The following is a 1153433-nucleotide window of genomic DNA, read 5'->3' as shown; positions in this document are numbered from 1 at the left end:
GATTGTACAGTCGAGTTCATAAATATGTGTACATTTTTTTCACCTTATTGCAATGGATTAAGGTGAAGAACTGTGTACATATTTATGAACTCGACTGAACCTGTGTCGTTGTCAATACAATACAGTGCGTGAGCGGTAAAGATAACTTAGTAAAGTTGTTAGTTAGATATCTATCTTATCATAATGTCATAAACTGTGTGTCTCTAAAACATATCTAAAACCAATGATAAATCGAGGTCAGATAAAGTACAAAGACAAAGCATTTATTGCGAACATTACGTACATAATTACATAATATGGACCCTGCAAGGGCGCAGCAATCTTCAGAAGTTGCCGATAGAATTTGAACTCCAATATTCAGCGATTGTTATCATTTTACCTAGGGGGCTTAGCCAAGATGACAATCGTACATCGACAAAGGATCAACGAAAAGTAGTAATGTATTGGGATGACAGTATTTAGTCTTCCCATACATTATTTAAGTTTCGATGGGTTTTCTATCGACGATTGGCATCTTGGCTAGACCCCCGGACTTGGGGTTGGGCTACCTGACTGGATTGTTTAGAAGAATATAATAGTAGATTGGGGTACACTATATAATTCCGAAAAATGTTATGCCGAATTTTAGAATGTCGAATTTTATCATTCCGATTTTTAAATGCTCGACCCATCAAAATTCCGACTGTCGTAATTACGAATGATGAAAATCACGAAGATTTATATTTTCGAAAAATCGAAAAGCCGAATTTTGTAAATTCCGAACCACATAAGTAATTCCGATTATAAGAATTCCGATGGTGACACACACCGAATTTAACAATTACGATTTTTGAAATCACGAATTCCGAATTGCCATTATTCCGAAATTTTAAATTCCGAACCACATAATTCCGATTATAACAATTCCGACAGTGACAAACGCCAAATTTAACATATACGATTTTTGAAATCACGAAATCCGAATTTATTCCGAAATTTTTAATCCCGATTTGACGTAGATAATTAATTCCTATTTTAAATACCTATCCCAATTTTGTAATTTCCGAACTATAAATACATACACTTCTGGCAACAGTTCGTTTTCTTGGGGGTCGCAGTTCTAACCTAACCTAACCCACTTCTGCCAACAGTTCGTTTACTTGGGGGTCGCGCAGTTCTAACCTAGCCTAACCCACTTCTGGCAACAGTTCGTTTACTTGGGGATCGCAGTTCTAACCTAACCTAACCCACTTCTGGCAAGAGTTCGTTTACTTCTTTCATTTTTCCGACCTTACAAAACCGACCGAATTTCTGAATACCTTATTACTAAAACGTGAGTCTCTATTTAAATATCACGAATTTCATTTTTACGACCTTACAAAAGACAGAATTTCTGAAGCGCCATCGACAATAAGGTCCCTTTTTATAGAAAATACCACATTTTATTTCCGATCGGACAATGATTTTTCGGAATTTAAGAATTCGGAAAAAATATTTCGGAAAAGTGTATAATCGGAACTTTAAGGTTTCGGGCAAATGACAATCGGATTTTAAGTTTTCGGAAATAGCACATTCGTGATTTTCTTTCATCGTGTTTTTAAAAATCGTAATTTTCATATTTAGGATGTATAAAAAATCGGGATTATGAAAATCGTGGTTATAAAAATCGGAAAAACATATATCGGAATATTTCGGCGTTCCCAGTAGATTGTTAACCAAGGAACGAAAGGCACTAATTTCTGTCGAGGTAGTTTGGCGTTCGAACGCAGTGACAGCGCCAATAGTTTGAGACTGAAATGGTGCCTTTCAAGTTTCACCCCACTTAAACACTACTTTTAATTTCCAATACGAGTGTATTTAAAAAACATGACAAAGTATAAACTTTGTTAGTATTTCTTGACGGTACTTTCAAATAACAATTTAAGTAAAAGTATCGTAATTTATAGAATGCGGAGTTAAATATCAGAATGGAAATTGGAAAACTAATCCATTTAACATCAAATTTTAATTGATTATCGTAATATAAAAGAAAAAATGTACTGGGAAAGTAAAATGCTCTAGTGCTGAAAAGTATCATTTTGTGCACACTTTTTAGAACAACAATGACCCACTTTCAGAGCATGAGAAATGGAAGTAGTTATATGACGTATATATGTCTCAAGCGTGCGTGAATGTCCTGTGTTCTAAAGGAAACAAGTAGTTACTGAACTGGACTACTACTTTCATTGCAACACACTAGTGTTTTAGACAAGTTACATTTAGGTAGCTATGTGGACATAAACAATATCATACTCGTATGTAGATACGATATAATATTGCCGCGGGTTTCGCAAGATATTTGCATATTCGTGCGACCTGCAGTCGAATGCGACCAGAATAGTTTATTAAAGACGTAAATTAAAATAAAATCCGCACTTAAAGGTGTATATGTGCCACCTACTGCTTAATTTACGATCTCCCACTCAGGGCAATTTAAATGCTCGATTTTCGCTTTATAAACTTGAAATATCTAGTGCCTGTGCTATTTTTAAGTACCTATACAAGTTCACTTTATATTTTAAGACTAGTTAAAAACATATTTTGGTAAATAAAAATAACTATTATCTGAGCAAATACATAAAAAGCAAAACATGCTTAACTGTGTGTATTTTAATGAGCCATTATTGCTTTAAAATATGATAATATCTTAACATTGCACCGAACAAAGTTAATTTTGTCTCCGTGTGACGTTGCGCGGTTCTGCTTCTTACAAAAATTTTATAAGCACCTTATCAGTTGACTGTACCTACTTATTGTATGGGATTGACACGAATACCTTTAGGTATTTAACTTAATTTTATTGCATTCTCGTATTGGATCAAATTACGTTTCGTAAATACTTACCAGTATTTATAACGAAATTGCGCGATAATCTTGTTTGTTGTTTGTTGTTGTGTCGTCATTCGAAGGTATTTTTATCTCAAACCAATCGTCTGATTAAAAAGGGTTTAAAAAGGGTTTAGACTGACTGAGTATTTATAATTCGATAGGTACATATGTAGGTATAGATGGGGTCCCTTTGTTTGACATAATTATTGAAAGTCATAATGATTGTCATATTATCATTAGTCATAATTCTGAAACCGTAAATTTTTCACGATTTTCCTCGGGTTATCCTATAGATAGGTTAGGTTCATTGAGCTATTGAGCTATTATTACTACGTAGTACATTATACTTCAATGGTTAGGTTAGGTTAGGTTTGTTTTATGGCCCCTGCGTGGGCGGGCGCAATCAAGGCGCCCACTGAGGTGAAGGGGTAATTTCCCCAAGAGTCGGGTCCGAGTCCGGACGGCCGCTGGCGAGGTTGCGGGAGAGTACTTCGGCGTTCCTGGGACCTCGCCGTATAGCAGTGAGACGGCAACAGAGGGGGTTTAGTGGGTAAACCATGGGTCCCATTAGCCTGTATGGGAGTCCCACATAACCATCCCAGGCCCGTCCCTGCGCCTGGGTGGTATGCGTTACGCATTCCCCCTCTATATATAAAAAAAAAGGTTTGTTTTATGGCAATCTTGAAAACTTACGCGTTTCTGAGAAAAACCAAATTATGACTAATGATAATATGACATTCATTACATTATTAGGGCACTCAAGGTCTATTAACACATTGCTTATTATTACATCATTTTTGTATATGACTGTTTGTTGCCTAAATAAATAAAAATAAAAATAAAAAATAAATTATGACTTTCAATAATTATGTCAAACAATAGAGACCCAGGTATAGGTATACGTATATCTGCTCATAACGTATTGTAATTCAAGTGGTTGTCGAACATAAAATGTTATAAAGATGTAGTAAATATACAATATAATGATATTAATAAAACGATAAAGATCCACCGGATTAGTACATTTTTTTTTAAATAATAGTTTTTTCTAGAGTCGTTGCGTGTCTAATGGTAGTCCCACACTGGCTGATGGCTCCACTCTACCCTCTGTACACGCTTGCCCATCGTAGTGGGCCACTTTGATTGCCCAGCGAGATGGTCATGCGATGGTTATGGTTCCTCTACACGATAGCACAGCGCTGGACCGGCTAGATGGCCACGCAATGGTTGAGAGCACGCACTATGGGCCACGTGTAGATGCGTGGGCACCATCGCTGGCCCACTACCTTTGATGTGCGGACGAAAAACTGACACCGTGGTCATCCCGTCGCCATAAGCCATCCGACACCACTACCCTCTCTACACGCTGGCCCATCTTAGTGGGCCAGTACGATGGCCCATCGTGTAGAGGAGTCATTATAAAGTTGTCCCTGTCACACAAATCACACAATGTTATATAACAGCCAGTGCGGGATCACCATTACATTTGTCCTTTTTAGGGTTCCGTACCCAAAGGGTAAAAACGGGACCCCATTACTAAGACTCCGCTGTCCGCCTGTCTGTCTGTCACCAGGCTGTATCTCATGAACTGTGATAGCTCGACAGTTGTAATTTTCACATATGATGTATTTCTGTTGCCGCTATAACAATAAATACTAAAAAGTACGGAACCCTCGGTGCGCGAGTCCGACTCGCACTTGGCCGGTTTCTTATATAATAAACTATTTGTTATTGTTACTGTCAAATACTTTAGTTACCTATTAATATACCTATAAAGCACTTACAATAATCTGGTAATGTTGTTTACCAGACTGTATCACCTATCGACCGAATTCAGCACCGTGATAAGCAGTGACAATAACCCGGTATCTGGCATGCAGACTGCAGTGCAGACTGCATTGATCTACCGAGATACTATCTGCGATTACAATTGATAAAGTCGAATGTCCATTTTAATATTCAGTTTTTAGAGATCCTTATTTAAATTACGAAGTATAAAATGACGTCATGCTCTCTGGCAACCCCACTTTGAGTTTTGGCATTTTTTATTGCACAATTGGTACTTAATTTTTATAAAAAAAAAACTGGCCAAAAAAAAAGTGCGAGTCGGGCTCGCGTTCCAAGGGTTCCGTACATTACACAATTTAAACAACGTATTTTTTATGTGAAATGTACCTATTTAAAAACCCGTAGGGGTCGGATCAAAAATAAGTAATTAAGTCCGACTCACGCTTGACTGCACATTTTTAATAGGTTTTCCTGTAATCTATAGGTAAAGATCTATTTTGTGTATTTTTTTCAAAATTTTTCACCCAGTAGTTTCGGAGATAAAGGGTCATTTTTTGCCTATTTTCTTAAATAACTTCTAAACTATTTATCTTAAAATTATAAAAAAAATATATTTAAGATTCTCACAATGAGCTCTTTCATTTGATATGTAACACGATATAGTTTGAAAAATTTTTTTTTTAATTCTCTCATTTACCCCCCAAAAGTGGCCCCCGTGTTTAAAATTCATTTGTTTACGTTACACGTCCGTCTTTGAGTCACAGACTTACATATGTCTGCCAAATTTCAACTTAATGAGGGCTAACGCGTATGAATTCGCCGCTAGGGGCGCTAGTGTAGATGGTGGTCTTTTCCATAGTTCGAAATGTCAAATGTCACTTGTCACTTCAATGACTGACAGCTTTTCTATAGTCTTTTGGACCACCATCAACAGAGGCGCCAACTGGTGAGCAAAAAAACGATAGCCCTCATTGGTCCAGTAGTTTCGGAGAAAATAGGCTGCGACAGACGGACAGACAGACAGACGCACGAGTGATCCTATAAGGGTTCCGTTTTTTCCTTTTGAGGTACGGAACCCTAAAAATGTACTTCTTTAGTTTGGAAGTACAAGCCAAATGAAGTTTGCTAAAATAACAATTGAAAACACAAAAGTAAACAAGGCCTCGTTGTATGGGTACCTACATCGTGTATCTACCTTTGACGTCATATTTGCTTGCGAATCATGACTCCGCATTTTCGTTACAAATTTATCACAACATGGCATGAATAGTGAAACAAATAGGTAAAGGTAACATAATAGTGGTTATCATCCCATTCGGTGTCGTTTTGGGCTATCGAGTAGTCATCATTATATTAAATGACAATATATTTATAGTAAATGTTGAACGAATATGTCGTTTTCTGGAAAAAAATTCAGAAGAACTGGTGCTTCAAATTTAGACGATTTTTTTAAAGAATCAAGTGAGTGTAGATTTAAATGCAAGATACTATTTGTAAATAATATGCGAGCGAAGTGTTTTCTATATATGTAGGTAACTGTTTTTTGTCACTTGTGAATTTTAATAATATAAGTTTCGTAATTTTCTGGAAGTTTGTATTTTTGTGTAACAGTATCAAAATTCAAAATATTTATCAATTATTATTCATTTATTATTAAGTCTAGGTATTTCTATAAATTTCAAACTTGGAGTTCGAAGTCACGAAAGTGTATCTGAGTTTTCCGCATTTTTTTTATTGCATCTTGTATTTTTTGACACCTCAGAATCATCAGTTAAAAAACCCGGTCAAGTGCGAGTTCGTTTAACTCGACTGCACCGAGGGTTCCGTACAAGCTTTAAATTTTGTCATGTACTTTTAACTATAAGCACGAGACGACCGGTATACAGCGTAATTGTGTACAGCGCCATCTATCGGCAAATTGGCTAACTAATTTGCGCGACCTGTATGTTTGGTGGATTTCCAGGGATAATTTATTATAATGTGTAATTTTTACAGATTCCTTCATAAGTATTTTTTTTACTATAAAAAAATAATTGTTCATAACTATTCCATTTTTCAAATCTATAGCATTTAGCAATGTGACAGACAGACAGACGGACAGAGTTTCACCATAACCCTTCCTTTCCTTTTGTACTTTTTTGGTACGGAACCCTAAAAATAATACGGTTTAAAAATAGGGAATAAAATTCAATTTGACCAACTCTAAGGGCGAGCAGTACGTGCTTCCACCTCCTATACGAATCCTTTACTGGATTACGGTATAGCGAGAGAGATGGTGCTGCCATCTATCCAACTTTGATTTGTTCCTTAGTTGGATAAATAACTTCAGATGTCTGATGACATTGTGTTGCTGAGTCCATCGATTAGTGCACTTAGAAAGCAGCTTGGGATATGTGAGAGCTACACAGTTGCACATGGGCTCAAGTACAACTTATGATGTTGTTGTGTGTTGTGTTTGCTGTTGTTGGTTATCCAAGAGCAAGCTGCTTGTTTTTAAGCCGCGTGGTGGTGCTGTTGGGACAGTACCCCTCGTTTACTTGTACGGCAGTGAACTCAAATAAGTGTGAGCGTTCAAATACTTGGGCCATTGGGTGACTGCGGACCTCTCGGATGGCATGGACGTGGAAAGGGAGAGACGCTCCATGGCTGTGCGTTGTAATATGCTTACCCACAGGTTTGCACGGTGTACAAAAGAAGTCAAGATAACATTGTGCAGCTTGTGGGTAAGATCAGTGGCGTAGCTAGGCGTGGGCGAATGGGGCCTTCGCCCACGGCCCGGCCTCGCACTTAGGGGGGCCTCGCAGAAGGGCTTCTTTATGTTAAATATTAAGTTTTATATATTTTTTTCTTTTTTTATTTATCCTTACTAATGCATTATATTTGCATATTAATGTTATTGTATTACTAACAAATAATATGGGCTCATTGTCTGAAATAAATGATTGAAATTGAAATTTATCTGCCTTTTTATCGCTCTAATATGCAAGAGTATTCCGCGGTAGGCTCTCTGATAAGCATATATGTATATATGTTCTCACTCGCAACAGTCGTGATTCTATTTATAGCTCTTGCTCATGATTAGCACTCGAAGCAACAACAAACAGAGATGGGCAAAATTTATTCGAATGACGAATAAGAATAACAAAATTATTTGCGAATGACGAATAAAATTGTCGGATGATTATTCTTATTTGAATAATTTATTCGTCGAATAATTTATTCCTCGAATAATTTATTCGCGAATAATTTTTTCGCCGAATGAATTGCCACGAATAATTGATTATTGGAATACCATATGACGAATAAGAATAACAAAATTATTTGCGAATGACGAAAAAAATTGTCGGATGATTATTCTTATTTGAATAATTTATTCGTCGAATAATTTATTCCTCGAATAATTTATTCGCGAATAATTTTTTCGCCGAATGAATTGCCACGAATAATTGATTATTGGAATACCATATTTTAACTTTTCTCGGTTTAGGAAGATTTGGCAACTGTGATACATGTGCAATGCACTGCAACTAAATAGTTACTGATAAATATAAATTATGCGTTGTGAGATTCGCTCTGAAGCAAACAACTATTAAAAAAATTGGTTTTCTTACTCTATATAGCTATCTCTTTCTAGGCCAGGCTAGAAAGTTACTAACTTAGTGCGTGAGTAATTGATTGTTCACGCTAATCCTTTGTTTATTATACTACCTGAGCTTATCCTTTAACCCCGAAACAATCTTTAATGTAAAAACACACACACAGTTACAGTTGAAACGAGTTAAACGTGATATTATTCGTGCCAATCTGACAACAAACTTTGCTCTCTTGTTGCACAAAATAACTATTACCATTTTTTAGATGCTCCTGAACAGTATAAGAAGATTCTCTGCTCGAGCGCGCCGACGTGGTGCTACACGATGTTGGACGCGCAGACCTTACAGTGTGAGGTCATGGCGGATAATTTTGACATGAAACATCTATTCACGCTGGGCGTGGAACAGGAGCTCATGGGAGTTGACGGTAGTAAAGGGGTAAGAAATAGAACGTATACAAAACTTATGAAATATTGCTTAGAAAATATCATGAAGATATAATTTTAATTTGAATAATTTTGTATGATATAAGGTTCCGTATGTACCTATAACGTGCGAAATGCACGATAACAAAATGTACAATTTTACATTGTATATATATAATGAACTTTAGATATAAAATAAGCAAAGCAAAGTAGGTTTAAATTTCATTTCTTGTCACTCTTGTCAGTATAAACTGTTTTGCATATCCTAGATACTAAGGTAACAGTTTGATTGACCTACCACTGACGATGATGATAATGCATTCCTATTATATCCCTCATTAGGAATGTAGGACTCGCAGAAGCATTTTCCATTTCTTGCGATCTAGAGCGGCTACTTTCAGCTCTTTCCAGCCGAGCCCTAGGGGTCCTACGGCTACAAGAGCCAATCTGTGTAATCCAAATGTGATTGTAAAACAAAATCATTCAATATAAGTACACTGGCCAACGAGCTCATCGATCTGTCATTGATTTTAGTTTCTGGTACCTAAGAGTATAGGTATTATAATAAAAACCGGCCAAGTGCGAGTCGGACTCGCGCACCGAGGGTTGCGTACTTTTTAGTATGTGTTGTTATAGCGGCAACAGAAATACATCATCTGTGAAAATTTCAACTGTCTAGCTATCACGGTTCATGAGATACAGCCTGGTGACAGGCAGACAGACGGACAGACGGACAGCGGAGTCTTAGTAATAGGGTCCCGTTTTTACCCTTTGGGTACGGAACCCTAAAAACAAAGGCTACTTTGGCACCATCGCGGAATTGCTAGAGTTATACTTCCAAATACCATGTTAATTCTCCGAAACTACAACAAAACCATGATTTTGTTTTAAATCTTTAATTTATAATTTGCAGGCATATATCACATTCACTTTAGAAGGAGATAACGTGCTGAAACAAAGAATCAGAAAGCCGAACGGAGCAATTGCAAACTTCAGGAGGGAATTCTACGAACGTTCAGCTATAATGGTACCTATAGTTATTTTATTTATGTTATTTTGTTATTATCTCAATATTATTTACCTACTCACATGAGCTTTTGACACCAGTTTTTGTCTGGAAAATCGTCAGTAATTTCAGTTAGATCCTTGCATCTAATTTTTTATGAAGAAAAAAAACTTTTTTATTCATTTAATATTATTCATACAAAGATATCCTCCAAAATAAAGAAATAAAATATAAAAATGCAAAATTATTACACATTGCTCCACAATAATAGATTCATTAACAATAGTATTTTCTACTTGGTATGCCGAATTAATTTAACACAAAACATGGAAGGTCGTGAGTTCAAATATATTTGGCGCATAACAGGTGGTTGTAATGATTCAATCCTAAGTAGTTAGGAAAAGATGCAAAAAAAAGTCATAGGTTATGTCCAGTGTTTTGGATCCATAGAGTTCCAGGAATCAAAACTTGTCAGCCAAAAAATGACTTGGTTTTAAATTTAGAATTCGGTTTTGATTATCTTTCTTACGCAATATCACGTCTGTGGAACTCAAGGGACCATAATTTTATCTTTTTATTTTACAGACAATTACCATGGAGGGGGCGGACGTTAGGAAGGCACATGTTTTCTTCGAGATGGTCGACTGAATACCTACTTAATATAGCTTTAATTGTTTATTAATATGACAAGTATTACTTGCTAATATTTTTTTAAATACCTACCTATTTAAACCTAATAAGTTAATCTGTAAATAAAAAATAAGATCTCAACTTTGTTTTGTTTTTAAAAATGACAAACAAATTTAGGAAAACTAAAAACTAAAAATTGTGTTCTGCATACTGCGAACATAGAAAATTGTAATTTCGTTAAAGCTGCCTCTCTACCGCCCGAATAGGTACGCAACAGCGATAAATAGGCAGATAACGCTATTTTGTATTTCGAGATAGGCTGGATAGAAGATAGGATAAGAGATAGGCACATTTGGCTGTATCTATTTCTTCATGAGCTGTAGGAAGGGTGCTAAACTGCCAGAAGATAAAAAAATCTGAAAAACCGGTGAGAATAAACTTCTATGAGCGGCATCCCTGATAAATAAGTGACCTACTCGTAGGTAAAATTTTATAAAATACTTTATTCGTCACACTTGCGCAGTAAGCTTGCTATTTCGCACAAGTGCAGCGGGAGCTAAACTCCATTTTACTCCCACGGGAGTTATAGTTTTTTTAGATAAGTAGGTCAAGCAAATCTTGTCAGTAGAAAAAGGCGCGAAATTCAAATTTTCTATGGGACGATAACCATTCGCGCCTACATTTTTTAAATTAGCCGCGTTTTTCTACTGACAAGATTTGCTTGACCAACTTTATGTTACTAACTCATACGAACCAAGTAGGTTATATTATAAGTAAAATATAAATGAGTTTAAAATACTGACGTTTATAATTTATATTTTTTATTTATGTTAATAGCCGTTTAAAATATTTTTACACAATTTTCAATCGTGGCTGAATGCCGATTTAAAGCGAGGTTTAGACTAGCAAGAACTTGCATACAATTTTCATTACATTGCGGTATCTGATAAACATTTATTTGAATGGTTCACCTTAGTAGTCAGCAATGTAACGTAAATTGCATGCAAGTTCTTGCTAGTCTAAACCTCGCTTGAATTATTTCGCTTAAAATTGTGTGTAACTCGGGGGTATGAATATTGCAAACTCGAGTCGTTAATTCACTCCAGCCAGTAGCTGTCGTGACTCTATAGACTCTCGTTTGCAATATTTCACTTTACCCCCCTCGTTGCACAATGTACTATTATTGCTGTTAGTGTTACCAAAGATATAAGTAACTCCGTATAAGATAAGTAAAGTCTTAGGAAAAACCGTACCTCGGAAATATTTATATTATTTATTAATTTTTATACATTTTTTGATATTTTTATTAATTTACATTTTTAGTTTTAATCTTGTGTTGAAAGAAGTAAGTTTACTGAGACTACAAAATTTACTATGATAAGAACCCTCTATACACACTGTTCTCTTTGGTGTTACTTAAATAAAAAACGTGACCATAAAAGTGCCTTAAGCCATGTCCCAACAGTTAATGGTACGAAGACTATCTCCAAAACACGCACCCATAAATATCATCGGCGCCTGCGCCTGCGTCATTAATCCACAGATTAGCATATTGCGTACACGCGCGCATTAGTTTAGCATCGGCCCCTCCCCGAGCTATTGTCTCTGGTTTTGTCTATGGCCGAGACACAGCTGATCAAGTAGGTCGGGCAACCGTATTACACCAAATAAGTACTGATGGGAGTGTAGGTAGGTTGGTAAAATGGCTGTAATGGCTCCTCTACACTATCGGCGATGATAAACGATGACTGGCGGTCACGATAGTGTAGAGGGCATACTCGGCAGTCCCCGCCAGTCATCGTCTATCGCTTGCGACTTGCGACCCGTGAGTCGTCAGTTTTTGGGCACGCATCATGGCTCCTCCTCTACACTATCGGCGATGATTGACGATGACTGGCGGGCACGATAGTGTAGAGGGCATACTCGGCAGTCCCCGCCAGTCATCGTCTATCGCTTGCGACCCGTGAGTTGTCGGTTTTTGGGCACGCATCAAAGATAATCCGGCGGTGGTTGCGTTGTACAGGCGATCATGTGGATGCTTGAACGATGATCTTGTCAATGATACTATCAACGATCATCACCGATAGTGTAAAGGAGGCATTAAAGTCAATAAAAATAAAAATATGGGGCATTTTCTATGAAAAGGGACCTTATTGTCGATGGCGCTTACGCCGCACAGTGTCGCACGGCATTGTATTTATATCGATAATGGCGTAAGCGCCATCGACAATAAGGTCCCTTTTTATGGGAAATACCACATATATACTTAATAATAAATGTCTGTAATATACGTACAAACAAAGAGTGACAGACAGGTGCCTAGTGCCAAGTAGAAGTCCCTTTCTAACAAAACCTGACAAAAAGTGACATCCGCTTGTATTATAAGTTATAAGCTTTTGAGAAACGGGCCCCAGGTAGGACATGAGCAACATCAACATAATAAAACTGTAAGTTTCGATTTCGACTTTAGCTACGGAACCCTATTTAAGACAGTTCCATGACCTAAATTGACGAATCCGAAATCTAAATGGGAAGTAATTCCGTCTATCTGTCTGCCTGTTACCTCTTCACGCTTAAACTTCTGAAACGATTTAGATGAAATTTGGTACGGAGATAGTTTGAGGCCCGCCTGAGGAAGGACATGGGATAGTTTTTATTAATAATCGTCATCATCCACGCAGACGAAGTCGCGGGCAGAAGCTAATGTCTTTATATTATTAAAACTTCTACTGCTGGGTCGACCGGACCTCATCTCTTCACTACCTCAGTACCTCTAAAAAGGCCCCATAAAATTGTAGGTATGTCGAAGGAGCCGCATACTGAAGCTCGCAAACCGCGCTTTGTCGAACCTTGAAAACTTACGAAGGTCACAAAAAACAATACTTATTTGTTTTACAAGGGCGCAAAGTTGTTGTTTAACGCCTCATGCTAATATTGGTACCCGAGGCGAAAGATTCCAAAATTGAACCGCGAGCGAAGAGTTACGAGGCTTTCAAGGCAGGGTTAAACAAACTTTGCCATCGAGTGAAGCACAATTTTTTTTTTCACCTCAGCAGCTCGAACAAGCCTACTTTCGTCACTCCCTGGAGTGAGGAAAGTGCGACTTTCCTCACTCCAGGGAGTGAAACAATGTAGCTTTTTAATTTAGTAAAGGCCATGAACTTCATACTTTTATTAAAAAAAAAATTATGGTATGGTACGGTACGGTACGGTACACCGGTCCGGTCCGATCCGGTCTCGTATCGTATCGTATCTTATCGTATCGTACATATTATAATACTTTTTTTTTCTGTTTATTCTGTGTAATTCGAAATACATTTTAACCTTTAATATGTTCTTACTTCTGAGGTGAAAAATAATGAGAGCAAAGTTATTTTACATCTCGTGTTTTTAAGTCCCTCGCTACGCTCAAGTTTCTACCTTCGAATCACTCGCTTCGCTCGTGATTCAATTATAGAATCTTTCGCTTTCTCGGGACTCAAAATAAACACTCGCAAGAAAAACCAACTTTCCTCTCTTGTTGCACAAATAACTATTACCTCACCAACGCAAGGAAAATAAAAACTGTAAAATATCAAACAAGATCAAATCCAAATGAACGTTATTGCATATTTATCATTCCAAATCATTTAAAAGTCGATTCCACCAGCCAATAAAAGGAAACAAGTCAAAATTTGCATCAGATTACTTTGTCACACACGTGGATAAAATGCAACTTTCTCATCAGTTCTTGAAAAAATTCGAAATGCTTTAAGCTTGACAATCATATGGTCGCGGCTGTATTCGAGCAAAACCTAGCAAATCCCAATTTTCCGCTAGGTAACGCAGCATAAAAGTAAAACTTTATACGCGTAAAAGTCGTAACGTTTATAACGCTGTATCGCCCTCCCTACCAGAACCGGGAGAAGTAACATGGTCTGGTCAGTAAAGTTAGTAAGTAACTTTATCCCCCATTACACCACCTTAGTTTATGATTCAAGGATAAAACGTATTATAGAGACATTCCACGACAATCGCCACACATGACATGATGTCGTATGTCGCTTACGACAGCCATTCTTCTAGTACCTACTTCTAAAAAATGCTGACAAAGCGATTTTTGGTCTGGTAATGTTTAGGACTTGGCTAGCAGATTGACAGTATATTTTCGAGCTTTACGCGTTTGATTGAGGTTGCTGTCATACAAAGCAAAGCATTTTGTAAGTGACGTTCTTGTGGAATGAATGAATGAACCTAGTCCAGGAGCGGTATTTGACATGCGTTAAGTGACGTTTCGTGTAGAACTTCAGTTGAATGGAAGAAATCGTGTGTTGTCGAATAGGTAAATTTGACATTAGCAATACACAGTTAGGTGACAACGAAACCAAACCGAACCACGCCGAGTTCAGAGCCATTTTAAACCGTATAGTAGTAAGAAAACAAAGTTGATTTTTGTTGCATAATTTTTTCAATGAATGAGTTTTGGTTGTACCAAATGATACTTTCCACAGTTGATGAACAAATGATTCATTCCACTGTTGAACTGATGTTGAAGCCGAAACTGACAGTTGTGCATCTCGATTAGGGCCCCAGGTTATAAGTTATCTTTATGACAAATTCCAGCCAAATTAATTCAATCGTTTTTGCCTGCCTGACTGAATAATAAATTACAAAAATCCAACCTATAAAAAAATGGCAAACAAAATTAGCATCTACTACTATAATACTAAAATATGGTCCAGTTACATAATATAAAGCGGACCTAGCGGCTGTCATGTCATAAGCACTCATAGTAATTACAGAGTGAGTAATGTCAGGGTCGGATGACTCGTACTGCGGAACTGATACTTACAATGCTCTTTAATGCTTTTCAAATTCACGAGACTATTACGCCGAGTCAAAGGCGAGCGTGCCAAAATATTGAACCAAATAAAAAATAAAGATGATTAGATTATTTATTAAAACTTTATTGCACGATACAAAAAAAACAAATAGCGGTCTTAATGCCTAAAGGAATTCTCTACCAGTCAACCATAGGGCCAAACAGAAATGTAATAAAAATGGTGCAAGAAGAAAAGTAAGAGAATTTTATTTGTAACTATTGCAAAACAACTGAAAAACATAATATTTTATTATCATAATGCATGAGCGAATAATGGTTATTTTCTTTCGAAGTCTATTTCAATGTCAGTGACAAGCTCTTGGTAAGGCTACTTAAGGCTCTCCGAAACATGTCGTGCGAGTGACTACGTATGAGTTAACCCGTAAAATTATTTAGTTTAATATCCATTTATACCTCGGGACCACTTATCTCAGTCATTTTCTTACAAACCTCCGTAACTCCGAAACCTATCTAAATCGATACCCTCTATACTATAAGATACAATATTTTTTTCATTTCTCATGCTCTAAAAGCGGGTCATTGTTGTTGTAAAATGTGTGCAGAAAATGATACGTGTCTGCACTAGAGCAATTTACGTTCGAAGTACAATTTTTTTTTACGATAAGCAATTAAATTTTTAGTTTAAATGGATTTATAATACAATTTCCATTCTGATATTTGACTCCTCATTCCATAAATAACGATACTTTTGCCTAAATTTTTAATTGAAAGTACCCTCAAGAAATCATGTAAAATTTATACTTAGTCATGTTTTCGAAATCCTATCTTAGTCATGTGTTCTTAGGAATGTTTTGTTTTTGTATTCGAAATGAAAAGTAGAGTGTTTAACTCGGGTGAAAGGCATCATTTGAGCCTCGGACTATTGGCGCTCTCACTGAGTTCGAGCGCCAAAATACCTCGGCAGGAACGAGTGCCTTTCATCCCTTGGTTAACAATCTACTATTATTGCACACCTCACACAATTTACAATACATAAGATAACACGAACTCTTGGCGTTTCCCTTGATAGACCTGTACCGCTGGCTATATTTTGACCCCTAGGTTATAAAAATATTAAAGTCAATTCTGTTTTCGCTTATGAATACTTTGTTAAGATGTAAATCTTACATTTTGTTTTGTGTCATATATATAATTTGCTTTTCTAGTAATTTGTTATTTTGTGGTAATTATTTTTTATTTTGAATTATCTTGGAGAAAAAAATATTCGAGAGAAAACATGTAACTGTGTTGCATTTAGGATAGTGTTTTTAGTGTGAAAACATAGTTTGTGTCAATTACGTCCACTGCAATCTGATACTATGTCATAATATTCTAAATGACACAAAAAAAAATTAGAGTTAAAAAAAATTACTTAGGTCGAATTTAATCGTTTAAATAGGTCCATTAAATGATTTTGTGTCTTATTAAGGCATAGCTTCATAAGATATTTGATGATTTTGTTGTAACAGGCTGTCACCGTTACAAAAGAATATTAAAGATATTAGAGTTTACATATTATTAATTTGAAATGCGGGATAAATAAGATGTATGAATTTGTGTCACTTGCATCCACTGCATAAACAAATATTACAAAAATATTATTTGCGTTCAAACGAAGCTAGCGGGCGGTCTGAATGGGCAACGGAGGCCGTGCAGGGTGGGGCCGCGGCGTGACCTTGCCGTACGCAACGCATGTTTACTTCGCCTGTGCGCCAAATTAACGCAACTTATTCAAAGAAGTTACGCAAACAACACAACAACAAGCAACAAGCAAGCAAAGAATGCGTCGAATTATCTTTTACCTATTTAAATCTCATAGATATTGTACAATGTCACCATTATGCAAAAGAACTGTAAGTACATGTTTGATTTGCGAGCGAGCTGGCAACATTGCGCAGGGAAATCTTAAAAATATCGCGTTTACGTGAACGCCACATACATTTGTGACAGTGATAGGGAAAAGGTACCACTAAAGTAAAATTTGGTTATAAATACCGTGACTTTCTTTCATTCTTTGATAAAAAAAATTGCTATTTATGCAACAAGTGCGGAAATCATCTTTACGCACGTGTATCATACAATGTTTTACTATGCATTGTGCGAGTAAATAAAAAAACATGTCATGGCAAATAAGTTTAATTATTAAAAGGAGTGTTTTAAATCGACACGAGTTGCGAATTACCTATTCGCACGTGTATCGTACGTTTTACAGTACATATGGCCCTTTAAACTTTCGACATATGCACGGTAAGTGCTCTTTTCCGCACTAGTGCGAGAAAGTAGCACCATATGTACTGTAAAAAAAAATTGAAAACAAAAAGCACTAGTGCGGAAAAGCAGTACTTTCCGCACGACATGGCTCCGTAGGAAACGCACTTTTCGAGCACATGCATTGTAAAAAAATATATAAGACTGTATCTCCTAAACCATGCGTCGTAGCGCAAAAATAATAAAATTTTCGTTCCCCTTTATGTAACCCAAAAGTAATACATGAAAAATACAATGAAAAAAAAAAGAAACAAAATCTTTATAGGGCTGTATTAGCTGTATTTCCTATATCGTGCATCGTAGCGCAAAAATAATAAAATTTTCGTTCCCCTTTACGGAACCCCAAAGTAATATACAAAAAAACACAATGAAAAAAAAAAACAAAAAAAAATCTTTATAGGGCTGCATATCCTAAATCGTGCATCGTAGCGCAAAAATAATCAATTTTTCGTTCCCCTTTAAGGATCCCTTAATTAATACTTAAAAAAAAAACAAAAAAAACAGGAAAAAATCTTTATAGAGCTATATCTCCTAAACCGTGCGTGGTAGCGCAAAAAGAACAAAATTTTCGTTCCCCTTTACGGAACCCCAAAATAATATACAAAAAACACAATGAAAAAAAAAACAACAAAAAAAATCTTTATAGGGCTGCATCTCCTAAACCGTGCATCGTAGCACAAAAATAATCAAATTTTCGTTCCCCTTTAAGAAACCCTTAATTAAAACTTTAAAAAAAACCAGGAAAAAACTTTATAGAGCTATTATAGCTATATATAGTATATATATAGATATAATATCTCCTAAACCGTGCGTGGTGGCGCAAAAATAATAAAATTTTCGTTCCCCTTTATGCAACCCATAATTTATATTTAAAAAAAAAAACGCAAAATTAAAAAAAAAAACTTTATAGGGCTGTATCTCTTAAACCATGCGTCGTAGCGCAAAAATAATTTAAAAAAACCCCTTTAAGAAACCCGTAATTAATACTTAAAAAAAAAAACAAAAAAAACCAGGAAAAAAAACTTTATAGAGCTGTATCTCCTAAACCGTGCGTGGTACCGCAAAAACAATAAAATTTTCGTTCCCCTTTATGCAACCCATAATTTATATTTAAAAAAAAACGCAAAATTTAAAAAAAAAATCTTTATAGGGCTGTATCTCCTAAACCATGCGTCGTAGCGCAAAAATAATAAAATTTTCTTTCCCCTTTATGCAACCCATAATTTATATTTAAAAAAAAACGCAAAATAAAAAAAAAACATTATAGGGCTGTATCTCTTAAACCATGCGTCGTAGCGCAAAAATAATTTAAAAAAACCCCTTTAAGAAACCCGTAATTAATACTTAAAAAAAAAACAAAAAAAAACCAGGAAAAAAAACTTTATAGAGCTGTATCTCCTAAACCGTGCGTGGTACCGCAAAAATAATAAAATTTTCGTTCCCCTTTATGAAACCCCAAAGTAATATACAAAAAACACAATGTAAAAAAGAAAAAAAAAAACAATAAAAAAATCTTTATAGGGCTGTATCCCTTAAACCATGCGTCGTAGCGCAAAAATAATTTAAAAAACCCCTTTAAGAAACCCGTAATTAATACTTTAAAAAAAACAAAAAAAAACCAGGAAAAAAAACTTTATAGAGCTGTATCTCCTAAACCGTGCGTGGTACCGCAAAAACAATAAAATTTTCGTTCCCCTTTATGCAACCCATAATTTATATTTAAAAATACGCAAAATTTAAAAAAAAAATCTTTATAGGGCTGTATCTCCTAAACCATGCGTCGTAGCGCAAAAATAATAAAATTTTCGTTCCCCTTTATGAAGCCCCTAAATAATATACAAAAACACAAGAAAAAGAAAGAAAAAAATAATAACAAAAAAACTTTATAGGGCTGTATCTCCTAAACCGTGCATCGTAGCGCAAAAATAATCAATATCCGTTCCCCTTTAAGAAACCCCTAATTAAGATTTAAAAACCCAAAAAAGAAAACGAGAAAAAAATCATTTTAGGGCTGTATCTCCTAAACCGTGCGTGGTACCGCAAAAATAATAAAATTTTCGTTCCCTTTTATGAAACCCCAAAGTAATAACAAAAAACGCAATGACAAAAAAAAGAAAAAAAAACAACAAAAAAAACTTTAGGGATGTATCTCCTAAACCGTGCATGGTAGCGAAAAATAATCAAATTTTCGTTCCCCTTAAGAAGCCCTTAATTAAGATTTAGAAACGTAAAAAAGAAAAAGAAAAAAATCTATATAGGGCTGTATCTCCTAAACCGTGCGTGGTAGCGCAAAAATAATCAACTTTTCGGTCCCCTTTATGTAACCATTAATTTATACAAAAAAAAACGCAAAAAAAAAAGAGTTTTTTTATAGGGCTTGATCTCCTAAACCATGCGTCGTAGCGCAAAAATAATTAAATTTTCGTTCCCCTTTATGAAACCCCAAAGTAATATACAAAAAACACAATGTAAAAAAGAAAAAAACAATAAAAAAACTTTATAGGGCTGTATCTCCTAAACCATGCGTCGTAGCGCAAAAATAATCAAATTTTCTTTCCTCTTTATTCAACCCTTAATTTATATTTAAAAAAAAACGCTTTCACTAAACTGCTGTAACTCGGAAACTTAGAATCCACAAAGGGGACTTTACTAAATTATGACACATATTAAAGCCTGACCAGTAATATATGATCATTGTCAAGAGGGCGCTGTTCATTCTCATGTATAGGGTGACAGTTCAGTATAGTATAAAAAAATATTGTATTTAATGAACATCATCATCAATGTAATTAATGTTGCTTGCCACGCTTAAACATAACAAAAATCACAATAAATTGCGTCTTAAAATAAACTTAAAAAGTCTACTAAAAATCGAAACAAAAGTAATTTTTAAGTCGCTGTTGTGACATTCTCAATCAAAAGGTAGGTACCACTTTGTCGTTTACCATAAAGACGAAATTTGATTATATCTTTATACAAATAACCTGTCAGAGAAAGTGGTACCTTTTCATTAGGAACGTCACAAATGTTGGTCAGTATGAGGAGTGCAGCCTACAGTTTATTTTTAATTATATTTATATACCTACTACGGTAAGATTGATAAGACAATGTAATTATGCCTCCGAATGAAATAAATACACTGTATCGCAAAACTAAGTGGCGAGACAGCTCATAATGCCATCTCTTGGTTGGTCTTAACAAGGGTAAAGGAGATAGTATTAAGATCTCAGTCGCCAGCTGATATTGCGGCAAGTATAATAAGCACCCCACCCGCGTAGGTACCCTTCCCCGCGCACGCCCTTCTTGTTAAATTGAGTTTTATTTTGCCAGATAGTAAAAAAACCGTGGATCAAAATGACCCAAATTATGAATGATGTCTCAATGTGGTATTATAATATTGTAGACGTAAACTTAATAACATGAATTTTTTTTTGTGGCAGATACAGGGTGTTAATTAGAAAAAAATTTTTTTTAAATAAAAGCGGTGGATGAATTTGACACAGATTTGTTTGAATAACATATAACAATGTTCTGTAAAGTACAACACTTCACTTACCGACTCTAATATTTTTTTAGGCGTTTTAGGATCAATATTAGGTATTTATTAAATGCCATTATACCCGTGGATGAAAATGACACAAAATGCGTGTGTACGTCGGAAGCCACTTTGCCTTTACAGGGAAACAAAGAATTTCGTCTCGAATATTTTTTTTACAGAATGCTGATTGAAAAAAGAAATACCTAAATTTCTACCTAAGCAAATACCTAGGATGACACAAAATATTATTTTTAGGTTTAGTATATGGTCTGGAAACTATATATAAAAAATAAGCAACATTAATATTCTTATAACCTCAGAAGTTATTGGTACAGGTCTATGAGATGAGATACGTGCAATTATATTTAATGAAAGTGTTGGATTGCTATCAAATTTATCCATCGATATTGCCGTAATATAAATAGTAATGAATAATAGATAAAACGTTGTATGTGCACACATTTTACTCACTAGATCCAGTGAGAATGACACCTTAATTAACTATTTGCTAGTATTTTATTAAACTAAGTAAGTACGTATGCAGTTGTAGGTTTGTAGGTCTATTGCAATTTTATCCTTGTCCAAAACCTTAAAAACTGGAAGGTAAACAAAATTTAACGTGTTTAGAAACTATATATACTCGTACAGGGTTAAATTGTAACTTATTTACTCCAAGTTATTTGCCCAACCCTGGAACGCGCAAGTGGCCCTAAGCTAATTCGCAATTTCCGCCACCGAACTTGCAAAAATGACCTAGCCATGTACTTGAAACTCGAATCCACTCAAAATATTCCGCCCGACCTGCGCCGCCCGCGTAACATGTGGCATTTTTTGACATACGATTTGTGCAAGCTCCACTTACAGCGACCTTGCGCGCGCAGGGCGGGGGCGCCTATGACTGCGTTCGCGCAGCCTCCTGCTTCACTCTTACCGCGCACACCACACGAGCGGCGCGTACCGAAAAAAAACACTATCGAATCGAATCGAAATTTGAAAACGTTATGTATAATTAAGTTTAAGCGAAAATGTTGTGGATGTTAAGTTTGACCGCGTTCGCGGTGTTTTCGGCGGCGAGCGGCGCGGGCGCCGGCGCCGCCCGCCTCGTCTGTTACGTTGACAGCGCGCGCACAGAGGGCTTTTCCGAGTGCACACACCTCGTGTACCACGGCGACGCGAGGGGGGACAAACTCGACGGTGTGCTGAAGGAGTACAGGAAAGATAATCCGAGGCTGAAGATTGTTTTGAGAGTTGCTGAAGTCGACAAAGTAAGTACCTACCTACTTTACGCACGAGCTTTTACCTGCCTACACAAAAAAGGAAGACTGTAAAGGAATGATCGAAGGAAGGTTACGAAGTATGAAATTATTTCATTAATTTAGTTTGAATTTACCAAACATGACATTTTTACCGCCAATGAAGTCAGAGGAAAAGAAAAACTTGAAAGCCCTATAGAACGAATGTCAAAGCTACTGAAGGAAGAATTTTTTTACAGGATACAATAAAGACGAACTATCTCAATTTTAATCCCATAGGGCTGAGGTCTGTAAATTAATGAAAATTGACATGCTTGGTTCATCATTCTTAGCGTCGTCAATTTTGAACTGAGATTTTCAACCAACAGTCAATCACACTCACTTAACCTGCTTCATCCAAATATTATGAGTGAGAGTATTTTTTCGCTCTGGTAATAGGTATACTATTACTAAGGAATGTTTGTCTTGTGTGTCATTTGTTACATAAATTGATTGGTAACATTACACAATTGATCTGAATATTAGCCGGACTTGTCGGGATAAGCTCGGACGTCGATCATTGTCACAAAATTACATCACTTTCATTATGCAACATTTTAACTAAACCTAAAAACTTGTCACCCATTATAATGAGCTTCTTTTGTCTTTCGAACGAGAAATGTTATACGAAAGTAAGTCGGTTGCTATGTCCAAGCTAAAAGCAATGTTAGAGGACAGTCGATGAAGACTTTAATGCTAATGGAATAAGTGCTATAGTTGTGTGCCCAGGTTGTCATGTTAAAGTTGCCGCAGCAGTTCTTTGTGGTGGTTGTTGACATGCTAATCACTGACTAAGTTAGTACCAACGGAAGCGAAGTTGTCTGGTTTTCGAAATGCACCATTTTTAACGCTAAAGTTGTAAGACCATATGTTCACAATTTGGTATCATTTGACCGTTAGAGCCGATTTTTATTTTGTTGTCGTTTTTCATCTTCTTCAGACTTCGATAAAATTTGGCGAATAGATAGATTACAATATTATTATTATTCATTACAATATAAGCGAAATTTAACCGTTGATTTCACCACTACACGATATTTCTGACTCAAGTCATACCAGTGGGGAAACACTCCTTTCAGGCAAACTCGGCTCCGTATGGCTCAGCATTGCTCCGAGCAATTATTAGGGTTGGCACAACTTGACGTCCCTTTGCGTGTACGACCACAGATAAGATAATGACCTGAATTTTGACAACCCTAAATAGCCGAAAGGGATAGTACCATACAGAAGAAAGGGACAGCATGATTCGTCCCTGAATCGCTGTCAAACTTCGGGTTTGTAGGAAGTGTCCTTTCTGTATATCTGTGTCTGTCTATTCTGTGGTCATACACAATGATCCAAAGATCTGAAGTAACCTAGTGACCGATCCGTCACGTAACCTGAGCTTCCGTGACGATCGGGTTTCTAGCTTCCTTACAATTAATTACTTAACACATATCTATTGTTGCCGTTTTGTCGAGTCGAGAAAAAAAGTACTTATACTTATAAACTGATCAATCAATTGTGCCCTAGTATGCCTAGCTTCATTGAGCTTACCTACTTGATTGTCCCTAATATTGATCTATTTTTAGGTTCAAAAATGTAAGTAGATATAATTCAATTCTTATAATTATTTTCTTATGCAAAATTACGTTAAAAACTTGTAAAGGCTTTCTTTGCTTTTAAATGTCTCGATTCGAGGTATACCTAAGTTATGACACAAAAAACTATGAAATTATAATTCCAACGAGTTTTGATTTTTTTTATCGTCCCTAGATAAGGACATGATCACCATAAACCATATCCTTTTATATTAGTGATTAAGGCGTATTGTAAGCTATTAACTGTAGGTAATAAAAAATAATTCGTTTCTCTAAAATGGATGTAGATATATCTTTTTTAGGGATCCGTACCCAAAGGGTAAAAACGGGACCCTATTACTAAGACTCCGCTGTCCGTCTGTCTGTCTGTCACCAGGCTGTATCACACGAACCGTGATAGCTAGACAGTTGAAATTTTCACAGATGATGTATTTCTGTTGCCGCTATAACAACAAATACTAAAAAGTACGGAACCCTCGGTGGGCGAGTCCGACTCGCACTTGGCCGGTTTTTTTCTATCATCGAGACATGTAATAAAATAATCTTAGTAAGTGAAGGAGTTTGTATTTCTGTTGCCGCTATAACAACAAATACTAAAAAGTACGGAACCCTCGGTGGGCGAGTCCGACTCGCACTTGGCCGGTTTTTTTCTATCATCGGGACATGTAATAAAATAATCTTAGTAAGTGAAGGAGTTTGTATTTCTGTTGCCGCTATAACAACAAATACTAAAAAGTACGGAACCCTCGGTGGGCGAGTCCGACTCGCACTTGGCCGGTTTTTTTCTATCATCGAGACATGTAATAAAATAATCTTAGTAAGTGTAGGAGTTTGTAACGATCATTTATAGTAGTTGCTACTTTGATAGATTATTTGTTTTTGTGCTCTAGTTAAAGACCTTGCCAAAGACGATTAGGCTTTATATGGAAGTGACCGATTTCATATGGTCTATTTATTTATAATTTTTGTTATCTATATAGATGTATGATGTAAATATAACGAATGATAAATGGATGGATACAGTCGTTAATGTCATTTTACTTGAAAGAAAAAAAGTAGGCATTGAGATAATTTCCATCAGCAAAGTATTTAGAATGTTTATCAAAAAAATTACTAAATTATCCCTGATGGATTAATTGTATATTCTGAACATTTTTTTATATTGACTGTAGGTAAAATTTAAGAGTTAGGGGTTTAGGGGTTTAAGGGGTTTTTGTAATATTATCATAAAATTTAAAGTTAATATGTATCCAACTAAAAGACACGACATATTGAACAACCATTTTTCCGTTTAAAGTTTCACAAAAACCTATTTACAACAAGTTCTAAATTAACTCGTTTATGTCGAATTGTCAGCAAGTCCCTTGCGAAAGTGGGTTGTCAATAACACATACAACGGGACACCCTTGGGCCCAAAGAAAGCCATTAAGGCACACGTAAGCACGTAACACCCGCTCTGACGTAACCGTAATGAGTGAAAAGGTATGTGTAATTGTGGAGCATGGCGTCTCTTACAGCTTATTGGAGGTAATGGGACTATTGACTGACAAAATTTCGGATATTTAAGTGGGCCCTTTGTGCATCTGTACTTCTTTACTCCTTTTGACAAGTATTTCAAATCGAAGCATTATCATAAAAGCAATTTGGCAATTAGAAATATTTTATGAAATAAAACTATGAAAACGGATTATATCGCGTATATTGAATTTATAATACATCCCGACGTTTCGAACCCTTTACAGCGTTCGTGGTCAACGGGTGACTGAGGAAAAAATTACAAAGTGCAAAAATACCCACATACTAAAATAATGAACAATCATAGACTACAAACTTTAAGGCTGGTTGTACATGCAAAATCGGTTCATAAGGCTAGTTATACACTACAATTATTTTCAAGTAAAGATATATATATATATATACGCGATAAAAACTACGCCGGCTCCAACCCTACACCACGGACCCGAGAAGATTTAATTCCCTCCTAAATTGTAGGAGGGCATCCCAATATGGGACCGGCAACAAACTCGGCGGGACACATCTTTTCAAAACATCATAGTTTTCATAGTTTTATTTCATGAGTAACTATCGCGGTAACCGAAGACAATATTAGAAATATTTTAGTTAATTTAAAGGATATTTAATTTATTTTAACATATATAAAAGCTACACAATTATAGATTAGAGCGTCTTAATATACTGTTAGGGAACACCCAAATATTCCGAAATATGTTTTTCCGATTCCATATATTTGATGTTATCTGTAGTCTCTACAGCATGTTTTGTAGTAAAGATAAAATTCAATCAGTATAGTAGATAATGAATTATAATAACTTTAATACTTATCTATAGCATATTCTTCCGGCATGTATCGGCGTAGAAATATGTACATGAGGTGTATACAATTCTGTATAACAATAACAAAATCAATACAGCATGATAATTATCATTTAAAAAATTCTTGTACAGAGTAACCACTGAAACAATTTTTTTTCAAATTGACGGTTTACCACAATATTAAAAGTTTAAAGATAATTTTAATAAGAGGTATACGGTTCTGGGGCGGATTGTATGTAGTGTTATATATTACATATTTTCAATGTCGCCATTACATCCCACCGCCCTATATTTACAACAATGATTCACGAGACAGGTCACCATTATGACGTCATAAATCTGTTTTCTCACGATCATGTCCTCGACGTGGATGTAGGCGCTACCTTCGATGGAAATGGTGCAAACAGGTTGCCAGGGGGCAGATTTGACTTGCCCATTTCAGGTCGTCACATCGCAAACATTTGGAACTTTTTACGAGAAATACCGATATAGGTATTTTTTTTATAAATTCTCGAGAAAACCTCAGTTGGGAGTATATTAAAACCACCAGGCCACCATTTAAAGTACCAGTTCGCTCATCAGCGAAATCGACTCCACACTCGCGTTCGTGGCTTAAAAGTAGACCAAAAAGTAGAACTGCAACGTTTCTATGAAACACTCGATAATTATTACACAGTCGGGCCAATTAAACACTTCTTGCGAACTTAGGTACAATTTCTTCCAATTTGTTACAAATTGGGAAATCGATCGGTTTTCTGGATTCGACTGCTACATACAGAAACATAATGTTACTTAGAGGAACAAGAAGTTATCTAGAAAATATATTTTAATAGGTACCTATATGCTCTAAAAATTATGTTTCAGTGAAGAGATAAAATATAGGTAGCAATGTCATATGAGTAATTGTGTAATATATGTGGATGTGGTTTCGGCACAAAATGTGAACCATCTACATCTACCTGTCAACGATAAATGTCAATGTAATGTTGTCACAACTGCCTGCCTGCTTCCTGAATAATAATAAACATAAACAAGTTTGGGAACAAATCAAATTATTTTATTAAATATTTTGATTTGTGGTTTTAAGTAGTCACACTACTATATATAAATTAAAAACTGTAATAGATGTCATATATTAAAGAAAAAGTGACGAAGCCCTCCAGTGGATCCGTCTTTCACCACTGGAGGGCTTCGTCACTTTTTCTTTAATATATGACATCTATTACAGTTTTTAATAATAAACATAGCCCATTTTCTGCATTTTTTAGAGCAACCTGTACATAATTGCATGATTTGCAAACAATTGGCCTTCATGTTTTCCCCAAAGCAAGCGTGATCTCGTTTAAAAGGTCAATTTTTTCACAGCCCCATCGGGACATGCCGGAATTAAAATTTGACTGACTTGAGAATGTGATAAATACGATAATAAATAAATTAATAGATGCATTAGCTGTTAATTGAATGCACATTAATTTTTAATTAATAGGTTTTGACGATTGATAGTGTTTGATAGATTATACGATTATTGGTGTTAATTAACATTTGATTAATTTAATTTTACAAAACAATAGTGTCTTAAATAATAATGTACATGATAATAATAATTAATTTTTAACTTGGATTATATACGTACGACTGCCTTTAATGGTAGCAAACGGCAGTAAAGAATAGTCTATCAAACAACATAGCCCTTATAGGTAAAGTCAACAGCATAGGTACCCAAGCTAGAAAGCAGGTACTCAAAGTGGTTTATTGCTCCAAAAGTCCGAATGTACAGCAAGTAGTTATAGAAGAAACGACATTTAATTTAAAATATAATATAGTTGTTACCTCACAAAATTGTACGACAGCGAGTGGATTAGTGGACGAACAATTAACAAAGACTCATCCTTTTCTTTTGGGTGCTAGTACTAGTGTAAGACAAAGATAGTATGATTCTCTCTGTCTATGTTTGAAATGAGACAGTCCTTTGACAAACTATAAGTATTAATATTTGTATCCTTTGCATATTGCATAGACATAGTATATACAAGACGCGCCACCGAGCGACCGAGAAAGAATATTCATATAAAATTTGGACAGCATAGGATTTTTTCTCTTTCACTCTTATAAATTTCGCTATTTCACCATCGCCTTCTACCTATGATGCCACCCGGTCGGTGATAAGGACAAAGCATGGTACTATTTTCTCTTTCCTCTTATAGGAATCGCAATAAGACTATCTTTCTCTATCAAAGACTGTCAGGCCCTTATTTTTTGAATACTTACTGTTTTTTTTTATTGTTTTATGAAAAAAAAATCGCAGGCTTTATCCTCCTAAGTCCCAAGTGCCTGCTAAAAGAACAAAATGGCGTTCATAATTGAGTCCTGGGTATTGCTACGCAGAAGATGTCACTATAACCGAATGTCCTTTAAAAAGATCAAAAGTATTATAGTCATTGAGTCCTGAACTTATAGCAGCAATTTAATATGTTTCAAACCCGACTAAGTATACGATTTTTGCTAGAACAAACATTATTCAGTAACAAAGAAACTTTTTTTTGCACTAAGTCAACTAATCCATACTTTTGTTCTTTTTGAAGAACTCTCGTGCTTAGTATGTAGTAGTTAATGTAATAATTATAGGTAAACAGCATGGGTAATTGGTTATTTGGTTTTATTTTCTTGACTAAATCAGAAATTCACCACGCGTACGCACAAAGCTTCGCTTCTCAACTCCTCAACCTTGAGTCCTGGCCCGACGGTTGCTGGTAGAAGGGTAATCAGCCTCATTTTCCGAGTCAGAAGAATATTTATTTTCTGACCTAGATGAGTCCGCATCAATAATGGTCATCGCTACGTTGACCAGAAACTACGTCTATTTCAGGGTCTTGATAAGTCGACCCTTCGCCATCCTCAGTGTCTTTTATTTCAGATTCATTGAGAAGCTGCACTATGTCCACGACGCGTAGCACTAGAATGAAATACCATTTATTAACCAAACTCACTTTTAAAAGAACAAATTAAATTACCTTGCAAACACATCGTTTACGTCGCATGTTTGTCAAAAATAATACATTATAGTTAAATATTACAAATTCATTAGAAAAAAAACACAATTTTAATTGCAAGAAATACCAATATTGCTATGAAGTATTAATGGATTTACTTACGTTGTTTTCCACATGCTGCCATTGTCCCCTTTTGCTGGCCACTAAGAACAAATATGGCGACTTGGTTTCGTTTCATTCAACGCGTGTGACAGGGACAAATATATAAACACTAAGATAATGGCGTTTAGGTCTAAAATATCGCAATAAAGTTTAAAAATTGATTTTGTTCTTTTAATAGGTAGTTCGGTCATCACGAGACCTGTAATTTTCAAATCGTCAGGACTTAACAATGGTTGCCATTTTGTTCTATTAAAAGTTAGTTCGGTCTTTCTAACGAGTAATATTTTAAAAGCCCGGGTCTTAGGAGGTTACGGTATAGTCTATGGTGTACAGATAATCTGCGTGATCTTATCGAAAGGGAAAGCAATATTGTATGAAAAATCCAACTACTGGGCACCAGAACAAAGGAAACTCCAAACGATTGGATTAGGAATATTTATTTTATACACTTATTATATGTAATTTATTTTATCCACTTAAACCTCTCAACATTATTTTATAACTATATAATTATCGATTTAGCTAGATAACAAAAGGCTAGGCAACCTAGGCTAACCACAGCCGTGAGCAAGTTATTCCAACGAGTAAGCAAGTTAACTCCACGAACGATCCAGACCGAATGACCGAGTTCGATCTCTTCCCCGCCAAGAACTGTTTCCAATATGGCGGGAGAATCGAGCCTCGTGATTGGTGGACGAAATCGGGTGATATCGATGGCGTCAATCAATCGTTGAGCGACTTTATTTGCTCGTGTGAACCATAGATAATTAATTAAATATGACTATTAAAAATAAATCCTTAGTAAAACTGATAGATATTAACGTTAAAAATACCAAAACCTAACAATCGGCTGTCCTGACATCGTGTGCGTCCCCGCACACGACACCAGGTGGTAACCTAAGTAACCTAACAATCGGGCGTCTTGACAATTTATATCAGTTATCAACAAATTAGTCTTGAATATGCATAACATTATAATTATTAATTTATAACTTTTACATTACAATGCAAATGCAGACGTTGTGCCCTCTCAAAGAATATTTAACATACAATATGTGAAATAATAATAGCTATTCTAGTAGTGAATATTGACAGTAGTCTAGCAATTATTATTAAACTAAATTTAATTGAATCATAAACTGCAAAATTACGAAGCTATCATGTACCTTTACCACAATAGATTTGTGTATTTTATTAAACACAACAAACATAAAGACTGTAGGCTAATCCAAGTAATAAGTCGTCATCATCATCATCATCACCACCATCATCATCAATATTGGTGGAGCAATCTCCACTCTCCTCATGAAATTTAAAATAACAAATTTGATAACAATTCGCCTCGATGGCATATTCAATCTAGTTAACCCAAACGATCGATTAATTGGGCCACAAACAATAAAGTGAAGTCACGACCGATCGATTATGTCGTGGCATTCATTATTCATATCGAACGAGTATTCTGAACGATCGATTAATCAGAATACATATTCCCTGAACGATCGATTAATCAGGGTTCCCTAACCTCCTGAACGATCGATTCGTTCAGGATGCCTATCGACGCCCGTCCGAGCCGATCGATTAATGCTCGTAATGGCAGCCGAAGGACTTTCTTGACACTTGCAACAAGCCGCGAACCGATCGATTCTCGCGTACTTGATCTCCTGAAGGATCGAATCTTTCAGGATGCCTATCGATGCCCGTCCGAGCCGATCGATTAATGCTCGTAATGGCAGACGAAGGACTTTCTTGACACTTGCACCAAGCCGCGAACCGATCGATTCTCGCGTACTTGATCTGTAACAACGAATAACAAACATTCTGTAGCAAATAAATCTGAATAAAATATCCTTACAGCTATAATAGTCATATTCTAGATCGAATCGTTTCCATCATCACAAGATTTTCATTAGGTTCGTTAGCTTCTAGAGCAGTCACGTGTATCCAATGGATACTATCCATGCACCGTTTCATGCGGTCGTTGACCGCCCATTTTTTTTCTGTATCGATAAATCCAGGTATTGGGGCTACAACATAGCGATCAACGGTCATTGCCTAAGACTTTGCTCACGCGGTATGGTCCTATGAAAGAAGGCATCAATTTCTTGCTCTGTCCGTTATTGTTATTTTAACGAGATCTCCCTCACTATATACACGGGAAAGTTTCCTTCCTCATCACAACTATCAATCATGACTAACCTAAATCATAACTATCTTTTATGTATAACTGTCCTAGCCTTAACAATGTCGCGTATTTCGCACAAATCATCGTTTTAGTAGTAGAACACTTTATTGTACAAAAATCAAAACAACACAGGAAAAATAACATTCGTCATTAGTACAAAGGCGAACGTATCCCTTCAGGGGATCTCTTCCAGTTAACCTTTTGAGCAATTGAAGGAGAATTGGAGACGGTAGGTATCCGGCATATATTTTTTTTACGGCTATTAGACAATACATTGATCATGAGGTAAATTTCGCTATTCATACGAGTTTCGAACATAACAGTCTAAGACTGTGCGGCCGTTATAACGCTCAACCTGACCACCACTAGCCACCGCATTTAAGACATGTTTTATTCTTTTATCCAAACAAAAATGTTAGAACGTGTGCGAGGTAAAACAACTACTCCGGTCACTAACGAGCCGATCAGGGTTTATAAATACATATGTTAAAAATGTCTTCAAGATCCCTAACCACGAGCTGACAACAACCACCAACAATAAGTAAAACCCCTTAACGACTTTACAAAGGGTCCAAGGTGGTCCACATGAAAGGTGTGGAAGAGGATACGGTGCACTAACTCTTCGCGAGCACCTGAATTGTTTATTGCATAGACACATTCAATACATGCGCCCATTAATTTCTTGACAAACCTGGTCATTTTTGGGAACCAGCAGTTACATCTAATTCGTTTCAAGGTCGATCCTAAAATATCCAATGTCATCGTGATTGAGTCTACACATCTGCCACCTTGCGCCCTTTGGTACCGCCCACCTGATATTGTCCAAATAGCGAAACAAGTGATAATATTTAATGAAAAAATTCTGTTTGATATAATCCCTTTTCGTCTAGATCACTTTTAAGAACGCAAATTATTCTGCTCAGCTCGGAATCGCCTAAAAGCAGCGTGTGGAGCCAATCTTCGCTACTAATAGTGAAGTTATTCCTCTCGGGGGATGTTTGCCGACTATAAAATGCTACTGGGTGAAAGCTCGTTACCATGCGCCCGTTGCAGAAGGTTACATACCGCTGGCCGACCCCTAACCTACTGACAGCTCCAATTCAGCAGGAGGATCGTAAATAGCAAGAACCGGCCTATAAACCAGAATAGACTAACACTCAAACACTCGTTCCGTTCACACCGGCGCCTAACATACCTTCAACGATCGACCGCATTTTCTCCCGTTCGTGGTATGACAACCTGTATGGACAATAAACGACTGGACGCTGACTATTAAGCTCTTGTATTCATTTCAGTGACGCTCGTACAGCCTAGGTATCTCAAGAAAGATGACAAAACAATGCTGATATTTCCCTAACAACTCCATTAGACTTCGTCTTACGTCAGCTGGCACACCTAAATAGCATATACCTATTATGCGTCTCACCCTGCGGAACATCTACTACCCGATTCACAACGTTGACGACTTCTACACGACAGAAGACAAGATTCTGAACATGGTACGACTAGTACATTAATGTGTCCATTCACCGATCGACAAGGCCCGCCGCTGATAGAATACTGCGCGTTCGGCTTTCCTGCTACATAATTTTCGAAAGAACATGAACATCGGTCTAGCTGGGTAAAACACCAACAAGGCGTTGTTATTATCAACAAATTCGGAAGTAGGCAACTCCTTCCCTACATCAGAGAATTGCAATGGGGTATTTGACTGTATTTAAAATAAGTTATTTTACACCATGTGTGCAATAAGCACCAAATATTTATTAGAAAAACATAGATAGTGGTTATTTTTAAAAACAAGTTATATTTAATAAATCGGATAGAAATATAAATGTAAGCGAGTTGACCCTGACGTCATTTTGTAATGTTTCATATAAATTCCGTATTAGCAAATCGTTTTAACAGTTCTAAAGTGAAACTGCTTTGAATAATAGGAGAATACCTTATTTATTACTATTCTTACATACCAATAAATGTGCCTGTTCCGTGAAAGATTGTCCCACGAGAACAGGTACCTCTAGCCAATGATCATTCACAACCTTGAAAGGTACCTTAGCTTCTTTCCCATCAATGTTCGTATCAAGACCCTGATTCCCTACCGATTGAACTAGAACAATTATCAAATCATTTCAAGATCTGAGGGATATTATCATGTGACAGATCCAACCCACTAGCAGTTGTTTCCCTAATGAGCATCGCTTCCATAATCTATGAACGCCCTCATCTCAGCACTATCGACTGTAACGTCTTGATAATATTTAAAGCTTGGAGATTCCATCATGTCTCTACTGTCCTTAATTCGCATAGTTTTCTGCACTGCACCACTAGTGTTTGCTAGTACTTTGTCATCTGGCTTAACGAAACACATCTCCATGGTGTGGCCAGCTTTATTACATCGCGCACATTTAAGCAGCGGCTTAGAGCAGTGCAAGAAACTAAGACCCATTACCTTGCAGTTGTAAGTGTTGTAACAACCAGTACCGTATTAAAATTCCTAGTCCTAATCCGAACATTAGATCGATCCGATTTATTCTAATTATAATCCCTTCTACTGATCAAGTACTATAAAAGCTGGTCGGGATGGGGACAATGTGGTGCCAAAGCCCCGTACTTTGTGTGTCTTATCTATAATAGCATAACATAATATAATACCATGTATTATACACTCTGCTGCGCAGTAGATGACCACTATCTCGCATCGATGCACTTGACTCGACTGCTCATAGTAGTAAATACACCTCTATGGACTCCCCCAAGGTCTGGCCATAATTCTGTTCACATGGGAAATAACTCAACAACTAATCTTGCCACTCACTTCATGTAGGCAAAATAGTATTCAGGCTCTCATACTATATTTTGGTCAGACCTTGAAGTTTTCTGCATAGCAAAATGCGAAGTTGTTCTCCCATCCCACCCGTAGGTATACCGAAACGCACTCATTCAACTTCTTAAATCGTACATCCATCCTCCAATTTTATTGACAAAATCAAGTCAAAATTTGGCAATATATTTTTATGATCAATTTTCTGTAATGTGCGTTTTGGTTAACGGGCAACAATGACAGACCATCTCGCAGGTTTTTACATATATCGAGTGAATAATTATTTAAAAATAAAAAGACTACATGACCTGTTAATCCGTTCTTCGACGTCAGGCTGCCGTGATCCGCGCTCAGCTCAATGCTCCTCATCCTGGCTCCTTGCTGAGACGGGGTTGCTTCGATGACGGCTGGCCGCTTGACGTGAGCTGGTGCGCCGCGGTGATTCACGTAGGTCTTTGGCAGCGCGTACGCGATTGCGATCGCGCCGTACTTCTTCCAGCATCAGTAGTCGCTCGCGTCCCAGTTCAATGTCCCGATCCGACAGGTGGTGACTTTTGCTTCGGCTTCGCAGGCGACTACGGCTCCGGCTTGTGTCCGAGTATGCATGTCTTCGCCTCGGAGTTAGGAGCCTTCGTCGGTCTGGCGGCTCTGACATAATGTCTGAAATCTCACGTCCGAGGGTTTGAGAATCTTATAGTATAATTTCAGTTAAATGAGGGCTAACCTACGACGCATTTACAACGAAATGACACATGCATGTAAATAATTGAGAATTGAGAGATATACGATATGTGTATTAAACTGGTAATGCATTACAAGATCAAAATTTAGTAACCATATAGAACTGAATGTTTTAAAATGTGTTTTAATGTTAATTCATAAAAACTTTACTGCAAAATCCTAGAATATTTAAAGTAGGTAGGTATATTCTACTATTACCTTTGTGGCCAAAAAACGTAGGAAACAAACCACAAAGCTTAAGATAAAAGGATCTTATTTATTAAGAAAAAGACGATGAACCTAATACCAGTTCATATAATCATAATACGAATTTAAATTGAATTGTCGTTACGGTGCATAAGTCCTTTGCTTCAACAATGCTATTAAGTATAAGAAGGCGTTAACGTTCAAGCTAGTTCACTGGACTTCAATTTAACTTGTTCCATTGTTGACCGGGATTCGAACCTGATTAATATATAACTTAACTACTGTTAATTCAGTCATATAAATAAGATGTAGTATCATTAGGGTTGATTTCTATCAGTAAAATAAGTAATCGAACAAAAATACTACCCACTTTCTAATCGTAAAATTATATAAACACTAAACAGCATTAACAAAGGAATCTCTTGTTAAATTTAAACTGTTAACGGTTTATTATAGCAATAACGACGATTGAGATTCTAAAATAAAATCACTAAGCATACTAAAACTAACGTTAACTTTCAAATAAATAACGATCACTTGAATCACTTCGCACAAAAATAGCGTACTATTGGGGCGTGTACTTACGTTTTAACTGTTCTTGTCACTTCTGAAGTATGAAAAATCCAACTACTGGGCACCAGAACAAAGGAAACTCCAAACGATTGGATTAGGAATATTTATTTTATACACTTATTATATGTAATTTATTTTATCCACTTAAACCTCTCAACATTATTTTATAACTATATAATTATCGATTTAGCTAGATAACAAAAGGCTAGGCAACCTAGGCTAACCACAGCCGTGAGCAAGTTATTCCAACGAGTAAGCAAGTTAACTCCACGAACGATCCAGACCGAATGACCGAGTTCGATCTCTTCCCCGCCAAGAACTGTTTCCAATATGGCGGGAGAATCGAGCCTCGTGATTGGTGGACGAAATCGGGTGATATCGATGGCGTCAATCAATCGTTGAGCGACTTTATTTGCTCGTGTGAACCATAGATAATTAATTAAATATGACTATTAAAAATAAATCCTTAGTAAAACTGATAGATATTAACGTTAAAAATACCAAAACCTAACAATTGCTTCTACTAATAATTATAATGCATACCTTCCGTTAATCTCGTGAGACACATATTACAATTTAATTCATTCATTAACATAGCAGGTTACACCTGTGATTACCGGCAATTAATCATTACATGGCTCGATATAATCAGTGGCAATTAAGTGTGGAAGTGTATAAATTATATATGCATAAATGATATTCATTTGCTATTTGCGCTGTTCTATCAGAAAGGGGGTGGGCTAATTGGCCCATTTGAGCAATAAGGGCAAGCGTTATGTCACCGGACAGGTTATTCTAAGTTGTATAACTTTTACTATGGCAGTAGTCCCAAATGTTTGTGTAAAAAAAGTTAAAGCAAATCTTGTCAGTAGAAAAAGGCGCGAAATTCAAATTTTCTATGGGACGATATTCATTCGCGCGTACATTTTTTAAATTTCCCGCCTTTTTCTACGGACAAGATTTGCTTGACCAACTATAGTTTTTTTTCGATACTAAATTCCTGTTTATCATTAAGGTTTTTTTATTGTCGATAATTTTGAGTCACGATATTTTAGTTTATTATTCGTTTTCTTCTGTTTTTTTTGTCATATTTTTTTTAAAACAGAGATTTGACAAGTCTCGCCATACAAAAAATGGAGTATATAAAAAACCTTTCCGATGGTATGTCGCTTATTCTTATTGGTTCATGGGCCAGGGTCCATACAAATCTGCCCCCTGCTTGGCAGAAGCAATTTTAGTGTTGGTGGTACAATTTAACCAACTCGTTGACTAAGTCGTACTGGTATCTACCAATGACAGTCCCTTCGAAAAAATGAATTTTGACTGAGTTAATTTTTAATCCTAGACAGTTCATCTCCATATTTAATGTAGCCACGATACTAAACTTTTATATCCACATTCAAACACAATTGTAGCTTTCATAAACAAAATACCGGCGTATAAGTCAGCGTATAATGTAAATTAAATGTAATGTAATGTAAATTAAATAGTCATTTAACTTAATTGTGTATTTTAATTTAATTATTTTTTTTAAATGTAATGTAATGCAATTTTAATTTATTATTTATTTATTATTATATATGTTGAGATTTTATTGTTATTTTAATTTTTTGGACATGTAGTAAAAATTTTATGGTAATTTACTTGTAATCCATTTGTATTTCATTATTAAAATGTTGACTATGTATTTTTAATTTTAATCTGACTTTTTATTTTATGTTTTATCTGTGGGTAATTTAGCCTGAAATAAACATGTTGAATTGAATTGAATAAGTAAAAACTGGTACGATATCACCGACTCATCTCGTTATTCCGATCCATTACGTTTAAATTTCAATTAATTACGCTGGAATCGGGTAGGTACTTTCATTAACTTCAAAAGCCTCTTACTTAATTATGGTGTGAGCCATGTGTGACATGCACAATGAGGTCTATGCATGGTCTATGAGTAGGTAATGTCAAATAAATAAGATTAAAATCATATTTTTAGAGTTTGAATGCCGCCTCCGAAACTGCGGTAGAGTCTATTTGGAAAGAGTAGAGTCGTGGGATGTATTGGGCCCCATACATTCCACGACTCTACTCTTTCCGCACAGACTCTAAAGCCAAATATCGAATGAAGTTATATTAATTTTGTAGTAAAAAAATATATATCCAATTTATGAAATAAAACTATGAAAACGGATTATATCGCGTATATTGAATTTATAATACATCCCGACGTTTCGAACTCTTTACAGCGTTCACCACCCGTCACCCGTTGACCACGAACGCTGTAAAGAGTTCGAAACGTCGGGATGTATTATAAATTCAATATACGCGATATAATCCGTTTTCATAGTTTTATTTCATGAGTAACTATCGCGGTAACCGAAGACAATATTATATATATCCAATTTACTTAACAGATAATCGAGTAAATAATAATATGTATGTACAAATACTTAATTTTGTTCTGGTAGGTGCTATTATTTTAATGAAAACAAATAAACAGTAACTGACATATCAATATCATCCTTGAATTGAATGAGCACTCGAATCTTGATCATACACTCATTCATGCACATGACTCATTCAATCATAGACAGATTATACAGTCAATCAACAATGGCTTACTTATTGACCTTGGATTTGGCAGATCGGGTCAAGGCTGGTTTACCTATTGTCACTTTGACAGATGTTTGACGTTTGATTCGGGAATGTCGATTGTTGGCCGTTATCTTAATTAGAATTTAATAAGTCTGTTTGGATTTGAATCAAGAACGAGTTCGGCATTGACAGGTAGGTACGACGGTTTTATCTTATGAAATTACACGGCGAGAATACGGACTATCAATAAAGACAAAAACCAAAATCATGATAGTTGACAGATTCAATACCCGTCAACAAACAGACACCCTTAACAGCTATGAAATAAAAAAACTGTAATAGATGTCATATATTAAAGAAAAAGTGACGAAGCCCTCCAGTGGTGAAGGCTGGATTCGAACCGGCGTCTTTAGCTATCGCGGCTAACGCCATGAACCCCTAGGCCACCCCGCCGCCGCCAGTGGCCCGGTTCGAATCCGGCCTTCACCACTGGAGGGCTTCGTCACTTTTTCTTTAATATATGACATCTATTACAGTTTTTAATTTATATATAGTGTGACTACTTAAAAAACACAAATCAAAATATTTAATAAAATAATTTGATTTGTTCCCAAACTTGTTCAGCTATGAAATAGTTGAGTTCACATACCTATAGGCTCTGTTCTGAACAACAGGGGCGGATCTGAGGCGGAAGTGGGCGGAAATCAGGCGAAGAACCGATATGGCAAAATCGGCAATGTCTCTGCTGCAAAGGATATGGATACTTCAGTCACATAGCTCGCAGAGACCCTGACAACTCGGAGACTTGTGGTGATGGGAAAGGTGGACGGCAGACGGCCTAGAGGACCAAGTCCAACTAGACGATGGCCATCACACTAAGCAACGCTTTCCTCAAAGCAACTCAGGGAGAAGTGGAGAGCTACCATACGGAAAATTAGTATGCGGAGTCACGATCCTCAGCAGTGATGGACCGACTTAGAAGAGAATAATTATGTGAATGACCTGCCTCTTGTTGACTACTGGGGTTATGATCTACTTACTTATTAAGTAAATAAACGCATCAACAACTTGCTTTTAAATGTATCCTAAGTTTAATTTGTCACCTTTGAACTAACTTGATTATTACATTTTTTTGATACTCTCACGCAGTTTCGCTGTAAGCAGTGCGGGTAAAGTCAAATGAAGTTGAGCTTTTCAAAGTCTGAATGCACCTTCCTGTAGATTGTCGGAGGTCTAGTAGTCGATAAGTTTTTGTAGTGCGCAATCGATGCCTAAACGGGAAAGTCGAACAAGCCCAGATAATGATTGCGTAGGTTTAGACCAGTATTTATTATTTAGATCTGCTGAATTCGGTATGGACTACTGCTGTTTGAAGGTTGAGTACATGAAACAAGAACGCTATCTTTGAAAAAAGGCTTACCGTCAATGGAAAGCCATTTTGGATGCGTAGGTAGGTTGTAAATCAGTGGCAGCTCCAAGTAAAATTTGCAGCGACAAAGTGTGACGTGTAAACGTAAAAAATGCGTCATGGATCCCGGTCCGAATACGAGTCCACGACACGATAATAAGATTTAATGGTTACCTACACAAATTCATATATTTTTAATTAATCAATTTGCGGGAGAAATTCATGGGATTGGTGGCACTATATGAAAAAGTTGAGGTTTTTGGTGGCGCTGCCACACTACATACCTTAGACCGACTCTGTGAAATAATCATTTGTAGCATAGCAAATCTTTTCTGTAACTTTATTATTCTTTCTTTTAGGACGTGTAGTCAGGGCAACTTGTACTGCCAAATACCTACATATTACCTCTATACGTTTCTTTAAGACAGGAAAACTCGAGCCATAAAACTGTTGTGAAAACCAGGACAGTTCTCGAGCTCAATCGAAATATATCGCAATCCAAGATTTTGAAATCAATAAAGTCTTGTCTGTGGTTCTAAGGACCGTGAGGCATGACGATTATGGACCCATGTTTTTATTGGTATCTGGGACATAAATGCCGATACTATTAAAACAGCTGATTTATAGTATTTTTCTTCAAAATGCGTTAATTCACATTAAATGATTAATTAAATCATTGTAATTGGCGATGTCACGAGCTCACATTAAATCATGTTAAGCACTAGGTACCGAATAAATTAGTCAACAGGAAGTTACTTACATAGGTTTGGGGGAGTATTTGTAATGTTACAAATATTGATTGATAGCTTGAATACCTTGAGATTAAATTGGTGTTATAATACCTATAGTCACTTCAATGTTTGTAGGTACAGTCGTCATCAGGTATATCAGAGCAGCCAAAATTCTCACAAATATCTGAATACGCCTCTTGCGTGTTCAGATATTTTTGGGCACCTCGGCCGCTCCGGTATATCTGATGGCGACTCTACCAACACCAAAAACATGTATCATATAGGATGACTCACGTTAGACCGGGCCGTGTCCGGGCCGGAGCTTCCGGCGCTTACTTTTCTATGACATGACAGGTGATCACGTGATGGTTTCCATAGAAAACAAAGCGCCGGAAGCTCCGGCCCGGACACGGCCCGGTCTAACGTGAGTTATCCTTGTCATGTGTCCATGCTGTTTACGACAACCACGGAATATTATCTGTGCTGACAACTCGTAAATTTTATTGAAAAGACAATCCCCACCGATGGTCACTTGAGATTATTGCTGTATGGACTTGTACACATAAAACATTTATTGATCCATTTCTTGAAAGATTCCTCGACTGTATTTGGTGTTTGCAATACAAACATTTTCATATTTGATCAAGTTATTCTTTCGAGGAATGCCAGGAACTCTTAAGTCTACTCACGTGAAACGCTGTTGGACTAACCCTTCCTATTTTATATTGGTTTCTTAAAATGCTACCTAACCCGTCCTGCGACACGTTGAGTAAGTGTTGCAAGACTCGCAAAAACATTAGATCGCTTGAGCCGTCAATGTTTATGGTAATGAAAATCAGTAGACCGACCTTGCGCGTGTTAATCAATCGACTATCTCTAGTTCGAGTGGATGTGCTCCTTTATGTAGCTACGAACGAAAAGAAAGCGATTTTTCATAATATGTACAGAGAAAGTAAGTTGCTCCGAGAAGAAGATCCTCGAAAATTGTATCGAAACATGTCAATAGTTTATTCGACTTAAGAATACGCGACGCGAGTGACCCGTTTAAAATAATTTTAATATGTTTGAGTCGCACGGGAGTTCTATACTTAGTTAAAAGTGTTAGATTCGAGGTCCTATTATTATTATTATTCATAATTTTAATTTATAAGGTAGACGTCCGGGTGCTTGTCATCTTTAAACTTAAGTCATTCAGTTAGACAAAGCAGGGTACTAGTTAGAGTAGTTAGTTACTTTAGCATAAACTTTTGGTCGCTTGCCGTCGCCTGCGCAATAACCAATCAACACTGACGTTTGCCGGCCTCCGAAACACTCACCAGTGTAGACGTTTTGCTAAACTGCCGATTACACATACTAGGTCAAATCATTGATTAAAGTACACATATGTGCTTGAATAAAACCTTAAAAAAATTATGTGACCCTGAAACTGCGATAAAGCCAAAGATCTAATGAAGTTTACTGATTTTAGTAGTAAAAAATTATAACCGATTTATTTAGCCGATAACCGAGCTAAAATAAATAAATAAATATTATAGGGACATTCTTACACAAATTGACTAAGTCCCACGGGAAGCACAAAAGGGCTTGTGTTTCGAGTACCTATATACAATATATAAAATACTTAAATACATAGAAAACATCTATGACTTAGGAACAAATATGGGATTCGAACCCAGGACCATCGGCTTAATAGGCAGGGTCACTATCCACTAGGGCAGACCGGTCGTCAAAATATTCGTAAAAATCACTCAAATTTAAATACAAATTCTCGGGTTTATAGAGCCCATAGTATTCCAGGTACTACGAAGGCGCCTATACTATACTATCATAGCCTGCCAGTGGCATAGTCACTCACACCCTACAATAAATTATGTACTATTGAATTAAATTTAATTTTCAACCCTGTTTCCTACACACTAAGGTGCATCGTCTACTGTCAGTCGTAATTTATGCGCGTGACATTAGGTGTGAATGATCTCGTTCATATTATCATAACTGCTGGTTGCTCGCAATAATGACATTTTAATTAGCGGTTGTAGCCTTTCAAGTGTGGTAGAAGCATGCGTGGAATGAGATATTGCTATTTTAGCTTAGCTATAATATATAACTTTAATATATAGCTTTTGCCCGCGACTTCGTCTGCGTGGAGTTAGTAATTTGCGTAGCAGTTTTTTATCGATTTCCCATACAAACTTCCACCCCCCTTTTCACCCCCTTAAAGGATGATTTCTGGGATAAAAAACTACCCTATGTCCATCCCCGGGAATCAAACTACCTCTATACCAAATTTCAACTAAATCGGTTTAGCGGTTTAAGCGTGAAGAGGTAACAGACAGACAGACACACTTTCGCATTTATAATATTAGTAAGGATTTTTAAATGTCCATCTATATGATAACATTTCACGACTTAATTACTGAACTGTATTTAGAGAACAGATACCCATTTATTTTAAAAAACGCCCCATGGGGTAGGGCGCGGAAACAAACTAAAGTCAAGACAAACCGAATCCGGGGCATTGCTTAAAGTAGGATTTATATAGCGGTAAAAAAAAGTAATAAAGATATCTTAAAAATAAATACTTGGGTACAAATGAATAATAAATGACAACCAACAATAGGTAATATTTTGCTTGAAAACAGCTCAACATGTATATAGTTACGTGTAAAAAAACAATAATTAGGTATTACACAACACTCTCTTAAAAAGGTGACATTTGCATGCTCTACATAAAATTCTGCCTACATGTCAATTGACACCACAATAACAAAAAAATGTGTGTCAATGTTAAGACAGCTCATACAAATGTCAAATCGTAACTTAACGTATAAAATATGTAATTAATGTACAAACCGATGTATTTGGAGCAAAGCAAAGGTCAGGTGGCCGATTCTGATTAAACAATTTGTTATAATTTTAAATGATTTTGATCTTATTATGATACGGCTAGCAGTGCACCTCAAGCGTACCATCATGTGCGAGCGAAATGCCCTATGACACGACTCTTTGACGCACGCGCGTGGAACAATCAGCGTGAGCAATTGGCAAGGTCGTATCAAAACAAAAATATTCACACATTGTTAAATCAGAATTGGCCTTCTGGTTTAAAGTTAAAAATAAGTGCAATAATTTAAAAATATTCCAGTTCAGTCAGTGAAATGTTGGAAAAGTGCCTACGCCTACTTTATTTACATTAAAATGTTGTGTTTAGGTTTGCAATTTGCATTATGTGTTTTGACAAATATAAACCTTGTAACCTTGTAAACTTTGATAGTTCAATGAGTGATATTGGCGACACGATATATTTAGAAACCTATAAGATATATATAACCTATTAGAATTTTAATATGTCGGCAATATTTTATGTAGGTAGAGTTCATTTTACAAGCTTAATATTAAATTCACTTTTAACAAGTTCAAAGTTCAAAAATATGAAAAATACCCCAAACAATGGGTATCTTGTGCTCCCAGGTTCGTTTTTTATAAAACAACATTTCATAAATATTTAGAATATCACTACATAGTATAAAACAAAGTCGCTTCCTGCTGTCTGTCTGTCCCTATGTATGCTTAGATCTTTAAAACTACGCGATTTTGATGCGGGTTTTTTTAATAGATAGAGTGATTCAAGAGAAAGGAGAACGGTTCACCCGTGCGAAGCCGGGGCGGGTCGCTAGTTATAAATAAATGACTATGACTATGTCTCAAGTTGATTTACCGATAAAATATGTGACATAAGATGTTCTTCTTAATATTCAATTCGTCTGAATATTTAATAATGAACAGTTTAAGAATTTATTTAAAATTGCCTTACAGTGGAGCAAAGTAGGACCATTTTACGGTACAGATTTATTCTTTCATTAAAACAAGATAGTTTTAGTAGGTAGGTATGTTCTAGTAATTCATCAGTGAAAGACCTTTACTTAGAACATTTAAAGATTGTTCTCCTTACCTTGTACCAAAACCCAACAAGAAGTTGACTAATCATCCCATAAGCACAACTTGAAACACATTTTGACCATCGACAACCATACTACGTTGACATAAGGTTTCTTCTCGCTTGTTTGATGCACTCTTGCTTCTGCACTGAGTGAATGAAATGAATGAATGAATAACTTACTTACATTAGTCTTCCTCTGTCTTACTACTGTACTGTCTTCGAAAAGCTATTAATTTCATTGTGTTGTCATACCCTTGGACTGGTTGCACTAAGATAAAGCGTAGGAAACTAACTCGTATTATTTCATTGTACCAATTTAAGGTAAGTAGTTAATGAAGTAGAGTTGTTGTCACATTATTTCCACTGTAATTGGTTAGTATTAATTAATTCTTCTTTTCCACTCGTGGAAATTACTACCTATAGTTTGTCAAAGGACTGTCTCATTTCAAATATAGACAAAGAGAATCATACTATCTTTGTCTTACACTAGTACTAGCACCCAAAATAAAAGGATGAGTATAGTTTTGTTTGTTTTTATTTACTGACAATTTGGTTTGACCAACTATAAATCTTAGGTATCTACCTTTATTCAAAAGGATTTAGGTACGTTAAAGCGGTCATATAAAAGTTTTTTATAAATAAACATGTTGAAAATTAGAAGCTGATGAGTGACCGAGGAAACTCGGGCAAAAGAATTTTCCCAGAAATTACATCATTTATAACGTTATCGAACGTCACTATCGTTTTTGTGACCCTACCTAGGTATAGTATTGTATTTTTTTTATTTAGCTCAAGCAACATGGCTAATATAATGTTTATAGCATTGAATGTATACAACATTGCAAGTATTGCAACTTCAATACCATTAAAAAGCCACCAGCCAGCTGTTGCCGCGGTCAAAAAGCGGGATAAGTACGCGAACCTGGCAGTTAACTATTATTTTGTACCCCTGGCGTTTGAGACTACTGGGTGCTGGGGGTCAGAGGCTATTGCCTTTATTAGGGAAGTGGGACGTCGCATTAGGGAGAAGGGGTCTGACACCCGCGCGGGTTCGTACCTGGTGCAAAGGTTGTCCATCGCAATTCAACGTGGTAACGCGGCTAGTGTGATGGGCACCTTTGCGCCAGGGATAACTCGGGGGGGGGGGGGGGGTCTTTTTGACTAGGCTTAAGTTTAGTCTTAAGTTGTTATTGTATTGTTATTAAAAAGTGTAAGTACAATTTGAAAGTAATACTCTGGTTTTGCCATTTGAAAACCTATGGGCATCTGATCTGATAACCTTAAAAAAATTCAACTGCAATACATCACCTATAATCTCGTCTTCTCCATTCCAACTTGAATTCCTTGTTCTGTTCCGTCACACTTAAAAATAAAAAGGGCGTATTCCAAACCATTAACTAGTACACTAGTCATACATTTGCATAAACCACTATTGTTCCAATTAATTTGTACGAAACTGGCATTGTTTCTCATTATATAGATGAACTGTGTAATTATATTTGTAGAATAACCTTTGTAAGATTAAGGAGATAAATAATTGTAGGAAGTATCTTTGTTTGAAACAATGATACATTTACTATGCTTTAAATCTTTAAAGTGTACAATGTGAGTGTTTAATTAGACAAGGTCACACAAGGTTAGAGTTATGTGGTAAGAAATTACACTTTGTTTTAACGAACGTCAAAGTCATACAACTAGTTAATTGAGGGTTTTCCGGTACTCAAACTGTCATTGATACGTAATAGATGGATACAGTCTAAGGAAAAAACGTGCCTCGAAAATCAAGAAAATTTGATTCTCGTTCAGAGGGCGCTACTAGTTTTGGCCTACAGTCGTATAGATGGCGTTGACGGTTTCGTTTGTTATTTAATAATTTTAACGCATATCAGTGAAAGAACATGGGTCAAAATCATAAAAATAATTAATGCAAATAAAAAAATCATTTATTTATATTTAAATACATTCTATCGTATTTTTATAAATCTTCATTTTTAGTTTTAAAGTGTGTCGACAGATGGCAGTGAATTTACTGGGGTTACAAAATTTACTATGACAGTACCGCTCTAGTATAAGTTACTCTATGTTGATACCTACTGCAACAGCACTACTATTAAAACGGCAAATTCATAAAAAAATTGTAGGTACAATTTTTCAGTCCAGTGCAGTAAGTACAGTAAAGAATATAAAGTTTTGCGTCGTGTCGTTTTTTAAAATAAATAATGAAACCTGATTCTTTCAAATCTAGACATTTTTGGGCTCACTCTACTCAGAATCGACGGCATTCTCCATCCTGCCAAAAAAGGTCCCAAAATGTCCATTCCATTACGCCACGTTTTTGTGTGAAAATGTTTTTACTTGTATGCGCGTGACGTATTATATGTACAATTTTTATACAAATTTTAGGGACATTTTTTTATCATCAGGGATGAGAATGCTAGTGATTCTGAGTTGAAAGAACCCAAAAACACCAAGATCTGTGAGAATCAGGTTTTGTATATTTATTTTAGAAAACGCCCAGCTGCTAAACAACTTGAATGATAGACATACTTTCGACAGGCAAAGCCATCAATAGCCACTATTTCCCCTCTAAACTATTTATTACCATCAAGGGCGGAAACACTAGTGATCCTAGAATCGAGAGAAAGTGGAAATAAAACGCGTTTGGTGAAAAACGCCCCTATAATAAAGCCCTTGGGAGTAAATAGTGTGATTGTACCCGCCGATTAAAGTGTAACGTAACGAATCAGTAATTTCTTAGATTTTATCCGCATACGTTTCCTTACTGGTGGCTTTCGTATCATATCCTGGTGGCTTTTGTATCATATCCTGTTGCCTTATGGGTCTCTAGAGTAGGTATCCTACGTCTGCCAAAGATTTATTGAGTTACTCAATTCCTTTTGGTTAGCTTTGCACCTGACTTTTAAATAATGATTTTGAATGATGAATATATAATAACATTAATTTTGAATCAATTTGCTTTGATTTTGTTTGAAATTTTACAGTTAGTATTTTTCTTGTGTTGGTGTGGTAAAAAATTTTGTGTTTCATTCGGTGGCAAAATTTTCTCAACCCAGTGCCACGCGTGCAACGCTCAAGATTCAATTTTTCGAACAACTCGCTACGCTCTTGGTTACATTTTGGAATCTTTCGCTTGCTCGGGTATCAAGATTAGCACAAGAGTTCAAACAACAACTTTGCCCTCTACGTAAAATAAATAACTATTTCAGTATCGAATCATTTTACGGTTTAGACTCACTTGTTTTAGTCACTCGCGCGACATGTTTCGGAGAGCCTAGGTCTCCTTTCTCAAGCACTAATAGTGCGAGCAGCGTTCACGACGACCGTGTGTTGCGTACTGCCGCTGCCGCGAGTGACTAAAACAAGTGAGTCTAAACCGTAAAATGATTCAATGTTAGTATGTCTCACAACAGTTTAAATTCGATTATTTCAGTATCTGTGACTACAACATGCGCGTTACATTTTACACTTGCAATATTTACGACTACGATTATACTTAGCCGCAAATCACACACTTATGCTTGCTTACCAGTAATTTATGGAATCAGTGACTGCCTGTCTCTAGCATAAATAAGTTAAGTGCAATAAACACCTTATCGTAAATACATAAGGTCAGTTTTCGCACTGAATCGCACGATGCAATTAAGTTCTTTATCCGAAGAACAGCACATGAGCGAACGTATGCGTTTAAATGGATCACTCAGCACTTAAGATTCAGATTAGCTCTGGGTGCGGCTACCTGTTTCATATGTAACTTAATAGTATGATTTAGTTTCCAAAGCTATTTCGTTAGACAGTATGTTAACACTTGTTAGGTATTAAATGAGACCAGGGGCCCTATTCGAGATGCACAACTGTCAGTTTCGGCTTCAACATCAGTTCAACAGTGGAATGAATCATTTGTTCATCAACTGTGGAAAGTATCATTTGGTACAACCAAAACTCATTCATTGAAAAAATTATGCAACAAAAATCAACTTTGTTTTCTTACTACTATACGGTTTAAAATGGCTCTGAACTCTGCGTGGTTCGGTTTGGTTTCGTTGTCACCTAACTGTGGATTGCTAATGTCAAATTTACCTATTCGACAACACACGATTTCTTCCATTCAACTGAAGTTCAACACGAAACGTCACTTAACGCATGTCGAATACCGCTCCAGATTACTTACAAAGACAAGAAAGAGGACTAGTTTTGACCTTAGGTAGAAAAATTAAGTAAATTGTTTAGGTTAAAATCGATGAAATCGATAAAAAGCAGATTGAATAAAAAATAAGCTACCCAAATTACTAACTCCACGCAGACGAAGTCGCGGGCAAAAGCTAGTACGAGTATAAGTATTAAAAAATTAGGGGACTGACCAACACATTACTCGCGTACTCGCCTTAGCTTACATCTTATTCATTTATCTGCTCTCTAAGATAAAATCTCAATTGCATCATAATCTACTTCCAACTAACTTGATTGTATATAGGTAATGAACAATTTCATACACAAGAAATATTCATATTGCAGACTCGTTCACTTGAAACTTGCGAAGGACAAGAAAGCCTTCTCGGTCAAGGACGGCGGCATAATCAACGAAATGATCCAGATCTGGTCTGAAAACGACGTGACGTAATCTTTAATCTCGGTGTAAGGTTGACATAACCGGTTCAGAGGCGAGAACACTGACACAGTTCAAGTATTACAAATACTTGGACAGTATTTTAACTTTTAATTCTAACCGGAGACTACCAGAAGTATTCTGTTACCCTACGTTTTTGAAGACACTTTAAGTTGGTATATGTATGAAACCATTTCCTCATTTTAATAAAAAATTACAACCATCTTAGCATCAGTCTTAAAAACACATCCGACATGTCATTTTCTATGACGGCTGATCGGTGATCACCTGGTGCTTTTGAGATGGTTGACATGGATTTATCTGTCCATTTATTATACTCGAAATGGTTTCCAATAACGTATTGTCATAAATTTTAGAAAGCGTGACAAGGGTTAGGGTGTTGGTAAATTTTAGTCAGAATTGTTCGAAAATTAGACAAAAACCCAATCTATAGCCATTAAGTTAAACAAAAACAATTCACGATTTATTGACACTAAAATAACTACGCCCAAAGAATTAAGAGGAAAGAAACAATGGGTGCAACACGACGCTAAGGCAATTAGGCAAAGACGGGAAGACATAAATTTAGTTGTACAATTGATTCTTTGGAATAGCCAGTCAATGCGAATTGATAACAGATGTTGACGGAAGCGAAATTGTGAAAAAAAACTGTGGCGGAAAAAAAAGGTACATTTACTGAGAATTGGGGAGGGCGGGATCTAAGATGATCGAATGGTCATTCTCCAATCACGAGCATGTGAACGCATGGGCCGAAAAATGAAGCCCGGACAGATTTATTTGGGGGTACCATCTCTCTTTCCAGGGGGAGGAGTCTCTTGAAACGGGAGGCAAAGCAGGGAACGGGATTTGGAAGTCAGTCTGAATTTGGGCGCGAGTCGAGCAAGTCCGGCGAAAGGTTCGAGTCACGTTCAGAGAGAGAGCCTGAGTGATTGGTGGGCTAAGTTTACATCGCGGGAGAGTGGAGTGCCATTACCAGTGTAAATAAATAGAAGTGTTTGTGATCCACTGAGGTGGGAGTTTATGCGACTCGAGAGGCTTCGAGGAGCTAATTCTAAGAGAATAAGTGGGGCTACGGGAGTCCGGGTAAAGTATTTCTAACTTTATGCATAGTAAGTCACAGGTTGTTTCACAGCTTTGGTAATAGAATCGAGAGCTAAAGCTTCACAATTTGCTGCGGATTGGGTAAAATGGATACCTATCTGATAGCTTACAACATTTATCCCACGGGGCAGAAACAAGGGATCCGGCAGTGGAACCAAATAGAAATTGGAGTCGCTGTCGTGGGGGTGATCATACTTACCATTTTACTAGCGGCATTATGTCGGGAGATCTGGAATAAGGGAGTCTGCTGTCGTCGCGGGGGAGTCGTTAGAGGTCCCAGGGCCGGGGGGGATTCTTCGCGGGTAGATACTGAGATGGGCGAGATTTAAATGTAATGGGACCACTTTGAGGTCTGACTGTGAAACTACCTAGACGCGCTGTAGATAAGATGCTTTTCTAGAATAATGTATGATAAGTCAGTGTGTCTCAACCTCGGTGATACCAATGATTAAATAAATATTCTTTTGAGTAGAAAATTGCAAGCATGCACTAGTATAACGATGATGTACATATATACACGTATATACATATATTATATTGATTGATGCCGAAGGGGTTTTTCATTTGGACATTTCGTTTTCCCCTTGATTAGAATGGCGCTAGGAATGGAATGTCCGGCCTACGGATGAATGCCACTGCATTCATTCACGGTCTAAATAATCAACCAGTTTCGTTTGTGTTAGTCTAGATTACCCAAGTGTCTGGGTAGATAAAAGTTTAAAAATTTTGGAAATAAAATAATTAAACTGATACTACCTTCTTTTATTACTAAGATTAAGACCCGTCCCCGGGTATTTAATAATGGAGATTCGCTAGACTCAGACTTCGTTTAAGTATAATTATAGCCAGTCCACGGATACTATCCTGAACTCATGAGATGAGCCTGATCGAATCTCCAGTACTAAAAATCCCGCTCTCATACAACTCTGTCACGATACTTACTTCACTTGGTCACTACTAGATACACTACTCCTTACTACCTAAATTTAGATGAGTAAAGGGGACTAAACTAAAGCCAAACAACTGAATTGTCATGGAAGGGAATTAGAGCCCTCTCCGACTTAGGTCTGAGGATGCAGTGAGCCAGAGGCGACACAGCCAATGGTAGTTGACCTACTTAATGCTACATAACAATTGAGTTAGGCCCAAGATACTCTATTAAGTTTCAAGCCATATGAGTACTGGCACTAGGCTACAGCAGTACTATTCGTCATGCTGATTAAATCAACGAGTGCAGAGGCGAGATCCAGAGTGGGAGTTGAGCAGCCGGGAGCTTGAGTAGGTATTCACTGGGCAGATAGGTAACAGATACTAAGTACTTAAGAGAAACTTGGGTGGTGACGCAGAGTACGGGATATTGAGGCAATTATTTAAATTTGAATTAAATTTGACCGCTAAAAGGCGAAACTGAAGTACTTAGTCCGAGCGGCGTGGCGGCGGCGATAACTTGGTACCCAAAACACGTCATGTCTTACAATTGACCTCCGACCTTGGTTTGGCCAAACCAAAACTCTTTATCTGAATACATATACATATATAAATATAGAACCATGGTTACTGGGGGAGGGTCTAGAACCCAATTTATTAAGTACCGGTCCTTTGGACAATGGGAATACGTAACGCTTCGCAGCGATAAGGAGGTCAATTGCCCCCAATAACAATGTTTAAGGGCCGTGGAGCGGCGTAGGGCGTCCCTGTACCAGAACGATATCGGTCGTACACGATGGGCTAAGAGCCTCATACATGTATCAACTCAATCACATATTCTAACCTGATCGGTCGCGCTAGAAAATAAATCGGTCCTTATTTATACCAGGATAGTTAACTATTTAGAACTATATCGCATTGAACTAAATTCGTTACGTCAAAATCTCGGAGAAATCAGGTAGAGTGAGTGATGAGTCTGCATTGTCCGCCGAACAAAGTACTCACTCCAGTTAATATATTGACCTTAGTAACGACTGACCCGGAGACCGAAATGTCCCCTAACTGCAGTGTTGGTTTTGTTTCCTATTAAGACAAGAAAGGAAGGTAATTTTCTCTAAGGCACTCGATCACAAATCAATTAAGCTAGACGATCCTCATTGTACCACCACACTTTCCATAGAAAACGAAGCTCCGGAAGCTCCGTCCCGGCCACGGCCCGGTCTAGCGTGAGTCATCCTTTAGTTATCGCTGCAGGTCATACTGTGTCCCTACACCGTATTTTTTAAGATCTCATACTGGTATCGTCGTAATACTCGTAATGGTTTAATCGTGTTAGCGATATGTAGACGCACGTACACGCGCCGTGTGTTACATTTTAAACTTCGCCACGTACGAATGAAACGTAGGGCGTGAGAAGTTGGCGCAAGAGTAGTTTAAGGATAAACTGGTCTGGGCATCCGATTATTCCGATTACTAAATTAAAACGGTGTGGAAACTATTGTAAAATCGAAATTCATATATGCAAGCAATGTCAATATGACCACGCTAATTTTACAGTAAGAATGCATACACATCCCTACAAGCTCCATATTTAACGTAGCACTTGGCATGAAAACCTCGCCTGCTCAGACTCTATTAAATATAATCACACACACTTTTACATATTTATCTCTTCAGTTTTATATTTCCAAATATTCTCAACATTGGATACTTTCGAGTTTTTCTTTATGTATAAAGTAACATTTTTTTCTCAATAGTTAGAGAATTCAAGTCTTGGCGGCAAACTAATATAAATCCCACCTGATAATTCTAACTCGGGCAACTCTCAAACTTTGACTACAGTTCTTTCATCTTTATTCCAGGACCTCCGCTCAGCGCTGAAGTCCAAACATGTCCAAGGTTTGGAGATCCACGAAGCCCACCGCTCTCTCAATAAGACCACCGTCCTGGAGACCGTGGAAGCCGCCAGGAAAGCCCTCAACGGCGCCGGCGGCGGCCCCTTGTTTCTGGCTCTTCCTACGCACCCTGAACTACTCGCGAAATACTATGATTTGAGGACGCTGGTGAAGAAGGTGGATCTGATGATGGTGCAGACCCATGATCTGGGGGCCGTGAAGAAGATGACGTATCATCCTAGCAGGCTGAGTGGGTTGTGGGACATGATGAACACGGTGAGTGTCTTGATAATCCTCGTCTTCCTCGCAATAAGTGTAGTGTGTAATACTCTCACTGTTAGGTCTGCAAATCCCAGCGGCTGAGATGGGCGGGTCACCTCGAAAGATTGCCCGATTCGAGAGCTCCAAAAATTATGACAAGATGGACGCCACAACAGAAAAGGCCTAGTGGTAAGCCTAAGAAAAGATGGCTGGACTGCGTGGAAGAAGATCTTAGGAGGATGAGGAAGTATACCAACTGGAGGAAGATAGTGGAGAAGGCCAAGACCCACAAAGTGTAATACCCTCAAATGGGGGAATTGGGGACAGAGGGGTAACATTGAGACTCCAATTTTTTAGTATTGCTAGTTGCAAGATTAGTTCTAAGATTGTAAATTGTACAGTCTTGTTAGTATAATTTGAATAACAATAAATCTACAGTAATTCATAAATACAGGTTGGGACAGATGGGTAACATTCGACAAATTAAATACCTACATTTGTCGAATGTTACCCATCTGTCCCAACCTGTATTTATGAATTACTGTAGATTTATTGTTATGCTGCGTCAGCATTCTTCAGTGATGTCCTCTGGCACCCGGAAACAAACTGGACACAGAAATAATCTGTGCTCAAAACTGTCAGTAGTGTCCGTCATCAGTTTTTATACTTGTTAATCGTTAATTACCACTTTTTGTGCCTAACGACTTTATTTGCAAATGTCAGTTGATCATTGTTATTGCAGACGTGGTAATTGGAGACTGAATATGAATCACAAATAATTTATTATTCCTCAATATTAATGGCCTGTGTATTAAAAAGGTTTTTAATATTTAGGTTTGAGGAGATTAATGACGGGCTTTGTGAGTTTTGTGACACATAATAAAGAGCTTCTTCAACGAAAACTTAAAATAAAATGAGAGGAATAATATTGACCAATTATTATTCAATCAAGGCATATTTGTCCATACAGGTTCCAAACATAAAAATAAAAGAAAGAAATACGAATTCATATGCAAGATACGAAGTTTCGTATTTATACTAACTGGATAGAATTATTATTGTATGATAAAAATATGTAGATATCAGAATCGGTACATTTTCTAAAATTTCTACATCAAGAATTTAGGATTATAAAAAAATCGAAAAAGCTAGTATTGTATTCTTATTTGGTTAAATAAATAAAATGTATTAAGGTGGTTCGACTAGGTTACCCAAAGCTTAAACCCCGCTAGATGGCGTCACTTTCGCAAATTTTCAGGTTTTATTTTTTTGTGGAATAGTGTTGGTATCTGTATACTTAAAAGTATGTTTAGCGCACTCTTTACATAAATATTGAACTATTATAATAAATATTGAATACTTCATTAGTGTAAAAAACACTTTTAAAGTCGACAGAGTGTTTCTGTCATGCTATTTCCTACTATTACTCACACATGCAAACAGTGTTTCCGTGATTGCTTGTAGTAGACAATTTCATGCAGTGTAAGTATGCTGCAATGGCGTTGCGGTATGTTCGTGGAAATACGTGCAAGAGGATTCGGGTTCGAGACTGGTACGTCAGGGGTACTTTTTTTTGTCCTTTTTGTGTTATCTTATGTTTCTTATACCTTTTATTCTTCGAATTCTTGTCCGATTCCGATATAACCGAAATATATTTCAGTGATATCGGAAACGGCTCTAACGATTTCGATGAAATTTGCTGTAAGGGGTTCGATCTAGCTAGGTCTTATCTCTGGGAAAACGAGCATTTTTGAGTTTTTACTTATGTTTTCTTTTTCTCCCAGATATTAATTATTATTAATAAATTAGTTTATAACATTTTATAAAAATATGTGACGTTTTGAACTAAAAGGTACCACATTGTCGGTTGTCGATTAGGTTGATTTCATTTTGAAGCTTTATGGAAATATGACAACAATAAGTAGGTAGTAGGTACCCGTTTGGTTGAAAACGCCACATATATTGAAAACCTGACTTTCACAAATCTCACCTCTTTGGGTTCTTCCAACTCAGAAAGGATGGAGAATACTGACGATTCTTAGTAGCACTAGCCCAAGGAAGTCCAGGTTTGTAAGTGTCAGGTATCAGTTTTTTTTTAAAGGGCTAAATATAGTTCTACAAGTAAAGCAATCCCTTACTGCCCAGCCTCTATAGTATTTTTCAAACTGGAAGGGTACGATGATAGATTTCATCTCCATACAATTTATAACCTAATAATGCCAAATGTTGCAAAATTATATTGAATTGAGATCTATCATCGTACCCTTGCAGTTTGAAATAGTTATTTACGATACAAGTGCGGAAAAGAGAAAATTCGAAACGAGTGGCGACAGATTAAAACACGACCGCAGAGAGTGTTTTAAATCGACACGAGTTGCGAATTACCTATTCGCACGTGTATCGTACAACGTTTTACAGTACATATGGCCCTTTAAACTTTCGACATATGCATGAAAAGTGCTCTTTACGCACTAGGGCGAGAAAGTTGCACTGTAAAATACTTTTTAGTACATATGGTGCTACATATACGTTACCGCCCTAGTGCGGTAATTAGTACAATACGTGCATATGTCGAAAATGTAAAGGGCCATAATTATGTACTGTAAAACGTTGTACAATACACGTGCGAAAAGGTAATTCGCAACTCGTGTCGATTAAAACACTTCCTTCGGTCGTGTTTCAATTTATCGCCACTCGTTGCCAATTTCCTACTTTTCGCACTTGTATCGTAATGTACTAATAATAAAGTAGTAATTGTAAAATAAAATTAAAACTTTTTTTATATTTATTTTTTTGGATTCAAGTAGGTACAGTGAGTAACAACATTGCATGGCCTTCTAATTATAACTATTATAGAAAACGGGATATTTATCATGTTTATTTATATTATTTATTTCTCGATATTTTGGCCGGTCTTGCAAGACCAGTCGTGGAGATCCCTGGGGAGGCCTATGTCCAGCAGTGGATGTCTTGTTGGTGTAGATGGATTCACACAACAAATGAAATAACATTTTTTCATATTTGTTATCCGTAGTTGTCCCTGTACCTGAAAGAAAAATAATATCATGATAGCACAAAATCTCTAAGAAAGATGAAGCAACAATATGGATTCTAATAAAGTTATCATTTACTTACCTAGTAACAATTGTGTTTTTCATTCATAGACAAAATTTAGCTAGCTTTTTCGAGATTCGTTTAACGCCATTGATTGCCATATCTGTGACCTATAATCAATCTGCCAATTAAAACGAAATGCGTCCGACCTTATGGTTAAAGTAAAAGTAAGTTGGCTGTGACTCCACGTAACATATATAGTTTGTCAAGGGACTGTCTCATTTCAAACATAAACAGAGAGAATCATACTATCTTTGTCTTACACTAGTACTAGAGCCCTAAAGAAAAGGATGAATATAGTTTTTTTTGTTCTTATTTACTGCCAATTTGGTTTGACCAACTATAGTTCAAGTTTAAACGGACGCAAGTCATAGTGAACAAGAGTAGTTATAGGTATTATGTATGTTGCTTATGTGATAATTATATTATGTTAGCTGTCCACTATCGTAGAAATGATTATCTTTAATTAATAATGAAGGATATATAGAACATAGTTAATTCGTAGATGAATTTTTAGAGTTCCGTAGTCACCAAAGTCACTGTCAGCATGTTAATGTGTGGTGGTCAAAAACCTCGGTTGTGCTGTATAGAGCAGAAAAAATCGTTCTCGACAAAATGTTAAACATGACTAAAATTTCAGTCAGGATCCTTTATGTGTCCTGTACAATTGACTGAGATAAAATTTTGAAATTGATACTTTTAGGGTACCTATCTCCTTCAAAATGACCTATGTCTTATATCCATATGAAATAACATCGGTAATTCGGTAGTTTCGGTAATCGTCTCAAAGCTTCAGGCCCCGTAGACAACATGCCAATCGCTAACGCTCCGTAGCGAACGAAACGCAACTGTCACTGTCACACTAATATGGAAGAGTGATAGAGACACAAAGCGATTCGATGGCGAAGCGATAGCGATTGTCACCTTGGCTAGGCCGCCTGGCAAGATTAGCCATATCGCCAGCTGCCGTTAAAAAGTCGAATAACGCCGATCTTATCTTAGGGTCCGGTATATCCGAATTAAGTACAGACCAGTTTTTTGTTGTAAGTATGTACATACATAATACAAGGCTAGTAAATAACGACGACAGGTAAGGCAGGCGATTAACTTTACACAGTCATAAAAAACGTATCCACATAACGGCGTGTGGTTTTCCGTTCGTTTCTTAAAGATTATAATTACACATTTCGTAGAATTCACAATTACCTTATGACCACACATGCTTTTTACGAAATATATTTATTAACGTTTTGTTTGATTTAATTAATATAAACTCAATTACGAAGTGGTCGTTACAATGTTTTGAATTATTTTAGGTACTTAACTAATTTCCTAGACCCTTTCTAAAATCATTTTAGAGAGGGTCTAGCGAATAAAAGGTTATTAAAAAAGGCATTATTCAAATGAACATAGGTTCAGTTCAACCATGCTATCCAAATAGATATCCTACTGTGCTACAGTCTAGGTTTCTATAATTTCATCCAAGTACAGACTAGGCTATAAAGGTGTGCCTAAATGTGTGTGTGCTTATTGGCGAAATGTACTAGATTCGCAAAGTTGCATGTTAACACCTTATTTCTGTACCCACCACATTTGTAGCAAATAAATTTCTATTCTATTCTATTATTTAAAACACTTGCAAGTGTAAGCTACCGTAGAGTTATCCAAAGAAAATAATCAACCGTTTATAATATGCCCGTATGTTTAATTAAACGGCAGTAATAATAATCAATCTAAACACATACACAGTGAATATCGCCAAGTCTCACGATATATCTATCTGATAGACTAGCTGACTAGCGAAGGTAAACTAGTCCCTGCAGAAAAAAACGACCGGCTGTTCACATACCCTTAAGTATATTATGTTAGAGTATATTTTACATTAAAAGAAACGTGAGGCGTTTAATAATTTGACTCAAGTAGGTCACATATTGGCAGGTGCATCAAGAAAAGTTTAACATTAATTCGCAAGACTGCTAATCTACTGATGATAGGTCGTGACCTCATGATTCAACCTTAATGGGTAGCTAACTGCATAGAATTTGCCGTAGATGGTCGGGATTTGATGTATTTTTTACCCTTGACTGTCGGAGCGTCTGCGGCATAGTTTGTCCTTTTAGAATGAAAGCTATGTTGAAAGGTATCTGTGTACCTAACTATGTTGAGTGAGTTATTGTTATTGCTATCAAGTTAGACCAGTGATTTCCAGCAAACAACGTTGTTATTTGTTGTTGTTGTTTGGTTTAGTTTCCTCTAAAACATCAACAGCTAATAAATATAATATATAATAATAATAAAAAGCCTTTTTATTATCTTATCAACTACTTACAAACTTGGTAACACTTAATATTGTTAATTTATTTTAATTAATATATATATGTTTACTTTTTTAAACTTATTTTACTCGGTTAGTATAATTATTTTACTTATTTTTATGTTTATGTATTTAAAACTAAAAGTTGATAGAAACCCCACTTTATTAAATATAATATACATATAAAGTATTATTTTATGCGCTTGTGCTGTATATATTCAAATATAATCATGATAAATACGCTAATTTGTATGCGTTATTTCAAGCAATGATTGTTGGCATAAGCCAACAAATGCTCACAAATTCATCGTTGCTAAAATAGTTTCAGCAGGCGTTTACCTAATAACTGCTTAAACGTAGATTCACTGTTTACAGTTTGATTTAACAATACAATTAAACTCGTCTTGGTATTATCTATTCGCGCTATGCGCTATTTGAGTCACATGAATACACGATAATAGATAGGTGCATATGCATATATCTACAAAAAGCGTGACATCTGGCGCCTGTTTCTCAAAAGCTTGTAACTTGTAATACAAGTGGAAGTCCCTTTCTAACAAAAACTGTCAAAAACGTGACATCCGCTTGTATTACAATTTACAAGCTTTTGAGAAACGGGCCCCTGAACTTGAACGTACATATTCTTTCAAGGTGCTATTAATCTATTAATACGGTTCATTAGTCACAACACTTTAACCTCTATCAACAGACTGGAAGTTAAAATAAACAGTTTTCCAGATATCCTCTATCTGTTAAAGAAGTAAGTTAAAGATACTTACTGGAACCTAATTTCTGGTTGTGACTTATGGTGTCCAAAACCAGTTCCGATAATTTTGGTCTGTACAATTTTTTCAATTATCGGGAACAAATACGACAAGTTAGAAGCTAAATAAGTATAATTAAGTCCCACCAAGCATTATTTTTTATAAAAACAGTCACTGAATGAACAACTTCATCCAATCTTCCAGGACTCCGTAGTTGATCTAGTTGTCGGTCTCGGCGTACCAGCTTCAAAAATCGTGATCAGCCTCCCCGCGACCGCCCGTCAGTTCACCCTGGCGAACGAGACCCTCAGTACTCCAGGCAGCCCCGCTGCGGACGACCAGCCTAAGGAGATCGACCAAGCTGAGCTCTGCAGGCTGCTGCAGAAGGGACGGTGGACTCTTGAGAGAGACCAGGATCTGTCGGCGCCTTATGCTTTCAAGTGAGTAGTGTTTTAATTGTTTGCTCTAATGTTTCTCATAGGATAGGTAGTTGTTTCTAGTGACTTTTAAGATTGGTTCGGACATGTATATACATTATAATATTTGATTTTGAAAATAAACCACTCCCAGGGTGATTGATTGTACGGAATACTGTTTAAATGTAGGCTACGCTGTATAGTTTGTATCTTTTGTTTAACAGATTAGGGTCTTAGACGTAAAAATCATTTGAGAATATTTATACTATAAGCTTGTACGTACAATCACCTGCAATAATATGTTACTCTTCGATGGCCGCAAAAATATGTGACATGCTTAGGTATGACTTTACAAATATGATTGGGTCAGGTTGGGTCAGTTATTTTTGCGGCCTTCATTGTGTTATATATTATTGCAGGTGTACACAATGGAGGTAGTCCTCTCCCTTTTGGGAACCTAGTTCAAAGCCAGTAACCGCTAGCAACTTTTAGTATGTTATTTGGGGTTCCAATACCACGCCCAACAACATACTGAAAATTGGTAGCTGTTACCGACTCTCAGCTATCTCTTCTACCGTTTCCCGTAAGGCATATGACCAATTATGACTAAGGTCACTAAGGGACTATTTAGTTAAGTTTGTGTTACCTACTTATTTATTTTCCTGTATCAATGCTTCTTATTACGACTGTTGTTCCAATCCTTTATTATCCTTTTGTATTTATAATAATTTTATTCCTATTTTTCTGATCTTCTTACTTTCAAAGGACTAATTCATAGTAAGCTATTTTAAACACACTCAACTCAACTTTCCAGGAACACAACCTGGATGTCCTTCGAAGACTCCTCATCCGTAGACGTCAAGGGCAAGTACGCCCGCGTCCGTGGCCTGGCAGGCCTGGCATTACACAAAGCAGACCAAGACGTCGAGACTCCATGTGGTCCCACGTTGAAGGCTTCCCTTGCTAAGGTTCTCAACCAGCAGAGCAGAGCTCCCAGGGCCGCTGTCCTAAGGTAAGACACAACCAGGAAACCTTTTAGTGTACGTCAATCAATCAATCAATCGTCAATCAATCGTCATGGGCAAGTATGCCCGCGTCCTTGGGCTGGCCAGTCTGGCCCTTCACGAAGCAGACAACGACTCGAGACTCCATGTAGACGTTGAAAGCTGTCCTAAATCAGCAGAGCGGAGCACCCAGTGCCGCTGTTCTAAGGTAAGACAACTTCACCTGAAAGTATCTCGAAAACGTCAGTGGACGTTAAAGGCAAGCACGGCCGCGTCCGTGGCCGGCTGGCCTGGCCCTTCACAAAGCAGACAAAGACGTCTAGAGTCCATGTGGTCCCACGTTGAAGGCTTTCCTTGCTAAGGTCCTGAACAAGCAGAGCAGAGTTTTCAGGGCCGATTTTCTAAAGTAAACTAAAGTTTCGAGGTATATTTCAGAGCAAAAGTATTCCTAGATCAAACTACCTTGTACTGATGTTTACGGTTTGCAGCTTAATTATTGTAGCAGCAGTATTGTTCGATTACAAATTAATCAAATTACCTATATATTAGCCAGGATTTTTAACGCATCCACTGCCAACGTTTTTGTTGCGCTACGCTTGTAGCCAATCCCAGCGTTTTTCTGCTCATAGAGGAAAGCGACTACTAACAAAGAATCCGCGGAGCGGGTTCCCAACACTCAATGTGTTGTTTGTGCCCAAGAGTACCTACAGAACTGATGATTATGTCTCTGTTGTCTGTAGGTATGTATGTAAAATTTACTTGTTGTTTGATTATGTTGTACTCGCAGTTAAAACCGTTGTTTGCGGTTCCAGGTCTCTGGAGCACGAGATCCTCTCCGCCCCTGCGCACGCGCGGGCTCTCGACGCGCTGCAAGTCTCCCCCTACAGAATCACACAAATCGTCGACTCTGATGGCGTCATCCACTCGATCCGTGAGGTAACTGTTTTTGTCACAAGAACATATTATGACACATGATGACATATTCGAACGTCGTAACTTTGATATACATTTTGTGAGTGATGAGCTTACCATGACAGCTTATTGTGGAAATAGTCGGTAGGCGTACCGTACAGTTACATCACAGTACGTAGATACACCTGTAGCGACAGCCGCCACTCAGTCTCCTGACGACACGTGGTTTACTCAGGGTTTGATCCTGTCTTTATCTAACTGCAATGTATGTATTGTGTTGTGTTGTGTGTTGTGTGTATTTTATTCATTTAAAAATTCTAATCTGTTTTCAGGACACCCGTACGGAGTTCTCCTGCTCCCGTCAGGGCTACTTCGTGCACCCGCGATCCTGCGCGCGCTTTTACCGATGCGTCAAGTTCGACCAACTCTCGCCTGACTACACGGTATAACTCTTCGTTCCTCCCATCACCTTTTACCTGTCGTTATCATGACTTTTTGAGCGGTTTTTGTCTCTAAGGCAAGGCTAAGGTTTTGACGTGCGAATGAACGACCTTCGCGCGATTTACCGCTATGTTTATTTTTAAATTTTACTGTAAACTGTTTTATTTAGTGACTCCGGTTCAATGTCGAATCACTTCATGGAAGAATGGTACGCTCAACATTTTCGTGGCAATGATTTGTTAACAAGCGCTCGAGTCTTATGCGTATGACGTAAGAAATTTTGCAGCTTTGACTGCCAATGTTATGCTAATAATATATTAATTAGTCTTTTTACCGTTTTTCCAGGTATTCGAGTTCGATTGCCCCGCCGGCCTAGCCTTCGACGCGCGTTACGAGGTGTGCGTGTGGCCCGGCAGCCTGCCGCACTCTCAGGCCTGCCCCGGATCTTCCGAGATCGCGCCCGTACCCCACACGAGATTTATTTGCCCCGAACATGAAGGTATCATTATTGCCAGACTTCCAGACAATATGCAGACACTGCAATAACTATCACTTCTGGTACCTACCAGATCCACTCTAAATTCCTCCAAACCAAGCTTCTGGACCCTCCAGACCTCCAGAGTCTAGTCGAAGCTATTTTGAAAAGACAAGAATATTAATATTATCATTTACACGGATTTATAATATTTACATAGAGTTTCACAACAACCTTCAAGAACAAACTCCGAATCACTGAAAATTTTCGTTTAGATGATGGATACTACAAACCATCAATTTTGTTACATTGTGCTCAACTGCTCACTGTAACCAATTTCGGTTCTAGGTTACTACGCCGACCCCGAGAATTGCCGCTGGTTCTTCGCCTGCCTGGACCACGGCAAGGCGCCGCTGTCCGCCTACGAGTTCCGCTGCCCCTTCGGCCTCGGCTTCGACGCTGAGAAGCTCAAGTGCGACTGGCCCTGGCTGGTGCCGGCTTGTGGAAATATCGCCAGATACGAGGCTGAGGCCTTCGGGTACTCTGGAGCAGTTCTTACTGGTGAGCTTGAAATATATTTTTAACTTCGATGTTTGCACAAGCAGGTCACAGAACAAATAAACGGATACTGATGTATCCGTCCCCGTTCCGAAGAAAAGAGTGGTCCCTTTTCTTGTATAAGATGACAAAAACTCGACCACAACTGACGAAACCACAACCGCAATTAATGTCATGAACACTTTATGGTTTCATTACGAAATTAAATCGTTTAGATAATTAATTTGTGTCAAGCGAAACTTTCTTCTACTATCATTTTAAAAGCAAAATAACATTTTAATTTCCAGGAGCCGCTGGCTTCCATGGTCAAACCGCCGACGCCGTGAACGTGGCCGCCCACAACAGCCTGGTCTCCGGCGCCGCCCTCGACAACCTCGTCGGCATTCAGGGTGGCTTCCTCTCCCAACAAGATGCGCTCGACGCCAACTTCATCGCGTCTCAGGAATTCAACGGGGCCTCTGGATCCAACGAGCTCGCTTACCAAGTCAATGGAGCCGCGCATGGCAATGGACTCGTCCAGGCGACTAAATATAGTGATGAGGGCAAGTACACTAGTGGCTCGCTGATCTTAGATGATTATAGACTGCCGACTAAAGCTGAGGCTCAGAAGATTCATGGTCATCAGGTTAATATTCTTGCTGGTGCGGCCGATTATTCTTCGGGGCAATCTTCGTTCTCCTCGGGACAAAACTCTCAATATCAATCAAGCGATTACTCCGACAATTCTGGGGCGTACGTGCATGACCCTTCGGGTGACTACGCTGAGCCCTATAAGCATGTAGGTTCTCCAGTTGTTCCATACGCCCATGATGATTCTGCTTACAAACAGTCCAGCGACTACTACGACTATGGAAGGTATTCGGCATCTTCTGGAGCTGATAGCAGCGGACAATATGTACATGATAACTCTGGGTCTTATGCTGACGATTTATCAAACTACAAAGGATCTTATAACTCAGGTTCCTACAGCGACTCGGGAAAATACCAAGCTGGTATTTACAAGGAATCTTTACTTAGCGCTAACGGATATAAAAGTGACGGTGGATCGTACGGCGCGGATTATTCCGGTGCGTACACACATGACGACTCCGGTAAATACGTGGCTGGTGTATATAGGGCTGACGGCCATATTGAAGGTTATAATGGAGCAGCATCAACTGGCAATGCTCTTAATAGCCAAGTGTACCATGGAAGCTACAGTACCGCTAACAGTGGAAACTATATCAGCGACTCTAAGGCCTATACTGGGGGATCGCACACTTTGGCAGCTGGATCCGTTAATGTCGGTCTGGTTGGCAAGACTACTTTGGTTGATACTGGATATACTGACCAGTTCAACTATGACGCCTCTAAAGCATCCACCAGTGGCTCCCAATCGTTTGGTCATAACATTATCCACGACAACCAACATACGGGACACGTCTCATATGTTTCCCAACCGGCAATTTCTATTAATCACGTCGGAACAGACTCGCACAACTTGGATGGTTACAGCTACGTCACTACTCCTACTTCATCTGGAATCCCCACCACTGCTACTCCGTTCGCTATTACCACAGCGATACCGACAGTAGCGTACAAAACTACCTTCGTACCTGAAGCACCTAAGACCAGCGTTAAGCAAATCTTCGGCATCACTCATCCTGCCGTTACATATGTTCAACCGACAGTGGTACCTGTAAAACAATACGTTAGCAGCACACCAAAAGTGGTTATCACTGACTACAATCAGGCAGCTGATTATCATCAATATGAGAACAAGGACTATTCTGGCTACCAAGTCGGTAACGCCGCATCAGTGAAAGGAGAATCTTCTGGATACGACTACTCCAAACCAGCCATCAAGTTTGAAGACGGGATAACATACTCTACTCCCGCACCGATATCAGTGTCCACATATAAACCTCAAGGATTTAGCCACAGTCAGCAAACTCTTCACAAGGTTGAATCTGTGGGTTATGATTACTCCAATGCCTCACCAGTGACAGAAGAGCCTTTTAAAAAGGTTGTAGCTTACACTACTGGTCCCAGCGTCAGTGCATACGCTGAGCCCACTCCAGCGACGTACACTCCTCGGTCGTTCAGTCATCAAACCATACATAAAGTAGAAAGTGACAAAGTGTACAGCCCGGCTGTGGAGGTCGGATCTGGTTACAACTACGTCCAATCAGGAGTAACCTACGAGCAACCAAAGACTGTAGTCACATACAGTACACCCCAACCGGCTCTAGAAGTCCAACCTGCTTTCTCTACCTATGAGCCGCAAGGTTTCAGCCATCAAACTCTACATAAAATAGATGCTAGTCAAGTTAACACTTACTCTCAAGAAAGTTCTGGATACCATTACGAAAAACCCGCTGTTAGCTTTGAAGAAACCGCCAAAAACGTTGTCCAGCACGTCACAGGTGCTCCAGCAATTGTTTCGACATACACTCCACAATCGTATAGCCAGCAAACAATTCATAAGGTCGACAACAGCCAGTCTTATGCTCAATCAGAAGAAAGTGGATACGACTACACCAACCATGGTGTTAGTTACGAACAACCACAAACTGTAGTTGAGTATACAACAGCTCAACCAGCTCTAGCTGTCTCTACGTACGAACCGCAAGGCTTTAGTCATCAAACTCTACATAAAGTAGATGCTGGCCGAGTGAACACTTACTCTCAAGAAAACTCTGGATATAGTTACGAAAAACCCACCGTTACTTTTGAAGAAACCGCCAAGACTACTGTTCAACATGTTACACCTGCTGCAGCAATTCCTTCGACTTACAGCCCACAGTCGTATAGCCATCAAACAATTCATAAGGTCGAGAACAACAAGTCTTATGCTCAATTACAAGAAAGCGGTTATGATTACACCAACCACGGTGTTAGTTATGAACAACCACAAACCGTGGTTGAGTATACGACAGCCCAACCTGCCATCGCCGTCCAGCCAGCGATATCAACCTATCAACCCCAAGTGTACAGCCATGAAACTGTTCACAAAGTCGACGGTGCTCAAGTCCATACTTATTCCCAAGACTCGTCATTCTCTGGATATGATTACCAGAAGCCTGCAGCCAAGTTTGAAAAAGCCCCGGAAATTGTAACTTATTCGACTCCAGCCCCAGCAGTTGTTTCCACCTACAAACCGCAGTCGTATAGTCATCAAACCATCCATAAATTAGAGAAGGTGGTTCCAGTGTCAGCTACACCTGCACCTAAGGTTGAACTCGCTTACCAGCCTGCTGTTTCTTATTATGAAAACCCTATAATTAAATATACTCAAAATGTAACACCAGCGCCGTACGTAGAACCTACTGCCGCTGTTTATACTCAAACATACAAGCCTATAAGCCATCAGCATGAGGTGAGCCATATTGTTAGCCAACCTGCTCAGTACGAAACATCTCATCAATCGTACAATTACGGGTACTCATATAGCCAGCCAGAGATTCAGCGAGATTTAGAAACAGTGAGTGCTAAATCTTACTCTGATGCTAGTGAAGTGTCACACCAAACGTATCACCTTTACAATGACAACACTCAACACAAATCAAAGGACAACGTTGTGATCGTATCAAGCACGCCCGCGACACTCGCCTATGAAGAGCATTACGCCGAACACGAGGCTGCAAAGAAGGCATACAAAGCACCGGAATATATTCCACCAAAGACTGATTACCAAGAATCGTATGTAGTGTCATCTACTGCTAAGCCCATAGTTCAGGAGCAAGCCGTTTATCATCAAGCTCAAGATAACTACGAGTATGATTACAAATCGAAAGACTACTCCCAGCAGTACGAAAATGTCCAAAGTTACGTTCCTGCTCAGCAAGTTTCATTTACTACTTCTCACATTGAACAGCCAAAGAAGATAGAAACTAACCAATATTCGTCCTTCCAAGTATCATACCAAACTCCAGAGATCCAGGTAGCCAACAAGGCTGAGGAATATCTCCCCCCTGTAGTTTCTACGGTAGCACCAGTAGTGACATCTACGTTTAGGCCAGTTACCTATTCTACGACGCCTCGGGAGTATTTGCCGCCCACACCAGAACCTATCCCTACCTACAACGCTCCTGAATATCTACCTCCTAAAACAGAAAATACCTATCTGCCTCCGGTAACAAGAAAGACATACGTAAAGTCAACTTCAGCGGCCCCTACTTACAAGTACACTGAGTCCACAACATATAAGGCACCTGAATATCTGCCACCCTTAGAAGAAACTGCACAGGGCCTAGTTAATTTCGAAAGTGAAGGGCAATCATTTACCTCTAAAATTGTGTACAACCCTTACAAATCCGTGTCATCGGAAGCACCCATTGTTGTATCCACTGCGGCACCAGCGAGAAAGCAGAATATTGTTGTTGCTACGGCCAAGTCTCATGCTTACACCACGTCGTCACCTGCGTATGTGTCAAGTACTTACAGTCCAACCGTAACGTCAACCTACGCTCCTTACAAACAGGAGCTTGTAGAAGTCACCCCAGTGCCTATTCGCAGGACAAAGCCAAAGGTTGCTGTAGTCACTAAGATAAACGATTTCAACCCCCTTCTCGTCAGGAAACTGGGCGCTGTTTGCAGTTGCCAATCCCCAACTGTCGTACTCAAAGGAACACGCCCTAAGGTTCAATACCAAGAGTTCTTAGATTATAACAACGATTATGACGACTCCAGCCGTGATGACATAAACGATAACCAATGGTCTCAAAAATCTAGGAAAATTGTGTCAAACGTTAAGACAGCTACTGTGGCTCCTTACGCTTCTACCACTTTCAATCCTATCATTGTCCCTGATGACTCTTTCTACCAAGACCTCCCTGAACATAATGAATATGTATCAGTTACACCTAAGAGGAAAGTAGTGTACGTATCGAGCACACCCGCCATCGTTACTTCCACAGAAAAGGTTTACACGATAAGACCACGTATCAAGGCTGTGACTGTTGCCCCTACTTACAAGACCGTCCTGTTGAAACAGGAAATAGCTCCTACTGCTATTCTCAAGGAAGCCATAGTGGCAGGGTCAGAATCTGGATCCATTGAATCTCAGTCGTTTGACCGATATGGGCCTGGTGGATGGAGGAGCAGAGACGAAACCTTGCAAGGGTCCGTCGACTGTCAGAGAGCTGGTCTTTTCAGACATCCCAAGCAATGTAACAAGTTCTACGCTTGCAGATGGGATTGTACAAAGCAGAGATTCACCCTCCACGTGTTCAATTGTCCTGTTCAGCTAAGCTTCGACCCCAGCCTGGGAGCCTGTAACTGGCCGAGCCAGGGTCCCGCCTGCCAGGGCGATACACTTCTCACTAACGCTCTGTAAATTCTAGTATCTTATACAATCGTGCCATCGAAATTGTGATAAAATGTGATCACGAAATGTACCAGGGATAGTTGATGTTGATGTCTCTCTCAAATTAATCTTAGAAACTTATTTATTTGTTTGATTTTGTTAATGTTACGTTGTAGTTATTTATTACTTCTTGGCTTCAGAATGCTTTTTGCTTGCTTAGCAATTTACCATTACAGTTACCATTTTTATGTTTCCCAACTTGTGTTCTTTGTTAACTTTTATTTTGCGACTCATCGCGCACACTTACTTTATTATTTTATTTATGATTAAGTACCAAGTTACTTAAAATGTAAGGTTACCATTATCTAGTTTATATAACACGTTATATAACGTAAAATAGCGAAGTCATTTTTGTATAATTCTCATTTATTGTGTATTATAGAACGGATACGCTCTATGATTGTAAATACATTTTTATTCAATAATATAAAGCATTTTATTTAAACAATACATACAAAGCTTATAAAGAAAACCGGGAATATGTTTCCAGTAAATATAAAACAAAACTGTCCCTTCTCATATAAAGGGGATAATAGCCTAAAGATCAGGTTACAATAAAAACATTTAAATGTTAAGAGTAACAGGTTTCTCAGCCTCTTTCAATACGCAAGCATACTTCGATACAATAGGATCCACTTCCTCTTCGATAAACTCAGTCACTTGTTCCGGAGCTCTTCCGATAAATGTGGATGCGTCCAGAATCCTGTCCAACTGAGAAATGATCGGCGCGAAGTACGCATCCTTCTTCACACGGTCAATAAGATCATTATCTTTCCCATGCTGTTTCACCTGGGCTCCGGCTTCGTGAGAAAGAACCCTGATCTTCTCGTGGCATACTTGGCGGTCTCCTCCGGCTTGAACCATAGCCATTATAATGTTCTCTGTGGCCATAAATGGCAGTTCTTGGGCAATGTGCCGAGCGATCACTTTGGGGTACACGACTAAGCCTTGGCAGATGTTAAGAAGGGTGAGTAAAGTCGCATCAGCGGTTAGGAAAGCCTCAGCGAGCGTGATGCGGCGATTGGCGGAGTCATCTAAAGTACGCTCAAGCCATTGAACTGCATGGGTATTAGCTGCATTAGCGTGCAGAGTGATCAGATGGCGAGCAAGCGCACAGCAGCGCTCCGAGCGCATAGGATTCCTCTTATAAGGCATAGCGCTAGATCCGATCTGAGAGGCTTCAAACGGCTCCTCAACTTCCTTACGGGAAGCAAGCAGACGAATATCAGAGCACATCTTATGCACAGTCGCTCCCAAACCAGATAGAGCCGCAACTACCTCCAAGTCAACCTTTCTAGAATACGTTTGTCCAGTAACTAGGTAACGTTTTTCGAAGCCAGCGAGTTCGGCTACTCTCTTGTCGAGAGCGCGGACTTTAGCGCTGTCCCCTTTGAAGAGTTGCATGAACGATGCTTGGGTGCCAGTGGTACCTTTGACGCCGCGGAAGCGGAGGTCGTCTCTTGCCCGAGAGAGGGCGCGTTCGTCCATGATGAGATCGCTGAGCCAGAGAGAGGCACGCTTACCCACGGTCGTCAGCTGCGCGGGCTGCAAGTGCGTGAAGCCCAGGATTGGTAGTGATCTGAAACGTAATACATTACTATCAGCAATGAGACTTTGGAATTCGATTATTAATGAGGTTATGTACAAAGCCACACGGCCTCTTTAATACTGCGAACATCGAAAATCTGAATTTAGTTATCTGCTTCTCTATCGCTCTTGCGTATTCGAGTGAAATGAAATTTTAATATTAGACGTTGATTCGAACATCAACGTAAACTGTTCATCAAGATTGTTCCGCAACTCATCTAAAATGCAGCAGTTTCACATAGTTAGCATAGCTACTTAAGAATTTGCATAAATGCTTGGGTGTATAGTGTACATATTTGTGTTTCATTCATCTATCTACAATATTTACTGACTCACGCAGGAGGTCATTAAATCAGCATCCCACGGATCACACGCACATAAAACAAAGTACCTACTTTCGATACATAGAGCCTGGCTGCTTCTATATAATTATCAGTTAGTTATAACTTATAATATTCGTTGTCGGACCCTAAAGCGACAATAACATCACGCAATGCAGGGAAAATTGCCCATTTATTTGATTGAAAAAATAATATAAGTAGTAATAGCTTTTTACAGAGTTTCAGCTAAAAAGCATTACTTAAGTAGCAAAGTTGTAGTCTGGTCGCAATAGCACTGAGTTCAATAAGTATATTTATAATTTTAAAACTACTTAATCGCGTACAAACTTACGTTTATTTATGGCAATTATGGCCTGACGTTTCGAACGTGAAAATCGTGTTAGTTTAAATAAGTATATTTATAATTAGAATTTTTTACTTTACTGAATTTGCGCCCATGTCGGTGTTATTTCCAACGTAGCACGAACCGGCTCCAAGTTAGATGTTAGACGCTGCATCGGAGAAGCGTTCAGATAATGAATCTAAGACATTAGGCAACTTTTATGACGGGTATACATCAGCAAATTTCGCCAGCCGACTAATGGCAGCCGCAAGCCTCGTCAGCAGCAGATCCAGCCCATGCTTCAAAGTAATCAAGTCCGTATTGTCCCGGATATAGAACGGAGTAGCCCCAAGGTGCATAATAGGCGCGGCATGAGAATAGCGATCAAAGGAGTAAGACAAGACTTACTTGTATTCATCAGCAAACTTCGCCAGTCGACTAATGACAGCTGCAAGCCTCGGCAACAGCAGATCTAGCCCATGCTTCAAAGTAATCAAGTCCGTATTGTCCCCGACATAGCACGGAGTAGCCCCAAGGTGCATAATAGGCGCGACATGAGAATAGCGATCAAAGGAGTAAGACAAGACTTACTTGTATTCATCAGCAAACTTCGCCAGTCGACTAATGACAGCTGCAAGCCTCGGCAACAGCAGATCTAGCCCATGCTTCAAAGTAATCAAGTCCGTATTGTCCCCGACATAGCACGGAGTAGCCCCAAGGTGCATAATAGGCGCGACATGAGAATAGCGATCAAAGGAGTAAGACAAGACTTACTTATATTCATCAGCAAACTTCGCCAGCCGACTAATGACAGCTGCAAGCCTCGGCAACAGCAGATCCAGACCATGCTTCAAAGTAATCAAATCGGTATTATCCCCGACGTAGCACGAAGTAGCCCCGAGGTGTATAATAGGCGCGGCATGGGGGCAGCGTTCGGCCAGGGTGTGGACGTGGGCCATGACATCATGTCGGACTTTCTTCTCGTGTTCTGCCGCTGCTGCGAAGTCGATGTCGTGGATGGCGGACTCTAGCTCTGAGATCTGCTCGTCGGTTATGTCGAGGCCCAGTTCCTGGAATGAGAAATGGCTGGAGTTAAAATTCAGTGAAATCTGACTTAGCAGTAAAATAATGGAAAGTCGTCTTCGTTTCGTATTTTCTTTAACTAAAGTGGTGGTCAAACTTCCGCTTTTTATGTATCTATTAAAATAATTAAGTCTATTTATTTAGCTGCTATTTTATGACCTCACAAGATGCAAGATACAACAATAGTGATAGCAATAGCAATAGTAGGCGTATTCAAAATTTAAAAGTATGATACTGATTTGATGCACTTAGATTATTAAATCATTTTACGGTTTAGACTCACTTGTTTTAGTCACTCGCGCGACATGTTTCGGAGAGCCTAGGTCTCCTTTCTCAAGCACTAATAGTGCGAGCAGCGTTCACGACGACCGTTCAACCCGTTCGTTGCTGACGCAATACACGGTCGTCGTGAACGCTGCTCGCACTATTAGTGCTTGAGAAAGGAGACCTAGGTGTTTTGGACTTTGGCTCTTTTATTATAAGTTTTATTGGAAAGAATGCGTGGAAGCTATTAGGTGCTAAAATAATAAAGTCACTGGCGTGGTAGCGGTTAATTAAAAACAATACATTAAACTTCAATTATTAATTTGAGTAGTGTCAACGCCACATAGATACAGCTTGACACGAAAGTCACGATACAAACAATAAACACGCTCAATAAATTATAATTATAATTAGTCAGGTCATGAAAAGAGATGAAGTAGCTTTGATAAACGTGCACGCTTGACACTACCTAATTTGTACGGTAAATCTTCTATTCATAATAAGGTCCCATAGTTGCTAAAGCCCAAGGGCATATTCAACCTCTCATAAACACATATCACATTTATGTAGGTACTCATAATTTCAACCTTTCCGTATACACCATAAAGTTGAATTTGTAAAAGTAAAAGATAGTCAAGATACGAGTTCGTAAAGGTTACCTCGATATACTGTTACAAATTACCTTCGCTTTCCCTTCAACGAAAAAATAAATGCAACTTCCTCGTGTCAAAAGTGCCCTGTGCACAAAAAAGGTCACATCTACTCTAAATTCTCATGTCACTTACGTCGTTTTACGCACGCGTTTAAAAAAATGCGCAAGGGCCGTTGCGAAATTGAAATTTTGACGTTACATCATCGCAAGAAATTGACATCGTGATCCCTCTAGAAAACAATAAGTGCTCTATGATATTTTGAAAGTATCTATGAGATTTTACTGATCAGTAGTATTAAAATATTAATACATAGAGTGTAAGCTGTGTAAGGCGTAGGGATTGTTCTTGCTTTTCTAACTTCTGCAGGCCATCATGTGGAAAACGCATACAAGAAAATCCAAAGCGGCATTGAGCATCAAAACAAAAGCAAATTCATAAATCATAATTTTGATAAGTATATACACCGTTTCAAAATTCACATGTTCCGCTATTTTACGTAAATTAGTTAGGTAGTTATGTAGTGTCTTAACTATGTATATATCCACTATCTATTATATAACCTACACACCATCTGAGAACATCATTTGGTGTGTGGCTTAGCCTTATTGACCATTAGGTATTTTTAAAAATTGGTGATCGAGCACAGGTGATTCGACATTAGGAAAATCAATTTTCGGTATTCTGATATGTAACCGAGATAACTGTTTGAAATAGGTACATCTCAGAGGTTATCACTTCTTCTTCTTCTTCTTCTTCAGGCCTTATTCCCATCTCTATTTGGGGTCGGCTCTCCTAATCCTTAGTCTCCAGAGTGGTCTTTTCTGGGTCGTCTCTGCGTCCGTGTTGGAGTTTTTGAGGTCTTTCTTTATGACGGATTTCCATGTAGTTCGAGATCTCCCGCGATGCCCTGGTCTCGGTTCAAGTTCCAGCACTTTTCTTGTCATGTGGTCGGCAGGCCTCCTCATGACATGACCATACCAGCGAAGGTTATCACTGTTGTATAAATCCATCTGTTTAATTAAGGGTTACCAATTAAAACTGGTTCACAACCCAGATTAGGCAAACTGCAAATAAAGATGCACATTGTCTAATCACTATCGTATGTTTTTCTTACAGGCTGAACCTAGGTATTTAGGTCACAAGTGCGTTCAACTGCCATGTGTTTTGTTGCATTAAAATGACGTGGCAAATTGTTATATTGCATAAGTGTACTGCATAATTCCTGTTTTACTGATTAAAAACTTTGTACATGCAACATTATTTGGTAGATTAAACCTGACTCGGTAGTTAACAATATTTTTCACTCTATCTACAGATTTTTCGACATGGGTATAAATAGCATTAGTAAGGAAAGTGTCAAGCAATTTGAATACTTTAGACATACAGAATTCTTTTGAAAAAATCGGCACATTAACGGTCTAGTATTTAAAAGATTATTACTATTTATTACCTACGTTTGTATTCAACCTTATCAGACGTTAAGTAATGTGCCTTCCTGGACCTAGAATTATGTTATATTTAGTTTTATGAGACCTCATCACTTAAAGTATCTACCTATAGCAAACAGTAACTGCACGTGGTTACCAGTTGCGGTTACACCATTAATCTGTTATTCAGGAAGAGCTGGTTTATTATACCATCTAAAACCAATGTTTATGTATATGTTATTTGCGGTATCTGTTTTTGAATTTATAGAACGTATTATGTTATTAGGATTCCGTAGTCAACTACCCCTTAACCCTTATAGTTTCACCATGTCCGTCTGTCTGCCTGTCCGTCCGAGGCTTTGCTCCGTAATCGTTAGTGCTAGAAAGCTGCAATTTGGCATGGATCAATTAAAAACAAGAAAAAAGTGTCCCCACCCCCCTAACTTTTGGAAAATGAGTTTAAAAAAAATAGGAAAAAAAATCGTGAAAGTAGAGCTTATATAATAAAGAAATTCAACAAAAACTATAGCGAATATGATCAGTTAAGCTGCTTTTGAGTTACCTATAGCACAGTCTTCCCTTCTTAGTAAAAAGACGTAGAGTCGCCATCAGATATATCGGAGCGGTCGAGGTGCTCACAAATATCTGAAGATCTGAACACACACTCTAACGCCTTGACAAAGAGGCGTGTTCAGATATTTGTGCGCACCTTGGCCGCTCCGATATATCTGACGGCGACTGTACAAAGCGCTACAAAGGGAGTACCCGTTTGCTTGTTATGTACATCATGATACTAATATTAATAATCCTCGTTGAACGCATCTTATTGTGACGAATGGGTAACTACGGAACCCTACTCTGAGCATGGCTCGACATGCTCTTGGCCGGTTTTTAATATACATATATACAAAAGCTTTTTTCTGGCACAACTCACGGTTTATTTCAGGTGAAAACACTGAAACTACAATTTTACAATGGCAACATTAAATAGATAACGTTTCTAGTTTAATAAGTAAAACTAAAGCTATGGCATAATTACCTCTACTGTCTATATCTTTAAGAACATATTTGTCAAAAGCTAGCCTACAGGTTGCCCCAGTAATTCGCTGAAAGAGATAAGATTACTTAGCGAACTAAATGATAAAACTGTGGGTAGTGATAAGCAAAAACAAACCAGTGAAGAGCCGAACGTAAACGACACACGAAGTGAAACTTGTTTTTTTTTCCATCAAAGTGACAAAAAAGTGCAAAAATGGTTTCGGTGCAGACGATAGCGACGATCACAGTGAAAGTGTTCAAAATTGTGAGTACCTTTTTGTTTTTCTTGTTTCAAATATTCTTAAAAATGAAAGCGAATCGTCATTGAAAGCGACATAGAGGCATTTTTTTAATTCACGTCTTTTTTAGATGATTTGCGATTGGTAATGGCAAGTTTTAAATGGTTACAGTAGGATACGCAGTATTGCTTGTAATTATTCTTAATGAATTCTCTTGAGACAAAACAGATAATGGAATGAATGACCACAGGGTTTCCGTGAGTAATACACCTGTGAGTCATACCTGATGTCGGTAAATAGGGTAGCCATGTAGAATACCAAGATAATGTTACTCATTCTAATGCAATTTTAGATATTATACTCATACTAATTGTTAACCGAAATCTGACCTTTCAAAAAAAAAAAACAATTTGGTTCAGTGTCTAATATTGGTTTAGGTCTTGAAGTCATCTTAAATACTGTCGGCGGTGGACGTGATTTGATTACGTTTGGGCATCTATTTTTTTTAAATAACCGAAATAGGATGCAACCATTTAGTAAGTAGGCACAAGACTGCTAATATAGTTGAAGAAACATAATTTGCACCGATTGCTTGGACAACTTGTCTGACGGATCGGTACAAATTATAATAATTATATTTCGCCAGCTATATGATTTATTTCTTGCCATTGGACACAGCAAAATATGATGAGGCGATCATTATTATCTGAAATACGATTGCGAAACAATACAGAAAAGTTCAATAAATGACTTAATGGATTGGCAGAAGATATAAGGGCTGACAGTGATAGTCCCGAGAAAGTTAAACTGAGATCAGGCAGGTATAGACTATATTATACATATATATAGAATTATTATTAGTCTTAAGAGGATCATAGGTATGACTAGCGACCCGCCCCGGCTTCGCACGAGTTAACAAATTACACACCTAAACCGTCCTCTACAAGCACTCTGATAGGTGAAAACCGCATGAAATTCTGGAGATCAAATTGAGATGACATATATACAGAATTACAGACAGATAAACGCGGCGTGGACTTTGTTTTATAAGGTGTAATGATAAAAGTACATAAATAATTAATAATTATACATTTCTAAAGTTTTTTTGGCTAGGTATGCTATAAATGGATGCCAACAAGTGCACTGTGGCTTTATATAGGACCAGATAAATAACTTTAAGATTATTCACAATTAAATGTGTATTTTTAATTATTATTTCTACCTATTGAAGTGTTAACTAGACAAGAATTAGAGCATGTCCATTGACTAACATCGAGTAGAGATGGCGTCATCAACACACGTTAGCAAACAAAAGATAACAATATCTGTGTCACAAAATCTTTAACCTTAACTTTAAAACACGGCAATTTAGTTACCTTCTTGAGTACGGCGTGAATAAATGTTTAACAGGTCTGTAAATATGGCCCTTAGAATCTTTGCTTTTATTAAAAGATGAAAATAGTTATCCTTGCCTTACTTTTATAAATACTACACACACTTGTGGTCCCGTAAGCTGTAGGTAGACTTCGCAGTCCACCAAAGTTCATTAAAATATCCAATTAAAATTAAATCGACAAAGCAATTTCATATATAGGTACATAATTATAGAACTTGCTCACTGTTCACACCACACAAACAACCAGACACAGCACAACCACCACACAACACACAACAGCCAGACAAACATACGAAAGCATTTTTTTTACTCAAGCTGAAACGGAGACGCTTCGCGCTCAATCGCGCTCGGTCAATAATTAAGTACCTACATACATGGGATCGTATAAACAAGATAATCCACTGAGCCTGGACATTAAGCAATTAAAAGTACTATGGTTATATTCCAATGGACTGGCTTATAAATATGGTTGTCTTTATTGAGTCGATGCCAAAATTGATTGGTTTTAGTGAATTTTCTCGGTAATTGGCCTTATTCAAACCTGTATTAGTGTGTAGGTGTGCACCGCTTTGCGTGTTTTGGACAAGCCCTCCTATTGCGTGTCAGATCAAAATAAATGAATGAAGTTTCTAAGCAGGAAAAGTAGCACCAAAGATAGATATAACTCCGTAATAGATGGATACAGTCTAAGGAAAAAACGTGCCTCGAAAATCACGAAAATTTGATTTTCGATCAGATGGCGCCACTAGTTTTGGCCTACACTCGTATAGAGGGCGTTGACTGTTTCGTTTGTTATTTATAATTTTAACGCATACCAGTGAAAGAACATGGGTCAAAATCATAAAAATAATTAATGCAAATAAAAAAAATCATTTATGCATATTTAAATACATTCTATCGTATTTTTATAAATCTTCATTTTTAGTTTTAAAGTGTGTCGACAGATGGCAGTGAATTTACTGGGGTTACAAAATTTACCATGACAGTACCGCTCTAGTATAAGTTACTCTATGGTAGCACTAATATAGTTAAATAGTTTTTCGTTATTCCTATTGTGGTTACTAAAAATGTTGAATGATAGAGTTTTAGCTTATTAAAGCAATTGGTTTATTTATTTGTTGTTACATATAAGGACGGACACATCGAACTTTGCTCAGCTCTCCGGAGATATAATAAATCGCTTAATTCCTTTGTTATTGTTTAAACGTATTTTTGATATCAATACTTTGCTTAGTGACTTAACGTTTTTGAAAACTTATACAACTGCATTGTTATAACAATACGAACTGAAGACAAACATCTGAACAGATAAATACGGCTTTATCATTACGAGGCATCACTCAAAAGCTTTATTGATGAATGACATTAGCATATTCTTCTCAATATCCGAAGTCCTGTTTCAAGAAGTCTAATTGCCGGCAAGAAAAGTTTAGTTAATGATGAAATCAGATTGAAAATTTTTGTCTTCAATATTCCTACTCATATTCCAATAAATGGTGCTATTTAAACAATTATCGAAAAAAACATCATTTTTAGGGTTCTGTACCTAAAGGGTAAAAACGGGACCCTATTACTAAGACTTCGCTGTCTGTCTGTCTGTCCGTCTGTCACCAGGCTGTATCTCATGAACCGTGATAGCTAGACAGTTGAAATTTTCACAGATGATGTATTTCTGTTGCCGCTATAATAAATACTAAAAACAGAATAAAATAAATATTTAAGTGGGGCTCCCATACAACAAACGTGATTTTTTTGCGTAATGGTACGGAACCCTTCGTGCGCGAGTCCGACTTGCACTTGGCCGGTTTTTTAAAGTGAGAAAGAACGTATATTCCAGCAATACATATAGTATAGTATAGTAAAGCACATGGCAAACCAGCCTTTTAGCTTAATGTCATTGTTTCAACGCCTCGGCAGCAGCGGTGCCAGCATGGTTGCATTTTTATCACCTGTCACTATGCATGTCACTTTCGCACTTACATACTTGTTAGAACGTGACAGGCATGGTGACAGGCGATAAAAATGCTACCGTGCTAAGCCCGCAGGTATGCGGCCCCGTTCCATATCACCGCGATAAGCCTCACCCAGTTGATACACAACACAATCACTATGACTTATTTACACCTCGCTCTATGCATACACCACGAGCTAGAAAATCGCGTTACAATTATATTATTTAGGTCAGGTCAGTTCATCGGATAGGACGATTATGTTGGCAAATTTACGCTGTTTTTATTAGTACTTTTACAAATTAAATGGGCGGTTGTCAAAGAAGCTGCGCGCCATGCGCGGTGATTTTTTAGTTGAAACGAAGCAAACGTTTTGAGAAAAAATAAATCGGGTTTACATATTTTTGACCTACTCATCATAACACAAATCAGTTGCAACTAGTCAAACCTTCAGAAGTTAGTAATTAATTAAGCATGATATTTTGTTATCAACCGCCTTGTAAAAGTAATCGAACTACCTTTGTGACAAACTTCTGCTATAAGAAGTCATCTGACAACAGTGGCCGTTATAAATATTTAAAATGAATCTTGACCTCTGATTACGTTAAGTTGACGTTCAGATTCAGACTGCACCAACATTAATGCTGCAGTATTGCAGCGCGACATTACTGCCGACTGCATTGCTTTCAGCTTGCCGGCGGCAACTGTCATCCTGTAGAAAACCATGAAACTTTTCATACAGACAAGTTATGACCAACTGATGTTGAGAGTTGAGAGACCATTTGGTGCAACCGGGTCTTAAAAGAGCATAACTACCTGCTCTTACGTAGCTGTGCGTACCTCTACTGAATTTCCTAATAGCTGACTGTACCTAATGAAACTTGGGATCCGTAAACTACGAGCTTCTTTTAAGGGCAGTGTTGCAAGTTGCAAGCAAGAACAAACACTAATTTAAACTTTCACGATTTTTACTCATAACTCGCGCGCCTAGAAGATGTTTATGTCAACTTGAGCCAGTCTTCTCCGAGACCACGAGGACAACGCCGTCCTCGAAACGTCGGAGGTGAATTTAAAACTTATTTTACGCGATTAAGTCCCGTCGTTGTGAATAATAAAGAACAAACACCCTTATCAGCGGGGTTACTCACTGGTTACTACTGAATAACTAACTGGTGACTAAGTCTTATACTACTAGTAGTAGTGGCTAGTACTCGGTTATCAATAAGGATGTCCGTGTGTAGAATGAAAGTAATTAAAATTCTAATATTACGAGAAATGAAAAGAAATTCCTTACTCGCTATGCTCGTGGTTCAATTTTGGAATCTTTCGCTTGCTCGGGTATCAATATTAGCACGAGAGGTTAAACAACAACTTTGCCCCCTTGTAAAACAATAGTACATTTCGATGCTAGTGCGGAAAGTATGTCATTACTTTACGAGTACCGAGATATCTTGCCACGAGCCGTAGGCGAGTGAAGAATGACATATCCGCACGTGTATCGAACGACGTTTTTTAATACAGTTGCGAAAAAATAAGAAAAGCAACAAGTAAGGAATGGAATTCGAAACTTTTATATTATTAATTCTGTGACACTGACATCATTGACATTATGAAGAGGTGTTTTTCTAGCTTTTATTCGACTAGAATAGATTTTGTTATTATTATTGAACCCACTTCAATGAATGTTTTTTTTTTTCAAATGCATGTTCTATAAGACACAAACAATTGTAAATATTAAAACATTGTACTATTATTACCTAAATATCGTAATTTACGATTATTTGTGTATCGTATATTTATAAAAACAATATCGAATGTTGCCTTTGGAAACTTAAAACATTCTTGCAGTAAGAAAATACGCCTCTTCTTAGACAGGCGTTCCGTTCCATTCAGACAACTTATTAAAAACGGTTTTTCAACATTAAAACATAAACGTGTTATAATACTTATAATGATGAAGAGGTAAGTAATAAAATATGAAATATGCATATTTTTCGTATTCTTACATTAACAGTAGGTTTTTATGTTGATTACGACGTTTAAAGGAAACTAATATTAACACTCATCAATAAGTAGTCATGAATTGGAACAAGTAAAAATTTAAAAAAATTGGAAATGTAAAAAGCACTAGTTCGCGAAAACCAACTTTCCGCACGCTAAACAGCCACGAAAAGTAGCACTTTTTGAGCAACTGTATTAAAAATAACTATTTCATACTATAGGGTGGGCCAGTGATAAATTCTCTTTTCGTGTTGACGTCTTTCGTTAAAATGCATTTATCATTGGCCCACCCTATATAACCGTAGTCACTATAGTATATTAGTTATATAGTATACTGAAGTATTTTCATCGCGGTGATCAGGTAAATAATTAATGTGACCCAGGACGATACATTGGATTTGTTCTCGACTCCTGAACCGAGATTTTTAGCCACAGCCAGGCGCTACCTCGAGGCTATAGTTGCCCCGAGCACCATTAGTACCGATTAGATAATAATAACTTAATTTAAGTTCTGACTTAACTGTTGTTGTTGTTAATTTATTATAGTTATGTATAATTCAATTCGTATATTCCTAAGTGTCATGTTTGGTGCATACTGTAAGTGACATTATAATAATAATAAAATAAAATGTTGTGTTTTGCGATAACAACATGAACCTCAGGTATGTGTCAATTCATATACCCATTAACTATTCAAATAAAATAACAGCGTAATTAAGCATGTAAATAAAGCATCAGTTACATGTCATAGTAAAGTCGGTCACGTCTCGCCAAGGTAAATCTACCCAAGGCAAACTGTGCGCGCGCCGAGGGACGCCATTGTGCGCAGGAGATTTGCATTCCGGCATGGAAGGCCGTAAAACGTCTTAAAATGGAATATGATCAAGAGTTCCGCTAGAGGGTACCGTCGGTATTGGGTAAATATGTAGTAATACGCATAAAACTATAATCCAAAATCTCCCAACTATGGTTCAAAACGAATTCGAATGTATCTTCCACCCACTAGACAGTATCTAGCTAGCAGGTGCTTGTAGAGCATTCGTTTTAAAGTCGGCTTGTTTGGGGCTTGTCTAATCGTAAGCACAGAATAAGTAATAGTATTTCGTAAGTAAGAGGGAGCGCATAGTTGCCACTTAGTTTCCTAATGTACGGAGTAAAAAAAACACGGTGTAGATGCAAGTAACGTTACGTTAGTTTCTTAATTTTGAAAACACTATTGTTACGTCCTCCTAAGTAGGTATTAGGTACATTCGATTCCCTAGCCTAACAATAATTCAAAAATAGTGATTTGTTTAAATATCAATGATAGCAAATTTTTAATATTAATGATACTGGACAAAATTACCTTTATTATACAGTCGCTAAAAATCTTGATTTTAAGTCAGTCAATCTATAATCGTACAACAATTATACAATAATTGACATAATCCAACAAATTACATAAGTTATCAAATCGGCGCGTGAGTCGACTGCTTTGTTGGCCGACCAATTTATGCCTGTCCTCTGATTACTTATATTTGTCACGCGTCTAGAGGTCTAATAATAATTGACCAATTAATTCTTAGATCTGTATAAACAGTGTATGATCGAGCAGGACGCTACAATTAACTGACTCGATTACTCACGCTCGGGGCAGGTCATATGTTAACTTACCAGCCGGAGGACCCTTATGTTAATTAATTGTCATATTTCCCTATTAGGCCGGATACCAGACATTTAAGATTGAGGTTAATGTATAATGTGCCTTGTTTCTATGTCTCATAATATCAGTGAACGGAAATAAAACACATAATATGCGTTTCATGACTAAACGTGGAACTTGGCGAACCCATATTTTTAGGAAAACACGGAACCCTTATAGGAACACTTTGTTGTCCGTCTGTCTGTCAAGACCCTTTATTTCGGGAATGCGTGGAGGTATCGAGTTGAAATTAAAACCATATACTTACTTAGGTCTACAGCCCCTTGCAGCGTTGAAAAATGAAACGGCCGTTTATGCCGCAAAAAACTTATATTTCGGCACTCTCAAGGGAATCAAAATTTATGGGGTGCTACCCGTTTACCTTGAACTATGAAATTTGGCAACTAATATTATCTTATCACTATGGACAAGTACAGGAAAAACCATGAAAACTATAAATTTGTAAAAAATAAAAATAATAAATTAAATAATAAGTAATTTGTACGGAACCCTCGGTGGACGAGTCCGACTCGCACTTGTCCGGTTTTATATTCAGGTAATATTTTTTTGGAAAGCCAATATCGGGTATCACGGAAAATCCAAAGCTAATATATACGTGCCTACGAATGAGATTTTGTAAAATTACATAATAATAATAAAAACTCCGGAATAAGTAGAGCCACAAAATCATGTGTATACTATACTCGTACGAGTATTTAAGTGCCAACACTAGGTAGGTACATTAGTATATAATTCTCTCTAAGTTTCCTCTGCATAATCGACACAGAAACAAAAACGTATTCAGAACATTTGTATGGAAAGTGTAAGCTGATTTTCCTCCTAAAATCACCGATTCGTCATTCAAAACAAACTGAATCTGTGACGAATTTGCGCGTGTCCGGACTGAAAAACCAGCCTTGGGATGTCAAACAGCTTTATATTTATAAAGCTTACCGAGGCCTATTCACAAAAGAATCAAAATAATGTGATCTTCGATTACGAATACTGGTTATAGATCTCGGGGTCACACTTATACTGGCTGTATATGTTTTGCGCTTCTTAAAAGATGGGAAAAAATACTACTCGTAAGTAGTCGAAATCCTAAAACAAAACGCAATGTCACGGCCAATTGGCTGTTCAAGAATCGATCAAAAAGCCTAATAAAGCGAGACGTGACTAAATAAAAAGTTTTTTGAAATGGGAATTACTTATTTGGAATGCACCATTCTTCAGACTTTCCACAAAAGTTTATCCCTGGCAAGATATTTAAAAAGCTAATTTATATTGACCAAAATAAAAAGGAATAAAGGAAGTAAACAGGAAATGCAATGTGATTGTTTGCTTTATTCATAGTGCCTTAGTTCCATAAGTGATGGCCAATCTTTATGCTGCCTGTGTTTCTTGTCTATATATATATCCCGGTTTTTTTTAGATTAGAAATTTTAAGTATTTTGGAAGAAAAAGTTAATGACCACTTTTGAGGATAGATAAATTCTAATTTTAAAAACAATACGTGGTTTAGTATCATAACATAATGCAACCACCTAGATCGACAGGTACGGAAATATAGTTTCTTGGTTAGTTTTTAATTGCGTGCGTCAAATAAGAAATGAGTATCCAAAATTCATAAATAAATTTTATAGATTCATCCTGGACATCACCAGTATAAACACAGTATGAATCCATACTCTAGATACACGATCATAAAATCTCTGTGTGTACTCTGCCGCCGACAGCTGACAATTAACCGTAATAACCAGAGTATGTACATAATTGCCGCCCGGATGCCCGATTCAAACAATATGGACGTGGACTTCCACATGCTGCAGCGATTGGATATGGATAGTTGGGATTTTTTTTAGAGATAATTTTAGCAAAGGTTAATTAAATGGATGCAATAGATCGAAACAAATGAAGGTCATACTGTGACTTACACAAGCACAGGTTCTGAAAATAAAAGAGTGTGTGCGTGTAACTGTAATCTTTACGCGCGATTGAAGTAAAACTTCTTTGACGTTTATCGCTATGTTGGCACTTTGACGTGTGTCCTATTGTGCGTGTGTCACTACTGAGCGATACTTACGTGAGAAAGAAAATCTGAGTTACCCTCTAAGTAGCGCCTAAAGAAGTTTTACTTCAATAATACGAGCTGTCTGTCTGTCTCTTACCAGTCTTACCTTTGCACGCGTAAACCGCTGAACCGATTTAATAGTACATTATTGTCGAGGCTCGGAAGTAGCTACTTGCTGGCTGAGGATTCGTTTTAAACGGACGACCTTGGGAGTCCGTTTAATTGAATCCGAAGCCAGCAAGTAGCCTTCCAGCCGAGTCATATATAGTGCTTTTCTCAAAAATGGCGCAATAAATACTAATATAATAGAATTATTTTACAGAAGCAACGCTCTTATGTATATATTTTCACAGAAAAAAGTAATAAGATTTGCTTTGCCGCCGTTTTATTTTTTTTATTAAAAATAGAAGTGTATTTTTCTGCTGAAAATATGCCAACCTATTTGAGACACCTAAATAGTCGCGGTACCAACATTATAATAATAAGTACTGATCATCTGTTTGGCTGTTTAATGGACCTATGCCTTCATTTGATATGGCCACTTCAACTTTTAAAAAGTTTGGAACTCGACAAATAATGGAATTTGTATGCAACATTGCAGTCCCGAAATCGAGACTGCAATATTTTTAACTTTTTAATTTTTTGACTGACCATAAACAACGCACTTCGCGACCTACTTGTTAACCGGCAACGTCGACTTTGCCGTCCATTTTTGAGAAAATGAATTTTTCTACTCGTCGAGTATAATCTGTGTATTACGACTTCACATGCAACACTACAACCTTACTCTTTTCAACGTTGGATAGTCTATGGCACTTCCGACTCAAGCATAAGAATTTTATCGATACGGTTTAGTCAATTATAAAAATTTTGAAAATAGAACTTCATACATTTCAGTAAAATATTTCTTGTTTAAGGAGACTCGATTCAATGCAAATTAGTCTACTTAAACACGCTGCTGCGTCGTATCTGCTTTGTGATTGGTTGGCCAACAATTGCTTCATAAGTCATAAACGCGCATGTGACACCCTTCATATAGCAACATCCATATCCTACGAAAACCGCTTAGCGTTGCTTGTAAGTCTCCATAGGCTACGGTGGCCAAAATCGAGAAAAAAACTGTCTTAAAATTGAATTTAGCGCGGAGCAGGTACCAGGGTCTCATGAGTTACGAGGACGTGTCGTTGACCAACCCGCCGGGGGCGCCGGGCCCGGCAGCCGGTGCGCGTACGAGTATAAAGGTATCGCGGGCCGCGGCAGCTCGCGTATCTTAGCTGTATACTTTTGGTTTGTTTACTTACGTATATGATTCTACTCGTTGAAAGTATTATTTTTTTGTCTCGTAGAAAAAGTATTGTATACAATAGTGATATAATCAAGCTTTTCAATCTCGTACCTTAACTTAAGCAACTCAGCAAGCTTCGTTGCTTAAACACGGTACTCGACTGAAAAGCTCTCTATTATATCACGATTGTATAAAATACTATTTGGTATGGAGAGAGTTTGAGGCCCGGAAAAGGACAGGATAGTTTATGCCATTCACGATTATCATTTTATGCATACGAAGTCGGGGGCAGAAGATAATTTCTAATAAATGAACAACAATAAAATGCTCCGTTTAGTAAGTGATTAAATTATTAGGTTTTGTTGACGAATGTCTCATCTTCAAGCAAAGTATTCGTGGAATCCGTCCGCCGAACAAAGCGACGTTGTGCGTACGTTTGATTCCGGCTGGCTTATCTTATCTTATCGTTATCGACTAATACGTATATAACGCATACGATACAGGTGGAACTGTCAATGGGTGATCTCATGTGCTAAAATGTTTGTGATACTGGTTATTGTTATGCGCATAACCAAGCTATCCTTTTTTGAAATGAGTCAAGCTTGTTTTTTTCATAATCTGACCTGTTTATTCCTAATCGAAGGTCAAAATGGTTTGATTTGTTGTCAATAAATGTCGTTTTCACTTGTCATGCTCGTAAAGTTCTCCTTTGTGCTAGATATAGGCTGCACAAAATGCTACTTTTATGCTCTAGTGCACAAAGTAATATTTTTTAAAGACTAAGACAATCAAATCACTGCCATAGTACACAATAAAACATAATCGGATAATAATTGTTATTCCACTTAATTTGGCCCGTTTTTTTAATAATCCGTGTTTTATATATTACTATATCATTAAAATCTTACAATACAGCATAGTTATTATAGAAATAAACTACAAAATGTAGTTATAATTTGGCAGTATGAATAAAGACTTAAAGCCCCTCCACACGAATTGCGGCGCGAAGCCACGAACGCGAGTGTGGACAGTTCGCTAATCAGCGAAATCGACACCACACTCGCGTTTGCGGCTTTACGCCGCGATTCGCGCACGAGTGTGCAGTGGGATTAAGGTAAGTATCACGTGTTAAAAATTAAAAAAAAGAAAAAATAATAATATTGGCGGGAAGCTCTTGTTGCGGATTTGCAATTTGTTGCTGTTTTACGATTGTTATTTTATTTGTTTGCCATTGTTTTATTTTATTCACAATCGAAGTGAAAAGCAGTGTGTATAACTCAGGCACAAACGCCTATTTTTATCCTCGGCTATATTGGTCCTCGTCCTCGCTACCGCTCGGACCAATAAATTGCCTCGTGTAATAGTAAATCGCTTTGTGCCCTTGTTGTACAGTGAATCAGTAGTTAGGTTAGGTAAATCTGGGTAAAAAAAGTCAACCCAGGGAACGAATAGAATGCTAACATAAAACATACACATCCCTTATTATCTGGGTTAAGACTTAAGACTATTCAGATACCTAAACATTATAACAATCACAGTATATTACACTCACATCACAATACTAATCAATTAATCAGCATCGCCAATTGTCACATTTATGTCAGTAATGGTGATATCTGTGATCAAAGAATTCTAGATAAGTAAAGGTTTGTTCTCTGGTCTAACTAAATGGTTCTCTAATTAGCTCGGTGTAGTCTGATTGTTTACAATAGAGACACTAATGACAGTAAACCTATCTCGCATCGGAACCGCAGATTAGGGATGACACACCGGAAATGAGTAACGAGATAAAGAACTGATAAAGGTACCTGTTACACGACTGTAATTAAATCATTAATGTGTATTGTTCCAGCTTGTTACACTAATACACATTACTGTCTAAATACTAATGACTTATGGGCAAAGTTTAACGAAACAAAAAGAAATACATATTAGACTTTGTCAGGATGACAGGAGTTTCTTGTAATAACATAGTTATCGTGGTATTTATACACTAAAAAGGGAGTAGACCATCAACAAATCAAAAATGTAAAAGCTTACACAAAATTAATTTGGCTTTTAGCATAATTACTTCAATAAATGGTAAAATTTGTAATTATTTTGTAAATATCATTGTGCACAGAACTTCTTTGCTAACGCTATTTTAATAAAAAAACCTTTTAGATAATTGAAAATTCAAATTTGTTAAAAAAACAAAAGAATAAGTTATAAATTACCTAGATTTATTACGTAATCGACACCTTATCTGACCAACTCGTGTCTCCAGGTCTTAAATGTCATCATCCTGGTCCTGTACCGCACGGGCTACAACGGCGAGTTCCTCGGCGTCGGCGGAACATGGAACCTCAATGAGGAGAAGAACCCTGATGCCGAAATCGTCGCGTCCGGCGTCATCGTCGGCTACCTCATCTACACGCTGGTGCAGTGCATCACGTTTCTGTTCGGCACCACTGAGCACAAGAGGTACGTCGGCTAGAGACACTGTCGTCTCATCAGTCATGTTAAGTTTCTTGTTGTGGGCGTCACATGGAACCTCAACGAGGAGAACCCGGACGCCGAGATCGTCGCGTCCGGCGTCATCGTCGGCTACCCCATCTACACCCTGGTGTAGTGCATCTGGGTCCTGTTCGGGACCACTGAGCACATTTAGATGTATGTTGGCAAGATGACTTCTTTCTACTAAGCTTTATTGGTTATTACTGGATTCCTCATCTACAATGACAGGAAGTGCTTGTGCATTCAGTTTCTCTGGCGATTTGATTATATGCCCCTTAGAAGAATGATTTTAGCGCCGCTGTAAAAGTGTTTATATTTGATTAATTCCTATCCATAAGTTAATAATAGATCATTAATCGGAAAGTGTGAAAGCTTATTCATTTCCTCTTATCACAATCTTGTTCTGCAATAATGCTTATGAGCCAGTATAAATTAGTTGCAGTCCACAAAACAAGCGGTTTTTGGAAGATTCTTTATTTACACGCTCCTGATGTACAACCTGATCTTTATTGCTACTATTAATAAGAGTAACATGTACTTGAGCAAGAGAATCGCTTGGTGGTGTAGGTATACGCTCTTGAAGTGCTCTCTCCATTTGATCGTGCTGTTTGGTTCCATTAGACACTTGAATTCCGATAACAAGAGATTCTGAAGTTCCGTAAGTCATCATGGATTTGTAATGTGATTTGAACTGTTATGTATATTAACGATACTGCACAATCTTGGCTTTTTTCCACAAATGGATATTTTCCAGAAGACTAAGCGGATTTAATGAAGTAAATTAACAACTTGGCGTGCGAGTATTGCGGATGATAAAGGAATTTGTCGCTATGAAGTTGACAAACATTTAAGTATCTCAACCAATCCCATTGTGTACAAGTAGCATCCTGTTATTACCCGTGATTTCTCGGCGTGTAAGACAAATTACACACAATACTGAATATCTGCCAAAGTCGTCAAAGAGTAGCGTGAAGACTGGATACAACCAGCTCGATTGTCACATGATACATAAGATGTTGCCGAACGGCAAGTAAGCAATGAATAAGGTTAGCACAGGACCAAGCCTATATTCAGCAGTAGATGGAACTGTCTTGAATTTCGACATGTAGGACAGAACTATTGGACAAAATTATGAGTTTCTTGAGGGTTTCACGTGGGCTCAGCCTAATCACTAATGCTTGAGAAGGAGACTTAATTCACTGTTTGCATGTTCCAGGGCCCTCTCCGAGATTGTGATGAACTTCGTGGGAGTGTTCCTGTGGATCGCCGTTGGAGCCGTGGCACTGCACTACTGGGGCGGGTACCAGGGCGAGCACCAGTACCAGTTCGTCTTCGCTGAGAAACAGGTAAAGCCCTCAGTCAGCTTAAGGGCCAGTTGCACCAACAATATATGATGGACAGACCAACGGGTAATTAGCAGTAAGCAACGAAAATTCCCGTGCAGTTTAAAGGTGACAGACGGTTTGTTAAAACACGTGCAACTGACCTAATCACGCGATATTGGAGAACAACATCGCGTCGCGTCGGATCAACATCGCATATTTAATCCAACTGCAAGAAAAACTGCGAATGTCGGCTTATTTATTTTTGAGAGCCAACTTTTTGGATATACATTCTTGAAGAAATGTCTCGTTAGAGTGTCCACAATGACTAATTGCGTAACAGTCAGAAACATTGTTTTGTATATTTTAGTTGTAATCAATAACTTTATGTAGTAGTAGCAAGCGTGAATCGTTGTGAGGAACTACAGGTTCAAATAAAATGGGTCGTCTAACTAGGCGTCTAAAGCAATTAAGGCAATAAACCCGTGCCCCAGATTAACACCTCCCTTGTCCTCTAAAAGAGGTCACGTTTTATACCTTAGGTAATTCTAACCTAATTTTGTTGCTATTCCAGGTGGGCCTAGCAGTTGGTGCTCTCTGCGTAATCCAAGGAGCCGTGTACCTTCTAGATACGGCGCTTTCCGTCATACACTACACGAAGGAGATGTAAACAATAGCTTTAACTATATCTTATCTAAATATAAAAATATAGTTTAAGTGCTCAGCTGTCGAAAACATTTGTAACCCCCGTCGCAAAAAAGAGGGGGTGTTATTATCGGTATTTTCTTGATTTTAATTTAATGAAAGCTGCGTCTCTTTTTTAATTTCATTGCCAATATGTTATAAGCTCTCCAAACTTTTTATATTTTCCCACCTATTAGTGTGCATTTTTTGTTAAGTAAATTATATCGACGGTGTCATTTCTTGGTGAAAATCGAGCGGATTTTAATATTACCATCAAATTTAAGATATTTATAATTATACTGTATTAGATACCACCAATATTTTGTGTGTATTTCTAGGTAAGTTATATTTAGCAGCTATTTTGAAATAAATGTAATTTAAAACAAGGATGCATATCATTTATAAAATTAGATGTGAAATCCCAATGGGTAAATTGAATTTCACATTTCCACTCCCTAATCGCAACTTATTTAGTAGGGTTGTGTCGGACACAGGACAGTTTTAAAAGATATTCTGATAACTTAAAGCAATTTTCATCCACTTTTTTCCTGTTAAAAAGCCATCAAAACACATTATTTTTAAATCATTTTACACTTAACCTTTCTCTTAAAATTTACGTGACTGAAAGGAAATAGTTATTTGTGCAACAAGAGAGGAAAGTTGGTTTTTCTTGCGAGTGTTTATTTTGAGTCCCGAGAAAGCGAAAGACTCAAAAACACGAGATGTAAAATAACTTTGCTCTCGTGTTGCACACATAATTTTTCACCTCAGTAGTGAGAACATATTAAAGGTTAAAATGTATTTCGAATTACACAGAATAAACAGTAAAAAAAAGTATTATAATATGTACGATACGATACGAGACCGGTCCGGTCCGGACCGGACCGGACCGGACCGGACCGTACCGTACCGTACCGTACCGTAGTATGAAGTTCATGGCCTTCACTAAATTAAAAAGCTACATTGTTTCACTCCCTGGAGTGAGGAAAGTCGCACTTTCCTCACTCCAGGGAGTGACGAAAGTAGGCTTGTTCGAGCTGCTGAGGTGAAAAAAGTGTTTGGTGTACTTAACAAGATTAGTTGTATACAAGTAGCCATGGATCGAGATAGATGGAGGGCTTTCGAGGAGGCTTTCGGATAGACCTGTGAACACGGGGTTCTTGAATAATATATCTAAAAAATTAAATCAAACAAAAATAAAAGGCTTTTTATTTTATTTTATTAAACAAGATTAGTTTTAGGCAAGATTGGTTAGGTTTACAGTCGAGTCAAAAAAATCTTTACAAGCCAACGCTTATCACAGCAATCGAATACTAATATAGCGTCTAGTTTGGTGCTCTAAATTAGGTATAATACTTACAAGTTACATACAGTTAAAAAAATTGAAATACGAGCTACCGTAGAACTTTAATAACAAACGTTACGCCTTACATCAAATTGTTTCGATTTTCCACGACATGTTTATATACACTTGCCCGGAAATCTTTTGCCCGTGCCCTGCCAGTTTTGCCGGTGCTATCCGGTCTCACCCAGTCTCACAGCAATTAATGAATGAAATTACAACAATAACGCAATTATGGGTCAACCTAGGTGCCAATTTAAAGGTCAAAAAGTCACATCCCGCGGTTAATCTAGTAGCAAGACTGAGTCAGTCGTTTTGGCCTCTCCTGACGGGACACTCGATTTAAAACGATCAAAAAACGATTTTTTGGCAATTGCAAATTTTGGTACTTATCTATGGTCCAGAAGGTAAACTAAACTTTTGATAACCAAAGGCAAACCAACTTTTTTTTACATGAGCTCTATCAAAATATAATACCTATTTAATTCGACTGACTTTTGCTTAAAGCATATTTCGAGTGATGAGCGATTAAACTCGATAAGTCATATTTAAAGTTCTAATTTCAAAAACCCATTTGATCGACCGGGGTTTGACCGTTCATGGCGGTGCTCACCTCTCGATTTTTTTTAAATTACTTTGGACCATAGATACCTAGTAGAGATAAAGTTGTGATTTGTGCCAGTGATTATAATCGATAGACGCTGTAATCGATCGAAAGTGGAGTGGTATTCGCGCGGCTTGGTGAGGATATCGCCAGGTTCGAGGGAGTTTATTATCTGGGAACACGAGAAAGGCGCCAAAATGGCCCCCTTGACGGATGCCGTAAGTAAATTTCAAAATTAGATTAAAAAGGATATGAAGCGATCATTAGTGTCAGCTATTACCTTTTTAGGGAGCCATTATTATCAGTCGAATCCTTTAATTAAATAAATATCACAAATACTTATAATATGAATGTTCTTATACTACTAGAAATATAATAAATATCTGTTATGAAACGGCATCTAATTGTAATAAAAAAATACAAAACATTCTTAAAAAGTAATAAGGGTCTTCTTATCTCTACGACTGAGACGAAATTCCATACAATTTCAATGCTATGCGTCGGTTAATAGAAGCATTTCTATTTCAACTTCATATTTACAAAGAACTTAATTGCACGCATCGCCGTACATTTCCTGACTCATCAAACCGAATTTACATACAATACCGTACATTCTTCTGTAAGTACATGTTACGAGCGAGGTTATAAAAAAATTATAAACTTCGACATTTAAACTGAAGCGAACCTTAAATTGTTCAGCTTAAAGTACAACAGTTCTGGTTGTTACGTACTTTATTTGATGCAGATAGAGGGGAGCCCAATAATGTGTTAATTAGTGAAGTGTAAGGATAGGAGGGATATTTTAGAACTCTCGTGTCCCTTTAGTTCTTGAATATCTTACCTACAACCTACAGTATAATCAATACAACGTCGTCATATGTTAACGAAGACACATATTTATTTAAGTATCTTACGGAGTGTCAATTTCATCAACCTTGACTACAGTTTGATTCCAAGATTAGCGCATACATTTTTGACGTTTAATTACCTAATCTCGTTTAGTTACTTATGTCGGGCCTAAGAAATGTATACCTACACTACCGAAAAAGCTATTATTATACGAACGAGTCATTCAAATTAAATGCTTTGACCGAAATGTCAAAATCAAAAGATGATATGTTTGATATAAATAACGTTACTATATCTGTGTTGCGTTGATAAGATGCGTTTTATCTTAAACTATTAAAAAGCATTTTTTATTTTATTTTTTACTTATTACTAAGCCGTTCATCGCCACCATTTTGTAGGCGTGTAACGCATTACTCGCGCTGCCGCACGCCGACCATGGCGCATTGTGAGCCGACCAGCCGACCTACTGGTAACAAACGATATAATGTTGTATGTGGCACAACGTATCCACAGATAATGAGGACTTTAGATGATAATGGAAGATTTTGTAACTGGAAAATCAAAAGCAAGTGTAATATAGTGCTGCTACGCGTGCACCACGTGAGGGACTGAACATATACCATGAAATTAAAAACACGTATTGACATTGCTGACCAAAAACAACCTACGTAATTTATTCAGGTTCATTTTTGCTTGGTTGGGCTTTGGTGGGAAACAACGAAATGTGTAGTAACCGTTTTTAGGAGGTCTTTGATACTCATATAACTCATAATTATTGAGTTTCATAAGGCACATCCCTTTCGGACTATTTAGAAAGGACGACAATCTCTTATGGCAGAACTGTTGCAAAAGTGACCGCTTTCATCTGTAAATAATAATTCCTAATCTCTCCGGTGGCGCTAGGTAGGCTCTGGGACATGACATGAACCATAGAGGTATAATAATGTAGAGATGAAATGGGCGAGGGGGAACAAATAACCCGACCAAATTACGTAGGTCGTTTTTGGTATGTTGTCAGGAATGTTAAAACGTGTTTTTAATTTTGTCGCATTGCGTATGTTCTGTCCCTCATGGTCGCACGGGCGCACATCTATATAAGATACTAGGTGTATGGTCTAGGTATTTCGGTGTATGGACAGGGGTGCGAATCTTCTCGCTTCGGGCAAACTCGGCTTCGTTCGGCTTAGCAATTATTAGGGTTGGCACAACTTGACGTCCCTTTGCGTGCACGACCACAGATAAATGACTTGAATTTTACAACCCTAAATAGCAGAAAGGGATAGTACCACATATTAAAAAGGGATAGCATGATTGGACCCTGAACCACTGTCAAACTTCGGTTTTGTAGGAGTTTCCTTTCTGTACAGTAGTACTATTATTTATTATGTGGTATGGTGGCGCCGCCTATTTACTGTTTTTTGATGAACACTTTTCAGATATAGAGTTTTTCTCCTTTTACTTCTACACTCCATACGAAGTAGGTATCTTAATAGGAAATTGATGACAGTTTACCATAGTTGCATCCCTGTCGCTCAAGGGAGTAGGCCAACCATTAGCTAATGACTCGGGTGCACGCAGCCCGATTAGCGTTAATCTACGCTCAAGTTGTACTGATAAGTGACGAGAACAGGGGAAAATGTGAGAAAGGTGGCCGGTTGAAGCGTGTAATCTCACTTTTTAATATGTGGTTAGCGGCAATATTAAGGTGGGTATGAAGGGCGAGTCGCCCTGGGCGACTGACGGATACAAATACTTAAGTGACGAAGCAAAGACGATTTATTTATTCGGGAAGGCTTGGAAGCAATACGATTTTGGCATTTTGCCAAGATGTAGTAGATGTCCTGAGACCAGCCTGAGACATTATTATTATAAAATAACTTACACATATTTACTTAAATTTTGGTTAGGAAAATAAGAATAATAACAGGGTGTAGTTTTTCTTGTAAGTCTTGTAACGTCGTTGCTATGTACATACTTATATAGATAAATACATACTTAGATACATAAATAACATTCATAACTCAGGAACAAATATTCCTGATGAAACACACAATTACTTACAGGGATTCGAATCCGGGATCTCCTGCTTCGTAAGCAGGGCCAGTCAGTACCAACCAGGCTGTTAGAGGCCGTTTATATAAAATAACAAATACAATGAACAAACTACTATTTTTATAGCTTTAAAAAACTAAAAAGAATAACGTTATCGCTATTTACTATCACTACCGTTACCGTTTAATGTAATATAAAGAATACGTAAACATAAGAGTTTTCTCTAAGCTTTCTTTAACCTTTTGGTTAAATAGACAACTACAAGGTATAGTCTGGCAAACCAATTTTGTCAGTAGCGATAGAATATAAAAACTACACATCCCTCATTTTGAGGTGATAAACCTAGTATAGGTACAGCACGATTCTCTCTGCCTATGCTCTAGTGACAAACTCTTGCCAAACTATACTTTTGGTCGCAGGACCAGGGGCACCAGGCGGCCCCGGGAGTCCCCGACCCAGGCAAATCGACTGAGCCCATAGACACGGCCCGGTTCCTGCAGGACGTAGTCAATGGCATGGCTATTGAGAGCGACTACGAGTCCGAGTCCACCACCGAGCAGATGGCCAGTGACGCGCCTCAGGCCGTGTCTTACATTGTACATAAGCAGGCGACTCCTCGCCCTCTGGTAAGCGCTAGTTTTATAATAAAAATCAACGGGTGACATTTATTGAAATTCTGTCAGAATCTATACTACTACTTCACTGGCTCAGTGGCTCAGCTCTGACGCAAGAGAGCGCCACATAGCCCTATTATGCGCCCACTCTGCGCCCCTTCACGCCAGTTGGGTATTCCGAGGGCGGAAAGGTCTTTTACTTATTTTAGGGCTTCGTCATTCCAGCGGTATCTGGGACGCTGTATCAGCGGTATCAGAATCTACAGATTCAGTAATTAACTCTTTCAAGACGAAATTCCGGAAAGATGGAGCTAATGGAAAAAGACGGAGTCCATTAAAAATAGATAGTCAACGCTGTAAACAAAGGTACAGACACATGACGGCCTACAGAAGAAGTGGGTAAACAACGTAAACTTTATATCATGAAGTACAAACGTAACGTAATTCTTCAGAGAGTCCTTAATACAGCAGAACTTTATATACAATCTATAACCTAACCTTACAAGAATGAGTAACGAAAGATAGCGGGAAAAAACAAAGTAACCATATCAACAAAACAGCATTTACATTTGAATAAATAACTTTTTTTTTTTATTCAAAATATTTATCAGTACGGTTTTTACTCACTATTATTTTTAGTCGCTTTTGGCGATATGTTTCGGATTCTTTGGGAATCCATCCTCAGGCACAAGTGTCCGCGGCGGTTTGTTTTTTATTATTATTTAAAACTAGCCGAAACAAATAAATACTACCTGCGTGTGTTATTGTCATTAAATTAGCAGCTTCATAAACAAACATGACTAGAAAAACAGGCAACTCCATGACCTAAATCAACCTTAAACGTGTTTGTATCTTGGGATAATTATATATTATATTGGTTGCTCAAACCACCACTAAAGCATTTATGAAGCCGTTCCTGTAATTCATGACTACACAAAAATAAAGCAGAAGTGTTCCAGTATTTGGCAGCGTCACGCAAACTGCGGAATGCGCTGCGAGCATTGTCTAACTCTCTCCTCGCCGTTTCTTGTAAGAATTACTGGCATTACTGCAGTTATCTAACGATAACTGGACGTGATAGAAAGGGTACATTTCTCGGCAGTTCAAGTTTTAAAGGATTAGTTCCAGTCTTTCAGTATAAGACCTACCTGTAAATGTAAGGCCTGGAAAAGGAAAAGTCGCAACAATTTTCTATACTAGGGCGGCGGGTCGCTTCAGTAATTACCTATGAGGGCTATGGTGGGGCTATGTATGAATAGGCACAATCGCGTATACACGCCCTTTCGAGAATTCTACGACTATCTCCTTAAATAAATCGAATATCAATGCTTTAATTTAGTATGTGTACTAACTTTTCTTACTAACTTTTGAATAAGTACTGCAGTTACCTATTACCTATATTCGGGATCCCTTTGTTTTCCATAAACTTATTGTTTCGAATTTCGATAGTCAGAAATTGATATCCATATAATTTACGGACATAAACATCAATAGTCATAATTTTTGTTAAGTATAACGCTTAATAGTTCTCATATTAAAGATCTATAATATTAGACACTATATTCACAAAAGTGATGTATATAATTGATGACTATAACATTCAAAGGCCTATCAATAATTATTCAGATATATTTTAAGGTATATATTGTAACGTACTAATAGTTGTTATTCATATCGATATCGTTTTAATGACTAAAGTGACTTACGTCTAAAAAACCAAATGTATCTATACTGGAAAAGTGGGTTAGATTAAGTTAGCACTGCGATCCTTACAAAGCCGAACTGCTACTAAAAAAGTCGGTTAGGTTAGGTTAGAACTGGGATCCTTACAGAACCGAACTGCTACCAGGAAAGTCGGTTAGGTTAGAAGTTGGTTCTGTAAGGATCGCAGTTCTAACTTAGAACTGCGATCCTTACAGAACCAAACTGCTACCAGAAAAGTGGGTTTGGTTAGGTCTGCGACCCTTACAAAACCGAACTGCTATCAGAAAAGTGGGTTAGGTTATGTAAAAACTGCAACTGTGACCCTCGCAGAACCTAAGTGCTACTAGAAAAGTGGGTTAGGTTAGGTAACTAATCACGTGACTACCTTATCATTATAACCTGCGAAAAAAGACCTTACAACAATTTTTATAAGCAAGTTTATTGCCTTCAACATTATGTAATGTTATATGATCTGGATTTTAAATATTATGAATTCGGAAATGCAACTTCGGATTCGGAATTGCAATTTATCTTGTTTCATTTTATGACTATTGACAATATGACTACTAAAAATTATGATGGAAAACGTTATGGACTGAAAAAATCGGATATTAAAATTTATGGGAACCAATTGAGACCCGTCATATTCATATTTAGAGCTATAACAAATAGAAAATAAAAATACAACCAACCAAAAACTAGATAGATCAAAACAATAACTTTCCATTGTACAACTTTCCCCAAAATCGCATAGCGTAACAAAAGTGGGATAGTGTGCCATCGACAAATAGGTCGCGGGCAGCAACCTTTGTAAACGCACCCCGGGTCGCAGGCACTTTGGCGCCAAAACGGCGCCATCGTGGCGGCGCCGGGGGAGCAGACTGATCAATTCTGTGACGTATATGTGTATTATAGCAGGGAAATGTATAAGGGAGTCGGGAAAATACGACCTACCTACTTGTTGTTTTATTTTTTCTGAAACTGTTTTTTGAGATGTTCAGTACAGGTATACATACTATCTATAGTTGGTCAAGCAAATCTTGTCAGTAGAAAAAGTCGGCAAATTTTAAAAAATGTAGGCGCGAAGGGATATCGTCCCATAGTAAATTTGAATTTCGCGCCTTTTTCTACTGACAAGATTTGCTTGACCAACTTATATCTAAGTACTTTTAATTTTCCAAGCGTCGCTTGTCATTGGAGTATAGGGTTTATAACTTATAACCTTCAAAAGAGAGATAAGGTTGAATATAATTAATGTTTAATCTACTGTTACTGAGAAAATTGGTTTTCCAGACTATATTTAAAAAAAAAACAACAGTAGGTAAGTTTTCTCACGTTCAATAAAATTTAATAGGAATTTGAATGCAATTTCCTTGCCAAAGGCAAAGATAGATATAAGTCCTTAATAGATGGATAGTCTTAGGAAAAAACGTGCCTCGAAAATCACGAAAATTTGATTCTCGATCAGATGGCGCCACTAGTTTTGGCCTACTCTCGTATAGAGGGCGTTGACTGTTTCGTTTGTTATTTATAATTTTAACGGATACCAGTGAAAGAACATGGGTCAAAATGATATAAAAATAATTAATGCAAATAAAAAAATAATTTACCCATATTTAAATACATTTTAACGTATTTTTATAAATCTTCATTTTTAGTTTTAAAGTATGTCGATAGATGGCAGTGAATTTACAGTGGTTACAAAATTTACTATGACAGTACCGCTCTATCTTATTATATCCTCATTGCCAAAGGTCATGAAATCGACAGTTTAAAAGAGGAACGAAAAGAAAAACAAAGTTCAGCCTTCAGCCATGAAATGTCAACGCGCGTGAGTAAATAAATTACAACCTCTACCAACTTATTTATAACCATACGTGATCGCAAAGATAGTAAGTTACTCTATGGTGATCGTGATGCATCAGACATATTACGTTAACATAATGGTTTTAGTTTGTCTTCATTTTTAATAAATGCATAATACTTATGGATATTTCTAAGCCTTAGCCTCCCGAGTCCCAGAGGTCCTTATTTTTAGCAATATTCCAAAACTTGATTTTAACTGAATAAAGTCAAGGTTCCAAATTCAAAAACGAAACTAACTATTCTGAGACTTAGGAGGATAGAGCAGTTTTAAAGTAGCTTAACGTTTAGCTCTAAAATAACTATGGTGAAAAACCGTTACATTGAAATAGCGATATTTCCAGCCTAGCGATTGGTACATATTGAATTTATTTGTACGTTGAATCGACATCAACGCAGTACCAGGTAAGTTAATGTTAGTAGTATAACAATGGGCAATGCTACACCACCACTGACGACACACCATCGTTGACAAATGAATTGACCTCTTATGACCTTTATTGCAATGACTCAAAGCCCACCAATGGTCAATGAAATTGTTGTTGTTCGTAACTACGTTACATTTACAAAGAGGCATTGTTCACACAATACCTACGTGCATAAAGCGGTCCAGATACGGCCTAATATATCAATTTTTATGCAACGCTGAGACTAAACTTCATAAGGAACAAAAATAAACATGGGACTCGTACGTGCTAATTTTTAGTACTCACAATTTTATTTACTCTTGGGTTCATTGCCATTTGCAGTACTCAATAATATTGTTAGCACTTGTAAATAAATAATTGATCGAGTGTTAGCGAAGGTCCCCGTTTCAGCATGGACAAAAATGTTTTCGTATATCCGGATGTTCTCGTCTACATCGCATCGCATTTCGCGGTTGCATTTCTCAACCAATTATCGTGAAATTTTGTGGGCAGGTTTAAGAATTAAATAGATTTTATTGTCGATTCAGTTCTCAGAAATATTTAAAAATGGCGGAGCCCATGGGGGTTCGGGAGGTCTACAGCTCACAGCACAGAGCCTAGTCATTAATAATTAATTATGCATATAAATGTGTCATTTAATAATTCACATGGTAAATAAAAACATAATTTATTAGTCATTGCTGAATCATTTTCAGGAACTGGGAAGAGGACTTTAATAAGAAACACAAATCTCATTAAAATGATTCATCTGAAAATATGTACCAATTGATATTACATTGACATTAATTATTAGACTGTGTATCTCTTTAATAATGCCCGTCAATAATAGCGTGTAGTTTATGTAAATAAATGCAAAATTTATGTTCCATTGAATATTTATGTAAATCCATACTAATATTATAAATGCGAAATTATGTCTGTCTGCCTGTGTGTTACTTCTTCACGCTTAAACCGCTGAACCGATTTAGTTGAAATTTGGCATAGAGATAGTTTGAGTCCCGGAGAAGGACATAGGATAGTTTTTATCCCGAAAATCATCCCTTAAGAGGGTCAAAAGTGGGGTGGAATTGAGATAATTAATGAATTGCCTGATAATTTGTGTAAGCAATTTGTGTGTTCAAATTGAATGATTGCTATTACACTTTTTCCAGGCGCTTCACTTACTCTAGCTGCTGTTACCGATTCCACGCAGACGAAGTCGCGGGCAAAAGCTAGTTTTAAATAAGTTCTGAAACACTTTTTGTGTTAATGCTAATGTGGTTTTATTTATCTTGTTTGTTTCGACAAGTTTCTAACTAAGATAATTTATGAAACTATAAACAAGTATGTAACAAAAACATCTTACAATCTGACGTGTATCTGCGAGTTCTATCACAACTACAACCGTATGGTTTATGTACCAAGTCAAGTATCTAATTCGTTCGATTTTGTTCCTTATTATCCTTCAATAGAGTCCTAATTACAGGTATTATTCCCGCTGATGGAATACTCTTTGATTTTAAAAGTCTATATAATGCTTGCGTCGGCAGCGCGCATATATGCAGTTATGCCGCTTGTAGACCGGAAAAGTCTAGAAAGTGGCTTTTCTATTTCCAAATAGCTCCATAATAAACGATCTGGCTGGTTAGAGGCGGGATGAATGCAGCGATCTATGTGGAAAAATTCTGGCCAAGTGCGTGACAAGCAAACAGTTTATAGGGTTCCATGGTTATGTCACCATGCGACCTGCTTCCATGATTTGCTCTTAGTGAAAACAGGAAAAAACCATCGAAGTTTATCCAGTAGGTACCCAAATTTTGAGTTATTCGTGGAAATAACAGACGTGACATCAGCAACCTTTCATCAGTTACCTTATGGATGGTATAGAAAGGATGCCAATCTATTATGGCAGAACTGTTGCCGAAGTGACCGCTTTCAGCTTTAGATAATAGTTCCTAACCTCTACGGTGGCGCTAGTTAGGCTCTGGGACATGAGTATAACATGAACCATATAAGGCAACAAATAACCCGAGCAAATTAGGTAGGTTGTTTTTGGTAGTATTTCGGTGTATGGTGGCGCCGCCTAATTACTATTTTTTGATGGACACTTTTCATACATAGAGATTTGGCTCCTTTTTAAAGTCTCCATGAGTTACCTACTTTTATACCGTTCGATGGGATTTTTAAATCGTCAAATAGCCTACCGATTGGCTATTTCAATTTTTTATGAAAAAATTGAATCCGTATGACGGAGATGAAAAATACATGTTTACCTATATATACGGATATAACAGTAGGTATAGATATCGGAATTATCGGAAAAATTAATCCTGTTCTAGAAAATTGTAATTGATAACGATTTAGTTAGTCAGCGGCGCAGATCAATCCAGCACGAAATAATAACTGTGCTTAAATAATAAACAACGATAAACGCGGGCCGTACTCACGCACCGGGGATTCCGTATCTATTCATGTTTTTTTAATTTTAATTTTCTTAAGTTGTTTAAGTAAAGAAGAGCGGAAACTTAATGTAGGAGAATACATTCTCTTCAAAAAATTAGGATGCTTGCAAAATAGCCAAAGTCGAGCAATGTTACTAGTTATATTCAATTAGCTAGCTGCTAGACTATGCTGGTTATAAAAAAAATATATATAACGTGTAATTAAAATTCAATACTTTATTGTAATTATAATAGAATACAAATTTCGCGCGTCTTCAGTGTGGCACTGACCACCAGTTTGGCACTGATATAAACGCTATCGATAACGTAACTTACATTCTATGCATCTCGCTCGTACTCGCATATTAGTGCGAGCGATATGTATAAAAAGTAAATTATGTAGACGTTAGCGTATGTTATTATGTCCGTTTTGACATTGTCAGTGGCTTACGGGTACTGGCCGCCTTTTACGACAAATTTCAGCACGTTATAGGTGTACGAGATAAACAAACTTGTTGTAACGCAACTACGTTACAATCTTACAATGTGATCTAAAGGCTGGCTGTGATATCCTCTCAGAGATATGACAGTGAGAGAATAAATACAGGGTGTAAATTTAGTCGCCTGCAATAATTTAATCCTTTGATGATATAAAAAAAATAAAAATAAATGAACGGTTACTGCATAGAATGTTTTACACAGTTAATGACTTTTTAAATAATAAAGGGTGCTTGTCAATTAGTCTTAGTTATAATTTATTATGCTTAGCCAAATGTAATTATGTTATTATAGTTACTAATTATTTTATCTATTGACATTGAAATGTAACACCTTTTTTGTATACCTATAGTCACAATAAATATATTATGATTATGATTACGATTACGATGTGAATATATAGGCCATACTGAACAACTTTTACTATGGGACCAACGACCAACCCCGAAATCGCCAATAAAATATTGACTCTCCCATAGAAAATGTCAACGTCAGACCAGCCAAAATGAATGAACCAGCCAAATTTTTTATTCGTGATTTCGGGTTTGGTCCCATAGTAAAAGTTGCTCAGTATTATGACCTATATATTCACATCGCAGGTAAATTATTTCAGGTGACTAAAATACCCTGTACGTAATTCGTAGGGGAGTATAAAACCCTAAACATTAACACGCACTAGGTATATTTTTCTAAATTTTCACAAAGTCAGTATCTTAGTAATCCAAAATTATCGCAATAGGGAACACGAATTAAATAAGTAACTACTTAATAACAACCACAATCTACAAGGTGCTATGATGAACCTTCGACCAAACTTTGCCGAAGGTTCTTAGTGTTATGTTTAGCAGAAAAAACCTATTCATGCTTTGCCGCACGAACGAACATGGAGTTATGGATAACTGCACTGTATTACAACAAGAAACAGTTATGACAAAATAACAGTTTATAAAACCTGAAAATGTTCACTTTCAAGTCTGGTCTAGGAATGTTACTTTAAAATTATTTAGTGATGGCAAAACGACCAAAAATATGATTGATTTCTTAAAAATAATTATGACTACAGTACATCGTATAATATGACACGAAAATTTTATTCCAACAATAGATTTACTGCATGTTTGTATTAATATGAATAATATTTTCGTAATAATAGCTGCCGAAAGTGATTCGTCACAACACGATGTGTTTTAAAGATTCCCTGAACTTCTACAGAAAAAAAGGATCATGTCGAACGTATATCTAGCTCTAGGTCTAGCAAATCTTGTCAGTAGAAAAAGGTTTAAAAAATGTAGGCGCGAAGGGATATCGTCCCATAGAAAATTTGAATTTCGCGCCTTTTCTACTGACAAGATTTGCTTGACAACATAAATATTCTGTTTTTTTCGGTTTAGGTTTTTGGATTAGGAACTCCATGTCTGGCTTGTAGTAGGTTAGGTACTTACTTATACCTAATATTTTATGTACTATTTAAATAGTGATTCAGTTCGTGATAGAAGAAAGAAGTAACTGGTCTATCTGCAAGGAATACAAGTGACCTTATAAGGGCTTGATAGAGCACTTTTAAACTGAGAAAGTAACGGTTAATTAAGATTTTGAGGCGATTGTCATTTCCCGCGCTTTCACACACTTCCACAGACTGATAACATCTAGATCTGGGGTAATAACAGCTCGTTACTGCCCGTGTTTTTTTTTAATTAAAAAAAGAGTTAACAATTTGTAGAACATGGTATTTGATAGCAAAACACTGCGCTACGTGTCACGGATATTGCTACTTGCTATATATGTTTTCTTTTGCGAAAGTTGCATAAAACGTAATCGATTACAGGTGGACATTTATTTCACTTAAGAAGGTTTTCTATTTTAAATGTTTGTCCGATTTCATAGATTTTCTAAACGTTGTACTTTTTGTAATAAAAGGATAGCAAAGGATGTATCAGAACCTTACGTTTTGCTGTAACAGTGGTCGTGCAAAACCTAAAAATTTTAAGAGAACCTTAGCGATTCTCCTAGAAAACTAGGCTTTCTATGAATATGTAATATGTAAGTAAAATTTCATTATTTTATTTGATATCTGGATTTTGTTATAAATTTGTGTTATTTGTGTATGTAGGTACCTGTATCTAGTTTGTATGTTTTGTTGAATATTGCGTAACGGCACATGCTCGAGTCCTACAACTACTACTATTGAATTGACGCACAGAACACACTAGAGCCATCGCTCTAAATAAATGAAACAAAACAGTCCTCTTAAACATCCAAAGCAACCATCATCCTCCATTAGGTTGCAATTAAATATTTCACAACCGTGTCTGGGACACCTCTGATACGAAGAACGATCGGGATCATCGCAAGCTCGATATAAATCAATCAGTGAAACTTATTCAAAATGAATGAAAGTTTACTCATCTGCCGTACTACGCCACCGGTTTACCAACCAGTAACTAAAGAGCTCCCCTACCCCTTAAGAACCATAGAGCTTAGCTCAAGCTAGGGGGAATTGTTTTAAAGTCCAGGGGTCTTGAGTGGAGTTCTAATGAAGCATAGAGGCGGAGTACCGGGCGGTGGTAGCGATAGTCGCTCCGTGCCGCACAACGAACGCGCTTGTGTCTACCGTTGAACGCATTCGAAATTTACGCGCGTTCGAAATTTGAACGAGTGGAAGTGAATTTGAGTGACGTGATTTTCGATTAGTGAAGAAGTAGCTTTTGGTGAGTTTTTTGTTTGCTATTATTTTTGGAGTTTTTTAAAACTAATATTAAATTAGAAGTCAATTATTATGCGAATTCATTATCACGATCCATGTAGGTGTAGGTAATTAGTAAATGGATGCAATATACATAATAGCACGTAAGTACACTTAATAATAACATTAATAGAACGAAACTTATAAGTACAATGTATTTTACATAGTTAAATTCTCCATAAATGGACTGAAAACTTAAATAAGTATATAGTACATTTTTGTATTTTTAAATGGATTAGATAATCCCAAAGAAAATAAAAAGTAGATAAGTAAACATAACACAACAATAGGCAATGACAGTGGTCTTGAACGAGTTCACAGGTAGTACTTTGCTGTGAACATAACAGTAAACGTACACCAGCATGCATGTCACGCAGTCATTAAGGGCCCTGACATGTCAGATTTAGTTTAAGCGAAAAACGTTCAGAACGATTTTTTATTTATTTGAAGTGGCTTTAATTCAAAGTCAAAGACAAAATATTCTTTATTCAAATAGGCCTAGCAAAAAGCACTTTTAAATTGCCACTTTTACAAATATTACCTTAATCTTAGAGCAATTTATTGATGCAGTTATTATTATTCTTAAAAACATTGAATTATTATAGATATGTCAAACTTAATAATAAGATTTTCACAAAAGGATCGTCAAACACCAAATTGTAAGATTAGTAAGCATAATGACTCAAAAAAAATGTAAAATAGATCGATACATAAGGTGTTTTGATTTCTTATTATAACGGCGATATTATACAAGTTTATGTATTACATTTAAAACTCTGGAAGAATTCTGATATGATTAGATTAGCTTTAATTTTTTTTTCAATAAACATTGTCATTAATTAATTAATTAATTAAAATCGAGTTATTGAACTAATTAAACTTTACTAATTTTACTAGAAAGCGAAAATATTCTATATTGTAATCATTTCGTAAACAATAACTATTCATATTAAGCATCGATATATCACTTTATCCGGAAATCAAGAAATGCAATGAATTTTGTTGATTAAACTGACCGACCTCCAGACATGTTTCAAATTAATATTTCTCGGATTGCTTACAGTACCAACAAGATGGTTAAAACAATGCATTTACATTAAGAATAAAAAACTAAAAACGCATAGGTATAAACTTGAACTTAAGAAACAACCAACATGCAACATTTCCCGACACGTAGGTACACTTCATATAAATACCCGATAAATATCCACTAATGTAAAGCAATTACTCGTACATAAATTAATTCATATACTTTCGCATAGGTATATATCTCCGATGCGATTGGAAAGTGCGTGCGTGCGTTTCGCTCCGGTAGCTGCGGCATGTCCACGACTGGACATTGTCTTGTAATTAGTATGTAACATGAAAATCAATGTTCGACGCTGAAAGATAGTATGGACACGACACGACTGGTTGTCGTTTTTTGTTTAAAAAAATGCGGCGATTTTGACAAAAAAAGTTGAATGAACAAGTGAACGTCTCTTCCTCATGCCATCTTAAGAGCTTTTCCGGCTACATACTTGTCTTAGAAAGTCCAGAAAAGGCCAGAACGAATTTTCTATTATGTTCACGTCAGAGTGCATTTTATTGCAGAGTAATGTACTCAAAAAATCCCCATATTAATTTGAAAATTTTATTTGTTCTATAATACATACTACCACACATTTCCACATGCATTGCGAGATATTTCATAAATTCTGGATTTAATTGAATATTTATGAAGAAATAGTACCTACAGCAAACATAAGTGACATTAAACAGGTCAAACAGGTGCGTCGCTTACAAGTTTGATGACCAGCCCTCGAGTCTCTACACCATGGGCGTGAATCACGCAATTCCATGACTCCAATATTTCCCTTTCCTACATGAGCATCGTGTCTCGTGTAATCAGGACAATGTGTTATTACTAATTAATACGTCATCGTGTCGTTGGAACCTTTTAGTATTCTCCTAGTTGAAACATATAGCAGAATCGGAAACCGCTACCTACTAATATTTGTATGTTGTTGGGCATGGCATTGGGGCTCTAAAACCAACCAAAAATTTTTGGTAGCGGTTTCCGGCTCAGAACTATCCCTTCGACAGTTTCCATAAGGCATAAGACTATTTTAGGGTAAATACGTTTTAGTTACTCAATGGACAGGGACATCCTCAATGCCGTAATGATATATAATTTCATTTCATTTAATTTCATATATTTATTTTTTTATTTTTCAATTATTTAATATTTTATTTAATGTAGTTTTAAGGATAACTGCCATACCCTACCAGGGTGCCATGTGATCTTTTTCCTTTGTAACATCTCTTGTATTGTACCATGGTTTGCAATAAACGATATTACGATTACAGGTTCGCGTGAATTCTAGAAGTCCTTATACTCTATAAGTAGGCATGGTTAGAATCTTTTAATTTAATTTAATTTATTTAATTTATAATTTCTTTATTTAGATAACTAGGATCCATTGGGGTTAGGAACATGGTGACTTAAAATCTATTGTTAATATTTAAAATACTAATAAAATAAAATTAATTTAAAAATTTACAATAAATTAAATGAATGGAATTTTTTTTTTTTACAATAAATTAAATTAATACAATCAAAATTCGCAATAAATTATTAAAATCAATTAAAAAAGAATTCACAAATAAATAAATAAAATCAATTAAATTAAAATTTACACAATTGACTACCCATGATCATTAAGTTATTAATGTGTTTGTGCATGGGCGAATCAGGCTTTTCTATAAAAACTTTTAGGATGCTGTTAGAGCTGCCCCGCATCCTACTGACTAGCGAGGCAGTTCTTTTGCGCACGATGGCGTGAAACCCGTCTGTACGTGCCTCCGCAAACATTTTAGATGCACTACAGAAGCGGGGCAGCTTCAACAACGCCCGAAAGCCGTTATTATATTGAACCCTCAGGGCACTGAGCGCCTTCTGAGTGCAGTTGTACCACAGGCTGCTCGTGTAGAAGCTCTGACAAAACGCTTTAAATAGAGTGATCTTGACTTGATCCGAGCAACGAGCAAACCTGCGGGCCAACATGTTACTCCTCACCGCCAGTGCCCTGCGTTCTCGTTCAATATCTAAATGATCTTTGAGGTCGTCGGTTAGATAATGCCTCAGATATTTGAAACTATAGACTCTCTGCAATGGTGCACCGTGGAGACAAATGTCCGGCACATTAAGAGGTGGCATTTCCGGTCTTTTACCGGCGGCCTTAAAGATCATGTATTCACTTTTTTTTACATTATATTGTAATCCGTGTCTGCTCGCATAGGACTCGCAAATATTCAGGAGCCTTCTCAGTGCCTTCACCGATGGGCTCAACAACACCATGTCGTCTGCGTAGCTGATGTTGTTTACACAGACACCATCCACGTGACATCCCACATGCGTGTTGCTGAGCTCAGATATAAGCCCATCCATATACAAGTTAAAGAGCTTAGGCGAAGACAATCCTCCTTGTCTTACGCCACACTCTAAACCATACGAGTCTGAACGTGCACTAGCCCATCGTACACAATTGCGCTGATTAGCGTACCAATACTGAAATATGCTGGTCAATTCCGTTGGTATGTTCCTATCCCTCATCTTCTGCCATAAGACGTCGTAGGAAACTAAGTCAAAGGCTTTAGAGAGGTCCAGGAAACATGCGTAGACGGTAGTGCTACGTTCAGTGTAATACCGGACGGCATGCTTAAGGCTCAAAATGGCAGTTTCAGTCGAGAGGCCAGGTCTAAATCCAAATTGTCCGTCCTGAAATTGTAAGTAGTGGTCAAGATGGGCGTTAAGCATGCCATCCAATACTTTGGCGAGTACATTTGCGAGAGAGATTGGTCTATAGTTGGTTTTGTCAGCGATGTCTCCAGTCTTGTTTTTCACTATGGGTACAACAATGGTATTCATTAACTCATCTGGTAAGTACGCATGGCTTAGAGAAAATGAAAAGAACATAGACAAAACTCTCGGCAAATGAATCCCGGCATATTTTAAGTGTTCGATACTGAGGCAGTCACTACCAGGGGATTTGCCTCTAGTCATGTCTCTAATAACGTTTGCTACTTGTTTAGCCGTGATATTAATTGTTGTCCTGTCATAACTAGTCTCAGCATCGATCACCTGTTGCGAAGGACCTAAAGGTGATTTCACCGTGAAATGCTTCCTAAATACCTCCGCAATTTCCTTGGGTTCACTTTGACCTGCAACGCTCACGGGTAGGCCAGGCTTTATATTTAGCTTGTTTGTAGCTTTCCAAAATTTAGTAAAGTTTTTAGTTTCCCTATGCATCGCAATGATATCCATATTAATTTGTTCTTGGTGTTTTATGCACCAGTTCAGTTTACTTTTAAATACTTTACGAGATTCACACATTTCGTCATATATTTTTCCTTGACTTGGTTTATTACAATTAAGCCACATTTTGTATTTATGTCTAGCCTCCCCGTGCGCACTACGAACATGTTTATTCCAGCCACAGACACGTTTATCTCTTTTGGAACTGGTCACATTGGCAACATGAGTTTGAATAGCAGCATCAGACAAAATATGCACAATATTGTTATACAGTTTATTTATTATAATCTTGTGTTCCTTACAATGGCAATGAACACCACAGCAGTTAATAAGTTCTCGAGGAAAATCTATATTCTTTAACTTACTGCTACATATATTATGGTACATATCTATTTGCTCCTCGTTCCTGAGCCCCCAAATAACCTTACTACTTTCTTGCAAACAATGGTTAGTTTTAGTTCTTATTACGTTAAAATTACACTCAACACTAAGAGGCAAATGGTCAGAACAATAAACGTTATAATCTATATAAATATGAGTCACAGTACTCCAGGCGCTCTGTGTGACCACACAATGGTCCAGCCACCTTTTGCTCCCATGCGCATCGCTTACAAAGGTATGGCTATCAGAGTTTGATTTTAAATATTCTAAGTCTGCACATAACCAAGATTGGTCCATACAAAAGTTAAGCAACTCATTACAAAAAAGTTCACCTGGGTGAGCGTTGAGGTCTCCCAAAATGTACACTGCCTCTATGTTACTACTTTCCACTATAGCACTGATTTCACTTAGGCACTCCGTGAAAATTGGTAGGTTATCTAACGACGCGGTCGGCATATACACGCTGAAAACTAAAACTGAACGCTCACCTACGGACGCTTTAATGGCCGCTAAACGAGAACTGCTACACTCCACTACTGACACAGATTTGAAAAGCCCCTTCCGCCACAGAATCGCCACTCCACCATAGGGTCTGCCTCTCAGTGTTCCAGTTGAAATGTCGACGGCTGATTTCCCAAAATATTCAAAGTCAGGATCGATGGTTCCCAGAAATGGAATATCAAAAAGATAAGATGTCCAAAGTGTTGGAAGAGTTTTTAAGTAAAGTCTGGACTCCACAAAAATTCCAACTCTGAGGATTGTGTATGTGTATTGCCCATTCTTTGTAGACTATGCTGTAGATCCTGGCAGAATGTCTTATGATGATGAATTGATGTATAAGTAAATGTGCCATTTCAACCAAAAGGATACTTATTGTCGGTTGTCAATAAGGCGCTATTTCCATATAGCTTCAATTCGAAATCAACCTTATCGACAAGCGACAATGTGGTACCTTTTGGTTGAAAACGTCACAAATACTTATTTTCTTAAGATTAAGATTGTATTTAGATCATTTTGCACAGCTCGCTTAGCTATTCTGATACTTGTTTTATGTGTAGAAGAGAAGAGTGGAAAAACTCTCTTATGTTTTATTTTTCGAAACAACCAACAAACTGTAAAATAATCAATTCTAATGGTGTTCCACTTTATTATGTAAATTCCGTGGATGCTAAACACTAGATTCCATAATTACAGACCTTGCCCATGCCCAGGCGAGACTCGTTCGAGTCCAAGATCAAACAGATATCAGTTCATCGATTAACTTATATATGTGGTATTTTCTATAAAAAGGGACCTTATTGTCGATGGCGCTTACTCCATTATAAACGATGCTCCGATATATAGTTGGTCAAGCAAATCTTGTCAGTAAATAGGAACAAAAAAACTATACTCATCCTTTTCTTTTGGGTGCTAGTACTAGTGTAAGACAAAGATAGTATGACTCTCTCTGTCTATGTTTGAAATGAGACAGTCCCTTGACAAACTATAATTACAATGCCGCGCGACGCTGTGCGGCGTAAGCGCCATCGACAATAAGGTCCCTTTTCATAGAAAATGCCCCATATGCACTTAAAACTAGTCCTAATATTTTTTTACCTACCTATATATATACAGTGTGTGTGAATAACCCGACAACTAACTTTAACCATCTGATTCTGATTGGAGTAAAAATTTAATAACGTGTGAGCTAAAACGAGTTAGTTTGCGCAAAGATAGATATAACTCCGTAATAGATGGATACAGTCTAAGGAAAAAACGTGCCTCGAAAATCAAGAAAATTTGATTCTCGTTCAGAGGGCGCTACTAGCTTTGGCCTACTGTCGTATAGATGGCGTTGACGGTTTTGTTTGTTATTTAACAATTTTAACGCATATCAGTGAAAGAACATGGGTCAAAATCATAAAAATAATTAATGCAAATAAAAAAAAAACATTTATCCATATTTAAATACATTTTATCGTATTTTTATAAATCTTCATTTTTAGTTTTAAAGTGTGTCGACAGATGGCAGTGAATTTACTGGGGTTACAAAATTTACTATGACAGTATAAGTTACTCTATGGTTTGCGAGATATTTATTATTAAAAATGAAAGTCAAAATTATGTTCCATAAAATTACTAGGTACATTAGGTACACTAGTTATTAGGTACTTAGCTTAAGAAAAACTAACAAAATCTATGGATTGTTATGATCTGCAATAAATGATTATTTAATTTAATTTTTAATTAAAACGACAAACCTGAGACCTAAAATTATACAATTTTTATTTTTTCCCATAATACCAATGGGAATAAGTTAGTCTTTCAAATTATTGTTGCCCACTGTATTTATAAGAATACTTAAAATAATTATAGTGACTCTAGAATAAAGAGTCACGTAAGATTTTTATAGTGTCATGTCATGAGCTCATGAGTCATAGATGTGTCCAGTCAGGTGTAACCGCGTATTACATTTACGGAAGAGTAATTTAGAATGAAGCGTGATTGCTACATAAATATAACACATTAAAACTCCTAAGTACAGTAGCAGATTACGAATACAATAAATTATGTGTTTAATTGTAAATATAAGTCTGTACAGATATCGTGCAGATTTTGTAGTAGCTATCTTGAGACATTATTCAATCTGGGTACCTGGGTAAAAACCGAACTACGGATTTTCTGCCGTTCGTATACTTAAAGTTTAAGCGCTCAAAAGCACGATAGCATACCTTTTGAGCGCTTAAACTTTTCTTTTGTTTTACCTGTAGACTAAACATTGCGCAGAAAATTTTCTTAACTACATTATAACCGCTATGAGCCTATATAGGTACGTTCCATTGCCGGGCATAAGCCCCTTCAACTCCATGGATAAGAAGCATTATGTTTAAAAAAATGTTTGATAATAACTTTGTTTTGTAGGTAATTTACCAAAATATTACATCTTCTAGTTTTCGTGTAAGAACCACAGATGCGAATGAGTAGTCCTACTGAAGACTTTCATAAGGATCTGTATCTCATTAGATGCCATATTTGAAAACACTCAAATGTGGCAATGACAATAGTAAAAGTATTAACCAGCCCTTAATTGAGTTCAGCTATAGAATAAAATTAACTTGAATTTATTCTTAGAACCTATTTATTTTTAGTTGTGAGTTACTATTAACGAATGTTTTACGAAAAGAAATGGGAGAATTTTAATACGCCTCTATCTCTCATTTGAGGTCATTATTTTAGTAGTTCAAAGAACTTTTAGAATTCAATTAAAGAACACCAGCTTTAACTTGTGTTTGTCCTCAGGTGTACAACTGGGCCATGTCGGCAGGAGATCGGGAGTCCGAGGCCCAGGCCAAGAAGGGCGAGGAGGGCGCGGGCGGCGACCGCGACTCCCGCGCCGCGGCGGCGCTCAAGAAGAACTGGTGTGTGGGGCTCAGGATAACTGAACTGGTAAGTCTGAGCTCTCTGAGCCGCCAGGTCGGGAGTTTTGAGATATTGGGCAAGGATGAGGTGCGACTCCCGGTGTGTGAAGCACCGCCGATACCGCACGTGGCAGGGTCGCCATGTGGAGCGGTAAGTAAACAACACAAGTATTGCGTAGATACTGACTTTTAGTCAGAAAACGTTACCTATTTATACTTATATTATTAGCAATAAAATAACTTGATTTGTTTCCAAACTTACCCAACTCTTGGTTACAGATTGAGAGAGATTTAAGTTTTGAACGTGTGTAGTCAATGAAAAGCGACAAAATTGAGTCATCTAGGTCATAAGGACATGTCAGAAAAGCACCAAGATTATTGACACATTTTCTACAAGGTCACTGCAACTAAGAAAAGCATCAGATCAATAAATATCGCACTGCAATTATTACTTGCACTGGGAAACTACACCTGTGCCAGTGACCTAGGTCACTGTCAGAGCTGTACGTCAAAAAATATTAAGTAAACAGATATGTAATTAAGTGTAGTTAACCTGCTTTAATACAAAGTAGAATAAAAAAGGGTATAATGAAAATAAGATTCTATGAAGGTGTTTTTTTATAAAATGAGACTGAGCCCGATAGATTTTTATTGAAAATGCCTTTATATTGCAAAAATAATTTCAATAGAGCCAAACTTCATAACTGCTTTACCGTAATTTAAGGACCGAACTTATCCATAACCTTTGCAAATGAGGTAATCAATACAATATGAGTGATATACGTATTCGATGAACCTTCTTTAGCAACGGCATATGACTCTTCACCTTGAGAATGGGTATTGTATCTCAATTAGCGGTACTATGGGAACTTATTGTTCGTTATGGCATCGGTAACATCGCGTAATTCTGTGTTTACACTTCTTATACACGGAGAATTGCACACAATAGCGGCTGTTCTGCTCTAATGCCATGTTCTAGAATGGGATAAGGAATGAATCACTGATCTCAGGTATTTTGACTTGACCAATTGTCATAAAATAATTTTCAGAAATCGATTTTCTGATCATTTCTGAATTGCTTGGACAGTGTCATCATTTCGCCGTAATTATACTTTACGCGTCGCATGATGATCCCTATGACAGCGTCTCCAAGTTGCTTCTGGATAGGCTTAATTTAAATAATAAATGAAGAAATATGTTTTTACTTCTAATAAAAATAATATGTTAAGTAGGTACCTATATTTCCAAACGATGTCTACTAACATTTTACGTGACAGTTACAATACTCCATATAAAAATTAACTGTCATAGGGATCATCTTTGGACGCGCGAGGTATAGTTACGTTACCCGTCGGACATTTTAATTTTATCTGTTCTGAACGGGTTTAGTATTAGGTAGGTACATAAGTTAGAATACATAAAATTGCGAAACTTTTCCGTTTATGGTTGCCGAAGCTAATTAAATAATTTACTTGCGCTGCTACGCCACTATATAATAATAAAATTTCTCCAAAGCTCAACTAAATTTAATTTAATAATGCCCACTTAACTCATAAATTATTTATTATAAAGAGTCCCGACCACCACCATACAAGATGAGTGAAAGTGAAAACCATAATACTATTATCGTTAAAGAAAACGCCGCCATTGAAAATGCTTTTGCGGTATTTACGAATATTCCAGAGACAACCAGTATTTTACGTGCACTTTCACTAATCTGTGCAAATTTGCTTTGTGCGGTTGGCAGACGTGTACCGAGTATTTCTTTAGAAATGGCGGGAAAAGTGACTGTGGGAAACTGGAAATTGGCTGGCAGAGGCTTTGAACACCAAACTTTTTAATAAATAAAATCTAATATGCGAACCGATTTGACTGTAGACATTGTTTATATTTGATGCATTTTTCTTCTGATAAATTGGTTTGCCACTGCCAGGTCCAGATATCAAAACAGGTCACGAAAAAGACTGACAAATTATGTGGGTTTCAGGTTATCACGGTGATCGCCATCGGTCTTGTGACTGGAGCACTAACTTCACCCTACATAGTGCAGTCGAGATTGTCGCACATTGCTGTCATCTTCTCTGCTTACTCAAGTAAGTACTTGTAACATATATATAGCGATTGATATAGAATGTTCTAAGACTCTACATTCTCTACAATATACATAACTGCTTATATTAGACAATAATAGACCAATATATTTTTTATAAGACCGGACATTTTACTTTACATGGGCAATGACAAACAAACGCCTAGTCCATATGTATCGATACAAATCATATCTTAGCTTCTCTACCTACGCCTATCGCCACCTATCGATATATCGAAGAAAACCATGTCAGAAAACTATATTACCTCAATCCTCAATTTTATAATTAAGTATGCTGTATGCAATGCGTATCCGTATGGTATGACTAATACCAATAGATCCGACAACGTTAAGTACTTACTTAATAAAGTCAAGCAAACCTCAGGCAATTAGGACTGTTTGTGCATCTGCGTGGACGGTGAATAAGTGTAATTAAGCGCGTTAAGCTCTAATTTAATTTAAATGTCCATTAGATCGTCCTGAATGTGTCTATATATACCTATATATGCGCGTTATTGTTTTTGTAAATGCCCACAATGATGCGTAAAAAATTACCAAAATAGATAAAAAAAATAACGTTAATAGGTTCATCACATGCGCTTTTTGGTGCGTGACAGCAGCTGTCCTCCATATTCACTAACAGAATAAAACACCAAGTGACCAAGGCCAAATGCCGCTCTGCTCACTGATGCGTGTGTATACCCTACACCCTACTGCAAGTCGATACTGTTCTAACGTATGCATAGTGACGGTTGGGTCATAGACAAATATTTGAATTTTTCGAGAGGTCAATTTGTTTTCAGTTTGAAATGGGTTAATTCGCTTTTTGCGCGTTTTTTTTCATCACTTAAAGATTTTATGATATTATATCATAACCGGGGATAGTTAGCAATACAGTGTGTAGAATAACTATCTAAAAGTACTAAAACCATTCAATAAATAAAACCCATAACATAATATTTTTATGGGTAATATAATTTACAACCCTCCTTTATTGTATAATTTAATGCCAAAAAACATGCTCAGAAACTAGTAAAGAGCATGTCATTTACATGGAGTAACTACTACATTTTCACTTCAGCCAGTTAAATGTGATGGTTTTTCACTGTTTTTCTAAAGCAAAATGACCAGAAAATTGGCAAACCTTGTTAACACGGTCCGTGTGAAACCGTGACCTAATTAACACAATGGTATTTGTTGTAATCATTCAATTTGTGGTTAATTGTTAAACTGTCGAACGTCAAAGCATTTCCATGCTTTATCGGAGGCGAATGAAATCGCAACAATTAATCATTTAGGCCTTAGAATCCCTTTTTTACCGATAAACAAATATTTATTACTTAATAAAAAGTTCAGGTTTTATCTTTTGATGATACTATGTACCAGAACCGGATATTGGATAGAAGATAAATCACGTCACTTTAAAACTAATTTCTCGGTTAATCAAGCATTTGATTAAGCCAAGAGGCAACAAAAGGATGTCAATCTGTTCAAGTCTTCCTGGATTGAATTTTATTTACAAGGTCCGATAAAATATATACATACTTTGGCAAGCCAATTTTGTCAGTAGAAAAAGGCGCGATATTCAAAATTTGTATGAGAGATCAATCCTTCGCGCTTACATTTTTCTAATTTAGGGGCCTTTTTCTACTAGACCAGGATCGCTAGAACTGTTTCGTATGCATAATTATTAGACCGCAGTTTGACTTCTGACCCTTATAGTGGGATTCCTAGGTTCCTAGAAACGAAAAGTGGTGCCGTTACCACCACCAGCCAAAAAAACCCCGTAAACGTAAACGTAACACCGATGTCATTGCCTCTTTACGCAATTTCAAATTACAATCAGTTTCACTGTAAACTGGAAAATCGGTTCCATTGAACTTTGCGTGAAAGTTGTAATGAGCAACTTCAGTGACGAGTAATGAATGATGACATTTAATTACCGGACTTAGGTCTCAATACAGTGATCTATTTCCTTCGTGCATTATTAATAATAATAATTAATATTTTATTAAATTATTCTAACAAAATTATTAATACACAATTACAATAATATGGTTTCGCCAAACTGCTTGACAGTTTGTTGGCGAAATAATTATAGAATTATGTAAAATTTCGTTCTTATTATAATCATTTTAGTTTTTGAAAATATTTTTTTATCAGGTCCATTGGCTATATCACTAACTAACTACTAACTAATATGGCTCAGCGACCCAAAGAGGGTCTTGGCCTCCGAAACGAGAGCCCTCCACTTTTCCCGATCCTGCGCCGTCTCCTGCCAATTATCGGCTTGAAGCTGTCGCAGATCCGCTTCTACACTGTCTCCCCAGCGGTATCTGGGCCGACCCACCGGGTGGCCACCAGTCGGTCTTCCTAAGTACGCCCTCTTGGCAGCCCGATCCTCTCCCATTCTTAATAGGTGACCGAACCAGCGAGCCAGCGAATATCACTAGAGTAGCTATTTTATACTGTACTGCTATGGTATGCAGGGTAACGATATACAATTGAAAGTGTTTTTTTTTTTTTAATTGAGCCGACTTTAATATTTTAAGGTTTTGGTCGGAATCTACTGCCCTTGCAAATATAGTCTAGTTTAAGTGTGATTTCTACCATGTCATTTGCCTTTGATGTAACCGTGTAAAAAAATACAAAAACCTTTTTAGGGTTCCGTACCCAAAGGGTAAAAATGGGTCTTAGTAATAGGGATTACTAAGACTCCGCTGTCCGTCTGTCACCAGGCTGTATCTCATGAACCGTGATTGCTAGACAGTTGAAATTTTCACAGATGATATATTTCTGTTGCCGCTACAACAACAAATACTAAGAAGTATGGAACCCTCGGTGGGCGAGTCCGAATCGCACTTGACCGGTTTTTATTTGTATTAGCCTCCTCTTAAGAATTGATAACTAACAATGATCTACAGGTTACATCATTATCACCGGCATCCTGATCCTCGCGCGGTTGTTCGGCGAGTCGGCAGGATGGAAGACGTCCATCGGCTTTTCTGTGCTCGGGGTGGTCATGTTCACCGCCGCTGCAGCCGTCATTTTCTATGGTAAGTCTCTTTGTCATGTTCAGACTTAAAGCTCGCTCCAGACTACGCTGATTAGCGAACTAGACTCCACACTCGCGTTCGCGGCTTCGCGCCGCGATTCGCGCAGGAGTGTGGAGGGACCTTCAGACAAGCGTTCTTTTCTGCGCGTATGCGTATACGGTCGTTTCGGCATTTAGCGCTTTGGCCTGTACGGGCCTTGACTACACACGCTTCCAAAAACGCGTTTATACGCGCGTATAAAACGCTAGTCTTAAACCGCCCTTAGGGCTAAGGCTCCTACAGACGTTGCAACAAATGACATGCGATTTTAGATAGTTGCTAGCTGAGTAGGAGCAACGAATTCAATCGATCCACCACATGCCGCATTGGTATTGCAAATTATGTGTGATTATCGGTGACGTTTGGAGAGGCCATTAGACGGACTCGAGGTACCTACATGAGACTGTTAGTACGCCGGTTTTGGCTACTAAAGGAGGATACAGTCATAGAATTTTTTGTTTCATCGGGACAAATTAGGACTTGCACTTGCAGCAAAACAACTTTGCTCTCTGTGGTTAGTACATGGTTATTATGAAGTAGAAGTTATATTGATAAACTTACGTTGTTTTACTTCACAGACTGCAAAGGTAATGGTGCATGAACGTTGTAATACGATACGTCTATGGCTCTATCTATGTTCTACTACGTTGTCTATGACTAAATAGAAATATTATCGTACCTATGTAAACCGGTTTGTACAAACGAAAATCGCAAATATTACGTGTCCCGTGTCCTTATAACTAGCGTATTAAATCATCATTATCATCAATAGCCTACGAGTCCATAGGTATAATATGTATAGACCATCAAACACTGTCAAGTGGGAAACAACGTTTTTCGCATACTAAATAAGAATAGAGCAAGGTGCTAATGGCGCCTTATCAAGCTTAGGTACAGAGCAAAAAAAATTGCACACTGGCAGATAGCTGCTACTTGCTCTTAGGGGACTGCAAACAAGACTGCTTAACTATCAGGTTTAACGACCGATTAAAGACAGTTAAAACAACTGTATAATATAATTATTATGCATGCATTGCCTTCGGTTCCTCTGACCCCATAAAGTGCAACGCAATTAACACAGACTCCTGGGAATGCCATAACTTCCGTTCCTTTCTATTTTAACCTCCATGCCGTTAATGCATGCGTGAAACTGTCCCGTATGATATCCGGGAGTTTATGGTCACTCATACAATTAATGAGAGTATTAACAACATTATAAAATACAGTTAGAGACACTAATCGATCGAGGACATATCAACTGATTTCTGTGCGCTCTATCGAAAGTATGAAAACAAATTTGAATCCTTTCACATCTCTTAAAAAGTACATAACTATTACATGAAAAATCTTAAAGAATTACGTGGATAAATCTAATTGGGAGTAGAACCACGCAATATCATTTAATTTACATGTTGATCAACGGCATTTACTCTGATCCTTAGTCCAGGCATCCAGACCAAATGTATATATTAGGTATTACGCTCATATTCTCCCTGAATTGATCCTTAATCCATTCTGCCGTTTACAAAATTACAGATCTATTTTTTTAATTTCAGACTGGCACACTTCGTACTACGTAGTAGTCCGACCGAACAAGCAAGCTTACGACCTCCTTCTATCGTCCGGCGTGTTCGCGGTTCTTGGCGCGGCGGTTTTCATGTTCCACGCCTTCTTCACTTTCCGGAAGGAAGCAGACATTTAAAAAAATAACATCGATAACTCTACTTTTACTATGTATCAGAAATGCCAGTACTGTGTCAATCTATTTAAATTTAAAGTCGATACAGAGATATGGAACGCATTCTGTATGATCTTTAATCTTAATTTTATCTCTTTTATTAACTGCCCTGTTTAATTTATAATTTTTATTTAAGTTTAGTATTAGATATTTTTATTAGCTCTGCTGGGGGCATAATGCAATTAATTTGTAAATAATTTATTAAGAAACCGTGAGTTGTCCTCATTGAGTAGCTATAAAAATTTTCAAATACAGTTTTATTAAGGTTGTTAATAAAGTCAACGTATTTTAAATCTTGTCCTCTGTAGCAGCTCAAGTAAAATGCAGTTTTCTTCATGGCAGCACTTTTTTAAATAAATCATTCACTTTGGCCGAGGGAGTGCAAGTTACGTAAAATTAAGTTTTAGAATATTTTTCGTAGTATGAATTTAGTTTTAACTTCTTGGAGAATGATGTATGAGGTTTTACAAAGACGGTATTATGTGCAAGAGACGAAATATAAATAAATAAATACTAAAAATATCCGGTGAAGGCCTTATTCAAGTCAAAAGGGTTGTGTAAATGTGGTTTTGAAGATTGATACTTCTTTCTAATAGGGGCGTTGTACGGCTTAGTATTTAAGACTTTTTAAACCAACGAGTATTACTTAAATATACTTATAGTTGGTCAAGCAAATCTTGTCAGTAGAAAAAGGCGGCAAATTTAAAAATGTAGGCGCGTAGTATTATCTTCCCATGGAACATTAAAATTTCGCGCCTTTTTCAACTAACAAGATTTGCTTGACCAACTAAATATACCTTCCTAACTTTATTTATTTTTAAAAGAAAACCTTACATTAAATTAAAAATGTTGAACTTTTTTTAAATTTCGCGCGTATGATTATTTTGACATCTGCCACAGATAGAGTAAATTACCTCTAAATTACGATACAAAAGTGTAGCATGCGTGCGACCATAAACAATTTATAGTAAATACAATTGTAGCAACTTAGAAAACACTTTGATTGTATTATGGGCATTTTGACGTGTTTAACGTTGCATGTTTTTTAATTTGTTTCTAATGCTTTACTAATAATTTATTATATTGTAATCGTAATGTTAATACTGAAACATTCCGCTAAACCCAAATTTATGTTATTGTGTAAGTGCGTGTCGTATACAGACATGAATAAATTTAATATGTTGTAATTGGACCATGTAGCCCGCTAGCATACTTCATAGAAAAGTTTTTAGAACTAGTAATATACTCGATGAGAATTAGTAATGGGCAGACATAGGAATCATATATAAATAGCAATTGATTAATCATGACTTATATATTTATGCATAACTAATCAGATTCATAAATAAATGAAAATAATTCATTTCTTTTTTTTTTCATATAAGTAATTTGTAAGCATTTAAAGACAGATTAAGGTAAGGAAAAAGCTAGGTGTTGCTTTCGAAAGAAATCACTTTATATTAATTTAAGTTATTTCATAGGTTTATGTTAAATAATTATTACTTTTATTGAAAGGGAGAACCAAAGCAGTAATCAGTATCCGTCCAGTAGTAGTTTTAGTTCATTAAGTTTCCTTTCATTTTAACCTACCTTCACCTACTTACATGATTCTGTATTTCTGTATCTTTTGTAATAAATGACATCAAAATAGATTATTTTTCATCATCAAAATAGGTTATTTAATAGTTTATTTGGTATTTAATCTAAGAAAAATAAATAGTAATGTAGATGCATGTAAACAGTACACTGGCGCTAATGTTACCTTATTTATCCACGACCGCAATAAAAGGTACCCGCGACACGCACAGATATTTTAAATAGAATATTATTGTATATAATACATTGTATCCGTTGTAATTGTTTATTTAATAAATATAATGCAAAATGTTGTTTTCCTTTTTTTTGTATACCTAACAGCTCAGAGAGGAATAAAACTGTTTTGTATGTTTACATTATTTTACGGAATTTATATAACACACTTTTTACAGGTTGTAAAAATATAGTCTTCTTATTATAACATATTTACAAGCGTTAAAAACTACTTGCTACATATTTTTCATTGCACTCTATTGCCTAGGTAATAAGGGAGATGGCTAGCGCTACGAAACTGATAAATCTGCTTGTGAGCGGATAGTATTGCGTGGTATTGCCAACTATTGGAATCATTAAAAAGTCACCAAATTTAATTATTAATTTTTTTTTTTTTTTAGTTCAAGGTCTAAAACCTATGCCAGACTAAGGGCCAGTTGCACCATCCGCACTTGACAGACTGATCAACGTCACCCGGTTTACTATGAAACTTTACATACAATAAAATTTAGCGAACTCTTTAATGTTTGGAAACTGTTTGTCATCGTTAAAGAGTTCGCAAAATTTTATTGTATGGAAAGTTTCATAGTAAGCCGCGGCGCGCCGGGTGACGTTAATCAGTCTGTCAAGTGCGGATGGCGCAACTGTAAAAAGTAGATTATCTTTACTGTTTAACCCTTAAAATTACTTATAATTCACATATATTATGTATAAAGCAATATAATCCATTTACAAACAATAATTAAAACTAATAATCTAAAACTAATAAACTAAAGGTCTAATATGCGCCTCCACCCTGCATCGTACCCGGCTCAAAAGTTCCCATGATGCCTGCAGCATTCCCTCGCTGCACTGCAATTGAGATCTGTTGAACCAGGTACGATCCAGAGCGGGGGTCGCAGCCCCTCTCCCGTAGACGCCTCCCCAGTTCACCAATCAGACGCCGAGCCTCAGAGCCCCAGGGCCCCGCGGTTTCTATTGCCACCGGCACGAAGTCATAGCTTGATTCCAGGGCGGAGTATTTGGTGTGCTTTAGCTTGGCGGCGGATTCCGCCGCCGAGCCAGCACACCGTGAGGTTTGCCTCAGGTGGGACGCGGCAAAGGTGCTTACACAAGTCGCGTCCCACAAGAGACAACGCCCCCTCCGCCATAGAATCAAGGTCAGTCCGTCCGGCCTTTTCCCGTCCGTACGGCTCAAGCCAGGGGGCTCCAATATGCATGGCACGCTAGCCGACACCATTAAAATTAAAATTAAATAGTTATTTGTTAAACAAGGGGACAAATTGGTTGTTTAACCCTCATGCTAATTTTGAGACCCGAGCAAGCAAGATACCACATTCAATAATTAGTTCAATAAGTGGAATCTTGAGCGTTGCGCGGGTTTCAAGGCACAAGGGATTAAACAAACTTGACTGTCTAGGTAGAACCATATCAATGCGAGGAAAATAATAGCTGTAAAACATTACAAATCTCGTTCAAAATAATGTTTTGAAATATTTATCATTTAATTTTTCCATTTTTTTTAATTTTAATTTTTTTTATTACAAAAAGGCAAGCATTTGACCGCAGTCTCACCTGGTGGTAAGTGCCGATGCAGTCTAGGGTGGACTTAAAAGTTCATACCATTAACTAGCGTGAGGAAACACCTCAAAATTTGGATCAAATTACTTAAGTTTATAGTCATTTTATAGTGGGGTAAAGTTGCACTCTAGAGTATAAAATGCAATTTTGCCCACTGATTTGAAAGAAGAGAGAACCTTTACGAGCTTGTGTGGTGCCATATCTATTGGGCGCTTTTATTCATTATCGTGGTCTGGTCATTCCCGGTAACAACACGATTTATTCTTACGACCAAAGATAGATATAACTATGTTACGACACAGCAGGGGGCTAAAATATATGATGTATGCTAAAATTGCCCAAGAAAACCATTTAAACAACGATGAGATAATAAATAAGCCAAATCAGGCTGACCAACATTAGGACCAAAATGTTCGTTAGTTACGTGTCTTACTTCCTCCCTGAGAAGTTATAGTTTAATCTGTGCAGTGTGGCATTTTCGTCGTATTTTTTATTTTCTAACCTCAAAGCATTAAGGATATGTAAACAAAAGGTTAAAACTAACCACACAACCTTAAAAGCTACTTAATATTCTAACTCCTACCTTTTCAGCTTTCGCCAGGTAAATCCAAAGTTTGCGCCAAGTTGAAAACTTCTTTTGGTCACTGAAATTGTACTGCATTTCTTTCGATGCATATCTGGTGCTGAGTGGTGACCGGTAGTTGCAATATTCAGTACCCTGGAGCTCCACGGGGGCGTCGATAGTGACCATTTTGAATGGATATTTAGAGAATTATTGAAACTGTTGTAACGTTAGACACCGCAGCTGTCAGTTGACTGAAACTGAATAACAATATAACCTCCAAGGTCGATCAGATGGCGGGAGAATTCAATTGTGATAACAAGGTTATCGCTGATCTCGTGGAGACTGACGTAAGAATATTGACGAAATAAGTCTGGTAGTTGGTGTTTTATTGCCAATACATTAAGTTAGTAACAGATCTATTATGTATAAATTTGATACTTATTATTATTAAAGTTTATAATGAGAAGACAAACTAATTAATGACAGTAAGAAATAACTATCTGATTCCGAGCTGGGCAGTTTATTTATTTAAACTTTATTGCACAAAATGTATGCACCAATGTAAATGGCATTCTCTAGCACTTAGCAGTCAACCATAGCCACCATAGGGTCCATAGGGCCAAACAGAGACACTTACAATCAACCAGTTTGCAAAGTCAAGGCCTTGAAATAAATAGCATGTGTATGTTCTCTTGGAGTTAACGGGGTCAACAAAATTGTGCAAGCAGCAGCCTAGATTTTGCTTGATAAGTAATTAAGTAGTCTTACCAAGTTAACTCTGCATGGCAATAAGAAAATGTGGCAATGATTAATGACAAATTTCTTTGTTGAAGTTGGTGCAGTTAGCTTAAACGGACTCTAGGTAGTCTTTTTTATTTATTTAGTAGTAAAAGTTGTAAGTTGTAATAATGACGCAATGTGATTGAGAAATAGTCTCTAGCCCCACCCATGGAAAATAACAGATAACAAGCCTCATTAAACATTGTCATAATATAAGATAAGAATTGATCCAATCTATTCATAAAGAGGTCTCAGATAAATTTAATAAGAATAACTACAGTTATTCATGAATACTTTTAACCTTTTGGACACCAATGACGGATATATCGGCACCGCAGGTCCAACGCCAAAGACGGATTAATCGGTCAAAGACCACAGAGCAACATAGACCTACGTGCGTCTGCATAAAGTTCAATTTCAGTTTTGACATTTCGATTGCGTGGCGTCCGAGTGACATCTTTTGTGTTTGACACGGCGTCAAAAAGGTTAACATTTTCTTTCACATTCTTCACTGCCATAGTTTTTTTTAATCTGTTATATTATGTAGCTATCGAAATGGTATAATATGAATATACCTAAAAGTAGAATGTGGATAAATAAAATTAAGAAATTAAAGACACACTAAACAGCACCATTTTTAATCATAATATTTCATCTTATATTCATAAAAAAATCCAATACATCTCGCGCCACGTTTGGCAGTGACTTACATATGTACAATGACAAGGCACAACACTATAGAAGTTATTCAATGACTTATATGTACATAATTTTCAAACATATACATGTGACAAAATATCTTCTAAAAATATACAATGATTTGTAATACACAATACAGTCTATTATTTGAGTTTGCAACATTTACTGCAAATTATACTGGACTCTGAGTCATTCATATAATAAATATATAGTTTCAATTTAATTATCAGTGAGAGCATGGGTATTTCCACGTAGTCTGTGTTTCCACTGAAGAGATATATCAATTAATCAGTATAGTTTTTTTGCTTAAGTCCGAAATGGCAACTAATTTAAATTATTTCTGAAAAAGAAGAAACATTAGTCATTCTAAGCTAACTATGCACCAACTTGAATATATCAAAGTGAGGGAGTGGCATAATAAACGTCATATTTTCATAGAATTTGTCATTAATTGCCACACTCTGTCATTACGAATAGCATGCAGTGTTAGCTTAGTCTGACTTATCAAATTAGTCATAAGGACTTAGACAATTTTGATTTGCTCGACAATGATTGTCGGTCTGACTGTCAGAAGCCTAACATTGAACGGGACACTGGCAAAATTACTTCTTTTGGAGGGATTTCATCATTTTTTCAAGCTTCATGGCCTTCTGCAGGTCTCCCTTGATTTTGAGCTTGCCCATCATGAAGGCGGTGGCCGGCTTCAGCTTGCCTGTTAACAATGTTTGAAAATGAAAATGTTTATTTGGGTAACAAATAAATTACAATTACAATATAATGGCTGGAATTTACTAGTAGATGAATGTATACATCTGTGTCAGGAAACCCCGCTCTTCCGTTTGAGGTTTACAATAGCTGTTTCCGAAATAAACCACATATTTGCAAATTTTATTGCATAATATTTATGCGTAAATTCAAGAACTCAGAGCGCGTGTGTGTGTGTCTGTGTGTGTGTGTGTGTGTGTGTGTGTGTGTGTGTGTGTGTGAGTGTGTGGGGGGGGGGGTGTGGGTGTGTGGGTGGGTGTCTGTGTGAGAGATGTTTCAAGTATGTGTATGTCCTAAGTATTGCATAGACTTGCTAATTAACCAAACAAACAAAAAATTTACAATTGAAAACGTGTGTCTTCGTTATAGTTAACGGGTTTTTGTTTAGAAAATTAGACCTTGTTACTAAGATCCGGCCAAGATCTCGGCAGTTTCGGCAATAACACGACTCGAGATTTTCGGCAGCGGTCGAACTATGCAACGAGTTATGATTTATGGTTGCCCTTGATACAATGTCATAAATGCATTGTTAACGTGTGGAACGCTTTTCCTACTTCGCTAATATACAGCCAATGTACAGTCAAAATATTTCTATACATATAAACTTATTACAAGCAAACAGTTATTGATTGTAAAAGAGAGCTAAAGTCCGATACATAAACGTGCCCGGTAGTTTGATAGCCGAACCAGATGTCGCTGGACTACTCAATATGTTTTGTAGTCACTAAATTGTCACTCAACTCATGACAACCAGGCCAGGACAATTACCGTATAATGTACGGAGCCGTACGAGTTTTTGGACCTAACATTATTGGAGAGACCAAAGCGGCTAGGCTTCAGTGGCTCGGGCACATGGGAGAGGATCGTGCCGTGAAGAAAGCGTACTTGGGACAACCAAATGGAAGACGCCCGGTTGGACGCCCTAGGTACCGCTGGAACGAGGGAGTTGCTCAAGACCTGCTTAACCTCGGCCATGGCGACTGGCGAGAGCTATCGCAAGACCGAGAGGCATGCGTGATCTGGTGTCGGAGACCAGGACTCGCTTTGGGTCTTTGCGTCACCGTAGTAAGTTTTTGAGATATTTGTTATAAATAAGTATTGTTGTGTTAAGTACCAGCGAACATGTCGGAGAAGTTGCCGCTGTCCATGGTGAGCGTCGCGTCGGGCGGGTTCTTGGGCTCGCCCTGGCCGCAGGCGCCATCTCCGTTCTTGAGGTCGATGTGCCAGACGCCCTCTTCTTTACCTAGAACATAACAATAATTATCATCGTTTTGTATTGTGGCGTTTTTCTGCCAGCCGTCAATAGGCTTGATGACAAATTTTTATTAATCGATTGATATGATCAGGTTTGTTTTTGGGACCCATTGCATTAAAAAACATACAAAAGTCAGAAATTATAGTCAAAATCCGACAGTCGTACTTCACTCGCGAAACGCTACTAACAAAACGATAAGAGAACGTGACGTCAAGGTCACAGAGGCAGTGAGAGCCCATCTTGAATGTATGGGAAATAAGTAAAATTGCGATTTTGTCAGTGAAATATTACGTTTATGCATATAGTTGCTGTACAATTTTTTTTGAATAAAATGCATGGAATCGAATGGTAATTTTACTTTATTCCTTTTTGGAAGTTTAGATTTTATTATAACGATAAACGATTTTGCTACTATGGAATTTATATGAAACACTAGCATGTGACGTCACAATCAAATTACCTACTCTTTATAGTTTTATACGGATTTTAAAATATAAATTGTGTCTAAAAATAACTGCTGTCTACGTTTCTCTATTAATCTTCTGGTGCTTTATTTCATGCATGGTGTAAAATAATTTATTTTAAATACAGTCAAATACCCTATACTCTCTAATCTCTCTATGTATTTAAGTATGTATATATATATATATCTATTTGTGTCGTTTTCAAGCAAAATGTACCACATTGTCGCTTACCATAAGGGCGAAAATTGCTTGTATCTTTATACGAAAAACCTGTCAGAGCGTCCTTATGGTAAGCGACTATGTGGTTTTGCTTGAAAACGACACATTTAAGTATGTTATAGGTATATCGTCGGCTAATACCCATAGTACAAGCTTTGCTTGGTTTGGCTCTAAGTTGATCTGTATAATGCCTGGTTCACATGCGTAGCAAGCTTTAAGGGACGCAGCTATGCGGTGGAATGAGATAGCAATACCTATCGCTCGCTCCCTCTAACGCTTAACTGCGTCCCTCCCTGCCCTGAGGCTTGTCGAGACTTGTCACGCAATCACGCATGTCAAGCAGGCATTGTCCCTAAATAAAACAAGGCCATCTTACGCGCACATTTAGCTTACCTTTGACATTGAACTGGTAAATCGCTTGCGTCTTCTTTACCAAATCAGATGACAGGCTCTTGCCGATAGCCGCGAACAACGTGGGGATCTGACCTTCGGGCTTGCCCTCCTACAACACAAACAGAAAATCAATTAAACTGAACACATTGAAATTTTTAGAGTTGCAGCATTCTTACGCCTCAGCCACGCCCATTTTTATCACCTGTCACTTTCTTACTTACTTGTTAGAACGTGACAGGCATGGTGACAGGCGATAAAAATGCGACCGTGCTCAGCCCGCTGTGCAAGCTCGAACCGTGCGTATCGTGGTCTACGGGTTGTTGGTGGCCCCTCGACCGCCAGTGTCAAAAATTTGCTACTGAATTAATAACCTTGAAATTGTAAATTAAAGTTCAAATTGTCTGTGACGTATACGGGACAAGGCATTCGAAGGGTTAAGTCAATCAATGCCTAAACCAAAGATGATCGATCAAGGACAGATTATTGTTGTTTCATCAGTTGCTCGACGTCGATCATGGACAATTATAAATAAAATAAATAAAAAAATATTATTTTCAGACAATAGGGTATTTGACTGTATTTAAAATAAATTATTTTACACCATGCATGAAATAAAGCACCAGAAGATTAATAGAGAAACGTGGACAGCAGTTATTTTTAGACACAATTTCTATTTTAAAACTCGTAGGTATAAAACTATAAAGAGTAGGTAATTTGATTGTGACGTCACATGCTAGTGTTTCATATAAATACCATAGTAGCAAAATCGTCTTGACACTTCAAAAAAAAAAAGACTGATTTGACTAGTAGTCAAATACCCCATTACAGTCCATAGTTGTTAGTATATGTATATTGTAAATATAAGAATATTTCATTTTTAGGGTTCCGTACCCAAAGGGTAAAAACGGGACCCTATTACTAAGACCGCTGTCCGTCTGTCCGTATGTGTGTCACCAGGCTGTATCTCATGAACCGTGATAGCTAGACAGTTGAAATTTACAAAGATGATGTATTTCTGTTGCCGCTATAACAACAAATACTAAAAACAGAATAATATAAATATTTAAACGGGGCTCCCATACAACAAACGTGATTTTTTTGCCGTTTTTTTCCGTAATGGTACGGAACCCTTCGTGCGCGAGTCCGACTCGCACTTGGCCGGTTTTTATGGTAGCATAGTTTAGTTAAAGCACTTAATCGTCAAAGTATCAGCTGAAATTATAGATTAATGGACCTTAATTGACCATCTCCCTTGAAACTATTCCTTTAACTCGACATTAATTAATAAGTAAAACAAAAAACATAAAAAATGTCAATAAAAATAAACTAGAATAACGATTACTACCAGCAAAATAAAACACGCTTACATACCTAGTACCTACCTACATAGTAGTAAATATATATATAGCTCTACCGCGCCTTATGATGTGTCCACACCGAGCGAATAAACGCCTACAGTACTGATCCAATAATGTAGCAGAATAGACGCCTCACAAAATGTCTTAAATAGGTACTGGAGTAGCAATTTGTGTTAATCTTTATCGCTTTATTAGCGGATTGACTATAATCAACTCTTTAGTAAATCGTTAGATAAGGTTTTATAGCCAAGATAAAATACCTGGCAAACGCATTGGCATACCAAAATGCCTGGACATAATGAGTTGTTTATCAAATATTTAAGCGCTTATCGGGATGTCGTCATGTCAGAGAAGTCAAGCTTTATCGATATTAGGGGGCCAACTGACTATCAGTCCGCCGGCCGATATCGGCCTGTCAGTTAGAACAAAATCTTTACAGTTCCGAACAACTGACAAGCCGATATCGTCCGGCGTATGGATGGTATAGAAAGGATGCCAATCTCTTATGGCAGAATTGTTACAAAAGTGATTGCTTTCAGCTTTAAATAATAGTTCTTAATCTCTCCGGTGGCGCTAGTTAGACTCTGGGACACGAGTATAACATGAACCATATAAGGCAACAAATAACCCGACCAAATTACGTAGGTTGTTTTTGGTAGTATTTCGGCGAGTAGTGGCGCCGCCTTATTCCTGTTTTTTGATGGACACTTTTCATACATAGAGATTTGGCTCCTTTATATAGTCTCCATGGTCCGGCGAATTGGGAGTCAGTGGGCCCCTATATGTAAGCGATAATCCAGGAAATAAAATGTTTGATACTGGATTGCTAACAGGCATATATTTTAAGTTTTAGCTCATTTATCTTTAAAATGTCACCTGGTCTGATAGTTTTAATTTTAATAAATATTTTGTATGTTTAAGACGAAAGTGGATGACCCGCGCGAAATCGCCTTTTCATACAAACGTAGTCCTCATTTTCCTCTATGGATATTAACATTATTGAAAATAGTTTGACACAAATTGTTGTACACCCACCACAGCTATTTGAGGTTTTTCGAATTTCGAATTAGGTATTACAAAAAAGATCATTTAAAAATTTGTATGAAATCTGTTTTTCGCTCCTATTTTTTACAATAATAACATTTAAAAAAAAAACTATCGTGGGGGCATAGCTATGGTTAATATCCATTAAATTATTAAAAAAAAATTATCCATTATGCCAATATCCAGAGGAAAATGGGGACTACGTTTGTATGGAGAAGCGGCCGTCCCATTTCCTCTTAACTTTCTTTAGCCCTACTCTAGCTACCTACGTCCTTAGGGTACAATTGGGTAGGTAAAATTTTTTGAAGATGGGCAAATTATATTTTTATCCGATAGTATTCGTCATAACGATCACGGAAATGCAGCTTTTTTATTTTTATTTCGTATTATTTATTAAATATATTTTTTTAAGTGACCGAGATGACGTGTGAGAAATTTAATAGCAGATCAGGCACTAATGCCTGTGCACGTGATTTAATTGATGAGATAGAAAAAAAACGATGTCAACTGTCAGTGTCACTTAGCTGTCATTGCCGAAAAATAACAGACATAACGGCCCAACCCTTTCTGTTACCTTGCGATTTAGTGTTATCATATGGTTATCATTGAGACTTTTGACGACCTCAGCACGACGATCTGCGAGTATTTGGACAAAGATTGAATCTACTTTCGACAACTTGGCACTGCTTATTGGACAACGTTTTCTTCCCTTACGACGACCCGACCCCTGCGCTGACCCTTGGACTGAATTTTGCAAAAAGGATGAGCGAGTTTATGCGAGTAGATTCTACAAACTTGCCCCACATGGACCTAGTTATGATTTTAAATTATTATCATAACAGTGATAAGCACAATGCCGCCGAAATAACATTTTTCGGCAATGACAGCTAAGTGACACTGACAGTTGACATCGTTTTTTTTTTCTATCTCATCAATTAAATCACGTGCAAAGGCATTAGTGCCTGATCTGCTATTAAATTTCACAAACGTTATCTCGGTCACTTAAAAAAATATATTTAATAAATAATACGAAATAAAAATAAAAGAGCTGCATTTCCGTGATCGTTATGATGAATACTATCGGATAAAAATATAATTTGCCTATCTTCAAAAAACTTTACCTACCCAATTGGGTGAATCAATTTTTTTTGTATTCTCTCCAGCCAGCAACAATGATAACATAACACAATGATGTTATACTAGGTACTTTCTACCATAGAGTAACTTATACTAGAGCGGTACTGTTATAATAAATTTTGTAACCCCAGTAAATTCACTGCCATCTGTCGACACACTTTAAAACTAAAAATGAAGATTTATAAAAATACGATAGAATGTATTTAAATATAGACAAATGATTTTTTTTATTTGCATTAATTATTTTTATGATTTTGACCCATGTTCTTTCACTGATATGCGTTAAAATTGTTAAATAACAAACGAAACCGTCAACGCCATCTATACGACTGTAGGCCAAAACTAGTAGCGCCCTCTGAACGAGAATCAAATTTTCTTGATTTTCGAGGCACGTTTTTTCCTTAGACTGTATCCATCTATTACGGAGTTATATCTATCTTTGTCTCTACTAATATTCTAAGTATGACACCCGTTATGAAAAGGGCTCATAACTGCCATAATAATGAATGTTGGTAATTTTAAATACTATAAAACCATATTTAAAAAAAAAAGGTAGTGACAAGAAAAAGTTGACCAATTACACTGGGTTCTTCATCTAATATGCTGCTGGTGCTGGTGCTATAAATTGGGCTTGCTATAAGGCAAATGTCATTGTCTAATGCGGCGTACGACCCAGAATCGACGCAAAGCATTAGCGCCATCATAATGAGGGCTATCGTTTTTTTGCTCACCAGTTGGCGCCTCTGTTGATGGTGGTCCAAAAGACTAAAGAACAGCTGTCAGTCCTTGAAGTGACAAGTGACATTTGACATTTCGAACTATGGAAAAGACCACCATCTACACTAGCGCCCCTAGCGGCGAATTCATACGCGTTAGCCCTCATTAGTTTTCATATTTAATATCTATTCTAAAACAAACATAGTAATATTATATACCCGCCAACAGCAGCGTTGAGGCCATATGCAGGTTTCAGTTAAAAAGGTAACAGGTCAGGGTAGGAGTTGAAGAAAAACATTTTAGCCATGCATTTTATTATAACACATAATAATCCGTGATAATAATTAATATTTCGTAAGATAATCACACCTTTTTCGCGGCCTGCGCAGAAGGTGAGCCGGGCACGTCCAAAAAGAAATCGGGTAACAGATTATCTATGTTACCTGTAAACAAATAGACGGTCCAATTTCAAAATTGTGTTTTTTTTTTTAATTTTGACAAATAAGGAACGAACACAAACATTTATTCTGCTTATTTGTAGCAGATTTCCATAACTTAGACACAGTGACATTTGTCTAGATACTAGCTTTTTCCCGCGATTTCGTCTGCGTGAAATTAGTTCCAGCAGTTAGAGTAAGTATAGCACCTGGATAAATTTTGAACATAATATGCTTAATTGCTTACACCAATTAACAGGCAATTCATAAATTTTTTCATTTCCTATTTTTAAAAATCCTATGTCCTTCCCCGGGACTCAAACTATCTCTATGCCAAATTTAAACCAAATCCATTCAGAGGCAACAGACAGACAGACACACTTTCGCATTTATAATATTACATATTAGTTATATTATAATATACAGGGTGGCTAAAAATAAGTGCATTCCCATTGCCAGGGAGGTTTTGGGATAATACTGAGCAACTTTTACTATGGGACCAACCATGGCTGGTCCATTTTCTATGGGCGGGTAATTTTTTTTTTCGAGATTTCGTGGTTGATCCCATAGTAAACGTTGCTCGTTTAACCCCAAATCTCCCTGGCAACGGCCATGCACTTATTTTTTAGCCACCGTGTATAAGTATGGAATGGTATGGATAAAAATTATATGCAATATTTTTTTTCATTTTCAAGGTGTTACATATTACTTTCACAGTGGTCTTTTTGTTGGCCTGTCGTGTATTTTATTATCAAACATTTCATGCCCTGTGCTATACTGTAAGATTTGGAAGCCATACATTAGTGCCTAGTCCATGAGTGGGTTTATTTCCATCTGTCCCCGCTCCACGTGATGAAACGATTTATACGAGTGCACCTATTCCCATCTGTGCCCGGCGGGGACAAACGGGAATATACCCATGAGTGTTAATATATAATGAAGGTAAAATTAATACTGTGCGCAGATGATTCTTAAATAATAATAAATAAATAACTAATGGTATTAGATCTCCTACATACGGCCTCACGCTTTTTACTTTTGCAATATTTACATAAGGCGGTTATCAGACTGGATACGATTCGCAAGTCGAGCGGGATGTCGCAATACCTATAATACACGTATAGCGTTTTCTAGCTCAAACAACGGCGCGACGTGCGTATCGCATCCAGTGTGATAACTGCCTAATCCGTAAATTTTTATGACTGGTTTGTAAATAGTTAGTGCTGCATACCTACTTATAAGCGGTTTTTTTTAAATATCCAACACGATATACAAGTTTCGAACGGAATGTTTACACCGGGTTGATTATCGCTATTTAAATAGAACTCTATACATTACCAGTTGTTATTGGCGTTTTCTCAAGTATATATAGGCGTTATTGCACGTTAAACATTCGACTGGGTGTAAACACGCCCTATAAAGACAGGGGCACCAACCTTCTTAAACCGCACGGCGGAGGTATGAACCCGTCCAGTAGTTATTGGCGTTCTCTTAAGTGTATAAAGGCTTTATCACACGCATTTAACGGGGTTTTAACACGCACTGTAAAGACAGGGGCACCAACCTTCTCATATCGCACAGCGGAGGTATGGTACCGCCTGACGGAGGCAGTCACGACCGAGTGCTGTTTCATCGCCAGAGGGGAGTCTATGAACCCGTCCAGCAGGAGGTTATTGGCGTTCTCTGGGGTCAAAATTAATTACTTTTAATATGAGTAAAATTACTAAAATTGTAAGCTAAGATGGAAAGTTGGGAACGCATTTAAAGAGATCGTTTACTAAGGGTCACATACCGCGTTATGAAGTGAACGAAGGACTCGCGGTCACCACATACAGGTGTACTTTCACTAATACCTACTTAACAGCACTATACTCAGTTTCATGTTGCATTGCATCTTCACCATTTTGAACCCCCGACGCAAAAAGAGTCAATGCCTGTCTGTGGGATCGTAGCTCTCACACGAACCAATTTTGTATGGGGAACGATCTTGGGAATTCCCGGGAACGGCACAATTCTGGATGTAAGGCATTTTGGCATAAAATTGATGTTTTTGGCGTAATGAGTAGAGGTTTTTAATTTTTTTTAATTTAATAGTAATTAGAGCTCAACTTTTACAGGAGTACAGAAAGGTAAATGATGACGCAACTGAAATAAGTGGTCGTGCTTTCGTATTATTAGTACGAAATCACCCGTGTATGGTGATTTGTATATTATGCTTTATCTGTGTACATAAAAGTGAACTAATAACCTATTTTGCGCTCGCTACTGAACTCAAATATAACTACCGGTTTACCTAACTACTGATTTTCTAGGTCCATAATGAAACTAAGAAATAAAGCAATCTACATTCAAATCGCGAGAACCGATTTTTACGTCAGTTAAATTTTAAAAACAATATATATAATTATAAGGCCATACAAAATAAATGAATACCCAAATGTATATGATAACAAATTTTCGAAAGCATGATAGAAGTTTAAATGACAAAGGTATAATGATAAAACCTTATATATGATGAGCACCATGACATCCACTTTTACTTATTGAAAACCACGTAAATGTACTCTTAGCTAGAAGAAGACACTTAGTATCAATTTATCTGCGCGTTTAGATTTTAAAATGCGATAATTTGATACTAAAAGGTTCCTGCCAGTAATTTTAACGCGTCTTCATACGAATTTGAGTCGTATTTATTATGTATTTATGATTTAAAACTGCAGTTACGCAGAAATAGCGTTGAAACTTAAATAAATTGGTGGCATAGTGGCATTTTATATCTTGTTATGACTCAAATTCGTACAAAAAGCGTTAAAACTATACTTCGTTTTTTAGCAGTAGAAAAAAGGTAAACAATCATGACGTTTTAAGAATCAATAACTATTACTTATGAAAGCAAAATAATGTAAACTATCCTATATGATTTATAATTGTTACATATTTGCCGTGACTTATTTTTCATAAGTGTTTTTCAATAAAAAGACACGTGAATTCCGCTTACCTTTTTTTCTAATGCTAAAAAAAATATGTAGGTTCCCGACACCCGAGTTTCGTGAGGCCGGGTTACTTTAGCCCTGGACCTGGAGGATACTTTTGGCCATTGGGATGAACTGGATGCGAGTTTTATTACTGCATTGAAATTTTGCCACATTGACATCCGCTACAACCAACCGATTTTAGCATACAGTCCAAGTTTTTATGTTTTTATTAGACCCTTCACCCTTCCATATGTGGTTTTCATATGGGCCAAAGTTACACTATTTATTGGAAGTAACCTGACCTTAGAGCGTTTTCACATTGTCCGATCCGATATATCCTATAGGATGTCGGAAGGAAGTAAAATGTAAGATATGTGTGTTTCATTTTTATTTTTATTTTATTTATTTAAGGATCACCAACGGATAATACATCTACACTAGTACATTAAAACAAGGACAATTAACATTACAGATGTTTAGCCACTTATAGGTGACCACAGCTCACACATGTATATTTCAAAGAGAGTATATAAACAACTAATATAACTTATTAAATAAATTAACTTAAATATTAGATTTAGAAGAGAAGATAAACATGCAGACATGCAGACATAGACGTTTTTCTTTGTATTTATTTACGCATTTAATAAATAAATAAATATTATAGGGACATTCTTACACAGATGGATACTAAGTCCTACGGTACGCTTAAGAAGGCTTGTGTTGTGGGTACTTAGACAAGGATATATATAATATACAAATACTTTAATACATACATAGAAAACATCCATGACTAAGGAACAAGTATCTGTGCTCATCATACAAATAAATGCCCTTACCGGGATTCGAACCTAGGACCATCGGCGTCATAGGCAGGGTCACTACCCACTAGACCAGACCGGTCGTCATTATTACTAAAAAATGATAAATAACGCAAAAAAGGCGGACTTATTGCCATTCGAGTCCCAATGGCAATAAGTCCGCCTTTTTGCGTTATTTATCCTGCAACTGTTTTTGTTATAGGCGCCTTTCGACATCCGATATAAGAAATGCGCTTCCGATAAATTCAGCCATGTCGGAGCCCCCTGTCAGCTGTCGGACCGATAATATTTGTTTGTGTGCGTATGTGTAGGCATAATGCTTGTTGAAGTGTGCGTGACCGCTAGAGACGGCGCCCCCGCAGCCCGACAACGCGGATGTAGAATCCTACATACGATATCGGATCGCACAATGTGAAAACGCTCTTACGGTAGAAGAAAAGGTAACATGAAATACGATCAATATGATAACTTACTAGGATCGCACGCGTAGGGTGTGAGATCAGTGACTCCAGCTTTCTTCAAGACGTCTTCGTCGATGGCGAAGTTGCCCGTGTAGGTCTTCGGGTCTCTGTTCAAAAAAATAAGTAAGTACCGGTCAAAGATAGATATAACTCCGTAATAGATGGATACAGTCTAAGGAAAAAACGTGCCTCGAAAATCACGAAAATTTGATTCTCGATCAGATGGCGCCACTAGTTTTGGCCTACACTCGTATAGAGGGCGTTGACTGTTTCGTTTGTTATTTATAATTTTAACGCATACCAGTGAAAGAACATGGGTCAAAATCATATAAAAATAATTAATGCAAATAAAAAAAATATTTATCCATATTTAAATACATTTTATCGTATTTTTATAAATATTTATTTTTAGTTTTAAAGTGTGTCGACAGATGGCAGTGAATTTACTGGGGTTACAAAATTTACTATGCCAGTACCGCTCTAGTATAAGTTACTCTATGGTACCGGTAAACTGGGGTCACATTGGGGGAAAAATTGATTATCAGTTTTCTGCTAAGGTTGCCAATCACATCATACAATTCTTAAGATTGCGTTGAAAATATTAACTGTTTATTTTTCAAAGATCGATGATCATTGATCAATGTTTTCCCACGATTCATAGTAACAGTATAACCCCGTTTACAGTATGTTATACAGAAAGGTTAAAGAATAGTTTATATAGCAGCTGAAGTTGTTAAGCGGGCCAGATGTTCAAAATTATTTTGATGCGACTTTATTGTTAAGAGAATAAGCGTGTCAAGGTAATTTTGAACACCTCGCCCGGTTAGCAACTTTTGCTGCCGACTGTTGCTCTTGGCCGACTAATTTTTGGGAGACTCTTGATTCACATACCGTTCAGTTCGCTTCTGTGTAAATTAGCAGAACATTTATCGTAAGAATTTTATTTGGCAGAGTAATCTTTTCGTTAAAGCAACCTTTAGTCGAGTAACGTTTTACGTTTTTTTAAAGATTTTGTTCACTGACAGTTTGTTTGTAGGTACAGTCAACAAAACTATTAGCTTAGCACCCCTGTATATGCAGTAAATGTGATTGTGAAATTAAATAAATATTGTGCGACTGCTACCCGGCGGGAAGAACTACTGGTGAATATATTAAGATACAAACCGGCCAAGTGCGACTCGGACTCGCGCACGAAGGGTTCCGTACCGTTACGCAAAAAACGGCAACAAAATCACGTTTGTTGTATGGGAGCCTCACTTTAATATTTATTTTATTCTGTTAATAGTATTTGTTGTTAAAGCGGCAATCACAGTTCATGAGATACAGCCTGGTGACAGACGGAGAGAAAGACAGACAGACAGCGGAGTCGTAATAGGGTCCCGTTTTAACATTTTGGGTTCGGAACCCTAAAAATGAAGTGACGAAATATAATAGTAGGACTTACTGGCACAGCATGAAGTAAGCAGCGTCGGAAACGACTTCGGGTTTCCGGCTCGTCGACACGTCGCCGCCCGTCAGCATCGCGATGGCCGCCGTGCCCACGGCTGCGACAGACAATATTCATTTCATCTGAAATCCCCTGAGTTTGGAGGAGGTTAGGAGGTCGAACCATACTGTTCTCCCTCAGGGATGGCCAGGGGGCGCCACAAGCCCTCGGAAATTGTCATATACTTGGAAATTTGGACCCATGCCACCGAGCCCGGGTGGCCGAGCGGTTGAACACAAATTAAAATATTTTCATAAGAAAGTAATTTCATTTCTTCTTAGAATATTTATTTTATTTCTAGCCCGACTTGGGTCAATTAAACGGGTGTTTTTAACGCATGCTTTCTTTGAACACATTCATGTCGGCAGTAGCATCAGGTACAGTACCGGCCAATAATATATCACCTACATGTTTTTACGGTATAACTTTTTTTTTATATTTTTTATATTTATGAGTGACTTCCACCTGACTACTTTAGGTAGTCTAGTTGTATTCCTTTGTACGGGCGATGACAAAAATTGGTCTCATGTAATGGTTTTTTCAAGAGGTTTTTTTTTTAATGTATTGTCAACTTCATTTTTTTTTCTAGAGGTTTTTTTAGTAATATGCTGAGTATCCCATTGTAATTCACAGTATTTCATTGCAGTATTCATCATATATTTGTATAAAATGACTAGTAAAATATGCAATCTACAAACTAACCTATATTGTTTACTCTATACATGCTCATACAAACATTCAAAGGTGATATATTATTGGCCGGTACTGTAGATTGTGCCTCTGTGCGAGTTACAAGCAAGGTCTTGGAACCATGCGTTGTCGTGAATTTCGCGACCTTTCGCGATGGTACCCCTCCATCCATCGCGATCTGACGCGACAACAACAATCCATACAAGATCCATACAAGAGCGTCTTGAGCACGCTCTTGTACTTGTATGGAGCCATAACCTGGACGTCGTACGCTAATCAGGAACGTCGACTAAATACCTTAGCGCTGTCTTCGGAGTATCCTCAACATCACATGGAAGGACAGGGTCACTAACGAGAGAGTCCTGGAAGTACTTGCATAAATCATACTGGTCTCAAAGCCTGCCAGTCGCCCGGTTGACATGGATTTTGACCTTGTTTATTGCGCTGGTTCTGCTCAGCACCTCGGACGAAGCAGCTCTGACATTTTCTTTCTTTTTTGATCAAATTCAAAATTTCTGTTACTTTTGTTTTGGCTTCTGCTTGCGTTATGTTATGCGCATGCCGAAAACGAGATATATAGATAGGATGAAAGGTGAGAATGAAAGAGGTGACAAAAGTGGCATAACGAAACAATTTAAGGATGCGTTCCGAATAGTATGGTATTAAAAACTAAACACATACATTATTAAACCTATTTCAATCAGGTTTACTCACCAGTCATAGGCCAGAGCGCATTGACGCCGATGTTGAACGGCTTGAACTCTTGGCTCATGCCCAGCACGCACATCGACATACCGTACTTGGCCATCGTGTATGCTACGTGCGTAGCGAACCTGCGAAAAGATACCAATATTTAAGTGTGTGTGTGTGTGTGTGTGTGTGTGTGTGTGTGTGTGTGTGTGTGTGTGTGTGTGTGTGTGTGTGTGTGTGTAGGCCGTCGATATTCACATTGGATGAGAATTCGGTCGCCTGACGATTCGCATCCGTGTAATAATCGCGTAAGTCCCACGCGCACGCGATTTCATACTGTAAGGGTGGCATTTCACTTGTCCAATGTGCATTGCGTCTCACTCTCTCATTAAGCAAAATGTCATTTGACTAAGATATTGAACAGATGGATTAGCATCCTAATTTTGCGTGAAATTATAAGAATATTTTTTACTTATACGGTCATTACCAAAAGAAAAAAGTCTGTACGTCAGTTTAAATTACTCAATGACTCAAGAGTCAACGGCTAGCTAGGCCGAATTTCACCTTCCCATACAAACGGAGTTTCGTTCTCATTTTAAAACTACGTGTTGGATTGTAATGAAATTTTGCACATACAATGACACGAGGTATATCTATGTCTGTAATTAGTTTAGTTCTGGTAAATAAAACAAACGAAATAGAGCAAAAACAAGTTTTGTATGAAAAACTTAAATTCGCTGTAATTTTTTGTTACTATTGTATCTGAAGCTACATATACTATTTACAGACCTAGATATACCTTATGCTATTTTAAGTACAAAGTTTCAGAGCAATCTAGCTAGTCATTTTAAAATGAGAGCGTAACTACGTTTGTATGGAGAACCGACCTTGGCGGGGACTCTCTTAAAGATTACCGACGGTTATCAATGAGCATGGTTATAAAAAACAAGAAGTTTTTAAGTAATAAAGAATACAGTAATAACCTTGAAATAAAAAAATACCTAAGTAACGTGGCATTCATATTTTTACGAATGACAGAACTAAGCATTTTGCATAACCACGGATAAATGCAAGGGTTATTATTTTAGCAGTCTCTGTTCGCATCTACCTATGTATTTTATCTTGATTATGATATACGTACAGTCGAAGGCAAAAATATCGATCCAGACAAATGGCTCAAAAATATGTGAACACGATTTTATTGTCTAAGGTGTAAGAGCGTACATATATTTTTGAAACTTTGGGAATTTATATATATTTATGGCCTTGACTGTACGTATATCATAATCAAGATAAAATACATAGGTAGATGCGAACATAGACTGCTAAAATAATAACCCTTGCACTTACCCGTGGTTATGCAAAATGCTTAGTTCTGTTTCTGTCATTCGTAAAAATATGAATGCCACATTACTTAGGTATTTATTTATTTCAAGGTTATTACTGTATTCTTTATTACTTACAAACCTCTTGGTTTTTAATGTAAACAATGATAACAAATGATAATCTGTTATCTGTTCGTCACGTGTTAACCTTAGCGCACTAATTACGTAAGTCGAATAACAAAACTTACAATAGCGGAAAAAAATCTATCATATCGCTATTTTTGTGCAGTCATTCATTCGAAAACTCGTAAAATTAGACTTTATACCATACTGCGAATTGTCTTCGGTTACCGCGATAGTTACTCATGAAATAAAACTATGAAAACGGATTATATCGGATTTTAGTATGTGGGTATTTTTGCACTTTGTAATTTTTCCTCAGACACCCGTTGACCACGAACGCTGTAAAGGGTTCGAAACGGCGGGATGTATTATAAATTCAATATACGCGATATAATCCGTTTTCATAGTTTTATTTTATATCATATAAACAATGATTGTATCATCATCATGACTATTTATAATATACTTACGTCCCACAGCACGTGGCAACAGGCAGACACGTCAGCACAATCCGGATTCGGGACTTCACACACACCAAATAACGTATATTACTTATAAATATTGAATTTGTTATTTGAAAAACACTTAAAAGCGAATCTTACCAACAATAAAACTTATAGATCGATTTTTCGCCCTCGTCAGCCTCTGGTTTGATAATTAAATCGAATCATTACTTTGCAATTTATTACCCACCGCGTTACCGCGATAACTCAGACAAACTAATTATTTTAAAAATGTATCCTAGTTAAAAATTGAGAAAGGTATGTTGAGATGGTTTGGACACGTGGAAAGAATGAGTAAAAGAAGGCTAACAAAGAGAGTGTATAAGGGAGAGGTAGAAACGGGAGTTGGAAGGGGCAGACCTCGGCGGACTTTCTCTGATCAGATCGGGGAAATCATGAAGAAAGGCCAGGTCAAGAGCACCCTAAACCGGCGAGCGTGTATGGGGAATGTTATGAAAGTAAAGGAAGCGAAAGAGGTATGTCGGGATCGTAGCAAGTGGAAATCCGTGGTCTCTGCCTACCCCTCCGGGAAATAGGCGTGATTATATGTATGTATGTATCCTAGTTTGTTCGAAGTGTCGTTTTCATACACCCCTATATTGTAAATTTAATGTTTCTGTTTTTGAGAAATTACTTACCAAGAAAATTATGAAAATGTATCTAAATATGATAGATTATTTGCCGCTACTGTATATTATAATTATGCAATTATGTATTTTATATTACAGGTACTACAGGTTGCTTCAGAGGAGCCAAAAAGATTTTAACGGTTTCTACTTTATACTTATCTAGAGACTAAATGTTGTTTAAAATAGTTTTGTGAATTTAGCGTAGTGCCATTATTTAAAAAAAAAAGACGTTACATCACGACTTCACGACGAGTGGAGGAAATACTAGATAGCGATTTTACTAGAACGTCGATATCTACCTTGATATCAATACATATATATGTTAACTGACTAAAAAGTAACCCTGTATAAAATACCGAGGTTTACCAGAGTTCAATCAATTCGTTTTTATGACACGGATGACATAGGCTACATTTTGACTCATTTAGAAAAGGCTCGTTTTTAGAAAAAAAAAAACCCGCCAAGTGCGAGTCGGACTCGCGCACGAAGGGTTCCGTACCATTACGCAGAAAACGGCAAAATAATCACGTTAGTTGTATGGGAGCCCCACTTAAATATTTATTTTATGTTGTTTTTAGTATTTGTTGTTATAGCGGCAACAGAAATACATCATCTGTGAAAATTTCAACTGTCTAGCTATCACGGTTCATGAGATACAGCCTGGTGACAGACGGACAGACAGACAGCGGAGTCTTAGTAATAGGGTCCCGTTTTTACCCCTTGGGTACGGAACCCTAAAAGCGGTAGCATGCATGTAAAGCCGACAATATTTTATTTTATTTGAACCTTGTCGTATAATAAATTAGGATGAATTGTTGTTTGAGAATGCAACGAAACTAAATAAATGTTACTTTCTTTACGGTTTATGAAAGGATTCAATTAGATTGAAACGGAAGTGTACATGCACACTGGTCCGTATGAGGATACATAGATAAGCTTTTTTACTTGTTTATGTATGTAAATCGTTATTATTTCGATTGTAGTGTGAGTATGAGTCTCACCAGAAGGGGTTCATGTTGAGCGGCGGCGACAGGTTGAGGATGTGCGCGTGGCTGCTGTTCTTCAGGTGCGGCAAGCAGAGCTTCGACCTGTCAACAAACATTTTACTTATTTACATAACATGTCACGCACATGGCAACATGTCCAAAGCTAGTGTTACTAGCAGCCCTTTGATCGCCATTTGTCATATCCTAACGTATCACGCCTACGAGACGCACAAGCAAATATAAAACTAACTTAAGCCCGATTTACACGGCGCGAGAACTAGCATTTAGTATTCTAATATATATATCCTTACCTATGAAATTGGCGTTTTGTATGGAAAATTTTATGAAAACTGTGATTTTCATACATTGAATTTTGCGGATTATTCAGCAATGTCAAATTCATACTAAACAAAATTTTGTTAGGAATATTGAAAACTTTTAAGCTACGTTACACATATCTTAATGACTTTGAATAAATAATGAATGAATGATTATGTCTATGTCTATGTCTAAATTACGTACAAAATGATATCTGTGAAAAAAACGCCAATCACATAGGTAATGACCTATTAATATGATAGTAACAAGGTTTTTTATGTGTACCAAATTGTTGGACAAATGCCAATAATGGAACAGTTACTACATTTACGTTTATTCTTAATAAACGTAAATATTTACAAAATAATACAACTTGTAAAAACTTACGCCAAAAAGGTGCCCCTGGTGTTGATGGAGTGCATGAGGTCGTATCTCTTCATGTCGGTGCTGGCTGTGTCCGTGAGCGAGATAGCAGATGCATTGTTAATCAGAATGTCGATCCCGTTGAACTGAAACAGAATGTTTCATACATATTTATTTATGGGTTAAACCCACTAGTTACCACCAAGTTGTTACCAGAGGTAACTACCGGGAATTTTTTTCCCACCTTTTCTCACTGGTTCGGTGATAACTTTATTTATTTATTTAAGCCTTTATTTTTCCTTAAATAGTTTTACATGATAAAAAAGTTTTCTAATATTATTGTTTTCCATTTTTACTATTTTAAAGACCCCTGTTGGGTATAGGCCTCCTCCATATCTTATTGGGAATAAATTCCCAGTAGTTACCACTAGCAAAAGGTGGTTTTTTTTTTCGACGACGTCGTGGCAAATTCCCACCCTTTTGCTCAGATCACATTGAAACTCTTAGGGCCAATCCGTCCCTACTGGTCTAAGCTAAAGGCCTAAGGTCCTAATGTACAATTTATTTATTTTTATTTAAAAATTTAAATCAGGCAATAAGGCCCATATATTACAAATACCTTACAGACTAACATATATATGCATTTTATAAACTAAATACTTTTTAGGCAACAAAACGGTGTGGCTTTGTTTAATCTAAACGGCTGGTCATGTGTCGGATTAAATAATGGAATAGAGTTAGTGGTTATTGATCAACAATTTCTTTGAAACCAATTTATCTCTGAACATGTGAACATACCATCTAGTCCATCTACCATATATCTTGTTTGTGACATGAAACAAATAAGTGACCATTATTTTAAGGCCTTTTTCTTTTGCTATAAGGTAGAAAACTGGTTATGAACCAGTTTCCATGACTGTATACTTTATGTTTCAAAATTAGAAGAGAAAGTTGCATTTTATCCACAAGAGTGGAGAAGTAACTTGATGAAAATATAGTTAAATTACCTTTTTAACAGCCTCATCTATCGCCTTTTGCACTGCTTTCTCGTCCCTGACATCCACAATGCATGGCAGGGCCTTACCGCCTAAGGCCTCAACTATAAGAATATAAAAAATCATTAATACCTAGTCGGCTCATAAGTTCTGTCATATACATAGTATCAAATAAAATCAAAAGTTTAAGTTTATTCCGTATAATTTGTACAGCGTTTGAAAGCTTATAAACTAGAGAATCTAAATGTATAACATTTATTCAAAATGACCGCCATAATTATCTACACAGGCTTGAAGTCTTCGTGGCCAGTCGTCAATGGATTCACGCACCACTTTCATGTCGATATTGGCCACTGCCGTAGCAAGAGATTTTTTCAGCGAGTCTAGATTTGCATGAGGTTTTGAGCACACCTTTTCCTCTAAATACTGCCATATTTTATAGTCTAAAGGATTAAGATCTGGGCTAGAGGAGGGCCAATCTTCATGCCGTATAAAGTCGATTTTATTGGAGGCGAGCCAGGCTTGTGTAGACTTTGCCTTATGGGCTGGAGCAGAGTCCTGCTGGAAAACCCAATGCTGGTTTAGAAACATCGTATGGGATAGTGGTTTCACAATATTAGTCAACACCGTGTCTTGGTACACTTTGGCACTAGTTTTTACTCCTTTCTCACAAAAATGCATACTAGTGACGCCCGCATAAGAAACTCCCAGCCAAACCATCACAGATGAAGGCTGATGACCTCTTTGAATACGGGGAATGCTATTAGACGCTTCTTTACTATTGCCAGCGTACACTCTATCATTTTGTTTATTACAGTTTTCTTCTATGTCAAAAATTTTCTCGTCCGAAAACAGTATACAACGGTGCTTATTTTTAGCGTACTTCTTCAATAAAGCTTTAGATCTTTTAAGCCTTAAAGCTTTAAGCCGACCATTGAGAAGATGGCCAGTTTTTCGTTTATAAGCACGAAGTCTCAGGTCTTGATTAAGCACTCTTTTCACCATGTTTTTGCTCAAACCCATCTGGAGGGCCATAACTTTTTGTTTCCTAGCGGGATTTCTGGCAATGCGTGCCCTAATTGCTTGTACAACTGCTGGAGTCCTAGCTGTACGCGGACGACCGCTTCTTTTCTTGTCATTTAAACTAGAGACCTCACTGTATCTTTCTATGGTACGATACACAAATCTTAGAGAGAATTTTAAATTTTCAAGTAGCTTAAAAATTTTAGTCGGCGAGTGGCCACAACGATATAGTGCAATTATTGCGGTACGGCTATCTTTAAGCGTCCACTCCATGTTAAAGAAAACAGAAAATTGCAAAATTATACTACTCAAATATTTAATAAAGATTCGAAATTCAAATGCAGAACGGTTTTTGTTTTAGGAGTTCCAAATTTAAATTTTAAAGGCCAGTGACAGAACTTATGAGCCAACTAGGTAGATTTGATGTTGTAATCACAAAACCATTTTCTAATACATTATAATAACATATACTGTATAGAATTTAGCTTACATAAGATAAATGAGAGTTATAAAAGTAGAGCTAATGTCAGGTGAACTTTTTTTCATTCTACCTGTCTAAGCCAAAGATTTGCCTGATACTAGTAGATACTATGTATTATAATATGATAGCTCTAAAGTCTAAACATTATACATTAAATCATTTTACGGTTTAGACTCACTTGTTTTAATGTTAGTATGTCTCACTTACACGCAAAATAGGCGCAATATATGACCTCGAGTTACGGAAACCAAGCCCGCGAAAACCTATAGTATGTCTCACAACAGTTTAAATTCGATTATAAACTTATTATCAATGCTAATATTTTATAAGCACCAAAAAATGAATCCACATATTCACAAAAACATAAATAAACTTCTATAAAACATTATTTGGCGAAGTATCAACGCGCCCTCCACAGTTACAGTGCAAAGTCCAAAGTAACAGAAAAATTAACTTTCAACAAAATCTGCTTTATGAACCTTTTTTTGTTATCTAATTGAAGTAGGCCAATTTTATAAGTACTTTAAAACTAAGGAGTGGTTTTATGGTCTTACTTTCTTCAGCAGCGGTGTAAATAGTGCCTGGTAGCTTGGGATGCGGCTCGGCCGTTTTCGCCGCGATCACCACATTAGCGCCATCCTTAGCTGCCTTGAGGGCGATGGCCTTGCCAATACCACGGGAAGCACCCGTTATAAACAGCGTACGTCCCGCTAGTTTCCTAAAATTTAAACGATTAGAAGAAAGTAGAACGCCAACGTCAATACGGATTGTTTTCCAGTATATCACTCACCCGGTGTTAGCTACCAAACTCATTTTGTCTTGTCTTGATTCTTTTACAACTAGTGTTTTGTCGGAAGATTAACGTATTATATAGCGGGCTGATAAAGTAATTTGACTGGACTCGACAAATTTAGTCAGTCCCGTTTATTGAAAAATGATTGGACTGAAGTGAAGATAGCGACAAAAGCTACGTCAAAAACAAATATGACGCTGTCAGCTGTCAAACGATTTTGATGACGTATACATGGTATAACTCGTTCCAAAACGAATATTCCATTTTTGTGGCTTTGGTATCATAGAAGGTAGAATCCTATAGAAGAGGCCTACCGCGTGCGCCCGTAAGGGACAGAACATACGCAATGCGACAATATGATTGGTCGAGTAGATTTGTAGCTCTTTGTTTGTAGCCCACCATAAACCATACAAATTTACGGTGGGGAATAAAAAAAAAAAGTGAGAATGTAAAAAGGACAAACAATAATAACGCTTTCTCTGCTACTCCTACTGAAAGATTCATGTTTGTTATTAAAATTGCACTTAGTGCAAGTATAATAGCCATAATACACTACCGCGACCTTGGTGCGATGCGGTAGTGTGTTAGGTTTTTTGCCGAGAGCAAACGACCAGCAATATGAAGTTGGAGCGTCGCGATTAATCGCTTGAGGCTTGAGTAGTGCAGTGCGTGCTGTACGTGGCCACTGGCCGAAGCGGGCAACATTGCGGCAGCGCGAGAAGCATAGTCTAGCCGAGATATTAGTATGAATAATGGCGACTGTGCCTGCCCTAAGGTGCATTTGAAAATAAAAACGCAAGAAAAGATTTGAATTACATTTATTTTTGTGCATCACGTTAAACTCCAACTTGTCTAAGTTCTAACGTACACTCAGGACCTTAAAAAGTTCTTTATCAGTAGGTATTTCACGTAGTTTAACCACAAATACTCTCTCATCTGAGGTGGATTATATCCATCGGAAGCAAAAAAAAATTCAACAACCAGACAAATATCAGACAAAATAAAACTAGTATGACATATTATTTATAACCAAAGATTACATCGCTCGTTCTTTTCGTGTGAACGCACATTTTATGGACATGCGGGCTGTTTCACATGACATTTAGCAGCGCATTTCTCTAGAATTCAAACATTTGAACTTTACTGGAAACTTTGGAAACTTCAACGTCCAAGCGTGAACATGTGCAGCTGGGCACGCCGCAAAACAAGCCAACATGTCAATAAAAGGCTTAAAAAAAATACGTTTAATATAAACCAGGACTGCATGCGGCACTTTCAGGGTAGGTTCAACTGCGACTCTACTAGTAAAAAAAATGGTGACTATTGTAACTTCTACGGAGGTTGAATTCTTTCTAACATATTTTTAGGGTTCCGTACCCAAAGGGTAAAAACGGGACCCTATTACTAAGACTCCCCTGTCCGTCTGTCGCCAGGCTGTATCTCGTGATCTGTGATAAGCTAGACAGCTGAACTTTTCACAGATGATGTATTTCGGTTGCCGTTATAACAACAAATACTAAAAACAGAATAAAATGGAGATTTAAGTGGGGCTCCCATACAACAAACGTGATTTTTGAGCGAAGTTAAGCAACGTCGGGCGGGGTCAGTACTTGTATGGGTGACCGTTTTTATAGTTAATGGTACGGAACCCTTCGTGTGTGAGTCCGACTCGCACTTGGCCGGTTTTTTTTTATTGTTTCGTTTAGGTTCTTAAACAATACGTTAGATCAACTTAAGAATAAGTCATGACGTCAGCGACGTCACGGTTTTAATCTGGTAAAGGACTTTCGATCTCAAGTGTACACATACCGCGGCAGACGGGTGAATATAATAATCTAAAATAAATCTATTATACATTTCATAAGACATTTAAGTTAGGCTTCGTAATTACAACATTGCAATCCCTCTCTAAGTATGGCTCGAATCATTGATAATATTTAATTCATTTATATTATATCTATTTCACAATCTTTCATTACACATTTAGTATTGTACACAATGGCTAACTACAAAAATATACATTTCCCATAGAAACAAAACGTACCTACTTAGGTACTAATTTATTTTGAGTATTTATTCCATTAAAGTTATACAAATTGCTATGAAAATAAAACATATTTATGGCTATACCTATAAAAATAATAATTAAAGAATACTTCGTTAGAGATCTATGGGTGAATTTGCCTAAATATTTCAAAACATATTTAGTATGATATCTTGCCTGATTCTTCGACAAAAGAAGCAGAAATATAAAGCCTGACCAGGAATATATGATCACGCGCCATGTTGCGGAATTTCACTGGAGTTAATTTTATCATACTATACTGAACTGTCACCCTATACATGAAAATGAACAACGCCCTCTGACAATGATCATAATTATATTACTGGTCAGGCTTTAAAACATTTTTAATGAGATACTTTTGCTAGTAACAGATATGGGTTACAGGTATTCGAATCATAAATTGATAGGTGCCTACGTTTGAATTTGTATTTTTTTATAACCACAAAAATTAAAATTTTAAAATCAATTATAAAATTTGCAGAAATTAGTTAGTGGTTTAAAAATAACTTACAAGTTGTCTCTACGTACATCAGACAAGATTTTAATTTTTAATTGTTTACAATTAAAAAATTTAATTAATATTTTTACAAATATTTATGTACTGGCATCCACCTATCATACAAGTAATATCCCTTAAATATCGCACTATCATTCATTCTCATAAATAAATAAAGTTTTATTTTTAAAAGTTAGTGGAGGTAAATATAATGCACATAAGAACCTCCAAATTAATAAAAAATAAATTATAATAATCTATGTAGCGTCAAAAAATCTTAAGTAGATAATATTACAAGACCTTGAAGTAGTTTTAAATTTCGATTTTGTAAATTGGATCGATATTTTTCTTACTGTGATTTAGGAGGTTGTGTCACAAAATATATATTCTTCACCCTGTTTTCCTACCTGATATGACTTCTATGTTGTTCAAATTAAACAGGCACTTTGATGTATAGATAGTCTGGCAAAAAAGAGTGCAACTGTAGTATCGTCCCGTTTTTCTTAGATTGATTTGAAAGGGACGACACTACAGTGTTGCCCCTTTTTAATTTCTACTCTTTTTTGCCAGCCAGTCTGCTGCCATTTTACTCTTACTAATTCTGGATATCATTTAGCTAACTTCTGACTATTTAAACTCTTTCTTTGGACTAGTCTGAAGTTAGCTGATAGTTTCCTTTGGGGCTTAGATGTAGGGTTATGGGTTATGGATTGTAATTTTAGACTTACTTACAATCCACACTATTTTGACATTTATCAATAGGATAAGTACAGTGTGATTTCCAAAATAATGAGTACACACCACTACCCTAACTAGACTCAAGTCACAGAATCACACACTATTGTACCTTAAGTCCTAAATAATTAGATTTGTTAAATAGAGAACGACAAGAGATTGAATTCGATCTAAATCTGTAAGCTATAATTTGGCCAGCCATTCGTATCAGCAGAAATAAATATAAATAAACTCTTTCCTTTATTTTTTTAGTGTTTTTGGAAAGTATTATCCTTCTCTCAGCCACTTTCTAATGATACGGCTGGCCCAACTATATTTTGTAAAGCGATAAAACTACGCCAGTCTAAAACTAGGTACGGAAAGTTTGATAAAATGAGCGGTTATATCCCGTTATAGTGAGAAGCACCATAAATCCTGTAAACACTAAAGTACTCACAACTTTTACTTACCTATCGTATTAAAGCATCAACAAAAATAATTGGCACCAGAAATCAACAATCAACAAATATAAAAAGTCCATAGACACGTTTTTAAAATCAAACTATTTTTTTTAAATAAACGCCGGCTGCTTGGCAGAATGTTGTAACGCCGCTAGCACATCATGCTTGAGTCGGACGTATAGTCTGCCTTTTCTCCACGGATTTTGGAGTTGCAAAGGCCTGAAGTCGTCCCGGAGGCATCTTTCCCGGGCTCCTATGACGGCGACGAGGCAGAAGTCCTGCAGTTTCTCGGGGCCGTAGACGGGGCCGGGCTTGCCCTTGAGGACGGCGGCCATGTTGAGCTGCTTTACGACGAGGTCGATGACCTCCCGCGCCGACGTGCGCGGGGTGACGTGCAGTTTAAGCGATGTGCCGGCCGCTAAACCGGTCTCGTACGCGGCAAATACCTAAAATAATAGGAAACGAGAACCAGATTTGAACACAGAGCTGACAGAGACGATGATGAGAAAATACAGGTGAAATTCCATGGAGCGTATTGGAATTGAAAACATTTGCAAGGCGATATTCACTATATAAGTCTTGAAAATGACAGGTGTAATTTTTGAGCATGTAATTTAAAAGTGAATTAACTGACCTGCAGTATCCCCGGCTGGTCCGGCGGCCGCTCCTCCTCGCCACCCCTGTTCTCGTCAGTCTTAGGAACCTTATTGTGATACTCCGCCTCCTCCTGAGCCTCCAACAACGTCTGTCGCTTCACACACGACCCCGACTTATTCGGGAACATATCCTGCCCTGTATCCGTGAACTCAACATCGGTGGACTTCACGTTAGTCATGCTTTTAGACGCGATCACGTGTTGAGCTCTATGTTTTAGTTGAGGACGGACTTTTAAAGGAATTGCTGTTGTTATAGGGCAGCTCGTACTTTCGGAGTCACTTGATAAGCTCTGAGCGGATTCAGAAGCGATACCTTTAGCTCTTACGCTGATCATGCTTCCAGGGTAATAGCCTTTTACTGTGAGTAGGGGGCTGGAAGTTGTAGACATGCTCGCGTTTATACTGTTCGGTCTGGGTTTAGGCTCATTGTCTTGTAAGACGAGAGTATCTTCGCTTCGAGATGGAGGTAGTCGGATGCTGCTGGTACTATGTGTGCTTGGGGATTTAACGTCGAATTGAGAGTTGCTGCTCATGAAATTATTACTAACGCTGGATTGAGTGTACTGTGAATCGGCGCTACCTTTTCTGGAGAAATTAGGTTCAGCATTAAGATATTGTGAAGTGCTGAGGTTGAGAGTGGAGACGGAAGTTTGTCGAGGGGCGAGACTTAGTTGTTGTTCCGACTTGCTGAACTCTGGATGTAGGTTTGCGTGGTTTCCGTTGCCAGCCGGGCCGGGCCAGGAGCCTCTTCCGGGGGAAGTTTTGTTAATCTTGCCATCTCTTGATGGTATTTGAAGAAAGTCTACCTTCATGATATTTTCGTTATTTTCCGCGTCAGAGCCATCGACGCTGGATTGCGACGGCATTCTTTCTATGACGTATTTGAGCAATATGCCGGAGCTGGGGGCAGCTTTGTCTTTGTCTCTGGCGAAACCGATCAGATCCATAAGCCATCTTTCAGCCTTCCATATAGTATTTAAATTATTTTGGAGTTCTTCTAACTTGGTCAGCCGCTCTTTGGCCGTTTGTAGCTCTGTGCAAGAGAACGCTTCTCGATGCGAATGAGCGGCTAAAGCGACGTCCAGCTCCAGAACGCAGCTAAGTTTGGAGTATTTGTTTAATATGTTAGTGTGATACGTCTGAAGATGTATCATCTCGAATGCCTGTATCGGTAAACTGAGTAAGTCCCCTTTCTGTAGCAGTATTTCTTTTTGGCCGGGTACCGAGCATGCTTGTTCTGCCGGAGGACATACCATGATGAAACTGACATCGCTATTAAGTTCAATGACCTCAAGGTCGTAGATTCGGTGGGTGATAGCAGTTTCTATAGAAATGTCCATTTCTTTAAAGAGCCGGCGGGAGGCGGACGCGATCTGGTCCAGGAACATCTCTTGAGATTCGGAAGGCTTCTCCTGGCTGCCCATGGCTACGAGAGTGGGAATCACTTGCGGGTCCTCGGATGACGGGTTGCCTGCTTGTGTTTTTAGGAAGTCCCATTCCTCACTGTAAGCAAAAACACAAATAAAATTGAATAAAGAGCGGTTGAGTAATAAAAAAATACTTACACTAACAGAAACATTACTGGTTAGAGTGTTAGTCGGTTCGATTCCCGGGCGAGACAAGCGAATTAAAAAAAATCTTTGAATGCAGTTTTGTTTCTTTGAAAAAATAAAAGAATGTTTTCCTTAAATAAAATGAGCTAACTTAAGGTTTCAAGGTACTTTCCCTCCAGGGCCCATGGTTATTTTCCACATAGTATAGGAACTCACGCGGACACGTGCGGGTTGTCGCGCACGCGCGTGTGCGGCGGCACGTTGGGCGTGCGCGCGGGCGCCACGATGCGGACCACCTCCACCGACGACTGCAGCTTCAGGTAGCCCAGGTACAGGCCGCGGGGCAGCTGCACACGCGACACCTGAAGAGGAAAACGTCACATGTTCAAAATAGTACATTTTACAACTAGTGTGAAAAGAATGGCTTTTTACCACTAGTACCGAGGTATCTTGCCACGAGCTGAAAGCGACACCTGAAGAGGAAAACGTCACATGTTCAAAATAGTACATTTTACAACTAGTGTGAAAAGACATTTCACACGTGTTGTAAACGACGTTTTTTAATACAATTGCGAAAAAATAATAAATTAATATATCATTAGTAGAATCATACCACCAAACCAAACCAAAACCAAAAGTACCTATACAGCCCTTGATACTTGAGCTGCCGCAGCCCGCGATACCTTCATACTCGTGCGCGCCCCGGCCGCGGCCGCCGCGGGCCCGGCGCGGGTTGGTCAACGACACCTCCTCATAACTCATGAGGCCCTGGTACCTGCTCAAGCTAAATTACATTTTAACTGCGTTTCGAAAGTAGTTTGGAACTAAAAAGTAAAAAGCACTAGTTCGAGAAATTGAGCTTCTCGCACGCTACGCAGCCACAAAAAGTACCACTTTTTGAGCAACTGTATTAAAAAGTAAGTATCCGTGGATTTTAGGGTACATCCGAATTTAATGAAACACGTAACGAAAGTATAGGTGTTGGCAAAACAATTGAGGTCACGCTACTGGTGTCCAGCGAGTGTTGAGTGCGAAAACGGACTTGCTTGATTAGGCTTGGTATTCACGCCGAAAACTGCTTGTATTGATTGTAATAGACTCAAAGGTCATTTGAAGATACCTGATAGTACGCGATCTATTCACGCACAAATACCATCAGAAGCTGTTTAAAAATGCTATCGCTTAACACACGTCATCGAAGTCTGGATACTGATGCCCAGAAGTTGAAGGCGAATACGGACTTAGTTCAATTTTTGACCAGTTCCGCATATTTACCTGATGGTACGCGATCTGTTCATGCACAGACGCCATTAGGAGCTCTCCAATAGTGTTGTCCTCGCTTAGCACTCGTCGTCGAAGCCTGGATACCGGGGCCCAACGAGAGTTGAGGGCGGAGACGGACTTGGCGGACTTGACGCTGTTCACACAAGACAGGACGATGGTGCCGTGCGAGTCTCGCAGCGGTTTGTGGTATAATTGACCTGTTATTATTATAAACAAACGTAGTCAGAATTTTACATGTAGTTAATCAGTACATTATTGTCGAGATGGGGAATGAAGGCATTTGCTAGCTTTAGTATTAATTTTAAAGGTACCTTGGGAGGTAGGTAAGGAACTAAGGAAAAAATATTTAGATTTTTTGGTCCTTAAAGTCCCTATTCGTCATTATTATGTATTTGTTAGAAAAAGACAAAGTTTTACAGAGTTATGAATAAGGGAGTCATCGTTTACCTAAATCCTGAATACAGAGCGCGGACTGCATCTGCGCACATGCGGTAAGCAGTTTCAGCCGAAAATGGATAGACGACGAAGTGTGCTTTTCCATGTCTGAGCGGAGTGCTTTGACGTCGTCCCATGCGCATGAGACCTAAAACAAAAACATGAATGTTATACAAATGTACGTAAACGTGAAGGTTACAATCTGATTGCGACTTTTGCTAATGCTTCGCTGCTGCTGTTTACAGCAGTGGAAAACGGGAGATGTCTCTGTGAATTTACTTAATCAACATTGATAAAGGGACGGCTTAGAGCATTTAATATCCGGAGTCGCCTTTAAGAGCTTACACTTCTGTCGAAAACCTTGAACAATTGTGCATACTTTTGTATGGACTGACGTTTGTACGTTACGTACAAATAGCCATACATTTGACGTGCCCCTCCCTCGCAAAAATCGGCAGACTGTTTTGTAGAGAAAATGACAGACAGGGCGTCTCCACTCCAGTTACTAAATGCTCTAGGAGTGACGGTTTTAACGTTATAATCGCGACAATAATGCGGCAGCAACAGCAATACAAATTGTCAAGAAACTTGACAGAGACATCTGACTTGACTGCACCAGCAACGCTGATGAAGTCACAATTTAAATGTTATCTTAACATGACATAATTTGAGAAGATGACTCGGGATAGGAAAGAATGAGGTATGAAACACAGCTGATGGCAATTCCTCTTGTGAATATCTCAACAGATTCTCGTCAGTTGTGCTACTATGCAGTACGACACTCCTATCAGATATCTATAAATTGTCACTGCCAACTTGGTGCAAACTTAGCGTGGTGGGAGTAAATTCCGATACCAATGCATTTATAATAAAAAATACCTTCATGAGCCAGTGGAAGTCTGTATAGATACACGTAGGGTAGGTCTCGTCGACTTCAATCACCGGGAGGAACTCTTCGCTCGTCACCAACACCTTGTCTTCGTGGTACAGAATGCATGCTAGATAGACGCCCCTGGAACAACAAAAACACTTTATGTAGACATTTGTTTGGATTTGTCTAAAGTCTGGTGAGAGGACAATTTAGTTAATCGACGCTTCTTATTTTAAGTTCGTCTTCACTTTAAACAACACTTAATCCGAACCCAAATAATTGTGTAAGAAAAGCAACTACCAACCAGGGATGTTGCGGATGCCGATTTTTTGACATTTTTAAAGGCTCACATCCGCGGATGCGGATGCGGATGTCGAGACACACACATAGTTACACTTTAATAATTATTATTTAAAAAAAAAACTAAACTTTTACTAATTTGAACAAGAATATAGGTGCCCCACAATCGCATTACTATACTAAAGTACAAATAAAACAAATTGTTCACATCTTGTCGCTGTCCGTCATAGGCTAAAGTGCTCGATCGACGAATCACAAAAACGAAACGAGATTCCTATTGGCTAATGACGAAATTACCTAGCACTTACGCCGCCGTTAAGACATTCCTGTACCTACTTGTTCCACATCCGCATCCGCATTAAGCTCCGCATCGATTTTATGCGGATGCGAATGCGGATGATGAAAATAATGCGGAAGTTCCGCGGTTGTGGGCATCTCTAAACAATGTTAGTACTTCTGTTGTTTGTATATTTTTTGATTAGCTTTTTTTGTGTAATTTGACATTTATATTTATGTAATTGGTTTTTTTTGTAATTTTGGGTTAATTTTATTGTTTGTAAAAATTGACATGTAAAAGTGCCCCTGTGGCCTATTTGATGAATAAATGTTTGATGTTTGATGTTGCGGATGCGGATGCGAATATTCGCAACATCCCTGCTACCAACTACTAGGTTAGAAAATAGAAATCGTTCCGAGTCATCGTAACCAATCTATCGCCCTGTTCCTATCCCTTTTTCTTCAGACTATAGTACCAGTCGAAACATCTTGCCAACCTACTCGTACAAGATCTGTAGTACCTTCTAAGATTCTTCTGAAACTTGCTAGCAGCCGTGAACAGCTGCCGGATGGTGGCGGTCTTCTTGCGCGGCAGCCGCGGCGGCGCGGCGACGGGCCGCAGCCGCGCGCCCGCCGCCGCCGCCGCGAGCGCCTCCAGCGCCGCCGCCGCGCCGCACGGGTCGCCGCGCAGCGCCCGAGTCGACACGTCGCGCCAACCTGAGATACAACATACAACATACAAGATACAAGATACAATACAAGCTCATTCTAATCTAGGTTTTACAATCAGTAACAACCTACGAAAAATTATTCGAATTTGCTGGAAGCTGACGTACGCTGATTCCATCATAAATTCATTTTTACCAATACATATGTGACTTTTTCGATCAAAAGGTACCACAAGCTCTGACAGGTTTTTCGTATAAAAATACAAGCAATTTTCGTCCTTATGGTAAGTGACAATGTGGTACCTTTTGCTTGAAAACGTCACCGACAAACTTCAGCCCAACTTCGACCCAACATGAATTTATAAATTAACTCAACCCTGTTTAGGGTTCCGTACCCAAAGGGTAAAAACGGGACCCTATTACTATGACACCGCTGTCCGTCTGTCTGTCTGTCACCAGGCTGTATCTCATGAACCGTAATAGCTAGACAATTGAAATTTTCACAGATGATGTATTTCTGTTGCCGCTATAACAACAAATACTAAAAGTACGGAACCCTCGGTGCGCGAGTCCGACTCGCACTTGGCCGGTTTTTTTGTGGTTAAGGCACAATTCAAAACGTCTTCGTCTTCGAAATTAAGGGCTAGTTGCACCAAAGGCAGAGAACTATGAAACTGCTCATACAAATTAGGGAACGTTGTAGTGGTGAGTGGTGACTGGTGACACTGGTGACAGACGGTTTGGTGCAACCGACCCATGTTTCCATAAGTAACCGTAGAGTAGACTGACTGTGTGCAAAGTAGAGCTGAAAAGCTGTCTATCTCTCTTCTTATCTGTCTGGCTGTATCAAACTTACTTCTGGGCAAGCAAGCGGCGCGGTGAAGAATATGTGTCTCTCGTCTCTCTTCTTATATTCGTGTCTCTATCTAACTTACAGCTAGGCACAACGCTTCGCGGAGTGGTGCAGGCGGGCGCGCCCCAGCCGCGTAGGTTTCCGGCGGCGGCGCGGAAGAAATAACGCCGACCGCGAGTCAGCCCCGCCGCCAGGACCCGTGTAGGTCCGTGCACGGCGCATGGGACCTCGCGGGTACCGCAAACGTTAGAGAAGTCGGCGCGCGATGACCATTCCACTGTAACATTTAAAATATCGGTTATCTCTTGATGCAAGAAAATTAGGTGTGACACACCGCTTACGTCACTGTCGAGTAACCTTTTTATGAAATATTTTCTGCTATCCGTCACTCACGCAAATAATTAAATTAGTATTGACGATAGGTAGACCTCTACGCCAGGAGCTCAGGAGGCTCAAGGCAGAGCCTGCCATTCGTGAACTAGGCGTGTGAATATTATTGCACAATCATCTTTATATTTGGTGATGGGAGGCTGCTCTCACGGCTCATAAGGGCATGTCATCCGTAGACTAGGCGTCAAATACCTGCGCTGCTGCGTGTATTACCTTTGCATTTAGTGATGGGAAACTGCTCACGCGTGCTGGTGCTGCCGGCAGCCGAAGGCCTGCCATCCGTGGACTAGGTTTAATTAATATGTACTTGCCTTTGTATTTGGTGATGGAAGGCTGCTCACGCGTCAGTTTGGGGTCTCTCAGTCGTACAGATACAGAGTGGGCGCCGCACACTTCCAAGTCAGGAGGAGCTAGCGCCGCCGGCACCCGTAGAGCCTGCCATCCATGGAGAAGACGTCTGAAATATACAAAAAGGTAAATCAAAGACAATCTTAGATGGCTTTTCATGTAACAGACCAAAGATCAAGATTGCGGCGCTTGTTGTAATTCTGAATTTCATATGAGACGCGCAGCAGCTTCGTATCGTTTGAATATAATACATTGATGTGTAAGTAAGAAAAATATTTCTAAAAAGAGTTTATTATTATTTCTGGTCGATCCTGAAATAGGTTTTATGCTTACTTGAGCGTCCTCACTCTCCGCTCCCAGTGTTGCGCCTGCTTGTCCTTCTCAGAGCCCGCGCCGCCCGCGCACCCTGTCGTGTCCGCCTGCTTGCCCGCAGATGACCTGGAAATAAGATCTACTTTAACCACAAAATAAGTAATAGTACTTATTATCATACAGAACGGCCACGCACCGCCCCGCCCTGATTTGAATTACCTCGCCCCGCGACAGCAGATTGACGGCCGTTTGCCGGCCGCTCAGTACTATTTTTAGCAACTTACTCAAACTATGATGCATGACGCGTGTACAGACGAGCCGGTGTGTGTGTGTGTGTGTGTGTGTGTGTGTGTGTGTGTGTGTGTGTGTGTGTGTGTGTGTGTGTGTGTGTGTGTGTGTGTGTGTGTGTGTGTGTGTGTGTGTGTGTGTGTGTGTGTGTGTGTGTGTGTGTGTGTGTGTGTGTGTGTGTGTGTGTGTGTGTGTGTGTGTGTGTGTGTGTGTGTGTGTGTGTGTGTGTGTGCTTTAGGTCGACAGTGACCAAAAAGTCTAAGGTTTTTTTTTTTTTTATTACGACGAGACAAACGAGAAGAGGAATCGCTTGATGGTTAGCAATTACCGTCGCTCGGCCAGCTGCAGCACCAGAGGGGTTACAAGTGCATCGCCGGCCCTTAAGATGGGAGCGAGCTCTTCTATTTTTATTTTTTAATGTTCGAATTATGTTAAATTAACTGTCATGACATTGACGAATATCAATACGAATACGAATATATGGATTGGCGAATGCATAGGTACCGTGTCTTTGTAATCGGTAGGTTTCGAAAAAATGGGTAGTTAGGGCCACCATTGCTGGCGTTGTATCAAGGACGCATCAGCATAGGATAATAACGTTTTAGATATTTATCTAAGAATAACCTATGTGCAGCTAGCTATGGTTGCCTATGCGGCTAATTCGAAACGGCTAAATGAAACATTCAGGCGTAATTTTTCAACTGAAAACCTAAATGTGCCTAAACTTATCAAACACTGTTAACGACTGACCGAACCGAACCTAATAAACTATCTATTGACCTCTCTACCGAGTCAATCCAAAAAGACGTATCTCCATCCGAATCAATATGGCTAATACGACATTACGGTGTTAGGAAAGCGGCTTTGCTACGCAATCAAACTGCCCAAGTGTTTTGTGTTTTGTCCGACTAAACCTACATTATGTGTAGGTATAGTCTGTTTTTAGGGTTCCGTACCCAAAGGGTAAAAACGGGACCCTATTACTAAGACTCCGCTGTCCGTCTGTCTGTCTGTCACCAGGCTGTATCTCATCAGCCGTGATAGCTAGACAGTTGAAATTTTCACAGATGATTGTTCTGTTGCCGCTATAAGAACAAATACTAAAAAGTACGGAACCCTCGGTGCGCGAGTCCGACTCGCACTTGGCCGGTTTTTATTTTATTTCGTAGACTAAAATGACATTTCATGTGTTGCTAGTTTTTTACGTCTTATAAATAGTGATGTGCTACAACCGGTACCTACTAACCGAAAATAAACTTTTGGGAAGTATTTATATTTGTTGATGAAGACGAGAGAAAACGCACTGAATACATCCGATCACTATACGAGTAAAGTAACGAATGTCGAATACGTAAGTCGTAAACCAAAAATACCAAAATGGCGTTGCGCGGACGGCGATACGTCAATGTCATTTTTTTAATGTTTTAGTAGCATAGTATAGTGACTGGATTTTATTTATTGTTTATTTCCTATCATGTAGCGAGTAGAATTCATTTATTGTTTATTTTGAATCTAAAATAATTTAATATTTATCGGTTATTCACGAACCGAAATCACTGTTTGTTTTAAGCTGGTCACATTATTTCTACGTTTCATATTTTCTACGTTTGACATTTGTGGTTGTCATTTTAGTCTACGGAAAAAAAACAGACTAAACAATTTAGTTAGATCGATTCGATTAGCACGGGACAGATGAAAACTATGTGAACAGGAATCTGCGGAAGTTTTGACTGGAGTTTACAGTTTGAACACGAAAACCGTGGTTTGAGCAAGCAATGGGTGCGATAAAGCCCCACTTAGACGGTTTAAGAACTTCGACTGAATTCATTGTACTCTGTAGTTGGCAATGTATCGAATATTGCATGCAAATTGAGCCGTCTAACCCGTGGCGCGCCCTACCATCACACGTGTGATAGTAGTTAGTATAAGAGTTCCATACTACGGTGATTCGGCGCTCCAGGGGATAAATGGGGATTTTGGGATTATACTAAGCAACTTTCTCTATGGGACCAACCCCGAAATCGCGAATAAAAATTTGGCGTTTCGTTTTCAATTTCATACATGGCTGGTCCATTTTCTATGGAGGGTAGTTTTTTTTTTACCGATTTCGTGGTTGATCCCATAGTAAAGGTTGTTCAGTACTATAATCACAAAACCTTCCTGGCAACGGGAATGCACTTATTTTTTAGCCAGCCTGTATAGCGCGGGGCAAGCGGGGTCACGCTGCCTCGGACTTCCGTGTTCAAACAGTTCGAGTCTAACTGTAATCTATCTTAAGTGCTCGCAGGTGGATGCTTGTGAAATAGTTTGTAAGTAAGGTATCCTATGCATAAAATGTATGGAATGGATGTTTTGTTTGTAAACTTTATACTTTCGCAATCATATCTATACCTAGGTATATTTGAATGAACACATCAAATACTTTTCTAACCTAAATCGATATTATCAGTGTAAACGAGTTGTTTAGGATTAACGAGTTTTATACAGACGAAGTAGTGGGCAAAATATAGTGTTATAAAGTAGTGTGAGCGTAGTTAATATGGTTTCCGGCTCCTAACTTAACCTCAAAGGAATTCCGGTTTAAAGTAATTGAGTTGTATTTGCCTTCCTGTCTCCTTATTTACTTATAATGTTCTAAGAGAGAGTTTTCCGTACGTCGACAGGATGTAAACTAATTTGTGTAAATAAATAGTTTAGTGCCTATTTCATTCAGAATTTACGGCCATTTAGTAGAGTAAATGATAGAGCAGAGGTTTAGAAATCTTTTCGCGTTGCGTCTCTCTTAGCCCCATAATTGAATATATTATGACCAAAACGCAAGAGCGTGTATCCTTAGAAAAAATCGATATTAAAAAGGACACTAATCATAAAGCGTATAAGTTCTTTGTCAGTCCGAGTAAACTATCATTATTTCTAGAAAAAAGTATATGGCCTAAAGGTGTAATTTTCCGCAAGTTTGTACACTTTAAATACAAACTAATAAATAAACATACGATTGGAGAAAACTCTGAGCACGGCAATAAAACCATAAAGCCCCCCGGGGTCTAGTCCCCGAGAGGTACTAATGATTTATTTACCTAAATACGTATACTGCTATCATGGCATATCGTTTTTGTAGCTTCAATTGCAAGAGCGTAAAGCGATCAGTCGACTGTATTAGGGATTTGTGCCGAAGATCGGACATTGTAGCTCTTCAAGAAACGTGGCTACTTACTGATGAAATAATGTTCCTTAATACCATTGACGTCAACTTCTGTGCGACGGGCACCTCTGCGGTGGACACATCGGCGGGGATGTTGCGCGGACGCCCTTACGGCGGCGTTGGCTTGTTATGGAAGCGGTCAGCGTTTCAAAGTGTGAGTGTGGTGCGATGCGATAACGCGCGGTTGTGTGCCATAAAGATAAATACTAAGGATAATCGACCATTCATAGTGGTAAGTGTTTACATGCCTACGGACTGCAGTGACAACTTAGCGGAGTTCACGGATTGTTTAGCTCAGGTCAGTGCATTGGTTGACGATTGTGGCGTGGAATCCGTATATATAATGGGGGATTTTAATGTTCATCCGAATGAACGTTTTTATAAAGAGTTAGATAATTATTGTAACGAACAAAAGTGGTGTTGTGCAGACGTACTAAAGCTAGGGATTGCATCGAATACGTTTACTTTCTTAAGTGATGCTCATCAATGTGAGCGTTGGCTAGATCACTGTGTAGTAACTGAATCGGCGATGTCGTCCGTATCCAATGTGTATGTAGATAACTGTGTAACCTGGTCGGACCATTTCCCTATGTTTCTGGAGTGTGACTTAAACATTATAATTCCGAGGGCTACTGGCAGCGCTCCTGTAAATAACGTAAACAATGTAATATGGGGAGAAAGAACGTCAGAGCAGATTGAATTGTTTCATAAGAAATGTCACGAAATGTTAAAATGTATCGATTTTCCATCGGAACTCAGAACCTGTGCTGATAAATATTGTCAGAATCCTGAGCACAAAAAAGTTCTCGATGTGCTGTATTATGACGTAATTAATGCCCTTAGGACATCAGCGATGGTAGGAAGGCGTGAAAAGGGAAAAAAACCTAAAAAACAAGTGACAGGGTGGAATAAGTTTGTCAGTGACGTCCATGGGGTGGCTAGGCTAAAGTTTCGTGAATGGACACTGGGGGGAAGACCTACTAGCGGATGCCTTTTTAAAGAGATGTGTGAGAGTCGGAAGATATTTAAATCACGTTTAAAATGGTGTCAAGATCATCAAAACCAAATTAAACTGGACATTATTACCTCTCACCACTCTAAAAAAGACTTCCGTGGCTTCTGGAGGTCTACTGGCAAAATGAAGCATAAGGCGGGGAACCCGGCTAGTGTTGATGGTATAAGCGATCCTAAAGGCATTGCCAATCTATTTAAGGACCATTTCTTTATAAAATCTCCCTTAGATCCGTCGCTGGGGGAGCTCGATGTTGAGACCTATGATGAATACCTAGGCCCAGGTTTTTCGGCCAAAGATATTGATAAAGTCATCAAATCAATGTCTAGGGGCAGATCCCCGGGATATGATGGGCTCAGCATTGAGCACCTCCAGAACGCAGGTCTTCACATTTCCAGGGTTTTGGCTATGTTCTTTACCTTGTGTATTAGACATTCCTATTTGCCCCTTGATATGATGCGGACAATTGTAGTACCCGTGGTTAAGAATAAAACTGGGGACTTGACCGACCGTAATAACTACAGGCCGATATCATTAGCAACAATTATGGCCAAAATATTTGATAGTGTGCTTAATTCACAGCTAAATGAATGTGTTAAACTGCATGACAACCAATTTGGTTTCCGACCCCGTCTGTCTACAGAATCCGCAATACTGTGTCTGAAGCACACTATCAAATATTACACTAGGAGTAAGACCCCAGTTATTGCCTGTTTCCTGGATCTATCTAGGGCTTTTGACCTGGTTTCCTACAATATACTATGGAAAAAACTGATGAAAACCGGTATACCACCGGAAACGGTACGTATGTTCAGGTACTGGTATGGAAATCAGGTCAACAGCGTTAGATGGGCAAATGTGCTGTCTGATGAATACAGGTTGGAGTGTGGGGTGAGACAGGGAGGTTTGAGTTCACCAACGCTCTTCAATTTGTATATTAACGAACTGATTGAGACGCTCAGCAGCATCCATGTCGGGTGTCATATAGACGGAGTGTGTGTTAACAACATAAGTTACGCGGACGACATGGTGCTTCTGAGCGCCTCAGTCTGTGGTATACGAAGGCTGCTCAATGTGTGCGAGGCTTATGCTGCCAGTCACGGTCTGAAATATAATGTAAAAAAAAGCCAGTATGTCGTCTTTGAGTGCGACCGCAACAAATATTCAGAGTTCCCCGCAATTGCGCTAAACGACAGTACTATGGACCGGGTAACCCAATTTAAATATTTAGGCCATGTGGTTGCGGCCGACCTCAAAGACGACATGGACATCGAACGGAAGCGGAGGGCCTTATCGGTGCGTGCAAATATGATAGCTCGAAGGTTTGCGGGGTGTTCCAGGGGGGTTCGGGTGACTCTGTTTAGAGCGTTCTGTGCTTCCCTGTATACCTGCAACCTTTGGGTTCAGTATTCGCAGCGGGCCTATGGGGCTCTCCGTGTCCAATATAATAACGCGTTCCGGGTGATTGTGGGACTGCCTCGCTTCTGTAGCGCATCAGGAATGTTTGCGGAGGCGCGCGTTGATTGTTTTCAGACGACCTTGCGCAGGCGCGCCGCATCCCTGGTGCGCCGGGTGCGGGACAGTCCCAACATCATCTTAAGGATGATAGCGGATAAGCCGGATTGTCCGCTAATGTTACACTGTGCGGGGCTACATTCCCCAATGGGCTCCATACAGTGGTAACTTGTAGGTTAAGTGTGTAGGTTTAGGTATAGGTATAATTGTTATTAAGCTTAGGTATACTAACCCTCTTGAAACAGCTTTTTTACTAACAGAATGTATGTGTCACGGTTACACGAAATAAATGATTTCATTTCATTTCATTTCATTTAGCCTACCCGTCCTACCAACCACCACCAAGGCATCTACTCGTAACAACCTATGGAACTGCCCGATACGGCGCACGGATACATCGCGCATATTGAAATAATAGCTGTCTGACTTATGTGTGCACTGCCCTATGATCTTGCAACTTAGAGCATTTTTTGTCCGTAGGTCTATCAGTATCACATGGTCTGGCAGTTTTAAGACATTGGAAATACATGAATACATAGTGCTATCAAACATGGTATAGAAATATCCTTAAAAACACCCCTAAAAATATTTTGCCACTATAAAAACCTCACGCTGCTTTTTTCCACTAAATTTAGTGGAAAACCCCCTATGTTGGCACCCCTGAGTGCTATTCTCTACTATAGTTGGTTTTTTAGCATTAGAAAAAATGTAAACAATCTTGACGTGTCTTTTTATTCAAACATATTGTAAAACGCTTTAAAAAAATAGTTTTTATTACTTAAATATGAAAGCAAAAGAATGTAAAAGATCGTATATGATTTATAATTGTAACATATTTGCTGTGACCTATTTTTCAAAAGTGATTTTAATAAAAAAACACGTCAAGATCGCTTACCTTCTTTCTAATGCCAAAAAACGAACTTTATAACTGCATTAGGTACCTATACAATCTTTTTCAAAGTTATCCTGAGTTATAGGGGCACAAGCACAACGATATCCGAGACCGTTGTGGTGCTTTTGGAACCCTAATATTAGGTACCTATCTGTCTTTTGAAACATCATTTTGCAGAATATTTTATTAAGTTCTACAGTCTCAATATCAACTTGGTAACCTAACCTCTGTACTAAACTGTAATTAGAGGGACCATAGTTATAGTGACAATGACAGTACCTAACCAATTTCCGATAAGAATAAAAGTACGGCATTCAATTATGATACAACGGCTGCTGCATAACAACCATATAGTGATATTAGTAGTGTTTGATAGGACGAGTCTTGAGTCTAAATTTGAAGGACTCTACCGACTAGTTTATACGAGACTCTTCGCTAAAAAACTTCTAAATCTTTTAAGTTCCGAGTCGTCTTTTAATGAGTCTTTTTAAAGCGCAACTCAAAAGGACTTGAGCCTCCGAATAAAAATTCCGTCAACAATTTTGTAGTTTTTATTTTTATACTAGTTGCAGTAAATATACAGGGTAATTCAGGAGACGTGAGCAGGATTAACACTGCGCATTTAGTAAATTATAAGCAACTGTTTCGTAACAGTATTAGTGAGATTAACGTTATATTGCGTTTTATAGTTGCCATACAAGCTTTTTTTGGATAAAATAGAAGGAATATATAGAAGGAACAGGAGGAAGAAATGGTACCCTTACTTTATTCCTTTCTGGAAGTAAAAAAAAACTTTAAAATTTGAAACTTTTAGATCCTGTATTTCATCATTTACATATATTATTTTAATATCCACATTATTGCGATAAATTGCTCATTTGCTATCTAGACTCATATTGACCGGGATATGGACCGTGATTACCTTTTGTATTGTTTTTGAGCTCCCGATATAACAACAACACAAAATACAAAAGGTAATCACGGTCCATTTCCCGGTCAATATAGGTCTAGTGAAACTAACCGTGAATCATTCAAAACTCCTATTTGCTATCTGTTTTACTAGATTTTGTTATAAAATTCAACATGTGTCATCATCCCTATTAGACATGGTTTTGAAGGTACCTTTGCTTGAAGATGAACTACTCCTTGTGTATAAACATATACTCTGCTGGAAATTTAAACTGTTACATCGTTAATGTGTCGGTATAATTTTACAAAGCTTTTACACGAAACAAAAGCAAAGACAAACGAGGTACATATTAAGTAACAAAGAGATGAAGTACGAAGAGATAAAGAAAAGATGACATACTAAATGTAACGTAACAATCGATACCGACACATGACGTCTTATGACCAAAGAATACAATACCTTATGACGCTTCAAGTTTCCAAGAGAATTGGCAGATAAAAAAGGTTGATTACTTATATGACATAAATAAAATAGAGATAATTAAATGAAATAAAACTATAAAAACGGATTATATATTATTAAACGGATTTGACCACGAACGCTGTAAAAGGGTTCGAAACGTCGGGATGTATTATAAATTCAATATACGCGATATAATCCGTTTTCATAGTTTCATTTCATGAGTAACTATCGCGGTAACCGAAGACAATATTAGAGATAATTAAAGTTGATCAGATAGATCAGTATACTTGCCACGTGTGAGCAACGTGCTGGTGCGGTATAGGGTTATTAGGGCTTTCTTTTTTTCAGAAAAGTGTGTCCAGAAAAGAATAGATTGAATAACCCCTTTGAGAGTTGAGGTGAATGATTACACACACAGCTAATCGCAAAAACAGTATAAATGAACGAGTGAATGTGGCTTAGGCGCACGATATTAAGCTAAAAAAAAGATCTTTGAACAAACTTTTTGTTCCATCTTTGGCGGTTCCTATCGGTACGAAACAGAACCATAATTTCAAAATCTCGCTGTAATTACATGATATTGTTGTTGTGTGTGTGTGACTTATTCCACCTCTCGTGCTTATTGAATTTATAGTAAATGATAGTCACCCTGTCTCTCTTACTTGTCCACTTAGGTATAGTCCTAACTTAAAACAGGCATGGCCCAATCCGCATTTTAACAATATTTGGGCATCTAACTTCGTACCGATGCCAAGGCAAACAATGCCAACTTTTTTTTGTTGGGTGTGTGTTGTACCGCGTTATTAAGCGTATGTGTCACCTAACTAATAAGACTACTTAGAGTTCAACATTACAGTTAGCAAAAGACTTTACACGTTTAAAGTTATGTTAAGCCCAGCCAGCCGGCCTGGTATATACTACGCAGACGGTGAGCAATCCAGCAGACACGCGTTGCAATTTGAATGGGTATGTGCGTAGAGACTTAGGGCCAGTTGCACCAACCACAATTAACAGACTGATTAACGACAAGCAGCAGAGATCTATGAAACTTACCATACAATAAAATTTAGCGAACGGTAAAACGCTGACAGACGATTTTGTGCAACCGACCCTAACTCACGTATCTTTCAAAGACCATACCTTGTGCAAGCATCGTCCCGACAGGCGCGCTCCGGGAAGCATCCAGCAGCATCATGTAGCCGCGCTTCGGCTTCCCTCGTCAGCCGCCGCAGGTGTGCGCCCAGAGCTTCTGCGCTCTTGACTGAAACAATAATCATAATTCAATTACTAAAGAGCTAAGTAATACAATATTCAATGGGATAGAGGATCGTAAGTTGTTTTGAGAACCGAATATCAAATTTTTGATTTAAAGGGAAAAATATATAATTGAATGAGACTGAAACTCGCAGCTGTCTGACACCGACCAACCAATTTCCCGACTAAATGCCAGTTGCACCATCCGCACTTGACAAACTGATCAACGTTCGCAACCGGCGCGCCGCGGCGGTTTACTATGAAACTTTCTATACAATAAAATTTAACGATGACAAACAGTTTGGTGCAACCGACCCTAAGATATCCCGAGCTCAAGGCCAAGGGCCCAGTGAGTGAATTTTTACTTATTCCTTTATATAAAAATTTGTGATTTTAGCAGACGAATATTCCCGCTGCATTTTGATAGTTTGTCTAAAGTAGGTATACTTACAAACTGTGTTAAATTCAGTTACGTTAGGAGCTTTTTCTAACCGCTACCGTAAAATGGTCCTACTTTGCTCCAATATTTGCTCCACTTTAAGGAAATCTAGAATATTTTTTTAATTGTTCATTATTAAATATTCAGGCGAATTGAATATTAAGAAGAACATCTTATTTAACATATTTTATCGGTAAATCAACTATATGAAATGTTGTTTTATATAAAACGAAGTTATAAATAAGGAGCACAAGATACCCATTGTTTGGGGTATTTTTGCTCCTACCTATAGTTTACTTAGGGGTGCAAAGTTACCCCATTGTGCGCTAAATGAATAGGCCCTGCCAAAAAAGAGAGATGAATTTTATGACTAACGTAGCAATTCAAAATATATATACAATTTTGTTTATCTGAGTATATAAACAATAATATAGTAATATTATGTTTGAATATATTAGAGGTTGTCCTTTTTTTTAATTGGAGCATAGTTACCCACCAGGGAGCAAAGTAGGACCATTTTACGGTACTATAGAACTTTCAGCTTGGATTTTTATTGTCTTTGTCCATTTTATACGTCAAATTATTGCAAAACTTTTTAAATAGTCTTGAATCACGGAAATTGGTCTCAAAACAAAAACAAAATTGTTAATAATATCAGCACAGGAAATTTCTACAGGCTTCGTTATTGCAAAAGGCTTTCCTCTAATCTATTCACTAAGCTCGGCCAATCTAGGTAAAACACCGGTGTTTGGTTAAATAGGGGTTTACTTTCAATTAATTTAGGAAACGCCCTTATTAGTTTTGCGGAAACAAAAGGAAATCTAATTGGTAGACTTAAGGGGTTTAGAACTTGGGCGTATTTGATAGAAATATATTTGAAGATTGATTATAACAATTTTATGAGAAGCAGCGCTTAAAAACTTCTGACTATTTTAAGTCCGGAGTCGAGTCCTTTAATGAGTCTTTTTTAAGCGCAATTCAAAAGGACTCGAGCCTCCGAAAAAAGACTCCTTATTTTATAGGTTTTATCTAAACAACAGTACCTACAGAAAATAGGCGTTATTATATGATTTGTGTTCCTATCCCATGTTTTTATACCTAAAGACATAGCGTTTTTTTTTGTAAATAAAATAAAGTTCCCTGAAAAGGACTTAAATCTCTAAAAAAGACTCAGGGCTGCAACAAATTGAAAAGAAGTCTGTGAAAAGAAGTGTCTGAAAAACTGAGCCGAGGACAATTTTGCACTGATAAGCTAAAATTGTCACGTTGAACACAAAATAATCAGCAATTTTTTAGCCAGATGCGTGCTAGTGTTTCACAAGTCAAAAATAAAGTAAACAATAACCAAATCAGTTTCACCACTGGGTTTAGTGTATTGATTGCCGATACGGTACACAACTACACTATAACTATTCTCACCGGCCCCTGAGATGAAAGTTCCAACTTCCCCACCCTTGAGACCGCGTCGAAAAGCCAACGCATACTGCTCAATGTTCATTTACAGGGACTGAAGTTGTGTTTGACATAAGCTGATTCCATGTCGATCTGGGTTCCAATTTGATTCAAGAACGTGACAAGGTAACGTGTAGATACACGTTACCTGCTGCTAGTAGATCCTAGGTACTTTTGCGATGTTACGCTTGAACTGCCATTTTGCAATCGACATTAATAGGCACCGAAAAATAGATATTATAAAATAATAAACGTTCGCTTTAGGACGTACAATGAAAGGTTACCCACCCTTAATTAGCTCTCTTTTTTTTATTAGCATATTATGGTGTCTCACTGCTCCAGGGCGTTCAAATTTTAGAGTAGATAGGGCTTTAGCTACTTCATCGGTTGTAATTGGGGTGACAGTGTCGGCGCAGAAGTGTTGCTCAGTGAATGTGTGTTTTGTACGGGTCTGAATATAGGGACGTGTAAAATTGTGTACATATATCCAGAAAAAATCTTTCTTTTTTCAGATCTTCAGCAACAAAGACTTACTCGTATTGTCTGAACTGTCAGAAATCGTGTGTGCATAAAACTATAGGCTAACTAGCTCCGAACCCGCAAGTAAATTCAAAAGTTCCTCGGGCCTCGAGGGCCGCACACGGATGTTGTCTATCATGCAAACGAAAATGGAATATAAGTTTTAGGATCTTGGACACTTGGATGTTCTTAATGTATCTAACAGAATTTCAGCTAAAAATAGTGTAACGAAAATAGTTCTAAATCTAATAGAAATTCGCGTCAGAGTTTCTGAAATGATCAGAGTAATCTATACTAGTAGGTACCTTGTGTTCTATTTAGTGTTATCATACTTAAATCTGAAAAGTTGTAACTTTCTGTGGTTGTAACACTTGTACTTAGTTAAGTACTTATAGATAGGTACCTAAATTGAGGATAACCCGGAATAAGGCACTAGATATATTTTATTGTAGAATTCATCTCTTAGATTCAGAAATCAAGCTAAACAAACGACGTTATGTGATTCGAAAATGGACATTGGTTATTGGATAAAAACACATTTTATAATATTATATTTTACATTCATTCTTACCATATTTCACAATAAGTAGTAGATATCTGGTCAACATCAATTCTTTAGATTTAAATAAATTAGGTTTTATAAATACGAAACCCTGAAAAGTCCAAAGTAGAAAAAAGTATTCCTAAAAGAAATAAATCTAAAGTGCGTACATAGCATGTTTCGTGAATGTTAATATATTCCGAGGAAATTATGAACCCTACGTAAACCGTGCCCCTGTGCCACGATAATAAATCTCTCCGAACATTGCTACTTAATACAAACATGACCGTTTACTCTCATAACATGTTTTTTGGTATTTATTTGGCCAATACTGAAAACAAAGGAGTACCTATGCCGTTTTACCTTACCTTAATTACGTACTCTTGACGGACGTTTAGACGTCTCATAAAAAGGGACTTATTCCGTGGGGCAATCCTCGAATACTCTATTGTGTGTTTTATGAAGATGTGTTTTATATTCGTATTATACCTACACATGTACATTATCCTCGAATGCGTCCAGAAACGGTAACTTTATACTTACTCTTCGGTATTTATGTTAGGAATTCCATTTAGGTAAGTACTTTATATTAAGCCCTGGGACCATGTAACATAACTTACGACGATAAAGGTGACTGTCCATTTGTGACTGCCGCTGCACTGCAGTTGCGACGTTACGCGGTCCAGCACTACTGTAGCAGCACGACTGCTGCTGTTGCGGCGTGCAGTCGCGACAGCGTTAGTTGATGGCTTGTCAATGTCAAGTCATATAATGTCAGACGTACAAATAAAATACTTATTTTAGTTTTGTATTTTTTACGAGAAGAAGCGAGTGACGATAATGCTACATGTTACATGAAAAAGAAGACCAGTTTGCCTTTCTACAATAGTACAATAGTCAGAGTCCGACGAAGGCAGCTACGCAATATTAATATAAAATCTGATATTTAATGGTGATCGTTTATTCAGGGAATATTGCCGATTAAATGAAAAGCAATTCAACATTGAATGAGACTTAATAATTGACGAAATACAAACAAATTCCTCAAATGAAATTAATGCAGAAGAAAAATATTATTCTTAACATTAAGGTAAGATCACATAGTGAAATTTTCTTCCCCATCCTCTTGCCTGAATGCGTGACCACCGCACACAGCAAGCCGACGCAAACGAGACTCATGTAGTTCGTGATATATACTACTTAATCCACCTGCATCAAGTATAGGTACCTACTCGGCCGTCAGAAACGTGCGGCTGGATTTAGAAGTCTGTGATAAATGTCCCCTCAAAACCATGCCAGGTAGGCTCTTTATCAGGTCTTTCATTGATTTCTGCAGTGATTCGTGGGTTCCGGAGATGGCGATGCGACACGTAACAATAAATTATCCAATGGTGGGCAGACAGTCGTTCCGTATTAGCAAAGTATTACAGATTTATCTTTCTAAGTATTCATATTAAGCCAATTTTACTTTCTTTAGGTACCTAACAATGAAGTATGATGAATAAAATAATTTGTAAGAGCTATAAGTAATTGCGCAATTTACACTTCATATTGTCCAGTTTCGTATTTCAAACTGAAACACAAATTTAAATCTTATAATTCCTCTCGTGTTGCAGGTGTCCCACTCTTCATGATATGACCGCACCATCCATATAAAACTTGACGGGCGAGACAAGAAATCCTTAAGCTATTTCCCTCACCTTGGCCGATAGAAAGAACTTTTAATAAATTAATTTGAATAATAAATGGTTTCCTCGTGTTGGTGTAATGAAAAATTACGTGTTGCACTGTAACAAAGTTTGTTTAACCCTCATGCCTTGAGATCCCCGCAACTGTCAATATTCTAAATTTTAAAGCATTCGCTTCTCTCGTAGTTCAATTTTGTATCCTTTCGTACGTTTGGGTATCAATACCATGAGATATTAAACAACATCTTTGCCCCTTGTAATAAAAATTAATGATTGCTTCTTTTATTTAGCTCAGGAATGGCTTTGCAATGACAAAATGAGAAAGTGTCACCATAAACGACATTATATAATTATAGTTTGTCAAAGGACTGTCTCATTTCAAACATTAGATGACCAACTATACTATGATATTACGACTAGAGTTGCCAGGAATATTCGCAACTATTCGGTATTCGGCCTATTCGGCCACTTTGCCGAATATTCGGTATTCTATTTGCCTCTCTATCGCTCGTGCCCTGTCGAGCTTATAGGCCTTATGGCTATCTTCGCAAAACTACGAAAAAATATAAGAACAGTTTATATAATGAATTTATCATGAAATGTTAAAAAAATCACATAGGAAAATATAGGGACTGTCTCAATTGAAACAGACAGAGAGAATCATATACTATCTTTGTCTTGGGCTAGTATACTATAGCACCCAAAGGAAATGGATGAGTAGATTTTTGGTTGTTCTTATTTACTGACAGATTTGGTTTGCCCTTCGAGCAACACGGAAGGGAGTCGGCATTCGCACTATTTCCCCTCTGTCGAGGTACAAGATCAATTGTGCATGCATACAACTAGCGCGGTACGTACAACACACACCTCGTGTTGCACACAATAATTGTGTAATGCGCTCTTTATTATAAAGAGATCGAGGTGTGCAAGACTTGTCTTTGACGTGTGTCATTTTCTATGTATTTGTGTCATCATTAGAGATTGGATTTTGTAAGTAGTGAGTGAGACTGTGTGCACGTTTTCCTCCGTAAAAAATGGCAGAACGATTTGTACGGTAAGATATCGCTTGGGCTCCTCCCTTCCGACGTGTCGGAAGCCGGTGTTGCTCGAAGTGTTTGCCAGACTATAGTTAACTTCCGAATTTGACGCTCTCTTTTCGGACCTATCATTATAGTTTCCTGACTGGCTCTGTGACATGGCTCAATCTAGGAGGATATTACCAAACGGAGCCGCCACGTCTGTAATTTGCGGTACATAAACGTCTGCCAATTTTTGCGGGGGAGGGGAACGTCAAATGTATACGTAACGTCAAAATAGCCATGTCAGATAAACGTCAGTCCATACATTGTGTATGACCATTGGCCGACTATTTTCGACAGAGGGGAATGCCAATGGCTACTCCGTTTTGTTATATCCTCCTAGGGCTCAATATAGATTAGCAAAAAAGTTTACAGTAGGTACAGTCGCCATCGGATATATCGGAGCGACCGAGGTGCTAAAAATATCTGAACATGCACTCTAGCGCCTTGACAATAAAGGCGTGTTTAGATATGTGTGACCTCCTTGGCCGCCCCGATATATCTGCGATATATGGCGACTGTACCATCGGGATTCTTTGTCCGTGGGTGTAATAAGCTCCTTAGAACGTAGTGGTTATATCCTCTTTGCTTAGAACTACTAATATCTGTGACCAAAGACATTTCAGTGCAGGTGACAGATTTGACGTGCGGTCTGCAGCCGCAGTTGCAATAATACACCAAATACGCAAAAATGGCCATGCTACGTGCGGTCGGTCTTGTCATTCATTTTACTATGGAAATTGACAATAACACCGACGTGTCGGAGCAGTAGTGCAGCTGCGGTCGGGAAAACGTTAAAATCACCATATTACGTGCAGTCGATATCGTCATTCATTTTACTATGGAAATTGACAATAACACCGACGCGTTCAGGCCGCTGCAGTAGTGTCGGTGCAGTCGCGCAGCTGCGGTCAGAAATGGACTGTCACCTTAAATCTTCGAGTACGGCTCAGTCATTGCTACTACCTAATCCAATCGTAAGCGTCTTGGAAAATATTTTATCTCGAATGTTGCACATTATTGGTACAAGCGTAAAACCGTTAACTCATTATCCCTACTGATGCCATACGGCATCACTTTTAATATGATTAAGTAATAAAGTTAGATAATTGTCTGATTTATATGACCACAAGATTACACACAGAAAGTTATCCAAATATGAGACCTAAAATAATGCGTAAAGCAGTGGGTAAGGTGAACTTGATCTACAATAAAAGGACAAAAATCGGACAAGTGCGAGTCGGACTCGCCCACCGATGGTTCCGTACTTTTTAGTATTTGTTGTTATAGCGGCAAAAGAAATACCTACATCATTTGAACTGTCTAGTCTCTATCACGGTTCATGAGTCTGGTGCCAGACAGACAGACGGACAGCGGAGTCTTAGTAATAGGGTGCCGCTTTTACCCTTTGGGTACGGAACCCTAAAAAGGGGCACAGAAGTTACAACATATTTTTATCCTTGGCGCAAGGATGAATATCAAAATTGGCATCAAGAATAAAAACATTTTGTGTAGGAGTGAGTTACCAATACCCGTGACGTATGACGTACGAGGTATGGCGTCACGACATTAAAGTCAGAACATCAAAACATGACGATGACTGGCTGGAGAACCTTAAGCAGATAAGTCGTCGTGCCCTACATCACCTCCTGCGGACTCGCGTTTTGTGTGCGATAGATGTGGTAAGAAATGCCGCGCTGCTATAGGACTCTATAGCCATCAACGGTGATAAACCCATAAGCGCCGCAACAAACCCGGGTATGTCCTTAAACTACGTCCAAAAGAGGGGTATGGGCACTGTGAATGACATCTCGCTTTGTGTGGTAGGGCACAGGACAGCGGATGTAATTCCAGATCTAGAGCAGAGCCCAACTGGGGAGGTACCTCCACCTTACAGAAAACCGCAGCCAAATAACACTAGACCCTACTAATAGTGTTGTGTTCCTGCCGGTGAGTAAGGTTGCCAGAAATCGAGGGAGAGGAGTGTTAGGGTCGGCAACGCGCATGTAACTCCTCTGGAGTTGCAGGCGTACATAGGCTACGGAGACTGCTTAACATCAGGCGGGCCGTATGCTTGTTTGCCACCGACGTAGTATAAAAAAAAACATCTACAACAAACGATGTGGACAATGATGATGGATGTATTTTACGTAAACTCTAAATATTTACAATAGACAGCTTGGAGAATTGATCAATGTGGTTTAAAATTTAAAAAGGGAAATGAAAGTTTGTAATGGAATAATTGATGCAAAATTCCCATCGGGCATACTGATAATAATATCCGTAACAAGGGCAGAATTGGCACAATAACAAACAAACAATTTGGTAAAGCATAATCTGTAGATTACGGACGCCATCGATACCGATAACTGCCATGGAAATCGGTAGGGCAATAACAGCCACTAGCAAACTAGATTCATTTTGATACCGCGATGAATTGTATGCTTATGGCCCAGATCTGGTACAAATAGGAACAAATTGTAAACTGGCAATTCAGTTTATTGGTTGGTTAAGCCAAACCCGAAAGTGCCATACTTTCAGACAGTACAAAATACATTTTATCGTTTTTCAAACGCTTTTCGCTGATGAACTCCCGTTAAGAATGCGACCATTTCATTTTAATAAAAAATCAAAAGTTTCATTTTAATATTAAAATCATGGAGACTATATAAAGGAGCCAAATCTCTATGTAAAAGATAAAAAGATAAATGATAAAAGACATTTATTCGTGACGATCACAACACAAGTACGAACATGTACAGACAACAACAGCAAGAAAAGAAGAGATCATCAAGTGTGCATCACGAAATGGACCCAACTCAGCATAATGCTAGCTATAAAGCCAGCGCTGGTCTTCCGTAGGGCCCATTCGGTGATGCCACGACAGATAACACACAAAGATACATATTAAAACATTACAAAGCTACACACAAAGAATACCTAATTATATACAAACATATTAACCAAACCAAAAAGATATACATGAAGAGCACAAACAAAAATAAAAAAACAAGTATACAAGAAAAAAAAAGAAAAACATTCAAGAAACAAACAAACAAATCCATAGACAATTAATAATTATGAATGCGACCATACCATCTGTCAAAAACCAGCTTGCAGCTGCTAGCGCCAGCGGCTACTGGCAAAACTAAAACTGCCTGCAACTGCAAGCACGGTATAACCTCAACTAAATGGTATTTTCGCAACATAAGACGTAATCCTAACATACACTTAAAATTATAAATTAAAAGAAGTAATATGGCAAAGCAAAAGGGACAAAAACGAACGGTAAATAAATACGAGAGACAATTTATATGCAACTAGTGTCATGACTCAAAGTTTCCTGTGATTGTTGGTGTAAATACATAAACTTCTTGAGTTTGCATCTAAAAGTGTTAACATTTTGCAGGTTCCTTATTGGCGGAGTTATATGTATGAAAAGTGTCCATCAAAAAACAGTAATTAGGCGGCGCCACCATACACCGAAATACTACCAAAAACAACCTACGTAATTTGGTCGGATTATTTGTTGGTTTATGTTATACTCATGTCCCAGAGCCTAACTAGCGCCACCGGAGAGATTAGGAACTATTATTTAAAGCTGAAAGCGGTCACTTTTGCAACAATTCTGCCATAAGAGATTGGCATCCTTTCTATATCATCCATAATTAAAATATTCTACTTACTTAGGACTAGCCTTTTTTAGTAAACCATAGAGTAACTTATACATACTGTACCTTTAACAGGTTTTTGACAAGTTTTCAGAGATAATAAAATATGACATTGATGCATCAAGGCCGTTTGATTACAGAGGACCTACCGGGAAACGCGAATCCGAAATTTAGCTATCTGCCTCTTTATCGCTCGAATATGCAAGAGTGACAGAGATAACGAAATTTCAATTTTCTTGTTTCGCGATAGACCCTCATATTGTGGTAGTGGCGCCCTGGCGCCCCCTACGCAGTTTCGCGTAATATTCCCTGTTGTATTAAAACAGAAACGTCTTCAAACGATACCACAAAGCTTAGAAATAAATGAAAAGTGGAAATTAATCTCTTAGCGTTGTAGAAAAATCTCATCGCAACATTTAGGACAGAAACAATAGAGCGACTGATTTGATAACTCTCGAATCTCTCGATAACCACACTCATTTAACTTATCTATAGATGCCAATAAACTATAAGTCGTGAATTCCACGAATACTCCAATTCATTTTGAACTTTATACCTACTAGTATAAGACGCACATTATGCTGGAAAACGATTGTTTTTAGTGCCACTGGTAGTTTCTCTGATTGATTTCAGATAAAAAGATAATAAAATTCAATATTGTTTAATGTCCCACTTCTAAGCGTGGGGATACACTGTCAAATTACTTCCGTTCCGATATTGTCTTTATAGGTCAAATAATACACAACTTTGGTAACAAAACAAATTATTTTAGTAAATATTTTGATTTGTTTTTGTTTTATTTAAGTAGGTAGTCACATTACTATAATAAACTATAATTATAAACTGATATTAAAGAAAAAGTGACGTGGCGGGGTGGCCTAGGGGTTTAAGGCGTTAGCCCGGATTGCTAAAGACGCCGGTTCGAATCTCGCCTTCACCACTGGAGGGCTTCGTCACCTTTTCTTTAATATATGACATCTATTTCGTTTAATATGTCAAATCATAATTATTATAGTAAATGACTAAAAATAAACAGGTACATACATACAACATCAAGCCCGGGGTATAAATTTGTAGAAAAAAAAGTTTATTGTAATGGTAATATTTAAATGTGGAAAATTTACTAAATTTTCTATATTGGTAAAGAACGATGCCAAAACGCGAGGTTTAAACGTTCTGACATGTGCCTAGTATGGAACTGGTAAAAGTTGCAGGAGTGTGTTAGAAGAGGGTGACAAACCTTTTCATGATGTAGGTATTAAATAAGACGTTTATGTGTTTTATATGCGTCTAAATTTATTATTATGTGTAACGATATTATTTTTGTAATGTGATCAAATCACGAACGAAAGATTTTTTTTTTGGCGCCAATCAAGCAAATCGATACCTTTCGACTGCGTGTTAGGATTTACATGATGGCTTTATCCGCAATCCGTTCGTGTATCGAATTTGCGTGTGCAAATTCATTCAATCTTACATTGAATCCGGCTTCAATCTAATATTTCCTGTTGAATATTTGACACATCCTTATTGTGATTGCGTGTATCATTAATGGATCTTATCTATAGGCACAACAACAGTAAAATAGTTATTAGGCACATGCACACACAACATACCATCATACATACTGCTAACTGACTAATTGTTTTTAAATATTGTAGCAAAGATAGAAGAATGTTGTGATAGTATATAAGTTGCAACTAAAAGCATGAATATGTTTAGCGTATCGTTTAAGTAAAAACATCCGTTTGTTTTTACTAAACAGGAAAAACCTAGACACCTACTGTATTTTATTTGGATTTTTATGTCAAGTACCTAAATATACTGCGATATTTCTACCATTTTATTTCCATAATAATACTAACTACTACTACTAAGCTAATTAATGCCCGGTATTATCAAAACTCACACACGTTTTCCTCAATAACTACTATGACCTGAATTATTTTATGTTCTCAGAAGTAAATAATTATAGAGCTATATTTGAATTTAAAAAACGAATTATTGACCGTATAATAGTTTAGTCAAGTTTTTACTTCAGAAAATACGTGATGCCGTCCGGCATCGCTAGAAACTTATATTCATAAATATAGGTACTACCTATTTATTATGTCAAAATGAAATCAAATTCACATCAATGTGTAAGTTTAAATCGGGGTCCTGATGGGGACATTTGTAATGTCCCCAATCATCAGAGGTCAACCCTCTGCCCTGACGAATCGAGCCGTGTAAATGAATTATTCAATTATTCTCCAGTACCACGCCAGCTAGAGATTAGTGTCGGTTATGAATTTATTTGATGTAGCTACTAGAGAGTAAATAAAAACAGCATGACATCTATTTCAGTTAATACCAAGTTAATACTTACGAGTTTGGCGCGAATGCAGTGCGCGAGTGGAGCCAAGTGAATGCAGTCGAAATGAGAGCGTTGAGAAGTGTGTGGTGTGAGATTGCAAGATAGAATTAGGAACAGTGTGATACGGGAAAAGTGTGGACTGAACGAACATGTAGTGACAAAAATTTGAGAAAGGTATGTTGAGATGATTTGGACACGTGGAAAGAATGAGTGAAAGAAGGCTAACAAAGAGAGTGTATAAGGGAGAAGTAGAAGCGGGAGTTGGAAGGGGTAGACCTCGGCGGACTTTCTCTGATCAAATCGGGGAAATCCTGAAGAAAATTCAGGTCAAGAGCACCCTGAACCGGCGAGCGTGTATGAAGAATGTAATAAAAGTGTAGGAAGCGAAAGAGGTAGGTATGTTAGGATCGTAGCAAGTGGAAATCCGTGGTCTCTGCCTATCCCTCCGGGAAATAGGCGTATAGATGTAGTTTGGCGCGATGACCCAAAATGAGCCTTGGCCTTTAACACAAGAGCACGCCATTTTATCCGGTCCTACGTGGATTCACGCCAGATTTCACTGACGCCGAACTCCCGGAGATTCGCCTCCACTCTCTACCCGCGCACCGATATTTAGGATGACCAACAGGACGGCGTCCAGTCGGTCGACCCAAATATGTCCTCTTTACAACACGATCTTCACCCATTCTTTTGAGGTAGCCCAGCCGACGGATGCTTTGGTCTCACCCATCGGTTCGGCGATGAGTTCTTCGATTTCGTAATTTTTCCGAATCCTCCAAATGCCATCGTCTCTTTTATTTCAGTTTAATAAAATAATATTTTTTTAATTTAGATTATTTTCTTCTTAGTTAATAACAGCCCGGCCAATACAGAAAATGGTTAAATTATAAGTATTAAGTACTTACAACAAAATTCATATAAATATACTTATAATACAAAACCTATTATCAAGCCGTTATATATTCTTATATTTTGAGTATTCGGTGACTCTTAGGGTAATACTCTAGGGATATTCTTCCATATTTTACACAGTTAAGTAATGGATCGGTGGGTTTCTGTCTCCGGGATAGTATTAATCCCGAAGGAAAGTACTTTAACGTCCCGAAGCGGGCCTTCTGTGGACGATCGTTTTGTGTATGTCACGGCCCAGAGTGTGTTACTTCGCTTAGATAATTTTGAGTCGTGCATTCATATAAACCATTGTAAGTGTAAACTTATTTTGTTATTGTTACCTAGTTTACCTACAACTGGTTACAGTTTTATCAACAAACAAGGAACATAAGTTGAATAGTACCTACTGAAACAATCATCAATTTTTTAACATGCAGATACGTCTGCGAGCGATACTCCCTGCCAGAAGTGTAACTTTTTCCATTTTTTCCTTTAATATAAAATTTGAAACAATCATTTTCGAAAATTACTATCTGAAATCGAACTAGAAGAAAGAAACAATAAAACACAACTCATTCACTCACACACATGTCGAGTTACCGACCCAATCAATGAGAACAAATCAGTTGATCTCCCTATCCCCGATATCTGCATTAAGAGTGAATAATACCAATCCAATTTAACATCCCTAGTCTAATAGCTCCCTTTTGTACCGTAATTCGTAAAGAATTATCGAACACACCCTAAAGAAAACATTTTTTTCTCTTATCCGTGGAATGAACGGATAATAGGCATCATTGTATATTCATATCAAGTAAATCGAAACAGAGTATTCTAAAACACAATTGCTGAAAAAACAGTTTTTTTATGTGTTGCGCTATTAGGACGTTGTTTTATTCATAGAGTTTCAATAGGTAGATGCGTATCGATCGATGGACTATAATCGACATTATCCTGTTTGTGGTGTTTAATGGGTACAACTTACTAACATAAATACGATAAAGTTATACAATAGTAAATATAGTTCATCATATGGAATGGATTTATTCGTCATATGGTTAAATAGAGAAGAATAAATAAGTTATAGGAATTTCAAAAGAGCCGTAAAATCAAATGACCCGTAGTTATTTTAAAACAGAACGCGACACGTCGCCGGGTTCCAACTAGTACCTTGAGACATGACCATTACTACCTCTAGCAGGATTGTGATACTGAAGAAGGTTGGGGCCTTCTGGCCGTTAGAGCACGAACTTGAGCTGGAAATCACAAAAACAGGTGTAGGCCAGTAAAGTCTAATGACATAAAACATATGATCATCATCATCATATCAGCCTTTCATCGCCTTCTGCTGAGCATAGGCCTCTCTTCGAGTACGCCACTTATCCGGATTCTGAGCCAATCTCATCCAGAAGTGACCCAACAAAACATATGATGCGAGTAGCAAACGACAATTAAATCACGCTAAGCCGGCCTTTCCAAAAAATAACCACAGCTTTAATGTTCAAACATTGCAGTCACGAGATTCGTATACATAATCCCTCGTTACTCCTCAAACGAATAGTTTGCATTTAACCCAATTAGCCGAAATTCAACTTTATTCTCAAATACGCAGGGATTATAATTGTTTACCAATACGCTGACCATTCGTATTCCGAAGATACTTTTTTGACGGTGTAGCTGTCGTTTGCGCTCATGAAGTTTTTACCTTACACCGTAAACAATAAGTGATGTTTTAGTATTTTTGTAAATATAAATACGATGTTTTGGAAGTAAAGGGTAGTATCAGGCGGTGCAATTTGTATTTTTCTTTTGAGCAGCACGGAAGGATCCCTAGAGCCCTTTACGGCGAGGAAAGCTGTAGTGGCTTTGCGTTTAACCTTTCTCCGAACCAATTATTTCTTCATAAAAAATAAGCTTTTTCACGTAACAGGAATGAATAATAAACGAAATCGCAGTTGCCCGCAAATCCGACTCGGCCTGAACCCGATTTGTGGCATTACTCAGCTGCTTATATGGTTGTCATTTAATGTTGAACTTCTGCCAGGTGTATACGGTTACCAATAAATATAAATAGCAATATTGAGTCCTTTCTCTAGTAACTTTATTGATTCGAAACCCGATTATTTGAGCTCACCAATGAGGGCTACCGCGTCTAATTTCACCGCGAGGGGCCCTAGTGTAGATGGAGGTCTTTCAAAAATGTCAAATGCATAGAAGTTTTGGGGATTTCAAGCAATTTTTTCCAGAATTTTCACTCCTTATTCATAACTGTGGTAAATCTTTGTCCATCTTTGATTATTCATGGTAAACAATAGATATAGCTCAATAACTGTTACTGGTTTAAAAAAAGTGCCAACTAATATGCAAAATTAAACAGGTTGAAAAAAATTACACATTTAGACGTTAAAATACCTTTGTGTATATTATAACGTATTGATTTTATAAAAATAAGCCTAGAAGAATTTCGAGATCTGTTTTTCTCATTAGTTTTTTTACGAGTTACGAGCCGGGGTTTGAACCCGCGACCTCCGGATTGAAAGTCGCGAGCTCTTACCGCTCAGCCACCAGTGCTACTAGTCTAAGTAATGTATAAGTATGTTTATTAAGCATAATGGAGTTCGTCTAAGCTAATGTTTCATCGACTTGAATAGAAGTCAGGGAGTAGAACAAAGTTTCAAAATTTTTATAGTTTGACATCAATGATGACAGTGCCACAACTATGTCATTGCAAATGCCATGCAGAGTTAGCTTGGTCCGACTCTAATTTGATCCTCTTCTTATGTGCAGGGAAATAACTTAGGTACTCACATTGCGTGCCCTCTTTGGCGCCGAATTCCATGAGCATCTTGGCGAGCGGCCTGTTGCTGGCCAGCACGGCCACGTCGAGCGGCGACAGGCCATCGGGGTTGACACTGGAATATGTACAATTCGTCAATGACAGGTAATGTACGATTCTGCGCGTACAGGTCAAAGGAATTTGAGCCTTCTATACAGTAGTTACGTTCCATATTTAAATGGTAAAGCTAACGGTTCGGAGCGGTCATCGCCATCAATTATATCAGAGCGGCCAAGGTGTTCACATGTATCTGAACAAAGCTTTTATTATCATTACGTTAAAGAGCATGTTCAGATTTTGATCACCTTGGCGGCTCTGATTTATCTGATCGCAATTGTCATATCGAAAAATTTGATTCCTGACCCACTGTGAAACCTTTTCACATTTACTAAGTCATTGGCAGTACATTGGTTTGATAAGTAAAATTATTATGACACTTTCAAATACTGTGACAAAATCACAAATCAGTTTTTTAGATTGCATTTATTTTCTTATATACATATTTTTATATTCTCTTTATTTAGCGACCAAAATATAAGACAAAGGGTAGAATCCTTTTATAAAAATCAGACTAAATAAAAACCTCCTTACACATCTACATATTTTTTCTTTACTTCAGATACCTCGGTGGTGGATAAAAAGTTGTAATGCCTTGGTTGAAAAGAATACCTTTTACCACAAGATTTTTCCCTGAAAATATTCAAAGCTCTTTCTATAAGTACTTACTTGTAGTAAATTCACTGTTCATGGCAAGGCCCCAGAGGTGCAGTCCTTAGTGAATTTACTAGTAAAATAAATAAAAAATAAGGTGTTCCATTATCCTTTTTCACTTAACCCCTTTTCCTTTAGCCCTGAAGGCTTGGGTGATAATGATAATTCAGTATTATTAGGTAGATTCAGTGTATTTATACCTAGCGCAAATCTTCTTACTTTTATTCTTACTTTATAATTCTCGTCAATGAATCTGTATGATTGGCAAAATATAAACACTCTTACGAGTACGTTAGACTAGAATAACTAGATAGTCAAAAGATATATTTTGTTAACAAAGTTATTTTGATGGGATTAACAAAATATAATTTTCCCCTCACTAGCTCGGAAAGTTGTCGTTTATCCTTCAATACAAGCGGGGAAAAACGCGTTTTATCCACTAGTGGGGAAAGTAATTTGACCTTGGATGGAGCGTGTTTAAGTAGCTTGACAGATAACAAAACGTAGAACGCTCATGATAATGGTTCGTTCGATATTAATTATCATTAAATAAATGGTTTGAGAATCTAATAAAAAATACCAAATTTAGCTTTATTTAATGATTTTAAGTCATAAACCTTAAAATTCCATAAGAAACGTTAGATTTTTATAATGATGTTAAATATAATTCTGAACGCACAAGTTGAGTCGATGCAATTTCAAAACGCATCGTTGACATTTCATACATCAGAACAGAAATGTCAACATTGTCAACAAAATTTTTACTGTTCTTCTCACCGACTCACGTAAAAATCAGAATTTCTAGTGTTTTCTGTTATAATATCGTAAAAAAATTAGTGATTCCAGTGATGAAGATGATCTAACGCCTGTGGATGTTGCACTTTCCTCGCTATTGTGAGGGGAAAAGTTTTGTGTTACACACGGGTGCAAATGTATTTTACTTCTCGTGTGTTAAAACACTCGCTACGCTCAGGATTCTATTTTAGAACCACTCGCTTCGCTCGTGGTTCAACTATAGAATCCTTTCGCTTGCTCATGTTTCAATTCCACACTCGCGGGTAAAATACAACTTTGCACCCTTGTATTACAAATAACTATTAACTTTTATTTAATGTAAAAGGCTGCAATGGTCCATTATGTCATCAATCGTGTTATTAAAGCTTTCATGGAATTCTGCAGTGAAAAAGGATACGTGATTCAGTTATCTGAATATTCATTTAGTCGTGACATTTTCAACGGGTGAGGACGTAGAGTACATTATTATTATGTAAGGTGCATTAAGACAACTCCGAATGCGGGGTATTTTTGAAAATTTTATATATCTACCTAATTTATTAATTTTCGCTACCTAAAGGTTGTCTGGAAGAGATCGCATTTTAGCGATAAGATCGCCTGTTGATGACCTCTACTTGTGTTGCTGTTTCTAATATGATTTTCTTCTATTGAGGTGTGCAATGTGCAATAAAGACTATTACTTTTTTTTTTATAAAGGGTATTATTTTATTTAGTAACCAAAAAAAAGGCATACCATCAGATCCACAGCGCAGGCTTGGTCACATTACATTTGTATTGTAATATATTGTATCGTAGATACTATAGCACACCTCTAGATACATCTAAGTTTAGTGGCATGTACCTATATCTATGTTGTAATAATTGTAGGTACCTGAGAGTCCTTGAAACTTTCTCGCAACTTCTATTTACGATGTCATTTAAGCATGGCGTTATCTTGATGATTTTATTGTGTTGTGATGTGTGTTTTAATAACCTGATTAATTATTTATAATTTAATAATAGTTTTAAGCTAGAGCCCGTCTAAATTTACTCTGCACCGACTTTAATAGAACAAAATGAGGGAGTGTCATTTACAAAAATGGCTCAATGATAAGACCTTTTATACTGTTATGGAATTCTTAGACTTTGATGAAATAATAACTAATTAATTTATTACCAAATTAACAATGTATTTAATGACATAATATTTTATCCCTGACTTACATATTGGCTTAAATTGTATTGTATGGACATAACGATTTTATTGTAATTTTAATTCTAAACATATTTTGTTTTTAATTTCCAAAGATTTAATGATATAAATGTATTTTCTGATGTTGACATGTAATATTTTAAGAATATTATCAATAAATGAGTATGAATGAGTATGAGTAAACGACATATTTTTATTTTCATTAGACATTATTAATGATTATAACGCCACACTTTATCATTACAAATTGCATGCAGACTCTATGAGATAAAATGTTTATTTGCACAATTAAATATTGCGAGTTTTATGACAAATTTCTACTGATTACAGTATGCAGTAACTAGTTTCCAGCCAGCGAGTAATCTTCTGGAGACCTCGGCTGGGAAGCCGAAGGTACGGAAAACCACGAGCCAGATGGTCGGACGACATTAGAAAGACGGCAGGGCCGACCTGGCATAGAACCGCTGCATTCAGAACAACATGGAAATCCATGAAAGAGGCATCTTTTTAGGGTTCCGTACCCGTAAAGAGTAAAAACGGGACCCTATTACTAAGACTCCACTGTATGTCTGTCTGTCTGTCACCAGGCTGTATCTCATGACACGTGATAGCTAGACAGTTGAAATTTTCACAGATGATGCCGCTATAACAACAAATACTAAAAACAGAATAAAATAAATATATATTTTTTGCCGTTTTTTGCGTAATGCTTCGTAGGAACCCTTCGTGCGCTAGTCCGACTCGCACTTGGCCGGTTTTTTGTGTAAATATTATTAAATCTAAGTCGTAGTTTGGTGCCTCAATTAGAAAACAGTATGCCTTCGACCTTGGATAGATAACGCAAAGGGAAAGGACTCCACGCCCAAGATAATTAGTCCGTCAAATTAACTTATACCTAAATAAAGTAGAAATAATTCAACCTTTATACGAGTATTTGTAAAGTCCGCTTTGAGTGTACTTGGTTTATGCTAGCCCAATTTTAATATTCAAGTAGAGGGAAAAAAGTCAAGAGTTTCTATTTAACACGAAAAAATATCTTTAAGAGCGGTTGAAAGGCTTAAATTAACTTTGGTTTGGCTATGTATTTTTAGCTGGAAATTATACATATTCTTGTAAAATAAGTCTGAGTTAAGATTAGAGAGATAAGGAGTAGAAAGAGGCAAGGGCGATTTTGTGTACTTCCGTTTAGGCCAAATACCTTTCGCCAAATTTCACTTCCCAACAAACTTATCGCAGTAGTTTCATATCCCAAATGAATTCCCATTTTCTTCACTTCTATCTCGGGGGTCGGGGCCCAAGAAACCTTGGAGTGTTTGTGGATGGTACCCAAGTTGGTCAGGTTCAGACTACCACATTCCTGGGTTTTGAACTGGACAGAGGGCTGCAGTGGGAATTGCACATAGGCAGAGTGTGTAACAAGCTAGCGAGCGCCTGCTTTGCCCTGCGCCGTCTAGCGAGAGTGGTGCCCAGAAATGTGGTACGGTCGTGTTACTTTGCCACTGTACACTCGCTCCTACAATATGGCGCAGAGCTGTGGGGTCGCGCTGCCGAATGGGAGCGCGTCTTTCGCATGCAAAAGAGAGCCGTCCGAGTGATTGTGCAGGTGAGTCAAAGCACCTCCGCAAGACCTTACTTTAAGGATCTTCGGATACTTACTCTGCCCTCCCTTGTGATATTCCAAGTGGCTACATACGTGCGATGTCACCTTGACGAATACTCAAGTGGAGCGGATATCCACGGGCGAAACCTACGAAACGCCCAAAAACTCGTGGGCGTCAGGCATAAATTGGCGAAATCCGCAAAACTGTCACATATAATGGGACCGGCGGTTTACAACCGTCTGCCACCACACGTGACGGAAGCGCCGTCACTAAACAGTTTTAAATCCAGGCTAAAACGGTGGCTTATCGAGCACACTTTCTATAGTTTTGCAGATTTTATTAAATAGTTATTACCTAATGTTATTGTAGGTATACTTTTATTTGACATGTATATTGATAACGCTAATTGTAAGTTAATTGTAAATTTTTATTTTTTTATTTTGAATGTAATTATTGTATTTATAACGCTAATTTTATTTAATTTTTTATTTATTTAATTTTAATGTAATTATGAAAACGACATGTAATATGAATTATTATGAATATACAAATATGAAATATGAATCTTTAGCAAATTAACACTTTTAATTTAACTTAACTAACATAGCGGTTTCACTCACGTGTTTTTAGTCGTGAGTGAAACCGCTATGTTGGTTAAGTTAATATGTCTCACGATAGTTTAAATTCGACGTTTAATTTATTTGGTCAAATTATCATTTGGCATGATTTCCTTTGTCAAATTTTATTAAGACAAAAACTTATTCAGAACGTTTTTTATTGGCCAATATTATATTCCAAAAAGATATTTGATCAAATTGTCACTTCGCAAATTTGGCAAATTGGCGTCGTCTATATTTAAATTTAATTTTGTACCTTAATTTGTTGCGACACTTGAATTTATATATTATTTCTACTCAGAATGAGGAGTTTTTCCCATTTTTACTGACAAATAATGTCCCTAATTTGTTTGGTCCATTTAGATACGTTTTCAGCAGGTACAAGCTTCTATTACTTCATAACGCTTAGCTTCATAACGGACAAACAAAAAAATTATGAAATTTTGGAGACACTCTTTTTCCCTTATTAGGGTCGACAGAGCTCGTGAATCTGACTGGAAATAATATAAAATTCAAATTCTTAAATGCAAGTTGGTAATTTTCATAAATGAAGTCATAGCTTAGTAATTGCAGTACTAAAAAAGTTTTCTTCGTCCCTGTTTTTATTTTATGTTCTTTACCCGTACCATGAGTCACTGACAGTATCAAAACTGACATATACTCTAACGTCTACGTAATTTACTTTCTATACATCTCTCTCACACTAATATGTCAGTACGAGCGAGATGCATATAAAGTATGTCAGTGCCAAACTGATCAATAGAGTAATTCTTGAGGAAGGTTTTTGTGTATAATTTGTAAAGGTTTTGTGCCCGTGCGAAGCCGGGGCGGGTCGCTGGTATAAGTTAAAAAACCTATTGCAGGCTCTCTATTGGGATGTAAATCGTATGCCATGCAATATTTTGGCAAATATTACTTATGCCTAACATTTGACTAAATAATACTTGATAAAATGAAACTTGACCAAATAATTATTTGTTAATGAATAACTTGCCAAAAAAGAGTTTTACTAACTGTATAATTGCGATAAGTTGTTTTACCTAACCCTGCAGCAAAGAGGATATAATAAGATAGAGCGGTACTGTCGTAGTAAATTTTGTAACCACTGTAAATTCACTGCCATCTATCGACATACTTTAAAACTAAAAATGAAGATTTATAAAAATACGTTAAAATGTATTTAAATATGGATAAATGATTTTTTTATTTGCATTATTTATTTTTATATGATTTTGACCCATGTTCTTTCACTGATATGCGTTAAAATTATAAATAACAAACGAAACCATCAACGCCCTCTATACGAGAGTAGGCCAAAACTAGTGGCGCCATCTGATCGAGAATCAAATTTTCGTGATTTTCGAGGCACGTTTTTTCCTTAGACTGTATCCATCTATTACGGAGTTATATCTATCTTTGCCCTGCAGTATGAAGCTAAAGAGTAGAAAAGGGCAGTTAATACCCAATATTTGACATTCTGCTAATGCTAATGATGTAAGTTTATGGGACAGTGACGAACACTCGGACGTCTACCTTCATAAGGTTAAAGAGTAGAGAGCAAAGTTTACCTATTGACGTCGACATCAGTGGACTCGAGGATATTTCTGGCTTTGTCAAGGTAGCCGTGTTCGACGGCAGCGAAAAGTGCTGTAACAAACAAATGTCAATTGTTAAAAAAACATACACACAATATATATTCATATTCATTTTATTGATAGTGTTTAATTACATGTCAACATTAAGATAAAATATATAATAAATAGCATTCTTAATATTACTCTTATAATATATCTCTCTTATTATATATCTTAGTATTTCTTATTATTCTTATAAGAGTTCATATTGTTAACACTGCAGATACAGATGTTATCTTATCGTACAGTCAGGCGCGGATCCAGCCCCCAAAAAAGGTTGTGGTCACAGCCACACGAAAATCGGCAAGTAAGAGTCAGAGTACGAACTCGCTCATGAACAATCATGACTCTTGAACGATGATCCCGATCTCAATAGACCATATAAGTGTGACGTCACATGTGTTGTGTATTAGGGGTTACCAATGTTTCGCAGATTATCGATTCACAGACAACATTTCGCCAACTATCTAACTTTTAGACGACATTTGCTAGTTTTACCGTTCAATTCGCTTCTGTGTTAATTAGAAGAACAATTATTGTAAGATTTTATGCATTTTTTTTATTAAAGATTTCGTTAAGTAGTCGACAAGTTCAAATCAAATGGTGAAAAATAAATACACTGCTCCTAAAAATACTGTCTAGATATGTAGGCCTATTCGCGAAGCACATAAAAATTGGAAGAGTTATATAATATACTAGCTTTTGCCCGCGACTTCGTCTGCGTGGAGTTAGTGATTTTTTTTATCAAATCTGCATTTTATCGATTCCCATAAAAACTACCCTATATATGTCCTTCCCCATATTATTATCTCTATACCAAATTTCACCTAATTCGGTTCAGCGGTTTAAGCGTGAAGAGCACAGACAGACAGACTTTCGAATTTATAATATTACTAGTTTTTGCCCGCGACTTCGTCTGCGTGGAATCAGTAACAGCAGCTAGAGTAAGTTTAGCGCCTGGAGAAAGTCTTGTAGCAATCATTCAATTTGAGCATAATATGCACACAAATTATCAGACAACTAATTAATTATCTCAATTCCACCATGATTCCACCCCGCTTTTCACCCTCTTAAGGGATAATTTTCGGGATAAAAACTATCCTATGTCCTTCCCCGGAACTCAAACTATCTCTATGCTAAATTTCAACTAAATCGGTTCAGCTGTTTATGTGTGAAGAGGTAACACACAGACAGACAGACTTTCGCATTTATCATATTAAATGTATGCAATGTTGCATGTATGGATGGTAAGTATTTTGTTTTTTGCCAATATATCATAAACTATTAATATTTAATAAATGAAAAAACATTCATAAAGGTACTTATTAAATTCGTATAGATTAGCTTAAAATAGTTTATAATGTAATTTAATATTATGAAATAAATCAATCTGAATCTAAATCTATTTAAAAATTTAAAAAAAAAACTATGGTGTATTTTAAACATGTTAAAGAATGTTACTGTTGTTGGACAATTATTAATTAACACATTTTTCTCGAAATTTCGGCTTTGTTGTAAATTAATAAAATGTTAAAATAATTGGCGTAAAAATATTTCTTATACATAGTTTTAGTTTACGAAAAAGACGTGTTCAAGATTTTTTTTTAATTAATAAATAATTGCCTAACTTATAAAAAAATATCTTTAAGATAAATTTCTAACAGTAGTACATGCTTTGACGTGTTTAATATACACCAAATTTTTTCAGTTTTAAATGAATTTTGAATACCTTATAATTAATAGAGTTAGAGTAGCTAAAAATGGAATCTTGAGCGTTGCGAGGGTTACAAAAAATTTCACCACACCAGCCCGTAGAAAATATTTACTGTAAGTTATCAAACAAAATCAAATCTAAAATCCAAATATTTATCATTTTAACTAAATCATCATTTAAAAGTCAATTCTACCAGCTAACATAAAGAAACAACTCAAAATTTGCATCTTATTAATTAATTAATTTAAAAATTGTAATAGATGTCATATATTAAAGAAAAAGTGACCAAGCCCTCCAGTGGTGAAGGCCGGATGCGGCATTCACCACTGACACCACCACCACCATATGACATCTATTACAATTTTTAATTTATATATAGTAGTAGTGTGACTACTTAAAAAAACACAAATCAAAATATTTAATAAAATAAATTGATTTGTTCCCAAACTTGTTAATTTAATTTAATTTAACTTTCTCATCACTTTTTAAAAATCAGCCTTTACCAGCTGGTGTGGTGAAAATTTTACAGTTAAATTAGTAATTTAGCAATTGCATTACTTACAACATTGATTCATTGAGTCATAGATAGCACTTTTTATACATAGATAAATATAAAACTGAACGCTACCCTAACTACGCTAAAAATCTCCTACAGCTGTAAATTAAAAGCTGGCATTATTTTAGGAAATTGTACTAATATTTGTGAATGTTTAAGATTTATAAGACCCATAACTCCCACAAGCTAAAAATAATTGCCCCTGTTAGTAAATAATCTTTATTCTTGCAAATAATTAGGACTCTGTGGCCAGCTGATATTAACATGCAAGAATTTCTAATGAATACCACATGATCACTTACTGGTGTTTCGACCAATGGTTATCTACTCGGGTAATCGTGACGGAAAACGATCATTCTATGAAAAGTAAATCCGCGTATCAATATTATGCCAACTTCTCTGCGTACTGAAATTTCTGCGAAAGCGTGTGCGAAAAACTGGCGTAATTTTACTCGGGGACTCAATTAAGGTTGTGGGCATGCCCATCGTGCCCACAACGGTGGATCCGCGCCTGCGTACAGTCCCCTGCAATAATATCTAACACGATAAAGCCTTCGGAAAAACTGGCTTTTTTGTATACATAAAGTCGTTGAATTGCAACAGTTGGCTGTATAGTATAGAGCAGTGGTTCCTAACCTTTTCAGTACTGTCACCCCTTTGACTAACTAGGGAACTCGATTTTACCCCTCCTGCATAATCATTAATATTCTTTCTTATAGATAGGTCTTTGTTATCTTTGATTTTGAACCCCGTAAAATACCAGTTTTACCCCCAGGTTAGGAACCGCTGGTATAGAGTATAGGGAGACACGGGCGAGGAGAGACAAATAAAAATCAGGACAGATTACACTGTTATAAAAGGCGACCTAGTTGAACCTGTGTAGCATTTTTGCAGTGTTAAATTAGGCGCCAATGCAGTATTTTTTTTAAATAATAATGTAAAATATAATCCAATAATTGTTTTTAGTCCGCAGCCACCTTTCCTTCGAATTGAGGCATCACAAATTACGCGATCAAAAGTAATACAAACATAATCCATGTTTTATGTGCTGCTGCGCGAGAGTAGGGTTTGCAATCCGAATATTCGGATTTGAATAATATTCGAATATCCGCCAATAATAATATCCGAAAATATTCGAATAATACAACTCAAAATATTCGAATAAACGGATATTTTAGATAACACAGAAATAACGTTTTTAACTATGTTTTCATACAAAGACTACCCTAACCAATTTTAAATGATTACTATAACAGCTAAAATATTACTGTTATCTTTAAAACCGTACTGAATAAGGAAGGTTTATAATTATCTGGATTCACTGGTGCCTAGTTGGAAATATATCTAGTGCCTCAACTCGTGGTCATTCGTCTACCTACATTCAGTCTTTATCAATCCAGTAGCAATGAAATACTAACTATGAAAGCAATACTTACTTACTTCACTAGATCAGTGACCCAAAAAGGATATTGGCCTCTGAAACAAGAGAACGCCATTTTGTCCTATTCTGCGCCACTGCCACTACTATGATCCTAGCCATGGCCTCCAGATCGCTTCTGGTGGTTGATTCTGAGAACAATCTTCTCTCCTTCCTACTCTATGATCCTAGCGATGGCCTCCAGGTCGCTTTTGTTTTGAGCCTATAGCCCCAAGTCATCAGCATATCCAATGATCTTATGTTTGCCGTTCAACTCTACACTCCCATCACACGTAATTTTTTTTAGTACGATGTATTCGAGTGCCAAGTTGATCAGCATTAGCGAAAGAGCGGCGCCTTGTTTCAGACCAGTGACTAGTTCAAATTCGGCTGTTGTTCTCCATGAGCTTTTTACACTCATCCTGCTTACTTTGGTGGCAACAATTATCATTTTTAACAAGTTGTCTGGCACTTTAAAGTACTGCAAAATTAGACAGCGTCTCTTTGACATAATTATGCTTTGGCAAAATCAACAAATATAATATGGATGTTTTGTGCCTACTTCTATTTCCTTTTCATCACCTATTTCCTTCTCATCACCTATTTCAACAGGTATAATCCACAGTGCTGCGGTTCTAGTAATGAACGCAATAATAACTATGAAAAAAAAAACAGGAACTTTGTCTAAAACTAATAATCACCAACAACAAAATGAAAAATTGCATTCGGGATATTTTTATTCTGCATGAGTCTCCGCCTGATAATGCGATCTTAAAGCATCCCATAAGGTGTCTCTGAACTCTGAAACTAGCAGCTCACCGTTTTATGAGAGTTCTAGTAGCACCCTTAATAGTGCTATAGCCCTAGGTGGTATTTTTTTCATAGTTCTGCTGATTTATGCAAAAAAAAAAAAACTTCGCATTATGGCACTCTAGCATCTCCGCCGTTATCAACTCCACGCTTATTTTAGCGCTGGATTTACGATTTATATTACTTGGAATAAATATTTTGGTTTCATTTATAATTATCCGAAATTATCCGAAATATTCGGATAATACAAATTGTATTATTCGAATTATCCGAATAAGAAAATCGGACGGATATTGCAAACCCTATGCGCGAGACTGTTGCTTACTTTATGCGCTTATTTTTCGGCTATATGCATTGGCAGTTAAATCGTGTAAAAATTAAAAAGTAAAAAAAACCCACAACCAAAGAAAAAAATAACAAAAATACCGTGTAAGTGTATGTTAACTTGAGCGACTTTGTCAAGCTTGTCATTCGCCTTCTGCCTCCTCGCCTTGTCGAGGGGCGGGGGGAGCGGCGCGCACGCCGAGAGGGACGGCAGCTCCCCCCCGCACCCCTCGAGGAGCGCGCCGTACTGGAGCTCTAGGGGAGAAAGGGGTAAATTAAAATAAAGGAAAATAAAAAATAATGAAACACTTTGAACACGTTTGCGTATGGTTTTGACAGTAAAGTGTTAAAATAATGATGCGCGTGTAAACCCGTATGAAACAACAAGCTGAATGTTAGCTTTAATAAAAAAAAGGTAAGTAACTTTCTTATCTTTTTAAAGCAAAACGTGTTCGAAACGAAACGTTATAAAATAAATTGAGGCCAGTTAAAAAAAAAACAAAATCCAATAATAAACTAAAATAAGAAATTCGTCCTAAAGTGTAAGTAACTAAATTATAAATATAAGAGTAAGTTACAGTTTTGATTGAAAAAAAAAAAAATTAAAGCATTCGTCGTGTATGTCCTTTTATGTGCATTTAAAAAGGAAGACTCCTTTTATGCTTTTGTATTAAATATAATAGATTTATCGTAGTTTTTACATTACTATGGTCTATAAATAAGTCATATATTATAATCTAAGATAAATTAAATAACAATCTCTCACCTGCTTTTAACCTTAGGTATACACCTAATAACAATACAAGTACAAATAACTGACAGTCTCATATATCATGCACATGGAGCATGACGACCCTTTAGGCATGGGACGCCACATATCAACCCGTAGGTTATAAATATATAATCAAACGCCTACAAATTCACGACGCTAAAAGCCTGCCCACATGACACAGAGTCAATGCCGCACGGATTGTATGTTAATGCAATAATGTACACTCGCGGCGGTACACGTGAGGAATATTTAACATTTTTATGGCATTTTCATTGGAATATCGAGTCGTTAATGCAGATTTGTATTCTTCGATTTGTGCTTCGGTAAATTCGCTAAACAACATAAACAACTGTTGTTTACCTCTCGAATTACATTGATAGGTATTTTTGTTATGTCTTTACCTGATATTGTGGATCTATTTCCTAATGTCCCTACGTCCTGTTATAATGATAACTAATGTATTTATGACCTTATTTATTCGGATTTGGTATACATATTATCCGTAAAAAGCTGAAGATTTAACGAAATCATGAAAAAACATGACTAGATATAAGACACAATAAACGTAACGTCAAAAAAAGGTTTAATAATATCTAATAGGTTTAGAGGAACTCATTACTTTTGGGAAAAACTTACACTTGTAACACTTTTAATACTTACACTTTTGTAACTTTCCCTGTAATTAATTGACTGTATAACGCAGGTCGCCACGAATGGCCTTATTAGACACACTTAGCTATCACGATTAGCTACCGTTCAGGTGCCAACACCAGTGGATCCTAAGTTATTAGCTAAACCACGAAGAGTCGGGTGAGGCAGTTTATTTATCCATTGTATCACTTTTGAATCTTACACAGTTATAAATTAAACAATATGTATCTAACGCCGACTGTACAATGGAGGCCGCCACGAATGGCCTTATTAGACACACTTGATAAATCACGATTAGCTACCGTTCAGGCGCCAACACCAGTGGATCCTAAATTATTTGCTAAACCACGAAGAGTCGGGTGAGGCAGTTTATTTATCCATTGTATCACTTTTGAATCTTACACAGTTATAAATTAAACAATATGTATCTAACGCCGACTGTACAATGGAGGCCGCCACGAATGGCCTTATTAGACACACTTGATAAATCACGATTAGCTACCGTTCAGGCGCCAACACCAGTGGATCCTAAATTATTTGCTAAACCACGAAGAGTCGGGTGAGGCAGTTTATTTATCCATTGTATCACTTTTGTATCTTTCACAGTTATAAATTAAACAATATGTAGTTAACGCCGACTATACAAGGGAGGCCGCCACGAATGGCCTTATTAGGCACACTTGATATATCACGATTAGCTCCCGTTCAGGCGCTAACACTGGTGGATCCAAAATTATTAGATAAACCGTGAAGAGAAGCAAGTTGCAGTTTATTTTGAGACGCTACACGCTTAAATATAATTATTGTGTATAAATTGTATGTCTATCACAATGAAAAAAATTATCTATAATCAACTCTGGTCAAAGTGGCGCTGTCTTGTGTCGGAGGTCGTCTCATTTTGGGTCGCTGAGCCAACGGAGTAAGTAAGTCAGTAACTCTGGTCAACGCGGGATTCGAACCTAAAAATTATTAACAGTAGCTCAAATTATTCTTAGCGTTGCGACTTTAATTGTGCGTTGTACAAGACAATACTTCAGTGCGCCTTGGCCTTATTTAGCATACCTCGACGCGATTAGCTGTACGATCATTAAAAATTGCTAGCTGAATGAAGTCTTCTAAAAGTGCAAAGAGTGGGTGTAAGATAAAATTTATCTTCAAACGCTAAACAACTGTCAAAGAAACTAGTAACTATAACGTATAAAGCAAAGAATATCAATCTTTTAAAGTCAATTCCGGTATATAAAATTACCTGCAATGCAACACTGGACCGCGGCACCATGTGATTGGTTAAATTCATTATAGTTAACAAAACCGTTTCGAAATTAATATTATAGTTGAGTTGGGAGCCCATACATGAAAAGTACCCAATTAAAGTTTGGTATACGAAATCTCAGTCAACCATTAAAGACGACGAGTAGAAAAATACTTATTTACAGTTTTTAAATGGATTTGAGTGTACTCGATAAAACCCCTGTCCTCAGCAGACGAGGTTACCTCGAATAGCCTTATTTGGCACACTTGATCCATAGCGATTAGTATAGTGGATCGGTCGTTAAAACTGTCACGCGGCGGCATTGAGGTTTAGCCAATTTTAAGCCGGAAGGATGGAAGGCCGGTTTTAGCAATGAGGAAAATTTGGGGGCTGGGATGTCCTGTGTCTTAATTTCTTAATTCTGACTCATCGGACACTACCTATGTTTATTTCGTAACGAATACATTCAATCTATACAATTACTTTTCATTAATAATTTTTGTCTGGATAAGATCGCTTTTTAGCTATAATAATACGTCTGTTGTTTACCTGTACTTGAGTTGCCGTATAAACTTCTTGTACTGAGGTGTGCAAAAAAGAGTAATTTTATGATGATAAGAACTTCAGTTGTCAGGGAAAATTCCAACTACAATCCGTACTAATAAGTATTATAAATGCGAAAAAGCTCTGTCCTTTACCTATTCACACTTGAGCCACAGAACCGATTTAGATAATATGTTACGGAGTTAGTTTTAGTCCCGGGAAAACACATAATGATGTCTTTATCACTAAAAATCATTCCTCAAGGGATGTACATTTTATTCGACGCAGACAAAGACACGGGCAGGAGCGAGTAATAAATAATTAACAACATCATTGCAAAATAAAACGACCCGACCCACCCGACTTTCCCCAAATGGCAGAAGATCACGATATTATTCTGGCATCGTAATCCTTCACTTATAGGTCAGAGTTGTGGACTATTAGGTTTTAAATCTACAATTACTAAAAACATCGCCATCGGCAGGGTATTCATCCTCACACCCTAGCACCTAAACGGTCGCGTACTGTGCGGTTTAAGAGCAATTTCCTCCCGCAGACGCTTCGGCTGTGGAATGAGGTCCCTGCCGAGGTTTTCCCGAGGGGCTACAGTATGGGGTCCTTCAAAAAAGGAGTGTACAGGTTTTTAAAGCATCGGCAACGCGCGTGTAATATCTCTGGTGTTGCAGGCGCCCATAGGCTACGGTATATAAAAAAAACATTTAATTATATTTTTCAACACATACTTGCTCGTAACGTGGAACTTATTTAATCGCGGCTCATAGTCTTAGAGATTAAACACGCGTGCTTTGTTAGTTATAATTATCGACCTTGTGTTGTATGATATCCGATTGACATTTTTTTTTGTCGCTTTCTGTTTTAACAATTCAAATTTTATTAATAAGTTCCGATTTTTTTCAACACAAATTTCTAAAGGGCCCACTGACTTTCAGTCCGTCGGACGATATCGGCCTGTCAGTTAGAACAAAATTTTGACATTTCAGAACAACTGACAGGCCTATTGTATATATCGCCTCGAGTGTAACACATTTGTTTATGGGGCCCACTGACTATCAGTCCGCCGGACGACATCGGCCTGTCAGTTGTTCTGAAATGTCAAAATTTTGTTCTAACTGACAGGCCGATATCGTCCGGCGGACTGATAGTCAGTGGGCCCCTTCGGTATCATAATGCTATTACTGCGTCTTTGAAAACTTCGTCTATTGTCAGTCTTCAAGTAAATCAACTCCTAAATTAACAAGATTGATGATATAAACGGAAATGCTTTGTCGAAAATACGCAGGAAACACGTGACATAACGCAATTACGCAAATGAAAGAAAGCAGCGTACGCGGTACGGTGAAATGTTCCCATAATTGTCCATTCGTGCGCGAGTTCGTGCGCAATGTTACGGCGAAACAGTAATATTATCGTGTAAGACATTTCGTTTTCTGAGTTAATAATGTGTGAGTTACCTACTACCTATACTTGTTACTCGTCTAAGGTGGACGGTCACCGTGGTGGAAAGAGGCCACATACAATAACACTCGAGATCTAATTTTTGAAGTTTATTAAAATTAGAATCAGGCCGTATATTACTCACTTGCCGGCAAAAAACTTTGAAAGCAATAGTGATGAATCGTTTCTATTGAAAAAATCTGGAAGCGCATAAAAGTCATATCTTAATAGAAATTTGACGTATATGCTCACATTGTCATTGCTAAGCCTGTGCCACAAAATAAGTAATAGTATTATCATACAGAACAGCCATGCACCGCCCCGCCCCGATTCGAATTACCTCGCCCCGCGACAACAGATTGACGACCTTTTGCCGACCGCACAGTACTGTTTTTAAGCAACTTACTCAGACAATGACGCTTGCCGCGTGTACAGACGTGCCGTTCACACATAGTAACGCAAGTGATTTTTGATGCATAGCGTGTCCGCCATGTGCCTGTGCATAGCTTGGTCCATCTTTTTCTATGTCACAAGGTCTATCCGTGCGGCGTGCACCAACACATCGCGTGGCATATGTTACTCAATTGCCCGCTTGGCGGCAAAAAACTTTGAAAGCAATAGTGATGAATCGTTTCTACAGTCTGCGTTGCGGAAACTGCTTGAGGCCGTTCCAGGGTTGCCAGACTTCAAGTTTTATCTGATTATAAGGGGATAATGGATGGCTGCTTCTCCATACAAAAGTAGTTCCTATTTTCTTCTCTGGATATTGACATTATGGAAAATGGATTTAACACAATTTGTATATTAACTACAGCCATACTCTTCGTTAGACTTTTTTTGATTATTATTAGAGTTGGGAGTAAATAAAAAAAATCCATACAAATTTTTAAAAGCTCCTTATTCTTACAATAAGTAAAAATCTGAAAAAATACACATATATATAATGTTACTATCCAGAGAGTACTCTTTTTACTCAAAAATCTAAAAGGCAATTACAGAGCTTAAATTTCTCTACCAATTCTAATGCCATACTGAAGCAAAATAAGTTTATTTCGGAAAATTCTCAAGCTCTACTACAACGGAGACAAGAATTACAACACAAAAAACCGCGGACTCGGGAAGAAAAGCAAGAGCTAAGCTTTTTATACAAAACACTCCATAAACTTATAAAAAAGGTCTACCAAGAGTACCAAGAGTATAAGGCTTAATATATTAGAAATATATTTAGAAACGACTGGAAGCATAAAAAAGAGGTTTAAAGAAATTAACAAGTCTAAGAAATGGATTGCCACCTTAACAGCGTCACATACTGGAAACAAGCTTTACTCAAGAACCAAAATTGTTAGCACAGTAACGGAATTTTACAGAATCCTTTACTCCCAAAGAAGTGCTAATATCTCTCCAGTGATAGATAAACCTGTTCAAGTAACTAACATGACAAGTATAGAAAGATTCACCGATAGTGAGATATTGAAAAAGATAGATTTAAAACGGATAAGAGTACATCCTGATGAGATCACCAACGAAGCAATCAAAGCCGTTAGATTCTTTCTAAATATAAAACATACCGATAAAAAGAAAAACATAAGAGATAAGACAACAAACAAAATCAATTGATACTCTGACATACTGCAAAATATTGAAATGGGGATGAGCTGGTCATGTAACAAGAATGAATGACAACAAGTGGACAAAGACAGTGACAACATGTCCGGGTCCAGCGGGAAAAAGAAGGAAAGAAAAACCACTAGAAAGGTGGTCAGATCAAATCATTAAAATAGCAGGTTTTGAGCTGGTTTGTGAATTGTGAGTGATAAATAGGCTGCAAACTACAATTCTGCAGTTAGTTTTCTAAAGCTACAATTTAATTACAGTATTAAGATTAAGAATTTGAAATACCCAGTACATAAATTACAAGTATAAAGCTTGTTAAAAATGTTATAGTAGTTGTCCAAAGGCGAACTTAGCAAAGACTGTTCAATTGCAAACAATGTTCAAGAATTAAGATTTTATCAGGAGTTTAAAATATTAATCTGATAAGTGGCAACCCTGGTTGTGCGGAAGATCGCGTTAATCGGCTAATGGAATGACATGATTGAAATGATACTTTGAACGGTTCGCTGAGGTCGTTTGGATTGGTCCGTTGGGATCATCTAGGTCCTTAGACCTACCCGTTGTCATAACCCCGCGGTTCTCAAACTTTTTTGGCGACGGAACCCTTTTGGAAAGCGAAATATTTGACGGAGCCCCAAATTAAGAATTTTCGTTTGACAAATTAACTGTGGACCAGAGATATAGGAGAGCTGGTTATTGATTTGTTTTCGCTTTTTCTCGCGGAGCGCCCACAGACGCTTTGAGGAGCCCTAGGGGTCCGCGGAGCACGATGAGAATGGCTGTCCTAGCCTATCTAAGCGATGACAGCATCTATACCTGGGGGCCTAATATCCGTGACGATTAAACTTAAATGTATAATTATAAATTACCTGTCAATTCGATAATTTTACTTTTTGATTGGACCTCGGTTACTGCGATAGTTACTCATGAAATAAAACAATGAAAACGGATTATATCGCGTATGTTGAATTTATAATACATCCCGACGTAAATTCAACATACCCGATATAATCCGTTTTCATAGTTTTATTTTCGATTGGAGTTTGTCACTCAAATTCCGCGAATATATCTACTTAATGAATAATGATATATATTCGTATAAGAACTTCAAGACATAAGACAGACATGTGACATCATAATAAGTGACATAAGTGACATTGATATAAATTGGCTATAACATAATCGCTGCCAATTTGTTTCTTCGGTTTATTTTATATATTTCTTTGAAAACATTAAGAATTGTTCATGCATATAACATAAATAACAGAAAACCAAATAAAAAATAAAAACATGACTAAAAATGTAAACAAATTTGTACTCTTTGATACAAAGTTGTTCAAAACAAAAATTACGTTTTAACGAATAATGACGTTCTTAATTATTGATCGCAATGATTAAACTGGTGCTACGTCAAAAATTTTAAGTTTGTTTATATTTTCTAAGATTAACTTCTTATTTTAGATTAACAACCACATTAACATCCAAAGAGTCCAATCACAAACAACAAACTTTTTAAACACAAACAGGCAACATCACTACACCACGTGCATCAGAAATTAAAAACCAAACTGTCCTCATTGAAATTTGAATTTGGAACTGACCGCATGATAGGACGTCTAGCATGTCACTCCATTGCAGTATCATAGTTGAAACTGTCGCTCTCTGCGGGGCATTGTGTGCACAATCTCGATCGTATAGCGTACATCTATAATATGTGAGAAAGTGCCATCTCTAGGCTAACTAGGTTGAGTGCAAGTTCAATTTACTTCTCAAATTAGGTTAGTGGCGGCGACAAGATTTAGCGTCAGCTTTTTAAAAGGGAAGTCTATTTTTACCGATTGCACTACACAGCCTTCTTTTAGATGAAGAGGCAGTGTAAATAGGGGATCTAAGGCTTTTTAAGCTATTTAACAGCATTAAGGTCATTGCGCTAGTTTTTGTCCACTTGACGAAATTTGAATATAAACCTGCATTGCCACACAAATTTCGACTTATTGCAATCCTTAATGTCTAAACAATATATCTATCTACATAAAAATGATATTTTACAAGTAGCAAATTAAAAATTAAATATATTATTTGCTAAAGAGCATGGACGGAAACTAATATATCATAGGAATACAATTTCGAACATCAGGACTATTTCAAAATATTTTTAAAATTTTATTTTTATAATCTTTTAACTTATCTGCAACAATTTGAGTGTATATATATGTCTTCGCTGAAAATCACAACCTTCGCTTCAACTACTCGTTAGCGTTCGATTGAGCTAAAATTATGTACCTACGTAAGATCGCCGACAATTAAAAGTTTTTATAATGGATGGAGTAGAAATTATGTAATAAACCTACGAAAACCCGTATGGCCGACATGGCCGTATCGTTTGAGTTCGTTAAAATTGATGACTGTACGAAACAGTTTTTACTTATAAAAAATGGCAAAAGAAAGCTCGTCGAAACAAATATGTTTACAGAAACTAGTAAACCATGTTATGGAAGAATTTATCTGGTTGAGCAAAATTGGATTAAATTGAGACAAAACGCAACTTTCTTTCAGTCAAAAGAATCTAAAATTGGTTTCAGGAATTTCTTGTCATTTGCTCCAAAAATGAAAGGAATTTCATAACAACGACGATTACGATCTATCCAAGCATTAATCGTACATTAATTGAAAAAGTATTTAGGCCTCGTAATAGCCAAATTCCGTAGCCGCGTGCCTACATCAAATTTCCGTACTTTAAGCCACATTTACTTTGTGGTTTGCGATACATTAATCTTTTGACAGTTACGCGGAAACGCTCAAGGAAAGTGAAAATAAAAGAAATTGCATGTCATCAGCGCATGTTAGGTAAACTAAAATGATCTATACTTATCAACGGAAGGACTCTTGCAATTATAGAGGAATTAGTGGAGCTGGTTTGTTATTCCTAATGCTAAGCTTGATTCAGATGAACCAGTGTAAGGAGGAACATCGATTGCTCACAGTATAGTTACGTATTATGAGGCATAGTGTTTTTGTTTTTCAGAAAATGCCCTCAGAAAGTGTTAAAATTACCAACGGTTACTAGATTATCCGTTGCGGTGAAAGGTCAATGTCTCAACTTTCGTTACGTTAAGGTTTCGTAACAAATGTATTACATTGTACGGAATCTTCCCATACTCCCATTGTGGCTTTGGATATTACATAACAGTCGTATAATAATTATGGCCGCTTAAAATTATGTTTAAAACGTAACATTTGTGGTAATCTCATTACTTACATGAAGAAAAAATTTTTTTGTAGTAAATATTATGTTAGTGCTAATGAGATACAAAACGACTCACATCATAATATATCAATATCAAAACAAAATAAGATCTTTACAATCTGAATGTCGCTTTAAAACGTATAGGTATCTGCAATCTTACGCAACGAAATCCCTCAACAAAATTATGCAAATAAAATTGAGTCAGATTCCTACGCGCTTTGTATTGAAAGATACTTCAGGGTACCTACCGCGAACCACTTCGTTCGTTCGTCTATTTTCCTATCTGCCGTTCGAATAAGTAAGAGAGATAGGCAGATAACGAAATTTCGATGTTCGCGGGATGCCGTCAGGTGACTGTACAGTCGCCATCTGATATATCGGAGCGGCTAAGGCGCTCACAAATATCTGAACACGCCTCTATTGTCAAGACGTTAGAGTGCGTGTTCGGATATTGTGAACACCTTGGCCGCTCCGATATATCTGATGGCGACTGTACAGATTTTTCGACTGACAAACTAAATTGTATTATCTCAACCCTGTTTTCGCCTAAGACGGGTGTTTCCGCACGGGGGATAAACTCGATGAGAGCCTACATTTTACTCATCGAGAGCAAGCGAAGCGAAGTGAAGTTCTTACATTCAACTTGGAACACACGGCCGACTAGGGGCACGTCCCGGCATTTCGATGTTTTCAATCTGAACTAACGGAGGATAGTTAAATGGACAGTAACTTAAGTAAATCTGTTCTAATTTTAAAAAAAATTGGGTAAACGTATTTAATTAAGTTAAGTAATTAACAATAGACAAAGTATTAGCCGTTCTGGACCAGCTACAGATCGAACGACCATACTAGTTAATAGTAAATCAAAATAAAATTTATGAATATCAGGCCAGACCTCCTTAAATTTAAATAATTGTCGTAGACTTTCTGGGATGCAAATAGATAAAATAATATTTTATTATATTAGTCAACATTTGTAAATAGTGAAGTCACTGAATACCGTCATGTCATGTAGAGAATGTATTGCACAAATAACACTGAAATTATGATTACTGGTTAGGAATTTGAGATAACACATCACTTGAGAGTAGTTCTAATAAATGGTTCATTTGTTTCAAAACTTCCCCCTAATACTTGCTTCTATAACACTTAATTCTACACGAGCTATGAATGCTGCTCATTCCTCATTCAAATATTAAAATTTGTTATGGTTTTCATATTTTTGTGATACGATCGTGAAACGCACACCGAATCGTGTCAGAAGGCATCGCTCGCACTTATATGAGTCGCTCCGCCGTCAAAAAGGGTTCAAAATTGTATGGACGCTCCCATTCGCTTTTTGACAGCGCGTTCGGCTGTACACACTCGTCGAGAGCCTCTCACCAAGTCTCGGCACCGCTCCGATCCAATCAGAGAAGCACGAGACGAGACAAGGAGCGAGACGAGTAGGGAGCAGCATGTACACACTCGTTCTCGGCCTATCTCGGGGTCTCTGGACGAGTGTTTACAGTCCGCATTACTCTTAAGCATTACGTACAGATATTTCTGATGATGCACAAAGAATTAGGTTAAATTAAGCGATCGATCGATGTTCACGTTTGAGCCACACAAGAACTAATTCCATTTCCGTGAAATCAGGCTCAAGTGAAAATCTGTATAATGGATGCACGTTCGGGGGATGAAAATGGAAATTACTCCGCACGTTTTGCGAAATTGCCGTGGTATTAGATAGCAATTTAGTACCCAAGCTTTCAGCACAACACTATCTACTGAATATTATATTTTGGTAGGTATGAAAATTCAGTATTCAGTGTAAGTCCGCTACGTTTTCACGAGCAAGTGGTACGAAAGTGCGCTGTCGGTGCAACAAACTTGTGATTAACTGCTATACGAGTATGTGGCCAAGCCACCGATTTTCAAATGTTTCACATTCTGGCCGATTTCATGAATTTAGATTCAGACTTTTCACGAGACGCTTTTCAGAGAGATTTTCGTACATAGACCCGTCTTTGGCGTAAAAATCATTTGAGAAGATTCAAACTATAAACCGCTAAACCAACAATAATATGTCATATCCAATTCAACCTTTTGTTTTATTTCACATTCACATCGCAAGTATTTCGTATTTGCATATGAAATAGCTGAACACAGCGGCCTGCATTTCCCTTTATAAATATAATTTCAATGTAATACGATTCACGTGTCTCGCTTTCACACATAAGCTGCACGTTGAGAGGAAACAAGACGGATGAACAAATTTAATGACCACACGTAAGTTAACGCGTGGTAGAATGTGGAGTCGTGCTATGAGTTGGCTACATGTCAGAATGATTGATATTTTGATTTGTATGGCGACTTTTCTTGGAAAATGGTGTAGTGAGGATTTATCGTGACGTCAGTATATTTGTTTTAGAGGTACTGGGGTAGTAGTGTTTATCATGATTACGTACATGGAGTAGGCTATAAGGGGGTCTATTCGAGTAGTTGAAATAATAAGGGAAAGGTGTAATATTTACTCCAGAGGCCAAATTTTAACTAACGGTCATTTTGACAAATCGAATAGTAGTTGTTTGTTTTGAATGTTTTTGAAAAGTTGCAAGGTGTGTTATTTTAATTGTAATGTAGCAAGGTCATTGTTAAACACACACATGATTTGAGGTAAATATATATTGTTTTATCTTTTCACTAACAGAAACTGGCACTGAATGTTTTGTATACAGAAATGACAAATATAATATACTACAATTAATATTGGAAGGAAAAATCGATGGCAAGAGCGGAAGGGAAAGAGCCTGGCTTGACAACATAAAAAAATGGACGAATGTGGATAACGCAGCCATACTGGCGAGAATGGTTAAGAGCAGGAGAGAGATGGTAAAGGTGGTCGCCGACGTCCGTTAGGGCATGGAAAATGAAGATCTTTTCACTCCTTAAATGGAGCAAAACTTTTGAAATAAACATGGTTTCTATTAATTATTAACTTGGTATTTCCAAGATTGGGATTGAAAACCCCAATCAAACTATTAGAAGTGGTTTGTCCTAACTCTTACGCTGAAAAATACACTTTATTATTTGTGGTTACAAGATAACAACAGGAAAATATGTGGTACAGGGAGCTAAGTTTCCCGTAAATCTTCGCACGAACAATAAATAATGAAGTCATTCATTGAAGAGAATTGTACTTACATTTACAAACACATGTCTACGAGAGAAGTATACACTTGTAATTTACGGGGGTTTCCCCAAGACAACCCGTCGTTTTATATGCTCGTAACTTCACTAGTATATTTTTATAGTCTGTCTATATGTCAATAACTACATAAAGCATCTTGTCACTTACATTTGAACCACTTCTTTCGGTAAAATTGATGACAATGCAATAATATCAAATGATGCATTCGAAAGGTGGTCAAAGGAACACTTCGACATAAAAACGCGACCTTACGGAGGAGAAAATATCAAGACAAAACCGAAAACAACGTTGATATTAATAGTTTATTACGTATTGAACTGGACCATCAGAATCAGAAATATTAATTATTTTATTCTTGCATGCAGTATTGGACTGTACAGTATACCTGGGTGGTTATACGGAGTTCAATTTTGTACTTATATTCTATGAATGGCGTGGATATTTGTTTCATCCTGGTTATCGCCTTGTAATACTCTATTTAAATAAATAAAAATTGCTGTTTATATTAACATCCGTTTGTAATTTAAAATGTACTTGTATATTCTCCATTATTTTCATGTTTCCCGCACCAATTTCGCGTAAATCTTCCCCGGGACGGGAAGTCATCGGAAACGAGTTGTGATGGAAAACAAATCATTTCGCGGCCGCCTTCACCGATTGTTATTTAACAGATCATTTCCCGCCGCTTTATTTTGATTAACACGATTACCTTTTTGAAACTTGATTACCTGAACAAATGGATATAGCTATAAGTATTTATAATACCTACCTAGGAATATATTTTTTACTGTTAATTTAACTGAATTCTGGCAGGTGTAAAATTCCCCTTAAATTTAAATTTTATCGCTTTAGTTTGTAACTACTAAGTATAATGTTAGTCCCTGTGGGAAAAACTTCCAAGCAGAGGCAGTAATCTCATTATTTTCATTATACTTAGTTTATCGTACCGCTAAAGAATATTTAATTCATTGGAGGCAATTAAAATAAAAGCTATATATCTGGTAACACATGCTGTACGGCGAGAAACTTAAGTTCGCATAATGAAACACTTAATGTATCTACAAACTCTCCCATTTGCACTCATTATCGTCGTGTACAATAGTACTACAATGAGGGGTTTTGTGTAGTTCCCACGGCGTGGAGAAATGGCTGATTTTCTACGCTGTAACGCCAATGTAATGTCTGATCGGAAATCAAAAAAATCCATTCACACTTAACGCTTTTCCTAACTCGCCGATTCGTCTCATTGAGCGCATAACATTTGACAATCTTAATTGTAGCTAAATAATGTAGTGTGCGTTGTACTACACATACTTAAATTGAAACCGCATATGGGGCATTTTCTATGAAAAGGGACCTTATTGTCGATGGCGCTTACGCCGCACAGCGTCGCGCGGCATTGTATTGATATCGGAGCATCGTTTATAATGGCGTAAGCTCCATCGACAATAAGGTCCCTTTTTATAGAAAACACCACATATATTAAAAAAAAAATATATAGGTTGCACGCCTTGCCTAGCCTATAGGTACAAGGATTAGCCACACTATTATCAAAAACCTAAGTAAGCAAAATTGCTCACACACGAATATACCTAAATACGTATAATTTATGAAATTGGTTAATTATTTAAAATTTTAGTTGAAGAATTGCGGTCAAGTAGCATTAGCGTGTACCTAAAATTAAAATTATTACATTCGCTTAAAATTACTTGATAACTACTATAATTATTGACTAATTAATGTACGTTACCGCTAAACAATTGAAATAAAATACGTATTTAGAAACACAAATAACGCAAAGTTAATAGCCGACCGATATCCTTAGTTATCACAGTCTAGTTTTAGTTTAGAATAATGTTTTTTACAAACAATGCCCATAAAAATAAGTCTTTTATCATAAAAAGACAATATTGTTACTACGAAAATTTATTATAATACATATATATCTCTAAACCAACGGATCAAAAGTCAACTAAAGGCATGACCCAGCGGCGCCTCGAATTTCTCATTTATTTCTGTTACCCATTTCACTTGGGCTTTTCAAGAAAATAAAAAGCTCATTTTAAGGATTAGGTGCCTGTATGGACACTGTCCTATGTAAACTAGAAGAATTTATCTTCATATGAAAGGGACCAGAGTGTACACTTTGGGAGATATTGTTAACATTCACGTATGTTTTGATGCTTAAAAGATATTTTCAATTTATCTGCTTTTAATCTCGAGTACCTGTACATGAGCTTACGCAATTTTGTTTAAGATATAAGAAGTATGTACCTATAGGTATAATGAATTTGGCCAAAATTGTAAACAAAAGATCTTGTCGAAATATTATTCTCGATCATTCACTTTTAAAATTCGAGCAAGGGTTTTATAAATAAAAGATTCTCAAGAATAATATTTTAATCAATAGTTTTTAAGGGTTCCGTACCCAAAGGGTAAAAACGGGACCCTATTACTAAAACTCCTCTGTCCGTCTTTCTGTCTGTCACCAGGCTGTATCTCATGAACCGTGATAGCTAGACAGTTGAAATTTTCACAGATGATGTATTTCTGTTGCCGCTATAATAACAAATACTAAAAAGTACGGCAACCTCAGTGGGCGAGTGCAACTCGCACTTGTCCGGTGACATAGGAGGCAAACGAGCAGACGACTCACCTGATGGTAAGCAATCATGTTGGCCAGCAGTTCAGATAAGACTAGTAAGAGAATATTTCGGTTCAATGGCGTAAAATTTTCGTACCTAATCCTAAACTTTGATGTGAAAACTGAAATGAAGTTAGAGCTTAATCCCAAGCCATGCTCCTAGACATAAAAACTAATGTCACTTTCAGTCATAAAACTAAAGCTATTTTAAACTTTAATTTCGGTCTAGGTAAATTTACGGTAACGATAATTGTATACCTTGGGGCTAAAATAGCAATTTCTAGTGCTTTTGCTTATTTTTAGGTGTCCTATAAATCAGTCCTATAAGGCACGACGAGTTTTATTTTTTATGGTTGGTATTAGAAAGAATGTTGTTGAAATTCATGTTTCATTGAGAAAATTGGATAGTCTTAACCCTTAAATGCATATTGCTGCCAAATGTATACAAAGCATTGGACAGCTCACAAATTCAACAGAAAAAAAATGGGTTCCAAAAATAAAAAATCATGCGTTTAATAAATTTACGTCTACTTTATAAAATTAGATTTGTTTTCTAGCAATTCTCTTAGCTTACAAACGTTACGTTCTATCTCTTTGTAAAGTAATTAAATTCTTTATCTATTACGAAGTTTTATTGTAAAGAATGACAGAACAGACGCGTGTAATGCGGTACTTTAATCATCAGTTACGTTACTAATAAGTCTTGTAACCTATAATCAGTGTCGGTGAAATTCCAAAAAAAAGGTAATTTCAGATCTTGCAACGTTTACGGTCAATAGACTTACTTAATTTCAGCGAAATGCATTGCGCAATGTGATGCATAATTGCATTTTAGTCCGGTCATATTGACCATAATCATCGTTGGAAACAAGTAATAACTTTTAAAGTACTATGGTGCTACTTTACCGCACTAGTGCGATAATAAGCACATTACGTAACTATGTCGAAAATGTAAAGGACCATATGTACTGTAAAACGTTGTACGATACATGAGCGAATAGGTAATTCGCAACTCGTGTCGATTGATAACACTCCCTTCGGTTGTGTTTTAATTAATCGCCACTCGTTGCGAATTTTCTACTTTTCGCACTTGTATCGTAATATACAGTACATCTGGTGCCTCATTACGACACTCTGTGCTTACATTACGTAGTTACGTAATGTGCTTATTGTGCACATTACGTAACTACGTCGAAAATTTAAAGGGCCATATGTACAGTCGCCATCAGATATATCGGAGCGGCCAAGGTGCTCACAAATATTTGAACACGCCTCTATTGTCAAGGCGTTACAGTGCGTGTTCCAATATTTCTGAGCACCTTAGCCGCTACGATATATCTGATAGCGACTGTACTGTAAAACGTTGTACGATACAAGTGCGAATAGGTAATTCGCAACTCGTGTCGATTGTAGGAAATTCGCAATTTTTCGCACTTGTATCGTGAATAACTATACTTAATCCTAACTACTACGGCATTTTATCATAACTACCGAAGATGATTACTGAATTTCTTCAATAGTTATTAATGAAAAGTAACATTTTAAACGCAAGTCCTGTTTTGTTTTTAGCCACCCAATACCAAATTTCATGATATTCCTGCCTATTTTTATTGAGGTAAAACCTATCTACTTGATACCAACTTTATGTATTGTAGATTTGTATTCAAAATATGCTTTTTTGATTGGAGTATTACGAGCTGATTAAAGCGTGCTATTAATATTTATAAATGCGTACCGGCAATGTTGACAAAATAACACTTTGTTTACCTTTTTGTTTGACTTAGAAAATGAACGTTAAGAGAACCAAATAGGTACAATATACCTTAAGAAAATAAATGGTTTGTTTTAGCACAAGTTATTTACACATGTTAGTCAATATTAAGTAAAAAAACTCATATTACCTTAGTATTCCTGACAAACATACAGATAAAGCCAATGCCTGACTTAGCATATCTTGTTATGTGACTGCCATAACATAGCGATCGTAAAATCGATAAAAACTTTCAACCCCGTGTTCCATCCAACGCTTCGGGGTTGAGTTTCAAAAACTCCTTCCTTAGTGGAGCTCTAACTTATATCAAGTTTCTACTTTTAATTGTTTAGTTAGACTGTGGGTTGTCTGCCAGTATCTACATAGGTATACCGGTGTTTCATGAGTTCATGACCCACTGAAAACCTAAAAAAAGTTTGTTCAGAATCGATAGAAGAATCGATCGCGCTATGTTTTAATGGGGGTAATTTTTTTTATTTTTATTTTTTTCACATGCCCATTCTACAGGTTTGTAATGCAACAATATCAATAACTAGCATTTGACACGATATTTGTCAATGAGCAACACCCTTAACTGGCCATTGGTAAACCTTATCTCGTTGCAGTAAGGTATGCAAATGGTCTGTTAAAAAAAGTGTTTACGATGGTAACTAGCAATTGTTTGATGTCACTAAAACGACGAAGCATCTTGTGTAGACTTACCAGTCGAATAGAATTGTTAAGAAAACTAAACAACTAATATTTTTTTAAATATTTATCGGATTAAAGAATCAATACTCAAGATGAGTTCAAAATAATAAAAAAACTGTTGGGGTGTCTTAGGTTTTGTGGCTCAAGTGTGTGTATAACGCGACTGTTTTAGATTTTTAGAGATTCCATAAAATCCATTTCCACGATTTATATCTCGGATGAATGCGACTGATACAGTCGGACCATGCTAAGTTTTCATGCCAAGTGCTACGTCAAGTATGGAGCTTATAGGGATCATTGGCAAGAATTGGCGTAGGTACTGGTTTTTACGAAAGCGACTGCCATTTGACCTTCCAACCCAGAGGGTAAACTAGGCCTTATCGGGATAAGTCCGGTTTCCTCAAGATGTTTTCCTTCACCGAAAACGACTGGTAAATAGCAAATGATATTTCGTACATAAGTTCCGAAAAACTCATTGGTACGAGCCGGGGTTTAACCCGTGACCTCCGGATTGAAAGTCGCACGCTCTCACCGCTAGGCCACCAGCGCTTTAGGGAGCTTATAAGGTATTATGCTTTCTTACTGCTAAGTTTGTGCAAAGTTAGCGTGGCCTATGTCTATGGCCACATTTTGTAAACGTTGTACTTAATAAAATGAATTATTAAATAAATTGCCATTGCCATACCTAACAAGTTAAATTTGCTCCCAGTACGCAACCCAGTTTTAGATACTAATCAGTATTAATAATGAAGGAATATTAGACCGTTACTAAGCTGATTGTTATCTATCAGTTGAGCAGTTTTATAGCAATTTACTGTTAACTTTACTAGGATATAAAATAAGTAGTTTCATAACTTGGAAATAAGCTATAAAGTCCTATTTAAGTAGTTTATATGCTATCTGTACATTTTATTATATGCACATAATCTAGGCGTTGAGATGAGTAAACACTACGATTGTAAAATGGTAATACTCAACATGACTGAAGCCAGTCAACAAAGCCTAAGTAGAGTAAGTTGTTCTTTTTAGGGTTCCGTACCCAAAGTATAAAAACAGGACCCTATTACTAAGACTCCTCCTCTGTCCGTCTGTCTGTCTGTCACTAGGCTGTATCTCATGAACCGTGATAGCTAGACAGTTGAAATTATCACAGATGAGATGATGTATTTCTGTTGCCGCTATAACAACAAATACTAAAAAGTACGGAACCCTCGGTGGACGAGTCCACACATGTCCGGTTTTTTTCTTTACTGGAGAAGCAAACTCGATGTAAAAATGCGTGTCACAAAAAATATACTGCGAAAATGTCACTCCTATCAAAAAGCTTCAATAAGGAGTCTATACGTACTTAGATAGGCGGACGGTGACTTGGGCAGTTTCCTGTCCTTGGGCGGCGTGCTGTACACAAAAGCTCGGTTGACGCGCCCCCGCGGCTCGTCGCACGACATGTCGCTCTCCGACCCGCGGCGCACGCGCCGCAGCGGCACGGAATCCACGATCGACTTCGCAGACTCCGACTTCCCCATCCCCTTTAACTTCTTCTTCCCCTTTTCTTCCGGGGAATGAATATGAAGTATAGCTGCTGCTTTTGGAGGGATTTTTTCAGGCACCAACAACTCCTTAGCGGAAGCACTCTTTAACTTTTTATGCGTAAAGAAATCACTGAACTTAGTTTTCTCCACTTTGCCATGTTTATGCGGTTTCAAATTTAAATCGATATCACCACTCTTCCTCCTCTGTTTCGCATCAGGTTTCCTTTTCGCCATCGTAGGGGTTTTCGATTTGTATGTCCCTTCGAGGCCTTTGTACGCGACGTCGAAGTTTTCCGTTGGCCAGATTTGGGCAGTCGTGAAGACGACGGTGTTGCGTTTGAGTTCGACGTCGTCGGGAGGTTCTTCGTCCTTGCTGCGCAAGCGATTGCCGATCAATCGCAGGGAAGCTCGGACAGATCGGGAGCGGCGGAGACCTCCTTGCTCCCGCTTGAACCTGTCGAGGAGGGTGTCCATAGCCCTAGGACGGGTCGCGCGGTCTTGTGCATGGCCCGGTACGAACTACGCGCGCTACTCTAACGATAGTTACGCGAGTTCTTTCCGACGTTCACTCGAAACGACGGCGGACGGTCGAATGCCTGCAACAATTCGTATTCTGAACCGTATTGGTAGGGCTCAGAAGAGTTCGCAGCAGCCCAGTCTGTCTGTAGTCGCTTGATAAACTGTTCTCATTTGCACAATCACTAGATTTGATAAGATAGCGGCTTGGAGTACGCATGTCACCGAGATTTGTTTATTGTGACGTAGAGATGTGATAAAAAGTGGGAACGTATTTGTTTTGCGAGATTGCCGATTTTAATCAAGTGCTTTAATTAAAAGCGAAGTGAGCTAGTTATGAAACGGCTAGTATTATCGCCACTCTAATGTTTTACGTTAGAATCGATTGCGTCGTTACGTCTGATTGATCGCTACTCTAATTTACAAATGCTTAGGCGGCGAAGGAATTGTCAGCGTATCAAATTACTTCATAATATAAGAGAATAATGGTGATAAAAAATAAATATAATAAAATTTAATCTGTTTATTTCAGAATTAATTTTTAACAAGCAGAAACGTCTGCGATCGATGCTATTAAGCTTAGAATAAATTTAAAAGTGGAAAAAATACTGCCTTGGGTGAGACTTGAACTCACGGCCTCTGGATCCAGAGGCTGTTTATTTCAGTTTAATGTTAGAAGTACAGTCAGAACTCAGTTACAATCTCTTGGGGATTATATTAACTAAGTTAAACCTTAATAATATAAGTAATAGGTATTGTATTATATTAGGTAGTTAGTGCTTACATTTATTTTAACATTAGTTATAAAATACATAATTGAGGCGTGTGTTAATAATATAGCAATAAGAGCAGTGGCTCGTGTAATGATGAAATTTAAGTGCGGTTCGGCGGCGGTTGTAGACATAATCGTAAAGATTCAATCTTCCACCAGACGCTACTGTATGAGATTGCCGGCCTACTGGGAATAAGGCGTGAAATCAATTGGAAATTACTGCCAGTTAAATAACCTTTACACATGTTATAAATTTTATAATTACTTCAGAAAAGTTCAGATAGCAAGACGAATGATATCCATTCAGGGTCAGAAAATTTGGCAGGTCGTTTGTCAATGTTTTCAGTGATATATGAAGTCATTTAATTCAAGATACTTATGACATGGAAGCTTTTTCTTGTTCGCAGTTGCTGCTGTAACGTCTGTAAGCTACCAGTCTTATCCACCTATTTACTTACCTAATATAATCTAACAAGTTTACTCATTTCCAGCGCCTAATGTTATACTAAAATATTTAAGGAAGAAGTAAGAAAGTGAACGTTCAAAACACTCAAGCCCGATACGTTTATCTAAGTACTGGCGCAGACATCTCCACCGAACTGGAAAGCGGCACGCAAAGGTTCGACGACCCATAATTATTGGTTTATCACTAACGGAGCAATTCTTTGGTTCACTAATTACACTGCCCTCTTGTTGACGCCACTTGTAATCAATAGGCTTGAGCCATATTGTTAAGTGGTCTTCAATTAACGATAGCGTCGATAGGATACTTTTGAGGAGGTTGGAGGGGTGGGGTTGGGGTTACGTTACAGATTTAATGATATAATTTGGTCAACCACTATAAAGTTAAATTATTTCTATTGTCATGACAGTGAGGCAATGGCATCATTAAGGTACAATTTTCTATGAAAATATGATGTTTAAAGTGACACTCCCACACTTTGTCACGTTCAAGTTAATGCAATTAGAGGAGTGTTAGGGTCGGCAACGCGCGTGTAATATCTCCGGTGTTGCAGGCGTCCATAGGCTACGGTAACTGCTTACCATCAGGCGGGCCGTATGCTTGATTGCCACCGACGTGGTATAAATTAGGCGGGCTCTAACATTTACTTTAATCGGCCAATGTTTGAGCTGCAGAGTATGCAACATATCCTCAATTATTTCTTGGGTAAACAAACTTTAATTTCAGAGTAAATTGAATATATCCATTATCCAATGTCCATTATAAAACAGATAGAAATGTGCCAATTAAATATAAAATAAGTTATAAATTAAAATAAACCTAGGAGTAAGTAAAACTGAATCACTTAACAAATACAATATCCCCCCCCCCCTCTATATAGGAGAATCTCAAGTGTAGTATTTCTAAAAGCTATGAATCAGGATCTGTTACGTCTTTACTGCTGAAATCGAAAGACACCTAAAACGCGGGAGGACAATAATAATGGATTTTGTTCGGCAAATAAAACGTTTGGCCTTTAGGTGACATTTCAGTACAAAATCGTGCAAACTACACCTCGTTTGTAACGAGATCCTGTACAAATTGGAATGCAATCTGTATCGAAGCTACCGAACACATGAAAATAAAAGCGTAAACGGTGTCACATTGCGTCGGATAAAGTTAAAAGCCTCTTAAATATGTATCTCTCCCGAAAGGAGTTAAGAGATTTGCAACTTTACGTATTGTTAGCTAAAATAGAAAATCTTTAAGTGTCTTTGTAATGGAATTACGAGGTGTGCGATTTTAGCCGAATTTATTTGGTTTATTGAACGGCGTTCAGAAAACAGTATTGAAGACAGAAAAGCTAAAGAGACCAGTGACAAGCTCTTATGAAGAATAAGTTATGGGATACATCTTAGACATCGATTTCTAGAGGACCGTTGATTTAAGAGTCGATAAGTTATGGCCACGCATATATATGGAATAAAGAGTATTTGTATTGTATAGAACTAGTTAAACAACAAACACAACAAAGAAACAAAACATTTCAACAAATATAAAGTGTTAAGCAAAGTTACGCAAAAAATATTAAAATAAGTCTACTCATGTCTGTACAAACAATGTGCTCCTCCGAAATAAAGTTTATAGATCTAGACTGTTGAATACTTAATTGTTCCTATTAAGAATACCTACATCCAAAACAGCTACTACGATTACTGTATAAACTTAGCTTCAAATGTTGTCTACAAAACTTCTTATTGTGACTACCGATGTAGCGACATGTGTGAACTGTGAACGATGCCGTCCATCTGAAAGCTTCATCAACTTTTTATGTTCCCTCCACAACTTTGTCGATTTCTGAAACTGTGTAGATTTTCGTAGTGTAATAATCGGAAGGTTTGTGACTCGGGAGACTCATAATCTGTTATCTATTGAAGGGAAAAACCAAATCTGGATTAGTCATTTTGTGAAAAGCCCGATATCATGTCAAATCACGATATCGAAGTTTAACTGTCAATGAACTGAAATAGATAACATACACTAAAGAAAAAGTGACCAAGTCCACCGGTGGCCGAGGCGGGAATCAAACCCGCGTAATCCCGCGTATTCAGCCGCGTAAGCTTATATATATAGTAATTTATATATAGTAGTGTGACTACTTTAAAAAAAAACATAAAATAATTTGATTTGTTCCCTAGTTCTGAAAAACCGTATTGCATGACATTACATATGCGTAAATTGTTTATCGTATCTTCACGCCCGCATAATTTCTCTGGTAGGGTGATCAGGGCCAGATATAGACACTGTTAACGGTTTTTTTTTAAAGAATTGATAACAATTTGTAGCATTCAGATATTTTAGTGTACAGAGAAGCAGTTCATTACCGTGATCAGCCCATGAAGTTAATAATTAATAAACCTCAGTTGTTGCTTTAATCTAACAGCAAAACCGTAACCGAATCCGGAAATACTATATTTACTAACTGTAGGTATGTAAAACTAACATAGGGTTCAAGACGTAAAACATTTTTATTTAAAAAAAAACTGCATATTCCCACCAGCAAATTGATTTAGTTACGTAACTCCCATAACACTGCCCAGTGATATCGCCCTTCCCCTGAGTGCAAATTTCTATATCAGGTAGCAGGTGTCTTTGTACTGACCCTCTTACGCATTCCGGAAGGATATTATTATTTTTTGTCGTCGGCAGAACATTGTCAATGCTTACAGAGCCTTTACATCAAATTAACCATTATATGCATCCTTATTGTTACGGATAGGAATCTTGAGCTATAACTTATGCTGGTTCGTCTAAAGAAAGTGTTCTTTGCCTGCGCTTGGAGCATTGGAAACAGATCTAGGGCCAGGGGGGTGCGAACACTGCGAACGGACATGGGAATAAAAGCGTTATGGAATAGATTTGAATTGCTAACAGCAATTGTCAACGTGTCTTGTAGCAGAAGAGCAGAACTGATTTGTCTCAATTGACTTTGATTTGATGCGTAAGGTTGCAATGCAATTGTAAATGATCATGTGTTCAATGTGCGTCATGATCTCATGATATTGGGATGGGTCATGTGGTTAACTCTGCTTCAATACATACATATATGTATTTATTTATAGCTAAGCAATGACTCGAAAAACGGTAATTCGTGCCTTGGTATTCTTTAAGAGGATAGGGGACGATCGATTCTCCATACAAACGTAGGTAGTCCTCATTTTCCTTCCTGGATGTTGACATTATGGAAAATATTTTTACTTAATCCGATGTATTTTAATCATAGCTATTCCCGACCTTTTGATTTTTTTCGATTTTTACTTTATTATAAGATTTTAAAGTCTGAACCCTGAAACCTATTTTTCGCTCCTCCCTTTTATATAATTAAAAAATCTAAAAAAATCTAGGGGTTGGGCATAGGCAAAATGGGGAATACGTTTGCATGGAAAACCGGTTTCGAGGCGGTTGTCCCCTTTCGTCTTAATGACATTATCTTTCTTTCTACCGGGCTAACTAACTAAAGGGAGGTTTAATGTTCTTTGATTGTGTGTAGCCCTAGCAAGGCCTAGCCAAAATGACAATCGTACATCGAAAAACACCAAACGAAAAGAAAAAAAATACAAAATTGTATTGAGATAACAGACGCTAACGTGACTAAGTATTTCGATACATTATTATTCTCTTTATTTGTCCTTTATCTTAAGAAAAAGGTTTTTTTTTGGATGACATGGGTTCAGTAAAGCTTTGATTGGAAATAATAGGCAAGATACTTAATTACAATTATAGTGCACAATTGTATTTTTTTCGTAGGTTGTTAACTTGTTACGCTTTTATAAGAATTTCCGCGAGGCAGTAAAAAAGCCGATTTTCATGTTATTTTTTTTTACTTCCAATAGTAAAGGTCAGAGTTTGAATTTTGAAACAATGTGAAGTAATGCAGAAGAATTATAAAAAAAGATCCAATAATATAGGTAAGTAATTGATCTGAATTTATAGTTCTCCCATAATTTTCATTTTTCTATTGACTGCTATTATATTGCAGACAACTGTACAAGCGGTAGCACAGGTCTTTTGATAAAACTCGTTAGTTGTCCTAGGTACCAGTTCCGGAGCCAATCCAGTTGCGCAACAAGAAAACTAGTTTTTCTTTTATCGACAAACTATTGGCAATATCGTTTGTTTGTTGTAATACTTGTAGTGGTTATTCGAACTTTTGTACTGGCCAATTTGCTTCCGATAAATAATATATATGAGAAGTAATGAAAATAAATAAGTACTATTTTTTCTGCATTTTATTATTATCGATCAGAGCTAATATGATTGCACGCAGATTTGCTCGGTGCTCAAAGGAAAGTAAAGTGACATTGTTCAGAGCTTTTTGCACGACATTTTACACCTGCAGTCTGTGGCGAAAGTTCACCTTGAAGTCGTATAAGGCCCTACAAGTACAATATAATAACGCGTTTAGGGCGCTGATGGGGCTGCCGCGATATTGCAGCGCGTCAGGGATGTTTGCGGAGGCGCATGTGGCGTGTTTTAAACAGGGACCGGACAACCCTTTCCGCGATAAAACCCTTTCAATGGGCAACACTTAAACACGGCTAACACATTGAAAGACTTTCCCTTTTGAACTGCAAGCCCATTCACACCCTTACCTTTGACTAACCCTTACCGAAAAGCTAACCAAAAATAAGGCTAGCCCTTAATAAGGGTTACCCTTATCTTTAAGCGCTTTTTATAAAGGTTTCCCTTTGCGTGAAAGAGACAGGATTAGTATATATCTACGGTAGTGTATGAAAAGGAAAGAAAATACGTGCCTAGTCAAAGAACGCCGCCGTCGCCGCCGACGATCGCTCGGATTCGAAGTAATGTGTGCTTTATGAACAAGGTAGACGACTTAAATTAGCACGCTTATATGCTAAAAGGGAAGCCCTTTATAAGGCTAACCCTTATAAGCAATATGCAAGGTGTTGGTGAGCGGATGATAAGGGTTTTGTAAGGGTATTTGGGCTACCGATTACTCAAATGTGGTAGCTTTATATAAGGGTTTTTAAAAGCAAAACAAAGGGTTTCGTCCGGCAAAGGGTATGGTGAGTTAAGCCTTATGCAATACCCTTATAAAACCCCGATAAGGGATAGCGGGCCGGTCCCTGGTTTTAAAGCTACTATGCGCCTGCGAGCCGCGTCCCTGGTGCGACGCGTCCGCGCCAGCTCCAACAGCGTCCTAGAAATGATTGCGGACAAGTTTTGTCCGTATATCACATTTTGCTGCGGACTTCATACGCCCGGCGGCACTGTGGTAAACACATTGAGAAATAGATGAAGGGTGTCAATGTGTTTACCACAGTTACCTACCTTTATGTAATTTTTGTAGTTTGTTTGTTTAATGTTTGTGTTTTGGTTAATGTTTGTGTTTTGTTTAATGCTTGTGTTTTTGTTTAATGTTTGTATAATGTACTTATGAGTCACATCAGTTACTCGAAATAAATGAATTTTAATTTTTTAATTTTTAATTTAATTAATCTTTAGCTAGAACAAGGCTCGAAACCGGTTTTGTCTTCATACAAAAAATACCGGTATTATTACGTTCCGTTTCGTTCTCTGGTTTATTATTCAATTTTTAATGGGACAAACTAATCATACGAAGTTGTTACTTAAATACATGATTCTGTTCTACATTAAGAGCATATATATTAAAAATATTGGGCTATTTCGGGATTTTGAAAAAAAAAAAACCGGTTCCGAACCTTGAGCTAGAAGGCTATAAACAGCAAACAAGACAATAAAAACGTTTTAAAATATTGATTTGAACTGTAGAAACTAGTTTAATTGTAAAGGCTACAATTATAGTAGTAGCCAAATTTTTATAATTTAGGCATTATTAGTAGGTTTATACTTATCATTAATTGATTTTAATGTTATTTATTAAATTATTACGTTTGCCTCAAAGGCAAACAAAATTCACTTTGGACTATTCGTCCTCGTTTTATATCAGCAATTTATCATAAAGCAGCTTTATGGCTAAATGAATGCTTTCAAACTTGCATAAAAACTCGTAATTACTCCGTCTATATGGTTCATAGTCACGCGATGTCTATGGCTTCCACATAATATGCCACATAAAAAGAAACAATACAACCTATCAATCTATCAATTATATCTGGCAGTTATAATTTATTAAAAGACTCGAAAAGTGACTCCATATCTTCTCTTCTTCCTCGCGTTTTCCCGGCATTTGCGGCAAAGTAAATTAATGACAAAACGCATATTGGGTACAATTTAATTCCTGAATTCGTACCCATGTTTGCATATTTATGCGCTCTGTGTATAATTGTTTTGTCCCTAATTGGATTATCTGACAATTGGGTAGGTCAAATTCATGTATGGAATTATGGATTATATTATTAGGATATACCTACTAATTTATCTAGTTAGTACTGAAAACTTCTCCTACTATTGTGATATTTGGGACGTAAGATCACAGCCCGAAGGTATCATAGGAAATGGAAATGAGTCGAAACCAATAAACACGGAAGTTAAGTCTCCGATGGCCTGGATTCGTTTGAAACGAGGTTCCGATTGATAATGTCGTAGTTAAGATCGCTCGAGGCAAGTTGTGGAACTTGTAGAAGTTGTAGATTGAATTTGTGGCCTTTTTGAAAGCAGTTTAATTCTGATCGATGGGACCTTCTCCTAATCAGTTAACACTGCGTAACTTGCCTCGCTTGTAGAGGATGGCCCAAAAATACGTTGACGATTTTTTAGTGTGCATATTGTATATACGTAATGAAACTTAATGGGCAGGAGAGTTGAAGTGATACCAAGAGGTCGTGAAGTAAGGGGTTGCCGGCCGAACGTAGTGAGGCCGATAGTTGTGAGGCCGGCAACCCCTTTTCACGCCGAGGTATGTATAGTGCTTTTCTCAAATTACATGCAATTAAATAACAATACAAACATGATGATGATGATGATGATTGTTTCATGTCGTAATTAGGAGATACAGCCCTATAAAGATGAAAAAAAAAAAAACCGCTGTTTAGCCTGTTCACGAACACAAGAGTGAATAGGCTGTTACTGAACCGGTGAGCTCCATCTTAGGCCCTGTCTTCACTTTCCATCAGGTGTGACTAGGGCCAATCGCCGATCAGTTTATAATAAAATAAAATAAAAAAAAAAACAAACACCATGTTTATATAAAAAAAAAAAATACTTCCTGGCCTAGGCCTTCAATTTCCTATGAAATACCTTTACAGTTCTCTCGAGTTACTCCGCCCCCGAAATGTGATACATTGAAACCTGTCATAACGCACGAGGACGACATTTCATTGCATACTGTTAGAAGTATTAGAACAAATTAAATTATTTACAGAAAATACTTTAATTTGTTTTTATTTTAAGTAGAAACACTACTATATAAATTATAAACTGAAATTAATGTCATATACTAAGAAAAAAGCCTGGGGCACTTTAGGCCTTGGTAATTTTTTCTTAGTATATGACATTTATTTCAGTTTATTTCATTGCATGTTTGAGAAGAGGTATGTTTTTAAACGATTGAAGCGCGCTGGGCTAGGTTTTGTGTGTTCATCCTAACTGAAAAATAAGTTTTAAGTTGGTAATAATATTCTTTCAGACATTAGGTAGGGAAGTAGGTAGCTAATGTAACAATGCATGCGGTTTACGGAATTTCATCTATTATTCCAGCAATTATCCTGTTTTATATATACCCAATTTAGACGAGTGTTAAATTGAAAATAACGGAAATTGAAATAACGGCAAAAATTAAGCTACTTTATACCTCGTCACGCCAAATTGTCAGTACTTAAATAAATAAGAACAAAAAAAAAACTATACCTACTCATCCTTTTCCTTTGGGTGCTAGTACTGGTGTAAGACAAATTTAGTATGTAGTCTATGTTTGAAATGAGAAAGTCCTTTGACAAACTATAGTAATTGCGCAAATGAAAAAAAAAAAAACCGGAAATAGATCCATCAATCGCCTATCTATTTCTTTTTCGTGCATAGACAATTATTTCGGGTGAAGGTTTTAACCATACACAGTCAGCGAAGGTCTTAAATCACATACTGGGCTCTGCAATCTCTGCTACCAGTTTACAGGGTCAAACTAGTCATGTAAGTAATCTACAGTAACATACATTATTGCATACTACTGTTAATCAAAATTATAACATTAATTATAATTATATCACAAGAAACGTGTATTACCAATTTCACACTATTTTATTTACTCCAACCGTCAACATAACCGCACTTTCACTTAAAACATCACTATTTTAATTTCCGCAACACTAAACAACATCCGAAACGCACACATTTTCTAAAATAGTCAAACCAAATTATTTAACATCAAGTTTCATTGATAAAAATCGTAAAACCATATTCTCAAATATGGTATACTAACAAACGAGACGTTCAAACCATAACTATAACGTTCGTTCGTAAACACTGCGTGCCGCGAGAAGTTGACAGCGGTTGCATCATGGCCGGCAACATGCCAATATGGCGGACGTAGTACCAACATGGCGGCGCTGGCGCGTCAGTCAACGGCCTTTGTCGTAAAACAACACAAACATAACTTTGCGGGTGGCGAAATATGGAACTAACTGTTGTAATACAAACTTAATAGGTAAGTTGCGTCACTAGTGCCACTTTTATAAGCAAATTCTATATTGTAGTAGTAAGTTGAAAAAATGAATGGATCAAAGTGAACCTGTTTCGTACAGATATATTGCGTGTACGCAGGTAAGGATTGATGATCCCTCGCGGGTCATTATAACTTGTCGTTATTAAATAACTTGATGCTCGCAACTTCCGTGAGTTTTTAAGAGATATAGGTAAATAGAATTCGTATGAACAGCCTATAAACAGATGCCCAAAATATCTACAAAATAAACTTAAAATAATGATTCATATAGTAATTATGTACGTACCTATCTATACCTACATTATGTACGTAAGTAACCTAATATAAATACCTATAGTTAAGCTGGCACAATATAAATATTTTAGTCAGCATTTTGGATATTTACAAGAATAAAATACTTTTTCAAAGCGTCAAGACTACAAACCACTGGTCGAATAACGGAACTAAAGAGCTCGTGATTCTTAGCCGAAATAACATAAAAATCTTCAAAATAAAAAAGCCCGGTAAGTTTATAAATATTCTACACATTTATGAATTTGCCACACTTGATGCGTTCTGCGGGCAGCGGTCAGGTCAAACTTCAACTTAAAAGGTTGCTGTCAATGTTGTTCATACATAATGCGGGTTTGACCTGACCGCTGACCGCAGACCGCATCCAGTGTGGCAAATCCTTTATGATCAAATTACCTCAGTGGTTTCGACATCGATTTCAAAAATTCTCTGTATCATGAAGTAGCAAAGTATGCGGTCGATAGCCAATGTATTGCAATAACACTTGACCGATCGCTGGTATATGTACCGTGAATGATAGATGGACGGTCTAATTGTCTAACTAATTGAGCATGTCAACAGTATAGTTACAAGTACAGTATATTAACTATACTAATAACAATGATCCTAATTATATCAATTGGATGATACACAGAAATGACGTCTCTCCTGTATACGAATAAAATCGAACGTCCTTTTTTAACTTTTTCGGTAAGAAAAAGATCCTCTTATAAGTAGGTACCTTATAAGAAAATTCCAAATTCAGACGCGCAAAAATTCGTCTGGGTCTTAACGAATATACACAGAAAGTGTTCTGTTATATCCATCATTACTTAATCATTAATCTGCTTACTTATTTATTTTAGAAACTAGCATTTTATATAGTTAGCTAGTCAGTAAATAATTATGTATATACTAACATTAGCCTTAAAACTGACACTAACACAAATTGATCCAAGTTGGTCCTTAATAAATGAATTTATTTATTATTATTACCATTTTTTATGGAACATTTATAAGTACAACAAGCTTGGTATTGGTATCAAATCAGATGGTACAGATAGTCATTAAAGTATTTTGGATAATTGGCTATGTAAATTACGATGAAAGTATGTCAATATTTTGAATCAACCCGTTTCGCTCGTAAAATCGAACAAAAAAGAAAACAAATAATGACAATATAATTGCGGCAATTCGGGATATTAAATTGAGCAGGTATTTTATAAACAATTTGTTTGTTTACGGCTTTTCTCCTTTACGAGATATCGTGTTATTCGATTTTGAACTTTACTATTGTACAATTATGACTGAATCACTTGCGTTTTCGCGTGTATTAGGTGCTGTTGAAAAAGTTAAAACAGTTGAGTCTTATTGTTTCACTAATTAGATTCCAATTTCATTTCTACCAATGCTAACATTGAACGTGTGTTGAAAATCTGAATCTTATTACAATAGAAATTAGGTTGATAATCAATAGGATCCATTATATTTATGGTAGAGTAGTGCTGATGCTGATAGTGAAAGTGTGGGTATGAGGAAACAATATGTAATGCTGATCGGTGCAAAAACATTACCCTCCTTAGCGCAGGTGGTAAAAAGTGCTTCCGAGATAACGAGATTCCGATGCTGTTATTATATGAGACACAATTGACATTACTTTTTTGTACCGTTTATGGGTAAGTATGTGTATGCGTTTTTTTGTTTTTTCTGCAAAGTAACAATCTGTTTGAAACCTTGCCATCATATACTTATATTACCTACACGATGGCTAAAAAAAAGAAGTGCATTCCCGTTGCCAGGGAGGCCCGAAATTGCGAAATAAAATTTGGCTATTTCATACATTTTGGCTGGTCCATTTTCTATGGGAAGGTAATTTTTTTTCGCGATTTCGTGGTTGGTCCCATAGTAAAAGTTGCTCAGTATAATCCCAAAGCCTCCCTGGCAACAGGAATACACTTATTTTTTAGCCATCCTGTATATGCGTAAGTAAGTAAAATAAGTAAATATTCTTTATTACACCTAAATTACACTACACTACATTTTACACTAGGAACTTAGGAAGCTAATAAAGCTATGAACTGGGACAGGAACAATTCTTTACCAAGTAAGATTTTTTTACAGAAATTGCCAATAGAAGTATAAATAATGTATGGATATTAGTGATATTACCAAGTAATTTTTATTCGTATCTGCAGTTCTGATACATTTTCACTTTTTGATAGACGTTTATCGATAAGCGATTGTGATTGTGTTGAAACCAGATCGTTATGTGGAGGTTATGGTGGAGTGGAAAAGCTCGACTCAGGAGGCCCTTGTCTATTGGAGTATCATATCTAAAAGTTACACCAACGCTATTCGCAACCACAATGACTCAAAACTCAGCATATGCCCACACAAAAACTACTTTACTGATAACATTATGTAAAGCTAGAATAATGGGAGGATAGTAACATAAATGTCATTCAAAATATTCATATATATCAAACGAAAAAAGTGCAACTTTTCAGTCATCCAATATTCACTTAACATTTTATTTACACTACGCACCTTTAAAAATACCGTACTCCACTTAGCGCCCGGTTAACCTCGGGTTAGTGGCATAGTAGAAGTGGCGCTTAACCTTTACTTAACCGAACTCATAAATAAACGACATCAATGTAGAAGCCTCTATCACCACCAACTTATCTGTGCTGGAGATAAAATAAACAAATGAACATCGTTCAAACAACCTCAAAGAAAAACTCAACGAGCCCACGTTTTCTAGTGTATTTGAAAACTTTGCAAGGAAGAAAACTGTCTAAGATGAATAAAGACGTATGTACAAAGAGTTTTAGGAGTTTTTATGCTTTTTCAAATGTGGTAATGAAGGATATATTGGCTATAAAGGCGGGTCCACACGGTATGCGTTTTATGGCAGAGGACTAAATGAGCTATGAGGCAGCTCTTTAAACTTCCCAAGGGACAATATTGCTATTTTCTTATTTAATTAAATTAAAGTTTTGATTTATAATTTCGCATTTGCGGTCACAGTGATCAGTAGACAACCGTTCTTCTGAATCCTCTGTAAATACTGTAAGAATAGTTCACAATCACAACTATCAATTTGTTGTCAATGGTTATGTTAATAGTGTATGTATTGTAAATGGAGTTGGCCGGTCGAAATAATAAGCGGATGCGCCGGATACGGAGTTACATATACATATATCTTGGATACAGCGTAATTCACAAACGGAGGAGCGAGGTTTCCTGATACAGATGATGTATCCTCATATTACTCACCTACTAGGAAATTCCAACCATATAATGTGTACCTAAATGTTATTTATTTATCACCCAAAATAATTTTTTTCTTTTTCATTAATTATATGAGGCTCCACAAGCCTCGTGTGGCTTGCGAGCAACGATATTGAAACATTTGAAATAATTAAATAGGCCTCTTACTTATCTAATCAGAAAACCATAGCGAGTTAAGTATTCCCATGCGATAATATGGTAGGTGGAAAAGTAAATACTTACTGGAATGTGAACAACTTTTACTCAATTTTCCTGAGACAATGGCGCATACTGACTAATGGAGCCCTGCGTAATGACACAGTAAACCAAGGGAAGGCAGTAAGAAAATATACCTATACATTTTTTTCTTAACTTGACTTCACTCGCAACTTCGTTCGCGAAGAAAGAAGTCCTTTGCCCCCTCCCCCTCCCACTCATGAGTGAATACTATGTATGGGAATCCATTCTATCAACATTATCACATCAACCCCTCTTTTACCATTTTAACTAAGTGTAGTACGTGTACGTACACGTACTACGTATACGTAATATGGCCTATTCCAGATTATAAAATATTGGTATTATGCCTATCAAATATCATCCAAATCCGTCCAACTCCAGGCACTTTTGTGTTATAAACATTCAAACATCTTAGGATTCGACGTACGAGACATTGGTATGCTTTTATTCCACGTCAGTATCATACTTTATCTGTGTCGTTGTCGTTTGTCGTTCGGAGAAGTATCATGTGCGCAAATGTTGCGCACTGCACGGCTCCAAAGATTTTGATAGAACTATACAATACTGGTACATTACGATACAAGTGCGAAAAGTCGGAAATTCGCAACGAGTGACGATAAATTAAAACACGACCGTTTAATAACACGACGATAATTTAAATAGACACGAGTTGCGAATTATCTATTCGCACGTGTATCGTACAACGTTTTACACCAAACGTTTATTACCCTTTAAATTTTCGACATAGGCACGTAAAGTGCTAAGCACCATATTATGTACTGTTAAAATAAAACGCATTACTTACTCGTTATATAATCGAATCAAGTTAGATTTTCTTTGGAAAATTCATATGACCGAGATCACTGTCAGCCAGACATTTTTGTCGTTAGCAAACAAGCTTGCAGCTAGCGAGCGGCAAATCGAGGCCCTCAGGTTTTTATTTCACCCGTCATGCTGTTTAAAATTATACACTGTGTACAGTTACGCAATTAAGTTGCGATCGCAATCCTTTTGTTTAACGTCTCCCGACAATTAGGCAGAAGCTGACTGTGCTAATCTCTTTATCTCGATGTTGTTGCAAACAGGCAGGCGGCCCAACGTTTTATAGAGATAACAATCATGTATTTAGAGAGACCCCACACTAACGTCTCCCGAGCGTCGGTTTCTAGACAACTCTATGGCGGTTGCTCGACGCAATAGCGCTGACTAGACCTATAGACCCCCATGCCCCCACTAGGCATATAGAGCTATCCCATCCTTTTGCTATTTTGCCTTATGTCTCAAAGGGTCTGGGGTCTGCTAGGTAATCTACACCCAAGAATTGGCGCCGGCACTATTATATAACGATAGTAACATCAGACCTTATAACCCAGAGGGGAAAGTAGGGCTTGTTAGAATAAGTAGTAGTAGTAAAACTCTTTATTGTACAAAAAGAAACATAAAACAAGAGAAAAACGCATCACTTGTACAATGGCGAACTTATCCCTTTCAGGGATCTCTTCCAGTTAACCTTAGTATTAGTTTGGTTTCCTTGCGATATTTTCCTTCATCGAAAAGCGATTGGTAATATCATAATATGGATTATGAAATATGGATTGGTAATATTCTAGAGAGATAACTTACAACAGAAAACTTTACTATGTATTATTAAGTTTAACCTGCGGTCTATCTAATTTCTATAAATTCGATTTATAGTATTTCGATAAGATCGGTTTTACACGCAATTGGACCATCAGCTAACATGTTCAAGCGCTCACCTCATCTTTTAAAGCAGTACCCACAATAACAATAACAATAAAGATCGTAACGTGGGTAAATAAGTGCAGACCTAACTTCTATTTGTATTTAAATCTTTGATGAATAGACATCGCGTATACATATATGTTGAGTTGTGCCGTTCCCGGTTACATTCCCTATTTTGTATGAGGAAATTTCTCGCTCGGTAACATTGCCCATACAAAATAGGGAATATTAACCGGGAACGGCACAACTTTACATATAAGTAATGCTTTTGTCACAGAATAAGTAATAGTACGAGTATTATCATACTTTTGTACTAAAGTTGCAAATCGCCACAGACAGGCGCTTAATATTTTCTTGCCGTAGATACACGTGTTGTTTGTTGATACTTTATTCCGATTTCCGTTGTTGTCATTTAACTATCTATATCTATAGGTAACAATGTCTCATTATAGTCATTATACAGAAATGATAACGTTTATCTTTAACATAACAGAAAACAGAAGTTTTAGATATATCAACATAAGCGTGCGAGAATTGCGTTTAAAATAAAAGCCACTTGGCTACAATGCGTAAGAAAAATTAAAGTGGCAAGCAGGTTTTCAATCAGATTATATTGTTCTGAGTATTTACGTTGAAAATTAGAAAATAAATGATTCCCACTTGCATTAGGTGTAAAGGTTACATTTAATAACCAACTTTGTAGTTGCACTAAACATACGTATGAAATGTGGTATGAGGTATTTGAACTCCATTCTATGCAAAGCACAGGATTATTTTGTTGTCTTTGAGAGGTTTAATGTTGGTCATATCGTGCAAATTTCAATTCCGACCCCGCAATCGTGTTTTTTTCAATAGGATTATGATTAGACAAAATGTATTAAACAGCAGGCCTAAACCTACACTTCACATTCATTATGCTGGCTAGATACAATACATTACCTGTATATCAAAATCAACACAAATTGTAAAATTCGATTGCCTTTCCTGGTCAGGAAATATAAGTATTTAACTAATTTCGACGCAAAAGTGTTCATTTAGCGTATCAGCTGCTTCCTTTTTCACGACGTTAGTGTTAGTTAATGGGTTTTTTACACAAATTATATGTGACCTACTTTTTGTGCCGAGGTCATTAACGACTTTCCAAATCTCTTTGGTTGGATTTCTACTCTCTACCAAACGTTTTTCTATATGTATGTTTTTCGAGCTTTAAATGTTGAAATTTTTATAAGATTTGCGTAATGAGAAATGCAATCTGTTATCACTGTATTAGGGTATTAATTGTAACCTCATTTCCTGAAATGAGTTCTCAAACTCATTTCATGTAACTTACATTCAGATATGATTAAAAACAATCCTTAATATCAACAGTAATGATCGGAAACCGTTGCTCTGATTTATAGCTTCCATATTATCCTTTTGGCCTTATTACCATAACTTTAACGCCCAATTTCGCTTGTATTTGACACAGCTGGAATTGATCACCCGTTCGCTTTCTGTGAACAGAACATCGTAACTCACCAGAATTTGCTGATAATTAGGAACTATAAATGTAACGGTTTAAGGGTTATATTAGTCAAGCATCTACATATTGTGTCTTTATCTCGACAGATACGTTCTTTTAGAAATAGCAGTTTAATGACAGCAACATCTGCATAATTATACGGTCGCATTGATCGTAATTTACATCGATTTGCATTGCGACTCATCAGCGGAAACGAAGAACTGTTGACATTTCTTCCAAACCGCAAAGGCTTTTACGTCGCTTCATTAGTAAGGTTGTGTTAAGGGATGAAGGCTATGGACAATCTGAAGAGCTTAACACTTGAATTTTGTGGTAAAACGCAAGATTTAAGGAGCGGTAAAGTAATGCCTTGCGCCTATTAGTACATTAAACAGACAATCAGTAGTCTATAATTATTGCTCGCGTTTCGCTATTTTAGCTACTCTATACTTATTAATCCGTTTATTAGCAGCGAACTTTCTGTTCTGTCTTTCTTGGCATCATCGAATTGGGCCTATGAAACAACAACGTTGGCTTATAACCTAACAATAAAAATATGGGTTCATATCATGATGTACAAACATCAGCAATACTCGTCCATCGGTGCACCTTTTTTGTAGTAAGGTTTACCGATAGACAGTTAACAGTGTGGGCGATGGTGGGGTAGGAAGGGGACAATTGAAACACGTTATGATTGAAACAAGTCAAATTTCTTGTTACTATACATATCTATGCATGTGACGCAATACTCAGGCTATGCGGTCAGTCATTCTTAAATCCTGGACCAACAGCGCTCGAGCGCGCGAGTAGCGCAGTAGTCTTGAGAAGCCGTTAAAAATTTAGCGGTATAAAGTGAAGGACCGCATACTTTTTCGTTTAATTTTGATTGCATCCCTTTCTTTGATCAAGATTTTCAGACGCAGATACATTGTGAAGATTAATTATTGTCTATCGGGAAAAGTCCGTTCACACTGAACGGTGGTACCTAGGTACCTACACATACATACATACATACATACATATAATCACGCCTATTTGCCGGAGGGGTAGGCAGAGACCACGGATTTCCACTTGCTACGATCCTGACATACCTCTTTCGCTTCCTTCACTTTCATAACATTCCTCATACACGCTCGCCGGTTTAGGGTGCTCTTGACCTGGCCTTTCTTCAGGATTTCCCCGATCTGATCAGAGAAAGTCCGCCGAGGTCTGCCCCTTCCAACTCCCGTTTCTACCTCTCCCTTATACACTCTCTTTGTTAGCCTTCTTTCACTCATTCTTTCCACGTGTCCAAACCATCTCAACATACCTTTCTCAATTTTTGTCACTACATCTTCGCTCAGTCCACACTTTTCCCTTATCACACTGTTCCTAATTCTATCTTGTAATCTCACACCACACACACTTCTCAACGCTCTCATTTCCACTGCATTCACTTGGCTCTGATGCCTCTTCTGCCATACCCAACTTTCGCTACCATACATAAGTGTAGGCACCAGCACCCCTCTACGCACAGCCAACCGTGCCTTTTGCGACACCTTCTGACTGCTCATAAAAGCGTTAAGTGCCCCATTCACGCGATTTCCAGCACTCACTCTCCTTTCAATATCTTTATCATGCTTACCGTCCCCAGTGAATAATGTTCCCAGATACACAAACTCTTTCACTTGTTCTACTCTTTCTTGACCAATCAAAATTTCACAGTTTGTCATATATTCCTCCTTTTCAAATACCATAACTTTCGTCTTACTTACATTTATTTTTATTCCTTTCCTTTCAAAAGATCCATGCATTCTAGTTACCATCTCCTGCAACTCTTCACCCGATGACGCTAGCAATACCAGGTCATCAGCGTAAAGAAGACATTTGACGGGTAACCCACTCATTCTCAGCCCACATTCATCATTTCTCAAATCATGCAAACTACTGTCCATGAACAGATTAAACAACCACGGTGACGCTACACATCCCTGCCTAACACCCTTTTCGATGCTAAACCACTCAGTGTACGACCCGTTTACTCTCACACAAGCACTGGAATCCTCATAGAGCGATTTCAGTGCCTGAATGAGACGGCCGCTCAATCCATACACCGACAGTACCGACCAAAGTTCATTCCTCACCACTCTGTCATAAGCCTTTTCCAAATCCACGAAAGCGCAATAGACCTTCTGACCTTTGGCCAAATACTTTTCGGCTATGCATCGCAAGGAAAAGACTTGAACCGTACATCCCATACCCTTTCGGAATCCCGCTTGTGCATCCCATACTTTCTCATCGGTTTCTTTCACTACTCTTTATCAATATCTTTGACCATACACATAGTTAAAATAATTAATATAGACTGACAATTGTACAAGTACACATGTGTACTGTGTGTACTGTACTGTGTCAAATGTCAGGTAAGAAAGTGTCAAGTAAAATGGGCGACCAGTCTCAGCCTTGCGGAACCATAGCTCCCGCTTGCATTCGCCGTTACAGCTCGGGACAGTAATGGCCTCTATAACGAGCAGCCATAACTGGGTGCTCGAGAACATGAACATTGAACACGTCAAGAGTACGTTGCGAATTTATTTTTATGACCGATAGAAATAGTATCATTTTTGTCAAGTAAGTATGGGATTGGTACGTACTATGTATAAAAAAACCATTATTGCGAAATCCTGACACCCGAAGAAACGTAAAGATATTTTAGCAACACAGAAACATTTCAAACTTTCTCGCGGAACCCTCCGCGTGAGTTGGCCGTTATCAAACACCCGGGGTCAGTAATGATCCCCTAACGAGAAGTATAATTGGTGCTCATAACGAGCCGCGGCCATTATTCGACGAAATGGCGACTTACCATTGCAATTCTGCAGTCACTATGTACAGCCGAAGGCAACAATATCGATCCAGACAAATGGTTCAAAAATATGTGAACACGACTTTATTGTCTAAGCCCTAAGGTGTAAGAGCGTACACATATTTTTAAAACTGGGAATGTATATATATTTATGCCCTTGACTGTACATACATACTCTACCTATAGTCTATTCAAACTCTAAAATCTAAATCAATATTTGTGGCATTTTGAATTTACATAACTGACGTGACGACTACCTTTTCCCATTAACTATTTAACCAATATTCACATTTGTGGCTGCTTTAATTTGAGACACTGGCGATTTTAAGTTTTTTTTACAGCGATTATTAGACTAATCATTAAAAAATTTCCCGTTTAAAACAATTTGAATGCTGATGATGATAAATAAAATAAATTTCAATGTATCACGAAAAGATAGGCAAATTAAACTTAATTACATAAATATTTGTACTTGCTATGCTATGTCGCAGAAAGAAGAAATTCTGAAACTAAATAAGACATAGAAATTTGCTATTAGCAATCACGAGAATTCAGAATTTATTTATAAAGTTTAATTTCTAATAATATGCAGTCATCCGAGTGGCATTAGGCTCTAGACAACGCCTACATAACTTTCATCAGTCATCGGAAATTATCAGATTATTATCAAAGCTCGAGTTCCATAAACTGTTAAAATAATGAAGAATCAAAGTTCGCAACTGACCTCCAAAGTTTAAACTTCTTAAGAGGAAATGGGATGGCCGCTTCTCCATACAAACGTAGTTCCCATTTTCCTCTCTGGATATTGACATTATGGTTAGTATTTTTACATAATTTGATGGATATCGACCATACCTATGCCCCTACGTTTGACTTTTTTAAAGATTTTTTGATTATTGTAAAAATTAGGAGCAAGAAACAGATTTCATACAAATACTTAAATGCTCCTATTAATATTAAATCATTTTATGGTTTAGACTCACTTGTTTTAGTCACCCGCGTGACATGTTTCGGAGAGCCTAGGTCTCCTTTCTCAAGCACTAATAGTGCGAGCAGCGTTCACGACGACCGTGTATTGCGTACTCAACAACGCGTCGTTGCGTCGTCGTGAACGCTGCTCGCACTATTAGTGCTTGAGAAAGGAGACCTAGGCTCTCCGAAACATGTCGCGCGAGTGACTAAAACAAGTGAGTCTAAACCGTAAAATGATTTAATGTTAGTATGTCTCACAACAGTTTAAATTCGATTGCTAATATTAACTCTTATAATAATTAAATATTCGAAAAAAATTAAACGTAGGGGCATAGTTGTGGTTGATGTACAACAAATTGTGTCAATATATTTTCAATATCCAGAGAGGAAAATGAGGACTACCTTTGTAAGAAAAGGCGATTTAGCGCGGGTTCTCCACTTTCGTCTTAATACGAGAGGTCGCGGGGTCGAACCCTAGCAAGGGCAAAATGAAAATGTCAAGATTGAAAGATCGCACCTGGCTGGCCCTGATTGGTGGCCTTAAGATATTGTCATATATTACAGGCTTTAGTTGTCAGTGTGGCGAAAAGCGATAACTTGAAATTAAATATCATTTCAAGGCACTGTCCAGATTCCAAGGAATTAAAATATGGCGTACATAAGCCATAAAACGTTATATCAACCGTTATTACAGGATGGCCCAAAAAAACGTTAACATTTTTTTTTTAACAAATGTTTGCGTTTGTGTATTCAAAGCCAAAGGAGAATATTTTTAAGGTTTTGTTTCAGTTAAACTATTGTAGTTTATATAATGAAATTATTTATGCAATTAAAAAAAAAAACTATTTTTTTCTGTGTATGTTTTGGCCATCGTGTACAAATATAAAACAGCCCCGTTACATAGATATTGAAATACAACACACTGCCTAAACAGTAGAAGATATGACTTTGAAATTATTACAATACCTATTCGTATTCTTCAAGCTGTATTAGCACCACTAAGTAAGGAAGTTTCCGGGGCGATTTTTACTTTGTCGTCGTTTTTTTCCGTCAGATTTGGAATAAAAATTGACTGGTTTGAAGAGCCCATTTTGAAGAAGAAGAATAAATATGTAGGTACGAAATCAAAACTTGTCCCGCAAAGAATGTAGGTAAGTACCTATTTATGTAATTTTCCGTTGAGCTACGAAATACCATACGTTTTCATAACTCACAGGAAGATTTTCTTGGGACGTGGTAAAATTGCGCTTACATTGTACAGAATAGGGAACTATATCTATTTATTACCAAATTTTATCGAAATCTGACGAAAAAAGAAGTACATCTACAAAATAAAAATCTGCCCATTTAACGTTTAATACTCCGATGAAGTCGCAAGTGAAGACTGCTATACCGGGAGGGCCCTATAACACAAGCATATAATTAAAACATCAAACGATAGGTAAAACTTTTGTAAAATCCTAAACTATTTTCAGAATCTCAGCTGTTTAAGTCGCATGTTGTATGAACGACTTTCAGAATCAGTTGACAACTTGTCGAATAAATTAAACTAACTTCGCCGAGTCGCTTTATGGCCCTGTTTGACTTAACTAACAGGCCAATTCAAACGTCAACTGACATGAATGATATTTGAATCATGTTAGTTATCGTGCGTGTCACCCACGCCAATACAAGTACGAGCGAAATGCACAATAACATCAGTTAGATGTCATTCTGATGTCAGTACGTTCGAATTGACCTGGAAGTTTGCATGAGGGTTCTATTTGATTTAATCCGGCGGTTCGTTAGGGAGCTAACCTGATTAGCTTCAACAAGTAACGCTATTGTTAACACTAATTTTAGGTAGACCTTCCGATTCACAGGTGTTAATTCTGTCGTGAAATTTGATTGCAGTCTACGTAAATAAATAAAAAAACCGGCCAAGTGCGAGTCGGACTCGCGCACGAAGGGTTCCGTGCGATTACGCAAAAAACGGCAAATAAATCACGTTTGTTGTATGGGAACCCCACTTAAATATTTATTTTATTCTGTTTTTAGTATTTGTTGCTATAGCGGCAACAAAAATACATCATCTGTGAAATTTTCAACTGTCTAGCTATCACGGTCCACGAGATACAGCCTGGTGACAGACAGACGGACAGACAGACAGGCAGACCGACAGCCAGACAGACGGACAGTTCGAGTCTTAGTAATAGAATCCCGTTTTTACCCTTTTGGTACGGAAGCCTAAAAATTAGGTAGGAGGTAATTTTCTTTATGGTAGAAACCGGCATATCTGATAATTACTGAAGTTTATAATCTAATTCTGCCAGCTTATATCACTTAAGAGTCACACGAACCCGCCGCCAAAAAGCCGCTCCCATAAAATCAAAGTTACGCTCTCATTTAAAAAAAAACTTCCATTTTTCCTTTAATATAAAAATCTGTGGCAGTAACATTTTATTAGGTAGTTTCTGTAACCTTACGCTAAATTGTACATGGTTTTTTTCAAAAAAATATGGCATATTTTAGACTTATGCTAGGTTTGCCAAACTTACTTATTACTCTCATATTTGACTGAATTCGCAATGGTATTGGTCCTATTGGAGTTGTGAACTGTGCGTGGGCCGACATTACCATAATCACATCACATCCCCTCGTTAGACTTTTGACGAGAGTTTGCATAATTCCTGTGAAAACGCAAATGGCGGAGAAGGCTAAGATGAGAGTAATGGTTTACTAAATTGCAAAACTAGAACCAAGAAGCTTAAAATCTATTACAACAAAAGTAATTAAATACTTACACGAGATAATAATTTAAATACAAGGAGCTATTGAAACAAGACAATACTACGTCACATAATTAACATAATAATGCCAAAAACGTAAGTATGTATGTAGAAGTATAATAAAAGCCTGAAGGAATAACATGGATTTCGCGGTTATCACACTGATGCAATTTCAACGTTCGAGACAATTCGTTTGCATTCAATGTGAAGACCGCCTTAGCGAAGCATATCATTTGTTGAAGGCGTTCAAAATTAATCCTGCTATTTCCTACTGGCTGTTGCACAAAACCTTTTCAATATATATTTTCACCTGTAAAGAAACTCAGCGAGCTGTATTAAAATGGTCCTCTCTTATTAATAAGAGAACTGTGAGCAGCGACAAGTTTTATGAATAGGATATACCAATACAAAGCGGAAACATCGTTCAATTTTAATGAAATACTTGTCATCAAAAGACGTTGCTCGAGGCGAAATACTTTGTCAGCAAAACGGGACTCCGATTTCAAATTGTAGGCATCATAAAACCTTTGTCTAGAAACGTTTGTCTCACTAAATGTAGAAATGCCCGACTGAATCAATGGCGAATACTTCTACCCGCGGTCCACCGATAAATCCCAGATGAAATGAAATTCCACAGACTATTTACTTGCGAATATCCACAAAGAATTTGATTGAAAAAACCGTAACATTATCCGTATAACGCAATCTTTCGTTTGCTCGTTCGTTTTTCGAAATCCTTTTTCGTTATGCTGGACAGCTTGAATTACCTATATGGCACAGTCTAGACGCGGGATTTGTGTTTTTCTTATGGACAATAATATGAGACTTTCCGCGCCATATTTATGGGTTTTTCTTTAATTTATTTGTCTGCGATGCAATCGGGTTGTGTGGCGAAATATTGGATTGCATTTTGGAATTGATGTTGGTTTATATTAACATTTCCAATTCTGCAAATATTTATTTGTTCAATTACAGAAAAACATTTAAAGTATTGAAGTCATAAACATTAATAGTTATATGTACATATAGGGTAAGGATTCTGTTAAGATAAGGTACCAATCAATACGTAAGTACCTCATTGGGAGCTTCGACCTTTGCGCTTATGGATATAAATCTTTTCTAAATTATCTAATCATGTTTATCAATAAATATTTCCTCCATGTCGAGTTAAATAATCTTGCTCGCGTCGAGTCGCATACATTACGTAGGTAGGTACCTACATCATGTAGATGCTTGCATTTCCGCAGAAGCGCAGCTACGGCAGGATTATGCCAGGACTAGGAGATAATCCCACAGAATTGATTTGCTTTCCACTTAGGAACTTCAACTCAAAGTTAGCCTTTAATTATAATCAGTATTTAAGGGCGGTTTCAGACTAGCGTTTTATACGAGCGTATTACGTGCGTGTAAGCTCGTATAGATCAAATGTAGGGAAATGTAACGTGCGTAACAGAAAAATACGCTAATCTGTAATTAGATTAGTTTTTTATTTAATTTGATCCTCTGTCTAAGGCGCCAATGTATTATTTGTTTTATATAAGACGATCAGAATTCTGACCAGAATAAAAATATAATTATCAGAGGATGCAATTAAAGGTCCGGAAACTCCGGAACGACTCGCAGTGACAATTTAATTTAATTATTTTGATATGATCTGTTAAATGCTAATTAAAAGTACAGTAAGCCGAATAAATCTAAATAAAAATTACATTTATGGATGAAACATTAACTTTGAAATCCCTGACTTCGCTTTACATTTACGTATTTTCCGCCGCCTTCACACTTTTCCAAGTTCAGGCACAATTCCACAGGGTTGCGCAAAGTTTCTAACTAAACCTAGAGTTACCATTGACAATGGAAGGAACAAAGAGGCTTTCTGCAAGTTTCGTCCCTGCCTAAGTCCCACTCTTTTGCTTGGTGATTTCCGCAAAATTAAGTCCGAAATTAAAACCTCCGTCTTAAGCTTGGGATTATAAGGATGAGGAAAAGTGGCTATGGTTTAAACAATAAAAATAATTTGGAAATTTATTAAATCGTAGGTAAGATATTTGAGTGTTTCAATCACACATGATCAAAATAATAGTAAATCGAAATGATAATTAAGTTCGGTTTTGTACTTTCTGGTTTGGAACACATGCTATGAGAACAAAAAAAGATTGTATTAAGTAATTGTTGATAAAGGCCTTAATTTTAAGTCATTTATTTACTTCATACAAGATATATATACAGTGGTACTACTAAACGAAAATAACGAAATTGATAACTAGCTTAAATAATCTAAAATAGATCCTTGACAGCCGGACACGGACCCGGACTCGGATCTGGACATGGTCCTGGACCTGAACCTGAACCTGGACCCGGACTAAGACCCGGACCCGGATCCGAACCCAGACCTGGACCCAGAAATGCTACTAGAAAAGTGGGTTAGGTGGCGCTTGAACTGCGATCCTCACAGAACCGAACTGCTATCAGAAAATTGGTATAGGTTAGAACTGCAATCCTTACAGAAACGAAATGCTAGGTACTAGAAAGGTGGGTAGTGGTTTTACCCCCTTTTCTACATAATTAGGCAAAAGATGCTGTTTTTTCATTTCATTGAATGGAATCTAAGAATGCACCATCAACAATAATCTTTCACCGGCATCCCCCAATAGTCGTTTTTTTTTCTTAAAAATTATTAACCAAAGGGTTAAAGTTTAACTAGCAAGAAGATTTTTTACCTTTTCAAGGCTGGTGTAAGAAGAAGCGGTAAATTTTTCTTCATTAGTCTGACAGACGGTACTGCAAAAGGCACTTACCATTCGTAGTACACTATATACTGAAGCGCTCCATGTTTTATAGAAACTGTAGGGAAAGTCCGGGAGACTTGAATCATTGTACATTTATAAGAAAAGCCGGCAAAGACTGGATCACAAAAACACAGGATAGACAGACGTGGAGAAAAATGGAGGAGGCCTTTACCCGTTGAGGGGTCCATATATTGTAAAAATTATCACAATAATTTTAATAATTAATTGTATAATTTTAATAATTAATTGTATAATTTTAATAATTAACTGTATAGCTTTAGCATAATTATTATAGTGGTAAAATAATTTAATTTAACTTAATTTCTGCACGGAACAAAATTTTATTTATTAATTAATCATGGCAAGACAACAATTTAATACTTAATGTGTAAATGTAATAATTATGTTATGCATGTTAAATATTATTATGTACCTGGATTGATTACTCATTATGGAAATAAAGAGGCTAATTATTATAATTATATTATTACATATATAAAAACCGGCCAACTGCGAGTCGGACTCGCGCACGAAAGGTTCCGTACCATTACGCAAAAAAAAACGGCAAATAAATCACGTTTGTTGTATGAGAGCCCCGCTTAAATATTTATTTTATTCTGTTTTAAGTATTTGTTGTTATAGCGGCACCAGAAATACATCATCCTGTGAAAATTTCAATTGTCTAGCTATCTTTGGTTGGGTACGGAACCCTAAAAAGTATCTTACCCAACTTATAATTTGTATGCAATATTCTGCTTTTCGAAGTAATCTCGATATATATAGCGCATTAAATTTTCTGCCCTTTTGTAGCCTACAATATGACGTATGCCAGTCATAACTGCATCAAAGCCTGTCGCAGAACCGCGAAGGAAACAGCAACGGGTGCATTGCAGGCTGTGCATTGTGTTTCCGACAATCATTTGGAACAGTTCCAAAGCATCGACAAGAATTAACGTCATTTCCTTAAAACAGACAAGCATAACTATTCTAACTATAGTAGGGGCAACCACGGCGTCATGTTTTTCATGTAAATTTATTTTATTAATGTTTCTATTGGTTTTTAAAGGTTCATTCGGTACAAATTGTATGTTTTCCTTTTTTTAATGTTGACCCCAAACAAAAAAGGGGTCTTATGAGGGTTACCTGTTAAGGTAGTGTTTCTCGAACCACCTGCTCCTTCTAAGCATACATACGTTGCCAATAGACCAATTTTATTGTTACATTATCAAAAAAGTGGGATCAACGTGGGATCGAATTAATATTTCTTGATATAAAGTTGGTCAAGCAAATCTTGTCAGTAGAAAAGATGCGGCAAATTAAAAAAATGTAGGCGCGAAAGGTTGTCGTCCCATAGAATATTTTAATTTCGCGCCTTTTTCTACTGACAAGATTTGCTTGACCAGCTATATAACATAAACTTCAGCCAGTGTAAGTATAAACAATAAATTAGTCTCTAGGTCTCTAGGGCTAGAGCCAGACACGGTTAGAGGTATAGAAATACCAAATGCTCGTAGAGCACTACGCTGTTCAGTAGTTGGGTTATGAGCTCTTCTAAGGCGATAGCTGGACTTTACAAGGGCCACGGGCTACCTGGCTTTGACGCCAGAATGGTGGTTACTCGTATCAAGATTAATTCTTCATTATCCACACACTTCCAGATTAGTTTACTGCATAATAAGCTATCAGTTCACTTTAAACAACATTAATGAGCAAAAATAAAGGAATTAATCACGACATTCACGACCCGATGTGACCAAGATGGCGGTCGACAAGTATCCTTTTATTTTGCTCGGCAACTTCACAAATGCATCGCAGCATTATTTGAATTTGGAACAGATTCAAAGCGTCCACAAGGGTGCTCCGACACGCCTCGATAGCGAGATATTCGGGCACACAGCGGCCACAGTGCAACATGGTTTAGGTGAAAGTGAGCTTGGCTTCTGGTGTTGATATGACGTTTTGGGATGGATGCAGATGTGACGGAGTTGATTCGAGTAGTTTGTTTCGCGTGGAGTATCTGCAAAAGTTCGCGCTGTAAATAGATTTTGTTAAAATTGAATATTTAGTAAGAATGACAGCAAGTTATCTTAATTCTCATTTGACAATTTATTAAGCCTGCAATTAGGCTTTTACAATCATGACATAATATTGAGATTCATTCGCTAGGCGGTATTTAATAAGTTCATCGTGAAATTTAATGCATCATTCACAGTACATCTGGTGCTCCATTACGACACCCTGTGCTATAATGAGCACATTACGTAACTGCGTCGAAAATTTAAAGGGCCATATGTACTGTAAAACGTTGAACGATACACGTGCGAATACGTAATTCGTAATTTAAGTACCGTAGAAAGTAAAGGTGTGTATGTTGTCAACTTTAAGCACCATTTTCCTGGAAACGATGCTGAAAGTTAATTACCTAAACTTTACTCTTTACTTTTTGTAGTTGACTTGACAGTTACATTCTCATGGATACAGCTGGGACATCGCAACTAAAGTTAATAAAATTCTACACTTAGGGGATGATTTAATTGCCCCGCTGCCCATTCCCATGAAGCCTAACACCATATGGCTTAGTTAACCAAGCGAAACAGGGGGCAAGGGGCAACTGGTGCAGCGACCAAGGTAAACCAAAAAAATGTTGGATATATTGTTAACATGTGAGTTTTGACGCTTATCATCATATTACATTTTATTTAACCACATGCGTCATGCAGCTGTGTATACTTAAATACGTTTACTGAGGGCCTCTCTATTGCTCAAATTGGCAAGAGATAGAGAGGCAGATAACGAAACTTCTGGTCAGCAATAGGTGTAAATATACCCTAATCCCCCCCTAACCTACCCCCTACCCCCCTCCCTCCCTACCTAATATCTCCTTAATCTGACAGCGTGTCACCAGCAAGGTACTATTTAGCTGAAATCTTCCCTAAAGTGTAGAACTAAGTCGTACTGCTTTTAAAATTAAATGAGATAAGTCCGCTATGCTAATATTATTTTAATAACTTTACATCAGTTTTGTACTGCTAATAAGTACCTAAAGTATAGTAAGTAGAAACAGAAAAACGTAGTCGTACTAAAATGTCGCAGTGACGCGTCACGCACGGCAAAAGGATGTCATAATATTTCAAGTTCATACAAATATAATTGTGAGAATATTCGGTTTGTGTCGAATTTCCCACGCTGTTAATTACGTTCTTATGAATATGTTGAGGCACGCTGGCCACAAAAAGGTTTTTAGGCATGTTATATGGCCATTGTATTGATGGCTGTACTAAAAACTTGGGTTTTCTTTTGTTTTGATTTGGCATAGATATCTTTTTTTTTAGACATGACGAAGGTTAGACAGGGTAATAATTATGAAATCAAATTATACTCTCGTCAAATAATTCCATCACTAATAAACGGCAGTGACATCGAAATATTTCTTTGCATATAAGTCTATTTTTTTAATTTCGCCTGAAGGAGAGGGTAAGCCATATTTTGGTAGGCATAATACTTAGTTGCGGTCTGGTCAGCCATTGTTGTCATAAAAAAGGAAATATTGAAAACATAAGCGTGGCAGATTGACCAGTATATTGAAGTTTTCAATTTTGCGCCATTTTTATGCAACAGCCAGAAACGATTGGTTTGTCTAGGCCACTGTTCTCGATATTTTAGTCAGTTATGCATCTAAAGAAGAACCTACTTATGGGTAAATGAAATCAATTTGATGAAGGTGCATTAATTACTAAAATATTTATACCTATTTATATTTAATAAAACATAAAATACGTAGATAATTATTATCAATTTCTATTAAAAAATAGCACCCATTAATGCCATACCTAATAAATTATTGGATATGTTAATACGTTATTAAAATTAATATGAAGATGAATTTAACGATTCCTTACTTTAATGTATAAAGTTATCAATAAGCTAAAATTAGTAGAAAGTTAGATTTTTCACTTCTGATTATAAATAAATTGAAATCGCATGCTGATTTTATGGACGGCGTGGGAACTCCCGGCTTATGTTAAGCTCAAGGGATTTTTATATATGTTCACAAATTCGTCGAATGGGATGGAAAGGGAGCTGTTATAACTAGACCTCGCTACGAGATTCGTAACGTGAGTACTAGGTAACAGCAACACTTATAACTAGGGCATGGATATGTACCAGTATTCCGGAATACCGGAATAACGGACCGATTTTTACGATATTACATTCAAATGTTAATTATTCAAATCCCTATTAAGAAAATCAGGGGCCTAGCAAAGATGGCAATCATTGATAGAAAACGCCAATCGAAACATAAATGGAAAGAGTACAACGACAAAGAAGTCACGTGACTCTTCGTAGCATCAGTTATTCCGATACATTTTTTTACTTTTTTTGCATTTATCGATGTACGGTTCTTATCTTGGCTAGACCCCCAGGTTCCAGATCCCCGGAGTTCACAAGAATCTCGGCCCCCATGTCAGAGTTTTGAAGTATCTGCTGCGCCTACACTGCCGTGTCAGACGTATCTCTGCTATCTTTAGATAGCAGAGATACGCCTAACCAGTGCTTAATGAAACTAGACACTATGCTTTATATAATACTTAAACAAAATTTCAAAAAATGTCTTTAGTTACTGAGATATTTCATGTTTTAAGATAGACGTTTTCGAATTTTTGGACATTGAGTTATGCGTATCTCTTCTAACTCAAGTTAGAATAAATATGCGGAACTCTTCGCAGTTTTTTTACGGCAAACTGGATATCTACTATCTCGAGTTATCATAGTTTCGCGTAACCACACGCAGGTAGTACGGCGATAGGCGGCTGGCGGTGAGGCGGGGGGCGGGGCGCGGAGGGAGCGGCTCGTCGCTCCTTGCCACGTGTATTTGTTTATTTGTGTCGTTTTCAAGCAAAAGGTACCACATTGTCGCTTATCATAAGGACATTCTGACAGGTTTTTCGTATAAAGATACAAGCAATTTTCGTCCTTATGGTAAGCGACAATGTGGTACCTTTTGATTGAAAACGTCACATTTACATTTCATTACGTACATAATATTGACCCGGTTAAGTTAGCGTTCCGGTGTTTATTTATGTTGTTTGTTTAAAATATGATAAATTAGTCTTTGAAATGAGTTTTTTACGAAGTAGAGCCTTGTTACGAATGTGTAGTGATAGAAATGTGGTAGAAAACAAAGGTTGTTCGACTAATTATCTTAGCTAATCTCACTTTGTAATCATTGCTGAAAACCCTGTGAAAAACTAAACTATTTCGTTTTTTTAACCGACTTCAAGATTTCAAAGCAGGAGGTTCTCAATTCGGTTGTATGTTTTTTTTGTTTTTGTTTTTTTTTTTTAATGTTTGTTACTCCATAACTCCGTCATTTCTGGACCGATTTAAAAAATTCTTTTTTTGATTGTAAGTATATACATACAGATTGGTCCCGTTTTTGTCCAAAAGCAGTTCTGATGATGGGATCCATGAGAAATCGAGGGAACTCCTCAAATATGAAAGGCATACATATAGTGATTTTAGTATTTTCATCAACAAATCAAGCACTTACATTTAAAAAAGTGACATTTGATGAAGTGGAACTGCTGATGATGATCAGAACGGAACTCTTCAATGACGCATAGTTCACGTTTGGCGATTTGTCCTCTTCGTTATGTTTGTTAAGCAAGTTAGGTTTCAAGAAACATTTTTGTCAAGCTCAAGTTCTGATGATGGGGTCCATGAGGAATCGAGGGAACTCCTCAAATGTGAAAGGCATACATATAGCGATTTTTGTATTTTTATCAACAAATCCAGCATTTCCATTTTAAAAAGTGACATTTGATGAAGTGGAACTGCTGATGATGATCAGAATGAAACTCTTTAATGACGCATAGTTTACGTTTGGCGATTTGTCCACTTCTTTATGTTTGTTAAGCAACTTAAGTTTTTAAGACATATTTTTGTCAAGCTCGAGTTCTGATGAGGAGACCCACGAGGAACCGAGGGAACTCCTCAAATGTGAAAGGCATACATATAGTGATTTTTGTATTTTCATCAACAAATCCAGCATTTACATTTAAAAAAGTGACATTTGATGAAGTGGAACTGCTGATGATGATCAAAATGGAACTATTCAATGACACATAGTTCACGTTTGGCGATTTGTTCTCTTCTTTATGGACCCAAACCCAAACTTGGACCCGGACTCGGACCCGGACCCGGTTCTGAACATGGACCCCAACTCGGACCCGGACCCGGACCGAACTCTGACCCAAACCTGGACCCGGACAGCCGGACACGGACCCGGACTCGGATCCGGACCCAGACCCGGACCCGGAAATGCTACTAGAAAAGTGGGTTAGGTGGGTGGGTGGGTTTTGAACTGCGATTCTCACAGAACAGAACTGCTGCTATCAGAAAAGTAGGTTAGGTTAGGTTAGAGCTGTGACCCTTACAGAAACGAAATGCTACCAGAAAAGTAGGTTAGGTTAGGTTAGAACTGCGACCCTTACAAAAACGAAATGCTACTAGAAAAGTGGGTCGGTTTACCTCCTTTTCTACATAATTAGGCAAAAGATGCTGTCTTTTTCATTTCATTGACTGGAATCTAAGAATGCTTTCAGCGGCATCCCCCATTGAAGTCGGTTTTTTTTTCTTAAAAATTATTTAAATCTTAAGATAACCTACATAGGTACTGAACTGTTTATCGTCGTCCGCTGTCTGTCATGAACTAGTCGTCAACTGGTCTTGTGATTGTCATGTCTAATTTTGAATTTAAATGTCGGACGTTCCAAATGTTCCAATATTCCAAATATGTATGTCAGCCAGCCAGTCAGTCAGTCGGTCTATGTCAGGTCGCCACGGAGGTTAGAAGCCCCGACAGGTACCTACTTACAAAAATCTTAACGTAAATAAAAAATAAAAAAATGACAAACACAAAATTAATTGAAATTACTGACAATATAATATAAGTAATGCACGAGTACTATCTTGTTACATACTTCTGTAGTAGTTTCTTTCTTCTGTAGAAGATAACTAATAAATGCATAAAAAGTAAGTAAAGTTATGAACATAATTTATAAAATATATTTTTTTACTCTTCTTTTCATTTTTATTACTAAAAGCAAGAAAAAGTTTCAAACAGTGTCAGTAGAGGCAAAATATTAGTTTAAACATATATTTGGATCGCTGGAGTGTCTTATTTTGAAATACATAGAAACGTATAGTTAATGATTCTGATTCTGAATATTTTTTTTGGAGTAACTGACCTTAATATTTTTACTATATATCTTCTAATACCCACAATAAATTTACACCAAACCTGAACCAAAACCTGAGTTCCACTAGGTACAGCCGGGGTTCATCATCAGCTCTATCTTGGATACTGCTCTCCCAAGTGCTCATCAAGGCGTGTCGGATGACCAAAACAGCGTTTGCCTACGTTGCACCAAACCTGAGTTCCACTAGGTACTACCAGGGTTCAGCATCAGCTTTATCTTGGGTACTGCTCTCCCAAGTGCTCATTAAGACGTGTTGGATGACCAAAACAGCGTGTGCCTATGTTACACCAAACCTGAGTTCCACTAGGTACAGCCGGGGTTCAGCATCAGCTCTATCTTGGGTACTGCTCTCCCAAGTGCTCATCAAGGCGAGTCGGATGACCAAAACAGCGTTTGCCTACGTTGCACCAAACCTAAGTTCCACTATTAGGTACAGCTCTCCCAAGTGCTCATCAAGGCGTGTCGGATGACCAAAAACAGCGTTTGCCTATGTTACAGCAAACCTGAGTTCCAATAGGTACAGCCGGGGTTCAGCATCAGCTCTATCTTGGGTACTGCTCTCCCAAGTGCTCATCAAGGCGTGTGGGATGACCAAAACAGCGTTTGCCTACGTTGCACCAAACCTGAGTTCCACTAGGTAAAGCCAGGGTTCAGCATCAGCTCTATCTTAGGTACTGCTCTCCCAGTTGCTCATTAAGACGTGTTAGATGACCAAAACAGCGTGTGCCTATGTTACACCAAACCTGAGTTCCACTAGGTACAGCCAGGGTTCAGCATCAGCTTTATCTTGGGTACTGCTCCCCCAACTACTCATTAAGACGTGTTGGATGACCAAAACAGCGTGTGCCTATGTTGCACCAAACCTGAGTTCCACTAGGTACAGCCAGGGTTCAGCATCAGCTCAGATCTATGTATACTAAAACCTTCTCCAAAATGTAACAAACATTTTTCTGAATACCGCATCAAACTCGGTTCAGCCAAACGCGAGATAATCTCGGACAAACATACAGGTCAAACTGAGAACCTTTTTTTTAAGGCGGTTAAAATTTTTGGAGTAACTGAATTTCTGCCGTTAATTCCGCCTTTTACACTTGATGGGATTAAATATTAAATAAAGTACATACAAACAAACACACACACACACACAAACATACATACATACATACATACAGACATACATACGTACATACATACATACATACATACATGCAATACATGCAAACGCTATTAAACATAAGGCTCTTTCCACCATACGATTGATCTACTTTATAACCAATGATGTAAGGACTGATGGAAATCGGGCTCCTTGTATGTAATGTGAGTTAGCACAATATAAAATGGATTATCTTGTGTAGTCTGGTTACGCGTTTTACTAGGAGCACTAATACAACAAACTCTTACAACTTAAGATAAAAGAACTACGCGTGACCACCTCAATATTCCCCATGCCCTGGTTACACGTTTTACTAGAAGTTGATACAATGTAGTCTTCTAACTTTAGATAAACGAAAACCGCAATAAGCCCGCGAGCCGTGGCCACGCGAAATAGTATGAGCGCTCATACAACGAACTCGTCTAACTTTAAGTTAGCATAGTTACGCGCAACCACCAAATGTATGAAACAGTGGTTACGCCAAACTATGTTTATGCGTTTATTTCAAAAACTATGTACTTTTACAAAAAAAAAGTAAAGAAATATTATTCTTCACGTCTATTGAAACACAAAACACATATTAAAAATGACTTAACTCAATAAACTCACGAAATATATGAGTTTATTAGTTTTCACGCTCACCAAAAACTTTAAAGTCGATTTACTCAAAACTATGTTTTTTGAGATAGCAGAGATACGTCTGACACGGCAGTACAGTCCTTAGTATGCTTGTGGCTTGTGGTGCCACAGTGGTGGTGAATACGCATTAATTAGGCACTCTTACTTGGTGGTTGACATCTGTCATCTCGTGAAAATGTAATCACATTTTTTCCACGGCTAACATCGACATAGATATTCGTTCTCCGTTCTCCCGTCATGCCCATAGCACAATCGCACATATAGCCAATAGTTACTAGTCCACCCATAATTCGGCAAGAGATTAAATATAAGCACTCCGACTCAGTTGAATCCTTGGCCAATAGTCCGCATAAGATGATAAATTGTTATAAGACTTATAAGTCGGGGAATGTTACGGATTTTCTTTCGGATGCGGTGTCATAAAAGTAACTTTGTAATAGAGTAGAGGTCGTTTGTGCGGCCCGTGTCTGTAGCCGAGAGGATAATAAAAGATAAGGAAAACCATCGAATTTATTCATTGATACTTGTAAGCTCGTATTTAGCTAAGTAGCACTAAACTTGTAATTTGGAGAGAATCAATAAAATTACTAACTCTTGGTAAAAAATGTCGATTTTAACGAGATATTTTCGGTTTAATTAAGTTAGTTTTGTAGGTTGACGTGTCAGACACTTCATAATGGGGCTCACTGAATACCAATGACGACGATATCGGCCTGTCAGTTGTTCAGTACTGTCAAATTTTTGTTCTAAGTGACAGGCTGATATCGTCCGGCGGACTGATAATCAATTATATATTGGTAGCTATAAAGTTTAATTAAAGCTTTTTTATAAGCATTTCAATAACACGAATACTGTCTGACACCGCGAATTACATGTATCAGATAAGTGGACATAGTTATAGTCTAGCCATATAGACTAGGTACGATACTCAAATGAATAAAGTAATTCCTGGTAGGTATATTCAGGGATCTCGCGCTTGAAGACGTAACAAAACAAAGACTAAAAACATTCCAACCTATTTGTTTTGTTTAATATTGCCAGGATGGTCCGGTGTCAAATAACCAGTATTATCATAACACCCGTTTAGCTGTATGTCGGTATCACCACATTGGAATTTATTGTTTACATTTAAGGCAACGTTTGCATTCGTTGATGATGCACCAAGAAAATAATGACTACTGTCATAGGATACTACTAGTAACTAGAACTGTAACTAAACCACCACCATTGAGTTGTAAGAATATTGTTGATAAGGATATAAAATATTCAGGATACAGGTTCCTACATGTACAGGTATGCAAAATATTAGTTGTATTCTATTGTTTTTTTCTTCTTTTCAGCACGGTTCCTTTATGCCTCATAGTCAAGGTTAAAATTCTACTTACCTGCATATGTAGTTAATATCTGGCATACAGTTAACATTTTGTTTTATCTGTTATCTTAAAGGCTGTGTTACCCGTTGAAATTACAATATTTTCCACAGTTTATTAATTGAGTAGTTGCAACTACGATATAATACAAGTACATAATGTTAACGTTTTGCCCCTTCTACCCTGCTTCATCTCTGCGCAATCGAATTTTGCATTTAATATGTAAAAACCAAAAGATGTCAACCGAAAGTAGCTGTTTCCAGTTGCTTATCGCCAGTCTGAAGGCCAAAACAAATAATGAATTTTGGTAGTCGCACGCTTCCTTATTAATTCTCAAAACGCCATCGCCCGTTACGTGACCCCAAAATTGTCACCGAGAGAAAGCAAACGTCGCCGCGTATATGGCTCAAGGGTTGTTCACAACGCTATCTAAATGCTATACTGTCACCACTGACTAGTGTAAATCTGAACCACGACTGCGGATCAAAAACTTCCCTGTGTACTTCAAACATCAAGGATTTTAATTGAAAGCGTTATCTTTTTGCTGCACTCTTAGTCACGTTCAAATCTTCTACTTATTAAAAGCTGCAGGATAATGAAAGCTGAATAAGATCGCAGAAATATATTTTAAGGCGAAATTTACCACAAAGAAGGACTTTATAATTAAATAAAATATATTAAAATTAATACATAATTTGAGGATCATTATATTATATATCATTATATTATATTTTATCAATTTCAATTTTCGATTCAGTAGGAATGGTTTTTTGAAATACCTATAATTAGCGCAGATGACATGGACCAAGCCGCCGCATTTCTTGGACTTGTCGCTATGTTGTCGAGATACTCAAAATTAGCGACATAGGTTTTTAATTTACATAGGTAACGAAAGGTCTACTTTTACTAGATATTAAGTTTATAGTAGAACAAGTTTGCTGAATATATAGGAAGTTTTCACCGACTATCCGGGACGAAGGACCATTAAGGGCCATTCAAGAGATTGGAGCTATAACCTAGTTAAGGTATGTTCTAGGTTAATAGCGCGGTAATAGCAAAGACACCGGGTTACGGTAAAACACGATTTAAGGGTCACTTGCACCATTCCACTAACCAGGGGTTCACCGGTTAAACCTGAAGTTAAAATGGTTACCAGTTCAATTTGACACTGGGTTGATCATTCAACCGCTTAACCCCGGGTTAGTGGGATGGTGCAAGTGGTGCTAATGAGTTATGAAAATACTCGTAATTTACTGGATATTAGCGGGTTAAATTAGAGTCAAACCAAGCTAACCATAAACCAGAGGAAGTGTGACCATAAACGTCAAATTAATGTGAAAATATGACGCCCATAATGGAACTTTACAATTTGTCACGTCAAAATCGGTGCAGAGTTAGCTTAGACGGACTCTTATGGTAACTTTACGGTAACGTACCTATTTACATTTTATTCTGATTCCGTTAGATGAAATTTGGGGTTTAAGTTAGTTCGGGAGTATTGAGATTTGAGTGCGGGCATTTTGAATAATTTTCTTTTACGTAGTCGCGGAAAAAAATGGTAGTGTTTCATAATAGTAATACCGGTAGGGGTTAACTCAAAAGATTATGTCACCCGCCTTGTCCGTCCAAGTCCGAGTTTCGAGCCAAAACATACAAATTAGTACCCAGCGACTCGCAGTCTGCCTAATGAGACGCGGTTAGCCATTTAGGGAGTGTATAGAATTTGCGACCGTTTCTAGACTTGCAAATCACGTACGTCGTCGGCGTTGTGGATTTAAATGAGGTTGTGATTGGGACATTATGATGCTACTTTCAGAAGGATTTAGAAACGTGGAATATTTGACCGGTATCGATGTCGATACGCGGCGCTCACACTATTAGCTGTGTGAGGTAGCCAGTAGGCGAGGCGCCTGACTGACAATTGAAATCAAATTGGTATTTGGTTTTAATAAATAAATAAACAATGTGTTTTGTAATACAGTCAATATCAAAAGTATATAGCCTATCAAATCAATAGTTTTATTAAAAGCTATATATAATTAGATTTAGATTTAGATTCCTTTATTTCAAAAGACAGATTACATTATAAATTACAGGCATGTCAATCTACAAGAATTCAGGCACAATGGCCACGCGCTCACACAAAAGAAACAATGGCTTTTGTTTAACAAATTAGGGTCTTTGGCGTAAAAATGATTTGAGAAGATTCAAACTATAAATGGTAGGCATACCGGAAAATGCTGAAATACGTTGATGTCTTAACTTATTGACGTTTTGTTCTATTATCATCGTTTAATTGTTCATTTATAACGTAATAGCAGCATTATTATGACGTCAATATACTTATTAAAACATAAATTAGTGTAAGGTTTTAAAATGCATAAGTTAGTCGGTTAATCTAATCAATTTACTGCAATGTTTATTTAATACAAGATACAAGACATTTATTGATAAAAGTTAACGTTTTACAGGTCAGTAAATAGGTAAATAAATAAAAAATTAACCCAAACATTCCGAAATCCGGCCATTTTTAAAACCGGTTGGTTCCATATCAAATCAGTTTAATTGGATTCTTCGGCCAAATTTACAACAACATTAACAAGGAACAAGATGAGCCAATCATTACGATTTTAACTGTACTTAAAAGTATTTATCGTTTGTGTTGTGACGTGAATTTGATAATCATGCTTATGAGAAAATTTGGTACATTTTTATAAGTAATAATTCAATATAAAAAAACCGGCCAAGAGCATGTCGGGCCATGCTCAGTGTAGGGTTCCGTAGATACCCTTTCATCACAATAGGCTAAACTGGGTGGAGCAAATTTTTTTTCGGAGCGATTATTTGAGAATATATAAACTTTATTAAAAAATGCTTGTTAAACACCCAGATTTAGTGATTTACTCGTATATATTCATGCCAAATTGCAGCTTTCTAGCACTAAGGATCACTCGGACAGACAGACAGACAGACATGGCGAAATTATAAGGGTTCCTTGTTCCTAGTTGACTACGGAACCATTAAAATAAAAGCAAATATTTGAGTAGGACAATACGTGCGACGGAATGCTCAGGTAGCTAAATGATGCTTTATACCAAATAAAAGGATGCAGTAATATTACTATAAGCAAAGATATAAGAGATATAACAATTAAAATACCTACATTTAAATACATACCTAAACATAGAGCCAAATAGAGCCTTTATTTGCAAACTTATCGCTCTGTTTAAAAGAGCAGAATTAACCGTTAAAAATAATTTCGACGCAAACGTATCCGATGGTAGCTATCTCCTTTCCAAATTGTATTTATCTATAAGAAATTGCTAAATATTTCGTTGAAATTAAGTAGAAACCAATTCGATTATTAGCAGATTCTCTTACAACCTATTTGCAACTCATAATGAAGACAATAGATAGCATTTAACAATACTTTTTTTCATTTTTAGATGTCGCTTGTAAAAGATAATAAGTTGTGTTTACTTACGTTTGAGCTTTATTTTGATATTGTTCTTTGGGCTCCAAGAAAACAATCCGGGAATGTCAACAATACCTCTCACACTCATTTAACCCAGTTTACACACATTGCACACACACTAGCAAACTTTGTACACATTTTGCACAACACGTTCGTATACACCATGCAGTTAAATTTAAATCAACATGCGTAAAATTGTCTATATTGTGCGCATACGCAGGGTTGAATAAAACACAACGCGCATGCTTGCGGCAACTGTCATTTAGTTCGTGGAGCCGCCGCATGTCGCGCCGGGCGCTAGAAAGAAACGACCAATAAAACTTTTAACAGGTGCGAAAGAGAGACGAGAAGGTGTAATAGCCTTTGTAAGCTCGCATAAGTTGTATAAGTGTAACCTACACACTGACATAGATTCGTGTTGTGTTATGCATTTAGCGGAGTGATGAATTCGGTAGAGAACGGGTTTTGATATAATCTGCATAGGTGCATGGCCTTATAAGGTCGATAATGTAGTGCAAATCGTTCTATATAGCGTAATTATATGCAGGTGATTTAGAATATAGGTAGCTCAGAAATATATTTGAGTTACTTAGCATTTGCGAAACAAAAGACAAAATGTAAATCCTTTATTAAATATTATAGGACAATTTTATACCGATAGATGTAGCCCTAATACGATTTGTGTTATGGGTACCAGACGACGATATACATAATAAATAAATAGTTATATATAAATGCTTAATATACAAAGAAATAACAATTTTATTCCGTTAAAATATTCAAATTTTCTTTTAAAAGAACCTTAATAATTCATTGTCTAAATTAATTGTGTTAGCAAGTTAATGCAAATTCAGATTTAATTACCTGCTTGGACAAAATTGGCTAATTGAAAGATTAATACAATGTTGGTTTAGTAGAGACAATATAGATTCAATCAAAAACAGGTTTCAGTTAAGCAACCGATCGAATTCCCTAGGGATATCATGATAATATATTTGAGAAGTGATCGTAGGTACAATGATGTGCATTGCAGTGCAAGAAAATCGAAATTTCTTTATCTGCCTCTCATTCACTCTTGCATATTCGTTCGATAGAGAGGCAGGCAACGAAATTTCAATTTTCTGTTTTCGCGATAGACTGTCCGATCTCTTTGTCTAGATACCTATAGGTACTTATTTAAAGTTTTCATGCCAACTACTGCCAGTGGCCATTAAAATATTTCGACTCAAAATGTGTACTTAATTTTAATGGTTCTATCTAGCCCCCAAAATCTCTAATTATGCCCAATAAATTCGAATGCTAAATTTAGTATACTCCTAGTAATCTAGACATTAAAATATGATAATAATATGCATTAGGTATCTGACGTAAATTAAATTTGAATAATAACTTTATTCACCGCAGGTTTAGCATGATAGTAATCGTCCTAGATATCTAGACATTAGTTATTTAAACTAGAAAATGAGGGGAGCTACCTAATCTAGGACTAGGACACGGCTTTAGACCTGTAGAATAGGTAGATAGGTAAAACTAGTCTTAATAGTGGGCGCCGTGCTTATCGGTGGGTACTTGTAGAGTTGTAGATACTGATATTATATTAGATGTAGAGAATTAGGCTAAATAACTTCTACTAATTATTACGAGGACAATGAAAAAGTCAGCTTTAGTACTTAAATTCTTCTTTTTAGGATTCCGTACCCAAAGGGTAAAAACGGGACCCTATTACTAAGACTCCGCTGTCCATCTGTCCGTCTTTCTGTCACCAGGCTGTATCTAATGAGCCGTGATAGCTAGACAGTTGAAATTTTCACAGATGATGTATTTCTGTTGCCGCTATAACAACAAATACTAAAACGTACGGAACCCTCGGTGAGCGAGTCCGACTCGCACTTGGCCGGTTTTTTTTGTATTTTCCTATTCAAAAGGAAATGACGGATGAAATTAAGGTTTTACTTTATCTGTACTTTTTTGTACATATGAACATTTCCGTACACAAGTGACTAGTGACAGAGTTTGTATTTGTACAGTCGATTAGTTGTAGTTAAAGATAAGATAAATTTTTAACACTATTCATTTACACTAATCTCTGTGGCTGTTATGTTTTTGTACCATTTTTACGATTTCCCGGTAACATTTGTTTTTGGGGTGGTGCCTTCAGAATCGATATGTACCTGTATCAAACATCAAACATTTATTCAGCAAATAGGCCACAGGGGGCACTTTTACACGTCAATTTTTACAAGCAATATAATTAACCAAAAATTACAAAAAACAATTATACATATGGAATCAATAAAATATTAGATACTTTGTCAGAGATGTATCCAGTCTAAATGTCAAATTACACAAAAAAAACAAACAACAGACAAGTACTACGTATAATAAAGATACAAACATGCATAAACACCAGTAACACACATAATAAGTATAATAATAATAACCCTTCTGCCATCGCTTTGCCGTACTCAAGTAAAAACAATTCTTCATAAAGTCTTAACTCCGTCACAAAGCATTTGTAACCCAAGCTTATCATTTCTACGACATTTTCCAACATCTTTCATAGTATCTCTAACAGTAAAGTTGCAGTAAATCCCCTAATCCTTAAGCTCTGCATCTGAGCTATGCGTCCAATTCTGTTCCAACTCATCAAACTTGAATGGAAAAACTTAGACCGGAGCGGATCTAATTTGCAATTTCAACTAAAAACATCAGTTCTGCTTTGGAGGTTGTAATTCATATTGCTGCAGCGCGGTCGAGGTATTCACTCGGGCGATTACCGATTTTATACTGAATTGGACTTTGCTAACTCTGAATCACATATGCAATGACAAAGTGTGACATTGTCTTCATGAAAGTATGATGTTTATAGTGACCTTCCTTCGCTTTGTTCTGTTCAAGTCCGTGCAAAGTTAGATTAGACCTTTTCAACTATAGTTTTGGTACAGACCGGTTACGTTAGAATCATGATTGAACAACATCGATGTACAATGTTGAACAAGATATCTAGTTCTATTAAATAGCGGTTATAAATATTATATAATTGGCGTTATTCATAAACGCTTGTCAAATATAACATTCGTTGATAATAGTTTGTCCGTATACATCATTTTGACATTTCTGTTTGTTGGAAAGAGACAATATTTCACAGAGGTTTGTAAGAGGTTGTTAAGTTTTATTGATAAGGGGATTAAGTCTAAAAGCTGAATCAAGTCCTAAAGTTGAGAACTCTCAAACTGTATCACATTACTCCGGTTCACCCAACACTCGCGTATTGACAGCAATGAGAACACTCAGCCAGGAACCCGCTTTGACATGCAAATGAGGTGCCAGTTGCATTTACGAGTCGGTTCGCGGCATTGCTTCTGAGTAGACATTTTGGATTACCTCTACTGGCTTATGAATGCATAGGCGTTTATACATTTTTTGCACGTAGTGTACACATTTATTATAAAGCCCTCGGCAACGATATCGTTGCTGGTAACCCCGGCAGTTTATTCTAACTTTTTTCTTATGTGGACCCTTATGTGGCAGGTCAGGTCAAAGGTATTGAAGATCCTGAGACACTCGTGACAGTAGTTGCCCTGTAGCTGTCGCGTTATACGTGTTTACGAGGATACAAAAAAACCATAATATAATAAATTCCTTAGTTATAATAAATTCGTGTCTACAAAACTGTCATTAGACCAATTTTAATATATGAATGTGAAACTGGGACATTAACCTTGAAAAAAAAGAATAAGCTGTTAGTGGCGGAAAGGAAGATTCTGCGAAAGATTCTGGGGCCGACAAGAGCGGAAGATGGGAGGTGGAGAGTCAGGAAGAACAGGGAGATAGAAGACCTGGTGTCTGAACAGGAGAGACCAAAGTGGCTAGGCTTCAGTGGCTCGGACACTTAGAGAGAATGGGAGAGAATCGTGACGTGAAGAAAGCGTACGAGTACTTGGGACAACCAAATGGGAGACGCCCGGTTGGACGCTCTAGGTACCGCTGGTACGACGGAGTTGCTCAAGACCTGCTCAACCTCGGCCATGGCGACTGGCGAGAGCTATCGCAAAACCGAGAGGCATGTCGTGATCAGGTGTCGGAGACCAGGACTAACTTTGGGTCGTTGCGTCACCGTAGTAAGTAGTAAATTCCTTGACATTGACAACATATTTGTTATTAATCTTATTATACTAATGAATTATAATTGGATAGGATAAATCGATTTTACATTCTCAGCTAAGGAAGTACCTAAATATTGAGTCTAGTCGGACTCGCCCACCGAGGGTTCCGTACTTTTTAGTATTTGTTGTTATAGCGGCAACAGAAATACATCATCTGTGAAAATTTCAACTGTCTAGCTATCACGGTTCATGAGATACAGCCTGGTGACAGACAGACGGAATAGGGTCCCGTTTTTACCCTTTAGGTACGGCCGGTACGGGTATATAATTTTTCTGTTTCTCTGTTGCCTCTTACTATTTATATTCGATTGGTCTACAGTAGAAAGATGGGAAATCCCAAAGATTAATCCTATCTTTCTCGGTTCGCGAAGCGACCATTCCGTTTATTCCTATAAAATGCTGGGAAAATATCTGAACCATACCGACAGTTTCAGATATATATTTTCAACAGAAAACTTGGTCAGACATAGTACAATATAACATTTTCAATAATATGATAAAGGATTTAAAAATCGGTTCGGTGGCTTCGAGAATTGTGTGGATTCGACAAGCGAAATATAGTTTTCGATAAATGTTTTTGACTTCTACTTTTATGGAACGGACTTCAAGTCCCCGGCAAGCTCGGCCGAATTGCACCTTCCCATACAAACGTAGTTCCGCTCTCATTTTAAAACTACGTGTTGGATTGTAATGAAACTTTGCACATACAATGACATAACGTATATCTAGGTCTGAAATTAGTTTATGTAGCTCCAGTTTATAAAACAAACGAAATAGAGCAAAAACAAGTTTTGTATGAATAACAAATCAACATAAACTAATTACAGACATAGATATACCTAATCCTATTGTAAGTACAAAGTTTCAGAGCATTCTAGCTAGTCGTTTTAAAATGAGAGGAGATGTAGAACCGAGCTTGCCGGAGACCCTTGGGTTAGAAGCTGGAGGTCTATTCCAATAATCACATCGTATCTTGAAACGCGAGTGAGATTATTTTTAAACCGCGAAAGGGGGGGCTAAAGTAGGCACCATAAATCCTCAACAAGGTGTGAACTCAAAAAACGCGATCATATACAAATACGTACTTTTTTATAAAAAAAAATGTTAAATATATTATACATAACTTAATATGACTTTCCTGTGGCCTCCATACCAAATTTTATCTAAATCTAAATCGGTTCAGCGGTTTAAGCGACAAGAGATAGCAGACAGACAGTGTCAGAGTTGAATGTACCTATAATGCACTACCTAATATGTTCTAATTACTACGCTTCTTAGACAGTAAACTAAAAAGGTTAAAGGTTAAGCACGGGTTATAAAAATAATTATTTCAAAGTTCAGATCAACATTTATTGCACGCTTCACTGAAAATTAATATTCATTTAGGGTGCGTTACTTTTTCAACTCGAGAGCTTCTCGAGGTCGATTCTGTTCTAACAATTTGATATGGTTTTCTTATTTTGATACGACCTTGACCACGAGCACCAATCAACGTTAGCAGCTCTCGCGGATTGATGCTGACGAAAGGCTATCAGGAGTCGTCTCTGAGGCATTTCGCCCGCATTGTGCGCGTGAGATGTTTGATTATACCTACGACTCTACACTGAAAGAAATGTGTAACTTATTCGTTAATTGCCATGTCCTAACGGACGTCGGCGACCACCATTGCCATCCCTCTCTTGCTCTTAGCCATTCTTGCCAGTATGGGTGCGTTATCCACGTTCGTCCTTTTTTTAATGTTGTCAAGCCAGGTGACCCTCCTTTCCTTCCCCTCTTACTATCAATTTTTCCTTCCAATATTAGTTGTAGTATTATATTATATTTGTCATTTCTGTGTCCAAAATATGATATTTTCCTTCTCTTTACCGTGATTAAAACCTCTAACTTTTTCTTTATCCTTCAAGTACTTTCACATTCGTAACTCTATCGGTCCAGGAGATTTTTAGCATAAATGTGTAACAGTAACACAATATTTTTGTTACTATGTACGAGTATTTCTACAAAAATTAAGACTTGCGATCTATGTGTTACACTGGCCAACAGGTCGGTTTTTAACAACAATATCGGTTTTAGGATATTGATCAAAATTTATTCATTTATTACTTAAATTCAGTTATTTTTTGGATTACTCAATGAGTTCAGATTTTCGAATCGGCTTCTCGTATATAGTAGTTATCTTGGATGCCCCAGGAGGCCTTTTGAGATAATAATTTACTATTTTAATAGGTCTCCTTAGGATAATAATGGAATTTGAGACTGAATAGATAAAACTATAAGTAAGAAAACATATAGGTGAAAACACATAAAAGCACATTTAAAACTTTCGCATTTTGAACACATTATTAAATCAAATTTAACCAGTGAAACTTGTTGAAATGTCGGTTAATAAAGGTAATAAAATAAATTCGTGATAGACCTGATTATAAATGAGATTTAACACATAAAGTGTGCTCTATTTTTTTTTTCTAAAAATCCAATTTGAATAGTTATCTAGGAGAAAGGAAACCCTAGGAAAGCATGTTTAACTAGCATAAGTATAAGGTTATAGATATGAATGGCCGGTCGGCTAACAGTACAACTGGTAACTGGTTATGTTAAGGAGCTAGACAGGAAGCCCAATACTTGTACCCGCTTATCTTACACTCGGCGTAGTGCTTTCGTTTTGTGGAGATTTAGTTTACAATCGCTGTATGAAAGAAAAACTTGCCTGGCTTGGAAAAAACAGTGTTTCTACAGTGATCCTAATTAAATAGGCAGGAAAAAGGAAACCCTCAGTGTGTTAAACTCGATTAAAAGGTTATAGTTACATTGATTGAAATGGCGTCCAGCCGGCTTACGGTACGGTCAGCATCGAAAGTAACGGATTAGATTACGCGTCAAAAGTATCAATCTAAAACAGATATGTCTCTATATGAATGTAGAATGACGAATACTTTTGAACGCGACGTATTCCAGAGTTTTTAACACTATTCATTTACACTAATCTCTGTGGCTGTTATGTTTTTGTACCATTTTTACGATTTCCCGGTAACATTTGTTTTTGGGGTGGTGCCTTCAGAATCGATATGTACCTGTATCAAACATCAAACATTTATTCAGCAAATAGGCCACAGGGGGCACTTTTACACGTCAATTTTTACAAGCAATATAATTAACCAAAAATTACAAAAAACAATTATACATATGGAATCAATAAAATATTAGATACTTTGTCAGAGATGTATCCAGTCTAAATGTCAAATTACACAAAAAAAACAAACAACAGACAAGTACTACGTATAATAAAGATACAAACATGCATAAACACCAGTAACACACATAATAAGTATAATAATAATAACCCTTCTGCCATCGCTTTGCCGTACTCAAGTAAAAACAATTCTTCATAAAGTCTTAACTCCGTCACAAAGCATTTGTAACCCAAGCTTATCATTTCTACGACATTTTCCAACATCTTTCATAGTATCTCTAACAGTAAAGTTGCAGTAAATCCCCTAATCCTTAAGCTCTGCATCTGAGCTATGCGTCCAATTCTGTTCCAACTCATCAAACTTGAATGGAAAAACTTAGACCGGAGCGGATCTAATTTGCAATTTCAACTAAAAACATCAGTTCTGCTTTGGAGGTTGTAATTCATATTGCTGCAGCGCGGTCGAGGTATTCACTCGGGCGATTACCGATTTTATACTGAATTGGACTTTGCTAACTCTGAATCACATATGCAATGACAAAGTGTGACATTGTCTTCATGAAAGTATGATGTTTATAGTGACCTTCCTTCGCTTTGTTCTGTTCAAGTCCGTGCAAAGTTAGATTAGACCTTTTCAACTATAGTTTTGGTACAGACCGGTTACGTTAGAATCATGATTGAACAACATCGATGTACAATGTTGAACAAGATATCTAGTTCTATTAAATAGCGGTTATAAATATTATATAATTGGCGTTATTCATAAACGCTTGTCAAATATAACATTCGTTGATAATAGTTTGTCCGTATACATCATTTTGACATTTCTGTTTGTTGGAAAGAGACAATATTTCACAGAGGTTTGTAAGAGGTTGTTAAGTTTTATTGATAAGGGGATTAAGTCTAAAAGCTGAATCAAGTCCTAAAGTTGAGAACTCTCAAACTGTATCACATTACTCCGGTTCACCCAACACTCGCGTATTGACAGCAATGAGAACACTCAGCCAGGAACCCGCTTTGACATGCAAATGAGGTGCCAGTTGCATTTACGAGTCGGTTCGCGGCATTGCTTCTGAGTAGACATTTTGGATTACCTCTACTGGCTTATGAATGCATAGGCGTTTATACATTTTTTGCACGTAGTGTACACATTTATTATAAAGCCCTCGGCAACGATATCGTTGCTGGTAACCCCGGCAGTTTATTCTAACTTTTTTCTTATGTGGACCCTTATGTGGCAGGTCAGGTCAAAGGTATTGAAGATCCTGAGACACTCGTGACAGTAGTTGCCCTGTAGCTGTCGCGTTATACGTGTTTACGAGGATACAAAAAAACCATAATATAATAAATTCCTTAGTTATAATAAATTCGTGTCTACAAAACTGTCATTAGACCAATTTTAATATATGAATGTGAAACTGGGACATTAACCTTGAAAAAAAAGAATAAGCTGTTAGTGGCGGAAAGGAAGATTCTGCGAAAGATTCTGGGGCCGACAAGAGCGGAAGATGGGAGGTGGAGAGTCAGGAAGAACAGGGAGATAGAAGACCTGGTGTCTGAACAGGAGAGACCAAAGTGGCTAGGCTTCAGTGGCTCGGACACTTAGAGAGAATGGGAGAGAATCGTGACGTGAAGAAAGCGTACGAGTACTTGGGACAACCAAATGGGAGACGCCCGGTTGGACGCTCTAGGTACCGCTGGTACGACGGAGTTGCTCAAGACCTGCTCAACCTCGGCCATGGCGACTGGCGAGAGCTATCGCAAAACCGAGAGGCATGTCGTGATCAGGTGTCGGAGACCAGGACTAACTTTGGGTCGTTGCGTCACCGTAGTAAGTAGTAAATTCCTTGACATTGACAACATATTTGTTATTAATCTTATTATACTAATGAATTATAATTGGATAGGATAAATCGATTTTACATTCTCAGCTAAGGAAGTACCTAAATATTGAGTCTAGTCGGACTCGCCCACCGAGGGTTCCGTACTTTTTAGTATTTGTTGTTATAGCGGCAACAGAAATACATCATCTGTGAAAATTTCAACTGTCTAGCTATCACGGTTCATGAGATACAGCCTGGTGACAGACAGACGGAATAGGGTCCCGTTTTTACCCTTTAGGTACGGCCGGTACGGGTATATAATTTTTCTGTTTCTCTGTTGCCTCTTACTATTTATATTCGATTGGTCTACAGTAGAAAGATGGGAAATCCCAAAGATTAATCCTATCTTTCTCGGTTCGCGAAGCGACCATTCCGTTTATTCCTATAAAATGCTGGGAAAATATCTGAACCATACCGACAGTTTCAGATATATATTTTCAACAGAAAACTTGGTCAGACATAGTACAATATAACATTTTCAATAATATGATAAAGGATTTAAAAATCGGTTCGGTGGCTTCGAGAATTGTGTGGATTCGACAAGCGAAATATAGTTTTCGATAAATGTTTTTGACTTCTACTTTTATGGAACGGACTTCAAGTCCCCGGCAAGCTCGGCCGAATTGCACCTTCCCATACAAACGTAGTTCCGCTCTCATTTTAAAACTACGTGTTGGATTGTAATGAAACTTTGCACATACAATGACATAACGTATATCTAGGTCTGAAATTAGTTTATGTAGCTCCAGTTTATAAAACAAACGAAATAGAGCAAAAACAAGTTTTGTATGAATAACAAATCAACATAAACTAATTACAGACATAGATATACCTAATCCTATTGTAAGTACAAAGTTTCAGAGCATTCTAGCTAGTCGTTTTAAAATGAGAGGAGATGTAGAACCGAGCTTGCCGGAGACCCTTGGGTTAGAAGCTGGAGGTCTATTCCAATAATCACATCGTATCTTGAAACGCGAGTGAGATTATTTTTAAACCGCGAAAGGGGGGGCTAAAGTAGGCACCATAAATCCTCAACAAGGTGTGAACTCAAAAAACGCGATCATATACAAATACGTACTTTTTTATAAAAAAAAATGTTAAATATATTATACATAACTTAATATGACTTTCCTGTGGCCTCCATACCAAATTTTATCTAAATCTAAATCGGTTCAGCGGTTTAAGCGACAAGAGATAGCAGACAGACAGTGTCAGAGTTGAATGTACCTATAATGCACTACCTAATATGTTCTAATTACTACGCTTCTTAGACAGTAAACTAAAAAGGTTAAAGGTTAAGCACGGGTTATAAAAATAATTATTTCAAAGTTCAGATCAACATTTATTGCACGCTTCACTGAAAATTAATATTCATTTAGGGTGCGTTACTTTTTCAACTCGAGAGCTTCTCGAGGTCGATTCTGTTCTAACAATTTGATATGGTTTTCTTATTTTGATACGACCTTGACCACGAGCACCAATCAACGTTAGCAGCTCTCGCGGATTGATGCTGACGAAAGGCTATCAGGAGTCGTCTCTGAGGCATTTCGCCCGCATTGTGCGCGTGAGATGTTTGATTATACCTACGACTCTACACTGAAAGAAATGTGTAACTTATTCGTTAATTGCCATGTCCTAACGGACGTCGGCGACCACCATTGCCATCCCTCTCTTGCTCTTAGCCATTCTTGCCAGTATGGGTGCGTTATCCACGTTCGTCCTTTTTTTAATGTTGTCAAGCCAGGTGACCCTCCTTTCCTTCCCCTCTTACTATCAATTTTTCCTTCCAATATTAGTTGTAGTATTATATTATATTTGTCATTTCTGTGTCCAAAATATGATATTTTCCTTCTCTTTACCGTGATTAAAACCTCTAACTTTTTCTTTATCCTTCAAGTACTTTCACATTCGTAACTCTATCGGTCCAGGAGATTTTTAGCATAAATGTGTAACAGTAACACAATATTTTTGTTACTATGTACGAGTATTTCTACAAAAATTAAGACTTGCGATCTATGTGTTACACTGGCCAACAGGTCGGTTTTTAACAACAATATCGGTTTTAGGATATTGATCAAAATTTATTCATTTATTACTTAAATTCAGTTATTTTTTGGATTACTCAATGAGTTCAGATTTTCGAATCGGCTTCTCGTATCATCCGAGTTGGCAACTTGCAAATGAGTTTTGTAGAGTATGTTACAACTTCACACTTCGAAACTCCCCAATTGTATCCTATATCCTATTCCTATTTGAAGATGGTTTGATTTTCAGGCGGTCCAGCGTAACGTGACACCATAACATAACAATCTGTTTTTTTTTTACTGAAATAGATGTCATACTTATACTAAGAAAAAATTTACCGAGGCTGGAACCACTGGAGGGCTTGGACACATTTTCTTTACTACATATTACTTACATCTATTTCAGTTTATAGTTTATCAATGTACACTCTGTTTCAATCTAATTTGAACCTTACACTAACTGAATTAAGTAGCATTTCTTTTGTTTCATTGTTTTCTAAAACAAACGAAAGTCACCCTAATCTTATATACAACAAGGTTCAAATTAAAAATAGGGAAACTTTGTATGGTGGGCTTTGGAGGTTATAGGTACCTATAGTATTTAATGACAATAATTTGATTTTGTTCCCTAGCAATTTGGTAGAAAGCTAATTGTAGATAGCGCTCTCCCAGATTTCATACGATGCATACGATTAAAGAGAAAGAGAGAGAGATAAGAGGGATTATGCAAACGTTTTACGGAAGCCATATAGAGTCGGACTAAGCTAACTCTGCATAGCATTTGCAATGATAGTGTGGCAATGTCAAATTTCTATGAAAATATGATCTACAACCTTCTAAATTTAGATGTTTTTGGCAACTGATTCCGATTTCGGAGTATGTAGTCATTTTCGTAAAAATAAACAAAAACTTGCCTTGCCTTACCTATTTACAAAATTGCCTTTACTATGCACCATTGAACTGTGGAATGAACTGTCGCCCGCGGTATTTCCGGACCGATACGACCTTCAAACCTTCAAGAAAAGAGCTTAAAGGCCGGCAACGCACTACAACCCCTCTGGTGTTGCGGGTGTCCATGGGCGGCGGTAATCGCTTATCATCCGTCTGCTCGTTTGCCTCCTATATCATAAAAAAAAAACATTTCTGGAAATGTCTCCAGTTCAAAACATTTACGTTTACCACGTGTTAATAATAAAATTCGCTCGGGCGTGCTCGGGCAATGTTCGTTGAGCTTGAACCTTTGTTTCGCTGGTTTAGCGGTAAGCGTTTAGAATTAAGTACACCCCAGATTACCCCCAAGACCCCCAACAAGTTATCTTTCGGTGTTGCAATATGTTCCCTATTGCTCTCCTAGTACGGTATGTTTTCTTTGGCCCAGTGAGGAAAAGTAAGAAGTATATAAAAGCTTAGATCGGATTTATACCTACGTTTAAGTGGCTTTAGTTTAGGGGCAATTTACTGACTCTAAAAGTTTATATTAGTTAGTTGAGATTTTGTTTCCTTCTAACTAACACAAGTGTAACTGAACCCTAAAAGGAAGTGTCCTGTATAGTGCAACATAAATTAGTAGAAATTAAATTAAAAAAATCCATACTAAAATGTTGCCATGTTTAAGCATTTTACGTCAAAAATGTGACAGTTACGTAGGAAGTGGCGCCCCGAATAATTTTCTACAATTTCTTGTCGGACTATAATTTCCATACATTTTTCATTCCTTCAATTTCCTTACCGTCATACAAAGTCTATGAAAAATGGCAACGGAATGGGAAAAAAATCTTAGGACATGTTTTTTCCTAAGTAACATTGAAAGAGCTCGTGATTCTGAGTAGAAATAACATAAAAAATATAAATAAAAGTGTAGTACCTATACAACTTTAAATAAAATGGCCCGTCTTCTAGAAATGTTCGTGCTTATTCTAGCACTAACTCAATCCCCGAGCAAGTGTGGAACACCAAATCGAATTACTACAGAGGCGTCGCGCGATCCGTCTTCCTTCGGAGTCTGCCAATATACTGTACCCTTGACAATAGCTATTGTTAGGGTTACTACACTATTTTTAGCTTAAAATAGGTATTCTAAAAACGCTATGCAGTCAGCAGTAGGAGTTGCTAAGTAAACGTGGACGACACACGCGCTTTTAATTTTGAGTAAATTTATTCAAGTTATCGCGGAACAAACTATCAAAAATCAAAAAACTTCGAAATGCCGGGACGTACCCCTAAGCAGCCGTGTTCTAAGTTGAATGTAAGAACTTCGTTTCGCTTCGCTCGCTCGTTCGATTAGCGCGTCGTAGGTACGTTTAATTAATTTTCGCTTGAAGAGCTCTACTTTTTCTTCACACCTTAAATTATATACTTATTTCTTAATTGTTGTGTTATGATAATTCATTTATTTACAGTTGTAACGATAAATGATACCTACCGGTCTTGTGCGTAGGTAAGTAAGTAAGTAAGTAAATATTCTTTATTGCACCAAAATTATACATTTTACATATATGTAAAACTACAAAGAAATATTTAAAGAAAAAATAGAACCAGGTAACAACAGGCGGTCTTATCGCTAAAAAGCGATCTCTTCCAGACAACCTTTGGGTAGCAGGAAATGTAGAACTCATACAAAAGTCAACAGGTATTTATCAGTACGGTTTTTACTCACTATTATTTTTAGTCGCTTTTGGCGACATGTGACACAATAATAGTGAGTAAAAACCGTACTGATAAATATTTTGAAATATGTCTCACGATAGTTTAAGTCAACAGGTAGTGCAAAGAGCTAAATATGGAGACTATTAAACACAAACACTACAATTACTACTTATACATATAACTATACTTATACTTATACATTATGTAGGTACACTACATTATGAGGCAAGTGTTAAATTATTGAATTGCATGAATGACTAATCAAATTTCTCTAGTTCGCAGTTCGCACTGAATACCAATTACCATTATCATAATACAAATTAATTGAAAATTTAATTTAATCACTACGTGACTCCAATACCGTGATGTATGTTTATTTAAATCACAGACACCGCAGAGAACAGACTCAAGAGGAACAATTATCATTTCAAGTCAATATATAAACCCATTATTAATTTCATTCTTGACTTATTTGCGGCAGAATATAGCGCTGTAAAAGAATTGTAAAAACATGGTTAATTTTACAGAGCTGTTTTCATCATGTCATAAAGTTAACTTCTTATGTAAAGTTAGACATCAGTCTTCTTTGATCAGTTGTTGCGACAATAATCGTGGAAGAAATGAGCGGTTAAAGAACTTAAAAAAATCGTAAGAGTACTTAAGTTTCTTTAAATATCTTTTACTTTTCGTCAAATTCATATAGAAACACAATTGCACACTTGCATAGAAATGCCGGTTAAAGGTAAATTTCAAAATAACTCAGAGAATTTCCGAAGCGACATGATAGATCGAACAGAGGCGCAGTTGGCAATGTAAACATAAACAAGACAAGATAAACAAGACAATGGGCTCACAACAACACCCCCGCCTGATTGGGGCGTCTGTGTCGGCTGTAAGTCAAATATCAATTAACGAAAATAATTCTTGGTGTCGGTAATAGACTAATTGACTTGTTTTATGACAGTGCGACTGCCGATCACATGGTATTCTATTCTAAGGAACCATTATTGTTACGTTCGACCTTAATATATGAAGCAAATTTTGGTGACTAGAATATAAAAACTGGGTAGGTATAGTTTGTCAAACCATTTCCGTTAGTAGAAAAAGGCGGCAAATTTAAAAAAAAAATTAGGTGCGGAGGGTGATCTTCCCATAGAAAATTTTAATTTCGCCCCTTTTTCTACTGACAAACTTGGTTTGCCAGAGTATAGCTATCATTCGATAGGCATTATTCTTGTGAAAAAATTCACCGATGAATTATGAAATAAATACCTATGTGAAAATATCAATTATGTACATTACTGTTTTACAGAATACATATAATTTGTAGTTGTAAAGTATAAGATTGAAGTGGACACGATATTCGTTGTGTTTGTCTTTAACTTCTAATACTTAGGTATTTAAAAATTTACATGGTTATCTTATCTTACATTTTATGCTCGAGCCTGAACGCCTGATCTGATTTAGCAATTAGTTTAACGTCTTATCTTTATTGCTATTAGAAGATAGTCAGGCGCTATCGGGACAATCAACTTTTAACGAGGGCGTAACATGCTAAACGCTAAACAATAGACTTGGAACAAAGGTTATTGTGAACACAATAGCGATAGATGATAAGCTAATATTTAGGACCAATAATAGATAGAATCAAGTACTGCTTATTGTTTACACCGATATACAAATACCTACTAACATACAAAACAATGCAAAATAATACAATATACTCTTTGTACTCCTCAATATAATAAAACAATACACAGTATATGTATGTATATGTATATCAATAATGCTTTTCTATAGTTATGAATAAGTTTAATCTAACACTCATTCTCATTTCAGCTTTCCGGTTGCATCCTAAAGGAGCTCGGCAACCTAATCCTAACCTAAAAATAGTGTTTAGTTTTTAAGTTTATGAAATTTATATGTATGTTAGTCTATAAGGTATATGTAATATGGGCGTTGTTTCCTGAATTAAATTTTAGAATAAATGTATAAAAAATACATAATCGTAAAAGTTGGCGCAGTCACATTTATAAATAAGTATATGAAAATGACACTAAATCTGTCCAATTTAGAGGGAAACTAGGTAAGATAAATACGGGTAAGTGTATTTATGCATAAAAAAGCCAAATGTAACTAAGTGTGACCAAGTGTGACCAAGTGTGACAAGCGGGGGAGGGGTCAAACAACCTAGAAATTCGTGTGATGTAATTAATGGATGTCCCCTAAACATCATAATTTCATATAAATGTGATTAATGATGTCATTACCTACTTTGTCATTACAAATGCCATGCAGTTAGCTTGGCCCGACCCTATTAGCTGTCAAATTACGTCTTTCCGAGCCATATCGCAGTTACAGGGACCTTTAGAAACCATACAAATTGTATCGATTTCGATGAAACATTGTATTTGATGACCGGTCTGGCCTAGTGGGTAGTGACCCTGCCTGTAAAGGGGCCCACTGACTATCAGTCCGCCGAACGATATCGGCCTGTCAGTTGTTCGGAACTGTCAAATTTTTGTTCTAACTGACAGGCCGATATCGTCCGGCGGACTGATAGTCAGTGGGCCCCTTAAAGCCAATGGTCCTGGGTTCGAATCCCGGGAAGGGCATTTATTTGTTTGATGAATATAATAAGGAAGGGATGGTCTTGTCTGAAGAGGTGAATTCTGCGATTTTTCCTTTAACCATTCTACTTAAGTACGCTTTTAACTATTAGTAACATAATCGTGTGTAAAGCAAAGTACTTGGGTCTCTGATTTTAATGAAACACTCGTATTTATCAGAAATGGTCTAAATTTCAGCCGCGTTTTGACAAGCGAAAGATAACATCCATTTATCAAGTTACAAATTGGGTTGTAAACAAAACAAGTAAAAATTTATCACAGGATTATTGAGATTTATTATTTACAGCATCTTATAACGGACACGAAATTTGTAAGAACAAGTTTTGTAGGTCCTAAAAGAAATAATCTAAATACTTAAGAAGTATGCGACTGTGACAACGGGCTGCCATTTGCGAACTAAATAGTAAATAGCGCCGTGGCACAAAATTTACGCTTTACGCCCCACCCACCGTGGCACAAAATGTGTGTTATTTTGCAGAGCTAGTTCGTCATCTATGTTTATTATCAATCGCTGTACCTAACGGAATGAGCTGAGCAAATAAAAGCGCGGAAAAAGATAATTCAACCATAATCAAGCTGCAACCGTATACTCGGAATCTTTCCGGAAGATAATTCCACAATTTTCCTCGCAGAAAAAACAGCATTACCGGAAGTTTGTTCAAGTTACCGTCAAGCAAATAAAGCAAAGATTTCTAAACTAAGAACCTTGGGGCTGTCTCATTTACACTTCAAACACTCAAAGTTTGTAAGTGTTTTCTCATTTATTTTTAAAGTAGCGTATTTTTAATGTAGGCTATTCTTGGAAGTTTGGGACGATATTGTTGTTTCCTGTTTTAAGGAATAGAGTAGTTGACACATGTTGAATGTTATAACTAAATATAGTTAAGTAGATAGAAAATGTGCAATTTATCACAATAAATTGGTAACTTAAAAAATATAGGTATGGAAATAATAAATAAATACAAGACCTCAAAGTTTCGAAAAAGAAACATTTTTTTTTACTCAAATAGGAAAAAAAAAAAATGGCATGTACAGCAACAATATATAAAAACACAACATTTCACTGACAAACTCGCAATTTCCTTGTTTTCCATACATCGAAACGGCTTCTTTAAGCAAAGCGGCTTCTAAGCAAAGTGCCACAGTGACGTCACAATGTGTTGCCATTTTGTTAAGAGCGTCTCGTCAGTAAAGTGCGGATGCCAGACTTTGACCATCATTTGTGACTTTTGTATTGCTTTAAGACAATGGGTCCCATACAGACATTTGATCCTCGAAAGAAACCTGATCGATTGATACCATTAAAAAAATGTCAAATACCCAATTCGTGCTTCCTACATTTTATAATTATCGTCGAGTAGCTGAAGCATTTTTTGTAATTCGGATATCGAAAAACCAATTTCGATTTTCGTATTTTAGCATAATTTCTGAAGAAAATTCGAAAAAATCGAAACTCCTACAAAAGTTGTAAGTTTACAGCTACGTATTTCAGCTTTGAAAATACATGTAGCCGATCTTAGCAGGAAAGCGTTCTATCGCCACAGAAATTCGTAGCCGCTTTTAAATCGAAATAATAATTTCGCTCACTTCCCTGGATTTTCATTAGGTATTCATTGCTTTGTGACTTGTGACCTTTCTGTTTACGATCCATACCTAAACCATGTTTAATTTCGGACATACGCCGAATAATGCTTTTATTATTTTCCTTGTTTAGATTCATATTCTTATACCTAGCTTTGTGTATCAACTTGTTGTTTGTTTTTGTGTGATTAGATTTTTTTATTACAGAATGATGATTGGGAGACCCATATACGCTTACTCGTATGGGAGGTATTTGTACTGATTAAAATTATAACTTGTTTTTTTTTTCTTACTGGCATTTGAAATATGAGAAGCAACCGATTTGTCCTACAAGAAATCGATATCGATAACGCTATAAGACCCGATAACTAGTATTTAGTTATTGTAGTAGGTATTAAATACAATTTTAAATACAATTCTCTTTTTCAGATAAAAGAAAGAGTCCAGTCCTACTTACAAATTTAAATGCATTATTATCGGTGAAATATTAGCACCTGAATTATTTGCCACCTTTCGGGCTATCTTGGTTGTATGTTGTGACTATTTATCTAGACTACGCTACATAGCTGTTAAGTGTTAAAAGACGCCTAGAAATTTTAAAATTAGCGGTTTTTTATAAAAAGCAAGTTTTGGAATATTTTTATTTATCTTCAAGGCTTACTAGCCTGTAGTCCCTGCAGCCCGGCAGCGACTTGCAGTGGCGCGCGCATATCGCCGCCTCCACCATCGAGTCAATCCTAGCCAAGCGAGGCAACTCTGATGGACTCTCTTCAACAACTTACCAACCTGTCCCTTCTGTTCCTTGGCGCGCCTGCTCACAGAAGGTGACACAAGGCTCAGCCCGCGGTCAGCGCGGCCCGGCGGCACGAGCGTAAGCGCAGTGGCGTGCGCATATCGCCGCCTCCACCAATCAAATCCTAACCAAGCGAGGCAACTGGCCAATGGAATCTCTTCAGCAAGACTTACCAGCCTGTCCCCTCTGCGTCTTGGCGCGCCTGCCGACAGCGGGCGACACAAGGCTCAGAGCGCGGTCGGCGCGGCCCGGCGGCGCGAGCGTCGGCGCGGTCGGCTCGCAGTGGCGTGCGCAGATCGCTGCCTCTACCATAGAATCGATGCTGGCCGAGCGAGGCAATTGGCCGATGGATTCTCGCCTGAAATAAAAAAACAGATTAGATAATAATGTCACAAGCTTAATTTTAACAATTAGCACCTTTGCAATTAGTCGTAATTTTTTTTTGTGAATAATAAGATATAACCGACTTTAAAATATTATTTTATGTATTTGAAATATCGTCAGGTGACAACTGAAACTAACTAATTAAAAAAAAATACTTAACATAATTCGAGCTTGTTTTGGTAGTGTTCATTGGCGAGAGAATGGACTGTAAAGGGGGGCGATAAGGGATGAGATTTAGGGGCCGGTCGAGCAAGAAAGTTGTGCTATACTAAAATTAACCTATGAAGTAAAATTAAATTGCGAAATAGTGTAGGGCGAAGTTACCTTGCAATCCGGGGTTGTGGGCTTGAACCGTTGGCCTCCGTTGTAGACCCTGGTGTTGGTCCCGGGCTGCCCTTGTCGCAAGCTAGAGGTAAGCTTAGAACCGTTACCTTGATCGTCCAACTTAGACCTCGGATTCTCCACTTCACGGATGGGCACGGCGTACTTCGGCTACACAGCACTGATTTTAAAAGTAGTCTAAATATTAGCAGTAGTGCTTTTAACAAATTGCGAGAAACTTAGCGAGAATGGCGCGACACAGTGTTAACTTGTAGTAGGCTTATGACATACTGGCTCTGACAGCTTGTGACAGAGCAATATTCAAATTCAAACTGTGACTTGTGTTGCCACAGTAATTACAACAAGAAATCTAAAAAATACAAAGCCAAAGCTGAACATTCCGCCTACCAAAATGCAATTGTATTTTAACTAAGCGAAAAAGATAAGAAAATAACAAAAAAGGTAGTGCGATAATATTAAAACTAAACGAAAGACGGACAGCACAAAGGTAGCGCTCTAAAGCGGCTACGCAGGCAGTGGGCACAGCTTGACCACAGGCCGTTTGTACAACCCTGTGGCCGTGCGCACAGTAACCACACGACATATCCCGTCAGATCCGGGGTGTGTATCGGTGATGCGACCCAGGGGCCACTTCATTGGGCTCGTCTGCTCGTTCACAACGAGCACGAGTGCGCCAACTTGGATGTTGGGCTGTCTGTCGTGCCACTTCATCCGCTGCTGGAGAGTATGCATGTACTCCTTCGACCATTTGTTCCAGAAGTCCTGGTGCATCTTCTGAAGCAGCTTCCAGCGTTGGAGAGGGCTAACCCGAACGTCTGACAGGTTTTCCTCAGGTACGACCGACAGGGGTTCCGTGGTGAGGAAATGACCCGGAGTCAAAGCCGACAGGTCGTTGGGGTCAGTGCTGAGAGGAGTGAGTGGCCTCGAGTTGAGTAAAGCCTCAACTTGGGTTAAAACCGTCGAAAATTCCTCATACGTCAGCCTTTGGTTCCCGACGACACGCGCCAAATGTGTTTTCACGGCCTTAATTCCAGCTTCAGCGAGTCCTGAGAAATGTGGGCTACCTGGCGGGTTGAATTCGAAGGCAATTGTATGGTGTGCGGCAGCATCCTTCACTAGACGTTGCAAGATGTTGTTCGCACCGACAAAATTTTTTCCTTGGTCAGACACTAACCGGCTGCACCGACCACGACGAGCGACGAAACGCCGAAGTGCGGCGAGAAAAGCATCCGAGGACAACTCGGTGACAAGCTCGGTGTGAATGGCCTTTGTTGCGGTACAGACAAAGACACAAATACTAATACACTAATACAAGGGCTATTGTACGTCTTGTTACCGCGTCCGCGCCCGAGAGCGATGTCGAAAGGCCCGCCAAAATCGACCGCTGCGCTCGAGAAAGCCTTAAGTTGGGATATTCGATAGGACGGCAGGTCGCCCATGAACGGCGCAGGGGCACCCAGTGGCCGCACCCGAAAGCACTTCATACATTTTGATACCACTGCGTAGATTGCCCGTTTTGGGCACATGATCCAGAAGTGTTGTGACAACAAGTTATGAAGCGTTTGGATGCCTGGATGCATGAACCGCCTATGATAGTCGTCGACAAGAAGGAAGGTCAGACGATTGTCGCGAGGTAGAAGCAACGGATGCTTCACGTCGAAGTCGAGAGAAGCTCGCGACAGGCGACCGCCCACCCTTAAGAGACCCGCGTCATCCGTGAATGGGGACAGTTTCCGGAACGCTTTTGGAAGAGAGTTCGAATGGTTGTTCGCAATCTTTTCGATTTCCTGAGCGAAGCTGCGCTGTTGCACGGAGCGCACGAGAAGCATCAGCGACTGCTTTATTTCGAGAGGTGTCAAAGGTCCGCGTAACAACTTCGCGGTTGTCTTTTGGTTCTTCGCGTTGTTCGCGAAGCGGCGACAATACGCTAAGACACGTTGAATCGTTCTTAACGACGAGAACTTCTCGAATAAATTGTCAATGAAGGCGTTGTCATTGGACACTACAAGGACCGTAATCTTTTGTTCTTCTTGAAGAACATCCCTATCAGGCGCCAGTGCTGACTTGGGCCAGCTTTCGGAAGGGTCCCGGAGCCAACCAGGTCCGTTCCACCAGTACGTTTGGTTGACCAAGTCTTGGGGAAGCAAGCCTCGAGATCCGCAATCGGCTGGATTGTCAGTGGTTCTGACATGATGCCAGGAGTCGGGAGGAATGACGTCTTGGATGTGACTCACACGGTTGGCCACAAACGTTTTCCACCTGGACGGACACGACTTGATCCAGGTTAACGTCACACTTGAGTCCGACCATGCGATGATTCTATCTACCAAGTGGAAAGGCTTCAAAGCCTCCACGACCGAAGCCATCAAGTCCGACAGTAGAACCGCTGCGAGCAATTCAAGACGCGGCACGGACAATTTACGTAACGGCGCGACCTTGGACTTAGCACACACCAGCTGGACGTCGACGTCACCCTGCTCAGCTACTGTACGGCAATAGATTACGGCACAGAAACCGCGTTCTGACGCGTCGCAAAATCCGTGGAGATGTAGCACGTCGAATTTCCAGAACAAACGGCGAGGCACAGCTACAGCACTCAGCAAAGGGAGTTGAGTTTTAAATTCCTGCCATTCCAACCTGATGCTTTCCGGGACATCTCCATCCCAGGAAACGCCCGAAACCCAAAGTAACTGCATCAGATACTTGGCGAGAAATGTTACAGGCGAGAGGAAACCCAATGGATCGAAGATTCTAGCTATCTCCGACAGAATGGTGCGTTTTGTGCATCGACCGTTAGGAGTAGATGCTACACGAAAGCGAAAGGAATCAGATTGTGGTTGCCATAGCAAGCCCAATATCTTTAGAGAAATGTCAGTCATTTCTTCGAAATTTTTAAAATCTTCCGAGTACAGGTCAGAAGACGGAAGACTCTCCAGGAACTCACTACTATTAGAGGTCCACTTCCTCAGATGGAAACCCCCCGACGACAATATGTTTGTAAGTTCCAGCTGGAGTAAACGCGCCTGCTCGACAGAGTCCGCTCCGGTGACGACGTCGTCGACGTAGATGTCACGAGCGAGAACAGTTGAACCACCTGGGTATTCGGCTGCAGAATCACAGGCCAGTTGAGCCATTGTACGAAGCGCTTGGAATGGCGCAGCAGAAACCCCGTAGGTTACCGTTTTGAGACGGTAGTCGCGCACAGGACCGACAGCAGAGGGCCGCCACAAAATGCGCTGAAATTCTGCGTCCTTTTCAGAGACCAGGATCTGCCTGTACATCTGTTTCACGTCACCTGTGAAGACAACAGCATGCCAGCGGAAGCGTGTGAGCAGGTCGAAGATGTTGGTCTGAAGCTTGGGCCCAGCGAGAAGAGTAGCGTTCAAGGACACCTCGTTAGCGTCCTTAGCGCTTGCGTCGAAAACCACGCGAAGAGGAGTGGTGACGGAGTCACGCAGAATTCCATGGTGAGGTATGTAATAGAAGTGGCCTTCACTTGTGGAAGGAGGTTCCACTTCCTCCAAGTGACCGCGAGACTCATAGTCAGCCATAAATTCCACATACGCCCTTTTGAACTCGGGGTTGGAATTCAATTTGCGTTCCAACGACGTGAACCGCTTGAGAGCGATTTCGCGTGAATTGAGGAAGGTAGGTTTGTTCGCGGGATCGATAAATGGTAACGGAACTACGAACCGGCCTTCCTTATTGCGATAATAGTTTGTACGAAAGTAGTCCTCGCAGCGTTGGTCCTCCTCCGAGACGAAAGGTTTGGTCGGAGAACTAACGTTTTCTAACTCCCAAAATTTCTTGATGGAGTCATCGAGCGACAAGATCTGCGAAGGACTCGACACGAAAAAACAATGTTTATTATTGTTGCGATAAGATACGAGAGCGCTTGTTGTGAGCTGACTCCCGTCACACTCACCCATAACGACCCATCCATAGATGGTTTTCAACAGAGTAGGCTGTCCAGGCTCCCCGCGCCGTATACCGGGCAACAACGACGAAACGAAGACCTGTGCATTAAGCAACAAGTCCACCGGCGCCGGACGGGCAAACTCAGGATCAGCCAGCGATAAATTCTTGGTGTGCGACCACCCCGACGAATCGACAGGTTGTGGAGGTTGGTCGGCACACACCGGCGACAAAACGAAAGCTTCGAGTTTAGTATTCAGCGAAGAGGGCTTATTAGTCTTATTACCCATTGGCTTGATCTCACATGAAAGTGAGCCAAATGTTTGACAGGGCGAATTGCCAATGCCAAACACGGTGTGTTGGCCAGACGTTTCAAACCCTAGCATGTCTGCACAGGATTTTGACATAAGATTGCATGCACTAGCACCATCCAAAAGCACACGCACTGGGCGGAAGACACCAGAACTGTCCCGAATTAACACCTTGGCAGTAGCGAAGAAGACTATATTCTCTCCCGCCATAGCAGTTAAAACCGTGCTACTACTACTACTGCTCGTGCTACCGCTAGGTGGTGTAGTTGTAGTCTCTGTGCCCGTGGGTGCTTCAACATTCTTGGTGAAGTGTAACAAATTGTGGTGTGAGCGATGACACACACTACAACGAGAAGCCCGACAAGTCTTCACTTTATGTGCACTTGAGAAGCATAGAATGCACAGACCCTTCTCCTTTACAAAATTAAAGCGGCCATCGTTGCCAAGACTTATAAACTTGCTACATTTGTCAAGACTGTGCTGACCGGAACAACAAACACAGGTCGGTGTTGCCGGAGTCGACACAACAAGAGCCATTTTATTTTTTGTTACCGGTTTAACACTCTGAGATGGAGGCCTGACACTCACACTTGAGTTCTCCAACGCCCTGCTCCGCTTCTCGATAAAACTTTTTAATTCTTCAAACTTCGGAACCTCGGTGCTGGAAGTGAGTTGTAACTCAAATGCTTCCCGAGTCGCAACATCTAGCTTTCCCCACAGCAAATAGTACAACATAAAGTTCTTATCGGGGAGGTTAAATTTGGACAAAATATTTAAATTTTCATTAAAAGTTCTAAAAACCCTTTCCAAATCTGTTTTGTTTTTGACCGACTCACAGTTAAGCAATTTTTCATAATACATGACAGCAATTTGCCTCTTCCTGTCATAATAGTTGGACAGCGTCTCATAAGCACTACTATAATTGTCACCCGACAAAGGAAAAGATTTTATTAAATCATGTGCGGAACCCTGAACGCTAGACAATAGGTAATGCAATTTTTCCACGTCACTAATTGTGCTCCGACTATGTATGAGGGAGTCATAAAGCTCCTTGAAGGACACCCAACTTTCCAATTTTCCATCAAAAGGTTTAATCGCTATTTTAGGAAGCTTTATATTTTCAAGCGTTAAAGGTTTCACATCCGACTTGTCACTCATCTCACTTTTGGCCATTTGTCTCAACCTACATTTTACCGATTTCAACTTACTTTCGAATTCCCTCGTAACTTCGTACTCTTCCACACGTCTTTCAGGTTTCAGCGGACGTAAGATCCTCAACTGAGCATTGTGAAAGTCTTTTTCTAAATCTTTTATGTCCGATTCATCATAACCTTTTAAGTCGGAACTCTCGATGTTTTCCAAACGAAAAATAGCATACCCTCGCGCGACACGGAACATGTCCACGGTCGCAGGCTCCGGATCACTATCACCATGTACACTCATATCGTTTTAAATGCAAATAAACACACTAAAACGGCGAAAAAAAAACAAAACTAATTGCAATGCAAAATAATAACAAAGTACCGAACCTATATGTATATAGTGACACTGACAGCTAACGTCAACACTTGACAGCTGTGACAATGTTGCCGACAGTATTAACCACGAGTGAACGAATGGTTTAGTAAAAGCACTACTACACTACCAACAACTTTCTTGCTTTACCCTCGACTTTTTTAGAAGTCTACCTTCAACTTTTTGAATTAAACAAATGATATGACGATATGTATGACCAAGCGAATTTGAATAAGCAACACACAACGACAAACGAAAAACCAAAGGTCACTTTTCAAATTATACGGTTCGAAGACCAAAATGTTCATTGGCGAGAGAATGGACTGTAAAGGGGGGCGATAAGGGATGAGATTTAGGGGCCGGTCGAGCAAGAAAGTTGTGCTATACTAAAATTAACCTATGAAGTAAAATTAAATTGCGAAATAGTGTAGGGCGAAGTTACCTTGCAATCCGGGGTTGTGGGCTTGAACCGTTGGCCTCCGTTGTAGACCCTGGTGTTGGTCCCGGGCTGCCCTTGTCGCAAGCTAGAGGTAAGCTTAGAACCGTTACCTTGATCGTCCAACTTAGACCTCGGATTCTCCACTTCACGGATGGGCACGGCGTACTTCGGCTACACAGCACTGATTTTAAAAGTAGTCTAAATATTAGCAGTAGTGCTTTTAACAAATTGCGAGAAACTTAGCGAGAATGGCGCGACACAGTGTTAACTGGTAGTAGGCTTATGACATACTGGCTCTGACAGCTTGTGACAGAGCAATATTCAAATTCAAACTGTGACTTGTGTTGCCACAGTAATTACAACAAGAAATCTAAAAAATACAAAGCCAAAGCTGAACAGGTAGTAATTAGTGAGTTATTTTTGTCATCTGACGATATATCACTTTAGTATAAAGCGGATAAACCCATAAAAAGTCATTATATCTAATGGATTCGGAATAAAAATGGTTGCTATGTGTAGGTACATAGGTACATTAGTTTTCGCTTATCTTACTTTCTCATCGCACGCATACATTAGTAAAATATTCATAGTGTGAACGAAAACAAATACCTACTTGAAAGTAATTGATCCATCAACGAATCATACACATTTATCTATATAATTTACTCCTAAAAGCAAATATTAATACTCCCACTAGCCACTCATTGCTTTTAAATAAGTAATTTCTGATGGATATATCAATTAAAATAATGAAAGCGTTCATCAAATTACAGAGCTCGCATCTACTGGCGACGCTGCGCCGCGTCGCGCTCGTCTGCTTAATTTGCATTTCAATGTTCTGTATCTTTTCTAATTTCTAACAACAGGGCGGACAGACGATCTGGTTGAAATCGCAAGGAATCAAAATCAAATCAAATGTAATTTTGATGACACAGTTTTCTATTGCGTCACCTGTTCCTGCTGTACGCTTCAGAAACGTGGACCACCTACTCCAAGCAAGAGCGTCGCCTAAACGCATTTCACATGCGTTGTCTCCGAATCATATTAGGAGTAACTTGGAGGGATCGAGTAACAAACGAAGCTGTTCTTTCTAAAACCAATTGCTACAGCATAACGGCCATGCTGAAACAGAGACGACTGCGTTGGCTGGGACACGTTCATAGAATGGACCCTGACAGATTGCCACGTGAAGTCATGCTCGGACAGATTGCCGAAGCTAAGAGACCGGTTGGTCGCCCCGTTCTCCGCTTCAAGGATTCATGTAAGCGCGACATGAATGGCTTCAGCATTCCAACTAACCGTTGGGAGGAACGCGCGGAGATGAGACCCGAGTGGCGTCGTAACCTGCGGGAAGGCATGGCAAAGCACGACGAGCTCTGGTTGGATCACCTTAACCAGAAACGAATTCGCAGAGCTGCTGGACCACCCCAGGAGTCAAGACACATCTGTGATCGGTGCGGCAAGAAATGCCGATCAGTCATTGGTCTTTACAGTCACCGCAGTCGATGTAGACTGTAGACATCTCCTCAAATACCTCTAGTCGCTGCAACTATCATCTGTAAAGATGCTGTGGCCAATGATGATGACCTGTTCCGGTGTAGGATTTGGCAGATTCCTGCGGAATATGTGTTTAATACCACTGCAGAAGTCCGCGCTCGCAATGTTTTCTAGCAGCAGCCTGGGCACGTACACCACAACGAGCTAAAATGCATGTAATGGTGTGATCGCAGCCGGAACACTTTCAGCTTGTAAATAAGAGCTCTTTCCCGTTGAAAACAGTTTTTTCAGGTATGGTTTTCTGCAGGATCCCGTTTTAGTAGTATACATATGTGCTAATATATGTAACATGTAGGTATTTGTCAAATATTTGAGAAACCGGTTAATATTTTTACCGGTTTTGTATTTTGACCTTACCTCGTATCAAAGATAGATATAACTCCGTAATAGATGGATACAGTCTAAGGAAATAACGTGCCTCGAAAATCAAGAAAATTTGATTCTCGTTCTGAGGGCGCTACTAGTTTTAGCCAACTGTCGTATAGATGGCGTTGACGGTTTCGTTTGTTATTTAACAATTTTAACGCATATCAGTGACAGAACATGGGTCAAAATCATAAAAATAATTAATGCAAATAAAAAAATCATTTATCTATATTTAAATACATTTTATCGTATTTTTATAAATCTTCATTTTTAGTTTTAAAGTGTGTCGACAGATGGCAGTGAATTTACTGGGGTTACAAAATTTACTATGACAGTACCGCTCTAGTATAAGTTACTCTATGCTCGTATGATTAAAATAATACGGTTCGTAATACATATTGTGTATTTATAGTTGGTGAAAACAAATAGTCAGTAAAAAGGAACAAAAAAATCTAAGTATATACTCATCCTTTTCTTTTGGGTGCTAGTACTAGTGTAAGGGAAAGATGTACGATTCTCTCTGTCTATGTGTGAAATGAGACAGTCCTTTGACAAACTATATCACAATATTCACACAAATAAACACAATAGCAGACGCAATATCAATCCGAAAATGGAACAAAAACAATTTCAAATTAAGAAGTTTGTTTACAAAACTATGGCCTGTTGGCGTTCAAAATTGGAACAATCGATTTCAGGGGTCAGCGGCAGCGGGTGAACCATAACTCAGCGGCTGGTTTCCGACAATGTTGCCAGAACCGATTGATTTGTGACTGCTGACTGTACAGGAATTAGTGGGGAGGGGAGTGGGGTAAAACATTCGTGCTTAGTTCAGTGTCGATTTCCGGGGCAATGGGCAATTGTTAAAAGATACGGAAATAAAATATCAAGGCAATTGAGCAGGCAAATGAATAACGGTGATATGGATATATGATTACTGACTAAATGTCTCTTAGCCCGAGGCTTAGAGCGTTTTCACATTGCCCGATCCGATATCGGATGTCCGATGGAAGTAAAATGTAAGACATATTGTTTTTCTGTATTTATTTTATTTTATCTGGAATAAGAAAGTATGCCAGAATCCGTTCAGATTTCAAATTATAGACTACATCAGGAAGCTGAGCGAACCTGAAAGTCTATGGATGTAATAAAACCTCATCTGTATTCTGTGTACATTTCTATAACCAAAAGGATCTTGGAATTTGAATTGGCTTCTAGGTTTATTTTTAATGATGTATTTGTTTATCGGGCCTTCTTCTACTTAAGGGGCCCACTGATGATTATCAGTCCGCCGGACGATATCGGCCTGTCAGTTAGAACAAAAATTTTACAGTTCCGAACAACTGACAGGCCGATATCGTCCGGCGGACTGATAGTCAGTGGGCCCCTTTTAGTTAGCCTAGCTTGAGCGTTAGTAAATACCTATACAAGTTTGTAGAGTCATAGTATATGAGTCCTCTCATGGCATATTGACCATATTGACCATATTGTATTGTTAGGCATACTAACAGTTCTTGCGGCTTCTTTCTGTTAGTTTATAGGCAAGGAAGCCGTGGTAATCTTAGATTAGTTGTTAGGCAGGTAACTTCATAGGGACTAAAATTCAATAAACTCAAAAAACTAAGTAATAACCATTCAATAGTACCTAACTAAAATAAATGTAAAATGGAGGTACTTCCCCAGTCGGGCTCTGCTCTAGATCTGGAATGACATCCGCTATGCTGTGCCCTACCACACAAAGCGTGATTACATTCACAGTGCCCATACCTCTCTTTTGGAAGTAGTTTAAGGACATACCCGGGTCCAACCGATGCTCGTGAAATTTTGTGAGCAGGTTCGATGATTAAATATATTTTATGTCGACTCAGTTAGGTTGTACATGAAGTTTAAACAAAACATTTAATATAAAAAAATACTATATATACTTACCTCTGCTCTTCAGAAGATGCCACTGGGCTCAGAAATAATTTCTTTTGAATCATTCAGTCACCCTTCGACTTTCAAAGCGGAGATAACAAAGTATATAGGTACGTAACGAATGTAACGATCTGCTGTTATTTGTTAGACACAATATATCTCAATTTGCTACAGTTAACTTTCCGGGCAAAATTCTTCGAGCTACAGGACGTCTGAGAATAATTCCCCGCCGCATGGCACTTTCAAGAAAGAATCCACGAGTCATCGGCCCAACTTACTACGAACAATTACCTGCTGATCTAAAAAAACGAGCCGAACCCTTTACCTTTCCTTCCTTGAACCTTTCGTTGGATAACCCTCTGAGTTGAATTTGTAATGATATATTTAACTTTATATATAATTCAAATCATTTATTGTATTTTAAAAATGAGATTTACTTCTTTTGCGATATTTTATTTTTGTTTGACATTTTAACAATGGTTCTAAATTGCTTAGATTGACATAAATTTCTGACTCATTTTCGTTTATACATGCTTATATGACGATGCTTATTGGAAGAGAAAATTATTTTAATTAATTTATATTTTTAGCATGTAATGTTTGACGATCATGATAAGAAGATAAGCATAATTTAAACATTGATGCCAATTTATAGTGTAATTTTTATCCTGAAATATATAAATCTAAATCTAATCTATTTGAGTTTATTTTTAGTTTACTAGATCGTTCGATTCGTAGACAATTACATATGTACCTACATATTTCCAATCCTGAAATTTCCAATCTGTACTGTAAAATTAAAGGAACTAAAACGACTTCTTTAAGCATAATAAAAGTACCTACGTAAGTCGTATAAATTAAATTGAGAAGTCATTTTAAGCTCGATACGCAGACAATTACTTATTCAACTTCTGAAACTTCGAATTTGTACAAGAAATTGTAAAATTAAACAAGCAAAAACGATTTTTATATTCATACAATAAGAACGTAAGTCGTACAAGTTAAATTGCGAAGGTATACGTTATAGGTACCCGTAGCATCAGTAATGGAGACACGAAGTACCAACACGCTCGTTCTTTATCATAAACTATGCTTCATTTAAACTCCTTTGTAGTTTCACTACAGAAATTTACACGTTTCAGAGTAAAAGATGGAGTTAACTAAATAAACTCTCTTCTAGAGGTAGCTCGTCTCAAGCACTGTAATCATTTACTCTCATTTGAATTGTAAAAGTTTAGAGAAAAGGGTAATTGTGCTTCTTTGAAAAATGTAAAGAATAAGAAAAGGAAATGCAAGAATAATTATGTAAATAAACAACTGTTTAAGTCCATCTACAATTTTACAAAAAATACCTTAATGAAAAATTCACGATAATGGATTGAATCGTTAAAGGGAAAAGCAGAATGAAAACTTTATGAAAATCGATCTCCCTTATTTACATTTAATATTGCAATGCTTATAAGTAAACTCGTATACAGAAATTAAAACAGTACGAGTAAATAACTGACAGTTGCGGTCATGTATGTTCGTGTTCGCGTATAGAACATGTAGTCACTATAAACAGTTTTGTTTATAAACAGTATTGGTAAACAAAGTTTCTCGGAAAATGAAATGAAACTATGAAATCGGATTATATCGCGTATATGAATTTATAATAGATCTCAAACGTCGACACGTATAGTGCGATAACAAATATTACGATTTTCAATGTTCGCGGCAGCGGTCTGCATTTCGATGTTCAAGGGGCCCACTGTGTTTACCAGTCCGCCGGACGATATCGGCCTGTCAGTTGTTCGAAACTGTCAAATTTTTGTTCTAACTGACAGGCTGATATCGTCCGGCGGACTGATAATGAGTGGGCCCCTTTACGACGTCGGGATGTATTATAAATTCACGTGGCTTTATGCTTGAATCTCTATTATCCTGAATCTGGTTACTCTTTCTAATTCTGGATCTCAGTATAGTACCACTAACTTTACGGCCTAGCCACAGCACTACAGGGAGCACAAAGTAAACGTTTATTTATAGTACTGCAACCTACAACTATCAAGTTAAGTGGTTGTAACTAATATGGGCAGGTGATTTCGGCCTAGTGCACACTGTTTGCTAGGGCATGACTAATATGCTAAGAGGAAATACGCTTGACTGAGTGATATGCGAATCACATCATGTAATTACGCATGTTTGAGTGATCATACTCGTAGATCTAGGTTAAGAGCCTATTTAGGACGTTTTAATGACATAAACCGATCGTTAAATAAATGAGATTTAGGTATCATCAAAGTAAGAATTAATAGGAAATTATAGTACCAGTGAACTTTATCTTAAACGCTGATTACTTACACTTCTATCGGCTAAAACAAGTCGATAGCTGATGAATTGATTAAGTACCAGTTCATCTAAGCATGGAATCATCCTTTGCCCAAAGGCTAAGGACACGTTTCACAAGATTTGCGATATATATGTCCCAAGAAATTTATATTCTCATGGAATTCACGCTCGATGGCTGATGTATATTTTATATTCTGACCTTTCTTCAGTGACATACTTGTAGTTACTTTCAAGGAAAAAACTAGATGTCTAATTTCAAGGGAAGCATTTTTTTTTTATATCTCATTTTCATCGAATTTAAACTGTAGCGAGTCATACTAACACTAAGCATATTTTATAAGGTAAAACTTCTAAACATGCAAAGCTTTTTATTTACTTTTTGCGATATCCTGTAACAGTAAAAAAAAGCAATATTGCACCCTGTTTCCACTTGATATATCTTAGCGCTTACTACAGTGAGCCAAGCCTAATCTAGTCAATAAAACCAGTGTTTTGAGAACGCCCACTTCTTTTGAAGGTAAAATACGAATACATTTTCAGGAATAATACCTATATGAAGTTTTACGAGTTGTTTGCTGAACGTGGCTGGATAAATGTAAGTTATGCGTTCACAGGCACAAGTGTAAAAAAACGTCAGTTGACCTCAAAAGTATGTATACAGTTTTTGCCTTATTACAACAGAATAGAGTGCAAAATTGTACACATAAATGTCGTAGAACGTACGGTTTGATAAAAAGACATAATAATTCTCATGAACATTTTGATGAAGTTATGCCATTTTGGCTTTGCAGCGATACTAGTGTTTGCTTGATACTGATATTCTTACGTTATGCTGAGAGTTACGGTAATGCCAGGATTTTATAATGTTTGAGCACATTTTAGAGGGAATTATTAATTATTCTGTATACATGTTTTATGTTTTAGACCTCAGGGCCCTCCTCCCACTAGATGGTGTGCTCAAATTACGGCACCTATGCAATTAAAACTGCTCGAGGCCATTCGCTTGGCGAAGAACAGAACCCTGTGGAGGAACCTGGTCTTCAACAGAAGGACATGATGTCACGATCCTCAGTATTGAGGGACCGACTGAAGAAGAAGAAGAAGATGTTTTAAGTGCGTGAAACTTAACGGTTTTCAGGAGAGATTATAGATCAATTATCTTATTAATTATTCCTTTGCTTCGTCCGCAAAACTTCTCTGTCTCTAAATGACTGTTGAGTTTCAAATTTGATATTTTTGTTTAAAGGTAGTTTTTTCTTAATATTTTTAAATGTAGGTACTTGTGAAAACGCTCTAAACCCTTCCAAGTTACCTATCCCTTGCCAACGCGCACAAAGCCGTATCGCCGTCTCGTTTAACAGCATGTATGAGATGCCATCTTGGCGGATTCAGTTCCCGAATAGATGCTTGACTAACAGCATCGTCTTTAATTTGAATAAATCAAAATGTGTGAAAACTAGCGAAAACTGTTGAACTGGAGTGAAAGTGATACACGTGATTGACGCTGAAGTTTTGGTGAAAGTTTTATGAAGTGCTGGCCAGCCGAAGAGACACACAACGAGCTCTGAAGGGATGTGCGCAGGCATTTCTTCTAACACCCTTAATTCTAAGCGTCAAACAAGTAACTAAAAAATAAATAAATAAAAAAGCCGTTTATTCACACTAAGTTTAGGTTACATTTGTAGGTTGAATCTATCTTAATTTGCTTAGTGGTGAACCCCTCTTTGGGTGAAGGCCTCCTCCAACTCAATCCATTTGCTTCTGTTTGAAGCTATTGCCATCCATTGCTTTCCCACAGCCTGGGATAGGTCATCAGCCCAACGCTGCTGCGGCCGGCCAGCGCGCCGCCCTCCTGGTGGTCCTCTCCATTTTGTTGTTTCTATGGTCCACCTCTTGTCAGTATAGCGTGATATGTGGCCAGCCCAGCGCCATTTTAGGGATAAAGCTTGTGTGAGAGCATCGACTACTCTGGTCTTTTGCCTAATTTTTTTGCTGTTAATTTTATGTATCTTCCTTATTTTAAGGATACTTCTCTCCATTGCTCTTTGGGTTCTTATGATCCTAAGTTGGATTGTTTTTGTGTATGTCCATGTTTGGCAGCCGTAAAGCAGGCATGGCAAGAGGCAGGTGTCCATGACAATTTTCTTCATATGTAGACTGTAGTTGCCCTTCAGAACCTCCTTTAGTGACCAGAAACGTCTCCATGCTATGTTTGTTCTTCTTATCACTTCTTCTTCATTGTTATCCTTGCTGAATGATACTTGTTTCCCTAAATATATGTAGTCGGTGACATAATCTATATTCTTGTCTCCCACACTGATTGGCCTTTTGTGGTTATTTGTCATTATTTTAGTTTTACTGGTGTTCATTTCCAGTCCAACCTTCGAGCTTTCTTGGTCCAAAGATTTCAACATTGACTCTAGGTCCTTAGCAGTCTCAGCTAGTATGGCAATGTCATCTGCGAATCTCAATCATCTCAATTTGAGATTCGCAAACAAGTAACTACTTCACGTTAATTTTAGATACAGTCCACTTATTATTCAATTCCCTTCTGGTGTCTTGAGGGCTCCCATACATATCTCCCCGCGTAATTTTTATCCCGCATAAATAGTGGTATAAAGGCACTACCAATGACCATATTGAAAAACGTCTCGTTTACTAAACGATTCATTAGCAATACGTCTCCTCTTCCAATTTCTTTTCTGCAAAATGTCCCCATTGCAAAATGATCTGTTTGCAAAAAGTTCACTTTTACACTGATATTAGATATACCTACCTAAACAGTGATTTTTGTTTTTATTTTTTTCTTTATTTATCTTTCATCTTAAGGAGCCCACTGACTATCAGTCCGCCGGACGATATCGGTCTGTTGTTCGGCCTGTTGTTAAGTTGTTCGGAACTGTCAAATTTTTGTTCGAACTGACAGGCCGATATCGTCCGGCGGACTGATAGTCAGTGGGCCCCTTTATTAGGCTAGGTTTTTATAATATGGATATAAAAGTAGTTTTATTATTTTTACGTATTTTTTTATTATTTTAACTCACAATAATGTTGTGACTGACTAGATGTTATAGAAGTTCTTGTTTAATATACCAACCATTACGCAGAACGGGGTATTTAAGGAACATTTTTGAAATAAATATCGGATCTAATTGAAAAACCTCTTCATTTGAATTTAAATCCGTTAAAAATCCATCATCGTCGTCCACAACATCCCATGTCCGTCTTTTCAGAATTAGCTGAAACGTCCGGATATTAGCATCGTATCTTATAATTTTAATAAAACTGGATGCCCGTAGGTAATTTAAGAGGCCGGTGTCGATTTTAGTCGCAAAAATGTAAAATTGATAGATTTAGTCCGTGAAATTTTACACCTTTTGTTACCTAATTCAAATAACAAGTACTGGTTTCTATTAGCACGTCTTCTTATCTTACCTTTTATCAGATCAATTTTTTGAAAACAGACTTACTAAATTAGTAATGTTTGCTTTTCTGATGGACGTTTAGGTAAACGCGCGTAAAGCACTGATTTTGTCGCTCTTATTTGTAAATTTCGTAATGTTTGGACTGCTAAACATGGTAATTTTGTATTACACATATCCTGTACTTGACGTTTATCAGACTACATGTTTATTATTATGACTTTGAAGTAGTGTAAATGAAAGTTAGACGAAATCAATTTTCTCCAGAAATTACTTCAAAACAAGTGACAATTTCTCTAAAAATCGACTTAATTTCAACGTAATTTCGATACTTAAAACAATCTACAACATTTGCTGAAACTATTCTTATACATCAATTTGTATAATTTACCACCATGATTTTTTGATGAATTTTTAAAAACTGTCCCTTCTCTTCATGCATTACCGGTGACGCACGCTCGCGACCTCATTATTAAAAGGCAAGATGAGAAGACGTGCTAATAGAAATCAATACTTGTTATTTAGATATTACGTAACAAAACGTGTATAATTTCAACGACTAAATCTATCAATTTTACATTTTTGCTCCAAAATCGACTACGGCCTCTTAAAGTCTTTGCGGTAGGAAATTGATGTCTCGTGTTTAATTTAGAGAGACGAGACGATGGCGACGAAATGAAAAAGTATTTTGGGAGATCGGTTTTTGCAAATTTTGTTTGGTTTAGGTAATCTTATAGATTTTTATCTGCACTTTTTTATCTTGTGTAGTATAGTTGAGCGAGTATTGATATTCCATTTAAAACTTTACTTTGCTTAGGTACAATGTTAAGGTAGGGGCGACATATTCGTTCACTCGAAAAAGCCCTTTAATAAAGAATTTAAAAAAATATGTTAAGGTATTTGTGCTCACGCACGTGTTACGGGCCCGTTCGAGTTTTAGTTATGAAATCTGATTCCGATACAATACTGATCTGTGTCAAAAGTGACATTTATTCAACCAAAAAGTCTCTTTTGACTGACAGATCAGTATCGTATCGGAATCAGATCTAATAACTAAAACTCGAATTGGCCCGTTAGCGTAAAAAGCCAAGCTAACAACAATTCTTAGAAATAAAGGAAAAGTGGAAAAATCACTGCCCCGGGCAAGGCTCGAAATCGCGGCTTCGGGATCTAACGATCTATCGAACTTGGCTTGAGTTAGTTAGGTAATAAGAATTTTTTGTAACGGATCCGGCTTTGTAGTTTACTATTTTTGATTGTGCTTTTCCTGTATAGTGGAAATCAATCTAGGAAAATAATCTAATCTGTATAGGGTCATTGCGCTAGTTTCCGTCCATGCTCTAGTTTATGTCCACTTGACGGATTAGCAAATAATAGATTTCATTTTTAATTTGCTATTTGCGAAATTTTATTTTGATGTAGATAGATATATTATTTAGACATTACATCAACATCAAACATCAAACATTTATTCAGCAAATAGGCCACAGGGGCACATAGGATTAAGGATTGCAACAAGTACACATTTGTGCAGCAATGTCGTTTTATAGGTATTCAAATTACGCTAAGTGGGCTCTCTAACCGTACAGCGCGCGACACATCTCGATCAAACTGAAAACTAATTATAACTGTACCCCTAATGTAAATGACATTCGATATGTATGGGATTTTGAGTTTCGTCCCGCTTGGCGCGCTGTTCAAAATCTCATACAAAAATAGACATAACGCAAACGGGAACGCTCGTCACGCTATCACGTAAATTTACTAGTGGTTCTGAACAGTGCGTTCAGTTATTGGCATAGGGAGCTAGCGAGGGAAGAAAATTAAACTGAAAAAAAAAGAAAAAAAGTTTATTGTATCAATTTGTGTGTGTGTTACGGGACCCAGTTTCCTTATACTAGTTTCTAGGTATATATTGGTACAAATTGTTTGAATTTCTGTGTAACCAAAATCCCGTGAAATCAGGATGTAGGTACTCGTAATAATGACAGCATGACAAAACGTAGCTATTATTTGCACACTATGTCCAAGAGGCGAAAATAGCAAGTTTTAGACATTATTTGATCTGTCGCTTCTGAATAATGTATTACATGATGATATCCGTCACCTTGGCTTTCATCATTGTATATCGCTGGTTGTATCTCATTCTCGAGGCACTCTGTCTCGACAGATGAGCGTATCTCTAGCGTAACTTGAGCTCTAGAACCGTGCTAAATCTTTATAATTGAAGATCTCATTTTATACTGGTGTTCCTGAGGAACTGTGACCGGTTATTGTAGTGAATAAGAATTCTTATTGCTGTTGCTCATATCATTGTGCCCCTTTATCTTATAAGGAATCATAAGGGCCGGGTTTTTGATGAATGTTTCCTCTTAAGTAAAGGCGAATATTGGGAATATCATATCGGAACATTTTACTCAGTATATTTTTAAGGTGATATACATTTGTAATTAATAAATTTTCATTACGCCCTTGAAAAACTGTTTCTTATAATACTTCAAATACTACGTTGTTTTTATTTTCGTACTTTATTTTGTTATTCATTAAGCCATTCATTAGCGAGTTATGTCAAACAAATAGACGGCTCACATGCCATATAATACGTATTAAGTTCGATGAAATTTGAATAATATTCAATTGGAACATTTGGAACAGTTGCACTTGTTTTTTTTTTTTTAAAACAAAACAGAATTAACGCTAAATATTTCCAATACTTTAGGTGTACACTGGCAAATTTCTGACTTTTTTATTTTATTCCACTAACCCGGGGTTAACCGGTTAAACCGGTTACCATGGTTACAGTACAATTTGACACTGGGTTAACGGTTTAACCACTTAACCCCCGGTTAGTGAGATGGTGCAAGTGGCCCTTAGAAAGGCCGCACCATCAACCACCACCACCTACTAAATAAGTTATTCGTGTAGCTTCCTTCTCGCTTCTCTGTAACCCATGTCAATAAGACAAACTAACCTAACAAACTAAATATTCATGCAGTAACTTGAAGAGTATCTAACCTTAACTAAAATAACTATCTTAGCCACCGTCGGACACGTATCGAACTAAATAAACTAGGCCAACTCTAACGTTGCTTTATCCTCAAATGTGACAGTAAAAAAAATGTCGTAACAACCAGAAGATTTCAGGCTATTTACGATATTTTATTTCTGACGACAATTAAATTAGAAATAAATCGAATTGAAGAGATTTCCTCTCGCGTGATCACGGATATTACGAGTCATTATTATTTTCGCGTTCCGACTGCCAAATCCAAAGCTAGATTTAATGATTTCGGAGGCCGTTATCATGATGAGTAATTAAATTAAGGCCGTTCCATCGGTTTGCCGCTATCACTGTCACATTTCGCAAGAAAGAACGAAGACCATGCGCGCCAAGTGTCAATTTTGATCGAATTTTGTCGATTTTTATTTATTTTAAAAACGTTGCCTTACAATATCGAAATTCGAAAGCTGTCAATTGACTATTTAAGTTAAGATTGCTTTTTCTTCTTTTTTTGTTTGAAGTATCACATAATAAATAACCGAGTAAAGTTTGATTAACAGTCCGAATTAGAGGTTACTTTGAGAATTAATTGTATCGAGTGAAGTGTCATTATTTCGTGTATTGGAAGCTGTTATTAAAGATAATATAATCATGAATTACATATCTTCTACGAATATCAACGTCTCTTAGAAAAATATGATCATATATGAAGATTTTTCGCCTTCTGGCTCAGGGAACGGCCTTAATGAAATATATTCTATCGGTTCGTTATGTTTTGAACGATCTTAATGCCAATTAACAAGATCCGTCTTCATTCGAGATCCTTCAATAAATGGTAGTCAATTCAAAATGACAAATAATCATTCCACCATAAATGTAAAGTTTGGAAAATAATGCAGCACGCTTATATTTTTGATCGTAGACAGAAACATAATTATACACATATATGCTATCGTGTGTTTAGTCAAAGTTAAAACAAAAATGACGTCACAACAGGAGTAAAATGACAAAAAACATCAATAGTAGCGAGAGAGGACCGAAAGCGATTTCAGAAATAACTATAAATAATAATCAGTTATTTCTGAAGTCTGTCGGTCCTCTTCCGGAAGAGCGCGGACGTTGCTAAAGGTCATAAGTTATTTAAGAGGATTCATTACAGTCCTGCTAATTACGAGAATTCAACTTACGACTTGTGTCATTTATATAATTATATAATTTTTGTTATTCAGAATACCAGCTTGTGCCTAAATCACTGGACTTGGAAGAGTATTGTAACCTCAAAATAGGTACCTACTTATTGGATTAGGAAGTAGTTTATTAGGTACTTTTTTTATTTCGTTTATTCATTTAGATGTTTAGCTTAGGTTTTTTACAATATAAATATAAAAGTAAATAAAATATAAAGACACAAAACAATAACAAGGCCCAAGCCTGCATCTTTTTTACAATTATTATTTGATTTCTAGCAAAATCATCTTATAACAAAAGCATCTATTATATTTCAGATTCGAACTATTGACGAAAATATCTCGTCAGAAATGGGTGTTTTTTGTAGTGTTCTTGGGATATTAGCAGGAATATATAGACGGAATATTCAGGACAATATCTATTTATTGATTAACATTTGATTAACGACATTGACATATATTCAAATTGACACAAGGGTTATCAATCTATAATTGGTCAAATTGTTAGTAAATAAGAACAAAAAAAAACTATTCCTTTTCTTTTGGGTGTTAGTAACTTTGGGTGCTACTAGTGTAAGACAAAGATAGTATGATTTCCTCTGTTTATGCTTGAACTTTGACAAACTTTATTGTAATTTTGGTGTAATCACCGGGCCTTAAACTATACTTGTAGCAAAACACAACGAATTACTTGTAAGTCAGAATCAAATAGTGACGGTCAAAGTGGCCAAATATATCGGAACACATCCTTATTTCTTTCTATACCTATCTATTTAATGCTGACTGTACCTACATCCCTCGTGAAACTTAAATATCAGAGCTCAACACTAAACCCAATTGGCTCCATGACTACCCTCTGAATGGGCTATTTTATCAACGCGTTTTTGGCAATTTTGGACCCATTCCGTCCCACGCGCGGCAATTTACAATACCAACTTCGCCAGCAATAGTGAGCCGAGCTCTAGAGATATGTAGGCCGATTACGATTTGTCAATTTAATACGGTTTTCATATTATTTTGATACGACTGTGACCATGAGTAGCAATTAGCGTTAGTGGCTCGCGCTGATTGGTGCTGACGAACTGTAGTCGTGTCATAAAACATTTCGCTCGCAGTTATTGGTGCACGCGTTTCTGGTCGAAAAAATATCACTTTTCAGACTGCCATGTGACATATCATATCCATAACAAATCCGGTTCAAATTCGTAACCTGTTACCATTAGAATATGCCTTATAGAATAGCTAGCCGCTAACACTGATCAGTCCTCACGTAATGCAATCAATCTGAAGTCATCTCGTAAGGCATCTCGCTCGCGCTTAATGGTGCGCGTGAGATTCCTGCTCACACGAGTCAAGGTCGTATCGTACCAAAATAACTTCAAAACTTTATCAAATTGTTGAAACGGAATCGGCCTCATGGATGAGTTTTGTTACATTTGTTCGGTTGAATAATTTTTACCGTTAAAAAAGGGACTTCTAAGGCAGAAAATCTTAAACCATGATTTTTGTGTAAGTTTTTGTGTAAATAATAAATATGATGTATGTACATGGACACAAAACCGTTTTAGTTTCGTTCTTTTCATATCTATGGAGGGTGATAAGAGAATCTTGTCACGCGAAAGTAATATCAATCTTTTTAAGTGGTGTATACAATAAAAGTTGTTCAAGCTTAATATTTAAAGATATCTAACTACCTAATAGTACCTATAGGAATACAACACAGTAACATATCGAGCTGTACTTAAAATAAACTTGGGCATATTAAAGGCGAAAATTCCAAACGTTAAAATTAAAGAAAAACGTGTCAGATCATTTAATATTTAATTGTATATATTATTCATCAGCATTCTATGTCTGAAAATACGGAAAACAGTCAAATATGACTGTATTTAAAATAAATTATTTCACACCATGCATGAAATAAAGCACCAGATAATTATTAGAGAAACATAGATAGCAGTTATTTTTAAACACAAGTTCTATTTAATAAATCGGATAGATTATGGGCGACATATTCGTTCACTCGAAAAAGCCCTTTAATAAAGATTAAAAAAAAATCGGATAGAAATATAAAAACCTGCCAAGTGCGAGTCGGACTCGCCCACCGAGGGTTCCGTACTTTTTAGTATTTGTTGTTATAGCGGCAACAGAAATACATCATCTGTGAAAATTTCAACTGTCTAGCTATCACGGTTGATGAGATACAGCCTGGTGACAGACAGACAGACGGACAGACGGACAGCGGAGTCTTAGTAATAGGGTCCCGTTTTTCCCCTTTGGGTACGGAACCCTAAAAAGTAGGTGAGTTGACCGTGACGTCATTGTGTAATGTTCCATATTAGCAAATCGTATTGACAGTTCTAAAAAAGAAACTGATTTGACTAGTAGGAGAATACCCTATTCAACCAACTCCATTTACACAACTAACTACCAACTCAATATGAATCTTGAAAGCGCATGGCGATAGACGACCAATTTACAAAGAGCTATACTGACCTCTCAATTAGTGGTTTGTAAGAGAGGACGAGGGGTCTCCTGAAACTGGTGGGATATAATATTCAAGACGTGTCGTCAAAGGGAGGACAGGTACCGTTATTATCTTGGACGTACTTGTTGTTTAGGCGAGTTATATTAATATAGTATACATACAACAGGGCATCGATTTTATACCTACGTTTTAAGAGGGAAAATACTCGGTAATGTGTTTTCTTTGAAGAAGTGGATCGGGTCATAATTCCACTAAACACGACGGTGATCGATCAACCAACAGTTACTTAGTGTGCGCAAGATTAGTTCTGCTCACGTCTCATGAATCACCCTGTATAGGAGCCATCGAAGCTCTTCAAGACTTCGTTCGTTCAATAGATACATATTATAAGTAAGGTATACGTCCGGGTACTCGTCACTGTCCCAATTAAAGGGCGGCCGATGGATGCAATTTATGGGTACGTAAGCAGAAGATGGATAAGACTTTTTATAAATTTCTAGTAATATTTATGTATTTTTTTCATTAAAAATATATACCTAATGCATGTAAAATTCCAAATACATAATGTTGAAATATCACTTTAGGAACCTGTAGATGTCATTTTCTCTGTGTAAACAATAAACAATAAATAAATAAATAAGTGGAATAAACGGAACGATCCGAACCTCTGTAAAAATCTTTCTCAACGTATTTTTTCGGCCATCCTGTAGTGGAATAAATAGTACATTGGCTACGAGGGGGTAAGTAAAATATTGGAAACGAGGGTGTTAATTCACGACAGCCGAGTTTGCAATATTCTGACCCCCGGAGTTACACACAATGTTTTTCATCACGTTTGCGAAGAAAAAACTAAATTTTAAGCTAAATAATTCTTAAACATCTATATATTCGTCCGCCATATTGTCGTTTTTTGACAGGTTATAGTGTTAGACATCAAAGGCAGTGAAGCCACATACCCGTCCGGCATTAACCACAATTGAAAATTGCGTAAAAAATATTTTAAACGGCGATTAAATTAAATATTTTTAAACATAAACGAAATTATGAAATTATAAACGTCAGTATTTTAAAACATAAACTCATTTATACCTACTTGGTTCGTATGAATTAGTGACATAATTAAAGAAAAGCTATAACTCCTTAGTTATAGCTTTTTTTTCACAAACCATAACTCCCCCGGGAACAATAAGTATAGGCCTTTTTCCAGCATGAAATAAGATTTCGAGCAAGTGTCATGAAAAGGTATTTCTCTATTTATTGTTAGTTAGACCAAGAAAAGTCTGCAGAGATTTTGACATCACACGCAGTGCCAGTGTTAAATACGTCATAATTTCATAAAAGTTTAACGTTAAAAATATCACCTGCGCTGCGCGTGCTGTCCAAATCACTGCAGACTTTTCTTGGTTTAACTCTGCGGTCTTGTTGAAGTCGCTTAGAAGTGATCAATTGCTCCAAGAAGTAGCCCGAGTCAGCTGCTGCCCGCCAGTTAATGCAATTTAAGTGCACTTTCATCCTCTAGTTAACATTATTTCCTCCTCTTGGCGTAGTTTTAATGCTACAATACATATACCTACCATAAAACCATCCAACTAAGTATAGTCCAGTATTATAACTATGTTCAACAAATTCATTACGTAATTAAGAGGCCGTAGTCGATTTTGGAGCAAAAACGTAAAATTGATAGATTTAGTCGTTGAAATTATACACGTTTTGTTACGTAATATATAAATAACAAGTATTGGTTTCTATTAGCATATCTTCTCATCTTGCCTTTTAATAATGAGGTCGCGAGCGTGCGTCACCGGTAATATATGAAGAGAAGGGGCAGTTTTTGAAAATTCATCAAAAAATTACGGTGGTAAATTATACAAACTGATGTATAAGAATAGTTTTAGCAAATGTTGTAGATTGTTTAAGTATCAAAATTACGTTGAAATTAAGTCGATTTTCAGAGAAATTGTCACTTGTTTTGAAGTAATTTCTGGAGAAAATTGAATTCGTTAAACTTTCATTTCCTCGAACTAAGTCATATAACAAAAATGTAATCTGATAAAGGTCAAGTACAGAATATGTGTAATACAAATTTACCATTTTTAGCAGTCCAAACTTTACGAAATTTACAAATAAGAGCGACAAAATCAGTGCTTTACGCACGTTTACCTAAACATCCATCAGAAAAAAAATCATTACTAATTTAGTGAGTCTGTTTTTAAAAAAAAAATCTGATAAAAGGCAAGATAAGAAGACGTGCCAATAGAAACTAGTACTTGTTATTTCAATTAGGTAACAAAAGGTGTACAATTTCACCGACGAAATCTATCAATTTTACATTTTTGCGATTAAAATCGACACCGGCCTCTTAAGTATCAATAGCAATCTTCCTTTTGGTGTTATCTGAGTTATTTTATCCATTTATGAAAATACCTTGTCTTCAAAATGGGACATTCAAATAATAATCACACCTAAGAAAGAATGTTTTTTTATACCACGTCGTACGGCATGCTGATGGTCACTAGTCACCATAGCCTATGGACGCCTGCAACACCAGAGAAATTACATGCGCATTGCCGACCCCTTTAAAAACCTGTACACTCCTATTTTGAAGAACCCCATACTGTAGCCGCTCGGGAAAACCTCGGCAAAACCATTCCATTCATGATTTTAATTTCTCGGACAAATTATAATATTGAAATCATTGATAAGGTCCTCTTTTGCCTTCATTTGATCCGTAGGTACTGAAAGCGACGCCGTGTACATATATAAAGACACTAAGCTACTAACAAACCTTCCAAAACTAAGTCCCCAGTTAACTGTGTCAAAGGTCAAGGGTAAGAGAGGGTTACGATAAAATAATTCTAGATGTCGCAGTAAGAAAGAGATTATGTTTGTATGCATGACAATGGCGCTTAAGTCTATTCTAAAATCGGCCCAAGATTTATGTCACTCAAACTGACCCGTTTGTTCCTTCTGATAGTGAAAGGGGAGATCGAGTACGCAGCGTACTACGTAGGCGAACAACACGCGAACGCGAAGCGAAGCGATGCGGCGCGGGGTGAATCAATCCTTTGATACCTATAGAAGTTTCCTACGTGGGCAATCTCGTTGCGAATGCGAACGCCGTGGACCCGCCGGCCGTGCCGCTTCGCGTTCGCGAGTTGTTGTTGTAAGTGTAAGGCCTGAGTGGACGCTCGAGTTGGGCGTGCAGCGGGGCGGGGCGTGCGGCGTGCATGTTAAACAAATGCAAACGTATAGGAGCGGCCTTAGTGCACGCTGCTCAAATCACTTGTGAGCCCGACGCCACGCTGCACGCCCCGCCGAAAGCTCCGCTTCGAGCGTCCACTCAGGCCTTACACTAAGACACAGCGACGACGGCGACAGAATATATGACGAGACGTAAAATAATATTATTTCGTAGATATACTCGTAGGTGTCCGGAGGTGTCCGTGTATTTTTGAGAAAGTTTGTGCGTTATATATTTTTATATGTTTTGGGTTATTTCTACTCAGAATAAGTGAAATACAGAAAGAATAATATTTAGAAAAAAAAATTGTGACGGAGTTGTTTATTTTGAGTTTAATAACCAATCAAGAAAAAATCATTTGTATTTATGAAATTTAAAACATGGAATAGACATTAAATTCCAAAAGTTGAAATGCCGCAAAGTTCCGATAAACTGGCTTCAACTGTTTGAAACCAAACGTTTTGAACAAAGCTCAAGAACAAAGTATCCTACTTTAAATCTCATAGGAGCCAGAGAGTTATCTGGTGGAAACGTAAGATTTAAAACTTCGCTCGTATCTAAAACTTTCTGGTATCAGTCAAGGTATTAAATATCGACACGGACGAAGTGCTAAAAATATGTATACACTACCTTCATGTATGAGCAATAAGGCAGAGTACACATATTTTTGGCACTGTGTCTGTGTCGCTATTTAATACCTTGTCTGTAGGATTGCTGCTAACTAGTAAATAAATGTGGCTTTCCACTAGAGAAGGGTCCTTATGCTCCATGTGCATAATAGGACCCTTCTCTGATGGAAAGCCCCAAATATTCTTTATTCCTGATGGGACGGTCGCCTTTTTGCCAAATGAGTAGATTGTTAAATTATTATATATAATAAGGTATTTTTAAGGGCACGCATTCAAAGTTTCGTGAGAGATGGGTACAGTCAAGTGTAAAAATATCGGTGCACACATCATACACACACACACACACGAAAATGATTGTGAGTAACAAAAACTCAAAAAAGTACCTAAGTTATAGGCGGCCGAAAAATATGTACATAAAAATAGTTATTTGTGCAACAAGAGAGGAAAGTTGGTTTTTCTTGCGAATGTTTATTTTGAGACCCGAGAAAGCCCGAGATGTAAAATAACTTTGCTCTCGTGTTGCACACATAATTTTTCACCTCAGTAGTGAGAACATATTAAAGGTTAAAATGTATTTCGAATTACACAGAATAAACAGAAAAAAAAAGTATTATAATATGTACGATACGATAAGATACGATACGATACGATGAGATACGATACGATACGATACGATACGATACGAGACGAGACGAGACCGGACCGGACCGTACCGTACCGTACGATACCGTACCGTAGTATGAAGTTCATGGCCTTCACTAAATTAAAAAGCTACATTGTTTCACTCCCTGGAGTGAGGAAAGTCGCACTTTCCTCACTCCAGGGAGTGACGAAAGTAGGCTTGTTCGAGCTGCTGAGGTGAAATAGTTATTTGTGCAACAAGAGAGGAAAGTTGGTTTTTCTTGCGAGTGTTTATTTTGAGACTGAGAAAGCGAAAGATCCTATAATTGAATCACGAGCGAAGCGAGTGATTCTAAGGTAGAATATTGAGCGTAGCGAGGGACTCAAAAACACGAGATGTAAAATAACTTTGCTCTCGTGTTGCACACATAATTTTTCACCTCAGTAGTGAGAACATTTATTTTTGTTATACAAGGGTGCAAAGTTGTATTTTACCCGCGAGTGTTTTAACACACGAGAAGTAAAATACATTTGCACCCGTGTGTAACACAAAACTTTTCCCCTCACTATAGCGAGGAAAGTGCAACATCCACAGGCGTTAGATCATCTTCATCAACTGGAATCACTAATTTTTTTACGATATTATAACAAAAAACTCTGGAAATTCTGTACTTTTACGTGAGAAGTTTTTAAGTAAAATTTTTGTTGACAATGTTGACATTTCTGACGTATCGAACCATTATTATGAGCGTTTTACGTTTTGTTATCTGTCAAGCTACTTAAACACGCTCCATCCAAGGTCAAATTACTTTCCCCACTAGTGGATAAAATGCGTTTTTCCCCGCTTGTTTTAAAGGATAAAAGACGGCTTTCCGAGCTAGTGAGGGGAAAAATGTATTTCGAATTACACAGAATAAACAGAAAAAAAAAGTATTATAATATGTACGATACGATACGAGACGAGACCGGACCGGACCGGACCGGACCGTACCGTACCGTACCGTACCGTACCATAAAAAAAAGTAATAAAAGTATGAACGGTCGGTCACGGTCGTCGTGAACGCTGCTCGCACTATTAGTGCTTGAGAAAGGAGACCTAGGCTCTCCGAAATATGTCGCGCGAGTGACTAAAACAAGTGAGTCTAAACCGTAAAATGATTTAATATTAGTATGTCTCACAACAGTTTAAATTCGATTAAAAGTATGAAGTTCATGGCCTTCACTAAATTAAAAAGCTACATCGTTTCACTCCCTGGAGTGAGGAAAGTCGCACTTTCCTCACTCCAGGGAGTGACGAAAGTAGGCTTGTTCGAGCTGCTGAGGTGAAAAAAATTTAGGGGTCTCGGCACCGAATACAGTTTTTTGTACCGCACCGTAAATAATTAGTATTTATTAGCATTACCGGTACCATGCCGCAGCGGAATAGTTATTAGATAGTAATTTATGTTAACTTTAGTTTTATTTATTTTTTGATTTTAAGTTTTATAGTTTAATTACTTGTATATTTTTTTAAAGTAAATGTAAAAAAAAGGTAGGTATGATAAAAAAATCCTTTCCTCAACAATCCTTCCTTTCAATCAATCAACGCGTCACCGCCACGCCACACGCGTCGCGCGATTGGTTTCGCACTCCGCTGGGCCCGATATATGTCTGAAAGGTATTCCATTAGCTTACAGAGACAGTGAGCTTGGATGAGGGCTCTCTATCGCTCGAATATTCAAGAGAGATAGTGCCTGATAACAAATATTACGATTTTCAATGTTCGCGGCAGCGGGCTGCATTTCGATGTTAAAGTTATCGATTCGGACGATATCGGCCTGTCAGTTGTTCGGAACTGTCAAATTTCTATCGCTCGAATATGCAAGAATGATAAAGAGGCAGAACATGAAATTTGGAATTTCCGTTTTCGCGGTAGGTCCCCAGATAGGCATAATTTCGTAAGGTTTAACTTGACCTTCTCGCTCCGGCACCCCGCTCACAACTGCATCGGCGCAGAACTAGGTACTTATAAGCTTTTTAACTTGAGCGTTCACTGTCAGGGCATTAATCTATATTTTTTCACCGTCCTTTATTTCAATCCACGTGTCACCGTCACGCCGAACGCATCGCCCGCTACGTTTCGCGCTCCACCGGGCCTGATGTGGGCCCGATATACTTATGTCTGAGAGATTCCATTAGATTACAGAGGCAACATGAGGGCTCAAAGGGTATACCGGGAACATCTAAAATTTTCTGCCACTAGAAAAGCAGCTGCTACAAAATGCCCAGTTGCATCAAGTCTTTCTTTTTAACAACAAACAATAATTAAATGTATAAAAAAAATATAAAAAGGCAGTTTTTTACTTTTTGCTTGTTACACGCCTGAATTGAATTGCTGAATTGCCTGATACACGTTCTGAAAGGTATAGGTGTAAGCTTACCCGGATACGAGTGGATCGGAGCTCCTGTGGGCCCAAAACTAGTCTCGGTTACCAGTTTCGGTTTTTATCACCAATTTTACTGAAAAGACAATTGTTCTGACTTTTAGATCCCCTTCTTCATCGTGATAGTAAATTATAAAAGCGAGTTATTCGCTCTCTGATTACCGTAAAACCAACCAACTATAGTCCTTCTTAATCCTCCCCAACTATAGTCTTCTTATCCCATTATTTGGGGTCGGGTCTCCTCACTTTTCTGTGCCAAGTCATACGATCTTGGGTTGTCTGGTCAGGCAATTGGGCTTTTTCGAGGTCTCTTTCTATGTTTTCTACCATGTGGAAGGGGGGCGGCCTCTGCCTCTCCTCTGTCCTGGTAGGTTCACCGCAATTTGTACCACGTGGGCTTCTCTTCCTTTGACGTAGCCATACCAACGAAGACGGTTTTCAAGGACTTTATCCGCGATTGGTGCAACTTTGAAACTACCTCGCATGTATTCATTGCGGATTCTGTCTATTCGGGTTACACCTCCCGCCCACCTGAGCATGTTCATCTCATTGGTATGTGCCTTTTGTTCGTGCGAATTCTTTGTTGTCCAACGTTCAGACCCGTATAGTAACGCCGGACTGCGGACGGTTGATAATTTAAACACATATAAATTAAGCTTCTGATGGTAAATAGTTATAATTATAACAGAGTGATGCGTCAATAGATTAGTACTTACATTTTTCTTTATTATTCCTTTTGATTGTGAAAAGTACACGAATATTACAATATTTTGATACAATAATATATTGTTTCGCCAACTGAAGGAAACAAGGAAATTAGTAAATCCAATAATGTACAATGGGGTTGTCTTCAAAGACAATGTATTATTTATCAAGCGACGATGCATGTGGCTTATAGACCGCGAGCCAGGCGCAAATTTCGTCAGTCATCGCTTCCCGGGCGAAAACTCGTATAGCGGTTAACGGCTATCTATGATAAACCCTCGTGAACGTCAGCTGCCGCTCCGTTGGTAGGTTGAGGAATGGCAGCCACCGAAACGCGTAACACGGTCTTTCCACGGCGATACAACCGGCTGATGATTTGTTTTATTTATCTAAACTATCATCTGACAAACTATCAAACGGGAGGCGATGACGCCGGTGACTGAAAAGAATTTCACTAGACTTATATTGACCGGTCAATATAAGTCTAGTGAAACTAACCGTGAATCATTCAAAACTCTAATTGAAAAGAATTTTCTTTTTTACATGTTCATGTGACCAGCTGGCGGTCTTTTCACAGCGATACAATCGGCTGACGATTTTGTTTATTCACAATAGCATCTAAACTATCATCTGACAAAGTATCAAGCGGGAGGCGATGACTAAATATTTTGTATGGACTTTTTTGCTGCCATTCCTCAACCCACCAACGGAGCGGCAGCTGACGTTGACGAGGGTTCATCATACATAGCCGGTAACCACTATAGGAGTTTTCGCCCGGGAGGCGATTGGTCATGGAAATCGTTCCTGGCCCGCGGTCCCGGTTCATCGATATGCCACTATCACTGTCACATTTCGCAAGAAAGAACGTGAAAGACCATGACATGACATGACATGACAGCTTTCACATTGTGTGCCAAATTTGATCGAATTTTGACGATTTTTATTTATTTTAAAAACGTTGCCTTACAATATCTGTCAAATTATTGTTTAAGTTAAAATTGTTTTTTTCTTCTGTTTTTGTTTATAGTGTCATATAATAAATAACCGAGTAAAGTTTGATTAAAAGTCAGTTAGTCAGCCGAGTTAGAGGTGACTGGGAATTAATTGTATCGAGCGAAGTGTCATAATAAAATTCGTCTATTGGAAGCTGTGTTATTAAAGATGATATAATCAAGAACTACTTACATATATTTTTTCCACGTCTACGAATATCAACGTCTCTTAGAAAAATATGATCATATAAGTAGATTTTTCGCCTTCTGGCTCAGGGAACGGCCTTAATACGGACTGACACTTAAGGACGAAATAAGGACACGTCTAATAATGTTCACGTACTATTGAAACCAAATGCTAATTTAACAACTTGGTCTGTATTCGATCTCATTTTGTCATCAATTCATTATTTGCAGAGTAGGTACCTAGCACCTACTAATATATTTCTTTTTTATGTATTGGAGCGAGTTCATATCTGAAAGAGAAAACTCCCAATCTTGCTTTTAAAATAAGTAGATATAAAGCTGAACCATACGATTCAACTTTTAAAGTCGTAAAACAACAATCAATCGTCTTATTCGACATGCTTTTGTCGTAGTTTCAATTGGTGTTCGACGTTATCGTTTGTTAATCATTGAGACTTTAACCTTTTGAATCTTTCATCTTTTAGACCTGTTATAAATCTACCTTTTCATCTTCCTGCAACTCAATTTACTTGTGTTAAACAGTATTTTTCTTTTATATTCATGGCACCTTTTCCTTATTGCAAAACCAAGAGAGGATATTAGAATTATGTCGTTGTGTTGAGAATTCCCTCCAGTGGCTTTGTTGTATATTTTGGTGGTGCGGTGAGGCAGCTAATGTGGATCGGCAGATCGACACAGCGTGCAGCGACGCTTCCTGGCCCCGAATGACGGCTTTTGGATGGAATGATTAGGGTTCCGTACCCAAAGCGTAAAAACTGAACCCTATTACTAAGACTCCTCTGTCCATCTGTCCGTCTGTCTGTCACCAGACTGTATCTCATCAACCGTGATAGCTAGACAGTTGAAATTTTCACAGATGATATATTTCTGTTGCCGCTATAGGTAACAACAAATACTAAAAAGTACGGAACCCTCGGTGGGCGAGTCCGACTCGTACTTGTTCTTTCTACTCCTCGCTGTTTCGCGAAGGTTGGCATTATTTGACATTTCTTAGGGCCGGTTACATCAAACCGTGTTTAAAGTCTATATTTTATGAACATTTTGTCAGTTTTTAGTGTCCAATACAAAACTTCGTTCACGGAACACTTATGGGATCACTTTGGTTTGGTCTGGTATTATGGAATAACGGGTAGCCTGACAAGTAACAATTTGTTGATAAACGCCAATTGAAAACAAAATTTTGTATAAAAAAACTTAAATTCGCTGTATTTTTTTAACTATGGCATCTGAAGCTACATAAACTTATTACAGACCTAGATATACCTTATCCTATTGTAAGTACAAAGTTTCAGAGCTATCGTTTTAACAGGAGAGGGTAACTACGTTTGGTTGGAGAACTGACCTTGCCGGGGACTTAAATAATGTTTTAATGTGTAAAAAATGTTGAAGCACAATTATTTTTTAATTATTGGTTTAAGTATTGGTAAGCGCAAAAACTTTTGAATTAATAAGTGTGCACGGCTGACTGAATTATTCAAGTTGACTTTTTAAATTTCATTCATAAAAAAACCACAAGGGAGTCCGGGTCCAGAAGGGAGGTCGAAATTACCATAAAATTGTTAAATTAGGTTGTTTAAGCAATTAACAGTGTTGGCACTGCTTGTGTTTGTGCGCGTGAATAATGTGTCCGACAAGAAAATAAATAGCCATGGACAAAAAGCAAAATTAACCACTTATTCACTTGACTAAAAAATAATGGAGGAATGGCATGCCTGTATATTTATAATAATACGTCACGCCCTGCAGCCTGATAATGAAATAAACACGGACACTTTTCTACAAGCAAACAGAAAAAATACTAAATCTATGTAGTATTGTAGTATCAAATAACCTTAACCCTCAATTGGACACAAAACACAGAAGGTCGCGATTTCAATAGCCGGAAGATTCTGGTTAGAAAGAAAAATACAAAAACAAGATCAAAGGTTTTGTCCATTAGTTTAGATGTTGTCGAATTAAGACACAAAAAGTTTTTAATAAGTACAACCTTTGCAAACCTACACCACACACTACCTCAACTACTAGATGGACGACATAATACAATTGAGGTCACCACACATAAGCGCACCCCAAATTTGGTATGGGAGCGCTTCCGCTTATTTCAGTTACGTCCACAATTACGACCAGTACTCGAGTAAATTAAAAATATGTACAAAAATTAACCTTTAGCGGTGTACCTGAGCTGCTGAACTATAAAATGATGTAGCATAGCCTCCTAAGCCATACAAATGAAAAATCCAAAATTTACCACTGAAGTTTGAACCTAATAGTGTGGGTGGGTGTGGGTAGAGTTGATTTTGCGTTGTTAGAAAATTGAACGAAACAAAGCAAATTAAGTGACTATTCCAATTTAATAGTATTAAAATTTTATCGAACTGAAGAGGTACTATAGGTAGGACTTTGGGCCTTAAGAGGATACAATCCAGGGGCCCTATTCGAGATGCACAACTGTCAGTTTCGGCTTCAACATCAGTTCAACAGTGGAATGAATCATTTGTTCATCAACTGTGGAAAGTATCATTTGGTTGTACACCAAAACTCATTCATTGAAAAAATTATGCAACAAAAATCAACTTTGTTTTCTTACTACTATACGGTTTAAAATGGCTCTGAACTCTGCGTGGTTCGGTTTGGTTTCGTTGTCACCTAACTGTGGATTGCTAATGTCAAATTTACCTATTTGACAACACACGATTTCTTCCATTCAACTGAAGTTCAACACGAAACGTCACTTAACGCATGTCGAATACCGCTCCTGTTGTCTGCTCGAATCGTAGCATGTTACAAGTACCTATATAAAATTGCACTGTGAATTGTAGTTTGTGACCTACATAAACGAACTGCTGCGCCGTCAAGTTAGCCAACTTAATAAAACTAGCAAATTCAGGAACATAAAAGCATACGCAGTTCGTGGTAGTAACGTGACTTGCATGTTGATTGGCTGCGACATATCTTGACCGCAATCAACCTGTCGTTATACAACCGACGTCAAAATATTATGTTTAAAACACTTTTGCACCTTACTCCTTCGTAATAAGGCGAAATGTACCTATATGTACACGTGTTTCACGTCGGCTATATAACGTAAGCATGCTCGTTTTTATAGCCGAGTCAAAATAATCTGGCCTATGGGGCAGCAAAAATGAAATGGCTAGCAAAATGGAAGTAAAACAAGTGTAAACGTGAAATACCGATGAAAACACTGCCGCCTAACTTAATCATGGTATGCATTGGTATGCTCCTGACCCCCGAGGGCATACCAGCGTCCAAGCGGGAGCCTCTAGTCTATGGTTATGTAAAACTGCGCCATTCAATCCAAAAAATACAAAGGTAATCTGTGAACATGGTACCTGTAACAGTGCCGAAATATCGGGAATGCAACAATTTACATGGAAAATATCTGTAGTTGCGTAAAACGGGGGACTTTGAAACTCAAGAGCGACTTTTGTTATTAAAATTGTCAAAGTAGCCTCATATTTTCTGAAGTCCGGTTTAAGACATCGCAATAAAACCGTTGGATTAAAACAGTTGTTCCTACTTTTGTCTATAGTCTATTGTGTTAAAAGCCTGGCTAAACACCAACTTCTGAACACTAGATTGAATGATAAGCTACACAAGCAACCCCGGAGGATTAACTAAATAGTTCTGATTGTTCCACCGCGGAAATTGTCGTCATTAAGTATTCCGGAATAATTTGCGGCTAAACTCCGCTACGGAGTTAAACAACTGTCAAATACTTGCTAATCAGCGCTAAGATCTGAAATGTAGATCAAATGTTTGTTGAGATGTAATTATGTACGTCTGAAGTTTAGATCTGAATTAATACTAGATACCACTGTTCTGATCAATGAAACAACATCCGTGACATTGGAACATGAAAAATATTTTTTTACAGATACATCTGTGAGTTTTTCATTTTATATATTAAAGGAAAAATGCAAAATTTCACCGCGACTTCATAAAAATTGAGATTAGGTGAGGAATGACAGGTTTAAAAGGCAATATAAAATTTCGCACTCGAATTTACAGCTGGAAGCCTAGCCAATATGTCTATCGATGATTAAAAAAAATACGCCAATCGTAACTTAAGTATTGTTTGGAAATAGTTACGTGACTTTTCGTAACATCTGTATTCCCGATACATTTTTCTTTTCGTTTGGCATATTTCGATGTACGATTGTGGTCTTGGCAAGGCCCCCTGTTTTTTCAAAAAAAAAATTATTTTTTTATCAAACAAGTTAAACATAATCGTTTAACGTTGCATGTTTTTACATATATATTTACTTATAACAACACAGAGTATGTTCGATCTCCTCCGACCTCGTTTTGGATCATACACATGCTCGAACTTCTGAATTTAATAGAATTTGCTTACAACTCCACTTAAATTACATTTGCATATGGCGTGATATCTTCAGACGGTGTCAACTATAAGTCCTGTGATAAATTATCATACCCTATTATCAATGGAACAAAGCTATGTCCCAGTTATTATCTATTAGCTGCATATTGCACACATTTTGATATCTTAAAGCGGTGTCAGCTGGGTGTCTTTGACAAATTAGTTTGCTTGCATGCTCGTCATCATCATTCGCTTGCCCTTGTCCCATTCACTTGGGGTCGGCGCAGCATGTCTTTTTCTTCCATACCTCTCTGTCACCCGTCATCTCATCATTCACTTGCGTTAGTTTCATATCATCTTTCACACAGTCCATCCACCTTTTCCTCGGTTTTCCTCTCCTCGTACCTCCCTCCACATTCATTCTTAATACCTTTCTCGTCACATGACTTTCATCCCTCCGCATCACATGCCCGTACCATGCTAGGCGATTTGCCCTTACTTTTTCTGTTATGGGTGCAACTTTCAGGCTTCCTCTTATATACTCATTCCTTATCCTATCCATTCTCGTCACGCCACACATCCACCTTAACATTCTCATCTCCGCTACATGCAATCTCTTTTCATCCGTCACTTTTAGGGCCCAACATTTGCTTGCATGCTCGTATACGAGTATATGCCTTCATTTAGCATGTCCTTTGTGACATATATTATTATGTAAACTATGCAATAATATGTTATATCACCTGTACTGGCTATTTCGAAGCGCCTGCAAATTGTTTTTTTTAATGGGATATTTTAACACATATTTTTATAAATATGTGTTGCATTCCTTATCTTACCGCTTGCCCTGATCCTAAAGAAGCTATGACCGCACTAGTTTTACGAGTGACTATCATCTAACCTTTGAATCCAAAGTTTCGTCACAGAATAAATCCACTATTATTTATTCTGTGGCGAAACTGTACAATTGATTGTAATATGAGCGAATTTCGAATTCATTTCGTGAATAGAAATAAGAAATTCAGTTAGTTATCAGAATTTTGAAAGATGTTATTGATAATTACATAATTATAATTATTTTAAAATGAGCACCGAGTAATAAAATCTATTCTGTAGGTAAGAAGTAATTTTAATGAATATTTAATTAAAGCATCAATCGTATTGTTGGCTCCACTAAGTATAATCTTACCTTCGGTTTGAGAACCGTATTCGAGTATCTAATCATGATCTCATTTATTTTATAATAATTATATTTTATTCTATTTTAATCGTAATAAGGTTAATGAATGATTTCAAAAGTCTTTTAGCGCTTGATTGATGTATGTATTGAAAGGATACAAAAGTATTTATGTAACAAATTCTTATTTCAAGGTAAGTAATTCTACTTTAATGACTGGCAAAATTCGCAGCAGCCAAACACTGTAAAAATATAAAGCCCCTCCTCATAATATAATTTGCAAGCAAGAATAGTTTCTGAAGGCTCATTTGTATGAACTCGTCTTGCGTAGCGAACTGGGATTTCATTGCAATCTCTTGCAGAAGAAAGATTATGAGATCTAGACTTGCACGCGTTCGTGCTAATGTAACTTGGCCGTAGCGTAGTGATGTACGTGTAGTAATTGTCGGGTGCGATCGAGATTACTGGAGGCATATCCAGATCTAAAACTACGGTAGGTACAATAATATTCTAATCTGACCTCAGTACGGTCGAAACAATAAATAAGTGCCAGCGGGACGCGCTGAGATTAAATATTTTAGCTATGCGTCGCCTAACTGTAGAGCCATCTTAATTCAACTAAATTAAGCTAGCTTAGAATGAAGAAAATTATGACATTTTGAAAACATATACCTAAACCTCTTAAGGCGCGCAGAGAAAATACTCATATACGTATACTTTTATGTGGTAATTGTATGCTTATACAAAAGACATACATATTTAGGTTCCACATAGACTGAAAAAACATATTATGAATATAACATAACCTAGGTATACTTTTACAATGGCGTTAAAAATAAAACGCAGTACGGTAACGAAAGGCAAGAAAAAAATCATCTTAAAAGCTAAAACTGTTAGCTGTTAGATATTTTTCGAAAGCAATTCAGATACAAAAAATAATGCTATAATAAGAAGTAAGACATACTCCGTGAGTTTACAAAGACGAAAGTTTATAACAGTTATTTTAATTTGTTTGCTACCTAGACTAGAGTAAAATAAACAGTTTTTGATTTAACGACCACAAAGGGGTAACTTTATAGCTAGTTTCAGTTTTTATGTTGAGGTAAAGGGTAAGTAAGCTTAGAAGGTTTTATTTTGAACAATAGGTATCTTATTTAAATTCTAATGGTCTTGCAACTATTATTCTTGCCTATTTGGGCTTCAAAACTTTTGGATACGAACGCCAAAATAAAGCCATCAGCGCGTGGAATAGTTATTTGTTATACAAGGGTGCAAAGTTGTATTTTACCCGCGAGTGTAGAATTGAAACACGAGCAAGCGAAAGGATTCTATAGTTGAACCACGAGCGAAGCGAGCGAGTGGTTCTAAAATAGAATCCTGAGCGTAGCGAGTGCTTCAACACTTCTTCTTTTCCTTTGCCTTATCCCACATTAGGTGGGGTCGGCTCTCCTTATCCTTCGGCGCCAAGACGATCTGTCTTGAGTTGTCGGGTTGGGTAGTTGGGCTTTTTCCAATAGTTTGGCCATACTCGTCCACCACGTCAGAGGGGGCCTTCCTCTACCTGTTTTGCCTTCTGGCAGAGCAAGAGCTTTTTGCACGACATGGCCGTCGTCTCTCCGCATAACATGGCCGTACCACCTTAGTCGCGTTTCCGTAAGTTTTTCGGAGATGGGAGTGACTTTGAAGCTGCCTCTGATAAGTTCGTTTCGTATCTTATCTATTCTTGTAACTCCACCTGACCATCTAAGCATTTTCATTTCGGCCACATGTAGCTTTTTGACGTGAGTTTCCTTAACCGGCCAGCACTCAGCACCATACAGCATTGCTGGTCTCACCGCTGTTTTGTACACCTTACCCTTTGTACGTATGGGCATTCGTGGATCACAAAGAACTCCGGTGAGTGTCCGCCATTTTTGCCATGCGACATTGATTCTATGGGAAACGTCTACTTCTACCTTCGCGTCATTTGTTATAACCGAACCCAGATATTTAAATTGGCTAACTTTTGGTACTTGTGTTCCATCCGGGTAGTAGAGATTGCATCTGTTTGCCACATTGCTATAGTTGCATTCAAGGTGTTCGGTTTTCGATCTACTTACTCGGAGTCCCGCGTTTTCTAAAGTAGTGATCCATTTGGTTAGGGTTATTTGCAGGTCTTCGGCACATTTAGAAACAAGCGCAATGTCGTCGGCATATAGGGGGTTCCAAGGCAGTTCCTGCTGAATGGGTTTTGTGATATAATCCATAACTATATTAAATAATTGGGGGCTTAGCGCTGATCCCTGGTGGACTCCCACTTCGACCGCGAAATATTTGCTTAATCCGGTAGGGCTTTTGACTTTCGTGCGAATGTTGGAATATGTGTCCTGAACCAAGCGTATGTAATCCTCGGGTATTAGATGTTCCCTCATTGATTGCCACACAAGTCTTCTTGGTACCCGATCAAACGCCTTTTCTAGGTCTATGAATATAAAGTGCAAGTCTTCCTTATTTACGCGATGTTTTTCGGTCAGTATTCTCATGGTCTGTATTGCGTCTGTGGTCGATTTTGATGGGGTGAAGCCAAATTGATTCGGTGTAATTACGCAGATGTCCATAAGGCGTTTGTTTAGTATGCGCTCCCACAGTTTAAGAGTATGTGAGGTTAGTTTTATCCCCCTGTAGTTGCAGCAGTGAGTTATGTCCCCTTTGTTCTTGTAAAATGGAATAAGGTAGCTTTGCCGCCAGGCCTCAGGAATAGATTTGTTTTCCAGTATTATGTTAAAAAGTTTAGTGAGCCACTCTATTGCTGATGGTCCCACAGCCTTCCAAAGGTCGGCCGGAATTTCATCAGGGCCTAGCGCTTTTCGATTTTTCATTTTATTGACGGCTTGCTTAACTTCGTGTACAGTAATCTCGTGAATTGGGCCTTGAACTGGTGGTAAGGGATTAAACTCCTGACTCGGGAACTCCTCATTGAGTAGTTCGTTATAATACTCGAACCATCTGCCATTTATATCTTCATGGGAAGTAAGTAGTGTATTGTTCTTACTTTTAATAAACTTATTGGATTTGACGTCTAATGTAGCTCTGTTTCTATTTTTAGCTACCCTAAAGATATCTGCGTCCGTTTTGGCGTTCTCAAGATCTCTGTAAAATCCCTCTCGTGATTCGGCCCTGGTTTGTGCCACACATCTTTTGGCATCTTTCTTTGCCTCCTTGTATTTATCTCGGTCGTGTTCCAGTCGAGAGCTTTGCCAGATTTTGAAAAGATCCTTCTTGTTTCTAAGGGCTTCTTTTACTCTATCATCCCACCATGAGGGGTCTTTGTTCGTGCTTACGCCTCCTTTTGAAACTCCCAGTGCGGTTTTTGCTTCATTTGTGCAATGCGCTTGGAATTTGGACCACATCAAGTCAGCATTTTGGTACCGTGTTTCCAAGTCTTGCGCCAGGTAGTCGCGCATTTTACTGACGAAGAGCTCACCTTTAGGGCCAGGTAGTTCTTTCCATTTTATTTTTGGAGTTCTATCCACTAGCCTCTTAATGGGCTTTGGCAACTTGAGCACCGCTACTAGAAGCCTATGTTGTGACGTTAATGACTCTCCTGGGATCACCTTACAATCTCTGAAGCCACACTTCAATTTTTTGTCTGCAAGTATGTAATCTATCTGAGATGACTTTCCTCCACTGTTATAGGTAATGAGATGAGTATCTTTCTTTTGAAACGCGGTATTTATTATAACAAAATTGTGCCTTGAAGCAAATTCTAAAATCTTTTCCCCTTCTTTATTTAAAGTGCCATATCCATACCCACCGTGAAAACTACTGTATGTACTATTGAAAGCGCCTACGTGACCATTGAGATCACCCAGAAAAAGTTTGGTTTCTTTGTCGGGGATATTTATAATCACCTCGTCTAAGTCTTCCCAAAAGGCTTCTTTATCCAAATCTTTGCAACCCACTTGGGGTGCATAGGCACATATGACGTTTAATATTGATTGATTATCCATAGCTAACTTAATTGCAATAATACGGTCTGACTTTCTTTCAATGTGAACAATTCTATCTTTGAAGTGAGGGTCCAGGACTATGCCAACTCCATTTTTCCCATTATCCTGGCCATGGTAGACGAGTTGATAACCTAGGCCTAAATCTCTGGATTTGGATCCCTTCCATCGTATTTCTTGTATACAGCAGATATTTATCTTCCTCCTCTTAAGGGTGTTTGCCAGTTCTTGACTACGTCCGGTGAGGGATCCCAAGTTCCATGTCCCAAGTCTAATGCTATTTAGATGCGAATGTTGGTTCTTGTCAATGTCGTCGCTTGGGGGGGACGCCCTAGCATTATTCGCCTTTTTCGCATTCGCGTCGCTTCCGGGGTACGCCCTAGTATTATTATTGCCCAACTTTTTATTTGCTTTCATGATTTGGAGAGAGTTGTATCGGCTGTATGAGTTTTACGGCCGGTTGCCACCTGACGCCAAGGTTGTGACTACTGCTAGCCTGGGAGCCGCCGTTGGCTATGCTCTTCCGCCGCCATCCCTTCTGAGCGCTCCAACCTAAACGCCCAGCACGTCGCCAGCCTCTGCTTCGAGTATTCCAAAGAAGCCTGCCGACGGGGTTTGTTACGAAGTGTCCTTCTCCGGCCTTGTGGTCCGCGGGAGGTATTTAATTTCCCTCCTACCCTCCGGTGGGGGTACCTGCTACAGATACGCCCAACCGGTGAGCATTCCCCTATCCGCCACCCGGGGACGCGGTCTCTAGGGAATTAGGCTACCCCGAGACCGAGAAGCGAGTGCTTCAACACACGAGATGTAAAATACATTTGCACCCGTGTGTAACACAAAACTTTTCCCCTCACTATAGCGAGGAAAGTGCAACCTTCACAGGCGTTAGATCATCTTCATCACTGGAATCACTCATTTTTTTACGATATTATAACAGAAAACTCTGGAGGTTGTGTATTTTTACGGAGTCGGTGAGAAAAGTTTTTAAGTAAAAAATTTGTTGACAATGTTGACATTTCTGACGTATATGAAATGTCAACGATGCGTTTTGAAATTGCATCGACTCAACTTGTGCGTTCAGATTCATATTTAACATCATTATAAAAAAAAAAATATCTTTATTTATCAATTAAAACAATTTCACAGGCACATTGCAGTGAACCCCGCACTAGGCATGGCCTGTATCGCAGGGTTCAAGGTCATTACAGTTATATTACATATATTAAACATAAAGATAAAAGAAAAAGAGGAGTGTGAAGTGTGAACTTGTATGTGTGTAAGCTTGTTGTGAGGAGGGAGTGAGATGTGTGTGTTTGTGTGAAATCTAAAAGTGTAATGTATTAATTGTGTTCGCGCGTTATGAAAAAGAAATAATAAATAATCTTATGAATATGTAGGAAATAACTTATAACAAACGTTTCTTATGGAATTTTAAGGTTTATGACTTAAAATCATTAAATAAAGCTAAATTTGATATTTTTTATTAGATTCTCAAACCATTTATTTAATGATAATTAATATCGAACGAACCATTATCATGAGCGTTTTACGTTTTGTTATCTGTCAAGCTACTTAAACACGCTCCATCCAAGGTCAAATTACTTTCCCCACTAGTGGATAAAACGCGTTTTTCCCCGCTTGTTTTGAAGGTTAAAAGACAACTTTCCGAGCTAGTGAGGGGAAAAAATATTATATGGATATTATGCCGATACTCATAATATATGTCATGATGATTAAACAGGTGCAGATAATGACCAAACGAGTTTTTTTCTTTCAATCTCAACTCAACAGTTGATCAAACGATTAGTTCAGTCATGCTTCATTATGTGTGCCGTTTTCATTTAGAGACAAGTAGATATGTGATCATGAGAAATATTTGCACATAATGCACTTTCTTCTCCCGACTGAGCTTTCGGGGGCGTCGGATCTGTAATTTTTTTAACTCCCGCACTCCCTGCGTCAGCAACCGCGCTAGGCACGAGCTGCCTGTGACACTGAGCCTTGTGAGCCACGAGGGGGACTATTACCTCTGCCAGCTAAGCCTCCGAGGGGCATCTGTAGTCAGTTCGCCAGCCGCGAGCTGCCAGTGACACTGAGCCCTGTGAGCCACGAGGGGACTCTGTAGTCAGTTTCTTCCCCCGCACCTCCTAATACGTTAGCAACCGCGTCAGCCGCGAGGTGCCTGTGAGCCATTAGGGGGATTCTTACCTCTCCCAGCTGAGTCTTCGGGGGGTTTCTATAGTCAGTTCGTCTCCCCGCACCCCCTGTGTCAGGAGCCGCGCCAGCCGCGAGCTGCCAGTGCTGGACACCGATCCGCGAGGGGTTGTCCCTGGGACCCTGAAGCAAAATACGGTACTTGAAATTACCATTTATACATTGGTGTCAACATGTTTGGGCAAAAATAATAGCCGTAACAGACTACCGTACCGCACTGCGACCTTGGTGCGGTGCGGCGCACGTATCGATAGTGTGTAAGATGGTCGCCGTACGTGCGTTAAAGACGCAGCTATAAGTTAGAGCGAGAAAGAGATATTTTGACCGCACCAAGGTAGTCTGTTACGACTTTATCTTTGCACCGATTTGCACAGAACAAAGTGACAAGAGTGTTATTTAGACGTCATATTTTCAAAGAAATTTCTATACATATTTATATCAATAGTTATACTCGTAATATATATCATTGTGTATCTATATAAATAACTGAAAGATACAAATGAAAAAGGAGTAACGCCTAGAGGTAAGTTATCACATCTAATATAATATAATATTTTTGCTGTATAATTTTAACGCTTCTGGTTTGACATGACTTTAATATTAATAATAACTAGGTATTTATATAGATATGTAAATTTATTTCGCATGTTAGTATGTAAGGAAATTATTCAAGTTTTTGTACGCCATCAGGCAGGGTATAGTGCTACAAATATTTATTTACCACCACTGTAATCAGTTTGACATATACTTACCTACAAATAAAAACACTTTGAACTTCTAATAATATGCTACTTTGAATTAACACAAATCATACTAGAAATCAATGGTTTAAATATTCTATATTGCGAAAAAATATCGCTGATTAACTATGAACCGATCTTGACATCTTGAAGGCATATAATCATTCTATTTTTAAAATGCACTATTTTAAAACGTTTATACTGTAAAAACTAACCGATAAAGTAATAGTACATTATTGTCGCGGCTCGGAAGTAGCTACTTGCTGGCTGAGGATTCGTTTTAAACGGACGACCTTGGGAGTCCGTTTAATTGAATCCGAAGCCAGCAAGTAGCCTTCCAGCCGAGTCATATATAGTGCTTTTCTCAAAAATGGGCAATAAATACTAATATAATAGAAATATTTTACAGAAGCAACGTTCTTATGTATATATTTTCACAGAAAAAAGTAATAAGATTTGCTTTGCCGCCGTTTTATTTTTTTAATTAAAAATAGAAGTGTATTTTTCTGCTGAAAATATGCCTACCTATTTGAGACACCTAAATAGTCGCGGTACCAACATTATAATAATAAGTACTGATCATCTGTTTGGCTGTTTAATGGACCTATGCCTTCATTTGATATGGCCACTTCAACTTTTAAAAAGTTTGGAACTCGACAAATAATGGAATTTGTATGCAACATTGCAGTCCCGAAATCGAGACTGCAATATTTTTAACTTTTTAATTTTTTGACTGACCATAAACAACGCACTTCGCGACCAACTTGTTAACCGGCAACGTCGACTTTGCCGTCCATTTTTGAGAAAAATAATATACCTATTTCCATACCACAGTTAATTAACACTGTAAACAAAGGCCTCTCGTTGGAACTTTTCCGGATCGTGCTTTATCAGTCCATCGCCGTCTTCATTAAGCCGCATGATTAATACAACCCAGCCTTTTTTGTCACAGTAGGTTAGACAAAGACAATGTACAAACAAACAGAAAATTTATGTGATGATATTTTGTCAAAAAAAATATATTTAAGATTTTATCGTCGACTATATACCTCTTTAGAGAATCATGTACCTCATTAAGAGTCCCCGGCAAGCTCGGTTCTCCATACAAAAGTAGTAACGCTCTTATTTTAGAACAACTATCTAGATTGCTCTGAAACTTTGTACTTACATTAAGATAAGGTATATCTAGGTCTGTAATTAGTTTATGTAGCTTCAAATACAATAGTAAAAAAAATACAGCGAATTAAATTTTTCATATACTAAAAACTTGTTTTTGCTCTATTTCGTTTGTTTTATATACCAGAGCTATATAAAATAATTACAGACCTAGATATACCTCATGTCATTATATGTGCAAAGTTTCATTACAATCCAACACGTAGTTTTAAAATAAGAACGAAACTCCGTTTGTATGGGAAGGTAAAATTCGGATGAGCTTGCCGGGGACTCTTAAAACCTGATTCTCATGAGGTTGGTATATTATTTTAATTATAGTTCCTATGGCCAAAAGCACCTTCGATGATATTCTCAGACCCTTTTTAGGGTTCCGTACCCAAAGGGTAAAAACGGGACCCTATTACTAAGACTCCGTTGTCCGTCTGTCCGTGAAATTTTCACATATGATGTATTTCAGTTGCCGCTATAACAACAAAGCAGTTTTTTTAAAGTGAAATCTAGCAAGCAAGAATGGAGCCAGCTTTCGAGATCTCATTAAGTCGAGTTTAGCTTGAGGTGTAAATTTGGTAACAATGCAATAAATAAATTGAGTCAAGACATAATCACAATATTGGTTGATTTTAAAGGACACATCAAAAGTGCATCAAAATAAAGGAATACTATTTAAATAAATTTTCTATTTCTCTTTTTTATTATTTCCCCTTCTTTTCTAAAAAAATGAATCCAAGAAAACGATAAGTCAAGCAAATACCTATTTGTATAAGAAAATATTTTATTACGAGCAAACAACATCAAATATTATTGCTACCATTAATCAATAGTATTTTATAGGTACTTAATCCAATTTTACTTCCGCATAGAAAAATAAAAATAACTTCCCACGCTTCAGTTAATCGTAAATACTCGTACTTAGCGTAATTCGCCATTCTGCGTTCCCCGCACGCTTCGTGAAGTTGGTGGCCTCAGGGAGTGCAGGCGTGCCTAATCTTTTACTCTCCCAGAAGGCAAATTATTGAGATGCGAGCGCTCGACTAAAAAAAAAAATCAGGACTATTTTCGCACAAATCTTACAAATAGGTACCTGTTTGCCTTCACTCGAACATGGGATTTCGAGTGAAGGCTACTTAATAGTTCCTGACTCCCTTCAATAGGTACTAATCCCAATATTAGGCGTTTACTTTATAGTAATAGAATCGAAGACAAATGGTAAAAATAAGTGGTCAAATACCACTCGTTTCTCAATTTCTATCGCTCGTATTTCAGAAATAGCATTTCATCGTTTTACGCAGATTTACGAGGGACAAAGGCGAGCTCTCGAAATTCAAAAATTTGAATGTACATTTTCCAGCAGCACTTCCCTTATAAATTTGTGGTTAAAAAAAATCATTTATTTCGACGATAATACAATCCATATTGTGTTAGTTACAAATATACTACATAATAAAATTAGAAACATAATATAAAGTCAGGTTGTCCGTGACTTTGAACGTTATATCTCTTCGAACAAAGGGTGCCAGTATATTCAAAAATATTTCTAATAAAAAGTATTTGACAGACAGGCTAATTATAGCTTCATGATGACTGCTAAAAGATAACTGGACATTTGGCATTCACAGAAATAGAACAAAATTTAATAAAAGTATTTTATTTTTCTTTACCAAGACAAGACTATAATGGAATTCATCAGTTTTCGTTATTAATGTTAAGGCCGAAATTTCAGATCCCTATTAAATAATTCATGTAATAGCTTAGACGACCACGTTAAATTTCATTTCAAAGGATATTAAATATGCATTGGTTCGTATTAAAGCCTCCTACAATTGACCACAACATTATAGGGGCATGCTGCATGTTATTTTATTAGTAGTGCTGTTAAGGTAAAATAACAGATAGTTGAATAAAAACGCGAAAATAACACTGTTAGCATTTCACGGCCACTTGCTATTGATCTGAATTTTGATGACCTAATAAATAACCCAGAGTGAATCCCACGCAGGCTGAGCCGCACAGCTAGAACTAAGTAAATACATACATGCATTTCAGTGGACAATCATTCACAAACAGACTACCAGGCGTATTAGAATTTTAGTTATTGCTATCGAAAAGTGAAATTTCTTGAACCAAAAAAGTCACTTTAGACACTGACAGATCAGTATTATATCAAACACAGATCGAATAACTGAAATTTGAATACGCCTGGTAGTCTCCAACCATGTTAGACTTAGTATCTAAGGCAATGGAAGTGCCTATCTATTTAGAACAATCTTAGACTGATTGACTCAGAACCAAACTCACATAACAATTCAACATTCACACTGTCAACTTACATCTACATAAACTAACGGCACTTCCTGTTGTGCTATAAATACTCACCAAAGGACAACAAAGCGAACCACATTTATTATCATTAATACGTATGATCGGCTAGTGTGTTTGTGTGCCCGTAACGATTTTCCAATATTTCCCACTCAATGAGTCCCTCAGTCGGTCACTCTCACTCGTTAAATAATTCAAGACAAGATCCCTACGCGTGGGACAAGGCAAGAATTTGAGCATGATAATTTTTTAGAGAAATTGATAGGCATCTTTTGCCATTACTTATTTGTACATTTGACGTTAATATGTTTATCTACGCACATATCGTTAGTGCTCTAAAATGCGTTCAGAAACCGTAGGAAATGATCAGCATTATTACAACCAATTTTACTATGAGAACTTTCTTATCTGTGGTAGTAGGTAAAATCTGTACTTTAATGTTATTACGTTATAGATTTTTGTAAGGTTATGAGTTTAAATTTGGAACGGCCGTCGCAACTCAAGTGGGTCCCTATTCTAGTATCCATAGATATTAAAACAGTTATCGAAACGAAACGTCAATTCAGTATGTTTTTTTAATATAAACCGCACGACATTTGATTTCGAGTGACATGAGAATAGGGACTTCATTCGTTTGTCTATAATTTTAAAAAAAACATTCGTCTTGACGGAGGATCGAATTGCCGCCATTACTGTTGTCATTGTTTGTTGTTTTTTTTTACTTTTTTGCTGTTACGAAAGTAGAATTGTGAAAAATTATTTGTAATTTACATTTTAGTTGAAAATATTAGTAGTTAGTTTCTGTATTTGTTCAAATTTATTTTTTATTGCATTATTTTAATATCTGTATTACTATCTTTAGATATTTTACAGGTAGCACTAGTAGCAATGCAGGCCATTTCTCTACGGCTTCTGAACCCATCTTAGAGTACTTATGATATGTGTGTAGATAAAGTAGTGTATGCAACTGTACATAATTAGGCCTTAAAACACTCGTGTGATTCTATTATGAAACTCGCTGACGCTCGTTTCATAAAACCAGACTTGTGTTTTTAGGCCTCATATTATGTATTAGTTGCATAAACTACTATTACGTTATTGCATCTCAAAATGTAAAAATATCTCGACTCGCCGTCGACTGTACATCAATCACGACAACAGTCTCGAATAGGGTCCATAATAAATAAATAAAATAAATATTATATCAGAAAATTGTATGCGAGCCAATATGGCCCCTTTTAAAAGTAGGTACTCGTAGTAGGTACCTACTAATAGTAAGTAGGTTTGGTAGTTAGTAGTGACTTCCCTGACGCCACTGCTCTTGAATTGGACCCTATCGCCTCAGAGGACTTATATTGATTCCTGTTGGAAGTCACGTTCAAATTAGCTGGAATCGCTCAATGGAGGACTCATTTAGACACGCACAGTGTCAGTTTATATACTTATACGAAATGTAACTTGACATTTACCATGGATCTTCGATCAAGGAAAATTAACGTAAGAAAGTCGGCCTAGTTTCATTAGGGCCGATAGTTTTTCCTCTTGGTTGGGATCAGAGGTTTAAAATTATCCTGCTGATTATTGAAGTTCTAGCTTAAATATTTGTATCTTCCTGACGACCGAGTTTAAAAACTTACCATTGAGAAAGAGTCAAAACTTAAAAAGGGGCCTGTACTTGTAGATAGCTTCTGCCGCATCGATATACTAATCGATCAGTTAATCTATCCAACAGTTGTGAATATTACGAGATACGAGCCAAAATCACAATCGGCAGCTGCGTAAAGCTAGTGTCTGCAACAGATGTTCTCTCAGTAAGGTAGGGATGCCGATAAGGATTGCGCATGTAAAGATGAACCCGAAAAGGAATCCCATTACAAATCGATCTTCCACATCCCTTAACGCGTGAATTACGTTAGTTGTCATAACCAATGCAATCACTAGATTCCTTTAACGCCGAATCTAGCTCAGACGGTGTCATAGCCAGGGGCCCTCGCAATCCTCTGGCAATGGAAATGATTTCCTTATTCAATCATATTTGCCCGAAGCCCAGGCAAATGATAGGGAATTATTTGGGAGCGTTTCAATCTTTTTGCCGATTGGAATATTTAGAAGTGGAAATGTTGTGCCGTGTTGGGGACATGCTAGAAAAGTATCGGGTACGTGAAGCTATTTTTAGGGTTCCGTATACAAAGGGTAAAGACGGGACCCTCTTACTAAGACTTCGCTGTCTGCCTGTCCGTCTGTCACCAGGCTTCTCATGAACCCTGATAGCTGGACAGTTGAAATTTTTACAGATGATGTATTCTGACTTTCCCGTTGCCAGGGAGGTTTTGGAATTTTACTGAGCAATTTTTACTATAGGACTAACCAGTAACCACGACATCGTGAAAAAGAAAATTACCCTCCCATAGAAAAAGGACCAGCCAAAATGTATAAAGCAGCCAAATTTTTTTTCGCGATTTCGGGATTGTCCCACTGCACTTACGACTTATTTTTTAACCACCGTGTGTTTTCGTAACCACTCAGACATCTTTATCGCACATTAACGTTAATCCAGTTATACGTCGCTCAAAAGTTAATTGAGAAAATGAAAAGTAAACGTGGAACAAAGAACAAGGCTATGAATAATTTTCAGACAATAAGCGAGCGAATGGCGAGCGACGATCAACAGAGCAAAAAATCTATAATGCTATGAATTAAAGAACAATTTACTATTCTACTCCAGCACGCTGGTAATACAATATCGTAAAAAGGTATTTTATTAAAATGCAATACTTACTTCAGCGTTTTTGAAAATTCATCTCCTAAGGGGGTGAAAAAGGGGTTGAAAGTTTGTATGAAGATCAAAAATCTTTTAGATTACGGGTTTTGAAATTTTGTAGAAAGGCACTATATTACAAGATTACAACGCAAGAAAAATTATTTCAGCGTTTCGAAAAATTCGTCCCCTAAGGGGGTTAAAAGGGGGTTGAAAATTTGTAACGGGAATGATTTGAGTAGGGACTAGAAATTGGTAGGAACACAAAATACCTATTAGAAACTTGCTGTTAAAAATTCATCCCCTAATAGGATTAAATAGGGGGTTAAGGGGTGTATCGGGAAATACTAAATCCACGCGAACGAAGTCGTGGGCAACAGCTAGTACCTACATATGCACAAAGTCGCGTTCTGGATGGATCAAATGAAGGAAAATGACAGAGAATCTTAAGTGTGTGTAGTGTAACACTCTTACAGTAGATGTCGCTAGAGCCTCCCTAATGGCTAATATATGGTGGAAATTTTCGCTGCATTGGGTACGGTCTTGGTGGCTCAGATGGTAGAGCACTGTACTAGTGATCCAGTGGTCGTGGGTTCAAGTCCCACCCAAAACAGCCGTTTAAGAAGTGTAGCACTCTTACGGTAGACGTCGCTAGAGCCTCCCTAATGGCGAATATATGGTGGAAATATTCGCTGCATTGGGTACGGTCTTGGTGGCTCAGATGGTAGAGCACTGTACTAGTGATCCAGTGGTCGTGGGTTCAAGTCCCACCCAAGACACCCGTTTAAGAAGTGTAACACTCTTACGGTAGATGTCGCTAGAGCCTCCCTAATGGCTAATATATGGTGGAAATTTTCGCTGCATTGGGTACGGTCTTGGTGGCTCAGATGGTAGAGCACTGTACTAGTGATCCAGTGGTCGTGGGCTCAAGTCCCACCCAAGACAGCCGTTTAAGAAGTGTAGCACTCTTACGGTAGATGTCGCTAGAGCCCTCCCTAATGGCTAATATATGGTGGAAATATTCGCTGCATTGGGTACGGTCTTGGTGGCTCAGATGGTAGAGCACTGTACTAGTGATCCAGTGGTCGTGGGTTCAAGTCCCACCCAAGACAGCCGTTTAAGAAGTGTAGCACTCTTACGGTAGATGTCGCTAGAGCCTCCCTAATGGCTAATATATGGTGGAAATATTCACTGCTTTAGGTACGGTCTTGGTGGTTCAGATGGTAGAGCACTGTACTAGTGATCCAGTGGTCGTGGGTTCAAGTCCCACCCAAGACAGTGATTTTTTCCACTTTTAATTTATTTCTAAGCTTAATAGCATCGTTCGCACGTTTTTTGCTTGATACAAAATTAATATAGTAAAAGGTATTACTAAGTTCTAAAATAATACAATGAAACTTGTGCTCTTCTGTCTTGAGCTCTAGAATTGAGAACAGCTGTTGCTAAGTTATTGTTATTGCACAATCGTGTGCAAAGTTACTGTTTTATCTCTTTATACTTAACATGGCATAAATAACGTAGATCACACTTTGCGTCTCTGCTAATATTTATTCATGCCTAAATACAATTCATAAATAAAAATTTGAGACACTACGTTACTGATCTATTGTACAAACTTACCTAGTTTTACCAAGAAATTAATAAGTAAGGTACTGGCAAAGTACCTATTTTTATTACAGTAAAACATTAATTTACAATATTGTTTTGTCAACAAGTTTAAGTCTCAAGTCTAAGACACAACAGATCAAAATGTGTTTGAGTAATAAGCAATTTGTTTGAAGTAGTAGCGTGTTACCTTGTGTAACCCTGGCTTTAATGGCCCCAAGTTCTTTACCTCGCACTCAATTTATCGTGCAAATAGCTTTAAACTTAACGGTTGTTTTAATGCGGCTCTAAACCGGTGTTACGTTGGAACACGATTCGACGTTGTACATAAAATGTGATAAAATTATACTTCGTTTTTTTTTTTATCATTAGAAAAAGGGTGAACAATCTTGACATGTTTTTATTATTGAAAAACACGTTTGAAAGACAGCAAATATGTAACAATTATATACCATATAATTATGATTATTTACATATGTGATTTTAATTGCATAAGTAATCGTTACAATTTTTTTTTGTGTTTTTCACTATAGAGACACGTCAAGATTGTTTACCTACCCTTTTTCTACTGCTAAAAAAAAGGTTTGTACGTACCTACTATAACCTACCTATTATAAATAATTATAATAGGTAGGTTATAGTAGGTACGTACAAACCTTTTTTTCGTACCTACTATAACCTACCTATTATAAATAATAATTATAATAGGTAGGTTATAGTAGGTACGTACAAACCTTTTTTTAGCAGTAGAAAAAGGGTAGGGTAGGGCATGTATAGACATGACTGTTAATATATTTGTTTTATTTTACATAAATCCCATGCCCATGCTATATACTGTAGGTTATAGGTTTACCTGTCTTTTAGGAAACTAAATATTTTCTTTTATGCCGTTTAGTACAGCTTTGATGTCTACCGTTCTCCAACTCTCCCTCAATTGCTCAAAGGTTAACTGGAAGAGATCCCTGAAAGGGATAAGTTCGCCTTTGTACAAATGATGCGTTTTTCTCTTGTTTTATGTTTATTTTTGTACAATAAAGAGTTTTACTACTACTACTACTATCATCCAAAATTGAATAAGTTTTCATTTTTTGAAACATTGTCTAACATATATGTATAACACAAAATGCCATAAGAGATGTTATTGTGTACTTGATTGAATAGCTCTTAAGAGCTCTTCACTTTGTGTTAATTAGTGATATTATCTATTTCAGAAGAAATATGGCTTAGATAAAATAATCAACTCGGATTACGCAATTTAATAACACTAACAGCATCATAGTGGAATACCTGATCCACAGAAAACCGCCTACAGACCTGATCTTTATTGCCTCATTGCTATAAGATTAACTACGATAATAAGAACACAATTGGCAACTTATGCAGTAAGACTCTCCTAATGAATTGAAACGACTAGCTTACAACAGGGTGCCTAGCCAAGGTGACAAACAATTGCGCTACGACAACGAAACGCTTTGTGTGTCTCTATCACTCTTCCATATTAGTGTGACCGTGACAGTTGTATCGTTCGCTACGGAACGTAAACGATAGGCATGTTGCCTACTCTCCCAGTAGAGGTAGTTCCTGCCTCGCACGGATAAACTGTGGGGAATGGACTGTCGCCTGCGAACCCGCGATATATCTTCACCGTTACGACCTTAGAATAGAAGAGGAGTACTAATTTGACATCTGCTGCGACACGATATGTTCCTTAAAAACATCATAGAAGGAAAAATAGAGGGAAATAGAGGAAGAGGAAGAACGAGAACAAAAAAATCAACCAAATAAAAGAAAAGGTACCAGAAGGTTAAGGAGTTGGCAGAGGACCGGACGAGTTGGAGATTGCCCCACCGACAAGAGCACAGCTCTTACATAAGAAGAAGAAGACGACCTTCAAGAAAAGAGCGTATTCCCATCTTAAAAGGCCGGCAACGCACTTGCAAGTCCTCTGGTATTGCAGATGTCCATGGGCAACGGTAATTGCTTACCATTAGGCGATTTGTCTGCTCGTTTGCCTCATATATCATTTTTTTTTAAACTTGCGTTAGGCCCCAAAAAATAATATAAAGAAGCCGGGTCGATCTACCCCATCTACCCGGTCGACCCTGTTTATTTTTATAGAGTTGTTTGTTATATTTATAATTTAACTTTTGTATAAATTACAAATGCCATAAGCCTCGATTTTCAACAATAACACGAACTCCACCAACAGCGGTGTTTTGCGCCATGCTCATTTATTTTTCTTTTAACGGCGACTTGTCGCGGCGGTATGAACTGCGTATAAATAAACCACTTTGACGACGGCGTTATCGGTACCTACATATCGATTACTACGACGGAACCTTGGTCATAAAATAAAGTTCGTACATCATTATTAAGATATTCAAGATAATTGGTATCAGTTTCAACTAAATTTCCTGAAATTGTTTTGTCGGTTTTGAATTTTATTATGCTTTTGTTTAGCTCCTGAGTTTTAATACTTTTAATGATAGCTAAAGAGAATAAAGAGATAACTAAATAGCATGATTCAAATATCATTCTGATGTCAGTGTACGTTCGAATTGGCCTGTATGTGACTTTATTTATTTTCTCTTTGCTTTGGCCGTTAACGTTCTCTTCTGTTACACGTTAAAGTTTTAGAGCGAGTATTTACGAAGTAGTACGAACTTAAAATTAGTTATCTATCCAATTTAAAACGTTACTGGAGCGTTCTGAAATTTGGTACATGGAGACTATATAAAGGAGCCAAATCTCTATGTATAAAGTGTCCATCAAAAAACAGTAATTAGGCGGCGCCACCATACACCGAAATACTACCAAGAACAACCTACGTAATTTGGTCGGGTTATTTGTTGCCTTGTCCCAGAGCCTAACTAGCGCCACCGAAGAGATTAGGAACTATTATTTAAAGCTGAAAGCGATCACTTTTGCAACAATTCTGCCATAAGAGATTGGCATCCTTTCTATACCATCCATAATTTGGTAGTTTACATTTGACGTCGAGTAGAACGGGTTAAAAATTATAATTGAATCCGGGTGTGAAGTGAAGCCCCGTGCAAATTATTTTAAAAAGGCCGTTCCAATTTATACATGTATTCGCGCCTCAGCGCGTTGCTGATTTATTTCGCCAGGATTGCCAGGTGACGCCTTCTGATGGTAAATAAAATTTAAAAAAGTACGCGTGTGTATGACAGTTGCTTGATTATTTTATGCTGAACGCCCTATAGGCAGTCAAGTTTATAGATACTTATTTAAAATCCAGCGTTCAAATTTTAAATATTTATAAATGAAATGAAATGAAATGAAATCTATTATTCATAACACACAGTTATAGGTCAATACATAATTAGATTATTTCGCATTTCACATTTGGTATATTTAAGTACTTATTTTTAAGTATTAATTAATTTATTAATTAAAATACATTATATATATTTAATTACAAAATTTATAATATTTATAATAATAAATATTTAAAACTGGAACGTTGTTTTTACTTACAGCACGGTTTGTGAACCTCGCATTTCCGAATTATAGTATATTAGCTTCTGCCTGCGAGTTTACTATGTGGAACGTAATGTCGATGATGTTTGATAAAATCTACCTTAAGTGCTTCCTCGGGCCTCAAACTATTACCATACCAAATGCCTTCTTCGCCTCCCTATTGTTATAATGAAAATCATACTAAAACTTTGCCCAGGTCCTAAATATTGCATAAGCCCATGAATCCTATGATACAAATTTATAGTGGAATTGATAATGCTAGTTAAGGAAAAGTTATATACTAAAGGCGAAGTCAACCCTTATTCGAAACGAAATGTAACATTGATAACGGGGTTTGCTAATTATTAATTTTGTTCTTTGTTTCACTGGGTAGTATACCTAGTGCATACCGCAAGCAGCTCTTTTTAGCGCCCTCGAGATCTATTGTCTGTTGTCGTGCAGCGGCGGTTCGCTAATTGTGTCGTTTTCAATTAAAAGGTACATTGTCGCTTGTCATAAGGACGCTCTGGCAAGTTATTCGTATAAAGATACAATCCAATTTCGTTCTTATTTTAAGCGACAATGTGGTACCTTTTGATTGAAAACGTCACAATTATTGACGAGGGCAACACAGGTATGTCAAGTCAAGTATACGAGTACTACTGCATTTTATTATATGGTATGTTCACCATTTTGTGTTGTGTCATGTCCCTGCTTAATCAAGTGAGAAAGGAGGATGTCCGCTTACCAGCTGACGTATTAATCTAGCATTTTATAGTAAGCGGACTAGACAAATTCTCAATCGGCAGACTATGTGTTATAACATAACCTTACCGAGTATACGCGAGTCGAAAACTCAAGGTATTATATGTACGGATGTGCCGTTACAGTTCACAGTTTATTGGAACCCAATTCAGATTCAACAACTTTTTACGGTTGTGATCTTATTTTGACACAGACTTCGATCGCTTACGATGATTGGCGCATGCAAAATGAATTGAAAGTCATGCGTAAGATGCGCGACAATCACCAAGACTATGGACGATATAGAAAGGACGACAATCTCTTATGGCAGAGCTGTTGCAAAAGTGACCAGCGTTCAGATGTAAATAATAGTTCCTAATCTCTCCGGTGGCACTAGATAGGCTCTGGGGCATGACATGAACCATAGAGGTATAATAATATAGAGATGGCAGGGCAACGAATAACCCGACCAAATTACGTAGGTTGTTTTTGGTATGTTGTCAGGAATGTTAAGCCGTGTTTTTAATTTTGTCGCATTGTATGTATAGTCCCTCACGGTCGCACGGGCACACATCTATATAAAGTACTAGGTCTATGACATTTCATTTCGGTGCATGGTGGCGCCGCCTAATTACTGTTTTTTGATGGACACTTCATATATTGAGATTTTGCTCCTTTATATAGTTTCCATGACCAAGACGATCAAACCGATGTCAAAACGGTAACAAGTTGCTAAATCTTAATTAAGCTCCTTACTTGACTCGCGAGCTAATAGGAATGCGCCGCCAGTACGTTATCTCATGAAATAGCTCATCCCAGGCTACTTAGGGGCTCCGCCGCATCTAATAGAATGTTAATCTACCGTCGCGCATCTAGCCGTGTTTACTTTAAAGCTGGCTCTACACTGACGGTAAACACATACGTTTATTCAAACAAGGCACTTGACGCTGACGTATCCGATCCATATCGTATCTAGACCTAATATTTGACGTATCTTAAAGCTCGAGTCGGGTCGTGAGTCAATTAGCCTTGGAATTGGCTTTACTTAAACGTATTGCCTTGGCAAGGAAAGGATAATATGTGTACAAATTAATTATGTGTTTAATGAATTACAGAGTAGATTCGTAGACGCATTTTGAATAAAATCGGCTCAGTAGTAAAATTTTCCATAAGGTCTAACAGTTGATACTGTTGGTCCCTATGAAATACGTTACGTATTATATTACGATGGGTTAATACCGCTAGCGGTTGAAATTTAAGGTCCAGTAGGTTCGTGTTCTTCTCTCACTCTCACTGAGCGTAGGTAAGTGTGTTCCCATGGTATTTTTACTGAAATGTACGAAAGTTTTATGTTATTTCAGTCAGTCTCAGTACAAAAAGCACTGAGTCTGGTTGAAGTAGCATGACATGTACCAACGTTTCAGAATCGTTTATGACTCACTGTCAGTGCAGAATGACAGTAAAACCATAAACTGTAGTTTATGACCTATGGATGGTATAGAAAGGATGCCAATCTCTTATGGCAGAATTGTTGCAAAAGTGACCGCTTTCAGCTTTGAATAATAGTTCCTAATCTCTCCGGTGGCGCTAGTTAGGCTCTGGGACATGAGTATAACATGAACCATATAAGGCAACAAATAACCCGACCAAATTACGTAGGTTGTTTTTGGTAGTATTCCGGTGTATGGTGGCGCCGCCTAATTACTGTTTTTTGATGGACACTTTTCATACATAGAGATTTGGCTCCTTTATATATTCTCCATGTTATGACCCTTTGATATTCAAAATGGCGATGTTGCTTAAAGTGGAATATTGATAGCTTATAATGCAGTGAACTAATGATGTAATGTGCAGCTAATGAAGAGTTATTTTTGTCTTGTTTTAAGCATTCTTTAGTTAAAGCCTAGCAAGCAGCCAGCAAGCCATATATAGGGTACTTCCCGTTGACCTAGAACTATGAAATTTGGCAAGTTATATCGCCTTACACAACAAATACTGGGATAAATCTGAAAATTGTAAATTTGTAAAAAAAAAGAAATAGTTAAATTTATACGGAACCCTCAGTGGTCGATGCTATGCATAATAAAAGCGTTGGTAGCGTAGCGGTACTAAGGCCATGCGACTTTCAATCTCGAGATCGCGGGACCCTTGCTCGTACCAACGAGTTTTTCGAGAGGGATCATGAGGAAACCACACTAGTTCCAATAAAGCCTAGTTTCCCCGCTGAGTTGGAAGGTCAGAACTAGTGCCTAATACAATTCATGGGATTAGTTGCCAAACGGACCCAGGCTCCAGGAACATGATAACTGTATCTATCATGCTGAACGTTTTTTCAATATTTCTATCCCTAACGAAGCGGAGAAAGTATATGTATGGGCCAGAGCCTGTGTATATTTTTTTTTACACAAACAACCTTAACGACATTGGCAAGTAACATCCGGTCCATGTTTTTTAACACTACTTTCAAAGTTATAAAGTTTTATAAAATACGAATAAAACCGTCGACTAGGCTTATTCAGGTGAGCCTTGACAAAAGATGCATATCTTTTCGGTTTCGCGCCGCGCTCACAATGGCCGCTAAAAATAGTTGCTCCAATTCGTAGCACCGTATCCGTAGCGGTGCTACGCCGTAGACACTACGGGTGCAATGGGCTCACCAACAAACTGCTCCGCAGTTTGGCGAAAAACGTATTATGGTGCACATATTGTATTTTTCAATGTTATTATCAATAAAAAAATCGTAGGGAAATGCATGTTTAATGGTAAGTATTAGGAGATCAGTTAAGATATCATTCTAATGTCAGTGTACGTTCGAATTGGCCTCATTATGTCTTACATAATTGACACAATACGAAAGTGAAAAACGCTATAAACATGTCTTCCATAAACCATGTCACAAATACTATATAAGTTAATATTAAATGAGTATTTAACCTTAGTTTGATTCATATTAAATTCATTCTCAATATATTTAATTATTCATCTTCTTTAACAGATATACTTTTCGATTTATATATCAATAGGTTATTGAGTGTAATAAAGACTTTACAAACTACCTGTAGTGCAAAGTCCATATAATAAGTTTTACGAAGTAAACATACAGTTCTAACTAACTATATCACTTTTCCAAGTCACAATAACCCATAATTGTTTTTTTATCGGAATAGTGTGACCGTGATGACCCTGCATTGAATTTTGAACCCTACTCCCCAGAAAATAAAATTTACTGAATCATCCTTCAGGCATCAATACTTATCAATTAAGTCAGCGTCAACACGACCCCCGCTTCGTAATTTGGCCGTTCCTTCATTATCAATTCCATGGAAAAAGCCTGATAAAAAACGACTTTGATCCTAATTGCTAGGTGCATATAATCTAGAATAGCTTAAAAATTTAAGAGGATTAGTCATTTTGGATTTGAACGAAATCAAGGCTAATGTTTACTCTGTTGTGAAAGAAAAAGTTAAACCTTAGAAATGTAAGACGTAGGGTTAAGCGTAATTTATGTTTACATACCTACCTACGTATTATAAATTTTACCGTTGCGATGTTTATGAATGTAGGTAAGGAAAAAACCCTAACCTATACATGCAAAAGTCGTAGTAGCTTGGTGTGACTCTTAAGAGTCACACCAACCCGCCGCCAAAAATCAGCTCCCATACAAACTAAGCAACGTTCTCATTTTAAGACAAGCTTAAATTATATGAAACATGGCATTAATATTTTACGTACATTTATCTATGTCTGGTACTAAGGTTTCGATCCTAAAACCGGGGGAGGAAATTCCTATTAAACCGCACTGTACGTTGCTGTTGCAAACCGCGAAGTCGCTGAAGATATACCTTAGCACTATCCCATGTTGCTCGTCGCTGGCTATGCTCGCGCGCGGCGAGTTCCCGAGCCGGCTGCTCGCACTCTTCCGACGCATCTCGTGCGCATCCTCGTCCTTGCTCGTGAACGAGATGCGCGGCGTCTGCGCGCGCAGCCCGCACACTTTGTGCGACGACACGCCGCGGCATAGCAGCTGGCTTTGAGTTAGGTCTGGAACAAACATGAATCTAGTATAACTGGATCGGTCATGAGGGGTGGGGGAAAATGACCGAACGGGATAGTCTTATGTATCTTTCAGTAGGAGTAGCAGAGAAAGCGCTGTTATTGTTTGTCCTTGTCATAGTTTCACTTTTCCACCGCTGCCACAACCGAGGTTGTGGCAAACAAATAAGTACGTGACATGTCATGTTTGTTCGTTGCTTGTTTAATTATCGTTGTTTTGTATGAAATTGTGCTTTCTCTTATGAAATATAGTGATGGTTAGCGTTTTGAATGCTTGAACTTTGATAAAATACTGGTGAATTGTTCTGTAATCGGCTGTAATAGCCGCTCTGAGCAAAAATATGAGATCATAACATTTTACACGTAAGTACGGTATTTTACACCTTCCTCTTAACGCAATATGTGAGAATAACATCGTAAAATTACGTTACACTCAAAGCAATGTAGAATCAAACGATTTCAATAAAAATATCACAATTATTTACGCAAATTAACAAAACATTATTTGTAAAATTATCCGCTCAAATTACGTAGGTAGGTAGGAGTCTGAGGTCAGCCATTTTTAAACTTCTTCTTAATTTAGCTGCATAACAATCATGTTAGGGATACCAGATGAAAATATCATAATTTTATGGGTAATTTTGACCTCGAAGTTTTTTCGTACTTCTAATTCCAAAAAATAAATAAACAAATGTTGTGAAGATTAAATGTGGTGTACATTAATTGGTGTGATTGCGATTTGTGATTTCTTTAAATTAAAACCCATAATACATTTTATTTTACGTTTTATTTACTAAACATGTTTAGTTTTGTACCAGCTGCGCGACTTATAGGAGGTATTTCATTGTTTATACGCCTAAAAAGAACGGCCCATTGACATTTTATATAACAATTTTTTAATACCGTCAAACAAGCTAACTTTGCCTCCAGGGTAATCACCCCAACGTAATACGGGGTAATTTTTACCAATATGGTATCCCCACGTTTATGACGTCATCTATGTCTATCCCTTACGGGCGCACGCGTATAGCTGGTCTATGTAATGCTAGGTCTATGGGAACAAAAGACAACATATTTAAGTCTGACCGCCCGCAAACAATGATCTACCAAGCTACCTACCGACTTCCGTTTTTTAGGGTTCCATACCCAAAGGGTAAAAACGGGAGCCTATTACTAAGACTCCGCTGTCCGTCTGTCTGTCTGTCACCAGGCTGTATCTCATGAATCGTGATAGCTAGACAGTTGAAATTTTCACAGATGATGTATTTCTGTTGCTGCTATAACAACAAAATACTAAAAATAAAATTGCAACTTTCAATTATTACTTAAAATTGGTTCCTGGTTATCAAAGTAGGTTTCCCTGTGTCTCAAGAGCCAGTTACTTCCCGATTAGTATGCAACAGCAACATTTTCCGCCGTGAACGCATCTCTTGCTGATCCAGTTGCTGTCCAAGGAAATTTACTTGCTTCTGCAAAGCATCCAGATAACCCAGAATGAACCTTCTGAAAGCGCTGTTGTGTTACTCATTTATGTTACTCACATAGTAACATATCCCTTACTCGCATATGTTTATACTTTATTTATACATGGACTACTCAAGTGTACACCCTATTGGTCATACATAACAGGCCTACGTAAATTAATTGACATTGACATCATAGGTAGGTTAATTTTGTAAATACATATATCTAAAAAGGGGCCCACAGACTATCAGTCCGCCGGACGATATCGGCCTGTCAGTTATTCGGAACTGTCAAATTTTTGTTCTAACTGACAGGCCGATATCGTCCGGCGAACTGATAGTCAGTAGGCCCCTTAAAAGACGTGAACCAATAATATATAATAAAAGTGTTATACACGTAAAAAACTTCAGACATCCTTCCCATAATATAATGATTGAATTATGCCTCGGCAAAACCAAACCGAACCCATGTACGCCTCAATGTAAACAGCGGAAACAAGGTCAATCTTTAATATTCTGAAAGACAAAACTTACTAGAAATCCTTTCTAAAACATGCCTTTTATAGTTGAATACCTGAGCGCACAAGCAAAATAAAACATTCACCAATAATTCTATCATATCTTTATTGCAAAACAGTTGAGGCAATAAAATCTTTACTACTTATTGATGGGACTAGAATGTTACTACAGTTTCAAACCGAATACGTCATAATATGGTATCACTATTGTTGTTTTTGCGACGTTTTAGCAACTAGGTTCAAAAAGGGAATCGGCGTTAGGATGAAAGCAATATAAAATTCCCAGGCTCTTTTTGCTCTGACGGCGCTGGGCAAATATTTGGCAGTTGGCTAATAACGGCCTAAGGAATGGTAGTTCGCTAAAAAAGTGCCTCGGGATGTAACGAGGGCAAGAGTATGGCTATGTTTGTATACCTAGTCTGAGAGCTGGAGCCCGATTCACGTTTATCATTCTGTTATGTTTTCGAACTGGTTTTGATCAGTCTTGGGCAAAAAGTAATTGAATTACTAATAAGTAATTGCAATTACAAATTACATAGCAAATTGAATTGCTTGTAATAAATTTTCGTGCAATTCAATTAATGAACTATAAATTAGTAATTAAATTACACAAGTAATTAATTGTGCCCAACACTGGTTTTGATACAACCTTGATGATTGTCTTGGTGTATGGCGCGCATCTTACGTACGCCTTTCTCTTCATTTTGCATACACTAATCAACGTACGCTATCTTCAAGGTCTTATCAAAATAAAATCAAAACCGTAACAAGTTGTTAAATCTAAACGGGGCTCCTGGAGGTGGTCTTGGCAATATTTTTTGTTATATACCTCTGACTACGGCAACGCTAAAAGGAATGGTACCTATGGGTCATTTGTTTTATCGAAGCACGTTGAAACTATGGCGAATGTCAAATGATCCGTCTTTTTGGTCAGGAAGTTGTAGGAGTGTAGGAACGATACGAATAGATTATTTGATTGTTGATGTTGTCAATGCCCTGCACTTTTAATAAACAAGAACGCGCGCACATAAAAATGCTTTCTCTGTTGTAGTTGTATAAATAATAAGCTGTCTTAATAATCGTTTTATTTATAATGGCTTTTATTATTGTAACACCGCATTGGTAAGCAGGTCAATCAATGAATATTTTTTTTCGTTACTTGAATTTGAATATTAAACGCAGCTGCCTCCTAGACCATTTGTTCGCATTTTGTCGGTAGAACGGCATCTCACAAAAAGTTGCTTTAGCGACTTTAGCCAGATGTTGTTTTTGCCTATAGCTGTCTAAGGCCGCTTACCTAACTCAGCCCGAATTGACAGGGCTCGTTTAAAAAAGGAATACAGGATTATCGGTAAATAAATGGGTCGTACTTTTAAATAATTAATTATTTATATGTAAGAAATACATTTATCAAGATGTATTTATTATCAGCAGGTTGAAAGTTTCAAATATTTAGGTAGCTTAATTACCAGGGACTCCAGGTGCACACCAGACATCGTTGCAAGGATTGCTATGGCAAAAAAGCTTTCAACCAGAAGAAACAATTATTGAAATCCCGTTTATCATGCAGAAGCAAGAAGCTACTGATTAAGGTGTACATCTGGAGTATAGCCCTTTATGGAAGTGAAACGTGGACAATGACCCTAAGAGATAGAAAGAGAATGGAAACATTTGAAATGTGGTACTGGAGGCGAATGGAAGGCATTAGTTGGAGAGACAGGATAACGAATGAGGAGGTGCTAAGAAGAGTAAGTGAAAGAAGAGCTATTCTGAACACTATTGCAAATAGACGCGGGAAAATGATTGGACACTTAATACGACACGACTACTTCTTTAAAACTATCCTGGAGGGGCGGATAGGAAGGAAGCGGGGTAGAGAAAAACCCAGACGCAGCTTTTTAGATCAAGTGAAAGAAAAAGTAGGGGTCGTGTCGTATCGAAAAGTCAAAGAGCTGGCGCGGGATAGGGAAAGCTGGAAGATACTCCACCGACAAGAGAATAACTCTTAAGTTAATGATGATGATGATTAACATTTAAGCGAGGGCCGATATAGGTCGAGGATAAAAATGGGCATCTATGCCCGATTTATATACTCTGCTTTTCAATTCAATTGCTAAAATATATAAAAATATCATACAGGTATTTAAGGTTATTTTACCATATTTATTCAAGACTAAAGAAATAAGTAGGTACTCCAACCCGCGCATGACCGCGTGGGGAGGAGAGCGCGCCAGCCGCCAGCTGCTGCAATAGCAGTTTTTATGGCAAGTTTTAGACTTTATTGCTTTGCAATAAGAGGAATTTATGCCGCTGAGATGCCACAAACATAAACACCAACTTTACGAGCATGAGAAGTGAAAAAGTTGTAAGTTGTTGGTTTAAAAAATGCACCCCACTTATTTCAGTACTAACGAAATACTCAATTTCACGATTTAACTCAATTTACGCAACAATAATAATCTTCACACCAACTTGCGTGTCAAAACTGTAACATGAAATATGAAGCACGTAAGTGGAAATGAAAAAGGTTTAATTAGGCAAAAAACATTACATCACAGAAAACTTGACAGTGGTCCCCAAACTAGGCCGAGCCTGTATCTTGGGAACCACAGAGAGTTCGTAAGCATTTAAATTTATGTTACACTTATATATGTCACCTAGTACTTAAAGAAAAAGTTATTGTAATACTAAACGCTAACATGTTTAAAATTGTTGAAATTTTTTTTTATTTTTTTTTATCGCGTATATATATATATCTTTACTTGAAAAATAATTATAGTGTATAACTAGCCTTATGAACCGATTTTGCATGTACAACCAGCCTTAAAGTTTGTAGTCTATGATTGTTCATTATTTTAGTATGTGGGTATTTTTGCACTTTGTAATTTTTCCTCAGTCACCCGTTGACCACGAACGCTGTAAAGAGTTCGAAACGTCGGGATGTATTATAAATTCAATATACGCGATATAATCCGTTTTCATAGTTTTATTTCATGAGTAACTATCGCGGTAACCGAAGACAATATTTTGTTGAAAATTACTAAAAAGGCATGCAGTAAGTATAACTATATTTACCGAGTAAAGATTGTGATATTGTAGGGTATATTGTAGTATGATTGAATGAGTGTGTGGATGAGTGTGTGTGTGTTTGTGTATGTATATTTGTATGTATGATCCTACTTACTTAAGGAGAATAGGGTCTCTGTCTTACAGTATGACAATGTCAACAACCATTTCCCCAGGACCACTTTCAACTTAGGAAGCGCACACTGTTGTATGTTTATGTGTTTGCATATGACATTGTAGATAAAGGGGTGCATGCAGTGAGGAGCTCGCTTAACAAAAGCTGAGCTGCTCTTTGGAAGGGGAACTCGGTATATTCTTCTCTTTAATAATTCTTCATGCAGCATTGACTTAAATATTAGTCCATGGGTGCGAGTAACCGCTTTCATTATGTACAGTTGCCTAACCGTGAGAAGTTTGCTTTCTCTGTCAAGATTTTCAGTCGGGTAACGGAAAGGTTTCCTGAGCATGACTTTTATGACAGCCCTTTGGGCCCGCTCCAGGTCTAGCAGTGTTGTCTTACAGGCGCTACCCCAAACTGCAATACAGTATTGTAAAACGGATTGACATAAGGCATAATACACCATTTGCATAATATTTAATGGAGTGCAGTCGCGAAGACGTTTAACAATGAAAATTATCTTCCTTACTCTCTTCGACAGGACTTGGATGTGATTTTTGAAGGACAGGTGTTGGTCGATGAGGAGACCTAAATACCTGACCGTTGAGCATCTAGTGATGTGGTTGCAGGAGCAAGGCGAGTACGTATTATCACAGTTATGAAGGGTTAAATGTATGGATGCCGGTGGAGTGGTTAAGATTGTTTTGCTGAAAGAGATGTAGTACGTTTTTTCTACATTTAGGGTAAGGAGGTTGCCGTCAAGCCAAGAAACTACTTTTGCTAGTCCCTCATTGGCCGCTGAGAACGTTTCTTCCCAGGTCTTCCCACAAAACGTTACCACAGTATCATCTGCATAACAGATCATGTTTGAGTCGGGAATATCTAGCTGCAGAAGGTCATTAATATATATTGTGAAAAGGGTTGGGCCAAGAATGCTCCCCTGTGGTACACCAAAGTTAACAGGAAGTTGGCTGCTAAGGAATTCACCAATTTTTACCGATTGCCGCTTATTTGTTAAGTAGCTTCTAAACCACTTATAGCCAAGTATCCATTATTATTTACCTATATTTATTTTATTTTATTATTTAAGGAGTACCAACAGCTACAAAAACCAATAACAGGTGGTACTCACAGATATAAATTAAATAAACAATACATCAATTTATTATTAAATTTCGAACAAATTACAATAATCAGAGTCTATTCTTAGGGCAGGAATAAAGTTTCTTGCTATTAAGGCAATTTGTAGAGAGACTTCAAAGGCACTGAGAGCCCCTGATTCGATTTGAAGCAATTTAATTACAGAAATGGATTTCAAATCATGTATATTTGATTGTTTGCTCATAAATAGGGAGTAATTTTTTTATCTTCGCTAAGTATGCGAAAACCCGTCAACTTAGGTAATTATATTTTCTCACTAATAACTAAGTAAACTTAAAATTTACTCAAGTGTCCGTGACGCGCTCTCAACGCATTTATTTTCAAGCTCTGAATATAAACCTTGGCTCACCGAAATATCACCTATTGTTCACCTTTATTTAGAAATTCTTGGGGCTGATTCTCTTTTAAAAATTTGATATTGTTTTTCTAATTTTTAAACGACGTAGTTTCAAAATAACCTACATTAAGGCATTACACGCGCACCAATAAGTACGAGCGAAATGCTTTAGGTATGAGAGGACTCTGATTGCATTTCGTCAGGGAGGCCAATTCGTAGCTACACTTGACATCAAAATGACATCTAAATGATTTCAGATTTAGATTTAGATTTTAGGTTTATTTATTTCAGGATAAAAATTACACTATAAATTTGCATCAATGTCAAAATTATGCTTATCTTCTTATCATGATCGTCAAACATTACATACTAAAATATACAAAATAAATTAAAATAATTTTCTCTCCCAATAAGGATCGTCATATAAGTATGTATAAACAAAAACATGTCAAAAATTGATGTCAATCTTAGCAATTTAGAATCATCATTAAATGTCAAACAAAATAAAATATCACAAAAGAAGTAAATGTAATTTTTAAAATAGGACAATAAATCATTTGTATCAGTTAGTTATCATTCGCGCACGTGCATTTCATTCCTACTTGTCCGTACATGTGCGCCTAAAAATAAAATAAAATAATAAGATGCATTTATTTCAGACTAGGTACTGCTGGGGTCCATAATTTGTTAGTATGTACCTATAAATTTACAACTAAGGTTAACTGAAATAACTATCTTAGGACCTAAACTTAGATGCAGGTGAGTCTAGTGCTTTATCAGGCCACTATCCCACCTATCAGCCACGACGGCCAGGACTGTGGCGGCTGTCACGCACCCTGCGGAGCGTCGCGGCGCAGAGCGCTTGCGCAGCGCGAACCTAAGCGCGAGCGAGACTCACGGACGAATCAGAACACAATGACTTAATTTAAATATCATTTTCATGTCATAGTTTCAATTGGCCTCAGCCCAGCATGAGCGGCTTCCGCTGATTGAATGAATGAATGAATTTTTATTTGAATTTTGATTTGTGCTCACGGTCAAGGTCGTATCAAAATAAGATAAAAGAATCGGCCCCTTATCTTATCCAAACATCCCGTGTATAACAAAATAAGTGAACGCGTTCACTTAGGCTTTTACAACTAACTAGGCCCTTATTTTACAAAGTTGGTTGACAAGGGTACGGATAATATATTCGTTGATAATTAACGCAGGAAGGTATCTTCGTCTCAAGAGGAACATAGGTTCTAGTACCTATTTAAAATTTTGTATCCGTATTAGGAGGATATTTTAAAGCTTGCATTTGAAATGAGCTGCGAAGTAGCAGCCTTAGAATTGAATTCGCCAAACATTGTCTAGTGTGTACCGCCCCGATCTTGAAGACACTATAAAAACTATATTTAATAAGATCACGCGCGAAGGAAAGAAGATGATTATGGCTGGCGATTTCAATCTCAATGTCTTAAAGTCTGACGGTAGAATCAAGCAATATAAGGACATTTTAATAAACTACAACTGTAAATATCTTATTAGAGAACCAACTAGAAGTGCAACATGTATGGCAATTTTATGATTAATTTAGACGAGAGTCTTTGCAAACCTCAAGTTTTAGAAACGAAGAAATATCAATGGAATAACAAAGAAGAATTAGTAAGTGTGAAAAATCTCCCATATTCGTCAGAAATATATTCAAATCGAATTATGAATATTTTCATAATCTATAGGTAATTACTAGTGATTGTGATCTCTTACGGCAAATTGTAATAAATCCTTACCCAAACTGTAAAATGAATTAAGACAATCAATCAAGCCGCTCATTTCACATTGACAATATTTGTAATAAAATTGCTTCTAGTAATAACGCACTGTTAAAACTGAGACCTTTAATTAATCGTAAAACACTTATATCGACTTACTATGCACTGGTTCACGCTCATCTAATTTATGTCGTAACTACTTGGGGCAATGCTGTTGGAATACAAAGAATTTTTATATCACAAAAACATTACATACACCACATTTTTAAAATAATTAGTTTGCCTGAGTTTTCGCGGTAGCCCGGTGGGTATTAAATTGCAAAGTAATGATTCGATTTAATTTTCAAACCGGAGGTTAACGAGGGTAAAAAAGCGATCCAGCTAGGTTTTATTGTTGGTAAGAGCTTTTAAATGTTTACATTAATTTGTGTGTGTGAAGTCCCCAATCCGCATTGTGCTAACGTGGCTGCCAATGTTGTCACATGGAGTGGGACGTAAGTATAGATTATATGATCATGATGATGATACAACCATTGTTTACATGCATGATATAAAGTCTAATTTCACGGTTTTTCGAATGAATGCCCGCAAGAAAATAGGAATATGATAGATTTTTTGCCGCTACTGTAGGTACCTATTCTAGTGTGAAACAATTTCTCCAACACACGGTTGTATAATTAACAATGCATAATCAAATTATGTACAAACCGCGAGACAAATTAGCTTCGGTTTGTAATCACGAGGGCCTCTGTGTTGCCAAGTTTGGGGCTCAATGCGAGGAACTAATTGTTTCTGGCAGTTCATTGACCCTTATTAATTTTACTTATGTATTGGTAAACACAGAACACGTAAGGTCAACAACAATTCGTACATTGACAAAAGTAGATAGAAAAATATATTCGGATGAGTAATGAAGGGTATTTTTTTATGAGATTTTAATCTCGAAATGTAGAGCTCTTAATGAACAGCTTCTGCTTCCTCTGTAATCATAAGTATAACCCCTCTTTTTTTCACTTTAAAAACGGGGTCCCTTTATTTGACTTATTGAAAGTCATAATGTAATGATTGTCTGATTATCATTAGTCATAATTCTGAAACCGTTAACTTTTCAGGATTTTCGTAAGGTTATCCTATAGATAAGTTAGGTTAGTTTTGTTTTATGGCAATCCCGAAAAGTTACGCGTTTCTGAGAAAAACCAATTTATGATTGACGAAAATGCGGACATACAATACATTATGACATTTATGACTTAAAATTTTATGGGAAACAATAGATACCCTTTAAAAACACCTATACTCAAAAATAATATGGTTAATTATGTACATCGTTCCTTTCAAATCGCGATTTATCAAAATGTTATCAGTGACTAGGCATGTTCTTTTCATGAATGAAATTTTACCTTCAGATGCAACAAAAAGTCACGTGATAATTTACATACATTATTTCACTTCAGACTGCATGGTGTTTTCATAAAACAATTGTCACTTGGTCCCCTGATGTCACTCCTGCTTTCAAAATTACTGGCCCCTCCAATCACTCTTAAAGGCGTAAGGGTGGTTTCCTCCTGTCCAAATTTTTGTCCAATGTCATTGCGTCTCACTCTCTCATTAAGCAAAATGTGAGACCACATCAAAACGTCATCATCCGGCTTGAAGGACCACATATATGTAGCCGCCGTGCAGATCTCGACGACTCAAATAAAAAGGCTTCGATTTGAAGTTAACTGCTATAATTCTTCCAAGGTACTGGTTACACAGGGTTCAAAGGGTCCTTTGAACAAACGGTTAAATGCAGAAGTTATGGATGTTGTACGAGAAGGCTGATGAGAGAGTGATCTAGGAAAATTGAACATTAAAAAAGGTGGTTTAAATTTAGATGCCTCTAATTGGCCGCGATACAAATTAGCGCTCCTACTGGTGTTTTAGAAAATGCTTCCGTATACTAGCCGAGCCCGACGGCTGCGTTTAGCTTCTTCATTGGGAATATTTTAAGATTTTATACGAATAAAAGGTTGCCTTCGCAACAATACACATTGGACAAATAAATTGGATAAGTTAAATACTATCCTGAGATTGGCTTTCGTACAAAAATAGAGGCCAGTGATTATACCTACAAGATTGTACGTATTGCAAATTAATAGTTAAGTACCCTTTTTGACAAGGTTTCTGACTTCTAAATAGGAACTTATCATAAAATATAGACTGTACTTTTTATACTTCTTGACGACCGGGCTGGCCTAGTCGGTAGAGCCCTGCCTATATGAAGCTGGTTGTTCCAGGGTTCGAATGCTGGTACGGAAATTTATTTGTGTGATGAGCACAGATATTTGTTCCTGACTCACGGTACATACGGTAGCCAAGTCGTGACTTGTCACTGACAAATAACCCCCCTGTGTAACCCCACAGGTACACAAGTTCTGGCAGTGGGGATTGTTTGACAAACACACTAGCAGATGTCTGGCGGCTCTCTGTTTGCTCAACAAACCGCTGTTGTTGTTACTTGATTGCTTCGTGCCGTGTTTAATTTATTTTGGGATGGTTATAAATTGCTGATATTTTATGAGAAATATAGATAACATACAATATTGTCTGTATGCGTCTCACTCGCGCAAATACTTCGCGCTATGTAAGAAAAAGTACAAATTAAATGCACGCGTAAAATGATAACAAAGGGACATGATTTAGAATTTTAGACATCAAAATATACGTTCGAATTGGTAATTTACTGTTCTATAGAAATCATATTTTAAGTAAGGGAATCAACTTTAGTTTCGACAAATCTCTTATTCAATCTGTTTCAATTTGCTAAAGATAAATTGATATATTATTCAAACTTCACGTTTGCATCTGCGGTGAACGGTGAGTTGTGCTGCTGAGGACTGATGACTGAAACGTGACTCTTACTTTTTTAACTAAAACTGTATACATAGGTAGCATGAATATTTTTCGTTGAATTGAACTTACCAGCTACCAAGCCAAAACTGCAAAAGTTTTCTACCTCGCCACACTTGAGTTGACGGTAAGTTATCGTACAAGTAATAGCCAAGTTAGTTCACAAATGGTAGGACATTTAGTATGCAAACAAAAAAATGCGGATAAAATCTTAGTAAAGAGCAAACAATTTAGTATTTTATGAATGTCGGTATTTTTATACTAATTTTTTGACTATTATTGATGTTTACTACCCAAGCAAGTACTACAAAAACGTCAACATTTAGCAGTATATGTACTCTTAGTAGTAGTTTTGATAAATTACATAATAGGCCAATCAAATTAAACCCAAGATTAGCGTTTTAAGGAATTAATTCCCCGCAAGCTGGAAATATTTTTAATTTTGGTCCTAAATGCGTGTAATCCGAGTTTGCTCCCAAAGAAGGTGTGCATACATTTTTGCTATTTTGTTCGAGAATATGGCATAGGAGAGGGAGAAATGGAAAATATTCCACCGGAAAGAGGATCTCTTAAATTGAAGAAGTAGATCAAAAACAGTACGCCCGACGGAAAATTTGTTCTAATCATGATGCAAATTGATATCTGAGGATCCGAAAAGTACCTTAATATGAATTCCCGCCAAAAAACATAGAAAAAAATCAAAGCATGTCTTCATAGCATTATAACAGAAGTATATTTTCAAATTACCTATAAGTAGCCATAAAAAGTAAAAACCCGTGCGATAGCCACATCTTCTGTCGCAAGTTTCGCGCGGGGCGCCTTCTTTTTTGTTCTCTTCTAATTTCTTGGCTTTACGCCCTCTCTTAATGCACATTGCACATCGAGAATTTGAAAAAAAAAATCCGTTTGGTTACTGGAAAAAATAAACATGAGCCCAAAATAATTTCAATATTCCTTAGGCTTTTCATTAAAAATAGCAAAAAACATTGAAAATACTTCGAATATAGGTCGCCTAAATGTCACATTAATTACATTAAACCGGCTGACCCTAGTGCCTAGTATGCTGGGGTTGCGGGGTCCTATTTCCGCTGACGTGTCCGGGCCGGTCCGACCGGACAGTGTCAGGCCTAATCGAATGGATTTTTCAGATAGCTTAAATAGCAATTGAATTGTGCAGGTTTGTACCTGTTAGCTGAGCTCCAATGGACGTACGATTCTTTTCAACCAACTTTAGGTACTTCATTGCCTTTGCATTCCACGAATTACAGGCTCATTAACGATTCGACATTTGATTTTCTTTGGCTGGTATTTAAACGATCAGCAATAATATATAACCTTACCTAAACACGAGTAACAGCCAGAACCAGAACAGTGTTCTGCTGTGCAAATCATTTTTTTTTGTATGAAGTTCTTTTGAGGTACTACGATTAAAATTATTTTATTTTGTTTTACTTTTTATGTGCATCAGTCATAATAGGATGCCATGTTTATTGAAGTTTCGTGAAACAATGTTTAAAAAAAAGGAAAACTTAGTTTTTTATTTGCTATGCGATTTCATGTCTTGGTTTCAATTTAGCAGAAAATTCGTAAAGTAGGAACCTATATTTTTTAACGAAGATTCGTGGACATACATATAAATATTTTCTTGATCAATTAGACACAGCCTTAAATTACTGATTTCTTACACCTAACTGTTCAGTAACAACTACTCCGAATTAAGTGTATGTTAGCTTTAAAACATTTCCAAGAAAAAAGTGTGTTATAATTTTTTCATATTTTTTAATGAAAAAACGGTACATTACTTCAGTATGATTAAAAATAAGTTGGACTTCGGTATTTATTTGTAATCCTTTATGAAAAACTGACGCAAAAAGATAACTGCATGTTAAATCACATATTCATAGTGTCATGATTTATTTATGTTAACATTTAAGATAGCAGTTAAATAATAACTCTACTGTGGCAACATTAGTACGTTACCCCGATTAATACAGGGGTAGCTGGGAAAGTAACATTATACTGTTGGCAACACGGGAGTTTTAGCAAATAGTGGGGCACGGAGTAACGGGGACAGACTCGTTCACTTGGGTTGAGGCGATCAAAGAGGACGCATCGCAAAGGACTTAAGTCAGAGTACCTGTAAGTACCTCCATTGTTGTGTTGGGAATAATTTAGAGTAACCATGCAAGAAGCTTCACAATAGATACTCAGCACAGCTGACCCTTAACTTTTTCTTATCGAGAAAAGGCCCCAAGATTCGCATTAGGTATGTGATATCTTATTTCTGCCTCTGGAGAAATGGCATAAAGAATGATATATGAAGCTAGTCTCATCTGGTTTCAGTGGCGTTTCCTTATATTTTATTAGCCTTATCGACAATAATAAAATCGAGTCGATGAACTTGTCTAAGCGGGGTTGGTTTTTATGAGGCTTCCACTGATAGATGTCTGTTATTCTGACTTTATTAGGCCACGTTTTTTATGCGATCGTCGAACGTTTAGCATTGATTACCGTTGTTTTGTTAAAAATATAATTTAAAAGAAATATAATATTTTTTATGTGTAATTGTACCCATGACGTTACTTATATATATTATGGTGTAGCAATATAGGTAAACATATAGAGTTCGTGTACACTATTTACTTGCAAAATCGCCGTCAAACATTACAAAAATATTGGCACGTTAAAATTCATATTTATAACATGTACTGCACTGCCATCACAAGAAGTTCCCCAACTATGCATTAGTTACCTAACTATTAACTACCTATAATATACCTAATTCATAAGATTTATAGTTTTGAACACGAGGTACAAGGATGAGAAATGTTTCCACGCTCTCGAGCCATAATTCCAACCGCAGCGAACACCCTACTTCATCAAGGGATGTATTCAGATTATACAATCATTTGTGACATTTTCAACCAAAAGGTACCACATTGTCGTTTGTCAATAAGGTTGATTTCAAATTAAAGATTGACAACCGGCAATAAGTACCCTTTTGATTGAGAATGACACATTTATACTCGTAGGTATTAGTTACACGCAGCGCATCTTATGCGCACCTAATGCAAGCGAGATGCCTTATGACACAAGCCACAGTGAATTTTTCGCGCACCAGTAGGGGGCAGCCGGCCGAAGTATTTAACAGAAATGGCGCCAGCATGGGCTGACAATCCTACAAATTTTTTGGCCTGCCTTTTAAGCCAAATCCCATAGAACAAAACTAGAAACAGTGAAAACCTATGCTGGCCATATAAAAACAGACACTTGTCAAACCCATTACTTATAACCCGTTGCTAACCCGATCGTATCATAACCGATTGCAAAATATGAATACCGATCCCATTGGTTTTCGTGTTCGAATTTTATTGTAGCTTATGCTAAAGTTATTTCACGTCAAAGGCCACGGCTTTGAAGCGAAACCCGTCTGGTGACATTAAATGAGATTGATTCAATTATTATAAAAAATATGCGGCCACTCGCCCCCGCCACACGAGTTTACGGATCGCTTGCCACTTTGAAGTAGTAAAATTCCAATATTGGGGCAAAAAATGTCAAAGCGGTTTAAATCAAGGTATATTAAGGGAAGGCAATTATTAATGTGAAATAACACACCTTTAATAACACAATATTTTAGATATCTAATTAAGTTCATTTGTGATTTTTTGCAATCAGTATGTTGTTCACGAATTAGATGTGTACCTAAGTATTGTATTGTATATTTGATTATGTAAGTACTGCGGAATGGAGTATCGAGACAAACCATTCTGGTTTAATGATGCTTTTTATCAAATATCATGTAATTGTGATTTATCTCTAATAAATATTAAAATAATAATAATAGTCGATTTTGAAATGACTTCAAAATATCATTAGGGTATGATTTTTGTATCCATGCCAAATTGCAGCTTTCTATAGCACTAACGATCACGGAGCAAAGCCGCGGACGGACAGACGGACATGGCGAAACTATAAGGGTTTCTAGATGACTAGGAAACCTTAAAACCATTATTCAACATAACTACTTCGAGAAAAAAGTTCATAGGCTCGCAAACACGTAGGTAGGTAATTTTACCACGTATTTATAAATAAAATAATACATTTTAATTTCACTTGACTGTCGCGATAAAACACTGTGTTCAGAACGAAATAAGCCACATTAATCTGATGCACGTGTTGATTTCTGTCACGACCCTCGTCACTGACGCGTACAGTTAAATTCTACCTTTTCTTGCAAGCATGTTTCAATTTCACTGTAACGGGCAAGGTGGTAACATAACTACATAAGTAGGAATATTGATGCCCTTATCAGCCAGTACATTAATATATCGTAAATAATCTTTAACAGAAAATAGCCGACGTCACAAAACGGATGCTATAAAAATACCCATATTGACAACATATACTTAGGCCTATAATATTTGAAGAATTCCCTCGATTTCTACAGGTTCCCGTCATTACATCTTGTAAAGTAGTACCTTACAAACAAAGTTCTTTTTATATCGGTCAAGCCATCTTTGAGAAAACAGGGAACTAAAAAAACTCCCGACCAATTGAGAATATGCTCCTTCCAAATTTTGAAGTCGGTAAATTTTTTCAAGTCTGTTATTCCATTATGTTGGCTGCTACTTCTTTGTAACGCAAATGAAACTATTTTACGATACTGTTTACCATAAGACCTGAGTCTAATAACTGCACATAAAGCTCGTATCGTATGAAACAATTTCAGAAGAGTGAAACTTCTTTGTTCACGACGACGATACTTTACTATTAAAGAGACGTAAGTTTCTAAACCTGCGTTCTAAATTCAAGCTTAACACAATGGAAAATAGATAGAAATGAAATTAGCATTGAGTTTTAGTAAACCTATTGTTTTATGTGTAGAGAATTTAAACAAATTCCAGATGTCACGAATTTAGTGAAAAATGGAACCGTTTCGCATGTAAACGTTTGTAGGTATTCATAATCATAATCAAAGATAGATATAACTCCGTAATAGATAGATACAGTCTAAGGAAAAAACGTGCCTCGAAAATCAAGAAAATTTGATTCTCGTTCAGAGGGCGCTACTAGTTTTGGCCTACAGTCGAATAGATGGCGTTGACGGTTTCGTTTGTTATTTAACAATTTTAACGTATATCAGTGAAAGAACATGGGTCAAAATAATAAAAATAATTAATGCAAATAAAAAAAATCATTTATCTATATTTAAATACATTCTATCGTAATTTTATAAATCTTCATTTTTAGTTTTAAAGTGTGTCGACAGATGGCAGTGAATTTACTGGGGTTACAAAATTTACTATGACAGTACCGCTCTAGTTACTCTATGTCATAATCATTCATTTGCACATAAAAAGGGTTTTACATAGATATTAAGTATTATAGTAGTGGTATAGTTATTGGTAATCTTGTAGCATTTTCTTTTTTACTGAAGGGGATTTTCCTTTATTAATGTCCATCAAATCAGTGGCAACATTTTGTTAAGTAATAACTTTCCCAAGAAAGAAAATTGAATTGAATTAGGTATAGCCTTTTAGGTAGCACATTGAAAAGAGTTACAGAGATTCATGATCTTGGTATTCGACTGGATAGTAGACATTTGTCCTACATCTTGACAACATCTTAAATAAATAAATAAACTGGCAGCAAATTCAAGCCACCAAAATTATAACTAGGGAAAAATTATACTTTGGCGACTAAATAATAAATTGGCATCTGATATCGTTTAGAGTATGTTTTTTAATATTTGTTTAAGTCATTTGCATGTTCTGTCTGGAAACCATCTCACGCTATTCATATTAATAAAATTTAAAGGTTACAAAAGAAATTTATTAAATTACTCGCGCTTAGGACTGGGCAAATTTATACTAACTATACGGATACCTGTACACGTTTTAAGATGCAAAAACTAAGTGACCGCCGTGATGCAGTAGACTCTCTTGCTTTTCAAAATTATTGACTCAACACTAGACGCCCCTAGGCCCCTACATTGCTGCATAAAATATGTTTCAGAGTTCCGCGTAGACGAGAGCGCCAGCAGTGTCGCAAGAAAAGACCTTTTCTCTATTTCCTCGCAGTAAGACTTATTATGCTGGTAATGTATTTGTTAAAAGCACTCACTCACATACACGTAGTTTACTAGCTTTAGAAATTACAGAAAAATTGAATACCTAATTTACGAACACGAAAAAATGGACAGATTTTCTCAGAAAACAATTTATCGTATTTCAAGAGTAAATGCCAAGTAAATTTCATGATTTTTCTCGTGTTTCATAGCTGGCTTCAAAAGCTCCACCTCAAAGGGCAAAGTTTGAAAACAGTTCGCGTGCAGGCGTTGGAATCTTTGAAAATATTGAATTTGAAAAACTAAACTTCTACGCAATACCAAGGAATTGGCGGAAGTATTTATCTTTGACTTTTCAATCCTACTTTCAAGTGGCAAGAATAATGACATTTAGAAATACTAATCTTACCTCTGAAAAAGTTTATATACGTACGTCAATAGTTTAAAATTGTTTATTTATTGTAGTAAAGTTTATAAATAGCACCTTACATTATTAGTAATTAAGTTATTAAGGGGATCTGTGACTTCGTCAGAGTGGGATAATGATGATGATTGATGAAAACTATTCTGACTCTTTCATCGGTCCTTAAAAAACTATCACCATACCAAATTTCATCTAAATCGGTTCAGCGGTTTAAGCGTGAAGAGGTCACACACAGACAGACAGACAGTGTTCCTTTGACATTTATAATATGCGTAGGAATACTAATTCATTTCTTCGTATTTCCGACCTTGGTCAATTACTTTCACATTTCCCTTTTCTTCTATTTGAATTATTTTTATTCTTAGAGCTCCTCTCGTTTCTTTAGCTACAATTTGCATTTCGTTCCTTTTGAAATTATTTACTTAGCTTACCATTACTTTTTTTAACACGGTAAATATACAAGTATATTTATTTATTTTAAACTTTATTGCATATCAAAAAAGTACAAATGGCGGTCTTAATCCCAGGTAACAAAATGACGTAAAATGACGTCAGCGACGTCATAATGACGGCATTATTACGTCATTATGACGTCGCTGACGTTATTTGACGTCATTTTGCTACCTGGGATGCCAAGTGGCATTCTCTACCAGTCAACCATAGGACTAAACAGAAAAATGTCAAGGTGGGTGCAGTGAGAAACCGTTTAGAAGCAAACAACTATTACCTACAGAATACAGAACTATACCTTAACTATATCGTAATAATCATAATGTATAAATATAATAAATAACTAAATATATTTATACATATACACACATGTACATATGCATATGTGTGTACCTTATTCCTTTTACACTTAAAGCTTAAGCAGATAATAAGGCCAATCCAAAGTCATCGGTCGTATCAATTCATACTTAGAAAATGGCTTCCGTGATGTACTGATGCTGGACGACTTTGGTATTGCGTTTTTTAGGGTTCCGTACCAAAAACTTAAAAAGGAACCGTTATGTTACGACTGTCCATCTATCTGTCTGTCAAATCGCAAAATATCTCGAGACCTACCTAGTTATTTAAATTTAAATAAACACCTATGACGCAAGAGCATTACGCAATTACGCATGCCTGTGAAACAGTTACGAGCGCAAAAATAAACAACGCAATATGCAGGTAATAAAAATAATGTCGCTTGCACTGCACAGTTTCATTTGTTGGCGTTGTTGCAATTGCGTTTACTGAAACACAACTCATAATTATTGAGCGCGACTAAAACAGACTTGATATTTGTTCTTTCTACAAAAAAGGACCTTAAGGCAATTGGTCTTTACGTCTTTAATGTAGATACTCTAGTACAAATAGGATGGGTTTCGATGTAAGCGCCAATCACCTTAATTCCCCCTTTTAATATAGAACAGTACATACATTTAATCTTGCATACATTTAGGATGATGAAGACCCAGTACTTAAAATTATATTTCAAGCAATCGTTCTCTTGGACGTTCACACAATATATATAATCATCAGTTAATATAATTATGAATAATTGATGGTCAGTTGAATGGAAAATATAGAATAAATGGTAAAGCAACAATCAGATTAGTTAGAGGAAAACATTTTCCTTGTTTCAATAAAAGCTGACATATTGTTTTCGTGATTTTATTGTCAGGTATAAATGGTTTTATGGCGGACGGGCTCGCGTTTGATAGAAAGTTCATAGAGTGGATCATATTTTGCCAAAAATACCTGTTCATTTTAACCTTGAGACTATAGGGTTACTTTTATTTCATTCCATTTCAATATAAATTGCTTTTTAATTTCCTACAGATAAATTAACTTCCATCCAAATAAATTGCATGTATTATACATTTTCTGCAATTCCCTTCACGTTTAAGAGCATATCCTTTTCGTAAAAAGGTTCTTAATCGAAAACGGACACGCTCGATTTACGCATCCACTTTTCACTTGATAACTTTTCAATAAATAATCCGAATCTTATCTTTAGGCATTAAGGTTTATATTTCAACGTGAAGTGTTACGAGATACGGTCGTGTGTAGTTTTATCCTGTGATGTATTCTCACATTGCTCTTTCGGGTTAAATCAGATGAGCCCTTAAGCTCTATGGAAACTTATGAGGGTCAAGAGAATAGTATCTTTGTCCCCAGATACTAATAGTTACAGTTTGACCTATGGTGGGCCTTATGTCTTTGCTATTAGGTTTACGGGTATTCAGTTAACAGTGTGGCCGTATTTATAACTACACGTAAGTCACATAAATTACACTTACATACGTTTGTGTTTTCAACGAAATAAACTTTTTTGTAGTAGAAATTAATCATTAAGGAGCGAATTATACACTGTGTATGAAAATGATGCTCGTGTGTAAAATAAAACAAAACGTAAGGATTGTATCGTTTACTATAAATACAACTTTACTTAGCCGTTTTTTTTTGTATTCATTTTTTAGGGTTCCGTACCCAAAGGGTAAAAACGGGACCCTATTACTAAGACTGCGCTGTCCGTTCACAGATGATGTATTTCTGTTGCCGCTATAACAACAAATACTGAAAACAGAATAAAATAAATATTTAAGTGAGGCTCCCATACAACAAACGAGATTTTTTGCAGTTTTTTTGCGTATTGGTACGGAACCCTTCGTGCGCGAGTCCGACTCGCACTTGGCCGGTTTTTATTTAAAAATTACACGTGTCTAAATAATTAGTGTTTTAAAAAGGTACATATTTCTTCCTGGAAACTCGACGTAAAGCATATGGTTTAGACCGAATTTACTAAATTCTCCCGAGTAAAAATAACGATTTCGGACAAATACTACCTACAAGAAAATTTACGTTGTGCGAACAATACGATATTACACGATACGAACTATGGCTATGGCTATATAGCTAAAAAATACCCTTAGATCAAACCCTTAAAACATAGTAATTTATAAAATAATACACATATCAAAAGTTAGACCAGCCCGCGCAGCATGGTTCCCCTATCACTAAGTCCGTCACTTTCGCACTCACATACTTGTTAGAACGTGACAGGCATGGTGATAAGCGTACCGTGCTATGGCCCCAGGTGTTATCTGTATTTATAATAAACGATACAGTCCTTACACTACGGAATTTTTTAAACAAGTAAGGAATTCTAATAAAAGGTAAAACTTGTCAAGAAATGCTGTGGCAGTCTTATTATAGAAACGTTGTTACTTATACATAATTTCATTTATGATGTTACACTTCATAAACATGGACCCAAAACATTCATAATCATATAATATTAATTAGTAGATTGGAAATTTCTATAATTTCTCGAGTGAAAGTTTACTACAAACAATTCATTTAGGTATTAATTAAACAAGGATAGGCAAGTTACTCTGAGTAAATAACAGACTTAATTTTACTTTTGAGCCCATTTACAAAACGAGCTCAACTCAGTATTTCATCTAATTATTTAATTACTTCAGTAAATAAACAAAATGAGACTTTTCAAATCAAATTAAGCTGAATTCAGAATTGACACGAGCCGGCCAATGGCGGCGAATTTTATACAACGAGGTGCGGAGATTGAAGGAACGGAAAGTTTTAAGAAAAGCTATCTAAGAGCCCTTACACATTATTGGATGCCGTATCGATGCCTGAGCTGGCATTGTTTTTTTTTTAGCTTTACCATATCATTATTTATTTATGTAGGTACCTAATAAATATATCGGATAATATAATTAGTATAATTACATATGCGTCCGTTATCGCACAACGACTCCTTGTTTAATGAACTACCATTATAGACATCGAATATTCGACACTAATTACTTAATTACAAGCAACAATCCCATTTAAGACAACCCCTCGGCTTCTAAATGAAAAATGACCTAAGTATATTTCGTGACCTAATTGTATGTATAATTTTTATAATTTTGTAATGTATAATTTTTGACATTCGATTTTGATTTTCAACTTTTTTTTTTTTATGTGATATTCAGCAAACGAGCAGACGAGCCGCCTGATGGGAAGCAGTCATCGTCGCCCATGGACGTAAGCAACATCACAGGAGCCACTTAAGCATTGCCGACCCTTGAGAACCCTAAATACCCGCTTCTTGAAGAATCCCATGTCGTAGCACAAAGGAAATACCTCAGGAGGCAACTCATTCCACATTCTGCACGATTATTATTATTTACTGATTTTAGTCGAAGGATCCAACTTTTAGGGGCAAGTTTCGAGCATTATTCCACACTTGTTAATCGTATTTCGATAGCATCAATAAAATAGTATTAACGATTTCAGAAGGTTGTAAAACGACATGCAGTGTGGTATGTCCCAATAATGATACCGTTCAATGTGAAAGTACCCTAAGGTTACTTTACCTCTGTCTCAGCTGACTGGATTACAAATTTAAATACTTAATAACGCCGTTCTGCGAAGATTGAGAAGGGATGGCAAACTAAGGTTGAACTTGAAGTTTAAGTTTAGGGTAATGAGAATTTTTATTTTCGAAAACCCAAGTACTAACAATCCCTACCTACTAACATATTAATATTATATGCAAAAGTAAGGTCTGTTTTTTTATTCCGTAGACTAAAATGACAGACATGACATTTCTTAGTACCACATGAAATGTCAATTTAGTTTACGGAACAAAAAAAACTGAATATGATCGATAGCTAGATAGAGTACTCTTTATTGGCATACCTCAGTAAAAGATACAGCTTAAAGAAAAACAATAAACAATAAAGTAACTGTCTGTCTACCTGTTACTTCTTCACGCTTAAATCACTGAACCAATTTATACGAAATTTGGTATGGTATCTCCATACCCCGTTTGAGTCCCGGGAAAGTACATAGGGTAGTTATTATCCCGGAAATTGTGCCTTAAAGAGGTTAAAAGGGGGGTGGAATTTACTATGGAAGTAATATATGGAACATATATTATAGAATAATTTAGTTAACTGTCTTACCTGCAGACAAACTGTGATAACAGTTTTGCAGGAAACTGTATAACTTGTATGTATAACTTTTGAATAATAAATCTCTCTATCTATCTATATATATTTTTTTAGGGTTCCGTGCCTCAAAAGGAAAAACCGGAACCCTTATAGGATCACTCGTGCGTCTGTCTGTCTGTCTGTATGTCTGTCTGTTTGTCTGTCCCTATTTTCTCCGAAACTACTGGACCAATCAAGTTGAAATTTGGTATACATATGTAAGTTTGTGGCCCAAAGACGGAAATGTAACGTAAACAAATGAATTTTAAACATGGGGGCCACTTTTTGGGGGTAAATGAGAAAATTAAAAAATAAAGTTTTTCAAACTATATCGTGTTATATATCAAATGAAAGAGCTCATTGTAAGAATCTCAAATATATTTTTTTTATAATTTTAGGATACATAACTTAGAAGTTATTCAATAAAATAGGCAAAAAATGACCATTTCCCCCTTTATCTCCGAAACTACTGGGTCTAAAATTTTGAAAAAAACACAAAGTAGATCTTTACCTATAGATTACAGGAAAAGCTATTAGAAATTGCAGTCAAGCATGAGTCGGACTTAATTACTTAGTTTTTGATCCGACCCCTATGGGTTTTTTAAAGACATTTCACTTACGTTTCACATAAAAAATACATTGTTTAAATTGTGTAATGTACGGAACCCTTGGAACGCGAGTCTGACTCGCACTTGGCCGGTTTTTTATACATGGATGCTGCTAGTCTTATTATAGCATGTAAGATCCACCGATATTCAATTAATAGTGTTCAGCGTGTTAATAGTAGGCACTACTTTCATTAGTACGACGATTTGGCATGCGATGCAGCTTGGCGGAATCGAGTATAGAGTGTGTCGATTAAATCGTCTTTATATGGAGAGAGACCACTGCAACGTTAAATCAAACTCTTCCATGAAACAGAAAAAAATATCTTAGTGAAAAATATCACTTTCTAAACAAGTAATTTATTAAGCTCCCTGCCGAGGTTTTCTCGAAGGGGCTACAATAATTATGGTTTCCTTCAAAAAAGGATTGTACAGGTTTATAAAGTGTCGGCAACGCGCATCTAACACCCCTGGAGTTACAGGCGTCCATAGGCTACGGTGACTGCTTACCAGCAGGCAGGCCGTATGCCTGTTAGACACCGACGTGGTATAAAAAATAAATAAAATACAAAAGCATTTTAAAATGAAGTTAGGTGTTAAGTTAGGTGTTAGGTAGGCGCTATTTATTTGAATTATTGGTAATGATATGGATGTTTCCGCTCCATTTACCTTTGCTTCACATGTGGTTACCTTTTTATACTAACTCAAAAATTTCGATATCATATTGTATATTAAATAATAATAAAAATATTTTGATAATACTGTTCCAATTGTTTAAAAAAACGTGAAGGGTGAAATGCATTACCAGTGTATAGCCGGGTCTCACCTACAATAAAACTTAACTGAGAAATACCAACGTCAACAGCTGGTGTTAAAAGTGTTTTCTAAACTATCTTGACAGCAACTGCACTCTAGTTTACTTTAGCAAATTGTTTGTTGGTCGAAAGACTGTCAGTTCTTTATTGATGTTGAAATGTGTTTTTTATTGTGTGGTATGTTATACCAATATATTCGAATCGTATACAGGCTGGCTAAAAATTAAGTGCATTTCCGTTGCCAGGGAGGTTTTAGGATTAATTACACTGAGTAACTTTAACTATGGTTAACATATTTACAGCTGCCAACAAAATCTAGAACATGTGACCTTGCCTTAAAGTTCGTTTAATTTTATCATTATTTGCGCGATAGCGATGGAAATACAGTACAAAGTAACCTGTAAGTAAACTGTTGTTGTTACACTTGTACTGTATTTCCATCACAGTCGCGCAAATAATGATAGGGTTAAACTCCCGCCAAAGGAGCAAAGCTCATCCTCACTTCTTAGATACATGGCACACCGAGAATAAGCGGGCATCTCGCTTGTTTCTTCCCAGAACGTGCAGAATGTGGAATTAGTTGCCTCGTGAGGTATTTCCTTTGCGCTACAACATGGGTTTCTTCAAGAAGTGGGTATTTAGGGTTCTCAAGGGTCGGCAACGCTTATGTGGCTCCTGTGATGTTTCTTATGTCCATGGGCGACGATGACCGCAGGCGGCTCGTCTGCTCGTTTACTGACTATCACAATACATAAAAAAAAGAAATCTTAAAGGCAAGGTCACATTTTCAAGAAGTTTTCCGGCACCTAATATACTTGCTTAATAATAAAATTCAAACTGAGCAATCATAACGTATCCATTTCGTTTTAATATTTTCCTATTCTCATGTTCCTAACCACGACGGACACAAAACTTACGTCAAAACTAAAGTATGTCTCTGGCAGTGAAAACCGCATAACCATTCCCCGTAATGCGTTTGCAGCAGCACAGTTGCACCCGTGTCGACCTGGAGTCCGGTTCAGATTAAAAAAACTTGTTACGTTTGTGATCTTATTCTGATGCGACCTTGAAGATCGCTGATTCTGATTGGTGCACGCGAAATGAAGTGAAAGTCGTGCGTGTGAGATGCGCGAAAATCACCAAGTCGATTGTCAAGGTCGTATCAGAACCCGGGATGTCCTTAAACTATGTCCAAACAATGGTAGGAGTATGGTCACTGTGAATGTCATCTCGCTTTGTGTGGTAGGGCACAACACAGCGGATGTCATTCCAGATCCAGAGCAGGGCCCAACTGGGGAAGTACCTCCACCTTACAGATAACCGCAGCCAAATATCACTAGACCTTACTTATAGCGTTGTGTTCCTGCCGGTGAGTAAGGTTGCCAGAGCTCAACGAGGGTGCGGAGTATTAGGGTCCGCAACGCGCATGTAACACCTCTGGATTTGCAGGCGTACATAGGCTACGGTGACTGCTCAACACCAGACCGGCCGTACGCTTGTTTGCCACCGACGTAGTATAAAAAAAAGTTAAAAACCGTAACAAGGTGTAAAATCTGAATGGGGCTCCTGAACATAATGGCAGAAAGAGCGCAGTAGGAGCTATCATTTATAAAGGTTATGGACGGCTTAGACGCTCAGTACCCTTACCAAGAGTTAACGGTAGCCGCAGTCGCTATACCTCTCACGTCGAACGATAGTCCCTATAGCAGTTTATTTTTTAATGGAGTAACTGTCATGTAAAATGTTTATATAGGTAGACATTTTTGGAAGTTAGCACATAAGTAATTTATTATTATTTTTAATTTCTGATTTATTTTTATTTTTTAAGACTATTTATATAAAATCGACATGAACATAATAAACATGAGGTCAGCTCATTTTATTTTAAAACATTACATTTAATTTGACTATAACAGAGCAACGATCTGTGCCACTCCAGACTAAAATTGTAGACCACAAAACTACAAAATTGTGAATGAAATTCGCTTTATTGTTAAAACTTGCTGACGTATTGTTACAATTAGTGTTTTGTGTTTTGTGCTAATGAATCAAGATAAGTTTAATATTTGTCAATTGGGTAGTTGACTTTTTTTTAATGGTATCAGTCAATCAGGTTTGTTTTGAGGATCAAATGTATGTATGGGACCCAGTGTCTTAAAGCAATACAAAAGCCACAAATGATGGTCAAAGTCTGGCACCCGCACTTTACTGACGAAACGCTGTAACAAAATGGCAACACATCGTGACTTCACTGTGTCACTTTGATTAGAATCCGCTTTGCTTAGAAGCCATTTCGATGTATGGAAAACAAAGAAATTGCAGTTTTGTCGGTGAAATGTTGCGTTTATGTATATTGTTGTTATACAATTTTTTTTTTTTAATAAAATGTAAGGAATCGAATGGTACGGTTACTTTTTTCCTATTTGAAAGTTTAAAAAAAAGTTTTTTTTTCGAAACTGAGGTACTGTATTTTTTATTATTCCCATCATTTTTTTAAGTTCTTTATCTTCCCTTCAGTTTAATTCGCATAGCATCGCGTGTTGAAATCCTCCGACGATGCATTTCCGCCTGTCACGCGACCGAGGTTCGCGGTCAGTTTAATGGAATTTGTTACTTGATAGTCTTTGTAATGTACGTATTTTATTACTAAGTAAACTCATGTAGGTATAATCCTTAACAAGGAAAGTCTACTTCAGAAACAAACTATGTCAATGTGTTTAAAATCGTTTATATTGCTTACGGTATTATACAGAGATTTTGGGGTTGTGGAGCAAAAGAACAAGACATCATACAGAATTTTAAGATGAGCCTAATGATGTTGTTAATTATTGTTTATCACCAACATTAATGATTATTTTTCAGAAAGAAAAAAAACATTTTTGCATACAATGTGGTCACCCTACTCAATGTGACGTCTTGACGTAAAAAATCATAGGGTGACCATGATTACTACTTAGTATGAGATTAATTTTACTTGAAATATAAGAAAAAATATACTTATTATTGTAATCAAATAGTACCGTAAGACCTATAGACCTGTACCAATAACTTCTGAGGTTATAAGAATATTAATGTTGCTTATTTTTTATATATAGTTTCCAGACCATATACTAAACCTAAAAATAATATTTTGTGTCATCCTAGGTATTTGCTTAGGTAGAAATTTAGGTATTTTTTTTTTCAATCAGCATTCTGTAAAAAAAATATTCGAGACGAAATTCTTTGTTTCCCTGTAAAGGCAAAGTGGCTTCCGACGTACACACGCATTTTGTGTCATTTTCATCCACGGGTATAATGGCATTTAATAAATACCTAATATTGATCCTAAAACGCCTAAAAAAATATTAGAGTCGGTAAGTGAAGTGTTGTACTTTACAGAACATTGTTATATGTTATTCAAACAAATCTGTGTCAAATTCATCCACCGCTTTTATTTAAAAAAAAATTTTTTCTAATTAACACCCTGTATCTGCCACAAAAAAAAAATTCATATTATTAAGTTTACGTCTACAATATTATAATACCACATTGAGACATCATTCATAATTTGGGTCATTTTGATCCACGGTTTTTTTACTATCTGGCAAAATAAAACTCAATTGAGCAAGAAGGGCGTGCGCGGGGAAGGGTACCTACGCGGGTGGGGTGCTTATTATACTTGCCGCAATATCAGCTGGCGACTGAGATCTTAATACTATCTCCTTTACCCTTGTTAAGACCAACCAAGAGATGGCATTATGAGCTGTCTCGCCACTTAGTTTTGCGATACAGTGTATTTATTTCATTCGGAGGCATAATTACATTGTCTTATCAATCTTACCGTAGTAGGTATATAAATATAATTAAAAATAACCTGTAGGCTGCACTCCTCATACTGACCAACATTTGTGACGTTCCTAATCAAAAGGTACCACTTTCTCTGACAGGTTATTTGTATAAAGATATAATCAAATTTCGTCTTTATGGTAAACGACAAAGTGGTACCTACCTTTTGATTGAGAATGTCACATCAGCGACTTAAAAATTACTTTTGTTTCGATTTTTAGTAGACTTTTTAAGTTTATTTTAAGACGCAATTTATTGTGATTTTTGTTATGTTTAAGCGTGGCAAGCAACATTAATTACATTGATGATGATGTTCATTAAATACAATATTTTTTCATACTATACTGAACTGTCACCCTATACGTGAGAATGAACAGCGCCCTCTTGACAATGATCATATATTACTGGTCAGGCTTTAATATGTGTCATAATTTAGTAAAGTCCCCTTTGTGGATTCTAAGTTTCCGAGTTACAGCAGTTTAGTGAAAGCGTTTTTTTTTTAAATATAAATTAAGGGTTGAATAAAGAGGAAAGAAAATTTGATTATTTTTGCGCTACGACGCACGGTTTAGGAGATACAGCCCTATAAAGTTTTTTTTATTGTTTTTTTCTTTTTTTCTTTTTTACATTGTGTTTTTTGTATATTACTTTGGGGTTTCATAAAGGGGAACGAAAATTTAATTATTTTTGCGCTACGACGCATGGTTTAGGAGATCAAGCCCTATAAAAAAAAACTTTTTTTTTGCGTTTTTTTTGTATAAATTAATGGTTACATAAAGGGGACCGAAAAGTTGATTATTTTTGCGCTACGACGCACGGTTTAGGAGATACAGCCCTATATAGATTTTTTTCTTTTTCTTTTTTACATTTTTAAATCTTAATTAAGGGCTTCTTAAGGGGAACGAAAATTTGATTATTTTTCGCTACCATGCACGGTTTAGGAGATACATCCCTAAAGTTTTTTTTGTTGTTTTTTTTTTTGTTTTTTTTGTCATTGCGTTTTTTGTTATTACTTTGGGGTTTCATAAAAGGGAACGAAAATTTTATTATTTTTGCGCTACGACGCACGGTTTAGGAGATACAGCCCTAAAATGATTTTTTTCTCTTTTTCTTTTTTGCGTTTTTAAATCTTAATTAGGGGCTTCTTAAAGGGGAACGGATATTGATTATTTTTGCGATACGATACACGGTTTAGGAGATACAGCCCTATAAAGTTTTTTTGTTATTATTTTTTTCTTTCTTTTTCTTGTACGAAAATTTTATTATTTTTGCGCTACGACGCATGGTTTAGGAGATACAGCCCTATAAAGATTTTTTTTTAAATTTTGCGTTTTTTTAAATATCAATTATGGGTTGCATAAAGGGGAACGAAAATTTTATTGTTTTTGCGGTACCACGCACGGTTTAGGAGATACAGCTCTATAAAGTTTTTTTTCCTGGTTTTTTTTTGTTTTTTTTTTAAGTATTAATTACGGGTTACTTAAAGGGGTTTTTTTTAATTATTTTTGCGCTACGACGCATGGTTTAAGAGATACAGCCCTATAATGATTTTTTTTTTAAATTTTGCGTTTTTTTAAATATAAATTATGGGTTGCATAAAGGGGAACGAAAATTTTATTATTTTTGCGCTACGACGCACGGTTTAGGAGATACAGCCCTATAAAGATTTTTTTATTGTTTTTTTACATTTTTAAATCTTAATTAAGGGCTTCTTAAGGGGAACGAAAATTTGATTATTTTTCGCTACCATGCACGGTTTAGGAGATACATCCCTAAAGTTTTTTTTGTTGTTTTTTTTTTGTTTTTTTTTGTCATTGCGTTTTTTGTTATTACTTTGGGGTTTCATAAAAGGGAACGAAAATTTTATTATTTTTGCGCTACGACGCACGGTTTAGGAGATACAGCCCTAAAATGATTTTTTTCTCTTTTTCTTTTTTGCGTTTTTAAATCTTAATTAGGGGCTTCTTAAAGGGGAACGGATATTGATTATTTTTGCGATACGATACACGGTTTAGGAGATACAGCCCTATAAAGTTTTTTTGTTATTATTTTTTTCTTTCTTTTTCTTGTACGAAAATTTTATTATTTTTGCGCTACGACGCATGGTTTAGGAGATACAGCCCTATAAAGATTTTTTTTTAAATTTTGCGTTTTTTTAAATATCAATTATGGGTTGCATAAAGGGGAACGAAAATTTTATTGTTTTTGCGGTACCACGCACGGTTTAGGAGATACAGCTCTATAAAGTTTTTTTTCCTGGTTTTTTTTTGTTTTTTTTTTTAAGTATTAATTACGGGTTACTTAAAGGGGTTTTTTTAAATTATTTTTGCGCTACGACGCATGGTTTAAGAGATACAGCCCTATAAAGATTTTTTTTTTAAATTTTGCGTTTTTTTAAATATAAATTATGGGTTGCATAAAGGGGAACGAAAATTTTATTGTTTTTGCGGTACCACGCACGGTTTAGGAGATACAGCTCTATAAAGTTTTGTTTCCTGGTTTTTTTTTTTTTTTAAGTATTAATTACGGGTTTCTTAAAGGGGTTTTTTAAATTATTTTTGCGCTACGACGCATGGTTTAAGAGATACAGCCCTATAATGTTTTTTTTTTTTTAAATTTTGCGTTTTTTTTTAAATATAAATTATGGGTTGCATAAAGGGGAACGAAAATTTTATTATTTTTGCGCTACGACGCATGGTTTAGGAGATACAGCCCTATAAAGATTTATTTTCTAAATTTTGCGTTTTTTTTTAAATATAAATTATGGGTTGCATAAAGGGGAACGTAAATTTTATTATTTTTGCGCCACCACGCACGGTTTAGGAGATATTATATCTATATACATATATAGCTATAATAGCTCTATAAAGTTTTTTTTCCTGGTTTTTTTTTTTAAGTTTTAATTAAGGGTTTCTTAAAGGGGAACGAAAATTTGATTATTTTTGTGCTACGATGCACGGTTTAGGAGATGCAGCCCTATAAAGATTTTTTTTGTTGTTTTTTTTTTCATTGTGTTTTTTGTATATTATATTGGGGTTCCGTAAAGGGGAACGAAAATTTTGTTCTTTTTGCGCTACCACGCACGGTTTAGGAGATATAGCTCTATAAAGATTTTTTCCTGTTTTTTTTTTTGTTTTTTTTTAAGTATTAATTAAGGGATCCTTAAAGGGGAACGAAAAATTGATTATTTTTGCGCTACGATGCACGATTTAGGAGATGCAGCCCTATAAAGTTTTTTTTTTTTGTTTTTTTTTTTTATTGTGTTTTTTGTATATTAGTTTGGGGTTCCACAAAGGGGAACGAAAATTTGATTATTTTTGCGCTACGACGGTTTAGGAGATACAGCCCTATAAAGTTTTTTTTGTTTTTTTTTTCATTGTGTTTTTTGTATATTACTTTGGGGTTCCACAAAGGGGAACGAAAATTTTATTATTTTTGCGCTACGACGCACGGTTTAGGAGATACAGCCCTAAAATGATTTTTTTTCCTCTTTTTCTTTTTTGCGTTTTTCAATCTTAATTAGGGGCTTCTTAAAGGGGAGCGAAAATTTGATTATTTTTGCGCTACGATGCACGATATAGGAGATACAGCTAATACAGCCCTAGAAAGATTTTGTTTCTTTTTTTTTCATTGTATTTTTCATGTATTACTTTTGGGTTATATAAAGGGGAACGAAAATTTTATTATTTTTGCGCTACGACGCATGGTTTAGGAGATACAGTCCTATATATTTTTTTACAATGCATGTGCTCGAAAAGTGCGTTTCCTACGGAGCCATATCGTGCGGAAAGTACTGCTTTTCCGCACTAGTGCTTTTTGTTTTTAATTTTTTTTTACAGTACATATGGTGCTACTTTCTCGCACTAGTGCGGAAAAGAGCACTTACCGTGCATATGTCGAAAGTTTAAAGGGCCATATGTACTGTAAAACGTACGATACACGTGCGAATAGGTAATTCGCAACTCGTGTCGATTTAAAACACTCCTTTTAATAATTAAACTTATTTGCCATGACGTTTTTTTATTTACTCGCACAATGCATAGTAAAACATTGTATGATACACGTGCGTAAAGATGATTTCCGCACTTGTTGCATAAATAGCATTTTTTTTTATCAAAGAATGAAAGAAAGTCACGGTATTAATAACCAAATTTTACTTTAGTGGTACCTTTTCCCTATCACTGTCACAAATGTATGTGGCGTTCACGTAAACGCGATATTTTTAAGATTTCCCTGCGCAATGTTGCCAGCTCGCTCGCAAATCAAACATGTACTTACAGTTCTTTTGCATAATGGTGACATTGTACAATATCTATGAGTTTTAAATAGGTAAAAGATAATTGGCCGCATTCTTTGCTTGCTTGTTGCTTGTTGTTGTGTTGTTTGCGTAACTTCTTTGAATAAGTTGCGTTAATTTGGCGCACAGGCGAAGTAAACATGCGTTGCGTACGGCAAGGTCACGCCGTGGCCCCACCCTGCACGGCCTCCGTTGCCCATTCAGACCGCCCGCTAGCTTCGTTTGAACGCAAATAATATTTTTGTAATATTTGTTTATGCAGTGGATGCAAGTGACACAAATTCATACATCTTATTTATCCCGCATTTCAAATTAATAAGATGTAAACTCTAACATCTTTAATATTCTTTTGTAACGGTGACAGCCTGTTACAACGAAATCATCAAATATCTTATGAAGCTATGCCTTAATAAGACACAAAATCATTTAATGGACCTATTTAAACGATTAAATTCGACCTAAGTAATTTTTTTTAACTCTAATTTTTCTTTGTGTCATTTAGAATATTATGACATAGTATCAGATTGCAGTGGACGTAATTGACACAAACTATGTTTTCACACTAAAAACACTATCCTAAATGCAACACAGTTACATGTTTTCTCTCGAATATTTTTTTCTCCAAGATAATTCAAAATAAAAAATAATTACCACAAAATAACAAATTACTAGAAAAGCAAATTATATATATGACACAAAACAAAATGTAAGATTTACATCTTAACAAAGTATTCATAAGCGAAAACAGAATTGACTTTAATATTTTTATAACCTAGGGGTCAAAATATAGCCAGCGGTACAGGTCTACTATTATCCTGTCGCATACTTCTGTTATTTCTCCAATAAATAAAATAAAATAAGATAATGTGGATCAGGTACAGAGTCAGAAAAAGTGGTTTTGTATCACGATCCAGAAATCACCCTGTATACCAAGGGGCCTACACGTACGCCAAACGAATAGATAAAATATACCGGGATGACAGATGGTACGAAGAGTCACGTGACTATTTCCATACTTTATATAAATGGCGTTTTCTATCTACGATCTCAGGGGCCTCAGATACGATACCTACGGTTGCTCAAGCGCCATGCGTGCGCGATACGCACTGGCATCTCGCTCGTACTAGTGAATCGTATCATCCAAGTATCATCATAACATCTGAACTGTAACTAAATGAAATAGCAATTTCATTTACTGCACTCTCAAGTAGATATAAATTGTGTTAAGAGTAACTGTAGCACAGGTTGAAATATAGGTACTTAAACTGTATCGCAAGCACGTTGATAGCATCTCAAAACATTTTATTCCCTATATTTCAGAGAATAGCAAGGCAGGTGCATTACCAGCAGTCTCCGTGTGTTAGCGCCGAGAAATAATACATCACGGGGGAAAAGTGCACTAAAACGAATCCAATTTTGGCTAACATCCAACCTCGGCTTGGGCGGTGTAAGTGATAACTACATAGGCGATGGCGTATAAAAATTCGTCGAGTTTGCAATTTTGTCATGAGTAAACCACTATTTTTGTTAACAAAAATATTGCGTAAATTATTTAGATCTCATTCCATGAGATAATTTGAATTTTAACCTATTATTTCCATTCTTTATGTCACAATTTCTTGGCAGGCGCGTTATAAAAAGTTTGCATCGCAAGGCGGAGACACTTGAGATTCTCTTCAACAGAGCCACCTAAATAATAATGCTAATGCCATACACGAGCATATTAGTCTTTTCTATTTTTAGAGCATGGTGATGTCAAAATGCAACCTGTGCATCAAATTCCGAATGTGTTATTAAGGCGTTATCAGTTGATAAAATATAATGAGTGTGAACGTAGGTAAGTAGTTACTTACGCTCACACTCATTATATTTTTTGTTGATTTGATTGCTAATTCCAACTACGTATTTCTGAACCCTCTTCATCTGATACTTTGGGCCCGACAAACTGCAGCTGCGGGAGTAATAGGGCGGAAAACGCTCCACAACATGTCTCGGCGGGCGTTTCTACGAGAACACGACGTATGAGGTGCAACACAAATGTTGACGCCGTAAAACATCGTACATTTAAGTATTGGTCGATTCACGAAAGGCGCGGAATTTTTATGACAATAATGTTGACAGTTCAGTACAAATCTCTGCTTCAAAGCCAGCTCTGTAACCAAGTTTGTTTATATAATATTGTCTTCGGTTACCGCGATAGTTACTCATGAAATAAAACTATGAAAACGGATTATAACTGATTATCGGATAGTATTATAAATTCAATATACGCGATATAATCCGTTTTCATATTAGTTTTATTTCACAAGTTTGTTTATATTTAACTTTGTCGTTTAATTATCAACACATAACGCCTAATAAATAATCTGCCTTCTTAAACGACGTTGAAATCAGATATAATATCGATAAGGCCATAAGACACCAAGATTGATTCACTTCATACTTATGTACTAGTAGTAAGTAATAAGTAGTCCTTTATACTTTTAATCTCGCCGTGGTAACTAAGGGAATTCAATGTTACATTATGCTACACCGTGAGTTTACCACCGGACGTGACTTTCGGTGCTGTTTAGCCCAGCCTGTAGGGCCTAATTGTACCTATGTATGCTATAGAAGACTAGCTTCTGTCCGCGACTTCGTCTGCGTGTAATGGCTTCAAACTATTTGACATGCGCGAAACAGTGCTTCATAAAGTAATGCTATATCACATTACTTTTTCGAAACATAATATCAATTTTCAATGAGCAGAAACTTATGCGAACGATGTTATTAAGCTTAGAATAAATTTAAAAGTGGAAAAATTACTGCCTTGGGTGAGACTTGAACTCACGGCCTATCTACTTACACATATCTATTATGGAAATAGTTTCAAACTATCTCCATAACAAATTTTACCTTAATCGGTTCAGTGGTTTAAGCGTGAAGAGGTAAGTAACTGACAGACATTCGCGGTTATAATAACTTTATTAGTAAGGACATCGGATATGGTAATGAGATGTGATACGGCTTTGGTAAAAGACCACGGAGGTCTACCCCGCTAGCTGGTTGTATTTTTAACAGGATAGCACTTACATACTCGTAACTAATATGTATTACATAAAATCTTTTTACAGTTTAGACTCTCTTGTTTTAGTCACTCGCGCGACATAAAACCGTAAAATGATTTAATGTTAGTATGTCTCACAACAATTTAAATTCGATGTATTACATATATTATATATTGTGACCTTAAATAATTTTAGTTGTAGCTCACCTTGATTAAAACATCTGGGTGACTGTTGATATGATCATAATGACACTGTTCTTTTTTTGTTTCGTTTTATGAATTAGTGATATTACATAAATTAGTTTGTGATACAGATGTTTTTAGATACAGTTTAACATTTCATTTATTCAGCTATATGTATTTTATTTTGTAAAGATTTGCCTTCTTTTTTAGGCTTATATTCGAAAGGCTTTATTTCCCATTTATCCCGCATTCGCTTGTGAGTTAACCCTTACAATCGCAAGAGTAATATAGCGTAAAACACTTTTGAATGCGTCTGAGAGCTCGGTGCACTCCCACGCCACACCTGTCTCAGACCAACTCGACATTTATCTACAGCCTCTACATTTATTTGAAAATAGGGTGAGACAATACCCATCCCAAATTTCAAACATGCTTATTTGTTATCCAAATAAATATTTAGGGACAACCTTACACAGATCGACCTAGCCCCAAACTAAGCTACTAGTACTAGTACTACTAGTACTGCTAGTACTAGTACTAGACAACGATATACTTATATAGATAAATATATACTTAGATACATAGATAACATACATAGTCCAGGATCAAATATACGTGATAAAGACGCAAATAAATGTCCTTACCAGGATTAGAACCCTGGACCTCCTGTTTCGTAGGTAGGACTAAGCTAGGAGGCCGTAAAATAATAAGTTATCTATGAAGCCTCAACATAAATATTATGAATATATCTAAAAATAAACTGAACGAAACACGCAATTTCTTGTACTGGTGTTTAACTTTCGGTACGTTTCAGCAATTCAATTTTCCACAGAGGGTGATTTGATGACTTTTAAAACTTCCGGTGCGGAAATTTCGCTATAAGATCATTGTAACAATGTTTCTTACCTTTGTATTTCACTCGTTTCTTGTTTTACATGGATAACTCTTTCTGTTCTACATGCATACCTCTTTCTTTGCATACTAAAGGTGACATTTGGATGGCAACGGTAACGTTGCATCACCCGCTGGTGATGACATTGACAATCTTCTTCATAAAATAAGTAATACGGATTGAATGCTGATGGCGACAGCAATGCAGCAACGACAGCAACTTAATTTATCAAAGAATTAGTAGTGACATCGCTTACGTCAACGCTGCTTCAGCAGCAGAAACGCTGATTAAGTTGCATTCCGAATGTAACCTTTAAGTAAAGATTACATTATTTTAAGACAAGTGTCTTATAGGAGCAGGGGCCCATTTAGAACGGTATTAGTCTAATACTATTAGTGTGTTGCCATGGTAGGTACCTAACCCATACGACTTGACAGTTCGTGGACTAATCATATTAGCCTGATACCGTTCGAGAAATAGACCCCAGCAGCACATTTGTATCAATCATAATATTATAGCAGTACTATAGTCGCACCAATACGTTACCTACTACTAAGAACAAACTGCTATCTATAATAGTTTCAGAACAATAAATCTAATAAATTAGAATCAGCTCCTAGCATATTTTATGCCGAAGATACATAGAAGTAAATATTTAAGACATCCTTGAGTTCGAGCAACCCTTAGACCATGGCCAGGGTGGCAGCAACTACGATACAAGTGAGCACGTCATGTTAACTGCAAACAGTTTCCTAAAGCGGTAGCGAAAACTATGACCGTCTAAAACGCGATCTCAGTTAAAAATAGAACCGACTTACTTTTATTACCTTTTACTCATAAAATGTAGACATGTGTAATGCTCGTAATATCACAAATGAGATATCTCTCGAACGCATCATATGGCATTACTTATCACTACGAGAAATCAACCATTACTTGAAACATCACTCATTACGCGGGCGCGAACGACCGGCCGAAGTGCGCGTAGTGGATTAGATTCAGTATAGATTGACGCGCCCTTAGACTAATTACACATAGACAGATAGTCCCCATACGGCTAATCGGCCAAAAGTGAAGCCGAAACACGATTGATGTGTGCGTGGAACGCTCGTGTTTTACCCTCAGCAACACACACATATATACAAAAATATGTTGCCAGTATATATTTATTTCCATCGAAGTAGGGAAATTGTAACATCATCCTTACACTTGGTTATTAATAATTTGGAAGTGTGTAGATTTGATTTTGTAGAAAAGCATTTTATGTTTCTTTTAGGGATTTATTGCATTTCAGCAATGTGAAATATGGTTTCAATAAATAAGCTGATACGTTTTTACTATTTTTTTATTTAACAAATGTGCATAAAATAATTAAATCATTGTGTTGCTTTAGGAAAACACGATGCAAGTGAAACTTTTTTTCGTGTTGTAGGCATTTAACTGAAATTTTCCGAAATTTAAATCTAAAACGAACATTACACAAAATAAAAATAAGAAAAAACGAAATAAATAATTAATGTTATTTGATTAAAAAACATTACTTTTAAAAATAAAATAATAAAAAATGTTAAAACATAATTTTCTATAATTATACAAGGAACTTCAATTAAGCGTATTCATTTTAGAATTTAAGTTTATGTCCCATTTGGAGGAAAAAATATTCACTACACTGGCAACATTTATAAGAAATGGCGGCTGACGAAAATTTGGATTTATGTATTTACGATTACGTAAAAATATCACATTAAACTCGATACCAACGCGTGAAATGTAATATCAGGCGGTATGTGTTTATGATTTGATGCGTTGTGACACCCATTCACTGCACAAACAATAATCTTTCCTGTGTTTTTGATTTTTAAACGGGAGGTGTACACAAACCGATTTGACCTTTAGTACTGCGAGGGCCGTTCGAATACGATGACACGAGTGTGACGTGACGTCGCACTTGAAATGGCTTCACTAGCGATGTACGTACTAGGAATCTATGCCTTATAAATCTATGGACGCGCCGATATGAATGGTTAGTTCAAGTATATACACAGTGCGCGTAATGTATAATGCCGATATAAGACGCCCTAGGCTAGAGCCTAGAGTGCTGTAGATGCGCTGCGTAAAGTAGGTGACAGCTGTGATGGTGCCATTTCGCGCGCGCCCGAACAGCGCACGTTCCGGTGATGTACCGAGTAATGTGATATGCGTTATCTCAATGTAATATTACGTTTTCGAAAAAGTAATGTGATATAGCATTACTTTTGAAGCACTGTTTCGCGCATGTCTAAAAAAATTTAATATCCATCTGAGGTAACTCTGCACAGATGGTAAGCGAGAGAGCGTGGAAGCGTTACCAATGCGTTTTCGTTTGCAATGCGTTGATATAATATCGCATTCCGCCCTTTGAATGCCACGCCTATTATACCAAAACAACTCGCCATTGTAAACCTTATCGGAATGCACGAGGGTTGATATTACACTGTAACCGAGCGCGACAATTGACGTCTTTGGCGGTCCAAGGGCTTATCATTGACCCTAGGTTCAACTTTAAGGGCCACCCTACACTAGCGTCTTTTGAGCGTCGACGTCTAGTCAGCGCTATGGAAAACGGCGTCCATAGCCATAGAGCCATAGAGTGACTATAGACGCCGAGACTCGGGAGACGCTAGTGTGGGGTGGCTCTAAATAGTCAGTCTGGCTACGACACTTACCGTTCTTGGCGGGGTCGATCTGCGCGTGCAGGATTGAGAGGCCGGGCACCACGATAGCGGGGAGAGTGCGCGAGCGCAGCAGGGGGGGAGGGGCGCGCCGGCACGCGCCTAGCGCCTCCGCCGCCGCCGCGGCCGCCGCAGCACTGTAACAAAATAGCTATTTATGCAACAAGTGCGGAAATCATCTTTACGCACGTGTATCATACAATGTTTTATACATGGAAGATTAACTCTAAACAAAATATCAGCCTAAAAGTGGATCCATAGTCTGTCAAGCCATTTCCGCCAGTAGAAAAAAAGCGGCAAATTTAAAAAATATAGGCGCGAAGGATTATCGTCCCATATATCTTTGTTTTTTATTTAGGCCTAGTTTTTTTTACATAACCTTAATACTTCTACTAACAGTACTAACGCGCCGCCATTTGCGAACTAAAAAGCTCCGTGGCACAATATTTACGCCCCGCCTACTGTGGCACAATCCGCACAATATTTGTGGGGTATTATGCAGAGCTTGTTCGTCATCTGTTTATTATCAATCGCTGATTGTAAACTACTTACTTAATTTAAATTTAAATTAATATAAGTAACTAAGAAGTTAATCAACAAGTATATTTTAAAAAATACACGGAGGAAACGAAAATTATGCTTAATCCATTTTACTGGAAATTGGAGAATTTATGGTAAGTTGTAGATAACTACTACTTACAACTTTTGGGATTAAATACTTTGTTTTAGAATTACTTCAGTTACAAGTAAACTCATTCTATTCAGGTTCTTTGAATTTAAAATAATAATAAAGTCACGAAAATTAGACATTTGCGTAACTAGTTACTACATTACCATGATATCTAGTTTAAAAAAAAGATTCGTCCCTTACATTTAAGACAACAGACCGCTTAGCATAACTTGCATTATGGCGCGAGAGTCTATACTTGAAGTCGCGCTTGACACAGGAGTCGCGCGCGACAACGCAAGTCATGCTAAAGGTCTGGTTTCCTAAGGTTAGCAGTGCCGTCATATAGCGACCGTGTCCATACAAAATACTTCATCCATATTTATTTAGCCGTATTATTTATATGACGGGACCGCTATCCTAGGAAAACAGAGCTTAAGCGGTCAGACATTGCAAGCATTCAGTACTCAAGTTCCTTTTGCGAATTTCATTTGTTTCTATTTCAGGGAAATGCATTTGGGTTTATGCAAGAGCGGCCGTAAAGTTGATTGTATTTATTTACAGCCCACGTGGCCGTTAAATCCCTATTGACTCCAACATGCGGCCACATTTGGATCTCACTGTTCTGGTAATTTTATTGGATTTATGAGTTTTCGCATTCCTGATGCGGTTTATGGGGTTGTTGGGTTCATCTTGAAGTGGCTTTGCAGTGTCATAATTTTGGTAACGTTCAATTTATCGTTATCTAGTTTTAACTTTTAATGGAACGGTACCCACAATTTAGTTTAAACCTAAATTGCAGTAAATTCCACATCATGATACAAAGCATATTGTAAGAAAGCAAGGTAAATTTGTTTTAAAAACTACGGCCTAATTAGGGCATCGAAAATAAATCACTTCGTTCTTGGTATATTAGAATATATTTTGAAATTTTTGTACCTATATTATACTATTGATCATCATTTTTTACCAAACAATAATGATGTCTAAATGTGGCATTTTCCATCTATGCAGGCATTCTTCTAAAGTTACTTAACAATCAGCGTATATAATTTGGAATTAATTATTATTTTCAGTTGGCATTGAACGCGGTTATAATATCATCGGGTGATAAGATTGATATACCGATACAAACAATTCCACTGGCACCAAACGAAGCATCATTTCTTGAAAGTAAAGATGTTTTATTGCAAATGGTGGGTAAGAAATACTGTAATGTCATCCATGACAGATAAGGGTCCACAAGGAAACCGAAGGAGGAAGGAAAGAACAAAAATTTAATTATTATAAAAAATAGTGAAGCGTTGAATTTCGTTAAGACCTAGGGTCGGTTGCACCAACTGTTTGTGATCGTTAAAGAGTTCGCTTAATTTCATTGTACGGAAAGTTTCATAGTAAACCGCCGCGGCGCGCCGGTTGATGTTGATCAGTCTGTCAAGTGCGGATGGTGCAACTGGCCCTTAATGTTGTAAGCTAGTCAACGCATACCAAGTTTTTTTAAGCTATAGTGCGTGCGGCTGATTGTAATTAACTATACCCGGGGAATATATATATATATATATATATACATATAGTATGAGTCGGCCCCTTGTCTGGGATGCTCCTTGTGTAGACACCCTGGCGCCGTCCCACATCCCGGGCACCATAGTTGATGCTGGTGCGGCTGCATCTTCAGCCGAAAACCTCAAACGTCGCAAGTATGCTGCCCTTGGCAGTAGCTACTTGTTTGCGGCGTTTGGGGTTGAAACCCTGGGGCCGTGGGGGCCGAGTGCGCGCCGACTCCATAAGGAGATATCGGCGCGTCTCATTGAGGCTTCTGGTGACCAGAGGGCTGGTATATATATATGCATATATATACAATATATATATTTTTACCGGAGGAGGAAGGACATATTTCACTAGCAACCGACTAACATGCCATTACTCGTAGTGACTGTACAACATTACCATTAGAAAAAGTCACTTACTATAATTTGACAATACTTCCATATGTTTATAGTACATAATTTTCATACATACAAGTATCAACGGTGATTTATTATCGGCTAATAATGTATTTATTTTACAAGTAAATAAAAATAACTATGTACAGATACATATAATTTACAACAACTACACCTTTTGTCCTTTTTTTAATTAATTGTATGCTATCTTTGAATTACAGCTAGAAAAGAAATTAAAAGAAATTAAAGAACACAAGAAATTAAAAAATGGTAACGGTGAAGTTTTGCCAAAGAACGTAGATTTCAATCTGAAATCTAATGGAATTAGTGCCGTTGGCGAAGCTGAGCTGCTTCTGCGATACGGTAGTAATGGTAATATTTTTTTAAAGATATATACATAACCCCTCGAACACCCTTGTCAAAATTTTGCTTCTGAAATCTGAATTAATAACCTTTCAACTGTTAATTGTAGTCCAAATTGTCTGGGACGTATATGGGACAAGGCGTTTGAGGGGTTAAGGATGCATTGGAGATCAAGCAAGAGTAAATGTAAAGTGGATAACTTGATGATTAGTTCAGTGAGAAATAAATGATTTAACAAAGATAAAATACTTTTCAGGCCACGGATTAGTGAATATGACTGCCGAAGGCATATCTAATGTGGGAAGAGTGCAGCTACTTTTAGGGACTGGTGACAATGGCTTACGTATACCCGGTCTCAGTAATCTGTTCTCTGGTAAGTCTAGTCAACACTAAAATTTTACAGATAATAGACAGTCAGTATGATCAAATCAAGCTAAACATAAATGTGAGTCTAACTCAATAGGTATTAATATCCAAATAACAATTTTTTTCCAGTAAATTTGACTGCTTGTTATTATTTTAGCCGAATATGTTCTCACAATGCTTAAGTTCTTTATTACAATTCACTAGGTTCATCAGTCCGATCCGGAAATAAAATTTACGACAACCAGCTACAACTACTCAGTCCGAATGATGTTAATTTTGGATTCAGAAGGCAAACTAACGTCTCAAGTGATAATAATACTAATGACAAAGAAGATGAAGCTGCAAAAACAGTTAATGCTGTAAAAGATGATAAAGCTATAAAAATAGATGAAAAAGATAAAACAGAAGCACTAAACAGTACTGCAACTGATAAAACATCGGTATTAGTTAAAGCGGACTATGTACCGATAATACCAAAAGCAAGCAATACCTCAGCCATTGTTGCAAATAGCAGCCCTGTTGTTAACTCTGATGCTTCTATTAAAAGTGACACTGTTTCTGTTAACGGTGTTGCAAACAATGGAGAAAGTGTAAACAAAGTTAAGTAAATCATCAAAATATACATTTTTGTGATTTTTTCTTTGTTTCAATTTCCTACCACTTATTTTAATATGGGTGTATTAAATAAGCAATATATACAACCACCAATTACTTTGATAACTTCTAAAAAGTAATATTATCATAACGAAATCTAATACAAAATACTTAGAAGTATGCTTTACTTGCATAAAATCAATCATAGTACTTAATATTCTTTTTCGGTAATTTAAATACCGATAAATGAACCTATGCAATATCCGTTTAAATTATACTAAAAAGTTGAGTACCCTTGGTATTTAGATTACAAATTTTTATATTAAAGGAAAAAACGGAAAAAGTTACTCTTCCGGCAGGATTTGAACCCGCAACCTCCGCAACAATTAATTTAGATTACAATTTTTGCTGAAAAACGTTGCTATAAGCTTTCCATGACATATATCAAATGTACAACAAAGAATATTGTACTATGCTAACTCATTTTACGAAAATGACCTTAAAGTTCACCTCTAGTATAAAAATAAAAACCACTAAAAGTTTGGAAACGTAACAAATCGAATTCCATTCCCTGGGTACAATCTGAAATTGAACTAAACATAATGGAGTCAAAGTGCAAACATATTGTTTTTGCCTTTTTACATTCTGAGCAAAAAATACTTCACGTGATTGAATTTCGCAAGACCACTCATAAAATAGAAATCAAATAAGAGCAGCTACCTACTTGCGTAACAATATTTGATTTGCTCCGAATTTCTATCACACTTTATTCTGAACTACGCACCAACAAAGGTAAGTCATTCCAACTTTATAAAAAGCGGAAAACTGATTTGTATCAAATTGGATTTAGTTTTCGGATTTCGAGCTTGACTGGACACTGTAAAAGAGAAAGTCGAGGTCTTAACCTCAAGTTTCTCTTTTACAAGCTACTAAAATACCGAGTAATTATTTTTATATGGGAGAATTCTTGTTGATTTTTTTTATACGTCCACATACAATTCGATAAATACAAAGACACGTGAATTGTTAAAATGTATTGTCATCTACTTATTGTACCTAAGACATGCTTGGTATTTATTTATAACAGTTCATTTTCAACCAAAAGACTATTTAATTGTGCTTAACGACTTTTTCCATATTACTTAGATATCATTTGCGCATTTGCGCCACACTGAACGTTAGCCTCTTCAATCATTTTTGTAGCGTGCAATATATCTTACCCCTGTTTATGTTAACAAGCGAAATGTGTTTCCCACGCTACACATCTGGGAAGTGCCTATATAACATAATTTCTTCCATTAAATAGTAAACACTTACTTGTCTTCCTCAAAATTTTATCTACATAAATATTACATTTTGTATAGCTTAAAAAAAATAAAAAAATAAAAAAAGCCGTTTATTCACACTAAGTTTAGGTTACATTTGTAGGTTGAATCTATCTTAATTTGCTTAGTGGTGAACCCCTCTTTGGGTGAAGGCCTCCTCCAACTCAATCCATTTGCTTCTGTTTGAAGCTATTGCCATCCATTGCTTTCCCACAGCCTGGGATAGGTCATCAGCCCAACGCTGCTGCGGCCGGCCAACGCGCCGCCCTCCTGGTGGTCCTCTCCATTTTGTTGTTTCTATGGTCCACCTCTTGTCAGTATAGCGTGATATGTGGCCAGCCCAGCGCCATTTTAGGGATAAAGCTTGTGTGAGAGCATCGACTACTCTGGTCTTTTGCCAAATTTTTTTGCTGTTAATTTTATGTATCTTCCTTATTTTAAGGATACTTCTCTCCATTGCTCTTTGGGTTCTTATGATCCTAAGTTGGATTGTTTTTGTGTATGTCCATGTTTGGCAGCCGTAAAGCAGGCATGGCAAGAGGCAGGTGTCCATGACAATTTTCTTCATATGTAGACTGTAGTTGCCCTTCAGAACCTCCTTTAGTGACCAGAAACGTCTCCATGCTATGTTTGTTCTTCTTATCACTTCTTCTTCATTGTAATCCTTGCTGAATGATACTTTTTTTTTGTATAGCTTACCTTCCAAATATTATTTAGGCTTCATAAAAAACTAGTAGTTTATCCCGAACAGCTACCTCATACATAAATTTCGAGCTGTAATTTTTTCACCTCCAAGCGGATCTTTCTCATATTCGAACTTTACATACAATTTAATTTTATTTATCTGAACTACGTTCCCGCCTTTCATAAAAATTCGTTAAAAAATACTTTAGATTATTGTCTTACAACGGCGGAGCTTACAAACATGAAAATTTTACCTCTAGTTGACCATGAGGCTTACAGAGCCTTACAGAGTCTACAGGACTGTACGTGGACTGTACTTTTGTCTAAGCCCCAACATTTAACTCCCAGTCAGTATTTCAGATAATGTTCGCACTAACGGTTTTACTGGCAGCGTGCTCGCTCGTCAACGGGCGAGACTACCGGCTTAGAGCTACGCCGAGCGTGTCTCACTCCATCGTGAATCTCGGCAAGATGGAGTTCAATGTGTACATGAATCCTAAAACTGCAGGTAATTCATATATTTTGAATACTTAAATTGACAAGCTTAGCAGACCACCGAGTCTGGTGGAGAGAATAGAATGAAAATGATGAGTAGGATTTTGAACTACCGTGATATAGAGGATGTTTTTTAACACTTATTGTTTAAGTAGGATTAGATAACTCCGAAAGGTCGAAAGAAAATTTGGTTATCACAAATTGGCTGAATTTATTAAAGTAATCGGTGACACCAGCACATAATACCAAGTACATAATGCATAGTTTGTATTTACATTACGTTTAATAAACTATTAATAAATAGTTAATTTGTCAAGTCTTTATTTAAAATACTTATTACGATTTCAGCGTAGTACATGACAAATTACGTATTCATCCAGGGACGAAATCGCTGTTTTTGTTTGCGTTAACAACTCTAACACTCCTCTGACTAAATTAAGGTTCGAGCGGCTAACCAAATAAATAGCTTTTTGGTGAACGTAAATTATAAATTTCACAGCAAAGTTTTGCCAAATGGCGGTCATTCGAAATGCATCGACATTGAATGGCAATAGCACTCTGTTTAATTACCCGAAGTTGGTCAGTTTGCCAAGTTTCAGTTTGAAATTAAAATACCCCAATTCAAACTAAAATAACTGACGCCATTTAACTGCAAATATTTTAAACTCTTTGTTTTTGTACCGAAATTTGAACAACTAATTACGTTTAAATTTACATAGGTAAAGAAAAAAATAGCAAATTAAAATCATCAGTTAATTTAAAATCAAACGAATGTAGAGTTTTGAATGATTCACGGTTAGTTTCACTGTAACGAATGTAATTTCTATGTAGCAAAATGGAGGCCATGGTGATATATCTCTCACTATAAAAATGTATTTAATTAAAAACTGAAATTTTAGTGTGCGCGTTCTAAGAAGTTGATCTTACGTCAACATGTTAAATGGTCTAAACCCGAGTTAAGACTAAGTATTTAATCTGGCGGCTTCCTCGCACAACGTATCAGCATTGCGATACCGCGAGGAAATGCCGCCAGCATCCTTGGTACAATGCCTCAAGGGCCTATTTTAGATTTAAGCTAGTTATTAATTTCATTTACGTAGTACCACTGTATATATCTTGTATGTAAATAAAGAGATTGTAATAACCTAAGTATTTAATACTCATAGGTACATAATATCAGAGTGGAATTATATGGGAATTTAATGGGTGTAATTATTTTAAGCGTAGGCAATCTAGACTTTAATCTTCAGACTTTTGTATGATATTTAAAATGTGTTGCTATTTTATTAGGTCAATCATCAAAATAAAAATACTTTCTTTCTTAGTTCCAGAGTTACCAAATAACGAATACGAGATGATACATGACACGAAACCCATGCACACTATTCGATCAGAATCCGCAGAATGTCCTTGCCAGCAGAATCGTCTTAGGAACAGGAACCGAGACCTACATAGCCCACACGACATGCTCAGCAAAATTTTAATGAACGACGACTTATTTTCATTTAAAGACACAATGAGCTCGCCCCTTTGTTGTTCATCACATGAGCAAATCCAAGAGGAATTCTATGTGGAATACAATCCCAAAACAGGTCCACAATCTCCGCCATTGCGCCAGAATATGCCAGTCATTCCACATGGAGCACAAATAATACAGAGTATCCCTCCAATGCCAATAATGCCAATGAATAAGGCTTACCCGAAACCAATGCAATATCTGCCACTTATATTCGATACATTTTTCCCAAATAAAAGTCCACAGAGGCCGAAACCCAAGACGCTTGAAATATTTATGTTCCCGACGAGAAAACTATTGACAACAACACCAACAACAAAGCAAACCGAGATTACAACAGAATCAGACATCCAAGTAGTTGGAGATAAGAAGACAACTATGGTGTATGACTTACTAGCCGCAAATTCTTCTGTAAAGAAGGATTTAAAGCAAGAAGTCCAGGAGCACTTGAAAAACATGGATGCTGTGATTGATACTGATAAAACTACCAGTGCAATCCAAAGCAATACACTTTGAATTTAAAAATGTTACTTGAATGTTAACTGTGTTTGATTTATATTAAATAATTATTCTAAAAATAAAGAACTAAGGTCACGTGGGGCAAGAGAAACAGTGTGAGGATTCCCTGCAAGTGTTTCTCTTGCACTATCTAACTATTAATAATTTTGTACTGGCTTACATTTTCTATATTTACATCTACATAAGATAAAATGCCACACAAATGCAAACATTACAAAAAATGCGGTGATCATACCTGGTGGCTCGTTCTCTCCATTGGATAATTCGCATAAATAAAAATAGAAAAATTTGCTTAACACCACTTACAATTAGACTTACATTACAACTTGTATATTTACATGCTTGTCATTTGTCTTGACGAGTATAATCTTCAGAGAACGCTCTATTAAAGTTTTGAGAAGCAAAAAGCGCTTTCATTGCTACTTACCGACACTAATATTAAATAAGACATCCAACGCACACAGTAAAGGGGTAACGAACACGCTCCCGCCAGTTCCGCGATATCTGAATACAAACAGATTCAGCGGATCGTGACAATTCCGTACGTGATTACAATATTTGCCGAGACGTAGTAGACTGTACGGAAACAGTAAGGATGGTAAGACATAAAGATAAGCGTTTAAATAAGTGAAGCTTGGGTGTGTCCGTATCATAGGGTAAACTAAGGGCCACCCCACACTAGCGTCTTTTGAGCGTCGCTGTCTAGTCACCGCTATGGAAAATGACGTCGCTGCGCAGTTGCGCCAACGTTGCGTCGAGCAGCAGTCATAGAGTCGACTAGACGCCGATGCTTAGGAGACGCTAGTGGGGGTCTTTCTAAGGGCCAAAACACAACACGATACGAAGCCATGTCGCGGCACCGTTGCGACGTCGTGTCAAGCAGCTATCCCTTTTATTCTTTGGTTCCAACTCGGTGTTGGAAATCTATAAAATTTACAATTACTATTTCATCCAGTATTATTGCAGTTTACCACATAACAGCTATCGTGACCCATTCGTGTCCCAGATGTGATTTTAAAGCAAAAACCGCCCAAGTGCGAGTCGGACTTGCCCACTGAGATTTCCGTACAAATTTAATTATTTTTATTTTTTTTAAAATTTTTGTTTTCAGATTTTCCCTGTACTTGTAGTGTAAGACGATATTACTTGCCAAATTCCATAGTTCTGGGTCAACGGGAAGTATCCTATACATTTTGATTCCCTTGAGTGTCCAACTATACGTTTTTTGCGTCATAACAGACAAACGGACGGACGGACAACAAAGTTATCCTATAAGGGTTCCGTTTTTCCTTTTGAGGTACGGAGCCCTAAAACATGAACAAAATAACAGGCGTATGACGTTTGATAGAAACACAGCTGTCTCCTACACGGCCTACACCACTTTTGGCCAAATCAAGCGCTGCGATTGTTTTCGTTTTTCCTACAAGAACTGCATCCGGCCGATACAATGGTACCGTTGTGAGTACTCGTACATGCGCCACCTGACTAAATCTTCAAGGGTTTCATGTCGCAAGCCGCCTTACAGTCGAAATTGTCATATATATCATAGTTATAGGTAACTGTCCGTATTAAACAATATTTTTTTAATATATTGAGAGATAATGTGCTCTCTCAAAGCTATTCATCAATGTGTAAGACAAATAATTAATGGATAATGTAAGCAGTCCTGTAATTGCCACTCAAACAATACAACATTGGCTCCTTGCTTTAACAGGGTTTTCCCCACAATCGTATTGAAATAGGATTACTTACGCCCACAATTGAGGGTTGCCCACAATAGGATTGTTAGCACTATACAAAAATAAGTTTAAACTTATTTTTGGGGAACCCGGTGCGCCCGGGCGTGTTTAAATCCTGGCTCATACTCATATTATTATCATACCAATGTGTTTTTCGGAACTTAAGTACGGGATTTCATTTCATATTTACCACTAACTTTTCGGTGAAGGAAAACATCCATTAGGATGGTGTATATATAAAAACCTGATACTAGAAAAAATAACAAAGAAAATTCTGACTTTCTGAGAACACAGAATTAAATCAATTTAAGAAAAATCATACTTTACACGAAAGAAAAACTCCCATTTGTAGTACTTTTCGTGATAATTCACTTAAGCTGCCGAAAAAGACGCATTTTCCATTCAGTACTCGTATTTATTATGAGGCCATGTAAGTACACTGATTCGTATATCGAAAAAGGCAACTGTCTGACCATTGGGAGAAAGCGACTAGCGGTCGATTATTTTCTCGCTTATTGTCTGTGTATGATTCTGATCGAATTTTAGTCATCTATTTGCATATCTTCGGAACACGATTTTTTGTGTTCTATACAGTACAACCAGGGTTGAACCCTCGATTTTTGACCACCACACACAAACATACATATCGAATGTTAAACATAAGGGTTAATGTAGATCCCGTGTGAACAAAATTTAAGATGCGTTTATCAATTGTTTACCGCTGGCTGTTTACAGAGACGGCGAGTACTTTTTAAAGCATTTACTCGTATATTAACTTCACTTGTAACAAACAATGTAATACAATCTTGTAAGTGGAGTTTAACCTGCTTTTATTAGGCATTTAGTTTTGAAGTTTTGCAAAAAATTATATAGAATATATATGACAATACAATAATAGATTATCAATAACAGTCGGCAACAATGAAATGTGTCTTTAAAATACGAATTTTTGGCAGAAACATATTCTAAAAGAAAACATTCTTCCGGACACTCCACCGCGACGAAACAACTCACTCATCGCTACACGTTTCTCGCTGATCGCCACCGTTTAAACAACTGCCTTACTCAGTGGCGGACTGGCAGCGCGCCAAACCGAAGTAGCTGATAGCTTTGTGAAAACAAAAAGCCTACTTGCTTTTCATTTACATGGCCGAACACTGAAAAATGCTGACAACGTGCTAAAGTTGGGTCACGTCACGGTATATGGATCAGGAATAAAGTTATCCACAATTTTGACAATTATTAAAGGGCTTTATCTTGGTGGAATGTGTCCGAAACGAGGCAGAGAGAATAAACTTTAGGCAAAAGTACAACTGTAATTTATATTGGCCAACCCGCAATCAAAAAAGGCGATGAAAATATATGAAATTGTTAACTTAGGTATTAAGCGTAGATAATAAGAGTTGATTTGTCTTGCTATGTCACAATAAGGGTGACATTTTCATTTGTGAAAAAACCCTTTATCTAATAAAGATAAAAAAAGGGCTTTAATAATTGCAAGATACATAACTAATCTAACCTACAAAAATGTAACTCAGCAGACGAAATAGTAGTTTAGTGACTATATAAAACCTTTGTTAGCGTGTGTGTATCTGTATTATTCTGTATTCATTTTAAGCAAAGTTTTAAGATAAAATTTATGTTATTTTGGTACAAAATAATAAGCAAATGTGCTCTAGTAACTAACAAATGTTTTTAAAAAAAAAAACTTTATATTTCGGATGACGATTTTTCCCTAAATAGCAAATTTTGCTAAACAAAATTTTAAAAACTCCATTCTAAGTTTGCTAATTATGTCAAAAAAAAATAGAAGAGTGCAGGCGCGGCATAGAGATTAAACAAATATAATATAATCTGAAATTTAGGTGAATGATTTTACTTTCGAATTCGAATCGAACGAGTGAGACTAAGGAAGACCATGACAAAAACTAATAAGACATATTGAGAGAGAGAGACAAGTTACAGAATATCACAGAAGAAGACAGTGACAAAGAGCGAACAAGACGAGCAAAAGAACGCGTCACGAATACGAATGTTACGAAATAAGAAATAAACGAATAACGAATTAGACGAGCGAAGATGATACCGCGAGAAGCGCTGATAGTTATATCCATAATATCATATCAACATTAAATTAATAACTTATATTTAAAACCTCAATGCCACTCCTGGTCGGTAATGTCACAGAAGGTCGTAACGCCAACGCAATGCCAGCGAATTCATTTCGCAAGACAAATTTTAAGTTATTCCACATTTTATAGTTACTTCGTAGCTAAATTTAGTTAAATGAAATTCGCGTCAAGTCGAGTTGCCATTACTTATTTATGGTCGCCAGTGGGCCGATTTTGTCTTAAAAAAGTGATATATTTCTCATCTTATTTTGATTCGACCTTGAGTTAGCGTGCACCGCTACACCACGTGCGCCGCTGCACCAATCAGCTTGCTTGGTGTTAACGAAATGCAATCAGGAGGTCGCTATTTATTTATTTAAACTTTATTGCACAAATTTACACAAAAAGAGTACAAATGGCGGACTTAACGCCTTGAGGCATTCTCTACCAGTCAACCATTGGGCCAAACAGAAACAGTTTGGTGCAGGATTGTAAAGAGTGAATATGAAAAAGATCCAAGTCAGACTACTATGATACTCTATTTACGCAAATATCCATAAAGAAAATAATAATATAACATATATACAAATTTAATATATATATATATATATATATATAAATATATATAATTATATATATATAAACCTGGTTGACGTTATGGTTTTGAACTGGTTTTGATAAGACCATGACGGACGTCTAGGTGATTAGCGCGCATCTAACGCACGACTTTCACTTCAATTAGCATGCACCAATCAGCGGGAGCGATCTTCAAGGTCGTATCAAAACGAGCACAAAACCATAATATTTTTGTAAATCTGAATAGAGCTCCAGGAGTCGTCTCATAAGGCATCTCGCTCGCACTTATTAGTGCACGTGAGGTGCCTGATGACACAACTTAAGGTCACATCAAAACAAGATGAAAACCTTATCAAATTGTTGAAACAGAAGCGGTCCCATAGTTGCTAGTATTTCCAAGTGACTTCGGAATGAAGCTGAATGAGAACAAGATCTCAGGGAAGATTTTCAAGAGCCTCAACTTTCCACACTGGTTTCCACTAGCATTTAAATACGAAACTATTTGAAGTTAAAATGTTGCTTTTTATGTTTAAACTCGTGGCGTGAGTTCCACGTTGTGCTATAATTTATAGTAGTTTGTGTATTCAAAATTCATTTATCAATAAAATTAAGTAATATTAGAACTACAAAAACATTGACGAGATCGGGAGCTGCCACGAGTTGACACTTGACGTTTACGTTAGCGACTGTGTAAACTAGATCGCAAACGCCAACTCATGGTAGCCTTGCAATTATTGATATTGATATACACTCGTAGATACCTATATTTATAAAGGGTATTTAGTGATTTTTGCACTGTTCAGTGCCTAATCTCATTATTCGCACTTGCATTATTCGAGCAACAGGAAGGCAGATAACAAATATCGATGTTCGCCGTAGACCCCCCTGTTTTTGAAAAGTAGATAGTCAGAGTTTTAGTATTTTAGTCACATGCAAACTTTCGTACAAAAATTTTACACATGCCAACTCTTTTTCCTTTAAAAAAATGTAAATGCAAATGAAATGAAGCATTTGCATTTATAGCCACCTGACGAAGCCTGCATTGCGGATATCTTACGTATAAACTAGATTATTTTTAAAGGTTTTGTTTTGATTATTTAATAAAATAGTATTGGTGATATCAAGATTGTATAAATTCCAAAGTTTTACTTCCAGATTACATTAAAAATCTAAAAATACTTGTATGGACTAAATCTTTTATGTACCTAATTTCAAAACAAATCATAACGACAGTTTTGTTTTCGGTAAAGGTGACTGTCCATTTGTAACTGCCGCGACACTGCAGTTGCGACGTTACGCGGTGCCGCACTACTGTAGCAGCACGACTGCGGCTGTTGCGGCGTGCAGTCGCGACAGCGTTCGTTGATGGCTTGTCAATGTCAAGTCATATAATGTCAGACGTACAAATAAAATACTAATTTACTTTTGTATTTTTTACGTGAAGAAGCGAGTGACGATAATGCTACATGCTACATGAAAAAGAAGACCAGTTTGCCTTTCTACAATAGTCAGAGTCCGACGAAGGCAGCTACGCAATATTAATAAAAAATCTGATATTTAATGGTGATCCTTTATTCAGATAATATTGCCGATTAAATGAAAAGCAATTCAACATTGAATGAGACTTAATAATTGACGAAATACAATCAAATTACTCAAATAAAATTAATGCAGAGGAAAAATTATTCTTAACATTAAGGTAAGTTCACAATGTGAAATTTTCTTTCCCATCCTCTTGCCTAAATGCGTGACCACCGCACACAGCATTCCGACGGAAACGGAACTCATGGAGTTCGTGATATATACGGGGGGAGTGCGCACTTGATCCACCTGCATCACGTATAGGTACTCGGCCGTCAGAAACGTGCGGCTGGATTTAGAAGTCTGTAATAAACGTCCCCTCAAAACCATGCCAGGTAGGCTCTTTTAGCAGGCCTTTTATTGATTTCTGCAAAGTGATTCGTGGGTTCTGGAGATGACGATGCGACACGTAAGAATAAAATTATCCAATGGTGGGCAGGCAGTCGTTCGGTGTTAGCAAAATATTACAGATTTATCTTTCTAAGTATCTATATTAAGCCAATTTTACTTTCCTTAGGTACCAAACAGTGAAGTATGATGAATAAAATAATTTGTAATTTACACTTCATATTGTCCAGTTGCAGGTGTGAATGGGCGACGGCACTCTATGATATGACCGCACCATCCATATAAAACTTGACGGACGAGACAAGAAATCCTTTATGAAGAAAGATATTTCCCTCGCCTTGGCCGATAGAAAGAACTTTTAATAAATTAATTTGAATAATAAATGGTTTCCTCGTGTTGGTGTGAAGAATTACGTGTTGCACTGTAACACAGTTTGTTTAACCCTCATGCCTTGAGACCTCCGCAACTGTCAATATTCTAAATTTTAAACCATTCGCTTCTCTCGTGGTTCAATTTTGTATCGTTTCGTATGTTTGGATATCAATATGTTACCATGAGGTATTAAATAACATCTTTGCCCCTTGTAATAAAAATAAATGATTGCTTCTTTTATTTAGCTCAGGAATGGCTTTGCAATGACAAAATGAGAAATTGTCACCATAAACGACATTATATAATATGATATATTACAATACAATTACAGTTGCCAGGAATATTCGGCAACTATTCGGTATTTGGCCACTTTGCCGGATATTCGGTATTCTATTTGCCTCTCTATCGCTCGTGCCCTGTCGAGCTTATAGCTATCCTCGCAAAACTACGAAAAAATAAAAGAACAGTTTATTTAATGAATCTATAAATAATATCGTCGTATTATTTGAATCCCTAAATCAATAATCTCAAAATACGCTAAATTTGTGAAAGCTGATTCCACAAATCTGCCTTAAGTTATATACCTTAGTTTTATTGGATGTATATAATGTACAAATTTCTAGAGAAGGCGGAGAATGTAAAGTTATAGCAAGAATAGTGCCTGGGCGTGGGCATAGATTTAATAATAAACTATACAATTATTTTCTGGATCAACAAGAGTAGAACCTAAATCAACTTCAACTGAATTCTACTAAACAAAGCCCTCAATGTCAACCTTACGTGCAGAACATGTTGAACATAAATATAATGTATACACTTTTTTGGGAAACAGGTTTTTCGTAAATTAATAAAAAAGTAAAAAATAAGATGTTTTATTTTTCACAACTCTTTATTAACTTTAGTTTTGTCCGCCATGATCGTGATATCAGCAGCTTGAGCCTTGAACTGCAACTTGTAGGTACCTGGAAATTAGAAATTATCTTTTCAGTTTCATGTTGTATTTTGAATATAACTATGTATTTTTGTATGTATATGATTTATTGCTTGCAAGTTACATATATGTATGTCTGTTTGTTGAATTTAACTTCAAATCAGTAAAACGGAGCTAGTAGCGGACAAGCTGTGTTAAACGGTTTGTCTTTAGATATTCTGGCCACATCATCACAGAAAATAAATAGGTAATAGTGACCCGACCACCAAAATGGACTTTTAAATATTCGTAGTAAAATAATATTAATTTTATACTTACATCGACGTGATCCTCACAGCAATATTGTGTGTAACACTTGAAGTATTCCATTCCACATTTACTTCACGACAACACCGTCTTTCACGTAGGTCTTCGCGGACTATAATTTTTGTAAATCATTCCCACAAGTGGAAACAAGGTTTTTGATATATTAAGCAATCAAAATCTACTGTTTAGGTATTAAAAATTATAAATCAAATCGTAAGAAACTAGCGGTTTAACTGAATTTTTTTATTATGACAATTGATGACAATGACATCTTTGACAATTACGTGAGTGACGGATTTATTTACTATGGTTCGATAACTTTTACTATACGATGACATTATTATATTCAGCCTCGCCAGAAGGTCAAACTAAGGTCATCAGTATATTTGTTGAAATATCTTCAATCCTCGATTATTATATCGCAGCAAATGTCGGAAACTGTTTAAAAACCTAATATCTCGAAATGGTTTTCGAAATAGAACATTAAAAAAAAATGAACAATCCTAATTAGAGATTGGATTTTGCAAGTAGTGAGTGAGAAGTGCGACTGTGTGCACGTTTTCCCCCGCAAAAAATGGCAGAACGATTTGTACGGTAAGATATCGCTTGGGCTCCTCCCTTCCGACGTGTCGGAAGCCGGTGTTGCTCGAAGGGTTTGCCAGACTATAGTTAACTTCCGAATTTGACACTCTCTTTTTCGGACCTATCATTCTAGTTTCCTAACTGGCTCTGTGATACTCGTATGGCTCAATATAGATTAGCAAAAAAGTTTACAGTAGTACTACAGTCGCCATCAGATATGTCGGAGCGACCGAGGTGCTAAATATATCTGAACATGCACTCTAGCGCCTTGACAATAAAGGCGTGTTCAGATATTTGTGAGCTCCTTGGCCGCCCCGATATATCTGCGATATATGGCGACGGTACCATCGGGGTTGTTTATCCGTGGGTGTTATAACTCCTTAGAACGTAGTGGTTATATCCTCTTTGCTTAAAACTACTAATATCTGTGATCAAAGACAATTCAGTGCAGGTGACAGATTTGACGTGCGGTCTGCAGCCGCAGTTGCAATAATACACCAAATACGCAAAAATGGCCATGCTACGTGCAGTCGGTCTTGTCATTCATTTTACTATGGAAATTGACAATAACACCGACGTGTCGGAGCAGTAGTGCAGCTGCGGTCGGGAAAACGTTAAAATCACCATATTACGTGCAGTCGATATCGTCATTCATTTTACTATGGAAATTGACAATAACACCGACGCGTTTGGGCCGCCGCAGTAGTGTCGGAGCAGCAGTGCAGCTGCGGTTGGAAACGGACAGTCACCTTATTTCTAACGCAGCGTACTACGTAGGCGAACAACACGCAAAAGCGAAGCGATGCGGCGCGGGGTGAATCCATCCTTTGATACCTCGTTGCGAACGCGAACGCCGTGGGCACGTCGCTTCGCTTCGCGTTCGCGTGTTTTTCGCTTACATAAGACGCAGCGTAAGTAGTCACGAGATGCAATTGTTTGTTCTCCGTTTTAACTTTCCTACCTCCACCTGCTTAGTATGCAACCGCCTTTCGGGCTCCGGATTACCCAACTGAGTCCATAATACAGTGAACAGTACCGAACTACTTACTTACTTACTTTTTTGTCTGTGTTTTTTGTTTGTGTCGTTGGCGTATGTGTCGCCACCAAGTCATAGTTTTAAGTCAGGTCCCCACTGAAAACCAGCGCCGCGGATTACCGCGGCATTATGCTGAGTGGGGTCCTATTTTAGAGTCCAATGTTTTTTGGCTGTATGTTTCCATTTTTCATATATGTAATCTGTTGTGGCGTTAAATAAATGCATTTTAATTCTTTTCTTTCTAATGTTTATTGAGAACTCTCTATTTAAAAGGGTTCGGTATTCTTAAGAGTTTATAAAAAAACTGCATTCCAACTTTATAAAATCTGTGTTTGGTATTGATTAGATGTTACTTGCAGTTATTTTTGTTTTGACTTATGACTTATGATGTTATTATACTCGGAACATCCTAGAGTAGCTTATGTGGCTTTATTCCCGAATTTGTAATCTAATTGATATCAAAACGTTCAACCAAATGTAACTCTAAACCACCATGCAATGTCAAAGGACTAGTACCTAACGGTAAAAACTAAGGTAATCCCATTATAAGCCAGTGATTTTACAGGGTAAGCGGTGGATGTGCATGTAGCTATTCCATGTAGGTATGGCTATAAAAAAAAGAAAAACAAACAATTGATTCGGTCAATAAGTTAATTGGCCGAAGGACCGACTCGTTTTTTTAATATATTTACACTGTAAAAATGAGATGTGATGATAGTTGTTTAATAGATTTAACCAACAAAAACCATGAAATAAAATTTTTGATCCAAGCAATGTTTGTTTTTTGTGAATATATCACACATAAATATTTCGCGTTTTAGACAGTCGAGAGCATCAGAATACGTCAAAGGGAATCGCCTGTCGGCTCCAAACAGATGAAGAAAAAATGTTTTTCTGCAACTCTGAGATCCAAGTGTAAAATTGACACTATACCTTCTGATAGAAATTTGGAATCTGGTATGTAAATATCACGTAACTATAAAGACTAAAATAGAAGTGATCAAAATCTATATTCCTTTCCTTTTAATATTTTTACTTAAACTAGTCAAATAAATAATATTATTATATCTAGAAATAACTGAATTTTCAAACATGCGTCATCACGTCATCATCAATACACGATACAACCCTTGTTCAGCGCGTAAGATGTGCACATTCTCCACAAGGGTTTTTAAACACACGAATTTTTGTTCTTAAAAAAAACTAGAATACAGACACTGTGTAAAACCAGATCATGCATTCTTTTTGTCCACGCTCACAAACTTTAAAACAAAAACGTTCAAAATTTACCTCGAGAACAAATGATATTATAAACAATATAGTATTTTTTAGGGTTCCGTACCCAAAGGGTAAAAACGGGACCCTATTACTAAGACTCCGCTGTCCGTCTGTCTGTCTGTCACCAGGCTGTATCTCATGAACCCTGATAGCTAGACAGTTGACATTTTCACAGATGATGTATTTCTGTTGCCGCTATAACAACAAATACAAAAAAGTACGGAACCCTCGGTGCGCGAGTCCGACTCGCACTTGGTCGGTTTTTATTTTAATTACATTAACTCATATACTCAATGACATAAATAATTTCACCTTCATCTCCTAGCCTACATGGGATGCTAAAGAATACGGCTAATGGTTTGCCGTGACAAGAGGACGGCGTCAGATAGTCCGTCGATTCGATTAAATGATTACCGCCTAATGGAATTGTTGAGGCTTCACTAAACTTAATACCCACGGGATGACGTAAGTGTCTCCTGCTGGTTATAATGATTATGTTTGTTTACTCCGATATATCAAAGTATAAGTTAGAATTTTACAGGTGAGGCGTGTGCGACTCTATTAGTTAGTTTTGCTGTGAACAAAACACTATTTGCAGAATTTTAAACATCTAGCAACTGTCCCCTAAACTTACCTTAGGCGAGATAAATATTTGCTTATATGCCGTTTATTTCCTTATATCTGTAATATACCAGTGAGTGATGATAACATTAAGATCCCTCTGGAATTTCATCTTGATTGTCGCTATTGAAATTTAATTGAAATTGTAAATCTTTATTTCGGATTTTGATAAATATTTTAATTTGAAATAAATGTCATATACTAAGAAAAAGTGACCCAGGCCTCCACTGCCCCAGGCTGGAATCGAACCAGCGTCCTTTGCTATCGTGACAGGTGTCTGTGCCATTCGGCCACCAAATTTGACCTACGCTGCCGTGGCCCGGTGTCTAGGTCACGTAATACGTGAGTTAAACCGTAACATTAGCTTAATGTTAGATGGCTCACGACAGTCTCAATTCTATGCAACAGTGACCACTCGCTTTGCACGAATGTAGTCCAACAAGTGTAAATATAAACACTTACTGTTTATACTGCCTTAGCTGACGCTTCTATTTGAAGGCGCGCTTGATGCGCAGCAGCAGGAACTCGGCACGGTAGATGGTCAGCACGAACGGCCGCTTGGCGGCTCTGGGCTTGTCTATCTCGTCCACATCGCATAATCTCAGGCCGAGCCATCGTAGGGAGACTGAGGTTCGAAACCTGACGAATATAGAACACTTACTGTTTATCTTTCCTCAGCTGACGCTTCTTCTTGAAGGCGCGCTTAACGCGCAGAAGCAGGAACGCGGCGCGATCGATGGTCAGCACGGACGGCCGCTTGGCGGAGCTGGGCTCGTCCATCTCGCCCTCATCGCATAACCTCAGGCCGAGCCATCGTAGCGAACCCGAGCGAGTGCTGCCCGACGCGCAGAAGTGCGAAATGGTGGCGGCATCAACTCGCAATAGACACTACGTATGCGTGCTTTGTGAGATCTGGTTTGTTCTAATCTCTTTTTTCTACGAGCATTTTTGACTTTTAAGCACAACTTAGAAAGATCTGTTTTCTTTTAGTCGTTTAGCAAATAGTACACACTTTTTATTATTTTGAGCACGATTTAAACTTAATTGACTTGTTCAAAATGGAGGGCACTATTAGTTAAAATTCTACCGGCACAGCGTCAACGCTTATTTTTATTGAAACAATTATGAGGAGCACGAATTATCACTTGATTTAGTTAAACTTATCTGAGTCACTAAAATAAACTAGCTAAATATGTTGACTTAGAAATTTCACTTTTTGGAATTTTTTCACATATTACAATTTAACACTGCGTTTCACTTGTTTACACTTTCAGCTGAATACCTGTAACAAAATAAAATATATTTAGTACATAACTCGTTTTTAGGGTTCCGTACCCAAAGGGTAAAAACGGGACCCTATTACTAAGACTCCGCTGTCCGTCTGTCCGTCCGTCTGTCCGTCTGTCCGTCTGTCCGTCTGTCCGTCTGTCTGTCTGTCACCAGGCTGTATCTCATGAACCGTGATTACCGCTATAACAACAAATACTAAAAACAGAATAATATAAATATTTAAATGGGGCTCCCATACAACAAACGTAATTTTTTTTGCTGTTTTTTCCGTAATGGTACGGAACCCTTCGTGCGCGAGTCCGACTCGCACTTGGCCGGTTTTTATTTATACCTAAGAACAAGTAGTATAAAGAACAAACTAAAATAACAATTAGGTACAAACTAAAATTAATAACTTATTTTTTTATTACATAATTATTTAGGTGTTAAATATTTATTAAACACAGTACGAGTATACAAATCAAGCTCCATTATCATTAATATTTGGACACAAAAAGGATTACTTTTGTTTTTCTGTGTCTGTAGATATGGTAAATAAGAAACAATAACCTATTTTGTCACCGGAACTCAACCATAGAACTGTCGGTTTCAAAATAATCTAGGTACTTAGGTGTGTGTGTGTGTGTGTGTGTGTGTGTACTTGCAAATAGTCAGACTATTTAAATTTAGTCTGCTTATATGCTGTCTTCACGTAGACGTAATAATACTAATAATTATTTTTCACAAAAAAATTTTTTGTTACCACTAAATGAAAACTGCTCTAGATCTAAGCACCTTGTTCCTCAACGAATTATTCATAGTGATCTGTAAGAAAAAATAAATGAACACATTTTTTCTTCTCATTTCAGTGAAGAAGTTCTTACGTTGTTCGCCTAATCGCCTGCTCAAGGAATCATTCCCAACGCTTGCCAAGCAACGATTTGGCTAAGACTTGGCCAAATTAGTATGCCTTAGTGCGCTAGCATATCAGGTAAGGTCAATGTGGAGAAGAAGGTCTATCAGGTAAGACCGTCGACAAGCTCTTTTGCCGGGTCTCTATTGTTTGATTGCTCAGGATTGCCATAAAACAAACCTAACCTATCTATAGGATAACCCGAGGAAAATCCTGAAAAGTTCGTTAACTGAAACCGTTGTTTCAGAATTATAACTAATGATAATTATCATTCATTACATTATGACTTTCAATAATTATGTCAAACAAAGGGACCCCTTTTTAGGTGCTTCTAACTCTTGCATTTCTACACATACGAAGAGCTGGCAGTTTCCTCGCTAGGTACCTAGGTATCTAGTACTTAGATATTAATTAATTTAATGCATGCGACGCACATGACATGAATCTTATAGTACCTTTGAGCAATTCTTGTAGAATATAAAACAAATGATCGTTTACGCAGCGTACTACGTAGGCGAACAATAGGCAAGCGCGAAGCGGCGCGGCTCGGCGCGGGATGAATCAATCCTTTGATATCTATAGAAGTGTCCTACGTGGGCGATCTCGTTGCGAACGCGAACGCCGTGGGCCCGCCGCGCCGCGCCGCTTCGCTTCGCGTTCGCGAATCGTTCGCTTACGTAAGACGCAGCGTAAGTGCGGGAGCCCGATTCAAAAACAACTTGTTATGCTAATTTTACGGTTTAACTCACGTATTATAACTTGTTGCGGTTTTGATCTTAAATATTTTGATACGACCATGAATATCGCTCACCCTGTTTTGTCCATGCGAAAACAAGTGAAAGTACGTTTACTATTCAACGAGAGATAAGCTAAGCTAATATCAAATGATAATTTATACATAGCTAAGTTTCCAACAAACTCATTGGTTAGAACCGAGATTCAAGTCCATAACTTAAGTTTGAAAGGTTACAAATCTCGAAGAATTAGGAACATTGTTGTATGGCTGATACTCGCCTACGTTTGATAAGCGACGAAAACAGTAGTAGCACAGCCACAGGTCGAAAAAGATGTGTATCTTAGTCATAAACTGGCATCTGTTACGTCGTTTTTAGAATAAGGGGTTGAACGGTGCTTATCGCTTCTATTTTAAGTATGCGGCAGCTTAAGAGCAATCTTTCGCAAACTCATATCTTTATAATGAAATTACAAAATTCGACTCTACTTCATACAATCTACAGTTTAGATTCCTTTAACCTCTGTATCTCATAACAGTTGAGCCTACATTGTCGTAGCGTAAGTGTAAAGCCTTCCGCCTTTTCTGGATTTACTTTTCATTGATAATACACGGAGGCTTTACACCACTAAACAGAATATGCAAAGAAAACGGATCACTTAAGGTTTTTAATTCGAAAAATGTTCGACATGTTTGTAACACTCCTTTTGTGACGGGTCTTGCGGTTCTCCTCAAAGCTTTATTCTGAGCTATTCCCCATTTTACCAGATGGTTATCAGATGATTAATTATGTCACCGAGGAAGGTTGTATTAAAAATATAAACTTTTGTAAGAATTTGATATGTCTTCTAAAATATATGTTTTCTACGTATTTGTATGATTTGATGTACCTAGTATATATTTAAATTAAAAAAAAGAAAGCTTACCAAAATTTTATTTAAATCATTGTACGTAAACAAGTTTGGGAACAAATCAAATTATTTTATTAAATATTTTGATTTGTGTTTTTAAGTAGTCACACTACTATATATAAATTAAAAACTGTAATAGATGTCATATATTAAAGAAAAAGTGACGAAGCCCTCCAGTGGTGAAGGCCGGATTCGAACCGGCGTCTTTAGCTATCGCGGCTAACGCCATGAACCCCTAGGCCACCCCGCCACGGCTGGCCACTGGAGGGCTTCGTCACTTTTTCTTTAATATATGGCATCTATTACAGTTTTTAATTCATTGTACGTAGTTATTGAAATGGCATGGATGATATTAGTATTTCACGTAATCGTTAAAATAACCTATGACCCCTTAGGTAACGACGTGATCTTTCCTAGGGGGTTACTGCACAAAATATCCCTATGGGTCGAAGTGTATCCACAAGGGCCCCCGAAAATCATAGGATAAGATGTAACGGCGTTGTTGTTAGACATCAGTTTTTTAACTGCCTAAAGTGCGGCGGCAATGCTCCCAAAACACATTGCTGAAGTTTATTGCAGGTGCAATCTACGTCACAGTAGTCAGTCATTTAATTAAACATTACAACAATTATTACCCACTCAGATTGCAATCAGGCGAGACTCGATTGTATACGGACGACGTCTAGACTGTGTAAATTAGATCTTACCTACGGTTTAGACAAATGGTACTTTTCGGATTCAGACTGCTGCAGCACTAACACTGTGATATTGCTGCCGCAAATCTGGCCATAAATATTTAGTTTTACATTTGCAGCAATGCATTTGGCGGTAATGTCGCGCTGCAATACTGCGGCGGATTTGCTGCCGACTGCATTTTTGCACGAAACGCTATTAAGGTAATTGTATCAAGAAATTTACATTAAATTGCTACTAAGTGCATTCCTGCGCGACATATGATTAATTATTTAGCTAGTTCTTATTATGAAGAAGTAGCTAAATACTTAATAATATTGCTAGGTAATTAGGTTTAGGAATCCTGATTCCTTCTGAGCAACTTGTTAAATACCAAGACAAAGACATACTTCAATTCAACATAATCTTACTCGCTAAACAAAATTTTTTACCGTTCAAAAACTCACAATAAATATTGCTTAAACTGTTCCAAATAGTACAACAATTCCTTAAACCTAAAGAAAATTAGCGATTCATTTACATTCGTCGCTCATTTTAAAGCGGCGGCAAAAACACTGATTTTGCATACTAAGTGGGTTCGCTGAGAACTGGCTTTTTATGATAATGTCCCGGGGGGTACCGATTACAGACACACGTCACTTGAAAAACTTCTGAAGCAGGTTCTTACTTATAGTAAATTGATGTATTATGTCAGAATTTGAAGTGTTAGAAGCGTTGTGTTAGGTTTGAGATTCGTGAACGGACTTCATGAGCTCCCCAAGTGAGCCGTAGAAAAGAACTGGGACAACGCAAATCATTCATCAGAATTTGGAGTGTTCTTTTGCAAACCAGCATTACCTCGAAAAAAACATCAACTACAGGATGGCCTAAAACTACGTTGACACAAACATGAGCATTTATATATCAAACTTAAAAGAGGATATTTTGACTTTTGACGATAATTAATAATCAACTATCACGCTTTTAAGAGTCCGATGAAGAATTATAATAATTAAATTATACCGGGGCCGTGTTGCATAATAAGCGGCAATTAATATTACAAGCGGAACTCATTTTCTAATAAGTGAAATTAGAAAAGGAGTTCCGCTTGTAGTAATATTAGTTGTAGTTTATTATGCAACATGGCCCAGATGTATAAAAAATGGTTGGAAAATAATGACGCAGTCTAAGTCTTAAAAGAGGATATTTTGACTTTTGACGATAATTAACAATCAACTATCACGCTTTTAAGAGACCGATGAAGAATAATAATAATTGAATTATACCAGGGCTGTGTTGCATAATAAGCTGCAATTAATATTACAAGCGGAACCCCTTTTCTAATAAGTGAAATTAGAAAAGGAGTTCCGCTTGTAATATTTTGTAGTTTATTATGCAATATGGGCCAGATGTATAAAAAATGGTTGGAAAATTATGACGCAGTCTAAATTCAGCTGTAACAAATACAAAATTACAGTAAGAGATTTACAAGGAAAATATTAAAAATTGTATTGTATTGACCGTTACATTATTTACATACAGAGCAGCACAATAACAATTTCATTCCACGTAAACATAAAATATTGATGACATAGAATAATTAATTATGTACGTACATCTTTACTCAGTGAAAGCTTTTAGCATTAGCATCTCCATTTATTATCTTACAGTTTCTTTTGTAACGAGAAAGTATGTATTAGTTTCTGCAGGCTATATTTATACATTAAATACACCAGGGCACTCGAGATTGCACACTTTAATATTGTACATGTTTCATAAATCGTGAGCTGTTTATTACAAGCCCTAAGCCCTATTTTATTGTAAGGCCTGAGTGGACGCTCGAAGCGGAGCGTTCGGCGGGGCGTGCAGCGTGGCGTCGGGCTCACAAGTGATGTGAGCAGCGTGCACTAAGGCCACTCCTGTACGTTTGCATTTGTTTAAAATGCACGCCGCACGCCCCGCCCTGCTGCACGCCCAACTCGAGCGTCCACTCAGGGCTTACACTAAGTTTGTCTTTTTTATCCGTTACTAACCTAGCAGTAGAGGGGCGTCAGCAATGCTTGCAAACTTGGGCATTTTTTTTAAACAATTGTAGAATAAGATAGTTACTCAAGTCTCTCAAATTAGGTAAGTAGTAGTAATCACTTTATTGTACACAACACAGGTTTACAAAAATAAATTATAGTAATGGAAGTACAAAGGCGAAGGCAAATTAGGTAAGTTTGTGTGTGCGAACCGATTAATTCGACATTTGACTGTAACCTTTCAAAATCTATCAACTACTGTTTTATATCCTATCGGCTGCGCCAATATCGTATAGAAATTAATAACAAATTTTATTTTGAATATGTCTGAGGCAGTTCTATTAAGTAGTACTGATGTCTGGTTTTACAATAACAATACATTTTCAAGCTCTCATTTATTTATTAAAGTCATTAATTATAATATGATCAGTGTCATACAGTTTAGTCAGAAATATAGGGACTGACTTCCTAGCTGCCTAGAATTTCAGTAATTTTTTTATTGTAGTGATCGTATTGAGTTAATATCTCGTAAGCAATATTATAAATCTTTTCAAAATGTGCAACTTTGTCTGAAGCTGCGACCAGTCATCCTTATGTCAGTCACATTATTGTTACGTATCCAACAAGGGTTGAAGGTACTGGGTTTACCTAGCTGGTGATTAGAAAATGTTTTATGAAGGCAGTTGGTATAAGGCCGGCCGATCAAATATCACTGGGGTCCCAGATTAGACGGGTTAGTTTATGTGACATCTGGGGTAAGACACGTTTATGAGCTAAGTTATGATCAAGGTACTTAAATCTGTTAAGTCCCCGGCAAGCTCGGCCGAATATCAACTTCCCATACAAACGGAGTAAAACTACGTGTCAGATTGCAATTAAACTTTGCACATATAATTAAGGTATATAATTAGTCTGTAATTCTATTACAGACTAATTATATTATTATTGTATTGTATTGTATCTGTGTATGTGTGTGTCTGTATTTGGTCTGTAATTAGTTTATACAGCTCTAGTATGTAAAACAAACGAAATAGAGCAAAAACAAGTTTTGTATGAAAAACTTAAATTCGCTGTATTTTTTTAACTATTGTATCTGAACCTACATAAACTAATTACAGACCTAGATATACCTACCTTATCCTATTGTAAGCAGGAAGTTTCAGAGCAATCTAGTTAGTCGTTTTAAAATGAGAGCGTAACTACGTTTGTATGGAGAACCGAGCTTGCCGGGGACTTAAGATAATTTATTGCTCACTTAAACTCGATTAAATATATCTTCGGCCGCGCGTTGTCTGCTAGTATTTACAGGTACACATATAAAACACCATTGTTCATCGAGTTCAATGTCAGGAAAGACGAGTTTCTGTATTCGTATGTGTCTATTTCCTTAGTTTACATTGGCTCAATCACTACAACACCTTGTAAAACATAGTCCGCGACAGCTGTCTGTATGTGTATGTATGTTCGCGATAAACTCAAAAACCACTAAACACTGATTTTCAGACTGTTTTCACCTATCGATAGAGTGATTCTTAAAGAAGGTGTGGGTGTATAATTCGTTAAGATTTTGTGTAACTCGTGCGATGCCGGAGCGGTTCGCTAGTGTTGAATAAACGTTGCCACCCTAATTGATTTCAATTAATTGCTTTCAAAGTCTAATATTCGTCGGAGAAACCTTTTACTTTTAAACCGGATCCAAATTGGCCCAATCAAGGGAGTAAATTTGAGAAGCGACCATTAAAAGTTTTAAGCAGTGGGTAATTTTATATTATTGATAGGTCCTACAGATTTTCGTTAATAGGTTGTACATTTATTCAAAACGGTAAGCAAATTTTGCTAACTTAAAAACATAACCAAAAATATTTTCAAAATTGGGACTAATGAACAGATTACATAATTATAATTATTAACCACTTTATATATACAGTTTATTTTATGCGATAAACGAAGCGTTTACATCAGCCGGGCTAGCACATGATTGACGCGAAATTATTTCGCCCGCGAGATAGACCCCGTCCCTTTAATTAATATAATCAGAAAAAGACGGGTAGACTATCTCGCGGGCGAGATACTGTCCCGCTAATGAACGCCTACTATTCGGTAAATGAGTTTCTGGACGAATGAAGTATATACAAATCCCCATAATAAATGTAATTGTGACCATTATTTTCATCCATCTAATTCTAATGTAATTGTGATTATTTCTATTGTAATTGTAAGTATTTAATTTGAATAATATTTTACTGATTTCCTAATGTAAGTATTAGAATCTCAAAATTGTCGACATTAATTTTTATGTGAATTTAAATAATTTTAATTTATTATGATTTTTGTAATCAATTTTTAGTATGTAATTGACAATGAGTAATACCGAATAAAAATCTATCTATCTATCTATCTATTGTTTTTTAGCTCCCGATATTTCGACGCAGTTACGTGCATCTTGTTCACGAGTAAACTGTTGTCAAAGTTGTGTAGACCGCGCTCTGTCTAGCCTCATTCGTGCGCGTCGGCTGCGTTCGCTTTCAACGTTACCACCGGTCGCATTCACACTCGTTGGTCTGATTTGTTGGTTGGTTGGTGGTTGGTTGGTCTATATCCCGGTCAATATGTCTTTTTTTTTTACGTTGGGGAAATGCGGTCCGGGGGAACCTGGAGGGATGACGGACTAACCAGAGGACTACCGTCTAAAACCACCAACGAGTGCCGAATCCGCCTTAGATGGGGTGCCGCAGGGTCGCTATCGGTCAATATAAGTCTAGTGAAACTAACCGTGAATCATTTAAAACTGTGACTGTAAAGCGCATGGTTGTTTTATGGGATAAACGTAGCGGTGATCGCATGCGGTCAATGGAATGTAGGACAATGACAATGCGTTTACCGCTTTAAACAATGTAGTGTCATTACGAGTAGATCATCTGTAGGTACAGTCGGTGTCAACGGTTCTGATTGGCTCGGGTATTTTATTATAAATTTTTGCTCCCATTATACCAAGAGATTTACCGGTTTTTTTAAGCCTATGCGCGGGGACAGCCAGTCCTGGCTTCCTCCTTGCGGAATTTCCTTTTGCCACAGGGAACTCATGCGGGTTTCTCCTCACATACTTGCCGACCTCGAAAACATAGAGAGATAATACAAAAGGTAATCACGGTCTATATCCCGGTTAATATAAGTCGTGCGCTTTACATTCGTAATTGTCCTACATATAGCGATATATCTTTTTTTGTTAAGCTGTTAGAGAACTGTACCTACGATTCTTCATTAGGAAATGAACAACTAACTTAACTAAGACCTTAAGAAACGTTCACAATTACATAGTCGAGTGACGTCACGTGTGCGGAACTAACAATGAATCGTAATCCGAGCTGGAACGTGTTCCTGCGGTAATTCCACCAATTACTTATACTTAACAAGTTCCAGGATTAAGCTTTTTCCGTCTTGATTAGACAGGGTGAAAAATGTGGGACCCGCGGTGGCAGCATGGTTCCATTTTTATCGCCTGTCACTTTCGCACTTACATACTTGTTAGAACGTGACAGGTATGGTGACAGGTGATAAAAATGCGACCGTGCTACGGTCGCTGAAGGGAAATCTGGGATTTAATTTAAAGATAGATTTTTTTTATTTATTTTTTTATTTGCGAGAATACTTAATTCTAAAATACATAGGTGTTGTTTTGTTAGCTGTGTACAGTCTTCATTCAGTCGCTCAAAACGACATGGAAATTTTACAAAAATATTTACGATTTATTATAATAAATTAAAATAAAATTAAAGTTGTTTTATTTAAAATTAAAATTACTTTTTTGCCTCAAGAAAAACATATTAGAGGCATCACAACTATTACAAGTTAATATACTTCACTATGAATTTTAATTTTATATTACCTGTAATGTAATTTAAGCTACACAGGTGTTTTAACACACGTGAGCGGCCTTCGGATTTGAAAATTTGTTAAAGTTTTGATATTGTTATGATACGACCTTGCCACGACTTGCACATATTGCTACACGCGAGATGCCTAATGATACGACTCGATGTGCTTTTCGCGATCACCAATCAGCGCGAGCGATTGATATCAAATCAATATAAAATCCTCAACATATTATGAAATCAGCCGGCCTAGCCAATATGACAATCGCTTGCGCTACGACAACGAAACGCTTTGTGTCTATATCACTCTTCCATATTAGTGCGACAGTGACAGTAAAGTTGCGTTTCGTTCGCTACGGAGCGTAAGCGATTGGCATGTTGGCTACGCGGCTACGTGTCGCTTTTACCCCAACTCCCTACTCTCATTTATAAAATTTGACGCACTACAATTACAGACACTTTGAAACAGTCCTAATTGAATTCAACAGCGAGCTCCAGCGGAGCATCGAAAATTGTTCAATATTTTTTCTAACCTCGTATCTTGCTTTAACTTAGATTTGGAAACTGGACTTTACACGATAGATCTTAGAGTTGCTTCTAGATTCTTGTGATTACTTTAGTAACAAGATTTAAATTTTATCAGACGACCGCGTAATCTCAACTAGTATGTTCACGTTTGGACGATTTCGCTCGCTTTGCACTTTGAGCATTCTCTTTGTTGTTGTAGAGGATCTACGCCGTAGGCCTTCTACGTTGTAGACCCTGTGCGTCGTAGAGGTCGGTCTTACTACTTATTGTGCCTGCGTCGTAGAGTTTACCTCATCTTACTCTTACTACTTATTGTGAAACAATATAATGGAAAATAATAATATTTGAGTAAGTATACTATTTTTTAAATGCTACTATATTTTTATACACGACTGTTTTGTAATTATGCCTAACAATTATCATGCTCTCCGAGCATACTTTTCACGTTGGCGAAATGGAAGCCATTTTTTAAAACAAGAAGAAAAAAATCACCCGAGTAGGCCCCAAGATCACGCGCAAAAAGCGTCAAACTTAATAAGATAAAAAAAACAGAATACAAGGAAATTTATTCTGAAAGTGGACAGGACCAGGAGTGGAACGAAGTTCCTTTGTGCCAATATCGTTCAATTACTGTAATCTCAGTGACATAAGGGCTTTAGAGGTCGAATTTGTTTTATAAGATAGGCTTGTGAGTAAGGATGTTTTGGAGGACTACGCGGATAAAGTTTGAGAAAAACATATTTTGTATTATGAGACCATTTACATCTCTAAGGATAATTTGATGATCGTTTTTTTATTATATATATTTTATCTCTGAAATTTAGAGACTTTTATATCTCTAAAGAATATAACAAATTGAATTGTTCTTTTTAGGGTTCCGTACCAAAAAGGTACAAAAGGAACCCTTATGGTGCGATTCTGTCCTCCTGTCTGTCTGTCTGTCTGTCTGTCTGTCTGTCACATTGCAAAATATTTCGAGAACTACTAAAGCTATCGATTTGAAATTTAGAACAGTTATGAACAGCGCTAACCTTAACACATTGGAAGGGTATTTTTTTTATTTATTTTTAATTAATTATGAAAAATGCCCAATATAAAGAGGGGGCAAAAAGTCAAAGTCTAGTTACTAGGTCGAGTGGGATATCATTTGAAAGAGGTCGAATTGAACATTACAAAACAATTTTTTATTTATTTTATAGTGGAAAAAAATTTACTTATGAAGGAAAATGTGAAAAAAAATTCCATTCTCCCAAGATTCTACATTTGGCCAATTTGCCGATAGATGGCGCTGTACACAATTACGCTTAGTATAGTTCAGGTCAAGTCTTTTGTGATTCTATTTACATGAGAAAATTAAAAGTTTGTACGGAACCCTCGGTGCGCGAGTTAAAAGAACTCGCACTTGCGTTTTTTTAAATACTATTCATACTGCACTTTTATTTTATTGAAAATATTAATAATCCTAAGAACAATAAACTATAAATAAACTTAAAAATAATAATACAAACTAGGCAAAAATAAACTTAAAATAAAGGCCCTATATATAAAAAACCGGCTAAGTGCGAGTCGGACTCGCGCACCGAGGGTTCCGTACTTTTTAGTATTTATTGTTATAGCGGCAACAGAAACACATCACCTGTGAACATTTTTACTGTCTAGCTATCACGGTTTATGAGATACAGCCTGGTGACAGACAGACAGACGGACAGACGGACAGCGGAGTCTTAGTAAGGGTCTCGTTTTTTCCCTTTGGGTACGGAACCCTAAAAACGTCCTCCAAGTCACTGTCATAATTAGATATAAGTTGAACAACAAACATTACTACTTCGATATAGACATTAATTTCTAAAATTACACTTTATTAATAGTTTCCCTTGCCTAGTAATATAGGTAAGAAACATAATAACAGGGTAATAAACTAGTTTACATTTAATAACGAGTTGAGAGTAGTTATGCTATTTGAAGCTTCAAAACCGGAAAAGGAAGTACATAACTACTTAACTGTTTCAAACTGGAGGCTAATTTGTTGCAATCTGTTTGCTATGCAGTGATATATATCAAACTATTATACTCATGCGTAAAATTATGCCATAGATAAAACGAATCACGGGAGCCGCACTTGCCCGTATTGGGGCGTTTTCTAAGTAAAATAATTATTGAAAACCTGATTCTCACAGATCCTGGTGTTTTAGGATTCTTTCAACTCAGAATCACTAGCATATTCATTCCTGATGATAAAAAAAAATGTTCCAAAAATTTGTATTATAATTGTACTACGTCACGCACATACAAGTAAAAAAAAATTCACATTAAAACGTGACGTAATGGAATGGACATTTTGGGACATCTTTTTTTAATGGCAGGATGGAGAATGCTGTCGATTCTGAGTAGAATGAGCCCGAGAATGTTCAGATTTGAAAGAATCAGGTTTTCAATATTTATTTTAGAAAATGCCCATTGACCTTACAGGCCAATTCGAGTTTTAGTTATTCAATTTGATTCCGATACGATACTGCTTTGTCAGTGTCAAAAGTGACGGTTTTGGTTGAAGAAATGTCACTTTTGACACTGACAGAATAGATCAGTATCGGAAACAGATCGAAAAACTAAAACTCGAATTGACCTGTTAGTATATTTTTTGTGGGATCCTAGTTATATTACTCTTAAAATTACAATGTTTAGAAAACCGTACGTTCCGATCAGATTTATACCAACGTCTTTGCCGGAACCAGTTCAATTACCAACTTGGAAACTACCCGATCAATCTTTTCGCATTAAAAGTTGTTGGTGATGTGAGTTCAGCGAGTTCACAAACATCTAAATTCCAGATCCGTCAACAATATCGAACCATGGACAAACAAACAGATCCACAAACAAAGCAGTTAATCCCGGATCCCGAGTTAACGGCAGGGTCAGGATAATAATGTCAGTCTCGTGACCTCTCAATATGGGATCACAATGTGTCCAAGGGTGGCGTTACGAGAACAGCCGAGTCGAAAGCTTAGACCAATTGTATTAGGTAGGTCAGAGGTCGGAAAACCGCTGTTTGAGTGTTATATGCGGCTATTTCACCATACAATTTTGGCCCTTCTGATTGCTCGAGTTTTTATTTATTTATTATAAACTGATCGGCGATTGGTCCTAGTCACGTGAACGTATATGCAAATCAATTCATTAATTAGAATGTTAATAGTTCTTAGAAGTTCAAAAACTGATGATTTTTACTTCGGCTTGACTCTATTCTATTACGATTCATAGATTAATTATATATGTAGATGAACAAGTAAAAGACCGTTGTTACAAATGTTAAAGCCACTGTTTTGCGTGAATTTAATATCTAAATTTCTCCCAGCAATCTCTACTAATATGTGGTATTTTCTATAAAAAGGGACCTTATTGTCGATGGCGCTTACGCCATTATAAACGATGCTCCGATATAAATACAATGCCGCGCGCCGCTGTGCGGCGTAAGCGCCATCGACAATAAGGTCCCTTTTCATAGAAAATGCCCCATATTATAAATGCGAAAGTAACTCCGTCTGTCTGTATGTCGCTCTGTTACCTTTTCACGCTTAACCGCTGAGTCGATTAGATGAAATTTGGTAGGGAGATACTTTGAGACCCAGAAAAAGACATAGCCCATCATATTAAATTATATCTAAGAAAGTTTGAAACTAGTTGTATTTTTTATTGAGTTGAAATTCATTTGTTTGGTTTTTTCGAGACAAAAGAAATGCTACTTTGTTTTAATGAAGGTGGAAATTTCATTGAAACAGTGTACATTGTATTGTACAGCCTCCCTGCATAGAAATATGTGTAGAAAATAACTTTGCTGACTGTACAATTGTACATTGGGCGGCACGAGGTATTACAGCGAGTTAAATGCACGGAAAGTAATATAAAATCAAGAACAGCTTTTTCAAGTTCAACTTCTTGTTTGAGGCTATCATACATATCAGGCAGCACTCGTTCAAGTCATAATGTACGGCCAGTAGCCACCAACAAAAGGCCTTCTTTATAGCTGACGAGACATAATACCATCCACTACTAAGGGTCACCAATATGTGCTTGACTAAATTCGAATCCCGATACGAACCCGTAGTTCCTGTTTCATTATTGTGGTTTTTTCAGCTGTAAGGGTACGTTCACATTTTGAGCACAGTCTAAGAACTATATTTTTTGCCTAATATGTCAAGCGGTGGTGGCCGAGAGGATGTGACGTCCGACTTTCAATCCGGAGGTCGCGGTTTCAAATCCTGGCTCGTACCACAATGAGTTTATCGGAACTTATGTAAGAAATATCATTTGATATTTACCACTAGCTTTTCGGTGAAGGCAAACATCGCGAGGAAACCCGCATACATCTATTCTGCGAAGAAATTGAAAGGTGTATATGAAGTCCCCAATCCGCATTGGGCTAGCGTAGGGACTATAGCCAAAGCCCTCTCGCGCATGACAGGAGGCCTATGCCCAGCAGTGGGACGTATATAGGCTGAATTATTAATATGGCACACAGTGCGGCGTGCCACAACCGGAGTTTTCGTTCTACTATGGGCACCAATCGGAATTTCATTGCAGAACTGACGAATGCAACGAAAGAAATACAATAAATACAAAGGGAATCATAAAAAAGGGAAGGAATAAGAAATCGAACAAAAGGGAAGCTGAAGGTGCAGCAAAAGCCACGGATGCTGAAAAGAAAAGTAGAAAGTAGAAAAATAAAATTAAGTGTTTTTGTTGATCTCATAAATTGTATTGATTTGTAAGGTTTAATTGTTTGTTTTTTTTCCAATTACAGAACAATAAAGAGGTTTAATATTTTTAGTCTGTATTAAGACAGGTTTCAATTTTTGTTTCATAATTAAAACTGTTTCATACTTAAAAACCAGTTTTATTTCATGACTTACCACCATGCCGAAAAGTATCAAAAACCGATGAAATTATTCTATTTTAGACCTTATCACTAGAGAATAAGTTTGAAAGTGTTATAATTAGCAAAGATAGATATAACTCCGTAATAGATGGATACAGTCTAAGGAAAAAACGTGCCTCGAAAATCAAGAAAATTTGATTCTCGTTCAGAGAGCGCTACTAGTTTTGGCCTACAATCGTATAGATGGCGTTGACGGTTTCGTTTGTTATGTAACATGGGTCAAAATCATAAAAATAATAAATGCAAATAAAAAATAAACATTTATCTATATTTAAATACATTCTATAGTATTATTATAAATCTTCATTTTTAGTTTTAAAGCGTGTCGACAGATGGCAGTGAATTTACTGGGGTTACAAAATTTACTATGACAGTACCGCTCTAGTATAAGTTACTCTATGTAATTAGTTTCTTGTAACGTAAGTCCAAAGTTAGAAAACTAAAAAAACCCACAACTTACGTTAATTTTTCGTAACTTTTTGTGACATAGTACCTTATACTGTTCTTATTTTTTTTAACTGAACCTAAATGTAACTCCAAATATTAAAAAAAAATAACGTAAGTGCCATGCTATTTTCTAAACTATAATAGCAGCCTTTTTAATTAATACCTCATTTAGTTTAAAGATCTCACAATATCAAAATAATTGCTATAAATACGATTTCAATAAGATTTGTATATAAAAAGTTACAACACTTTTTCTAATTTGCAAATTTGTTTTTGGCGTCTGCTGAAAAATCATCATTTGGCGGTTACGTTAATTCATATTACAATTGACGATAAGAAGACTAAAGTATTAAATATCTCTCAGTTCTGTTGGTTTTTGGACCATTTTGACAATCATATTAGGTAAGTCAAAAGATTAAACTAATTTTGACCTTACTTCACCTTTTTTCATTTTATGTTTTCGGACTATGAATGGATTTCAGTAAAATACACAATTTTAAGAACTGCGTTATCATCTAGATTTCTATATATCGTGGCACAAACTGCTATTATGTGAATTTCATTTTTTTTAACAATAAAAAATAATTCAGTTTAGTACCTACATCATTAAGTAAGATTATTTCTTACGTGTTAGTTTTCAATACCCACCTTTGGTTTTAAAGGGGCCCACTGACTATCAGTCCGCCGGACGATATCGGCCTGTCAGTTGTTCGGAACTGTCAAATTTTTGTTCTAACTGACAGGCCGATATCGTCCGGCGGACTGATAGTCAGTGGGCCCCTTAAGGATGACCTATATAACTTACAGGATCCTTTATTTATACTCATAAAAGACACGTCATTACGTAGCCCCGGGGCCTGTCGAAGCAACCAATATAATTACGTCAGCAATTGCCACCGGCATGTCGCAAACGACCGACTACAAATTGCCGAGACATTAGTTCACCCTGTACTTAGCCGTGGTCACAGCTCCGACGTTACGGTTAAGTGGGATACCGGATGGTTCTGAAAGGGGGGCAAATATTTAAATAGGTGAGGAAACTATCACTAATTAAGTACGCCTAATAACTATATAATTAGTATAATAAGTACGTCCACAATTCGCATGGCTCTCCACACCGCCAAAGACAGAATCAGATGGAGAAAGATCGTAAGAGAGAATGTGATACAAAAGGAAGGTCACGACCCTCAAAATTGAGGAATGCGACGCAAGGAGGAGGGATTGGTCAAAATGTTAGAAAATCAGTCTCAACTGTTATAAATCTCATATCTACGAGCAAGTACTAATCAATCGATAGGTAGTACTAATCAACGCGAACTTTGTTCCAGGTTGTTTACTCATATCACAGTTATTTTGGTTGGCAACCGACAAAATAAGAGCTACAATTTCTTCATCTCAGTGGCTGAAATGACAAGTATTCTAATAAATCGTGTATTCTTAGAACATATTCGATCCTAACTCAGTGTATTTATAAATCGTAGCACATCTTCACACAGGTTACACCACCAGATCTTAATAAACAATAATAAACAAGTTTGGGAACAAATCAAATTATTTTATTAAATATTTTGATTTGTGTTTTTTAAGTAGTCACACTACTATATATAAATTAAAAACTGTAATAGATGTCATATATTAAAGAAAAAGTGACGAAGCCCTCCAGTGGTGAAGGCCGGATTCGAACCGGCGTCTTTAGCTATCGCGGCTAACGCCATGAACCCCTAGGCCACCCCGCCACGGCGGTGCCCGTCCGAATTTCTCGACTATATGCCATCTTAGTAAGACTAGGCGTCTTTGACCACCTCTAAGGGCAAGCAGTGCGCGCTTGCACCTCCTAAACGAACTCCTTACGGATTTACGTTGTAGCTAGAGAGACTGGTGCTGCCATCTATGAACAAGTTTGGGAACAAATCAAATTATTTTATTAAATATTTTGATTTGTGTTTTTTAAGTAGTCACACTACTATATATAAATTAAAAACTGTAATAGATGTCATATATTAAAGAAAAAGTGACGAAGCCCCCCAGTGGTGAAGGCCACCACCACCACCACTGGAGGGCTTCGTCACTTTTTCTTTAATATATGACATCTATTACAGTTTTTAAACAATAATAAAGTTAAGTATCTTTTGAAACCCGAACTGCGTTCCAAAACCGGCATTGTGGATGTGGGCATGAAGGCCGCCAAGCTAAAATGGGACTGGGCAGGGCAAGTCTGCCGAATGCACCCGGAGCGCTGGAAAAAAGTTTTTTCCAGCGCGGCGCGCTAAAAAAAAAACTAGCTCCAGACTGGGTCCCACAAGACGGATCTCGGGGCAGAGGAAGATCAAAACGGAGATGGCGGGACGACCGTGACACACTTTGTAAATAGTAGCGGGAGTGTGCATCGGATAGGACCAAATAGCGGGAAAGAGGGGAGGCCTTTTCCCAGCAGTGGGAATTTATAGGCTATTTTAAAAAACTTTTGAAAACTGGTGCCCAAGTGACCGTATAGCAGGTAGGATACGGAAGTAGTCGTTGAGACGGATATTTTAATACTTACCATCTTGAAAATAGTTTACTGTAATTTTTCCTTTACTATAGTCCTGATTACTTGCTTGTATGTCTATTCAATAACCCAATCTCAATTTCCCGAAAGTAATACTCGTAAATAACTCTCCAAGCGGTTCATTCGAAGCAATCATTTCCGCTCGTCAAGCCTGGAGAAAATTTGCGGCGACAATTTTCCAATCAACAATTTATCGACTTATTCCTTTTAAAAGTAACCAACGGGATTTTACACACTGCCCACTTACAAACATGAAAGTTAAATATTGTAAAATACCAGGACACACGAAAGAACACAAGAAGGGTCAAAGAACACATTCAAGAGCTTGTAGCCTTATGGGCTAAACACAAAAAAGACTTGTTTCGACTGAGCTCTGGCGAGTGAGTTATTAACTTATTAAGTATCCGGCAAGCTCGGCCGAATTTCACTTTCCCATATAAACGACGTTTCGTTCTCATTTTAAAACTACGTGTTGGACTCAAAACTTTGCACATACAATGACATGAGGTATATCGAGGTCTGTAATTAGTTTATATAGCTCTAGTATGTAAAACAAACGAAATAGAGCAAGAACAAGTTTTGTATAAAAACTTAAATTCGCCGTTTTTTTACTATTGCATCTGAAGCTACTACATGAACTAATTACAGACCTAAATATACCTTATCCTATTGTCAGTACAAAGTTTCAGAGCAATCTAGCTAGGTCGTTTTAAAATGAGAGCGTAACTACGTTTGTATGGAGAACCGAGCTTGCCGGAGACCCTTAACTAAGTTAACTTACCAAAGTTATGCTTGCTGCTTTATCTCAACTAGTGTTGCAACATTTTTAACCGGCTTCTTTTCCCAGAAGGAGGAGGTTCTGTATTAAGTTGTGGGTTTTTTTAATGTATGTTCGCCGATTACTCCGAGACGCGTGGTCCGATTTGAGTAATTATTTTTACAAGCTTTTTATTAACTTGCAATGTACTTATGTAATATGTATGTATGTATGTATGTATATACGTTAGAGTAAAATTGTGCAAGTTAAATTCGACTTACTTCCCAACTTCCAATGAAACTGAAAATTTGCATACGTGTAAGTCGGGTGACAATGCAATATTATGGTAGGTACCATCGAGCTGATCTGATGATGGAGACAGGAGGTGGCCATTAGGAACTCTGTGATAAAAAAACGCAACCTAATTGTGTTTGGGTTTTTTAGAATTGCCTCGATCAGTATTAGTTGCCTGTGGAAAGAAAAGTACAGTCAGCGATAAAAGCTTGTACCTAAAATATAACGTTTTTGTCAAAAACTTATTTTATGAAATATTTTCTTCTATTGATGTGTGCAATAAATAGTTGAGACTGTCTCAGCTAGCTTTGCACCGACTTGAACAGAACTAAGTGAGGGAGTGTCATTATAAACATATTTTTTTTTAGTAATATAACATTAATGGTGACTTGGTGACACACTGTCATTGTAAATTCCATGGAGTTAGCTTGGTCTGACTCTGTTTGTATTATATTATATTGTTGCGCAATGCGCATAGCATAAATATGAAACACGACAACAATATTCCCTACATTATTTTAATAAGCATTATATTTGCCAGAAGGAATTAACACAATTATCCCTCGCCCATTACCCCTGTATTAACACCAGGCTTGCCTACCCCTACCCTATTCATGAGACATTTCGTCTCGACTCGTCTTTACATTACTTGAGAATTGAGACGTGACAACATGATAAAAATAGAATAGAATAGAAGAATAGAAGATCCTTTTTTCAAAAACGTTTAATTTAAACTTAGCTAATAACACGGACTTAGTTAGATTGGTTATAAAGCGTTCCTGAAATGCTTACCACTCAGCTTCATGTCAAGGAACCGGTCCCCGACGCTGGTCTTCCGCGGAAACCCTTCCGAGAGAAAGCAACTATTTATATGTGGATTGGTTCCCGTTTGCAGAACTACATTCAGTTGTAATGTTCCAAATAAGCCAAGCCTTTAGTTTATCAAGCCGTAAACTAAACACCGTGTGCACAGTTTGGGTACTAGAGCGATACAGGTTGGTGAGGGAGTTAATGTTGCCCGGCCTACAAATATTTTATTAGCCGTTGTTGTAGTGCTAGTTTAGTGCTCTCTTGCGAATACTGAAATTAGTAGATTGCGTGGTTTACTAATGTATTGCCGAAAATCGTTTCCCAAAGTATTACTTCCCAAACTATTTTACGCAAATTATCATTTGGCAAAATTTCATTTCGCAAATTTTCATAATCCAACCTAACCTAACCCAACCTAGTACGTCATTTTCATTTCGCAAGTATGGGGTTGGGAAATGAAATGGTTGCGAAGTAAAAAACTTGCTAAAATTTCATTTGGGAAATGAAACTGATGCCATAAGTTTGTTGGGAAGTGAAATTTGGCGAAAAATATTTTGGCTAAACGGCGGTATCCCAGATTGCGTAATAAGTCGAGCGAATTAATGGTAGGTACATACAGCGTATATTTTTGATAAGTCCAAATAGTCTAAGTGTACAGTAGTTGTTGTAGGCTAAAACATATTCACTTTTATATGTTTTATAAAAAAATCGACTTTTATATTTGCTTTTAAAATAATTCAGCAATGTTTTTGTTCAAACCATCACACTGTCTTACTGACAGAACGTCACAACTATCAGGAAGTGATGAATACGCAATACTTACATTGCCGCTCAAAAATGTTCAAAAATTCTGATTTTAACTTTCACGATTGTTACTCATTATAAATTCACAACGACGGGACTTAATTTTACGCAATAAGTCCCGTCGTTGTGAAAAAAAATTTGCACTGTTAGTTAAATTCAAGCTAAATAAAAATTGTCTTTTAAAAATTTTTCATAACACTGAAACCTACGCCTCGTTTCAGTTTGCGGTTGTATTAAAAATACACGCAGTTAGGGCTCTGTTAATTAATTTGTCTGCATATAATGAATAGTTTCGTGATGAAAACTAGCCTACGTATTACCTATACATATGTCTTAAACTATCTCCATACTAAATTTCATCATAATCAATTCTGCGGTTTAAGCGTAAAGATATAACAGACAGACAATGTAATTATTAGACATTACATCACCAAGATACTTAACGAGCTGATATTGTAATATACGAGTATAATAGGTACCTTGAAGATGGTAATAGAACTTTATGTGGGGAACAATTTCTCCCTATTTACTGGAGAATTTCAGAACATTGGGACCATGAGTGTAACTGGAGATAGTCTATGGATTATTATCTTAACTTGAACAAAACAATGCTTTAAAGGCTCGATTGTAGATACAATTATAATATACAGGGTGGAAAAAATTTATGGGCCCTGGCGGGAAAGTGCCTTAAAACCTAAAGTTACCTCATTTTTCTTAAGCATTTTTATTTTTAAACAGATTAAAATTGCATTTAAGAATTTTTTTTTTAAATTTTGCTTGTCAAAATATTCTTGTATACGCGTATATGACCTTATGTTTTTTGGAGAAATGTTATTATTAACATTAACTGTATCGACTAGTAGAATATAATAGATGGTGTTTATTTTGTGGAATGTTTAGTCGTTTCGATTCTCGGGCAAGTCAAGCGAATTTAAAAAAAAACTGAATACAATTTTCTTTCTTTTTAAAAAGAAAAGAATGTTTCCTTTAAGTAAAATGAGCTAACTGGTTTTAAGGTACTTTCCCTCCGGGGCCCATAATTTTTTTTCCAGACTGTATTTCATCATCACCATATTGTATAGTCAATGCAATATGCTGGAATAGTAAATAGGTATGTTTTTAAATTTGTAAATGTGTTTTTTGTATCTAACTAGCGATGAGCTAACGGGTTGGGTGTGGTCTCGCGCTGTCGTCAGACAATGTTAGTAAAGCAGTAAAAAACAGCAATCTTCTAGCGAAGTTCGGACAGACATACGAGCGGCGCCGTGTAGCGTAGGCCTAGTAGGTACTAGAAGAAGCGTCTTCAAGATAAGGCCTAGATAGAGGTTATTGTTCTCGGGCGATTAAAGCGGTGTGTATTTTTGCTGCGGTTTGACTTTGTATGACATTGATATTGGTGTAATTTTATTCTGGAGTGAAGATACCATGAGCCCGACACATTTAATAACTTGTTACGGTTTTGATCTTATTTGGGGCATTTTCTATAAAAAGGGACCTTATTGTCGATGGCGCTTACGCCATTATTAACGATGCTTCGATACAAATACAATGCCGCGCGGCGCTGTGCGTAGTAAGCGCCATCGACAAGAAGGTCCCTTTTCATAGAAAATGCCCCATTTAGCTTAGAGGATATAACCAAACGGAGACGCCTTGTCTGTAATTTTCTGTGCAAAACAGTCTGTCGATTTTTGCGGGGGAGGGGCACGTCAAATGTATACGTAACGTAAAAATAGCCATGCCAGATAAACATCAGTCCATACATTGTGTACGAGTATGACAATTGGCCGCCTATTTTCGACAGAGGGGAACGCCTGTTAATGGCTACTCCGTTTGGTTATATCCTCTAAGTTATTTAGATACAAAATTATTATTTTGGTATCAAGCAGAAACGTCTGCGAACGACGCTATAGCTTAGAAACAACCTTACGCCCTTACGGCCTTGACGGCCTTATTTAGATACGACTCATACGACCTTATAGGTATTAAACAACAAAGAATATATGAAATTATTTAATGTTAGTATGTCTCACAACAGTTTAAATTCGAAAGAATATCTAATCTAATATTGATACGGTTTTAACACCCGCCGGCACTGACTAAAATAACCGCCTTGGTTTCTTTCGCATTACATCTCAAAACTTTTTGTAGTGAAGAATTGCGTTGAGAGACTTGCATCTTTTTACATGTAATGTTTTTGATGGGATACCTATTACCACCTTCAGGTGTCTCATTACTTATTATCTTTTCATTTTTAAATATTGGTTATTTATTATTATATTATTAATTAAATTGCGTGCTTAACCCTACGGAAACAGTAACAATTGTGGTTAAACAATTAAATCAATAAAAACCATACAAAATTCTAATTACATTTTTTCAATATCATCCAGATTGTCACGTCACAATATGTGACGTTCCACGGGAAAAGGTACCTTATGGCGGCTGGCGCTTACGCGGTTGTTCACGACGCTCCAATACGAATACGCTGCTACGCGTCGTAAGCGCCAACCGGCATAAGGTACCTTTACTCGTCGGACGTCACATGTTATGCCCACGCATCCCATAATAATTATCCCTCAGTCATCTTTCTTTTGTCACAGTAGAGTGGAGGTACTCGTGAGAGACGTCGAGATGGCCAGATAGAGGCTATTGTTACCGGACTAAAGATAAGTATACATGAGCGAGCCTTTTTAGACAATAGGGTATTATCCTACTAGTCAAATCTGTTTATTTTTAAGGGGATCCCATTCCCCAATGACCTTCGATTTGAATCCCTTAGTTTTCTAATGTTTTTTGTAGCTTATCATATTAACAGCAATGGATTTTAGCAATATAGTATCCCATATTTACTCCAAAGTTCATTGTTTTCGAAATATTTGGCATCAAAGTTGAACAATTTTAGGCCAAAAACTGGTTTTCTGGCCATAACTTTTGTGTTAATTAGTTTAAAATTAAAACCTTAGACACATTTTTAGAGACGTCTAAGACGAACCCAAATATGTAGATTTCGTATAAGTAAGATCTTTTACAGCAATCGAGATACGAAAAAAGTGTTTTTTTAGACAATGTTTAAAACAATCATAAATAAATAAGTATTCACTTTTTTCACAATTCGGTAGACGAAAATGGAGATAAAAGATTGAAGAACCGATAGCCGCTTGTCTTATAATTCTATATGTAGTGCAAAAGTAGGAGATACGATTCAAAACTTGTCAAAAATCGATGAAAACCTCAGGTAGCCCCTTAAGAACTGTCAAAACGATTTGCTAATATGGAATTTATACGAGTATGAAACATTACACAATGACGTCACGGTCAACTCACCTACTTTTTATACTTCAGTCCGATTGACTAAATAGAAATTGTATTTAAAAATAACTGCTATCTATGATTTTCTAACAATTATCTGGTGCTTTATTTTGTGCATGGTGTGAAATAATTTATTTTAAATACAGTGTAATACCCTATGATTGAATTTAAACTGACAGTCATACTAACATTAAGCTAATTTAACGGCTTAACGTACCGGTCACGTCCCTATTTTTGTCAGTCACAGGTTTCTGAGAGTCTAGGTCTTCATTTTCAAGCGCTAAATATGTATGAGCTGCGGTTACGGTAGCCGCGCGCCGCGTACTGTCGCTCGCCGCGCAGCGCGCTGAGCGCGCGATGAGCTAACGGGTTGGGTGTGGTCTCGCGCTGTCGTCAGACAATGTTAGTAAAGCAGTAAAAAACAGCAATCTTCTAGCGAAGTTCGGACAGACATACGAGCGGCGCCGTGTAGCGTAGGCCAAGTAGGTACTAGAAGAAGCGTAAGATAAGACCTACATAGAGGTTATTGTTCTCGGGCGATTAAAGCGGTGTGTATTTTTGCTGCGGTTTGACTTTGACCAGTCGACGGTAACCTGTACCTAAAACACTATCGTCAACCAAACAACATGGTCAAAACACAAAAACAATTGGTGCTTTTCAAAAAACGAATGTACTGGTTTGTAAACGTAGACAACGCGCATGTGACATATACCTGGAGTTCCAGCCTATAGTAATAAGCTTAATCGGCTACCATCAGACAAGTCATATGCTTGTTTGCCACTGACAAGGTAATTAAAACAAAAACAGTTACATTTGAACATTATCAAAAGATAGTTTACGAACCTATAGAAGAGAATGCCTTATCCAATACCCTAGTATAACATTCAAAGCAAAAATATTGAGTTGCTTACTACTTACATAAAATATTTCGCCAAAACCGCAAGCAACGCAGTTATCATCATCTTCCTTCGTTATCTCAGATATCATCATCGTCCTTCAAATAAAAATAGGGTTTATTTCGCCAGAATAAATGGTTTATTATTACATTCATTATATCAGCTTGTTTAATAAAGATTTTATGGGCCGGATTCTCGCTACTAAATAACGAAAGGGCTTAGTCGAATTATAGGAGATGATGAGGGCTTATGGCGCCATCAGCTGTTTGGATACGAACTGGCTTCGACTGCTCAAAGTCAAACCGCAGCAAGACACACCGCCTTTTATATCGCCCTTAACAGGAATAAGGGAATGTTTTTAAACGGTGGTCATTCGGCTCGTCATTGGATTGATATGATTGATTTTATATTTGTTACCTCAGAACTTCACAACCGAATATGAAAATTATTATTTTTTGTTTGAAAGTTTACGTTCGTTTAAAATCTTACAAGTTGGTTAATTTCATTTTTATTTCTCCGCTACCTAACCCGTAGCTATGATAGCCGGTTTTTTTATCATCTGTCATCATGCCTGTCGTTCTAACAAGTAGTTATGTAAGTGACGCATGACATGACAAGCGATAAAAATGCGACCATTAGGGTGTTGCTTATAATCCACTTTTGTTTTTTAGTGGAAGAGAATAAGCGGGTGAGACATAGAAAATTTTAACTTCGACAAAATAAGCAACAGCCTAGCGACCATGATACCGCCGCTGGAAGAGGACAATAGTTTTACGTATGCACCTATGCCTACCAGCCGAATAAAACAAATTGCCTCTTGCTCTATAAAGGCACATATTCATCGGGCTTGTTCATGATTTGACTTATACTCTGTTTTTACAGTCGCATCGAGAAAATGGACCCAACGAATTAACAACGTGTTATACCTAATATGTATAAAATATTTTTGTAACAGCAACATTTCCGCAGTATTTTCATAAATCACTACAGTCCATAAATTGTCGGCTTATCTATAAACGAAAGTACTCAATTTGCATACTCTGTGGCGCAGCTAACACGTCAGTAATGTTGGCAGGACCGATCAGCCGTACTAATTTGCGACATAAAATGGAAATTCATGCAAAATGTAACGCGTCTGCGGTAGTAACTAGCGTGACAAGGGCTAAATAACGGACATATTGTGCTTAATTCCGAATTTTACACATAGATGGAGATTTTGATTGATGACGATGGTTCATGACGATAAGTCATTACCTACGACGTGGGTTAAGATTATATGGTGGGATTGTATGGTGGGTTGACGACCGGTCTGGCCTAGTGGGTAGTGACCCTGCCTGTGAAGCCGATGGTCCTGGGTTCGAATCCCGGTAAGGGCATTTATTTGTGTGATGAGCACAGATATTTGTTCCTGAGTCATGGGTGTTTTCTATGTATTTAAGTATTTATATATTATGTATATCGTTGTCTGAGTACCCATAACACAAGCCTCCTTGGGCTTACCGTGGGACTTAGTCAATCTGTGTAAGAATGTCCTATAATATTTATTTATTTATTTTATTTATATCGAAATGCGTATCCCATACGGGCGCGAAAGTTTTATCACACATGCATTAATAGTATTTCCCAACTTTTCTATTAATTGGACATTACAATTAGCTGTTGGCCATTCAAATGATTAGTCTACAAATAGCAGATACACCTTCGGTCCATCTAGATTCTAGTGAATACGAGATGCGACAGCGGAATATGTCAACTTGCGTAAAAATAACGACTTGGCCGATACTTAGTTTGAATTTTTTATGATATAGGAGGCAAACAAGCAGACGAATCGCCTGGTAAGCGATTACCGTCGTCTGCAACACCAGAGAGGTTGTTAGTGCGTTGCCGGCCTTTAAAGATGGGAGTACGCTCTTTTCTTTGAGGCCTGAAGGTCGTAACGGTCCGGAAATACCGCAGGCGACACGACAGTTCATAAATAAATATGTTCGAATAAATATGTAATTCAGGCCGGCGGGTTTGTGTTTATATCATGTGAAATTGTTTTATATTAAAGTATATTTATTCCAATTATTTGTAAAACTTCAGTGTGGCATGTGCCATACATTCTATGTGGTAAATATTTGTAATATTTCAGCGTGGCACGTGGCATAATTTTCTTTTGCACAAATCCAACAGTTAACAATCGCGGCCGTACTTAGGTATAAGCTTCAGATTTTTCCAAACATAAAAAATAGCAGCACATCAGATCTATCAACCACTAACGTGTGGCAACCATGAGATAAAAGCTATAAATCTAACCTAAGCTCCATTTCATTAATAACCTGACTTAGGGGTGCCACTTTGGACAAATGTTATAATTACATTTCTAAATATTAATTACATTTTTCAAGGAAAAATCTTAGGTCTTCAAGGGAAAAAGTAACGCTTAAATAATATCCCGGTCTGGTAACTCCTATTATTCCGAGTATTATCATCAATTAAGCGTTTCAACTTTTCTAACAGTATTTGAATTTAATTGTACCAACATTTAAGGTCACCTATGTACTCTATTATCGGGAAATTTAGACGCGTCCATAGAGACATTAATTAGTTTGGTGCAAAATATAAAATAGATTAAGAAAAATCAAGTGTTGTGGGAGCTTATGGTCAATGAAGACTAATTTACTTGTTGTGAATTATTGGCCACTAAATATGGTTTAAAATAAAAAAGGTATTATGGTTTGGGTGTTTATTAATCAAAGAATAAAAAGTGCCTGATATAATAATAATAATTGATTTCATCCATTTATATTTCCGAAATGTACATATGTAAATCTTGACATGTAATTTATATTACCAATAAAGTATGAGTATGAGTATGAGTATATGTATTTAGGTAATATAAATTTTATAATAATAAGACAAACAAACAAAGGTAAAGGGTAAAGTTAATATAAGACAAAGTCCACCGCCGCGTCTATTTGTCGGTATGTAGGTATGTAATTATGTATGTTGGCGATAAACTCAAAAACCACTGAACGGATTTTTATGCGGGTTTCACCTATCAAGAAGCCGGAGCGGGTCGCTAGTTTATAAAAGATTTTCAGTTAATTTTGAAAAAAATAAACAGATTAACACAAATATAGATACCTAGCCAGCAACACCAGTTGAGTGTGTATCCTGTCAATATTAAAATAAACGAATGTAACCTTAAAATGCTAGAATTACATTAAATGCTATACATATAATTAAAAGTCACTATTTATAATGAAACCCAAAACAGCTGAACATTAATCTTAAGTCTTTTCTATAGGCCAGACCAAAAGTAAAGCCGTAACTCGATTTATAAATAGCTCCATTAGTTATGTGTAACGCGAGCTCTAAGATCCTCAGCTTTATGTGACTTTTGTCAATCCCTTCATCTGATCCTTTACTGGTGTTAATGGAATATTTGTCTAGCTCAAATCAAGACGACTTTTATCGGTATAGAATAACGCTTTAAGGGCTGTAAGCTATTATTTTTTGTATGTATCGTGTCTGGATTTCCAGAAGAAAAAAGGTAATATATTGTTGGCAGTATTTTCGAATCATACGACAAAAACATATCTGCCTACAAATATAGGCTGTTAACATTTAAAAAAAAATACCAAAATAAAATAACCTACTTACGAATTATGCATTAAATCTGCTTGGTACAGTCACCTACAATAATATATTACACAACAAAGGCCGCAAAAATATCTGACACAATCTTATTTGTAGAGCCATAAGAGCGTGTCACATTTTTTTGCAGTCTTCGTTGTGTAACATATAATGTGGGTGATTGTATCAACATTGAGTTAGAGGGCTAAACACTTTTTAGCACTTTAAAAAGTGCTAAAACGGCCAAATACATGCGCCGTAAACAGACGCCTAGCATACAAAATCGGCAACAATAAACGTCCGTTCCCATAATTTCGTTACGATTAGTTAAGTTTTGGAGAAGGAAAATGTCGAGAACGAAACCTCGATTTCTGAAATTTTTACACATCATGCCTAAGCTACAGTTGCCCTTATCGCACTCATTTTAAGAGCTGCCCCCGTCAGCGCGACGGAGATACATATTTACCTAAAGGAGCTCGGCCGGTATTTCATCCTATAATATTCAATACAAGACGAAATAAAAAAAAACACCATTTAGGGGAGCCCTATATTCCTATTCCTAAAAGAGAAGTTACCTCAAGCGAACTCTCCCGTCCCTCGGGCGTATTATTAAATCAAATATCATTAATTTATAATTTAACACTGACATTTTATTATTTAAAATGATTTTTCTTTATTGTTATTTATTAAAAATGTATTTTTCCTTCCTTCAAACTGTTTCTGACGTGTAATGTTTTGTGTGCTATTACGAAATAAATGATTATGATTATTTTCAGGCACCTAAGGTCCATAGATACATACTTTACATACATTTAGTGAAGACCTTAAAAACTAAAAATTATTTTGGCAGATTCCCACGGAACCGCCGACATACCAAAACCAAAAGTCCGCGTGGTCGCATTTAACGCCCACTAATTATATGACATAATCAGAAAGTGACGTTGTCTTTTCATGCGTGACATGTGTGACTATTGTGTGCGCTGCAAACGGGGAGTACATGTGTGTGTTTCACTCGATGGCACGATCGAGCAAAATCGGATTTTGCTCACTGTTTTTAAGCATCAAAACACCCTTGTTCGAACTTCTGAGGATGCAAATATTTTGTGATTAAGGGTTTTTTCGTAAAAATATTAATAAGAAGGAGGGGAGCCATGAAGCAAAAACAAACATAATTGAAAATAAATAAACCAAGCTTAAAATAACCAACATGACATAACTTACACTTAATTTAAAATGTTAAATTAAAGAAGCCATTTCGAGGATAACTAATGCTTCTCTTTTGCAGTTAAATTTGTCATCTCATAGTTAATAGTGCGCCGGGAGTTTTAATTGGCTATTTCCTTGCTTCATATTCGAAAAAGGCGGCCTGAATTATAAAATCATTTCGTATTTCTATTTTACGTAAAACGACGAACGACGACTTTGTGCTCATTTTTATTTTGTTTACTATTTAGTTACTTCGTGTAGTTTTTACAAACATTTGCCCCGGAACTTTATAATTGCAGAATTTGCAGACTTTGCCTATACTGATCCAAACCTAAACTAACAAGCCAATTCGAACGGGCACCTGACATCAAACTGATATTGGAATAATACAGTTAACTGTCATTCGCGCGGGCGTCTCGCTCGCACTAATACATATCATGATTCTCATGAATGCGCGAATGGCAGCTAACTGATACTTATGATTCCAATATGATTCAAATATCGGTTAAATGCCCTCCAGTGGTGAAGGCCGGATTCGAACCGGCGTCTTTAGCAATCCGGGCTAACGCCTTGAACCCTTAAGCTACCCCGCCACGCCGCCGCGCCGCCGTGTGGCGGGTCACTTTTTCTTTAATATATGACACTATTTCAATAAATGCTATTTCAAATAGTTGTCCCATACTTGTACCTATCTATTAATACTAACAGCAACACTCTTAACTGTCCATCGATGGACCTTGTGCCTTTTGTAATAAGGTTTACGAACAGTCAGAGTCAGGCCGTTCCCTGAGCCAGAAGGCGAAAAATCTCCTTATATGATCATATTTTTCTAAGAGACGTTGATATTCGTAGACGTGGAAAAAATATATGTAGTTCTCTGACAATGGCACGCGCCATAGCACGCGCTCAGACTCAATGGTACACAATGGGCGACCGCTCGAACGAAAGGAACAATGGCTTTTGTTTAACAGATTACCGTCTCAGGGGGAAAAAGTCATTTGAGAAGATGCAGACTATACCCCATACTAACTATGCAGCAGTAGAAACAGTTTGCCAGCGATTTTTTTATAGCATTCAACAAACTGGATAAAACTTACCTAAGGAAAGTTAACATATACCTGACTGAAGATCTATTTGAATATATCAGTATCATAAATAGCCTCAAAAGCAATAACTTTACCTACCTACATACAAACTTGTTAATGACGTTCGTTTTAATGTCTCGTTTCATTTAATTTATTATTATGACTTCGCAAACTATACATATATGTCGGTTTTATGTGATATTGCCACCTTGATGGCTACTTTTATGAGCCTCTATTACTTCCGTATTAATACAATAAAATAGGTGTCCCATACCTATCTATTAATACTAACAGCAACACTCTTAACTGTCCATCGGTGGACCTTGTGCCTTTTGTAATAAGGTTTACGAACAGTCAGAGTCAGGCCGTTCCCTGAGCCAGAAGGTGAAAAATCTTATATGATCATATTTTTCTAAGAGACTTTGATATTCGTAGACGTGGAAAAAATATATGTAGTTCTTGCTTCCGATACACGAATTATGACACTTCGCTCGATACATTTAATTCCCAAAATAACCTACTTACTAGGACTTTTAATCCAACATTACTCAGTTATTTATTTATTATTCTACATATATTACATATTATTATATTATATATAAACTAATATTATATATAAAAAAAGAAGAAAAAACAATCTTAGCTTAAATAGTAATTTTACCGCTTTCTAATTTCGATATTGTAAGGCAACGTTTTTAAAATAAGTAAATAAAAATCGACAAAATTCTTTCCCGCTCTTTCTTGCGAAATGTGACAGTGATAGCGGCAAACCGATGGAAAGTTCTTAACAGTGTGGGCGATGGTACAAGGTAGCTCCTGAATATACCTATACACGATTATGTACGCAAGTTGGAATGAATTAACGCTCATTTCGATATCTTGCGATACCTACTTAGTTACAATACTCTCTTAGTAAGTTGTGGGTTTTTAGAAACGTACTACGTAACGTAAATTATCTTTAACTCAAGTACTTATTATATCGGTAATTCCTTAAGTCAAACCCCTTAGGTCGCGGGTCGGCTCCCCGGCTCGTACCAATGAGTTTTTCGGAACTTATGTACGAAATATCATTTGATATTTACCAGTCGCTTTTCGGTGAAGGAAAACATCGTGAGGAAACCGGACTAATCTCAACAAGGCCTAGTTTCCCCTCTGGGTTGGAAGGTCAGATGGCAGTCGCTTTCGTAAAAACTAGTGCCTACGTCAATTCTTTGGATTAGTTGCCAAGCGGACCCCAGGCTCCCATAAGCCGTGGCAAAAATGCCGGGACAACGCGAGGAAGATGAGATGAATTCCTTAAGTCAAATTTTGCGAAAGTAACTCTGTCTGTAGGTCTGTTACGTTTTCACGCTTAAACTGCTAAACCATTTGAAATGAAATTTGGTACGGAGATAGTTTGAAGTCTGAGGAAGGCCATAGAATAGTTTTTATCAATCATCTTCATCATCCCACGCAAAGCTAGTATGTACTCTATAAATTAAAATGCATGTTTTACTAATTTTAATATTATTTTGGCCAACTGATAAATGTATTTAATACTAGCTTTTGCCCGCGACTTCGTCTGCATGGACTTACTAACCCCAGCAAGAGTAAGAATAGCGCCTGGAGAATGTCTTATAGCAATTATTCAATTTGAGCATATTATACACACAAATTAGCAGACACTTCATTAATTAACTCAATTCCACCCCGCTTTTTACTTTCTTAAGGGATGTTTTCGGGATAAAAACTATCCTATGTCTTTCTCAGGGACTCAACCTATCTCTATGCCAAATTTCATCTAAATCGATTTAGCGGTTTAAGCGTGAAGAGGGAACATACAGACAGACAGACAGACAGACTTTCCCATTTATAATATTAGTATGGATAATAATAAAAAAATCTCTTTAATTAAGGTACAACCGACTTATTAGAAAATATAGCTGACTAGCTATATTTTTAGTTTCTTCTTTTATCCTAACGAGACTAATGAAAGCTTTTCAGGTTATATTTAGACAGCATAACGATCCAAACTTGAATAAATTACTTGGAAAACGAATGCATAATGCAAATATGATTACCTTAACCCGAATGCGCTTGACGAGGGTGGACGTTTTGTAAGGACACCATTAAAATATTATAAGGGGTTTTCCTGACCAATAAAATTTGAGCCCTTTTACCCATTCGCGTCTGCTGAAGAAAGTGGTCCAGGTTTTGTATGTTCCGTGATTAAATTAATTTTTCTAATCTACGGACGGACTCGAACAGGTTTCACAGAAAATACGGCCGACGCGGCGACGAGATCAAGATACAATGAAATCGTTTAGGAAATTTCTGAGCAGTTAATTTTTATGGTATTACCAAATGATACTGTAACTGAAATCATTTAGCGTGTAGGTATGTTCATGAAAAAAAAAAATTTGGGTAAAAGGATTGTTAAATTTGAAGGAATTTGAATTTAGATAAGGACCTTGTGGAGTTCAATAGAAATAATGTAAACAAACCACCTTTCCTTTACCTTTACTTCATAATCTCGTACTTCGCAAGGACAACCATGATCTTACCAATAGTTTATACATATATACATAAAATGTATGAAACAGCTAAAAATTTTTTCTAGATTTCGGGGTCGGTCCCATAGTAAAAGTTGCTCAGTATAATCCCAAAACCTCCCTGGCAACGGGAATGCACTAATTTTTTAGCCACCCTGTATTGTGTCTAATAAACATAGACAACTTTGTCAACCAAAAAGGGAAAAAAAAGTTTGAAGATTGCTTCAAGTCAAGAAGTCGCTTTTCACCAAACAAAATTAATAATCTTCTTTTGTTCTCAAGTACTTTTTCATATAAATTTATTAAAAAAAGTTTCCTTCAAAATCAGTTCCATTAAATAAAACATAAAATAAAACTGCCAGTACCTATTCTAACTTCATTACGTTAAAAGGAGCCAATATTGGTCCCTCGGTTTATTTGCTTTTAACATAAATTGCATGAGTCTTAGAAGGACGGCTATATAGGCATTCCGTCAAGCAAATTTGGATCTTCTTCCTTTCATTTCAAGTTTATTTTTCAGTGTAATTTATCTTGTGTGTAGAAGGAAGTGTTAAATGCGTTTAAATGTGTTCCCGCTGAGTTTAATGGTGCGTATGTGAAGCCTCGCGATAGTCGGACATAAAATGAAGTGATAGTATGTGTCGTAAAATATGTAGCTGCACTGGCTTTATATCACGCAGATTTTAATGCAACAGTCTGAACAGTCTATACAATGCCACACACACACAATATACGGGACCCTATTACTAAGACTCCGCTGTCCGTCTGTCCGTCCGTCTGTCCTCTGTCCGTCTGTCTGTCTGTCACCAGGCTGTATCTCATGAACCATGATAGCTAGACAGTTGAAATTTTCACAGATGATGTATTTCTGTTGCCGCTATAACAACACATACTAAAAACAGAATAATATAAATATTTAAATGGGGCTCCCATACAACAAACGTGATTTTTTTGCTGTTTTTTTCCGTAATGGTACGGAACCCTTCGTGCGCGAGTCCGACTCGTACTTGGCCGGTTTATTATATTACTCGCAGTGTAGGTACGCGTAATTCGATCGTACTGAAATTAATGCAAGTTCACCACGGGTAATGTCAAAACAGTATCAAATCAATTACATATTTTATGTATGTATATGCCGCTTCTTGCTATATTATTAGGACAGCCCGTCAGCAACTTTCCACAATACTTAAATATTTATAAGTCATGCGCCTGAAGCTCATGGAAAAACTCGTAGAACTCATTCAAACTTATAAATGGAGACATAAACAAATGTATCGTAGCTATTACATGTAATTACTTTTCAATCTTATTAGGTATAGGTACTCGGTATGCCAACACAGGTCAATCGATGATAAATTTGTTTACCTGTAATTTCGAAGTTTCGACACAGGTTTCAGTGGCCATGTTCCGGATAACACCACTCATTCAGCCATTTATATATCGCAAACACCTAGGTCGCGCCAGATTGTTTGGATATTCGGTAATTTATTCCCCATGACGTCATAATATAGGGTCTCCCTACAAAAAATTGGAGTTGAATGCAATAAATTAAATAATTTGAGCGTTTTGGTTTAGTTTAAACGGTCAAAGTGGCAAAATAAGTCTTCGGGAAATTCCGTACACGAGCGCGTTTTTTTCTAATAGTACCTACCTATGCTATTGCTAAATAAATAGCAATATATACATTCTCGGCCAATTAATTAGACGTGATGAGATCCAATTCACAAAATCAGTGCCTTTTCACAAAATCTGAGCCACATATCATATTAGCCTTTATCTGGATTTGGAAAATTATTCGCATTGGAATTCACCTCATAGATGAGCTCAATTTATTGTAGTATTAAATTTTATGTTGTCGTGTTGGAATTTCTTTCGTGATTCCGCCGTTTAACACGAAAGGAAGGTCTTTTTTACCAGGCTTCTATAAAAAGGTTTTCAATAAAGAGGTTTTGAATTCCACTGAATATACCAGCAGGTGTTTTATGGAGGGCTTAATCCAGGTTATCCACGTGTAAGATAAATATCACTTTTTAACAACATGCGATTAAAAGAGACAAACACTGTCATTATTACGCTGTCACGTAAACAAATACGTTAATCATATTCGTACCGGCTGCCAAAAAAGCAAGGAGACTGTATAAAAGAGCCAAATCTCTATGTATGAAGTGTCCATCAAAAAACAGTAATTAGGCGGCGCCACCATGCACCGAAATACTACCAAAAACAACCTACGTAATTTGGTCGGGTTATTTGTTGCCTTATATGGTTCATGTTATACTCATGTCCCAGAGCCTAACTAGCGCCACCGGAGAAATTAGGAACTATTATTTAAAGCTTAACGCGGTCACTTTTACAACAATTCTGCCATAAGAGATTGCGATCCTTTCTATACCATCCATACAAAAAAGGATAGAATGACATGTGTCCGAATATAGGGTAAAATGGTTGACACTAGATCAAATGTCAGCCAAATGGGGGCTAAAATATCAATATAAAATATGGTAGCTTATTGACTGAATTACCGGGTCTCGTGTTTTTTTTATTGGCATTATTTAATTATACGTATTTCGATTCCGGATAGTTTGAAAATCAATAAATACAAAGCCCGAGCAAACCATCACTCATTGTAAAAGTACAAACCTAATGATGGTTAATGGACTTCAAAACAATAAATAAACAACAGGCTAGTTTGAAGAAAATATAATATTAATGGTCATGTACAACACGGCTCTCTACTTCACAATAAATTATTGTTAAAATCAAAATCCTATCGCAATTTAAACCGTAACCACAGCCAGCTAAGTCCTAAATTCAAATAAAACTGCAGCAAGTCTTAAATAAAATATAAGGCACTATTCCGAAGTGTCTATAAAAGGTTAGATATGTCTGGAATTCGATAAAAGGTAATTTATTCATCGTTACTAGAATGGTTTAGCTTAATTTAAGCCGTATAAGCGGAGTTTACTACAGATTGCTTTCATAAAACTGGTGTAAACCAGATGCTCTCACGTATTCTAGTTCAGTTTCTTTGTTGTTGTAGTGCAGTAAGCATCAACAGTAGCGGATGTAACAATGCGCCAAAAGTATCTGACACCCTGGAACTATTTTCCAAATACACATAATATATATATCTCTACAATTCACGATCAAAAGTATCTTTACCAGCCTAATTATGCCACATATAGAAATATATCTTTTTTTAGTTATTAGATAATATGATCAGCCACTTTTGATAATGACTGTAGGTACCTAGTTGTTTTATATAGATAAAAGTATGCCAAAATAATAAGAGCATTCACACTGTAAACAGTTTGAAACTCGCTTTTTTATTTAAACTTAAATTTTAAACATAATCTTAAACGCAAGACCTTAAGTACCTAAACAGCAAATAGTTGGGCTAATACAGCGAAGTATGAAGGCACCTGAAGACATTATTGAGATAAATGTGCGAGGTGATCCCGTAGAGAGTTGTGATATAAAGCCAAATTTATGCCGGTATCAGACGATAATGTCGATTCAGAAGGTCAAATGGTGAATAATTGATAGTTGATCACTTTTTACCTATGTGACATCTATAGGTATACCACGCTGATTTAGTATTTTTTCAAACACAGGCAAATGGACTAACAAGAAGTAATTCAGGTTCCAAAGGGTTACAACCTAAATTTTGATCTTTATTATTATATTCACACACACAGTATCAGATTTAGAAGGGGCATCTTCAACTTCAGTCAACTCCATTTCCTACCTTTATTACGATGAATATGCCCGAGAAAGCTCTAACATACCAAACAGGACTTTCACAAAATGGAACATGGAAAAAGCTACGTTTTAAGTAAACATTGACAAATAAGCCAGGTTTTTCATTACCTGGCCCGACCGGGTGGAAAATTTATGGCGAGTAAAGTAGCCATACATAAGAGCAATAATCCTTTCCGAGACCCTTGTCACAGTTGGCGGGGCAGACTGCTCAATATTGAGCAAACGGCTGCTAAAGAAGCTATATTGTTTTAATTAAAGGACAAAATGGATTTTGGACACTAGCGTATAGATAAAAAAAAATTGCAAACATGATAGGTAAAAAATATTACGAATTATTTAATAATTTTTCTCGATTTGGAACAAAGATTGCTAGAAATAATGATTTTTTTTGGGCAGAAGCATGGTATAATATACTGCGCCTAGTACTCTCTTCCGAGACTCGCGAACCACGTGACTGTCACAAGGCTACGTCATCATGCTGTTCACAGGTTCATGATGACAGGTTCTTGTGTCAGTCACGTGGTTCGAGAGTCTCGGAAGAGAGTACCAGGCACAGTATATTATTATACCATGGGCAGAAGGGATGCTCCTACCTATTATCTGTATGATAGCGATATGAGACCCTTACAAAAATAGATAAAATAATATAACTTAAAACCTTCGCGCTTTGAAAACATATTATATCACGTTTACAATCGGGTCTATCGCGAATTTATTTTGTTACCTTTATTTACCAACGTTTCGACACAGGTTTCACTGACGTCCCAGCAAAAACAAAACTTAAAATAAAACTTTGATTGTATTTGTATTGTAACAACTATTAGTATAAATCATAAAATCAAATATTGCTTTCGAATACAAGTACAGATACGGCTATATTATGTTTTAAAATAAATACAAAAGAAACTAAATAGTACTATTACGTAAACCGATACAAATAATCTGAGTTTATATTATTTATCGAATGGGGTACCTACCTAACTATATGTGTTATACCTAGTTTATAATGTGATATTAACTATCACATATAGATTCGGCGCAGCTCGCAGTATTTTGACTAAGTACCTAATCTGACCGTCGCAACTGTGACCCGGACTGAATAAATATGGCCACTCGGTGCTCGGAGGCGGTGGGGTCACAGTGCCCATAACTCCTACAGCCTGCCACCAAACTTCCCTTTGGGAAGGGATAGGCTCTCGCGGTTCATGTTCAATGATTTGCGTTTATTGATGTAAGTTGAGATGTTTCCAAGGTCCACCCCTTCCCAGAAAAAAGCCTTAAAATGGCTTAGTCGTTTATCGAATAGCCCCAACAATTGGCTTTCCCTTTGAATTGCTTACCCGTTCATTTGACTTTCAGAGATACCGCTAAAATAAAAGGGTATACCCTCCCTAATTCAAAAACAAACCGGCCAAGTGCGAGTCGTACTCGCGCACCGAAGGTTCCGTACTCTTTAGTATTTGTTGTTATAGCGGCAACAGAAATACATCATCTGTGAAAATGTCAACTATCACGGTTCATGAGATACAGCCTGGTGACAGACAGACGGACAGGGGAGTCTTAGTAATAGGGTCCCGTTTTTACCCTACGGTACGGAACCCTAAAAATTATTACGTCTGTGCTGTCAACGCGCTAGACACCCAGTCCGTCACTTGAAATATAAATAAGCAATATTTGATTCTATTTTTACGAAGAGAGAGTTGAAAATGGAATAAGATTTATAATTTATAATCGATGCCCCTTAGAGAGAGGTTAGCGCTTAAGGAACGGGTATCGTACGGGTATTATATCAGCTTAGGTATAATATACCTAACGCTTACGCTCTATACCCGTATTATGAAGCGCTTAAAAACAAAGCCTTACGAAATACCCCTTCCAAGACCGTTGATGTTTTTTTCATATTTAACAAACTAAAAATATTGATTTAGCACCCAAATACATAAATAAATAAAGTGTTTAAAAACATATTTATACATATAAATTCAATATTATTATACTATTCATGTCAACAGTATTGTACAGGTTTGGGTATAGTGTTCCTGACCAGACACTAGCCCTACCTTAAGGCAATTTCCCTTAGATTAAAAACATACTTAATTTAGAACAGAAACCAGTACCAATTTTAGGTCTACACCTGTACTTAGATCACTTAGATGGTCAGTGAGAAGTTATTATGAGTGGTTATGGTGTGAATACGGTAAATTATTGCCAGCGTGCAACTGTAATCACTAAAATATTGAGTTAGTAAAATATCTGTAGTACTTATAAAACGAACCCATACCTACTACCTACATGAAAGCCACCGCGCAAATACTTCACCAGCTGTAATAACTATCAATGTCTAAGCTTTCAAATCAGATTTGCCCCTCGTAATAATTGACCGAAGTATACATAACTGCGTAGAAGGTATACAAAAAAAAGAGTTGGTTTTAATTTTAGAAAATTGTGAGTTGATTGACTTGCCGACAAAAATATTACTGTAACTTGAACTGCCCTTCAATAACAACCTTCAAATTCCAATAAGGCTTAATATGTAATGCCTGTTTATGACTGGTCTCGGTTCGCCGTGTCATCTGATTAACTTTAACTGATATCAGCTGTCATATAACGAACCAACGGCGCTTGTACCTGACAGTGTGAACACACTTTACAAAACTAACTTAACCGATAGATGGCGCTGTTAAGTCCGGTGGGATTTCTACATCGCGCTATTGTTTATTTTAAGAGATAGTTCATAAGGTCAATGTGGCAAAATCAGTTTGCGGGAAACACCGTACACGAGTGCATTTTTCAAACATCAGTGCACTAACTAAATAAGCTAACTTCAGCGATAAGCAGCGAAAGCTTCCAGCAGTTGAAAACATCTGTAGCAGACTTTTTTTAAGCTAATCTAAAAATGTTTTAAAAAATCCTGCAGACGGATTTGACCGCATTGACCTTAGGGATTTTTGCAGGTTGTTTATCGGTACTGATATATCATGTGAGATTCAATCCAATATGAGTTTATGGCTCGTCTCGGTTGGCCGTACGGATTGATTAGCCGATAGCAGCTGACGCATAACAATTTATCACCGTTGGGTGTTCGGTATCTATCTTGAACTAAGGTATACATTTACATAATAATCAATGGCTTTGAATTTAAGGGTAGATTCTCCACATCAAATTGAATAACTTTGCTTCAAAAGTTCTTCTATGTTTCGTTCTTACTTTTATTAAAAATATATACTTACACTCTCACATTTTCTTTATATAATATATACATTCTGACATGAAATCGTATTTATTCGTTTATTCCAAAAACCTAGACTTAGAATTTTCTAACTTGTTATTTAGTGTAGTTTGACCTTTAGTAAAGTTTTGTAAATATTTTCGTTCGCAAAATAGTTTTTTGTATTAAACCATTTTAGTATATTCAATTGTAGATTTTAGTTACAAGTGTTACAACCCCTCTAGAATAACAAATGAGTAGGTATTGTTACACAAATTTTGAACATTATTTCGCTCGGTAGATCCATTTTCACACTCCGTTACACTTGAGCCCTTAGCCTAATTTTACGAGGGCATAAGTAGCTACTGATAAATGAAGGTTTTTGTAAAACTTTGACAAAGAAAAAAGGTTACAGGGTTTTTATTTGTTGAGGTTTATACAAGAACAGCTACAACAGTGCGGCAGGTTGAAAGGATTATGGTTAGTGTCAACTTTCGCTGAGATTTTTGTTCTCATTAGCCGACTATGGAAAGGGTTTTGATTTTATCAGTCTATGTATGTAGTTGTATATTGAATTGCATCGTCTTTCACCCTAGCGTCAAGATTACTAAGCCGATTTTGGTGAATGGGTCAATAGATTCGTTTTATGACACAGACCTTGGTCAATTTGTAACTTTTGTATTGTACTTATTTTATGAGTTATATTCGGAAGTCGAGATTATCGTTATCTTAATAATAGGACACACTGGATTATACATTAAATTTCATCGTATATGAAGCAAGCGCTCGCTTTAAAAGTAAAGCTATAAGAATACAGAGGGTAATACAAGGACAAATAGTTGTTCAAATAATTAGCTGAGCAAAGAGCAGCGTCAAGTCCTTAACTAAGTTGCTTAAATGTTTGTGTTTGAAATAATTTTAATCGCGCGACTGTCTGTGGACTTTGCATAAACACGCTCACGAGAAATGAAAACGGTCACTATAATGTATGGATTTTTTTAAGCAAAGTGTCTTGATTGTACCTATGATACAAGCTGCTGCTTTTTTGATGATATAAGCCAACCATATCACTACTGAAAACTTTTTAAAACCATAGCTCATATTCCTACGCTCCATAGTTCGCTGGCAAACCCCTAGTTTGGACAGGGTGAGAACTTCCCAAACGGAGACAATTCTTTTTAAAATCATTATTGATAGAAAACTCCCTTTTTAATTGCATTTTCTTTGGAAGTTTTGAAATTTCAGCCCAATAATAGATTGGATGCATGTTAGACATAGGTTTTTGGGCTGGGTAACTTAAAATTGCTTAGATATCATATGAGACAAATTTAAAGATATGGAATTTTTATATGCGATTTTCAAGCTTTTCTACACGGTGGCCAAAAAATAAGTGCATTCCCGTTGCCAAGGAGGTTTTGGGATTATACTGTAAGCACATGATTGATGCGCCAGTATCTCGCCACGAGATAGAATACCCGTCTTTTTAGTAAATGCATAAATAAATACAAAGAAACACATTTTACTTCTTTCCGACATCCGATAGCGGATCGGACAATGTGAAAACGTTCTTACGCTCTTGGAACACTAAAGAAGGCATCTTGCTAATATACTGTTTCTACAGTACAAAGTGCTTCTGTTCAGTAGACATTTGCCATTTTCTAAATTATCCCGCTGTCAAAGTTATCCCACTGCACCTTACCATTGTTTAAAAAAAGATGATTCCATGCTAAATATGCATTTTCCACGCGGCAGACTGATACGTGTATTCGGTCCGGTGATCGTGATCGCTTATTGAATGGATTCCCGGCTGCTGGTGTGAAACCGCTACATTTTTTAAATTAAATGTCCGTCGGCATCATACTAGAAAATTTATATGAATATTACTTATACTTCGCCACGCTAGTAAACTAATTAAGCTGGTAAATGTATCAGAAAAGTAATAAGAGCGTTAACTTTTTGAATATTTTTAATTAAAATTTTCTCTCACAGAAATCAAAAGCTATCCTCATGAACGCTTGACTTCTATCCCGACTTAAAAAGTTTCTGTCTGTGCGATGTCCATTTTAAGTTCACAAATTTACATGAAAAGAAACATCCGTTGTGATTTTTTGAAAATATAACATCGAAGTAGCATCTTTATTCGTAATAATACTTGTAAAAATAAACTTGTGTCGATATTTTGTTTTAGTACTATTTTTAACGGTCTCTGATTTTTGCCGCAAACTGATAGTATTTGGAGGATTCATGTTGTTACGTCACTCGATTAACACTTTCTATGCAGTCCTTTATTGAGTATTTTTTAAAAGCAACTCACTCGAGCTTCCGAATAAAGACTCTTGTCAACAATTTTGTAGGTTACATATAGATACTAGTATCAGCAGTACAGAAAATAACCGTTGTTTTATGGTGTGCGTAACCCAAACCCATTTTTGTAAAAATATGATATCTGAAACGAACCACTACAACAGACTCGGATCTCTAACAAGTTGAAAAGAATTATAGTTATATACGACTTTATTACCCGGAAGACGAACTGCCGGTAGGCCTCCAACGAGATGGAGCGACGACCTGGTGAAAGTCGCGGGAATTCGGTGGTTGCGAGCGGCACAGGATCGGTCGGAGTGGCGAGCCTTGGGGGAGGCCTATGTCCAGCAGTGGACGTCTATCGGCTGACATGATGATGATGATGATGATGACGACTTTATTATAAGAGTCTGAAGAACTGAGTAGAAAGTAGAGGATCACCAATAGCCGAGACATTATGTTGTCTACATAAGGAACCACAACAAAACAGTGTGTTTTTCCCATAAACGACATTCACTCGCGACGCAGACGGGTCACGCGAGTTCATCGCTCGCTCATTTGCTACAGTTAATAGATCTAGGAGGCGATTTTTGAATCTCGATCGCTCGGTTCGGTTCGGTTGAAAACCCCGAAATGCTAATTTTTGAAATACGAGCGTAAAAAATTGGGAATCTAGTGGTATTGACTATTGACCACTCGTTTTCAATTCTATCAGTAGAACTTAAATGGCTAGTAGTGGAGATATTCTTGAACGAAATACACGAAATCGAGCGGTTGAAATAAAAAAATCGGCCCCCTAGTCTAGTACTTACAGAAAGCCTAACTTTAGTCCCTAAAATAAAAGTATGAAAACGGATTATATTGAATTTATAATACATCCCGACCTCAGTCACCCGTTGACCACGCTGTAAAAGGTTCAAAACGTCGGGATGTATTATAAAGTCAATATACGCGATATAATCCGTTTTCATAGTTTTATCACAGAATAAGTAATAATATTATCATACAGAACGGCCACGCACCGCCCCGCCCCGACTCGAATTACCACGCCCCGCGGCAGAAATCTGGCGGACTTCTGGCGTGCTCTCAGTACTATTTTTAAGCAACTTACTCACACTATGACGCATGACGCGTGTACAGACGTGCCGTTAACACAAAAACGCAAGTGATTTTTGATGTATGGCGTGTCCGCCCTGTGGTTTTATTTCATGAGTAACTATCGCGGTAACCGAAGACTATTTTAGTCCCTAAGCTTAGCTTGTCTAATAGCTACAAAACCGCGTTTTTCATATGATGTTCTGAGGGCAGACGGATCACGCGAGTTCAGTACCCCTAGTGTAAATGTCATTCGATAGCGTGACGTGACGTATGTGTTTGCGTTAAGTGTCAATCAAAGATAGATATAACTCCGTAATAGATGGATACAGTCTAAGGAAAAAACGTGCCTCGAAAATCACGAAAATTTGATTCTCGATCAGAGGGCGCCACTAGTTTTGGCCTACTCTCGTATAGAGGGCGTTGACGGTTTCGTTTGTTATTTATAATTTTAACGCATATCAGTGAAAGAACATGGGTCAAAATCATATAAAAATAATTAATGTAAATAAAAAAATCATTTATCCATATTTAAATACATTTTAACGTATTTTTATAAATCTTCATTCTTAGTTTTAAAGTGTGTCGACAGATGGCAGTGAATTTACTGGGGTTACAAAATTTACTATGACAGTACCGCTCTAGTATAAGTTACTCTATGGTGTCAATGTATGGGATTTTAAGTTTCCAAAACGTCCCGCTTGGCGCGCTGTTCAAAATCCCTTACAAAAAAAGACATAACGCAAACGCGAACGCCTGTCACGCTATCGAATGAAATCTACACTAGGGATTTACTGCTGGACAATTTTCTAGGATTAGGCAATTTAGTGTCTACGCCCATTAGGACGGCTGTGCCAGACCGTTAAAGCCTTATTGAGAGACGTTTTAACTGAAAAAAAAAACACCGTACTCGAGAGGAACCTGAATGCTACTCTAATTTATGGACTAAAATGTCAATATCGTTTTCTGGGTTGGTTTTTTAGTAAATATTATTATAGGAAATAATGTTTTCTTTAAAAAGTATTATTTCATCGCGACTCAGTGCTAAGCGCTTTTTTGGTTGCGAATGTATTAGCCGTTACACACTACCGCACGGTGAGTTACGGCTATTATAGACAACTTAATTTCCAGTTCAAGTAACGTTTTACACACACATTAATGTCCCCGTAAGAAAGTATTAAAAAAAGTCCTTCTTGTTTTAGGCAAAGTACATTATTTTACCGGAATGCGTGATTAAAATCATTCGGGTTCTTCTCGAGAACAGCGTGGTTTGTGGAGACTTAAAAATAATGGTGACTTATTATGTCAATAATAAGTTATTACAATTAACCAAGCATAGTTACATTATTAATACTACGGCAAAAAACATTCAGAGTAGAATTATATAATATTTTACTATAATTAACAATGGATATAGGCAGTTTGTCAATAGGTGTGGCAACGTGTGAATCATCCCTCAGCTGCATTATTCATGAAAGGTTACTTCCGACAAACCCGATTTAACAATTAAGAACGCCATGTAATTCCCGCCTTATTATTAATATCATGTTATTATTCACAAAAAGACGTATAGGGATACGTAAAATAAGATATCAATTTGATTTCTTTATCACTGCAATGAGATATATAAATAGATCGACTGGAATTGAAAATGTGCTGCGCTCAAAAACCCGCATTTTTCTAATGTTGGGTTTGGGACTATCATTTGATTGCCGGGCGGATCTGGGACTGATAAGTGAGCCATGTCTATCAGATCAATCTACTGAATTAAACTAAGTTGGATGTTTATTCGGGATACGCAGTGAATGCTGCAAGATGGACACCAACGATGTATGTAGTAACCGAAGATAGCAGGACAAAACGTTGCCCGTTTCTCACAGTCTAATTCGAACGTAAGTACCTACACTGACATCAGAATGATGTCATTTAGTTATCGTGCGTCTTGCTCGCGCCAATATATGTACGGACAAATACAAGCGAACTGCACTATACTTGAATGACATAATTTAGATGTCAACTACATGCTCAAAAAATCGGAATGATGAAACCAATATAGCCAATTGGGTTGGGGTTGTTTAGGGTGAAGAACGGAACACGGTGTTGTTCATACGGCGTTTATTTCAGAACTGGTTTTTTGCCCAATTACCCACATAATATTTTCATACCTAGTTGCATCTACCCCAAGTACATATATCACACCCTTACACTTAAATTATGCTATACCTAAATACTTAATTTATTTTACACTGTTATTTAATACAATCGGTAGGTAAGTACTTATACAAAAATAAATAGTTCCAGACCCACTAATATAAAAGAGGATCACCGTAGTGATCGACAGTGGAACAGTGGAACTCATATTGGTATCAAAATTCAGCTTTCTGAATATGTCTCGGCGAATTTGGGCTGAATCCGGAAGGGGATATAAGAAGCGGCTTAGTTCGCGCACATATTAAATTATATTCCTAATATGGAAGGTTACAGCAGCCTTTCATTCGCAATCCTTTTCATTACGCGACAATTATATTTTTATATTTTATAAAATGTAATTCATCATCATCATATATTGAAGAGTTAAGACTCTTGACTGTGGAGCGATTTCCATGTATGTCGGTCTTCTGCTTTCTCCTTGACAGCCTGATACGACACGACTCTAAGTTTTTCCTTTATTTGATCTATGTTAGTTCTCCGTGGTCTCCCCCTCCAAATGTTATTATTAGCAATCAAAATCATTTACTAAATTAATACGTAAGCACTAAGCAGCTATACCTGTAACCTGTAACCCCTTAAGCTGAGCCTTAAGCAGTACCGGCTTTTAATTATCATATTTTGTTATATGTTAATTTGATAAAGCCGTGAACCGCTTAATTTATTTTGTAAGTAAGTACAAGCATCAAAAGTAATAGTGGATAAGTCTGTAATAACTAGTTTTACAAAAAGATATACAAGTATGTCTCCTTATGTAGGATCAGCAATAATATAGGATCAGCAGTAATTATTATCAAAGAGCCAACTTCAAATAAATTTCCGAACATTAAGGGCCGGTTGCACCAAACCGTCTGTCACCGTTTTACCGTTCGCTAAATTTTATTGTATGGAAAGTTTCATAGTTCTCTGTTGCTTGACGTTAATCAGTCTGTTAATTGTGGTTTGTGCAACTGGCCCTAATTCGGGATTTTATTAGAAGTTGGCAGATACTTTGGCGCGTTGTTCCACTACTTTCGTTGCTGACTGGCCATATATGGCTTCCGGACTAAGATATATTCGGGTTAATGATGTGCCGTCGAAATGTCAAAATTTTCACTTGGAATAACTTCGGAAACTTTTTTGCATAGGAAACGAAATTTTCCATTTTCAAAATAAAAGTTTCCTTTTGTGACTTGTGAAAGTTTCCTGAAATTTCCGAGGTTTTCTAACTTTTAGGAAACTTTGCGCAACTTGCACATCTGTAATTCGGGTAAAGCCGAAGATTTCAAAATGTCGGTTAAGTATATCTCAAAATAACCCATATTTTCGTCATATGGATTCTACCATTTTCCGAATCACCGGACAATGTCATGTATTCAGATTCACCCGAAAATTTACACCTTACATTGCTAAAATCTTAGTCCAATCTCACGTCACGATAGTATTTTATAGTACAGGAAAACTTTTCTAATGTTTTATTTCCCAGACTGCATGGAAGTTATTCGTGTGGTTTACAGCGCAATGAACATGAGTGGATTGTCATGTCTGCTTTATGATCATGACGCGAACGAGGCGGTTACGATTTGCTTTATAAATCGCAGATGTGTGTAGTATTGTTATCATTATCATCATCATATCAGCCAGAGGACGTCCACTGCTGGAAATAGGCCTCCCCCAAAGAGTGCCACAATGACCGGTAGTATTGTTATACAAGGTCTCATCAATAAGGGCCTGTTCAACACTTTATTTACCTATTTTGTTGGGAATTCTTCTTCTTCTTTGCAACAATTTAGTATGTAATATATTTAGTCCCATTTTATTCAATTTCTACTATTCTATGTCGCACTATCAATCCTTATTAAATCTAGATAAATATATTGCTATTAAAGGATTTTAAATATGTAGACAACAACGCAAAACTCAACATCCTAACTACATAGACTGCCGATTTAAAATTAAAATGATCTTAAATCAAAACAAGCTTTCTTTGATTCACAACTATTTTGATGCAAATTTCTGTTTAATAAAATTAAAGTCAGCTCCTATCTTCGTCCCGCTGCCCGTAACGAAACCCGCATTGCATCTCATGTATACAGAGTGGATTTATGTAAATGTCGTGGAAAAGTGGCGATCAGGGTCTGCTTTACAATTACTGAAACGTGAGAGTGGGAGGAATCAGTATAAGATGACCTCAAGATTTAATGTTATCAGAAAAAAAAAGTGGGTGCGTGTAATCTGGGTTTCTATTGTTTCCCATATAGTGTTAAGTCATAATGTATTGTTTGTCCACATTTTCGTTAGTCATAATTTGGTTTTTCTCAGAAACGCGTAACTTTTCAGGATTGTCATAAAACAAACCTAACCTAACCTAACCTATCTATAGGAAAACCTGAGGAAAATCCTGAAAAGTTAACGGTTTCAGAATTATGACTAATGATAATATGACAATCATTACATTATGACTCAATAATTATGTTAAACAAAGGGACCCCTGTAATCTTTACGCGCGATTGAAGTAAAACTTCTTTGACGATCACGTTTATCGCTATGTTGGCACTTTGACGTGTGTCCTATTGTACGTGTGTCACTACTGAGCGTAAAAAAACGCCCAAACTCAAATCAGATTTGGTTCAAACTGACATCCATGAAACCGGACCAATAACCGTGCAATAAGATCAGTCCGGACCGATCAATATGACCGTGCAGTGAGATCGCGGTCCGGATGTAATAACCCTATCTGGCGTGACTGAGTGCCCTTCAGCCGTCTTTCAAACAGCGGTCGAGAGGCATTCCAAATTTAAACCAGATATTGATTTAATCATTGCGGTGCATCTTTCGTGTCCTATAATATTGATGCGCGCGAGTAATGTCAAATCGATATCAAATCAAGAAGTTCTGAAGGAATGCAGGAAAGGACGTCAACTTCCTAAGTGATCTTATTGGAAGACTTCCGTTGCGATCTCGTATATTTTAGTGTTGCAGACGGATTAATCGGATTTTCATAATTTTATTTATACGTTGTATTAAACACTCTGTATAATACAGATTTATCAAAAATAATGCAGTATATAAATAAAGCACGTATTCAAACACAAATAATAATCAAACTCTCAAAACGAACACTCACAAAGTAATTATAAAATAAATTGCCCAGTTATTCACGAAATTAATTTTAATTTTGCCTCATCTCCGTTTATAACGAGGGGCGACATGAACGAGTGAAAAAGGTTTCATTCAACTTAACCCCAAAATAAATGACCTTGGCCGGGTAATTAAAACATTTTACAGTACATATGGGGCTAATTTACCGCCCTAGTGCGGTAACTAGCACTATGCGTGCGTAAGTCAAAAATTTCAAGGGCCTTATAATATGTATGTAAAACGCTGTACAATACACGTGCGAAAAGGTAATTCGCAGCTCGTGTCGATTTAAAACACTCCCTTCAGATGGACAGGCAGACAGCGGAGTCTTAGGCTTAAGAGTCTTAGCAATAGGGTCCCGTTTTTACTCTTTGGGTACGGGACCCTAAAAACGCATCTTAAGCGCAGTGACGCAAAGAAAACTTGGAAAGAAGTACCTAGGGTAGGGAGCCTAGGCAAGACGACAATCGTACCTAGACAAACGCCAAACGAAAACAAAGTATCAGGATGACATATGCTATGAAATGTCACGTGAAAACTTCCATACATTATTTAAGTTTGGATTGGTGTTTTCTATTTTTCTCTTGGCAAGGCCTACTTACAAATATTTGCGAAATTATTATATAGGTTACTGTCAAAGAGGATATAATATTATAGAGCGGTACGTCATAGTAAATTTTGTAACCACAGTAAATTCACTGCCATCTATCGACACACTTTAAAACTAAAAATGAAGATTTATAAAAATACGATAAAATGTATTTAAATATGGATAAATGACTGCTTAACATCAGGCCGTATGCTTGTTTGCCACCGACGTAGTATAAAAATGTTTTTTATTTTTATTTGCATTAATTATTTTTATTATTTTGACCCATGTTCTTTCACTGATATGCGTTAAAAAAAATTAATAACAAACGAAACCGTCAACGCCCTCTATACGAGAGTAGGCCAAAGGTAGTAGTAGGGTTGCCACCCATACTATAATATATAGTATCGTACTATATTTTAGTCACTTGTACTATATATTATACAAAAACAATATAGTACAAAAAATACTATATTTTCATCACTCAAGAATGGGGTATACAAATGTCACCGATATCGCATCGTATGCGACTTGGATTTTTAATTCGTCTCAAATCGGCGTCTTATTTTTTTTCAAATTTCCCAGTAAATACTATATTTTTTCAATATTTTGACAACAATACTATATGTGTATAGAAAAAAGGTGGCAATAACCCTAGGTAGTAGCGACATCTCATCGAGAATCAAATTTTCTTGATTTTCGAGGCACTTTTTTTCCTTAGACTGTATCCATCTATTACGGAGTTATATCTATCTTTGGTACTGTCTACTTGTTTAGTACCTAAGTCGCAAAAGTTAGTTTAGCTATGCGTATAAACCTTATTTAGGGTCTCCCTACATATATCGACCCGGAAAAAAAAACCTTTTCACATCACCATTTCGAAAAAGGGCTTTTTCTTCCCTGCTAGGAGGGATGAAAATCGCACTTTTCTTCCCTGCTAGGAGGGATCAAAGTAACACTTTTCTGTTCTAGGACACTATTTTCACATTTTTTTGCGCATTATTTTTTTAACTTAAATAATATTTTTAAACATTATAATTACCTCATAGGTGATGTGAAAAGCAATATGTGTCACATGGTAGCAAAATTATTTTCCCCTCACTAGCTCGGAAAGCCGTCTTTTATCCTTTAAAACAAGCGGGGAAAAACGCATTTTATCCACTAGTGGGGAAAGTAATTTGACCTTGGATGGAGCGTGTTTAAGTAGCTTTTGACAGATAACAAAACGTAAAACGCTCATAATAATAGTTCGTTCGATATTAATTATCATTAAATAAATGGTTGAGAATTTAATAAAAAATACCAAATTTAGCTCTATTTAATGATTTTAAGTCATAAACCTTAAATTCCATAAGAAATACTTGTTTTTTTAAATGATGTTGAATTGAATGTAATTCTGAACGCACAAGTTGAGTCGATGCAATTTCAAAACGCATTGTCAGAAATGTCAACATTTTGAACAAAATTTTTCTAGCCGACTCCGACAGTTCCGACACGTAAAAATACACAACTTCCAGTGTTTTCTGTTTCGTATTATCGTAAAAAAATTAGTGATTCCAGTGATGAAGATGATCTAACGCCTGTGGATGTTGCACTTTCCTCGCTATAGTGAGGGGAAAAGTTTTGTGTTACTCACGGGTGCAAATGTATTTTACTTCTCGTGTGTTGAAACCGGTTTCGATTCCACACTCGCGGGTAAAATACAACTTTGCACCCTTGTATAACAAATAACTATTCCATCTTAGGCGTAATATACTTGAATCCCTCACTACGCTCAGGAATCCTTCGCTTCGTTTAGGATTCAATTGTACGCCCTCGCCGTAAATATGTAATTTTGCTCCCTTGTGACACAATCTACTATTATGTCTGCGTAATAAAAGCGAAAAAGTCGTCATTCGGCTCGGCTCGCATCGGCCGACGCCTGCGAACGCCCCGTCGCCTCTTTCGCTCTTATTGCGCAGACATAAAGGTTTTTTCTATCGGCTTTTGCCGATTACGCGTCGCCATATGTAGGGAGACCCTTAACCTTTCTAAAAATACTTTATTAATTTTAGACGGTCGTCTGCCTTTTAAATTCTGAACAAGGTAAACAAGAATAACAAAGAATAAGTCTATCAAGTTTCTTTTGTTTAGATTACGAGTATGTTTAGCGGGTTAGCTAGTCTGTATCTTAAGATATTTTGTTTTTTTTTTAACCGAAGTCTTGTATTTATTTATTATTCCCATATATTTTTTTTAAGTTTCCAATTTATTGTGATAAATTGCTCATTTTCTATCTATTTAACTAGAGCTAGTTATAAAATTCAACATGTGTCAACAACCCTATTTATTTAAGGTTAGATATACGACGCGGGCGTATGATTGACGCGTTTATCGACATGTTAATGACAGAATAAAAGCGTTAGTGTTCTTCCATCGTGCAGTGTCAAAAAGCCGTTTGTTCTATCATGTTCTGAACGCGTTCATGACCTCCATAATGTGCCCGCGGGGTACTATAAATGGGTTTAATTTAATATAAAAGCCAAACAAATTAGCAAGACACTATGCAAAATGTAAAATAAGTCTAATATTCGAGTAACTTTCTCGATTTTCAGAGAAACTTTATTTTTGTAACTCGTTGCCATGGTTAAATACGTTCCTCTGGGTCACTTAAAACCCAGATTTAATTGTATTTTAATTAAAGATACATGATTTTTTGTGGTAGTTATATTTATAAACCCTGCTCATAATAGGTCATCGACAAGTACTAAGCATATTACTAGAACGTGGTACAACAGTTATTCTAACTATATAACAACAAGGAATAGTAGATCCACCCAACTAATTGTTTTCAAATTTCACCTCATATAGACTCGCTTTCACCTATGTATATGTTAGAAAATTCAAGCTATGTACAGGACCTGTAACTTTGCCTTAATCTGTTTAAAGTGCTTGTATTTCAAAGCTAAACATAAGATACTTGAATTTATGTAGAATGCTTCTGAGATTTTCGGGCAGACACAGAAAACTATTTTTGCCTGTACAAAGTATAATTTACAAGAATATCAAAAAATTAACTAAAGGGTTTATGAAATAAAACTATGAAAACGGATTATATCGCGTATATTGAATTTATAATACATTCCGACGTTTCGAACCCTTTACAGCGTTCGTGGTCAACATACGCGATATAATCCGTTTTCATCATAGTTTTATTTCATGAGTAACTATCGCGGTAACCGAAGACAATATTAAAGAGGTTATTTTCGATAAAATAAAGCTTATAAAGATAAGCTTTATTTTATCGACCTAAATAAATAACATTTTTTATTTATTTATTTATAATGGCATAAATAATTACATTTTAGACAAAATACCTAACAAAACTGACAAATTACGTGTTTTTTTCTCTCTTCAAAAATTTGTCAAAACCGAGATTACTTGTTTTCTGCTTAGGACAGCCAAGGTGTTCAGGAGGTGTTTTAGGTTCCCAGCCTATCATTCCACAACAATCAAAATATAACCGAATATTATGTTCTCACAACACTCACAAGTAAGAAGACTACACCTCGACATTGGCAGAATCCACCTTGCTAAAATTAGCGAGGAGTAAAAGCCATTATGATAAGAAAAAGTGTTCCGTACCCAAAGGGTAAAAACGGGACCCTATTACTAAGACTCCGCTGTCCGTCTGTCCGTCCGTCCGTCTGTCCGTCTGTCCGTCTGTCCGTCTGTCCGTCTGTCCGTCTGTCCGTCTGTCCGTCTGTCCGTCTGTCTGTCTGTCTGTCTGTCTGTCTGTCTGTCTGTCTGTCTGTCTGTCACCAGGCTGTATCTCATGAACCGTGATAGCTAATAGACAGTTGAAATTTTCACAGATGGTGTATTTCTGTTGCCGCTATAACAACAAATACTAAAAAGTACGGAACCCTCGGTGCGCGAGTCCGACTCGCACTTAGCCGGTTTTTAATAATGAAATACACAGTGAAATTGTTAATTCAATATTAATTTTATGTTGCCACAAACCACGTACCAAATTAAATTTAAACGCAAAGCCTATTAAACAACAACAATTATGTGGCCCTAGTGAAAAAGGGTACAAGTCTAGCGAAGCTTAGGTGTAAAAGGGGTAAGTGTTACGTGGAACTTACGCTCTTTTACAACTGCGCTGCCCGAAACTTGTACCTTGTTTCACTAGGGCCACAGAATTAATAATCAGTTTGCGTAGTTGCTACACTTGCGTTAATTGAATTACTGTCTTTATTATCTCGATATAGCGTGCCCGCCCGCATGCGCTGTCTATGGGTAACTTTTTGTGCTAATTTGTGGTATTTTGTATAAAAAGGGACCTTATTGTCGATGGCGCTTACGCCATTATTAACGATGCTCCGATATAAGACAATGCCGCGCCACGCTGTGCGGCGTAAGCGCCATCGACAATAAGGTCCCTTTTCATAGAAAATGCCCCATTAAGTCTAATAGTCTGTGCCAGGGGTCGGAAAACTATTGAAGAGAACCAACCATAATACACAGGGTAGCTAAAAAATAAGTGCATTCCCGTTGGCAGGGAGGTTTTGGGATTAAGGTTGTAATACTGAGCAACTTTTACTATGGGACCAACCACGAAATCGCGAAAAAAAATTTACCCGCCCATATAAAATGAAGCTGTCAATTTTTTTTCGCGATTTCGTGTTTGGTCCCATACCAGTACTCAGTATAATCCCAAAACCTCCCTGGCAACGGGAATGCACTTATTTTTAGCCACCAAAATCATTAGTTAAATCATTGGTTTTAAAAATATCAAAGAGCTACAAAAGTTGATTTGATTGGTCTGAGCCTGCTAGGTGTTAATTATTTGGGTTTTATAAAATGCCGCAATAGTAGGTAGGTCTACAAAGCCCCGTGGCTAGCGAGCCGACCCCTGGGTGCGAATAAATATGGACAAAGATAGATATAACTCCGTAATAGATGGATACAGTCTAAGGAAAAAACGTGCCTCGAAAATCACGAAAATTTGATTCTCGATCAGATGGCGCCACTAGTTTTGGCCTACACTCGTATAGAGGGCGTTGACTGTTTCGTTTGTTATTTATAATTTTAACGCATACCAGTGAAAGAACATGGGTCAAAATCATATAAAAATAATTAATGCAAATAAAAAAATCATTTATCCATATTTAAATACATTTTATCGTATTTTTATAAATATTTATTTTTAGTTTTAAAGTGTGTCGACAGATAGCAGTGAATTTACTGGGGTTACAAAATTTACTATGACAGTACCGCTCTAGTATAAGTTACTCTATGATATGGAGGAGTGGCTTGCGTGCGTTTTTAAAACTTTTAGTGTCTTAACTAAAAGTATATATGTCGTTTCCAAGCAAAAAGTCTCACTTTGTCGCTTGTCATAAGGACGCTTTGACAGGTTAACCGTAAAATACAAGCAAATCTCGTCCTTATGGTAAGCGGCAAAGTGGGACCTTTGACTAGACTTCGACACATATTAGAATTCGGTTAACTAACAAATGTGTGTGTATTGCTACTTTAATATATTTAATATGTTTGTGTCTCACTGAAGTTTTTTTATTGAAATGTGTGTATGTGTGTGTGTCGAATAGAGGATAAGAAAATACTAAGCACTAAGTTCCTCTAAGTACGATTTGTCCGAACTCTGCCAAAATACTATGATTTAATTGCGCCTCGAACTTTTATCCAACTTCTGAAGTACTTAGTAAGTATTAGTAGTTTCCTAATACCAAAATATGTTTTTAGAAAGTAATTTTTGTTCCACGAAGATGTTACAAAGTTAGCGTCCTCGTAAAAAATTTAGGATCGACTTTGCTGTGTCCTTAGAAAACCTAAAGGCCGATAAGATATTTAGGTCCATATCTATCTAAACTAAGATGAAAGACAATAAAGTTACTGACGGATGAGGGTCCAGAGTGTCATCTGTGGAGCTAAAGGACAATAAAGTTTATCGGCTATATGAAATATGAAGAGAAATGATAAGACAAAGACAGCGATTCAGATTGAACATTTTGTTACGGTTACCCTGATTGGTGCATTCGAAATGAAGCGCCAATCACCAAGACAATCGTCAAGGTGATACGAATCAAAACCATGAAAAATTGTTAAATTTGAATTTTCCTCAAAGAAAACATTTACCCCCTTATTCATAAAACTTTACGGGCCTCATTTAGTTAATATTTTATCCCTTTCCTACAAATACGTAAGTCGAAATGACAGATAAAGACGAACTCATAGCTAATTCAGGCCAGTAACGCGTTTATGAATAATGCCATTCAATCCATTTATGGCCCGGGGCCGGCTGAAGCAAGCATGGCTCCGCCGCATTAGCTAAATGCTCCAAAGATTAGAATATGCAAGTCATCGTGATAAATCTTCTTAAGGCATATTTATTGCCCAATGACCATGAACAACTGCGAGATAGTGACTGACAAGCGGAATAAACTTATGTAAATTAATTTTGTAAACCGAAGGCTTGGAAATCCGGTAGCCGTTTAAGCCCTGGAGCGTCCCAGTTTCACAGTAGTGTGAATTATTAGTTACAGACACACGTGTGTCCGTAGGGCGCTCCACGGGTTAAGAAATGTAAAACTCTTACGGTAGATGTCGCTAGGGTGCCTCCCATAGATATATGATTCCTTTATCTATGGTGCTTCCCTAAAGGCCCATATGGTGGAAATATTTCCTGTCCTTGGGTGAGGCTCCGATGGCAGAGCATGGGCTAGTGATCCAATGTCATGAGTACAAGTCTCACCCAAGATAGTGAATTTTTCCACTTATAATTTTATAAACTTACGTATCGATGTAGATTCCGATATTCAGAAAGAGTACAAAGTTTCCAAAAAATCTATAGAATCTAAATCTAATTTGTGTTCCTTTTGTCTTAATGCCATTTCGTGATGCACACTTGATGATCTCTTCTTTTCTTGCTGTTGTTGTCTGTACATGTTCGTACTTGTGTTGTGATCGTCACGAATAAATGGCTTTTATCTTTATCTTTATCTAATTTGCTGCTTTTTACTTTTGACAGTACCAGCCTGTCTGTGCGAGCATTAAACTTTTTCTCCAGTAAATCCCCTGAGCGAAGAAAGTTTTTGAACTCTTACCACCTGCCACAAGCCGATTCAGGTCAGAGCCCAGATAAAAACAGGATATAACCCTATTTACTTAGAACCCCATTACCTCCACAGGCACGAACCTTACTGCTATGGAATTAAGGCTAAGTTTGCTGGATTTTAAATCGTTAGAGTACGGTTTTTATAGCAGATGCAGAACAGCTTATCGTCTTAAAAAATCAAGTAATATTGTGCCTTTTATACTGTTTTTAACTGGACTGGAACGTCGTGGGCAAGTCGAGCGAAAGTCTGTCCGCGACATTAATCTCAAGAGAAATAATTGAAAAACCGCAAGAAATCTAGTTAACGGCAAAGCAATTGCAGTAAGGTGTTGGCGGGTAATGAAAAAAAAACCGGTGGAAATATTGTTTTTCGATTAAAATCCAATATCAGACGACCAATAAAATCTATTGCATAGGCACCAAAGCCATATTTGTCACTTCAATAGGACCGATACATGTCGTAATATAATTTGGTATATTAACCAATGTGTATTGTGTACGATTCTGTGTAACCTTAACTTTTGTGTTGTTTTTTGAGGTGTGCAATAAAGAGTTATTGTATCGTATATTAATTAATACAATCGTGATATAATAGAGCTTTTCAGTCGAGTACCGTGTTTAGGCCACAAAGCTTTCTAAGTGGCCTAATGAAGGTACGAGATTGAAAGGCTTGATTATATCATTATTGTATACAATACTTTTTCTACGAGTCATCTAAAATAATACTTTTTCTACTATACAACCTAAATAATTAAAGAAAATTAGTTAAGTATCTCAGTATTACAAAAGACATCAACGCGTGCATAATATATGAATAGGTATTACTCATGAAATAGTCGCGCGTTAGTGTCTTTTCCACTGTAAAATATGTGTGACAATTATTGTTATTTGTGGCTTTCCATTAGAGAATGCCGCCCTTGTCCTTATGCTTCATTTTCATAAGGACCTTTCTATCAGAAACGGGTCCTTATGCACATAGAGCATTAACACCCTTCTGTGATAGAAAGCCACATTTACTCACATTATTAACCGTTAGTCATATTTACGAGAGCCCTAAATCTAATTTGAAAAAGTTGTTTCCACCATGGGGTATCTGAGGAACAGAAACCCGTAAAAACTATATCGATTTGCAATGCTGTTAACCCCAGCACAGACAGACAGACAGTATCTGATAAGCTCATTCTTTAGGGCTCCATAAATTTATGCCTATCTTTCGACCTAGGTGACATTTGCGATAGCATCGTTGAATTTGAATTTTAGATGCTTTTTAGTGCCCGTGGCGTCGGTTACCTACATTTAGTCTAGACACGTAAGGGCCAATTCTAGGATGTAACCATTTTCGATATCTCACAGGGGGCTGAAAGCGTAGGTACCATTTACTATTTTTCGATAAAAGAACAACTTTTGGGATATTTTGACTGAATCACGAATATTACTGAATTAAAAAAATATAAAGTGTCCCCGTCAGTTTTTCATTCAATATTTTGGTCTTAGTTTCGTGATGGTCCATACAAAATGTTTGTGAAAATACGTCACAACTCAAAAATGTGTCTCATTCCTAGTGCTACTTAATTGCCATAAGTCACCGATGTATTAATACATAATAATAATATAATTTATATAGTCAATAATTTGTTGAATTTCCAAACAGTATCTTCAGGGAAATTAATTTAACTCGAGCGAAGCTGGGCACCAAATCAATTAAACCAACCGACTCTTCAATTAAATGCATGAATACTGGATGGCGATATTGCAAATGGAGCCCGAACACTTACTTTGAATGAAATGCAATTTGTAGGCTCTTGCCAAAAGCTTATTTTATTACTCTCTACTGCCTACCTAGACATTTGTATAACTTACCATAACGATTATATTTAGCGTCGTGTTGAAAAGCCAAATTGTCATAATTTGTATCAATGGGTCAAAAGTGTTATTACCTATGTATTCAATTAGAAAAACGAGAGGTCTTTTATCAAATAAATAATGAAAGTCGAGTGTATAGATTATACTTAACATGAGAAAATACTGAGATGAGATGAAATTTCATACAAAAAGCTCCAATCCGTCACAATTTTTGGGTGCCAAAAAACTAGACAACGAAAAGAAAGTTTGACCCAACTACCGGACAAGTACGGACCAAAGCCACATTGCCTTATTGGAGACCAATATTCCAAATAAAGGCATTAAAAAAAGTTATCATTGTAAAAAAATATTGAACTGCAAACCATAATTGTGAGTACATACCTATAATACGAAAATTTTAATGATTTGATAATTATAGGTATATAAAAATATTTTTCAGCTATTACTGTGGAACTTATGTATAATATATGATTCGGGTACAGTAATTGCACTTAATGCAAGTTCTTTTCAATACTACCAATGTCACTAAACTTATTATATTGAATTCATAAAAGATATCGTTTTGATCAAACATGTTTTATCAGCTTCGGTAATCGATGTACTTACCTGTAAAAAATAAAATTACAGTATTAGTTTATGTTATGACTAAAATCACAAAGTAAATATATCATTATTTTTTAGTTAGATTTCAGCCCGCGCAGCATGGTTCCCCTATCACTAAGACCGTCACTTTCGCACTCACATACTTGTTAGAACGTGACAGGCATGGTGATAAGCGTACCGTGCTACGACGCCAGTTCCATATATTGAAATTTATAGATTTTTCTATGAGGTTGTAGATAAGGCGCCGCTAACGAGCGGTTACATCGTTAGTCCCGATGACATGAAAAATGTATGCCTTGAATGAGCTTTTCATCTCAAGGATTTATTAATATACCTATCACAAATGATACTAGTTAAAACGAATAATTACAAAATGAAATCAAAAGCTTAATGTACACGTCAACCCGTAAATGATTAAAACAATATTTGGCAATATTTACTGCCATTTGGCAACAACGTGTACAATAATGTTCTAAAAATTTTTGTATAGAACATTATTGTACACCTATATTCATTCATAGAGAAATAAGTGCTTAAAGCTTATTTATTTCTCCATGTTATATTGTAGGAAAACAAAATTCTGTGAGGTGGAACATAAAAATAATGACAATGAATTTGATGTTACACCTAATTAATTTAACCTTAATTCATTTCCATTTTAGATTTCTTAGTGTAAAGAAAATATGCATAATATGAGTAACTTCCGTTATACAAAGTCCAGAAATAGATAGTTTATAAGAATTTTAAGTAGTCTACAATTTAATTAATTAATTAATGTAGATGTTTTATTTAAATAATATTAATTTATTTATTTATTATAATCCTTACATGTATACATACTATTACAATGTACAAACTATCGATGAAGAATCACTACCTACACGCGCACACCAATAGTTATTTGTTATACAAGGGTGCAAAGTTGTATTTTACCCGCGAGTGTAGAATTGAAACACGAGCAAGCGAAAGGATTCTATAGGTGAACCACGAGCGAAGCGAGTGGTTCTAAAACAGAATCCTGAGCGTAGCGAGTGTTTCAACACACGAGAAGAAAATTACATTTGCGCCCGTGTATAACACAAAACTTTTCCCCTCACTATAGCGAGGAAAGTGCAACATCCACAGGCGTTAGATCATCTTCATCACTGGAATCACTCATTTTTTTACGATATTATAACAGAAAACTCTGGAATTTGTGTATTTTTACGCGAGTCGGTGAGAAAAGTTTTTTAGTAAATAATTGTTGACAATGTTGACATTTCTGACGTATGAAATGTCAACGATGCGTTTTGAAATTGCATCGACTCAACTTGTGCGTTCAGAATTATATTTAACATCATTATAAAAAACAAACGTTTCTTATGGAATTTTAAGGTTTATGACTTAAAATCATTAAATAAAGTTGGTATTTAGTTGGTATACTATTGTTTTGATTATGTACAACTACTAGGTACTACAAGTTTGCACTATTTATCATTACTTTTTAATTGTACCTCGATATGTGAATTAGGAAACTATAGGTCTATAAAAAATCAATTTGTAGCTATTAGCTAAGTTGCTTATGTTTATTTTAAGACTGTTTGTTTCTCAATAAATAATTTAAAAAAAAAGCTAAATTTGGTATTTTTTATTAGATTCTCAAACCATTTATTTAATGATAATTAATATCGAACGAATCATTGTCATAAACGATTTACGTTTTGTTATCTGTCAAGCTACTTAAACACGCTCCATCCAAGGTCAAATTACTTTCCCCACTAGTGGATAAAACGCGTTTTTCCCCGCTTGTATTGAAGGATAAAATACAACTTTCCGAGCTAGTGAGGGAAAATTAAATAATCAATTATTAAGAAAACAACACATTTATCGTAACGTAACAGTAGGTAATTGTACAACTTTGAAAACAAATCAAATTATTTTATTAAATATTTTGATTTGTGTTTCTTAAGCAGTCACACTACTATATATAAATAATAAACTGAAATAGATGTCATATATAAGGGAGGGCTTCGTCACTTTTAGGGTTCCGTACCCAAAGGGTAAAAACGGGACCCTATTACTAAGACTCCGCTGTCCGTCTGTCTGTCTGTCACCAGGCTTGTATCTCGTGATCTGTGATAGCTAGACAGCTGAAATTTTCACAGATGATGTATTTCGGTTGCCGCTATAACAACAAATACTAAAAACAAAATAAAATAGAGATTTAAGTGGGGCTCCCATACAACAAACGTGATTTTTGACCGAAGTTAAGCAACGTCGGGCGGGGTCAGTACTTGGATGGGTGACCGTTTTTATAGTTAATGGTACGGAACCCTTCGTGTGTGAGTCCGACTCGCACTTGGCTGGTTTTTTCTTTAATATATGACATCTATTTCAGTTTATAGTAGGTAATTGATTTAACCACTAATTCTGGCTTATGAGATTTATTACCACATTTACCACTATTGCTACCTTACCCTACCAACTGACTAACTAACATCACAGTAGTTCTCACTAAGGTCTATTATGCTATGCGCACGTGGTACAGTCGCCATCAGATATATCGGCGCGGCCAAAGTGCTCACAAATATCTGAACACACCTCTATTGTTAAGAAGTGCATGTTCAGATATTTTTGAGCACCTCGGCCGCTCCGATATATCTGATGGCGACTGTACTCAAATGATTTAGTACATTAAGCAAAAATCGTTCTTATGTGTAAGAAATAATGTCTAATATTTTTTGTAGACTGACTTTGTGGACGCTTTCGAGAGAAAATTAAGCGGGAATCGTCACGCCGAGGGATTACGATAGGAGGAAGTTGGTGTATAGTTGATGGGACATATTAATTCATTGGAGTATTTGTTTTACTGCGGAGTTTGGCTTTGTTGTGTCACATGGAGTCTCTTTTCGCACTGGCTTTTATTTGAAGGAAGATTTGTCCGGCCTTTTATACAGCCAAACGTGCCTGTGCACCAGATAGTATGCCGCCTAGCAGAGACCACCCGCCTATATCACCACGCTGACCATTGACTCCTGCTCGTGACAGAAATAGTTTTCTGTATATTTCTGGGTGGCTATGTAAGGACAGTACGCGTTATAATTTACTTTAATTTACTTGTTGAACAAGCACCTGACTAGGTGACAATTGTCACTGTGGTGAAACAGGGACCTGGTCCTCTTTATTGACGGCATGTGTTCAAAGAAATGAGAGCTAGTTTTACCCAAAAATACAACAAGTTATAGGCGTTATAGCTATATAAAAATTTTTTTGACGCCAACTAAGACCTGCCACAATCACCACCATATAAAGCCCGACCAGTAATATATGATCATTGTCAAGAGGGCGCTGATTCCCATGTATAGGGTGACAGTTCAGTATAGTATGAAAAAATTAGTTCCAGTAAAATTCCGCAACATGGCGCGTGATCATAATATATTCCTGCTCAGGCTTTAGGTCAATTATTCTGCCTATACTTAGCTGTAGTTGTAGCAGCCGTTGGAAAAGTCATATACAATTGCAAAGCAATCCTGATTCAAACTGCAGGTTTCCTTATGTCATGTCCTGTCATGCTCCATCAAAATCACGCAGCAATACCACATTTCAATTCCAACCATGCCCCATTCTAATAAGATAAACAATCGAACCAATTATCATGTCACGTCCCTTGACAGGCACACGGTGTGTCAGGAATGACAGAACGTTGAATTACCTCAGGGAACCCGCACCTGGTACGGTGTGATTTAATTTTAATTACTTTACGGCAGTGATATATAACTATAGATAGGTTATACTCATTCATAAGGAGGACAAAAAATACTTCCATATTTAGTCATTTTTTAACCGACTTCAATTTCATTTAGTCATTTATTCAATATTGCATTGTCATAATAAGGTTTAACATTTCATATAGCCATTTCATGACACCCTGTAAGGGCACACACTAGTACTTTATTTCTATATCTACGAAGAAATCAGTTGTTTTTGATTAATTTTCGCATTACATTCATCTTATTAATCTTCGCATTACATTCATCTTTGTCATAAGAGCTTGTCTCTTTCTCTTCCAAAGAACGGGAGCTCGTTAGCACGTGCACATTTCTCTCTTGCCCAGGTGCGACTAAAGGCAACTTGTACCATTTGTCACAAGAAAAGCGCTTCAATTTTGGAACGCCTATAACATATAATACATATCTTTAGTTATACTACTTAAATCATTGCTTTACGGTGTGATTTCTTTTGAAAGGTGATTTGATTTAATAATATTGTCTTCGGTATCCGCGACCGTTACTCATGTCTGGACCCTTTACAGCGTTCGTGATCAACGGGAGAACGTTGGAAAGGGTTCGAAACGTCGGGACGTATTTTAAATTCTTATACGCGATATAATCCGTTTAAATTTTATTTCACAATTTGTTAGTTTTTGTATTTTTTGTACTTTCTACTTAAAAAGTTATGTTGGAACTGTGCAGTTGTCGGGTTTTCCTTTAGGTAACTTGTTAGAGCGACTGGGTTCCTTAAAAAAATATAGAGGTACATATAGAGGTACATACTTAGATCGTAAGTGTACAAAATGCCGCTTCATAACTCAAGTTTGTTTACTTTTACTAATAATTTACTAGTTAATTTTTTCGTGAGAAAATAATCGCTTCCAGGCTGTAAGAAAGTTTATGCTTTACTAATTTTGACTACTTTATTTGTTTTACTATGGCCCAAATACAGTTGATGAAATGTTTCACATTGATAATGAATGTATAAAAGCAAAATTAAATTCAAATTAAAACGAACCACAACTAGCCACCCTCAAAGCCGCAACTTTCGCACTATTGCACATTGTGCACCAGATGCATTTCAATGGCGTCGAAATCAACCGACCGACGGCAGCCGAAATGACGAAGGCTTACTGGCGAAGTTAGATGAAAATACTTTCACAATTAATAACCCCTTTCAAGTCGCGGACTTTGTGAAGAAACAAAACTACTAACTTTGTTGGCATCTTAGTCGTGATTATGTTTTACTAAGTACACACCAAAATAAAGCCGTTTTCTTTCACTCCAAAACAGGTTCATTTTGTTTATCAAATAAATAATGAATTTATAAAACGACCAAAACAAACTTAGAAATAATCCAGTTTATTTATATGCAAGATATCTTGGTTATTATTTTACTGTATGACCGCTATCAGTGGATTTAATTTAAAATAAAACACGATTATTGAACGATATTATTAATGTATCCACAAGGAAATTAAAGAAAAAAATTCAATGTTTCATTTTTTACGCCGTCATCACTTCCTTTTATTTGAGATAGTCAGATTGTAATAACAGTATATATATAGCACTACAAACAGGTAGTATTATAGGGAACACAATGTTCCCAGTAGAGTTGTGTTCCTGATAAAGTGAATATGTAAGTATGTGTGTGCAGTGCTACATTCAGAATTTGATCTCGGACGTCCTATACGAATATCCCGGTATTCGTTCTCGCACGGAACTCAAGGAAGCCTTCATAATTAGATCTAATCTAATGCATCTCGCGCATATTTCCTCCCGGGTTTCTTTAGTTGGAATTTCCTAGCGCGGACGCTCTGGCTGTGGAATGAACTCCCTGCCGAGGTTTTCTCGAGGGGCTGCAGCATTTTTGGGTTTCTTAATAAAAGGAGTGTACAGGTTTTTAAAGGGTCGGCAACACGCATGTAACACCTCTGGAGTTGCAGGCGTCTATAGGTTACGGTGACTGTTTACCATCAAGCGGGCCGTAAGCCTGTTTGCCGCCGACATGGTATAAAAAACACATCATGTATTCTTTCTATCTACTATGTATATTAGATCTGTCAGACCACTCACTCCATAATACTGATAAAACATGTAAGCCGTAAAACTCGTAAACCCCCACTCGCAGCCTTAATGTAACCACGAGGGGGTGCAAACTGCAGGTCGTAAATGCAATTGATTAATGCGCTTCCATAAAATATTAACGACTTGACCTGTATGTCGCAGAGATTCATGAGGTAAGGATAACAATGTTTTATTTACACTTCACGACATAATCATTAACTCATTACGCTTATTGACATTTTGATCAAATTGAAGATCAAATCAAATGCAAATGCAACAACCATAACAACACACTTATTCTGGAACCATTTTGTACCATTTGGAGTTGAAATTCTAGGTCCATGGGGTCCCAGCGCGCAAAAGTTGTTTGCAGAAATCGAGAAGCGTCAGGTTGACGTAACTGACGGCTTCCTCACACAATGTATCAGCATTGCGCAGCGATGAAATGCCGCCAGCATCCTTGGTACAATGCCTCAAGGGCCTATTAAAGATTTAAGCTAGTTATTAATTTCGTTTAGTAGTACCACTGTATACACATATTTCATCCCGATAAATCTTTTCTTCTCGAGGCCACAGCTATATAAGTACGAGCGAAATGTACAGGTGAGCATTGTCAAAACGACATAAAACAAATAAAAGTTCGAATGGGCCCTTGATCATACAAAATCTTCAACGACATGTTATTGCCGCCATGTTGATTGATAGCGTTATTTCCCTCCTAAGTCCCATTCCAGAGCCCGTTACTCATCCAGGTAATGTAACGTTGTTGTAATCACCCGGACATTGTGCGTCACATGACAATGAGCTAGGCTTACGTAATTTAAATGCTGTAAGGGTCTTCAAATTCATACTTTACGCGTTTTTACCTTATCACTCATCACGCTTAAATCGCTAAATCTATATAGACAAAATATGATACACGTAGCTAGTTTGAGTCTTCTATCCTTCCCGGATATAATGTATGCAAGGCAAAAGTTTAAATGGTTTAATACTTTAATTTTGTCCATGAAAAGTTCTAATTACATTGCAACGAATATGTACATTGTAATGTAGTGGTAATGTACGTTGAGCATTACGAGGTTAATATATTATGATATTATTATATAATCTTCCGTAGAGCTGGCAGCTTCCTCGGACAAAAAGTAAGCATTATACAGCGAAGAAATGCTGCCAGCATCTAGGGCACCACGCCGCAGTTTTTAGTTATTTATTTTAAGATTAGTTTTTGAATTTAAACTGTTGTGAGACATACTAACATGTGCGTGTAACATGTGTGTGTGCATGCATGTGTGTGTGTAACATGTGTGTATGATGTGTGTGCATGTCGCGAGTGACTAAAACAAGTTAGTCTAAACCGTGAAATTATTTAATGTTAAGATTAGTTTTATTTATTTTTAGTAGTATAAGCTTAAGATTTAAGATAACTTTGGTAAACCTTGTACTTAATGGAAGAGCGGAGCCTTCTGGCACAAGTATCTTTTTACTTAAAAGAAGGTTCTTGTTTCGATCCTAGTTAAAACCTGTTGTGTACCCAATAAATCATTTTCATTTTCATTTTCATTTATTTTTAGTTTTAGTTTTTAAGTTTTATTAGTTATTTAATTTTGTATTAATTATATAATGTAATTATATCTTCCGTATATGAAGTGACATCTAATTGGACGTATTTCATCATGAAGCTAGTACTAGAGTAAATTTGAAAAAAATAAGACCTTCTCAAACGAGGCCTCAACCAAGGGTCCAAAATTAAATGTGCCTACTCATAAAGCTTTTAAATTAATTCTGATTTTCTGATCTTCCGACTTTCCGACTTACTTGTCGAAAATAAACTTTATTTATTAATTATTGACAATGAGTGCTTTACTTTAATAAGTTTTTGGCAAAGATTTCATTTTTAGTACAAGCTTTTATCGCTGACTGTACTTTTCTTTCCACAGATAACTAGATAATACTCATCAAGACAATTCTAAAAACCGCAAAACACAATTAGATTTCGGTTGTTTTATCACAGAGTTCCTAAGGCCACCTCCTGTCTTCATCTCCATAATCAGATCAGCTCGATAGTACCATAATATTGCATTGTCACCCGACTTACATATGTATGCAAAGTTTCAGCTACTTCACGTGGGTCAAATTTAACTTGCAAGATTTGACCCTTACATACTAGGTACCTCCTGAAATGGAGCGGACTCGGATTACACGCATTTAGGACCAAATCAAGATATTAAAACGATTTCCAGGTTGCTGCTGGAATCGAAAAAATGTAATTCGATGGGCCTAGTTGCAGTGGTTAATACCTAAGGAATTATTTAGTTTTAAAGATTACGTTATCGGATACTAATATTTTCCTGCAGATAATTATTTTTCTAACGGTACCAACATTACATGCATCCCTGCAATCAACTTTTGCTTAGTGTTTATCGCTTCATCATTCTTATTTATAAAACAACAGTCACACAAGTCTTTTGAGCAGAGAATGCTTGACTTTTAAGCATTCTTTGCTCAAAATTCTCCTACAAAAGGACCGGATTCCGTTCCGTGTTTTGTCGGAAATTAAAAAGGTGAGAAAGACTCACTCCAAATACCTTCCTTTCGTAGAAGATCGTAAGTACGAATAATTTCCGAGTAAGAATCGCCATTTTGTGTGAACAGGGTGAATGTGCGAGCCCTCATTTCCGCCTCACAAAGGTGCGCAGTTATGTCAGATATTTATTTAGGCGTATTGAATCTTGGAGGGGCTGGACTAAAGGGTAAAATGGCGGCGATTAAGGAGTTGAAAAATAGATAAATACAGCTAAGAGGCAGGAGCCTGGTACATTCGGGATAGTAGGTATTATTTAGATAGGTATTAGGTTCGCAACACAAAACATAAAACACGGAGTGTTCCAAAGAAACGGCCAGCAAAGTTTGAAAGATCGCCACAATATATATCAAAACCCACGATATCTGAACGGTAATTCATATAAGTATTAAGTATGTTTAATTAAGCATCATGAGTATATTTTTCATTTGTCAGTTTTTTATATTTTTTAAGAACAATTTTACCATCAAAATATTTATCAGTACGGTTTTTACTCACTATTATTTTTAGTCGCTTTTGGCGACATGTTTCGGATTCTTTGGGAATCCATCCTCAGGCACGAGTGTCCGCGGCGGTTGTACGCCGTGCACTGCCCGCGCCGCCCGCCTCGTCGCTCGAGCAACGAGCAACGAGCGACGAGGCGGGCGGCGCGGGAAACATGTCACCAAAAGCGACTAAAAATAATAGTGAGTAAATACCGTCCTGATAAATATTTTGAAATATGTCTCACGATAGATTAAGTGCGATAATTTTACCATCCCCCAAATCAGCTTAGTGGTTCCTAAGAACAAAGCTGTCCCTTACAGTTTCAAGTTTCGCCTCACTGTCCCATTTTAATTTACCACCCTGTTAAAAATACTTAGAAGTAATTACTTACTCACGTTACATCGCGACCATAATAAAAGTTATGATAACAATGCAACTAAAAGCTACTTTTTAGGGTTCCGTACCCAAAAGGTAAAAGCGGGACTCTATTACTAAGGCTGTCCGTCTGTCACCAGGCTGTATCTCATGAAACGTGATAGCTAGACAGTTGAATATTTCACAGATGTATTTCTGTTGCTGCTATAGCAACAAATACTAAAAAGTATGGAACCCTCGGTGGGCGAGTCCGACTCGCACTTGTCCGGTTTTTTGTTAAATAGGCAGGCCGGCCCTAACCGTATTAGGTTGGAGTCTGCAGCAGGCTGACTGCCAAAAACGACTATTTTGTGTTTGATTAAATTCCTCTTGCTGCTGCCTCTGGGGACTATCCCGCATTGCATTATGCGACAAAACACTTTGTGTGGAATAAGTTTCATTTATAACACTTTAAACTCTCGCATTTTGTACACATAATTAATGTCATTAACGGGTCTAGCACGATTTTTCATTATTTTACCTTTTCCGTGACCACAGCTAGTTTAACCTAGCTGAAACGTCGAAAAAAACGTCAAATCTGCGCGTTAGACTTAGACCCGTTAATGACATTAATTAAGTTTCATTTAGTGATTAACTTTTTAATGATACCATAGTGCGAAACACTCGTGTCCTCTTTTGGAGCTCACACTTTCGCATTGCATTATAGTAACACACAGTGAACCTATAGTGCATTGTGTATTAAGGGCGGTAAACAAGAATTTACGAACGAGTGTGAATTGTAATTCATGTACAGTCGCCATCAGATATATCAGAGCGCCCGAGGTGCTCAAAATATCTGCACATACACTCTAACGCCTTGACAATAGCGGCGTGTTCAGATATTTGTGAGCACCTTGGCCGCTCCGATATATCCAATGGCGACTATACCTCCCGTGGCACATATGTTCATCATCACACTTGTGAGGAAAATAGGGAAATAAATAAATAAATAAAACTTCTTCCTAATTTCGACCGTACATTACAGCCCTAGGTCGAAATTTAGAATTTACGGATGGCATCGCCTACGTCTAATAACACCTTTTACGAGTAAGTGTGAGAAAAAAAAAATTTATAAAAAAAATTAAATCTTATCTTACACTTTTTGAGAAATCGCGTTGAAACCAAAAACTTCCTTCCTGTCAAACTTCAGTTTTGTAGGAAGTTTCCTTTCTGTACGATAGTACTATTATTGAGTGGCGTTAGTTAAGTACGTGTCAAAAGCTATTTTACACCTGTAACATTTAGCTTTATAAATTGGAGTTCCGGTCACAGACTGTTTACAAAACATTTCAGTTCTTTTACTATTCTGCAGTAATATTTTAATGCTCACGAGCACTGTCAACTCGTCTTCTTGTCACTTAGACCGCACCGCACGGAATCGAAGAAAGCCCACTGGAATTCCACTTGGAGAGCCGAGCTCCCTGAACCACACAAATGCATAAAGCTAGAGAAATCACTCTGAATTATTTATAAGTACACTGTGGTACTGTTTGCATATACTACTACTAACTTAAGAACAACGATAATATAAAAACAACAAAGAAGTTTGTCGATATCTCTAAATCAGAAGGAGCCATGTTAATTCGAATTGTCCTTAGTGTCAAATTTTTTACGATATATGTAGGAGCACAGAATAAATAATAGTAGGTAACTTGGTACAGAAGGTTCACTCTAACAAAACGAGTCTATTACGACATTTACGACAGATATGAGCGCTAGGTGGCGCAAGCGCTAACAGGCGTCCGTTATAGCGGTGCGCGGCAACTACTATGGTAAACACCAAAATTGGTGTGGGCCGCATGTACTTGTAGCGACGCGACGAAATCGCGGAGTGAGCCCCGCCTGGTAGGAGGCAAAAGAGCTGATGAATCGCCTGATGATAACCAATATTACCGTCGCACACGGACACCTGCAATACCAGAGAGTATTGCAGGCAATACTTTCTATGCATCTCGCTTGTACTCGCCTATATGTGCGAGCAAGATGTAGAAAGTAATTTACGTATATATCAGTTTTGACACTGTCAGGGACTCATAGTACGGGTAGAGGTCCCTAACGCCTTTCATATTGATTGTCACTGTGACGAGGTACGAAAATAAATTCTTCGACTGTACATGGAGAGGTATCAGTAATTTAAGGACCTAGATTTAAGGAACTTAGTATGTAATTATATTCAAATACAATTAATCGAATTTAAACTACAATTGTCATATTGTTCATGAATAAATAAATACAATACGTAACGTTATCGACATATAATCCGCAAGTATCACACTTGACTAGGTTTTAAGAGGCCGTAGTCGATTTTGGAGCAAAAATGTAAAATTGATAGATTTAGTCGTTGAAATTATACACGTTTTGTTACGTAATATCTAAATAACAAGTATTGATTTATATTAGCACGTCTTTTCATCTTGTCTTTTAATAATGAGGTCGCGAGCGTGCGTCACCGGTAATGCATGAAGAGAAGGGGCAGTTTTTAAAAATTCATCAAAAAATCATGGTGGTAAATAATACAAATTTATGTATATGAATAGTTTTAGCAAATGTTGTAGATTGTTTAAGTATCAAAATTACGTTGAAATTAAGTCGATTTTCAGAGAAATTGTCACTTGTTTTGAAGTAATTTCTGGAGAAAATTGATTTCGTCTAACTTTCATTTACACTACTTCAAAGTCATAATAATAAAAATAAAGTCTGATAAACGTCAAGTACAGGATATGTGTAATACAAAATTACTATGTTTAGCAGTCCAAACTTTACAAAATTTACAAATAAGAGCGACAAAATCAGTGCTTAATGCGCGTTTACCTAAACGTCCATCAGAAAAGCAAACATTACTAATTTTGTGAGTCTGTTTTCAAAAAATTGATCTGATAAAAGGTAAGATAAGAAGACGTGCTAATAGAAACCAGTACTTGTTATTTCAATAAGGTAACAAAAGGTGTAAAATTTCACGGACTAAATCTATCAATTTTACATTTTTGCGACTAAAATCGACACCGGCCTCTTAATGAAAGTCTGACCTTAGTCCAGCCGAAAGGTCCCTTCCTCGGACATTTACAAGGGTCCACACTTATGGGAATTGTATTTGAATGCACTTGAATCGTCCTATTTTGGTTTTATTTACACATTGACTTGATTGTAGGATAACGGGTGAAGTGAGGTTGCGTCTGGGGATCTCTATCTTTTTTTCTTGCCATAGAAATCGTTCTATATTGGTACAACGTAATAAATATGATTGCCAGAAATATAATGGACCTGAGAATGTTATATCCTATACGATTTTAACTGAGTAATATTAGATTTGGATTTACAAGCGTTCTATTGACACACACACCATTGACTACACTACACATTTTCCTATTATGACAAGACAAACCCTTTTTAACTATCCCTTCCTATTATGAATAGAGAAAAAATACTTCAATAATTATAATAAATAGGTACGAATGTAATATGTAACGTCTGTATGTCTTTGTCTGAACGGCAAACCAAGCAGGAATAAAGCACGCGTCGTATTTGTGTTTTGCCACAGCCAAAGGCATATATTATAGCTTCAGCACCTAAACTCTCTTTGTGCCTCACTATACTGTACGTATCACGGAATATATACGGCAGATGTTTAAATTCCCCTGAATTTACGAGAATTTCCAGGAATTTGAGTGAGTGCTAAAAGTGTTAATGTCGGCTGTGCGGTTTCTGAGAAACCCTGATTTTCACGTTGAATTTAGATATTTAGAATAAACTACTTACCTTACTTACTATAAGTAATTGTATTACAGACTGTAATTTACAGTATAAGCGCTGTAAGAGCGTGCGACTTTCAATCCGGAGGTCGCGGGTTCAAACCCCGGCTCGTATCAATGAGTTTTTCGGAAATTACGATGTACAAAATATCATTCTGATATTTACCAGTTTCTTTTCGGTGAAGGAAAACATAAACACAAACATACTTAAATAAATATTATAGGACAATCTTACACAAATTATATATTCGTCTCTCAATCACGCAAAATAGAATGAACAGATATAGTTAACATTTCGTAAGCAGATAACGTACAGCCTAGATTAACCCATACGATTCCCAGAAATATAGCATCATCTACGCGATATCGCCACGAAGCCAACACATTTTCCGATGAAAAATTCCATGTCACCTGTCATAAAACAAAATCAACATCGTTTGGATGTCGCTTTTTAGGGTTCCGTACCCAAAGGGTAAAAACGGGACACTATTACTAAGACTCCGCTGTCCGTCTGTCTGTCTGTCTGTCCGTCTGTCACCAGGCTGTATCTCATGAACCGTGATAGCTAGACAGTTGAAATTTTCGCAGTTGATATATTTCTGTTGCCGCTATAACAACAAATACTATAAACAGAATAAAATTAATATTTAATAGGCTCCCATAAATCAAATGTGATTTTTTTGCCGTTTTTTGCGTAATGTTACGGAACCCTTCGTGCGCGACTCCGACACGCACTTGGCCGGTTTTTTCTTGTTTATTTTTGTAATCCGCAATCGGATCGCTGATCGTAAATATCGAAGTGTCATCGTCGTTCCAAATAGTTGCGCTGGAATGTCATAAGTCAGTTGCATTGCTGTTCTATTAACAGAGCGGTGAAGGGACGTTTCGTGTTGTGCCGTACAGTTTACGTTCAAATAGGAATTTAAATATTTACTGTTCGAAACTGAAATAGATAACATACACTAAAGAAAAAGTGACCAAGTCCACCGTACTGTTCGACGCCGAAAAATACGAAGCAAATACCGACGGAAAAGAAAGTAGCTAAACAGGGGCCCTATTCGAGATGCACAACTGTCAGTTTCGGCTTCAACATCAGTTCAACAGTGGAATGAATCATTTGTTCATCAACTGTGGAAAGTATCATTTGGTACAACCAAAACTCATTCTTTGAAAAAATTATGCAACAAAAATCAACTTTGTTTTCTTACTACTATACGGTTTAAAATGGCTCTGAACTCTGCGTGGTTCGGTTTGGTTTCGTTGTCACCTAACTGTGGATTGCTAATGTCAAATTTACCTATTCGACAACACACGATTTCTTCCATTCAACTGAAGTTCAACACGAAACGTCACTTAACGCATGTCGAATACCGCTCCTGTGCTCTTTTCGCTAAAAAAAGCGATATCTTCTAGACAATTTTTTTGCTTGCATTTAGGTATAAAGTACGTATGGATCAGTGAATAAAAAAGGCAACATCTCAAAACAATACCGCAACATACAATAATATACCCGCATATATGTAAATAAAAAGTATAAAAAAGGAACGAGGTATTTTTTATTAATTCTTAAATATCGAATTCAGGCCAAATTTACAAAATATTTTTAAGAATTTTATACCCAATAATAAAATACCTACTAATAAAACAGGTAGCGCAACTTTAATATAATATATATAAATGTACCTACCTATATCCTCATGAATTGCTGACACGATAAAATACGCGTAACAACTCTAAACTACACCGCGCCGGAAAACTAGCATAAAAAATACCACCAGATCAAATAACACCTGGTATTTGGCGACCGCAACACCTACGCTTTCAGGCTTTGTCAGCACAGGTCAAAGGCGAAGCAGCGAAATGTGGCAATTTATTGAAATTATGAAAAGAGGGTTTCGACCTTCTCTATGGATTAAGACTTAACTTATTTAACTTGCTTTATTTATTTTGCTTGCTTTTATTTAGCTTTTATTTGCCGCCTTCTGCATCTGACCCTTAATCCAACCACCCAGCGAGAGTCTCTAGGTGATGGTCGAGAGTCTTCGCTATGAGACCGTTCGCTGACACGACTATCGGAACAACAATCGCCGAGTCAACATCCCACATGGCGGTTATCTCGTGAGCCACGACTAAGTTCTTGCTGGACTTGTCCTCGGCTTTCACGAGATTCTCATCTCAACAAGGATTTTTTTCCTAAAAAAGTATCTCTATTATAACATCACCCCTATCTCCCAGGAGTAATCATATAAGAGTGCATATTCAACCGTTCCGTTATGGCCACTTGGGGTGAATATAGCGATATTACATTTATATTTATATGCTAAATATGTCTGCATAATATTAGATTATATATTCAAACTTTCTTTAAACAAACACTAAAGTGACCATGCCAGTTGATATCTAAGGACAAATGTAATCTTTACTCCAGTAATAATACTATTAACTAGCGACCTGCCCCGGCTTCGCACGGGTAGTTCAACAAATTTACACAAAACCTTTACAAATTATACATATAAACCTTCCTCTTGAATAACTCTATCTACTAAAAAAACCTCATCAAAATTCGTTGCGTAGTTTTAAAGATAAGCATACATAGGGACAGACGGACAGACAGCGGAAAGCGACTTTGTTTTATACCTATTCCAATAGTTTAGCTAAGTAAAAATTCGGAGTGAGTAGTTTTATTCCTCTTGTTATTTAACTGCCCAACACGGGTTTAAAATAGCTTTATTACATCTACTTATTTAAATCTAAAAGTTTAACCTAAACTATAGGATGGCTCAAAATTACGTTGTTTTTTTTTTTTTTTACTTACAGGTTTTTTTACAAAATGTTATTAATTTAAACTACAAACATTTAACTGAAGCAAAACATGTTATCTTCAAAATATTCTCCTTTTCCTTTCATATGCATACGCAAAAGCTTTGTTAAAGTTATAAATAATGAGCACCTTAAAAAAATGACATCTTTTTTTGGGCCACTGTACAGTATAAATTCCTATCTAATGTTCGAATAACGGAAAGCTTAATTTGGTCAGTTCACATGCAAAGTAACATCAGAATCTGATCACGTTACCAACAGAAAATAAGTGCGAGTCAGACTCGCCCACCGAGGGTTCCGTACTTTTTAGTATTTGTTGTTATAGCGGCAACAGAAATACATCACTGTGAAAATTTCAACTGTCTAGCAATCACGGTTCATGATATACAGCCTGTTGACAGACAGACAGACGGACAGAGGAGTCTTAGTAGTACGGAACACTAAAAACTTCGAATATGTGTTAGGTAACTAGTACTTCATAAGTTCAACACCGTACGGAAAGAAATTTCCCAGTTTTAAGACATGAAAAGTCTCTTCAACAGTACAGTGACTCAGTACTACACTACAGGTGACTACACGACCTAGTTTTCGAGGACCTTCTTAATTACACGCTCTACTTTTAACTAAGTACATCATTATTTCTTTGCTTTATGTATTTATTTATGAAGCCTCTGATTTTACAGCTACAACTAATTCTAGACTTATATTGACCGGGATATAGACCGTGATTACCGTGAAGGTCACCCGTAAACATGATGCATGTAACTGCGTCGAAATATCGGGAGCTCACAAATAATACAAAAGGTAATCACGGTCTATATCCCGGTCAATATAAGTCTAGTGAAACTAACCGTGAATCATTCAAAACTCTAACGACTAATTCTTTTTAAACGACTTCAAACAGAGGTCGTTTTTTATTCAAACAAGTAATTTTCATAACTAACTAAACATACATTATATTATTTATATCATCGTTCAAAGTAACTAAGCTAAAAATCAACAAATACTAAAATGATTATAAATGTTAAATTATCTTAACTAAAATAATCCTAGAGGCCAGTTCGAACGTACACTTGACATGCAAACGATCATGTAATGTACGTATCGCTCGGACTTTTCTGTACATGTATTAGCCCAAACGAGACGCAGGAGCGAATGAGAACAAAATGACATAATTTAGATATAATTTTGATGTCTAATGTAAGTTTGAATTGACCTCCTGACCTAGAAAACAAATAAAAATATTTTGCCTAAATATTTTTGATTTGTGTTTTTAAAGGACGCTCAGCCATTGGAGGACGACCACTTTTTAGTATAATTATGTAGTGTACCTAACTGTAAGAGCGCTGGTGGCCTAGCGGTAAGAGCGTGCGACTTGCAATCCGGAGGTCGCGGGTTCAAACCCCGGCTCGTACCAATGAGTTTTTCGAAACGTATGTACGAAATATCATTTGATATTTACCAGTCGCTTTTCGGTGAAGGAAAACATCGTGAGGAAACCGGACTAATCACAACAAAGCCTAGTTTCCCCTCTGGGTTGGAAGGTCAGATGGCAGTCGCTTTCGTAAAAACTAGTGCCTACGCCAATACTTGGGATTAGTTGTCAGGCGGACCCCAGGCTCCCATGAGCCGTGGCAAAATGCCGGGATAACGCGAGGAAGATGAGACCTAGATGCGATCAGACAGTATAGCCAGCTCACTAAACTGGTGAGTGATCTGAACACGCAACCTTCTGATCTGGAGTCAGAAATGTAAATGTCTGTAAATTTTATAAAATAAAGACATCAACTAATGATAGGTATATTAAATCACATTTACAATCGGGTCTATCGCGAATTTATTTTGTTACCTTTATTTACCGACGTTTCGACACAGGTTTCACTGGTCCTGGCTGGTTTCAGTGAAACCTGTGTCGAAACGTCGGTAAATAAAGGTAATAAAATAAATTTGCGATAGACCCGATTGTAAATGTGATTTAATATGTGTTCAAAACGCGAAAGTTTTAAATGTTATAATTAAACTACACAAATAATAAATAGCTCCAATATGATTGTCAGTATCATCCTGAATAAATAATCGTATAAATGGAAACCCTACAACATTGGCACGACGCCAAAGTTATCAAATTATTAATACAACATTGGGGATCAGACCGAATGCTCACGCATTATTGTTGAATGGTTATTATTGACAATGTAAGCTGTCAGTTATCTGGTTTGTGTAGTCAGGTTTGTGGGAAATATGTTATTTCAACACCCTACGCAAACAGGGTTTTTGACCACCACACACGTATGAAGGTTGAACAATTATTAATTATTATTTTTCCGACGCCCGCACAAAGTAATCTCAGCATCAAAAAAATATTAAAAAAAGAGTCCTTTTTTAGGGTTCCGTACCCAAAGGGTAAAAACGGGACGCTATTACTAAGAATCCACTGTCCGTCTGTCTGTCTGTCGCCAGGCTGGCTGGCCGTATCTCATGAACCGTGATAGCTAATAGACAGTTAATTTTTTTACAGGTGATGTATGTGATGTATTTAATTACTTTAATTAATGATTATTTTAATGAATTGAATATATTATGTAAATCCAATTGTGACGTGTAATATGTAATATTATTATAAATAAATGAGTATGAGTATGTCTGTTGCCGCTATAACAACAAATACTAAAAACAGAATACAATGAATATTTAAGTGGGGCTCCCATACAACAAACGTGATTTTTTGCCGTTTTTAGTGGGATGGTTTTTGTAATTGTGTGCTCGTTTTAAGGTATATATGGGCCACAAGTTGCCTGAAAATAAAGCTTTTCATTTCATTTCATTTCATCTATCGTTATATTAAAAAGTTTAAAAACCAACCTACAAACCGCACGCCACCGCCATCTCTGGGGAAATCCAGCGCAGCCTTGGTACGTCCGCGACCGCGGGTACAAAATTTAGCGCCTCTGCGCAAATTATATTATCGTCGGAAATCGTGGCCTGCGATTTCTAAACTGCGGCCATTTCTCTCATACTGGGGCTTTTATGATGTAATGAAATAAACAGGCAAAGGAGAAAAGGCTGAATTAATATTACGTAAAATTCTAAACACTCACAATTCAAAGTGTCGCCAGAGAGGCCGATTCTCATTTAATTTGATATGGTTTTCTTTCACCTCATTTTTATAGGACCTTGAGTCGTGACATCAGATATTTCACGCTCACCAATAAGTGCGAGCGAAATGCCTAAGAGCGTTTTCACATTGCCCGATCCGACATCGGATGTCGCATGGAAGTAAAATATAAGACACATTTGTTTTTCTTTATTCACATATTTTACATTTGTTATGTTATGTATATCTACTGATTATTTTTAAGTTTTATTCACACAAAACAATAAAAATGTGCACACTACATTTTCTTTATTTATTAATTACTTTAATACATTATTATTATTATTATTAAAAACAATACATAACGCAATAAAGGTGGATTTGATGACGTATGGCACTCTCATGCAGCTGTTTTTCTCATAGGTGCCTTCCGACATCCGATATCAGAAAGCCGCTTCCGATAATTTATCGGAGCCCCCTGTCAGCTGTCAGGCCGATATTATTTGTTTTGTTAATGATAATACTTGTTTGTGTTTGTATTTGTGTATGTGTAGGCATAATGTTGATGTTTGTTGTAGTGTGCGTGACCGCTAAAGACGGCACCCCCGCGGCCTGACAACGCGGATGTGGAATTCTACATCCGATATCGGATTAGACAATGTGAAAACGCTCATGAGACGACTCCTGAATTTAGCATCAATCAGCGTAGGCCGCTAATGCTGCTCACGGTCCAGGTCGTATCAAAACAAGATGAAAAACGGATCAAATTGACAAACAGAATTGACCCTGTGGCGCTTTATAGTGTAGTCAAATAAACAAGCAGACGAGAAAAGGCTGAATTGAATACATGCAATTTCTAAAAACTCAGGGCATTTTAATTACAGTCGCTGATGGGAAATTTCATGTGTCATGCTGTCACATATTGGAATGACATATTGTGTTACAACGGTCATTACTCATTACCAGCTCCCTAATAAATTATCGATCTCTCAATTAAAAATCCCTATTTATCATTATGCATGGACACCGTACCATTGACCTCGTGACTCGGTGAAAATTAATGCCAAAATTTAAAATCCTACATTTATAGGAAAATCGAGCAAATCGTGATATCCACTGTTAGTATAATTGTTAGTCAACCGGAGTCGAACCACGCTAAGTTTTCATGCTAAGTCAAGTATTGAGCTTATAGTTAGCGTGAGTCTATGGAGTAAAAAAATATTTTCAAACACCAATTAAAATTTCACCAAAGCTTTTTGCATTCCTTATTTCGCCGTACCCTTCATAACAATAATATATCTGCTAACTGACCGTTTTCCTGCTTGTGACAGTTCCAGCAATAAGGGTCCATTCCAACTGAATGTTTATAATTTACAAACTTTTCCAATTGTGCGTAAATTAGACCATTAGAGATTTAAAAAAACAATCAATTTCTCATATCTCATATCTCCATCGAGTCAAAAACTGGATATACATATTCAAAGAGGAACGCAAAAAAAAGTTTAATTACTAATTTTGAAATTAGGTGCTGTAATCCAGTACCTAAATAAACCTTTTTATTGCGTTCCTCTAAATTTGTCCAATGAGTATATAGTAATAGTAACTAAACCTATAAATATATATAAATGCGTGTCCTTACTAACTGACTCATCAACGCAGAGCCGAAACTACAAAAGACAGAAGGTTGAAATTTGCACATTAGGTTGCATTTATAAGGTGTACAAGAGATTAGAAGCGGTTTTAAGAAATTCAACCCCTAAGTGGGTTAAAAAGGTGATGTAAGTTTGAATGGGGTTCAAGTTAAATTTTAAGCTAGGAATTTTAAACTTTGTAAAATCAAGAAAACTAATATCAGCGTTTTTGAAAATTTTGATTACCTTTTGTATTATACAAAAAAAAATACAAAAGGTATATATATAGTCCTCTCCATCGTTTTCGATGACGGCGACCCCAAATAAACATTATGGACGTTGTCTAGCGTGAGCCCTAATGTGGCTGGCCAGGCCGAACTTGTTCTTAAATGTTCTATTGCACGCGTGACAATAAAGTTGGCCAGCTGCGTTGAACAAAAGGTAATCACGGTCTATATCCCGGTCAATATAAGTCTAGTAAAACTAACCGTGAATCATTCAAAGCTCTAATTACTTGAAAATTTGTATGGAGATCAAACATTTTTGTGAGTGCGGGACTTCAATTAGGCCAGGGGTTTTCAGTTAGGGGCTTGAAACTTCGTAGGTTGTGATAGACAATTAAATCTCGTGCGTTGTATAATTATTAACAAATTATTAACCGTCCCTACTGCTATCTTTTACTGCATAATGTTCTATGCTCGTGTAGAATATATAACCACGAACATACAAATCCACGCGTACGAAGTCGCGGGCAACAGCTAGTATACTATAACTAGTATCATATAGAAGGGATGTATTAAAAAAATAACAAAACGATCAAAATGGAATATACCTGTGTTATGTACAGTCGCTATCAGATATATCGGAGCGGCCGAGGTGTTCACAATATCTGAACACGCACTCTAGCGCCCTGACAATAGAGGCGTGTCCAGATATTTGTGAGCACCTTAGCCGCTTACTATAGTGATTAAGTACTACTACCATTACTACTATTACCTATTACCTACTACACTATAGTAAATTAAATTATTTGTGCGAGTATGTAGCAAGCCTTCTACGTAATTATTTTCCAACCGCAGGGTATTAAGGCGCCGAGACCGCGGACGTGCTCGAAGATAAATTGCACGTTTAATTAATTTAATCCACTATTTGACTATTGTTGGTCTGTTTGTCACATAGGTATATATACAGTCGGCATCAAAAAATACATTCCTTATTTTTATGGTAATAATGGTGTGTCACGATATATTTGGTTACTTCGGCTACCTAAAGTCCTAACTATATATGAACCTTAACCTTATTACAAAAGGCATATCGCCGCAATACTTACTCAACCTCGTATCTGCAAGACTCATTTGATGACAAAAACACCCGTATTCCGAATGAAAGAAAAGCGACATTTCCATCAAATAATTGTTGTAGATATGAGGTTGAGTAAGTATAGCGACGATATTATGCTTTAGCCTATTCTAACAGAAGTAACTACGGAACCCTGCACTGAGCATGGCCCGACATGCTCTTGGCCGATTATTTTATTGTATTATTACTGAAAGACTGGTTTATCAGACTATACCTACTTTAGCTACAGCCGATATTTTGTTAAAGCTTTGCATGGATCTAAAAAGTCTGAAGCAGTTTAAAACTATTATAATCAAGGGCTTTGAATCCGAAGAGGCGAGTCTTTTATAACCATCACAATATATATTTTGGAACCTTGGGAATTTAGTATAAGTTTCGTCTGTGCACATATCTTACGATACATATGGTATAAAATAGATAATTACATTAACGGCGCGATTCGAGAAATGAATTAGAGATTCACTAAATATGAAATAGTAAAGATATGAGACGTCCCTCGGGTAAAGGTACCTTATGGCGCTTGGAGCTTACTCTATTATTAACGCCGCTTCAATTAATATTGGATGCAATAATTTGCGACGCTATGCGACGTAAGCTCCAGCCGCCATAAGGTACCTTTTGCCGTGAAATGTCACATATCTTTACTATTTCATATCTAGTGAATTTCTAATTCATTTCTCGAATCGCGACGAAAGTAAAGATTCGAGTGCAATACATCTGCGTCAACTGCGTATCACACGAAATTATACTCTCTTCAATATCAAAAGACACTTTAAAGATGCCGTTTTTAGGGTCCCGTACCCAAAGGGTTTTTTTATTAAGGACCCTATTATTAAGACTCCGCTGTCCGTCCGTCTGTCTGTCTGTCTGTCTGTCTGTCCGTCTGTCACCAGGCTGTATCTCATGTACCGTGATAGTTAGACAGTTGAAATTTTCACAGATGATGTATTTCTGTTGCCGCTATAACAACAAATACTAAAAAACAGAAGGGGGCTCTCATACAACAAACGTGATTTTTTTGCCGTTTTTATAGATAATGGTACGGAATCCGTCGTGCGCGAGTCCGACTCGCTGTTTTAGGGACACAGTTTACGTGAAACGTGGTCTTGTTATTGTGTGATGTACGGAACCCTTAAAACGTGAGTCCGATTCGCACTTGGCCGGTTTTTTTTGGGAAAAAACAGGAAATACAAAAAACACTATTTGTTGTAAACTTTGAAATAGATACTACTAAAAAAATATACAGACTGAACATTTTTAAAAATGTTAAATATAATGGTAAGTGGTAAGTATGATGTACAATAATTGTAGACAGAGACACTGAGCTGAAGCTGAGTGACCGAGAACTGACCAAGAGGACAATTCGAACGTGTCAGTTAGTCATCATTTTATCATTCGCGCGTTCATTTCGCTCGCTCGTACTTGTCCGTACATGCATTAGCACGAGCGAACAAAATGACTTCATTTAGATATCATTTAAATTTCTAAGTAAACGTATGCGTAAATGTATTGTAACTGCCCCCCCCCCCCCCCCCCTAGCCCGTCAGCTGGCGAGGCCATTGTGGTCTTGCATACTGTAATCGAGCCACAGACCACAAATCCACACTAACTTGTTGTATTTCAGTGTTACGTGACCGCTAATGGACCGCGAGCCAGGCGCAAATTTCGTCAGTCATCGCCTCCCGGGCGAAAACTCGTATAGCGGTTAACGGCTATGTATGATGAACCCTCGTGAACGTCAGCTGCCGCTCCGTTGGTGGGTTGAGGAATGGCAGCCACCGAAGCGCGTAACACGGTCTTTCCACCGCGATACAACCGGCTGACGATTTTGTTTATTTACAATAGCATCTGAACTATCATCTAACAAAGTATCAAACGGGAGGCGATGACGCCGATGACTGAAAAGAATTTTCTTTTTTACATGTTCATGTGACCAGCTGACGGTCTTTCCACAGCGATACAATCGGCTGACGATTTTGTTTATTTACAATAGCATCTGAACTATCATCTGACAAAGTATCAAGCGGGAGGCGATGACAATTTTTTTTTATAGACTTTATTTGCTGCCATTCCTCAACCCACCAACGGAGCGGCAGCTGACGTTCACGAGGGTTCATCATACATAGCCGTTAACCACTATACGAGTTTTCGCCCGGGAGGCGATTGGTCATGAAATCTGTTCCTGGCCCGCGGTCTATAAGGACATTGTGTAAATCCCTATTAATATTATAAATGCCATAGTAACTGTATGTATGTCTGTTACCTCTTCACGCTTTAACCGCTGAACCGAATGAGAATTTGGTATGGAGACAGTTTGAGGCCCGGGGAAGGACATAGAATAGTATTTGCCAATCATCATCATCATTCTACGCAAACAAAGTCGCGGGCAGTAGCTAGTTTCTCATATTTGTAATACTATAAGTACACGTAGTATACATAATGGTAAACTGTTCGACAGATTTATTTATTGGCATATTTATGGAAAACATTATTAAAAAATATGGACTCAGTACTTAGCGGTAAGGTGTGTGACTTTAAATCCGGGGGTCGTGGGTTCAATCCATTTCTTGGGATTAGTTACCGAGCGGAAACCAAGCTGGCATGAGCCTTGAAAATGCTAAAACGCAACTTAATTGAGAAAAAATATAATGATGAATAATGAAAATTTTAATATTTCATCTCTACCTGGAAAAAAGCAGGAAAAACTGGACTAACGCAGCGTCTTACGTAAGCGAACAACTCGCGAACGCGAAGCGAAGCGGCGCGGCGCGGCGCGACGGGCCCACGGCGTTCGCGTTCGCAACGACATCGCCCAAGTAGGACACTTCTATAGGTATCAAAGGATTTATTCGCCCCGCGTTCGCGTGTTGTTCGCCTAATACGTAGTACGCTGCGTAAAGCAACCTATGTAAGTAAAAAAAAAACTTAGCTTTAGGGAAGTCATACACATACATAAATGCACATATGTAATTAATACGCATAGCTGAATAAATGAATTTAAAATAAACAACAAAAACTGTCACTTCACACGCAAACTAAACGACGGCATAGATTAATATTATGGCTCTTTAGTACCTATAGGTAGCTGATTTTTTTTGCAATCTAAATACATATATGGTCACAGAAGGGACAAACAGAAAACTGTACAGTTCGGACGAACACACAAGTTTTCTCTTCTGTGGGCAATAGTTAACAGCTTGTGGGCGTATAGGTACTTATCCAAATAAAAGGAGTACGTTTTTATATGGATAAGGGTTAAATAAGAAAATTAAAATTTATAGACCTTAACTTTTGGGTCTACAGGAAAGACGCGAACACAGTTTTGTGTTTAACCCAGCGGAGCAACTGTGCAAAAAGAAATTCCATCATAATCATTTACCATATAATTAAGTGTACACCACGGACTATATCTAGACGTATCACTACAAAATTACAAAATGTAACAAGACTTCGCAAGCATATGTCACTCACCTTCCAACTCACTCAAATACTTACCGGTCATGGATACCATAAAGCCTACCTAGCACGCTTCCACATCACTAACACTGATACCTGCCCATGCGATGATACGACACCACAAACTATCGACCATCTACTTAAACACTGTCCCAAATATTCATACTTCCGCAGTGACCACGAGTTTCTCTGCGAACTGCATAAAATTGACCCGTATGATGTATCTAAAATAATAGAAAAAGAAACAACAAAAACATCGTTCGAAAATTTTATCACAAAAATAATAAACACACTAAAGAAATTTAATAATACATAAATAGATCGTTCTTATCAAAGATAGATATAACTCCGTAATAGATGGTTACAGTCTAAGGAAAAAACGTGCCTCGAAAATCACGAAAATTTGATTCTCGATCAGAGGGCGCCACTAGTTTCGGCCTAGTCTCGTATAGAGGGCGTTGACGGTTTTGTTTGTTATTTATAATTTTAACGCATATCAATGGAAGAACATGGGTCAAAATCATATAAAAATAATTAATGCAAATAAAAAAATCATTTATCCATATTTAAATACATTTTAACGTATTTTTATAAATGTTCATTTTTAGTTTTAAAGTATGTCGATAGATGGCAGTGAATTTACAGCGGTTACAAAATTTACTATGACAGTACCGCTCTATCTAATTATATCCTCATTGGTTCTTATATATATATAAATATAAAATATTTTATATTCAGTAATCAATATTTATGTAAATGTAAAATAGAAACAAAGTAATAAGAGTTGTAGGCCGCCCGTACTGAAAGCGAGGACCTACAACTTTCAACATATAAAAAAAAGGGGACTACATAGTATAAATCAGTCGCTTCCTGCTGTCTGTCTATCCATAGGTATGCTTAGATCTTTAAAACTACGCAACGAATTTTGATGCGGTTTTTTTTAATAGATAGTGATTCAAGAGGAAGGTTTATATTGTATAATACATCAGCATTGCACCCGTGCGAAGCCGGGGCGGGTCGCTAGTGTCGTATAAAAACCGTGTCGTATATCTCGTGTATATAGCAGGACGCGTGCCAATCACTGTTACTAAAGCCGGTTAATTAAAATACCGCGTCCGCATTTATTGCTACGGATAGTACAGATTTTGCCAGGAATTTTGCGTTTTTTCCACGCAATAGGTATCCGCATAAAAACGAAAAAATACTAATGTAAGTTAGCCCCCTGCATAGGTACAGTTAAGCAATTCAATTTCAGTACCATTACGTTTCGTACCTTGTCTCAGTGACAATCAACATGAAAGTCGCTAGGGACCTCATCACTGTGACAAGGTACGAAATGGTACAAACTCCGTTAAAAATCCAATTCCGTCCCAATTATTAATTTATCCGTTTTAATAATGATAAAAAATGGTATTGTTATATTTTTGCCGACGGGGTATAAATTTGTAAATGTTTGTAACAACGAATTTGTTGCAGTAGATCTACGAACTAAATAACAACATCAATCTAACAGCCAGATAACGGCCGGACGATATCGACCTGTCAGTTGTTCGGAACTGTCAAATTTTTGTTCTAAAGGGGCCCACTGACTATTAGTCCGCCGGACGATATCGGCCTGTCAGTTAGAACAAAAATTTGACAGCTCCGAACAACTGACAGGCCGATATCGTCCGGCGGACTGATAGTCTGTGGGCCCCTTTAGAACAAAAATTTGACAGTTCCGAACAACTGACAGGCCGATATCGTCCGGCGGACTGATAGTCAGTGGGCCCCTTAAGTCCCCGGCAAGCTCGGCCGAAATTCACCTTTCCATACAAACGGAGTTTCGTTCTCATTATAAAACTACGTGTTGGATTGAAACGAAACTTTGCATACATGAGGTATTATAGCTCCAGTTTATAAAACAAACGAAATGAAGCAAAAACTAGTTTTGTATGAAAAACTTAAATTCGCTGTATTATTTTACTATGGTATTTGAAGCTACATAAACTAATTACAGACCTAGATATACCTTATCTTATTGATAGTACAAAGTTTCAGAGAAATCTAGCTATATACGTTTGTATGGAGAACCGAGCTTGCCGGATACTTAATGTAGATCTACTAAATAATTAGGTCCTTCTAATACTTTTTTTTATTTTAACGGTTTTATGTTTTTATAGCCTAGTTTGGTGTCCCACTGCTGCGCAAAGGCCTTTCCTTCTAATACCTACCTTATATTAATGTATTACTTACTGGAGACTACAACAGTTACAAATAAGGAAAAGCCTAACAATTTACTTAAGAAACGCTACTTTTCCAACGCAATCTTGCCCTAACGAAGATACACGGTGGCCGCAGCAGCCGACACATTCACAAAACACTACAACTTCGCCTTAAGTATTACCTACTTGACCTCTCAACCCGTTACAACTACATGCATTTAGAGGTCACGCTTCCATTGGTTTTCCAAGTGTTTTTATCCAACGTTCAACAGCCGGAAATATATAAAAAGCTATCTTATCGTGGACTTAACCTATTTATTAAAGAATTCATAGAGTTCTAGAGAGGTTTTCTAGTATGCTTATTATTTTATGCACACTTCTTCCTCTCAAGAAAATCGAGTCGGTGGAGTGGTATATAAGCATTTGTCAAGTGCTTTGGCATGATATTTCTATTTCAACCAAACTTCAGGAAGAATTATAGTATCTAGACGTTTTTGTGTGTGTTTTACTAAGTCTCCTTAGGCCCCTAGTTTGACAGTTAAAATATATGTTTTGTGATCACTGGATTGTCGAACGTAAATTTTGATAACCAGAGTCACTTACTGCATAATGTAAGGAGCTGGTCGAAAAATCTTCTTATATGATCATGTTTTCCTAAGAGACGTTGATATTCGTAGACGTGGAAAAAATATATGTAGTTCTTGACTATATTATCTTTAATAACACAGCTTGCGATACACGAATTATGGCACTTCGCTCGATACAATTAATTCCCAAAGTAACCTCTAACTCGGACTTTTAATCAAACTTTACTCGGTTATTTATTATGTAATTTGACAGCTTTCGAATTTCGATATTGTAAGCCAACGTTTTTAAAATAAATAAAAATCGACAAAATTCGATCAAAATTGACACTTGGCGCGCATGGTCTCTCCTGTTCTTTCTTGCGAAATGTGACAGTGATAGCGGCATACCAATAGATGGCATTAAACCGAGTTTAGACATTTCAAGAACTTGCATGCGATTTTCGTTAAGCGAGGTTTAGACTAGCAAGAACTTGCATGCAATTCTCATTACATTGCGGTATCTGATAAACATTTTGACTGCAGTTAACCTTAGTAGTCAGCAATGTAACGTAAATTGCATGCAAGTTCTTGCTAGTCTGAACCTCGTATTACATTGCAGTATTTGGTCGATCGGCTGAATTAATTGCAACTATTCTGTAATTAGCAATGTAGGTATTCTGTAATTATAAATGAGGTTTTATCCCCTTATTCATAAAACTTTACGAGCCTGATTTCGGTAAATTATGTTTTATCCCTTTCTTACAAATACATAAGTCAAAATGACAGATAAAGACAAACGATTAATAGCTAATTCAGGCCAGTAACGCTTTTATGAATAACGCCATTAGTCTTAACACATCTTACACAATCAAGGAATCCTTGGTATTAGGTTCGAACAGTTAAAGGTTTACATAATACTCAACATTATATAAAGGTGTAAATTAAATGTAAATGTAACATATAAAACTTTCGCGTTTTGAACACATATTAAATCACATTTACAATCGACCACGACCACGACCAGTGAAACCTGTGTCGAAACGTCGGTAAATAAAGGTAACAAAATAAATTCGCGATAGACCCGATTGTAAATGTGATTTAATAAATGTAAATGTTCCGAATTCACTGTCTCATGTTATGTATTTAGTCTATTTTATACACAGCTATCTCAATTTTCTGAAGAGCTGTTATGTCAATTATGATATCATCAATTATAACGCCATATAGATTATCTAATCTGTTTAGTACAGATTACTCAGTAAACAATTACTAGTAAATAGTAAGAATTACTAGGTACACTCGCCTTCCGCTTCGAAACGTCGGGATGTATAAATTCAATATACGCGATATAATCCGTTTTCATAATTTTATTTCATGAGTAACTATCGCGGTAACCGAAGACAATATTTTAGTCTTGTTAATAACAGTGTTTTTTAATTACCTAATTTCTAAATTTTATTCATTGTCGCAACTCACAAATGTCCAAAAGTTTGTCTCTTTTTCTATTAACCGTATTTGTTTTTGCAATAACCTGTCCGAGTTATGTACGTAGAATCCGCATATAATAAATCGAAGCGAAGTGACAAACACGTCATACAGGTCATACTAAGCGGAAGTCATATGAAGCATAGTGGATTCAGAAGCATATTCTTATTTTTGTAAATATTTCCAAATTAATCTCAAATTTCTTTTTTTATTCATCTTATCCGAGTTTATCACAAAGAATTTTATATGAAAACCAAACTTCGCACAGTAATTACGTCATAGTACGCGGGTGGTCAGTATAAGCGGAGTCATCATAAACGGATTCCACTATATTACTTACGTTTAAATTTTGATTGGATTGATGTACTAAAACCCAGACGCAGCTTTTTACAACAAGTGAAAGAAAAAGTAGGGGTCGTGTCGTTTAAAAAAGTCAATGAGCTGGCGCAGGATAGGGAAAGCTGGAAGATACTCCACCGACAAGAGAATAAGTTAATGATGATGATGTACTCATTAGATGTGTAAAGTGTAAAAAAATTCGTGTTTCAACCTTAACAGCTAATTTATATATGCAATAGGTACTGTTGCGTAAATTTTACGGTAAATTTGATTATCAAAAAACCGGACAAGTGCGAGTCTGTCTACCCACCGAGGGTTCCGTACTTTTTAGTATTTGTTGTTATAGCGGCAACAGAAATACAAATTATCTGTGAAAATTTCAACTTTCTAGCTGTCACGGTTCATGAGATACAGCCTGGTGACAGATAGACGGACAGACGGACAGTGGGACAAAGGAGTCGTAGTAATAGGGTCCCGTTTTTACACTTTGGGTACGGAACCCAAAACATATAGCGTCCAGCCCAGCGCCATTTTCTTCAGTGTTCATGCAGTGCAGTGGTCCGTGCACGATTTTCTTAGACTTTAGGTACATATCACAACACAACAACACAACAACAACAACCATAGAACAATCATAGAATCTTTGGTATTAACGCGGATCCGGTACGAATCCGGATACCAAGTAAAACATGACAATTAATTCAGGGAAGACAATTTGCATAATATATGTAGACTTTTTATTTACATGTTCGTGACATGCGAAAACGTCACTTCGTGGTCTATTACTACGTTGTGTCGCGGCGTCACTTTCGTTTACCATATTGAAGAAAGAGATGCAAATAGCGATATCATTAAATAAATAAATGGATTTTAAGGTTCATTCAGCATGCCCCATGTTTTTTTTGTGGTGGAAACCAACCAAACTGAGTTTAACTAAAAATCAGGTTTTTAATGCCTTCACTTTACATGTGCACATACATGTATTCTGCATGTATTACATGTATTGTGAAAAGACGTGAACCGTAATTTCTCTTTTCGAAGATGCGAAATCCAATAGCTTATTGGATTTTTTGCGATGACATTAAAGAAAAACCTGTGAACCGATTTAAACTACCGTCAATTCGATCAACTAAGAACGGGTGTATAATTATACATAAACAGGATAATATTATGTACTTACATCGCTTCAGGGATAAGACCGCCTGTTGTGTTTACTACTACTAAAATTATTGTATTCCCTGTATTAATATGCTTTATTGAGGTGTGCAGTAAATATAATTTGTCAAAGGACTGTCTCATTTCAAACATAGACAGAGATAATCATACTATCTTCGTCTTACACTAGTACTAGCACCCAAAAAAAGGATGAGTATAGTTTTTTTTGGTTCTTATTTACTGCCAGTTTGGTTTGACCAACTATATTTGTATTGAATTATTCATGGGGACCACGCAAAAAAGGTTGCGTACCTCTGACCAAGCCTACACCAAGACTACTGACTTCGATTCCCGGCACGAACCCACAATTGTCCTTTTCATTAAACCTAATTATTTCAATGTTCAATTAATAGCCACCCACAAACGTTAGATTGCTCCCTCGGAGTGGACAAGATAATAGGAATTCCTTCACCCGACCTGTGACACACTTCCCGTGACGGATAGCTTCGGTTTTTCTTTAATTAAACCTGTTTTTACCTATCGAAGGGATGGCCAACTAATGCCACGTGGAAAATAGTTTGAGCACGTTCAATAATTTTTGTGTCCATTAAAGTATTAAGACAAGTTTTTTGGTTATTATTACTTTTTAGAAAAAATATTAACTATGTTACCAAGGATTCGCCATCTCATCTTTTTTTTTTGACGTTGCGATTTTTTAATTAACTTATTATTAAAAACGTTTTAATATTAAGTTAATTAATTTAATATTTATTCATAATTAAGTTTGCTTTAACCTTTAAATCACACAATATAATCAATAAAGTCGTAAATATGATAAAAAAGGTCATGCACCATAGACAATCCAATTAAAATACTCACCCTATTTAAAAAACACTGAAAACCAACTTAAACAAAACAAAAACACTGAAACAAAACTTTAAAAATCGACCAGACACTACAAAAAGCAATCCGGCTCCTCGAACACGACACTTTTCACTTTAAAAAGTTACGGCCGGCAACTTGTCTGACAGCGATTAATTTAAATTAGTTCGAAATTCGAATCGAGCGGCGGAACGACCCCAGCGTGCGCTCGAGTAAGAGTTTCAGCGGGACTGAAGGGCGGTTTGAATGAAGAACACGGTCATGCGCGCTTGACGCCTGAATGAATCTTTCCAACGGACTTTTCACACTTTCACCGAATACATTTTGTCTACCGCCTGAGGGCCGTAAAGGGCGCGATATAAAATTCTGCAGCGGCGGCAGCCGCTACAATCTAATAATGACTACCTTCCCTTTCGTAATGTTTCGCTCGTTAGCAAAGAAAAATGTTTAGCAATCCGCTTGAGCGCGCTTCTTTGGGTCTGCGTTGCCCAGTATTAATCAAATGAACTTTTTAAATTAAAACCCAAATGCATCAATATACGTAATCGCCCATTAAAAAAATATTAATACGACTAAAAAAATCGTTTATATTTTTTGCCTGTTTGTTGACAACCTATTAACTTAACAATACAGCCAATTAGAAGTTTAGGTAAGCTAATACAATTGCACAAAACAATTAAGTACAGTTAGCAGCAGAAGTCTATAAACGATAATCGCTATCGCTACGACAACGAAACGCTTTGTATCTCTCTATCACTCTTTCATATTAGTGCGACAGTGACCGTTGCGTTTCGATTGCTACGGCTACGGATCGTAAGCGATTGGCATGTCGGCTACGCGGGCAGGAGCCCCAAAATTAGTAAGGGAGTCTTAGTAATAGGGTCCCGTTTTTACCCTTTGGGTACGGAACCCTAAAAAGAGACTTTTGTCAAATTTACACAATGAAAACTGAACTTTTTTCCCGTTGCAAGCCAGGGGACTGTTGCAGGGGGCTGTTTATTTTGTCTTGATTTAAAAAAAATGAAAATTATCGTAATGTTTTAAACTTCGTGATAACTCATAAGTAACTAAGTAACTAACTTATTATAACTATTATTGATAAATATGTATCTAAATTATTATGCAAGTATAAAGACAATTTCCACGGCGGGCCGACGGCGTTCGCGTTCGCAACGAGATTGATTCACCCCGTGGCGTTGTTCGCCTACGTAGTACGCTGCGCCTGCGTTAGAGCATAACGTTGTTCGGTCTTTTAGTACAGGGGACTGTGTGTCTTAGCGGCCCTGACACATGTTTCTGCCAAAAAAGATGCTCTGACGCTAAATGAAATGACGGAAAAGCGCTAAATGAAATGGCGCCACTAATTTTAGACTAGGTAATCACTCCCCCTGTACACGCAATTCAATAAAAATAAGTGCAACGGGTTTTTTTTTTTTGAACTTTTGGCAGGGGGCTCTTTTTTAAAAGCCAGGACAAACTTAGATTAAACGAATTAAATTAAATAAATAAATTTTAGCTATTTTTTTATTTTGGAAGACTACAAGTTAACTAATTTTGTTTATAAACATTATGCACAAAATTATATCTTATACGTGAATAACTTAAAATTAAATCTCAGTCTCAAATTCTGGAAAAGGGACAGCCCAGGGGACTGTTCTTTAGGTAGTTTAAGTATTTTTTTTTTAAATACTAAAAATATTTCGTTTTAATTACAAGCGCTCCAAATAGGAATATTGTTATGCTATTTTCTGTATTTTTTTAATTTGGTATTTTTTTTTTCAGTAAAAATGTCCAGGACAGCCGTTTACGAGTTCACAGAGAATCGCCCACTTGACAATATATTTTAAGAACCTAACCTCAAAACTCTTATAGGTAAATAAGAGGTACCTTTTTTTATACTACGTCGGTGGCAAACAAGCATACGGCCCGCCTGATGTTAAGCAGTCTCCGTAGCCTATGTACGCCTGCAACTCCAGAGGAGTTACATAATGCGCGTTGACGAACCTAACACTCCGCACCCTCGTTGAGCTCTATGTAAAGTTATTACTTAAGTATTATATGACGGCGTCACGCCATTAAACATATTGCACATTAATTCACATCACTCGAGATTAATTCTTCAGACGGCCTATATAACGCACGGTGTTTATGAAAAATAACTGTACCCAATTGGTTTTAACATAATTAACAAATTAAAATTAGGATGCTAGCAATGAGGATATAATAAGATAGAGCGGTACTACTGTCATAGTAAATTTTGTAACTGTAAATTCACTGCCATCTATCGACATACCTACGTTAAAACTAAAAACGAATATTTATAAAAATACGTTAAAATGTATTTAAATATGGATAAATATTTTTTTTTTTTGTATTAATTATTTTTATATGATTTTCACCCATGTTCTTTCACTGATGTGCGTTAAAATTATAAATAACAAACGAAACCGTCAGCACCCTCTATACGAGAGTAGGCCAAAACTAGTGGCGCCCCCTGATCGAGAATCAAATTTTCGTGATTTTCGAGGCACGTTTTTTCCTTAGACTGTATCCATCTATTACGGAGTTATATCTATCTTTGATGCTAGTTAGGATGCCAGTTATGAAGTCGAAGTTACCACACATTGGTAATTGGCTATCGTTTTTGTTTGAAGCATAGACCTAGCATTACATAGACCAGCTATACGCGTGCGCCCGTAAGGGATAGACATAGATGACGTCATAAACGTGGGGATACCATATTGGTAAAAATTACCCCAATATTTGATATCACGTTGGGGCGATTACCCTGGAAGCAAAGTTAGCTTGTTTGACGGTATTAAAAAACTGTTAAATAAAATGTCAATGGGCCGTTCTTTTTAGGCGTATGAACAATGAAATACCTCCTATAATTCGCGCAGGTGGTACAATACTAAACATGTTTAGTAAATAAAAGGTAAAATAAAATGTATTATGGGTTTTAATTTAAAGAAATCACAAATCGCAATCACACCAATTAATGTACACCACATTTAATCTTCACAACATTTGAAATAAAACTATGAAAACGGATTATATCGCGTATATTGAATTTATAATACATCCCGACGTTTCGAACTCTTTACAGCGTTCGTGGTCACCCGTTGACCACGAACGCTGTAAAGAGTTCGAAACGTCGGGATGTATTATAAATTCAATATACGCGATATAATCCGTTTTCATAGTTTTATTTCATGAGTAACTATCGCGGTAACCGAAGACAATATTATCTTCACAACATTTGTTTATTTATTTTTTGGAATTAGAAGTACGAAAAAACTTCGAGGTCAAAATTACCCATAAAATTATGATATTTTCATCTGGTATCCCTAACATGATTGTTATGCAGCTAAATTAAGAAGAAGTTAAAAATGGCTGACCTCAGACTCCTACCTACCTACGTAATTTGGGCGGATAATTTTACAAATAATGTTTTGTCATGAATCTAGTATAACTGGATCGGTCATGAGTGGTGGGGGAAAATGACCGAACGGGATAGTCTTATGTATCTTTCAGTAGGAGTAGCAGAGAAAGCGCTGTTATTGTTTGTCCTTGTCATAGTTTCACTTTTCCACCGCTGCCACAACCGAGGTTGTGGCAAACAAATAGGTACGTGACATGTCATGTTTGTTCGTTGCTTGTTTAATTATCGTTGTTTTGTATGAAATTGTGCTTTCTCTTATGAAATATAGTGATGGTTAGCGTTTTGAATGCTTGAACTTTGATAAAATACTGGTGAATTGTTCTGTAATCGGCTGTAATAGCTCTGAGCAAAAATATGAGATCATAACCTCTCACACGTAAGTACGGTATTTTACACCTTCCTCTTAACGCAATATGTGAGAATAACATCGAAAAATTACGTTACACTCAAAGCAATGTAGAATCAAACGATTTCAATAAAAATATCACAATTATTTACGCAAATTAACAAAACACATAGACCTAGCATTACATAGACCAGCTATACGCGTGCGCCCGTAAGGGATAGACATAGATGACGTCATAAACGTGGGGATACCATATTGGTAAAAATTACCCCAATATTTGATATCACGTTGGGGCGATTACCCTGGAGGCAAAGTTAGCTTGTTTGACGGTATTAAAAAATTGTTAAACAAAATGTCAATGGGTCGTTCTTTTTAGGCGTATAAACAATGAAATACCTCTTATAATTCGCGCAGGTGGTACAAAACTAAACATGTTTAGTAAATAAAACGTAAAATAAAATGTATTATGGTTTTTAATTTAAAGAAATTACAAATCGCAATCACACCAATTAATGTACACCACTTTTAATCTTCACAACATTTGTTTATTTATTTTTTGGAATTAGAAGTACGAAAAAACTTCGAGGTCAAAATTACCCATAAAATTATGATATTTTCATCTGGTATCCCTAACATGATTGTTATGCAGCTAAATTATGAAGAAGTTTAAAAATGGCTGACCTACGACTTCTACCTACCTAATTAATTTGGGCGGATAATTTTACAAATAATTGTGATATTTTTATTGAAATCGTTTGATTCTACATTGCTTTGAGTGTAACGTAATTTTACGATGTTATTCTCACATATTGCGTTAAGAGGAAGGTGTAAAATACCGTACTTACGTGTGAAAGGTTATGATCTCATATTTTTGCTCAGAGCGGCTATTACAGCCGATTACAGAACAATTCACCAGTATTTTATCAAAGTTCAAGCATTCAAAACGCTAACCATCACTATATTTCATAAGAGAAAGCACAATTTCATACAAAACAACAACAATTAAACAAGCAACGAACAAACATGACATGTCACGTACTTATTTGTTTGCCACAACCTCGGTTGTGGCAGCGGTGGAAAAGTGAAACTATGACAAGGACAAACAATAACAGCGCTTTCTCTGCTACTCCTACTGAAAGATACATAAGACTATCCCGTTCGGTCATTTTCCCCCACTCCTCATGACCGATCCAGTTATACTAGATTCATGGTTTGAAGAAACGTCACTTTTGACACTGACATATCCGATCCATATCGTATCTTTAGCAAATTTTTGACGTACCTATCTTGAAGTTCGAATCAGGCCGTACGTACTAATTTAGTATGAGAGCCAACCCTTTTTTTCGGTCCACGTTTACTACCTGTTCTTATGTAAAATTGTAAGTATCAACATAGATGCGGCTCGCGGTGTATCATTTTACCGAGAAATCGCGAAACTTCGTACTCTTCATAATATGAACCGAGTCTGTAAGGCACGTTTTATACAAAAAATATACATATTTGTATGTTTAAGACTCCCCGGCAAGCTTGGCCTGCAATTTCACCTTCCCATACAAACGGAGTTTCGTTCTCATTTTAAAACTACGTGTTGGGTTGTAATGAAACTTTGCACATACAATGACATAAGGTCCCGTGTCACGTGTCGTTTGAAACGACCAATCACAACGCCGTGAGCACCCCCGCCCCGCACCTCAGAGGTGATTTCCGCCGCGAACAAAATGGCCAATATATTAGGCTTCTATAGGCGGTTTTCTGTGCATAAGGTATATCTAGGTCTGTAATTAGTTTATATAGCTCCAGTTTATAAAATAAACGAAATAGAACAAAAACAAGTTTTTGTACGAAAAACTTAAATTCGCAATATTTTTTAACTATGGTATCTGAAACTACATAGACTAATTACAGACATAGATATACCTTATTCTATTGTAAGTACAAAGTTTCCGAGCAAACTACCTACTCGTTTTAAAATGAGAGCGTAACTAGGTTTGTATGGAGAACCGAGCTGATTTACCGAAGAAAAGTTTCCAAAATTTACAAATTTTCCACTCGATAGCTTTTTGGAAACTTGGCATATATTTATATTGGGATAGAAATTCTCATTTTTAATATGGGGGGGGGGGGGTCACATGGTCAAATTCTAGTAATTTTTTCGCAAATAAAATAAAACTCATTTTTTCACACGTCCCCCATGATGCAGCCTTAATAGTAATTCCATTCCTCTTTAACTTACTTTCATCTGAAGAACAGCGCAGCTTAGTTGAAAATTATCTTACACGTCACTCCTAACCTAATTCACTGTGTTCACTTTTACAATCACACTGGATGCATGGATGATTCCTGAACGAACTCGAAACGACTGCTTACACATCTTCTTTAAAAAAAATGGCTTCCATTTCCATCAAATGTATGATGATGTCGCCGGTGTCAAGTGTCCTCGTGCTTCCGTTGCGTCTTACGCAGTCTTACGTAAGCGAACATCTCGCGAACGCGACGCGAAGCTAAGCTGCGCGGCGCGGCGCGTTGAGCCGACGGCGTTCGCGTTCGCAACGAGATCGTCCACGTATGACACTTCTACAGGTATCAAAGGATTGATTCACCCCGCACCGCATCGCTTCACATCGCGTTCGCGTTATTCTTGCCTACGTAGTACGCTGCGTTAGAGCATAGCGTTGTTCGGTAGTTGCTTTTAGTTTAGTAAAATAGCTGGACTAAGCAAATAGCCACGATGGATTGCCGGGTTAACAAGAATGGTAAAACGCGTTTCAAGAATTCAAGAATAATTTTTCATTAGCACTTCCACGTTAGATCACTGCATAATACTAGGTACATTAATGAGCAAAAAACCAAAAAATATGTTCTCGAGGAAACTTCTCCATTTTGAAGTTCAAATTAAAATTGTCCCTGCTTAATAGTAGCTGTGCATTACAGGATTTACAGGATCAGGGTCAGGAAGTCGATTGTTATAGCAAAATTAGGAATAATTTGATTATTTCGCCCGATAAAATTATTATTTCCAGTAACGTTGCTCTATAGCTATTCCTAAACTTTGCATTGTGCGTCAAAGTGGCGTCAAACTTCAATTTTGTTTTTTTTACGGCTTCAAAAAGGTTACTTTTCTTCAACTCCTTGTAGAGACATATATGGGATGTTATATGGGGCATTATTTATATTAGGTAAAAATTACCTTATTTAAGGCTTTTTGCCAGTCTTTTTATTCGTGCTGCCTGTGGGTGGACTATACTCAGCGGGCAGTCAGTGCCTTAAGGGTACAATATAACAACACGCTCAGGATGCTGTTGGGATTGCCCAGGTATTGTAGCGCTTCGGGCATGTTTGCGGAAGCGCGAGTAGACGGCTTCCATGCCATTATTCGGAAGCGGGTCGCCTCCATCATGCGCCGTGTGCGCGAGAGTAACAACAGCATACTGGGCGTGATCGCTAGCAGTTTAGACTCCCCCATAGCGAGACACTGGAACACCCTTCATGTGGTGAGTTGACCTGACGGAATTTTGTTGACATTATTAATATTTATTTTGTATGTGTTGAATTTTTGTAATGTGCCTTTTTATGTGAGTTGTGTGTGTAATGACTGAAATTTTAATTTAATTTAATTTAATTTTAATTTAATTTAATTTTAAGATTTGTTTGGATGTACCTATTTATTGTTGTTTTGATTGTGCTCGTGATTTTAATGTAATATGGATCTTGTTATCTGCAAAAAAGAAATACAATACAATTATCCCAAAAAAAATCTTAATAGCGTGATTCAGGATTTTCACTTCATGGAACAGCGCCATCTTGCGTTGAATTCGTAAACTGATCAAGTCATGTACGAGCCTGGGGTCATTATCCCAAGAAAAATCTTAATAGCGTGATTCAGGATTTTCAGGACACGGAACAGCGCCACCTAGCGTTCAATTTGCGAATTAAACAAATAATAAACTAGTCTGTTCATTATTCTTGATTATCCCAAGAAAAAATCAAGAATTTCACTACATAGAACAACGCCATCTAACGTTATATTTGTAGACTAAACAAAATATGAGCTAATTTTGTAATGTGGAGCAGTCATTCAAGAGTTTCAAGATGATTTCAAGACTGTACTATTTGGCATACCAAACAGGATATAATAGGATAGAGCGGTACTGTCATAGTAAATTTTGTAACCACTGTAAATTCACTGCCATCTATCGACAAACATTAAAAAAAATACGTTAAAAATATTTAAATATGGATAAATGATTTTTTTATATGCATTAATTATTTTTATATGATTTTGACCCATGTTCTTTCACTGATATGCGTTAAAATTATAAATAACAAACGAAACCGTCAACGCCCTGTATACGAGAGTAGGCCAAAACTAGTGGCGCCATCTGATCGAGAATCAAATTTTCGTGATTTTCGAGGCACGTTTTTTCCTTAGATTGTATCCATCTATTACGGAGTTATATCTATCTTTGGGCATACTAATTGGTAACAAAACAAAAACTGTAATGCTGTATACAATTGAATTGATCATTGTCATTATCCCACTGTGCCGCCGTGCCCATAGTATAGTAGTTATATACATGAAACCGAGCAACCAGGGGTAAGAGAAAAACATATTCATGTATTGATATGACAGGTTAATGTATGGCAGCATAATCCTTTTTCTCTTTCACTTATAAATTTCGGTATTTCGCCATCGCCTCCTACCTATGCTGCCATAACCCGAACATGAAAAAAAACCTGGTCGCTGATAAGGACAAGGCATGGCACTATTTTCTCTTTCCTCTTATAGGAATCGCAATAAGACTATATTTCTCTATCAAAGAGTGTCAGGCCCTTGGCCGTGCCATATTATCATAATATATTCTATCAATCTTTATTATAATATCATACTTATCATGAAACACTGAAGATCGGTTTTTGTAGATATTGTCAAAAACCATGCAATTAACATTCCAATGATGCAAAATGGACCCATCCAAAGTCAGGTTAAAATATTCAAATTCCCCATTCTATTTCAACAGTTTATTTCATACCATAAACATACAATTGAATAATCCAGGGTCCAAAATAAATAATCATAAATACTATTAAAAGTCCATTATCCATTTGAAACATATCAATTTAATATGATTTCTATAAACATTGCCTATCGTATAAAACTGAAATCTTACACCGGTTAACATAATGAGCGTTTGAATTGTGACAGTACAAAAAACCTGCTGAAATGCGTTTGTGAGCGGTCTTGACCGGTATTTACCGGTTTACACCGGTATGGAACCGGTTTTGAGGTCGGACAGCCGAGGGTAGCCGACCTCTAACGTGGGCCGGTATGGCGACTACTCGATGGTGGTCTGTTCCTCTTTCACAAAGAATTCAACAACTTCTTCCACAGTATTCTGATCAGTTTCAAGATTGTCCGTGTCCACATCTGTTGAAAGAAAGAAAATGTGTTAATAAACATCTATCTTTACAGCTGCTAATGCGTTACGAGGATTATTATTGGAGGTCTAGCAAAAATTAAAGTTTGAAAATAAATTAAGCGTCTCCGGCAAGCTCGGTTTTCCATCGAAACGTAGTTCCGCTCTCATTTTTAAACGACTAGCTAGATTGCTCTGAAACTTTTTACTTTTTTTTAAATGAGAACGGAATTACGTTTGTATGGGAAGGTGCAATTCGGCCAAGCTTGCTGAGGACTCATCTCGTCTCTTCGTGGTCTCATTTGGATTTCACAGTGATATTGTAGTGTATTGTTTAATTAACGAATTACTTAGGATATTAAATTTTTACTCCAAGTAAAATGCTAAAAAGCGCACTTAGGCCCTTCCTGACTTTTCGGTGTGCAATCGGTGCAATGTGAATAATTTCGTCCTCACTGGCGCAGATGCACGTGAGCGAGGAGCGTTTGCGCCAATCATGAGTAAGCCCCAGGTAGGAAAACTAATGTCGCACTGATTTATTACCGCCAAGTCCAGAAAAGGCCGTAACAGAACTAGTCTGGCTAGACGGTCTTGGCTCGGTAGTAGAAAGTAGATAAGTTTGACTACTGCTAAGGTCGCCCAGCAGTGGAGGGGCGGCCACACGATCCCAACAGGTTTGCCTAAATTTCAGGCTCATCATATTTCCTAATGAAGATAGGGAGAGCTAAATCGGCATCAGCTTGAAGCCGCTAAGGTTCGTATTCCATCTGTCCAATATCTTGGTCCAACGTGTATTTGCGTCTCACATTTTGCTTGCTGAGAGAGTGAGACGCAATGCCCATTGGGCAGACGGAATACCGCCCTAAGCTATGTGTCTGTGTACTCACAGTCCCTGAGCTCGAGCCGGCGCGGCTTCTGGTCGGCCCACTCCTGCGCCTTGGCCTCGCGGTACTCCACGTGCTTCTTCATCTGCTCCGTGCGCTTGGCCACCAATTCCTGTACAAAACAAATTAATTAAAAGGCTTCTTGCATATTTTTTTCTACCAGAGTAGGGTTACCAGATACAAATTTTGAATTTGTCCTTGGTCCTTGGACTAGAACTGTGAGTTACTTATTGAGGTTCTACACATGTTATATAACAATCAGGAATGGAATCTCACCTTGCTAGCCTTGCTGGAGCGCATGCGGTCCTTGGACTCGAACTGCGAGTAGTACTTCTTGAGGTTCTTCTTGATGTCTTTCTGCTGTTTGTCGGACAGCAGCGTCGGCGGCCGCGGCCGCCAGTGGAACTGCGCGAACCCCTCCTTCATCACTCTGGGTACGACACATAAATAATAATTATTTACGATACAAGTGCGGAAAGTAGGAAAGTGATGATGCGGAGTGGTGATAAATTATAACACGACCGAAGGTTTTGTCGTCCTAATGTTCACAACCGAACTTGTTGAATGTTTTAAATCGACAAGAGTTGCGAATTGCCTATTCGCACGTGTATCGTATGTTTTTACAGTACATATGGCCCTTTAAATTTGCGGCATAGGCACGGAAAGTGATTATTCCCGCACTAGTGTAAATAAATAACTTGTGGCTATGTGAGCTGTAGACCTCGCGAACCCATTCCATTTTGAAAATTTTCCGAGAACTGAATCGAAAAAAACCTTTACAGTACATATGGTGCTACTTTCTCGCACTAGTGCGTCAAATAGCACTTTTCGTGCATATGTCGAAAGTTTTAAGGGCCATATGTACTTTAAAACGTTGTATGATACACGTGCGAAAAGGTAATTCGCAACTCGTGTCGATTTAAAACACTCCCTGCGGTCGTGTTTTAATTTATCGCCACTCGTTTCGAATTTCCTCTTTTCCGCACTTGTATCGTGAATAACTAATTTATTATACTATATTATACAGAAATGGGTCACATGGCGTTTTCATTGCTCTTGAGGGTATATGAAGAAACAATATTTTTTTTACTATTGTAAAGTAACCTTAAAATATTTGGTTACCTCCTGAGGATCTTGCCCTGGAAGGACCAGATGTAGTATCCGCAGTCCATCTTGCACTTGAGGGAGGACACGCCCGTCACCACGTAGCGCCCCGTCGGGTCCCACTCAATGCCCGACATCTGCACACAAACAGGGGACTTCAGATTCTAATACTATTCACTATTTTTTTAAGTGTAAATAGGGCATTAATGGTATCACCCCTCAGAGTATGGTCAGACATAACAAAATCAACCTGTATATTACGCAAACATTATTTTGAGAAGCTAAAACATGTTAGGGAAACAGATTATCGAGGCGTGAATCAAGAGAAACCTAAGAAACCTCTGTTGCAAAAGCTAAGTAAAATCACGTAGTCTCTTTCAATACTGTGAGATCGACACGTCACCAGACTTCAAGCCAGTTATTTTATAAAAAATTGACCAGCGATTGACCTTAGTAGCACCTGATTTTAACCAAAAATTACTACTACCTCTCGATCTTTTTCAGGTCAATATTTTAAAAGACGCTCATTTCTACACACCTAGTAATGATCAGAAAACTATTAAAAGATCTTCATATCTCCACATACCTGGTAATGATCAGACACATTCATGATGGTGAAATCATTAGTGTCCAAGAACTCCAAACCGCCTCCAGTCAAGCCCAGGTCCGCCAATACAATGAACTGGCCAGACGGACACCAGAACAGATGGTTGAACGGCTTCCTCTCAAACTTCTTCAGTAATGTAGGCGCTTGGCCAGTGTTCACTTGGTAGAAGCTTATACAGATGTTAGCCGGGTCACCATGAATGATTGAGAATTTAGAACCAACAGGCTCCCAAGCGAACGCTTGAATAGGCTCCTTAATTTCAACGGAGTCGACGGGGATCTCCTTCTCTCGCATATGGAATATTTCAAAATTGTAGTACATTCCAGCATATTTGATGTCATTTTTGTCTTTCTTGACTTTAGAGTAGCGGTCGACTTTGACACAGAGATAGTCGCCAGACTTCTGCCAGTGGATTTTGCAGTCGGCGACAGAGAAAAGATTCTTGGAGCGGATTTCAGTGCGGTTGGGCAACTCGAGGAGAGTGACCCTGGCCGGGACGTCCTTGTCCTCGGCCACCCAGTAGGCGAGGGTGTTGTCGGTGGGCGACCAGCTGAAGTCTCTGAAATATGGAAATAATGGTCACTTAACACATTTAATACTTAGCAACAGTAAGTCGAAGGCTATTGTACCTCCGTTTAGTGAAAATCCTCTGTAGTCTTGACAAAATTGTTCGTTTCTAAAATTGATGCTTGACTTTTTCAGATGATATAAATACTTTTAGAATCTTGGCGTAAAAACATACGAATCGGTATTGGATATTTTCCTTAATAATTAGGTAAAAAATCAAACATACCTAAGCCTTAAACAGTCACAAATACTCAATAAATTTCTAGTTCACCATAAAACCAGTTAATTATAATGCAAAACAGGAAAGCCGATCGTACCGTTAGCATAAATTAGTCTGCACTTGCTCTATTACAAATTACAATGTAACGGCAACATACAATTTTAGTATTTTTCATGGATTTTACTTTATAACTCGAGAAAAAATGATCGCTTTTAGCCGATAGTATTAGTAGATATTCATGTAACAAAGCGCGTAAACAATGTTTAATGAACCTATTAGATACAATGCAATGGGAACTTTACTAGTAAGATTAAAGCTAAGCAAGCTATGAAATAACGAGGTTTTTCCAATCCTGAGCGCGCATCATCAAAGACAAGACATTGTTATTGATATTAGTAAGTTGTTTGATATGATATGTCACCTGATGCCGGGGATCTTGATGGACTTCTTGTCGAGCAGGCCGAAGCCGGGCGTCTCGTACACGGAGAGCATGTCGGCGCCGAGGCGCGCGAAGAAGCGGTCGTCCTTGCTCCAGCGGAAGATCGGCCACGTCACGTACTCGTCGGGCGGCGGGAAGCTGCGCTTCTCCTGACCCGTTCTGGAAAGTTACATAACACAACATGCATACACTGTTTCTCGCAGTGCTTCAGCCTTCCTTCTTTATTTTGATGTAAGTTTATTTAATTAAGGTGACCTGACCTTTACCAAGCAACCGAAAATGCTATGAAAATGTACAGATAACTGGGAAAAGAAAAGAGTGGTTAAAATTGAAAGGATGGCCTGCAAACTAGTTCTACAATTTATCTTTCTTCTGATAGTTTGAAGTATAAGGGAAACTGACTAGAAAAATTTAAAAGCAAAATGAAGTCTTAAGGCATTAAGTCCGCTTTTTGTACAATTTTATATTGTGCAATAAAGTTTAAATAAAAAAATAAAAAATAAGTCTTGAAGCAATACTGCTAAAACACATCAATTTGACAGTTAAAAGGATGAAGAATCCATTGATTCTACAAAATTTGATAAAGCTTAAGAAAACCCTATTGCTAGTATTTTAAAAACTGTGAATTCCCAATACACACCTGATATCCCAGATGATAAGTTTCTTGTCATCACCCCTATCGCTGGTCGGTGAGAAGGTCACAATATAATTCTCACAGGGCGAGAATGAGATGAAGCGGGCCTCCGGGTGGTAGAACTTCTGGAACTGGGAGAACTTGGGCCCCGCCCACAGCGCCACGCCTCGCCAGTGGAATGTGGCCAGGTAGGTGCCCAGGGGAGACCACACTGCGTATGTTTCGGTCCAGTTCTGAAATAAATTTTAAGATTTTTGTCCAGACATGGTTATAACAAGCTTTTATTGATGACTGTACATTTGTAATAAAGCTAAACTCAATGATGTTGCATTGTTTAAACTGCTAAGTTCAAGTTCCTAATGCCGGCCACGTCTGGTCTCCAGCTTAATTGTCCACTGGTTTTTCATAAGTATATCAAATTTCGACATAATTTGAATAAGTGAGAACTTAATCAAGTAAGGCAAATGTCGAAAAATGGTTATCAAATTTTGAAGACTATTTTATCTGCAATATACAGTTGTAGGTACCCAAACATTATTAAAGATTACTAGGGTTTTATTTTATTAGGTGTGGTATGAATATAAGATTTCTTGGTTTATGAACTTTTTGTCCAGCATTGGCAACATATATAAATTATATGGGCATTTGCCTGAAATAAAGAATTGAATTGAAATACTGATTTAAACTTTCATGATTTTTACTCATTATTATTTATCTCCACGGGACTTAATCGCGTAAAATAGTTTTAAAATGTACCTCCGACGTTTCGAGGACGGCGTTATCCCCGTGGTCTCGGAGAACAAAAAATCCGGAAAAAAAAAATCCGTGAAGCCATTGAAATCAAGAAACATAGAAATTTCAATCGAGACGAAGGTTTTAAGATCTCATCCTCATGGAACCCAGTCATTAGTAAGTGTAAGCGAAACCAAATATCGAAAGTTGAAAAATCGAATATTGTGAGTGTTGTGTGTCGACCCGGTAGCATCCCTAGTGCGCAAAACGTTCAAGTTAAGAGGCCGTAGTCGATTTTGGAGCAAAAATTTAAAATTGTTAGATTTAGGCGTTGAAATTATACACGTTTTATTACGTAATATCTGAATAACAAGTATTGGTTTCTATTAGCACGTCTTCTCATCTTGCCTTTTAATAATGAGGTCGCGAGCGTGCGTCACCGGTAATATATGAAAAGAAGGGGCAGTTTTTTAAAATTCATCAAAAATGTATGGTGGTAAATTATACAAATTGATGTATAAGAATCGTTTCAGCAAATGTTGTAGATTGTTTAAGTATCAAAATTACGTTGAAATTAAGTCGATTTTCAGAGAAATTGTCACTTGTTTTGAAGTAATTTCTGGAGAAAATTGATTTTTTCTAACTTTCATTTACACTACTTCAAAGTCATAATAATAAAAATGTAGTCTGATAAACGTCAAGTACAGGATATGTGTAATACAAAATTACCATGTTTAGCCGTCCAAACTTTACGAAATTTACAAATAAGAGCGACAAAATCAGTGCTTTACGCGCGTTTACCTAAACGTCCATCAGAAAAGCAAACATTACTAATTTAGTGAGTCTGTTTTAAAAAAATTGATCTGATAAAAGGTAAGATAAGAAGACGTGCTAACAGAAACCAATGCTTGTTATTTCAATTAGGTAACAAAAGGTGTACAAATTCACCGACTAAATCTATCAATTTTACATTTTTGCGACTAAAATCGATACCGGCCTCTTAATAAACAAGACCAAGTGCGGGTAGTTCGAAAAACTCGCGCGCCTAGAAGATGTTGATGTCAACTTTAGCCAGTCTTCTCCGAGACCACGGGGACAACGCCGTCCTCGAAACGTCGGAGGTACATTTTAAAACTATTTTACGCGATTAAGTCCCGTGGAGATAAATCATAATGAATTGAAATATGTATCATCTCTCTCTCTTTAGCCTTTTTCTACCCTTTGGGTGTAGGCCTCCTTCATTTTGCGCCATTCGTCGCGGTTCTGTGCGACTTGGAGCCACTGTTTCCCCACAGTCTTCTTAATGTCGTCGTCCCAGCGCATCTGGGGTCTACTTTGAGGACGCTCTTCCCCCCATGGTCGCCACTCGAGTAGTCGTTTGCTCCACGAATCGGTCTTCCGTGCTATATGACCAGCCCATTCCCACTTCAAATTGGTTACGCGTTTTATAACATCATTGACTTTGCTCTGTTGTCTCAGCCATTCATTTGTTTTACGGTCTCTCAATGTGATCCCCACCAATTTTCTCTCTAACGCCCGCTGGGCAACGCTCAATTTACGTAGTATGTCTTTGGTGAAAACCCAGGTTTCAGCTCCATAAGTGAGAACAGGCAGGATACATTGGTCAAATATGCGTGCTTTTTGTTCGGCCTTAAGGTTCATTTTGAAGGCAAACTCGAGATTGGAATAGGCTGCCCAGGCTAGTCGTACGCGTCTGTTGATCTCATTATCATACTCTGTACTAAAACATGCTTCTTCTAATTCTACAAAATGTGAGTAATAATGTACAACACTACTCCCTCTCAAACAAACCCCAGTTACAAAAGCTAGGTTTAATATCTACATCAGCAAATGAATCCTATTCAAGGTTTCAAAACATGTTGTATAAATACCTTTCATGTTGTACCAATTAATCAAAACATTAGTCTTGCTTGCTAAATATTGTAGTCATTGGACTTTTGTCATGCCTACATATCAACAATTTAGCTGACATAGCCTTTACATGCAATTAACATTCCATTGGTACTTAGATGAGCTATTAACACTAATAATAAGCTAGTAAAGTGGTTCTCAAACTTTTTTGATGGAGCCCCAAATAAAAATAAAAATCGTTTGTCACTATTTAACTGTGCACCAGAGATATAGAAGAGCTGGTTATTAATTGTTTTCGCTTTTTCTCGCGGAGCCCCCACAGAGGCTTTGCGGAGCCCTAGAGGTCGCGGAGCACACTTTGAGAATGGCTGAGCTAGTATAGCTTTATCAGCAAACATATGTATAACAGAATAGGAAAACAAGTTAACAATTTCTGTGTACTTTATCAAAACACATACTAATATTATAAATGCGAAAGTGTGTCTGTCTGTTATCTCTTCACGCTTAAACCGTATGCTGTATGCTTGTTTGCCACTGACATAGTATTAAAAAAAACAGTGTTGAACTGATTTAGGTGAAATTAGGTAGTTTTTATCCCAGACTGGATAAAAAATGAGCTACCCAAACTAGGTACTAACTCCACGCAGACGAAGTCGCGGGCAAGAGCTAATATTAGTGTGTCTGCAATATAAAATGGATATAATAATAATAATGGATTTAATAATTATTGGATATTTGAAATGTGTTGATTATTTTTATATTGTTTTATTATTTATTATTATTTAGCTTTATCCCACATTAGTGGTCCCCAAGGGTATAAGCCTCCTCCATCTGTCTCCACCTCTCTTTGTCGGTGGCAACATCCATCCATTTTTTTCCCGCAGCCTGTACAATGTCATCTGCCCATCTTTTTCTTTGCCTTCCCGCTCTTCTCTTTCCAGCTGGGCCTGGCCATTTTGTTACAAGATTTGTCCACCTTTGATCCTGATATCTTGCTACATGACCTGCCCACCTCCACTTTTGTTTCAGACTAAACTGCAGGGCATCTGTTATCTTTGTTCTCTTGCGGATGTCTATATTTCTTGTTTTTTGTATTCTTCTTAAATTTAAAATACTTCTTTCCATTGCATGCTGGCAAGATAGAATTTTGTTCTTCGCTCTTTCCGTGTAAACCCATGTTTGGCATGCATATGTCAAGCTAGGAAGAATGCAGGAGTCCATTATGATCTTTTTCATGTTAAGATTGTAATTGCCTTTGAGAATTTCTTTTTGTGCCCAGTATTTCTTCCAGGTTGTGTTTATTCTTCTATCAATTTCATTTTCATTACTGGTTGTTGCGAAAGATACTAATTTTCCCAGATATACATAGTCTTCCACATAATCTATGGGTTTTTCCTCTATTTTGATTAGATTATATTGTTTTATTTTACTTTAATTAATGATTATTTGAATGAATTGAATATATTATGTACCTAAATCCAATTATGACGTGTAATATTAAATATTATTATAAATAAATGAGTATGAATATAAATGAAATAATGACAGCTATTACTGTCCCCTATTACAGGTATTAATTATTATAAGACTTGGTCAATAACTGTTCCCAAATATGTGCCGTTTGCAACCAAGAAGGTACTTATTGTCGGTTGTCAAGAAGACACTATTTGCATAAAGCTTCAATTTAAAATCAACCTTATCAACAACTCAAAATGTGGTACATTTTTGTTGAAATGTCATATTATTATTTAATTTCATACCGGCCTCTCCTGCAACAACAGCGGCTCTGGCAGGGCGTTCTGCCAGACCTGCAGCCCAACACCAGTGCCGATGCCCACCAGGAACTGGTCATATGCGTCAGGGTCCATAAGGTACCACTGGAGGTCCGACTGCACCTTGAACGGTTGTGGCGCCGGTGGCTCCCATTCCTTGGGAATATCTGCATACCTGGAATTCAAAAATGTTGATTACAAACTGTTGTTGTTGTTGTAACCATTTATCTGCTTAAATAATCTTACTGATTTTCTATTTCTATGGGATGCACAGAAATAAATATACCATAAAAGACGCAATTGCATCTACTTCGCGTGTCCGAACCCTGACCAAGCGTCGAGGTTGACCGTCGCTCTTTACAGTCCATGCGTGTCAGTTGTTGCAGCCGGACGTCCGTGAAAACTTAAAAAATGCTTCATTGCATGATAATTAACTGCAACAGCCCAAAAATTGCGAGCACCCAAAGGCAAGAACATATTTCCTAACACAGATAAGTAATTTTAAAATTATATTATGCATTAATTTTGTATGAAAAAGTCGGCATGCTTGGTTTCAATACAAATCGTGGTATTTGTGTCATCTAGCATATATATTAAATCTGTGATGGGATGTACTTATAAATAAGTTTTTCTAAGAAAACCTGTGATTTCAAACAACCTTGAATAATTCTTGTGACAGACATATTAGTACTTTGACTCTGTTATGCTATGCTAATTAAATAATAGTTCAACAACCCCCTGAAGCCTTTCAGTGTGAATAGATTCAGAATAATCCAGGATATTATTCGAATTTAAACTGTTGTGAGACATACTAATATTAAATCATTTTACGGTTTAGACCCACTTGTTTTAGTCACTCGCGCGACATGACATGACATGAAAGGAGACCTAGGCTCTCCGAAACATGTCGCGCGAGTGACTAAAACAAGTGAGTCTAAACCGTAAAATGATTTAATATCAGGATATTATTATTTTGTTATTTTATAACACCAATAAAAGTAAAATTAAAATTGGGTTCCTAAAGCATCTAGCATCTAGGTAATTTTGATTGAAATTGAGATAAAATTGATAGTTTATAGTAGTATTGGATAATGTATGACTCCGCCCATGCGAAAAACAATAACAAAAGACCAAAATTAAAATAACAAAAAAGCTATAAACACAAGTGTACTTACTTCTTAAAGTCAGTGAATAAGTTCACCAAGAATGTATGCTGCTTATCTAATTTACAATTATTAGTGGCCTTCACGGCTTCCGCGGCATTCTGTGCGTTGCCATACTCCAGAAAGATATAGCCTGTGGTTGCTCCAGTCTCCGTGGTGGGGTAATACTCATTCACGATCTTCCCAAACTTGCTGAAGATCTTGTTTATGACGCTCTGGAGCTTTTCCAGGCGCTCGGGCCCGACCTGCGGGCACCCGTCCACCACGACCACATTCTCGTAGCCGTCGGACTCCTGAGGCTTTTGCTCAAGAAGGTCCGCTAACAATTCTGCAACGTCAAAGTTAGGTTATGTTACATGACATCAAATTAACATAATAATAATATATCAACGCAGAAAGCCAATCAATTTGTTAATACTAATGTAAGGAACCCATCGTTCAAGCTAATTTGATATAATTAATTACAAAATTAGCAAAAATTGCGCGGGTGACGCATATGGCCGGCCCAACCTATATTAACGAAAATTTGTACCTTCATCTGGGATATCGTCCACGTAATCTTCCGGATCCTCGAAATTGGGTTCTTCGGCAAAGTTTTGCTCCTCATTATCACTTTGGGGAGCGGGATTCACTTTATCATCGCCTTTTTTCTTTGCCATTTTGACGTTATAACGTGTGGTACCAGAAGACACGCCATTAGTAATGAACGAATCGGACGGACCATGGACCATAGAGCCAATAATGCTTGCCTTTCACCAGTAGCGTTTTGTTTCGCAGTTTTCTAAACATATAAATTAATTCGAAGTAATGTTTATTAGGGGTTATTATATTTGAAACATACATTTTTAATACTTACCTACTATATTTTATGATGGATGATAAAAACTATAGTTGGTCAAACCAAATTGGCAGTAAATAAGAACAAAAAAAACTATACTTATCCTTTTCTTTCGGGTGCTAGTACTAGTGTAAGACAAAGATAGTATGATTCTCTCTGTCTATGTTTGAAATGAGACAGTCCTTTGACAAACTATAGTTAGTATAGTTTGAGTAACAATGCTGAATGATATCTTGATGTTAAGATATCTCTTATATTTGTATGTAACTTTCGATATTGTACAATTGTAATATTTTATTATTTGTAAATATTTAATTAATCGATTTTACGGATATGGATACTTTTATTATTCTTTAAACTGTGGCAATAATGTACTTACATTTTTAGTCTGGCAACGTCACTTGATAAAATTGGGGCGGGGGCGGGAAACAGAAAATAAACATGACGCCAAGAAAGTATTAAAATAATCCATACTATCCATATACTAAAAATTATATACTAATATTATAAATGCTAAAATGTTTCTGTCTGTTACCTCTTCACTCTTAAACCGCTGAACCGATTTAGTTGAAATTTGGTATACAGATAGTTTGAGTCCCGGGGAAGAACATAGGGTACTTGAAAATGGGGGTGGAAATTTGTATGGGGGAATCAATAACCGCGGAACCGATTTGAATGAAAATTGGTATGGGCATTGTTTGAGCTGTGGGGAAGGATATAGGTATAATAATTTTTATCCCCGAAATCATCCCTTAAGAGTGTAAAAAATGGGGTGAAAATTTATAGAGTGGACCAATTTGGGGATGAAAAAAGGATGGATGGAAAAGCAGATTTGTTTAATAATTAAGGCAGGTAGGTATCTAAACTACTAATTCCAAGCAAACGAGCACAGCTATAAATACTCTAATGAAAGTAATGTAACATGCAACATGCATAAGTCAGGTCAGCATTTTCAATTTTCCACATCACAAATCCAATGATGACGTCGGGGTCACCGGTGCGGCTTGCGCCTTCGGGTCACTGCACATGAATATTGAGGCGGTACGCTGCGCTGCACACACCTCATGCTCAATACTTTACTGCATAGGCTGCACATCACTAACATGATGACCCATGATTCTGAAATGTATCATTATAAAATTAAGTCTAAATTGCTTTGTATGAAATGACCATAGTCAATTCTCTATAGCTATATATATAGTATATTGATTTGCATGGTAGGTTTTAATTAATTGTACTGTTTAACATTAATATTTAAGTTTTTTGTTACTAACACTTCTAAATGCATGAAAATAAATTATTATTTAATTTAATTTAATTTAATTCGATATTTTTAATTAGTAAGCATTAAGTTAAATGTAGCGGTCATTTAAGTTGCGATTTTAAAGCGCCGATGCTGAGTCCATTATTGCAAACCTGGCTTTGAGGATGTGCTACTGTTTTATTTTATTATTATTTATTATGGAATATCGATGTTTGTCTACATATAGCTATAAAGACATAGACTTGATATAAAATCCGTAACAGACTACCGCACCGCACCGCGACCTTGGTGCGGTGCGGCGCACGTATCGATAGTGTGTAAGGTGGTCGCCGTACGTGCGTTAAGGACGCGGCTATTACTTTCCGAACAACTGACAGGCCGATATCGTCCGGCGGACTGGTAATCAGTGGGCCCCTTAACGAACACGAAGCGAAGCGGCGCGGCGGACCCACGGCGTTCGCGTTCGCAACGAGATCGCCCACGTTACCCACGTAGAACACTTCTATAGGTATCAAACATGAATCTAGTATAACTGGATCGGTCTTGAGGGGTGCGGGGAAATGACCGAACGGGATAGTCTTATGTATCTTTCAGTAGGAGTAGCAGAGAAAGCGCTGTTATTGTTTGTCCTTGTCACAGTCTCATTTTTTTAATTCCCTACCGTAAATTTAGTATGATTTATGGTGGGCTACAAAACTGCTCGACCAATCATATTGCCGCATTGCGTATATTTCGTCCCTCACGGGCGCACGCGTATAGCTGATCTATGTAATGCTAGGTCTATGGTATCAAAGGATGGTTTCACCCCGCGCCGCGTCGCGCCGCGCCGCGTCGCTTCGCGTTCGCGTGTTGTTCGCCTAACTGCGTTAAACTAGGACTAGACATCGATTTAGGGTTCACTTTACTATAGCATGATTATAAATGATAAACCAAGTCTTACAACACTATTAAGGATGACTCACGTTAGACCGGGGCGTGACCGGGCCGGAGCTTCCGGCGCGTTGTTTTCTATGGAAAGCATTACGTCATGACCGGGGCTCGGGAGTGCGACGGTGCGGGCACGGTACGGGCCCGGGCCGGTCATGCTATGTGCAAAGGCCTGACATCCCGGGGCCTCCTGACAAGCCATTGCTCTTGGGGTGGTATTCCACTTGTTGAAGATCTGTGTCCAACGTGCATTGCGTCTCACTCTCTCATTAAGCAAAATGTGAAACGCAAATACACGTTGGACCAAGATTGGACAGATGGAATACCACCCTTCGCAATATGCATGCCCGGGTGTGTCGGAATATATTTGCCAAAATAAAAAGGTTGCAAAACGTCATAAATTTGTTTCTTAAATATGATGGTTTAGCTAATTCGTTAATTGGTCGGTTTATGTTCATGACATCCCGGGGCCTCCTGACAAGCCAGAGACTCAATTCTTCTCTTGGGGTGGTATTCCACTGTTCAAGATCAGTGTCCAATGTGCATTGCGTCTCACTCTCTCATTAAGCAAAATGTGAAACGCATATACACGTTGGACCAAGATTGGACAGATGGAATACCACCCTTCGCAATATGCATGCCCGGGTGTGTCGGAATATATTTGCCAAAATAAGAAGGTTGCAAAACGTCATAAATTTGTTTCTTAAATATGATGGTTTAGCTAATTCGTTACTTGGTCGGTTTATGTTACTTGGCGCAAAGAGAAGTTAATCAACAATGACTTTCAATCTCTTTAAAAAAGCACATTACCATAATCTATTTTAGTCACACTGGCTCTACATTTTACTTCAGATAGTTGATAGCGCCAGACAGCCAGTTGCCTAAGAATTTTTTTGCCAATTTTAATACTTCCGTTCATTTTTTGACTTAATTGCATTGAAATAAAATATGTTTTCAAGAAGCAGAGTTTTAAGAAGTAAAGACTGCCGTTTCAAACATATACCTAGTTGGAATATCATATTACAGACAATGAAATAAATTATATAATAAGTATACATGTCGTTACGTAAGATTTATTACAAGCGATTTAGCTAAGTATTAATTTGACTCTTACGTAATAAATATTTAAAATAAGGGAAAATTCCTATTTAAAATACCTTACATTTACAACAAAAAACTAATTTATAAATACCTATAAATATTTTCCAAACAACGCTGTCATCCGTTAAGATTCATGCAGTCTTTATTATTTACTTTTCCATGTTAGGTGTTGCTACATGAAAGCTAAGTCCCAACCACAGAACTAGGATGACAAAGAACAACTGTCAGGCTTTAAAAGTGCGACCAAAAATGAAATGCAAGTGTGTGCGTAAATTGTCTATGTGAGATCAAAACCAGTGATGTCAAGTTACAGCATATTAATAATCTATCGGTGTTTGACTGCTTTATCGACTACTCTTTCAATGTTTCTTTTTTATTAAAATAAAATGTCTCAACTATTACTATTATTAGATCCTATTAGCGCCTATATTCAATTTTCTTTTATAGCGGACGCAAAGTAAATAACAAAACTAATAACCGAGTGTACAGTCAGCATCAAAGTGGTCAAATTATGTATATCCTTAGTATATTCTACAGTACCTACATATGGTGCTACTTAAGCAAGCGTTGATAATAGCCATAACATACTACCGCACCGCACCGTTACAGCTTTAAAGCAGGTTTCTCGTCGTATGCGTGTGTGTGGTGCAACGTCGTTAACACAAACACATGCCAACAGTAGGCGCAAATAGTTGACTTACCACAGAAAATATTAATTTCGCCACAATAAATAATAGTACTACCGTACAGAAAGGAAACTTCCTACAAAACCGAAGTTTGACAGCGGTTCAGGGTCGAATCATGATGTCCCTTTTTAATATATGGCACTATCCCTTTAGGCTATTTAGGGTTGGCAAAATTCAGATCATTATCTTATCTGTGACCACTGTGTGCACGACCGTGCACGCAAAGGGACGTCAAGTTGTGCCAACCCTAATAAGTGCTCGGAGCAATGCTGAGCCGAACAGAGCCGAGTTTGCCCGAAGCTAGGAGTTTCGCACCCCTGAGATCGCGCCTTTTTCTACTGACAAGTTGGATTGGGTGTGTATACGCTGTGTGCAAGTATACGCTGTCTTGTGTTTCCTTGTGTTGGCGGCAAAGTCGTAGAAAAGTGGCTAAAATGTAAGTAAGTACCTACTGTGTTGGAAAGTGAAGTTTAAATTTACCGCTAAACATGTGCACCTTCAAAAAAGGTATTATAACAATCGTTATTACTTTAACTCGGTTATAAAGGCTAATATCTTAATGATGTAAAAAATAGTTAAATATATATTGTACCTATTATACCGACAAGTTATCGATACAGTCATATGAACATTTTGTCAAGCCCTAGCGTATAGTAACAGTTTAAGTTTTTACACAAAATATTCGAAATTGTTGACTAATATGATAAAATATTAGCACACAACTGAAGAAAAACTTATAATTAATTGTATAAACCGGCTTTTTACACTTTTTATGCTGTTAATTTGACAAAATATCGTTATGAAAACTTCGCTCGGAATTTCATAATTACCTGTGAAATGAATGTTTGCCTGGGTTATTTCGCCCTGTGATACAACAATCCGGCACACTACACGACACCATCTTCACTACATTACTTTATTGAACGTTTTCTTCCCGATTTCTTTTTATTTTCAAGTTTAAAAAATACGGCAATGCGCTCCGGGTCGTCGAGAGCCTCCCCTGTCACTCAAAAATGGTCACGTTTTCTCATTTGTAGTCTGACTCTTTCGCACTCATGGGATGTTCATATACGTGATGGCTCCCTTTCCCACACTTCAGCTGTCTTTATGCGTAAGCATAAACATTCTAGGTCTGTGGTCCCAACACGGGCGACTCGGATGTATACGTCAAAATTATATAGGTTAGATAATGTCTTGATTTATTTTGTGAAATATGGAGGTGTTGCTGAAATGTAATTTAGTCGGATTATATTAAATGAGATGCCTATTGATGTTACTGCTTGTAAAAATAATTCAATAATGAGCATGTAGGTTAATAGGGAATATTACACAAAACTTTGCGTAGCGAGCGTCACTAGCACAATAAAAAAATCGGTTTCTGCCTCTCTATCACTCTTGCCTATTCAATCGATAGAGAGGCAGATAAAGAAATTTAGATTTTCGCGGTTCGCGGTAGGCCACTTGTAAACAGACCTGAGAAACAAACCGCCTTGATCATAGACATAGTACCTATATAATATACAAGTAGTTATAAACGCGCTACCGAGCGACCGGGGGTAAAAGAAAGAATATTCATATAAAATTTGGCAGCATAGGATTTTTTCTCTTTCACTCTTATAAATTCGGTATTTCGCCATCGCCTCCTATATTTGTTAACAGATGGCCTACCGTGAAACGCAATAATCGAAATTTTGTTATCTGCCTCTCTGTCGATCGAATATGCAAGAATGATATACAGGCAGACCGAAATTTCGATTGTCGTGTTACGCCGGTTACGCGGTAGGCCCTGTGATTGTGCTAGTGACGCCCTCTACCTATGCAGAGTTTTGCCTATTTTCTGTCTAAAATTACCCAAAGGCACTAACTACTGAAATAATACAATAGTACTCTTCGTATATTTTATTGTTCTTTTTAATATTAATGACTAAGACGTGGAACGCGTAATTTCCTTAGGGGAGCCGCCAGACATCCAAAATAAAAATTTCATCTATGTGCCTCTCCTCCGCACAGATATATATAAGATCGATAGAGAGGCAAATAGATGAACAAATGAAGTGGTTCGCGGTTATAGCCCTGACTGTGAAGTATGAAACCAGGCATACTGCGTGTGTAACAATATTAAACTACAATTCTGCCATGGAGTATGCTCTACAGCTGAAACATAAGAAAGCGTACAACGAAACTAGTGATAAATATAGATATTTTTTAAACTAGTCTAGAATTGTAAAGAGTCTGTGCGGAAAGAGAAGAGTCGTGGAATGTATAGGTCCCAATACATTCCACAACTCTTCTCTTTCCGAACAGACTAGACATTATATAGATATTTCCTATATATTCATTAAAGCTAAGGTGGTTCTGCTGTGGAGCATGAGTAGCATGACACGAATCCCCTAGCCTGATCCTCTAGGGATCCTGGTGAATTTGGGGCCTGAACCCTCAAGCCGTAAAGCTGCAGCGTTTACATTACGGCAAACATATATAATTGTTAAAGGTTTTCTTGTTGTTCAAACCGCGAGTTCTCAGTCCGGTCCGGGGCGAACTACTAGTTATATATCAAACAACAAAGAATAAACATTAATTGAATATATCCTGCTTAGACGTGGCTGCTACGGTCTTCAGGATTTGATTTGCCATGTGATCATCGCTTTCCGGTTGCAACTTGATGCCATCGAGGAATGTCCATGGTACATATATGAAAAAAAAAATGTTTATTATACCATTCATTGTACCTATCACAATACCTAATACTACTAGAGGGCACCTGTAACATTATTTTGGCTATCTGGTTGTCTATATCAGGCATTCTCAAAGTGTGCTCCGCGGACCCCTAGGGCTCCGCAAAGCCGCTGTTGGGGCTCCGTGAGAATACTTGTAATAATAAGAAAAAAAAACAGTTTTTCTATAGGTATATCTGGTCCATAGTGACGAACGAAAATTTTAATTTGGGGCTCAAATACATCCTGCTTAATCGGTTCAGTAGTTTCGGAGAAAATAGGCTGTGACAGACGGATAGACAGACAGACAGACAGACGCACGAGTGATCCTATAAGGGTTGCGTTTTTTCCTTTTGAGGGAACGGAACCCTAAAAAATAACTTCTACTTAACATAGCGCTGTTTCTTTGTAAATAATAATATTTAATGTATCTACCAATCCTATGATACGACCTCTGTTCATGGGCTCTGCTCGTTTGCCTCCTATATTTAAAAAAACCGGCTAAGTGCGAGTCGGACTCGCGCACCGAGGGTTCCGTACTTTTTAGTATTTGTTGTTATAGCGGCAACAGAAATACATCATCTGTGAAAATTTCAACTGTCTAGCTATCACGGTTAATGAGATACAGCCTGGTGACAGACAGACAGATGGACAGACGGACAGCGGAGTCTTAGTAATAGGGTCCCGTTTTTACCCTTTGGGTACGGAACACTAAAAAGGGGCAAATGCGAGTGGGACTCGCCCACCAAGGGTTCCATACAAAAGTATCTTTTTTTTACGTTAACTTAGAAGTTTGATTTTTTCACTGTCAAGGGGCTATATAGACCTGAGTAGGTATATGATTTTAATTTCAAGTCTATTCCTCCACGCGTTCACCAGATAAAGGGTCTTGAAATACACTCAGACAGATAGACGGACGGATGGACAACAAAGTGATCCTATTAGGGTTCAGTTTTTTTCCTTTTGAGGTACGGAACCCTAAAAAATAACTTCTTCTAACATAGCGCTGTTTCTTTGGACATACTTGTATGGTAATATTTGATTTACTCCGCTTCTTACTTATTTCAGTTCCTTTTACATTCTTATATATAGTCCTCCATATCGTGTCCGACAACGGCGACCTTTACAATTTCCTTTGATGAGCACGTATATGGCTCGCAAAACCGAATTTTGTCTTAAATATCCGGTCGCACTGTGCACAATAAAGCTTTACGTTCTTACATAATACGTGAAAGACAAGTCTAATGCATACTAATAATATGTAGGTATTAGGTCTCACAAAGGCGAAAGCAGGAAGCTCTGTCCGTCTGGTTCCTATACTAAGCTGATTCAAGCGGCACTACACTACACCATATCACACCTATTAGCCAATACCTTACTTAGTATATCTTATGTTGTTATGTTACTGACGCGCGGACCGCGCGGTAATACGATACATTACATTCAAAGTGTTCTTGCATATTTATTCATACATTTGGTATCTTTCTAAACATAAGATCACTATTTTCTCTCTTGACATGTTAATTTTACTATTCGAAAAACATGACAGCATCAAATATGTAAATGTCGTAAAAAGTATATAAGTAAAAAGGCTTAAGAAAAGAGCCCGCAACATATTATTATTATTTGTTAGACCCTTTAGTCTTACTTCAGACCTTTGCTTCAGACCAACTACACTAGAGCAATAGAAAGGTACAAAAATGAAAAGTATTTTGTTTTGTTTTTGTATGTTTTTGTATTTTACTTTTATATACATATTGGAGTTTTGAATGATTCACGGTTAGTTTCACTAGAATACAAAATTACAAAAAAATATTGTATTATTACAAAAGGTAATCACGGTCTATATCCCGGTCAATATAAGTTTATATACATATGACGCTTCGGCTGTGGAATGAGCTCCCATGTCGAGGTTTTCCCGAGGGGCTACAGTATGGGGTTATTCAAAAAAGGAGTCACAAACCTACATATGTGTACCAAATTTCAACTTAATTGGCCCAGTCGTTTCGGAGAAAATAGGCTGTGACAGACAGACAGACAGATAGACAGTCAGACAGACGCACGAGTGATCCTATAAGGGTTCCGTTTTTTCCTTTTGAGGTATTGAACCCTAAAAACGGCAAAAAAAATCACGTTTGTTGTATGGGAGCCCCACTTAAATATATATTTATTTTATTCTGTTTTTAGTATTTGTTGTTATAGCGACAACAGAAATACATCATCTGTAAAAAAATTCAACTGTCTAGCTATCACGTTTCATTTGATATGTAACACGGTATAGGTAGAAAAACTTTATTTTTTGATTTTCTCATTTTCTCATCGTCGAGCGGCCCTACACTATCGGGTCGTGTTAGTCGTGAGGCCAAAAACTGACAGAGAACTGTTAGTGTGTGGCCTTTTGCGGTTAACTGACAGGCTGATATCGTCCGGCGCGGCGGCCTGGTAGTCAGTGGGCCCCTTAAGAAGTAAGAAGCTCTATTTACTGAATCTCTCTGACGGTAATGAATTGAATCCAAAGATACTTTAAATATATACATAAGAAGAAATTGGACAACCGCCCCGTAGTTTCTATACAAACCTAGTTCCCATTTTCCTCATTGAATATTGATATTATGGAAATTATTTTTATATAATTAGATGTAGAGCGAAGGAAGATAGCTATAGTTAATAAACATCTAATTTTATAAAACTATATTCGTAATAATCTAGAGAGGAAAATGGGGACTATATTTGTATGGCGAACCGATCATCTCCTTTCTTCTCAATAGCTTTATATATGCTTCGGCACATTATTATACTTATTTGTTATACACAATACACGCATTGTATATCTTACCTTAAACAGAGAGCCAGACGATGTTTGCTGGTTATTGGTTCCTGAAATCTAGTTATTAGTTTGACCAAACGGTGTTTAATCCTGTCGTGAATGGCTTCGAAAGAGTTTTGGGTCATATGAAAATAATCAAAAAATTTGTCGTCGTAGGTCCAAAGCTGCTTAAGGAGCCCGCAGCAGCCTCTTCATCTGCCGTTACGGCAGCAAGGGACAAAATTTTAATTTTATTCGGCCTTTCCATTTTTTCTCCTAGTTATCACTATCAGCAAACAATTATTTGTGACATTTGTCATAAACAGTCCGTTGCTCGGATATACAACTAGTGTCGGGTGGCCCTGACGCCCCGGCCCCGGAACGCTCCGGCGACGGTGGCGCTCCTGATAGCCCCTGTGTCGGATCGCTCCGGCCCGCCCCGGTCCGGTCACGCCCCGGTCTAACGTGAGTCATCCTTTTTAAGGTGCAGGTGTACTGATGAAATTTCAAATATTTGGGAACGACTCGAATACTAATAACTGATAACTGCTTAAAGTTTTAAAATGCAAGAAGCGTGCACTGGTATTGTGCCACCGTGGTTCCTCCTTCAATGGCGATTACTAGAATTGTTTGTTTAGTGTTTATCATTGTAAAAGGCCTTTTGGTGCGTACAAATGTATATTTATTTTTAAAGTCATTTTTTCCTTGATATGCCTTCAATTACATAAACAATTAATAGTCACTATATCTAACCTTTAATATGAAAATTTATCATACTTCGTGTTCTAGCTTATATGTATATTCATATTAAATTTTTATACATACAAATACCTAAGTGATCTATTCTTTATCACATCACAAGGTGCAACATGATTTAGTTCGCTGGAGATTTGGCTGTCTTTACTATTTACTCGTCTTTGGTTTTAGGTACCGGTAAAACGGGATGATTTATGAAAATTTTGGGGTTACTTTGATAGTTTTAAAATGGCTACAAAATTACCACTATTCATTATTTACTGAAACTGTTCGTGTAACTAGTTAGATTAATATATATTGATGGTCACTTACTGTTAAAAATCCTGCATAAAAATATATTATTAAAACTAAAATTTTAAAGTCGCCCCTACATTTCAGTCACCCCGCTTTACTGTACACAACCGCTCAAACGCTGTGCTACAGCACAACATTGTTAATTACACAGTTGTGACAACATTTGCCTTTAAATTTATGCGATGTATTATTTTCTATATGAAATGTATGAATAATCTAAGAGTAAGGTACTTGTGCCTAAGATGGTCTGGTTCTCAATCAAATTTTTGTTAATTTCCTACTTTTAAGTGTAAATGCCTGGGTTCAAATTGCGTATTACGTAGTTTACGTACCGGTCTACCTGTATTACGAGTAAATGGATATTTTATCGATGCACTGGTGCTCACAATGGGGCCACGCTAGCTACCGAGACGGGACTCGGGTTTTTACTACTGCCCGGTGCGCGGGCCATTCCTACATCTACTCACAACACAAGATTACCTGACACTAGGCTCTTTTTAGGGTTCCGTACCCAAAGGGTTAAAACGGGACCCTATTACTAAGACTCCGCTGTCCGTCTGTCCGTCTTTCCGTTTGTCTGTCACCAGGCTGTATCTCATGAACCGTGATAGCTTAGACAGTTGTATTTCTGTTGCCGCTATAACAACAAACAATTAAAAGCACGGAACCCTCGGTGCGCGAGTCCGACTCGCACTTGGCCGGTTTTTTTTCCTTTTTGAAGTAAAACTTAGGGTAACTCAGATTTTTTTTGACGGAAGTAACGCTCAGTAATGACACACGCACAATAGGACACACGTCAAAGTGCCAACATAGCGATAAACGTCATCGTCAAAGAAGTTTTACTTCAATCGCGCGTAAAGATTACACGCACACATTTTTTTTTATATAGGAGGCAAACGAGCATACATACCGCCTGATGGCAAGCCATTACCTTCACCGATGGACACCTGTAACATCAGAGGGGTTACAAATTACAAGTGCGTCGCCGGCATTTAAGGTAGAAGTAGGCACGCTCTTTTCTTGAAGGTTTAAAGGTCGTATCGGTTCATTTTCATTCTACAGTTTAGCTGTGCGAGGCAGGAAGTTTCTGGAAAAACGCACAGCTTTGAGGACTGCCAAATTGCCAACTATATATGTGGTGGAGATAGAATTGTTGTCTCGGCACTAAAGCAAAAAACAGTGAGACTCACACTGACTATACGCAAACAACGAACTATTGTTAATGTTAAGTATTGAGAAATTTACAAGATAGACTATATTTTTTATTTAATGTAATATTCTGCTAATGCTTACTATAAAATGCGATAGTACTCGTACGAAGGGTACGAAACGGCTTTGGCTGTAGAAGAATTAGGTAAGTAAGTATGTAAAAGATAAACGTTCGATTAAAGTAGAGTTAAGCCAAGAAAAGTCTGCAGAGATTTTGATAGCACACGCAGTGCTAGTGTTCGGTGCAATGCACCTTAACACGTTTTGGGCCTCGTGCGGCACACGTGCGCCCGGTCAGCGAAAACACATTACCACAATCATTTCCAGCAAAATTAGAACCAATGTAATTTTCGGGACCGTCGCGACCGGGTGCATTCATTCAACATTAATAACATTATAACATTTTAGTCTTTAGAGTATAATAAACATTTGCTACTACTACTCTCCGGACGTTTAACTTCACCGCCACCCGCACAGCTATAGTGTTACCTATACGTCATAATTTCATAGAAGTTTGACGTTTAAAATAACACCTGCACTACGTGTGCTGTCAAAATCTCTGCAGACTTTTCTTAGTCTAACTTTAGGAATTTTGTCTTCTACATTTAGCTATTCGTGTTTATTATGTCCACATCACTAATGCGCTGAGTTAAAAAAATTGGATGACATTTTCTCATTTAATATATCGAATTAAAGAAGAAAATTATCTTAATAATACTTATACTAGCTAGATCATAATTAATTTAGCTAGATAGAAAGTATAGAAACATAGGTACCTACTCTCAGCTTTAGAATGACTACGGTTTACATGACCCACACACAGATGTGTGCCAAAAATAACTAAACAAATATGCAGTACAAAAAGTATAATGCGGAAGAACAACCTACGATGGTATTTAATCTAAGTGTCCATCTGTCCATCCATTGGCCTAGGATGCCTAGCTTTTAGTTAATATAACATTGAGTTGATTGATTCAATTACCTACGGTGTCAAAGATCGCATATCGTTGTTGGTTAAGGCGACTTAGAATGCTCAATTGGCCGTATGCTGAAATCGGCACCCGCGTTCTTATAAAGCTCTAATACCTAATATTTTCCGTCAAATTACTATTCTTCCGCAAAATTGTAGTTTTTATTTTGGATATTTACACGTTTTAATGAAAGGCAAATGTAATGAAAAAATTCTCATGGAAACTAAACTATATTTCCGAGAAAACACTTAAAAGGTAAAAGTTGGCTCGATAGAAAAAAATCACGAAATTCATTTCATTTATTTTCAATTGTAAAGCGTTATCCTGCAATCTATGCATACAATAGCTGTATAATTTTAGCATAAAATAGCTAATGATATGATGGCTAAAATAACTAATGGAATTTGACCAGCAATTTTTTTTACATAAGTATACTTTTAGAGATATTGAGGAAAAACGTTAAAATCCGCGCGATCGAGAAATCTTCCGTCGCAAGTTTCGCGCGACGCGCGTAATCTTTTGCTCCTTTAATTTCTTGGCTTTACGCCCCTTCTTAAGGCCTTAGATAAATTTAAGCTAAAAGCAGCCTAATTAGAATATTTTTGACCTATATGGTGTTTAACAAACGAGCAAGTTAGAGTCAGACCAAGTTAAGTCTGCACAGACTTTGCCATGACATAGTGTAGTAGTGTCTGTCACTAGTGACACCATAATAGGCTTACACACGTCCAGACTTTTTTACGTCAAAGTCGGTCCACACTCCACAGTTTGCTTAGACGGACTTAATCCTATAAGTGACTACTACTAGGAACTAAGAACCATAATGATATAATTTTTGGTTATCTCATTTAAGATAAGAACCTTCAAAAATGCTCGTTAGTCAACTTAGTCGCCTTAAAACTATATCACTTAATTGAGTTCTATCTACTCTACAGTCACACACGCTATTTATGTCACAATATATTTGGTTCCTAATAACAATAATATAAACTACACTTCATTGGGTAAGATAGCGCAAATGTAGCTCTCTAGAAATTAATTAGACTCGACATTCATTTAAATTGAGTATAATGTGTTATTGACAATCCTTGGCAACGAATCGGGGAATTTGTCTTTTTTCGCGGGCTGGATTGTGATTTTTCTCCTCTTGCGGGCGGAGTCTGCTGGTTCACGGCCCGGATTCGGAGTAGTTTGGAGAGGCTTGTTTCACGGTAGAGTTGAGACAGACCCGCGAAGTGCAGTGACCGCTGAAGCTGCGGACATTATGATAATCAGTGTAATCGCGTAGATTACGCGTAACGCGTAACGTAGAGGTTTGACAAAAAATCTAAATCACGCGTTGAAGTTTCGCTAATTTTCCCTGCTTTTTAAATGTGCGGAGGCAATATTACTTGGGTACCTAATTTTATAATGCATTTGCATAGCTGAATATTACTTACAAGTTTTTTATAAGCGGTCCCGGTGGCTACCTGAATAGATACCATGCAAGTTTTTGTTAGAGACGGGTACCTACCTAAATGCGCTGGTGGCCTAACAGTAAGAGCGTGCGACTTCAAACGCGGAGGTCGCGGGTTCAAACCCCGGCTCGTACCAATGAGTTTTTTGGAACTATGTATTTACTAAAAAGTACCTACGGAACCCTCGGTGGGCGAGTCCGACTCGCATTTGTCCGGTTTTTTTTTCACGGCAAAAGGACAGATAAATATCAAAATGATATTTCGAACATGAATTTCAAAACTTCCAACAATTTAATTGGTAGTTAGGTACTTGCCAAATCAGACAATTTTGATCTATGAAGACTTAGAATCGGTACCATTTAGTCTACATAAAAAGTTAACCACAAAAATTATCTCTATTAACCCTTTACCGCGTACAATGCCATATACGGCGGATATGACATTCAGCTCTATTGAAAACTATTAAAGTTTAAATTCAAACAAATATTTGTTTGACATGCAGTAAGGGGTTAATATAACAATGTATTCCGTTGAAAATAATGAAGGAAACACCGTAAAAAGCTGACCAATTCTATTGCACAATAGTGCATGACTGCAATTAGTAATTGTTCCACGCCTTAATGACTTTTTTTAAAGATAATGGTGATGTAGTTTCATTAGTATTAATGAGCCGGTGGCCTGCGGTAATGAGAGCAGAGCCGCAAAATAGAATGGTTTACGTCATTTTCGTGATGAACGCGGTAGGGAATGATTATAGTATGGACGGGTCTTTACTTTACACATTTTATTGTAGGCATTTTATTGTATGCTTAGCTCGTTCGCGTTTTTCCTGTAGACAACACAAAGCTAAGGGAATCTAAAGTTAATTTTTACGCTGCACCATTACAGATAGGATAATTTTTTTCAGTACTTGTGACTCAAATAAGAAAAACGGGATGCATATGTACCTTTGATGATATAGTCAATGTTAATTATTTCATTATTAGGAGAAGAAAACGCATTCCCATCAATTTTTCATCATGATTTTGACAGGGATGATAATGGATCAGAATTAAACAACCTTCAAACGTTAAGGTTAAAAAATCGTGATTAGAAACAACATTCGGCGTTATCTCATATCGTCAGTCACAACAGTTACCTTTTTCTTAAATGTGTTTGACCCACTTGTAGTTAACTACTTGTATCACAGAATAACTAATAGCTTGTACATTACGCGTTTGCGTTAATTAAGTGTCATTTTGTATGGGATTTTGAGTTTCCGAAACGTCCCGTTAGGCGCGCTGTTCAAAATCCCATACAAAATGAGGCTTAACGCAAACGTCGTCAGTACCTAATTTGGAAAAGTATTCAAGGGTGGCAGATACTTTTGGCGCGTTGTCTCATCCGCTAGATACCTACTAATGATGCTGACTGAACATTGTACTTACTTAAAGTAAAAGATAAACTCCAATCGTTTGACAAAAAACTAAATATTTACTTACTCTATGCTCTTTGCTCTATGCTCTTGGCTTTATGTGGAGATAGTGCACTCGAAGTTACAATATGAAAACTATTAACATAATGTTAACATTATGCCTAAAAGAACAACTAAGCTTCACTAACTTCGGAATACTCCATGGTTCTATGGGAATCTTACTAAACCGGTTTTTAAACATACAGGTAATCATAAATCGTAATTGCGTGGTGTTACATAATACCATCCCAGTAGGTAATTGAAATGTTCCAAGTCTTGGTGAGTTATTTGTGCCTATACGCAGTCTTCATAAGTAATTAACTACAAATATAGTAGTAAGAGTTATATTATTAATTGCTTACGAATTAAGTTCTAAATAGGTAACGGGTATCCCAAGGCGTGTCTTTGAGGAAAACTACCGTTGTCTACCAAGGAAACAATAAGTAAATCACCGCTATGTGTCAAAACATTGGACTAATTACGTTTCCTTAATTAATTGAACGAATAAATATAGGTATTCGCGATTACATATTATCAACGTGTCCATGACGTGTACGCATTATCATTACTTGAGTCAGTAATTTAAAGTTCCTTTAACCTTAGTTCAGCTGTTTATTGTTATGTCACCTTCCCTCACGTTAGTAGAACACTTTTCTATCGAGGTAACCGCTTGATACCGTAATACTATTAGCATCTCGTTCTTCCATGGGAGTGCCCTAGTGATGTACCTTACGCGCGCCATGCCTTCGCCACAGCCAGTTTGCCCGCCAACGCGTCCCAGCGACGCCGCGTCGCGAGTACCATAGACATTTTAGACAACCCGGATACGTTCCCCGATTCCCGCTTTTAAGGTATTTTCGCAAAGTTACCTGCACTGTTTCGATTTGAAATTGGAACTTGTTTGAAGTGTTTTTGTTTGGTTTTTAACTTTTTAAGTGTTGTAAAGTGGCTTGTGAAGTTGCGCTGCGCCGGCATCGGCATGACTGTTGTTAATGTTGTGACACTTGTGACCCCTTAGTTGTTTCTTTTGAAATTCATTGTTGTTGTAACTGTTATACCTAACTACAAACTTCTAATAATCTGTAATTTAATTAGTCATGTTTGTATGTTTGTTTAAAATATACAATACAAAAACCACCACACATGTTCTTAACTATAAGACGTACTAATGCATGTTAATTATAAGATGAAATGTTTTGAAAAGATGTGTCCCGCCGAGTTTATTGCCAGTCCCATATTGGGATACCGTCCTCCAATTGAGAGGGGATTAAAATTTTCTCGAGAGAGAGGTGTAGGGCGTAGCTTTAATTGGCGTTCATCAGCGCATTGTAATATGCCTACTAGAATAATAAAAAATAATAAACTATATTTATCTAATTTATGTATCTTTGGAAGTGAATCACCCAAGAAGTACAATAAATCCGTAGGTGTTAAAAAGGTTAGGCAAGCATACATAATTGCAAATTATTATTGATACCTAAGTACTATTGCATCGTAGGAATTTCGATGGCCTCATTTCTGCGAACGTTTAAGTTATTCAGCTGGTCTGACTTGTAAACAAGACGAGGTTTTAACAAACAGGATTTAAAAAACTTTATAATATAATTATATATTATTTTATGAAACATGGTCTGAAAAAGCTCTATTTTTGATACTTATTCAAGTATTCTTCATGTACCCTACTTAATTAAAATCGGCATATTATGATTCCTAATTTCATACCTACACATTTAAAAAAAATATGCTAAAAATAGTTTGGGCTAAAATGGGCAAAGTTTTATGAGTTATAGGTATTTCGAAGACATCGGGCTTTTAATGAAATATGCAATACTAAAACGTAGTTGTTAATATGATAAGCCATAACAAACACGAGTAAACGGTGGGAGAGAATATAGGTACTTATAGATCGAAAGTCATTAGGACTATTTAGATCCAGGGAGCCCCTTAATAAATATCAAAATATTGAAAAAACTTTGGTATAAACGTTAAATTTATTCATGGGCAAATGGTAAAAAAAGTTTGCCCTTTGAATAAATTTAATAATTGTTAACATTTAAAATGTTATACCTAAATTTACATAGGTAGTTAAGTAACCAGTTAGTACCTGAACTAGGGTTGCCACCTTTTTTCTATACACATATAGTATTTTTGTCAAAATATTGAAAAAATATAGTGTTTACTGGGAAATTTGAAAAAAAAAATAGGGCCGATTTGAGGCAAAAAGGCGAAAAATCCAAGTCGCATACGATGCGATATCGGTGACATTTGTATACCCCATTCTTGAGTGATGAAAATATAGTATTTTTCGTACTATATTGTTTTTGTATAATATATAGTACAAGTGACTAAAATATAGTACGATACTATATATTATAGTATGGGTGGCAACCCTAACCTGAACTAAAAGTAGGACTTATGGCTCCTGTCCTAAAATTTGAGATTAATCCCAGGAAAACCACGATTTCTGGCAAATAAAGGTGAAATTTATCGTCTTCCTGACAGGTTTATAGCTCGTCAAAACATAATATAATTTTATTGATTGTAAAGGCAGAGATGACTTGCCCGGAATATTTTTTTTTTATTATTTCATAAATGCTTTGCAAGCCCAAGCAGCAATACCAAGCCCAAATTATACTAGTGATACAGGTACAGGTCATTAATTTAATATTTGTAAGATCATATACCTAATAGTTATTTACGATACAAGTGCGAAAAACAGGAAATTCACGAGTGACGAATTTTAAAACGCGACCGAATGGAGTCGCGTATCGTACGTTTTACAGTATAAGACTTCGCTGTCTGTCTGTCTGTCTGTCCGTCTGTCACCAGGCTGTATTTCATGAACCGTGATAGCTAGACTGTTGAAATTTTCACAGACGATGTATTTCTGTTGCCGCTATAACAACAAATACTAAAAACAGAATAAAATAAATATTTAAGGGGGCTTCCATACAACAAACGTGATTTTTTTGCCGTTTTTATAGATAATGGTACGGAGCCCTTCGTGCGCGAGTCCGACTCGCACTTGGCCGGTTTTTTGCGTTTGACGTCTGTCACTAAGCTAAAGAATAAGCGCAGCTAGTCAGTAGCAATGAAGTGCATGCACTTCATTAAGGTGCGGAAACATTTTCTTCAAAAGGCCGCCTCTAGTGCAGTGCTCAATGTGTAAAGTTAGTTATTAGCGACAAAATGGCCAACATGTTTTTATTGTTAAAGATGAGGTGGTTAATCCTGCTGCTGGCGCTGGCCTCGGCCCGCGGGCAGGACACATGCCAGTCCAGCACCGAACCCCAATACCTGCTCTTCGGCACCAAGACCGCCTACAACTACGTCAACAGGAACTTGCCCAATCTCAACCCGCAGAATATACCTGGTGAGTGTCTGGATTACTAGTACCGTAAAACCTCCCAACTCCCAACTATAGCACAGAATAAGTAATAGTATAATCATAGAGATTAGAGAACGGCCACACGCACCGCCCCGCCCCGACTCGAATTACCTCGCCCCGCGACAGCAGATTGACGGCCGGCCGTTTGCCGGCCGCTCAGTACTATTTTTAAGCACACACTATGATGCGTGTACAGACGTCACACATAGAAACGCAAGTGATTTTTGATGTATAGCATGTCCGCCCTGCGACTATAGTCAAATACTGCAACTATAGTCTATAAGTTCAAAAGGAAATTAAGTATCAATACCAATGTTCCTTTTGATTTACTCCCAGTTTTTCTTCCATTTATAAACATAACTTGCCTTAGAACGACAAAAAATACAGTAAAAACAACTGAACGAAAAAATTACAGTTAATTTTGGACCAGAGTTGGGAGCTATGGACTAGAGGTTTTACGGTACATTTATATCTCCCAAGTACACACAGCTGCTTAATAAGTGCATAGTTACTTTATGAATGGATTAATTCATAACGTGGGTATGCACTTTTGCAAGCTCCCGTAAAGAACGGTCGAGTTCATGAACATCTTTATAAGCCAACTTTCCAAAATAGTTAGTTAGTTTACCAAGGGGGCAAAGTTGTTGTTTAACCCCTCATGCTAATATTGATATCCAAGCATGCGATGTGATAGAGTTCAAAATTGAACCACGAGCGTAGCGAGTGGTTCGAAAAGCGGAATCTTGATCGTTGCGAGGGTGTCAAGGCACGAGAGTTAAAGAAACTGCTCCCGAGTGAAACACATAATCATCTTTCCGCATCCAACACCGCGGGATATGATTATGAACATATTGAACATCACATAAAAACAAATCGGTTTCTTTAATTTCATAAGGGACATTGAATTGAATAATAAATAGTAAAAAGTCGTAATTTAAAATTTTACCTGTCTACGAGTGAAACAAAACAAAAGCAACTCGGACTGTGACAGTGCCAACATTACGAAGCGAAAAACCATAGACAAATGCACAAAGGCTTGACAAAGGAATTAAAAATCAATTTGAAATAGCACCACACTATTCCGGGTCATTCACCTCAAAGTCTGTAAACCTGTTACCTGTTATTCTATTACTAAACTATGAAAGAAAAGAAGCCAAAAATTATGCATTGTTTTTGTAGCTCTACATCTACATACAATTGTTTTATTTCAATAGACCACGAGCCAGGAACTGATTTCCATGACCAATCGTCTCCCGGGCGATAACTCGTATAGTGGTTAACGGCTATAATATATCAAATATATGTATCATGAAACCTCGTGGACGTCAGCTGTCGCTCCGTTGGTGGGTTGAGGAATGGCAGCCAAACCGAAACCGAAACACGTAAAATTTTTGTCATCGCCTCGCGTTTGATACTTTACTAACATTAACGTTTTATTTTTTCTTTGTTACTTACTTACTAATATAGTCTTGTAGACAAAAATATGGACACCTGGTGTCTGAAATAAATATTTTCATTTTCGTTTTATTCTCATTTATGCGACCACCTGTCGGTCTTTCCACCGCGATACAACCGGCTGACTATTTTTTAATTCGCATTAGCATCTAAACTATCATGTGACGAATCACCCGGGAGGCGATGACTGACGAAATCTCCGCCTGGCCCGCGGTCTATAATGAGAGTAGCTACTGTAGGTACTTCTAACTAATTTACAAGTATTATTTAGGAACAAAAACATCAACAGATGAGTCTCAAATTGTGAACTTTGGAGACAAAGACATAATTTTTTTATATATATATCTTTGTAATTTTTAAGTGTTATTTTGTATAAAATATATTTCGTATTTTAATAAAACATGTTTTTTTCTGCGAGTGAAAATAATTTCCCCAGGATAACACTTGGTGAGCTTAGTCTACACATAAGTACTTAAATTATTTCCCTTATTTGTACCTGTGTGGCTATCCTATAACAAATTGTTTGATCAAAATCATCAGCCGGTTACAAAATCGATAAAATCATCTTATTTTTGGAATATTCATCCGCCAATTAATATCCGACGTGAAAAATATGTGGATGTATCACAGATCATATAATATATTATATTAATATAAATAATTAAAAGGTTGATGTTGCGGTATGCCGTTTCTAGGGATATATGTAAACTGTTTTATTACATATTTAGTGATATTTAAAATGGTAACTACCTAACCTACAGGCATAGGTTACCTAGGTAGTAGGCATGAGATACAGCATACAGGAAACCATTCAGCAATACGTGTACCAAATGGGTTTGATATTACAACCTTATCTTAAGAAATGTGTGCAATTTGATCCGCACGGAGTCGCCATGGACAGTCAAAACAAACGCTACCTACATATTTTGATAACCAAACAAATATTACTTCCGGTTGCATGTTCAAGTAAAAAAAAGATAAGTACATATTCATCTTTTTTAGCGGTTTGGTAACGCTTTGTGGTTATTAAAAATATGGTTGATGCGTAGGTACATCTCATCTTTCCAAAAGCTATTTGTATGTTATAGTGAGACTTATCTTAAGTATAGGTAATTTACATTATTTTTTTTTAGTAAAAAAATTGTTGACAATGTTGACATTTTTGACGTATGAAATGTCAACGATGCGTTTTGAAATTGCATCGACTCAACTTGTGCGTTCAGAATTATATTTAACATCATTATAAAAAAACACACGTTTCTTATGGAATTTTAAGGTTTATGACTTAAAATCATTAAATAAAGCTAAATTTGGTATTTTTCATTAGATTCTCAAACCATTTATTTAATGATAATTAATATCGAACGAATCATTATCATAAACGATTTACGTTTTGTTATCTGTCAAGCTACTTAAACACGCTCCATCCAAGGTCAAATTACTTTCCCCACTAGTGGATAAAACGCGTTTTTCCCCGCTTGTATTGAAGGATAAAAGACAACTTTCCGAGCTTGTGAGGGGAAAAGTGTTTATCTTATCCTATAGACATAGTATACACAAGTTAGTAGTTATAGACGAGCCACCGAGCGACCGGGGGTAAAAGAAAGAATATTCATATAAAATTTGGGCAGCATAGGATTTTTTCTCTTTCACTCGTATAAATTTCGGCGTTTCGCCATCGCCTCCTACCTATGATGCAACCCAAAACACGGCAAAACTGCTGACAAAGCATGGCATTATTTTCTCTTTCCTCTTATAGGAATCACAATAAGACTATCTTTCTCTATCAAAGAGTGTCAGGCTGTCAGGCCCTTGTCTTGTCCCAATGTTTTTCTCTCTTTCCGCAAAATACGATCTTAGGTCGATCGGCGCTTGCCTACCTCGCAAAACTTCACATTTATGTAAACGCAGCTTACGCAGTATCCTTAGAACGTCTCTTTTTATACAGAATGTCGCATATTTTGATTAGGAAAGGAAGTCCTGTAAAATGTAGATGGGCCAATAAACATAAATATGTGGCTTTCCACCAGAGAAGGGTCCTTATGCACATGGAGCATAAGGACCCTTTAGGCATGAAACGCCACATATTTATTATGTTATGGGTTAGTCAACATATAAATATCTAACTAAAATAAAAATAACTAATAATATCAACATGTGATCTCCTATAACTCCATAATGAGCCCATGAGACATCACCATGCTATTTTAAACAGTATTTATTAAACGATGAAAAATCTGCTATTGGCACATTTGGCACAATTCCAGCAGATAATTCCGGTTGTGATATCACTGGAAATATGACCCTTGTTACGAAGGGCGTAAGCCCTATGAGTTACTTGATGCGATATAAATATTTATATGCCTAATCATTACGGCAGATTTTCCGTGGCCAGACGAGTAAAATTAGCTGTGTTTAAAAATGCAGGCTTTATGTTATTACTTTTGTCATTTTACATTCTAACTGTCGCGAACATTAATTAATCTGATGATAATGTTGTTGTATGTTAAGCATCAGTCGTACGTAGGTAAGTAGGTAGGTGTTGTTTTTTTTATATTTTTAGGGGAAATTAAATTTTGATCCCTGCCATTGACCAACTATTATTGTATTATACCTTTAATAATAAGAAAATATAAACAGTTTAAATTAATTTAATAATGTATAACTACAATATTTATTTAAAAATCAAAATAATAATATTTAAAACTACAAATAAACTTAAAAGTAAGGCTTTATAAATAAAAAACGTCCCCCAAGTCACTGCCAATGGGCAGTGTGCCCAGAAGACTGGCCGCATTGCCACGTTGAATGGCAATGCTTATCCTTTGGGCAAAATACTGGCCAGCCCTCTGGTCACCTGTGGCGTCTATAAGGCGCGACGCTAGGTCCTTGTAGAGCCGACGCGCGCTTGGTCCCCACGGCCCCAGCGTTTCGACCCCAAACGCCTCAAAAATGTAACTACTGCCTAGGGTGGCGTATTTGCGGCGTTTGAAGTCTTCTGCCGTGGACGCGGCACGACCAGCATCACTGCTGGTGCCCGGAAGGTGGGACGGCGCGAGGGTGTCAACGCACGTGGCATCCCAAACTAGAGGCCGTCCCAACCTCCAAGGCACCAGAGTCATACCGTCGGGCCTCTTGCCATCGTCCCTTGCCAAACCAACGGGCTCGAGAATGGCTGGAACTTTGACACTGACAAAGGCCCTTCGGATGACATCGTTGATGCTGGCGTGTCGGGGTATGCGGCCGGCGCTTCTGCCACAAGAAAGTCCATGATGCCCATGGCTGTCCACCATGGCACCACAGCGGCAGCGATGGGGGACGTTAGTTATAGTCCCTAAACGCAAACAGGTCGCCAGTCGAAATGTGGAATTGTCTATTAGGGTGCCTATGGATGGTGAGGGTAGAGCTTGCAACCACAGACCCGACTCCCACTCTGCAGTGGCAAGAAGACGAGCTCGATCTGACGTACCAGTTGACGTATCAACAAGATTATTCCGTACTAGACGGCAGATCGGCTCGTCCCATTGCCTCTGCGAGCAGGGATTGACAGGTGGGTCTGTGTTGCCACAGGTTAGTGACCAAACATTCTTGGCCTCGGTGCAATGTGCTGCCTCTATGGCCCCGAGAGAAGGGGTTAAAATGCTCGAAATTAAATTTTGAGAACTATGCACCGAGGACAAGAAGGCTGGCAGCGAAACACTAGAAATTTTGCGGATGCCCAGGCCACCGTGCCGAACCGGTAGAGTAGCCTGGGTCCAGGACTTTTCTTCGAAACGTATGTTGAGGACTGATGCCAAAGTGTCCTCAATTAGCGAATCTAGTTTTAGGAGTATTAATATTAAGTAATATTAAGTAATATTAAGTAATATTCCAGAGGTGGCTGCAGCGGAGAACGTAGGTGAATTTGGGTACAAAAAGGCAGTGTCGAATGATGGAATAGGCGGTATGCATATTGATTTCTAAAAGACGTTCCGAAACAGATCTGAAATTTAGAATTTTGTCATTGACATATTGGTCGAAAGATTGATCTAAAATCGGGCAGCCGAGGAGGTGAAGCTCAGTTTCGCTAGTAACTTTGATTCCGGGGGCTATCAGAGCAAAGTCATCCGCTATACTTTGGCAGTCAGGAGATGAGTTTGAGATAAAGAGTTCGCATTTAGAAAAGTTTAAAGTTAAGCCAATAGTTTTTAGGTCAGATGTTAGTTTCTGTAAATCGGCTAAAACGGTCTTAGCGTCACCTCCAAGGGTTCCGTCGTCAAGGTACCAGATATTTAATTTAGAATTTAGATTTTTGATGATAGGTTGAATGGCAAGGCTGAAAATGCCTGGGCCTAGGGGGTCGCCCTGCTGACAACCAACGGAGGAGGCCAAAAGATTGAATTTATACAGAAGTTTGGTAGGTAAACTGTAGCATTGCCAAAGAAAATTGAATGTTTCTGGAATTTTTTCCTTGATTTGGGTCAGCAGGGCGCCTCGGTCTACGGAATTGAAGGCATTTGTTACATCCACCTTCAGCAGCACCTCGCCCGCCTGACGCTCCACGTAAGTACGCACGGCGTGAACGGCGGCTTCGCACCCGCTTTTGGACCCAAAACCCAGTTGAAGAGGACTAAAATATTTACCTAGTTTTTCAAGAATGGCACGGCAGGCTATTTTCGCAGTCAGACGGCGAAAAGTGGATCCAACAGCGATTGGACGTATGCCGCCGTCTTTTTTTTGTAGGGCGCATAGGTTGGCACCATAGAGGATGTCGATTACGTCCGCAGGTACTTCTCCTCGCAACATAAGGTTAACGAGTGACGTAAGCTGTATAAGGAGCTCGTCACGCGTTCCGTTACAGGCACTACTTAACATGTCCTTTAGATGCTGCGGCGTGAGGCCGTCTAGACCGCCAGCTGAGCCATTCGGGAACGACATGACGGCTCCTAGGACGTCTTCTGCTGTAGCCTTAAGTGGTAAGTCACTGGGTTGGGGAGGGTCGGGCAGGATGGAGCTGGCTGCTGGAGGTGGGTGTTTATTAGCTAGGCCTAAAAGTGTATCTGTGCTATTAGGTGCTAATACGTCGTTAGAAAATATAATGCGAGCGGCTCCCCTGATGTCACCATCGGCTACCTTGCTCTCTACTATTTTACATATATTTCGATTGATTGTGTATTCACGAGTAGTGTGATGAATGTGAGAATCATGGGAGCAGTTTTCCTTAATTTTAGCGGTAAGTGATTTATGAGAGTTATCGTCGACATTAACGTGAAGAACTTTGAATGAAAATGTTGAGTTAGGTGCCGATGGAGGAACGGATATAACAGGGGCCGAACATGAGACCTGAGGTTTGTGTTTTTTACCGATGTGGATGTTTAAGCCTTTTGAACCTTTGAAATAACCGAGATGGGGACATTGAGGGCAGCGTACATTTATATCCAACGACGTAGTAGGGGCAACAGCATTGGTTGCGGATAGGGACATGAAATATGTACCTACTCTAAAACTACTTAATTAATACAATTAAAATAAAAAGGATATAAAAGAAATGTAGGATCACAGGCGAGCACAACGATTTGACTTCAAGTAAGTACGCTTGGAACTTAGGAAGAACAACTGCACTCCACTTATAAAGCACATATTGACATCCGGCTCTGGTTACAACAAACCGGTCTGGTTATCCGTTGATTGCTCCATCGGATATCGGATACGAAAAAATCGTCTTGTGTACAACATTTTAAAAATATTACTTGAATTTCACATATAAACATAGGTATTTGTTGATATTTTGATTTGACAATCTGTCATGTCATGTCAGCCTGCCGGTCGTGGAACGGCGCTCCTTCTTGGCGCAGCCCGTGGCCCGCGGTCTCCACAGAGAAATATTAACGGCTAAACGATGTCTATGAATCAATGGGTACTTTCTTGGTACTTTCACAGAATCAAAACATTAAAAGATAGAAATATTCTATTTTAAAGAAAATTTATTTTAGGAAGTACGTGTTATTCGGTTGCTAGGTAGCTCTTTTTAGGTAGCCCTGCCATCGATCTTATACAATTTCCTAATTGACACGCTTAATAGGTACCGACTTTACGTATCTCTAATCTGTGCCCCGACAAGACGAGCAAAGCGAAGCGCAAGGGCACTACCTATCTTTTCTCGAAGCGCTTCGTCGTTTTTTTAAATTTATATATACCAAGGCCACAATAATTGGAATTTTTCACTTGTCATTAATAAGTATGAACACGAGCGGATAAACAACTTTATCCCATTGTAAAACAATTTTTTTATTTACCAAAGGCATTATCGATACGACGAGGTAAGTTAACGCTCATAAATCTTCTTTAGTGCAAAGGTAAGTATGGCAAATGTCTACAATTTCGAATGTTGGCAGCGCATCTGTGCAACAATGGGCGATATTTGGCACAGTTTTCATAGGTACGGAAACTAGAACTGTCGAGTTATGTCTAGTCTAGTAAACATACAAGCTGGGTTATTCGAATTCGAACTTTACTGATTTAGGTATCTGATTTTAGTAGTTTTGACATCATTCGTAGTGCATCTGGCTCGTGTGTAATATAGGTGTGAACGGGATGCGTTGCAAAAGTGGTGCATTAATTTCATTTTGAAATCAATTTGTAACAAATAGCCCCCAGTGTACGTAACTACAAATTCATATAAAGCCTGACCAGTAATATAATATGATCATTGTCAAGAGGGCGCTGTTGTTGTGCATGTATAGGGTAGGGTGACAGTTCAGTATAGTATGAAAAAATTAGTTCCAGTGAAATTCCTAGTCAGGTTTAACTCGATTCCCATCGGCTTACAGGTATCGAAAATGTTTGAAGTATACCCGTAGTAGGGAGAGGCGTTGATGACTACTTGTCATGTCAGACTATCCCCTAAAAACCAGTTTACTCTCATCGCATTTATGACACGCCCTGTTCGCATTAAAATGCCAGAAAGGTGCCTAAAAGGCAGCTGCCCTTCTGAATATAGGTGATATAGCTATATTCAAGGCCATATAAAGCAGGCCTGACCGGCGACCGCAGCCCTGTCCGCAGGCTGCAATCTCAGCTTGTAAATAGCCCACTTAGCTATCTTCAACTGATAGCAAACCAGTAGGCACTTCAGTTAAAAATATTTTCAAATTTTTCACCCGGGATTCCACAGGCCTATATGGAAAAAAAAAGTATGCCTGGCCTATAAGGTGATGCATTATTGTAACTATTCTACCAATAACTTGCCAGAAAAATAATTGGGTCAAATTCTGATTTATAAACAAAACATGAACTGAAAAAGGGTCATGGAAATTTCTTTACATAGTGACACGTACTTTTCTACACTTCTACTTTTTCCTGTAATTTTAGGTTTTTGGTTCATTTACTTTTAAGTAAGTAATTTCATTTATGTGAGTGTACACACATAGTAATTAGCAATTAAAAATTATGATGGATGGACATAGTATGACAAACGCGCGTGTGGAGTCGCTCCAGCAATAATTTTAATACACATCATAACGCGGCAGTATAAAAGATACAGGATGTGTTTAGAAAACGGTTGTTTCCTACCTATGCTATCACTATCGTTTAAGCTAAATCGAATCGGTCTTGAAATCTATAGAAATGCAGCAAAAACACAATATCAAAAATGTTTTTTTTTGTGTTTTAAATCATTTCAATAACTCATTATAAGGATTTATCTTAATTCATGGGACCGTATACTGGAAAGACTGACGATAGGTACAAACATCAATCATCATACTAACTTCATAGTAACGAATAGAAGGGCCAAGATAACTGTGCACCGACTTTCGCGCACTACCTACCTACTATTTTAGTTGATATTATTAAGCGAGGACACAGATTAAATAAATTAATATCCGATTGAATGTACAGCAGATTATAAGTAGAGGTAAGTTGTCCGTTTTTGCTGGTCCCAAAAGTTAAGGATACTAGTGAAAACGCAACCATAAATAGTTAAGCAAAAATCTATATAGGACCCCGTCTCGTACGTAAACGCATATAATGTACACTAATCAGCCGTCACTAAATATTTTTGGCAACTCTAGAGGTAACCTAATTTCTTAGAATTTCAAGTCGCAAAACAAACTTTACAATGACAAAGTTATAAAAATATGATTTTGAACCATATTTTCAGAACAACCTGTATTTTCCTAAGCAACCCTTTAATCCAGATTTATAATGGCTCCGTGGCTATAAAAACGGTTAGTAGGCTAAGCTAAGCATACGTAACAAAAGCGGCCGCGGCAAGCCCTTATCTGTAGTAAAGTTAGGTGTGTGGTGTGTTCCATCAGTTAAGGGACAATCCGTTAACCTTGCAAATAACAACAAATACATAAGGCCCACTGAGTGTTGATGTAACTGGAAGCGGTAGGCAGATTTTTGTCCGACTGCGTCAGGTTAAGGTTTTGATATTTTTATGATACGACCTTGACACAATTCGCAGTCTCGCGTGTGTGCAAGCGAGATCCTTTTTTGATACGACTCGCAGCGCATTTCGTCCGATACGATATTACACGCATTTAGGACCAAATGTGTCGAAGTCTAGTTAAAGTCTTTGTCGTTTCCCATAAGGACGAGATTTGCTTGAAAACGACACAAATGAAGGTATTAAAACGATTTCCAGCTTGATGGGAATTAATTCATCAAAGTAACGTTCCGGCTATACTGGAGCCTGCCGGTATAGCCAGAGACGATAGCAAGAGACCAGACGGGATGTCTTTGATTCCGTGGAAGATGGGACGTGTGCTCGTGTGGGACGCAACTTGTGTTGATACGCTAGCACCGTCCCACCTCCACGGCACTACACACAAAGCCGGCGCGGCAGCGGAGGCGGCCGAGGCCCTCAAAAAGCGCAAATACGGGAGTCTCGACCTCGACACAAACTACAACTTTGTTGCATTTGGAGTCGAGACTCTTGGTCCGTGGAGCCCCGCAGCACAGGGGCAGCACAGCACAGGATAATAGAGCTGGCAGCTTCCTCGCCCAACGCTTGAGCATAGCGATCCACCGAGGAAATGCTGCCAGCATCCTCGGCACCATGCCACGAGGGCCCATTTTAGATTTAGCCCATTGTAGTTTTAGTTTAGTTAATTGTAGTTTAATTTTTACTGTAAGGCTTTATTTATGCATGGTAGAGGTCTAAATAGCTACTTAAGGGCAACTTGCATCATTCACTAACACGGGGTTAACCGGTTAAACCTGGAGGTACCATGGTTACCAGTACAATTTGACACTAGGTTAACGGTTTAACCGCTTAACCCCGGGTTAGTGAGATGGTGCAAGTGGCGCTTAGTATAATCTGTCCGTTTCAGCCCGTCTTATTTAACACTTCTAATAGAGCAAGCCCATAGAATGGGATTAAAAGGCTTTCTGATTTGAAACAACTACCTAACTATACTAAATAAAGTTTTCTTGACAGCGAGTCGTTTGGATGCCATCCCAACTCATTATTGTACATCGTATAGCATCGTAAACCTTGGTGAAACGTGCTCCTCATGCGTACACCATATAACCGGGTTATAGGTTTACGCTGGCATATTTTAATTGCACAGTATAGAGACGGGCTACACACACAGTTCACGGGTTCTTATGTTAGAAATTTTGATATGAAGGAAAATTGGGAAAATTCGTCGCGTCGCGGGTCTGGGATGCCCACCGCTCTGCCAACTGTGGTGCATGCTTAGATTTCTTAGGCACCTCTGCCTTTAATGAACTTAACTATAATAAAACGATGTTTTTAGGGTTCCGTACCCAGAGGATAAAAACGGGACTATTACTAAGACTCCACTGTCCGTCTGTCTGTCTGTCACCAGTATCTCATGAACCGTGATAGCTAGACAGTTGAAATTTTCACAGATGATGTATTTCTGTTGCCGCTATAATAACAAATACTAAAAAGTACGGAACCCTCGGTGGGCGAGTCCGACTCGCACTTTTTTGTTTATCATTATTCTTGTTTACCTCCGTCTATACATATCACGTATATTTTCCTCTTTTTGACCTGAGCTTTGAATCGAAGTAGGAACTTCATAATTTTCCTTAGAATTTGGTCTCTGACGCACTGCGTAGGTACAGCGTCAATTTTCGGTATATGGAAACGTTGCCTTCTGACTGAATGACGATTTACGCAGCTTTCGGCGTCAAGAACGAAATAATATTGCCTTAGTATTAAGTAAGCACAAACACGTCCAACACTATTGTCGTAGTAAACAATATTTTGCGATATAACATGTGTGACACGAGTAATAGGAAAAATACTAAAAGCTTTCCGATTGTGGACGTGTGTCACCCCTCAATAACGTCACTAGGTACTGAACACAGCATTGTGACCCAGTTTTTGTTTGCCGGGTAAACATAGGCGTGAGTTCATCTCCACGTGTGGGTACAAATGGTACAATCTGCTCTTTCTAAAATGAAACCATCAATAGGATAGCCTTGGGGCCTAATCGACAATCGAAAACTTACATATCCTGCATTTTCCAAGTACCAATACCACCAAATCTAATTGGTAGAGAGGCTTGGGCCCATCCCTGATCACAAAAACGGACATTAAGAATTGATTGAAGTTGAGATTTTAAAAGAATGTCAAGTTGTTGGACCTAATTACGGCATTTCCAAATAGGGCAACAATTAAGTATGTAAATTTGGGAACCGTAAACAAAATTAAAAAAAAAAAATATGGCGGAGTGGCTACTAATTTTGGCTAAGCGTTGCGAGTTATCACGAAAATTTTTAGTGTACCATTATATAAGTACTGTGGTAGAGTGAAAAGCTCATAGAAATCTCAAGAACAATTACTTACGTACAACTACAACATAAATTGCGATAAATCGGGGGATTAGAAGTCTCGATAGGGTGCATTTGCCCTGTTTAAAAAAAAAGTAAGTAGACTCGGACCGAGCTAGAGTCAGACCAAGCTAAGTTGGTAGCGATTTTGATAGCACAGACTGTGCAAGTGTTATTTTATGCGTCAAACTTCTATGAAATTGTATGTCACAGTCTGTTGCTGCCAACTTAGCTTTTGGTCTGCCTCTAGCTCTGCATGTCATTTGCTAAGATAAAGTGTGGGAACGTCATTAACTCATCATATTCAGTCTTTGCATTAAATCGGGACGTTTATATATACACTTTCACACGGTGTTTATTGAAATTTGGTGCAGATAGCTTATTCGCTTTGACTTACTCTAGGTAGTACCTATGAATGACTTTAACGTGTGGGACATTTATAAAAGCGTATTTCTAAAAATAAATAAATAAAGGAAACCGATTCTGAAAAGGCAATTCTGACTTTTGTTTCCAGTTGACAGGATACACAGGCTCATCTCGGTGAGTAGATATCGGTCTAGGTCGTACGCATATATTTTTGCTTGACCCAGATGTGCATCGTGATGAAATGCCACCCTCTGCGGGGGTGAGCTCATAAAGTGCCCCTGAGTCTAAGAATAATGTTGTTTATAAATCGATTTAGATGTTTCTAGGGCAGTCATAAACGTGTTGATTACGGCCTTAATTGATTAAAAAAATAACACAATTTCACATCAGATCACATCTTAAAGGTACTTTTACTAATAATTATACGCGATTCAACCGGTATGCAGCAACAAATGCTTTAAAACATAGGTCAAATTTAAGCAAAAGAAAAGATCGCGTTCGAAGGCAATATCAATATCTTTACTTTATGAGTAAAGTATGTATAATATGTAGCTCATAACTTTTTCCGAACCCTAACCCTAAGGCATTAGGTTTGCTACTTGCTACGTCTTTGGGTACGCAAGATGTTTGACCATATACAATTCACTGATTTCCCTACCCACCGGCTTAAATGCGATGCCTTAAAATAACTAAACATGTGCTGCCCTCCTTATTTGTAAGTATTTTACATTTGTTGGTAAAGTCATCATCTAAGTACACCGGTTTTCGATTTAAGATCTTAGCATTAGCACCCGAGCGCGCGGGTAGACTGACGCGTCTGACGCGAGCTAGAGACGTGAAGGCGTGAACACTATATTAGTTTAGGGCCTATGATAAATAATGCTTCAGTCAGCGGACCCTCATATTTTTCAAACTGTGGTCTAGTGTAGCATTGAATGACAATAAAAAATAGATAGTCGTTGGCTAAAACCTATCGTTAGAAAACTCAATTATTTTTACTATGCCAACTTATTGGCTCATACCCAAATCTAGAGCGCGACCTAAAAATGCCTAAATCTCTGCCGTTTCAAACGCCCATTAGGGACTAGGACGATCAATTCGAACAAACCTACCTATTGTCCAATTTAACACTGTCAAACGCGGATCGTGAGGTCATCGTTTAGTCTTTATTTATGGCCGACAGATTGCATGAACTATTACTATTTATACCCGGTTAATTACGAGCGGACGTTACGTTATGTGTATTACGATCTGTTTGAAATAGTGTTTTATTTCCTGCGGTGTGAAGTTTTACGAGCTTTTTTCTGATAGTTACGAGCTTACAATACCGGCACCGGATATGTAAGTACTTTCCGACACCGTTTACGCTGTCGCTACAGGCCTTGGTCTCTGGTCTTGGTCTATTTACAGCGTCACGTTCTGTAACAATGTGGCTGCCCTCCCATATGTGGCTTTCCATCAGCCACATTTCTCTGATGGATAGGTTTCTTACACATGGAGTTGGAGTATAAGGACCCTCATTCTCTGATAGAAAGCCACATATTTATCAGTACGGTTTTTACTCACTATTATTTTTAGTCGCTTTTGGCGACATGTTTCGGATTCTTTGGGAATCCATCCTCAGGCACGAGTGTGTGTGTGAATAATAGTGAGTAAAAACCGTACTGATAAATATTTTGAAATATGTCTCACGATAGTTTAAGTGCGAGAAAGCCACATATGGACAGCGTGTACGAAGTCTCGGCAACTAGAGACAAAGGCCAACGAGAGTAGGTATGGTTTCTACCCCTAACTCTATCGATTTGCTTTAGAGATGCATACGAGACGTGTCAAAATTTTGGACAATGAAAAAAGGTTTTACTATTATCAAATGTGAAAGTTTCTGCAAATATGCAATCACAGCAATTTTTATGTAGATAATTAATACGCTATGGGAGTGCAATTGACAAGTTTTACGGGTACGAATTAATTAACGGGCAAAATATACATTTACTTTATAAGGCAAAAAGTACCTTAAGGCAAGGTACGTTAGGTAACTAAATAGTAATATTTTTATGAAACACCTTTTTTCTAATAATCATAAGATATGAGCGAGTATTAATTAGGTACATAAAATACATATAAAATATATGTCGGTAATCGTAGGCGTGTCATACTATCGGAAGCACATCAGAAGCTTCAATTGTGGGTGACGAGGGCTTTCAATTAAATACGATATTCAACTCAGTCTTTACTGCACAAGACTGTTTACTAATCACAGCACACGTTACATTTCTTATCCAAAGAAAACCAGTGGATTAGACCCAGGAACCGCCACCAGCGTCATCTTCTCCCGTTCGCTCTCATCTGAAGATTGATTGACAGCATAACTTCAATTGTTCTGGATATCATTTGTTTTTGATAGAGCACTCTATGGCGCCTTGGCGGAACTGCGTCGAATGCCACTCAGGTGTACTGTAACACCCTAGTTTGCTCTATTTGTCAAAGATTGCGTGATAAAACGCCTCTTAAAGGCGATAGATGGCACAATTCAGCCGTTCTCCGACGTAAATATATTTGCAAATACCTAAGTCGTACCGTCGTTTTGAAATCTTATTAGGCCTTGCCTTGAAAGAAGGTAGCTCGGTAGGTAAATAAAGGTGTGTCAATGATGTATAAATATATGTATTTGACTAACATTACATTACATTTACACCGTTAGTAGCACCTTCGAGTATGGTAGGTACATAGGTAGTGCCTATGTAAATATGTACTTACCCTATTTCGTAAGAAGAGGTACGGCTTAATTAGACCCACGACCCACGTTACAAGTAAGATTGAATGGGTTTTTCATAAGGGATAAGACAAAAAATCATGCGTATGCCGAAGCATTACGGGCGACTTATGAAAAACCCACCTTACCTAACATCGTAAATACCATTTAAGTTGGAATATATGTATAAGCATATACCTCGTTACCTACATGTGAATCATTCTATAAATGTAAGATTTGCTCGTACTGAAAATATGTTACCAATTGAATATACATAGTGTAACCAGGAGGTTTAAGCGACGGGTTGAGAGTGAAACGGCGAAGGTGAAAGACACTTTATATTTGAAAAATTAATTATGGTACAGCGTAGGTACACTTCGCCAATTACCAAGGTGATGGTTCGGGAGACCGTTCGCATCACTTAAAAAATAAAATAAAATAAAAATAAAATATCTTTATTTCAGAACATTTAAAATTCCATACAATATTGTTAGTACCATCGTTATACCTATGTGTTAGTAAATACATTAAAAATAAAAACAAAACTTTTAACAATAAAATCAAAATCCAATAAATTTAAATAATTAATATGTCAGATTCAAAATAATATAGACTAGAATAATAATTAGAATGTCAAAAATTTACCATTTTCTCTTAATTTAAATTCATATAAATAATGATTTCATGTCAAAAGAGCAACAGATACACGCATAACAAATGTCGATATATGCCTACTTAATGGTTTTGACCCATGCACACAGGATGGAACTATCAGGTCTATCGGCGATGACCTTCAGTATCCCGTTGTCGCTGCGTCGGATGCGATTTAGGATAGATGCGACCCGCTTTCGCCTGATCGCATAAAAGTCGTCGGTACGCGCCTCGGCAAACATTCCTGACGCGCTACAGAACCGTGGCAACCTCAACAGGATTCTGAAGGCATCATTATACTGGATACGGAGAGCATTATAGGCTTTCAGCGTGTAGTTGACCCATAGGCTACCCGTGTAAAATACTTGGCAGAACGCCTTAAAAAGGGTGATTTTAACTTGTTTTGAACAACGGGTAAACCTACGAGCCAACATATTGCTTCTGACCGCTAATGCTCTTCGTTCCCTCTCCAAATCGAGATCGTCTTTGAGGTCTTCTGTCAGATAGTGCCCGAGATATTTAAACTGTGACACCCTTCGTAGATCATTACCATTCAAAGCTATAGAAGGCACATGCTTAGGGTTCATTTTCTTTGACCTGAAGACTAAGACTTCGCTCTTTTTGGAGTTGTATACAAGACCGTGAGTTTCGGCGTAGGCCTCACAGACACTCAGCATTTTCCTGAGTGCACTGACAGAGGGGGACAGCAGCACCATATCGTCGGCGTAGCTTATGTTGTTCACGCTAACGCCGTCGACATAACACCCCACCGGCATTCTGCTGAGCTCCTCTATCAGTCCGTTAACATATAAGTTGAAAAGCTTCGGTGAGGTTAAGCCCCCCTGCCTCACTCCGCATTCCAACCTATATGCTTCCGACTGTGCTACCCCCCATCTAACCGTATTGGTCTGGTTGCCGTACCAATATTTAAAAATATCTATTATTTCACGTGGGACCCTGTTTGAAGCTAGTTTATCCCACAGGACACCATATGACACCATGTCAAAGGCTTTAGACAGGTCGAGGAAGCACGCATATACAGGCGTGTTCCTCTCTGTGTAATACTTGACGGTGTGCTTTAGACTTAAAATGGCGGCCTCAGTAGATAATCCTGCTCTAAAACCAAACTGCCCATCATGTAACTTTAGATATCTACCAAGTCGCAAGTCCAGCACACCATCAAGTACTTTAGCTGTTATTGTAGCCAATGAGATGGGCCTATAGTTACCTGCGTCTGACAGGTCCCCGGTTTTATTTTTAATTATCGGCACGACAATTGTTCTCAACATTTCTTCGGGCAAATATGCATGAGAAATACACAGCGAAAACAGCATTGTTAGCACTCTGGGTAAGTGTACTCCAGCGGCCTGCAGATGCTCAATACTGAGCCCATCGTGCCCCGGTGACTTTCCTCGCGTCATGTGACGGATCACCTCAGACACTTCCTTACATGTGAACACGGTGAACTCAGCACCGAACTCAGGATTGCATGACTGTACTGTGGAACCCAGAGGTGATTCCACCTTGAATTTATCTTTAAATAACCGTGCTATCTCCGCTGGCTCATTACATCCATTTACACTAACTGGCAAGCTCGGTCTTACATTAAGGGAATTAGTGTGCTTCCAGAAGGACCTAAAATCACCCTTTGCGCGATGGGAGGCCAACACATCCATTTTAATTTGGTCCTGGTGGGTTTGGCACCATTTTAACCTACACTTAAACCTGCGCCTACTGTCACACATGTCATCGAATATACTTCCAGACCTAGGTTTACCACTAGCTACCCACTCCAGAAATTTCAGTCTTGCCTCCCTATGCACCGCACTCACATGTTTGTTCCATCCTGTAATATATCCTCCTTTCCGCTTTACAGACTTTTTAGAGCTCAATACAGACGCCTCAACTAAAATACCTACTATTCTATTATACATTTGGTTTATAACCACATGATGTCCCACATTGTCACAGGTCCTGTCACAACACTCTCTGAGCTCCTCAGGAAGGTCGATATCACGCAACCTGTTGTTACAGGCGTCGTGATACTCACCCACCTGTTCTGAACTCCTCTCACCCCATATTACATAATTTCGCGGTCTATTACTCAAACTTACTTTACATCTCACTATGTTTATGTTAATTTCCAACTCCATCGGAAAATGATCGGACCAAAATACATCATTATTTATTTTGATATTCACAACAGATTTCAACACTAACTCTGATACTAAACAATGATCTAACCAACGTCTAGACCCGTGGGCCTCACTAAGATAAGTGTAACTATCAGAGTGTAAACCTAACTTAACAATATCAGCACACGATAAACCGTTCTCTAAACAAAAATTTAAAAGTTCCTTACCAAAGTTCTCGCTAGGATGTGCATTAAAGTCACCCAAGATTATCACAGATTCTACGTCCGCTGTCTCCACTATGGCACAAATTTCTCCAAGACACTGTGTAAATTCCAGTAAGTTCTCATTTATATCTACAGGCATATATACACTCATAATTAATAACTGCCGACCACCGATGGTCACTTAGTAGTAAGGCAGGATCGAAATTAGTGAGCCGGGAACCGTCAACACTCGTTTGATCCGTGGAAGAGAGATGTCGAATAAAAAATAAGCCAGCTAACTTAAGGAATCTACGTCGACCAAACGTTCGCTAAACGTGCTCTATTTCGATGCCAGCGCCATCTCTCGGGATATGTGGTCCCTCACAGTGTAGTTCAAGTTCAAGTTCTTTATTTGCATTCATGTTGTACGTACATATGGGTATCAAATAACAAATGAGTGGTTTCAAACATGAGCCCTGCAAGGGCATAGCAATATTACTTAACCTAACTTATACCTAATACCTACAAATAAAAATGTTAAATTGTAATCTTATTACATCTTAAAACTTATCATTTAAATATTCGTCGACAGTGTAATAGCTCTTGTTAATAAGGGTTTCTTTTAATTTTCTTACAAATAGGTGTTCTGTCTTTTCTTCCTTTATATTGTGTGGTAGTTTATTATATATCTTTATGGACATTGATGTGTTTCCATTTATTCCATAACTATTAAATTAAAAAATAAATCCCTAACGCACAAAAATGCCTTACATCATTTTGGAAGAACTAATTAATACTCTTCAAACTGCTGGATCGATTTTTATCAACAAAAAATCCTTGCGGTGGTTCATAGCTTAGCTCTTTTCCAAAATGATGCATATAGCGTAGGGGTTTATTTAATTTTTAATTTAATAGTTATGGAAAAAGTTAAATTATTATGGTTAGCTACGGCCCGGTTGAAGGCATCATAAGGCTGATTTGTGATTAGATATGTTAAGTAGGTAAGTAAGAATGTAAATTAGTGAACAAGTAATAAACACTTTAATGTACGAAACAGTACGGTTACAACAGAAATATAATAAATGCGAACTTCCCTATGAGAGCCCTCTTCCAGTGAACAATTAGGCCCTAGCTTCCTACAGAAGTCACCCTGATTGGCCGCGCGTAAAACCTCTACCAACAGTACCAACTTAGACATCTAGATGGCTATTTTCCAATTTGTATCTTTCTTCTTCTGCTCTCGACAACCGTCGCACGCGCAAGGTATCGCTCATACCGCATACGTAAGAACAATACTGTATCTCCGTACCTACATACTGCTATTCTGTATTAAGCACACAACTGTAACGAGATTGTATCCTGTGTTCTGGAAGAAATACATTATTTTCATCAGCTTCGTTTGTCTCAATCAAGATCCAAGATCTCAGACCTCAGCTCCTACACCCTGAGTTTTACAAGTATATAGGTACATAAACTAGTTTTCCCACCATTTGGGGTAAAATGCGTTCAAGTCGTCCCACCACCTTACCACTTTTCTTATGGTGTTCCGTGGGTCTCACCGTCTCACTCAGTAACTATTTTGGCCCACCTTTCCGGGTGCATGCGACAGACACGTTAAGCCGATGACAGGGACGAGTGGAGAAAACGAGGGGAGGACTTTGCCCAGCAGTGTGACACCAAAGTAGGCTAATAAACAAATAAAAAAATAAGTTTTAGTCCAAAAACTCAACCACGTTCGACTAGAAAATCTCCGCATAACTTATCTATCAACTGCCTAAGATAACTGGTATACATATAGTCTGCTGTTTGATTATTACTGTCATACTCATCATAGTAATCTCGTCTTTGCTGGTCTCGCTCAGAGGGATAGAGTACCACCATAGGTCCATGCAGGTACGAGAATAATTTTCTTACAGTTTTCATTGAAGGCAGTGCCCGCTCTTCTGATTCTTTAAACCGCCGTGTTGTCTGTTGCGTGGTCAAAGCTAGCCGGAAGAAAGATGGCACTGGCGGACTGGCACTTTTATGCATAGAGTTGCTTTTTACACGTGTTATGTTTGGATTAACTACTACACATATAGCACTTACTATGATCAGAGCAATCTTGAACATTTTAATTGTTAATCGAAGTTGGCAAATACGGATCACCTATGTGTCTAACTGTCCGTTTGTCACTATTAGCGATTGTTTTAATGAACTAAGTAGGTTTAGGTGCGTGATCCAGTACATATTACTGTGAACCTTCTACATTGTTTAATATATTTTTGAACGCCACATCAGATATAAAGAACTAAAGAACCACGTTATCGTATGTGAATATAATTTTAAATATAAATTTTACAAAGTGACAATTATGTCTTAGGTACAGGTTGTGTGTAACTGGCGAAATTGATCTTTAAAAAATATATATTTAGAACCATATATAAAGATAATATATATTAAGATAGTAACTTTATATTGTTAAGGTTTTTTAAGTGGTCCGGAATACATTTTTAGGTTGGTGCTCAGATTTAATTATGATTAGGTACCTACAAGCATTTTAATTCGTGAAATAACCTGACAGCTTGTACGTGTGTTTGTTTCTCAAACAAATAAACTGGCGTCATCTAAACGGTGAGTCGGCGTATGAAAATAACAGAGCATACCTACTTACGAGCAGAACATTATCATTTTAAATAAATAAGTAAATATTAGGGGACATCTTACACACTTACACAGATCAACCTAGCCCAAAACTAAGCAAAGCTTGTACTATGGGTGCTAGGCGACGATATACATACTTATGTAGATAAATACATTCTTATATACATAGAAAACACCCATGACTCGGGAACAAATATTTGTGTTCATAGCACAAATAAATGCCCTTACTGGGATTCGAACCCAGGACCATCGGCTTCACAGGCAGGGTCACTCTACCCAAGGCCAGACCGGTCGTGATTTTGAACTTAACCTGAATATTAAACGCCTGTAAGTAGTAAAAAGACATAAAATATCACCACCTGAAGTTTAATTAAATTATATCTGTAATATATTATGAACACCTGTATGTAGGTATTTTGTTAAAGGTATCTAATGTTTTGAGATCTGAGTTCTAGTATTGAACTGTGGGAAACAACGCGTGATATTCGTAATAGGTGAGATCAGATAAAATTGGCATCTTTGTTAGGCCCCCAGATGAAATACCCATTTATTGCCAAAAACCTAATTATTTTAATTTAAATAGTTATTAGCAAAGCCGTCAGCTGACGAAAAAGTCAACATTCCGTCTCGGGCGGGATTGGGTCCGCGATTCTGGGATAACAGCCCATGGCTCTACTTACAAGAATATATGTAAATATTCTCTCCAATCCATCCTTAGCTCGATACCTCTCTCCAGATTAGTGTCCTCTAGAGGCACAATCTCGACTGACACGGGAAATTACATTCTATTTAATTTTTTCTTTAACAATGTCGTTTGTATCCCAACAATGTTGTCCCCAGGATGCCAGGCGAAAGCTATCTGGCTGCTGAACCGGCATGGTGCTACCAATCCAGAGACGGATGAACTGTCGCAGCTGCAGCACTTGACAGCCTTCCGGGACAACGTTGTGAAGAACTACCACAATGGCTACAACAAGGAGGTAGGTCTAGGCTACACTACAATATTCTAATGGGGGGGGGGGTGGAACGAAATCTAAAACTACAGGGGGCCTAGCCAAAATGATAATCAAATATCGACAAACGTCAAACGAACAGAAAAACTGAAGGCACTGGGTGACAATGCTACGAAATGTCACGTGACTATTTTCATTGGCGTTTTCTATGAACTATTTTCATCTTAGCGAAATGGAAATTGTTCTAAGGAGTTACGACACTAGACCGCAAGAAGGAAACGTGCTAGTTTGTCTAAATCGTCAGCAACTACACAACTAGTTATAATTTTCAACAATTTCTACAATTTATACTGCTTGCTAGCCACCGGGATATAAATATTAGTAGGTAAATCCTTTATCGCAATTCAATTCATAGACCAATATCTTGCGTTCCTGCACGCCTGGCAAATTTTGTCAAAACTCATGATACTTCATACATCAAGTTCGACTTGACACGTGGAGTCAAGCCAGTCGCAGCGAGACGTGTTAAACTTGCTGCGCTAATGCTATATGTCAACCTTGGTTTCAGCCCAGAATGTGCCTCGGGGACCAATCGCTGCTCGCTCGCTGGGCGTGGAACCCGCGGCAGAACCTAACGTTCGCCGGGGACCTCACGACCAACGGCTACATGCGCACTGAGGAGCTGGCACAGAGCTGGGTTAGCCGCTATCCTAGTCTTCTGACTGATAACAAACACGATTACTTGGTGAGTTATTCAGCAACTGTTATCATTCACAAATCACAAACTACTGATGATGAGGGTCGAAGTGTCGGAGTACTGTCTCCTGCTGTACTACAGAACCTGATGTTCGCCGACGACTTCACGACCAACGGCTACATGCACACTGAGGAGCTGGTACAGAGCTGGGTTAGCCGCTATCCTAGTCTTCTGACTGATAACAAACACGATTACTTGGTGAGTTATTCAGCAACTGTTATCATTCACAAACTAATGATGAGGGTCGAAGTGTCGGAGTACTGTCTCCCGCTGTACTACAGAACCTGATGTTCGCCGGCGACCTCACGACCAATGGCTACATGCACACTGAGAAGCTGGCACAGAGTTGGGTTTCCCGCTATCCGTGTCTTAATTCTGACTGACAACAAGCACGATTACTTGGTGAGTTCTTCGGCAACCGTTAACAGTTTATATAGTCCAGTTGATTAGGGCCGTCGTGGAGCCTAAAACGTAAAAGTTGAGACCGTTCTCTGTGAGGCACTACTGTTAACCAACGCATCGTGAGCCAAATAGGCGTAAATTACCTATAAGTAATCTTGATTTCATATGTCCTACCTATTCTTGGTAATATTGAGTATATATTTGTTGGCGTTATGGCGCATATAGCCCATGTGAAGCGGTAGACGTATTTTGGCATGATGATAATGATTAATTTGCTGAGCTTGTTTTCCTTCACAAGATTCCTTTCAAGGCATGACTGTCATGATAAATGGTGATGTGTCCTATATCAGCAACGATTATAATTTCAGTTCAAGTTCGCGAAGGACAAGCGTTCCTCGGAATCCTTCCACGCCTTCACTGCGGGCCTGTTCCGATCGCGTCCCGAAGATCTCGACTTGCCGCATGAAGACGATGAGAAACTGCTTAAGGTATGCACTTCATTGAGACACTACGGGTCAAAATCGTTTAGTAAACAGGGGGACCTTTCATGTGGACAATATCTACATATGGATGTTTGGGAAAATTGGCTTTAAAGTCGGTTTATTTTCTGATGCCACTAGAAAGACTCATATTAACTTATACTAAAAAAGTTTTTTAACCCTAGATACATTTCTTGCCTAGATAACTATGGTAAAATGTACCTACTGATAATAATCTAAATATAAATAATATGTACATTCAGTAGAGAAGTTGCTAAGCGGGCGAAGTGGTCAAAATAATCTTGATGCGAGTTTATTGGGTTCTTACTGTTGTTGTTAGAATGTCGAACTCCATAGGCCCCTCTGCATGGGTTTTTACCCCGCACCTATTCCAGGGGATGGGCCAGCAAAATCTTATCTTATCTTATTTTCAGCCGGACAAATTCTGCCCAGCGTGGAGCAGAGACATCGGAGACAGCAATGAGACCCTCAGGCAACGGGACATCTTCGAGTCCAAGCACGAGTGGGCGGAGGTGAGTCATTCAGCTACTTACTTACATTATTAGTGCGTTTTTTTCTAAGCACCCGGACCCGAGGGCTAGAGAGAGGGTTAGGGAAAAATAAAACGACAACCCGCCCGAAAAACAACCTTGATAAAAACCTACGGAAGTTTTCGTGGCTAAGGCATAATAAATACTAGAACACAATGAGTCAATGACCATGTTTTGTAACATACATTCCTGTCGTGACCACACATTTTGTGTCGTGTCCTACCACAATAACATGACCCAACCTCTGCGGATGTCACGAATTCTTGTTTAGATGGCCTAAATTAATTTGTATTTTTAATTCTAATTGTAACCTTGTCCGTGTTTTATATGGGTCAAAAAAATTGTCATTAGCACAAACACAATTAATGGAGCTAATGAATTGTTCTGGTATGCGGGATTAGGTAGTTGGACTAGCTGGCCAGTTATTTAATAAGGTCAATTGGTATGTTTCGGTTGTACCTATAATGAAATGGAGCTATACCGGTCACTTAGTAACCTCGTTAGTAACACGATATGTACAGTTATAGTATCGCTGCAGTTAGTATTAATAGTAGCGGGTATCTGCCGCCATAGAATGTTTCCAAATAGAGATATAGAAAGTTAGACCAAGAAAGAAAAGTCTGCAGAGATTTTGACAGCACACGCAGTGCCAGTGTTATTTATATATAAGTCATAATTTCATAGTACTTTGCCGTTAAAAAATAACAGCTGCACGTAACTATTTACTAATCTGTGGCTGCACTGCGTGTGCTGTCAAAATCTCTGCAGACTTTTCTTACATACTTTTTTTGGTCTCTACCTATCTCTGCAGTTCGCGCTCAAAAGTATCTGACAAAATCGAATTGTTCTATACATTGTTCTAATACCTACCTACATCTTTTTTTGTTCAGCTATTTAAGAAACGTAGTAACTATCTATTTACGAGTAGGTAGTCTGATCCGCTGCTGTTGGTGCTAACTGTATCCGCCTAAATAAGTAGTAAATATTTTACACATAAAAAAACTGAACATTTACAAGATCGAGGAAATCGATTATATACAATTCTAACCTGACCTTTGGATAATCGGCTTAAATGACCTAACCTAACCTTTTACCTAGAACCTATAATGTACCTACTTGATTTTCTCGACTACCACAGAAGAAAAAGGGCTTCTTTTTAATTTCGCTACATTTGCAATAAAATGGAAAAAAGCATCTTTGAAATCAAGCTCTTAAATCTCAATAGTGATTTAAATATGCAGATGGTGAGCAACATATCTTCGCGCCTGGGCTTCACCTACGACATCGACCGTAGCATCATTAAGAACATCTACCAGATGTGCCGCTACAACAAGGCTTGGGACATCACGCAGATATCGCCCTGGTGCTCGGTAAGACACTTATATCAGCCAATATTTCAGATTCATCTCAATGCTTTATTATCCGTGTAGACATTTCTTTCCATTATGTTGTGAACCTTGTCGAAAGGCACAAAGGTTGATATTGGGCAGTAGCCGCGCGTGTCAGTAGACGTCTTTGGCGATTAAAGCCTGAACCAATTACCAAAAGTGTATAATGAAATTAATAAAGCGAGGCCCAAGGGCTTTGTCATATTCTGCACTACAGTTTTGGCTGAAAACGCGGGCTTTGAAAAAGCTGCCATTAATTTAACACTGTATGACACTGCAGAACTCCGAGAAATGTTGAACTAATCATCTATGGCCATCCCATTTCTCAAAAGCTTACCAAGGAATTGATGGCCCTGGCCTTAGGTTTATGACCCGAACACCAATAAATCCAATAATAAAACAATTAGCATCAGATTTCATACGAGCCTGGCCTCATTTATATAGAAGCCGGCCCTTGAGTCAATAGGTTAATGTGTTCTATATTTACCGCCGTAAATATCATTATTATTTTGCATAGAGTTATCTACAAGATTTTCAATTTGTTTGTAGGTAACTTACTTTTTTTTTAAATCGCTAGTACTAACGTTTCGATCGGAAAAAGAAAATTTAGGGGGTTCGATTCGTCGGACACTTTTATTGACACAACTCATTGATTGACACGATGGCATTCCAGGCATTCTCCCGCGAAGACCTCCGACGTTTCGAGTATGCTGAAGACCTGGAAACCTTCTACAAGTATGGCTACGGTTCGGAGACCAGCCCCAAGCTGGCCTGCCCATTGATCAAGGATATGATGGATTTCTTCAATAAGCATATCAACGCAAGTAAGTCTTTTACATCATCAATCATCACAATCTACGATCTGAGTTTCCTTTGAAAATCAATAGCCACACTTGAACTTAGAAGACCAAGCTAAACTGTGCACAGACTTTGCAATGACAAAGTATAAGAATATCACCATAAACGACTACGAAGACTGCTTAACATCAGGCGGGCCGTATGCTTGTATGCCACCGACGTAGTATAAAAAAAAAACGTCTATTTCGATAAAAAAAATATGACGCTTATTGCCACTTCCACACATCATTACCCACTTCAAAGTCGGTTTAGCTTAGTCAAACGTCAAACCCCTCTAGCCGAAGTAAAACATAGCACTTTTTTTCTTTGCAGATGTTCCCCAACAGCCGGTCTCACAGATCCTGTTCGGCGAAGCCCCCGCTCTGCTTCTACTGACAGGTGCCCTGGGCGGCCGCCGCGACGACGCGCCGCTCACCGGAGACAACTTCCACACGGTCCCCACGCAGAGCCGCAAGTGGAGCTCCTCTGCCGCCTCGCCTTTTAATGGGAACCTTGCCGCTGTTTTGTACAAGTAAAGTATCCTATCATGATTATCATTATCCAGTTGCAACACCTGAAGTCACAGGCTTCTAATAGTTCTGATGTTAATCGACACGCTCGTCGGAGACAACTTCCACACGGTCCCCACGCAGAGCAGGTGAAGCTCCTCTGCCGGTTCCAGCTGCTGTTCTGTACAAGTAACTAAGCTATCCGTTTGTCATCATCATCTTCCAACTTCAACCGTCAGTTTTACTTCTCGCAGGTAGTGCTGTACAAGTATTCAAATGAATAAATCGAACGAAACCTACATCAATAGCTTTCTTTAATTGCATAACAGTAGTATAAATATGTATGTTCCAGACCAGTTTAGGTATTTATCTCTGACGTCATCACATGACGTCACATGGACGTATCACGTAACCATAGTATCTTTTACACGCATTTCGTCATTTCTTCAGATGCAATCACAACGGCAACTTCGGTTACAAGGACCGGCACCAGATCCTCTTCCTCCAGAACGAGCAAACCATGGACCTGCCCTTTTGCAAGGTGGGCCTGTGCGAATGGCCCGACGTCAAGGTCCGGCTGGGTGACATCGCGAACAAATGCAACCTGGACTTCTGCAGTGGAGCCGCGACTTTGAACAGCGTTGTGGCTTTAAGTGTAGGTTTGTTTGCGTTCTTTGTGAGATATCTGGTTTAAGTTGGTGATTTCACTCAAGTCAGGTATGATCGAACGTAATGTTATGAGAGAGAGGTAGCGAAGCGCCCGTATACTTAAAGTAATGGGTACCATTACAACAAATCCACCTGAATGAAGTCGCTTACACGCTATTGACGGATGGCGATTTTATAAACCGATGGCAACTAATGACCGCAACACCCTTGACCGTTATATTTCAGCAAATATTTCTGTGATATTAAAGAGAACTATGCAACACGAATATTTGAGGAAAACGGTTTGTGTTATCAATGTGGCTAAGACCGTCTAAAAGCTATTTCGTTGCTTTTAACTCTTGTTTGTACACATACTCCACTTACAGAAGGTCAGTAAAGCAGAAGAAATGAAGCTCTTCCTTTCTAACGTGTCTGTTTACCTATATGCCGGTCTTCTCCATATTGACCTTACCTAAATGAGTAGCTAATTAGCTATCGGTGCACTCACTTAAGTACAAGTACACCAAATACGCATTTTCTAAGCTTTAGTAAAATCTTTGACCATGAACAGTTAGTATGATTATTACGAGTATTGTCAGCGTTTTGCATATGAGTTTTTTGAAGTATTAATTCCCATAACTGTTAGCCCTTGCTATTGTATTGTTCGTAATTAGCAATTTACTATGAATCAAACAGTGACATGCTTTCGGATATTTAAACGTTAGGATTTTAACAGAATAACTTTTTAGACTCGCCTATCAAAGGAAGACATTTTATCAGTACCACATTTTGTGTCAGTAAATTCTTATTTTACTTTATAAGAACCTAAACGTAACTAAGTAATTCAATTAAACTATCATATTAAAAATATTTTTGAGACATTTGAAATAATGCTACTAGTTTTAGTGATATGGAACCACCTTTTGAAGTTTTAGATGTTTAGCCGAAAAAACGTAAAAAGTAGGTAGCGTTAGACTAAGCTAATAAAATATTTCAAACGTATGAAAAACACTTGCACTGAGTATGATATCAAAATCGTTGCAGACTTTTCTTGGTCTAACTCTATATTTCTTGTCGTTTGTATTAATTTTAAATATCACACACACACACACATCAGAAGTTGCTTAACGTGTGGGAAGTTCAAAATGATCCGCACAAGCTTTTATTCTCAGTAAGTAATCAGTGTGTTTATTGCTGTCATAGATATACAAGTTGGTCTCTTAACAATAAAGTTGTGTTCAGGTAATTTTGAATACCTTGCCTGCTTGGCTCATTCTGGTGTGACTGCATGTAATGTAGGTACAGTCGGGGACATTCCCGGTGAACCAGTTCAGATTTTTTTTACCTCGATCCTTACGAGCGAGCTAAACTCCGCCTCCCATAGAGATAACCAATTGTGATGCATTTAGGACTCTTTATGTTAATAATGAAAAAGGTAAAAACAGGTAATGAGACAAACAATAGGTATAAGGACAGTTTATTAGTTGTTGTTGTTTAGGCTAAGCTTCGCCTCCCCATAAAGATAACCAATTAGGATGCATTTTGGATTCCTTATCTTAGTTTGCAAATGCCGGCCGTCACAAAGACAATGGACGGCAATAAACTCCACCTGAGCTAACCTTTTTTTTTCAACACCCAGATTTTGAAGTGCCATACTATTGGTCATCACTTTTATGATATCGCCTGACCGTTTGCAAGAAGTTTAAACGATTTTTGCTCTTAAGGTGGTTCACCGGGAATGTCCCCGATTGTACTAAGACATCCTAGATTTTTAGGCCACCCATTGTCGCTTTAGTACTTAGATAATAGTTTTTGCTGTGAGATTTTTCAATATTTTAATATCATGCATTTTAACTATAATTTGTGGTCGCTTACAATGTAATCATAGGCTTTATTATTTTAAGCGTTTTTAGTTTCGATTAAGTTTTTTAACGTTATCTTTTGTAAATATTAAGAGCAGTCGCGAGTCGTGAGCGTAATTATGTGTATTAGGTATTTTTTACTTGTCTTAGTCTATAGATATAGGTGGATAATTGTATACATATAAACGCCGATCGTGCCCAGTTATATCTGTTGTCCATTGTTTAGCTATGCTTATGTTTAATGTTATTTTTTTTAAAGTATGTAGTTTTCCCAAGCTTGTATTTAAGCTGCAAACTTAGTGCGCTAATCATGTGCGAAAGCCGTGGATGGACACGAACCGTGAACCAATGGAAACACGATGCTTAAAGTAAGGACACAGTACATTGACCCGCCTGTTCCTATCTCTATCGCACGCGCATTACTGTCTCGCCGATAATGCCGGCGGTCAATAACACTGCGAGCGGTACAGTCTGGCAAAAAAGAGTAAAAATTAAAAAGTGGCAACACTGTAGTGTCGTCCCGTTTTTCTTAGATTGATTTGAAAGAGACAACACTACAGTGTCGCCACTTTTTAATTTATACTCTTTTTTGCCAGACTGTACAGCATTATACTATAATTATGCGTGTGCGATAGAGATAGGAAATGGCGGCCCAATCTTCGAAATTATTAGTTCTTAGCGACCTTACTGTAGTAAAGATTTCGCTTAAGGTGCAGTAAGTTCGTGTTCTTCTCTCACTCTCACTAAGCGTAAGCGTGAGCGAGATGGGAGTGCGTGCCCGGGAGCGCGGATATCATGTTTTTAATTTGAATTTTTTGTGTTTTAAAAATACGAGTAAAAAAAGTAATCGCCGAGTTCCCTCAAGCATATCATTGCTCATTTTTTGAAATAATTTTCATATGTTTAGCTTTTGTGCAAAATTTATTATAATTTTTTAAGTGCATTTTAGACCTATGTTCGTGATTTTTTATTACCGAGCGAGAGTCAAAATCTCAGGAAACGAATCGGTGAAGTCCCTAGAGAAAGGCCTTAAGATTGCTAATTAAATTTATGGTAGCCGTGTTGTGACCCAAAAAAGCGCATAGACTTTTTTAAAATCCGGTTTCTTAACCTACTGCACCTTAAGACGTCACGGATAAAAAAAACCGATAAAGTTCGTAAACAACGCACGAAATCAAGACTGTGCGGATCCTCATTCGCGCGCGTAGGTTTTGCGCTGTAATTCACGCACTAAGTGTCCCCTCCACACTAAGCCTGCCTAATGCCTTTATTTAAAATAAAGTATTAATAGGTACAAGTTCGGGCAAATTACCTACTCTCAAGATTAGAACCATAGATTAGTATATGTTATTAGAACCATACGACCGGTCTGGCCTAGTGGGTAGTGACCCTGCCTGTGAAGCCGATGGTCCTGGGTTCGAATCCCGGTAAGGGCATTTATTTGTGTGATGAACATAAATATTTGTTTGTGAGTCATGGGTGTTTTCTATGTATATAAGTATGTATTTATGTATATAAGTATGTATATCGTCGCCTAGCACCCATAGTACAAGCTTTGCTTAGTTTGATCTGTGTAAGATGTCCCCTAATGTTTATTTATTTAGATCTAATAGATCTTAACATGCGTTTAGTTTGAGAATTAATATTTATTGTTATTGGATATGGATGTCATCACGTAAAATCAAAGTTGTATTTATTTAGATTTAGGGCCAAAAAAGGAATTACATAGTTGTTTGAAATTCCGTAAAAATATAAAAAAACAGACAGATTTATAAATTATGGAATTGGAGTAACATCTGACTTTATTACTGATTTTCTATACTTGATTTTTTCTTTTTCGTTACGAGTATTTGTTATTTTTTTAGGGTTCCGTACCCAAAGGGTAAAAACGGGAACCTATTACTAAGACTCCGCTGTCTGTACGTCTGTCATCAGGCTGTATCTCATGAACCGTGATAGCTAGAGAGTTGAAATTTTCATAGATGATGTATTCCTGTTGCCGCTATAACAACAAATAGTAAAAACAGAATAAAATAAATATTTAAATGGGGCACCCATCTCCTATACAACAAACGTGATTTTTTGCCGTTTTTTGCGTAATCGTACGGAACCCTTCGTGCGCGAGTCCGACTCGCACTAAGCCGGTTTTTTAATATTTGAATAATTACTTTTTTAATATTTGTCTTTTTATTATTACTTATAAAGCATTTATATAACAAATGTTAATACAAATAACTAATATTTTACAACAGTTGTGTCCTAAAAATGTTACGATTATTTTGTTCCATATTTTATGAGAATGTTGCACCAAATAGATAAAGAAATATATTTACTTATGAATGTTTTTAGAGATTAAGGAAAACAAAACTTAATATTTATCGAATCTAAATCACAAGTTAACAAGCATTATGGATGTATAGTTTGTTAAATAAAATTGTTTAGCTTAAGTAGCTTCTTAGGTAAACAAATTTCAGGTAACACAAGCTATACCTATATTCAGGGTGTTATATTTTAAACGATTAGCAATTACCTATGGCTAATAGTTTGAAAGACATCTTGATTGATTTTCTTTTCGCATAGACAAGAGTCCATTTTTGGATTTATCCATTTTCGAACATTTGAGTCTCTGAATAAAATGTAAAATAAACACGGTACCTACAGATGTAGTACATAGTGCATAATGCATAATTGCTTTACATCGTATTTTCTCGGAAACGGTCGTATTTGTCATGCTACTTCAGTCAACGTCAGTACTTTTTGTACCGAGACTGACTAAAATAGCAAGAGACGTTCGTACGTTTCCGTGAAAATACGATGGAAAATAATTATGCACTACATCTGTACATGTATGACCCAATGTTCGACAACATATTTCCAAAATGGCTGGTATTACCTTGCTTAGTGAGCTTACGCACAAGTATAGTTAGCAGCAAATAGCAACAATAGACAATCAAACAAATTGTGAATAAATAATCTAAACACTTGGTTTTAGAAAGATAAAATCATTAGTGTTTGGTTTAGTATCATGTTACTTTATCGTAATCATGTATTATATTGCTGATGACTATACGGAAGTTTGAAGTAATCTTAATTCTTACCCATCAAGTAATGTTTTATTAGTAAGGAATCAATGTTATTGTTCAAAGCAGAAATAAATAACTATTTGTTACTAAATTTTCTTTCTATCTACCCTTTTGAGTAAGTATTAAACAATTATAACATTAGAATTTAATTTATCGTGAGACAGCTTTGTTAATTTTTCGGTTTCACTTACGCATTTAAAAAAAATACGTGAGTGAAACCGTGAAAGAAGTAGTGGCAGGCGACGTCCAAGGTGCGGTAACACACCCACCGCTGAACAGCTGTCAGGCGCCTGTATTAATTAATAATGATTTATGGTATATGGTAGTGATAAGACCGCCTGTTGTTACCTCTATCCAATTGTCTTTGTTTATGTTACTGTACATTTATTGTAAACTATGTGAGGTGTGCAATAATAGTAGATTGTACCACAAGGGCAAAAAGCCATCCATTTTTATCCGGGGCAATTTATTCGAGGACATTTATGCCTGAGTTTTTCACTTTGAGTGTGAGTAAAATATACAAAAATATCCAATATGTTTTTTTTTCTTCTGTATTTATTCAAGACTAAAGTAAATTGTAGGTACTCGGTTATGTCGGGGGCGCGGGGCACGCCGGTCGGGCGTGCCCCGGCAGGGCTTGCAGTTTGTATGGCAGATGCAAGACTTTATTGCTAAGTCAATAAGGGTCGTAATAGATGATTTTACTTTATGCTCTAGAACAGGGGTCACCAGTTAGTTTGTTCAGGGGTCCGGTTCTTAAAATAAAATGACCATCGCGGTCCGTTTCTCCTTGAGTTTATTAAATAAGCAAAAAAATTCAATAGGTCGGCGGTCCGGATGCGGACCGCGGTCCGCCATTTGGTGACCCCTGCTCTAGAACATAATAGGCAACTTTATGTCGTCTACGCACGACTTAAAGTCGAACTTTACGAGCATGAGAAGTGAAATAGTTATTTACGATACAAGTGCGGAAAAGAGGAAATTCGAAACGAGTGGCGATAAATTAAAACACGACCGCAGGGAGTGTTTTAAATCGACACGAGTTGCGAATTACCTATTCGCACGTGTATCGTACAACGTTTTACAGTACATATGGCCCTTTAAACTTTCGACATATGCACGAAAAGTGCTCTTTTACGCACTAGTGCGAGAAAGTAGCATCATATGTACTGTAAAGAGTATTGTATTGTAGTATGGCACACTAACTAGAGGATTTCGTTGCTCTATAAATTGCAAACCTATTTCCGTAGCTAGCTCTCCGTCTAATACAGAAGGGTCCGTAACTCCTTATGCTTCAAGTACAATAAAGACCTTTTTCGTCTGAAATTCCAACATAAATTCGGATAGAATGGTGGAAGCATAAGGACCCTTCTGTGTTGGAAAGCCACATATTTAAATTAGCAAAATCCTAACTAGTTGGTTTATCTGTTGTACAACATGTCTCATAAATGAACTTGAACACGGTTAATAAATCTAGGCTAATAAGAATTCAGGCATTATTCAGAAAAACATTGTAATTAAATAATATAGTTTATTTTTGTTAAAAAAGTAACAACCTAAAAAAAATCACATAGTTGTTATTTAGATGACTGCACAATAACGTCAATATTGTACACTGGAGACTGGAGGATTTTGAATCAATTAATAAATAATGTTTTTTGCTGATATAACATTTAACCACATATTTTTGCATATTTATACAGTTATTTTTTCCCAAATATTTTTTGGCTAACAAGAGTAGGTAACAATAATTGGAAACACTACATTAGAAAAATAATATTTATGTAATTAAACAGAGCTCGAAATGAGCTAACTGACATTGCATTTTCTTATTTATTAAATGAAAATACATTTAGAATAACAAAAACCTTATTTTTTACTACAGGAGGCAAAATCGAAATGTGGCCACAGTTTTGGCAAGGTTAATGTGATTACAGTACTTACAGGTCACAATAATAAGTGTCTCATAAAATAACATTGTGCTATAATATAAAACACCAATTTAACACGATTTTTATGACTGCATTTTAAATATATTTTATATTCAGCACTAATTTAAAATACAGATGTCGGTCCCGTCGGTGGTTAGCAATTTAAACATTTTTTTTAACAAAATTTATAAATTCACATGATAAAAACGTGGATAATTTTGACTTTCACCAAGGTTTTACCTAGGCATCATTCAGTTTTTCTAGGGATTTAGAATGTTTTGAATAGCATATGTTCTTTACAACATATTATTTTAAGTTTAAACATCATTCATCAATAAACAATGTAAGTGAGCCCTATAATTTTTGATGGTTTGGAACTCTCAGTTAGGTCGTCTTTTGCCGCGTCAATTTTTCAAGATCAAATACAAAGGGATTCTTTGCTGTGCGAAGCAGACAGCATCAACAGTAAACCCGGCCTAAATAGAGACCTACTTGTGAACTGTACAATGTCTTTCCCACATTGCAGCAGTACTAGTTATCCAAAAAAAGTCGCAGAACTTGATTGACGTAGTAAAGCAGATTATTTTGCGCATGGTACATTTCCCAGTCATTCAATTGTCAACTAAAACTACACTAACAATGCAATTGTAGTCAATGGTTATGATGCTACCTACTGTTCTTTTAAATACTTGTATATTCCATACCTCTCTAAAGCGTCCAGTCTGGCTCCATCAGCTTTAAACAACACGTCACCAGTGTCACCACACAATTTGATAACCTATCTACACACACAATCACGTATCCTGCGCACTGCTAGAGCTCACATTCCTAGTCCGTTTCCCACCAGTCACTGACTTCTTTCTCTTTCCACTGTCTTCTTCGCTTACACTATTGGTCCTGGCTTTCGGGCTCATGATATCAGAGCTGATGGAGTCTCTTTGTGATTTTTTCCGCTGTCGCTTGGGAACTGTTTCTCCTATGAGCATCTCATTGAATAGTCTTTGCCTGGCCTCCCAGTAGAGGTTTTGTCGTTGGATAAGTTCGGGGTGTTTGGCCTCGAAGGCTGCGTCGGGGGGGATGAGGAGCTCCCAGCCGGTCTTGGGGTTGAACTTGGCGACGGAGCGGATGATGTCGAGCACGTCCTGCGGCGGGAGACGCACCGCCGCCGCTACCTTCCGCCGGTCGATGTACGAGTGCTGGGTGAACAGGTAAAGCTGGAAGAACGTAACATAAATAAAATATCTTAAATTGTTTATGAACCTATTGTCTTTAAGGGCCGGTCTATAACAGACGGACTGTAACCCGATACGATATATGTACTGCAGGGCTAGAGGGTTTTGCTAAGTTTCATGAATAAGAGGGTTAAGCTAGACATAGGCATGTTATCTATAGTCTGTCAAGTTATTTCCGTCAGTAGAAAAAAATTCAAAAATGTAGGCGTGAAGTTGTTTGACCAATTATAATTTAATAATCGTTCTTACTGGTATTTATAAGAACGAATTCAAAAATTTGAAAGCATATCTCATTTATATGACAGTTGATGATAGAAATCAATTTTAAGAAAACTATGGAGAACAAATGATAACGCCATCTAAAGTACACGCAGAGCCATCTAGCGATAAATGTTGCTAAATAGTAGTATTCAATTAGGGTAAGGGTCAAAATTTAATAAGACTTTCCATGAGAAGACAAAGTTTTATTTTTAACACATTCACTGCCCCCAACGCACATGTGCGTTCACCGTCATACAAAGTTTGTTCCTAGGCCACGCCCCCTGGCAGTGAATGCGTTAACTAAATCGCTCATAACTTTGTTTTGGGTTTGCTCATTGGTCTATATGACGTGTACTCACCACATGGTCCCTCGCAGCTCGCCACAACGCGGCCGTAGCGCCAGCACCGAGGGCCGACGATCTCGCCGTCCACAGTCCACGGACACAGCACGCGTGGCCGCTGAGTAGGGATAGCAGTGCGGATTCACTGAGCGGACCGGACTCCGTGCGAATCAGCGAGCGGAGATCGTCAAACGTCATCAGTTTAGCTGAAAAAAAAATGGTCAAGTTAAATACACTCAAAACAATTAGAAAGTTGTCAAGGCAATATCCATTACATTTTGTATCAGTTGGATATCTGTCACCCTTTGTCACCTGGTGGTCCGAAATAATTATTATGGTGGTCCATAATATTTGTATTTACGTCGCGTCCATCGGGATTCGGCAATGATAGCGTTGACCTAGTTGGTATTTAATACATGTTAATACTGTGACTCTGCCTTCAATATAGGAAGTTTGAATCGGAGTAAGTACAGATTTACTTGTGTGATGCTGATATGAAGGGATGGTTGCATATGTTTTTTCCGAGTTACGGCCGTTCCATATGTAAGTACAGTCCGTTAACTTTCAGAATGACATTCGTTTTTCAGGTAAAATCGGACGTAATCGCGTAATAGAAAATGACAGTCTCTTACTGATTTAGTTGCAATCCTACACCCAAAGAGTGCAGTCGTCTTTTCAGCCTTAAACTATATAAGAGTAGTTAATACCACCATAACAATAATATAGTTTGTCAAGGGACTGTCTCATTTCGAGCGTAGACGGAGAGAATCATACTGTCTTTGTCTTGCACTGGTGCTGGCACTCAGAAGAAGGGGATGAGTGTAGTTTTTTTTGTTCTTATTTACTGACAAGATTTGCTTGACCAACTATATCACAATTTTCCAATTTGAGTGTTTTAATTTTACCATATGAATTGAGATATGTGACTGGTATTATCAACTCCATATAATTTCAAATTTGTTTTCGAATTTCAAATTCTGATTCTATTTTATTTAGATTATGACAAAAAGTCAAATCGGAATATAGTCATCAACCGAATATTATATGTCATTAAATTAGGGCTTATTTTACATTGAGACAATAGGTATCCTTAACTTTTTGCGGTAAGTGTTTACTTCAAAGATGTCGCTGTTCCCAACGCAAACTAGATAACAGTAGTATTACTTAGAACCTATATAAGACGATGTCATATTTCGGAATATCACGATTGGTCACGTAGCAACGTGTATCTTTGTAAACATCAGTTTAAAACTTTTTGTGAGTTAATAAGAAAGCAGAACAGCAGTATCACCTTCGCGTGTTACCGCCGATACCCGATGTGTCTTTCTAAAATCCGAAGGTCATTCTCAGAGTTAACGGACTGTATTTAAGTATTATACCCGTCTATCTTTTTGAGCTTACTGTCTTTGATTTTAAATTTTAATGTAATTTATTTATTTTACAATTTATGTATTCAAATAATATATTTTTAAGCGCATTGTAAACTAACAGAATATGAACTGACAGGCCTGAAATAAAGACTTTCAATTTGATTGATTGTACCATAATACTTTTTTTTAGTAATTTCCACTTACCATTGTTAAGTATATCAGCAAGCTGGTCGACCGGGTCTCGTCGCTTGGGGGCCGCTTGGGCCTCGTCGGCGGGCGGCGGCGGCACCAGGGCTCGCACGTACTCGCGCCCGCGGAGCGACAGCGCGGAGCCTTGTCCTGGCGTCGCGCTGAATAACTTCAGGCGCTCCAGCTGTCAACACACACAGTACACACATTAATCACATCACATCACATCACATTAATCTTAAAGCCCAGTTCTCAGACTGTGGTGTAATTTCAAATAAAACCGGCCAAGTGAGAGTCGGACTCGCGCACCGAGGGTTCCGTACTTTTTAGTATTTGTTGTTATAGCGGCAACAGAAATACATCATGTGTGAAAATTTCAACAGTCTAGCTATCACGGTTCATGAGATACAGCCTGGTGACAGACAGACAGACGGACAGCGGAGTCTTATTAATAGGGTCCCGTTTTTACCCTTTGGGTACGGAACCCTAAAAACAGCCACTCTACAGATAATTTTTCGTTTAGCCTGATATCCCATCGGTTGGCATTGGGGAAGGCTTGCGAGGATTTCATGCAAGCAAGTGTCGCTTACGAATGTTTTTTTAATTTCTCTAAAAAGCTATTAGAAGTTGAGTTTTGTTTTGACACTGCTAAGCTTTCAAGCAAAGCTACTCAAAATTATCAGACCAGAAATCGGCTTTTAATGGCTTTCTCTTTCTCTCTCTTTCTCTTTAGCCTTTTTCTACCCTTTGGGTGTAGGCCTCCTTCATTTTGCGCCATTCGTCGCGGTTCTGTGCGACTTGGAGCCACTGTTTCCCCACAGTCTTCTTAATGTCGTCGTCCCAACGCATCTGGGGTCTACTTTGAGGACGCTCTTCTCCCCATGGTCGCCACTCGAGTAGTCGTTTGCTCCACGAATCGGTCTTCCGTGCTATATGACCAGCCCATTCCCACTTCAAATTGGCTATGGCTTTATCGATCATAAAATATTAAATGCAGACGATTTCTTTGACCTCTACATATAAACAACTATAGAAATAGAGACAGAGAGAGAGAGAAACCATCCCGCTACATTCAGTTAAAAATGTCCATGAAAACAATGCCTGGGAGCAGTAGCGGATTTGCCCTAAGGCCCAGTAGGCCCGGGCCTAGGGCGGCGAGATATTAAGGGCGGCAAAATGTGACAAAAAATTCGCTGATGATAACAAGAAATAACTCAAAATGTAGTCAATATGATGGGCGCTGAGAAAGGGCCTGAGGTCAGTGCCCTGATGCACTGACCTCAGTAATAGCATCAAAAAGAAAGTTTTTAACACCTGCAATTTGCCTTGCCTCACCTATGGCTGCGAAACTTGGTCACTCTCAAAACATCATATTAAATATATATATATATAGGTACATTTAATATTTATTTACTACTATATATTTATGTATGCTAGTACATATTTATTTTATTGTATAATGCTATTGATGTATTTTAGTTATTCGTAGATGTTAATATTGTAGTTTTCCTTTTTAAATATTATTGTACGTTCTGTAAGTTTGTCTATCTATCTAATTCGAATTTTCCACTCATTTACTCTAAGGTTAGCTGGAAGAGATCCCTTATAGGGATAAGCTCGCCTTTGTACCTAAATTTATATGAATTTCATGTTAACAATTTTTGTTTTGTACAATAAAGTGATTTACTACTACTACTAGATCATAGAGAAAAGCTCGAGCATTGTCAAAGAGCAATGGAGAGAAGCATGCTGGGAATCAAACAACAACACAGACACAGAAATACAACTATAAGAGCAAAAACGGGCATAACAGATGTACTCTCAAAGATAGATCAACTGAAATGGAGGTGGACTGGGCATATGCTAAGGAACAGACAGGAAAAATGGAGTAAAATAGTAACACATTGGTATCCTAGAGACAGTAAAAGGAATAGAGGAAGACAGTACAAGAGGTGGGAAGACGAACTCAAACTGACAGCTGGTCCAAACTGGAGAAGAGTAGCAAATAATAGAAAGCAATGGAAGGAGTTAGAGGAGGCCTTTGCCAGGAGGCACACTGAACTTAGAGACATATTATAACAAAAATAGAAAAAAAAATGTATCAAAAATATATATGATAAGGAAAAACAAAGCAAAGTCTACCAAAGAAAGGAAGAAAACTTGAGTTCAGGATAAAGGGCTTATATAGATATAGATAGAGAAAGGGCCTGCAAATCCGCCACTGCCTGGGAGACACTTATCCAATTTTTTTTGGAAATCAAAGACCGACAAATATCTATAAATCTACAAGACATCAAGACATATGTATACATGCCTTACAATCTACAAGAGCATTACTCACATCTGCATAGTCCGTGTCGGCATGCTTCCATAGCGCGTGGTACCACGGCTCTTCGGCGATTCGCTGTGACACTGACTCGTACGATTTCTCCCGGGCCTTCTTTGCCACGTCCGTTTCTTGCCGGGCGAATTTCACTGTTACCTAGTTAATATGTCAAATTTATAGTTATTTTGTTAAGTTTCGATTAAGAGAAACAAAGTTTCTTACGACCAGCATGGCCACTAAATATTACAACTAAGGAAGAGGAGTAAAATGGAATTTTAAAATATTTAACTTGCTCAAGCATCAGTAATAGCATGTGGGGGGTTTAACCAACAACTTTGCCTTCTTGTAACACAAATAACTATTGTAAATTAAGCATATGCATTATATATATAAGCCTGCGTAAACCGGTGCTCTCCAGGTCATAGAATAAAGAAAGAGGGCAGTAGGCTATCTCCGGCCCAATCCGCGATATAATTGTCTACCGTGCTTGCCTGTCTCGGGGTTGTCACTTTTAGCAAAATTTTAATTCAGCGCTTAGAAATTGGCAAGGGCCGGGAAGTTGTATTTTTTATTTGTGTTGTATTATTTTAAACTAGCTTCTGCCCGCGACTTCGTCCGCCTGGAGCTCGTTTATATCATACCTGCATACAAACTACCACCCCCCTTTTCACACCCGTAAAGGATGATTTCTGGGATAAAAACTATCCTATATCCTTCCCCAGGTCTCAAACTATCTCTATACCAAATTTCATCCAAATCCGTCCAGCGGTTTAAGCGCGAAGTGGTAACAGACAGACAGACAGGCACACTTTTGCATTTATAATATTAGTATGGATTACGATTTATAATTGTAAGTAGGTACTTAGTTACTATACCTACCTACAATACTGAGAAATAAGTTCTCCTGCGATTATCACACATTTTTCATTTATTTAGCGGTGCCGAAAAGCCGTGACGCGCGAACCTTGTGCGGTGTTAGCCCCGACTGGCGCAATGAGAAACGGGTCGAGATTTTGTTTGAGTGTGCGTACGGCGACGCATAGATACTATGGCGCACACATACAAGTCGCGCGCGGTGCGTTTGTATGAAGATAACATACTTTGCCCTGTTTATACTATGTCCAGGTTGTAATTATGCAAAACTGCGAGCAAATTACGTTCAATTATATTGTAAGTAATTTTTATTTTCACCACCATATATATGAATAATAAGGGATCTGTACAAATCAGTAAAATGTTTGTGACAGAACTTATGGACCGACTAAGTATTATATACACACCTGTTGAGCCTCAGGTTCTTTTTCTTCATCATCAGAGTTTTCAGCCTTGTTTTTATCATTCTTCCGTTTGTCTTGCTTGTCGTAATAGGAGCAACATGGTCTCATTTGCACAATCCCTGAAAGTTACAACATTTTATAATATCAGAGCTGGGAGCTGGGTTTACTACAAAACACTTTGCTATGCTCAACCAGAGTAGAGGTTTGCAAACTGCAAGCTTTTCAAAAGAAGATCCAATCTTTAAAAAGAAATGTCAAAACTGATTTTACTGGTCTAAGCTAAGTCCTGTAAGTGTTAATTGTTAATTCTTTACCCCCAATTACATGTACTTGGGATAGAATACATTTTGTATGATGAGAACCAGCTATTAGTATCCAGCCAATACAGAGGGTCGAAGAGGGAAAACGAATAATACAACCGTTGCCTTCAGTTGGACACCACCGACAAAAGCCGTGGCTACGGTCGCCCTGTACACTTTTGGCAGCGGTCCAGCAACAACAACAACAACAATATGACAAACAACCAACACCAAATTTAGCCTATTGAGCAATTGGATTGACAAGGATCACAAGGAACTAGCCAGTTTTATTGATATTATTCTGTATATCAACATTTATGTATAGGTAGAAATAGATTCATAAAAGCTGGTGCGAGATTTGTACTGAACTGTAGACTGAGGCCAGACATACAAGGTATCACATACCATTATAGACATGGAATTGTCTAAGCATTTTTTTATTTGGAATTCTTATATTTAAGTAAGTAAACACTTTATTGTACGAAAATAAAGTAATATTGGTTACATCAGATAAAACATTAATGTGAAGTGCAAAGGCAAACGTATCCCTAAGAAGGATCTCTTTCACCTACCTATATTACTATTCGTACTTGTGTGTATGATTCCTATGTGCTTTCTATAATTGACCTATACCTTTAATTGGTGTGCAGTGCAGCTCCTTATCCTGTAAAATGGCTACTGCATAGTGCTGTGTGTCCGGGCATGGCGCACTGCTCTCAAACGCCATCTTGTCCATAATCCCGCTGTTAAAGTACTGAGCCTTCTCCCGCTCTTTGTCCTTAATGTACCTTGATTCCTGTACATAAACAAAGTAGTCAAATAATACATTTTTTTGTGCTTGTAATTTTATCTAGTGCTGTATTTTGGAAAACTGTAACAATACCTTGAAAAGCATACATAGTTTTATTTTCTTCAAATCTGACAGACCACAAAGTTTCAAACATAACAATGATTTGAAATTAATATTAAAATACCAGTAAAAAAAAATCATTTTGACCACAGCAGTTTGCTAAATACCAAATGTCATCTTCTATAATGGCATCTTTGTTTGTGTGTTTCTATTTAACACAAATTATAAATTAAGGAGTAAGTGCAATCCACATGACATCCTACTTGTACTACTTAGTATATTTGAGTAGTCGTTTTATTTATTATCAGGGCTTACCTGTTGGCCATCGGTGTTTATGGCGATCTGCTCCCCTTTAGACGAGCAGTACTTATCGCTGTAGGTATCCAACCCCACTTCCAACCGTACCAGCTGATTATTAGGCTTGATAAATGCATTGACCACATTAACATCCTTCCATTCTCTGTTCGCCGGCCTCACGGGGTACTGATATATGTACAAGTTACTAGCCAACGCCTGAGATAAAAACACTGGGATCTGAAATAAAAAGAATTTGAAACAGAGTTCGTGCACAATAACATAACCTAATCGCATACCACGTTGTAAAAGCTCTTTTTTAAGGGATTTTACCTCTTGAACAACAGGATCTTCTTCTTCCATCGTTAACAATGCAAAAATAACATAGGCGTTTCATGAAATTAAATTAAAACATAAGAGAGAAACATCAATTAGATCCGACGTTTCATTCACTTCTTTGGATGCATTTTGGATGGATTGGACATGGACAGTTCTTGTTTTTTTTTTTATGTTTCATTACTTTGAGTATGCACTTTTTCTGACGTTCGAATACTAAACTAGAATAACCATTGGAAGTCGTTTCATTCAAGTCGGAAGCTTGGTTGCCGTAGGCATGCCGTAGGCCGCAGCAAGGACGCAGGCCGCAGGACGCAGCTATAAGTTAAAGTGAGAAAGATATATTGACCGTACCAAGTACCAAGGTCGCGCTGCGGTGCGGTGCGGTAGTCTGTTACGTTTTTTTAACCAATAACCCATAAGCTCGCTCCAGACTACGCGGCGCGAAGCCGCGAACGTAAGTATGGAGTCGATTTCGCTGATTAGCGAACTAGACTCCACACTCGCGTTCGCGTCCTCGCGCTGCGATTCGCGCACGAGTGTGGAGGAGGCTATAGACATAGTATTTGCATAGTATATACAAGTAAAAATACAACCTTACAAATAAAAAAGAAACTAAACCCCCCTTCGGCAGTCGGATAATAAACGTTACACAAAAAATAGGTCCGTCATTTAGGATTGTTTATTGTTTTTAGAAGTATTGATTGAGTGAAATGTGAAAATAAATAGATAATGTAACTAATTTTCAAATATATTAAGATAAAATTAGGCGTTAGTCACCATGAATAGTATGTAACTATTTATTATTTACATAAATGAAATATGTACTCACACCACATTTATTACAATACCTACTTACTCTTTTTTTTCAGCACAAGTTTCTCGTAATATAAATGTAAACAAACTATTAAAATACAATATTTTTATCCTCAAAATAGCTCAATTTGTAAGTATTAAGATCTTATATACTGTGAATCAGAATCAAGTAATGGTCCGGGTCAGAGTGGAGTCCCAAAGTGATTATACCTCATCAGCTCATCACATGACGTAGAGGTTTTCCACTTTATTTTAGGTGGTATGCAAAAAAGTTGCGCAAATCCATTCTGCCAAGCCTTCAACTAATAGTCAGTAGCTAGCCATATCTTCTTAGTAATCGTCTCAGTTAAACAGTAGAGTACCAATGCAATCGTGTTTCAATTTTGTAAAGTTTCAAGTTTCATACTCATAAGAGAAAATAATACCGTATGGCGGGGCTACATAGCAATAACAGCTATACTCTGTATCTTTATGTTTTTATATAAAAGTAAACAAAATCTACCCTCAAATGGCTCCTTAAGCCAGTTGAGGGTAGTTGAAAACATTACATGATCAAATAATGTAGGTTAAGTCCGGTCGTTCAGTGACAGATCCAGAGGATTTTGTATTTGGTTGGTTAACCAATAAATGTTATAACTACCCGAAAATGTACAAATTGTTTGTTTACTTTTATTATTATTATTACATAGCCCTTTGTTCCAAACATGTTTGTTTTGTGGTTGTAGTTTTGAGTTGTGTTGTGAGTGATATGAAGTCTCTTAGTTCAGTGTGCCTGTCGGCAAAGGCCTCCTCCAACTCCTTCCAGTACTTCCTCTCTCTTGCCACCCTTGTCCAGAGTAGGCCCACAGTACGTATAATTTCGTCTTCCCATCGTGTTAATTGAGGGCCTTGCGCTCTTGACCCATCGGTAGGGTGCCACATTAGAATTCTTTGGCTCCACTTCTCTGTCTTGCATCTTATAGTGTGACCTGCCCACCTCCATTTTTGCATGTCTATGTGGGTGAGGACATCTGCTACTTTTGTTCTGGTTCTTATGTCAGAGCTGCGGTTTTTATCCTGTAATTTTACACCGAGCATTCTCCTCTCCATAGCTCTCTGGCACTTCGCAAGTTTATCCCTTTGTTTTTAGTAAGAGACCAGGTTTCGCAGCCGTAAGTCAGACACGGAAGGACACATGTGTTGAAAGTTTTGCTCTTGATCTTTATACCTAGGTTGCTTTTCATGATTTCCTTAAGTGACCAGTATTTGCTCCAGCCGGATGCTATTCTTTTTTCAATTTCTTTATCCATTTGGTCCTTGAAAGATATTTTTTGACCCAGATATACGTATTCTTCAACGTAGTCTAGAATGTAGCCATCGACTGCAATTTCTTGTCTCTTAGAATTTGTCATCAATTTTGTCTTGTCTGAGTTAAGCTCCAGTCCCACTGCCTTACTCTGTGCCTTACTCTGTTTTGCTAGATCTATTAGCATGCATTCTAGTTCCTTTGGGTCCAAAGGAACTTGTTTACTTTTACTTAAATGCCTAAAGATACAGAGTAGGTATAGCCGGTCAAGCAACTTTATCAGTAGAAAAAGGCGCGATATTACAATTCAAATGAGACGATAACCCTTCGCGCCTACATTTTTTTAAATTTGCCGCTTTTTTCTACTGACGGAAATGGCTTGACAGACTATAATAAGATATTTTAGCTAAAATCATATGATACGATTCTTAAAAATTCTTTTTTTTTTTTTCTAGGTAACCTCTCTATTCATATTGGTGATTTTACCATACATACTGAATCCCCCTTCGGGGCATATGTACTGCATATCGACTGGCCCCACTTTAATTATATCGCTTCTATTTATAGAATTGTACATTTTAAAAAGAGTACCTTTATTTATGGAAAAAATGTACCTTTTCTTTCAAATATGGTTTACGTTTGGAGCGTTTGTTCAGTGTTTTCTTTTAAATCTAACTCGGGTGTGGACATTTTTGATATACGGCACATGTTACTTGGTTTTATTGGCGGTTTTGGTACTGGATTTAGTCTTCATTGCTAATGAAAGAGGATGCACAGTAAATGTTGCGTAATATGTAATTATGCATGCATGTCTGCTGAAATGTAGCTGGCCATATAAGGGGGGCTGATAAAGCAAATTAAAAAGGAGAAAGTGGTAAAGCGAAGAAAGGAATTTGTTTTCAGATTAAGCAAGGTGACCTTCCTTACATATGAACATGGTGCTGTGCTGTAAGTAACTATTAGATCATGTTATAATTATAATATACGTTAATTCGATAACTACGTGTAAAAACTAATATAATTATGTTTCTAATCAGTGCCTTTCGTTTTCCTTTTTGCCAAGCTTTATTACAGTGATTTTTGCATGTTAGAAATTCACATTCATAACGTTATAACTCATATCTTCACACACTTATTCTTACCTTTAAGTCCGCTCCAGACTACGCGGCGCGAAGCCGCGAACGCGAGTATAGAGTCGATTTCGCTGATTAGCGAACTAGACTTCACACTCGCGTTCGCGGCTTCGCGCCGCGATTCGCGCACTAGTGTGGAGGGCCCTTTAGAGTAATGGCTTGGATAGATTATTATAAGCTAACACACTAGTCTCTTGAGCCAGAAAACATAGCTTGATTAAACAAGTAGCAATCGTGCATATTTGAGTCGCTTAACTTCAAACTCAGGTTAATCCATATGTCAGATCGCGATTTTGGTATTAAGAAAAGGTAATAGGGTAGATACTAGATATTTGCTGAGAGGGTCGAATGGATTTAGCCGAGTTTGAAGTTAAGCGACACATTTGCCGGTTTCCGTTTACTTAGCTTTACTTTTACAAAATGGGGCCAAGAGAATACCGTGCAATGGGGTTGTTGGGGACAGAGAAGTAACTTTAGACAATGTGTTTTGACTGAATGACTGCTAAACTAATATTAGCTAGTTAAAAATTTTACCCTAAGACTGGTAGGTAAATCCCGATTTAATGATTGTAAAAAGTACACTGCTGTCAGTTACGTTCATAATTAAATATATATCTCCTTGGTCTAATGTTTCTAAGGTTAAGGCTCCTGTCCCCAATTACCCCACTTGACGGTATCAAGGTACACTTTATATAAAACATAGTCCCCCACCGCGTCAGTCTGTAATTCTGTATGTATGTTCGCGATAAACTGAAAAAGTACTGAACGTATTTTCATGCGGGTTTCACCTATAATACTAATAGTGAACCTTGAAGGATTAGGTGTATCATCTGTTAAGGTTTTGTGTAGCCCGCGCGAAGCTGGGGTGGGTATTGGGCAAGTACTGGGTGGGTAGATTAATATAACAAAACCTATTTTTTACAAATCACTAATCTATATAATTTAAGGTTTTACATTACTCAAAAAAACCTACAACGTCATTATGAAGTTTAAAAGTGTATATTTGTTTATATTCAATTTTTGACGATTTTTTTAGCAAGAAATGTATACATTCATGTACAAATCTCATAAATGATATTATTATAAAAAAATTCATGTACAAGAAAAGCGCCAGTAACAAATCTACAAAATGTCGGACATGATCATAAATGGTAAATAACCAGCAATCTTTATAAGTTTTATAACAATACTTGATTTATCTCGTCTCAAACTACCAGTGTCTTGCCTTTTTTTCCAGATTCTGTGCCAGTAGATAAGAAATGGAATGAACTTATTAAATATAATATATTTATAATGAAACTGGTTGAGTTTGTAAGTACAGAATATTCTTATTTATTATCTTAGTAAGTAGGTATTATGAAAAAAAAACCACATAAATCATAAACAATATTGCTAGTGTTTATTCGAAATTATCACCCCTCGTCAATTTTAAATACTATTATACATACATTGTTCTTTGAATATGAATCTCATGAATTTATTTTGTCGTAGGGGCTTTCATTTATAATTATGATTTTACCGGCTTCACTAGCGAAACCAAAGGGCCACATGTACTGCGTAGCAACTGGCCCCACATTCGTCATATCGCTTCTTCTCGTCATACTGTATGTCCGGAAAAAAGTACCCATATTCATGGAAAAACTATACCTATGCTTTCAAATAGCATTCGTATTTGGTGCATTTGTCCAATGCTTTATTCTAAATCTTGTGAGAGTTTGGCTATGGTTCATATATTGCTTATTCTACTTAGCTTTACTAGTAGTATTATCACTTGATTTGTTTTTAGTTGCTAGGGAAAGGGGTTGTACTTTCAGTATTGCTTAAATACCAAATTACAACAGATAGACATCGTAACGCGGGGCTACTTAGACATCGTAACGCGGGGCTACTCGGGACCTCGGGGAGTATTTGGAACCAAAAAACTTTGAGGCCTAATGTTATGTTATGTTTCAATATATTTGTTGTATATTTTAAAGGTAAAATATATTCAATCAAAACTTATGGTTTCTAGTAGCCCCAGATATTTGATATAACTTCACCTGACAGTACATTACATGTTTTTACTACAACTTGGGTAACAATCTATGTTATAGTTTGTCAAAGGACTGTCTCATTTCAAACATAGACAAAGAGAATCATACTATCTTTGTCTTACACTAGTACTAGCACCCAAAAGAAAAGGATGAGTATCGTTTTTTTTTGTTCTTATTTACTGCCAATTTGGTTTGACCAACTATAATTTATTTTCATTAAAGTATTTTTTTCTTTTCATTTCGATATAACCGAACGAGCTTATAGCCAATAATTTTGTTTTATATTTGGTCAAGCAAATCTTGTCAGTAGAAAAAGGCGCAAAATTCAAATTTTCTATGGAACGATATCCCTTCGCGCCTAAACTTTTTTAATTTGCCCCTTTTTTCTTCTGACAAGATTTGCTTGACCAACTATAATATAGTTGTTCAAATCAAATTGTCAGTAAATAAGAACTAAAAAAAACTATACTCATCCTTTTCTTTTGGGTACTAGTACTAGTGTAAGACAAAGATAGTATGATTCTCTCTGTCTATATTTGAAATGAGACAGTCCTTTGAGATTCTATAGTCGGTCAAGCAAATCTTGTCAGTAGAAAAAGGCGCGAAATTCAAATTTTCTATGGGACGATAACCCTTCGCGCCTTAATTTTTTAAAATTTGCCGCCTTTTTCTACTGACAAGATTTGCTTGACCAACTTTATGGCTCAATTGACTCAAACAAACCCAGCAAATTTTAACATTTCCCACCAATATATATGTCGGTTTGCTAATCAAACCACTTATCCGAACGTACCTATTTTGACGGATGTCACTGTTTTATTGTCAATGTCAAGATTGTCAAGACAAGATTTCAAGATTAGACTGATGATTTTATATCATGTGTTATATATTAACCAGTGCAGTGAAACAAGTTTTGTAAAAATCTAAAATATATGTAGAACAAATCAGTAATCACGATTATGAATCACTTAAAAATCTGTCGGATATTAGAAAGTCAATAATTATATGTTATGACTTTTAGGACTACCATTAAAAGTGTGTTAGAAAGTTATTGGTATTTCCTTTTAGGTTATTTCAGTGGCTCTTATGGTAGTGCCGTTCATGGTCTCCGGCACTACGACGTTGCACTGCTTAGCTGTGGCACCCACTCTCGTCCTCTCACTCCTGTTCATCATACTGTACCTAGTGGATCAAGTGCATGATCTAGCCGAGCAGTCGTACTTGATTATCCAAATAATATGTAATGTGTTATCCGTTTTAACCGGTCTGTGGTCTAACAACGCGACATTGGCATTGATTGGACTGTTAAATTGCCATTTAATATTTATTCTGACAATAGATCTTTATTGGATTACTAGGGAGAGAGGGTTTGCTCTAGCCAAGCTAAAATAAAGTAACATTTTTAGAGGCAAAAATGCTTTTATTACTAGACATCTTTGTTTATTATAAGACCTCCAAGCAAGCATCAACTGATATTAGAGGTTATTGTCATAATGACACTTGCATAATTGCATTCAAAAACTAAAATTGAATAGTAAGTGTCATGTTACTTTTAGGTATTGGCACTCGTTCTCAATATATTACCATTATTGGTGGAGTCACCGGGCTTCTTGCACTGCCTTGCGTCCGGACCCACCCTTGTGCTGTCCGTAATATTCATAGTACTCTACCTTGTCGACCAGGTACCATTTGAAGCTGAAATGTATTATGCTGTCTTTCAAATAGTTTTCAACACTCTGAGCCTTTTAAATGTTTTTACAAGGGCCAGGTGGATATTGAGTATTTATGTAATATTCTACATTGACTTAATTATAGTTCTTGCGTTTGATGTTTATTATATGCATAGGGAAAGAGGGTGGAATTTTTAATTAAATTGTTTCTGTAAAAAGTTGTTTAATTTTGTAACATAGTAACATGGTAGGAAGTTAGCTGTTGATAAAATAAGTGACAGCTCCCCGCTAACTGATAAGGAAGTGGGTGATAAGACATGTGTGCTAATAAGTGCCATAAACGTAAAAAGTGCTTGACAATTGCTATGTTTTTCATCATCAAACTGTGTTTAAAAATATACAAAAGACTATGGCGAACAACTTTGAATGAAGTATTGTGTGCAACATTATTTCTGTGTATCTGTTTTGTAATTTGGACTTTTAAAGATTATAGAAAAACTAATAATTTTGGGCAGTCAGAATATCCAGTGATATTGTGGTGGACTAAAGGATTTCCTGGCACTTTGGAAACTAAACACTGTGCACAAGATATAAGATGTTCTATTTACAGCAATGGAAGTGTTCCACATGGAAATAATGTTGAAGCTTATTTGTTCTATGGGAGTAACATTGACTTCAACCATTTACCATTACCAAAGAAGTCTGATCATATTTGGGGTTTGTACCATGAAGAATCCCCGAGGAATGTAGAGGAGCTAATGCATGAACAAATACTAAGAATGTTCAATTACTCCTCTACCTTAAGTAGATACAGTGATGTACCTTTTCCTTTACAACATCTGGAATCCATTGAACATATTACTAATGAAGAATACTTTGTAACAACTTTTGAAAAGAATATTTATTTAAATGAGATAGCTCCAGTTATGTATTTACAGAGTGATTGTGAGACATCGACTGAGCGAGATGCTTATGTGAAAGAACTAATGAAACATATAGAAGTAGATTCTTATGGAAGTTGTCTGAACAACAAAAAATTGCCTTCAAAGTTTGTTGATGATTATTTGAACCATTTGAGTGATGACGAATTTTTAAAGTTTATTTCAAGATACAAGTTTATAATAGCTATAGAAAATGGAGTTTGTGAAGATTATGTGACTGAAAAGTTTTGGAGAGCAATAAGAGTTGGTACAGTACCTATTTACTTTGGATCTCCTTCTGTAAGGGATTGGTTGCCAAATCAAAAATCGGCACTTTTACTGGAAGACTTTCCTACGCCAAAGCTTTTGAGTGAACATCTAAAAAAGTTGTTAGAAGATGATGTGTTGTATGAGCAATATTTAGAACATAAAATTTATCAAATAATTACAAATGAACGGTTGATTACCGACTTCAGAATGAGGCCCCATCAAATGGATTCATTGAAGACTGTTGAAGAATTTGAATGTTTCATTTGCGACAAACTACACAAACAAAGAAAAGGAATTTATGATAAGAGAATTGTAGATAAGAGACACTACAACTGTCCAAAGCCACTATCAGCTTTGTCATTGGCTGTTAATCCACAAAACGATTGGGTCTTTTCTTGGGAGCTAGCCAAAAAGAGAGCAAAAGAAATATATGAAAGACTCACAAATACAAACTAGGATCATATCGACATTAAGTTTAAAAACCAATTGAGATATTTTTCTTTAATATACTTTTATAAAAACTGTTTTATTTTTGCCTTATTTAAAATCCACGAAACAAATATATAGGTATTTGTGGTCTAGTTAAGTAGTTACACAGAATAAAGGTCAAGAAAGGTAATAAAAATTAACTAAGACATATTATTGAACTTCTTTATATTTCGTCATCAGCAACAGCATCATTATTAGAGCAACATTTTTAAAATATTATTTGCATATTTTTATTGACACACTCCATCTAAAGGATGTACCGGATGTACTTGTTTGTGGAGACCTCTCTTGATAACGTGTGGAATTGTCTTTGGCACCATCCTGTAATTAAAATATCGTTTTTACAAATCTACTAATAGGGAATATTACGCGAAACTGCGTAGGTGGCGCCGCTACCACAATCTGAGGGTCTATCGCGAAACAAGAAAATCGTAATTTCGTTATCTAACATCTCTGTCACTTTTAATAACAAAACTTCCGTGAGACACAGACATATTAAACATATTAAAATACGTGAGTGACCCGTTATTAATATGTTTAATATATCTCTGTCACTCTTGCATATTCGAGCGATAGAGAGGCAGATAGCGAAATTTCGGATTCGCGTTTCCCGGTAGGCCCTCTGTAAACAAACCGCCTTGTTGCATCAATGTCATATTTTATTAACTCTGAAAACTTGTCAAAAACCTGTTAAAAGGTATGTATAAGTTACTCTATGGTTTACTAAAAAGGCTAGTGCTGCACTCTGGTGGCATGACATTGTAGTAATATCCCCTAATATATCCCTAATGGTGAAGAAGTCCTGCAGCCGTCCGTCGCCGTACATTTTGAAAAAAGGGAAGCACTATTGGAATTTGGAGGCCTAATGTCTGTTATACTAAAAAAAAATGTGTTCATGATCTCTGGTTGATAACCAGGGGGTAATTAAAGCAAGAACAAGTTCGTTGCAAAACTTTGATTAGGTAATACACTACCGCTCAAAAGTATTTAGGCAAATTTTCACCGTATTGTATAATGAGGGCTATCGTTTCTTTGCTCACCAGTTGGCGCCTGTTGATGGTGGTCCATCTTCTTCTTCTTCTTCTTTTAAAATTATGGCTTCAGCCCAGTGGGACTATTTCGCCAGTATCAAGGTATTGAGAGGTTTACAAACGACAAAAATTGTACGGTTGTACAAGACAGTGTACGGTGATTTGTTAGCTCTTGTAAATCGATAGCTAGACTTTACAAGAAGCACGTGGACTACCGGCCGTTGACTCCAAGATGGTGGTTAAACGCGCTTCAAAATTAATTCTCCATTCACTGCACACTACCACATTAGTTTACTGTATAATAAGCTATCGATATTACACTTTAAACAATATTAATAAGCAAAAAACAAAGTAATTAATCACGATGCTAACTATCAAGATGGCGCTCGAACCGGAAGTCTCGATGGTGGTCCAAAAGTCTAAAGAACAGCTGTCAGTCATTGAAGTGACATTTGACATTTCGAACTTTGCGAAGACCACCATCCACACTAGGGCCCCTAGCGGCGAATTCATACGCGATAGCCCTCATTATAAACAAAAATTATTTTCATACTGTTCGATCGCAGGCAAATGACTCTTACATGTTGGATTGAATTTTATTTAGGTAAATACATATATCCTCCTAAGACCCACCATAGAAAGTTTTTCAATTTTTAATTTGAACCTTGTGCTATAAGTAAATTTGAACTAATTTCGTTTGTTTTACAACGCAGTGAAACAAAAGAAATGCTACTTTATTTGTTTCATGAAAGGTTCAAATTAGCAATGAATATGTACATTTTAATGTACACTTAGACTCACGAGGTTATTGAGCCTCAAATTGTTGCCAAAGACATCCTTTTAAAATTTTCGAGTTTATGCAACGATTTAAAAAACCTGTTCTAGTTCATACAAAATGAAACGATTTTGTACTAGAACACGATTTATGGATTTTTTACGCTTGCCATTTGTTAAATAGGCAACGTACACGAATATTCTGTACATCATTTTGAAGCTCGATATGTCTGTTAAATTAAAAAAGTAAACTGCACAAAAAATTGTTACCCGACTGCGACTTAGCGGTAGATATAATTCTGAAAGTCGATTTTGTATACAATTGTATGGAAAAAATTACGAATGCCTAAATAGTTATGAGCGGTAGTGTAGGTACGTACATTATTAGGTACATAAAGTGAATACAAGCTTGCATTTATAGTCTGCAACAGATTAGCTAATCAGGTGATATGGTCAAAATTGATGATGATCCTGCCGGCCGATTTCGACCATGGCGACTACTTCCGACTCCTAGTAACTAAGAGCCACAGAGCTAACTGTTACTGTTAGCTCGGCGCTTGTCATCTCCGAGGTCAAAATTATCTGCACGCTGTCACTCTTATTAATAAAGTTGTGCTCAGATAATTTTGAATGCATTATATAGTTAGCAACTTCTACTATCTGACTATTCAAGACAAAAGAAAAAGTCCCCTAATTTGCCGGTCAGTGTTGCCAGTTTTTACTCATTAATTTGGATAAGGCAGGAAATAAGAGAATGTCAATTACTTACTGTTAAGGCCGTAACACCATCGCACCGCACCAAGGTCATTGTGCGACGCACCCATGGGTAAGTAAGAGGAGAAAGAGATATCGCTTTCTCGCTCTCACTTATGGGTGCATCGCACAATGACCTTGGTGCGGTGCGATGGTGTGTTACGCCCTTTATAAATGATGCCATATAAAAACAGTTCTAGCAACTGAACAAGTCTACTTACGATATGCAGTCGATGATTGGGCACACGGACAAACACAGCGTGCATCCAGTGCAGTCGTCCGTCACGTGCGGAATGTGGGTTTGCGGGTCGAATCTGTCAATACACACAAGATTATTAAGCTGGTGATAAAAGCAATGGCCACGCGCACTGAGATTTTTTGTCTGATCATCAGCTACAGCTATTAACACATTTCGGGTCTACGCTCGTTGCGCGTAGCTCGCGTTGGCAGTGAATTTGTTAATTCAATTTATAAAGGTGCGTCCACATCAGGCGAATGCGTCGAAAATGCACTCTGTTGCTAAGAACTCAATATATGGCTAACTTACGTTACGTAGCATTGTGTTGGGTTCTTACGTCGCTAACGCGCAAGCTACTCGCAGTACTCGCCACGTTTAAACCTCTGCTAGTTAGTAGAATTTTTGCGAGCTTTTATAGGGTTAGGTAAGTAGGTACTTACTCAATTGCTTGATATCCCGAATCTGCGCATGCCATGTAGCATTTTCCGCAGTTTATGCACATATCCTGAAAATAAATACGATTTTTGCATTAATTGCCAAAATCTATTTCCAAGGATCTGAGAATAATTAGTAACTTACGCCGCCAATCCGGTGCTTTTTACCTACAATTATCATTTACAAGTATGTGTCTACACTCTACAGACAGCAATACCTACCTATTGTAATTTGTAACCTAGATCCCTACTATCCCTAGAGTAGAAGGACGTTACTTAATCTTTAGAACTAGAATGAGGGATACCCATAGGTGAATATTACAGTAGACTTGAGCCTCATTTTCAGTAGCACTTTTTCAACGCGCGTTAAAAAGCGTTTGAATGACACAAATGAAAACACGAGTATTTCACACGATGGCGGTAGTGCTTTTTATTAAGCGTTGTTGGATTTTCAACTTTAAGCCTTAGTCTTTAAATCGAATTTAGCGTGCGGGCAAATTCGAGCGCTTTTTTAGGCAAATTCAAGGCCTTAGGGAGTATGTATGTATCAACACTTACATCGTCTATCAACGCGACGACCTGCTTCGTATTATCCAGCTGCTTATAAGACCCGATCCTAGGCAGCGCCTCGCCCACCAGGTCCCGTATGCTGGGCACCGGGCAGTGGCCGTTGGAAGTGCCGTTCGCCAAGTAACTGTCGACCTTATTGTCGGCTAATAAGTTTGAGTTTAGCCTGATCTTGTGCAGCTGGTCTTCACGCTTCTTGTTGTAGGGGCCGAAGTGGGCTAGAACCTGTAAAACGATATTTTTTAGTGAGTATCTGCAAGATCGAGTTCATTGCCTACACGTGGACATCCATGGTTACCTTCCCATTCTCGCCATACAAGGTCTGCACAGGCTTGCCCTTCTGGTGCTTGAATGTAGGCGGCGACTGGCCGGTCCAGCCCGGGAGCCCCATGGAGCGCAGGTACAGGAGCGCCTTCAGGCCTGTGATGTAGTCTTCCACCACGGTGAAGTCTTGGTTCTGAACTGCACTGCAGATCTGCCATGAAACAACAATTAGGACTGCAATGCAGATATTTACTGTGTCGGTATAATTTAGGTTCCTACCTACCTACCTATAAAACATGCTGCAAATTGGACAGTAGGCATAAGATATAAAAGTTTGTGAATCTACTTAGTTACTAAATATACTTATGGTACTATGATCGAACAATCGCCATTCATCCCGCTATCAATAGTGGTTGTGGTTAGCTACGTAGGCATCAGTCATCCCAAAAGGTACACTTATGAACTGGTAAAATTAGCAGCGCAGTTTGCTTGTTCCAGTTATTGTGGCTAATTTTTAGGAAACACTTAGATATGCTAAGTTGTTAGCTAATTTATTTATGATACCTGCACAACAGGCGCGCCGCACAACATCAACTGTAGCACTGAGTCCGCCGAGTCGATGCCGAGGATAAGGAAAACGGGCAGCTTATTGCCGATGGCCGACATGGCGCCCATAGCACAGACTAACAACACTCTTAACTAAGGAGTAAAGACTTTATTGTGATCGCAATAAGGTTCAATTGTACCTGCACAACAGGCGCGCCGCACAACATGAACTGTAGCGCTGAGTCCGCGGAGTCGATGCCACCGATGCCGAGGATGGGGAACCCGGGCAGCTTGTTGCCGATGGCCGACACGGCGCCCATAGCACAGACTAACAACACTCTTAACTAAGGAGTAAAGACTTTATTGTGATCGCAATAAGGTTCAATTGTACCTGCACAACAGGCGCGCCGCACAACATGTACTGTAGCGCTGAGTCCGCGGAGTCGATGCCGCCGATGCCGAGGATGGGGAACCCGGGCAGCTTGTTGCCGATGGCCGACACGGCGCCCATAGCACAGACTAACAACACTCTTAACTAAGGAGTAAAGACTTTATTGTGATCGCAATAAGGTTCAATTGTACCTGCACAACAGGCGCGCCGCACAACATGAACTGTAGCGCTGAGTCCGCGGAGTCGATGCCACCGATGCCGAGGATGGGGAACCCGGACAGCTTGTTGCCGATGGCCGACACGGCGCCCATAGCACAGACTAACAACACTCTTAACTAAGGAGTAAAGACTTTATTGTGATCGCAATAAGGTTCAATTGTACCTGCACAACAGGCGCGCCGCACAACATGAACTGTAGCGCTGAGTCCGCGGAGTCGATGCCGCCGATGCCGAGGATGGGGAACCCGGGCAGCTTGTTGCCGATGGCCGACACGGCGCCCATAGCACAGACTAACAACACTCTTAACTAAGGAGTAAAGACTTTATTGTGATCGCAATAAGGTTCAATTGTACCTGCACAACAGGCGCGCCGCACAACATGAACTGTAGCGCTGAGTCCGCGGAGTCGATGCCGCCGATGCCGAGGATGGGGAACCCGGGCAGCTTGTTGCCGATGGCCGACACGGCGCCCATAGCACAGACTAACAACACTCTTAACTAAGGAGTAAAGACTTTATTGTGATCGCAATAAGGTTCAATTGTACCTGCACAACAGGCGCGCCGCACAACATGAACTGTAGCGCTGAGTCCGCGGAGTCGATGCCGCCGATGCCGAGGATGGGGAACCCGGGCAGCTTGTTGCCGATGGCCGACACGGCGCCCATAGCACAGACTAACAACACTCTTAACTAAGGAGTAAAGACTTTATTGTGATCGCAATAAGGTTCAATTGTACCTGCACAACAGGCGCGCCGCACAACATGAACTGTAGCGCTGAGTCCGCGGAGTCGATGCCGCCGATGCCGAGGATGGGGAACCCGGGCAGCTTGTTGCCGATGGCCGACACGGCGCCCATAGCACAGACTAACAACACTCTTAACTAAGGAGTAAAGACTTTATTGTGATCGCAATAAGGTTCAATTGTACCTGCACAACAGGCGCGCCGCACAACATGAACTGTAGCGCTGAGTCCGCGGAGTCGATGCCGCCGATGCCGAGGATGGGGAACCCGGGCAGCTTGTTGCCGATGGCCGACACGGCGCCCATAGCACAGACTAACAACACTCTTAACTAAGGAGTAAAGACTTTATTGTGATCGCAATAAGGTTCAATTGTACCTGCACAACAGGCGCGCCGCACAACATGAACTGTAGCGCTGAGTCCGCGGAGTCGATGCCGCCGATGCCGAGGATGGGGAACCCGGGCAGCTTGTTGCCGATGGCCGACACGGCGCCCATAGCACAGACTAACAACACTCTTAACTAAGGAGTAAAGACTTTATTGTGATCGCAATAAGGTTCAATTGTACCTGCACAACAGGCGCGCCGCACAACATGAACTGTAGCGCTGAGTCCGCGGAGTCGATGCCGCCGATGCCGAGGATGGGGAACCCGGGCAGCTTGTTGCCGATGGCCGACACGGCGCCCATAGCACAGACTAACAACACTCTTAACTAAGGAGTAAAGACTTTATTGTGATCGCAATAAGGTTCAATTGTACCTGCACAACAGGCGCGCCGCACAACATGAACTGTAGCGCTGAGTCCGCGGAGTCGATGCCGCCGATGCCGAGGATGGGGAACCCGGGCAGCTTGTTGCCGATGGCCGACACGGCGCCCATAGCACAGACTAACAACACTCTTAACTAAGGAGTAAAGACTTTATTGTGATCGCAATAAGGTTCAATTGTACCTGCACAACAGGCGCGCCGCACAACATGAACTGTAGCGCTGAGTCCGCGGAGTCGATGCCGCCGATGCCGAGGATGGGGAACCCGGGCAGCTTGTTGCCGATGGCCGACACGGCGCGCAGGCCCATGGGGCGTGTGGCGTTGCCGGATACGCCGCCGTATGTGGTATGCTTCTCGCGACCTGACAATTGAGAAAATAACAAAGTAGAGGCGTCTGCTAATTTACTAACTCCCAAGAATACCAAATTCTAATCGGCATCTACTGTAACTAAAACTAGTTAGTAGGATGCGGAGCAGCTCTAACGGCATCCTAAAAATGTTTGTAGAAAAGCCTGACTCTCCCATGCACAAACATCTTAACAATTTAATGGTCATGGGTAGCTGATTTTGTCAAATTTAAGTTTATATTTTTAATTTAATTATTTTAATTTAATGTACTTGTTATTAATTTTTTACAAACATTAACAATAGATTTTAAGTAATTATGTACTCTAACCAATGGATCATAGAAATCTGAATAAAGAAATTATATTATTATTATTATAAAACTGCTTACCGACTGCCGGCCATGGAGTGGCGTCAGCCTTCACGGACATGAGGCCAGACACGGTGTTGATTGCAGACACGCCGTCAGCGCCACCTACAATAAAGTAAGTTTAACTAAACTGTCTTTTTGGGAGTGTATTGTGTAGGTAGGTATTTATTTTTATTTTATGTTTTATTTTATTTATTTGGAGATCCAACAGCTGTGACATTAACATAAAAATTATAGTTGATACAGGAAGCCAATTATAGGAACTCACAGTATAGTATAGTATTATATAGTGTAGTATAGTATTATATAATCTGTGCAGGTAGTGACATGATACAAACTAATATTACACATATAATTTAGTTATTAAAGCGAATTTCAAAGTGTGCTCACCTTCATACGCCGCCATGGCTATACTGACGATATCCGTAATATTTGGCGTCAGTTTGATGAACACCGGGATCTTGACGGCTTTCTTCACCCATTGCGATATGCCCCTCACTAGGACCGGGTCCTGCGAAACAAGAAAAGTCCTACCTACTTAAAGATGGTTTGGTAAGGCGAGACAAGCGAATTCTTAGATGCACCTCAGACACACCTGAATTTAGGGCCAGCCCTATTGCTTCTGATAAATTCAGTCGATTAGACGATTATTAGCCATTAAAAATCTAGACAATTAGGCTCTGATTTAAGATGCTTATGCGGTTGCTCTTAGTGTGAACATGTGGCTACTACTAATGTCATCACTGACAGCTGTTGCAAAAATTCATGTTCATTAAAAGGTGACAGATCCATTAGGACTATACCTGTCCGCAAGCAAGCCCCATGCCGGATTCACCCATGCCGTGTGGGCATGAAAGATTAAGTTCCAGTGCATCAGACCCAGCTGCCTCGGCCTTCTGAGCCAGCTCCGTCCAATCTGCTTCGTTGTACGAACACATTATCGATGCGATAATCACCTGAAATGTAACGCACATTCATCAATCAATACGAAAACAATTTAAAATGCCATCAAAATAAATAATGACCTAAGTGCATGGGAGGTCCGGTCCGTTCAGACTTCATCTGAACTATATATGTTCCGGTCATCTTTGCATGGTCTTTATGATCAGTCGTATCAGATCCACTTACTTGCTTAAACACAACCTTACAGTTGCAGTTGATGACTGCGTATCGGAAGTAGCCTTTCTGGGCCAAAGTTCTATCAGTAAACCACTTACTTTATCGGGGAAGTCTCGTTTAAGTTCGCGGATGCTCTGGCACCAGTAGGCCTCGCACTTCTCGGAGATCAGCTCGATGTTCAGGAAGCATCCTTGTCCTGGACCGTAGTTCTCGCCTGATGTTACTCCTCGCACGATTCTGGGTGACACGTTGGTTACTAGATCCTGAGGGCAGAAAAAATCTCGTGAGATTCTTAATGGTTCTCACTCATTAGTAGCATTGAATTAAAGTCGGGCTCAAAAGAGTTGGTGCTCTGGCTAACCCGAAGGGAAGGAACTTCATTCTGCATTCTACAGATTCACGTACCTTATCCAAACCAAAGGACTTTGGTGACCGCGAGACCCGAACCCTGCTGGAAGGCGCGGCAGATCATGGTGGTGGGCGGTGCGCTGGCCAGTCCAGAGGGAAGGAATTTCATTTCGCACTCCACGGAGCCACGTACCTTATCCAAACCGAAGGTCTTAGTGACGACAAAGCCCCAGCCCTGTTGGAAGGCGCGCCTTATCATGGCTGAGCTGGTGGTAGGGGGTGCGCTGGCCAACCCGAAGGGGTTTGGGAACTTGATGCCGCAGACTTCCACTGATAGGTCCACGTCGTCGATGGGGCAGTGGAACTTGGGTAGCTCCACTGGGGAGTCGAATGGGATGCCCTGTAAAAAAATGATGTTATTTTATTTGGTTTAGAAGTGATTTCACAGTTCTCTGATGTAACTAATCGCTCTATTATTCCTCACACTACAAAATCTACAAAATAACATAACACAGTAGGAAAGGTACCCGACTTGTGCGCACTTGGCGCAGTGCCGAAAAAAAGATACTTACCTTAAATATTTTTTTATTTTTTTTATTTTTTTTACAACCACTTAATTAATGCAATGCTTCTTCTTCACCAGTTGTTAAAAGTATCTTGATTCACATATGGCGGAACGAGCTGCCGGCAAGATATTGAATGGGGCTGCACATGACACCAGGCCCATTCAATATATTGCGAACAGTCCGGTCTAGCCTCCTTTTTTGACAGTACTGGATCTGAGGAACACACACGCCACAATACACAATCCCAGATTCGTATAAATTGTTGTTGTGTGTTGAATAATTTATATTAAAATTTAATATTATGAAATAAATGAATCTAAATCAGAAAAAAAAGAGTCGTTAAAGTTAGTGCATTATGCCCGCCGCCCTGAAATACTACATAGATCTAATCGACATTACAGTAGGCATATACGAGTAAGGACTGACCTGAAGATAGCAGTGTATGTACCAAGCCGCAGTCTTGCCGTCGTTAACCGACTCCACTGTGGTCTCAGCCACACCAGCCAAATCTCCACCCACAAACACATGAGGGTTGCTTACGCTCTGCATGGTCGAGCTGTTCACTTCTGGGAGACCCCATCGGTTCAGCTTGACGCCGGACATGGCTTCTTTTACTGTAATGAAGATTAAAAAAACTTTATTACCTTCTGTTTAAAATAAAAGGTGGGCGGGAAAATTAAAAGCCTTCTGTTGTCCCTGACCCCACTGGCTGCTATAGGAAAGGCACGAAATTACTTGTACAGATTGCTTGCTTTGGCCTGTATTTTCGGGTTACCGATGTATCCAAAACTTAATTGAACTATCGCCATCGACACCCGTAGAGGAAAACAAGAGTAACAATTCAATGGAAGAAAAACGAAACGGTGACAAATTTTCCTCTTTAAGAGATCATGAAAATTACCTACACATAATCATAGCTAAAAAACGAATAGTTTGGAACCTTACCATCACTATCATACAATCCGGAGCCGAAAGCTGAAATAATGAAGTTGGCCTTCAGCTGCAGAACTTGCTCGTGATCCTCGATCCAATCGCCATTATCTAGTTGCTCGGTGCGACAGAATTTTAGACCAGCCACCTGGAAAATAAATATTGAAATTAAAATAAGCACATTGTGAGTACATTAGCTACCTACCTATTTACTCATAAACGGACAGGTCTTCAAAAATCGACTTGCGTTTCCAAACCCGCCTCATTAGTTTTATTACTTAGTAACATAATTGTCTAATATGTAGCCATTGTAGCCGTAGAGCTATGAGGCCGAAATAACGATCTTCCTGTCTAGCCTGATGGATTTCAATTTCCTCTTTGCTTTATATTTAAGTTTAGGTAGGTGATTGGACAAGAATATATGTTATTGGTTTACCTTGCCGTCCTTGATGATGACTTCTTGTGGTGACATGAATGGGACGAATTCGCATTTCTCTTCTTTAGCCAAGTCAACCTAAGAACAAATAGGTAAAATGTTAAACAAATCTGTTGGTTACGATTCGTGTGTTTTGGGATTAGTTTAGAAACACAATGTGTAGGTAAATGCGGTGGTAAGAGAATACAATTTGAATTATTACCTCCTCGGGAACGGCACGAATGTTCCCGAAGCCTTTCCTGAACACAACATAGACGCGGCGCGCGCCGCAGCGCAGCGCGGACGTCGCGCAGTCGAAGGCCGTGTCGCCGGCGCCGAGCACTATCACGTTGCCGTGCAGCTCGGGCAAGGCGGATTTGCAGGCGCACATTCCTGGTAATAGGTGTTGTTTATCATTAACCGAATCAAATAACAGACTTTAAAGCTTAGAACACCTTTTTCATGACGTCACCCCGTTGGTATGATTTTTTTTGCGAGACCCTGCGACTGCGACTCCCTCATTAAGGCTTCCTGAGCCTCCGGGGGCATGACCCACAAATCACTGGTACAGTAGCGTTCATAGTTATTCATTTATCTTTGGGCTGCACCACATGTGGGGCAACACCTGTAGCGGTAACCGACTAAAAGTGTGCACTCATGAGCAATGAAAACGTGTTACATTGTAGTAAAAAATCCATGTCAAATAGATTCTTACCTTTCTTGCTACCCTTAGACACAAGAGGCAAAAAGCTCTTGCTGGTGTAGAAGCCCATTTCGGCTGTAAGGCCCTTGAAGATGGGCACTGTGGTCGGCTCCGGCAGCCCGATGCCGAGGAACACGGCCTTGTAGCCGTCTTTGAGAAGACCCTGAAAATAGAATCATAAATCATTACTAAAATGCGCAGTCAGTGAACACAGTACCAGCACAATTATACACCAATAGACGGTTGCCATATCTAATTCAAAGAACTCCGAAACGCAAGAGCGCTTTTGCTTTTGAATCACATTATTGGAACTTGGAGGCTTAAACAATGGAAACTTTTCCCCGCTAGTCTTAAACTGGTCTTAAATGTTCTTCGATCATGTAATCAGGAAACATTACTATTCGATGGAACGTCTTTGTGGTGCTTGCAGACCGGGTGAAAGGCAGGACCCACAGTTTGTGGGTTCCCGATCAGATGGACAGACGTTATCAGATCAACGATGAAGTGTACCGACACCAAGTGCAAGTGGATATATGGAGAAACTTAGAGAGAACTAATACAGTTTTGAATGGCCCATAATTACGACCATCTATAAGAGTGACGAACTGAAAAGGAGACGAAAGAATCTTACCTCGATAGTGATGTCCTTGGTAGAAAGCTTTTTGCCGGTCTCGAACTTGACTCCGAGGTTCTTCACTAGGTCCACTTCGAACTGAACCACGTCATAGCCAAGACGGTATTGCGGGATTTCAGCAGAACTGAAAGTCAAGATAGCATAGGTACCTACTTTTAGATTAGGAAAGTGTTAATTATGTAGGCTAAATCGGTATCTTCTCGGTATCGGTATCGGTATTTTTTCTTTAAATATTTCTTTGTAGTTTTACATGTACCTATATGTCAAATGTATAATTTTGGTGCAATAATAGTATTTTATACAATCGTGATATAATAGAGAGCTTTTCAGTCGAGTACCGTGTTTAAGCAACGAAGCTTGCTGAGTTGCTTAAGTCAAGGTACGAGATTGAAAAGCTTGATTATATCACTATTGTATACAATACTTTTTCTACGAGACAAAAAAGTAATACTTTCAACTAGTAGAATCATATAGGTAAACAAACCAAAAGTATACAGCTAAGATACGCGAGCTGCCGCAGCCCGCGATACCTTCATACTCGTACGCGCACCGGCCGCCGGGCCCGGCGCCCCCGGCGGGTTGGTCAACGACACCTCCTCGTAACTCATGAGACCCTGGTACCTGCTCCGCGCTAAATTCAATTTTAAGACAGTTTTTTTCTCGATTTTGGCCACCGTAGCCTATGGAGACTAACAAGCAACGCTAAGCGGTTTTCGTAGGATATGGATGTTGCTATATGAAGGGTGTCACATGCGCGTTTATGACTTATGAAGCAATTGTTGGCCAACCAATCACAAAGCAGATACGACGCAGCAGCGTGTTTAAGTAGACTAATTTGCATTGAATCGAGTCTCCTTAAACAAGAAATATTTTACTGAAATGTATGAAGTTCTATTTTCAAAATTTTTATAATTGACTAAACCGTATCGATAAAATTCTTATGCTTGCGTCGGAAGTGCCATAGACTATCCAACGTTGAAAAGAGTAAGGTTGTAGTGTTGCATGTGAAGTCGTAATACACAGATTATACTCGACGAGTAGAAAATAGTACATTATTGTCGAGGCTCGGAAGTAGCTACTTGCTGGCTGAGGATTCGTTTTAAACGGACGACCTTGGGAGTCCGTTTAATTGAATCCGAAGCCTGCAAGTAGCCTTCCAGCCGAGTCATATATAGTGCTTTTCTCAAAAATGGCGCAATAAATGCAAATATAATAGAAATATTTTACAGAAGCAACGTTCTTTATGTATATATTTTCACAGAAAAAAGTAAAAAGATTTGCTTTGCCGCCGTTTTATTTTTTTAATTAAAAATGAAAGTGCATTTTTCTGCTGAAAATACGCCAACCTATTTGAGACACCTAAATAGTCGCGGTACCAACATTATAATAATAAGTACTGATCATCTGTTTGGCCGTTTAATGGACCTATGCCTTCATTTGATATGGCCACTTCAACTTTTAAAAAGTTTGAAACTCGACAAATAATGGAATTTGTATGCAACATTGCAGTCCCGAAATCGAGACTGCAATGTTTTTAACTTTTTAATTTTTTGACTGACCATAAACTACGCACTTCGCGACCTACTTTTTAACCGGCAATGTCGACTTTGCCGTCCATTTTTGAGAAATAGTAGATTGTTAACCAAGGGATGAAAGGCACTCATTTCTGCCGAGGTGTCTTGGCGCTCGAACGCAGTGAGAGCGCCAATAGTCCGAGGCAGAAATGATGCCTTTCACCCGAGTTAAACACTCTACTTTTCATTTCGAATACGAGGAAAGTAAAATGCATGTGTTTTTTCAAAAACATGACGAATAATACATTTTTATAGTATTTATTGAGGGAACTTTCAATTAAAAATTCAGGCAAAAGTATCGTTATTTATGGAATGGAGAGTCAAGTATCACAATGGAAATTGTATAACAAATCCATTTAAACTCAAATTTCAATTGCTTATCGTAAAAAAATTAAAAATATCGTACTTCGAACGTAAAATGCTCTAGTGCAGACACGTATCATTTTCTGCGCACCTTTTAGAACAACAATGACCCTCTTTCAGAGCATGAGAAATGAAAAGAATATTTACTTATTTACTTACTTACTTACTTCTGCAAAAAAATTATTTCTCGAAACGAAACAAACTTAAGGATGAATTGGTTTATCAAATGAAAGACGGATAAGAATTTGTGATGTCTCTGACAACGGAATTGTCCACTATCCCCGCATCACACCAAAAATATACTATGTGCTATCTTGCTCTCAGCTGTCATGGTGTCCTTAGCCGAAATAGGGGACATGAAGCTTTGGTGTCTCACCTCAGTCCACCCAAATACGCCTCCTTCTCGTAAACTGTGAGGTTCTTATAGCCCAGCCTCGCTAGAAAGCAGGCGCAGCTGATGCTGGCCGGGCCACCTCCGACGAGAGCGATCTTCTGGTCGCCGCTGTGGGGCAGCGGCTTGGTGTTCGGGTCCAGGGTTTGCGGGATGCCCATCTTCATGAAGATCTATTAAAAATACACGCAATTGACTTGACGATTCTCCAATTTTAATGCATACCCTAAGTCACCCGCGAGATATCACATTTATTGGAGAATTCTTTTTAGATCATTCTTTAGGCGCGGTCTTGTTTCACATTTAGAAAAGATTAGTTCAACTATTTTCGACATCACACCGACAATTTTACAGGTGTAGACCGGCAACGTTGATTGCGATTGCAACTTTCTTGCCCATGACCAATAATGACCAGTCTTTAGACCGGTGTTGACAGTTAATACAGGTTGTAACGAAGCATTATAAAAACGGGCCCTGTTTGAAGCTGTGGATGTCTTTTTGCTGATATAAGTATCAGGCGGAGCTAAGGAACGTTACAAACATTTTCATACTTACATCGACAGCGAAGTGCTGCAGCCCTCCGATATTGATGGCGCCCTCCTCGCTCGCGTGGAGGTTGCAGCCGCCCACGCACAAGTCGCTGGTGGGGCACACCATCCCGCAAGTAAGACCGAGGGGGTTATCCGACAGGATGGCTTTAGCGGCGCCATAGTAGTTCTGTAAATAAGTATTATACGATTGGTTAGATAGGAAATCGAAAAACAATTCCTTGCGCGAAAACATCAAAAATCAATGGTTTGTAAAAAAGATGAGAAATGCACGTACTGCACGCTCATGTTGCTCTAACAATCTGGTAGATCTAAATGAAAATTTTTGAAAGAGCGACTGTCCGAAAAACACGTGCGAAAGAAAGCGCGAGAGTGGGAAGTAGGTAGATCTACAATCTACAAGTTCGACCGACTGTATGATACAGGTATACGGGGCAGGATTTTTGATGAGGTTGCCTACGCCTTTTACCAATTGGCGAGAGCGAAAAACATCTTCGTATCCGCACCAATCATTCTGACTCCTTAACACATTCACTGCCCCCAACGCACATGTGCGTTCACCGTCATACAAGTTTGTTCCTAGGCCACGCCCCCTGGCAGTGAATGCGTTAATGCCAAGTTAGGATAGGGCCCCGTATTGAAATAGTAGATTGTGTTACAAGGGAGCAAAATGACATATTTACGGCGAGGGCGTACGCCCAAGATGGAAATAATTTTGCTACCATGTGACACATACTGCTTTTCACATCACCTATGAGGTAATTATGATGTTTAAAAATATTATATGAGCTAAAAAAATAATGTGCAAAAAATGCAAAAATAGTGTCCTAGAACAGAAAAGTGTTACTTTGATCCCTCCTAGCAGGGAAGAAAAGTGCCACTGATCCCTCCTAGCAGGGAAGAAAAACCCCTTTATTGAATTTGTGATGTGAAAAAAATATGTCAGCAGTAAGCATCGGTTGTACGGTTGTACCAAACCGTCTGTCAACGTCATCGTAGTTCCTTAAAATTAGTTGACAGAAAAGTTTGACACGCTCAAAATCAAAATTTTCTCAATAGGATGACACAGCTAGGTACCTTAGTAGCAATACTGGAGATGAAACTCTTGACGTCTATCTGTGTAGGACAGCTCTTCTGACAAGGTGCATCGGCGCACTTAAGGCAGCGGGCGGCTTCTTTTAGCGCACCCCGCTCCGACAGCGTCGTGTGTTTGATGTCGTCGAAGTTCCTCTCCAGGGTCGGACAGGTCTGAATCAGGGAAATTAGATGGGTTAAAAGTACTTAAGTGTTTGATTGAAATTGACACAATGCCTGTTTAGATTATGTCGGATATGACATGGCCATCGATGCCATCGGTGCCGATCGATTTTATACATATATCATGTATTGTAAGTACATCAGCGGGGCTAAGATGGACGGCTGTCTATCATTTGTCACCATACCTGTCACGCTCTAACAAGTACATAAGTGCGAAAGTGACGCATGATATGACAAGTAATAAAAACGCGACCATGATACCGGTGCAGCATCGACATCCCCGATTGGTGGATTTGGTGGTAACACACGTAAATACTGTAAGCGCCACAGTGGCGACAAAGGTACTGTCAGAATACCGTCACATTAATCATTTAAGTATCTTTCTTTAGCGATAAACGATAAAACTCGAAGTACGTATTGTATTGGAAATGTTTACATGATCTTTTAAATGTCTTGCGGATTGCTTACCTACCTCACTTTAGTAATAGTTGTAGAATTGTAGATATCAAATTATAAGAAACGAGATATCACACAGAAGTGTGCAGTAACGTCACTCACGGTGCATTTCCGGTCGGCATTTCTCTTCCATTGCTGCTTATTCTTCTTGGTCTGCGCGGAAGGCACGAGGTTCGTGTACGGTTTTACCGTAGGGTTGAGCCGCAGCAGGTTCTAAAATGAAAATAAAGGTATCTGCATTTTTTATGAACCTACAAAAATTGCCTAGACACTAGTCTAGATCTTAATTTAGTCTACTAGCCTGTTAAGGGGTTATCACATACCAACTTAGTATCCTTTCGTTCGCCAGACACTTTGTTATCTTGCTGCTAAAAGGGACAGAAACAACGTATATAAGCGCTGTCCCTCTCAACAGAAAGTGTCCTGGAGAAGGATCTTTAGCGTGGCACGATGCCGGCAAAGGGTCGATTAAGATTATTATTTATAAGATGTTTGTTTGGCACTTTGGCACTGAAGGACCTAGCCCACCTGCTTGAAAATTACAACCTACAACAAGTGTTTAGTTGGCTGTCCGTTAAAAACGTACGTTACATTAAGTACCTAACTATTGTAAACAACACAGTGATTTAACAATGATACAAAATTACCCACTGAAAGTTCACAATTCTGATAGCCTTCGACCCAAAGTAACTGATAACACGAAACAAACAAAGCGCGTCATGGCAGTGACAATGACATAAGCGTTATCGATATAAAAATACAGATTTATTTAAGTTTATCAAGGTCTGCGTTTACACATTCCTGCTCGCTGTTAGTTTCTTAATCTTTGGAACATTGAACAAAACTGTCGTACCTACCTTTGAACTCGAAACAAACTAATTTCCTTTGCAGTTTGATAGACGGAGTGTGGGAGTGCCACCATAAACAGCAAAATTCCATGAATAAGAATAATATTATAATAATATGGCTATGGATAGGAAGGAAGCGGGGTAGAGGAAAATCCAGACGCAGCTTTTTAGATCAAGTGAAAGAAAAAGTAGGGGTCGTGTCGTATCAAAAAGTCAAAGAGCTGGCGCGGGATACTGAAAGCCGGAAGATACTCCACCGACAAGAGAATAACTCTTAAGTTAATGATGATGATGAATATGGCTATACTTTCCGTACTTCTTCATTGCAGCTAGTTAAATTTGTAGCTAATCTAAATTTGTTGAAAAATGTATGTTCCTATTTTGTATTTACCGTGTAAGTGACTTGGTTTTGTACTGTAAACTTATACTCGTACTTATGTGTGAAATAAACGATATTGAAATTGAATTAACGATGTCTGCGCAGAGAGCTTTGAAAGACTGCGAGCCCCGTCACGACTCACGAATTACCGTTGAGGCAGTTGCGAATAAAATATAAGTAGTAAGTAGTGATAAAATGCGACAAATTTTAACTGACACGGCTTTATATTCGTTCAGGCACTAGCAGTAAATTAATTCGTATAGCAATGTAAATAGTACTCTTACGCCTTACGCTTGAGCCTTATCACTGCTTATCACTCGCACAACTGTCTAAACGCGGCCCGGTATCTACTCGTAACGTGTCATATCATATGCATTGCTCATTCTTACAATACTTTGTTATTCGGAACAATACAATATCGATTTTGTTCTTTTGTAAAGAAAATGGAAAACATAACAATGTGTCATCGTTCACCGTAATTTTCTTTCTATGTATCTGTATCTAATTATTATTGCCCCTAATTTTATATCATTGATATCTCAATCTCTACTATTATAAATGCGTAAGTAACTGTATCATTCCACGCAGAAGCTGCACTGGTAATCACTAATCTGGTAGTTTTGTATGTAATAATATTATAAGCTTAATGGCCTGAAATAAACGTTTTTATTATTATTGCTAATCAGCCCGTTCTTAAATTAATTTCGTCAATTTTGGCCTAGGTCAATAATAGTTATGTATTTCATCGAATTTACTTAATTAAGTAGGACTTTTTGCTTAATAACATTTTGGTCCTTCGAACCGAATTGAATGATTAGAATGTTTACTGAAAAAATATGAAATAGGTATTTATTGGCAATAACCGTATCGCTGGACCACCCACAGTACTATTATGATCAGTCTATACACATAATTTTCTGTATAGGTCATTAACATATTCGCGTTACATAGTGCTAATTAAGATTAAGTGCAACGTTGCGAGTATACTAGTGACTTAGTGCAACAATGTTTTAATTATTACGTATACGTTTTGTTTTGTATTAAATAAATAAACTTTTTTTAAAACGGTGAGGTCAGTTTTCGTCTATTTTAATATATATAATGCCCTTTTACCAAGTTTCTTTACCACAAACTTGTACCACATATAAACTTACATCCCCTTTTAAACCCCCTTAGGGGTTGAATTTTTCAAAATGGCTTCTTAGCTCTTGTACACATTATAAATGTTACCCTGGTGTGCAAATTTCAACTTTTTAGTTTTTGTAGTTTCGGTGAGCGTTGATGAGCCAATCAGTCAGTTAGTCAGTCAGACACGTGCATTTATATATATAGATACAAAATACACAGAAAAAAAAATATTAGGGATATGACCATAAACTTACACAAAGTATAATTTCATTAAAACATAATCTTGGGTATTATATTCACTTAATTTACTCGTAGGAAGAGAGCGAAACACCTTGAATAGAGAAACTAGTTTAATGAATATTAAATTGTCTTGATCTATATGTATGTTGCGAATCATTAAATGCCATAAACAAAGCGAGGGCCAGTGTCATTTATTGTCTATTTCCGGAATTTATTAGGTATTTACTTTCAAATTAATGGTGCATCTGGTTTCACCAGCATTAATTTTTATTTATACATTCATTTTGTCAAATGTTGTAATTTATTGTATTATTGTAATTTATCTTATGCATTTATCTCTACAAGGTACTTAGCTTATAGATTTAAAATATTCGTAGTTGCAATAAAAAGCCACATTCCATAAAATGTGTTTAGAGTAGAATATTGTACCGAATAGATCAGTCAGACCCCCTAGCACGGTGGCCTTATCGTTGACGAAAAATGAACATATATTATTTTATAAATATCTAAGTAGTTGGTGATAAGTGTGATAACACGTGATAATATTCTAGGAGGAGACTGATCGTTTTTGCTCATCCATTTCTGGAGTTCCGGGAGAGTTAAATCTATTTATAAAATTACTCAACTTTTAGCTGATTTTATTCGTCTGTTTAGTTAGGTAGGTATAGGTTCTGTATAGGTAATTAGGTATATATTATTCTAAATATTTACTTACTACTTATTACGACTAGTTAGTAATTTTAAAGTATTTTAAACGTTCTTTATGCCGATTATAAATTTATATTACCCATCCAAATACTTACCTTTTTAATTAAGGACAGTGCAACAAGATAATGTTGGTTTTTACATGCAAAAAATAATTTCTGACAACTGAGAAAGTTGGATAGGACAACTTATTGGATAGGAGAGGCCTAATTTCTACTAAAAACAGGTGATAATGATATATGAGTAGGTAAGATCTAGAATCTCGATCGATATCACGCAAATCGCGTTGCTATGGCGCTATCTACATATTTACTATTTCCTTATACGCACTTCAATAAATCACAATTCACGAATAACTGACCTCGATGTCCGGCAGTTCTCTGCTCAATAATTTCGCCATGATGCCAAACTGCACTTTATTGCAACCGAATAAAAACTATTTTTAAAACGCGTAAATTTCGAAATCCAATTTTATCGTAGAGGACTACTCACTGGCAGCGCCTCAGTTACGACTGATCGTACTTTTCGTGTCAGCTATCCTAGTTTGTTTGGCATTATGTCAAAAGGGCTTAAACGATAGAGTTTTAAGAGCAGTTACATCATTATGTTGCTGAGGGATGTGGTGACCGGTTTATAGAGAACTCGATTGGTTCGTTTGCCTTGTTAAGCGAAGGTCATATTAAAATGGCACGCGCTTCTGTTTCCATGTGGTATTTATCAACATTGGTTACAGTGGAATTCGTTGAATTGAATGTCGATCATGTCGATGCGACTACGCAAGACACAGTTCTTGTTATTGATAACGTCGTAATTGAGGTTTACAAATGGTCAGTTAACAGTCATCAGTAGTATATAACCTTCGGTTGTACCTTGATTTGCAGAAAATTGTTTAATAGAATGTTGTGTTGTGTTGGTTCGCAGAATTTTCATTTCATAGAAAACATATTTTTTCACAAAGGGTCGCAGTTCCAACCTAACCTACTTTTCTGTTAGACCTAATGGGTTCTACACAATGACCTTTTAGCTGTACCTAAATAGTTAACGGTTTTTGAAAAAAAAATAGTTTGAAAGGAAAATTCTGCGAAACATTACATTTTATAAAACAATTTTCTGTGAAAGAAGCGGACACACTTGCGCGTTCCAGGGTTAGCTAACAGGGTTAACAGTATCTATAGTTTAAGGGCCACTTGTGCCAGCCAGGGTTAGCCCATTATCCCGGGGTTAATCGGGTTAACCAGGTTGCAGATATGAGGTTGAGTAAGTATAGCGACGATATGTAATTTGGGCACGCGAGCTGAAAGCGAGCGAACAATAAGAAAGCCGATGTGTGTAATGACCAATGCACACGTGTTTCATACGACTTTTTCGACACACTTGCGAGGGACAAAAACGAAAAGCAATAATAACATGAAACATGGCATGAAGTTCCGTGTTATTTCAGCTTGTCGTTGTAAAATGAGAGTGTAACTTCGATTTTCGATTGTATGGGAGCGTGTTTTGCGTAAGTACCTAAAGTAGTATAAGTACAAAATAAAACAAACATCTGAACAGTTAATATAAATATATTTTGAATTATTCAGAGGCTTTACAATATTTGGAAGAATTACTTCGACAGCGTTACGCCTAACCAACCCGAGTTCATTTGTATACAAAAATAATTATAATATAGCAGTTACCTGAAAGCAGATACAAGGAATACATCGACTAACATGGACTGGGTTACAGTGGCGTGAACCAATCTAGGCGAGGGCGAAAACCACATCTGCGAGGCCCTTTTCAATGTGTTTTCCCGAGGTAATAAAAAGGTTGGCTTTGCGAGGCCCCCCTAAGTGCGAGGCCGTGAGCGAAGGCCCCATTCGCCCACGCCTAGCTACGCCACTGCCGAGTTATACAAATCATTTACACATTAGGACTTGAAACAATTTACCAATTATTTCTAACATCAATAAAGAAGACGAACATCAAAACTTACTTTTAAAATAACATTGTTACGTAAAATGATGGTTTGAATAATATTAACCCTTTTATTTGAAGGATTAAGATTAGTAAAAATCAAAAACTGAGGCTGATGTTACTAAATATCATAATAATGCCTTTAGATACAATAATGCTATGTTCCATCCTTATCTAACTGGTCTATACCGAAAAGGACGTATGCTAAATTAATACATTGCACGAATGTATTTCTTCATTCTTATTGCCTCATACTTAAAGTCCATTTTAAAAATCAAACCGTATTTCTGAATTGCTTTAACTAGAATAGTCAGCAAGTATTGGTTTGACAGTTATGTTCCATAAGAAATTACATATAAATTAAACATTAACATTTTAAAATCATTAAACAAAGCGAATACTTAGTAAGTTTCTCTTAAAATTTAGTTACTTATATATTACATAAAAAATGCGTCAAAGCCCGTCTAAAAATGATTCTACACAATCATATTATAAAAAATGCGCCGCCATCGGTGCTCTGCTTAAAATTTTTATTTGTTGCTATATTACGTTATTTACATGATGATCCTTCTAAATATTTGCATCTGAACAATACATTAAAATCTTACAGCTATGTTGCATTATTTTGTGCAATTGTTGCTGCTCGTACAGTCGCCGTCAGATATATCGGAGCGGCCGAGGTGCTCAAAAATATCTGAACACGCCTTGACAGTAGAGGCGTGTTCAGATATTTGTGACCACCTCGACCGCTCTGATATATCTGATGGCGACTTTACTGGACTATCTCAGACTAAACCACTCCGAAAACCTTTTTATTAAAACATTTCATGGTTATATTTATTACGGGAGTGATATTTATTACTTTAATTTCAACGCTAATAACGAATCCGTAATTTTAGAGGCCTACAGTATAAAAGTAACCATAAAACAGGTTGTAACTGGCAACATTTTCTTACTAAGCATTAACAATTACACAAACTAAACGCCTTACTTTACTTACACATTACATGTTCCGGGGATTCAGGCTGTAATTAACCTAGTGCCACTGAGGCCTAGAGAGACCTAGAGGCCTAGACCTAATGTAACTGAGACCTATGTGAAATTAGGCGTAAGAGGTAAAATAAGCCGTGACTATAAAAGCAGTCAATTAAAGCCTAAATCCATCATCACATTTAGTGAAAACCAATGGCTTTCGAATACATATACGAAAAATAAAATGGGAAAAATGTAAACTTAATGTTTTTTCCATTCAGTTAGTACTACTTGGATAGAAGGATTAATGCATTTCTTTAAAAAAAAGTTTAAAAATCTGTCAAAAAGCTTTATGTTTACATTTGACCCGTTAAAACAGTGACTGAATCGCCTATTTATACATTAAATCGCTCGAAGAATGGCGAACCTATGAAAGTTGTTGCTAAACTAGTTGTGCGATATTTCACAAGACCGGCTGCACTTCTTAGCACGTTCAATTCATTTGACGATAATTTATATCTATAGGCACATTCTACAGTACAAAAGAGTTCATGTTTTACTAGAGAATCTTACGAATATTCTATAAAAAGATAATAAACGTAGATAGGGAAAATAGATTCGTTCACTAACCGTCTCGTGTGATGCGGAAGGGTCCTGGATTTTCCCCAGGCTACCATCCCCCCACACAGTCTTACCGCTTTAATTACCGTAGTGTAATAGCCTAAGACAGGTTAAAAAAAAACGTTCACTAACTAAATCCATAAATTATGACGAGGATGCGTGTGATAGTTTAATTAGTATTTTTTTAATTGACCAGGTAAATCCATATAATATTCCGTGACTCAGACTTGGCATTCAATTTCCTAATTTACAATTAGCTTTTCTTACTATTTATTGATATTAACTAAATGTTAAATAGCTAATTTTTAAATTGTAGACCTTTTATATATGCCCATAAAATATAAATTATCCTCTTTCATACAATCAATCCCACTGTCGCCTTATAGTCGTAATATTAGTTAAAAACTATTTTTGTATAATTACCTATTCGCACATGTATCGTACAACGTTTTACAGCACATATGGCCCTTTTAATTTTCGACATAGTCACGTAATGTGCCAATTATCGCACTAGTGCGGTAAAGTAGCTCCATATGTACTGTAAAGGGCATGTTGTCTTAGTGGATAGATTGAAAATTATCCCAATTTAAACCTTTTGCATATTTCTTTTATTTAGAGTCGATAAAAAATTTCACAATATTAGAAATTTAGTGTAGAAATTCAACACAATTTTAAAGTAGGTTTTCCCGAGGGGCTACAGTATGGGGTTCTTCAAAAAAGGAGTGTACAGGTTTTTAAAGGGTCGGCAACGCGCGTGTAATATCTCTGGTGTTGCAGGCGTTCATAGGCTACGGTAACTGCTTACCATCAGGCGGGCCGTATGCTTGATTGCCACCGACGTGGTATAAAAAAAAAAAAAAAAAAGTAACTTGGTCGAAATTTCATTTCTAATGTATTATACCAAAACTGGCTAAACCGATGGGTTAACCTCAGTATCTATCTTGTCACGGGCCTCTTCTTTGTTACAACAGTTTACAATTAAACGCAAAAAACATAACTTTTAAACAGCTATAAGTCGGCAGTGGGACACTTTTACATCTAGCTACGCAATTCCAACGATATGTATCTAACGTATGTCACACGAGAGTGCTTCGAGCTGACTTCCATCAAACTAACTTAACATGTAACCGCATGGTTAGCGGAACACTTAGGAAATATCACTAGTTTGAGTCTGCCTGTCTGTAATAAAAACTGTTGAAGTTGTAGGCTCGGTTTTATAAACATTTAAGACATGTAAAATTAATCGAATTTAAACTGCCGTGAGTCATACTAAATTACGTGGGTTAAACCGTTTGTGTAATATTAATATTGATTTCTAGAATTAAATTCATATTTGAGTCATTTTGGCAACATGTTTTCATAGCATCAGGGGCCCTTGATAGTAAAAAAAAAAGTCATATGACTGATGATAGTTTTTAGGGTTCCGTACCCAAAGGGTAAAAACGGGACCCTATTACTAAGACTCCGCTGTCTGTCTGTCACCAGGCTGTATCTCATGAACCGTGATAGCTAGACAGTTGAAATTTTCACAGATGATGTATTTCTGCTGCCGCTATAGCAACAAATACTAAAAACAGAATAATATAAATATTTAAATGGGGCTCCCATACAACAAACGTGATTTTTTTTGCTGTTTTTTTCCGTATTGGTACGGAACCCTTCGTGCGCGAGTCCGACTCGCACTTGGCCGGTTTTTACTATTCATAAAGCACATGCTTTGGTATTTCAGAGCGATATAAAGTCTAAGAAAGGTTTATAAAACCGTGCCGTAGTCTAATATTTAGAAGACTACGCAAAGAAGATTTGCTGGTACCATCTTGATTGGATTGTCTAAAGGTAAAATATAGTATATTAGTCAGATTAGCTTTAATGGAAGTCATTTGATTAATTTTTAACTACTTTAATACACAATGAATACAAATGTTAACTTCTTAACGAATACTGTACTTATACCCACTACGTTGAAACAGGCGAGAACAAAAATAAATCATCACAATCGAAAAATATAATCTCTGCCTAACAAAAAATTTAACAATTCCAAACGTAAATTCATGAAACAATTTGTACCGAAGCAATTTATTAACAAATGTAGGAATGTAACTTTTAATGTAAAGCAAAGAACGCGTCAAGAGTAAAGCACCCAATAGTGAGTTGTTCCGAATTTATAAAAACAGTTATATATAATAGGGATGACACACACCGACCCACGTTACATTTAGTATGCGTTAACAGTAAACTAACATGTATGTATGTGTATTGCAGTCCACTTTATATACCTACAGCACTTGTGTCAAGCGACGCGACGGTTGCGCTGCAGAAGCCATGCCGTGCTGGTCGCACACTGCAAGTGCACACTGGCACCGCTGTCTACGCGAATCTGAAAACATAATCATTATCTTGTCCAGTTAAATATTTCCAAAAAATTAGGTTAACCCTTTATCCAGCGGAAGTTAAAATAGAACAAATTTTAATTCTGTTGTGAGTCAGAAATGACTATAATGTTTGATATACAAATACAAATCTTTATTTATAACGCCGAAGTTACTAGTCACAATAATCACAATAGGTACAAATGTAAACCAATATATCAAACGAAATTATTCATATATATTACCAGATAATGGTGATTAAAAGCTGCAAACCCCCTTGAAATTCAAGTCACCAAATCATATAATAATTTCTGGGTTTAATAATGTTTTGAGTATTCGACCTCTCTCGCTTTGTCTAAAACAAAAACCGAAATTCTCTGTATCATTGCAATATACCCAGCGTAGAAGCGCTCTTGATGAATAGTGAGCTAAGGTGTTGTGGACATTGACCCGCCATTTCCTATCTCTATCGCACGCGAATAATTATATTGCTGCCCCCTTCGCACAGCGGCATAGACTGCTGGCATCTTTCATGCACTGTTGTAGATGTAGATGTAGATTCGCGTTCTCGGACGATAGTGTAAAAACCCGTAAACCCATTTTGAAAACGCTCGTCTCATTGATCGAGATACGTACGAAACATCAGGCACGTGAATCCCGGTCGAATCTCTCCAATAACTTCTGTAACGACTACGTATACTTTACTGTAAGTACCAGAAACTATTGAGTGTTCAAAAGTACGCTCGGCTTTGCGAGCCATAACAGAGCTTACGTTCTCAACTAGCTAGGATTACCGTCACCGGTCATGGCGTGGGTATCAGAACACTGACTGCAAGGTTGTCTGTCTGTATGTACGCACCTCTACAGCAGGCTACAGGCGCGCCTCTTCTTGACGGGCGGCACGGGGCACAGCACAGCGCGGATGGCCTCGTCGAAGACGGTCTTGAGGCCTTTCTGTGTCAGCGCGCTGCACTCCAGGTACTTCACGGCGTTGATCTCCTTAGACATACTTAGCCCCTGCAACACAAAACATTAGGATTTTAGAACTGGTTAAACCGTCTATAGAACGGTGAAAAATATAGCAGAACTACGGCCATAAAAGGCATCTATAGGCGAGGAAAAATCTCAATTGGCCCAGATTTGACATTTTATAGAAGAAATGGTTAACGTGCGAGTTTGAGCCTTCAGCCTCAGCTCCGAGATTTCGGCCCTACGTGGAGCTTGGCTTTCGGCCTTTGCAGGTACTCGGTTCTCACTGTCGGGACTTTTCTTATTAGGACACTTTTCCATTAGTTAGGCCATGTCCGTCTTTGGCCCTCCCGCAGCGTGTTCCAGAATCTGAACGGTTGGAAAATGTCAGGATAGAAGGGAAAGAGGGATTAAACTAAAGTTTTGGTCTCCAGTTGGGTAGACTACAAGTACTGCAACATTAAATCCTTTAGTTGACTCGTACGGCCTCAATCGAAGACCAAGGTCTAATAAAAAACTAATAAAATACCTGTGGGTAGGTGATGGGCGCGAGTTTCTTGTCCTTAAGCTTCTCGATGGTGTCCTTGTCCTCGCGCAGGTCGAGCTTGGTGCCGACCAGGATGATGGGCGTTGACGGGCAGTGATGCCTCACTTCTGGGAACCACTGGAACACAAACAGGTATCATTAGACACGGGCACTGATAGTCGAAAGAGGCGTGGGGCTTACGATAGCTGAGGTTAGAAGTTAGAACGCCGGCCAGTAACAAGTATCTCGGAAATTGTGTTAGAAATATCACTTGGTATATCTCTCTTCGTTAAAGGAATACATGGTGACTCGTAACTTGTCGAATCGCTTCATGAATCATTGGCGAAAAAAATCAAAGCAGTCAGACGTCCCAAATCCGTACTGGCTAACGAAGGGACTATAGATCAAACCATTTATTAAGAGGGAGCCACGTGGCCTAACCAAGATTGCAGAAGGCCCCGCTCTTCCATAATTTGAAGGGGTACAACCAAAATATAATTTAATAAATTAATATGTTACAAGTTACAATATGTTACTTATTATTTACTATAAGACATTTGTATGTATGTTTGTATGTTTTTTCTTTATGCATTATGTTGTGGCGTTAATAAATAAAATATATTTTCTTCCTTTCTTTCAGGTCAGGAAGCGAGCAAAGTAATTATAACTGAAAGGAAGTAATCAAAGTTTCTTTTTACTTACAACGAACTAACTTAACTAATCCAAAGGTACGGCGCATCAAATATCCAATGACTCCAATTACTTCCGAATTCGAGCATAAAATATTTAAGTTGCTGCGTTCAAACGTAATGTGAAAGACAGACAGACAACGAGGTGATGAAAAGGGTCCGTTTTGTCAATTCTGGTAATAAAGGGGACACTAAACAAAGGTGTTTAAATTTTGTTCACACGAGTTCAATTAGCTAACAAGATTAACAGTTTATATTTTTCAGATTCTTTAGTTTCGTGAAATTCGTGAAACTCAATCAGTTGGTTCATTAGAAGCTACAAATGTTTAATGTGTTTTGATTGTCGATTAACATTTACATTATAGGTATAGTTACATTTACAGTTTCTTACTTAATGTTCCTTGTGTTTTGAGCAATGTAGTGTTTTACGATCCGTCATAAAACGATCGAACATTAAGATAATCTGTTGAGCGTCTCAGCAGAAATATAAAGATCATGCAGCATCTGACATGCGTCATGGAATCAATTTCTACTTGAGATATTATGAATCATTCTTTCAACGAGGAAACAGTGATTCATGAATCGTTGACACTTGATTTATATTATTTTATTATATTAAAACCAGTAAAGACAACTTCAATGCTTTTACCACAGACTAACAATATCACACATTTACCGTTTAGGTACTGACATTAATAAATGATTGGTAATTTAATGATTAATGTTAATAGCATCAGTAGTTTCGTTAATACGACGCCACCAATATTTACATTGTTTTTATAAGTTTAGTGAGCGTTTTACGTTTTACTCGTTTCTCATTGCATAAGCTTTAAAAACTGAGCACAGTTAACGACATTACTGAATAGGTACTAATATTTTATGCATACACGAAGATGGTAGCATTTACAATACAATCTGTGGAAAACTGCGCTCTTACGATGAAAGGGTTGGGGCAGAATTAAGGACAAATATGTTACACTAAAATCTAACAAACACTATTTTGAAAAGATCTAGTTTTAGCTATCGTAAGTTTTAGCTTTAGTAATCATAGCAACCTGTGCTAAACTCTGATACTCGGTATGTAGCCTAAATATAACGAAACGATTTGCACCTGGAGAGTTGCCGACTAGCCGTGTCAGGATGTTAGTTACCTTAGTGCGCACGTTCTCGAAGGAGGCGGGGTCGACGAGCGAGAAGTATATGAGGAACACGTCAGTCTGTGGGTAGGAGAGATCGGAGTGTCGTAGCCGTGTCAGGATGTTGGTTACCTTAGCGTGCACGTTCTCGAAGGAGGCGAAGTTGACGAGCGAGAAGCATATGAGGAACACGTCCGTCTGTGGGTAGGAGAGGTCGGCCCTGGCGTAGCCGTGTCAGGATGTTGGTTACCTTAGCGCGCACGTTCTCGAAGGAGGCGGGGTTGACGAGCGAGAAGCATATGAGGAACACATCCGTTTGTGGGTAGGAGAGCGGTCGGAGTCTGTCGTAGTCCTCCTGACCCGCCGTATCCCAGAGCCCCAGGTTGATAGGTTTGCCATCTACCATCACATTGGCTGAGTAGTTGTCGAATCTGAAATTGTACGTATATTTTGATTAGTATGATTTGAGATTAAATTATCCGCACCACCTTTTCCAGCATGAAAATTATAGCTTAACTAGTGACCCGCCCCGGCTTCGCACGGGATACACAAAACCTTTACAAATTATACACTAAAACCTTCCTCAAGAATTACTATTGATAGGTAAGAACCGCATCAAAATCCGTTGCGTAATTTTAGATCTAAGCATATATAGGGACAGACAGACAGCGAAAAGCGACTTTGTTTTATACTATGGAGTGATTGGCGGACTTTGAATTGGGGTGATTTGTTGACACAAATAAATAGATATGCTGGGACTCGAGTCTATAGATAAAATTATTGCCGCCGTTGTGAATATTAATAATGAGTAAAAATCGTTAAAGGTTAAATCAGTGTATAGATAAATTTAATAAAGTAATTAAAATGCAAGGGTAAGTCCCATTATGTAGGTATGCATCCAATTTTAATGACCGAGTATTGGCAGTCGTTATCATTTACAGTTACTCATTGTTCACCGTTTAATCAGGCTAATAAGTACTTCAGCGAACAATGGATCGGTTTACTATGGAGGCTATAATTATTATAAATATGAGAAGATCGGCCCAGCGTACAAGAAAAATATTGTAACTAGTGGTTCATACACTTTTAACACGGTTGAAATGGGTGTATATTTTGTGTACAGATTTCTTACCTCTGCGGTGGTTTTAAAGTTTTAAATTTTAAAGTTTCCTGGACTTTTCTACCATCGATTAAACTGATAATGATAACCCTTCTTCTTATCAACTCAACTCCCTGGAGATCGAGGTGCTAATATGTGCCGTTGTTAGACAAAGGGTAGCACCAGGGACCGGCCCGGTATTCCCTTGGAGGGTTTTTGAAGGGGTATTTCGTAAGGCATTGCTTACCAAAGCTGTTGCCAACTGAAACCTTTTCATTTGACTTTTAAAGCGCTTCATAATACGGGTAAGCTGATACCCGTCTCTTTAGCGCTAACTTCTTGAAGGGGTATCGATTATAAATTATAACGCTTATGCCATTTTCAAGTTTCTATTCGTAAAAATATAATCAAATATTGTTTATTTATGTTTATAGTGAAGGACTCTGTGTCTACTAAACGCGTTGACAGCACGAGATGTCATATTTTTTTGAATTAGGAAGGCGATTTTAGCGATATATCTGAAAGGGAAACCCATTCCTAGAGCTAAGTTAAATGAACGCATGAGCAATTCAAAGGGAAAGCCAATCGTTGGGGCTATTGGATAAACGACTAAGCCAAAAGCTTTTTTCCGGGAATGGGTGGACGGGTACCACGGCATCTGTTTTAAACAGAAACACTCCATATTTCGTACTATTTTTACACTTACTATTATACTAGTTTTTATAATAGTGTAACATAAAATACCATGCATACTTACACTGTTGGTATGTATTCTCCGGGGAAGGCGTTTGTCGTGTAACTGATGAGCAGGCATGTTTTACCGACGGCTCTGCGGACAAAAGAGGAATATATTAAAAAAACGGGGCAAACGAAAATGCTTGGAACTAGAACACTGAATAATATTATCAGAGGTTGACCTGCAGAATAATAAGAATACACTACAGCACATCCGCTTCCCTTAGGACTACAATACACAGAATATAACCGAGCGCCCTATAGAGAGCCCGAGAGCTATAATAAGAGCTTCTCAAATTTTGTCCATCTTTCTTTCGTATTTAATCATAAGTTTAAATAAATAAGTATTATAGGACATTCTTACGCAGATTCACTAAGTCCCACAGTAAGCTCAAGAAGGCTTGTGTTGTGGGTACTCAGACAACCAATATATATAAATTTAAAAGTGGAAAAATTACTGCCTTGGGAGAGACTTGATCCAGAGGCCGTGAGTTCAAGTCTCACCCAACGCAGTAACTTTTCCACTTTTAATTTATTCGAAGCTTAATAGCATCGATCGCAGACGTTTCTGCTTGTTAAAAATTAATTTAGCAATATATATAATATACAGATACATAAATACATAGAAAACACCCAAGACTCAGGAACAAATATCCGTGCTGCGTAACGAATGCCCTTACCGGGATTCGAACCCAGGACCATCGGCTTCACAGGCAGGGTCACTACCCACTAGACCAGACCAGTCGTCAAGTTTAATGGTTGTTTCAGATATAAAATTTCATAAAAAAAAGGTGTTAATTTTAATTGTACTGCACAATATTGTCGATATTTGTAGACGCTGGTTGTTAATGATATTTCAGAATCAAGTAATTTTTACGAAATATGTACAATTCAAGCTACGTTTGTATGAAGGTAGTTTTACGGATGTTAGATTAATTCGCCAAAAGGATTAAAAATAAGACCGGCCAAGTGCGAGTCGGGCTCGCGCACCGAGGGTTCCGTACTTTTTAGTATTTGTTGTTATAGCGGCAACAGAAATACATCATCTGTGAAAATTTCAACTGTCTAGCTATCACGGTTTATGAGATACAGCCTGGTGACAGACAGACAGACGGACAGCGGAGTCTTAGTAATAGGGTCCCGTTTTTACCCTTTGGGTACGGACGAACCCTATAAAGGGCACAAAATCATTCTTTATAAATATACAATAAATACAGGTCTGCTAGGTTCTTTCCAAAGCATAAAATGATACATAGCATAACCGTCGATTCCTCGTAGCCTTCGCAGGTTCTTATGTTTGAACAAGCTGCACAACTTGATGAAGAGAATACCTAACTAAGAAAATATCATAAACCAACCCCTTAGAGAATCGGTACCTGATATACAGCGTGATATTTTAATATAATCAGCCTCCGTTGCCAAGGGAGTTCCTTGAGAATCTTGAGACGTAATATTATGCAGTGCAACTGCACAAAGGAAATACCGCCCCCGTGCAAACTTAACCTACAAAGGTGCACTTTATCCACGGTGTATAAAGTTATGAAGAGTCAAATGCAACATAGTTGACGAAGTATTAAAGGAAAATTTGCAGATAACAATATGTTTCTAAAATTTGCTTCTAAAATTTTTAGAGACGTTAGCTTTGTCCAGGCAGCAGCTGGAGTAGTTACTGACTACTCGTACTCATGGCATGATTAATACTGATACGTACTTCTTTTGTTTTAAATCAGTCGTAAACATGATTGGAGCTTCAATAGTACGTGTGCGTTTTGAAAATTTTGTTCGCTACTTCATTCAGCTGCCGATTGTCATGATATTCATGTACATTATTTCGTTACTAACTATATATCGCTCATTTTTCAGACATTTTCTGATGGTGAAATGGTGGCACAAACCAGATTTATTACAATAAAAAAAAAATCGTTTATGCAGCTTGTGCCGAAGGTGTTAAAGTTTGTTTTCGTTTACGTTGGATGCAAACGTGTGGCAAATCAATTCAAGTCAATAAAAAGACCCGTCTAATCTGTTTTCTATGTTAACCAGCAGACAACTGCCACATACGGACAACATGTTGTGGATCTTTCTTTACCTGACATGTAAGACTAGTCTTATCTAGATACCTAATAAATTACTTGGTGCATAGCATACATTATCCACACATTATCACACGATAAGTTCCATCCTTCATTATAATTAGCGCCTAACTTATTTGTTCAAAAACAATTAAATTTTTGATGGTCATGTCACTTGGTAACTTGGACAACAAATTTCGACATGACTTTCAAAAAGTCATCTCATCTTCCTCGCGTTGTCCCGGCATTTATGCCACGGTTCATTGGAGCCTGGGGTTCGCTTGGCAACTAATCCCAAGAATTGGCGTAGGAACTAGTTTTTATGAAAGCGACTGCCATCTGACCTTCCAACCCAGAGGGGAAACTATTAGGCCTTGTTGGGATTAGTCCGGTTTCCTCACGATGTTTTCCTTCACCGAAAAACGACTGGTAAATATCAAATGATATTTCGTACATAAGTTCCGAAAAACTCATTGATACGAGCCGGGGTTTTAACCCGCGACCTCCGGATTGCAAGTGCACGCTCTTACCGCTAGGCCACCAGCGCTTCCAAAGTGCATTTACAAATTGAATCAATATTCTCTTTTTTAATTATTAATTTTCTTTTCAGTAGCACATATTATTTTAAGGCAGAGACGATATCGCCAACGTCTTAGTATTATTGCTGTTGACTAATAATTGTGATTATAAATGAGCTATCTGCCGTGAAAGTTTTGCGAATGGCGACAATATCGATCACGTCATTATACAACAGGAAAAGAAAGTGAGCAGAGAACAAGCAAAGATAAACTAAGAGCCAACGGAAGGCACGTTTACTTTATGTAATGTTACTATCTAGTATCTAGTGGTGATCTGTTGTTCATAATAATTGAATCCGCAAGAGTGACGCACCTGTCGAGTAAAATTTTATACATAATGTTTGTATATAAATATTGAATTAAATATATGATTTTTATCACAATTTAAATTCCATCATAAAACAAAAGGATGTACGACAAAACTTCTATGTAGATAAATTTCGTGAAATGGAACCCAGTAGAATGCTTTGTGAGTCACTCTTTTAGGGTACTGTACCCAAAGGGTAAAAACAGGACAGTATTACTATGACTCCGCTGTCCGTCTGTCTGTCACCAGGCTGTTTCTCATGAACCGTGACAGCTAGACGGTAGATATTATCACAGATGATGTATTTCTGTTGCCGCTACAACAACAAATACTAAATACAGAATAAAATAAATATTTTAATGGGGCTCCCATACAACAAACGTAAATTTTTTGTCGTTTTTCGCGTAATGGTACGGAACCCTTTGTGTGCGAGTCCGACTCGCACTTGGCCGGTTTTTTCTATTGTTAAGAGGGCGAAGCTAAAAGTTTAATATTGACTTGCTGAATTTTGACATTCAACAGACAGACATTCGACTCTACTTGTCAGACAGTTGACAGCTGTCAAATAGTATGAAGATGTAGTCCCATGTCCCATGAAAATTGATATTTTTCCTACGCCATGGGTGGTCGACTGGTCGTCGCTATGTTTCTCCCACTAAGCACTTCACACATAGCCAATAGCGATCATCAGGATGTAATTATGAATATCATAATCCGAAAAGGAGACATTATGTCGCACTTTCTCTAGGCACGTCTGGGGTCAAATGCACTTCAAATCGATCGAGTGATAGCTGTTCCGTTATTACACGTGCGCAGTACATAAATTATAATAAATTGCTTTGCACTTTTAATACTAGGTATCGAATTAAAAGCAGTCACTTCTCTACAAACACATGTAATGTATACAAACAACTAGCAGTACGAAGCGCTTGGAGAAAATAAAATGGCGAAGAAAATTATCTGAATCCCAGTAGTTTATACTACTATCTATTAGGATCACTGCCGGTCTGTAGCCAATAGGTATTTCATGTTAAGTGATTGTTTGCATTAATTATACAAGAACAATCGATCTTGATTATTTGGTTAACACAGTTAACACTTTTGACAGTTTTGACATCAACAATATCAATAGGCTTCTGATAAGTTAGCAAACGACCAGTAAAGTACGGTAAAACGTATAAAGTTTCGCCTACAGTTTAGTCTATTAATGTACCCCTGGATTGTACGAGAATCTCATTGATAAACAACTGGACACTCCAATCCAAAATTAGCACGGGTGACCGCCTATCTCGACGGGGGACAATCCATTCATTCAGAGTTATTTCAGACGGGACATTCTTCGCATTCGCACATTTCGCACAAGGGGTGTCATTCGATTGCTTACAGTGAACGCGCGAGTCGAACCAGTGTGCGATGCTGCTGTGGGTAGGGCAGTGAACAGAACAGGTATATCGTGTTAACGCCTTCCTACTCATGCCCGTGCCACTTATCACATCGCCCAAGGATGCCGTCGGAGGCGGTTTTCGAGCCGCAATCAGAAAAGAAAACTGACAGCTTCAGGAGTAGCGGCACTAGCAGTGGAATATTCGTATTCGGATCATGCCACGGCAACATATCAGCAGCGACAGCAGCATATGGAATTTGTAGACACTCACAGACTTCGATCATGTGGCGCAGTAGGAGCACGAGCGTAGTGTTAAAGGCCAAATAGTTCGGCCAGAAATACGACTCGCCCGCACTCGCGTATACAATGACAATACACGGCAAGTTACCGATGTTGCCATATTAGAGCTGAGCAATTTAAACGGACAGTTTGACGGTAACAGACGGATAAAATGCTACCGAACAGTGGTTCTCGGAAATCACGGTGATTTATCATGTTTTATGTCAAGTCAACGTCTCGTCTGAGTGCTATCAAGATTTTTCATTTAGTCGGCACAGCCTTTTTAGTGTTTTCCGGGTAATAACCAAGGGAATTAAACTACTGGTAATAGTGTTTAAATACCAATTATTTAACCACCGAGACATCAAGGTAGCGATTTCGATAAAAATTGCATCTCGTTGAATCTCTCGCCTTCATTATGTCAATTATATCTCTCAGAGTTGCAGACGATCTTCTTAACCAAATTACAAAAAAGAAGAGACTAAGGAGTATGTAATGAAAATCCGTAGTCGCGTTACAATGTTTTAAACTTTTTACTTGTTAATTACTCTGCCTAATTGCTTCCATTGTAGTCTTCCCACCTTGTCCCGATTTAACATCCTCAATTATATACAAGTGCCGTGCGATACGTGTTCCCGGAGTAAGGACTAGTACACTCGGTGTAATATTCTACCCTCGTGTTATTCCAAAACATCCTAACTCGTTTAAAGGGTTTAAAGTAAAAGTGGACTTAAGATTATTAACGATGTTCCATTACATATGCGACACTTCGCGCCACACACCCTAAGGTCCCTTTTTCCAGGATACGATACATAATACCTTTTTAGTAAGGACGGTAGTATCGGCTACAACGCATCCTGTCGTGAAGTCGTGATGCAGGGTTGCCACGCCTTATCGAAGACTTACCTAATATTTATTTGCACTCGTAAAAGTATATTCGGAGCATTATTTTTACGACGCTTCGTGTATATCGTCATACGGTGACCGATTTCTAATGAGGCTATTTTTGTTTTCAACCGTATACCTTCTGGCATAAGATTTAGATTTTGTTTTGTAAATTATCTTGGAGTTTTCTATTACGTAATGAGCTTATATTTTAATGGGTCATCTAAAAGTGTTGTATGAACCAGATTATATCGTTTCCGACCGTTTCGACCTTCACCGATACATCTGACTGATGAAACTTATATTTTATGAAAGAAAATATGTTCCTAAACATAAATAAATAAGGTTGCCTAAAGAAATATGGTCAAGGCTATTTTTAATAAATTTTTGAAAATAATTTTTTTTTCTTCAAATTTCACCGATTTGTCTGACGAACGAAATAAGTTCCAATGGAAAGTATACAACTTGTACAACATGAATAAATTTGACCATATTTCTTTAGGCAACCCTATTTGTTCAGGAACATATTTTCTTTCATAAAATATAAGTTTCATCCGTCAGATGTATCGGTGAAGGTCGACCATATATAACGTATCTTAAGACTATTAGTTTCACTTTGAGGGTTTCGCGGTCTTTATCGTCAAAGTATTTTACAACATTCGCAACCCCGGCTATTATCTCTTGAGCGAAGAATCATCGAATGCACGGACACAGCGTAGTGGCCCACGGCGCAAACTGCAGGGTGGGTAGAGTCAGGTGGAGCGATGACCTTACTTTGCACATATTACACTAGTTTAGTAGCAACCCTGGTGGTAGCGAAGGATCATCGACGCAGTGAAGTGGGCCACAGCGCAAACTGCAGTAGGGTCAGGTGGAGCGATGACCCTACTCGGTACACGTACACTTGTGTGGCAACCCTGGTTATTTCTTAAGAGAAGGATCATCGACTGCGCAGACGCAGCTACGCGGGCCACGATGCGAACTGCAGCGTAGGGTCAGGTGGAGCGACGACCTTACTCCTCATATGTTACACTAGTTGTGGCAACCCTGGCTATCTCTTGAGCGAAGGATCATCGACTGCGCGGACGCAGCGAAATGGGCCACGGCGCGAACTGCAGTAGGGTCAGGTGGAGCGATGACCTTACTTGGCACATGTTACACCAGTTTAGTGACAGCCCTGGCTATTTCCTGAGCGAAAAATCATCGACTACAAAGGCGAGCGCAGCGCGATATGGGCGACGACGCGTATTGCAGCGTAATTAGGTGGAGAGATGACTTGAACTCGGTACATGTTACTCTAGTTGCTGGTTTAGTGGTAGCCCTATCCCTAGTACTTATATTATAATATTTCTTAAACGGACGATGCAACGCAAAGGACTGGACGCAAACTGCAGCGTAGGATCAGATGGAGCGATAACCTTAACTCCATTTATTACCTACTTTATCGTAATAGTATCGTAACAATACTGCGCCAATCCAATTAGTCATAATTAGAATTGTTGTAATGACAAAGCGACATAATGACTAAGTTTTTCTTCCACGTTAAAGGCTTCAGCAAGATGCCCTAAGAATATCGAAAACATTTGTGGATTTTCTTTACGTGTACCACAAAACGGTGATCAACAAAAAAGTGCGGGTTTGATCAGAATAACGGGGAACTTGGTCATTTGCTGCATGAGCCTTATCAGCATATACTCATATCATAACACAAGGCCAAAACAAGTGTACTAATAAAAATATTGCCTACCACGGGCATTCGTATGTTTGTTCTCAACACCAATAGCGGTCAATAGTGAGTCATGTGTAGCGTAACTGAGCTCTGTGTATGTTTCACGTACACATGATAATCGTTAGGGCTAGTTGAAACACGTGCCTTGCACAACACAAAGCCTAGTTTATAGACTTAAGACACACCGTATCTCATCCGCAATAGCTAACTTCAATAAGCGCATAACTTTGCAACGTATGATAAGTTTAATTTGATACCTGTAGCCACAGATCGTTCAGTCAACTCTCGACAATCTGAGGAAAGCGATAACAAACTCTCGTTCAAGTTAAATTGGATCTAGTCTCGTAGATACTCATACGAACAATCCAGGCGCGGTCAAAGGAAGACATACGCAGGGGACACTAACGAGGAGGACAAACATGAGCACTATGCTGTATGCCTTTGATCGAGTACAGATATTGGATGCATGGCTGTAGCTGTTTTAAATCAACATAAATTCTCTGAACATTGCCAGTATTGCAACATGTACGTATCCCAGACCCACCCAGAAAACGGTATCATTGTGCTTTAGCATGTTTCTCTTCTTAGGGGAATCTATCATTTAGGTTGGTGACATGAGCGTTGTATTGTGTAAGCTTTAAGATAAACGTAGTTCGCACACAAAGTAATAGGAATTTACAATAAGGGAAGCGGCAGCAGAGATGCATTTTGCAGTTTGCATTTGGGACGTGGGCGCAAACGAGGATTCCCTACGCTTCCTTGGATTTTCTGCGTAAACTGTACGGAGGTAACTGACTAACATGTACATTTACATAAATTGTTGAATCACTATGAGAAAATAGATGTTCCTAAGAGCTTTGCAATGCTTATAATGTTCTGCTGGCGACCTGTTGACAGCATCCAATGCGGAGCAAGAAATTTATTAAGATTCAGTCATAATCATTCAAGAATAGTAATCATGTTTGTGAGTCATGCACCAGCACGCCGCTTGCCGCTTCATTGACGATGTGTCCCATTAGGCTATAGGTATAGTAAGTAGTAGTAACCGAGACAGTTATAATAGTAGCTGATAACATCTATAGAGCTAAATTAAATCAATAAAAAAGAACTTGATCCGTAGCTTTCGATGTTGTTGTTCCACCGACAATCGCGGTTAGATAAAACGGATATAGATCTTTTCTAGACATCGAACGTCATAACAGTATATTGAGTAGTTTGACTAGTTTGCGAGTCTAACAGACAAATAGACGAGACCGGCGTCTTTGTACTGAAAACAGAATATTTCTGTAATTTAAGATCACGATGTTTTGATTCCTTTATTGTTAGTAAAACCGTATAAATTGTATCTTATTTATATCTGGAATCCCCGGAATGAAATCCGTAGGTTTCCGTAATCCAACCGTGTGAGGGAAATAAAAGAAAACTGTGCGGCTACATTACAATGCAAAGCGAAGAGATTTGTATGTTACCGATCGGTTATTAAGTAAGTCGGTAAGTTTGGTAATGTTTGGTATTCATTCAATTTATTTACTGGAGATCAAAATCGTTGAATTTATCGAATTACAATAAAGGAAGAATCATTTACATTCGAGCTAAAAGTGGCGAAAATGTTGAATCCTTATTATTTGTTAATGGATATGTAATTATGTCTGTATGTATTTTTTTCCAACTATTATGTACATAAGTATGTATGTAGTATCTTAGTGGAGTTGGATCTCAGTTAAAGTTAAAGGTATACCGTCAAGGAATATAAAATATAGGTAATTGAATTACTAATATAACATAACCGATTTCTAAATGTTTTCGAGCCGGGCAGCTCGATAACACCGCAGGTAAGGTACTCGTCCACAACCACAACAATTAAGGATTGCGTTAAAAAGTTGGTAGCCCCTGATCTAAATTATCAACAGTGTCTCTTTGCGCTTGTTAATATGCCACAGTTACTATTAACCTATAAACAAGCCACTCGTTAATCCCATTAAACATGAAAGACATTAACTCAGTCAATATCAAAGGCGCGTAAAAGTAAAACCTGTTACGTTGGGCTCACAGCGCCACAGCGGGAGAGGTAGTGGCCACGATAAAAATAACGAGCACCGCTTCCGAGCTTGTTGACTTGTGCCGATGTGGTATAATATTAACTGGAGTTCAACGAGCATATGCTGGGATCAGTTTTTTAACCATTAAAATTGCACGGCAGCAAGCAGGTTTTACGCAATGCAAAAACTCGTCAATTTACACCAAGATAAAAAAAATGGTTGAATATAAAATGTTCTTATGTATTGACGAAATGCTTGAAAGGAATCCCGTTTTATAAGAATGACGTATGGATTATGGAGCCATCCCGTGACTCAAATCAAGCGACAAAATATGGTCTATATTTAGCCAATTTCAGAGAGACGACAGATGGGTTGTGCGAAAAACGATATCACGGCGCAACCATATGCGCTGCAAGGATGTTAAATGATAAATTTATTTTGGACATTGTGGTTATGGTATTGGTCGGAAGAAAAGTTAAAAATTAAGACTCATCTTTTCAATTGAACTTTTAAACATCTAATAGAAACCGAAGCGATTTATAGTAAAACATATGCTGTTTTAATTACCAATTTTAGGCTAACGGTATCGCATGGATATATATTTACGGCCAGTTTGAATCTAAAGAAGAACAATGCTCCCTAATTCTTAAGTAAGTACAGTAATATAATCCATTAGCTACAATAAAATTTATACTTTTGTCCTTATCTGATACAGGTACAAGTGGGTACGCCCTTAAGGAAGCACTTGAGTATTTCCGACGTAATCTAATTATTTCTAATGTACTCGTATGTTATATTAAACGTACCGGAGTAAGCTCTAAATGCTTATAGATAGATAGATTCAATCGAGTTCAGAAATCTAGATTATTTCCGGAGACCTCGACAGGTCGGATCTATCCTATTCACTCAGAACGAAGCGAAGCTCTAGAGCGGAGATGACAGACGATTTTGTTCCGGGCCATTCGCTGCCTTAACTCCATTTAGACTGTCAACAAACAAGCGGTCTAAAAAAACCTTTGAATGAAGATTATGTCAAGGTGGAAAATGAAATATCTGACTGAAATCTTTCCGCCTTTTCCACTGAAACAGCTTAGTAATTTGAAGGACGAAGCAGATTGGCTCGCCTTTACTTAGTACCTACTTCTTAGAAACTGGAATTTTATAATAGCGACCAGATTAATAATTTATGTAGATTCACAGTATTGTTTTATTACGGTCTAGATTCTGTGCAAGGCTGCAAAATTTAGATCATCTCTTTTGTTTAAACGGTTGTTCATTTATTTTAAGCTTAGAAATGGTCCAATGGTTAGCAGGCCTTTTTATACCTAGTGAATCCATTAACAATCAAATCTAAGTAACATAGAGGCACTTAAAACAATGCTGGAATATCAGTATGTACTTACAGAGTAACGACATATCACGTCCCTAAAAGTATTTAAATATTTAAAACTGAGGCACTCAGTGCAACCAGTGCAGTAGTTATCAAATTCACGAATTTTCGGAACTAAACGGATTTTACAAATGCCATAAATCTGCTGTATTGTTACGTCACGACTAACGCAGCACGCTCGATTGACTCAGACTTAAGGCCGTTCCGTCGGTTTGCCGCTGTCTCTGTCACATTTCGCAAGAAAGAACGGGAAAGATCATGCGCGCCAAGTGTCAATTTTGATCGAATTTTGTCGATTTTTATTTATTTTAAAAACGTTACCCTACAATATCGAAATTCGAAAGCTATGAAATGATTATTTAAGTTAAGATTGTTTTTTCTTCTTTTTTTATGTATAGTATCACATAATAAATAACCGAGTAAAGTTGGATTAAAAGTCCGAGTTAGAGGTTACTTTGGGAATTAATTGTATCGAGCGAAGTGTCATAATTCGTGTATCGGAAGCTATGTTGTTAAAGATAATATAGTCAAGAACTACATATATTTTTTCCACGTCTACGAATATCAACGCCTCTTAGAAAAACAGGATCATATAAGGAGATTTTTCGCCTTCTGGCTCAGGGAACCGCCTTAAAGAAAATCTGAACAGCGGATCTAAAGGTCTACTTCCGTTTGATAAGATCGTTGTCGTGCCTGTTAGTGCATGTCCGTGCCGTGACGTGTCAGACGATTCCTTATTTCACAAAATTATTTGTCTGTGACTATAAAGGCCTCTCCAAACGCCACCGACAATCGAACGCGCGTCGGTCGTTTGAATTCGTTGCTCCCACTTAGCCAGCAATTACCTACTGTCCGCGCGCAAATTCCGTGCACGGCTGAGGAATGTTAGGCGTCATGTCAGAGTAGTATCATTTTGTACGTACGGGCGCGGCACACACCCTCCCACTTCCTCGACCTCCGAATGCACGGAATTGGCACGCGGACATTAAAATCGCACCTATAATTAAAAGTAACTTTGGAGATGTGACTTATGTGGTGGATTCTCGTATATAAATATAAGCTAGATATAAGCCATATCTTACTTTAGTGAATGAAGCGAAACGATCCGCACCCTCGTGAATTATCATCAAGGGGAATTCCCGTAATTGGAACATATTCCCCACACACTCAAGGATTAACCTGATTAGTTGTTTACGAAGGACTGACATTCTGTAATAAATATAATCACAAAGTCATACGAATATGACTATAGGTCCACCACTTAACTCGTTTGGTAATACAAATACAAATGAATGAATGAAATGAATGAATGAATGGTAATGAAGATGTGCGGTGATTTTTTAGTAAATAAATAAGTAAATATTGGACAATCTTACACAAATCGACCTAGTCGCGGGACGACCTAGTGGTGGGAAGCTTTATTGAGCTTACTGCGGAGTAAGCTCAATAAAGCTTGTGTTGTGGGTACTAGACAACGATACATATAATATGTAGATATATAAACATAGAAAACATCCATAACCTATAACTCACGAATTTGTGATAAACATACAAATAAATACCCTTACCGGGATTCGAACCCGGGACCAGCGCGTCGCGCGTCGCACTGCACGACTAGGCTATAGAGGCTAGGCTAATATAAAACTTGTTTATATATTTTTTTTTATATACCTTATATGATCAACCAGTCCATAGCTAACCTTAATAACTCAAGTCATAATGGTTAAAACTTATGTTGTCCATTCAACAACTTTCTGTCAATTTTTCTATCTTAGTAATTTCTATACATAAATAATTATGTAGAAGCGATTTGGTGAATAAATAAAATGACGCTGATGACGCTGTCGTCAAGTAAGAAAACATTTTGCGGTACGAACATTTTTTGGTAAACTACGTACGGTGCTCCAGAAAAATTTATCGCGTTTGAGTAAAAACTATAGTATAATATTCACGTAGAAAAAAAAATCACAACACACACATTCGTCATATGATATGACACAACTAACGTGTGACGTGTGGCATGACTGCCATGTTGAGGTAGTGGATGTTGGTGAACACTGGACCAGTAAGGTCTATGTCAAGTTGGTTTTTTAAATATTTATTAATCAAGCTTTGCAGACAGTCATTTGGAATTTTGGATTATTATTTTATTATTTATTAAGGAGATAACACAGAGAACATACATGGGATGAACAAAGAACTTAAAATAGCATAAATGTCCTTAAATACAGATGCTTCCATAAACGTATCTCACGGGGAACATATATAAATTATATTAAATATAGTAAGTTAATTTTTGTGTCAGACAACATAAGCCATTGTGTATAACAAAACTAGTGTGCGATTGCGATTGCTTTAGCGACGAGTGCGCTATTAATAGGTGCAGTCAAGGGCATAAATATATATACATTCCCAAAGTTTCAAAAATATGTGTACGCTCTTACACCTTAGACAATAAAGTCATGTTCACATATTTTTGAGCCATTTGTCTAGATCGATATTTTTGCCTTCGACTGTACATGATATTATTACATAAACACATCCAAAATAGCCTGGTTACTTTTGAGGTAACCCGTACAGTTGTTAATGCAGCCCAGCACGTGTTTCGCTTACAGTTCCCGAGAAACGTCTATAAAACGCGGCCCGGACGAAGTTGGCAAATAACTGGCGCGGCAGTCACGGTACGTGGCGAATTGTTATTCCGAGCACGTGAAAAGTTATTATTTTCGAGTTAAGCCATCAAAAGGACGGTTATTATTTTATATGATTTAAGAAGCAAAACATTTTAAGCAAGTACGTAGACCTCGACAAAAAGGTAACTTACATTATAACGTCTCCTCTGTGACACTATCAATCACTATTGAAAGGGATCTAAAGTCACCTAATAAGTCTCAATCCTGTTAGTTGTTTGGGCTGCCAAAAGTGTCAAACAAATTTAATAAATAGATCTCGAAAGACATACCCTGCTTTCTTCGTCACTTTACATGGGTATATTTTGCGACAGTCTTAAATAAATATTGAATCAATGTCACAAAGATATGTCGCAACTTTTCACTTTACATACGAATGATAGTTATGCGAGTTACAAGGGTTATGCAAAGTAATCTATGCTTGAGAATAATTTCGACAGAATGCCCGCCCGCAATTCTAAATGTGGGTGTGAAATTTAGCGAGCCGTTAATATCAAAAAACCCGACACTTATATCATACAACTGACAATGTGAGGATTGATTATGATCGAGGGGTTGTAACTTTTTCACACATGTAAGTAACAAGAACGAGGTTTAAATCTCTTCAAATTATTTTTAGGCCAAAGACCCTAATCTGTTAAACAAAATCCATTGCTTCTTTTGTGCGAGCGCGTGGCCATTGTGTCTGAGCGCGTGGCAGTGGTGCCTGAACGCGTGGCCATTGTGTCTCAGCGCGTGGTACGCGTTTAGACACAATGGCCACGCGGCAATTTGAGCATATTATGCACACAAATTAGCAGGCACTTCATTAATTATCTCAATTCCACCCCGCTTTTCACTTTCTGAAGGGATGATTTTCGGGATAAAAACTAACCTATGTCCTTCTCCGGGACTCAAACTATCTCTATGCCAAATTTTATCTAAATCAGTTCAGCGGTTTAAGCGTGAAGAGGTAACACACAGACAGACAGACTTTCGCATTTATAATATTAGTATGGATTCCCATATATTGTTTAAGTTTCCAATTTATTGTTATAAATTCCTCATTTTATATCTATTTAACTAGATTTAGTTATAATATTCAACATGTGTCAACAACCCTATTTGGTAAGTCAAATAGGACTCGTGAAATAATCACGACCAATTTTACTGCTATGTTATGTTCTATATAGCTTGCGTAATTATACTAAATGGCATCCAACGCCACATTTGCCGCAGAAATGACATCTGATTTCATTAGCGACGTTGGGTTAGAAAACATTTTTAGTTCGCCGGTAAAAGAATTCAGTTATCAGACTCCTTCAGTTGTGTGATTCAGCGGGGTCAGTGTCCTGTAATTGACATATGTATTTATAATCCGCACCGCTTATCATATCACACCCCTTTACAACATATGGTTTAATATTAACTTGAACTCGTCGACGTTCATAATTAGGTCTAGGTATGTAAGTGTTATTGAAATGTTAGGTTGGTCGAATTTAAACTGTTGTGAGACATACTAACATTAAATACTGTCCGCGCGCGAATTCCGTGCAAGGCTGAGGAATGTTAGGAATGTTGGACGTCATGACAGTGGGGTGTCATTTTGTACGTACGGGCGCGGCGCACAACCCCCCACTTCCTCGACCTCCGAATGCACGGAATTTGCGCGCGGGCAATAGGTACTTTTTCTTCATTCAGTGGTGTTAAACGTGACAATGTTGACTGTCATATATTGTGCGCGAGCTTTACAACTTGGCGCCATTCTTCCCTAGCATGGTTTACGCGCTGATGTTTACTATCTAAGTTTAATAGGATAGTGGACGACCGTTTCTTCATACAAACGTAACCCTCATTTTCCTCATTGAGAGAGGAAAATGGGGACTACGTTTGTACGGAGAAGCGGTCGTTGCCCTTTTTCGTCTTAAATGTTAGTACAACTTTCTTGCAAGGCAGCGCTCTTTATACAATGTGGAGCCAGGCTTACATAGGTTTTCCTCTTCCCATGGACCAGAAAAAAATAACTTTTGTTCTTCTTGTTCATTCATTAAAAATCAGGTTATTTTTCGCGTTTAACTTAAATTTCTTCGGGATCTTTTTTCAAAGCGTCAAACACGATGAAAAAAAAATGGGTATACTTCGTTATTATGTGTCCCGGGGTTTTCATTTCTCATAAACGGTTTGATTTATGAGAAATAAAATAAATAATCCACTGACGGTTTTCAAAGTTGGATCCAGGCGGATATTAATTATGAAGCTTTCATTCGTTACATGGCATTTCATGTTTTCAGTACGAGCTCATTAAAATTTTATGCTGCCATTTATTTTGTAGGTGATATGCAATATTTTACGCCAAGCATAAAAATATACGGACATGGGATGTACATACACGTCTAATTCTTGAAAATAAATAAATCATTATTATTATATTTCTTTTCATATTTTTTTTGTAAGTACTGTGAATCTTACTATTCTTACTGCAACAGACTCGTTCTGGACTTACCTGTAAAGAAGAAAACAACAATTATTAACTTACGATTATCAAAAATTATCAAATTATATATCAAAAAAACGCACGAAAAAAAATTTTTATTGGCATATCGTTATATATTCGCAATAATACGGAATTTCATTAAAATGTAATTCGCTCAAAGAAATAAAGGTTGGAAATTAAAGAAATAAAGGTTTGTTTCAAAATGAAATGGTATCCCACAAATTCTTTTCGTTATTACCTCGTACCTTGAACAAGGAATATTTTTCTCGAAAGAACCGCCTATAATAACATTTTTATAACACTTTCCCTGCTTAAATATTGAAAGCTGTTTCTAGAAAAACAGTGCTACTAATGTCTAATACAGCTGGTTGCGTCAGTGATTTAATCTAAACCACCGCACAATATAATATAACACTAATATACTACAGTTATGAGCTGTAGTAAAGGTCTCGCTAGACTGGTTAAGCTAGTAGGTACAATATGCGTGACGTACATATGCGTCACACATTCCCATGAACCATTTGCGGGTTAAATGAACGATGTCAAAGCCAAACTGAAACGTTTTCCTAATTAGGTAGTTATTTACTAAACTTTGTACACGAAGCTTGTTCGCCGTTGGATTATTAATTATATTAAATATAAATTACTACTATTACTAATAGCTTCTGTCCGCGCTTTCGTCTGCCCATGCAGACGCCATCATTATCATCATCATCATCATGCCATCATGATGATGATGTACTGGGAGACATGTTAATACTATGCGGACGAAATAAGTATTTAGTTCTTTCGTAATTCGTACCCGATTTAGTTATAAGTGAGTCATAAGTCAATGCGTCATACGCAGGTAATAGGACAAAGTGAGTTTGAAGATAAACAAAGTGCTGACATAACGAAATAATCCATGTAAATGTATTGTATTCAAATTTACTGCGACAGAAGGACGAATGTTGAGGAAAAGAAAAAAAAACAGGAAAAGGCTTTGGAAACACGTGTGTGACAATTTGGGAATTAATACAATCTTTAGTAACTTCAAAGAAATTGTCATTTTAAAAGAAAAACTTACTGGCAAATCTGTCTCTATTCTTGAAGTTGTTGCACTAAAATTCAGACAAGATAAAATTCATTGTATGACGTTAACTGCACAAGCATTTGTTTACAGAAATATTTTTTTTTCAGAGTTTTGTCATTCGGAGAAAGAATTTTCTTCCTATTGCCGCCTTGGTTAAATTACAAGATAAATGAATAAGAAACTATCATAGTTTTAAATTAAGTTCCAGCAGCTCATTGCAGAATCTTATTAACAAAAACTCGTAGAAAAGCACTAAGGCAGATAATTGCAAGAATTGCAGCAGAAAGAACTGCAACGTTAATGAGATCCGTATTTACTCGGCTACGATATAAACTGCATAGCTTCCAGCATTACGTGACAAGAAATGATAAAACAATAATGAAGACTGGAAGTCTATACAAAGATGAAATCTTTGTCTAATTTGATTAAAAAAATACATAACATACATGAAGATGATTTGACATCCGATCAGCGAAGTACCTGTATAATTATTTATTTGAACACTTTTAACTGCTTACGGTGTTAAGAGGGCGCCTAAAGCCAGGAAATTAGAAGTGGACAAGAGATATGGCGCGCCGCCGCGCAAAACTTGCGATGGAAGAAAGATGGGTATTTACTCGGCTACGATATAAACTGCATAGCTTCCAGCATTACGTGACAAGAAATGATAAAACAATAATAAAGACTGGAAGTCTATACAAAGATGAAATCTTTGTCTAATTTGATTAAAAAAATACATAACATACATGAAGATGATTTGACATCCGATCAGCGAAGTACCTGTATAATTATTTATTTGAACACTTTTAACTGCTTACGGTGTTATGAGGGCGCCTAAAGCCAGGAAATTAGAAGTGGACAAGAGATATGGCGCGCCGCCGCGCAAAACTTGCGATGGAAGAAAGATGGTTATTTTACCTTTTATCTCAATTATTCTGAAAATATGCTTTTGCAAAACTTTACTCGTCAGATCCCTCGGCAATATGACAGTTATACCTACTAAAATTATACTGGTATGGTAATGCAACTGAAAATAAGAAAAATTAAACATGTATTCGAGCCAACTTAAACTTTTTAAGGTTTTGTGGAATCTGCCCGTGCCCTTTCAAATATAGTCTAGTTTCCGTGTGATTTTTTTCGTGGCATTTGTCCTTGAATAAAACGTGTAAAAATCCATATAAAAATTATAATTCTGCGTTGCTTAAAAAGCCTCCTTGTCCCCGGCAAGCTCGATTCTCCATACAAACGTTGTTACGCTCTCATTTAAAAACGACTATACTCTGTCCACGTTAAGCTAGTATAGCGGTCTCTCTTTTGCACTTTTGTATGCAGATGAAAAGGACAAAAACGGGCAGTGGGCGTAAACAATGGCACCTCGCTGTCAGGCTCGGCTTACATGCCGTCGCTTCGATTATTTATTTTTATGAATTTCTTATGGTTATAATATTTGTTTTATAGTCTTTTTAGTTAAGTTTTAATAACCAACTGCATATTTATGATCAATACTGAAATGACAAATTTGTGGACTAAATGCTTTAAACAACTATAGTTCGTGTTATCCACGATGAAGCGCAAATTTGTCAAATCTAACCTTTAATAACATGACAATACGAGTCAAGGCACGCGTCTTCGTAAATGACACGATCTATACTTATTGATTACAGATATGCAGTTAAAAAATAACTAAATAGTTGTTTGGGTATATGTAACAATTAAAAAAGCAAGGTGTTTGTTAATATAAATATTTATTCAATTTCTAAATCTATTAATCATTTTCTAAATCTATTATAAATCTATCCGCCGGCTCCACTGTACTCATTTTTGGTTCTTCTACTTCTATTACGTGCTTGATGCATTTCTTCCATGACTCAGCATTTACTTTAGAAATAGCTTCCTGGAGTAACTGTTTCACTTCCGCTAATTTAAAAGTTTTATTATTGATGGCTACGTACCCCTTGACTTGCTCTGAAACTTTGTACTTACAATTAGGATAAGGTATATCTAGGTCTGTAATTAGTTTATAAGTAGCTTCAGATAACGTAGTAAAAAAATAGTGAATTTAAGTTTTTCATACAAAACTTGTTTTTGCTCTATTTCGTTTGCTTTATATACTAGAGCTATAAAAACTAATTACAGAACTAGATATACCTCATGTTATTGTATGTGCAAAGTTTCATTGCAATCCAACACGTAGTTTTAACATGAGAAAGAAACTCCGTTTGCATGGGGGAGGTGAAATTCGGCCGAGCTTGCCGGGGACTCTTAAGAGAAGATCAAAGTGATCAGGGGTCAGCAAAACGCGTTTCGCGAGTCGCAAAGTGTGGCTGTTGGATGTTACAATTGCGGCTCTTTAAGCTTCCTAAAAATGCTTCTCAAAAGTTTGCTGACCCAGAGCAGAATATTTATATAAAAGTCGCACTAAAAAAACAATGACAAGGAAAGCGTTTTTGTTGGAGATTAACTGTCTATTGTTTTCTAGTATCTGCATGGAGAAGAGCACATACGATACGGGCTGGTTTAAATCTATTTAGAGCCAAATTGCACTCCACAGGGCTCTAATAGAGCGGGAGTGTCGGTAAATTGGTTGAGTGCTAATAATAAAAACGCTCTTCTGATCTATGGAACGCTTGACACCATTCTTCAAAGGAAGTCAGAATATGATATTCGGAGTTTTTTTTGAAGGATTACCAAGCACTATATGTAAAAATTTACACTATATTAAAAACAACATTTTAGATATTAAATATATCTAAAAATTGTTTTTAAAAGAAACTTTTTTTTTCTAATATTTTTACTACACCCGATCTTTGTCTCCTTGTTTGATTGAACAGAAGATTAAACGATAAAGAAAATAAATTGAAGAGATCTTTCTGGCATTAAAGCAATATTACGTACGCGAGCACTTTGTAGATTAAACCCAAATAGAACCTTCATAGGAATCACAACAGAGATTTAGACCACCAAAGCAAACAATAACAATATCGTACACGACAGGTGTATGCAAAAAGTAGGCCGATTTTGTATCGACCGTGCGGTCCGGATTTGTCATATCATACGTCATACCATACATCATACGGCATATGGCGTACTGAAAAATGATATGAGATATAGACTCAAGATCTCAAGAAAAAAATCTGGTCTAGAGATAGACAGAAATACCTATAGAAAATACGAACGAATTAGAGTAACAAGAAAACACTACTGTTGTTGTAACTACAAATATTTTGGACGCTCTGCGACCTATGACTGTAACGCCAGCTGATTTATGAGTATGACTCATTTTCCTAAGTGACGAAGCAGACTTTGTATAACACAAATACCTTAGTTAACCACATGTTGTTGTTTTCCTATGTCACCCCAGGTTAAGAGAACTTTCACAAGCTTACACCACGTCTCTCGAATCTCTCTATCCCTAACAGCGCTCCTTCATGAATGCTCGGAGTGACCCGATTACGTTAGTTGAACAGCCTAATGAGATATAAATAAAACACTAGACAAGATATAATTGGCTCAATCCGAAAAGGAAGTCAATAAGAAAAAAATACCTGTGACATATGGCAAGCTGCACCCGAAGACTGACGTGACAAACTTTATATAACCCAGATAGGAGAATGGCAGTTATATCACGAACCCGCCAGTCATTTTTCTTTTGTTTGGCTATCGATTGTCGAAACAAAGAACAATGGTGTTACCACAGTGTGACTATTCGATCACCTTTGTTTCCAACTTTGTGATTAAAGTTGACATTTATGTTCGATTTTACGGTTTTTAATTTAGTGTTTTACGGTGTTAGTCAAGTACTGCGTGAGATGTGACGTAATCGAAAGTCCGATGGTTTCTAGGTTTAGTATATATCTAGACGGACAGGTAGCCCCTGAAAATGGTACATAAATTTAATGATAATGAGAGCAACGAAATTAGAATTTGCTATACTATCCTTATTAAGTTATTACTAGATTCAGGCGTCTGGCAGGTGTCACACTAACTAGGTAGTCTAAGGTCTATATAATATTTTAGGACGATATAAACCCGGCTAGTAACCTGTTCTATAACCTAACTAGGTAGATCATCGGTTTCGAACCTGGGGGTGATTACTCCATCCTTTGGGACAAAACAAGTATGTACCAAAAATGTATTTGTACTTACTTGTGTAACAATGTTGAAAAGGTTAGGAATCACTGACCTAGATGAATCGATAAGTTCACTAAAACTTACACTGTAATCGTGAAAATTCGAAGAAATAAACAATATCTGGTAGATTGAGATAGATAGACGTCAAAAACATTAAAGCAAGATTTGTTACAGATCCCGCCACTTGCATTCAATTATTTCAATTTGCACTCGTCCAACCTCAGCCATCCGCATCCTAAAAGGAAGTTCAATTATTTTTAATTGGCCACTACAAAGCACCCAAGTAGGAACGCGTCTCTTTTTAGGGTTGAAACAAAAGCACGTAGCTGTCAAGGGAACGCTAATTTTGCGGCGGGAAAAGGCAAAACACCGCAATAGTGTAAAACATCCTAAAATAGACCTTGTGTCCTTGACATAAGTTGTTTAGCGATGGCAAGGATACGTTTGCGTAAGCGGAGTGAGGTAACGAGGAAAACCGACACAATGAGGTGAATCCCATGTTAGTTGGATCAGGACAAAAATAGTGCGGGTAGGTGTTTCGGGGCATTAATTAACCCAACAGAATAAACAACGTCGGTTCAGTTATTTATAAGGAAGGGGATTTATACCGTAATAAAGTCGTATTATTGCTCTCCACTGACCCCCCCCCCCCCACTCCTCTCCAGGTTCGAAGTGCTGAGAAATCAGGTACGAATTACGATATATATGGTTTACACAAAAGTTAGTTTCTTACGTTTGAACAAAGAATGGGAGTTAATATAACTACAAATAGGGAATAAATCAAATTATGTTAATTAGTATTTTAATGGGAGATCATGTTTTTCGAGGTAGGTAATTTTTTCTTGCAATACTTGCAATTGTGATTAGACGGATTTTGGCATGTAAGGCGAGGCCGTGTGGTCGTAGTCGTTACATTCGTCTCAGTATGTTGCAATTTGTTGTTAGGTTTCATAATTCTGTATAAACAAACCCTTAGAGCGGCAATGTAACACCCGCCAAACTAAATAACATCGAATTAATTCGAATGTACATGGTGAGATGGTGTCAAAATCGGTCCAATTTTATGCTGGGTTATACTTTACAATATGTTCTGACAGCTAATGTAATTATGATACAAATTATCATCATCATCTAAGCCGAAAGACGTCCACTGCTGGACAAAGACCTCCCCAAAGGGTCTCCTCAACCAACGGTTTCCCGCGACTTTAACCAGATCGTCGGTCCATCTAGTCTGGGCCCTTCCGACGCTGCGTCTTCCGGTACGTTGTCGCCACTCGAGAACCTTTCTGCCCCATCGGCCATCGGTTCTGCAAGCAATGCTGCTCGTCGAATCCAACTTGGCTGGACTGCGTTCGGGAAGCTACGTAACATCTTCTCGTCCAAAATACCGCAGTGTCTTAAGACGAAAGTCTTCCAGCAGTGTGTGTTGCCACTGCCAGTGATGACGTACGGCACAGAAACGTGGTCGCTCACAATGGGTCTCATATGAAGGCTCAAGGTCACTCAAAGAGCAATGGAGCGAGCTATGCTCGGTGTTTCCCTGCGTGATCGAATCAGAAATGAGGAGATCCGCAGGAGAACTAAAATTGTCGACATAGCTCAAATAATTGCCAGACTTAAGTGGCAGTGGGCGGGCCACATGATATAAATAACACTTTACTATTCAGTTCAGGAAAGTATAAATGTAAATATATCATGGTCACCCTAGCGGAAAATCAGGTCGCAACACAAGTGGTTTCGGAACCCCGTGTTGACACGAGGAACCTCCAACTTTGGCTAGCCTGTTTGCAAACATTTTGTTTGTGAGTTCGTTTCCCGAATAATTTGAACCTTACATAATCGTAAAAAGGCTTATAGTGCTATGTAGGTGGATAGCGAAAGGGTTGGTGATTTTGGTGAATTCCTTTACATTCAGAGCGCAAGCTAATCGAACGCTCAGGGGAACCAGCTGAACCATTGACATCTATCGCACCTGGTACGTTACGCAGCACGGCTACAGCTTCTTTAGAATTATTTATTTGGAATTATCTGATATGAGCTCAACAACGCATCTTCTGGCGTTGCGTATAATGCGTAAAAACGCATTTGGAAAGCCCAGATATATATTATACTGGTAACCTAACCTATTAAGCAAACGACTCGTTCGTGCTTAGAATTCTATAGGAATAACATAACACACAGGTAACAAACCAACTCAAGTGTGATATTGCTCAAAGTGCCGACACTGCCGACCAATACAGAGGTTATTTGGTCACTCGTTAGCACAGTGGCGTAGCGTAAACGTAGGTGGGTTAGTAGGCGAGCTAATGAGGCCTTAATTTGCACGCAAAAACTTTAAGGTAACATGTTCTAGATATATCTGTTAACCAACGTACACACACGAATACTTAGAGGGATTACCTTTCGTATTTCCAAAGAGGATATAATAGGATAGAGCGGTACTGTCGTAGTAAGTTTTGTAGCCACAGTAAATTCACTGCCATCTATCGACACACGATTAAAACTAAAAATAAAAATATCAAAAAATGTATTTATATATGGATAAATGATTTTTTTTTATTTGCAATATTTGCATTAATTATTTATATATTATTTCGACCCATGTTCTTTCACTGATATGCGTTAAAATTGTTAAATAACAAACGAAACCGTCAACGCCATCTATACGAGAGTAGGCCAAAGGTAGTGGCGCCATCTGATCGAGAATCAAATTTTCTTGATTTTCGAGGCACGTTCCTTAGCCATCTATTAAGGAGTTATATCTATCTTAGGTATTTCGTATCTGGACAATGAAAACAGGTTATTTTTTCGGGTATTTCTAATTTCAATCTCTGGTTTTACAGAACTATTTTGTATATTTATGTAATTACGGTAAACAAAAAGTTAGAAAAATAAACAACATGACAATCAGTTATGCTGATAGTATCGCACTGCAGGTGTAACAAGTTCGTGTAATACTATATCATATAATGTACTTGTACGGAATCATGTGTGCCACGACCCTGAGCACTGAGGATAAAGAAGCAAGTGGGATAATACTTGTAATTGGTTATTATTACTTACTTACTTTTAGGCCAGTAGATGGAAGCTATAGATTTTATTTTTAGATACTAAATATTCAATGGTCTCATTCATTAATTTGATGCTAAATCCCTCCACTCCTAGGGCACCATCTAGCTCCTAGTCATATAAAGAAGAAAATTAGTGTTACAAACGGTACAGAAGTAATCGAATCGTATAGTATTGAAAATTTTTGTACAGGACTGAAGAGGACGCACCGAATTATAAAGGAAGGAGAGGAAATACAATTTTCCCATTCTAATCAGCCATATTATTCTATTATATCCAACCTAAGCAATTTCCGCTTATCAATTCTACAGGATATATCAGAGATTCTCCGCCAAATTAATTGAGTAATTCCGTCAGTAACTCAATTTTCTTTCGGGAGGAAGTTACGGAATTTTCAATACGGCTTTCAAGGGTGTTATACTGATTGCTTATCGGAAATCAGACTCGGATAAACCAGAATAAGTATGATCTTTGATTGCCTATAATTGATAGAAACACCGAGATCATTTTTAAAGTAGTCGTATTGAGACAAGAGCTCGACTCTCGAGTGACGGTAATAAAAGTCCCGAACGTGCTAAAGTTTCGAATTAGATTTGTTAAAAATGTTTCGCGGCCAAATTTTGCTCTTTTGATGTAGCGGGTAAATAAAATAAGATTATAAATAGAGTAGTTATTTAAGTGTTGATTAATTTGATAAGTAGGTTGCTACAGACCAAGATTAGAGTCGTCAAGGATAAGTTACTGCTCGCCAATCCCTGTTTTTAGGAAACATCTCACATCAGTGACCTAATCCTCGCTGGAAACTAAGTATCTTTCATGTGAGACACTTCACTAAGTTATGAAACTAAGCGCAAGTGTGAAAAGCCAGAAAAGTCAACCTCTTTAAATTAAATAGTCACAAGTGTCACAACAAATAAAATTATGTTTTTTACAATATCACAAGACACGGGCAGTTTATAAGAGAAAAAGGTGATTAATATCAGATCCGTTTATATAGACCGTTTAATACAGAAGTCAACAGAGTATCGCGACAGAAAACAAATCAAATTGATGGATTGAGATAGATTGAGACATTCAGCCATCACAGGACTGACAGAAAGAGACGGAACGACTCGAGATTGCAGACCTTATTTCTTCGAGTCAATTGAATTCTAGAATGCGTCACAATGCGTAATGTTTAAGTTTTGTTAAATGATGACTCATAACTCATAAGCAAGTAACTTAAATTGGTCGATTCAATATAGATACATACATAGTTATTTAAAGTTTATTAAACATAAACATGATAGTGTTATGTTATCTTGGATGCTCTAAAAAGTGAAATCCAGCTGAAATATTTATCCAAACAGGAGAATACTGTCAGAAGCTTTACTAGGGTATATAATATAAATTCAAAGAAACAAAATTTCAAATTTCAAAAGACTTAGTCACCGTAACCCCGTAAAGAGACAAAATAGTTTCGTAGAGAAAAAGATATAGGTTAAATTACAAACAATAGCCGGTGCAGTTATCTGGTGCAGTGCATTTGCATGGCCAGTGCAAGCAAACAGGTCAGTCGGGTGAGCGGGAACTGGAAGGAATTGGGGCAGAACGGCAGTTACTGCACCGGGATGGTTCCGTCACAGATAATACTGAACTAGAGCGAGGTATATGATGGATGCGGTTTTGATGCTTGTCGAATTGAATGCATCGGTCACATTGTGTCATCAAAATTTTATCTATGGCGATAAATAATACAAATTGTGGACGTATCGGTTACAGTTTTTGACGTGACAATATAGGTAGGGTAAAATCGTCCGGCCTTATGCGAAGCGGTGTCAAAACGTGAGATACGCTATATCATATCGTTAACATGTGGATAACCGCGCCGGTTCATCCATGTGAATGCATTAAAAAATCATGAATTGTTGTTACCGCGCGGTCACATACGACCCAATGTCTATTTATGCGCGGTGAACAGATTTCAACTGACAACATGTTCGACATATAAGTATTAATTAACGTTATTTTTTTTGGATAAAAACGGTTGCAATAAAAATAATTATACTATGACAATAAAATTTGCTGTTATTGTTCAAGTGCGACGTAAACTTTCAACTTAGCCTAGACTGATACGGTGAAACTAAAACTATACTAACTTTGCATATAAACTTGTCAAGTTGTTAGTATCAATGTCATTAGCGCGATCTTCATATCCCAGGCTTATTTATTGGCTTTCGTAATCCAGTTTGTGTACAAAATCGAAGAAAATGGAGTCGAACTAAAATTAATATGCAATTATGCAAAGCCTGTGATGTTATGTCGACATCGCATCAGAACAGTATCCGCGAGTCTCAAGTTTCTAAATAAGAATGCCGACTAGCTTCCAATTACTATCATCCATTACCATGAAACGCAATTCATAATTTTTATAGCGGATTTACCGTGAAATTATGCAAGCACAAACCGCATTTGTCAGTTCGCGTTCGTTTCTGCAAATTCTGCAATTCCATCAAATTACGCCAACACGCCTGCCGCTTTTATTTTTAAAACGCGTTTAAATAAAGAACAGCAGTTTTCAGCTCGAAACGTTGCAGTAAATGGTCTTTTGTTTACTGAGTTTCGTTCTGGTGACCCGGCAGTAAAGACAAAGGTTGAAGTTCGGGAGGTCAGAGTGGACTGGACGTGGTTAGACGGCAATAGTCTTCATGTGATCCGGTTTGCACTGGATCGACCGGTCCCGTAGGACGTAGGGGAGAGCAAGGTTGCGAGTTTCTGCACGTGCGAAGCGATTCTGACTGCGAGCATTCCAGTAAGCGGTATTCCTTTTGATGTAGTATTCGACAATTACTACTACCTCTTTTTAAATGGATATTCGTTTGTTTTTGTGGAACCCAAGACGCTTGAATTATTAGTATATTTCACTCGGCACCGCGGTGTTCCAAATTTAAACATTAGCTTGCAACGTTCACTTGTTTTTCCGAGCCCGTTCCACTCGTTCCAGATTTAAATTTGGACGTGCATTCGTTTGTTTCTGTAGTTGATGCGCTTCACATCCGCCGCTTACTGGTATGTTTCCCACGATCTTAGGGCACTTGAAGGGTAATCGTGGCTGAAACTTACTGTGGCATTTGTGATGCATTGAGCGTGACAATGCCGTCAATGGCGGGCTTGAGTCGAGGACTCAGGCTGACCAGTGTAACGAATTAACATCCTAACAACTATGCATTATTGGAGTGCCCGTTTGTAACTTGGCTTTTAAGTTTTCCGAGCTCGGTGAGTGATAGGATTGACAACATTGTTAAGATCGAAATTAAACTATCGTGAGACATATTTCAAAATATTTAGATCACGACGTACAGCCGCCGCAGGCACTCGTGCCTGAGGAAGGATTCCCGAAGAATCCGAAACATGTCGCCAAAAGCGACTAAAAATAATAGTGAGTGAAACCGTCCTGATTTATGTGGTGATGATCAGTGAATGAAGTTATAACAAGTTGAAATGGCTATGCGAATTTCGTTTCAGAATTTATCAATTACATTAACGCATTTCTCAGTAAGAACGAAGTCAGGTTACGAAAATACGAGGAATATAAGTTTGATACAGTACAAAACATACATAATTGTGACAAAATCAGCATTAAATTAACATACAATATGATAGGGTGTCCTTCTGTCCTTGTTGTATACAAATACGGGCTTCTACTGTTACATCATGAATTATTAAATGATGTATTCTTTAATTAATTGTTCAATATGGGAACAACAAAATCAAAGAATGAAACATCTAACTTTTCATTCATTCGAAATTACTTTTTCAACACAAACGCAATACAATAAAATAAGTCGTATAGGTGTAAAACGTGATATAAATCAATTAAGGCGATTTCTTTGAATTTTACGTGTTTCATTTGATCTTGAATTTCTATCTACAAAACATAAACAAGCCCATGGACATCTCTGAAAATATTATAAAGTTAATTTTTAAGTTTGGATCACTGAGTCGCAAGACTCGCGAGTCGGGAAAAACAAGACAATGAACTCTACTATTAGTTTTAGTCGTGAATTCAAGAAAACAAACAAATAAATATATTGGTACAGAAATTTTGATATCATCTTCGACCGCCCAAAGGTCGAAACTGCATCGACTTCTCTTGAGAGAACAAAATGTTCAGATTTTTAATCGTTGCATGAGTGTAGGTATTGACATATACTCGTATACCTAGTAACCGCTTACTCACATGCGTGTTCTTTGCTGAAAACGGGCAGGCAACGAGCGGTCGAAAAGGGCATTATATTATTACAATCCCTTTCCGCAGGCTAGTCAAACGCTCTTAGGAACCAATCACGAATTAATAAACTAGTGGATGTGAAATGACTCCTATTTAGTATGAAAACCAGTGTCGCTAAACTCACACATTCATAGCCACGTTAAAATACGTCACACACTTACAAAATTGCTCTGATTCGTAGCAACTTTCCATACCAAAAAGTTATTACCGGTGGACATTTCTCGAACGAATATCAACTGTAGGCTACATGAGTGACGGTTTAAAATATAATGTCAAAGCTATATGACATACGACTCTTTCATTATCTCATTCATCTCACAAAAGCTCGCTCAACGTTCACCTAATACAACTACTCAACACCAGATGGCGTTATTTATATAATTTTAAAATCACTTACTTATTACAGGCGAGAAAAGGGCTAAAAAACCAGTATAAGTAAGGTCTAATTACGCATGGTTTGTTACGGATCTCACGGTCACGTTACACTGGTGTTTTCGAGACCTCTACACGCCTGCGAGTAGCTAACCGTTGGAACTTCTTTCCATTCGACGATATAGGGAGGGGACAGTGTAATCGGAGTGTTTTATCGATATTTGTGTGTTCAGTTAGGTATTGATATTTCATTACTGTATGTTTTAACACATTTAGATGATACTTTATTTATGATTATAATATAGGTAGTGATAATCGTGATTGTATGAAAAATAATATGTAGTACTTTACAACAAATATCTAACTAGAAATTTGTTTCTTATTAATTGACCAACTAGGTTGTTAATGTGAACATTAAATATATCTTAAAGTCAAACAGATAAAATCAAAATCATAGTTCTTTAAAGGTCTATTAACTCGGTATTGCTGATATTTTGTGATCACAAATCTGCAATTACTTACATAGGTAAGTATTCGTCTTTAACAATATATTTACTTGTAGCAGCATTTAAGGCCAATCTAGACGGGACAACCTGATTAAATTGTCAAATTAATTGTATGGTGTGAAAGCATACATGAAACTGGCTCATCGATCCCACTTGATTTGATTGTAAGATTGTGACCTATCAAATCAGGAAGGGGGGCGGCAAAATTCCAATATTTGACGCTAGTTTGCGTGGTACGGAACACTTTTTATTAATTAAGTGAGCCCGAATGTCACTAATAATTACTAAATTAGTAACTAAGTTTTAGGCGTGTGGACGCTAGATGAGATGTATGGCAATTTTATCCCCAGAAATCTTTCTCTAAGAAATGCTCCTAGCAAATGGTGCTATATTTTTGCGGAAACTAATTTTCTTGCCCAGTAGCATTGATCCATTTATTTTTAATATCGGCATCTTGTGGTAACCTACAATAATTAATAATAAAGAAATAGAAAATATAAAACGTTTATTCATGGCACATTGCATGCATTGTACGCATAAGTGCATTAAGTACCTAGTCTAATAATATTAACGATGAAAATATGATGGGTGTAAAAAACAAAAACGTATGTAAAGGAATACGAAGGTTTGAAAGGTTGCCATGAAATGACCCCGACTTAACTTAGTGCTTGATGACCAGAGCTGCCATATTTACTAAGACATTGATTATCCCAAATAATAATTAGAAACGTGTCTAAAATAATAATTTATTACCGAACCAAACATCAAACTTGAAATATCGTAACTTTAACTTTATCGATATAAATATCGACATTGCGCAGCATCTGAGTAGCGAAGTTATTTGACATTTAGGATAGCGAATATTCCAGATAAACGTAAAGAATAGTGACAAAGGATTGTGAACTCTAAGTTCTAACTGATAAAATATAGATTTACTTAACGAACATTCGTAAATAATGCAAAAGAAACAGATTTTTCGTATTTATCGGATTATATTTAAATAAATAACCACCGGTGATAGGAAATACCTCCACGTGAAAGATTTTTTAAACCGCTGTGATTTCTGCAGCTTAATACTGCACAATACGGCATTTTAAATTTAATTATCAATTTTTGTTAGACGAGCGTACGTACGACGTGAATGTCATTCGAGCATGAAGTTTACACAACAACTGAGCATAGTCTGTGCATAAAGTGAGTCGGTCGCTACTAACTGTCGGATAGACGGGAACGCCCACTTGCCATCTCCATCCTACTCCGTGGAACCAATGCTCTTACTATGTATAATCGGAGATCAGATATGTACATACATAGTACTTAGGCATCTCAAGACCAAAGTTACGCTGGTTAAAGTAAGCAATGACAATACACAACCTGAAAGCGAGCCGAGAGGACTCATGGGAGCTCGCCAATTTACCTCGCACCAAACTGACGACACGAAATATGAACTTTCGAAAAGAACTGACGCTTCAATTTTTCATTATTAGCGTGGCAGTTTCAACGAGTTTTCGGAAAACTTCCCGGAAAATGGGATGATATTACGCTTTCTTGTAGCTTTACTTTTTAATGCAGTTACAAAATACAAAAATAAAATTTAACACTAATATTTGTGTATAAAAGAACTGAATCGTAATAAATATCCGGAAATTCGTGATTCCTTCTTCAAAGAATGTTTACAATAAAGATTTAAACAAAAGTGTTTAAGAGGAAGCGTTTAACCAAAGGGAAAGAATAAATTACTATCTTCATAATGGTGTGGAAGTTATTTAATTTTATAAAGTACTTAATAGTATTCCTACTTGGTTTTATGACGACTATGCTCTCGGATGGAAAGTTTAAGCCATTTGAGATTATCAGGTAAATACAAAGAGGATTCCGTTGGGAAGGAACTTACTACTGTAAATTCCTTCCCAACAATATGATAGATTTGATATAAGTTCAATATTATAGATTTTTTGCCGCTACTGTATAGTATAGTGGAACTTAAACTCTACGCTTATTAGGCAGGTTAATATTGAGCGGAAATTTGTGCTATTTTCAACCAAAAGGGTACTTAGTGTCGCTTGTCAGTAAGGCGCTATTTTCATATAGCTTCAATTAGAAATCAACCTTATCAACAAGCGACAATTGCGACCTTTTGGTTGAAAACGTCACATTTGAGGCCTATTAAAGAGCGAACAAACATACAAAATACAATCTTTCGATAATTGTAACGAAATACTAGATCGTCCTACAATTGAGGAAACTAAATTGTTGCTTTTTACCGTGTCTGAAAACGATTTGCACTTTACTCGACAATCTATGAACCTATCGAGGAATCTATTGGTTTTAATTAACAATTGTACCGAAAACTTTGCAAAATTGTATAGACATCAATAATTTAAGTTAGAATAAAATGTTAACCTAGTCAAATGAAAGACAAGAGAATCAAGCGTTTACTATTGAGGTAAAAATAGAGTAGGAAGGATAATAATGTATTTTGGTCTGCGGTACGGATATGATAATAATGTTATACATAGTGTTATGTTTAAAAGATGATATGAAGTTGCAATAACCATTATAATAAGGGCTAAATTCTTTGAAAACATCACGATGGTGATATATCGTCTAGTTCAAAACCCAAAATCAGATACCTTACATTTTAAAAATAGGTATGTGACGTCCGTCGATAAGTTTCCAGTTTAGTCACTGCTAAAACACTCCATTAGTCCTCAAAGGTAGCATGAGTAAATGGAACAGGCTCATGTATGGCAACTTCTTAGTATAATTAGACTTCACATATGGCTAAAGAGATCGAATACCGAGAGAAAAAATCTCGCTTGAAACGAATGTCGGTTTACATGTTCAATGAATGTCGAGGAGAACTCCTTAATTGGGCCCGCAGTTCCTGTTAATTGAATAAATGGGATTAGATAAAGGGCTATTAAGTAATTGAATATTCTGAAAGCTGTCGGGTATTCTAATATCCTGGCGCCTAGTCTAGTTAGTAGAATTTAATTCGTTCTTGATGTTTCATGGAATATGCCGGGAATGCGGTTTTATTGAAAACTCTGAGCGTATTGAGCATAACGTCTAACTGAGGGAAGACACTTAAAAAAAACATGTCACATTATGGGAGGGTGAACCAGTGATCGATTCGAAAAGTTTCTCAACAACTAACTCAATATCGAGACCCACCGATCCCGTCATGGCACGAATAAAAGGGATATAGCATAGACTGTCCTCTGCGACGTAAGCTAGACACGAACGTGAGCACATCTGTGAAGTGAAAAAAGTGACCGAGCGACGCGACACCACAACAGCGACAATAGTTAGCACAGACATCGTATCCTATGTTGAGCCGTAGATTTGTTTCCGAAATATTACGACTGCGTCGCGACTTTACGTTTGTCGCTTTATTCAGCAACGACTAACGCAAATTAAAAAAAAAATCGTGTGCGCGACTTTAGTCGCACGTTTCATCTCAGTGCACCTACTCCATGCTCCCGGTTGCAACTTGCAAGTAATCTGTGTGCCTTATAGCACGCCGAATCGAAACGTCTAATTAAAATTAAATAGCCGACGTAACCAGACCGCCAAGCCTCAATAAACCTCAATGGGATCACGTCCAACGTACAAATGAAAGGAACAGTTTAGAGCATTACTCAATTTACGTCGTGATCCATTCATCGACTAATCAGATTATGACATAAAGCAGAGCATGCGGGCGCTGTTCTGACAGTGCAAATCGGCGTCTTGTCATCTAGTATATTTTAAACCCGCTTTAACATACCTCGTAATGCCTCGTATTTATCCAGGCAACACTGTAAGAATATCTAGATATTTTCCGTTGCATATTTCAAAGAAATACGATCGTCTTTCCTCCCACGGTTTTCTAAAAAGAAATAAGCACTGCGGCCTGCAGAGAATTTGTAGCATTTTTCTTATCACTTTACTAGACTTTCTATTCTATACAAAATGTAGTCATTAGTGGGTTAATAGTTAAAGTGACTTTTCGACAATATGCTTGCAAGTACAATCGCCTCTACCGCCGTAATAAAGTCTGCAAGAATAACGCGTTAAATAAATATAAAAGATAAGGGCTTAAATTAATCACTCTAATCTGATATTTTTGGACGTCTTCAGGTATTTGACTGTGTTGCAGCAGTAACGAAACATTCATATTATGGACCCCTTAAAATCCGATTTAATCTGGCCCAACAATTTCACGACAATTCTCTAAACTCATTCTTACAGAAACAAAAGTAAATTGAGTTCCGGCACTTTCGGCTTGTTTGAATATAGATGCCAAGCACGCGTCACAGCAACAAGGATGTGATGTGACACTATCAAACGTGATCTTAGCACTTTCACTTTTCCATAAAGTTTGAATGTTTAAAAGCGAAAAAGTACCAAAACCATGTTAGTCGTTGGAATCTGACTAATAAGGTAAAACAACCGGTTACGGTCTTAACTTCTTAAGCTACATATGGAATGAAAACTAAATATAGGTGTAAAAAGGTTTTTTATGCCTAACTAAGGAGTTGCAAGATATTTGCAATAGTGATATATTCCAGTATGTTCGCATTTGCCGTATTAAAATCTATAGACTAGTAATTAACTATAAATTTCTTAATACGTTTGTGTAGAAACCCTGAAACCTAGAGATCTAGACCGGCCTATGGCCTATGTCAACTGTGACTAAAATATTCCAACCCAATGTTATGTTCTAACATGAAAATATTTTGGGGAACACGAAAATATTCCCTTAAAAACTACACGATTTTACACGGCTTCACGACTCAGCGGTACTGTAAATACGGAATTGTAAAAATGGTAACCAATTATTAAACTACGTTAGGTATGTAAATAGATTGGAATGTTTCATTTTTACACACAAAGCTAAGAGATTAAACGAAACGTCAGGATAACCTTGACTGCAAACCCGTTAACCCAAAAATAGTATTTATAGTGCACGGCTTTTACACGGCTTCACGACTCAGCGGTACTGTAAATACGGAATTGTAAAAATGGTAACCAATTATTAAACTACGTTAGGTATGTAAATAGATTGGAATGTTTCATTTTTACACACAAAGCTAAGAGATTAAACGAAACGTCAGGATAACCTTGACTGCAAACCCGTTAACCCAAAAATAGTATTTATAGTGTTTACTATTGGTGTTGGCGGGCGAAGCCCGATCCGAATGAGGTCGCATGCGGATTCAATTATTTTTATTGCTAAACTACGTGATATAACTTTGAGATTGTTGGATAATAGGTGGAAAAATAGAATGATATAGAACGGAAGTCTGCCGTCCCATCACATGTGGTCTGTTTCCCATCTTCGAAAACAGCATGAGTTGACAAGAAAGAAAAATAGAAACCGTGTTTGCAGTGCAACGCACATTTATTCTGGAGGCCAGATTTGCGAGATCCAGACTTGTTTGTGTGTCTTACCTCTTGTTTACTAGATCCAAGTGCTGACACATAAGTATAGTCATATAGTCAGCTGTAGGTAGAAACGTCCGGTCGTACATGGAATATTGTAAGCAGGAGGGGGGATCAAAACGACTGTCCATTGAGTGAAAAGATTCGCCGCGCTCGTAATTTTGTTCTAGGCAACCTAGAGCAAAATATCTCTTGATGTAGTTGCAGTCGTAATATAATATAGCTGCGTGCGCTGAAAAAACATTTTAAAATACACACTATTCATGAATCCGTATCCAAATCAACTTGACGATTGAATCGGCACTTATTCCACGAAGGGGCGCTATTCAATATCTACGAATGTAAACTTCATTTGAATGCTGTGGCCTTTTGAATCCTGAACCTACCTGTCAAGGTTGAATGGTGAATATATACATACCTACAGACTCTACAGAGTACACCTAGATAGGTGATTGTGTATAATAGAGGGTGAAACCCCCTGTTCACAGGAAAAGGTGGTTTCCGTTATGAACATATCTAGCAACGTTTCTAATGGAAAGAGCCCTGTGAAACGATAGCAGGTATATTAATGATAGCCAACGTTATCACGATATCATTTTATCGTTGATGAACGATGCCTTATTATGCAGGTAATAACTTTAAGCTTAGACCTTAAACCACAAGGTCAGCTAACTCATATTAAGCCCTGCTGACTCATCATAATTTATTTTAAAAACGGATTTGGCTAGATGTTACTTACAAAATATGATTTAATCATAGAGTCAATAATAAAACAAAGTCGCTTCCTGCTGTGTCTGTCCCTATGTATGCTAAGATTTTTAAAACTAAGCAAAGGATTTTGATGCGCTTTTTTTAAATAGATAGAGTGATTCAAGGTTTATATGTATAATACATCAGCATTGCACCCGTGCGAAGCCGAGGCCGGTCGCTTGTAACTTATAAAGGGTAGAGTGGATTTATCAGAGTTTGAAGTTAAGCATCTCATATTGTGAACAAAGCCTGCCTGGGATTTATATCAGAGGTTTTCAAACATTCTGATCCTGAGAGGCAAATGTGATTTAATGGAACTGACTCCCTGCATGCTAGATTGGCATATTCATATTAGGGTCAAAAATCCCACCACAACAAAAACCAAGCAATAATGTTGTGGCTGTGAATAGGGTATTGACAACATTGTTAAGATCGAAATTAAACTATCGTGAGACATATTTCAAAATATTTAGATCACGACGTACAGCCGCCGCAGGCACTCGTGCCTGAGGAAGGATTCCCGAAGAATCCGAAACATGTCGCCAAAAGCGACTAAAAATAATAGTGAGTGAAACCGTCCTGATTTATGTGGTGATGATCAGTGAATGAAGTTATAACAAGTTGAAATGGCTATGCGAATTTCGTTTCAGAATTTATCAATTACATTAACGCATTTCTCAGTAAGAACGAAGTCAGGTTACGAAAATACGAGGAATATAAGTTTGATACAGTACAAAACATACATAATTGTGACAAAATCAGCATTAAATTAACATACAATATGATAGGGTGTCCTTCTGTCCTTGTTGTATACAAATACGGGCTTCTACTGTTACATCATGAATTATTAAATGATGTATTCTTTAATTAATTGTTCAATATGGGAACAACAAAATCAAAGAATGAAACATCTAACTTTTCATTCATTCGAAATTACTTTTTCAACACAAACGCAATACAATAAAATAAGTCGTATAGGTGTAAAACGTGATATAAATCAATTAAGGCGATTTCTTTGAATTTTACGTGTTTCATTTGATCTTGAATTTCTATCTACAAAACATAAACAAGCCCATGGACATCTCTGAAAATATTATAAAGTTAATTTTTAAGTTTGGATCACTGAGTCGCAAGACTCGCGAGTCGGGAAAAACAAGACAATGAACTCTACTATTAGTTTTAGTCGTGAATTCAAGAAAACAAACAAATAAATATATTGGAACAGAAATTTTGATATCATCTTCGACCGCCCAAAGGTCGAAACTGCATCGACTTCTCTTGAGAGAACAAAATGTTCAGATTTTTAATCGTTGCATGAGTGTAGGTATTGACATATACTCGTATACCTAGTAACCGCTTACTCACATGCGTGTTCTTTGCTGAAAACGGGCAGGCAACGAGCGGTCGAAAAGGGCATTATATTATTACAATCCCTTTCCGCAGGCTAGTCAAACGCTCTTAGGAACCAATGCTCTTACTATGTATAATCGGAGATCAGATATGTACATACATAGTACTTAGGCATCTCAAGACCAAAGTTACGCTGGTTAAAGTAAGCAATGACAATACACAACCTGAAAGCGAGCCGAGAGGACTCATGGGAGCTCGCCAATTTACCTCGCACCAAACTGACGACACGAAATATGAACTTTCGAAAAGAACTGACGCTTCAATTTTTCATTATTAGCGTGGCAGTTTCAACGAGTTTTCGGAAAACTTCCCGGAAAATGGGATGATATTACGCTTTCTTGTAGCTTTACTTTTTAATGCAGTTACAAAATACAAAAATAAAATTTAACACTAATATTTGTGTATAAAAGAACTGAATCGTAATAAATATCCGGAAATTCGTGATTCCTTCTTCAAAGAATGTTTACAATAAAGATTTAAACAAAAGTGTTTAAGAGGAAGCGTTTAACCAAAGGGAAAGAATAAATTACTATCTTCATAATGGTGTGGAGGTTATTTAATTTTATAAAGTACTTAATAGTATTCCTACTTGGTTTTATGACGACTATGCTCTCGGATGGAAAGTTTAAGCCATTTGAGATTATCAGGTAAATACAAAGAGGATTCCGTTGGGAAGGAACTTACTACTGTAAATTCCTTCCCAACAATATGATAGATTTGATATAAGTTCAATATTATAGATTTTTTGCCGCTACTGTATAGTATAGTGGAACTTAAACTCTACGCTTATTAGGCAGGTTAATATTGAGCGGAAATTTGTGCTATTTTCAACCAAAAGGGTACTTAGTGTCGCTTGTCAGTAAGGCGCTATTTTCATATAGCTTCAATTAGAAATCAACCTTATCAACAAGCGACAATTGCGACCTTTTGGTTGAAAACGTCACATTTGAGGCCTATTAAAGAGCGAACAAACATACAAAATACAATCTTTCGATAATTGTAACGAAATACTAGATCGTCCTACAATTGAGGAAACTAAATTGTTGCTTTTACCGTGTCTGAAAACGATTTGCACTTTACTCGACAATCTATGAACCTATCGAGGAATCTATTGGTTTTAATTAACAATTGTACCGAAAACTTTGCAAAATTGTATAGACATCAATAATTTAAGTTAGAATAAAATGTTAACCTAGTCAAATGAAAGACAAGAGAATCAAGCGTTTACTATTGAGGTAAAAATAGAGTAGGAAGGATAATAATGTATTTTGGTCTGCGGTACGGATATGATAATAATGTTATACATAGTGTTATGTTTAAAAGATGATATGAAGTTGCAATAACCATTATAATAAGGGCTAAATTCTTTGAAAACATCACGATGGTGATATATCGTCTAGTTCAAAACCCAAAATCAGATACCTTACATTTTAAAAATAGGTATGTGACGTCCGTCGATAAGTTTCCAGTTTAGTCACTGCTAAAACACTCCATTAGTCCTCAAAGGTAGCATGAGTAAATGGAACAGGCTCATGTATGGCAACTTCTTAGTATAATTAGACTTCACATATGGCTAAAGAGATCGAATACCGAGAGAAAAAATCTCGCTTGAAACGAATGTCGGTTTACATGTTCAATGAATGTCGAGGAGAACTCCTTAATTGGGCCCGCAGTTCCTGTTAATTGAATAAATGGGATTAGATAAAGGGCTATTAAGTAATTGAATATTCTGAAAGCTGTCGGGTATTCTAATATCCTGGCGCCTAGTCTAGTTAGTAGAATTTAATTCGTTCTTGATGTTTCATGGAATATGCCGGGAATGCGGTTTTATTGAAAACTCTGAGCGTATTGAGCATAACGTCTAACTGAGGGAAGACACTTAAAAAAAACATGTCACATTATGGGAGGGTGAACCAGTGATCGATTCGAAAAGTTTCTCAACAACTAACTCAATATCGAGACCCACCGATCCCGTCATGGCACGAATAAAAGGGATATAGCATAGACTGTCCTCTGCGACGTAAGCTAGACACGAACGTGAGCACATCTGTGAAGTGAAAAAAGTGACCGAGCGACGCGACACCACAACAGCGACAATAGTTAGCACAGACATCGTATCCTATGTTGAGCCGTAGATTTGTTTCCGAAATATTACGACTGCGTCGCGACTTTACGTTTGTCGCTTTATTCAGCAACGACTAACGCAAATTAAAAAAAAAATCGTGTGCGCGACTTTAGTCGCACGTTTCATCTCAGTGCACCTACTCCATGCTCCCGGTTGCAACTTGCAAGTAATCTGTGTGCCTTATAGCACGCCGAATCGAAACGTCTAATTAAAATTAAATAGCCGACGTAACCAGACCGCCAAGCCTCAATAAACCTCAATGGGATCACGTCCAACGTACAAATGAAAGGAACAGTTTAGAGCATTACTCAATTTACGTCGTGATCCATTCATCGACTAATCAGATTATGACATAAAGCAGAGCATGCGGGCGCTGTTCTGACAGTGCAAATCGGCGTCTTGTCATCTAGTATATTTTCTAGCGCTACAGCAGCTAATACGCGCCAGGCGGCGAAAAATTACAGTTTTTACAACCTTTTCTTTTACTTGCAATCTACCTATGTTTGTACGGGTCATTATCTTTCACCCACTTCCCGGTTTCCAAAAAAGCAGAAAATTTGCATACATATATGTCGCGGGTGACAATGCAAATCAAGCTAATCTGATGACGGAGACAGGAGGCGGCCATAAAAACTCTGTGATAAAACAACGCAACCTAATTGTGTTTGGGGTTTTTAGAATTGTCTCGATGAGTATTACATAGTTGAAAATGAAAATGAATGAAAACTATATTTATTTTGCACACTCAAAGATGGGAATTTGCAGATGGAGTATACATGAGGTCCAGGTTGCGCGCATACAGCGGTACATTTATAACAGTATGAACAGGGGTCCCCAAACTAGGCATAGCCTGTATCTTGGGCGACCAGTTAGTGAATTAAAAGCTAGATTGAAAAAAAGTATGTCTAAAGGTAAAGATATGTGTTAATGCTAATAACCTTAGCTACTAGGGATTTACGTTGGTCAGTCTGTCAGTCAAGTCTCTTAAGGCCAAGTGTCTATACCTATAGGTGAAGTGTCTAATTATGTAACATAGAGTACTACTACACATGGACAGAAATTGAGGCTTATGGCCGTGATATTTAAAGCATTATACAATGTTTCCTTTCACCATACAAGTGCACCGTAGCGTCACTGCACTATCTCCTCAGTCTTTCTTTCCACAGTTGTCTGTGGAAAGAAAAGTACAGTCAGCGATACAAGCTTGTACCAAACAAAACTATTTTTTTTTGTTGCCAAAAACTTATTTTAAATTATAATAAATCGACTGGTTTCAGTTGAGTGGGAGAATGGATGAAACTAGAGCAGTCGACAGAATAATATGTTGAGAGACATTTGAACGATTATAACATCCGAGAACACATGTGTACAGGATACTGCATGTGTTAAATTCTTTTATAGTTTCTGAGATTAACGTCTACATTTTAAAGGGCTTTACAATGCAAAATTACGACTTTTCTGTGTACTGGCCCTTTAAACCCGCTTTAACATACCTCGTAATGCCTCGTATTTATCCAGGCAACACTGTAAGAATATCTAGATATTTTCCGTTGCATATTTCAAAGAAATACGATCGTCTTTCCTCCCACGGTTTTCTAAAAAGAAATAAGCACTGCGGCCTGCAGAGAATTTGTAGCATTTTTCTTATCACTTTACTAGACTTTCTATTCTATACAAAATGTAGTCATTAGTGGGTTAATAGTTAAAGTGACTTTTCGACAATATGCTTGCAAGTACAATCGCCTCTACCGCCGTAATAAAGTCTGCAAGAATAACGCGTTAAATAAATATAAAAGATAAGGGCTTAAATTAATCACTCTAATCTGATATTTTTGGACGTCTTCAGGTATTTGACTGTGTTGCAGCAGTAACGAAACATTCATATTATGGACCCCTTAAAATCCGATTTAATCTGGCCCAACAATTTCACGACAATTCTCTAAACTCATTCTTACAGAAACAAAAGTAAATTGAGTTCCGGCACTTTCGGCTTGTTTGAATATAGATGCCAAGCACGCGTCACAGCAACAAGGATGTGATGTGACACTATCAAACGTGATCTTAGCACTTTCACTTTTCCATAAAGTTTGAATGTTTAAAAGCGAAAAAGTACCAAAACCATGTTAGTCGTTGGAATCTGACTAATAAGGTAAAACAACCGGTTACGGTCTTAACTTCTTAAGCTACATATGGAATGAAAACTAAATATAGGTGTAAAAAGGTTTTTTATGCCTAACTAAGGAGTTGCAAGATATTTGCAATAGTGATATATTCCAGTATGTTCGCATTTGCCGTATTAAAATCTATAGACTAGTAATTAACTATAAATTTCTTAATACGTTTGTGTAGAAACCCTGAAACCTAGAGATCTAGACCGGCCTATGGCCTATGTCAACTGTGACTAAAATATTCCAACCCAATGTTATGTTCTAACATGAAAATATTTTGGGGAACACGAAAATATTCCCTTAAAAACTACACGATTTTACACGGCTTCACGACTCAGCGGTACTGTAAATACGGAATTGTAAAAATGGTAACCAATTATTAAACTACGTTAGGTATGTAAATAGATTGGAATGTTTCATTTTTACACACAAAGCTAAGAGATTAAACGAAACGTCAGGATAACCTTGACTGCAAACCCGTTAACCCAAAAATAGTATTTATAGTGCACGGCTTTTACACGGCTTCACGACTCAGCGGTACTGTAAATACGGAATTGTAAAAATGGTAACCAATTATTAAACTACGTTAGGTATGTAAATAGATTGGAATGTTTCATTTTTACACACAAAGCTAAGAGATTAAACGAAACGTCAGGATAACCTTGACTGCAAACCCGTTAACCCAAAAATAGTATTTATAGTGTTTACTATTGGTGTTGGCGGGCGAAGCCCGATCCGAATGAGGTCGCATGCGGATTCAATTATTTTTATTGCTAAACTACGTGATATAACTTTGAGATTGTTGGATAATAGGTGGAAAAATAGAATGATATAGAACGGAAGTCTGCCGTCCCATCACATGTGGTCTGTTTCCCATCTTCGAAAACAGCATGAGTTGACAAGAAAGAAAAATAGAAACCGTGTTTGCAGTGCAACGCACATTTATTCTGGAGGCCAGATTTGCGAGATCCAGACTTGTTTGTGTGTCTTACCTCTTGTTTACTAGATCCAAGTGCTGACACATAAGTATAGTCATATAGTCAGCTGTAGGTAGAAACGTCCGGTCGTACATGGAATATTGTAAGCAGGAGGGGGGATCAAAACGACTGTCCATTGAGTGAAAAGATTCGCCGCGCTCGTAATTTTGTTCTAGGCAACCTAGAGCAAAATATCTCTTGATGTAGTTGCAGTCGTAATATAATATAGCTGCGTGCGCTGAAAAAACATTTTAAAATACACACTATTCATGAATCCGTATCCAAATCAACTTGACGATTGAATCGGCACTTATTCCACGAAGGGGCGCTATTCAATATCTACGAATGTAAACTTCATTTGAATGCTGTGGCCTTTTGAATCCTGAACCTACCTGTCAAGGTTGAATGGTGAATATATACATACCTACAGACTCTACAGAGTACACCTAGATAGGTGATTGTGTATAATAGAGGGTGAAACCCCCTGTTCACAGGAAAAGGTGGTTTCCGTTATGAACATATCTAGCAACGTTTCTAATGGAAAGAGCCCTGTGAAACGATAGCAGGTATATTAATGATAGCCAACGTTATCACGATATCATTTTATCGTTGATGAACGATGCCTTATTATGCAGGTAATAACTTTAAGCTTAGACCTTAAACCACAAGGTCAGCTAACTCATATTAAGCCCTGCTGACTCATCATAATTTATTTTAAAAACGGATTTGGCTAGATGTTACTTACAAAATATGATTTAATCATAGAGTCAATAATAAAACAAAGTCGCTTCCTGCTGTGTCTGTCCCTATGTATGCTAAGATTTTTAAAACTAAGCAAAGGATTTTGATGCGCTTTTTTTAAATAGATAGAGTGATTCAAGGTTTATATGTATAATACATCAGCATTGCACCCGTGCGAAGCCGAGGCCGGTCGCTTGTAACTTATAAAGGGTAGAGTGGATTTATCAGAGTTTGAAGTTAAGCATCTCATATTGTGAACAAAGCCTGCCTGGGATTTATATCAGAGGTTTTCAAACATTCTGATCCTGAGAGGCAAATGTGATTTAATGGAACTGACTCCCTGCATGCTAGATTGGCATATTCATATTAGGGTCAAAAATCCCACCACAACAAAAACCAAGCAATAATGTTGTGGCTGTGAATAGGGTATTCTCCTTCTAGTAAAATCAGTTTCTTTTTTAGAACTGTCAAAACGATTTGCTAATATGGAATTTATATAAAACAGTACACAATGATGTCACGGTCACCTCACATACTTCTTATATTTCTATCCGATTTATTAAATGGAAATTGTGTTTAAAAATAACTGCTATCTATGTTTTTCTTATAATTATCTGGTGCTTTATTTCATGCATGGTGTGAAATTTTTTTTTTTAAATACAGTCAAATACCCTATTGCAAACCCTCGGTTGTGAGGAAACAACGAAGATATGGGATTTACCTTAATCAGTAGTGGCATCCCTGTTACAAGGAAATGATAAACAGGTTTAACTATTGGTTACATTATTGACAACACAAAGGCATGAGTCATTAAAAATGAGTTTATCAGTAACAGTTTTGCCACAATTTATCATTTATCACAAATTTCATTATCACTATCAGAGCTGATAACTGCTGCTATACTCATTTCCAAGAAAGGCATTTAGTTATGTGCTTTTAATGCAAAAATTTGGTTTACTAGTAGAGACTACTACTACTACTAGTAGACCAAATTTTTCATTTTACAAGTCTTTATGTACTATCATTTGTTTTTATAACCAAGATACTAAAATAGTTATATTGTCCAATTTGTCAAATTGGACAATAATAAAAAGTAGTTTGATTGGTCAATGTATAGATGAATTTTTCAAGATGAATTTATCAGGCTCGGGCCCTAATCTGTTAAACATAAGCCTTTGTCTATTTTAAGAGCAGTCTTCAGCATGTGCCTAATAAGCCATGTCGTTTAAAAAGCAACTATTGTGATAGTATTAAGATTCAAATTTATGTGACAGCTCATGCGGAGAACAATCAGGGTGGTATTTTCTTTGGAGGTAACTAATCATGCTGTCTCCGAATGGGCTGTTTTATGAATTTGAACCATAAAAATAGAACGGTTAAATTGCTTTTAAAAATGGGCTTGATCCCTTTACTTATGCCAGGGCAGTAAGCAGTGTCACCACTGCATAAAGGAAACAATACCTTCTGTTTAAAAGATTAGGCCCAAGCCTAAAAAAAATCATCTGAGTTAATTCATACTATACATTGACCAATCAAACTACTTTTATTATCTGGGGTATAAATATGGTTTTATTCAAAGCCAAACTGTAGTTACTAGTTGTCCAAAGATTTTTGCTGTACTTGAGCTGCTATAATAATTGTTCAGAATTCAATTCAAGCAGAAAGTACTTGGTGTAAAAAAAAAACACCTTAAAGTAAATGGTCTCAAACTGAGAGTACTTTGGTTCATTCAACCTACAATTTCTACATATTCCAACAGCATCCTTCCAACCAAATACCAAACGTAATAAAGAACTTAGGATACTACTAGCTTTTACCCGCGACTTTGTCTGCGTGGAGTTAGTAATTTGGGTAGCTTATTTTTATCCAATCAGTTTTATATTGATTCCCCATACAAACTTCCACCCCAAGTTTTCACTCTCTTTAGGGATGATTTCCGACATAAAAACTTGTCTGCATGGAGTTAGTAATTCGGGTAGCTTATTTTTATCTAATCTGTTTTATATTGATTCCCCATACAAACTTCCACCCCAAGTTTTCACTCTCTTTAGGGATGGATTCCGACATAAAAACTATGTCCTTCCCCGGGATTCAAACTATACCAAATTTCAACTAAATTGGTTTAGCTATTTAAGCGTGAAGAGGTAACAAACAGACAGACACACTTTCGCATTTATAATATTAGTATGTATTGTTGGTTATGCTGCTCATAGGCTTGAAAAAAATATATTGAACGTTATTTTGAGGGAAATAAACTGACACATTCCCTCATCCATACAATAACGAATGCAATAATCTAAAACTACATAAAACAATACAATACGTACGCCTCAGTACAAAGGTAGGTAATAGAAGGATCATAAATTTAAACACATCAATTTAAAAATGACGTCAGTACCAGTAATATAACGTGAAGTGTATAGCAAGTCGCCCAGTAACAGTATAGAAAATAACACGGTAAGGACAATAACTTACCCGTCGCCGACCACAACGCATTTGATCGCCTGCATTTCTGCTGATTACAGGGACGTTTGAACTAATAAAGCACAATTACACAAGCTATCTCCCCAATTCCTCCGTCAAACACTCCACACAAATAACACGTCCAGGTGTAATCAATACACAACAGCACACAATCAACACTCGTATAAATGAACAGCACAGTTTTTAGATAACAATATTAATTTCATATCTCTATACTGACGATAAGAACAATTTGTTCACGAAATCACCGTTTACTCGGAGACGTCTCGTTCGCCGTCAACGATTACAGAACGGCATTAAAATATAGTTGCCATGTAAGAGTTTAAGAGTTCCGTCGAATCCCGCAATTTTGTAAATTTATTTTGAATATGTGCAAATTTTTATAACAGAATGTAATGTTCATGTATATTTATACAATCTTGCTGTAGCTCGTTTTTGTTTATAAATAACTAAAACCGCTTTAAATACTCAATAAATCAATTTCAATCAATTATTAGTGCATTTGTACGCTTTATTATTTTTATATAATGAAAATGTATTAAGTATAATAAATGTAATTTTTAAATGTGTTAAATTGAGAAAACTAATGTTGAAGATAACTATTGTGGTGGTATTATGAATATTTTATTTTCCCTCAAATTATACCAAAACTTCAAGGCTAGTAACACTGACAGCAGACATAGACAAATTGTGTTTCTTTTTATTTATTTAATATAGACAAAAATATGTCGTGATGTTGGTCATTATAAATATTTATTTACGTTACAATAATATTACAAAAAATAATATATGACTTAAAATTCAGTTACTATATTCACAGTAAATAAAATAAAAGTTTGTTTATAATCGGTAAAGTTTAAAAAACCGGTAACAATATGTGTAGTGAAGGCGTACTCTAGTCTTGTATTTTTTTTATTGCGGCAGTTTTTTGCGCGTCGTTGATTTGCGCTGCTTCGCTCTATAGTCTATGGTTGGTTGTACTATGGCTGCAGTAGCCACAACGGTAGTTGCGCGGTATTGCGTGATACTATCAAATTTTTAAAAACTATGGCTAAAGGTGATAAAGAACTGGAAAAACCCATTGTTAATAATGAATTACCAACCCCGGAGTGTCGTAGTGCAGATCAGGAAGACTCGGAATCGACACAAGAACAGCCCCTTGACATAGGAGAGCATTATTTAGTGCGGCGTTCAGATGAGTCATGGCACCCGGCGGAGATAATCCAAACGCGGTACAACGCCGCGGACTCCGGCTTCGAATACTATGTGCACTATGTGGGCTACGACCGAAGGCTCGACGAGTGGGTTTCCCGCCATCGCGTCATGTCCGATAGGTTTGACATGTGCGAGCAGTCGAATAACAATTTGAATTCCGACCACCTGCTCACCGACAAGTCCGGCCGGAAGATAACGCGGAATCAGAAACGTAAACATGACGAGATCAACCACGTCCAGAAGTCTTATGCAGAAATGGACCCCACGACCGCTGCACTCGAGAAGGAGCATGAAGCCATCACGAAAGTCAAATACATCGATAAAATTCAAATAGGAAAATACGAGATTGATACTTGGTATTTTAGTCCTTATCCTGATGAATATGGCAAACAGTCTAAACTATGGATATGTGAATACTGCTTAAAATATATGAGAATGGAGAAAACATACAGGTACCATCTAAGTGAGTGTACAGCAAGACAACCACAGGGCAGTGAAATATACAGAAAAGGCACCATTGCAATATTTGAAGCAGATGGGAAAGAGCATAAGATTTATTGCCAAAATCTATGTTTACTAGCAAAGTTATTTTTAGACCATAAAACATTGTATTTTGATATAGAGCAGTTCTTATTCTATATCTTGTGTGAAGTGGACAAGCAGGGTGCCCACCTAGTCGGATACTTTTCAAAAGAGAAGGACTCCCCTGAAGGTAACAATGTAGCTTGTATACTTACCCTACCTCCATACCAGAGACAAGGGTACGGCAAGCTGCTGATTGCATTTAGCTATGAGCTCTCAAGATTAGAGCAAGTAGTTGGTAGTCCAGAGAAGCCTTTGTCAGACCTCGGCAAGCTCAGTTACCGATCATACTGGTCCTATGTGCTGTTGGAAGTGTTGAGTGCAAGTCGGGGCACATTGAGCATCAAAGATCTCAGTCAAATGACAGGAATATCACAAACAGACATTATATCTACGCTCCAGTCTATGAATATGGTGAAATACTGGAAGGGCCAGCATGTGATCTGTGTTACTCCAAAAATAGTTGCAGAGCAGCTTGCTAGCTCTCATTTCAAGAAGCCTCGGCTGTGTGTAGACCCGTCGGCATTGAGGTGGGTCCCTCCGAACAAGCAGGGGCATTCGGCTAAGGCTAAAAAGTAGTACAGGCCAACAGGCAGGGCCTAGAGAAGATTACACTGTTAGTTGCTACCAAAGGATTCTCTAGGTACAGGCCTGTTTGACAACTTTATTTTACAACTGCATGAAGTGAGGACACTTGACTAGAGTATTAGTATTGATAGCTTATTATGGAAATAGTAATTATGCAGTTACATTTACCCTGTAGCCAGATTATCATGCTAAGTTGAATATTGCCAATTCTTTAGTCATTATAGAGAAATTATGTGATTGAATTTCTGCATAGCATGCTAGTCTTTGAAGGCATGTTTTGTAAACTGAAATGAAACCCCCAAAACACTACTTAAGGTTTTCTTTCCTGGAACTTTGAGAGATCTCATAGTGGAATATACAAGCACAGCAATGTTACTCTCTCTATTCATATTTTCTCCCATTCAAGATGAAATATTTTTCAGGATTCTATTATAGCAAGTTTTAATGTAATTTAGTGTGGCTAAAGGGTAAGTCAGATTGCACTGCATTTTTGATAGCATTGATATAATCCTAGTGAGGATTTCTGTAATAATTAAATAAGTAATTCCATTTGTAGCCTCAAGTGCAAAAAAAAACCGGCCAAGTGCGAGTTGGACTCGTGCATGAAGGGTTCCGTACCATTACGCAAAAGACGGCAAAAATAATAATTTGTTGTATGGGAGCCCAACTTAAATATAAAAACAGAATAATATTATTCTGTTTTTATTATAGTATCTGTTGTTATAGCGTCAACAGAAATACATGCATACATTCTGTGAAAATTTCAACTGTCTAGCTATCACATTTCACTAGATACAACGGTCTATATTTTAACCTGGTGAAGACAGACAGACAGACAGTGCAGTCTTAGTAATAGGGTCCCGTTTTTTTACCCTTTGGGTACGGAACCATAAAAACCCAAAAAGTATGTTAGTAAATATTTAATTAAATAATTGCAGTTAATGTGTAAAGTGTATTAAAACCATGTTTCAAAGAGAGTAAAAGATTACTTGTTTTAAGTTTCGTAGTTTAGTGTTTAGACAATGAAACTTATAGACATATAAAACTTAAAAGAAAGTATTAAGCTTTGAAAAAAACTCTTCACTAGCTAGAGTAGCTAGCCACTATGATCCTTGGTGGTGTTGGACAATTACAATACCTAGAGTCCATCTAAGTTTTTATAATCTTTTGAACTTTGCATGTCTATTAATGGGGCATTCCACAAGAATGTCCTTTACGAAATGCTTTTGCCTTGTATGGCAGCTAAATCAATCAAATCCGTAAAGCTTCAGAATATACTGCCAATTTGTTAGCATTCATGAAATATTACCAGACCCAATATCATTTTCTCAGCCTTTTCAGAACAATTAGAAGAACGTCATTTCGTAAGGGACATTCTCGTGGAATGCACCTAATTTGGTTGTCTTTGGTGGCCCTAGCAAGTAAGGGTTATGTAAATATTGTAGTTCATGTAAGCCATAATTATCGGATAAGATAAGGAAAAATAGTGACAACCAAGCCCATTACATTATTGTATAACTTGGCACTAAAAGTGCATTTTTATAATTTAATATTTTTTTGCCAGTTTAAAGAGCCACCCCACTAGCGTCTCCTGAGCGTCAGCGTCTAGTCAACTCTATGGCTGCTGCTCGACGCAACGTTGGCGCAACTGCGCAGCGACGCCATTTTCCATAGCGCTGACTGGATGCCCACGCTCGGAAGACACTAGTGTGGGGGGCTCTTATTGAAATCTAGATCTGAAGCAATGTTGCTTTTACTTCTCATTCAGTTCCTGTACTGGTAATAGTGATATTATTCTTAAGTTGTTTATTAAGTTAAAAAATAGCTTAGTATTAAGTTCAATCATTTGGTGATATGTACAAAACATTGACCTCTTCTTAAACAGTTCACAATTTAAATTAGATTGTCATAAATGTGAATCCAATTTAGTATTTTATTTGATTTATAGAAGCATTCAACAAGAACTGTCTTAACTATCTATTTCTATAGCTTCTATAATTCCAAATTTTGAATGTTTGTGTTAATGGTCACCCTAAAACATGGAAGACAACAATTTTGGCTTTACGAGTGTTTAATTTAAAATAGTTTACAGGGCCTGACAAGGATACATCACTGTATTATTTCGTTACATGAACGAAAAAAAATCATATCATTTGCTTAACTCCTAACAATCTTTACCATTTATGGTGTAAGGATGACCTTGGTAATATTATTGTTGTTGTTTGGAATGAACATTAGTAACAGAACAATTCTTGCAAATATCCACCTTAATGACTGAGCAAAAATATACTAATTTTAATAACATTCAGTCAGTTTTTGTTCGTCTCTAATCACTTCAGCTATTCATAACATGTTATGTTAGTATAACCAAGTATAACACATTTGAGCTTTATAGGGTGAATGACTTGTTACGTCAGACCTTTAAAATATCTTGTCTGACGTGAGATACCGAGTAATTGCGTCATCCTAATAGCTGGCTCAAAACATGTTTAAAAATGGCGCCTACCTGCCCTAGAAAAAGTTACGCGAAAATTCCGCTAGATGGCAGCTTTCAAGCTTGATTAATAATGTTCTGAATATGTTTACAGGAATAATAAAATTAATGTTGTAGAACATTGCTATAACATTAATTTAATGTCTACGTATCGTACCAGTTAAAGTTAGAGGTTTTAAAAAAACTCAATAGAAAAATAGAAATTCAATATTTACTTACATCATTTTTGTTTTACCGTGTAGTTAATGTAATATGTAAAGCTAAATAGAAGATCATTCTGTTTTTAAATTACCCAGTGTTCTATACTTGAGCCTAGTTTTGAACAATTTGACTACCTTTAGGTTCTAAGTTACTTTAATTGCCTTGTAGCTGTAGCTTTTAATTTTAATTGTAAGCAATGCGTAGTCTTCAGTTTTCAATTTGGACATCAAGTTGCTAAAATTTTAAAGATCTTCCCATTGCATATTTGATTAGATTCTGTGAATCGTCAGTTATTACAGTTTTTGTGATAATTCTTTATTGTAAGAAAATGTGTCGAAAGTTGGTGATTAAAAAAAGAAATCAAATAAGATGTTATTTTATTCTATTGTTCAATTCCTCTCTCCCTGTAATAAATTTGACAACATTTTTTTAATTCCTTCATGTTCAAATAAAGATCGACGACCCCACAGCGGTGCACGGCCACGCTTAGCAAATTGTAACAATGTATGTCAAACAACGAAACATATTTTTTATCGGTTATCGACTAATATGGCGTTACTGCCATGCAATTGGAAATCTAATATTTATAAATAAATAATAAAATAAAAATGTTATTTATTTAGGTATCAATATTTATACGGACAACCGACAATGTATTGAAAATTTGATATAATCATGTTATATGGTGACAAAATAAAAACACAAATTGACAGTATCTATCATCCCAATTTATTTCATATGCACATTACTGAACACTTACATTTTAACATAATGGAAGGGTGCACATATTAAACTGTAAATAACCGTTTGATACAATGCCCAAGAAATAGAAGATCGACTTTGCCATAACATTACTGTACCTGAATCATTAAATGTATCAGGAAATTAATTTATATACAGACTATAAGATAATCAATCCTTGCTTATCAATTTGGGTCAAACAATAATCGGGCGTCTGTGACTGTAGGTATGTTTATCGCTGTGATGTGACACAGTTCAATATCCTAAATAGTCAGAATCTGGGTTCTGAAAACTGTTATAACAATTTCAGTTAGGCATAGGATTTTTCTTACAATATTCCCTTTTAATTCTCACGATGTAAGGAGACTAATAGGTATATATATATATATATATATATATATACTCGTATACTAATATCAAAGAATGATTATTGTATAGAATTTAATTAGGGTAATTAATAATTATGCCTGTTTTCCGTCCAGGTTGAAAAACTTTTTTAAGATCAGATTCTTGATACAAAATTCGAAAAAAAAGGGCGTAGGTATATTTTACAATGAACCTAAAGCGAGGCCTAGACTAGCCGGAAACTTGCATGCAATTTACGTTACATTGACGACTAGTACTAATGTAAGGTGTAATGGTAGAGTAGCATTGTAATGATAATTGCATGCAAGTTCTTGCTAATCTAAACTAAGTCTAAGCGAGCTATTACCATGTTTCAAAGCAAGGACGCTAATAACGAAGAATTTCATACATTAACCCTGGCATTTCTTATCTCTTCTTATCTCTATCGCACGCGCATAATTATATTGCTTACCGCTCGCACAGTGACATTGACCGCCGGGCGAGACTGAAATATAATTCTGCAAGTGTGATAAGAGATATGAAATGGCCGGTCCGAAATTGTTCGTGCTGTGTCTTTATTAGATTAACGCAATTTCTGTTACATTCTGTATCAAACAACATTTAAATTTAAATGTGCACTCACAACAATTATTAAGAAGTTAGGACTATGGAAAAATAAAACTTAATAGGGTACTTAGGTCCTTGCACAGCCAGAAATGGAACGAAGAAATGCTCATTTAGATTCTATACTGTTATTCAAGTTTGATTTTTAAAAGCTTTTACATAAGGATCGGTTTTTAACAATCATTTCTTAGTTCAGTTCGGCAACCTTTGGTATCGATTTAATTCCTTTGGTTTTAGACAAAATAACAAGATAAGTGTAAAGTTGTAAACGAACTTTTATACATATCTATCTTAACATTAAGTACTCACCAAACACTGAACGATTTAGCGTTAATATTCAACACTTATTACAATATTTTTTTGTTTTATTCCATTTGTTTAATAGTTTTTTTATTATTATCGTCAGAACAGATTCTCACCAACATGTGTTACATATCTACAGCTAGGTTACATGTACTGTCTAAATCTCCGTTATAGTTACAGAAGAATTTGTTACAATTAAGCAAATACTATAACGACTATCAATCATGTATTAAAAGGGCATTAATTTAATTCTACTACGAGTAAATATTACAGACTGCTTAACTACGTAGAGGAGTTACTTAGCGCCATATATAACGGATTTTATTTCGGAAATCGCAGTTGTATATGGTGCTCGTGGATATTCTTTATTATTTACCCGTATGGTATATCAAATCAAGTATAGTGGAACCACTATAACACGAATCTCAAGAGATACTAAAAAATCTTTTTCATAGTGTGCGTTGTGGTAAGATTGAACGGGTTTTTCATGCGGGGTAAAATGAAAAGTCGTACGTAATGGTTCGGCATACGAAGGATTTTTGTCTCACCCCTCATGAAAAACCCGTTCAATCTTACCCCAACGCACCCTATTTCCTAATGAAAATGAAACATAGCATCACATTTCGTGTTAACGTCCTCGTTCCTTTTCGCATTATCGAGGTTCCACTGTATTTAGTGTAATTTTTAAGGTTTTTACTTGATGCCCTTTGTAAGTTTTGACTCCCGACCCGGCATTTCTGTTTTGATATAATAAAAACAAAGTAAACAATCAAATGCAAGTGTCCCTAATGAGAATTCACTGCTGAACTGACTCAGAGGTAAAAACTACCTTCATTTTTATTGCTAGTGCATTAAGGTCGAAAACGGAGCAGAAATACATGTCAAAACTCCATATTTCGCCTTAGAATTAATACTAAACTAACCTATGCCCTTACATACCTGACTGATATGATTAAAAACTCTATACTTACATAGATTAGATGTACTCTATTACAGTCAAAATCAAATATACAGGATGTAATAAAAATAGTGGGGATCCGTTTAGTAAGGGCATATTCGGTATTGTGTTCTGATTAGGACAGCAGAAAATTTTTTGTGACAAAAAAAAAATTTCGTCGGCCGACTCCATCCAAAAGCCTACTTTTCGCGCCAAAAGTTTTTTCTCTCACCTTTTTCTAAATCTAAACACGATACCGCCCTTACGATACGGATGGGGCTTAAACGGCTCTCTACTATTTTTGTTACACCTTGTATATGTGACGGCCAGTGGCTAAATATATGGTAACACATTCCATAGAAATAAGGATGTGTGATATTTGGCCACTTTGGCCGTCACTATATATTTACTGCTGACTGTACCATGAAAGCGAAGCGTAGGCAACAACATCGTACATTGTAGATGAGTACACCCAAGCTATAGTGACAATAATGTATTGATAAAACTTTTTTACAAGTAACAGACGTAACAGTGCAAGCTAATATGGAAGTGACAAAACAGCTGCCAGTTTACCAAAATCATCAAGTTCATATACCGACTATTTTTATATGACCGAGAAGTGTAGGTACCTACTTTTTTTGAGATATTTGAATCCTGCCATATTGTTGGCGCAGAACCCAGAGTATATATTTCGTCCGTTTTATATTACGAATCCCACTTGTTACCAACAGAATATATTAATGGTAACAACTGGGATTTATTCTCCATTTGTTACAAGTGGTAAATTTGACAGTAAGGTGTTTTCAAAATGTTACGGATATTTGGTAAACCCTAAGCCGACCTCTACAACGGGCAGTTATAATCAAAATTCTGGATTAATTTTGTACTTAATCTTAGCTCGCCTAGACTTTAAGGTGTTTACATAAATACTTGGAAATAGCATCTATAGCGACAACATTCAACCCGTATATACTCCGATACTAGCGACGCCGTACGCTGCGGCGGGCAGTGGAACTAACACACATACTTGTCTATTTCTACAGTTTAGAATCAAGAGTAACACAGTGACTTTCAAAGACGAGTAATACTGATAATGCGTACAAATGGGTTACTTCGTAATAAATAATTACAATACATAATAGGTAGTAACTGTAATAAGTATATAAGAGAGACCTCTTTCTAAAGAACCGCCAGCTATTGACACTTGGAAATACTCATCTTTGTAATCTTTGTATGTGGATAACTTCTTATTAAGTTTCACTCGTCTTTGGTTTAATTTATTTTTTGACAGTTTAATACCTTACATGCATATAATAAGAAGTATTTATATCTCACAATAGAATAGCATTACCCTTATATTACCTAATTTTTTAACACATTTTAATACCAGAATAATGATTTATAATTGCCTAACCACACTACTGAGATAGCATTATTCTAAATATCATCTTTAAAAAAATACTATGTATTTGAATTAAGCGCTTAGCATTTATATGTTTATGTATATAATACTGTTGCAGATCAAAATGAGACTCATTTTAATAAATTGATTTTAATTTTAAAACACCATGACATGACACAAGCAATATGTTGCCAATTATTTAAAATAGAATGTGAGTGTATATTTTGAATTATATATGCAAATAACCTAATATACTATAGTTAAAATGTATGATTAAATAAAAGATATAGGTACATCGATATGCCATTATAAGATCAATTTACCTACTTAGCATATCTTTTCTTAATAAGTTTGCAAGCTTGATTATTTTATTGAGATATTTTTATTAATTATATAAATGCACTTGATACTTTATTTTGCATTTATTCCTATCAGATCTAAAAATACACTTCAAAAGTGATAAATAAAATTTCGTTGACGGGAATTTCCTTTAACCTCATTTTAATCGAATTAAAAGTCAAATATAGGTTCAACTAAAATAAAAGTTGAATTATTCGTCAATAAAGCTTATAGACATGGCACGATGTAAACGATGGGGCATTAAAATAAAAACAAAATAATACACATAAATAGTATCACAATAAAACACAAATATGCCTAAATTTAAATGTCACATTGGTCAAACATAACAGTTGTGAGAAAGGAATGCTAATTGCGTCCCTTTCCTGCGTTGTAAAGGCAAAATGAAAAATAAATTAAAAACAATGCATAATTACGAATTAACATGGATTTCCCATGATATCACTAGCCACGGATTTGTAAAGGTATTCGAGTTATGTTATTTACACATATATGTATAGGGTATTTTACAATACATAAATAATTGGTTAATATTGTCGTACATATACATACCTACAAGCAGGTACTGTGAAGCGATACATGGTTCATATACATATATATACTATTTATTTCTATAAAATTGTAAATACAAATAAATAAAACTTAAAATTATAAATTCAGGAGAACATATGCGGGAACATCAAAGTAACGTAATATTTAAATTAGATCAAATAAAATAAAGATGGACGTGTTAAAATGGTATGGACGACCGCATTAAGTAACCAACTTTAAATCAAAGTCGGGCACCAAAATGTAACGCACAATGTTTAAATATCTCTTTGACGCCACAATAGATGTAAGATTTACATTTAAGTCCCAGATAGGCAATTTGGGCCTTATTGGTGGTATATATAGGCAATCCAAATATATAATGGCCGTACCGTACAGTCGGACTCAAAATGCATCCATGCTGCATAGCTGTACAATAAAGTAGTGGTAGAAGTGTGTATAGCAGATATTTTCTGTAACTTGGATGAGACTGTACGTACCTACTTTTCACTTTTTCTTTGATTAAGTACAGCTTGGAAAAAGTAAATTTAGGTATTAACTGCAGCGTCGAGTGTAAAATAAGAAGTACAAGAGCGAACCGCAGGCTTTAGTAGGTCGGGGCAGTGTAGTCCATGTTTCCTGGAAATTAGAAATTAGGCTGTTAATTTAATATAATTTCAAACTAAACATATAGCGTGGGAGACCCGCCAGACACAGGCCGAAGGGACTAGTAAGTAGTAAAATTTTCTAGAATGAAGTATGTAACAGCACAATAGCACAGAGAAATAAGCTTACTCCATATATCAGATTCCTTACCTACTTAATATCAATAAGTTGTATGGGAGGTATGGTAAAACGCATTAAATAACTCGCTTAAAACCTAATACTTTAAGTATTAAGCTTAAATTTTATTACTAATAAGTTATTTTTAAATTAGGTCGCTTAAAACTTATTATTATTAGTTATGAATGAGATTTATCTATGTATGTAGTGAGCACTCTAAGAAGATGTAGAGTTTTTAATGATTCACGTTTAGTTTCACTATTAGACTTATATTGACCGGGATATAGGGCGTGATTACCTTTTGTATTCTTTATGAGTTCCCGATATTTCGACGCAGTTACATGCACCATGTTCACGGGTGACTGAACCCCCGTAAACATGGTGCATGTAACTGCGTCGAAATATATAGCTCATAAATAATACAAAAGGTAATCACGGTCTATATCCCAGTCAATATAAGTCTAGTGATGTAGAGTAGAACTGATCCAGCGCCACCTAGCGGACAATTGTCACTTTACCTTGGTGACGCCTGACGCCATTCTAGCATGACACACGGTTCGCGCGATGTAGAACTCATTTAGACCGATCCAGCGCCACCTAGCGGACAATAGTCGCATTACCTTGGTCTCGCTGCGAGAAAGGCGGCTCGCTGTAGGCGGGCTGCGGGTCGGGCGCGCCGGGGTAGGCGGGGAAGCCGCCCGGGCTGCCCACGGCGCCCTCCACCTCGTACGCCGGCGCGAAGGCCGAGTCCGCGCCGACACGGAAGCGTTGGAACGCGAAGAACGCGCAGCCCACCTGTGGAGAATTCAGGAATATTTTATTGGTGCTGCACTTAGAATTTTAGCATCTCGGGATATACACGGAAGACCGGCGTGAGAGCTTCACTGTGTTGGCACTTAGGGTCAGCGCGCAAACAAATCAAACTATAAAAGGTTCCGATGGTTTTATACGACGCTACCTAGCACGCTAGCTAGAATGTACTTAAATGAAGCGGTTATATTTACTTAACATAACATAAGTCAGGCCACAACAAACTATAATTTAGGGCCAAAAATTTTAAGGTGTCGATTGGTGAATCGTCGGTATGTGTATGACGCACTAAGATGAAGATCAAAAAGAAAAACATGAATTTGACCACAATTGGTGAGTATTCGGTCTTGCCTCACTGTGTAAGTGTGTATGACTCACCCAGGCAAAGATTGAGAAGAAGCAGAAGGCGATAGCTCCCTGCATGTTGTTGGCAGTCCCAATTGGTGGGTCGTCGGTCTTGCCCCATGCGTTAGCCAGATAGCAGAAGCCGACGAAGTACAGGAATGCCCAGAAAGCTGAAAGAAATAATTGGAATTTTGGTTTCGTTCGTCTTCAACATGATATCATTTATAACATCATAATCTCATATTGTCATCTGCCAAAAATAATTGGTGTAGGCATGAGTACCGCCTAATATTCATTAGGATGATGAAAACCTCAAGCATCGTCGAGTCGGTATATACCTACCTATTCATAAATAAGTACTTAACTGCTTACTAATGAAGGCAACTATAAATTTTAAATGTGATATTTCTCGTTTAATTGACGTTGTCAGCGAGAACATCCGCTATATTCAGAAATGAATACAAAAAAACAATGAAAATGGGTCACGGAATAGAATTTCCAGAACCTAGATCAAATACGTTGTTTTTTTTTTCAACGAGCTGGAAATAATTATCTAGACGGCTCTAATTTAATTCCTTTTATATTTTGCACTCTCATTTCGTATCGGCGAAGACAACGGTAGGTAATATATGTAGGTAATAATCATATCAAATTCAATATGGATTGAATTTCTTGAGTCAAGAGATTGTATTACTTACGTAGGTGTTACTTTTACTCGTAGGTATTCAATCGATTCGTCATGATTCGAAACGCTGTGGTAAATTGATTTGACCTTTCAAGATATCACCACTTTAGATATTTCAAGTAGCTTCATAATTCCTTTTCTTAATAACCCCTTTCAAAATTAATAAACCTTTTCTTAAAATTGTCAAAGGGCGTTCGCTAGCTGGCACGGTTGCACGGAGCGGGCGAGTGGGTTAACGAAAAATAGTATGAGCAATCTAACTGGTGCTGGCGCCTGTGCACCCCAGCCAGCCCGCCAGCTAGCGGACGCCCTTATATTCATTTCATCATTCATCACAATTCAATCATCATCATTCATTCATTCAACATCATCACATTCATCCATCATTCATTCATCATCATTCATTCATTCATCATCATCATTCATTTTCATCATTCATTTGTATTAAAAATCACAAAATGAACGTCCTCTATTTTATAATTTCAATACGCACCCAATGGTCCTACATTTTGCGTAAAAACTTTGATATCCCAAAACCCTTTTGATCGATGTTCAAAGATAACTACGTGTTTACCATGTAATGTTTACCATGACGCGATCGCACAACATACTTATGAGCTAAAAATACTAGTTGCAACACTTGCAACACTGTCCTGAATAAACGCAGTCAGTGTTAATTTTAACTGTACATTGACTGTACATAGTGTATAGTTTGATCGGTGTAACGAGTCTAACAATAGTATAGCCTTTTACAAATTAGAATCCGATTGATTTATAACTCTTTTTATAAGCACGCATGTACAATTCATATACATAACATTTAAAAATCGAAGAACTAACTTATTCAATTTAGTAAGTAACAATATATTCACCCAGAAAAGGGACTTTGTACGGGAAATAAAGGTTCCTGTGACACGAAATAAAATAAAAACACAATTTAGAAAACATGCGAAGTAATCTATTGCCTGCTGATTGTCTGGATCGGAAGTGATAACGATTTTGAGTCAGAAAAAACTTCATAAGTGAGTTCCGTGTTAGAAAGTTTTTTGTACAATAAAAATTGCGTGCACGTATGAAGTTAAGTTCTCTGCTTGTAATCGAAAATACGATATACCTATGATATATTACGCAAAGTGGAAATCCTTTTTGACGTCATATTTGCTTAGTTTATTGAGCTATTAAATGTAAAGTAATCCGTACCTAACAAACAGTTTTTTCTTACAAAATGCGTGATAAAAACGAGATACCCTGAGCAAACAGGGTCAATAAATGTTATACAACTTATATAAGCCGCAGAAAAGATTTATACGATCCACTGAAAGGCTTTAATAGGGGCGTTGGCGCCAAAAATTCAATTTGTCTTGAGCCTTGTGAGAAATGTAGGTGTATCGGTATATAATATTATGTATTAGACTAAGTATATATCGGTGTTGATGGTAGATGGACACAATACCGACGCCAGTAATAGTATTATAGGCGCAATAAATACTAACATTACTAACAGTTATAACAACAACATGCCGAATGTCACCAGTATTGGTGAGGACTTTTATGCAAAATGATTCTTATCAGAAAGTTTCATATACTCGATTACATGAATCACATACGTAATGTACACCCAGCCACCGCAAAAATACATGGCCACTTTATAAAAATGAATTGATTCATAATGTGTCCATGATATCCGTAATATCAAAGATAGATATAACTCCGTAATAGATGGATACAGTCTAAGGAAAAAACGTGCCTCGAAAATCACGAAAATTTGATTCTCGATCAGATGGCGCCACTAGTTTTGGCCTACACTCGTATAGAGGGCGTTGACTGTTTCGTTTGTTATTTATAATTTTAACGCATACCAGTGAAAGAACATGGGTCAAAATCATATAAAAATAATTAATGCAAATAAAAAAATCATTTATCCATATTTAAATACATTTTATCGTATTTTTATAAATATTTATTTTTAGTTTTAGTGTGTCGACAGATGGCAGTGAATTTACTGGGGTTACAAAATTTAATATGACAGTACCGCTCTAGATGATATGTATATGACGACCGGTCTGGCCTAGTGGGTAGTGACCCTGCCTGGTAACCCGATGGTCCTGGGTTCGAATCCCGCTAATGGCATTTCTTTTTGGGATGAACACAAATATTTGTTCTTGAGTCATGGGTGTTTTCTATGTATATACTCGTAGGTATCTATAAACCTATATAAGTATATATATCATCGCCTAACACCAATAGTACAAGCTTTGCTTAGTTTGAGGCTAGGTACACATATTACATGTGTAAGATGTCCCCTAATATTATTCATTATTATTTTGTAGATTGCTGTACCTGTCCAGTTTTTGAAGACATAATTAGAGCATATGCTCTAATAAATAATTCCGTAGTTGCACGCATGTAGATATAGTCATTAAACCATCTCAGTTAAAAAATAGCTTACCAGAGAAACTTATATCCCCAGCTTGCTTTCTATATAGTCTTCACCAATGACATTTGTACAAAGAGGTATTCTCCTAAAATGAGCCCGATGAACGCGATCACGGAGATGCCGAAGCCATAGTTACAAGCATTAGAATTATTAAACCATGTCAGTTTGAATAACTTATCAATAGTGTTTCTACATTCACCTACGACATCTGCTCAAAGAGATATTCTCCAGCAATGCTTGGCTCACTTACTGTGAACTGTAACATCCTATGTATATATACCCTATCTTTCGTAAATAAATTACTTATGACTTATGAACCCGATGGACGTGACGACAGAAAACCCGACTCCTTGCAAGTATTAGTACGAGTATCGTCATTAAGTAAGCCATGTCAGATTAAATATAACTTACCCGAAAAACCCATATCCGCAAGCACATAATGCTTCCTAGTTTTCACCGACGACATCTGTTCAAAGAGGTATTCTCCCACAATGAACGCGATGGACGCGATGAACGCGATCACGGAGATGCCGACGCCATAGTTGCACGCGTTGGTGTCGTCGTTGTAGGCGCAGTACTCCTTGCCGTCCTTCTTGCTGATGTACCAGCCCTTGGCTGATATGCAGCCCATTACGATCACGCTGAAGAGCTGTGGGGATGAAAATAAATTGATAATTTGCTGTTTGAGGCATTTATTAGTTGTTTTTCCTTGGATAGTGAAGTAGAGAATAGTTTCGTGGTGTTTCCACATCAGCAGGGCGTTAGTTTAAGGCTTAAACAGAACTCTCTTGACGTACTTAACCGATAAATATTACTCGGATTTTGGAAATACTTCCTTGTATCCCATTTATCCTTTAGAATACCTAGTAAAAGGGTAGTTAAAAATTAAGTATACAAAGAAAACAACCAGTACCTCCTAATCAAATAACGCCAAGAGTATGAAACACGCTCGCTGCATTTTCGTGTTGAATCGCGATAGATAACATTTAAGCCCGGTTCATATTTGTCTGACGTGTGCGTCAGACAAATGTGCACGCAATCATATTAAATCTATGAAACCGATATGCGTCACGACACAACACAACACGACACGTCAGACAAATGTGAACCGGGTTTTACACAGGAATGACCCGGAGTGGGGATCAATTCCCCTCTAACACACTAACTCGGCAACAAATTAACTTTAAAAGTCAACAAGGTAAGCGCGAGGTATTAAGAGCAGCCAATCTACTGCAAAAATTAAGGACAGCTGGTACTAAACTGCTTAAGGTGGCCGAGATTGCTAGCCCTTCCACTGAGCAATAAAGATAAACGTTTAATGTTTCTGGATGAATTTGCGTTTTTAGAAAATAACGCGTCAGGGGTAATTTCCGAGAGTTCTGCTTATATTTAATAGTCAAAGGATTATTAATCTTGCAAATTTACTGGTGTGATAATTAACGAATGGTGTGAAGTTTGTCCCTGTCCCGAGGCGAATCGGATCACGGGGCAAATCGGATCAGATTAAAAAATCTATTTATATTTAAAATATTTCTTATGACTGACGTCGCACGCTAAGAGAAGAGACATACGGTGATACGGTGCAATTTTAGTGTGCTCATATCAAAGCGGTATTTGAAATATCAATAGATTTTTCATCGTTATCCGATTCGCCCTGTGATCCGATTCGCCAGTCTACCCTACTGTTCTTCCTTCTTCAAAGAAAGCACGTCTAAGACACGACTAAATGTCAAAACTGATATTCAAAGTAATATAACCGCTTTTATTCTCACTCTTTCTTTTAGTCTGTCGAATCTAAGCTAACTAATTTGCACAGATTTTAACAGAACAAAATGAGTGTTAGGAGACTTAGGAGTGTCATTTTACACGTCATTAGTTTCATAGAAATTTGACATTACATTTAATGAGGTCATTCATTGCAAATGCCATAAAGAGTTAGCTTGGTCCGACTGTACGAATATAAAAAGTATGAAATATATATAATATATATAATATAATTTGACTACCGGCCTAGTGGGTAGTGACCCTGCCTGTGAAGCCGATGGTCCTGGGTTCGAATCCCGGTAAGGGAATTTATTTGTGTGATGAGCACAGATGTTTGTTTCTGAGTCATGGGTATTTTCTATGTATTTAAGTATTTATATATTATATATATCGTTGTCTGAGTACCCATAACACAAGTCTCCTTGGGCTTATCGTGGGACTTAGTCAATCTGTGTAAGAATGTCCTATAATATTTATTTATTTATTTATATCATATCGCGTGTGGCGCCAATATTAGGTCTGTGTTGGTCGACTTTTAAATGTAAAAATACGAGTTAACGACGTCCGCCCGTCCAGCTTTTACGATCGGATCTATGCTAGTATCTTCGAAAGTTTTGTAGTAAGTACCCATACCAGACAAAGTAAATGTTAGTAAGGTGCAATGCAGTCATACCGGTAATTTGAAACTCTACATTTCAAAAGCATTTACGAGTAATAGTCAGCTCTACTCTACCACTAGCTTACTACTGTATGTCGAATGCCAGACAAATGATAAGTTATTTTAAGTTTGACAAGTCATCTGTATTTATCCTACGACTGAAAAAGGTAGCGTATTATTATTATTAACTAAAACCGGGGATTAATCGCGTCATTAATATACTCTCTTGAAAATTTACGACGTTTTTGTGAAAGTTGCAAATCAATAAGTACGAATTATAGGTAAGTACAGTCACACACGCGTCTATTGTCAAAGCGTTAAGTGCGTTTTCAGATATTTTTGAGCACCTCGGCCGCTCCGATATATCTGATGGCTGATGAATATGAGGAGGAAAGTATCGGACGTGATAAGCATTCAAAAGAAGATTAGCGTGGATGAAGTTTTATCTAAAGCCAAGAGATAAACTTGACATTAAGATTTCTTTATCATCTAGGCCTTGATATGTAACGTATACGATCTCGTTTCTAGCTTAAGGCCTCCCTTTTCTCCCTTGTTGACTTATCTATACGGAAACGTATACCTAGGTAGAGCCCCGCTCTACGATTTTCAATAACATCGATGCTTTTAGCCGCTGTTAGTAGTGCTATAATACTGGTCGAATAAACGCTCGCCATGTTTCGATCCGTTTTTAAGTGAACCTGTACAACCTGTGTTACGAAAAGGGTATATTACGAACTGTATTATCAATGAAACATGAACTATGATGCAGAGTATCAATTGTGATCTTTGCATTGATTTGTGGGGTTAAGTGCTGTAATAGGGGTCATTCTAATGCATGCCTTTACAAATAGTATCACTGCCGCTTGGTCTTTGCACCATGTATCTGGAACTAGATGTCTTTCTATAGGTAATTATATAACTAGGGAACAGTGGCGGGCCGTCAGTAGAACTTGATTCCCATCGGCTTGCTTTAATGCGAGACAATTGAGCAGGTCCACAGCAGGCCAAAATGACTGTGCCTTGCAAAAATCGTAAGTAAGACGCGCCGCGACCAAAATTTGTTGTTCTAATGTTTTTATTTCTTTATCACTACATTACCTACAGTCTTAATGAAGTAAGTATTGATAAATATTTAGGTATTAATAACGTGCGTCATAACATATAATGTATCTGTTCATATTCATGACTCAGTTGTAATTTAGGTATAGTTACTCTGCTGTGTTTTAATATGTTAAGTAATATAATTTTATCTTTAAACACATATACTCGTACCGCATATACGTAAGTAGGTATATGTAGACACAATATGTGTATCATATTTTTCATTTTTACCAAACCTATAATCCTTATAAAAAGTAAGTAAATTGATAACTATCTTATTGGTTTCAAAACTAGTCTATAAGTACTACCTACAATAAAAATTACAAATTGGTATAATAGGTAGTTAGGTAGGTAAAATTAATTTTTAAAATAGTAAAATGTCTGTTCTAGATATAAGAATAAAATAGGTATTCAGACTACAAATATAAAAATAAAATTATTATATTTTAAGTGTTATTTTAATCAATTATGTACCTACCTAATTTAATTACGACTCTGCCCAGCTTGTACGTTTTTTTACTGTATGTAATTATTTCAAATATTCAGAAACGCAGCTTGAGATTTAGAAAAAGATTTAGATTATTATTAATGAGATTTAGATTTAGATTATTTCAATACATAATCGTTAGTTCATAATTTGAATCACTTTTATTATGAGACCTTGGCCACACCATAATTTTTATGAACAAATGTTTACATAACTTTAATCCAAATGTACCTGAACAATGGTCATAAATATGTTATGACAATAGCGGTTATGTATTTAGCTACCGTGAAGTTTACTTATTCAATACGCGTTCAAGGGTGATCATGTGACCAGACCAGAAACAAGTAACAACATCAAAGCGCATTCTGATGTAAGAATATGCAACTACATGTAGAGTTCGATATGCTGTGTTATATTTACCTTCACTAAGGGATATTTATAGTTAAAATAATTGATTTAGTTATCTAAAATAATCATGTAAAAAACTGATGTTTAATTTGGAATTAGTGCGAGTTTTCGTGGAAATAACAAAAAAATAAAGTTATTAACTTTTTAAAATAATCATAAAGCTGGTTTTAACTTTGTAATGTTCATGTTATACGCTTCATTGATTATATTAGCAAGTGTAACGTAAAAGTGACATACCCAACAAACCGCCCTGACGATTACAGGGGGTCTTTGAATGAAGGCCTGAGGGTCGAACGCACCCCCAGCTTTTCCACCGCCATACGCACCAGTCGAATCCATTATTGCACTTTTCCAGTTACTTTCAATACCTTCCACACCAACCCTTAACGTCCATTAAAGGCTCACACAATATGACCTCCCCAAACTCCGAAAACCAATTTGTATTATCGATCGCGCAGACAACATTCGCTAGACGTATGACATCAGGAAAATCTACAACAACTCTGAGGGCCTACCGCGAACCACGTTCGACGTGTTGCCTCCCTGTCACACTTACATACGAATTTACAAGTGCGACAGCGAGGCAACACGTCGAACGTGGTTCGCGGTAGGCCCTCTGTTCTCAATGGCTCCTCTGTGGTTACGCTCTGACATCGATCGGTAACGGCTCGCGCTCATTGGTCGAAATTGTAGCTGTCAAGTGATTGGCCAATCGTAGAGCGATAAACAAAGGTTTTCAGGAAAGCGGCAGTGAATGAAAATGTAGGCTGCGGAAGACAACCATCGTACTACTTACAGTTTTTCAAGATGATAGGGAAGTGTAATTCAGGTAAGTTCCGTTTATCGGTTTTTCTCAGGTTCTAATGTAACTAGGATAATCGTAAGCTTTATTGCTATTTTTTTTTCTTTTTTTGCTAGTTTTTTGTTTAGTTAGCAATTTGTTGCAATTGGAAAACTCACTTAACTTCGGTACCTACCGATTTACATTACCTACTTTTATTTGGTTCAACTCTATTATTACTTGTGAAGAGCGCTCCGGTTGAATTTTTGTGCTATTGCGCGTAAATAAATTACACGTATTTGTTTTGAATGTGTATTAGGAATGGGTCAAGTGGGTGTTTATGAGAGAGGAGAGGCAAGATGTTAGGACACCTGATACGAAACGACAACTTTTTCCTAAACATTCTGGAAGGCAAAATTGAAAAGACGAGACGAGAGGCAGTGGAAAGCCTAGAATCACTTTTCTGAGCCAAGTGAAAGATAATGCATCGTACGAGCCAATCAAAATCCATCGACAAGAGCAAAGCTTTTAAGTTAGGATGATGACGATGGGTGCTTATGCTTACCTAATAGTACTGACATAAGCAATTCGATCAAGTTTCGCAAGAGTTCTACCGGTTCATTTAACTATACCTAATATTTTCATCATAGATATAATTTGTTTTTAGCCTATTGTAGGTTACCTCTGTACTGGTGGTTTTAAGTGCTTAGTTTACTTACTTCAGGTAGCTAGTTAGACATTACGTACATACTTACTCCAGGTAGCTTTTAAACAAGTAAGTGACTCTACATTAAGTACTTTTGTTTTTCTATCCTAAAAAAATAAAAAAGCAACACAAAGTTTAATATTTCGGTTCATGATGTGAAGTGAAATTGGAATGGATGAATGAAGCTTTTGTTTGCTTAGCTTCTGTTTCTGCCAAATACATATATGAAAATTTGACGAAAACTAAACAGGTTCTTTTCTGAACTATTGCCATTCTGAATACATAATTATTTCATATAATTGGGTGATTATCTCAATGATTTTTTTTTTTGCGGCGGAGCTGATAATGACAGTGTGGACTAATTGTTTCAGAATGGTATTTTTTTTCTGAAAACCTTACACAAATTATTATTGTAAGCCAAATCGCAAAATGTTATAAAAGTTATTGATATTTATTTATAAAAATTTTTTCGCCGCAATTATAATTTTGGTGTAGTGTCCGGAATCCATTTTTCTTGAATAATTTCTATGGTAGAACCATAACATCCATTGATTTAACTAAAACTTCACAAACTTTTACTCGTTATTAGTCTACGTATATTATACGAAAATAAAAGTAAAGATTAGTACATGAATCGATACTCTAAACTCTTCTCTTCTTGTTGTTTCTATTTTCTATTTCTATTTATTTATTCCAAAATATATAAGCATTACAGTCAACAGAAACCAAGTCGCTTATATACTAGGACAATTCATAATATATACATTTAGATAGAAATATTGCCATATCCTCAGCGGATGTCGGCGACCATCTTACGGAACTTGGTTCTATCCTGTGCCAGTCTAGACAAACTGGCAGTGTCATTAATATTGGACCAGCTTTTAATGTTGTCTATCCAGGTTAGCTTTCTCCTTCCTCTGCTCCTTTATACTCTAAACTAAGCATTAATAGTTGTCCGGGTAAAATAGTAAATTTTGGTGGTAAATATTGAAAATGATTTTATGATCGAACGAAACGCAACAAGGCTAACAAAGATATAGTAACCTGTTAATTCAGTTCCGCTCCGGCACTGAGCGATGACGCACACGCACGTGTCGTACGTCGCTAGATATGTCCAGCAAACGCGGAAGTATCTAATTTTGTGTATTAAAATACTTTTTAATGCAATTTTGGTGGTGTATCTAACTAATGACCGAAAAGTAGTTGATTTTGTGTGAACTGTATTGAAAGCATGATTATAGTTTCTTTTTTAAAATATAAACTTGAAACTGAAGTGAATGATACGGTTCTTTTAAATATACTTTTATGCAATGGTTCTAATTTTGGTGCATCAATTTTTGTGGTTCTGGTGGTAATTTACCTACATTTAATGCCACCAAAATTGATATATCTAATTTTGATGTGGATATACAATTTTGGTGGCAAGAAAATCTAATTTTGGTGTGTAGACGCAGTTTTGGTGGCAACCAAATTATTAAAATCATAATATCTCTAAAAATAATGAAAGGCCATTGCTACACAATATCGATTGTGACTAGTTACGTGTCATCGATACAAATTTATACTTACATAAACTACAAAAATAAAAAATCCTACACCAAAATTAGGTAAATTTTGAACCTGTTGAAATTCACCCAATTGTTAAGTATTTTAGGCTGGCGATCTAACGTCAATGAAATCCATCGTTTCTTCTTATTTTATGTTAAATACTTAATGTTTTTTGATACTTCGAATGTCACTTTTACTGGGGTAAGTGCAAGAGGTATGCATTTTTTCTCATGCGTTGCCGCTTAGCAGGATTGTTCCTTAGGTCAAAAAAAGCTGATTTGGCCCGGTAGCCACGAGATCGTACCGTGCAAAACAGGTCGGCTCCCCAGGTCCAATGCTGTGTTAAATTTTTGTCTGGTGTTAGCACCTAGGGCAAGTTATATTATATCATTTTCGTATAATTTAAGGACGAGGAACTCATTTTTGAAATAATCGTTCTACCTTACAAGAAAGAAAATAACGTTTTTTTTTGACATTTTTGGCCTTTATGGGCTTTAGTGTGGCGATTTTCACTTTATATTTTTTTTTACAATTTAGCCCATTTATTCTATATTCTGAAAAGCATCACATTCAAATAGGCATTTATACATTTTTTTAAGGTACTTATTACCTATCTATGCGATAAAATAATTGTTAAATCAAAAAAGGATTCTACAGAATGAAAAACCAAGAAATTAAGCAATTTTACTTTTACATACTTATGTAAGGGAATAACTATGTAGAGCCTAAAATTTCAGAGGAAGCGATTGTAAGGAATAAATAAAAGGTAAATGAACACTCACATAATAGAATATTACAAATATATTTATTCAAATAAGAGCTCAACTATAAATAAGAATGTAATAAGCTGCCTCATTAGAACATGGCGTTCAGTTGCCGTCACTCGTTTAATTTTGACTAGTTCGACGCAGAACATGTTGAAAGTAATTTGCGAAAATAATAAACTCCTGTAAGAGGCCTAGCACCTTCCAGTTATTGAATAAAGTATAGCTTAGCTACTGAAAGTTCGAAACTATAAACTATGACTATATTCCCAAAATACGAGAAAAAAAACCGGCCAAGTGCGAGTCGGACTCGAGCACGAAGGGTTCCGTACCATTACGTAAAAAACGGCAAAAAAATCACGTTTGTTGTATGGGAGCCCCACTTAAATATTTATTTTATTATATTTTTAGTATTGTTGTTATAGCGGCAACAGAAATACATCATCTGTGAAAATTTCAACTGTCTAGCTATCACGGTTCATGAGATACAGCCTGGTGACAGACAGACAGACGGACAGACGGACGGACAGACGGACAGTGAAGTCTTAGTAATAGGGTCCCGTTTTTACCCTTTGGGTACGGAACCCTAAAAAGATAGAATAAAAGGTACCGTACAACCACTCAACTTTAGCCCAGTACCCATTACGCGTTATTTTAAACGTCAAACGACTATGAAATTATAGCATCATGATAGATAAGTCTGCATCAAAATCGTTGCAGACCTATTTTGGTCTAACTACTAATTAACCTCTCGAATGCGAACGTGGATTCGCGTAGTAAGTATTGAATTCTATTTAATTAATAATTACAGTTCAATAACTACTGACGTGAATCCGCGTTCGCCATAAGAGAGCGCTTGATACCTTGATATTCATACATAATTGGCTGTGTTTTAGTTTTTCTCCCATTTATAAAAATAGCTTGCCACGACATTCAAATAATACACACCTGGACGAAGATATTAGTTCATTTTGGACCACAATTAGGAGTTTTTGGACTGTAATTAGGGAGTTTTACGGTATTTCATGAAAACTTCAATCAAAATATGAAATAAGAACCAAACATTTAACAATTAAACTTTCAGTAGCGAAACTACATCGTGTCATTACATTCATTACCAGAGACAAGATACGAGTACTTATAATAATAAAGGTACAAAATGTAGAATCCCAATTATCTATACCAACCAAATGTACTTCTGGATAGCAACATAATAATATATTGATGTTATTAACAGATCACATGGAGTTGGTTCAGATAATCAAGTAATTATATTAGTTTAGACAATCGAGGTTCCATTCTATCATCAAATATGTTATTAGTTATAGTTTTCCAAGATTTCTTATTATCTGGCCACATTAAGAAATAGTGTGACGGCTAAACAAGGGTTACACTTCTATCTTATCATAGGCAGGTATACAAAACTTTTAAATACGAGCTGTTATTAAAGAAGACTGAATTATAAATGTAGAAACACTGATTTCTATTACAGATATTTACAGAGTTAAGCTTAATGCGTACTTCATATTGCGCTACGTTTTAGTATGAAAGTTATTTTGTTTTAAACGTACAGGATGTTAGTATCACGAGTATCTAATAGGTAAGGCAGTGTTAAACATAACTATATCGACAGCTACAGTGATGCGACAACTTTCATAAAAACCGATAAACCGGTGCCATTGTCGCATGACTATTGTTGTGAATACTACCTTCGATTACCTATTTATTTTATTGTATGGCCGCTAGATATCACGTTCTATGTGGACATGGAAAAGTTACAAAGTACAGGAGATCGTATTTTTTTGGTAGTACATATTTTTAATTTTGTATACAAACGCAAGAAACATGTTTAGGAGTTATTTTGACAATACAGCTTGATTGCCAAATCGAAAGCTGAAACTGTGTTGCCAAAGCCAAAGGTTTTATAAAATAACTTGGAAGTGTGAAGCGAATGAGCATGTCCATGTATACAGAGGTTGTGTTATACAATTACTATGAGGTTTATCGCTATTTTATACGAATGTCTATGATACATTTTGTCATAATTATAATAATAACCCCTAATGTCATTATAACTAGTGCTAATATTTTGTATAAATTCTAACTAATAAATCCTACATCATACCCAAGTACTCTACAATTTTATTGTACATGGAAATCTAGCTACTGGATAATATTTGTATCTATTATGTCATAATTTAAGTAAAACAATATTTACAAAAATAGACACTTTCATCTGTTTTTGGATTCGTCTATATCTAATTTTTAATGAAACGAAACACATATATGTATTTTTAAATGTTAAACAAGGAACTATCGTTAATTAATTTAAATACATAATAAAGAACAATATAAACACACAATTTTAAATAAAAATTAGGAGAGGAAACTAATCACTTTTATAAGTTTTATTTACACAAAGATGCTTCGGAAAACATGCCTTAAAGAAAATTAATATGAGTAATCTATTTTGATCAACTACTTCGCAGTGTTAAAGATCATATTTTATAACGTAATAGATTACAGTTTGTAACACATCATATTTTTATAGAAAAGTATTATTTGTATTGCAATACAGGCAGGTGTGATTTATTAGTTTACACAATTACTTATATAGGTACCTATTGGCAAGATGCGATTTTGTGGTGATATAAATTTTTGTATTTGTTTCAAATGATATATATTTAATATGATTGCTTATATTATTGCCGATGTAAACTATCTATTTTTTTAAGGTTCAGATGATAACATACAATAATAATCCCAATTTATTTCATTGACCATGATAGCAAATATTTTTGGAATTAAATTTAAAATCAATTCGATTTTCATGAAAATTCAATTCATAATTTATAAAAATGTTTCGAATAAAGAAAATCTAGAAACCCACAAGATTTTTTTATTTTTAGTAAATGCAAAAACAATTTACCGGTTTCTAGACACATCTCTATTCCGCGTTTTTTTACGAGTCGGTGAGACCTTGACGTTTCTCTTCTTCCAGCATCGCGTCTAGTTCGTCCGTGAGGTTGGCCAGCATGTTTCCAATATCGTTGAGTACGTCTACGGGCTCTGTGCTTTTTCCCTCGTCTTTTTCTGGGAGGGTGTGTGGAGCGTTCGGCTTGATGTCTGGGTTTCGTGGCGGGAGGTTGGCAAGCCCGATGCCCGTTCTGCCATAGTCGACCGTGTGCGGCCGGCCGGCGATTTGGCCGCGGTTCTGCTTTATCGTTCCCGCGTTCTCGTTCGCGAATGGAATGCTATCCGATTCTGTACTCGAACTTGACTGTGGAAAAAGAAATTTGTTATTAATCAAACAGGAAAGTCGGTAAGAATAGAGGTTAAAAATAAGTGTTTAAAGACTTTATACTACGTCGGTGGCAAACAAGCATACGGCCCGCCTGATGTTAAGCAGTCTCCGTAGCCTATGTACGCCTGCAACTCCAGAGGAGTTACATGCGCGTTGCCGACCCTAACACTCCTCTCCCTCGAGCTCTGGCAACCTTACTCACCGGCAGGAACACAACACACTACACACAACACACTGTTTTACAAAAAACGTTAAGAGGAACAGTTAAACGAAGAGTTAAGAAATGCGTACGCAGACAATATTAAAAGAGGACTTACGCGAATATTTAAAATAGCTGACATTGAACTTATTGTGAAGTCGCGGATGATTATCAAGAATGGGTAGGGAGAAAGTGTTTGATGCCTCACGTTCGGTATATTGAATACTGACCTTAAAGCTAGCATCGGAGCCGGTCCGGATCTTGTCGTCGTCGTACCGGCGCGGCGGGCTGGCGGGCGCGGGCGCCGGCGGCGGCGGCAGCAGCCCCGTGCTGTCGAGCGACACCGACAGCGAGTCCGAGCTGGGGTACGCCGGCAGGCTCAGCGGCAGGCTCTTCTCCGGGTGGATCTCCACCGTCGTCTGCCCGAAGCGGGAGAACGGCGCGTACTGGGAGGACTGGCGCTTCGGCGGGTCGGGGGGAGGTTTCCGAGCCACGTGCGGACTCGCGCCGTACGCTACGCGCTGTAACCGCGCGGAATACGCGATCTCGTCGTAGGTGTAGTCGGGGGATTTTTCTCTGTACGCCGGAGTAGCGGCGATTTTAGCCACGGGCCGAGGCCGGACGAGTCCCCTCGGGCGCGGTAGAGTGCCGCCGCCCTCGTAGCTGTCGTTGGTAGGAGTGATGTCGCCGTCGTCGTACGAGCGGCGCCACTGCCCCGCGCCGTAGTAGAAGCCCTCCGGCGAGAATGTCGTGTGCGAGGACCGCTCCGATGGGTCTTCGAGACTTTCTAGAGATTTTCCGCGCGGGTGACGGATCTGGAAGTTTTTTAGTTTTCGGTTAGTTAAAATTACGGCTCGCATGTATATTGTATACGTATGACGACATAGATAGTAAAAATATTTACTATTAAAAATATAACTTTGTATAAAACTTTACTGTTCATTTATTAATTTCACATGCTATTATTTCAATATTTTGGTACTCATACTTATAATATGATATGATGTTAATATTGTCAATCAATAATAATTAAATATTCTGTAATTAAAATTCATGCTTTATTTGCTTAATAAAATATTAGTTACCGAGCAAGCTAAAATAATTAGATACTAGATACATTTTAAATATACTACGTATTATTCATTAACAACTCTTAGTTTCACTAGTGTGAATAAAACACAAAACACACAGTAGGTAGCACACATCGAAAACGCTGCGTTCTCAATTACAGAAAAAAAGGGTGCACGTAAAAGCCGGGTGCTGGTGCATCGAGAACAAACTTGTGCCAAAGGAGGTTGTCTCATACCTGAATGGGGACCAAATCAGTGCCACATAGGGGCGTCGGTAGGGCGTCAAAGGTAAGATCGGGAGGTTTATGGTAACTCCGCTCATGTGTCTGCCAAGGCTGGTAATGCAGCTCCCTCGGATATAAATCCTTTAGCCGATTATGTCCAAGGTGCATGGTGTTTGAAAGAAAAGAAAACAAAACATTCACATGCTGCTTCGGGCTGTGGTATGGTGGATGCAGCGGAATGGTGGGACTGGCTGAACACAAACTCGCGATCGTTTTAAAAGCAATAATTCGACTTTTGAAGTTCGAAATTTGAATGTTTTACTTTTAATCGCGGAGCCGTTTTGTTTCCAGCCAGTGACGACAAATGGCGATGGACATAGACTTCTAGAAGTCCAAGCGAAATGATAATGACAATTTGGAACGCATAGGGAAAAATGTAATTTTGTCATATATTTCATTGTAGATCCGAGCCAATTGAGTCCGAATGGACGTATTTTCCCATAATGTCTCCACATCTATTGGCTTAGCAAAGAAAAATTCCAGCTTTTGTGCTAGACATGGTTTACACTGAGCTAAACAGCTAAAGCTTTGTTTCGCTCAAAAAATAACACATTTAGTAATTTGGTTAAATTGATAAATAACTGAAACTACATAAAAAAACGCTTTAGGTTAAAATAAGCGTCGTTAGTATAACATTGTCAGAAAAATTAAGCATTAAAATATTAATTAGAAAGTTTAAAATTCTGTTAATTTCTTGTATATTCGGGCCAATCATCAAGATGAGCGATGGATGAAATGAAAATGTCAATGTGAGATAAAATAATTCAAAATTATAATTAAAGAAAACAAAAAAAAAAACAGTTGATTTGAAGTGATGCTTTTTAATTTTTTACTAGTAGGTAAGAAATAGAAAACTATGATCTCTATGATCGTTTAGAAAAAAGCTGTCGTTAGTCCTCTAGTTCTATTTTTGAAATTTCAATATTTACCACAGAACGTCTGCCATCGTAAAAGTTAAGGAGCTATTAGAGTCTAGTTCTAAAACATCACTACAAACACATTTAAAAAAAAACCAAAGTTGTCTATGGTACTGACCTGTCCGGGCTGTATTCTGGTGAAGTCCAAGGACCCTTGGGTGCTGATGCTTCTTTTTCCCGCTCTAATATCTTTTACTCTTTTGATGGCCAGGAGGATTTTCTTTTGGTGTCCGAGACGAACTATGCCCATGTCTTCTAGATCCTGAAAGCATTAAGCAATTTCGGTCAAGGACGGATAATCTACAATATAAGGTGCTGTGGAGGACAGAACAATTATAATGGTAAATCAAATCAAGGCAAAACTTAGAATATATTTTTACACAGTTCCTTCAAATCTCTTTTGCTTTCGCTTAATTTAAAAAATAATCGGAAGAATATGTATTTAACGTATTTATATTACTAAAATGTTACTAAATAAATTAATGTGTTAAACTTACAAAAAAATGTCTACAAACATTTTAAGTAAAAACTACAAAAATTAACTGTCATAGGAACCATCAATCGCCACGAAAGGTATAATTCTGGCTCGTTACGAATAAGAGAGATTATCCTTTTGTCCATAAAACCTAGCCAATATATTATTAAGTATGTTTTTAATAAACACATAGGTACGTCAAAATAACGGATAACACACGATTATCAACGGCTTGTTTTTGACAGACGTTTATCAATATAGCCAATCGTTTTTAATTTTGTAATGTCGTTACCTCCCAAGCGAGTTGTGTGACGTCATGGACGGTGCGATACCCCTGTGCCACGAGCGCGGGCCCGTACTCCTCCAGCCTTAACAGCCGCAGCCATTCTTCTAAAGAACCCTGGAACAGAAACACGGTTCGTTGTTACGAGCGATAGCAACATTACGAGGAGCGACAAAAGAGGGCGCTGTCAGTCGCCTGCTGTAGTTTCATTCGTTTTAACGGGCACACTAAGTTAAATATCTGCGTTTTAAGGCCAATTGCACCAAATCGTTAAAAAAAGAAGCTAAGTAATACATATATATCACACGCTAAATAAAAGTGATCAAGCTCTCTGGTGCCCGAGGCCGGAAGCAGACCGGCGTCTTTAGCTTATGCGGCTAATTTTATCTATTTCAGTTTATAATTTATTTGAATCTGTGCGGAAAGAGAAGTCATAGAATGTATTGGTATATGCTTAAGGGATAAGCGAGGTTTAGACATTGCGGTATCTGATAAACATTTTGAATGCAGTTTGCCTTAGTAGTCGGCAATGTAACGTAAATTGCATGCAAGTTCTTGCTAGTCTAAACCTCGCTTAAACCTCTCTTCACATTCCACGACTCTTCTCTTTCTGCACACATTAGTGTGTTTAGTTAAAACCACAAATCAAAACATTTAATAAACTTTTTTTTGTTCACTAGTAGTGACGCTAAGTCGTTTATATAAATTAGGGCAAGGACAGATCAAGACATGGGAGCTAACGGTTCATACGTGTAGACGTGAGATAATGAGATAACAGTCGGGTAATTAGAATAAAACGTCGCATGGTACTATTATCTCCTTAAAGGGCAGTTTAACGGATTCCTGACAGATAAGTATCGATCCGTAGAACAGGGGAATGTGGTTAGTATTTTTATGGGCTATTCTATCAAATGATAGAGATTTCTGGGAAATTGTCGATGGTCGACCATTAGGTAGGAATCTACATTGTAAAGTAAAATATTAAAACAAATCTACAAATATTCCTTTAAATTCGTTAGTGAGCATATGACAACATCTATCTGGAAGTAGGTGAAATAAAATAACTTACGAAATGTCAAATGTTGCTGTGGCATTTACACATAGCATTTACTCACAGGCCAGTCGCTTTAAAATGAAGGAGTCGTGAGGAAAATGGACTAATTCCAATAAGGTCCCGTTTCCTCTACGAGTTGGAAGGCTAGATGACAATCGCTCTCGTAAACACGCAAATTCTTAAGATTCTTAGGACCCTTAGAGAGCCGTAGCAAAAAGCAGGGACAATTTAAATTAAGGGGAGATGCTGATGTCTTCATGACCCTTACTTACCGGTATATAATCAGGAAGGTTTTCCGGCACATTCAGATTAGCGAGCTCTGCCTTTAACCGCTTCCTGTGATTCGGTTTCTTGATGCCCACCGCCGTGAGGTCCTCAGGGGTCATCCTGGTAACCGTGGGCAGGTCATAGCCAGCTTCGATGAAAAGGCGCGCGTATTCTTCCATCTGGAGGTCTGCCAGCCATGCGTGGATGATATCAGGGTCCTGAAAGGGGATTGGTTAATATAAGTTTCTGGCGACCACTGGCTTCGTTTATACTTAGTATGTTACTAAAGTTTTTGATCATAGGACACACTAAATTTTAGATTAATTCTTGCGGGTCAAGGCTTTTATGGCTGCTGTCAAATGCTCAGCTTTAGATACTAAGAATCCTTATTGTAGATAGAATTAACATATTGTGCCTTGGTGTGACTCTGCATCCAATATCCGATGACGCTGGAAAATGCAGCTAGGCTGTTGACCATGACAATACTTACAGGTAGCCCCTGAGCGATCATAGCCCTAACTCGGTCAGCAGTGTCTCCGCAGTGGCAAGCCGCGTGGTGGTGGTGTGGCATGCGGCCCGACGCGCGTCCGCTGTCCAGTGATGCTGAAGAGTGCCTAGATCCGGAGCCGGCCGAGCCTGATGAAGAACCGGGGCTGTCGCGGCCAGGGCTCTGGAATGGGAAAATTTTCTGAAAGATGTGGCATGGTGTTAATTTTTTTAAATTCACAATATATTTATGTCTAAAATTGAAGCTGGCATGGCTATTAACATTATTATCGTGTCTTGTGATCTGCCAGTCTACAAATCGACAAGTAACTTTGTCCAGGAAAATTAAATATAATAAAATGGATCACTCGCGTCCAGACAAACTCCCGAGTTGATTCTGTAAGTATTGTGTCGTGAACTTGATCAAGTTCCATATGAGTATGCTGAAGACCCAGAAAAAGTGAAGTCAAAAGGAGGGTTGATAGACAACTAGCTCGCAAATTGTCAGCTAGTCCGTGAACATAACTTACAACAGTGTCGAAATGTTGCGAATTGGCTACTGGCGCCCCAGACACAGTGCAGAACGAAGGTGCTACGCACACGGAGTCACCTATCTTATGTAATGACTTTTTTAGTAGCTTACCTGCGTCATGTCGATCCCCTGGTCGTCGCTGAGCGCGAGCTGATGGTGGTAATACACCGCCGCCTTATGCGTGAGGGGCTGTGACGGCGGCGGGAACGTGAACGTGCCCCCGCCCGCGGGGCTCTTGCCCAGGCTCCCACTGGCGCCCGAGACGCCGGAGACCCCAGATACGGTGCTGCCATAATCGGAGTGGTCATCTGGAATTAGAAAATGGGGAATTAATTTGTTAATGTTTTATATTACTTAAGTTCCGATGAGTTTATGCCACTGAAAGGCAGGTAGACTGATCAACGGCGACTTAGCAATTGATAAAGAGTCATACTTACTGAATTAATCGACAGAACGAAGGGACATTTTTTAATTTTTTATCAGGCGTATGTGTAATGAGTATAAACTTTAGATTATTGCGAGATCTGGGGAAAAAATAAGCGAAAACGAAATGAATCTTCAAAGTCGGTCGTATTAAATTCTTCAGAATACAAAAACTTGGATTTCGACATTCCGTAACTCCCTCAATTTTTTTTCTAGACCTGTTATTTGACGTCGGTAGAGCTACTGAGAAAACATAAAATTACAACCACGAGAGACAAAGCCAAAAAACACGTTCATCACAAAAGGTAAAAGTATGACCATTACTCGTCTGTATTTTAGGACTCCCGCCACAATTAAGGGCTAGACTCAGAATGATTGGAAGCCCGCGGGGCTGGCAGTTTTGGCGAAAACGTCCTTCGAGTGCAAAATTTCAAATTAGGACCCCGAAAAGCTTTAGAAATTTCGGACTCATTCCAGGTTTTGCTTTGTGGAAACGTCTTTTATTATTCTAGACATTATTATGACTGTGTTAACCCTTTAACATTACAAACTGTAATTACGGAGTTTTGTAGACGGGGTAAAGAATATCTTGTCGATTTTCGGGGACAATGTTAGTCAACTATTTAATTTTGGCTTAGGTTTAATTTAATTTAAGGTGAAGCGAAATGTTATGTTGCGAAATTATTGCTTACAATGACTGCCAAATAGATATCGAGCCAAACGCATCATCAAGTACGGCTGGCGGAGGGACGTGCTTATACATATATTATAAACTCATTCCCATACAGCGTGTCAGGCGGCTGCGGGTAGGGCTGCTCCTCGCACGACGCGAAGCCCTGCGAGAGGATGGAGGACCCGGAGTGGCGGTGCTGCGGGCTAAACGCGTCGCCGGGCACGGCGGGCGGGGGGACGCTCTTTTGCCACCCGTTCCTGTCGCACCTCGTGTGTGGGACGACGTGTCAGGCGGCTGCGGGTAGGGCTCCTCCTCGCATGACGCGTAGTCTTGCGAGTCGAAGAAGGATCCTGTGAGTGTTAGGCCCTAATCTTGTTATCTCGAGATCTATCGTAGGGGTGTGGACTGTATAGGGTGCGGCATAGGCGGCAAGGATGGAGTAAAACAACTGGAGCTCTTCTTAAATCAGATGCAGGAGGGTCGAGGTCGGAGAGGTCTTCTTTTCTTCTTTTGGAGAGGTGTTTCTTGCTCGGCTGCTCGATTCGTAATGGCTTCCTATGGCCGGCGCACCGCCTTTTATTCCCTCCATATTTAAAGACCTCGTCCCCCGCGCCGCGCCGGCGCGGGCGTCTGCGCTTCGCGCATGCGCAGACCTCTCTTTCCTCGACTCTCCTACGTTTCTCTTTATTTATTAAAGTTATGTTATATATTAACAAATTACATGTTTTATTTATTTATCCTACCTATCTTATTAGATTCTAGTCTAATATCACAATTTCTTATTAGAATAAGGTAGCGTATACTTTGCCCTATTTTCTTATACAGATCTACGTAATGAAACACAATGAGGAAAATTCTTTATTTGTTATAAGCCTATCTTAATTAAATTATATTGCAATCCTAACTTTACCTAATTGGAATTCTCTTATTGGATTCCTTTAAGAGGTACAAAGTATGCTACTCATACTTTGTCCTGTTATAAAAACATACTAAATACCATTTATTTCTATACGTGACGCGACTTAAAATTATTACATGTTAAAATGACTCTAAGTTACAAAATACTATGCGCGTCGTGTACATTTCTCCCGCCGTCGCCTTGCGATCCCACTGGTAGCACGACGATCTTCTTTGTTGGCCGCCTCAGCACGTGTCCTCTGCTGGTGGTGACGTCCACGACTCGTACCACGCCGTCCTTGCCCGGATACGTCTGCTTCACTATTCCACGTGGCCATATGTTGCGGGGGAGGTTGGAGTCGCATATTATTACGACATCGCCGACGGCCGGGGTGACTCCTGCGCCGTGGGGCTCCCGCCGGTGTTGTAGTAGCGGCGCGTACTCGCGAACCCAGCGCTGCCAGAAGGTGTCGGCCAGCTGCTGGGCGCGCCTCCAGTGTTGTCGCGCGTTCATGTCGCTCTCTTCGAAGGTGCCGGGAGCCGGGGTGTAGCAGTCCGGCCCGATCAGAATCATGTTTGGAGTCAGTGCCGGCGGGTCTTCTGGATTCACCGCTACGTAGGTTATGGGCCTCGAGTTGACCGTCGCCTCCGCCTCCGCCAGTAGGGTTTGTAGAGTCTCGTCGCTCGGGTATTTTTCATGTAGGGTGGCCTTCATAGCTTCTTTCACCGTGCGCACCATACGTTCCCACACGCCCGCCATGAAGGGTGCGGCGGGGGGTAGGAAACGCCAGTTTATGCGGCGCGCGTGGGCGGCGTCTCTCATGGCTTCCGTCAACTCGCGGTTGGCTCCTCTGAAGGCGGTCCCGTTGTCACTCCACAGCTCTGTAGGGCACCCGCGCCGGGCAATGAAACGGCGTAGTGCGTTGATGGCCGAGTCCGTGCTTAGTGAGGCTACCATTTCTAGGTGTACGGCCCTCGACGTCATACATGTGAACAGCGCGACGTACCTTTTTTCTCTGTGACGCCCCACTGTGACTTCTTGCGGCCCGTAGTAGTCTAGACCCGTGTAGGTAAAGGGCCTCACATGATGCGCCAGGCGTGCCGCCGGTAGGTCACCAGTGGCCGGGGCCGCGGGCTTCGCACGACGTAGTCGACATCTCGGACACTGAGCGATCACTTGTTTCACTGTCGGCCTTATTTTCACTATGTGCACTCGCTGTCGCAACTCGTTCACCACTATTTCCGTACCGCCATGATGTAATTGTTCATGCACATGAGAAACATACAATTTCGTGTAGTGATGCTTCCCATATAGCACTACTGGTTGCACTGTCTCTTCTTGTATGTTCCCGGCCGCCGCTATTCTTCCCCGTAGTCGTATGATACAGTCCTCGTCCATATAAACACTCAGCTTGGCCAGTCGGTCGTCCTTGTCGGGCGTACGGCCGCTCGCTATTCGCCTTCTCTCTTTCTCGTAGCTATCTTCTTGTGAGGCGCGTATTAGTAACTTTTCGGCGGCGTTTAGGTATTTGGCTTCTAGCGTTAAGTATTTCTTCTCTTCTTGGGGTTGGGTAGCTGCACTCTTGGCGGGCACGCGCGTGTGTTGCGTGCGTTTGTTCCATGCGCCGTCTTGTTCCGCGTTCGCTCGTGTCCGCTTGCGCTTCGCCGCCGCGATAAGTTGTGTCGCGGGCGGGGCGGGCGCGCGGGGTTGAGGGCGCACTAGGTCGATGAACTGTAGCACGCGCGCGGTCGCTCGCAGCAGCCGCATCCATTTTGAGAAGCGTTCGATCTCGGGTATAGCTGCGTGTTTATCTTGCGTAGGGACGGCGATCGCAGCGCACGTCTCTTTTTCTTCGCCGGTCGCGGGAACTTCGACCTTATTCTCGTGGGGCCAAGTCTCTTTTTGTTCATAGAGAAAGGGCGGGCCGGTGAACCATCTATGTTGCGAGTCGAAATCTGCCGGGGTGGCGCGGGTCGCGTCGTCGGCCACGTTGTGTGCTGTCGGTACCCATCTCCACTCGTTTTTCTTAGTGCAGTCTTCTATTTCGGCGAGTCTGTGTGCCACGAACGTCTTGAATGTGCGGGGCTCGGCGCGTATCCATGCCAGTGCCGTGCGAGAGTCACTCCAATATGTTTTCGAAGTGATTTCGAAATCGTGTTCTTCTATGACTGTTTTTGCTAGCCGTACGCCTAGGACGGCCGCTTGTAGCTCCAATCTAGGAATGGAGACCGGTTTCCTGGGTGTGACTCGACTTTTTGCGGCGGCTAGGGCTATCTTGACTGAGCCGTCGGCTCGCGTCATTCTCCAATACACTGCGGCGGCGTAGGCTTCTTCACTGGCGTCGACGAAAGTATGCAGCTCGTGTGTGGCGGCGGGCGTAGTGTCGTAGCACCTAGGTATTTTTAGGGTACCTAGGTCTCGAAGTTGTCGTAGCCATTCGCTCCAGCGTTCGTGTAGCTGCTCTGGTATCGCTTCGTCCCAGCCTGTGCTATGTTGCCACGTGTCTTGCATGATTCGCTTGGCCGGCGTAGTGATTGGTGATATGAGGCCGAGCGGGTCGAAAATTGACATAATGACACTGAGTGCTTCTCTCTTCGTTGGAGGCCGCAGGTCGTTGATTACTTCGGGCTGCGCTCTTCTTGTATTGAGGCGAAAGCGGATACTGTCCTCATTTGTGTTCCATAGCAGGCCGAGCGTTTTTTCTATCTCGCTCCCGCCGATAGGGACAGTATTTCCCTCTCGCTCTTCGCTGCCGACGACGTTACTTATTGCTTCTTTTTCGTTCGTGGCCCATCCTCGCAACTGGAACCCGGCTTTTTTGTGCACATAGTCGACGTCTCTTGTTACTTGTCTTGCCTCTTCTATTGTGTCGAAACTTTGTAGATAGTCGTCCATGTAGTGATTTCGTTCTATCGCTCGCGCGGCTTGCGGGTACTGTGTCGCGTGTTCTTGTGCATTCCTATTTTTTATGTATAGGGCGGTGCACGGTGATGATGACGCGCCGAATATAACGGAAGTCATGCGGTACTCTTCTGGTTCTCCCTCGCGGCGATCGCCCCTCCATAGGAAGCGGAGGGCGTCCCGGTCTTCTTCTCTTATTTTTATCTGCATGAACATTTCTTTCAGGTCGGCTGAGACTGCGATGCTATGTTGTCGAAACTTCATGATGACGCCGGGTAGCGATTGTAGGAAATCTGGGCCCGTATGTAGCATGTCGTTGAGGCTGCGACCGTGTGATGTGGCCGCAGCATCGTGGACCAGTCTAATCTTCGGCTTCTCTGGATTGCAGACTGCGAAGTGAGGTAAGTACCACGTTCTGTCACTCGGGGGCGTTGTCGCGCGCTCGGCGTAGTTTGAGGTAAGTAGGTTGTTGACGCGTTCGTTATATTGTTGCTTTAGGCTTGCGTCACGATCCAGCTTCCTCTCGAGCGTGTGCAGCCGCTTGAGTGCGTCGGTGCGATTGTTAGGTATCTTCTCTGTTTCGTTGCGCCACAGTAGCCCCGTCTCGAACCGGCCATTGGGTAGGCGGCGGCTCTTTTCTTCTAGTATGCGTAGAGCTTGTTGTTCGGGGTCACTACGGGGTCGCCTCGGCTCGATTAATAGAGACTCGAGGGCGAAATAATTCTTCATGGTTTCTTCTATGTTCTCGGTCGGCCCGGTACGAGTGAGATGTGCGCAGCAGTAGGCGATCGGCTTCGCTTTTGTGGTGCGACAGCCGTGAAGTACCCATCCTAGTAGGGTTCTCGACGCGACGAGTTGTCCGCGCCGGCCTTTTCTTATTTCTCGTGACACGATCAGGTCCCAGTTGTCCTGGCCGATGAGTATTTGTGGGGTTGCACCGCGGTAGGTTAACTTGTGCTTGATACCCCGGAGGTGCGCGCAGCCGTCTATTTCTTCCATGCCGATCGACTGTGTGGTGAAGCCGAGGCTGCCGACGGTGTGCGCGTTCGTTATGCGTTGTTCTTGGCTGTCGTGCTTATTCTTGATGAAGACCTCGACCCTCCTGCTCTGATTGTGCTCCATCTCTTTCCCGCCTACGCCTTGCACCCACATTGGTTCAGTGGGACCGTCTAGCCCGAGTGCGTCCGCCAGTGCTGAGTCGATGATTGTCACCGTGCTGCCTTCATCTAATAGGGCGAACGTGTCTAGTGTCGCTCGCGGGCCGCGCAGTGTTACTGGCACTATCTTCAGGTAGGCGCGGCTCGTTCGTGGTTGTGCGCAGGCGACTGTGTTCACTGCCGAGGCCACTATTTCTTCCGGTTTATGTTGTTGTGGTGGCTCGACTTGCGCAGCGGCGACTGGTTGCGGCGTCTTCTCGTGATGTAGTAGGCGATGATGTCTCATGGGGCAGCCCAGGTGGCCGCAGGGCTTCGCACGACACGCGAAGCGGCGATGCTTGCTAGCGAGGCATCGGTAGCAAATGTTGTGTTTCTTCGCTACTTCCCAGCGCTCGTTCGTGTCAATTTTGATGAATTGCGGGCACGACGGCAGTTGGTGAGTAGCGTGTTCGCATAGTGGGCACGCTTGCTTCTCTTCTCTTGGCTTCTTAGTGTCGGCGGTAGCGGCGTACGTTCGCTCGGGCTTCTTTCTTGCGGTCCTCACTTCTTTGTTCTCCGTCGTATTTTCAGGCGGAGCGTAAGGCGTGCACTTGTCGGCTTCGTTGTTTAGAAAGTCGGCAATCTTCTTAAGCTCGGGCGTATCTTCTCTCGTGGCCGCGTAGTCGTACCACTTGCTTCGAAGTATAGGCGTGAGTTTATCGACCATCGACCGCAGTAGCTCTGGATTGTAGAGGTACTGAGGCTTCTTCAATATCTCGATAGTCGTGACAGTGTTTGCGATCTTGCTGGCGAATATGCACAGGTCGCGCGGGCTGTCGGTGAGTCGCGGCAGTCCCTTCATCTTCTCCAGTTCGTTGACGAGTAATGCGTCTGGCCTTCCGTATCTTCTTTCTAGTGCTTTAATGATGTCCTCGGGGTGCGGCCGGCTGATGAGGAGGGCGCTTACGGCTTCCAAGGCTACTCCCTTGAGGCTTTTTCTTATACGGGCGACGTTTTCACTTGCGGCGAAACTGGGGGCGGACTCGTCGTACGCGGCTTTAAATTGTAGCCACTCGTTGCATAGGCCACTGAATGTCGGCAGGTCTGGTATGTATTTTCTGTAGGACTTGCCGGCTTGGATGGCTTCTGTTAGGGCGGCGGTCAGCGATGACACGTCCATGGCGTGGGCGGCTCGAGGGGCCTCCGGCCGCGCGTGTTTTCTAGTGGCGCGCGGGGCCGGCACGTGTGCTTCTTCATGGGCGGGCTCTTCTTCAATCGCTGTTGGTTGTTCTGGGCGGCGGTTGAACCAATCGGCAATGCGTTGTGGAGCAAGGTCCTCTTCCTCTTCAGACTCTTCCCTTGACGAGGCGAGGTCGAGTCTTTGTTGTCTGATTCTTGCTAGTTCTGTTTCGGCTTGTACGCGCTTCAGCTCCAGCTCGGCTAACTTCTCCTTGGCCTCTAACTCCGCGAGGAGTCTCTTGCTGGAGGCCTTGGATCGGTGTGACCGAGCGGGCTTAGCGGGAACTGGCGGCGGTGGCATTAACTCGACGGAATCTCGCCCGACGAGTGTGGCGACGGTGCTAACTGCAGGCGTTGCTCTGATTCCCGACGTGTCGGCTGGGCCCCCATTCGTGCTGGTGCCGGCGATGCTGGCTTCTGTTGCAGTGCGCGTTCTTGTGGTGGTGCCCGTGCCTGACGTCTCGCCCGTGCCCGACGTCTCGCCTGTGCCTGACGTCTCGCCTGTGCGTGACGTATCGCCTGTTCGTGACGTCTCGCCTGTGCCTGACGTCTCTCCTGTACCAGATGTATCGCCGGTCTGGTCCGTGGCCTGCGTTTCATCTGACGAATTTTCTTCTCTGCCGTGGTTGCTTCTTGTTACTGCCATCTTGCTATTTTTCTTGCTTCAGAGATCCGGCTTCGACGAGGACCAAACAATGTGAGTGTTAGGCCCTAATCTTGTTATCTCGAGATCTATCGTAGGGGTGTGGACTGTATAGGGTGCGGCATAGGCGGCAAGGATGGAGTAAAACAACTGGAGCTCTTCTTAAATCAGATGCAGGAGGGTCGAGGTCGGAGAGGTCTTCTTTTCTTCTTTTGGAGAGGTGTTTCTTGCTCGGCTGCTCGATTCGTAATGGCTTCCTATGGCCGGCGCACCGCCTTTTATTCCCTCCATATTTAAAGACCTCGTCCCCCGCGCCGCGCCGGCGCGGGCGTCTGCGCTTCGCGCATGCGCAGACCTCTCTTTCCTCGACTCTCCTACGTTTCTCTTTATTTATTAAAGTTATGTTATATATTAACAAATTACATGTTTTATTTATTTATCCTACCTATCTTATTAGATTCTAGTCTAATATCACAATTTCTTATTAGAATAAGGTAGCGTATACTTTGCCCTATTTTCTTATACAGATCTACGTAATGAAACACAATGAGGAAAATTCTTTATTTGTTATAAGCCTATCTTAATTAAATTATATTGCAATCCTAACTTTACCTAATTGGAATTCTCTTATTGGATTCCTTTAAGAGGTACAAAGTATGCTACTCATACTTTGTCCTGTTATAAAAACATACTAAATACCATTTATTTCTATACGTGACGCGACTTAAAATTATTACATGTTAAAATGACTCTAAGTTACAAAATACTATGCGCGTCGTGTACAGATCCTGAATGTCGGTGCTGCAGGCTGAACGCGTCGCCGGATACGGCGGGCAGCGGGACGCGCTAATAGGTATCTACACTCGCTGTTTCCGTCCCTGTCTCACCTCGTGTGTGGGACGGTGTGTCAGGCGGCTGCGGGTAGGGCTGCTCCTCGCAGGACGCGTAGCCCTGCGAGCCAAAGGAGGAGCCCGAGTGGCGGTGCTGCGGGCTGAACGCGTCGCCGGGCACGGCGGGCGGCGGGACGCGCTTCGCCGTGGCCGTCTTGCCGGCGGCGGCGCCGCCGCGGGACATTCCGCCCACTGGAACAAGAGACATTTATAAAATAGGTACAGCAGTGGTTTCGTGGTGTAATATTGTGGAGGGAGACACCATGATATAAGTGAGACATGTATAATGGCATTATAAATAAAGAGTGGAAATATTAAATTAGTTAACAAGGGCATCTACTAAATGTATTCCCATCACGCAAAAATTATCTTAGTAGACTTTCTACTACTATTTTTGTTAACAATTAGAATCTTTAATCCTAAACCGCAATCATTGCTGTAACAATAATCAACAATGCTCTTGAATACAATACAGAAAGTATAAACACACATACATAAATTGTTTACATAAATTTTGTATAGAGTTGTCGTACAGGTAGTAGCCATATTTTCTGATGATGCTTGAAAAGTGGTTAGGTCTTTGATTGTACTCAATACTCAATTTTTATTGCAAATTCACAAAGTAGTTGTACAGGTGGTAAACTTATAAGCTAGGTCTTTGTGAACCCTGTTGGGCACTACAATATACTATAACTACAACTATAACTATAATTAACAATTCCAAGGAGAGGAGAATTTTTGATTAATTATTTTAACATACAATCATTATAAGCAAATGTAAAAATAAGAATTAAAATGTCAAAAATACACTCTTCGTGTCGAAAGTTTTAATTGCAATGTCATTTGTCATTGTTGCGCTTAGTTGTGTTAAAAAATTTGGTAATATAACATTCACGCAGAATATTCCCAGCACGTAATGAATATTGTATAGTACACTTCAAATATCCTGAAATTCCCGAGAGCGAATATAATAATAAAGTCTTCAAATATTTATGTCACGCACACTCCCAACCAGTTTCGACGTCGGTCGCGTTCCAAAATAAAACAACGTTAATTAAATTAGGTACTTTTTAATTCGGTGTGACCAGGACACGCGTAGCGGGACGATTAGTTAATGTTGATGTTGTAAGCGCAAATTAGCTATGGCACTATTTTAGTGCAGTAGAATTTAGTTCGGCAATCCAGCCGTTTTTGTTTTTAATAATTAGCGCAGAGAATCGTATTATATTTTTCTACGGGCGTAGGTACTACATATTTCAATACCCTAACTAATCCAAACTCTAAAGAAAAGTCCTCAATATCCAATATATCATTTATGTGTCTAAAGAAATTGAACGGTCCATAAGTAGGTAATAAAGTACCGTAAAACTACCCAACTAAGTGTAACTATGGACTTGGACTATAGTTTATTAGTTTTACAATATTTGATTTTTATTGCGGTTTGATCAGATTTTAATATAGTTATTTGTGCAACAAGAGAGGAAAGTTGGTTTTTCTTGCGAGTGTTTATTTTGAGTCCCGAGAAAGCGAAAGATTCTATAATTGAATCACGAGCTCAGCGAGTGATTCTAAGTTAGAATCTTGAGCGTAGCGATAGGGACCCAAAAACACGAGATGTAAAATAAGTTTGCTCTCGTGTTGCACATATAATTTTTCACCTCAGTAGTGAGAACATATTAAAGGCTAAAATGTATTTCTAATCACACAGAATAATACAGAGAAAAAAAAGAGAAAAAGTAAAAAACACGAATTTGTAATAGAAGTATGAAGTGGCAGTTCATGGCCTTCACTAAATTAAAAAGCTACTTTGGTTAACTCTCTGGAGTGAGGAAAGTCGCACTTTCGTCACTCCCTGGAGTGAGGAAAGTCGCACCTTCCTCACTCCAGGGAGTGACGAAAGTAGGCTTGTTCGAGCTGCTGAGGTGAAAAATAATGTAGGTAACTATCGTTTAAGTAGGTAGTTATATACCTCACTACATACGAGAAATTTATTTCGCCGTTTGGAGCATTTTCCAAAATGTGTTGTATCTGTTATTGAGTATAATACTGTAAGTTATTTCCAAAGCCCACCCTTATGAAAATTATACGCTATTAAGCTTAATAAATTTCATTCCACTGATAGCGTACCTCGTTATCGTTATCTTACTCTGGAACACCATCTTGGGCGTTCCCGATAATCCCTGTGTTCCTTCCGCTTACCAGAACAATCGCTAAACTGACCAGTAGGTATAAAGTGTCACCTTACGATCCCGACTAATATTATAAATGTGAATGTAACTCTGTCTGATTGTCTGTTACCATTTCACACTTTAAGCGCTGAACTGATTTATAGGAAACTAGCTTTTGCCCGCGACTTCGTCTGCGTGGACTTGGTAATCGCAGCTAGAGTAAGAATAGCGCCTGGAGAAAATCTCATAGCAATCTAAATTTGAGCATATTATGCACACAAATTAGCAGGCACTTCGTTAATTATCTCAATTCCACCCCGCTTTTTACTTTCTTAAGGGATGATTTTCGGGATAAAAACTATCCTATGTCCTTCTCAGGGGCTCAACCTATCTCTATGCCAAATTTCATCTAAATCGGTTCAGCGGTTTAAGCGTGAAGAAGGAACACACAGACAGACAGACAGACAGACAGACTTTCGCATTTATAATATTAGTATGGATTTAGTATGGAGATATTTGGTGGCCCGAAGGACACAGGATAGTTTTTATCAACCATCTTCACCATTCCACGCGGAGGAAATCGCAGGCAAAAACTAGTGCTTAATAATGTGGTTACTGTGTAGTCTGTGGATTTCTCATCAACGGGTCGTTACCACCATCAAACTGGTTTCCCTGAGCGTATGACTCTTGTACATCAAGAATATGCTCAGGCCCTGTCCAGGGTGCGTGCACTAATGAACCAAAATCGCATCAATCATGTTCGAGCCGACCGATCGGCCGACTAATCGCCCAACTAATTGCGTGTGCCCAATCGATAACGCTAATGATCCGCCAAAATCGCTACGCCGCTTTAAAAGCTGAGAACTAGGTGCTTTTCTCAGGGAACAATGCGAAAACAATAGGTTCTTTATACTGTAAACAACCGATTCTACCGAGAAATTGGAAAATGATTGATTAGGTTATTTTTCAGGGTTGTTTACGAAGCAAAATTGAATGAAATAAATGTATGGATGTCTATGTATAAGTTACGTAAGATTTTTAAGCAATATAAATATATAATTAACTACCAAACAGATTTAGAAGATATAGCCGGTCAAACAATTTTGTCAGTAGAAAAAAGCGCGAAATTCAAATTTTCTATGAGACGATAACCCATTTTTTAAATTTGCCGCTCTTTTCTACTGACGGAAATGGCTTGACAGTCTATATGTATTGTTCTATTTTTAAATGCATTTAGCGTTTGTGTATCAAATCATATTAAATAATATGTATTAATGTTGGCAACGTTTTTTTGGGCCGTCCTGTGTATGTTGTATAGAAGAGACATAATTTATGACCTAGCTAGATCAAACCCCTTTTTAAATAAGTAAAATAAAGGTTTGATTAAGATTGCGCTTGATGAGTTCTTACGCGGGCGAAACCTGAGCGAAAGCTAGTATTTAATATGTACAGTTACGTTTTATAGCAAATATTATTTTATGAGTGCCGGCTTTCTTTACCGACGAGTTTATGCGAGTAATTACACGCACGCAATCATCGATATTTAAGAGCTTGATTTAATAATAAAAATAAAGTTATATACGGACATGCAGCAACAATGGCGGGTTGTATTGTATACCTATTTAAGGTCTCTTAATTCGCAGAGAGATGAATAAAGATAAATAAGGTATAAAGTGGCCCACTGACTATAGTCCGCCGGACGATATCGGCCTATCAGTTGTTCGGAACTGTCAAATTTTTGTTCTACCTGACAGGCCGATATCGTCCGGCGGACTGATAATCAGTGGGCCCCTTAAAACATATACCAGTTTATTGTTCAATCTTTATTTGCGTTATGGTAGGATTGGTAGGATGTAGGATAGTTATTCTAAATAGCGTGAAGCATAATTTATATTTTTATAGAATACATTATGTCAATCAGCATGAATAGTAATGCGAATGAAGCAACGCTCTAAAAATGTCTGCCATTCGGGAATTCGTTATCAAATCAAACATAATCAAAATCGTTCTACATACAGAGACTTATAAATATATTTTTGTTAGGATATCAGAGGATAGAGATACTTTTGACGCGTAGTCTGATCCGTTACTTTAAATACTGACAGTAACCTACCGATTGTTACTGTATACGAACTAGTTAAACAGTAGATATTTAAGAGGCCGTAGTCGATTTTGGAGCAAAAATGTAAAATTGATAGATTTAGTCGATGAGATTATACACGTTTTGTTACGTAATATCTAAATAACAAGTATTGATTTCTATTTGCACGTCTTCTCATCTTGCATTTTAATAATGAGGTTGCGAGCGTGCGTCACCAGTAATGCATGAAGAGAAGGGGCAGTTTTTAAAAATTCATCAAAAAATTATGGTGGTAAATTATACAAATTGATGTATAAGAATAGTTTCAGCAAATGTTGTAGATTGTTTAGGTATCAAAATTACGTTGAAATTAAGTCGATTTTCAGAGAAATTGTCACTTGTTTTGAAGTAATTTCTGGAGAAAATTGATTTCGTCTAACTTTCATTTACACTACTTCAAAGTCATAATAATAAAAATGTAGTCTGATAAACGTCAAGTACAGGATATGAGTAATACAAAATTACCATGTTTAGCCGTCCAAACTTTACGAAATTTACAAATAAGAGCGACAAAATCAGTGCTTTACGCGCGTTTACCTAAACGTCCATCAGAAAAGCAAACATTACTAATTTAGTGAGTCTGTTTTCAAAATTGATCTGATAAAAGGCAAGATAAGAAGACGTGCTAATAGAAACCAGTACTTGTTATTTCAATTAGGTAACAAAAGGTGTAAAATTTCACGGACTAAATCTATCAATTTTACATTTTTGCGACTAAAATCGACACCGGCCTCTTAAAATAAATATTTGTTTCGTTATGGAACATTTTTAGGTAGAAAAAAGGCCCACACAATCAATACATCCTTTTACGACAGAACTGACACACATGCCAAATTAGATAAAACTACTCAATTAACTTACCTCCTTCTGTGACCCCGTAAAACTTGTAAGATCAATTTACGAACCCAAGACATAAAGCCGACATCGTAACTACTTAAACCGGGAGCTGCCTAACTACCCGCATAAAGCGAAGTATAGACGTCGGCTATTCATAAAGTGTAACCCACGAACGAACCGGTATAAGTCGGAGCTGGCATGGTCAAAGGCTTTTATTAATTCAAGAGATCAAGTTATACTAGGAATCTCGTATGAAACAGTTTGATAGAAATAGGCCGTGGAGTTCGTAATATTCCTTTTGCTTGTCAAACGCAGGAGAGACGAACTCACAGAAAACTAGTTTAAATCAGACCCGGAGATCTATTAAACTATACGTACCTGTCGGAAAGCTCGCTTATACTGGATCGCCTGTGCGTTTGACTTTATAAGCAATTGTAATCAAACCCCAGGTATCACCCAGGGTTCACACTTCGGGCTCATAATCTTTTAAGCACGGCCTACTTTCTTTTATCACCTGCTTTCAAGGATATTACTCGGATTATGATGGCGTTTGATAGATGCTTTTGACACGGGGATTATGAGTTTTACGAGGGTAAATTAGTGGTGGAATTAAAGGTTTTAGTCCAGTTCGATAAGGCGTTGAATTATCTTGTCGGAATTTCGTATTTTGTTTGGGTCTCATCATAGTTAATATAATAGTTGTGATCCTAAAAGTTATTAATGGAAAGACATCCTGTCTTTGTCTCTTACACAGCTTTCTTATCATAATTAATGTCATTAACGGGTCTAACGCGATTAAATTTTCAGCTAGGTTGCACTAGCTGTGGTCACGGGAGACTGACGTCCCAGCAAAATGTCAATTGAGATATCGGTAAACAACACTTAACTACCCGACTAGTGATGGGTCGTTACCAGTAACTTACTCAAAAGTGGGAATATTCCCGGTAATGCTACCAGTAACATTACCCAGATCGGTAACATTGAGTAACTTTGAAAAAAATATTAGAATTGTATATGCTTTTTTCGTGTTAAATACTTAAGAAAATAATAATGCTATTATTTACAGTCATAAAACAGTCAAGAAATCTCTGAGAGCGTAAATTCCCAATGTTACCGGTAACATTCCCAATATTACCAGGTATTTTTCCAAAGTTACTGGGAACATTACTATCTGGAAATAATGATTAAAAGTGAAGACTGGAAATAAAGTAAAAGAAAATATGTGTATAAATCAGTTTAATTATTAGAATAAACCAATCAACATCTAAATATATAAAAGAAGAAACTGACTGACTGACTGACTGACTGCCTGACTGACATATCAACACACAACCCAAACCGCTGGTTCTAGAGATTCCAAATTTGGCACGTAGGTTTCTTATAAGGTCTAGGGGTGCACTAAGAAATGATTATTTCAGAATTCACCCCCCAAGGGGGTTAAATGGGGGTTCAAAGTTTGTATAGGGAAACAAGATTAGTTAGACTATTATATTCGAAACTTCACAGGAGTATTCCTAACGATAAATGAATAAACACGTGTTACAGGTTTTTTTGCAAATTCCCCCCTAATAGGGGGAAATGTGGTGACAAAGTATGAAAATCAACATGGGTATTGTTTCTATGGTTTATCGGGTTGCTAATTAGGAAAACAAGAACGATTTTAAAATCCAACGTGACGGACGTGAAAAACCATCTCCCCTGTTGGGGTGCAATGGGGTTGAAATTTCTAAATATCAATATGGGTGTCGTTTTTATGGTTTTTTGGGACGTTAATTACGAAAATCGCATCGATTTTGAAATTGAATAATGTGCTCATGAAAATTCTTGAAAGTACTCGTATTTGTGCCAAATTGCAATTCAAACGGTCCAGTAGTTTCGGAGCAAATCGGTTGTAACAGACGGACTGACAGACAGCCACCCGTGATCCTATAAGGGTTCTAATTTTGCTTTTGAGGTATGGAGCCCGCGTTATCCTAATAGATTTTTAAATTTGATTTGGTGCCATCTCGATCGTCGTCAATCGGTACCTAGGCGAGTGCGGGCGGCGCGGCGGGGCGGACGGGGCGGAAGGAGTAAGTCATCGGGAAACTTCCTGCATCCGTAATGAGTACATTCAAGGTGCTGCAAGAAGGTGGTTGTCTGTTTGCTTCTTATAAGTTTAGGTTTCCATTCTAAGTAAAATGCAAAACATCGTAAGTACATATATATATATATATATATGTATTCTACCTACGAACCATATACCATATAAACCATCTTTTGTAAGTAGTTATAAAACCATATTTTCTCCTTCCCCTGCCTCCCCCGCACCCTGTACATTAGACAAAACGACATAGATTCTTAAATCACGCGGGCGAAGCCGCGGGCAAAAGCTAGTTTTGTATAACATTTCAAGTGACAAACGTCATTTTTGAGTTATTGGAATTTCGCTTTTATATTAATTAATCAAATTTGAAATTAGAGTAGTAGTAGTAAAGGGATAATAAATAATGATCACAGTTTTATACAAAATACTAGCTTTTGCCCGCGACTTCGTCTGCGTGGAATTAGGAATTAGTAATATGTCTTATTTTTAAACAATCAGCTAGATTTATTGTACCTAGGGATTGAGAGATCAGCAGCGTCTCCAGCAGAAACTTGGTCCCCAAAGTCTTGCAGGCACCGAGTGACCCATGGGAAGTCACCTCCAGGTGTTCTACGTCTTGGAAAATTTAACCTGATTACAGCAAACAGTATCTACTGCACGTTAAGCGTGTGGTAGCTCTGGTCAGACGCCTGCTTCATCTGGCAGACCTCCAGGTGTTCCAGGTCTTGGAGAACTTAACCTGCCTACAGCATACTCTACCAACTTCAGATTAAAGGAGTTTTACCCTCATCAGGTACATCGAGCAGCACTCCAGGTGTTACAGGTCTTGAGCTATCTCCATCATACACTACCAACGACACGTTGAGCGAGTGTTACCCCTGACCTTTTGTACCCAGCAGCACTCCAGGTGTTCCAGATCTTGAGCTTTTCCCATAATACACTACCAGCGGTACGTTGAGCGAGTGTTACCCCTGATCCGTTGCACCTAGCAGCACTCCAGGTGTTCCAGGTCTTGAGCTTTCCTCATCATATACAACCAGCGTCACGTTGAGCGAGTGTTACCCCTGACCCTTTGCTCCCAGTAGCACTCCACATTGTCTTGAGCTTTATCCATCGTATACTACCAGCAGCACGTTGAGCTATTGTTACCCCTGACCCGTTGCACCCAGGAGCACTCCAGGTGTTCCAGGTCTTGAGCTGCCTCCATCATACATTACCAGCGGCACTGAGTGAGTGTTAGAAGAGTGGAGAAGAGAACAGGATGACTTCGGGAATAAAAACTACTCTACACCCTCCCCAACAATTAAGATTATCTCCATAACAAATTTCATCTAAATCGGTTTTATTGGGTTCCATACAAATTTCCACTCCCCTTTTCACCCCCTTTAGGGTTGATTTCTAGGGTAAAACCTATCCTGTGTCCCTCACGCAAAATAGGCGGAATAGTAAGACGTCGAGATCTCCATACCAAACTTCATCTAAATCGGTTCAGCGGTTATTGATTCCCCATACAAGTGTCAACTCCCCTTTCCATCCCCTTAAGGGGTGAGTTCTGGGATAAAAAAGTATCCTATGTCCTTCCCCGGTACTCACTATCTGTATACCAAATTTATAAAATTGATCCCATAGCTCTTATGTCAGCGAATTAAGAACTATGGGACATATTTTTGAGTGTTGTACTAAAAAAATAAGTTTTGAACCTTATTTTATCTCATATAAGTCATCACTATCATCAGTTTCGTATGTTACCGGCTTTTGGGAATGTTACTGGTAACATTGGTAACTTACTAGTAACATTCCCAAATGGAAACTTACTGGTAGCGGGAATGTTACCGCTGCCCATCACTATACCCGACATTAGTTTATAATATCTGGGAGACCGAGCTTTGCTCGGAAAACATATAAAAACTCGAAAATGCGCGTTTTACCAGAGATAAGACCTAGCTAGATTTATTTTTCGCCCCCGAAAACGCCCATATAGCAAATTTCATCGAAATCGTTATAGTCGTTTCCGAGATCCCCGAAATATATAAATATGTATATACATATATAGATAGATATATACAAGCATTGCTTGTTTAAAGGTATAAGATAAATGTTCGGGGTAGACAAATAAATTTAGCTTCCTAATCGTAAGATGACTGCATTCACATTCTGCGTAGATGGGATTCCTTTGTGGTAGAAATTTTAGCAATTACACAATAGGGTATTTGACTACTAGTCAAATCTTTTTATTTTTTATATGTAATATATATGAAACACTAGCATGTGACGTCACAATCGAATTACCAACTATTTATAGTTTTATACGGGTTTTAAAATAGAAATTGTTTTAAAACGTTTCTCTATTAATCTTTTGCTGCTTTATTTCATGCATGGTATAAAATTATTTATTTTAAATACAATCAAATACACTATTAGCACGAAGAATAAAGTAGAATCGAATGACATCCTTAAAAAAATCATGCATGTTGATAATTGCGATTTGAGCATAATTTTTATTGGTTACTATTCATTTTGTATTCAAATAGTTGGATACTTACTCTATTTACTATCCTTAAATTCATATTAGCTAGTGATCAACATTACCTCCATTATTTTCTACCTTACAACTAACTTACGTCATTTCCTTATTTTTGTTAACACCTAGTTCAGTAGGAAGATGTTTGTTGGCACAGGTGTTTAGGACACTAAGCTTCGATTTACGCTAAACGGTTTCAGTCACTGTTAGCACATTCGCTAAAGGTTTGGTGGCCTTTAGAAATAAGCAAGTGTAATAAAGGGTGCATCCACATTCCACAGCAACAGTGTGTAACTTTACCTAATGTTACCGTGTTGCAAATTGTTGCTCCACAAAAATTAACTGCGGTGTGTGCGATAGGAATAGGATATTCTATAGGCGAGTTAAATACTAGAGGAGGCAGAATTTCCCAACCGGATTAAGAGATCATTTTAATTGAATATTTCATATACATATAAATCTACTATAAAATATTTCATTAAGACAACACGAAGGTTATACTTATTGGTCGATTGCGTACCTACAAAGCGTTACGATCGATGTTAACATGTCTTTATTTTAACATTGTAAATCACTCGCAGTTAAATCAAGGAAGTCATTTGCAATTAAAGAGATAAATATCGTCAACATGTTATGTATAAAACCACCATACCGCAAACCAGCAAACGTAAATACTAACTGCCGGTACCCATGTCCATTAGATCAGAGATCGTTCATGATCTTGACACCAGTCGCTGCATTTAACATAATAACACCAATAACCCTCCGCTAAACGGTAGCGTGTCTGCTTCGCAATAAATATGTGCCTATCTGCTAATTAAAGACAATTAGAGCGCCATTACGGATACTATTACAAACTTGTCTCGCTATCAACGAGTTCAAAACGCACTACGAATTGCACTCTAAACTCAAAACGCTAAGATTTAAATTGTAACGTTTTCGCGTAATAGAAAATCATGTTAGAACGGATAAACGCCATCTAGAGGCGGTGAGTTGAATCAATTAAGCGATCGGGATCGCGTGGGCTCGCAACTCAAATTCCGACGCCATATTAAAATTATGCGGCGCCGTTGATAAACAAATGCATGTTTATTTTAAGATCGTGTATTCAAATTGTGAGGGATTATTATGTTTATGCCACGATCATGTAGTTTAATAATACGTGAGCGGAATATCAAAGGTTGTTACTGTTATGTATTGTTTATTGACGTAATAATGGTTTTAGTAAAGGGTTTGTTGAGCCGCAGCCACCCAAGCGATCGTATTAACATTATTTACTATGAATTATTACTGTTGCGAAGGCAATAATGTGAAATAATGAACACAGCTGGATGCTGATAGACCGTATTGTCTTGTAACATTGAGCTGCTTTAGGAATGTTGTTATTAAAAACATGTGTCCTCCTAATAGGTATATTGTAATGAATAGATACCTGTCCGCCGTGTTATATTTATATGATGGAACTTTTGAACCTTAGGTTGTGTACTTCTTATTACTGTGTTTATACTAAACTGATACTAAACAAACTAAAATTATCTCGTATAAAGGCAATAGGCAAATACATAGACTGTGTCATCAATTGTGCATAAAGTAATGTTAAACCCGATTCATATTCATACCCGCTTTTCTCGTATCCGCTTTGTTACAATAAAATTACAACGTTAATTTTCAGTTGCGGGGCGCGCTGCGCTAGTCTTTTCGCAAAAAAAAGAATATCCCAGTTTACGCAAAGAAATGTTTGCCCGAGACACAATAGCTAAAGGGGCAATTAGCGGCCTAGCCTGTGCAAACAATTATCCATTATACGGGATTCTTTGTTTAATGAAAAAATATGTTGACGAAACGCGGCTTGCGCTAAACGGAACGTAGGCTGAAATATAGAAAAAAAAAACATTATTGTTTATGGTATTATTGTTCAGGTTATTTTGACAAGCTTGCACAACTGACAACGCCATTTGAAATCGTGCAGGCTATCTGTGCTTGTTTTTTCTGCCTTTATCAGATTTGATTGAATTTCTATTGGGATTATACGATTTGTTTTGATTACTGGCAAATAAATTAATTTTTAAATGTCGCTAAAAATATCAAGAAACTGGTACATAGTTCTCCTTAATCTGTGACTTTATTTAAAAGCTACCGTTATAATTAAAAAATGTATCATTTGGATTAAGAATCATAATACAATTCATTCGCGTTTTAATGGCCCCCTTGCACTATAAAACTAATTTACTTTAATTGGCTAGCATCACATTCCGCCTTACAAAAGGTTATTTTCCAACTAATTTTCAACTTTAAGTTTTCCTATTTTAAAGTCAATATTAGAAGATGTAACATTTATGTTTGCGTTTGAAATAATGATATTAATTGCGATGGCAGAGTCTTATAAGCCGGACAGTTAAAGTCATAAACGTGTTTACTTAGCTACAAATGTCCATAGTTTATTAGGTTTGCTTGGAAATTGGACTTAAATCTAATAATAAAAAGCGTTATACTAGTAAATACACGTATTTTTTATATAAGGTGATAAACTAAACTAGAATTAAAATCAAAAAAGGTAAATACGCGTTACATAGACTCTGAAGAACCCTTTATTAATCGCGTAAAAAATTCAAAACGGCATAATTAATTACAGATGTGCAAGTTACAGAAAGTTTCCAATAAGGTGGAAAAGCTTTCTAAAATTTCAGGAAAATTTCACTGGATACCTATAAGGGACTTACATTTTGGGACTGGAAAATTTCGATCCCCATAAAAAAATATGACAACTGAAATTTTTCCATGTGGAAATTTTGCAATTTTGGAAACTTTCCGACTGCACATCAGTAGGCATAATAGTTGGGGAGAACGCGATAATTAGTCAGAGAACTTTGTGTAATGCTATATATTTATAGATTTACAGATTCTTATGAAAAATTAACCAATAACAAATTTTCCAATGCTATGAGTGCCATTTATTCAAGTTAATAGCTTTACTGAACAATTTACAGTAGCAGAAAATAATCTATCATATTTTTCAGGTACATTTGCATAACATTTTTGATAAGTTCTCAAAAATGGCTCCAGTGATTTCGATGAAATTTACAATATAGGGTTTAGGGGCGTATGAAAACGACAATTCGATCAAACTAGTGTTCATATTTAAAATAATTATTTTGCCCGAGTTTTTGCGATAGCCCGGTGGGTATTCATTTGTAAAGTAATAATTCGATATAATTTTCAAACCAGAGGCTAACGAGGCCGAAAAACTGGTTCATCTAGGTTTTATTGTTGGAAAATTCGCTTATGAGTGTTTTCAAATAAGAAATTCAATATTTATAACATACATTAATTGGTGTGTGTGAAGTCCCCAATCCGCATGCCTTGCCATGCCAGTGGGACGTAAGTTTATATTAAGTAAGTAAGTCGTGATGATGATAAAATCATTGTTTACATGATATAAAGTCTAATTTCACGAAATTTCGAATGAACGCCTGCAAAAAATGGCAGCATGATAGATTTTTTGCCGCTACTGTAGTTATAGTAGTACCTATAAAATAATGCAGGTGGTTATTTAAAAAAATCCCGTGAATTAAATTTTGCCACTTACGTAGATGGTAACTTCGATTAGCATTAGGTGTATCGATTTTTAATAGGTAATTAACACAACAATACCTGTAGCGTTCTTACAACTTGATGCAGCCATTGTCTCTAGCGGTGGCGCCATACGTTCCGTAAGTGAAAAGAAAGGGCTCATGGCAATTAGCCGGTCATTGGGGGCAGCTAATCGCCCCGAGCCATCTTGCGCAACTGAGTAGTGTCCAGGAGGTCTATTCTGATTGTAGTAACAGGTTATGAATTTGATCTGGATTTGTTATGAATGAAGAATAATATCCAATCCAGTTATTTTTTTCAGATTTTTTTCAGATTTTTTTCAGAAATGTCACTTTTAACACTGAAGTATCATATCTATAATAAATCCAATTAGGTTAAAAGTGACATTTCACAAATCCAGATCAAATTCTTAACCTGTTCTACAATCAGAATACGTACACCTCCAAAGTGTATGATAAGAGGTCATTAGAGAAATGGATTTTGTTTCTTTCATGTCATAATTAACGTCACATTTTGTAATCCTCACCTTGAAATATCTGCTTTTAAAGCAAATTACTTCGAAACTGTAAGGTTAATTATTATTAATTAAAATATAAATGTATTTACGCAATTCATAGTTTTGGTCAGTTACTTAAAATATAAGATTTCGACAATTTTATCAAATACCTATGTACTTATTAGACGCAACTCCTGGAAGACAAGAAACTTGTGAAAAATTATGAATTAATTTATTTATAGTGGCCATGCAATTTTGCGGCTGGGTCTACAAATTTTTAAACTTTCAATAAAAAAACTTGTTAGTGCCTATGACATTCACAATTCAGAAGTTACATAAAGAGCCGACGGAACCCATTAAAATGGCCAGAATCTGTCAGCTCATAAATCATAGACTAATGCCAAAACAATAAAGACAGATAATATCGGACCTCACACGATTACTCATTGTTTTAATTTTTGACGAGCAGCGTATAGACTATCAGGCCAATTCGAACAATGTGATACGTCATTTACTAGTTCTAGAAACGATATGGATTAGATGTCGGTGTCAAAAATGACGTTTCTTCAAACAAATAAATGTCATTTTTGACACTGACATATCTAATCCATATTGTTTCTAGAACTAGTAAATGACGTATTTCATTGTTCGAATTGGCCTGTAGATAGTTTTTTTTAGAGGACCGAATAGTAGGAAGAGTTATTAAGCAACATTTCAAGATTCGAACGTTTTATGTATTTCTAACTGTATTTACTTATAATGATCTTTTTCATATGACAAACTTAATGAAATTGTCTCTTCAAGGGTCTCTGGGTTTAATTACAGCAATTTATACATTTCATGTGGGTATCCCTTGTGGCCAACTCGTTAAACTTGGCTTCGAGGGGCCGAGGGGGACCCTTGATAAAACCAGATAAAATGCAGGGAATTGCAGGAGATTTGGAAGGGTTTCTGTTGATGCTTTCCGAGACGAAATGTACGTACCTACGTATTATTTTGGTTAGTTGTAGGGAAAAAATCAATAGTTAGAGGCGGTTTTGGGTGTACAGCGTGCTGCAACCATACCCAATTTATGAAAGAAATTAAATAAAGTGGGTAATTGGGTATGCACTTTTGCAGCTGTGTGTATTTCGCTTACTTGTACATCGTTTTACAGTTACAGTAGTTAGGTACTTAGGTAACACATATTACCCATTGTCAACTTGTTAATAATAAAGTACATAATTTACGAACAAATGATTAAAAACAGATTATTTTAATTTAGACAATTTCTAACTTTAAATCGTAAATGCAATCGTAAATTAAATATATCTATAAACAATTTAAAAAAAAATGTATATTACGTAAATTGTTTCAACATTTAAAAAGCAAAACAAATGAAATTTTGTAAAGCAAAACACAAGAAATAATTATTAAAGTAACAAAACAATAAAGTGTACGGGTTTCTTACAGAAGCAGATCGTCTCGTTGGACGACCCACTCGTTGCTACCACCCATCGATCTATCCCATCGCAGCATCAGCACTCAAACATTATGTCTAAATACTGTAAAGACGGGAATAAACTTTTTGTATTTATTCGTAGCTGAGTTTCGAACGCGCGGACACCGGAGTGCGCGATTGTAGTCGGCAGCCGTAGCCACTGAACCAACGTGTAGCGTACAGAGGTGTACGAAAATCTATATCATATCGCTAGCGCGAACGCAGCGCTATCTATGTCACTATTTCTGGTATTACCTATGTACTAACATCTACTACAACAAAAATATGTGGTTTCAATATTTTTTTTGTTTCAATATTTTACACTCGCAAAGGTAGAGTTACATAATTAATTAAGTCATGTTCACACGACATCGCCACTTGATTTCCTGTCACACGCATTTTGATAATTTGCTTACGTGCACGCGATTTCAATTAAAAATTAATATCTGTCCACCACTAAACAAACTTGAATTCGAAACTGAACACCCTTCCTTCCTTGAAAGTTTCTTACGCACAAACTGAACATTATTTTCGCAAGCTCGTATCACGTTTAATCGCCTATCGAAATACAAACCTTATCAACATGTTACAAGGTTGTTTATGGAATGACAGAGTCGAGTGTGATACGAACTTGAGGAATCGGTAGTTATGTCGCAGGCCCCTATCTGAGATCGCGCGATAAACGTGAGACCCAAGGAAGTGAAACAAATTTAATTTTCGAATGGACATTCGCGTCCGTTGGAGTTGACGGCAACTTTCCCTGCTCCATACTTGCAAGGGGTTCGACCCGTTCCGAGGCTAAAAGCGCAAGGTAAACGGTTTGTGAATTTTTGATGACTTTCTAATAGAATCTGACGGGCTCGAAGCATTGCAAGCTTGGAGAAAACAAGAGATTTTACTTTAATTAAGGATACCTGTTATGTAACTTTAATCTATAATCTATAATATAGTCTGCAAAGTATAAAACAAGGCAAGCAAGTATGTCTGCCACAATGCCAAAAACTCCCTTTTAGAGCAATTCTTACTCCTCTCTACTCTTATTTTATGTTAATTAGGAATACTATAGGTACTTTCTGCATTGTGTATAACTTTAGTTGTTTTAATATCGATCTCTGCGAATCGAATCGTCTGTCCGCGTTCGCTTGGAGCGGACGTGTCGGTCTTGCAGTAAATTCCGTATTCGTTTATTCTAAATTTTAAATTGTGATTGGTCGAAAAGTGTTAACTCGATTTCTTGTTCCTCCTGTGCATCTGTTGTGCGTCGGCTCCTCCTTGTGGGCGGTCCTAGAAAGAGACATCAACTTTTTCTAAGTTCGCCGGAATCGAACCCAGGGCGTGGGGTTGCGAGGCCGCTGTCGTCACCGCTGAGCCAAGTTATCATTCTGCGCTAGCGACGAAATCAAGTACCGCGACGCGCACACGCTGACGTCACCGCAACCGTGAGCATCGGCTACGCCAGCGGAGCTACGAAGTGCTACGAGAACTGCGTCATCCTCGCACGCTATTGCATCGCTACGCCGGGTCACTGGGCAGTGTGTACTAATTTAAGCCTTATTTCCAGCAAGTTAGAAGTGAAACCCACGTAATGATGGCAGTGCAGCGAGGCGATAGTGCAGAGATGATCTGCCACGGCTGTAAGGAAGAGTTTGCGGTCGGTGAGGGGTATGTTCAGTGCATGGTTACGTCTTGCCGTAAGCTGTATCACCAACAAATATGCATCAATAAGACTCCTACGCTGGCGGAGCGGGACACTTGGATGTGCCCTGAGTGCAAGATTACATACAAAAAAACAGGATCTAATTGTGCGACTCCAGTAGGTACTCCATTGACAACTAAGAACATTTGCATCAGAAATAAAAGCGGGACGCCCGTACCACATACACAATGTACATAAACGTCCCCTACAGGTGAAGCTGGGTTCATGGTAAGGGAAATAAGTGCTATTCGTGACCAAATGAGCGCGTTATCGGAGCAGCTGGCGGATGCCCTTGCCGCTGTCAATAAATACCATACTGCGCTCACTTACTGCTCTTCTAGACTCGATATTGTCAATGAGCGACTACAACAACTTGAACTGAACTCGGCAAACGACTGTCACTGCGAGAAACCGAGTGCGGAGCCCCCTTCTACTGGAGTATCAGAGACGAAACCAGGACGGAAACGCAAGAAGCGAAATACAAAAAAATCTTCGTCAGTATCGAAGGGAAACATGGAAGGCAGTACAGGGGTTTCGGCTTGCGATGAAACCCGCGATGCTACTTCATCCTCAGTGGAGTCTAAGGGCGATAACTTGGTGCGCAGTAGCGACATCTCTACGGAAGAAGAAATAGATGCTGTCTTCGTCGGCCGTGACCCAGGTGAGGATAAAGATATTCCAAAAAAGCGTTTCTCCTCACTACGAGGTACGGCTGGGCCTGAGGTCACGTCGCTCAAGGCGGTGGAATTCCAAAGGTACATACACCTTTGGAACATGTTGTCAGGCGCCGACGAAATACGTGCATATTTGGAAACAATATTTCCCGAAAGAGCTTGCACAGTCCTTGAACTCAAACCGAAGGGGTCTTACAGGTCATACAAAATCGGCATCCCGTGCGAGCTATATGACAAATGTTTATCCGCAGATATTTGGCCCAAGAATGCTCGGGTGAAGCCATGGTTTTTTCGAGGACAGCAGAGAAACGACACATACCAGGAAAAGCCCAAGTCCCAAGACGGAAATAGTATCGATGTTAGACATAGTATACCAAAATGTCAGGGGCCTGAACACGAGACTTCACTACTTCAGGCAAAACCTGCTAGCTCTTGATTGTGACGTCATCGCGGTAACGGAGTCTTGGCTTACCGATGCCGTAAACGATGCTGAGTTGGTGTGCGGCGAGTGGAGCGTGCTGCGTCGGGACCGCGCTACAGGCGCGCGCGGCGGCGGCGTGCTCCTCGCGGCGCGCCCTGGCATCGAGCTCCGGCGTCGTGCGGATCTAGAGACGCCGAACGGCGAGGACTTATGGGTCACATTTGTGGTGGGTGAAGTAGTGTTTTACGTATGCGTCGTGTACATTCCTCCAAGTGCCTCAGAGGAAACCTATATGCGGTGGTTTGAAAAAGTGGAGTTGGTGATTGACACTCTTGCAGGTGTAGTGCTTGTGCTTGGCGACTTGAACTTGAACCCGGTGTATACTTCCCAGAGTGTCCTTGGTTATTATGGTTATCTCTTATCTGTTTGCGGTCTGAATGAGATGAATAAAGTGACGAATGTACATGGAAGTAAGCTAGATGTCGTGTTGGTGTCGGAGCGCATCACTAGTGCTACGGTCTCAAAGATGGCGGGCGAGGGGTTGGTCCCGAGATCTGATACGTACCATCCTCCATTGGAAATTTCGGTGCCCGGTAGCTGTGCGCATCGACCGACTGCAGAGCGTCTAGATCCTAGCAATGTGGATATGTGTCGGGACTGGAACTTTACTAAGAGTAATTTTGAGCTAATGTATAAATTAGTGTCCGAAACGAGTTGGCAGAAAGTTCTCAGTGCTGGCAATGTCGACATCGCTGTGGACACATTTTACAATATGATATATGATATATTTGACCTCTGCGTACCAAAACGGAAACGGCCGCCAGGTTCGAGTAGACGATATCCTGTGTGGTTCACTGCTGACCTGATTAGTGAAATCAAACAAAAAAGTAAACTGCACCGGGAATGGAAGGCTACACGGGATAAAGACGTCTACAAAAAGTTTGCAACATTAAGGTCAAAGGTAAAAGAGCTGCTAGCGACTGCTTATGACAGCCACATTGGGCGTATCCAAAGTACTCTTAAAGTCAATCCTCGCGCTTTCTGGCAGCACGTAGGCAGTCTCAAGACAAATGGTGGTTTTGTTTCCCGAGTCAAGTGTAAAGATAAAGAATTTGTTGGTAAGGAGGTGGCGAGCGCGTTTGCTAACTATTTCTCAGACGTCTTTCTACCTGACATTCCGCTTCTCGATCCAAACTTGTTAGACAATGCCGATCGGAAACCTAACGCCAACTGCATTGATATCAAATCAATAACGTTGCAAGAGGTTGAAGCTGGGATAAAACGCCTAAAGGCCAATAGCTCCGTTGGACCTGATAACTTACCGGCGTATATTGTAAAAGGTTGTGTGGAGTTTCTAAAGATCCCGATACAATATATTTTTAACCTGGCGCTCTCTTCTGGGTCATATCCTCGAAGTTGGAAGGTGTCTAGAGTTAGGCCGATCCCGAAGGCGAGTGACACTTCCGTCGTTGAGAATTACAGACCCATAGCCGTTCTTCCCACCCTTGGCAAGCTGTTTGAGTCCATACTTCACCGGATTCTATCTTCACAGGTTCGGCCCTTCTTGTGTGACGCACAGCATGGCTTTCGGCCTAGTCGTTCGGTCAACACGAATCTGTTGATACTAACTGACAACCTTGCTCAGCATCTTGATAGAGGTATTCAAGTCGATGTCATCTATTTCGATTTCTCGAAGGCTTTCGATCGTGTGGATAATGATGTGCTGCTTAGGAAACTTGATGAAATTGGTTTCTCTCCCAAGTTACTAATCTTTTTTGCCAACTATCTGCGCGATCGACAGCAATTCATCCGACATGGTTGTTTTGTCTCGACTCCTTACCATACCCGGTCTGGCGTCAGTCAAGGCTCCATCTTGGGGCCCTTGTTTTTCGGCATCATGATTAACGATCTCAAATCGGTTCTTCGGGCGGCTCAATGTCTCTTGTATGCTGATGATCTGAAGCTGGTATATAGGATAGAGCAAATAACTGATTGTGAGACGTTACAAGAGGACATCGACTTGGTGTTTCGGTGGAGTATGCACAATAAACTTCATTTTAACCCAGTCAAGTGTTGTGTGTGTACATTTAGCCGCTCTCATTCCGCTATATATGGGCATTATATACTGGGGTCAGAGCCGATAAATCGTGTCTTTTCCGTCAAGGATCTGGGCGTAGTGTTCGATGCACGGCTAACTTTTCACGAACATATTATTTCTCTTGCCAAGAGTTCCTTTCAAAGGCTAGGTTTCGTAATCCGAAACCTCCGCGATTTTCATGACCCGGGGGCTATAAAAATGGTTTACAATGGTCTAGTAAGGAGTAAGCTGGAGACTTCGTCGATCGTATGGAACCCCTACGAATCGACGTATGCTTTACTGCTTGAGAAGGTTCAGAAAGCGTTTTTAAGGTTCCTTTATAAAAAAATATTTGGATACTATCCGTACCTGTACCCGACAAAGTATCTTCTCGGCTCCCTCGGGTACAATTCCTTGGAGGTCAGGCGGAATTACCAACTCCTAGTCACGGCATGCCGAGCCTTGCGTGGTGAGTCGGACTGTCCCGAAATTGTCTCTGGTCTCGTGCGTCTGTTTATCCCGGACGTCCCGAGAATGGCCCTTAGACCACGACAACGCGATCTATTGGCCGTGCCGCCGGGGCGCACCGTATCGCGCAGGAACTCGCCGCTGCCCCGCGCCCTTTCACTGCTCAATGCGCTCCTGGCATCGACACCTGAGTGCGACCTATTTGCGTGGCGATGGACGGCAGTGTATAATGAATGCCTGAGATTCTGTGAGGCGATGGATGCTAGGTGCTCAACTGTTCCAACATAATTTGTCTGTCTGTCTATTCTAATGTTATGTGATATTATTGTTGTTATAATTGTTGCTGTTTTATGTATTATTATTGCTGTTAGTTTTAAGTTTCGTGACGCATTGGTTCAACTGTAATGTCATGTAAACATTCTTATCAATAAAATAAAATAAAAAAATAAAAAATATAGACTATACAAGAAGAGTTATTGATTTAATTCCATACTACTGAATGCCACTACTGCTTAAAAAACACTATTTACTAATATTAAGTAGGTAGGTACGATACTAAACATTTTATAAAGGTATTTCTCATAATATACATTACGTGGAACGCGTGTCTCACAATACAAAGATAAAATAATGTCAGTCTAGTTGAAAGCGATGTAACATTAATACGTATAATCTTTCATTAGTAAAAGACAACTTTACCGCCCCCACGCAATCCCACGTCTTTATTACAATGCATCAAGGCATATAATTCAACCAAAGTAACTTGAGGCAGTTATTGGTACTGTAACAAGGTTATTTTCGAAGAAGCGAAGACCCTCGTTTCATCTCTAATTGTTTCTGAGAAATGAAATAAGAGAAGACCGATTCTATCCTAGCAATCTGATAAGGTTTTTATTTTGTTATGAAACAAACGACCGTGCCAATCAGATTGGTACTCACGAAAAGGGGTTGTGGTGTATGTACACCAATCCTAATGTAATTCGCAATAGGTTATGCGTTGTACACCAACTTACTCTATGCTCTATGCCCTGGGTCGATCTCAAAATACGACGTCCGTCTTGAATGCGTAGCCAAGATGCCAATCGTTTACGCTCCGTAGCGAACGATACGTAAATATTTAAATAACTGTCTCTGTCACATTAATATGGATATCGAAGAGTGATAGAAAAAGATTACCGTATCGTTCGCTACGGAGCGAACGATTGGCATCTTGGCTAAGCACCCTGCTGTATCAACAATTAGTTTTTATATAACAAAACGTAAGTAATTAATTTGTCTGAGTTTATTTACAGATATAACAGCTACGGGTCATCTCATAAGGCATTTCGATCGCACTTATTGGTGCGCGACTCAAGGTCGTATCAAAACAAAATCAAAACCATATCAAATTATTACAGAATCGGCCACAAATAAATGTTATTAAATTTGGAAATCTTTTGCGGCCGTTTTAATATCAATTTATGAACGATTCTGAAGTATGTTTGCACGTACACTCGATGATTGGTTGGATTTGATTTAATATTTTTATTGAAGACATATTGAAGATTAATCTGCATACAGAACCGACAAATAATTCTTTGGTATTATTTTTAAGATAGCTTTCATATTATAAATTATTACCTGTAGCAAAACAAATATAAAAATGTATACATAGGTTATAAAATTATTATTTATTATTATTTATTATTATTTATATATTTAATTTAATTAGGGAAAAAGCAGGTATCATTTTCAAATGCAATTCATTATTACGCATAATAAATGTGTGGGAAAATTATGAAAGTTACCTACGTTTATTTTTTTAAGGCTCGGCTGCAAATGACGTGATAATGTTGTCAGCCAGTAATTAGGTCAGTTTTGACAATAATCCTCTTACTCACATGTAAACATTTTAACGAATTATAAGTCACGGAATGAGTACGTAAGGTCTGTTTTTTTATTCCGTAGACTAAAATGACGTTTCATGTGTATGAGATGACATTTCTTAGTACCACATGAAATTTCATTTTAGTCTACAGAATAAAAAAACAGAATATAGGTTACAATTTTCGTTGTTTTTAAACCAAAAAATAATATATAAATTGTTATAGATAAAACTTCGTCATAATAAGTATTTTATCGGTCACGTACTGCTATTTGAACCCGGAAAGACCAAAAGAGTCAGACTGAGTAACATCCTAACATCACAAGGCTTAATATGGACTCGTTTAAAGATAAAAATCCGTCTCTCGTTCGACACTGGTTTTTAGCGTAGTGTCAAGATATATTATGGTCAGCAACGCAAAATGCTTGCAATATTTCACCTTAAAGTTGCCTAGTTAGTTATCAAGTCAGAAACAGCGAAATAAATTAAGCTGAATAATTATACACATACAGCTACAAAAAGAACTAATCGCAAAAGCGGTAGTGAAAGAAAAAACCGGACTAGTGCGATTCGGACTTGCCCACCGAGGGTTCCGTACTTTTTAGTATTTGTTGTTATAGCAGCAACAGAAATACATCATCTGTGAAAATTTCAACTGTCTAGCTATCACGGTTCATGAGATACAGCCTGGTGTCGGACAGACGGACAGTGGAGTCTTAGTAATACTTAGTCTCGTAGGGTCCCGTTTTTACCTTTTGGGTACGGAACCCTAAAAATGAGAGTGATATGTGAACACATTTTTTTAAATATTATTAAAAAATAATACTATAATAAAAATTTAATAAATATCTAGAAGAAATTTTTCTTATTGAGAACGCGAAAGTAAATTCTAAATCTAGTTGTCTCTGGTGCACATACCAAGAATTACTGTACTATAACAACTTGAATAAAACAGGCCTGCTTGAAAACTAAATAAAAAAAGAAAACATTTTTTTAAACACCATGGACAATATAAAATAATAAACATTAACCACGACACGTACGTTCCAAATTAGGTCCACTAGGTGGCGCTACTGTGTTCCTCATTTATTCGCCGCGGGACAAATTAATGAATAAGACCATTTACAAAATTGCTAATTACCTCACCGTTTAATGAACCGGAGGCCGGTTTAATTACATTTTTTTATTTTTTACGCGGGAATTCGTGCTAAAAGGTGTTTTTTCAGGCTGGCATGCTGTTCGAGTTGTTTTGGTGGTTATTAGTGATAAATGGTCTTTCCTTTAGCGCAGTTTAGGGAGAGTTGATTGTACGGTCAAAGAATAGGGATGATGACACATGTTGAATTTTATAACAAAATCTAGTAACACAGATATCAAATGAGCAATTTATCACAATAATGTAGATATTAAAATAATATATGGAAATAATACAAAAATACTAAAATACTAAAAATAATATAATAATATAATAGTTTCAAAATTTAGGTATTTTTTTAACTTCCAAAAAGTAAAAAAGTAAGGGTACCATTCGATTCCTTACATTTTATCCATAAAAAGATTGTATCGCAACTATATACATAAACGCAATATTTCACTGATAAAAACGCAATTTTCTTGTTTTGTACATACATTCAAAATGAGATCTCAGTGATCTTGACGTCACGTTCACTTATCGTTTTGTTAGGAGCGTTTCGCGAGTGAAGTACGACTGTCGGACTTTGACTATCATTTCTGACTTTTGTATTGCTTTAATGCAGTGAGTGGGTCCCATATAGACATTTGATCCTAAAAATATACCTGATCGATTGATACCATTAAATGAAAAGTCATCTTGCCTATTTAATTTCTGGACAATTTCGTACCTTGTCACAGGTAACAATCAATATGAAAGCCGCTAGGGACCTCATACTATTGTCACTGTGACAAGGTGCGAAATGGTACTTTAAATTACATGACCGCACGTAATGTGGGTTAGTAAAGTATTGTATGGCGGAATTTATTTCTTCAGTTTAGTTTATTAACAAATGTGATTGTTAAGCAGAACTAGAAGGCACCGCAATAAGCCGAAGGGACTGTGCATTTCGTATTTTTAAATAATTAAACTACTTTTACTTTACTGATCTTTGATTCTGCCAGTCTTCATTCGTTCCACTTACCTGTGAAGAAAAAAAAAACAAATTAAAATTATTTATTATACAACGTTTTTAAAAGTAATAAAAACGCACCGAAATTATTTTACCTCTCATTGAGGAAAATGTTTTATACAGCTTTTAGCATTGTCCAGATTTTAGTTAATTACTTTTATTACTGATATTAAATTAATTAATTTGTTGCTAATAAAGCTTAATCACTTTGTGGCAAGCCATAGAAACCCGGTTTTCGTAGGTAACGAATTACACAGTTAAATTATCGGGAAATAATTCATACAAAATCGTATTTAGCGAAAACTTTCATTGGAATTTCAGATTTATATAAAAAAGCGTTAGGTTCCTTTTTACTACAACAGAAGATTTCATAAATTTTCGTCAAAATGATATAGTATATGCTAAGCTTACGATAATTATTTATCGATCCTATTAATGTCATGTGCTAAAATTTATGTATTTGTTTTATCTCTGTTCACAGTTAATATACTTAGTCATGGTTTAAGGAGGCCACTAGACATTAACTACTGTTAAATAGACAGTTTGATTACAGCAGGATCGAAAGCGGGGGAAATTTGAAAATGGAAAACATGTGTAAAAGCACTTCATACATATCATGGAGACTATATAAAGGAGCCAAATCTCTATGTATGAAAAGTGTCCATCAAAAAACAGTAATTAGGCGGCGCCACCATACACCGAAATACTACCAAAAACAACCTACGTAATTTGGTCGGGTTATTTGTTGGTTCATGTTATACTCATGTCCCAGACCCTAACTAGCGCCACCGGAGAGATTAGGAACTATTATTTAAAGCTGAAAGCGGTCACTTTTGCAACAATTCTGCCATAAGAGATTGGCATCCTTTTCTATACCATCCATAGCTACAATAGAAACTGTCTTTAGTGACAGTTTAGTAGATATTTTCCATTTTCAAAACTAGCCCGTTTTCGAAGTTAACCTTTTAGATACTTTTGATGTTACTTTATAATCGTATACGTGTAATTCTAACTCAATATGTATGACTACTTAGGCACATAAACATATCAAACTGGACAGAGAAAGCAAAAGCGGAGATTTAGTTAATATTTAGAATAACAGAATTAAGGTCCTAGCACACAATTACAACTCGACTCGACTGAAACTCGACTGAGTTGAGTTGGTGTTGGAATGGTGCGGAATTGATATAGCGTGCGAAGAATCGAAGATCATCGTCGACTTTGTTCGCTGATAATTCGTAAACCTTATTACCAATACTTAAGATCCAACAATGGTCAAGTAAGGTATCTATTAGTTTCTATGTCGTGGGTCGCGGCCTAAATGTTCCGCTCCCGTTTCCTATAGTCAGTTTGAATAAAGAGCTTCATGAATAATGAATAACGTATAAGACAAATGAATTATGACGGATAAATAGACATGTAACATAATAGCGAGGCGCATGCGTGTCTCAAATCAGTTTCAATACTTCTATTACTTTCTTAGCGTTGGCCATAAATAAACAGTATATCTTATACTCTCGAAATCCCTCAAAACTCTACGTGAAAGAAGATCAAATTTAGTGTGGTTCTCTTTAGAATTATCATAAGTATAGAAATAACAGCTTAGTGATCGGATCGTGACTCGGCAGTGGGTCAAGACGACGCATTAATCGTAATGGCTAGTCTATCGTATTAGTACTAAATGACTTAAGTGAATAGTAAGTATGAGGGACTTGAGACTTTTCGTCTTAACGCGGCAGCACAGTAGGCTCTAGGGATGTCACGATTACCGATTACGATTATTAATCGGATGCGTGTGGGACAGTTTATCGTAAACACTAAAAGATAGATTTCAACACTTAGTTATATCCAGCACCAGTAGCTTTTATGTCCAACATAAAACATAGGTATCTGCGTCCCTTTCGCACACACATACAGTATAACCCGCTTAATACGTTTTCCCGTGTAATACGCCATTACACAGTCCATTTTTGGCCCTGCCTCTTGTTTTAAAAAAATTGTTTCACGTTTAATACGCATTTACCTTCAGAATCTACTTAACGTCGTTTTACTGTACTTGGGTTAGTAGGATTGTACGTACGTAGAGGTTTTATAAACAAAATTATATACACACATAGATAGTTTTATTAATGACCTTAATTTAAGTGCCAATGCTAGGTAATACAACCGGAAATCATAAATAAAATTAGATTAACCGAAACACCTACTGAAAAACTCAAACTAATTTAAAGATATCTTAATATTTTATGATCTGCCTACGTGGATTCGCTATATTCGGCGCTTGGCCTTTAGGAAATCGGTTACAAATTCGTTATTGACCAATATGTTGTTGTTTCTGTTTGTACTTATTCAACGATATTATTGCCAGCTATACATAAGGAATATTGTATCGATAATTTCGATAAACACCCATACAGCATGTAATGCAGAAAAGAAAAATTCAGTAAAAGCAATATGTAAGTAATTTGTATTTTACGTATTCCATTAATTTACACACGTTAAGCGAAAGCCTTATTGGGAACAAAATAATTTAATGTACTTACGCCGTCGGAATTTGCTTGACTTGCTATAGACTGTAGTCGCATCACTATCAATAGGTATGATACGTATCAAAGTAGTACGGCTGAGAATCGATTGTTATTTTATATCGATTGATGTTTGCACTTCCTTGATACGCAGTCGAAAATTATGATACAATTATTTTAAAGAATCTATTAATCAATAAGTACACAAAATAGTTTTCTAAAGAAAACAATCATTTAATCGAATGAACAACATCCCTACTTCATACAAACATCAAGAGACATTTCGAATGAATGCAAACAACGATTGATGAATGTTGTGTTTACCTAACAAAAGATTAACATTTCTCTTGATATTCAAGTGCTTACACAGAACGAGATAAACATCGGAATTCGTGTAATCAGTGAATGCAATTCCTGTTATGTGTTAATAGAATGTGGTAGGTGGATATTTGCATGTATTTCAAACAAGTTGACTGTTTTATGTTCTTAAGAAAGCACGGCCAGCGCGTTCGCTAGGAAATTCGCTTTTAAAAATGACTACTCCATATTTTCGTGTTTTCTCTGATTGTTTTATCAAATTCACGATAATCTATCTAGATTTTATATCTAAGAATTATTGGAATAGCAATATTTTCGTATTTTAAGGAAAAAAAGGAACACTTCATAAGTACTTTCTTAATGTTTCAACTTATATTTGCTTCGCACAGAATAATTAACACAATTGCTGTGTTAGCTAAAAGAAAGTAAAATGTTACTACCCTACAATTAAAAATAGCGGTCTCTAAACTGGTCATAATAAATGCTAACACGAAGTGAAATGAACTTGACTCAATTCATAGGTTAGGAATTTTGGCGCCAAACGCGATGTGCGGAGAAAGCGCGTGGGCCGCCGCCGGTGTCAATGTCCGAGAAAAAAAAAACAATGTGGTTTTTGGTGCGCCGCCATTTTAATCGGAGAGCGGGAATTATCATTAGACGTCAGTTTATGATTTAGTTTTGTGTTTTCCGTTAGCTTGTTTATAAATAAGGCTTAAAATAAGTAGAATAAGTTTTTAAAAACAAAGCTTTACTCGGAGTCAATTTAAGACGTATTCTTCAGCGTCGGTTACCATAACTAAACAACCTCGCGTTCCATGAAAACCCGACGGAGATTTATCACGCCGTACGTTCCTGACATTTAGCAAGTTTGTTCGCCTCCCATACATTTCGATACGGGCACAATTCGTTACTTAGTTAACAATGTTCGATAAATTTTAAGCTAAATGTTATGATTCCATGCGATAAATGGTAAGTAAACCTATTTGTCCCGAGCAGATTTTAATCTGAGATGAATGTATCATTGTCCGAGCCATGCTGGGGCATAGACTAGATAGATATAATACGTTCCGAAACCTATAATACTTATTTATTATATTGAATTTGTGCAATCGGTATGCTGACATTCCAAATTTGTCTTTTAACCTCATTTTCAGCTTATGGAAATTCGACAGGTAGATTTATCTGAAATTCGTGATAGTTACAACGTTGATCTAATGAGATAGTAGATAATCGTCAGACTAAATTAACAGTACATTAAGCTAATAAATTAAGATAATCTTTGTATTAGTTATGCTAAATGAACAGTAGATGCATTTCAATAAAGTCGACATTATCATTCGATATCTCAATAGATATCAACTGATTTCACATAGATAAACACTAATGTAGAGTTCTACAGCTTGTATATCAGTGGTGTTTCGATTACAAATTCTCACCTTGTTTACCAGAGTTGAGATTATGCTTACAAAGCTACCTGTTGCCGAGATAGCCTCTGACACGCGATAATGGTCTAATACCGTGTAAATATCGATAAATTAGTAATAACGATACCGGTACAGCACTAACGTTATTCACAGACGTTAGTAAGTATAAGTTCTTAGACTAGTAAGTAATAAAGACGTATATTCCTTGTCATTGACGTATAGCATGGCGACGCATCAGAACTATCTGTTTTTACTTTTTACGAATTTCATATAGCTGTCGTAACGGTGTTTAATGGAAATAATAGCGCTGGCCGTACGAAATATGCTAGTTGCGTATTTATTTAGAAATAAAAAAAAATAGTGCTCTTGTATTGAGATCGATAGTCTTTATCATATACGAATCTCTGGCTCGTCGCACGATATTATGAATAAATACGCGAAATGGGTTTTGCTATTTGTTGCATCGATATTTTATTCTCACAATAGCGTGAAAACGGTCTACTGGACTTTATCATTTGTCCGATGTCGACTATAAAGCGCAGTGCTTTAAGAAGTTAAGCCGGTTATACACGAGTTAAACTGTAATAAGTCGAATACATTTATTTATTTAAGTAGTTACTGCACATTATAGATTTACGAAGGAACAAAAATAGGACCGGTTTAATATTATAAGGCAATTATCATAGACATTTAGACATACTTAAAATAAGTTTTATTTGGCCAGATGGGCACTGCTCCATAGCCCCTCGACTCAGTGTACCTGCGACACGGCAACGCAAACCATGGCACATCTACTGGTGTGCTCCGCATGCCCACATCACTGCTCGGAGCTGGATCTGAGGGACGCGACAGCCAGGGCTGTCAACACCGCTGCTAACTGGGCATCCATCGTATAAAAATGGAACCATGACACGAAAAGAAGAAGTATTATTGTAACGCGACGAAGTCATTAAGCAGTTAAAAATACTTCGATTGTAAAAGAGTTAAGTGATGAAGAGGGGATAACAATAGTATTGGCATAGGCCTACCCTTTTATCCTGGTCGAAACTTATAAAGTTTAGAAGTAAAAAATAACTTTAGCAGGTATCTGAATTTGGTTGGAAATAAAACTGTATACCTACGTTAGAAATTAACTAACGTTACGTACTTTCAAAATGGTCGCTATAGTAGAAAAATAGTCATTATAGTTCCGAAATTATATTGATATGTGCGGTCAAAAATGTTGCCGGCAAATAAGAACAATTCTCCGAAGATTTTTTCCTTATTGACTCACAAGTTGCAAACCTGGTTTGTGAAGTCAGCGCGTCTTTAAAATGATGTCAGACTTGGCAAAGAAACGACAACAAAATTACATCACATTGACACTATTTGACACATTATGAGGCACTAAACTAACTAAAGAAAGATGATTTAATATATCGTCGTCGTAATAATAGTCGAGTTTTTGCCCGCTCCCTTTAATATTTAAAAAGTTGTATTGCATTGCATCTAATTAAAAGTTAAAAACTTTTCACGAGTAAGTACTTTTCAATAACAGCTGAATAAACTTAATCTGCTTCATAAGGTATCTCATGCGTCTTGATTTGCTAATATCATAATTTACTCGTAGACAGGAGTAAATTCATTGCGTGAAATAATTTCGGCATTCAAGGAAAACTTAAGTCTACTAAAGAAAATGCTCTCAAGTCACTTTTAACCCAAATATGACCGTGGGAAAAGACGCATAACGCAATAAGAAACGAAGAACCCGTCTGCACTTTACCTTACTAAAAATAAAGCGACTTTGAAATCCGATACCACAGACTAGCAAAATGGAGTATATATTACCTCTATAATCTCTGGTAGGTTACTATGGACAGTAATCCGAGCCAGAACACGTGTGGTCCGTTGAATAGGTTTATTTGTGCAATTATCTATGAGCCTGCTATATCTTACTGGTCTGTTTGCTGTACGGTCGACGTCAAAGATGTGTTTACAATTTTCGCCTTATAACAAAGGATTAAGGTGCAAAAGTGTAAACATATCTTTGACGTCAACGTAGAGCATGGCTTGTTTGACGTCATTGAATCGTAAGGTGAATAAATACTTATAATAGAATCGTTATACAGTTACAACATCGGGTGCAGTGCAATCTCTGAGATATTCTTCAAATAGGATATATTGTTCACCCGTAGTAGTACCTAAATTCTATGTTTTCCCAAATTAATCATATTTAAGATAAATACATGTAACCGTTCAGATTAAGTAAATAGAATATTTAAGTTTAACACAAGTATGTTAAACTTAAATATTATATACTGCTTGTTTTGACCTTAGATACTGGAAAGATTCATTGGCCTTTCTAAAATACGAGTAATCGCTCTGTTAAAATATTTGCAAATCAATATAAAAGTGCAATTTAGTTTAAGTGTAAATTTATCTTTTAACAAAACTTACAAACTTACTTCTTTATGCTTGTGATGCGACATGTTAAAATTACACTACGCAACAATATTGAGATTGAGACATCCAAATATCAAGAGATAATATAAAATGATATCCTTTATAGGCGTATGTATTAGCTTCTATCCATCCACTGTCCCGAGTGTCTCCTCACAAGACCAACTAAACACAAAAGGGCATTGTTGGTACATAGTTACATACCTAGATGGCGCTAGGGTCAGGAGCTATCGGCCAATCGAATAACCGGATCGACACTGCTAGATTGCAATATTACGAAAACAGTACTGGGACGATTTAATGTCCTAGTGCAGCAATAAAATTGTGCTTAAAGGGTATATTGTTATATATTTAATTATATTGTTATTCTTAGTATTTTCTAGTACCTACTTAATTAATAATAAATATTAATCAAGTATGAGAAATATATTTATTTACCAGTTTACTGATGATTTCTATAAAAAAATTAGCATAATATTTAACTTCTCAAGTTATTTCCAACGTCCAAGGAAAACTCCACCAACCACATTTTCTAAGTAACAGATGTCCCAATCCTATTAGCGAAAGTGCAGAACTACCCCTAATTCAGACGTCTCTCAGCTACCCAATAAGCGTCATTTTACAACCACGAATAAATGCCTGCGGCGTTATTATCAAATGTGTATTTTGTGTATCAAAATGATATCGAAACTTATTGGTGTAGGCATAGGTAACTCGTAATTTTTAATGACGATTGTCGAATAAAAAAAGAAGTCTGTATAGATAATAACAATAAGATAGAGTCAGTAACAATAGATAGTCGTGTCAGCGAACGGTCTCTTAGCGAAGTTTCGACCAACACCTAGAGAGACTCTCGCTGGGTGGTTGGATCAAGGGTCAGATGCAGAAGGCGGTGATCTTGGACACGGCGCGCATAGTACGTCGGTTCCTCACTGCGGCCCTGACCACCGGCAGCTTGGGCCTTGCCCCGCTGCTGGCGGCACCCTAGGTTAGGTTTTTAAATTGTTTATATTTTTTTTGTATTGTTCTGTAAGTATGTTTTGTTTGTTGTATTGTTTTGACGACTGGTCTGGCCTAGTGGCTAGTGACCCTGCCTGTGAAGCCGATGGTCCTGGGTTCGAATCCCGGTAAGTATTTGTGTGATGAGCACAGATATTTATTTAGTTCCTGAGTCATGGGTGTTTTCTATGTATTTATATATTATATATATTGTTGTTTGAGTACCTATAACACAAGCCTCCTTGGGCTTATCGTGGGACTTAAATAATCAATCTGTGTAAGAATGTCCTATAATATTTATTTATTTTATTTATTATTTATTTAAGTGTTTATATATATTTTACTTTTATATTCATATTATAAATAACCTAGCCTAATAAGGAAACTAAATAAAGAGAACAATAACAATAAAATACTGTTTATTAGCGCAATATATGCTAGAAGAGGTTCTTATACATTGCAAAATGCCAGGCGCAAATTCCGTCAGTCATCGCCTCCCGGGCGAAAACTCGTATAGCGGTTAACGGCTATGTATGATGAACCCTCGTGAACGTCAGCTGCCGCTCCGTTGGTGGGTTGAGGAATGGCAGCCACCGAAACGCGTAACAAGGTCTTTCCACCGCGATACAACCGGCTGACGATTTGTTTTATTAACAATAGCATCTAAACTATCATCTGACAAAGTATCTAACGGGAGGCGATGACGCCGAGGACGAAGAGAATTTTCTTTTTTACATGTTCATGTGACCAGCTGACGATCTTTCCTCAGCGATACAATCGGCTGACGATTTTGTTTATTCACAATAGCATCTAAACTATCATCTGACAAAGTATCAAGTGGGAGGCGATGACAATTTCTTTTTTATATACTTTATTTGCTGCCATTCCTCAACCCACCAACGGAGCGGCAGCTGACGTTCACGAGGGTTCATCATACATAGCCGTTAACCACTATACGAGTTTTCGCCCGGGAGGCGATTGGTCATGGAAATCTGTTCCTGGCCCGCGGTCTAAATTTAGCAAACGTAGTTATTATTTTCATATTGAAGTATTATATTAGTATTCAATGTTGATTTCAGAATGCAGCCCCATGTGAACAAATGTTATCGGTCGCCTGACGCGCCGTTATTAACGGCCATACCGCACTTGGGCTTGTTCGATTATCCGGAAATGTAATTGTCATATCAACAGTGCACATCTTGGTAGACAATGCATATGTTACTTGAATCGTAGAGGGAAAGCTGTGCGTTTTCTCTAGTAGTCTGTAATTGAACTTATGGATTAGGAAAATAATGAATTAGATATTTGTATTGTGGTCGTCCTTTGATATCAACTTCTTAAATACTAGCTTCTGACCGCGGAAAGAAATTCCCGTGTCAAAATCTGCGGTTATTAAACGCCATAATTAAGCTCCCTTTTCAATGAGGCGGAAATGAGCCGAGATAAGAGGAGACATGCGGGAATCACCAATAGCATATGTTAATCCACATCTCTTCTCCGCTCTGCTGGATTACACATCCAATGCGATTAGTTGATTCCCATACGTCTCTCATCTCCGCTCATCTCCTCCTCAATGGAATAGCAGCAGACAACAATAGTATTTATAGTACCTACTTTTTCAAATCCACAAGCTCGTAAAAGAAGGGGTCCAATAAAGTTGGCAATGTCAATGTCGACGTTACAGAATGAAGGATGGGACCGGCCTGACTGGTTTAGCGGGTCGGTGCAGGCATCTTAGCACATCCGCCGTGTCGATTGTCTTTGTGAGTTGGAATTTTAAATAAGATAATTGAGATTTAAAAAAATCTATTACACTATCCTTTCATACGTGTGCTGTTATCAAAAATCGTAGGGTTAAAACTCGGTTGTGCTGTATAGAGCAGAAAAAATCGTTCTTGAAAAATTGCAAATAAGATGAATAAAAATTCGCTCAGGATCTTCATACACAGAGAAGAGGTTAATCTAGTTGTAATTATTGTTCAGATAATATGAAGTTAAAATAACAGCCCGATTCGAACAATGCTATAAGATGACACAGTGATACGATACTGATCTGTCAGTGTTAAAAGTGACGTTTTTGGTTAAAAAAAATCGTAGTGCTGTGACATCTTATAAGCATTGTTCGAATAGGGCCGTAAGTCGTTGATTGACTAAGCACCATGATGAGCATTAAACTGGATTTCTTAAATATTGTAGTAAATCTTAATCAGCAAGCACGTGCAAGCTATTTAAGACGCGAATAAAAACGCCATCTAAAAATATTGCAATCATAAACCATCATTACAGTGTATCTTTTTCAACGCGTTGGAACTTTTTAGTTGTCCAGCAGCTGGTTAGGTGTCATTCCTCGTAACTGACGCGGTTATCACACTGACACAGGGCGGACACGCTGTATATCAAAAATCGCTTGCGTTTCTATGTGTGAACGGCACGTCTGTACACGCGGCATGCGTGTAAGTTGCTTAAAAACAGGCCGGCAAAAGGTCGTCAATCTGTTGTCGCGGGGCGAGGTAATTTGAGTCGGGGCGGGGCGGTGCGTGGCCGTTCTGTATGATAATACTATTACTTATTCTGTGACACTGATGAGGAACGCGATAAATCGCATAGTGTCTAACTCTCTCTCTCTCTCTCTCTCTCTCTTTCCGTGCCTCTTCCCATTATTTGGGCTCGGCCCTCCTCGTTCTCAAGCGCCAGGTCGGTCGATCCTGGGTTGTCTCTTTGTTCAACTGGGTCTGTTTCAAATCCATTAATATGGTGGACCACAACGTAGCAGGCGGCGGCCTCTGCCTCTGTCCTAACTGAACTCTGTCTAGGTGAAATTAGATTTTTAGCCGAAACCGGAACCGAAAGTTCGGTTTTGACTCAGTTTCGGCCAAAACCGACACTTTTATAGACGTATAAAAATCGTTGGAAAAAAAATCGGTGGTCTTTCATTTTAGTCATATGAACAATAAAAGAAACGGCCACGGCGGTCGAACCACGCCTATTCTATAGGTAATAAGGTTCGGCAGTGTTTTAGCCAAAAACGAACCTTCGGCCGAAACGTGATTTTCATGCCGACACCTGACGAAACCGAAACTTTGATCGGATAGTATGTACTATAAAACATGCATAGCGCTGTCTCGCTTACACAACGGAGTGGCGGATCCGCGTCCAATGTGAATGCCGCCTGACGTGCCAGTGTCATAACTTGTGAGGGCCCACAAATCATTCGTATACGGCGATGTCTAATGAGTGTTCTCGCCTTAGCACTTTACCGGTTGCATCTTAAAGAGGAATGTTTCATTTGAAAAATGTCGATTTTATAATTTTCCTTTCCATTTTACCTATCTGATGCCCAATTAGTCCGTAATAAGCCTATAGCTTGCGAATTATTACGACCAGCAGTCTTATAAGCGTCTTATAAGGTGTCGATAGGATAGGCCGTAAACCTCAGATAACCATCGCATTCCTGGCCATCGGGCTATTTAAAGAGTTATTAGTGGAGTAAATAATGTGTAGGAGGAATTTGCGTAACGTTAATTACGGTTTTAGACAGTTTTACTATTAACTTAGTTGAGATAATTTATTATACATTAAATGTCTATGTGCAAGTTTATTATCTGCAGTTATATGGAAGGTGGTAAAAGGCGGACTATATAGTTGGTGGTCAAGATTGAGTCATAGGCCAGTGAGACTCCGGTGCGATGCCATTTGGTAAACGATGGGAACCTAGAGGTGTGAATAATTACCATTTATTCACACCTGAAGCCTTTAATTCATTTTGCTGGCTTGTTTTGCAAATTGAACAGGTTTATGCGAAAGAAAATGTGTCACCAAAGTGAACGTACTTTACTAAGTTATCTTAATAAGTGATGGAGTCATCCAAGGGAAACGCGAAGCACTATTTTGGCCCTTGAGACACGGAGCGTAAGCGTAAGAGACGCGTGCCTGTCACGTGTTAGTGACGATATATAGTATGTCAAAGGACTGTCTCATTTCAAGCAAAGACAGAGATAATCAATCATACTATCTTTGTCTTACACTAGTTCTAGCACCCAATAAAAAAGGAATAGTATAGTTTTTTTGGTTCTTATTTACTGCCAATTTGGTTTGACCAACTATAGGTAACTGTGGTCTAATACAACAACTATGGTACATAGGTTAAATACGTAAAAACACGTTATTTAGTTTATAAATTTTATTGTATTTCAATAAAAGCTCTTATTAGGGCCGAACATTTTTCAAAATGGCGGCCTTCTCTTGGCGCCAACGCACTCGACATCTCAGATTTACGATTCGATTTATTACTGCCAGTTATACGAAATGTAATCGAAAATTGGTACGTACATTATTATTACATTTATTAAAGTGCCATTAAAACATAAGTATTAACAGCTTATCCAGTTAGGAATTTAAACCTTAATTCAAAGTAACGTTTATTATAAACGTAAAATATGTATAAACGCTTCAATAATGATATTATTATTATAACTGATGCTGAGGTGGATTTCTAAATTGCAGGAAGGTGATATCAATTTAATTGCGCCTATAAGTATTGGTAATATAAATACCTAAGTAAATGAGTTGAGATTAACAGAATACGTAGGAGCTGATATACAAATGGAATATTCATACTTCTGACTTCACAGATTGTTTCCAGAAATATTCATTTACCCAAAAGATTTTTTTATAAAATAAACATTTTTAGTTTTTTAAGGTTCACTTCTAATGTGGTGGCGCGTATTTTACTCATAATAACAAAGCCGACAATGACAGTTTCTGTTGCCGCTATAACAACAAATACTAAAAAGTACGGAACACTCGGTGGGCGACTCCGACTCGCACTTGTCCGGTTTTTTTAATATTCACTTATTTCAAAATATCAACTTTTATTAGGGGCTCTTTATAGTAAATAAAAATCAATTCAGCTTGCAGTTTTGTATAAAAGTTTCACCACAGACAGTCCTTTAAACAACCAATTATTATGAGTCGTATCGTAGGGATGAACAAAACGAATGTAATTTATCACCAGACCGGTGTATTCCCAACGCCTGCGCAAGCGCCGCGAAAATCGAAATTTCGTTATCTGGTTCTCTATCACTCTCGCATATAAAATGCGATAGAGAGACAGACAATGAAATTTCGATTTTCGCGACAGACCCTCAGATTGGATTTGATTTTCTGTTTTACGAAATAATTACATTCAATATATTGGATATGGTGTTAAAATTCGGGAAAAATAATTGCAACATGCATTATTAGCATTCCCATAATCAGATGAGAATCGAGGCAGATTGACGGCCGTTTGCCGGCCGCTCAGTACTATTTTTAATCAATTACTCACACTTACGCATGACGCGTGTACAGACGTGCCGTTCACACATAGAAACGCAAGTGATTTTTGATGTATAGCGTGTCCGCCCTGAGGGGCTACCGCGAAAACCGAAATTCGCATATTGCGGGATCTTTCTCTTTTACTCCAATAAAGGCGTAATTAGAGTGACAGGGAAAAATGCCCGCAATTTGCGAACTTCGATTTTCGCGGTTAAACCTTCTCATCTGTGCTCGCTAAGTGTTTGCAATGGTACCGTAGGAGTGGGCGTAGCATCCCATGATAAAGTAGAGCCACTCTACTAGATGTTATCTCTAACAATTTTATCTCCAACTCGAAAGTCGTGTGTGTAAAATCACGCCTACTCCCCTAGTGCATTTTCAAGTCAAACTTACGCGCGAAAGGACATTTAGAATCGAAATACATGTTACAAGTCAATCGACACACCTAATAAAGAATACATAGGCCGAATAAATAGGGTATATAGTATTACAATTATTACAAATTGAATGTAGTAACCACGGAATAAATGAAATTAGTGCTGTTACGCGTGGTATTTACTGATAGTACTAATAAATATGTAATGTATTCGTACAATGCAATTAGAAAAATCAAGTATACTTCTCAACATATTCCAGACATAATGTATCATATCATAATTAAGTTTCAATGGAGACAGGGAAATCGGAGAGGTAATCAAAAGCACCTTTCTAATCACGTCTCATATCCTTTAATATCAAAATGATGAAATTCAACCTCATTAACCCTATTAACCTGAAAGCATTCGGGTGTGCCTACTGTTTTGCGTAAAGCCAAATAAGGCGTAGTCTAATTAATGTCCCATAAGTCCTAGATAGCTGGAGCCCTATCACTCCTATATGCATTCAAAGCTAATGCCTGATTAGGGTTACCACACAAGTTTTGACATCCTACCATTAACCTCAAAATTTTATTTAAAATTTCTGACACGATTTTGACATTATTTTTTCTATAACATTTTAATACTTTGTACCCATATAACTCGATTTCGGTGGCTTTGCTTAATTTGAGTCTTGAGACAAATTAGCTCTTTGTGACCCTTTGTGAAGCTGTGACCTTACCATTTTCCTAAATTACGTACTTAACTAATATACGTACGTATAATAACGTACGTTGATTGTAAATATGATTTGTATATGTAAGAGTTTACTACTACTACAAAGGATTTCAATTGGTAAAGTACTTATTTAATTTCAATAACGTAACTCTATATTTAACCTATAATAACTAAATAAGATATTAGCGTAAAGTTTATTTACTCGTTTATGAATAGGGTACTAAACAATATTAGTTATTACTAATACAAACATTAGCTTTTATCAAAGGAAACTTGATTTATAATGCTATAAAACTAGTAAATAACGAAGCAGATTCTAAGTCAGGTATAAAGCCGCGGCTTTATTGGTTTGCTATTTTGTCGTATCACTTTCGTTTGACATATTGAGGAAAGAGGTGCAACCAATCTTTTATGAAAATGGCAAATGGAAAGTGAAATTTAATAATATATGGAAATGATCACGTGACTTTTCGCTGCATTTGTCAACCCGATATTTTTTTATAGTTTGTCAAGGGACTGTCTCTTTGTCGTAAACTAGTACCAGCATCCAAAAAAAAGGATAAGTATAGTTTTTTTGTTCCTATTTACTGACAAGATTTGCTTGACCAACTATATTTACTATCGGCGTTTGTCGATGTACCATAGTCATCTCGACTAGGCTTTCTGCTCTGGCCAGTCATTTTTGTTGCTAGAAAACAACGCCGTATTTAAAAAAAAGCTGTTGTAACGTACCTTATGACAAATTACATGATTCACCACCCTTTTCAGTAACAAACGGTTATAGAAACGAAATTAATTTGTTTTTCGTCTCAAAAACATGCTACACGCATACTAGCAGTCGACAAAGTGCTGTATCGTAAAAAATAATTGTTATCGTTGCGTCGAAAGCCTATTTCCGAGTTTGATGGCGATGAGGGGATGTTTCGAATATCGAGTTGACGTCATCATCATCATCATTTTCCTCGCATTGTCCCGGCATTTTTTTTGCCACGGCTCATGGGAGCCTGGGGTCCGCTTGGCAGTTGACGTATCGAAATGATATCCAAAATGTATTTTTTGTTTACTAAAGCTTGTGCTGTGCACTGCCACATGTGTGCGGTTGCCACGCAATACTTTCAACTTGCATTGATAAGTCAATTCTGTCCGCTATCGCGTGAGACAAAATGATAAAGTTTTCGGATGGTATAACGTGTTTATATTCCCTGCGTTAATATTTTATCTAATAATTCTTGAGTGAATGCTTTGTCATGTTTAAATGTAAAAGATTTAATTTAAAAGAAACTATATTGTCCCATTCCCATTTTCATATTATATTCCTCCAGAATTTTTCCTACCGAACCGAACCCTGAAACGCAATACGCTCGAATTTATTTACCGCGCCCGCGGCAATTTTCATGCAAAGCGCTATACGGCCTTAACGTGTGGGGCTCGATTTTTCAGTGCAGCCCACCTTTGGCGAAAATTGGGGGTAACGACCGGCCTACGCCCAAAGCTGACCCGGTTTGACAAATGACGATGTTATCCGAGGTACCTCGTGTCGATATATCGCAGATTACGAGGATGTGACAAGAAAGTAAATTTAGTGTTGGCATCTGTACATTTTCTTTGTTCGAAACGTGTGGTATGTTCTGAATTCAAGCGTATGGTACCGTAGTGTTGTGTATTTTTTTACAGGCGTGCTTTCCAAAACACCAAGCAAATCAAATGTATAGAAGCTTATAAAGGTCTACTTGAGGTAACTGCTTTTGATATGCTTACTTTCAAGCTTAAAATATAAGATAGGGATGTAACAGTTAGATTTCTACAGCTCCCTTGTAGTTTATTGTTCGTTTCGCTACTGAAATTAGTAAGTAGTTTTCGCCAATTAAATTACTATCGACTAAACTAAAACTGAGGTGTAAATTGGCAATTTGCTAATCAACTCGTTATTACTGCTTTTTAACTGAATTCCAAAGAAGACTCACTGAGTTTAATTATTTTTTAATAATTTTACACCAGTACGGATATGATGGTCGTTCTTGTCTACGTGACAGCGTGATAAAACGGTGTCCGTCACTTTCTATCCCGGGGTGTTAAAAAGTGACCGTTATTTTATCACGTGGATAAAGTCATCCATAATACGCCCGCAGAATTCCCATCATTGACCAACCAAAAAATCCTCTCCAAGGGATTTCAGAAAATTAAGCTCCGATTGATAAATTTTTTTAAAATTTATCATGATTAACTGGTTTAAGTAAGATACATTACATAATCCTTTATTGAGCGTTCCCAAACATTTAATGATCTTTAACGTTTTGCACAGCCCTGAATCTACAAAATATGCATCACGGCACATTTGAACTGTAACCATCGAGGCGTAAAGACGTCACGGGTGGCGCGGCCGTCTTAATTGATCGGACTGTTCGCCATCGTTTAAGGACTGCCAATAAAGTTAAAGGTCTTTTAGTGTCGTAAAAGCCACATGTGGGTTTCCTGTTCATTAAGTTTGTCGTTAAGGGTTTTTTGCGTTTACAGAAGAAATTAACAGTGGGGGAGAAAGTTTCGGTCAATGTAGGGTACTAGTGTTTTAATCGTGTAAGTAATTTATTAGTGTTACTACTGTGTGTACGGGTATGTTGTAACACATTCGTTAACACATTCGCAAAAGCACGCTTGTTATGTATATGAAATATGTTTCATATACATAACAGAAGCAATACACAAGTTCATGTTCTATATTTTGAGTTTTGACTTAATATCATAACATATTACATTTTACAAGGTGACATTAAAGTCGTATTATAAAATCAACATTATTCAATTTACTACGCTACTTTACCAGGTGGCACTTTATTTCGCCCGGAGATATCCATTTGAGCAACTTACCTGCAAATAAAAAATAATGGTTAAAATTATTTAAACCTTACATTTGATAACATTGAAACACCATCCCAAGTTAGAAGATTTACTTCTGTATGGCACTAATTACGACTTTTTACCTAGGAATCGAAATTACTAGACTTTTAAAATAATTTAAGTTGTTTAATGTTGCATGGACTTATTTGACCGTGGAAGAATGTTCTAATCGACTCCAAAAAAGGGTTTTCTCTATATAATTGGCTCTTAATGATGAAAGTTGAAAGAAATTACTACAACCATTTAAGGTTGATGAAATTAAAGTCATCAACATTAACGTCGAAATTCAATTCGAATTGGAAAAAAAAAATGTTACGAGTAATTCCAATGTGTATACTAAATGACAACTTTTTTCTAAACATTCTGGAAGGCAGAATAAGTTATGATGATGATGATAAATAAAACATTCGCATTAATTAAGCGATAAATATGAATTCCAACACTTTTCGGATGACTGAAGCTCACTGAGTATTTCATGACCGTGCAAGAATCCAGAAGAATTTCTCCGTATGACTGGATTAACAGTGAAAGTCTAGTGTCATAAAAGGTCTCGTTACCATTTTTGAAACGAATGAAAATAAAGTCATCAACAACCTCGAAGCTCGTTGGATTGGTAATAAAAAACGATCGTGTTGTTCAGTTGTTTTTGGAACCACAAATCATGGGCTGATCGATCTGTCGACTCGGGGCTATGAGCTTTTATTTTATGGTAGCCAATTTACATGATCGTCGAAATTTAGATGGGAAGTATAAAATAGGTATACATGTTTTGGTCTTATTTTACGTGTGTAAAAGTGATGGCTAAATTAGTTGAATTTAGTAGTGTGCTTAGAATTAGTTTTGTAGTTTTTTATGCATATTCTACGTACTATCATCGTCCACATTGCTAATATTAACCGACAATTCTTACGAATTGAATTTTCTTCCAAAAACACTATGTAGTTCCGCCAAAGTTAAATTAAAAAGTTTAAAAGTTTTGCTATTACATATTATAGTATATAAAGCCTCAAGTGTAAAATGTTTAAATGGCAAACATTGTTTTCTTATTAGGCACAATAAAAACCGACCAAAATAAAACTGCATAAATTTGTATGACCCGAATACCTACATGCAATTTGCATAAGGAAGCCTGCATATCCGTTGCACACTTCTGGCACTTAATGAAAAAACGTCATAAGATAATGTTAGTCTCCCACAAAATTCGCCATTGTCATAGCAGGCGCACTTCGAAATCGGCGAGTCACAAAAGCGTCACGTCGGTGTTGTGCAAGGGATGCGGCGCACGCGCCGCGCCGCGTGCAGCATCCTAATGAGCAGCGTCGTAAATAAGCGGTTTGCGACAACCCTGCCAGCCTACGCTAACTAGGGATGTCTGCTACCGTTTTACTGACGGAAATCTCCAAACGGTTTACTCAATAATTGTTTATTACCGCGGCATACCATCAGTCAACTGTCAGTTGTTCTTTAACTTATCCTCATGATCGTGTTGGATAATCATCCTAATAATCGGCAGTTGAATTTGAAATGAATAGTGAAAATATTGAGTGGTTATTACTACATATAGAGAAGCCATTCCAAACAATGAAATTGTCGCGATCGTATCCTACCACGCGACCAAATCATCGTAAGCGCCGTAAAGTTCATGGCGCTTACGCGTTTAGGTCGTGACATTCACGCTCCGCTTCTATAGTTTGTTGTCAAAACAACAACAACCCATGGCGCAAAATAGTGGTTCTATGTGCCGGTTCTATACGTAGTAATAATAGTTCAATGAGTCAAAATAATATACATAGTTGAATTGATTTTTTTCTGAAATCAAACAAAAAAAAGAAAGTCAACTCTGTTCAAATTAAAAATCTTTTAATTTATATTAAAGGAAATACAATTAGTACCACGGTAGAACAGTGGTCCTTAGGTAACATGTGAATAAACTTTGGATTACGAATTTACAATTAAAATAAGATGTTATCACTTACCCATTAAAATTAATACATCATACATATGACTTCATGATATGTAAAGTAACAGATGTATCCAAGATTCAACCAAAAGGACTATGTGTGAAATTTGATATTCTACTCGTACAAGTACCTATATATGTTCAACTTCTAACCTTTCCATATCGCATACAGTGGGTGGCCCTGTGTGGTGGGCGTACATTGCAAAATAATAAAATAATTGTAAAACAAGATACCAAGATTAGGGAACAAATATACGAAATATACGCTTTTGCATAAGTACACAGATTAACCTTCTTTTCCTCGAATTTTTGCGTACTTAACTATGAATGTTTAACAACAAATAACGAGAGAGATTATAATAACGAATCCAGAGATTTCGGTTCTAATTAGAATTTCTTGTTAAAATTGAGGTAAAAAATAAATATCCACACTCTTTAATTCTCTTCATAAAGTAAATGAATATTATGGAAAAATCTCACACAAATCGACCAAGCGCCACAGTAAGCTTATTATAAGGCTTATGTTGTGGGTACTACACGACGATATAATAATTATAAAAGATAAATATGGATAAATACTTAAATAGGTACATAGAAAACATCTATAACTCAGGAACAGATATCTGTGATGAATACACAATTAAAACTGGAGATATAAGGTTACGTGTTCTCATCCAATGAGAGTAGACAAAACATGACATTTTCATAACAAGTTATAGTAAATTTTCAAAAGTACGAGTAGCAACATAATGTTAGTTTGGCAACCCTAACGCTGGCGTGGGCGCTGCCAATTTATGCGGCGTGCCGAAATTTTGACGTGTCATCCGCGCGCGGGCAAGACAAAACTTATCCTTTATAATGTGTTAGTTATAATTTATAATCGTATTATCTGTGATATCATGTAGTAAAATATTAGATATTTTCTTGGTATACATAAGCCGGGTCAAACAATATGTTTTTCTACTTACAAATAGGTATGCAGTCGGCAGTTAGGTGAATCTTACTCGTAAAAATTAACGTGTCTTCTGGTCAGAGGTATGGTCAAAATAATGGCAGGCATGGATTTTTATTCTTAGCTATAGAGGAGATTTTCTATACAAGTATACATGGGTTAGAAGTGTTAGAACTGAAGAAGTGTCCTATGTCATATATTAGTTAGGCAGTATAAAACCGATATGGCATCTACGTCAACACTTACCTATGTACTCGTAGGTATTATTGATTATTCAAATATGGAATCAGAAAGCTTAGTATGAACGAACATATTATGTGCAATCGATTTTATAAGTGAAATATTCACATCACAGTTAATTTATAATATGAATGTTTGTTTCCTCAAAACATGTCTAATGTTGTCCTAACTTTACTAGTATCGCGACATCTCGGTAATCTCGGTGTCATCTTAGTTGCACGTCAAGATTGTGTTTACAATTTTACATGTTGCAAGTATGTAGGACGTTATAACACAAATTGGTACTTGAATTTGATATTTACTGGGAGTTATGGAAGATAAAACCTGAAGATTTCGACTATTATTGGAGACATTATAGTATGATGTTGTTTACTACAGTAACTGTCTGTTAGACACTTACAATATTAATAACAAAACTTACGTGAGACACAAACATATTAAATATATTAATAACGGGTCACTCACGTATTTTAAGTCGAAAAACAATACAAACTTACAATATTAGTGTAATATTGTAGTAATTAGGATCCAGGTGAGTTGAAACAGAGGTAGGTTGAAACAGTCAATTTTGACAAATGTAAAACTGTTATCGAGATGGAAAAATCGATATTTAACTACGGTGCATCGTCCGCTGGTGGCATTATGCATCCTTGCCTCAAGACGATTATAAATACCGCAATATTGACGTTGTTACAACTTACCTCTGTTTTAACTCACCTCGATCTCCCCTAGTTTATTAATGTAGCAGTGCAACAGTAATACTAATAACTGTATAATAATGTGTATAATATCATTAGGTACACTATTAGATTTAATTCATACATATATGTAATACAAAAGCAAGAATAGACAATTCAAACATGGACGGAAAACATGTTATTTTTCATTGAAATCGGTCTTTTTAGTCTTAACAACTCAATAATAAGACTAAAATACGCTATATTTTATACTAGACTGGTGCCGCCTCCGCATTATTTAGCCTCAAAAGGATCACATAAAGAAGCCATATTGTGCGTCTGCGCAGCCCGCCTGCGAATCTTACGCAATGTTACTTTATTGAGCTAATTAAACACTATCTGTTCCCACGACTATAAGCGCAGGGTGGATTAGCATAAGGACGATAATGGCGTGTCTAGGACCTTATTATAGAGATTAGTCGTTTTTGTAGTAAATTACGTGTCATGTATCGTTTGTGTAGGACTGAATAAGTATGCTTATCCGTGGTAAATGGTGGAATCATACGATGCTAAGCTAAACAACTGTGCATTATAAGCTGCATATGATTTTTAGGGTTCCGTACCCAAAGGGTAAAAACGGGACCCTATTACTAAAACTCCGCTGTCCGTCTGTCTGTCACGAGGCCGTATCTCATGAACCGTGATAGCTAGACAGTTGGAATTATCACAGATAATGTATTTCTGTTGCCGCTATAACAACAAATACTAAAAAGTACGGAACCCTTTTTCGGCCGGTTTTTTCTCTTAAACGTCGTGTGCATATTATTTTAAACATTTCGCCTGATAAGCTTTTTCTAATGTTGACTAGGAGAGTTTCAGACGCTGTATCTGTATGTACTTAAATTTGAGTGTAGTGTAGTAAGATAGTAACGAAGAAGGTTGTACTTGTACGAGGCGTGGCTCACTCCGCGATTTCGTCGCGTCGCTACAAGTACATGCGGCCCACACCAATTTTGATGTCCAGCCATAGTAATTGCCGCGCACCGCTTAGGAACGGACGCCTCTTCGCGCTTGCGCCACCTAGCGGTCATATCTGTCGTAATATACTTACGCGTTTTGTTAGAGAGTGAATCTTCTGTACGTAGTACTATTATTTATTCTGTGCTTGTACATATGTACGATAAATTAGCTTTTATTCACAATAATAAAAAATCGAGTCACTGACACCATTACACACGAAATACTGACCACGTGATGGCCCATTGAAAATGCTTAAATAAGATCTTAATAAAACTAAGTGGTCATAAAATGCAGGATTCGCAATAAAATCTTTCATTTCGATATTTCATTTAGTTTGTTGCGGAGAGTGGACTTTAGAACGCTTCGCTTCGCTTTCACGGCCGATACCGGTCCTATGTCCTGTACAATCAATTGCAATAACATCTTGTGCAATGAAACGTTGTTTTTGTATTTTTATGTTTTTGAATATTGCTGCAAACAATTTATCTATTTGTGATTACTAATAAAATTACTCAATGTTTTATATCATTCTTATATTCTTCTATTACTCATTCATAATGAACTTGATTGACAAGGCTAACTTTATTTTAATAAACGTGAACCATAACTTATATATCAAATCTCTCGCCACTAAAATTTGCCTTAAATTACTATACCTTCAGATACCTATAATATAAGGCATCGTTTTGTTATTGGTCCAATATCTGGTCTAGTTTTTGGAAGGCAAAGGAAGCCTATACAGCCAAAGTAAATTTTCTATAGTAAGTCAACTTAGAATTAAGTTAAGCACAGTAAAACGTTGAATTATTTTATTAGCACTTGAACTCTGACATTATTATTGTAATTTAATTAAATAGGATTTATGCTTCCCAGGTATGCTGGAAGGATAATTTAAGATTCAGACTTTACGAGTATGTCATAAGCAGATATTTCTAAATAGCGCAATTAAATGATCAACATTATAAATTTATCGAATTATAGCAAAGCGCATTATAATGCACGACAAGTGCAGATTTTGCGAAACACGCCTTAAGGGCGTGGTGTAAGTAAGTATAAAGTGTTTATGGTTTAAAAAAACTACTTTTTAAATCCCTGTAGATTTAATGGGTATCCTGATTTCACAGTCGCTAACACGCCGTAAATATGTATTGGTTGTGTGATATATCAGCATATCTAGATGCGCTATAGAGTCGTAGCCCTGTCAGTCACTATAAGATATAATAATTTTGATTTTGAACTTTTAATACACTCGTAGCATTAAATTATACTCGTCTATCAAATGTAAGAAGCCGGATATGGGTAAAGATTATTAAGTTCCTCCCTGTCCACGTCATTTTGACATTAGTGTTTATGCAAAGGAGACAAAATTTGTTTACATTTTTTTACGAATATCCCTTTTTTACTACTAACAATTATTATCTATAGTAGACGCAAACCAAACTGACGACCGGGGGCTTATTCATTGCTCGCGTGGTCGAAGGTAGGGTAAGAGAAATAGAGATATGACTCCGGTCGTCAGTTCAGTTTGCGTCTACCTGTATTAGAGGTTGTAATTGAGATTTGTAGCGTGTTTATGAATAACACCATAAACTTTCGTTTGACCTATCTGCCGTCCATGTCTTGCGCCGGAGTGGTGTTGAAAGACACAGCGACTCCGTGACTGCTCGAGATTATCGCAGACAAATTAGATCGGCCATGATCGATCGACACGCTTACTCGCAGCATTACCCTCAGTGCTGACAGCTCCATTCTTCGGTGCAGATTGAACTGCTGATTATTGACTGTTGTACTCACTTTCTTTAAGGGGTTCGTAATTAGAATGTATGTGTAAATGTTTTTTTGTTAACACGTAACTTTTTTTGTCTAGGTACTAGGTATGAAGGTACGGAATGGTCAATTTTGCGCGGTTTGATACGCTCTTGGTTGGTTTTTAATGATAATAAGCTATAAAAAAATGAAATCTGAATTTCTTTTTTCTTTATCTAATAAAATGCTATACTTAAACGTTTAAAACGGCCCAAAAAGCTTAACTTTAACGACAGCTCCAATAGTATTACAAAGGAAGTCATAAGAATAATAAAGTGAAATTTGAGATAACACCAAAAACGAAAACCCAAGCAAAAACGAAAATAATCTAAATCGGAAAAGACAAAAGCTATAAAAATAAACCTGATAAGTTGAAGGTAGAAGTTAAAACATTGAATTTAATTTCAGCGCAAAAACTGCGTTGTCAAGAAAGCTTATTCAGAAACCTAAAATATGATACCAACCGATGGCAATGACCGTGCATTGCTTTTGCTTTGGTGCGCTTCTAAGAGTAAGTGAGTGAGGGCATCACACCGATACCTATTGATAACACATCGGTATCATATTTTGCGTCAATGAATTCGTCTCAAGGAACCAAGTTCGTATCGTGAAGTTTTCGGTACAATTATTGAATGAGATATGCTTATTACCATACAAAAGGCGTTGGGTCGTGATTTTTATATCAATGTACGGACAGGCACCGCCTCTGCATATTAATGAGGGCTAATGAGGGAGCGTCGTTATATTAAATTATCGTCAAGCGCTAAAGTGTTATTTTCATCACAGTTTGGCTTTAAGGTGTTCCAATCATAGTTTAAATCTAAAATAAAAGTCGTAATTATTAAATAGCAAACATACTTATACCTATAATAAAATAAAATAAAAATAAAAATAAAAAAGCCTTTTATTCCTTGCTTGCACTTAAGATTACAGTTTTCATGTTAGTATATTTTTTTCTTATTTTTGTTCTAACGTCTATATACAGTTTTTACTTTATAAAAAAAATGCTTCATTACTCTAATTGTTTGTGTATATACATTAGTTATTTTTATTTTTATTAATATGGTTCTGTTGCAAGAACCCCTGTTTGGGTATAGGCCTCCTCCAAACGGTTCCATCTCTCTCTGTCTTGGGCCACCTGTAGCCAGTGGCTACTAGCCACGAAGGTCCAGCGGTTCTGACGACGTCGTCTTCCCATCTCGTATGCGGTCGTGCCTTATACCTATAGATCCTTTTAAATAGCAAAAAAATCACACACCTTTAGTTGAATATTTATTATTATTTCTTTTCCTTATTATTTTTTGTGATTGTAATCTGTTGAACAATTTTTTTTACATAAATATACAGATATTTCCCATAAATAACATTTTTTGTTTACCAGAAAATGTGGAAATACTACATACCTTGTTTCTTCAACAAATTCTGTAGTGCTTTTAGTTAAAAACCTTTGGCAGGACGTATTAAGATTCAAATTAAAATGCTACTGTTTTACTAATACAAAACTTAGGAGAATAGAATTATCACGAATTCGTATAAAAAGCACACGACAAAAGATATTTCAGAGACGGCATTCGAATATTGATGACGAAACAGGAACTTTCAATCGTGAGTGAGTTTTTGTCGGTTTTGGCCCTCTGAAGTTAAATAGGTAGTAAAACTAAAATTAAACATTTAGTTTGTCAATCACGAATGAAAATTACTCAACGTTGTTTTAAAATTCATTCAAGACCTGTCTAGGATCACCCACATTGGTGGTAAAAAAAAAGTTTACGCACCGTTTACGTACAAAAATGTACGAAAAAAATGCACGCTTTATACATATGCGTTTTTGTTGTCACCGCGTAAATGCGGCATCAAGTTCCGGTGTGGTTGATCTGTGTGGTGATGATTGAGAAAAAGACGTTACAAAGAAAAGGACCACCCATTTCCATCTTTAATCAACGGCGGAAATTTCAATTTCATATAAATTTTTGAATTTCTCTTGTGTCAGGAATGGTTGGCCGGACCTGACTCTAAGAAAGTGTCATGATATATTATGCTGTAAAATTTTGATTAAAATATAAATAATTAAACAAGAATTTTCTAAGCACACTAATTAGATGAGAAAGATAACGAACATTAACGTAATCTTTAATGTCTAGAGAAAATTAACTATATTATGATACTCTCCAGGCGTTTGAAACCTTTGTGACTCCGTTAAAAGCCGCCCGTTAATTAATTAGAGGCTTTTGAGATTTTTATCGTGTTAACTAGTTCCAGGAAATTAAGTTAAAGTATAACTGTAAAAATACTTAGTAAAAGATTTTGTTTATCTTTATTGACCTTGTTCATTACCCATACCCATTGTAGTTTAGGCCTATTTATCAAACATTTATTCAGCAAATAGGCCACAGGGGCACTTTTACATATCAAATTTTTACAAGTAATAAAAATAACCAAAAATGACTAAATACAATTGCAAATATGGAATCTGAAATATTAGATACTTTATTAAATATGTACTTATGCAGTCTCTAACTAAATGTCGAATTACACAAAAAAAACCATACCTACTCTTAAAAGACATACCATTATTAAGTATTATGTATAAAAAGGTGCTACATGCTAATCATAAAGTTAAAGGAAACTATGATTAGCATGTAAGTTCACATGTAAGAACTAAAATACTACAAATTAGGTACAAAATGTATGAACTCGTTTCATGTTCTGATCTTATGAAATCAGACAAAATATTTCGAGTAAAAACTAATTGAAGAGAAAACGATGTAAAAAGTCCCTTGTTTTCGTAACAACGAGCAAAAAACAGAGTTTGGTCCTTATCCAGAACAGATGTATTGAGCATTTGACAGTTTATAATGGAATCTATGGTCTATCTCTCCTAACCCTTCGGGAAACAGTCATTATTAAACATACCTATGTATCCGAAGCCATGGTAAATTGGCGTGTCACGTCCGCGTACAATGGCGTATAAATAATATCATTACCGTGGTCGCGGGTCGTCGTGTGATGCGCATGACCGTGGAATTTTATGCTTGCCTCTTATTAAACGGTTTTCAGTAGGGATGGGACGAGTATGAATATGTCAGTAAGCCTACTTGATAGTACATAAGGTGTTGTGTTGTCATGGCCATGGTCGCGGGTCTCCGTGTGGCGCGCATGACCGGGGAATTTCATGCTTGCCTTTTATTAAACGGTTTTCAGTAGGGATGGGACGAGTATGGAGATGTCAGTGAACCAACTTGATTTTACTATATTGTGTTATCATTACCATGGCTGCAGGACGCCATGTGATACACATGTCAATTGAAATGCTTGCTTCTTATTAACCTTTGGTATGCTTAGTAGCAGATATGCTCCATATATATTCAGTTTAAAGTTTTTGACAGGAGCATAAGAAAGGTTAAACGGTTATCAGTACGGACGACACGAGTATGGAGATGTCAGTAAGCCTACCTGATAGTACGTCATTACCGTGGTCGCCTCCGATTGTTTTTAGGGTTCCGTACCCAAAGGGTAATTACGGGACCCTATTACTAAGACTCCGCTGTCCGTCTGTCTGTCTGTCACCAGGCTGTATGTCATGAACCGTGGTAGCTAGACAGTTGAAATTTTCACAGATGATGTATTTCTGTTCCCGCTATAATTTTTGGTAGAGATGGGATGAGAATAAAGATGTGTGAGCCACTAAATAAGATACGATTGTTGCTGTTGGTAAAATGCCTAGATTCCTGTATATTTAATTGAGTGATCTTGGGAATTTTGGACATTGCATTGGTTAAGTTCAGCCACGGAAATCAAACGTTCGGATTGTTTGACCTGTGATTAGTCTGAACTGAACAAGACGACTTATTGATGTTACTATTTGCGCATACTTGCATACAATGAAAATACTGCATCTTCATTCCCATGAAACATTGTAAATTTGACCCGCACTATCAGAGAAAGCAAGCACGGTCTACACGGTATCGGCTTTTATAACAATGTTATATCCACGCCACGACCGCCATAAAATATTCTAATGCATAGCTATATGAGCCATTAGCATGGGACATTTCAGTTTTCTGCATGATTTTAAGTGAAAATGTGCATGTAGATTGTAGATAAAATCTAAATATCTTGTTTACTCGCTGATTAACATATTAAACACCTAATGGTAAACAAGTTGCAACTACGTTGACTTAAACAAGAATATATAAAATCGTAGTAAGTTTGCAGTACACATAATCTAAACAAGGGAGTTCACAAGTTTACTCAAAATACATTTCGCTGACAGTGACTTTAGTTTAGAACTTCTCAAATGTCAAAGACATACTTCAAAATTAGATCAGTTTGAAATTGTTGGATAGTTGCGTGTCATTATGAAGTACCTAGTAGTAAATGCTTTCTACACGTTCCAATAAAATAAATATGATAAATAGTGTGAACCTTCTTACACGTTCCATAAAAATAAGATAATAGCGCGGAGAATTAATGATAATGAAGAATATCGAAGAACCTTGTGTCAAAGTATGAAAAGTTATCTTTGGCATGTCGCCTTGACGCGATGCGAACTATGACATTGATAATACAAAAGTCAAATGAAGCAACAAAACATTGCATAACTTTGTTGAGCAGGAACCACTTTTATCGCGTTAAAGTAAAATACTAACCAATTGGATAAATCAATCTATTTATTATATAAAAAAATCGTTTAACAAATGTTTTACCACATAAAATTGTCTCCAAGCGAATCTGACATTTTTTATTAGATTTGATATTGATTAGAACTAACTTTCTACACTATACACTTAAATATTAAACTTTATATTATAACACCATAAACTACGGTTTTTATGATTTCACTCTAATTGCGAACAGATGTCCCACAGACAAGATAAAAACAAAATAAAAAACTAAATTTGTCTATGCCGTTGACGTTTATGAAATGCGCTAATGTTTTTGATTTATGTTATTTTTTGGTATGGTGGATATTACGAGTATGGTGGGCGTTTATCTGTGAACTTGATTTATATCTTGATCGTAATTATAGTTTGTAATCTGCCTGTTCAAGATAATCTAGCTGTTGCGATTTTGAAGGTAACATGCAATCAACGTATGAAATCTTTAGATAGCAGAAGGTAACTAGTACAATGCACTAATTAGGTACTCTTTACATAATTATGCGCACAACTTCATTAAATTTGCTTTATAAAATCTAAAAACTTGTATTTAAATCGAGTAATTTATCGCAAAAAATTAACAGGATGTATTCTGTCAGAAATTTATCACACTGATGTCTTAGTACCTAACAATAACACGAAAAGAGATAAGGTACTTAAATGTCTAGCCTAGCAGACTTACGTATATTCGATATTGCCTGTAGGTAACGCATTGTCAGTTTAATTACTACTAATAACCGAACATTCAATTATTGCATACAACATTGTTACATCAATCAAAGCAGTAAACTAGAGTTGCAGAGCTCTATCGAAAAGGACCTAGCTCACTATATTTCAGAGGTTTATACGTCATTTTAATTACTAGAAAGGGATATAATATTGCAGCCCTGTTATTAGATATACCTATATAGATCGCTAATCGACCACTTGGCTGAAGGCGACAGACGGACCAGTACAAGCCTGACCATGTTATTACGAATCTCGAGGATTTCATCATCACCATACCGTATGTGTACGTCCCACAGCTGGGCACAGGCATCTCACTGAGAGTTTGGGTCATAGTTTCAGCGCTAGCCCAATGGAGACTGATATTTCCTTTCACTGAAGAGCAACTAGTAGCTATCTAATGACTAATGATATTTCGAGCTAGGGAAACTCAATCGAACCATAACCAACGACTTGGTAACCGCACATATTACTAACGCTTCCCACATGAGGTCACATTTTATTATTGTTATTACATCGTTATTTTTCACTTTACAATTCTTACAAATATACATCCAGTTATAACTATTTTCTTTTAGTTTTTTTGTTATGTGGCCCCTCTATGAGTAAAAATCCGTTCTTTTCCACCTTTCCCTAAATTTGGCCGCTATGCATCCCACTTTTTCCTGCTGTGTTTATTATGTCATCGGCCTATCTTTTCTTCTATCATCCCCATTTTCTTAGGAGGTCGCACTTAGCCAGATTCAAATGCTCGCTTGTTATTTATCAGCTATGAGAACCACAGCCTTATAATTTCTGAATTGATTCCCTTTCGTTATCGTTAATTGGCGATACTGTAGCTCCGGGGTCGCGGGCTAACATAACTCTCGATTTCTCTACGAATTACTGCTAATTGTATTGCTTAATTTTCTTTGCGCCTACTACCGTGTACAGTGTTATTTATTTTCTTTCTCATGTTTCTGGCTGCTGGTGGACAATTAAAATTAGACACCAGAGGGCTTATAATATAAATATTTTACTTCACAATTTTGTCTGCGATGTCGTTTGTGTAGACCTTTGTCGGATGGGTTAAAAAATCCGGTGCTTAGAAATAAACAAAAAGTGGAAAAAACAGTCTCAGGCGACGCGATCGAGAAAATCCTGTATCAATCCTAGCTACAAACATAAATCCGCCACAAAATGTTCAAATGTTCAGCAACTTTTTGTTGGTACCATAGTGACCAAACCAAACCCAATAGTTAATACTACAATACAAATTAATAAAGAGTTAATTGGATAGAACTCCTTTGATACACTTGAACTGACCGGACAGCGGCTGTTTATTTTGAAGGCGGCAAATAGACAGTGTCTGGCCGATGGTTGAGTGGCAGGGAATGCTATTAATGAGCTATTTCTACTACATCTGTCTCAAAGCTGTGCTGATTAAGTCTACGTGTGGAATATAAAGGTTTACTAAATTGTGACGTTTTTCTAGAATCGTTCGTTCACTTTTCATGAATATATATTTAAAAAAAAATCGTGAAAAAATAACGCCTGCAGAAATAACTGTTGGAAAGGAAATGAAACATGTTGGAAATTAACTAAGATCATTTTAAACTGACATTAATGAGTCTTCACCATATTACGTGGATAATATCTTAGAGGCAATAGAAGGGAAAAAAAACTTGGGTGTAACATAAAAGTCTTTTACTAGTACTAGAAAAGTTCCTCAAGAAAAATCAAGAAACAAATACGATCGACCTATTTCCATCGACCTAATTCTTAATACGAATGTAGGATACAATAATACGGTAACGTATCGGTGGCAGGAAAGACGGTAATGAAATATCATTACTGTCCACGTCATTTTACTGGTCGACCTGGATCCGAGATTACACACTAATCTTGCATGTTTTAATTAGAGATCGACGCATTACAGTTGCTAACATGTCAGAAGGCGTATTTAGATTTGCGAAATATGATATTAATTTGTTTCAATGTCAGTGCGTCCTGGTCGAACCCACATTGGCAGACGTAATCTACTTGCAATAAGATACCTAATCGCATGCACTTATTTCAGGCGGTAAAGATGTTGCTGGGTGATTTTCTAGTAAAGTATGAATTTTCTCAAATGATTTTTACACCTCACACCTTAATCTGTTAAAGAAAAGCCTTTGTTTACATTTATTTTTACATTACATTTTTACTTAATTATCTAATATGATACAAATCAGCTCAACGCATCCGTCAACCAGTCGGTAGCTGACCAAATTAATTTCTTACCATCCGCCTCAGACAAACAGTAGAGGATATAAAAAGTAATTATTGCTGTGTAAAGAGACTTTTTAGTTATTTACGATACAAGTGCGGAAAAGAGGAAATTCTAAACGAGTGGCGATAAATTAAAACACGACCGCAGGGAGTGTTTTAAATCGACACGAGTTGCGAATTACCTATTCGCACGTGTATCGTACAACGTTTTACAGTACATATGGCCCTTAAAACTTTCAACATATGCACGAAAAGTGCTATTTGACGCACTAGTGCGAGAAAGTAGCACCATATTTATGTACTGTAAACATCTTATCATGAGCTATTTATGGTAGAGACTAAACATAGACTTCATAAACATCAAACAAAGGAAAGGTCCCCTAGACCCCTAACCTCGTCAGATTTGAACCTGCGACCTGTATAATGCAGGTTCAATAAATGGATCGTCACGAAATGGGACAAGCGACAACTTTATAACTAAAAAACCGTTTGAATAGAGTTCGTGCACAGAGAATTCTGTTTCCTTTAGACATGGATACAAAATTATCTATTATAATTATACCTTTCCCTACAAATACAAATAAGTACTCTTTATTGCAAACCTCAATAGAAGAAAATAAAATACAGCAACACAAGTAGAGGTCAGCAACAGGCGGTCTTTTCGCGAGGCTCTTAAATACAGACGACCTTTAGGTAGCCGAAAAAAGCTGCGTACGCTTCGGCTGTGGAATGAGCTCCCTGCCGAGGTTTTCCCGAGGGGCTACAGTATGGGGTTCTTCAAAAAAGGAGTGTACAGGTTTTTAAAGGGTCGGCAACGCGCGTGTAATATCTCTGGTGTTGCAGGCGTTCATAGGCTACGGTAACTGCTTACCATCAGGCGGGCCGTATGCTTGATTGCCACCGACGTGGTATAAAAAAAAAAAGATCTTTTTCTAAGTTCAATTTTGATACATAATTACCATAGATATCACTAATTTTAAGCTACTTTTTTACGGTTTCACTCACGTATAGTCAGTTAGTTTGGATTAGATATTTAAAGATTAGACTTATATACCTACACCACGTAAATTTCTAAATACATATAAATTAGAATCTTGGAGATTTTATATTTAATCACATTTAGAAACGGGTCTATCGCGAATTTATTTTGTTACCTTTATTTACCAATATTTATTTTTAAGGCATTATGGGCAATTCACGATTAATAACAGGTAACTATCATTAGACCATCACTATACTAAAGTACCCAGACCCATGACGAAATGAAGAAAAACAAGTGAAAAATTGTGATAAAAAGTTTTTCATTTGAAAAACGGAATCCTGGAAAATTTAATCTTGCACATACAGTCGCGGTGGGAGGGAATAAGTATACGAGGGACTTTTTGACGCGTAATGAAAGAAAAATTACTAACGTCTCGGAATAGTCGCAAGTCGCAACGCCGTCAACGAAATTAAGTTTGGGGGGTGACGGGAGGAACGAATGAGAATGGAACGGAATGGACTAAAAAAAGAAACTGGTACAACATTGTTGCTAAATATGTTTTTGTTTTTAATATACATTTGTGTATCTGTCCTCCGCAGTCTTTCTCTGCAGTCAAAATTTCAGTACAGTCGATACGTTTGTAGTCTCAGAACCCCTAGTGTAAATAAATTTTAATCCGTAGCGTGACGAGCGTTCGCGTTTGCGTTATGTCTATTTTGTATGAGATTTTGAACAGCGCGCCAAGCGGGACGTTTGCGAAACTCAAAAACGCATACAAAATGACACTTAACGCAAACGAGTACGTCACGTCACGCTATCGAATTAAATTTATACTTGGTACAGAACTTTGAGAAAGCATAACCGAAAGTTATTATTTCACTGTACGAATAAATTAAGCTGAATTAATGGAAAAAAATCTAGCCTCAACACAAATATCCCACAGCGCAGTCATGACCGTGATTATTAATTTAATTAAACAAACAACAGCCTCCGCGATGTCACTTCCGTGTCATTCGGCGCCGACGGGAATGACATCGGGCGCGGAGTAATAACATTTTAAACGCGAAATTCTGTAACAAATGAACTTACTGTACATTATGAAGACGGGTTCATTTTGTCTTAAATTGCCGAGTTGTCTTGAGTTATATTGATTAAATAGAACAGACGTTTCATAATTTAGATACCTACGAGGATTTTACTTAGCGTTTATTAAAAGCAATTCTGAGCTGTCTTACAATTCTCATTTCGGTGATGTTTTCTTGGCTTTATCTACATTGGTGTTTTTGTTTAGTCTAAACTAAAGCTATCTAATCTGAGACTTTATTATCTTTGTCTGAGCGTACTATTTAAATATATGGGTATCTTGAACCTTAAGACTTACCCGAACCTAGCCTAACATGCTGAAATAATATAAAATTTGACATGAACATTGAACATACATACATACATATAAACACGCCTATTTCCCGGAGGGGTAGGCAGAGACCACGGATTTCCACTTGCTACGATCCAACAACAAAAACTAGTACCAGACATTGTAGCAATGAGGATATAATTAGATAGAGCGGTACTGTCATAGTAAATTTTGTAACCGCTGTAAATTCACTGCCATCTATCGACATACTTTAAAACTAAAAATGAAGTGAAATAAAATTATGAAAACGGATTATATCGCGTATATTGAATTTATAATACATCCCGACGTTTCGAACTCTTTACAGCGTTCGTGGTCAACGGGTGACGGGTGAGTTTTATTTCATGAGTAACTATCGCGGTAACCGAAGACAATATTACTAAAAATGAAGATTTATAAAAATACGTTAAAATGTATTTAAATATGGATAAATGATTTTTTTTATTTGCATTAATTATTTTTGTATGATTTTGACCCATGTTCTTCCATTGATATGCGTTAAAATTATAAATAACAAACAAAACCGTCAACGCCCTCTATACGAGACTAGGCCAAAACTAGTGGCGCCCTCTGATCGAGAATCAAATTTTCGTGATTTTCGAGGCACGTTTTTTCCTTAGACTGTATCCATCTATTACGGAGTTATATCTATCTTTGGTTGTAGTAAATGATAAACCCAAGTTACATGTATTTAATGCAAATAAGCATGTCGTTTTAAAACGAGAACGTAACTTCGATTGTGTGAGAGCGGCTTCTTTTGGCTCTTAATCCGAATCAATAACCAGACTTTTACAAGTAAATGTAATGACGGCAATGTACAATAAATGACTGATTCCAAAAATACTTAACGACACCTCATTCTTCCTGTCAGTCAGACAAGTCTGACAAGCTGGTTATGATGTAATTAAATAGGGCGTCTTAGAAATATACATCGGTACAAATAATATATGTTAAATAAAATACTAAAAATACCAACATTAATCTGTTATCTCTAAATGCAAACAGAGCAGCACTACTCAATTCCACTAATTAAAACAAACCTAAAGCTCTTAAAACACTATTAATCACAATGAAAAAGAATCATCAACGTATCTTTATGACCACGAAAACGTGAAATTCAAGAAAATAATCTCAACTGTATTGAAACGTTCACGTATTTAGGATATTTTAGTGAAAACTTGTAAATTCGTTGCAAACTGCGATAATTCCTGATACAAGACTTCGAGTAAACATTTTTGTGGGAGTCTTAACTGATAAGCATTGACTTATATATTACTTTGTAAAGACGGGCCTTACGGGCACCAAGAATGGGGCCAGCACACTAGTGAGCACTGAGCACACGAATGCGAGCTAATCGTGCAGTCCGACGCAACTAGTTGCGACCAATCGTGCGCAAGATGCGAACTCATCAACCAATCGCGTTGTGCCATTCCACTGGTGCTCACCAAACGAGAATGTTCGGTCGGAATTATATGAACGGGCCTATCTTTACTTTTGAAATTGTTGCTGATAAGTCGATATCTTTTAGTAAATAGTTGTTAAAGTTTGATAACCTTTGCGTATCATGAAAATAAAATACTGTTCAAGATTACGTTTTTATATTGGATTCGAAGGTTACATTATTTATTACGAGCCTATTGTGTCCCACTGCTGGGCAAAGGCCTCCCCCCTCTTCTTCCACTCCTCCCGGTTTTGAGCTACATCTGGCCAGTCGCTCAAAAAGGAGTCCAAGTTATCCCGCCATCGCCGACGAGGTCTGCCGGATCCCCGGTTTGACTCATGGGGCAGCCACTCTGTGGTTATTTTGGCCCACAAGTCATTCGGCAAGGTTACATTGCTGTGTGTAATTAAACTTTATTTACAATTTTAGAGTACCAACTGGAATGCTCATTAAAATTGTTTTCTATCATGCATTGCTATAATTATGATATATCTACCTATATTGATTTCTTGGCTAGCTTTTTATACTATCAAACTAAATTTTAGAAAAGAAACATAGGCAAATATAATATAGCCTATACGTAAAAACTAGCCAAGTCAAATCCTGAACTTTAATTACATCCCAAGTGAACTAGAACTTGGCACCCATATAGATCTCAATTCTTTTGCCAGCGAAGTCAACAACGATGCATATTCTTAATATTGAACTTAGTTCTCATTCGACATTAATGTTTTGGATGGTTCATATTTCTTAAATAGTTATTTATTCTTAAATCTTTTTGCTGATGCGTACATAGCCTCTTTACGCATCAGCAAAAATGAAAAGCGGATAATTAATAACACTACAACAAATTAATTAATTTGGAGAAGCACGCTGGCATCACGGCACTGACAGCACCATTTCGTGATCACACTCGTACATTGACATACGCCAAACAAAATGGTCTCATCGAAAGATCAGCGCTGGAAGGCGCCAGCAACATGCTGAGGTGAGGCCATTTCGTGACACTTTATTCTCATTGTTCTTTCTTCTTGTGTCTATTGTCTGTGTGTTTACGAATAATAAAAAAAGTAAAAAGATGCATCGGGATGACAATGCTACACTACACTACGAGAAGTCTAGTCTGGTCCCTTGGAATGCTACATTAATATGTAGGTACAATTATAATTTTTATCACGATACAAAATGTAGATAAGGGTGGTATTCCACCAGTACAATTTCTTTGTCCAATGTGTATTGTGTCTCATTCTCATTAAGCAAAATGTGAGACACAAATACACATTGGACCAAGATATTGGACAGATGGAATACCATCCTTTCACCCGTTTCTAGCTCTTACCGAGCGGTCGGAGGGTTCTACATAATTTATACTTCAGAAAAGAATTGCGTTGCCCCATGTTTACATTTGTCTTCCTGATTTTCCGGAGGGATTATTCCTTCCCTCTCTCCCTTAGAACGAGTAAGCAGGACAATCGATTTTCAGTCAGGAAGTCAGGGAGAAACGATTTAAAAAAGGCTGGATTGAAAGGGATTTACAAGGAGCAAGTATCGGTCCCTTAGAGATGAAATGTGTTTTGGCTTTGGCTTGGATTTGGCTTATCGTTATTTACATACTGTACATCAATCACGAGATAGCTGCGTAATCATTGACAGAGAGCTTTCAATATAATGACGAATCTTCAGTTGAAACCGAGCCTTAAAAATAATACTGAACTATGAAATACCAACTAGTTTTTTTTTTTTTTTTATTATAAACTGATCGGCGATTGGCCCTAGTCACACCTGATAGTTCTAGATGATAAAGGGCTATTGCCCGAGTATTTGAACTTTATATAGTTACCAGCTTGTTACCAGATTTAACTACATATGTATAACATTTCACATTTTATTTAAGGTCATGTGGGGTAAGATAAGACCACCTCCTGCGGACTCGCGTTTTGTGTGCGATCGATGTGGCAAGAAATGCCGCGCTGCGATAGGACTTTATAGCCATCAACGACGATGCGGGACCCCATAAACCCACAAGCGCCGCAACAAGTATCTACAACAGATGATGTGGCCAATGATGTGGGGTAAGATTGGTAAGAACCAGAGTTTATATTGCTCGGGGCCAGATAAACAATATGATGATTCCCTACAAGTATTTCTCTTGTCCCAATGTTTCTCTTACCCCATCTAACCTTATTTAAAAATACACTTCACAAAAAGTGAAGATGGCATCTTACAATCTCCACGTTCCTATCTTTTTACCCTTTTCAATCACAAATTATAAAATGATTTATAACTTGTCTCATTCGGCATTCAAATTATTCATAAATCGGTCACGCTCTCTGGTGGCGCGAGTCGCAACTAACTGAATGCAGAAATAATGAGCAGGCAGGTTTCTAAACGAAATCCGGTCATCCATTATAGTTAGATTTTTGTTTTTTTGGCGCGAAAATATTCGGTCGCGTTCACATTTTATTATTGGAAGGAATTTTTCACGCTTCGTTAAATCGAAACGTGAGTCTATACGCATATTTTTTTGTTATCGTCATTTAAAAAAAACTGGCGTTTTTATTGTCATAACCACAAAGGCGAGACTAACGATTTGTTTAAATTTAAGTAGTTAAATGCTATGCTATGCTTATGGGCTATGCTTATGTTCTCATGTTTATTGTATATATTATTTAATGTAAACGCTGTTGAACTTCTCAGTAAATAAATAAATTGAAAAATTCAAACCAGATGACAACAACCGCGTTATTTAGTTCGGATATCCGAAACCATTTCAAATCGTATTTCTTCAGTAACTTTTAGTACTTATCTGTTAATTCCTATTTTAGGTGCATCTTATTCCCTTAAAAATAAGAACCATTTTGCAGCTTTTTAAGACCCTTAGGACCGGTAAACGTTTCTTTCCTCATTTCGTTTCGATTTTACGACTCAACGGTGTGTTTTGGAATTGTTTTTATGGTTCCTAGTAAAGCCCATGCGTGGAATTATTAAATTAAATTTAGTAGAACAGGCCGTCGTGGAAACCTCGTTTTATTGAGGGTTTTTATTTATTTACGCGAATTTAGAAGAGTATAGAACTTTACTAGCTGCCTTGCTCTAGTTTGTAGGATTAAGATGATGTGTTTTTGCCAAGACCCGTGGGACAAACCCGACCCAATCTAAAATGTGCGTATGATTATGGAAAACTTTAGCTACAAGGCTTTTTAAAAGAAAAGAAAAAAAGAAAAAAGGAATAAGCTTTTAAGGTTTAAGGAATGTCGAATGTGAAGCAACCTTTTAATCATGTCCATGATTACAATTTTTGAATTTCGTGACCATTTTGTAGGTACTGACATTTTTTTACGTAAATAATTTGCAAAACTGTAAACGACGGTTGAATCCGACTTAATTAATCTACGGAAAACTTCGCAAATGAAAAGAAAATTTCAACTTTATTGGTCATAACCATTTTGTTTTTAAAATTTTCATTTTTCCTCTTCTTTACCTTACATTTGATGAACTTTGGGATTTGAACGCCAGAATAACTTACCTGTAAAAAAGAAACACAAATTAGACAATTGCACACATCTATCATACTACAGCATATGACAATACTTATTTGATACCAATTACACTAATTATTAATCGAGCACGACAAACCCAAGCGTTGCCCCCATTAAATTTGACGATATTTAACCAACATAAATTACAGCTAGACGTATAATTACTTGCCCACGCGCAGAAAGAGCGGGACAAATTTCACAATCACGCCCACGAACAAGTGAAGTATTTACTCGAAAACGTTTTTCTAAGATTGTAATGTCGGATTTGCATTGACGTTAGATAAGGGTATAATGAGAGGTTTGGCGCCTAGACGGTAGATCTCGCTAGGTGGCGCCAATGTGGCGCGGAGCCGCAGATCACCTGCAAACTAGAAGCAGCATTTAATTTGCAACAATTTACCTAGTTTAGAGCTCAGCTTATCTAAAAATGTAATCCGCCTTGAGTATACCTATAATCAGCTGTACGCGTGGGCAGGATTAACTCGACATATTTTAACCACGCATTACTGAGGTCACTAGGAGCAAAACACGTTCTTATATGTTTTGGTCAAATTCGCCAAAAAACTTTTTTGCGAAAAAAACGTTTTTTTAAGTTTTCTGCACACGACACGTTATTTCTTTTTACATCTTGGCGAAAAAAAAACATTACAACGAATAAGTAAAGTTTTTCTTTATTTACAGATAATAATTGCGAGTTTCCTTTAAAACTTTAATGTCTGTCAGTAGGTATATCTAAACCAAGTCACATAGTGGCAGCGTCGCAGCCAAAAAGGCGTTTTTCACTAAGTTACTGCAGAAACAAATTTTCACAAAATTGTCATTATTTCTAAAACAAGATCGATTTCACGAAACTTTGTATGATATTTTAGTATCTAAATGCGGTCAAGATCTGTCGGGTTACTTTAGCCCACGGTGTGTAATTTAACCTAAAAAAATATCTAAACCATTTTTCATTTTTAATCACGCTCACTACGAATTGACCTTATTTTCTAATTATTACAAGATCGCGACCGCTCATCTCCATTCAAAGTAAAGCGTAGATTTGTTTTGCGTAGATTTATCCGTGTGAAAATTATATCAATAGTGTGTGAATAATATCAAAAGTGGAGTTATAAGGGCTTTTCTAGAACAAAATGGTGTAGGTAGCAACAATGATACCACAATGCTAAGGAATAGGAAAAGTGTCAATCTCACTGTCTCGGGCGAGATTTCCACACTTTGTTATGTCATAGTCGCCGCAGAGTTATCTTCGACGGACTGTTACTTTTCCATGTTTATTACATGTAAACGCGGGGTCTATTTGAGGTAATCTGCGCCTGTGGCGCAAGCGCAGGCGATCATAGATCACCGCTGATTGGATTCGTTTTTGCAATTAGTGCTACAAGGCATTAAATAAAGGAGAATAGCTTTTCCCTCAAATGTATGTGAAACTTCTAATCATTCGTAGCTTTAACTATGTAATTTTCTGTCAGTTTAAAGGGAAACCAAGTTTAAGTATGTATAAATAACAAGGTTTAATATCATTTAAAGTGGTGTTAGATTTTAGGATTCTAGAATATTAATATCTATAATTACGAGGGCTGATCCAAAAGTCGTTAGTTTAGTATTCGTCGATCTATGAACTCAAAACAAAAACGGCCGTTTTGGAGGCATAGATTGACGAATCCAGCAACGTAAAAACTATTATAATGTATTCAAAAGGTACTTAAATACAAAATACAGTACGTAGCGGCCCTCTTTTTTAAATATCTATTGTTAAATTTAAATAATCACAATTATTTAGCAGTGGCGCTAGTGCATGAGCAAGCACGTTGATGGGCTCTCAACAAATATTAGTTTATGTGACTGCAAGATAATGAAAGGAATTCTACATATTGAAAGGGATCGTTTAAAGAGGGTTCAACTACATATATGAAAATAACAAAACTTTATATAACGAACGGTAAAGTGTGTTTCTCGTAAAAAGCTCGACCTGTCACTGCGCAGGTCGAGGTCCCGCCCACAGCCGCCCGCGCACTGCGCCGTCTGACTTAACTTACTGTTCCTTATCGAGACTTGCATTTACCTGACTTGAGCTAAGTAAGCCCACGACCAAGAAACTTATATAATTTGCGCGCAGAACAAAATACTTTCATACTCTGTACCATCAGGCCGACTCTTGAACGCGAACGTTGCTAAGATCTTCTTAGATGAACAGATCAACGACAGCTATTTAGGCAGTATTCACATTGGGTGCAGAACACGCGACTCGTTCAACGGTAATGGCAAAGAAAATGAAGTCACCCGTAAAGCACAACACCGTCTGATTTAACTTGCTGTTCTTTATGGAGTTACCTATTTACTGATGCGCAGGACCAAGAAACTTTAATACTAGCCGCGCTAGCCGTTCTGTGACCTAGACACTTCGCGAACTCACATAGCCCTGCCATTTTCAAAAAATTCCAAAACTAAATCGACAAAAAAAAAATCTAAATTATTTTAGAATTGGCTCACAAATCGTCTATCGTGTTTTAGTAATAATTATTTATTAAATTAATAAATAAATACAGAAAAACACATATGTCTCACATTTTACTTTCATCCGACATCCTTTTGAGGCACGGAACCCCAAAAATGGTCATTTTTACCCATTAAGCTGAAATTCACTTTGCCTTTCGGTCAGTCAATCAAAACCCGCCAAGTGCGAGTCGGACTGGTTCCGTACCATTATGCTAAAAAACGGCAAAAAATCACGATTGTCGTATGGTAGCCCCACTTAAATATTTATTTTATTCTGTTTTTAGTATTTGTCGTTACCTATAGCGGCAACAGAAATACATCATCTGTAAAAATTTCAGCTGTCTACCTATTACGGTTCATGAGATCTGGTGACAGACGGACAGACAGCGGAGTCTTAGTAATAGGGTCCCCTTTTTATCCTTTGGGTACGGAACCCTAAAAATCACTGAATTTGAGTGCAGTAGAACACCTTTAACCTTTAATATGACCCTGGATGACTTAGGTAGGGTAGAGGTATATGCTCAGTCCCTTTTTTCAAGGCGACTTCAAAGTTGCTTGACTGCTACGATCTTCCCCTTATCACCCTGCATAACATTTAAATTGTTTCATATATATAATTTCTACATTTCGCTCTTTTTCTTAAAAGTTTGCCACCCACTGTTTCAAGGTATCCTTTGAAGTGATATCTGAAAACTCCATTCCATTGGGATTAAGAAATTAACTCAAATCAATCAAATTCCTAGTAACATCTTGCCATTCACTGCAATTGCATTTCTTTATAAGGACAATCTAGCTATTGTGATATCGTGAGTTACGGAATAGAGAATGGCATCCCTTAGAAATGATGTGGGAAAGATCACCGATACTCATTTCACAACTGAGACGGTTTCGCCATTTTGCTTTTTGCATTAGCACAATAAAAGGATAAAACCAAACCACGTGACTAGGTCATTTCGCCAATGAGATACAACTTTCTGTATCTGTGGAATTATATCATTGGCTGAGTTATCGTAGGATATGGTACTGTGTGTTTACATTCTTTTAAGATCCTAAAGGAATTGAGTATAGTAGTTCGCCCCAAACAAAGACTTCACAAATACATAATTAAGCTTGTACCTACTACTGTTTTTTTATATACTTACTGCGACAATAAATGACTTTTTATTATTTTTTATTTTTAATAGGGTCCCAAGTTGATCCTAAAACCTTTCTTCGTTCGGTCGAACATTACTACCGTAAAATTCACTGAACAGACATGACTATTTAATCATTTTAAACCGCGCATTAGAATAAGATATCCGATTACTGTTGAAATGATATTTTACTATCAAAATTTAAACCTATTTCGGGTGCACACTAATAAATCATGCTACACGCAATCGCCAATACCGATCGATCGATGCGTGGTCGTAAACTTTGGGTTTTCCGACTTAAATGATTATACACATACTTATATGTCATATTTTATAGCATTGAGCGAACCATATATGAAAGTGAGAGTAGAATTATATTTTATTAAAGCGAGATATACCTAATAGAAAACCGGATAGATGCGATGATAAATAAAATGCGATCGAATTTGTGGCTTTGAAATAATTTGAATCGTTGGAATGAAAATTCTATTGACACATTAGGTAGGGTAAAATCATAAATCAATTATTTGCTTGAAAAGGGTACAGTTACAGAAATCAGAAATTTATTTGCTTAAAACATGGTTACAAAGGTATTTACAACAGAAGAGAGTTTCACATGCTTTGTCAATTTAAGACATGCAAATATTAGTACGTATTCTAGTATAACTAAAACTATTATTACGAATGATGATGTTCACTACTCTACTATGTGTGATGTATGTGTGTTATACTTTTTTCTTTTTTCAAGTTGATTGTGTCGTATCCCACTACTGGGCAAAGGCGTCGTTCTTCCCCCTTCTTCCATTCGTCTTGGTCTCGTGCTATACATTTAGCCATTCTCAAAAACATACACATATTTTTTTCTGTATGTAAAAGGAGTTGATGGTTTATATTTGTGCCTGTTAATTTTAAGCATCTAGTTTTAGTGTTCTTTTCATACCCCGCATCAACTTTGCTTCTCTGTTTGGCCTAAAGGTTGACTGGTAGAGAATGCCGTGTAGCATTAAGTCCGCCTTCTGTCGCTGTATATTTTTTACTGTGCAATAAAGTTTAAATAAAATAAATAAATAAATAAAAGTTTGGAATTGTATCAATATGTATAATTAATAATACACAGTTTTTTTTCCCTCAATTTCAAGGGTGCATTCCTGAGCTTAAATCAAGTAACTTTCTCAAAGACACTGGTATTCTAATTAACTCCGTTTCGGAGATAATCAATACATTTACAATAAGTACTATCTCGTACGGTCGATGTTCGAAATGACATTGATATGACACAGGTTTCAATGGTTTGGTTAATGCCCGTGTTACCACAACGCTATACTATATGCAACATTTAATTACTTTTTATATAAAAAAATACTTATTAACAATATAATTTAGTTTTCTTAAACGTACTTAACCATACCCTGAAGTTAACGTAATTTAATAAAAAACACGGTGTATACATAATTAAGATGTATCCTTACCCTGCTCTACTTTTGTAAATAGTGCAATTGAGTTAGGATGGTGGCTTTTCAAAGTAGGTAGGTAAAAGTAAGTATTGCGGTTTACATCCTTATATCTAGTATGCCAATAAACGTAACTGTTACTGTCACTGTAAAATACACTTTATTTCTGTTATTCGTTTCCGTTCTACTTATTAAGAAATCTATACTGAAAATGTTACTAAACCAGATAACACTTTCATATACAAAAGAAATCAGTCATAAAGAATCTCCACTCCTTTTGAAATATTGCCATTTATAGCGGTTTTTGTCTAGAGCCGTATTAGCGCATAACTGGACGCGCCGCGGGAATATGCACCTACGCGCGCCGGCGCCGCGGTGGGCGTACCTGTCCTCACCTGCCGCGGCCGATTGGGAAACGTGACGGACTGACAGACGGACAACACCTGGAAATTGTCTGTAATCAGTTTATCAGTAGACGGTCCGCGTGATGGTAAGCGGACAACGTAGCCTAGGAGCTTGTAGCTCCAGAAGTGACCGAAGAAACCTGAAGAGGGCGGCACTTGCGCATTGCTGGGGGTCTAGCCAAGATAACAATCGTACACCGACCACATTTGATCATTTTTGATTGAAGTAATGTCACTTTTGACAGCTGATAGTATCTATCCCTTACAAATCTGAAAATCGCTCCAGATCCCATTCAAACAAAAAGTATTTTTGTCAACTATTTTGCGCTCAGTAACTACTAAGTGCAAGATAGTAGATTCATTTTATTTCCGATCATACTCGTAAATGGGTTAGCTGACTAGTATTGGCGGTCCATTGAAAACCTCTGTAGAAAGGTATGTCCTAAATATTCATTCACATAATTTCTGCCGTTTCTGCCCTATTTGATACAAGCATTGGACTCTACGCACGCGCTCAATTTAGTGAAACCATGAACAGCTTTCGGACATACAATCAAACCTCACTATAAAATATTATCAGTCAAATTACCCCATTCCATAAATGTAAAAGCACAACCCAATCTCGAACTAACCCAGACGCTTTTCCACTAAAATATATTATAATAAGCTATCTTTTTACGATGTGGTAAAAAGCAAGTATAACATTTTCTAGGCGACTGCAAAAAGCTAGTTTATAAGCCAACCTAGAATTCCTTTCGACGCCCCAATACGGTATCCAACTAGATCTATTTTATTGCACACAATAAAAACGAGTTAAACCAATAAAACATCATATCTATGAGAGATTACGACAATACTAATAAACCACTGTCAAATATATGATGAGCCCTAACTATATCTTGTTTTTATTTAAAACGAAACAAGACGCAAACCAGATGAACATAAAAATGTATTGCATTTGTAGAACTTACATGTCATTCTGGTTTAGATTTTAGAACCAGTCAAGCTGCGACCAGCGTGTCCTCTTACATTGGATTATCTGCTAAAGGATGTACCTCAAATAACATTAAATAAGATAAACATTTTACCGATATGGACTGAGAAGTTAACGTAATCTATGATAAATTTATTTATAGCTTGACTTGGAAAATTAGCCTTTATCTCTTTTTAATAAAGTTGTACTAGGCGCTACATAGTTGCTGTAGATAATTTTAAAAACGACATATGCATTTTGAAATGTAAGGAAACTTAGAACATTGTAATTGGATCTTATTTCGAACAAGGGCCGGTCCCACGGCCTCCTACGCGTTAGGGTGAGTCTAGTTCTCATTTCTCATTTACATGACGCCATTTCATGAATTCTTCCAACGCTATAAAGCGATTGCGAAAAATCTTCGGGACGACATTCCTGTGAATACATTGATAGAAATAAAAGAAATGGCTTTTACTATGCGACTTTAATTATAATAAGTAATTATAGAAAACTATTGACACAATGACACTAGGCGCAATCCAACAGAGTACAAAGGTAGAAGTGACATGTACGTCTAGGCATAGAGCAGTAGTGTGGCCAGGAGCTATTTTGCTACTTGTTAAGATGCAGACGCTTAAGTGGTTTGTGTTTACTTTCATCATCCTCTCCTGAACACAAACCCATTAAATCAGTAAACTTTTGGTGTTTAGGTCCATGTAGTCCTTTAGTCAGGAGATCAGCAATCATCTCCTGCGTTGGTAAGTACTGCACAGATATTTGTCCAGTGGATATCCGCTCTCGAAGGAAGTGGTAGCGGACATCAATATGTTTGCTCCTCGGGTGATACATGTCGTTACCTGAAAGACTAATGGCGCTTTGGTTATCACAATACAAAACCGTAGGAATACCTGAAAGATTAGGCCAGAAATCTTCTTGTAATTGTTTTAGCCAAATACATTCTTGTGTAGCGGATGCTAATGACATGTATTCCGATTCCAATGTCGATAGGGCAATGGTCTGTTGTTTTCGTGAGTTCCAACTCAAAGCGGCTCCTTGAAAAATAAAAATATATCCAGTGCATGACCGTCTATCTTCAGAGTCACCAGCCCAGTCAGCATCGCTGTATCCAACAATATTAGTGTGTTGATCACTTTTGTATGTAAGCTTAGTGAATATTGTGCCCTTCAAATATCTTAGCACTCTCTTAATAGCCATCCAATGCTCTTCTGTAGGTTGGTTATTAAATCTGCTCAATGTGTTTACTATATATGCTATATCAGGCCGTGTGCCTTGTGAAAGGTACAATAAGCAGCCCACTGCTTCCTGGTATGGCTTATTTCTTATAATATCTTCTTCAGTTTTAGCCTTTTTAAATGTAACATTTGTTTCACATGGTGTTGATACCGGCTTGCAGTCCATCATTCCAAAGCGGGTTAATATTTTTTGTATGTAAGCCGACTGGTCAATGGAAATATCACCGTTGTCTTCCTGTGTGATCCTGTAACCTATACAATGCTTTGCTTTTCCCAAATCTTTCATAAAGAACTTTTCTTTAAGTTTATTTTTAACTTTCATGGCTGTGTCGTAGTTGTTAAAAAAATACAGTAGGTCATCAACATACACAGTAATAAATATTATGTCACTTTCATTCAATATTCTAAAGTATATGCAGGGGTCCAATTTTGATCTTTTCATACCTATCTCAAGTAAAGCAGCATTTAATTTAAGATTCCACTGCCTGCTTGCTTGCTTGAGACCATAAATGGATTTGTTTAATTTACATACTTTTTGTCCATTTTCAAAGTATGGCGGTTGTGACATATAAATTTCCTTATCTATGTCTCCTTGTAGAAACGCTGTTATTGCATCTGTTTGATGGATTTGTAATTTGTATTTTGCTGCCAAACCAATCAAATATCTTATTGAAGTGTTCCGAACAACAGGAGCATATATTTCATTGTAGTCTATACCTCTTGCTTGCTTATAGCCTTTTATGACTAATCTTGCCTTGTATCGCGTCACATTTCCTTTTTCATCTGTCTTTGTTTTGAATACCCACTTGCATGGTATTACTTTCTTATTCTTGGGTAAGTCAGCTAAAGTCCATGTATTGTTTTTTAGTAATGATTCATGTTCCTCATTCATGGCTTCTATCCACTTCTCAGCCTTGTCGCTATGAAGCGCTTCATTAAGGTCTTGTGGATCACTGTCTAGTAAACTCATGGCTGACTCACCGTTTATACAAAGATATGTTGTAGGTTCGCGTTCAGCAGGCTTTTCCCGTCGTCGTGGTCTTAGGTTCATTTGATGCGGTGGGGTAACATTTACACTTTCATTAGGTATGTATGTTTCATCAATTCCATCTTCACACACTTCATATGTTTCAGATTCAGAAGTAATATAATTGTCAGTGACAGTAACATTCGGAGAACTTGAACTGCTCTGTTCATCGGATTCATCAATGTCATCTGTGTCCTGAAAATCTCTGTTATCTTCCAGTATTGGTAAGTATACAACTTTCTTCTGAACACATTTATCAGATGGTAAGTTTTTTATTTTATTTTTATTTATTTCTTTGTTGGTATCTTCACCTTTATTTTCATTTAATATGTTTTCTTCCTTTTCAGGTGCTGGAGGGAGCTTCTTTTGTTTCACGGTGGCTTCTAAGAATACAACATCTCTGCTCATTATGGCCTGTTTGCTTTTTGGGTCTATAAATCTGTAGCCCTTTGTACAATCACTGTAACCCACGAATATTAACTCACGTGACTTTGCATCTAATTTTTGCCTTCGTTCTTTTGGAATGTGAACCATGGCCTTGCACCCGAAGATCTTCATATAGCTGAGGTCAGGCTGTTCACCGGTCCAAACTTCTTCCGGAGTAACGTCATTGAGAGCTCGAGTAGGCGAACGATTTATGATGTGTGCCGCAGTTACTACTGCCTCTGCCCAGTAGCTGTTCTGTAAATTAGCATTGAGAATCATACATTTAGCGCGCTCTATCAAGGTTCTATTCATACGTTCGCTGAGACCATTCTGCTCCGGTGTATAAGGGTTACTAGTCTGATGCAAAATGCCATATTGTTTCATTGTATTTTTAAAATTTTTGTTAACATATTCTTTGCCATTATCACTTCTAAAAGTTTTTATTTTCTTATTTAATTCATTCTCTACTCTGTTTTTAAACTCTGTAAATTTATCATGTACCTCTGATTTACTTTTCATAAAATATACAAATACTTTTCTTGAAAAATCATCAATGAAAGTAACTATGTACCTGCAACCACTAAAAGATGCCGCCTGCATGGGACCACATACATCAGAGTGCACTAGCTCCAATAAATCTGTAGCTCTGGAACCATTGTGCGGGAATGGTTGCCTCGTCTGCTTGCCTTCTATACAAGTGATACATATGCAATTTTCTTTATTCTGTGACAATTTAACACCTGAAGTACATGCCGGTATTTTATTTACATCAGTAAAATTCAAATGTGCCATCCTTTGATGCCACAAGTAGGTATCATCTTCTGTTACAGCTGACATTGCATTTACTGTGTCATTATAAATTCTTAGCCTATATGTGTCATCTATTTCATCAGCCCTTGCTATTTCTTGGCCCATTTCGTTAAATATTGTACAACCGGCTTTGGTAAACTCAACCTTGCCATCGGCTTTTAATATTCTGCTTACTGACAATAAATTGGTAGCTATATCTGGGGCATAAAGAACTTCTCTCACCAGTATCTTGTTGAATCCATCCTTAGCGGGGACTCGTATTGTCGCATCACCGCAGCATTCAACTCGGAGAAATGTATTGTCGGCAATCCTTATAGATTTTACAGGTGCTGGTCTTATATTGTCCAGCCATTCACGGTGCATTGTTGTATTTCTGGCTGCACCTGAGTCGACATACCAATTCATGTGATCCTGCAACAGAGCCGCTGAAAAAGCAGCTATGAAACCATTATTAAATTTGGATTTATCATTTGCAGTTTTATTGTTCTTTCTGTGCCAGCATTGCTTTCCTAAATGCCCGTAGCCATTGCAGTTGTAGCAACGAGGACCCTTAGACTTTTTATTTTGTACGGATTGATTAGACAGTTTAGACTTGGAATGGGAGTAAAATGCTGTAGTTGTATCTTGTGCAGAAGTAGATTTAACTTCTTGAAGCAATTTTGTTTTGATTAGATCTGCACTTATTTTAACTCCTGAGCTTTCAATGCCCATTATCATTGGTTTATACATGTCTGGCAAACCGGCCAGCATCAAAGTTCCAAGCCACTCATCATCAATTTGAAAACTAATACTTCTTAATTTATGGGCTGATGTCATAATTTTATTAACATATTCCTCTATACTGTTACTTGATTCCAAGGTGGTGTTAATTAAATCTTTCAATAAACCAACCTTGCGTACTAATCCTGAGTCTTGAAAAGCTTTAGAAAGATTGTCCCATACCTGTTTAGACGTAGTTGCATCTTGGATGTGTACGTATAACATAGGATCCACTAATAAAATTATCTTAGACTTCGCTTTCAAGTCTTTCTTTGTGTCGACGACGGTGCCTTGTACATGATCCCACAATTCTTCCAATTCTAGATATGCTTTCACCGCAAAACTCCATGTACACCAATTGTCTCGTCCTGTAAGCTTTTCAATTGACAATAATCCGTTTTGCGAACTCATTTTGGAATTTTAGTATCTGAAATGCTGAAAAGAATTCCGGCGACCGCGTGTTTTTTTAGGTTATGTACTTTTACTTTTCGAAATATAACTTTATTTTTTAGCCAAATCTTATAACGCACTATTGAGCGTGACGCCCATAACCTGATAGAAATAAAAGAAATGGCTTTTACTATGCGACTTTAATTATAATAAGTAATTATAGAAAACTATTGACACAATGACACTAGGCGCAATCCAACAGAGTACAAAGGTAGAAGTGACATGTACGTCTAGGCATAGAGCAGTAGTGTGGCCAGGAGCTATTTTGCTACTTGTTAAGATGCAGACGCTTAAGTGGTTTGTGTTTACTTTCATCATACATAAACTATTATGACATCTTTTTTACGTTCGTGTTATCTCGGGGCGGCTGTAAACAGTTCAAGCGCCAACGGAAAAAAAGAAAAAAAATCTGTACCATAAACAACGAAAAGTGGTTGAAGCTTAACTCAACGAGTAAAAAAAGTTTGTCTACCTTTTTTCTAAAGTATAAGTCTTACATTTTTCCGTTAAACAGGCATTGATGTTTATGGCACCATACATTAAATCGGACATAAACTGCGCCCTGTAATATACTACGTCGTAATTATGCGGCTAGTCGTCCTGCATAATGCAACAGGCTCCATACATTTGACGGGTTTGATTTGATTCTCTGTAAATGGCAATGTCATTGTTTATTTATAATGTAGCATTAAGTCGGGTATTGAGAAATAGGACCTGTAGGTGCGGTGGACATTTTGAGAGTTCATGGATTGGTCGCGACAGTAAAGACATTTCATATAAAGGCTACATGGTGAGTAGCCAACATGCCAATCGTTTACGCTCCGTAGCGAACGAAACGCAACTGTTACTGTCGCACTAATATGGAAGAGTGATAGAGACAAAGCGTTTCGTTGTCGTAGCGCAAGCGATTGTCACCTTGGCTAACCCCCAAGGTTAACGATTTCGACTTCCAAAATTATTAAAATTGCTATATCCACGAGAAATCCTTATTTAAAAAAAAGGCAAATTTTAAAATGCGATGTTAAGTTCTCCAAACACTTTACCACGTTTGTTAAAATACCTACGTCTTCATATGATTATGAACAGGGCAATTTCTGTGTAAAAGTGTTCCATACCTAGGTAAAGTCCTATAAAATAAACCTATAAAATATGAATGAATAAAATGACACAGTAACTATATTTATCCTATAGTTCTGTTACCAACGTCACAATGACATTACACTATGACTTTGACAGCCACAGGATGCACTGATTAGATCATAAAAATACATAATAGTAGTCAGGTGTCGAATTAAACCATTTTTGTATGCATTGACTGATGTGTATGACATCAGAAGTCTAATAATATGTATAATACGTACGCAAACGTTTATCAATATATTAGTCTATATTGTATCATTTATAAAAGTAGTAGTAGTTAACTATGTATATTTTTAATACTGTTTGACTTCACGTATAATTTTTTCCTTATTAGTTATTAATTTCTTATACACCAACATACGGGCCAATTCGAACAATGATCTAGATATCAACTAGATATCCACTAGATATGAAACATAAAAGATAACGAGATATTTAAGAAAGTCATATCTAATTTGACATTGCCGCGATTCCGAATGTCCTCTTGAACGATCTCTTTAAGATTTGCTTTCGCGGCAGGTTCTTATGACTCGTAACTCAGTCGTACTTGGTCGTACAGGATTAGTAGTTACGTAATTTACATAAGTGCCGTAAACTACGTTTGCCCCGTGACAAACGGTATCGTTAATGCATAATCCTCTAAACAGATTAGCGAGTCTCTTTCGGGGTTTAGGCGTAGTAAATATTAATGTAACAGTACGAATATTATTAAATTAAACTTTGTACTCGCTGCCTGTCCGGTTAAAGCGTTTCTTACATAGACATACATATTACTTCGTAAAGACCAGCCTTACGAGCACTACCAATGCAATGGGGCCGATACATTGGCGTCAAAATCGCATTTAGTTACACCAGTGCGCTCAGTCATATTGGCGAATTGCGCAGTGGAAGAGCGTCTGTGTTCGGTCGGAATTGTATGCATACGCTTATACTTTGTTTATACCAATGGTGACGCCTTTCCACTGCGCAATTCGCCACACGACTGAGCGCGCTGGTGCTACTAAATGCGATTTTGACTCCAAAGTATCGGCCCCATTCGTAGTGTTCGTAAGGCTGGTCTTTACGACGTAATATATATATGTCTATGGTTTCTTACTAGTGGCTCTGTGAGCTGTAGACCTCGCGAGCATAACTTAAAATTGATGATAAATGTATGGCCATTAAAAAAAAACCGAAAACTGAATCATCAAAAAATATCGATTTAATCATCGAACCTGCTCATAAAATTTCACGAGAATCGGTTGAGAATTGCGACCTGTAGAGGAGAACATCAGGACATACAAAAGGCTTTTTTCCCAAGCTGAAACGGAGACCGTTAATTAAATTAGAATTTTGAAGTATGAGGGTCGAGGTAAAATTCGTCAAAATCTAAGACGTAAATAATGGACGCTCGCTAACGCTGCGTCTTACGTAAGCGAACAACTCGCGAACGTAAAGCGAAGCGGCGCGGCGGGCCCACGGCGTTCGCGTTCGCAACGAAATCGCCCACGTAGGACACTTCTATAGGCATTACAGGTTTGATTCACCCCGCGCCGCATCGCCTCGCTTCGCGTTCGCGTGTTGTTCGCCTACGTAGTACGCTGCGTAAAAAAAGCATCATCATCATCATTCTAGTGCCCATCGTTTCTAGCATTATTTGAGGGGCGCCCAAGTTCAAAAACTAATGGACTAGTATACCTATCGAGCAAATTCGATCTTCATATCATAAAAAACAAGGATCATATAAATACAAACACATATTTAGTCAACAAACCGAACTGATAAGACGTAGCACTGTAACCGTTACCGTACTGACATTGCGTAATCGTGTGGGAAGCGTACGTTACGTGCTGCCACAGACCGTAGAGTGAAATAGATACCGCAAGCACGTATGATAAATAAACGTGAAAGCGTGTATTTTAATGACAAATATGTACTATGGAAAACTACTTTTTTAATTTAGATAAATTTTTAAAATTAGGTGTAATCCAGTGTGAGGTTGTCCAATAAAAGTTATTTGTTAATTGTTATTCAGCGGGGTATTTTCAACAACCATTCGTCATATCTACGGCACTGTAAACCTGAAGAATTTCCTTTGTGCCAGAACATGGCTTCTCTGAAAGGTTACGGGGCGATGATTGCTTCGATCGATCGACTCATTTGCTACCTGACATATTTTAAATCTCCTCTACAGTAAGATGGGCCAGCGTGTTAGAGAGGGTAGTGGTGCCGGATGGCTTATGGCGCGGCGGTATGATGGGATGGCCACGATGTTGGTTTTTCGTCCGCACATCAAAGGTAGTGGGCCAGCGATGGTGCGTACTCATCTATACGTGGCCCATTCCAACCATCTCTGCTCTCAACCATCGCGTGCAGCACTGGGCCATCGTGTAGAGGAACCATATCCATCGCATGGCCATCTCGCTGGTCCAGCGCCTGTAGAGGAGCCATAAAAATGCGCGCTAGTGGTGTTAGGTGTTTACACGCGAATTACGATCATTTGCTGCGTCTGGTTCAGTATCATGGTCTGTGTGCTCTACTCCGTTAATGGGCATGCGTTATATTTGAGCAACGGAGGTGTAATAGCTGTTCCGTTACCTGTAATGACATTGGTAATGATCATCTGGGTTATATGTTGAACTTATTTCATTTTTGTTCATATTAGTCTACCACTAATGTGCGTTTCTAAAAAACTTTAGTTCAAAATAATTTTTTTATCAATTTTTATAACTAAGTTAACTTTTTTACTACCTTATTTTTACAACTAGGATTTTACAATAGTATTGTCGATTATTAAATAATGGTAACTGAATAGGAAAGTCAATTTTGATTACTTTAACAAGATATAAACAATACGCCAATAGGTTATATCGATTAAATTATATATACCCGTAAAAGCAAGACAGTTCCCACCATAATGAATAACAAGTGAACGGGTTTTAAAAGCGACACTTATTACGTTATAAATATTGATATAATCCACGACATCGTCCCTTCTTAGCTACTGAACTTATTATCGTGCCCCAGCTCATTAATTTTGACTGCCCTCTTTTATTATGTGATTGATAATTTATTTGTTTAGCAGGTGCATGATCGCTCAAAATAACTGAACTGCGGGACAAGAATGGGGGGCCTTTTATTTAAACTCTGAACTAGTGACCCTGTGAGTTGTTGAGTGTAAACCCAATAGCTTCACCATTATGAAAACATTTCAAAAACTGAATAGACACAAATAATTAATTAAATTATCGAACCTGCCCTCAAAATTTCACCAGTTTGATAGAGAAATGTAACTTATACCTAGAGGAGAATTAAATAGCCGTACATACGAAAGCATTTTGCTCAAGCCTTAACCACAGGGCGGACACGCTATACATAAAAAAACCGGCCATTTGCGAGTCGGACTCGCGCACTGAGGGTTTCGTACTTTTTAGTATTTGTTGTTATAGCGGCAACAGAAATACATCATCTGAAAATTTCAACTGTCTAGCTAGTACGGTTCCTAAGATACAGCCTGGTGACAGACAGACGGACCGACGGACAGACTGACAGAGGGACAGACGGACAGCGGAGTCTTAGTAATAGGGTCCCGTTTTCCTTTGGGTAAAGGTCGTCAATCTGCTGTCGCGGGGCGAGGTAATTCGAATCGAGGCGGGGCGGTGCGTGGCCGTTCTGTATGATAATACCAAAGATAGATATAACTCCGTATAGAGGGCGTTGACGGTTTCGTTTGTTATTTAACAATTTTAACGCATATCAGTGAAAGACACGTGAAAGAACATGGGTCAAAATCATATAAAAATAATTAATGCAAATAAAAAAATATCATTTATCCATATTTAAATACATTTTATCGTATTTTTAAAATCTTCATATTTAGTTTTAAAGTGTGTCGATAGATGGCAGTGAATTTACTGTGGTTACAAAATTTACTATGACAGTACCGCTCTATCCTATTATATCGTCTTTGATAATAATTACTTATTCCGTGCCTTAACGAAGACGCTTCGCTCACGCTTTGCTAAACCAGTTACAATTTTACATGTAAACATTGTCCAATGCTTATATTCATAAATTTGTAACAAGTTAGTATATAAAATGTGATATTTTCTATAAAAAGGGAACTTATTAACGATGCTCCGATATAAATACAATGCCGCGCGACGCTGTGCGGCGTAAGCGCCATCGACAATAAGGTCCCTTTTCATAGAAAATGCCCCAAATATAGTCCACGGGTTCTCAAACTTATTTCTGTGGAGCCTTGCTTACATTATTTTCTTTAGAACCTACACCTGAATACCATTTTCTATGCATTGCTGTAGAATATGGTAATCGCACGCAACCGATACAATAAATACACATACGCCAAACGACGCACAAACTCTTCAGTTGAATAGGATGTAACGTCATCCCATAAGGAGCGTATGACAAACGAAACTGCATAATTGCCATGCCAACTTGGGAATACGATTGCATTACAATAACGGAACATGGAGTGGTTAGTAAAAAACATAGATTATAGTGTGTGGTTTATTTTGTGGTATTGATTGTTTATGCAATTGAAAAAGTGGAAACAGTGTCGACCGCCATTTTGTTTTTACATAATGACTGCTTGGGTCGCGTTTTTTAAATGACTTGATACCCAAAACCACTGGTTGCTTCTCTTTCTAGCATGTATATTTGTGATATATAAGCCTTTTACGTATATTTTAGTACAACACGACTCAGGTTGACGCCGCGCGCCGAAAGTGTCAAGGTCGAGCAATTTTGCTCGGAGCATTTTTTCGTAAGTAGTAAGTATGTTATCAGGTGGGCGGCTAACTTTTATTTCGTCCTCGGCATATCATGACCGTTTAACATAAAATTTACCGAAATTTCCAGTCTTTACATTCACTTGTCTCTAATATAGGTTATAAATAATAAATAACGCCAATCATTAGCATCTGCGCTACACGTTTAATCAATTTAGACCGGTATGCGCGCGCGTCGAATTATTGGATAATTCGGGGTAATGGTGCAATGCAATGGTTGCCCACTGGCGCATACACATAGCTGATTATGCTAATGCGTGATACGTAAGCCGGCCATGTAGATACAGACTGGAGGAATTTCTTTCCACATAAAACTACGGTTGGAATATTGACCACTGGTCTGGCTTAGGGTACCCTGCCTCTGAAGCCGATGATTGTCCTGTGTTCGAACCCCAGTAAGGGCATTTATTTGTGCGATGAGCACAGATATTTGTTCCTGAGTCTTAGGTGTTTTCTATGTACATATTTATCTATATAAGTATGCATATCGTCGCCTAGCAGCCATAGTACAAGCTTTGCTTAGTTTGGGGCTAGGTGGATCTGTTCTGCAAATCTGAATCTATTCTTTATGCAATGAGTGACGGATTGGAAACTCGAATCAACAGTAATGCGGCAACTACATTAATGCGATGTTGTTGACAGTGACATCGCCCTATATCAACTCTATACAATACAACAGTTAATGTGCATCCACAATTCCACACGCGCAGTAAATTTTTGTGGAGCAATTGTGGAGCAACACCGTGCAACAGTAAGTAACTAGGTACCTAAGTTACCTAATGTTACCGTGTTGCACAGTGTTGCTCCACAAATGTTAACTGCAGTGTGGATACCACTTTACGCTGCTGCGGTCGTTATCCGAATGTTACGTAACATTAATTAAATTTAAATATTCTTAATACATACTGACAACCATGTAGTTGAATATTTAACTCCAAAAGTAGTTCTTGTTAGCTACAGTTAGCTGGAATTATTGGATAATTTCAGGCTAATGGCACAGCGTGGCAGTTTGCCCAGTGTCGCATGCACGCGGCTGATTATGCTAATATGTTCGATAGCGTGCGGTGACCAAGTGGCAAAACGACTCGGGACAAAGCCCTTGTAAACAAAATAACCACTCGACCCTAAATTTGGCATTGTATCTAATAAAACTTACACATTTATCAGACAGACAGACTTTCGCATTTATAATATTAAGTATGGATGTATATGTACAGAGAAAAACTGTTGCCTACATGTTTGCAACTGGGCATCACGGTGACCAGAGGACCGGACCGTCTGCCTACTCGCTCCGGGACTTCCCCCACTTGTTTTTCGTTGTCACATGATGTAAATCCTGGTAAAGTTCCCACTGTAACAGCCTAGCCTAGCCACCCTCGCGCCGTGAATAGCCCGCGCCTCTCCGTATCGGGCCATAGGACCCGACCCGCACTTTGCATTGAAAGCGTCCGCAATGCATGTCCCCACTATCGTAGGATTAAAGCATTATAAATACCTGCTTTCATTACAAAATGTGACAAATCTATCAGAGAATGTATGCAATTTTGGACCTTAATAGAAGTGGGTAAATACTGAGATTGCTTGGCTTAATTTTGATGCGTTCTGAAGTTTTAAATGTGTATTTAGGTAGCAATTGTTGTTTTACTGGTTTAGCTTACTATATACTTTGCGTATTTAAAGAACCACAAATACGTTCAGGGAGCTGCAAAAATGCATGGACACATTATTAAAGAATTAATTCAATTCAAATTCAGATTAAATTCTTAAAATGGCCATACAATTAATTTTGTGGCTGGTACATTGCATCTCAATTATTGCAATCATACGTGCCGTTTTCAACCAAAAGGGTACTTATTGTCGCGTTGTCGATAAGACGCTATTTCCTTATCGACAGCCGACAATGTGGTACTTTTTAGTTGAAAACGTCACATACTTTTAAATAAACATAAATAGTTTAATGAAAATTTAAGTGATATTTGTAAGGCTTGTGACCTTTAATTGACATTTACTAATGCATTAATTTGACGAGGGGAAGTTAATTACTTGTGCATAGGTAAAACTTGTAAACATGAAATCAAATAAACTTTGTATACGGAATGATGAAATAGATTGAAATAATTATCAACTGGAAACGTTGAAAACATGTAGGACGAAGGTATCTAAGCCAAATAAAATGCGTTTGTACGGAACAGCTCATGGAATGCCCGTCATAACAAAAATTAGCAAAAAGTACAGTTATGTAGATTTAAGATTTAATATTACAAACAGTAGAAAGTAATGTTCCCGCTAATATATAGTAGTTGAGCAGTAAAGAGCAGCGGCGCCGCCGCAAACGACGCTCAGATGTTGCCTGGCTTGGAGCTTAGGTATTATACTAATACAATATAATACATATCTTACGTGGGTACAACAATACAGACGATACAGTTATACTTTATTATGGGGAGAGAGAGAGAGAGAGAACTAATTTTACCTTGAAAAAGACGAAACGTGTGTTTGAAACGTCGGGATGTATTATAAATTCAATATACGCGATATAATCCGTTTTCATAGTTTTATTTCTTGAAAAAGGATTTTTAAATGGTGATCTTCTACTGGTATTAATTCCGGAATTCCGGTATTAAGAGCCGATATCGGATATACCTATAGTATACCTACATTACCTACCCCCTCAGACTTTGAAAAACTAATATGGATTGGAAAATTTAGTGGGAATTCACTACCGAATCAAGCTTTGTTTATGTTTCATATGTATTGAAAAAACTATGCGTGTAATAATCAAATGTTTCCAGCTAAAAAGTAAAAAACCCACGACTGAAAATACTAGTATTTCACCGAAATCAGTAGAATTTTATAACATATGTTCGATAAGAGTAACACAAAAACAAGACACGAGAATTTATTTTTGTAGTGTTTGTGAACATAGATTTCCAAGATCCAAAGAAGATTTTTTATTGTAAAAGTCGCGTGTGGCTTTACGTGTGGCTTTACATAATCAGAACATTTTCAGACGTACTTAACGAGCCAGTTACTGAATGTACTGATAACTTTATTTATATATTTAAATATGAAAAGAAAACGAAATAAAAATAAATGTTACAGTTACATTTCTACGAACACGAAAATAATATTCTTGTTGTAAACTAGCATTAGGATAAAAGTAAACAGAAACATAATACGATCCGCCGTTTCTTTGAAAGTGAAAACGCCATTTTCTACGTTGTTTCAAAATCTCAGTTCTAAATTTAAAAGATGATACTTGATAGGAAAAGCTTATAAGTTACGTCATTTTGTGTCTATTCGGTAAACACTGTCGGGATTGCAATTTTGCGGTCAGTCGTAATATCGTTAGAAAGTCTGTTTTAACGCGAAATACAGAAATTATGCTTTAATGAGATAATTTCTTCAAGAAGCCGTTGAAATTAAATAAATAAATATGTGCACATATATGTAGTAAGTATTAAGTAAATATATCCACTATCTACAGAATAAGTTTCCTAAGTGCTAAATGGGCAAAGTACACAGGCAACACATAAGGGAGGCGAGAGATAAAAAAGTTTGGGAACCACTGATTTTACTGCTCACTACCTATAGTTTATGATTGGCGCCATAAATATACATATTTACCTTACGAGTACATGATTTGAGTAAGATTATCCCATAAAACTTATTTATCAATTAATTACAAATTAAATACCTATTTCGATAATAGAATTTTTTTATACAGATAACCACTACATATTGCAGCTGCAGTTTTTAGGGTTTCGTACCCAAAGGGTAAAAACGGGACCCTATTACTAAGACTCCGCTGTCCGTCTGTCTGTGTGTCACCAAGCTGTATCTCATCAACCGCTGTAGCTAGACAGTTGAAATTTTCACAGATGATGTATTTCGGTTGCCGCTATTACAACAAATACTAAAAAGTACGGAACCCTCGGTGGGCGAGTCCGACTCGCACTTGTCCGATTTTTACATTATTATAAGCATTTTAGTAGCGTTAACAGACAACTCTGTTAAATACGAAAAATATATAAATACAATAGGCTGTTCTTTCAGAAAACGAGCTACCATCAACTTCCTCAACATGGCCTACCATGCGATGCGGTGATTCTTCACAAAACAGCTCATTTCTAATTACTAATAATAGAAGAATCGCACAAAGAATTAGGAATAATACAAAGATATCATCGTTTGTAAAGTATCATCTTTTTTTAAGCGTAGCAATGTTGGGCATGCTAGGCAATTGGCGAGGAAGTTGACGGTGGTCAATATTCTAATATGCAAAACTGTGCAGATAATTCAAAAAGCCTCATTCAAAGCTACGTCCGCAATGCAGAATTAGAGATAGTCCAGTCAAAGCTGGAAGCTTCGTTATTGAATGAAGATAAAACTTAATGCACCTACTCGTAATATGACTCCGTGCTATCATAGCACAAATGCTAGTGTTTTATGAGGAGAGATTGCTGAGACATGTCCTGAGGTGGCATTCGAACTTTAACAATTTGTTATTGATATAATTTTATAAAATATTTTTAGAATTGTATTATTTTAAATAATTACCTGTAAGTATATAAATTATAAACTGATATATATCCACCAACTCCGAAGTCGTGAAATATATGACTGTCTCACACAGAGATATCGATGTTTACATGGGACGACCTTTTTTTGGCGATTGCAGAGTTCGTTCTAAAGTAAAAATGTTTAGTGTGACCAAAGAGGATATAATAAGATAGAGCGGTACTGTCATAGTAAATTTTCTAACCACTGTAAATTCACTAGACTTATATTGACCGGGATGTAGACCCCGAAATATCGAAATATCGGGAGCTCACAAATAATACAAAAGGTAATCACGGTCTATATCCCGGTCAATATAAGTCTAGTGAAACTAACCGTGAATCATTCAAAACTCACTGTAAATTCACTGCCATCTATCGACATACTTTAAAACTAAAAATTAAGATTTATAAAAATACGTTAAAATGTATTTAAATATGGAAAAATGATTTTTTTATTTGCATTAATCATTTTTATATGATTTTGACCCATCTTCTTTCACTGATATGCGTTAAAATTATAAATAACAAACAAAACCGTCACCGCCCTCTATACGAGAGTAGGCCAAAACTAGTGCCCTCTGATCGAGAATCAAATTTTCGTGATTTTCGAGGCACGTTTTTTTCCTTAGACTGTATCCATCTATTACGGAGTTATATCTATCTTTGGTGTGACATAATAGGCTGATCGAAACTTAAATAATGTAAGGTCTGTTTTTTTATTCCGTAGACTAAAATGACGTTTCATGTGTATGACATGACATTTCTTAGTACCACATGAAATGTCATTTTAGTCTACGGAATAAAAAAACAGAATATACGTAAATAGTCATGTGACTTTTCCTAACATCACTCTCATCCCGATTTAGTTTTTTTTTTCATTTGGCATTTGTCGATGTACAAATGTCTCCTTGGCCCGTCACGTTTGATTTTATTTTGATATGCGAGTAATATCAAAATGAAATCAAATTGACACCAGTTTGTAAGTTCAAATCCCCCCGACGTGTCTCCCGTTACTCGATATTATCCGTCATTTGCATAATCGAGTCGGGACCGGTTGGAAGTGCAAATTGCATTGTTTTGCACTTCTATTTCAAGGGGGAAGTTTCAAGTCTATTGAAAAGCGACGACGATTAATTTAAACACCGATTTGTCTACACAATCAAGCATCTTTTTTTAAACTATCATCCATCATCTTCTTCTCCCTGCCCTCGTCTCAGTTTATCTGAGGTCTGGCCACCTTGTGCATCGGCGCAAGGATATTATATCCTGGGTTGTCGTTGGTGGAAGTTTTTGTGCTTGTATTGTATTGTAGTTCGGGCGATTTTCCACAACTCGACGACTGGCGCCTATTTTGTGTGACATGGGGGTGGGCTAGTCCTGCCAGCCCAGCTCCTCGAGGAGTTTCTGTGCTTTTAAATCCTTCTCCACAGTCGACCAACAGGTGGCTGGTCGTTCGCCTCTTCCTTTAGAAAGATTGTGTACTGATGTTGAATACAGTATTCACGAAGTACCTATCATTTCTGCGCATAATGTGACCACACCAGCGAAGTCTACTTTCCCTCAGCGTGTCTATTATTTTTAAAAAACTACATATAATGTCATTAATTTATTCTTTTACTCTCTTCCATTTACCTCACTATTACGGTCATCTAGTCTTGTTGTCTCCCTCTTGATGTCTGTTCCATTAAAAAACTCTTTCTCTATTATTTCTGTAGCTTTTCATTTGCGTACCACTTTTCTCACATCTTACTTAATGGAATAGAAATCTCTCAATCTAGAAACGATAGGCACTTAACGTTAACACTGCGAAAAGTAATGACCGGCAAATTGACGGATAATAACCAGTTAACAGTAAATCAATAATGTTTTATTACTATCTATATTACTTTAGTTAATTGAAACTAAATACAGCCTCCTAGTTTTAAAGCGGCTTCTGGAGAAATCTCTAAGTTGTATAAAATACATATTAAACATTGCTATAATTAAGCGGAAAACTAATTCATATTTTACGAACGATATAATTTAAGATTAACATTTGAACGATAAAATAACCGATTATTTAAGTAATAAAAGTCTTGGACGACGAAGATATACAAATATGAAACACCTTCTAGTTACTTAATCCTGATTACAGTGTTGCAATTCTTATTACGGCCATTTGCATACGTGTCACTGCGTAGTTGGTATCTAATTAGAATTTGTCGGACAAGTTTTCTTAACATTTAAAGTTTGCTTCATCTTTACTAACTTATACCTAAGGAATAAAACTTCCGTCGCGCGTGTTCCCTGGGTTCAAAACCTGTGTAAAAAGAATACAAATAAAATTCTCCTGATTTACCTCAATTGTAAACTCTCTTTTCCATTTTTCTATACTATCTGTAGAAAAGTTGTTACCTTACCGGTCGCGGTCCTTAAATCCTTTAGCCAAATTCTAACTGTATTCGTGTAATCACTTACCTGTAAACAAACAAAAAAAAGTGATAAGAAGAAAATACATATACCTATTTAACGCTGCGACATAGTACATAAAGAAAAAGAAGACATGCAGATATAAAAAACATTAAACGCTAAAATATGATCCCCACACCCCACTCAGCATGCTGCGGCAATCCATGGCGCAGGTTTTCAGTAGGGACTAGTTGACTATGTTGTAAATGTTGTAATATATAAAAGACTAGAGATAAGTCACTCGTTCCCAGACTAAATAAATTATTTTCCTCAGAGTTGCTTTCCAAATCACATTAGAATTCTATTTAACAGCCTGTCTAAAGCGACGTGTCCTGAAAGTGTTACATAATTAGCAGTTGGATATTCAAATATGTGATTAGCAGCGGCGCAGGATTCGAAATGGTTTGATTACGGACAAATATGGCGGAGGAATGTGACTGCTTCATTTGAATGTTATTTGCTTCTGGTTCTTAAATTATCATGCTACGATGCACTTAATTGGCTTTTGGTCATATGTGGTGCTTGATTAAAGCACTAATGAACCTTAATTTATACTTAAATGGAATATGATTTTGTTTATCTTCCGCGTCTATCAGATCGATAACCTAAAGCTTCTCTCTAGCAAAAAAGTTATATTTGTTCTTGATATAACATTACCTAATTAGTGCATGCAATGTAATATGAACTAAGTACATCTTTTTTTACATATATAGTTTTATTAGATATCTTTTCAATAGCAAACTAAATAAAAGAAAAGGTTAAGAAGGTTTTGTCAAGTTCTTACTAACTTTTTATATACCAACGATATGTATGTCTATATGTTATTGCAGTGTAATTTTAAATGACGCAAAAACCTCCCCTTATTACCAGGCTTAATTATATAAATAACACAAACAGTGTTTTACATCATTACACCACATTGATCACATTCGAGTGGCTCAATGCAATGCATCAATTTGGGCGTTTCATCGATTTAATGAAAGAATCGACACCCGCCGCGCAGAGGAGCCGCAAGCTGATAGGTACCCTGGGGAGTCGTTCAAAGGCTTACTGGGTGCAACTGAGTCGATTATCAAGGTGCACCAGTATGAGTGTTCTCGTTACAATTTTGGTACAATACAATTACTCTTAATTTAGTAGTTAAAGATCGGCGTTTTAGGCTGCATATATGTTTTAGACTCGACTCAAATTTTTAGATTACTTGTTTAGTCAAAACTAAAGCCTCTTACCGATATATTTGTTAATAACTTCTTTAGAAAACTCGTAAGTTTCACGAAAATTTTCAAGATGCTTGCAACTCGTGGTTTGGATAGACAAAAGTATTTCAATAGCGACAATTTTCGGTAAAGTCTACTCTACTCTTTTTTAGATAAAAAATGTTTTAAAATTAACGATCAGAATCTTCAAATAGGTCAAAAGGCGTTCTTTAGCTCTATTAAAAACAGTGAAATCGAAATTTTGAAAGCACAAAGTCTCACAAAATGATTGTGTGATAATTCTTACTTTCAATACTCGAGTCTAGGCAACAATGACTAAGTCCAGCTCTCGGTTACTTAGGTTTAGTTTAGAGGATACCCCAAAAATGTATGTAGTAATTCTGTAAAGCGGTCTCCACGATACAGGCCCAGCCTCCACTGAGCTAGTTATGTAATTTTATCTTCTTTCTTTTAATAAACGTTTTTTTCAGGTCTCAGTTATCCTGATGCACCAGTGTTCGCCTCTCGTGCCGTCATCAAACGATGCAAACAGTCTGATACCCCGGGGTCCCCGCAGGGTGCCATTAACACAACACAGTATAATGGAGGTACTTTACTGGTGCGGATACCGTGTGTACTTGAAAAACGATAAAGTAAAGCGGGGATTGGACTTGATAGATGTTTGCGGAATATTGAATAGAAGGGCCTTGAAATCTTTGAAGTCCCTGACTCAACCTTTGTGACAATGCAATGATTTTATTGCTAAAGTGAAATCAAAATTTTGTAATTATGCATTTTATTAATTAATAAGATTAGATATGATCTAAAACTATTGTCAGGATTTCGCCGTCAAAGTTTCTGATTAAATCATCGTCATAATGAATTTCTAAGCTATAAAAATAGTTCTGAATGCATCCCTCTAAAAATGCATGACCCCATGTCCAAGTCATTTCTTTTAAATACAAGTCCACAGTATATCGACGTACAATAAACCTGTCAATATAAGTTAAAGTATGCGATAAACAAGCCTATCCAGCAAGACGTGGGCGTAGGGTCTGATTTACTTTTTATTTTACACCATTTTCTTGCTAATAACTATGGGTATACGAAACACGAAAGACTAAAACTCCAAAGGCTCTATAAAATTATATCATACCAAGTCAAAAAGCTTTATGATATTACGAAATTTGTATACAGTTACGACATTTTGGATCAGCACAGTAGTATAGTCATTCTTGGGAAAAAGGGACCTTAGTAGTTACGCCATTATTTACGATGCTCCCATACAAATGTGATGCTTCGCACGTAATCGCGCATCGCAATAGAGTCCCTTTTCCCTATAGTCAACATATATGCACTTATCGCTAAAGAGCACCAGTATAAGAGGGTTATAAGATTAATAATACTTGTTACGTATCTCGAGGTCAAGATACCCTGGTTTGCCGGCGATTGCTCATCCAATAGCAATAGACAGGCAGACTGCATCGACTGCGGTTTTGTGGTAATTTTCATTTATTTTTATTACCATTGATATCTAGATTGAAATGTAATGTCTGGAGAGGTTCGCACTACTCGTACTAGTGGCTAGCAGTCGAGTCGTTTCATGCATGTTCCGCGCACGATCTGCAATAGTGTCGTCGACGAAGTAAACGGTGTTAATTACCTACTGTGTTTTGTTTCTAATCCGTAGATATTAAATACTAAAAACAAGAAAAAGTGTTGACACATTTTTGCTTTTAATAAAATGTATAAATATCCAACTCGCCTCTCTTTAAATCTTGTCAGTGTAGTGTTAATATGGCGACTTCTCATAAAAGTTGAAAGGTTGTCATTAAGTACGTCAGTTGTGCAATACATACATTAATAAAATACTCTTATTTTGTAAAGAAAGCATAATGCAATAAATACGTTATAAGGAATAACTAATAATATAACACTAGGTTTCGTATTGTTCATGGTCATAAACTCTAACTCACAATATTCGTGTGAAACATCATAAAACATTCAATTAATTCTTTAGATTTCTATCAGCCACCGCAAGACAGTAGGAATTTTCGAACACAATTTATAAATCGATAAATAACAATAGTTATTTATGTCAATTTAATGTGTATTTGAATTTATAGGAATCTCGAAGGCGCTCCCAGCAGGTGAACATTTTGTAGTCACAACTACCACGCCTTTAGTGTTGATGTGGTTTATTTTATTTTATAATGATGATGATTATGGTGAGGTGTAAAGTGGAACAGATATTATTTAGAAATTATACCTGACACATAATTTTGTGGCAACAAGGCGGACACATAATTATACATTCCTGTTTGGTTGATGACTGAGAGTTTGATGAGCACCTGCTAATATATGTGACTGTGAATGTTGTGTTTAAAGAAGAATTTAATGCTTAGAATAAATTTAAAAGTGGAAAAATTACTGCCTTGGGTGAGACTTGAACTCACGGCCTCTGGATTCTGAGTTCAAGTCTCACCCAAGGCAGTAATTTTTCCACTTTTAAATTTATTCTAAGCTTAATAGCATCGATCGCAGACGTTTCTGCTTGTTAAAAATTAATTAAGAATTTAATGTTTCGGTACTCAATATCTATTCAATATGGATTAATAGGTAATTGGAAAGAAAATTAAGTACTAGTGCGAGTCGGACTCGCGCACGAAGGGTTCCGTACCATTACGGAAAAAAAACAGCAAAAAAATCACGTTTGTTGTATGGGAGCCCCATTTAAATATTTATATTATTCTGTTTTTAATATTTGTTGTTTTTAGATGATGTATTTATCTGTGAAAATTTCAACTGTCTAGCTATCACGGTTCATGAGATGGTGACAGACAGACAGACAGACGGACGGACAAACGGACAGCGGAGTCTTAGTAATAGGGTCCCGTTTTTACCCTTTGGGTACGGAACCCTAAAAATGGTTTAAAGTCGATAGATTTGACTAAGAGACTTATTTACGGGATCGTGTACGATTTATAAAGGGTGAACATTTCCTTTTAAAAATTATTAAGTACAAATAGATAGGTAGGTAATAGAGATAATCTGAAATACTTCGTACTACATATTTCGTACTTTATACGGACATTTTGAGGCTTGAATGGCATGACATTATATTTCATCTTAACGACTTATCGAGGTTCCACTACATGCACTGGTCGCCTTTCCGACATTACGCATTACGCATGTAAATTTCTCACCCCACAAAAATACTTAGCGTGTGGTCTCATTAGAATATTGCCCGATTAGGTCGTTCAACACATGGTATTGCAGTTTAATCCATATAGATCCGTGTCAAAGCCGCGAGGGCAATTAGGCCATATACGGAACACATATAAATTAATACTGCGCGAGTGCAGGTTACATAATGAGAGTAGGCTTGATTTATGATAGCTTGTTCTATTTTCACGGCTATGTGACAGTATAAAAATTACATGGTACTTTGTATTGAAGGACAGACGTGTAGACGAGTCTCAGACGGTTTAGTATTGGTGATATATTGGTCTTCTTTTTCTTTAAAAACTGAGCATATTAGGCAGTAGAAGCTCTGCGATTTTTCAGCCTAAACGAGAGAGCATTTTCACTCGTTTTTAAAGCCATTTTGAGAAGCGGCCTAACACGTAAATTAACTCAAATTAAGATTGAGCCGGTTATTGATAATACCACTGTAGGTAAGTTCTCTAGTTGACAACAAAGGGATAAGTTCGCCTTTGTACTGCCTATTTCTGTGCCATATTTGTGTTCTATGTCTTTGTACAATAAAGAGTTTATACATACATACATACATACATACATACATACAACATACGTTGCGTTGCGGCGAAGGACTCCTCTCTTTCCCGCCATTTGGTTCTATTTAATGCACACTCCCGCCATTCTTTACAAAATGTATCAAGATATTCAAGATCGTCCCGCCATCTCCGTTTTGGCCTTTCTCTGACCGATCAATCCTGTGAGATCCAGTCTGGGGCTAGTTTTGCCCAGCGTCCCTTGTGCACTCGGCCGAGACCCACCCTGCCCAGGCCCACTTTAGCTTGGTGGTCAATCATCATCAACATCATCATTAATTTAAGAGCCTAGCTAGCCTAGCGGTGGAGCAATTTCCATGTAATCATTCAATCAATCGATCAATTTTATTTTGCTATGTGTTATTACAATATTCCCACAATATTCAATATTCTTCATGCCCACATCCACCATGCCGATTCTAGGACGCAGTTCGGTGTTTCTACGAACATAACACCCAGTATGCTGCGTTCCATTGCTCACTGGTGACGTACAAAAAATTTACACATATGTGCTGCATTTGAACTGTTCTTGAGTTATACCATACTCAACTCCTAATATAAAAACTCGCTTCGTTAATTTAATAGAACTGGTTATAGTAACTAATGAAGAAGTATCGATCAGTAATACTTCTATTGAGGGTCTCTTCAACCTCCATGAAATCGATAAGGTATCAGTGTAATTGCATTTTCAAGTGGTCTGGTGTGATGTTTAACTGCACGCTGAGCGTAGGCGGCGTTAGGGGGGACCATTATCAGTAACATATGTGATAGTACCTACTGCATATTCAAATAAGCGAGCTGGTTTAAATTAGTACCGTACAGTAATAAAATAAAATATAATAGGGACGGGGGAGGCGTTTTTTCAGCAGTTGGGACACTATATGCTTTTTATAGTCATTAGAATTCCATAGTTTTTGCAATTGGCTATTACATGCAATCTTTTATTAGATCCGTCACAATTAAATCAATCGTTTTCCAGTGTTGTGTATCACGTTATCATCATCATCATCATAACTTAAGTTTTGCTCTTGTCGGTGGAGTAATTGCCAATCCTTTCTTTCCTGAGCCAGTCTATTGATTTGCTCGTACGATGCATTCTCTTACTTGGCTCAGATATGTGATTCTAGGCTTTCCACTGCCTCTCGTCTTTTCAATTTTGCCTTCCAGAATGTTTAGGAAAAAGTTGTCGTTTCGAATCAGGTATTCTAACATCTTGTCTCTCCTATTCCTTATGGTATTTAATAAGCTTCGCGTTTCTCCTACCATATTCAAAACCTCTTCATTCGTCTTTCATTCAGTCCAACTAATCCTTTCCATCCTCCGTCAACACCACATCTCAAAAGCCTCCAACCTGTTTCTGTCTTTTTGTTTCAGTGTCCACGTCTCACTCACGTTAATAGGTATAATCAATAATGACATGAGTACCTATTGCTTTTAAATATATCAGAGCAATCCAGTGCCGAAGAAAATATAAACATCGATGCTTAACACCATATAACACCATAAGAAAGTATGCAACCTTCTATGCAGAAGGGTACCTTTTCTCTGCAGCTGACGTTGCTACTCGTACATTTATTTCGTTTTGAATTTTCTCGGTCCCAGATATTAAGCCATAAACATACAAAATTTTCTATTCCATCGATTAAAGCTAGACATCCATTAACCGACCACATAAAGTAATTAGAGACCGAATCCGCAGTGAAAGTAGATAGTTATGAAATTAGCCGGCGTTATCTTTAACGATACGTTTATGGGCGGCCTTATCTTGTGTTGGATGTTTGTCTTAATTCTTTAAACAGCGCCGCTGTGAGTTCCTCTTGTATCTTAAAGATCACACATTTATTAAGGTTAATAATTGTAATAAAAATAAACAACTACATAGAGTAGCGGCAAAAAATCTATCATACTGCCATTTTTTGCAGGCATTCATTCGAAATTTCGTGAAAATAGACTTTGTTTCATGTAAACAATTATTGTATCATCATCACGACCATATGCATAAACTAACGAAACACACACCTGCACATGGCAATGTAGGCAGCATATATCGCAAGACACGCGAAGCTTCTCCAAAAACTTTCTGCCTAGCACAGCTAATCAGTGATCTTCAAACCAACAAGAAGACCATATTCCCATCTTAAATGCCGGCAACGCACTTGCAACACTCATGGTCGACGGTAATTGCTTAAGCATCAGGCGATTTGTTTGCCTCTTATACATTAAAAATAAGAAAAGATCTTAGATACGGATAAAAGTCACAAGAGGCATACACCTTTGGTCACCGGAAGACCTGTAAGTGACATAAAGAGTGCTGATTACTTTATTATAGCTAATATAGCTGATGTTACACCGAGAGCAGGAAGGAGTAAATCTTTTTACGCCTGTTCCTAACTGTTACGTTTTTAACTTTAATAGTTTGAGCGACGGACGACATTATGGTTATTGTCGTTAGTAACAGTTTCTGCTAATCCAATCGTATTAAGAGTCCCCGGCAAGCTCGGCCGAATTTTACCTTCCCATGCAAACGGAGTTTCGTTCTCATTTTAAAACCACGGGTTGGATTGTAATGAAACTTTGCATATACAATGAACAGCTAGAAAAATTTGGCTTTTTTTCAGTTGATTCGCATTTGGGGTTATCACGTTTTTAGTGCGAAATTCTTGGTAAATCTTGGTGTCAATATTTAGTTCATGACTACGAACATAAACATTTAAAAAACTACAGTTTACCTTACATAGTACCTATGTACAGTACATATGGCATGTAAAACAGTAGTAATAACATCCGCGTCCTTACCTTCCTTCTTCTAATCATAGTAATACAAGTTTTTGTCACTATAATGAATACATATGTACTCATATATATGACCAGCCAATTAATCTAATATAGCTCTTATTTTATGTATATCTAAGGTCCCTTCATTCGTATAATTAAAAGAATATGTACATCTTATTAAATCCAGAACCGATCGGAGCACGTACCTGCGACATCAGATATTACGTGATCTCAAAGTCGTCTAAAAAACGTACAGCGGGCAACACAAATTCAACCATATCAATACCGCAGTGGGAACTAAACTTGTGCTAATTTGTACAGTGGAACTCAGATCTGGTTTTGCGGTAGCATGAAACTTGAGACGTGAGTTGGTGACTTGGTTAGATAGCGTGTCCATTGTGCCACTTTATTTGTCGCGAAATTTTCTTTAAGAATAAAAAAAATTGGTCTTATATATATTTCAAGAAAGATTTATAAAAAAGATATATTTCACCTAGACTTTGATTCCACAGTAGACTATTATTAGAAGCGATGGTGTAAAGGGCGACTTGCGTGAACAGGCGAACATAAACCGTAAAGGGGCAAGGGGCCCACCCATTACCAGTCCGCCGCGCCGGACGATATTGTCAGTTGTTCGGAACTGTCAAATTTTTGTTCTAACTGACAGGCTGATATCGTCGAAGAAAAGAACAGCGAGTAGAAGACGTAGGCCGATAAAAACCAGGATAAAGCTAGAGCAAGTGGAAAGATAAAGCCAGGATAAAGCTAGAGAAAGCAAGGAATAAATGAAATGAAATGAAAAATTCCTTATTTAAAACCATTGCATGGATGCCGATGACTTGTTGTTATTAAGGTGCGTTTTCAAAATGTACTCTACCTATGTATGTATGTATGTATGTAAATGTACTGTAATGTAATAATGCAGTAGCATTATTCTTTATTCATTCTTTATTCTTTATTCTTTATTCAAACAAACACAAGTATAAGTTTACAGCGACCTACGCCAAGACACTTATACTGTTAATACATAGTCAGTATCATAAACATGTATACATTTTTCGAACTACGAGTATCTCTAGGAACTTAAATTAAACATACATACTACAAAGTTACATAGGTAGAGTTTAAAAAAATCCTGACACTACTTTGTAAGGACGGCCACTTGTCTGCGAATATGTCAGCGTTTTGGATTGAACCTAAGAAGTTATTTAGTTATTCTATTGCTCGGTACGTGGGTGCGTTTGAACCGTGATAGGTGCGGACATTTGGATATGCGAAAAGGTTTCTGGCTCTACGTGCGCTACGCCCTACTGCAGCTATGTAGTTGTCTGGGGTAAAAATACGCATACGCTCCAGAACAGATGGGTTGTCAATTTGATTTCTTAGAAGTAGACAGTAGTGTAAGGCAAGCGTTTGCTTACGCCTTAGCTCGAGAGACTCAAACCCTACCATTCCCAGTACAAAGGATGACGGAAATAAGTACGGGTAGTATCCATAATACCTTTTGTAAAGATGTCTAGTTAATTTACGTTGGACGCGCTCGACCATGATGTTATACTTTGCTTCCCGAGGGTCCCATGCGATGGAACTGTACTCAAGCTTGCTACGGACATAGGCATTATATAGAATTATTGCAATTTTTGGGTCACGAAACTCTGAAGTCGTTCTTATAATGAACCCTAAAATTTTGTAGGCACTTTTGCAGATATTTATAATGTGAGAGTGCATGTTTAGCTTAGTGTCGAGTGTTAACCCTAGATCTTTTATTTCTGTTACTCGGTCAAGGGGAATGTTTGTAAGAGTATATGTCTGGAGGATAGGATCTAGAGACCGGCTAAAACTTATTACTTTGCACTTAGATTCATTTAGGTACAAGCGGTTTGTTTTACTCCAGCTGTCGACTATTGAATTTATACTAACGTACTTATATGTATTTCGGGTGGTATCGGGATTAGAACGGCTGGCTGGTAAACTCGCTATCAGCCTAACCATAAATCGTGCCTGCATCACAACAAAAAAGTTTGCAATGGCACTTAAAGTAACTCTAGTGTTTATTTTATACACGACAACAGCTCCACATACACCACGTAAGTTTGTCCGACAAATATTACGACAAGCCGTCGACGAGCAAACAGCAGAGACGTGCACGACTAGTTTGTACTCATTCATAAATAAAACATACTTTTTTTGCATCGGCAAAGGTCCAACATCAAACAGCCATGGCTTAAAGCCGGCATTCACGTTACGACACAAAAGTCCAAATTAAGATTTTAATGACAGTGTCAATGACAGATTACATCTTAATGAACGCGAAATTCTGTTTCCCAAACGTTATTGGATTATAGGTCCTACTTCTGCGTGTATAAGTTCAATTTAGCTTGGATTGTTTGAACAGTACGCTTCGTTATTGTTTGGTTATTGTTTACCAAGATGGTGGACAGGCGTTAAATATGGAATTTATATTCACAAAAAGGTAACGCTATAAATCTGCTGCAACATAACATTGACCACGTATAACGTAGCTAATGAATCTAATGATTATAGTGTTGCCGTTAAAACGTTTAATGACCGTGTTAGTTTAATGTGAACAAAGCCATAAAGATTTAAAATTAAGATGAGACCTGTGCTTTGGGGAAAGGAAATTTATAAGGAGGCGCGTTAAAAACACTCGCTTCGCTGCATGTGGTGCGTTGAGATAAAGCTGCAACTGTGCAACAAATCGCATGTCATGATCGAACCATATATGGCACGCACCGTTATGTATGATCCATCTGCAGCTGTTGAAGTACAAGTTTTTCTAAAACAATCTCTATTCCTTTAAAACTTGGAACTATATCTTTGTAAAGGAAGTGTAAAGTTATCGTGGTATATGCCAGCGCGACGACAAATTGGGTTCGAAGGAACGGCCTTAAGCTAATGGAGGCAATTTGGTTAAGCTCTTGCGCATATTAATTGTGGGCAGATTTTTAAGACCTGGGCGTTTGCTAATGCGTTAAGGTCATTCTTTAAATAAACAATTATTAACAGTATTAAGCACAGAGTCAACTACACACTATATAATTTTGTAACCTTTTGAACAATACAGGCCCCAAAACTGATCCTTGAGACAGTTCTGTTTTATTGTCAATCAGTTTCAAATTCTCCTAAGCATCTTTAACCAAAATGTTGTCTCTGTGAAATATGATTGATGTAAAGTAAAAAAAAACTGTGTGGGAATATAATTTATTCAGCACAAAGATCAGATGTCTTTATGCCACACCTTGTCAAAAGCTTGTTCAATGTCTACGAATAGGTAAGACGACGAATGTTTAGGTAGTAAGTATGTAGTATTCTTTGTTTTATTTTTAAAATATTTAGCGTATGCTACTCAGTCACATTACATGCAAGCAACTATGACATTAATTTAGGATTCTCATAACAATATATACTTTATTCTATTTGTGACGGTCGTAAACACTTGTTATGTAACTAAGGACTGTCCGTGTCAAGAATGTAAATAGGTCAATTACTGCAGTAATTAATAAGAGAGGCAGTTTGTTGGAGCTGCGGCAGAAACTTGACGGGTCTTGTAATTGAATACAGCCTGAAATCCGTTTCTAGGTTATTCTGCACAGGCTTTATTCCCATTGCATACCGAGCAGATAGGATCACAAGTACAATTGTTTTCTGATTATACGCATAGTTTTTACTAGTGCCGTATGAGCCGATACAAAATTTCCAAGCGAAAAAAAGTTAGGAAACTTCTCACTCTTTTGTATGGGGATCGTAATTTTCCATTTCCAAATTGAAAGTTTTGTGCATTCCGAGTTTTCTGAGAACTTTTCCAAGATTTTGGAAACTTTCCGTCACTTTAACGTCTGTAGTTGTTACGGATCTTGAAGCCTCCTGGTTCTTTTCAAGGAAGAATCCTCGTTCGCGCAACCAGTTCGAATATCCCACCTGTTTCTACAAAAGGCCTATCTTACAACAACGTCGTTGTCGGTTACAACGTTCTAGACAACTACAGAGCTATTCAAGTGTGATATTCAGACGATTAATTATTGTTGAAACGGAGGAGTTCATTTATTAAAGTTTCTACAATTTACACAAAACTAGTGTTCGTTTTGCTTAAATGGGACAATTATGTTAAATGGTACCCGCTTACCTACTTTTTTTGTGGTAGAGAGGTGTATTTAGAGCCGAAACCAATTTCTATGCGTAGGAATCATTTTATACCTACTTAAATCCAGAGAAAAACAAAGCACATAAAAATTTAAAAGCGACACACAACGATACCTATGTGGCTACCATCAGTTTGGTACTGACATAAACGCTATCGATAACGTAACTTATTTTCTATGCATCTCGGTCGTACTCGCATATTAGTGCGAGCGAGATGTATAGAAAGTAAATTACGTAGACATTAGAGTATGTCCGTTTTGACACTGTCAGTGACTCATGGTACGGGTACTACAGTCACAGCCCGAAAAACTCAAGGTTCAAGCTAGTTAATGACATAAAATAAAAACTTATAGATTAAGGGTTAATAAACCATATACTCGTAGTTTTACTTCCAGAGACATATATTTTTTACTAAACAAATGACAATTTATATCCTTGAGAAAATTAGGGTATTTTTATTCCCGACGACAAGCTTGATACGTAAGGACATTAGCGGTAAAATGCTATTAGAAAATTAATCTCACAATTATATGTGTTTAGACAATTTCTTTTAAAATACACACCGTTTTTCACCACATATCTAAAAAGCAAGTTTTATCAGAACTGAAATACTGCATGTGTTTTGGAACATGTCTTCAGGATAAAATTCAAAATTGTGTATTTTTTTGTTTTAGTGTACGAGGGGATAAATCATTCTTCTGCCCTAGCGTGTCTAGACTAAGGGACAATATGCGGCGCCTCACGTACGTACGCTTAGCAGTAAGTGTTATTGCCTTTTTCAATGTATTTGCAAAAAAGGTAGACTGTCTCGGAACTGATTGTTAGATTGTACATAGCAATCTCAGGATACAGACGTATTGAGGATAGTGAGGGATTTCCGGAGTTATGAAAGCGGCAAAAACGTCTAGATCTTGAACGTTTCAGTCCTGAATACGTTAATAATTTCCGACTTCGGCAAGCACTTTATGACAGTTGATATTCTAACAAGATGCAGTAATCAGTTTTTGCATTTGAAGAATCAGAATGTTTCTCAAAAATACACCTCAGAAAGTTATAATCTATAGATAATACCTGTAATTACTAACCTCAAAAATTCTCGCAGAGTGAGATTTAGTCTCTGTGTCTGGTGTTTTCATATAGGGTATGATTGCAAGCCTTTTATTTTTAATTTTTCGCAGCCATTTATCTTAACAGTATAACTTTCACATACTTTCAACAGGTGATTTGAGAAATCCTGTCGACGGTCTAATGAGCGAATTCGTTCCACAACTCCTTAAACCGCGAGACGAATTGTAAAGGCTTGTTTGTTCAGCCAATAACTATAGTTCTCAGAACCACTTTCCCATGAAACTTATTTGCATACGCAAAATTACGGCGCTAACTAGGAACACTTGAGTTATGGTAAAAAAAGGTGAGGTATTTTAGCAAAATCCGGGTTTTAATAAGATGGACAGCTAAAAGCTATTAATTACTCTAAAGGTATATTCTTCTTTACTAAAATTAGTTTTGCGCTCTCAATGTAAACATCGCTTGTGTCAAAATTATATGCATCTAGCCTCCGTGCTTTTCTAACAGAGTCAAGACAAAGTATCTAGTATGTATCATGTCTGAAACGCTAACTGCTAGACAATGGATATGCATCTACAATTATCTAGAAAGGGCTGGTGTCCTCATCAAAGGTCTCTTTCCGATCTACTATACCGTCAGTTCAATCTGCTGAGTTAATCACATCGAGTACTTCCTTTAAATTTCCACATCCATAAAAAAGACAAAAATTTCAATCGATCAGCATTAGGTACTCAATCACAACTCATTATTAGGCAATCTGTGGCAAATATAACTTTATTTTCGAGTAACGCCGTATTTACACTCTAAAACTATACCTATCAAAATAAGCAAAATACAATTATATATAACGCAAGATGACATTATACTTAGTTGCAAAGATTTATATCTTCAAACGCGCCATACCACTTTTCGCTACATTTGCTTTTTAGATTTAGGATCTTACTGGACAATTTATAAGATATTTCACATCAAAACGTCGTCTGTCACACTCCATGCCATAACTGTACCTTTCCGTTTCCATAACTATCACAGTGGTATTTATGGGTGTCCACGAGAAAGTTCACGGTACAGATTTATTGTCTAAAGTGGCTCTATTAATTGTATACCCGGTGTCCGCTACCGGTTTACGTAAGATAGGGATATAATCAGTGGAATAGTCCATCTTGTAATCAGTATTGGAAGCTTGTGTATTGGAAGTGGGGGTCTTAAGGTTAGTTCGTCGAGCTGCCAATCGGGACGGAAAATTAGGAGACAACTTGCGCTTTTATGGGCGAATGACTATTATAACGTTCTTAATCATCATTGTTGTATTATTTTATGATATAGGAGGCAAACCAGAAGAGAATGTCCCAGATGGTAAGCAATTAATACCGCCCATAGACACTTTTTTTGGAGTGGGAATGCACTTACGCACGGTGTGTGGGACTCGCCGCTCCTTTTCCCTCTCTTGGCGAGAGGGGGGAGATGCAGGTTTCCTCACGATGTTTTCCTTCACTGAAAAGCTGGTGAATAATATCAAATGACCTACCTTTTCAATGCGAAAATTCGCCAATTAAAGTCGTTCTACGCAAAGTGGCACTGCACGTAGTATCGGACCAAGGTAAATCTGTACAAATATGATGGTCGTATTTGTTTAGGTGAGAGCGTGATAAAGACAGTCTTCCTGTCTTTTAATCGGGTTATTTTATCACGTAGATGAAGCCGTCTATAATTCGCCTGCTGCAGATTTTACAGTGACAGCGTAGGGTGCCATCATAATAAACTTAAAATTCCTATCCAAATAGGACGGTTACAGCAGAACTTTCAACTCTGTCACTTAAAAGTCTATTAACTTAACTAAAAGGGCCCACTGACTATCAGTCCGCCGGACGATATCGGCCTGTCAGTTAGAACAAAAATTTGACAGTTACGAACAACTGACAGGCCGATATCGTCCGGCGGACTGATAGTCTGTGGGCCCCTTTAGACGGACTAACACTTGGCGAGGAAGGACTTTATGTTTATTTTTATTGGTGACAATCTAAATTGGGTTAGTGCGATCTTTGACAGTGAAATGATACGATTTACGATAGCACTAACTTCATCAATTTTACATACATGGCAATACAACAACCACATTTAAAAAAATACTTAACAATGGTCAGAACCGTTATATCAGATCTCTTAGTTCGTAATATAGAGTGGTGTTGACAGCTCCTGCTATAATGGCCCTGATAACAGCTGAGATGGCATCACGGGTGAGCGGTCTAACCGATAATACAGAGGTGTCCAACCTTTTGTACAACGGAGATCGATTCGATTATTTATATAATAGCATTATGTTTTCATATACCCTTACAGACCAGGTTCGATGGTAGAAAATTAGTGGAAAATTAAACTATCCTTACTTCCATAGTTATTTGACAGTTTAAACGCAGCTAATGAACATACAACAAGGCCAGTTTGGAGTCGCTTTCAGAAAAAACTGGTGCCTACACCAACGGGATAAATTGACCGAGCGCAACCTAAGCTTGGGGAAGAAGTGCGTGTAGACTGGACGCGACTCAAAGTGGAAAGTCAGTTTTTGTCACTTAGGTTCGTTTCTTACAAATACCCCTTTACCGAAATTTTTAATGAGGTATATGAAAGTAGCAATAAGAAAAAGTACATTTTATCTTCCTAGATAAAATGTACTTTTTCTTATTAAGTAAGACTTTAGACATTTAGGTACGTATATGATTTGAGTTTGCCTGTAGCCGCGAACGCAATATGACGTTCAAAACGTCAGGCCAAAATGATAAAAGTGGTCCTGAAAATTGCATTTGCAACGAACGAACGTCGTGGTTATGAATATGTGACAGAGCGTGTTCTTCTGATTTGATTTGATTGAATAATAAATCCTAAAGAATAAATAGGGTTTTTTATTTTACTACGTCGGTGGCAAACAAGCATACGGCCCGCCTGATGGTAAGCGCTCACCGTAGCCTATGGACGCCTGCAACTCCAGCGAAAAATAACGATTCCATGTTAAAAAAAAGTTTAAAATACTGACTAACCACGCCATGATCTTCACTGGGACACACGTGGTCCGAGGAACGACGGTTGGCAACCTCTGCGATAACGTGTAGCAGCAATCTGCCGCAATTAGGTATGACGCGAGTCGGTAATGTCGGTGCAAGGCTGCCGATTGACACGTATAGGTATATTAACTTGTAACTGTAACTGTGCCTGTAAATGTTTACTCGGGAATATAAAAAATCTGGTATTAATCTTGCTCTCACCAATTTACTTTATTTTTTCAATCCTTAATTTCGCCGCTATACTTACTCAACCTCGTATCTGCAACACTCATTTGATGACAAAAACACCCGTATTCCGAATGAAAGAAAAGCGACTTTTCCATCAAATGATTGTTGCAGATATGAGGTTGAGTAAGTATAGCGACGATTTCTTAAAGGCTCCGCTTTCACGAGAAAAAAAAACAAAGCGAGACATGTGTTCAAATTGATATACAAAAGCTTTCGTTTTCTTAAAAATGAAGTTGTATTCAGATCATTTTCAACACCTCGCCCGTTTAACTGTTTTTGCTGCTGACTCCTAATTTTACTGAACTTTATAAGTCTCCCTTACTCCTCCTTCAGTACCCTTATCACGAATTACTGACAGAGTCAACACTGACATATACGCTAACGCCTACGTAACTTACTTTCTATGCATCTCGCTCGTACTAACCTATTAGTGCGGAAAAAAAATGTACTAATGTAAATACGCCGGGTACTAGTATTGCTCTTAAAAATATCTCAAGCTATTTAAAGATCGACCAATATACTATTAAATAAACAAGTTAATCCGAGTTTTATGCGCTCGCAGTATTTTGCGAAGTGAAACGAGAATGGTCTTAATTACAATTCTACGAGTAGATACAAGCCCGCCAGCCACTTACTTGCTTTAAGAGCAACGGGGCTACAGCTAAACTACACTTAACAGTACCGTTAAATGACTAACGGTATAGTTTTTCGCGATAACTATATTCTGTTTTTTTTAATTCCGTAGACTAAAATGACATTTCATGTGGTACTAAGAAATGTCATGTCTTACACATGAAACGTTATTTTAGTCTACGGAATAACAAAACAGACTTAGATTGCCTCGTTCTGGAGGAGACTGCGCTGTTTCGACAACAAAATACTTGTGGCTGTTTCTGACGATATAAGGAGTCCGGTGTTTAAGCGCTGGATTCCTGTTCACATGGATGAGAACAGAGAATGACTGACCTTGATTTATTGTTAACATGAGTGGCACCCCTTTACAGTGTCAATTAGTTTTTAAGTAGTATTTAATTTTGTATGCAATACGGGTAAATGTCTGAAATAAAAGCTTTTTATTTTATTTTTTTGTCTTTAATGTAACATACGAGCACAAATGTTGTATCTCACTGAATTAATTTACGTTATATATATTAATACAGCCCGGCAGCTTTAACATGTCATGCTCTTGCAATTGCATGCAAAACTCTTTGCTTACGGTGGCGTCGTTGATCGGGTCGCCACTTTCCCGAATGAAGGTTGAGGGAGACGATGGCTGAGATACGCGTCATACTCGTGAACGGGTGCTGTTTGTGGAGACCGGTCTGTTTAAGTTTACAAGGGCTTCATGTTACGTCCTATGTAACTTTACTTTTGAGTGGCATTAACGTGAGACACTTCATTCGGTTCTTGTATGTCTGATTTAATTTCTTGTCTTATAATTACTTATATAACAATTCAAGTCTTGGAGACCCTTTACACCTCTAAGGATAATTTGATGATCGTTTTTTTTTAATTTATTATACATATTTTATCTCTGACACCTAGAGACTTTTACATCTCTAAACAATTTTAGTAATTGTCTGTTGTTTGTATATTTTTAGAAACTGCCGTGCTATAAACAGAAGACAAAATCTTACGTACCCCTAGCCCACCGTATCGAATTGGAAGCGACGCTTGGGTCCACGATTCTTCGGCCAGCTGTAAATTCTAAACTGATTCCAAAGTTGCTTTAATCATGCTATCCACTGGTGTCAATAAACTTTGGAATTTAGTTAAAGGACAGCAGCGGAGCACATACGTCAATTTGGGTACAAAGAGACAGAACCTCATTATGGTAATTGCGAAATGAGGGCTAATTTCAATTGCTCTTATTTAGATAGAATCTTACCAACTCAATGTAACGCTATGCTATGAGTTTTACTATTATTTCTTAAAAACTATGTATGTAAACTTTCTTAACATTCTTGCTGCTTAATAACTTTGCAGTATCACTAACTTGAAGACTCCAAGTGATTTGTGACTACTTTACATAGTCAATATACCGACAAAAATATTTTTACTTTGCCATAACTGTAACTTAATTATAGCTTTCAAAGTTATATTATGTTCGTGTGGTTTCAGACCAGTTTTTCAACGTTTACGAAGATTGCTCGCAAGGTCGCTGTTTTTTCTCATAATTACGGATACGCGCTCTCCTTTTTTTGTTCTTCGCACGCTTATTTCGCCACCTCCTCAGTCTTTGGGCACTTTTTGCTCGGGATTCAGGATTTGATTTGCATAATTATAAGCATTGTAATCATACCTATATTGTATCGGTGTTTTGCTAATCTTTTAACATTCCTTCGCTTGGGAATAATTAACATTTTCTTGATATTCAACCATCAATTATGTAATACATTTATTAGAAACGGTCGATACTTAGTAGCAGTCAAGAATTTTTTTTACTTAATAACCTTACGATTTAGACAGTCTAAATCTGATGCTATCATATTTTAAATTTTAAAATAAAGATATGTATTTACTAGATTCACGCCACTAAAAAATCCTTTTCTAAAACGAATGTTAAGTACATAATTTTTCACTTGTACCTAAATCCTTATTCAAATCAAATCATATACTGGCACAGATTCAAATGCTGACATTTTGTCTGTTTGTTTAATAGTCTCCATATTTAGCTCCATACACTAACTGTTGACTTTTGTATGAGTACTACATTTCCTGCTACCCAAAGGTTGTCTGGAAGAGATCGCTTTTAGCGATAAGCTCGCCTGTTGTTACCTGGTTTAATTTTTCTTTAAAATTCCTTTGTAGTTTTACATTGTTCGGGCATTGTAATCTTTTTAATATGAGGGTATGCCGTTTCGGAGCAAATTCGGAGGTAGATTCAACACCTCTGACTGTCAATCACTTCGGCTCGGGCGCGGCCTACAACGCATGCTCCTCTGTGTGTTAATATTTCCAAAATTCGGTATTACGGTGGTGTTTGCGAACAATCAGTTTACAAGGCGTGTGTGACGACCTCTCAAGGCCCTGGCTAGCTAGCTGAAGAAGGACCAGGATCCCCGAAAATCATCGGCGTGTGCTCAAGGTTAGTGGCTATCCCATATTGGTTGATTGCAATGCCTGGCCAAAGTTTTTAATACGTTAGGAAACCTAGGACCAGCTGAGTTCATAAATACGTGAACATACATGTATGTTAAATGTATAATTATTGGTGCAATAAAGAATATTTTCATTTCTCATGCTCTGAAAGAGGGTCATTGTTGTTCTAAAAGGTGTGCAGAAAATGATACATGTCTGCACTAGAGCATTTTACGTTCGGAGTACGATTTTTTTAATTTTTTTACGATAAGCAATTGAAATTTGAGTTTAAATGGATTTGTTATACAATTTCCATTCTGATATTTGACTCTCCATTCCATAAATAACGATACTTTTGTCTGAATTGTTAATTGAAAGTACTCTCAAGAAATACTATAGAAATGTATACTTAGTCATGTTTTTGGAAGAACACATGCATTTTACTTTCCTCGTATTCAAAATGAAAAGTAGAGTGTTTAACTCGGGTGAAAGGCATCATTTCTGCCTCGGACTATTGGCGCGCTCACTGCGTTCGAGCGCCAAAATACCTCGGCAGGGATGAATGCCTTTCATCCCTTGGTTAACAATCTACTATTACTTACTTACTATTTGTTACATTACAACTGTGATGATATCATTGATATTATAAGTAACATGATAAATAATGCACAGAGCATAATAAAAAAGTAGTTAAAGTTAATCAAAAACCAATTATATATCTAAATCCGCTTTGCGAAACTCCCATTGTGTTCGTACTCACTCGATAGGAAAAACGGGGCAAGGGCGAAACTCGGACTTACCTGTAAAAGATAAAGAAATGCATGATCTTTAGAGTTACGCGAGGCTATCAGGCCAATTCGAACGAGCACTGACATCAAACCGATATTAGAATGATATTGGAATCATGTCCGTTAGCTGTCATTTGCGCGGGCATCTCGCTCGTACTAACGAACGCACGAATATCAGCTAACTGATATGGTTCCAATATTATTCTAATAGCGGTTTGATGTCAGTGCATATTCGAATTGGCCTGAATGTGTGGGTATGTATACGATCATACATATTAAGTCCTATACTTAAGAAACTGATAGTATATCTTCGATAAGGTTTTAAGTTCAACTTTCAAAAGGATTCGTGACAGATCGATTTCGATTACGAAGGTCATATTAATCGGTTTTATATCGATTTATGAAAAGAATCGAATCGACTTCAGAATTGGGTGTTGAAATCTTTACAACGTATGGAGTTAACTGCGAACAGATGATGTCAACATGTGGTTCATATAAAATCGGTTTTAATGATAAGATGAATGGTAAGTTAATGTAGGTACTGTAAGTATGTTTGAATTATGTGACATATTTGGGGTATGAGGACGATATGGTGTTGGCGTAACTGCGTAGTATTTAGGGTTCCGTACCCAAAGGGTAAAAACGGGACCCTATTACTAAGACTCCGCTGTCCGTCTGTCTGTCTGTCACCAGTATCCGTCAGTAGTCACTGTATCTCATGAACCGCGATAGCTAGACAGTTGAAATTTTAATAACAAAACTTCCAACTTTCTAGACAGTTGAAATTTTGCACAGATGATGTATTATTTCTGTTGCCGCTATAACAACAAATACTAAAAACAGAATATAATAAATATTTAAGCTCCTATACAACAAACATGATTATTTTGCCGTTTTTTGCGTAATGGTACGGAACCCTTCGTGCGCGAGTCCGACTCGCACTTGGCCGGTTTTTTTTACTGTGTTTTTAATAAAAACTTTTTATGGGTTTACTGCGAGTAAGTAATATGTGTAGCCTGTTTTTGACAGATGTGTTGTCTAGCCGTGTTCTGTTTCTTAAACTATTAGTCCGCCAGCTGATGCCTGCGATTTCGTGGTGCGTGGAATGATGATGATAGATAAAAAATCTCTGTATCAAACATCTAATTATCGGTTCAGCGGTGTTTAAGCTTGAAAAGGTAATAGACAGAGGTACCAGTAGGGAAGAGGCAATACTGAGTTTATTAACTACTTCCTAAATGGACAGGATAAGGATCTCAAACAGCTTATTAAGCCGATTTTTTTACGCTAAGATCAAATAGTATCAAGGAAGGACCGGATAATAAAGTTAATACTATTGATGTAGCAATTATTTTTCACATATGCAACTTGTGTTATATAATAATAAAACGCTCATATGAAGAGAGAGCTATCTCTAAAGAGTGTGTTACCAAGAATATAAAAAAACTTATCTTGTACCTAAAAGTTTAATTTCGTCGAAACCTTTAAAACCGATACGCATACAGGAAAAGAAAATCGCGTGTCTTATCTAAATCCACAGCCAATTTAAAAACCAGTAAAGTCTCGCATTCGTGAAAACCGGTAAAGGCCCGAGAAAACCGGTATTGAAGATAATGCAGTCGTCTGGGGCGTTTTTGGCTAAGCATAGGGTAATTAGGAGGAATTTGCGTGGTCCAGACTGGAGACTATCTCGGCATCGCTGCCGGGTGCACTTTACTCCAGTCAAAAGCTAGCCTGGGGACTATCTCGGCATCGCTGCGGTGCACTTTATTCCAGTCAAAAGCTAGAGTCGGACCAAGCTAACTCTGCATGGCATTTACAATGACTATGTGAGGCAGTGTCATCATTAATGACAATCTTTATGAAAATACATTTATAATGACACTCTCACACTTTGGTCTGTCTGTGTGTTGTGTAGAGTTAGAGTAACTCTAGATTGAACAGAACAAAAGAATCCGTCTAACTGTTAGTTAGACGGATTCTTTTGGCCGACGCAACGTGTAGGCGCTGTTTCTGTGGGAATTTTGGATTTAAACTAACTTTTTTACTTTACTTTGAAAATTTGTTGCCATAGATAGCTACAGGAACATAAGAGAATTTAATAACTATCAGGTATAGCAGACCTTGAACATACTGCTACAATCTGACGTTTGTGAAATGGCATCCCTATTTTACAACTCTCTTAAACTATCATTTCAGAATTTTTTTTTGTCGATTTTGTTTTGTTTTATGCTAATTCGCAATTCAATTCAACTTTTTCAGCCTAGTAATTTTATTTTTTAGGTTATTATTTTTTGTGAAATTTGATTCTTAATTATTATTATTGATATTGTGTTGCGACAATCTTTTTGTGAATGCATTTATGTGTAAGTTCCTTATTGTACCGTAGCTACTCGTATGTCTGAGCTTTGTCGACTGGACTATTTTTAGATAGGATCAAACAATGCGACTCTGTTTTTCAAAATACTTAACAATTAACATTGTACAAACAACCGCTTAAAATAACACAATTTTAAAAACGCAAGATAATTTTTGTAAGTAATAAAAAGTTTTTCGTGTTGTAGATTACTTAATCTTCATTCTATGGCTTGTTTTGTGAGTAGCTATGCAAATAATGCAGTAGTTAGCAGCGGCACTCTCTGTACCGTATCGCCGGCATTTCACTATCCGATTGAAAACAACTTGTTTTGTTTTAGCAACATTTCAAGAATGCAGAAAATTCAGTGTATAAGTATGCAAATGTGTTTTTTCACTAGATAGAAAAAAAACCCATGGATGGTTTGGATTCGACGACAAAATGGTTTTTGGGCCAACAGACATAGGTATTTTACTCGTATATACCTACATTGTTTATAATATTTCTACATGAAATATTTATATACTATTTTTTTCACAACACAGCATGACTGACAAAAAAACGGTCTCTATACAATATTTGCTTTGCACAAAAATTCTTGGCGCCACGAGTAACACGGTAGTAATCCCATTGTTGTATTTCATCAGTAATTTGTAAGAAACAATTGCAGAATGGACTCGGACCACTTCAACCGTATCACAATGTCTTATCTGACCCAACTGAGCTGTCTGTTTACAAAACTAAACAACTTTTTTGTTGCCTACTATAACTTAATCCCCTGATATGTAGAGTTGTGAGTCATTCGGAGCTCACACTTATATTAGTCCCTGAACCGCAATGAGCGTTGTGAACAATATAGTTGTTTTGTTTTTATATCTCGAGAATGCAAGTAAAAGTGTTCGCTAAAATAAAAAATAGAAAAAATGCCGTTTAGTAAATAATAGAAAAGAAAGTTGTATTGAAAGTGAAGTGCTTTTCGACTAAATACTGGTTTTGTTTCATACAATAGAGATTTAGTTAGAATTGTTTTGTTACGCTTGTTGACTGTCTAGACGTTGTCATCTTCATTATCGTTAAGACAATTAGTCGGTTTGTAGACGAAGTTATTTGAGGACTTAGCTTTGAAATAAGTTGCACAGTTAGATAAATTGGAGGGTAACTACGTGACCTTTTTCACGTTCAAGCAGTATAAAAAAATCATGCATGACTTTTACATTACCTATTACCCAATTGAACTTGTGACAAGTTTCATAGTTATGCTCATATCATGATTCATGTGTTTGACCATAACTAATTTAAATTTAGTGTACGGTAAGTACCTAAGTAGTAATAGTAGTTTACAACATAAATATGTATTTTTCCGTCTAGTCTGAGACAAAACTTAAGGGTACGGCTGAGAGTAATCATATCGGATTTAAAAAAAATGCATATCTTGGCTATTGACTCCTGCCGCCATCTTAGTGGGAGTCCATCGTTTTTTCCTGCTAAGAATGTATAATTAATTTTGTTGATATTGTTTACCTGACTGACTAACTGACTCTGGCAAAATCGTCTAGGGATGCTGCCATTTAACTAATATAACTTGGCTATATAATATTTTTTAAAACGCTCCGCTCGTCACTAAACTCGTCAAAACACTGACATCTGCTACCAAGGTGATCACTATCACAAAAGTGTCAGATATAGCTATCACAGTGCCATATATAATGGTCCAATTGTCCGGGCAGTAAAGCACGCTTTCTCCACAGGGAAGTGGCGCATAAATAAGTATCGACAACCTCCGTAGGTACAGATCGGTTGCCGTTACTTGCCGTGTTGAAGAGTTTGAAGACTCCGGTGGACCAGTGTATCCGTCTGTGATTTATACTGGGGGCGGCAGTTGTACATCGACACATACTAAAAAAATAAATAGAAATAAAACGGGATGATAGATGCTACGAAAAGTCACGCGACTATTTCCATGCATTGTTTAAGTGCCGATTGGCGTTTTATATCAACGATTCTCAACTTGGCTATAGGCCATGTCTCTATAGATTCGTAGCAACTTAATGAGGGTCAGGTAATTTTTTGTTATATACCTATTAACAGAAATGTTTATTTCTGAGTCATATCATTTGAAGATTATCTTCGTCTAATTGCTCTTGAAGACGATGATAGCCTAATTTCAATTTTCGTCGATCGCGATTATAGCTTGTTCATCTGAGCGATCAACCAGCTAGCTCTCGATACGATTGCAATGATTGCACTGCACAGATGTCAAACCCACGAAGAATGGAATGCGCGGCCTACGCGTTATTAGGGCGACTACGTCATTAGAATTGGTGCGAGGTGATGCGAACAAACCGTGTGTGTTGATAAAAAAACCTTGTGTTAGAGGTTGTTACTTTACGTTACATAGGGTCAATATTACGGGCCTTCCGAACGGCTACTTTCTTTTGAAACATATTTGACAAAGTGTCTTTAAATTATGATGATAACCACTACAAGACAACCAAAAATTAAAATATTATCAGAATGTCGTATTGACATATCAGCAGCCTATAGCATTGACCGGCGGATGAGTGCGGGGAATCCCACTTCCTCTGTAGGATGATGCTAACGTTGCTAACAAGATTAGAGGTCAGTCAACCATTTACTTATCGAGACTGTAAGAGTATTAGAGTAACGACTAGACATGTCGAAACCTATTTTCCGTCTCAAACCAGACCAGCTACATTAATTACATTATACTAAAAATAGTGCATTTTCGGTAATATTTTGAGAGTATTATGTCATTCAGCACAATCGAAGTGGATATAAAAAAAATGAAAGCCTGTATTAAAAAAAGTTTACAGTGAACATTTGTGTCTTTGTCGTCACATACCTACATTCTATCGGCACATTCGGTAAACCTTTTTCTAAATACAAAACAAAAGGGTCATTTACATATTTTACAACACTCGTAAATCGTAAAGCTTCAAATTCTTAATACAAGGACGCATCTACAAGCTGGCCCGACAAAAAACCATAATTGAAATGCCCATTCACCATGCAAAATTTTATGGGCCCATACAAATAGTTACCGCCATAGGTTTTTGTAATATGACGAAACTGTGCAATTCCACCGCGTTACAGCACGATTACCTACTGACTACATGTTCCCAAATTATTTACTCACCTGGGAGCAAGTTGCTGGTATAATTTGACCCATACATTCGTAAGAAACCAGAAGTAAAGGGAGGCCAGAATATAAACTGGTATGCCTATAAATCCAATAACCGATCAAAGTTTTAACCTTGTAAACGACAGACTCAAACGTGTACGCGATTTTTCGACGAAGCTACATAAAACTCCTCAAAGTCACGTAATGTTCCAGGTGCTCCGATTTGATGGCTGTAGTCCATCCACATATAGGGATGGCACAAAAACAAGTTTTATTTCTGAAAGTCAAGCCATATCCTTAAACATTACTTGACGATCGCCATCTGACTCTAAACTGTCCGTTCTGGACTCGTTTTATAGCTCGAAAGAAACAATAATAGTTTTAATCTGTTTTTAACCAGCCTGATGGTAGCCCTTAATACAGTGCGTTGCTGTAATAGGCCACCGTTCGTTACGTGAGGTGATTGGAAAGCAATATAAATGCGAACTATCGTCCCACACAAGCCGTATTGGAGGAAAATCACTTTAGTTACAGGATTCCACGCCAAGTATACCCGGCCATTACTAAGTCGGAAAAACTAGATAACCAGGGAAGTTTTGACCTAGAGAGAGGAAATAACCATGCGTCATCGGAGACCGTACTTAATACTGGTGCGTTCGACTCAAGACCCGATTTGAATAACATCCCAGGTATCGTAAAAACCGTTTTACGGGTACCGAAATGTTTTAGTGAGACAGTAAAATAAGAACGGTGTAAAATACAGGGCTTTGTCTGTCAGTTTACGAGTTTGCGTGAAACTTTCTAGTTTAAAATATCAGTGATATCCTGTTGAAGATATGTTGCACACTACCCGTTTTTCAGTCTATATAACGGCGTCTAACGACCGGCTACAATAGTTTTATTTTCATTAGTTAAAACTAGCCTTCACCTGATGAGGGGTTCTTGTCCATGTCCACCAGAAATAATTAATATTTTGTTGTATTACAGTAACTACATGATATGCGAAAGTTTACTTAACAATGACAATGAATAAATCAAATTGACATACCTAAAATAAATAGTTATAAATAGATGCTTGGAAAAACTGACCTATTTTATTGTAATGTAATGTAACGAATTGGACTTGAAACAAGTCTTTTTTTTTATTAGTTAAAACTGACACTTTAATGATATTTATCTCATACAATATGTCTCCAACTTTAGTTTATGAAATCAACCATTGATAAGATGCTGATTGATGATTGGGTTATTGACACGATGTCTTTGAACCAAAAATTACAGTGTAATTTATATTTTGACAAAAAACATAAAATCATCTTCAAATTTTCACTCTCTTGGCCTCTTACTAAACTTATTATTTTCTTTCGAAAATTATACAATTACATACATATAAGAATTTAATAATTGTATATCTAGTCAAATTAATTTTGACAGAAATATATAACTAAACAACGGAAACAGAACCTGTTAGAAGTGACATCATCGGCCGAACTAGGCCCAACTAACCAAGCTTTATCGCATGGAAATGTTTCGGTTAACAAAAGAATAAGAGCGCCGTTAAAGTCGATTTTTTACGTCGAGGGCCGCCTTGAGGGATAATGTCAGCATGTTTTCGATCCGTTTATGGTAATTTATTGCGAGTGATCTGTCTCCCTACGTTTCACGAGATGAAGCGACGTTTAAATTGGTAGGTTTGAAAAAAGCGGCCCGTTAAAAAAAAAATACCCTGTATATCGCGGTAAGCTTCGTTACTTTTGTAATTTACTCGTGGAAATTGGGTAAAATAAGACAACTCAATATCCTTTGTAAAATTACTTGACATTGCTTGAAGGTTGTGGTGTGAAATAGCGTTTTAAATGTAATAACATAGCAAAAACTGGACTAGATAAACAACATTGTTTTATTTATATAACTAGAATAGTTATGATAAAGATCACTCAAATTATAATATGCCTATCCGTGTCCAACAAGGCATTTTGTAAAATACTTAACTATTATTCAAATGAAGCTGCCTATGTATCTGGCATGTGAAATGATTGTGTTTACACGCCTAGTCTCGATCAAGAGCAGTTATTATGAAAAAGGCATTAATTAAAAGGCTCCGGCACATTGTGGCGCCACTTGGCGGGTTATTGAGGTTGTGCGTTTGCGCATATGCGGAGTGGCTTATGCGACACATGCCAAAAATTGCGAAAAACGGCTATCACATGTTTCTCTCTTGTTCCACTTACAAAACCTAAGAACCAACACACCTGATTTTTGAACCGTTCTTAGTTCCAAGTTTCAAAGCGACTGTATGTCACTGAGAATTCGTCATACATTTTTGTATCTAAGAAACTCGAATCTTTAGTCTCGAATTTTTAATCCAAAAAATTGATTAAGCAAGCAGCTGTTCGTCTTAGGATATACATGGGCTTAACTTGCTCATAATTAAAAACCATTGAAAGCCCCTAAAATACCATAAATGGGACTGAGCTGGACATGTCCGTCAGTTCATGACAACAGAAGTACCACTGCACCCCAAAGTGGTCGTAACACTCGTGACAGGGGCAGACCGAGAAAGAGTTTGCAATGGAGAGACGAATTAAGATGCTTCCGTGAGATTGGTGGTATTAGTGGCTGAATACATTTACCAGGGGGCCTAGACAAGATGACAATCATTGTACTTTTTGATAATATTTTATCTACGCTTCTTACTCAGCAGTAGGACTCACAGACTTAGTGCCAGTTGCACCATCCGCACTTGACAGACTGATCAACGTCATCCGGCGCGCCGCGGCGGTTTACTATGAAACTTTCTATACAATAAAATTTAGCGAACTCTTTAACGATTACAAACAGTTTGGTGCAACCGACCTTTATTAAGTGTCTTGTGTCGCTTACGACTTGTTGTTCGAGTACTCGGGCGCCGAATGCGCTCACCTGATTGACAGGCGGCGCCCGCGCACGGCGACGTACTAACTAGCCGTAAACCTATTAAACCTCAACATTACTTGTACGTTATTTATTGCTAATAGTACCACCAGACCAGACAGGTCAAATTAGAATTCTAACGACCTAGAATCCACTATTCGTGTAAATTGTAAATAAATTAGGTCATGCGTGTTAAATGTACATTTTTATCACCTTTTTATGAAGAGAACGGCCCTTTCTTTTGCACATTGATTTTTAAACAAAATAGAAATCGTAAAAAAGTCGTAGGAGAAACCACCACTTTTTGCAACTATCCAGAAGCGCAATATCAGTTTTTCGCTCACCAGCTCTCCTCTTACAAAGGGCATTAAACCAAATAAAATCCCATCAAGATAAGCCCTTTTATATAAAAAAACGTTGTCACGATCATGGCGCCGGTCCGCCGCGTGAGTGGGATGGCTACCTGCGCCGGAGTTGCATATTTAACGAGTAACCCTGAAAGTAATTTAACTTGGCATAGCTTGATCTATTGGCAGGCCATTTGTCTTCGGCGCCAGATTTGGATCAATATGAATTTAGACGTTTTTGAGTCGGTTGTCCCGTTAGATTGTTGACTTTGTATTTATTTTAATAAGTTTCAAATATTTATCCTTTTATTCCCTTACACGTAATTTGTGATAAACAAAAACCAGTAGTACTTCTATCACAACATTTCCATCTTCACCCTTAGATGGTGGCAGATTTCAACTGTGCGTTACTTCAGAAACTTCCTGGCACAGTTAAACTGTGGAATGAACTGTCGCTCACGGTATTTCCGGACCGATACGACCTTCAAACCTTCAAGAAATGAGCGTACTCCCACCTTGAAGGCCGGCAACGCAGTTACAACCCCTCTGATGTTGCAGGTGTCCATGGGTGACGGTAATTGCTGCCATATCGGGCGATCAAAAAAACCGGGCAAGTGCGAAACGGACTCGCCCACCGAGGATTCCGTACTTTTTAGTATTTGTTGTTATAACAGCAACAGAAATACATCATCTCTGAAAATTTTAACTGTAGCTATCACGGTTCATGAGATACAGCCTGGTGACAGACAGACGGACAGTAAGTTATTACAGTAAGTTAGTAATAGTGTCCCATTTTTACCCTTTGGGTACGGAACCCTAAAAAAGTACTTCGTAAGTTTCCATGACACATTTGTCGTATTTTCGATCGCTGACACAATAGACAATAGAAATACAACCATCATGTCCATACAGCACACGATCGCGTTTCTAGCTTATGAAGCTTTTTTTACGAACAAGTCCTAAAGTAACTGACCACTTTTCTCACAAGTGTTACCATTAAAGGAGCAATTTGCTCAACAGCAATTAACTCAAGGTTACTTCGCACATGGCCCAAAACACGGCCATTCAAACACATTGTCATTTGTCAACGATATTTTAAGCGCAGAATCATTTATCAATAACTGCCTTAGACCATTATACAACTGTCAACACAAACAATCTGTTACAGTTGTCAATGCATCAAAATTGACATATTTTAAATACAATTTGAATAAATCTTGGTCGAAGTCGGAATGAAAAATGCATTTTAAGAGAGCTTCGAAATGGGATCGAGAGTTCTTGAATAAAGAAAAATAAAATGTCCTTTTACAAAAAAAAACATCAATACGCGATCTCTTCATAACTAGTACTATTCTAAAGGGGCTCACTGATTACCAGTCCGCCGGACGATATCGGCCTGTCAGTTGTTCGGAACTGTCAATTTTTTGTTTTAACTGACAGGCTGATATCGTCCGGCGTACTGATAATCAGTGGGCCCCTAAAGTCCATACACGATAAGTTTGCGTGGCAGTGATAACACAAAAACATATCCCATATGAGAGCTATACTTGACGTAACACTGGTATGGAAACTTAGTGAGGTATTTCTACCTAATCCTAAATTCTAAAAGTAATAGCGCTTTTAAACCCTTTTATCAGATAATTATTATCAAGTATCAAACGCCACGTAACAAACTCTACCGCCACGAAACTATAAACTACATGTTTTCGGTTGACCAAAAAAACTACCAAAAGGGTCGTCCAAAATATGTCAGGTACTGTATGACATCTAATTCGTAACTGCTCCCGACAGCGGGTCATTTCTTGCGAAACGTCTGTATCGTGCGCGGAGCGGCGACTCGTAAAATTAAAGATTTTGTCAATAAAATCGGCGTATACGGCACATTTGGCGACAGTAGGCGTCATTTATTGAAGCTGCGCGTTAAAACATTCGATTGTTACGAGAATGTGACCTCCGAATACGCCTCTGTAATTTATATGCTTCCTACTTGTACGAAATGTTTACATATGCAATTTGCATAATGTTCTCTTTACAAGGTAACAGATTACAAATATAAAAGACTATATTTATGTTGTCATCACTTCTGGCTTGTTTTTTAGTTATAAATAATCTTGAAATAAAACTATTAAAACGGATTATATCGCGTATATTGAATTTATAATACATCCCGACGTTTCAAACCCTTTACAGCGTTCGTGGTCAACCACGAACCACCACGCCACCACCACCACGAACGCTGTAAAGGGTTTGAAACGTCGGGATGTATTATAAATTCAATATACGCGATATAATCCGTTTTCATAGTTTATTTCATGAGTAACTATCGCGGTAACCGAAGACAATATTATATAAATAATCTTTATACATTTTTTTTTTAAGTCGGCAAGCATTGACAATCTGAACACACTGAGGCAGACTTCTTGACAACTTTCTTCACTATATTGACACAAACGCGAATCTAATCCCAACCCTCATTTAATATAAACCTGCAAGTCCTGCAACACCGACTCGAATACAAAGCTGGCAACACTAAGGCGCAATTCATTTATTGCCAGCCGAAAATATTCCGCGATCGAACGCTCGGCATTTGAAGCACGTCCCCCGTTTACACCACCCTGTTTATTTTAAATAAGGTTTTCGCTAAGTAAAAGTAAACCCGAGGGTACAAGGCTGAATGAAAAATTAAGGAAAAATATTCCGATTATTCCGGCTGTCCGGAATACCCGATAATTTTTCACGGTTGCCTTTTGGGGCGGGTGTTATGATTTTGGGAATTGGGTTTTCACTCGTATTAAAGTGGTTTATTCAAATAATATATGAACAACCAAAGCACATGAACATACTTCGTTTATAGGTACCTACACAAAAATTGCATTTTGATGAACTAGGTATTAATAGCACATTGTGCAACATGGGGCGTAAGTTAAATATTGCAAACGAGAGTATAGTTAAATTAAATCACGACGGCCGGCCTGCCGGAGCGATTTATAGACTCGAGTTTGCAATATTATTTATTACACACAATTTTTTTCATTACACTTGCGATACAAAAATTAAGTATAAAGACAAAAAACTGTTAATTATAATACTAGAAACTTCATAACTCCCTAAGGAAAACGCTTTTTCTATAGTTCCCGCTAAGCCTGCGTGCAATTTCACATTAGGTCATGGTTTAGCTAGAATTTGCATTTAAAAATATTTATCAGTACGGTTTTTACTCACTATTATTTTTAGTCGCTTTTGGCGACATGTTTCGGATTTTTTGGGAATCCATCCTCAGGCACGAGTGTCCGCGGCGGTTGTAGTACGTCGTGTCTCACGATAGTTTAAGTGCGAATTTGCATTTAATTTTTAATTTAATAGTTGCAAAACACGTCATAGTTTTTTGCATGATAATAAAATGATATAACTTTACTATAATCAAGCCGCTAACGTTAGCGATCGTTAACCTCGATAGACTATAAAAACTATGACCTTCTTTCCTAAATATCGTATCGGATTACCATCCGGTTCTTATCTGCGTAGGTTTAACGCATCTTTAACATTATCCTGTTTATCAAAATGTAATCTTTTAGACAGAATTTGATGGACACGGTCGACACGGAACGGGTAAGTCTTTCGATTACAAAAAGGACAGTTTGATGATGTGTATACTTGTAATTTGTAAATCAAAAGAAATTTTACACAAAAACTTGATATTTATATGATAAATTCTAGGTAGGTTAACAATGACTGAGTGAACAGTCATCTTAAGGTAACAGCAGCTATTGACGGATATGTGAATTTTACCTACAGCCGCCAACCGTCGTAAATGCACATGATTATCCTAACATCCTCACAACAGATACTTACAGAAAGCATCAAACATGGTGACCGAGCTATTAAGTACTTACGTTATTGAATGCGTTAGATTTGATATGTAAGTGCGGAATCCGTTTATTTATAAATATGATGAAATATGTCAGCCACGAGGAATTTTCTACTCAAAATCTAACTCCACTCAAAATAAACGCTTCCAAAGGAGTTATAAAGTCCGACTAAAATCAAGTTGCAAAAGTCGAAGCAAATATTGATAAAAGACGATATGCTCACAAGCGCCCCCTGAGCATAATTCACTGAGGGGTGCACAATACCTATCGATTGCTTTGTGTGACGCCGATACAAGGGATGACTAATTATACATTATAAACTGATTTGTGTCTAAAGAACGTTTAATGGTGAAATGGTTGCTTTTATTTCGAAAGCAGATTTATGAATAGATTAATCAATGGGACGTCAAGATCATAACCCTTATAAAAAAGGAGAATAGTAAATGGGGGAAGATGAGTTTTCTTAGGGGATTTAGGTATTATTTTAAGTAATGATATTATCTAATAGGTGTTTATAGTCATTTTGGTAGATTTGTACAGTAATAAGAGTTGACGTCGATGTTTAAGGAAAAGTTGATCAACAAAAGCATACATTTCATCACAGACTTGTAAACAATAGCATGTAAATATAGTCGTAAACTATATATTTTACTGTAACTATTAATATTTATTAATTAGTAATAATCATAGTTTCCAGGCAGATGATACTGCCAGGACAGGAAATATGTACTAAGTAGTAACGACAGATACATGATGTATAATTTCTACTTTCTAGTTCTGCAGATACTTGCAAGCGAATAAGTTGCTACATAAATGAACAAAAGAACGGAGAATCTCCATAACTTGTTTACATAATTGTTACTTAAATATGTGAAGAGCATAAAGTAGTATTAGTAGTACTTATGAAACTAGACGAAAGATCTTCACATACTCATGATTGATTTAAGACAATTTAGTTGAGAAAGTCTGGCAGTCGAAGTTGTTTTTAAAAAGCTTTCCTGCTTGTCTTATTGGCAATATTTTAGCAATTGTTAATCTTTCATTTAATTGATCCTCTTACTTATACCAACAACCACGTTATGAATAGGGCGTTCAATTATCTGACTTTTAAGTTCAATAGTTGTCTCAGAAACACCGCAATACGCATAAATCGTCTATTATCTTAACTTTCCATTAATTTTCAAAAGATCACAATATTCACAATCACCCACAAAAGCACAATATCGCATTATACACGATGTTAATGTATGAGAGCTCTGTTAATGAATTCGGCCGCTTGCCATCATCACGGCGCACGCAACCTCATTGTGCCGACCCCATCATAACTCTAATTTCAGAACGAAACTGTACCGACTCGCAGTTGAGAAATTTCAGTACACCCACGTCACGATTTAGCTCCGTTGCTTAGGGAGCGAGGTCTAGGGTGAAGTAAGCAAATTTTTCGGGTAAACCACTGTCCATTCATCACTAAATGGCTGTATTTACTATTATAGATATTAGGTAAGCAGTAAGTACACAAATTTTCAATTGAGAAGATTACTAAAATAATTTTACTTTCATCTTGTTACAGTGGCTTAGTTCCTTATTCCGCTAACGGAGCGACAGCTGACATTTTGAAGGCTTTTATAATACATCTCTACTTTACAAGTCATCGCCTAAGAGGAACTTGGTTATAGAAATTTGTTGCTGGCTTATGGCCCATACAGAACTTATCATTAGTCCAGTAATTTCCATACTACTGCTACAAAAAAACAGTGTCCATTGGTTGGGTTAGGTTAGTCAAAAAGTTTGAATCTACTGATTAGCCAAACGCAGGAAACTAACCCGCACGAAACGTATCCGCGTAATACACGGGGGAACACGGGGCGATATGGTACATATACAATGCGAAGCGAAATAGAAACACGAAATAATGGCTCTATATAACATACAGTGTTCTTCGACCAAGTTGCCTATTATTCTATGCTTTCTGACTATGTTTCTGTTGGCCTGCTGTATTCCTATCTCTCTACAGCAAGTCTCAAGGAATTGATGTTGAATAATTAATGTGTTTAGGGAAGAAACGCTAACTGATTGTTCACTCGAATGCTATTCAATGTTGCCGTGATGAAAGCTTATTCATTTCGTGTCGTGTTCCATTTGGAAACTTCGTACGTATTGCAAACGATAAATAAGATTTCTGAATTTCACGTTAACTCGTCAGTTTTTGGTATGAAGAATTGAATATATGAAATACTTACGTTGGTAGATATATTCCTCTTCTGAACTTTTTAAGTTTATTAATACAAGAAAAGGTCCCTAAAAAAAAGATATTTGTTTAAGATGTCTTTTTTATTTTATATTAAAAAATTCTTTACCTGTACGAAAACAAGAATAACATGCAAATATCGTGGCCCCAGTAAGAGTAGGCAGCCTCTATAATATCAACTTTATAAATCGATCACATATTTCCATACGATAATTGCTACAAAAGAGGCGACGTAAAATCGCCGGCGATAAAAATGCAATTATGTCTCATATTTCTTAACTCGAACAACATCAAGCTTTATGTAATTTACATTAAAATCGATATCGAAGCAAGAACGGAGTAATTTAATGTGAAGTTTTGTAATAACTCAACACGGTGAGCTACCAAATCATGAAATGTCAAGCAATCTTGTGAGGAACGTAGGGTACAGGCAAAAAAAATAAACATTTTTGAGTTATAAACTGAAATAGATGTCATAATATAGATTAAAGAAAAAGTGACGAAGCCCTCCAGTGGTGAAGGCCGGATTCGAACCGGCGTCTTTAGCAATTCGGGCTAACGCCTTGAACCCCTAGGCCACCTCGCCACGGCGGAACCGGTCCCAATTTCTCGACTATATAAATAAATTATTTATTTTGCCATCTTACTTAGACTAGGCGTCTTAGACCAACTCTAAGGGCTAGCAGTACGCGCTTGCACCTCCTATACGAATTCCTTACTTGAAACACAAATTATACAAATCAAAAATATTTAATAAAATAATTTTACCGAAATAACTTATTTACCGAAAATTTGGCGGGACGACTTGGACGCATTTTATCCGGACTGGCGGGAAACTTTAAACGACAGGGTCGAGTGGAGGAAACGGGGGGATGCCTTTGCCCAGCAGTGGGACACTAAACCAGGCTAATAAAAATAAAAAACTTATTTACCGAAAATAATAATAATAAATAATAAAAAATCTTTAAAAATGACAAAATTGACATTATTTTTTGAATTATTAAGAGTAATTTTGATGTTTTTATTACTTACACAGTAGGCCGAGCACATGATTGGCGCGACAGTATCTCGCCGCGAGATAGACTACCCGTCTTTTACTAACTGTATGAATTAAAGGGGGACGGGTAGTTTATGTCGCGGCGATATACTCTCGCGCCAATCATGTGCTAGCCCGGCTGAAGGTTTATTTGTACAAACATCCTGGAAAAATCCTTTACGTTTTTTTTAAAGGGATTTTAATAAGCCGGGCAGTGAGTTGAGTACCCTTTGCTCGCTTTCGGACTTGAACATCTAATGCGAGAGACTAAACTTAGGTTTACTTAAAACTAACCATAATTAAATAAGGTCAAATTGCCCCTTTGAGTTCCTAAGCCTTAAGGGCTCAGGGCAAAGAACTCAAAGGGGTCATCAAGAAGGATCTGGACGTTTTGCACATTTTCTTGAGAGCTAATGTTGGGATTATTACCATTATACATTTCCATTTGGAGTGGAATTGGGGGAAATCCTTTACGTTTCGTTTAGTTCTTTTTTATTGAGGTAGGTCTGAGCCGTTGAAAAAGCTCATTAATATGTCCTACGTTTAATATGTACAAACCGTAAGCAACGAAACTATATGTGTGACTTGTATGTGAACGAGCAGCTTAGTTCGGGACGTTCGGGTAGAAAAACAGCTCCATGTGGATATGAAACTAGTAAATCTCAAAGAATAAATATACACAGTCATACTGTAGAGAAAATAACCTTTAAATAAATAAATATTAAAGGATATATTCTTACACGAATTGACTAAGCCCCACGGTAAGCTCAAGAAAGCTCTCGTGTTGTTGGTACTCAGACAACGATATATATAATACATACTTAATAGATACTTAAATACATAACAAACGCATGACTCAGGAACAAATATCTGTGCTCATCACACAATTTTTTTTTATACCACTTCGGTGGGAATTAAGCATACGGCCCGCCTGATGGTAAGCAGTTACCGTAGCCTATGGACGCCTGCAACACCGAAGATATTACACGCGCGTTGCCGACCCTTTAAAAACCTGTACACTCCTTTTTTGAAGAACCCCATACTGTAGCCCCTCGGGAAAACCTCGGCAGGGAGCCATTATAATAATGCCATTACCGGGATTCGAACCCGGGAACATCGGCATCACAGGGTCAGTATCCACTAGACCAGACCAGACCGGTCGTGAAAGCGTTCGTTGGTGCTGAGTGTATGTACATATTGTACATACTTATATTTACAAATGAACGTCCTTCATCACAATAGTGACATAAATGACAACACTTCATGCACACAGCCATTCTTTCGCAGACCACTTCATACGTCAATCAGCAAATAAACCGATCAAACAAATTGATTGCGCGAATGCTCGCAACAGCCATAACCCAGTCGACAGATGTTTTGACAGCTTATAATTTACCAACATTATTGACTCAACCGCACGTTTTTCGCAAAACTTAACATATTCGTTTATGAGATAAGAAATTTAATTAAGTTAAGAACTTAAAAACATAAGTTTGGCCAATTAATTTTGGTCGGGAGGCGTGGCGGTTTTTACTTCTTGGAGATTATATTAGCATAATCGTGTACACTATTAAGACATGACTTATTACACCCCATTAATGGACTCGGGATTGGGACTGTTATTCGTGCCAGATTTACAGTATTTGCTTAAATTATTTTAAATTGTCCGTATACTAATTTTTAATTCAGCCCTTGTCTTTGGATAAATTAAATAACTCTACAACAAACATACCTAACTTCTTCCATCCATTCCAAATCCATTCTTATAGATCTGTTTAGTTTGTAGTATTTTTCTTACTCTTAGTAGCTATTTACTACATACCCTATTTACGTACCTACGAATAAGAAGACAAGAGACATATATATGCAAACAACAGCAAAAAAAAAATTGCGAAAAAAGCAAATGCCTTGTAATTTTTTTTTATGATATTGAAAGAAAACAAGCAAACGAATCGCATGACGGTAAGCAATTACCGGCGCCCATTGCAACACCCGAGGGGTTACAAGTGCATCGACGGCCTTTAATATAGGTGTCTGCTCTTTTCTTGAAGGTTTAAAGGTCGGGTTATTGGTGCAGTTCGGAAATACCGCAATCGACAGTCAAATCGTCAGAAGCTGATAGAATCTTGGTTATTTTATTCCTTATGTACCACGACTGTCCACCCGCCACAAATAATACAAATATCCCGCGAATTCTTTGTTATTTCTCGACATTGCTGACGTCACTTCGGACACGAGATTAATCTCCTTGACAATGGGCGGCCAATGACGTCATCAAAGACCCCTGCTTAAACTGTGAAGTCACAGAACAACTTTCACGGTAACCGACGTTATTTAATAGGCTGTATTTACTTTAACAATTGTATTGTAGGGTGTAATTAAGAAATAGGGTATAGGTACGATTTCTTAAAGTTGGTTTGAGTAAATGTTGCTCATTAATAATAGAAAGGGACATTTATTAAGCCATATAATATAATCTCTGTAAATCTAGCAAAACGTAAACGTAAACATAAACTATGTGTTCGAGCTAGGAAGTAAATCCGTCGCAAAACAAATATACTAGAGATTTGCGAGGAACATGATTAAGAAGTCTGTTACTTATGGATAGATAAAAGGAAAATATGCTTTCACCATTAATTGCATAAACTGCGCAAACTACGCTTCATTTGCCATCAATACAAACCCCAAGAAAACTCTTCCAAAATAAACACGAGAAAAAATACTGAAAGCAATAAACAAACATTTTCCACGTTAATCATGCCGCCGAGAAGCTATTTTTCTCGCAATTCCTCGCCGGGGCTCCATACATTACGAGTAGATTACGTTGGATCGTTTCTTTTGTGAGCTGGCCCGGGATTACTCGCCGAACAAAAGGGACTAATAGGCGGTTATTGTTGCTTGTGCAGTGATATTCTTGGTTTAAAGAATAAATACTACATAGTATATTTAGTAGCTTGGTCGTATTAGAATCTTGCTTAACTTGAAAAGCGATAGGACTCTATTTGTATTTGAGTTACGCTGTGCTCTATGTTTATGAACTGTCTAATACCGCAAGTTCAAAAGGTACCTATAGTATCAATATGTACCAATGTTCTGTTTGGTTTTGTCTGGGTTTTTTCTTCCATTTATAGACATATTTCCCTTAGAACTATAAACTTCGAATAAAAGACACACTTAAATGAGTTATACCTATTATTACTATAATTAGATTAGATTAATTTAATTGTATTACTAACAAATTATGTGGGCATTTGCCTGAAATAAATAATTGAATTGAATTAGATTTAATTTTAGACCATAGTTGGATGTTTTTGGACTATAACTGGATACTGCATTGCAACTGAAATTATGCAGGTATTTCATAATACAAAATCAATACCTAATATTAAAACATATTATCACAATCTCACGGTACATGTTTACAAATCCATCGATATCTTATACATTACTAGTTATAGCTTTATTGATAGCATCTCCAAGATAATGCTTAGTGAACGTCAGGCTAACATTCTAATATGGGATGACTGATTTATCAAACGCATCTCTAGCCTAAACAGGTTGTAGGTACTTATTTATGCGAGTCTAAACTATTATAATTCTACCTGCTGATTTTTAGCAAATATGTGCAATAGATAGCGAAGTTTCCCATAATCCTAATTAAGTTTCAGTAAATAAAAATATTCTTAAATTAATCGTTGATGTGTCTGTTATGTATTTCTTATAACATTTTGTTTTTATGATATAGGAGGCAAACGAGCAGACCAATCGCCCGATATGGTAAGCAATTACCGTTGCCCCACACACACCAGAGTTGCAAGTTGGTTGCCGGTCTACAAGATGGGAGTACCCAGCACAGCGCGAACACGACATACATCAAAAATCATTTGCGTTTCTATGTGTGAACGGCACGTCTGTACACGCGTCATGCGTCATTGTGTATGTTGCTTAAAAACCGAACGGAGCGTTCGCCAAAAGGTCGTCAATCTGCTGTCGCGGGGCGAGGTAATTCGAATGGGGGAGGGGCGATGCGTGGCCATTCTGTATGATAATTATTGATAATACTATCAAAATATTTATCAGTACGGTTTTTACTCACTATTATTAAAAAAAATAAAAAATAATAGTGAGTAAAAACTGTACTGATAAATATTTTGAAATATGCCTCACGATAGTTTAAGTGTGATAATACTATCACTTATTCTGTGCTTGAAGGTCGTATCGGTCCGGAAATATTACGGGTGACAGTTCATTCCACAGTTATACGACACAAGTTAACATAATTATGTATTTCTACTTCAACTATTTCTAGTCTACAGACACTGTTCGTTTCTCGATAATCGCAATAAGCCGGTGGCCCTTTGGGACAGCTACCTAATGAGGCTTATTGTGTGCCCAGCAGTTGGCGCCACTAGCGAAAACGCAAAACGGTCATGTCATTATATGGGAACAAGACACTGACACTTGAGTTTATTTTATTCCCATGAGATCTACTAGCGCCCTCATTTTTGGCGACTTCATTGTCAAAAACCCTCTTGCTATTTATCTGACGACGAAATCTGTTTGAAATCTCGTTCTTATATTCTTATATTTTAAACTTATTTCTAAATTATGAGTAAAAACCGTACTGATCTAAATATTTTGAAACGTTTTGAACCCTTTACAGCTTTAGAATTCACCCGCAGCTATTGATGTTATTGTGTTAGTCTAAGCATTATTCTAAGTGAAAAGCTACCACACAGCTGATGTTAGATACGATAGACATCCGATTAAAGAGAAAATGTCCATAAACAGGGAAACAACATATTAAGTACTTTGTATTTCTATATTTCCGTGTACAAACATCTGTTTACACGGCAATACTTTCTAACTGTCACTAATACATACATCGATATAAGGCTTAATGATGACATATTAAGCTTAACAACGACGTAAGTTACAATAAAATGTATGTGTCATTTACATGGAAAAGGAACCCTATTGCGGCAGACGCTTACGCCATTGCTAACGATGTTCATTTGTAGACGCGGCGATTTTTAACGTAAGCGCCACCTTACTAAGGGACCACATTTCTTTTGACAAAAATACCTTCGATCTATGAACTTATAACGTTTTTAAACTAAAAAGGATTATCTGGCGCCATCTTAACATTACCATAAGATGGCCGATAAGTATGTACTTACACCGCATGTACAAGTATTTACAATAATTATGCGATTGGCATCTGGGGTCAGGTGATCAGCGATGGCAGATACGACAGCAATGACCTGGATAAGCTAGACTAGCTAGAATAGCTTTTACATCAATACGATATTATAAGATTGAAGTGACATATAAACTTTCTGTCTGTTCTTGTATCTGTTTGTCAAAGCGCTGTTTCACATCATAAGAACCGCAATGAAATCAAATACAATTAAAAACTACACTCGGTAATATCACAAAGCAAAATATAATATGTTTAAAAAAAATTAAACCATTAAACAAATAGGAGATGGTAGTGGCAGGTTTTTGATAGTATCTTTTTGCGCCTAAGCTAAAAAAGCAAAGAAGTAGGAGGAAACTAGTGTTTTTTTAAGTATCATGTGGATAATGTGTAACTTGGTTAATGGTGTAATTTTACCTTTGCGAGTCTTCAGAATAGAAAAACGGGTGACACTTACCTGAAACCGAAAATCACATCGTTAGTTTAAACATAACTTATACACTATCTATCTATCTAGCCCTTTTATTCTGAGCTAGAGTATGTCCCGTAGCTCAGTGTGCCGCTTGGCAAAGGCCTCCTCTAGCTCTTTCCATTGAGGTCTGTCATTTATACACTATACTAACAAAATGAAATCACTGTTGTCTTAAAAAGTTAATAAACGAATTGAATTAAATACGCTAAAAATGATAAATGACATGAAGCATTTGAAATGACAAAGGCATTAACATTTCTATCAAATTTCAAAGACACATATTAGAGAAATAATGGATTTCCTCCCTTTAGAACAAAATCATAATAATAATACTACAGACAATTTCTATAGAAACTCAAAAGGACGTTTCTGGATTTCAAAATGCCGTAAGCGCCTATAAGATTACAATTATTTACGCCCTTTCAAAATTGTCGTAAAAGTCCCATTGTAATCTCACGCACGTGTGTAGCTCAACTTGGATTAATGATAATTTATTAAATAAATTAGAACCTTATTACTAACTGTATTGAATAGAAATTGGAGGGAACGGTCAGTAAACAAATGATATCAAGTTTCCATGTAAGGAAAGCAGCAATACGGTAGTAAGTAGGTATTTACGTATTTAGAGGCTGGAGATAGACGTAACTTAGCATTTAATAAATAATGCAATAATTGACTGATGTTTATGGCTAATGCCAATCTTTGACTTCGACTTGAACAATGGAACAGTTATACGATTGATTTACGATGTAAGGTCAATAATGTGGAGACGACCGCATGTAAATTTTTTGGTTGGGAAGACAGTCCTAGGGCAGAACTTGTATTTGTAGTACAAATTTTGTACACGTACTTCGTTCGCTTAGATACAGTCAGAAAGGGAGACCTTGGCTCCTTCTGCTCTACCGTTTTTTGTAAGTCATGTAAGTGGAATATGTGTACAAACAAACGTAAGAGAAAAACGACGAAAGAGCATGAATTATACAATGTGTGGCCAATAGGAGCAAAAAATTTAACTGTAGGCTGTACTCCTCAAACTGACCAACATTTGTTCAGCGACTTTAAAAAATAATGAAGATTTCGATTTCGTATTTTTCATACAAAATAAATATTATCATCAATGTACGCCATTATCTTTGTGATTGACGTTGCCTGTCACACGTTAAACATAACAAAATTCGAAATACATTGCGTCTTGGAAAAAACTTTAAAGTGTATTAAAAATCAAAACACAAGTTATTTTTAAAAGTCGCTGAACAAATATTGGCCGGTATGAGGAGTACAGCCTACAGTTTAATTTTTTGCTCCTATTACAGGCCACACATTGTAGACGGTCTTCGCCACATTGAACTTCTTAGGTACTTTGTTATTTAAGATTATTCCTGTATTTTTTATAATAACTACTTAATCTTTTTGTTTTGACATATGTGTTCCAAGCGTTACGCATATCTAACACAATTTCACTATGTAATGTTCTGCTTATTTAGCACAATACCTACTTTAGGCAATTATGACTTTAATTGCAAAAAATATAATCGCATGACTTTTTAAATAATGTAAATTAGCGTCAAATGAATTAATGAATGAATGAAATGAATTGCGAGCGGCACAGGATTTGGCCTTGGGGGAGGCCTATGTCCAGCAGTGGACGTCTATCGGCTGACATGATGATGATGATGATGAATTAATGAACAAATGGCAAATTTCTACTGTGCCTCACTCAGCTAACAAAAGCAATGGCGGAAAAAAAAACAGGTTAAACATTACGGTACAAAGGTTGACCGGAAGAGATCCCTTATAGGGATAAGTTCGCCTTTGTACATTGTATATATTTCTGTTTTTTATTGTGTTTGTAATCTGTCTTATGTACAATAAAGTGTTTACATACATACATACATTATACAATTTGAAAACAATTTGATTGGAGTCCTCCTTGTATGTATACCTGTATCAGGAGAACCCGCTCGCTCTTTCTCAATTTAGGTAACTGTATAAAATTAATTCAACTTATACAAATAAATGTGGTATTTTCTATGAAAAGGGACCTTATTGTCGATGGCGCTTACGCCATTATAAACGATAATCCGATATAAATACAATGCCGCGCGACGCTGTGTGAAATACAACTGTGATTTCATTAAAATATTCGTATTAATGAGCGCTTTTTCGACCTGGTTTTCGACTGAATTACATTTCTGTAATCCAAAACCCTTACGTGACCCTTAAGTGAACTCGACTCTAAAGTCTCCAAACGTCTCAACAATTTAGAAGTAAGGCACAGGGACGAGGCACAAAGGGCCAAGGGAACAATAGGTAGGGCACATGTGCGGGATAATGGCGTTTTTTACCTCGTGTCGACGACAAAAGATTAACTGTGAACATCGGGGACATCGGGGTTCTGTTTTTGAAGACGGAGAAACGCGTAAACGCTAGTGAAGCTGTTGAAACAATGCTGAGGACAGTAAGGGCAGAACGCAGCAGTTATTTAAGTAAAGAGTTTAATCACCATCTTAGATTAACAGGTAAGAGGCGTCTTTTTGTTTGAAAAAGGAAAATTGGCATTGATGTGCATGTTTCTCTAGTAGAACGGAAATGATTTATTAGGCATCCCACTTCACGTATCCCACGTCATACATATCACATGATTCACATCACATATGACATCTTTCTTATAATCGGATTATGGTCTAACCAGAAGAATCGCAGAGTTTTTAACTATACTGTTTCATGCCGCCATTTCCTCAGAGAAACAAGGAAAGTAACAATAATTCTAACTTTAATTCTAGATATTGGACAGCATGACAAACGCCTGACCGCCGGCATCCTCGCAAACATTACTTATCTATTAAACCGTCCGCGTCGCTACAGCAAATAAACTCCCAAGGTATATATTAAATGCAAATCACCTCTTACTGCCGTAAAGGGGACAATCGGCAACGCCCGGGACGTTCAGCAACATTCGAGGAAAGATTACGTAATTCTAAATACGCCACTCGAAAAAACTCAAGCCTTTATAAGGTTTGTGTTTTTTAAGCCTCGACAATCTACTGATGAACTTCGGAACTTTAGAAGGCATGCCAAAAAGTTTTGTTGACGGTTTTATGCGTTCATTACAGTCTCTTCTTGCTCTTTCTCATAAATCTTTTGGCCGTAAAATTTCAATGATCTAACCATTTAAAGTATTTGAATGATGAAATAGTTTTTTTCAGCTTTTGATTTTTGTATTCGACACTTTTTTTGTATGCAAATGAGAAGTATGAGGTGTTATTAATTGTATGGAGTAATAATACTTATTGACAAAAATTTTATTTGATTTGAATATGTAATAACAATTTAACAATAATTTGTGCGAAAGTGGGGTCTCTACTCCAGTACTACCTATTATATCTGTATCTCGGGGACGCCAACGCCTAACTTTTTTATAAATGTTTGTCTGAATCTTTTGTCGCGTCTAAATCACAACAGGAAAACGGAGGGACAATAGATATTCTGAATTCTAATGTCTCTTTAGAAAAAGTTGGATAAAGTGGGAATTTGAATGGGATAAAGTTGAGTTGTCAACAAAGACCCGGGCAATATTATCTACCACAAGTGACACAAACTTATTTGTTTACTTGTTCATTTAAGACTACACGCTATACTGTTTTAGGTACATATTACAATTAAAGAATGGTTTGGTAACGGAAAAATTGAGAACGAAGCTGCAGGAAAACTTTGTACCTGTGCCTACTTCTGCGAGGAAATCAAAGATGTACTTCCTAATTGTGTAGGAACTTATAGCCCATTCCTTACGTGCACGAGGAAAACCCTGTTTTAATTAGGACGTATAAATCTTATATAACAAAGTTAAAAGACGCAAGTGCAGAAATGGATAGAAATCAACGAATTTAAACATGATACAGGAATAAGTGTGTTGGGTTTATGAAATGAATGTAATTGTTACTCAGTGTTATACTCCTCATAACATTTCCAAATAAGTCAAGACAAGTCACAGTAAAATTGTTGTAATAAATGATGTAATCTTTTGCGCAAAAGTATGAAATTTGAATCACCATTAATATCAACTCAGTTCAATTTAAGCGAAGAAAAGATTTACGACACTTTCGAAACCATAATCCTCAATAATTCAATAATCATAACGGGAGTAAGTGTCAATTATATTAAATTATATGAGGACAATGCAACCGTTTCAGCGTGATATATCGACAGAGATATTGTATGTGTAGATCCGTTTAAAGAGATACCACAGGGCGTTTGGCGCTTACGACAATATTAGCAAAGCTCAAATATAAATATGAAGCCAGTTAACGTAAGCGCCAATTATCCTTAGGTTCCTTTTTATGGGAAAGCACGTATTGTATTCATTGACCAGTAGGAACTATATGACAACAATTTCTTATTTTCATAAGTCCTTCTGGTTTGAGAAAAGCAGTATAAAAGTAGGGTGGCGATAAACATCGGGAAACAATGGCCAGTTAAAATAAAATGACAGTGCGTTATGACGAAACTAACCTCGTTTTGTGGTGTAAAGTAGTATAATATTGTACAGTTAAGTTTGTTCTTTGTACGCTATTTTACATCGCTCTTCAAATGTTTTTTTATAAAATGTAAAAATTTGTACATTCTAGAAACATCTTAAGATTTTTTTTTCTATCGACCCCGTGCCCGAGACACCCTAGTGTGCAAAACGAATTTTCACGAATATTAAGATAGATAGGGCATAGTTGAGTCAGAATTAGTGAGTGAATTATTAGAGGACTTAGATTATATTGTCCAAACTCAGGTTTATTGTTTCGGGGTGGTTTAAGAGGAAGCAAGGGTGTCAGTGCTACTAAGCATAAAGTATATCATAGTATTAGCACGATCCATCAATTACACTTAATATAAATATGTATCTCTACCTTACCTATGCGTTGATTTTCTCAACTCTCAACGTCAAATTATTTTCTATTGACAAAAATTAAAAAATATATTTTCGTAATAGCGCGAAGCAGCCGATAGAAAAGCGACTAGTGTAATATTGGGCAACTATAAAACATAACATTCCTAGTTTTTCATTGACATCTGTCAGTTAAGAATTGACACAGGTTAACTGACGTAGGTTTAACCCATCTGTCATTTGCAGGTAACAAACTAAAGAAACTTATAGTTTTTTAATGATAAATAAAGGTTGGTTTTGTTTGTAAGAAATTAGGGATACACGAGTTGTATTTTTTATTTTGCAATAAATATCTATAAATATACTCTATTATATTTGCTTTAAGTAATACATCTATCTATCTATCAACTATTTTTTGCACAGTGAACAGAAGGACTAAGATTCAAATACGTACCTACATACAGCCACACAGATACTGGGACAGTGAAAAAATAAAAACATGTTTTACAGCGCATACGTTAGGAAAAATACACGCCCCAAGCGAGGTATAGGCATTCTACCTTCCAAACACTTTCTTTTCCAAGCCAATCTTGATTAAGCTAGTCTCGCGAAACCAATTGCATTTCATTGGGCGTTATCATGTTTCAATAATAACTAACATGGCGCTGGGGGTCATACAAACTATTCATTTAAACCTTACACTCGTCTGTGTACGAGTTCCTAGTATAATAAAACCCATACAATCGTAGCTAATATACGTAGTAAGACGCAAGAGTTTTACTGGTTTTTTGTACTGGGATGGTCGGATATACGCTTCGCGAATTCTTATTTCGCCTTGCCTAGCACGGCACGTACAAAATAACCGAAGACAGAATTGAGACTCGAACATATTAAAATTATTTTAATCGGGTTACTCACGTATTATTAAGTCTAATAAACGCTCGACATGTTTCTATCAGTTTTTATGGATCTTCGACTGGAGCACCGTTTGCATACGAACGTTTGGTCTCTACTTATCTCGAGAGCACGACGTGTACACGTATCAGTAGAAACGGTGAATAACGCGTTTAAAATAATTTTAATATTGCCAAGTCTGTCTGTCCAGTGTCCGACTGTATCTCATCAAGCGTAAGCGTAGGTAGTAGATACTCAATAATTGAAATGTTATCAAAATACTAGTACGTGTAAAAGTAAATAAAATAAGCGCTATATGGTATGGTGTACGTAACCCATGAATTTTACATGAAGACAATGCATTTTGTTTTGGCAATGAGTGTCCTCTGAAAATTAGTTAAGCATCTACAAAAGACACGAGTGACAATATGTTGAAAAGAACTCGAAATTCGGCTTAATAACCTACCGCTACCACAATCTGAAGGGCTATCGCGAAACAAGAAAATCGAAATTTCGTTATCTAACATCCCTGGCACTCTTGCATATTCGAGCGATAAAGAGGCAGATAGCGAAATTTCGGATTCGCGTTTCCCGGGAGGTCCTCTGTAAACATACCGCCTTGATGCATCAATGTCATATTTTATTATCTCTGAAAACTTGTCAAAACCCTGTTAAAGGTACAGTATGTATAAGTTACTCTATGGTTTACTAAAGAGGCTAGTGCTGTACTCTGGTGGCAGAAAATTGCAGTAATACCCCCTATTATATGTGGACTAGACCTACATTACTAGGAACCACAATTATTACTCGCGCTCAAGGACAAATCCATCTCAATTCTCAAGACACTAAACTGTCAGTTCAGCATTTCTAGGTAAACGTTACTACATTGCGACAGTAAATCAACTCGGACGGTTTAATATTTAATCACTTCATCATCACAATAGCCAAGATTAAATGCAGTCGCAACATTTAATGGCGAAATTCCCGATTCAGCAATGTAAATCAACTGTTACGTCCGGTAATGAAGCACTTTCTGCGTTATTTTATTAATGGACTTGTTTTTATCTGAATAAATTAAAAGGACGGAAATTGGAAACGTAATCCCTACTAGTTAATATTATAAATGCGAATGTAACTCTGTCTGTCTGTAACCTCTTCAAGCTTAAACAGCTGAACCTATTTAAATGAAATTTTATATGGATATAGTTTGAGGTCCGGTAAAGGACAGGTTAGTTTTTATTAATCATCATCCTTCCATGCAGAAGAAGTCGCGAACAGAAGCTATATAGTAGTACATAAGTATTTATTTGCTTTTAAATATTGAAAACATGAAATTGACAAAATTACAGTCTCTACTGCATCGCCAAAACTTAGGTATTTTAATTACATTAATACATACATTTTTAGTGTTAATGAGTGACAACAGCATAGCATAAAGAAAAACATTACCAATTAGTGTAAAAGTATTACAGTCGCAACATAAAAACGTAAACTTTTTTAACGTCACCCCGAATTCGAATATTAAAAAAAGTCATCAAACACTCAAACGTCAAAGCGAGGCTAAAAACCAATTCCGCTAAGAGTAGCCCCAGGCTAAGCCCAAAACACCCCTCGGCAATGTATTATTTTCCGGCCATGTGCCGAATGCTTGACTTTTGTTACGTGTGTAAAAAAGCAGTGTTATTAAGTCTCATGTATAATTGATGCGTTGATACGTGTTAGATAAACACAGATCTTGAATAGATTTAATCCACCCTACTCTTTCTACGCTAATACGAATTTTATGAGTCACTGTTTCTTCAAGCGTGTAAGTTGTGATACATTTAATTAAATAAGTATATGTATATTGCCCTTTCACCATAATACATACACAATCTAAATGTTATTTTATTGACTTTGTTAACTAAACGAAAAAAGAAAAACATTACTTTGCTAAACCGCCAAATTGTGATTTGTATTATTTTGTAAATTAGCAAAGTAATTAATTTTGTTTTAATGTGTGATTCATGACTTTGTTAATATAAAAAAAATTGGATTTATCGTAATTTTCACATATATGTCATACCGAAAAATGTTACATTACAGGCCCCGTGGAATGACTGGAATTGTCTCGTTTGAATTCTGTCGCGATTTAGTAAAAAAGATGCATTGTCTGTCTCGCATTTTAATCACACTCCTTCGCCAGGCCATTATATCCTCGTCTTTATAATCCACGTCCAATAACCAAAGTAATTAAAAAGATCGTTTTTACAATAAAACCGTTTCAGCCGTCGCATCGTCGCAAGGATTCTATTACTTCAACAGAGTGTGGTCTAAGCCTCCCGGTGGGGTAGACCACTAGCCCAGTTTCTTTTAAAAACCACTTCTATTTCCAAGTTTACAGAGTGCCAGCACCATTAGCGTTCGAACTTCGAACTATCGAGTGCGGTGTAACGGAAAATTAAAACGGGCAATTTTCTTAACGAGTTCACTCGCCTTTGTAGTTTGTAAGGGTGAAATTCCTGTAGTATCCCTTATTATAATTATAGTTATAACTGTAATTACTTTGTTGATATTTAACTCTTGAACGGTTTTCTATTCCGTTAAAAACGAACACTTGTAATTTGTTGTTCTGATTGGGCTAAAGATCGATAGAATCATTATCCATGATTCTTATTGGATAGGATAAGGTAGGTAAATATAAATGTGATTAAGAATGTTTCCGGAGAATGTATTTATTAGTCGTACTTTGCCATAACAAAAGTAACCAGTAAATTTATAAAGGCTAAATATTATATTTTCATAAGACCGTGAGGGTAAATTAGTGCTATAATTTGAGGCCTATAGGCGGCCTGAGAATATTAGGCACATTCCATGAGGCCATTAGCAAGGTTCGCCATTTCATCCGTATATGCTAAGAGCACTCTTGAATGACTAATACATATTTGTAAGCCTTATAACGTTGCATTTAGGTCCACGACTGGTAACTAAGTTAGTGTCGACGATGATACGTTGTCCGGAAGTTACTTTTGAGTAAGGATGGGTTAGCAGCTTATACTCTTACTTATAATTTGGCTTTGCGGCGAAGATTGAGCTCAACTATATCGTTTATTATTGGGGATAAAACTTATATTTACGTGTCTATCAATATGTATTGTGACGGATTTTTTAACGCCGAAAAACAATTCAACTAACACAACCTTCATAATCATGCATCATGCTATTACATGGTTAAGCTGTGAATGGAGTTAGATTATCTCACTCTAACGTATAGCGTCACTCACTATAGGCTAAATCCAACATGACGTAATTATAACAACATAACACTAAGATGTCATCACTGACGTCAATATGCGAAATGTTCCATTACTAAAATCTTGCGCAAAAACTTACTTAACGCTAACACCAGGTTAGCATTAATGTGCGTCGTCGTTAAGCATATAAAGCTTTAACTACCTTTACTTCTTATCCCTTTTTCCTTTAAAGTTGAATTACTGTCTCTCTTACGACTAAAATAAAGTCGAAATTGCAATACCTACGTCGAAAGAGGTGCGAGGTTTCGAAAATAAACGTTTAATTCGGTGGCAGCTTCATAATACGAGGTAATCCGGAGGTGGCATTAGCCCATTTGTATGATAATAGCAATCTAGGGTCCATATAGAGTTCAAGGATGAAAGTTTCTAACTCCAGTGAACTGAACACAGATTTACTAATGATAATTACAGGTACATTACATACCTACAGTAAACCTGCTAAATATGTTAGAATTCTGCATGGGAATGTGTACTGGGACGTATGCATTGTCAGGATGGCCGATTGTTAGGGACGTTAGGGTTAGTGTACAGCAAGCCGTATGTATTGTGTTTTAGTAAAATTCATGGCAATACTTTTACAATGTGAACTTCCTTCTATGACAAGGAACAAATTTAATTTAAAACGAATCTTTCTTCTTCTCTACTTCCTCGCGTTGTCCCGGCATTTTGTCAAGGCTCATGGGCGCCTGGGGTCCGCTTGGCAACTAATCCCAAGAATTGGCGTAGGCACTAGTTTTTACGAAAGCAACTGCCATCTGACCTTCAACAGTTCCAACCCAGAGGGTAAACTCGTACATACTCGTACATAGAATCTTCTTGCGTTAAACCTTATAAAACTAACATATATGGAGTGGAAACAGTACTTAAATATTATCCACATATACCGCAATTGAATTAATTGGTCAAGGAGGAATCAAGGAGATGATTATGTCTGCTTTCCGATTGAGTCATGTCTAGAATGGAATGCTGATTGTAATTATGTAAGTTCCATATATTCATTGAGCAGGAAGATTACTAAGGGCCGATGATAATTATGATGATATTGCATTTTGTAAGTAAATAACTGAACGTATTTATAAAGTTACATGTAGGTATGGCATGAGGAAGATGTTTATGATAAAAGATGATGGAATATGTTGACGCTAGACTACGTACCTACTGGCATAAATACTACATAGTAGAAGTAGGGTGATGGTAATAAAAATTACCGAACGAAAACACTAATCACTCAAATAGTAACTGGACGTAGTTTAGTGAAAATGAAACATTCTCAAAAAAAATATCATTTAATAGAATGAATTGACTTCTTGACGAAAAGTTCAAATTTGAAGAATTGATATTGATCCTTTCCCTTAAATAACGTCCAACTAGTCTTTTAGGACAGAGGGCAAAGGAGGTAAATCATACCTTAGTTACACTAAACTAAAGTGTAGATGATGAGATGATAACTAAGTTTCTCAACCATGCGATAATGACCGAAAATAGTTCAGAAGTTAATACCATAAATTTATTTACGTCAATTCTCTAGTGCCAACAATATAAATTAATTCAATATTCACAATTAGCACGCATGTCATGATTTAGCTCATGAAATATATTCTGTAATTTATAACAGTATCAAGTGACCGATATGATTAATGCAGACGATTAAATGATAATGTAACCCATCGATTCCGCTCAAAATTAAACAAAATTAATAGGCGCTATAATAAATGTTCGGTAAATATATCGTCCACAAACAATTGGTTAATTTACATAAAAGAAAGCGTTTTAATTCTGTTAAGCTGTGCGGTTAATCGGCTTTGTGTAAATTTACCCACCATTTACCAAGGGCTGGTGAGTCTTACTTTGGGTAACCTGATCGCTAGATCCGTGTAAATTGTGTAATCAGAGAATACGCTTAAACTGGTTCGTCCGAGCGTTTCACTCGCCGGCGCTTGGTAGCTTTTAGAACAACCCCTGGTCATTTGTTCCCGTCGCCCAATAATTAAGTCCGACAGCCTAGAGTTGTAAACTTAACTGCCTCTAAATAACAGAATAATGAGAAGCAACCGGATTTCCAAAGGTTAGAATGCATGGCCCGAGTTTAATGGATGATTAACTTGTTAAATGACAGTCAGGGGTGATTACTGATTATGTCTTGACTCACGTAGTAAAAGGTTCTTCCAGCTACCGCCGAGGGCGCGGAGACAGCGGTGGAGACGAGGCGCCGGCGCTGGTGCTCGAGCAGGCACTGGCCTAACATCGCCTTCCGAAGAACTCCTGGCAAGTAAAGAGCTTCCTCTATCACGTGACAAAGAGCGACGCCTTCCAAAAGGCGCTCCTCTGACTGTAGCAAAATTATCCTCATGAGTACTAAAAGTTTCCATTGGAATCCCTTCAGGTTCCTCTCTTCTGCTTCGCACGGAAAACGTTCTTCTAAAACCGTTTGCGAAACCTTCCATAGTTTTCCTTTTAGGTTTTGGGACCTCTTCGGAGCTGATTACAGTGATGTCGTCGAAGTCCTGTGCGTTGTATGTTCTGTAGGTTCTGGACTCCAAGCCCGTGAGGTCTTCTATGCCACCGTGGCGGTACCGAAGCGGTCTTCCTCTATCGATGATCCCGAGTTCATCGTAGCTTCTGTAGGTTGAGGAGGCCCGCCGCGGCGCAGGCGGTCTTCCAGCTCTGTCTATGGTCATTCTGAACTCTAATTATCTCGAACCTGACGAGAGAACAATCAATTTTTAGTCAATAATCATCTAAGACTGGATATTCAGATCCTTTGTTTTCCAAAACGCACATTTCATTTCAACATTCGAGGTTCGTAGTTTCTGCTTATCGTGGCTCCTGTCCCGTTGATTAATTCAAATGGCTCCTTGGAGTGAATAAAACATGTTTATGTGTGTATTAATTAAAGGAAAAGTGTTAATTTCCTGTGGCCTTGGCTTGGCTACTTTCTCATGGAGTCGTGATGTTTATTTCCTAGCGCTCTTTTCACATTGCATTTTGAGCTTGTGTTTAGTATATTTTACCTCGAGATTTCCACAAGTACGCGTAATTATATGCCAGTTATACTGGTTGACCTGTAAATGTGTATTTTGTGAATAATTAGGCAAGCCTTATCGGATATTATTGTGGACACGAATAATTGTCGGTGGCGTGCGCAAGCCACGTTCGGCGATACCGTAACTTGTCTAACTTCTGCGTAACATCGTAATAAAAATTGTTTACATGCCCAACAAAGAGCGATAGTGGCATTTTTTCGAACAAATCTAGCAATGTCACGCCACATTTTTCAGAATTTTCCACTGAGCTTTGCGACGGAACAATGCGACCGCCATCGCTATCGCTCGCCATCACGACTGTCTACAAATGACATTTATTTGTTTTGAATGCCATTTTAATATAAATAAATATAAATATAAATATTATTATAGGACATTCTTACACAGATTGACTAAGTCCCACAGTAAGCTCAAGAAGGCTTGTGTTATGGGTACTCAGAAAACGATATATATAATATTATTATTTATTATTATTTAGCTTTATCCCACATTAGTGATCCCCAAGGGTATAAGCCTCCTCCATCTGTCTCCACCTCTCTTTGTCGGTGGCAACATCCATCCATTTTTTTCCCGCAGCCTGTACAATGTCATCTGCCCATCTTTTTCTTTGCCTTCCCGCTCTTCTCTTTCCAGCTGGGCCTGGCCATTTTGTTACAAGATTTGTTACAAATCTTGTAACAAAATATATAATATACAAATACATAAATACATAGAAAACACCCAAGACTCAGGAACAAATATCTGTGTTCATCACACAAATAAATGCCCTTACTGGGATTCGAACCCAGGACCATCGGCTTCACAGGCAGGGTCACTACCCACTAGGCCAGACCGGTCGTCTGGCCTAGTGGGTAGTGACCCTCTATTTTATTTTTAATACGCTACTGTAGGCCAAGCACATGATTGGCGCGACAGTATCTCGCCGCGAGATAGACTACCCGTCTTTTACAAACTGTATGAATTAAAGAGGGACGGGTAGTCTATGTCGCGGCGAGATACTCTCGCGCCAATCATGTGCTAGCCCGGCTGTTTGTTCTGTAGAACATTCTATTGATCTAAGGCATTTTTGAAAAGCGAGTTATAAGAGCAATATCACTCTTGTCAAAAACCCTTGTGTGAAAAGGCCCTAACGCGAAAATTCTCTGTACGATGAAGTATGTCGTAGAAAGTATAATAATTTAATACGCGTATAATTTTTAAATTATTATTCAATTAAAATTATGAATTGGAAAGGATGTAATAGAAAAAGTTTGTAAACAAACAAGATACAACAACATAACTACTATAGTTAACAACAGCCATGACACTAATGTTCCAGCTAACGAGTATTTTAGTCTGTAGTGGCACTCGATGCAGTAGCTGACCAACTAGTTAAAAGCGACATGCTATTGCAACTTCTGCTTCGAACTGATCCTACAATCAAGAAACTCTACAGTGGCTCTGTTTCATTTAGCGTTATTTCAGAAAGATTTTTCAAACATTGTCTTTTTCTAGGCAGTACAATTTATCCTCTGCCTAGCCGCCCAGAAGCCTAAAATAGATTTTTTATCCCTTTACGTTTCGAGTTTTTTCAAAGTCAAATCAAAATCGCATTTATTTTGGTGGGTTTTGGTTTGTGGGCGGGCTATAATAGTAATAGAGGATAAGATTGCCGGTTAAAAAAAGTGACGGTTATTTTATCACGTGGATAAACCATCCATCATACGCCTGAATGTCACCTAAGATTATAATAGCATAAATTATAAAACTTTATCAAATCTTCCGATAAAACATCTCAAATATTTCAAATTACACATCTCATATATCAATGATTTGATGGCAACTACCAAAATACCCCATTTCCCGAAATACCTACACATTACATTCATCTCCGGTCTACTGTAAAACCGTTGGACACTGTGGAACGAGGAGCCATTAGCCGTCGCAACGGATTTCAAACAATTATCGAATTAGGAACTGTATCCTGCCAGTTAGCGGCATCCGCGGGCACGTCTTATCTCTTCGGAATTTCGAGAACATCGCTCTATTGCTGGACAATTAGAGTGAATGCACTTTGGTATTGTTTTACCTGTTTCCATATGTATTTATTTAAAAAAGATGCTTTGTATGACGACACTTAAACTTACATTTTTAAAATCAGATTACCTTTGAGATGCGACAGACAGGGCGTCCAGCACAGTCTGAAACCATCGACACGAAATCTACATAGCCTACAATCTACATCCATATAGAAATCGCACCTGTAACGTACAAACGTTTTAGAAATAAACTTAGAGAACGCCTATGTAAATTCCAAATGTTTATTTCTCATGCGAAAATGTCATAACATAAATACCAGATCCATAGCATTTCATGTTAAGAAAATGAAGCTATTACAAACAACAATTGGCAATAAACCATCTTGAACACTAAAAAGTTGTAACTGATCGTTACTTCACACAACGGGCTGGTTCACACGATTAATTTAGCCAACAACATTACCCGCAGCGTTTTGTTACGCATTTGTCTCTGGCTAGAGTGACGCGTACGACAAAAAGCGCCACCGAGTGAAAATTTACGCCCGCAAGCGTTTTTGTACAATTAACTTTGGCGTGCGTTTCGTTACTTTCTAAAATGTCTTGTTTTAATTTAAAATAATGTCAAACGTTGTAGACCGGAAATTTGATATTCCTTTATTTAGATGGCATTTATTCAAGGCATAGAGTAACTTATACTAGAGCGGTACTGTCATAGTAAATTTTGTAACCCCAGTAAATTCACTGCCATCTGTCGACACACTTTAAAACTAAAAATAAATATTTATAAAAATACGATAAAATGTATTTAAATATGGATAAATGATCTTTTTATTTGCATTAATTATTTTTATGGTTTTGACCCATGTTCTTTCACTGATATGCGTTAAAATTGTTAAATAACAAACGAAACCGTCAACGCCATCTATACGACAGTCGGCCAAAGCTAGTAGCGCCCTCTGAACGAGAATCAAATTTTCTTGATTTTCGAGGCACGTTTTTTCCTTAGACTGTATCCATCTATTACGGAGTTATATCTATCTTTGATTCAAAGTGAAATCCGAGTAATTGTGTTTACGGGATGAATGTCCATTTTACTTTACAACGTACTTTCAGTTGCTTTCGTATTCAATGTCTACTGTGGTCATAAAGTGTGGTGCTTACATTTGTTTTGCTAATAAGTCTTCCTGCAGACTGCGAGTTGGAAATTATTGAATATTTGTTTCAGTGCAATGGGTCAAGAAAATCCTAATAAGCAACTTGTTTGTAGATGCGGTCTAGACTTTTTCACCTGACTAGACTCTAGACTTTCTTAGTATATGACATTTATTTAAGTTTAAACTTTTTCAATTTAATATTAGGCCTAATTTGAAAAACAATTTTCATTATCTTGGCTTATTACCAGTTTACGTTTAAAATCCAAGACACACAGCTCGAATACAATTTCCTGCATCATTCTGCCTTCAGTTTAGACATAGCATTTTAAACTATCTTGTCCTTTGACAGAATGTTTTAAGAAACAACATTTTCACGAACCACAAATAAATTCACACACTTTTACATTTTGATACAAATATCTTAGCTATCGCATCCTCTTGTGCAGAGGAAAACACTCGTTTCGCTCGCAGGCCCTTTATAATGAGGGGCTAGTTTTTGCCTTACGCTCGTGCGTAAAATTAGCGCCTCAGCTTTTTCCAGCCATAATGGCTGCGGTTATGTAAACAAGTTGGGAAACTTTCGAGCTCCAGATATTTGTAATGAGAACTTGATAGGCTTTCAAGGTTTAGGTTCTTGTTATACAGGTAGTGAAAAATTGTAATGAGATTATTGAGAAATCAAAACTGATGGCGATTAAACGATAAACATTAATCAATCCGTAATTGTATTACAGAACTGTCAATATTATAATGCCAATTGCAAGGCATACCTGTAGTTACGAGTACCATGTTGATATTGTTGAGCTTGTATTCATCCATCAAATTATCTAAAAAACCGGTCAAGTGCCAGTCGGACTCGTGCACGAACGGTTCCGTACCATTACGCAAAAAACGGAAAAAAAAATCATGTTTGTTGTATGGGAGCCCCACTTAAATATTTATTTTATTCTGTTTTTAGTAATTGTTGTTATAGCGGCAACAGAAATACATCATCTGTGAAAATTTCAACTGTAGCTATCGCGGTTCATGAGATACAGCCTGGTGACAGACAGACAGTCAGAGGAGTCTTAATATTAGGGTCCCGTTTTTACCCTTTGGGTACGGAACCCTAAACAGCAGTTCCGTTGTATAGATATTGACAGACAACGCCCTGTCAGAAGTCAAAACCGTTAAAAGTACGACCTTGAAATTTGAAACATTACCCTTCAAAAGTTGTAAAGCTACTACTACTCCACTAAGCGCCACTTGCACCATAACCCAGTGTCAAATTGTGCTTGTAACCATGGTAACTTCAGGTTTAACCAGTTAGCCCCGGGTTAGTGGAACTGGAATGGTAATGTGGCGCTGAGGTTATTCTTAAATTCATGCCCAAGAAGGTGACAAATTATTAGCTTAGTTTTTAACGATTTCTATGTGAACAAAGACAGCCGCAGACGCAAGCCAGTTGAATATAAACAAACACATATACATACACATTTATTACTCGTAGGTACATATTGCACAATAAGTAAGTCAATGGTTATATCGAGCTGTCGGCTTAGACCTTGATAGTTATTTCAGAGAAATATAAACGATAAAAAGTGCCCTACAAGCCTACACTTAAACTATTAATCATATTAATATCGATAACATGTGCATTACTGCTCTATGGTTTAACATTATCACGCAATACTCTTTTTACCCGACTGCGTCAGAAGGAGCGTATATATGTATAGGTATGTCCATTTCTTTGGCACGCCCTACAGCCCAAACGGCTGGACGGGTTTTGACCTAATGAGGTGACGTTAAATTCCTCAGAATTGTGGTAGTGACATAGGCTATATATATTGGCGCCCGCAAATGAAAAAAAGGGGATGTTGTTTTTTTTTTCCTTACCATCAAAGTTCCACATTATAGGTAAATAAAATCCTAACTGATGTATACAACAACAACACACAAACAAATTTCTAGCAGGCAGCTGCAAAGCGTACTTGTTCAACTGCGATAACAAGGGCTCGTAACCGGACATCACAAAGATGACGGTCAGTGTCAAGTACCACACATTCTGTTACAAAACTGACAGACATGACATAAACATAACTTAAGCCGAACTTCAAAGTACAAGTAAAAATAAAAATGGCTCTAAATTCAAAGGTAACTATGGCTCTTTTGAATACATTAAACGCCTCGCATGTGAGAAAACACTCAATGGAAGTGTAATGTTGTAAATGTCAACTTGTATTGTCTTGAACCTTGAATTGAACGACAATGAGTTTATATCCCTTAGAACACTCGTTGTGATTTACTGGGTGTTGGTGTTTTGATGGTTTTACTGTAAAAATAATTCTTCCTCTGCTAGTCAATAAATGTCCAAAACCACTTTGGATACATTTTGTAAGCTGGAATTTAAGAGAATTATATCCGAGATCAGAGTTGTTCAAAATGTTGTTACGACTGGCAACAGCCAAACACTCGACTATTCATAATTTCAAACACTAATGCGTTCTCTTAACGTTCTAAAATCAGTCTCCAGTGGCACTTTAGACTAAACAGCTCGATATGAAGGACATGGACAAACAAACATACCCAGGAACAAACGCCGAACAAACGACGTATGTTCAGAAGAAACTGACGTTTATACGACTGTTTTAGCACGTTAAAAACGCAAAGGCATAATGAAATGGCCACTCAACGGTGTTAAAAGCTAAGTGGGAATTGTTATTGGCCGGGGATATTTTTAGTTTTGATCAGAAGAATGAGAGCACGTGCGTGATTCCTAATTCCTAAAGCTTTTAGGGAGTCTATTTCGAAATCATCATCCAGTATCAAGACTTTGTAAGTCGAATATTTTATACAAAAAATAAAGGGACACCTAAACTAAAGCCATGATCCGTTATCACGTGGAACCAATATAACTTTAGTCAAATTTAAAATAATAATCTGTAGAACTGTAAGTTGAATACCGAATAAGGATTATAAATCTTGGATACAGGATGAATCCTCCACGCTGCATTCTCGAACCCTTCAGAAGATCTAAAATTATCACTATATTTCAACACTCATAATTATTTATCACTTTCCCTCCTCCTTGGGACATTATATTTCCCATTATTCTTCCGCTTTGTTGAGTGGTAATTTATGGCCAAAATAACTCGAGATGGTTTGGCTGATAATTTCGAAATCAGTCCAGCAGTTGAGCTGAAACGGTGTCTGTTTACGAGTTTCCATTTTGGTTTATATCTATGAAGATTTGATGGCTGCTGGAGGTATTGTACTTATAGCGGTAGTAAATAATTATAAATAGAGGATGAAGATTGGACAAGCCATGGTAAGGTAGAAGGAGTGGACCATATAATTTAAAGATGTTGAATATACGAGAAAAATATAACAAATTTATAAAAGCAAAAGAAAAACAAGTTACATTTACACAATAGTCAAAAAGGAAGAGATCGCTGTGGTGACAAATATCAGTAATGTCACAGATTAGAAACATAGAATAAATGTTTATTTATTTTAATGTTTCTATCAAAAATAATAAACTTGTTTTTATAGCGAAACGGACAAATAAAATCAACTGTAATTTCAAAACATTTTCTGAAAGAAAATGCGAATTCGACCAACTACCATTACACACTAATTTGTAAAATTAAATGTCTTCGTGGCTCGTGCAATGAATTCGCCACCAACATCACCCACATCTCGTACTCGTATTACGACAAGAGTGATGTAGATGCATGCCGCGCTACTTACGCAATGCTCCCGACATGGGCACGACCAAATTACATATCTTTGGGAGTCGGGAAACGTGCCTTATTAAATCGATATTATGGCGTCAAGTTATTTTATTATAAAGTGCTTTTTGCCTTAGAATCTTGCCTTATTGAGGCTTGATTCCGTTTAAATCAATCAATCAATTTAAAAGTGGAAAAATTACTGCCTTGGGTGAGACTTGAACTCACGGCCTCTGGCTTGGTCTCTAAGCTTAATAGCATCGATCGCAGACGTTTCTGCTTGTTAAAAATTAATTGATATCAATTGCCAAAATTGAAAGGATTAACCTTAAAATAATCCCTTCGTCTAATCGACATTTACCGTCATCTGTCATTATTTAATAAACATTTACGTAAAATGTTCCTTTATTTTAGATGTAATAACTATTCGACGTCTGGATATTTTACAAACAAAATTTCATCAATCTATTTTACGAACATTTCCTCTAGCCCAGACGTCAAAACTTGCCAAGAGAAATGCAATATTGATTTGTCAAAAGAAAGATTCAAATTAGAACGGAACAGGAGACCTTTTTATAGGTCTTTGGGCGGCTAGAGGATACAGCAACCAGACTTAAATGGTACCTACAGTACAGGTTAACCGAAGATTGGACACAAAAAAAATCTTATAAAGTAATGTGTGAAACGCCAACAATTTATTTATTTTCCAATAATCTCCTTTTAATATAGCTCTTTTCTTAATTAATTGTAGTCATCAAATGCGATTAATAAGTTCTGGTTGACTTTACATTAGGTACACCTTTATAAGCCACGTATTAAATATAAGCCTCGTAAACCGGCATCGCCCGATCGTTAATATTAATTTTATTGTACGATGCACAGTGACTAAGCTTATTTCAGAATTGCTAATTTCCCTCACCACGCATAAATTCCGTTCGAGTAAGCAACTTGAAGACTAGTCACACTACAATAGACATACAGTTAAGTGTGATTTTGATTCGTAACTTGAGGTAAATAAAGGCGGTTTTAGAGTGGATAAACTGCGCGATTACACGGTTCGTATTTCATTGTTTGATAGTTCGATCAGGTAGATTAGATTTCCTGAGGACGTTGTTAACAAACACTTTCGATAAAGAACCAAACAAGGATATTTTTCCTTATAAATAAATGTGAATATGAAGAAAAACAAAACATTCAAGTATTGATACCATATAAATTCTAAACATTGCATTTTGCACAGTGTAGCTTTTCCTCAGTCACCCGGTGACCACGAACGCTGTAAAGAGTTCGAAACGTCGGGATGTATTATAAATTCAATATACGCGATATAATCCGTTTTCATAGTTTTAATTCATGAGTAACTATCGCGGTAACCCAAGACAATAATTTTAAATTAATCACAATACTAATTAAAAATACGCAGTTTATTATAATTTACTACCTTTAGAAGAGCATGTGAGCATAATAGCAATAAATCAGAAGAAAGTGATACAACGGCGAGTAACAAAGGATACAATGTTCCTGTTATCGTTATGAGAGCATTTATATTAGTGGCACTATTAACCCTGTTATGTACTAATTTATACTATAGATAGCAAGGAATGTAGCAACATGTTATAAACATAATATATCTGGCCGAAGATAACTTGCACAGAAAATATAAAACAACTTTTTTTTCTATAGTCTATAACCTAGCAATACTACTAACAAAACAACAAATCTAACGACAAATTAAAATCCATTAAAGCCGCTTGGAGCGTGTCGAAAAAATAAGTAGACTTACATTTAAACATAACCCAACCTTCTTTGTCAATTTGGCAAAACTATTAAAACGTCAAATAAATTAAAGGAACACACTAGACTACTAGACCAATGATATAACCAAACATTTTTAGAAATCATATCATCACATCATCAATAACAATAACATACTGATTGACGCTAATAGAAAAACCGAATGCTTTGAATTTCTACAAAATAATCAGATCCGAGTCATGTAAACCTAAACCCGATAAAATCTTATGAATGAAACTGTGTAGCGTGATCGCAATGACATGTAATATGGCAATTACGAAGGCACGCCATCCGACGACGATGACATATGTGGGAGCACGAACATTACCAGGCTTAAGTTACAAAGTTCACGAATGAAGGGACACTAAAACATAGATAAAGGTTAATTACGAGAGACAAAGGAAAGTTCAGGACACAAAAAAAATCTTACGAAGATTGAGCACGAAGATTGGTTCTTTCAACCAGGATAATTAATCTCTCAGGCGAACCAGTATAAGATCGCTTTCTAATGCGTTAAGTTGCTACTGATCTTGAGCTCACATTGCATTGGAACGTATATGAACTTGCAAACAACCAGCGAGAATAACAGAGAGCCTTACTAACGAGACAGGGGCAGCGCGACCCATCCATCAGCCGCGGAGAAATCTGCCCGACTGATAGCGCCAAATTACCTGCAAGGTGACCACCACACAATAACCTGACCCCGGAGAAAGTGCAAGTGATTAATAAAATAAGCTACACATATCCTCGGGCGATCCAATAAAAATACAGTAATAACAGATCATATCGAGGCGATTGCAAATTGTTAATAAGAAAAATCAACTGACAGAGCAATTGGCGGTTGCGAAAGCTTCATTGATTTTACTGTATATGTAAATTCGCTTACAGGCCTTGTATGTATGTACATTTGTAAAGCTCATGTGAACCAGTTTAACTGTGATCTCAAGATCTGTAACAACTATTTGCAAGCTGAAACTGCACTTTACTGGTTTGGTCAGTGCCAGGAATAATATTCCTGAGGATCCTTGTCGACGCGTTGATTGTTGCGACGCTGACACTTTAACGAGAGCCTTGTAAATTAAACTTCACGGAAACAAGACGGGGAAAGCGTTGAAAGAGGAACGATTTGTGTAGCGCCTCGTGTCACGAGGTGCGAGGAGGGTCCCCAGGTCATTCATAAGCAGTGAAAGCGAGACAGTGATATTCCTAAATTACCCCCAGGGCATAATGCGTCAGGCCTAATAGAATTGAAAATATCTATCCGTCAATTGCTGTTAGATAACAACTGTAATAAAGAAGCGATTTTGGCGTTCGCTCGCATAGATAGGTCCAGCTAGATTGACTCAATACAGACTGTATTGTATTGTACCAACGACTTGTGCTACTGCTATTACTCAGTGCTCTGCAGAACAGTACGAGTATGGAGATCGAGGGCTTTGACGTCAGTTTAATATAAAAGTATTGTTTTACATTTTGCGAATAAGGTAGAGTGGAACAACGGGCCGCTTTCGAGCGATGTCCATATTGAGCAGCGGAATTGCGAAGTTTCGGCAATCTCTCCATTTGCATTTCGAGTGCACGATGAGCCTTTGTTTTATCTTGACGCGGACAGATGTTTAATGAAAGTCAGTTTTTGTGCATTCCTCTCAAATTTTAACGAGATCCTGTGACAAAAACGCGGGCTTTGACAGTTATTTAAACATTCTCTTGTTCTCTTGAGGTTTTGTTTTATTTTTTCGAGGGGTAAAGGTATGAGAATAAAAGTTTGTGAAGATTTTAACGAGTCGCAGCATTAGTTGTAAATCGCTGTAGTTCCTTCGAACTGCATTCGTTATTTTTGTAACCGTCGAACAGTTTTGTTAGACATTCTGTGCATTAGCAATATTGTTTATTCTGTGGTTTGCGGTTAAGCCGAGAATTGGTCGGTGACGTAATTCTGAAGGTGGCAAGTCCGAGTGAAGAAGACATGAGCTTGTTAGCAGTCGTTAGCGACTGTTACTCCGGTTATCGGTCCGGTAACGGGACATGATTGCTTCACTTTTAGAAGTACCAGGCCGACGCCGTGCAGAATATGTAATCGAATAGATAATACTCTAACATACATCACATGAAAAGTCTGCTCATCTGCTGTCTAAAAAAACCCAGTGTTCAAGAGTTAAAGATGACAAACTATATATGTCACTGCTCTTTTCCATGCATGCACCTTAGTTTAATAATTTCCTGACTAGTCGCACTTGTTAGTAGGATAGATATTGTGTACATGATATATATTTTAAATGTATCTATTACCATGTGTTGATGAATAAACGAATATCTATCTTGTATCTATCTATTGTTAAATTTGAGGACTTCGATTATTTGACGGCAGCTATCGGGCTGATATATTTTGCTGGAGTCTCTCGAATCTCTATTAGGTTAGGGGTTAGATAACCAGTGATAAAACATAGTATTTCACTTGCAGATTCCATATTAGGTTGAAACGATTTTTACTACTGCAAAAAATTACATTGCTGGCCGCAGCGGCCTGTCAGCCGAACTTATCCGATCTCTCAAGAAACACTTCTACTTTTATTTGAATGTTCTTATATTTGTTCTGCATTTATTATACTTTCAACTTAACCTACCTAGCTAACAAAATAAAAACATCCAGATCCTCTCTTATACTAAACTTTTTACCAAAGTACTTCTCGCCATGACTCCGCATGTTTCTAATCGCACCAAAGCCACTCGTGACATGTCCATAATTATTGAACCGATAATCAGACAAGTCCATGCATCGATCAAACAGGTACTTTCAAAATCACAAAGCTCGTATTAGAAAGCCGAATGCCAATAACGATAAAATTCTTCGACTTTATTCCAAAGTACGTTCAGTGTAACGTGACCTGCAGTACAGAAATAACTATACGTTATCTGAGAGCGCACTTATACTGGTTGACCTTAGTTTTAAATTTACCCAAGCTTGGTAAGCTATTGTAATGTCATTCTAGTTGAGAGATTGTCCGTACTATCATCGGCTGATTCCTAAACTTTATTGCAACGTATTAAGGTCTAAAAGTAGTCAGCTAAGTGTAGCTATTTGTATGTGTGTACCCGTAATTGCGTATCATGCAAAAACGAGCGTGCAAAAACTTCGCTCCACAGAATCGATTGTGGTACGTGGTGATTAATATAATTTTTATTGTTGTGTATGAGTGAATCTACAGGGTGTCGTTGTGTCGTTAGCCGTGGGCCTTGAATGCAAAAGTCGGTTATACACCTAAAAACTGAATTACATTCAAGAGCCATTAGTGTACAAAAAGGACCTTTTAGTATTAGACATTACTTATGTCTGATACTCGTATTTCTAAAAGTTAAAAGATCAAGATCAAATAATGTAGATTGCAGGTTTTGACATATTTTGTTATTTAAAATCGTGTCTTATAGGTGTTGTTATGTGGTTCACATTAAACGTACCTAACGTTCACATACCCAAGTATGATATTTAAAAAAAAATGTTTTTTATAAACATTTGAGACTAAAACTTGTCCAGTTTGAAGTTCATTTGATCAATCTTTGATGATTTAAGGTTAAAGACATACTGTGTTTTACTCGTTCGACGTTCGGCCGTTGACATTGTAAAAACATCCGAGCCGAATTAACAGTACTCTTAGTACAGTCGTCATCAGATATATCGGAGCGGCCAAGGTGCTCACAAATATCTAAACAGGCCTCTATTTTCAAGGCGTTAGAGTGCGTGTTCAGATATTTATGAGCACCTTGGCTGCTCTGATATATCTGATGGCGACTGTACTACCAGCAGCACTCGTAATTGACCTTTGGTGAACCTTAACTCTTTGCAATAAGGTATACGAATCATCAATTAAGTGTGGACGTAGTACCACGTTTGATGGATCGCCTGCCACGATATATACCACATTCTTTTGTATCGTAGTTTCGAAAAGTTAATATTTATAAATGGGTAAACCAGATTATTTTTATTGACAAGCGAAATGATCGAAAGCTCTTGAGTTAATTACTGAAATCGATTTCGGTAGTCGTTTAAGAGATAACAACGTTAGTAAATTAAATTCTAGTTTGCAGTTTTTCTAACGGCTTATTTAATTAGTTGAAAAACAGGTCAATAGAGACGCAGTGCGAAATTTGAGGTGTGATTAAGCAACAAGAAGATGTGATGCAGAACGGCAGGTACGTTTTACGTTAATATAAGCGTAGGACCTAATAAATAATTTCGATTAAGTCTATGACTTTTTTCCATTCCCTTATTTCGGGGAGGCATAACTGTTGTATGAATTACGTAGTAAGTATAAGGGGTCGTCTACAATAGACGTCATTATGACAAAGCAATGCAGTGCAATATAATAAAATAAATCAGTGCCCAAAATAAAATATTGCATACAAGTGGGAGTCAGTAAAAGAGATAGAAAAGGTGATTTCCGATTACATCCGATGTCATCCTGTAGATGGTATCGGGTTATAATATTTCAGCAAGCTAGAACAGATAGAAAGGGGCGGCATGTTCTTAGATCGCATGCACTAACGCATGACAGATCGAAAGTAATCATTAGTCGTTGACACTATCGTAAGTTATAAATTGAGTGCCCGCGTTGATGTACAAGGGGTTCTACATAGATATATATTGTAGACCACGTAACACGCTACTTTGCATAACGATGATCACTATTGTAATATAGAAGCACATTTAAAGTTCTAGTTTTGAAAAGGCTACCATAAAAAAAGTACATATTTGTAGGGATAGAACAACCCTAATTAAAGATAAAGAAAACACCGTTTAACCCAAAAAAAGTGGAATCGGTAAAGATAAAATATTGTTAATGATTAATGATAAACTGTCCCAATTACGCACTAAAATACCCTGTAGGTAGTACATGCGCGGTTTATTTGGGACTAGGATATTATGCACTGTCTATAGATTACTTTTAACCCCACTATAGAGATATGTAATACAGTAGTAGTCCATAATTATTTTCCATCGTATTTTCACGGAAACGTACGAACGTGTCTTGCTATTTCAGTCAGTCTCGATATAAAAAGTACTGAGGTCTACTAAAGTAACATGACAAATACGAAAGTTTCCGAGAAAATACGATGGAAACAATTATGCACTACATCTGTATATGAATATGTGCGAGTCCCACATAAATTCACTCACAGTGATTAGGGAGTCATTGTTGACGTTCCACGGCTCAAAGGGCTTACTGTTACTGTGGCCAACTTTGACGATGGAGATTACGAGATTAACAGATATAATGACGGAGCTAAAGGGTGAGAGAAACTCACATCGGTTAAGCCCATTAGTATTAAGGTTCTAAATTCATGACGCGGATAAAAGTAAGACTATGCGAGTTTACAAGAGAAACTGACTAATTAAATGTGACTGTTTTGAATAATCACGCTGGAATTATAATCAAGACAGGCAAAACGCTATTAAAGTTAAAATAATTCAATTCGGTTCGTAATACTCACATAGACTAAAAAGATTCTGAAACTTTTTTTACATATATCAATATCACTTTACTGCTAGCTTGCCAAGTTGCTATACGCATAAGTACACCTCTCTTAAATGCATCACGTCAAGTTATTTTAAGTTCTACTATGTGTTGCATTACTCAAGTTACCGGTTAAACAGATAAAGGTAGTATGTAAATTACATTAAAATAAGCACCAAACAACCATAACTCCACACATCGTCGCTGCGCGTACAAAAGTCGCTATGTGATTTTCGACGATTTTTCGGTTTTAATGCCATTTTGAACCTTATTTCTATACGCATATGCTCCAAAAACAGCGTGACGTTTATTTCAATATTTAAGGATTTATCAAATGTAGGTATGTGACGCCTATACAATGAATGCTCTTCCTATAATCGCTAACTGGAATAAATCACATAACTACATTAGTTTATTTGAACAGCAATTACAGACGTGTGCTCGCTATGTGTGGCTTGACACATAGCGATATTTTCTTAAAAATGATTAGATGCGCTTGCTCCCGATATGTAGTTTCTCGCACATAGCGATATTTTTATACTAGTTGCAGTCGATGTTATGTTTCTAGACTGTGCGTTTTACTATACATAGCGGGATTTTCTTATAACAATCGAGTCTACCGTATATTAAACTATTATTTACCCTCAAGTTGTATACAGGTACCTACTAAACATGATTATTTCATGTGAAGCGCTAGTGGCCAAGCTGTAAGAGCGTGCGACTTTCAATCCGGAGGTCGCGGGTTCAAACCCACGCTCGTACCAATGAGTTTTTCGGAACTTATGTACGAAATATCATTTGATATTTACCAGTCGCTTTTCAGTGAAGGAAAACATAGTGAGGAAACCGGACTAATCCCAATAAGGCCTAGTTTCCCCTCTGGGTTGGAAGGTAAGATGGCAGTCGCTTTCGTAAAAACTAGGGATTAGTTGTCAAGCAGACCCCAGGGTCCCATGAACCGTAGCAAAATACCTGGATAACGCAAGGAAGAAGAGTTGACCTTAATATGTTTTGCCTATATTTTCAAAAGCCCGACTTTTAATTGATTGCAGGTTTATTTCGGAAATTATTTAAAACTCAACTAAACAACTAAAAAACAACTTGAAATTCCTTAATAATCTTTTTTTTTTGTTGACAAAGGCCCTCCGGCTTGGGGAGCCATTTGGTGGATATGTAGGACTCCCTCCTGCACCCATCCTCTCCTAGTAAGAGGAGAAAAGGAGATATACCCACTAAAAGCCACTCCGGCGCTCACCCTTCTGGCCGTTTTCATGAGGTGCGGGATGCCTGAGATTCTACTGCTTCCGGCGGCCCTGGCTTATCTTACTCCGGAGTTACACCGCTGGAAAGGAGTCATTGACGCTTGAACAACTGCCAATCGTGTAGCGCCGTGTAGTGCGGGCCCCCACAGCCCGCTGGCCCTGCTAGGGGTTAAGGCGGACAGCAAATTGTGCCCATCTTCTTCACCGCCGTCTGCGCCGGTTCGGGTGCGCGTCGTCAGCTCCTACTCTCACGCTCCCTTTCCGCGGCCTCCTTCCTTGAAAAGACGGTTTCGCAGAAGAAGGCAACTGCGTTCCATTTCCTTTCGCTGCCCAACATAGTCATTAATACGTTGCGCAGCGAAACGTTCCCTAATCCAAGAGCCGCCGTCATGGTGCGACACTCTACGCATTCTATGACTGCAGTGTGCCTCTATGGTATGAGATCCATAGCGACAGTCCTCCAGGTCGTCCTTCTAGCTTTGCTGCATCCGTTCGTGCCCTTGTTGACGCGTCCTCGGCAGTTCTTCGGGTGCAGGGAATTCATTTAGGGCCCTGCACCTGACCCTCCCCCTGTGCGCATCGGCGAGTACCAGAGCCTCTTACTGTCACCCCTTTTTTGACAACTTGAATCATGAAAACATCCTAACTGTACTGTGATTACTTTATAAAGGAATGCAGGAGAAAACCAATGACAGTCCATTATAAGACTGTCATCTGATATTTGACTGTTGAATAAGTATATAAGGGGAAGTTTGAAAGTAGCACCGGTAACGGAGAAGATGAGGAGTAAGTAGTAGGTTAGCGCCGTGGTATGGGAATGTAATGAAGAAAGATGAATGTCACATAGGCAAAACAATGTTAGGGATGAATGCTGATGGACGGAGAGCGGATGGTAGACCCAAAAAACGATGAATAGATTGTGTGAAAGAGGATATGAGAAAGAAAGGAGTGAGTGCTGAGGTGACCAAAGATAAAGGAGAATGGAAGAGAAACACATGTTGTGCCGACCCCATACAACGTGGGATAAGGGCAGGAAGAAGAGAGTCTTTAAAGAGATGAGACTTTTTACATTTCAAGATTTTAAAGGCAACATTTTGATTACAAAACTAGAAAAAATAGATTTTTATCGTTTTTCTCCTTGCTTCGTATATATGTATATTATTTGATTACTTATTGGGCTGGCAAATAATTATCAAACCAATTTAAATGAGTTTACCTAGGTAAACATATTTAGTTCAAAGATATTGTCTGAAACAAATTGATCATAAATGGGTTTAAAGTAATAGTTATAAAAAAAAAGTACGTAGATTATTAATTCACGATTAAAATTCAATTATATTGACTTAAACAGCATTTTTTTCTGTTTTATTGAACGCTTACATCATATTATTAAATAGCCATGTGAGGATAAAGAACAAAAAAAATTTAAGGTCCTTAACAATTAAATCTAACCATGTAATGGTAAGACACTTAGAGGTTATTTATGACCCAAACAAAACTAGCTATGTGACATATTTATGAAAAAGTTTTTATTTCATATTATTAAACATAAAATATCTTTTCATGTAATTCCTTAATGTATGTTAAAGTGCAAATACTTTTGTCACAAAAATATTGATTCATTTATGTCCAATAATTATCGAAATAAACAGTTTTTTGTGTCTCCTGTAAAGTAGGTTAAAAACACATGGCGACTTTTGTACGCGCAGCGACGACATGCTCTTTTCTTATACTCAACAACATAAATTACTCACCTGAGTCTGTTGTACGAAATATGAAGTATAGACGGGAATAAGTCATAAGGTCATAAGCAAATAGGTGAATCCCAACGTCAAAATATACAAATATTTCGTACTCGTAATAAAATGTGATGGTAAGCAAAATGAACCAGTAGGTCGGTCATCGAAAATCTATTTATGAATTTACTTTTAAGGGTTTTTTAATAACAAATCAGTTCTACCTAGTTGATCCGCACCATAACAAATGAATTAAAAGTTACAATTTCAATGATACAATTCAAATTCAAATAATAATATTGCACTACCTTACACTTAAATTTAAGAAAATCATTAATCAATGGAAGTATAAAACACAATTTCACCTACCTTGACATTCAAGATACCATGCAGGTTACTGACCCGTAAACATTGAAGATATTAATTACAGGGCACACACTGATACAGCTAATGAAGAAAAAGTTTCCAAACATGCAGTTAAACATATGCTTCAAGAACAAAGGGTACAATTAAATCAAAGCGAGAAAGATAGCGATGAGAGAGGCGTAAATGGTGTTGAATGAGATTACAAAGAGCCCGGATAAGGCATGCACCAAACTGGGAACCTTGACTAATCGGACCGACCGAGGATGACGGCAAAAAGTAAAAAGTCGGAAACTTTCTAGCGAACATTGTTTACGCGGAGTTATTCTTGTTGGTCAAGTAGAAGACAGTTTGGAAGTTTAGGTGTAAATCGTGACTTACAAAGTTTTGCACTTAACTAAAACTTAATAATTAAGGCCACGTTGCAAATAAAAAACATGTTATATTGAATTAAACTAATGATTTGTCAAAGGAATAATGTGATCAGTCGAAGTCGCGGGCAAAAGCTAGTAATTACATGTTTGTTCAATTTGCAAATTAGACTTAACTCACGAATCAACATCAAGAAAACTACATCCGTCCAAGCAAGTTCGTATAATCTTTTAATAAGATCCCACATCGTTCAAGTAAACCGTAGCTCTTAAGAGAGTTGTTTAAGCCTGGCTAGATGCCAGGCGTCTCATTCCGATCACGGTCTAGGTTACTCGTAAATTTCAGGAAAACTAGTATTAAATCTAAGTTCCTGCTGTACAGATCTATAGGTCACGTAATAGTGGTCCCAAGAGAACACAAGCAATGGGAGTTACACGGCTAGGACGTTATAATCGCAGGGCCACCTGCGACTCGGATGAATCCCCAAGATTTAGATACCACTGTCTGTATTGATAATTTGTAGGGAACACAGCCTCAAGTGGATGTCTATAGTAGTACGTAGTTTGATTAAAAATAAAAAAGATTATAAAGTTTATTTGTGTCTAAAAGCAATTTCTTTTGTAGCTTGGGAAGCTTTTCTAAAAGCAAACTGCGATATAATTGATAAGGATGACCTTTTTATTACTTCTACCAATGAATTATATGGACTTAAGAATATAACCCCACGCTCCAACGATTTATCCAAAAAAATAAAAATGTTAACGACCCTAAAAACTTTTTAACTCGCCCCAACAAAGTAAACAAATAGAGGAAATTAAAAAAGTCACAGCTGTGACTCGACTCAACCCTGAAACTAATTTATTCCGGACAAACAGGATAACAAAAACGGCGCGAAGCTGTGAGAAAGTTTTGGAACTTTAAAAAAGATCTGGATATGGATAGAATCGTTCAAAGATTGTGTTAAAAATTGGGCTTAATTATTAGAAAGGTTTATCTCAGTAATTTCTGAACACCTTTACAATGAAAGAAAAGGAGTAATTAAGTTTAATTGTTTTAATTCCAATGTAATTTTATGGTCGTTATTTATACGAAAAACACTTTATGCCCGTGAATAAGTTTTTTTCCCTTAACTTTGGGTATGATATTAAATCCGCCTGCTGTAAAAGGCTGAACCTTCGCCTATTTGAAACACTCTCGGTGCAAAATATTCGCACCATGTTTCAAGAAATAATAAATTTGAATGCACCAGAGCTACGAATAGGTATACGATGTCTGAGTCTCTAAAGCCACGGTAAGCAGGTCACCATTGACTCAAATCAACTCATAGCTATCGGAAACTTTTAATTAACTGTCATTCGTCGTTGTTAGTCCCTATACCCATTCAGATTGAAAATCAAAATTCTGCCAAAGAATGGGAGTGATTAACGACATGTCACCGTCCCTTGTCATGGAAGTACAAGTCATGCGATATAATAGCAATGCTGTAACGATACGGCGCGAAGTAAATTACCCACGGCAAATTAACTGGGTGTAACTGCGGTAATGTGAGTTTTAATTAATGCTCTGGTATAAATAAAGGCATTATGTTGTATCTGAATATTGATTAATGTTATAAATGACCCTATTACTATCCTCTAATAGGGTTCGGCCACTGTAAAGGCATGTCTATTTGGAAATTACTCAATTCGTCGTCTTGATCAGCATAATTTTACATGCTTTTTTATTTTATTTTTTACCACGGATACTTCACACATCTCTTGGTAAATGTGCACCAAAACTACCTGCTTAAACCTGATTTGCTCTGTTTGATTGATGTTACTATATAAGTAATTTTTATGACACAAAATTATGCGAAACTATGACCGACGAACCGCTTCTTTTGCGTGCTACAATTTCGAAAATGCCAAAACATAAGCTTACATATGTGGAAGAACCAAGGCCTACTCGAGGAATGTATGTTTAACATTTGAATTTTATTATGAAAACGAAGGAAGCACGACCAAATATTTATATTGATAAATTGCAGTCAAATATAAATAAAAACAAATACTTCTTTATTGAAGTATTTACCAAAGGAAGTAAATAAAACCATCATTACATCTACTTGAAAGTAATATTCGATAGCAACGGAAGCACTCCGGCACAGGATATGGTAATAGCAAAGAAATTGAAGCACAGAACGCCAGTCTATTTCAGTCTGCCGTGTAAGGGCGATTTATTTTCAGTCCTATTTCCTCTGCAGCCGTGCTGCCCGTGATGGAGCACTATTGGATACATTAGGCCGACTTATGAGGCAAGTAATAGACAGGTCAACTAAATTTACGAGAGAAAACTAATTTGGATCTAGTTACGGAAACAAAAAAAGAAATCAACGAAAACGAACATACCACACGGATAGCAGCAGACGAGCGTAGAGATTTTGGTAAATATAATTACTCGAGAGGAAAATGAAAGATAAGAAGTGCGATGAGACAAATTATATTAGAAACGGCCTCATTCCGGGCACTGAAAGGTCTCCGGTAACGTTTTAAGGAATTAATTTAGACGTAATAAGTGAATTCGTCAAGATTCCTCGAGCAAATTAAGTTAGAACGAAAATTCAGTCAGGCGTCCTAATGGAGAGTTCTTTGTCAATTACTCGCGTTAAACCAGGTCAGACATTAGATTCTTAGCCTGAAATTAGTTTCCTGTTTATAAAATTATAATTTCTCTGTATCAAACTGTAAACTTGCAATTATGTAAAGAGGTAATGCGATCTAACTTCAAACAAGTACAAGTCTTGAAATACAAATTACAGTAAATAATTCAGCAACCATGTCTGATACAATTTCAACTATTGCACCGCTAGTAAACATAACAATACTTATAAAACAAACATGACTAAAGTACAATTACATCATTCAAGATTGTTGACTGTAACATAAATGTTAAAAGATATTCATCAGATACACCTGGGTCGAAAATGCACGTTTTCAAAACATCTGCGTCCTTGTATGGTTTAGGGGGTGCTCGGACCAATTTTGAACGCCTGTTGTAAACTCATTCCCATAAGTACCCGGAGCGTGGACTATTCAAGTCATCGGGCAATCCAGTGTAACGTTAGACCCGTAAAAACTATACATAACGGAGGAACGCTCTTATATTGGTCCACCTGAGCGTTACACTCGCCGGTGCGAAGAAAGCTTTTGGAATATAATCCCTGGCAGCTGCCTGACAGGTGGTGTGGTACGTGCGCTTCAATTACACGGATTCGCGTTAATTTTTCTTCCTGATGTATAATTTATAAAACTTAAAAAGAGGGTTAAAACTTAATTCTACCTCCTCGCTGCAATAAAAAAGTCTTTGATTCTGCATAAAATTTATATATTTGTCAAGGTTATGTGGTCTCTGTTTGAATTTACATAGATCCATTTTTGATTCACACATGCATATTACAATGTTTTAACATTAGCCTACGTGATGTCATTCTCAGATAATTTATAATCAATACCGGTTTCCTAGGACTTTGATATCATACAAACACAGATAATGGTTCTACCTAGAAGCACCTTATAAGGATGGCTCAGTCCGTGAGCCTCTGTATAATATTCATTAATTACCTCAACCACTGCGATACAGTAGCAGTTCACAGCTAAATTGGTTAGTTGCTTAATATTGCTACCAAATTCGTCAGTTTTTCTACCGTTATAGCCTTTAACATCTAGGATAATCTTGATGTAGAAAACTGGTAAACAGTTACACTACAAATAACGTTGCATACAAAGTTATAACAAGTGAGGTTAACAGTTGAAACAGATGTAACTCAGCAGTATTGTTGCACCTGGTTTGATTTTCCTCGCGCTCAGCGGAATTAATATTCATAAAGCATTCTTGCCGATTACTCAAACTCGCTACACGTGTCGCTAAGGACTGTTTGTTGGAGTTTACAATGTGTTTGCTACGCCGGTTTACTGCAAATGTTAGCTGTTCCCAGAGAAGTAGGTATTGTTCTGATTCCATTTACTGGAATACATTTGTGCCACGTAGGTGGTTCTTAATTAAAATTCACAGCATGTTTAGCAACTATTGAACTATCCAGAAAAATTACAATATTTCGAAAGATTCTTATCATCGACAATTCAAACTTGATGTGACTTATAAGTAGAATCGTCAGCATACTGACCTAAATACCGTAGCTATGTTGACATTCAATTGATTTGATATCTCGACCCATTCATTCATACCAAACAAATTCCGAAACGATTTTCTCACATTAAGCGCTCAATTACATCGAATAGGGATAGAGAAATTATGAAAACACCTAGAGAGTAGATCTTATCGGGCCGCCGTCGATCCCACAGTTGTCAATAGAGCGACTCGAGCGCAGGCTGCCGTACAAGGCAGTGACCGTAGATACTCGATCATAATCGGTGGAAAAACTCCTCGAGCCGGACTTGACCCGTTTGGGATCCAGACGGCCATTTGCGCAAATTCTGCCGTAGTTTATGGCTGTCATTTTGGATTAAGCTGCAGATAACCTGATCTGATTTCTCTAAAAGATTTCTGTTTTCCTGGAGCCGCTTTCACTTCCTAAACGTTTTGCTTGCTACCGTTTATCTATACAACTCTATGATCTACAGTATCTTTATCGAGACCATTATTGCGTCGCCCAAAATACTTTTCAAGTCCAATAAAAACATCTTCAAGATCCATTGAATTCTTTACGCAAACTGCACACCCCTGTGAAAGGACTTTAGAAAGCTTTGTTCCGCTTTAACTGCAACATAATGGGGCTTAATCCACAGCTGCAGTTAGTCACGAGATAAAGGATCGAGGATGCGCGCGAGCATCTGGCGTCCCACGTGCCGCCCGCGCAGGTTTTGAGAAACCTTCGACTTTTTCTCTTTTCCCTCATTCATCATACGTCTATAATAACAGAGTAATTCAATCTGTAATTAAATTTCATTCTCTCCGTCCGATTTGTTATTTCAGATGCGTAGGCAAACGTTTATTATCTTTACTATCACTATTTGGTTCTTTTGTGGCTGGTATAAATATTGCTCACGCTTGAGCTGAACCTACATCAACAATTATTTTAGTTTTATTCTCAGACACTATCGACGTCTAAAGGTCCGCGAGATTTGTTTAAATTGCAGCAAGTTTCTACCGAATATCGACATTTGGCCAAACGTTCGGCACCCTAATGGTGTCATCGCATAGTACCTATGCGTCCCGAATTCGGCTGCACATGTGGGGAGCTGTTTTTTGTCCGTCGACATCTGAGGTCTGTTCCGTAACATGTGCAAATTGTTTAGTTACACTCGAGCTTGTAGGGATTCAGCCTCTTCAGAGGCTTTTAGCAAAACATTAATTATTTGTACATGTGCTAACGTTTAACACAATTCTCATGTTACACTTTAGGTGTACCAATATCAAATCATATTTGTTGTCTATCAGAGTTAGTCTGAATAGTATGGCAATCAAGATCGGAGTAAAGATAAGCATTAAACAAAGCTAATATCAGTGTTGCGATCGTAAAGTAATTAGGTAGGCATCATGTTTGGCAGACCCGAGTCGAGGATTAGTAAAGTAAAGACGCCTATGCTACAAGCGAGTTCAAGGTTAACTGTTAGTTTATCGGAAACGATTATTTCCAAAGTTTTCTACGATTGAACAACAGGCATGCTTGCTTTGTTGTGTAACCTCCATGGTGGTGATTAAATCTCACCATTATTATTAACTGGCTCCATTCAAACACCCACTGCTGCGCTAGGCGGTGGAGCTATGCCGTCCACCCACAAGTCCCGTAGGCGCGACAGGGTCACACACACAAGCCTTTATTCATAATACATCCACTTCTAAACACACCATTATGTTCATGCTAACTCAAATTTACATTCGGAGAGTCAATGTCGTCTGTGTGTGACCAAGGTCTGCCATTGTTTTGGCGGTCTCGGTGGTCCGTATTCACTTAAACATGTTTTTTAAGCCTCTTCTCCCGTGATGTGCAAACCTCGAATGATCCGTGCGTCGTGCAAACCAATCAGATCCTAATCCAGCATACCAACATAGAACACGCACATCATGCATAAACTTAGGGGACTTTACCATTTATTTTCATGTTACTATTCAAGAGGACCATCAGCTTAAGTTTCCAGAAACTCACGAGGGTAATTAGTTTCAGCACTTTCAGCACATAAAGCACACATTCATAATGGAATGTCACTGACACTGCACTGAGATCCACTTAAGACTCACGTCCGTGTACTAAGTTTTGTCACAAGTTTAAATTGGATACACGTTTCGTTCACCGAGCGGAGCGCGCGTGCGTTCACAACGAGCGCTAGTGAGAAACTGAAAGCCGAGTGCAAGCGACGCGAGTCGCGCGGTAGCCGTTCCCCCTTGCTCTTCCCGCCAGAACATCGCACCCAACAAGTCCAGCGACTGCTGCGGACCTTTGTGCGTTTCTCGTAGTTTTTTCTTCTTTGACAGGGCTCGCGTGGGCCGCGATCTGCCGCTCGATAATGTAATAACCCACGATTGTAGTTTATTTACGCGGTGCCGTTATCTGCACACTCGACGACGAGTGCATCGATAAAGTTGCGACATTCTGCACGTCGCCAGCGCCACCGTCAATAGGTGCTCACTGCGACAACTGTTTATCAACATGTCCAGTTCCTAGTAGTTGTCGCTAATAAATGATAATCTATCGAACAAATCTATTTTTATGAAAACAAACGGGTCTAGCTAGAACAACTTGATGAACGTTGTTAAAGTTCAAGATGAATTCATACAAGTTTTATGAAGGTAATCAAAATTGAATTAAGCAGCCAATTAAGCACGCCAAAAAATCTCTTGTTAAACAGAAAGTTTATATTTGGAAATTCAAAATTCGCAGCAAAAATTAGTTAATTAATTTAACAACCGCACATCTGTATTCAGAGCGAGTGTGAAACCTGGCGGGCGAAATATTTCATCGGAACGAATTAAAATTTATCCATCTCTCATCCACAGATTGTGGAGGTGAATAAAAGGCGAGAGGATCTAAAGGGACCATTTGCGAAATACAATAAGACAAAAAGTATATTTTTTATACATACGAGAGTCAAAGGCAAATCAATGTAGGTAGGTTATTTTTTATTTATTTATATTATACATTATAGAACCTATATTAATCGATACTTCAAAAATCTATTTTGAGTTCAGTCAGCATCTGCAGTTCCAAAAAACGTTTCATTACGATCAGAGAAGTTGCGAAATTAATGCGAATGCTGCTGAGATTAAAAGTATCATCTTAGGTATGAGCAAATGCACCTGATTTATCCAAAGCCAAAATTTTTAGTTTTTTATCTTTAATGCAAACCAAAATCCAAAACTAAAAACTAGGTTCGTACTAGGTACGTATCATATTAATTACAAAACTGCTCTCGTCCAAATGTTTCGTAGGCTCCAAAATCATCTGACTAATCGGGCATTAAGTCGAACTGCCCAAACCCTCAATTCTTAGGTTTTGGTCGTTTTTTGACGTTTCTGGGAAGGTCGGACCGCAAGGTCGACCGGTTATTGTTACTATTATTAACAAATCATGGCCGGGGTGAGAATCCAGTTGATCTCCAGTTGCTTTTATTATTACTGAAATAATTAGTTAGGAACTTGAGATGCTCATGCCCGGTTTTGGTGCAACTATGACCGATATTTTTTCAATTGATTGAGCAGGTTTTTTCTCTTTCATTTGGGAGAGAAAAAGAAACAGAAGTGATTTATATATAGATAAATTATAATGGAGAAGCGCTAGTCCTACAAATCTATGTCAGATATATTTCCGCGCTTCGTCGAGCAACTTATTGCAGGAAAAAAAATATACAGAAAATCCAAATTTTTACCACAGCTGGGTAAGTGGCTATCTGGTCTCGACTGTGTCGAGTAGTTGATTCTAGGTATCCACTTGGTCTGTTAATTCCGTCAACTTCACCGGTGCCTTGATTTAGCTAGTCTTCATCCTCACCTATCTTTAATCATCCATTCTTCGATTTAACTTACCTGTAAAGAAATATAACGATTATAATTTATAATTTATAACGCTTATAACTCAATATATCTACATGACATCGTGGCAAAATAATTCTACACTAGCTATCAACGCTTTTCGATGTATCATCATATTGCCCTAAAGACCCTGTTGGACTATCCGTTTTCCTGCATTTCTACAATTTTGATCAGTACCATATCACACTACGTCTTCATGTAGGTACATAATAACCATACAATTTTTTTTAGCCGAAGCAGCATTGCATGTAAAATACGCAAGTACCTAAGTATAACGGGTTAGCACTAAATGACTAGCACGTCATTATATTGAAAAGTGAAGGAATACTGCCGATTGTTTTATTGGTTCTTGATAGCGTTAATTAATTTTCAAAAGTCGCATCAGAGTGGATTTTAATTAGTCAACAAAACCGGTAGCACGGTCGATGCACTGCTGCGAAGGCAAGGGCTACCGTCCCGAATTGTCTTTCGGCTTTTTAAATTGCGAATTAAAAGTTAGGCATGCAAAATGAAAGTTTCCCACCAGACTTCCGGAGGAGTATTATGCCCACCACACACATATTAGGTTAAGTTGTAAATCCGAGTAGGTGGTCAATTTTACAGCAGACTTGCACTGGTCTACCTGAATGCTAAATAATGCTTCGAGTATTATAAATAACTTTTTAGGAACATAGGCAATTCAGCGAGTTCTTATTCGAGCGCTTTTTTTCTCGCCAAAAATTTCAAAGCACCAAACGATTCAAACAAGCGAAAGAGATCTTGCGAAATACATACATACATACTTGAAATTTCGACCTTTTAGTTATTTTAGTTGTCGGAACGTGAAAAGAGCATACCTGGGCCGCCCAGACAAAAAGACGTCCTATTAGACGCCCCAGGTATCGCTGGTGCGACAGGGTGGAGGCGGATCTGCGCGAACTTCGAGTCACCAATTGGCGAGAGGTCGCACAGGATCGAGAAAAGTGGCGCTGTTTTGTGTCGGAGGCCAAGTCTCATTTTGGGTCGCTGAGCCAACGGAGTAAGTAAGTAAGTAAGTTAGTTATTAATACATCCTCATCATCGTAATTCGACAGCCGTAAACCTATAACAACAACTTTTAAAAACTTCCGTAGATTGTTTGTTGTAAATGAAACTTTATATAAACCTGGGAAATCCCCCATAAGCTAATTCTTAGAGATCCGGTTGTAAATGAAACCAAATTAGCTTTGTTTTACTAAACATTTCCATTAAGTACGTGAGTTAAATAAAGGAAATCAAGTGGAAACAAGAGTTCAAAGGATGAATGGTAATATTATTGTAACATTGATATCTTGTATCGGCCGTATCTATCTTCCATCTTACAGAACAATCGCTTCGCGAGTTCAGTCAAGCATGACTCCTACGCCCTAACATGGGCAAAAGCCAGATAGGTGCAGCTTGTTTGGTTCTAGTTTCGAGCGCGCGTTATGTTATAATCACAAGTTGTTTTACTAAATAAAAAAATTAACGTGACTTAAACGACAATAATATCACAGAAAATCCTAACCCAATAACTACCCACGTCCCACAGGGAGTTATTAAGACCTTAATTTGGCTGAAGGTGAAAAGAACATATTTTATTTTAATAAAAATAGTGTAAGTTTTAAAGGTATGTACATATTATGTCATTTATGTCTGTTTCACTAGTCTATTTGTCATTTAAATACTATGGATTGCATGTATTATAACATAAAGTACCACAAACATTTTTTCTTTGCAATTATTAAGCCTACACAATTAACGGGCCAGTTTGTTCATTCTTATGGTACTGCTTGATGTGTCAGTGAAATATCAAGCAGTACCATAAGAAGACAAGATGGATGATTGAGACTGAGAATATTCCAGCAATGGGATATTAGGTAGTTAATATCACACTGGCACCGCCTTAGTGTGAACGTCGCCTAAGGGTATTAAAGACGAAGAAGTATTATTCGCTGAAACGCTTAGACTTCAGATACACCTAAGATAGCCTTTACCCTTCAGATACCATACCTATATCTTCTTAAAAGTTGTTGGAATTATAGCTTTCTGTGAATTATAAAATTTTATACAGACATGTCTAGCTGCGGGAAAGAATCATAAACGCGCCGTTCGATCGGAGACTCAATTTGCTCTCCTCAATTTCTCCACTTTAAATAGAAACCTTAAGAATTATAAACGCACCGTTGGACGGCAGACTAAACAGGCTCTCCCTATCTTCACACTGCCATAGCCCCTTGTCAGCCTACGCTACGTTTAGACTTCCTACGTCGCCGTGTTCGTTTTGTCCGTCTATGTCCAAGTTGTTAGGTTAGGACCAGTTTGTTCGTCCTTATGGTAAGTACAGTTCGATGTGTCAGTGAAACAGGCAAGATCGATGGGTGAGAATATTCCAGGAGTAAGTTACTGACATTAAATAAATAAATAAATTAAAATAAAATAAAAATAAAAAGCCTTTATTAATTCTCTACATAAAAAAATTAAAATATGTTTATAAAAGTAAAAAAAAAAGTTTTCTATTGTGTAGAGACCCCTCTACGGGTGAAGGCCTCCTCCAGATTCAGCCAGTTTTTCCTGTCCGGTTCTGTGACCAGTCTTGACCGGCTGTAGCCACGATTTCGTCGAGCCATTTTTTCTTTAGGTTTCCCTTTGTTTCTTGTCCCCGAAGGGCTCCGCCATAGGGTGGTTATTTTTGCCCATCTGTCCCTATGCATACGTGCTGTATGGCCACACCATTTCCATTTTAATTTTTGCGCAAATAATAATGCGTCGATTACACCAGTTATTTGCCGTATGTCTTTGCTCTTCTTTTTATGGATTAATTTTATATTAAGTATGGATCTTTCCATGGCGCGTTGGCAGCGTTGTATTTTATTCCGCGCTTGTTGATTGTATCCGCGCGTTTCCAAAATTTAGACCATGTAATGGCGATACGTCTTGATATTTCGTCTATATTTCTGTTTTTGTTGAAGGATATTAGTTTACCTAAATATACGTATTCTTTCACATACTGAAGTGTACCTAAATATACGTATTCTTTCACATGCTTACAGTTACTGACATTACGATTTTTATTTTAAATGTTTCGAGACGGTCTCTTTCCATTTCTTAAAAATTATATACATAGTTGTCCTATCCCTGTCGTTATTAGTGACTACGTGTAAGATTATAATTTTTTGTCAGTGTGTATCCATACTAATATTATAAATGCGAAAGTGTGCCTGTCTGTCTGTCTGTTTGTCTGTCTGTTACCTCTTCACGCTTAAACCGCTAACCCGATCTAGTTGAAATTTGGTATAGAGATAGTTTGAGTCCCGGGGAAGGACATAGGGTTTTTATCCCAGAAGTCATCCTTTAAGAGGGTGAAAAGGGGGGGTGGAAGTTTGTATGGGGAATCGATAAAAATCAGAGTGGATAAAAAATAAGCTACTCAAATTACTAACTCCACTAACAATAAGCTAAAACAATGTTACTCTGGGAGCTAAACATTAAGGATTCAGTATTGTTCTTTTTTTATCCACAGATTGTCGCGGTCAGTCTGCAAACCTTTTTAATTCCGGTATAATTAAAAAACGTGGCGCAACGTGGAATAAAATGGTTGAAAAATTAATTAACAAATTGTGTATCTCAGCTATTCTTCGTAACTACGATTATTCATGAAAAAACGTGCATGAAATAAGTACTGAGGAAGGAAACAAAATAGCCATTAGTACCTACAGAATTCTAACTGTCGAACATGATTGATGTTTGTCGGTAGAAGTTCATGTTGTCCTTCCCTATATGACACGTTCTCTTTCTCACTGTTTAATTGCTATTCGGATAGCAAAGATAGATATAACTCCGTAATAGATGGATACAGTCTAAGGAAAAAACGTGCCTCGAAAATCAAGAAAATTTGATTCTCGTTCAGAGGGCGCTACTAGTTTTGGCCTACAGTCGTATAGATGGCGTTGACGGTTTCGTTTGTTATTTAACAATTTTAACGCATATCAGTGAAAGAACATAGGTCAAAATCATAAAAATAATTAATGCAAATAAAAAAAACATTTATCTATATTTAAATACATTCTATCGTATTTTTATAAATCTTCATTTTTAGTTTTAAAGTGTGTCGACAGATGGCAGTGAATTTACTGGGGTTACAAAATTTACTATGACAGTACCGCTCTAGTATAAGTTACTCTATGCGGATAGTAAGTAAATGATCAAGCATGGCTAAGATTACTCTCATTAACCACACATAAACACTTCCATAATTTATTTTCTGATTGTTTGTGGTTGTTCATTACTCTCTTCACAATAATTAGACCGCCAACATAATTTTTGAGGCAGGCCATTTTACGACCGCGAAGTACATAATATATGCGCCATCCACACTTAAGGTCCCTATTTCCATTGCTCGACACAAATGTTCTGTGCCTAGATCTACAGTAATCTCATGGTTGACCTTTTATGCTAATTGGGTAAACACTGAGTATGTTTCTTGTTTATCTCCTTTGTTAGGAGGAACAGGAAAGTCACCATAATTTAAAAAGGTTCCTTATTAACATAGGAAGTTCCTTTTAAATGGAAATGCACGTAAAATGTATGTATGTAAATTGTGTCGCCATATGGAGTCAAGAATTAAATCATGCTTGCCAGCAGTAATTCACACATTTTATTAAGGAAATTGGTGGTATCAAAGCAGGTTCAGTAATGTCGCAACAGTAGTGCAGCTGCAGTTGAATAACACCTTTACTTCGCACACCTTTAAGCTTTAAGTGAAAACGTTTTAAAATCACAATCTACTTATGATCGCACAAAACAATATTTCCCACTTTTAAAGAGCTGATAAGAGCGGTGCCAACAAGTCTGCTAACACTGCGTCATTCTTTATCTGTGGAATGATTGATTATGTTATCTGTCGTACTTGTTTTACAGTTTTATCGATCGAGCACTTTGAAACTTGTCAGAGTAGTTTAGGTTAAGAGGATTAAATGGCGATACGAGGTGGATTTAGGGTAGCAAAGAAGCATCAATGTCGACCAAGTGCGAGCAAATGATTATACGCTTTCATGGTGATAAACAGTCCTTACCTTACGCGCTGGCCACGACAATGTGCGCCTAGCTTATTAAGCTAAGGCGACAACCATAGGTTGGAGCGAGACACAGCGATCGGACCTTTCGTTCCCACCTATGGTTGTCGCCTTAGCCAGGGCGTTAGATTCAAATTTGCCGCCTTTTTACTGACAAAATTGGTTTGCTATACTATATTTTGTTACATCAAAATCCCCAAATATTGTAATCATATACATTCCCGGCTACAATTGTACGCCGGATACAAAACTGTCTGTAACCGAACACGACCGCCACGGTAATTGTCTGGATAGGGTTACGGAAGTGGGGGGATTCGGCAATTAATATGTGAATGTGGTTAAAAATGGATTAGGTTTTCGATATTTTTCATTGTCTAATATGCAAGTTAACTTTCCAATCTGTATTGAGCTAGCATAAGCATAACCTAAGGATAGCCCGCAGTGTGACATGTATACCTAAAGGTTGGTGATGACCAAGGATTAAGAAGGGATGGTCTGTGGCTATAGGTAGTCTTAGTCGATTTTTATTCAGATTGCATGTCCGATACATTTAGATATTGTTTATCTTCTGAAATTGTAGGTTTTAGACTGTTTTTGTCTCGACTTTAATTGGATCAATTCTGCAGAATCTAAAAAATACATGTTGTCTTTGTACTGTTCTCTGTAATAAAGAGTATTTGTATTGTATTGTTATTTTCAATGTGTTTAAACTTTTAATGTATTTTTTTTCTATTAAATTATGAGCAAATGAAAAATTGTTGCATAGACCTCCGGTGCCATTCGCACGCGTTTGCTGTGCGTTCAGATTTCAAAAAAGATGGATGAAGCACCATTCACAAGTCATCCCTAAAGACAAATTATTTGTATGTACTAAAATTTATGTATTACTTAGAAGTAGAAATACCACGAATCCTAATTTACTTCCACTTATCTGCTGCTCTTTTAGTAAAAAATATTATAACCTTTTGTAAATGCTGTTACTTCAGGCGACGCAATGACCACCCCCGCCGCTATTTTCGTCAAAGTTATTTACATATTTAACGCTCAATTGATAGGGGTTGATCAATTTGAGCCCCGCCTCGGTAATTTTGATCAATTATCTGACTATTTGAAAACGGAGTACCTAATTGATGTGAATTTCAATAAGTCAGTCAATGTAAAACGTTTTAACTTACTCATACCAGTGCTCGACATGCTAATGCCCAATAGGTGACACCCTGTTGTCATCTATTGGCAATGACGTACCTCTATTGCCAATTATTACAATGTACTGGGACAGTGACGAGGAATCGGACATCTATCTTAGTCGTCCAAGATTTAAGTAGTCAACCGGGATAAAAGCGTCACTTAAGGCTAAATAGGTTGATCTGTGTAAGATGCCCCTTAATATTTATTTATTTATAACCTCTTTACAAAACGTATGTTTAAGTAAGTATACCATTTATGAGTAGGTATTGTAACCCTTATTTATAGCTTCAAAACATACACGGTGTTTTAAGCACTCTTTGAGAATAACAGCACTAATACTACACAATCAGACAACAGTCTTTTGTTTTTAAAGCCCATTTAGATCGTTACTGCCTTCACTTTGATAACCCATCATTTCGACTCCTAAAGAGTGTTATTTAAACGGGGGCGTAGTTTTTCATATAAATCCATAATTCTGGCAGTGTATGTGTTTTCATTGCTTTCCAAGTTGAGCGCTCAGACCAACTAATGTAAGGCGGCCTTTAGTTTAGTAAGTCTGCTTTGCGCGCTGTCTTTTTGCAAGGATTTTATTACTGACAATACAACTTCCTAAATGTTGCCCCTATTGTGCTTTATTTGTTTTAGTTTTGCTGTACGTTTTTATTTGCGAAAAAAATTACTTAATTATTTTTAATTTTAGTCTAACCTCTCCTCTACAACCTCTACAAATCCCTCACAACTAGAGCTGACTATTTTGTCTAAGTCTACATAAACAAATTAGGTACTACATATCTATGATTGCATATCCGGCTCGCATTGTAACACACGCCACTCGCTTTTTTGACCCTTCTTATACAACGCTTGCATAAAATACTGTTGCGAAACTGTAGTGTTAAAAAATAGTTATTCGTGCAACAAGAGAGGAAAGGTGGTTTTTCTTGCGAGTGTTTATTTTGAGTCCCGAGAAAGCGAAAGATTCTATAATTGAATCATTCTAAGGTAGAATCTTGAGCGTAGCGAGGGACTCAAAAACACGAGATGTAAAATAACTTTGCTCTCGTGTTACACACATAATTTTTCACTCAGTAGTGAGAACATATAAAAGGTTAAAATGTATTTCGAATTACACAGAATAAACAGAAAAAAAAAAGTATTATAATATGTACGATACGATAAGATACGATACGAGACGAGACGGACCGGACCGGACCGGACCGGACCGGACCGGACCGGACCGGACCGGACCGTACCGTACCGTACCGTACCGTACCATAAAAAAAATGAAATAAAAGTATGAAGTTCATGGCCTTCACTAAATTAAAAAGCTACATTGTTTCACTCCCTGGAGTGAGGAAAGTCGCACTTTCCTCACTCCAGGGAGTGACGAAAGTAGGCTTGTTCGAGCTGCTGAGGTGAAAAAGTTGTTTCTAGCTTGAACTCTGGTGAATTGGGGGGCGATTGCAATAGCACCCCGGCTTCGAAGTATTCGCTAATTGTGCCGTATTATTTATGGCAACCATCAATTAAACTAATTTGTGTTTTATGATTTTACCACCTATCAGGATATTAGCTGAGGGCTACTTGAAGTACCGCTTTTATATGAAAATTGGAACTCGGTAAACTTTCAAAAGCATAGGTTTAAAGAGAATAAGAACTTTAAGGACGGTCTAGTAAAGATCAATTTATAATGCAAGAAAATTATAGTTGCAATATTTTGTAATTATACTATATAATATTTAGTGTAAAAATCTGACAGTTATAATTGATAAATGCTTGCTTATACTTGTAAATAATTCGCAAAAGTTGATCTGGATCAGTAATAAAAAATAAATCGGTTTAATACCCTTTTTGGGTTTAATTATGCGAGGTAATTCTATTTTTATTATTCAGTCATCTACTTTAACTTTTATTGAAGAAGTTATGTAAGCATGTGTCGACATTCTGAATCATAATTTACAAATAAAAACTACTTATTCACTTATTCTCTTTATGTGCAAACGTATTAACCAGAAAAACATTTGGGAATCTTTGATCTGAAGCTTAGACGTAGTATTGATTGGATAGCGATGCGGCTAACCAGCGTATGTCTCCCTATGATAGCTGCTCTGAAGGCTAATATACAACCCATCATTGTATTAATTATTATCGTCTCATCGTTTTGGGATATCCATTAGATATCCATTGGATGTCTAAGTAATATCTTAAGCAAATCTTAAAGAGATCTTTCAAGAGGACATTGAATCGTGGAAATGTCAAATTTGACATAACTATCTTAAATATCTCGTTATCTTTTCTGTTTCATAGTATCTAGTGGATATCTAGTTGATATTCAGATCAGTGTTCGAATTGGCCCGTCAGCCTCGAAAATTCGCCACCACAGACAACTATATCTAGACTGATCATTTAACAAACGACTACCGATGAGGCCTACCGCAGTGCTTTCAACTTTTAATTGTCACAAATGCATGCATTTACATACCTAAGTGAATCCCATTAACGAATCAGGAGTAAAAACAACACACGTGTGGCCCAATTATAAGAATGGGTATTATTTTTACGACACATCCGACGCCGACATTCCTCGAAAAGGAAGGAAATAATACCAGAGAAAAAGATTACGGCCGTTTGTCGTGACATTATACGACATGTTTGACATGTTTATGTTTATGATTGAGTGAATTTATCGATGTATAGGTACGGAATAGAGTTACGGTAACAACATAAAGTACATTATGCAAGAGTAATGTAATGGACAGGCAGATAAGGGTTCATCTATTAATTACCGCACACGAATTTCGAAGTTTTTGACCCCTCCCCCCTCCTTGTCACACTTGTTCACATTTGGCAAACCCCTCCCCCCCTGGTGAGACGTCACATTTTTGTATTATTAATATTTTATCATAATATTTTTGACAAAGAAATAGGTATTAGTAATTTTATAACCCAAAACAGATTGTTCACTGTCTGCTAATGCTAACTAAAAGCAATGTATTTTTTATCTTCACTTTACTTTTTATACTTTGACCGTTTCGCTTCGTTATTATAGTTTTAATATTAAAGATACTCGAACCGTACTGAATTTCGGTATATCGATGTTCGGTATGATTGTTCCGTTCATCAATTATCTTTTCTGTCGCTTCCTACGGAACACTGAAAGCATATTTTTACTTAACTTTGCTTTTATGATCGATATATCGATGTATTTTTAAGATCGATTTTTCCTTTATCTAATCATTCGTAATTTTACATTATAAGTAGGATCCTTGACAACAATTTTTTATATCTACCGATGGGTGTGACACTTAAAAGTGCCTTCTTATTATGTCACATTGATTGCCACGGTAAAAATTGTCACAGAACGGAATAGATATAAGTTTCTGTCCTCCATTTTTAGGGTTCCGTACCTCAAAAGTTAAAAACAGAACCCTTATAGGATCACTCGTGCGTCTGTCTGTCTGTCTGTCTGTCCGTCTGTCACAGCTTATTTGCTCCGAAACTACTGGACCAATTAAGTTGAAATTTGGTACACATATGTAAGTTTGTGACCCAAAGATGGACATGTAACGTAAACATATTAATTTTAAACACGGGGGCTAGTTTTGGGGGGTAAATGAGAAAATTAAAAAATAAAGTTTGTCAAACTATATCGTGTTATACATCAAATGAAAGAGCTCATTGTGAAAATCTCAAATATATATTTTTTTATAATTTTAAGATAAATAGTTTAGAAGTTATTCAAGAAAACAGGCAAAAATGACCATTCCCCCCTTTATCTCCGAAACTACTGGGTCAAAAATTTAAAAAAAAATACACAAAATAGATCTTTACCTATAGATTACCGGAAAACCTATTAGAAATGTGCAGTCAAGCGTGAGTCGGACTTAATTACTTAGTTTTTGATCCGACCCATCTTTGAGACATTTTACATAAAAAATACATTGTTTAAATTGCGTAATGTACGGAACCCTTGGAACGCGAGTCCGACTCGCACTTGGCCGGTTTTTTTTTTAAAGACTTCCTAACCCGATCCAAACTTGTAATATGCGAATAAAAATAAACGTCTTAAATTCATAACTGTTACATATTAAAAATAAACGCCTAAACACATGTATGTCGTATCCAGATGTTAGACAAAGGTCAACATCTGGATACGACATCGGATTTTGACCAGCGTCATTCCAATCCCTTACCTAATACGGGCGAGTCTAAAGAATCTAAAGCTTAATATAACTAGTATAATAGCAAGCTGCAACAACCACAGTTGACGGACTGATCAACGCAAGCATTAACTGTAAAACTTCCAATACAATACAATTTAGCAAACGTTTTAAGAAAAGTTAAACGCAAAATTATAGTTTTCATATTGAATTTTTACGTTTTAATTTAAAAAAAAAAACACGGACCCTAGGTGCTTATTCTATTTATTATATTAGTTAAATAGATACCTATCATATTATGTATTAGCATAATATGCAGAGAACATCTGCACCCATCACTGTCAATTGACCACGACTAGGGTATAGATAAAATTTTCTCTACTGAGCTCGTTCACTTACCTGTATTAACAATGGCATTCTGTTAAACAAAAGCCATTATTTCTTTTGTGTGCGCGCACAATGGTCACGCGCACACACAAAAGAAATAATGGCTTTTGTTTAACAGAATGCCATTGTTAGTACAGGTAAGTGAACGAGCTCAGTAGAGAAAATTTTATCTATACCTATAGCCAGATTTTTTTTGAGTAATATAGTGTTTGGCGGTTTAAAGGATCAAAAAATTAAGTACACACAGAAAAAAATACAGTACCTGTATTTCTATATGTCTAAAATAGTTTTTGCTCATTTTAGTTTCAGTTTAAAATAAAGTATTTTTGCGTACTTTGTGTGTTTCGTATTTCATAAAGTACACAGAGGCCAAATATAGTATAATACTATATATTATAGTAACCTGGCAACCCTAACCACGATACTCTGCAAAGAGTATACCAAATGACTGAGAAAAAGGATATGTACATATTAAGCTACTACAGGTATAAACAAAGAAAAACAGCAGAAACCTGTTAAGTTCCTAAACAGTTACGCTGGTTCGTATGAGAACTCAAATACAAGTAGCCAGCGCTCGCGGAAGCAATGGGAATGCATGGTGGGTTCCTGGGTTCACACGACTAACTAATTTCACAGGCAGTTCTAGCAAGTGACATGTTTATGAGTTATGCTGGACCACAGATTACCGCCCACAGACTCTTTCTGAGAGAAAATTTTGTTCTTTTACTTTACACATTAGGTACTTTCAGCAAAAAAGTGTTCTGCAAAATCAGTCGTACAACACTGAGCTCATGTTTTATAGTACATTACGATACAAGTAAAAATAGTAAATTCGAAACGAGTGGCGATAATTTAAAACACGACCCAAGGGAGTGTTTTACATCGACACGAGTTGCGAATTACCCATTCGCACATGTATCGCACAACGTTTTACAGTACATTAAATTTTCGACATAGTCACGTACTGTGCTAATTATCGTACTAGTGCAGTAAAGTAGCACCATAAGTACTGTAAAATATTTTATTTTTGATATTGTCTATCGTGTCATGCATCACTGTGCATTTAGGTAAGTAAATGTCAGAAAGTGACGGTCATGTTGACAAGGCGACAAAAGGGCGTGTAGCGCGACTATCTTAGGTCGTATAATTTATAAGCGTGAATACAATTGAAATGAGCGGTAGCGATTTTTTCTTAAGGCCCCGTGAGTCCGGAACTCACTCTAACCAAAGAGGGTATAATAAGATAGAGCGGTACTGTCATAGTAAATTTTGTAACCACAGTAATTTCACTACCATCTATCGACACACTTTAAAACTAAAAATGAAGATTTATAAAAATACGATAAAATGTATTTAAATATGAATAAAAGATTTTTTTTATTTGCATTAATTATTTTTATGATTTTGACCCATGTTCTTTCACTGATATGCGTTAAAATTGTTAAATAGCAAACGAAACCGTCAACGCCATCTATACGACAGTAGGCCAAAGCTAGTAGCGCCCTCTGATCGAGAATCAAATTTTCTTGATTTTCGAGGCACGTTTTTTCCTTAGACTGTATCCATCTATTACGGAGTTATATCTATCTTTGCTCTAACTGAGCCAGTGCGAGAAGGCTGTGCGTGCCCGGGATCGCGGATATCATGTTTTTGAATTTGAATTTTTTGTTTGATCCAAAATAAAATTGCGCATTTTAGCAGCAATTTTCATATTTTTAGCTTTTATGCATCGATGTTTCGAATCGGTGCATAAAAATATTAAAAAGCAGTAATTTCAAAAAGCGCTACGTTTTTTCAAAAACTTTGCTGGCTGAACCTACTGCACTTTAAAATGCAATACATATTTATATTTTATTTATATACAGTGCTTTTCACCGGTTAAATTGAAGCACTAATGCATGTGTTGTATCCGCTAGTCGTCTGATACCCGTAATTGCGCAATCTAGTAAGTGATCCGTATGTTAGACACACCCAACTGCTTAAAACATTAATAGTCTGTTGAATACGTTTTCCAATTGTGTTTTAATGATATGCTGTCTAACTTCTATGCTAAATTTAGCCCCTTAGTTGACATTGAAACGTACAGATTCAAACGTATCATTTATTCATATTCATTGTTTACTTTTAAGCTTATCATTATCAATAATTTAGTTGTATTGGGATTGCAAGGCTATGGTTGTATAAGACTGATTTAAATTATAGTATTTCCTCCTTTTGTGAGCACTGACAAGCTGGGACAACACTAGGAAAATGAAGAGTAGGATATGTGCCCTATGCACGAGAGGATCCCTAGTCCACACGCGGCGGGTGTATGCTCTCCCAGGTGGGTAGGGGTTGGAGTTTCCATTGCTCATGATTATTAAAGATCACGACTCCCAGTTCTTTTTCTGAGGCTTGCTGAGGATTTTTAGTTCGTAGCATGTTGAATGGATAAATATATTTCAAAAGAAACACCGCAATAAGACGAGATATTGTAAAGTCATCCTTAAATCATTTTTAATTAACTGGAAAATACTTGTCAAAGTTGACAGCCTGTATTTAATTAGAAAAAGTGAGAAGGTACTAAAAACCTGTACTAGTTATAGTTAACGCTATCTCTACTGAGCTCGTTCACTTACATTGTTAGTATTTCTTTTGTGTGAGCGCGTGCTGGCCTTTGTGCCTGAGGCTCACACACAATGTCCACGCGCTCAGGCACAAAGGCCACGCGCTCACACAAAAAAAATAATGGCTTTTGTTTAACAGAATGCCATTGTTAGTACAGGTAAGTGAACGAGCTCAGTAGAGATAGCGTTAACTATACCATACTTACCAATAGTACAAAACGTGTTCTTTTATTATTATTGTTACAAACTGGAACGCTGACGAGTATAAGGACCGATTGTCCTACACAAAGTATGTTTGTTTGTGACTTAGCTACAAGAATTAATGGGACTGGGACGTGACAACCACTCACTATATGGGACGTAATGAGACGTATTTTCATAGTTAACGTTAACTTACAGCCGTTTGGGATGGCGAGCTTGTTGGATCTTGTGAAACATTGTCTGTTCGTTCGCAGCGTAGACGCGTGATTTAAATTAAGATCTTTTAAAAATTAAGAGGTGGGATAAAACTCCAGTAGAACTCACTATACCTATGTAGAATGAAGACTATATCTATGTAGGATTTACCTTACCATTATGTACCTAAAAAAGGACAACTTTAAGATCTCCCTACATCGGTTCGTCAACTGATGCTACCGTCAATATCGTCGTCCGACGGTTCCTTGTAAATTGGGATCTTGACCAGATCAGCGTTTCTTTGAAAGAGATTCTTGAGTAGCTACACTAGCTACCATGTCTTAAAAAACCTTTATGAGCTAGGAGCCATCTATTTCACAAACTACACCGTATCTATTATACAAACTACATAACGCCATTCTACGCCGGTCGCTACAACACGTTATAATACTTATTTTCACGTTTAATACGTTTTCCCGCTTAGACGCGTTTTTGGCTTTAGTCCCTCCAGAATTAATCTTCTTAAGCTAAAAACTGTAATAGATGTCATATATTAAAGAAAAAGTGACGAAGCCCTCCAGTGGTGAAGGCCGGATTCGAACCGGCGTCTTTAGCTATCCGGCCTTCACCACTGGAGGGCTTCGTCACTTTTTCTTTAATATATGACATCTATTACAGTTTTTAATTTATATATAGTAGTGTGACTACTTAAAAAACACAAATCAAAATATATAATAAAATAATTTGATTTGTTCCCAAACTTCTTCTTAAGCTAGTTTTTCCGAAAGTGCTCCGCCAAGTCCGCCATTTTTTGCTTCTGAAGAATAAGCACCTCCTCCCTGTAGGATAGGCATTTTATAGCGAACTGGCGGTTACAATTAGGCTACACATGCTAGCCGCACTGAAGGATACTATGTCACCTAAATAATGAGGGTTTCCTCCGCTTAGTGGCACGCACTCCGAATTATTTGTACTGCAGCTGACTGATACAGCGCGTCGCCGTTTGCATACACAATGTTAGAACCTAACACACACTACACAGGTACAGAAAGACCTATGAGAATTTCAACTATGAACATATTTACGCCCTTATGACTTGGAAGGAAATTTTACACTCTAGTGTTGATGTAACTTAAGTCCTCAGTACAGCTTAGTGGTTATAGAATGTAAGCTTTTAGACATAAGTTTGATAGTCGCATGTATAATAAAATGGACTTACGGCGATAACATTTTAACGTAAAGAATTAGGAATGTTTACCGTGAGAGAAAACGTCTTTTACTGCTGTCTAGCTTTTAATGGTTACTTTAAAGCTCTATTGCCTTTGTTAATACATAATGTACCGCATATGTTACCTTTCCGAAAGTTAATAAGACATTTTAATTCAAATAGTTTGAGTTAATCGTGAGAAAAGCGTCTTAAGGGCCGACGATTTACCTCCTACAAAGTAATTGAAAGATATATACATAATTTATGGACTGACAAGTCGCCTTAACGCCATGTATAAACGGATCAGAGTCCCATACAAACAGTCCGATTCAAATCAGCTAAGCGCCTGAAGGGTGCGCAAAAACCCAAGTACCTTACTCAACTTACTTTGAAACTTACAAATTTGTTAAGTTACTGCAACATTAAAATAATGTTAATATTCCTAGGGATAGTTCTCATGCACAAATTATACCTACTTACAGCGTTTTAATATGATGCCCTCAATATTACATTAAAGTAAAATAAGTTCTTAACAAAGTCAAGATTGAATTAACTGTATGTAAGAAGTATTAAGGCTCACATTGCAAATACCGAATTATATATTCACACGTTAACATATATAACTATAACTCATTTAATTGCACCCTAACCCTTATCAGGGTACTTGGGCTCAGTTTCAACCAAGGCGCACATGGGTATTTTTGTATCGCTTAACACGCCACAGTTTAAGGATTAGGGATGTCAGCTACAAATTTTAAAAATACTAGGCTACTTTTGTCAAATTTTTGCAATGTAGAAAATACGCCACCTAGAAAGAAAGGTGTCTTAGTATTTTACATGTCAACAATGTTGCTGTATAAAGACCTAAATTAGCTCCATGCATGAATTTATTTTTATTTTTGGATTCATAATTTATATCGCTGGAACACCGGAAATGATAAAAATACTTTTGTAAACCTTAACATTATTTTATTAAAAAATATTTAAAATGTTGAAAATTTTTGAGCAGTTGAAACGCTCATAATTTTTGGCGCGAATTCAACAGAGCGTGATGACGTCACACGTTGGGCGGCCCAACTGACGTTTGCTACTAATGACACTAATCTGTCGAACGCGTGACGTCACGTGGCGTTTCGCTCACTAGCTTTTCGCGGGCAAATTTTTGTACTTTTTATTTATAATTTTAAGTAATTAAATGGTAATTCAAAAACGGAAATGCATTTGTAACATGATATAACGGTAACAAACATCCGAATAAAACATATTTCGTTCAAATATAAACTTCATGCATGAGGCTAATTGCTAGCAGGATGGAAAAGAAATGCCTAGTAGCTAGTAATGAACCGAAATACAGTCACACCAAAAAAACTCTACTTTTTAGAGAAAACATCCTGTATTCTCATAGATATAGAAACCTGACATAGAAATCCTGATTTTTTCAAAAAATAATAAGTTGAAGTCAACCCTAACCGTATAATGTATAATTTCCAAGTAATTTGATATTCAACGCGCCAGAATCAACACTCAACCCAACAGGCGTGAAACAAAGACACTTACGCGGGAATTGAAATTCATCCACTCGAAAAACGCATGCAATGCAGAAATAAAACGCAATCGAGATACGCATCTTTCTCATACGGCGTTTTTTAATGGCGAATTGCTTGTTCAATGGGGACTGATTAAAATAAATACGAGTTTTATTAGACTTATTAGGACCGATTTTTATTTTGTTGCCGATTTTTTAGGACATACGGTGAACTTAAGATACTTAACTTGCCGATGATGTTTTACTACTCTTCAAAAGCCCCACGAGTAACGACGCCTATACAAATATAACCGAAACATACGTCACAATGGTAAATTGGCTAAAAGATCACAACCTTGTAATCAATAACAAAAAGTCTAAAATTATCCAGGGAACTGTCTATATACACCAAATTTTATTGAATTTAGACGGAAATAAAAATCGACGCAATTATAAATAAAATATGGAAATATATATAATAGAGGTACATGGGGTAAATTTATTTCCACAATCATATGAAATTATTGTCAGGTAATGAATTCGACCAGTGAAGACGTGTCGTTGCTCCGTGAAGACGGTCCTCGTAAATTGGACCGAAACATCAGAAACATGTCGAACTATTCGACTTAATAATACGTGAGTGACCCAGTTTAAAATAATTTAATATGTTTGAGTCTCACGGGAGTTTTATAGATGATGAATTACCTACAAAACCAATATAATCTGGTAAATTACTTCTTGTTACTAGAATACTGATTTTTTTAAATATTGCGACCAACCAACACCTCTGTTGATTAGAGTATCGTGAAAAGAGTCTTTGTCCGTAGAAGATTTCATGGCAGTCCGTTGCCCGATGTGCCCAGCCCACTTGCCCAGCACTTGAAGTACTTGTGAGTATAAACTTTTTTGTTTTTTTTTTTACCTTTACTTTGCGCGGGATTTATGCCAGCAAAAACGGGTGTACCTGAAAATAAAAGTACATAATTAGTTAAATTTATAAAAAAAATACAAAAAAAATTTGACAGCGGTGGGATTCGAACCCACGCCCTTTCGGACTGGTGCCTAAAACCAGCGCCTTAGACCACTCGGCCACGCTGCCTTGTTGCCATGTGGTGAATTTACGAGCAGCATTCCATACAAGGATTTTTGTCATATGTCTGTAACTTTCAGCTTAGAATATGTGCAACATTTACACTTGTGTATTTAATTAACTTGTAACCTCTGATAAAATATGACTAGTTTCGTTAAAATTGCACAATCCTTGGAGTTATATTTATTTGAGCAATTTTTCTTGAATACCTATCAATTCATTTGAAATAGGTACCTGCAACAATAAGTATGTAACACACACAACCAAGGCCGCAAAAATATCTTACACGTGTCACATATTTTTGCGGCCTTCGAAGAATAACATATTTGTCGTGAATATCGCGAATCGTTTAATAGTTACCAACGCCATGGAGTAGATGGCGCTCGTAATCACGTTTAAGTTAAATAACCGCTTCTAGGTTGTGGTTACTTTTGAAGGTAAGACAAGAGGGTATACGCCCGAACGACAGTATGAAAAGGAAGTTGTGGTTGTGTGCGAACAAATCTACGGGAAGAGTGATATTTGCTTTTGGATCTATTCAAGAACTTTCTTGTAGTGCTATTAGAATAATGAAGTGTCTCTTGTAGATTGTGAGTAACGTATATCAGTATTCAGTGTGAACAGTGATCCGAAGGCATTGTTGATGGCCAATGTAAGTAAAGTTCAATCATAATTATACGAAGGGTTTCGTCCGAAGATATTAGTAATTCAGAATAATAAAACACATTGGTTGAGACAAAAGTTTAGACTCCAAAATAAAAACTCCTAATATCATTTATAAACTAAACAAATATAAACAATTTGAAGTTTAAGAGAAATGTTTGTTCAAAATCGTTCCATTTATGAATTAAAAAAAAAATTAATAAATTCTATTGCCTAGCCGTTAGTGACCGCAACTTCCCCATTTGCATGAACGCCATCATTTTATTTACAACCCTATTATAACGGAAAAAAGTCGTTTTTTGATCGCATCAGTTCTCCCATTTGTTTTTAAAGATAATGCCAACATGACAAAGTCCGCAGCGGGTGGCAGTTTTTGAGTGGCCAGTACCCTCAACTCAACACTGCAAACTTATTGCATACCTTATGTAAAAGGTATAAAGTCCATTATTGGTTAGTTAAGTGTTGCCAGTACACCTAAAAATAATGGGAATAGCTCCTGCTGTTTCTGTGTAAATTCGCGTTGGTTTAAATTAGCGAGGAACGAGGGACATAAGACGCTCGGGCTCGGGCATTATTTGACGAAGTAGGGCTACCTAAAGTTTTTAAGGTGTATTTAATATATGTTTATGTTAATAATCACTAGGTACGCCTTATAAAACAAAGTCCCTTGCCGCATATGACTGTTTGTGTGTGTATATTCACGGATTTTCATGCGGTTTTCACCTCTCAATTAGTGATTCTTAAGGAAGGTTTAGGTGTATAATTTGTTACGGTTTTGTGTAACTCATGCGAAGCCGGGGCGGGTCGCCAATAGTAGATAAGTCGAAATCTTCGGCTTGTCCTATATTATGCCGTATGACCTGTGGGCCAAAATAATCACACGTTGTTCCACCAATTGTAGAGGTGTGTATAAACTGTAGGGGTGAAAATAAAATAAACTTAGATTAGTTTTAAACTTATTACTTATAAAGTATGAAGCTTGTCGCTTAAATTAGATATAAAACCTGAGCAAAAGAAGATTTTTAAAATCCCGGCTACTTGTATAGGAACCTTTACACTTGTTGCACATAAATTGAGGTTAAAAATAACTATTCTTCTAAAATTTTGAAAGATTTTAACATCTATTGAAATAATCTCCGGAATGCCAACGAATTCGAAATTAATGACGGAAATAAAAGTCAAATAGCTCTAAATACCGAAGAGTTTACTATGAAGAATAAGAGCTATTAAATCTAAGTATACTCATATGGGTCATCTTATTAAAAGTATCGTAGTTGCATTATATCCATAGACTTCCCAGAGACAAGAAGCTAATGAAGACTAGTAAGACAAGTAGGACCTAGGTTAAGGTACTCGAAGGTAATTGTTTTCCATCAATATTGCACTTTTTCATACATTTTGTAGGCCACATACATCAGTTTTACATATGTATCTATCTGTAAGGCAATTTGACAAAGTAGGGCCGTAATATTATATGGTCTCTTTCAAATAGCTCAGATGGGTATCTTTAGGTACCAAATCTGACAGGATATCTTTCTTTATAGATTCGGTAGGTTCCCCGCCCTCCGGGCCTTTAAAAATATCTCGACCAGAAGCCCTACCGCGAAAAACAAAAATCTAAATTTATTTACCCACCTACCTCTTCATCTCTCGAATATACAAGAGCAATACAGAAGTAGATAACGAAATTTCGATATTAGTTTTTCGCGATCGGCCCTCAGAAGTCCGCGCTAGTGATGGTGTCCTGCAGCGGCCACGGTACGAGCAAAATTGCACGTAATGGCGCGATTGCAGCTGAAATACTTACCCCTTACCCCCAACTCATAGCAGGTCGTCATGCGGAAGACAACATATTAGTCACTTTCCAAATAAATTTTCATAGAAAGTCGCTTGTTGTTATGATATTGAGGGTACACGCTTAAAGATTCTATCTATCAATATTAAGAGGGCCCGGCCCTCTGTCGCTGCAGCATTTTCCATTCCAGCCTATTCTGGGCTTTCATTTTCATTTCCTGGTATAAATGGCTACAGCACCATTCTTTAATCCGTGTCATGTATGATATTTTGGGTCTTCCTCTACCTCTTCTTTTCTCAATCCTACCCTCTAGTATAATTTTGTTTAGCCCTTCGTGTCGGAGTATGTGACCTATGCATTTAGCTCTACGTTTTTCAATGGCGTGCATTATTTGTCTTTTCTCTTTTGCCTTCTCTAGAACTTTCTGGTTAGTGCGCTTTTTTGTCCAGCTGATTTTAAGCATCCTGTGCCAACACTACATTTCGAATGCTTCTAGACGACGGCGGCTTAAAGATTGACAGGCCTTATTATTCACTCGTCCCTGATTATATCTTAGCCGTTAAATAAAATGATATTACATGTTTATGTTGTCGTAAATCTGAATACACGTAAGATTTATTGTTATAGGGCTCTGGGCCCACAAATAAAGTTTCGACGGTTTGACCAAACGACTTTTGCGATTGCTTTTGCGAATTTTCGACAAGAGAATAGATGAAAGTCGTAAATTATCCGAGTGAGCACCTATAGTTGGACCTGGGCCTTATTACCTGGGCAATAAATTTCATTTTGCTATATGTCAAAGCCCAGTTTTATTAAGTTGAAGGAATTGAAATGGCTTCATTGTGTTTCTAGAATTGAGATCGCGGTGACATTTGATTAGTGCGTTTTACGTGATAGAGCAGTTTAAAAGCTTCTATGACATTTAAATGTATGTATATTCTAGCACCGTTTTAAGGTGCGAAATAATACTTAAATCTATTCTATCCTGATAAATATCTGATCGCATTACACGTAGGAAGGATGTAATTTAGCAAATCGTTCCTTGCTGAGTCACAACAAGAATTATCCCACACCTGGTTATGAGTGGGCATGCGATTATGCTAGGGCTTAAATACAGTACCAGTGTATAATGTATCACCCTTACGTCTTTAGAAAAAAACATGGGTAAATAATGTAAATATAACTACCCAAGAGCAAAGGTTTAGTTTGTATGCGGTTGTGTGGCAGCGGATAAGTTTAAATGACCTTTATATTATACCGGGGCCTATTTACACGATGCGAATTCATACCTATATTTGCCATTAAGCGCAAGTAGCAAGTAAGAAATGTTATGAACTTGCAATAAAAATTAATCAATGTGTAAACAGTGTGAAGGCAAACTAATGCGAAGGACAGTCACACTTATGCGTATTCAAATACACATAACATATTCTATACTGTGACATAGTGCACAAGGGATTGATTTACAGTAGGGTGATGTAATGTAATTAAATTTTCAATATCGCAGCTATAAAAGTCTGGAAGTAGGGTTAGTCTGAAAATAGGACGCCGACTTGAGGCGAATTAAAAATCCAAGTCGCATACGATGCGATACCAATGACATTTTGTATAAACCTTTCTTTAGTGATGAAAATATAGTACTTTTCGTACTATATTGTTTTTGTATAATATATTAACTGAAATATAGTACAATACTATATATTATAGTATGGGTGGCAACCCTATCAAGAAGTATCACTCTTTATAGTTTCCGTTACAATTCATCATCACTAGGTTTCTAATTTCACCCTATATGTAAGTAGTGTATCGTAACCTATAATTTTTCATTTCTGCACGCAATATGGTAAAGATTGTTATTGCAAAAGCCACGTTACATCGATAATTAGGCATAACCAGAATGTTCTGAAATAGAGCAGGTTATTACGGGTATCCTTGGAAAAATGGCCGATAACCTCTGGAGTAAGCGACCTACGTGGGCGTAGTGCGTTCGGATCGTCATAGATATTCAATATTGATGGACATTTAGTTTACCCGATTCGCGAAAGGAATTTGTAGATACATACGTTACAAACAGCTCGACAGATTTTAACAAGTAAGAGTAACATATGGGTATATTTTGTTGAAACTATTTTTTAGTTCTCCGTGCAAGTACCCGCCAAACCTGATAAAACCAAGTTCTGTTAAATTCTTAATAGGTACGCAATTTATTTGTGATATTTATTCACTTTTTATTTGTGATTATGCACAACGCGATAATAATTCATAAAAAAATGTAAAATTTGTATTTGGTTTCCTATTCTTACTTACTTGGCTGGCGCGATGACCCAAAATGAGTCTTGGCCTCCAACACAAGAGCATGCCATGCACTTTGCCCAGAGCGGTATCACGCCAGCTTTCGCCGACGCTGAATCAGAATCACTATTGAGCGTCAAAGAGACTCTAACTCACGACCTTGATTTATTGTGCCAAATTAAGGGGGTCGCATAGCGATTCTGAGTTAGTTGTAAAAAAAGTTCAGATTTTTTTTATGATGACATCTCTGATTATCGGTTGGTACGGGTTATTTAAGATCTTGAACATATCGTCCATACGCTAGCCGTCATTGCCGATCGGATCGAGTTATTATCGTGCATAAATCCATAATGATCGGCTGTCCCGGAGATAAGTGGCCATTACCGCCGTTCGGTGCAAATGAGGTGGGCCTGCGTCGACGAATTAGGCCCTCGTCCTAGGCTCGTTCGCCAGTGCGTTGGCCGTAATAGTACTTAATTTCCCATAGTGATAAATTTTTATTGCTTACCCTGAATACCTTAAGGTTTGACGGAGTGATGGTTTAAATCGTGTGAAGATTTAAATGAAAGCGCCTTTTTATATACTAGCAACCCGCCCCGGCTTTGCACGAGTAAACGTAAACAAATTATACACCTAACTCTTCCTCAAGAATCACTATATTTATAGCTGAAAACCGCATGAAAATTCGTTCAGTAGTTTTTGTGTTTTTTGCGAACATAGAGACAGACAGACGTGGCGGGGGACTTTGTTTTATAAGGTGTAAGATTTAGGGTTCTTAAGGGTCGGCATCTGTCTGTGATATTACTTATGTCCATGGACTACGATAACCGCTTTCCATCAGGCGGCTCGTCTGCTCGTTTACTGACTATTACATATAATACAAACTGAGAACCTTCTTTTTTTTGCGGTTAAAAATAAAATCACTGTTTAATTTAAATCTTTATTATTTACTTATGAAAAAGGATACGAATAATGTTCACTCGTCACATAACATATCACCCGGATCACCCAGATGATTGATTTGATTATATTGAACGAATGATTCTTTATGGAATCCTTTAGGTTTTTCGATAGCTATTTAATCGTATGGCATAAGTACAAAAATAAGTAAACTAATTATTATTAACATTAGTAGGTCTAGTAATTTAAACATCAACATTTAGGGTGCTGAGCCAAGCAGCTGCGTCGGGTGTGAGATGCAGCAGATCTCCTGATGGCCCATACCAAGGGCCAGCGCTGGAGGGGGCAGCGCTGAATAATATGTTCCATGGTCTGATCCTGATCAAGAGCTGTCCCTCCACCCCCATTTCTGCAAAAGGTAGTTGCATCGGCCGCGACCCGTTCTATTAAGCCGACACCATTGTTTTCTTGGGAGGTCAAACCCTGTGGAAGTCGATAGGGCTTGTAATTCTCGAGTTTGCATTGGCGGCGGCCCATTCATTTTCCCAAGCCTCTGGCATATTGAAACTTGAGTGAAACTTTTCGATAGTAATAAATAGAAATGGGAATAAGGCCTGAAGGCCTAAATAGAGATGAGAATAAGGCCTGAAGAAGAAGAAAGTAATAAATACGCTACCTATGTCTGTAGTCTCAGATATATATTAGTTTTAGTGAACTGAGAAAGTAAAGACACATTTTTCACTTCACCATAATTAACACGGCTAAACCCTTAACAAAATCAGTGTATTTACTTTGTCGGAAATTGAAGCGGTGTACAATATGATTGTATTATGAGATTATGACGCGGGGTCGGTGACCGCAGGGCGCGTCCCGCGGTTCGCGCGATAATCCTGCCAGCGCTAGGGTTGCCAACGTTTAGGGATGACATCGTTTTGACGTGATAACGTCTTATAAATCGATGAACACCGGTAGCATGCACGAAAAAGTGTCACGTTATGGACAGATCTCCATGAAAACGATGTGGACAGATCTCCATGGTAACGTTACGTCAATGTTTTCTTATGACGTTATCACGCAAAATTATCGTCCGTAAACCGAGCTTACAGAACCATATTTTATTTCAACAAAAAATAATTAGCCTAACTTAATGAGTAATTCACAAAGTAACTGGAATTACATAAGTAATAAAGAGATAAATTTTGCTCGATATCCTACAACGGATTCTGTAACAGGTAACACACATGTGCAACCCATCATTTGACAATAATGCCGTAAACGAGGGTAGTTTCTCGCCCCCCCTGCCGCCACCGGCGCCCGCGCCGAGTCATCGGGCGCGGAGGGCTGCGGCCCGCAGTCTGCGCCGGTCCGTCACCGTCGACGCAAGCTCCTGATGACGCTCCTCGGTACGGAGTGAAACATGTCGAGCGTTTTCGACTTAAAACACGTGAGTGACCCGTTATTAATATATTTAATAGGTAACACACAATTCGCAAGTCCCATTTTTGTGTAAGAAGTAACAATGGCAGATTGTGTCACAAGACTCACAAGGGAGCAAAATGGCATATTTACGGCGAGGGCGTTGAATCCCTCATTACGCTCAGGATTCTATTATAATAGAATCCTGAGCGTAGTGAGGGATTCAAGTGTTAACGCCCAAGGTGGAAATAATGTTGATACCATCACATACCGCTTTTCACATCATCTATGAAGGAATTATTATATTTCAAAATATTATTTAAGCTAAAAAAGAATACGACAATAAAAAAACAAAACAGTGTCCTAGAATAGAAAAGTGCCACTTTGATCCCTCCTAACAATGAAGAAAAAGCCCTTTTCCGAATGGATGATGTGCAAAATAAGTTGTTACTGTTGTGCAAACAATTCATACTCATACTCATACTCATTTATTTATAATAATATTTCAGTTCAGTATGTTTCAGTTTTTATGTTTTATATTTATTTATATAATATTCTTTCAGGATAATGTTTAGGGATATCAGTTTAGCACACTTGTTCAGTAAATAGAGTTTTTTTCACGCTTACAGTACCAATAGAGAGTAATAGCTAGTTAAGCCAGTATAAATCCCAATGTTTATTTCATATTTAGTCGGCATTTTCATTTAAGTACTACTGCAGCAAGGGTAATAACTACAGCAAGCTAAACTTTTTAGAATTAGTAGGTATATTCCGTGATTATGACTATTTTATAGCATGCTCCTAAACGGCCTGACGGATTTTAACGAGAATTTTAATGAGGTGTCGGACCTTAAAAAAATACTTTTAGCTTTACTGTTTTGCCTTTTTTCGGTCCATAAACTTTTTTAGAGGTAACGCCTTTTTTCAATGGTGAGACACTGAAAAATTAATGAAATTATGACATGTATCTGCAAATCTGCATGAGCATGTTATTTACCTACCTACCTGCCAAAAACCTACTATGTAAATAGTAATATTTATGTCACTTCAGAATTGACATTATCATGTACCTCTTTTATTATCTTTCAGAAACATCTTCATATTAAATTAACATGTCTTTTGTTGGACGACGAAATAATAGACGTTATTATAAAAATTAACATTTCTGGCATAAAGGTAATTTTTTAGGGTTTACGGAACCTACTGCAGCAAGGGTAATAACTACAGCAAGCTAAACTTTTTAGAATTAGTAGGTATATTCCGTGATTATGACTATTTTATAGCATGCTCCTAAACGGCCTGACGGATTTTAACGAGAATTTTAATGAGGTGTCGGACCTTAAAAAAATACTTTTAGCTTAACTGTTTTGCCTTTTTTTCGGTCCATAAACTTTTTTAGAGGTAACGCCTTTTTTCAAATTATGAAAATTATGACATGTATCTGCAAATCTGCATGAGCATGTTATTTACCTACCTATTTGCCAAAAATACTACTATGTAAATAGTAATATTTATGTCACTTCAGAATTGACATTATCATGTACCTCTTCTATTATCTTTCAGAAACATCTTCATATTAAATTAACATGTCTTTTGTTGGACGACGAAATAATAGACGTTAATATAAAAATTAACATTTCTGGCATAAAGGTCATTTTTTAGGGTTCCGTACCCAAAGGGTAAAAACGGGACCCTATTAATAAGACTCCGCTGTCCGTCTGTCCGTCTGTCTGTCACCAGGCTGTATCTCATGAACCGTGATAGCTAGACAGTTGAAATTTTCACAGATGATGTATTTCTGTTGCCGCTATAATAACAAATACTAAAAAGTACGAAACCCTCGGTGCGCGAGTCCGACTCGCACTTGGCCGTTTTTATTTATTTATATATTCATTTTTTAATTTTTACAGTGGTTTTCATATGTGGCAACAATTGGAAACCCCGACGGTTTATGTAATAGGTAGGTGACGAAATCGCGCGGTCCAATCTGTTTTGTTTACACTTACGATTACCTATTCTATCAATATATTACGTTGAAAAACCCGCAGTGACAACCCTGCCTCGGGCAATAGTAATCGCCGTAGATACATTCTAATTTATCGGTTGTCAAACGCACGCGCACTCGTTTGCGTTACGTTTCGCGTTAGAATGGAAAATGTACGGTTTGCGCGGAAAACGGGGTGAGGAGGGCGTTTTATGTCATTTGAGAGCAAGACGATGCAGTGTTTTTTTAGGGTTCCGTACCCAGAGGGTAAAAACGGTCCCCCTATTAGTAAGACTCCACTGTCTGTCTGTCTGTCTGTCTCTCTGTCTCGCTGTCACCAGGCTGTATGAACCGTGATAGCTACAGTTGAAATTTTAGCAGATAAATTTTTACAGATGATGTATTTCTGTCGCCGCTATAACAACAAATACTAAAAAGTACGGAACCCTCGGTGCGCGAGTCTTACTCGCACTTGGCCGGTTTTTTTAATAAGCCAGACGTTTATTTTCGTAGCGTTGGGATTTCATCCGTTCAGAGCAAAATATTTGCCACTTTTGCATAACAGTAACTACTTACACAAAAATTGAAACTTGCGAACTATTTTGGGTATTACCTGTTTAGGGTGTTGTCAAAATTTATTTATTTATAACATAAGTTCACAATCTTTTTTTACTCAATGTGTTCAGCTCTTATTTTTTTCAGTACAATGAGAAAACACAGCTAAGTTTCAAATTCAATCCACTTCCCGTAGCCCATATTTCGTCCCAACTTACCCGCCCCCTGTCTAGTCCGGATTATGTCTTAATTGCCTGCCAATCTGCCTTTTAGGCTTATGCTAGTCTAGTCTAAAGCTTAGGTCTGAACGTATCGACTAGAAATGCTATTAGTAACGAAGCCCTATAATATTGACGATAGAGATTTATAATTCCCACGGAAATGCTATTCGGGTACAATTACTAATAAGGAATACGCGATTCAAGCAATAAGAAGTGACAATGGAAAACTACCTACACTTTATAGGCCTGTAGGTAGGTAGAGAGACTATATATGAAACGTCAAAACAAAAAGTATTAATTACAGCAAACTTTGATTCGTGGGGTAAAATTGACTATCGATTTTTAAATTCAGATTTTGCTTTTGAAAGTTTTCATAATGTATTTATGTTAAAGTTTCCAACCACATCATTAAATAGGTAGAGAAAACTGTTCAAAAGAGAGACGTATCGTGTTATGCCTGTCCATACAGGATATCCCATAAAGTCATGAAATAAAATCATTAAGAGGCCGGTGTCGATTTTAGTCGCAAAAATGTAAAATTGATAGATTTAGTCGGTGAAATTGTACACCTTTTGTTACCTAATTGAAATAACAAGTACTGGTTTCTATTAGCGCATCTTCTTATCTTACCTTTTATCAGATCAATTTGTTGAAAACAGACTCACTAAATTAGTAATGTTTGCTTTTCTGATGAACGTTTAGGTAAACGCGCGTAAAGCACTGATTTTGTCGCTCTTATTTGTAAATTTCGTAAAGTTTGGACGGCTAAATATGGTAATTTTGTATTACACATATCCTGTACTTGACGTTTATCAGACTACATTTTTATTATTATGACTTTGAAGTATTGTAAATGAAAGTTAGACGAAATCAATTTTCTCCAGAAATTACTTCAAAACAAGTGACAATTTCTCTGAAAATCGACTTAATTTCAACGTAATTTTGATACTAGTCAATCTACAATATTTATTGAAACTATTCTTATACATCAATTTGTATAATATACCATCATAAATTTTTGATGAATTTTTAAAAACCTCCCTAGGCTACGGTAACTGCTTACCATTAGGCGGGCCGTATGATTGATTGCCACCAACGTGGTATAAAAAAAAGAAGCTCAGCAAGCTCGGCCGACGGAGTTTGGTTCTCATTTTAAAACTACGGGTTGGATTGTAATGAAACTTTGCACATATTAGACATGAGGTATATCTAGTCTATAAATAGTTTATATAGCTCCAGTTTATAAAACAAACGAAATAGAGCAAAAACAAGTTTCGTATGAAAAAAATAATTTCCTACATTACCACACCACGCTTTCGAAGTTATCCCAATGCAAGGTTCTTCGATTTGGTTTTTAGTTATTTTCTAGCTGTTGTAATAATTTCGTTGAAATTGCATATGCATGTTTAAACACCAAATGCCGTAGCTTGCTGTTTGCCTGCAGCGACTGCTGGCAAAGGCCACTGGACCAGAGCCAATGTGAAGCACCTTGTTGACATTATTCAGGGTCACGATCCACTGCACGCTACCATCCCTCATCATTACAAGTCGACTCTCCACGGCAACCCACTACTATCTGTTACTACTGCTGATGTGCCATCGCGAAGTTTTCAAAATTGCGTAATTTCCACATGGAAAAATATCTAAAACTTCTCGTATTTTTGTATGGGAATCTAAATTAACTTTTACTTACTTACTTAACTTACTGAGAAACTTCGCAACTTGCACATTTGTAGTTTCTACCTACTATCTGTACGATGATTTGTATACCATAAACTAAAAGCTTAATTAAGATTGACGTCTTCACACTCATCTTCGAACCACTTCTTTTGGCTTCATACATTTAAAAACTCAATGGTACGAACCGGTATTCAAATCACCACCAAATATACCTATACCACCACATGAAAGTGTGTCGTGATCAATTATAAATAGCTAGCTACCAATAGCTTCAATAGGGCAGACATAGGGAATAGGGCTTGTAAGATTTTTATTACTGTATGTATGTTAGTTTGTAATGTATGTATCTATGGGCCTTAATTGCCTGATAATAAATTATATTTAATTTAGTTTAATTTACTTAATAACCATTTAACGCAGACCCCCTACAGTTTTCATCTCCCTGAATACCAGATTTAAAGTTATGCTGGTCGATCGTCGACGGCAAATCGCATGGTTGTTTAGCAAGGCATGATTTGCGAGTATTAAAGACAATGCAATGGTGGAACGATTTGTAATTGATTTATTAAGGAAATTGAATTGATTTGCTAATTATGCACGGATGTTTGGGCTTGGGTAGTTGACAACATTAAATTAACACGAGTGGAGTGACTAATCGGCTTCGAAAGGGAAATGTAGGATTTGAACTAGATTCGATAATTGGTGAATTAGATGTGCTGCCGGATGGACGGATTAAACGTATTTAGCTGTGCGCAGTGCCTGTACGCATTACGCACAAGATGTGAAAAAAAAGTGTGTGCGTGTAATCTTTATGCGCGATTGAAGTAACACTTCTTTGACGTTTATCGCTATGTTGGCACTTTGACGTGTGTCCTATTATGCGTGTGTCGCTACTGAGCGTTACTTCTGTCAGAAAAAAAGTCTGAGTTATCCTCTAGTCGCGCCTAAAGAAGTTTCACTTCAAAAAACTTTTTGGAGTTTATCACTATGTTGGCACTGACGTAGTGTCCTATTGTGCGTGTGTCACTGAGCGTTACTTCCGTTAGCAAAAAAAATCTGAGTTACCCTCTAGTCGCGCCTAAAGAAGTTTTACTTCAAAAAATGTCAAGTTTGATGGTCCTACGTTTTTATAGGTATCTATTAATCGCGTTTGACAGTGCGTGGCCTAGCGCCTGAAAAGCAGTTTAAAAACATTGAAGCATCGATCCCTTGTTGGTCACATGTCACATGCATAATTTTTGAAAAGATGAACCACAGCACTAGCTAATTCTAAATCTATTGCCTCTAACGATCGACTCAGAGTAATTGCGACGTAACCAACGTTTTACTTTCCGTGATTTTGTAAGGGGAGTAATTAAAGTGCGTTTCGGGCGCGGCGTCACGCCCCGTCAAACACATTACGGTCGGAACAGGGAAATCACTACGCGATACACTGGGGAGAAAACCTTTGTAAGGCTGTACGTATTCGTAAGGATCAACGTACATCGCGATTCGTCAAGTTTATTTCCTAAAAGTAGGTACTTAGTTGGCATACACTCATTTGGTACCCAGTACAGTCAGTTCACTAACATAAGTATCCACATTTCTACTTAGGTAAACAGCTAGGATGGCGACATGGGTTAAGTTAAAACACTAACTGTACATATATAATTTCGGTGCAATGCAACTATGTTACTGCAACAATTTCATTCATTTCATTTACACTATTTGAAAATTACAATTAGGTACCTTAATTCGCTGATGCGATAACGTGACGTAAGGCTTTTCCGGTATACAACGGAAGGCTCTCCATATACAGGATGGAAAAAAATATGGCCCTGGAAGGCAAGTGCCTTAAAACCTTAAGTTAGCTCATTTCACTTAAAGGAAACATTCTTTTAATTTTAAAAAGAAACAACACTGCATTCAAAGTTTTAATTTTTTTTTCAATTCCGCTTGTCTAAAAACATTCTTGAGTACTAAATATTAGATTTTATGGATATTTTGTACGACAGACGAGTGTATTACCTAATGTTTCTTGGAGAAATGTTATCATTAACATTAACAGAACATTAAATAATTTCACGGTTTACTCACTCGTTTCATTCACTCGCGCGACATGTTTCGGAGGGCATATTAATATTAGGAACCGTAAAATTATTTAATGTTAGTATGTACTAGTAGAATAAAATAGCGAGTTTATTTTTTGGAATTTTTAGACGGTCCGATTCCCGGGCGAGACAAGCGAATTTAAAAAATCTTTGAATGCAGTTTTGTTTCTTTTTTTAAATAAAAGAATGTTCATTTTAAGTAAAATGAGCTAAACTTGGAAAGCGATTCCAACAGCAATCCATACAACCAAGAGCGGTATGCGTATTTTAAAAATCTTAACTCGATGTATGATATAACTCTTATAACTTAATTCTTATGATATAACATTAAGTTCGAGCCAGATGCACTAATAGTAATTGTTATTGGTAAAATTGTGAGAATATCAAGTCAATATCAAATTTGGACAGTAGGAATGCCGCACCAGGGCCGGCATGCGTGTTTTTGATGGCGCACTCAATCGGATCGCGGCTCTATTTAGCCCTTTATGGCGTGTTTTGTCTTTGCCATTTGCGACTCGAGAAAGGACTATTACTCTTGCCTGCCTCCTGGTTTTATAGTGCAGTGATGGCAAATCAATGAAAAAAAGGAAGTTATTTTCTGTTAGTTAGAACCGAGCTTAATTTTTCAGATAAAATGAGACTTCCTCGAAAATGTTTGCTATCCTTGTCTAATGTCGGTAAGAATGCAGTATAGACATTACATAAGCGATAAAAGCGATTCCTACGAAATTGGAATCGAAAAATGATTAAATGTTTAAAAGAATATTTACTCTGGGATAGGTGTTTTTAAAGTTTGTTTTCAAGGGTGCATTCCTGAGCTTAAATAAAGTAACGTTCTCATAGTAACCGGTATTCTAATTAACTCCATTTTGAAGATTTAAGGCCCCTACGAGCGTGTACACTTGAATTAGGGCCTGTTTATATATTGATTAGTGTTTAGTATGATTTTACACATTTGCTACTAAACGCAAGTACTATCTCGGTCGATCGATATGTATGTCATTGATATGTCATAGTTTTCAATTGTTTGGTGGATTTAAATATAATGTCCGTGTTACAATACAACAACAAAAACGCTATTAATTATTTTTTACAAAGTTAACGGTGTTTAAGAAAAAACACCGTGTAGTCTGTTTTATTTTTGCCTATCTTTATAGTCAAAAAACAGACTACACTACTAAGCCATACATTTTCTATGCAAGAAACAAATACATAAGCGTCCTACACTATTTCCTATGGGTAGTAATTCAGTTATAAAAAACATTAGTACATTCAATGCCATAAATAATAGACTAAACTGGCCATTCTTTTCGTATGGTCGACGAAATATTATTTGCACCGATGAATGTTATCGCTAATGGCTCTTTTACAATAGGGTAATAAAACAATTAGCACCCGATTATGCTTATAGTATACTTATACTTGAGCTAAACAATCTTGATCTCAGTTGCTTTTATACATTTTAATTTCTAAGTTTTCCTAGTATTCCAACTTTTCAATTCGTAGTAGGTAAATTAAAAAAATAAAAGATCTATGACGATGAATTTCAAAGTAAATACGACTTGTGACGAAAAAAAGCTACATTTCTAATAAAGTGTCGATTATTATCCCAGAAACACAAAATATCGTGGGAACAACTAGTTACCCATATATGGATGGGACGTGCGGCAAAGCACTTCACATCTCTTTTGCCCTTTTATTTATTTTATTTTACTTTATTTATAAAAAATTTGTATTCGTAAAGATTGTTTTATGACCAATCGGTGGAAATTATATTTCGTGAACTATAAACCTTATTGCAAATAAAATGTTGCTGACTACCGTGTCGTTATGTCACAGTGCGGACATGCTTTACATCAAAAATCACTTGCGTTTCTGCGTGAACGGCATACGTCTGGGCTATAACCGTGAAAACCGAAGTTCGTCAATTGCGGGCATTTTTCGCTGTCACTCTAATTACGTCTTAATGAGAGTAAAAGAGAAAGATCCCAGCAATTTGCGAATTTCGGTTTTCGCGGTTATACTTATAGCCCTGTACACGCGGCATGCGTCATTGTGTGAAGTTGCTTAAAAACAGTACTGAGCGATTGGCAAAAGGTCGTGAATCGGGGCGGGGCGGTGCGTGGCCGTTCTGTATGATAATACTATTACTTATTCTGTGGTTATGTTGTATTTTATACTCTCTAATAGAAGACTATTCAAATAAGTCGTTTCAATTATGTACCTAATTCTACCTATATATTATACGGTCAATTCAAAGAATTGTTTATTACTATAATTAACTATGCTTAATGAAATTTAATGCCCACGAACCACAAAAGTATTGAAATTAAAGTTTATAATTAACGTCAGGTGTCGTAAACCTACACTGTTTTATAGTGAAAGAGACGTTCATTAGGAAAATGGAAGCGGATATTTGATATCGCCCACCATTACAGTAAAAACGGCACTTTAGCAAAGGTCAATATTAAGCACCGTAGGGTAGAAACATAAAACGTTGAACCTCTGGCTGTAATGACTTTACAGCCATTTTTCATTTTTATGTGATTACTTACTAAAATTTTATACATAAAGGAACTTTCAACAGTTAAACGCATTAACCCAAATGTCAACTATTTGATTTTCATTGGCTTTAAATTTTATGTGAAACATATTATAGATGGCAGTATAAAGCGTAGATTGCTTGTTCTGTGTTGGCAAAATTCAGTGAAAAAAACCTTCTTTGCAACTAACGGGGCTCGTAAGAAAAGGTTAGGAGCTCCTGCATTTCTGGGTACCACTACCAAACAATAACTTTAATAACTCTAATAACTTTTAAAAAATCTCCCAATGCAATGAAACTGATGAACCGATTGTAATAAGACATGTCCAAGAACTAGCGCTAGAAAACCTGCTTTCAAATAAAAAAACACGCCCAAACTGGATTACCCGTTTAAGAGCTACGGTGTCACAGACAGACACACACACATAGCGGTCAAACTTATAACATCCCGGTTTAAAAATAACACTCAAAGATTCGTTTGAAACACTAAGCTACTTAAATATTAAGATGGATTCATTTGCTAGTTAATCCCTAGCTCCCTGGGGCCTGAAGCGGCGAGGATCAGGTCGCGGCGGTGCACGTGATTAATGATGGACCCCCTGTAGACAGGTGTTACACATGATTAGCGAATACGGGCAAGTTGATATCAAGAAAACTAGTATAAACTGTTCAGCTATGGGACACATTTTAGTCAACAACAGACATTTAAAATATCACTCAAAGGTTCGTTTGACACGCTAAAGTAAACTAAGTAGTATCTTTACGGATTAGGTTGGTTTTTGTTTTGTTCATGGGTTTTCCAACGGCTCCGCACGGTACGTGGTAGTACGATGCGCAGCGCGGGAGCATCGCGTAAGGGACTCACAGAGATGTGATCAAGGTCATACACAGACTACACACATAGTTCATATGGCCGACATACATTTAGTTAGAAATTTTGTTCCCTAGAGAACACAATTTCTGTGCCTCCCTGCCTCCCCTTGGCGACGCCCATGTGCTGTCTAGTAGTTGAGGAGGTCTGTGAGGTCACATTACTCCGGTTGACTCTCACTCAAGGGGAATATGAACGCGGGCTGATACCGGCCGTCGATTCGTCTTGATTGCCCCATATTGTTTTCACAAATAGCACGTTCGCGGCACACTTGCTAGATGTTGACGCACAGGTCTCAAGGTCACACTACTCTGGTTCACCCGCGCCCTCGCTCCCTCAACGGGAATGCACGCAGGCTGATACCGGCCGTCGATTCGTCTTGATTGCCCCATATGATAGTTTTCACAAATAGCACGCTCGCGCCACACTTGCTAGGTGTGGACGCACAGGTCTCAAGGTCACAATACTCCGATTCACCCGCGCTCGCTCACTCAACCGGAATATGAACGCGGGCTGATACCGGCCGTCGATTCGTCGTGGTTGCCCCGTAGTTTTCACAAATAGCACGATCGCGGCACACTTGCTAGATGTGGACGCACAGGTCTCAAGGTCACACTACTCCGATTCACCCGCGCTCTCGCTCCCTCAACGGGAATATGAACGCGGGCTGATACCGGCCGTCGATTCGTCTTGATTGCCCCATAGCTTTCACAAATAGCACGCTCGCGGCACACTTGCTAGATGTGGACGCACAGGTCTCAAGGTCACAATACTCCGGTTAACCCGCGCCCTCAACGGGAATATGAACGCGGGCTGATACCGGCCGTTGATTCGTCTTGATTGCTCCATAGTTTTTACAAATAGCACGCTGGCGGCACACTTGCTAGATGTGGACGCACAGGTCTCAAGGTTACACTACTCCGATTCACCCGCGCTCGCTCCCTCAACGGGAATATGCACGCGGGCTGATACCGGCCGTCGATTCGTCTTGATTGCCCCATATTGTTTTTGCTACCGTGTGGATCGCAGATAAATAGCCTAGTTCTGCTTCTGAAGGTAGGGTAAGTTATAAATCATGATGCTTGTTCATGGTATACTTAGTCAGATTTTTATAAAAGATAAACTTGCCACCGACCACGACTGACTGCGTTGAAGTAAAAAAACTTTTAACTACATTTTCGGGTGCTCATGAATTTAAATAGGTTTCTTCGCTTCTATGGTAATGCTTACTAAGATTTGAGGTTTCAGAAGTTAATCTAATTTATTAAAAAAAAAATGATATAAGAAATTTGACACAAGTCGTACTTTCGCGCCGTGCACCGTAAGCTTAATCAGGCTCGTGCTGTGCATACTGGACAATGATATTAGGTACAGTCGCCATCAGATATATATGAGCGGCCGAGGTTCTCAAAAATATCTGAACACGCACCTAACACCTTGACAATAGAGGCGTGTTCAGATATTTGTGAGCACCTCCGCCGCTCCGATATATCTGATGGCGACTGTACATCAAATAGACAAATAATTACTAGGATACATAAAAAAACATAACGAGTCATTTCAATACACATTGCATATAGCTTTGATAATAAATAGGTCAATTTATAATTTTGTGCTAGCCTACTGTCCCTTAATAAATATGTATAATTTATTTTATTATACCTCTCGCGTCGAATAATGGTGTCTAATACAGTTTATTTTTATACGGAATAGCGGTTACGAAACATTTTTGTAGACATTTTTTGGAAGCTAATGTATTTGGAAATGTAACATTTAAGTAATAAAAATTTCTTCAATATTTTTAGGGTTCCGTACCCAAAGGGTAAAAACGGGACCCTATTACTAAGACTCCGCTGTCCGTCTGTCTGTCACGAGGCTGTATCTCATGAACCGTGATAGCTAGACAGTTGAAATTTTCACAGATGATGTATTTCTGTTGCCGCTATAACAACAAATACTAAAAAGTACGGAACCCTCGGTGGGCGAGTCCGACTCGAACTTGTTTATTTATTTTATATTAAGCCCAACCAAAAGAGACTTTAAGGAGTTAACATTCTACGCCAGAGGGATACCTATGTATGAAAGGTTTGTTGCCTTAAATATGAATTTTAAATTCTTCGTCCACCGTTAGAATGGGTTGAATTTTGATGCTGACAAAATTCTGTTTCCAAACTGAGTTTTCAACGTCAGATTTCGGTGTGTTTTTTTGTTATACCGAGTGCCACACACCCGTGTTTTTGTGGGATCAATCAAGTGGAAGAAACGCAACTCTATATATGGCAACTCTAAATTTGTATTTCACTGTATGTCAGACTGTCATTTCAATCTGGTTGAATGAATAACCTACTCTTTTTATCATACCTACCTGCATCATAATTGCAGACGACTGTACTATAAGGTTTTCTTTTATGCAATCAATGTTATATAAATAAATTCGCGATCCTATCTTACTGTAAACTACCTAAGTTCTAAAACCAATAGTAGAGTTAAAGTTAGGTCATACAAAGGAAATTAATTAGTAAGCAGACTTGCATCTGTGGATACGAGATATGGAACATCCACCTCCGCACACGTGTGTATCCGTATACAACCGAAATTAAACCTTATTTCTGAGAAATTAAGACGCCGTTTTCAAAAACAGCCTCTGCTTTATGTAAATAAGGGGGAAGTAAGTATCCTAAACAAATATACAGCGTGTCGCGGCTTCCACTGTGATTGTACAGTCGCATCTAATAACGCGTAAACGATTTCAAACTTATATCAACGGTATAAAGCTTAAAATTGAATGCATATTTTGAGATATCACCAGTGTATTTTGACCCCCGTCATTCGTACCAATCTGTTGAAAACTGACGTGCACAAGGATCGAGGTAAAACGGTGAATTAAACAATTGTTTTGGTATTTTGGGCCCCGCTAAGCTTTTAAATTTTTATTTGTTTTTTTTGTTCTTTTATTCGGGAGCCAAAGCAAGTTTGCGGCGTATTTGTGTTTGGACACGGAAGGTCACCGCGAAGGAAGAATGCAGACCTAAATTTCTGGGTATAAGTACTGTAAATATGTGTAGGTCATCGTGTTTAAAGTTTACACTACACTTTTTTTAATTTTAATTAAGGAATTTATATGTAACATAGAATCATCATGTAAACTTTTTTCACGCGACCAGCCCAGCCGAAAAGCCTATCACGTGAAAGGCTCTAAATAAGGACTGAAAGAGATTTCAAAGTTCAAACCTAAAAAGGCCTATCAATATGACACCTCTTTCTCTCAATAGACAATTGAATATGTACGAGATACTTATACATTGCACCTTGTTGTTCACCCATTGTCTTATGACCAAGGAGCGGAATTCTCATAACAGAAATCAAACTTCAAGAGGGGAAACTTCTTGACCATTGTGTTTCATCGACGATTCCAGTTATCGATGTTATCGAATCTTTTCGCATATTACCGATCACCATCGTTTTACATTATTCCGTAACATTGAACCTCTGCATCTGCGCAGAGCGCTGGTGGCCTAGCGGTAAGAGCGTGCGACTTGCAATCCGGAGGTCGCGGGTTCAAACCCCGGCTCGTACCGATGAGTTTTTCGGAACTTATGTACGAAATATCATTTGATATTTACCAGTCGCTTTTCGGTGAAGGAAAACATCGTGAGGAAACCGGACTAATCCCGACAAGGCCTAGTTTTCCCCCCTGGGTTGGACGGTCAGATGGCAGTCGCTTTCGTAAAAACTAGTGCCTACGCCAATTCTTGGGATTAGTTGCCAAGCGGACCCCAGGCTCCCACGGAGCCGTGGCAAAATGCCGGGACAGCGCGAGGAAGATGATCTCTGCATCTCCATATTAAAATAAATCACGTCAACGTTACATAATATATGTTATTTATGTCTCTTGAGTTTTCATAAGTCATTCCGGTGCCGTCTACTAAAATTGTTAATCCTAATTAAAAGAAAAACGATCAAGAAATATTCTTTTCTAAGTTACAATGCAGATTCTTCCACTATATTATATTCCTCTAAATGTATAGTTCATTTAAAACAACTAAAAAAGCATAAAATAAATGTATTTTCTGTTTTATCCATTATTTTGTCTAATCCAAAAGTCTAATTTCATTACTTAAACGATGTCGTGTTGTATTTATTGATAGTCGATAAACCACAGTAGTCAATCCCTCTTGACATTTGATTTTTGCTATGAGAATTCCGCCCCTTGCTGATGACAAAAACAGTAACATCTTTAAGCTTATTTCACTATCGTGGCTGCTGCTCATGCACTGACAGTGTTTGAAAATGTAAATCGATAAGGTTTTTTGAAACATATATGTCACGCGAGTGACAATAATCTCAAGTGTTAAATCGTAAAATTAACTTAATGTCACTCACGATAGTTTAAATTCGAGTATATCGACATCTTCAGGAAATCTGTGTACGATCCCAGATCCATGTTTATGCATGTGTCTACCACAGCAGACAGTCTTAGCCTAATTTGCATCGCAGAGGCGAATCAAAGGCGAAACGCCAATTGAACATTTACATGCACATATAGGCAGAGGTACGTCGTCTGCACCTTTGAAGTATTCTGTAGGGGCTACGTCGTTTTGAATTGTGAATTCATTGAAATTCCCTTTCAGCTATTATATTCTAAATTTGCCTCCGCTCTAGATTTTATCCGCGTGACTGCTATAAAATCTTAGTGTCATTCTCACTTTAAACGTCCACCTTTCATATGTGTGTGGTAGTTTAAATTAAGGGTCAAACCTCGGATGTGTATAGACTATAGAGCAGAACAAATCGTTCTCAAAACACATGCAATTATATTTTCGATTACATGCAGAAACATGATTAAAAAATCGGCCAGGGTCCATATCAATATCATACACAGAGAAGAGGTTAAATAAATAACAACCGGAGTCGGACTCGCCACCGAGGGTTTCGTACTTTTTAGTATTTGTTGTTATAGCGGCACAGAAATGCATCATTTGTGAAAATTTTAATTGTCTAGCTCTAGCTATCACGGTACATGAGATACAGTCTGGTGACAGACAGACAAACAGACAGAGGAGTCTTAGTAATAGGGTCCTGTTTTTAGCCTTTGGGTACGGAACTCTAAAAATGTTCATCTCTACTCTTCTACCTTATAAGAATGTGTGAAGAAAACATGAAGAAGGTATAAACCTGGCTAGCTAGAGATCGTAGATCTACGAAAGAAAAGTGTCTACATCTGCAGGAGAAGCAATTTATCGTCTGGTATTTGACTTTAACATCTACATGAAATACCTCTAAAACTATTTCAATGCAGGTCTTTTAAGTTAAAAGTTAAAAGTTTTAACGCTATAAATGTTTCATGTGGCATAAAACACACATTACCTCACCGACAAGCCACAGTTATTTGAACTAACTCTACAATTTATCCCAAATTACTTATTACGCCGCAAACGCTAAACAACGCTTCAAACAGAAAATGTTTACCCTTTCCATATAGGTAAATAGATACCTAGTTATATTATTCCACAACTTATTGTCACAACTTGAAAGTCTATTTTCGCTTAAATCTCCGTATACCTGTGCCCCACCCCCGCAGGATAACATATTGTATCCAGCAGATTCTAAACACACGTAAAGCACGGCACACATGCGCGACTAAGTAAATATATGCCACATACGATATTTATAGGCCATGTTTAGGCATTTCGGGCCGAGCTCGACATAAAACCAACTTAAACCGATCCTGAATCAGTCAAAACACAACCCTATCCTTCTAAATTTAAGCGCGAGGTCGGGTGGATGTTAAATTGGCGGTGTTCTATCGCCGCTGGAGCATAAAGGGCCCCATTCATGCGCCGTGAAAGCCTGTCCCATAGACAAGAGCAGAGTCGCCGTAAAAATGATTTATATCGCCTAGATGGCTTATCGAATGTTGTCGAACTCGGAAAAGGTAGATCGTGTGCGGATAAAGAATACGACGCCGTTGACTTATCGATTTGTTTTGGACATCTGTATGAGATGATAAACGCGCAAGTAGGGAGGTTTGTCGAGTGCTGAGGAATCCAGCATTACTCATGCTGGTCTAATCGAAATTTTTGTCGAAATTCTTTATACCAATTAGATATGCTGCCGATATATTGTAGCTAATGATACATAAATAACATACTTTTTACTTTTTTAGTGGTCTGTATTAGAAGTGCTCTGGACATATTCCAAAATAAAACGATTGAAACGTACCATGGCACATTATTCGCTCCCTCACACCAACTTTGCTCATAACTCATGCCTGTTTTGGTTCTAAGGGCGAGAAACACAGTTTTGAATTCTTCTAAAACTTTTTAACGTCCTCACTTCTTCATCTCGAGTGTTTCAAGTAACTTCAATCCTGATTGCCTTTTGTTTTTAGTGGCATTCCTGAATACCTTTGACAGTTTTGCTTTTATTTTTGGTTAAAGACCGCGACGTCCAAAAACGTATGCGCTTTGTGTAAAAGAGCATAAGTGACTTCAAGTTATACGTCAAATAATCTCTTTTTTCATTAAAACCCAAAAAATTATGATGGCATCTTGTAATTTAACGCTTGTTCCATCCGCGTACGCTTCGGTGGGTATTAGATAATCCGTTTGGCTTAAGAGGGTGGCCAGACGGATTGTCGCCTGCTTTCATAAGTTCACACTTGTGAACATAAATACAAGATCATACTGTACCTATATTGAAGATCCTTTTTATGGAATTAAGGGCATTTGACTAAATATGATACATATTTTATGATATGATTGTTAACCGTCTTCAGAATGTCTATTGATGCTGTAGGTATGTTCTGGCTGCGGCAATTTAGAAAATTATTAGTATGAGTAGTGTCAGGATCTTTCTACATCCACGACTGGCAATTACAGCTTCAATGCCTCCATACCCCGATGCATGTGATTATTTTAAGCGACATCTTTTATGATGCAAATGCCTTCAAGCATTGACGTGAGAAGGTAATTTATATTTAGGCACGAGGTCGGATTGCATTGTTCCAGAACCTTTCATACATTACAAAGGTACGCGCATTTAGACAAAATTGGTTAAGATATAAATTAAATTGGAAAATCTCATTTCCCTAACGTCGTATGCGGAGGGACAATTAGGTTGTAAATGAATGGTGAATCACGCATCACGCAACCGATCTGACATGACATGACAAAACAAGAGTGAATAAGCTGTTACTGAACCGGTGAGCTCCATCTTAGGCCCTGTCTTCACTTTCCATCAGGTGTGACTAGGGCCAATCGCCGATCAGTTTATAATAATTAAAAAAAAATTTTTTTCACCTAGGGTTGCCATACGTTAGGATTCCCCCTGACATGTGGATTTTAGAAACCCCAACTAACAACTAGTAGCTACAGTTGGTCAAACCAAATTGGCAGTAAATAAGAACCAAAAAACTATACTCATCCTTTTTTTTGGGTGCTAGTACTAGTGTAAGACAAAGATAGTATGATTATCTCTGTCTATGTTTGAAATGAGACAGTCCTTTGACAAACTATAGCTAAAAGCTTGGAGTTGTAGTACTTGTAGCTACAGCATATTTTAGAACCAAATTATTAGCAGACCAAAGACGTGTCAGGGTGGGCTGCAAGATATAATATAGATAGATAGTGCCGCCCAGCTGGCCATTTTCCATTTCCACTTGTAGTGCATGAGGAAAAAAATCACTTTAAAAATCCAGCAAGTGATTGAAATACGAATTGTAAATTAATTGGACAACGCACAATTTCATTAAAAGCCTGTCCAGATGTCGACAAATATTTTAAATAATTTTTACGACAATAAGAACACAAGAACCCGATCACTGATTAATGAACTTTTTAGTTAACCTTTGACCGCACAAAGACGTCAACTGACGCGCGGCTACAGCCAAATATCAACCTTCGTGCATTGCGACAAGGTTCACGATGAGGCGCCGCGTACGATAGGCGCGGCGTTCAAACGTCTTGACTGCAGGCTAATTAATCTGTACAAAGCGACTCGCTAGCCGGGTTTATTGTATAATTGACGTGCCCGGGAAACATCTGGTGTTCCATCCTTTATTTATTATGCTTGTACTCAACAAATGTCTTTTTACAATCCAATTTGGTAAGTAAATAAATAAACTTAAGTACATATTATTTCGTATTACTTGTCCTAGGCATAGCAGTAGGACACCTAGGAGAAATAACACCATATAATGAGTTGAATATTAGAATTATCTTAAAATTTCATAAACGATATTAGTATTAAAACCTTTCCTGTGCCATTTTTCATATAGGTACATATTTGTGTGACCTTTAAGAGGCAACAGGAGTGGTCATTTCTCCATACAAACGTACTCGACTGTTTCCTCCGTGGTTTTTGTTTTTGAAGCAATGATTTTATCAACACAGATTATTATTATTAATATCTGTCGGACTGTTTTGCTTTTTTTGATATTTTTGTTTTTTAAGGCGCTAGAGTACTTCAAAGTATTCGCAAAAACGGCCTAATTTACTAGCCCGCAAAGAGAAGCTTGATGGTATTCAAAACTGACATCAATTAGCCTAAAAAGCAAAACAATCTGACACAGATAATTTCATTACCATTTACTTACATCTCAAAATTTCGTTACATTTGGTTAGGTTTTGGAGGAGGAAACAGTCAAGTACAAAATCTCGTTTTTTGAGATTTTTAAGCAGGATTTACGTCTAATTTGGCGCCTTTTTTTGTGTTTTTTTTTTACCTTGTCCTTATCGCATTAGTTTTACACGGACATATTCACCTAAAATATTTAAATCTCAGCTCCCGTATCCTCTCAAGCCAAAATTCTGTAACTTTTAGGTTACATTAATAAGCTTCTAGAATTTCTCAAATCTTTTACCAATTTTCCAGGGATAAACGGCTTGTACTATTTATACAACGACCTAACAAAATACATTTCAATTGTAAGCCACCTCCGGCACAACATGACCTCGAAATCCGTAACAACTCATTGTAATTAGGGATCATGCTTATACTGGTTCCCTTAAAAAGAGTAAGGACTAGAATAACAATCCTTGCTTCGTATTCGTCCTCCAGACAGTTATTATACTTAATAACTTTTAAGTATGTAAATGTCAAATCTTTCTAGTAACTACGAAATCTTCATACTTAACGAGGTCAACGTTATTATTTTATTTACATCGTTATTTAGTATTTCTCATAATAATATAAAAGTAGACGAGCATAAAGCAAAAAGGTTACCATGAAAGTTCAGACTCGAGATATATTATAAAGATATACCTAATATATTTGTTAATTTTATAAATGAAAATGAAAAAACTTAATTTTGCACGTAATATCATATTATATAACAAATAAAAGTGTACTCGTCAAGATAATTAATTATTAGTATAAGTACTCATGTAATTGAATTGTAATATTCTTATGAGTAATAAAATTCTTTAAACCTAAATGGGGTATTGGTATTTGTATATTTGTGTATCTATTTTAATTAAATTTACGCGATTCTGCTGCTGCAAGATTCAATGGCATGATATTGGACTTCAAACTTCAACGCAATATTAATTAGCGTTTTAAAACAGATATTCCTTACGTACAGTCTGTATTGGCCTGTATTGATTAAATAATGAGACCGACTCTTACTCGCTGATTGCTCACTCTGTGAAATGCAACGAGCGTCGTGCCATTTGGGCACAGCACAGGCCGTCTCGCTGCAGGCAGTGAACGTATAGGAAGTTACAATAAAAAAAATACATATCTACATTTTACCTAAGAAGAAGAGCGACTGGAGAGAAATTTTGCAAAAAACGTTCATGAAGGTATTCAAGGAACTATAAAAAACTTCAAAATTAAGAAGGAAATAGACCTTTCTTCTTTCAAACAAACATTGTTATCCAATTACGGTACCAACAAGAAATGTTCCTTTGTCACGACACAAAACAAAGGATGTATTAGTCATTTTAAGGCGCAGTTTTTTCATTAGTAGTCAAACAATATTACTTTTATGATATATTGTTACTAGCATATTGTCCTGCGTGATAGATGATGCATACGATGGGAACTAGGAGATAGAAATAATTAAGGGTTCAGAACAATATAACAGTGATTGATTTTGAACAGCGCAGGACCTGAGGTTTTAATAAAAATGTTGGTAACTTTTATGATCTATTTAGCTACATTTTTTAGACAACTAATGTGTAATTTAATTTTGATTGATGTGCAACATTTATTTGATACCCACGCAGCCCACGCTCAACAATATTTTCCTCAACATTTGTAGCTTTAGGTTTATATAAATTTTGATGGTTTTAGATTAAGCGACATAAAATATAGAATTTAAAGAAAACGGAACAAAAAAAATTCCTTACTAAATTGTTGCCATGTTTAAGTATTTTACGTCAGAAATGTGACAGTTACGTAGGAAGTGGCGCCCTCAATAATTTTCTATAATTTCTTGTCGGACTATAGGTCCACTGTTTTACTTTAAATTTGTTAAATACTGTTGTTTATTTATTAAGTAATGTACCGAAATTTCTTAGTCATTAGTTAACAATTCAAGATTCCACAAAATTCTGATCGATGTACGAATTGATAATTATAACAAAACTTTGGATCGACTTCTCTATGAATTAGAAGTATGTACTACTGGGTTTATTAATTTGGATGTACAGATTTACGAAAAAAATATTTTAAAGTACTAATATGCACATACATATATGGAAACATATAATATAATTTATTATAAATATCTGCCAGTCTACGTTCGGGAAGGTACTTTATTTCCGCAAATCCATACAAATCCTAGTAACAAACGGATTTCTAGCTCGGAACATTTCAAGGTAAAGCTGCAGAAATCTAAACTGCCTCATTTACACACGAAAGCCCAGAAATACACGTGACTTACGACCTTTTGCCGTCAGCTAGGATTTGTATGGACCGGCGCCGGTTCCGCCTGCATCCGGCGCTCGCACTTCCCCTCTGGTGTGCTTTAATCTTAAACCGTTTAATTTTTATAATGGCCCTCTGACTGTTTGCAAAACTCAGTGACCACTGCACTAACGGAAATCTGGACTTTTTTATTCAAGTAGGTAGTAATAGGTAATCAGTTCGTGAAATGTGGTCGATGCTACCGGCTACTACGAACCTCCGAATCAACTTCGCTATGCTAACAGTCAATTACAGATTCATATTGTGAATAAAGCTTAGTTAGTCTATAAGAACGACATGAAAACTTCCAAGAAAACGAGGCACGGTGCAATGATGAATAAATAATGTGGTGTGGTATTTATACTTATGTCTAAAACACTACTTAAGTTAATTACTTATTAAAAAAAAACTACCTAGAAATATGTATTAATTGGTGGACATGGTTTTTATATAACTGGTGCTAAAATTACATAGCCTTACCTTACAGTAACACTTGTTGATTGGCAGCCTATAAGGTTTCCCTACTGTGCCCTAGCTGAGGTCCATGCTTGCCATATTTCAGGATTTTTTTTATTCAATTAATTAAATTTAACGAAAGTGGCCTTTTGCAATTTTATCGGAAACCGTTGCTGGAATGACAGAATGCAAAACGGATGTTCGGATGCAATGAGTGTAGGTGCGGGGCGGCGCCGTATCGGCACTTAATGGCTAATTGTTGCCATACAAAGTGGTCTTTCAATACCGGGAATGATGGCAATACAATCAATTTTGATTAAAACGCATAATAGAGGCTAGGGGAAAACGTATGTGAAGTATTTTCATTACAAATCAATGTGGGGGGGGGGGGGGAGGTCAAAACTGTAAAAACGAAATGTTTTTTTGGCCTAACATCAGTCTTTTCAATCTTTTCATCTCTCTTGGTTTGAATTCCGCGTATTGGAGTAGTCCTTTCTGATTTTCCAGGGCGTCTAATATAATTAGTAACAGTCTAAACCACCAGAATTTTACTTGCAATGTACCTATGAAATATGTATGTTTGTTAGAGTCAAATATTGCAAGTTAAGTTTGACCCACTATACGACTTCCAATGAAGCTGAAAATTTGCATAATTATATATGTAATTCGGATGACAATGCAATATTATGGTACCATCGAGCTGATCTGATGATGGAGACAGTAGGAGGTGGCCATAGGAACTCTGTGATAAAACAACGAAACCTAATTGTGTTTGGGGTTTTTAGAATTTTTAGAATTGTCTCCATGAGTTGCCTGTAGAAAAAAGTACAGTCAGCGATAAAAGCTTGTACCAAAAATGATTTTTTTGCCAAAAACTCATTTATTTAACCTCTTGTCTGTGTATGATCCGATCCGAATTTGTGGTCATAATTTTGCTTTTTTTTCGAGCACGATTTTTCTGCCCTATACACAACCGAGGTTTGTCGATTTTTGACCACCACATATGAAAGGTTAATGAAGAGGTTACGAACACTCTTGGGTGTAGCGTGTAGCACATTGGCGGTCTTTTATTCTTAAAGCAGGAGGTTCCATTAGCCACTAACCACTCAGTTGCACCGTTCACCATTTTATACTACAATTGTCTACGTTTACCATTAAAACTTTTTGTTTCTTGACTTTTCGTATCGTACTTGGAAGCCTCCACTGAGGGTATACCGCCAACATCGAAAAATCTATAAATGTTGTCTGCCATTCTCTCGCTCAAATATGTAAGAGCGAACTGAGCGATAGAGAAGCAGGTGACGATTTTCGATTTTCCCTTGTGTTTTCTCTTTCTGATGTGTGGTGACCGCGAATCGTTTTTGTAACTGCTCCATCTAGGTAAGTATTCTGCAATAAACTTATGTGTGTGAAAATCTAAAAATAAACTTGCGTGTGTAAATAAAGTGTACACCGCATGTTCACATGGAAAGTGTTATTATGAGAGCGGAAGATCTCATCACGACTCGTCAGCGCCCGTCAATAATCGTAAAGCAAGCATATCTCCCGTCCATCACTATAGGGATGCCACTTTACACTTTATTCATTCATTTATTTAAACACTAGCTTCTGCCCGCCACTTCGTCTACGTGGGATGATGATGATGATTGAGCCTCAATATATCTCTATAAGTATACCAAATATCATCTAAATCGGTTTAGAGATAACAGACTGATAGTCAGAGTTACTAACGTATTCATATTAGTAGGTATTATTGCACAATACAGGAATGTATTTGACTTAATACCATTCTCTCTTTTCTTTTAACACAACTTTTTCTACCTCTAGAACGAAATAATTATTTCTTATTGCTACTCAATATTCGTCGAAAGCCATGTCATTGTCGTCTCAGGATTAAAAACAGCCTTACGAGGCGAGACAGAAATTTAAATAACAAGTGAGGATTGAAACACATCCTCATTAAGGCAAATTAAAAAAAACATACAACCGAATTGATAACCTCCTTTTGAGATTTGGAAGTCGGTTAAAAATGAAACCTATCTCATGTCGGTTAACCGGTTCAGAAAAACTTATCGATTACACCTCTTTTAACGGACCGTCACCTACGGGGGCTATGGCGAAAAATACGACAGAAAGAGGTCTAAACATACAGGGCGCATACATTGACTGCTAAAATTATGAATCTAAGCATTCTTAGCGTCGGGTGATAAATAATTACTTATTAACTAAGATTTAAAACATGAGTTACAACCCTAAGCTAACTGAACACTGGGCCTGCGCCCGCGTCACCGAAAAGCGCAATTACTATAATTGAATCAGGAAACTGTTCCGCGAGATGAAAAGTATAAATAAAGTGCTCCCAGACACGGTACATACTTTAGACGCAGTACAATAACAGTCTAGTGTCCTTAACATTAAATAATTTCACGGTTTAGACACTTGTTTTAGCCACTCGCGCGACATGTTTCGGAGAGCCTAGGTCTCCTTTCTCAAGCACTAATAGTGCGAAACCGTGAAATTATTTAATGATAGTATGTTTCACAACAGTTTAAATTCGAGTCTAGGAAAATACGGACTACATATATTGGTAAGTCGACGGCAAATGAGAAGAAAAACATGGAGGTCATTGAGGAGGTCATGGAGGTCGAACTAGAAAGAAGTAGAGCATCAGAAGCTAGATTCCGCCTAAGCTAACTCTGCACTGACTGTGCAGAAAAATCGTTTGAAAGTAATTATATAATAAACATTAATATAAACATCAGTACCGAGTTAGCTTGATCTGACTCTCTGATACAGAGGGTAGTTCTCACGTATTTTTTGACGGCGTTATATGGAGGGCCACTACAAGTATTACCTCTATTGATCACCATCCTCATAATGAAAGAAGAAGAAACAAAGACAAAGAAAGAAAAAAATAAGAGAAAGAGCAAAAGGAAATCAGAAATTCTTAGCCGAGTTTTACTGATTAGTACCTATTAGTTTTCCCGAGTTGCGAAATCAGCTTGATATAGAACATCTATCATAATATGGAGCATTAAGCAAAAACTGTAGATGAAAGTAATAGAAGTCAGAATTTTTGTCACTACAAAAGAAGCAAAGATTTTTTTTTAAACTTTTGACAGTAGAACTCGATATACTGGCAAAATCTTTACTTGTGTGGAACTCTGGCCGAACGTGCTGGCTGTCTGTATTTGTTTATCCTTTTTTTAAAACGTTGGGAGTGTTTCAGATACTAGTAATTAAAGGAGTTTTAATTAATATGCCCTTGGTTTTATTTGAACTTAGGTACGATAGCGTTTATAAAGTTAAGTAACATTACTAAGCAAACAAAAAAAAATGGACAGCAATGAAATGCTGCCGCTTATTTTGTATATATAAGTAATACTCGTAATAGAGGTTATAAAAAACGACTACCTAATAGTGAATGCCTGTTCAAATCAAATGCCAAAGAGCTACTTAGATTTTTTTTGTTATAATATGATTCATTCTAAGAAGTCTTTCTTTCGAAAGCTAATTAGTTCTATAACTTGTATATGTATTCGCTGAACCTATTAAAATAATTAATCATGTAACCACCAGGATATTTAACTAGTAAATTGCACGGTAACATTTAATCAATGCAGAAATACAGGGCTAAACCGGTTTCGATAAAATGTCTTATTTTCTAGGAACTGTCCACTGCAGGAACTAACATCAAAATAATGGCTGATTAGATAATATACAATCTATCTGCAAGCTGCAGGTGAATAACTGTCAGTTTAATAAGAAAATTATTAAAAAAAACCACGAATATTACAAATGTATTAGCATTAGCATTCGAAAAATCATTCAATTTTTTAAACTGCAAATTTAAACTGGTTTTCCAGTGTATCTTACGTTTGTTATCCGTAAGGCAGAATGTACCACCAAGGAAATTAAAACAAACAATTTTTGGCCATATGCTCATAATAAGAACTATAAGAAGTATGAAGACACAAAATTGTACGTGTTTTATTCTTATCAATATCACAGACAAGCTGAACAAACCATCATATAGCGCCAATTTTCTAAATTATCTACAAGTCTTATATAGATATTACGGAAGTTTCCTTACAGTGACCCGTTCTTTCCTCTCGAGTGTAATACAAAATTCTAATTAACTCAAGAAGTTCAGATGCTACACAAAAAGTTTTTCAACGTTCGTACCAACGTTCTTATTTTCTCAAAAGCTAACAGGGTAAAATAATTAAGTACACTTTTATACCCCTCCTTTACCGCATGTTCTCGTAAATTTCCTTAACGCAAATTCCCTGTTTTTCAGCAGTGACATGGCGGACGAATAATGATGGACGCAGGTGCGCGGACTAACGTGAGGCGTCGACGCGGTGGAAGGGTTGACTGTAAAACGATACTATATACACATATTAAATATCTTACGTACATTTTGCCTTTCGGCTGCCTATAAACGATAACTCCATTGGCATTTAGATCTCAAAATTTCGTTACATTTGGTTAAGTTTTGGACGAGGAAACAGTCTAGTACGGAACCTCGCTTTTTGAGATTTTTATGCAGGATTTTTCACCTAACCTGGCGTTGTCCTTATCGCACTAGTTTTAGGAGCCGCTTCCGTTAGCGAGACGAATATATTCACCTAAAATATTGAAATCTCAGCTCCCGTATCCTCTTATGGCGTTATTCATAAACGCGTTACTGGCCTGAATTACCTTTGAATCGTTTGTCTTTATCTGTCATTTTGACTCGTGTATTTGAAAGAAAGGGATTAAACATCATTTAACTAAATCAGGCCCGTAGTTTTATGAATTAGGGGGTTAAGCGATAACGGTTTTACTAAACGGTTGCATGATTATTAACCTCCATCGTCGCTTAAGCCTTTCAGTGCCAAGCAACCTTGACAAACTATATGACAGCATGTAAGACAAATAACATGTACTTACGTCGAGGCGAAATTTCGCATCAACCACTTTCGCCACCAATAAGGAGCAACGGGTTTCGCAAAATCGCCAGATCGACGTATTGATTGCGCAAGTCCATCTTTTAATTGTAGGCACCTAATTACACAAAACTTTATGGACCTTATAACAAGGAAACAAGATTCAAATTCGATCGGCTCAACGACAGGTTAGCGTCATATTTTAGCAAAGTAAATGCGGTGTCAAAACTGTAATTGGTCAACGATTTTTCTGTCAAAAAAATAGGGCGGATACTTAATGGGGATTATGTTGCGTTAAGTATAAGATTTTATAAGTATAATTCCGTGTAAATTGACATGTTACGTGGTATTATATTTGTTTTAACATTTTGAGTGTCAGGCGTCGTACCTACGCAAGAAATGTGCTTTAGAAGCAATGTGCAAGGCACCGAAATAATAATAAATGTACCTATATGCATGCGAAAGTTGTACATATTAACGGATTATATACATTCTATTAACGAGAATATTAGGCAATAAAATAAACAAATATACACTTGTAGAATGAACGAATGTTTAGGTGAGATTCCAATTTAACATGTTGTTATGGTTTTGAACTAGTATTGATGTGACCACGATGTGTCACGCACGACTCCATCCGTTCCATCGGTTTGCCGCTGTCTTTGTCACATTTCGCAAGAAAGAACGGGAAAGAAAATACGCGCCAAGTGTCAATTTTGATCGAATTTTGGCGGTGTTTATTTATTTTAAAAACGTTACCTAACAATATCGAAATTCTAAAGCTATGAAATTACTATTTATGTTAAGATTGTTTTTTCTTCTTTTTTTGTTTATAGGATCACATAATAAATAATCGAGTAAAGTAGGATTAAAAGTCCGAGTTAGAGGTTACTTCGGGAATTAATTGTATCGAGCGAAGTGTCATAATTCGTGTATCGGAAGCTATGTTGTTAAAGATAATATAGTCAAGAACTACATATATTTTTTCCACGTCTACGAATATCAACGCCTCTTAGAAAAACAGGATCATATAAGGAGATTTTTCGCCTTCTGGCTCAGGGAACCGCCTTAACTTCATATCGCATGCACCAATCATCGTGAGCGATCTTCAAGGTCGTATCAAAATAAGATTTCAACCTTAACAAATTGTTTAATCTGAATCGGGCTCAAGAAATAGTACCTACTTCTACCACAGAATAAGTAATAGTATTATCATACAGAACGGCCACGCACCGCCCCGCCCCGATTCGAATTATCTCGCCCCGCGACAGCAGATTGACGACCTTTTGCCGACCGCTCAGTACTGTTTTAAAGCAACTTACACGATGACGCATGCCGCGTGTACAGACGTGCCGTTCACTCATAGAAACGCAAGTGATTTTTGATGTAAGTATAGCGTGTCCGCCCTAGTATGTATACTCTAGAAACCCACTTTGTCAGTAGAAAAAGGCGCGAAATTCAAATTTTCTATGAGAGCACAACTCGCGCCTACATTTTTTTTAATTATTTTTTTCCTTCGCATGTGACATTTATTTCAGTTTACATTTTTTAAATTCGCCGCCTTTTTCTACTGACGAAAATGGCTTGCCAAACTATACTTATATCTGTTTGGCGCGGATGCGGAGACGAGTAGGAAATAAGTACCACACCGATTCCGTATCGACAAAGGCAAGGACTTTTCCGATATTTGTCGACGTCTATAGACGTTATGGTGTCTCCGGCACCTACGAGTCTTCATCGACGTGGTAGAAAATCTTAAAGCTGAGTTTGATATTGATAGCTTTGTGTAGAAGTAACGTAAGGACATTGAATAGTGTCTTTCCACCGATGTAACCATCCATACCTGAAACAATAAAAATAAATAGATTAAGGTACAGAATATGGAACACTATAGTTTATAGTTTTGATGTGACTGAATGCTGTGTTAAGTCCTCTGCCTGAATAGCTAGTCATCTGAATATGACTTTAATTAAAAAAAAAAAACTTTATTGCTGTAAACCTTGGATATACATTTCACATTATAAAGTTTGACAATATGAAACAGGTGTAACAGGTTTGTAACACATTTAGGTAGTGGGGTTGAGTCTCTGCCTCCCGAACTAGGTCCAAGCCTGTGTCTCGGGAGTCAGTGATTCCTCCTAGGTACATTTGAGCTCTCAATTTAATAACAATAATAGTATACACGTAGCAATATACGTTCTTAAACAGGGATATAAAGCAAATGACGAAGAGAAAATAAAGAAAAGAAGTATACAAACAACAACAACAAATACTAAAAGAGAGAAAATAAGCCAGCTAATAAGTGTAAGTATGTGTGTAATTGTGGTTAAGTTAGTGCATGTGCGTGTTCGTGTGTGTATGGTGTATGAAGTGTGTATGGGGGAGGTGTGAAGTTAGAGGGAGTGTAGATAATGCGGTTAGTAACTATGAATAACTTGATATTTAAGGAGGAGAGCAATAGCTATTTATGGGTTACTTCAAGCATGATAAGAGGTTCTCGGTTTCCTGATATGATAGAGATTGTAAAAAGGCATTTAGTTTTGCTTTACAGTTATAGGAGTTTAAAGGATATATATTTAATTGTTTATTAATTTTATTATAAACACGGGCACTCATCGATATGTATTGGCGGGTTGCAAATACTGTCCGCTGGGGAACCACCGGACAAGAGGTTTGTTTACTTCGCTTGCTTAATACTTTGGCACCGAGAGGGAGGTGACGATGTCGGCGAAGAACAGCACGCAGAACGTATAGTTGTCTAACTGTGAGAACACTACACTCGGCGTATAGTTGTGTGGTAGGGAATCTGAATGGTTTAGAAGTTGCCACAATTGGACTGTTCTGTCTGAAGGAGCCACGAAGGAGCGCATATCTAGACTCGTGTGCTGTGTGGGTATAAGTATAAGCACGAATTAATAAACTGATTAAACCACTCGCGTCGAATGATGGTACCTATGAGGGTTCATTTTTAGGGTTCCGTACCCAAAGGGCAAAAACGGGACCTTATTACTAAGACTCCGCTGTCCGTCTGTCTCTCCGTCTGGCTGTCACCAGGCTGTATCTTATGAACCGTGATAGCTAGACAGTTGACATTTTCAGATGATGTATTTCTGTTGCCGCTATAACAACAAATACGCAACCCTCGGTGGGCGAGTCCGACTCGCACTTGTCCGGTTTTTGTATAGAGTAGCTAGCTGTCACGTAAAATATTCGTACGTATTTTAAGGAAGGCTAATGTGCATTTATTTACAAATGTAAAGTTCTAGTGTAAGGGTAGAGATGTGAAATTTAAAATTAAAATAATATAAATATTCTTTTCAAATTAAATTTCAAAGGGCATGTAAGGGCAAAGTCGATATTCAGGTCGAACCATAATACTCACAATCGATATGTGATAACCCCGTAAGAGTGATAAGGATAGATATATGTAAAAACAATAATGTTAGAGTAGGATAGCGCTTTAGAGAATAAAGAACACTTCCAATATGTCGTTGTTTCAATCAGCAAGTCCTTACACTAGTAATAAAAATACGATAAAAACATATTTCTTCAATAAATAAATGTATTTTCTTTCTTTCTTCTTTCTTTAATTTTTCGACGCGAAAGGTACAGGTCAAACTAAGCATGATTTTGCTGATCGTACTTAGTCCATAGAGCCCATATGCATTAATTCTAATTGCAATCTCTTTAACGACCATCGGCAAGTCCGTCCGTATTTCCCCGCTTGATTTACCGTCAAACTAACATCGAGTCAGACCTCCTAACTAGTGATGTGCTACGGGAACATATTTCCCCATAGTTCCGCGTAAAATTGTCCAGTTTCCCACAACAAAGAACGTTTGAATAGGAGGATAGCATATTAGCTAGGATAGCATTTATCCCGCTTGATAACTGCTGAAACATTAATTTTAATATTTAAAGATATTTCATGTTCAACTTGGTTTCCTGAAGTCGGGCCAAGCTCCATGGCATTTGCAATAAAAAAGTCTGGCCGTGTCTTCATTAATGTCAAATTTCCATGGTAATATGCCGTTTATAATGGCACTCCTCACTCTGTACTGTTAAAGTCGGTGCAAAGTTAGCTTACACCATAGAGTAACTTATACTAGAGCGGTACTGTCATAGTAAATTTTGTAACCCCAGTAAATTCACTGCCATCTGTCGACACACTTTGAAACTAAAAATGAAGATTTATAAAACTACGATAAAATGCATTTAAATATGGATAAATGATTTTTTTTATTTGTATTAATTATTTTTATGATTTTGACCCATGTTCTTTCACTGATACGCGTTAAAATTGTTAAATAACAATCGAAACAGTCAACGCCCTCTATACGAGAGAAGGCCAAAGCTAGTGGCGCCATCTGATCGAGAATCAAATTTTCGTGGATTTTCGAGGCACGTTTTTTCCTTAGACTGTATCCATCTATTACGGAGTTATATCTATCTTTGCTTACACGGACTTTTAGACAGATCAAAAAGTAACATTCGTAAGCGACACCCTGGTGAAACATTAGTCGGGAACATTCACGAATCGGCACGTCACTATTCGAGTCAGACATCCCAAATATAAATCCGTTCGATGAGCGATGCCGACAGCTCGTAAAGATTTACGAGGGGCCTTCGACAAATAAATATTTTAGCCGAGGCTTTCTATACGCCTCCATATGGCTCGTGTAATTCGATTCAAACATGCAATTGTAGGTATTGACGAATTAAAATGAAGAGGATAAAAAAGTTGTCAATTTTAAGTTAAGGGTCTCACGAACCCGCCGCAATAGCCGCTACCATAATATAATCGAAGTTACGCTTCCATTTTAACACCACATGCTTAAATTACACTTGATATAAACATAAGTATACGTATAAGATGTCTGTCTATGTCTGGTACCAGTTTCAGTTGATACAAATGAGAGCGTAACTTTTATTGTATTGCGGCGACGTTCATTGTGACTCTATAAGGGCCACTTGCACCATCCCACTAACCCGGGGTCAACCTGTTAAACCGTTAACCTATTGTCAAATTGTACTGGTAACCATGGTAACTTCAGGTTTAACCGGTTAACCCCGGGTTAGTAGGATGGTGCAAGTGGCCATAAGAGTTATGAAAAGAATACCCCTTCTATTGAAGAATGTCTTAATAAACTTCTATTTACCTATTTACACACAATTAAAGCTTCAAAATTAAAATGCACCCCGTTTATGCACTGACAAACAGCATCGCAAACATAATTTGGCATGTTACCGCTCTGATATGAACAAACACAAAATGTAATGTTGCGAACAAAATTCCTAGCAATAAATAAAATATAAAACGAAAGCATTTTAACTCAAACAAATGAACCGTAAACCGATTAGTGCGCCCGTCACAGTCAGCGGTGGTATTGCGAACGCTGGACGAATAAAGGTGACGTTCGGATGGCCACTGCATTACTGTTGCAAATGTTGCAACATTAGCACCACCGCAGCATAGGTGGATTCACGGGGCGGGGGGCATGGGAGTCATGAACCCCCCTGGGCCTTGGTTCTACAATAAATAGGTAGAGTTATACAAAGAAAAGTCTGCAGAGATTTTGACAGCACACGCATAGTGCCCGTGTTATTTATACGTCATAATTTCACAGTAGTTCTGTCAAAATCTCTGCACTTTTCTTGGTCTAACTCTATCAATGTTTTATTCGCGTAAAATAACTGCAATTTGACCAGATGACCAGGTGTTGAACTTGACGCCACCGCTTTATCCGCCTATTTCCGTGATAAAATGAATGACGGATTTTTAAGTTTCACTCAAATTTGAAATTTACGTCTAGTTAAGTAATATGTATGTAGTATTTCACAATTCACAACAATAGTTCGCTCAATATAACGAGCATCGCCCGCGCTCCCGCGCAATGGGAATCCGCAGCCAGTGCGGTAGGTCCGCGGCAAATAAAACTAAAAATACTAACTAAATACTGAAACAAGACCTCAGCTGCATATAATAAAGTTCAAATTTGAATGCTTTCAATAAGACAAAAGTATAAAAAATATGAATTACTTTAATAGGACTTCACATGAAGAGATTAGGGGTGAAAATTGGCCGGCAAGTGTTAATGTGTCGTAAGTATGAAGTGGGAAATTATAATTTATTTTTAATTCACTTTTGCAAGGTTGCTTGATGGCTGTCGCGATTAAATGCGAGATATTTTGTTGGTTATTTTTCAATTACAGCCATATTTCATGTTAATGTTTATTTAGTTTTGGTTAAAAAATAAGTCCAGCAGCGGTCATGGTCTCATTTTAACATCTGTCATGCCATGCGTCACTTTCGCACTTACATATTTGTTAGAACGTGACAGGCATAGTGACAAATGATAAAGCCGACGATCTTAGCCCTACTGGCCGCATTGATGCCGAAATACTAGCTTAGATCCAAATTATTGATAGTGTTTTACTGCCAAGTTATAGCTATCAATATTATTGGTGACATAATGCTGAGATATTACGATACGATGAAGTTCAGATGAAAAATTAATAGTACATGTGACCATCTCTAAAAAAAATGTTGCATACATATGTAAATCGGGTGACAATGCAATATTATGGTACCATTATCGAGCTGATCTGATGATGGAGACAGAAGGTGGCCATGGCCATAGAAACTCTGCGATGAAAACACGCAACCTAATCGTGTTTGGGGTATTAGTTGCCTATGGTAAGAAATGTACAGTCAGCGATAAAAGCTTGTACGAAAAATGAAACTTTTGCCAAAAAAATTTATTTTCGTTTAGCGTTCGTCAATGTACGATTGGCATCTTGGCTAGGCCCCCAGTTGGTTGTATCACCGTATAAAAAAACACCAGATCTTTTAAATGAACCCCGCCCTTTCGCAGTAAGGCAAAGATAAATAAGAAAACCGCACGTTTCAATAACAACCCCCTCGAGGGGTGGATTTTTTACCCCAGCTTCAATGATTCGGAAAAAACTACGCGTGTGGCCAAATAAAGATTGCATACCGACAGTGGGTAATGTAGATATGAAAAGAATTAATAGTCTCCAACCCTTCGCTAAAAAGCCGCTCTCATACAATCGAATTTACGCTCTAAACATGACACTTGGCATGAATATTTTCATAATATATTCCTATGTCTGGTGCTAGTTTTCATTGCTAAAGATGGTACAACGAAAATAGAGAGAGTAGTAGTTTTGTATGTAAAACTTCTACTCGCTAAAAACACCCCGTATAAATTATTTCTCATCTACTACTAAATTCGTGCTTTATCTTTCATTTCATTATTTTTTCGTCATAAAACCTGTATTTTTCAAATATAAATATCGACCAGTGACATTAGACTGCTCTAAATAGAACTGCTCTGTATGCTTAGAGCCCGCATCATAGCCTTTCCTCTTTAATCAATTCTGCCGAGACACTCGAAGGTATTGCCTCGAAGAAAAACCCATTCGATGGAGCTTCTACATCTACACTGAAATACGGGTGCAAGGAGATATTCAACTGGGTTCCGTACCCCCGAAATATGCTTGTAATTTGAGTAGGTACAGTCAGCGTGAAAAATCGCTTATCAGACTACGCGTCAAAAGTAACTAACATTCTCTGATAGCTTAAGGCCAGGATTACACTTGTAAGTTTTACTTACGTAAGTAGGGAGACAGCTATACTACAGAATGAGATATGAATATCGTTATCTCATTCTAGCAAATAGCTTTGTCCCTACTTACGTAAGTAAAACTTACAAGTGTAATCCTGACCTAACAAAAGGACAACAACAGTCTACTGTGGCAGATATGTTAGTAGGCGAACTAAAGAGACAGCAGGGTGGCTAAAAAATAAGTGCATTCCCGTTGCCAGGCAACTTTTACTATGGGACCAACAACGAAATCGCGAAAAAATTTTTTTATCCTTTCATAGAAAAAGGACCAGCCAAAATGTATGAAACAGCTAAATTTTATTTCGCGATTTTAGGGTTGGTCCCATAGTAAAAGTAGCTCAGTATATTCCCAAAACCTCCCTGGCAAAGGGGATGCACTTATTTTTTATCCACTGTATATATTTATATCTATTTATTTTGAAAATAATTCCAGGATGGCAGATACTTTTGAAACGTTGTGTTATCCACTACTATTGATGCTGATTGTAGGCAATTTCTTTAGGTAGGGTAAGTAGGTACTAACATCCGCCATTAGATTTATCGGATAGGCCAACTCGTTCACTCGTTCGCCTTTATTGTCAAAGTGTGTCAGTCAAGATAACAATTGTACATCAAAAACGATAAAACCAAAAAAATATTCGGATGACATGCAACGTAAAGTCTCGTGACTAAGAATTTAAATAAATTATTTATGTTTGATTGGCGTTTCTATCAACTATTGTCATCTATTGTCATGTGTGTGTTGTTGTGGCTAGGCCCCTGGATGGGCCCTTCTTCACATCAGATATGTGTTTCCCCAATAATTCACTTATAAAAATCTTGATTCTCACAGTTAATGCCGCCCACGGGCCCCTAAAAACTGAATGGAGCGAATGGAAAAATGTGATTCGCTTATAACTCTTTTAGGCCGCGCCGGATTTATTCAGAGTTGCTCTCGCACGTAAATCATTCTACATCGCGGCGCTAAGGGCTGCCATGGCAGGGTTAGAGGCATATTTGGAGGCAATTATTATCCCACAATCCCTTTAATTCTTTTATACAGAAGAGACTGTACAAAAATTCATTAACTTATTTGATTCATTTGTTGATTATTTTCGCATCATCATTCATTCTCGCAAATAATTCTCACATCGCGGCGGTAAGGGCTGCTCTGCTATGGCAGGGTCAGAGGTATATTTGGAGGAAATTAATCATCATCTTGCGTTGTCCCGGCATTTTGCCACGGGTCATGGGAGCCTGGGGTCCGCTTGGCAACTAATACCAATAGTTGTCGTAGGTACTAGATTTACGTAAGCGACTGCCATCTGACCTTTGGAGGAAATTATTGTACCCACAATACTTTTAAGATAGCTTTGCTTCATTTTAATTATACATAGACGATTCAAATTATTTTCATGTTTTTTTTTTAAACAGAAACATCATTTAAAACATATATGTAATAAAAATAACAAGGGTTATATTCCGAGTTGCTCTCGTGCGTAAATGTAATTATTGTACCATCATCAGTTTGAAAAAAAAAACAAATTATTTTGATTTAGTTATTAGGATGTCATTATCCTCCCGATATTTTGAGTCTTTGGAGTGAGTGTGTTGTCGCCTTCTTGAATGCCTATACTAGTTACTTTATTACTCTCTTTTTTTTTGTTGCCTTTTGTCTTCATTGCTAAGTTAATTTGTATTTTAGTTACTCCCTTATTAGTTATCATTTGTATACGCTCTGTTTACATATGTGGCTGCGACAGTGCGCAACCTTAGTATAGTACCTATTAGTTTGTATCATGTCACTACCTGTGAGTTCCTATAATTGGCTTCCTGTATCAACTATAATTTTTATGTTAATGTCACAGCTGTTGGATCTTCAAATAAATAAAATAAAAATATGTTTCACTTCACGGCAACTGAACCCGCAACCTCCAGATTGAAAGTCGGACGTCAGATCTACTCGGCCACCACCACCGCTTGCGCTTTTTGTATGTTAAACTTACTGTGTAGGTACCTACCTAAATTACAAAGCCAGTCCGGTCCAGAGCTCGAGTTGTAGATGTAGGTGTCCAGACCGCTAAGCTTAAGTGGGACTGGGCTGGGCATGTCTGCCGCATGCACTCTGAAAGGTTGGACGACATACCGACCCCGAGACCCACCGACCGAGCCGACCGACCGACCGGGTTACCGAGTGGGACCCACGGAACACCATAGATGGTGCTGGTCGGGGTGCACTGGGTGCAGGCAGGCCGACAAGGAGATGGCGGGACGACTTGGACGCATTTTATCCGGATTGGCGGGAAGCTACAAACGACAGGGTCGAGTTGATGGAACGAGGGGATGCCTTTGCCCAGCAGTGGGACACTAAATTAGGCTAATAAAAAAATAGAAGTACTCAATTAATATGCTCGCGCTTTTACTCACGAGTACATACGCGTAGCCTAGATATGGAGTTTGTGCTAACTGATATTAGTGAGGGAATGTGGTGCCACGAGGCACGGAGTACCCAATGAGGCTATTTCAGGCTCCACGCGTACCTATGCTCTCATTGTAGCGGAATCACATTCTGTTTTAGCAATTTGATAAGGTGCATTGGGGTAACTTCGACCACGGGGTAAAAATGCCTACAAATATTATGGGTTCGACAGCTGATGGTGGACTCCGATATATGGCTGAAATTATCGGAAGCGCCTTTCCGATGTCGGAAGGCACCTTTCTCTTAGGCAAACAGCTGCAGGAGAGTGCAATATGGAATCAAGTCCGATTTTTTTGCGTTATCTATTTATTTTTAGTAATTATGATTTATTAAATCAATAAATAAATATGGGAAATCATATATGTTTTACATTTTACTTCCATCTGACGTCCGAACCGTCCAACCAAATCAAAATGGTAGAGCAGAATCGGCCGCCTACTGTAATGACCACTTACGGCACTTCGCTCTTACCTTTATGTTGAACATTAAAATATAAAATGAAGTTATTTTTTTTCTTAAAATGTTGCGTTACGGGTTTATCGCGAATAAATGTTCACTTTTAATATTTTTTTAAAATATTGATAAAGGAAAAGACAATAAAAGAATTCACAGTTGAAAAATGTATCTAAATTATGGAGCTCAGCACATAGGTAAGCATGAATTCAGTGTGCCTAATATTTCAGTGATAACATTTAAAAAAATTGCTTACGTAGATAGGTATGTGTATTTTTATTAAATATATATGTGCGGAAATTTACATAATATAATAACATTTCATAATGTGGTTCAAAGGGATGAATGTCTATCTCTTTATGACAAACCTGTTTAATAAATAGGACCAATATACATATAAGTGTATGCAATAGGACGAATCCAGTGATCTTTATACGACATTTGTCGAAATACATCGTTAAAATTTTTAATCTGCCTGGTTCCTCCCGGGCAGCCTGTATGAAAATTTACATATTGCTACACTTTCTTTCAGATTGTAATCGCGGGCCGGCAATGTTTTTAAAGTGTAGGGAGCGGCTGTATAAATATTCAAATGCGCTTTCCCTCCATAATTATTACACCGTAGGGGTTTCGAGCGTTAATGGATTGAGGTAAACCCTTAACAGGTAGTGTCGTATTAGAAATGAATCAATTTCACGCATATTCAGTCATGGACCTCATTCTTCATGCGTTTGACGTGTCTAAACAATATCGGAATTATATTTGTTGTCTGCGCTTGCTCACTCTAAAGCATAGTTATATATGTGCGAGCGAGCTGCACTGATACACTAATTGATTTAATATTATATTGTTTTGATTGTTGTGTCTGAACACGGCAAAATGCGTACGTAGTGAGAAAGCGGCTAATAATTAGATTAGTATAAAGTGGTTTTTAAGAAATAAAAGTGAAAAGTAACGACGTGTTTTATGTTTATAGTAAGACGTGGGACTGCAATTTGAGGTGATTTAATACAAATTGAAATACTTCTTGTATATGAAATTGACACTTGATGAAGAGTGCTATACACATTAAAGAGAAAATAAATACGCACAATATACTTATATAGGTACGATTATTGTCATTATTGTAAACCTAGCCAAAGTTAAAGGTCTTGTCGGATGATTGAGGATTTCTGTTCTTTGACTTTCAACTTTGATGTGTCATAATTTTAACTATTGTTGACAAAATATTGTCTTCGGTTACCGCGATAGTTACTCATGAAATAAAACTATGAAAACGGATTATATCGCGTATATTGAATTTATAATACATCCCGACGTTTCGAACTCTTTACAGCGTCAGTCACCCGTTGACCACGAACGCTGTAAAGAGTTCGAAACGTCGGGATGTATTATAAATTCAATATACGCGATATAATCCGTTTTCATAGTTTTATTTTATTGTTGACAATTTTAATTTAATTTAATTTAATTTTTATTCATAGACCAACTGAGATCATTGTTGTTAGTATGTACACATAAAGCTTAAATATGACACAATGACACGTACATCACAACATTCACAACACGCCGCCAATCATCAAATAAAAAAATATTTAAAAGATATTCAGCGCAAGCGCGTGTGAAGCAATTTGCATTGACCTAATAAGGAATTTTAATCATAGATTAAATTAGAAATAACCGATAGCACCGATGCTACAGTAATCCCGTTATCTCGATAATCGATAATAATTTCAATATATACATATTAAAAGCGACGTCAAGACTTTATTAAATGAAAATGCAAATGGGATAAACAATAAAAAGTCAGATCTACGTTGAGGAGCAAATAAAAATTTATTACAAGCGCCAACTGAGCTGTGCCCAATATCCGAAAAGGAATGGACGAAATTATACCCGTAAAATATAATTATGGTGCATTGGGATAACTTCGGAAACGGTATAATTATGAAAATTCTATTTTACTGTAGCAACAGTGAGTAAAATTAGATGTCTTGGTAAGCGGTAGCAGTATTAATAAAGTGCCACCAAAGTATGAATTGGGCATTTTTTGCGTTTTTAAATTTGGAATTAAATTACAATAAATAATTTTATCTTGTACAATTTGCTTCAGCCAGCAACCTCGTCGTAAGTACTTCCATTTTAAAATTCTCTCTCCTTTTAACCCCGGTGTGATTTACGGGATAAAAACTATCCTATGTCCTTTCCCGTGACTTAAAGCACCTCTATACATAACAAATTTCGAGAAAAGAGGTAACACACAGATAAAGCTAGTTTCGCTTTTATAATATTAGTAGGGATATGAATTAACAACTATCAAAATTATCCCGCATTCGAAGTTATCCCAATGAAACTTATGACCGAACCCCTAAAATTAACTAGACGAGCGGATTTTGTACTAATATCAAAATCGATACAGATTTCGCAAACAGCTTAAGGCCTTTAAAGTAAGTGTAGGAAGCCTTTATAATCTTAAAATCTTGTTTGCGGAGACAATCTTGTTACAAGTTGGAATACTTGTGATTCAAAAGGTTGTTTTTGACGTAGGTACAGTCGAGTTCATAAATATGTATACATTTTTTCACCTTATTGCAATGGATTAAGGTGAAGAAATGTACACATATTTATGAACTCGACTGTACTGTAGGTGACACAAATGTGCTATCGATGGTGGACTTCCACTTGGAAGTTATAGACCATGGTCAGTGAACAGATGAGGCCCCTTCATTCCCGTAGGTAATATACGGAAATGAAGGGCAATTAGTTATTCATTACTTTCCTATTTATTGCCGAGTCTGGATATGTTGATCAAAGGAGTATGTGTTGTCTACTTAATCCACTTTTGAGTTTTAAGTGCCGATTTCATCTGATTCTTGGAAAGCATACTGTGTAAAACTACTAGTTATATATGTAATATAATTACACATAATCCTTGAATAACTAACTAACTAGGCTTAGTAAAAAAACGCAAACAAATTATAAAACATTAATTAAACAGTCCTTTGTACATAGGTACTATAAAAATATTTCTATAAGACTTTTAACTACCTACAGAGCTAATATTTCTATTACAGACTGGTGCAATAGAACCCAGACAATTAAAACATAGCTACTGTTAAAACTAGGAATAAACAATCGCAGACTACGCGAGGGATAAGCCCTCAGCCCTCGCCCTTGCAATACATCACGACTAGGGCCCTGGCAGTTGACGACTATGATGACTCAAATAATCACCGTGACTATGTAGCTAGTTTTGCGGTAGAAATGTTCCATTTCATTTAAACTTGCATGCACTTTACTTGAATATTACCTATTATATATGTAATTAATATTCTAAATTTCACTTAACATAACGGCAAAGCAAGATATGTTGTCCTTCCGTATCGATCCCATCGACTGGGAAAGGGAAGCTGATGGCCGCGACCACTGGAGAAAAACCAAGGAGTAGTTGCACAAACCATGGCTTAACCTCCTTCACACTAGGCGAGAACTAAGACACCAGCACGCTGATTTCTACCTTCATCACCGGGCATAACATTCTTCTGCCCGCTATGCGGTCGCGGCTGCCGCTCTCGAATTGGACTTACTAGTCATTTACGCAAGTGCCGCAATGTTATGGACGCTGTTTAAACCATCATTTAATTGATGTTAAAGGCCAATGATGATAACATAACGGTAACGGAATGATAGGAACAAAAACTGTATGGAAGTTTTTCTCGTGTTATTATCAAAACAGCTCGAGATTCTGAGTAGAAAATACCATAAAAAAATCCTAGCCAAACAGTGTACTAAATAAACTTTAAGTAAAATGACCTGACGGCAGACTTCTTATTTAATGTCATACTATAGATACTTTCAAGTAATCCCTTGAGGGCGAGGCTAGAAACGATCAGATTCACTAAACTTGTAAGTCTGTCACGTAAAAGTAAACATGAATTGGAAGCATGAAGCGGCTTTAGAAGTTTGTCTTTTCTAGACTTCTTTGCAGAATGTTTATCTTGTTTGAAATAAAGTGAAAAAGTGTCGTAGCCAACCGGCGCTATGAGAAAAATAATAAAGTCCCTAGGTACCTAATAAAATTTTCGTGATATTTTTAAGTGCGTTTTTCTTATTTTGAAATAATAGATGTTGATGGAATAGTAGGTATTATTCATATTTCCGACATAATTTCTACATAGGTACACAAGACTTTCTATTGTTTTTTACGTGCGTCACTCAGTTGGAGAACAAAGTTGTAGATTTCGTAATTAAAGACAACTAAAGCCAAGAGTATTTTACAGGTAAATAAGACATCAAATAATAAGAGATTCACCTTTCATCTAACAATTCGCAATATGACATAACAAATAATCCGCTGTTCTCTTCAAAGAACGCATTAAACAGGAAAGTCTGCGTTTGTAGCCACCCCCGACACATGTGCGTAATGATATGTCGCCCTCCAGACGTTAAAATGACGGCACTTCAAACGAATCTGGTGTTGCCACCCTCTGTGTGGTGCATGGGATCAGCGAGCAGCGAGTAAGCGTTTTAGGCGCATGTAGCAGTAATCAGAGGCCTGTTTCTCAAAAGCTTGTAACTTGTAATACAAGTGGAAGTCCTTTTCTAACAAAAGCTGTCAAAAAGTGACATCCGCTTGTATTACAAGTTACAAGCTTTTGAGAAACGGGCCCCTATGCCCTGTTTATCGAAAGCTTGTAGCTGGTAATACAAGTGGAAGTCCCTTTCTAACAAAAGCTGTCAAAAAGTGAGTTCCGCTTGTATTACAAGCTACAAGCTTTTGATAAACAGGGCACTGGTGTAAAACTTGTAGTTCGTTTCTCAATATTACGTATCTAGTTATCTCTAAGTTCCTAAATATCTGAGATTGGGCTAATTGTCTAATCGGCAGAAGATAAACGAGATGAACATACGCTTAATATGCTTGCGGACTTTTATAATTGGTTAAGCGATCATTGTACTGGTAAATCCTATCGATTCGGGTAATTCGGGTTCAAGTCCCACCGAATAGGTTGTAGCAGCCTGTGTAACCAGTATCGAACTACTACATAATTGTTACAATTTAGGATTGTGATTTGAATAGAGACTGAACTGAACATTTTATATAATTTGGACATTACTGTTTATGTGACATCCGTAACCGCGATCAACCCTAAAAACACCTGACCCCGATGAAAGAATCGCTTGTCACTCCTAGCTTGCATGCGCCAAACGAATGCATTTAGGTGCAGGTGCCTACTATTTTTCTTTTCCGACAAATTCGAATAGAGTGGCTCAATCTTACTAATGGGGCATTTCACGTCAAGCGGGCAGCAAAAAAATTGTCAGGTTCTGGATTTTGTTCATAGTTGGATTAATTGGACCTATATGTGAATTAAAAAATTTGGCATCATTACTTTTTTAATATATTGCTTCGTTAAAAATTTATACGCATTTGAAAAAACTACAAAATTTGAGGAACGGATTTTTAAAAAATTATTATTGCAATTCTTTCAGTGGATTTAATTATAACTAAATAGTGATTATTTGAGAATATTAGTTGATTTCTTTGAAAATTTATAAAAAAAGTTTTTTTTATCTTTTTTTCATATAACAAACCGGAAGTTAGTATTAAATATCTTTTTTTTTCCAACTTCGCATTTTTTTATATTTTTTATTTTTACACAATAATGTAGCTTATGGTGTACTAATGTCCTATAAAAAAATTTATAATGGCATCTCGATTGGTTTTGAAGATTCATGAAGTAATTCGAAAGTACTGCGCGACGCTCCGTACTGAGAGGTAGTTCTATGTGGCAGTCTTTAATGGCCAATTACGGGTTTTTTTACTTTTGCGTAACGGAATTAAAGCAATAAACAATATTTCATCGGTTAAGATGAAGAAAAGCTAATGATGTATTATTCAATCGTGCCTTGTAGCGCTATCACTGATCAACCATATCTTGGAACTGAAAACAAAACGTTTATGTTTTAACAAAACGCTAGAGGTAACTTAATAACTATAGCTAGGTTTAGGCGGGGTATGTCACATGCTTAAGAGGTCACTTTCGAGTTAGGTCACGTTCTGAGGACGTCACTTTCTGTACGTCACATTCTGAGTTCGTCACATTCTGAGTACGTCACTTTCTGAGAACACCACTTTCTGAGGCCCTCGCTTTCTGAGTTCGTCACTTTCTGAGTACGTCACTTTTATAGCAAAGTAATATTTAAGCGTATACCTGCATTAACAATGGATACCAGCAATCATATTAGCTGTACGGCATAAAAACGGCCGTATGCCGTACAGCTGTTATGATTGCTGGTATCCATTGTTCATGCAGGTATACGCTTTAATCTTACTATGCTATAAAAGTGACGTACTCAGAAAGCGAGGGCTTCAGAAAGTGGCGTTCACAGAAAGTGACGTCCTCAGAAAGTGCCGTTCTCAGAAAGTAACGTACTCAGAATGTGACGAGCTCGGAATGTGACAAACTCAGAATGTGACGTACAGAAAGTGACGTCCTCAGAACGTGACCTAACTCGAAAGTGACCTCTTAAGCATGTGACATACCCCGCCTAAACCTAGCTATAGTTATTAAGTTACCTCTAGCGTTTTGTTAAAACATAAACGTTTTGTTTTCAGTTCCAAGATATGGTCAGTGGTATGGTCAGTGATAGCGCTACAAGGCACGATTGAATAATACATCATTAGCTTTTCTACATCTTAACCGATGAAATATTGTTTATTGCTTTAATTCCGTTACGCAAAAGTAAAAAAACCCGTAATTGGCCATTAAAGACTGCCACATAGAACTACCTCTCAGTACGGAGCGTCGCGCAGTACTTTAGAATTACTTCATGAATCTTTAAAACCAATCGAGATGCCATTATAAAAAAAAATATAGGACATAAGTACACCATAAGCTACATTATTGTGTAAAAATAAAAAATATAAAAAAATGCGAAGTTGGAAAAAAAAAGATATTTAATACTAACTTCCGGTTTGTTATATGAAAAAAAGATAAAAAAAACTTTTTTTATAAATTTTCAAAGAAATCAACTAATATTCTCAAATAATCACTATTTAGTTATAATTAAATCCACTGAAAGAATTGCAATAATAATTTTTAAAAAATCCGTTCCTCAAATTTTGTAGTTTTTTCAAATGCGTATAAATTTTTAACGAAGCAATATATTAAAAAAGTAATGATGCCAAATTTTTTAATTCACATATAGGTCCAATTAATCCAACTATGAACAAAATCCAGAACCTGACAATTTTTTTGCTGCCCGCTTGACGTGAAATGCCCCTAAAGCGAGTGTGTCGCGGCGCGACGGCGGGAGACCTTTCATACTGCGTTTCAATTATAGGTGTGTTTGTGAAGGATGTCTCTATTGGATTGATATATTAGCAATATAGATATTAGGAGAATCAAATTTTGGTGTTTTTCCTAATGTTGTTGTGTTTTTCAGAAACATGTTTATGTCATCTATATTATTAAGTACCTTTTTTATGATGAATAGGCAGGCGTTTGACCACCTGATGGTAAGTGATGATGCGGTCTACGGTGGTGGTGGTGGATACCTTTCTAGTATGTGAGTTACGATAGAGTAACTAACTAAACTTTTGTGATAGTTAACGATTTAAGTAGGTAGAAATTGAATAAATTAAAGAATAACCTACAGATAGATCATTGTTATTCTTGGTTTCAATTTTATCTGAAATGCATTGTTTAAGACGCACCCGAATCTGCTAATGCAGTAAAATTTGTGAAAGTAAAAATTAAATAAAACTAAAACTCATAATTTTTACTTTTAATGTCGGTGTGTGTTATTAAAAGCTTAAAACGATGCTTCTCCATGTATTACAAGATAAGCGTTAGTTTCAAACACTTAAAATATTCATAACATTAATAACCACAGTTTTGACGACACAACATTAAATTAAAGTTTACGTCTACGGCACTCGTGTCGACAACTTCTGTCTGTCAAGACGGCTAAAAAATTCATGTTAACGCAGCCATGATCACTTTTCATGAATAAATTAAGCTTTATTAATAAACATGAGGGGTTTTTTTGAGAAAAGCTTTGCGTGTTGTAGCAAGAAAATGTAAACAAGTAGTCAAGTACCTATGTGTAACGAATTACATTTAGTAGACGAGGCACAGTGGGTAACAGGTATGTAGTGGACTTTGACACAACTTACGAAGTAGAGGAGGGTAAACCTTTTCGACAGTAGACTGTTTTATTATGATGAAAGTTTGCAAAACTGCTATTTGGCGCGACTATTTTGGAAGACGAACTAGTGAAATCCCCGATTGAATTAACTTTACTGAATCTTGCTTCTGAAGCTAACTTTATAGAACTATAACTGCAGGGGCCATAACTTGCACATCACAGATACAAATACAAATAGTTTATTCGCAGTTATATGGTTATATAATGGTCTTAAAGTAGGTACAAAATTATTCTGCATATTACACCTTTTCTGGCGTGCGAATATTAAATGAAGAACTAAAACTATCATCTGTAGTTGTTATCTGTGTTAGCTGCTCAGACGATCATTACGATACTCAATGCCTCGGCCGTCTGAAGCACCTTTGTCTCGGTATTCCTGCTAAGTGCTAATTGCTTTTACATAAGTATATATAGGTAGGTAGCTAATTAATCAACGCACTTTGAAATGGAATGTTTTGATACCATCTCATACGAGAGAGATAATTCGAGCTAGCTAAGGCGATTCTTCATCAAATAAAATTGCGGTTGTCTAAATAGGATTTTTACCATAACACTATTATAAACTCTCGCGTTTTGTACACATATTTAGTGATTGGAACAATATAACATTACAACTTTCGCGGTTTGAACACATATTAAATCACATTTAGAAACGGGTCTATAACGCACCGCACGTACGGGTTTAAATGCACTTTTCGTAGGGTAGTCACACAAATCTCTGTTTTGACATTTTGCTGGGACGTCAGTTAGCCGCGACCACGACCAGTGAAACCTGTGTCGAAACGTCGGTAAATAAAGGTAACAAAATAAATTCGCGATAGACCCGTTTCTAAATGTGATTTAATATGTGATTGGAACAAGTTTAATTCGATATCATTTCATTACTTTTACCTTATCCGACGTTTCAGTTGGCTTTGTCAACCTCGAACATTTTTATAAACTAGTACTACGTCGGCGATCCGCTTCGCTTAGCGTTCGCGAGTTGTTCGGTTACGTAAGACGCAGCGTTTTAGTTTTGTTTTCATATCTCTGATGACATTTTGCGGGGATGTACATTTAGAGAATTCAAGTTAAATAAGTATTAAAGTTGTAACAGTGTTACGCGGCCCTAAAGCGTGTAAACAAAAAGGGAAGGAATGGAAAGATTCGCACGCTTTTGGTAAGCTTCGCGGTAGCTCAGTTGGTTTAGAGCGATTGGACCGGTGTTTTACTCTTGCCAAAGCGATGCATTTTTCCATTTTTCCTTAAATTTAAAGTTATCGTAGGCAACAAAACAAAAGCTTGCCTAACTTGTTACAAGCAATGTTATTGTGTTATTTTCTACCGTGTTAGGGGGATCCTCAGACGTTCATTATCATAATAAATGTCTACCGTCTGCTGCTGTGAGCTAGATGTCTGGAGCACATAGAATATCTCTCGTAGAATCCGTATGATAGTGTTTACAAAGAATTCCGGTCGCATGTGTAAGCGCTCTCTTTATTTGTATTACGCCCAAGTCGCATCACTTAAGTTCAATTCGAATTCCTTTACACTTATACAACACTGACACAATAGGGATGACTATTGTGATGACCGACACACTGACACAATATGTTAAATTTTATAACAAAATCTAGTAAAATAGATAGCAAATAAGCACAATAATGTGGATATTAAAATAATTATTTTATTTCCATATAAGTATATGTATATGGAAAAAAAAATACAGGGTCTAAAATTCTCCAAATTTAAAGTTTTTCTTAACTTCCAAAAAGGAATAAAGTAAAGATGGTATCTTTCGTTCGTTCGATTCCTTGTATTTTATCCAAAAAAAGATCGTACAGCAACTATATGCATAAACGCAATATTTTACCGACAAAATCGCAATGTTATTTATTTTCCATACATTCAAGATGAGCTCTCAGTGACCTTGACGTCACGTTCACTTATCGTTTTGTTAGGAGCGTTTCGCGAGTAAAGTAAGACTGTCGGACTTTTACTATCATTTCTGATTCTGACTTTTGTATCGCTTTAATGCAATGGGTCCCATATAGACATTAGATCCCAAAAACAAACCTGATCCATTGATACCATTAATAAAAAATTGTCATCAAGCCTACCTTATTACCTAAGAGCATTTAATTATATTAGTGGGCCATGCTTTAAATTAATTGTTCTAGGGTAGGATGTCGTTGATCGTGCGTGGTGCAACTGCACCAACTAGCAAGTAAATGGTCTGTGCTCGAATGCCTTTGTTCGCTGCTCCAGCTAATTAATATAATGCTAATTAATTTACGCACTTGATGTTGAGTTTGATTGTGATGCGTCTTCTGTCTTGATAAGTATCTTGTGACGTTAACTAATCTTAGGTCTTTATGTTAGCTATTTATTTTGAGTCAAGTTTTAGGTTCTTCTATAATATTATTAAACATAAATTTTGTGTACGTTATTTAACATTACATCTTGTATATTAATATTTAGACAAATATCAAGACACTTCATACAGGCTGAAGCAAAAATAATGATGATTTAAGCGGACAGTTGTTAGGTATAGTATTATCGTCTTTAGGTACAGAAAATAATACATTACGATACAAGTGCGAAATTCGCACGTGTATTGTACAACATTTTACAGTACATATGGCCCTTTAAATTTTCGACATACGCACGTATACTGCTAGTTACCGCACTAGAGCGGTAAAATAGCACCATATGTACTGTAATAGTACATTACAATACAAGTGCGAATAGTAGGAAATTCGCAACACGAACGAAGGGAGTGTTTTAAATCGACACGAGATGCGAATTACCTTCTCGCACGTGTATTGTACAACGTTTTACAGTACATATGGCCCTTTAAATTTAGGTACCACATACTTACGCACGTATAGTGCTAGATTAGCACCATATGTACTGTAAAATATATTTTGGTTTTCACTCTATATTTTCCTAATCATAACACGATACCGATCGTTTTTGTAACTAACATGAAGTGCAAAATGTACAAAATGGGGACGCGACTCCTGTAAATATCTAAAGAAGATCTTTTCAACCGTGAGTGAGACGCATTCGTTTGAGAACAAAACACTCCATTGCACATACATTCCGTTACACAACCGTTACTGTATAGATGTAATACATAAAGTGACGTCTCGAGTGAAGGCCGATTCGACTTGTCATACTATAACTAGGGGGAATCCGGGAGACTTGCCCAGGTGGGAGACATGGACCATTTTAGTAAAAAAAGTGGCATAATTAAATTATTTATTTTATTAACACTCAAATATCTCCAAACGATACCTATCCGGACATGACTCAATTGACTCATGCATGCAAAATATTTTTTTTTTGTAATTTTGTTCCACCTGGGCATTTCTCCCGGATTCCCCCTATATAAACAATTTTTGTCAACGTATTGTTGTGCCACCCTGTATAACTTGCCGTGTTGGGCTAGTGTGGAAATGCACCATAAAGAAAGGCCAGTGCGACATAAATCTATGGAAAACGGAGACAGTTTTATGTTTGCGGTTTAAGCCTTTGAAATGAAATGACGTTGTTATTTCAGTAGTGGGAAAGTGGCACAAATAATTCAGCGGATTTGCTTTAAATCATCTGAGATACCAAATCTAGCAAAATAATGCTAATGATTAAGGATTTGCCACACTGGATGCGTTCTGCGGGCAGCGGTCAGGTCAAACTTCAACTTCAAAGGTTGCTGTCAATGTTGTTCATACATAATGCGGGTTTGACCTGGCCGCTGACCGCAGAACGCATCCAGTGTGGCAAATCCTTTAGCTAGGACTATCCATTATCCATACAGATTTGACAAAAAGAATGAACACCACTCAAGTCGAATTATGGTCCTTACTCATCTTTAAGTAAGTAACAAAAATACGGTAAAAGCATATTTTTCAATTGTTACATGATGTAATTACTCCCAACAAAATGAGACTTGAAGGAACTGTCATAGGCCACCTTTGACAGTTCCTTTAAGTCTCATTTGGATGGGAGTAATTTAAAACAAAATTGAAAATTATGCTTTTACCGTATTTTTGTTACTTATTTAAAGATGAGAGCTTTCAAAAAATGTCTACAAATATTTATCGTTACAGCTACTTCATATAAAAAAACCGGCCTAGTGCGAGTCGGACTCGCGCAACGAGGGTTCCGTACTTTTTAGTATTTATTGTTATAGCGGCAACAGAAATACATCATCTGTGAAAATTTCCACTGTCTATATAGATATCACGGTTCATGAGATAGATACAGCCTGGTGTGACAGACAGACAGACGGACAGAGGAGTCGTAGTAATAGGGTCCCATTTTTACCCTTTGGATACGGAACCCTATTTAACTGTCATAGGGATCATTTTTCGACGAGAGAGGTATAAGTACAAAATGTCATATTTGAATTGTGTTTTGACAGGAGTCCCGGAATACTATCGACTATTCGGTTTTTAAAGAAGTTCGATTTTTAAAGAACTCACGACAACCAAGAATTAACGCTGGACTTGATTGCCATGCCAATCTGCCAATGCAAAACGCCATCTGACTTTACAATCTATTATCTAGAAGATAAACAAGTGTATGCGAATTTCGGAGAACAATCACTGGATCTTCTGGCTTTGATTCACCGAGATCTCAACTTGCTCACGCACTTCACGCAGCCAATAAAAATATGGACAGGCCATCATAATCTAACACGGATATAAAGAGCGTATCTCAGACAGGCAGTCGGTGGTAAATCATGGTTTAATAACACCTTGCCTCGCGCGATAACTCGCCCTCGCCTCGCACAGTGACCGCACTCGTTAACAGGGGCAAACATGTCGGTTACTCGAGATAGTAATACGTATCAGTTGTCACATGTATATACTATATATAAAATTTTTGGTCTTGATATTTGAATACCATGATTTTCCTAACAAATTAAAAGTGGAAAACTCTACTACAGGTTATCGTGTATTATTAACCAAACAAACATTGAAAGTATTGAAATGAAATGAATCTGTTATCATCTAGATGTCGGTTAAGGTGTAGTAAAGTCATCTCAGGGATTATTAGCTAACATATCAAAAATTTCGTCATCTTGCTTATAGTTGCAATTTTTTAAGACCTGGAATGTTCTGCCTGCCATTCAATCCGTACGTACCTATTCTTTTACACGATTACAGATAATCTTTTAAAAAATCTAACTATGCCTAACTTGACTCATTGTGGATGGGGATTGTATTCCAAATAAGGCCGATTGAGGTTCAAGTCCTGGCCGTGTAATTTTTTTTCGATGTTTGTTAATTCATTACATACTATCAGTTGTCATAGTGAAGCGTACCTATTTGTAATATTAGCATTAATTACGCCATTCAGTAGAAAAATATTGACCGCGTCCAGAGTTCTTACCCAATGACAATATATTGCGTGTAATGCAAAAAAAGTAAACTAAAATTAGATCTATTTCAGTTCATAATTTGCATATTGTAGTGTGACTACTTAAAAACAGAAACCAAAATATTTAATAATTTTTTTGATTGGTTCCCAAATTGTAGAAAAACAAATTATTTACATCAGTCTAAGCTGCCGGTGTGTAAACAAGGTCTAGATCTTAAGTAGGACATCCTAACATCATAGACTCCATTGATCAGGGTCACTGACCGGTTATCGCGTCACGTACACAGGTTGCCTGTGCTGAGCACTTGAAGTTATCTAATAACAAACTTGTCAACCAAACGTGTCAGGCTCATCTGATGCCTAGCTATAACTACATTTAACTGTTAAGGCGGTTATTACATTGATCTTTACGCTGTTTCGGTGTTCGAGTTTATATTTATGCAGGCTTCAGTGTGATAAGCGCTTTAAGGTTAAGACTCAAAAATTAAACAAGTAATTAAGTCATACAATACGTACATTTTCTGTGTTATATTATGCAATGTTGAGCAGGCCATAAAACTAATAAGTAGTATTATAATTAGCCAGCCTCGTGGTGTGTATCTATTATTTCCATTAACGAGTTCCTTCATATTGGTTTTTTAAATTTCTTAACATAACCAAACGTCAAACTACCTCGACAGAAATGGGTGCCTTTTAACCCTTGGTTAACAATCTACTATTCCTTAGAAAGCAGTCAACTATTGGAGTTACGCTGTCAAAAACTAGGAAAATGAGCTTTTAATTGTATGTGCCGCGAATATTTGTAGCGGCCAGCGAGCGCCAGACCCAAAATATTTTATTGTACAATATTGATTTACATTACAGTACAATAAGAAGTTATCCAAATTATTCGAATGGTTAGAAAAGGTATCAGAAAAATAAACTATCGAAAAACAAATATAATATGAATATATGCGAATTGTTAAGAAATGTTTCGGAAAAGGAAGCTATTGAGAAAGAATGAAATGGTAAATTTTGCGAATGGAAAAGTCGCTTCCAGTAAATTTAGATTTTCGGGAAATAATCGCCACTCATCCTAGCCGCTATTTGTATTTTTTATTTCGACATAGACAAATTACGCTTTTATTGTACTAGAGAGAGGCACCCAATATATTTAACATTGAAATCTTTCGCGTTTTGATCTAACCAGCAAGTCTAAAGGGGTCCATTACCAGTCCGCCGGACGATATCGGTCTGTCAGTTGTTCGGAACTGTCAAATTTTTGTTCTAAGTGACAGGCTGATATCGTCCGGCGGACTGGATTACCACCTATTAGGGTGGGCCCCTTAAGTGCAATCTGCATCGAAACGAAAATAAAGGTTAAAAAAAATCGCAACGGATCATGTTGAAAATTATGCTCTAGTATACTACAGGTAAAATGATTATTAGCAGCAACTGAGTAGAGACATCGGTTGTGCCCCGAGCGAAGGCCGCGAAGTGCGACAGCTGTCAGAATCAAGTCCGAACTGTTCACAATGTTTACAATGCCCGGAGCTCGTCGTTACAATAATAAAAGCCAACAAGTGATCATACATATTTTTTTATGTTTTACATGACATTAAAGCTCTCCAAGAGGCCTCTACGTGTTGAATGTATATATCCCCACGCAAGCCTATAAAAAGATCGGGATTTTAAGTCCAAGGAGAAACAAATAATAACTCCACGGCTGATTCGGTCAAATATATCGCTAGCCATCCTTTAGTAGGAATAGGTAGGTACTTTTACATCGTTATCATTTTTTTTATATAAACATTTCAGATTGTATAAAATAAATGTGGACTTAGAGCATTTAGTTTTCAAAATCCCAAATGGCACCATGTGGCTTTGTACCGAAGGGAAAACGCAACACAGTGTACCTAAATCTTTGGATTCACGAAATAAACACTAGTTTCCCAGTAGGTCCCTTCGGAACAGAAGCTACCAGAAGTTATGGTCGCAAATTTCCACACCATTACTTTCATGATAGACTATATCGTTACGACCATAATTACCTACGTATAACAACAAATAACGAGATCACTGTCCCTCTGATTTCAATTTATTGTCTATGAATAAGAGGGAATGCAATGTTCTAAATTTTTAGTTCTAAAAAGACGTAAGAGTCAACGAAAAGAGGTCAGATATGACGTTGTGGATGTAAGATGTATGGTGTGAATTTACAACCATTTGTTTATGGACGTATCGAATGTGAGATGTATGTCGGCAGTATTTTTAGTTTTAGAGTCGGTTGATAAGCCGGGGAATGTATGGTGAAGCACGATGTGTTTTTTTAACGGCCGAGTATCGTTGATTGAGACAGTGCTATAAAATTGTAAGATAATAATAATACGATCATGAAACATAGGTCTAATGGAATTGTAAAAATTTTCATTTGCACTTTGTTTAACAAATTGTTCATTGACTATCTGTCAAATTACTTATAGGTACTCGACAATTTTTTATCAATCAGAAGACACGTCTCTAAACGATACAACTTCTTCCCAGACCTTATCCCATTTACTTGGAGTCGGCCCTCCCTGTCCGTTTCTTCCATTCTGCACGGTTTAATGCCAGGTGTGCGTCCTTTATCTCTTGCTCTCTCAGGCTTTTCTTCAGCACAGCTTCGTCGTCGCGTCGTCGTAGGCATCGCTAAGGTTACATTGACCATATGTTCAGGTCGTCTCTGAATCCAAACGATACAAAAAAGAATTAAAGGAAAAATTGAAAAATTCATCGCTTCGGCTTTGTCTTGCCTTCAAAGCTGGTCAGTCAAGGCTATTTCAGTAGACATTGAAATCGGACGGCATATTATTATTACTGGCGGCATATTATATTTGCTGTTTATTTAAATAAGGGACTGCTGTCATTGGTTACTCGTGACATTAAAATTGATGTCATGTCATGGCTTCAACATAAAACAAAACCGACTCCCGTCATAAAAACTTGTCGAATAGGTCCTTTATGCGTTTAATGTGAAATTCTATACCCAGTTTATTTTTCATTAATCTTAATAATGTGAAGTTTTTAAAGACGTCTGTGATGCGTTAAAGGCGGATTTCAATTAAAATAAACAGGCAGATGGCAAATATAACAACACAATTAAACATTATTTCTTAGTAATATAAATGTGATCATGTAGAAACATGGAAACTAGGGCAATTTTAATGGTTATAAAGTATTTAAACGGTAATGCAGTAATCATATAAAATATGTGATCGTAAACGTCAAATTGCTCCACTTAATTGAAAATAAAGTAAGAAAATTTATACAGTACACCAATAAAGTAACGTTCGAATGACGACTGCAGTTGCATTACTGTTTCAATGTTACTGCTACATCGTTGACGCGTCAATTTTCTTGATAAAGTGAGTGACGGATACGAAAATCTAATCGCGACTCCGTGTGTATGTTACGGAGAGTTTCCAAAAAGTTAAAAAAATTCTCGGAAATTTCAGGAAATTTTTATAGGAAGTAAAGTAAACTACCATTTTCGATCCCCGTACAGAGAGGTTTCCGAAATTTTTCAATATAAAAAAAATCGCAGTTCTTGAAACTTACCGACGGCACATCAGTATGAGGTATGAGTGACGGTTATAATGTTCTATTCGCGACATTTGCGACAGTAATGCGTGTAAGCGGTAACGACATTACGGTGTAGTCTGAATCGGAATGAAACCTTTAGAATAGGTATAACATGTATAAGGAACAGGTAATAATGCAGCTTATGTTCTACGGTTATCGTCATAATCATAAAATTCAAGATAATTATTATTCATGGGAAAATAATTTCTAAAAAAGTCACTGAAAAGGGTGCATATATCGGCCGATTTTTGTCCGTTGTCGTTTTTTTCATAAAATTTGGTAAGTTTGAAGATTATGGGCGGAATAAATACAAAATCTCAATTTGGGACCAAAAATGTATGCGATTTTCCGCTGATTTAGTAACTCTGAAAGATTTTGTAGGACATACAGTAAAATTGAGCTTATATTGTGCAGAATAAGGAACTCCATCCACCAAATTTTATCGAAACTTACATATTTGTCAGTTCCTTCCTAAGTCCTAAAAACCGGCCAAGTGCGAATCGGACTCGCGCACCGAGGGTTCCGTACTTTTTAGTATTTGTTGTTATGGCGGCAACAGAAATCCATCATCTATAAAAATTTCAACTGTCTAGCTATCACGGTTCATGAGATACAGACTGTGGTGACAGACAGACAGACGGACAGCGGAGTCTTAGTAATAGGTTCCCGTTTTTACCCTTTGGGTACGGAACCCTAAAAATCGAACCATACCCCATACTGTATAAGATTTTAGTCATGAAGTAAAGCTTAGACTACTCACTTCGATTTGCTTACTTGTAATACTTGTATTCCAATAACTATCACTCGGCTAATAAATACAAGTACTAATAAATTAATTAGCAACATTCTAAATTAATTAGCAACATTCATTACAATATCAATTTACGCTTTTTGACATAGTTTGATTTCGTAGAAGAGTCGATAGTAATTGTTTTAGATCACTAGGTCTCGTTACACTGGCGGCGAACTTGACTCATCGGCGCTCGCGCAGCCAAATAGAACACGGCTAGCAATTAAGCCTGTGATTTGTGGACGGATGTTTAAGACATAGGCGCGGGCCTAACCCTATAAGACGACCATTTTATCATCCCACTACGACCTTAAGGTCTTGCAACAAGGCCTATTATTGAATGACTCGACTGTAAAAACTTTGGCAGAGTTTAGGCTTTCTATCGAAAGTGTAGGAGACTAGTTGCGATTGCGCACATTTTTCTGTCTAATTTATTTAAGTTATTGAGTTTTCACTTTAACAGCTTGATTAAGATGATTTCTTGTTGGGGTTATAATACTAGCTGTTACTATCGTTACTTATCGTAATAACTACTTACTATTATTTCGATATGATCCATAAACTTCAAACTGCAATAATAATGCAACGCAACGCAGTTAAAAATAGTTATTTACGATACAAGTGCGGAAAAGAGGAAATTCGAAACGAGTGGCGATAAATTAAAACACGATCGCAGGGAGTGTTTTAAATCGACACGAGTTGCGAATTACCTATTAGCACGTGTATCGTACAACGTTTTACAGTACATATGGCCCTTTAAACTTTCGACATATGCACGAAAATTGCTAATTGACGCACTAGTGCGAGAAAGTAGTACCACATGTACTGTAAAACATATTTCAAGTCCTCCTCACACCAAAGATAGTCATAATAAGCCCATCCCTTTCTCGCAGATTAAAAGTAAAAGCGTGTCCAGGGACGTGCGGCCAGTTGGACTTTTACTCTAATTAATCCGAGGGGTGGTGCCGAGACGAGTAATTAGCCGATCGATAGGCTGCGGCTTAAATTGTTGCCAAACAGGGGAATTTAATAGGGAGTCCTGGTAATGGTGTAAATTGGCGAAGTTTTTAGTGTTTTACGGATATGTTTACTGATGATACTACTCTTGGGTGTGGTTTTAAATCTACACAAGTGTTGCTATACTTATCAGAAAGTATCCACTACAAATATTGTATAAATCCAGATAGATACCAAATATTTTTATATTTTTTTTATCTGCATTTTATTCATATGTATGAATTGCAAGAGAATTGTACATCCAGCTGCAAAAGTGCATTCTCAGTTTATTAAAGGAATTCATCCATAAACAGGTTATGCTCTTCAGAATAACCGCGCTTTCGAAGTTGCACCTCATTACATTATAGCAGTTTTAATATTGAAAGTCCTTAAAATTCAGATACACTAAAAATATGTCTTTTGTTCCTGGCACTATTATGCTGAAGTTTAAAAATTAACGCATTTCACTGAAACTGACTTAGTACAGAAAGGAGTCTTTCTAGAACTTAAGAATTTCTAAGCTCACTAGTAATTCTAGAATAGGTGCAAACAAGTGTCTATGCATGGGGGTCAGTTATTTCTGCAGGTTACTGTACACTTGTCTTATTTATATGTATTTATAAGCAGACTAGTTTATTTTTATAAATTATATGCTTTTTAAATCGCGCATATCTGTGAGTAAACTTTATAAACCAAAACAAGCAATAGCTACTGGAAACTGTTTTGTTTCCACAGCAAGAATAAGCTAAGGATTTATGGGTTTAATAAAAAGTCTAGGTCAAGTTCCTAAATGAAGTAAGGGTTTCCTTATGGCAGTAGCCATACTGCTAACACTTGAATACCTTGACGTCAAAGGTGTTTACAATTTTGCTACCTACTCCATTGTAACAAAGCCTACAATGCTTACATATTTTTGCCGTCAAGCGAACCTGTTGAACTTAAGCCCTTTTATAAAACTACGGCTTTCTAGTGCCTTATAACGCCAGACAACTTTTGAAGATTTACTACCAGAAAATATTAATTTATGTAGTTAGTTAGCGCCGCGTCGAGAGTGCTGGAGATTATTTTTAAACGGGTTATAAAACTTTAAGCATGCTTATTAAAAAATAAGTATCGGCACTCGAAAAAAAAGATATTATTCGACATTAAATATCCTAAAATGCGTATTTTAAGCCGAAGGTTGCTCGACATATCTCGCTCCATAACGAGAAGCTTTAACGGGAGCACGTGTTTGCGGAGCGACGCAGACTGCGGGCTGCCGCTCTCCGCGACCGATAGCGACGGCGATATGAGTCGAGAAGAGCCTTGAGTCAAATTTTCCATTCAATTTTCTATCAATCCCTCGACATGAGTGACGTTAATAGTACAGCGTTAAATCGATAAAACATCGAATTAAAAATGTACCATATTTTTTGCCCCGAGTTTTACATTTACATTACCATAATATATCAATATCACCTCCATGTTTTTACAGTATAACTTTTTTTATATATTTGTGAGTGACTTCCACCTCATTGATTAAGGTAGTCTAGTAGTATTCCTTTGTACGGGCGATGAGAAAAATTGGTCTCGTGTAATGGTTTTTTCATAGAGGTTTTTTATTAAATGTATTGTTAACTTCATTTTTTTTACTAGAGATTTTTAGTAATATGCTGAGTAGAGTATCCTATTGTAATTCACAGTATTTTATTGCAGTATTCATCATATATTTGCATAAAATGACTAGTAAAATATGCAATCTACAAACTAACCTATATTGTTTACCCTATACAAGCTCATACAAAAACGCTCAAAGGTGATATATTATTGGCCGGTACTGTACATAATTGAAATAAAACTAAGCAATTCTGATGCCAGGATGCCACTATTCGCCTATAAAATACTACGAAGAGAAAGGGTATGTTAAGATATATCTCGGTAATATTTTTAGCGGCGTTGTATGTGCGTCACGTAGCAACCTTCGGGGTCAGGGCTCGCGGCTAGAGCACTAGATGACTAGACGATCTAGTTCTTCTGAGCCCGTGTTAGGTTTACTTTAGTCTTTTTAGCGTTCCGTACCCAAAGGGTAAAAAAGGGACCCTATTGGTAAAACTCCATTGTCCGTCCGTCCGTCTGTCTGTCTGTCTATTTGTCCGTCTGTCACAAACCGTGACATAAACCGTGATAGATAGACAGTTGAAATTTTCACGGATGATGTATTTATGTTGCCATAAATATAACAACAAATACAAAAAAAAAAGAATAAAATAAATATTTAAGTGGGGCTCCCATACAACAAACGTGATTTTTTTTGCCTTTTTTTGCGTATTAGTAGAGATTTATTTTTTATAATTTTCCACGTTACGCAGACAAAGCAAACATATACATAGATGCGGCAACGCGCATGTTATGATGTTGCAGGCGTCCATAGGCTACGGTGACCGCTTGACATCAGGCGGGCCATAAGTTACCCCAATGCACTTAAGTATATCATATTTTGTATCAATCGTAAGTAACTTCGTAGCCAGTAACAGTACTTAGTATCAATTTAACTGTAATTTCCATCAACATTATCGACAACATTGACAACAAATTACGACTTGAGCGTTACACTTATGTAACGATCCGTCATAGCAACTACACATTCCGTAGATTGACGAATAAATTGGCTATTTGCACGGTGATATTACTTGTTAGTAGAGACAAGAGATAGAAAAGACTGGCTGGTCTTAACCATGTCGCGTTTCTCATATTTGTATAAGGGTGGATGGATCTTTGCCACCATAAACACAATTTCACCTGAAAATCTCTTGAATTAATCAAATGACCCTTGAAACCTTAAATGGTGCACGGAGACGATATCTACAACAATAAATGAAGGAAATCATCCTCCCCTTTATTCTTTGGTTTTCGCTCTATTCGCTCTCGCACCAACTGATCCCAGCTCTCTTCCATGAGTCAATGCCACAGTGGACTAGTATTTTTTGTTAGAGCACGATTACCACGGAAAACTCGTGCCCTAACAAAAGGCTGTTGCATAATGAATACCATTCATTCATTCGACTATGTCAGGAGTCGGTCAACTTTTTAAAAAGAAGAGCCAACTGCAGTAGAAATCATCAGTTTTAGAAAGTTCAAAGAGCCGCAAATGATTCAGCGGTGTCAGAACTATCAAGGTTTAATTTTATGGGTGACTTAAAGAGCTTAAACCTCCTCGCGAGTAGCGGTATGCCAACGCCTAGACTATGTTTAAGTCAAGTGGAAGAAAGTCTTTGTCTTGGTACTGAGTCTTTATTATTGACTAGTCTCGGCTTGTTAGGCTTATGGCCGATATTCAATTTACTCGGATAGTAGCGGACATGGTTCGGGAGAGGTCTGTTTGCCGATATTGATTGCTACACATCCTTAACTTGTTCACATAATGTATTCCGCCATGATGGAGATCACGTGGTTTGTCATATTATGCACGATCTCGTAAAAACAGCAATGACGTATAACTACAGGGTGACATCGGATACGTGACAATAAATTGCGTCGGATACGTGATATATCACGCGACGGAGAAAAACGGGAACACGTTAATTTACCAACAAAGAAACTTTATTACTAATTTATTTTAGAAAGAAGAATTTATTACTAATTTATATACACTCATGGACAAATTTAGAGGAACGTAAAAAAAAAGTTTCATTACTAATTTTGAAATGACTTTAGGTGCTTTAATCCAGTAATTAAACCTTTTTTTTGCGTTCCTCTAAAATTTGTCCATGAGTATATTAACACCGTCTTTTTAAATATATTAATGACGGGTCACTCACGTGTTTTAAGTCGAAAACGCTCGACATGTTTTACTCCGTACCGAGGAGCGTCATCAGGAGCTTGCGTCGACGGTGACGGACCGGCGCGGACTGAGACTGCGGGCCGCAGCCCTCCGCGCCCGATGACTCGGCGCGGGCGCCGGTGGCGGCAGGGGGGGCGAGAAACTACCCTCGTTTACGGCATTATTGTCAAATGATGGGTTGCACACAACACTCACTACGTCATTCGCTAATGTTTCGTCCACACTGTCCACCGACGTAGTACCCAAAACAGTTTTCCAGCTCGGAGGCACACACGTGAGTGACCCGTCATTAATATATTTAATATGTCTATGTCTCACGGAAGTTTTGTTATTAAAACCGTCTTTTTAGGTTAATATCTCGCAATTTTAGATATAATTACTTTATTTTAGATATAGTTTCCTTATGGAAACATGTAAACTACCTTTGTACTGGCGACCAATTAAGAAGTAACTTGATGTTCATACAGAGGTTACCCTGTATACCGTAACCCACTATTTATTATGTATATATTAAAATAATAAATGCCTCAGTCGTTAAGCATATTTATAGCAGACTCAAATTACCTATCTTAATACCTATATGTTTTTAAAGTAAGACGCCCCGAGCAAGTTTAATTATTCAGAAGCAAAAATACGTATGATTTTTGCGGGAATTCGAGTAAGCTCGTCTCTTATTCATTTAATATGTGACAGAGGACGATATTTGCTAATCCCAATAAGGTCTAGTTTATCCTCTGGGTTGGAAGGTCAGATGGCAGTCGCTTTCATAAAAACTATTAGTCCCTACGCCAATTCTTGGCATTAGTTGCCAAGCGGACCCCAGGCTCCCATGAGCCGTAGCAAAACGCCGGGATAACGCGAGGAAGATGATGAGAGGTCGATATTTGGTCTAAAAAACCCCCATCAGTTTTTGTTTTAAGGCCAGGATTACACTTGTAAGTTTTACTTACGTGTAGGGACACAGCTATACTACGAGTGTAATCCTGGCCTAATAACAAAACTTCCGTGAGACACAGACATATTAAATATATTAATAACGGGTCACTCACGTATTAAGTCGAAAAACGCTCGACATGTTTCATTAATATATTTAATAGTTCTTGTTTTAGCTGAATTCTGCTATTTTAATCGAAATGCATGCATTATATAATTAAACAATTATGTAAAAATTTATTTTACTTACCACTAGAGAGTTAGCATAACAGCTACGTAGTAATTATGTAAAATTGCAGCTTAATCTTACTAATAAGAAGTTATAAAGGATTTGCACATTTCGATCGCGAAGAATTACATTACAAATGATACCATAAACAACATTATCTCAACAATATACCCTAATAATACACAATAGAACTACAAAATCTTCACCAGGCTTTCATCCAACTCGCTACAAAACTGTCACTTCGTCCCCATAAAAGCCAGGGCTCCATTAAAAGCGGAGATCAAATGAAATTCTCTTCGACAAAAGATTACATTTTAATTCGGCGATAAACTTGCCCGGTGCTGTGTTAAGGGGCTTTACGATGTAACGTGAACGGCCAAAACGCCGATGTGTGTGATGCGAAAACTGGTCACATCACAATGTTAGAACAATGAGGGCTACCGTTTATGTGCTCACCAGTTGGCGCCACTGTAGATGTAGGTCCAGAAAAACAGATCTCAAAATTCCTCTATGCCTATTTTTATAAAATCAATACGTTCTAATATACACAAAGGTATTTTAACGTCTAAATGTGTAATTTTTTCAACCTGTTTAATTTTGCATATATTTTAGCTGGCACTTTTCTTAAAACACTAACATTTATTGAGGTATATCTATTGTTTACCATAATTAATCAAAGATGGACAAAGATTCACCACAATTATGAATAAGGAGTGAAACTTCCCGATAAAAAAGCTTGAAACCCCCCAAACTTCTATGCATTTGACATTTTGAAAGACCTCCATCTACACTAGCGTCCCTAGCGACGAAATTAAACGCTGTAGCCCTCATTTGGTTTTTAACTATCACTACGTCCTCTTACTATGACCTCACAGGACACATGCTAGACCTAAGTGTGAGGGCTACTCATAATCTAACTATAATGTAAATTAAATTTACGAATACTTTTTGTCAATACTGCCTGCACTGCCTTGATAACATTTTTTTAAATTAGAGGCACCCCACACTAGCGTCTGCGTCTCCCGAGCGCCGGCGTCAAGCCAACTCTATGGCTGCTGCTCGACGCCACGTGGGCGCTTGGCATTTATATAACTTTCTAACTTAGCAACCCGTATTTATTAAATTTAGCAAACCTTTGTTAAATGTTGTCCCTTTCTAACAAACTCAAATGTCAAAATGACGGATAAGGATAAATGATTATCAAGAGGCCTTGTTAGACTTGGACTTGACAAGCGTTAATAAATAACGCCATTAAAATGTTATTAAAAATGTCTCGGTCTAAATATATAAATTAAACTTGTAGCTTTTAAATACCTATATGGCTGAGAGGTGCTTCTGCTCTTAAGGCCCCTTGAGTTCAGGTGCTTTTGTCACTCTCACGGAGCGTAAGCGTGAGCGAGATGTCTGTGCGCGCCCGTGTTCGGGTTTATTTTTTGTAAGTTTTAACAAAAAAGAAATATTTAGCAACAGATTTTTCAAAAACTACTAGCTGAACCAACTGCACCTTAACAAGGCAGTCCGAAGAAGGAACTTTGTTTTATTAGCGGTTACGATCGCATAATGCAATGGGCACGATAAACGCTATCATTTTATTATCCTATTTAAATTTAAAATGAATTAAATAATGTCCTTAAGTCCTTCAGTGCCGAGGACGCGATATCGTGCAAGTGGGATAAATTCATACATACATACATACATACATACATATAATCACGCCTATTTCCCTGAGGGGTAGGCAGAGACCACGGATTTCCACTTGCTACGATCCTGACATACCTCTTTCGCTTCCTTCACTTTCATAACATTCCTCATACACGCTCGCCGGTTTAGGGTGCTCTTGACCTGGCCTTTCTTCAGGATTTCCCCGATCTGATCAGAGAAAGTCCGCCGAGGTCTGCCCCTTCCAACTCCCGTTTCTATGGGATAAATTCATCTTTGCGAATAATGTGCTTTGAGAAAAGGATGATATTTTAATGTTTTAATTTGATATTGTCACTAGTTTTCTTCGTTTTTCGTAGATTACTCGGATTGGCGTAAATGGAAATAATAACGTATCAAAAAACACAAACACATTTACAAGTGTTATAAACAAATTTATAGATAATTAATAGTTTTTTTTTTAACGGTGCAACTAGGCAAGTCTGTATCGCGGAGGCCAGTACTTGGTGTGGTACAGATAAGGTAATAATTAATTTAATAACACTTAATTAATTTGTTAATACATATTTAACACTTGTAAATGTGTTAAAGTCTAGTCAAGTCAACCTGTCAGAGCGTCCTTATGGCAAGCGGCAAAAAATGGGACCTTTTGCTTGGAAACGACACAAATTACAATCATTTTCTTTAAAAATAATACACTATAAACAATCTCTTCTTTAGGTGTCATTGGATAGGAGCCCGATTCAAATTGAATGACTTGTTACGGGTTTGAACTAGATTTTTATATGACCTTCGCGATTGCGTTGGTGATTGCCATGCGTCTCACGACTCGTAGGGTCATTGCGCTAATTTTTGTCCAGCTCTAGTGTTCGTCCACTTGACGAAATTTGAATATAAACCTACATTAGACTTATATTGACCGGGATATAGACCGTGATTACCTTTTGTATTATTTATGAGCTCCCGATATTTCGATGCAGTTACATGCATCAATATAAGTCTAGTGAAACTAATTTAACCGTGAATCATTCAAATCTCTAAACCTACATTGCTGCACAAATTTGGACTTATTGCAATCCTTAATGCCTAAACAATATATACATGAAAATGATATTTCGCAAGTAGCAAATTAAAAATGAAATATATTATTTGCTAATCCGTCAAGTGGACGAAAACAAGAGCATGGACGGAAACTAGTGCAATGATCCTATTTCGCATGTACTGTCACCCTTCGCCCGTGAGCGATACTCAAGGTCGTATCAAAACAAGATCAAACCCGTAACAAGTTGGTTAAATCTGAATTAGGTTCCCGTTCTTCCGCGGAGACCTTTTCAAGTTTGCAAAAGCGGCTTAAGACGATTCTCGCTGATTTGGCCTTGAGCGTCTCAGCGTCTCTGTACCCGCACCCCGCTCACTGCGATCGTACGTGAATTTTGTCTCGGTGCGGCGACTGCGGCGGAACGAGGTTCAAAGAATAACCTACAGCCCAGAGGCGCGCGGCATTTGGCGCTATACCTCGTATTTGTGTATCTTTTGCAGATATTTTGTTGTTTGAGTATGAGTAGATCATGCGTGTAGTGGAGGTCGTAGATTATAATAAAAATATATTCCCTTATGCATTATACTTTACAAGCCTCAATTAGTTAATTTGTGTTTTATCTGTTTCTTACAAATAAATACCTAAGTCAAATCGACGGATTAAGATTTATAGCTAAAGCTTGGTATGTACTAAATTGAGGCGTACAGTGCGTTTATTTTATACAGTTTTTTTTATCCGTAATAAATAAATATAAATAATGCCATTAATAGTTAACTTATAAAATTAAAGTACCTACTAGCTTCATATACTACTACAAATGTGTTATTTTTCGAAGTTCGAAGTTTTCTCAATCATTACGTGGGAATATCATCATTATTAGGGTTCCGTACCTCAAAAGGAAAAAACGGAACCCTTATAGGATCACTCGTGCGTCTGTCTGTCTGTCCGTCTGTCACAGCCTATTTTCTCGGAAACGACTGAACCAATTAAGTTGAAATTTGGTGTATATATTGGTTTGGTGTAAGTTTGTGACCCAAAGACGGACATGTAACGTAAACAAATTAATTTTAAACACGGGGGCCACTTTTGGGGAGTAAAAGAGAAAATTAAAAAAAAAAGTTTTTCAAACTATATCGTGTTACATATCAAATGAAAGAGCTCATTGTGAGAATCTCAAATGTATATTTTTTATAATTTTAGGATAAACAGTCAATTCAATTCAATATATTCTTTATTCAAATAGGCCTAGCAACAAGCACTTTTAAATTGTTCAGAAGTTATTCACGAAAATAGGCAAAAAATGAGCATTCCCCCCCTTTATCTCCGAAACTACTGGGTATAAAATTTTGAAAAAAATACACAAATTAGATCTTTACCTATAGATCACAGGAAAACTTATTATGTATCTCGGTGGACCGTCAGCTGGTCACATGAACATGTAAAAAAATCTTTTCAGTCATCGCATCCCATTTCATACTTTGTCAGATGGTAGTTTAGATGATATTGTTAATAAAACAAATCGTCGGCCGGTTGTATCGCGGTGGAAAGACCGTCAGCTATTAAAACATTATTGTTAGTTTAAAAATAATTTTAATTGATTTAGTCGTTTAGTAAAGATAACCAAAGTTAGTCCCAAAATGGCCTATTTTATTATTTTTATTACGGTAAAACTATAAATATCAGAAATAAGTTTAATTTTATAATTGTTGAACAATAAATGAAGATTCATATATATTTTTTTCATAATTTTTTGTTTACCCATTTAGAAGACATAATACACCAAGTTGACCCAATGAAATAATTACTGAAATCCAGAAGGAGATACAAATAATAATAAAATAATAAAACGTTTATTAACAGGCAAGGATCACCCATGAAAAATTTACAGACATAACTACAATTACACTATTTAACACTAATTACTACTTAACTAAACCTACAATAAACTTAATAGTAAGTTTTTCCGTAAATAAAAATACGATAGGCCGTTTTGCTAGTTCTTAATCGATTAAAATTATTTTTAAACTACAAAAACAATGTTTTTTAACAGGTACTATTTATACATACAACGTAATAGGTAATAGGTAGCTTATGTTAAATCAATTATTTATTGTTTCGAGATGGAATGGAACATTATTCAAAACGTAAAACTTGAATGACATTATAATATGTCGGTTAGAAAACATTTATTTATTTATTTCAAATGAAGTTTTCTCAAACATACGTATATTATAGTATAATATATACAGATATTATCATTACATTCATGGTAATAGACCGCAAAATACCGTGTTGCGCTCGATAATGCGCGTCGCAACCAAATCAGCGCTCTGCAGTTATTTATTCTTTGGCCACAATAACTCCGATATTATAGCACTTTGCTTGTGCATAAGCGAACATAGTGCAAGGAAGGCACGGAGCGACGAGCGACACAGCCTCCTGGTCTCAAAGCTGGCACACGACTGCCGGCCACGCCATTTTCAGGCTGCATACGCATGAAATGTGGAAAAACGTTCGATTTCTTAAGAAAATATTTTTTGATTAAGAAAAGCTATGTTGCCTTTGTAGAACCTATTAAAACATTTTTGTTAGTTTAAAAATAATTTTAATCGATTAAGCCGTTTAGAAGTTATAAGCAAAGTTAGCCGCAAAACGGCCTGTCGTGTTATTTTTTTTTCGGTGAAACTACAAATTTCAGGAATAAAGTCAAATGTTGCGATTATTGTCCATAGAGTGAAGATGCATATATATTTTTTTCATAATTTTTGGTTGACTCATTTAGAAGTTATAAGCTCTAAAAAGTAACAGTTTTTGGCCAAAAACTGCGCGAAGCGCCTTAAAACCATTCAGTAAGTAATAACGACATGATGCCCAAACAAAACAGTATTATCGTAAAAAGTTCATCATGAATATTTAAGCCACTTCCGAGTTTCGCCGTTTTAGCAAGGTGCGCTATGTGGGATATTCCTTTTAGGCATGTTTACTCGCATGCAAAAGTTTTTGCCATATTCAGTAAAGTATAGGCCTCGGAAGTAGCTGTACCATTAGCTGCAATAGTTCCTAGCGGATGAAACAACGCGCCAAAAGTATGTGCCCTGGAATACCTACTTTCCAAGATACATGTCATCTTGATACACAACACTGATTTAAACTTTCACGATTTTTATTCTTAAACTTATTTTACGCGATTAAGTCCCGTCGTTGTAAATAATAATGTATCTTGATATTCTTGATCTTGACAGTTTGCGTTTAGTACGAGTATCTACAACATTTTAATTATTCTAAATACTCTGGCACACATGTCAGTAGTAAAAGGCGGCAAATTAAAAAAAAGGCGCGAAGGGTTTTGTCATCCGTCCATCCATCAATAACGAGCAATCTCTTCAAGACAACCTAAGCCTTTTTTTCTTAAAAATACATGTAACTAGCGCATAAAGGTATTGTACCTTATTCGCCCTCTTCTTCAATAGAATAACGTTAATATCCCCAACAAAAACATGCACAATCGATCAGTTCTCCCATCACTTAGCCGTAATTAGTCATACTTGTGTGGTTTGTGTACGCTAATACGGCCGTGGCGCCATCTCTATTTAGGAAACAGACGTGAAAGAAAAATGTTATTATCCTTTTTTTAAACGCGTTAAGCTGAGATAATTTGCACGTACAGAAAGCAATACTATTATCACCTTTGCATACAAACTTCTATGCAGTTACCTTTTCTCTGTAGCTGACTGTACATCAGTCAGATTTTAAAATTAAGATTGTGATGTGGAGGTGCATATGTGCTGATGCGATCGCTTGGACAGGTCTCCACGGAAGACCAGCGTTAATATACGGTAAAACGGGGTGGCTTTAGGAAAATTTGGGGTTATTTTGATAGACTTATATTGACCGGGATATAGACCGTGATTACCTTTTGTATTATTTATGAGCTCCCGATATTTCGACGCAGTTGCAGCAGTTGCAGGGGTCTATATCCCAATCAATATAAGTCTAGTGAAACTAACCGTGAATCATTCAAAACTCTAGTTATTTTGATAGTTTAAAAATGGCCACAAAATGATTACCTACTGTAAATCCCGCATAAAAATATATTATGACTTATAAGCTGAAATTTCAAAGTCGCCCCGGCATTTCAAAGCCACCTCGATTTACGGTACCCGAAAGTTAACGGTGTATTCCCATCTGTGCCCGCCCCACGTGACCACCGCTATACAAGAGGCGGGCACAAATGGGAATGATTTGTAGGTAGCGCCTATTCCCATCTGTGCCCGGCTGGGACGGATGGGAATACACCAAGATAACTTGAGATAAAGCCGAGGGTCTCCTTTTCAGTGACGTTTATGTTTTATATTTATAAAAGATGTTAAAATTTTAAGCAATATATTAAGTGTCTTGAATAAATTTTTTTTTTTTCTTCGTGTACATTAGACCTTTTTATTATACCCTATTTACCCTATAGTTTAGTATACCCTAAGATTAAGAAGAGGAAGAGAGAAAATGCAGTACCAGTATAACCCCAAACCACTAACGATGCGGTAATAAAGTAAGAAACCATTCACCATTTTTGTTCACGCGAATGTTAAAACTATTGTAATAAAAATTCGTAGCGCTTTTATAGAGCACAATACGGTTGCAAAAATTTAATTCAGTGATTCAAATCCTGAGTTATTGACTTTCGCGCGATAGAAAAAAATTACGAACATAGGTCTAAAATGCACTATAAAAGATTATTCATTTTGCACAAAAACTAAAAATAAGAAACTAATTTCTAATATTATGCTTAAGACAACTTAGTGATAACTTTTTATTATTATTATTAAAACACAAAAAAAAAACATAAATATGATATCCGCGGTCCCGAGCACGCCACATCCATCTCGCTCACGCTTACGCTCAGTGAGAGTGAGAGAAGAACACGAACCTACTGGGCCTTCTGAATCTGAATTGTTATGGATTCACGTTCTTGTAGAATTATCGTGTTGTTCAATGTTTATGGTTTTACCTGAAACAAAAGGAAAAGATATAAGTAAACAAGTTAAGTCATCTAACTTAAGGTAACTATTCTACAAATCGATAGCGTAAGTAGTTCTCGAAATATTCAGGGATGTGACAGACAGACTGACAGACGAGACGGACGGACAGTCGCACCAACAGCGTTTTTATTTTACACTGCCCGATCCGATATCGGATAGAAGTAAAATTTATAAAATATGTCTGTATTTATTTATTCATACAAGAAATTGATGCCATAGGGTACTCTCTAGCAGCTGTTTTTCTCATAAGCACCATGCGACATCCGATATCGGAGAGGCACTTCCGATAATTTTAAACATGTCGGACCCCCGTCAGCTGTCGGACCGACATTATCGGACTCCAGAATACTGTGATACTGCGGAAGCGAATCTAGGATCCTACATCCGATATCGGATAATGTGAAAACTCTAAGGATTCATTTTTGCCTTTTTTTGGTACGGAACCCTAAAAACTGTCCGAATTTGTAGTTTGTCCGAACTGAGAGCCTTTTTCTAATGAAAAATGCCATTGGAAACGACGCACTAGGAAAGCTATAAAAAATATAAAACCTAAAATAGAATTATTTACACTCTCTGTAAAAATCAGTCCAAATGACAACTGGATTCTCTACTAGGATACCAAAACTGTATGCGTAAATATACTACTACATTTTTACTAATATTCTAGAATAGAGAATTTATGTTAAAATGTACGCGTTACAATTTAGCATAACCAATTTCTTGGCACAGCGCCATACAAAGATAGTGTCTCAGAAGGACATTAAAATACATATCATGATACATTTTATAGTGCACCATCAAACGCCCACAATGTACGGGAATGTATGCACCTTATCCTGTAACAATAAGATCTTCAATATAAACATATTCGACTATTGTATGACGGTAGGTGTTTCGAACTTTAACCAGCTTATTAAATTTCAATGTCTATGTTCGATTCTAGTATTCGCACTTCGTGAAACTATTCATATATGTAGATATGAATTTATGGATAGCAGAGGCCTAGTGCTGTAACGTGCTCAGAAAAGTAGCTTACTAGATATAAACTTAAACTTTGTATATACATAATTTTCAAATCAAATCAAACTCAACACTTGATAATACTCATAAACCGAGATAGTTTGATTTGATTTAAAAATTATATAAGTACAGTTTATATGTAATAAGTTACTTTTCAGTTATGTATGATTATTATAATAAATACGGTTACACCGAAAAAAAAATCTGGTTGTTGTAACGAGAATTCGGTAGACCCTACAATTTTTATCGTAGTATATGTGACAACTCTACAGATAGTAAACTCAACTACTAACTATTATGAAATAAAACTATGAAAACGGATTATATCGCGTATATTGAATTTATAATACATCCCGACGTTTCGAACTCTTTACAGCGTTCGTGGTCAACGGGTCACTAACTATCGCGGTAACCGAAGACAATATTACTAACTATTATATTAACAAATTGAACATTGCCCGTTACAAACAAATTGTAATCGCTTCAAATCAAATGTTTAGCTAAACAGAAAAAAATGTTAGGAGAACGCAAAATTTGTTACAAGAACAAATTCCCATTTACAATACATTCTGGTAGTATTGTAAAAAATATTTTTTTCTGTGATATTTAATATAAAAAAGTGTATGCGTGTAATCATTACGCGCGATTGAAGTACTTCTTTGACGTTTATCGCTATGTTGGCACTTTGACGTGTGTCCTATTGTGCGTGTCACTACTGAGCGTTACTTCCGTCAGAAAAAAAACTGAGTTACCCTCTAGTCGCGCCTAAAGAAGTTTCACTTCAATAATCATAAAACTAAATTCGGAGGTTAGTATTTGCAAGTTATACACAGAGTATATTGTAGACAAGTCATCCAGTTGACACAAGCAACTCCCCCCAATACAGAAGGGTCTCGTATCAAAAGACTTCACAAGGAAATTCTCAAGGACTGTACTTGAAAATGAAGAGCGACTCGAGCGCACTTCCCGCTGAGATGCTGATTAAAGTGTAATAAATTTGTACCGTGTTACACTTTAATAAAGTGTTAAAATTACACCATAAACTACACTTACACTAATGAATTTTAAAAGGCATACAACATAATGTTACTGAAATGATAGCTTATATAGGTACCAATTTTTGTCTGATGTTTCATATGCCAAATTTTAATTTGCCCGGAAGATATATTTTTATCAAGAAACGGTCGAAATTCAGAAGTCACATAGCTAATCAAATTTTTGGAGTAAGGAACTTGCGCCAAAGGCGCAATAATCCTAATAGTATTCAATGCATTGACGTCATTTTTAGGAATCGGTTAGGTATGTACATGAAAACAACGTAAAATGTAGAAACAAAACGCAACTTCGGCATCTCTGCCGACTGGATACCCAATACCCAAATAAAACGGGGCCCTAACTTATATCAGAGTTGTATTACACTACTACATCAGATGCTATCGAACTGTTCGAATAAAACAACATAGTGTCTTTATAAGCGACAGTTAGGCAAGTTAAAGATCACATGAATTTTTCCGTCATGTTAGTAAGGCAGTCATTTTGTGTGGTGTGACAGTTATATTCCCATTTGTCCCTGCCTCATGTATGGCGGCGGTCACATGGGGCAGGGACAAATGGGAATACACCGGAACGGCGTTTGTAGGAACCGTTGTATCTGGAAGGCACCAATTACTTTGAACCATGAACTCCAGGAGCCCGATTGTCACTAGATAATCTTCATTAAATTTGAATAATATGATTTGCCTGAATTGGATTCATCCATCCCATTTCTCACAACTCACAACTGAACAATAAAACTTAAATAGATAAAGTTGAACCATTCACTTGATCGTTTCGTCTAGAGATCGGTCTCTACTTTTACCTTCTAAAAATGTATATTCAAAGCTATCCAGTGATATTTTATGGATATTTTTATATCGCACTGTTCCACCAGGCTGTGCTACGACAAAGGTGTGCGGGGACCGCGATAGGAAAGTTCCGCACGGGGTCCCAAGGGAGCCATGATTTGACCGCACTCCCAACTTACCCGTGTTGCCGTGTTTTGTTACAAGTCCGATTCCATCGCACAGATTGCTGATTTTTACGACGCATCACCTTTTCGGGATTAAAAAAAAACTTTAGGTAAAGCGCAATTTTAGGTAAAGTTGGCCAGTCGACTTTTTTTTTAATTGGACACTCTTTTATCAAATAAAAATCGAAAGAGCTCGTGATTCTGATTAATATATCATAACATTTTCCAAAATAAAGGAAAGTGGACAGGACAACTTTCCGTAAAATGGCAATTTTAGATTCGCTCAATAATTTCGTAGTTTAAACCATGATGATATTCTGCACGCAACCGACATTTTAATGCCAAGAATGAGATCATTGAAACGGCTCAAGCTCTCAAATAAAAGTCGAATTTTCTTAATCGGTTAATAAACAATGAAGATATGAGTTAACAACATAATAAAAACAGTCGAATTCCGCACCTTCTCCTTTTTTGGAAATCAGTAAAAAAGTAATGTTTGCTCTTACAAAAGGTGTGACCTTACAATCAGTAGGTCAATACACGGACACAGTATCAATTGAATAATGGTCCTGAAGCCTACGCGAAACTCAGTTACGGAGTAGGAATTCATTCGCAAATAAATTTGGTAAGAAAGAAAGATTGGAGCGAAGCCAGAGAAGAAAATCAATGTGAATTTGACGCAGCGAAGTATACTTTGGCATGAATTATATAAGTTAACTGTTTAAATAAAGATCGAAGAATTGAACAAATGCACGATTTTGATGTTAAAACACTACAAAATGCAGCATACAATATAAATATAAATCACTGATCAGAAATAATGTTAACTGCTTCAGCGCCAGTTTTTAGAAAACGCCCTGTTTTAATTAACTACCTACTTTAAATATGGAATGAGCGTTCATTAAGTACTTTTCTCTCTATATCTGTAGGGATGCAAGGCGCCGTTATATTCATAATTCGATCGAGGACTGCCCGCCTGCCAAACTGTGGAAATTTTTGAAGTCACTCGGAGTGGGCAAAAATCAACCAACTTGTTTGGGTGATGTCAATGTAGACGATATCAATAAACATTTTAGTACATCTTCAGTTTCTCTGGACCCATATACTAAGCTGTCTACATTGTCACTTCTTGCCAACTCTGTACGTCCTGACTTACCTAATTTTGAATTTAGCAAAATATCGCCGCAAGAAACACTAACCCTCCTTAAATCTATTAAGACCAAGGCCGTCGGTGAAGATAATCTGGGCGTGGACATGCTCATGCTCGTTGCGGACTTCATTACTCCTATCCTATCCGATATCATAAATTTTTCCTTGTCCTCGGGTACCTTTCCTTTAGCGTGGAAGTTCGCACATGTTATCCCTCTTCCTAAAACCTCCAATCCTATCTCTTTTTCACAATATCGCCCTATTTCCATTCTCCCTGTACTGTCAAAAATTATAGAACACCATGTTAACCGTCAACTCCTATCCCACCTTAATAGTAATTTCCTATTGAATCCCTTCCAGTCTGGATTCCGCCCCGGGCATAGCACTGTGACCGCTCTGGTTAAAGTCACCGACGACATTCGCCTTAATATCGAAAGCAAAAAACTGACTATTCTGGTTCTTCTAGATTTTAGTAGCGCATTTAATACAGTGGACTTTGATATTTTACTCGGTATCTTTCAATCTTTAAATTTTTCCCACAACAGCTTATCTTGGTTCCGCGATTACCTGTATGGTAGGCGCCAGCGTGTTGTGCTCGATGACAAGTTTTCCGATTGGCGCGAACTCTTAGCTGGTGTTCCACAGGGAGGAGTGCTTTCTCCTCTGCTCTTCTCTATCTTCATTAATGGTATCACAGAGTCCCTTAAATCCTCTTACCATCTTTATGCGGACGACCTACAGATCTATGCAGCGGCTGGCATTGATGATGTCCCTTCGCTAGTCAATCAAATAAATGATGATTTAGAACTGATTCGCGGATGGGCATGTAACTTCGGTTTAAAGGTTAACGCACAGAAATCGCAGGCAATTGTTATCGGTAGTCCCTATTATATTAGTGGGCTCTCAGACATGGTGGTACCCGACATTCTTTTTGATGGAATTCCCATCTCTTTCTCCTCTACTGTTAGGAATTTGGGTATCACCATGGATGAGACGCTTTCCTGGTCGACCCATACGGCTGAGGTGAGTAGGAGGATATTTGCATCTCTCCACTCTTTAAAGCGTCTCCAAAACTTCCTCCCTGTTCACACCAAGCTGACTATAGCGCGATCCCTCTTGATGCCACTTCTGGACTATGGTGACATTGCGTTCGTGGACCTCAAAGAGGAACTACTTGACAAGCTGGAGCGTCTCCAAAATGTGTGTATCCGTTACATTTTTGGTTTGCGGAAATATGACCACATCTCCGACTTCCGTTCTCAGCTCGGTTGGCTTCGGATCCGTCGGCGCAGGGATGTGCATGTCTTGTCCTTACTGTTCAACGTCCTATTCAATCCGACCTACCCTCCATATCTCTCTGAGAGATTTACTTATCTGGCAGATGGTAGTGGTCATCGCTTGAGATCGAGTGCAAACCTGACTCTCGCTGTGCCGTGTAACAAGACCCGGTCATATGCGAAGTCTTTCACAGTGCGCGCTGTACAGTTGTGGAACAAGTTGCCATTATCCCTTAGACAGTCCCAGTCGGTAGCATCACTCAAGGGAAAATTACATAAGTTGTGGCTTTCTGATGACTTGTGTTGTACTTAGTTGAGTACTAAGATTATTTATTTAGTTGTGATAATATATATATATATATATGTATATATATGTATTTATGGGTATATATTTGTGTTTATATGGATATGTATTGTATATATATGTTTATTTTATATTCTAGATTACAGGTTTTAATTATTTACGTTTGTAATAATTGAACCATAATTTACTTTCTGTTCATAGTGTTCGTTTGTCTATCTTGATCTGTTTATTGTTTCATTCTCAATTGCTCAAAGGTTGACTGGAAGAGATCCCTTATAGGGATAAGTCCGCCTTTGTACATTGTATATATTTATGTTCTTTTATTGTGTTTGTAATCTGTCTTATGTACAATAAAGTGTTTACATACATACATACATACATACATACTATTGTCGCTAACACTGATGGCTGGCCAAACTGTTCTTAAATCCGTATCCCATATATTTGATTTTCTAAGTAAGTCCAACAATAGTGAAACGTCTATAGAATTATCTAAGGCTTCCTTATTTTTAAATTGGAGCCATTGTTTCCCAATTTGTGTTGGGCTGGCGTAGAGACTAGGTAAATTTCAATCCTGTTACACAATTATAAAAGGCCTGAGCCCAACAGTGGGTCTTATATGTACTTATGTATAGCCCCTTCCATTCAGGATTTGATTAAAAAGTAGCCTTAGCTCCGGCCACCTAACGAACTTGTTTATCTCAACTCCACTTCTGATAGAGCACCACGTAAAGCAAGTGAATTGACACTAACAAGTAAATTGTATCGGAATACTCTCTCCTGTGACCGGACGAGTAAACTAGTGCCTAATAAATTCACTGCTCTCTAACGCTTATCTTTATCCGCAAAGTGCACAGATAATCGCTCTATATCGGATCGGATGTAGAGTAAAGATCGCGTTACATGGCCTACTGCAACATAGTATCGCGTCCGCTTGGCTAATCTTAAAATTGGCGTTGATATTCATACTTAAATATAATCTTTATACACTGTATAAAATGTGACATGTAATTTATATTATTAATAAATATTATGATTATGATTATGATACTCGCCGTAAACATAATAGTTTATTAAAACGACTACTGATGACCATTCGATACACTCGAAAGTGAACCATTCGGCTATTCTAATCCCTAGTACCCGTACCATGGGTCACTGACAGTATCAAAACTCTAACGTCTACGTAATTTACTTTCTATACATCTCGCTCGCACTAATATGTCAGTACGAGCGAGATGCATAGAAAGTAAGTTACGTTTACGCTAGCGTTTATGTCAGTGCCGAACTGATGGTAGCCGTACTGTTCTGAATAAGTGACATTATTAAATAGTTACGCGGTTACAAAAAGTTAGAATTGAAAGAGACAACCACTGTCATTATCACACTATCACGTCGACAACGGCATCATATTCTGTACCGTAATCAATTGTAAGGTCAATGTGGGGAAGACCGGCATATAAAATTTATTGCTGGGAAGACCGTCATAAGGCAAGAACTCTCGTATTTGTAATACGTACGCCGCTCAAACATAGAATGGAAGAGCTTTACTCCTGCTCTAAAGAGCTTGTAGACGGCCTTCTCTTATAGTCAGTCTTCTCCACGTTGACCTTATATATAGAAAAATGCTAAACGAAAAGCAAAAATAGATAAATAGGGATGACAGATGGAACGTGAAGTGACCTGAACATTTCAATACATTATTTGAAGTTTCTTTTGGCGTCTTCTGTAAACCATTATCACTTCGCTTTACTCAACAAGCCAATTTTTTTTATCACATTAGACTAGTTTTGTTTAGTTGCCATAATAAAAGGACCAGCGTCTTGCCGCCTATATCTGCTATGCTATATCTGCTGCTACTACTATATCTTGGCTTACTGATACCGTCAGAAAGTTTACACATTGAAAATTTTCGTTACCTTCTCATATCATCAGTTTCTCATAAATTCCTATGAACATTCCTTGCAACTTGCACATTTATATCTTGGCCTAACTGGCCTTCGAAAACTAATTATGTTTAACGATGCTAACTAGGCAAATTGATTTTATCGTTTATTAGAGCAAATATCACTTAGTCTCGTTGCATCCTGCGTAATAACTATTAACGGCTTGTGGATATCAATTGCTACATCTCCAGCGCAACTATACAACGTGTATCTACCCTACCCTCTGGACATATATGAATACTAGCTTTTGCCCGCGACTACGTCTGTATGGACTTAGTACAGCAGCTAAAGTAAGTATAGCGCCTGGAAAAATTCTCATAGCAATCATTCAATTTGAGCATATTAGCAGGCACTTCATGAATTATGTCAATTCCACCCCGCTTTTTTTTTATTTTTTTTTTATTTATTTTTTTTAATTTATTTAGAAACAAACAGTCTCTTATATTAATAACTTGTTACAATGTAGGGTAATAGACTTATAGACCTACAGTTTCCTAAAAAATAGTATGAAAACCATGTGACTTATATAAATACTAAATTAAACTAGAAATATAAATTCCAAGTTGTCAAAACAATGTTACAACAATACTCTTTCATTTTAACAAAAATAAAACAAGAATGGAAAAATAAAACAAAAATGGATAAAAAATGGATAAAACTAAAATGGATAAATTGTAAACAAAACAAAAGTGCAATTAAAGTTAATTTTCTAATTAAAGCCTGTTAAAGCCTATTAATACACTTCAAGGTCAGGCGTTTGAAGGTACAAAACTTGTTATTGAAAATATCTAAATTTTGAAATTTATTATCATACTTTCTTAAGGGACGATTTTCGGGATAAAAACTATCCTATGTCCTTCTCAGGGACTCAACCTATCTCTATGCCAAATTTCATCTAAATCGATTCAGCGGTTTAAGCATGAAGAGGGAACACACAGACAGACAGACAGACTCGCATTTATAATATTAAGTATGGATTGAATAGGATGTGTCGATTAGGGTATTTTCAATTTTTAAAATTGTATGTACAAAGTCTCATTCCAATCGCCACAGTATTAACGGAGTAATGATTTACGATTTAATACTTCGGAACAGCTTGTATGTAGATACACGGTAAAATAAAACTATGAAAACGGATTATATCGCGTATATTGAATTTATAATACATCCCGACGTTTCGAACCCTTTACAGCGTAACTATCGCGGTAACCGAAGACAATATTAGATATACGGTAATTAACGAGTATGGCATGTGTCACTTTAATCTTATCGTCATTGTCAACGATTGTGAACGTATTTACGTATTTATCGTATTTATTGATGATTAATTTTAATTAATTTATATATATTTTTTTATGTTCATCTAATCAAACAATTTACCGTATTAGAACATTCCTGAGTAGAGTTACTCGGGTTCTCGGTCAATGTCCAGAGAGTAGAGACGTGTTGTATAAATTCCATAATAGATACTCGTATAGGCGTATTCTATATTGTAGGTTATGAATTTGATCTAGATTTCTTATGGATACGATCTATGAGGGAGTGTCAAAAGAGACATTTCCGGTTGAAGAATACGCCTCCAGGACTTAATATCCGAATGGGTTTACTCTGAGCATTTTTGTGAAATCTATGTAGGTAATACATATAACGAAAAGTCCCTACTTTTGTTTAGTGATAAATGTAATCTGTGTATGTGTGATTAACTCGCAATAAACACTAATCAATGTGTTAACAGGCCACAATGTGAAGGCCAGCGACACTTAGCCCGCATTCACACTTACTCGTACTTACCTTATGCCAGATTAAATTATAATTACAAGTTTATAAAACTGTCGTCCATCATCCATCCTCCTTATCCAATTTGACAAATTACTGAACAATATTTTCGAAGCCACCACAGCCCATTGTCATATTAACATAATGATCACATCACACATATGAAAGAACTCCACAGCTTCCCATACCAGTCCCACAATGGCCTACAAATCAAACCGTAATACACGACCACCGCAATTCTACTATATGCATCGCTGTGATTCCCATTACTTGCAGAGCATTTGCGTGTAAACCAATAAACGGGAGACTGCAATAAGTAAATTATTGTTTCACCTCAACAGCTGGAACCTCGTGCCTTTTGAGTCTCTTGCTACGCTCAAGATCCCAATTCAGAATCAGTCTCGCTTGCTAAGTGTAAGGCCTGAGTGGACGCTCGAAGCGGAGCTTTCGGCGGGGCGTGCAGCGTGGCGTCGGGCTCACAAGTGATTTGAGCAGCGTGCACTAAGGCCGCTCCTATACGTTTGCATTTGTTTAACATGGACGCCGCATGCCCCGCCCCGCTGCACGCCCAACTCGAGCGTCCACTCAGGCCTTACACTGAGACTAAAATACTCGCCATCTTTTTGCACATATTGTATTTATTTCTGCAGTTTTATAAAAACACAATATGTCAAATGTCAAATCATTTATTTGCCATACGTACACAAGTATACATGCAAATATACAATAAATAGTACTAGTTACATTACAATAATATTTTTACATAGTTACTATTTACTACTGCAAACAAAAAATACATTTTTATTTACAGCCGCACGAATCATTTAAAGTTTACCTAATTAATAAATTAAATTAAATAATTTAAAAAAAGTCAAATACAAAATGTAAATCTAAATAAAAATATAATAAGTAATTCTAATGTCTAATCTAGTAATACAAACCTGCGCTTACTAATAAGCTTCCTCGCACAGCGCATTAGTATTGCAATTCAGCGGGGTAATGCTGCCAGCATCTACGGCACCTTACCGAGGGGTGAATTTTTATTTTAGTTAAGGTTTAGGATAGGTAGTATATTTTAGTTACGTTTAGTTTATAAGTTTTGTTACTATATTTTTATTTAATTTGTTCCAATAAACTTTATGTCTACTATAAATAAGGGACTAGTAGATCGATTTAAGTAAACATTACAAATATTTGTATTGAAAAAACGAAAATAAAAACAACACGAATGTGGTGGTGTATCATTATCGTCGCTTATCTAAGGTAAGGCTCATCGTTTTTTTTTGCTTATTTTTTCTATGAACTATTTTGTCTTTGGTACTAGCGAAAATTGGCGCAAAATTCGAACCCATTCACACTTATAAAAGTAGGAAATTATGGAAGTAGGCAAGTTTAAGAACCTGACCAGCTTAGGCGCAGTACCTTAAGTATTTTGTGCTTACACTGGCCCGCCTTTCAAACCCCGCACTCAACAACCAATGGGAATAACATCCATAATATATTACAGCAAGTGGCGACGCAAGGTGCCAAAAACCGCAAATTTCAATACCCACCTAAATGATGGAACCGTCTCGAGGGTTCGACGCCCTCCTATATCATGGCAATGATAAATAGATGTGTAAACTTACAACACAGATCACTTCCTTGATAGACGGAGTACACTTATAAGCATACCCCGCAATCGAACTAGCAAAACTGTAGCAGTTGTACATCAGGGTTGTCACTGTTGCCAAATGAAGATCAATTTCATGTTGGTAGAAAGTAAGTATTACACGAAATACAGTAAATTTGGTTGTCTTTTACTTGTTTCTGTATAATAATTTCGATTTTTTTAAACATAAACCGGGTTTACAAGTAAAATACAACCAAATTTACTGTATTTCGTGTAATACTTACTTTCTACCAACATGAAATTGATCTTCATTTGGCAACAGTGACAACCCTGATGTACAACTGCTACAGTTTTGCTAGTTCGATTGCGGGGTATGCTTATAAGATAAAATGACTCGCTTATACTTAGTTGCACTCGCACACCCTGGTTATGCCCGGTGGCGAATTTACAAAAAAGATGCGAACTGAACTGGATTAGCTTTTATTAGGACAAAACATGACAAAACTAATCCATTATACCTAGTACTGAAATATTCTGAAATCGTATAGACTTTATTGACGGATTGCTACAAACGCTAGTTTGTTGTTCGTCGTGAATAACAAACTAGCGTTATATACTTTGGAAATATGCATGCAAAAAGGTAATCCATTTCAGAGACTACTTTTTACCGAAACGGTATAGATATTGTTAAGTAATGTGCATAAACAAAAGCTATTAGAATCTGAGTTGTGACTGAAATTGTATAGTTTTTGTAAATTAGCTGCCCGGTGCCCCGGGGTTTTGGGTGCGGGAATGTTTTACAATAGCCAAGAATAGGTAAAAACTGTACAAAAGGAAACTATTTCAACATTTCTAAGCCCATTTGGAGCTTACTACCTATTTTTAATTCGTAGTTTGGTAACTATTTTACAATAAACAAAGTTGTAAACACACGAATGGAAAATTTCAATCCCCATAAAAAAATTGTATGTAAAGTTTCTAAAATTATTCCATGTAAAAATTTCCCAATTTTAGAACCTTTCTGAGTTTTGACGGCACAGCAGTAGGTATACTATAATGGATTAATTGATGATTGTTAGAGACACCAAGGCTCTCCTCAAATCTCATGTTCCGTTTTTCACCACTACGTATTATCGTTCTGTAAGTTTGTCTATCTATCTTACTCGAATTTTCCACTTATTAACTCTAAGGTTAGCTGGAAGAGATCCCTTATAGGGATAAGTTCGCCTTTGTACCTAAATTTATATGAATTTCATGTAAACCCATTTTTTTTTGTACAATAAAGTGATTTACTACTACTACTACTACTACGTTACGGTACACTAAGATGACGTGGCATAAGTGGCGACACTCATCGCGAAGTACTTATCCACAAGTACAAGCAAGCAAGTATGTTGTTGTACAGGCGTCTATGTGTAGTGGCCACAATTTTCGTATAATTTGTTTGTTATTGCGGCGTCTATGGAAGGTACTCAATAACGCACGTGCCAGCAGCCACGGCAATATAGCCCTTATGCCAATGTCGCAAGTTGCGTGATTATTGCATATTGATTACCCTGTATGAATAATCAAACGGTTTCTGGTAATGAAATTGTAAAGTTTCAAAAGGAACCCTATGGGAGCGTGTTTAAAAGTTTGTCAGTATGTAATTAATTTCAAGTATCTTCGGCAGCAGTTATGTTTTTGCTCCTGTTTGAAAGATAACTATTTATAAAAATGATTTTTTTTAGTTAAAAATGATGTTCGTATCGTTTAAAAGTTATCACTGCCCTTTGAACTGTTAAAGGTATGTAACTGTAAAGGGGCCCACTGATTACCAGTCCGCCGGACGATATCGGCCTGTCAGTTGTTCGGAACTGTAATTTTTTTTGTTCTAACTGACAGGCTGATATTGTCTGGCGGACTGATAGGCCCCCTTAACTCTAATATGTGCCTATAACTATCAACGATCTGTATTTAGAACTGACTACTTTCTGCTTAAACAACTTATTTGTAGCTCTTTTTTATGATTACGAGTATTACGATCCACATTTTCCGGTAAAAAAATTTGGTATACATTTACTGTAAGAATGCAAAACAAACCCATAAAGAGTATTATAAAACAAATGAAGAAAAATGCTCAAGTGTTTTGTTTTTCCCAATTCTGACTGGCCTCTCAGCCAAAACAAAGTTGTTAACGTCAGCAGCAAAACTGGGCCGAATATCAAGATAACACTATATAAAGACAATGACACCGGTTCAAGCACACTAGAGATGTAGAGGTGACCCACTCGTCCCCCATTCAAGTTACCTGTTTGACAATACCTGCGCCCGAAAACCCTTCTCAAAAAACGATTAGGTCCCAAAATAGCTCTAACAAAAGTTTCGATGAATCCTTAGCATAAAACCAATTATATCCTACGTAATACCTGAGTAAAGGATCGTACCAGCTCCCGAATAGCCCTTGAAGAGACTTTCGAGATCATTAGGGAGTTTCCACACTGGCCATAAGACAGTTTTTTTTCATTTACCGTACGCAATACACATCTGGGTTAACAAATATTGTTAGTCGCTGCTCTTTGACATGTACGTCAAAATATCATTGTCTGGTATTATGGATGGTATAGAAAGGATGCCAATCTCTTATGGCAGAATTGTTGCAAAAGTGACCGCTTTCAGCTTTAAATAATAGTTCCTAATCTCTCCGGTGGCGCTAGTTAAGCTCTGGGACATGAGTGTAAAATGAACCATATAAGGCAACAAATAACCCGACCAAATTACGTAGGTTGTTTTTGGTAGTATTTCGGTGTATAGTGGCGCCGCCTAATTACTGTTTTTTGGTGGACACTTTTCATACATAGAGATTTGGCTCCTTTATATAGTCTCCATGTCTGGTATCAATAGTCAAATTGGTGAAATAGATGGATTCGAGAACAGGGGAACTAGCCAAGAAGGACAATCGTAAATCGACAAGCGCCAAACGTAAAGAAAAAATGTATCAGGATGCTACGAAAAGTCACGTGATTATTTCCAATAGTTCCATACATTATTTTAGTTTCAAAGCCCCCGGAAACACGAAGCACTATCACATGAATCACATCATAAAATAAGATCTGCTTCCTTACATTGCAAACTTATCAAAAAGGTGATATCTAATGCAAATTTGACAAGAAAAAAAAGAGTCCGCAGTAATTGTTTGCTCTAATTTATAGTCGAAACAACGCGTGGTTATCTCTGAAATAAGCATCTTAACAAAGCGCGCTCGCAAAATTAGAACTCGTTCAATCAGAATTCTCGTTTTCCGCCATTTTGTTTTAGGGCTCAGGTGCTTAACGCGCTTTAAAGACGGTTTAATTAACCGTTAACCGGCGAAGACAATGTGTGGACGACGATGAGCTTTAATTGTGGACTGACAGGTTCATGGAGAAGGGTGAGGGTTACCTGTGATTAGAACGAGGGATAATTGAATTGCAAGGGATAGGAAGCCGTCCTTTGTCCTTATATAAATATGTAAGGAATGAGATTTTAATAAACAAGACTATACTTAAACACACCCAACTTGTCAGTAGAAAAAGGCGCGAAATTCAAATATTCTATGGGAAGTCAACTCTTCGCGCCTACATTTTTTAAATTGCCGCCTTTTTCTACTGACAAGGTAAGTAAGTAAGGTCGCAAATTCGCAATAGTCTCGCAAATTTCAACCCAACGTCTGACACATCCATCCCCTATATGTAAAGAGTACAAGAAATATAGAGGCCAAAGTAATGCTGCTATTAAAATAGCTCATTTCAAACCAATCGCAGCCATCCATCACCACTATCGCCTTAGATCAACTCCCACACACAGCGCAATCGCATTTAACATTTCATGATTTGAAAATGCATCGAGGCAAATAATGAAGCTTTGTTATTGTGTATAGCGAAACCGCACATTTTCAAGAAAACGTATTCTCAAAACAGACGAGACATAAACAAATTGCTTTTACAGATCTAAACATCCCTTTGTTTTTACGCAGAGTTTCCGAAGAAAAAAACAAGGAAAGAGTTCAATTTAATTAGTATGCGCCAGTCAAAGGCGATACCTGCGCAAGGAATCTCTGAGAGAAAAGTCTTATCTTAGCAGTCTATGCGAAAGAAATGCAAATATTTAAAAGGCGGGGGATGTCCGAGGCTCCGACTTGCACACAAAAACTTTCTCTCGGAGTGAAAAATGCTGATCCCCCTTATAAGGCAAGCCGTCGGATGAGCACGCACTGAACCTTTATTTAAATTTTACTAAATATCGGCACCTTTTTATTATAATGACAACCATTAAAAACTTAATAGCATGACGGCAAAAGTCCACCTTTAATTTTTAACAGGATTCTGTCACTCTTGCACTTTCGTTATCTCGGGGCGCGTCATCGAATTTTTCCAGGTAAATAACGATTTTAGTGCAACTTTCTACAATACAACAAGAAGAAGTAATGCTTGTACGGTGTTTACAACATTTTGGTGGCTCACAAGTTTCGGAATTTGTCCGCTGCAGGTCTAGAAAGTTCTCAAAGGCATCGGTTGACGGGAGTTGTGGATAGGTACAAAATGTACAACATTTGTCTAGACTCGACTCTTGAGATAGGTGGTTTGCATTAGTTCGAGCGGCACTTGGAAATGCTTTATCGTGTTCTTGAATGTTATGTGGATGTTGGAGTATAAATTGTACAGATTTTTATGGCATCGGTTAGTTTTCGTAGGCGGTGCTTGAAATCAAATTGTCATGTTTGCATTTCAATGAATGTACGTTCTGGTAGATGTCATTCTTTTACTTCTACCAAAGATAGATATAACTCCGTAATAGATGGATACAGTCTAAGGAAAAAACGTGCCTCGAAAATCACGAAAATTTGATTCTCGATCAGAGGGCGCCACTAGTTTTGGCCTACACTCGTATAGAGGGCGTTGACGGTTTCGTTTGTTATTTATAATTGTAACGCACATCAGTGAAAGAACATGGGTCAAAATCATAAAAATAATTAATACAAATAAAAGAAATCATTTATCCATATTTAAATACATTTTATCGTATTTTTATAAATATTTATTTTTAGTTTTAAAGTGTGTCGACAGATGTCAGTGAATTTACTGGGGTTACAAAATTTACTATGACAGTACCGCTCTAGTATAAGTTACTCTATGCTTCTACTTAGTTGGAAGGTAAATATATTTTTAAACAATGACTCAATAACATCGTGTATCGTTCTATTTATTTGGAAAATAAAATCAAGTAGTACGCTAGAGTTCGTTTTCTTCCGACTTTAAGAACGGAAGCTTTAAAGCATAAACTAAACAGTTGTTACTCTTCAGTGATGGCCGTTTATGTGAGGAAGCCATTATAGTCGCGCGTAAACTATATTGGTCATTTAACGATTGCATTTCAGCAGTCGATTGAACGTATCCCATTGAGATACACTGATCTTCTTTGAAATCTAGCACATACTAAATTTAAGTGTATGGCGTAACATTGTAGGCAATATAGGCTATTAGTATAACTTATTATAAGTCGACATCGAGGCTACGCAGCTAACAGATCGCGTCAGGTGTCAGATTGGTATAGAGGTCCTCCGGGCTGCCTTGGAAACGTCTCTTACATAGGTACTAAATGTTCGGAATAAATGGAATTAAGAAAATTGTGGATTAATGGCGTTATTGATAAATGTCTGTCAACTCTAACCAGCCTTTGATAATCGTTTGTCTCTATCTGTCATTTACGTTTGTTAGAAAAATACAAAATTTTATAAAGATTTGCTATTTGTTTTATTTATTCAGGCAAATACACACAATATCTGAAGTTAATTATAAAAGTACCGTTAAACCAGTAAGGTTTGTCGATACTCCATCCGCAGTAGATTTTATACAACAATAAAATATCTTAGCTAAGTATTTTTATAAATAAGAGGGTAGGTAAGTGTTGTTAAGTTTTAAAATAATGTAAAGTGCATTGAGATAACTTCGAAAGCAGGATAATTTTGAAAATGGGAAATATCTATAATACCAGAAGCACTTCATACTTTAGCAACTCTAACACTACTGCAACGCTAACTAAGGTATCTTGCTTACTGTTATTTATTTATTTATTTACTGTTGCTACAGTAGCAAGTGCTCATAGTTTAGTTGATATAAATTGGCCATTTACAAAATTACCCCGCTTACGAAGTTATTCCAATGCACATTAATCTATAACATCTTATAAAACAAAGTCCCCCGCAGCGGGCCGCGTCTGTCTGTCTTTATGTTCGCGATAAACTCAAAAACTACTGAACGGATTTTCATGCGGCTTTCACCTATCAACAGAGTGATTCTTGAGGAAGATTTAGGTGTATAATTTGTTAAGGGTAACCCGTGCGAAGCCGAGCGGGTCGCTAGCTAAAATTATGTTACAGGAAGAAATTATGTATAGGAACTACTTCCCACATAATCTCTTCCTGTAACATAGATAAAGGCAGAATTAGATGAGGATGAAGTTTAAGATGGAATATAGATATACCGGCAAAGAGGAAGTTTCTGTGAAGAAGTGAATTTAATATTATTTAGTAGGTCGATATTAAGTATGCCTACATGTCGTATCTCTCCATGCCTTGTATATGAGTTTTAATTATAATGAGTTATAATTAAAAAACTATTCTTCAAATTTGTGATACGGCACCAGACTACGACTGCCTTTTTTTTCTCCAATAGAAAGCAATATTATCTGTATAACATACAACACAAAGCGAGTAACAACTCAATACGTGAAAGAACTGAAAAATGTACGCGAGTGCAGTAATAAAATTGCAAACGTGCCCAATGCAAACGAATTCCAAGATAGCTGCGTGTGCAGACAATCGTTGTTAAAAACATCTCTCTTCTCTTTCAGACGATACTGTACAACCGCTTCTCCATACAAACGTAGTCCCCTTTTCCTCCCTGGATATTGACATTGGAACTAGATGAGGGAAACCACGAGCAAGCTTTACACAGCAAGTAAAAGCAAAAGCAAATGTCGTGTTTTACAGGGACCTAAAGAACCTGGCCGAGGACCGCGAAAACTGGCGCATACTCCACCGACAAGAGCCCATGCTCTTAAATTATGATGATGATGATAATATTGACATTATGGAAATATTTATTGTATAATAACCTAATAATAGCTATGCCCCTTCGTTAAACTTTTTTAGATGTTTCGATTATTATAAGATTTAGGAGCGAAAAACGAATTCCGTACAAATTTTTAAAAGCTAAATTTTATAGTAATTAAAAAATCGAAAATGGTGAAACCAAGGGGCATAGCTGTGGTTAATATACAATAAATTATGTAAACAAAAAGCGTAAAAATGTTTTCTATAATGTTCATATCTAGTGAGGAAAATGGGGACAACGTTTGTATGGAGACGCGGTCACATGATCTCGTCCCCTTTCCTCTTAACGTCGCAGACGCGATAAATATTCGCATCGCATTCTCTACAGATTCTCTATCGACAAATCACATTTTCGATAGTTTCTCACAGTTTCTTAGGTGGGTTCAATGGCTCGGTGGCGACAAATCCAATAAAGAAGCGCCTGAAAGAATTTATATTATTGACCGGATTATAGTGAGTGACGTGAGCTGGCCAGGGTAGCTTGAGCCCTCGCACTTCAAACTGAACATTCGAACGGTCACAGGCGAGGGAACATTACGAATCCACCACACGCTTGTTTGCCACCGTCGTTGTATAAAAAAACGAAATGAATCACTTCGGCTCCCTAAGTCTATCTTCTAGAAAATAGAAACCTAATATAGGTACCTATAAAATATTTTGTATTTACTAATTCCGGTTAGTAGACCCCAGCAGCAGCTTGATATAGAAAGTTGACATTTGGTCTTAGCGGTGCTCCATGAGCCCAAGCTCAAGTGATATTCATAAACGCGCTACAAGCCTCAATTACCTATCAATCGTTTGTCTTAATCTGTCATTTTGACTTATGTATTTGTAAGAAAAGGATAAAATTAAATCATTTTACGGTTTAGACTCACTTGTTTTAGTCACTCGCGCGACATGTTTCGGAGAGCCTAGGTCTCCTTTCTCAAGCACTAAAAAGACCTAGGCTCTCCGAAACATGTCGCGCGAGTGACTAAAACAAGTGAGTCTAAACCGTAAAATGATTTAATATTAGTATGTCTCACAACAGTTTAAATTCGAAAAGGATAAAATATAAATTAACTCATCTAGGCTTGTAAAGATTTTAAATGAGGTAAAAATGTAATCTTCTAAACTCTTACTTATCAGATACAACTATATTTGCCACATCACGGTTGAAGGCTCAAGCGGCCTGGTTATCGATCGCACCTCACGCCTTACACGACGTGTCAGCAGTTCACCCTCCACATATGTGCTAAACGGTCCACGTGTCATCATCTACAGATTTATTTCCTTGTCATGTAAAAAATCCGCCCAAATATTTTCTGGTAAATTTCCATTGGGCTCAATTCGACCTTTCGGCCGGTGAAGGGTGAAAAATGGAGATTGCCTCCCTAATAAAATTGGCAGGCTAAACTTAGTTTGAGAATAGCCCACGCGACTGAAGCGCTAAAATAAGCTTAAATTCGTGATCACGTCTGTGTAAAGTAGAAGTATAATTTGTTCAGATTACACTTCAAAAAAACTCATTTAATAACAATGCTAAAATTTAAGCATTCCAACATTTCGACGCAGCCTTTAAACTATTAACATTTCATTTCACCCAAGCCTTAGGCCCTAAGGCAACTAAGATAAGTATCTTATATTTGCTTGCCTCAAAAGTTATTACTATGGAGCCGCTAGGTATCTATGAGCCGCATTATTTAATTGAAAATTGAAGTATGATAAATAGAATGAAAGTTTGGGAGTAACATTTACGGATGTTCACATTTTGGACACGACGCAAATACAATGTGTTTTTTCCTCCGCACTTAGCCATTCCAATGCCTGATAGGGTCAGTAAATGTTTAGCCCCAATTAAGTTTGGCATACAGAACAATACTGGAAATTGTGGAAATATACTAATATGTTGTTATGTTACACAAAACGCAACTGACAAAAAGTATAACAAAAAAACACACTACAAGCTATGATTCGTTTTCTTACGTTCACCGAAACTCCCCAAACTACTAAAGAACTAATAAAGTGCCCGCCATAAACCAAACCTAGTTCCTAATGATAATTAAGATTACAAAACGGTTTCTTTCCCTTTCATCGGTTTCCGGGCATATGGTTTATATTGGGGCCCGCCGTAAATCTACTCGGAGTTGGCTTTGATCAGGAATGGCGGCTCTAGGATAGGCCCCTGGGGAACGCGCGCATTTAGAGGTGGGTCAGTGAAAATCGAGTATATTAGGGATTGGTAGTTCGGCGATTTCGCAGGCGTTTTTCATCATTCGTCGCTACCTACACTAAAGTAGAGTTTTTTTTATGATAGTAGGCAAACGAGCAGACAAATCGCCTGATAGTAAGCAATTACCGTTGCCCATTGACACCTGCAACACCATAAGATGGGAATATAGATGCCGTCATTAAGAACATCCTCTTTTCTTGAAGGATTGAAGGTCGTATCATCGGTCCGGAAATACCGCAAGCGACAGTTCATTCCACTGACAGACAGGTGATTCCACATAAATAGCAGGAAGTTTCTGGGTTTTTCTGGAGAAACGCATAGTTAAGGATTGCCAACCACTGTTGACTAAGAATTCTTCACTTAAAAGACTAAATAGTTTTCACTTGATTACCAAAAATATCTACTCTTAGTATATCAAAATTTTAGGAGATTACTTACTTAGTGAGTTTGTTGTCTGGTGCTTCTATGCTTATAAAACCTCGTATACTTAGTGAGTAGTAATTTTACTCAGTGCAGTCGACATTGGATACATCGGAGCGGTCTAGGTGTTCACAAATATCTAAACAAAGCCTCACGTATACACGGTTATGTGGACGTTTTAGTCTATGTTCAGATATTTTAGAGCACCTCTGCCGCTCCGATAGGTCTTATTAAGTAGTGTAGAAGGTACCTTCCGTACTTCCGACAATAAGTTACCATTAGCTTAAAAACGGGTCATCATGATTTTTCGCTTGCCCTTTTACCATCACTTGGGGTCGAGACACAGCATGTTTTTTTCCTCCATACCTCTCTGTCGTTCGTCATCTCATCATTCACCTGTTTCTTTTCATATCATCTCTCACATAGTCCATTCACCATTTCCTTGGTTTTCCTTTCGTCATACATTCCTTAAAAACGGGTGATATACCTATTGAATTAAACCGACTTCATGTACTATGCGCGGGCGCAGGTCACAGTTCTTGTCCGTCTTAGTCAACAGTAATAGCCGTCGTGATAGAGCGCTTTACGTCACGATAACGTGTAATCTCACTAATTGGACAATACCCCGAGTTGCGGTAACGTTTATGCAGATATCGACTATATCGAGGCAGAATAACTACTTATTGCCACATGAGATTGAATGCTACCTGGGAAAATCATGCCTGTTGAGTCATGTCGTACCTATTCATGTCCTAAAGCAGAGAACAAAGCGAGTATAATCAGCATCAAAAGTAACGGATCAGAATACGCGTCAAAAGTATTTACCTGATAACTAAACAAACGCCTTGTTCGCCGTCCCGAATTGCTCAACTAACGCTGGGATCCGCGCACCTCTGCGCCGCCTTTGCAATACATATAGTAAACTATTCACGCCCGTAGACATTTTCAACACAAACAAAGTACGTTTCCAAAAGCAAGTCCTTGAAATCCTAGCGGAGACAACTTAACTTCCTTGTGTAGCTTGTTTCTCTAGTGTGCGTTAAGCTTAGTTAAGTTTACTGTAGCATTAAGTACCTTACCTATATTATGTATAGTTCTTAGTGAGAGCGTTTTAGGAGGTAGGTGCATATGTTTTGAACTGTATCTTATTATCATTTGCTATTATTGTAAGTACTTACTTCTGTTGTTTCTCCAATAAAGAAAAAAAAAAAAAAAAAAGAAACGTCCCTTTATGTAGAACAATTACACTGTGACTGTGTGTGTTGACTTTAGAACGCAAACTCTATTTGGAAAATAATTGGATTTATTTGGAGGTAGTCGGGATGAGATCGCTCTTTAGCGATAAGGCCGCCTGTTGTCTACCCCTGTCTTCATGTATTATTTTTGTTTCCATGTACATTTATTCTGAGATTTGTGCAATAAAGAGAATTTATACTGAATTCTGTTGTATAATTCTCGTATGGCAGATATTTTTGGAGCGTTGTTTGATCAGTTACTATTGCTGCTGACTCTACCATGTCTTGGTATTCACGGCTATGGGATTCATTAGTTATTTGATTATTTTCTTTTTTGTTGATTGTATTAAATATGTATAGAAGTTTAAAACGTATTTATAATGTTATATATTTTATTTAGCAAACAAACGCCCTATAGAACAGATACCTTCTATTCATATTTACTCTGATCAATGATTATTAGGGTGTGTACGTGTTGCAAATTATACAACCACAGCATCGCCTGAGGCAACATCGCTAATGTTGTCGTCATCTTGGCAGCATTAACGGTAATTTGCTAAGTATTGCCTGTAGTAAATATTAAGTTTTACTTCATCTTCATATTGCCGCTATGAAAACCACTTTGTTTGCATTAAATTATAATTCTTTGTGCTGTATGTACAATAAAGACAAAAAAACATTATCTTATCATGGCGTTTTTTCGGTTGCATCCTAAATTAGGAATCCGCTTGGCAATCAAATTAGGACTAATTGACCGAGCGTTAGCAAAAGGTCTCCGTTTCACCTTGGGCAAAAATGCTTTCGTATTTCTTATGTCCGGATGTTTTCCTATACAGGACGCAATTCTCAACCGATTCTCGTGAAATTTGGTGACCAGATTCTATGATTAAATAGATTTTTTGTCGATCCAGTTTTTGGAAATTTTTAAAATGCGAAAATTGCCATAAATTATAGTTTGAATCTTCTCAAATGATTTTTACGCTAAAGACCCTAATCTGTTAAAAAAAACCCATTGTTTCTTTTATGCGTGCGCGTGGACATTGTTCTGAGGGTGTGACCGTTGTGCCTCAGCACGTGGCACGCGTTCAGAAACAATGACCACGCCGTCACACAAAAGAAACAATGGCTTTTGTTTAACAGATTAGGATCTTTGGCGTAAAAATTGAAACTATAATAGGGTCTTTTTATTAATACTACGTCGGTGGCATACAAGCATACAGCCCGCCTGATGGTAAGCGGTCACCGTAGCCTATGGACGCCTGCAACCAGAGGTGTAGGTGTACCACGCACCCTCGTTGAGCTCTGGCAACCTTACTCACCGGCAGGAACACAACACTATGTGTAGGGTCTATGGCGCTTTTACATTTTCTTAGCTTATCGCGAGGTCTACAGCTCACAGACACAGAGCCTTTTTCTTGAATTAACTTGAGCATAATACACTCGTCTTCGTCGTAAGTAGGAGCACTGGCGTATCGCGTCTATGCAGATTGCAGCCACACCTGCATTCAAAAGGTGACATTTAAATGCACTGATCTCGCTTATCGCGAATATTTATCACACTCCTCGATATTTATTGCGCAAATATTATAGAATCGTTTGGTTTGAGATTTGTCATAGGTATTGGTTTTAGAGGTATAATTCTTTGTGTATCACGCCCTACAGCCCAATTCCCAAACGGCTTGAAGGATTTAATGTTTTTTTAATACACTAGCTTGATAGGATACGATGAACTCTTGTTATGATATTTTTTCTTTCTTATAAGTCGAGATATACATGATATTTATCCTTTATGCGTGCTCAATTATTATGAAACCAAACCGATAATGTATAACGATACAAGAGAAGTCAATGAACCACTTGGTAAGTTATAAACGGAGCATTTACGATCATTAAGCAAAACTTACTGCCAACATAATAGGTACAGTCGCCATCAGATATATCGGAGCGGCCAAAATGCTCAAAATTACCTACACTTTAAAAGTCTACTTGATAGAGGCTTTGTTCAGATATTTGTGACCACCTTGGCCGCTGCGATAAATCTGTAAGCGACTGTACTTAAATATTAAGTAGAAATTTTATTTTTCTTAAATCAAACATAGGTGGATGGAGGCAAAATTATACATACTCTACAGAATACCACGCGAGCGGAGCCCCAGGCATAGCTAGTACATGACGCCTCAACAGTTTCATTTATTTCACCAACGGCAACAAGACAAACTATGGACGGTAATGTCAGCCACACCTAGGCAGGGACAATAAAGATAAATCGATTATGATGGATAATCGATAGTTATTAAGTAAGTATTTTATTCGCATAATTTTATGGCTTTGAAAATTAATTTTACATTGTAAGTTTAAAATTGTATTATTACACAGATGATACATGTACTATATGCAAGTAAAAGTCACAGTCAAACTAACATTATATTATGTTTTTTTTTTATTGTGTAGTTTTATATCCGCAAAATATAAAAGAAGTTCTGCTTGAAAATGACCATTGATTTAAAAGATATACCATATCATGCGTGACCAGATTTTATCGCGTACCGTCTTTATATTAGGATAAAACTTAGTTTCAAAGTAACATTTATCGAATAGAAAATGTCATGATATTATTGTATTTCGTAAAATCATAGATTTCTAAACTTTTTATTAACCTATAAAATAAATGGTAAACTACTTCATGCATGCGAATGTGACATCTAAAATTGCTAGCATACATAGGCTATGATATTTAAAAAGATATAGTAGGTGGTCCGCTGCTGGAAATAAAATAATTTGTGTTGAAAACATACAACTTTTTTATATCTATCGGTTTATTATGTGTGTAAAACCTCAAACGGTAAAAAAATCGATTTCATCAGCGTATTAATTTTAGCAAAATTTTTTTTTCTTAGGGCCAATTGCACCATCTCACTAACCCGGGGTTAACCGGTTAAACATGGAGTTACCATGTTTACCAGTACAATTTGACACTGGGTTAACAGTTTGACAATTGGTATCTACATCATTTTGTGTAAACGCCACACAATTGCTGGAGAACCTATAAGTAAAAACTTTTTATATTGAAACCTCACCAGCACTCCAGCCTGCAAACATATATTAATACAGCCCGGCAACTTGAACATGTCATGCTCGCTTAAAAGTCTTTGCTTACGGTGGCGTCGTTGATCGGGTCGCCACTTTCCCGAATGAAGGTTGAGGGAGACGATGGCTGAGATACGCGTCATACTCGTGAACGGGTGCTGTTTGTGGAGACCGGTCTGTTTAAGTTTACACGGCCTTCATTTTACCTATGTAACTTTACTTTTGAGTGGCATTAACGTGAGGCACTTCATTCGGTTCTTGGTTGTTTGTCTGATTTAATATTTTGTCTTTTTATTAAATATAAAACAATTCAAGTCTCGGAGACCCTTTACATCTCTGGATAATTTGATGATATTTTTTATTATTATATACATTTTATCTCTGACACCTGGAGACTTTTACATCTCTAAACAATTTTAGTACTTCTGTTATTTGTATAGTTTTTATTAGTTTTTTTTCTTGTGTAATTTAACATTTATATTTATGTAATTGTTTTTTTGTAATTTTGGGTTAATTTTATTGTTTGTAAAAATTGACATGTAAAAGTGCCCCTGTGGCCTATTTGCTGAATAAATGTTTGATGTTTTAAACAATTTGCTTACGTGAGACACATCATGCATCCATTGAATTCCTCAATCCGTGACACTTGAAAATGACGAGTAAGGATCGATAATATTCAGTAGGTAATCAGAATTATGGACATGTATTCTCAATTGTTAGGCGGGTGTTAGCGAGTCGAGTTCTAAAAGTAACCAGTTTGAGTAGACCTCCAGATCAGTAACAATTAAGCCCGTTACTAGGGAATGGTCCCGTTACTGGTTTTCTATATAAATACAGTGCCGAAAAAGGGGATTCCCGGATCTCGCCATACAAACTCATTACCGGGAGCAGTCCCTACCCGTCACAGACGGAGCGATAATACACATGTTAGAACAAAATTTTGACAGTTCCGAACAACTGACAGGCCGATAACGTCCGGCGGACTGGTAATCAGTGCAACCTAAATCGGCGGAATACTTTTTCGAAATAAACGGTTAGTCCTTTCCTGTACCGCGTATAGCTTTTGTTGATAAAAAGACTCATCAAGATTGTTTACCTTTTTTCTAATGCTAAACGAGGTATAGTTTAGTTGTAAGCCAAAAGCCAACACTCCAAAATACAAAACCACGAGTATTTTTTCGTTTCTCTCGAGTTACGTGCTATCGAGGTTCTACTAAATAGTATAATATGTATGTGATCTTATGCAAAGTGATCACAAATATAGTGGTCCAATTTCTTTGCCTTGCCCGTGCATCTCAGCGATTGGAATTACCATAGTCATTGCTTGCATTCTTTCCTCGTACTCGTATCTTCATCCATGAACTGTCCTACATGGTAGTAGAGTTCAAAGTCGCCTGACGAGCCCCAAGCCGGTATTAAGCGGTATCTCATTGTTTTTATTAGAGATTATCGATATCAGATTGTCATCGATATCGATATTGATCGAAGCACGTGGGCCGCTTCCGATTTGCGTACAAATGTGAGGTGTTACGTATTAATCTTTATGATAATCTTATAAAGGGGCCCACTGATTATCAGTCCGCCGGACGATATCGGCCTGTCAGTTGTTCGGAAATGTCAAATTTTTGTTCTCACTGACAGGCCCATATCGTCCGGCGAACTGATAGTCAGTGGACCCCTTAAGGTTAATTTTCGTTTGAGCGTTATTTGTTTTTTTTTTTTTTTTTTTTTTTTTTATTTAGGAAACAAACAGTCACATACAGATAAGTTTAAACTTGCAGATATACAATAAGACCTATAGTTCCATTAATTATAACATACTGATATTGATAACAAGTAGAAACAGGGCTTGTTCGGCACTGCCTATAAATAGGAAGATACACAGAAGTAACAATTGGATACACAACTAATAAAGTACCTAAGTATCAAACATGCTTACAAACATACATACGTTACATAAGACTATAGAACAATTACATTTTTTTTTTTTTTTTTAAAGCAAAGACTGCTATGGAAAAAGTAAGCTCCGCAGACCACTACTATATTTACCGAAAGACAATGAGAAGATATCTAGATTTATGAAATTAACATTGTAATCATGACAGGCTCGTCTAAAAAAAGTATTTTTGGCGAAATTAGATCTACAAAAATCGATATGGAATGTTTGGGGGTGGCGCGTGGGAATACGAGGCAATTTAAAGACAATTTTTTCAAGAAGAGTGGAAGAATCAGTAAGGCCATTTAAGAGTTTATACAGAAACATTTGGTCTATATAAACACGTCGTGTATCTAGTGGCCCTAGACTAGACTAGTTATACGATTATTTGTTCAGGTGAAACGGTGACTCATTCATTTTTAACTCGCAGTAGATAGGAATGTTTAGTTTATAAATATGAGGACAATGTAATATAATCAAAATGTCGTATTATTAAATCTAAGTGGGGAATTGAGGGAAAATTATTAACTTTACGAGAGGTTTTGGAGATCAAAGACGACTTCCTCTTATTGTTCGTAACATCCTACCTAAACATTAAAATGCTTTTAGTGGTTTTGGTTTTGGTGGCTCATATTTTATAAGTGGTAACTTCTGAGAACCTTCCCAATTATAACAGAATAGAAAGAAATCCCAGCTTTTACCACTGGTAACTGCTGGAAATAACAAATTTCCAGTCGTCTTATGAAAACCTTGCGAATATTTATTACTAGGCAAAAGCCCGCGACTTCGTCAGCGCGGACTTACTAACAGCAGCTAAAGCAAGCATAGCGTCTGGAAAAATTTTCATAGCAATTATTCAATTTGAGCATATTTTGCACACAAATTAGCAGACACTTCATTAATTATCTCAATTCCACCCCGCTTTTTACTTTCTTAAGGGATGATTTTCGGGATAAAAACTATCCTATGTCCTTCTCAGGGACTCAACCTATCTCTATGCCAAATTTCATCTAAATCGATTCAGCGGTTTAAGCGTGAAGAGGCAACACACAGACAGACAGACAGACTTTCGCATTTATAATATTATAGTATGGATAGTATGGATTAGACTTAGAATGTATTCGGGTAATATCCGAAAGGAAAAAAACAGTAAAAAAGTGGTGCATAATTACGAATTATTATAACGTAATATGAGTGGTTTTCAAATGATTTTCGGAATTATCCACTTTCCGAATTTACCCATATACGCCTTATTTTTTATCTAAGATGCGATCTGTTTTTAAACAAGAGCAATATCTAAATTATTTCAGTTTTACTAACTTATGCTATACAGGTTACGCACCTTGTACTGCATCATTTTCTACAAATTAATTAAACCTACTTCACACGAACAATTTCCTATAAATTAATTATCAAACACGGGAACCCATTAGAGAGAAAATCCCAATAGGTGGTCAGGGGGCAAGTGATTAATAACTTAATTACCTGCCCTTAAGGTTCTTAATGGGTTGACCCGCGCCCGGTCGTAATAAATGATCTATTTGTGCTCTTTCACTTTAACATGTCCTGTATTCAAGGAAAAGGGTAAGTACAGTGAGCTGCAAAAGTGCATGCCCACTTTATTAATTAATTCCATTTATAAATTAAATTTCATTTATTTTCAGGCAACTAAGGCCCACATACATACCTTACAAACTAACATACATACAATAAGAATAATATTTAGATCAATACGGTTTCACTTACTATTATTTTTAGTCCCGAAGAATCCGAAACATGTCGCCAAAAGCGACTAAAAATAATAGTGAGTCACGATAGTTTAATTTCGAATAAGAATAATAAAAATCTTAAAAACTAAGCTAAATAAAATTAATTTTGGTGACAAAGTTTTCTGTTGCGTCGCCTGCTAAAGTGCGTATGTAATACAACAGTGCAGTTTTGTGAACATTTGATAGTCAAAAAGGCAATGTTGCCTTTATTGTTACATTAGAAATCGGCTTTATCGACAAACTACACGGTACCTTTTGTATAAAAACATCACAAGTCCCAAGTTTAAAGACATTAAATGACTATCCCCTTTGTTCATACAACTTACAAACCTCTGTTAAATGTTGTCTCTTTGTAACAAACAGAAATTTCAAAATGACGGATAGGAATAAAAGATTATCAACTGTTTGTTAGATTTGACAAACGATTAGGAATAACGCCATATGAATACAAGGTGAGGTGCTCTATGGGGCTTCATAATAAATATAAGTACCTAATAATCATAATAAGTCCAAGAGCGTCAACATATATCACTTAAAATATAAATATTTTGATTTAACTTTTTTTAGAAAAAACACAACTTTTTAAATATTTTATACAAATTAATGCATATTTATACTCAATTTGACTAGTTATAGCATGAAAACATAGCAAGTACCAAAGCAAACATAGCAAGTAGACAAAAAAAGTACGATTTTCATTAATGTAATTATAAATGAATCTTCAAAGGTCTTTAAATTAATCAACCTCTAAAAGTAACAAATGCATGTAAATTAGTTAAATTACTATTCATACTACAATCACGCAACCACAAAAGTGTTAATATTTGATAATTACACACACGAAATTCAAACGAAAATAGCTTTTAACACCATGTATTTAAGTACAGTCGCTATCAGATATCGGAGCGGTCGAGGTGCTCAAAAATATCTGAACACGCACTCTAGCGCCTTGACAATAGAGGCGTGTTCAGATATTTGTGAGCACCTCGGCCGCTCCGATATATCTGATAGCGACTGTATATATGATTATCATAACATTACATTAGCACGTTGAGATGCCCTTGGTCGAATATCATAATATTCATAATCTGTGAAAGATAAGGTCGATTTGTATGGATTATTCTGACTGACAGAGATGATCTGTGAGATAGATAAATTAAGATTAGTTTGATGAGTTATGATTATATTACTTAAGGTGGAGTAGGTTTTGAAAACGGATTTTTAAAAAGTCGTAGCGCTTTTTTGGATCACAGTACGACTGCCATAAATTTAATTAGCAATCTTGAGGCCTTTCTTTAGGGACATCAGCGATTCGAATGCTGAGTTTTTACTTTCGTTCGATAGAAAAAATCACGAACATTAGGTCTAAAATGCCCTTTGAAAATTTCTAATAAATTTTGCACAAAATCTAAACATAAAAATTATTTCTAATAATGAGCAATATTATACTTGAGGGAACTCAGCTATTACTTTTTTATTTTTAAAACACACAAAAAAATAAAATTAAAAAACATGATATCCGAGCTCCCGGGCACGCACTTCCATCTCGCTCACGCTTAAGCTCAGTGAGAGTGAGAGAAGAGCACGAAATTACTGCACCTTAATACAAATTGACATAAGAGCCCACACAAGAGAATTTTGAGTTTTTTTTTTTTTTTTTCAAAGGCATATATTATACATAATAAATTTCAAAATTACTCGCCAAACTGCGTATGCAGTTTGTTGGCGAGAAAGCGCTCTATTTTACAATTTTATGCACCTACTTAAGTTGCTATCTTACTATGCTTACCCTAAGTTTAACATTAAAGTTAGTCTTAGAAAAAATATACCTGTATAATAAAGTATCCTTTTACAAATATTTTTTTCTACCTAAAGCTAAAATAACAAATATAATTTAAATAATAATACACGGTTGCTAAGGTCAAGGTAAGTTATCTATGAGTGTTTTTTTTTATTTGTTCTTTACTTCCAATATGCTATATTTATTTTCTCCTCTTAACCAATCTATTTCATTATATATTTTTGGGACCAAAAATTTATCTGTTCTCTCTCCTACCATAATAATTTTTGACAAAATGTTGTACATATTTCTTTATTCTAATATTTTTTGTTCTATATCTGCTTTGTTTAGAGACTTTAAATTTATTATTACAGTAATTATCTATGGCTATCAAATATTGCACTCTTTGAGTCACAGGTAATATTTTATACATTTTATAAAGTTTTTCGTATTCGCCTTTCAACTTATTTTTAGTTTTGCTGTCCAATAAGTATTTCAGTGACCTTATCTGGAGCTTTTTAATTTCATCGATATACGTTTGGAAGGTTCTGCCATATACATTAAGTCCATAACCTATCACTGAGTCCGCTAGTGCGTAATACACTACAAGCATAGTTTTTTTGCTAATTAAGTTATGTAAGTAGTACATTTTGCTCATTATTGCACATTTATGTGTGTTTTCCAGTTGAAATTATGATCAATATGCATACCTAGATACCTATAAGTGTTTACGTATTCTAGCGGTTCACAGTTACATTTGTTATCCTTTCGGTTGTGCAAGCAATCGTATCCGTATCCTATCACACCTATCTCATTATAATTAACCGACTTAGCCCTGCGGTTGTATGGGGAATATATGTGATTGATTGGTGATTGGCGCTTTCACTTCATTTTGAATGTACTTACCAATCAGCGTGAGCGATCTGCAAGATCGTATCAAAATAAGATCAAATTTTTAACAAGTTATTAAATCTGAATCAGGCTCCTGAAAGATCGTTGCACTACAGGAAATGTTAAAATGAGATCAATTTGTAAGATTCGAATAGGCCTTCTACTGCACGATAATTTATTTAAATCCGTTGTTATTTTCATAGACATTTGGCGCCAGCGATAGAAAATCAATATGTAAATCATTAAAATGAATAAATTTGTGTAAGTATTAAAGATAATTTAACTAACAGAATAAATAATTTATTTGGAAACAGCACAAATCCGAATGCTGTGGTTGTGTACCAGTAACAAATCTATACACACCGATTTGCCCAATTTCAGCCATTTAAGTGCTTTTACGGCTCATGAAGCAAATGAAAAGCCAAATTATCCCCTGGCTTCCCCCCATTACCAGTCCGCCGGACGATATCAGCCTGTCAGATAGAACAAAAATTTGATCTTTCGAACGACTGACACGGCGATATTGTCCGGCGGACTGGTAATGGGTGGGCCCCTTTACTGACGCGCCGCCAATGATGAGCACTTACTTAAAAATTGCTTTTAACATTTTATTTCATACGTTATCACTTTCTGATCGTGGGACCAGCACCAAACGATCGAACTGACATAAAATATTGATTTTCATCCGATAAAATTCTCTGTGGCCATAACTACCTTTTATAATTGCAGGAATATCTCGTCACTTTCTAAACTACAATTTATCGCTTTATAACTACTGTTAGAGCTGAGAGTAAAGTTGTAATGGTGTATTGCTTCTTCATACGGGACTTATATATACGAGGTATCTGTAACTACGGGTCTGTAAGTGAAATTATTGTATCCATTCTTCAAAAAGTAGGCAAAATATGATCACATTACATGATTTCTGAATAAACCCTAAAGCCCCGTTCACATCTATTCTAGCATTCAGTGATCGAATCAGCATTAAAATGCCAGTAGAATAATGTGAATCGGCACTGGAATATACTTATTCCAGTAAACATTCCAGTCCAATGACTGGACTGACGGTCTACTTTTTGATTCAAGCTCGCCCAATCCAGCGCCACTGGAATAGTGTAGATTGCCAATCCAGTGCTGGATTGTTCATCACAGACGGAGCGATAATATATCGGCAGACACCGACAGATACGGCATCTGCCGATATCTTTTACGTACTATTTGACAGAGCCCACACACGAAGCTGTAATATATGTTTTGGTATCTGCCGATATTTTATCGCAAGGCATCTGCAGATGGCTTAAGATGCCTTGCAATGTAACGGTCGGTATATTTCGTCTCTCTCACAATGCAGGTGCTAGACAGAGAGCGATATATATTTTGGTATATCATTGCGTGTGGGGTGCTTACGCAGCGTACTACGTAGGCGAACAACACGCGAACGCGATGCGGCGCGGGGCGCATTAATCCTTTGATACCTCCTACGTAGTACGTTGCCGATCTCGTTGCGAACGCGAACGCCGTGGACCCACCCGCCGCGCCGCTTCGCTTCGCGTTCGCGAGTCGGTATCTGCCGATATCGGCAGATATATTATCGCTCTGTCTGTGACGAGCTTAAAGTTAAACAATCAACACGTATTGTTGTTTTTTGTTACAGTCGCTAGTCGCCATAAATTCACTGGATGATGAAAATGACTGGAATTAAGCTATGAACGTTATGAAATTAGGATACCCAAAAACTAGAATACCCAAGCGAAAAATGAAAACAAGCACATCCCTACAATATTATATGTACATGCAAAAGTGACCCGGTCCGTCTGCCGGTCGGTCTATCTGTCTGTTGCTTCTTCACAACCTTCACGTTTAAGCCGCTGAACCGATTTAGATTAAATTTTATATGGATTTTAAAATCTCCATATCAAGTTTAAGTCCTGTACATTCTGTACAGTCCTGTTGTGTGTCCTGTGTGTAGATAATTTTTATCACAGAAATCATAATTCTGAGCAGAAGAAGTCGCGGGAAGCTAATAGCATGATGTTAACACTTTCCTATTTTCTTTGTCTATCACACGTGTGTAACGGTGAGCAGAACGAATCACGAGTGGCATCGCACATCGCTTCCCGGAGAAAGTGTGCAAATCGAAAATTATCCCTGCTTCTCCAGGTGATGGGCGTACGAGTAGTGTTTTATGTGACTAATAGCCTACTTGGGTTACGGCAGGCGCGTCTCACTCAGAGATTTCGTCACGTCGCTACAAGTACTTGTGGCCGCCTCAATTTTGAGGTTTTGCCATAGTAATTGACGCACACCGCCGCTATGGAACGGACGCCTGCACGCGCTTGCGCCGCCTTGCGCGTAGCAGTCGCGTTTTGTTACGGGTCCTAGTTTATAGTAGATTCCTAATTTAAAAGTCACACGAACATAAAGTCACACAAACCTAAACGCCACCGTAGTCGAAGTAACGCTCTCATTTTAAAACGACATTCTGAATTTCGAAATAACATGAAATTTGACATGAACATTCAAGTAAGATACGTATATCTTTGTCTGGTACTCTGGTACTAGTTTTCGTTGCTAGAAATGGCAATGTATAGTTATTATATAGAAATTAAAGCGAGCAGATTTAGCATACAAAACTTGTACTTGCTCTATTCTTTTTTTTTAATACCACGTCGGTGGCAATCAAGCATACGGCCCGCCTGATGGTAAGCAGTTACCGTAGCCTATGGACGCCTGCAACACCGGAGATATTACACGCGCGTTGCCGACCCTAACACTCCTCTCCCTCGTTGAGCTCTTGCAACCTTACTTACCGGCAGGAACACAACACTATGAGTAGGGTCTAGTGTTTGTAAATCAATTTTTAACAAAGAAAAGTAGTACCAGATACATAGAGTTAGACCAAGATAAGTAGGTATGCAACGATTTTGACGCAGTGCAAGTGTTATTTTAAACGTCAAACTTCTATGAAATTATGACATATAAATAACACTTGCACTACGTATAATGCTAACAAAATCGTTGCAGACTTACCTTGGTCTAACTCTATACTGATATACTTTACTGCTGTATCACACTGCTAAGTATGATTGGCCGAGCTAGACTAACTAATCTAGATTTTAACAGTCAAATTGCCTGGACGTCCGTAATACATGCCTGATAGCACTAACCTTCAAATGACTTGATTACTAATTTACTATGTAATTCAATAGTATGGAAAATCACCAATAGAGACCCGTACCATTCAGACTACGTAGTTGATCCTTAACATTCTCATGCCACACAATAGCCTTCTTTATATAAAGGACCGTAGGGTTTTAATCAGATTAACAATTTAATGGCAATTTAAAATAGATTCGTAACTTTCGTTACAATCGCTATCCCTTTTATAGACTTTTAATCTTACTTTAAAAAAGTCTTATATCTCTAAAAAGCTCATAGTACGATAGAACTTTATTGAAGTAAGACTTTAAGTGCCCGGTTTGAAAGTTTACATAGAGCGAACTTTTCGAATTGACTAAGATGGAATACTTATAATGCGACAACTTTGTAATTGTCTTCGGACGGTGTTATCTTGACAGTTCGGAGTTTAATGCGAATTTGGCAAGGTCTGGTAATTTTGGGTATTTAATATCAGAATTTTGGCTAAAGTAGGCACTTAACACTTTTGGTGCCAGGAGGGGTGGGTAATTTTATAAAGAAATAGGGAGCTTGGCATTGGTAAGAATATAGGTAGGAATAAAATTACAATTTGCAAACACTATGCTCATACTCGTGTTATTTTGCTCTTTATTTATGTATGTTCCTCCATTATTTAGTTGTAAACTAAATAAACAACATAATGTTTTTTATTGCACCTGTAATTATTTTTCGTTATAAAATTAATTAAAACCACATCGCAGGCTAGCATACACCGGGCCCAAGACAGAGCGGCATGGAGAGCACTGGTAAAGAGTGTACAGTCGAAGGCAAAAATATCGATCCAGACAAGTGTAAGAGCGTACACATATTTTTAAAACTTTGGGAATGCATATATATTTAATTATTTTTTAATAGAATTATAAATATTATGTATTAATTATTTTAACATTAAAAAAATAATGGTCAATTTTCATAGCAAAATTTGGTCCTTATACTTTCAGGGTCAATTATACAAACAAATATTACATGCGATTACATGATGATGATGATGATCCTTCCGGCCGATTTCGACCATGGCGACCACTTCGACTCCTAGTAAAATAAATAAAATAAATAAAAATAAAATAAAATAAGCCTTTATTGCTGTTTAACACAATAATAATATGTTCTAAGTGGGTACCTTTACACTATATTTCTTTAATACTACACTATATATATATCTATATTTCTTAACTAAGTGAATCGGCAACCGGTTTCCGTCTCCTCCTTTTTACAGCTTGTCCTTCGACATAGGCCTCCTCTAAATCTTTCCATTTTGTTCTGTCCTTTGCAGTTCGTCTCCATGTTGGGCCAGCTATTTTCCTTATGTCGTCTTCCCAACGTTTGAATTGTCCTCCTTCGTTTCTTTTCCCGTCCCGCGGGTACCATTCTGTTATTAATCTTGTCCACTTTTCTGTTCTTTCCCTTAACATATGCCCTGTCCATCTCCATTTTAATCGTTTGTAAACAGATTGAATGTTTTTGAATTTAGTTTTATTCTTTATAATTTGTAGACTAATCTTACTAGTAACTAGGAGCTAACTGATACAGTTAGCACGGCGCTCGTGCGCCCGAATATGGCTGACGTTGCCGATCTTCGAGGCGAACCCCCGTGCACATTGAGAGCACGTGAGAACACCAGCCACATAATGGTAATGAATGGAAGCAGGCTGGCGTGCTTTCCGCTCGTCGCGTTTAGCGTCGAGGTCAACTAAGCGTTGCTCCTCGAAATCGCGGACTTTGTCCTGCACCAGCCTGCGCCACTCAGGACGCTGTGCTGCCAAACCTTCCCACTGAGAGGGCTCGATGTTGCATTTGCGATGCGATTACATAAAGAATATTGATCAGGTTCGATTCCCGGTTATGTATGAGAGTTTAAAAAATAGTTTGAATTTCATTATTATTAAATCTAAAATCGACGCCATTTCGCTATCTCTCATAGTTTCTGACTTCTCCATACTGACCCATTTGGATTGATCGTGCCCTTGATTGTACACAGTCGTCACGACCCTCAGTCATGAGGATACGACGAAGGAAATAATTAGATTCGGAAGAAAATCAACAGTTCTAATGAAATCAAATCAAATATCTTTATTTCAGGCAACTAGTGGCCCAATAGATAGTACATATTATAAAAAAAATATCTAAAAAACACGTTCTGGCTGCGATATATTATGCAACCAAGTATCAGGGAGCCAGTCGCGGAACCGCTGGAATTAGACACCCTGGCTAAAACTCCTCCTTGGTGAGGTAAAGTCTGACCAGAAATATATGATCATTGTCAAGAGGGCGCTGTTATTCTCATGTATAGGGTGACAGTTCAGTATAGTATGAAAAAATTAGTTCCACTGAAATTCCGCAACATGGCGCGTGATCATATATTCCTGGTCAGGCTTTAATATGGAACTGCATGCATTTTAGGGGACTGTAACTTATTCTGCAGTGGGATTTATGTAATGTAAACAACACATTATGAATAGTCCCAATAGTAAACTGACAATATCCAAAGCCAATGTTTACGATTATTTACTTACTATTTGCCTTCATCGTAAACTACGATCGTATCATTGGTACGTTATTTATTGTTTGTCTATCGTCAGTAGCTTGACCTTTTATTCACAATTATGTGTTAATCGAGGAATGGCTACGGGTCGTATCGTATATGGTCATTTATGATACTATGAAGCCAGCCTATTGGCCTTACAGAGTTTAATGCTAAACAGACGGCCGGAAGATTTTGAGATACATGTAAATAAAATACACAAAATTGGCGGTTAACAACAGACTCCCATACAACAAACGTGATTTTTTTGCCGTTTTTGCGTAATGGTACGGAACCCTTAGTGCGCGAGTCGGACTCGACTCCACTTTAATATTTATTTTATTCTGTTTTTAGTATTTCTTGTTATAGCGGCAACATAAATATGTGAAAATATTAAACTGTCTAGCTATCACGGTTCATGAGATACAGCCTGGTGACAGACACACAGACGGACAGACAGACAGAGGAGTCTTACTAATAGAGTCCCGTTTTAACCCTTTGGGTACGGAACCCTAAAAATGACCCCACGTGTAATGTGCCGCGAGGGACTCAACTGTACGGCGCGCAGTTTGACAACGTCAAATATTGTATTGCCGCGCAAAATGTTTGACATAGCGTTTAAAGAGAAGGGATAACTGTCAGTGATACGTATCAGAGGACCTACCGCGAACACCGAAGTTCGCATATTGCGGGCATCTTTTTCTTTTACTCCAATTAAGGCGTAATTAGCGTGACAGAGAAAGATGCCCGCAATTTGCGAACTTCGGTGTTCGCGGTAGGCCCTCAGAGACGAACTTTTGACAATAGAATAATGCGTTACGTGATGTCCTAATTGAAGAAGTATAACCAACTTAGACATCACCGTTTTTAGGAACCCGTTAAAACGGAATAGCCAATGCAGCTGTCCCATTTCAACAAATGCGGTTTTCAAGAAAGGGGCTGATTTGAAATGGAATTTATTAGTGGAGACCTGTCACCGTCCATTTATGGTTGTACTGTTATTTACAATACCCACCTTATATTCTAACCAGTGTATTGACTCTAGATTTCATACAGTTGTTAGGAGTATAGGGTTCAAGTTATAGAAGCCATGGTCAAGTGTAAAATGGTATGTGAATAGAAATGCTGTTCGCAATGGCAAGCACGTCCGGGTTACACGCTTGTATAGAGATGCTTTTATTCAATACAAAAGGACGTTCTTCAATAGAAATAGGACGTCGGTTATGTCTTACTGTGCTATAAGGCTGGGAAAACCTTGGCGTGGGGACTTCGGAGAAGTGTTTTTCAAAATCTCAAACGATCATACGGCAGAAATATTTTTTTTTATTTTAAAACACCTGAGTAAGCGTACCTTCAGGCACAGAATAAGTAATAGTATTATCATACAGAACGGCCACGCACCGCCCCGCCCCGACTCGAATGACCGCCCCGCGACAGCAGATTGACGGCCGTTTGCCGGCCGCTCAGTATTATTTTTAAGCAACTTACTCACACTATGACGCATGCCGCGTGTACAGACGTGCCGTTAACACATAGAAACGCAAGTGATTTTTGATGTATAGCGTGTCCGCCCTGTGCTTCAGGCTCCACGCTTAAATGTTGCCAACAAAACCGTGAGGGTGATTTGAAGACTATTTTTAGGGTTCCGTACCCAAAGGGTAAAAACAGGACCCTATTACTATCGCTGTCCGTCCGTCTGTCCGTCTGTCACCAGGCTGTATCTCATGAACCGTGATAGACAGTTGAAATTTTCACAGATGATGTATTTCTGTTGCCGCTATAATAACAAACACTAACAACAGAATAAAATAAATATTTAAGTGGGGCTCCCATACAACAAACGTGATTTTTTTAACGTTTTTTGCGTAATGGTACGGAAACCTTCGTGCGCGAGTCCGACTCGCACTTGGCCGTTTTTTTAAATGACATGTTGTCGGGTAGAACGTTATGAGTGATGACGCTCCACAAATGTATGTAACCGTCATTATAGTGAAATGGCACATGCTACGGCTATGTCCATATGTATTTACGTGAATCATCATGTTAAGGTCCGTATTGCTATTTGTCTCCGGACGCGTTAGCGCGGGTCAACACTCACAGCTAAACTACGCGTTTCGGTTTCCTCAATAACATTACATGTGCTTCAATGAAAATATTATCACCAGTATAATATTTGTGCGGCAAATTTACTACAGAGTAGACACTAGAAGCTAGCGGAGATCTAGCGGACCCTGCCAGCGGCGATAGTAAATAATATTTTCTATAATTTTTAAGAAAAAAAAAACCGACTTCATAAGGAAGAGAACAAATCGCCAAACGTGAACTATGTGTCATTGAAGAGTTCCATTCTGATCATCATCAGCAGTTCCACTTAATCAAATTTCACTTTTTTAAATGTAAATGCTGGATTTGTTGATGAAAATACAAAAATCACAATACGTATGCATTTCACATTTGAGGAGTTCCCTCGGTTCCTCATGGGTCTCATCATCAGAACTCGAGCTTGACAAAAATATGCCTTAAAAACTTAAGTTGCTTAACAAACATAAAGAAGAGGACAAATCGACAAACGTAAACTATGTGTCATTGAAGAGTTCCATTCTGATCATCATCAGCAGTTCCACTTAATCAAATTTCACTTTTTTAAATGTAAATGCTGGATTTGTTGATGAAAATACAAAAATCACAATACGTATGCATTTCACATTTGAGGAGTTCCCTCGGTTCCTCATGGGTCTCATCATCAGAACTCGAGCTTGACAAAAATATGCCTTAAAAACTTAAGTTGCTTAACAAACATAAAGAAGAGGACAAATCGACAAACGTAAACTATGCGTCATTAAAGAGTTCCATTCTGATCATCATCAGCAGTTCCACTTCATCAAATGTCACTTTTAAAAATGGAAATGCTGGATTTGTTGATAAAAATACAAAAATCACTATATGTATGCCTTTCACATTTGAGGAGTTCCCTCGATTCCATCTGGACATGGACCCCAACTCGGATCCGGACCCGGACCGAACTCTGACCCAAACTTGGACCCGGACAGCTGGACACGGACCCGGACTCGGATCCGGACCCAGACCCGGACCTGGAAATGCTACTAGAAAAGTGGGTTAGGTTAGGTTAGAACTGTGACCCTTACAGAAACGAAATGCTATCAGAAAAGTAGGTTAGGTTAGAACTGCGACCCTTACAAAAACGAAATGCTACTAGAAAAGTGGGTGGTTTTACCTCCTTTTCTACATTATTAGGCAATATTATAATAATTAGGCAATTAGGCAAAATTAGTCAAAAGATGGATTAGGATAATTACGCAAAATATGCTGTCTATTTCATTTCATTGTCTGGAATCTAAGAGTGCACCATCAACAATAAGTAAACTTTCAGCGGCATCCTCCATTGAAGTCGGTTTTTTTTCTTAAAAATTATACAGTAAAGTGTTAGTTAAAATACTGCTAGGACAGTGTCTGTGGTGTGACCCTAGGCTGGTCAATGCTGTTCTATTAGCCACCGGACGTGTCAAGTAGGGGGCGACGTTCGCACGATTGGAGTGCCCTTCATGTTTTCATTGACACTCGAGGAAGCGGCCATTTGTTTTTATTTCGATTATCGTTTAATCCCGCATCGTGTCGGCTGTGACAAATTAGCATTGAGAGTAATTTATACAGCAAATACAAGATAAACAATCGACGGATTATTAAAAGATCGCGAGGTCAAATCTAAACATCGATGCAGTTTTACTTGTACTAGTCATTACTGAGTTGCATCGAGATTGTACTTACCTACTTACTTACTGCTGTGGCGCGATGACCCGAAGTGGATCTTGGCCTCCGACACCAAAGACCGCCATGCTACTCTGTCCAAAGCCGTGCCTGTCCAGTAGACGGCGCCGAGTTCGCTGAGGTCTTTCTGCACTTCGTCTCTCCAGCGGTACCTAGGGCGTCCACACGGTCTTCGGCCACTTGAAGATCGAGATTGTACGCCATTTTATTCTCAATTTATTCTACAATATTCCATGTTCTTTCATAAGACTAAACTTTTGTTGACAAGTATTTGTTTACTGGGTCATTCTCTGAGAATATGTCTGCGGTTGCGTCTGATTGCCACGACTTTTTTCATACATGTTGTATGGGTCGCGGCAATTGCACTGCAGATATATTTTTTGAGAATGACCCTACTCATGTCGCAGCGCTACTGCGTGTGTGTGGTGTCCTGCATAATAGAACCTGCAATACACACGAAACAATGTGCGAACATTTTGAAGGTAGTTTTCTATGAAATTATGACGTATAAATAACACTTGCACTGCGTACAGCGTATGCTATCAAAATCGATGCAGACTTTTCTTGGTCTAACTCTAGCACGCAAACTTTACAGCATTGTAAAGTTTTTGAAACATTCGATTAATCATCTCTTTCATATCTCGTTCGAGGTTCGCCGTTACCATAAAAAAACCGTCTGCCAATAATGCCAACAGACGGCACGCTCCAATAACTTTTAAAGAACATACCTGGGTTTAGACTTTTTCTATTCAGCCAGTTTTTATACAAGTTTCATATTTCGTCAGTTACCAACCTGCAACAAAAAACAAGTTAAAGACATTTTCACACAATATTGTCTTCGGTTACCGCGATAGTTACTCATGAAATAAAACTATGAAAACGGATTATATCGCGTATATTGAATTTATAATACATCCCGACGTTTCGAACTCTTTACAGCGTTCGTGGTCAACGGGTGACTGAGGAAAAATTACAAAGTGCAAAAATACCCACATACTAAAATAATGAACAATCATAGACTACAAACTTTAAGGCTGGTTGTACATGCAAAATCGGTTCATAAGGCTAGTTATACACTATAATTATTTTTCAAGTAAAGATATATATATATATATGACGGGGATAATTGGGGGGCGTGTGGTGGCCTATAGCGGTGGCGGTAGTGGGCGCAGTACATCGATGTATGCCTACACAGCTAAATAGTATGCTACCACTGCTACCAGTGTATGAAATAATACTACGGACTCATCAACCTAGTGCCTACTATACTTTCGTACTAAATGATAAAATAACTCGTCACACTAGCAACGGAAATCGATTTAATAAAAAATAGAAAAATCACGAAACGTTCAATTCTTGATTCAAGTAGGTAGGCATATTACAATGCGATTATGAACGTCAAACAAAGCTATTCCGGTTCCAACCGTACACCTCTTGACCCGAGAAGATTTAACCCTATATGGGACCGGCAACAAACTCGGCGGGACACATCTTTTCAAAACAACACTTATTTTCTAATTTTTACAATAGTAAACCTCTAATGACTCATAAGAAATCAAATTAACACTCGGGATAAAACACTTAGCTAAATGATTAAATAATGTTGGAATCTATAAGCTTTCAAAATAATCCTTCAGGTATAAGCCTTCAGGAACGTAGTGAGTTTAGGCACGAGGTTGGTTAACGTCCGATATCTAGCACGGTCCGATCGAGAATCTTCGAATGAATGCCGCGGAGCGGCGGAGCCTAATCGCTCCCACCAAAATGAATGTAGGCCAACTTACTTGACCAGTTACCAACAAAACTGCCAACTCGTACCTAACTTCACGCAAGTTAAACCACTTGACGTTCCGAAGCCTGTACCTAATCTTATTTCAACAAGAATGCCAATAGATGGCGTTACTCTCTACATAACTCGATAAATTACATTATCAACTAAGTAATACATAGCAACACTTTGCTAATCGATTGTATACAGGCGTCTAAAACTGAAATGTAACGCTGCAATGTGTCCTTCTGGAGTCACGCTCCGACACGGCCATCCTGCGGTACACACGTCCTCGTGTGTGGGTGTATGCATTTGATTCTGAAACAAAACGCACAGCAGAGTATTTCAATCGCTCGGTCATTCCTGACCAACAATTTCGGTCTCATTTGTCATCAAACAAAATCAAGGTATGACTCTACATATGACTCTACATATGACTCTACATATGACTCTACATATGACTCTACATATGACTCTACATATGACTCTACATATGACTCTACATATGACTCTACATATGACTCTACATATGACTCTACATATGACTCTACATATGACTCTACATATGACTCTACATATGACTCTACATATGACTCTACATATGACTCTACATATGACTCTACATATGACTCTACATATGACTCTACATATGACTCTACATATGACTCTACATATGACTCTACATATGACTCTACATATGACTCTACATATGACTCTACATATGACTACGGATGATGCGCCAGTCCATCGGCTTGCTACAATCTAACAACTCATCAGAAGTTAACCATCTCAGCCGCGTAAGTGCTACTCCTCGCAAAGAGTATACTGCACATAAAAAGCAGACCACTTGCACCTCTTACATGCTCCGGAACTTCTGATGCATTATTAGACAATGCCCAGTCCATCGAGCATGCCTTCAGTTCATCGAAAGCAAAACAGTAAGTGAGTGCCCAGTCCATCGGGCTGCCTTCAGTCCATCGAAAGCAAAACAGTAAGTGAGTACCCAGTCCATCGGGCTGCCTTCAGTCCATCGAAAGCAAAATAACAGTAATGCCCAGTCCATCGGGCTGCCTTCAGTCCATCGAAAGCAAAATAGTAGAGCCCAGTCCATCGGGCTGCTTTCAGTCCATCGAAAGCAAAACAGTAGTGCCCAGTCCATCGGGCGTACTCTCAGTCCTTCGAAAGTACAAGCTTTCAGTCCGTAGAAAGCAAAATAACATGTTAACAGTTAATCCCAAAAAAAAAAAGGAAATAAAAACAAGCGTTACAATCATGTTACTCAGAATAATGGCACCATCAGCATCATTAATATCCAACTTATGGCAACCTGTACCTGTTGCTCAGGCATTTTTCTATTTCGATAATGCGGGTATTTTAAATTCAAATCGGTGTCAGTATATTTTTGATCTACTAACCGACTAAAATTGAACATTATTGATTAAAATCACATGATCGCTTTTTACTTTAGTTTTAACATGAGCTGAACATGAGTTCTCAACAGAAGTAAAACTTCTCAAAATAAACCCAACGAAATGGGAACTGCTCACCAGCTTAATACAGTAGGTATGATGCACACGTCCAACTCAAAGGTCCAATCACGAAGGCAGATGCTCTCCGCCTTGCAGTTGCCGTTGCTGCGGCAGATGGCGAGATGCACGATGTGGTTTTTCATAGCTGGCTGTTACTGAAATCATCATTAGCACGGTATCAGGTTTATCGTGTATGCAGGTTAAACTCCAAGGTTTGTGAAATGCTCTAGTAGCGGAAACAATAGACAAGTTACTAATGGATACGGGACTTCATATGTCAGATTAAAATTTAAACTTCAATTAATGTGCTTTATTAACAAACACGCATTCAAAATGAGTAAAACGGCTTTAAAAAGAATACTAATTCAATACCAATTCAGAGACAGCTAATTAGTCAAGGTCGACTGTTATGCTTAGCCATTAAACTCAAAATAAAATCCACCAATAAAGAATAGGAACGAAACCTGTCCTTTTATTTCCAATGCTCCAGCACAGAAGATACTGCACAGCAGCTTCAGTCATGTGTTACAGGCGTGATGGCGTCTGTAAGTTGTCTCTGCTCAGGCTGCACCACACTGTAACATTAATTTTCAAACGCGTAGCTCATGTTTTCATAATCTACACGATTTGTGTCTATCACGGCATTACGGGCAATAATTGGTTGCAATTTAGTAACTACAAAACATTACATAACAAGAATGTCATAACTTTATGCATTGGCGAATCGGCAGGATTATTTTCTATCGACAATTTTATTTTCAAGAAAATTAAAATTAGAGGGTAGATTTACAATAATCACAATTGAGCGAAGAAATAATAACATGTCGTGATAGTTGATGCTTGATTGTAATTAAACGTAATGATATTACAACAAAATAACACGTGATCGCTCTAATTTTAACGGATTACAAATCAACAACAAAGAAACGTGGTGATATCAGAGATAGGGTCACGTTACGACGGCTCTGGTTGACTGCCTTAATCATAATTCACAATTATTCACACCAAATAACAATGAACTTCACTCACCTTTCAATGTAGGTCAGACACGTGAGCTTACCATTACCACGTGTCCAGATTAGGCATGTAAGTCCCCGAATACAATCCGGAAATACGAGTACACCACGATCCCACGTGGCTGTGCAAGCAATACATGATGCTCTTTTATCCCACGCTCTGATGACGGGGATAATTGGGGGGCGTGTGGTGGCCTATAGCGGTGGCGGTAGTGGGCGCAGTACATCGATGTATGCCTACACAGCTAAATAGTATGCTACCACTGCTACCAGTGTATGAAATAATACTACGGACTCATCAACCTAGTGCCTACTATACTTTCGTACTAAATGATAAAATAACTCGTCACACTAGCAACGGAAATCGATTTAATAAAAAATAGAAAAATCACGAAACGTTCAATTCTTGATTCAAGTAGGTAGGCATATTACAATGCGATTATGAACGTCAAACAAAGCTATTCCGGTTCCAACCGTACACCTCTTGACCCGAGAAGATTTAACCCTATATGGGACCGGCAACAAACTCGGCGGGACACATCTTTTCAAAACAACACTTATTTTCTAATTTTTACAATAGTAAACCTCTAATGACTCATAAGAAATCAAATTAACACTCGGGATAAAACACTTAGCTAAATGATTAAATAATGTTGGAATCTATAAGCTTTCAAAATAATCCTTCAGGTATAAGCCTTCAGGAACGTAGTGAGTTTAGGCACGAGGTTGGTTAACGTCCGATATCTAGCACGGTCCGATCGAGAATCTTCGAATGAATGCCGCGGAGCGGCGGAGCCTAATCGCTCCCACCAAAATGAATGTAGGCCAACTTACTTGACCAGTTACCAACAAAACTGCCAACTCGTACCTAACTTCACGCAAGTTAAACCACTTGACGTTCCGAAGCCTGTACCTAATCTTATTTCAACAAGAATGCCAATAGATGGCGTTACTCTCTACATAACTCGATAAATTACATTATCAACTAAGTAATACATAGCAACACTTTGCTAATCGATTGTATACAGGCGTCTAAAACTGAAATGTAACGCTGCAATGTGTCCTTCTGGAGTCACGCTCCGACAAAAACCGCGATATATACGCGATAAAAACTATGCCGGCTCCAACCCTACACCACGGACCCGAGAAGATTTAATTCCCTCCTAAATTGTAGGAGGGTATCCCAATATGGGACCGGCAACAAACTCCCTCCTCCTCCTCTGTTTTGAAAAGATGTGTCCCGCCGAGTTTGTTGCCGGTCCCATATTGGGATACCCTCCTACAATTTAGGAGGGAATTAAATCTTCTCGGGTCCGTGGTGTAGGGTTGGAGCCGGCATAGTTTTTATGTATCGCGTATATATATATATATCTACTTGAAAAATAATTATAGTGTATAACTAGCCTTATTAACCGATTTTGCATGTACAACCAGCCTTAAAGTTTGTAGTCTATGATTGTTCATTATTTTAGTATGTGGGTATTTTTGCACTTTATAATTTTTCCTCAGTCACCCGTTGACCACGAACGCTGTAAAGAGTTCGAAACGTCGGGATGTATTATAAATTCAATATACGCGATATAATCCGTTTTCATAGTTTTATTACATTTTCACACGTTAAACTTTTATTTATGTTAATATTTGTTGTAATAGCAGTCATAACACGCTATAAATCGTCGTGTTCAACCGCATTAAAAGTATCATTTTTCTATCGGTTTATAAATACCTAATCAATAGTAAATGTTGGAATGCCGAATGAAATTTTATCCTAATGCCCAGCTTAGCAAACAGAGGTAGCGTTTCATACGGGGCTACGTTGTGGCTCATTGACATCTGTTTGGTTCGGTTGCTTGAGTGCTTGCATGGTCAACGGGGAGCATATTTGAGTTACTCGTAAGTTTGACAAACAGATCACATACTTTAATGCATTGTTCCGTTATAACATTTATCAAAAGAGTAACCGAATGGTGTTCTATACCGATTTTAGAGTTAGACCAAGAAAAGTCTGCAACGATTTTGATAGCATTCGCAGTGCAAGTGCTATTTTAAACGTCAAACTTCTATGAAATTATGACGTATAATTAACACTTGCACTACGTATGCTATCAAAATCGTTGCAGACTTTTCTTTGTCTAACTAGCAGTTTTTTTTTCTATAGAATTCAGGAGGCTTATTAAAACCACACGGAAAATTATGTTTTTATGCGATTTTTATTCGGCCCATGACTAACTAATCTGACAAACAATCAATTAGTTAGAATTATAACTAAATACCCAGATTAAAGAATCTAGGGACCATGGACCTCTCTGTATTGATCTATGCTGTGTAATCCGATATGTTTGACGTAATACGACAGTGATTATTTCTAACTAAATGTCACGAGAAACGGCTAAATAATATGTATTCTTATGTAAATCATTGATATTGTAGGGTCATTGAAAGAAAGAAGAAAGAAAATACATTTATTTAACGCCACAACAGATTACATATATGAAAAAAAGGACACATACAGACAAAAAACATTGGACGCTAAAATAGGACCCCACTCAGCATAATGCCGCGGTAATCCGCGGCGCTGGTTTTCAGTGGGGACCTGACTTAAAACTATGAGTTGGTGGCGACACATACGCCAACGACACAAACAAAAAACACAGACAAAAAAGTAAGTAACTACCACAAAAAAAATCTATACATACTAAACAACAAAAGAGAAAAAATAAGAACAATAATGAAATATAAAATGCACAATGAATTAAGTATATATAAAAGACAGAAAAAAAGCTTACAAAAAATTTACAAAAAATAAATAAATTTGAATTAAAACTGTAACCTAAAAACTTAAAGCTAGCCACAAAACAGATAATGACAACTCTAGCTGATCATTTCAGCCAGCAAACAATAAAATGCACGTGCACGTGTACGTGTGTCACTCATATTGCACTGACGCTTCGACCTGTGCTTGTAATAAGTGTGAACGACATTTTGATTTGAAGCCGATTAACGACTTCAGCGAACGGATTGGTGGAGGCAGGTCATTCCAACACTTCGTGGCAGCGTACCGAAAACTGCCACGAAAGGCCGCTGAATGGTGAGGAGGGCAAACAAGTTGCAGATACCTGGATGATCTGACCTCTGAGGGTCTGGCGTTATGAGCCCAGGTTAGCTTATTGTAAAGGTACGAAGGCATCTGGTAGTGCACAATTCCAAACATAAGCGACGCTAAATGGACCTTTTGACGCGTAGACATTTTCATAATGTGGCTTTTATTCAAGTAGGGTGTCACATGCGAGCGTGAAGGGATATCAAAACAAAAGCGCGCACAGGCATTTTGGACTCTCTGTATTAACCTCTAGGTACTCGCCAGGAGGCGTTGCCCATATACTGTGTCACAGTAATCAAACCGTGAGAGGACAAGTGCATCGCATAACCGCACCCTAAGCTCAACACTAAGGAAATATCTTATTTTATAAAGTAGTTTTAGCCTGTAAAAGCAATTTCGAACTGTGTTAAGTATATGTTTTTCAAACCTCAATTGCGCTAGTTTTCGTCCGGCTCTAGTTTTCGTCCACTAGACTAAATTTGAATATAAACATACATTGCTGCACAAATTTGGATTTATTGCAATCCTTACTGTCTAAACAATATATCTATCTACATGAAAAATATATTTTGCAAGTAGCGAATTAAAAATGAAATGTATTATTTGCTAATCCGTCAAGTGGACGAAAACTAGAGCATGGACGGAAACTAGCGCAATGACCCTATATCGCAGTCGGTTAGTTATCGAGCGGCAACAGAAATACATCTTCTGTGAAAATTTCAACTGTCTAGCCGCCGTGATAACGGCGGTTCATGAGACACCCAGCCTCTCTCTGTCTGCCTGGTGACAGACAGACAGTGGAGTCTTAGTAATAAGGTCCCGTTTTTACCCCTTGGGTACGTAACGCTAAAACACAGTTTTTCAACCTAGTTAGAGCGTCTACAGAGTCGCAGAAGGTCCTTAAGTCGTAGTACGGGTCGTAAAATCCAATACGGGTTACAAATTTTATAGCGGAGGGTAGGGGGCGGCGAATTTTTTCTAATATCATGAAATACTTGTTCTTTTTTTTGATGTACAATAAAGTTTCAAATAAATAATAATATAGTTTTAGTTAATAGTTTTTTAGCATATAACAACAAACCTGCCCTAATATCCAATCTATAAATAATAATAAATAAATTTTATTTATTTCAAGTAACATGACTCGTAAAATTTGTTAGTATACAATATTAATTCTTATCCCTAATGTTAGTACATAGTTAATACATAATAATAAAGTTAAACAAAATAGGGGCTGCAAGAAACATGCATCTCACAGCAGTGCCTCAAATATGGACAGTCAAACCTGTCCGCAATAGAGCGCAGGATGGGGTTGGGGTCAAGAGTAAAGAGTCAAAATATTCTTTATTCAAATAGGCCTAGCAACAAGCACTTTTAAATTGGCTGGCCCGCACCCGGCGCACCAGGGATGAGCATCGATTTTATTCCACCGGGTAAATAAATTAAGTCGACGACACCTAAAATGGGCGTGAAATCGCCGGCAACACAGTATAAAGGAAACTATTATACAAAATATATCACTTCATAATGGCCTGCGTAAAATATGTTGGCTGTAGGGTATTCATATTGCCCCTTCGAGATATATTGGAAAGCTTTCAAGGTTTAGAGAAGTAATATGCTGAAGGTATAAAACACTTGTAGTTGAAACCATTTTAACCCCATAAGAGCTCAAAACTCAAGTTTCGTCTTAAGATCTGTACGTGTATGTACAGAGATATTCTAGAACTTTTGATTTAGAACTGAACACTACATGTGGTATTTTCTATAAAAAGGGACCTTATTGTCGATGGCGCTTACGCTATTATAAACGATGCTCCGATACAAATGCAATGCCGCGCGACGCTGTGCGGCGTAGGCGCCACCGACAATAAGGTCCCTTTTCATAGAAAATGCCCCACATTTCCATTAGAGTTCAAAACTTATTTAGAACTAGCTTTTGCCCGCGACTTCGTCTGCGTTGAATCAGTAACAGCCGCTAGAGTAAGTGGTTTAGCGCATGGAGAAAGTCTTATAGCAATCATTCAATTTGAGCATAATATCACACTAAAATCATCATATAGAACTTTTCGAAAAATCATTGTAGAGTTATCAGCAGGTTGCTAAGCGGGCGAGGTGTTCAAAATTACCCTAATACGCTCTTATTTTGAACACCTCGCCCGCTTAGAAACTTCTGCTGCTGACTGTACCTACGTTTCCTACACTGAATTAGTCACAGAGTTATTAGGGCTACAGAAAAGAAAAATCATTTTTCTTTTTTTGTGGTTAGGGCAGATGCACCGACTGCATCTGACGGATTGACAAATGTTATATCATCACAAAAAGAACTGTCAAACTTTTCCACACAAAGTTTTGGCAAATGTGCTTACGATTAGGTACCAACGTGTGGTGCGGTGGTGCCAAGTTCCAATCTTTTCAACCCTCTCCCACAATGTCAATATCACACTGCATACACATTATACCATGGCCATTAAACAAACTTTTCAAAAACGTTCCATTCAAGTTCTCAATTGCAATAAACTATTCGATTTATCTGCTCCACACTCCTTTATTTAGTTAAATGGCGGTAGTTCCCAAGAAACTATTTACTGAGTACGGTCAAAGGACGGGAAAGTTGCCGGGTGCCGGGAAAGGGGGGTTCTTGGCCGTTTATTAACTTCGATTATCCGAACTTGGAATATTAATTTGTATTTGAATATGGAAGTCTTTTGTGGTGGAATCATTGTTGGGTATTGAGCGGTTAAATAATTAAGTTTTAGTTATATGACTGTACTCTCTGCAGTCATGTTGAATTTTGTGTACCTAGTCGGAATTAAGAGTGTATAGTATTCGTTTCCCACCGAATTGCTGAGCGGTTAAATCTTGCGTTTTATTTTCACTAAAACAGAACTTTTATTTTATAGTCTGGCAAGCCAGTTCTGTTAGTAGAAAAGGGTGGCAGATCCGAAAAATATAGGAGCGAAAATTGGATCTCCCATACAAAATTTGAATTTTGCGCCCATTTCTATTGAAAAATTGGTTTTCCAGTCTATTTATTATTTATCCTGTATTAAGTATGAAACTCCGGATTGTCTGACGTCTTATATTAATTCTACATAGGTATTTTGAAGAATAAGCAATCCAAATAAACCCCGGGATGCCTAACGAATGTTCAAAGCTTGTAAGTCTTTACCTAGGTACGCTATGCTATTACTTAGCATATTCTAGACACAAAGAGCCTTTTCAGGAAACTAATAAAGAACCGTAGCGTGACCAGCGGACAAAAGGCAGTGCTCTCATTGTTGTTGCAAAAAGTGTACGAAATTTAAATATGGCGGACAAAACGGGGCATATTTAGGGTTTCCTAAAAGTATGACTAGGTGCCTCACAGCACAGACCAACCAGTGAGGTGCCTGTTTAGATATTTAACGGAATTTAGAAGTATCTATGGTCGTTTAAATAAATAGTTAATACTGGGCTAGGCCCTAGCCACTAGAGTAAAATAACAATCTCAGAGCAACTGAAAGAGATAGATGTATTTATGTTTACACATGTAGTTTGTACAATTGTGTTCGCGCGATGCGCCGTACAGTGGCGTTGCGCGCGCGCCGCACCGATCAATCATCGGCTTCATTTGCGTTTAGCGGGCTGCGATGCTCAAACCCACAAATAAAACAGCCTGTGGCCACTATATACATCGCAACACGTCCAATACAATTGTGTGTGCTGATTATATCTACAAGTCCATAAATTGACAGATTAAAATCGGCAGGACGGAGTTTAAGGTAGCGAGCTGCAAAATTACATGGACACATTATGAATGGAATTCATTCATAAAGTGGCTATGCACTTATGCACTTTTGCAGATAGACCGACCGCATTTAAGTGCTCACCTTGAAACTGACGGTGACGACCAAGGGCTCTCTTTTACGGAAAGTGTAGGTCGTCGACGAAGAAGTTCACATTACACACCAATTTTATGGGATTTTGATTAATTTTGATTGAATCTGTAATTTTTGTATCAATAGGCGAAATTAAGACAAAAGATAGGGACATACATACACTTTGTGCTCATATTTTTTAACATAACAATACCTATATTCGTAATGCAATTTACTTATGGCAACTAAAAATTACTGGAGGAAACTTTAAAAGTTCTTCCAATTCCACAAAGTTTGAGACACGCTGTCGGCGGTATCAGAGTTTTATTGAACGTTAATTGTTGTATGCGGGTCATGGTGTAAAAATGGTATATACCAAAAACGTATCATGCTGCCGATCGGTTAAATATAGTCATTGCCAATGGATATTTCGTATAGCAATACTCACAGCACAGACTATATGTACTAACGACAACACTTAACTGACCATTGGTGAGCCTTAATATGTTTTCAATAAGAGCGTTTTTACATTGTCTGATTCGATATCGGATGTCGGCTGACCTTTGGAGAAAAACAGCCCCTAGAAAATGCTCTATGGCATCAAGTCCTTTTGCATTAACACTTTTTTTTGAACATAAAATAATAATTAAACTAGGGAACAAATCAAATTATTTTATGGAATATTTTTGAAGTAGTCACACTATTATATATAAATTATAAAGTGAAATAAATATATATCATACAGTTCTTACACTAAAGAAAAAGTGACCAAGTCCACTGCGTGCGTCCAGTCGGCCATCGGTGGACTTGGTCACTATTTTTTTAGTGTATGATATCTATTTCAGTTTATAAATAATAATTAAATGTAATATACAAACAGGTCTTAGTCCCAATACTCGGCTATCTTCTATTAGATAATATTGATAGTGTTCGTAACTTTCAACATACAGGATAACATTACGAATTCCGGGATAACATTACGAAGCAGACGTTATTTGCGTTTTCCTCTCATGCGTTCCTAAGGACCATTTTCAAACTGCGTGTTTTGTTTCGCAAAAACACCTCAATGTCGTTTGGTAGGGATGTCACGCAATGTTTCCCGGCCAAAAATAACGGCTTAACGCGCGTCGCATATGATAGTACCGAGTCGCTGAAAAGATATATGCGTGTTTAAATTCTAGGGATTTGCGTCATTTCGGATCAGTAGTGTGACGTTGTCGTGACGGCTACCCCTTATAAAAATTACGATCTGTTTTCCCTGTTATGTTGGTACGCATGAACGGAATTTTTTAGTGTTTATATCTGTATACGGCTTGCTGAACCGTAAACATGCATATTATTGTAAGCAGGTCAGGGGGCCGATTTTTGAATTTCGACTGATGGATTTCGTGTATTTTGTTCAATAATATATCCAACTAATAGAATTTAAAACAAGTGGTCACACACAATTTATATCGCTCGTATTTTAAAAATTAGCATTTCGCCGTTTTCCACCTATTTTGATGATGACTTTCTAGAAGTCGAGATTTATGTATGTGCGGCATGTACCTATTGTCATTTCCTCATTTCATTCAGATTTTCATGTTTTCATTTCATTCCTATCACTTCCTACTTACATTGTCAATAGAAATGTAATGGTATTTTAATTAATGCCATAATTATTGAAAGAGTTAGATCGCAATGATTACTGGTATAGCCTTTACTAAAAAGCTACATTTCGTCTGATAAGTTTTTTAAAGAACAGAGATATCTTGACACCGGCAAAGTTAAGTTAGAAATCATAGTTATTTTACGCCGTAATATGATTTAAGTTAAAGTTTCCACTCAAATAAGAAGTTACCTTTCTAAAAGCAAAGTTTCTAATAAGTTCAAGATTTTAAATTCGCTTCTAAAGTTTCGAAAAGAAGAACTTATAGCCCGTTTAAATAAATAGTCCTATTCAATATGGTTCGGTAAGTTTTCATACCTTTTTATACGGTAGGGTAGAGCTTACCGATCTTAGACATAGCTTCTTCTTGCTAGTAGATTTTCTCTCGTTTTTTTTTGGTTGAAAAAACATGCCCGTCTTGATCTAGATGTATCTGGTAAACCCACTTTGTCAGGCGCGAGGTTAAAATTTTCTATGGGAGCACTTTATGATAAGAGGACCATCCTTCGCACCTACATTTTTAGAGCTCCGCACAAAACTGTTCGCAGAGCTCTTATGAGATCACTTCGGTCTTGCAAATTGGTTAAATGCGTTTTTTAGGGTTCCGTACCCAAAGGGTAAAAACGGAACCCTATTACTAAGACTCCGCTGTCCGTCTGTCTGTCACCAGGCTGTATCTCATGAACCGTGACAGCTAGACAGTTGAAATTTTCACAGATGATGTATTTCTGTTGCCGCTATAACAACAAATACTAAAAACAGAATAATATAAATATTTAAATGGGGCTCCCATACAACAAACGTGTTTTTTTTCGTAATGGTACGGAACCCTTCGTGCGCAATTCCGACTCGCACTTGGCCGGTTTTTTTTTAATTTATTCCCTTTTTCTACAGACGGACATTTTCATACAGCAAATTTCAACTTAATTGGTCCAGTAGTTTTGGAGAAAATAGGCTGTGACAGACGGACAGACAGACAGACAGACGCACGAGTGATCCTATAAGGGTTCCGTTTTTTCCTTTTGATGTACGGAACCCTAAAAATTACTGCTTTCTACGTTTTTCTCATATTTTTCTTGTGCTTCTTTTCGTTCGTGATGTGAATTTATTTATTTTAAATACAGTGAACATCCCTATCGAAAAATATACTGTGAAAATACAAGTTTGTTTATATTCACGAAACTGTTAGTTAATTAAAGGTCGTCAGGTATGGTGCTGACGAATGTTTATACCTAGTTTTAGCAAAGAACAGTAAATGGTTTCATTTTCCAATCATAGCCAATTGGAAGGTGAAATATAGCGATTGCGAAAGAAACTTAATGTAAAGGCTGGGTTAGCGTCTCAATGCATTCGTATTCGTATCACATAGTTCGAAATCGGTACTAAGTATGGAAGTAGCGTTGGCGGATATTACAATCACTTGCCGACTACGGGCGAATAAGCTAAAGGCGGGATTCCGCCAGTGTGCGGCACTGTGCGGCACAAGCTTTTTTGTACTGAATACGCTCGTGCCGCACACTGGTGGAATCCCGCTTTCAAGCGAACAGTATCTTGGCATTATGTGCGACGTGCGACAATGACTGACGTTAAATATGAAAATTTACCGTGAAATGCAAAGAGATGACTAAAATTTCGGTCAAGATCCTTATCGCATCGAATAAGATCGGTTAGGAAGACAAGAGATTAAGGTGCGTATATAACGCGTGCGAAGTGACAGGGCAGCTGTTCCATGCAGTGCATTAATTATACTTAGTAGTGCGTCCCTTATGAATTTACCCCTAATCATAATCTTAATAATTTATTCCATGCAACCATGGTATTTTACAAAGGTGTTAAAAGTGTTCTTATATAATTATATGAAGAAGGCTATCAGTAAACGGCCGGCCTCAGCTAAGATGAAAGATTAAAGAAAACACAACATAAGGTAAGGTAAGGTAAGTGAACGAGCTCAGTAGAGATAGCGTTAACTATAGTTTCCATTCCACAAAGCGTGAACAAAGTTCGCCAAATTTTATGTTGTGTTTGAAGATTAAATTCATCTGTCAAAATTGTCTTCTTATTCTTACCTTACTCCGACTATAGTTTATCACAAATCACTGGCCCTAGATCTAGTCGCCCTCAATCCCGGAATAAATTAGAATACACGTAGCCCTTTATGTGGTTTGAAGTTGAACTATATTTAGTGGGTCATCTATTGTGCCTATTGCTATTGATCGTACACCACCTACTAGCCCCGATGTGCTTAATGTTAGTCAGAGCAGTTTCTGAGGTTCCCCCGTTAGTACAAAAATTATGTTATAAATGAAAAAAAAAAACAATAATGTTTAAAACTAAAGCCCGATTTAGGCGGTTCAAGAATTAGCAAGCGATTATCGTTACATTGCGGTATTCGAGACTGAATTATCAGTGTATCGAATATTGCATGTAAGTTATTGAAACGTCTAAATGGAGCTTAATACTAATGAAGTTTAATTTTATATGGAAATATTATAATGTAACAAAAAATTAAATATGTATATTTAATTAAGAAACACAACATTCCTCAACTACTTTTCTAACCAGGCAATACTGTCACGGAACAGTCCAAGCCGTGACCGCGAAAGGAACGGGTACACTGTTACAAAATTAACACTACGCTCGTGAACGGCGACACTGTCATATAAAACTTCTGAAAAAACTATGCTAAACTTACAGTACACAATTTCTCCACCCGCAAAGTTAAAGTGGTAAACTAAGAACTGGTGTCACAAGACAAACCTAACTTTACAGTTGCATGTGGCGCCACAGTCACTACTAAGTTAGAAAGACAGTATGTAGCAGTGGTGGTTCTCAATCTGTTCACCCGCAATATAAAATTGGCGAAATCGCAAGGGACTCGATGGTGTCGAGCCATTTTTGGAAGCGGTCGCGACGGTACGTGATTCTCCGAAGAGGGTTGGCATGTCGAACTATAATATTCGCAACCTCCTATATCGATACAATCTTTTAATAAGAATACGACCTTTCGGCGCGTAGATAGAGTTGAAATTCAAGCGATGAAAGGATTGTCATATGAGTTCGAGAAAGAAAATTCTTGGAGTGCGGAAAAATAAAACTGGTTGGATGAAATTCTTTTAAACGGATAAACGGGCTGAAGATGGCTAATAGCGGTACGGAAGATATTTATTCATAGGTTTGAAATGTAGTAAGGATACAACTCATACAACAGGTTTTATAATAAAAACAAGAGCGACAGTTTTATGGAGGAATTAAGCAATGTAATACATACATTGCTGACTGTATTATTTTAATTTACGTTTTTTCAATTACTTGTCTACAGGTTTCTCGTCAGAAAAAAATCAAACAACCTATAAATATTTGCAAATTGCTCTATTCTGAAATCGTCCCATAAGTGTTTGATACAGCTACATAATGTCAGTCGGCGAACGAAGGGTTCCGTACCATTACACAAAAAACGGCAAAAAAATCACGTTTGTTATATAATATTTATTTTACCTATTCTGTTTTTAGTTTTTGTTGTTATAGCGGGAACAGAAATACATCATTTGTGAAAATTTTAACTGTCTAGCTATCACGGTTCATGAGATACAGCCTGGTGACAGACGGACAGAGAGACATACAGACAGCGGAGTCTTAGTAATAGGGCCCCGTTTTTACTCTTTGGGTACGTAACCCTAAAAAAAGTGGTGAGTGTCGTGGAACACTCGTTGGAACGAAGTAAGAAAGGCTGGTGAAGTGTTCATGCTCATGCTCGTATTTGACATTTGCATCTATCGCACTACTTATAGTATGGCTTGTGACGCCAATATTTGACATTTGCATCTATCGCTTGTGACGGCAAAATCTTACACTTTTTTTTCGCCTAGCTCTCGTCCCTCCGAATCCGCTTCCTATCCGCAAACCGTCCGATATCTTGGCATCAGTTTTTAGGTTAGCTAGGTATAAAAAAGTTTATTTTTAGTTTAGTTCAATCAAACTAAGATCGAACTATCTTAACTTTTGCAACGCTACTTTCAACTCCCAACACTCCGGTCCCAAGAAAACACCTTTAATAAACTTTATAGAAAGCTGGGACAAAATAAACATTTTATCTGGATCTAGCACTGTCTAGAATCAACAAGACAAAGACAAGTGGATAATATAGACTGCCAATCTCCCACTCTGTGATCCTCATTGTTGCAAAATGACGCCACCATGGCACTCGGCTCGGTCACGACATTGCGCGACTGGCGACGGCGGCGGCGGCATCCATAGGTGGGAACGAAACGTCCGATCGCTGTGTCTCGCTCCATGGTTGCCGCCGCCGCCGTCGCAAGTACAGTCTGGCAAAAAAGAGTAGAAATTAAAAAGTGGCAACACTGTACTGTCGTCCCGTTTTCCTTAGATTGATTTGAAAGGGACGATGCTACAGTGTTGCCATTTTTTAATTTCTACTCCTTTTTTCCAGACTGTAACGCAATGTCGTGGCCGAGCCGTTAGCCAGTAAGTACAGAAGAAAGTAGCGCCGTGACCACAGAAATAAATCCGTGACAGTATCTCACCCGCGACATTGGCTACCCGTCTGTTTCTATTAACTGTATTTATGAAGAGGGAGGGAGTAACTGTCGCGACGCTTCTTTGTTAGGTCTACATCAACGCATAATTAACTGAATTATTGTTTTTTTTTTTTACACTGTAATACCATCTAGTAAGTGAATTTTTGAACTTAGGTCGACCGGGATAAATGCAATTATGAGTCTTGATTAGTCACTGGTCTCTCCTAGAATCTTGATCCTAAGTCAGTATTATCAGTCAATCTTACAGCGACGCCCTTTCTAAATGACTCGTTACCAGTTATTCAAAGAAGGGAAACTAAACTTATTTACGGCATTCCTTGCAACGTGCATCTCGATTGGTCATTGATCTAGGGAATAACTTAACTCACTCATTTAGAAATTCTGATTCAGTTTCATAAATAAGTAATTAATGTCATTTACATAATAAAAACTACCCATTGAAAAGTGTTTTGGCGAGTTCCCGAAATTTCGGCACAGTTGCAAAAATCATCTCTTACCGTGTAAACTAATTATTCTTAGAAATTCTAACGCCACCATTCACAATCACCACCAGCACTTACTAACACTTGTAAATAAATACTAAGAAATTGGAAAATAACGGGATAAATAATCTCACAGTAAAAAAAAACTCGTACTTGATCTGAGATAAAAATCCAAGATTTTACGCCACCATTCACAATCACCACCAGCACTTACTAACACTTGTAAATAAATACTAAGAAATTGGAAAATAACGGGATAAATAATCTCACAGTAAAAAAAAACTCGTACTTGATCTGAGATAAAAATCCAAGATTTTACGCCACCATTCACAATCACCATCAGCACTTACTAACACTTGTAAATAAATACTAAGAAATTGGAAAATAACTGGATAAATAATCTCACAGTAAAAAAAACTCGTACTTGATCTGAGATAAAAATCCAAGATTTTACATGACATTGACAAACAACAGTGAGAATTATATTTTGAGTTTTGAAGTAAAAGTTCCCAACGACAAAGATCTTAATTCCTACTTGCCCAAAGAGCATATATAATCAATCTAAAACAATGTCAAAGTCAATTAAATAAATACATCAACCCTGACATTCCTGACAAACACCTTTTTGATAAAAAATTAGAAGTTACAGTGAACTTATGAGCTAGACAACTGTCATTGTCAAATTCAGTAGTGTCAATCAATCACAACATCTTTATTTATCTACACATCATTGTCCAATATTTTGTAAAAAAATACGAGTATTAAATATAATTAAAATAAACACGATGTGATTTACATATTAACCTGTAGTTGTGGAGGTCATCTATTGCATGAAAACTATTGTAAATGGTAAATGTAATCACAACTGAATTTGTTTACACATATTTGCATTTGTGATTATGTTTCCAGATATTTTAATAATATAAACAAATACAGGCCATGCCTAGTGCGGGGTTCACTGCGATGTGCCTGTGAAATTGTATTAATTGATAAATAAAGATTTTTTTTTTTTAAATCATAATATGATCAATTGATCACGCATATTGATTTTGTGTTTTGCTTATCGAAATAGTACTAAGACGTCTTAACCCAGAATAAATAGTAGTACTACGTACGTGGTTTTACGTCTTTGAGCTGACCATTTCGATTTTATATTTCTTCTCTAGCCCTACTTAGTCCTTCACTATTTGCGATTTCTCATCTTTTTCGAACCCAAGTGAAAGTAATTTTCTAAAAAAAACGAAAAAGTTGCCACTAAGTATTTGCTTCAGGCAGATCCAAGCAAGCCCAAAAACGATTCGGTGGAGGCAAGCAGGCCTGCTGCAAGTGCTGCAACTCGCTCTGCGCGTACAAATTTTGTGATCAAAGCAACAGGAGAAGAGGCTAGAAACTATGACTATGCCGCTGCAAGGCTTCAAGCGGGCCCTATAAAAACCACCAAGTAAATATATACGTTTTGATACTACTAAGCAGTAAAAACAAGTTTTTAGTTACGAAATCTATTGAAATAACAGGTGAATTCTTAGCTGTCAATGCGGGGATGATCAATTTTAGGACTGATTTCTGATATTTTATTGTTCGCGATATTTCGACAGAATTGAACACGGATATTGAAGAAAACCTACTCCATACCAGCCGTCATTATAAAATAGCTATATTCTCCATTTATTGTTTAATCGTAAGCCATGCAGCCCATGCATAATATAGAAGTCAGGTGTGACTGAGTCCAAATCTTCAAAATTACTAATGATTTGTGGAAACATTTTAGGAATTGATTGACCTGAGTGGTAGGTTGATTCATCGTGCAACCTAGCAGACGGGTTACAAAAATATTCTCCATTTAAAATTCGGAGAAGGTAACCAATGTTTCAGTTTCATCGAAGCGGTGGGTAACCTGATCAAGACATGCCTGGGCGGCGGCGTGGTCGGCATTCACGCGGCCTACAAGAAGTGCGGACTGTTCACTGGGCTTCTGATCAACATCTTGGCCGGGATGATGCTTATACACAGTAAGTATGTAAGTAATGTTTAATCTAAACCCCCTGATTTAAATGCAGTATCGTATGTGTAATGCGTGCCCTACGCATTCGTTACGAGTACACAACGCAGCGATGTATTGCAGGGAGAGGGAGCCGTGTTGCATTACCTGAAGGCAACAGAAAAAGAGTTATTAGATACAAATTGTCGTTGATGATTGTAAATTTAATAAATACACAGGGGATTTCTTTATCACAACCGGTTTTTGAAACTGTAAAACAGAATATAAGTTTTAACTTCAACCCGTAATCAAAGGCAAGATAGTAGAAGGCCTTATATAAGATGCTTCAGCCGGAGAACATAAGAGAACCTTCGAAAGCTTGAGTTATTTGACAAATCTCTGTATTATTGACACATTAAAAAGCATATTAAATCGTTAGTTAAGACAAAGTGGTAAACTTGTGGAGTCTCGGCGCTATAAGGTTTAAGAGAGACCCCACACTAGCGTTTTTTGAGCGTCGGGCCGTCGGCGTCTCGTCAGTCAGCGCTATGGAAACTAGTGTAGCGTAGTTGCGCCAACGCTGCGTCGAGCATAGGGAATGCTCCTGGTAATGAGTTTGTAAGGCGAGAGCCGGGTATTCCCGATTCCGGTACTGTATTTGTATAAGTAGAAAACCAGTACCGGGAGCACTACAGCCGAAGCCGAGCAGCAGTCATAGAGTTGACTATAGACGCCGACGCTCGCGGGAGATTTTAAAAAATCGGTGCCCCTAAGAATATTTCGCTTCAAAACGACATAATTTTCGTCAGATCCTGGTGTCATCAGCACAGCTCATGTACGGACGGCTACAGTTGCCAAGTCTCACGTTTCCTGAACTCGCCGAGGCGTCGCTGAAGACGGGCCCATTCCCAAAACTAACTAAATATGGCCACATCTTCAGGTAACTAATATAGTTAGGTATTTGGAAGTGATGTTCTAAATTGATGAAGCAAGGAATGGAAACCTTGTCATTTATTTTAATCTTAAATACTATTAAATATTTCTCTTTATTTTAATCTCAGTAATCAGTGATAGAAGAGCTGTCTTCTGAATAGTACAACCATTACGGTTCTCCAGTTTTGGAGGAAGTTAAGTTAATGCCTTTTTTTAAAGGTGTTTACACATGGCACCTGGTTCAGGGGAACCAGGAGGGATGACGGACTATTTAGTAGGAAGGACTACCGTCTAAACCACCAACGAATGCTGGCTCCGCGTTCTAGTAGAGCGTCGCGGGGTGGCTATCAGCATTCGACAGCGTTAAGCCCGAGTGGCCCGACACAGACTGGGAATAATATATCGTACGATATCTTATTGCACAGCATCTAACGATATCTTTTACGTACTATTTGAAAGAGTCCACACACGAAGCCATAATATTTTGGGATATTTCGTCTTTCTCACAATGTAGGTGCTAGACAGAGAGCGATATAATATTTTGGCATCGTTGTCGTGTGATGCTTAGCTATACTTTAAGATATCTGTCGGTATCTTACGGTACGGTATATTACGGCTCCGTCTGTGGCGGGCTTTAATGCCTACACTGTAGCCTTAATTTGCTTCTCTGTTCTAGGTACATGGTTGACGCAACCCTCTGCATAAACATCTTCGGTTCTTGTAGTGTGTACTCGGTCATCGTTGCTCGTGCTATCAAGCAAATTCTAGAAGAAGCTCAGGTCGTAGGAGAAGCAAGCATACGCATTTACACTGCCTGTATGATCATACCCTGTATTCTTATCGCCATGATCTTGAGTTTGAAGTATTTGGCGCCATTTTCTATCATGGCGAACATATTATTGAGTAAGTAATAAAATAAAATAAAAAAATTGCGAAATTCCCACATGGAAAAATTTCGGAAACTTCTCATCGATCGAAATTTTTCATTCCATAATAAAAGTTTCCCTTATTTCCTGTGAAATTTCGTAAAACTCCAACTTTTTGGAATCATCTCCTCCTGCATCCTCAACCTCCTGTTTAGTAAAGCACAAACTGGTGCACACACACGCCCGGATGGACAAAAATTAGAATCATTGTCTTTGTCTAATTAGAATGTTGACTTGGATATAATTGATTTGATAAATCTACGTAGTTTACGCTAAATATTAACTTAACGCATTTATTATTCCAACAGTACTTTTGGCGTTCTCCACAATATACTATGGATCGAAAGCTGCCACCAAGTCCCCTACAGAGTTTCCACTTATCAAGGACGCAGAGGGCTTCTTCGAGTTTCTCGGCGTCTGTATATTCAGCATGGAAGGCATGGGCATGTCGCTTCCGATCGAGAATCATATGAAGGAACCGAAAAAATTTCCTTTGGTGATATGCACGGGTAAAAATCTACTTACTCATTTGAGATTTATGTAAAAGATAGCTTTGGCTGGGTACTTGTTGCAGATTGTACTTTTCACTCGTCGATCTCATCATCAACTACTAACATCAACACAATACTAACTAGTTCAAAAAGTAACTAGTAAAAATTTGTTTGGATTTATATGTATATAATGTATATGTACGTGTTTGTTTTAGATTTTAAAGATTTAAAGGTTCAAAGAATTTATTTGCATAGAACACAGTTATGAGAAGGTTTAAAAGATAAAAGAATTCCTTGTTGTTTTTTTTTAGTATGATGACTCGGTGTAATTTTCAATACAGTTTGTGTTTGAACAATAAACTTTTACTAGTCCAATCAAAATGAGGTTGTGTTGGTGTTCTAAAGAATTCCTTTGAACTGCTTCAGTCTCTATAATCATTCATCAGACTATCATACAAAAAAGTATAAACATACTAATCTTGTTATTCAAGCATTAGAAGTTAAAGAAATGTGGCTTTTTTATTGTCCCATCTGCCTATTCGAGCTGGTGTAAATGTACAATTTAGGTTCTACTTTTCTTCCAGGGATGACAGCGGTGATTAGCATCGTAGGGACAATTGGATTTTTCGGCTATTGGGGTTATGGCGAGGAGGCTCGTACTCCTATCACCATGAATTTCCCTTGGGAAGTGTGAGTAATTTTAACCGTTGTTGTTCTTGCAATCATCTTAAAAGATACAATGTTTGTGGTGTAGATATTCCTTTTTCTTCGCCCGCCCAGTCGCTAAAACATACACAACAGCATGGATGGATTGGATATTAAACATGGGTTAAGAACGTTAGGTAACACCGGAGTCTTTTTTGTCGACATTACAAGTTAACTTTAAAATTTGGATACATTTTTCTAAGACTTTTCTAAGACTTTATACGAATTTTTAGGACGGTAGGTTCCAATATGCCTATAATTAAGCATAAAGAACAAAAATTAGGCTTTAAATTCCGTTCTAAACTCGTTATGTCCACAGGTCGCATAATCTTAGCTCATACTAAAAATGTGTTTTACCCACATCTCCCTACACTCTTGAGTCTTGGTCTTACAGCATATATGTAGATCTTGATACCAGAAAGGTAACAGAAGGGTATCAGAAAGTAGGTACTGTTAAGTACTTAAACTTTCTGATTTCTCAATCAGCCTTCCGTATTTTTCAGCTACCCGATCATATTGAAATCCAGTTTGGCTCTGGTTCTCTATGTGACGTTTGCGCTTAATTTTTGGGCCCCCTTTAACCTGGTGTGGTACTACATCAAGGTGAAACACAACCCGGACAAGTATTGGTGTATCGAGCGGATGTACAGAGCTATATTTGTGATAGCGCTTATCTTGCTTGCCATCGCATTCCCGAATATCAACGCCTTTATGGGATTTGTTAGTACATATTTCTTATGGTCACTTATATGTACTTAAAAGCTTAGTAATTAATCGAATTTTTAGGCTCTCCGAAACATGTCGCGCGAGTGACTAAAACAAGTGAGTCTAAACCGTGAAATTATTTAAGCTTTATTATTGTATTTTTTGTGTCATGTGAAGGTGGCTTTATTGGAATTAGTTTAACACGCTGTAGTTTGGTTGGTCAATTTGACATATTTATCGATATATTGTCTGGCAAGTCACTCGCATTCTCTTTGCAGAATTGCAGATATTACTTATTGGAATTTGAATGAATTGGAATGAACCTTGATTTGTTTTCTGACTCGGTTTACTAGACTCGGTTTGGTAGACTTTACCAATTTAATTTTAATATTTTACCATAAGCGAAGATCGATTTATAGTATCAATTCAATTCAATATCGTTTATTCAAAGACCAACTGAAATCAATATTGTAACAATCAATACACACACACACACGAACACGCACACACAATCACTCAAAACACACACGTACACATGTTATGCAAGCCATATCTAGTTTGTATAGAATGTTTTTTTACTCCCTTCTTTTTTTTGCGTTTCCACTTAGTTATTGCATGTTAATTGTACTTTTGTGGACATCTGTTATTGGCTATGTTTTCTGTTCACTATGATTTGTATTAATTTTTGTATTGCTGTTGATGCCCCAAATAAATAAAATAAAAATAAAATAAAATAAATAACTCTTTGTCAATAAATCATAGTCGATGCTGGAAAAGAAGGATAAAGTATTTGTATAAATCACTAAGATAGCGGTAATCGCTTTTATTATAGATCAATATCTGGGAGACCGAGTTTTGCTCGGAAAACATACTCGTATAAAAACTCAAAAAAGCGCGTTTTCCCTGAGATAAGACCTAGCTAGATCAATTTTTCGCCCCCGAATACCTCTGTATAGCAAATTTCATCGAATCGTTAGAGCCGTTTCCGAGATCCCCCGAAATATATATTTATTGCTGTATAATTCTGGAGGGGCATTCCACAAAAAGGTCTACTCTGTCGGAAACGTGACGCGCGTATGGCAGATACCTTTATAACCTGCAGAGGGTCTGTAGTATATGCCGTTGAATAAAAAGCTAAGTTATCAAACGTTATCAAGCCAAATATCGGCTTCTTAGCTTTATCAGAAGTGTTAGAAAAAAGCATCATGTACTCGGGTACGTACGTAAAGTGTCGGCACTTTTCTAGAATGCCCCTGGACATGAGGCTTTGGGAATTAATAAAATGAGTATCGCTTTCCAGATCGGTTCCTTCGGCGTCGGTTTCTCGGCCTTCATGTTCCCAGCGACCATCGAGATCGCAGTCAAGTGGCACGAGCCAGGCCTGGGCTGGCGCAAGTGGCAGCTCTACAAGTTCTTCATAGTTTTCACTTTCGGAGTGTTTCTATGTCTACTGGGAGGCTACTGCAACGTTAGGAACTTGCTGACGGACGAGGCTTAAAAATAAGTTTTTCGGAGTTTAAAAAGGTTTTGTGTCAATATTCTGCACGAGATCAGAAAGTCCCTTTGGATTTTAAAAAGAAGCCCTGGCCATCACAGGGAGTCCGTTGGATTTTATAAAAATATTCTGGCTCTCGGTTGCGCCAAGAAAAAAAAAGCTGGTAGTCAGAATTTTCATTGCCTAATGCATATGTAAAGAAATTCTTTGGATTTTGATAAGGTGGTCTGGCTGTCGATAGCGCTATTACGCGACGGCTTTTTCAGATTTAGTTAGGTAAAAATAGGTACTGCGGCTTTCGATAGCGCAATGCGAATGCAAAAAAAACCCTTCGGATTTTGAAAAGACTAATGCAGTAGAAATACGGAAAACTAACCGATATTTTTCTGGAATGCTCCTGGATATGAGTGTAAAACTTTGGGAATAAATAAAATAAGTATCGCTTTCCAGATCGGTTCCTTCGGCGTCGGTTTCTCGGCCTTCATGTTCCCAGCGACCATCGAGATCGCAGTCAAGTGGCACGAGCCAGGCCTAGGCTGGCGCAAGTGGCCGCTCTACAAGTTCTTCATAGTTTTCGGTTTCGACGTCTTCCTGTGTCTAATGGGAGGCTACTGCAACCTCGGGAACTTGTTGACGGACGAGGCTTAATAATTGGGGATTTCAAAAAGTTTTGTCAGTCAACTACAGTGAGGTCAGTGAGCAAGGAGTCCCTTTGAATTTTAAAAAGATATTCTGGTCATCGATGGAGCGACCTAAATGCGAGGAAGTCAAACTTAGTAAAACAAATTTAACTTAGAAGGATTCCTAGACTGTACTTTATGGTTAAAATATTCAACAAAATCAAAGAACAGGCATCACATATGTATAGGTAAATGTCACTTTAGTATCTGGGATATTAAATAAAGTTTACCCTTAATAATATAGTAATTATTTACTGTTCCTGCAGGAGATACATCTTTTCTCTTTGTTTATTTTGGCACAAACAGTCATTACAGAAAAGTGACATTGAAAAATATTACATACATATAATATTGACAATACAGTGCCGAGAACGTAAATCTTTACTTTGTTTTGTAATAACTATTTCCTTCCTAATTTCTTTAAAGAAATACGACACCTCACTTTCCAAGCTTACAATTTAGAATTTAATTTGGTGAGCCTAACGGCGACTGAATTCTTTACAACCTTTCTATCCAAATGGACAAATAAGAAGCTGTAAGTGACGTAGGCCATTTCACATTAGCAAGTGTGATTCCAACTGCTTACAGGCCTAGGCAATGCTTAGGCAAACTAGTATTCGTGTGATCTTTGGATACGCAAAGTCAACAAGAAGTTGCACGTTAAAATTGAATTTGGTATGACTCATCTTTCTCTTTTATTGGGGTAATTTCCTTGTACCCATGTAATTACCTTGAAAGTATTTAATAGGTACTACTTTTAACGGAATCACCTTGAAGAAAGATTTAACCTCTTGTCTGTGTATGATTAGCAGGCATCGTAAACTGCGAGCGAAATCCATTGAAGTACTAGGGTTGTAACTGGTTGCCATACGTCATTTCAATGGATTTCGCTCGCAGTTCACGATGCCTAATGATTAGTATCCTGACCGATTTCAAATCATCATTTTGCATTTTTTCGAGAACGATTTTTTGCTCATTACGGCACAACCGAGATTTGAACCCGCGATTTTTGACCACCACGCACATATGAAAGGTTAATAGTTATTTGTTATACAAGGGTGCAAAGTTGTATTTTACCCGCGAGTGTAGAATTGAAACACGAGCAAGCGAAAGGATTCTATAGGTGAACCACGAGCGAAGCGAGTGGTTCTAAAATAGAATCCTGAGCGTAGCGAGTGTTTCAACACACGAGAAGTAAAATACATTTGCGCCCGTGTGTAACACAAAACTTTTCACCTCACTATAGCGAGGAAAGTGCAACATCCACAGGCGTTAGATCATCTTCATCACTGGAATCACTCATTTCGTTACGATATTATAACAGAAAACTCTGGAAGTAGTGTATTTTTACGCGAGTCGGTGAGAAAAGGTTTTAAGTAAAAATTTGTTGACAATGTTGACATTTCTGATGTATGAAATGTCAATCGATGCGTTTTGAAATTGCATCGACTCAACTTGTGCGTTCAGAATTATATTTAACATCATTATAAAAAAACAAACGTTTCTTATGGAATTTTAAGGTTTATGACTTAAAATCATTAAATAAAGCTAAATTTGGTATTTTTTATTAGATTCTCAAACCATTTATTTAATGATAATTAATATCGAACGAACCATTATCATGATTATTTTACGTTTTGTTATCTGTCAAGCTACTTAAACACGCTCCATCCAAGGTCAAATTACTTTCCCCACTAGTGGATAAAACGCGTTTTTCCCCGCTTGTATTGAAGGATAAACGACAACTTTCCGAGCTAGTGAGGGGAAAATATCCTTGTCTCACATTTTTGTTTTATGTGCAGCCTCCATTGCTGCAGTTTGATTAGTTTCTTGCACATAGGTCTCGAGATCACCAGTGGCGATGGCGCACGGACTCGACTCTTGCGTTCGACCAATGGGAATGGACGAAAGAAAGGTTCCTTTAATTAAAGAGACGTAAAACAAACGTCGCAAAGGCCTGCCGTCTCGTTTCATTACGGCTGAAATCTTTAGCTAGAGGAATTGACTGAGTTTTGTTATTTCAGGACTTTTGTGAGAACAACACGTTGGAAAAACCTTTTTTTTTTCAATTTTAAGAAGTCAACTCGTTTCTTGTATTAACATATCCTTAAATTTGATAAAATATAATACCCATTTGTATTTAAAACGGCTCTTTTATTGTGAATGTCTTAAGTAGCTAACGATTACGAACAATTTTGATATATTGGTCTGGATGCTGTAAGTAAGCTAAAGAAATATTCAATTTATTTCATGTAACCAAGACACATTTTATTAGTAACACGTACAAACTAAGGGGTTAGTAGGTAGGTACAGCGAGACTTAAATTTAAAACCGAATAACACTGACGGGAGAATGCAACCCCTCGCAGTGTGACAAGTAGGAACAGTCAACCCAGTCCGCTATCATTCGCAGGATGCTGTTGGGACTGCCGCGCACCCGGCGCACCAGGGCTGCCGCGCGCACACGCATGGTAATACCTATAGAAACAGTCCACGCGCGCCGCCGCGAACATCCCCGATGCGCTACAGACACAAGGCAGCCCCATCAACAAACGAAACGCATTGTTATACTGGACCCTAAGAGCCCCATATACCCGTTGCGAATACTGTGCCCAGAAATTGCAGGTATAGAGGGAAGTGCAAAACGCCCTAAACAACTTTCACCTCTTTGGAGCACGTTGCAAATCTGCGAACGGTCATATTTGCCCGGACCGACAGGGCCCTTCGTTCCCTTTCTATGTCCTTGAGGTGGGTCGCGATCACATGGTCTAAGTACTTAAAATGGTCCACGCTATCTATCACGGTACCATTAAGGCAAACCTCAGGGACCTTATTATTTAAAAAATTACCTAATATTTGTATCAACTGCTGCTAAGATAAAAACTTTTTTTTTAATAAACTTTATAATCCTCTTGTTGTGTAGCCCCACTAACGTAATTTTGGAAAGTAGAATTTTGCACAGTTTTATTCTTATTACTATCTCGAGCTCAGTTAACTTAAACTAAACTTATTAATTCTGTTCCATTGTCTTACCTCAAGTAAGAAGTTTCAAAATAACTTGATGTTTTTAAACAAAAGCTAGATTTTCCGTGACTCGAGTTTTCGTGCGTCGTTTCAAAAAGATAACAAAAGCAATATGTGATTATTATCAGTAGTAGCAGCAGATGCAAGAAAGACAAAAACGTAGTAGGAATTAAAGAAGAAGTTTATTCTTTGTCCATGCTTAAACTACATAAACGTGTTCTGTTTGCAAAACCAGTGTGACAGCGGAAGATTGTTTCTATACACTAATTACATATTTCATAACATGGGGTTAAAGAGTAAAAATATTGAAAAAACAGTGACGCCTTTGCCCCGGTTGACCTTATATTCCACTCCCAGCCTACCTACAAGTGGAAATAATCAATTACTCTTATTTCTTTTTGTCTTACTTATTTGTTTATAGCAGTGGCAAAATAAAATAAGGTTATCGACGTAGTTACTCTTAAATGTTGTGTCTCTTGTTGTTTTAATCTCACGAGAAATGTTTATACATTGCAATTTTTTTTATACGTAACGTAATAACTAGTCGACAGGTGTTTGTTGGTAGCCCTTACCTTGGGCTAGGCCGCTAATGTTGTGAAACTGAATTATATAGTAGGGACTGAAAGATGATTACGGACGGTGTCCGCAAATGTCTACAACCACTGACACGATGTATTCCCAGAGAAAAATTATGTTAATATTTCATGAACCATGAGTCTTGGCCTTAAACGAATACTTAAAATTACTTTCAGGGAAAACTAGAAGACTAAATCAAAAATAAGGAGACTAGCGTTTCTTTCTTCATTTCTGTGTCAGAGATGATGCTCAGAGTAAGAAAATTATGCTGAGTTGAATGATGCTGACTTTTCCTTCCGTCGTGAAAATAATCGTGGGACAACGACAAGCGGTTGAAACGCCCGCATATTCACCCGAGAGTCAAGTCCTAATTCCCAAGTACTCGCAGGAAACATGCGAGAGGCCTTTGACCAGCAACCATGTAATGTATTCATAACCAGTCTCTTACCGTCTATTTTTAGTCTGGGAACTGCCAAGCAAGCGCGAGTAAAAAAACGAAGGTCTTTAAACAATGGGCTATGTTTGAGATGGGATTAGCATGTTTGTGTTTCTCATGCGCATCTTTACAAGGATGTTTAAAAATATTCCCCTTTGAACCCCAAGAACCTTAACGTCGTGGATCGTCATGTCCGAAGTACTAAACACGTTTATAAGTTTTAATGATATAGCGTATACTCTGTCAACATAACCGTAGGGTTTATATTTGCTAGCCTGTAGCCCTGTAGCAATGATGTTGGCATGTGATTTTTCTGTGACAAATGGCGGTTGAAAGGTTAAAACTCTATTATCCTGCTGAATTTACTGGGCCAAATTTTAATAATAACTCATTTTAGCAGACATCAAACATTAAAAATCTCGAAATTGAAGGTTTCTATTCGATTGAATGTTTTCATGTTCGAAGGAATGTTTCAAGAGTTCATGGAATCCAAAATATATAAAATTATATATTTCGTGCAGGTACGGACGAGGCGTCACCATTGACAATGATATCCATTTTATTTTCCAATCCATATTCTACAAATGTATTCGTTAAAGTTATATTGACTGTTTTTAAATTTTCATTGAACCATTCATCAAATTGTTTGACAATGATGAATCGTTTTAGGATTTTTCAATTGCTCTCTTCATCAGGACACCGCATCGTTTGAAAGCTATTAAGTACAGAGTATGGTGGGCCACAGAATAAACAAATGAGTTTTTAGTTTGGGTTGATGATATCTTAAAACGTTTTTGAAAAACGTTTGTTTGAGTTAGTTACGAACTAACTCATTTGATGTCTTATTTAAATAATCTTCCGGAGTGATTTATTAAGATGGTGTTAATTTATTCTATTACAAATATTGCTCCTAAAATTACATTTTGAAGTCATACACTTGCCTTTCCTGTAAAGAATATTAGGTAAAGGTATATCTAGGGTAATTTTATCTAATACGGCCTGCGATGATTGACCCTTCAAACTCTATTTTGTGGCAATAGTGCTGACTTTTAAAAAGTAACTTTTTTTGGAAAAAAAAACATTAAAAATAATCATATTCTGTAACAATACATCGATACCTATGTAAATACAATTACATCCACAGCTGGAGCTCCTATCCGAAGTCTGTTGAAAAAGTAAAGTTCCTAAATGGAATATTCAACGTTCATTCCGGTAATTTTTGCGGACTTCTCTGTGACAAAATATTTAACAAGTGTGGCGGGCTGGCGGGATATGATTTATTTTTCTCTCATTTTCCTTGGCGTTTAATTTTTGCGACGCAAGTTTCTTGGTATCTTTGTCAGGATATTTGTTAAGGACATTTCTAAATTCAAACTGCTACGCACTTGTGTGTTCTGCCGTCACAACAACTGTCCACTCACTATATTCCAAACTAGTTTATTAGCGGGGCGCGGAGGGCCGAAAGACGTTACATGCTTTAGTGTCGGGATTACCCAGTGTCCGTGTTTACCTCACCCTCACCTTGAGAGAAGAAAAGCTAAAATGCAAAATCCATAAATACACGTTGAAAATTCGCAACTTTATTTTACCGGTTTTTGGTCCATATTTCCTTAGAAACGACCGTTTAGTACTTACACAAAGAAGTCGCAGTTACATAAAAGTCGAGTAAAGTACCCAAGTAAAGCTAGTAAGTTGTAAAAATGGAGCCGTCGACGTGTGAATCCAGAGGAAATTGAGTGCGACGGTTTCTGCGTATAACTCACTATAAATGGGATTCTTTAGCTACAGAGATGGCCCGGTATCGAAATTAATGCTTTTACAGTACATATGGTGCTACTTTACCGCACTTGTGCGATAATTAGAACATTACGTAACTATTTCGATAATTTAAATTGCCATATGTACTGTAAATCGTTGTACGATACATGTGCGAATAGGTAATTTGCAATTCGTGTCACCACTCATTGCGAATTTTCTATTTTTCGCACTTGTATCGTAATGTACTATTGTAATTCTATCCGAATTGGGTGAATCTACTTTTTTACCGATCGTTGCCATGGTTATATGTCTCCTGGGTTTGCAGGAGTTTATACCTATTGCCAGCCCTTTGCATTATATTCCATCTACTAAAAAGGCTAGTAAATATTATTATTTGTAATGTATTGGGTACAAAGGAAACTATCTGCATTTGTATGTTATAATTGAAGGCATGTTTACAAAAACAACATAACTACACTAGACATGAATTTACAGGAAACGAAAAAAACTAAATGTCTTCTTATATATTAGTTATTGGACATAAACATTGTATAGGTTACTTTAGTAAGTGGCCAATAGTTCCGAAATATACGATAACACATTTCAAAGACCAGTATGTTTGGAAAAAAATTGAAAAATAAGTTCGTCACTTATGCTGTTTTTGTAAAATTTTATTAGTTATGTTCGTTTTGTAAGAAAATAAAAAGCTTCTATAGAAATTATGTTTTGTATTCTATCAGAGAGGTACAGATTTATCTTACTTAACTAGTGGATTTATTGATTTTGGACAATTGGGGTCATTTTTGGACATTATCTTTTGCACTACTTGTAGATCCTGCTTAGACGAATGCTATGATACCAAAAACTCAAATCCGCAAAAAATGTTAGTTATGTTGTTTTTGTAAACATGCCTTCAATTATTATAAATCTTGGTAATTATTTTGTTAATCAGCACCAATTGCCGATAACACGCCCGCTTAAAAACACTAATTTAATTTTGTTTCCTTTTATATATCACTTTATTCAAAAGCAATCTATTTACTTTACATCGGCGACCTTTATATACATCGCCAATCTAAAATAATCATTTACGCAAAATAAAGCTTATGTAGCTGTTAAAATTATAAATTAAGGACGTATCTAAAATTATGGGCCCGTCAAATTCATTTTATCGAATAAATTAAGACTAGGATGTTTCTTACATTCTCGCTTATTAATTGCCGACCCAATTTTAATTAAATTCTGTTTCAAATTTGTTGGGAATATCTATTCTATATCTACGTAAGTAACACAATAGGAAAGGCCTTTTCCCAGGGGACAGATTCTCTTAATTTCCGTACCTACTTGATAATGTAAAACTATTTACCTCTTGTTTTAGGTTATTTATTTATTTAAACTTTATTGCACAAATTTACACAAAAAAATACAAATGGCGGACTTAACGCCTTGAGGCTTGAGGTTATTGTGTAAATAAATAAAATAAAGAAATAAATAAATATTATAGGGACATTCTAACACAAATTGACCAAGTCCCACGGTAAGCTCAAGAAGGTTTGTGTTGTGGGTACTCAGACAACGATATATATATATAATACTTATATAAGATAATTATTTATTTATTATGATAGACAAATAATAACAATGCGTTGCTATATCTGAAACGAAAAGATTTATTTACTATGTTTCTATCTTTAACACATTCGTAAGAAAATAACTAAAAGTAAACCTACATACCTGAAACGAAAAGAAACAACATTTAATGTCTATTCGTCCATCGTATGTACACTATATCACTATTTAAATAACTAATTTTATATAAACGTTTTCTTTACAGAACTTAATTTTCTTTCCATGACATATGTGACATTATCGACAGCCACGCATCCATAGAGTAGGCGGCGGTCAAATAGGAAAAATAATAAAGTATAAATACTTTTTACATCTCCCCCCCCTACGGAAAGAAATTTTTTAAATAAAATTTTCACAAGTTATGAACTCTCTTCGGTTTCTTCTCCTTCTTCTTCTGTAATAGGAACTGGAATAAGTTTTGTTATATGGAAAAGGTTGGACTCTGCTTTTTTGTGACCGACATCTATTCTGTATATAGAGTCTGAGATCTTCTCAGTAATTTTATAGGGTCCAATTTTCAGCTCATCTAATTTCCTTCTATTTAGCTTGTTTCCATTTTCCACATACACTAAGTCTCCTTTATTAAATTTATGATACTTTCGATTTTTGTCAAAAACTTTCTTATTGTAGTTGTGCGATTTTAGAGTGTTTTCAAATGCTATCTCTTTATCTGTAATCCAGTCACTTTGCAGTTCTTGCTTAAGTTCGTTTGGCAAAATTATATCATCTGTACCATTCATAAGGTAAGATGGAGAAAAACCAGTGACCGAATGTTTTGTTTCATTATATTTCTTTAGACATTCTTGTGCTATTGTTGCCCAAGCTCGTTTTTCTCCTCTTTCATTTATTTTGCATCTTATCTTGTTTACTAATGTTTGATTTAATCTTTCATTTAATCCATTCGAGAAAGCTGTGTTTACTGCTGTAAATACTATGTTTACACCCTTGTTCTGTAAGAACATCTTAAATTCTTTTGAATTAATTCCAGGGTATTGATCAGTAAGTATCATACCAATGTTGTTTGTTTCTGTTACATTTGTGAGTAGTTTAATAAAATCATCTGCGCTTTGGGTTTTTGATGTTAGTATATACGCGTATCTAGTGAAGTGATCTACCAACAAATGCAGATATTTTTTTGTTGATCTCGAACCTCCAAATCCTCCAATTGTGTCTATTGACATTATTTCAAAAGTTTTTGTAGCCGGACCCAAATGAGACATAAGTCCAAATTTGTCTTGTCCTCTTGATTTATTTTTAATACAAATTTCACATGTAGAACAAACATTTTTGATATTACTCGTTAAATTTTTAGCCGAATATAACGGACTAATAGTTTTCAGCATTTGTCCAACTCCAATGTGGCACAACTGTTCATGTATGTTTTTCAAAAATGTTCTACTAAACCTCTCTGATAGTAGTATTTTCTCTTTTGTCTTGCTTTTTTGAAAATAAACGTTATGTTTTTTAACTAAATTATACTTTTTATTCTGTATATCTTTATTTTGATTCTGATCTTTTAAAATATCTTCAAGTTTTATTAAATTAACAACTTTTAATTGTTCATCTGTATTTTCGTCACATTCTAAAACTGGATTCCTGCTTAGGCAGTCTGCTTCCAAGTTTGTTTTTCCTGGCGCATATTTTATTTGAAAATCATATTGAGATAAATAGTATGTTAAATCACCCAGTTCTTCATCTGTTCTTGATTTAAGGTTCATATTTTCTAGGGGTTTGTGATCGGAGAAAACTGTGAATGTTTTTCCTATCAGCCAGTACTGCCAGTATCTTACAGCCTCATTAATAGCTAGACATTCCAAGTATATAGCTTTTTTTTTCTTTTGTGCCACATTCAATTTTTTAGAAAAATATGCAACTGGTTTTTCTTTTCCGTTAGGCTGCGTCTGTTTTAAAATAGCTCCAATGCCTTCCAATGAAGCGTCAGTATAAATATTTATTGGTAAATTTTGATCAAATATTTCCAGTACTGGTTGGGAGCATAACAGATTTTTTATTGTTTCGAATGCTTTTTGGCATTCTTCAGACCATACGAATTTTTGATTTTTTCTTAATAAATTATGTAATGGGTCTAATATAATTGCACTTCTTGGTATATATTCATGATAAAAGTTTATCTTCCCTAGAAATTGTCTAATATTTTTCTGAGTTTTTGGAACAGGAAAATTCTTTATAGATATTAAGTTATCCTTTACCGGTTGTATTGAGTTATTTTGAATTATGTGACCTAGATATTTGACCGAGTTTGATGCAAAAGTGCACTTCGTAAATTTCAATCTAAATCCTTCAGTTTTTATTGCATCTAGCAATTGTGTCAGGTGATCAATGTGCTCTGCGAATGTTTTAGAAAATATGAGTATATCATCAATATAATTAACAGCAAAAGGAGTAAGTTTATGTTTTCTCAATACATTGCTTAGTATCCTCTGGAAGATTGCAGGCGAGGTCTTTAGCCCGAACGGCAAGACCGTCCACTGAAAATGTCCTTCCTGTGTCACAAAACCAGTTTTTTTCCTGTCTTCGATTCGTAATGGAATAGACCAAAATGCAGAGTTTATATCTAAGGTAGAAAAGTAATTGCAATTCCTCGTTTTAATCATTAGGTCATCTATTAATGGAAATGGCTGAGCCTGAGGAACTACTATTTTGTTCAGATCCCTGAAGTCTATGCATAGTCTCGATTTTCTATTATCCTCTTTTTTAAATGCTAAAGTAACAGGAGCAGCAAATGGACTGTAAGATTCTTCTATTAGTTTATTGTCTAATAGTTTTGCTATCTGTTGTTCGATCTCTTTTTTATCTTCTTCAGTGCACCTATAGGGCCTCTTACTACAGTATTTGTCAAGTAATAAATCTATCCTTGCTTCATATCCATTAACTGTGCCAATATCAAACTTATGTTTAGCAAAAACTGACTTGTATTTAATAATTAATTTATTTATTTCATCTTTTTCTTCTCCATTCAAATGATCTATATTCATTTCAAAATCTTCTTCCTTTACATGTTCATTAAAGTTTATTTTGTATTCTGTTTCACCTTGAGTTTTATTATTTATTACTAGATCAGTTATAATCTCTTCTTTCTTATCACTTGTAGGATCTTTGCTATTATTATTTACTTCTTGTTTTTGAGATATATCTAAGTTTTCATCTTGTCTCAGTCTAAATAACTTTATCAGGTCTAATCCAATCAAAAAGTCGTCTTTGAAATTTTCATCATCTACAATATCTATATCTACATTATTTTCTAGTTCGAAGATTTTTATTTTTAAGTTTGTCAAACCTTTTGTTTTGTTAACACCACTAATTGTAGTTAAGTTTGCTTCGTTCAAACTGTTTCCTTTCCCTTTTAATCTTAAAAGCTTTGAGTTAATAACAGAAACGTTTGAACCTGAGTCATAAAGGGCTTTCAATTCAAATTTATCGTTTACTATAAGTTTGACGTGTATTAATGGTGTTATTATTCGTTTTTTTGATGCGTTTCGTTTAATTCAGCTTCAATAAATGAATTGTTGACATGTTTCACAAAATTCTTTATATTCTTATCGTCGTCTCTTGTTCTAAACCAACATAAGTTTTCTGGGTGGTAACGTGGTCCTTTATTTAATTTTTCGCAAATTTTACATGCCTTTAGGTCTTCATTTTTATTGTTAGTTTTGTAGCTTCCGACTCTTCTCTTAAACACGTAACTTTTTCTATTTACCATGTGTTCCAGCTTGCTGACCTCATTAAATAAATCAACAGTATCATTTAATATTTCCCTGTCTATCTTGTTTATTATGTATTCCGGCAAACCCGATGCAATTAAATCCACCAAAGTGCCGGCATCAATCGATCTTCTCATATCCAGTAATAATTTCTCTTTTTTAGTAGCATAGTCGAGCAATGAACCGTCTTTATATTTATATAACATTGCATTCATAACTGGGTTCCATCCTTTATTTGCAAAAGACTCACAAAATTTCTTTTTCCATTCGGACCAATCCGCGTCCATTGATAATTTTATGATCATTGAACTAAACCAATCTGCACAACTCTTGTCCATGAATAGCCTCAATATCTCAACCTTCTTCTCGTCTACAATTTGGAAACGCTGACATTCTCTCTCGAAAATGTCTATCCACTGAACAGCGTTTGAATTCTTGGTTGAAAATTTCTCAATAACAAACTTCTCCGCAATATTTTTCAAACTCTGTTGACGGTTTTCTTGTGTATTCTCAATTAATTTTTCCAATAATTTTCCTAAGGTATCCGTATCTTTTTGAGGTGCGGTGGTGGGTTGTTCTTGGTTTAATTCTTCTAAGTATGTATCTCCGAATTGTATGTTACCATCCTCGTCTATATAATTTTTCTTTAGTTCTTCGGTCATTGTAATCCAGACTCTTCTTATCTGATATCTCTTAGTTAAACTATTTTTTACCTTGCTGTAAGCAGCTGTTTTCAGTATTTCTTTATGATGACCGACTGATTGTAGCTCTTCCGGAATAGCATAGATTTTGTTATCACTCGTAGTTATAGAGGTAACACTGTAAATATTTGCTTTTCCATCACTTCCCGGTAATATCGTAAATTCGAAGCGAAGTTTCTCCATTTTCGATCGACTTATTAACAAAAATGTTGTTTTATAAGATAATTATTTATTTATTATGACAAATAATAACAATGCGTTGCTATATCTGAAACGAAAAGATTTATTTACTATGTTTCTATCTTTAACACATTCGTAAGAAAATAACTAAAAGTAAACCTACATACCTGAAACGAAAAGAAACAACATTTAATGTCTATTCGTCCATCGTATGTACACTATATCACTATTTAAATAACTAATTTTATATAAACGTTTTCTTTACAGAACTTAATTTTCTTTCCATGACATATGTGACATTATCGACAGCCACGCATCCATAGAGTAGGCGGCGGTCAAATAGGAAAAATAATAAAGTATAAATACTTTTTACACTTATACAAATGCTTCAATACATATAAAACAACCATGACTCAATATAATATAATAAGTGTTCCCAACTGAAATATACATAGTAATTCACTCTACTGAAGTCTATTCAATTTGTTTTACGTACAGTCAAATAATTATTTCCGACCCATTTCGTACCTTGTAAAAGTTAACAATAGTATGAGGTTTCTAGCGACTATATTGATTGTCACTGTGAAAGAGTACGAAATGAGTCGGAAATTAAAGTATTTGACTGAACCTACTACAATTAAAACTCTAATAATGATTTGCCGTCAGAAAATCTCCAAACGATATCGAATCGATATTTTCATATGGGAACTTCTCATATTTTTGCATAGGGATCGAAATTTTCTGTTTCCAAAATGAAAGTTTCCGATTAGTCTTGCAACTTTTTGTAGTGTGCTTACCTAGCGACATCATTCAAAATGCAGCTACGAAGTAAACACGAGTGTTCCCTATTTGTATCTCACATCAATACAGTTTTTAACATGATGTCAGCTCATGACAATAGAGTCAGACCAAAATAAGTCTGCAACCATTTTGATAGCACACGCAGTGCAAGTGTTATTTATACTTACGTCATAATTTCATTGAAGTTTGACGTTTATAATAACACTTGCACTGCGTGTGCTATCAAAACCGTTGCAGACTTATCTTGGTCTTGGTCTCTAACAAGCTTCCTAAAAATAAGTACAAGGTTATTCGTTTTAAAATAAGGCGTTTTCGTACAGAACAGGGTTTGAATATGAATCAATATCGATGTGACGAAAGCACCTGAAACGGAACTGTGTCAGACGATTTACATATAAATGCTTAATTAGCATATCAATAAAAGCGATGTTTTCGCAAAATTGATACAAAATTCAGGTCACAAGACCGACATACGCTGTATTCAATTAAAATATAATATAAAAACGAGGGCAACAACCTTTGCTACGTGAGTGCAAAAGTGCATTTAACCGTAAAATGCATGGTGTACGGCGAAAAGCGCAGGCTAAATTAAAAACAACACGTGCAAAAAAAGTATCTTTCATTTTGTTTTCAACAGTCAGGTTTAATTCAATAATTTTTTTTAATTCGATTCATTCGTAAACCAAAACAAAGTTGCATGTCAAAAACAATACGCACGTCATTCTAATTCATGCGAGGGTATCCCGAAAATCGATATCCGGGTGCGGCCAACCCTAGACGGCATGGCGCCGTCCGATTCAACCCGGTCAAAAAGAGAACCCCTCAGTCAGCGGGCCCCCCATACATCTCCCGCATTCGGAACTCGGCAGGGTTATAACGGCCATGACTTTAGCCTCTCGACCTCCCTTCATAAATTTCGCCTTCACAAAAGTACCGTCCTAATTAAGTTGGAATACTCCTGAATATTTCAAACCTACCGCCATTCTAGACAATTGAACCGCCTTTGAAGCGGGATCTATAGTAATATTTCAAAAGTTTCCCAACCCTTGAGATTTGGCGTCTGGCGCGTCTGTTATAATAATGAGAGACGAAAAAAGTTGAGACATAAATCGACTCATAATTTACACATCAGAGTTTAAGGAACATACGTTAACATAAGTAGACGTATGGTTTTATTATGAAGGCAGACCTTTAATACCAACTTAGCGAGGTGAACGCACGGCTCTCAATGGTTGAACTTTCTCAATATTTCCGTTTCCTGAGTGCAATCGATAACAATATTTTCGCAAAGGTGACAGCACCTTTCTAAGGCCGAGCTAGTGATATTTTTCATTAGGAAAGTTTCAACTTGTTTTATCGAGCGGGGATCGAAAGCAAGTAATTTGCTGTCAATCACTTCGGCGGATATCCTTCGATAGAAATTGAACGATTTTTTTCACAGTTCGCTTGGGAGTTTTATTTAATCCGATCGGTATTAAGCTTTCACGTGTTTTGCCTTCATAAGTTTTAGTAATTTCTGTCTTAGGCGCCGCTTAGAGTCGTTAAGTGGTCTTCTCCGTTGAGATATGGAACATGTTTTATGTTGACTAATGCTGCGGCCACACATTTTCTTTCATTTCATTTCACACGGCTCTTTCATTTCCTTTGGATAGCGAGAGACGCTATCACGAATATTCGCAGAATCCCGATATGTGTGGCCGCACCCTAAGACTTTTTGCCGACTTGCTTGCTATTGTTCAACCAAGTAAGCGCTTTTTTATACTTTCTGTCTGTATATTGAACTGTATATATGTAAGAATTAAGTTCAGATATCTATATTTTGGCAATGGCATATCCTGTAGCACTAACGGGTAGACAGGTCTGAAAGTGTAAGGTTTCGCCACAGACTAGAATATCGACATAGGTAGTAGTATATTTCTAACGCCGACCCACTGTAAAATTTGCCATATAGTAAATCTAAAAACCTTTTAAGCAGCAGTACCGTAATAATAAGCGTTCACAATCGTACTTCCTTCAATCCACCCTCCATATATGCTCCAAATGGGTAAAAGGTTTCAACATCTGCGCCCCTGTAATATTAAAGATCGGAGTTTATAAAAAATGTTGTAGAGACGTGTCGCCCTAGTACCTTCTTATCAAATAACGTCGTATCTAACATCCACATCAAATCTATGTTGACTATTTTGAACGTTATTCCTTGATAATAAAGCAAAGCATGGATACAGATTTATGACTATAAAATATTAGGCATGCATTTACGTAAGCCGTTTCAGAGTTATGGTATACGGTAGTTTATTATAAAAGTGAAGAACTAATCTTTATGAGTAGTCTGTGAGAGGCAATCTATGCGACAGGTGGGGAAGCTTGGGAGAGATGAACACGTGTCTCCCCTTCCTTGTTCTGTATTGTTTTGTTTTTCTAATTAATACACAGTCTGTCACAAAGCAATGCATACACGTATCCCTACTAAATACTATTGAAAACCAGTAATCATATCATATTGTATGATGCAAGATCTCTACGCATTACGATTCATTACAACACGTATATATGTATGTTTTATAAATTCAGGCGTATAACCATATATTACAACCGACATGAAATATAAATTACACCTCTGGTATTAAACTGAGAACTGGACTGGAAACGAGAAGATGCGATTACCGATTGTGACCCCATGGCTTAAAATCCGTCTAATTTGCACCTTTATTTTTCCCACAAGTGTATTAAGCCTCGTTCAATCGTATCACGCGTTTGCGTTTAAAAAATTCACTCCACCCCCCACCAATCCAATTACCTACGCGAAACTCTGGAAATTCTAAACCGATTATACAGAATTGAAAACATTAAGTACTTTATAGATACCGGCCAAGCTAACAAACGACTTTAGCCTTTAAAGTGAAGTTATAAAGTACTTTTTAGTGAACTCGGAAAATGCAAAGTCAAAGATAGAATTCGGATGGGAATTATTTACGGGGACCGGAAAACTTATTTTGCGGCGCAAAGAAGGCCCTGATTAGGAAAGTTGTGATAAGTTCGAGGAGACAAACACTGCGACGTGGACGACGGGATATTGAATTTCGATCGGGTTTTAATGGGGTTTGGCCAATAATTCGGTTTGAACTTGAACTGAGTTATTGGGCAATCATGGCGTTTTCGTAGGACGGCCGGGAAGATTTGGTTCATGAATAATTTTCCATACTTTGGTAAGGTAACAGCGGGTTAGTTCTGAAGATTGGCCTAACAGGTATGCAAATTAACAATGAGAAAAACATACAAAAGACGAAATATTGCTCTGATGTGAATTTTACTAACTCCTTTTTGTACCTACTTAACTTCACATTACATTATTTATCATCGATTTACATACAATTTCAAGACAGTTCTATCACATATACGAGTAAGTATAGGTAGAACTAAGAGAATAACAGAATGCAAGATGTATATAATTACAGTGTATTTAACTAGTGTAGGGCGTATATGGGTAATTTCGTATGTCGGATAATTCCGAAAATCAGATGAAAGTGATGAAACCCACCCAAAATTCCATCATAGTCCCTTTTCGGAATTATCGGACGGTTTTCGACTTTCGGAATTACCCGAATACACCTTAGTTCATTTGTATAAAACAGTTTGTTTCAAATTGTTAATTGTGAGTTACAAATGATGTATTTAAAAACTATTATCGCTTGTAAAAACAATACACGGTAATCTACTTACGCGATAATCGGATTCAATTAAAATCAGATAAACAAGAGCGAAATGAGTTTAATTCGCCGTCGTTACATGACGGAGTATTTAAACGTTCATTAGGTCGACCTGTATGTAACTAACTATGTAATGGAATCTAAGGTAACTATTTTTCCCGGTTTCCGATGAAGCTGAAAATTTGCATACGCATGTAAGTCGGGTGACAATGCAATATTATGGTACCATCGATGATGATAAAGACAGGAGGTGGTCATAGGAACTCAGAACTAACTATGTAATGGAATCTATTAAGTTAACTAATTTAACCATCTTCCCGGTTTCCGATGAAGCTGAAAATTTGCATACGCATGTAAGTCGGGTGACAATGCAATATTATGGTACCATCGAGCTCATCTGATGATGAAGACAGGAGGTGGTCATAGGAACTCTGAACTAACTATGTAATGGAATCTAAGTTAACTAATTTAACCATCTTCCCGGTTTCCGATGAAGCTGAAAATTTGCATACGCATGTAAGTCGGGTGACAATGCAATATTATGGTACCATCGAGCTCATCTGATGATGAAGACAGGAGGTGGTCATAGGAACTCTGAACTAACTATGTAATGGAATCTAAGTTAACTAATTTAACCATCTTCCCGGTTTCCGATGAAGCTTAAAATTTGCATACGCATGTAAGTCGGGTGACAATGCAATATCATGGTACCATCGAGCTGATCTGATGATGAAGACTGGAGGCGGTCAAAGGAACTCTGTGATAAAACATCGCAACCTAATTGTGTTTGGGGTTTTTAGAATTGTCTCGATGACTATTAGTTGCCTGTGGAAAAAAAGTACAGTCAGCGATAAAAGCTTGTACCAAAAATGAAATTTTGGTTTTCCAATACCTACTTTAAACAAATAATTGGTTCAGAACTAAAAGACCTTTGATACCAATTGCCCAATCCTATTTTTATCACTAACTAATAATACCAGTCTATCAAACCATAGTTAAAATTAACTATTAACAATGGAAAAGCTAATGAGAAGCTAATGAGTTTTATTTGCGCAATCTCGTTAAGGAGATTAATTCTAATGCCGCTCTGAATGGTGAATGGTTCCATTCGTTCCATTCAATTGGTCGAATAATCAACTGTCTTCACTTTCCACTGCGATTGTAATTTTGCAATAGTTATATAATCCGGTGACAAAGCAATGCTATTTAGATGGCAATTATCAAACGGGAATATCTTTAATACTTGGAACACAAAGATAAATATAGAAATACTATAAATATATTTTTATCATGGATAAAATGATGGAATAGACGAAATGAACAGTTGATAAAGGCGCAACTGCAACCCCCGAACTTAAACCACCAGAATTGTATTATTTTGGACAAGTTATTGTCCTGAAAAGATAATAAATAGCAATACACGTTACTGCTACGGAGTTCCCTTTAATCCTTTAACTATGCAAATTGTCAATTTAAATAAATAAATAAAATAAATAAATAAAAAGTCATACAAACTGACTGCATATTACAGTCTAAAAAAAGGTCGAATGGACGGTTTGGCGCAATAATAGGGTCCGCTTTGGCACCCTTTGTTACGGAACCCTCACTAAGGTACTCTCACCGCAAGGAACCCTAAAACTCACCGCAATAAGGTACTCTCACACGAAGGAACCCTAAACTAAAACCTAAAACTCACCTGAAGTAACGCTAAAACTCACCTCAATATTAAGGGTACTTTCACACCAAGGAACCAAAAACATCACCTCAATATTAAAGGTACTGTCACACGAAGGAACCCCAAAACTCAACTCAATATTAAAGGTACTGTCACATCAAACATCACCTCCTCATGCGGCTCACTCGTGAGTCACGACTCGCGAAAGTGACAACTGTATGATCGCCGATAAAAGTGCTTCACGCTTCCTCATACCAATATTTATGAAGCAACTGGTGGTAATGGTAAAGGATATTTTAGAAGTGTGTTTTACCCAAGACGGAACAGAAACGGTTTAAATGATTTCTAACTATAGAACTGCCGTGAGACTCGAGCAAATTATAGTTATTTGTGCAACAAGAGAGAAAAGTTGGTTTTTGCTGAATTGAATCACGAGTGAAGCGAGTGATTCTAAGTTAGAATCTTGAGCGTAGCGAGGGACTCAAAAACACGAGATGTAAAATAACTTTGCTCTCGTGTTGCACCTATAATTTTTCACCTCAGTTAGTGAGAAAATATTAAAGGTTAAAATGTATTTCGAATTTGTAATAGACCCCGAAGTATGAAGTGGCAGTTCATGGCCTTCACTAAATTAAAAAGCTACATTGTTTTACTCCCTGGAGTGAGGCATTTTTAAATTTCGAGGATCCTCGAAAATTGGATCCAAACATGTCGAGCGTTTAATCGACTTAAGGTGGTTCGATTTTCATACAAAATTCAATCTGCTTTAATTAAGGCACTACACACTATTACTACACAAATATTTGCTCATTTATCTACTTTCGAATATTTGTTTGCGCTAAATTAATAGAAAAACTTTGTTTCATACAGAAATCATACATAAATCAACGTAATTTTTTCATCAATTTTACGTATGTGTGTGTCACAAATGTCGTGTACAAATACGTTGCGTGCGACGTTGCCACTCTATGACGTTGGCGACGTTGCCTGGCCGACCTGGCAGGATTTGCAGTGCCGTCATGTTTAGTGCATTTTTATTTGACAGTGTTGAAACTGACACATAGGGTCATGTTTATTGTGTCAATTTGTTTGTATAAATTGAAAATGATAGCAACGTCTAAATGAAGTTACAAAAATCATCGGTGTTCTGGTCCGCGAAAATCTAGAAAAATTCAGACTCAATTGAAGCGGAATTCATGATGGTGAAGTTTTGTAAGGTAGGTACAGTTTCATTCCTTCATTGTACATTGTAATTTTCTCGTGCCGATCTTTTTAGAAAATAATTCTCACTTCTTCCGTAATGGTAGATATAAGCAGTGAACAATACCTATATAATGTAATTATTACTGTTTTGGTTGCCGAATAGTCAATGTGTCACTAACTCTAGGTTTTTTTAGGTATTGTGCAAAATGAAGAGGCATTCTTGGAAATATAATGTTTTCCTTCATTAGCCAGAAAAAATCAGGACATCCTCACTGCAATAAAGTAAAATAAAACATTTCCTGGGGATGAAAATTATGGAATTTTGTCTATGAATGAAAAACACAATTATTACTAGGTAATTTGTTGCATCATCTTTCTTCCTATAACATTAGAGATTTTGTGCTATCATGATATTATTTTTCTTTCAGGTACAGGGACAACTACGGCTAACAAATATGAAAAAATGTTATTTCATTTGTTGTGTGAATCCATCTACACCAACAAGACATCCACTGCTGGACATAGGCCTCCCCAGGGATCTCCACAACGACTGGTCTTGCAAGACCGGCCAAAATATCGAGAAATAAATAATATAAATAAACATGATAAATATCCCGTTTTCTATAATAGTTATAATTAGAAGGCCATGCAATGTTGTTACTCACTGTACCTACTTGAATCCAAAAAAATAAAATAAAAAAAGTTTTAATTTTATTTTACAATTACTACTTTATTATTAGTACATTACGATACAAGTGCGAAAAGTAGGAAATTGGCAACGAGTGGCGATAAATTGAAACACGACCGAAGGAAGTGTTTTAATCGACACGAGTTGCGAATTACCTTTTCGCACGTGTATTGTACAACGTTTTACAGTACATAATTATGGCCCTTTACATTTTCGACATATGCTCGTATTGTATTAATTACTAGGGCGGTAACGTATATGTAGCACCATATGTACTAAAAAGTATTTTATAGTACATATGGTGCAACTTTCTCGCCCTAGTGCGTAAAGAGCACTTTTCATGCATATGTCGAAAGTTTAAAGGGCCATATGTACTGTAAAACGTTGTACGATACACGTGCGAATAGGTAATTCGCAACTCGTGTCGATTTAAAACACTCTGCGGTCGTGTTTTAATCTGTCGCCACTCGTTTCGAATTTTCCGCACTTGTATCGTAAATAACTATTTCAAACTGCAAGGGTACGATGATAGATCTCAATTCAATATAATTTTGCAACATCTGGCATTATTAGGTTATAAATTGTATGGAGATGAAATCTATCATCGTACCCTTCCAGTTTGAAAAATACTATAGAGGCTGGGCAGTAAGGGATTGCTTTACTTGTAGAACTATATTTAGCGCTTTAAAAAAAAACTGATACCTGACACTTACAAACCTGGACTTCCTTGGGCTAGTGCTACTAAGAATCGTCAGTATTCTCCATCCTTTCTGAGTTGGAAGAACCCAAAAAGGTGAGATTTGTGAAAGTCAGGTTTTCAATATATGTGGTGTTTTCAACCAAACGGGTACCTACTTATTGTTGTCATATTTCCATAAAGCTTCAAAATGAAATCAACCTAATCGACAACCGACAATGTGGTGGTACCTTTTAGTTCAAAACGTCACATATTTTTATAAAACGTTATAAACTAATTTATTAATAATACTGAATATCTGGGAGAAAAAGGAAACATAAGTAAAAACTCAAAAACGCTCGTTTTCCCAAAGATAAGACCTAGCTAGATCGAACCCCTTACAGCAAATTTCATCGAAATCGTTAGAGCCGTTTCCGATATCACTGAAATATATTTCGGTTATATCGGAATCGGACAAGAATTCGAAGAATAAAAGGTATAAGAAACATAAGATAACACAAAAAGGACAAAAAAAAGTACCCCTGTCGTACCAGTTTCGAACCCGAATCCTCTTGCACGTATTTCCACGAACATACCGCAACGCCATTGCAGCATACTTACACTGCTTGAAATTGTCTACTACAAGCATCACGGAAACACTGTTTGCATGTGTGAGTAATAGTAGGAAATAGCATGACAGAAACACTCTGTCGACTTTAAAAGTGTTTTTTGCACTAATGAAGTATTCAATGTTTATTATAATAGTTCAATATTTATGTAAAGAGTGCGCTAAACATACTTTTAAGTATACAGATACCAACACTATTCCACAAAAAAATAAAACCTGAAAATTTGCGAAAGTGACGCCATCTAGCGGGGTTTAAGCTTTGGGTAACCTAGTCGAACCACCTTAATATTACGTGAGTAACCCGTTTAAAAGTAATTTTAATATTATTTAACTCAACCTTTCGGCCAATGACATAATTCTAGATATAAAATGTATCCCATTAGCCGAATTACCCGATCACTTTTAATTACTTATTTAGGTTAACTGGAAGAGATCCCTCTTAGGGATGAGTTCGCCTGTGTACTACTTTTATCTAATGTAACCATGATTCCTTTTTTTTCGTACAATAAAGTGTTTACTTACTTACTTATTCACTATAGTCGCGTTTATAAGCCGAAACAGCGGATTGCAATTCAACGGCCATAATATTACTTATAGAAGGCGTAGTCTGTCTGCTTTGGCCACATCAGATTAAAATAGTTCCTAAAACATGAATTCAAATAATTTTGTTCATTCAGGAACAAAATTATATCCCCAACAGTCCTGAAAGTTTCTGTTTTGTGACTGAGCACGAAGAGGTATACTTATAGGCAGTAAGTTCAACCGCATGGGGGTGACGCTCGACACCGTCTGGCGGGGGTTGGAAGTGGACGGCCACTTGAGCATATAACAATGCTATATTTGCAATCATTGCTAGCCAATTATGTTTTAAAAGTTGTGGTCTGTGATATTGATATAATTTTAATCTCTATTGTATCATGAAATAAAACTATGAAAAACGGATTATATCGCGTATATTGAATTTATAATACATCCCGACGTTTCGAACTCTTTACAGCGTTCGTGGTCAACGGGTGACGCTGTAAAGAGTTCGAAACGTCGGGATGTATTATAAATTCAATATACGCGATATAATCCGTTTTTCATAGTTTTATTTCATGAGTAACTATCGCGGTAACCGAAGACTATTGTATCGTTCAAAATCCTGTAAAGTTGCATTTTGTTTTAAATACATTGAAATTGAATAAGGCAGGGACACACTTATCCCACGTTCGCAACGTATGCATTATGACAATCTGAATCCTGAAATTTGTATGCGTAAAAACATACTTGTCATGCGTTGCGTTGCGTATGACAAGTATATTTCCAACCTTATAGCTTAAGACTGTTAAAGATAAACCTTTCTGTAGTTTGGCAAAAATAACAAAAATATCGAACGAAACCACAACGAAACAATCTTAAGGAGCCCACTAACTATCAGTCGGCCGGACGATATCGGCCTGTCAGTTAGTAGTAGTGAAGCTTAACGATATTGAAAACTTGTTTCATTTAAGTAGGTAGTAAGGTGACGACACCAGTATTGGCCGAGAACCTATTATGGACATATATTTTCCATAAACGCAATTTTTAAGAAACATATACTATATTTTTAACCGACTTCCAAATCTCAAAAGGAGGAGGTTGTCAATTCGGTTGTATGTTTTTTAACCATAGTTAAAGAAATACAGCGAATTTAAGTTTTTCATACAAAACTTGTTTTTTCTCTATTTCGTTTATTTTATATACTTGAGCTACATGTCCATGATTGGTGCCGTCACTGTGCCGTACTTAAATAAAGTCGTTTTTTTAATTAAAATTTCAAAAAAAGAGGTTTTTGTTAATACCATTCAATGTTATTAACGGCATGTTTAAATTCAATGAACTGAAATTGTTTATTAATGATGGTTATGAATATTATTGATGCCAATGATAAATGTCGGAACGGAATACATTTCGATGCAAAGAGAATGACGGATTGAGTCGATTATTTGTGTCAATTGTGTCACACTTCATTAGGCGTTTCAATGCTGCAACATGAATACCATATGTGGAGTGAAACCTTGTCAGAAAAGCTTTTAAGGGTTCCATAGCCAAAATGGCAAAAACTGAACCTTAAACTTTCCTCATATCTAACCGTGTGTTATATATCTGTTCGTACTTAGAAATTCGTAGATTATTAGAAATAATTAACTTGCATTAGGAACATATGTGCCGTTTGTAAGCTCCTGTACAAAATAATTATTTTGTGGGTGGTGTTGTAAGTACGTAATATGTACATGAACATGGTAATATGAACATGAGGCACAATCATCATTCGATAGACATTTTGTCATCGGACAAAATAATAAGTGATACAAGTAAGAAAATTAGACTTTCTTTCAGTCTCTTAGTGTAAGGCCTGAGTGGACGCTCGAAGTGGAGCTTTCGGCGGGGCGTGCAGCGTGGCGTCGGGCTCACAAGTGATTTGAGCAGCGTGCACTAAGGCCGCTCCTATACGTTTGCATTTGTTTAACATGCACGCCGCACGCCCCGCCCCGCTGCACGCCCAACTCGAGCGTCCACTCAGGCCTTACACTTAGAAATCCAAAGGTATTTTGAAAAGGTTTTCGTTCACGACTACACATTACGTAACGCATATCCGTCAGTTGTTATCGTGACGTCTCGGCTTCCAGTTAGTCGTGATTGTTACAATCGTTACCGATACCTAAGTACCTCCAGATAGGATTGATTAGAAAGGCCGGCTAAGAGAGATCACTCAATCAATACGTTATTGCACTTATTGCGCTACCGGTGACCTCTGTCAGCATCAAGCAAGTTTTAAAACAGCATAGACCGACAGACAGACGAACAGACAAAGCACATTTCATAATTATTTTGTAACAATAATTATTTTGTGGGTGGTGTTGTAAGTACGTAATATGTACATGAACATGGTAATATGAACATGAGGCACAATCATCATTCGATAGACATTTTGTCATCGGACAAAATAATAAGTGATACAAGTAAGAAAATTAGACTTTCTTTCAGTCTCTTAGTGTAAGGCCTGAGTGGACGCTCGAAGTGGAGCTTTCGGCGGGGCGTGCAGCGTGGCGTCGGGCTCACAAGTGATTTGAGCAGCGTGCACTAAGGCCGCTCCTATACGTTTGCATTTGTTTAACATGCACGCCGCACGCCCCGCCCCGCTGCACGCCCAACTCGAGCGTCCACTCAGGCCTTACACTTAGAAATCCAAAGGTATTTTGAAAAGGTTTTCGTTCACGACTACACATTACGTAACGCATATCCGTCAGTTGTTATCGTGACGTCTCGGCTTCCAGTTAGTCGTGATTGTTACAATCGTTACCGATACCTAAGTACCTCCAGATAGGATTGATTAGAAAGGCCGGCTAAGAGAGATCACTCAATCAATACGTTATTGCACTTATTGCGCTACCGGTGACCTCTGTCAGCATCAAGCAAGTTTTAAAACAGCATAGACCGACAGACAGACGAACAGACAAAGCACATTTCATTATTACCAATACCTAAATACCTAGTCTCGTCTAAGAGCAACGGATCACTCAATCAATACATTATTGCTCTACCAATTACCTTAAGAACAGACAGACAGACAGAACACCACAGGACTATGGACCAATAAAGCAGGGGCAAAGGCTTGTTTTTACCATCACAAATTAGAAAAGTTTCGAATTTTGTTTTTATTATATACCAATGCAGGAAAGCGAACTTCAAAAAGAGATCCGTACCATATTATTAGTACCTCTTTGGTAATTTTAGTACCCTACATCAAATCATTTGGTACCTTCCATCAAGTATCTCGTTTCCGTGACCTCTTGAACAAGGGAGAAATTAATATAACAAAGAAAATAGGCATTCTGACGGCAGGTTGACTTCGGTCTTAGGTTTTTTTAGATAGATATTATATACAACCACGGCCTATTTAAGTAAACAATCAATTTGTTTTTATTATTCAGTTTTTTAATTTGCAAAACACTCATTTTTCACACGTTTAAGGCAACGATGACAATGACACTTAATAAGTGCAAATCTATTTTATAGTCACGTAGAACATTTACTATTAGTTAATTATTAACAGTACCTAAACGACTTATTATACACTCTATACAGGTCGATTTAAGACACGTGATAAACTTTTCAGATCCCGCCACTATAATGTATGGTTCTTTTTAATAGTTTATTTTAATGCAAGAAGAAAGGCATGAAACTTGATTAATATCCAGTGACTTGACACATTGGGAAAACGGAGAATAAAACACCACCGATCACCGTGTAAGGCGACAAAATTATATTAAATAGTTTCAATTCGATTTATAAATTTTATATATAGTCCTCCACATCGATTTCGATGACGGCGACCTCAACAATCAAGGTTTTTCCCTCTCATGAGCTCTTATGTGGCTGGCCAGGCCAAACTTGCTCTTAAATTTTTTATAAACGGGTAACTGAGGTCTATTTTTACAAAGTTCACCATCGCGTCTCGTAGTTATTGATTACGCCCCTGATTCACCCTGTATATTTATATTATAGCATATAACTCGTGCAAACCTCCGTTACACGGGCTTTCCATAAAGCGAATATTAATTCCTAGCTCGCTTTGCATAGGATAGCGCGGTCGTGATCTTGAACTGACGAGGGCACCCATTGTTCGAACTAGGGCTTTAAACCACAAGCGAGAGCGACAGCGGCGATTTGTAATAGCATCCGATATTAATCTCCACCCTCCACCACCACCACCGCTCCACCGACAAGAGTATAACTCTTAAATATATGATGATAATTAATCTCCAACTAACGTGAATTCCCATACCTCAAATGACGACGTTAAATAACAAGCGACCGCAGTAGTAGACCGCATTTTGAGTTTTTGAGCTAAAGTGAATGTGGAGAAGATTGTCCAAAGGAGACAACCGTCTACAAGCTGTCATGCTTTTCACTCTTGCGTCCCACATATCGTCCACTTACAGAAGATCGGTAGAGTAGGACTGGGAGTGAAGCTCTTTCTTGCTGACTGTGTCTGAGCGACATACCAATACATATACAAATATTACAAATACAAGAGTTCATGCTCTACGGCGGTTTTCTCTGAAATAAATTTTATATGCCGGTCTTCTCCGTATAGACCTTAAATAATTGATTGCTGTTCAGTTTGAACACTTGGAACTGCCGTGGGCGAATATATTCTTGCATTGTTTGACTATTGAAGACATTACGACTGGTCTTGCAGTGTCTAAGTTCCCTGCGATCTTGGTCAGATTGCCTGACCAATGACCACCTAAAGATCACTCAAGCTATCATTTAAAAAAATATAATGATAACATAAAAATCGCTTTAAACTCTTCGCTGGTCCCAGACTTTACTTGTGTGAACCGCTTGTACACAGTTGCCGAGAATGAGAAAAACTGTCGTTATACCTGGTTCTGATTTATCGCTATCGAGCCGTTATGTTTACATCGCGAACTTTGTATTTTATTCACGTCGACATTGTATATTTTCACTACTCGCCGTAAAGGCACAATTTTATCCGAGGGAAGCTTATTCTTTAAGGTCGTTTCTGTTTGGTACACTTGAGTTCAAATTTGTAACTTTGTAACAAATGTAAAAATTATTATTGGCTCTAAAATCTCGATTTTAAAACCAGCTTTACACATACAGTCGCCATCGGATATATTGGAGCGGCCAAGGCGCTCAAAATATCTACACACTAATATCTATGCACTTTAAAGTCCTGATAATAAAGTCTTTGTTAAGATATTTGTGAACCCCTTGATCGCTCTGTACCTATATTTAAGTACTAACAGCAGTAACAGAGAAACACTTAAATAGCCGAGGTTTGAGAAAAGTAGTAATGGTCTATTAACTTTGATTAGGCTTTTTAACAAATAAGAAATTAATCACTTTCTATTCACACTTCCTTAAAAAGGTCTGGATAAAGTATCGAACCGTATAGGTTCCAGGCTTTTAATAAATATGCACAAAATTGCTCATTGTTTATAACAAGCATGCATGGTTCCATGAAAGATTCCGTTAAGCATGAAGTTTAGACATAAACTGGGGGGTCCCAGGATATTCGCACATAACCGTTGCGCGTTGACAATACCTCCGCTTCCAAGATAGAAACATCCTATGGTCGTTAATATTTTCAACGCTAAGAAGCTGTCATTGTCTGGTCCTCTGCGAAGGTGCATTTGATGCGATTCCCACCGAACACGAAAGTTATTCTGAACGCTTGTTGAGGATTCGCTTCATATTGGGTGCAGAGCTGGCGAATACGCTGTAAACGCGTCATTCACGAATCGCTCGCGCTACAAACCCCGCATGTGTTGCACGGGTGCAATTGGAGAACCTTTCGCAAATTCTCTTTCACTAGATCTGAACGCATGCACCTTCAACCTAATAACTGCGAAGCCGCCGTAATCTTCATCCTCGTCCGATCGTTGTTCACCATCTTCACCTTATTCTGATAGATGCATTATCCGCTACTGACGAAACTATACGTTATTCTGGAACATATGTGCCATTTTCAATCAAAAGGGGGTAAGGCGCTATTTCCATATAGCTTCAATTAGAAATCAACCTTATTGACAACCGACCATGTGGTCCCTTTAGGTTGAAAACGTCACATATACTCTGCCAGCAGACGTACGCCGATCAGTACGAGTTGTTGAATTGTTATTGTCAAAAACTATGTGAGGTTGTATTACATACATGTTGGAGGTACGCACGTGGTGCTAAATAAATTATGATAAACTTTTCGGCACTTTATAATGGGCTATGGAGATCACACTATCTTTAGTAGTTGAGACTAATACTCGCCTATGGTGTGAGAGATAGGAATCCAGAAAACCAGTGGGATGTCGGCTGGAATAAACATGATACCATGCCCATTGAAGACTTGACCACCGTAATGCTGTCTTTTATCAAGACAACAAGGCGGTTAAGGCAGTAACTGTTGGACTTGGGAACCATGATATTTAAGGCAGGTTTAAACTTAGAACCTATCATTCGAACGACCATATTGGTCTATCTTTGGTCTAAGTTTGTTTAACATCCTGCACACATCTTACCGTCACCCTTTAACCTAAAACGCCACGCCTATCGCGTGAACCTTGTCGCAATGCACGAACGTTGATATTCGGCTGTAGCCACGCGGTTCTATTGACATTTTTGGGAAGGAAGAATTTACACTGGGTAGTTCGTCATTCGCCGTATACGTAATGAGTTATCATTAGATAAAAAAAGTAGTTTTCTGTGGACATCACTTCAAAGTAGAAATGCCACGAATATTCGGCAACTATTCGGTATTCGGCCTATTCGGCCCCTTTGCCGAATACCGAATATCTGTTGCACGTACAGGAAAAGAAATATTACACAATAAAAATAACCAAAAACTGGTATATTTAAAAAAAAATATTATACCACGTCGGTGGCAAACAAGCGTACGCCCCCCCCCCCCCCACAAAAGATTGACACAAGAAATCAAATAAAATATATCATATCAAAGCGATATCAAGTAGAGTTCGCAGCATCAACAACTATTACGCATTATTATACGTAGAAATCCAATCGTATTTTGTTTACGGATTAAATCAGAAACAAAAGTATGTCAACAGTACGAGTAAACATGGAAGCTGAATATATGTTATTGTAGCAATTTGAAACGGAAACATTCCATTTGCCGTGTCATGTCATATCCAATATCAAATACATGCAAAATAATTGCTACCTAATATGGGAACTGAATTGTATTTTAAATAACATGACGTAGCTGTACGCCTATAGGGAATTGTTATAATTATTTACTAGCGATTAAAATGTTCTGTTCGTAATAAACAAACAAGGTAAATAAATTAAAAAGGAAAGACATACTAGTACAGTCGCCATCAGATATATCGGAGCGGCCGAGGTGCTCAAAAATATCTGAACACGCACTTAACGCCTTGACAATAGAGGCGTGTTCAGATATTTGTGAGCACCATGGCCGCTACAATATATCTGATAGCGACTGTACTAATTACTTACGTTGTAAACGTTCGTTGTCGACTTCACAGATGAATGTTACATGAACAAAACTTCACTGACTTTTTGTTTTCGAAGTCGATGCACTGCGGGTCATGTCGGACGAATAAATAAGTATTTTGTATGACTTTCTTCACTGATTAAGCGTCCTCGTGAGTCACGGCAAGCTACTGCCCACAGATCACTTAACTAGTAGACGGGGCTACAAGATGACTCGTGGTCATCATATACCTATTATTTTTGTACTCTGTTGTTTTCAAAATGAAGAAGTGTCTATAGGAGGATAAAAAAGAAAAAGTATTGTTAATTATTGCTGCTTGCGGGATCGTAGGCCAAATACAAGAACAAACAACAGCTAAAATGAAAGCTTTACCATTTTTACTCATAGTCATGGCAATTAAAATTAGAAATATAAACAAAATTAAAGGTCAGGGGTAAAGATACGTACTTATTCAATTATGTAGGATGCAACTGTGGGCGTAACTACAAATAAAAGTGCGCCTAGGTGATCTCTCGGTTATCGTAAACGCCTTAAGGCAGGCAAACTGAGCCCACGTACGCAACGTATGCAATGCGTTATGACAATCTGAAATCTGAACCCTAGAATTTGAATGCTTGTAAACATACTCGTCATGGACGTCATGTGTTGCGTATGACAAGTATGTTTCCAAGGATACAAATTTCAGGCTGCAGATGTCATAACGCATTGCATATGTTGCATACGTTGGCTCCGTTTGTACCTCTCTATGATACGGAGTCTGTCAGTGGTAATCCAAGCTACCGCCATTGCCGTGCTCGTTGCCACTAACAATGTGTGTTTTGACTGAGGAAATCCTGTCTAGTTTCACTAAGGAAATTCCAAATTCGAAATATCAGCGTTGCGTTCGTTTCTTCGAACCGCTATCGTTACAGCGTGTCCAATTCGAGTACGTGTCAGCTAATTAACGCTGTCTTTTGTGTTTTTTTTTTCAAACCTACTGTAATTATTACTAGAATTTTCGTAATGGAGTCTATTTGTGTTATCCTGTCACTCTAACCTTAACAAGTTCTTTTGCAAATGAATTAAAAACCTACACATTTTCTTCGGCTAAATTTGCGGTTTTCAGCAATTGTTTGCCACTAATCAATACACAAACGTAATAAACATAAAGCGTTATGTGTTATAACAAAAAGAAAAGTATCTACCTATTACCACAGAATAAGTAATAGTATTATCATACAGAACAGGCACGCACCGCCCCGCCCCGATTCGAATTACCTCGCCCCGCGACACCACATTGACGGCAGTTTGCCGGCCGCTCAGTACTTTTTTTAAGCAACTTACTCACACTATGACGCATGACGCGTGTACAGACGTGCCGTTCACACATAGAAACGCAGGTGAATTTTAATGTATAGCGTGTCCGCCCTGTGCTATTACATCATTTTATATTATCTGCAATTGATTCCTTTTATAAGGTAAAATAAAGCTGTCCTAATAGTCTCCAGATGGTCACTACAACCATGACATTTTACTTACTTTTCAATCTCGACCAGATTTACTGCTGTAATTGGGCTGATCAACTTTCCTTTCTGCTCGGATATGTCAGTCAAAGTAACATGTTAATTGAAAGAATTTTATTACGTTGGTCTACTTCCTTTAGTTACAAAATTCTCGTCTTTGGTTTCATTTAGTCATTAGCAGCTTATAATGATAATTTTCAGCTAGTTAACCATAATAGTTTTGGTACTCACAATCATAATCATCGCCGTCGTCACTTTTTAACAGTAGGTACTCATATCTGCATTAAGGTTCTCTGGGATAACTTCAAAAGTGGTATATAATTTTGAAAATCGCTAATCACTACATAGTTTTTTTTATACCACGTCGGTGGCAATCAAGCATACGGCCCGCCTGATGGTAAGCAGTTACCGTAGCCTATGGACGCCTGCAACACCGGAGATATAACACGCGCGTTGCCGACCCTTTAAAAACCTGTACACTCCTTTTTTGAAGAACCCCATACTGTAGCCCCTAGGGAAAACCTCAGCAGGGAGCTAGTATAAAACAAAGTCGCTTTCTGCTGTCTGTCTGTCCCTATGTATGCTTAGATCTTTAAAACTACGCAACGGATTTTGATGCGGTTTTTTTTATAGATAGAGTGATTCAAGAGGAAGGTTTATATGTATAATACATCAGCATTGCACCATTTGCACCCGTGCGAAGCCGGGGCGGGTCGCTAGTATCTAACTAAAGTAGAAGCACTTTCTACTGTTGCAACAGTAAGCAAGTTGCCTTGATAAGCGATACGCAGCGTACTACGTAGGCGAACAACACGCGAACGCGAAGGGAAGCGATGCGGCGCGGGGTGAATCAAGCCTTTGATACCTATAGAAGTGTCCTACGTGGGCGATCTCGTTGCGAACGCCTTGGGCCCGCCGCGCCGCTTCGCTTCGCGTTCGCGTTGTTCGCTTACGTAAGACGCTGCGTTACGGTAGTTTGAGTGTTACCAAAATTAACTAAAAATAATTAAAAATATCCCGTTGTCAAACTTATTTTAATTGGAAGACTAAAGACTGATGCTCGAATGGCATTGAAATAATCAAGAAACATAATCAAAGATGATCCTAGCTACTCCTAGACGTGTCATTAACGAATAGATTCTATATAATTCAAGAACGCTGTTTGAATGAAGAGATTATTAGTATAATCTATCGGAGCGGTAGCCCAGACTATTGCCTAAGTAAGATACATAACAGTTACCAAACTTTGCCTTTAATAATGAAGCGATCCTTAATTCGGAGAGATATATCGCTAATCTGGCTCCCTCCCTAGAGAACAGATAGTTACCTATCAATTAAAAGACGTTAATTCTTATCCAAACGTACAACATACCGAAAGATAACACCTGTAGTTTTGTCAGTAGCAATAGAATTAAAAAAACTATACTTATCCCTCTTATTGGGATTATAAGACTAGCATAAGAAAACGATAGCATGATATTCTCTGCCTATATGCACTAATGGCAATTTTTAACTGACTTCTTTAGAAGGAGGAGGTTCTGTATTCGGTTGTGGCAATTTTTTTTTTGCCAAATTATATTTCTCACAAAGTGAAAGACATTGATTTCAGAGCTAACCTAAGCGTCTCTTAGATATTGGAATGGCTTTATTTTTTATTTTGTTTGCCAAAAAGACCGAAAGAAACAAAACACTACAGTCCAGACGAATAAACAGCAATTCTAAATCTCAGCAATTGGATTCAATTTAGCGTAAGAAATCTCAAGATACCTACGATTATGTAGGATAAGGAATTCTTAAATCAAAGCCTGCCCGGAACCTATCTCATCATTCCGAGGATTCAGGGGTAACAAAGGCGTTTTTCCGTCGCCCCTCTTTTGTCTAGCAATGCGACGTTTTTGTCAAATTATTCGGAAACGCGCATTTAATTTAGATGCGTGTTTTCTATTTGTTTTTGGTGCTTGCTCTTGTCTGTTACGAATAGGTACTACATACTTTTTAAATTAGTCGAGGCAACATTAAATTATTTTTAACTGAAGTCAAAAAAGATCTCAATTCATCAAAATTTTCGATTTTTAGGGTTCCGTACCCAAAGGGTAAAAACGGGACCCTATTACTAAGACTCCACTGTCCGTCTGTCTGTCACCAGGCAGACAGAGAGAGAGAGAGGCTGGGTGTCTCATGAACCGCCGTTATCACGGCGGCTAGACAGTTGAAATTTTCACAGAAGATGTATTTCTGTTGCCGCTATAACAACAAATACTAAAAACAGAAAAATATCAATATTCAAGTGTGGCTCCTAGCTCCTATACAACAGACGTGATTTTTTGCCGTTTTTTCGTATAATGGTACGGAACCCTTCGTGCACGAATCCGACTCGCACTTGGCCGGTTTTTTTAGGATATTCCCCGATTTCTTGAATACGGCTAGACCGATATGTAAAATTATTTTTATGGTTTAAAGGGCAAATAATCTCAGAATTTAGTTTATTTATCTGTTTTAATAATTGGTAAACCTCTTTCTACAAATTATTTAACTGCATTAGGTTTAAAAAGTCAAGCCATAAGAACGTAGATCCCACTCTGGTTTAATTACGGCTAAGTTGAGTTAAACTTGGGTCCAAATCCATGCATAAAAGTGCTTTATCGCCTTCACAAAAACTCAAGCACACTCATAAAGATAGCAAGCTCGTTTAAAAACGTTGCAAAAACACGTTTCAAAGTCAAGCCTGTTCTAAATTTAAACAAGAACTAGGTTCGCTGTTCGCTTTCAGGTGAAGGCCGCGCAGCGGATACGCGTGTGGGGCCATTGTTGTGACGTCACTTCCGGAGAATACCTCCCTGGAATTCCAAGTGATAATTTGTAAGTTAAACTGGATTTGGTGTATTTGGAGTAGATTATCCGGGTGGTGTTAGTGGCGGATTAACTGTGTTAATGACTTGGAGTAAGTGTGCTTTAGAAATGGAGCAAACAGATAAAATTAAGTATTTAAACGTAAAGAAAGTCTAACGGTACGATACGAAGCAGTGTTCCATAGTTTCATAATTACTTTGACTTTTTCCTCGTCATAAAAATGATGTTAGTAGATCTACGCGGTGGTACCGTTTCAACTGTAAGTGCAAATGTAATATTAACCCGCTGCTTAACTTATTCATTTCATAGTTATATTTTACGCTTAATTTTCAACTCTTTCGAATTCTTTAAACTTTGGGATAGGGAATATTACGCGAAACTGCGTGGGTGGCGCCACTACCACAATCTGAGGGTCTATCGCGAAACAAGAAAATCGAAATTTCGTTATCTAACATCCCTGGCACTCTTGCATATTCGAGCGATAAAGAGGCAGATAGCGAAATTTCGGATTCACGTTTCCCGGTAGGTCCTCTGTAAACAAACCGCCTTGATGCATCAATGTCATATTTTATTATCTCTGAAAACTTGTCAAAAACCTGTTAAAGGTACAGTATGTATAAGTTAGTCTATGGTTTACTAAAAAGGCTAGTGCTGCACTCTGGTGGCAGAACATTGCAGTAATATCCCCTTTTGCCTCCAGCAGGTTTTATTTCACTCGATACTTCATAGAAACGTTCACAGATGAATGCTCTTTTTGGAAACGGTGTAACCACCTCAAGAGTCTCAAAACTATAAATCTAGCTTTTCACTTAAGCACTAAAACACTAAACCATTACCTTAACGATAGCAATCCGATACCGCAAACTTAATCAACGTAGGCGGATTCAGGATTCAGTTTCAGATATCTTCATTTTATGGCGGCCATATTTTATGGGCTCATCTGACAATATGGCCGGGGAGATATGATCAATATTGCTTTCTTGACACTTCAATAGATGTCGCCAGGAAGATTCTGTTATGGAGATAAAGTGCCGATTGTTAAATTGTAGCGACTGGAAGTGGCGTCAAGTGGCACAGTCATAAAGATCTATACACACTTTTACCTTATTCCAATGACATTCGGAGAAAAATTGTATAGATGTTTATGCTCTGACTGTAGATTATAGTATGCATAGTTGATAAGTAAATTTACGATGCGCGTGTGGATGACATATGGAGTTTACATACGTACAACCTGATGTAGTACAAAAGCGCAATGCATCATCAACCAGCTACAAGAACCAATAGTACCTACAATAAGCTTGTTCATAGTAAAAAACGTAATCCTTCGAGATTTTTCATACGGCCACACTGCAATGGGATTATCGCGATAATCAACGGCATTTCCCGCCGTTTCCCGTTTGTGTGGCCCCGGCATAAAATAAAATATTTTCAAACCTATGTTTATACACTGAAGTCAACTGAAAAAACTCAGACGACACCGAAAATAACATTGATATTGATACTTAATTACGTGTTGAACTTGATGACCATAGTTGTCGTGCAATGCCCTTAAGTTTCCAATGGTACTTTCATTCGAAATCTCTATCAGTTTGAGGACGTGCTTGCTTGAAGCATTCAGTTAAAGTTCCTTGTAAATTACTACTCAAGTTGTTTCTCGAGACGTATGTGTACAGCTCATATAAATATGATTTCTACGATAATTATATATTAAGCTGCATTAGCATCGTTAGGCGAATCGTACATAAGGTAAACGCTAATGCGCGACATGATAATGCCCAATAGATAACACCCTGCTTAAACTTTTTAAGTGCTGCATTATTTTTTTGTACTTCTTTGTTAGACAACCTTTTCTAGACATCTTTGTTTTATTAAAAGAAATACTAATACTGTGCCCAGAGTGTCTTTCATTCTATTAACCAACATCCGAAAGTATATATACATATATGTATCAGTATGTTGTAATTTTTACCCCGCATAATAAATAGTAGGTAGCACTAAAGATATTTTGTGCAATCTACAATAGGTTCACATAAACCTTCCAACTCCTTGGTACCTTATAATGTAAAAAATACATAACCTAAAAACAAAATACTGAGAGTACAAAACCAAGGGTCTGGCTGATCAGAACAATTTAAAGGCTCCTTTAACCATCTAATGAAGAATTTAATCTTCTATTTCACCCGTTAATGAAGTTACCGTCATTTATATTCTGTATAAAGCGCAGGTAAACGCGTAGCGTCTCTGCGGGGCGGTGTGATATATTCCGGACCCATTTAAATATTCCCAGGGGCGTCCCAAACGCTAGTCGAGCATGAGCGACTCGAAAAGACGGAAAAACCAGTATAAACGCACTCCGATTACGAGTATTAAGGATACTAGCCTATAACCGCGAAAAGCGTAGTTCGTAAATTTGGAGCAATAACTCACTCTAATTACGCCTTTATTGGAGTAAAAGAGAAAAATGCTAGAAATTTGCGAACTTCCATGTTCGCGGTATTAGGCCCTCTGCGGTTATGTTACACTGGGTTGTCGTATGAACGTTGTCGCTCTCAAAGTGATTGGGATGGGAATACTGGGTTAGGGTGATAAGGGGGATGCGTACCGGTTAATCAAGTAACGTGATCCATTTATCTGGAGCACTCTTGATATGGTGTCGCTGAACCTTGGAATATTGTAAGCTCATTTGGGGAGATTTGGAGAGCGGAGATAATACGCGCGAAGCACCGTCGTTTTCAATTGAATTAATCGAAGATGAAGGCTCCGGCATTGAGCCAGTAAGAAAACGTATTGCATTATTAAAAACCTAGTTTTTATTGCATCTGTTCCTAGTCGCATTTATTGAATCAACAATAAAGGTCTTTATAAATATGAATGATCTTCCGCAATGTTCTCATGTTGGCCTTTTTTTGTCATGTTGGTTTTTCTCCTTGAGACAAACTGCATTGAAGCATCACTAAAGTTTGAAATGAGCGAAATGAGAGCAAAAGTCAGACATCATGCTGTTTCAGACACATTACGTATACGTAAAAGGTAGGGTTTTGATATATTAATTTTCATATAAATGCCAATTTTTATTAGATTACCTAAAACAGTGGTAAAAGGAAGACTCTGGTGAAAAATCCTGTAGTTATTATTTTAGTTTAGAATTTTGAATACCTCTGTATTTTTAATTATTAAACATTATTCTAGATAAATTATTATATAAGACGCATCATTTTACTACGTTTGATTATTCATATAACTAAATTACCTATCGAATTTACCGTCGTGGGTTATACTGCATACTAACATTTAACTAATTTTACCGTTGTTTACATAACAGTTACAATACAATACAAATACTTTATTGCTCACAAATTATAAAAAAACTACATACAAATTAAGCATATAAACTTTACTATGGTAGACAAGTCTTATCGCTAAAGAGCGATCTCTTCCAGACAATTTTTGGGTAGGCTACATTATGTGTTTTCCATTCATTATATGATGAATGGAATGATGATTCAAAATGTCACTCATTACCACGGTAATGAGGTCCTCCAAATGAAGTGTGATCGATGCCAATGCAGTGGAAGGGGCAGGCCGTGCCGGGTGCAGTTCCCTCGTTTTACTGCATTCGATCTATTTACGGTTTTATGAACGATAAAGCGGGGCGTCGAACCATCGTCGGCCGAAGATACGTCTGCATTTCAATTGACGCTTTGTGTTTTCCCTAGGCCATTATAATATTAGGAAGTAGGTATGTGTCATGTTTGCTTGTCCCCGACGTTGGAAAAGAAGACGGTACCACTAAAAAAACGTAAAGAAGTGCCCCTCATATAGATGAGGGTCACTTCTTTACGTTTTTTAGGTACAAAAATTACCTGGAATGAAGAACTAATATGGAACTTCAAATTACGTGTAAGTACCTACATCTTGAATAGGTATTAGGTACTTTGGAATAGATACTTTTTAGAGACGAACTGAGATAAAGGATGACTCACATTAGACCGGGCCGTGACCGGGCCGGAGCTTCCGGCGCCTACTTTTCTATGACATGACAGGTGATCACGTGATGCTTTTCATAGAAAACGAAGCGCCGGAAGCAGAAGTTGCTAAGAAGCGAGCGAGGTGTTCAAAATGATGTTGACGCGACTTTTTATTGTTAAGAGCATAATTTTGAAGTTTTTGAACACCTCGCCCGCCTTGCAACTGCTGCTGATTGTATTACACAAAATATCACATAATAGTTTCGTTCTTTATCTATATTTAATCCAATATTGGCAACTGAGGATAATACTACAGTCCGTTAAAGCAATACAACTGTCGGATTATCGCTATCCAACGTCTGATAATATCCCGATATTGTTACATTGTAATGTAACGACACGATTGGAGAAGCCTACCGTTTTCTCTATTCTACGAATGAATCCAATACTTACGTGAAATGAGATATCGATTTGACTTTAATGTCCTCTAGCGTCCCACGGTCCTTATTTATACTAGGTAGAAAATTACCTCCAACATTTAAGAGTCCCCTGCAAGCTCGGTTCTCCAAACAAACTTAGTTCCGCTCTCATTTTAAAACGACTACCTAGATTGCTCTGAAACTTTATACTTACAATAGGATAAGGTATATCTATGTCTGTAATTAGTTTATGTAGCTTCAGAAAAAATTATACACCAAATTTGTTTTTCATACAAAACTTGTTTTTGCTCTATTCCGTTTGATTTATGAACTGGAGATATATAAACTTATTACAGACCTAGATATACCTCATGTTATTATATGTGCAAAGTTTCATTACCATCCAACACGTAGTTTTAAAATGAGAGCGGAACTACGTTTGTATGGGTAGGTGAAATTCGGCCGAGCTTGCCGGGGACTCTTAAATCATTGTTAAATGCATATAAAAATGTATACAGGAGTGCTCAGCTAATAAGCTAATTACTGACTATACATGCAACGAGTTCGCTAGCATTTGATGGGTGTTTTGTAAGTTTCAGTATTCGTATCACATAGGAACTGGAGCGACAATTTGCAACAAACGGCTATTTCGAATCAGCATGGCATTCACGCGCGTCACCACGTAACTGCTAACCATGCATTCCCATAGCTTAGCAAGTCACTGCTACCAGTGCCACTTGCTAAGCTGTAGCAGGGATGTTGCGAATGCCGATTTTTTGACATCCGCGGATGCAGATGCGGATGTCGAGATTAGGCACATAAAAAACGTCAAATAATTTTACTTTAGTCATTTTTATTTAAAAAAAAACGAAACAGTATTTGAACAAGAATATAGGTGCCCCACTATCGCATTACTATACTAAAGTCCAAATAAAACAAACTTTTCACTTCTTGTCGCTGTCCGTCATAGGCTAAAGTGCTCGATCGAGGAATCACAAAAACGAAACGAGATTTCTATTGGCTAATGATGAAATTACCTAGTACTTACGCCGCCGCTAAGACGTTCCTGTATCTACCTGTTCCACATCCGCATCCGCATTAGGCTCCGCATCGATTTTATGCGGATGCGGATGTTGAATATAATGATGAAGTTCCGCGGTTGCGGATGCGGATGCGAATATTCGCAACATCCCTGAGCTGTAGCTACCACAAGTTTTGTTCATAAATTACTGTTAACAGTTTTGAATGATTCACGGTTAGTTTCACTAGACTAAGTGCCAGTTGCACCATCCGCACTTGACAGACTGATCATCGTCACCCGGCGCATGGAACTTTCCATACAAAAAAATTTTGCGGACTCTTTAACGATGACAAACAGTTTGGTACAACCGACCCTTATATTGACCGGGATTACCTTTTGTATTGTTTCAAGCTCCCGATATATCGCGTCGAAATATCGGGAGCTCGAAAATAATACAAAAGGTAATCACGGTCCATATCCCGATCAATATAAGTCTAATGACTGTTAAATCTAATTAGCCGTTGATAATGGGCTTGGTCAAAGTTTTGTATAGATGGCGCCAAAATAAGTTCCCCTGCCAATCCTACCGAAGGTGTCAAATTATTGTTATTGATTTGACCTCAGACAGTATATATTAATTTTCACCAACCTTACTCATTATTTTAACTAAACTGGACTGGACCTCGTACTCATATTCTACCCAACATGTCAAAATTTGAGTTCTTTTGCTAGTGTTAAATATCAACTTACTTTAAAGTTCCTTCTGTAGAAACCCGAGTACCTACTTTATTTTGAAGTTAAAACTGTTAGAACTTTAAAAGAAAGTAGACAGCAGAAATTTTGATAGCAAACTTTAAGAAGCGTTGAAGAAAAAAGCATTGCAATATTGTCATTTTTAGGGTTCTGTACCCAAAGGGTAAAAACGGGACCCTATTACTAAGACTCCTCTGTCCGTCTGTCTATCATTTCGTCTGTTTGTCTGTCACTAGGCTCTATCTCATGTACCGTGATAGCTAGACTGTTGAAATTTTCACAGATGTATTTCTGTTGCCGCTATAACAACAAATACTAAGTAGTAAGTACGGAACCCTCGGTGGGCGAGTCCGACTCGCACTTGTTCGGTTTTTTATTAGGTACACCCAACTGCAAAAGTGCATGACCGCTTTATGAATGAATTTCTCTCTTTATTACGAATTGTGCGCAACTCGCAGACTCGTTAAATGTTCGGAATAACACTGCACTAATGTGACACTATTGAAATCCAACATTCGCTACCGGCATGCTACTCATTGATTTTACATTGGCTGATATATCTACGACTTAAATTGATGTTATTTGTTGTGACGTTGCTGACGTAACGGACATTAACAACATTTTATTGCCTTGAAACTTGAAACCAAGAGACCCCGCATCATAAAGCGTTCAGAGCGGGGCCACACTGGCGATTTGCGAATTGCGAGCGAGTTAAAAGCGAGGCGAGCGCGCAGCGGGTCGTCGCGAGCGCGCAACGATTTCGCTCCGTACTGTCATACTGAAATGGAAGCGCGAAGAGCGCGAGGTCACCAGTCACCACACGTAATAGGCACAATTTTACTTCATCCTACACAACATAATGTTAGTACAACCCGTGTTCACCCCCGGAACTCAAGGTTCGTTGATATTTTAAAGTTACGGCGGAGTGAAAATCGAAATTTCATTACCATCCTGACCATGATTGCAGACAGGGTTGACGGTGTTTATTTAAACAACTGCTGCCTCATTCATGTGCGCAGGAACTTATATTTAAATATGTAAATAAATATGTAATAAGGAATAGATAATAATAATAATATAATTAATTTTGCTGTTACTAACCGTAGTATAAGATTACCCATAAGCATTACTAACACTGATTGATCCTAGTTGGTCGTTGAATAAAGAATTTATTTATTTATTAATTATTATCTGCCTCTCTATTGCTCGAATATGCAAGAGTGATAGAGGCGGATAATGAAGTTTCGTTTTTTGATTTTCGTAGTGGGCCCTGTCGAGGTCGCAAACTGCCGGGCTAGAGTGACAAACGCTATCGCTACGACTACGAAACGCTTTGTGTCTCTTCACTCTTCCATATTAGTGCGACAGTGACAGTTGGGTTTCGATCGCTACGTAGCGTAAGCGAATTGCATGTTGGCTACGCGGCCTGATAGGTCAGGAGTGACAAGTACAGTCGCCATCAGATATACACGGTGTAACATGAGGAAACCGAATAATTTTAACGGCGTATTCCTGATCATATTTAAAGACTAAAATGTCCTATAAACTTTTCTGTTATTCGCCTAGTTTCAGAATTAATACCAATAAAAAAAACAAGTTTTTATTGTTACATAGTGCAAAACACATTTTTGATAGCGATGTTGTCACTATGGGACGTAGTCTAAGTATCCTCATTGATAGATGTCAAAAAGTGACAAGTAACACTTTGTAAAAACTAGGTATTACGGGAAAAAAACTAAAAGTCCGTTTTAAGTTATAAGTTTACCAATAATATTTACTTTTTATGTACAAATACATTTAAAAAATCGAAAAAATAAAATTCTTGCGAATTTGACCTAAACTTATTACATTTTTTCCTTCTTTTGGCCTCAGAAAAGCGTGGTTAAAATGTTTCGGTTTCCTCGTGAACACCTTGTATTGTAGCGGGTATGGTAGCGGGCAAGGCGTTAGAGTGGTATTGTTGAGCACCTCGGCCGCTCCGATATATCTGATGGCGACTGTATAAGCGGTCGAACTCCCGTTCCGTACTAAATTAGAACGGGGGCACCTAAGTGTGTTGACCGCGAGTTAATCGTGTAGGTTAGGTTATCTGTGCTTGAAACTGACTGAAGTAGCCAAGCGGCATGATGTATTTTCACACTAGTTGAGTTTTTTTGATATAATTCTAATAGCATAGTTAGTCGAAGTGTACGTGCGCTTATACCTATTACCTACTTGAAATGCTTTAGCTTGGCTGACTTGAAATTGTAGCGAAGTAGGTAAACAGTTCTTGCCATAGCCAAAAGATTCAAATCGAAACAGCTTTTACAATTAGTTGACCAACTTGATCTTGAAATACACATAATTACGGATCTCAAGGTTACTTTACATTAGTCGAGTCGACTCGCCCGAGTAACTAAAGTAAACGCAAGTTTGAGATCCTTGTCTGTATCCAAGGTCTGCAAACTCATTCACAAGATCAAGCGGTAAAAAACTGGAGCAATGAACTGGGTGTCACGTATCGTATGTAGGGTTGCCAGGCGTCGACAATTTTCCTGATATGTTAGGAGTTTTTGATAGCGTCCCACCGAAGTATCGGTTTCGATTTCGGAAGGTAGGTTTCGGTATAAAAATCATGTTTCGGTCGAATGTTCGGTTTCGACCAAAAAACTGCCGAACCTTTCGGCCGCATCGAAACTGTATTTTCGGTAGAGTCCGACCGAAGTTTCCATTTCAGTTACAGCAGGTTGCGGCATAAACATTTTTTATTTTATTTTATTTTATTTATTTGGAAAGCAAACAGAAATAAGTGAGCAGGAGATGAGTTTACAAATACACATTAAGGACATTCACTTATTTCCTTAACAGCTCTCACTAAAACATGTAATGGAAATATACTACACTTAAACTACTCTTAGGGTACTAAATACAGTTACCAATTTACTAATACTAGGTGCAAGCTCATCAAACAAAATTATGACTACTAAGGAAGAAAGAGCCAAAGTAAAGAAAAAATAAAATAAAAACAAAAATAAACAAAGCAGTAACGACTAACAAGACTATTTTACAATAATAGTTACTATGTAGGTATTATGCCTATGATCTCTTATTAACTATCCATTGCCAATTTCAGTACTTTTTTCTTAAGCCTATAGCCGATAAACGACATATATATATTTTTATAAACATTGTTTCAGCTGAAGGCGTTTCGGAGTTTCGGGAGAAGCTTGAGCAAACCAAGCCTTCGATTTCGGTTTCGGCAAAAAAATCCGGTTTCGGTCGGACACTAGTGGTAACACTGCGTATCTCATCAACTGTCAGCGCACGTAGTGGCGTCTAAACTACCTCATTGTCAATATTGAAGTGTTCCGACCGCCGCTTAAAATCAATACACACATTACCGGCTATCCGAAGTATCATTGCTTCAAATAGGGAATATTACGCGAAACTCTGCGTAGTGGGCGCCACTACCACAATCTGAGGGTCTATCGCGATATCGCAAACCAAGAAAATCGAAATTTCGTTATCTAACAATTCTAACATATCTGTCACTCTTGCATATTTGAGCGATAAAGAGGCAGATAGCGAAATTTCGGATTCGCGTTTCCCGGTAGGTCGTGGCTCGTACCAATGAGCTTTCGGAAATTATGTACGAAATATCATTTAATATTACCACTAGCTTTTCGGTGGATGAAACATCGTCAGTGATTTTAGCGCACGTGCACGCGTAGACATGCAGCCGGTGTGCTCTGTCCTTAAAACACAAGTTAATAATAACACGAATAGCAAGCCTCCAAGCTTCCCAAGGCTATAAACGATTTAATTAGATATAGATCCTCTTATTGTCCAATCAGAGTCCTCCCAGACATGCCTACAATGTAACTTTAATGAGCCGATATTTTTCAAAGTAATTGCTATATTTCAATTAAGGCGTGATAAATAACGACAGATACTTAATCTTTAATTAAAGCACAGACGTGACATTTTAATAAAAACTTGCTCAGTATCGGAGTTTTTTCACTGCGATATACATTATTTATAAACGGGAAGGGATTGTGTCGACAACCTCCATCCATAATGGGTGTGACCGATCGGACCGAATCGTAGATTACGACCCACTAGATGACTAGATCACGCAATATCCAAGACGAACAATGATTTGCGCTCAACATTCAAATGCCATTCTGCACTGCACCCTGTAAATCCTGGCTGGATGTCAATGTCTACTTATAAGAAGTATAAAGCACGATACAACACATCGAAATAATGGTGTTATCTAGCCCAGTATATATCTGAACCGATTTAGATGAAATTTGGTACGTAGATACTAAGTTTGAGACCCCGGGAAGGACATAGTATAGATTTTATCAATCATTAACTTCATTCTACTCAGACAAAGTTGCGAGACTTGCGGGCAGAAACTAGCAAGTACAAATAACCATATTCGTTAAAAAACTTGGCATCGTAGATCGCAGCTATCTGCTAGATTACTGTCTATTGTTTGGTATTATTGAATACCAGAAATGTCATATGTTGGTCACTATGCTATGCTCTAATTGCTCTATTTAGTGTTAGGTAGTAATCAGTCGGAACAGTAGCGTACAGAGTGCAAGGCTACGAAGTGTATCGCCGGTAAGCCGGAGATGAGGAGAATGTTTATTTGATTTTCAACGTACTAACAAATGCTCTATCTAGTATTAGGTAGTGATCAGTCGGAACAGTCGCGCACAGAGTGCAAGGCTACGAAGTGCATCGCCGGTAAGCCGGAGATGAAGCGTGTTTATTTGATTTTCAACGTACTAACAAATGCTCTATCTAGTATTAGGTAGTGATCAGTCGGAACAGTCGCGCACAGAGTGCAAGGCTACGAAGTGCATCGCCGGTAAGCCGGAGATGAAGCGAGTGTTTATTTGATTTTCTCCAACGTACTAACAACTTATGACCATCGGTGAACCTTAACACCTTTGTTATAAGGTTTAAGAACTATCAGTCAAATCAAATGCAAAGTAAAAGCATAATATTAACTAACGGGCATCGACCTTCAGAGCGTCTTCATATTGTCCGATGTCCGATCCGATGTCGGATATTGGATGATCCTTGGAGAAAAGTTGCTAAATGCCCTATGGCATCAAGTCCTCCTTTTTTGGTTCAAGGTTATCTTTTGAACAAAAAAAATTTAAACAATAAATAAATAAATATAAAAACCAATCAAGTGCGAGTCGGACTCGCGCACGAAGGGTTCCGTAACGCAAAACTCGGCAAACAATTCACGTTTGTTGTATGGGAGCCCCACTTAAATATTTATTTTATTCTGTTTTTAGTACTCGTTGTTATAGCGGCAACAGAAATACATGATCTGTGAAAATTTCAACAGTCCAGCTATCACGGTTCATGTGATACAGCCTGGTCACAGATGGACAGACAGACGGACGGACAGCGGAGTCTTAGTAATTGGGTCCCGTTTTTACCCTTTGGGTACGGAACCCTAAAAATACGCTTTTTACTTATTTGTGGTCGTATCCGACATCGGATTGGACAATGTGAAAACGCTCTTACAAAATCACATGCATTCCCGCAAGCCGCTCCGGTGTGCGAGCGAAATAGCGCTACGCACGTATAGCGATGTCCCGCTCGCACACCGGAGCGGCTTGCGGATTGGATCGGCATCCAACAATGTGAAGGTACAGGCCATCATATCTCATGGTCGTAAAGCTGCCGCAAACGTGCGCGGAACCTCAGGCCTCATATTAACACGCTTTCCTTAAAACAACGCCGTATGGGCTTTGTTACTGAAACTGCTTTTCATTTGTTTTCAATGGTTTAATTTAACAGTATTACTGGGAGTAACAATGGCGGATTTGTGTAGGGTTACCAGGCGTCAATTTTAATAACATGTGAGAAATTTTAGTAAGTTTTAATCAAAGAGAATGAAGAAGACAGAATTCTCACTCCATACATCGGTTTTGTTACTAGAGTTGGACCAAGAAAAATCTGCAACGATTTTGATAGCATTCGCAGTGCAAGTGTTAATTTTAAACGTCAAACTTCTATGAAATTATGACGCATGACGTATAACACTTGCACTGCGTATGCTATCAAAATCGTTGCACTTTTCTTGGTCTAACTCTAAAAATACTATTATTTTCGTAGCCGACATCTAGCGTCAAGTAGCGAAACTATCAGTACTGCTACTCGACACTAGATGTCCCATTCCCATGTGTCGTGACTGACGAAAAGTGTACCGCTCAACTCTCAACAATTTATGACTAATATTATAAGCAGAAGGAGTTGAATATAGAGTTCCGGTTAATCCGGTTATAATATTGGCTGAAAATCGTTGAGCATTAGACTTTCCCTTTGCCACTACATCTATTGTCGAGTAGCAGTACTGAGAGTTGCGCTACTTGACGCTAGATGTCGATGAAAATAATAGTATTTTTAGAGAGACCAAGAAGATAATAAGAAATGATATTTTTCAGTGGTTATTTGGTTGATTTCAATATTTTGTGAGTTTCTTTAAGATCAACATTTGAAGTGATGGTTATTGTGTAATAATGTCTTCGAGAAGTGTTTGTTTATGATAGGACAAGTAAGAATGACATTTTAAGTATATTCGTTTCTATGATCTCCACGTCGTATTTTGTCAGCAGGGCTTTATATTTATATGATACATGTGTATCTGGTAGCCCTACGTGTCTTCATCCGTGCGTGTTATCAAAACAAATAGATGTTTGGCTTCGGCGTTGTCTATCGCAATCATTAAACAATAAATCTTGTGACTACCGCGTCCCAGAAGACTCACGATAGGCCTTATCTCCTTGCCATAGGAATTACCAGTCAAATGTTGCCCATACATTAAGGTAGTATATATTTTTGGCACTTTGTCTGTGTCGATATTTAATACCTTGACTGTTACAGACAGAGTTACACATTTTATAATGTCAAGTAGGGATTACATATTTGTATCTGATAACCCTACCGTCCATCTTCATCCGTGCGTGTTATCAAAACAAATATATGTTCGGCGCTGTCTGCCGCAATCATTAAACAATAAATCTTAAGACTACCGTGTCCCATAGCGGCATTTAACTGACAGTCAGGCCAATTTGACCTGTTTTCGATATGATACTGTTCTGTCAGTGTCAAAAGTGACATTTATTCAGCCAAAACCGTCACTTTTGACACTGACAGATCAGTATCATATGGGAAAGAGATCGAATAAGTAAAACTCGAATTGGCCTTTAAGTTACGTTATCTCCTTGCCATAAGGATCGGTTAAATGTGTCATAATCACAACGAATTTAACAATGACACTGTCATTGTTAAATTCTTAAACATAAAGGCATAAAGTACAACAATGATCAGTGAGTGTTTCTGTTTCAAGTCGCCATCAGATATATCGGAGCGGTCGAGGTGATCAAAAATATCTGAACACGCTTGACTATAGCAGCGTGTTCAGGTATTTGTGAGCACCTTGGCTGCTCCGATATTTCTGATGGCGACTGTACATGTGTGTATCCTCCTAAGAGGTCGTCCGCGCGATTGCCAGTTAGGACACCGGACACCTATTCGAGTAATCGAGTTCAATATGTTTGATCGTGATCGCAGGTGGACTAAAATGTTAACGGAATGGTGGCCGCTTTCGAATGAAAGAAGCCAGGGGCTTCCGTTGGCTCGTTGGGTGGACGACATCCGGAAGATTGCGGGTCACTTCTGGATGAGATTAGCTTAGGACCAGGACAAGTGGCGTACTGGAAGAGAGGCCTATGCTCAGCAGTGGGCGATAAAGGGCTGATATGATGATGTTTGATCGTGCGTTATCACGAGTAAAATTCGCGCGAACTTTCGAAAATCCCGTAGTCGCGTTGTATTAGGACAACGAAAGCCCACCATACAAAAAAATGCCAGTTGAATTTCAAAATCAATAGTGAAGGAGGCATGGTTTGTATTTATTTTGTTTTAAAATCGAACGAAACAAAAGAAATGCAACTGTTCGAATAGGGAATATTACGTGAAACTCTGCGAAGGGGGCGCCAGTACCACAATCCGAGGGTTTATAAACAAAAAAATCGAAATTTCGTTATCTAACATCTCTGACACTTGCATATTCGATTCGAGCGATAAAGAGGCAGATAGCGAAATTTCGGATTCGCGTTTCCCGGTAGGTCCTCTGTAAATAAACCGCCTTGATGCATCAATGTCATATTTTATTATCTCTGAAAACTTGTCAAAAACCTGTTAAAGGTACAGTATGTATAAGTTACTACTATGGTTTACTAAAAAGGCTAGTGCTGCACTCTGGTGACAGAACATTGCAGTAATATCCCTTGAAGTAATTAGTACTACGGGCAGAACGGTGGGCCTACGAGGGACCCCCCAGCGCGTTCACGAAATGTTATCGAATTTACATCTGAATCAACTTTCAACCGGTATTATTGATTAATTCCAAGGTGCTGTTTTACATAATTGCCGTCAACTGATCGATTAATGATTTTTATCTTTCGCTTGGCCTTGAACTTAATATGGCGACTCGGCCAAAACTATAGTTGGTCAAGCAAATCTTGTCATTTACTGAGAACAAATAAAACTACACTCATCCCCATCTTCTGGGCGCCAGCACCAGTGCAAGACAAAGACAGTATGACTCCGTCTACGCCCAAAATGAGACAGTCCCTTGACAAACTATATAAACAAATATGGCATGGCTAACTTGCTAGTAGCTAGTAGGTACTGTCCGCGCGCCAAGTCCGTGCATTCGGAGGTCGAGGAAGTGGGGGGATGTGCGCCGCGCCCGTACGTACAAAATGACACCACTCTGTGCATGCACGCTTATACTTTTAGGTTGCCCATTTTAGGATACGCTTATACTGACCGCGCGCGAATTCCGTATACGCGTAACCTAAAATGGGCAACCTAAAAGTGAAAATTATTAATGACAACAATTACTAACAGGTACTAGCTAGTACCTACCTAGAAGTACTAATTCTAGTAGAGTAAGTACTTAAAAATATTTGGACTAGGTAGGTGTGATGCCAATATACCACATATACGCAGCTGCTGACTGTTATAATGACTGTAGTACATTGAAGAGCAATGAAAGTCTGACACTTTTTGCGGAAATTTCCGTATAATATCACCCATTTTCCTTGTTCTCTAGTGTATGTGTAAATCGCTACTTATTACTCCATCTTCAAAAGCTGAAGTTTTTGAGAAAGTTCATAGTTTTACGGCAGATACTCCGTCCAAAGGGCAAAGAGAATATATAAGATAGAGGGGTACTGTCATAGTAAATTTTGTAGTCACAGTAAATTTACTGCCATCAATCGACACACGACGCAAACTAAAAATAAAAATATCAAAAAATGTACATATTATATATATATATGGATAATTAATGATTTTTTTATTTGTTTTTATTATTTTTATATGCTTTTGACGCATGTTCTTGCACTGATATATATGTGTTAAAATTGTAAAATAACAAACGAAACCGTCAACGCCATCTAAACGAGAATAGGCCAAAGGTTGGTATAGGTGGTAGCGCCATCAGTGCGAGAATCAAATTTTCTTGATTTCCGAGGCACGTTTTTTCGTTAGACTATTCATTTTATACGGAGTTATACAATAGGTATTTGCTTGTCTATACTATACTATAGTCTCGGCAAAATGTATTGGCTGCTGGTTTAGTGTCAGAATCGGGCAGCGAGCCACCCATCCAACATTGTCGGATTACGTTTATGGCCCATTTGTATGGGATCTGCTACGGTTAATGATTTCGTTCTGTTGAGATGTTCACTTTTTATCTTCTTGTGACAGCCAATATTATAAACTTCTTGCACACAAGTTACAACATTTTAATCATTCTACCTACTGATTTTCTTCCTAATGGGGTTAGCCCTTAGAGGATATAACAAAACGGAGTAGCCATTAAAAGGCGTTCCCCTCTGTCGAAAATAGTCGGCCAATGGTCATACACAATGTATGACGTTTGACGTTTATCTGTCATGGCTATTTTGACGTTACGTATACATTTGACGTTCCCTCCCCCGCAAAAATTTGCAGACTTTTTTGTACAGCAAATTAGTTGGTTATATCCTCCAAGGGTTGCCCGGTCGAAGTATTTTACAGAGGGCGCCAGCATACGTTTTTACCTGACAATCCTACGAGTGATTGTTTTCTTTTTGGAATATTATGCCCTGTTAGCCAAATCTTATAGAACAAAACTAGAGACAGGTAAAACCTATAGTGGCGCCATCTATAAAAACCTTTAACAATTGCCAACCTCATTAAAAGCACGAAAAATCTCTCGATCCCTTCCTTTAATTCTCTATTTTTTGGGGAATGCTAAATCTTGATTAATTATAATTACATTTTGAAGTTTCATACAAAAACTAACTTCTCTTCCTATAAGAATGTTCCTAGTAAACTATCCTTTCTTCTCTGATTCTTCAGTTTGCGAGGAGAATAGAATCATTGTTTGAGGCTTCATACTTAATTTCTTCCTAATCTTCGTATAAGCATGTTTCTAGATAATAAAACTATCTATACTCATTTTAGTTTTTCCGTATAATTTTCTAGTTTTCGAAGACACATTTTTCCTATAAGAATGCGTCTAGTCTACTAGGTAGATAAGTATTAAGGATCTCTTCACCTTCTGAGGAGTACCTATTCAATATTTATTTGGAGAGTTCAGTGAAATTTGTAACGGATATTGAAGCGTGTCAGCCCCACGATCCACGATTATTATTAAAGGTGAGGCGCCCCCGACGGTTGGCATTTAACTCGCCCTATCGCTTTCAATGGAATAATACAGTGCGTGGAATGACAATATTCCGCACTTTCAACCTTTATCTTCTTAAACCGGGCAATTCAATGCTCTTATCTCTACATTATCGGGCGAAACATGCTTCCAGTTTCTTAGCTGCATCTTGTTCCTCACCGTTTGCTTTCCGCATGCCGGCAACCGCCTTGCACCGCCAAAATCCACGGCAAAAACAAAACACTCACACAAACACTTGCATTCACACTAGGAAACAGACGTTCTGGGTAAATATTTAGAGAAGCATCATGTACTGGAAACACTTTGCTGGTATTGATAAGGATGAAAACATAATATTGTTTATCGCGACGCGATCTACGCCTACACGGGTATTTCAGCGCGCGTCAACGCGTGACTGCAGTGTCGCCGGCTGACACCTGGGCGCTTCTCGCGATGGTCGGAATCGGAACTACGGTTTACGGTCACTCGCGTATAGATGGCGCTTTAATCAAAATAAATAGTATGTTTACCTTTTTAACAGTCTTTAGTAATTTGTCAATTTTGTTTAAATATTATCTTTAACCGGCTTATAAATGTATAAACACAAATAATATTTAAAATAAATTAATATGATTATTACTTCATTTATATACTACATAATCTACATATTTATTATACGTTATAAATACGTAAACTAACTATTATTTATTATAGTTTTTGCAACATGTGGTTCAAGCAGAGACACAAACGCCTAAATATAAAGTTTATTTAAATAAATCAATAAAATAAAATAAAAAGCCTATTAATTCTCTACAATATAATTATTTTTTAAGTTAAAAAATATTTCTATTTTGTAGAGACCCCTCTTCGGGTGAAGGCCTTCTCCAGATTCAGCCAGTTTTTTTTTGTTTTTTGCATTATTTTTTGTCAAGTATAATTTTGTGTTGATTTTTTTTTGCGTTCATGTTCATAAAAAAACTTCGTCTTGGAATTAATCAATTATAAAATAATGATTAGAAATAAAATTATTAAAAATTATTTTGTTATTTAACAGTTATAATATTATTAACTCACCTTAAGTATTTTCAGGATCCAATGCACTCAGCAAAAACTGTGCACTGTAAATACATAAACATCACCTCACTTTAGCCAATTAATCTTCCAAATATAAAAATATACATCAAAGTATCTCAGCGTATTAAACGTGAAAATCCACATCGAACTATCTCACGTAAAACTACAACACACCCTATGGAAAACGGTATTGGGTTTTCCACTAAAGCTATTTCCATGAAGAGGATTGAAGCATGTTTCACCGCGAATAACAAGCGCCGATAACACTATCCATCACCCCATTAGAGCCGCGTGAAGTTAGCTACGAGCGCTCACGTCAAAATATATCGTTAATAACCCTCAATGCAGTCTTTGCCACTGAAACGGCGACCGTTTAAAAAAAATGTATCGCTAACTTCCGGTTCGAAATTCGAATTTTAAAAGAATTAAAATCGATGCTGCCGGCGTTGCTTTGCTAGCGTGCGTGAACGGGCGACTATTCCGTTCCGTTGAGCTATGGTGTAGAGCCCCCGACTGAAGGGGGAGGCCGGGGGTGGCGCCTCATATTACAATACGTTAAATCGCCTCCAGCCCTCGCAGACTGCGGTCGTAACGTTACTAGCGACATCCTCGAGTACTCTCTCGTACCTAGGGCCAATTAACTTCAAGTTTAATGACGCTCTCCGATTTGAGATGAGGCTTTTACAGTTTAAGCACTTAACCCTATTTTATAATGAAGCTTACTGTAAAGCGATTGTTATATATATGGTAAAAATGTCATGTTGCATACGAGACCCATTTGTAACCTGCAGGCAAAACACGTTGAAAGGAAAAACCGACAAAGGGAGTCGGGACGCGGATAAGACGCGACGCGAAGAAAAAGACGACAATTTTTCCGGTTCATATCTTTCTGTACATTTCATTACTTCCGCTATGTATGGACGCTCGAGCTCCGTCGGGCTCGTTCGTGTGTGATCGGCCGGCTTCGTGTAATTCCGGAGCACTAATCGATAGCTGTCAGGCATGCTACGCTACGTAGTACCTACTACGCGAGTCTACAACTGTGTAGCTTACGCTACAACTACTACCCGACTAAGTTTGAGAGTCCCTGATTGATCTGTAAGGTAGTTGGTGCCAACTTCAGTTGCTCTCATCTGGTTGTGCAGTCTCTTAATTGTTTTAGTCGATGTCGCGATACAAGATAATAGAGTTTAGTTGATTTAGTAAGATAGCGCGTACAATTTACTCGATTTTCTGGACGGATAGTTCACAATTGAATTGCTTGCAATTTCTCTTGTGAGTATACAAACAAGCTTTGAACGTCGCTTTGTTTTGTACCTACCTACCTACGACGTGTTTCTTGGTTTAACTTTAGAAACATAGGAAAGTTTCGCTTAACAGTAGGTATTATTCGTTTGAGATTATCATGATAAAAACCGGCAAAGTGCGAGTCGGACTCGCGCACCGAGGGTTCCGTACTTTTTAGTATTTCTTGTTATAGCAGCAACAGAAATACATCATCTGTGAAAATTTCGACTGTCTAGCTATCACGGTTCATGAGATACAGCCTGGTGACGGACAGACAGACCCGTTTTTACTCTTTGGGTACGGAACCCTAAAAATGATGTATTACAAAATAGAAACAGGTAATTTTTTTTATTTATTATGAAATTAAATTCGAAAATATGTTATCATGTCATCAGAATATAAATAGTAGGGTAAGTAAGGACAGTAAATATTTAGGGTAAGTATGGAACAGTATGCACTTTAGTCTCAGGCAAATGCCGCTTGGCACGATTGTTCCTTAGGTCAAACAAAGCTGATTTGGCCCGGTAGCCACGAGATCGTACCGGGCCTACCAGGGGGGGTGGGGGGTCGACTCCCCAGGTCCAATTCGTACAAGTCTTAGCAACTAATATATCATTTTCGTATATTCGTGTAATTTAGGGACGAAAAATTCATTTTTGAAATAATTATTATACATTTTCGTACAAAAAAATGATTTATTCATTATTTCATAAATGAATTCCTCGTCCCTAAATTATACGAAAATGATATATTACTTGCCTTAGTTGCTAAGAGGCTAAGAGCAGGAAGAAACATAGGAGTCGACCCTTTCCTCTCCCTTTTTTGGGGGTATGCACGGTAGTTGGACCACGGGTCGGGACTCGGGAGCGCGATCTGGTGGCTACCGGGCCAAACCAGCTTTGTTTGACCTAAGGAACAATCGTGCCAAGCGGCATCGCCTGAGACAAAAGTGCATACTCAAGGCGCTTACATACCCTACTATAAAAAACTATACTAACTAGAAGAACTATATAGGAACTAGTCAAATCTGAAGCTTGAAAGTTTAAGACCTAGAAAAGTCTGCAACTGTTATTTTAAACGTCAAACTTCTATGAAATTATGACGTATCACTTGCACTGCGTGTGTTATCAAAATCGTTGCAGACTTATCTTGGTCCAACTCTAAACGTTTTCGTAATTGGCGCGTAACGGCGAACCCGAAATGTCAAAATTGTCAAAATTCTGTTTATTTTATTTTTCTCAGTCGAGCCCATGATTGACGCGACAGTATCTCGCCGCGAGATAGACTACCCGTCTTTTACTAACTGTATGAATTAAAGGGGGACGCGTAGTCTATGTCGCGGCGAGATACTCTCGCGCCAATCATGTGCTAGCCCGGCAGCTACGTTCCATTTCACGCTGTACTGTTGTTGAAAGTTGTCAGTCTTAAGAGTCCCCGGCAAGCTCGATTCTCCATACAAACGTTACGCTCTCATTTTAAAACGACTAGCTAGATTGCTCTGAAACATTGTACTTACAATAGGATAGGTATATTTGTCTGTAATTAGTTTATGTAGCTTCAGATACCATAAGTAGTTAAAAATACAGCGAATTTAAAAGTTTTTCATACAAAACTTGTTTTTGCAATATTTCGTTTGTTTGTATATAAAACAAAGAGCTATATAAACTAATTACAGAACTAGATATGCCTAATGTCATTGTATGTGCAAAGTTTCACTACAATCCAATACGTAGTTTTAAAATGAGAACGAAACTCTGTTTGTATGGGATGGTGAAATTCGACCGAGCTTACCGGGGACTTAAAAATGGATTTTATTATCATTTAATTGCTTAAAATTTAAAACAAAAAAAATACAGTTTGCTTACAAAAACATATAACAAACTAGCCCGGGGCATCGTCCCCAGCGCACCAGCCGCATTTCCCTGCTGAATGGCTAAACTCAGCCTTGGCGAAGTAGGAACCTGCCCGTAGGTCGCCAATATAAATATCAATCACCTCCAAAGTACTCCAAACAGTCCAAACCTACCTTTAATTCATATGACAATGTTACGATGGAAATTTTCATCACCATGCAAAGAAGGGTTAAGTTTCTTCTTTCACCACCCGTTACAGCTTCGTCTGGTTTTTTGTTCCTCAGAATAATGATTAAAGGAGTTTTGTTCCGATTTATTAATGATTTTTCGACCATTTCGAATTTTACTTTTAAAATTTGTATGGATTTTGTTAAAAGCTATAATTAATAAAAAGCTATTTAGTAGGTACACATTAATACCCAAATCCGCATAATATGCATCGCGCGAATACGCGAATATGATTTATACACATTTTATACATCCCAATTTTATTCGCGTGGATTTGCTCGAAAGAAAAAGCATTGCGATTTTCGATCTTATTGCGATACATAATTTGTTTCCATATTTATTAAGGGAAGTTAGTTTAGAATGCACAATGCATTTAGAAAGCACAATTGAAATACTTAACTTGTTTCATAAAAATAATTTATTAGTAGGTAAAATCACACAGAATTCACACTGACCAATGACGCCGTGACGCGCGAAGAGTTGAAAATGTTTCAATTTTTTTTTATTAATCCATGTGTTTATTGCCAGTCGCTATCATGCGATATATCGGCCCAACAGAGTGAGATAGATCGATAGCTAGAATGAAACAATTGATCGTAGCCGACACTCTTTGATAGAGAAAGATAGTCTTATTGCGATTCCTATAAGAGAAAAGAGAAAAAAATGCCATGCTTTGTCCTTATCACCGACCGGGTGGTATCATAGGTAGGAGACGATGGCGAATAATACAGACAGACAGAATAATAATACAGACAAAACAAAAACAAAAAAAATGTAATAAAAGTATGAAGTGGCAGTTCATGGCCTTCGCTAAATTAAAAAGCTACTTTGTTCCACTCCCTGGAGTGAGGAAAGTCGCACTTTCCTCACTCCAGGGAGTGACGAAAGTAGGCTTGTTCGAGCTGCTGAGGTGAAAAATATTATTGTTAAAAATTGTGTCATTGAATAGAATAGAATAGAATGAGATTTTATTCGTAAGCACAAACAAACAAGACATTACATAATATAAAAGAAAAATGCCATATTCTTTGATTGATGTATATTGATAGCAGCCGTCTGTAGAGCCTTTTTAATTTTCCTGCACACGCAACACTGTTCCTTTTTTGACAGACGTCATAAAAAACAATAGAGAATACTTCGTTGTCGGTTTTCGGTGTAATTGCTTTGGTTATAAAAAATGAACTATTTTACGAATGAGTATAATATTCTTAACAGTTGTTGTTTCTACCTATAAATAAGTTTAATATTGATAATATGGATACGTTTAAGATGCTATCGTAAGTATAGTTATAACAACGCCAGGCAAGTTACCACAGGAATGCAAATTTGCAGAAATTGATAACGGTTGTAATGTTTTTAGAGGCGAGGAGCTTGTTATTCAGGGAGCGAAAAAGGTCAATAGTTCTTTACCTGAATTAGGCTTGAAGGATGTAATCCCAAATGGTTCTTGGTTGGAACAAAAGCAGATTCAGAGCTCACTGGAAGCTCGTAGACACATCATTGAAGTCGAACGGATAGAAAAGTGGTTAGTATTGTTTTAGTATTATTTAAATTGAGCATCTTTTTAATAAAATATGCCGTTAAGGAAGTGTTTATACCTGAAATTTACCAAATTTCCTCAAAAACACATCCTTAACGGCATATTTATCATTTCTGTAATAATGATAAATATATACATATTACTTTTATTACATATACACCTAGTCCTCCACATCGATTTCGATGTCGCCGTCACAGATAGTATCATTGGCAAGATCAACGTGCGAGCATCCACATAATCGCCTGTACAACGCAACCACCCAGTGATTCCCTTTGATGCTTTCTCAAAAAACTGACAACTCACGGGTCACAGGTGATGATTGGTGATGACTAGCGATTACTGCCGAGTATGCCCTCTACACTATCATTCCTGCCAGTCATCGTCTATCATCGCCGATAGTGTAGAGGAGCCAAATAGCTATGTTATCAAACATTATCATGCCAAATATTGACTTCTTAGCTTTATCAGAAGTGTTTAAAAAAAATAGTGTCACATACCGGACACTTCTGGAATGCCTCCATACTGACATTTATAAGTAACATAGAAAAGCTAGTCATTGCATAATAATTACTGAGCCTTGCTAAAGAAAAACATCAGTTTCTTCTTTGTCCATATTTGTTAGTCTATTTATTGGAGTAAAATAATACAACATGGCACCCAAGACGCTGCAAACGGAAGAGAGGTAGACATTTTAAAGGACGGTATGAAGAAATTCTAGATATTGCAGGAAGGATGTGGACCAGTGGCCATAGACAGGGGCTGAGGGGCTGGGGCTGGAGAAATCTAAGGGCCTGCATAATTTTTTTTTCTAAAAAGGCTATAAATAAAAACACCCTATTTTACTTCCAGTGGTACTTTAAGCCAAGCAGATTGGAATGATGAGCTGCAGCTAGCTGAGGTGACAAAGAATGCTGGTGGACACTGGCAGTATGTCGGTCACAACATCGGCAGACAATTGTACCTCTATCCAGAGGAAGCACTATATTTGATGGAAGTTGTAAGTTTTGTATGTACCATGGGCCAGTTGCACCATCCTCACTCAACAAACAGTTCAACGTAACTCGGCACGCCGCGGCAGTTTACTATGTAACTTTCCATGCAATAAAATTTTGCGAACTCTTTAACGATAACAAACCGTTGGTGCAACCGACCCTTACTATTATAATCCTTCAGTTGCCATGTCAATTTAGAGTTTTTGAAATTTAGATTTGTTGGCTTAATTTTGTAAGTAAATTTTTTTTTCCGTTTTCCGAAATTTGAAAATGCTATCCAGAGGAGTCGCAAATATGTTGCCATTCTTTTTAGTATACAAGGATTCACTGTGTTGACAGGTAAGGGATGAATACAATAGAGACATTCCACACATATATGTGAACAAACAATATTTCACTGTAAATACAAGGTTTTACTTTGGGCTTACAGTAACACATATAGGATAGGTACCATCCCCATTCCATCGGCAGTAAAGATAAAAAGTGACAAGGTATGCATTTGTCTCTGCAAGTGCATTGTAAAGCTGCTAAGTCACATGTATTGTTTATTAACTGAGAAATTAACTTATTCTTGTAAGGATTTGCAGTTCAAGTTCCTATTCATGATATTGATTTTACTTTGTTACAGAGTTGCCTTCAGTTGAAGTACAATGATGTCACAGTATCAATTCAGCAAGCATATTCCTTACTTTTGAAGGATAATAACTCACTAAGTCAATATAAGGTATATGCTTCACTGAGTAGACTGGGATACAAGGTGTTAAGACACACTTATCTTAAAGCTAATGATACTGAAAATGATGAAGCTGAAGGTACAGTAGATGACTCATCAAGTAGTGAGAAAACATGTGAAGTAACCAATACTAGTAAGGAAAATGTAGAAACTAAGAATACGAAGGAAAACACTAAAGGAAATGATGCAAAAGAAATAACAGACTGCCAAATGAGAAACATTTCTGATGATGAAAATAGTGATAGTACTAAAAATGCCGAAACAAAAGATAATGTAGGTGAATTAAAAAGTGATGAAACAATTAAAGTTACTGCTATCACTGGAGAATTGAAAGACGGAGATGGAGAAAATATAGAAATGGATCAAGAAAAGCAGGTACTTTGTGTAAAAGAAAATTATCAAATTGCTGACTGTCAGATGAATGATGCTTCAAATGACGAAAAAAGTCAAAATACTCAAACTGCAAACCTAACAGGGATATCATTAAGTAGAGGTCAAGTATGTGAAGAAGCTGGTATCACAGAAGAACAGAAAGACAATAAAGACTTGGATAACAAAAAAGAAAAAAAAATTGCAATAGTAACTAAAGAAAATACTGACTGCCATGTGAATGATATTTCAATTAATGCAAAAGGTGACACTAATGAAATTATTAAAACTGCAGAGAAAGTTAATAAATCTATTAGTAGTGAACATACATGTGAAGTTCCTGATATCACTGAGGAACAGGAGAAAAATGAAGAAATGAATCAGAAAATGGAAGAAGATTGTGCTAAACAAACTGATAACATTGCTGACTGTCAAATAACTAATACTTTAAATATGGAAAATACAGATAATAATAATATGATTGAAGGATCTGATAAACAAAAATACCATATAGAGAATATAAAAACAGGCTATAAGACTGAAGGATATAATGTAAGCAGTAAAGATATAGTTCAAAATATTGAATCTAGTGATGAACAAAGTTCATTACTAGACATTAAAGAAAACTCCAAATCGGATGACTGTGAAATTATATGTATGGAAAGTTGTTATACAAATGAAAGTAAACTAAGCTCAAGTGTTTATTTGTGTGATGATGACTTCAAAGAAATTAAAGAAAATGATGTTGAAATAAGTGAAGAAATTGTTAATAATAGTTCTGCAGTTATTATACAAAATAAAATAGAAATATTGACCTGTAGAGAGTTGAAACCCAGTAACTCAGTTATGGTTGATCATTGCATCACTGAAAACTTGCCTGATTTTTATCAAAAACAGGTTGTTACCGTTAAGGCTCCAAATGAACAACTTATACCGAGAAATGTGTTCCTAAACAATACTGCATATGTTTTGAATTTAGAAAATTTGAAGCTGAAATCTGTAACTCCAGCACCATCATCCAGTACCCAAACATACAGTGTTTCTGATGAAGCTAATGAGCAGCATGTGAGAAGAATAGGGGGTGCTTTCTCCGGAAGTACCCACATTCATTTTAATCCACAATTTTTCCCTAATATTAGATTCCCTCAACAAACACCACAGTTTCGACCATACCCCTACTGGCATCAATACCACTGGACCTACCAAAGACCGTTTTTTACTAGCTTGCCCTTCAGGTTTCAATTCCTGCCACGACTGCAGCCTATGTTTAGGTGCATCCCTTCCCGTTCAATGATTCCTAATCTCGAAAATGCTGATTCCAGAAGAGCAAGGAAAAGAAAACTCGAAAATCCCAAAAAATACCACTTAGAATCCATTAAAAAGCTGGCTTTAAAGTTAAAGAGTCTAGTAGCATCAGGGAATAGGCAAGAACAGAATATTCAAGCCTTACAGAGACTGATTGACACTTACAATGTAAGGTACAAAGCGAGAATAGAACTCACAGCCCAACTGGATATAATAGAAAATGAAATAATCCTGGATACAATTAACTTAGATGATGATGATCAGTCTAGTTCAAGGAAGAAAAAGAGAGAAGATATGGAGTCATATGATGAGAATTTCAATGCATTGAAACAATTTTCAGTGAAGCTTAAAGATCTTGAAGGTAAAAAATTACTTACAACGCGGCATAAAAGAGCATTTTCGAATGTTGTCAAAACTTTTAACAAATCCTATAATGCTGACGTTTACTTCGACTCGAATTATGATGTCATTGATAGAAGACGTATAGTTATTGCGTCATCATCTGACTCAGACTGTGCTGTTGAGGAAATTCAGACCTCTATGGAAGATAATTCAAAACCACGCAAAAGTAGAAAGCTGAGAAACCCTTTTTACATTCTGAAGCAACTCTCAGAGAAACAGAGCCCAGCCAAAAGTTCACTGGACGTAGTGAGTGAAAATAGTCGGATTACATTAAAAAAGAAGTTTCAATATAGTGATCATTTGAAAAAGATGTTCAGTAAATATTGGTTGCCAAGTGAAGACGATTTTGGTAGAGCAGAAGTGCCTCTTAGAAGCGAAATTAGGAATCAAATGGACCACAGTGAAGAATTTCTTTACCAATTTATTAAAAGTCAACCTGTTAAATTCAATAACTGGCTTGCAGCAAAAATTGCATATTGGCAGTCATGTAAAGAAGCAGCTTTGAAATATGAGGTTCATTCTCAAAACGAGAGCATCAAATTAGATTCTATAATAAAACCCGAAGACTGCACGGACCTTCATAATGTATTGAAAAAGTTGAGTATCGTAAAGACAACAACAGATGTTGAAGAAGAATGCAGTCTTAGTGTACATTTCGATGTCTACAACAGAGATGTGGCCAACTTTAAGAAAACCAAGAAACCAACACCACACTTCAGGGTGATCTGTATTGCGTGAGTATTTTTTAGCCTAAGTTATGTTATGGCTTACTGCAGGACAATTTCATTGATGAGCCTCATACTATCCCCTCTTTTTTGTGAATGCTCACACTGGTTGCTATGAAAAACCTGTAAGTGAATGGAATCTAAATAAATATGATAGTTTTTAGAGTTCTATAAGTACCCACAGTAGTCGTTAAAAGCACTATGTGACCTCTCGGTTGAATTAAGCAATCTTTGAACTACATATGCTCATCTATTGCACACTTTACCTACAGCTATTACAAAACATTTTCTATTGCTTTCAGGGAATCATCCGCATTTCCATCTGGCGTGGACTTCTGTACGCTCCACTCGAAATACGACGACGATGTGGCAATTCTATTCGCTATAGTAGGAACATCTTCAATCTCGTATATTCAGATGAACCCAGTGGACTTGCCGATTTATTTACCCAGGAACAACTTACAATGAGTTAATTATATAAAAGGGAATATAATAAAACTGTTGATTTTTATTAACTCTTTTATTTCAGTATACAGTAAAGGCATAGTAACAGCAGACAAGTTTGTACCGTGAAATATGGGGTGACTTTGACAATTAAATAGTTGGGGGCATGGAGATAAATGGGGGAGTAACTAGTAACACCTTCGTAGATTTTTTACTCGTTCTCGAATAAATCTAAGTAATTATTATAATTTTCGAACTACGTAATTAACTCATTTGAACCGTATTGGTTGTTTGGCTAGAGCGAGGAACTAATTCAACAGAACAGCGCACTTCATCTATAAAATGCGAACTAAAATATAGTCCAGTATTAAAACCCTATATTTCAAAAGTCCTCCGCATTACGGTATTCTTGGTAGTAATTCAATTTTACATTACTCCCTCTGTACTATTAATAACTAAAAATATTAAAGCTTTTATTCTTAAATGGTAATCTATTAAGCAATAATAATGGCACGTGTTTTCGGATGGCTTAGTGCAAGGTCCTAACTAAGTATTACACTACAAGCTATCTTACTAACTATTAAAGTTTACAAATCGTAATAGACAAGTAAATAAAAAAGACCAGTAACGTCCACTGTTAACTGGCAAAATATTCGCAAACCTAATAAAGTGCAATAGCAAATACATATGCAGTATACAATGAATGCGACTTTGCACATACTTATGGGATTGAAGTCTTTATTAGTTACTTGTCTCTGAACTAGCTTATCAAATTTTCGTTGTAATGAATAACAATTGCATAAATTGGTTTATGCATAACCAAAATATATTTTTTATTTGAAAATGGGTTGCGCATCGTGTATGCCGATAATCATCTTAGGTAGCTGAATGTTGACAATATTTAAACTTTTTCTTAATTGGACGGAATTTTGCAAACGGGAACCAACCCCACAATAAAAAAAATCGTAGGTACTTGTTAAAGCATGAAGTAAAATTTTGAATGGATATTTAGTGTGGGTTCGTTCCCATTAGCCGAACTACGTCCAATAAAATTAAACAATAGATGTTCAAATAATACAAAAGGTAATCACGGTCTATATCCCGGTCAATATAAGTCTAATAGATGTTCAGATAAAAAACACCTGTAAATCACGAATCAGAAGTAAATTACCTATCACATAACCAAAAAGCAAAAAAAAAATTACATAGTAATAAACTACTTAATTTAACTAATGAGGCAGATCAATTACAAGTGAGGCAAAGTTACTTAAGAAGCCTATATACCTACTATAAAATTATGCCTTAAAATAATAAGACTAATACTTATGGCAGATGATGCATAACACTATAATAATACTGTAAATTACCGGTAGGTATTGCCACTCGAGGAACAAAATTGCTTTATTAAATTATTAACACTTTGTGATGTTTTAAATATATTAAATTACTTAAGTAATAATAATATCAAGTAATAAGTGATTTGTGCTTTCAAACTGATAATACTGGTATCACAAAAAGCTGTCTAACGCAGAATAATAATTAAATCTGTTTATAGTAAGTACTTAAAAAATGAAACGACAATAGGAATCTATGATATTATCGATAAAAACTAGGAACTGCTACCTAAATACAGTCAATACGGACTTTTTTGATGCTCTCCTAAAAAAACACATTACTGTATTTTTTTTCTAGAAAGAAGAGTATGTAATTGTTTATCATAATTTATTGCTAACCCATACGTTACCTACAAACCCTTACAAAATGGAAGTTTTTTTCTTACTAGCCGTTAAAAATTCGAATACAGTCAACTAATTATAAGTCTTCTTTCACTAATTTCGCAATAAAATTAATATAGTCCGACAAGAAATTGTAGAAATTAAAAAGTGACAATAGGGTATTTGAGTGTTTCTACAATTTATTGTCAGACTGTAGTTTTACTCTATGGTCTTGTTCCGAAATTGGAACAAAAACTATAGTTACTCTAATTTATTATAATAGTTCCCTATCTCAAAAAGCTCACATAATATCTTGTGCTACTTACTGTCAAAGCTAAATCCAAAGATCAATGGGCTTATGTGTATATTTTTAACTGTAACTGTCATAAATTCTTAACTCACTTATATACTTCTGCTGTTGTTGCACTATTCCATTCACAAACCAACGTAACAGCACCTACATTAAAATGATATCGTTACAAAATTAGGAACAAACTACCTTAATACCAAGGCAATAGCCATACATCACAACACATCAAGGCCACCCAAAATTTATACCAGATAATTCGTAAAATTTCTCATTGAAAGGCCTGTAGAACCCTCTTAGAGTTTCTATGGTGGCTGGGTTGATATGGGGGTGGCTCCGGCCCTTGGTCTTGCCTAAACAGTGGGGGGTGGAACGGCTTTCCGATTTAAGGAGGCAGGGGAAGCCTTTAGAGGAGTTGAAGTAGAAATGCTTCTCGGTGATCACACGTTTTAGGCCAAGGAATTCCTGAAATTTAAGGAAAATTTTGTTTAATGTTGTTAGAAAATCATCTTCTTCGTGTAAAAGCATCAAGTTTCTTAAAACTAGAAAATAATAAGTAGTATTCACAAAGGTTAAGTGAGTAAGAAAAGTGATCCAGGGTTCCAGACTCGATGTGGTTGTGATGACTCCATTGGAGTTGCGTCTATAGGCTGTTTAGCTTACCATCAGGCGAGCCGCACGCTTGTTTACCAATTACCACCGTCGTGTTTAAAAATAGCCGGACCTGCACTCTCATCCGCTCCCCAGCCGATCTCCATTGACCAGTACTGTATACAAGCCACTTTCGTAGTCTCAGCTTAGTGGGAGTAAAATAACGAAAAAGGATATAGGGAGGTTGTAGAAAGAATAATGACGATAGACAGGACTGGAAGTGAAAAATTCCGCATAATCGCCGCATACCTGCACCCTCGCCATCTCAGCTGCAGGGTCGTCCACCAGCCGCTCCCCATTGACCAGCAGCAGGCGCTCGCGCGGGAACCGGCGCAGCCAACGCCGCAGCGGGCGCGCGTACACGCCGAGCCGCACGGGCGGCCACGACGCCGCCACCGCCCCGCCCGCGCCCCAGCTGCCGTTCACTATGGCTAGCTCTTCGAAACGAGGGAGTGAAGGTGTTTTACTGAAAAAAAAAAAAAGTAATTTACAGATGTACTATATGTCGAGAAGACTGATTATTCGATCAACATAAACCACACACCATCCGCAGAGGAGAAGTGAATAATGTAACCTCATTGAGCTCTATCCAATGGTCTTAAAGACTAACAGAGCTGAACGAGGGTGCGAGTGTTAGGGTCGGCAACGCGCATGTAACACCCCTGGAGTTGAGGACGTCCATAGGCTATGGTGACTGCTTAGGGCTCTTACAGACGAGCGACAGTACGCGACACACTGTCGGCGACGTCGGTGGCGACCGCCTGCGACAGCGCGCAGTCGTCGATGTTGATGCATTAATTGCTGCAGTAAAAAAGCATGTGTGTATATGGAATTATAAGGATAAGGGATATAGTAATAAAACAATTAAAAATAGAGCATGGATGGAGGTTGTTGCAGAAATAACACCCGATTTTGAAAATAAAAGCACTGAAGAAAAAATCTAATTGGTAAGTATAACTGTTTATTTATTTATATAAAATTCGATTGCCAAGGTATATATGCTATTACTTATTGGTATTTTTTACTGCAGCAATTAATGCATCAACATCATAATCGTCATTACTCATTTTGAAAAAGAAAATACGTCGCGTACTGTCGCTCGTCTGTAAGAGCCCTAGCATCAGGCGGGTCACCGACGTAGTATAAAATAAAAATAAAAGAAAATCGGCGCGGGCAGTGCACGACGTACAACCGCCGCGGACACTCGTGCCTGAAGATGGATTCCCAAAGAATCCGAAACATGTCGCCAAAAGCGACTAAAAATAATAGTGAGTAAAAACCGTACTGATAAATATTTTGAAATATGTCTCACGATAGTTTAAGTGCGAAAAGAAAATCTTAAAATAATATTTTTTAAACCAAGATATTCAGCCCAAAACTAACTTGCTTTAGTTTGAGTACCAATCTACCAATTGAACTAGTGAGTGTGAGTGTGAGAGCAGTGAGTGTAATTACCTTGCCGACTGTGTATAATCACTAATAGCCCTAGTGACAGGATCCCGGACAACCGCCAGCAGCTTCACATCCGGATTCATGGCATGCACTCTCTTTGGAGCTGTCCGTGTCACCCAGTAAGAGGGTGTCTTCTCCATTGTGATCTGGCCTTCGAGGGTTGGTGGCATTCTGTCCCTGAAATTTTATTGCTTGCTTTTATAGGGTTCCGTACCCAAAGGGTATAAACGGGACCCTATTACTAAGATTCCGCTGTCCATCTGTCTGTCACCAGGCTGTATCTCATGAACCATAATAGTTAGACAGTTGAAATTGTCACAGATGATGTATTTCTGTTGCCGCTATAACAACAAATATTAAAAAGTACGGAACCCTCGGTGCGCGAGTCCGACTCGCACTTGGCCGGTTTTTTTTTGTTGAAGAATATATTTCATTAAAAATCATTAACCACAACATTGCTCCAGTTTTTTTTATTAAGCTTCAAGTTACAATTTTTTCTGGACTTGAATAGAATTACAAAAATATTTTTTGACTTGCAAAATTTAAAATTTTTCAGTAAAGAGTGGCATAGGAAAGGAAAACCAATAGTAAGGACAGACAGGTCAATATAACATGAATCCATTGGGAGCTGAAGGGAAGGAAAACCGCGAGCCAGATGGTTGGACGACATCAAAAAGACGGCAGGGACGACCTGGCATAGAAGCGCGGCGTGCAGAACACATTGGAAAGCCATGAAAGAGGAGGAGCAGTGGACGCAAACATGCTGAGAAGAAGAAGATTGGATAACAGGATCAAAGTATCAGTTGTTGGTTATGCATGTCTTTTTGGCTAGTATTACAATGCAGACAATATTAATTGGTAGTCAGTAGGATACCTAAACATATGGCAGCACTTTATCCTCTAACCGCCCAGAAATAAAAACTTGCCAAGACAAATGTAACTTAGATTTCTCAATATGAAGATTAATAATATAATGGACTGGGGGCCCCTTTTATAGGCCTCTGGGTAGCTAGAGGTTAAAGTCTCCTTCAAACACTTACCTGTACCATTCAAAGCCCTTATGATAAAATTTATCAAAAAAATGCACTTCGGAACCTGCAGCTCGCACATCTGGGTGTAACCTGAAATAAAAATCACTACATAGTATAAAACAAAGTCGCTTTCTGCTGTCTGTCTGTCCCTATGTGAAACTACGCAACGGATATTGATGCGGTTTTCACCTACCAATAGAGTAATTCTTGAGGAAGGTTTTAGTGTGTAATTTGTAAAGGTTTTGTGTAACCCGTGCGAAGCCAGGGCGGGTCCGGGTCGCTAGTTAAGTATATTGTGTATCTTCAAAATGTGTCAGTCTATCTGTCATACTTTGATTTGTGCCTTCTGCCATAATATATTTAGCACTATTCTATGTCTCTCTCTTTTTAAAATACTATGTTGTTCAATATAAAAGCTTTATTAGTTAGTTTGTATACATACTCAGGTTTCTATGCAGCAGACATTTTGGCATGTAGCCAAAATCACAACAATGCTTTGAGTGTGTAGTATAAGTTATTATACATAGGTAGTAGGCTTCTGTAGTACATGTACTAAAATCAAAAAGACACGATTCTCTAATGATTTTGCTCTTAGTACGTTTTAGTACACTACACGCAAACGAAACAGAATGGGAGCGGGGACCGAGGAGTGACAATGACCGCAAAGCGGTCCGACTCATCTCTATGTGGTGTACTCCCTTTTTGGCGAAATTTATTTCGCCGAATTTCACTTGGCAACCAACTTTTCGCCAAAGTTTCATTTGACAAACCAATCGTTGGCATAACCTTACTTCGCAACCATTTCATTTGCCAACCCCATAGTTGGGAAATGAAAATGACGTACTAGGTTCGGTTAGGTTAGGTTGGATTATGTAAAGTTGCGAAATGAAATTCGGCCAAATGAGACTTCTGCGAAAAGTTAGTTGGTAAGTGAAATTCGGCAATACAATTTTCGGCGAAAAGGCAGTAAACCCTTTGTGTACTAAAAGACCGAACTAGTACAGTTGTGAGATTGTATAGTTGGGAGCGATCATTTCAGTGAACGAGCATGCACAACTCTAATAGGTAGTGCTGCAAGCCTAAAATCTGCAGCCAACAGAGCTTGAACATTTATATGGTTGCATTGCATACATAATATCCTCAAGCCACCCAGGGGCTTATAAAAAGGTATGCCATTCCATTCAAATATGAATCTTTAATCTTTTGAAAAATCTAAATTACATTTGTCTCTGCATGTATTGATATCTGGGTGGCTAGGGCTAGAGGTTAAACCCACTAACAATCCACACCTTAAAAACTCCAGGAGGGCTCTGGTTCCACATTTCTTAACACCTATAATAAGCACATCAGGCAATCTTTTCACTGGCATTACATTCTGATTTCTAAGTCTGCGGTATTTGTAATCAGTCGCATCTAGTGTGTTGAAACCCAGCAGAGAAACAAAACGAACTGCAGCACTTTTATACTTTGAATAATGTTCCTTCAGCAGAAAACGTTTCAGGGAAAACTGCAATCAAAAAACGCATAATTATTATTCAAGTTCATAATAAACTAAGTTAAAACATCTGCATTCTGCATTGTAAATATTGTAATGCTTAGTTGCTTACCTTTCTTTCGTCAACTAAACAAGTATTCAAAACATAAAATAAATATAATAGAAATAATAATATGAAATATATAAACAATGTTCGTTTCGAAAAAGCCGGAATCCATTTCATTGCTGTTTTTCCGTTTCATTCCTTGTTTTAGTATTTAATGTAAACAAACTGTTATCATGGTGCAGAATTCAGGGCTGTTTATTTATAAACTTATCAATGTAAGCAAAACACAATCCTATGGGGCTGTAATAAAGTGATACCAAAATAACTTAAATATTAACATAAAATCAATTCAGCGGACATCCGATCAGTCTACTTAGTACTTCCGATATCCGATTTTCCTATAAATTTTCATTAAATTTATTTTTCTTTGCACGACTGTTGGACAATCAAGCATGTTCGAGCAATAAATTAAAACGCTGTTGAATATAAACAATATATATATAATGGCAACATTATCTTTTGTTTTTAAGTCCGGCAACTTTATAATTACTAGAAAATGTTGCCAGACTGTGCTATTTACTGGATTTCCATGATTTATATCAAAAAATATAATTCTTACGAAGCTACGCTATTCTGCATCTGGCACGGGTGGGTCGCCAGGCAAAATCATTTACGTAACAACAGTAAAAAAAAACGTAATACAAATTGTAAGTAAAAAAGAACAAAAAAATATATATTTAACCTTTTCTTTTGGGTGCTAGTACTAGTGTAAGACAAAGATAGTATGATTATTTCTGTCTATGTTTCAAATGGGACAGTCCAGTTTGTTACTGACAAGATTTGCTTGACCAACTATAACTATAACAATCAAAGCGAAAAGACTAAAATTAGGAATTTTATTCTGCTGTAAATGACAACACCGTACTCTTTTTTTTTTATCTATTCAAGCGTTGGTTGTTGGATTGGACTGTTGTTGGATGGGTTGGTTGAGTCGAGTGCTGACGACGTTGACGTACTGCTACGATAAGTACTATAAGTACGCTGTACGCTAGCCATAGACGCTAGCTGAACATAGATAATTGAGTAATTAATTCTCTCTTTTGTTTTATTGCTGTGTTGAACTGTTAATAATATATCCATCAGATTTACGTTCTGCTTTGCGTTTTGCTATCAAATGTATTCTTAATTGTTTAGAAGATAGCTTATCTAAGTTTCTGTATAAGGTAGAAGCCAAAAGCAAACGCAATGGCGGTGTTAGCTGCAGCTCAGTTGCTAGATGAGTTGATGGGCAGACATCGGAACACCAATCCAAATGAGAAAATAAAGAAACCTAATTGGGAAGACCAGGAGGTAAGCCTTTTTAAATGTGTTTCCTTTTAAAATTACACTGATATGCTGTTTTTTGTCACTGGACGATTTTGAGGTTATAAATTTATTGAATTATGTATGCTGTTTCTAAGGAGACTGGCCGGTTTGCAGTGAATCAGTGATGCATGACTGCATTACCGATTTTGAAATTAACTTAATTTACTACAACGGCCGAGATTTAGACTTAAGGGATACGTATTAAATAGAATAAACAGTTGCTGAGTAAGACGGTCTATGCATACCTTCGAATAGTTCAGGCTACTTTTTCATCATTTTTTTTTGTTGAATTTCACGTCTTGTTTCAGTACTGCAAATATTACGTGGTGAAATTCTGTCCCCATGACCTCTTTGTGAACACGAGAGCCGACCTGGGCGTGTGCCCCAAGGTCCATGACGATGAGGTCAAAGACCTTTTTGAGAAGGCAGAGCCATCGTATAAGAAGTCGCAATATGTGGAGGAGTTTCTACGGTTTTGCCGGCACATGATAAATGATGTTGAAAGTATGTAATTTTTATATAATTTTAATTTAATAATTTAGTTATTATAAGGTTTTTGAATGAGTGTGACAGGGTATAAAGAAACGTCCAAGTATAAAAGAAGCAATATGTGGCCGACAACTATTGGTGTCTTAATTTTATATTAAAGGAAAAAATGGAAAAAGTAAAATTAAGTAAGTAGTAGTTGTTAGTGGAATTTGGAGAATCGCTCGCAGACGTATCTGCATGTTAAAAAATTGATATTGGTGTCTTTCTCTAACATGTGAGTAAGAGAGGGACACTAATAGTTGCTGCACATATTGCAGTCAAAATATGGCACGGTTAGAAGCCCCTTAAGTTGATTAACAATTATTATTATTATTATTTAGCTTTATCCCACATTAGTGGTCCCCAAGTGTATAAGCCTCCTCCATCTGTCTCCACCTCTCTTTGTCGGTGGCAACATCCACCCATTTTTTTCCCGCAGCCTGTACGATGTCATCTGCCCATCTTTTTCTTTGTCTTCCCGCTCTTCTTTTTCCAGCTGGGCCTGGCCATTTTGTTACAAGATTTGTCCACCTTTGATCCTGATATCTTGCTACATGACCTGCCCACCTCCACTTTTGTTTCACATTATTTTACATCAAATAAATATAAAGGAAATCATGTTTTTGTGTGTGTAAAAAACTTACATCTTATAATTTTTCTGTTTTAGGGAAAATCCAAAAGGGCAAGCAAAGATTGGAGTTGATGAACTCTAAACCTGAAGGTCCACCAATGACCCAGGCGCAAACTGAGAAAAATCAAGAACAGGTATTTACATTCAAATGTGTATATTCTATCTACTCCATATGGTGTGGCCACACACTTGTGGTATGGGAGGTAGTGAGGGAAGTATGGTGGCCAGTGACGAGTAACGTGGCCACACTACATCGCACATAGAGGTGTGTTGTGTCCAGATCTGCTGAATGCACAACTGCTCGTATTACTTTTACCAAAGAATTATTAACAGTAAAAGATTGAATTGAAAGGATTGGCTTTCAATCCACAAAATTAGATAGAACTCCATTGATTGTCAATCCAAAACCATTGTCATAACTGGGAATAATCCAAATATCTAATGCATAATCATCTTGACAGGTCCAACTCCTCTCTGAGAAGGTACAGGCGTTGGTCCAAGAAGCTGAGGAGGCGGGTACGAGAGGCGATGTAGAACAAGCCCAGGGCCTTATGAAGCTGTGTGACCGGCTCAAAGAAGAGAAGGACACCTTACTGAAACAACAGGAAAACAGGTAACAAATTAATGCTATTAAAAATTTTGAAATTCAGAGAGAGGATTAATTTCAGTTGAGAAAGAGGCTGGCTCAACTGGACTTGTACTAGTGTCAAGTACACAAGTACTAGTGTCAAGATCATGACAAATGGAGGATTCTTCTGCGAGCCCTATGTCCCTAATAAAGGATAACAGGAATGCGTCATCATCATCATCATCATCATAACTCAAAAATCTAGACCCAGGGTTAAAAGTCAATTCCATCAGCCAACATGAGGTACCAAGTGTACTACACCAACTCAAAATTTGCATCATTACTTTGCCACTCTTCTGGTTAAAATGCCACTTTCTCATCAGTTTTTGAATAATAAAGAAAGCCTAAATGAGCTGGTATAGTAAAAAATAAATGATGTAACAAATACCCTACTCTACCAATCTACTTTGCCTATAGGTAGGTAGGTATGGGCAGGCTAGTCCAACCGAACAAACTCCTCAAGGAATCCTAATGTTGAATAGGACCTCTCAGAGATCAGAGATGTTTTGGCCTGTATGGAGTCCCTACGCTGCATTCCAGCACCACATGAGTCCTCAGCATAGGATACTGTCTGTATCTGTTTGTTAAATGATCCATGATCTGTTATGACACCGGCTAGAAGAAGGTAACTGACTTATTATGTTTGCAGCCATTGGTCCATGACCGCGGAGCTGGCTGCCGCCCAAGAGAAGCAGATGGAGGTGTGCCCGGTGTGCGGCGCCTTCCTCATCGTTGGTGACGCTCAGCAGCGTATCGATGACCACCTCTCCGGGAAGCAGCATGTTGGGTAAGTCTTAATTCATTGGCTGACCATGGCAATGCCAAGAGGAAGGGTTATTACAGGGCAGTACTGACTGCATAATGAAGACGCCCTTGCACATCCTTCCAAATTGTCTGTGTCCTGTGTTCCGCCGTAGCGTCAATGCTATTGTGACTATTCTGATGAATAAGACTACTTTTTCAACCGACTTCGACGAAACATTCGCGAGCAATAGTGAAACAAAATCTTGAGTCACCACTACCAAGAGCAACATTGTATTCTCAGAGCCTACAACATTTGCAAATACATACAATGTACAAATCTTATTTTGGACCATATTATTTCAATGACGATTTTGTTATTATTTAAATAGTTCTCTATGTCTATCAAAGATAGATATAACTCCGTAATAGATGGATACAGTCTAAGGAAAAAACGTGCCTCGAAAATCACGAAAATTTGATTCTCGATCAGATGGCGCCACTAGTTTTGGCCTACACTCGTATAGAGGGCGTTGACTGTTTCGTTTGTTATTTATAAATTTAACGCATACCAGTGAAAGAACATGGGTCAAAATCATATAAAAATAATTAATGCAAATAAAAAATCATTTATCCATATTTAAATACATTTTATCGTATTTTTATAAATATTTATTTTTAGTTTTAAAGTGTGTCGACAGATGGCAGTGAATTTACTGGGGTTACAAAATTTACTATGACAGTACCGCTCTAGTATAAGTTACTCTATGATGTCTATCTTAAAGTCAACACTTGTCATTGCACTCTTTGCAGCTACTTCAAACTCCGTCAAGCCTACGAAGAAATGATGGAGTCTCGTGAAAAGGAACTGCAAGAGAAAGAGAAGAAGCGTCGCGAAGAGCGAGACAGAGAGCGCAGCGCCCGCGGCGGCGGGCTCGGCTCCGACCGGCGAGACAGGGAACGGATGGAAAGAGACAAAGAACGAGATCGCGGAGACAGGGATAAGGAGCGGGACAAGAAGGATGATAAGAGCGACAGGGACAAGGAGAGGGATAAGGACAGGGAGCGTCATCGGTAAGTTGACATTGTTGCATGCTCAAGTTCTTGTTTTAAGCAATAGCGACGTTACATGGTGACGTCACGATGTATTGCCATTTTGTTAGAGGGTTTTCGTCAGTAAAGTGCGGGTGCCAGACTTTGACCATCATTTGTGACTTTTCCATTGCTTTAAGATAATGGGTCCCATACAGACATTTTATCCTCAAAACAAACCTGATCGATTGATACCCATTCATGAAAAACCGGCCAAGTGCGAGTCGGACTCGCGCACGAAGGGAATTGCGCAAAAAACGGCAAAAAATCAAGTTTGTTGTATGGGAGCCCCACTTAAGTATTTATTTTATTCTATTTTTAGTATTTGTTGTTATAGCGGCAACAGAAATACATCAACTGTGAAAATTTCAACTGTCTAGCTATCACGGTTCATGAAATACAGCCTGGTGATAGACGGACGGACGGACAGCGGAGTCTTAGTAATAGGGTCCCGTTTTTACCCTTTGGGTATGGAACCCTAAAAAATGTCATTACCCTATTATCTTGTAGGTCGAGCCGTGAAGAGAAGAGCAGCCGCCACGACGAGCGCGACCGCGAGCGGGACCGCGACCGTGACCGCAGATCGCGCAGGGAGAGAAGTAAGTACAAAGTCCTTCCACCGTTTCGGGTGTTACACATGAACTCATAAAATAAGGTTTTGTTCGATATTGCATTAAGGAAGTAGGATAGTGGTTCCCAGAGTTGACTGGGCTCCGACCTCCGACCCACCTAACAAAAACTGCCAAATTCGAAACCCACCTCTTGGTCATCTTCAGAAGGGCATAAAATATAATTGGTAAGACTCAGATACCCCAGTCGTTTCAGGGCCCACTCAATGTTCGCTCGCGATAGTTTGGGAAATGCTGAACTAGGAAGTTATAAAATCTACTATTATGATAATAATTTCTTTTCCTAAACACCCATAATTAAAGTAAGTATAAGAGTAATTTTAACTATAAAACTCCCGTGAGACTCGAACATGTAGAATGACGCTACATCTGTCGTCATTCTTGGAAACTACTTTTCCATGTCTACTTTGCTTCTTCGTTTAGTCGTGTCGTACAGTGTGAATTGATTCACGCAAGTACGGTTAGATGGCGCTTATGTCAAAGGTTGCCGAAGAACCTAGAACTTTTTTTGTATGTTAGAGAGAGCTGGCAGTTATAAATTTAAGAGAATATTCGCGCTAATTTTGAATGAACATTTTTGAGGTGTTCGAGATTGTAAAAGACGTCAGATCGATCTAGAGACTTGAAGAGAAAAAGTCGGAACAGTGCATTATTTTGTTCATTTTTTGCTCCCTAGAAGTGTGTGACTGAGTCTGGGACTGCAGAGCATTATATTTTGTGCGCTCGCGATTTTTTAAGTCGCGTAGTCAATATTTTTATGTAATTTGGGTGATATCCAAAGAGATTACGAACGATTTGCATCTGTGAAAACATATGTGCTCATAGACATCAGTTAGTTGCTGGAAAGAGTTTGTGAAGCGTATCTGAAGGAGTGCCTTCCGTTGGGAGGGCTCTGGTCTCCGGAAGGCGGTGCTGAGGAGAGCGTTTTGAGCCTTCCGTCGGGAAGGCCCCGGAGGACGCTCGTGAGTGCCGATCTTGTGGGACGATCGGCAGCCGTCATCAAAGGACTCGAGCCCGTGGTCCGCGCGGTTCGGTCACGTAGAACAGGGTTTGGCATTTTAGTTTATTTTAATGTTATTAATCCGATTCCTTTTTTTTGTAACCAGTTAATTATTTGCCATGGTTTTTTCTTCTAGTTTTGCCAACCTTTGTTAATTATCTGTGATCCGCATTTTTTTTAACTTTCTCAAAATTTCAAATAGCCTCATTTGACGGGCGTTATAAATATTCGGTTTTGAATTTAGATTTCCTTCATCCAGTAAATCAGCCATCGTCGTCCATACCACTAACATCTCATTAATCCATTTTTTCCTTCACAGCTAAATTTTCAGCCGAGTTCCTTTTTTGTACCTATTCCGTTTCCCTTTATGCGGAAGACAGACATCCACAACCATCCGATAAAATATTCTGTTGAAAAACTGTTTTTATAAATTTTGAAGAAAATTGTCGTGTTTTTATACACAGTGTAAAATGTGATCTTAATTACCGAACCGAACCGAACCGAAATATTTTTGTATAAGTGCTAAAATTACACGTGTAACGCAGAAGAAGTTGTACTGCACATATTAAATTATTTTAAAACGGGTCACTCACGTATTATTAAGTCAGTTAATGCCCACAATGCATAGGCCTTCCGGGTATAGCTAGGCCTCCTCCAACCTCTTCCACCATCTGTGAGGCAGTTGCTCGACACTTAACACAATATCGAATATAACCTTATTTTATGAGTTCAAGTGTAACACCCGAAACGGTGGAATGATCCTTTTACGGGTACCTTTAAAACGTTATAGGCCAAGAATGGAATCTTATTGTTAAGACGTATAAACCCAAGAAAATTAAAGAAATCTGCGAAAATAATTCGTGTAGTTTTGAAAATTGGTATAGTTGTACCTTGTGGTGTCCAGATGAACATACTAAAAGTCCTCGGTAGTGGGGGGTGTGCTGAGGGTGTAGGGGGGGGGGGGTGAAGGTATATTTTTTCAGATTTTTGCTCTTATTTCGAATATCTCTACGAATAGCATTATAATTACTTCGAACAAAAGTTTCTACATAAAATTTTCTACAAATTAGGTTATATTTATTTTTACTCTACGAACAACACTTTAGGAGCTACAGGGTGTTTAAGTTAACAAAGAGATGAAAAATAGACGACATAAGAAAACGTCGTTTCTTCGTAGTTGTTCATCATAACTGAAATTTTTAGTATAGAATATAGTTGAGTCACCTGCTGATCAAAAATAAAAATAAACTGGCCAAGAGCATGTCGGGCCATGGTTTCGTACTTCCGTAGTTACCTGCCCGGCAAAATATACTTTTTGCAAAAACTCAAAAATGGCTTAACCGATCAGGTTTGCTATAATTTTCCTTGAAAGCCTTTAATAAGCTTTACTTTCACGATTTTTTCATATTTTTTGGACCCATGGTTCAAAAGTTAGACCATGGTCGAGAAGTGGGGATGAATTTTTTTTTCTCGCTTAAACCCTATAGTGCGGAGTGTCATTGGATAGGTCTTTTAAAATTAATATGAGTCTTTAAGAAGATTTTTTTGATAAACGTGATATTTCCGGAAATATTCGCTTTGAAAGAAAAAATAATGTTTGTGAGTCCCCCTCTAACTTTTGAACCACGAGTCCAAGAAATATCAAAAAAATCGTGAAAGTAGAGCTTAGTAAATAATTTCATGGAAAACTATAGCGAATCTGATCGGTTAAGCCGTTTTTGAGTTTTTGCAAAAAGTATATTTTGACGGATGGGTAACTATGGAAGTCTACACTGAGCATGGCCCGACATGATCTTGGCCGTTTATTTTTATAATTGATCAGCATGTGACTAAGCTTGCTTATTCTAAACTAAACATTTGAGTTATGATGAACAACTACGAAAAAACGACGTTTTCTTAAATCGTCTATTTTTTATCTCTGTTAATTGAAACATCCTGTAGCTCGTAAAGTATTAACCGTAGGGCGTAGAGTAAAAATGAATATGACCTAATTTGTAGAAAATTTTATGTAGAATCTTTTGAAATCTGAAAAAGGTACCTTAACCCCCCCCCTACACCCTCAGCACCCCCCCCCCCCCCGGACCCCCCCAGGACTTTTAGTATGTTCATCTGTACACCACAAGGTATAACTGTACCAATTTACAAAACTACACGAATTATTTCCACAGATCGCCCATTTTCGGCTTAATTTGACGTAGCTAGTAGTAATTCATCTACTTGGGATTGTGTCACTTTAATAACGCAACTAAATAACAACGGATTGATTCCAGGGTCGTCCCACGATCGCCCGCGTCGCCGCTCCCGCGATCGCCACTAGCTACTGACTGAGGTATCACAAATAGCGCCTCACACCGGTACGTATACCCCCACCCCCCACCACTTACCCCACCCACCCCCCACACTCCACACGAACGACCCCGCCCCATGTTGATCATGATGAGTAATAAACGAACATGTTGTTTTACAGCTTATTGTAATACCAAAATATATGGCAAGAGTCCTTTGTACTCTCGATTCGATAATTCGTCACACCGACGGACTTGGCAGGTATTTGATTGGTTATAATAGTTGCCGCGAGCTGGGAAAACGCATATTACTCGAGCGCTGTTCATTCAAAAAGAATCCTTAGCGCTCGGGCTATAAGGTCGTTTATGATAGCAGCACGGCTTCGTCGTCGTTTGAGGTATTTCAAACATTTTTCGCCGCTACCTAAACAGAGTTGCCACGCGGATCGCGGGTCGCGTATGCCATGCCAGGTATTTGTTAGGGCTCCCAGACCCTTTTGAGACGATGACGAGCTGACTACATGACCGATAACTTACCTACGTGTCTCTTATTGTCTTTTCAGATTTAATGTTTATTCCTACAGTTATTTTTTTTCAAAATTAGTCGGTTAGGACATGGTCATAGGTTGGCGTATTCGGTGTGTGACTGATTTGACACACAATTTTTTTTTTGCCTAATTTGACCAAAAATCATAATATTTTTTGCTCCTCATCGGGTTCGGGTTACTCGAGCTCACGGTGTATAAGGATGGTATTACACCTGTCAAATGTGTATTTGCGTCTTACAGTTTGCTTAGAGAGACAGTGAGACGCAATGCACATTGGACCAAGATATTATACAGGTGGAATATCAACTGCATATAGCGCTGTAGAGAGTGCCTCCTCGTGGAGTAAATCAAAATTAATAACTTGACATTGGTATTTTACGCCTATAATCAGTGGACTCCTGTGCTGGCCCGTACATCCTACACGCATCACGCATCGTTAGAACTGTTTGAAGACTTTGAAGGTCTATCGGGCCTTATTTGGAATTATTAACTTGACATTGCCACTTCAACATTCTTAAATAGGTTTCCTGTGCTTCCCTACCTTTTACAAATGTTCCCCATACAGACAATAAATTAACTGAAGAGTAATATCCGACATCAAATCATTCATACCCTGAATACCCCAGCCATTGGCCATGCGTCGTTTTCGATGTGAACCGTTGCAGCGTTGTATCGCTATTAACTTGCCAACACATACCGCGGCCCGTGGGATATATGCATAGCCAGGATAATACTACAACATCTACTATGTACTTCCAGGTACCCAAATCTTGTAATGTGTGGTAGCAGGGTATCACGTTTTACTAATTCATCAAATCTGGTTTGAAAACCTGCTGCCATTACATAAAATTTAACCCTTGCACCCCATTGGATGGTATCTATCAATGATTGAATGTTTTTTGCTAAAAAAAAAACTTTTACAAAACTTATCGGAAACCAATTTAACCCTTAAATGCATAGTGATGGATGCAGCCTACACAACAAAAACATCAAATTTTATAGGTACATTATAGACAAAATCTATTTTGTTCCTATATATTATTTTAATAGTAAAACTAATCCGTTTTCCGATTTTTAATTTAAATTTATGCTATATTTTTATTTATAAAAATTACGTTCGTTTTAAGACAAACTGTCGGAAAATTAGAAAAAATCCAGAATTTGATGATTTTTGGTATGTGATTTTGGACGTTCTTTTCGGGGTTTCTAATTATTTTATATTTAAAAACTTTATCATAGGTGCATCACAAATAATGTACCTTTCTGATGGCAGTAAGATTTTTCATATATATCTTACTGAAAATTATATATTTACATAAATATGATTTAGCCTATGCAACTTCTAACACTGATTTCGCAGTGAAAATCGATGTTATAATTTTTTTTCTATTTTTCCCATAATCAGCAAACAATTACGTCACACATATATTAATTTCGGGCAAAAAGAAAAAATAATGCATTTAAGGGTTAACCTTTTCGCCGCTACGTCAATGAAGTAATAAAGTGTCATCAACGCCAAGTCACAAATTACACGTAAACAACAAGTCGTGGCGTGTTGGGCATGAGATGTACTGACTTTATATCAAGTGAATGGCGGCGACAAAGTTAAGGACTTAGCACAGAGTAATAAAACGATACAGAGTACCGACTTCAAAAAGTTCGCTGACTGAATTATACGATCTCATTCATTGATAGAAGCATCCATGTTAACATGCCCAAGTGCCCTTTACTAGCTGCCTTGATGGACTTTTCAGTTGGCACCCCGTAGACGAAGACTGGACCCCGGACCACAAAAAGAGGTACTTTTGAATTAAGCCATCTAACCACTGAAGACAGAAGGCCGCAAGCATAATACACAAGTCCACAATACTCCCGCGTTCCGAGGTGACATAGAATTACCCGTAGTTTTAAGGTACTTTGATTGTTGGTTAGATTTCAAAAAAATTACTAAATAGTTATAATAATAATATAATAGTTAATTTAATATGGCAATTTTAAACTGCGTATAAGATTGTAAGCAAGCTTTTATATTACCGATACAATTTGTATTTTATTTTATGTCATAGTCAGTCTTGTGAAATAAATTACCTGCACTGGTAATCATTTAGGTCTGAGTAACTACAAAATGCAGCGTGCAATTCTCCAGAAACTCCTGTCTCGCACAGCTAAACTGTAGAATGAACTGTCGCCCGCGGTAGTTCTGGACAGATACGACCCTCAAACCTTCAAACAAAGAGCGTATTCCCATCTTAAAGTCCGGCAAAGCACTTGCTTGGCCTTGGTGTTGCGGGTGTCCATGTGCGACGGTAATTGCTTACCATCAGACGACTCGTTTGCTCGTTTGCCTCCAATATCATAAAAAACCAGACAAGTGCGAGTCGGACTCGCCCACCGAGGGTTCCGTACTTTTTAGTATTTGTATAGCTTTTTAGTATAGCGGCAACAGAAATACATCGTCTGTGAAAATTTTAAATGTCTATCACGGTTCATGAGATACAGCCTGGTGACAGACAGACGGACGGACAGCGGAGTCTTAGTGATAGGGTCCCGTTTTTACCCTTTGGGTACGGAACCCTAAAAACAACTGTAAATTTCAATGCTGACGGGAGTTATTTTTAGTAGATTTTTTTGTAATCTAATTACCAATCAGAGTTTAATTAATAGTTTAGGTGTTATTCAAGACGGTTTACGCCAAGTAGCGTCCTGCCTAGGACCTGTTATTTTTACGCTTAGAGAATAAATGTAAAGTGTAGACTTCTGTTTCCTAGGAAGCTCTGTAATGTTAAATATACCAGTTGCCACTGAGGAGTGATTCAGGTATTTATGCAATTATTATTTTTTCGTCATAATGATGTTTTTGTGATCGAATTTTGTTGGACGACTTGAATGTGTGAACTATGAATTATTTCGAAGGAATAAAAAATATAACCATTTGTTTGTTTCATTTATTGATAGTGCGACATTAAATAAAATGTAACTATAAATTTCCATACTAAATTGTTGCCATGTTTAAGCATTTTACGTCAAAAATGTGACAGTTACGTAGGAAGTGGCGCCCTCATTTCTTTTCAACAATTTCTTGTCGGACTATAACTTACTTCCTCTAAGTACCTACGGGTAAATTCTATAGCGTTATTTCCAGTTATTGGGTCGCATTTTATAAAAGTCTGGCATAACCTGTAATCGCTTTTTGCTCCGCTTTCAAAAAAATATGGTTGTAAGACTTGTAAGCCTCTTATAAAATGCGACTCTGCTAACGGAAGTGCGGACCTCTGCCAAATAACTGAATATGGCATCAAAACAACATCAAAATCTATAACTAAATAATTTGACAAAATACTGTAGGTACATTAGCCATAACCTTTGACCCTCTTTTTGTATTTTTTTCTAAACCAGAATCATGACTACTCATGACCGCCGAGGAGATTCGAATTCACGCCCTTCCGTGTTTTCTGTCGATTTAAAAAATGTCGGGTTAAAAAATCCCATGAATTTAAAAGAAAGAAAGAAAAATGTATTCTATTTTGACTTGTTTTGGCCATACTTTTTGCCGTAGGTAATACTTTATCCGGAGTACTTTGATTTACTGCTGAGAAATATTGAATACAGAGCTGAACACGAGAAGCAAAGTTTCAAAACTACTTTCCTCAGTAGCATCATATTTATAAAGGTGTGCTACTACGGAACTTTTCATTTAATTAGATTCTGAATAGCTATTCATTGGAAAAAAAGTGTCACCTAAGGAAATTAATGCGACGAGTCTCATTAAAGTCATTAATTAATAGTCATTATTTTTAGTTTAATTAATCTAAATCATAATCTAAATCATAATTAATCTAAAAATATGCGACGAGAACTTGCTTGAATATGTTGTTTTAATTGAGGACGTGATCCCGCCGAACTTCAAACAGGTAAGACGATGGGTAGATGGTATGGTTACAATCGGCAGTAAATATTTTTTCACCACACCAGCTGGTAAAGGCTCTCTTGATTATTCATAAACTGATAAGAAAGTTGCATTTTATTCACATGTGAGGCAAATTTTGAGTTGTTTTGTCATGTTTGCTGGTAAAATTGACTTTTAAATGATGATTTTGAATGATAAATATTTAATAACATTCATTTCGACTCGATTTGCTTTGATTTTGTTTGATATTTTACACTCAGTATTTTCCTTCTGTTGGTGTGGTGAAAGACTTTGTGTTTCACTCGGTGGCAAAATTTGTTTAACACTCGCAACGCTCAAGATTAAATTTTTCGAACCACTCGCTACGCTCGTGGTTCAATTTTGGAACCTTTCGCTTACTCGGGTATCAATTGCACGAGAGATGTAACAACAATTTTGCCCCCTTTGGAAACAAATATGTATATGTATAACCATTACAGTATCACTACAGATATGTAGTACGATAATTAGCGCATTACCTATTATGTCGAAAATTTTAGGTAATTCGCAGGCATGGTCTCGTGTCGATTTAAAACTCCCATAATTTGGCCCAGGACTGTCTCATTTCAAACAGACCGAGAGAATCATACTGTCTTTGTCTTACGCTAGTACCCAAAAAAAGGGATGAGTTTTCTTTGTGCTTACTTACTGACAAGTTGTGTTTGCCAGACTATAACTTTGTTTAGCAGAAAAAGACACGAAATTCAAAATTTGTATCTAATTTTCCGCCTTGTTCTACTAACGAAGCTGGCTTGCCAGAGTATGAAAGAAAGACTAAAGGCCGTTCCACACAAAGCGATATCTCTTTCTCGCTCTTACTTATGGGTGCGTCGCACAATGACCTTGGTGCGGTGCGATGGTCGTAACACACCAAATACTACGTAATAGTAATAAACTAAACGCAGTTTGCTCCTGTCACCTGCTGTCACCTGCTGTCACCTCTGTCACTGTTAAAACGTCACAATGGAATGACATTGACAATTTGACCACAACAAATAATGATAACGCGATCGGTTCCTCAAAAGTTATAATAATATTCTTTCTAAAAAACACTGATATTTGCCCAGCGCTATGTCCCATAAGCCAGAAATATCTCCAGCGGAACAGGAGGCTCGTGCTAAGCTACGGGAGAAGTTTCTTCAAGGGATCAGTGAGCTGCGTGGTAAGTTAAAAGGTTACCGGCTAATAGTCCGCAATAAAAACTTGAGTTAATAACAATTTTGGTTAAATACGTGCGTCTTGTCTATAGCCATTGGGTTAAGCATGAGCGTCGATAGTCGATACCAGCAACATACTTTAGGTATCTATTTAGAATCTTAAATTAATTAATTCTTATAAATATTTGAGGAGAAACATAAATTCTGTATGTGTTTCTAAATGAGGTTGATATTAGACAATAATTTAAAAACTTGGAGCCTAAGGCACAGAGAAATAAGTTAGCATGGAGTGCTACTCGATACAAGAGTTTCCTTACACACTTAATAATCAGACCGGAATTATTGGGGCATTTTTGAACTGTCATAGAGAGTTTTCATTTATCGACTTCCGATACAATGTAGAATACCAAATATTAAAAAGTTATAATAGTTAATAGATATTTGACTGTAAGGGCCTGTTTCACAATGTCAAAGTAAAGTCCTGAATAAGCTACTTGCCACTTATCTGACGAATAAAGTCATCGTTGGCATTAACCAATCTCCAAATAAGCTTTATCTGCTGGATAAAGTGCTTTTCTTGTAGGAAACTTTATCTGGCAGTTAATTTATTTGTTAATTAGCTATCCAATACTTTACTTGAACATTGGGGATTGTGAAACAGGCCCTAAAAGAAGTAATTTAAGCAGATCATATGGAAAAAAAGATGACTACTTATTTATTTTTTAAAGAAAGTAATGGAATATTTGTTAGTACTAAAACAGTTTGAATGTGAAATTGAAAAAAAACTTGGAACATAAATAATTAAATGTGAAACTAAGTATTAAGTTTTTCATGGTTTTTATTGCACCTCTCGCATTTTCAACTACTCAAAAGTTATCATAAGATCGCTTGTAATTTACCTCTACTTTTTATCTTTTTTAATATGATCTACCATGTACCTATACATTGTATTGATATTAGTATATCGAAAGTCTATAAATGAGAAGTTCCTAATGACAATTAAAACTGCTACAAGAATTCCTGTCACTGGTAATAATAGTTATCTAACTTAGGTACTAAGTTAGTTGTATGGGAGGTATGGGAAAACGTATTGCTAATACGTTTAAAACTTAATACTAATTAAATATTAAGCTTAAATCTGATTATAAAGAAGTTTTCACAAAGCTTGTTTAAAACTTTTTATAAATAGATTATAATCTTTGTATGGTGTGTGTGAGCACTCTATGCTTACTTATTTCTCTATGCCTGAGGTGTATTTTCTCAAAATATGTACTTATGTATGGGGATAGCTGCAGTTTCTTTTTATTTGACAAATCAGGGTTTAAATGCTTAGTACAGACCACATAAATGTAAGAGCTGTGTCTATTTCAAGTAATTTTATTTTATTTCTTAGGACAAAACTGCACAATCCTTACATATGAGCAAACAGAGCTCAATGCAACATTCTGGGGATGGCAGCCAGATGGCACTGAAATGCTGGTCCGGGACTTAAAGACACCAGCCAGTACCATTCCTTCTGCACGTCTGAGGACTCCGGATGTGTTAGCGATACATTTTGAAACAGATATAGAACTACCTTAGTTTACACTTAATGTTATATTTTTAAGGTATTGTATGATACTATTAAGAAGGCCAAGTTATTATTGTAAATATTAGAACTGAGGAGTGTATTTTCAAAAGGGCTTATTTTTGTATGGTGTTCATAGAGAAATAGAGAGCCCTTTTTAAAAGACTCCTCAAGTAAGAAAATAAAAACAACATTAATAAAGTTTGTATTTAACATAAAATTTTAAATATTTAATTTGCGGTTCCACAAGTTATATTATATTGAGTTAATGAGTAAAGGGATAAAGAAATCATGTAATGTTAAACGTAAGTTATATATGATGTGTAGGCACCAAAATAATAACAATAAACATAACAAAACTCATTTTAAGCGGTACAGCCGCACTTTAAAAAAATGTATACATAAATCTCAGCAGCTGCACAGTAATCAGTACATACAATCAAACAAAAATAAGTGCAAAGCGACTTGGAATTTGATTAATAGTAGTAGCTCTTGCAGTGACCATGACAATGATATAAATTCTTTGACTTACAATAATATGACATACAATAACCCCCAGGACATCTGTAATATTTTTAATGACTTTTTTATAGATATAGTTAAAAAGCATGTTTCATTTAATGGGCCACATTATAAAATTTATTGCAGTAACAATCATGCTAAATCTATGTTTCTACGGCCTGTTGATGACCAAGAAGTGCTTAAACTGATTATGTCGTTGAAAAACAGTAAGTCATGTGGCTATGACGACATATCAACCATTTTACTTAAAAGTAATGCTGTACATTTATGCCGTCCCATGGCGCACTTAATTAACCTCTCATTTGTTCAAGGTATTTTTCCTAAACAATTAAAAATGTCAATTGTTAAGCCGCTACTCAAGAAAGGCGACCGAAAAGACCCGAATAATTATAGGCCTATTACTTTGGTCCCCGTTATTTCAAAGATTATGGAGAAGGCTATGTTTGTGAGACTAACTGATTACTTAACTTTGTATAATATTCTATCACCAGACCAATTTGGTTTTCGAAAGGAGCGGTCAACTGAACTGGCCTGCTTCGAATTTATCAAGGACATATCAGAGGCTAATAATGACAAATTACCAGTGACATGTATATTTCTTGACATGAGCAAAGCTTTTGACTGTGTAAATCACTCGAAACTCCTTTCCAAGCTTGAATGCCTTGGTATCAGAGGTAATGTTCTAGATTGGATGAAAAGTTACCTGACCAACCGAACACAGTGCACGGAAATTGCGAGAATGGTCACAGAAGGGAACAATCTTTTAAAGAGAAAGTTTAGATCTCAGTGTCGTGTCAATGAGACAGGGGTGCCACAAGGAAGTAATTTAGGCCCTTTGTTGTTCTTATTATACATAAATGATCTTCCACAATCAACATCGCAAAGGTGTATAATTTTTGCCGATGATACTACCTTAATAGTAAAAGGAACTGACGTGAATACTTATGAATCGGACATAAATAAAGCATTAGCAGATGTTAATACATGGATAGAATGTAATGACCTAAATATTAATGTTAATAAAACTCTGTTTACACAATTTCATCATCGTAATTCGAATTTAACTGTGAATCTAACTATTAATCTTAATAATACTCCAATTGTAGAATCTCATAGTGCCAAATTCTTAGGCATAATTATTGATGAACATTTAAACTGGAAACATCATATCGACGCAGTGTGTTCTAAACTAGCGCGATTTGTTTTTGCCCTGAGAAATCTTAAAAATACAATTTCCACTCGGGCCGCGTTAGCAGCTTACCATGGATATGTGTCATCTACCCTTAATTACGGCCTGCTACTGTGGGGTAATTCTGTTGAGGTCCAGAGGGCATTCATGGTCCAGAAATATTGTATACGAGCATTGGGTGGCGTTAAATATGATGACACGTGCAGACCTCTTTTCCAAAAGTTTCACATTCTCCCCCTAGCCTGTATGTACATTTTAAAAGTATGTATTTTTACAATAAACCACCCGGAGTACTTTATAAAGCGCGAGGAAATGTTCGCAAGACAACTCCGGGCTCAGTACCAACATCTACTATACCAGCCAGCCTGTACCTCTGATATATATAGGAGAAATGCTTTTAATATGTGTGTTGTAATATACAATAACCTCCCTATAGAGCTGAGAATGTTGAAAGGGAACGTATTTAAAATAAAATTAACTGAATGGCTACATGAACATTGCTTTTATAGTGTTAAGGATTATTTAAAATTTAAAACGTAATATTTAAAATGACCGTTTTTTATTTGACATATGTAATTTATTTTATTTTATTTTACTTTTGACTAATGTACCATAATTCTCATTTTTTTTATTTATTTAATTTCATTGACATTGTTTTATTATGATAGTGTTTTAATGATTGCATGTTAGTAATTAATGAATGTACCTTATTGTACCATTATGTAAATATTTTGCATGTTGATGTTGTGTCGACTGAATACTGTGTCCAACTATTTTATAAGATCTGATTGTTACGTATTCAAGCAAATAAATATTTTATTCTATTCTATTCTATTCTATTCTTAAATACATGTGGATGTGCTTTTTGAAAAGAATGGTTTGCAGGGTGGAAAAAATGAATGGGCCCTGCAGGGAAAGTGCCTTAAAACCTTATGTTAGCTCATTTTACTTAAAGGAAACATTATATTATTTTTAAAAAGAAACAAAACTGCATTCATGGATTTTTTTCATTTTTTTTTGCTTGTCTATAAATATTCTTGAGTACTAAATATTCGATTTTATGGATATTGTGTACGACAGACGAGTGTAAGACCTAATGTTACTTGGAGAAATGTTATCATTAACATTAACTGTATCGACTAGTAGAATAAAATAGATGGTGTTTATTTTTTCGGAATTTTTAGTCGGTTCGATTCCCAGGCGAGACAAGCGAATTTAAAAAAACCGGCCAAGTGCGAGTCAGACTCTCGCACGAAGGGTTCCGTACCATTACGCAAAAAACGGCAAAAAAATCACGTTTTTTTGTATGGGAACCCCACTTAAATATTTATTTTATTCTGTTTTTAGTATTTGTTGTTATAGCGGCAACAGAAATACATCATCTGTGAAAATTTCAACTGTCTAGCTATCACGGTTGATGAGATACAGCCTGGTGACAGACGGACAGACAGACAGCCAGCGGAGTCGTATTTACCCTTTGGGTACGGAGCCCTAAAAAAATTTTTGAATGCAGTTTTGTTTTTTTTTAAAAATAAAATAATGTTTCCTTAAAGTAAAATGAGCTAACTTAAGGTTTTAAGGTACTTTCCCTCCAGGACCCATAATTTTTTCCACACTGTACTTATAGCAAGTTTTACAAGTTGAACTAGCATGAAGCACAACTAGTGGGTAGAAAATTATTTAAAAATTAGAGAGCCTACAAAATTTACTATACTATACTATAAAAGCCGGGGCGGGTCGCTAGTTAAATACAAATTAAATAGTCTATCCACTCTTGCTCTAAGACGCCTAGATTACATTTGCCACGAACAATAAGCGAATACAAAACACACGTATCCGACATTAGCATAAGGAGATCCGCCGAGCATTCGATCTGGATCCAAGTTAATCTAAATTCATCCGTGCAAGATTGGCAAGTAATCCCTATTTGGGGAGTGGGAGGTTTCCTTGCGGAACTTTTTCTGCGCAATCAATTGACTATAAGAAGCGAAAGATTTGGAGATACGATAACCTTACTTACTTACTTACTTACTTACTGCTTACTGCTAGCCTTTCTCCGCAGACGTCTTGTCTGGTTGCCCTTGGCATAGGCCTCTCCCATATTCCTTCTGTTAAGCTTGAAACCACAGTCTGCCAATGGCTATGTAAGAGCGCGAGGTAGAAACAAACTATAATCTCCATTGCCTGTATCATCTACCCCGTACTAAAAATACACGTCTTATGTTACCTATTTATTTTGTTGTCTTTGTAGATTTTGTAGTCAAGTGGAAAAAAAATATAAGGCGATTTTATAAGAGCTCGAATTTTTGTTTTGAAAACAAATCTTCATCCACGTGTTATATTATGTAGGTACTTATGTATGTATGTGTATTATGTACCTAAGCTTCAACAAGTTATTAGATACATAAGTACCTATTATCATTGCTGTTGTAATCTATTATTTAAGTACCTACATAGTTAAATAATACAAAGTTATAAAGATAAACATTTCTATTTCTAATACGTACAATCCCTACTAATAACTCTGTCTGTCTGTCGTCTGTCTGTTCTGTTATACCTCTTCACGCTTTTAAGCCGCTAAACAAATTAAGATGAGGTATGGAGATAGTTTGAGGAACGGGGAGGGACATTTGGGACATACACGGAGTTTTTAGGGTTTCGTATCCAAAGGGTAAAAACGGGACCCAATTACTAAAACTCCGCTGTCCGTCTGTCTAAAGCGTCTGCCTGAGCCCTAAAAAAGAAAAGTAATCAAAATAAACATTGACACTTTATTGGCATAACAATAATTCTAATTCGTACACTGACACCATCACAGTTCCAAAAAGGTAGGTAGAGTAAGACCAAGATAAATCTGCAGCGATTTTATAGCACGGACGTGCAAGTGTTAAATATTTAAACGTCATAATTTCAAATAACACTTCCGTTCAGTTTTCCGTTTAAAATAACACTTGCATGTCTGCGCTATAAAAATCGCTCCATATGTTGAGCTATCTTGGTCTGACTTTATACGTACATATATGATTTACTATTACATATTTTCAATATTACACTCTTAGCTTTTGCTGTTCTTGTTATCACTTCCCATGTTTCTTCACACGAACGCAGCCTACACCAGCCACGTACTTATAACCGTCCAAGCACTTTGTGGATCCAGGGCAGGTGATGCAGGCCACTACACCTAACGATCGTCTTAGTCTTTCGGAAGATCCATTTGGGATGGGGTCTGTGAGACTGCTGATTTCTTGAGTTAGTCTTCCTTGGGTATTTATTGCGTAGGCTCCGGGGGCGGGATGCGTAAGAGCGGTGGCTAGCGTCATCGCCACTACCAGTACGAACAGCCAGCGCATTGTTCTGGAATATTAATGAAATTTGTAAAACAGACAGGTATATATACCATACCTACCTAATAAAACATTCTGTAGGTTAACTCGGCTCGGCCTAAACTAATGCGGAAATGAAAATGCAATGATTATTCTTGATAAAATATTAAGATTTTGCCACCGAGTATAAAAAAAAAGTTGTTATTGTAGAAGTTTTGTGGAATTTACGGATATATGGAAATAAATGACCCGAGAGAAAGAGACGAAACGATTTGAGTAAACTTGACATAAGAAATAAATCAATCTAGAAATCTACTTAGTTTACTACATTTTCCAAAACTTGCGGAAAATAAATAATGTATTTAATCATTTCATTCTATAGTTTTACTTACATTATTGGTTGCGTGTTTTCCTTGACGGCTCACAAGCGTTATTAAACTGGTTTAGCAAATATCGGCTTCATGTATTGTCATCAATTAGTTATTCATCCGAGGGGAAGGCCGGGGAAAAAAGGAGTACGCAAATAAATAGTTTAAATCTAGTAATGACGTGTTTCTACTATGTATATACCTACTGACAGTGGGTACCAAGTACATTACAGCGTACTTAGTATTTAGCCTTCCTAGTGGTTTTAACTAACTAGTTATTAAGTGCATCTAATTACGACTACGCGGCAAAGCTAAGTGGGAGGATTATACTTTTAGTAGGTACATCTACGTACCTATATGAATTATATGTGGGAATAGTTTTCGTGACCCGGTTTAGATACATTCTACGCTACATTTGAACTAACTTTTAAAGAAGAAGAAGAAGTTTTATAGGTAGCTACAAACCTTTCCTGTTTCCAACGTTAGAATATAAGACTGGATCTAAAACTATAAACTCGCTCGTATTGTAGTCGCTGAGTACAGACCATGAATCCTAAATAAGAATACAGCTGTAGGTATGTCAAATGTGTCAAATCTTAGCTCAGAGGGTTAAATTGGAATGGCGGATTTGGGTCAATTCTCCCAAACTTCCCCCTGCATAAATACAAAACTATAGTATATGTACTCGTACGATATGAAATTTATGGACATCGCACGTAGGTAGTGCGACAGGTACAATGTAGTCATTTAATTAATGCAATAAAGACAGAATGAAGTCGGTTAAAAATGGGGAACAAGGAAAACTCAGTGTGCCCAGTCAGAGCATGAGGTCACGTTCTCTTGATTTTTATAAACGGTGTTATTCATAAAAGCCTGTCAAGTCTAACATAAAGCTATCTTTACAGGGGCCCACTGATTACCAGTCCGCCGGACGATATCAGCCTCACAGTTAGAACAAGAAGTTGACAGTTCCGAACAACTGACAGGCTGATATAGTCCGGCGAACTGGTAATCAGTGGGCCCCTTAAGATTAAGGCGAAAGTGTAGGAGCCGCGCGAAATCCCCTTTTCGTACAATAAAAGTAAGTAGTCCTCATTTTCCTCTCTGGATATTAACATTATTGAAAACATTTGACGCATTTTGTTGTATATTAACCATGATGCTGCCACCACACTTCGCCTTATTTGGCAAATATTCGTGTTGCATCTCTTTCCTTTGACATAGGTACAAAACAAAAGGGACGCAACACGAATATTTGCCAAATACAGCGAAGTTTGGTGCTGGCATGACAGCTATGCCCCTACGTTTGTATTTTTTTTTCGAATTTTTAATTATTATATTATAAATGAAATCGGTTTTTCACTCCTAATTTTTACAATAATAAAAAAAAGAAAAGAGTCTAACGTAGGGTATAGCTATGATTATACATCAAATTATGTAAAAATATTTTCCATAATGTCAATACAATATCCAGAGAGGAAAATGAGGACTACGTTTGTATGGAGAAACGGCTGTCCTCTTTCCTCTTAAGCTTAAGAGAATCCTACATATTTTACTTAGCATTGACTTTATGTACGTAGGGCAAAGGGCACCTAGCAAGCCATTTTTCTTGTTAAGTACTTCGGGGAATTTGAGACGTCTCGTCGTAGTGTGATTATTCAAGCTATATCTATATTTGACATGAAATCGACAAGGGCCGAAATTGATAAATTATTTCGTGAGCATTTGTTTCTTTGGGCTTTATCAAGTTTATTTTTAATATTACGACGGCGGCAAAGAAAATTACGATTTAGGGTCATTTTCCTGCTTTGCCTCCTCCTTTTTGGTACGGACGGCTAAGGAATGGAATGCGCTCCCGCCATCTGTATTCCCTGATCAATATGACCTCGGTCTCTTTAAAACAAGAGTGAATAGGCTGCTACTGAACCGGTGAGACCATCTTAGGCCCTGTCTTCACTTTCCATCAGGTGTCACTAGGGCCAATCGCCGATCAGTTTATAATTAAAAAAAAAATCCTTAGACGTTAGACATGATATGAATTAGTGGACTGTGAATTATTGTCATTTGATTGCGCGTCTGTAACCTAAAAATAATATCATTTGTAAAACGTGGTACGTGGAATTCATGTCGGGCTATGCTCAATGTAGAACATAACTTTATTGTCAAGGGATTATGAGCGTGTATAGATTATTTTGACCACAACTTAGCGACTTCTGCTGCTGACTGTACATGCTATAATGGAAGTAACAGGACACAGGACATAACAATCACTACATTCATGATTTTTAGAACCTGTTGCACCAACCATATTTAACAGACTGATCAACATCACTCAACCGAGTACTATGGAAATTCCTATACAATAAAATTTAGCGAACGCTTTAACGGTGACAGACGGTTTGGTGCAACCGACCCTTAGGGTTTCGTACCCAAAGGGTAAAAACGGGACCCAATTACTAAGACTCCGCTGTCCGTCTGTCTGTCAGCAGGCTGTATCTCATCAACCGTGATAGCTAGACAGTTGAAATTTTCACAGATGATGTATTTCTGTTGCCACTATTTATAACAACAAATACTAAAAAGTACGGAACCCTCGGTGGGCGAGTCCGACTCGCACTTGGCCGGTTTTTAACATAATTTTGACCTACGGACCAAAGTTAGAGAGAGGCACATTTTTTGGACTTTTGGAGCTATTATATTGCCGAAAATACCTGCTATTTATTTTTGAATTCAGGGCAAAAAAATAGTGTTTAAACCCTTTAGACGCATAATGCCAAAAACGCAAAACGCCATTCATACGCGAAACGCCAAAGACGTGTATTGCCAAATTCTGTTAATGCCAAACACGGGGAATGCCAAAGCTGTAAAAAAACCAAATACGCATAATGCCAAAAGTTAATGACACCCAGCAAATTATTTGATATCATCCAAACCTTGTTATCGTTTTTATACGAAACCCCTCGACCCGTTCTAGACGGAGCACCGCTTCGCGGGGCTCCTATTTCTGGGCGGTTTGCCCTTCGGGCATCTGAAGCTACCTGACGAACCTAACCTACCTACCTACGCTTTTTTCCACAAAGTGTAATGTTTTCACGGATGTCACACTAAATCAATAGGTAGGTAGGTTAGGTTCGTTAGGTAGCTTCAGATGCCCGAAGGGCAAATCGCCCAGAAATAGGAGCCCCGCGAAGCGGGGCTCCGTCTAGTTAAGTTGCCAAAGATATGTAGGTACTCATACAAAAATTGAAAAATCTTGGAAACAGTTCTGGCGTTATGCGTTTTTGGCATTATGCGTTTTTTGGCATTCTGCGTTTATGGCATAAAGAGTATTTGGCGTAATGCGTATTTTTTTTAAATTACGCGAAACGACAAAATGGCGTTTTGCGTTTTTGGCATTATGCATCTAAACGGTTTAAACGAGTAGAACGCGAACGTTGAACGTTGTCATATAGTATCGAACAGTGCACGTACCACTTATAAAGTACCGGTTAAAGGTAGCGCCGGGCTGAATCGATTCAGCAACAGGTCCGCCGGGCGAGGGTAAACAGGCGTGCGGCGCGCCTAAAAACTTCTACACATTCCGCGCGGAATAGGGTCGCGGTCGGTTGCACCTTAATATAATCGTAATAGCTTTGTACTCAAAAACTGTCTTTTTTATGCAGGTAGGTGCAGCGTTCTTCGTTGTCTAAAATTTTGGTTTGGCACCGCCTTCAAAAATTTAGTAGTTACCCGTATGGTTATGAATTTGCTTACTATTAGGTACTAATTACTTTTTGGCAGAAATTTGTTTTACGACGGGATATGGACTGGACAAGGATAGGGGTGGGGTCTAATAAAAAATAGTTTGTGCTTTTCAGTGGCGATGAAGGCGGTTCCCTTATTAAAAAAAATAAATGAAATTAAGTTATTTTGGTTTTGTTTTTATATAAAACCGACTTTTGAACTCACGATTTTCGACCACCACACAGATTAAAAGGTTAACACGACCTCTCTCCGAACGTAGATCCTTAAAGCTTTCAAATCAAAGGTCAGGAGCTGAGTCTGGCGCCAACCACTAAATATTTCATATAACCGGTGACCGCTGCCCTAGACCTGAACTTATTGTTACCTTTGCTTGACGACGACTTCGTACTCCTTACTCCTTTGTAATAAGGCAAAAAATCGAACATATCTTTAATCTCGACTGTACAGATGTGTAAATAATAAATAAATAAATAAATATTAGGGGCATCTTACACAGATCAACCTAACCCCTAACTAAGCAAAGCTTGTACCTACTATGGGTGCTAGGCTGGTGCTAGGCGACGATATTCATACTTATATAGATAGAAAACACCCATGACAAGGAAAAAATATTTGTGTTCATCACACAAATAAATGCCCTTACCGGGATTCGAACCCAGGACCATCGGCTTTACAGGCAGGGTCACTGGGTCACTACCCACTAGGGCTAGTCAAATTGCAGAATGACTTCAAAAGTTGAAAAAATTCTCGGAAAGTTCTGGAAAAAAATCACAGGAAATAAAGGAATCATTTTGGAAATGGAAAATTTCGATTCCGTAGCAAAAATATGAGGTGTCTGAAATTTTTCTAAGTGCAAATTTTGAAATGTTGGAAACTTTCCGACGGCAAATCAGTAGGTACATACTCTATTCAATTTATTTGTATCATTTCTTCATTGCGCAATCAGTTTTCTACAAATTATTGGATTTCCTATAAATTATCTCGAGTCCTTATTAACTGGTAGAGATTGGGAGGCCACTATAGAAAAGCACTTAACGAAATATACCTAATATTATTGGCATTTTATTATGCCAAATAAAATTTTATTAACACAATACGCATTAAATACGTAAAGCATGACGCGACTGCTCTGTTAAGCGATAGGAATAACCCTATCTTCAGTTCTTACGCTCTTTGTCTTTGTCGCAATAATTAATTGCTATCGATTTCTATGTAATCTGTGAAATTGGCTGTATTAATTGAATGGCCGTTTGAAATTAGTAGAGACGTTGAAATTATTAGTCGGTGTGAATTTATTGAGTTGAATGAAAGATGAACAAAGTAGGCAATATGTAAAAAAATTAACATCATAAATTTACGTACATAGTGTTTCTGTTAAGACTGTCTTCCAATGGTTGGTGCAACGACGAGCGCCCTAAAGGCAACTTCACACAAGTGTATTTAGAGCGTCGGCGTCCAATGCTCGACGCAAAGTTGGCGCAACTGCGCACTGACGTCATGTTTGCGCAAAAGACGCTAGTGTGGGGTGGCCCTAATGTGTGAAGCAATAATGGTCGGCTATCCACAGCGAGGGCCGCAGCAGCTAGCACAAAGTCCGCTGGTGCAGCCCCCTATGCAGCCATGACCGCAGCTGAAGTAGGAGCCGGCGCAGCCGCCTCGGGATCTACGACAAACATTTGTTTTATCTTTATTGCAAAGGAAATAACGTACAAAACGCAGACAGTTTAAGAAATTCATCGCAATTTTACTTGCACACGGTTAAGTTTCCGCATAAACATTAAACTTAGTTTAAGCTGACTAACACCGATTTGGAAGGCGACAGAGTGAAAAAGTGCCATTAAAGACGTCAAGTTCTTATAAAAAATAACGTCACCACAAATTTAGAAACACAAGGTTAGCTTCTTGACTGTTGAGGAAGAACTTCTTAGAATGTTTGGTATGGTTTGCTATTCTTCTTTACTTGACTTTGTAAAATACACTAAACAATAATTGTTTATTGTTTAGTGTATTATTATCGAAACATTTTCAGTTTTAACACTTTTAGCTGAGTTAGGCCTCCTGACAGTATAGATGTGGATGACTTCTAGCACACCTAAATTCATTCAAAGTTAGGTGCATGTCTAATTTAAGTTAACATGCCGCAAAAATAAAGAAGCATGCGTGCATGGAGGGAGACTCCAGTCAGTGACTCCACCTAGAATCTTTACAACTTTTGCAGCCTATACGGCGTATGCTACACATGCCACAAATGTTACTCACCCATGTATGACACCCCGGTCCCCGCACGGCGAGCGGCAGTTAGCCCCGTACGAGTGTATGCAGCAGGGTCCCGTTCCGCAATCCATGCGGCTGCCGCAGCCGCCGCAGGGGCTGCACATGTTGCCTTGGCAACCGAGACAGCAGTTCCGGACTGGCATATTGAAACTGGGACTGAAATAAAAATAAACATACGTAAAAGTTGTTTGAGAAAGGAAAGCTTGAAAGTAAATAAAGCATGTAATGGTAAACCTGATATTTATTTGATCTACAAATCTTTGTATTTCGACTTAAATGTTGTTTTTTGTACTTACCTTGGTTTTATTTTCAAAATAAACTGAAAGCTTCTAAAAAAATGTTTTACTTTTTTTTGATTTTTGCGTCTTGCTATAAAAATATATGGAAAACAAATGATTTCAATGTGTCAAAACCATAGATGAGATCAAAGAGCATATAATCACTAGTGAGTTAGGATAGGAACGTAGAGTCTGGCCGGCCAGGCGGCCACACACGTCCGGAATGTCTCTATGAATTCAGATTCTTAATTCAGAAAGCCCGGAATCCCATACAATGTCATTATGTTCCACACACATTCTGATTTTTTCAGATAATAAATTTTTCAGCTTTCTGAATTCAGAATATGAAAATTAAGATTATGAATTCCTGACGCACCTGTTTTTGAGAATTTAGATTAGCTACCCAAAATTTCTGTTCCCCAATTTTTTTTGTTCCATTTGCGTTTTTCCCCATTCTGCTTTTAAACCAGTCGATTATTTTTATATTAATTAATTTGATTACAGGTTGTCCCAGTCAGGTCCCAGGTGTAATGTTTTCATGATAGTCACACTAAGGCGATAGGTAGGTATAGGTAGGTTAGGTTCGTTAGGTAGCTTCAGATGCCCGCGAAGGGCAAACCGACCAGAAATAGCGGGACTCCGTCGACTCAGGGTAAGAAGGAAATGTTCTCGGAAATATTACTATTTGGGGAAGAAAGCGAATGGGACATACGTGTGTAATAAAATTAACTGAGAAAATAAAACAATGGTTAAAAAACAGAATGGGGAAAAACGCGAAGTCCACCTTTTGTACGATAAGTATTTCTTTTGTGCTAAAAAGATTAAATAAATAAATAAAATGGAACAAAAAATATTGGGAAGCAAACATTGGCAGCTAATCTATACATTCGAGACGTTCGTGAGACAACTGATCAATCGGAATGTTTAAGCGATGTGTGTGGCCGGTCTTAATATGGCGATAGAAGACTATATCTTAAAACCTATCTACCGAATTTTATTTTGAATTTTTTTTTTTTTTGAAACCTATCTACCGAGATAAAACCTCTATAGGTATAGTAAATGTATAAACTGGCCGAATTTTCAACTTCTAAACTCGTCTTGACACTGATAATCAGTTTAAATTTATAGCAAAATCCAAAAAAACTTCAAAATCAAAAATTATATAAAAAATTGTTCAATTTGAATAAACCCTAGCAATTTCCGAACAATCTCAAGATGCCTACACAGTACGGCTGTTATCGTGACTTCAACATTGGAACTTTCGCGCGCTGCCCCGGAGGTTGCGACAGAGTGTGCTGTAGGGGCTGCGCCCCCTGTGTGGGGGGCTGCTGTTGCTGTCCCGTGGGGCCTTGCTGCAACTTCCATACTGGAGAAGTTCCCTGAAGGTACTTCCAGCGTCTGGGTCTACTGGTACTATATTATTGCTGTTCTTTGTTGATTTTTTCTGTATTTGTGTTAATACAATTTTGAAAAAGGTGTAAGTATTATATTTTTTAACAGCTACAGACGGCGACGACCATTTTTCCTTGCGTAATCGAGTAAGGTGGATAACAAGTGTTGAACGTCCAGAGTGCCTAGCCAAGGTGCCAATTCATAATCATAATCATTTATTACATCCATGGTATTACCTATCAAGGTGTTCTTTTATTTAAGTCAGTACAGACATGATTAGAAGCCGTTTCGACGATGTATGGAAAACGAGGAAATTCCGATTTTGTCGGTGAAATGTGAAATATTGCGTTTATGTATATTGTTGTTATACAATATTTTTCATCAATAAAATGTAAGGAATTGAATATATTACCATTATATTTTTCCTATTTGGAAGTAAAAAAAAATTAAACGTATTTTTCGCTCCGTAGCGAACGATACGGTACTCTCCCTTTCTCTCTCGTATCCCTCTTCCATATTAGTGCGACAGAGATAGTGCGATAGAGACATCGCTACGGAGCGTAAACGATTGACATCTTGGCTACGCACCCAGTTGTCTCCTAGAAACCCTAACTTTCCTACATTCACGAACGTTTGTATATTTATCTAAAATAGCACAAAACGTATACGTAAAAAATACGCTCTTAAAGCAGTTTCCTAAATATTACTAATCATACAAAATACCTAGTGTTTCCCAATCCCTCTTAATAATGTTCAACTGTGCTCTGGGTAGCCAGTAGTCAGCCCCTGCAAGGGCTGCAAGTTCTTATCATATCGAAACAAGAAGGGATTTAGTTAATTATAGCTCTACAATTATTTTGATTGCTTAACATTTGTTCTCAAATAAATTCCATTCCAATAAATTAAAAACCATGTAAACGGATAATATCGCGTGTAAAATAAAAACTTTAATTCATAATATGTATTTCAGTTACTAAACTTATACTTTTAACCAACTTTTTTTTAAAGAATGCGGACCTATTGGTCTTCTTAATTAAATATCGGAAAACTCCATTCAAAGTTTGTCATTTTTTGCCGATATTCTATTATGATTTAAAGCGAAAAGTATTCAATCGGCCCTTGTGGACAGATAATCAAACTTTGTATCTTTGGCAGGCGGCGGCCCGTAGCAAAAAATGTTCTATTACATAAAATTTTCTACAAAAAAGGTTCAGTCCACTTTTTTCCTAGGATCAATATTTCAAAGTATATTAAAGTGGGTAAGTTACTTATAATTTGTTCTAAGGTCATTTATTTTTAGTTTTTCGCAAATAACTCGTAAAGTAGCCTATAGCAAAAAATAGTCTGTTACGTAAATAATATGTACAAAATTTCATAAAAAACAGATATACAGGTTGTCCCAAAAATATAACGTCAAACTGACACTGGAGGTAGGACACCCTAGTAGTAGAAATTAAATGAAAAAACACAGCCTGCTTACCTCGTGAATCTTAACTCTCAAATTTACTTTGAGGGCTTTTCAAGTGAATACTGGCACCGTTACTCAACGGTCAGTGATAAAAAGAGCAAAATTAATAAAAACCTAAATCGGTTATAATACTTCGAAAACCATGCAACTTTTACTTAGGTCATGTTAAGCTGGTACTGACTATTTTGTAGGAAATTTTATACAGATTATTTACATATTAAGGCTGGCGTCCACTAGACTCGCCGAGGCGAATCGAATCGAATCGCAATAATTGGCCTTCTATACATTTACTATGAATGGTAAATTCGATTCGACGCGCCGCGGCTCTTCATCAATAGACGCAGTTTCATAGTAAATGTATAGAAGGCGAATTATTGCGATTCGCCTCGGCGAGCCTAGTGGACGCCAGCCTTTAGACTATTTTTTGCTATGGGCCACCGTTTACGAGTTATTTACGAAAAACATGGCCAATGAAGGCAAGTCAGAGCCGGGAGTCCTGCGGGTCCCCTTGGGGTCCACTCCGACCGTACGACGAAGACACGCCGGAGACGGAGACCCTGACCGACTCTCGGGAGCTCTCGGATCTGTGGGGTCGTTACAGATCGCCACAAGCTGCCCTGCGGGCTTATTATTATTATAATTAGATAGTGAAGTAAATTGCATGAGATCTCGCGTATTAAATTCTATTTAGGTTGGTAATTAATATTTTTCAACTCCTGATCATCGATAAAATTTCATCGATTGGGACGACTCTCGTGTAACACAAAGTTTCTTTTGGTAATATAATATCACTCATCGTTATTAGTGGGACCACAGCCTACAATTTTACCTGTCAAATATTAAAAATGCGACGAAAACCGGAATCATGTCAAGTGTAGTGTGTAGTGTGTCACGAAAAATTACATACAATCATTGTCTCGTGCTGCTGTTGGGAAATTCCATTTTAACATAAGTAGTTATCTGTAATTGTTATCTTGGCTAAAGTAAAGATACTACGATCAAATGACACACTGAGGAGACGTAAAAGCAAATTGAAATGAACCTATATTGTTTTTAGTTATTTTAGGAACTGTAAGTAGATAACAAAGTCAAATGTTATATTGTTTTACTTTAGCAATGTATACCAAATGAAGACGCAGGTAAAATTGTTTGTTGAAGAAACGTTCATCTTCTGGGAGTTGTTCATCTTTAGGGGCCACTAACCTACAAATATAATTCCAAATTTTCATAATTTTAACTCTTTATTTCATCAAATCTTATGTTATACCTACTATAATCTTATGTATGTATGTGTACACACTTGCATTTTACATTAAAAAAATGGTAGTCGAATGAAAGTTTAATAAAATTCCAATTTTGCCCAGTCAGTGACCATGTCGTTTACAGTTTGTTTGTATTCTTCAGTCACAGCGTACGTTGCAGGGGACGAAAGCCTTTCTGGAAGAGTTAACTCAGGATCTTTGAAAAAAGGTGTAGCAAGCATGTATACGACCATGGTTATTAAAAACAAACTTTTAAGTTCCTCTTTGAATTGTTCGTATGAACAAAACTTGTTAACATCATACCCACAGAGAGACAGAAAGCCTTTGAGTTCTGCATAGTATACATCTACCAGCTGGTGGAAATGATTTCTTCGCAAATCCCCGGAATCGGAGAAGAACAAATACATGAAATCTTGAGCTATCGAGCCGTATCTTGACCACTGGAAGTCTGTTGGGGTCCTTCTATCGGCTTGCCTTTCTAAAACAAAGAATAAGCACTACTATCAACTCTTCGACCGTCGAAGACGTTGCATCACATTGCCGGACGGACGACACTGATAGTGAATCACTAAAAGATTTATGCGAGAAAATCTGCGAATTATCTAAGATATGATAATAATAATATGTAGGTAAATATAGAACCTTTAGTTTAGAGAATAGGTATTAGATTTGGGGAGATAACACTTTGTTCATATCACACATACAAGTGTTTTCAGTGTTTAAGAAGGCAATTAAATTAAATTTAAAAGTAAAATATTCAATATAAATCAAAATATAAATATTGTACCTACAAAGTATGTATGCCCGGAGACTTAATTTTTATGTGATGTGTGAGTCTCAATCTATTTACATTTCATAAATTTATGAATGGTCTTACGTCTTACCTTATATTTAAACATGTGGTTATTATGCCAGTTATCACCGTGTAGAATAGCCATAGTTTTTCCAGCTTTTGCAAGTTCAATATGTTTGTTAAACGAATTTGTTCCCGCGACTGTCTCAAACCGTTTCCGCAATGATTCGTCTGCAATGGCACTTATGAATTGTGTCATAGTCTTTTCTCCGTGTTGGATTATACATGTGGCAATGAATTCTTCATCGTGTAATGGAGTAAACAAGTGTCGACTTATTTGGTTCGCCATTTCTCTAAATCTTTTCGGATAGCGTTGTTCGTAAATGAAAGACAAAGCGTGTAGCTTTGCCACAGTTTGGAGCATAATTACAGCGTGGTCATAATCTACGCTCTGTATCGGTGCGACACTGAATCCTTTCTTAGTTAGGTCTTCGAGGATTACCATTTCCTGTCTGAAGTCGTCACATACTCCATAACATTTAGGGAGAAAGCATCTCATTTCCTGCGGCACACATAACTCGAATTGATCCTGCAGATTATCGTATATTGGGACGATTTTGTTGTAATACAAAGCTTCTCTTAGAAAGAAGTTCCTTACTGGCATGGTCTTGCGGAAGGTTATGTTGGTGGGGGCGCACTTGATGACCGTCTCAAACTCCTGCGGGACTCCATCCTTATTGACTGCACTGATAATGGCGTGAAATATCTCACCAACAATTCCTTCACCTTTCGCGGGTCCCGTTTCGAACTGGATATTAACGTCAGAGAACCCTTTGCCGTAGAACATATCGATCACCCTCCTTCCGAGCACATAGATGCTTTTAGTTTCCATTCTAATCCACACTGTTTCACTTAATTGTGTTTATTCCGATTAGATTACGTACTTGTTCCTTACTGGAGAGCGTAACAATGGAGTCCGTTAACTCATTTATTTAACTTTATTATCTTGGCAAGAGTAAATTGAGTGTGATCATATGATACAAGGTGACATAATAGCAAATTACAATGAACCTTTAGATGTCTTCAATTAGAATTATTCAACGTAATGTACTTGGTTTGCTAGTCTAAAATAGTAATAATCTTTGAAAAAAATAAATACCAGGCTTTGTTCAGATATTTGTGAACACGTCAACTGCTCCGGTACCTGTCTAATGGCGACTGTACATAATCTGCTATTATATATTACCTACTACTTATTATTTCCAAAATTTTAATAAATATTGATAATTATCCTGGAAAACTGGCAAATTGAGTAGGTAATAGAAAAAAGTTATGGCATCGATTTCATAACATATTAAAAAATATTACTGAAGTATTCACTTTTTATTTTAAATCCTTTCTTGGGAACCATGGCCAAAGTGGAAAGTAAGTAGCGGTTTACAGAATACATCAAATGGTATAAATTTCATTCAAATATACCTTATAGTTTTTGAGATGAATGGCTGCGATGTACGGACAGGCGGACATATCATTATGATTTCCATCTGTCCTTTATTTTGTACAGTCAAATAATTACATTTCCAACTCATTTTGTACCTTGTCACAGTGACAAGTGACATATTAGGTCTTTAGCGACTTTCATATTAATTGTCTCTGTATGGGTCGGAAATTAAATTCTTTGTATTTAAAGTAATCAGTCAGTCAGTCAGCGCAAGACCGCGCTAGATGGAAATTGAGGACAAGGAAGGCCTACCCCAAGTAAATGGGAACAGGTCTAGCGGGAAGAAGAAGACTAATAATATATATATTGTATTATCTTACACAATCGACCTAATTCCACAGTTAGCTCAATAATAAATGTATTAAATTATACTGCGTGTGAAATTATAAACTGAAATAGATATCATACACTAAAGAAAAAGTGACCAAGTCCACCGGTGGTCGAGGCGGGAATCGATCCCGCGTCTTCAGCTTACGCGGCTAACGTCCTGACCACTAGACCACCCAGCCAGCCGGCCGGCCGCCGCCGCCGCCGCCGGTTGCGTTTGTACAATGTACATATACATATAGTATATAGTAGTGTGTCTACTTAAAAAAAAAAAATGAAATAATTTGATTTGTTCCCTAGCTGCCTGGCCTCTGTGTGAAAGTTAATTATATCCTAAGCTTTTCACAGTTTTAAGTTAGAATACATTAAGTATCAAAACCATAAACATAATAACAATACATAATTATATTACAATAAAAAATCAATAATGTTATCATTTATCAACATTCGAAAACGAATTTAACAATGAATGCTAAATGAAACCTAAATTGGCCCAATCAGTGACCATGTCGTTCACAACACTTTTATACTCTTCATTCACAGCGTATGCTAAAGGGGAGAGGAGCAATTCTGGAAGAGTTAACTCTGGATTTTTGAAAAAAGGGGTTGCGACCATTAATGTGAGGCAGCTTACAAGGGCCTGACTCTTGATCTCATCTTTAAGCTGTTCGTAAGAACATAATTTTTCAACGTCATAGCCACAAACGGCAAGAAAACTTTTGAGCTCCGCGTAGTATTCGTCGACCAGTTGGTAAAATTGATTTCTTCTGAGGTCCTTGGAAACTGCGAAGGAGTACAAATACATGTAATCGTAGCCGATCGAAGCGTACATTGACCACTGGAAGTCCACGGGCATCCCTTCGGTTGGTTTGCCGTCCTGAAAAAAAAAAGTATTTATTGATTTGCGATTATAAAAGTTGAGTGATGTTAGTGGTGAGGATGAGTGTGCAGTGATGATTTCTGTACAGTGCATTTAAATTTTTATTTTTAGCTAAGGTCACATGATGGTAAAACTTAACACGTCATGTTGTGCTTTCAAACTTGTATCGGCACGTTAAGGCGCCGTAAGTTCAGGTTCATCTCTTGAGCTTGTGTGCGAGCGAGACGGCTGTGCGTGCCTGGGAGCGATCCTATTTTTGTCATGTTTTTGAGTTATTATTTTTGTAGTTAGTTTTAACAAAAAAAAGTCGCGATGAGTTCGGTCAAAAATAAAATTGCTCATTTTAGATGAATATTTAATATTTTCGGCTGTTGTGCAAATATTGTTACAAATTTTGAATGTAACGTTTTAGACCTATGTTCGTGGCTGGTTTTTTTTCTATGGGCAAAAGTTAAGAAATCAGGTTTCAAATCAATGCAGTTACATACATTAACTTAAAACTAACCTCATATCTAAACATATGGTTGCTAAGCCAGTTGTCACCGTGTAGTATAGTCTTAATTTTTCCAATTTTAGTCACTTCCTTGAATTTTACTATCGCATTTGTCCCTGCTGCTACCTGAAATCGCTTTCTCAATGATACATCTGTTATTGCATCTGTGAATTGTTTCATTGTTTTCTCTCCATGTTTAAGCATACATTTTTCATCATATTCTCCGTTGAGTAAGAGCGCAATGTAAATACACTCGTCCGCTATTTCTCTAAATGTTTTCGGATCCCGTTCTTCGTTAATAAAAGATAAAGCGTGAAGTTTCGCTATGTTTCGCACAATGATTGCAGCATGATCATAATCTAAAATCTGTAGCGGCGAGACGCGGAACTCTTTTTTGGTAAGGTCTTCAAGTATGATAAATTCCTCTTGGAAGTTGTTACAGGATCCATAATATTTTGGGAAAAAGTACCTGACCTCGTGCGGTACACTGATCTGATCCTGTAGTTTGTCATATATCGGAGCGATTTTGTCGTAATAATTTATTTCTCTCAGGAACAAGTTTCTTATTGGCATGGTCTTTCGGTATGTTAAGTCATTGGGAGCATGCTTGATTACGACGTCGAGCTCCTGCGGGACTCCCTCTTTGACTGCGCAGATTTTCGCGTGAGATATATTGCCAATGATCCCCTTGCCTTTTGCAGGACCTGTTGCATATTGGATAGAAACTTCAGAAAACCCTTTACTGTAGAATATACTTTTCACTCGATTTTCAAAAACGTTTTTAGTTTTACATTGGAACATTGTAAATCACTTTATATTACTGTACTTAATCGTCGTTTCGACTAAGTACTCTTTCTACTAATTAAAATGTTACAATGACAAATTCGTAAGCCTTACACGTTGTTTTTATCTAGCTAGAACGATGTTATCTTACCAAATTTAACTAAACTATGTAATAACGAATTATGTGAGAAGGTAAAACAAATAAAGCGGCCTTTATTCTATATATTCTAGAAATCACTATCTATACTGATATGCAGACATAGGAAGAATAAAGTGACAGCAGACAACTTAGATATTTCAGCATTATTGTCGGATCAGGGAAAAACGGCATCTGTAGGGCTGAGTATTAATTTGACACGGGCGACCTTGGAAGTTCGTTTACCTAATTGAATAAGTTACGTACGAAGCCAGCAAATACCTACCACTCCAGCTGAATCAAATATAGTGCTTTGCTGAAATTAGGTGCAAAAAATAAAATTATCATCATTAAACACATGCAATTTATAGGTTTTTTTGATCGATGTTACGTTGTTACCTTTTCATTTTTCAGGAATCCTCATTAAATGCTATAGTTAGCTTTGTCTATTATTTCTGTCAACATAAAATTATAAAGAAAAATATCACATCTCCTTAAACGTTTTAACAAAAAAATTGTGAAATGGATCACAATGAATTCTATTTGTTTCGTAGTCCGTCGTACTCCGAAGGTGACGTACTCAGAAAGTGACGTACTCCGAAAGTAACGTACTCCGCCCGAACCGTAAAAACATGGAGGTGATACATATATTATTGGCCGGTACTGTAGTTATATATAACATATATTAGTCTGATTACGTGATTACTCAAATCAAAATATTGATTTTATTTGTTTAAGGTACTTTGCTATTGTTGTCCACCAAAAGGTTTTATTTGTTTAAATTTAATTGACCATCATGTATAAATAAACTAGTGTGTCTGACACAATACTAGCAATTGGTTAAAAGGAAAATACAGATTAGTGTAGTAAAAGTAAACGGTGACCGTTCCATTTCACGTAATGGTCACGGAGAAATGAATCCACTCGATGGCGACAGTAAATGGTCGCCGTTAAACGAAATGTTTAGCGAACATACCAATATGGTATCTGATTTTTTCGTTATGTTATGTCACACTTAAATGTGACAAGTAATTTTATAGAATCTACGATAATACAGGATCATGTATAAGCAGGCATAATTCTAAAATATTTTAACATTAGATTTTATAAAAGTTACGTATTGCTAGCGCCATCTATGTAGAGCCTATATAAAGTATAAGTCAGGAATTTTATGTATTATAAATTGTAAGTTTCTAGAAATTTTAAAGCATTATTATCATAATCGGAATTGTTTTAATGACCTAAGCGTTAGTTAAGGTCTCCGATTCAGCTCACTCAACCGATTTTTGTGAATTTTGTGTTCACATGTTTTTCGACTAAGTACATATATTTGGAGAATATCATAGAGTAACTTATACTAGAGCGGTACTGTCATAGTAAATTTTGTAACCCCAGTAAATTCACTGCCATCTGTCGACACACTTTAAAACTAAAAATAAATATTTATAAAAATACGATAAGATGTATTGAAATATGGATAAATGATTTTTTTATTTGCATTCATTATTTTTATATGATTTTGACCCATGTTCTTTCACTGGTATGCGTTAAAATTATAAATAACAAACGAAACAGTCAACGCCCTCTATACGAGTGTAGGCCAAAACTAGTGGCGCCATCTGATCGAGAATCAAATTTTCGTGATTTTCGAGGCACGTTTTTTCCTTAGACTGTATCCATCTATTACGGAGTTATATCAATCTTTGGAGAATATACAACATCACGGAGTCATTGTAGATCAGCGCCTAAAAAGTAGCGGTTTCGATATCATTAGGCATTTTTTTCTTTTTGAGACATGTACTTAATGCAGAAATTTCATCTATTTAGATATTCAATTCTTAATGGAGAATAAGTAGCTAAATTTCACCTAGAGATATAGATACCTTGGTGTGGGTACATACCTACGTGCTATCGCAGTGCTGTTGGAAAACCGCGGCTTTGTAGTGCGACGATTCGAGTTTGATCCCCAGACATGTATTTTTTTAAATAAAATTTGAATTTAGCGAGTGCGAAGTGCGAGCTAAGCGTAGGTATTCGTTACAGTTGGGCAAAAATATTTTCTAGTCTCCGGCTGTTCTTTTGTATAAGTCGTTCGTATTACTCAACTTATTTTCGGTAAATTTTGTGAGCAGAATTTATTTAAAAAATATTAAAATAGCCCACTTATCACACGCGAGTCAAGAGGTAAAGAAACCGGTATATAAATGAGCTCTCCGAATATGCATAGATATTGTTACGGATCTTACGGTCGCGTTACTCTGGTGTTTCGAGATCTCTACACGCATGCGAGTTTCTAAATCGTTGGGAACTGTTTGATGGTACTGTGACATCCGAAAACAAAAAGTCGTATGTGCCTGCAAACTTCCTATTATGATATGACTACATATATTCACCTTTCGTTGAATACTGCACAAATAAATTGTGCAGCACAATACGGCAAATCTAATTTAATTAACAATATTTTGTTACGTGAGAATACGAGTCACATGAACGTCGTCAGTCGAGTATGTAATGTAATTTATAAAACAACTGATCATAGTCTGCTCACAAAATACACATATGTTCCAAAATGGCTGTCACATATGGACAGACAGACGGAAGACCGGACGGATAGACGGACTAAACAAAACTGTAAGGATTCCGTTTTTGCCATTTTGGCTACTGAAGGCCGAATGCCCGGAGCGTATGACAGGTACACGCTACCCGCAACGTCTCCAAGTATCTTCATGGCGGACGGTTTGGCCGAAGTAAGAAGTTAAATTTTGTAACCACAGTAAATTCACTGCCATCTATCGACACACTTTAAAACTAAAAATGTAGATTTATAAAAGTACGATAAAATGTATTTAAATATAGATAATTTTTTTTTACTTGCATTAATTATTACTATTGTATGATTTTGACCCATTTCTTTCACTGATATGCGTTAAAATAGTTAAATAATAAACGAAACTGTCAACGCCCTCTATACGAGAGTAGGCCAAAGATAGTGGCGTCATCTGATCGAGAATCAAATTTTCGAGATTTTCGAGGCACCGTTTTTTCCTTGGACTGTATCCATCTATTACGGAGTTATATCTATCTTTGCAAATACCTACTTACCTAATCTAGATAGATGAGCTGGCGGCTTCCTCGCACAACGTATCAGCATTGCGATACAGCGAGGAAATGCCGCCAGCATTCTTGGTATAATGCCTCAAGGGCCTATTTTAGATAGCTAGTTATTAATTTCGTTTACGTAGTACCACTGTCTATATCTTGTATGTAAATAAAGAGTTATTTAATTCTATGATATAATAATTAAACTAATGAAGGTGACATCTACCGAAACACTAGTGTACTTGCAGATGTACTCTAAGCTTAGTTTAGCTATGTCATTATATGTAATAGTTCATAATCAATCCGTAGTTTCATAGTGTGGCACTGCACTTAGCTATATAAGCTTCTACATGTATGTAGATACGATCACTTTTTCCAACCAGCCTTCTGTTAACATTAAGCCGGGCTGGGGTTTGAACCCGCGACCTCCGGATTGAAAGTCACACGCTCTTACCGCTAGGCCACCAGCGCTTGTGTTTGAAGTATGGTTTTGAAAAGTTTACGATAAGAAACAGTGCCAATATAGAGGGCGCTATTTGGCTGGTTCACGTGAACCTGGTTCAAATCTGTACTTCGAAAACTTTTTGTTCTTTTTTATTGTTGTTTTTGTATTAGCATTCCGATCACTGCTACCACACAAAATTTCACGATTCTAGTACTTCAGGAACCAATGTTTTCAGGTTTAGAGGTATTTTTAGGTACCCCCATTTTAAGGGGTTGCAGGGCGAAAGTTACAGATTTCTGGTCACCATATGTGTCTGCATACAGACCCATCCCTACATGCCAAATTTCAGCCTTCTAATAAGACTTCAGGAAGTAGTCTGTATTTTCTATGACGCGAATTTCATGTGTTTCGGACAGTGAAAATTAAGGTACTATAAAATTTTAAGTATAATAGGTAGCTTAATAAAACTTGGTGTTTTTGATAAGTCTACTGAGTACATGATATACAAAAAATTACAGCTCTCTAGCATTGTCCAAGACGAAGCTACGAGGGTTCGAAAATACGGCGAAACGTGCCGAGAAAAGATATGCACTGCCTTTTGCCCTTTGTCTCGTCTTGGCGGGGGCACGGCCGTGCCCCCAGATCAATGTGTTTCAATATCATTTGAAAAATACATATATAAATTGTCATTTGCCTTTGGTTGAAAGAAACTATAGTGAGGAAATCGAGCAAAATCGAACTGCAAACAGTCTAGTTTCCCTCTTAGGTCGAAAGGTCAGAAAGGATTTAACATTAGTACCTGCGTTAATTCCTTAAGAAATCCTGAAGGCTTAATAAAATAAAAATTAATGAAAAAAATGAAAAAATCTTTATTTCAGGCAACTGTAAGTAGTGGCCCATACATAAATACCTTAAAAAACGGCATTCAGATTATAAAAAATATAGTCAGTCAAAGTCAAAGTCAATATATCGTATATCGTAAAACTAAACTGCTATGCATTACGCAACCCTGCAGTGTCAGGGAGACACGGCTGGCTTAATTAGTTTGCCAAGCGTACTACTGTGAAAACCGTTTAGATGAAAAATAATCACATCCATTGAAACTTAGAATCGATTTCATTTTGGAGTAAAGTTTGTATCTAATCCGTAGCAGATTTAAGTTAGACGACGTTCGAATTGGGCCGTTATATGTAGAAGTAGAACATTATGCGCATTTACGCTGGGAAATATCAAATGCCACATGCAATACGTGCAACATGCACGCTCTACTATCAGTGCTGGCACTAGGCTTAGGCTTATGCATCAGATAACTACTGAAACTCGATATACTGAGAGCTAAAGTGTTATTCTATTTTTAATAATCGTTTATGTAACTGCTACATAATAAAGGCATTAAAATACGAGTGCTAGTTTATAAAACGAACTGAAAGCGAGATTCATAAAAACATAACACTAGTTAGTTTAATGCTTAATTAGTAATTATGTACTGTTGCTTGCATAAACTGTTTTATCTGCACACATATTATAAGCTCTTTAATTTCTTTGTTTTTCAAGGGTTAATTATATAAATCAGAATATTTCATTTCATTTATTTCGTTGTAAAGTCATGTACATAGTAAATCAAGCTGTTATACAATAAAATACAAGTCAGACCATGACACCCTGTAAGGGCAAACATATTGCTCCTATTATTTACACCTTGCAAGCTTGATCTCACAATTTTCCCTTGTTGTGTTGATACATTTTTGTCAATCGCTCATAACTGAATTGGCATGAGATTACTAGGAAACAAATTAAATTATTTTATAAAATATTTTGGTTTGCGTTATTTGAAGTAGAATTAGTAGAAAGACTACTAAGATATAAATTATAAATTGAAATAAGTGACGATAGAAAAAGTGACCAAGACCTCCAGTGCCTAGACCTGGGATCCAGAGCCAGAGCGTTTTATTATTTGCGTTTTATGTGTTATTATCGAGATTTTGATGAGTTTCATTGGTAACCCAGACCTGGATATGATAATAAAGGCCCTCTGCTGCTGCCAATCACCGTTCGCTGCACATTTTCAAGCCGCCGATGGCTCGCTACATGCTACAGATACGAGTAGAACTGCCGTGCCATGACAATAGTTACACTGTTAAAAACAATGGGTAATTTCACAAAAATTGCCTAAAAGTCAAATTTAAGTTTTTTTAAAATATACCTACCACGACGGTGGCAAACAAGCGTATGATCAAAGATAGATATAACTCCGTAATAGATGGATACAGTCTAAAGAAAAAACCTGCCTCGAAAATCACGAAAATTTGATTCTCGATCAGATGGCGCCACTACCTTTGACCTACTCTCGTATAGAGGGCGCTGACGGTTTCGTTTGTTATTTAACAATTTAAACGCATATCAGTTAAAGAACATGGGTCAAAATCATAAAAATAGTTAATGCTAATAAAAAAAATCATTTATCCATATTTAAATACATTTTATAGTATTTTTATAAATCTTCATTTTTAGTTTTAAAGTGTGTCGATAGATGGCAGTGAATTTACTGTGGTTACAAAATTTACTATGACAGTACCGCTCTATCTTATTATATCCTCTTTGGTATGATGTTGTGCCACTGTAGCCTAACCGTTAACTATTGCCATTTGCAATAATGTAGGATTTGATTTTGTAGTAACTTTGCTTGCCCTGAAGGTTATTTTTGGGTACAAGTCGAAGTGTTAAAATTAATTAAGGCGGAGTTTACAATGCTCGTTTAGTTTCCGGGTCGACGGGCACAAACCGAGAACCGGATTAACTCGCTCGTGAATATGCACTGACCTTAAACTGCAATTGTAGAAACAGTTAAGCAACATTCTTAACTGCCTCTACAACTTCATAGTTTTTATGTAAGAATAGGAAATAGAATAAAATAATATCTACGTTTCTCTTCTATCTCGTCGTCTACTTAATATAGAATTGTGAAATTTATGTTAAAATATATCAATATCAATCGTCTTTTACATATTTGAGCTGTAAGATTGTTAGCCTAATTGTGGCCTAATTAAAACATTCCATAAACTTAAGGAGTGGCTGCATTAAATTAGGGTCGGCTAGGGTTCCGTAGTCACGTAGGAACCCTTGTAATTTCGACATGTCCGTCTGCCTGTCTATCCAAGGCTTTGCTCCGTGGTCGTTAGTGCTAGAACGCTGAAATTTTGCATGGATATAAATCAATAAATGCGAGAAAGTGGTAAAAGATAAACCGAAAAGAAAAATTTTTTTGGGTACCTGCCCTGCACGTTAGATGGGGATGAAATTTTTTTTTCGCTCCCACATTATGGTATGGGGTGTCAAAATGAATAGGGGTCGACAAAAACCATTTTTTGACAATTATAATATTTTCGGAAATAAACGCTCCGAAAGAGAAAACAATTGTCCCCTAACTTTTGAACCACGATTCAAAAAATATGAAAACGTGCAAGTAAAGCTTAGTGAATATTTTCAAGGATAACTATAGTGAACATGATCGGTTAAATCATTTTTGAATTTTTTCAAAAAGTCTTCTCGTCTTCGTAAAAGTGCGGCTAAGGTTGAAATTTGCTTGTTACAATACAAAATACCCAAAAATATCCCCTGTTTGTGGCAGTCTATTATGACGGACAGGTAACTACGGAACCCTACACTCAGCATGGCCAGAGATGCTCTTGGCCGGTTTTTTATTTTATATGTTAATAGTAACAAAATGCTCTTGTTAATTTCAAGTTTCAGACCTTGAAACCTCACCGGGTTAACGGTGCAGTATGAAGTGGCGTAAAGTGGCAGCTTCTGGTTTAAATTAGTAGGTACTCGTATTTGCGATTGTTAAAACCGTGAGGATTGGTAAAAGTGCGAGTCGGACTCGCGCACCGAGGGTTCCGTACTTTTAGTATTTGTTGTTATAGCGGCAACAGATATACATCATCAGTGAAAATTTCAACTGTCTAGCTTATACGGTTCATGAGATACAGCCTGGTGACAGATAGACAGACGGACAGACGGACAGCGGAGTCTAAGTAATAGGGTCCCGTTATTACCCTTTGGGTACGGAACCTAGGCTAATAGAAAATAGGCTGTTACTGAACCGGTGAGCTCCATCTTAGGCCCTGTCTTCACTTTCCATCAGGTGTGACTAGGGCCAATCGCCGATCAGTTTATAATAAATAAAAAAAAACCCTAAAAATTACCTCGCTTATGAATTTATCCCATACACTTTAAATTCAATCTTTTTCTAAAATAAATATTGAAAACCTGATTCTCACAGATCCTGGTTTTGGGTTCTTTAAACTCAGAATCACTAGCAAATTCAATCCTGATGATAAAAAAATGACCCAAAAATTTGTATGAAAATTGTACATTCCACTACGTCACGCACATACAAGTGAAAAAAAAATCACACTATAACGTGACGTAATGGAATTGACATTTTTGGACATCTTTTTTTAATGGCAGGATGGAGAATGCTGTCGATTCTGAGTAGAATGAGCTCAAGAATGTCCAGATTTGAAAGAATCTGGTTTTCTATATTTATTTTAGTAAATGCCCATGCCCAGCTACTCGTATTATAGCGATTATAAAAATTACCTCGCTTATGAATTTGTCCCATACACTTTAAATTCAATCTCCAGTCTGTTAATGAGCTTCTTGAAAATGGTCGCCGAGCGTTGTAACGATGCAATTGCAAACTATACGAGTGCTACTATGTGACGGGTCGTTCGTCACGTAACATACTGCCGGGTACGCGAGCACTTACCGGATAACAACATTGTATTGCAATCACAGATTGACATTCAAAGACTCCACTTAATGAAGCCTTTTCGAAGATCTATAATTTTGAAATGTAATTTCCATATTTTTATATTAAAGGAAAAAATGGAAAAAGTTACACTTCCGGCAGGATTTGAACCCGCAACCTCCGCAATCCGTGCGTTGCTCTTAACCAATTGAGCTACGGAAGCCTACCAGAACCTTGCAAATCTTTCCATTCCTTCCCTTATTTATACACGCCTTTGGGGTGGCATTTTTTCCTTTAATATAAAAATTTTGAATATCGCTCGCAGACGTATCTGCATGTAAAAAAATTGGTAATTTCCATACTTTAATTCTGGTACAGAATGCCAGAATATTTCTATAGAATACCTAACTAAAATCTGGTAACTAGCCGACGGTTTCTAATTCTGCCTTTAGGGACGAAAAGTACCTAACTAACGATCGTGGGTAAAAAAAGCTTCTGTAAAAGTTGGCTTTTCTAATTTTATGCTTTGCCCGACTTCCTTTGTCATTTCATACTACGACTAGGGATTCCATACATTGCCATGGAAATGCCTAAAATTAGCCCGGTATTCTATGTATAATGATTAGGTGCATTCAACGAGAATGTCTCTTACGAAACGCCGTTCTTCTAATAGTTCTGAAAAGGCTAAGAAAATGATATTGGGTCTGGTAATATTTCATGACTTTGCTAACAAATCGACAGTATATTCTCGAGCTTTACGTATTTGATTGAATTATCTGCCATACAAGGCAAAAGCATTTCGTAAGGGACATTCTCGTGGGTTGCCCCATTAGCTGGTTCAATATACTTTACCGGTAATATTAGTAATACTTTATTACAGCCATAAGATAGCCGCCAGCCGGCCTAAAAATAGAGAGTACTCATCATCTTCTTTGCGTTGTCCCGGCATTTTGCCACGGCTTGTGGGAGCCTGGGGTCCGCTTGGCAACTAATCCCAAGAATTGGCGTAGGCACTAGTTTTTACGAAAGCGACTGCCATCTGACCTTCCAACCCAGAGGGTAAACTAGGCCTTATTGAAATTAGTCCGGTTTCCTAACGATGTTTTTCTTCACCGAAAAGCGACTGGTAAATATCAAATGACATTTCGTACATAAGTTCCGAAAAACTCATTGGTACGAGCCGGGGTTTGATCCCGCGACCTCCGGATTGCAAGTCGCATGTTCTTACCTCTAGGCCACCAGCGCTTGCACGCTCTTACTTTACTTAAAAATAGAGAGTACTGTATTTAAAATAATCAAAACTCAACCTGCGTGTTTCACCAAATCGATGGATCATAGGTATTTAAATTAAAAAGAAAGTGTCATTGTCAGTTGTCAACAAATTTCGAGTAGACGAGAGACTCGCCAAATTTTAAAGTAATTTTTAAAGAAGTGAGTAATTCGGTAAAATGGAAATCTTACGCTCCTCAAGACAAACTAAACTAATTATGGATCATTTGTATTACAATATATTGTTTTAATATAAAATGTACATGTATGTATAAAACGTACCGAGTGTTCGTTGCGTCTGAATAACTTGATAAAAATTAATACAGTGCGAATATGTTAAATAACAATATTGATAGATAAGCTTTGTTGTATGTAAAAAGTGGACAGCAACATATATTTAATATTAATGGAATGTGAGTGTTGTGCATAAATTATGTGTGTTTTATGATATTCAATGGACTACTGCCTTTCACTTTACTATCTTCATTGAAAAGGTAAGCCTCTAGTTGTATTTATGAAATCGTAACCAATATTTACATATGTAAAAAAACAGAAAATAGCATTTCACTAATACAAAATGATCTGTTGGTCGTGAATCTAGCTACGTCTAGGTCTTTTAGCCTCAACGTTCAAGATAGTTCAGGAGCTCATTACCAACTACCAAAACAAATCATAGCCATCTGTATTCCAATGTTACAACTATGGTAAGTACAAAAGTTTAACACGAAGTGACATTAGCAACGTTATTTGAGGTATTTTCTAGGATTTTTCTTCCATTTATGAAAATATTTTGTATCAGTACCAAGTCATTCAAATAATAGTCACACCTAAACCAAGATATGGGAGTTTGACACCATAGTTGGGAGGCTTTGAATTATAGTTGAGTGGTTTTACTACTAATTAAATAATTTCACTACGAGTAGTTTACGAATAACAGCAGTTGCCGAGATCGTTTCGAGTGGCCCTTCTATAAAATTAATTACACAATAGCAATCTTCCGCGGTCGTGAAAATGCTCTAAAACGAAGTTGAGATTAGCACTTAAAGGGACATAACTTTAGTTTCAAATATTTAACATGCCTTTACAAGCTTATTAGGGTTCCGTACCCAAAGGGTAAAAACGGGACCCTATTACTAAGACTCCGCTGTCCGTCTGTCCGTCTGTCTGTCTGTCTGTCTGTCACCAGGCTGTATCTCATGAACCGTGACAGCTAGCCAGTTGAAATTTTCACAGATGATGTATTTCTGTTGCCGCTATAACAACAAATACTAAAAACAGAATAATATAAATATTTAAATGGGGCTCCCATACAACAAACGTGATTTTTTTGCTGTTTTTTTCAGTAATGGTACGGAACCCTGCGTGCGCGAGTCCGACTCGCACTTGGCCGGTTTTTATTAACTTGCAATTTACTTATGTATGTATGTTTGCTAGGGTCAAATCTTGCAAGTTGAATTGTACCCACTTGAATGCTGAAAATTTTCATACATATGTAAGTCGGGTGACCAAAATTTGCATGCCAAATGGCTGAATATTGTTACTCACTATTTATAAGGAGATCTTTGTACATACATATTCTTGCAAATAAATTATTCTTATTCTTATTATTATAATCAAGTGACAATGCAATATTATGGTACCATCGAGCTAATCTGATAATGGAGACAGGAGGTAGCCATAGGAACTCTGTGATAAAACAACGCAACCTAATTGTGTTTGGGGTTTTTAGAATTGTCCCGATGAGTATTAGTTGCCTGTGGAAAGAAAAATACAGCCAGCGATAAAAGCTTGTACCAAATGTGAAATTTTTGTTAAAAACTTATTTATTCTATATAGGTACTACCTGTTACAAGGGTCTAGCCAATCGGTTATAGAAAAAGAAACTTTATTAAAATAAGCCATGGAAATGATCACGTCACTTTTCGTTCGCATTTCTTAATCATACCGATACACTTTTACTAATTTTGACTTTTAACATTACAGCTTGATGATAAACTTCTTGTATGAATGTTTCTTTTGAAAGAGCTTTGTGTGAAATTCTTTAAGAAATTGTGTTGTTGTTGTTGTTTGTCTGTTCCTCTGATTAATTGGATATATTCCTAAGGAAAATAGGATTGAATACTTATGACGAGATTGTTAGAAAAATAAGATAGTAAAGTTACGAAAAGTTTTAATATAAAAGGAAGATACTTAAAAAGGTTTTAATAGAATTGTAGACTTGCACTTATGATATGTGGTAGTTACTGATATGTTTGACGTTGGTTTTGTTGGAATTTTTTTAAATTGTGATCCGACCCGATATAGCCCGGTCTGTGCAAATCGTACATATACTTAATTAACGTTAATACTTGTTAATGTATGAGCTAGGACGTTCGAAATATAATTTACCAGCATAAGCTACTAGGGCTCATATTAAATAAAGGCCCTTATTACTCACCCAACGCTTTACCAGTAACGCTAAATTAGTTTATCTCTTGGATAACTTATTAACGTCAGTCTCACTCCCACTCACGAGCAACCAAAGTATTAAGAACAAGTAGCAAGTTTGCAATCCAATACTTTTTTATTATTGCGTCACTAGAATGAGGCCCAAGGTATAATGTCAAGTTCCGTTTTCCTCTTTTGCTTTTACCGTCCATTACTGCCAGGGACTAGTACAATATGTACATAATAATATTAGTATTTTGTCACATTAGATGACGTTCGCTCTTTTAGATGAGGAATTGATCAGATTTCATGAAATACGAAATTTCCGTCCGGTGAAGCAATTTCCGTGTATGTCTGCGCTTCGCTTTGACAGTCTGATACGACTGACAGAATGATAACAAATGTAGCTTGAAAGAAAACCGAATCAAAAATTTCATAAATCTGCCTTGTCTCACCTGACACCTCATCTTAAGATGCATGAAACTTTATGATGGCTTTGAATCAAGCAGTTAGTTTATCTAAATGATACAATTTCTCCTCTTCCGGTTTGTTATTTCTATAATTTTATTGAAAAATACTTTAAAAAGATTAGATAATATTCGGAATCCCAATTTGTTTCGCGCATAACCCTATTTATTTTACAATTTGATCATTGCTACTTTTGTCATTTATTAATATCATCGCTTATCGGAGATACGAGTAGAATCGAAAAGGTCCGAAGGTAAACATGGTAACAATGGTTTTTTTATTGAAATTCTCCGTAATGATGGGCGATAAGCGAGCGGTCGCGGAAATGGGATGATGGGACAACATTTTTTCGGTTCGGTTTGTCAGTCATCCGTGAACGGGTTATGGATTACAGATATTTCGCTTTTACGCGAACGAATAGGTATTCATTTTATTACTGTTTTTGCCAGTATTTTTTATTCAATCGACTGAGCCGAGGTTTAACTTAATGAAAATCGAAAAATGTTTAAATAAGTAAACTTTTTGAATTTGAATGTGCAAATTACCAATAAAATATATTTTTGCGAATAGCCTACAACTGTTGCTAGTTAGACAACTGTCATTGTCTTTCTTTATAGGGTCATTTTAAAAACTGTGTGGTGCTGGTGCCAATAGAATTTTTTTTGCCCAATAAATTTTCAATCAAGTTTTTAATCAAGGATTCTTGTTGTGGTATAAATCAAATAGAGGCTTCAACTGCCATTTTTTTGCTGTATCTATATATCTTTTATCCCTGTGCAATAAAGATTTAGCGGACATAAAGGTAACAAAAGCCCAAGAGAAAACGTTTTCTTTTCACTCAAAACGGTTTATTACCTTTTACCAATATCAGTACGAGTAATCTATAAAATATCTCCTGGAGCGTAGACGTGGTCATGCAAGACGGCGATGCCAAACACAGCAGCAGTTAGCTTTATATACCAGGTTTTTCCTTCGTTTTTCAAAACGTCTACAATAACAAATTATATATTATATTATAATATATACGTAATACAGTAGAACCTCGAAATTCTCGATACATCGATGTCGATCTTTCTAATGAAAGGGACAGCATGATTCGTACCTGAATCGTGTCACCCACCCCAACTATTACTACATATAAGCTACTCTTATGCTAAACACCTCTTAAGAATCTACCCCTAAAATTTAGCCATGTGATCGTCTAGATAGTAGTTAGAACCCCTCGAAGTGTACCGCGGATCCCTAGATTCTTTAATGAGTATCGACTAAATTTTGGACTCCGGTATTATTCTATTATTACCTATATTTTAAGGAATATTTATATTTATGGTACTGAAGATATATTAATATGAAACTAAAGGAATATTTTAATAGTTACAGTAGTAGAAATAGTAGATTGTGTCGCTAGGGAGGAAATTGACATATTTACGGTGAGGCCGCACATCAAATCCTGAACGAAGCGAATGATTCCATAATTGAAAACTGAGCGTAGCGAAGCATTCTAAAATAGTATTCCGAGCGTAGTGATGAAATTAATATTACAATTTTGTTAAATCTATTCGTGTAATGTAAATGCTGTTAAAAGCTTACTACATATGACATTATTTAGGTAATTGCAGCATATATGGTTAATATGAGGTTAAAAATGTTATTGGAAAAATGAGTTTAAAAATGTTTTTGGTGAAGTCCCGCTACGCCTATTAAGCCTTCGGGATAACATACGAAGCAGCACTCCCAGGATAAGCCCATTTACACCCTAGCTTTTTAGGAAAAGTTATAATTATACTATCACCTTCTAAACGATGTGTGAGTTCACACGTACTGCTTCGCATGCTCGATGCGGGTCAGAAGGCCTTATCCCGTTTTAACACATCATTCGGGTCACCTATCCTAACATTGTAGCCAGACGGGCTAAGACCAACGCTTCGCAACCTAAGCATTCCTAGATGATCTGATGAAAGAAGCGCCAAGTATCATCAGTCAATCAAAATTACTTCTTTTTTATGTTCAAAAGCTAGGGATACTAATCCCTTTTCCCAATTCCCAGAACTAAAAGTATAAACTAAATTTCTAGTCTTTTAGATGTATAAACGAAGCACTAATGTTATTTGCTATATTTTATGAGACTGAAATATCAAGTTGAGCATTATTCCACTCAAATTTCCCATTGGACTGCTCTTGCCTGCCAAGGGGTCCCTAAAACAAACCATTCTTCTATCCCAGAACGATCTGTATGCCTAAACCCATCTTGATATTTTAAGAATTTATTTTGTAAATACCTTAGAAACCTGATTGCAAAATTCAGTACCTCGTCTTTACTCCAAAAACCAGAAATTTAATAGATAAAAAATAAAGATTTCATAGGAATTTTATTTATTTTCCCCAGATTAATTAAAAGTTTGAAAGATTTAGGCAAAAGAATCCTTTACCTTTTAAATACACATATTTTAGGTTAATGAAGCCATATTTTTAAGTCTTTAAAAGAAGAAGTTATATCAACCATATCAGATTCTTAGACCAAGCATAAAAGAGACCCTACACACAAATACCTACAGACAAATAGTGTATGACTCTACCCTATTTATAATCCTACCCTCTGGCCCTACTCTATGTACACCCAAAGCACAGATCGCACTTACCATTGACCTAGTGCCTTAGAATATACACAAGTGTATCCCTACTAGAAGCTGGAAAGTTCGGTAGACCAAACCGAGATTAGCAAAACTAATGGTCCGTGTATTTGACTCCCCCTCCTATGCCCGCGGGCTAAAAGAAATAGGAGGTAAGTCGCCCTATTCCGTGTCTATCAGTGGATCGGCACCCTTTGCACACACCAGCACCAACCACAAGAGAAGTCCTGCCGCAACTAAGACTAAGTATATAATAATAGTCACGACAGAATCCTTCCCCGCAATCAGCACTAGCATGCGCCAGAGCACTGAAATATATAAATATATTTAATAGGGGACCAGATCCCAATTACTGCCGACTTTAGTGAGCTCAGATTACTCCGAATGGCACGCACGTGATGCCCTCACTTCCATCTAACAGCTGGGCTTTGAGACCTGGGAGATAGTTCATCTCTTATGTTGGTAAAGAAGAGATGCCAGGCCCTCTCAAGCCTGGAACTAAAAGACTCCTAATCACCCATCACCTTTAACACCGCCAGGCGTGATGAATGTTTAGTTGGACAAACTGTCAGTCCAAGCAATGATCTGGCTTCAAAAATAGCAAAAGACCCCATAGGAAAAACACTAAAATAACTAAGAGTAATTTTACTAGTATAAATTTCTCACAAAAAAAACAAACTAAATAAAGAAGTGAAATTCCCTTAGGCACCATTATCCAAGCTTAACATTACGAAAATTACTTCTCGCAAAATTAAACCTAGACACAATTTCAAGTACCTGCTATGCAACGATATTGTCCCTGCATAACGTGGCGGCACTAGAACAATACAGTGTAGAAAATTTCACTTCACGGCACTCAACACTACACACAACACATCAGTAAAGAATCTCCACTATAGTCCAAGTTTAGCGTTACGACGATATTGTCCCCGTAAAACCAAACACAGACCAATTCCAAGTCCTTGCTATGCAACGATATTGTCCCTGCATAACGTGGCGGCACTCGGAACAACTCAGTATCGAAAACTTTACAATAAAATAAACCCCATACATAGCAGCAAAGAATCTCCACAATAGTCTAGGTTCAGCGTTACGACGATATTGTCCCCGTAAAACCAAACGCAGACACAAATTCTAAGTTTAATTTTACCAAGATAATTCCAAGTAAAAACAAACACAGAAAAAGTAGCAGAGAAACTTCGCTTACCAGTACGAAAATTACGCCCAAAAGCCAGAGTCACTAGTCCGATGGTTGAAGAATGAATGAATCCCCCCGTGCCCGCTCCGGCCTTTTATACCTTTTAGTAGCGACAGGCGACTTGCGACAGGCGACAGGCGACAAGCGACCAGCGACCGGCGACTGACGACAAGCGACCGACGACTGGCGACATAACAATAGGATATTGACGACAAGCGACCAGCGACCGGCGACAAGCGACAAGCGACCGGCGACAAGCGACCGGCGACTAACGACCGGCGACAAGCGACAAGCGACCGGCGACATAACAATAGGATACTGACGACAAGCGACCAGCGACCGGCGACAGGCGACAGGCGACAAACGACAAGCGACAGGCGACTTATTAAGACAAACATTATCCAAAAAGTACCAGGATACCAGAATTGAGAAGGTCGTTCGCCCCATGGCACGTAACGGTGCTCGACTCAAGGAGAAGGTCATATGTCCAATTGTGTTTACTAATCCTTACGGCCTATATCTTAACGTTTACAATCACTAAATGTCGATTCCCCCGATATCTATCCCTTTCACGCATGCGATGTTTTAGAAGGACAGAGACATTTACAACGACATCCACATTTCACGCACACATAGATAGCAGTTCAGTTTGAGGAGCCCAAACAAATAATAAAAGAAGGAGCGTTCTGAAATCCATTACGTATGAATCTGATATATTATTTTACTTTATGATAAATTTAGTTTATTTCCGAATTCTTCGCTCACTTCAACGTGTTTTACGTTTATTAATAACAAATATGTTTAAAACAACTTCCGGAAATTAAGATTTAACTATATTTTACACGTAAGTTTTACGATCAGAATGTAGTATCAAAAACGTTATTGCATGTCATATTGTACCAGGAGCACCTAAACGTCAGTTCGACATCCTGTCAAGCTGTCAGTCTCCGTGTCATTGTCAGCGCGCTGCAATTTGTTATTGAACCTTTTTAAGTTAAAATACGGATCAATTTAACGAGAACACTAGTGTTAAATAATAAAACATGGAATTAAGTGCTTCAAGTTTCATCTGTCAGAATATTTATTGGAATTATGAACGAAATATGCGACTGAAGAGGATTTCAGTTTTACAAAGGTATATTTTCCCATCTTCTATGTTTTTGTAATGAAAAATGAGCTTAATACTAGGCTATAGGGATACGACCAGTCACAATCGCTGTGACACTTCGGTTTTGTAGGAAGTGTCCTTTCTTTACGGTAGTACTATTATTTATTCTGTGTTATTAGTTTCTGTTCTAGTCATTCTCCGGGAAGTACATAATTATTCTAAGTGAAATGAATTCGAAACGAAAATTAAAACTCAAACGTACCCTGACAAGACAAATCAAAAGGGATCGAAGCAGTGATAAGTAATTTTGTTTTGGGAAAATTGAATAAAATTCAATAAAATAATCGTGTACATTATATCCAAAATAAAGTGTTGTAATCTTCATAAAGCAACATTTGTATTTAAGGCCGTTCCATCGGTTTGCCACTGTCTCTGTCACATTTCGCAAGAAAGAACGGGAAAGATCATGCGCGCCAAGCGTCAATTTTGATCGAATATTGTCGATTTTTATTTATTTTAAAAACGTTACCCTACAATATCGAAATTCGAAAGCTATGAAATTATTATTTAAGTTAAGGTTGTTTTTTCTTCTTTTTTGTTTATAGTATCACATAATAAATAACCGAGTAAAGTTGGATTAAAAGTTCGAGTTAGAGGTTACTTTGGGAATTAATTGTATCGAGCGAAGTGTCATAATTCGTGTATCGGAAGCTATGATATTAAAGATAATATAGTCAAGAACTACATATATTTTTTCCACGTCTACGAATATCAACGCCTCTTAGAAAAACAGGATCATATAAGGAGATTTTTCGCCTTCTGGCTCAGGGAACCCCCTTAACTTGAACCCTCAGTAAGTTCAAAACTCGAAAACTCAGTTTTTATCGTTTCCCTTGGAGTTTAAGTTATCGAGGTTCTACTGTATTAGGGTTAATTAGGGATATAAGGTATGTAATTATGGTCCAATTTTTTTGTTATTTATAACAGTAACTATTATATCTAAATTATAAACTGAAATAGATAACATACACTAAAGAAAAATTTACCAAGTCCACACGTCACGTCACGTCGTGCGTTGATGTTAGCCGCCTAAGCTGAAGACGCGGGTTCGATTCCCGCCTCGGCCACCGGTGGACTTGGTCACTTTTTCTTTAGTGTATGTTATCTCTTTCAGTTTAAAAGTTAAAGTAACTTGAACTTACATGTTAAATACGAAACCTCGAACTGGTTCAATCTCCTCTTCAGTACAGTCAGCTACCTCATTAATATCAGCAACGGATGTTGGATCGTTAGTATTGATATCATTGATCATCTTCAAATTCTTAACAAATACATCATACCGTTTGTTGTACTCGTCATTTCCTGAATATTCTTTCTTGTGTTCTAGAATGTATTTATCAAATAATGACCTTGCTTTTGAAATGTCGTATATTGGTAATATTGGTCCCTCTGCGCACACGATCGCGCTGACCAATGCCAGCATCGATATTGTGAGAATAAAAATTTCCATTGCGAGTTGAATTCAAATGTAATTTGCAATCGATTAACAGGTGCTTATATAGCCAGTTTTACGTTCATATCTGAATAAATGAAATAATTTGTTAATTAAATACGCTTGACAATTCTACTTCTATATTATTTTGCTTAAGGTTAGGCGAATAAAAGGTATTGAAGGAGACAGTAAGGTGCGTTGTGGTAAGATTGAAAGGGATTTTCATCTTGCGGCAATTTCGGTTTTTTCGTATACCAATGAGTGATTTACAGGACATAGTTACATACAAAAATTGCAAAAATATTAAACAGTGTACTTATGTATTTTTCATAGTAATTGAGATAAAAGGCAAAAACCCTCGTGGCGGCCATATCTTCCATCGGATGTTTTGGACTGCGCTATATCTTTTGATCCTTGTGTTTTCTTGGCTTTACGCCCCCTCTTAAACTAGTTTAAACTTTTTTTTTGTTCACGGAGTGGGCGAATGCATTTACGCACCGTCCCCCCGGCCGCGACCAGTTTAAACTTGACATTCGATAAGTTATATTATAATGTTGGAGTTATACTGAGAATTGGTTATTAAATTAAATGAAGCAGTTTGTGAACCGCATGGTAAAACTGCAGCGTGGAATAATAATGAATCGTACTGAATTTAAAAACTGTGACGAATTTCTACATAATTTTAATTAAAATTAAAAAAATGGATTGTTGCGGAAAAATAACGATAACGAATCTTTAATTAATTAATAAACAGGCAAGAATGTTAACGTGATATAACGTTCACCTTGAAGCTAATTTCATTTGTTACATTACTACGTTGGCCACATAGTAACAGAATCAAGAAAACAAAATGTAATTTAATTTCTGATAGGTACCTATATAAATGATCGAATTGAAACTGTTGTGAGACATACTAACATTAAATCATTTTACGGTTTAGACTCACTTGTTTTAGTCACTCGCGCGACATGTTTCGGAGAGCCGAGGTCTCCTTTCTCAAGCACTAACAGTGCGAGCAGCGTTCACGACGACCGTGTGTTGCGTACATGTCAACAACATGTCGCGCGAGTGACTAAAACAAGTGAGTCTAAACCGTAAAATGATTTAATATATAAATGATTCCAATTTTTATTGAGTGAATTGTATAGGTAGTAATCGCATCATGAAATGCAAGGTTAATTTTTATTGTTATTACAAAAACAGTTATTAATAACAGTATATTAAGGTACTTGAAAGTTACTCCAGTAATTTGATACTTATAGAAGTGTCTTACGTGGGCGATCACGTTGCGAAGTCCGCGCCGCACCACTTCGCTTCGCGTTCGCGAGTTGTTTGCTTCGCGTTCGCGAGTTGTTCGCTTACGTGAGACGCAGCGTAACAGTGATATATTAAACGTTTGGAACACATCTCAACAATTTGACTTAAATACCAAAAATCCGTGTTTTTTTTAAATTATTCATGAGCATATTAGTTTAAGACTGAATATTTATCTTCTGTACTTGGTTAATCTAAAAAATAGTCAAGGAGTCTCTTTAAATTATTATGTGCATTGCGTTATTTAATTTACCTACAGCTTATGCTGCCCTGCAGCAGGTAAAATTAACAAATACTTCTGCAGTACGTGCGTGTCGTATATTACGAGTATATTATTTCGGGTATTTACTGCGTAAGGTAAATGAGACTGTGATAAAAAATATTTATTTTCATTGAACTTAAAAAACGTAGATTTTTAATTTACACTTATGTTTGTTATAGATAACTGGAAGGTACCTAGTTAAGGTTAGTTTTGTTTGTCGTAAAACATATTTTAATGGCTAGTGACGAAAGATTGCTTATTGCATGACTCACCTATGGTCGCAGCTGTGACGTGACACTAGTCACTAGCCGTAACTAACTATAGTTACTGGTACTATTAAATGAAAAGTCAAATGTTACATTGATGGCTCGATTTTCGTCCTTCACAAGCCTAGTTCGTAGATCAATTAGCAAAGTGTACTCGGTTAATTCCAAAGCCTACAGACGCCGAACTAGACCGTAACGGCGCGAACTTGGCGATTCATTTGCTTAATGGACGAGTTGAAACTTCCACTTGTTAATACAAGAATTAATAAATAATGTCTCCTGCACACTTAGTCTGAAACCTTGCCTAAACTAAATAATAATATATTGAAAGGTTAACATAGACATCAATAATTTAGTACATGTAAACGTGACAACCACTGGAAAATATTTCGTACCTATAAAGCTTGGCAATCTAGTATTTAGGTGACAGAATCTATGGCGCCGTAAAACGGTTGTTTTACCTGTCGAAGTCACTCCACGATATATTCATTTAATTTCTGAGCGAATAGTTTATATGGTTGTAAAGCCTTATTGTAACGATAGTTCTATAAGTCACTTAACAGTGCTACTAAATTAGTGGATATTCGTTTGGTTATTGAGTGCTTTCGTGTTTAGGAAGGCACCTTCAGCCTATAATTAAGTATGTGGTTATGACATCAGTAGTCAAGCCGAATTGGAAGCTTTCGAGGCTTAAAAATTGCGTTAAGTTCGATAAAAAAGTGGCATCTAATAGTTCAGGAACCTAGTCACTAGACAAAATTCATAAAGCGCAATTTAAATGAGGCCCACTTTTATTTTTGTCTAGAGGTCAGTTGGAAATTGTTCTCGCTAAAATGCCAATTCATGGTGATTGATTGCCGATCGTATTCCAAGCTCTTGAAGCTCCATTAAGACACAAAAGAAAAAAATTGAGAAAGAACTTTAAGTAGCCTCTTGGATGCCAAGAACACCTATAGTTGCCATAACTCTATTCATTTCCATGTGGGCCAAGAACGCTTATAGTTGTTATGGCGTACGTTGGAAATGTAACTTGCATGCTTTCAAGTAATGTTTATAATAAGTAAGCTTGGTCTCGTTTTCTTGGCGTGCACCAAGTCATTAAAGTTTCTGTTTAATGACGTAGGTATGGCGTACAAAAGGTTAAGGAAATTTAAATTATACTCACATATCAAGGCTTTAAAAGTGTTCAGGAATGCTTTATTAAACTCTTAGATATCTTACGACCAGCCATCGTTGGTAGGCAGCCTAAGATGAATAGTGGAAAACTTGTCCACGGGAACTTTGATTTTGCGACAAACAATTGTATAGAATATATTTGTACCAAGCTAACGTTATTAAAGCTGATTTATGTACCTACTGTACAAAACGGTAAACAGTGTCACACTAATGTAATATAACGTTATATTCATATACCAGCATACTTACATGAAAATTATTGTTTGTGCCTAGTAAGTTCTCTCATCGGGATGGAATTACCATTCTATTAATTCTTTATAACTCGTAACGACGTGGTTATTGTTAAAAAACAACGTATAAATCCGATAAATTCTAAATCTAGACAATATGAGCTATAGATACTTAATAGGGTGTTCGATATATATATATAAGCATATTCTTTAGAGTAAGGCAGGACACCTTAGATGTTAGGAAACAGTTTGTAGGTCACCCTTTGAACCTCAAATAAGTAAGAGGATTTATTCTGACAATTCCACAACTTAGATAAGGGATAAATGGAATACAAATATTCCATTTACCCTTAATTTCTCTAAAATTTGTCGTAGGTGCAAAGTTTTTGCAAAGCATCTTTATAGACTACCGTCACTAGCCGAAAGTGCTTCAATTCGCAAATTAAAATCTCGTATTCGTGGCCTGTACAATGCTATCAAGAGCATATCGCCCGACGATACGCCTGTGTGCCATGTCATTCCTATCAGTTATCAGCTGAAGTCGAGTATAAATCCTACCTGAAACAGTATATGTAAGCTGAAAATAGATAATAACATACATAATAATCACAATCAAACTAACAACAAAATAACAGACAAATGTCTTTACCCCTTTTGACTAACGCATGTTCTCTAGAAACTAGAGTTATTGACAAATGAAAACGTACGAGTATCATACGCAAAAGATACTTAAATACATAAGATACTTAAATATGGTAGATGAACACAGTTGAATAATATTTGGTTTAAGTTCTTTGATAGCGGCACTAGATACGGTTCTAAGGCTGCCATATATTTTGCGTAATTAGATTATTTAGCATGAAATTTGACACTTCTAGCCCAAAAAATCGCTCAATATGTTCTTAAATAGTTGACAATGTTGACATCTTCTATAATTTACTTATAGTATAGTGTACCTTTAGGCCTCACTTACGATGGTTTCCCTGTTGTTCGGCTCTCCTGCGCCGAGTGAGAAGTAGGAATACGCCTGATCTCCTAAGGCCCTTGTTTGCGCAGGACCCTGGAGTTGGCCGATCCAATATTTGCCGTGCCTTTGCCTTTTTAATCTGATCCTCAAAGTTTCCCTTGCCCCTTTGTGCTGGTATGGTAATGGTAGAGGACGGCATTCATATTAATGGTGACGTTGGTGGTGGCCACGATTTTTTTACAGGTACTGAATGGGTAGTTACATTAGCCATAAGTGTTCTGTGATTTAATTAATTACGTATAGCAAAACAAATCTGTTTATAAGTTAAAAGTAATAAATGAGACGAAATTGTCAATAAAAATAATCACCGCCATGGCATATACCCAAGTACTGTTTTTGCAGAAATAGGAATTTACTTCCTTTAAAGACAAACAAATCATGATAATGTTAGCTAAACACGAACCCCGGGTATATATATTTTCAAAACCGCAATCATTAAACTCATAAAACAGATTTTTATTTCACTAAATATGTAAAGAATTACATTTTGAAAGAAACGTTCTAATTGGGAGTCTTGGGTGATTCAGAATAGCGTACCTACTTCATTAAAATAGGTAGGTATATACAATTGTAACTTTATTCAAATGGGCATAATTCTTCTTGCTGTAACGGCCCTTAAGTTAGCCTTGAAAGTTATCGATGTTTAATACCTAGTTATCTATGGTTATGTTAAGATAATTAATTATATATTGCAGGAAATGCTCACATCCACAGAATTGACGGAATTAAAGAAAACACTACAAATATGAATAATTTAGCTTATAGCTTACAATATAACATTGAATATAGTATCCCTGATAGAATGGTAAAATGGCTTTCTGAATCCAATGAATTGTTAAGATTTGAGCACCGGAAAAGAGCTCGCGTAACATAAAACGCGTAATAATTCCACAAAGGCATTCCATCTGAAAGCATTTACATATTTGCAATTGCTAAATTTCCGCTCGGTATTACGAGTAAGTCTTGGAACCATTAAGCGTAACATTTTGCTGAAATGCCTTGCTTATTCGGCTTTAATTTATTAATCATGTAGTTATTAGGTACTTTATATAAGCGCTCAGGAGCAGCGGTCGCAGTGATTTATTCAAAGTGGCCTGCGGGACCAACAAGCAAAAAAGACTTCTGTTTTCCCCGAAAATTATTATGAAGTTTTTCCTGGTATACAAAGGTGAAAATTGCCCTAGTCTCTCTGAAATTATTGTATTCATTGTCCAACTTTTTTGGTCTCAAACGTGCGGTACAAGTTTCTAGATAGTTGAACAATTTGAATAACCACAGAAATTGCCCTTTTCACATAATAATTGTGGTTCCCGTGGTGAGTCAATTTAGAAAGATTTTCAAGTGACGAAGCCATTTGGGAAATCGTACTTCAAAGCTTAATAACGTAGTTACCCTTGGCAATATTCTATATTGAGCCAGTTGAGTTGAGGAATGACTGTGTCGATACAGCACTTTGATAATTTGAGGGGAAATCAAATTATTGCTAACGTGATTATGGTGTCAAATGTTAGTTAAATATTGGATGGGATTAGCCTATAGAAACAAACTTTTAAATAAAAACAGGATTATTTAGAAACTATGGGAACAGTTGATTAGCGTAATATTGCTGACGCAGAGGCGAGGGACCTACATAAAGTCCCTTAAAATGTTTACAGGACTGACAACGCGAATTTTCTGATGATTTGCAGGTATAGGAGTTATTTTTCTATCACAATATTCACAATGGATGTGAAAAATGCTCAATTCTGATTCTGATTCAGATTTTTATTGGTAAAAGGAGTACAAATTTAACATTAAACTTAAATGTACGGTAGGTAGATATAATTAGGCACACTACTGCTTATTAGGCCGATACTGTATGGCCTCTCGC

At 37.3% G+C, this 1153433-nt stretch overlaps 25 protein-coding genes, 4 long non-coding RNA genes and 6 other non-coding genes across 45 annotated transcripts; 18 read left to right on the top strand and 17 right to left on the bottom strand.

Moving 5' to 3' along the window:
• The first annotated feature begins 5957 nt into the window (after positions 1 to 5957).
• On the top strand, positions 5958 to 10377 carry LOC134743922 (uncharacterized). The gene is made up of 4 exons (XM_063677554.1): positions 5958 to 6096; positions 8494 to 8666; positions 9567 to 9680; positions 10245 to 10377. The coding sequence occupies exons 1-4, from the start codon at positions 6027 to 6029 to the stop codon at positions 10305 to 10307; spliced, it is 420 nt and encodes a 139-aa protein (XP_063533624.1). The 5' UTR covers positions 5958 to 6026; the 3' UTR covers positions 10308 to 10377.
• An 11536-nt stretch (positions 10378 to 21913) lies between these two features.
• On the top strand, positions 21914 to 69096 carry LOC134744378 (uncharacterized). The gene is made up of 9 exons (XM_063678159.1): positions 21914 to 22221; positions 53027 to 53335; positions 59717 to 59952; positions 60743 to 60940; positions 61745 to 61868; positions 62177 to 62287; positions 62631 to 62784; positions 63109 to 63321; positions 63606 to 69096. The coding sequence occupies exons 1-9, from the start codon at positions 21982 to 21984 to the stop codon at positions 68633 to 68635; spliced, it is 6615 nt and encodes a 2204-aa protein (XP_063534229.1). The 5' UTR covers positions 21914 to 21981; the 3' UTR covers positions 68636 to 69096.
• On the bottom strand, positions 69093 to 124905 carry LOC134744397 (adenylosuccinate lyase). The gene is made up of 3 exons (XM_063678201.1): positions 124593 to 124905; positions 71690 to 71985; positions 69093 to 70244 (listed from the first exon to the last, which is right to left on the bottom strand). Exons 1-3 carry the CDS (start codon positions 124758 to 124760, stop codon positions 69230 to 69232), a joined length of 1479 nt encoding a protein of 492 aa, XP_063534271.1. The 5' UTR covers positions 124761 to 124905; the 3' UTR covers positions 69093 to 69229.
• Positions 75422 to 90890, top strand: LOC134744354 (protein snakeskin). The gene is made up of 4 exons (XM_063678132.1): positions 75422 to 75645; positions 88269 to 88465; positions 89715 to 89844; positions 90395 to 90890. Exons 1-4 carry the CDS (start codon positions 75595 to 75597, stop codon positions 90488 to 90490), a joined length of 474 nt encoding a protein of 157 aa, XP_063534202.1. The 5' UTR covers positions 75422 to 75594; the 3' UTR covers positions 90491 to 90890.
• On the top strand, positions 92515 to 122504 carry LOC134744353 (uncharacterized). 2 transcript variants are annotated; one of them, XM_063678129.1, is made up of 5 exons: positions 92515 to 92668; positions 113579 to 113725; positions 115685 to 115790; positions 118711 to 118842; positions 120438 to 122504. In XM_063678129.1, exons 1-5 carry the CDS (start codon positions 92648 to 92650, stop codon positions 120581 to 120583), a joined length of 552 nt encoding a protein of 183 aa, XP_063534199.1. In that variant the 5' UTR covers positions 92515 to 92647; the 3' UTR covers positions 120584 to 122504. The 2 variants fall into 2 exon arrangements, with proteins under 2 accessions (XP_063534199.1, XP_063534201.1); XM_063678131.1 differs by lacking the exon at positions 92515 to 92668 and adding an exon at positions 105433 to 105586.
• Positions 124906 to 125976: 1071 nt separating the features above from the next.
• On the bottom strand, positions 125977 to 148679 carry LOC134744400 (hydroxysteroid dehydrogenase-like protein 2). Of its 2 annotated transcripts, none has more exons than XM_063678207.1 (12): positions 148502 to 148679; positions 148266 to 148429; positions 146220 to 146311; positions 145237 to 145358; positions 144547 to 144633; positions 140990 to 141108; positions 139544 to 139643; positions 138112 to 138206; positions 133775 to 133848; positions 129150 to 129258; positions 127933 to 128061; positions 125977 to 126765 (listed from the first exon to the last, which is right to left on the bottom strand). In XM_063678207.1, the coding sequence occupies exons 1-12, from the start codon at positions 148522 to 148524 to the stop codon at positions 126656 to 126658; spliced, it is 1224 nt and encodes a 407-aa protein (XP_063534277.1). In that variant the 5' UTR covers positions 148525 to 148679; the 3' UTR covers positions 125977 to 126655. The 2 variants fall into 2 exon arrangements, with proteins under 2 accessions (XP_063534277.1, XP_063534274.1); XM_063678204.1 differs by lacking the exon at positions 133775 to 133848 and adding an exon at positions 135407 to 135525 and having other exon boundaries at positions 148502 to 148678.
• A 627-nt stretch (positions 148680 to 149306) lies between these two features.
• LOC134744422 (ankyrin-repeat and fibronectin type III domain-containing 1) lies at positions 149307 to 396118 on the bottom strand. Its single transcript, XM_063678234.1, has 19 exons — positions 395897 to 396118; positions 375277 to 375419; positions 335907 to 336105; positions 319240 to 319368; positions 275707 to 275891; positions 196667 to 196819; positions 191678 to 191756; positions 185166 to 185269; positions 169608 to 169728; positions 160208 to 160312; positions 159838 to 159983; positions 159219 to 159413; positions 158137 to 158332; positions 157048 to 157180; positions 156181 to 156316; positions 155725 to 155930; positions 154666 to 154811; positions 152875 to 154399; positions 149307 to 152686 (listed from the first exon to the last, which is right to left on the bottom strand). The coding sequence occupies exons 1-19, from the start codon at positions 396013 to 396015 to the stop codon at positions 152351 to 152353; spliced, it is 4356 nt and encodes a 1451-aa protein (XP_063534304.1). The 5' UTR covers positions 396016 to 396118; the 3' UTR covers positions 149307 to 152350.
• Positions 326776 to 326848, top strand: Trnat-agu (transfer RNA threonine (anticodon AGU)). The gene has a single exon. It is a non-coding gene; the product is annotated as a tRNA-Thr (tRNA).
• Trnat-agu (transfer RNA threonine (anticodon AGU)) lies at positions 326942 to 327014 on the top strand. The gene has a single exon. It is a non-coding gene; the product is annotated as a tRNA-Thr (tRNA).
• On the top strand, positions 327275 to 327347 carry Trnat-agu (transfer RNA threonine (anticodon AGU)). Its single transcript has one exon. It is a non-coding gene; the product is annotated as a tRNA-Thr (tRNA).
• Positions 327441 to 327513, top strand: Trnat-agu (transfer RNA threonine (anticodon AGU)). The gene has a single exon. It is a non-coding gene; the product is annotated as a tRNA-Thr (tRNA).
• LOC134743921 (uncharacterized) lies at positions 376395 to 379254 on the top strand. Of its 2 annotated transcripts, none has more exons than XM_063677553.1 (5): positions 376395 to 376577; positions 377026 to 377145; positions 378114 to 378264; positions 378512 to 378628; positions 378826 to 379254. In XM_063677553.1, the coding sequence occupies exons 1-5, from the start codon at positions 376548 to 376550 to the stop codon at positions 379227 to 379229; spliced, it is 822 nt and encodes a 273-aa protein (XP_063533623.1). In that variant the 5' UTR covers positions 376395 to 376547; the 3' UTR covers positions 379230 to 379254. The 2 variants fall into 2 exon arrangements, with proteins under 2 accessions (XP_063533623.1, XP_063533622.1); XM_063677552.1 differs by having other exon boundaries at positions 376572 to 376672.
• LOC134744409 (uncharacterized) lies at positions 379763 to 383771 on the top strand. The gene is made up of 3 exons (XM_063678219.1): positions 379763 to 380007; positions 381577 to 381732; positions 383045 to 383771. Exons 2-3 carry the CDS (start codon positions 381588 to 381590, stop codon positions 383749 to 383751), a joined length of 852 nt encoding a protein of 283 aa, XP_063534289.1. The 5' UTR covers positions 379763 to 380007; positions 381577 to 381587; the 3' UTR covers positions 383752 to 383771.
• Positions 396119 to 496099: 99981 nt separating the features above from the next.
• LOC134744352 (eukaryotic translation initiation factor 3 subunit B) lies at positions 496100 to 507228 on the bottom strand. Its single transcript, XM_063678128.1, has 10 exons — positions 507036 to 507228; positions 506516 to 506831; positions 505329 to 505515; positions 500971 to 501197; positions 500313 to 500489; positions 499084 to 499663; positions 498516 to 498634; positions 497670 to 497823; positions 497397 to 497505; positions 496100 to 496520 (listed from the first exon to the last, which is right to left on the bottom strand). Exons 1-10 carry the CDS (start codon positions 507160 to 507162, stop codon positions 496429 to 496431), a joined length of 2088 nt encoding a protein of 695 aa, XP_063534198.1. The 5' UTR covers positions 507163 to 507228; the 3' UTR covers positions 496100 to 496428.
• Positions 507229 to 523608: 16380 nt separating this feature from the next.
• Positions 523609 to 559321, top strand: LOC134744398 (multiple inositol polyphosphate phosphatase 1-like). Its single transcript, XM_063678202.1, has 10 exons — positions 523609 to 523830; positions 526196 to 526352; positions 548204 to 548343; positions 548885 to 549061; positions 549844 to 549963; positions 550389 to 550487; positions 551747 to 551875; positions 552567 to 552717; positions 553064 to 553262; positions 553690 to 559321. The coding sequence occupies exons 2-10, from the start codon at positions 526196 to 526198 to the stop codon at positions 553931 to 553933; spliced, it is 1416 nt and encodes a 471-aa protein (XP_063534272.1). The 5' UTR covers positions 523609 to 523830; the 3' UTR covers positions 553934 to 559321.
• A 1028-nt stretch (positions 559322 to 560349) lies between these two features.
• Positions 560350 to 569696, bottom strand: LOC134744349 (DNA-directed RNA polymerase III subunit RPC5). The gene is made up of 8 exons (XM_063678127.1): positions 569536 to 569696; positions 569224 to 569442; positions 568692 to 568854; positions 567763 to 567878; positions 566498 to 566638; positions 564172 to 564340; positions 562616 to 562803; positions 560350 to 561977 (listed from the first exon to the last, which is right to left on the bottom strand). The coding sequence occupies exons 1-8, from the start codon at positions 569563 to 569565 to the stop codon at positions 561558 to 561560; spliced, it is 1446 nt and encodes a 481-aa protein (XP_063534197.1). The 5' UTR covers positions 569566 to 569696; the 3' UTR covers positions 560350 to 561557.
• Positions 569697 to 570228: 532 nt separating this feature from the next.
• LOC134744351 (uncharacterized) lies at positions 570229 to 572449 on the top strand. The gene is made up of 3 exons (XR_010128085.1): positions 570229 to 570326; positions 570411 to 570484; positions 572095 to 572449. It is a non-coding gene; the product is annotated as an uncharacterized LOC134744351 (long non-coding RNA).
• Positions 572450 to 573841: 1392 nt separating this feature from the next.
• Positions 573842 to 578127, top strand: LOC134744348 (alpha-(1,3)-fucosyltransferase 10). 4 transcript variants are annotated; one of them, XM_063678124.1, is made up of 4 exons: positions 573842 to 573923; positions 574010 to 574083; positions 574264 to 574479; positions 576362 to 578127. In XM_063678124.1, exon 4 carries the CDS (start codon positions 576793 to 576795, stop codon positions 578119 to 578121), a length of 1329 nt encoding a protein of 442 aa, XP_063534194.1. In that variant the 5' UTR covers positions 573842 to 573923; positions 574010 to 574083; positions 574264 to 574479; positions 576362 to 576792; the 3' UTR covers positions 578122 to 578127. The 4 variants fall into 4 exon arrangements, with proteins under 4 accessions (XP_063534194.1, XP_063534196.1, XP_063534195.1 ...); XM_063678126.1 differs by having other exon boundaries at positions 576362 to 576693; XM_063678125.1 differs by lacking the exon at positions 574264 to 574479.
• Positions 578128 to 578302: 175 nt separating this feature from the next.
• Positions 578303 to 598723, bottom strand: LOC134744423 (dihydropyrimidine dehydrogenase [NADP(+)]). Its single transcript, XM_063678235.1, has 22 exons — positions 598561 to 598723; positions 595002 to 595112; positions 594264 to 594434; positions 593194 to 593355; positions 592624 to 592811; positions 590308 to 590434; positions 589689 to 589839; positions 589197 to 589366; positions 588995 to 589072; positions 588574 to 588706; positions 588055 to 588242; positions 587256 to 587462; positions 586813 to 586977; positions 586399 to 586551; positions 585986 to 586106; positions 585617 to 585700; positions 585063 to 585241; positions 582250 to 582426; positions 581943 to 582176; positions 581391 to 581455; positions 580934 to 581026; positions 578303 to 578475 (listed from the first exon to the last, which is right to left on the bottom strand). The coding sequence occupies exons 1-22, from the start codon at positions 598597 to 598599 to the stop codon at positions 578385 to 578387; spliced, it is 3087 nt and encodes a 1028-aa protein (XP_063534305.1). The 5' UTR covers positions 598600 to 598723; the 3' UTR covers positions 578303 to 578384.
• A 1020-nt stretch (positions 598724 to 599743) lies between these two features.
• Positions 599744 to 602418, bottom strand: LOC134744430 (uncharacterized). Its single transcript, XR_010128087.1, has 2 exons — positions 600105 to 602418; positions 599744 to 599938 (listed from the first exon to the last, which is right to left on the bottom strand). It is a non-coding gene; the product is annotated as an uncharacterized LOC134744430 (long non-coding RNA).
• Positions 602419 to 603562: 1144 nt separating this feature from the next.
• On the bottom strand, positions 603563 to 654882 carry LOC134744416 (ras-related C3 botulinum toxin substrate 2). Its single transcript, XM_063678226.1, has 6 exons — positions 654591 to 654882; positions 609291 to 609362; positions 607685 to 607865; positions 605613 to 605747; positions 604974 to 605131; positions 603563 to 604122 (listed from the first exon to the last, which is right to left on the bottom strand). The coding sequence occupies exons 1-5, from the start codon at positions 654623 to 654625 to the stop codon at positions 604976 to 604978; spliced, it is 579 nt and encodes a 192-aa protein (XP_063534296.1). The 5' UTR covers positions 654626 to 654882; the 3' UTR covers positions 603563 to 604122; positions 604974 to 604975.
• A 643-nt stretch (positions 654883 to 655525) lies between these two features.
• Positions 655526 to 660047, top strand: LOC134744347 (histone acetyltransferase KAT8-like). Its single transcript, XM_063678121.1, has 2 exons — positions 655526 to 657567; positions 657890 to 660047. The coding sequence occupies exon 1, from the start codon at positions 655647 to 655649 to the stop codon at positions 656973 to 656975; it is 1329 nt and encodes a 442-aa protein (XP_063534191.1). The 5' UTR covers positions 655526 to 655646; the 3' UTR covers positions 656976 to 657567; positions 657890 to 660047.
• Positions 660048 to 662287: 2240 nt separating this feature from the next.
• LOC134744413 (synaptogyrin) lies at positions 662288 to 674897 on the bottom strand. Its single transcript, XM_063678223.1, has 5 exons — positions 674635 to 674897; positions 670391 to 670628; positions 666891 to 667027; positions 666323 to 666497; positions 662288 to 665558 (listed from the first exon to the last, which is right to left on the bottom strand). Exons 1-5 carry the CDS (start codon positions 674734 to 674736, stop codon positions 665527 to 665529), a joined length of 684 nt encoding a protein of 227 aa, XP_063534293.1. The 5' UTR covers positions 674737 to 674897; the 3' UTR covers positions 662288 to 665526.
• Positions 674898 to 679761: 4864 nt separating this feature from the next.
• Positions 679762 to 1074312, bottom strand: LOC134744385 (caskin-2). 5 transcript variants are annotated; one of them, XM_063678180.1, is made up of 11 exons: positions 1074081 to 1074312; positions 880578 to 880619; positions 695868 to 696062; positions 687179 to 687375; positions 686540 to 686719; positions 686055 to 686267; positions 684738 to 684845; positions 684089 to 684232; positions 683006 to 683134; positions 681930 to 682514; positions 679762 to 681476 (listed from the first exon to the last, which is right to left on the bottom strand). In XM_063678180.1, exons 1-11 carry the CDS (start codon positions 1074094 to 1074096, stop codon positions 681159 to 681161), a joined length of 2127 nt encoding a protein of 708 aa, XP_063534250.1. In that variant the 5' UTR covers positions 1074097 to 1074312; the 3' UTR covers positions 679762 to 681158. The 5 variants fall into 5 exon arrangements, with proteins under 5 accessions (XP_063534250.1, XP_063534248.1, XP_063534249.1 ...); XM_063678178.1 differs by lacking the exons at positions 880578 to 880619; positions 1074081 to 1074312 and adding exons at positions 836279 to 836830; positions 861180 to 861537; XM_063678179.1 differs by lacking the exons at positions 683006 to 683134; positions 880578 to 880619; positions 1074081 to 1074312 and adding exons at positions 836279 to 836830; positions 861180 to 861554.
• On the bottom strand, positions 818872 to 818944 carry Trnaf-gaa (transfer RNA phenylalanine (anticodon GAA)). Its single transcript has one exon. It is a non-coding gene; the product is annotated as a tRNA-Phe (tRNA).
• On the bottom strand, positions 880675 to 880754 carry Trnal-uag (transfer RNA leucine (anticodon UAG)). The gene has a single exon. It is a non-coding gene; the product is annotated as a tRNA-Leu (tRNA).
• On the top strand, positions 999854 to 1020332 carry LOC134743960 (proton-coupled amino acid transporter-like protein pathetic). Its single transcript, XM_063677591.1, has 7 exons — positions 999854 to 999919; positions 1016582 to 1016751; positions 1017183 to 1017327; positions 1018098 to 1018228; positions 1018898 to 1019124; positions 1019456 to 1019656; positions 1020223 to 1020332. The coding sequence occupies exons 1-7, from the start codon at positions 999854 to 999856 to the stop codon at positions 1020330 to 1020332; spliced, it is 1050 nt and encodes a 349-aa protein (XP_063533661.1).
• Positions 1074313 to 1079466: 5154 nt separating the features above from the next.
• On the top strand, positions 1079467 to 1084919 carry LOC134744380 (uncharacterized). Its single transcript, XM_063678164.1, has 5 exons — positions 1079467 to 1079619; positions 1079703 to 1079867; positions 1080732 to 1080879; positions 1081503 to 1084417; positions 1084711 to 1084919. The coding sequence occupies exons 1-5, from the start codon at positions 1079597 to 1079599 to the stop codon at positions 1084874 to 1084876; spliced, it is 3417 nt and encodes a 1138-aa protein (XP_063534234.1). The 5' UTR covers positions 1079467 to 1079596; the 3' UTR covers positions 1084877 to 1084919.
• A 47-nt stretch (positions 1084920 to 1084966) lies between these two features.
• On the bottom strand, positions 1084967 to 1091943 carry LOC134744346 (heparan sulfate glucosamine 3-O-sulfotransferase 3A1). The gene is made up of 6 exons (XM_063678120.1): positions 1091616 to 1091943; positions 1091298 to 1091515; positions 1090018 to 1090098; positions 1088981 to 1089154; positions 1087775 to 1087991; positions 1084967 to 1087339 (listed from the first exon to the last, which is right to left on the bottom strand). The coding sequence occupies exons 1-6, from the start codon at positions 1091724 to 1091726 to the stop codon at positions 1087103 to 1087105; spliced, it is 1038 nt and encodes a 345-aa protein (XP_063534190.1). The 5' UTR covers positions 1091727 to 1091943; the 3' UTR covers positions 1084967 to 1087102.
• Positions 1091944 to 1092609: 666 nt separating this feature from the next.
• Positions 1092610 to 1103927, top strand: LOC134744404 (luc7-like protein 3). Its single transcript, XM_063678211.1, has 9 exons — positions 1092610 to 1092899; positions 1093223 to 1093418; positions 1094110 to 1094207; positions 1094535 to 1094686; positions 1095351 to 1095488; positions 1096256 to 1096516; positions 1097045 to 1097133; positions 1100434 to 1100517; positions 1102751 to 1103927. The coding sequence occupies exons 1-8, from the start codon at positions 1092795 to 1092797 to the stop codon at positions 1100478 to 1100480; spliced, it is 1086 nt and encodes a 361-aa protein (XP_063534281.1). The 5' UTR covers positions 1092610 to 1092794; the 3' UTR covers positions 1100481 to 1100517; positions 1102751 to 1103927.
• Positions 1103928 to 1105925: 1998 nt separating this feature from the next.
• LOC134744429 (gem-associated protein 7-like) lies at positions 1105926 to 1107683 on the top strand. The gene is made up of 2 exons (XM_063678242.1): positions 1105926 to 1106104; positions 1107493 to 1107683. Exons 1-2 carry the CDS (start codon positions 1106014 to 1106016, stop codon positions 1107678 to 1107680), a joined length of 279 nt encoding a protein of 92 aa, XP_063534312.1. The 5' UTR covers positions 1105926 to 1106013; the 3' UTR covers positions 1107681 to 1107683.
• A 4935-nt stretch (positions 1107684 to 1112618) lies between these two features.
• LOC134743919 (uncharacterized) lies at positions 1112619 to 1113193 on the bottom strand. Its single transcript, XR_010128057.1, has 2 exons — positions 1113093 to 1113193; positions 1112619 to 1112731 (listed from the first exon to the last, which is right to left on the bottom strand). It is a non-coding gene; the product is annotated as an uncharacterized LOC134743919 (long non-coding RNA).
• Positions 1113194 to 1118355: 5162 nt separating this feature from the next.
• On the bottom strand, positions 1118356 to 1119229 carry LOC134743918 (keratin-associated protein 5-4-like). Its single transcript, XM_063677551.1, has 2 exons — positions 1119072 to 1119229; positions 1118356 to 1118475 (listed from the first exon to the last, which is right to left on the bottom strand). The coding sequence occupies exons 1-2, from the start codon at positions 1119227 to 1119229 to the stop codon at positions 1118370 to 1118372; spliced, it is 264 nt and encodes an 87-aa protein (XP_063533621.1). The 3' UTR covers positions 1118356 to 1118369.
• Positions 1119230 to 1123530: 4301 nt separating this feature from the next.
• Positions 1123531 to 1125333, bottom strand: LOC134743917 (uncharacterized). The gene is made up of 2 exons (XM_063677550.1): positions 1124371 to 1125333; positions 1123531 to 1123964 (listed from the first exon to the last, which is right to left on the bottom strand). The coding sequence occupies exons 1-2, from the start codon at positions 1125169 to 1125171 to the stop codon at positions 1123905 to 1123907; spliced, it is 861 nt and encodes a 286-aa protein (XP_063533620.1). The 5' UTR covers positions 1125172 to 1125333; the 3' UTR covers positions 1123531 to 1123904.
• Positions 1125334 to 1141780: 16447 nt separating this feature from the next.
• Positions 1141781 to 1147412, bottom strand: LOC134743916 (uncharacterized). The gene is made up of 2 exons (XR_010128056.1): positions 1146999 to 1147412; positions 1141781 to 1141848 (listed from the first exon to the last, which is right to left on the bottom strand). It is a non-coding gene; the product is annotated as an uncharacterized LOC134743916 (long non-coding RNA).
• Positions 1147413 to 1153433: the final 6021 nt, after the last annotated feature.

Source organism: Cydia strobilella, chromosome 9 (assembly GCF_947568885.1).
Source record: "Cydia strobilella chromosome 9, ilCydStro3.1, whole genome shotgun sequence".
NCBI lineage: Eukaryota > Metazoa > Arthropoda > Insecta > Lepidoptera > Tortricidae > Cydia > Cydia strobilella.
The sequence above is the reverse complement of the archived record's forward strand: the minus strand, read 5'-3'. Positions and strand labels throughout refer to the sequence as shown.

What these genes read in the sequence shown, in the direction of transcription:
- LOC134743922 (XM_063677554.1), top strand. Translation starts at nt 6,027, where the DNA reads ATGTCGTTTTCTGGAAAAAAATTCAGAAGAACTGGTGCTTCAAATTTA. An exon ending in GAGTTGACGGTAGTAAAGGG is followed by an intron (nt 8,667 to 9,566) that starts GTAAGAAATAGA and finishes TATAATTTGCAG; the next exon opens with GCATATATCACATTCACTTT. An exon ending in ACGAACGTTCAGCTATAATG is followed by an intron (nt 9,681 to 10,244) that starts GTACCTATAGTT and finishes TTTATTTTACAG; the next exon opens with ACAATTACCATGGAGGGGGC.
- LOC134744378 (XM_063678159.1), top strand. Translation starts at nt 21,982, where the DNA reads ATGTTGTGGATGTTAAGTTTGACCGCGTTCGCGGTGTTTTCGGCGGCG. An exon ending in TCGGCGCCTTATGCTTTCAA is followed by an intron (nt 59,953 to 60,742) that starts GTGAGTAGTGTT and finishes TCAACTTTCCAG; the next exon opens with GAACACAACCTGGATGTCCT. An exon ending in TATTTGCCCCGAACATGAAG is followed by an intron (nt 62,785 to 63,108) that starts GTATCATTATTG and finishes TTTCGGTTCTAG; the next exon opens with GTTACTACGCCGACCCCGAG.
- LOC134744354 (XM_063678132.1), top strand. Translation starts at nt 75,595, where the DNA reads ATGGTTTCGGTGCAGACGATAGCGACGATCACAGTGAAAGTGTTCAAA. An exon ending in CAGTGAAAGTGTTCAAAATT is followed by an intron (nt 75,646 to 88,268) that starts GTGAGTACCTTT and finishes TCGTGTCTCCAG; the next exon opens with GTCTTAAATGTCATCATCCT. An exon ending in GGCACCACTGAGCACAAGAG is followed by an intron (nt 88,466 to 89,714) that starts GTACGTCGGCTA and finishes TGCATGTTCCAG; the next exon opens with GGCCCTCTCCGAGATTGTGA.
- LOC134744353 (XM_063678129.1), top strand. Translation starts at nt 92,648, where the DNA reads ATGGCCCCCTTGACGGATGCC. An exon ending in TGGCCCCCTTGACGGATGCC is followed by an intron (nt 92,669 to 113,578) that starts GTAAGTAAATTT and finishes GTTTGTCCTCAG; the next exon opens with GTGTACAACTGGGCCATGTC. An exon ending in GGCTCAGGATAACTGAACTG is followed by an intron (nt 113,726 to 115,684) that starts GTAAGTCTGAGC and finishes TGTGGGTTTCAG; the next exon opens with GTTATCACGGTGATCGCCAT.
- LOC134744397 (XM_063678201.1), bottom strand. Translation starts at nt 124,760, where the DNA reads ATGGTCACTATCGACGCCCCCGTGGAGCTCCAGGGTACTGAATATTGC. An exon ending in ACCTGGCGAAAGCTGAAAAG is followed by an intron (nt 71,986 to 124,592) that starts GTAGGAGTTAGA and finishes TTCTCATTCCAG; the next exon opens with GAACTGGGCCTCGACATAAC. An exon ending in AAGTTTGCTGATGAATATAA is followed by an intron (nt 70,245 to 71,689) that starts GTAAGTCTTGTC and finishes ATTACGTTTCAG; the next exon opens with ATCACTACCAATCCTGGGCT.
- LOC134744400 (XM_063678204.1), bottom strand. Translation starts at nt 148,524, where the DNA reads ATGAGTTTGGTAGCTAACACCGG. An exon ending in CTCAACATGAACCCCTTCTG is followed by an intron (nt 141,109 to 144,546) that starts GTGAGACTCATA and finishes ATCTTTTCGCAG; the next exon opens with GTTCGCTACGCACGTAGCAT. An exon ending in CCGCTGTGCGATATGAGAAG is followed by an intron (nt 129,259 to 135,406) that starts GTTGGTGCCCCT and finishes TTTGTGTTGTAG; the next exon opens with GAGGGCAAGCCCGAAGGTCA.
- LOC134743921 (XM_063677552.1), top strand. Translation starts at nt 376,595, where the DNA reads ATGAGTTTTCGCATTCCTGATGCGGTTTATGGGGTTGTTGGGTTCATC. An exon ending in TTTGCAGTGTCATAATTTTG is followed by an intron (nt 376,673 to 377,025) that starts GTAACGTTCAAT and finishes TATTATTTTCAG; the next exon opens with TTGGCATTGAACGCGGTTAT. An exon ending in TCTCAGTAATCTGTTCTCTG is followed by an intron (nt 378,629 to 378,825) that starts GTAAGTCTAGTC and finishes ACAATTCACTAG; the next exon opens with GTTCATCAGTCCGATCCGGA.
- LOC134744409 (XM_063678219.1), top strand. Translation starts at nt 381,588, where the DNA reads ATGTTCGCACTAACGGTTTTACTGGCAGCGTGCTCGCTCGTCAACGGG. An exon ending in CATGAATCCTAAAACTGCAG is followed by an intron (nt 381,733 to 383,044) that starts GTAATTCATATA and finishes TTTCTTTCTTAG; the next exon opens with TTCCAGAGTTACCAAATAAC.
- LOC134744422 (XM_063678234.1), bottom strand. Translation starts at nt 396,015, where the DNA reads ATGGACGAGCCCAGCTCCGCCAAGCGGCCGTCCGTGCTGACCATCGAT. An exon ending in GACGCAGAGGGGACAGGCTG is followed by an intron (nt 196,820 to 275,706) that starts GTAAGTCTTGCT and finishes TTTCTCCCCTAG; the next exon opens with AGCTCCAGTACGGCGCGCTC. An exon ending in GCGAAGCGTTGTGCCTAGCT is followed by an intron (nt 158,333 to 159,218) that starts GTAAGTTAGATA and finishes GTTGTATCTCAG; the next exon opens with GTTGGCGCGACGTGTCGACT.
- LOC134744352 (XM_063678128.1), bottom strand. Translation starts at nt 507,162, where the DNA reads ATGGCAAAGAAAAAAGGCGATGATAAAGTGAATCCCGCTCCCCAAAGT. An exon ending in TTATTCACTGACTTTAAGAA is followed by an intron (nt 505,516 to 506,515) that starts GTAAGTACACTT and finishes TTTGAATTCCAG; the next exon opens with GTATGCAGATATTCCCAAGG. An exon ending in CTTATCATCTGGGATATCAG is followed by an intron (nt 500,490 to 500,970) that starts GTGTGTATTGGG and finishes GTAACTTTCCAG; the next exon opens with AACGGGTCAGGAGAAGCGCA.
- LOC134744398 (XM_063678202.1), top strand. Translation starts at nt 526,196, where the DNA reads ATGAGGTGGTTAATCCTGCTGCTGGCGCTGGCCTCGGCCCGCGGGCAG. An exon ending in ACAATGGCTACAACAAGGAG is followed by an intron (nt 548,344 to 548,884) that starts GTAGGTCTAGGC and finishes CCTTGGTTTCAG; the next exon opens with CCCAGAATGTGCCTCGGGGA. An exon ending in CTTGCCGCTGTTTTGTACAA is followed by an intron (nt 553,263 to 553,689) that starts GTAAAGTATCCT and finishes TCATTTCTTCAG; the next exon opens with ATGCAATCACAACGGCAACT.
- LOC134744349 (XM_063678127.1), bottom strand. Translation starts at nt 569,565, where the DNA reads ATGGAAGAAGAAGATCCTGTTGTTCAAGAG. An exon ending in GCACTGCACACCAATTAAAG is followed by an intron (nt 567,879 to 568,691) that starts GTATAGGTCAAT and finishes TGTAACTTTCAG; the next exon opens with GGATTGTGCAAATGAGACCA. An exon ending in TGCTGATATACTTAACAATG is followed by an intron (nt 562,804 to 564,171) that starts GTAAGTGGAAAT and finishes TTTTTTTTTCAG; the next exon opens with CTAAACTGATGACGTTTGAC.
- LOC134744348 (XM_063678125.1), top strand. Translation starts at nt 576,793, where the DNA reads ATGTGTGCTAATAAGTGCCATAAACGTAAAAAGTGCTTGACAATTGCT.
- LOC134744423 (XM_063678235.1), bottom strand. Translation starts at nt 598,599, where the DNA reads ATGGCGAAATTATTGAGCAGAGAACTGCCGGACATCGAG. An exon ending in GCGTATTTGGGTGGACTGAG is followed by an intron (nt 590,435 to 592,623) that starts GTGAGACACCAA and finishes CTTGACTTTCAG; the next exon opens with TTCTGCTGAAATCCCGCAAT. An exon ending in AGCCATGGCGGCGTATGAAG is followed by an intron (nt 585,701 to 585,985) that starts GTGAGCACACTT and finishes ACTTTATTGTAG; the next exon opens with GTGGCGCTGACGGCGTGTCT.
- LOC134744416 (XM_063678226.1), bottom strand. Translation starts at nt 654,625, where the DNA reads ATGCAGGCGATCAAATGCGTTGTGGTCGGCGACGG. An exon ending in TGCGTTGTGGTCGGCGACGG is followed by an intron (nt 609,363 to 654,590) that starts GTAAGTTATTGT and finishes TTTTGTCCGCAG; the next exon opens with AGCCGTCGGTAAAACATGCC. An exon ending in GGAGAATACATACCAACAGT is followed by an intron (nt 607,866 to 609,290) that starts GTAAGTATGCAT and finishes GTACAATTTCAG; the next exon opens with ATTCGACAACTACTCAGCCA.
- LOC134744347 (XM_063678121.1), top strand. Translation starts at nt 655,647, where the DNA reads ATGGCTAAAGGTGATAAAGAACTGGAAAAACCCATTGTTAATAATGAA.
- LOC134744413 (XM_063678223.1), bottom strand. Translation starts at nt 674,736, where the DNA reads ATGGATTCGACTGGTGCGTATGGCGGTGGAAAAGCTGGGGGTGCGTTC. An exon ending in TGCGGATATGGGTTTTTCGG is followed by an intron (nt 667,028 to 670,390) that starts GTAAGTTATATT and finishes TATTTCTTTCAG; the next exon opens with CTTTCTGGGCATTCCTGTAC. An exon ending in TCTTCTCAATCTTTGCCTGG is followed by an intron (nt 666,498 to 666,890) that starts GTGAGTCATACA and finishes AATTCTCCACAG; the next exon opens with GTGGGCTGCGCGTTCTTCGC.
- LOC134744385 (XM_063678178.1), bottom strand. Translation starts at nt 836,807, where the DNA reads ATGACCATAGACAGAGCTGGAAGACCGCCTGCGCCGCGGCGGGCCTCC. An exon ending in ACCTTCCTGATTATATACCG is followed by an intron (nt 684,846 to 686,054) that starts GTAAGTAAGGGT and finishes TTTCTGTTCCAG; the next exon opens with GGTTCTTTAGAAGAATGGCT. An exon ending in GCTCCGATGCTAGCTTTAAG is followed by an intron (nt 681,477 to 681,929) that starts GTCAGTATTCAA and finishes CTTTTTCCACAG; the next exon opens with TCAAGTTCGAGTACAGAATC.
- LOC134743960 (XM_063677591.1), top strand. Translation starts at nt 999,854, where the DNA reads ATGATGCGCCAGTCCATCGGCTTGCTACAATCTAACAACTCATCAGAA. An exon ending in TGCTTATACACAGTAAGTAT is followed by an intron (nt 1,017,328 to 1,018,097) that starts GTAAGTAATGTT and finishes AATTTTCGTCAG; the next exon opens with ATCCTGGTGTCATCAGCACA. An exon ending in CATGGCGAACATATTATTGA is followed by an intron (nt 1,019,125 to 1,019,455) that starts GTAAGTAATAAA and finishes TTATTCCAACAG; the next exon opens with TACTTTTGGCGTTCTCCACA.
- LOC134744380 (XM_063678164.1), top strand. Translation starts at nt 1,079,597, where the DNA reads ATGGATACGTTTAAGATGCTATC. An exon ending in GTCGAACGGATAGAAAAGTG is followed by an intron (nt 1,079,868 to 1,080,731) that starts GTTAGTATTGTT and finishes TTTTACTTCCAG; the next exon opens with TGGTACTTTAAGCCAAGCAG. An exon ending in TTCAGGGTGATCTGTATTGC is followed by an intron (nt 1,084,418 to 1,084,710) that starts GTGAGTATTTTT and finishes TATTGCTTTCAG; the next exon opens with GGAATCATCCGCATTTCCAT.
- LOC134744346 (XM_063678120.1), bottom strand. Translation starts at nt 1,091,726, where the DNA reads ATGAAATGGATTCCGGCTTTTTCGAAACGAACATTGTTTATATATTTC. An exon ending in GTTTAGTTGACGAAAGAAAG is followed by an intron (nt 1,091,516 to 1,091,615) that starts GTAAGCAACTAA and finishes TTTTGATTGCAG; the next exon opens with TTTTCCCTGAAACGTTTTCT. An exon ending in GATTATACACAGTCGGCAAG is followed by an intron (nt 1,087,992 to 1,088,980) that starts GTAATTACACTC and finishes TTTTTTTTTCAG; the next exon opens with TAAAACACCTTCACTCCCTC.
- LOC134744404 (XM_063678211.1), top strand. Translation starts at nt 1,092,795, where the DNA reads ATGGCGGTGTTAGCTGCAGCTCAGTTGCTAGATGAGTTGATGGGCAGA. An exon ending in CTGAGAAAAATCAAGAACAG is followed by an intron (nt 1,094,208 to 1,094,534) that starts GTATTTACATTC and finishes TCATCTTGACAG; the next exon opens with GTCCAACTCCTCTCTGAGAA. An exon ending in AAGGACAGGGAGCGTCATCG is followed by an intron (nt 1,096,517 to 1,097,044) that starts GTAAGTTGACAT and finishes ATTATCTTGTAG; the next exon opens with GTCGAGCCGTGAAGAGAAGA.
- LOC134744429 (XM_063678242.1), top strand. Translation starts at nt 1,106,014, where the DNA reads ATGTCCCATAAGCCAGAAATATCTCCAGCGGAACAGGAGGCTCGTGCT. An exon ending in AGGGATCAGTGAGCTGCGTG is followed by an intron (nt 1,106,105 to 1,107,492) that starts GTAAGTTAAAAG and finishes TTTATTTCTTAG; the next exon opens with GACAAAACTGCACAATCCTT.
- LOC134743918 (XM_063677551.1), bottom strand. Translation starts at nt 1,119,229, where the DNA reads ATGCCAGTCCGGAACTGCTGTCTCGGTTGCCAAGGCAACATGTGCAGC. An exon ending in GACCGGGGTGTCATACATGG is followed by an intron (nt 1,118,476 to 1,119,071) that starts GTGAGTAACATT and finishes TGTTTGTCGTAG; the next exon opens with ATCCCGAGGCGGCTGCGCCG.
- LOC134743917 (XM_063677550.1), bottom strand. Translation starts at nt 1,125,171, where the DNA reads ATGGAAACTAAAAGCATCTATGTGCTCGGAAGGAGGGTGATCGATATG. An exon ending in ACCACATGTTTAAATATAAG is followed by an intron (nt 1,123,965 to 1,124,370) that starts GTAAGACGTAAG and finishes TCTTTGTTTTAG; the next exon opens with AAAGGCAAGCCGATAGAAGG.